At 42.4% G+C, this 845,201-nt stretch overlaps 2 protein-coding genes across 2 annotated transcripts in view; both read right to left on the bottom strand.

Annotated features, from left to right (window-relative positions):
- Positions 1 to 23,646: 23,646 nt before the first annotated feature.
- CASP7 (caspase 7) lies at positions 23,647 to 496,518 on the bottom strand. The gene is made up of 7 exons (XM_044055765.1): positions 496,384 to 496,518; positions 496,180 to 496,295; positions 252,193 to 252,341; positions 233,571 to 233,699; positions 199,138 to 199,313; positions 127,007 to 127,145; positions 23,647 to 24,281 (listed from the first exon to the last, which is right to left on the bottom strand). The coding sequence occupies exons 2-7, from the start codon at positions 496,293 to 496,295 to the stop codon at positions 24,055 to 24,057; spliced, it is 936 nt and encodes a 311-aa protein (XP_043911700.1). The 5' UTR covers positions 496,384 to 496,518; the 3' UTR covers positions 23,647 to 24,054.
- A 280,040-nt stretch (positions 496,519 to 776,558) lies between these two features.
- DLG5 (discs large MAGUK scaffold protein 5) overlaps positions 776,559 to 845,201 on the bottom strand; it is a 3,463,687-nt gene continuing 3,395,044 nt past the window's right edge. The window contains exons 33-34 of the mRNA XM_044055764.1: positions 832,410 to 832,519; positions 776,559 to 779,283 (exon numbers count right to left, since the gene is read on the bottom strand). Of these exons, the coding sequence (XP_043911699.1) occupies positions 779,180 to 779,283; positions 832,410 to 832,519 (214 nt within the window). The 3' untranslated portion in view covers positions 776,559 to 779,179. The remainder of the gene's footprint in view (positions 779,284 to 832,409; positions 832,520 to 845,201) is intronic.

The raw sequence follows: 845,201 nt of genomic DNA, 5'->3' as shown, positions 1-845,201 counted from the left end.
TCATGGATTCAGACATTTGATCATTCGATCAAGTGTCCTAGAGCCATATATATATATATATATATATATATATATATATATATATATATATATATATATATGTGTACATATGTGTGTGTGTGTGTATATATATATATATATATATATATATATATATATATACACACACACACACACACACACATATGGCTGGTATTCTGTGCCATCAACGTCTTTACCCTAATCACTCCCTCATACCTTCTCAGGATGAACAGCTACACAAAGACCAAATCAAGGAAATGAAGCTCAAACAACAGATTTATTACATAACAGATGTCCTGTCTCTGGAACACAGTGCCTCTGCATGTTAAGGAGAGTGACACACCTGCCTCCTTCAAGACAAACCTTGATGTCTGGATGGGTACCTGCATGTTCTTCCCTGGCATGACATCTTTTGCCCTCCTGGTTTCCTGGACATGGAAGGGGGATACACATCTTGGGGGGGGGGGGGCGTTGTCAAATGCACATGGTCTTCAGACAACTGCCTTGCAGTTCCTAAGATTTTATAATGTGCAACCTATCTATATCAAACAAAGCTCCTCATTAGCACTCTTCAAGAAAAATCTTGATGATTGGATGGGAAATAGGAAATTCACCCCGTGGATTACTAGTGTGACTCTGCTCGACAGTGGCACATGAAAAAATTTTCTTGGGTGGCAAAAGCCAGGGTTCCTTTTTGGCTGGGCTTGTATAGGCCCCAGGGCCGATAGCCTAGTACCTACCTATGAACCTAGTCACAGAAAGTAAATGTGGTCAGATGAGAAAAAAGATTCTGCTTGAGTACAGCTAGGAATGTTCATATAAACTACAGGCTCTGGAAAATATTTGACATTTTTAAATTTAAAGAAGCAACCAAATTCTTCAACAAGATGGGTGCTCACACACCTACCTAGAACTGGTAGGCATGCAGATTATTGCACAATAAAAACTATGAATGCAGGTATGTGAATTTTGGGTCTTCAAGACAAAAAAAAAGTGGCTGCGAGTACTGGGGGACCTCGGTTCACCCAAGGTGAAGCAACTTTGGGGTTGATTAAGTAAGGGAATGGCAGAGTGCAGTTCCCTGCATGAGGAATGCAACTTCCCACAAGAAATGCAAACTTTGACTTCAAATTCTGCTATATACCTTTAGTTCATAATAATATGCTTGAAAGAACACACTTTTCATAGTCCCAGTCCTATCCACCTTAAAACAAAAAGGTGACAGGAATCTGAAACCAGGATCAATTTCCAAGGTAGGAAACCATGGTAACTGATGTGTGATGCTGGCTGCCTGTAATGTCATAACCATACCTCTCAACCTCTTGGTGCAAGAAATCTGGACAAATCCAGACAAAATGGTGGGGACAATGGCCAGAAAATAGGGACGCATTTTAAATATTGCTCTTCTGAACTATAAAGCTGCTAGAGTAACATCAGTTGTTTTAACATACATTTTCTGAAGGATCTGAAGTCTGCAATTCAAATGCATGTCATTATTTAGTGACTTCAATCCTAAGATCATCCCAGTAACGTGCTAAAAAACAACAAACTTTGTGAGGAACAGGCCAAAAATATGAGCCAAAAATCTGGACACTTGAGAGGTATCATGATTACATAGTCATCCTATTACTACTCTGACGTGAAGACAAGGTTGATGCCTTCGACCTGAGTTTTCATAACTGGTTTATCTATGGGGGGCACTGAAAACAGGAAAACAATGAGGGTCTAAGGAGACCATATGGAAACATTTTCAAACAATGAAAACATCAGGATCTTGAAGGTCCAAGATACGTCTCAAAGTCCCCTGTCTTCCTGAGTAGCAGGAAATAGAAGTTATGTCCTTACCATAACGTTCCATGTGGAGTGTTCATCTCGCCTTTGTTCTTACACATGGGTTCGGAGCCGATCCTCGGCTCCGTGTCGGCCGCTTGCAAGCTCTGCATCGAGAAGAAGCTCGAGATCACCTAATACCCACAATCCCCCTCTGCCTTTACCTCAGATCTAGTTTGCAAGCAAACCAGCCATAGAGAGCACACTCATACCAAAATTTACATAATCATAGAATCATCTATATACATATATACATAGATATATATATACACAAGTGTATCATACAATACAACTATTGCAACTGCAGAAGGAGAATACTCCAGACCAGGCACCAAATTGAACGTTCTTCCTAAGGGTGGGAAGGGTGGGAATGCAAGAACAAAGGCGAGATGAACACTCCACATGGAACGTTATGGTAAGGACATAACTTCTATATGTGAGAGTGTTCAATCTCGCCTTTGTTCTTACACATGGGTAGCCCCTAGCTCCATGATCCTGAGGAACTCACGGGAGAAGCTCTTGAGCACAGTGGAACCAAAGGTTGCCCTATCCCTAGAAACCCTGTCCACTTTGTAATGAGAGATAAATGTATGCGGTTTAGCCCAAGTAGCAGCACAAATCGTGTCTAATGGTAAGCGAGCTGCGTGAGCTAAGGATGTAGACACTGATCTCGTAGAATGTCCTTTAGGTTTGACCGATAAGGTTTGATTAGAAGCCTCATAAACGTGTGTGATACAATCAGTTAGCCATTTGGAAAGAGTTCGTTTAGTAACTGCTACACCCTTCCTGCTGTCAGCAAAGGCTACAAACAGTTGATCAGATTTCCTGTGATCTTTTGTTCTATCCAAATAAAACCTGAGTTGTCTATGGACATCCAACTTGTGCAACATATACTCTAACTTATTAGAGTGATTTTTGAAAAAGGTGGGTAATTCAATGGACTGATTAATATTATTAGTAGAGCAAACTTTGGGGAGAAAGGATGGATTAGTGAAGGAATACTCTGTCAGAGTGGAAAATTAAATAAGGGTGTTTAATAGAAAGAGCCTGAAGTTCAGACACTGCCTAGCGGATGTAATGGCCACCAGGAATAGAGTCTTCCACGATAAAATTTCAATGGGCAAACTGAGGCTGGCTCAAAAGGGGGCAACATCAATTTAGAAAGTAAGAGGTTCAGATTCCAAGGTGATGTAGGAGTTCTAACTGGTGGTCTGATATGAAAGGATCCTTTTAAAAAAGCCTTACAAAGTCTGTGAGCCATAACAGGCGCACCACATTCTTCCACATGAAAGTTAGAAATGGCAGCCAATTGCACTCTTAAAGTGGCAGGAGAAGCTCCTTCATGGAACAATTCTGTCAAAAACTCCAAGATCTTGTTCAACGGAGCTATAACAGGGTCCAAATGATGTGAATTAGCCCAGAAGACAAAACGCTTCCATTTACTGGTGTAGGTTTTTGTAGTGGAAGCTTTATGAGAAGCCACCAATATATTCTGAACTGCCGTTGTAAGGGAATCAGACCTGGCTAGAAAGGGAGCAGCCAAGCTGCTAGATGGAGTGATTCGAGAGATGGGTGAGGAACTCCTGACGAGTGAGTCAGTAGATCTGGCTCTGGGTCCAGCATCCAAGGTCCCCGAATCGTGATGCAATAGAAAGGGGAACCAAATTTGACGAGGCCAGTATGGGGCAATGAGGATTATCATCCTCTGAAGGTTGTTGGCTTTCTGCAGAAACTTTGCAATCAGGGGAAAGGGAGGAAAAGCATACAGGAGACCCGGGGGCCAATTGTGCACCAGCGCGTCCCTGGGGACTTCCCTGAGGGGGTAATAGGGCAAAGTAGCTCCTGCATTTGGCTCATTGAGACGCATAAACAGATCGCAGGAAGGCTGGCCCCACTATGCAAATATCGCGGTTCGCAATTGACTGTTTGAGGGACCACTCGTGAGGCAACAGTATTGCTCTGCTCAGCCTGTCGGCTATGACGTTGGATGACCTTCTACATTGCCCACCTTATCATGAAGGGATTCTCATCTAGATCAAGGGAGGTCATAGTCTCCCTATACTCATCACTCATCAGACCAATGATTGAGTACAATGCCCCATTCGGAATGTATCTGACCCGACACTTGCAGCAGCTGGAGAGGCCACAAAAGTTCCTCACCAAAAGGATAAAGGGTCTCAAACATCTGTCCTATGCTGCCCGACTGAAAGAACTCCAGCTCTATTCAGTCGCTTACCGCTTGCTCAGAGGTGACCTTTGCCTAACATACAAGGCCATGTCAAACCCAGATTTGATGAATATGCTTCACCTCAAAAAATCTAGATCCGTCAGAGCCACAAGGGCGGAGACTTAAACCTCGACACGGCTATTAATAGGACGTGCTGGAGGATAGATTCATCACCCAAAGACTCCCTATGCTGTGGAATAAAATCCCGGTATATGTGAGGCAGAGCACCTCTGGCCTTGTTCAAGAGAAATCTTGACCAATGGATGGGAGATCGCAGATATACCCCAGGGATTACCTCAGTGTCACTGCTCAACAGAGGCACAGCAAAATAATGGGTATAGTTCCCCATACTAAAGGGGTGGCGTAAGCCACAAAACTATGGGCTAGGCTTGTAAATGCCCTCGGGCAGATAGCCTAGTATGAACCTATGAACCTATGAACCCCGGGATGTGCGTTGCGATCAGAAAGCGACCCGTGGACTCTGCCCATTGCCAAATTCTCATGGCCTCTCTGCATAGTTGATAAGACCTGGTTCCCCCTTGCTTGTTTATGTACCAGACTACAGACATGTTGTCTGTCTGAACTGCAATAGTCCCTAGAGGAAGAAGGGGAGCAAAGTGTTGCAACGCTAAAAACACTGCCCTCAACTCCAGAACATTGATATGCAGATTGTACTCCAGATTGGTCCATTCGCCTTGGACTGTCTGTCCCTGAAAGATGCCCCCCCACCCTATCAGGGAAGCTTCCGTGGTTATCGTCGCTGGCGGTGTGGGTAGCACAAATGGTCTTGCGCTGGAAAGGTTGCAAGTCTGAAGCCACCAAGTTAGGTGTGATTTGCATGTGTTTGTAATCAGAATTTCGTGTGTCAGAGGTAGCTGTTGGAACGACCATTGTGCAAACAGCAGCCATTGTAGAACTCTCATGTGCAGTCTTCCCAATGGTATCGCAATGAGAGAAGCTGCCATGAGACCCAAGACCTTTAGAACCAGCTTTGGGGATTTTTGGACGACAGAAGGAGATAAATGTTGTTTTGAAGTGACTATCCTTTCTGGAGGAAGCCTTAGAATTAAATGATGCGATCTAATTCTGCTCCTATGAATAAGATATGCTGTGATGGCTGTAGTAAAGATTTTTCAAATTTACGGAAATTCGAGGTAAATACAAAGTTGTAGGGTGTAATCCCTGGCCTGTATCAGTTGACGCTGGTGGTGGCAGACAGGAGCCAGTCGTCCAGATCACGGAAACACCTGAATCCTACTGCGTCTCAGATGAGACGCTACCACTGCCATGCATTTGGTGAAAACCCTGGGGCTGAGGTCAGACCAAAGGGCAGGGCTCGGAAACTGGTAGTGACTGGCTCCCGGGGCAAATGATCCCTGGACGCCCTGGCCATTTTGATGTGGTAGTATGTCCTTCAGATCTATTGAGCACATCCAGTCGCCCTTCTGTAGGAATGGAAGGATCGACTGAAGCGTGACCATTCGAACTTTTCCTTCTTGACAAAGGTGTTGAGGTTGCTTAGGTCCAGAATCGCCTCCAGTCCCCTGTCTTCTTTGGAACTAAAAGAACCTTGAGTAAGTTCGAATCCTATTTGGTCCGCTGGGACTGGTTGGGTGACTTTTTCTAGCAGCTTTGAAATTTCTATAGCTGCTGGGTCTCGCAGATGGGCGGTACATCTGGGAGTTTTCTTTGGAATGGGGGTGGATAGGAATGGTATTTTGTAACCTCTGGTAACGCTTTTACCCAGTTGTCTGTAGTAATGTTTTGCCAGGCCTGAGGGTATAAAGCTAGCGACCCCGACTGCCTCCAGAGCAGGACAGTCGGGCCTCCTCTCAGGAGTGCTGGAAAGGTTTTCCGGGGATATCCCTGTCACCTTGGTTTTGGACCCCTCTGCCACCAGGGCGGCGTCTTCCACCTCTGCCCCTCCTCTGCCTCTAGAGGGGGCATCACCCTGTGTGCCTGGGAAAGATCCTTGGGGTTTTCGAAACCACATTTTCCCACCACGTTGCCCTTTGGGGTACGGTCTGGAAGGGGTGGAAAACGGACTCCGACAGCAGACAGAGTCTTTCCCTCCTGTTCACACGGGTAAGGGTCTCCTTTACTTTGGGGCCAAAAGTGTGGCACCATCAAATGGGGCGTTAGTAAAGGAAGACTTGAAGGCTTCCGAATGAACATAAGCGCATCCAGGATTGCCTGCGAAGAGCAATCGCTGAAGCTGCTGCCCTACTCGATCCTTCGGCTGCGTATGATATCAGCCTCATGGATGAGTTAACAATGGATGTAAGGGTATTTAGATGTGCTACAACTTTCTCTGAGACCGCAGCATCTGTAGTACCCTGGAGGGTATCTCCCAGCTCTTTGACTAGATCCCTCTGTAAACGTGTAAAATGGGTCAAATAGTTCAGGGATCGCATAGAAAAAGCCGCTGAACTAAAATGCGCTTCCGTATCTGTCCATAGTCCTAGAATCTTTGTTAGGCGGATGGACAGATGAGGAAGATTCCGACATCTCCTTTTCGTGGCCGCTGCCACCACCATGGCGCCCACTGGAACTCCTTTGTGAGGTAAGCCTTGTCTTGGGGTGCAGTGATGTACTTATTAGGCTTCCTAGGGACCGGTTCCACCGTGTCAGGTCCCACGCCTTCGAGCAATCAACTCCATTAACTCATCGAAGGGCGGAGTGACCCAGGAGGAGGAAGGGCGAGCACCAAATGCCTTCAGCAAGACTGACTCATCTTCAGAAGGGGGGAGGGACTGCCAATCACCTCTCTGCTTCAGGATCTCCAAGATGTCAGAAAAGGAGACATCTTCTGAAGGTGACTTTGGGGACCCTTCTGACTCATCCAAGTCAGTATCGGATGTCAAAGATTCTTGTGGAGAATCTAAGTGTCTCCTCTTACACAATCTTTTCCTAGGGACCTCTTCGGGGGGAGCATCCAAGAAGCCTCCGAGGAAGAGGGGCACCTCCAGGGGTGGCTGAGACACGGTGCTCGACGCTTGGATGTGGCCGTTGGTGCAGAGGAAGATAACGGTCCTTTATGGGGAGGAGAGGCTGCTTCTACTGATGTGGTTGTCTGGGTAGACAACACCTTCCTCATGAGATCGAAGGCCCCCGGGTCCCGAGTCGAGGAATCTCCGGTTCGAAGAAATGGGAAGAATCCCGAGACAGGCACCGAAGGCATCGACCCGAGGACGGAGCCGAATCGATCCGCCGAGGCCCCGAGAGGAAGAGTCAGAACTGAAACGTCGGTTCGACTCTTGGCCCCGGAACCAAGGATGGATCGTCGGCTCCGAGACTCCGGTACCGGATCAGACGGAGTCGAGGTGAAAGGAGCCGACCGAGAAAAGGACGGTTCTGGCACAGAGGGCTCCACAATCAGTAGATCAACCTCTTCCGGCTCCAAAGACTGGACAGGTCTCGGAGGAGGAAGGGATGGAGATAATGGAAGGCCTTCAAGTTTCGACACCAATTGGGTGGAAACCGAGATAAGTTTGGATAGGGCCGAATGTTCCAATAATTTCTGCACCACACGGTCCACATCGATGTCGGAGAGCTTAGAAGAACGCGTCGAAGGAACCGAAGACGGAGCCGACCTCAACAGTGTCGGGGGAGGGAGCTCCATCGCCGGTTCCAAGACTCGAGGCTCGGAAACTGACAACAGTTGAACACAGCCCCGAAGTCTGTGGAACCGGTGATCTAACTTTAGTCGAAGAGCTCGGAGCCGATGACTTGGGCTCCGACGTCTTCGATTCCTTCGAGGACTTGGATGCCTGGTCAGAAGCATCCAGAGCCTCCTGAAAGGAAGGTTTTAACAAACCCCTATCCATTAGTTTCCTGCGCCTATCTGTCATGACCCTCCCACTGAAAGAATGACAAATAGAGCAGTCTTCTTGCAGATGTAGAGGGCCAAGATAGTAGACGCAGGAACTATGATTGTCAGTTACTGACATCTTTTGCCCACATTGGCAACGCTTGAACCCCGATTTGGCCTTTTCAGACATGTCACTATAAGGGAGAAAAAAGTCAAATCCAGTAAAATAGTCAAGTCCGTAAAATTGTCAAATCCAGTAGTGAAAGTCAATCCGTTGTCAAATCCAATAAGGGTGGTAGGCCCCGAAGAGAACTCTAACTAAGTTTTACAACTTAACGGTACCGAGATTCCCTTAACCTTACCACACACACACAAATTATCACTAAATAGCTTTATAATACTAAAGTACCAAGAAAAAATACAAGAATAAAATTCTAAATCTTATCTCAGGTGCTCGAGCTCGACCCAGTGATGCGAACGCTGCAGCGGCAAACTAGATCTGAGGTAAAGGCAGAGGGGGATTGTGGGTATTAGGTGATCTCGAGCTTCTTCTCGATGCAGAGCTTGCAAGCGGCCGACACGGAGCCGAGGATCGGCTCTGAACCCATGTGTAAGAACAAAGGCGAGATTGAACACTCTCACATCATCTTGTTACCTCAAGATATCGTGGGACATTCAAAAAGGTTGTTTTCTTGACAAATTGTTCTGTTTCCCAAATCACCTGTTCAGTTAACAGAGAAAGACTGACCTAAAAAAGACTGACAGAACAGACCTCTTCAGTTTCTCCTAGACCACAGCTCTGTGGCATTCATTTTTCTTGCTAGAAGATCTTTGTTTTCAATGAGTTACACAGCAGGTTCGGAAGCCTGAAAAACAAAGTGGATATTTACATCTAAGTCTCTTTTGGATGACACAAGTCATATTTCGATACCTTTTGTTGGATGACTGGGAGTAAAGCTTATATTTACTACTTTAGTGAAAAGGTTATTGAATGGCTCTGAAAATGATACACTTGTGGACTCTATGAGCTCAGAAGCAGATACACTATCCCTCTCTCTCTGAGGAAAGACAATACAGATCTAGGATAATAACGTCAATGTCTCCAACCCTCACTTAGTGCCTTAAATGTCTTCAATAAAAAGGACGAATCTCCAGAAAACAGCACCACAAAGTTCTACCTTTACATCATCCCAAAACGGATGGGTCAGAGCAAGTTATCTCTACATGAAACAACTGTGTCTGTTATTCTACTGGTGGCAGAATTTAAGTAGTTACAGGACAAACAAATTGTGTTGGCTATACTGAAGAGGACACATGACACTGAACATGACTTTAGAGTCCATCAGGATTTTCACTCTATTTAGCATCTTGCCCAATAGGGATCAGCAGAAGACTAACATGCAATAGAGACACAGAATTAAAGATAGTGATGGATAAGGCAGAATAGGCATTCAGTTTCTCTGTGATGGATGGACTGCAAGACACTGTAGCATCAGAAACTTGACTGGTCAGCATATAGCTTTAATGGATCAACAGAATAATTCTTCCCCAAATCTTGGGGCTATAACCATGCAGCACAAAATCTTTTTTTTTAAATCCATATTTCTGACTGGGAGTTTCTTGTAAAGACGAAATTAGTGACTCATGACTCTTCCATGAGACAATAAAAAATGTCTAGAAGGAGGCTTTCTTTCCGAGAACCGGTCATGTTCAGCGTATATCAAATTCAGAATAAATGCAAATATGCAGTCTATGTGGTGTCAGGTAAACAGGAAGTGTAAACATCAAGATCAGATGACCATGACTTAGAAAAGGATATGAAAAAGGAAAAAGAGGCCAACATAGAAGGCGTCCTTCTAGAAGAGCAAGACACTGCTTGCTATGGACAGAGTAATTTTCCTTCTGTTTTTGACCCAAGTCTGGTTGTTAGCAGCACAGGAGAAAAACAGCAACAACAACACCAACTTCCTCTTGGTTGGGGTGGTGCAATGAAACTGGGCATAAATTTGAAGTAGTAAAGCGCACCAGCGGCTGCTGGCTGGGATTGGACATGACAGCAACTATAAAGCAGCAATAAAGGAAAAGTCAGATTACATAGGTTTCTTCTCTGACTAGGGCATCTTTAGGGTCAAAGTAAGTTTGAATTTGATTTAATGAAGGATGCCTGGTGAACCTGGCGTTGTGTCAAGGCTGCAGGAATCTACATCATTCACAACATTTGACAAAGCAAAATAACAATGGTCACTTACTTGTATCATGTGTCTAGGCTGGGTGCAGTCATTTAGGTTCATAGGTTGGTACTAGGCTATCGGCCCTAGGGCCTATATAAGCCTAGCCATAACAATTCCCTGAATATTTCTTCCCACAATACTTACTTCTCTGGACCCCTGTCTAGCAGGGCGACTGTCATGATCCCTGGGGTGAATTTCCTATCTCCCATCCAATCATCAAGGTTCCTTTTGAAGAGGGCCAAGGAGGCACTCTGCTTGACATGTATGGGCAGTCTATTCCAGAGTATGGGGAGTCTCTGGGTCAGGAAACTATCCCTCCAGCATGTTTTGTTCATTGTGATAACAAGATTTAGATCCCTTGAGCGTGTGGCTCTGAGGGATTGGGATTTCTTTAAGTGGAGCATGTCCAACAGCTCAGGGTTTGACATGGCCTTGTATGTTAAGCAGAGATCACCTCTGAGTAGCGATTGCCACAGAGTATAGCTGGAGTTTTTTTTTAGATGGTCAGCATATGGCATCTGCTTTAGGCCTGTGATTCTTTTAGTGAAGTATTTCTGTGACTTTTCCAGCTGTTGCAGATGTCTTGTGAGGTACATACCAAATGGGGCATTATACTCTATAATGGGTCTAATGAAGGATGAGTACAGTGGGACAATGACCTCCTTTTCTTCTGGATGAAAAGCCCTTAATGATGAGGTGTGCCACACAGAAGGATTTCCTGACTGTTGTGTTGATGTGGTTATCGAAAGTGAGACCACTGTCCACCTGTGTCCCTAAGTCTCTCATCAACCTTTCAATGTTTAGTGTACTGCCACCTATGTGGTAATTTATGGGTACATGTTTTTTTCCAAAGGGGATAACTATACATTTCTTCGCATTAAGCTTGAGCCCATGGCTCTGGCAGCAGGCATCTGTTTCTGTAAGGCCCTTTTGACGAATATCCACATCATTTGGGGATTCATTTGCAGTCATCTGCGAACTTTGTTAGCCAGAGTCCCTTAGTGTTGGGCCTGTACTTCAGAGAAGTAGATGCCAAACAAGAGTGGTCCCAGGACTGAACACTGAGGTACTCCACTTGTCACTTGTCTGGAGCTGGATTTGGAGTCGGCTACTTTTACTGTCTGGGTTCTGTCAGTAAGCCAGTTGGCAACCCATCGAGTGACGTATGGATTTATGCCCAGCTTAGTAAGTTTATCTATGATTCCAGAGTGGGGGATGGTGTCAAAGGCCTTGGCGAAGTCCAGACAGGCTGTATGGACCGCCTTACCCTCGTCCGGAGCTCTGGAGACTAATTTGAAGAAGTCAATCAGATTCAGCAGACAAGATCGTCCCTTCACAAACCCAAACTGGGTGGGGTCCAGTGTTTGAAGGTTGCCAATGTCTTTGTTTATAGGTTCCATGATAATGCGTTCCATGCCCTTGCAGATCAGGCTTGTCAGACTGATGGGACGGTAGTTCCCAGGATCCAAGGCGGATCCCCCCTTGTGGAGTGGGATAACTGTAGCTGTGTGCCACTCAGTGGGCACGAAGCCTGAGGTGAGGCTATGATTAAACATGACACTTAGGTGAGGTGCCAGTTCATTTTGTAGTTCATGTAGTACACAGCCTGGGATGTCATCTGGTCCCATGGATGCTGTATTCTTAGCTTTGGAGAGTGCGGTTTCTACTTGCGTGGCTGTGATTACCAGAATTTGGCAATATTTTGGCATTGAGATGGGCCCTTTAGGGGGTGAGAGGGGGTGATGTTGGCACTAAATCAATCTGCCAGGATATTGGCAATATCCTTGGGATCAGTACATTTAATGCCATTCTGCTGAAGCTCAGAGCAGATCTGAGCATTGCCATTTAGATTCTTGACATAACTATAGAATGCTTTGTGGTTGTCTTTGGAATCTTTGGCAATTTTATTTTTGTAACTAGCTTTTGAGGATTTTGAGGGATCTCAGCTTCTTCCTGAGTTTGCCTCACAGAAGCTGTACAAATAAAGAGAAACAGCCAAGTAAAAAATTCTTAAAATACAGATATCTGATGAGGGGATAAAGCAGAGGCATATTTGTTTGGTTCTAAACCAAGAAGCACAGAAAAAAGGCCACTGCATACTGCTACATACATGAAAACTGTCATCAGGTAGGGAAGAACACCCTGCTGCAAGATTTCATTTTTTTTATTGAGAACCCTCTCTCTCATATATATAAAAACGTACTCACAAGTGAGAAGAATGTGTTGAGCAGATGGAAAGAGTACTTTGAATGGCTGATGAATGAAGATAATGAGAGAGAGAGAAGGTTGGATGATGTGTGGATAGTGAATCAGGAAGTGAAACAAATTAGCAAGGAGGAAGTAAAGACAGCTATGAAGAGGATGAAGAATGGAAAGGCTGCTGGCCCAGATGACATACCTGTGGAAGCATGGAGGTGTTTAGGCGAAATGGCAGTGCAATTTTTAACCAGATTGCTTAATGAAATTTTGGAAAGTCAGAGGATGCCTGAGGAGTGGAGAAAAAGTGTTTTGGTACCTATCTTTAAGAATAAGGGTGATGTGCAGAGCTGCAGTAACTACAGAGGGATAAAACTGATCAGTCACAGCTTGAAGTTATGGGAAAGAGTAGTGGAAGCTAGGTTAAGAAGGGAGGTGATGATTAGTGATCAGCAGTATGGTTTCATGCTAGGAAAGAGCACTACAGATGCAATGTTTGCTCTGAGAGTGTTGTTAGAGAAATACAGTGAAGGACAGAGGGAGTTGCATTGTGTCTTTGTGGACTTAGAGAAAGCATATGACAGGGTGCCTAGAGAGGAGTTGAGGTATTGTATGAGGAAGTCGGAGTGGCAGAGAAGTATGTGAGAGTGGTACAGGATATGTATGAGGATAGTGTGACATTGGTGAAGACTGCGGTGGGAGTGACAGATACATTTAAGGTGGAGGTGGGATTTCATCAAGGATCAGCACTGAGCCCTTTCTTATTTGCAGTGGTGATGGACAGGTTGACAGATGAGATCAGACAAGAGGCCCAGTAGACTATGATGTTTGCAAATGACATTGTGATATGCAGTGAGAGTAGGGACCAGGTTGAGGAGACCCTGGAGAGGTGGAGATATGCTTTAGAGAGGAGAGGAATGAAGGTCAGCAGGGCTAAAACAGAATATATGTGTGTAAATGTGAGGGAGGGTAGAGGAATGGTGAAGATGCAGGGAGTAGAGTTGGTAAAGGTGGATGAGTTTATGTACTTGGGATCAACAGTTCAGAGTAATGGTGAGTGTGGAAGAGAGGTGAAGAAGAGAGTACAGGCAGGGTGGAATGGCTGGAGAAGATTGTCAGGAGTGATTTGTGACAGACAGGTACCAGTAAGAGTGAAAGGGAAGGTCTACAAGAGGGTAGTGAGACCAGCTATGTTATATGGGTTGGAGACGGTGGCATTGACGAAAAGGCAGGAGTCAGAGCTGGATGTGGCAGAGTTAAAGATGTTAAGATTTGCACTGGGTGTGACTAGGATGGACAGGATTAGGAATCAGTATATTAGAGGGTCAGCTCAGGTTAGACAGTTTGGAGAAAAAGCAAGAGAGGCGAGATTGTGTTGGTTTGGACATGTGCTGAGGAGGGATGCTGGGTAAAGGATGTTAAGGATGGAGCTGCCAAGTAAGAGGAAAAGAGGAAGGCCTAAGATAAGGTTTATGGATGTGGTGAGAGAGGACATGCAGGCAGCTGGTGTGAAGGAGCATGATGCAGAGGACAGGAAGAAATGGAAACAGATGATCCACTGTGGCGACTCCTAACAGGAACAGCCGAGAGAGGATGATGATGATGACGATGATATATATATATATATATATATATATATCAAGTTGTTTATTCTTTGTTATCTGTGTTAGTCCCACTACGCTAGTGGTCTCTTTTCAGAGGAGACCCAAGGTGGCATTTACACTACCAGCAGAAATTTGCCCAGGGCATCAGGGAAAGTGCAGTTGTGTACACTTACCATAAATGTAGATGTTCGAGTGTATTCACTGTTGCAATCATCACATTTGGGTTATCTGCTTGCAGTAGCCCTCAGTTGGCCTGACTAACAAAGTCTTGGGTCCTGCGTCGGCTGCTGTCTCTTCTTCCATGATGTCAGGTAGTCACGGGTATAAAACATGCAGCCAACGCCATTACATCAGTTTTTCTTGACGCAGATGTTAGGTGTCCCCTTAATGGGAAGCAATAAAATATATATACATATATACAAGGTTATACCTCCAATAAAAAAGCAAATAGACAAAAAAACCTTTTAAGCATAGTAAAGGAGAGTAGAGGTATAGCCAAAAAAAAGTCAGGGGGCTGGAGGGAAGATAACCAGGACTGCAACAGTAAATACACTCGAACATGTACATTTATGTTAAGTGTACACAACTGTACTATGTTCTTCGTGTTTCACTGTTGCAGTCATAACATTTGGGTAGATTCCCAAAGCTAAGGATGGGAGGAGGAATTTATATAGCATTAGGACCAGCTATAAGGCCCTGCAAGACTGCAGTGGCAAAGCCAGCTCTGGATTTAGAGAAAATTGGCAAATGGTAATGCTTGGTGAAAGTATGTACAGAACTCCGGGTAGCATCTTCTAGGACATCCCTGGTAGGGACACCTCTGAGAAAGGCTGTAGAGGTAGATGCAGCCCCGGTTTAAACGGGCCTGATCCCCTGTGGGATAGGTTTTCCAGGGTGCTTATAGCAGAAATGAATGCAATGGCCTATCCGTTTAGAAATGGTTTGCTTTGAAATAGCCTTCCCCTCTGCCCCTGCAGCAAATGCCACCAGCAGTTGTTCAGATTTCCTTTGAATTAGTCCTGTCCAAGTAAAATCTAAGTTGTCTGTGCACATCTAAGGAGTGCAGTATCCGTTCCCCTTTGTTCTGTGGATTAGGAAAGAAGGTTGGCAAATGAATGGACTGATTAAGAACCACACTGGATACCACCTTGGGCATGAAGGAGGAATTGGTTCTGAGGGACACCCTGTCCACATGAAAGATGATGAAAGGCTCCACTGCCATAAGGGCCTGTAATTCGGATACCCTTCTTGCTGAAGTGATTGCTAAAAGGAAGTCTGTCTTCCAAGAAAGGAATTTTAAATCTGCACTAGCAGCTGGCTCGAGAGGAGGAAGAGTGAGTTTCTCCAATACAAAGTTAAGGTCCCAAGCTGGAGTTGGGGCTCTCCTGTGTGGTCTTAAACTTTTGGCCCCTCTGAGGAACTGCTTGAGCAGTGGATGAGTGAAGAGGGTAAGTTCTGTGTTATAATCAGCTGAAATGGCTGAGGCGTGAATTTTGATGGAGGAAAAAGAAAGGCCCTTGTGAAGCATCTCAGTTAAGTATTGTAGAATCTGAGGTAAGTTGGGCACTGCTGTGCTCATCCCTTGAGATTTATTTATTTATTTTATTATTTATTTTACATTTGTTGACCGGGATAGTCTAACTGGATGCATGCCCATTTTCAGTAGAGTCCCGGGGAGATTAGCTCCAAGAAGTTGCATTAGTACAACTACTCAGGTAAAGGTTATTATACAGACACAAACTTAGGTTTCAACAGTTCAAAAATGTACACAGTTTAAACATAAATTAAGGTAACAAGTTATGGTACAGAATCATAAAGTTTCAGCAACTGAAAAAAAAAAAAAACAACTTGCACAGACTGTACAGAATTTGTTGGAAGCAATTAGATGAGGTATTTTACACTCTGTTTACAAAAGACTTGGCTATACAAGGTAAATGAGCTGTAAAGGGTAAGATATGTCTTTGTAAAGGATAAGTAATAGGTGGATACTGACAAAAGTCAGAGCAGATACAAGGTCTATAGCAAGAGAGAGAAGGGAGCCAGATAGGATTAGTCTGTATTTGTACAAGGACATAACCAATGGGTTTTAAGATAGAGTTTCATATTGTGCTTAAAAAGTGTAAAAGAAGACAGTGATGTAAGTTCATAAGGGAGTTGGTACCAGTTTTTTCCCACTGCATTAGAGAACAAGATATCTCCTTGCCATGTTTTTAGATTTACATGTTGATACAAGTAGTTTATTAGATGATCTTAATGTTTTGAGATTGGTTCTAGGCACAGAATCTTTTCCATTTTTCAGCATAATATTTCCTAGTACTGGGCCTCCTTACCTCTAAAATGATATCCATCACTGGTTTACGGAGGGATGGTAAAGGAGAGCTGCTAGGTTCAGGGTTTGAAGCTGAGGGTGCAGAATCTGGTTCTCCTGCTGAGACAACAGGGTAGGGGGTCCGAGGCAGGTGCCATGGGGCCAACAGTGACACACTGCGCAAGAGGGGGAACCAGTGTTGGCGTGGCCAGTCTAGTGCAATCAATATCGTCCTTGGTTTGTCCTGCCTGATCTTTAGTAGTACTTTGGAGAGGAGAGGCAGAGGAGGAAACGCATAAACTGATACGTTTTTTCAGCTGAAGGACAGAGCATCCACTTTCTAAGCTTGTTTGTGGGGAGTCCTTGGGCAAAATTTGTCAAACAGGTCTATATCTGGGCTCCCCTATTTGTTTGTCAACATGTTGAAAGTCTTTGGTTCCAGTTTACACTCGTGTGGGGTCCATGAGGTTTCTGCTTAGTCCATCTGCCAGTGTATTTAGTTTTCCTGGCAGGAATTGAGCTTGTAGATGCACTTGGTAGCTCAAGACTTGTTCCACAGTGCCATGGCTAGTCTGCAGAGGGGGTAAGAATGGGTACCCCCCTGTTTGTTTATGTACCACATAACAGTGGTGTTGTCTGTCCTTACCATTAATTGTCCTGGAAGAATGTGGTCCTTGAAGGCTGTCAGAGCATTCTGTACAGCTAACATTTCTTTTTGATTGAGGTGGCAGGCCTCTTCCCACCAAAGGAACTCTAACTGTAGGCAAGGTATGATAGGAATCATTGCTTCTAGATCCTGAGAATGTTGACACCATAGGCTTTTTAGATACCATTGTAGTTTCCTCATATGCAATCGTGCATATGGAATTAGAAGAATGCAGGAGGCCATGAACCCCAAGGCTTGCAGTATTTGCCCTGCAGATAGCAGGGTTTTTGTGGCCACTAGCTTGAAGTAGGTTGTCAAATTAATTTGTTTCTCTGGCGTGAGGAAAGTCATCTGGGAAGTTGTATTCAAGCTTGCTCCCAGGAATATAATTTGTTGACAGGGTACCAGGTGTGATTTCTTTTCGTTTATGGTGTACTCCAGACAAGTTAGCACTCTTTGTACAAAAGCCAGATGATTCAAAAGTATGCCTTGGCTTTCTGCCTGAATTAGACAATCATCCAGGTATAGATATATTTGAATATTTCTTTGACTGAAAAATGCAGTGACTTGAGCTAGGCACTTTGTGAATACCCCAGGCGCAGTAGATAAGGCAAAGGGCAGTGCAGAGAACTGATAGTGCATGTAGCCGGCTTTGAAGCATAGGTATCTTCTGCAAGATTCCCTGATTGGGATGTGCAGGTATGCTTCATTTAAATCGAGTGTTGCCAACCAGGCATCTTTGCCTCACATAGGAAGCAACTGGTGAAGACTTAGCATCTTGAATTTTGGAATCACCAAAAAAGGTGTTTAAAGTAGACAGGTTCAGGATAGGACACCATGAATTGTCTTTTCTGGGTACCAGGAAAAGTCTCGAGTAGAAACCTTGTCCCTTTTCCTCTTCTGGTACAGTTTCAATAGCCTTTATGCTTAAGAGAGAAAGTACTTGCTTTTGAGCCTCTGCTCACTGATTTGGGGGTAGATCTGGCCAACCGTTTGGAGTTGGTAAATGTGAAAGTGAAATATGTATCCTTGGGAAACTATATTTAAAACCCATTTGTCCTGGGTAATGAGTTCCCAGTTTTTGCATGTAGAGCAATCTTTCCCCACAAAGGGGCAGTCAGTTGAGAAGTGCTTGGAAGTTTTAAAGTTAAGTCATTGAGACAGTTTACCATAGCAGGGAGTTTTACTACTCCCAGATTTGGAAATGGGGGCTTAGTCCTGTGCGTACCCTGGGACTGAAGCCTAGGTGTACTGCTGAATCTGGGTTTGGACTGAGAAGGCCTGGAAGAGGCAGGAAAGGACCAATTCTTAGAGGGCCAAAGCCTACTAAATCTTGGAGGTTGTACTTGTAAGAAATCTTTAACAGTTTGCATAGATTTAGCTTTTTCCTCCATCTTTTTAAGAACTTATTCTGCCTTGTTGCCAAACAGGTGGTCCTGATTTAAGGGAGCATCCAGTAATTTAGCTTTAACATGATCTGGCAAGGATTGCTCCTTAAGCCAAGCATGCCTTCTAAGTACAGACCCAGTGATAGCAGCCCTGCAAGATGCCTCTAGTGTGAATCAAAACCACATTGCAAAGTATGTTTTCTAACCTGTTCAGCAGAATGCATTAAATCCTGTAAATCCTTATTTTCAGCACAATCAGGAATCAACATCATTTTCTGTTTAAGCAATCCAATAATATGCTGCTGATACTTTAATATATGAAACTGGCAGTTTAAGGTCCTGATGGCCAAGGTTGCAGAAGTGTATACCTTCTTACCCCATCTATCCAGCGCCCTGGAGTCTCTATCAGAAGGGGTATGATTTTTGGCAGTAGTAGCCTTAATGCCCTTGGGTCCCTGTGAAATGGTCTCAGGATCCGCAGTAGGATTTTTGAAAAGGAACTTGTGAGATTCAGGAACCCTGTAATATCTATTAGGTTTTCTGGGAGCAGGAGGTAAAGAGTCAGGGGCCAAGCTAGATTCCAAAAAGGCATCATCAACAATGTCTAGTACAGGAGGGATAGAGGAAGGCCTGTGTGCTGGGGCAGGAGTAAGAAATCCCTAAGCCTCTTTTTAGAATCAGAGAAATCCTGACTTTCCCAATGAAAATGCTCCCTAAGAGTATGCAAGGTTTCACCAAAAGAGAAATCCTCTGGGAGGGAAGCAGTGGGAATAGAGTCCTCAGCATCAGAATCCTCATAGGTAGATAAGGGTAAATCCTGCTCATCAGAGGAAACAGAAATTTCAGAATCCTGGTCAGAAGTATCATAAGCAAACTCAGTCCTAGGTCTCTTAGAGGGGGATGATTGGCTTCCCCTGATTAAAGTATTAAGGTCTTCAGCCATTCTTATCATTTGTTTTTTAGGCATAGAGGCCTAACCATGCAGTCTGGGTGTCGGTTTTCTAGGCATGGTTCGATATTTAGGACTTGAAGAAGAAGATGGTGGTTTGATATGCAAGTCAGTAGGCCTGAATACACCCTCAGAAGCCGGTGCCTGCACAGCGGCTCCGGACCCATCCAAGGTAGAGACATCCGCAGGTTCCACAGTTGAAGCATCTCGCAGCATACCGGACTCCGAATGGGTCTCAGTAGAGGCCTGCAAATCTGAAGTAGCGAGTATCAGGGGCTGTAAAAGCGCCTCACTTGAGTACTGGCGAACTGGCGACTGGATTAGGAGAAGCATCGTCGGCAGCTTTGGACCTAGGCAGCCTGTCTCTGTCTTTATCTTTGCATTTTTTTGGAATGTCGGTAGTCGGATGGCTTACCATAGACATATCTGGATAATTGAACAGAGCACCAAAATATTTAGAAGTGAAAATATACCAACGACGGATGTTCATTGTTTAAATAAGGCACAAAACCGACAGCAAGGTAAGTCATGGTTAGGGCCTAGCCAAGGAATACAGTACGAATGAAAATTTTTACGAGGCATTTGCTTTCCACATGAAATGCAATTATTTACTTTTACTGACATCAGTTTAGAGCAAGAAAAAGTTTCCCCAATGGGGTACTTAGCTTTTAGTGAAACTAATAACATTAAAATCAGCGATTTAACTGCCAAAGTGAAAACAAACTTCAGCGTGTTAAAAGACAACATTTCCTTAGAGAATTTCAACAGCAAGATGAGTATTATACAAGAGAATTTACTCAAACTCAATGAAGAGCTATGCCAGAGAAAAACTAAGACATTTTTCAGAGACCGGAATGAATACGCTGGGGGTGTGGCAGTGGCATATGGGCTGAAGCTACAAAGTAATAGTGGTATGAAAGAATCCTATGGAGATGGTGCAGTAATAGAGGATGAGAAGATCTGAAGACTAAATAATAAAACCAATGTGGCTGAAACTTCAAAGACAACCACTGTGAATGAAAGAATGGAACCCAGAGTTGGGCAAGGAATTAAAACAACAGAACAAGCAGTTAGACCAAAAACAAAGGAAGCCAACAAAACCAGACAGACAGTAATGGAACCTCAGCAAAAAGGAAATGTAATAGCGGAAAATAATCAAGTTATTGATGTGTATCAAAGAATTGACAATCAAGTGAGATCGTGGGCTCAAGTGATGGCAGATGGAAGCAATGATAAATTTAATTATTCGAATAAACAACAGCAACAGCCACAAAAAACTGGTATGGCAGAAAGGGTCCAGGGAATAACTGGAACAGGAAACAACAATACTGGAAGACATAGGTACTGTAAATTTCAAAATTATTAATCTATCCAGTAAAAAACTGTCTTATGGAGATTGTTGTGTGTTTAGTAAAGGGTGGAATTTCGCTCCAGCGCAAAGAGCGAATAAGTTGGTGATGATCAATGAAATTAGAGACTATGTGAGGAAATTAAATTTGAGCATTTTACTTGGTGCACAAATGCAAGGTAATTGTGAAATGTATAAACCGAGTTGCTATAATCCACCGTTAATCAAAGAATTAGAAATGTTCCTTAATGTATGTGACTTTCAGATGCTTGAAATGTTAGATAACAATACGAATTTTAGATATTATAATGTAACAAAAAAGAAAAGGAATGTTTAGATACTTTAGTCAAGAATGAAGAGGTTTTAATTTTTAAAGCTGACAAGGGTGGTTCTATGGTATTGATGGATATAAATTAATATGAAAATAAAACAAAATAAATGTTGTCTGACATAAATTTTTATAGAGCTGTGAATATGTCAGAAGTTAGAATGGGATTTTCATTAATTGATTCCTATGTGGAAAATGGTTCTATACAGGAAGAATTGATGAGAAAACTAAAAGAAATCTATCTAATAACAACCCAAAAATAAGTAGGACCTTTGGTATTCCAAAGATCCATAAAAACCTAGATTCCCCACCATTAAGACCCATAGTGGTGAGTAGAAATAGCAAAACTGAAGGGATGTCAGTGTTTGTTGACAAGCATCTACAGAGGGTAGCACCAAGGGGTAAGACTTATATAAAAGATAGTTATGACTGTATAAAAAAACTGGAAGAGATTCAGGTGTCTGATTCACATATACTGGTTACATTAGATATCAATTCTTTGTATACCATGATTCCGAATAAAGAAGGAATGGAGACAGTAAGGGTAGGACTATAATCTAAAGTGTTTTCCCCAAGTACAGTAGGGTTATTAATGGAGATGATTGATTTAGTTTTGAGCCATAATTATTTAGAGTTTTATGATCAAATACATGTCCAAACAAATGGTGTTACGATGGGTGCTGCTCTGCTAATGTGTTTATGCAAGGTTGGGAAATAACCAATATTTTAGAAAGTGAACATAGTAAACATATAGTCAAGATGTTAAGATTTATTGATGATGTCCTTGTAGTGTGGGATGGTACTATTAATGAGTTATAACTTTTTAAATTGCATTAATAATGTTTGTTCCTATATAAAATTTACATAGTTACAATGCAGATAAAATCAATTTTTAGATCTGACAATATATAAATATGATAAATTAATTTCTAAGATTTATAAGAAAGATTTTCAAAATAATATGTATTTGCATTATTCTAATTTGCATCCTAAAAGAACTAAAGTTAATATTGTTAAGGGGCAACTTAAAAGGATTAGTAATTTAACTAAAGATGATGAATTGTTTGAGCTTGAAGCTTTACATTTTTGTAAAAGGATGGAAATAAGAGCATACCCTCAAGATGAAGTACAAAGGTTATTCACTGATGAATTAATTAAGAGGAACAATATTGGAAATAATGTCAATATGAATGTTGGTGATAAAACACATAAAAATTATAGTACAGCATTAGCAATACAAAACAGTACATATTCGAACACTATAAAGAATATAGTGAGGAAAAACTGGGGAATTTTAAAAGGAAATAGAGAAATTATGGAGAATATAGGAAATGAACCCAAGTTTGTACAAAAAAGGGCTAGAAACTTTAAAGATCTTTTTCAAAGTAAACTAAATAAAGTTAAAGAAGCTGAAGTAAGAAAAGGGATGGTTAAATGTTATAATTCTAACTATTGCCAATATTTATTTACTGATAGTAGTGAATTATTAGTGGGGAAAACAGTAGTCCAAGTCCCAGGGAGGTTTACTTGTAAATCAAAAAAATGTTATTTACTTATTGATGTGTTTAGAATGTAGATAATTTTATGTGGGAAGAACAAAGAGAGAACTATACAAAAGAATTTATGAACATAATTATGCTATTAGTAATGGAGATACAAAAATTGCTATGAGCAAACATTATGTTGACAAGAAATGTAAAATTAATTTTAAATGCATAGTTTTGGACACTGTGCATCAAAATATTAAGTCAGCTAATGTTGAAGAAGAACTAGGTTGGCTAGAATATTGTTGGCAAGTTAAACTAAACGCTTGTTTCCCTCCAGGTTTAAATAACAGGGAACAGTACTGTGCTTTTAAATGTTAAATGGTGTTTTAAAATGTTAATTAATGTAGTATTTAAAGCATATGTTTTTATGGTAAAGCCATAGTCTAAAGAAGTCTCTTGCATAAGAGATGAAAGCGCTTACTATTGGCTTGGATTATAATAAATTTCTTCGTACTGACACAACTTTTGTTTACTTTTTGGATTTTTGGAGTAATTTGCTTGCTGCTTTTGTTGGAGTACTTAGCTTTTAGTTGAAGACTTTGGTTCTGGAACTCGAAAACAAAAATTTCATGAGTTGGCAGACCGGCACTTGCGAACTGCTTCTGCTTCGGGCGCCGCACGGCAAGAAAGACTGTTGTAATGACGTCGGCTGCATGTTTTATACCCATGACTACCTGACATCACGGAAGAAGAGACAGCAACCGACGCAAGACCCAAGACTTTATTAATCAGGCCGACTGAGGGCTACTACAAGCAGATAACCCATATGTGATGACTGCAACAGTGAAACACGAAGAGCATCTTCCCTTACTCTTTTTGGTAAGGGATTTTGGATCTTTTACATCCACCTGAGCTGCTACCAACTCAATCAGATGGGACCTCAGTTTAACATTTCATCCGAAGGATGACAGAGTCAGGAGTGCAGTATCCCCTTTATGCTAAACTGCAGTGTCAACAATCAATCTACCTGGTGTGGAAATAGAACTTATAGCCTTCTGCACCAAAGGCGTGTGTGCAAACTGCTGCACCTTTGAGATGTAGACCACGGCTTGCAGTTTCCAGTTCCAAAACATAAATGGAAATAGTCTTTATCTGAGCAAAAAAATGAAATACATTCATTATGTAAATGTTCAGCAGTACAAAAAACCTTAATCACAGTTGTAGAAATGCAAATACAGTTTTACACTACAAAAATAAGTCCACTGAACAGTATTAAAGGTTTGATATCAATTTTAGTACACCATGATGTGAAACACATTTAAATTCATGGTAAAAAAGATGAACCTTCAATTCTGAGATTTCTCAGCAAATATAAAGTCATTTGACAGAAGTGCATACAAAGGTAAAATTCTGTAAAACCGTTTCTCATATAAAAACATCCATCTTCGCACTGTATTAAAAATAAATAACTGTATTATCTGTAGCTTAAAAATCTGAGGCTTCTCATAAGGCACACCATAGATAACTCTAAATGCAAGCTGCACTTTATCTCTGGTTTCATATAAAAGTGCTGCCTTAAAAAAGGCATTATATAACAAACAGAGTTACAACTTGATACACTTCCTTAACTTTTTTTTTCTTATGAAAATACCCATCACACTCAGAATGACATCTGTAACATTATGAGAAATAAAGCTCCTTTGTCAGCATGGAGACCATGCAAGGTATTTGTTTCTTCTCATTGTAGTTTGGATCTTCGGAATAAGACTCGTAGTTAGTTGCAACAGTATAGTTAACCTTTGTGAGAATCTGCATAATTTCCAGCTTGGTTCCAAATTCATTAAGAACTGTGCACAGTGCTTGTACAAACCAGGAGCCTCTGCCTGGATTTCGCCAGGAGTAATACCCTGCAATGAGAAACATTGACATTAGAGAAGGTTGTGTGGTTGTTTACTTGTGGATGGATATAGCTAAATGGCTATCAGTTCAACTGCAAGTCTTTCTCAACGATGGAAAAGAATTGGATGTCGTGACAGAGTTCTTCTTCACACAGATCATATCCCAAACACATTCAGACTGGCTGAGAACTTTCACTAGTGGAATGTGCAATGGCCTACATGAAATGCATTATTATAGCAAAAGACCAATGACTAATGAGCAAGTCTCACAGTCGCCAAATGTTTCAGCAGAACCATAAAGTGGCACTGTGTTACCTCAAACAACCTAAAAGGAATCTACAGACTGAAATTACTGTTTGATTAAAGTTAACAGTCCTTTTACTACAGACTGAAATTACTGTTTGATTAAAGTTAACAGTCCTTTTACTACAGACTGAAATTACTGTTTGATTAAAGTTAAGTCCTTTTATGCAGGAATGAAATGCACTGCAGGGTACAAGGGGCATCTGTATTACCTAAATCCATGCTATGCCTGCCATTTGCAAATGCCAGCCTTCATATGCAATAAAATACACAGGCAAACAAACCAGGTTATCAAATGTCATTCTGTTACAATGCTACCTTAAAAGATGCTTACATTCTGTGGGGATACACTCTCACAAAGCAGGGCTGGAAAGCTCAAAGAGAATACAGAATATTGCTAATCTGATTAAACCAATTAAGATTTTGGAACAGAGAAAAGAAAATAATTACAAAGGTAAAATTCTGTAAAACTGTTTCTCATATAAAAACATTCATCTTCTCACTGTATTAAAAATAAATAACTGTATTATCCGTAGCTTAAAAATCAGAGGCTTCTCATAAGGCACATATTCTAAATGCAAGCCTAGGACACTCTCATATTGCAAAAGTGACTTACAGGTATACTCAAGACAGTACTTAAGTGTATGCTGGAATAGTAACACTGAAAAAATATATATATATATATATATATATATATATATATATATATATATATATACACACACACACATATAAATAAACATACAGGTATATCCTGCCATAATCTCACATTAATGCAACATGGATTCAGACAAGGAGATAGTACCCAGACTGCACTCTTAAACTAACACATGGTTATAAAAGAAGACAAAAGCCATAGTTGTTACCAACACCTGAAGTCAACTCCTCGTTGGTCAGATCCGACCATAAGCTAATCACCCTAGATATCTGCATCCTGCCCCCACCCATCATTAAGGAAGACACAGTAAAAAATTTCTCCAAAGCCAACTTCATGCTTCTTAAGACAGAAGTGGCGAACATCATGACACCCATGCAGATGGACAATACAGTTATGATTGCTGAATCCTACACAAATGCACTCTATAAGCACTTACATGACTGCATGGATCGTGCTATTCCAAACAGAACCAAGACACTATCCTCCAAAAAAAGGAAGCCAATCTGGTGGTCCCCTGCCATAAACAAACTCTACAACAGAAGGAAGAAACTGTTGCAAAAGAGAGTAAAATCCCATGAGTGGAGGAGCTCCCTGGTCAGCCTCAAAGAAGCTGAGATCCCTTATAAGATCCTCCAAAGCTAGCTACGAAAACAAAATCACCACTGATTCTAAGGGCAACCACAAAGCATTCTATAACTATGTCAAGAATCTCAATGGCAACACCCAGATCTGCTCTGAGTTCCAGCACAATGGCATGAAAATTACAGAACCAACTGATATTGCCAACATCCTGGCAGATAGGTTCAGTGCTAACTTTACCCCCCTCTCACTCCCTAAAGGGCCCATATCTATACAGGAAGAATGCAGAGTCCCTGTAATCACATCTATGCAGGTAAAAGCTGCACTCTCTAAAAGCAAAAACACAGCATCCATGGAACCGGACAACATCCCAGGCTGCATTTTACACGAACTGGCTCCCCACCTAAGCACCACGTTCAATCACAGTCTCACGTCAGGCTTTGTGCCCATTGAATGGCGCACAGCAACAGTTATCCCACTCCACAAAGGGGGAGCCACCACTGATCCTGGGAACTATCACCCTATTAGCCTTATGAGCCTGGTCTGCAAGGCCATGGAACGTATGATCATGGAACTCATAAACAAAAACATTGGTAACTTCCAAACTCTGGACCCCACCGAGTTCGGGTTTGTGATATGCAAATCATGCCTTCTGAGCCTGATCGTCTTCTTTGAGACAGTCATCAAAGCCGTAGACAAGGGTAAGTTGGTTCACACAGCCTATCTTGACCCTGCCAAGGCTTTCAACACCATCCTCCATTCTGGAATTATAGCTAAACTCACTAAACTAGGTATAAATCCCCACATCACAAATGGGTTGCCAACTGGCTCAATGACAGAACCCACACTGTAAAAGTTGCAGAGTCCAAATCTGACTTCAAACCAGTGACAAGTGGAGTACCACAGGGTTCAGTCCTTGGACCTCTTCTGTTTGGTATCTACTTCTCTGAAGTACAGGCTAACATAGAAGGCCACTAGCTAATGAAGTTCACAGATGACTGCAAACTAGGAGCCAGAGTCGAGTCCCTAAATGATGTGGACATCCTACAGAAGGGCCCCACTGAGATAGATGCCTGGTGTCAGAGGCATGGCCTCAAGCTCAATGCCAAAAAGTGCACTGTCATCCCCTTTGGTAAAAACTCTGTACCCATGAACTACCACATAAACGGCAGTCTACTAAACCCAAATGTGTGATAAGAGACCTTGGGACCCAGGTAGACAGTAGTCTCTCCTTTGATAATCACATCGCCACAGTAGTCAGGAAATCCTTCTACGTGGCACACCTCATCACAAAAGGGTTCTCATCCAGGAAAAAAGAGGTCATTATTCCCCTCTACTCAGCACTCATTAGACCCACTATAGAGTACAACGCCCCTTTTCTAATGTACCTCACAAGACATCTGCAGCAGCTGGAAAGGCCACAGAAGTACCTCACAAAGAGGATTACTGGTCTCAAACAGATACCCTACACTGACCGTCTCAAAAAACTCCAGCTTTACTCTGTAGCATATCGCCTACTCAGAGGTGATCTCTGCCTAACATATAAAGCTATGTCAAACCCAGAGCTGTTGGACATGCTACACCTAAAGAAATCCCAATCCCTCCAAGCTACATGTTCTAGGGACCTAAACCCTGTCACCACAATAAACAGGACATGCTGGAGGGATAGATTCCTGTCCCAGAGACTCCCCATACTCTAGAACAAGCTACCCATCTATGTCAAGCTAAGTTCCTCATTAGCACTCAAGAAAAATCTTGATGAGTGGATGGGAAATAGGAAATACACCCCCGGGATCACTTCTGTGGCTCTGCTCGACAGGGGCACAGGAAAGTAACTTTCTTGGGTGGCATAAGCCAGGGAACCTTGTTGGCTAGGCTTACTTAGGCCGTTGGGCCGATAGCCTAGCACCTACCTATGAACCTATAATCCAACAGGTGCACTGAGTCAGTTGCCAAATGTCCCCAATGGAGTTTGCCTTCATTAATCAGTCTGAAACAATTCAGTTATACAATGAATTTAAGCGTTACCTTCCTAACAGATCACATACAATGATGATACAAGAACAAATTAATTATCATACATACAACACAGACTATAACACTGGGAACTTTACCTTTTCCATTATTTATAAAACAAATGCACACACATACTATTGTTTTTTTTTTTTTTTAACCTGCACAATATACAAATGATGCCACATTCATCCACAGTGCAGGAAACTCTCCAAAACACGTCAGATATGTGAAACTCTCTCACCAATCTCACAGCATGCTTGCAGGAAAGTAACTTGCTAAATAAATAAACAAAATTAAAACTTCTACAGACTCAAATAACACAGCCTGATTCATGAACTTGCAAGGTCTAAAGGGTACCACTGAATCAGTCTTACACTTGAAGTATCTGGATGCTACTGGTAACAATGTGGTTTTTGAACATGTTCCACCACCATAAAGTAACTACATAAGAAAGCTGTAAATGTCTACAAGTCCATATCTTCCCTCAAAGTCAAGCATAAACTGGCAAATATATCACTTCTCCTTAAAATTATGGACAGAACTATAAATCAGCAGTCCTAAATGCAGTAAGATGTAAATTTCCGCATACAACTATATATCGGCAGTCCTAAATTCACTAAGATAAAATCCACCTACTCCAACCAGCTACTTTTACTAATGAGACCAACTATTCCATTCCAGTAACTAAAAAGTAATGAATGATATGAACCTGATGTCATTTGAAAACTATCAAATAATTTAACTAACTTTCACCCATGCACTACTTTACACATACTCATATCCGGATGTTACTACTAGGTTATCACTGTATTCATCCAATAGCGTGTTGGTCCTTTAACTGATACTTACAGAGATTAGCAAAACAACCTCTAAAACAGGAGACCAAGCACACAGCACAGATTTTACAACTCACTGGAATCAAGTTACATAACCTTTATCCATTCCCAGGCTTTTAAAATCTTATACAGATATCAGCATCAACACCCTTTTCCCCATTTTTTGTAGATAAGGTCAGGGTGGCAAATCAGCAGTGGTCGTTACTTATAAACAACGTTCACAGTGCTGGGTTGTGCACCTAAAAAAAGACTAACTCCAGTAAACACGGCTATTGTCAAACCTCAACTGCAGGTAAAGTACTAGCATTCTAAAAGCATCTACTGAATATCCATTCTGAAACAGGCAGTAAATTTGAAGCAGCTACAATATGCAAAGTGTACCTGATGAATTGATTAAACTTCGCAAGTATATTTTTATCTTGTGTATACAACTTCATTTGCATTACCTCTGGGTAGCATGCCCAAGCTTACTCATGTGAAAGATGCTCACTCTTATATTCAAAGGTAGCATCTGGTAATTATTAATGGCATAATTATATCTTAACAATCACCAGGCTAAAAGGATTTGCTGTCTAAATTCACTGCCTATTTATTTTTTTTGGCATCTAATAAAATTCCAAACCGCACGGCAACAAGATGTGCTAAAACATTATTGGACAATATCAGATCCACAAGGTGAACTTTGGAAAATTTGTCAAATTATGTTGTTTTGCAGCTAATTAAAAACACCACTGCCAACCATAAAACACAACTACAAAATATTCAGTAGATGTCAAAATAACACCAAGGGGGAAATATCAAATGAAAGGAATCTTCGGGTCTCCTGTTCAAGCAAACTTCAGAATCTCAAAGTGGTCTGAGACGATGGAGAATAAACAAGATGATTTGTAAAATTATACTAAATGCAACAATCGTAAATTAAACAGGGATTTTATTTGCTTTACATGGGCAGAAAGTGAAAGCTATGTACTTACCATAATGATAGATCCATATTGTCTTTTCATCTGGTTCATTGTGGGGGTTGTTGGATTTGGCTAGATCTGACCTTGGCGCCTTATATCAAAGCTTAGAATCGGAGAGCTCTGACTCTGCCCTACCCACAATTACCCTCTCCTGCCTGAATTACTTCAGATCCAGTTTGATGACTGACCATAAGGTCCATAACAAGTCATAACATACATAAATATATAAAATAATATATCTGTGGCAGGGCTAGCTACCCAGCAGTGTAAACCTTGGCTCTAGCTGACGGTCAGTGTTGAACTGACATCCTGACCCCATGTGCAAAAATGACAAAATCGGGCTGTCGATGGATGGAAGGATGGACATATCTCCATGTACGTAATAGGACAAGGAGAAAACAGAATAAATACTATCAAATGTAAGAGATACAAGGGATCAGGCACAGTCCAAAGAAGATCTCGTCGATCCCTAGTAGTACAATGACAATGTGGTAGGGGGGAAGAAGAATTTAACCAGGTGAAAAGTAGAGAACATGCATTTATTGTTATGGTAAGCACATAACTTTCACATCCAATGTCTTTTTTTCTCCTGATTCAATGTGTGGGACAGATTCCCAACCTACCTGACACGGACATGGGTGGACTCAAGGAAGGATATTCCCGAGTATGGAAGAGCTGAGAGATGTGGGAGTCCTGGACTACACATCTAACTTGTAGTGAGATACAAAGGTATGAGATGAGGACCAGGTTGCTGCTGCGCAAATATCACTGACAGGTACTCATTTTGCAAAAGCTGTTGAGATTGTCATTACTCTGGTAGAGTGCACCTTAGGTTTTGATAGTAAAGGCATACCTAGTGAATTCCTAGACAAATGAAAGGCAAACTGTTAACCATCTTGAGAGTTACCTTAGAAACTGATTGCTCCATCTTCTTCTTGGAGAAAGATATAAACAATTTATCCAATTTTCTGCTAGTCTTGGTACGATGAAGAAAGAAACTAAGTTGTCTGTTCACATTTAATGTGTGTAAAGTATGTTCTTCTTTATTGGTAAAATTGGGGAAGAAAACTGGCAAGTCAATTTGCTGGTTCAAGTTAGACTCAGAAGCTACTTTAGAAAGGAATGATTTGTTCTCAAAGACTCACTGTCTTTATGAGAAATAAGGAAGGGAGCCTTGCAAGAGAATGCCTGTAGTTCTGATACGTGTTTAGTAGATGTAATGGCAACCAGCGAAAGAGTTTACATGACAGAAACTTCATATCTATGGCTATTGCTAGTTCAAATGTTTTTGGGTTAATGACTGAATTAAGATGGTGATACCCCGGTGGGGGGGATTAGATCATGAACTGGGGAGTCTTAATAAAAAGGTACCTTCAGAAAGTCCTTGGATTCTTTGAGGGAAGCAAATTGAAGCAATGCTGTACGCTAAGTGGAAGTTTGAATTGACAACAAACTGTACTTTAATTGTAGTATAACTTGAACCAGCCATGAAAAGTTCTGAAATAAATTCTAAAATTTTTGGAAGAGATGCTGAAAAGGGGTGTAGTCCACTAGACAATATCCAAATGGAGAAATGCTTTTATTTGCTCTTGTAAGTCTTTTTTGTTGAGTTCCTTTGGCAGGAAGAAGATATAATTTGTACTCCTAGGAAAGAAAGCTTGGTATCGCTGGCAGTTGTTAAAATTAGAGAAACCATGTGGCTATCTTTAGGGTCTTGAGGTTCAGTAGGGGTAGCCCTGAAGGAAGTGTGAGGAGATCCATGAATTGATCCAGAACCCATGGTGGGTGAGGCCAAAGAAAGAACCTGCCAAGGCCAGAAGGGGGAATGAGGCTTACCCTAGTCTTGCACTCCACTGCTTTCTGAATATACTTGGTGATAAGAGGAATAAGTATAAAGGAGACCTGGGGCCAAGGATGGTCAGGGGCATCTTATGGTGACTGTTCCTGTGGAAGGATGAGGCCAAAGTAACTTCTGCATTTTTTGTTTAGATAAGAAACAAAAAAGGTTGCACCAAGGTTGGCCCCAGTGGCTCAAAATCTCCATTACCACTGTTTTGTTGAGAGACCACTTGTGAGGCAGTAGTACAGTTCTGCTATGTTTGTCTGGCAGGATGTCAGATGTCCCAGATATATGCGCTGCTACTAAAAAGTGGTTCAAAGACATTGCCCATTGCCAGATTCTTACAGTTCCTTGGCAAAGAGGGTATGATCAGGTTCCGCCTTGTTTGCTGATATACCAAACCACTGACATACTGTCTTAGTGTATGGCAATCATATTCTTGAATAGATGGTCCCGAAGAAAGAAGGACCACTCAACTCCAAGACATTGATGTGAAGGATGGCTTCTATTGTGGACTACGTTCTTTGGACTGTTCTCCCTACGAAATGCCCCCCCACCCACCCAAGTAGGGAGGAATCTGTAGTTATTGTGACACTGGGGGGCAAAAGAGTCTACCTGAGTAACTGAATTGGACGAAATCCACCACAGAATATGCTTTTGTTGGTATTTATAGAAATGTCCAGGTGACTTGACAGTTGTAACTGGAATGACTGGTGTGTCAGAAGTTGTGGAGGTAGCAGTGAGAAGCCAATCGCCTAGATACAGAAATACTTGGCTCCCTTGTAGCCTGAGATAAGCTGTCACAGCTGCCATTATCTTGGTGAACACCAGGGGGAATGTGGCGAGACTTAACGGCAATGTTTTGAAATGATAAAGACTGCATCCTAGAAGGAAGCAAAGGAATCTCCTAGACTGCCACTGACCTTATATGATAGTAGGTGCCCTGGAGATCTGCAGAGCACACCCAATCATCTTTCCTGAGTAGAGGCAGAATGGACTGTACTGTAACCATCTGGAATTTTGTCCATTATACAAACTTATTCAGATTGCTGAGATCCAAAATTGGTCCAAGGTCCCCTGCCTATCTTTTTTGACACTAAAAAGAACCCTGAATAAATTCCAGATCCTAGCTGGTCTTGGGGGACCAGTCGGATGACTCATTTGTCCAACAACATTTAAATTTCTATTGCTGTGGATTCCAATTGACTGGGTGGAATATCATGAATCAGTTGTCTTGTTTTTGGGGTTTTCAATAAGGGCATTGTATCAACCTCTGACAATGATCTTTGACACCCAAGCGTCGGAAGTTACATTTTACCAAGTTAAAAGGGTGTAAGGAGAAGCATCTTCAGACTGCCTCCAGGGTGCAGCAGAGTCAGGTAAGCGTTCAGGGATGCTGATAAGGTTTCTCTGTGAATACTCCATGGAAACCTTGATTTTGCAGACCGCCTCTGCCTCTTGGGAGATGCCTTGTGGAACTGCCTCCTCTTCTTGGACACCTATTCTCAGAAGTGTCCTGGTGAAAACCTTTAGATTTTTGAACCACATTTTTCTTCCTTCTCTCTGATTCCTGGAGAAGGATCTCTGTGGAATCAGAAAACTGATTCCAACTGCAGACAAGGTCTTGCCATCCTGCTCACTCCTGGTAAGTGAAGAATTGACCTTTGATCCAAACACAGTGGAACCATCATAAGGAGCATTTACGAAGGACATTGTAAAGCTTTCCACAAATTCGCAGAGCCGCATCCAGGAATGACATCACATAGTTAAGACCTGCACTGGCTGTTCGGGCTGTGCCATCTGCTACTTTATTATGCAGTCTCAAAGCAACACTGGATGAGGTCATTAGGGTAGACAACTGGGAATCTACAGTTTACTAGATATCTTCCAGTAAGTCGCCTGCCAGGGAATTTGAGAGTTCCTTAATCAAATCCCTCTGAAAACTTGTCAAGTGAGCCATGTTGTTTAGTGCATGAAGAGAAAAGGTGGCTGAAGCATAAGTTCATTTCCCCTATCTGTCCAATGCCCTAGACTCTCTGGTAGGGGGGGGAATGGACAGAGGAACTCTCTTCAGACAGTTCCTTTTTAGTGGCTGCTACCACCATGGCATCTACAGGTGGACCCTTAGCGGAGTACTTTCTTTAGGGGCAACTAAAATTCCATCTGGTCTCTTTGTAATGGGCTCTGACACATCAGGTTCCTTCCAGGCTTTCTGAGTGATGAGGTCAGCTAAGGCATATGGAGGAGGGACCAACCAGACCCAAAGTCCTCAAGAAATGACTCGTCAGAAGGAGGAGTTTAAATAGACCATCCCTCCCTCTCTTTCATCAATTCAAGAATGTCTCAAAAGGAGAAGTATTCAGGGGGGTATACCTTGGGGAATCTTCTCCTCATTTACTGACATAACATCCTTGTGGATATAACTTATCTCATATATACTATGAAAAAAAAAAAAATAATTTTGACTATGTATTATTTACACTACACTGATATTATCAATTGCGTATTGCAATTATTTAATAACTTTTTCTTAGGAATACTATCTTGTTATGTATATTTCCTCTGACATGTAAATTACCTATACTAAAGTCTGATTATCTTTTATGCTTAATTTTTGTTTTGTTTTGCTTTGTTTAGTTTTTTTTTTTGCATTCCCTATACTTGTTATAACCATTGGAGTTTTTCTCCCCGGGCCTCCACTGAAAATGGACATATATCCAGTTGGACTAGCCCGGTCAACAAATGTAAAATAAATAAATAAAATAAATTTAAGTTGGTGTGTTTGGCGACAGACTAAGGAGAGGAGTCAATATGCTTCCTCTTACAAATCCTCTTCCAAAGAATGCGCCTTGGGACTCCTGAGGGGGATACATTTGAATCAGACATGGGACTTGAATGCCGAGTAGTCTGAAAGCATAAGGGATCTGTCTGTCCCTGTCTACCAGAAGGTGAGGATATAGGAGCAGTCTTCAGAGGGAGTCTGGATGGATCTGAACTCTGAGCACTTAACAGTCATCTTGCTCCAGCCAAGCCATCTCCATAGCCTCGAAAGTTGACTCAGCCAATGGAACTGAAGAGCCACCTAGATTAGTAGAGTCAAAAGATCTTTTGATTCCAAGGGCTGAAGGCTCCAAGGAGGACCTCTGAACCTAGCTGTTCAATGTCAAAGCCCTGAGTTGGTTCTGTGCAAGTAAAAATGTAGTTGTCTATGAACATCCAAGAAATGCAACTTGTATTCGCCTTTATTCTTGAAATTTGGAAAGAAAACAGGTAAACTGATAGTCTGATTTATATTCGCTTCAGAGGCAACTTTGGGAAGAAAGGATGGGTTAGTATGAAGAGAGACCCTGTCCTTATAAAAACCATGTACAGAACCTTGACAGACAACGCCTGGAGTTCAGAAACTCTCCTGGCTGAAATGATAATGACCAGAAAAGCTGTCTTCCAGGATAGGAATTTCAGATCTACAGTTGCCGCCGGTTCAAAGGGAGGAGCAACTAGGGCTTGAAGCATCAAAGAAAGGTCCCACGGAGGAACGGGGTCCTTAACTGGGGGACGCAAGAGAAAGGTACCTTTGATAAAAGCTTTGCACAATGTAGAAGACACCCAAGAAGACATATTTTCACCAACAAGAAAACTGAAATGGCTGCAAGTTGTACCTTCACTGTAGATGAGCTGGCCCCTTGTTGAAAAATATTTGCTAAGAATTCAAGGATGGCCGGGATTGGGGCCGAGAAGGGATCCAAATTTCTTTGAGAAGCCCAGATGGAAAAACGCTTCCATTTACTACGGTAAATCCTCCTGGTGGAATCTTTAAGAGTGGCCACCACAAGACAAACCGGGAGTCCTGGCAATTAGGGGAACTGGAGCTTCAGACTGACCAGGTTTGAGTGAAGACCCTCTCATGGGTGAGATATGAGATCCAGACTGGGATCCAAGATCCAAGGAGGAGCTAGAAGATGAGACTAGAGGAAAGGGAACCACACTTGGCAAGGCCAAAAGGGGGCAATGAGGATGACTTTGCTCCCCACTCGACGAGCTTTCTGCAAAAATCTCGGAATAAGAGGTAATGGAGGGTAAGCATACAGAAGACTCGGAGGCCAAGCATTGACTAGAGCGTCTTTGAGGGATTCCCCCTGGTGGGGGGTTCAGAGCAAAAAACTCACTGCACTTCGCGTTGGAAGGAGATGCGAAGAGATCGCAGCAAGGCTGACCCCATTATAGAAAGATCTGCTCCGCTACTGAAGGATTCAAAGACCACTTGTAAGGCATCAGGATAGAACGACTGAACCTGTCCGCTAGAACGTTGGACCATCCTGGAATATGCGTTGCTACTAGAAAGTGACTGGTGGAAATCGCCCATTCCCAAACTCTCATGGCTTCACGACAAAGGGGGTAGGACCTGGTCCCTTCCCTGCTTGTTGATGTACCAGACTACTGACATATTGTCTGATTGGATTGCAATTGTTCCCAGAGGAATTGAGGCATGAAGGGCCTGCAATGCTATAAGGACCGCTCTCATCTCTAGAAAATTAATATGCAAGCTGGTCTCAGTTGGGGACCACGTGTTTTGGGCTGTCCTTTCCGAGCAATGCCCCCCCCCACACACACCCTAGCTGGGATGCGTCCATGGTCACTGTGGCTTTGGTTGTGGCTGCAAGAAACAAGTGTCCTTTGTGAATATCCGCAGAGTACATCCACCACAGAAGGGACACTTTGCAGGCTCTGCTTAACTGTATCGGGTGACTGAGTGGAAGATCCAACAATGACCAGTGGATACACATGTGCAAATGAGAGCATGGGAGAAGTGTAATTGTGGCCACCATAGAACTGAGAGCTCGTAACACTGCCTCCGCTGGTGGCCGAGATGAGTGAGCAATGGCCGAGACATGCTACCTCAGATTTCAAATTCTGTCCGGGGTTAGGAAGACTTTTGTCTGAAAGGTGTCTATTCATACTCCGATAAACACTATGACTTGGATAGGTTGTAGGCAAGATTTGGTAATGTTGACAGTAATGCCTAGATAATCTGTAAGGTGTAAAAAATAGTCTCTGCCTTGGCAAAGTAGACGCTTGGTGGAAGCAGCAAGGAGCCAATCGTCCAGGTAAGGGAAGACCTGAATCCCCTGGAGTCTCAGGTGAGCTGCTACTACTGCCATAACCTTGGTGAACACCCTGGGGGCTGTGGTGAGACCAAAGGGTAGAGCTCGAAACTGATAATGATTGGCTCCCAGCCGGAAGCAGAGGAACCTCCTGGAGCTCCTGTGTATCTTCATGTGGTAGCAAGCATCCTGAAGGTCTAACGAGCACATCCAGTCCATTCTTTTCAGGTAAGGCAGGACGGACTGCAAAGTGACCATCCAGAATTTTTTTTGGCAATGGACAGGTTCAGGGTTGACAGGTTCAGGATGGGTCTGAGGTCCCCCATCTTTTTTGGCACCAAAAAGAACCTAGAATAGATGCCGAATCCGAACTGGTCTCGGGGGAATGGTTTGATGGCTCGTTTCTTTAGCAGCTCGATAACCTCTAGTGCCACTGCCTCCCTTTGCGTGGGTGGTACATCCAGGAGGTGTTTGGGTGGTACTGGGGGAACCACAAAGTGAATTCTATAGCCTCTGGATATTATTCGTAGCACCCAATGTTCTGATGACACGGACTCCCATGCCATCAGGTGCAACGACAGGCAACCCCCGACTGCCTCCGGAGCAGGGCAGCCAGGCAACCACTCAGGGTTGCTGCACGGGTCTGTCTGAGAACGATTCTCAAGACACAAAATTTCTCGAACCCCCTCTGCCCCCTAGGGCAGCATCTGTCTTAACCCCCGTCTGCCTCTAGGGAAGATGAATCCTGAACGTCCCGGGAATACTGAGACTTCCGGAACCACATCTTCTTTTGCCCTCTCTGATTCTGGGAAAAGGATCTTTCAGGGTTGGAGAAGCGGATCCCGACGGCAGCCAGTGTCTTCCCGCCCTTCTCACTCTGGACCAATGTGTCACCAATGGTCTTACCAAACAGGGAAGAAATGTCATAAGGGGCATTTAAAAATGATGCCTTGAAGGGCTCTGAGAAGTGACACAATCTAAGCCAAGCTTGGCACCTCATGGCAACGCCGGACCCAGCAGCCCTAGCCTCTCCCTCGGTAGCATGAGAGAGAAGGTGCATGAACATGTTAGATATAGCTGTAAGGGTGGTCATTCTCATGGAAAAAGTGTTCTTATCCTCCTGCGAAGTGGACTCCGGGATCAACTCAGCAAGCTCCTTGACAAGGTGGCGCTGCAGTCAGATAACATGGGCCAAGTAGTTCAATGCCCTTATAGAGAAGGTTGCTGATGCATACATACGCTTGCCTAAATGGATCATCAACTGGGCCTCTCGGTCGGGGGATGGACCAAGGAACTTCCTAGAGCCAGTTTCTTCTTGATAGACGCTGCTACCACCATAGCATTTACAAGAGAACCCTTGTTCCATGCAGGTCTGTCAGAAGGGGGGCTTAAAGTTTTGTCTGGGCGTTTCGGGATAGGCTCCACAGTGTCCGGATCCTTCCAAGCCCGCGAAGTGATTAAGTCCACTAGGTGGCCCACGGGAGGGGACACCCAGGAGGTAGACAGGCCCTCGCCGAAGGCCTCCAGGGACACAGACTCATCCGAGGAAGGTTTTGGGGCAGACCAACCTCCATGCTAGCGCAACAGTTCCATGATGTCTCCAAAGGAGACATTCTCAGGAGGTGATCTGGGGGAACCTTCCCCTTCCCCAAAATTGGTGTCCTCTGTGAGGGACACCGGGGAGGAGTCCAACTGCCTCCTCTTGCACGTATGCTTGCGGGGAATCTCTCCAGTGGGACTGTCCGGAGAAGGCTCGCAAGCAGGCTGATCTTCCTCAAGGGAACCTGTCTGGGGCAATTCGGACATAGGCTGTCCCAGGGATAAGATGACAGGAGTCGCACCAAAACCAGGGAGAGTCAGGGTGGAATCCGAAAAAAACTGTCAGAGGTCTTGATCGGATGGAGAGAACCCTTTCCACTACATCGAACGCTGAGGGAGAGCGGTCTGCCTGGGACTCCAACACAGTGGTCGCTCTCCCCAGGTCCAACAAGTGGACCAGAGCCAGTCCTGAGGGAGGTGGAACAACGAGGGGATAGCCCAGATCTGACAAAGTTGGCACTGATGGTAAAAACTCCACCCCCTCGGCTCCGACGCCCAGGCTATGTCTCCGAGAGATGCTGGGATCCGAACTAGTCAGATCTGACGAACTCAAGGCAACCGCCGTCACTGAGCTAGCAAGTACCATCGGCGCCGACACCCTGACTCCGAAAATCATGACAACCAGTGATGTCGTGGTCTGGGCCTAGGCAAGGTATGCAGTAAGAATGAAAATCCTTATGAGGTATTTGCTTCCCACAAGAAATACAATTGTTAACTTTTTCTGACATCGGTCTGAGGCAAGAAAAGTTTCCCCAATGGGGTACTTAGCTTTATTGAAGACTTCAGATCTGAAATTTGACTTCGAAAATCTCAGGAGTCGGCCGACCGGCACTTGCAAACTGCTTCTGCTTCGGGCACCGCGCGGCAAGAAAGACTGGAGAAAATGGCGTCGGATACATTATATATACCCCTGGCGCACTGATGTCAGGGAAGAAGCGACAGCAACCGACGCCAGACCAAGACTTTGGAATTCCGGCCGACTGCGGGACCGCTTGACGACAGGATAACCCAAGTGTGATGACTGCAGCAGGGTAACACGATGAACATCCTCAGATCCATGTACTCCAAAGCGGATGGTCAGATCAAAGAAGTTAAAATTGGTGAAAAGAAGGGGAATGAGTTATCCCCTCCTGCGGGAGAGGGAGCTGGGAGGACTCCCATCCAGATCTGTTTCCAAATAAACCTCATCATCTTATCCATGTCTAACTCCGAGAGTCTACGGGTGAAGCGTGACGAGGCGATGGACTCCGACCTAGCCGGTCGGTGTGCCGACATCCTGGAGGAAGACCCCGGCTTCTCTGGCTCAGGAGAGAAATGTAGAGATTGGAGCAGAGGGGAGACAGGTCTAGAAATAACATGAAACTTAGGGGGAGGCCCCGCTGGGGTGGAACGATCCGGGGACCTCTTCCTATGTTTCTTGGCCTTGTGATCTCTGTCATGCTTTTTTGAATGGCTGGAATCCCCTTCCCTAGGCCTAGACGAGGGAGGTTGAGTCCCAGCCTGAGAGGGAGAGACATAGCTAGCAGTAGTAACAGGGACCGAAGGAGTGGTCACAGCCACGACCGCAGGAGAAGTGGCCGCCTCAGAGGCAGGGAGGAGGCCCTTCAAAACAGGTTTAGCCCTGTGGTCCCTCAGGGCTCATGGGTTAAAACGCGCATAAACACTGCAATCTACAGAAAGGCGGGACACACCCAGACAGACAATGCACAGAGTGTGGCCGTTGGTGGGCGACAACAACTTGTGGCCACACACTGTGTATTTCCTGAAAACTTGTTTAGGCTGATCAGCCATAACAGTCTAAACTACCTACTAAACTACACACTCAGGGAAGGGGAGGAATCACTGACTAACTTTTTTTTTTTTTTTTGAAACTCTTCAAAACATGACGCACAGCAAAAGGGGGTTGGAGACGGGTACTATCCTTACTCATTAACACTAAAACTGTAAATCCTATCACCAGAAAAAACCTCTAAGTACTTAGGATACCCAGAGCTCAGAAATCACGATGCTGACCGCAAATGAGGCAAACGAGTTCTGGGGGAAGAAAGGTGGTAGTGGTGTATTATGAGTAGGGGGAGGAGCTCGGAAAGATGCTCGTGAACTTGCTGGCTCAGATCCGTATCCTTCCCACAGGTTGAAGACCAAATGAAGTCAACTACTTCAGATACCTTAGTATTTAAAGTTATATTTTGCAGCTTTCACAGAGAACAGAAAATGAATACATTCTGCAGAAGCAGCTTCTGATCTTATAATGATGTATGCATATAATTTAAGTTCTATACAGCTAAGAGGACAACAACTGTTGACATCACAAATAAAAATCACCATGCTATATCAGCATTCCTTGATCATTTTAAGTTAATTTTTCAAGCAAGTTATTTTTCTGTCAACTGGGATGCATCTTTTGTGCTTCTTTGACATTATGCTTGAAGGCCTTGGGCAATGGGGAAAGGAATTGTGCGCATCCTGCTTATTTCAACACACTCATGGTTTAAGTGAAACCTTGGAAGATTTATTCTTGTTTACAAGCATTCAATCAAATAAATCTAAGCTACACAATTCTTTAATTTATTTCTTCTATTTTCTTAATCAGATTCAATAGAGATTTGCCATGAAGGCAGCTCTTTGTGCAAACTATCTGACAAACTTATTTTACTTGTCTGAAACACTGCATACTTTTAGTTTTGAAGTTTATAGAACAGCAGAACGGCTTACAAGTTCCAGCATGTAGAAATCACACAATCTGGCTCTTTATGTTCATCCAAACAAACGAGTCGGAGTTTTCCCATTAGACTCATCACGTGGAACATCAAAGGTATCTCTGCCACTTTTTTAAAGATCAGATTAGCAAAACAGGGGCATCGGTTGTCCTTTTACAAGAGGGGAATATGTTGAGGATTTTTTTCTGTTGCTGAAAGTGTTTGTGTGGGCAGTCATTTCAGTTATTCTAAAAGAAGTGTCACCACTTTAAAAGATAAAGATGCTTAATCACAGACAACAGAAGGCAGACTGTATTAGCCCACACAGGTAGGGCTAAGGTGTTGTTTGGTGATTACTAGGGATACAATGAAGAAAACACCACTCTACTTTAGATTTTGATAAAAACAACTCAGGATAATAATTTGACAACTAATTATTTTGGAAGAGATTCTAAAGCTATGATAGATCCATCGTCTGTTGCACTACAGAATGACAGGGTAAACTTCCTAGTGTCACTTAAATACTGTTAGTGATAAAGGACCTTAACTGTTAGATACGTGGAGTATCTTACATTCCCTTTAGAGTAAGTGTACATTGTTTGCATCACAGATACGAGTTGCAGGCAGACAATATAGGTCTCATTTCCAGGACGACTGCTGATAACCTAACTGACTGAAATTGCCTCTTAATCCCTGTTAGAATCTAGCATGATTAAGGTACAGCTAAAACAGCTGTATTATAAACTCAAGATCTTCACACTGAGATTCAACTCACTTTTGCTGAAAGACTCTACTACAACAAATAAAAGAGCAATTACTTGGAATATCGAGGACAGAAGACAGTGTGCTTTGTACTACTTGCACTAGCTGTTTTTTTTTTAAGCGCAAAAACAGTTAATATCTTTGAAGTATCTATATGAATATTAATGAACTGCACCAAGAAGCGATAATTTTGGAACACAAGCACAAACAGAAAAATGTACAAGGACAATGCCATCTATGGAGAATGGAAAGATAAGTCAGCAAGCAAATCTTGGTGAGTACCTTCACAAAGTGGACCCTGTTTTTCACAAAATCTCACCAAGATGACACCTATATATAGACTGTATTTTATATAGCCTACATCATGGACAGTAGGTTAAAAAAATAAAAAAAGATAGCTAGGTGCACAAGACGCAGGATAAAAAAGTGCCCAATCCTGGTAGACATACTGGCACCAGGACTGGAAAAAATGGCCTTGTAGAATCCTCAAAATACGGAAACATTCCTACAATGGGGCTAGGCTAGGCCCGCCGCACAGGGAGGACGGCCCCCCTGCTGTAGAAGGAAGTAGCAGTCCACAAAAACTGATAGGACAAAAAAAGAGCCACAGAGACAATACAGTGGACTACTGAGGATAAGAAAGAAATGATGTATTGTTACTATTATGCAAGAAGCCCTGAATTTCCAGACAAAAGACATGCAAAAAGATTAAGAGAGAAATCAGAGGAAAGAAAAATACTTCAACAAAAAACTGTCAGAAGCTTCAAATAAAAATGTGTGTTCATTAATACAACAGATTTATGAAAAACATTACAAAGACCAAGAAACGTTGGTCTATTTGGAAAAAGAAGCAACTGAGGAAAAGTGAAAATATAAAGAACAAAATCTAGAGACTTTTGAAAGTTATAAAAAAGAAATATGGACATGGAAAAGAGAGATCTGATATGCAGGAGTGGCCTTAGGTCAACTGGTGCCCTAGGCAAAAGGGATCCATGGCGCTCCCCAACACACCACCCGGTGCCCCCATCCTGGTCTACTTGCACCAAATAAATACTGGAAAAGCACCCCTACTACAGCGGCGCCCTAGGTGGCCACCTAGTTGACCTATGCCTAAGGCTGGCTATGCTGATATGGTGCAATATTTATGCAAAAGAGAAAGTCAAATTAATCAACACAAAAATGGCAGCCCCAAACATATTCGGAGAGAAATACAGACAAAGGCATCCAGATACGGAAAATTTTACAATAAAAAAAGATCACAAAGAAGAAATGTAGAACAGAAGATTAATAAAGTAGACATTGAAAAACAGAATTTGAAGTTACAGAATACCTGCAAAGTGATGAATTTACTGTATAAAGTCTAACAAATTACCATACCCCAGCATGACGGAATAACAAGTCCCCAAAATAAACAGAAAGAGGAGGATCAGGAGATATCTGAAGAAGAAATACGGACATCGGAAAGAAAAAGAGATTCAATATGGTGTAATATTTTTGCAAAGGAGAAAGCAAAACTAATCAATACAAAAAGAGCAGCACCAAAGACATTTAAAGAGAAATATATAAGCAAAGGCATCCAGATGTGGAAAATTTTACAACACAAAAAAACAAGAAAACAAAAAGGAAAAGTAGAAAACAGGATTAGTAATGCAGAAGTTAAAGAAAAAAATGAAGTTGTGGATTACCTGCGAAGTGAAGGATTTAGTGTAGAAAATCTAACTCAGAAAACATCACAGCAGGATGCAGCAATGGATCCCCAAAGTAAGGCAAATCAGTACTATGGGAAACGTGATTAGTTGCCAGATGAAGATACTTTGGAGCCTAACAGGAAACCAGTACAAACATTCAGTTGTAGTTGTACAGCAAGGGGAGGAACAGGAAACTATAGCAACTCAGATGCAGCCAATGTTGTAGGGTGATAGGTCAGTGAGCTCAAATACGAAAGCGCAATGGATGACGCAGGAGAAAACCTAAGAGAATGTGGCACAGGAAGATACTGTGGAAATACCCACAGGAAATGGAGAATAAAGAATATGTCCTCAGTTTAGAAGAAAATGATCTGAGAGAAGAGATGCTTGATTTAATAGAGATGGACACACATATTAGGATCAACGAAAGAAACAGACTACAAAAAGTTGATAAAACCCAAAACATTAGACGTCTGATAAAAAAACAAAAATGAACACAATGATAAGGACTGCCCATAGCGATAAATGCGATATAACAGAAGCAAATATGATATATTACTCTGCAGCTAAATTAAGAACAGATAAAGTCTTACCACAAAAACACAGAGTAGTAAGGGAAAGGAAGGGGAGAAACTGAATGCCATCATGGAAGTATCAAATGGAGAAAACTATAAAGCAATCAAGACAATAAGTGTCACTGTTAGAAGAGGGAACAGATCAACAAAAATACTCAGAAAGATAGACGTGATTAAAGCAATGCGCAGTATCAGAACAGATCAAGATCTATCATGCACTATTGCAAAAAATAAACTAAAAATATCAGCGAAGGCAGAAAAACTTAGAAGATACACAGATAAATATAAAGGAAACTTACAAAATAAGCAATTTATTGATGACCCAAAAACATTTTATGCAAAATTGGGAAACAAAGTAAAATGAATTGAAACACCACCAAAAAAAGAGCAAATAGATGCATTTTGGAGAAATATCTATGAAGATGCTGTGGAATGTAACAAAGACATTAAATGAACAGAAGTAGTAAAAGAAAGAATAACAGGTTCAAATGTACAGGATATGCAATGGGATGAAGCAATGGCCAGAGAGATTGAAACAAAGTTAAAAAAAAGTCCTAACTGGAAAACCCTACGCCCAGATGCAGTACCTAACTTCTGGTTAAAAGTATTAACATCTTTACATGAAAATTTAGCCATGAGTAAGAACCATTTATATGCGCACCCCAGACAGACCACCAGCCTGGTTAAACAACATGAAAAACAATACTCCTACTTTAGAGCAAACCTGCAAGCTATCCTAAAAACTACAGACCAATAACTTACCTTTCTTCCGATGATGTATAAACTATACATTGGAACTGATGCCGACAGAATTTATAGTCATTTAGAAGAAAACTCAATCAACGTGATAGCACAAAAGGGTAATAAAAGAAAGTCATATGGAACAAAGGATCATTTTAGCATGACATGAACACAACAGCAAACAACAAGTAAAGGAAGAGAAGCTCCAACAAGACATTTATCAGAAAAAAACTGTTTGGCAACTAGCACAGCAGAAGGGTGTTTAGACCAATGCTTGACAATGGCGCTTTGACTTGTGGCAAATAAGTTCTGAATATCTATGCCCGTATGTCATCTTTATACCCTTCGTTGTGTTTGGGGATATGTGTGATGTATGACGCCTATAACAGCTGAAGGCTTTGGTATACTGGCTGGACACTGGGTTATCCTTAGAAGGAGATCCCTTAGGTGAAAACTACTGCAACAGTGATATGGAAGAACACCACACTGGTACTTGTGGTGCAGTGACTTGAGTGAGTGATATTGCGAATCCTTGCTCCATATAGGCAACTAATTGTAATATTCCCCTTGTCCAGCCTGGTGAGGTTGACATCCTGTGTGTTGTACAACAGAATACCTTATGAGAAAAGTACAAGGTAAAGCGTTTGCTTGCCTTTATATTGATACTCTCCTGCATCTACAATACATCCATGTAACTGAGACTTGGTTTTAGTGAAAGGTTAGCAGTCTGACCTTGCAAGGAATCAGAACTTACTATGCCTTCAGATCTGAGGGAATACGTAGAGGGGTCTCCATATCTGTCAAGAATGATATGACCCACAAAAAAAGAAAGAAATGACCTCCAGTGACCACAGGACTGAACTCTACTTTATCATTAATAACATCAATTTGCAGCCTCCTGTAGGACACAGTGCATGTCCCCAGTAAACCCTGAAATATTTCTAAAAGTACCTAGTGAATTACCCTTACCAAAAATATATTTATATTGGGTGATTTCAATTATCCTTAAATTAAATGGTGTACTCAACACCTGTAAAATTGGGTACACTCAAAGATGACCTAGTAAAAAAAAAATAACTCCTTAGAACAAATAGTTAACCACCCACTAGGGGCCTACAGTATCTCCATCCCTGGCTAAGTTTGACCACAAATTAATTTCTCCTTTAAAGCCACTGCTTTAACCAGCGTTGAATGCAATGACATTAAACACATATTTGTTAAAATTCCACACTGAGCAACAAAAGCTTACTTGTAATGTCACCACTCCCCAAGAAGCTTCTGCTGTTACTTCCATGTATAACTGTGTGTAGAGCCCAAAAAAATAAATAAATACCAGGCGAAACTTAAAATAAATCATATTGGTTGCTCAACACCATAAATAAGCTCTATAACAAATGAAAAAAAAATAAAATCCCATAACAAATTCAACGATATCAAAGACTTAATTAACCAATAATATAAGCAAGAAACTAAAAATTGCCATAAGAAAGAACAAAGACTGTAAAATGAAACTTGCATCAAAAGCAAAAAGTAACAACAAAATCTTTATTTAGTTCCACTAGGAAACTGGGAAATCATCTTGCAATGTGTACGAAACTAATCCAAAATGGCATTATCCACTCTGACCCTAAATACATAGCTAACAGAGACTTACTGCTGACTTTACTCCAGAAACATGCCAATAACATTCCACAAATTCCCAAGCCTGATGTACCCCTAAAATCACCATGAAACATGTTCTGGATGTACTACCTAAAATAAAAACACTTTTATGGGATCAGTCAATTTATCTGGATGTCCAATTAATAATGCCAGACTGAACCCCTCCTACAAGGGGGGGGGGGGGGGTACCACAGATCACAGGAATTACAGACTCATAGGTCTAAGTTTGCAAAGTCACCGAACATATCGCATCTGACTTCAAACTATAATACTAAAAGTCTCATACAGCTAGACCATCACAGTTTGGTCTTGTCATGGGCAGATAACATTTACCCAACTTGGTAAACTTTTTTCAGGCTGTTAAAAAGGCAGTGAATAGTGGTCACTCTGCACACAATGCATATCTGGATCTGGCCATAACCTTTGACACTGCAAACTTTGCTCAATTTGCAAAGCAAAAACCCTTACATGACAAGATGTTTGAAAGACTGGATGAAGGAAACAATTCAGTTAAAGGCAGGTGTCAGTTCAGAAAGTAAAAAAGTAACCAATAGAGTACCGCAGGGCACAGTACAGGGACCCCTCCATTTTGGTGTATATTTTTCTGATCGACATATTACACTCCCTGACCTATGAATACACCGATATGCTGATTATACAGAAGTGGTTCAGCAAACAACAGTTCTTAATAAACCAATACTGTACAGAGTAAAGGTTCAAACTAAATGCAGACAAGTGCGGCACGGTCACCTTTGGGAAACAGCTCTCATTTACATCTTACAACATAATCAGCACTCTACCCCACATGGATACAGTAATCTGGGATCTTGGTGCCTGTGTCAACAATTCCCTCACAATGGACTACCAAGCTGCAGCAGCATTTAGGAAATACTACCTATGAGAAATAATTTCCAAAGATATCCAGGTCAAAGTATGTTATTGTCCCTCTGTACTCTGACGCAATTAGACCAATTACAGAGTACAATGCCTCTTTCTGTATGTACCCATCCACACATATCATGCAGGTAGAAAGCCAAGAAAGGCCCCAAAAGTTGCTGCTGACTTAAAACCCCCTAGCTACTAACAGACTAGAATTCCTATCCCTATTAACTCCCTCTCTTATAGAATTGTGTGTGGACCTCTGTGCCTTGCATTCTATGCTTTAAAAACACCTCACCCTAACAGACCTCATACCTTCACAGGACACAGAGTTACACAGACACCTGAACCAATGATATAAACCTCTACTAAAACACACTGGAAGGATAGATTCATTATCCAAATGGTGTCTTATCTCCGGAAATTCCCCTGCATCTTAAGCAGCTTTTCATGTTTGCCTCCTTCAAGGCAAATCTTTACAACTGGATGGGTACTTTCAAGTTCATCCCTGGTCTGACATGTTCGTCTCCCTTCTGAAAATGTGTGTGGGTATGAGGATACTTCTTTAATGTAGTATTTGAAAAGGCATGCATGGTCTTCAGACTTCCTTGTCTTGTACTAGGATTCTACAACCGTATAAGTGGGGGTATTGGGGGGTTGTTAATACCAAATGTACAAACACAAAACATAGATGCCTTTATAAGGCTCTGGCTTATATTTGGAGAACATGGGTGTGTTCATCCAAACACAGCTGTATTCCATTTCTTTCTGTCTCAGTTTATTGAGCAACTCATTTAACAGATTCCAAATTAGCTTTGTAAACTGCAGGGTAGCATCCTTCTTTCTCACTGTTGGTTTTACATGACAAGCCCATTATGAGTTAGTTTTGCTCCATAAGAATTTTCTACAAATTTCTTAACCCTGTTCTGTATTTTAACTATTCTATCATGGCAATATGTTAAGTATAAATTAATATACAAAAATAGTCAGTAAAATCATAACCTTAGTTAGCCTGAATTCTCTCAACTAGAGTAATATCCATCATTTTCTCTTCCATTTTCTGAATGTTTTTGTCAGTTGTATCTTTAAGGCCCTTTCTGATTACTAAACCGAAACAAACCAAGTCAGACTTCTCTTGCATCTCACAGCGGTTATCCAAAACTATCCCCTTTCCCTGCTCTATTAAATTCTTTTTTTTTCCTTTTGCAAATTAATCCTAACATTCTCCAAAATGCTGAAATATCATGAAAACTTTTGCAGGACTCTAGCTACGTTTTCTGTCCGATATACATTCATAGGCAGGTACTAGGCTATTGGCCCTAGGGCCTATATAAGCCTAGCCAAACGGTACTGTGGCTTTTGCCAACCAAGAAAATAATTTTCCAGTGCCCCTGTCAAGCAAAGCCACAGAAGTGGTCCCTGGGGTGAATTTTCTATCTCCCATCCGATCATCAATATTTTTCTTGAAGAGTGCTAATGAGGAGCTTTGTTTGATACAGATAGGTAGTTTGTTCCAGAGTATGGGAAGTCTCTGGGACAGGAATCTATCCCTCCAGCATGTTCTGTTTACTGTGGTAACAAGGTTTAGGTCCCTACAGCGTGTAGCTTGGAGGGATTGGGATTTCTTTACGTAGAGCATGTCCAACCACTCTGGGTTTGACATAGCTTTGCATGTTAGGCAGAGATCGCCTCTGAGTAGGCGATATGCGACAGAGTAAAGCTGGAGTTTTTTGAGACGGTCTAGATAGGGCATTTGTTTGAGGCAGGTAATCCTCTTTGTGAGGTATTTCTGTGGCCTTTCCAGTTGTTGTAGATGTCTTGTGAGGTACATACCAAAAGGGGTGTTGTACTCTATAATGGGTCTAATGAGTGATGAGTAGAGGGGAACAATGACCTTTTTTTTTTCCTGGATGAGAAACCTTTTGTGATGAGGTGTGCCACATAGAAGGATTTCCCGACTACTGTGGTGATTTGATTATCAGAGAAAAGACTACTGTCCACCTGTGTCCCAAGGTCTCATCACACTTTCGGTATTAAGTAGACTACTGCCCATGTGGCAGTTCATGGGTACAGAGGTTTTACCAAAAGGGATGACAATGCACTTTTTGGCATTGAGCTTGAGGCCATGGTTTTGACACCAGGCATCTGTCTCAGTGAGGCCCTTTTGTAGGATGTCCACATCGTTAGGAGTTTTGATTATGGCTCCTAGTTTGCAGTCATCTGCGAACTTTGTTAGCCAAAGACCTTCTGTGTTAGCCTGTACTTCAGAGAAGTGGATACCAAACAGGAGAGGACATAGGACTGAACCCTGTGGTACTCCACTTGTCACTAATCAAGTCGGATTTGGAGTCTGCTACTTTCACAGTGTGGGTTCTGTCAGTGAGCCAGTTGGTAACCCATCTTGTGACACAGGGATTTATACCTAGTTTAGTGAGTTTGTCTATAATTCCAGAGTGGGGGATGGTGTCGAAAGCCTTGGCGAGATCTAGATAGGCTGTGTGAACCACCTTGCCCACATCTACGGCTTTGGTGACCTCTTCAAAGAAGTCTATCAGGTTCAGGAGACATGATCTGCCTTTTACAAATCCGAACTGGGTAAGGTCAGGAGTTTGGAGATTACCAATGTCCTTGTTTATAAGTTCCATGATGATATACTCCATAGCCTTGCAGACCAGGCTCGTCAGGCTAATGGAGTTGTAGTTCCCGGGGTCCGTGGTGGCTCCCCCTTTGTGGAGTGGGATAACTGTTGCTGTGCACCATTCAGTGGGCACAAAGCCTGAGGTGAAGCTATAAATCATCAGTAAATAATCTAAACCAGGGCCTAGCCTTTCCTTCTTGAAAAGGTATCTCTATCTAGTACTTTCCTGACTTTTAAAATAAGCTCATCAATAACCAGTACAAAGAATGAATGTTAAAACTGAAAACGTAACATATTATATTGGAATTTAGCAGCAACAAACTCTTCAAGCTCCAACTCCTTCAAACCCATAATCCCTCCCTACAACTGAATCCTCCAGATTGAGTATGGTCCCCATTATGCAACTACTAGCTTTAAAGAAAAACTTGACATTTTATGCCCTCCAAAGGATCACCTCAAATTTCTCAGGAAAGGACAGCTTGGAGGAGTATGGTGGGTGGGTTGTTCGCCACTGCTGTAATATCTTGTAGCAGAAGATTCCACAGAAAAGCCATAGAGCCCTGACTGAATGTGCTTTAGGACCATTAGGTCCTTAGCCACTTTATTGTAACAAAAGGAGATGCAGTCCATAATCCACTTTGCTAAAGTAAACTTGGAAATCTTTTGACCAAATTTAGCTAACAAAAAGCTGCTCATCCTTCCTGCATTCTTTTATATGGTCTAAATAAAACTGCAGTTGTCTTTTAACATCCAAACAATACAGACGATATCCCATTTATTGGAGTACTTGGAGGGATACAGGCAAATTAATATACTAATTCAAATTAGTCTGCAAAGCCAGCTTTGGGTAGAAAGGACAGCTTTCTTCTCAAAGAAACTCTGTACTGCTGTAAAGCAATATAAGGGTATTGAGAGGACAAGGCATGTAACTCATATTCTTACTGAAGTTATGGCCAGAAAAAACAGTCCTGCAAGATAGGAATTTAGTATCTGCTGAGCTGGCTGGTTCAACTAGAGGTCTCATCATGGATTCCAAGAAAAAAATTAGATACCAAGTTGGCTCTGTTCTAGATAAGGGGGCCCTATAATATAATAACCCTGTAAGGAAGGCTTTACAGGACAGATGTGCAGTAAGCGAGTAGCCTGAAAAGCTTTCATGAAAGAATGAAAGAGCTGCCAGGTGAACTTTGTCTGAGGAGCAGCTAGCTTTTTTGCTGTATAACTCAGTCAGGAAGATCAGGGCTTCCTCTAATGGTGCAAATGTTGGGGAGGCATTCCTGCCCTGTGCCCAGAAGGAAAACCTTTTCAATTTGACCATAAATGTTTTTGGTGGAATTATTTTGAGAGGCTGTAATCAGATCCAAACCAAGCAGAAACTTTGCAGTGTGGAGGGTGTAAAGTTCACTCCATGGAATATGTTATGCACCTAGTTCACAAATAAAAATCGAACTGTAAAATACATATGTACTATAAAATAATAAAATAGTAGGTAGTGCACAGTTGAGTTAAAAATAGAATATATTTTATTGAAACACACAAACAAGCGATCCTAGAGGAGTATAATGAAAAGCATTAAAGATGTTCATTATTTATATATAATCAGGTTATTTGGAGCAAGGGAGTAGTTACACAGATTGGTTCTACTAAGAGCAATAAAGGCATTAAACTCATTCCTTTAACCAAGTCCCCCTTCCTCCAACACCATAGTGTAAACTGATACTGTGCTACCTTAGAATTGAAACTAAAAAGCTAGCGATGGAATGCTGCTCTACCTAAGGCGTAGCTCCACAGGTTCACAGCCAACACTGTGTTGAACATTTTATAGCGAAGGGATTAGTCTAGTTAGTACATGGAACACATTTTATTATACAATTTAAAGCTATGGAATTAGTCTAGTATGTGTTCACCTCTTAGGTATTGACTATGTTAAGTGGAATGCTTTTTGTTATACAATCTAAGCTAAGTAAGTAGTCTACTGTGTGTTCCCTCTAAGGTATTGACTATCTTTTAAGCTGAACACTGAATAACCATTAGCAAAACTCCATACTTTCCTAGCTGATGAATTTGTTTCTACTGTTTACACTGGTCCTGGAGCTGTTACATCACTTTCCTGTTGACTTCTAGTCTCTAATATCTTAAAAAGGCAGCACATATGAAAGATTCTTTGCACAGGTAAATCTGCTCTCTGTGTGGATCCCATTTTTCCCTAGTTCCTATGCACACAGCATACCTGCCACCAGATGATGCTATATTCCAAAGCTAAGGAGACATGAGCTTAGATATTACCTAAAACTTGTAAATAACTATTGATCCCTTACATTGCAAGTTCCGGAAGTCTTATCTTTGTAAATGCAATGATCAGTTTATGAGCCATCTCATTTGCACTCTGTTAATAATGCAGGATTGTGTAATAACACTGTAGTTGACTAACCTTAGCTACTTTGAATATACATTTACCCGTTTTTCTGCCTCTCTTCCATAGACTCCTACTTCCCCCTCTTCTCCTCCTCCCAATACTTCTCCCTCCCTTTCCCACCTTGCCTTCTAACCTTACATATTTAATGACAGTTATTTTTCTTATTTTTTATCAGGCAAAACACTCTTTCCTGTCCTTCTAATTCAGTCACCCAAAGAGCAACTGTGCAATATCCTCACCTGAACTGCTCATATTTACCCTAGTAGCCACCACTGAGCAACTGCAGCCAAGAGCCTATACTGTGTACCTGAACTTCTATCCCTCTCATTCATTGTATGTACAAACGGACTTTTAACTTTGCCTTTTCTGCCTGCTTCATTTTAATTTGTGTGCGATACTTTCTATGGTACATCGTACATCACCACCACCCTAAGCTAACCCTAAGCTACCCCAACTTTCACTCCTGCAGTCACTTTATTTTCCCTGCCTACTCTCCCTCCCTAGTTACCTATTTGCACGTCTGGGGTGGATTAAACATTTCTTTCTACAATACTTGTTCAGGACTGCCGTTCCTTAACCCAACATAGGTTTATTACTGTTTACTTACCCATAAACTATCTTGTCCTTCTATTCTCCTACCTAACCTACTTCCCTGCATTGAACTATACAAGACTTCTTGAACTTACCACACTCCTTGTCTTTTTTCCCATTATAGCATTCCAATATTTCACTAACACTCTCCTGTACCATCACATTGCACTATACTTACCTGTCTTACTGACTGTTTTTTTTTTTTGCAGCTACTCTCTGCTCGACCTGAGCCAGCCCACTCTGTTCGCCCTCACTCCGCTCCCCTACCCTGCCCCCATTCCCACCCACCTCTGAATTAATTTATTCTCACCATAACTCCTCCCCTTCCTCCTCATCCACCAATCAGCTACCAATCACCTATTAAGTAATTATCTCCATTCCCATCCCATCATTCATTATCAACTAATTTAACTAACACTAATCACAGGTAATATTCTAACCCTATCTATTCACACATACCATACTCTCTCTGTCCACTTAACATTCCATAGCTCACAAACGGTATCCCCCACTCTACCATGTCCTCCACCCAGAAACAAATCTCTCTACTCTGCCCCCTCATCCTTCTTTGTCTCCAATCTCATATAACATTTCACATAGCTAGCACCCCTCAAAGCATCACATCTATAACACCCTCATATTCCTCAGCTTTCCCTAGCTACTCAAATATATCCCCCAGCCTTTACACATTCAACATACTACTAAACTACAAACGCCTCCCCTCCAAAAAAAAATTTCAAAACCACACCTATCCATAAACTGTCCAAAAGATACCTCCTATCCTTCCCCTACCTATTCAAGCATTCTGGCATAACCTTATGTGGAGACATTCATCCAAATCCAGGACCCAACCCATGCAAATCACTAAATCTCACAACTATCAATCTCCAAAGTATAAGGAATAAAATACCAGAATTCCATGCCTGGTTCTCTCTTAATAAACCAGATATATTAGTTGCAACAGAAACCTGGCCAAAACCCTACATAAAATATACAGAATTTCTACCCCTAGGATACGCCTTCCTAAGAACTGACAGACCCCGCAAAAAAGGAGGAGGCATTGCCATGCTACTTCCTAACACCCTAACAGTTATCCCTTATTCCAACCCTATACCTCAGTTCTCTTCAGCCGAAATACTTATATCTATGCTCAAACTGAACAATTCCAAGTTTCTCTGCATCATAACCATCTACAATCCCCCAGGCAACAATATTCTACTTCTTGAAGATATTCTTGCCTGGATATTTACTACTATAAACGAGGCACGTATCCTTGGCGATGTAAATATAAAATGGTTAGAATACATAAGTCACTCCCCACCATTTAACATCAACCTTTTCAATTTCACACAGCTAATAACACAGGTAACTAGACCTAACAGAAACAAAGACAGTGGTACAATTCTAGACTGGATACTACTCTCTGACTGAAATAAAATTTCAACAGAAGGTACACTTCCTAGCAGCATCAGCGACTATCTACCAACCTACATACTGCACAAAACCAACCACATACCTTCCTAACACCATTTCAAGCAAACTAGAAATTTAAGCACCTTTGGTCCCACAATTCAATGAAATTCTGAGAAAAATCAATTGGCGTCCACTAAAGGTACTTCCCCTTGATGAGGCTCTTGAGCCGTTTTACATTCCTCAACACCTTAAACAAACTAGCCCCACTAAGACAAAAAAAAGAGTAAAAAACAAGCATGCCATATGGCTCTCCAAAACTACCAAACAAACCATGACCACTAGGGACAAAATCTGGAAAAAATAGCTGAAGTATAAAAATCCTAACGATCTCCAAGAATTTAGACAGCTCTTTATTCAAAGAAAACATGTAGTTATTAAGGACAGAAAAGACTATTATCTAAACCTCCAGAAGAATAACAAAATCTCCAAATAATTTGGAACTCTATCTCATCCTTAATTAACCCAGGCACCAAAGGCAACCCCTGCCCATTCCCAGACAAAAACCCCATAGAAATAGCCACTCTTCAACTCACATTTCATTGAAACTATAGCTAAACTCACCACCACCTTTCCCAAAACTAACACCAATGCCAACTCCCATCTAATATCATCTCCTTTACAGGACACAATAGCCCCTTCCCCACCCACCTTTTCCTTCGCCCCCTATACCTATCACTACCATAACTAAACTCCTCCTAAACTTAAACCTGGCTCCAGTGCCACAGATAACCTACCCCCCCCCAATACCTTCAGATGTCAGCAACAGCCATTGCCTAGCTTATCAGCAAACTTCTCAACAGATTTCTCCAAGAGTCCCATGTCCCCAACATCTGGAAAAAAGTATATATACTTCCTCTCCACGAAGGTGAAAACACTGAGAAACTTCTGACCCACTGCCATTCTCTCCCCCTCTTTAAAATCCTTGAAAAATGGATCTACTACCAACTTCTTAACTTTCTGCTGCAAAACCAAATCCTTTCTCAAACTCAACATGCATTTAGGACATGCCATAGCACAACTACAGCTCTTATTTCCTTTATGGACACAGTCAGTCAAGCCAGAAACCATGGTAAAATTGTATCCTCACTCTTTCTTGACCTCTCTAAAGCTTTTGATACAGTTTCCCACTATCTACTCCTCAGTAAACATTCTAATCTAGGTATCCTCCCCCAACTCTTAACTGGTTCTATAACTACTTAAATAAGACAACAATCTACTAAATGGTTCAACTCTTTCTCCATTTCTTGTCTCCCCCACAGGTATTCCACAGGCTGCATATCAGTACTCCTTCTCTTCAGTATTTTTATAAATAACTTTCACTCCACTCTAAAAAAACAAGAGTCTGTTGTGCAATATGCAGATGAGTCAACCATTATTTGTTCAGCTAATTCTACAACAGTACTACAAATAACCCAGGATGCCTTTACTGTTACTGAAACTTGGATGGCTAATAATCATCTAACCCTAAACCTAAACAAAACCCAATTACTATTTACCCCTAAGAAAAATCTCTCTAAAAAGACAGATTTTATCATTCACTCTCAAAACAATAGCACTACAGAAGTTGTCTCCCACACACAATTGCTTGGAGTTATTCTAGATGAAATCCTGACATTCGACCTCCACATCCTCAACAATATCAAAAACAAATACCAAAAACTGGGCACCCTCTATACACATAAACACTTCCTCAATTGTTCTGCAAAGTGTACCCTACCCTCAACTCTTCTCCTACCTACTCTTCTGTATGGTGCTCCTCTCCTCACCAACATCCCTCCTCCCTAAAAACTAAGCATGCAACATATTACAAAGTTGCCAAATTCACAACCAATGCAAAACACTCTTCCCATCACTGTATCTCTCTACAGCAGCTTAACTGGCACGAACTTCCACACTATCTAGCCTATCTACAATTACTCACTGCACACAAAATTATTCACAAGCCCTTGGACTGCCCAGCCCTCTCTTCTATCTTAACCCACTATCATCCAAACAGGTCTCTCGGATCTGAAAATCAACTTCTCTTGCAAGAAGAAAAAGCAAAACTTCCAGCAGGTAACATGCTCCATTCCTTTTCTCTCACTAAGCTGTGGAATTCTCTCCCAATATCTATCAGAGCCTCTAGCAAAATCTCCTCCTTTAAAAAATCTCTGCAGCACCACCTCCTCACCCAATGGCAATGCAGTTGCCTCAACGCTCAACATTCCAGAACCTGATTTTTCACTCCTTAAGATGTATTTCACACCCTTCTGCTTCTTTACCCCTCCCACTCTTCCGTATCACTACTTTTCACATCTACTCCACCTAACTATTCCTCTCTATCTCATAATTAATCTAATTTATTCACATGGTTTCACTCTACGGTTCCTACTAGACCCTGTAACCATCTCTGTATAACTACTTTATCACCACTAATTATCAAAATATATTACTCCCTATTAGTGCATATTTCAACCATATTAACACATACATATCACATTTACTCATCCATCATATACTGATCATTGCATACTACCTCGCATCTATGTAAATACATTGTACAAACTGATTATTGAACACTACCTTTGCCTTTGTATAATACTCCCTACATATATTTTTATATGTTAACATGTACTCCTACTTCGTGTCAGTACCATTATCTCAGTCACCACTATAATATTATATGTATTCTAATTGAGTTTTTACATATTATTACGCTACCTTTACATGTGGAGCTTTTCTCCCCAGGCCTCCACTGAAAATCGGGTTCTTCATCCTAGTGGACTTTCCCGGTAAACAAATGTCAATAAATAAAATAATAAATAAATAAATTAAAATATGCTCCAAATAACCTGATTATATACAAATAATGAATGTTGAAAAGTTATTTAAATGAAATGACTGATTGCCTTGTCTTACTTACCGAACCTGCCAACTACAGCTTCTGTGTTGGTGCCTTGTAGAAATAAATACAAAGCAGCTTTTGCATGCTGGAACCAAAGTCTGATTAGCTGCTATTTTAGTGCCTTGTAAAAAAACAAAGTCTAGTTGCATATAAACTTTGCAAATTATTTACTTTCTCAGCAATATGTTTTCTTTCTTGCACGGAACTACTGATAACTTGTCTATATAACAGACGACACGTACAACAGCTTTAATGTCTTCAAGTTTGCTTCTCAAACAACATGAAAGATTTTCTCCAGTGTTCAGATCTAAGCAGCTCTAATAAAATAAATCAGATCAGATCTCACATATATACATTCTTATGAAAGCAGTCTTTTGGGAACTCTCAAAGTCATTTCTTTGGTATTTTCTTATGTCATACAATCTGTTTATTAAACTTTTAGGGAGTCTTTCCTGTTTGAGAATGTTTCTGTGGGAAAACGGTCTTTTGATACTCCCCGCAGTTGATGTCATGCAGTCTGTTAATAAGCTCCTTTGTGTTCTTGTTTCAAGATGAATTACATAACAGTCTAGGAAGTCTGTTGATTCTTGCACTTGGGTCCTTATCTGTTTTCCTTGAAGTTTGTATCCTTACCAGCATTTTTCTCAAGCTGTACCAAAACCTTCACGTCACAATTACAGATGAATGCCGTTAGCTGAGAACAGTTTAACCCTTTAATACACGTATGCTAGCAAACAGAAATGTATGCATCTAACTGACTAAATTATTCCTACATACATTTTAGCAACAGAAGTGCACATGCATTTATAAATCTCTAAATATATATCTAAAAGTTCCCTCTGTTTTAAAACACTGATATGCAGTCTTTGTTATTATGATTTACGTGAAACACATTAGGAAACAAAACCTTTACAGTTTTCTTTTGATGCAGCAAGTTAACACAGTTTTACACTGTCAACACAATTATAATGAATAGTTGTGTAAAATCTTAACATAACCATAGATGTCCTTCTCTTCCATGTTGCAGTATTCTAGTTGAGGGATTTCCTGCCCTCTGCGACTCGTACATCGGCATCTATACAAAAGCTTCAGCTTGACTGTTGCAGCTGCATGGGACGTCATACGTAGGGCCATAAACCAGGGGCCTTAAATGTGATGTCTGCACGCACAATCCTCAGAACTTAAAAGCCAGCAGGTAGAGAAGAAGGCCCACCAGGAGGGATCCCATTGGTATTCAGGTGTGCGACTTTGGTGTCCTACTGTAGCCAAGACAGGTCCAGGTATATAGCTGGGGCTAACAGAGTGATTTGGGTGTAAGGTGGTGGGAAGGAATACTGAAACATGGAAGAGCAGGACATCTATGGTTATGGTAAGATTTTACACAACTATTCTATGTCCTTCTATTCCTATGTTGCAGTATTCTAGTTGCGGGAGAGTACCACAGCTTATGAAGATGAGAGGGTGGCGGATGCTGAAGAGGACTCTACAAAGCCCTGCAGGATTGCCCTGACGACTCCTGCTAGTGCTCTGGAGACTTGGTCCAGTTTGTAATGTTTGGTGAAAGTGTGGATAGTAAACCATATGGCTGCTTCCATGATGGAAGCCATGTCCAGACCCTTTATGAAAGCCTTGGAGGAGGCTACAGCCCTAGTGGAATGGGACTTTACTCCCATAGGGTTTTTTTTTTTTTCATGGAGGGAGTAACAGATACAAATAGTTTTCCTGATCCAGCATGCGATGGTCTGTTTGGAGACTGCCTTGCCCAGGGCTCTTGGGTGGAAGGAAACAAAGAGCTGCTTAGATTTCCAAATGGTTTTGGTTTTGTCCAGGTAGAATCTTAGTTGCCTGTGCACATTCAAGGAGTGCAGCATCCTCTCTCCTTCATTAGTGGGGGAAGGAAAAAAGGTGGGTAGATGGACAGATTGATTTAGAGACAGGTCATTGACCATCTTGGGCGTAAAGGATGGATTAGTTTGCAGGGTGACTCTGCCCTTGTGGGAGGTGGTGTAGGGGGGACAGGCCATTAGGGCCTACAATTCTGACACTCTTCTAGCTGAAGTGATAGCCACCAGAAGGACAGTTTTCCATGTACACATCTGTAGGGAAGAAGGCCCAGCCAGTTCGAAAGGGTGCTGGGTTAGGTTTTCCAGGATGTAGTTAAGGTCACAGGGCAGATGGATAGTCTTCTTTGGTGGTCTCATGTGTAAGACTCCTTTGAGAAATAGTTTTATGTCTACCCTGGCTAGTAAGGGGGAACCAAGGGGCAAACAAGCTGATATACTGGAAAGGTGTACGTTCACTGAAGAGTAAGAGTCTGCTTTTGATCAATTGACACATAAGAGAGGACAAGGTGGGTATCAGCTGAGCAGGGGTCCCTTTCCTTGTCCAGACACCACTTTGTAAATCTTTTCCACTTAGCTAGGTAAGATTTTCTGGTGGTAGGTTTTCTTGCCTCCCTCAGGACAGAAAGCACATCCTCTGAGTAGTGATGTCTGAAAGGAATCAAATGTTTATCATCCACAGAGTCAGTGATAGCATCCGCAAGTGTGGGTGGAGGAGAGTTTCTCTGTCCTATGTCAGTAGGTCCACCTTGTAGGGTAACTTGTAGTGATTGGCCTTGGCTAGATTGTGAAGTAGGGGGAACCAGTGCAGCCTTGGCCAGTAGGGAGTCAGTAACAAGATTTTTGGTGTGTCCTTCTGGATTTTCAGGATGACTTTCTAAATCAGTGGGAAAGGAGGGAAGGCATAAATAAACTTCCCCTCCCAAGAGAAGCTGAAAGCCTCCACTCTCCATGCTAGCGGGGAGGGGATCTTTTGAGCAGAAGATCTGCGGCTGCCTGTTCTGGGGGGAGGCAAACAGGTCTATATTGGGGAGTACCCCACTGGTGGACTATGTCTAGGAAGGTCCCCCTGTCCAGTATCCATTCGTGCTGTGGGGAGGAAGTCCTGCTTAAGAGATCTGCTTGCTGGTTGTCCTGTGAGGGGATGTAGGTCACCCTCAGGACCAAGTTGTGGCGAAAAGCTAGGTCCCATATTAGCAGAGTCAGTCTGCAGAGCTGATAGGCTTTTGTTCCTCCCTGTTTGTTGAGGTACCATATAACAGTGATATTATCGGTCACTATCAGGAGTACCCCTGGAACAAGTAGGAGAATTAAGGTCTGTAGAGCTAGGAATACTGCCGTCATTTCCCTGATACTAATATGCTTGGCCTGTAGAGAAGGGTGCCACTTTTCTTTAACCCTGTTGGATGCCAGTGTTGCCTCCCAATCTGAATCTGAGGTCTCTGTATGTACTGTTTTGGATTGGGGTGGGGGGTTGGAGTAGAAGGCCCGGGTTTGCTGGATCCACCAGCTGATTTCTGTCTTTAGACAGGGAAGGAGTGGAATGGCTTGTTCTAAGGGTTGTTGGTGTTGGGACCAAGTGTTCTTGAGGCACCACTGTAGCTTGCGCATGTGCATTCTGGCCAGTGGAAGTATGGGGATGGTTGTTGCCACTAACCCCAGGAAACCAAGAAATTGCCTTGCCATCACCTTCTGGGAGTGTAGGACTTCCTGGAAGTGGGAAGTCAGGGATAGAACCTTGTCTTGTGGGAGAAAAGCCTTGATTTTGTCCGTTCTGATTCTGCAGCCTAGGAAAATCTTGTCCTGGCCTGGGTTCAAGGAGGACTTTGGGAGGTTGATGGTGAACCCCAGGTTTTGCAGAAGGGACATGGTGAAGCACAGATGTCTTGAGAGGGTATCTCTAGACTCTGCTAGTATTAGGATGTCGTCTAGGTATGGATAAATCTGGATTCCCTGGGTTCTGCAGAAGGCAAAGGCTGAGGCTAGGCACTTTGTAAAGACTCTGGGGGCAGTAGATAAACCAAAGGGCAAGGCAGTAAATTGGAAATGAGAGGAACGTCCACAGAATCCCAGGAATTGTCTGTGGGAAGTACTGATGGGTATGTGCAGGTAGGCTTCTTTTAGGTCCAGGGTGGCCATAAAGGCCTTGGCTGGGACAAGAGGAAGCAAAGTGTGGAGAGACAGCATTTTGAGGGAGGGTACTTGAAGATGAAGATTTAGAAAGGAAAGGTCTAAGATGACATTTTGGGGGAAATGGAATGCCTGTCTTGAGGTGTTTTTCTCTCCAGGATCGGAATTAACCTTTCTGAATAATGGATAGTACCCATTGGTCTGTGGTGATGGATTGCCAGAGGGGAAGACAATGGGAAAGGTGAGCAGAGAGTGGTAGGTGGGCAAGGCAGTCACGCATTATTGGGGCCTCCTCTGTCCTGAAGGGATTGTCTGGGCTGAGGAGGTGGTGCAGAAGGTCCAGACGAGATAGTTCTAGCCCCTCTCCTAGATCTGGAGGAGGTTGCTGTCTGAGAAAAGTTACACCTTACAAAGGTGGTTTTAGCAGGGTATTTCCTATAATATTTGGGAATGGGAGACACCAGCAGATGCGTTATGTCTTGTAATTCTTTACTTTTTTCCTGCAGATTCCTGAAAAGGTCTGCAGATTGTTTACCAATGAGGACATTGTGATCCAGGGGGGCGGCCAAGATCTTGCACTTATAAAGTCTTCTGGAAGGTTCTGCAGTCTCAACCAGGAGTACCTCCTGAGGGCAGAAGCAGATGCTTCTGCAGCATCATAGCTGCATCTGATGGAGTGTCTGACTACTTGCTGAGCTAAGGACAGATTGAAGGTAATTTCAGTCTTAGTGGAACTGTCAGGAAAAGAAGCCAGCATGGCGGAGGCTTGCGACACTAAATCTAGAGCATACTTAGTCATGTGGGTTTGATGAGTTACGGCTCTGAAAGCCAAGATGGAGGATATGTATACCTTGTTTCCCATCCTATCCATATATCTGTGGGTAAGAGAGAGGCGGAAGGCAGCAGTCTAGACTGTTTATCCGGAGTGGTGGCGATCACAGCTGGGTCAGCCAAGGGTGGTTCAACTAGGAACTTCTGCTCTTCTGGCACTTTATAGAAGCGGTCATGATGCTTAGGGGCTGGAGACTGGGGCCTTAGAAGCTGAATTAAAGGGATCCACATAAGGCAGGTAGAACTGGAGGGACAGCTGAAGTGGATAGAGATTCAACTTGAAGAAGCTCAAAATACCTCCTTTGGGTGTCTGACATTTGAAATAGTTTTTCATCTTGGTGATGGTCTCACCAAATGTAATATCCTCAGGTGGAGAATCCTCTTCAACAGATTCCTCATCAGGGGAATAATACCCTGGGGAGAGGCAATCTGAGAAGTGTATGAGTCCCCTGAGGAAGAAAAGGAAGAATCATGCCCTTCCTCATTGACTTGAGAGGTTATAGGTGGAAGGGAAGAGGCAGAAGCAGGCCAAGGGCTCAGTAGAGGCAGAGAAGTGGGGACTGAGGCTAAGGCCTAAGTGCCATGAAGGCCTGCATGAGAGAATAAGTGAAGGCCTGCCCGTCTGGTATGGCTTCTGCAGGAGCGGAGGTATGCTTAGTTTTCTGTTTTTTTTTTTGCCGGGGAAAAAGTGGGAACCGGCCTGGCATCGGGTTTCGAAGACCCCATATTCAAAGTGTGGATCCCAGTCAGAGGTACCACCGAAACTGTTTCCCCCTCGACATCAGTCGGTAGTCGGTGTCTGGCTAAGCTCTGGGGACGTGCCGGTCATCGGCTGAGCAACGGCATCCTCAAGGGACATAGTTAAAGTTGACAGATCCGCCAAGCGCACCTCAACTCCTAGATCGGCATTTGGCAGGGCACTGGGAAGAGAAACAGCAGGCGAAGAAGTCCTAGGAATCTTGGCCTTCTTATGCGGAGATTCCGGTATGGCCTCCGAAGCGGGATCCATTCTGAAGGCTAACTGCTTCAGGCGCTGGTTCTCTAGGTAAAGGTCTAAAGCGGCCAGACAGCTGTGTAGAGTCTTTGGAACAAAGGATTGACAAACTGAGCAGGCACAATGATTGTGCTCCCGGCCTAAGCAAAAAACACACTTATCATGGGCATCTTTATGGGGTATCTGGCGCCCGCATTGGCACTTTCCTTTTTTACCTGACATCAGCTAAAGGGTACAAACAAGCCTAAGAAATAACAAACGGCAATATAAGAAAAACAGAACCCAATGGGATACTTAGCTTTATCGATGCAATGTCTGTGAAGGAGCAATCATACGATGTGTAGGTCGTCTGCGGCTGAAAAGTTCTGAGGATTGTGTGTGCAGATGTCACATTTAAAGCACCTGGTTTACGGCCCTACGTGTGATGTCCCATGCAGCTGCAACAGACAAGCTAAAGCTTCTGTATAGAATCCAACGTACGAGTCGTCTGAGGGCAGGAAATCCCACAACTAGAATACTGCAACATAGGAACAGAAGGACATTAAGCATTACTATTAGAATTGGATGAATTATTTAATTTAACAACTTTTTTTCCTTTTAGATTCATAGGTAGGTGGGTACTAGGCTATTCCCTGGCTTATGCCACCCAAGAAAGTTATTTTCCTGTTCCCCTGTTGAGCAGAGCCACAGAAGTGATCCCCAGGGTGTATTTCCTCTTTCCCATCCACTCATCAAGATTTTTCTTGAAGAGTGCTAATGAGGAACTTTGTTTGACATAGGTGGGTAGCTTGTTCCAGAGTATGGGAAGTCTCTGGGACAGGAATCTATCCCTCCAGCATGTCCTCCTTATTGTGGTGACAAGGTTTAGGTCCCTAGAGCGTGTAGCTCCGAGGGACTGGGATTTCTTTAGGTGTAGCATGTCCAACAGCTCTGGGTTTGACATAGCTTTATATGTTAGGCAGAGATCACCTCGGAGTAAGCGATATGCTACACAGTAAAGCTGGAGTTTTTTTGACATGGTCAGTGTAGGGCATCTGTTTGAGGCCTGTAATCCTCTTTGTGAGGTACTTCTGTGGCCTTTCCAGCTGCTGCAGATGTCTTGTGAGGTACATTCCAAAAGGGGCGTTGTACTCTATAATGGGTCTAATGAGCATCGAGTAGAGGGTAACAATGACCTCTTTTCTCCTGGATGAGAACTCTTTTGTGATGAGGTGTGCCATGTAGAAGAAAGTACAGTTTTGTACCTACCATAAATGTAGATGTCCGAACTGGATAGCATCTGCAGTCATAACAACTGGGTTGTCCTGTCGTCAGGCAGCCCTTCAGTCGGCCGGATTCCAAAGTCCGGGTCCGGCTTCGGCTGATGTCGCACTTCACCCGACGTCATCTCTGTTGGTCTTCGGGTATAAAGGCATCAGCCGACGCCATTTTCCTCAGTGTTTCTTGCCCCAGATGCCAGAAGCCCTCTTGAAGGCTAAAAATTTTGGATAGATGCCAATGTTTCCAAAAGGATAGAGGTAAACACAAAAATAAGCATGTATGTACATATATACAAACAAATACACCATAGAAGACTCCCCCCCACCAGCTAGCTATTAGGAGGGTAAACACCCTAGGAGTACCACAGAGGGGAAGGAGGGAGGGTAATCCTGACTGCAGATGCTATCCAGTTCGGACATCTACATTTATGGTAGGTACAAAACTGTACTATGTCCTTCATGGATGCATCTGCAGTCATAACAACTGGGTAGAATACCATAGCCAACTAGGGGAGGAGGATAAAAGTAGATTATGGTGTGTTTAGGATCCCTTGCAGTACAGCAGAGGCAAACCCTGCTCGGGATCTGGAATATAGAGGCAAATTATAATGCTTGGCAAATGTATGCACGGAGGTCCAAGTAGCCGCCTCAATAATGTCTTTGGTTGCCACTCCTCGTAAGAAGGCTGTGGTAGTGGCTGTTGCCCTTGTAGAATGAGGTCTTATGTTCTGTGGAATTGGTTTTCCATGGAAGGAGTAACAGAATCGTATGCAATTTCCTATCCATTTGGAGATTGTCTGTTTGGAAATAGCTTTTCCTTCCCTTCCTGTTGCATAGGCTACAAAAAGTTGGTCAGTCTTTCTGCTGCTTTTTGTTCTGTCCAAGTAGTAGCGTAGCTGTCTATGTACATCCAAGGTATGCAGTATTCTTTCCCCTCTGTTTTGTGGGTTGGGAAAGAAGGTAGGTAAGTGGATTGCCTGGTTTAAAGACACTCTGGATACCACCTTAGGCATAAATGTAGGATTAGTCCTCATGGACACTATCTTGGTGGAAGATTAGGAAGGGTTGCACTGCCATTAAGGCCTGTAGTTCTGAAACCCTCCTTGCTGAAGTAATTGCCAGTAGGAAAGCAGTTTTCCATGACAGGTGTTGTAGGTCTGCTGTTGCTGCTGGTTCAAAGGGTGATAGTGTCAACTTTTCTAGCACAAAGTTTAAGTCCCAAGCTGGTAATGGTGGTTTCCTTGGAGGTTTTACATTCTTGATTCCTCTGAGGAACTGCCTGAGCAAAGGGTGTGAAAAAACAGGTGGATCAAAGCTGTATTCTGCTGAAATAGCTGATGCATGTATCTTGATGGAGGAGTAGGACAGGCCTGAATGAAGGAGTTCGGCCAGATACTCCAGAATGTTAGGCATATCTATGTTTGACACATCTTTTCCTCTTTCAGAACTCCAAATGACAAACCTTTTCCATTTTCCAGCATAGTTCCTTCTTGTTGAAGGTCTGCGTGCTTCAAGAATAATGTCTTTAACTCTTTGGGAAAGTTCTGGATTAGCTGCTGCTATGTGATGTTCCATGCAGTCAGTTGTAACGTTTTTAGGTTTGGATGTATGGTGCTGTAGTTGTTCTGAGTTAGCATCAAAGGCATCAGGGGTATTGGCCACATATTGTTCCGAGACATGCTCCTCAGCAGTGGGTACCAGTGTTGTCTTGGCCAGTTTGGAGCTATCAGGATTATCCTTGGACGTTCTTCCTTGATTTTTAGTAGTACTTTGTGTATCAAGGGAAGAGGTGGGAATGCATATGCTGTTAGGCCTTTCCAGCTGAAGGAGAGCAAATCCACTTTCCATGCTAGTGGGTGGAATGTCCTTGTGCAGAATTTTTTGAGCTGGTGATTGAGAGGTGATGCGAATAGATCTATCTGAGGCATTCCCCATTTCTTTGAGATGGTCTTGAAGATGTCCGGGTGCAGCTGCCATTCGTGGGCATCCGATGTGGTTCTGCTTAATATGTCTGCTAGAGTATTTTCTTTTCCTGGTACAAATATTGCCTGTAACTGGATGTTGTAGCTGAGTGCCAGGGTCCACAGCTCCAAAGTCATTCTGCATAGGGGGTATGAATGAGTGCCTCCCTGTTTGTTGATGTACCACATGACTGTGGTGTTGTCTGTCCTTATCATCAACTGGCCCTCTTTGAGAAATGGTCTGAACTTTTGGATTGCCAGTTTTACTGCCAGCATTTCTTTTAGGTTGATGTGCAGGTGAAGTTGATCCTGAGTCCACAATCCTTGCACGCATTTGTCCAGCATGTGGGCCCCATCCTAGGTCTGAAGCGTCTGTTGTGATGGTCTGGCTTGCTTGACATCTGCGAAAGGGAAGGCCTGGGTTTGACTGGCATGCCTGAGCCCACCATAGGAACTCCTGTTTTAAGCATGGAATTAGTGGGATTTCTGTTTCTAGGCTGTGTCTGTGTTGGGACCATAAATTCTTTAGGTACCACTGTAGTTTTCTCATATGTAGTCTGGCAAATGGGACCAAGATTATGCATGATGCCATGAAGCCCAAGGCCTGCAGTACCTTTCTTGCTGTTAACTTGTTCAGTTTTGTTAGTGCCAAGAAGTAAAGAGGGAGTTCTTTTTGTTTTTCTGTAGTTAGGAATGCCATTTGTCTTACTGTGTCCAATTCCGCTCCCAAGAATGTCCTTGTTTGGGATGGTATCAGCCTTGACTTTTGTAAATTGACTGTGTATCCCAGTGCTTGTAGCAAGTACATGACCCTTTGTAAATCTGTTGTCAGCTTGCTTTTGTTGTCCCCTTGTAGCAGGCAGTCGTCCAGGTATGGGTAAATTTGAATTCCTGTAGTCTGCAATGGGCGATTACTGATGCCAGGCATTTTGTGAATACTCTGGGCCCAGTAGATAAGCCAAAGGGCAATGCTGAGAATTGATAGTGCTCTGATCCTGCAAGAAATCTGAGGTATCTTCTGCAGATTGGTCGAATGGGGACGTGCAGGTATGCCTCCTTGAGATCTAGAGTTACCAGCCAACACTCCTTGCCCAGCATGGGAAGAAGTTGCTGTAGGGTCAGCATTTTGAATTTTGGGACAATGATGTATGTATTTAAGGTGGACAGGTCGAGAATTGGTCTCCAACTTTTTTCCTTTCTTGGAACTAGGAATAGTCTGGAGTAGAACCCCTTTGCTTGCTCTGCTGTTGGCACTTTTTCCACAGCTCTCATGTTTGCTAACTCCATTATCTGTTGTAGAGCCTCTGTTTTTTGATTTGGAGGTAGATTTGGCATTCCTCTTTTGACTGGTAAAGTGTGGAAGTGGAACCGGTAACCTTGATCTATGGTTTGTAAAATCCACTTGTCTTTTGTTATGTGGTGCCAGTTCTTTGAAAATAAGGTTAACTTTCCGCCTAGAGGAGCTGCTATTTGTTCCCTGGTAGGCGGATTTAGGATTAAGTCACTGTGGCTGTGTTGATGTAGTGGCAGTGGTTGTGTCTGTGCCTCTGTTGTTACCTTGCCACTGTCGTCCTCTGTAGGCACCTCCTCTGGATTGGTTTCTGCCTCTGGAACGTCTATTCCTGCCCCTTTGAGATCTTGTGGAGTCAGGAAAGGACCAATTTTGGCAGGCCAGTTCCTGCTAAACCTTGGGGTTGAACCTGCAAGAAATCTTTAACCGTTTGAACTGATTTTGCCTTTTCTTCCATTTTCTTCATAACCTGCTGGGCAGGTGTACCAAACAAACTTGTCTTATCCATAGGAGCATCTAGCAACTTAGCTTTAACATGATCCGGTAGAGCTTGCTCCTTTAGCCATGCATGCCTTCTTATCACTGTGCCAGTCATGGCTGATCTAAATGAAGCCTCCAGTGCATCATAGCCACATTTTAAGGAATGGTTACTAACCTGTTGTATGTTATTTACCATTTCTAATACATATTTCTTATCAAGAGATTCATCAGTGGTTAGCTTTTTAGTTAACTGATCAAGCATAAACTCTTGGTATTGTATCATGTGAAACTGACAGTTTAAAGCTCTAGCTGAGAGAGTAGCTGAAGTGTAAACCTTTTACCCCATCTGTCTAATGACCTTGCTTCCCTTTCAGAAGGAATAGGGTTTTAGCTATGGTCGCTGCTACTGCCTTGGGACCCTGGGATATAGTTTCCAGGTCTGCAAGTGGGGTCTTGTAAAGGTGGTGATGAGTATCTGGCACCCTGTAAAATCTGTCTGGTTTGGCAGGGGCTGGCGGTAAAGAATCTGGAGCAGAGCAGACATCATTGAAAGCATCATCCACCACAGAGAGAACAGGAGGTATAGCTAAGGGCCTGTGCTGTGGAAGGTGCAGAAAGGTTCTAAGTCTTTTCTGGAGTCTGAAAAATCCTGTTGCTGCCATTGGAACTGCTCTCGCATGGCATGTAAGGTTTCCCCAAAGGAGAATTCTTCTGGTGGGGAAGCAGCTGGAATGGATTCTTCAGCATCAGAATCTTCAAAATTGGAGAAAGGAGCCTCTGGCTGGTCAGTTATGTCTGATTCATCAGCAGAATCATCAGAGGACACTGGCTCAGGGGGCTCTGCCCTAGGTCTCTTCTCTGGGGCTGAGAGGCCCTGTCTGGGTGAGATTGAGATCCTCTAATTAATGAAATTAAATCTTCTGCCAAAGTAAGCATTTGAGAACTAGAAGAGGGCCTGGTTGAGGGGGGTTTAACAGGCACTGTTTTAGTAGTCTTGGCTGCTTTAGCCCTGGCGAAGGCCTTAATGGACATGGCTGCTGGAGGCCTAGCAGCACCACGTGCTGGGGTAGAGACATCCAAGGGAATGGTGTCTGATAAGTCAGTGGCAACCACCGTAGTGGATAAAATTTCTGAGGCCGATTCAAGAGTGGTAGCAGGGGCCTCAGCTGTAGAGATAGATTCTGCTGTACTTTGATCAGTTTTCTCGGTTTCGGCCGAAACCGAGACACTCGCGGTTTGCTTAAGCATGGTTTCGGCCGAAACCACGGACCGCGAGTGTCGGTCTTTATCTTTGCGTTTTTTGGCAGAATGTGCAGTCGGAGGATCCGATGGCATAATGTACGCAAAATCAGAACCGAAAAACTGTTCTGCAAACTCCGACCGACGCCTAAGCGTTCGTCGGTTGAAAGAAGCACAGGCTGAACAGGCTGCTACGTCGTGGGCTGGGCCTAAACAAGGCAGACAGTAAGAGTGGAAATCTTTATGAGGTATTTGTTTCCCACAGGTTAAACAATTATTAACTTTTTCTGACATCGGCTGAGGCAAGAAAGAGTCCCCAACGGGGTACTTAGCTTTAGAAGTCTTCGAAGTAGTATTCGGTAGAAGTAATCTCTGGATCCGACCGACCGGCACTTGCGAACAGCTTCTGCTTCGGGCGCCACGCGGCAAGAAAGACTGAGGAAAATGGCGTCGGCTGATGCCTTTATACCCAAAGACCAACAGAGATGACGTCGGGTGAAGTGCGACATCAGCCGAAGCCGGACCCGGACTTTGGAATCCGGCCGACTGAAGGGCTGCCTGACGACAGGACAACCCAGTTGTTATGACTGCAGATGCATCCATGAAGGACATCTTCCTGACTACTGTTGTGATGTGATCATCAAAGGAGAGACTACTATCCACCTGGGTCCCAAGGTCTCATCACACATTCAGCGTTAAGGAGACTGCCGCCTATGTGGTAGTTCTTGGGTACAGAGTTTTTACCAAAGGGGATGACAATGCACTTTTTAGCAATGAGCTTGAGGCCATGGCTCTGACACCAAGCATCTGTCTCAGTGAGGCCCTTCTGTAGGATGTGCACATCATTTGGGGACTCGACTATGGCTCCTAGTTTGCAGTCATCTGCAAACTATATTAGCCAAAGGCCTTCTGTGTTAGCCTGTACTTAAGAGAAGTAGATACCAAACAGGAGAGATCACAGGACTGAACCCTGTGGTACTCCACTTGTCACTGGTTTGAAGTCAGACTTGGGAGTCTGCAACTTTTACAGTGTGGGTTCCGTCAGTGAGCCAATTGGCAACCCATTTTGTGATGTAGGGATTTATACCTAACTTAGTGAGTTTAGCTAGAATTCCAGAATGGGGGATGGTGTTGAAAGCCTTAGTGAGGTCAAGATAGGGTGTGCGAACCACCTTACCCTCATCTACGCCTTTGGTGACTGCTTCAAAGAAGTCGATCAGGTTCAGGAGGCATGATCTGCCTTTCACAAACCCAAACTGGGTGGGGTCCAGAGTTTGGAGGTTACCAATGTCTTTGTTTATGAATTCCATGATGATACGTTCCATGGTCTTGCAGACCAGGCTCATTAGGCTAATAGGGCGATAGTTCCCAGGATCAGTGGTGGCTCCCCCTTTGTGAAGTGGGGTAACTGTTGCTGTGCGCCATTCAGTGGGCACAAAGCCTGACATGAGGCTATTACTGAACATAGTGCTTAGGGGAGGAACCAGTTCATTCTGAAGTTAATCTAAAACGCAACCTGGGATATTGCTCGGTCCCATGGATGCTCTGTTTTTGGCTTTAAAGAGTGCAGCTTTTACCTGCATAGTTGTGATTACAGGGACTCTGCATAAAGTTAGTACTGAACCTATCTGCCAGGATGTTGGCAATATCTGTTGGTTCTGTAATTTTCGTGCCCTTGTGCTGTAACTCAAGAGGAGATTTGGGTGTTGCCACTGAGATTCCTGACATAGCTGCAGAATGCTTTGTGGTTATCCTTGGAATCAGTGGCAATTTTGTTTTCGAAGCTAGCTTTGGAGGATCTTATAAGGGATCTCAGCTTCTTACTGAGGCTGACCAGGGAGCTCCTCCACTCATGGAATTTTAATCTCTTTTGCAACAGTTTCTTCCTTCTGTTGTAGAGTTTGTTTACAGCAGAGGACCACCAGACTGGCTTCCCTTCTTTGGAGGACAGCATCTTGGTTCTATTTGGGATAGCACGATCCATGCACTCTTGTAAGTCCTTATACAGTGCATTTGTGTAAGATTCAGCAGTCGTAACTGTTGTCATGGGTGTCATGAAGTTCGCCACTACTGTCCTAAGAAGCATGAAGTTGGCTTTGGAGAAATGTTTTACTGTGGTTTCCTTAATGAGGGGTGTGGGCGGGATGTGTATATCCAGGGTGAATAGCTTATGGTCGGATCTGACCAACGAGGAGTTGACTTCAGGTGTGGAACACCGGTCACTCATGTTGGTAATGACTAACTCTAAGATAGTGTTGCCTCTGGTGGGGGTGTGGATAAGTTGATCCAGGGCATTGGAATTTATGAATTCCAGAAAGCACTGAGCGAAGGAGGTGATACATGAGTAGTTTTCCCAGTTAATGGTGGGGTAGTTGAAATCGCCCATTATTAGGGTGTTTGGTTGAACATTAACATTTTATAGTATATCAAGAAAAGAGGAGTGGGAATCTTGGGGCATGGTGGGGGATCTGTAGCAAGCTACAATTTGGATTGCAGTTTTGCCCAGAGTTAGTTGCACTTGGATAACCTCGGATGCATTATGCTGAGTAACTAGCCTGGAGGTGTGGATATCCTTAATGAGTATGGGCAGACCTCCGCCTTTAGTGTTCCAGTCCATGTTAGATGGCCAAAAAGTGTGGTATGAGTTATAGCCTGGTAATGCAGGGGTGCTCTCCGGAGCCTTGAACCAGGTCTCAGTCACTGCACAGATATTGATGTTCTCCATTTTAAGGAGTGCCTCGAGGGAGTGCATTTTGAGATTTAGACTTCTAGCATTGAGTAGCATTACCCTCAGTTTTTGTGTGGCTGTTCCTGTTACGGTGGTGAATTTGTCATTTGAACATTGCCTAAAAAAGGCACTAAAGGGGCGGCAAAAGCCTTAGCCAGTATCCAGAATCCCAGGGGCGACAGGTGCAGGCCATCTCTATCAAAGTATCATGGTCTGTCGACCCCGGAAAACAGATACTGGATCCCCTTACAATGACAACAGAAGCTTAGTCAATTGTTGAAGTCAATCATTTTGGCCTTGTACTGCGGTATCATTCAGGGCAATGGCAGGATGTTACTCAGGGCTAGGGTCATACCAGCCTTGGGCTACAAAAGATCGGAGAGATCTTCCATGTCTCTTTTCATGTAGTCCAGGGATGTACATCTCAGGTCGCTCATACCAACATGGACAATGACAGTCATACTTGTACATTGAAGACCATTTTGCAAAAATGTTTTACCAGTTATGAGCTGTATTTTGCAATTGCTGAATATGACTCTATATAGTCATGCTCTATACAGTGATTTTATTTACAGTGCTTGTGGATATTACTGCAAAGGCACTGCAGCCTTGATTCTTGAATAAACACGTGTCACAAATGTCAAGCTTTGTCTTGTTACTATACATACAAATGAACTGAGGAGCAATTTCTATGAACAGTTTAAAACCTGAATGCAAAACCGTCCATTTACTCAGAAAGAAAACATGGTTTATACACTGAAGAATGCTGTTTCTATTTAAACCATTTACTGTACAGCATATGCTTGCTTGCACAGAATGTTTTGGCATTTGTACATACATGGGCTGTAATGTACACTCAGTCTAGTTTACAAACGTAGTAACATTAACATTAACCTGAACCCTGCTAATTAAACATTACTACAACGTTAAAATGTATTTTTGGTATTTTTGTCTTTCTACCGTACATGTTGCTGGTACCCTAATTACTTAATGACAATAAAAAGGCATGGTTGTCTTAATAATTACTGAATCATTAACACAGACCAACGTGTTTTTTCTTGAACCTTCATTTTACTTCCTTCGGCAGTACTGTTTACACAGTCAGTGTAGAATTTAAAAGTACCCTTTCCCCTGCAGTATACAGCATTTTATTGCAGTATTGTTTACTTGCTTTTTGCTGTGAGAATTGAATGTATGCCTGCTCTCTGGCTGTTCTCAGACTGACACTTTAGTCTAACAGATTTACTAACAAACTGGACCATTGTCAGATTTGATAATTTTTGGCCATTTTTAATGACAGAAAATATTTTTATAATGCTTCTGCTGTTGCCTTTGCTGTCATTGTTTTGAAAAGACATCCACTACTAGTAGGTATTTGTACCCTCCCTTTGTTGTTGGCAAGGGACCTGCATAATTTATTTGAGCTGCATACCATGGCCCACTTTGTGATGTTTTACTACAGTTACCAAATAGGGTTTCTGTAGACTCTAACTTTTTGCTTTGTGCTGCATGTGAACACTTAATTATGTTTTATTTCCCCAACATTTCTTGTAACTACCCATTTCAGTTTGATAAGATTTGAGCTCACATTAAAACAAAATCTCTTACTTTTTTCTTCCTGGGCTTTGCAGACTCTTAACATCCCTTAACCCCTTCAGCACTTTCTTTACCTTCAGTCATTTGTTAATACACTTGCAACTTGATATAATGCAGTTGTAAAACATTTAGAATTATAATAAACATTTGTAATTTGCACAACTATACATACATTTAAAACCTGGGCTTTATTTGTAGTATTATGTACTCAGTACAACCTTTTCAATACTGTTTTTGCTGGAGTCTCTGCTATTTTTGATGCTATTATACAACTACAAAATACTGTAAAAAACAAAAAAGATACTGGTTTAACTAACAGAAGCTTAAAACAGATATATTTACATTTACAATGGCTGTTGTCTGCCTTTTGCTCTTGTGCATTTTAAACAGATGCACTTTAGGTGAAAAGAAAATACATGCATGTCAGTCTTGTGACCTCATGTCTTTACTGCTTTAAACTACTCTCATTTGATTTCTATGGCCTAGAACTATTCTGTTATTTGAAATCATTTTAAAATCACCATTTAATTGTCTTGCTTCAACTGAATGAAAGTTTTAAAACATTTGGTAATAAAAATTTAGAAACATCTGAGTAATGCATTTGTTTATGTTAACCATTTTCTAAACTTATAGTACATGTAAATTATTTTTTCAGTGTAGGTAACCGCTGTTGGTTTAACCCTTTACTAACCAGATTCTTGTTGTCTTGTGATTTTGCATGGGCTGTTTGATATTTCTCAGTATTCTGTTCTGCTGACTCTAAAGCTCTTACACACTTCTGAAAAAGTGTTTGTATATGTTGTTTAAACATTCTGAACTCACTCGGTCTCTTAGACGTTTTATTAAATATGATACAAACCACCCAATGTTACAGGCACCTTTGCCTAAAAGTATTCCAGAGTATCCACAAAGTAAACACAAAGTCCATGAACTGCAAAGGTGAGGCTTCAGAACAGCAGCTTCAGTTTAGTAAAAAATATACTCCAAAACAGCAACCTCAGCTTAATAAGGTGTATACTCAAATTTCTCCAACCACAGAACAAAGATCTGGATTCCATTCGGCTGCAACACAGTTTTATTGGTACACAAGCGCTTTCACAAACAGCTTCTTCAGGTGTATAACAACCATTAAAATACACACACCTTATATAACACTTAAAATCAGTCACATGACTCTGCTTAACCATTTTTAAAGGCATATATACACATTCTAAGTATTACTTTCTTGAGCCACTCTTACAAATTGTAAACTTATACAGTACAAAAAATATAAAAAATATGCTAAAAGCATACGTAAAGTTCTAATAAATTCAACATACACCTATTCAATTGTCTCTTTTTTAATATTGGTCTTATAGGAACAGAATCATTCAGTTCATGCCCTGAACTAGCCCTTAACCTAATAATCCATTCAGCTTCTTTTTCCTCAGTCCTTGCTTTTATATCACCCCCTCTTATATCAGTGAATGTTTTACACAAGACAAATTTAAAAACATGTTGTTCATTGGTAACTGACGCATGTTTCGCTAGTGCATTAAAACTACTTCTTTTCTTAATGTGATATAGGTGTTCTCTTATCCTATCTTTTAAAAGACGATCTGTTTTCCCTACATAAAATTTGTGACATGCCTGGTAGATAGCCAGATATACTACATGTGCTGTATCACATTTCGCATAGGTTCGCAGATAAAACGTCTCCCCTGTGTCAGGGTGTTTAAATTGTGAATCTTACAAATAAAACAACAAAAGTTGCACTTGCCACATGGTCTAGTTCCCCTTTCATTTTTCTACCTTTCAGTTCTCTGTCTATACAGAGCCTTCTTTTTAAATTCTTCTTATTTTTAAAGCTAAATTGTGGCTTTGTGCCTACTAACCCTTTTATTTTACAATCTGATGTTAATATATTCCAATGTTCATTTATAATATTAGTGTACAGCCCAGTGGCAACCGGCATAATTTAAGTAAAGAAGAATTTAAAGCTATGCATGATTTAGAGAGTAATAACCAGATAACTATTAGGCCAGCAGACAAGGGAGGGCAAACAGTGGTTATGAATAGAGTTGATTACAATAGTTTGATGCTAGAAATGCTGGATAATACTGACTTCTATCAAAAAATTACATCCATATAAAGTAAAAATATGATATCAAGGGTAGAAAAAGAAATTAGACACCTTGAGGAACTAGAGCTTTGTGATAATAATATAGTCAAATATTTAGTAGTTACAGATCCAACAATTCCAAAGATTCAGGGGTTGCCTAAACTCCATAAAAATTCCATCAGACCCCCAATGAGACCAATAGTAGCCGGAAAAAATTGGTGTACTGAACTGGCTTCAATATTCATTGAGAAAAATTTGAAGGTCCTGATATGCAAATCAAAGTATATCTTGAAAGATACAGAGCATTTTCTCAGAGATTTATAAGAATTTACTAATGAAACAAATGTATCAGAACAGTACTTTTTCATTACATTAGATGTAGTATCGCTGTTTACAGTTATACCAAATCCAGTTGGTATCAGAAATGTGATACATCTATTAGAGATGAATAAGTAATTTGGAAGTAGAACCATAAGAATATAACAAAGACTGTTAAAAATAGTGCTTGAAAATAACATTTTTGTATTTAGGGAAGATATGTATTGGCAAAAGAATGGAGTGGCAATGGGCACTCCTTGTGCTAATAGTTATGCCAATGCCGTTATGTCCAATTGGGAAATGGAAAATGTTATAAAAGGAAAATTTGATAAAATGATTATGTTTTATAGGAGATTTGTAGATGATCTCTTTCTTTTATGGAGAGGGACAGAAAGTCAGTTATATGAATTCTTAGAATTCATTAATAATTCTACAGAATTTCTTAACTTTACCATGAATTGTTCTACTGATGGTATCAGTTTTTTGGATGTTTATGTAGAGAAAGATAGTACAGGCAAGATTAGCACAAGAATGTACAGAAAGACCTGCCATGCAAACAAATTATTAAGTAGAGATCGTATGCATCCCAATTTTATATTCAGAAATGTAGCACAAAACCAGTTCCTAAGGGCGTAAAGATTAAGTGTAAAAACCGAAGAATATGAGAAACAACTAATTTTGACAGGAAAAGAATTACTAGATAGAGGCTATGATAACAGAATGGTAACTAAAAACATGGAAGATGTGATGAGTAAAAGAGAGAATAAGGCTAAACCATATTTCTCAAAACAATTAGTGAATGGGAAAGAGAAAGTGACTCACAAGAATGTAAGGATGTGTTTAAATTATTCAAGAGATGCTGGGCTGTATACTAATATTATAAATGAACATTGGAATATATTAACATCAGATTGTAAAATGAAAGAGTTAGTAGGCACAAAGCCACAATTTAGCTTTAAAAATAAGAAGAATTTAAAAAGAAGGCTCTGTATAGACAGAGAACTGAAAGGTAGAGAAAATGAAATGAGCACTAGACCATGTGGCAAGTGCAACTTTTGTAGTTTTATTTGTAATGATTCACAATTTAAACACCCTGACACAGGGGAGACGTTTTATCTGCGAACCTATGCGAAATGTGATACAGCACATGTAGTATATCTGGCTATCTGCCAGGCATGTCACAAATTTTATGTAGGGAAAACAGATCGCCTTTTAAAAGATAGGATAAGAGAACACCTATATCACATTAAGAAAAGAAGTAGTTTTAATGCACTAGCGAAGCATGTGTCAGTTACCAATAAACAACATGTTTTTAAATTTGTTGTCTTATGTAGAACATTCACTGATATAAGAGGGGGTGATATAAAAGCAAGGACTGAGGAAAAAGAAGCTGAATGGATTATTAGGTTAAGGGCTAGTTCAGGGCATGGACTGAATGATTCTGTTCCTATAAGACCAATATTAAAAAAGAGACCATTGAATAGGTGAATGTTGAATTTTTTAGAACTTTACGTATGCTTTTAACATATGTTTTTTATACTATATAAGTTTAGAATTTGTAAGTGGCTCAAGAAAGTAACACTTAAAATGTGTATATATGCCTTTAAAAATGGTTAAGCAGAGTCATGTGACTGATTTTAAGTGTTATATAAGGTGTGTGTATTTTAATGGTTGTTATACACCTGAAGAAGCTGTTTGTGAAAGCGCTTGTGTACCAATAAAAAGTGCAGTTTTGTACCTACCATAAATGTAGATGTCCGATAGATATGCAACTGCAGTCCTGACATATGGGTTGTCCTGCCTCAGGCAGCCCTTCGGTCGGCCGGATTCCAAAGTCCGGGTCCGGCGTCGACCGATGTCGCCTACTCCCCGACGTCAGAGCGGCTCGGGTATAAAGGCACCCGCTGACGCCATCTTCTTCAGTGTTTCTTGCCCCAGATGCCAGGTGCCCTCCAAAGAAGGCTAAATTTGGTGAATGGATAAAAAATTCCAGACATGCACAACAGTAATAAACAGATACACCATAACAGATATCCCCAGCTAATAGAGGAAAGGGGGAATGGACCCAAAAGGAAAATTGCAGAGGGGTAGGAGGGAGGGAAAACCTGACTGCAGTTGCATATCTATCGGACAACTACATTTATGGTAGGTACAAAACTGTTCTATGTCCTTCAAGAATGCAACTGCAGTCCTGACATATGGGTTGAATGCCATAGCCAAGCTGGGGGTGGTAGGATCTAAGAAAGGGATGGTGTAGCTAAAATGCCCTGCAGGACTGCCGAAGCAAAGCCTGCTTGGGATCTGGAATATAAAGGCAGGTTGTAGTGTTTGGTAAATGTATGTACGGAGCTCCATGTAGCAGCCTCTAGAATGTCCTTTGTAGCCACTCCTCTTAGAAAAGCTGTGTATGTGGCTATAGCTCTGGTGGAGTGTGGCCTAATATTGGCTGGCACACCTTTTCCATGGAAAGAGTAACAGAATCTGATGCAGTGCCCAATCCATTTTGAAATTGTTTGTTTGGAGATTGCCTTTCCTTGCACTCCAGCAGCATAGGCTACAAATAGTTGGTCAGACTTTCTGGTGGTCTTTGTTCTGTACAAGTAGTAGCGTAATTGTCTGTGTATGTCCAAAGTGTGCAGCAGCTTTTCCCCCTTATTTTGAGGATTGGGAAAGAAAGTAGGCAGGTGAATTGCTTGATTTAGGGACACCCTGGATATCACTTTTGGCATGAATGAAGGATTGGTTCTTAGAGAAACTCTGTCCTGATGAAAAATGAGTAAGGGAGGTACTGCCATGAGGGCCTGTATCTCCGAGACTCTTCTTGCTGAGGTAACTGCCAACAGGAAAACCGTTTTCCAGGAGAGAAATTGCATTTCTGAAGATGCTGCTGGTTCAAAAGGAGGAAGAGTTAATTTTTCCAAGACGAAATTGAGGTCCCATGCAGGTACTGGTGGTTTTCTGGGAGGTTTGATATTCTTTATCCCTCTTAGAAACTGTCTTAGCAAGGGATGCGAAAACACAGGTGGGTCACAGTTGTATTTTGCTGAGATTGCTGAAGCGTGAATTTTTATGGAAGAATATGAGAGGCCACTATGAAACATTTCTGCCAAGTATTCTAATATCTGTGGTATGCTCAGTACTGATGCATCCTGACCCTTGTTGGCATTCCAGATGATGAATCTCTTCCACTCGGCTGAATAGGTTTTTCTGGTGGAAGGTCTCCGTGCTTCCAGCAAGATTTCTTGTACTTTTTCGGAAAGAGAGATATGGGTGAAAGTCATGGAACCCTCCAAGCTGTCAGCTGCAATGTTTGCAGGTTTTGATGAACAGTCCTGTAATTGTGCTGAGTTAGAAGCAGAGGCCATTGAGGCAAGGGCCACGGTTTGGTGTGAGTTATGCTCAGTAGCAATGGATACCAGTGCTGCCTTGGCCAGTCTGGAGCTATCAAAATTCCTTTTGGTTGTTCTGCTTTGATCTTCAGTAACACCTTGGTCAGTAATGGTAGAGGAGGGAATGCATAAATTGTTAGGGAATTCCAGCTGAAGGAGAGAGCATCCGTTCTCCAGGCTAGAGGATGGTGCGTCCTTGAACAGAACTTCTCCAGGTGATGACTGAGGTGAGAAGCAAAGAGATCTATGTCCGGTCTTCCCCATGCTCTTGTTATTTGTGAGAAAATGTGTGGATGCAGCATCCATTCGTGCGGATCCAAGAAATTTCTGCTCAGCCTGTCCGCCAGAACATTGCCCTTGCCTGGAACAAACTGGGATTGCAAGTGGATGTTCAGTTGCAGGGACTTTTCCCAAAGAGTCATTGTTAGTCTGCAGAGGGGGTAAGAGTGAGTGCCTCCCTGCTTGTTTATATACCACATGACAGTGGTGTTGTCTGTCCTTATTAGCAGATGACCTTGTTGAAGGGATTTCCCGAAGGCCTCGATTGCATGTATCACTGCCAACATCTCTTTTTGATTTATGTGCAGATGCATTTTCCTGGGAGTCCATTGCCCTTGAATGCATCTGCCCTCCATGTGCGCCCCCCATCCATGATCTGAGGCGTCTATTGTAATGGTTTGACTTGCTAGAGGTTTATTGAAAGACATGCCTTTGTTTAAATGACTTGCTTGAGCCCACCACAAAAATTCCCTTTGCAGGCATGGAATGAGTGGTATTACGTCTTCTAGATTGTGGCTGTGTTGAGACCATAAGCTTTTTAGGTACCATTGTAGCTTTCCCATGTGTAGTCTTGCCAGAGGGACCAGAAGAATGCAAGATGTCATGAACCCCAGGGCCTGCAGGATTTTCCTTGCGGTCAGCTGGGTGAGCTTTGCTAGGCTTTTGAAGTAATCTGGTAAATGTTCTTGTTTCTCCTCTGTGAGGAAAGCCATTTGTGATTGTGTGTCCAGTTTGGCTCCTAGAAAAATAATGTGTTGGGATGGCAGTAGTCTTGATTTTTGAATGTTGACTGTGTATCCCAAAGCCTGTAGTAATTGAATGACATAGTCCAAGTTTCTTATCAAGGTTTGTTTGCTGTCTGCTTGTATAAGGCAGCCGTCCAGGTAAGGGTATATTTGAATCCCCTGGAGCCTGCAATGTGCAACTACTGATGCCAGGCATTTCGTGAATACTCTGGGCGCAGTAGGTAAGCCAAACAGCAATGCTGAGAATTGATAATGCTCTGACCCTGCAAGAAATCTGAGGTATCTTCTGCAACTGTGTCTGATTGGGACATGCAGGTATGCCTCCTTGAGGTCCAGAGTAACCAGCCAAGACCCCTTGCCCAGCATGGGAAGGACTTGCTGTAAAGTCAGCATTTTGAATTTTGGCACAATGAGAAAAGTGTTTAGAGCAGACAAGTCCAGTATAGGTCTCCATTGCTTTTCTTTTCTTGGAACAAGGAACAGTCTTGAATAGAATCCCTGGCCTTGTTCCTGAGGAGGAACCTTTTCTATTGCTTTTATTTGTAACAGCTTTGAAACTTGTATGAGTGCCTCTGCCCTTTGATTTTGTGGCAGGATTGGCATGCCTTGTCTTGTTGGTAAGGTATGGAAGTGGAACCTGTAACCTTTGTCTACTATGTCCAGAATCCATTTGTCCTTGGTTAAAATGTGCCAGTTCTTTTAGAATAAGGATAATTTTCCGCCTAGAGGTGCTTCTCTTTGAGCCTTGGTCAGCGGAGTGAAAGTCATGTCATTGTGATTGTCCTTGTGGTGCAGCTGAACTCCCTGCGCCACTTCTCTGATTTGGTGGTTGCCATTGGCGGCCCCTGTAGGAGCCTCGGTATTGCCCTCTACCTCGAGCACGCCTATTTTTTCCCCTTTGAAACTTGTCAGTGTCTGGAAAGGACCAATTCTTTGAAGGCCAATTCCTGCTGAATCTGGGTGGCTGAACCTGGAGGAAATCCTTGACTGTCTGTACTGATTTAGCCTTTTCCTCAACAGACTTCAACACATCCTGTGCATTAGCACCAAAAAGCTTCTGTTTTTCCAGAGGTGCATCTAGGAGCTTTACTTTAACATGGTCTGGCAGTGGCTGTTCTTTCAGCCAAGCATGTCTCGATAACGCCCCTGTCATAGCTGCCCTACATGAAGCTTCCAATGCATCATAACCACACTGAAGAAAATGATTGCTAACCTGCTGAGTGTTATGAACCAAATCCTGCAATGCCTTTCTATCTATAGGCTCAGGAGAGGCTAACTTTTTCTGCAAATCATCCATTAAGTAATCCTGGTACTGAAACATATGAAAAAGACAGTTAAGTGACCTCATGGCAAGGGTGGAAGAGGTATAAACTTTTTTGCCCCATCTCTCCAGGGACCTAGATTCCCTGTCTGCGGGCAAAGGGTTTTTGGCCGAGGAAGTAGCCACTCCTTTGGGCCCCTGAGAAATAGTTTCTAGATCCACAGAGTGGGCCTTAAAGAGATGCTTGTGAGTGTCAGGGACCCTGTAATATCGGTCTGGCTTGACAGGAGCAGGAGGGAGAGAATCAGGGGAAGCACTGGAGTCTGAGTATACATCATCCAAGACATCCAACACTGGGGGAATAGCTAATGGTCTGTGCTGGGGTAATTTAAGGAAGGTACGTAGCCTTTTCCTGGAGTCAGAAAATTCCTGACCCTGCCACTGAAAATGTTCTCTCATGGAGTGGAGAACTTCCCCAAAATAAATATCCTCTGGAGGAGAGGCAGAAGGAATTGATTCCTCAGCATCAGAGTCCTCGTAGGCCTGGAAAGATTCTTCCTGGGTATCTGAGTACTCTGAATCCCTAGAGGCTTCATCTGAAGAAAGGGTATCTGTCTGCTCAGTCCTAGGCCTTTTATCTGCAGGAGGCTGAGAACCTCTGTCTGGACGCGACTGAGAACCTCTGATTAGAGAGATTAGATCTGCAGCTAGGGTCATGATCTGTTTATCAGAAGAGGGGCCCTGGGAAAAAGATTTAGGAGGATGGGCCTTAGCCTGGCTGGCAGCCTTAGCACGTGTGTAGGCCTTGATGGACATGGAGACCGGAGGCCTAGCTGCCCCACGTGCAGGAGTAACTTTATCCACTGGTATGGTGTCAGGTAAATCTTGAGCTTCGGTTTCGGGAGGAAAATCAACAACCGGCACCGGGGAAACCTCCGGGACCGGCACGCTGTAAAGCGGTGTCGTCGGCCTGGAGCGGTTGAATTACCACCTCCGAAGAGACCGATGCACTCGCGGAAGGCTTAGGCGTGGAATCGGTGGACGACGAGGGCCGAGGATGTCGGTCCCGGCCCTTACGTTTTTTGGAAATATGTGCTGTCGGTTGTTCCGACGGCATGATATAAGCGTAATTTTCGCCAAAAAAGTCTTCAGCAAATTCTGCCCGGCGCCTGAGTGTGCGCTTATTAAAGCAAGCACAGGCAGCACAGGCCGAGACGTCATGGTCTGGGCCCAGGCAGGGAAGGCAGTAAGAATGGAAGTCCTTATGAGGTATTTGTTTACCACAAGACAAACAATTATTAACCTTTTCAATTTTTTCTGACATCGGCTGAGGCAAGAAAAATGTTCCCCAACGGGGTACTTAGCTTTTTGATGACTTCGGTAACTGAAAACACAGGAGCTGACCGACCGGCACTTGTGAACTGCTTCTGCTTCGGGCACCACGCGGCAAGAAAGACTGAAGAAGATGGCGTCGGCGGATGCCTTTATACCCCAGCCGCTCTGACGTCGGGGAGTAGGTGACATCGGCCGACGCCGGACCAGGACTTTGGAATCCGGCCGACCGAAGGGCTGCCTGAGGCAGGACAACCCATATGTCAGGACTGCAGTTGCATTCTTGAAGGACATCTGTGTTGCAGCCGAGTGGAATCCAGATCTTTCTTCTGTGGTTGGAGAAATTTGAGTATACACCTTATTAAGCTGAGGTTGCTGTTTTGGAGTATATTTTTTTACTAAACTGAAGCTGCTGTTCTGAAGCCTCACCTTTGCAGTTCATGGACTTTGTGGATACTCTGGAATACTTTTATGCAATGGTGCCTGTAACATTGGGTGGTTTGTATCATTTAGAAGTTTCTACATTTTTTACGCAAAAGTTCAGGAGTTATGGTTACTGAACTGGATAACTTAGAACTTAAATATACACTGGGCTTAAAACTGAAATGGACTGAAAACTTAGAATTATTTTTATCCAAGGTGAGTGAAGAAGAAAATCCACTTTTGAAAAGTGATATGGTCATTGAAGGGACAGAACATTCTAATATAGACTTTTTGGCCATGAGAAGTGATATTTTCTCATTAGAAAAAAGATTTATATAAACTAAAAAGTACAGTTTTGTACCTACCATAAATGTAGATGTTCGAGTGCTAATACAGCTGCAGTCCTTACATATGGGTTCTCCTGCCGTCAGGCGGGTCCTCGGTCGGCCGAATTCCAAAGTCTAGGTCCGGCATCGGTTGTTGTCACCTTCTTCCCTGATGTCAGTGCGACAGGGGTATATAAGACACAGCCAACGCCATTTTCTTCAGTCTTTCTTACCCCAGATGTCAGGTGCCCCCAGAAGGAAGGAAATACATAATTTATATATCTATGTATAGTCATGCAATGCAATATTATCAAAAATCAGTAGTTGCAAGCAAATACACCATAGAAGGATAACCCAAACAGGTTTTATGTGGATGAGTTAGCCACTAGGCCTGTACCAAGAGGGGTAGGAGGGAGGGAAACCTGGACTGCAGCTGTATTAGCACTCGAACATCTACATTTATGGTAGGTACAAAACTGTACTATGTTCATCGTGCATACAGCTGCAGTCCTTACATATGGGTAGAATCCCAAAGTTACGCACAGGGTGGTAGGAATTAGGAGGAGCCAGAATGCCCTGCAACACAGCAGTGGCAAAGCCTGCTCTTGTTTTGGAGTATAAAGGTAGGTGGTAGTGTTTAGTGAAGGTATGCACCGAACTCCATGTGGCTGCCTCCAAAATATCTTTGGTAGGAACTCCTCTGAGGAAGGCTGCTGAGGTAGCTGTGGCCCTTGTGGAGTGGGGTCTGATGCCTGTAGGCACAGTTTTACCATGAAAGGAGCAACAAAAACGTATGCAGTGGCCTATCCATTTTGAAATTGTCTGTTTGGAGATTGGCTTTCCTTGAGCTCCTACAGCATAGGACACAAAGAGTTGTTCTGATTTCCTGAACGGCTTTGTCCTGTCCAAATAGTAACGCAGTTGTCTATGGATGTCTAAAGAATGTAGCAGCCTTTCCCCTTTGTTTTGAGGATTGGGGTAAAAGGTAGGTAGGTGTATGGCCTGATTTAAAGCTACCCTGGATACTACCTTAGGCATAAATGACGGGTTGGTTCGTAGGGAAACCCTGTCCTGATGGAAGATGAGAAAGGGCTGCACAGCCATGAGGGCTTGTAATTCCGAGACCCTACGAGCTGAGGTAATAGCCAGAAGGAAAGCGGTTTTCCAGGACAAATATTGCAAATCTGTTGAGGCAGCTGGTTCAAAGGGAGGCAATGTTAATTTTTCCAGTATGTAATTAAGATCCCAGGCTGGGATTGGTTGTTTCCTTGGAGATCTTATATTCTTAGCCCCTCTGAGGAACTGTCTTAAGAGTGGGTGAGAGAATAAGGGTGGATCAGTGTTGTATTCTGCAGAAATGGCTGAGGCATGGATTTTAATGGAGGAGAATGACAGTCCACTGTTCAGCAGTTCAGTTAGGTACTGTAATATCTGAGGCAAATTTAGTTTTTTAGGATCCTGATCCTTTTTCCCATTCCAAGCGCAAAACCGTTTCCATTTTGCGGAGTAAGCTTTTCTAGTAGATGGCCTTCTGGCTTCCAAAATGACATCCTGTACCTCCTTGGAGAGAAGGTTCTGTTGTGGTGTTAAGGAATTTTCCATGCAGCCAGTATGAGTGTTTTCAGCTGACTGTGAAGAGTTTTGAAGCTGTGCTGAGTCAGAAGGAGAGGCATTAGAGGTAGGGTCCATGGAGGAGAATGTGTTAGGCTCCTCAAGAGTGGGTACCAGTGTTGTCTTGGCCAGTCTGGAGCAATCAGTATCATCTTTGGTCTGTCTGCTCTTGCTTTCAAAAGCACCTTGGTCAGTAGAGGAAGAGGTGGAAAGGCGTAAACTTTCCGTGCTGCCCAACTGAAAGAAAGGGCGTCCACTCTCCAGGCCTTTGGATGAAATCTCCTTGAGCAGAACTTTGTCAATTGGTGATTTTTGTGGGAGGCAAAGAGATCTATGTCTGGCCTTCCCCAGGCTTGGATTATCTTTGTAAACACTTGAGGATGCAACTTCCATTCGTGAGGGTCTGTCATATTTCTGCTTACATTGTCTGCCAGCGTGTTTTCCATACCTGGCAAGTACTGTGCTTGAAGCTCGATTTGCTATTCCAGAGCCCTGTTCCAAAGTGACATGGCCAGCCTGCACAGGGGGTATATGAATGTGTTCCTCACTGTTTGTTTATGTACCACATTACTGTGGTGTTGTCTGTTCTTATTAATAATTGCCCTGGATGCAGGAGGTACTTGAAAGCTATAATTGCATTTATCACTGCTAGCATTTCCTTTTGATTGATGTGAAGGTGCTTTTCCTTTTGGGACCATTTGCCCTGAATGCAGCTGTCATGTGTGCCCCCCAGGCGTAGTCTGAGGCGTCTGTTGTGATGACTTGATTTGCTTGAGGCTTGCTGAATTGTAGACCTGCGTTTGTTTGGCATGCTTGAGCCCACCATAGAAATTCCTTTTGTAAACATGGAATTAGTGGTATTATTGTTTCCAAACTGTGGCTGTGTTGAGACCATAGGTTTTTAGGTACCACTGAAGTTTTCTCATATGCAACTTTGCACATAGGATTAGAAGAATGCAGGATGCCATGAATCCCAGAGCCTGCAGGATTTTCCTTGCAGTTAGCCTGGTACAATTTGCTAGTATCTTGAAGTACTGAGTTAGTTGCCCCTGTTTTTCTGGCGTGTTTGTGTCCAAGTTGGCACCCAGGAAAATTATTTTCTGAGATGGTGTTAGCCTAGATTTCTCTTTGTTGACTGTGTATCTCAGAGAATTCAAAAACTGTGTTACATAAGCCAGATGTTCCAGAAGGATGCGCTTGCTGTCCGCTTGGATCAGGCAGTCGTCCAAATAAGGGTATATTTGTATCCCTTGAAGTCTGCAGTAGGCAATTACTGATGCCAGGCATTTTGTGAATACTCTGGGCACAGTAGATAAGCCAAAGGGCAATGCAGAGAATTGATAGTGGATTGACCCTGCAAGAAATCTGAGGTATCTTCTGCAGCTTTGTCTGATTGGGACATGCAGGTATGCCTCCCTGAGGTCCAATGTTACCAGCCAAGACCCCTTGCCCAGCATGGGAAGAAGCTGCTGTAAGGTGAGCATCTTGAATTTTGGTACTAGTAGAAATGTGTTTAGGATGGATAAGTCCAAAATGGATCTCCAATCGGTTCCCTTCCTTGGTACCAGGAATAGTCTGGAATAAAAACCTTGACCTTGCTCGTGAGTAGGTACCTCTTGAATAGCTTTCATGTCCATGAGCTTTGAAATTTGTATTTGAGCCTCTGCCCTTTGATTGTGTGGCAGGTTCGGCATGCCTCTCATTTTTGGAAGAGTGTGAAAATGAAATCTCTAGCCTCTGTTTATAATGTCCAGGATCCATTTGTCTTTTGTGACAATATGCCAATTTTTTGAAAATAATGCCAGCTTTCCTCCCAAGGGTGCTGCCACTTGAGCCTTGTTTGGCATGCAAAGGGAAAGTCATTGGGTTTGTTTTCTGTATTGCTGTGCATTGTCTTCGCCACCTCTTGATGCTGGAGGTTGCCATTGTCTGCCTCTATATGATCCTTGAGATTGTCCTCTGCCCCTTCCGCGTCTGTATCTACCTCTTTGGGGCTTGTCCGTGGCTGGAAAGGACCAGTTTTTTGTAGGCCAATTTCTACTAAAACGTGGCGGTTGTACCTGTAGAAAAGCCTTAACAGTTTGCATAGATTTAGCTTTTTCTTCCATTTTCCTTAGTATTTCCTCAGCATTAGTACCAAATAATACATCCTTTTGTAAAGGAGCATCTAGTAATTTAGCCTTGGCATGATCAGGCAGGGTTTGTTCCCTAAGCCAGGCATGTCTATGAATGACTGATCCTGTAACTGCAGCTCTACTTGAGGCCTCTAGAGCATCATAACCACATTGCAAGGTGTGCTTACCCACTTGTTCTGCATTATGTATCATATCCTGCAACTCCTTCAGATCTGGTTGTCCAGGTTGTGACATTTTATTCTTTAATTGTGATAACAGAAACTGCTGATATTTAAGCATATGGAACTGACAATTTAAGGCCCTCATGGCTAGAGTGGCCGAGGTATATACCTTTTTTCCCCACCTTTCTAAGGATCTAGACTCTCTTTCGGAAGGTAATGGATTCTTAGCAGTAGAGGCCTTCATTCCCTTGGGTCACTGAGAAATGGTTTCTGGGTCAGCATTATGGCTTTTGTAAAGAAATTGGTGTGAGTTAGGAACTCTGTAGTACCTATCAGGCTTAACTGGGGCTGGAGGCAGGGAATCCGGATTAAGGCAAGCCTCCGAGTAAACATCATCAAGTATGTCCAAGACAGGAGGTATCGCCAGAGGCCTGTGTTGAGGTAGAAGAAGAAATTCCCTAAGCCTTTTCTTTGAATCTGAAAAATCCTGGCCCTCCCAATGGAAGTGTTCCCTCAAGGTATGCAAGGTTTCCCCGAATGAGAAATCCTCTGGGAGGGATACAGAAGGAATGGACTGTTCTGCATCAGAATCTTCAAAAGGGGAGTACGAATGCTCCTCTTCATCAGAATGTTCTGAAATAATGGAGCCCTGGTCAGAAGAGGGAGATTCTTCCTCCACTCTGGGTCTCTTGTCTGGTGGGGGTTGGGAACCCCTGATAAGAGTAATTAAATCCTCAGCCATTTTGAGCATCTGTTTTTTAGGCATGGGGCCTGTAGATGGGGCCTGTGCAACAGGCCTCTGGGAGTGCATGGCTGATTTAGACTTAGTAAAGGCCTTGATGGAAAAGGAAGAAGAAGGTCTGAAGACACCATGTGGGTGGAAGTAGATCTGTCCACATTAAGAGGTTCAAGACTCACACAGGCTTTGGTAGCTGTAGTCAGGGTGGGGGGCCGAGGAACCTTCGGTCTCGGGTACAGAGGACACCGCCAGAGAAGCGTTGTCGGTAGTCAGGGGCTGCGTAGGAGCCTCACTGAGAACCGGACCACGTGTAGCCGGTCTTGGCGTGGTGTCGGTGGAGACCGTGGGCCTCACGTGTCGGTCTTTGTCCTTGCGTTTTTTGGACAAAACGGTAGTCGGAGCCTCCGACGACATTTTATAGCTAAAAGCTTTACCAAAAAAAGTGCTGGGTGAACTTTACCCGACGCTTAATAGTGCGTTTATTAAAGGTAGCACAAAAGAGACAGCCCGAGACGTCGTGGTCTGGGCCTAAACAAGGAATACAGAGGGAATGGAAATCCTTATGCGGTATTTGCTTCCCACAAGAAATACAATTGTTAACTTTGTCTGACATCGGTCTGAGGCAAGAAAAGTTTCCCCAACGGGGTACTAAGCTTTAAAGAAGACTTCGGTATCCAAATTTTCGTAACTTTCAGGAGCTGGCCGACCGGCACTTGCGAACTGCTTCTGCTTCGGGCACCGCGCGGCAAAAAAGACTGAAGAAAATGGCGTCGGCTGTGTCTTATATATACCCCTGTCGCACTGACATCAGGGAAGAAGGCGACAACAACCGACGCCGGACCTAGACTTTGGAATTCGGCCGACCGAGGACCAGCCTGACGGCAGGAGAACCCATATGTAAGGACTGCAGCTGTATGCACGATGAACATCGGGTACAATATGAGAAGTTTCATTTAGAAGCTTGTTTAACAGAACGTGTTATACCTCAAGGTTTAAGAGTCCTCAAAATGCCTGCACAGACTGAGTGTGACTCCATATTGCTAAGTGAATGGCAATAACTAAATATAAACACTAGCTTGGGATATTTAAAGCTGCTAGTAGCGGCAGCAGAGAGAGAAATGATAAAAACTAATGGCAATATAAAGAAAAAATATACTGACATATGTAAAACCTATACTACAGAAGCACTGTTTAAACCGATGACTGATATGGATGAGAATCTGACAGTATACACCAGAAAGCTTCTACAAATTAAATTAAAGAAGCTTTGGAGAGATTGGAAGGACTTCTCGTTGGGCCATATCTTCACTTGGCCACGAGATGTAAATGACCATAATAGTATGGCGCCTAATATTGATTCAATGCCCCCAACAAGTAAATGAGAGAATTCAGTTTGTACAAAATTCGACTTCTAGAGAGATACTAATTGGTCAAGTGGAAGCAGACGGGCGTAGTCATGATGACGAGCGTGGTTGTGATGACGATAGAGCAAACACCTTGAAGTCTGATGTTTCGAATGTACTGGTGACATCTAACCTTGGAGCAAGGAAGAAGATGTTTCAAGTAAGCGCAGAAATACATCGCGAAGCAGAAAATGAAACCTCCAACATTAAAAACGCATCAGCACATCCAACTTCTTCTTTTTTAAAAGGAACTGGCCCTTTAGGCTTGAATTTTCCTTTGCCTATAAGGGAGAGATCTATGAGCAGGAATGGGAGAGGCGAACAGAGACAACAACAGAAGGGGAGAAGTATAGTGAGAACAAGAGAAAACTCGACGAAGGTCCTGTGAGTCCATTTACAATAAAAAAGGCCTTCCAACAAGTAAGACATTAATTGTAAATTTATCAGATTATAGTTTAACACATTCTGAATCAAACGTGTTAGAAAAGGGGTTATCTTTTATACTGGCTATGGACATGAACATCACTGATATTATTTTCGATTTGAAACTGTTTACCCGTAACTTGACTTTGAAAACATTATTTGGTAATGAGCAGAAAGAGTCTGATGCTACATTCAGGAAACCGAGTCTTTTTGTACCAAAACAAAATGCTTTAATCAATGCATTTGAGCAAACTCGTATTTCTGATATGTATAAAATGTATTATGAGCGGAAACAACTTAAGGAAAGTGGCAAATGGCATAATTTAAGTAAAGAAGAATTTAAAGCTATGCATGATTTAAAGAGTAATAACCAGATAACTATTAGGCCAGCAGACAAGGGAGGGCAAAGGTGGTTATGAATAGAGTTGATTACAATAGTTTGATGCTAGAAATGCTGGATAATACTGACTTCTATCAAAAAATTATATCCCTACAAAGTAAAAATATGATATCAAGGGTAGAAAAAGAAAGACACCTTGAGGAACTAGAGCTTTGTGATAATAATATAGTTAAATATTTAGTAGTTACAGATCCAACTATTCCAAAGATTCAGGGGTTGCCTAAACTCCATAAAAATTCCATCAGACCCCCAATGAGACCAATAGTAGCCGGAAAAAATTGGTGCACTGAACTGGCTTCAATATTAATTGAGAAAAATCTGAAGGCCCTGATATACAAATCAAAGTATATCTTGAAAGATACAGAGCATTTTCTCAGAGATTTATATGAATTTACTAATGAAACAAATGCATCAGAACAGTACTTTTTCGTTACATTAGATGTAGTATCGCTGTTTACAGTTATACCAAATCCAGTTGGTATTAGAAATGTGATACATCTGTTAGAGATGAATAAGGAATTTGGAAGTAGAACCATAGGAATATTACAAAGACTGTTAAAAATAGTGCTTGAAAATAACATTTTTGTATTTAGGGAAGATATGTATTGGCAAAAGAATGGAGTGGCAATGGGCACTCCTTGTGCTAATAGTTATGCCAATGCTGTTATGTCCAAATGGGAAATGGAAAATGTTATAAAAGGAAAATTTGATAAAATGATCATGTTTTATAGGAGATTTGTAGATGATCTCTTTCTTTTATGGAGAGGGACAGAAAGTCAGTTATATGAATTCTTAGAATTCATTAATAACTCTACAGAATTTCTTAACTTTACCATGAATTGTTCTACTGATGGTATCAGTTTTTTTGGATGTTTATGTTGAGAAAGATAGTACAGGCAAGATTAGCACAAGAATGTACAGAAAGATCTGCCATGCAAACAAATTATTAAGTAGAGATAATATGCATCCCAATTTTATATTCAGAAATGTAGCACAAAACCAGTTCCTAAGGGCGTCAAGATTAAGTGTAAAAACCTAAGAATATGAGAAACAACTAATTTTGACAGGAAAAGAATTACTAGATAGAGGCTATAAAAACATGGAAGATGTGATGAGTAAAAGAGAGAATAAGGCTAAACCATATTTCTCAAAACAATTAGTGAATGGGAAAGAGAAAGTGACTCAAGAATGTAAGGACGTGTTTAAATTATTCAAGTGATGTTGGGCCGTACACTAATATTATAAATGAACATTGGAATATATTAACATCAGATTGTAAAATGAAAGAGTTAGTAGGCACAAAGCCACAATTTAGCTTTAAAAATAAGAAGAATTTAAAAAGAAGGCTCTGTATAGACAGAGAACTGAAAGGTAGAGAAAATTAAATGGGCACTAGACCATGTGGCAAGTGCAACTTTTGTAGTTTTATTTGTAATGATTCACAATTTAAACACCCTGACACAGGGGAGACGTTTTATCTGCAAACCTATGCGAAATGTGATACAGCACATGTAGTACATCTGGCAATCTGCCAGGCATGTCACAAATTTTATGTAGGGAAAACAGATCGCCTTTTAAAAGATAGGATAAGAGAACACCTATATCACATTAAGAAAAGTAGTAGTTTTAATGCACTAGCGAAGCATGTGTCAGTTACCAATGAACAACATGTTTTTAAATTTGTTGTCTTATGTAGAACATTCACTGATATAAGAGGGGGTGATATAAAAGCAAGGACTGAGGAAAAATAAGCTGAATGGATTATTAGGTTAAGGGCTAGTTCACGGCATGGACTGAATGATTCTGTTCCTATATGACCAATATTAAAAAAAAGACCATTGAATAGGTGAATGTTGAATTTTTTAGAACTTTACGTATGCTTTTAACATATATTTTTTAAATTTTTTATACTATATAAGTTTAGAATTTGTAAGAATGGCTCAAGAAAGTAACACTTAGAATGTGTATATATGCCTTTAAAAATGGTTAAGCAGAGTCATGTGACTGATTTTAAGTGTTATATAAGGGGTGTGTATTTTAATGGTTGTTATACACCTGAAGAAGCTGTTTGTGAAAGCGCGTGTGTACCAATAAAACTGTGTTGCAGCCGAGTGGAATCCAGATCTTTGTTCTGTGCTTGGAGAAATTTGAGTATACACCTTATTAAGCTGAGGTTGCTGTTTTGGAGTATATTTTTTTACTAAACTGAAGCTGCTGTTCTGAAGCCTCACCTTTGAAGTTCATGGACTTTGTGTTTACTTTGTTTTATTAAATATGTTTGTCAGTTCACCATGAAACTCATCTTTGTTCTTATCTGTTTTGTACTGTGCAGTGGTTTTATGCCATCTTTGTCTAAAGGGTGTAACAAAATATACAGGAGAATCTGTCAATAGCTGACTTGACTACTATTGTAACTCAGAAATTAATATTTTACATGTGGTGACAGGACATAATACAAGTGTATGACCCTTATCTGCTGCTTTATGATTAACAATGGTCTGAACTGTACTTTTATGACATTGCACACAGAAAGCAGTTTCATATGACTTGCACAATAAACATTTACTGTCATACCAATCATGTTTCCGTTTAAGACACCAGTCAAATGTAATCCATTTACATATTTCCTGTCAACTTGCCCTAATAAGGTTTTACATTTGCTAAGATGCTGTTTATACAACTTCTGTAGTCTATTTAAAATTGACACATTAATAGTAATACTATGTTTACCACCTTTTGTACTAGCCTGATTTATGGCATTCATGCTGTTATGTAACAACAAAAATTTGCTTACCAAAGTCCACAAAACTTTAAGTTGGCCAATTTTGAGCACCATAGATGGTTGGAAAACTTTTGCAGTTACTTGAAAAGCTGGTAAAACAAAGCTGTCAGTTGTAGTTTCAAACCAGAAGTTTTACCAACCTGGAGAATTTATGGCACTGCTTACATCCTGTACAGCAGTACTACTCTGGATTCAGAAGTCTGAGGAATTGTACTGCTGCAAACTGAGGAAATAGAAATGCTTCTATTCCAGAGTCAATCAGGTACATAAATGTTAGTTACTGCACTTTCACTGAAGGCGCAGGCACCACTCCCTGTGTTCAGATACAGACAAGGCTCACCACTGAAAAGTTATTTAAAAGTGAATGATTGATCGTCTTGTCTTGTTTTACTTACTGAAGCTGCCGACTACAGCTTCTGTGTTGGTGCCTATTCTTAAGTGCCTTGTAGAAATAAAAACAAAGCAGCTTTTGCGTGCTGGAACCAAAGTCTGATTAGCTGTGTTTTAGTGCCTTGTAAAAAACAAAGGCTAGTTAGTGCACATAAACTTTGCAGCTTATTAACCCTCTCAGCAATATATTACCACCTTTCTTGTGCAGAACTACTGATAACTTGTCTATATAACAGATGACACGTATGACACTGTACAGTTCACATTTTTAATGTCTTCAAGTTTGCTTCTCAAACAACATGAAAGATATTCGCCAGTGTTCAGATCTAAGCAGATCTAACAAAAAATTACATCAGATCTCACATATAAACACTCTTATGAAAGCAGTCTTTTGGGAACTCTCAAAGTCATTACTTTGGTATTTTCTGATGTCATACAATCTGTTTATTAAACATTTATGGAGTCTTTCTTGTTTGAGAATGTTTGTGTAAAAACGGTCTTTTGATACTCCCGCACTCAATGTCATGCAGTCTGTTAATAAGCTCCTTTGTGTTCTTGTTTCAAGGTGAATTACATTGATTCATGCACCTGGGTCCTTATCGGTTTCCCTTGAAGCTTGTATCCTTTATCAACATTCTTCTCAAGCTGTACCAAAACCTTCATGTTACATTTACAGATGAATGCCGTTAGCTGAGAATAGTTTAACCCTTTGATATATGTATGCTAGCGAATAGAAATGTAAGCATCTACTGACTAAATTATTCCTATATATATTACAGCAACAGAAGTGCACATGCATTTATAAATCTATAAATATATAGATAACAAATGTCTTTAATGCTTTTCATTATACTCAACTAGGATCACTTGTTTGTGTGTTTCAATAAAGGATATATCATTTTTAAGTCAACTGTGGACTACCTACTATTTTATTATTTTGTAGTATGTACGTACGTATTTTACAGTTCAATTTTTATTTGTGAACTACGCGCATAACATATTTCAAGGAATGAACATTATACCCTTCACACTTCAAACTTCCTGCTTGGTTTGTTTTTGACCCAGTATAGGCTGCATACTAGGTTTTCTGAGACTTTGAAGAATACCATGGATTTTTCTTTCTGCTGTAATCAGATCCACAACTTCGGGAAGGAAATGTGGGTTTCTGGCCATTATTCGAGCTAGAGAAACCTACTCATTAGAATGAGGGATTTGTGGAAAAGGAAAGGGGTTCTTCCTTAGATGAGGCCTCCGCAAGGGAAACCAGTCTGGCGAGGGCAGAATGGTGCTATGACAAGGAGTTTGGTTTGCAAACTGTCTTTCGGTAAAATTCTTGAATGAATGAAAGAGGTGGGAAAACGTAAAGAAGATCTAGTGCCCAAACATGGGAGAAAGCATCTCTTGGTGACTGTCCTCCTGGAGGAACTACGCTGAAAAATTAGGGGCAATTTTTCTTGAGTAGCAAAGCAAAAAGATTGCAACAATGCTGCCCCCATTACTTGGAAATACAGCCCAATATTCTGGTTTGGACAGATGATTCGCGGGGAAACAGAATGTGTCTGCACAATTTTTCTACAGTCATGCTGGATGCCCTAGATATGTGCACTGCTGTTAGAAAGAGTTACAAAACTACAGCCCATCAACACACCATCGGTGCTTCACTGCACAGTGGAGATGACAGGGCTCTCACTTGCCTCTTGATATACCATACTACCGTCATGCTGTCTGACGGTAATGTAACTGTACCACGAAGGACCATGTCCTGAAATGCCTGTGACTCTAGGAGGACTGCCTTTATCTGGAGGACACTACTGTGCACAGATAATGAGGACTGCCCTCATCTCGAGAACACGGTTATGCATGGATGCCTTTTCTGTAGTCAATGAAGCTTGTATTTCTAATTCAAAAACTGCCTCCCCACCAAAAGGAAGACATGTCTAAAGTTATAATTACCTTGGGAACTGGCTACTTAAATAGAGATCCAGTTGTCAAATTCTATGGATGGGTCCATCCTTGCTGATGTTTACTGACTGCCCTTGACAATCTGATTGTCTTATGCAGTGGTTGACAGGATTGGTTCCACTGGGTTTAAAGCTTCCACTGCAGCATTTTCATGTTGAGCCTAGCATGAAGGATCATTTGGATTGAAAAAGCCATTAAACCTATTACCTTGAGGATGCCTGCTGCAGACTGTCTGCCCTGAAATAGCTAAAATGAGATTTCTTGTATTAAACAGCTGAGTCTGTCTCTACAGGTAATCCTGAAAGTTGATTGGGTGTGTTGAATTGGTAATCTTTAAAAATCAGGCCCTAGGAAGGTTACAGTCTGGATTTGGCTTTGGTGATGGTGATACACAAAGACAGACATGTGGACCATGTACTGTCTTGCCTCAATAGGTTGCTACATAGATGGGATTCCCAGGAGGCATTCATCTAAATGTGGGATAATCCATATCCCTAGGAGTTGCACGTGAGCCACAACTGGCAACATACATTTAGTGAACACCTGGGGGTGGGGGGCTTTGGTGAGACCAAACGGGAGGGTCCAAAACTGAAAATTACTGGCTCTTGGAAGCACAGATATCTTCTGAATACCTGATCTATTTTTATGCAATAAGCATACTGAAGGTCTACAGAGCACATGCACTCTACTGACTGCAAGTACAGTAATAAAGACTGCACAGTGACCATCTGGAAAGGCTTCTCATATATTTGTTAAGCTAAAACTGAGAATCATCCTGAGGTCCAGTCTTTTTGGCCACTAAAAAAAACCTGGAGTAAAATACAGATCCCCTCTACTCTGGTAGGAACTCCTGGATTGCTCTTTCGCTGAGAAAGATTTGCACTTCCTTTGTTTCTGCTTCCCACGGTTGGGTGGCACTTAAGTGTGTAAGGAAGTCCAGACAGGTGGAATAAAGTACCCTCTGGAAATGATTCTCCTTTCTTACGAGTCCAATGTTATGGCCATCCATGCTTGAATGTGCAAGGACGGACTTTTCCCAGATTGCCTTCACAGGGAAACAGTCAGACAACCCTTCAGGGATCAAAGAACCAACATCCTCAAAAGGAACCCCTACCTCCCTGGATGTTCAGGTCACCCCTATCCCTGGGGTGGTGGCTGGACTGAAATTGCCCTCTGCCTCGAGAACCTCTGTCTGGGTTTTGTCTTTGTTGGGGCTGTTGGCAATTCTGAAACTACAAGTTCTTACACCCTTTCTGGTTATGGTGAAAGATCCTTTGAGGGGAGACGAACTTAATCCCAACAGCAATTAGTGTTTTGCCCTCATGCGCACTTGTAGACAGCCCATCCTTGACTTGTTGCTTAAATATAGTGTTGTGCCATCAAATGGGGCATTAACAAAGGCTACCATGAAGTGGTCCATGAAATCCATCAGATGAAACCAGGCCTTCAACTTCTGGCTGGGCCTGATCTTGCTATCCTGGCTATCCACTCTGTTATAGAGTGTGTATAAGACACAAAGAAGAAATTGTGCCCATAACTGTCCTTTGGGTTTGTAACTGAGAGCATAGATCATTTGCTTGCAACTGTTTCAAGATGTCTGATGTTTTCTGTGCAATGTCTTTTTGAAACCTAACCATATGCACTACGTAGTTGAAAGTTTTAACAGACAATGTACTGGAAGCAAAAACATGTTTCCTTAACCTGTCGATTATCCTAGAAGCTTTGTTGGAAGGATCCATGTACTAGACATCCTCAGTTACGTCCTTTTTGCTGGCAGCAGCCACGGCTATGGAGTCAACAAGGAGTCCCTTTTACTCCAATATGGTATGCCTTAATTGGTACACAGTATTCTGTCAGGCTTTCTGGGAACTGACTCAGCCACGTCTGACTCTTTCCAGACCTTTGAACAAACCATGTTGACTAGCCTATCCAAAGGAGACATCATCCACACAGCCGGGAGAGAGGAATTACAGGTCTCCTGTAAAAGCTACAGTGCATATAAAAAGTTTACACCCCCCTGTTAAAATGCCAGGCTTTTGAGATATAAAAAAAGAGACCACAATAAATCATTTCAAAACATTTCCCACCTTTAATGTAATCTATAACCTGTACAATTCAATTGAAAAACAAATATGTTAGGGGAAAAATATAAAAAAATAAAAAACGTACAATACGCTCGTTGCATAAGTGTGCACACCATTAAACTGCTACTTTGTTGTGTGTGCACACCCTTAAACTAATACTTTGTTCAACCACATTTTGATTTAATTACAGCATTCACTCTTATTGGGTAGGAGTCTATCAGCATGGCACATCTTGACTTTGCAATATTTACCCACTCTTCCTTGCAAAAGCGCTCCAAATCTGTCAGATTGGGAGGGCATCTCTTGTGCACAGCCCTCTTCAAGTCACCCCACAGATTTTCTATTGGATTTAGGTCTGGGCTCTAGCTGGGCCATTCCAAAACTTTAATTTTCTTCTTGTGAAGCCATTCTTTTGTTGATTTATATGTATGCTTGGGGTCATTATCGTGTTGAAAGGTGAGATTCCTCTTCATCTTCAGCTTTCTAGCAGATGCCTGAAGGTTTTGGGCCAAAAGTAACTGGCATTTGAAACTGTTCATAACTCCCTCCACCTTGACTAACGCCCCAGTTCCAGCTGAAGAAAAGCAACTGCAAAGCATGATACTGTCACCACCATGCTTCACTGTGGGGATGGTGTTCTTTTGGTGATGCAAAGTGTTCTTTTTGCGCCAAATGTACCTTTTGGAATTGTGGCCAAAAAGTTCGACCTTGGTCTCATCAGACCACAACACATTTTCCCCATATGATTTTGGGAGACTTGATGTATTGTTTTGCAAATTTTAGCAGGGCCTGGATGTTTTTCTGTGCAAGAAAAGGCTTCCGTCTTGCAATCCTACCCCATAGTCTAGACATATGGAGAATATGGGAGATTGTTGTCACGTAGTACACAACCAGTACTTGCCAGAAATTCCTACAGCTCCTTCAGTGTTGCTGTAGGTCTCTTGGTAGCCTTCCTGACCAGTTTTTGTCTTGACTTTTCATCAATTTTGGAGGGACGTCCAGTTCTTTGCAACGTCACTGTTGTCCCATATTTTCTCCACTTTTTGATGACTGTCTTCACTGGGTTCCATGGTATATCCAATGCTGTGGAAATTTTTTTGTACCCTTCTCCTGACTGATTCCGTTCAACAATGAGATCCCTTTGATGCTTTGTACGCACTCTTGTGAACCATGGCTTTTGCTGTAGCAGGCAAGTGAGTAAATGTCAGGAAAATCCTACTAGGACAGCTGAACTTTATTTGGGGTTAATCAGAGGCTCTTTAATTGATGGCAGGTGTGTACCCAAGAAGACTGAATGCTGTAATTAAATCAACAGGTGCTTCAACAAAGTATTAGTTTAAGGAAGTGCACACACAACAAAGTATTAGGTTAAGAATGTGCACACTTATGCAACCAGCGTCTTGTACTTTTTTCCCCTAACAGATTTATTTGTTTTTCAATTGAATTGTACAGATTATAGGTCACATTAAAGGTGGGAAAAGTTTTGAAATGATTTATTGTGGCCTCATTTTTTTATATCACAAAAACCTGTCATTTTAACAGGGGTGTGTGAACTTTTTATATCCACTGTATGTTCTTTGGGGGAGGTGGGGTTCCATGTTAGTTGTCTTCTTCTCGCCTTCTTTCTTGCTGGATGGGGTTCGGAGCCGAGGTGCCTAATACTAAAGCTCGAGAGCTATTTTTACCGGCTCGAGGCTATACTATGTCCCATAATGCTAGGCGTGATATACCCAGATCTCGTTTGATAGCTAACACTATGGACATACATGTCCCACCACCAACAGAGAATATATTTAACAAATATATCTAACCTCGTCTACATATAACCCTTACAAGGGTTACCAAGGGGGAGCAAGAGAGCTAGGTGAGGAGATAACTCAGGTGCGAAAAAACACCTCGCACAAGATACTCTAGGTCTTTCCAGACTAGGGGGATGGAGGGGGGGACGCAAGAAAGAAGGCGAGAAGAAGACAACTAACATGGAACGTCATGGTAAGTACATAACTTCTCAATGTTAAGTTGTCAATCTCACCTTCATTCTTGCTGGATGGGACAGCGTCCCTAGCACCTTAGTCCCGGGTGGCTCAATGGAACAGACTCTTGAGTACAATGGAACCAAAATCAGCCCGACTTCTGGAGGCTATGTCCAGTTTGTAATGAGAAATGAAGGTATGAGGAGAGGCCCATGTGGCCGCTGCACAAATGGAATCCATAGGTAATCTTGCTTGAAAAGCTACTGAGAAAGCTAATGCTCTAGGCTTTGCAGGGAGCTCCTTATGCCTCAATTGACAGAATAACATGATAAGAGCGGTCAACCATCTGGACAAGGTTACTTTAGAAACTGGCCGGCCTTGCTTTCCTTCAGTGTAAGACAGGAAGAGCTGTTCTAATTTTCTGGTCTGTTTAGTTTTATCCAGATAAAAACGTAGTTGAAGGTGAACATCCAAACAATGTAATCTTCTCTCAGCTCTATCTGTATAATTTGGAAAGAAGACTGGGAGATCAATGGTCTGGTTGAGATTTTTTTCACAGAGTACCTTAGGTAAAAAAGATGGATTAGTCCTAAGAGACACTCTGTCTTTGTGAAAAACAAGATAAGGGGGGTGCACAGAGAGTGCTTGTAGTTCCGAAAAGTACAGTTTTGTACCTACCATAAATGTAGATGTCCGACAGGTATGCATCTGCAGTCATCACATATGGGTTGTCCTGCCTCAGGCAGCCCTTCGGTCGGCCGGATTCCAAAGTCTGGGTCCGGCGTCGGCTGATGTCGCCCTTTCCCCGACGTCACAGCGCCTGGGGTATAAAAGCGTCAGCCGACGCCATCTTCCTCAGTTTTTCTTGCCCCACATGAGGTGTGCCCTCTAGGAAGGCTAAATTTGGAAAAAAGCAATAAAAAAGCCATAGAAAAAGTTCCAATTTCAGAACAAGGCCAAGGATTTTACTCCATGCTATTCCTTGTGCCAAGAAAAGAGCATCAATGGAGACCAATTCTCGACTTGTCCGTACTGAATACTTATCTCATTGTGCCAAAATTCAAAATGCTGACTCTACATCAACTCCTTCCCATGCTGGGCAAGGGGTCTTGGCTGGTTACTCTAGACCTCAAGGAGGCATACCTGCATGTCCCTATCAGACAAAGTTGCAGAAGATACCTCAGATTTCTTGCAGGGTCAGAGCATTATCAATTCTCAGCATTGCCCTTTGGCTTATCTACTGTGCCCAGAGTATTCACGAAATGCCTGGCATCAGTAATAGCACACTGCAGACTTCAGGGGATTCAAATCTACCCATATCTGGACGACTGCCTTATACAAGCGGACAACCAACAAACTTTGATAAAGGACTTAAATTATGCCATCAATCTTCTACAGGCCTTGGGATATACAGTCAACATGCACAAATCAAGACTGGTTCCATCCCAAAGAATAACCTTTCTGGGTGCGGATCTAGATACAACCACCCAAATGGCTTATCTCACAGAAGAAAAACAAAGTCAACTACCGGATTACTTCAAGAATCTGACAAGACAAACTCAGCTGACTGCAAGGAAAATCCTGCAGGCCCTGGGTTACATGGCATCCTGTATTCTTTTGATTCCACAAGCAAAGCTACATATGAGAAAGCTACAGTGGTACCTAAGGAGTTTATGGATTCAGCACAGTCACAGTTTGGAAACTTTAATCCCACTCATTCCATGCCTTCACAAGGAATTTCAGTGGTGGGCTGAGGCCAGCCAGTCCAACAGAGGGTTGCCCTTCACAAAGCCAAAAACCTCCCAAACTATTACAACAGACGCTTCAGACCTAGGTTGGGGAGCACACATGGAGGGCAGAGGTATCCAAGGACAGTGGTCACGAAAGGAGCTACGCATGCACATAAATCAAAAAGAAATGCTAGCAGTGATACATGCAATCGAGGCCTTCAAACTCTTTCTGCATCAAGGCCATCTACTAATAAGGACAGACAACACCACAGTTATGTGGTACATAAACAAGCAAGGAGGTATCCATTCTTACCCTCTTTGCAGACTGGCAATGAATCTATGGGATCTTTCCTTGAAACTCAATATACAGCTACAAGCTCAGTTTGTGCCAGGGAAGGACAATAGACTGGCGGACAGCTTAAGCAGAAATATCATGGATGCACACGAATGAATGCTGCACCCAGACATTTTCCAACAGATAACACAATCTTGGGGGAGTCCGGACATGGATCTATTTGCATCCCCCCACAATCATCAACTGAAGAAATTCTGCTCAAGGACATACCACCCACAAGCGTGGAAAGTGGACGCCCTCTCTTTCAGCTGGAGAAATCTAACAGTGTATGCATTTCCTCCTATTCCATTAATGACCAAGGTGTTACTGAAGATCAGGGCAGAGCAGCCAAAAGTGATTCTGATAGCTCCGGACTGGCCAAGACAGCACTGGTTCCCACTGCTAAGGAGCATGTCACGTACAAAACCATGGCCCCTACCTCTAGGGCCACTTCTACTGACACAGCACAGATACAAAACTCTACATTCCAACCTGAAAACATTGCAACTAACAGCGTGGAGAATACCTTGACTCCTCCTCAGGATAAGCTATCCCAGAGAGTGAAGATTATTATTCTGGAAGCTCGCCGCCCTTCCACAAGGAAGGCATATTCAGCAAAATGGAAAAGATTTCTCATCTGGAACACCACAAAGGGCCTAGATGCGACAATGATGAACATGGCACATATCCTGGAATATTTGGCAGAAATGTTCCACAATGGACTGTCTTACTCTTCTATTAAGATTCATGCTTCAGCAATTTCAGCAGAGTACAATACTGATCCTCCTGTCTTAGTTTGAGATTTGTTTCAAAGCCCCTGCCCTTTGATTTGGTGGCAGACCTGGCATGCCTTTTCTTTTTGGCAATGTGTGGAAATGGAACCTGTATCCGTTGCCTATTATTTGGAGTGTCCATTTGTCTCTTGTAATGTTGTGCCAATTTCTTGAGAATAAAGAAAGATTTCCGCCCAAAGGTGCTTCTAACTGAGCCCTGGTTGGCGGAGTCAAAGCAAAGTCATTGAGTTTGTCCTTGTGCAGCAGTTGCAGGTCCTGAACTGCCTTGTCTGGATTGGAGGTTGCCACTGACGGCCTCTGTAGGAGCCCCTAGCTTGCCCTCTACCTCTGGCACGCCTGTTCCTGCCCCTTTGAAATCTTTCTGTGCCCGGAAAGGACCAATTCTTGGAAGGCCAGTTTCTGCTGAATCTAGGCGGTTGGATTTGAAGAAAATCCTTAACTGTTTGTACAGATTTTGCCTTTTCCTCAAATTTCTTTAGGACGTCTTGAGCAGTGGAACCAAATAACTTTTGCTTTTCCAGTGGAGCATCCAAAAGCTTAGCTTTAACATGTTCTGGCAGAGACTGTTCCTTCAGCCAAGCATGTCTGCGTATGACAACACCTGTCATTGCTGACCTACATGAAGCTTCCAATGCATCATAACCACACTGCAAGAAGTGGTTGCTAACCTGCTGGGAGTTATGTACCAGATCCTGAAGGGATTTACGGTCAAGGGGTTCAGAAGAAGACAATTTCTTATGCATTTCTTCTAACAAATACTCTTGATACTGTATCATGTGAAATTGACAATTTAATGCCCTCATAGCAAGAGTGGCAGAAGTATACACTTTTTTACCCCATCTCTCTAATGCCCTGGACTCCTTTGCAGAGGGGAGTGGGTTCTTAGTAGTAACAGCTGCAACCCCTTTAGGGCCCTGTGAAATAGTTTCAGGGTCAGCAGAGTGGGCCTTATAGAGAAAATTATGTGTGTCCGGGACCCTGTAATAAGTGTCAGGGGTCATACTAGAGTCAATACATCATCAATCACATTTAAAACAGGAGGAATAGCCAAAGGTCTATGCTGAGGTAAATGAAGAAAAGTTCTTAGTCTTTTCCTTGAATCAGAATATTCCTGTCCCTGCCATTTGAAATGCTCTCTCATAGTGTGAAGGGTCTCCCCAAAGGAAAGCTCTTCAGGAGGGGAGGCTGAGGGAATAGATTCCTCTGCATCCGAATCCTCGTAGGCTGAATAAGCCTCCTCCTGGTAGTCTGAGTGATCCGAGCTAACAGAGGCCTCCTCTGAGGAAAGGGGATCCATCCTGGGCCTTTTGTCTAGAGGGGGTTGGGAGCCCCTGTCCGGATGAGGCTGACAGCCCCTAATTAAGGAGATAAGGTCCTCTGCTAAAGTTAGAATCTGTGAACTGGAAGAAGGTCCCTGAGGAGTAACTCTGGGAGGCATGGCTTTAGTGTGTTTTGCAGCTTTAGCCCTGGTGAAGGCCTTAATAGACATGGATGCAGGAGGCCTGGCTGCACCACGTGCTGGTGTAGCTTTGTCTAAAGGTATGGTGTCGGAAGATTCCAATACACCAGTTTCGGAAGGCAATTCTGTAACCGACTCGGTAGGAGCCTCCGGGGCAGAGGCTGTCGGTTGTATTATTTCAGGGTTCGGAAGGTCCAAGGACTCGGTATCAGCCGAGACCGAGACACTCGCGGTAGGCCTAGCCGCGGTTTCAGCCGAAACCGCGGCCCGCGTGTGTCGGTCCTTATCTTTCCGTTTCTTAATTAAATGAGATGTCAGGGTTTCCGACGGCATTTTGTAAGCAAAACTATCCCCAAAAAACTCTTCTGCGAACTCCGACCGACATCTAAGAGTGCGTCGGTTGAAGAAAGCGCAGGCTGAACAGGCCGAGACGTCGTGGTCTGGGCCTAAGCAGGGAAGACAATAAGAGTGGAAATCCTTATGAGTTATTTGTTTCCCACAAGTTAAACAATTATTAACTTTTTCTGACATCGGCTGAGGCAAGAAAGAGTCCCCAACGGGGTACTTAGCTTTTGAAGTCTTCGGATAGCGAATTTACAGGAGCTGGCCGACCGGCACTTGCGAACTGCTTCTGCTTCGGGCACCACGCGGCAAGAAAGACTGAGGAAGATGGCGTCGGCTGACGCTTTTATACCCCAGGTGCTGTGACTTCGGGGAAAGGGCGACATCAGCCGACGCCGGACCCAGACTTTGGAATCCGGCCGACCGAAGGGCTGCCTGAGGCAGGACAACCCATATGTGATGACTGCAGATGCATCCTTGAAGGACATCCCTTCTCGCTGAGGTAATGGCTACCAAGAAAAGTGTTTTCCATGAGAGCAGTTTCAACGAGCAGGAAGCAGCTGGCTCAAAAGGAGGAAGAATTAAGGAAGACAGTACCAAATTTAGATCCCACGGTGGAGGAGGATCTTTAACCGGGGGCCGAAGTAATAGGGTTCCTTTCAGAAAGGCTTTGCACAGCTTGTGGGACATAATACTGGCCTCTGAAAAGCCAACGTGGAAATTAGCAATAGCCGCCAACTGGACCCTGATAGTGGCTGAGGAAGAGCCCATTTGGAAAAGTTCCACCAAAAATTCTAGAACTGTATGGACAGGAGCTGTGAATGGGTCAACTTGATTTTTTTTTTTTGCCCAAATAGAGAACAGTTTCCATTTACTAGCATACGTCCTTCTGGTGTTAGACTTGTGAGAGGCAAGGATAATATCACGTATGGACTGAGAAATTAAGGGAAGCCTGGCTAGGGTTTGAAGTGGAGCAACCAAGCTGTGAGGTTGAGAGATGGAAAGGATTGGTGCAGCCCGCCCAATTGATGGGTTAGAAGGTCTGGCACTGGGTCCAGATGACAGGGCTGCTCCAGCAGATGACATTGCAGGAACGGAAACCAAACTTGTCGGGGCCAGTAAGGGGCAATGAGGATCATCCTGGATCTCGGGGGAAAAGCATACAGAAGATTTATTTTATTTAACATTTGCTGGCCGGGAATGTCCGACTAGGTTCCACAGAGCCTGTTTTCAGAGGAGGCCCAGGGAGAAATCCTCCAGATGCATGTTTTTGGAATGTGGGAGGAAACCGGAGTACCCGGAGGAAACCCACGCGAACACAGGGAGAACATGCAAACTCCACACAGAAGGCACCCCAGCCGAGAATCGAACCGGAGAACCTCTTGCTGTGAGGCGACAACGTTAACCACTGCACCACTGTGCCGCCCAGAATACACTCTACCATGTACATTTATGGTAAGTGTACACAACTGTACTATGTTCTTCGTGTTTCACTGTTGCAGTCATTACATTTGGGTAGATTCCCAAAGCTATGGTTGGGAGGATGGATTTATACAGCATTAGGACCAGCTATAAGGCCCTGCAAGACTGCAGTGGCAAAGCCAGCTCTGGATTTAGAGAAAATTGGTAAATGATAATGCTTGATGAAAGTATGTACTGAACTCCAGATAGCAGCTTCTAGAATATCACTGGTAGAAACACCTCTGAGAAAGGCTGCAGAAGTAGATGCAGCCCTGGTGGAATGAGATCTGATCCCCTGGGGGATAGGTTTTCCATGGTGCTTATAGCAGAAATTAATGCAATGGCTTATCCATTTAGAAATGGTTTGTTTTGAAATAGCCTTCCCCTCTGCCCCAGCAGCAAATGCCACTAGCAACTGTTCAGATTTTCTTCGAAATTTAGTTCTGTCCAAGAAGAATCTAAATTGTCTGTGCACATCCAAGGAATGCAGAATCCGCTCCCCTTTGTTTTGTGGATTGGGATAGAAGGTTGGCAAATGAATGGACTGGTTAAGAGCCACACTGGAAACCACCTTGGGCATGAAGGATGGATTGGTCCTCAAAGATACCCTGTCTGCATGAAAGATGATGAAATGCTCCACTGCCATAAAGGCCTGTAATTCAGATATCCTTCTAGCTGAAGTGATTGCTAAGAGGAAGGCTGTTTTCCAAGAAATAAATTTTAAGTCTGAAGTAGCAGCTGGCTCGAAAGGAGGTAAAGTGAGCTTTTCCAAAACAAAGTTAAGGTCCCAGGCAGGGGTAGGAGCTCTCCTGGGTGGTCTCAAGTTATTTGCCCCTCTGAGATACTGTTTGAGTAGGGGATGAGAAAAGAGGGCTGGTTCTGTGTTACAGTGAGCTGAAACAGCTGAAGCATGGATTTTAATAGAGGAAAAACACAGGCCCATGTGAAGCATCTCAGTTAAGTATTGCAAAATCTGAGGTAAATTGGGCACTGCTGTGCTCATCCCTAAAGATTGGTTCTAGGCACAGAAACTTTTCCATTTGTCAGCATAAGACTTTCTAGTACTAAGTCTTCTCGCCTCCAAGATGACATCCATCACAGGTTTGCTGAGATGCTAAGGGTAAATTTAAGTGCTTAGCCAAGCTGCAAGGTTCAATGTTGGGAGCTGAGGGTGCATAATTTGGTTCTCCGGCTGAGACAGTAAGGAAGGTGTCTGAGGCAGATGCCATGGAGATATTTGTGACACACTGCGCAGGAGTGGGTACCAATGTTGGCGTGGCCAGTCTGGAGCAATCAAAATCATTTTTGGTTTGTTCTGTTTGACTTTTAGCAGAACTTCGGAGAGCAGAGGCAGAGGGGGAAAGGTGTAGACTGATAGGTTTTTCCAGCTGAAGGACAGAGCATCCACTTTCCAGGCTTTTTTGTGAGGAGTCCTTGTACAAAATTTGTCCAACTGGTAGTTCTGGGGGGACGCAAATAGAGCTATGTCTGGGCTCCCCCATTTGCTTGTCAACGTGTTGAAAATCCGTGGTTCCAGTTTCCACTCGTGTGGGTCCATGAGATTTCTGCTTAGTCCGTCTGCCAGTGTATTCAGTTTTCCTGGCAGGAATTGAGCTTGTAGTTGCACTTGGTAGCTCAAGGCCGTGTTCCACAGTGCCATGGCTAGTCTGCAGAGGGGGTAGGAATGTGTACCCCTCTGCTTGTGTATGTACCACATAACCGTGGTGTTGCCCGTCTTTACCATTAGTTGTCCTGGATGAATGTAGTCCTTGAAGGCTGTCAGAGCATTCTGTACAGCTAACATTTCTTTTTGATTGATATGTAGGTGCATTTGATTTGGGTTCCATTTGCCCTGAATGCACTTCCCTGCCAGGTGAGCCCCCCATGCATAGTCTGATGCGTCTGTAGTTAGGGTTTAAGTGGCAGGGGGTAGTGTGAATGGCAGTCCCTTGTTTTGGTGGCAGGCCTCTGCCCACCATATGAACTCCAGGCATAGGCAAGGTATGATAGGAATCATTGTTTCCAGGCTGTGACAATGTTGACTCCATAGACTTTTTAAGTACCACTGAAGTTTCCTTATATGCAGTCTTGCATGTGGAATTAGAAGAATGCAGGAGGCCATGAACCCCAAGGCTTGCAGTATTTGTCTTGCAGATAGCAGGGTTTTTGTGGCCACTTGTTTGAAGTTACCAAATTAATTTGCTTTTCTGGCATGAGGAAAGCCAACTGGGCAGTTGTATTCAAGCTTGCACCCAGGAATGTAATCTGTTGAGAGGGTACCAGTTGCGATTTCTTTCCATTTATGGTGTACCCTAGACAAGTTAGAACCCTTTTTACAAACGCCAGATGATTTATAAGTATGGCCTGGTTTTCTGCCTGAATTAGACAATCGTCCAGGTATGGATATGTTTGAATATTTGTTTGCCTGCAAAATGCAATTACTGGATCCAGGCACTTTGTGAATACCCTGGGCGCAGTAGACAAGCCAAATGCAGTGCAGAGAACTGATAACGCAAGTAGCCTGCTTTGATGCATAGGTATCTTCTGCAAGATTCCCTGATTGGGATATGCAGGTATGCTTCTTTTAAGTCTAGAGTTGCCAACCAGGCATCTTTGCCTAGCATAGGAAGTAACTGGTGAAGAGTCAGCACCTAGAATTTTGGAATCTCCAGAAAGGTGTTTAGAGTAGACAGGTCCAGGATTGGACGCCATGATTTGTCTTTTATGGGTACCATGAAAAGCCTGGAATAGAAACCTTGTCCCTTTTCCTCTTCTGGTACCGGTTTAATAGCACTCATCTTTAAAAGGGAAAGTTCTTGTTTCTGAGCCTCTGCCCATTGATTTGGGGGCATGTCTGGCCACCCGTTTGGTGTTGGCAAAGTGCGGAAATGAAATCTGTATCCCTGGGACACTATACTTAAAACCCATTTGTCCTGGTTATGAGTTCCCAGTTTTTTGCATGAAAAGCAATCTTTTCCCCCAAAGGGGCGGCTAAAAGGTAAGTGCTTGGTAATTTTAAAGGAAAGTCATTGAGACTATTTACCACAGGGGGTGTCTTATTTCCAGATTTGGAAGTGGAAGCCCCCCCCATTGCTTAGTTCTGAGAGTCCCTTGGGACTGAAACCTGGTGCTTTTGGTGTGTCTGGGTTTGGTTTGAGTGGCTCTAGAAGGAGCTGGAAAGGACCAATTCTTAGTAGGCCAGTGCCTACTAAATCTTGGAGGTTGCACTTTTAAGAAATCATTTACAGTTTGCATAGATTTAGCTATATCTTCAATCTTTTTTAGAACTTCAGCCTTATTGCCAAACAGGCGGTCCTGACTTAAAGGAGCATCCAACAATTTTGCTTTAACATGATCAGGCAGAGATTGCTCCTTAAGCCAAGCATGCCTTCTAAGCACAGACCCAGTAACAGCAGCCCTGCAAGAGGCCTCTAAAGAATCAAAACCACATTGCAAAGTATGTTTTCCAACTTGTTCTGCAGAATGCAATAAATCCTGTAAATCTTTATTTTCCACACAGTCAGAAATCAACATCATTTTCTGTTTGAGCAGTCCCATAATATGTTGTTGATATTTTAGCATATGAAATTGGCAGTTTAAAGCCCTGATTGCCAAGGTTGCAGAAGTATAAACCTTTTTACCCCATCTATCCAGCGCCCTGGAGTCTCTATCAGAAGGGGTAGGATTTTTAGCAGTAGAAGCCTTAATGCCCTTGGGCCCCTGAGAAATGGTTTCTGGATCCGCAACAGGATTTTTGAAAAGCAACTTGTGGGACTCAGGAACCCTGTAGTATATCTCTGTCAGGTTTACTGGGAACCGGAGGCAGGGAATCAGGAGCTATACTGGATTCCAAAAACACATCATCAACAATGTCTAGTGCAGGAGGTATAGGGCCTATGCTGAGGTTGTGGTTGTGTCTTTCGGCTTTTCCCGGTTAGTGGTCGCCACAGCAGAACTCCAGTCCGCTAATGACTGGTAGTTGATTTTTACGTGCCGAGTTACCAGCCCTGATGCACAAGCATCAACGAAGGTACGCCCATTCACGCATGTCTCCACGCAGAAGACACTTTAACTGAGAATCGAACTGGACAGTGTCTTACTGTGAGGTGACAAAGCTACCGCAGCACCACCAAGGCCTATACTGAGGTAGAAGAAGGAAATCCCCAAGCCTCTTTTTAGACTCAGAAAATTCCTGACTTTCCCAGTGGAAATGCTCCCTTAAGGTATGTAAAGCTTCCCCAAAAGTCCTCGGGGGAATAAGCAGAGGGAATGGAATCCACTGCATCAGAATCCTCATAAGTAGGTATGGACAAATCTAGGTCATTGGAAGAATTAGAAAAAAAAGAGTCCTCATCAAAAGATTCATACTCAAGCTCAGTCCAAGGCCTCTTAGAAGGGGGGGGGGGGGGGTTTGACTACCCTTGACTAGAATAATAAGATCTTCAGCCATTTTGATCATTTGTTTTTTAGGCATAGGGGCCTGAGCGTCGTTTTTTTAGACATAGATCGAGATTTAGGCCTTAGAATAGAAGGTGGAGTCGGTTTAATATGCAAGTCTATAGGCCTGAATACACCCTCAGAAGCCGGTGCCTGCACAGCGGCTCCAGACCCATCCAAGGTAGAGACATCTGCGGTTTCCATAGGTGAAGCATCTCAGGGCATACCGGACTCCGAATGGGTCTCAGTAGAGGCCTGCAAGTCAGAAGTAGCAGGTATCAGGGACTGCGAAAGCACCTCACTGAGTACCGGCGAACTGGCGACTGGGTTAGGAGAAGTGTCGTCGGCAGTTTTGGACCTCGACGGCCTGTCTTTGTTTTTTTCTTTGCTTTTTTTTCAGAAATCCAGTAGTCGGATGGCTAACCGACGTCATTTCTGGATAATTAAACCGAGAACCGAAATATTTAGAGGCAAAAAAGTACTGACGAGGGATAGTGCGCTGAATAAATAAAGCACAAAACCAACAGCAAGGTACGTCGTGGTGAGGGCCTAGGCAAGGAATACAGTACAAATGAAAATCTTTATGAGGTATTTGCTTTCCACAAGTAATGCAATTATTAACTTTTACTGACATCGGTAAGGAGCAAGAAAAAGTTTCCCCAATGGGGTACTTAGCTTTAAGTTGAAGACTTTGGTTCTGAAACTCGAAAACGAAAATTTCAGGAGTCGGACGACTGGCACTTGCGAACTGCTTCTGCTGCGAGCACCGCACTGCAAGAAAGACTGATGTAATGGCATTGGCTGCATGTTTTATACCCCTGACGACCTGATGTCATGGAAGAAGGGACAGCAACCGACGCAGGACCCAAGACTTTTTAATCAGGCCGACTGAGGGCAACCTGCCAGCAGATTACCCAAATGTAATGACTGCAACAGTGAAACACTAAGGACATCATGTATGTCTTGTTTTGTGTGCAAGGGGCCAATGATTTGAAAACAGCCCAAAGGTAATCTTTCTCCACCACTGGCCAAATGCATTTTCTTTGAATGTGGTTTGGATTTCAATGCTGTTTCAATGAATGTGAATTTCAAGGACACAGAGAACTTTTAATGCCAAGTCTATTTTCGTTGTGAGACAGTGTTGTTTTGTTTAGCAGATGTCTACTGGTATTTGTGCATTGGGCTGTAAAATGCAAAAATAAAATCCAAATAATCATTGTATTAGTAAAGAAGTATGCACACATTAGTGTTTATGGCAAATGGGCGAAACAGCCAGGTAATGGGACATTGGAATGGCTGTAGGGGGACTCTGGTGCCATACTTTGTCTGTCTGTTCTTCAGTTTGCATTTGAAAGTTGGTATCCCACAATCCCATTGGAGTCGGCGAGGTTACATAATTATGTATGCACATTTTATGTTAATCAGCATACAGATTTGTACCTATTTTTCATAGGCCTCGTCCAGATTTTTGATGTTTCCAGGTTGAGAGGTATGCTTCTACGTTGTAGTGTTTGTGCTCCTCCTCAAAACAGTGTTCATGCAGATCTTGGATGGTTATCAAAAAACATATGGACTCTGTCTTTAACGGATAAAAACAAACAGGTCTGAGGAGTAAGAGAAAGTACAGTCGTGAACACTTACCATAAATGTAGATGTTCAAGTGCATTCACTGTTGCAGTCATCACCTGTGGGTTATCCCTGCTGTGCCAGCCCTCAGGCGGCCCAAATACCTGAAGTTCTGAAACCATTCTGAATGAGGTGATAGCTAGCAGGAAATAAGTCTTCCAGAAGAGGTATTTTAGTTCTGCTGAAGCAGCAGGTTCGAACAGAGGTAAGGTTAGTTTTTCCAAAATATAATTCAGGTCTCTGGATGCCGTAGGTGGCCTTCTGGGAGGAAAGAAGTCTTCCAGGAGAGGTATTTTAGTTCTGCTGAAGCAGCAGGTTTGATGGGAGGTAAGGTTAGTTTTTCCAAAACATAATTCAGGTCTCAGGATGCCGTAGGTGGCCTTCTGGGAGGTCTGATATTTGAAGCCCCTCTGAGGAACTGTTTAATCAAAGGATGTGAGAACAGGGGCGGGTCTGTATTGAAATGAGCTGAAATGGCTGATGCATTGATTTTAACAGAAGAGAAGGAGAGGCCACTATTTAGTAACTCAGCTAGATATTCCAGGATAAGAGGGATGGAAGGATGTGAGGAACTGCCCCCCCGGACTGGTTCCAGAAGCAGAATCTCTTCTATTTTCCTGCGCAAGATTTTCTGGTGCTGGGGCTTTTGACCTCAGTGATAATGTCTAGGATCTGTTTGCTTAATAGGGGCCCCTTGTTTGCTTTTAAGGTATAAGCCATGCTGTCATTTTGAGAGCCTGCAAGTCCAGGTGCAGCATCCCCCCCCCCCACCTGAGTCAAGAGGTCTGGGATGAGGGGAGGCTGTGAGGTCAGGCTGTGCAGCAAATTGTACCAATGCTGCCTGAGCCAATCTGGAGCAAGGAGGATGGCCTTTGGCCTCTCCTCCCTTATCTTGATCAGTACCTTGGGAATAAGAGAAAGAGGAGGGAATGCATACACAAAGAGGGAGTTCCAAGGGAAGGTCAAGGCATCCACCTTCCACGCTAGGCGGTGATACTCCCTGGTACAGAATTTTTCCAACTGGTGGTTGAGGTGCGAAGCAAAAAGATTCACATCCGGAGTTCCCCACTCCTGAGTGACTTGCGAAAAGATGTTTCTGTGGAGCTGCCATTTGTGGGGGTCCAGCAAGTTTCTGCTTAAGTGGTCTGCCAGGGTGTTGTTGATCTCTTGTAGGTACTGGGCTATTAGGTGTAATCCCATGGAAGAGGCTGTCAGCCAGAGGTTCATGGCTAGCCTGCACAGACGGTAAGATTGGGTCCCCCCCTCTTTGTTGATGTACCACATTACAGTGGTGTTGTCTGTTTTGATAAGGAGGACCCCTGGCCTGAGATGGGGTTTGAAGGATGTCAGAGCCTTTTGTACTGCCATCATTTCCTTCTGGTTGATGTGTAAGGGAAGGTGCTGGGCATCCCAAAGGCCTTGGGTGCACCTTCCTGCTAGGTGAGCACCCCAAGCAATGTCTGAGGTATCAGTGGTGATGTTCTGGCTGGTCAGGTGGAGGATGAAGGGAGACCCTTGTTTTTGGTACAGACCCTTGCCCACCAGAGAAACTCTGCCCTTATACAGGGGATCAGAGGGAGAGAGGTCTCTAGAGGCTGAGAGTGCTGAAACCAAAGGTTCTTTAGATACCACTGAAGTTTCCTCATGTGGAGCCTGGCCAGAGGAATTAGAAGGATGCAAGATGCCATGTACCCCAGGGTTTGCAGGAACTTCCTCGCAGTGAGGTGACTTCTGGAAGCCAGCTGGGTAAAGCAGAGTAGCAGGAGGCTCTGCTTTTCTGGTGCTAGGAAGGCCATTTGGGATGCTGTGTCCTGCAGTGCTCCCAGGAAAATGATCCTCCTGGAGGGAGTTTGCTTTAATTTCTTTTCGTTGATGGTGAACTCCAAGGAGGTTAGGATGGATTTGACAAAGAGGAGGTCCGGGAGCAGCTTTTCTTTTCACTCTGCCTGAATGAGGCAGTCATTCAGATAAGGGTAAATCTGAATATTTCTCTGTCTGCAAAATGCTACGGCCGGGGCTAAGCATTTGGCGAATACTCTGGGTGCAGTAGATAAGCCAAAGGGTAGTGCAGAGAACTGAAAGTGTTGTGACCCTCCCTGAAGTGCAGGAATTTCCTGCAGGATTCCCTTATGGGGATGTGGGCATCCTTTAGGTCTAGGGTCACTAGCCAGGCATTTTTTGTCAGCATAGGCAGCAGCTGCCGCAAAGTTAGCATTTTGAATTTGGGGACCACAAGTGAGGTGTTCAGAATGGATAGATCTAGGATGGGACGTCAAGTACGCTCTTTTCTGAGAACGAACAGTCTGGTATAAAAGCCTTTGCCTGTTTGGTCTGCGGGAACAGGTTCTACTGCCCCCTGGGATATGACAGTTCGGACTTGTTTCAATGCCTCTGCCCACTGATTTGGCGGCAAGTCTGGGTACCCCTCTTGGAATAGGGAGTTCGTTAAGAGAATTTGTATCCCTGAAAAATGATCTTTAAAACCCATTGGTCTTTGGTTACAAAAAGACAATTTTCTTTGTCGTGGGAGAGCTTTCCTCCTAGCTTTTGGTGAGTGAAAGGAGGGGAGAGGGAGTCATTGAGAGGTTGTGCCATAGAAGGATGGCTTAGAACTCTCTGCCTTAGGGGTGGAGGGCTTAGAACTCTCTGCCTTAGGGATGGGGGAGGTCCGCTGTTTGGTTCTCTGCTGTCCCTGGGATAAAGGCCTGGGTGGTATATCCCTGTGAGGCTTACCTTGCCCCCTGTCTACAAGGTGCAGGAAAGGACCAGTGCTTACAGGGGAAAGTACTGCTGAACCTGGGAGATTGGCCTGAAAGAAATCTTTTACTGTTTGCATAGATTTTGCTTGGTCTTCCATCTTTTTAAGCACCTCTTCTGCTTTAATTCCGAACAAGCACTCCTTATCCAAGGGTGCATCAATTAATTTAGACTTGACAAGATCATGATGATTCAACCATGCATGTCTCCTAATAACAGATGCTGACACTGCTGCTCTGCTTGAGGCTTCTAGTGCATCATATCCACAGTGCAAAGAGTGTCTGGCCACTTGACAAGTACAATGCAGTAAATCTACTAATTTGTTTGAATTGGCACAGCCAGGAAAGGAAGAAATCTTTTGTTTTAATACTTCCAAAGTGTGTTGTTGATATTTTAACAAATGGAAGTCACAGATGAGTGCTCTGATTGCTAAGGTTGCAGAGGTGTATACTTTTTTATCCCATTTGTCCAGAGCTCTGGATCCCTTGTCAAAAGGGATAGGATCCTTTGCAGAACTAACTTTAGCTCCTTTTGGTCGCTGTGTGATGACCTCCGGGTCTGCAGCAGGATTTCTGTACAGGTATTTGTGAGAATCCGGTACTCTGTAATACTGTCAGGTTTAGTGGGAGGCAGGTGTGAGGGTGTCAGAGGCTAAGCTGGATTCATGGAAAACATCATCCATCACTTAAGATAGGGGGGATGGCCAGGGGTCTGTACTGGGGCAGGTCTAGAAACTCTCTTAGTCTTTACTTAGACTGACGGAAATCCTGAGATTCTCAGTGGAAATGTTCCCTGAGGGTGTGAAGGGTTTCCCGAAAGGAAAGGTCTTCCAGTGGGGAGGCAGAAGGAATGGATTCCTCTGGATCCAAGTCTTCATAAGCAGTAAGAGGCTGTTGTTCCTCTTCAAGAACTGAATAATCAGATTCCTCAGAATCCTGCTCTGACAGTATTTTCAGGAGAAGGGTGTTGTTTCCTTTTAGAAGATGTGGCCTGACTACCCCTGATAAGGGAGATAAGATCCTCTGCCATCTTAAGCATTTGGGCTTGGAGTAGTGGAGCAGGAGTAAGACGGAGACTAGAGGTAAATTTTCTAGGAGTGGACGGCTTCTAGGCCTAAGAGTATACTTTGGTCTGAGAGAAGCGGTAGTAGGATGAGAGGACGTCGATTTTTGCCTAGACTCAGTAGTGCGAGAAGCCTCCTCAGAAGCCAATGCCTGCATAGCAGCTCTGGGCCCAACCGAAGCAGAGACGACCAAAGGCTCAGAAGGCGAAGAAGATTTCTGCAGCATACCGGACTCTGAAAGAGTCTCACTAGAGGCCGGCATAGATATCGTATCGGGCATCAGGGGCTGCAAAGGCGCCTCACTGAATTCTGGAGAACTGACGACTTGCTTACCAGTAGCGTCGTCGGAAGGCTTAGCCTTGTGTGGTCTGTCTCTATCTTTATCAATACGTTTTTTCGGAAAGTCTATGGATTGCTGGCTGATGGACGTAATTTCAGAATGCGAAGACAGGTGATGAAAATATCTATCGACAATAACAGCTCTACGACAAATGGTTCTCGCATTAAAGAGGGCACAGAACCGACAATGGGGGACATCATGGTCTGGGCCTAAACAAGTGACGCAGTATGAATGGAAGTCTCTGTGTGGGATCTGCTTTCCACAGGCGAGACAATTGTTAAATTTTTCGGACATCGGTTAGTGCAAGAAAAAAGGATCCCCAACGGGGTACTTATCTTTAGATGATTTCAGCTGAAAATTTGAGCTCTGGTAGCGACCGACCGGGACCTTGTGTACTTGTTTTGCTATGGGCTCCACGGCAAGAAAGACTGATGTAATGGTGTCGGCTGCCTTGTTTTATAGCACTGATGACCTGATGTCAGTCACAAGCGACATCAGCAGACGCAGAAAAACACTGACTCTGGTATTCGGGCCGGCCAAGGGCTACCACAGCAGGGATAACCCACAGGTAATGGCTGCAACAGTGAAACACGAAGAACATCTTTTGAATTAAGGGTGTGACATCACAGCATGCATCTGAACAGGCACACAAATCTCTGAGCATAGGCTTGTACAGACTTCTGCCTAATGCTGACAGATGGCATAAACGTATGAACAGGGCAAAGTACTCAAAGGAGGTTCTCTATGTTAGACATGTTAATTGTTGCGGTTGAGTGCTTATCCAATGACCAAGTTGGAATGTAGTTGTAAGATCGGTCAAGAGCAGTAAATGACAGTAGGAATCCAAAGGCTCTGTTTGCTACCGCTGAAGATGCCTTTATAGGTAGATCTAGTGAACAGTTTAAAGCCAGCAAACTAAGACGGCGAAAGACTCAGAACAGCTGCAATATTCACACTTTATTATTTGGTGCTGGTACATGTGTGCCTTTTCAGAAACTGAAGTTGGCAATCCACTACAAAACTGCATCACCACTGCAGAAAAGCAACAGTATATGGGTTTTACTTCCTTTTGTCACTTCTGTAGGATAGTCTGCTGAGAAAAACAAAAAAGATGCTGCAAAGCTACATTGGTAGGTATGCAGGAAGACATCAACCTAAACACTTTTTAGTAATTTCCTTAGTCTTAATTAAAATAATCTGGATGACTTTATACAGATACCCTGCATCAAGAGTACGCATGGTCATGAAGCACTTAGATGGGATTCTTTTGTATAAGAGAACTGGTATTAATAATAGTCTGTCAGGGCAGTACATTGTTAATAATTATTATTCATCACATTTTTCTTAAACAATGCAAAATCATTAGCCGTGATCAGTGTGTAGCATTTGCCAAAGATGCCACTTGAGGCTACAGTTGTCCTCAAGGTCTTGCATTAGGACTATTTCAAATGGCACTTCTTAATGGTAGACAAGTCTCTATCTCCCTGACCATCTAGCCTTCCAGACCCCCACTCGATCAATTTGTCCTTCCTGCCCCAGGTGGCATAGAACTACAAATTTTCCATTTTTAGAGTGAATACTTACAGGTAACCACAGTTTGGGAGGAGACAGTCAAGGACTCGTGTGTACTGCGTATTTGTTGTACTTCTATACTATCCTGTCCTCCTGATTCCATGCTGCAACATTCAGTACAAAGTAGGTCAGTTTACATGTGGATTACGGATGCCTGTATTAACATATGTACACAATGCCTGATGCTGCGCTGCTCTGGAATCCTTCCATTCAAGAAATCTCAGCTTCTCCAAGCTCCTCCCTCTTCCAAACATTACTTCTAGTATGAGAGTCCTCATAACTCTTACTCAAAGAGAAACAAGCATGCACTAGTGACATACTTCCACTTCATCTAACCAGCTCATACCTGCAGAGCTGTAACAAGGATGGGATGAAGGAACTGCTGCCCTGGGTGCAAGCAGTTAGCGGACAAGATGGGCACTTTTGCCTCAGTGTCAGTCAGTTCTTGATCTGTAGCTCTGTAATGCAAAAGTATGTAAGCAGTCACACTCATGATCAAGACTGCTTAATTAATATTAAGTGCTTCTAATGAACTGTAAACATGCAGCAGTAATGTGGTCTCCTTCCTAAACTGTAGCAAGGTACTTCTTACTATAATTAGAAGATAAACTCAATGACATGTCTGGTTTAGAGGGCATAGGTTGGGTTGAAGATATATATATTTTTTTTGGTCCACAACTCTGGCCTGGTGGTGTCAATTAGGGACACTGCCCGGGTTTTGTTTGAACATTTCCCCCTGCTATGTCATCGCATTTAGTCCAGAGGACAAGTAATGTCTAAAATGAGACACATAAGCTAATGCTGGTCTCTTCACAAATCACTCTGAATAGGAGACAGCAGGTACACTTATCTTTTCTACTTGGCCCTACCAACATGAACCTTGTTTGCCAATTGCCCTTCAACTATTTAATTTTTTGGCCATTCTACTGTATTCCATAGTACCGGAATACAAAAGTTATCACCCCCTTTCAATCTACTTTGCTGTTTTAAAAATAGTGACTCTCCACTAAAACTTAACTTTTTAGACAGGTAAAACTTACTAGTTATGAAAATAAAATTGCCAAAGATTCCAAAGAAAAACACAAGGCATTCTATAACTATGTCAAGAATCTAAATGGCAATGCTCAGATCTGCTCTCTACAACAGAATGGCATTAAATATACTGATCCCAAGGATATTGGCAATTATCCTGGCAGATCGATTCAGTGCCAACTTCACCTCCCTCTCACCCCCTAAATGACCCATCTCAATACTGGAAGATTGCCAAATTCTGGTAACGGCCACACAGGTAAAAAACGCACTCTCCAAAGCTAAGAATACAGCATCCATGGGACCAGATGACATCCTGGGCTGTGTACTACATAAACTACAAAATGAACTGGCACCACACCTAAGTATCATGTTTAATCATACCCTCACCTCAGGCTTCGTGCCCACTGAGTGGCGCACAGCTACAGTTATTCCTCTTCACAAGGGGGGAATCCACCTTGGATGCCGGGAATTACTGCCCCATCAGTCTGACGAGCCTGATCTGCAAGGCCATGGAACATATTATCATGGAACTTATAAACAAAGACATTGGCAACCTTAAAACACTGGACCTCACCCAGTTTGGGTTTGTGAAGGGCCGATTTTGTCTCCTGAACCTTATGGACGTCTTTGAATTAAGTCTCCAGAGCCGTGGGAAAGGCAGTCCACACAGCCTATCTGGACCTCACCAAGGCCTTTGACACCATCCCCTATTCTGGTATCATTAAAGAACTGAGAACTAAATTTAGGTCCCAAGGAGGAGGAGGATTTCTTCCCGGAGGTCTGAGTAGAAAAACTCCTTTCAAAAAGGCTTTGCAAAGCTTGTGGGACATGATGGCAGAATCTGAAATGCCCACATGAAAATTAGAAATAGCTGCCAATTGAACTTTAAGAGTAGAAGGAGATGAACCTGCATGGAAGAGTTCAGCTAGAAAATCAAGGACCATTTGGATGGAAGCAGTGAAAGGATCTATGTCCCTTCCTTGAGCCCAATAGGCGAAACGTTTCCACTTACTCAAATAAATCTTTCGAGTGGAAGATTTATGTGAAGCTATCAAAATATCTCGAACAGAGTGAGATATTTGAGGAAGCCTGGCTAAGGTTGGAATTGGAGGAACCAAGCAGTGAGGTTCAGAGATGGAAGGGAGCGATGAAACTGACCCGACTGATGGATCAACAGATCTGGAACTAGGTCCAGATGCCAAGGTCGCTCCAACAGAAACTGATGTAGAAAGGGGAACCAAACCTGTCGAGGCCAGTACGGAGCAATGAGGATCAATGAAGCCTTCTGAGCGATAGCTTTCTGTATCACTTGAGAGATTAGTGGGAAGGGGAAATGCATACAGAAGTCCCGGGGCCAAACTTGGACTAGAGCGTCTCTGCTGGGTTGGCCTGGTAACGGAATAGGGTGAAAAATCTCTGCACTTGCTGTTTTGGGGAGTAGCAAAAGGTCGCAGCAAGGCTGGCCTCACTTGAGAAAAATTTCTCTCACAACAGAGTCTTTCAGAGACCACTCGTGAGGCATGAGGATAGCTCTGCTCAACTTGTCCGATTTGATTGGACTTCCGGGATGTGCGTTGCTATCAGAAACGCTGAGAAGAAATCGCCCATTGCCACAGTCTGAGTGCTTCTCGACACAGGGGTAGGACCTGGTTCCGCCTTGTTTGTTGATATACCACACTACAGACATATTGTCCGTCTGGATTGCTATCGTTCCCAAGGGAAGAGAGTCTTGAAGGGCTTGCAACGCTAAAAGCACTGCTCTCATCTCTAGAACATTTATGTGCAAGTGGCATTCGTCTGGTTGCCATGTGCCCTGGACAGTTCTGCCCTGATAATGCCCCCACCCGATCAGGGAGGCGTCCGTTGACAGAGTAGCAACCGGAGGGGAAGGAACAAAGGGTCTTCCCAATAAGAGCTGAGGGGAAGACATCCACCACAGAAGATGATTTCTGCATGTTTGCGTGATCATAATGGTGTGAGACATCGGAAGTTGCTGGTACGACCATTGCGTGAAGAGCATCCATTGAAGGATTCTCATGTGGAATCTGGCTAATGGAAGCAGAGGTATGGCAGCCGCCATAATCCCCAACACTTTCAGAACTAATCTGGCTTTGATTCTGTTGCTGCTGAAGAGGAGCGAGACCATTTTGTGTATGTCTGTTATTCTCTGATCTGTTAGTCTCAGAACATGTTGACTGTGTCTAGATTTGCGCCTATGAAGGTAATAGTACGACAAGGCGATAAAACAGACTTTTTGAAATTTATTGAAATGCCTAAATTTCGACAAGTGCGAAAGGTGTAGTCCCTGGCCATTAGAAGAAGATGCTTGGTGGGAGCTGTGAGGAGCCAGTCGTCCAAATATGGAAACACCTGGAATCCTTGTCGTCTCAGGTGAGAAGCTACCACTGCCATGCATTTGGTAAACACCGGGGCAGTGGTGAGACCAAAGGGCAGGGCCCTGAATTGAAAATGACTGGTTCCCAGCCTGAAGCGGAGGAATCTTCTGGAGCGTCTTTTCATTTTTATGTGATAGTACGCATCCTGAAGATCTATAGAGCACATCCAGCTTCCCTTTCCCAAAAGGGGAAGGATGGACTGCAGCGTGACCATCCGAAATCTTGTTTTCTTGACTGACTTGTTCAAGATACTGAGATCCAAAATTGGTCTCCAGTCCCCTGTTTTCTTTGGAACTAAAAAGAACCTGGAGTAGATTCCGGATCCTTGTTGGTCTGCTGGAACTGGCTGAATTGCTCTTTTTGCAAGCAGCTTTGAAATTTCTAAAGCTGCAAGATCCCTTTGAGCGGGTGGAACATCTGGAAGGGATTTTTTTGATTGGTTTGGAATGCGAAAGAAGGGAATGGAATATCCTTCGGAAATGATGGACTGTACCCATTTGTCTTGAGTCAGGGATAGCCAGGCTTTTGGGTACAATGACAATCTTCCCCCGACTGCCTCCGAAGGTAGGCAGTCGGGCAACACCTCAGGGATGCTGAAAGGGCTTATCAGAGAAGACTTCCCGATTGCCCTGGTTCTGCGGACCCCCCCTGCCTCTAGGGCGACGTCTACCATTGTTGTTCCCCCCTCTGCCTCTGGCGGGGAACCGACTTTGTGCGTCAGGCGAAGTCCCTTGAGATTGTTTACGGAACCACATTTTCCCACTTTTCTGGCCTTTGGGGTAAGGCCTAGAAGGAGTAGAAAACGGACTCCGGCGGCAGAAAGAGTCTTGCCATCTGTCTCGCACCTAGTCAAGGTTTCTTTCACTTGAGGACCAAAAGAGATGATCCATCAAACGGGGAATTAGTGAAAGATGTTTTGAAGGGGTCCGCAAAGTTACATAACCGCATCCAGGCGTGCCTGCGTAAGGCCACACCTGTCCCTGCGGCCCTGCTCGCTCCATCAGCCGCATAAGAAAGTAGGCGCATGGAGGAGTTAGCTATGGAGTTCAGGGTAGCCAGCTGAGTGTTCATCTTGTCCTGAAAACCCGCAGCTGTAGGATCCTTCAACATATCACTCGCTTCCTTGATCAAGTCCCTCTGAAGACGAGTAAAATGGCATAGGTAGTTCAGCGAATGCATTGCAAAAGTCGCTGACGAGAACATCCGCTTCCCGTACCTGTCCATAGACCTGGATTCCTTGTTAGGTGGATGGACAGGCACCGAAGGATCAGCTAGTTCCTTCTTGGTGGCAGCAGCTACCACCATAGCATCCACAGAAACACCTTTTGTAAGAAATTGCTTGTCAGCTGGTGCTGTTATAAATTTGGAGGGTCTCCTGGGGGTAGGGTCCACTGAATCAGGAGCCGTCCAGGCCTTCTTTGCAACCACCTGCATGAGGGGGTCAAAGGGTGGGGACACCCAGGAGGTGGAAGGGCGACAGCCAAATGCCTCAAGATACACAGATTCATCCTCCGAAGGGTTAAGGGCTGGCCAATTTCCCCTCTGTTTCAGGATCTCTAGAATGTCTGCGAAAGAGACATCTTCAGAAGGGGAACGTGGGGAACCCTCGGAATCCTCTAAATCTGTGTCAGAGGTGACAGACTCAGGTGAGTCTAAGTGTTTCCTCTTACACTTTCTCTTCCTAGGGGGCTCCCCTGCCAATTCAGGAGAGGCCTCGAAGAGGATGAGATCCCACAGGGGATTCTTGAGGAGCTTGCTCTCTGCAGTCTGGGATGAGGGAGTGAGTTGACATAACCAAAGGCACCGAAGTGGGAGGGGCGGACGGAGCCGACTGTGGAGTCGAACTAGGTTCCAACACACTCCGCATGACCTCGAATGCACCCCTGTCAGGCAGAGCCAGAGGTCCCCGCTCCGAAGCTGAGAACCCCCCACGGCACCGACAGAAATGGCTCCGAGGCCGATGACGGAGCCGAACTCACCAGCGCCGAAGCACCGAGAAGGAGAGGGGGGGTCGGACAAGGGTCGATGTCACTCACCCTCGGAGCCGACGAGGAAGCCAGCGCCGAGATTCTTCAAAGGAAGAAATCGGAGCCGACGGGCGAAGACAAATGTATCGGCTCGGCGCTACCACAGTCTCGGTTCGAGGCGCCCGGCTCGAGCTCAAAGGAGTCGGAGGAGGAATATTTATTGGAACAAGCTGTGGCATCGACTGATGAGTCGGACTCTGGAGCATTTGGGCCAGTGCCTCGGACTTCAAAAGTCTACTCACTACCCTCTGGACGTCGTGATCTGAGAGCCTCGATGACCTGGAGGAGTGAGATCTATAGGTCCCTTCGGACAGCAGGGGAGGCGCTGGGCGAATGAACGGAGCCAAGGGATGGTGACCTCGATCTCTTTCTAGATGTCGGCTCCGATGGAATGATCGGAGCCGACCCATGACTCTCTAATACCTCGGCTCCGGCGGGCGAGGAACCACTGAAACAGCAGTCAAAGACTCATCGGCTCCAGCCGGAGCCGATGAAGCAGTAGGCTTCGAAGCCTTAGGCCTCAACTCTGAAGCTGGAGCCGAGGTCTTAGAAACCTTAGAAGGTTTCCCAGAAGACACAGGAAGGGAACCTTCAGGCTTAATTAAACCCCTCAAAATGAGTTTATTTTTTCTCTCCTGCAGGACTCTAGGGCTGAAGCCATGGCATACAGCACAAGAGTCCTGCAGGTGTAAAGGTCCCAGGCAGTACACACAAGAAGTGTGACCGTCTGTCAGAGACATTTTCTGACAGCACGAGTCACACTTCTTGAAGCCTGAGACCTTTGTATCCTTGGACATATTCAAGGAACCTAAGTGTAATCACACACAAAAACACACACACACACAGATTACACTGATAGGATTAAAAGGGAATTATTTAAAACTAAAGGTAAGTTAATAAAAGTCCCTAAGTAAACACATACACACTCTAATGAAAGGGAAGGAAGGGCCTGAAGGCCTTAGGGAAGAACTATATGTTCTTTATAAAAGGAGGGGGCTGGATAAAGGTAATAAGGGATAATAAGTTCACTACACTAAGTGGGAAAGAAAATTACACTAAACTAGCCTAAGTTTAAAGAATTTAAACAAGTCTAACTTTCACTAACCTGGAGCCGGTAGAAAACACACCTCGATCGCTGTAGCGGCAAACGAGATCAGAGGTAACTCACGCCTAGCATTGTGGGATATAGGGGAGCCTCGAGCCGGTGGAACCAACTCTCGAGCTTTTAGAGTGGCCGAGTCGGAGCTGAGGTCGGCTCCGAACCCATCCAGCAAGAATGAAGGCGAGATAGACAACTTAACATCCCTCATTTAAGAACAAAATAGTGAGATTCATTCATCTAGTTAAGTGTAGAGAACACCCCTTCAAACATATTACAACATGTTAAGTGCTTCCTGTGCAAGCACATGCTGCTCTACTTTTAAAGGTAATTGGGTTCAGAGGTACGTACCAGGCTGGTTGCCCTTGGGGCCATTTCCCTCAGTAATGAGAATCAACCTTTGTACCCTGCGTCTATAAAATACAAAACTAAACAACTATGCCACCCCCATCCCCTACAAAACACCAACACATGCTGCTTAATGACAGTTATCGCCCAGTGTTAAAAATAATCCTTTCTCAAAGCCATCAAGCTTACTCTATGAAGTTCTGATATATCCATACGTGCCAGGCCTCCCTTCAAACTAATTACAAAAACAGTGTCCACCAAGATGGCACCAGTTTACTGAAATGAAATACCAGAAGATTCTGTTATGTCAACATAAAATGTAAGCTATCTGTGCATATCCATGTAGTTTAATAAATTACACACACATTTTATACACACACACACACACATATATATATATATATATATATATATATATACTGACACACACACACACACACACACACACACACACACACACACACACATACATATAAAAAACACCAAATTCACAAAAACCAGAATAAACTTCAGGAAAAAAAGTGAAAAAGAGACAAAATAGACAAAATAATGACTGTCCACACAGACAAAAAGTCAAGTGCTTTCCTTCGTTTTAATCACAATGAACCTCTTCAGAACAGACCAGCAAACCAATCAGTCAGGTTCAAATACAAAATTTGGTTAACAAACAAACCAATCAAATGTCCACTCATCCAATCACTAATCAATACATACAATTCTCTCAAAAGCAAAAATACAAAACATGAAATATAACACTTGACTATGTACAAAAGGCATACAGCATATACAAATGTGTGCTTACTATAAAATCACTCGATGGGTTGCCAAATGGCTTACTGACAGAACCCACACTGTAAAAGTAGCTGACTCCAAATCCAGCTCCAGACAAGTGACAAGTGGAGTACCTCAAGGTGCAGTCCTGGGACCTCTCTTGTTTGGCATCTACTTCTCTGAAGTACAGGCCAACACTAAGGGACTCTGGCTAACAAAGTTCGCAAATGACTGCAAACTGGGAGCCATTATTGAATCCCCAAATGATGTGGATACTCTACAAAAGGGCCTTACAGAAACAGATGCTTGGTGCCAGAGCCATGGGCTCAAGCTCAATGTCAAGAAATGTACAGTTATCCCCTTTGGGAAAAAACATGTACCCGTGAATTATCACATAGGTGGCAGTACACTAAACACCAAAAGTGTGATGAGACTTGGGGACACAGGTGGACAGTGGTCTCACCTTCAATAACCACATTGCCACAACAGTCAGGAAATCCTTCTTTGTGACACACCTCATCACTAAGGGCTTTTCATCCAAAAAAAAGGAGGCCATTGTCCCACTGTACTCATCCCTCATTAGACCCATTATACAATACAACGTCCCGTTTGGTATGTACCTCTCAAGACATCTGCAACAACTAGAAAGGCCGCAGAAATACCTCACTAAAAGAATCACAGGCCTAAAGTAGATGCCCTATACTGACCGCCTTAAAAAATTCCAGCTATACTCTGTCACATATAGTCTACTCCGAGGCGATCTCTGCTTAACATACAAGGCCATGTCAAACCCAGAGCTGTTGGACATGCTACACTTAAAGAAATCCCAATCCCTCAGAGCCACATGCTCCAGGGATCTAAATCTTGTCATCACAATAAACAAAACATGCTGGAGGGATAGGTTCCTGACACAGAGACTCCCCAGACCCTGGAAAAGACTGCCCATACATGTCAAGCAGAGCGCCTCTTTGGCCCTAAAGGAACCTTGATGATTGGATGGGAGAAAGGAAATTCACCCCGGGGATCATGTCAGTCGCTCTGCTAGACAGGGGTCCAGGAAAGTAAATAGTGCAGGACAAAATAGCCAGGGAATTGTTATGGCTAGGCTTGTATAGGCCCTAAGGCCAATAGCCTAGTACCAACCTATGAACCTAATTGCCAGGGAACGGGTCTTGACTACTTGACAGCTAGCTAGTGACAATATCATGAAATACTTTTATAAATCAGAATTACTTTGAGTTCTCTGCCAGTTATAACCACAGCAAGTTAAAAATGCACATCAAGGAACCCTGGAGGTATATATGGCTTCAAATGATATTTATGTTTGCCCGACTTCCATTTGGCTCTTGCTTCTTCCACAATGTGTTCAAATTCTAAAGAAATTAAGAGCTTTTTCCTTAGTTTACTTTGCTGTCTAATAATACACAGATCACATTTTCATGAGAGGCTCCTCAAACATTATTTTGCTTTAGTTACAAGACTTAAAGAGCACACAGAAAAATAACCCTTCAAACAGAGTGACAAAAACAGGTTTACTGTAGAAGCTGATATAAATGTGGAGCAACACAGTAATGAACATTAGGTCAGTAAATGTTTACATGTCAATGAGCATTATAACAAACTGCACAAGTTACACTACCATGTGTTTTGCTTACCAGGAACAGTTGAATATGCAAACAGGAAATCTGCTTCTACTGGAATTTTGTATCTTGGATTGGCATCAGTTTCCACTTCATTGTTTGTTGGTCCAGAATCTGTCTGTATCCCCTCATCAAATTCTGAGCCTCTACAAGCCTGGAACAGAATTTTTTATTAAGCTGCATTCTTACAATCAACTTCAACAAATTACAAAGACAATACTTTATTTTTTCTTTTACAGCACATTTTCTGTTGCCTATAACAAAAATAAATCTCAGTGTGTATAACAGTATCTTAAGAATTCACATTATACCAACACAATTCAAAACGCCTAAATTGCTATATCATCAACATCCAAAACATAAATACTTCTCTCAAATATAGTTACTGATCTGCTTAACATATTTTACTTTATTGCAATCATTGTTACTTTATGAGAACACATTTAGTGTTGTACTGTACATTTATTGGTGTCTTTATATCAATCTGTTGCATGTATAAAAAAAAGTGCTGCATTCAGAATTGCATGACTGTGCATGCTGTACTATATATTTTTCAGTGTTTTTCTTCCCAGGCTTACAATGAAAGGGGTATTAGCTCATCTGGTCTATCCCAGTCAAATGTCAATCAAACAAGCAATAAGCACATACATAAATTCTTATAGTTACCTTCAGAATATTTAGACGAAACAGCAGACTAATTTTAAACTACTGCAGAATAGCTGGTTATAATTCTCAAAAAAAAGCACTCTTCATGTGTTGTGAATAAATCAGGAAGGACCATTTCTTCTCTGAATAATCACTGTAATGCAAGTAAAACCAAAATGTCTGCAATTAGCCCAGTGTGCAAAGCGTGAGCTTCCAGCTAATATTCTGTCGAGCCAAGACTGATTAAAAGCCGTGTACCACATGGTAGGTTAGGGGACATGTCTCTCAAAGACAGGGGCTCTCTCATATGTAATCCATGAGGCACTTTGGAGTAAGTGCATTACGGTAAGTCACCATAAGGTACACCTGAACTCTCAAAGCCAAAGTACACACAAGCATCAGTACCTAGAAGACTGAAATGCCTTAGGTGTCAATTCCTGTGGGTAATAATAATGCGGTGGTGCAGCGGTTAGTGTTGTCGCCCACAGCAAGAGGTTCTCCAGTTTGATTCTTGGCTGGTGCGCCTTCTGTGTGGAGTCTGCATGTCCTCCCTGCGGTCGAGTGACGTTAAAGACATGCAGGTAGATGCGTGCATGAATGGGTGTGCCTTCTTTGAAGGCAGGGCGTCGGGCTGGCAACTCGGCACCATAAAAATCCACTGCCAATCATTAGCGGACCGGCGACTCCTAACCGGGAAAAGCCAAAAGTCATTACTTAATAATAAAAGTATGTCATAAAAACCGCTGCTCTTCCCAGCTACAGTCTCTATGAAGATAACGTGAACTAGAGTTATGGGTAAGACAGAAAAGCAAAATGCTTATTAAAGTTCATAAGACATCAGCTTGAATACAAAAAGGAGGCATGTTTGGGTCATGTGTTTGGGTTGTCCTCTCCATCAGTCAGCCTTTGACATCATTCTCCAGAAGCTCCCACACACAGAGATGAACACAAACTCATGAAGATACAAGGAATGATGTCATGTGACTACACAACTGCATTTGTTCTCCCATGCCCACCAGATCAATTCCACACAGACAGCACTTACTATAAATCAAGAACAATAAAGATTGGCAACCTCACTGCTACTTAGAGACGCAAAAAACATACTTACCAAACATGGAGTCCAGCAGTGTAGGCCACTTGAAGAACTGCCTACCCATGTCGACAAACAAGGAGGGACAGAAGCTGTGATTCAAAGAGAGTCCTCTTCATAGATCAACCGATACAGTAAGAATATACCTGTTACACCTAATACCAAGAATCCTTCTCCAGGGTTTTATAGTTGGGTAGATTCCCAAGTTCTAAAACCATTTAAGTTGAAAAGAGCTAGAGAACCACACCATCAACAGTAGACCAGTTTGCCAAAGGAATCTTCACAAAATACAATTATTGTGAAAATAAACTTCTGAAAGTATAGTCTACCACCCAAACATATATATCAACTACATGGCTGCACAACAGTCGGGGAAAAGTGCAAACTCCAATGACAATAAAACAGTCTTTCAGTGCGTTTGCTTTGCTATAACTGCATTTAGGCAAATTGCAGTCATACTACTGACTGGTGTCAGAGAGGAACAGAAGGCTACAGTACTATGGCAGAACAGACAAAAAAAAAAAAGAGGCGAACTCCAAAGATGCTGAAATGGAGGAAGGTGGAAGGGCTGGACATTGTGGGACAAGACCCCTCAGATGAAGGTAAATGAAGTCCCTTAGTTCACCTATGCCTGGGGATGAACCAAAACTCAAATCCCAGCACCTTCTCACTTTGGGGGAAAACTGGTTCCCCAAAAGCAGCAGCATTCTCATAACTAATTATTTCCCTCATTCCACCCGGCAACCAATACCTACAAGAAAGTGAGTAAAGAAGGCTAGAAGCAATCTTTTCAAGAATAATTGAGAGAAGTATGCAAACATCATCCCCAAATGAGGCAGAATGATCCTTTTATGGTCCCAAAGCATTGGGACATTCAGAGGTGTCAGAGCTACCAGGTGTGAATTACCCTTTATTAGACTCCTACACTGCAGGGCCAAGGGAACTCACAGATAAAAGGCTTGTCTGTTAAATCAAAGTTCAATACTCAAGGCAAGCAGAAAGTACAGTTGTGTACACTTAACATAAATGTAGATGTTCAAGTGTATTCACTGTTGCAGTCATTACATTTGGGTAATCTGCTTGCAGGCTGCCCTCAGTCGGCCTACGTCGGTTGCTGTCCCTTCTTCCACGACGTCAGATCGTCAGGGGTATAAAACATGCAGCCAACGTCATTACATAAGTTTTTCTTGCCCCAGATGTCAGGTGACCCCCCCCCCCCCCCACCAATTTGGAGCAAATAAACAAAAACACAAAGGTATACCTCCAACAAAAAGCAAATACACCAGAAAGGCTTTTAAGCATAGTAAAGGAAAGTAGAGGTATAGCCAGAAGTAGTTAGGGGGCCGGAGGGAGGGTAACCAGGACTGCAACAGTGAATACACTTGAACATCTACATTTATGGTAAGTGTACGCAACTGTACTACATTCTTCGTGTTTCACTGTTGCAGTCATTACAATTGGGTAGATTCCCAAAGCTATGGTTGGGAGGAGGAGTTTATATAGCATTAGGGCCAGCAATAAGGCCCTGCAAGACAGCAGTGGCAAAGCCAGCTCTGGATTTAGAGAAAATTGGCAAATGAAAATGTTTGGTGAAAGTATGTACAGAAGTCCAAGTAGCAGCTTCTAAGATGTCCCTGGTAGGAACACCTCTGAGGAAGGCTGCAGAAGTAGATGCAGCCCTGGTGGAGTGAGATCTGATCCCCTGGGGGATAGGTTTTCCATGGTGCTTGTAGCAGAAATGAATGCAATGGCTTATCCATTTAGAAATGGTTTGTGTTGAAATAGCCTTCCCCTCTGGCCCTGCAGCAAATGCTACCAGCAGTTGGTCTGATTTTCTTCGAGATTTAGTCCTGTCCAAATAGAATCTAAGTTGTCTGTGCACATCCAAGGAATGCAGAATCTGTTCCCCTTTGTTCTGTGGATTGGGAAAGAAGGTTGGCAAATGAATGGACCGATTAAGAGCCACACTGGATACCACCGTGGGCATGAAGGATGGACTGGTCCTGAGTGATACCCTGCCCGCATGAAAAATGATGAAAGGCTCAACTGCTTTAAGAGCCTGTAATTCAGATATCCTACTAGCTGAAGTGATTGCTAAAAGGAAAGCTGTTTTCCAAGAAAGAAATTTTAAGTTGAAGACTTCGGTTCTGAAACTCGAAAATGAAAATTTCAGGAGTCGGCCGCCAGGCACTTGCGAACTGCTTCTGATTCGGGCACTGCACGGCAAGAAAGACTGATGTAATGATGTCGGCTGCATGTTTTATATCCCTGACGACCTGACGTCATGGAAGAAGGGACAGCAACCGACGCAGGACCCAAGACTTTGTTAATCAGGCCGACTGAGGGCAACCTGCAAGCAGACTACCCAAATGTAATGACTGCAACAGTGAAACACGAAGAACATCTCCACAAGAGAACAGAGGGCCGCCAGCATGAAGTGGGCCCATCAAACTGTCAGAAGTGAGTTTCAATCTTTTTTCTTTTTGCCCCACGTTTTGTATCAGTATTACAAAACCTTTTATGGTGCATCTGTCATCCAGGCAGCCATAGAGGTTTTTCATTTTCAGATCCTAACCTCTCACCTAGTCATCAATTTGCTCACACACAAACGCACAGACATGAGTGTATGCTTTTCCTCAAATGTCCAGGGATGACTACTGAACTTAGCTTGACAAAGCCAACAGCACATCCCCAGCCAATACACTGCATGGTGTGCACCTATCTCCCCTTAGATGTCAAGCACTGAATAGGACAGTACCACCTACCTCCCCTTAGCAAGGCAAGTGAGCACTGGTCACTTACTCATACCCTCCTCTCAATTCCTCCTTCAGAGCTAAGACTGCTATTCAATCCCAGCACAATGGTCCTCAGGCAGAGCTTTACCCCTCTATGTTAAAGTGCAGACTATGAATTAAATTCTTATTCTGCCCATCACCAGCAGGGACAGGACCTGTCTCCAACTCTCTGAGTACAGACAAGATCCAGCAATAAGTACTCAAACCTTAAGATGCTTGCAGCCAATCTCCTGATCAGATACAAAATACCGGCTGCTCCAGTGAAGAACCACTCCAACTTAACCACTCCAACTTATACACAAGTGGAAGTTAGAACAGCTTCCAAACTCTCCACACCAAGTCCTACTTAGAAGATGACATTGTCCAGGAGACTAGTGTCGGTCTAGGAGGCAGAAAGGAAAAGTACAGTTGTTTACCTACCATAAATGTAGATGTCCGAGTGTATTCACTGTTGCAGTCATTACTCTTGGGTTATCCTGCTGGCAGGCTACCCGCAGTCGGCTTGAATTCCAAAGTCTTGGTCCGGCGTCGGTTGCTGTCGCCTCTTCCCTGACGTCAGTGTGCCAGGGGTATAAAAGATGCAGCAGACGCCATTTACTTCAGTTTTTCTTGCCCCAGATGTCAGGTGCCCCAAAAAGGGTAGGCTAAAAATTATGCCAATAAACATGCATGCACTAAGGTAATCATTTCCTTCATCTACAAGCAAATACACCACAGAGGTTATATAGAATACAGAAGTACAGATAAGACCCAGCAAAAGAAAGGGGGATGGTGGGAGGGTAACCTGGACTGCAACAGTGAATACACTCTAACATCTACATTTATGGTAGGTACACAAATGCACTATGTTCATAGTGTTTCACTGTTGCAGTCATTACTCTTGGGTTGACTCCCAAAGCTGAGGATGTGTGGCTGGGGCTAAATAGGATTAGGAGAGGCTATGAGGCCCTGCAGAACTGCAGTGGCAAAGCCTGCTCTGGATTTAGAGTAGAGAAGTAAGTAGTAGTGCTTTGTAAAACTGTGCACTGAACTCCAAGTTGCAGCCTCTAAGATGTCTTTCGTTGGTACTCCTCTGAGGAAGGCTGCTGAAGTGGCTGCTGCTCTGGTTGAATGTGGCCTAGTGCCCTTAGGCACTGATTTGCCATGTTGTGAATAGCAGAAACGAATGCAATGGCCTGTCCATTTTAAAATAGTCTGTTTTGAGATAGCCTTTCCTTGTGATCCTGCAGCATATGCCACTGAAAGTTGCTCAGTCTTTCTGAAAGCTTTAGTTCTGTCCAAGTAGAAGCGTAGCTGACTGTGTATGTCCAAGGACTGGAGAAGTCTCTCACCCTTGTTCTGTGGGTTTGGATAAAAGGTAAGCAAGTGAATGGTTTGGTTAAGGGCCACACTGGACACCACACCTTAGGCATGAATGTCAGGTTTGTCCTCAGAGAAACCCTGTCTGGATGGAAAATGATAAAAGGTTCCACAGCCATGAGTGCCTGTAACTCAGAGACTCATCTTGCAGAGGTAATTGCTAGGAGCAGAGCTGTTTTCCAGGATAAGAATTTTATATCAGCTGTTGAGGCTGGCTCAGAAGGAGGCAGTGTGAGTTTTTCCAAGACACAATTGAGGTCCCATGCAGGTATTGGTGCTCTCCTTGGAGGTCTTATGTTTTTGGCCCCTCTGAGGTACTGCCTTATTAAAGGATGAGAAAAGATAGGTGGTTCCGTACTGTAATGGGCTGAAATGGCAGAGGCATGGATCTTAATTGATGAAAAGGATAGGCCTTTGTCTCAGTTAAGTATTGTAAAATCTGAGGAATATTTGGTACAAACGTGTCAATTCCTTGTGCCTGGTTCCAAGCACAGAATCTCTTCAATTTTTCTGCATAAGATTTTCTAGTACTGGGCCTCCTGGCCTCCAAAATAACATCCATCACAGCTTTGGAGAGAGGAGTGTTCTGAATGGCTACATTATTCGGCATGCTGCCAGATTTAAGGTCCTGAGTTGGCTGTGCAGGATCTGATTGTTTTGTTGGGTCAGTAAGTGAGGAATTTGAGGCAATGTCCAGGCTGGGCCTTGAGACAAGTTCTTTAGGATTGGGTACCAGTGCTGGCGTGGCCAGTCTGGGGCAATCAGAATCATTTTTGGCTTCTCTTGTCTGACCTTAGGAGTACCTTGGGGAGGAGAGGCAGTGGAGGAAAGGCATATACTGTTAGGATTTTCCAGCTGAAGGACAAGGCATCCACTTTCCAAGCTTACTTGTGATAAGTCCTTGTGCAGAATCTCTGTAGCTGGCAGTTGTGAGTAGAGGCAAAGAGAACTATGTCTGGGCATCCTCATTTCCTTGTTATCATGCTGAAGACTTGTGGATCCAGTTTCCACTCGTGGGGATCCATGAGCTTTCTGCTTAGTTCATCTGCCAGAGTATTTATCTTTCCTGGCAGGAATTGTGCTTGCAGATGAACTTGATAAGTCAATGCTGTGTCCCACAAAGTCATGGCTTGTCTGCAGAGGGGGTAGGAATGTGTGCCTCCCTGCTTGTTTATGTACCACATGACTGTAGTATTGTCCGTCTTTATCAGTAGTTGTCCTGGATGAAGTAGATCCTTGAAAGCTGTCAGGGCATTCTGAACAGCTAGCATCTTTTTGATTGATATGAAGATGCATCTGACTTGCGGGCCATGTGCCCTGAATAAATTTTCCTGCCATGTGGGCCCCCCAGGCATAACCTGATGCATCCGTTGTTTGTCTGCCTGGCTGTGGGTAAAGTAAATGGCTGTCCCTTGTTGTGGTGACAGGCCTGTGCCCACCATCGAAACTCCTGTTGCAGGCAGGGAATCAGGGTAATTAATGTTTCCAGGCTGTGGCAATGTTGAGTCCAACCACTTTTTAGATACCATTGTAGTTTCCTCATATGCAGTCTGGAATATGGAATTAGCAGAATGCAGGATGCCATGAAGCCCTAACCCTGCAGAATTTTTCTTGCAGATAACTGGGTTTTTGTTGCCAACATTTTGAAGTAAGAAGTCACTTTGCCTTTGTTTATCTGGCATGAGATAAGCCATCTGGGCAGTTGTATTTAAGCTTGCACCAAGGAATATTATTTCTTGAGAGGGTACTAGTTTTGATTTCTTTTCGTTTACTGTGTACCCTAGGCAAATTAGTAATCTTTTTACAAACGCCAAGATGCTTTAGTAGAATGTCCTTGTTCTCTGCTTGAATAAGGCAGTCGTCCAAGTAAGGATATATTTGAATTCCTCTTTGTCTGCAAAATGCAATTACTGGTGCCAGGCATTTTGTGATGACCCTGGGCACAGTAGATAAGCCAAAGGGCAGTGCAAAGAATTGGCAGTGCATTGAGCCAGCTATGAATCTAAGGTATCTTCTGCAAGATTGTCTGATTGGGACATGCAGGTATGCCTCTTTTAGGTCCAAAGTTACAAGCCAAGTTTTCTTGCCCAGCATGGGCAGAAGCTGCTGCAGAGTCAACATTTTGAACTTTGGAACGTCCAGAAATGTGTTTAGAATAGACAGGTCCAGTATTGGTCTCCAGGCTTTGTCCTTTCTGGGTACCAAGAAAAGTCTCGAGCAAAATCCTTGTCCCTGCTCTTGCTGTGGTACTCGCTGAATGACCCTCATGTCCATGAGGGAAGAAACTTGCTTTTGTGCCTCTGCCCATTGATTGTGTGGCAGGTCTGGCATACCTTTTGCCCTTGGCAGGATGTGAAAGTGGAATCTGTAGCCCTGAGACACTATATTCAAGTCCCATTTGTCCTGGGTGATCATGTGCCATTTTTGTGAAAAGAGTGCTAGTTTACCCCCTAAGGGGGCTTCCAAAAGATAAGTGCTTGGTGCTGGCAGAGGAACGTCATTGGGACTGTTTCTTGTACGGCTGTGATTTGTCTTCTCCGTTTTTGGAGGTAGAAGCACCCCCATTGTCTAGGCCTGTATGAGCCTTGGGGCTGGGATCTGCCTCTGAGGTGTCTGTATCTGCCTCTTTGTGGCCTGTCTGACACTGGAAATGACCAACTCTTTGTAGGCCAGTTCCTGCTAAATCTGGGTGGCTGTACCTGTAAGAAACCCTTAACTGTCTGCATGGATTTCGCTCCATTTTCTTCAACACCCCTTCGGCTTTAACACCAAACAAAGTATCATGCAGTAATGGAGCATCTAGTAATTTTGCTTTAACATGATCAGGCAGACTCTGTTCCTTTAACCAAGCATGCCTCCTAATGACAGAACCCGTAACAGCGGCCCTGCAAGAGGCCTCCAGAGAATCAAAACCACATTGCAAAGTATGCTTTCCCACTTGTTCAGTTGCAAGCAATAAATCCTGCATTTCCTTGTTTTCTACACATTCAGAATTTGTTAACATTTTCTGTTTAAGCAGTGACATTAAGTATTGCTGATATTTAAGCATATGAAATTGACAATTTAAAGCCTTCACAGCCAAGGTAGCAGAAGTGTAAACCTTTTTCCCCCATCTGTCCAGTGCCCTTGAATCCCTATCAGAGAGGATATAGTTTTTTGCAGTGGAAGCCTTGACCCCTTTGGGACCCTGAGAAATAGTTTCTGGGTCAGCAGCAGGGTTTTTATAAAGAAATGTATGTGGATCTGGAACCCTGTACTATCTGTCTGGTTTAACAGGGGCAGGAGGTAAAGAGTCAGGAGACAGGCCGGACTCTGAAAATACATCATCTACAATGTCTAAAACAGGAGGGATAGCAACAGGCCTGTGCTGGGGTAGTAAACGAAAGTCTCTGAGTCTTTTCTTAGATTCTGAGTAGTCTTGGCTCTCCCAGTGGAAGTGCTCCCTCATGGTATGCAGGGTTTCCCCAAAAGAATAATCATCAGGAGGAGAGGCTGAAGGGATAGATTCTTCAGCATCAGAATCCTCACAGGGAGGAAGAGAGTATTCCTGTTCAGAAGAGGAGTCAGAGGAAATGGAAACCTGATCTAAAGATTCATATTCTGTCTCTTGCCTAGGTCTCTTATCAGGAGGGGGATGGGAACCCCTGATCAAAGTACTTAGGTCTTCGGCCATTTCGAGCATCTGTTTTTTAGGCATGGAGGCCTGTCCATGGGCTTGCTGCACTTGTTTCTTTGTCTTTAGTGGTGCTTTACTCTTTACCTTTGAAGCTGTAGAAGGTTTTACATATAACTGTGTAGGCCTGAAAACACCCTCAGAAGCCGATGCCTGCTCAGCGGCTCCAGACTCATCTGAGGGAATATTTTCCAAGTGCCCAATACCTTGAGTTTCCAGCGGCCTAGTCTGCTCCACGTGGGAGTCGGAAGTTGCCTGCGGCTCTGAGGTAGCGGGCATCAGGGGCTGCGAAAGCGCTTCACTGAGAACTTGCGACTGGCTTAGAAGAAGCCTCATCAGTTTTGGACCTCGGATGCCTGTCCTTTTCCTTGCATTTCTTGTGAATTGCGGTAGTCGGATGGCTATCCGACGACATTGTGTAATTAAATCTTTGGCCAAAGTAACGAAATGCAAAATCGTACCGACTCTTAATAGTGCGTTGGTTAAATCTAGCACAAAACCTGCAATTAGCAACGTCGTGATCAGGGCCTAGGCAAGGAATACAATAAGAATGGAAGTCCTTATGAGGTATTTGCTTCCCACAAAAAATACAATTATTAACTTTTTCTGAAATTGATCTGGAGCAAGAAAAAAGTTTCCCCAACGGGGTACTTAGCTTTAAATGAAGACTTCGGATCTGAAATTCGAACACGAAAATCTCAGGAGTCAGACGACCAGCACTTGCGAACTGCTTCTGCTTCGGGCACCGCGCGGCAAGAAAGACTGAAGAAAATGGTGTCGGCTGCATCTTTTATACCCCTGGCGCACTGACGTCAGGGAAGAGGTGACAGCAACCGATGCCGGACCAAGACTTTGGAATTCAGGCCGACTGTGCGTAGCCTGCCAGCAGGATAACCCAAGAGTAATGACTGCAACAGTGAAACACGATGAACATCCAAGTACTCTGTCATAGGTTCATAGGTTCATACTAGGCTATCTGCCCTAGGGCATTTATAAGCCTAGCCAGAGTGTGTTTGGCTTTCGCCACCCATTTTAAATTAATTTTGCTATGCCCTTTTTCGAGGTTAGTATACTGTGCCTCTGTCTAACAGTGACACAGAAATGATACCCGGGGTAAACCTACGATCTCCCATCCACTCATCAAGATTCCTCTTGAAGAGAGTCAGTGAGGGACTCTGCCTAACCTGGACTGGGATTTTATTCCAGAGTGAAGGGAGCCTCTGGGTTATGAATCTGTCCCTCCAGCATGTCCTATTTATTTCAGTGCTGAGGTTCAAGTCTGTCGAGCGCGTAGCTCGATGGGATTTGGATTTTCTGAGGTGCAGCATGTCCATTAATTCCGGGTTGGACATGGCTTTATACGTCAAGCACAGATCGCCTCTGAGCAGGCGGTATGCCACTGAGTAGGTAGAGCTGGAGTTTCTTTAACCGGGCAGCATATGGCATCTGTTTGAGCCCTTTGATCCTCTTGGTGAGGTACTTTTGGGGTCTTTCCAGCTGCTGCAGGTGTCTGGTAAGGTACATCCCACAAGGGACATTGCACTCAATTATGGGCCTGATGAGGGATGAGTAAAGAGGCACGATGACCTCCCCTGATCTAGATGTGAATCCCTTCATGATTAGGTGGGCTATATAAAATGTTTTTCTAACCATTTTGGCCACGTGGTTGTCAAATGAGAGATTGCTATCAACTTGGGTCCCCAAGTCCCTAATTACTTCTTCTGTACTTAATGGATTACCACCTATGTGGTAAATTGTGGGCACTTTGTTTTTGCCAAAGGGGATGACTATACACTTTTTGGCGTTTAGCTTGAGGCCATGGCTCTGGCACCAGTTGTCTGTTTCTATGAGGCCCTTTTTGGAGGATGCTTGTGTCGGCTTGAGAGTCGATTATGGTGCCCAGTTTGCAGTCATCTGCGAACTTGGTCAGCCACAGTCCTTCCGTGTTGGCCTGTACCTCCGAGAAATATATACTGAAGAAGATGGCGTCGGTCGGCCGGATTCCAAAGTCTGGGTCCGACGTCGGCTGATGTCGCATTTCTCTCCGACGTCAGAGCGGCTGGAGTACATAAGCATCAGCTGACGCCATCTTCTTCAGTGTTTCTTGCCCCAGACGCCAGGTGCCCTCCAAGGAAGGCTGTAATCAAATTGGAAGATAAAACAGGTTTCCAGAGAAATAAATAAGCAATAAACAGATACACCATAACAGATATCCCCAGCTAAGGGTAACAGGGATAGGAGTGGACCCAAGGCATAGAGGGGAAGGAGGGAGGGAAAACCCGACTGCAGTTGCATATCTATCGGACATCTACATTTATGGTAGGTACAAAACTGTACTATGTCCTTCAAGAATGCAACTGCAGTCATAACATATGGGTTGAATGCCATAGCTTAGCTGGGGGAGGTGGAATGCTCTAAAAAAAGGATGGTGTAGCTATCAATCCCTGCAGGACTGCAGAAGCAAAGCCTGCTCTGGATCTGGAATATAGAGGAAGGTTGTAGTGTTTGGAAAATGTATGCACGGAGCTCCATGTAGCAGCTTCTAGAATGTCTTTTGTAGGCACCCCTCTTAGGAATGCTGTAGAGGTAGCTGTAGCTCTGGTGGAGTGTGGTCTGACATTGGCTGGCACACTCTTTCCATGGAAGGAATAACAGAATCTGATGCAATGTCCAATCCATTTTGAAATTGTCTGTTTTGAAATTGCTTTTCCTTGTACTCCAGGGGCGTAAGCTACAAAAAGCTGATCAGACTTCCTACTGGTCTTGGTTCTGTCCAGGTAGTAGCGAAGCTGTCTGTGAATGTCCAAGGTATGCAACAGTCTTTCCCCTTTGTTCTCAGGATTGGGAAAGAAAGTAGGCAGGTGAATTGCTTGATTTAAAGAGACCCTAGATACCACTTTTGGGAGAAAGGTAGGGTTGGTTTGTAAGGAGACCCTGTCTCTGTGAAAAGTTATGAATGGTGATATAGCCATTAGTGCCTGTAATTCCGAAACCCTTCTTGCTGAGGTAATGGCCAACAGGAAAGCTGTCTTCCAGGAAAGAAATTGTAAATCCACAGAAGCTGCTGGCTCAAAGGGAGGTAGAGTCAATTTTTCTAGGACAAAGTTGAGGTCCCAAGCTGGTACTGGTGCCTTTCTTGGGGGCTTTATATTCTTGATTCCTCTAAGAAATTGCCTTAACAAAGGATGTGAAAACACATGTGGATCAGTGTTGTATCTAGCTGAGATAGCTGAAGCATGTATTTTTATAGAGGAGTATGAGAGCCCATTATGTAGCATATCTGCCAAATATTCCAGGATGAGTGGGATGCTCAAAAGTGATGCATCATGGCCCTTGGTGGCATTCCAAATGCTGAATCTCTTCCATTTGGCTGAGTAAACCTTTCTGGTGGATGGTCGGCGGGCTTCTGTCAGTATCCGCTGAACTTCCTTGGAAGGAGGTAGGTTGAGGTTATTCATGGGATCTCCCAAGCTGTTAGCTGTAGCGTCTGGGTGTTGGGATGAACTGTCCTGAAGTTGTGTTGGGTCAATAGTTGGGGCCACTGAGGGAGGGCCCACGTTTTGTTGTGACATGTGCTCCGTAGTAGTGGGTACCAGTGTTGTCTTGGCCAGTCTGGAGCTATTAGGATCCCCTTGGGCTGCTCTGCTTTGATCTTTAGTAACACTGTGGTCATAAGTGGCAGAGGTGGAAATGCATAGATTTTCAGGGAGCTCCAGCTGAATGAGAGAGCATCTATTTTCCATGCTTTTGGATGATATGTCCTTGAACAAAACTTTTGAATTTGATGATTGAGGTGGGAGGCAAATAGGTCTATGTCCAGCCTGCCCCATGTCGAAGTGAGTCGTAGAAAGATTTCTGGATGAAACCTCCATTCATGGGGGTCTAGGAAATTCCTGCTTAGACTGTCCGCCAGAACATTGTCTTTGCCTGGAACAAACTGGGATTGCAACTGTATGTTTAGGCTCAGTGATTTTTCCCAAAGATTCATTGTCAGTCTGCAAAGGGGGTAAGAATGAGTGCCCCCCTGCTTGTTTATGTACCACATCACAGTGGTGTTGTCTGTCCGTATTAGTAGGTGGCCTGGTTGTAGTTGTTGTCCGAAGGCCTCGATGGCATGCATTACTGCCAGCATTTCTTTTTGGTTGATGTGCAGATGTGTTTCCTTTGGAGACCATTGTCCTTGAATACATCTGCCCTCCATGTGCGCCCCCCATCCAAGGTCTGAGGCGTCTGTGGTCATGGTCTGTGTTATCTGTGGTTTTCTGAATGGCATCCCTGTGTTTGACTGGCTTACTGAGGCCCACCATAGAAATTCCTTTTGAAGACATGGAAGGAGTGGTATGGTTGCTTCTAGGTTGTTGCTGTGTTGAGACCATAAGCTTTTTAGGTACCATTGAAGCTTTTTCATGTGTAGTCTTGCTAGTGGAACCAGGAGAATGCAGGATGCCATGTAACCCAGGGCCTGTAGGATTTTCCTTGCAGTCATCTGGGTGAGCTTTGCTAAAGTTTTGAAGTAAAGAGTTAACTTCTTTTGCTTGTCTTCTGTCAGGTAAGCCATTTGAGAGGCTGTGTCTAGTTTGGCTCCTAAGAAGGTAATTTGCTGGGATGGCTGAAGTCTTGACTTTGAAAGTTGACTGTGTATCCCAGAGCCTGTAGCAAATGTATGACATAATTCAAGTTTTTTGTCAAAGTTAGTTTGTCGTCCACTTGTATGAGGCAATTGTCCAGGTACGGGTAGATTTGAATCCCCTGGAGCCTGCAATGAGCAATTACTGAAGCCAGGCATTTCGTGAATACTCTGGGCGCAGTAGATGAGCCAAATGGCAATGCTGAGAATTGATAATGCTCTGGCCCTGCAAGAAATCTGAGGTATCTTCTGCAGCTGTGTCTGATAGGGACATGCAGGTATGCCTCCTTGAGGTCCAGAGTAATCAGCCAAGACCCCTTGCCCAGCATGGGAAGGAGTTGCTGTAGAGTCAGCATTTTGAACTTTGGTACTATGAGAAAAGTGTTTAAAGCGGACAAGTCCAGTATTGGTCTCCATTGAGTTTCTTTTCTTGGAACAAGGAACAGTCTTGAGTAAAACCCCTGACCTTGTTCTTGTTGTGGAACTTTTTCTATTGCTTTGATCTGAGCCAGCAGAGAAATTTGCTTGATAGCCTCTGCCCTCTGGTTTTGTGGCAGGTTTGGCATGCCCAGTTTTCTTGGCAAGGTATAAAAGTGGAACCTGTAGCCATGGTCTATAATGTCCAAAATCCATTTGTCCTTTGTCAGTTTGTGCCAATTTCTTGTAAACAGAGATAATTTTCCGCCCAAAGGAGCTTCTGCTTGCTCCTTGGTCAGCGGACCTAGAGGAAAGTCATTGAGAATGTCCCTGTGGGGCTGGAGAAACCCCTGTGTCACTTCTTTGGTTTGCTGGTTGCCATTGTCGTCCCCTGTAGGATCCTCTGTATTGGCCTCTTCCTCGGGCACGCCTGTTTTTGCCCCTTTGAAATCTTTCAGGGTTAGGAAAGGACCAGTTTTTAGAAGGCCAGTTCCTGCTGAATCTAGGTGGCTGGACCTGGAGGAAATCTTTGACTGTCTGAACTGACTTGGCTTTTTCCTCAATGGACTTTAACACATCTTTAGCATTAGCACCAAAAAGCTTGTTCTTTTGCAAGGGTGCATCAAGAAGTTTTGCCTTAACATGATCTGGTAAAGGTTGATCTTTTAACCATGCATGTCTACGAATGACCGCCCCTGTCATAGCTGCCCTACATGAAGCTTCCAATGCATCATATCCACACTGTAGAAAATGATTGCTAACTTGATGAGAATTGTGTACAGCCTCCTGCAAAGACTTCCTATCTAAAGGTTCAGGGGAGGCCAATCTTTTCTGAATATCATCTAACAGGAAATCCTGATATTGAAACATGTGAAAGAGACAATTGAGAACTCTCATAGATAAAGTAGTGGAGGTGTAGACCTTCTTCCCCCATCTCTCTAAGGACCTTGCTTCCCTGTCGGAAGGCGAAGGGTTTTTGGAGGTGGTAGCTGAAACCCCTTTAGGCCCCTGGGAAATTGTTTCTAAATCAACAGCATGGGCCCTAAAGAAATGAGAATGGGTTTCTGGGACCCTATAGTATCTGTCAGGCTTGACAGGAGCAGGAGGAAGAGTATTAGGGGTAACACTAGAGTCAGAGTATAAATCATCCAAAACATCAAGCACAGGAGGTATAGCTAAGGGTCTGTGTTGGGGCTTTTTAAGGAAGGTTCGTAGGCGCTTTCTGGAATCTGAATATTCCTGGCCTTGCCACTTAAAATGCTCCCTCATGGAATGCAGAACTTCCCCAAAAGACATATCCTCAGGAGGAGAAGCCGAGGGGATAGAATCCTCTGCATCTGAATCCTCATAGGTCTGGAAGGGCTCTTCCTGGCTTTCGGAGTGAACAGAGTCCTCAGAATCTTCATCTGTGGGAAGAGGGTCAGGGGGTTCAACCCTAGGCTTCTTATCAGGAGGAGTCTGGGATCCTCTCTCAGGATGGGCCTGGGAACCTCTGATCAGGGAAATTAAATCTGCGGCCATAGCCATGATTTGAGTTTCAGGAGTAGGCTGAGGTAAGGTTTTAGCAGAAAGATGCTTGGACTTGCTGGCTGCCTTGGCACGTGTGTAGGCCTTGATAGACATGGACATGGGAGGCCTAGCCGCTCCACGTGCAGGAGTGACCTTATCAACAGCAATGGTCTCGGGCATTTCCTCGGTTTCAGTATCCGGAGGAAAGTCAATAACTGGCGTCGGAGTGGCCTCCGGTATCGGAGGTATTGGTAATGCGGTGTCTTCGGTTCGTAGCGGTGGAATAACCGCCTCAGAGGGAAACGGAGCACTCGCGGTTAGTTTTGGCGTGGTGTCGGTGGAAGACGTGGGCCGAGGATGTCGGTCCCGGTCTTTTCGTTTCTTAGGAGTCTGCGTTGTCGGTTGTTCCGACGGCATCATCTAATCAAATTTATCGCCGAAAAAGTCTTCAGCGAACTCCGCCCGGCGCCTGAGAGTGCGCTTGTTGAAGCGAGCACAGGCGGCACAGGCCGAGACGTCGTGATCTGGGCCAAGGCAAGGGATGCAGTAAGAGTGGAAATCCTTATGAGGTATTTGTTTACCACAAGACAAACAATTATTTACTTTTTCAGTAATTTCTGACATCGGCTGAGGCAAGAAAAGGTCCCCAACAGGGTACTTAGCTTTTTTGATGACTTTGGATTCGAAGAATACAGGAGCTGACCGACCGGCACTTGCGAACTGCTTCTGCTTCGGGCACCGCGCGGCAAGAAAGACTGGAGAAGATGGCGTCGGCTGATGCTTATGTACTCCAGCCGCTCTGACGTCGGACAGAAATGCGACATCAGCCGACGTCGGACCCAGACTTTGGAATCCGGCCGACCGAGGGCTGCCTGAGGCAGGACAACCCATATGTTATGACTGCAGTTGCATTCTTGAAGGACATCTGAGCCTTGTGGGATGCCACTTGTAACTGGTTTGGAGTCTGACATGGCTCCAGCAATTCTAACCATGTGGGTGCTGTCCTTGGGCCAGTTTGCAACCATCTAGTGACATAGGGGTTTATATTTAAGCTGGTGAGCTTATCTATAATGCCCGAGTGGGTACTGTATCGAAGGCTTTTGCGAGGTACAGGTAGGCTGTGTGGACCACCTTCTCCTCGTCAATGGCCTTGGTGACTGTTTCAAAGAAATTGACCAGGTTTAAGAGGCAGGATCTGCCCTTAAAGCCAAACTGGGTAGGATCCAGTGTCTGTAGGTCCCCAATATCTTTATTTATGAGGTCCATGATAATCCTTTCCATAGCTTTGCAGACCAAGCTAGTCAAGCTTATCGGGCGATAGTTTCCAGGATCCGTTGAGGCACCACCTTTGTGGAGAGGGACTACTGTTGCTGTATGCCACTCTTTGGGTACATATCCTGTAGTAAGGCTGAGATTGAACAGCAGTTTTATGTTTGGGTTTAGCTCTTCTTGGAGTTCATAAGGGCTTACAATCCCGATCAGTCCCTGAGAGGGCACCCAAATCAACAAATGGGGTATGGGTAGATCATTCAAATCCCTGACAAATTAATGTGAGTGTAACAGCTGGGAGGAGAGCCCCTGGAGGGGTATGACACTGCCAAAAATTGAAGGGGGGGGGGGCTAGCCATGCTCTGAAGCTGAAAGGAAAAATAATCCACGTCTGACTAACAGACCTAACATGAAAATTATTCTCCCAGAGGCCACACTCTTGATATAAAGAAGGAGAAGGTGGTCTAGTGGAAGCCTTCCCCAGATTCCTTTTCACCAGAATGTGAAATGTAGCTTAGCCTTGCCCTCCCCTGTGACCAGAGGCTTACAAGGAGGGGAGCTCCCTGACCAGAGTGAAGGGCTGATACAAGTCTCCCTGGAGCCCTGAAATATACCCCTCCCAAAAAGTGGGGAAAAGAACATTAACCTACTACACTCACCCCACCCCAAACAAAATGCTGCTGAAATAAGGCCAAGACCTTTCCTGAAGAAAGGGATAGCAGTATCCTCTGCATCAGAGACATGCCCACTAGAGGATGTAGCAAAATGCCCTCGGATGGAAGACTTGCCTCCAGTTCAATAGAACCCTTACCAAAATAGGGCATCCCATACCCAACACCAAAGGAATCTACTGAAGAGGAGTAAAGAAAATTCTGCCTTCCCTAGTGGTTATAAACACCAGCCACACTAGAATGAAGCGCACCCAAGGGAGAGCAGCGTCTGGCCAACAATTCTGTCTGAACTCATAGCTACAAGTTATGTGCCTACCATAACTTGTCATCTGTGTTGTCCATTTTCATCCTTCCTGACGAATGGGTCTAGGATTCGACTCTTGAATCCGAAACTCGAGCTCACCCCTTTACCCAAAATGCCCTATTCCGTCCACAACTCCTCAAACTGAGTTTGCTGTCCTACCGCTACAGTGTTATAGAGATAGAACAGGCACAAGATGGAGGCTCAAACCAGGAACATGAAGGTTCCTACATCATCCAAAGATCTTTCTGGGAGTGACAGTGCCAAGGGATGGCTGGGCAGGAAAGTGAGGAACAATGAAAATGGACAACACCGATGCCAAGTTATGGTAAGTGCATAACTTCTAAATCTGATGCTGTCCTTTTCATTCTTCCTCACGAATGAGTCAGAGTCCCCAGCCATGTAACTGTTGGGAGGCCCTCAGGGAAGGACATGCCGGTGCACTGTTGAACCAAAGGAAGCTCTGGTTCTAGATACGTCGTCTAATTTGTAATGTGTAACAAAGGTACAAGTCTTTTACCAAGTGGCTGCACATCAAATATCAATGGACATTCTTGAGGAAAAAGATGAGGTAGCCACAGACCTAGTCAAGTGAGCTCTAGGAGGATGACGCAACTCCAGACAATCAGCAAAACACAACTGGTGACTCATTTGGCTACAGTACTTTTAGAAACTGATTGACCCAAGCGATTAGGGGAAAAGACACAAAAAGTTGATCAGACTTCCTGTATGGTCTTGTTCTATGAAAGTAAAAATGTAACTATCTGTAAACATCAAGCATATACAGCATATATTTGCCTTTATTAGTGAAGTTGGGGGGGGGGGTAATTGAATGGACTGGTTAATGTTGGTCTCCGTAGCCACTTTAGGCAGTAAGGAAGGGTTGGTACGAACAGACACCCTATCCTTATGGAAAATAATGTAAGGAAGCCTGGCCAATAAGGCCTGGAGCTCAGAAACTCTTTTACCATAACATTCCATCTGTGTTGTAAGTCTTCAAGCATTCCTGACTGATGGGTTCGGTTCTGACCTCTTGGAATGGACTCGACCGTTATACATAGCTCAAGCCAGTCAAAACTTCTAGAGAAACAGCTCTACCCACAATGCTTCTCTTCCCATTACCTCAGATTGAGTTTGCCTAATAGTTAAGAAAATATAGAAGCCCTGTCTAAGATATAACCCTATAACATCCGAGGACTAGGTTCGAACATCCAGGAGTCTCATGGAGGGGGCAGGAGGGTGGGATGTCAAGAATGAATGAAGATCGACAACACAGATGGACATAACTTCTTTATGTGATGTTGTCGATCTTCATTCATTCTTGACTGCTAGGACAGAGTCCCCCAGCTACTTTAGATCCTGGGCGGCCCTAAGGAAGGATATTCCTGAGCACCATAGAGCCAAAGGATGCTCTTCCTCTGGAGACAATGTCTAATTTGTAAAGAGTGACAAAAGTATGTGGAGTAGCCCAAGCTGCAGCTGCACATGTCTTCCATAGAATCTCTGGAATGAAAAAAATACCAAAGCGGAAACGGATCTTGTAGAATGAGCTCTAACTGTAGTTGACAGTGTCAAGTTTATTTTGATTGTATATAAAGGTAATACAGTCTCTGAGCCATTTTGACAAGGTGACCTTTGATACAGGTTTGCCCAATCTGGGTCCTGAAAATGACAGAAATAGTTGGTCTGATTTTCTAGAAGATTTCATTCTGTCCAAGTAAAAATGTAATTGTCTGCGGATATCTAACAAGTGTAAATACAGTACTCTCCTTTGTGAAATTTGTGAAGAAGACTGGTAAGTCTGTGGACTGGCTGATGTTAGAGTCTGATACCACTTTGGGAAGGAAAGTGGTACTGGTTCTGAGTGATACTCCTTCTTTGTGAAAAATGACATGGGGATTATTCACACAGAGAACCTGTAACTCTGAAATTCTCCTAGCAGACGTGATAGCTACTAGGAAGAGGGTCTTCCAAGATAAAAATTTGAGGCCACAAGTAGCTGCTGGCTCAAAGGGCTGTCAAACTAGACATTGTAAGCCTATGGTCAAATCCCATGGCATTACAGTGTCTTTGAATGGAGGTTTCCAATGCAGATCACCTTTAAGAAAGATTATGCAAAGATGATGCGTCATCAAAACCATTATGAAAAATTGAAATGGCAGCCAAATGAACCTTAATTGTAGATGTAGTGGCCTCCATTTCAAATAATGTAGTTAAATATTCAAGGACCTTATCAACTGATGCTGAGAAAGGGTCTATGAAGTTTGTACATACCCAAACTGAAAATCTTTTCCATTTGCTTAGATAAAGCTTCCTGGTGGATGGTTTATGGGAAGCCAGAAGTATCTTTTGCACTGGAGAGGACAAGTTATTCTGCTTAGCAATTACTGGAATGGGAGAAACCAAGCCATCAGCTTGAGATGTTGGATGTTGGGATGTACCAGGCCCTGGGGGTGAGACAGTAAGGCCAGGGCCAGATCCAGAGTCCATGGGCGGTGAACCAGATAAGGCCAAAAGAAGGGGAATTAGACTTGACAGAGCCAGTAAGGTGCAATGAGAATTACTTTGCTTCTCAACTGTTGGGCTTGCCTCAGAAAATGTGAGATCAATGGAAATGGGTGAAAAGCATACAGAAGTCCCAGGGGACAATCAAGGAGAAGTGCGTCTCTTGGGAACTCCCTGCGAGATGGGATTAGAGCAAAGTAGCTGCTATATTTGTGGTTTATGGGAGAAGCGAATAGGTCTCAGCACAGCTAACCCCATAGACGAAAGAGCTTCGTCATTACATTGGGAATGCGAGACCACTCGTGAGGCAGGAGGATACATCTACTCAGTTGTCCACAATCATGTTGGAGTTACCCAAGATGTGCTCTGCTATCAGAAAGCGGTTGGAAGTGATAGCCCATTGCCAAATCCTTAAGGCTTCCTGACAGAGGGTGGGACATGGTTCCCCCCTTTTGTTGATATACCAGACTATGGACATGTTGTCTGATTGGACTGCAATAGTCCCCGAAGGAAGGACAGACTGGAATGCTTGCAATGCTAAAAGCACTGCCCTTAATTCTAGGATGTTGATGTGCAAACTGGCCTCTTGCAAGGACCAAGTGCCCTGAGCAGTCTTTCCCAGAAAATGCCCCCCCCCCCCACCCTGAGAAGCATCCATGGTCACTACAGCCTTGGGTTGAGAGGGGGAGAAGGAACAACCCCACAGATTCTCTTCTGGCTTCATCCACCAAGGTAAATCCTTCTTGCAGTGATTTGTTATCAAGACTGGATGGGACATGGGGTGCTTTAGAATTGACCACGGAGACACCAAGAGCCATTGAAGCAGCCTCATGTGATAACCTTGCTAGGGGAAAGTTGTTTACACTTACCATAAATGTAGATGTTCAAGTGTACACACTACTGCAGTCATCACCTGTGGGTTATCCCTGCTATGGTAGCCCTCGGCTGGCCCGAATACCAGAGTCAATGTTTTTCTGCATCGGCTGCTGTCGCTTGTGACTGATGTCAGGTCGTCAGTGCTATAAAGCAAGGCATCCGACGTCATTCCATCAGTTTTTCTTGCCCTAATCAGTCAGAAGCCCCAGGAAATAAGGTAAAGTGGTCCTGGTGGCTAAAAGCCACCTTAAGAAGCTTATGTCTCCCTAAGGGAAGAGGATATCAGGGGGAAGGAGGGAGGGAAAGCATGACTGCAGCAGTGAACACACTCGAACATCTACATTTACGTAAGTGTCCACAACTGTACTATGTTCTTCATGTTTCACTGCTGCACTCATCACCTGTGGGAGGATTCACAAAGCTGAGGAGAGGGGTGGTAGGATTAGTAAGAGACCTAGGCCTGGGTCAGCATGCCCTGCAGAACTGCATTGGCAAACCCTGCCCAAGACTTAGAGAAAAGAGGTGCCTAATGCTTTGTAAAGATATGCACAAAAGTCCAGGTGGCAGCTTCCAAGATGTCCCTGGTGGGAACTCCTCTGAGGAATGCTGTGGAAGTGGAGGCTGCCCTAGTGGAATGGGTACAAATAGATTTAGGGGGTGGTTTCCCATGTAATCTGTAGCAGAAATGGATGCAGTGCGACATCCATTTGGAAATGGTTTGCTTGGAGATGGGCTTCTCCTCTGCCCCTGGGGAAAAGCTGACCAACAGTTGGTATTGTTTTCCTGAAGGCTTTAGCATGGTCTAGGTAGCATCTGAGCTGTCTGTGCACATCTAGTGAGTGCAGAATTCTTTCCCCCATTGTTTTGAGGGCTAGGGAAGAAGGTGGGCAGATGCATGGCCTGGTTGAGAGTCACATTAGATACCACCTTGGGCATAAAGGAGAGGTTAGTCCTCAGGGAGACCCTGTCTGCATGGAAAATGATGAAAGGCTCAATGGCCATCAATACCTGAAGTTCTGAAACCCTTCTGGCTGAGGTGACAGCTAGTAGGAAAGCAGTCTTCTAGAAGAGGTACTTCAGCTCTGCTGAAGCAGCAGGTTTGAAAGATGGTAAGGTTAGTTTTCCAAAACATAATTCAGGTCCCAGGCTGGCATGGGTGGCCTTCTGGGACATCTGATATTAGAAGCCCCTCTGAGGAATTGTTTAATCAAAGGATGTGAGAACAGGGGGGAGTCTAGATCGAAATGAGCTGAAATAACTGAGGCAAGGACTTTAATAGAAGAGAATGACAGGTCACTATTGATTAACTCTGCTAGATAGTCCAGGAAAAGAGGGATGGAAGGTTGAGAGGAACTGCCACCTCTGGATTGGCTCCAGGAGCAGAATCTTTTCCATTTCCTTGCGTAAGATTTTCTGGTGCTGTGCCTTCTGGCCTCTGTGATAATGTCTAGGACCTGTTTGCTTAACAGGGGCCCCTTGTTTGCTTTTAGAGTATAAGCCATGCTGACAGTTTGAGAGTCTGCAAGTCTGGGTGCAGCATCCCCCTCCCACCCACCTGAGTCAAGAGGTCTGAGAACAAGGGAAGCTGCCTAAGAGGCTGTGATGTCAGGCTGTGCAGTAAGGGGTACCAATGCTGCCTGGACCAATCTGGAGCAATGAAGATGGTCTTTGGTCTCTCCTCCCTCATCTTGATCAGTACCTTGGGAATAAGAGGCAGAGAAGGGAATGCATACACAAAGAGCGAGTTCCAGGTGAAGGTCAAGGAAACCACCTTCCACACTAGGCGGTGATACTCCCTGGTACAGAATTTTTCTAACTAGTGGTTGATGTACATAGCAAAGAGATTCACTTCCGGAGTTCCCCAATCCTGAGTGACTTGCAAAAAGATTTTTCTGTGGAGCTGCCATTAGTGGGGGTCCAGTAAGTTTCTGCTTAAGTGGTCTCCCAGGGAGTTGTTGATCCCTGGTAGGTATTGGGCTATTAGGTGTAATCCCATGGAGGAGGCTGTCAACCAGAGGTTCATGGCTAGCCTGCACAGAGGGTAAGATTGGGTCCCTCCCCATTTGTTGATGTACCACATTACAGTGGTGTTGTCTGTTTTGATAAGGAGAACCCCTGGCCTGGGATGGGGTTTGAAGGATATCAGAGCCTTTTGTACTGCCATCATTTCCTTCTGGTTGATGTGTTCAAGAAAGGAGCTGGGCATCCCAAAGGCCCTGGGTGCACCTGCCTGCTAGGTGAGCGCATCAAGCAATGTCTGAGGTGTCGGTGGTGATGATCTGCCCGGTAGGGCGTAGGGTGAAGAGAAGACCCTTGCTTTTGAAACAGGCCCCTGCCCACCAGAGAAACTCAGCCCTTATACAGGGGATCAGAGGGAGAGAGGTCTCTAGAGGCTAAGAGTGCTGAAACCAAAGGTTCTTTAGATACCACTGAAGTTTTCTCATGTGAAGCCTGGCCAGAGGAATTAGAAGGATGCAAGATGCCATGTACCCCAAGGCTTGCAGGAACTTCCTCGCTGTGATGTGACTTCTGGAAACCAGTTGGTTAAAGTAGGGAGGCAGGAAGCTCTGCTTTTCTGGGGATAGGAAGGCCATTTGGGATGCTATGTCCAGCAATGCTCCCAGGAAAGTGATCCTCCTGTAGGGTGCCTGCTCTGATTTATTTTCGTTGATGGTAAACCCTAAAGAAGTAAGGAGGGTTTTCACAAAGAGGAGGTCCTGGAGAAGCTTTTCTTTGCACTCTGCCTGAATGAGGCAGTCATCCAGATAAGGGTAAATCTGAATATTTCTCTGTCTGCAAAATGCTATGGCCGGGGCTATGCATTTGGTGAATACCCTGGGAGCAGTAGATATGCCAAAGGGTAGCGCAGAGAACTGAAAGTGTTGTGAACCTGCTCTGAATCTCAGGAATTTCCTGCAGATTCCCTTATGGGGATGTGGAGGTAGACATTTTTTAGGTCTAGGGCCACTAACCAGGCATTTTTTTGTCAGCATAGGCAGCAGCTGCTGCAAAGTTAGCATTCTGAATTTGGGGACCACCAGTGAGGTGTTCAGAATGGACAGATCCAGGATGGGGCACCAAGTGCCCTCTTTGCTGGGAACAAGGAATAGTCTGGAACAAAAGTCTTTGCCTGTTTGATCAGCGGGAACAGGTTCTACTGCCCCTTGGGAAATGAGAGTTTGGACTTGTTTCAATGCCTCTGCCCACTGATTTGGAGGTAAGTCTGGGTACCATCTTGGAATACGAAGTTCAATGAAAGAGAATTTGTATCCCTGAAAAATGATCTGCAAGACCCATTGGTCTTTCGTTACAGGAAAGCCAATTTTCTTTGCAGAGGGAGAACTTTCCTCCTAGCTTTTGGTGAGTGGTGGTGGTGGGGGGGGGGGGGGTTGAGAGTTTTTGCCATAGAAGGATGGCTTAGAACTTCCTGCCTTTGGGGCGGAAGTGGTCCACTGTTTGGTTCTCTGCTGTCCCTGAGATAGGGGCCTGTGTGGTCTGTCCCTGCGAGGGCTTACTTTGCCCCTATCTACTAGGTGCAGCAAAACACAAGCCTCTTAGCTTCCCTTAAGGACTCCTCTCGAACTGCTTGTAAGAAGTACAGTTGTGTACACTTACCATAAATGTAGATGTTCGAGTGTATTCACTGCTGCAGTCATCACATTTGGGTTATCTGCCTGCAGGTAGCTCTCAGTCGGTCTGAATACCAGAGTCTTGGGATTTATGCATCGGATGCTGTCACTTCTTCCATGACGTCAGGTCATCAGGGGTATAAAACATGCAGCCGATGCCATTACATCAGTTTTTCTTGCCCCAGATGTCAGGAGCCCCCAAAATAGGAAGCAATTACATGGTATGGAACACCCCCGGCAAAAAGCAAATACCAATGATATAAGATATGCCAAACAAAAAAGAAAGGTACGGGTAAAGAGAAGCCAGGGGGCTGGAGGGAGGGTAACCAGGACTGCAAAAGTGAATACACTCGAACATCGACATTTATGGTAAGTGTACACAACTGTACTGTTCTTCTTGTTGCAGTCATCACATTTGGGTTGATTCCCAAAGCTGAGGATAGGTGGAGGTAGTCAAGAAACATTAGGGCTGGCAATCAGGCCCTGTAAGACTACTGTGGCAAATCCAGCTCTGGATTTATAGGTAAGTAGTAATGCTTGGTGAAAGTGTGTATAGAGCTCCAGGTTGCAGCTTCCAGGATGTCCCTGGTAGGGACTCCCCTGAGAAATGCTGTAGAGGTTGATGTAGCCCTAGTGGAATGTGTTCTGATCCCTTGTGGGGTAGGTTTCTCATGGTGTTTGTAGCAGAAATGGATGCAGTGTGCTATCCATTTAGAAATGGTTTACTTTGAAATGGCCGTTCCCTCTGCCCCTGCAACAAAGCTGACTAGCAGCTGGTCAGATTTTCTCAAAGGCTTAGTCCTGTCGAGATAGAACCTAAGCTGCCTGTGCACGTCCAGGGAGTGCAGGATCCTTTCCCCTTTATTCTGAGGATTAGGGAAAAAAGTTGGCAAATGGATTGGTTTAAAGCCAGACTAGATACCACCTTGGGCATAAATGATGGGTTAGTCCCGAGGGAAACCCTGTCTGCATGGAAGACAATGAAAATTTCCACAGCCATAAGGGCCTGCAATTCAGACAATCTTCTTGCTGAAGTGATGGCTAGAAGTAAAGCTGTTATCCATGAGAGGAATTTTAACTCTGCTGTAGCAGCAGTTTCAATGGGCGGAAGCGTGAGCTTTTCTAATACAAAGTTAAGGTCCCAGGCTGGAGTGGGAGCTCTCCTGGGGGTCTTAAGATTTTGGTTCCTCTCAGGAACTGTTTGACCAGAGGATGAGAGAAGAGGGGTGGTTCCATATTATAATGAGCTGAGATGGCAGAGGCATGAATCTTAACTGAAGAGAAGGCTAGGCCTTTGTGGAGCATTTCTGTATATGAGGTAAGCTGGGCAGAGTTGTGTCCATTCCCTGAGACTGGCTCCAGGAACAGTATCTTTTCCACTTTTCCGAATAGATTTTCTGGTACTAGACCTCCTTGCCTCAAGAATGACATCCAGCACCTGCTTACTGAGGGTTGCTGGTGATGAGTTCAAGGAATGAGCCAGACTGCCAGGTTCAGGGTTCGTAGCTGAGGGTGCAAAATCTGGCCCTCCTGCTGGGACAACAGGGAAGGGGTCTGAGGCAGGTGCCATGGTGGCACTACTAAGACTGCATAAAAGAGGGTACCAGTGCTGGCGTGGCCAGTCTGGTGCAATCAGGACTGTCCTTGGCTTGTCCTGTTTAAACTTTAGTAGAACCTTCTAGAGGAGGGGCAGAGGGGGAAAGGCATAGATTGAGAGGCTTTCCCAGGTAAAGGACAGAGCATCCACTTTCCAAGCTTGGCTGTGGGGAGTTCTGGTACAATATTTGCTCAACTGATAGTTTTGAGGGGAAGCAAAGAGGTCCACCTCTGGTGCCCCCCACCTGTTCCTCAAAAGCTTGAGTATTTTGGGTTACAGTTTCCACTCGTGTGGGTCCATGTGATTTCTGCTTAAATCATCTGCCAGTGAATTTAGTTTGCCTAGCAGGAATTGAGCTTGCAGGTGCACTTGGTTGCTCAAGGCTGTGTTCCACAGAGCCATGGCTAATCTGCAGAGTGGGTAGGAATGGGTTCCCCCCTGCTTGTCTATGTACCACATAACTGTGGTGTTGTCTGTCTTTACCAATAGTTGTCCTGGAAGAATAAGGCCTTTGAAGGCTGTCAGTGCATTCTGTACAGCTAACATTTCTTTCTGATTGATATGCAGGTGCATTTGCTTTGGGCTCCATTTGCCTTGAATGCATTGTCTTGCCATGTGAGCCCCCCCCCCCCATGCATAGTCTGATGCATCTGTAGTTAGGGTTTGGGCGACAGGGAGTTGAGTGAATGGGAGTCCCTTGTTGTGGTAGCAGGCTTCTGCCCACCAAAGGAACTCTGTCCTTAGGCAAGTAATGACAGGAAATAGAAGTTATGTTCTTACCATAACGTTCCATGTTAGTTGTCTTCTTCTCGCCTTCTTTCTTGCTGGATGGGTTCGGAGCCGACCTCGGCTCCGACTCGGCCACTCTAAAGCTCGAGAGTTGGTTCCACCGGCTCGAGGCCCCCCTTATATCCAACAATGCTAGGCGTGAATTACCTCAGATCTCGTTTGTGAGCTAGGCCCAGCTAATAATACAACCAGGAAAAAACTGGAAAAGAGTCCACCTCTATAAACAAAGGGAAGGAGAAAATGTGACCTAAGCCTCATCTAGGAAAATATGCACAGCAGAGCATATACCTATCGCAAAGAGGTGGTAGAAAGAGAGGTCACAATCAAACTCCTCTAGGTCTGTCCAGGCCAGGGGGAAGGAGGTGGGGCCTTAAGAAGAAGGCGAGAAGACAACTAACATGGAACGTTATGGTAAGAACATAACTTCTATATGTTAAGTTGTCTATCTCGCCTTCATTCTTGCTGGATGGGACCGCGTCCCTAGCACCTTGTCCCGGGTGGCTAACGGAACAGACTCTTGAGAACAGTGGAACCAAAGTTAGCTCTATGCCTAGAAGCTAAATCCAACTTATAATGTGAAATGAAAGTGTGAGGAGTAGCCCAAGTAGCCGCTGCACAAATGGTGTCAATAGGCAGTCTGTCTTGGAAGGCTATAGAAGTAGCCAAAGCTCTGGTGGAATGGGCTTTAGGTTTGTTAGGCAGCTTTTGGTGTCTTATTTCATAGACAATGGAAATTAGAGATGTTAGCCATCTAGATAGTGATACCTTGGAAACAGAAAGTCCCTTTCTGCCTTCTGCATAAGAGACAAACAGCTGGTCAGATTTTCTGAATTGTTTGGTTCTATCCAAATAGTACCTTAACTGACGATGAACATCTAGCCAATGCAATTTTTGTTCAGACCTATTAGAAAATTCTGGAAAAAACACAGGGAGGTCAATGCTTTGATTTAGGTTAGACGCCAAGGCTATTTTAGGTAAAAAGGATGGGTTGGTTCGTAAGGATACCCTGTCCTTATGGAACAACAGATAAGGAGGTCGACAGCTGAGTGCATGAAGTTCTGAAACTCTTCTAGCTGAAGTAATAGCTACCAGAAAGAGAGTCTTCCATTATAGCAGTTTTAAAGAACAGGAAGCTGCAGGTTCGAAAGGGGGGAGAATTAAGGAACTGAGAACTAAATTTAGGTCCCAAGGAGTAGGAGGATTTCTTATAGGAGGTCTGAGTAGAAAAACTCCCTTCAAAAAGGCTTTGCAAAGCTTGTGGGACATTATGGCAGACTCTGAAATGCCCACATGAAAGTTAGAAATAGCTGCCAATTGAACTTTAAGAGTAGAAGGAGATGAACCTGCGTGGAAGAGTTCAGCTAGAAAATCAAGGACTATTTGGATGGAAGCCGTGAAAGGATCTATGTCCCTTCCTTGAGCCCAATAGGCGAAACGTTTCCACTTACTCAGATAAATCTTTCAAGTGGAAGATTTATGGGAAGCTATCAAAATATCTCGAACAGAGTGAGATATTTGAGGAAGCCTGGCTAAGGTTGGAATTGGAGGAACCAAGCAGTGAGGTTCAGAGAGGGAGGGCGATGAAACTGACCCGACTGATGGATCAAAAGATCTGGAACTAGGTCCAGATGCCAAGGTTGCTCCAACAGAAATTGATGTAGAAAGGGGAACCAAACCTGTCGAGGCCAGTAAGGAGCAATGAGGATCAAGGAGGCCTTCTGAGCGATAGCTTTCTGTATCACTTGAGAGATTAGTGGGAAGGGAGGAAATGCATACAGAAGTCCCCGGGGCCAAACTTGGACTAGAGCGTCTCTGCTGGGCTGGCCTGGTAACGGGAATAGGGTGAAATAATCTCTGCACTTGCTGTTTTGGGGAGTAGCAAAAAGGTCGCAGCAAGGCTGACCCCACTTGAGAAAAATTTCTCTCACAACAGAGTCTTTCAGAGACCACTCGTGAGGCATGAGGATAGCTCTGCTCAACTTGTCCGCTGATTGGATTTCCCGGGGATGTGCGTTGCTATCAGAAACCGCTGAGAAGAAATCGCCCATTGCCACAGTCTGAGTGCTTCTCGACATAGGGGATAGGACCTGGTTCCGCCTTGTTTGTTGATATACCACACTACAGACATATTGTCCGTCTGGATTGCTATCGTTCCCAAGGGAAGAGAGTCTTGAAGGGCTTGCAACGCTAAAAGCACTGCTCTCATCTCTAGAACATTTATGTGCAAGTGGCATTCGTCTGGTTGCCATGTGCCCTGGACAGTTCTGCCCTGATAATGCCCCCCCCCCCCCCCCTCACGGAGGCGTCCGTTGTCAGAGTAGCAACCGGAGGGGAAGGGACAAAGGGTCTTCCCAAGAAGAGCTGAGGGGAAGACATCCACCACAGAAGATGATTCCTGCATGATTGCGTAATCATAATGGTGTGGGACATCGGAAGTTGTTGGTATGACCATTGTGTGAAGAGCATCCATTGAAGGATTCTCATGTGGAATCTGGCTAATGGAAGCAGAGGTATGGCAGCCGCCATAATCCCCAATACTTTCAGAACTAACCTGGCTTTGACTCTGTTGCTGCTGAAGAGGAGCGAGACCAGTTTGTGTATGTCTGTTATTCTCTGATCTGTTAGTCTCACAGACATGTTGACTGTGTCTAGATTTGCGCCTATGAAGGTAATAGTACGACAAGGCGACAAAACAGACTTTTCGCAATTTATTGAAATGCCTAAGTTTTGACAAATGCGAAAGGTGTAATCCCTGGCCATTAGAAGAAGATGCTTGGTGGGAGCTGTGAGGAGCCAGTCGTCCAAATATGGAAACACCTGGAATCCTTGACGTCTCAGGTGAGAAGCTACCACTGCCATGCATTTGGTAAACACCTGGGGGGCAGTGGTGAGACCAAAGGGCAGGGCCCTGAATTGAAAATGACTGGTTCCCAGCCTGAAGCGGAGGAACCTTCTGGAGCGTCTGTTCATTTTTATGTGATAGTACGCATCCTGAAGGTCTATAGAGCACATCCAGTTTTCCTTTCCCAATAGGGGAAGGATGGATTGTAGCGTGACCATCCGAAATCTTGTTTTCTTGACCGACTTGTTCAAGATACTGAGATCCAAAATTGGTCTCCAGTCCCCTGTTTTCTTTGGAACTAAAAAGAACCTGGAGTAGATTCCGGATCCTTGCTGGTCTGCTGGAACTGGCTGAATTGCTCTTTTTGCAAGCAGCTTTGAAATTTCCAAAGCTGCAAGATCCCTTTGAGCGGGTGGAACATCTGGAAGGGATTTTTTTGATCGGTTTGGAATGCGAACGAAGGGAATGGAATAGCCTTCGGAAATGGACTGTACCCACTTGTCTCGAGTTAGGGATAGCCAGGCTTCTGGGTACAGTGACAATCTTCCCCCGACTGCCTCCAAAGGTGGACAGTCGGGCAACACCTCAGGGATGCTGAAAGGGCTTATCGGAAAAGGTTTCTCGATTGCTCTGGTTCTGCGGACCCCCTCTGCCTCTGGGGCGACGTCTACCATTAATGTTCCCTCCTCTGCCTCTGGAGGGGAACCGACTCTGTGCGTCAGGCAAATTCCCTTGAGATTGTTTGCGGAACCACATTTTCCCACTTTTCTGGCCTTTGGGGTAAGGTCTGGAAGGAGTAGAAAAACGGACTCCGACGGCAGATAGAGTTTTGCCATCCGTCTCGCACCTAGTCAAGGTTTCTTTCACTTGAGGACCAAAGAGATGATCCATCAAAGCGGGAATTAGTGAAAGACGTTTTAAAGGGGTCCATAAAATTGCATAGTCGCATCCACGCATGCGGTAAGGCAACACCTGTCCCTCCATCAGCTCCATCAGCATATGAAAGGAGGCATGGAGGAGTTAGCTATCGAATTCAGGGTAGTCAGCTGGGTGTTCATTTTGTCCTGAAAATCTGCAGCTGTAGGATCCTTCAACATCTCACTCGCTTCCTTGATCAAGTCTCTCTGGAGACGGGTGAAATGGCATAGGTAGTTCAGCGAACGCATTGCAAAGGTCGCTGACGAAAACATCCGCTTCCCATACCTGTCCATAGACCTAGATTCTTTGTTAGGGGGATGAACAGGCACTGAAGGATCAGCTAGTTCCTTCTTGGTGGCAGCAGCTACCACCATAGCATCCACAGTAACACCTTTGGTCAGAAATTGTTTGTCAGTTGGTGCTGTTATAAATTTAGAAGGTCTCCTGGGGGTAGGGTCCACTGAGTCAGGAGCCGTCCAGGCTTTCTTTGCCACCACCTGCATGAGGGGATCAAGGGGGGGGGGGGCACCCAGGAGGTGGAAGGGCGAGAGCCAAACGCCTCAAGATACACAGATTCATCCTCCGAAGGGTTAAGGGCTGGCCAATTTCCCCTCTGTTTCAGGATCTCTAGAATGTCCGCAAGGAGACATCTTCAGAAGGGGAACGGGGAACCCTCGAATCCTCTAAATCTGTGTCAGAGGTGACAGACTCAGGTGAGTCTATGTGCTTCCTCTTACACTGTCTCTTCCTAGGGGGCTCCCCTGCCAATTCAGGGCAGGCCTCGAAGAGGATGAGATCCCACAGGGGATTCTTGAGGAGCTGTCTCTGCGGTCTGGGATGAGGGAGTGAGTAGACATAACCTGAGGCACTGAAGAGGGAGGGACGGACGGAGCCGACTGTGGAGTTGAACAAGGTTCCAACACTCTCCGCATGACCTCGAACGCACCCCTGTCAGGCAGAGCCAGAGGTCCCCTCTCCGAAGCTGAGAACCTCCCTCGGCACCGACAGAGATGGCTCGAGGCCGATGTCGGAGCCGAACTCACCAGTGCCGAAGCACCGAGAGGGAGAGGGGTCGGACAAGGGTCCGATGCCACTCACCCCTCGGAGCCGACGAGGGAAGTCCGGCACCGAGATTCTTCAAAGAAGAAATCGGAGCCGACGGAGCCGAAGACAAATGTATCGGCTCCGACGCTACCACAGTCTCGGTTCCGAGACGCCCCGGCTCCGAGCTCAAAGGAGTCGGAGGAGGAATATTTAGAGGAATAGGTTGAGGCATCGACTGATAAGTCGGGCTCTGAAGCATTTGGGCCAGTGCCTCGGACTTTAGAAGTCGACTCACTACCCTCTGGAGGTCATGATCCGAGAGCCTCGATGACCTGGAGGAGTGAGATCTGTGGCTCCGTTCAGACAGCAAGGGAGACGCTGGAGCCGAATGAACGGAGCCAAGGGATGGCGACCTCGACCTCTTTCTAGATGTCTGCTCCGATGGTCTGATCAGAGCCGACCCAGGAATCTCCAATACCTCGGCTCCAGCCGGAGCCGAGGGAACCACAGAAACTGTAGTCAAAGACTCATCGGCTCCAGCCGGAGCCGATGTAGCAGTAGGCTTCGAGGCCTTAGGCCTCAACTCAGAAACTGGAGTCGAGGTCTTAGAAGCCTTGGAAGGTTTTCCCGATGAAGCAGTTAGGGAACCTTCAGGCTTGAGCAAACCCCTTAGGATGAGTTTGTTCTTTCTTTCCTGCAGGACTCTGGGGCTGAAGCCATGGCATACAGCACAAGAGTCCTGCAGGTGTAAAGGTCCCAGGCAGTACACACAAGAAGTGTGACTGTCTGTCAGAGACATTTTCTGACAGCACGAGTCACACTTCTTGAAGCCTGAGACCTTTGAATCCTTGGACATTTTCAAGGAACCGAAGTGTAATCACCACACAAAACACACAGACACCGATTACACTATCAGAAAAAGGTAAATTAACTAAAAGCTACAGATATTAGTTATTTATATAAAATAAATCCCTACAAAACACATACACACCACTATTAGGGATAGAGGGCCCGAAGGCCTAAGGAAAGAACTTAACAGTTCTTGTGGGAAAGGGGCTGGATAAGGGTAGAAAGGATAATATCCACTACACTATAGCTAAAGAAGAAAAAGCTAAGCTAAAAAGGGGGTTTAAATAGTTTTTAAGACTGATCTAATACCACTGACCTGAGCCGGTAGAAAAAACAACACCTCGATCGCTGTAGCGGCAAACGAGATCTGAGGTAATTCACGCCTAGCATTGTGGGATATAACGGGGGCCTCGAGCCGGTGGAACTAACTCTCGAGCTTTAGAGTGGCCGAGTCGGAGCCGAGGTCGGCTCCGAACCCATCCAGCAAGAATGAAGGCGAGATAGACAACTTAACATTCATTGTTTCCAGGTCCTGAGAATGCTGACACCAGAGACTTTTTAAGTACCATTGAAGTTTCCTCATATGCAGTCATGCATATGGAATTAGTAGAATGCAAGGGGTCTACATTAGAACACCGAACATTCAAAATGTCGAGTGTTCTAATATCGAACCCTAATAATAAAAAAAAAAAAACATAGAACATTCGGAACAGCAAATTTTTTCCTAGGGAAAATATTCTCTATTCCAAAATGCATACACACAACACAAGCACACCAAACAAACAGCAATCCACACACATACACCTAAACTCTTACACCTAACCCTACACTAAACTATACATACACCACTAATTATCCACTTACCTTAACCCAAACCCTAACCCTAAGGTCTGTCACTATCACACAGTCACCTCACCTGCGCCCTAACCCTAACTCACCTAACCCGCCCTAACCCACATGTCCACACAATCGCACACTTACCTGACCTGCGCCCTAACCCTAACTCACCTAATCTGCCCTAACCCACACGTCCACACAATCGCACACTTACCTGAACCCAACCCGTAACTTGCAAGAGGCCATGAACCCTAGGGCTTGCAGTATTTTTCTTGCAGACAGCTGGATTTTGGTGGCCAGTAAATTGAAGTAATTTGTCAAACAGATTTGTTTTTTCTGGAGTGAGGAATGCCATCTGGGAAGTTGAAGCTTGCTCCCAGGAATACAATCTGTTGGCTGGGTACCAGATGTGATTTATATTCGTTGATGGTGTACCTCAGTGAAGTTAGAAGTCTCTTTACAAATGTCAGGTGATGTAGTAGCAATTCCTGACTGTCCGCCTGAATCAGGCAATTGTCCAAGTATGGGTAAATTTGAATCCTTCTCTGCCTGCAATATGCAATGGCTGGAGCTAGGCATTTTGTGAATACCCTTGGTGCAGTAGATAAGCCAAAGGGAAGAGCAGAAAACTGATGGTGCATAGAGCCTGCTCTGAAACGTAGGTATTTCTGCAAGTTTCCCTTATGGGGATGTGCAGATAAGCTTCTTTTAAGTCTAGGGTTGCTAGCCAAGAGTCCTAGGCTAGCATAGGAAGCAGCTGTTGGAGAGAAAGCAGTTTGAATTTTGGAACCACGAGAAAGGTGTTGAGAATAGACAGGTCCAGGATAGGATGCCAAGAGTTTTCTTTTCTGGGGACCAGAAAAAGTCTGGAATAAAAGCCTTGTCCCCTTTGTTCTGCTGGGACAGGGTGAATAGCCTTGATACTGAGAAGAAAAAGTACTTGCTTTTGGGCCTCTGCCCACTGGTTTAGGGGGAGGTCTGGTCATCCACTTGGGGTTGGGAGTGAGTGGAATTGGGATCTGCATCCCTGGGAAACAATGTTTAAGAATCATCTGTCCTGGGTAATGTACTCCCAGTTTTTGTCATGCAGGGCAAGTTTCCCTCCTAAAGGTGCAAGTACTTGGGCAAGGCTTGGAAGAGTTAAGAATAGGTCAGTATGAGATTTTACCATAGGATGGTGGCTTACTAGTCCCTGTTTTGGGCGTGGGAGCACCCAATTGCTTAGATCTGTGCATACCCTGAGACTGTAGTCTTGGTGGCCCTTCTGCCCCTGGGTTTGGACTGAGAAGGTCTGGGAGGGCCTGGAAAAGACTAGTTTTTAGAAGACCAATGCCTACCGAATCTAGGTGGCTGTACCTGTAAGAAATCTTTAACAGTTTGCACAGATTTAGCTTTTTCCTCCATCCTTTTGAGGACTTCTTCTGCTTTACTGCCAAACAGACGCTGTTCGATTAATGGTGCATCTAGTAAATTTGCTTTGACATGGTCTGGCAAGGTTTGTTCCTTAAGCCAGGCATGCCTTCTACGAATAAACCCAGTGACAGCAGCCCTGCAAGATGCTTCTATAGCATCAAAACCACATTGCAAAGTATGTTTACCAACCTGGTCAGCAGAATGCATTAACGCTTGTAAATCTGTATGTTCTGCACAATCAGGAATCAACATCATTTTCTGTTTAATTAGTTCCATAATATGTTGCTTTAACATATGAAACTGGCAATTTAAAGCCCTGATGGCAAGAGTGGCAGAGGTGTTTACCTCCTTTCCCCATCTGTCTAAAGCCCTAGAATCCCTGTCCGAAGGGATAGGGTTTTTGGCTGTAGTAGCCTTAATGCCTTTAGGTCCCTGGGAAATAGTCTCTGGATCCGCAGTAGGATTCTTAAATAGAAATTTGAGAGTCAGGTACTCTGTAGTACCTGTCAGGTTTTCTAGGAGCTGGTGGCAAAGTATCAGGGGTTAAAGCTGGATTCCAAGAAGACATCATCTACAATATCCAGAACAGGAGGGATAGCTAGAAGCCTGTGCTGAGGTAAGTTTAAAAATTCCATGAGTCTCTTTCTGGACTGAGAGTAGTCCTGGCTCTCCCAGCGGAAATGTTCCATAAGGGTATGCAGGGCATACCTCTCAACAATACCGAATTCCTTGATATTTACCGCTTTTAGGGCAAAATATTTGGGTGCCACGAATTCCCGACTGGCCCCTTTAATTTCCGAATTTCCCAGTCTTTTTTTTTTTTTTTTGTAGTACTGCCACTTGAAATTTATGGCTGATGTCACCACCACCCATCACCAGCCTACAGGGGCGTGCGCGATAACACCAGCTATTGGACTTGGCAGGAAAACAAAAGTGTTATCTAACAAGCCCGTAGGCTTTCTCTCAATTTTATCTGCCAGAGCTGTATTAGTTTATCTGCCGCTCAATCAGCTGTCCTCTGCTGATGTGTGACATATTTAGATTAGCTAGGTGTGCTGGGCTGGGCTGGCCTGCATCAATCGTAAGCATTATTTTATCATTAGGTATGTCACTGTATTCAGCCATTACTATTTTATCGTGGCTTGGGCTGACCTGTTTATTTTATCTGCTAGCTGCCACTCACTCATTACTGCACTTAGATTAGATAGGTGTGCTTTTATTTTATCCAAGTCCACCACATAAAGCATTACCACTCAACCGTTTTATTTGCTGCAGGCATTAGTGGTGTGTGTGTGTTACCGCTCAACCGTTATTTGCTGCAGGCATCAACCATTTTATTTACTGCAGGCTGTGGTGTGTGTGTGTGTATCTAGATTAGGTAAGTCGCTTGGGCTGGTCTGTTTACCTGCTATCTGCCGCTCAGTGTACACTCACTCATAGATTAGATAGGTGTGTGCTTTTATTTTATTTTGCTGTTAAGTCCACCACCAAGGGCATTGCTCACTCGTTGTTGTATTATTGTATTTATAGGTGTGCATTTTATTTTATCATGATGCTCCTAAGCTTGTGCTGGCCTGTTTATCTGCTAGCTGCCGCTCACTCATACATTAGATAGGTGTGTGCTTTTATTTTATCATGATGCTCCTAAGCTTGTTAGCCTGTTTATTTATCTGCTAGCTGCTGCTCACTCGTAGATTAGATAGGTGTGTGCTTTTATTTTATCATGCTGTTAAGTCCACCACCACAGGCATTGCTCACTCATTGTTGTATTATTGTATTTATAGGTGTGCTTTTTATTTTATCATGATGCTCCTAAGCTTGTGCTGGCCTGTTTATCTGCTAGCTGTCGCTCACTCATAGATTAGACAGGTGTGTGCTTTTATTTTGTTTTGCTGTTAAGTCCACCACCACAGGCACTGCTCACTCGTTGTTGTATTATCGTATTTATAGGTGTGCTTTTTATTTTATCATGATGCTCCTAAGCTTGTTAGCCTGTTTATTTATCTGCTAGCTGCTGCTCACTCATAGATTAGATAGGTGCGTGCTTTTATTTTATTTTGCTGTTAAGTCCACCACCACAGGCATTGCTCACTCGTTGTTGTATTATTGTATTTATAAGTGTGCTTTTTATTTTATCATGATGCTCCTAAGCTTGTTAGCCTGTTTATTTATCTGCTAGCTGCTGCTCACTCGTACATTAGATAGGTGTGTGCTTTTATTTTATCATGATGCTCCTAAGCTTGTGTTAGCCTGTTTATTTATCTGCTAGCTGCTGCTCACTCATAGATTAGATAGGTGTGCTTTTATTTTATCATGATGCTCCTAAGCTTGTGCTGGCCTGTTTATTTATCTGCTAGCTGCTGCTAACTTGTAGATTAGATAGGTGTGTGCTTTTACTTTATCATGCTGCTAATTCCACCACCGCAGGCATTGCTCACTCGTATTTGGAGATAGGTGTGCTTTTTATTTTATCATGCTGATAATCTTGGGCTGGCCTGTTTATTCTGTTGCTCACTTGTTATTGTATTTACTGCTCTACTGTGTGTGTGTGTGTGTGTGTGTGTGTGTGTGTGTGTGTGTGTGTGTGTGTGTGTGTGTGTGTGTGTGTGTGTGTGTGTGTGTGTGTGTGTGTGTGTGTGTGTGTGTGTGTGTGTGTGTGTGTGTGTGTGAGAGAGTGTGTGTGTGTGTGAGTGTGAGTGAGTGTGTGTGCACTCATTATTGTATTTACGGCTCAACTGTGTCAATCATCGTTACTCGTACTGTATTTACCGACTGTGTGTGTCACTCATTATTGTATTTAGTGCTCAAATGTGTGTGAGTACGTGCAGGCACATTATTTCCATGTTAAAAATAACATAACCTTATTTGGAAATTTAACTCCGTTCTATTTAGCTTGGTTTTAAAACAAAAACAATTGTTTGAATTCTGAGCTAGGACATCTGTTCTTTCATCATTTTTAGACTGCTGCTAAGGTTTGGGAACCACCTAACTTAGAGAAAGTTGAACTTGGAATCCTGTACTTCTCTCTTTTTTGTATTATGATTGCTTGGATTTAAAACAAGTGTAGAAACAGTAAAGCATCTTTGTATGAATAATAGAGATAAGATAATATAACCTGTTTTCCCAGAGTCAGTGAGTATTCTGCCTGTGTGCCACTTGCATCTACTAAATAATTATAGAGAATTAGGGGTAGCTAGACACCAATATTACTTTGAAAGTGGATGGAAATTAAATGACATAGTGCTATTCTGTTGCCAGCTATTTAAAGTCTTGTATTACATTATTCTCTTTGTGGTCTTAAACCTGTTTTTGTACTTGTTTTTCTTTCAGTTTAGCTGCCTGGTTTTCTATTAACTTGTTTTAATTATTCAATTACACAAGTTTGTGCTAGGTGATTTATTTACTATTTTACAATGCTAACTTCACAACTTTGGCAAAACAGGACTGCTAGCATCAGCCTTCTTGAAGAGATATAGCTTAGTTATAAGCTACCATAAGATGATATACTGGTTGGCTCACTGTAAGACTATTCAGTAAGTGAGACAGACATTAGTGCCAGATTGGTCTACTTAGTATGCTATGAAAGCAGAAAAAGGGTTCTGGCACCCAAAAGGTACTGGCAGCTGCTCCAGGGAAATAATGTGTGTGTGTGTAAAATGCCCCAGGTAGGTATACCTGGTAGTTACACAGGCTCAATCCCTGTACCTTCAAGTACAAGGAGCAAGAGCCTGAATTCCCTACACCACCATTTGTGTTCAATACTTGGCTCTTTGGTCTGTTTCTCTTAGAATTTGAGGTTTTCTAGCAAGTTAGTGAGAAGTGAATTCACTAAATGATAGGAATACTGAAATTTAAATAGCTATCCCTTAGGAAACATATGGTAACACACATTTTATTCTAGCAACTTTTCTAAGATTATACAAGCAATGTTTAAAATGTGTCCCTGGTTTTGGACTTTTTGTCTCCCCCTCAGCAAATTTTGGCTTTTTTTTGTTTGTGCTATAAAATATAAAATAAAAGCTTTAAATGAAATCTAAATAATCATTGTAGAAGTAAAGCAGTATGTACATTACAGTGTTTATGGTAAACGGGTCAAAATATCCACGTAATGGGACATTAGAATGACTGTAGAGGGGAGGGCTTTGTATGGGGGCCCCATTTGACCATGATTTTGGGAGGAGGGATGGGTGGCAAACTCAGACAGCCCTAGGCGGCACAAACTCTAGCTACACCACTGATCAGGAGGTCAAGGAGAATGATTTTTGGGGGTCCCAGCAAACTGTAATATTCTATTGCTAAGATTAGAATGTTGCCTACCATTAACTGCCCTACTTTTACCACAAAACCCACATACTGCAAGTCACCAAAAACAAACTCTGAAGGTTCATCATCTTCGCCCTTCCCAGTGAACATCATTGCTACACATTAAAAACAAATGGTTACTATTTACTACAGGTTCTGGGGCCATATTTTGGTAGTCTGTTCTTCAGTTTGTGTTTAAAAGTTGGCATCCCACAATTCCATCGGAGTGGGTGGGTTTACAAAATTATGAATGCAAATTTTATGTTAACCAGTGTACAGATTTGTACCTATTTTTCATGGGCCTTTGTCAAGATTTTTTATGTTTCCAGGTTGAGAGGTATGATGCAGGGTTTCCCCAAAAGAAAAATCCTCTGGTGGGGAAGCAGAGGGAATGGAATCCCCTGCATCAGAATCCTCATAGGTAGATAAGGGTATGCCCTGGTAATCAGAAGGGTCAGAGTTATCGGACTCCTGATCTGAAGAATCAGAAGGAAAATCAGTTTTTGGTCTTTTTGAGGGGGAAGGCTGACTTCCCCTAATTAATGTAATAAGGGCTTCAGCCATTCTAAGCATTTATTTTTGGGGCATGTGGGCCTGAGAATGCGCTTTTGTCGTCGGTTTCCTAGGCATAGTGCGATCTCTAGGCCTGAGAAACAAAGTCGTTGGTTTAATATAAAAATCGGAAGGCCTGAATACACCCTCAGAAGCTGGTGCCTGCACAGCGGCTCCGGACCCATCCAAGGTAAAGACATCCGCAAGTTCCATAGTTGAAGCACTCTGAATAGGTCTCAGTAGAGGAATGCGAATCTGTAGAAGCAGGGATCAGAGGCTGCGAAAACGCCTCACTGAGTACTGGCAGACTGACGACTAGCTTAACGGTAGCGTCGTCGTGAGTTTTTACCTATGCGGTCTGTCTCTGCCTTTATGTTTTTTCGGAAGATTGGTAGTTAGATGGCTTATCGAAGCCATTTTGGAATACGGAGATAGACAGCGAAAGAATTTAGCGACAAAAATAGCCCGACGATGAATAGTTTGGGCATTGAACAAGGCACAAAACTGACAGCGAGGGACGTCGTGGTCTGGGCCTAAACAGGTGATGCAGTAAGAATGAAAATCTGTGAGGTATTTGCTTTCCACAGGCAAGACAATTATTATTTTTTTCTGGCATCGGATAGAGCAAGAAAAAAGGATCCCCAACGGGGTACTTAACTTTTTGAAGATTTCAGGTCTGAAACTCGAAAATCGAAAACTTCAGGAGCTGGCCGGCTAGCACTTGCGAACTGCTTCGGGCACCGCACGGCAAGAAAGACTGAAATAATGGTGTCGGCTACATGTTTTATACCCCCGACGACCTGATGTTATGGAAGAAGCGACAGCATCCAACACAGAAATCTCAAGACTCTGGTATTCAGGTCGACTGAGGGCTACCTGCAGGCAGATGATCCAAATGTGATGACTGCAACAGTGAAACACAAAGAGCATCAGGCGAGGTCGCTCTGTACAAAGGGATGTGAAATGGCAGAGAGTAATGAACTGACTGATTTTAATGACTGTAATGTATTTTAATATATCTAGTGTTCAACTGACTAAAGAACAAATTAATTTTTAGGTAAAGGATTATCACTTGTACCCAGTAGGGCGTCAGTATTAAGTGAAGTTATACTGGATCTGCATATGTTTGGGCGGAATGTTATTCTGAAAAAAGTACAGTTTTGTACCTACCATAAATGTAGATGTCCGAGAGGAATGCATCTGCAGTCTTTACAAATGGGTTGTCCTGTCGTCAGGCAGCCCTTCGGTCGGCCGGATTCCAAAGTCTGGGTCTGGCTTCGGCTGGAGTCGCACTTCACTCGACGTCATTGCGGCAGTTATTCGGGTATAAAGGCATCAGCCGACGCCATTTTCCTCAGTGTTTCTTGCCCCAGATGCCAGGTGCCCTCTTGGATGGCTAAATTTGGATAAATGCCAAAGTTTCCAAATAGTAGAGAGCAAACACACAAAATAAGCATGTATGTACATATATACAAACAAATACACCATAATAGATCCCCCCCTAAGCTAGCTGAAGATTGGCAAATACCCTAGGAGTACCTCAGAGGGGAAGGAGGGTGGGTAATCCTGACTGCAGATGCATTCCTCTCGGACATCTACATTTATGGTGGGTACAAAACTGTACTATGTCCTTCAAGGATGCATCTGCAGTCTTTACAAATGGGTAGAATACCATAGCTAAACTAGGGGAGGAGGAAATGTGAAGAGATTATGGTGTAGTTAGGATCCCTTGCAAAACAGCAGTGGCAAAACCAGCACGGGATCTAGAGTACAGAGGTAAGTTATAATGCTTGGCAAATGTATGCACGGAGGTCCAAGTAGCAGCCTCTATAATGTCCTTGGTAGCCACTCCTCGTAAGAAAGCTGTGGTAGTGGCTGTAGCCCTTGTGGAGTGAGGCCTGATGTTCTCTGGAGTTTTCTTTCCATGGTAGGAGTAACAAAATCTAATGCAATTTCCTATCCATTTGGAGATTGTCTGTTTAGAAATTGTTTTTCCTTCCTTTCCTGTTGCATATGCTACCAGAAGCTGGTCAGTTTTTCTATTGTTTTTTTGTCCTGTCCAGGTAGTAGCGTAATTGTCTGTGTACATCCAAGGTATGTAAGAGCCTTTCTCCCTGTTCTGTGGGTTGGGAAGAATGTAGGAAGGTGGATAGCCTGATTTAAAGAGACTCTGGATACCACCTTAGGCATAAATGTAGGGTTTGTTCTCATGGATACTCTATCTTGATGGAAGATCAGGAAGGGTTGCACTGCCATTAATGCCTGTAGTTCAGAGACCCTTCTTGCTGAAGTTATTGCCAGCAGGAAAGCAGTCTTCCAGGATAAGTATTGTAATTCTGCTGTTGCTGCTGGTTCGAAAGGAGGAAGAGTCAGTTTTCTAGCACAAAGTTCAAGTCCCATGCTGGCAATGGAGGTTTCCTGGGAGGTTTTACATTTTAATTCCTCTCAGAAACTGTCTGAGCAGAGGATGAGAAGACATGAGGATCCAAGCTGTATTCTGCTGAAATAGCTGATGCATGTATCTTGATGGAAGAATAGGACAGGCCTGTATGGTAGAGCTCCGCCAAGTACTCCAGGATGTTGGCTATGTTCACGGTGTCACATCTTGCCCTTTGCAGTACTCCAGATGAGATATCTTTTCCATTTTGCTGCATAATTCTTTCTTGTTGAAGGTCTACGAGCCTCCAGGATTATGTCTTTAACCCTTTGGGATAAATTTGGGTTAATTGCTGTTATGTAATGTTCCAGGCAGTTAGCTGCAGAGTTTTTAGGTTTGGATGCAGGATGTTGTAGTTGTTCTGTGTTAGCAGTAATGGGATCAGGGGCAGTGTCCATATTTGTTCCCGGGACATGCTCCTCAGCAGTGGATACCAATGTTGTCTTGGCCAGTTTGGGGCTATCAGAATGATCCTCGGACGTTCCTCTTTGATCTTCAGAAGCACCTTGTGCATCAAAGGAAGTGGTGGGAATGCGTATGCTGTCAGGCTTTTCCAACTGAAATAGAGGGAGTCCACCTTCCAAGCAAGTGGGTGGTAAGTCCTTGTGCAGAATTTCTTCAACTGGTGATTGAAAGGGGATGCAAACAAGTCTATTTGTGGTAATCCCCATTTTCTTGTGATGGTTTTGAAGATGTCCGGATGCAGCATCCATTCGTGAGCATCTGTTGTAGTTCTGCTTAATATGTCTGCTAGAATGTTTTCCTTCCCTGGTACATAAATTGCCTGTAACTGAATGTTGTAGCTCAGAGCCACATCCCATAAGTCCAGTGCCAGCCGGCATAGAGGGTATGAGTGTGTACCTCCCTGTTTGTTGATGTACCACATAACTGTGGTGTTGTCTGTCCTTATCATCAACTGGCCTTCTTGGAGAAAGGGTCTGAATGCCTGGATTGCCAATTTTACTGCCATCATTTCTTTTAGATTTATGTGCAGATGTAGCTGGTCTTGAGTCCATAGGCCTTGAATGCACTTGCCCAGCATGTGTGCCCCCCATCCGAGGTCTGAGGCATCTGTCGTGATGTTTTGTCTTGGTTGGCTTTTGCAGAAGGGCAATCCTGTGTTTGATTGGCAGGCCTGAGCCCACCATAGGAACTCCTGTTTCAGGCATGGGATCATTGGAATTTTGGTTTCTAGGCTGTGCTTGTGCTGGGACCACAAATTCTTTAGGTACCACTGTAGCTTTCTCATATGCAGCCTGGCATGAGGGACCAGTATTATGCAGGATGCCATGAAGCCTAGAGCTTGCAGCACTTTTCTTGCAGTTAGATGGTTCTGCTTTGTTAATGCCAAGAAGTAGAGAGGAAGTTGCTCTTTCTTTTCTGCAGTTAGGAATGCCATTTGTTTTGATGTGTCCAGTTCTGCACCCAGAAAGGTTATTCTTTGGGATGGAATCAGCCTTGACTTTTTTGTATTGACTGTGTATCCCAGGGCTTGCAGCAAGAAGATGACTCTTTGTAAGTCTTCTGTTAGTTTGTTTTTGTTGTCCGCTTGTATCAGGCAGTCGTCCAGGTAGGGATAGATTTGAATCCCCTGAAGTCTGCAATGAGCGATTACTGATGCCAGGCATTTCGTGAACACTCTGGGCGCAGTAGATAAGCCAAAGGGCAATGCTGAGAATTGATAATGCTCTGATCCTGCAAGAAATCTGAGGTATCTTCTGCAAATTGGTCTTATGGGGACGTGCAGGTATGCCTCCTTGAGATCTAGAGTTACCAGCCAAGACTCCTTGCCAGGCATGGGAAGAAGCTGCTGTAGGGTCAGCATTTTGAATTTTGGAACAATGAGGAATGTGTTTAAAGCGGATAGGTCTAGAATAGGCCTCCATTTGTTTTCTTTTCTTGGTACCAGGAAGAGTCTGGAGTAAAATCCCTTTCTTTGCTCCATAGATGGTACCTTTTCCACAGCTCTCATTCTTAATAATTGAGATATTTGCTTTAGAGCTTCTGTCCTTTGAGTAGGTGGAAGGTTTGGCATTCCTCTCTTTTCTGGTAGAGTATGGAAATGGAACCTGTAACCTTGGTCTATAGTTTGCAAAATCCATTTTTCTCTTGTAATGCAGTGCCAGTTTCTTGAGAATAAGGTTAGCTTTCCGCCTAAGGGTGCTTCTAGTTGTTCCCTGGTAGGCGGTGTCACCGCCAAGTCACTGTGATTGAGTTGCTGTAGTGGTGGTGGCTGTATCCGTGCCTCGTTGGTTGTTACCCTGCCACTGGCGACCCCTGTAGGCACCCCTGGATTGGTTTCTGCCTCTAGAGCGCCTATTCCTGCCTCTTTGTGCCTTAGAGGATTCCGGAAAGGACCAATTCTTGGAGGGCCAGTTCCTGCTAAACCTTGGAGGTTGAACTTATAAGAAATCTTTCACTGTTTGCACAGATTTTGCTTTCTCTTCCATCTTTTTTAGTACCTCCTGTGCAGGGGAACCAAATAAATTGACCTTGTCCATAGGTGCATCCAAAAGCTTAGATTTGACATGGTCTGGTAGTGCCTGTTCTTTCAACCATGCATGCCTCCTGATAACTGTGCCAGTCATGGCTGATCTAAAGGAAGCCTCCAGTGCATCATAGCCACATTTTAAAGAATGGTTACTAACCTGCTGTATGTTATGTACCATTTCTTGAACATACTTTTTATCTAAAGATTCTTCAGAGGACAGCTTTTTAGTCAACTGGTCAAGCATAAACTCTTGATATTGAATCATATGAAATTGGCAGTTCAAAGCTCTAGCTGACAAAGTAGCAGAGGTGTAAACTTTTTTACCCCATCTCTCTAAGGACCTGGATTCCCTTTCAGAGGGGAGGGTTTTTTTTGAAGAAGTAGCGGCTACAGCTTTAGGACCCTGGGAGATAATCTCTGGATCTGCAAAAGGAGCCTTATATAAGTGGTGATGAGTGTCCGGGACCCTGTAGTACCTATCGGGCTTAGCAGGAGCCGGAGGTAAAGAATCAGGAGCAGTGCAAGCATCATTAAATGCATCATCAACAACAGAAAGAACTGGAGGTATAGCTAAAGGCCTATGCTGTGGCAAATGTAGAAAGGTCCTAAGCCTTTTCCTAGAGCCTGAGAAATCTTGGCCCTGCCACTGAAATTGTTCCCTCATAGCATGCAAGGTTTCCCCAAAGGAAAATTCCTCAGGAGGAGAGGCTGAAGGGATGGACTCCTCAGCATCAGAATCTTCGTAAGGAGAATAAGAAGCCTCAGGAGGGTCTGTATGTTCTGAGTCATCAGAGGAATCATCTGAGGATACTGGCTCAGGGGGCTCTGCTCTAGGCCTCTTTTCTGGAGGAGGGAGAGAGGCCCTGTCTGGATGAGGCTGGGCTCCACGAATTAAAGAGATGAGATCCTCAGCCAAAGAAAGCATGTGGGAGCTGGAGCTGGGCCTGTGAGAAGGGGGCTTGGCAGGCACAGGTTTTGATGCTTTGGCTGCTTTAGCCCTGGCAAAGGCCTTAATAGACATAGCTGGAGGGGGCCTAGCAGCTCCACGTGCAGGGGTTGAAACATCCAGGGGAATGGTGTCTGATAAATCCTGTGAAACCACAACAGAAGGTTGGATTTCAGAAGCCGTTTCTACCAGGTTAGAAGAGGCCTCGGTAGAAGGCATGATATCGGCTGAAGAAAGAACCGCTTGCTCGGTTTCGGCCGAAACCGAGACACTCGTGGTTTGCTTAACCGCGGTTTCGGCCGAAACCGCGGACCGCGAGTGTCGGTCCTTTTCTTTGCGTTTTTTGGTAATTTGCGTAGTCGAAGGATCCGACGGCATAATGTAGGCAAAATCGGAGCCGAAAATCTGTTCAGCAAAGTCCGACCGACGTCTAAGCGTCCGTCGGTTAAAAGAAGCACAGGCTAGACAAGCTGCTACGTCGTGGTCTGGGCCTAAACAATGTATACAATAGGAGTGGAAATCTTTATGAGGTATTTGTTTCCCACAAGATAAACAGTTATTAACTTTCTCTGACATCGGCTGAGGCAAGAAAGAGTCCCCGACGGGGTACTTAGCTTTATAGAAGTCTTCGAAGTAGTATTCGGTAGTAGTAATCTCTGGATCTGACCGACCGGCACTTGCGAACAGCTTCTGCTTCGGGCGCCACGCGGCAAGAAAGACTGGGGAAAATGGCGTCGGCTGATGCCTTTATACCCGAATAACTGCCGCAATGACGTCGGGTGAAGTGCGACTCCAGCCGAAGCCAGACCCAGACTTTGGAATCCGGCCGACCGAAGGGCTGCCTGACGACAGGACAACCCATTTGTAAAGACTGCAGATGCATCCTTGAAGGACATCATGTTTATTGGAAACAGCCATTATACTAATGTTATGAAACATCCAAGTACTTTTGTACCAGTTATGCACCCCACAGTTCATACTTTTTTAAAAACTTGTGAGGATGAAATAAGACTTTATTTAGACAATACAACATGCAGGTTTAATAACTTAACTTATTTGGAAAGGCAAGCACTGCTAGAGCTAATGAATGATGATAGAATGGTTATCAAACCAGCTGATAAGGGTGGGGCCATTGCACTTACGGATACTACAGCATACATACAATCTTTGTATGCCCTAAAGTACAGTTGTGTACACTTACCATAAATGTAGATGTTCAAGTGTATTCACTGTTGCAGTCATTACATTTGGGTAATCTGCTGGCAGGTTGCCCTCAGTCGGCCTGATTAACAAAGTCTTGGGTCCTCCGTTGGTTGCTGTCCCTTCTTCCATGACGTCAGGTCGTCAGGGGTATAAAACATGCAGCCGACGCCATTACATCAGTTTTTCTTGCCCCAGATGTCTGGTGCCCCCCAAATGGGGAGCTATATATATATTATACACACACACATATATATATATATATATATATATATATATATATATATATATATATATATATATATATATATATATATATATATATATATATATATATATATATATCTAGAATGAGAAACACAAAACGTATACCTCCAAACAAAAGCAAATACACCAAAAAGGCTTTTAAAGATAGCAACAGAAATGAGAGGTATAGTTAGAGAAAAAACAGGGAGCTGGAGGGAGGGTAACCAGGATTGCAACAGTGAATACACTCGAATATCTACATTTATGGTAAGTGTACACAATGTACTATGTTCTTTGTGTTTCACTGTTGCAGTCATTACATTTGGGTAGAATCCCAAAGCTATGGTTGGGAGGATGGAATTATACAGCATTAAGAGCAGCTATAAGGCCTCGCAGGACAGCAGTGGCAAAGCCTGCTCTGGATTTAGAGAAGAGAGGTAAATGGTAATGTTTGGTGAACGTATGAACTGAGCTCCAGGTAGCAGCTTCCAGAATGTCTCTGGTAGGAACCCCTCTGAGAAAAGCTGCAGAAGCAGTAGCAGCCCTGGTGGAATGAGATCTGATCCCCTTGGGGACAGGTTTACCATGGTGCATATAGCAGAAATGAATACAATGGCTTATCCATTTTGAAATAGTCTGCTTTTATATAGCCTTCCCCTCTGCCCCTGCAGTAAATGCCACCAGTAATTGTTCAGATTTTCTTAGAGATTTTGTCCTGTTTAAGTAGAATCTTAGCTGTCTGTGTACATCCAATGAATGCAGAATCCATTCGCCCTTGTTCTTTGGATTTGGGAAAAAAGTTGGCAGATGGTCTGATTAAGGTAAGGGCCACACTAGATACCACTTTAGGCATAAAGGATGGACTGGTCCTGAGAGCCACCCTATCCAGGTAAAAAATAATAAAAGGCTCCACTGCCATAAGAGCCTGTAGTTCTGAAATCCTTCTAGCTGAAGTGACTGCTAAAAGAAAAGCTGTTTTCCAAGAGAGAAATTTTAGGTCTGCAGTAGCAGCTGGCTCAAAAGGAGGTAAAGTAAGTTTTTCCAAAACAAAACTGAGGTCCCATGCAGGAGTTGGTGCTCTTCTGGGAGGTCTTAAACTTTTGGCCCCTCTGAGGTACTGCTTTAGCAGAGGATGAGAAAAGAGGGGAGGCTCTGTGTTGTAATGAGCTGAAATAGCAGATGCATGGATATTTATGGAAGAAAAAGATAGGGCCTTGAGAAACATCTCAGTTAAGTATTGCAGAATTTGAGAAACAGTGGGCATTGCTGTGCTTATTCCTTGTGCTTGGTTCCAGGCACAGAATCTTTTCCATTTGTCAGCATAAGATTTTCTAGTACTAGGCCTTCTAGCCTCCAAAATGACATCCATCACAGGTTTGCTGAGAGATGTAACTGGTGAAGTTAGTTGATTAGCCATGCTGCAAGATTCAGAGTTTGGAGCTGAGTGTGTAGAATTTGATAGTTCTGCTGAGACAGTAGATAAGGTGTCTTGAGGCAGGTACCACGGAGGAAGGTGCGACATATTGCGTAGGAGTGGGTACCAGAGTTGGCGAGGCCAGTCTGGAGCAATCAGAATCATTTTTATTTTTTCCTGACTTTTAGTAAGACCTTGGAGAGCAGAGGCAGAGGGGGAAAGGCATAGACTGATAGGTTTTTCCAGCTGAAGGATACAGCATCCACTTTCCAAGCTTTTCTCTGATTAATTCTTGTGCAGAATTTGTCCAACTGATAGTTTTGGGGTGAGGCAAAAAGATCTATGTCTGGGCTCCCCCATTTCTCCCCAACACTTAAAGCGTCTCGTGGCATAATGGACTCCGAATGGGTCTCAGTAGAGGCCTGCGAATCATAAGTAGTGGGTATCAGGGGCTGCAAAAGCACCTCACTGAGTACTGGCGACTGGCTTAAGAGAAGCCTCGTCGTTGGTTTTGGACCTCGACGGTCTGTCTTGTCTTTTTCTTTGCGTCTGGATAGTTGAATCTTGAGCCAAAATATTTAGATGCAAAAAATATACCAACGCTTAACAGTGCGTTGATTAAATTTAGCACAAAACCGACAGCAAGGCACATGGTGGTCAGGGCCTAGGCAAGGAATACAGCACAAATGAAAATCCTTATGAGGTATTTGCTTCCCACAAGTAATACAATTATTAACTTTTACTGACATCGGTAAGGAGCAAGAAAAAGTTTCCCCAACGGGGTACTTAGCTTTAGGTTGAAGTCTTCGGTTCTGAAACTCGAAAACGAAAATTTCACGAGTCGGCCGACCGGCACTTGCAAACTGCTTCTGCTTCGGGCACCGCACAACAAGAAAAACTGATGTAATGGTGTCGGCTGCATGTTTTATACCCCTGATGACCTGACGTCATGGAAGAAGGGACAGCAACCGACGCAGGACCCAAGACTTTGTTAATCAGGCCAACTGAGGGCAACCTGCCAGCAGACTACCCAAATATAATGACTGCAACAGTGAAACACAAAGAACATCACACAAAGTGTGGTCATCCACAGGGGAAAATTTATGGCCACGCTCAGTGCAACGCTTAAAGATAGGCTTGTCAGCTACACTAACAGAGAAAGAAACCTTAAGAAAAAAAGGGAGTAGTTTCTTTCTACTGACACACACACACCCATTCGCCACACTCATACACAGGAAACACTGGGGGGGGGGGGGCAACAAAAATTCACACAACAATACAAACTACTCTAACTACCTTAAAACTCAACGTACCAATGAGGGGAGGAGAAAGGGGAACCTATACTAACACTATAGTACAGTTGTGTATACTTACCATAAATGTAGATGCTCGAATGTATTCACTGTTGCAGTCATTACATTTGGGTAATCTGCTGGCAGGTTGCCCTCAGTCGGTCTGATTAGCAAAGTCTTGCGTCCTGCGTCAGTTGCTGTCCCTTCTTCCATGACATCAGGTCATCAGGAGTATAAAACATGCAGCCGACGCCATTACATCAGTTTTTCTTGCCCCAGATGTCAGGTGCCCCCCAAATGGGGAGCAAAATATATATTATATATATATATATATATATATATATATATATATATATATATTTATATATAAAATTAGAAACACAAAAATATACCTCCAAACAAAAGCAAATACACCAAAAAGGCTTTTACGCATAGTAAAAGAGAGAAGAGGTATAGTAAAAGAAAAACAAGGGGCTGGAGGGAGGGTAACCAGGACTGCAACAGTGAATACACTCGAACATCTACATTTATGTACTATGTTCATCGCGTTTCACTGTTGCAGTCATTAAATTTGGGTAGATTCCCAAAGCTAAGCTTGGGAGGATGGATTTATACAGGATTAGGACCAGCTATAAGCACCTCCAAAACAGCAGTGGCAAAGCCAGCTCTGGATTTACAGAAAATTGGTAAGTGATAATGCTTGGTGAAAGTATGAACTGAACTCCAGGTAGCAGCTTCTAGAATATCCCTGGCAGGAACACTTCTGTGAAAAGCTGCTGAAGTAGATGCAGCCCTGGTGGAATGAGATCTGATCCCCTGAGGGATAGGTTTTCCATGGTGCTTATAACAGAAATAAATACAATGGCTTATCCATTTAGAAATATTTTGCTTTGAAATAGCCTTCCCCTCTGCCCCTGCAGCAAATGCTACCAGCAGTTGTTCAGATTTTCTTCGAGATTTAGTCCTGTCCAAGTAGAATCTAAGTTGTCTGTGTACATCCAATGAATGCAGACTCCACTCCCCCTTGTTCTGTGGATTGGGAAAGAAGGTTGGCAAATGAATGGACTGATTAAGTGCCACACTGGATACCACCTTGGGCATGAATGATGGATTGGTCCTGAGTGACACCCTGTCCGCATGAAAGATGATGAAAGGCTCCACTGCCATAAGGGCCTGTAATTCACATATCCTTCTAGCTAAAGTGATTGTTAAAAGGAAGACTATTTTCCAGGAAAGAAATTTTAAGTCTGCAGTTGCAGCTGGCTCGAAAGGAGGTAGAGTGAGTTTCTCCAATACAAAGTTAAGGTCTCGGGCAGGGGCTGGAGCTCTCCTGGATGGTCTCAAGTTTTTGGCCCCTCTGAGATACTGCTTTAGAAGAGGATGAGAGAAGGGGGGTCTGTGTTATAATGAGCTGAAATGGCTGAGGCATGGATTTTTATGGAAGAAAAAGACAGGCCCTTGTGAAGCATCTCAGTTAAGTATTGCAAAATCTGAGGTAAATTGAGCACTGCTGTGCTCAACCCTTGAGACTGATTCCAGGCACAGAATCTTTTCCATTTGTCAGCATAAGATTTTCTAGTACTAGGTCTTCTCGCCTCCAAAATGACATTCATCACAGGTTTGCTGAGGGATGCTAAGGGGGAATTTAAGTGATTAGCCAAGCTGCAAGATTCAATGTTTGGAGCTGAGAGTGCAGAATTTGGTTCTCCTGCTGAGAAAGTAAGGAATGTGTCTGAGGCAGGTGCCACAGAGAAATGTGTGACACACTGCGCAGGAGTGGGTACCAGTGCTGGCAAGGTCAGTCTAGAGCAATCAAAATCATTTTTGGTATGTCCTGTTTGACTTTTAGTAGTACTTTGGAGAGCAAAGGCACAAGGGGATAGGCATAGACTGATAGGTTTTTCCAGCTGAAGGACAGAGCATCCACTTTCCAGGCTTTTTTGTGATGAGTTCTTGTGCAAAATTTGTCCAACTGGTAGCTCTGGGGTGAGGCAAAAAGATCTATGTCTGGGCTCCCCCATTTGCGTGTCAACATGTTGAAAATCCGTGGTTCCAGTCTCCATTCGTGTGGGTCCATGAGATTTCTGCTTAGTTCATCTGCCAGAATATTCAGCTTTCCTGGCAGGAATTGAGCTTGTAGTTGTACTTGGTAGCTCAAGGCTGTGTTCCACAATGCCATGGCTAGTCTGCAGAGGGGGTAGGAATGTGTATGCCCCTGCTTGTTTATGTACCACACAACCGTGGTGTTGTCAGTCTTTATTAGTAATTGTCCTGGATGAAGGTAGTCCTTGAAGGCTGTCAGTGCATTCTGTACAGCTAGCATTTCTTTTTCATTGATATGAAGGTGCATTTGATTTGGGCTCCATTTGCCCTGAATGCACTTCCCTGCCAGATGAGCCCCCATGCATAATCTGCTGCGTCTGTAGTTAGGGTTTGGGCAGCAGGGGGTGGTGTGAATGGCAGTCTCTTGTTTTGGTGGCAGGCCTCTACCCACTATAGGAACTCTAGGCGCAGGTAAGGTATGATAGGAATCATTGTTTCCAGTCTGTGACAATGTTGACTCCATAAACTTTTTAAGAACCACTGATGTTTCCTCATAGAGAGCAGAGGCAGAGAAGAAAAGGCATAAACTGATAGGTTTTTCCAGCTGAAGCATCCACTTTCCAAGCTTATTTGTGGGGAGTCCGTGTGCAAAATTTGTCCACTTGATACTTCTGGGGTGAGGCAAACATATCTGGGCTCCCCCATTTGCTTGTCAACATGTTGAAAATCCTTGGTTCCAGTTTCCACTCATGTGGGTCCATAACATTTCTGCTTAGTTAGTCTGCCAGTGTGTTTAGTCTTCCTGGCAGGAATTGAGCTTGTAGATGCACTTGGTAGCTCAGGGCTGTGTTCCATAATTCCATGGCTAGTCTGCAGAGGGGGTAAGAATGTGTACCCCCCTGCTTGCTTATGTACCACATAACAGTGGTGTTGTCCGTCTTTAACATTAATTGTCCTGGAAGAATGTGGTCCTTGAAGGCTGTCAGAGCATTCTGTACAGCTAACATTTCTTTTTGATTGATATGCAGGTGCATTTGACTTGGCTTCCATTTGCCCTGAATGCACTTCCCTGCCAGGTGAGCCCCCCCCCCCCCCCATGCAAAGTCTGATGCGTCTGTTGTTAGGGTTTGGGCGGCAGGGGGTAGTGTGAATGGTAGCCCCTTGTTTTGGTGGCAGGCCTCTGCCCACCAAAGAAACTCTAGGCGTAGGCAAGGTATGATAGGAATCATTGCTTCTAAATCCTGAGAATGTTGACACCATAGGGTTTTTAGATACCACTGTAGTTTGCATATGGAATTAGAAGAATGCAGGAGGCCATGAACTCCAAGGCTTGTAGTATTTGCCTTGCAGATAGCAGGGATTTTGTGGCCACTTGTTTGAAGTAGGTTGTCAAATGAATTTGTTTCTCTGGCGTGAGGAAAGCCATCTGGGAAGTTGTATTCAAGCTTGCTCCCAGGAATATAATGTTGACAGGGTACCAGGTGTGATTTCTTTTTGTTTATGGTGTACCCCAGACAAGTTAGCACCCTTTGTACAAAGGCCAGATGATTCAAAAGTATGTCCTGGCTTTATGCCTGAATTAGACAATCGTCCAGGTATGGGTATATTTGAATATTTCTTTGCCTGCAAAATGCAATGACTGGAGCTAGGCACTTTGTGAATACCCTGGGCGCAGTAGATAAGCCAAAGGGCAGTGCAGAGAACTGATAGTGTGTGTAGTCTGCTTTGAAGCGTAGGTATCTTCTGCATGATTCCCTGATTGGGATGTGCAGGTATGCTTCCTTTAAATCTAGTGTTGCCAACCAGGTGTCTTTGCCTAGCATAGGGAGCAACTGGTGAAGAGTCAGCATCTTGAATTTTGGACTCACCAAAAAGGTGTTTAGAGTAGACAGGTCCAGGATAGGATGCCATGAACTGTATTTTCTGGGTACCAGGAAAAGTCTCGATTAGAAACCTTGTCCCTTTTCCACTTATGGTACCAACTAAATAGCCTCCATGCTTAAGGGAGAAAGTACTTGCTTTTGGGCCTCAGCCCACTGATTTGGGGGTAGAACTGGGCATCCGCTTGGTGTTGGTAACGTGTGGAAATGAAATCTGTATCCCTGGGACACTATATTTAAAACCCATTTGTCCTGGGTAATGAGTTCCCAGTTCTTTGCATGAAGAGCAACCTTTGCCCCCAAAGGGGCAATCAGATGAGAAGTGCTTAGACGTTTTAAAAAGAAGTCATTGAGACAGTTTACCATAGGGGGGAGTTTTATTACTCCCTGATGCAGATGTGGAGGCCCCCCCACTGCTTAGTCCTGTGCGTACCCTGGGACTGAAGCCTGGGAGCTCTGCTGGATCTGGGTTTGGACTGAGAAGGTCTGGAAGAGGCAGGAAAGGACCAATTCTTGGAAGGCCAATGTCTACTAAACCTTGGGGGTTGTACTTGTAAAAATTCTTTAACACATGGCAAAGATTTAGCTTTTTAAGAATTTCTTCTGCCTTGTTGCCAAGCAGGCGGTCCTGGTTTACGGGAGCATCCAGTAATTTCGCTTTAAAATGATCTGGCAAGGAATGCTCCTTAAGCCAAACATGCCTTCTAAGTACAGACCCAGTTACAGCAGCCCTGCAAGATGCCTCTAGTGAATCAAAACCACATTGCAAAGTATGTTTTCCAGCTTGTTCAGCTAAATGCAGTAAATCCTGTAAATCCTCATTTTAAGCACAATCAGGAATCAACATAATTTTCTGTTAAAGTAATCCAATAATATGCTGCTGATACTTCAACATATGAAACTGGCAGTTTAAGGCCCTAATGACCAAAGTTGCAGAAGTGTATATACCTTCTTACCCCATCTATCCAGCGCCCTGGAGTCTCTATCAGAGGGGGTAGGATTTTTGGCAGTAGTAGCTTTAATGCCCTTGGGTCCCTATGAAATGGTCTCAGGATCCGCAGTAGGATTTTTAAAAAGGAACTTGTGAGAGTCAGGGACCCTGTAATATTTATCAGGTTTTCTGGGAGCAGGAGGTAAAGAGTCAGGGGCCAAGCTAGATTCCGAAAAGGCATAATCAACAATGTCTAGTACAGGAGGAATGGCTAAAGGCCTGTGCTGGGGCAGTAGCAAGAAATCCCTAAGCCTCTTTTAAGAATCAGAGAAATCCTGACTTTCCCAACGAAAATGCTCCCTGAGAGTATGTAAGGTTTCACCAAAAGAGAAATCCTCTGAAGGAGAAGCAGAGAGAATAGAGTCCTCAGCATCAGAATCCTCAAAGGTAGACAAGGGTAAATCCTGGTCATCAAAGGAAACAGAAAATTCAGAATCCTGGTCAGAAGTATCATAAGCAAACTCAGTCCTAGGTCTCTTAGAGGGGGAAGGCTGGCTTATAGGTTCATAGGTAGGTACTACGCTATCTGCCCGAAGGCATTTATAAGCCTAGCCAGAATGTATTGGCTTTTGCCGCCCCCTTAAATTAGTTCCCTGTGCCTCTGTCCAGCAGAGCCACTGAAGTGATCCCGGGGTAAACTTTCTGTTTCCCATCCACTCGTCAATGTTTCTCTTGAAGAGTGCAGGCGAGGAGTTCTGCCTAATTTAGATTGGAATCTTGTTCCAAAGCATGGGAAGTCTCTGGGACAGGAATCTATCCCTCCAGCACGTCCTATTTATTGCTGTGGTGAGGTTTAGATCCCTAGAGCGTGTGGCTCGAGGGAATAAGGTTTTCTTTAGATGGAGCATGTCCATCAATTCTGGGTTGGACATGGCCTTATATGTCAGGCAGAGATCGCCTCTGAGCAGGCGGTATGCAATCGAGTACAGCTGGAGTTTCTTCAGTCAAGCTGCATAGGGCATCTGTTTGAGGTCAGTGATCCTCTTGGTGAAGTACTTCTGTGGTCTTTCCAGCTCTTGCAGGTGTCTTGTAAAATACATCCCAAATGGGGCGTTGTACTCTATGATGGGTCTGATGAGTGATGAGTAGAGGGGCACAATGACCTCTTCTGATCTGGATGCAAAACCTTCTGTGATAAGGTGGGCCACATAGAAGGATTTTCTAACCACTTTGACAATGTGATTATCAAAGGAGAGATTACTATCTATTTGGGTCCCCAGATCCCGTATTACGTTTTCCATATTTAGGGGACTACCACCTATGTGGTAGTTTGTGGGTATTTTGTTATTTCCAAAGGGAATAACTATGCACTTTTTGGCATTTAGCTTGAGGCCATGATTTTGACAACAGGTATCTGTCTCAGTGAGACCCTTCTGGAGGATGTCTGTCAGCCGGTGAGTCAATTATAGACCCTAGTTTGCAGTCGTCTGCGAACTTGGTCAGCCCTAGTCCTCCTGTGCTTGTCTGTACCTCTGAGAAGTATATGCCAAACAGGAGGGGTCCTGGGACTGAGCCCTGGCGAATGCCATTTGTAACCGGTTTAGAGTCAGACCTAGCTCCCGCAACTCTCACCATGTGGGTTCCGTCCGTGAGCCAACTGGCAACCCATCTTGTGACATAGAGGCTTATGTTCAAGCTGGTGAGCTTGCCTATAATACCAGAATGGGGAATGGTGTCGAAGGCCTTTGCGAGGTCTAGGTAGGCTGTGTGTACCACCTTTCCCTCATCTATAGCCTTGGTAACTATCTCAAAGAAGTCCACCTGGTTTAGGAGGCATAATCTGCCCTTAAAGCCGAACTGGGTAGGGTCCAGTGTTTGGAGGTTCCCAATGTCTCTGTTAATGAGTTCAATGATGATGCACTCCATAGCCTTGCAAACCAAGCGAGTCAGGCTTATAGGGCGATAGTTCCCGGGGTCTGTTGTGGCTCCACCTTTGTGGAGCAGAATAACTGCTGCTGTGCACCACTCTATGGATACATAGCCTGTGGAGAGGCTGAGTTTGAACAGTGTGTTTAGGTGAGGGGTTAATTCGTCTTTGAGCTCGTGTAGGATGCAGCCTGGGACACCGTCCGGTCCCACTGATGCTGTGTTTTTGGCTTTGGAGAGGGCAATTTTAACCTGAGTGTCTGTGACTTCAGGGGCTCTACATTCTTCTGGTATGGTTATGGGCCCTTTTGGGGTGAGAGGGGGGTGAAGTTTGCACTGAACCTGTCTGCCAGGATGTTGGCAATATCGGTTGGTTCAGTGTATTTTGTGCCATTCTGCACTAACTCCGAGAAGACCTGCGCATTGCCACTTAGATTCTTGACATAGCTAAAGAATGCCTTATGGTTATCTTTGGAGTCCTTGGCAAGTTTTCTTTCAAAGCTCGCCTTGGACAGTTTTATGAGGGATCATAGTTTCTTGCTGATACTGATCAGGGATGTCTTCCCTTCTTGGGATTTTACTCTTTTCTGTACTAGTTTCCTCCTTCTATTGTATAGCTTGTTTATGGCAGAGGTTCACCAGACTGGTTTCCTTTTCTTGGAGGAGTGAGTCTTGGTTTTGCTTGGGATAGCACGATCCATGCATTCTTGTAGGTGCCCATAGAATACATTAGTAAAGGATTCTGCAGCTTGGACAGCGTTAGCATGGGGGCTTTGAAACTTTCCACCTCCATCTTAAGTAATGTGAAGTTTGCTTTTGAAAAGTTTTTCACGGTGGTTTCCTTGTCCGAGGCTGGGGCGGAATGTGGATTTCCAAAGTGATTTGATTATGGTCAGATCGAACCAGCGAGAGGGTGACCTCCGGTGTGGAACACCGGTCGCCCATGTTGGTGATGACCAGGTCCAATATGTTGTCACCTCTGGTGGGAGTGTTGACCAGTTGTTCCAGGGCATTTGAGTTTATAAATTCTAGGAAATGTTGGGCAAGGGAGTTAGTACTTGAGTAGTTCTCCCAGTTAATGTATGGGTAGTTGAAATCTCCCAATATTAGGGTGTTTGGTAGGACCTTTATGTTACCCAGTGTTTCCAGAAATGCAGAATGGGGGTCCTGGGACATGGTGGGTGATCTGTAGCAAGCTACAATTTGAATTGCAGTTTTGTCTGTTGTTAGATGCAAGTGGATAATCTCTGAAGCATCGTGCTGTGCCACTAATCTGGAGGTGTGGGTATCCTTGATGAATATGGATACTCCCCCCACCCTTTTGTATTTCGGTCAGATTCTGTGGCTGAAATGTATGGTATGAGTTGTAGCCTGGTAGTGCTGGGGTGCTCTCTGGAGCCTTAAACCAGGTTTCTGTTACTGCACATACATCGATTTTCTCCATACTGAGGAGTGCCTCGAGTGCGTGCATTTTGAGGTTTAGACTTCTGGCATTAAGTAGTATTACCCTCAGATTTTTGTTACTTGTGCTATTTACGGCGGTGGGTTTGTCTTTTGAGCCTTGCCTAAAAAAGGCAATATGGGGGTGGCAAGAGCCTTGGCCAGTATTCAAAAGCCTAAGGGTGACAGGTGCAAGCTGTCTCTAGCAAAGCAGCGTGGCTTGTCGCGGATGTCATCCCAGGCAGACACTGGATCCCCTTTGAATGACACCAGAAACTTAGCCAGCTGTTGAAACTAATAATTTTTTCTTAATACCGTAGTATCATTCTTGGTGAGGGCAGGATGCTACTCAGGGTCAAGGTCATACCAGCCTGGGCTACGTTATCAGATAGCTCTTCCATGTCTCTTTTCATGTAGCCCAGAGAGGTACAGCTCAGGTCATTCACACCAACATGGACAATGAAAGAGTTGTATTTGTACTTGTTCTGGAGTGACCTGAGTGCTTGTGTTATGTGGTGGATCCTGGCACCCGACAGGCAGCTAACAGTAACCCTCCCCTTATTCAGCCTAGTGAGTGGGACATCAGTGTGCCTGACTATAGGGTCACCTATTACTAGTATGCTGGGTATGTTATTTTGCCTTGAGGGCTGTGATTGCGTGGCACACTGGTTTTGTGAAGTATGTGTTTCATGGTTTGTGTTGGGGGGTGGAGGCTGCTTGGATGTCTGCTTTGGAGGGCTCTATTGCTTTTGCAGATTTTTATTTAGAGCCTCCGAGTATGTTTTCTTGTATTTACGTGTGTTTTTTACCAGTGCTAGTTTAATGGGTCTATGTGAGACTGGTGGTGTGATGCAAATATTTCCCTTCTCCTCTTGACTGTCTGATCCCGTCTTGGGTTGAGAAAGCTTAGCCTCCAGTTTGGCTGTATAACTGCATCTCTCGCATGTGTTAGTGTTTGGTGGTAGGAGGAGAGGGTTGTCTGTGTACATGAGGCAGTTGTTACATTGCCTCAAAATGCCTAGATTCACCAGTTGGACTGGAGAGTACACCTGAAACTGCCCTTTGGACATGCCTGGATAGGTACAGTAAACTGTTTTACTGAATGGCTGATAAGGTCGAATAGAGATCCTTGTCCTTCTGTAGTGCTAGGGTTTATAAGTGCTTGCTATGAGTTTTGAGCAAGAGCTGGGCTGAGAAATGAATGGCTTGAGTGCTTACGTTGAAAGTTTGTCTAGTTCCAAGGGAAAAATTGAAGTGGAGACTTTGTGGAGCCGGGAATACTTACACCCTAGCTACCCGGCGGGCAAATGCGGTTTTTATAGCAGGGAAATGAAAGAAATAGAAATTAGCCCAAAATGGCCAATAAACTACTACTTTCTGACCTGAAACCACTCCTCCAGGGACAGATAGGCTGCTCAAAGCTCCCCTCTCTGACAGGTGAACACAAAAACTTCCTTCTATCCCAAGTAAGGTATGGGCAAACACAGAGATCTGTAACACAGCCCTGAATTCAGCACTAACCTGAAAACTGGACTATACTAGCCTAGAAAGACGGGAAACAAGTATACATATATATTTTTTTTCAGAAAATAAAGCTTCCCCTGATTAAAGTAATAAAGTCTTCAGCCATTCTTATCATTTGTGTTTTAGGCATAGAGGCCTAACCATGCGGTCTGGGCGTCAGTTTTCTAGGCATGGTTCGAGTTTTAGGCCTTGAAGAAGAAGATGGCATTGGTTTAATATGCAAGTCAGTAGGCCTGAATGCACCCTCAGAAGCTGGTGCCTGCACAGTGGCTCCGGACCCATCCAAGGTAGAGACATCCGCATGTTCCACAGTTGAAGCATCTTGCTGCATACCGGACTCTGGCTGGGTCTCAGAAGAGGCCTGCGAATCTGAAGTAGCGGGTATCAGGGGCTGCGAAAGCGCCTCACTGAGTACCGGCGAACTGGCGACTGACTTAGGAGAAGAGTCGTCTGCAGCTTTGGACCTAGGCGGCCTGTCTCTGTCTTTATCTTTGCGTTTTTTGAGAATGTCGGTAGTCGGATGGCTTACCAAAGACATATCAGGATAATTGAACCGGGCACCAAAATATTTAGAAGCGAAACTATACCAACGATGGATAGTTCATGGTTTAAATAAGGCACAAAACCAACAGCGATGTATGTCGTGGTCAGGGCCTAGGCAAGGAATACAGTAAGAATGAAAATATTTATGAGGTATTTGCTTTCCACAAGTAATGCAATTATTTCCTTTTACTGACATCGGTTTAGAGCAAGAAAAAGTTTCCCCAGTGGGGTACTTAGCTTTTAGTTCAGTTCTGAAACTCGAAAACGAACATTTCAGGAGTCGGCCGACTGGCACTTGCGAATTGCTTCTGCTTCGGGCACCGCACGACAAGGAAGACTGATGTAATGGCGTCGGCTACATGTTTTATTCCCCTGACGACCTGACTTCACCGAAGGGACAGCAATCGCCGCAGGACCCAAGACTTTGTTAATCCCGCCGATTGAGGGCTACTGCAAGCAGATAACCCAACTGTAATGACTGTAACAGTGAAACACGAAGAACATCTTCATTGGTGGATTCAGCAACTGTCTCTGAATCCTGGGACTCCTTTTTATCCCACTCTTCCCTCTCAGGAATTCTTCATAGACACTTCAGACATGGGATGGTGGGCAACATTTGGCTCCCTGAAGGTACAGGGGGTGTGATCATCTTGTCGGCAGAAGTAGCATATCAATGTCAATGAGTTGCGAGCTCTTCTCCTGGCTCTTCAGGCATTTTATCTTCTTTTCTCTCCAGGGCCTCTCAAGGTTTTCACAGACAGTACCACAGTGATGTGGTATATCAACAAACAGGGAGGAAGGAGATCTTAATATTCTTTGCCGGTTGGCACTTCTGGTATGGGATCTTGCTATCAAGTATCAAGTGACACTTCAAACAGTTCATATCCATTCAGGTCAAAACGTTGTGGCAGGCACTCTTTAGCAGGTCCTTAACTCAGTCCCACAAATGGATGCTTCACAGGGACATGTTTCTGGACATTATCCCCACCAGTGGGGTAATCCTCAAGAGGATCTTTTTGCCTCCCCTCTGAAAAGACAACCTTCTTTATTTTGTGCCAGTGCCCCAGGTCCTCTGGTATGGAAGGTGGATGCCCTCTCATTTTCTTGGAAGGGGTGTTTCTTTATGCATTCCCTCCCCTTTCTCTCATTCCAAAAGTCCTGTTCAAAATTCAACAGGACGCTCCCAAAATCTTGTTGGTAACTCCCTCTTGTCCACGACAGCACTGGCTCCCTCTGCATCACGCCAAGGGCTATCACCACAAGTTACCTCACAGGGTTGACTAATCACACAAGACAAAGGATCTCTCATCCATTCCTACCTGTCCACACTTCAACTGATACTGTGGGTGATAGGATTTTGATTCCTCATAGACACCTGTTTTCAGAGGATGTGCTGCAAGTCCTGCAGGAGGCCAGGAAACCTACTACTGGGAAATCCAACTTATCCAAATGGAAGCGATTTTATATTCGGTGTTACTCTCACAACCTGGACCCAATTACTGTGGATGCTCCACTGGCTCTCTTACTTGTCCGAGTTGTTCAATGCTGATTTGACCTATTCTTCTATTAAGGTCCACTTATCAGCTGTCTCTGCTTGTCTGCATTTTTCTTCTCCTCTAGCTTCTAGATTTGAGGTGAAACAATTTCTTAAAGGTGTCCTTAATAATAGACCTCCCAGGAAGCCTGTTCCTCCTCCCTGGGATCTTAACTTTGTTTTGGAGAAGTTGACTCAGGCTCCTTTTCAGCCTGCTGCTTCAGCCTCCTTGCATCACTGTTCCTGGATGACTGTTCTTTTATTAGCTCTTACAACTGCCAGATGGGTGTCTGAGTTGCAGACCCTTATGGCTTGTCCTCCTTTTTTGATCTTTCCTGAGGACAGGGTGTCCTTGCGCACTAACCCTTTTTTATGCCTAAGGTGGTTAATGAGCCTTCACTTAACCAGTCTATTAATATGCCTACCTTTTTCCCCTCCCCGCAAGATCACAGTGAGAGGGTGCTGCATACTTTGGACATGCATAGGCAACTCATTTTATTTGGATAAGACTAAGGCTCTTAGAAAATCTGATCAGTTATTTGTTTATTTTCATCCTAGATCTTCAAGACTTGCTCTATCCAAGCAAACTATTTCTTCTTGGATTTCTAAGGCTGTTTCCATTTGTTACACTTTTCATGGCAAGAGCTTTCCTTCTTCAGTTAAAGCTGATTCTACTAGAGCTGTGGCTTCTTCAGAAGCTTTTTTCAAAGACTTAGATACTAACTCTATTCCTAAAGTAGCTACCAGGACTTCTGTGCATCCCTTTACCAAGCACTGCAAGTTAGATTGCGACTCTAGCGCAAGGGCTGGTTTTGCTAGTGTTCCTCTTCATAGCATTTTAGGGGAATCTTCTGCTCCTCCCCCTCCCCAGTTTCCTCTTGAGCTTTGGCACTCTCCCATAAGGTAAAGAATACTGCAGCAGTGAATGTAAGGACATAGTACAGTTGTGTAAAACCTTACCATAATGGTATATGTCCTTGCCTTCACTGCTGCAGTATTAGCTCCCTCCCTCCACCCCCTAGTCTCTTCCTTTCCAGGGCATACAGATTACCTCTTGCATTGCTTGGACTGCTGTTCCTACTGGGGCAATCAGTTCTGTTAGAGTATGTCTGAATGTCACTTTTAAGCCCTATGCTACGCAAGGAGCATTTGGGTGACGTTCGGCATAACTTTTAAATAAGCAACAAGTAGTCTTTGGTAGACTGGCCGGATGTTCGAGCTTCATTGCTGTATATTACCATGATACAATTTTCTCTACAGAATCAGACTGTAAATGATTTCTGAATTTACTTGAGAACTTTTACTTTGGCAGTTGGTACAGAGGACTAAAGCTCTAACTTGTTAAGGAGTTGCTTAGTGTTGCAAGGGTACAGGGTTTGAATCTTCCCACCTTCATTTGCATTCTGGCTGACACTGACCAAGTCACTTAACCAGACAATGCTCTGTAGCAACTGGGAATTTGGGGTAAGCTCTTTAATGGTCTCATGGACTGCATGTCTAACAACTACGAACTTGTTATATGCCAGCCATTCTTAATTGCACAGCTTACATAGTCCAGGGAAAAGTTATGGCAATATCACCAGCACACCAACTTTTTACTTCAGCATAAGAAATTTTATCTTTAAGGACAGTAGGCACTGCATTTGTAGATGAAGCACTGAACTGCAAAGCTGTTTGCCAACAGCAACTTCTGCATTACCAATATGTCTCTATAATGTGGAATTATTCAGATAAGTTTCATTAGGCAGCTAATATTCTCATACCCTTCTATACACATAGCTGGGTCTTACAGTATAAAACTAATGATCTGTATATAATATCATGTAGTTCAGACAACACTACCAATAAAGTATTTCTTGCTAACAATAAGTTATCCTACTTACCGCTTGCCTCCTTCCCTCCTTAATTAACATCAAGCTGAAATAATTTATTTTTGTCCACATCTTCTCCTCTGGTTGATAAAAAGGGTCTATATTAGAAAACCAAAAAGACTTTACTGCGAACATTCACATTAACGAAAATGCCGGTAATCGAACTTGCTATTGTGGGGGGCTCAGCCCCCCACACCCCCCGCTAACTATATATTCTAATTCCGAGGTCGCACTACAGTGAGGAAAGGGCAAATATCCCACTCCTCAATGTAACACGACCCCACAATCACAGTTTCGATTCCTGGCATTTTTGCTCGTATGAGCGTTCGCTCTAAAATCTTTTCGTGCATCTAATATAGACCCGATAAAAATATGCCTGACATGTATATAAAACGGAGAACTAAAACATTTTCAATAACTGTATTTTTCTATCCATATCTATAAATAAGAACTTCCAGTTTCTCGGTTTTTTATATTATTTTTTGTTTAGTCTCTTCACACATGATCCTTGGCTGCCATTACAGAAGCCTTTTAAATAAATACTCCTAAATGCTTCATCTTATTGTGTCTCCGTAAATATGAGTACTGCTGAACCAATTCATGCACAGGTGTATAATTTACAGCTATAGCCTTTGTTTTATATTCACTGATTTTATACCCCAAGAAGATATCTCAAAATGTTCCACACCACAAAATGTCCTTCTCTGGATTTATCAAGTACAAAGGACAACTTTTCTTGATTATCATACCAATTATATCCTTGAATTTCAGAGTCCAATACTGTCTTTGCTAATGGTACTAAACATAAAGCAAATACCAAAGGGGAAAGAGGACACCTCTGCCTGGTTCCTCTGTTCAAACACAATTTACCAGAAAGAAACTCTCCTACTTTAATTCTTCTTCTGGCCCTTCATGTATCCTCCTAATTAACCTTATGATTGTATAGTGAATGCAAATGCTTTCACTGCTCTGCACATAAAATCTCAGTTTACTCTGTCAAATGCTTCCTCTACATCAAGACCCATCAACAGCAGCAGTATTTTCTTTCTTCTTCCTGTCAAAAGTTTGCCTTCCCTCCACAAAACTAAACAGATCCATATGTATAAATAATCAATCCAGCAAAAAGATAGTAGCAAAGGCAACCATAGAGCACGAAAGTATCCAGACTCACATATGTATAAAATGTAGCCCTTTACTGGTGCACAGAGGTAAGCGCTTTCACAGTTCACTTCGTCAGACCATAAAAACTCCCTCCATCAAAGAACACTCCCTTTATATCCATCATAACAAACTCAATCAATTAATCAATAAACATCTTAAAGGTAAACAATGTTATTAAAACTCTTATGAAGGAAGCATGTAAAAATAAAAAATAAGAATAAAAACTAACTTTCGTAGCTACATATACAAATACAACGGTGACAAAAAAATATACGAAGGTATGCATAACATCACCTAAAAACGCCCCATTGATAATCAACATAAAAACATAATATAATGGCATCACATCATATATCAACATGCTATAAGATTACTGCAGTTAGAAACAGATAACAAAATATACTTCACCCAAACCAAACAAGCACATAAAATGGATTGAGGCAAGTAAGTAATATAAAGGATGATAATATCTTATCCCCTATAATGCATGACATGTTAAGACATATAGGAACATTAAATCTGGACAAAAACAACAAAGGTATTGATCTTAAATATCACAAATTCCTTGAATCAAAAACTTTCATTTGACAGCCAATCCTCTGGACTTCAAGACAGGCTTGGGGGAGGCCCTCTCATTAAGACCTCTACCTCTGTCCGCTCTTAATCTTAAGATCCAGTTCATTTCTGTCTTTTCAGTACCATTTCTTATGCTATCTTCTCTAATAATGGGTGTAACATTGTCTATAACCATGAAATGAAAGACATGTTCCTTTCCCATTGCCAAAACATGTTTTGCTAAAGCATTATTGGTGTAGTTCACCCTGATGACATAGAGATGTTCCCTCATTCTATTGCAAAACACCGTTGGTTTTACCAACATAGAATGACAAACATAATTTGCATACAGCTAAGTAAATCACATGCGGGGGTGCTGCAGTCACCTTAAACCTAAACTCCTGTCCAGTGCCCAGATGTACAAAATAGTCACCTATGTTGATAAACTCACAAAAATTACATTGTCCACATGGTATGGTTCCTATATATTCATTTATCTCATTGTCTATCAATAGTGGCACAGGATTCTCTTTAAATTAGGTTTATTCTTAAACCTAAATGTCGGCCTATCACCAACAATATTTCTGATATCTTTGTCAGTGGTAAGAATCCGCCAATGATTATTAATAATATCATAGATAGCCTTATTGTCAGTGGTATAATACATAGGTATTCTCATTCCTAAGGGTTTGCACCTTTGTATGCTCTTAACCTCTGATTAGAGAAATAAGGAGCAGCTCTACCTGCCCTGGAAAGGTCCAAATCTGAAAGGCCCTCTTCTATCTCTTCCTTATTATAACCTCGCTCAAGTAACCTATCTCTGAAGGCATCCAACTCTATGTTCCATATGCATCAATTCTGGCAATGCATTTGCCAGCCATTTCAGCTAGTACAAACACTTTACAATCATGGTTTAAAACTGAACTGGGTCTACATCTTCTTTGGGTAAGACAGCCACCACATTGTTAATCCAAGATGCTGGTGCTTCCCCCCCTTTCAAAATATTATTCAACAAAATCTTCAAGATTTTTATTACTTTCTTCCCTCCAAACTTTCACAGTATTTCATCTGTTCCTAAAGGCTTTCATACAGACTGATTATATTTCACTGTTTTTATCTCATCTTATCTATTAGTTCTTGAGCCTCATCTTTCTCTAACTTTGGCATCATTACATCTTCCATAAATATTTCTATATTTCCTCCATTTTGGTTTTCACATTCTTCCGCTTTATACAAACTTTCAAAACATTTCCAAAATATTTCTCAATATTATTCAATACTCATTCCTTTTTTATTCCAGTAAGGCCACTTACATTCCAAGATAATATGGACAGGGCATCCATTCTGATAGATGAATTCTGATATTCCCACCTATTCTGATATTCCCACCTATTTATACATCACAGTTTTTTGAATGTGTATTTCCAACTTTTCTCTTACATGCACACTAATGTGTGGCAGGCTGATAATTTATACAGTTGTTTCTTCTCCTCCTCTCCATTTGAGTCTATGCTACATTTTTCAAGACTTTTGGCTTTAATGAAAATACTCAAACAAAAAGCTATCTATATTTTAAGAGCACCCTATCCACTATTATCTTAAAAAAACACACAAATCTATGTGCATTTTCAACAAATTAAGTTTAACCCTCCAGATAGGAATAAATGTCCCAAATTGACAACTGCACCTACAGGCATTACCAAACCTAAAATTAAGCTCATGTTACAGCCTGTACTCCCACTTACATGAAATGGTGTCTATCCTTCCTTATCTCTATTGCTCTCCTGATATGAAAATGGTACATACTTTCAGAAAACCTTAACCTTTAATGCTAAGAAAAACTGCACAAACTACCTTTAAATAAAACTAACTATACACTGTTCTATTAAATGCACCAAAATATTACGGCTACTAGGAAGCTTGCTATCTCTTACTCACTTTCCATAACTTCAAACTTTATTTTTCACTGAACTGCTTGCCATTGTACCTTTATATTTTGCATTTCCCTCAGCAAAGAATAGGGTTACCCCCTGTTCCTCTTTGCACAGGACAGTCCCTATTTGGGCACTTGTGTCTTGAAAAAAAAATTGCAAATGTCCTGACATTTTAGGACAAAAATATTTCTTAAGTTTTCTTTAATAGTAAAAAATTATTTTGCAGCGGAAACAATTAAATATTCTATGAATTGGCATAAACAACTCAAATGTTACAGGAATAAGCTTTTACTTTGACATTAAAGTTCATTGCTGTGAATTGGTTCTGGGTATGGTTTGTACTGCACAATCCCACATAAAATATTCCTCTTCTGCATTTTAAAAGGTGAAAAACCCTAGCAAAGTACGATTACCATTCTTGAGGTTAATTGGTTACACCTCCAGACAGCTCAACTTAATGTAAAAGTAGTCAACAATGAGAAAAAAAAAGCTAACAGATGCATGAAGGAATCTCAGTAACTTTCCGTCAGGGCACAATGGACTATTGCTTTCAATTGCAGATTTCTGACTCACACAGAGCATTTGCTAATGTACTAAAACAAGTTAATATCTTTTGCTGATGGAAAAAAATTGCATTTTTCACGGCTTTCATAATTTCTGCCTTATTGTTAAGCATATTTACTTACATTACAGCTCTTGCTCCAACAGTTATGTCAATGCTGTGATGGTGACATGGGAGATGAAATATATATTGGATGGGCCCTATAGAAATTATATATATTTCCATAGGAGGTTTGTGGATGATTGCTTCATTTTATGGAGAGGCACAACATCATGTTTATTAGAATTTCTAAACTTTATTAATAATTCGACTCAATTTTTGAAATTTACCATTGATTATTCAGATTCAAAGATTAGTTTTTTAGATGTGTCCGTATTTAGAAACTCAGAAAAGAGAATTACTAGTAAAATGTACCGGAAAGAGTGCTGGGTGAATGGTTTACTCTCTAGGGACAGTATGCACCCTAACTATATATTTAATAATGTTGTACAAAATCAGTTTTTAAGAGCGTCCAGACTGAGTGCTAACACAGAAGAATATGAGATGAGAATGAGTGCTACCAGTTTAGAACTGTCACAGAGAGGTTATAGTGAAGAATTGGTGGCTAGGAATGAGAACAAAGTTAGACAGTTTAGATATACCAAAGCCAGACCTTATTTTTCGGAAGGGTATGTCAGAAGTCCTAGGAAATATGACACTCAATTAAGAATTAGCATTCCTTATTCCAAAAATGTTAGTATGTATACTGAAATATTAATAAGCATTGGAATATTTTAACATCAGACCCTGAAATAGCAGAGGTAGTAGGCTTGAGACCACAATTTACATTTAGGAATTATAGATATTTGAAAAGGAGATTATGCACCCCCAAGGCCAGTTCTACAAAGAATGATAAGAATGGCACAGAGCCCTGTGGAAAATGTGCTCAATGTGTTTATATAAATGAAAGCAAGTTTTTTAAACATCCAGATACAGGTAGAACTTTTGATATCAGAGTATTGTCCACTTGCAGTACTATGCACGTGGTATACCTGGCAGTCTGTGAAACCTGCAGTTGTTTCTATGTAGGTAAGACTGACCGAGCCCTGAGGGAAAGGATAAAAGAGCATGTCTATCATATTAAAAAGGGTACTATTTTTAATGCCCTAGCCAAACATGTCAGTAGAACAGGCAGCAATCACACTTTCAAATTTCAGGTTCTTTCCACAACATCTGAGAATATCAGAGGGGGTGATGTTAGATTAAGAACTGAGGAGAAAGAGGTTAGATGGATTGTTATGCTAAGGGCCAATTTTGGACATGGGTTAAATGAAAGTCTACCTATCAGACCAGTTCTTTTAAAAGGGGGTCTGAAGAGATGAGGTGTTTTTATTATTATTTTTATTTTATATATTTTTGTGAACATACATATGTATTTATATTTTATACTATACACTTTATGTATATGGATATGTTTTTAACAAGTGTTTTTAAATGTGTGTCTTTTTAAATTCTATACTGCATGCTAAGTGATGTCAATAGATTTTACTATATAAGGTGTGGTTATTATCTGATTGAGTACACCTGATGAAGCATTGGTGAAAGCGCTTGTGTCTCTTTGTAATAAACCAGTACTGCTACTGAAGAATTTTGTATTGCTTTTTTACCTTTTTCTTTGAACTGGAGCCATACCTCAGTCAGTGTTTTTGGATACTTATTCGTTGGTGTTACTGGGGTTCCTGTTTGGTGTGGATTTTTGCTTCTTGTTTTTAATTCTACATATATTATCAGTACATGCTTACACTGCCACCACAGCAGCCCAAAATCACACCATTATATTGATATTAACTTGCTTCTGTTAAGCCTTTATCTTGTTACAGTACAGGGCCTGTATTTCTTACAACTAAGAAAAAAAATAGTTTCTTACTCTAACATATACAAATTGTTGAAAAAATTCCCCCACGTTTAAAAATCCCTGACTGCACACTATACAAACTGCTGTAAAATATAACATGAAGTTTATATCAAGAAATGTTTTACACAAATATTAGCAAAATGTTTTACTTGCAGTTACTTCTATTTTCCCTTTAGTGTCATTCTAAATGTTAATGACCTAAAGTGCTTTACAGTCTACCCTCATGTTTAGCAAAGTCAACAAAAGTCCAATCTTTCTCAGCCACATTTTCTTGCAAAGACATATTTCAAATATTACTGATGCTTTATAGTCTCATATTTACTTGCTATTTTTGTGTTGCTGGCCTTCTTCTTGAACATTTCCATCTCTCAACAGCAGTCTCGGGTTCAAGTGCAAGGTACTCCTGATTACTAGGTCAGCTTCGGTGCTCTGCATCTCTCAAGCATTCCCCTTTTGGAACAATGGAAAAAGTTTCGCTAGCAAAGTTTATTTATGAGCTTTATTATAAGAGGAATGAAAAGCAGAATGCCCTTCTGCTTACTGGCCCACTTTTCGTTGGATAAACTTTTATTCCCTCTTTAGCCTGGTCTGCATTCAAAAATGTCTTCATACACCCAGAAAAAATATTTGAAAGACAAACAGATACAACTTGACCCTTGCCTCTCAACATTCCTAGATTGCTGGTATACATTTGCTTCTTTCTGTCTGGTGTGCAGGGAATAATAATTTTCTGCATGCACTTAGCAATCCCCCATTTCTAATGCTTTACTGTTCTATCACAGTTTTGTTAGGATCAAATCTTTCTGCTGGTATGATTGCATCTTTACTAATATAGGTCTTGGCTGCTTTGCCACGGCCCAGTTTGGAGGACATACACTATCTGCCTGATCAGTTAACATATCCCAGCTGTGGAATACCAGTCCAGTTGCTTATTTGTGCTTTCATAAAATAAATACAGTTTGTTCCTTCCAGTTTCTCTGGGTACAGCAGAAAATCTCAGGTTCTCTCTGCAAGTGCTGTTTTCTTACTGTACTACTTTTGAAACAGCTCTTCTTCAGAAACTTCAGACTTGACCTTTTTTCATTTCAAACTTATTTTTACAGCTTTATCAGTTTATCTAAATAGATAGTTAAATCCTCTATTTTTCCAGTCTTTTATTTGATTTGATATATTTTCCTTCAATGTTTTGTTTATTTTACATACCTCTGAGTACATCTGATTTATTTTCCTCTAAATTACTGGAAGCAGTCGCTTGCACCAATCAAAGCTGCAGCTTTAGCTACTATTTACTGAACAGCTGCAGGATTCTTCCCAGCCATTTTTTCCTTCTCCTTTTCTTGATTTTCATTCAGGTTCTCCAAATTTCATCTGAATTTTACCCAAACTGCCAAATTTACTGGTCCTTTTTTCCCCTCAGTTTCTGTTTAAACACTAGGACAGCTGAAAATGAGCTGATCAGTGTCAGACATCTTGGAAGGCTGTTCAGTACAGATATTGGTGGATTATAATAGCAGTAGTTTGAGAGGCCTTTTATGGCTCAAATGGTCTGAAATAGGTAATTTTGCCATTACTGTTTCACCATTTACTGAAAAAATGTTCAAAGCTATGCTGCTGTATTAAGAAATATAATTTAAAACAATCTGGAAGGAGAGTCAAAGAACACATGCATTTATGTATGGTTCTAAAATGTGCGTGGGGACCCCATCACTTGAAAACAGCCAGAGGCTCAAGGTACACTTAATTCGTCAATGACTGCAACAGGTAAGTATATTCTGGAAAAATAAAACAGCTAACTGCAGATGCAAGTTACCTGAATAAAGAAGAGCTTTGGTTTTCCTACAAGGCTCTTGCATAGATCCCCTCTAAAGAGGGAGGTTAGGCATTTTATTGGCATAGCACCGTTAGTTCCATAGATTGTGCCTTCCTCTCCATGACTTAACAGGATACAGGCAAAAGAAGCACAGTTGCTGTGATCTTCTTGAGACACTACAAAGCAAGAAAAATGAAGAAATTCAGCTACCTTTACAAAAATGGACTGCAGAAAAATTACACAGTCTACATTAACTCATCAGTCATAGAAAATTAAAGGGCATCAGTGCTCTCAGTTAAGAAATTATATGGGAGATGACAGTATCAGTAATTAAGGCACACAATGACAAACTTATTTTATAATATGTCTGTTAGTATTACAGATAACAGGGATGCTAAAAGTGTTGTATTTAAGAGAAGACACACAAGAGTTTCAGCGTATGAACCAAATGTCTCCTGGGTCATGACTCAGGAATACCCTTGTCATTTAAAACCTAAGCCTCTTACCCAATTTCACAGCACAGGGGGAGTGAATTGCTGACTATGACCAAGATGATCACAAGTAATGGCTCGGACAGTAAAGAAACCAATTAAGAGATGGTGGGTGTAAACAGCCAGTGCCAGCTTGCCCATCCCAAAAGGAGTGAAGTAGTCTGGTCCACTGTAATGTTGACAAATACAGGAATGGGAGGTCTGTGGCATGCAGCAGTATGAACTAGGGTAACAGCTGTGCACTGTATAAGCCATGGGAAATCGGCATATGTGGTCACACACAGGTGGTCTCTGCAGGAGTGACTGTGGAAGTCACAGCCGTCAGGCAAACTTGTGAGTAAAGCAAAAAAGTCATGTCCAACAGGATATAATGGTTTTACTCACAGTGTCTCACTATTGCCTTTACCAGTAACAAATACACTCTAGATCTCTCACCTCAAAGAAGAAAGAACAGGCACCCAAATGGGAAATGAGTAAGCTATTAACTCTTACACTAAGGAGGAATAAATGGGTCTATAGGATGATCGAGAACAATGCTTGTCATTTGGGGTAGGGACAAAAAGAAAAAAAAAATTAACTAAACTGTTCTTTCACCACTACTAAAACATAAGTACTGTTAAGCCCCAATCTTCCACCTTTAGGACCCAACATACATCTTGACTCAAGTCTTCAGTGCTCCCCACAGTTCCCCAGATCTTAATTTGGATCTTATCCGGGCATATTTTCCTGCATGGAATTTGGGATTCTGTGAATAGTACCCTCCACTTTAACTGCCTGTCTTGGTATCTCAACTTGGGGAAGCAGCAATAAAAAGCAAAAAGAAATGAGATGGCAGTACAGCATAAACATTTAGAAGATAATGGGATAGAGGGACTGCTGTAGAATGGACTTGCTAGTAGACGTATATGCATAGGTGCGTTTCAAATATAAAACATTTATACAGACATATAAAATATAGGCATACATGTGTGTGTGTGTGTGTACACACACACACACATATATATATATATATATATATATATATATATATATATATACATATGGGTCTACTGCTTTACATCGAAAATACACTTCTTCGAAATAGAGCAGTAGACCCTACACTTAAGTGAAAGTCCACTTAAATGAAAGTGCACTTCGCTGAAGTCGAGTTCTACCCCTCCAAAAAAACCCACTAAAACATGTTTTTGCAGGGGGACAAGCCCCCCTGCACCCCCCATGTGGGGGGCTGTGCCCCCACACCCCCCCTTGAGATTGCACTACAGCATGGAAAAGGGAATATTCCCATTCTGCGCTGTAGTGTGACTGCCGAAGTCAATGTTCGAAGTTTCACTATTTCGAACAAGTGGACTCAGTGAAATGGGGTTCGAAGTAGTGAAAAGTACAGTTGTGTACACTTACCATAAATGTAGATGTTCGAGTGTCTTCACTGTTGCAGTCATCACTGTGGGGTTCTTCCTGCCGGCAGGCAGCCCTCGGTCGGCCAGAATCCCAAAGTCTGGGTCTGGCGTCGGCTGTGTACTCACCCTCCCTGACGTCAGAGCGCCAGGGGTACAAAGCTCCCACCCGACGCCATGTTCTCCAGTTTTTCTTGCCCCAGATGTCAGGTGCTCAAAAGTGAAGGCTAAAAGTAAAACAAAAATGTAACATACAACAAACCCCATACCCTGTAGCAAATACACCTCAGAAGAAGGGTGAAGTAGGGAACCACACCAATAAAAGTATAAGAGGGGACAGGAGGGTGGGTAGCAGACTGCAACAGTGAAGACACTCGAACATCTACATTTATGGTAAGTGTACACAACTGTACTGTGTTCATCGGGTTTCACTGTTGCAGTCATCACTGTAGGGTTGAATCCCAAAGCTGAGATAAGGGGTGGTGGTTATTGAGTAGAAGGGGCGGCTAGAAGGCCTTGCAAGACTGCAGAAGCAAAGCCTGCCCTAGACTTAGAATAAAGAGGGAGATTATAGTGCTTAGAGAAAGTATGCACTGAACTCCAAGTTGCAGCTTCCAAAATATCTTTGGTAGGTACTCCCCTGAGAAAGGCAGCTGAAGTAGCAGCAGCTCTGGTAGAGCGAGTCCTAATTTTTCCTGGGATTTGCTTTCCATGATGAGAGTAACAAAATCTGATTCCATGAGCAATCCATTTAGAAATGGTCTGTTTTGAAATAGCTTTGCCTTGGGAATTTGCTGCATAAGAAACAAACAAACAGTTGTTCTGTTTTCCTGATATCCTTGGTTATGTCCAGGTAAAAGCGAAGCTGCCTGTGTATGTCCAAAGAATGCAAGATCCTCTCCCCCTTATTTTGTGGATTAGGGAAAAAAGTTGGCAGGTGAATAGTTTGTTTTAAAGCCACTTTAGAAACCACTTTAGGCATGAAAGTAGGGTTAGTCCTCAAAGAAACCCTGTCTTGATGAAAAATAATAAGGTTCCATAGCCAAGGGCGTTTGTAACTCCGAGACTCTCCTGGCTGAGGTTAAAGCCAGTAGGATAATAGTCTTCCATGATAAATACTTTATATCAGATGTGGCAGCAAGCTCAAAAGGAGGCAGAGTAAGTTTTTCCAGGACATAATTGAGGTCCCAGGCAGGAATGGGCGGTGTCCTAGGGGGCCTTAAATTCTTTGCTCCTCTGAGATATTGTTTCAGAAGTGGATGTGAAAAAACTGGAGGATCTGTATTATAATGTGCAGAGATAGCGGAGGCATGTATTTTTATGGAGGAAAAAGATAAACCTTTTATGCAACATATCTGTTAGGTAATGTAGAATCAATGGAATATTTGGAATGTGAGGATCTGATTCCTGAGCATGCATTCAGGTGCAAAATCTCTTCCATTTACCTTCATAAGATTTCCTAGTGCTAGGCCTTCTGGCTTCTAAGATAACATCCATGACCTGTTTGGAAAAGGTAGGATTAATCATAGACCCTGAATACGCCAGGCTTCCAGGCTGAGTTTTTAGATATGAGAGTGCAGGACCTGGCCCTGATGCTGAGACAAAAGATTTGGACTCTGAGGTAGAATCCAAGGAGGTTCCTGGGATAGATTTATCAATGTTGAGTACCAAAATTGTCGAGGCCAATTCGGGGCTAGTAAGACCAGCTTTGGTTTGTCCTGTTTTATTTTTAATAACACCCTTGGTAGAAGAGGTAGTGGTGGAAGGGCATACCCAGAGAGGCTCCTCCAACTGAATGAGAGAGCATCCACTTTCCATGCTAGCTTGTGAAAAGTCCTTGTGCAAAAAATCTGTAACTGGTGGTTGAGGGGGGATGCAAATAGATCCATGTCTGGGCAGCCCCAGGCTTCTGTAATCGTCTTGAATATGTGGGTGTCTAGCATCCACTCGTGTGGGTCTGACAGGTTCTTGCTCAGTCTGTCTGCCAAAGTATTTTGTTTCCCTGGCAGGAACTGAAATTGTAGATCCACTTTGCAAGCTAGTGCGGTGTTCCATAGAGTCACGGCTAGTCTGCAAAGGGGGTAGGAATGCGAGCCCCCCTGCTTGTTTATGTACCACATAACTGTGGTGTTGTCTGTTCGTATCAGTAGTTGTCCTGGTTGTAGAAGATCCCTGAAAGCCAACAGGGCATTCTGAACAACTAACATCTCTTTTAAACTGAGATGTAGGTGCTTCTGATCCTCTGTCCAAAAACCTTGCAGACCCTTTCCCTGCAAGTGGGCTCCCCATGCGTAATCCGAGGCATCCGTGGTTAACACTTGGCTGGCTGGAGGTAGACTGAAGGCTTTGCCTTTGTTGTGAAGACATGCCATGGTCCATCAATGGAATTCCTTTTGTAGGCAAGGCAAGACAGCAATCTGTGTGTCTAGACTGTGGCAATGCTTTGACCATACACTTTTTAGGTACCATTGTATTTTTCTCGTATGTAGTCTTGCATTTGGTATGAGAAGGATGCAGGAGGCCATGTAACCCAAAGCCTGCAGGAATTTCCTTGCAGTTAGCTGAGTAATGGAAGCCAAGGTTTTGAAAGTGGAAGCCAGCTGTAGTTGTTTTCCGGATGTCAGGAATGCCATCTGGGTTGTTGTGTTTAAAAGAGCACCCAGGAAAGTTATCTGTTGTGTGGGGGTCAAATTTGACTTTTTTATGTTCACAGTGAATCCCAGAAACTTGAGAAGATTTTGAACAAATTCCAGGTGCTGGAGTAAAACATCCTTGCTGTCTGCTTGAATAAGGCAGTCGTCCAGATAAGGGTAAATTTGAATACCCTTGAGTCTGCAATAAGCTACTACTGATGCCAGGCACTTGGTGAAGACCCAGGGCACAGTAGACAAACCAAAGGGCAGCGCAGAGAATTGGTAATGTTTCGAGCCGGCCTTGAACCGGAAGTATTTTCTGCACTCCTGTCTGACAGGGATGTGTAGGTAAGCCTCCTTTAAATCCAATGTCACCATCCATGCATTTTTGCTCAACACTGGCAGGAGCTGCTGCAGAGTAAGCATTTTGAACTTTGGTATCTCCAGGAAAGTATTTAAGACTGACAGATCCAGGATGGGTCTCCATGAGTTTTGCTTTCTGGGAACTAGAAAGAGCCTTGAGTAAAAGCCTTGCCCCGTCTCTGATTGTGGAACCAGTTCTATGGCCCTCATAGCCATGAGGGATCCCACCTGGTTTAATGCCTCGGACCATTGGTGTTTTGGTAGGTCTGGCCATCCATTTGGTCTTGGCAAGGTATGAAAGTGGAATTTGTAACCTCTTGAAACTACATCCAGAACCCACTTGTCTTGGTTATGTAAGTCCAATTCTGTTGCAAAAGGGAGAGTTTTCCTCCTAGAGGGGCATCCAGGAGAGAAGTTCCTGGAGCCATGCAGGGGGAGTCATTGAGCCTGTTTTCTATACGATTGAGGTCTGTCCTCTCCACCCCTGGAGGTGGAAGCACTCCATTGTCTAGGTCTGTAAGAGGTCTGTGTTTGAGGCCTCCCTCTGGTGCGCCTATATCTACCCCTCTGAGATCTGTTCGAGCTGGGAAAAGACCAATTTTTTGTTGGCCAATTTCTGCTAAATCTAGGGGGCTGAACTTGTAAGAAATCCTTAACCGTTTGCATGAATTTTGCCTTATCCTCCATTTTCTTTATCACCTCTTCAGCCTTAGGCCCAAACAAAACATTATGCTGAACAGGAGCATCCAGTAACTTTGCTTTCACTTGATCAGGTAAGTTTTGTTCCTTTAACCAAGCATGTCTACTAATGACTGTGCCAGAGGCAGCCGCCCTGCAAGAAGCCTCCAAGGCATCAAAACCACAGTGTAAACCACGCTTCCCCACTTGTTCAGTAGCATGCATCAAATCATGTAATTCCTTATTATCTGCACATGCAGAAATGGTACCTAACTTTTGTTTTATAACAGACAGTAGAAATTGCTGATATTTTAGCATATGAAATTGGCAATTTAAAGCCCTAATCGATAAAGTAGCAGAAGTATACACTTTTTTGCCCCATCTCTCCAAAGCTCTGGAATCCTTATCTGTCAGAATAGGATTTTTAGCAGAGGCAGCCTTAACCCCCTTAGGACCATGAGAAATGGTTTCTGGATCAGCAGTAGGATTTTTGTAAAGGAACTGGTGGGAGTCAGGGACCCTGTACTATCTGTCAGGCTTAGCAGGGGCTGGAGGAAAGGAGTCAGGAGTTTAATTAGCTTCAGAAAAGGCATCATCCACAATATCCAAAATAGGAGGAATAGCCAGGGGTCTATGTTGGGGAAGAATAAGGAAATCCCTGAGCCTTCTCTTAGATTCCGAGTACTCCTGTCCCTCCCAGTGAAAATGTTCCCTCATGTCATGTAAAGTTTCCCCAAAAGAAAAAGCCTCAGGGGAGAAGCTGATGGAATAGATTCCTCAGCATCAGAATCCTCATAAGGAGGGAAAGAATATTCCTGCTCAGAGGAAGACACTGAAGAAATAGATGCCTGATCAGAAGATTCATAATCCAACTCTTGCCTTGGCCTTTTGTCTGGAGGGGGATGTGAACCCCTAATCATGGTTAGCAAGTCCTCCGCCATTTTAAGTAACTGTTTCTGGGATTTGGGTCCCGGATCAGAAGAGGCCTGGGCTGGTGTCTTAGATTTAGAAGGAGTCTTTGTCTTTGTCCTTGGTTTTGCCTTTATCAGAAGCTGTGTAGGCCCGAAAACCCCCTCGGAAGCCGGTACCTGCACAGCGGCTCTGGACCCATCCGAGGGAGCACTGTCCGAAGGTCCTGCAGCTGGAGTGCTCAAAGGCCTAGTTGGCTCCTCGTGGGAGTCCGTTTCGGCTATCGGTTCTGAAATGGCCGACGACAGAGGCTGCGAAAGCGTCTCACTGACGACGGCCGAACCTGAAGCTGGCTCTGGTTGTGTAACATCATCTGATTTGGACCTCGGAGGCCTGTCCTTATCCTTGCTTCGTTTGTGAACTCCGGTAGTCGGAAGCGTGTCCGACGACATTTTATAATTAAATCTCCTACCAAAGTAGTGAAAGGCAAAATCGTACCTCCGCTTAATCGTACGTTGATTAAATCTAGCACAAAACCGACAACTAGCTACGTCGTGGTCAGGGCCTAAACAAGGAATACAGTAAGAATGGAAATCCTTATGAGGTATTTGCTTCCCACAAGAAATGCAATTATTAACTTTTTCTGACATCGGACTGGAGCAAGAAAAATGTTTCCCCAACGGGGTACTTAGCTTTGAGAAGAAGTCAGTCTTCGGACTGAAGCACGAAAAAATATCAGGAGTCAGCCGACTGGCACTCGCGAACTGCTTTCACCGCACGACAAGAAAGACGGGAGAACATGGCGTCGGCTGGCAGCTTTGTACTCCTGGTGCTCTGACGTCAGGGAGCATGACTGAACAGCCGATGCCGGACCCAGACTTCGGGATTCTGGCCAACCAAGGACTGCCTGCTGGCAGGAAGAACCCCACAGTGATGACTGCAACAGTGAAACACGATGAACATTGTGTGGTGCTATGAGAAAGCATTTGGATGTGCTCACCCACTGATACACTCTAAGTGCTTCTCAACACAAGGGGGTAAGATATGGTTCCTCCTTGTTTGTTGATGTACCAAACTACTGAAATAATGTCTGGCTGAATCACAATTGCCCCTAAAGGGAAAGCATCCTAGAAGGTCTGCAACATTAGGAGTACCGCTCTCATCTTTAGGACATCGATATGCAAATTGACCTCTTTGAGAGACCAAGTGCCCCCCACCCACCCAATCTGGGATGTGTCCATGGTCACTATGGCCTTGGGTTGAGGGAGAATGAAAGAAGGGCCTTGCAGAACCTGATCTGATTGAATCCACCAGAGGTACCTCTTGCATGCCTGAGTGATTCTTATTTGACCAGACATGGTACAGAATCGACTACTGTGTTGCTAGTGTCCATTTGTGATGAAAAGAGATACTGCCAGCACAGCTAGCTGGAATTTTGTAAATAATTGTATGTCATTTGTGACTATCAAATTGATTAATACAAGATGCTGCTGTTACAAATGTATTAGAATTGTATGTCATGTGTATATCAAACTGATTTGTAGAGGCGTTTGTGTTGAAAAGGTATTTGTAAAAAGTTTGTGTTTGAAATGTATCCACAGTGTGCCCTACTAGAGAGAACATACATTTACATGCACTATATGTTTAAATGTATATGTTTTAACAGAGGAAACTGGAAATCATGAGGTTAACCTCAGTCCAGCAAACTTTAAAATATATCTGAAATTAAATCAGTTTATAGGCTACACCATAAAGATGCTATCTCATAGGTTTCAATGCAGCCAGAGACGCAAAGTCTGTACTAGGATGTTTTCTGTATTGTCTTTATGGTGAACTAATTACTACTGGAAGTGTGGAAGTATGCAATTGTTTTATGACTTCTAGCACCCACCACAGATCTGAGCAAAAGCCCCTGTGTGTGTATTTTTACAGGTAGATGCTAAGTCCTGCCAGCTTCTAGCAATGGGGGTTTGCACTGAACTAGAAATCAGACAACCAGAAGTGATGTCATTCTGCAAGCTATCTCAGAAGTAATATTTTAGATATTATTTTGAGAAGTCTCTTAGTGAGACAGAACATTCTGTATTTGGTCTTAGGCCCGACAACAAGAAGGACTATTCACCATATCATCCGCCTTGCTCTATTAAGTAAGTTATTAGGGAATAGTGATTCTCTTAGACTCAGTCAGGAATATAATGAAGCTTAGTTTAGATATTGTTTTTCTCTATTTGTCTGAGCCTGTCCTTCAATATTATTTTAAGTACTTCCTGTGATTTGAACTTTGATATCATTGTAAATACATACTTAGCATTTTCTTGTTCTTTTATTATTAAATACATTTAAACCTTTCATTGCGGCTGATCTTTGTAGAGATAGTTAAGTTTTGAGAGTATTTGCATATTTACTTGGTGACACTGTGTGGGACACTTCTTATAGCACTGCTATTGGTCAAACCACCATTTGTATTGGTATTAAAATTACACAGTAAAATTGGACACCCTTTGTTAAGGGCCTTCAAGTAGCTGGGGAGGGGTTCTGTGTCAGTGATAAGTACCTTATAGTTTGTGCAAAAGGAGACATAGCTAGTAAACTTGTGCCAGACTTTCCCAGTTGTGTGTGTGTGTGTGTGTGTGTGTGTGTGTGTGTGTGTGTGTGTGTGTGTGTGTGTGTGTGCGCGCGTGTGTGTGTCTATGTCTGCAAATCAAATCTCAAAGAGTGTGTATGTGTCAGCTATTTGGGCAGGGTCATGAAGCACTGGTTGGACAGAGAGAGTGTTAGAGGACTTGGCTTGGAACCCTGGCTAAGGACTCAACTATACAGCTGTGCCAGTGGGGAGTCTAACTGAGAATCTGGAGAAAGACAGAGGAACAAACCCCGGACTGACTGTGTTCCCTGTGTGCTCTTAAGGGAAATTGTGCTTGATTATGCTTGATGCAGAGAGCTGCATCTGGAGATACTTGTGTATGTACCTGTTACCCTCCTAGTGAACATCCCCCACTGGTGCTGGTTGTAAGGATTGAGGCTCCTTGGTTACTGTCCTAGAGGTAGGGGGTCATCACATACTGATTGGCAGTGATGGGATATCCACATCACATATTGGTTGGCAGTGGTGGGATATCCACATCACACAACTGAAAAATCCTCCTAAAACATCTTGCTGGAGGAACTAAGATTATGTCAGCTGACACTGACCCCAAAGCTTGAAGGATCACCCAGGCTGAAATTCTGGTACTGCAAATTATTTTCTTGACTTGGAATCTGATAGTCTTCATTCTTGAGAGAGAGAGAGAGAAAGAAGCTGTCACTGATATCGTGTTGAAGACTGTTCCTATGAATTCCAAGGGTTGAGTCAGTTGTAATAGAGACACTCTTTGTAATTTATGATCATCTCCACATAAAAACCAATATGAAGCAGCTGATCTCTCGCTCTTATTAGCAGATATTAAAGACAATTGTCACTAAACACTGTCAGAAGCAAAAATCACATGTAGACAGCCAAGACTTCAGTCCAAGCTGTTTTTATTCTTCCACATGTAAAGTCTTACAGATTGAGCACTTTCATCCCCCCTAAACTGGGGACTTCATCATACTTTAATTAGACTCCATCATATGTTCCTAACATAGACAGGCCAGCTCAAAAGGCCTCCAGAAATAATGATTCCTCTGGTGAAGGGTTGCTACAGGACCAACCATCTCTTTATTTAAGGATCTCAAGCCATCTCTTTAAGGATCTCAAAAATGAGACGTCTTCTGGAGGTGATCATCGGGACCTTTCTTCATCAAAATCAGTAATAAGTGCCTCCTCTTGCACTTCCTCTTCCTAGGGACTTTCTCTGTGGGATGCACTTCCTCTTCCTAAGGACTTCCTCTTTGGGATTCTCTGGTGAAGTGTCAGAAGAGATCGTAAAGCCCTGGTGGGTGGGCTGGGAGTCTTGAGATGGCTGTCCCTGTGGTGTAGAATGATGTGGCTGTAAGCAAAGAGACATTTGGGAAACAGACTGAAGAACAGAGTGGGTTGCATCTGTCTATCCCGTCGCAGTAGAGAACACTCCCTTCACTATCTCGAAGGCAAATCACTCTGGAGAGAAGGGCTGGACTGTTACCTCCCTCTGCCCCAACAGCAATCTCCCTGAGGAAGAAGTTGGAGCAGAGATATCAAATGCTGAAGCTCCGAGGGCCAGAGACTGCTCCAAAAACCTTGGAGTCAACTCCAATGCCTCGGACCCCACAAGGCAGCTTCAGTTCCAAGAGTCAAGATGCAATATGAATGACAATGCCTGCACAGACATAAGCAGTAAAGAAGCAGCAGCAGATGATGAAAGAGTCCAACTGGGCATTAAAAGACATGGAAAATGTGTATGTCAAGGTCCCAAGAAAACTGATGTCATCAATCTTGCAATGTGAGGACAAAAAAAAAAACAATAGAATTGCCACTAAAAACAGTTTCATACAAACAAATAAAAACAACGCAGAGCTTTTGCCTTCACAGAGTTCTTACAACACTGTTAGTGCATTTTCATCTGATGAGGTCTATGAAGATGAAAGCTCTTTGTTTGTTTTTATGGAAACAAATGTATTTTTACCGGCAATTTAATCATACTCTTTTGTCTTGTTACTTTGTTTGAAATGAAAAGCCACATTATGTTGGTTTTATGAACCTATTTTGTGCTGCAGTCTCGCAGTGATTTGAAGACCTAGAAAAAGTGGTACACTCTGCATTAGCTATGTACAAGAACACATTTAGGCATGTACACCCAGCATTTGAAATAACAAACGGGTTCCTAATTGGAGTGGTTGGGCACCAGGATTCAACTCTTAGTCCACTGTCATTCATACTGGTGATGGACTACATTAGCAAATAGGTCAGAGGGGGATGATGAACAAAAAGCTGCTGTATGCAGACATCGTGGCAGAGTGAGTAGACACTGAACATGATTTTCAGAAAAAGATAGCAGGACTGAAGGCTCATGGGATGAAACTGGAGCACAGACAAGACAGTTGTCATGGCAGCAAATGGAGGAAATCAGAAGAAACTGAAAAACGAGATAGAAGGGAAAATATTGGAACAGGTTATCAGCTTCAAGTATCTGGGACAGATGCCGGAGGAGAAGGGAAGTCTGAAAGAGAAGGGATAAATCTAGAAAAGTGCTGCAGCCACTGGGCACGGAGTATCAGGGTAATGTATGACAGAAGAACTCCAAAGAAACTGAAAAGGTGTACAAACCAGCAGTGCAGCCAGTGCCTTTGTGCGGAACATAAACCTGTACAAGACAGGTACAACAGCAGCTGAGGAAGCTTCTGGTGATGGATAGAATGCAATACAACTGACCCAACGTCAGCAGTGAAATAAACAGGAAGACACTGATTGGTGTATAACCTTAAACCGTGCCAATTTGTTAATGATCAGTGTGATCGCCTGAATATTATCAACTTTTCTGCATCTCCCTGTCTGCTCATTGTGCAACCTCATTTACAGAAGCAGGTACTTGGAAACGTAACTTTCTAACATACTCCACAATTTGTGTGTAGAGACCAACATACTACACAATTTGTGTGTAGAGACAAAGTGCCAAACAGTTAACCAAAACTTGAAAAGACAAATGCACTTGCATGGGCAGCCTCCAAAGATGGAGCCAAAGTTTAAGCCAAATTATTTATGAATTCAAGTGAGGATTGCCTTTTGGACTGTTTTTACTGTGGATTAATAAAGAATTTGACTTGCACTTTAGCTCTATATTTGGAGGCTGCCCATACAAGTGCATACTCCACAATTTCCCAGTGTACCTGATATCAGTAGTTACATGAAAAGCCCCTAGCTTGAGCAAAGAGATGCACCACTCTGCGTGTGCAGACAAAGATTGCTCATTTTAGATAGACAGTACTCACAGATTCATAGCCTGAAAGGTACCCAATTCCAGTCAAAAGAGATCCATCGGCAGTACCTCATAGGTATACACTAGGCTAATGACCACCAGGGCCTTTATAAGCCTACCCATGCAATCCAACCCAATTGTGTCCCTATGTACCATGGGCATTTATTAAGAGGGGATATGTTTAGTTAGGAATTTCCTAGAAGTTATGTGGGAGGGGATGTTACTTTGGGCATTATTTTCTGCCTCTATCAGGGACATGGTGGCCAGACACAGGGTGAACTTCAGATTTCCCATCCAAAAGTCAAGTTTACATTTAAAAAGCGTTAGGGATGGACTCTGCTTCAAATGCACGGGGATCCACTGACACATGCATTTGTCTTGCCAAAATGCCTTATTTATGTCACAAGAAAAATTTAAATCCTTTGATCTAGTGGTTCTAACGCTGTTCATAGGTTGGTACTAGGCTATCGGCCCTAGGGCCTATACAAGCCTAGCCATAACAATTCCCTGCCTATTTCTTCCCACAATATTTACTTCCCTGGACCCCTGTCTAGCAGGGTGACTGACGTGATCCCCAGGGTGAATTTCCTATCTCCCATCCAATCGTCAAGGTTCCTTTTGAAGAGGGCCAAAGAGGCGCTCTGCTTGGCATGTATGGGCAGTCTATTCCAGCGTCTGGGGAGTCTCTGGGTCAGGCACCTATCCCTCCAGCATGTTTTGTTCATTGTGATGACAAGGTTTAGATCCCTGGAGCTTTCATGTTCATTATGCATATCTACAAAATATCCATCAGAGCTGGATCAGAGAATGACTTTAATGCTAGGCATAGATCGCCTCTCAGTAACACGTAAGAGACACAGTACAAAGAATAGGGCTTTAAGGCGATCCGAATAAGACTGTGCATTTATACCCTGGATTCCACCGGTGTGGTTTGTTTTTAGAGTTTGTTTTGGGCTTACTTCTAGTAGGGTACACCAGCCTCTGTACAGCCACTTACACAGTTGTATAGGGTCTATGTAAACAATACTACATAGATAGCTGTGAACTCGCTTAATAGAATATAGTTTGCTTTGGAATAGTTCCTAACTGTTATAAAGGTTTGTTGGAGTTACTGAGATGACTTACTTCATAGGAGACATCTTTGTGGTCCGACCTCACCAGTGAGGACATGACACTTTGTGTGCGTGTGCCTAAGTATGAGGCAACATATGTTTCCCACTCAATAGACTGGTAGTTAAAAGTCTCCATGAACAGGGTATTTGGTTTAATGGTGAGTGTCTCCAGTAGGTCTAGGTATGAGCTATGGGATTCTAGGGACACAGAAGGTGACTATGGCTTGATAGGCTACGATACAAGACTTTGTCTATGCTGATTTGCACTTGGATAAAATTCCAGGGCACTCTTGTGTTTAACCAATGCAGAGTTATGCTTGTTGCAAATATAGACAAAGACTCCTCCACCTTTTATCCCTGTCTGTGCAGCTGATATCTAAATGTGTGGAAGTTAATCAAATACTAACCTCTTCAATGTATTCCCCCACAAATACACACACTTTAGCACACATTTGTAAGCAACTAGAAAGTACAGTTTTGTACCTACCATAAATGTAGATGTCCGATAGATATGCAACTGCAGTCATAACATATGGGTTGTCCTGCCTCAGGCAGCCCTTGATCGGCCGAATTCCAAAGTCTGGGTCCGGCGTCGGCTGGTGTCGCCTCCTCTCCGACGTCACAATGGCTGGAGTATAAAGGCATCGGCCGACGCCATCTTCTTCAGTGTTTCTTGCCCCAGATGCCAGGTGCCCTCCTAGGAAGGCTAAATTTGGTGAATGGATAAAAATAATTCCAAACATGCACAACAGTAATAAACAGATACACCATAGGAGATACCCCAGCTAATAGGAATAGGGGTAGGGACCCATAAAGAAAGTTACAGAGGGTAGGAGGGTGGGAAAATCCGACTGCAGTTGCATATCTATCGGACATCTACATTTATGGTAGGTACAAAACTGTACTATGTCCTTCAAGAATGCAACTGCAGTCATAACATATGGGTTGAATACCATAGCCAAGCTGGGGGTGGATGGAACTAGGAGAGGGATGGTGTAGCTAAAATCCCCTGCAGGACTGCCGAAGCAAAGCCTGCTCGGGATCTGGAGTATAAGGGCAGGTTGTAGTGCTTGGTAAATGTATGCACGGAGCTCCATGTAGCAGCCTCTAAAATGTCCTTTGTTGCCACTCCTCTTAGGAAAGCTGTGGATGTGGCTACAGCTCTGGTGGAATGTGGCCTAATATTGGCTGGCACACCTTTTCCATGGAAAGAATAGCAGAATCTGATGCAGTGTCCAATCCATTTTGAAATTGTTTGGAGATTGCTTTTCCTTGTACTCCAGCAGCATAGGCTACAAACAGTTGGTCAGACTTTCTGGTGGCCTTAGTTCTGTCCAAGTAGTAGCGTAGTTGCCTGTGTATGTCCAAAGTATGCAGCAGTTTTTCCCCCCTATTTTGAGGATTGGGGAAGAAAGTAGGCAGGTGAATAGCTTGATTTAGAGACACCCTGGAAATAACTTTTGGCATGAATGTAGGATTGGTTCTTAGAGAAACTCTGTCCTGATGAAAAATGAGGAAGGGAGGCACTGCCATGAGTGCCTGTATCTCCGAGACTCTACTTGCAGATGTGACTGCCAATAGGAAGACCGTTTTCCATGATAGAAATTGCATTTCTAAAGTTGCTGCTGGCTCAAAAGGAGGAAGAGTTAATTTTTCCAAAATGAAATTGAGGTCCCATGCAGGTACTGGCTGTTTTCTGGGAGGTTTGATATCCTTTATCCCTCTTAGGAACTGTCTTAGCAAAGGATGTGAAAACACTGGAGGGTCACAATTGTATTTTGCTGAGATTGCTGAGGAGTGAATCTTTATAGAAGAGTATGAGAGTCCAGTATGAAACATTTCTGCCAAGTATTCTAATATCTCAGGTATACTCAGTAATGTTGTGTTCTGACCCCTGTTGGCATTCCAGATGCTGAATCTCTTCCACTTGGCTGAATAGGTTTTTCTGGTGGAAGGTCTGCGTGCTGCCAGTAAGATCTCTTGAACTGTTTTGGAAAGAGAGATAGTTGGAGGAGTCATGGTAACCTCCAGGCTGTCAGATGCAATGTTTTCAGGCCTTGATGTACAGTCCTGTAATTGTGTTGTGTTAGGAGCAGGGGCCATAGGGTCAGAGGCCACGGTTTGGTCCGAGTTATGCTCAACAGCAATGGGTACCAGTGTTGCCTTGGCCAGTCTGGAGCTATCAAAATGCCTGTTGGTTGTTCTGCTTTGATCTTCAGTATCACCTTGGTCAGCAGAGGTAGAGGAGGGAATGCATAAATTTTTAGGGAATTCCAGCTGAAGGAGACAGCATCCGTTTTCCAGGCTAGAGGATGGTGGGTCCTTGTGCAGAACTTTTCCAGGTGATGATTTAAGTGGGAAGCAAAGAGATCTACGTCTGGTCTTCCCCATGTCTTTGTTAGTTGTGAGAAAATGTGAGGGTGCAGCATCCATTCGTGTGGATCCATGAAATTTCTGCTCAGCTTGTCCACCAGTACATTGTCCTTGCCTGGCACAAACTGGGATTGCAAATGTATCTTCAGGCTCAGGGATTTTTCCCAGAGAAGCATTGTTAGTCTGCAGAGGGGATAAGAATGAGTGCCTCCCTGCTTGTTTATATACCACATGACAGTGGTGTTGTCTGTCCTTATTAGCAAATGTCCTTGTTGTAGTAATTTTTTGAAAGTCTCGATTGCATGTATCACTGCCAACATCTCTTTTTGGTTTATGTGCAGATGTCTTTCCTTTGGTGTCCACAGACCTTGAATGAATCTGCCCTCCATGTGCGCCCCCCATCCATGATCTGAGGCGTCTGTTGTAATCATTTGACCTGCTTGAGGTCTGTTGAAAGACATGCCTTTGTTTAACTGACTGGCTTGAGCCCACCACAAAAATTCCTTTTGCAGACATGGAATAAGTGGGATCACGTTCTCTAGGCTTTGGCTGTGTTGGGACCATAAGTTTTTTAAATACAATTGCAGCTTTCTCATATGAAGTCTTGCCAAAGGTATCAGAAGAATGCAAGATGCCATGAACCCCAGGGCCTGCAGGATTTTCCTTGCAGTCAGCTGGAAAAACTTTGCTAGGCCTTTGAAGTACTCTGGTAACTGCTGTTGTTTTTCCTCTGTGAGGTAGGCCATTTGAGTTTCTGTGTCCAGTTTGGCTCCTAGGAAAATAATCTGGTGGGATGGCAGTAGTCTTGACTTCTGAATGTTGACTGTGTATCTCAAGGCCTGCAGTAGTTGCATGACATAGTCCAAGTTTGCTTTTAAGGTTTGTTTGTTGTCTGCTTGTATGAGGCAGTCGTCCAGGTAGGGGTATATTTGAATCCCCTGGATTCTGCAGTGTGCCACTACTGATGCCAGGCATTTCGTGAACACTCTGGGCGCAGTAGATAAGCCAAACGGCAATGCTGAGAATTGATAATGCTCTGTCCCTGCAAGAAATCTGAGGTATCTTCTGCAGCTTTGTCTGATTGGGACATGCAGGTATGCCTCCTTGAGGTCCGGAGTGACCAGCCAAGACCCCTTGCCCAGCATGGGAAGGAGTTGCTGCAGCATCAGCATTTTGAACTTTGGCACAATAAGAAAAGTATTTAGAGTTGACAAGTCCAGTATAGGTCTCCATTTGTTTTCTTTTCTTGGAACAACGAAAATTGCAGCCAAGTACAACAACTGAACCACAGGGCGTATAAAAACTGCTGCTGAACGCCAATGCGTAAACTGTGTGGCAAAATCCAAACTGTCACGAATAAAACTGTTCACTCCAAATAGTAAAACTTTTTATTGCACAAAAATATTAGATTAAGCGCTTTCACCTACTAACAGCGTAGGCTTCATCAGAATATCACTCAAGTGCATTCTATAGTTTAAATACTTTAAATTTGGCGCCAAAACCTTTTACACATTTAAAGCCATATACACTCAATTCATACACATACAGAATTTCATTCATAAAACACAATATATTCCATATAGTTTTGATACCCTAAAAACTTCTAAACTAAATATTATAAAATATATTATACATAAAAATAGGTAATACATAAAATACATAGAATTAATGCATAGAATTGATTAAGAGTATTCTAGTATACTTTTAGTAGAGATACTTTCGTTTAAACCTGGGGGGGTAGTGGCATCTGTTAAAATCTGCCAATATGTTTCTCTAAATGATAGTATATTTTTTATATTGCTACCCCTAGGATTGAGTGTCACTGACTCTACAATACCAAACCTAAATTCATGCTCCATACCCTTATTAATAACATGCCTTGCCAATGCATTCTTTTCATCTCGTTTCTTAATACAATAGTTATGTGCATATATTCTTTTTCTAAATTTCTGTTCCGTTTTACCTATATAATATGACGGACACTTGGTACATTTTGCCATATAAACTATAAAATTACTATTGCAGTTCCCCCTTTTAAAGAAAATTTTGGTTCTGTTGTAATTAGCTAATTTAATATATGCTTCTTCTAATATAAAACTACACTGTTTACAACACCCACACCTTTTCGTTCGTTGACTATCACCTCTGTCAACATTTTTCTCTTCTCTTTTAACCTTTTCCAATATAGTCTTTAAATTAAAGGCCATTTTATATACAAATATTGGTTTACTACCCACAATATCTTGCATCTCATTATTAGTTAGCATGGTATGCCAATGTTTGTTTAAAATATATTTCACTTTGTTACTATATGTGTTATATTCAACTATACAAGCTCTACCAAAGTCTTTATTGATTTTTTCTTTTTCTTTCTCTACATTGGTATTTACCATTTCATTATAGTTACTTCCTAATAAAGGAAAAATATTGTTACCCCACCTGTTCATTAGTTCAAAGCCTATATTTTCCATCATACTTATACTATACCCTCTTTCTGTAAATAAAGTAATAATAAACTCTATCTCTTGTTTAACTTCTTCTATAGAGGTAGTCATTCTCAATGCTCTGATGCATTGACCTTTGAATATATTAATTTTTGTTTTGACTGGATGACAACTTTGATAATCTAAATAGGAATTAGTGAAAGTATCTTTTCTATAGATTTTGGAATGGAAGTTGTCACCTCTCTTAGTTACTAATGTATCTAAGTAGGGTACCCCATAGTTGTTGTTATTTGACGTGAACTTCAAAAAACTACTACTCTGATTTATATAGTCTAGGAAACCATTAAACGCTTCCTGACTACCGTCCCATATAATATATATGTCGTCCAGGAAGCGTGAGTAGTACTTGATATGTCCCATAAATTCACTATTAAATACAGACTTCTCCTCCCAATCTAGCATAACCATGTTGGCATAGATGGGGGCACATGCAGCCCCCATCGCTACCCCTCTGATTTGTTTGAATATCTCTCCTTCATAGTATATATAATTATTTTCTAATACTATGGACATTAGGTCATGAACTAAATGGGTTTTCTCCCTTGTAAGGCTACTGTGTCTGTATATACTGTCGTAAAATGCCTCCAAACCTTCTTCTTTGGGGATGCACATAAACAAATCAATCACATCAATAGAAGCAAAAATCTCAACTGTTGAGATTTCAAAGTAACTGGAAACTTTTTTAGAAACTCCCATGAGTCCTTTACCATATGTTCAACCTTGCAATATACATGTTTCAATAAAGTGTCTATTAATACTCCCATTGGAAAAGTCTTTGTTTTACTGCCCGAAATTATAGGCCTGAACGGTGGGTCCTGTAAATTCTTATGGACTTTAGGTATTCCAACCATAGTGGCCAATGTGGGATGCTCTACCTTTAGATATTCATAAGTCTCCTCACTAATCCTGTTGTCTATTAGGAATTCTTCAATATAGTAGTCTATCCTCCTATAAGCCGTAATTAATTCATTTCTAGATATAATCTCATAGTTCGATGTATCATGTAGCATCTCATATATTTTGCTATTATACTCTTTTTGGTCATACACTACTATGCCCCCTCCCTTGTCAGGCTTCATAATTCTGACATTGTTGTTCTTTTTCAAATCCGTAAGGACTCTCAGTTCTTCTTCAGATAAATTATTCTTAACTGTTCTAGAATTCCTTTTGATCTTATATATATCTTGTGTAACCAATTTCTCATATCTCAAAATGTCCTGATTCATGATAGGCATGAAGCTATTCTTTTTCCTAATGATGTTATTACTGTCTCTTTTAATGTTACTATCCTTAAACATTACTGCTAGATTCAACTTCCTTATATATTTCTTTACTTCACATATAGTATCCACCATTCTAAAAGGGGGAATCGGAATAAACTTCATACCCTTGGACAATAAACTGAAATGCGTTGGAGCTAGTGGTACATTGGTGTAATTAAAAATCTGGAAGTTATTGTATTTACTAATAACCTTCTGATGTATATTGTCACTGTTCACACCATCCTTGTCCCCAGCTTCACCCGTTCCTGCTACCAATCCTGGTAATAACTGTAGCCTTTCTTCCTCCAAGAATTGTTTTTGGTCCATCTCTTGTAACCCTCTCTGTTCCCCTCCTGAAAATTTTCCTTTTCTGCATTATACACCTTTCTGTCATATGAATTCTGAGCAGTTTGTTTCCATGTGTATGCCATCCCCTTTTCATATTGTTCCTTATCCCTACTTAGTTTTTTACTTTTTCTATTATAAGCTGTTTTTGTTTTATACTCCGCATTTTCAAATTGCTTAAAGTACAATTTCTCCCAATCTTTAAACATTAAATCTGATAAAATACTTTCATTCATCCGGTCAATCTCAGTAAATAACATGCACAATTTGGCATCATTAAATTCAATCAATTTTTTCATATATGCAGTCCCAAAAGTATCAAAAAGTTTATTGAATTCATTTACTGTTTCTTTTGTTAAATCAATTCCCATTGGTACCTTAAAAAAACGAAGGCCCATAGGTACTATGCCCATATTCATGCATTGAGTTAGATAAGCATCGTCTAATTTAATCGAATTAATGACATTCAATTTCCTTCCAAATTCGTATATAATATCTTTTAAAGTGCCTTTATGCTTAAAGTTGTTGTTAACATTTCCATTGTGTTTGTTGTTTTCAAATACACAGTCATATTGTAAAAAATCTGGAATACCTAAAGTCCATAAGAATTTACAGGACCCACCGTTCAGGCCTATAATTTCGGGCAGTAAAACAAAGACTTTTCCAATGGGAGCATTAATAGACACTTTATTGAAACATGTATATTGCAAGGTTGAACATATGGTAAAGGACTCATGGGAGTTTCTAAAAAAGTTTCCAGTTACTTTGAAATCTCAACAGTTGATTTTTGCTTCTATTGATGTGATTGATTTGTTTATGTGCATCCCCAAAGAAGAAGGTTTGGAGGCATTTTACGACAGTATATACAGACACAGTAACCTTACAAGGGAGAAAACCCATTTAGTTCATGACCTAATGTCCATAGTATTAGAAAATAATTATATATACTATGAAGGAGAGATATTCAAACAAATCAGAGGGGTAGCGATGGGGGCTGCATGCGCCCCCATCTATGCCAACATGGTTATGCTAGATTGGGAGGAGAAGTCTGTATTTAATAGTGAATTTATGGGACATATCAAGTACTACTCACGCTTCCTGGACGACATATATATTATATGGGACGGTAGTCAGGAAGCGTTTAATGGTTTCCTAGACTATATAAATCAGAGTAGTAGTTTTTTGAAGTTCACGTCAAATAACAACAACTATGGGGTACCCTACTTAGATACATTAGTAACTAAGAGAGGTGACAACTTCCATTCCAAAATCTATAGAAAAGATACTTTCACTAATTCCTATTTAGATTATCAAAGTTGTCATCCAGTCAAAACAAAAATTAATATATTCAAAGGTCAATGCATCAGAGCATTGAGAATGACTACCTCTATAGAAGAAGTCAAACAAGAGATAGAGTTTATTATTACTTTATTTACAGAAAGAGGGTATAGTATAAGTATGATGGAAAAGATAGGCTTTGAACTAATGAACAGGTGGGGGAACAATATTTTTCCATTATTAGGAAGTAACTACAATGATATGGAAAATACCAACGTAGAGAAGGAAAAAATCAACAAAGACTTAGGTAGAGCTTGTATAGTTGAATATAATCCATATAGTAACAAAGTGAAACATATTTTAAATAAACATTGGCATACCATGCTAACTAATAATGAGATGCAAGATATTGTGGGTAGTAAACCAATATTCGTATATAAAATGGCCTTTAATTTAAAGACTATATTGGAAAAGGTCAAAAGAGAAGAGAAAAATGTTGACAGAGGTGACAGTCAACGAACGAAAAGGTGTGGGTGTTGTAAACAGTGTAGTTTTATATTAGAAGAAGCATATATTAAATTAGCTAATTACAACAGAACCAAAATTTTCTTTAAAAGGGGGAACTTCAATAGTAATTTTATAGTTTATATGGCAAAATGTACCAAGTGTCCGTCATATTATATAGGTAAAACGGAACAGAAATTTAGAAAAAGAATATATGCACATAACTATTGTATTAAGAAACGAGATGAAAAGAATGCATTGGCAAGGCATGTTATTAATAAGGGTATGGAGCATGAATTTAGGTTTGGTATTGTAGAGTCAGTGACACTCAATCCTAGGGGTAGCAATATAAAAAATATACTATCATTTAGAGAAACATATTGGCAGATTTTAACAGATGCCACTACCCCCCCAGGTTTAAACGAAAGTATCTCTACTAAAAGTATACTAGAATACTCTTAATCAATTCTATGCATTAATTCTATGTATTTTATGTATTACCTATTTTTATGTATAATATATTTTATAATATTTAGTTTAGAAGTTTTTAGGGTATCAGACCTATATGGAATATATTGTGTTTTATGAATGAAATTCTGTATGTGTATGAATTGAGTGTATATGGCTTTAAATGTGTAAAAGGTTTTGGCGCCAAATTTAAAGTATTTAAACTATAGAATGCACTTGAGTGATATTCTGATGAAGCCTACGCTGTTAGTAGGTGAAAGCGCTTAATCTAATATTTTTGTGCAATAAAAAGTTTTACTATTTGGAGTGAACAGTTTTATTCGTGACAGTTTGGATTTTGCCACACAGTTTACGCATTGGCGTTCAGCAGCAGTTTTCTTGGAACAAGGAACAGTCTTGAATAAAATCCCTGGCCTTGTTCCTGAGGAGGAACCCTTTCTATTGCTTTTATACTTAACAGCTTTGAAACTTGAGTGAGTGCCTCTGCCCTTTGATGATGTGGCAGGTTCGGCATGCCTTGTCTTATTGGTAATGTATGGAAGTGGAATCTGTAACCCTTGTCTATTAAATCCAGAATCTAGTTGTCCTTGGTTAAGATATGCCAGTTTTGTGAGAATAAGGATAATTTTCCGCCCAAAGGTGCTTCTCTTTGAACCTTTGTAGGCGGTATGAAAGTCAAGTCATTGTGATTGTCCTTGTGGTGCAGCTGGGCTGTCTGCGCCACTTCTCTGATTTGGAGGTTGCCATTGGCGGCCCCTGTAAGATCCTCGGTATTGCCCTCTACCTCGGGGACGCCTGCTTTTTCCCCTTTGAAACTTGTCAGAGCCTGGGAAGGACCAATTCTTTGACGGCCAGTTTCTGCTGAATCTGGGTGGCTGAACCTGAAGGAAATCCTTGACTGTCTGTACTGACTTTGCTTTTTCCTCAATGGATTTCAACACATCTTGTGCATTAGCACCAAAAAGCTTCTGTTTTTCCAGAGGTGCATCCAGTAACTTTACTTTAACATGGTCAGGCAAAGACTGATCTTTTAACCAAGCATGTCTACGTATCACAGTCCCAGACATAGCTGCCCTACATGAAGCTTCCAATGCATCATAACCACACTGAAGAAAATGGTTGTTAACCTGTTGGGTGTTATGTATATGATCCTGCAATGCCTTTCTATCAATAGGCTCAAGAGAGGCTAACTTTTTCTGTAAATCATCCAGTAAAGTCCTGGTACTGAAACATGTGAAAAAGGCAGTTAAGTGACCTCATGGCTAGGGTGGTAGAGGTATAAACTTTTTTACCCCATCTCTCCAGGGACCTAGCTTCCCTGTCCGCTGGTAGTGGATTTTTGGCAGTGGAAGTAGCCACTCCCTTGGGGCCCTGTGAAATAGTTTCTAGATCCACAGAGTGGGCCTTAAAGAGATGCTTGTGCGTGTCAGGGACCCTATAATATCTGTCAGGCTTGACAGGAGCAGGGGGGGAGAGAATCAGGGTTAGCACTGGAGTCAGAGAAAACATCATCCAAAACATCCATAACTGGCGGAATAGCCAAAGGTCTGTGCTGGGGAAGCTTGAGGAAGGTACGTAGCTTTTTCCTGGAATCAGAGAATTCCTGACCCTGCCATTTAAAATGTTCCCTCATGGAATGCAGGACTTCACCAAACGAGAAATCCTCTGGAGGGGAGGCAGAGGGAATTGATTCCTCAGCATCAGAGTCCTCATAGGCCTGGAAGGATTCTTCTTGGGTATCAGAATGCTCAGAATCCCCAGAGGCTTCATCTGAAGAGAGGTGGTCAGCCTGCTCAGTTCTGGGCCTTTTCTCTGCAGGTGGCTAAGAACCTCTGTCTGGATGAGGCTGAGACCCCCTGATAAGAGAAATAAGATCTGCAGCAAGAGACATGATCTGCTTATCAGAAGAAGGGGCCTGAGCAGCAGGTTTAGGATGGGCCTTGGCCTGGCTGGCGGCCTTAGCATGTGCAAAGGCCTTGATGGACATGGATACAGGAGGCCTAGCAGCCCCACGTGCGGGAGTAACCTTGTCTACAGAAATGGTGTCGGGTAGATCCAGAACTTCGGTTTCCGGAGGAAAATCAACAACCGGCACCGGAGAGATCTCCGAGACCGAAGGTCGTGTTAACACTGTGTCGTCGGCCTGGAGCGGTTGAATTACCGCTTCCGAAGGGACCGGAGCACTAGCGGAGGGTTTAGGAGCAGCATCGGTAGTGGACGAGATGTCGGTCCCGGTCCTTTCGTTTTTTGGCAGATTGAGTTGTCGGTTGATCCGACGGCATGATATACGCGAAAGATTCACCGAAAAAGTCCTCAGCAAATTCTGCCCGGCGCCTGAGAGTGCGCTTATTAAAGCAAGCACAGGCAGCACAGGCCGAGACGTCGTGGTCTGGGCCCAGGCAAGGAAGGCAGTAGGAATGGAAGTCCTTATGAGGTATTTGTTTACCACAAGACAAACAATTATTAACTTTCTCAATTTGTTCTGACATCGGCTGAGGCAAGAAAAATGTTCCCAACGGGTACTTAGCTTTTAGATGACTTCGGTACTGAAAACACAGGAGCTGACCGACCGGCACTTGCGAACTGCTTCTGCTTCGGGCACCGCGCGGCAAGAAAGACTAGAGAAGATGGCGTCGGCCGATGCCTTTATACTCCAGCCGTTGTGACGTCGGAGAGGAGGCGACACTAGCCGACGCCGGACCCAGACTTTGGAATTCGGCCGACCGAGGGCTGCCTGAGGCAGGACAACCCATATGTTATGACTGCAGTTGCATTCTTGAAGGACATCCATGGATTTGCACTTTGTAACTTGTCTCTGCAGCCAGTCAGGTTGAAATGGGCATCCTGAGTCAATGCAGCAACTGTGTCAAGTTTAATGTGCCTACAAAAAGTGGCACAATGTGTGAGATATGTAGGTATATAATGTTAGTGTTGACAAAGCTCTAACCGGAAGCCACTACAAATAAACTGGGTGTCAGTACCACGCACCATGATAAACAAATCACACACAGTTTAGACCAAACACACAAACCTATATATGCTGAGATTCTTAATAGTAACCTGCATAAGCCACGTGGGTGTCTTAAATGTACCTTAATTTGCAAGTAGCCTCAGCAACCTAATATAAATAAACAATAAATAAATAGACTTGAGAGACTAGATGGCTTAGTGGTTAAGGTCTTCGCCTCCCATGCACAAGGTTTGATCCTGACCTCCTGTTTGGAGTTTGCATGTTCTCCCTGTGTCTCCGTAGGGTTTCTCCCATGTCCAAAAAACATGCTGAGTGTTTCCATCTCAAACTCGCCAATGAATGGAGCTGTGGGCAGCAGCATACACTCTGCATGGCGCCCTATAGGGGGAAGAGTTGCACAGACCAACCGCCTTGGGCATCTACTGTGGCGAGCAGTATCCTCAAGACAGGAGAACATGGATCACAGACTGCATGCAGTGGCAGGGCTAGCCACTCGGCGGTGTAAAATATGGCTCTAGGTGATTCAGCCATGCTGACTAATGTCGCCAAAAATGGGCATGGGTAGTTACCGGTGATAAATGGGTTGATGACCCAGCCTACTCTCACCCACGCCAGGGACCATTGCTAATGGTGGGAGGGGTAGTGTGCCCCGCCATAAAACCCAGCAGCCCTGGGCCAATAAGTTACTGGCTGGCCAGTGTCTAGTTGTCCAGCCTGGGTTACCTGGGATAGCTCTGTTGAGCAAAAGCTGAACGTAAAACCAACCAACCTGCCAAACATGAACTGAGAATTGCTAGACTTAATGTAGGTTCACTGACAGGATGCAGCTTGGATGTGGATGATATGATAAGGAGGAGGCTGGACATCCTATGCATCCAAAAGACAAGATGAACGGCAGTGGAGCAAAGCCACTTGGCTTGGGATCCAGACTCTACTACTCAGGTGGGGAACAGGCTAGAAATGGTGTAGGAATTGTGGTGAGAGAGAGGCTCCAGGAGACAGCGAGGGATATCATCAGAATTAATGATAAGCTCATGGCAATCTGACTCCAGTGTAATGATAGGGCAGTATTTATAATCTCAGCATATGCTCCACAGCAGGGCTTGATAGTGAGGGAAAGAATGCATTCAGACAGCAGTTGCAGGACCTACTAGATAAAGCAGGGCAACATGAATTGGTGTTGATAATGGGTGACTAGAATGCACATATCAAGGCAGACACAACACAATACGAGGACTGCCTGGGTCCCCATGGGTGGGCTAACAGGAATAGAGAAGGAGAAGCCATTCTAAACTACTCTCTAGCAAATGGCTTCATACAAGCCAACACATGGTTCAGAAAGAGAGACGGTCACAAGATCGGTCCACAGCATAAACCATTAGTTGCCACAATCAGCTGCAAGCAGTGGTCAGAGAAGGCTCTAAGGTCAACAGAGACCAGGCTGAAGACCTGGAAGTTGACTGGAGAGAAAGTGCAGCAGTTCAAGGAATTACTCAGGGCTCTAGCACTCCAAGAAGAGGAGGAAATGGGTGGAGTTGAAGAGTGGCAGCGCCTAAAAACAACACGTGTTAGGACTACAGAAAAGATATGTCGCAAAGCCAGGTATGGAAATAAGGTACATAAGGAAAGCTAGTGGTGGAATGCAGAAGTCCAGGAAGTCATCAAAAGAAAGAAGGAGTGCAGGAAGAAGTGGGAGACAGAAAAGACTGACCAGGCTAGGAAGGACTACTGGTTGGCTAACAAAGAAACTAAGAAAGAAGTTGGAATAGCAAAGAATAGGGCATCGGAGGCACTCTACCAACTTCTGGAAAGTGACTCAGTAAGGGGCACAAAGAAACTATAACAGGTTGCAAGGCAAAGATAGAAAGATAAAGAAGATAGTCAGACATCCTTCATAAAGGACGCCAGCAACTACCTTCTCACCAGTCTAGTGGACATCAAAGGCAAATGGAAGGAGTATTTCCAGCAGCTTCTGAATGAAGAAAACTTGACAGAAGCTGTACTGCCCCAGAAACAGCCTACAATTAAGAGAGGAAGAAGAGCCCACCTTAGAAGAAGTAAGAACAGCACTAAGGAAGATGAAGTCAGGGAAAGCAGCAGGCTCAGATGAGGTGACAGCAGATATGATGCAGATGATGGGTGAGATAGGGGAGAAATTACGCCTGAGGGTACTAATAGCAGTGTGGAGAGAAAGGCGTATCCCACATGACTGGGGAATAAGCATACTTGTGCCAGTGTGCAAGAACAAAGAGGACATCCACAACTGTGGGCAGTAAAGAGGGATTGATGAACAGATACACAGAGTAGTAGGATGTAAGATGGGAGATGAACAGTTCAGATTCAGGTCAGGATGCAGCACAACTGACCCAATGTTTGCAGTGAGACAGATACTTGAGAAGAAGCTAGAAATAAGGACAGAGTCCAAAGTACAGTTTTGTACCTAGTATAAATGTAGATGTTCGAGTGTTCACACTGCTGCAGTCATTACACTTGGGTTATCCTGCCGTCAGGCGGTCCCGCAGTCGGCCAGAGTTCCAAAGTCTTGGTCCGGCGTCAGTTGCTGTCGCTTCTTCCCTGACGTCAGTGCGCCAGGGGTATATAAGATGCATCCGACACCATTTTCTTCAGTTTTTCTTGCCCCAGATGTCAGGTGCCCCCAATAGGTAGGCAATACATATTGCTAATAAAAAATATACATATAAAATAAAAACAATACCTTCAGTTACAAGTAAATACACCACAAAGGTTGTATAGGATAGAAAGGTATAGATAAGTCCAGCTAGTTCAGAGGGGATGAAGGGAGGGTAACCTGGACTGCAGCAGTGTGAACACTCGAACATCTACATTTATGGTAGGTGCAAAACTGTACTATATTCATCGTGTTACACTGCTGCAGTCATTACACTTTGGTAGAATCCCAAAGCTAAGTTTGGGTGGCTGGTCTATAAAGAGTTAGGATTGGCTATGAGGCCCTGCAAAACTGCAGTGGCAAATCCTGCTCTGGATTTAGAGTAAAGAGGCAGATGGTAATGCTTGGTAAAGGTGTGCACTGAACTCCAAGTTGCAGCCTTCAAAATTTCCTTGGTCGGTACTCCTCTGAGAAAGGCTGTTGAAGTGGCTGTTGCCCTGGTGGAATGTGGCCTAATGGTATTTGGGACTGATTTTCCATGCTGTGTGTAGCAGTAACGAATACAGTGTCCTATCCATTTGGATAAAGTTTGCTTTGAGATAGCTTGCCCTGTGATCCTGCAGCATATGCTACAAACAGTTTCTCAGTTTTCCTGAAAGCTTTTGTTTTGTCCAAGTAGAAGTGTAGCTGCCTGTGTATGTCCAAAGAATGCAGAAGTTTCTCCCCTTTATTCTGGGGGTTTGGATAAAAAGTTGGCAAATGGATGGTTTGGTTAAGAGCCACACTAGATATCACCCTTGGCATAAAGGTAGGGTTTGCCCTTAAAGAAACCCTGTCCTGATGAAAAATTATAAAAGGTTCCACTGCCATTAATGCCTGTAGCTCGGAGACTCTTCGTGCTGAAGTTACTGCCAGGAGCAGAGCTGTTTTCCATGATAAAAATTTTAGATTGGCTGTATTGGCTGGCTCAAAAGGTGGTAGGGTCAGTTTTTCCAAAACAAAATTGAGGTCCCAAGTTGGTGTTGGTGCTCTCCGGGGCGGTCTTAAGTTTTTAGCCCCTCTGAGGTACTGCTTTAGCAAGGGATGAGAGAATAAAGGAGGATCCGTGTTGTAATGTGCTGAAATGGCAGAGGTGCGGATCTTAATTGATGAGAAGGATAGGCCTCTGTCCAGCATCTCAGTTAAGTATTGTAAAATTTGAGGGATGTTTGGAACAAGAGGGTCAAGGTTTTGAGCCTGGTTCCAGGCGCGGAATCTCTTCCATTTTTCTGAGTAAGCTTTCCTGGTGCTAGACCTCTTGGCCTCCAAAATGGCATCCATAACAGCTTTAGAGAGAGGTGTTGCCTGTTTAGCTAATGTATCTGCCATGCAGCTAGGTTTAAAGTTTTGAGCTGACCGTGCAGGATCTGATTGTTTTGTTGAGTCAGAATGTGTGGAATTTGAGGCAAAATCCATGGTGGTCCTTGAGTCAAGTTCCTTAAGATGGGGTACCAGTGCTGGCGTGGCCAGTCTGGAGCAATCAGGATCATCTGTGTTTTTTCTTGTCTGGCTTTTAGGAGTACCTTTGAAAGGAGAGGCAGTGGCGGGAAGGCATAAACTTTTAGGTTTTTCCAGCTGAACAAGAGAGTGTCCACTTTCCAAGCTTGTTTGTGGTAAGCCCTTGTGCAGAATTTTTGTAGTTGGCAATTCAGTGGGGAGGCAAAAAGATCTATGTCTGGGCATCCCCATTTTTGCGTTACCATGCTGAAGATTTGTGGATTCAATTTCCATTTGTGAGGGTCCATGATATTTCTGCTTAGATCGTCTGCCAGAGTATTTTTCTTTCCTGGCAGGAATTGTGCTTGCAGGTGAACTTGATACGTTAGAGCGGTGTTCCACAAGGTCATGGCTTGCCTGCATTGGGGATAAGAATGAGTGCCCCCTTGCTTGTTTCATGTACCACATTACTGTGGTGTTGTCTGTCTTTAGTAATAATTGTCCTGGATGCAGAAGGTCCTTGAAAGCTGTTAGGGCATTTTGAACAGCCAACATCTCTTTTTGATTGATGTGAAGATGCATCTGGTCTGTGGTCCACTTGCCCTGAGTGCATTTTCCTGCCATGTGTGCTCTCCAGGCGTAATCTGAAGCAGCTGTTAGAGTTTGCCTGGCTGTTGATTGGGTAAAAGGCTGACCCTTGTTTAGGTGACATGCCTGTGCCCACCATCGAAACTCCTGTTGTAGGCAGAGTATCATTGGTATTACTGCTTCTAAACTGTGAGAGTGTTGAGTCCAAACACTTTTTAGGTACCACTGCAATTTCCTCATATGCAGTCTGGCATATGGTATTAGTAGAATGGTGGATGCCATGATTCCCAGGGCCTGCAGAATTTTTCTTGCAGGGAGATGGGACCTTTTTTGCCAGTAATTGAAAATATTGAGTTACGTGAACTTGTTTCTCTGGCGTGAGGTAAGCCATCTGGGCCGTTGTATTTAAGCTGGCACCCAGGAATATAATCTGTTGCGAGGGCACTAGTTTTGACTTCTTTTCGTTTACTGTGTACCCTAGAGAAATTAGCAACCTTTTCACAAACGCCAGATGATGTAGAAGAATGTCCTTTGTCTCTGCTTGAATGAGGCAGTCGTCCAGGTATGGATATATTTGAATTCCTTTTTGTCTGCAAAATGCAATTACTGGTGCCAGGCACTTTGTGAAGACCCTGGGCGCTGTAGATAAGCCAAAGGGCAGTGCAGAGAACTGGTAGTGCATTGTACCAGCTTTGAATCGGAGGTATCTTCTGCAATTTTGTTTGATAGGGACAGGCAGGTATGCCTCTTTGAGGTCCAGAGTAACAAGCCAAGCCTTCTTGTCCAGTATGGGTAGAAGCTGCTGTAATGTCAACATTTTGAATTTTGGAATATCCAGGTAAGTATTCAGAATTGAAAGGTCTAGTATAGGCCTCCAGGCCTTGTCCTTTCTGGGGACCAGGAAGAGTCTTGAGTAAAATCCTTGTCCTTGTTCCTGTTGTGGTACTTTTTGAATAGCTCTCATGTCCATGAGGGCTGAAATTTGTTTTTGTGCCTCTGCCCATTGATTTTGTGGCAGGTCTGGCATTCCTTTTAGCCTTGGTAAAGTATGAAAGTGGAACCTGTAACCTTGAGACACAATATTCACAACCGATTTGCCTTGGGTGATTGATTGCCAGTTTTGAGAAAAAAAAGTGCTAATTTTCCCCCTAAGGGGGTTTCCAAAAGGGACGTGCTTGGCGTACGAAGGGGAAAGTCATTGTGACTGTTTCTTGTAAGGCTGAGACTTGTCCTCGCCTCCTTTTGGGGTTGAGGTGCCCACACTGTCATTGTCTGTTTGAGCCTTGGGGTTGAGATCTGCCTCTTGGGCGTCTGTAGCTGCCTCTCTGTGGCCTGTCTGACACTGGAAAGGACCAATTCTTTGTTGGCCAATTTCTGCTAAACCGAGGTGGCTGTACCTGCAAGAAATCCTTGACTGTTTGCACAGATTTAGCTTTATCCTCCATTTTCTTTAACACCTTTTCTGCCTTAACACCAAACAAGGTATCATGCTGTAAAGGAGCATCCAATAATTTTGCCTTAACATGATCAGGTACACTCTGCTCTTTTAACCAAGCATGTCTTCGAATCACAGAACCTGTAACTGCGGCTCTACAAGAGGCCTCTAAAGAATCAAAACCACATTGCAGAGTATGTTTTCCCACCTGTTCAACTGCATGGAATAAATCCTGCATTTCTGTACAATCAGGAGCTTCTGAGCTTGCAAGCATTTTCTATTTTAACTGAGCCATTAAATATTGTTGGTACTTAAGCATGTGAAACTGGCAATTTAAAGCTCTTACTGCTAAGGTTGCAGAAGTGTATACTTTCTTCCCTCATCTATCCAAAGCTCTGGAATATCTGTCAGAGGTACTGGATTTTTTGCAATAGAAGCCTTAACCCCCTTTTGACCCTGAGAAAGGGTTTCTGGATCAGCAGAAGGGTTTTTGTAAAGAAATTTGTGAGAGTCAGGGACTCTATAGTACCTGTCTGGCTTGGCTGGAGCAGGGGGCAAAGAATCAGGAGATAAGCTGGGGTCACAGAAGACATCATCCACAATGTCTAGCACAGGCAGAATAGCCAGCGGCCTGTGCTGAGGCAATAAAAGGAAATCCCTGAGCCTTTTCTTGGATTCTGAGTAATCCTGACTTTCCCAATGGAAATGCTCCCTCATGGTATGCAAAGTTTCCCCAAAAGAATAATCCTCAGGAGGAGAGGCTGAAGGGATAGATTCTTCAGCATCAGAGTATTCATGGGGGGTAGAGTATCTCTGGTCTGAAGAGGAATCAGAGGAAATGGAAACCTGATCAGAGGAATGATAGTCTGTATCCTGCCTAGGCCTTTTCTCAGGAGGGGGATGGGAATCCCTGATTAGAGTAATGAGGTCTTCGGCCATTTTAAGCATCTGTTCTTAGGCATGGAGGAATGTCCAGGAGAATGCTGTACTTGTTTCTTTGTCTTTAATGGTAAGTTGTGAAGGTCTGAAAACACCCTCAGAAGCCGATGCCTGCTCAGCGGCTCCGGACCCATCTGAGGGATTAGTTTCCGTAGGCACAATACCTTGAGCTTCCAGAGGCCAAGCTGTCTCCACGTGAGAGTCGGAAGCGGCCTGTGGCTCTGAGGTAGCAGGTGTCAGGGGCTGCGAAAGCGCCTCACTGATAACCGGCGACTGGCCTAGAAGAGGCTTTGTCATCGGTTTTGGACCTCGGATGCCTGTCCTTTTCTTTGTCTTTGCCTTTTTATAAATTCCGGTCATTGGTTGTTCCGACGGCATTATGTAATTAAACCTACGGCCAAAATAATGTAAAGCAAAATCAAACCAATGTTTAATAGTGCATTTATTGAATCTAGCACAAAACAGACAACTAGTAACATCGTGGTCAGGGCCTAGGCAAGGAAGACAGTAAGAGTGAAAGCCCTTATGAGGTATTTGCTTCCCACAAGAAATACAATTATTAACTTTTACTGACATCGGTCTGGAGCAAGAAAAAGTTTCCCCAATGGGGTACTAAGCTTTATTGAAGACTTCAGCTCTGAAACTCAATTTTGAAAATCTCAGGAGTCGGTTGACTGGCACTTGCGAACTGCTTTTGCATCGGGCACCGCGCGGCAAGAAAGACTGGAGAAAATGGCGTTGGTCGCAACTTTTATACCCCTGGCGCACTGACGTCAGGGAAGAGGCGACAGCAACCGACACAAGACCAAAACTGTGGAACTCGGGCCGACTGCGAGTCGCCTGCTAGCAGGATAACCCAAGTGTAATGACTGCAACAGTGAAACACGATGAACATCAATTGAAGAAGCTAGAGGTGATGGAAATGAACTGCCTGAGAAAGGTGGTAGGATGCACACTGTGGGACAGACGAAGAAATGAGGATGTAAGAACAGAGGCCAAAGTAGCTCCAATTGCAGAAAAGATCAAAGAGAACAGATTACGGTGGTTTGGGCACATGTGTAGAAAAGTAGAAAACAAACGGGTGAGGAAGATTTGGGAAGACAGGAAGAAGGTAAGAGGAAGCAAGGATGTCCAGCAAAGAGGTGGATGGACTCTGTGAAAGAAGATCTGCGACAGTCAGGCATGAGTGTTGAAGAAGGCAGGAGTGTGGCACTGAATCGAGAGAGATGGTGACAGTTCACACGATACCCCGACCCCATGTAGAAAAAATGGGAAAAGGGGGGCTAATGATTATGATGAATAAATAAACTCACAAACACACACCAGAGGCAGTACCCAGTGTGAAACATACATCTAGGAGTCACACTGACTCATTCCAGAAACCCATGAGGCAGACCTCCACACAATCCAATATTCTGATCACAGCTGACTCTGTAGTGAACCAAACAGATGTACCCCTCATGAGGCTGTGCAAAGACAGGATCAAGGTCAGTAACCTATCTGGCACCATTATTTGTCACATCATGCAAGTACTCAAGTCCCTGCATCACAAGTGCACATATGATACAGTCACTGCGCCCTTGGGTGTAAATGACTTCAGATGTACCAGCGAACTATATGTAGAGACATTATGCATGTTTCTGAATATGTGTCTGAGGAGGTACAAACCTATCCTTGTGCAGTACTCTAGTATCAGCAAGAATGATGCTGCAGTATGAATAAAATACAACTGACAAACAAATGGCTTAACTTTTGGTATCATTTGAAGTGGGTACAATATATATCAGCCTGGGAAGAGATGGTAGACTGCCCTAACTGCTTTGCCAGGGATGGTCACAGTACCTCTCCCCCACAGAGCTTCCATATACTGGCCAAAACCTTGTCCACTCCCATTATATGACTCATTGAGTTCTCAGAAGCAACTTCAGTTTTACTGAAAGCTACCGGTCTTGCTGTTTTAACTATTATATTGTTCAATACTTGGAATTTTTTCATGAGCCATTTCTTTAGCTACTGAAACTTCTTTATACACAGACAAGTCAGCCACATGGAAAGGAATGTTTCACCATCAGCAGGTAGCAGGAAACAAACTCAGCAAAATCAAGACAGTATCAATTAAGAAAATCACCTGACAAGCAGAACATTTCAGGAAAAATACACATACAGCATTTAGCAATGATAAGCTACAAAGGTTATCCTAAGACTTACCCTTCTGAAGCAAGGACTGCATTTCATGTGTGGTCTGATCATTATAGACAAAAACTTCAAATCCCAGCATCTGGAAACACTTGAACAGGTCACCTGCATCTTTGTCTGTGCCATTTCGTGCACTCATACCTGAAAAAAAAAAAATCACTGCTACATAAGACTCGTCCTTTATCTAACTCAAGCATGTGCTCCAAAGACCTACACTAAAATTCTGACTGACAGATTTATTCTCACTGGGGGTGATTTAAAACTGTTGGCCACAGGATGGGTACAACCAGTCTCTAGCCAGATGGGATAGGTTGATTCAAGCATACCAGGAGACTGGCTCAGTTTGAAATTGCCCACAAGGGAAGCAAGCCTAGTGCTTGCCTATAAAACCTGAAATCATTACTGCTACAGAACAAACAGGGCTATTTACTATGGTCACTGAAATAATAGACCCTCTACCTCCACACACTGGTAGTTTAACAAGGAAGGATTATCGTTTGGACATCTTGATGCTAAACTTTTGTAGCACACCTGCAGTGTATCATTTCAAGCAAAAGTAGTTACATGAAGTGTCAATATAGCTGCAGATTTTATGACAGAGTCCATTAAAGGAATTAAGAATCCCTTACTTCCTTTATCTGTCAGTGTTAAATATGTACAATACATTATTCCCCTTACTTCCTTTATCTGTCAGTGTTAGATATGTACAATACATTATTCCCCTTACTTCCTTTATACGTCAGTGTTAAATATGTACAATACATTACTACCCTTACTTCCTTTATCCGTCAGTGTTAAATATGTACAATACATTATTCCCCTTACTTCCTTTATCTGTCAGTGTTAAATATGTACAATACATTATTCCCCTTACCTCCTTTATACGTCAGTGTTAAATATGCACAATATATTATTCCCCTTACTTCCTTTATCCGTCAGTGTTAGATATGTACAATACATTATTCCCCTTACTTCCTTTATCAGTCAGTATTATATATACAATACATTATTCCCCTTACTTCCTTCATACGTCAGTGTTAAATATGTACAATACATTATTCCCCTTACTTCCTTTATCCGTCAGTGTTAGATATGTACAATACATTATTCCCCTTACTTCCTTTATCCGTCAGTATTATATATACAATACATTATTCCCCTTACTTCCTTTATCCGTCAGTATTATATATACAATACATTATTCCCCTTACTTCCTTTATCCGTCAGTGTTAGATATGTACAATACATTATTCCCCTTACTGCCTTTATCCATCAGTGTTAGATATGTACAATACATTATTCCCCTTACTTCCTTTATCCGTCAGTGTTAGATATGTACAATATATTATTCCCCTTACTTCCTTTATCACTCAGTGTTAGATATGTACAATACATTATTCCTCTTACTTCCTTTATCCGTCAGTGTTAAATATGTACAATACATTATTCCCCTTACTTCCTTTATCCGTCAGTGTTAGATATGTACGATACATTATTTCCCTTACTTCCTTTATCTGTCAGTGTTAAATATGTACAATACATTATTCCCCTTACTTCCTTTATCCGTCAGTGTTATATATACAATACATTATTCCTCTTACTTCCTTTATCCGTCAGTGTTAGATATGTACAATACATTATTTCCCTTACTTCCTTTGACAGATAAAGGAAGTAAGGGGGATAATGTATTGTATATATAACACTGACTGATAAAGGAAGTAAGGGGGATAATGTATTGTATATATAACACTGACTGATAGTGTTAAATATATACAATACATTATTCCCCTTAATTCCTTTATCCGTCAGTGTTAAATATGTACAATACATTATTCCTCTTACTTCCTTTATACGTCAGTGTTAGATATGTACAATACATTATTCCCCTTACTTCCTTTATCCGTCAGTGTTAAATATGTACAATACATTATTCCCCTTACTTCCTTTATCCGTCAGTGTTAGATACGTACAATACATTATTCCCCTTACTTCCTTTATCCATCAGTGTTAAATATGTACAATACATTATTCCCCTTACTTCCTTTATCCGTCAGTGTTAGATACGTACAATACATTATTCCCCTTACTCCCTTTATCCGTCAGTGTTAGATATGTACAATACATTATTCCCCTTACTTCCTTTATCCATCAGTGTTAAATATGTACAATACATTATTCCCCTTACTTCCTTTATCCGTCAATGATAAATATGTACAATACATTATTCCCCTTACTTCCTTCATCCGTCAGTGTTAAATATGTACAATACATTATTCCCCTTACTTCCTTTATACGTCAGTGTTATATATACAATACATTATTCCCCTTACTTCCTTTATACGTCAGTGTTAAATATGTACAATACATTATTCCCCTTACTTCCTTTATCAGTCAGTGTTAGATATGTACAATACATTATTCCCCTTACTTCCTTTATCCGTCAGTGTTGGATATGAACAATACATTATTCCCCTTACTTCCTTTATCCGTCAGTGTTAGATATGTACAATACATTATTCCCCTTACTTCCTTTATCCGTCAGTGTTAAATATGTACAATACATTATTCCCCTTACTTCCTTTATCCGTCAGTGTTAAATATGTACAATACATTATTCCCCTTACTTCCTTCATCTGTCAGTGTTAAATATGTACAATACATTATTTCCCTTACTTCCTTTATCACTCAGTGTTAACACATTATTCCTCTTACTTCCTTTATCCGTCAGTGTTAGATATGTACAATACATTATTTCCCTTACTTCCTTTATCCGTCAGTGTTAGATATGTACAATACATTATTTCCCTTACTTCCTTTATCAGTCAGTGTTATATATACAATACATTATTCCCCTTACTTCCTTTATCTGTCAGTGTTAAATATGTACAATACATTATTCCCCTTACTTCCTTCATCCGTCAGTGTTAAATATGTACAATACATTATTCCCCTTACTTCCTTTATCACACCGTGTTAAATATGTACAATACATTATTCCTCTTACTTCCTTTATCCGTCAGTGTTAGATATGTACAATACATTATTTCCCTTACTTCCTTTATCAGTCAGTGTTATATATACATTATTCCCCTTACTTCCTTTATCTGTCAGTGTTAAATATGTATGATACATTATTCCCCTTACTTCCTTTATCCGTCAGTGTTAAATATGTACAATACATTATTCCCCTTACTTCCTTTATCCGTCAGTGTTAAATATGTACAATACATTATTCCCCTTACTTCCTTTATCCGTCAGTGTTAAATATGTACAATACATTATTCCCCTTACCTCCTTTATACGTCAGTGTTAAATATGTACAATACATTATTCCCCTTACTTCCTTTATCCGTCAGTGTTAGATATGTACAATACATTATTCCCCTTACTTCCTTTATCAGTTAGTGTCAGATATGTACAATACATTATTCCCCTTACTTCCTTTATCCGTCAGTGTTAAATATGTGCAATATATTATTCCCCTTACTTCCTTTATCCGCCACTGTTAAATATGTACAATACATTATTCCCCTTACTTCCTTCATCCGTCAGTGTTAAATATGTACAATACATTATTTCCCTTACTTCCTTTATCACTCAGTGTTATATATACAATACATTATTCCTCTTACTTCCTTTATCCGTCAGTGTTAGATATGTACAATACATTATTTCCCTTACTTCCTTTATCAGTCAGTGTTAGATATGTACAATACATTATTCCCCTTACTTCCTTCATCCGTCAGTGTTAGATATGTACAATACATTATTCCCCTTACTTCCTTTATCAGTCAGTGTTAAATATGTACAATACATTATTCCCCTTACTTCCTTTATCAGTCAGTTTTAGATATGTACAATACATTATTCCCCTTACTTCCTTTATCCGTCAGTGTTAAATATGTACAATACATTATCCCCCTTACTTCCTTTATCCGTCAGTGTTAGATATGTACAATACATTATTCTCCTTACTTCCTTTATCTGTCAGTTTTAAATATGTACAATACATTATTCCCCTTACTTCCTTTATCCGTCAGTGTTCGATATGTACTATACATTATTTCCCTTACTTCCTTTATCCGTCAGTGTTAGATATGTACAATACATTATTCCCCTTACTTCCTTTATCCGTCAGTGTTAGATATGTACAATACATTATTCCCCTTACTTCCTTTATCAGTCAGTATTATATATACAATACATTATTCCCCTTCCTTCCTTTATCCGTCAGTATTATATATACAATACATTATTCCCCTTACTTCCTTTATCCGTCAGTGTTAAATATGTATGATACATTATTCCCCTTACTTCCTTTATCCGTCAGTGTTAGATATGTACAATACATTATTCCCCTTACTTCCTTTATCCGTCAGTATTATATATACAATACATTATTCCCCTTACTTCCTTTATCCGTCAGTATTATATATACAATACATTATTCCCCTTACTTCCTTTATCCGTCAGTGTTAAATATGTACAATACATTATTCCCCTTACTTCCTTTATCCGTCAGTGTTAAATCTGTACAATACATTATTCCCCTTACCTCCCTTATATGTCAGTGTTAAACATGTACAATACATTATTCCCCTTACTTCCTTTATCCGTCAGTGTTAAAGCTGTACAATACATTATTCCCCTTACTTCCTTTATCAGTCAGTGTTAGATATGTACAATACATTATTCCCCTTACTTCCTTTATCCCTCAGTGTTAGATATGTACAATACATTATTCCCCTTACTTCCTTTATCCCTCAGTGTTAAATATGTACAATACATTATTCCCTTTACTTCCTTTATCAGTCAGTGTTAAATATGTACAATACATTATTCCCCTTACTTCCTTTATCCGTCAGTGTTAAATATGTACAATACATTATTCCCCTTACCTCCTTTATACGTCAGTGTTAAATATGTACAATACATTATTCCCCTTACTTCCTTTATCCGTCAGTGTTAAATATGTACAATACATTATTTCCCTTACTTCCTTTATCCGTCAGTGTTAGATTATGTACAATACATTATTCCCCTTACTTCCTTCATACGTCAGTGTTAAATATGTACAATACATTATTCCCCTTACTTCCTTTATCCGTCAGTGTTAGATATGTACAATACATTATTCCCCTTACTTCCTTTATCACTCAGTGTTACATATGTACAATACATTATTCCCCTTACTTCCTTTATCACTCACTGTTAAATATGTACAATATATTTCCCTTACTTCCTTTATCAGTCAGTGTTATATATACAATACATTATTCCCCTTACTTCCTTTATCCGTCAGTGTTAGATATATACAATACATTATTCCCCTTACTTCCTTTATCCGTCAGTGTTAAATATGTACAATACATTATTCCCCTTACCTGCTTTATACGTCAGTGTTAGATATGTACAATACATTATTCCCCTTACTTCCTTTATCCGTCAGTGTTAGTTATGTACAATACATTATTCCCCTTACTTCCTTTATCAGTCAGTGTTATATATACAATACATTATTCCCCTTACTTCCTTTATCACTCAGAGTTAGATATGTACAATACATTATTCCCCTTACTTCCTTTATCCGTCAGTGTTAAATATATACAATACATTATTCTCCTTACTTCCTTTATCCGTCAGTGTTAAATATGTACAATACATTATTCCCCTTACTTCCTTTATCCGTCAGTGTTAAATATGTACAATACATTATTCCCTTACTTCTTTTATCCGTCAGTGTTAGATATGTACAATACATTATTCCCTTACTTCCTTTATAATCAGTGTTAAATATGTACAATACATTATTCTTACTTCCTTTATCCGTCAGTGTTAGATATGTACAATACATTATTCCCTTACTTCCTTTATCCGTCAGTGTTAAATATGTACAATACATTATTCCTTACTTCCTTTATCCAGTGTTAAATATATACAATACATTATTCCCCTTACTTCCTTTATACGTCAGTGTTAAATATATACAATACATTATTCCCCTTACTTCCTTTATACGTCAGTGTTAAATATGTACAATACATTATTCCCTTACTGCTTTTATATCAGTGTTAGATATGTACAATACATTATTCCCCTTACTTCCTTTATACGTCAGTGTTAGATATGTACAATATATTATTCCCCTTACTTCCTTTATCAGTCAGTGTTAAATATGTACAATACATTATTCCCCTTACTTCCTTAATCTCTCAGTGTTAAATATGTACAATACATTATTCCCCTTACTTCCTTTATCCGTCAGTGTTAGATATGTACAATACATTATTCCCCTTACTTCCTTTATACGTCAGTGTTAAATATGTACAATACATTATTCCCCTTACTTCCTTTATACGTCAGTGTTAAATATATACAATACATTATTCCCCTTACTTCCTTTATCCGTCAGTGATAAATATATACAATACATTATTCCCCTTACTTCCTTTATCAGTCAGTGTTAAATATGTACAATACATTATTCCCCTTACTTCCTTTATCTGTCAGTGTTAAATATGTACAATACATTATTCCTCTTACTTCCTTTATCTGTCAGTGTTAAATATGTACAATACATTATTCCTCTTACTTCCTTTATACGTCAGTGTTAGATATGTACAATACATTATTCCCCTTACTTCCTTTATCCGTCAGTGTTAAATATGTACAATACATTATTCCCCTTACTTCCTTTATCCGTCAGTGTTAGATATGTACAATACATTATTCCCCTTACTTCCTTTATCCATCAGTGTTAAATATGTACAATACATTATTCCCCTTACTTCCTTTATCCGTCAGTGTTAAATATGTACAATACATTATTCCCCTTACTTTTTATCCACAATGATAAATATGTACAATACATTATTCCTTACTTCCTTCATCCACAGTGTTAAATATGTACAATACATTATTCCCCTTACTTCCTTTATACGTCAGTGTTAAATATGTACAATACATTATTCCCCTTTCTTCCTTTATCAGTCAGTGTTAGATATGTACAATACATTATTCCCCTTACTTCCTTTATCCGTCAGTTTAAGATATGTACAATACATTATTCCCCTTACTTCCTTTATCCGTCAGTGTTGGATATGAACAACACATTATTCCCCTTACTTCCTTTATCAGTCAGTGTTAGATATGTACAATACATTATTCCCCTTACTTCCTTTATCCGTCAGTGTTAAATATGTACAATTCATTATTCCCCTTACTTCCTTTATCCGTCAGTGTTAAATATGTACAATACATTATTCCCCTTACTTCCTTCATCTGTCAGTGTTAAATATGTACAATACATTATTCCCCTTACTTCCTTTATCCGTCAGTGTTAGATATGTACAATACATTATTCCCCTTACTTCCTTTATCACTCAGTGTTAAATATGTACAATACATTATTCCTCTTACTTCCTTTATCCGTCAGTGTTAGATATGTACAATACATTATTTCCCTTACTTCCTTTATCAGTCAGTGTTATATATACAATACATTATTCCCCTTACTTCCTTTATCTGTCAGTGTTAAATATGTACAATACATTATTCCCCTTACTTCCTTCATCCGTCAGTGTTAAATATGTACAATACATTATTCCCCTTACTTCCTTTATCACTCAGTGTTAAATATGTACAATACATTATTCCTCTTACTTCCTTTATCCGTCAGTGTTAGATATGTACAATACATTGTTTCCCTTACTTCCTTTATCAGTCAGTGATATATATACATTATTCCCCTTACTTCCTTCATCCGTCAGTGTTAAATATGTACAATACATTATTCCCCTTACTTCCTTTATCACTCAGTGTTAAATATGTACAATACATTATTTCCCTTACTTCCTTTATCAGTCAGTGTTATATATACAATACATTATTCCCCTTACTTCCTTTATCTGTCAGTGTTAAATATGTACAATACATTATTCCCCTTACTTCCTTCATCCGTCAGTGTTAAATATGTACAATACATTATTCCCCTTACATCCTTTATCAGTCAGTGTTATATATACAATACATTATTCCCCTTACTTCCTTTATCTGTCAGTGTAAAATATGTACAATACATTATTCCCCTTACTTCCTTTATCTGTCAGTGTTAAATATGTACAATACATTATTCCCCTTACTTCCTTTATCCATCAGTGTTAAATATGTACAATACATTATTCCCCTTACTTCCTTTATCACTCAGTGTTAAATATGTACAATACATTATTCCCCTTACTTCCTTTATCACTCAGAGTTAGATATGTACAATACATTATTCCTCTTACTTCTTTTATCCGTCAGTGTTAGATATGTACAATACATTATTCTCCTTACTTCCTTTATCCGTCAGTGTTAGATATGTACAATACATTATTCCCCTTACTTCCTTTATCCGTCAGTGTTAGATATGTACAATACATTATTCCCCTTACTTCCTTTATCCGTCAGTGTTAGATATGTACAATACATTATTCCCCTTACTTCCTTTATCCATCAGTGTTAAATATGTATAATACATTACTCCCCTTACTTCCTTTATCCGTCAGTGTTAGATATGTACAATATATTATTCCCCTTACTTCCTTTATCAGTCAGTGTTATATATACAATACATTATTCCCCTTACTTCCTTTATCTGTCAGTGTTAAATATGTACAATACATTATTCCCCTTACTTCCTTTATCCGTCAGTGTTAAATACGTACAATACATTATTCCCCTTACTTCCTTTATCCGTCAGTGTTAGATATGTACAATACATTATTCCCCTTACTTCCTTTATCAGTCAGTGTTATATATACAATACATTATTCCCCTTACTTCCTTTATCCGTCAGTGTTAAATATGTATAATACATTACTCCCCTTACTTCCTTTATCCGTCAGTGTTAGATATGTACAATACATTATTCCCCTTACTTCCTTTATCAGTCAGTGTTATATATACAATACATTATTCCCCTTACTTCCTTTATCCGTCAGTGTCAGATATGTACAATACATTATTCCCCTTACTTCCTTTATCAGTCAGTGTTATATATACAATACATTATTCCCCTTACTTCCTTTATCCGTCAGTGTTAGATATGTACAATATATTATTCCCCTTACTTCCTTTATCTGTCAGTGTTAAATATGTACAATACATTATTCCCCTTACTTCCTTCATTCGTCAGTGTTAAATATGTACAATACATTATTCCCCTTACTTCCTTTATCCGTCAGTGTTAGATATGTACAATACATTATTCCCCGTACTTCCTTTATCACTCAGTGTTAAATATGTACAATACATTATTCCTCTTACTTCCTTTATCCGTCAGTGTTAGATATGTACAATACATTATTTCCCTTACTTCCTTTATCAGTCAGTGTTATATATACAATACATTATTCCCCTTACTTCCTTTATACGTCAGTGTTAGATATGTACAATACATTATTCCCCTTACTTCTTTTATCCGTCAGTGTTAGATATGTACAATACATTATTCCCCTCACTTACTTTATACATCAGTGTTAAATATGTACGATACATTATTCCCCTCACTTCCTTTATCCTTCAGTGTTAAATATGTACAATACATTATTCCCCTTACTTCCTTTATCCGTCAGTGTTAAATATGTACAATACATTATTCCCCTTACTTCCTTTATCTGTCAGTTTTAAATATGTACAATACATTATTCCCCTTACTTCCTTTATACATCAGTGTTAAATATGTACAATACATTATTCCCCTTACTTCCTTTATCAGTCAGTGTTATATATACAATACATTATTCCCCTTACTTCCTTTATACGTCAGTGTTAAATATGTACAATACATTATTCCCCTTACTTCCTTTATCCGTCAGTGTTAGATATGTACAATACATTACTCCCCTTACTTCCTTTATCCGTCAGTGTTAAATATGTATGATACATTATTCCCCTTACTTCCTTTATCAGTCACTGTTAAATATGTACAATACATTATTCCCCTTACTTCCTTTATCCGTCAGTGTTAGATATGTACAATACATTATTCCCCTTACTTCCTTTATCCGTCAGTGTTAGATATGTACAATATATTATTCCCCTTACTTCCTTTATCACTCAGTGTTAGATATGTACAATACATTATTCCTCTTACTTCCTTTATCCGTCAGTGTTAAATATGTACAATACATTATTCCCCTTACTTCCTTTATCCGTCAGTGTTAAATATGTACGATACATTATTCCCCTTACTTCCTTTATCCGTCAGTATTAGATATGTACAATACATCATTCCCCTTACTTCCTTTATCAGTCAGTATTATATATACAATACATTATTCCCCTTCCTTCCTTTATCCGTCAGTATTATATATACAATACATTACTCCCCTTACTTCCTTTATCCGTCAGTGTTAAATATGTATGATACATTATTCCCCTTACTTCCTTTATCCGTCAGTATTATATATACAATACATTATTCCCCTTACTTCCTTTCTCCGTCAGTATTATATATACAATACATTATTCCCCTTACTTCCTTTATCCGTCAGTGTTAAAGCTGTACAATACATTATTCCCCTTACTTCCTTTATCAGTCAGTGTTATATATACAATACATTATTCCCCTTACTTCCTTTATACGACAGTGTTAAATATGTACAATACATTATTCCCCTTAATTCCTTTATCCGTCAGTGTTAAATATGTACAATACATTATTCCTCTTACTTCCTTTATACGTCAGTGTTAGATATGTACAATACATTATTCCCCTTACTTCCTTTATCCGTCAGTTTAAGATATGTACAATACATTATTCCGCTTAGTTCCTTTATCCGTCAGTGTTAGATATGTACAATACATTATTCCCCTTACTTCCTTTATCAGTCAGTGTTAAATATGTACAATACATTATTCCCCTTACTTCCTTTATCCGTCAGTGTTAAATATGTACAATACATTATTCCCCTTACTTCCTTTATCACTCAGTGTTAGATATGTACAATACATTATTCCCCTTACTTCCTTTATCCGTCCGTGTTAAATATGTACAATACATTATTTCCCTTACTTCCTTTATCACTCAGTGTTATATATACAATACATTATTCCTCTTACTTCCTTTATACGTCAGTGTTAGATATGTACAATACATTATTCCCCTTACTTCCTTTATCCGTCAGTGTTAAATATGTACAATACATTATTCCCCTTACTTCCTTTATCCGTCCGTGTTAGATATGTACAATACATTATTCCCCTTACTTCCTTTATCCGTCAGTGTTAGATATGTACAATACATTATTCCCCTTACTTCCTTTATCAGTCAGTGTTAAATATGTACAATACATTATTCCCCTTACTTCCTTTATCAGTCAGTGTTAAATATGTACAATACATTATTCCCCTTACCTGCTTTATACGTCAGTGTTAAATATGTACAATACATTATTCCCCTTACCTCCTTTATACGTCAGTGTTAAATATGTACAATACATTATTCCCCTTACTTCCTTTATCAGTCAGTGTTAAATATGTACAATACATTATTCCCCTTACTTCCTTTATCCGTCAGTGTTAAATATGTACAATACATTATTCCCTTACTTCCTTTATCCAAGTGTTAGATATGTACAATACATTATTCCCCTTACCTCCTTTATCCGTCAGTGTTAAATATGTACAATACATTATTCCCCTTACTTCCTTTATCTGTCAGTGTTAAATATGTACAATACATTATTCCCCTTACTTCCTTTATCCGTCAGTGTTAGATATGTACAATACATTATTCCCCTTACTTCCTTTATCCGTCAGTGTTAGATATGTACAATACATTATTCCCCTTACTTCCTTTATCTGTCAGTTTTAAATATGTACAATACATTATTCCCCTTACTTCCTTTATACATCAGTGTTAAATATGTACAATACATTATTCCCCTTACTTCCTTTATCAGTCAGTGTTATATATACAATACATTATTCCCCTTACTTCCTTCATACGTCAGTGTTAAATATGTACAATACATTATTCCCCTTACTTCCTTTATCCATCAGTGTTAGATATGTACAATACATTATTTCCCTTACTTCCTTTATCCGTCAGTGTTAGATATGTACAATACATTATTCCAAGGTTAGGGTGGTACTTTTTCTGTACAGTTGATGCTTTTCATTGGGATGTTGGGTTACTGTATTTTACTTGAAAGTGTCTATACAGTAGTACACACGACGTACTAGGTGTGACATATGTCATAAGCATTAACAACAAACCATCAAATTGGACAGGGAATATAAAATTAATAAACAAAATCAGTGCTAAAGCAATCACCAGTCTAGGGACCTAAACTTATATTACAATATCTACACCACCAGGCAGAGTGGCAGGTACCTAAACCTAGCAAATTCTTCATTTCTGTAATATGCTGCCCTTCTAGATTAAGCAGAGTACTTACTAAAATTTTAAAAGCACTCTTACTGGCTGAATGGGTGATCAAGAAAGTGCCTTTAAGCAGAAAATGGAAGGTTGCTTGGTCCCTGAGATGAGGGAGTTAGAATCAATGCCATCACAGAAACTGGATCAAGTGACCAAATGGGTTTTAACCAATTCCTTGGCAATAGCCCAAACCAAAAAGTTTCCATTTTTTTCTGTATGTTTTAGTAGCATTTGGCTTCTGAGATAACAAGAGAATCTTAAATATCTATTTATTAAATGAAGGAATTTCCGGCCACAACTGCAAGTTGAAAAACAAGAGAATCTTAAATATCTATTCATTAAATGAAGGAATTTCTGGCCACAACTGCAAGTTGAGAAGCCAGGAAGTTACACTGAGGGAGTACAGCTTGGGAGCTCTCTTTCCCAGAGTACAAAAGTATTCTTCTTTGTTTCAAAATGGGGCCTTCTCCAAAAGATGAGGCAATAGTAGAGGGAACCACACAAGCCTGGGTCAACAGTCTGTCAAGTTTTGCTTTCTGAATGAATGCCATCACCAGAGGAAATGGGACAACACCATAGTGAGGGTCCGGGGGAAGACATGTGCAAGAGCATCTTCCTGGTGAAAGAATGAAGCGGAAGGTGTTATACTTGGTGCTGGCTAGGGAAGCTGTAGTAAAGTTACCCCACTATTGGAAACTTTTCTGCACCATCAAGGAATCGAGAGGTCATCTATGAGCCAACAGCAGCCAGTATCTGCAGAATTTGTCTGCCAGAAAAATGAAATCCCTAACAATGTGATTCACAACAAGGAAGTGATTCCTTGGCAGAGGTAATTCCCAGATCTCAGAGCTTGCAGACATCGTGGGCAGGGGGGGGGGGGGGGGTAAGACAAGATTCCCTTTGTTTGCAGATGTCCCTTACCACTACTGTTGCTGGATTCTAACTTCTCACGTAACTGTATGATGTCCTTTCAACATCACTGTTGCAGTAGTCCATACAGTTTACTATCATTTTAGTGACTGCACTTTGTGCGAATTATCATTTCTATGAACCGTACAAACTAAAACAAAAACAGCGACCGAGAAAAAAGTCTAAACGCGAAAGTGGTGAATGTTCAAATTCGACACAATTCGAACACTCAAAACACTTCTGCAACTGGTATTACTGTGAAACACACAGCAAAGAACGTTTTTGCAGGGGGCAAGCCCCCTGCACTCCCCCGTGTGGGGGGCACATAGCCCCCCACACCCCCGGCTACTTATATATACAAACGAGATCGCACTACAATGAGGGAAAGGGTACATTTCCTGATCCCCACTATAGTGCGATCTGCATTAAAATGTAGAAAATCACAACAGCGAATGTTGTATTGCATTTGCTGTTGTGCATTTCTACATTTATTTATTCGTTCTTTCGTGACTATCGAATGGGGCGTTTCGGACTAACATAAACCACAAGTCCCATCACCCATTTGATAGCAAACCATTCCATACAACTGGGAGAGTGCTAAAGCTACTGAAAAGAGAGGGAGGAGGAAGAAGGAACAGAATTATGGTCCAACAAATCTTGGAATTTAGACCTGGCAAAACATGGTCTGGCCTCAGAAAACACATCAAACTTGTAGTGTTTAGTAAAAGTATGAGCAGAGGACCAGGTAGTTGCCTAGAGAGGAATGTACAGCCCCAGTAGAATAAGTCTTGATAGAGGAAGGAAGCAGTTTCCCATGATGAGAATAACAAAAGGAAATGGGCTTAGAAATCCAAGAAGAAATGATTTGCTTGGAGACTGGCTGACAGTTTATCTTGAAAAGATACAAAAAGTCAGTCAGACTTCCTAATGACCTTTTGTCTTGTCTAAGCAAAACTGAGCTGCCTATAAACATCCAAAAGAATACTCTCTGCTCTGTTTTGGGAGAGGAAAAATGAATGAAGACTAATGGATTAATTTAAAGACTGCTCACTGACCACTTGGGACTAATCCCTGCTTTATGCCCAAAGGGTAATGCTGTTCTTACTGACGGCCAAAAATAGGAGAAACTGCAATAAGTGCTTGCAGTTCTGAAATCCTCTTGGCAGATGTCAAAGCAACCAACACAACTTTCCAAGTGCAAAGCTTTAGGAATGAACTGGTGGCCGACTCAAAGGGTGCTAAAATCAGTTTTACCAGAATGCAATTCAGGTCCCAAAAAGGAAGAATAGGTTTTCTTGGTGGTCTAATGTGAAGGACAGTTTCAAAAACTGTTTGACCTCAAACTGGGATGAAGGGGCTGTATCTACTGGGTCTATATCAGCTTATCGAAAGATTATAAGAGCGAACGCTCTTTGATCGACCCCTAAATGTCGAACAACCTAAATAGCGAAGACACAGAACAGTTCCGCAAAAATAAATAAATAAAAACCACAACAAAGTGGAGGGTTTCACCCCCCACACCCCCCTACTTAAATATACCAACTCTAAGATTGTACCACAATGGAGAAATGGCAAACTCCCGAAAACAGTCCAATGATTTTTTTCCCCTGGGGGGGGGGGGGTTGCTGTTCTGTGTCTTCGCTATTTAGGTTGATCGATGTTTAGGATTCGATCAAAGAGTGTTCGCTCTTATCAGCTTTCGATATGCTGATATGGACCCGGATCTATAGACAGACTAGCAGAAATGGCTGGCAAATGAGCTTTAACAGAACAGTAAGCCAGTCCACAAATAAGACAAGACAGTAGGAATTCCTACTGTAAAGGGATTCTTTTTCTTCTTTTTGCATCACAAAGAAACTTTCTTCCATTTAATTACATAAGATTTTCTGGTAGTAGGTTTTCTAGCCTACTGTAAAACCTGAAGCATAATCTCAGAAAAGTGGTGCCCAAAAGGAATTAAAACTTTTATCACTCAGTTAACTGCAGAGTTTGGAGAGGAGGGTTCTGTAAGCCCATCCTGGGGGATAACTTGTCATGAAAGACCCTAGCCAGGTGAAACAGAAGGGGAAACGAGTGATGGCTGACACGGACATCCTCCAAAAAGGCCTTACTGAGACAGACACCTGGTGTCAAAGTCATGGCTTCAAGCTAAATGTCAAAAAATGCAGTCATATCCCGTTTGGGAAAAACAAAACACCCACGAATTACCACATAGGCGGCAGCCCCCTTAATACAGAAGAGGTAATAAGAGATCTGGGGACCCAGGTAGATAGTAATCTCTCCTTTGACAATCATATTGCCAAAGTAGTTAGGAAATCCTTCTATGTGGCCCATCTAATTACTATGGGGTTCACATCTAGAAATAAAAAGAGGTTAGTGCCCCTCTACTCGTCACTTATCAGACCCATCATAGAGTACAATGCCCCATTTAGGATGTACCTCACAAGACACTTCCAACAGCTTGAAAGACCACAAAAGCACCTCACCAAGAAGACTACTGGCCTCAAACATATGTTCTACGCAGCCCGACTGAAAAAACTCTGGCTGTACTCAGTGGCATATTGCTTACTCAGAGGTAATCTCTGCCTGACTTACAAAGCCATGTCCAACTCAGAAATGATGGACATGCTCCACCTAAAGAAATCCAAGTCACTGCGAGCCATGCGCTCTACTGAGCTAAACCTCACCACAACAATAAATAGAACATGCTGGAAGGATAGATTCCCGTCAGAGACTCCCCATGCTTTGGAACAAAATTTCTAACTACATTAGGCAGAGCCCCTCACTAACACTCTTCAAGAGAAGCCTTGACGAGTGGATGGGTAACACAAAATACACCCCTGGGATCACTTCATTGGCTCTGCTTGACAGAGGATCAGTTAATCAATCAATGGGGTGGCGAAAGCCGACACACTCTGGCTAGGCTTATAAATGCCCTCGGGCAGATAGCCTAGTACCTACCTATGAACCTATGTCTTGGCAAAAAGGGAGTCAGCAACACGAGTTTTGGATCGTCCTTCGTAATATTTAAAGGACTTTGGGCAAAAGAGGAAGAGGATGGAAGGCATAGTGGAATCTCCCTCTCCATGAAAATAACATGGTGTCCCATCTTCTTTGCCAGTGGGCTTGGGTCCCAGCAAAAGACCTTGATCAGTTGTCTGTTCTGGAAGGGTAAGTAAAAATTATATCAGTTATGTTGTACATATCTCTAAACTGCCCAGAATACTGTAGAACGTTCCTGACTAGATTTTTTTTTTTTAAATATTTGAAGAACTCTAGCATGAAACCACTGATACTTTATACATGATTCTAATGTGCACACCACAATCTATATATATGATCTAATACCAGCAATATCAACACTCCACCCTCTATCACCCTCCAAATATTTTCAGGAATAAGCCTTTGCTCCCTTGTAAACTGCACTACATATGTGTCCTACACTCGCTTACTATACTTACATCAGAAATTAAAAACAGCTGACATTACATACAGAAGTATTTAAATAAAGCACCAAATATTACTCCCTTGCCAAAAATCAACTGTGCGCGTATGTTATTTCTAATTCTTCTGGCACTTCTGACAAGACAGCAATCTGCTGAAGATCTCCACCACGGATCTGCCAACAAACTGTCCTGATTTCAGTGTCTGCTGAAGATCTCCATCAGGGATCTGCCAATAAACTGTCCCGATTTCAGTGGAGTCCCGGAGGCATCCCCTCTGCTCCCTGTCCCCCAACAGCAGTCATTTCATGAACCCCATCCCCTGCTCCATCCGGACGCCTGTCCACTGTTTTCCCCATTCTGCCCTGCCTCTCTCTCTCTCTCATCACGACTCCTTCTTGCCTTCCTTTTTTGAAGACAAAGTATTGGTTCAACTACTCTGCTCCCCCCGTTTTCTGTGATCTTCCTTCTATCTTAGCTCAGCTTGGATAAGTCTGTCCCATCCTCCTGCTATTCATTTTAAAAAGTGTTTGCTTCCCTTCCTGACATCTTCAACTAAATTCCTTTCAATTTTACCCTTTCCACTACTGTCAATGCTTGTATTGTGCCTCCTCCATCCTCCCACACTTGCTTTCCACTTCATGCAATACCATCTTCTACCTCTGCTACTAGTCCCACACTTCTATATAACCACAACTGCCGTTTCCACACTTTTCCTTTTGGCTCTTCTGCACATCCGTGCCCACAGCCCTGAGCATTCTATCCCTGACCCATTACAATAGCCTGTTCTACTCTCTTTGTCTTAAATTACTCCTGACCTCGTCTCCCAACACAGCATAATCACTCTTCCCATACCCACACCATTACCTTTTTCTTCTTCTCCCTACTTTAAACCACACAGTAGCACAATTACTGGGGGCTAATGGTGCTTAAAGTGGACATCCATGACATCCTTGGAACCTGTTAGGACCAAGTCCAGAATTCAGTCCTTTCAGGTAATGTCCTGCACCAACTGGCTGAAATCCTAATTGCCCAAGACTCTCTAGTTTCTTGAAGAGCAGAAACAACTCCAGTCTGATTCTGGCAGATTCAGATACCCCATGAGTACTACCCTCTTCATTTTATGTCACTTTTTTAAACTCTTCTCTAGTTTTTCATCTCTTCTTTTATTGTATCTGGTAGATGGCCCATCTTTCTATGTGGCTCAAGGTGCTATGCAGGGAGTTTGCAGAAACAGCAAAGGCAATGTAGGATTTGAAACCAAATTACAGATAGTTTGGGTGGGTTTGGCATAATAGTTAAGGTGTTCACCTCACAGACACATGGTGCAGGGTTTGATTCTGACCTTGGGTATTGGCTAGGCTTAAAATGGTGCTTTAGGCATTTAGCCTACTATGCACTTATGAACCTATACTAATTCAGCAGCTCTTCTCCCTTCCTTTACTTTAAGTGTCAGGGCATTTAATCTAGCTTCAAGCCCTTGCAATTCACTTACCCCATTCCAGCTTTGGTGTTCTTTCTCCTTTCTGACTTCATATCTGAAGCCCTGCTTTGAGCCGATATGCATTTTCAACTGGGAAAGGGACGAGGTACACTGAGGTTTTTAAATTCTGCAAATGCAGCCCAAGCAACATCTGCGACATCTGTGTTATCGCACATTCAAGCAATGCTGAATTCTGATTAAATGAGCAACACAAACACAACTACAGTTTTTACATTGTGTGAGTCTCTCAGACTTTAATCTGCCACATCACCGGATAGGAAAAATCAAGTCAACATCAAAGCACAAATTATGCATGAAAAAAAATGCATTTCTGTTCTGTAAAAACACAGCAATAAGGAGACTTACAAATACCTGTGTTCACACCAAAGTTTTTGTTGTTTATAATTATGCATTTTCCAACTTTTTTATAATTCATGTTATACTGCAGTAATGGAACACGAACTCGCTGAGCAGTTTCAGTTGAGGAATCATGTTCTTCACCAGAATGCTTTTTCTTCTTACTAGGAGAAAGCAAAACGTTTTTCTCAGAAATGGCCTCCCCATGTATTCTGACATTAGAATGACAAAGTACAGTTTTGTACCTACCATAAATGTAGATGTTCGAGTGCTCATACAGCTGCAGTCATAACAGATGGGTTATCCTGCCGTCAGGCGGGTCCTCGGTCGGCCGAATTCCAAAGTCTAGGTCCGGCATCGGTAGTCGTCACTTCTTCCCTGACGTCAGTGCGGCAGGGGTACAAAAGAGGCAGCAGACGCCATTTTCTTCAGTTTTTCTTGCCCCAGATGTCAGGTGTCCCCAGAAGGAAGGCAAACATAATGTTATGCAAAGATGCAATGTTGAAAAATCAAAAACAGTAGTTGCAAGCAAATATACCATAAAAGAATACCCCAAAAAGGTTGTATGAAAAGTGTTTGTCATAAGGCCTGTCCTAAGAGGGGATGGAGGGAGGGCAACCTGGACTGCAGCTGTATGAGCACTCGAACATCTACATTTATGGTAGGTACAAAACTGTACTATGTTCATTGTGCATACAGCTGCAGTCATAACAGATGGGTAGAATCCCAAAGCTAAGTAAGGGTGGTAGGCACTAAGTGGAACTAGGAGGGGCTAGGATGCCCTGCAGGACTGCTGTGGCAAAGCCTGCTCTAGATTTTGAGTATAGTGGGAGGTGATAGTGCTTGGAGAAAGTGTGCACTGAACTCCAGGTGGCTGCTTCCAAAATGTCCTTGGTAGGGACCCCCCCTGAGGAAGGCTGCAGCAGTAGCTGTGGCTCTGGTGGAGTGGGATCTGATGCATGCAGGCACAGTTTTTCCATGAAATGAGTAACAAAAGCGTATGCAGTGGGCTACCCATTTTGAAAATGTCTGTTTGGAAATAGCCTTTCCTTGAGCACCTGCAGCATAGGACACAAAGAGTTGCTCATATTTCCTGAATGGCTTTGTCCTGTCCAAGTAGTAACGCAGTTGTCTGTGAATGTCCAAGGAATGTAGTAGTCTTTCCCCTTTGTTTTGTGGATTAGGATAAAAGGTAGGTAAGTGGATAGTCTGATTCAAAGCTACACTGGATACTACCTTTGGCATAAAGGTAGGGTTGGTTCATAAGGAAACTCTGTCCTGATGAAAAATGATGAATGGTTGCACAGCTATGAGGGCCTGTAGCTCCGAAACCCTGCGAGCTGAGGTGATAGCCAGAAGAAAGGCTGTTTTCCATGACAAGTACTGTAACTCTGATGAGGAAGCTGGCTCGAAGGGAGGAAGGGTCAGCTTTTCCAATACAAAGTTGAGGTCCCAAGCAGGGACTGGTGGTTTCCTTGGGGGTTTAATATTCTTTGCCCCTCTGAGGAACTGCCTTAAGAGAGGATGAGAGAATAAAGGAGGGTCTGTGTTGTATTGTGCAGAAATGGCTGACGCGTGGATCTTGACAGAGGAGAAGGAAAGTCCATTGTTTAACATCTCAGCTAGGTACTGTAAAATTTGAGGTATGTTCATTACCCAAGGATTCTGTCCCTTTTCTTGATTCCAGGCACAAAATCGTTTCCATTTGGCAGAGTAGGCCTTTCTAGTAGAAGGTCTTCTGGCCTCCAAGATGACATCCTGCACCTCCTTGGAGAGGAGAAACTGTTGGGAAATCAAGGAATTCTCCATGCAGCTAGATTTAGAGTTTGAAGATGGCTGTGAAGAGTTTTGTAGTTGTGCTGGGACAACAGAAGAGGGACTAGAGGCAGGATCCATGGTGGGGAATGTGTCAGGCTCTTCAGGAGCGGATATCAGTGTTGTCTTGGCCAGTCTGGTGCAATGAGAATCATTTTCGGCCTCTCTGCTCTGGCTTTTAATAGAACTCTGGGCAGCAGAGGAAGAGGCGGGAAGGCATAGACTGACAATGTTGCCCAATTGAAGGAAAGTGCGTCCACTTTCCAGGCCTGTGGATGATAGGTCCTTGAACAAAAATTTATTTCAACTGGCAATTTCTGTGGGTAGCAAAGAGATCTATGTCTGGCTGTCCCCATGCCTGAGTTATCTTTGTGAAAACTTGAGGATGCAACTTCCATTCGTGTGGATCTGTCATATTTCTGCTTAGGTTGTCTGCCAGTGTGTTTTCCTTCCCTGGCAGGAATTGTGCCTGTAGTTGAATTTGCAAGTCCAGTGCTGTGTTCCATAGGGTCATGGCTTGCCTGCACAGGGGGTATGAATGAGTTCCTCCCTGTTTATGTACCACATCACTGTGGTGTTGTCTGTCCTTATCAATAGCTGGCCTGGATGCAGTAGGTCTTTGAAGGTCATAATAACCTTTTGCATGGCTAGCATTTCCTTTTGGTTGATGTGAAGGTGCTTCTCTTTTCGGGTCCATTTTCCCTGAATGCACTGATCTGTCATGTGTGCTCCCCAGGCGTAGTCTGAGGCATCTGTTGTGATGATATGAGTTGCTTGAGGTACACAGAAAGGAAGACCTGTGTTCCTTTGGCAAGCTTGAGCCCACCACATAAATTCCTTTTGAAGGCATGGAATGAGTGGTATAATTGCTTCCAAGCTGTGGCTGTGTTGAGACCATAAGTTTTTTAGGTACCATTGAAGTTTCCTCATATGCAGCTTTGCACATGGGATTAGTAGGATGCAAGATGCCATGAATCCCAGAGCCTGCAGGATTTTCCTTGCAGTTAGCCTGGTGTAAGTTGCCATTTTTCTGAAGTATTGAGACAGTTGCCCTTGCTTGTCTGGCGTGAGGTAGGCCATCTGGGTGGTTGTATCCAAGCTGGCACCCAGGAAAAGTATTTGTTGAGAGGGTATTAGTTTTGATTTCTTTTTGTTGACTGTGTATCCCAGGAAGTTCAATAGTTTTATTACAAACGCCAGGTGCTGCAGTAGTATGTCCTTCCTGTCCGCTTGGATCAGGCAGTCGTCCAGATATGGGTAGATTTGTATCTCTTGTAGTCTGCAGAAGGCGATTACTGATGCCAGGCATTTCGTAAACACTCTGGGCGCAGTAGATAAGCCAAAGGGCAATGCAGAGAATTGGTAATGGGTTGAACCTGCAAGAAATCTGAGGTATCTTCTGCAATCTTGTCTGATAGGGACATGCAGGTATGCCTCCTTGAGGTCCAATGTTAACAGCCAAGACTCCTTGCCCAGCATGGGAAGAAGCTGCTGTAATGTGAGCATCTTGAATTTTGGCACCTGTAGGTATGTGTTTAGGATGGATAGGTCTAAGATAGGTCTCCAATCTTTGTCTTTCCTTGGTACCAGGAATAGTCTGGAATAAAACCCTTGACCTTGTTCTTTTGCAGGTACCTCTTGAATTGCTTTCATGTCCATGAGAGCTGAAATTTGTTTTGGTGCCTCTGCCCTTTGATTTTGTGGCATGTTTGGCATGCCTCTCATTTTTGGAAGGGTGTGAAAGTGGAACCTGTAGCCTCTGTCTACAATGTCCAGAATCCATTTGTCTCTTGTAACAATATGCCAATTTTTTGAGAATAATGTCAGTTTTCTGCCCAAAGGTGCTGCCATTAAAGCTCTGCTTGGCAGGTGTAGGAGGAAGTCATTGTGTCTGTTTTCTAAAAGACTGATCTGTCTTCTCCACCTCTTGGGGTTGGTGCTTGCCACTGTCTGGCTCTGAAAGATCCTTGGGGTTGCCCTCTACCCCTTGGACGCCTGTATCTGCCCCTTTGAGGTCTGTCCGTGGCTGGAAAGGACCAATTTTTTGAAGGCCAGTTTTTGCTAAAACGTGGAGGCTGTACCTGCAGGAAATCTTTCACTGTTTGCATTGATTTCGCTTTTTCCTCCATTTTCTTTAGAACCTCCTCAGCTTTAACACCAAACAATACATCTTTTTGAAGAGGTGCATCTAATAATTTAGCTTTGACATGATCTGGTAAGGATTGCTCTTTGAGCCAAGCATGCCAATGTATAACAGACCCCGTAACAGCAGCTCTACATGAGGCCTCTAAAGCATCAAAACCACACTGCAAGGTATGTTTACCCACTTGCTCTGCACCATGCAACAAATCCTGCAACTCTTTTAAATCTGGTTATTCTGGTTGTGTCATCTTGCTTTTCAGCTGAGATATCAAAAACTGTTGATACTTTAACATATGGAACTGACAGTTTAATGCCCTCATGGTTAAAGTGGCCGAGGTGTACACCTTTTTCCCCACCTTTCTAAAGATCTGGAATCTCTCTCTGAAGGTAATGGGTTTTTAGCAGTAGAGGCCTTAATTCCCTTGGGACCCTGTGAAATAGTTTCTGGGTCAGCAGTATGGCTTTTATATAGGAACTGGTGAGAATCAGGAACCCGGTAATACCTGTCTGGTTTAACAGGAGCTGGAGGCAAAGAATCAGGATTAAGGCTGGCTTCTGTGTACACATCATCCAATATATCTAAAACAGGTGGGATAGCCAGAGGCCTATGCTGGGGGAGCAGAAGAAATTCCCTGAGCCTTTTCTTGGAATCTTGAGTAATCTTGGCCTTCCCAGTGAAAGTGTTCCCTCAATGTATGCAGGGTTTCCCCAAAAGAGAAGTCGTCAGGGGGGGAGACCAAGGGAATAGACTCCTCTGCATCAGAATCTTTGAATGGAGAATAGGCATAATCCTGGTCCTCAGATAGTTCTTAGGTAATAGAAGCTTGATCTGAGGAAGGGTAGTCTTCCTCTAATCTGGGCCTTTTGTCAGAGGGGGGTTGAGAACCCCTGATAAGAGTAATCAAATCCTCAGCCATTTTAAGCATCTGTTTTTTAGGCATGGTGCCTTGAGAGGGTGTCTGAGGAACCTGTTTTTTGGTTTTCATGGCTGTTTTAGATTTAGTGAAGGCTTTAATAGAGAAGGAGGAAGGCCTGAAGACCCCTTGAGAAATGGCAGGCCTGTCTAAATTCTGAGTTTCCCTGCCAGGAGTGGCGTCGGTATCTGTAGTAGGAATGGGGGCCGAGGAGCCTGCGACCTCAGGTACTGAAGACACCGGTAATGCATTGTCATCGGTACTCAGGGGCTGCGTCGGCACTTCGCTGAGTACCGGAGAACTGGTAATCGGCCTTAGCATGGTTTCAGTAGGTGGTGCAGACCTCGTATGTCGGTCCTTATCCTTGTGTTTTTTGCTCAAAACTGGAGTCAGAGTATCCGACGACATAATATAATTAAATGTTTTGCCAAAAAAGTGAAGGGCGAACTCTGCCCGATGCTTAATAGTGCTTTTGTTGAATCTAGCACAAAAACGGCAGGCCGAGACTTCGTGGTCTGGGCCTAAGCAAGGTATACAGAAAGAGTGGAAATCCTTATGCGGTATTTGCTTCCCACATGAAATGCAATTATTAACTTTGTCTGACATCGGTCTGAGGCAAGAAAAGTTTCAACGGGGTACTTAGCTTTCAAGAAGACTTCGGCTGAAATACTTTCGTAAATCTCAGGAGCTGGCCGACCGGCACTTGCGAACTGCTTCTGCTTCGGGCACTGCGCAGCAAGAAAGACTGGAGAAAATGGCGTCGGCTGCCTCTTTTGAACCTCTGACGCACTGACGTCAGGGAAGAAGCGATGACAACCGACGCCGTACCTAGATTTTGGAATTCGGCCGACCGAGGACCCGCCTGACGGCAGGATAACCCATCTGTTATGACTGCAGCTGTATGCACGATGAACATCAAGTATTCGGTTATGTCACGGTATTAGTATCCTTACAGATTTACTTTAAGTAGCAAGCATCTGAACACATTTGCAAAGTTATTTAAGTAAAAATCTTCATAATGAAATATCTTCAAGCCTCTTCCTCCAATACGGGTCTATAAATTGAAAAGCAACCTGCCTGTGTCCCCAGCTTGCTGCTGGGTCTGGCTAAACAGAGCTCAGACAGGTCAGTCTCCTCCTACTTTAGCTGCAATACTATTCACAACAGTCATGGAATGCCTGTGGAGGGCATGCCCAGTGGCAATGCCTACTTGTGTGATGAGAAGGTTGTGGAATAAACAACTTACTTGTATGATGAGAAGGTTGTGGAATAAACAAATACAAGAAGGACCCACATGAAAACTCCAGGCTTTATACACTGATAAGCCAAAAACGAACCAGCACAGACCTGAATGTTTAATTGAACCAAGAGCCCAAAGAAAATCACACTGCAAGAATGTATCCACCAAAATCATTAACAACTACAAAGTCCATTCAGAAAATAGCAAAAAATGTAGTAATTGGTTTAGACCTTTTATTCAACAGGGATCAACCACAGGACTTCATCAGAACAAATGACTGTTAAACTCAGTCCATTAAAATACCTAAAAACAAACACATGAACTAGTAAATGAACTCATTAAAATACATTCTTACAACCAAATAAATCATCCTACAGTAATGTTAAACTCGGCTCTAAAACTATACAAATATGTTGCTATTCAGTATAAGTATCTCACAAAACAAACAAAAAAATCAGAGATAAATAATTTTAAAATACTGCCAACATAAATATAATTATTCAACCATGGTACAGTTGTCACATTTAATCTGAGCTGCTTCAATAACTCTTTATATTTAATGCTATACTCCCAGTTACAGCAAATTAAAACTTGGAAAAATCAGAACATTTCAGGGTGTCTATAAAGTGCATTGTTGTATTTTCCTATGTTATATCAGTGTCTAAATCTTCTCTTTTGTAAGGCTCATTCAGTTTTTCCTATATAATATGAATAACAAAATGAACAAACTACTATATAAACTAATCCATTTGAACTATAAATTCCATCAAGTGGATGAACCACACATTTCAGAGAACAATTTATTCTAAAGAAATCTCCTTCACAAATAAATGCACACCATCGGCAATTTCTACATTTTAGTGTCTTTTTGTGGGTTTTTAATATTTTTTGATACAGTATTAATTTCCTCTCTCAAATTTATTCTTACAAGTTCTGCAACCTCTTCCGTACAAATAGAGGATTCTCACCAAATAAAGTAAACAATTCTTTAATAACTCAAAAGCTATTCCATTTTTTTGTTGATCATATCCTTAACAGCTGCTGAATCAACTTATACTGAAGCACCACAGCCATTTGAAATTTTTTTTTGTGATGAAGGAACCTTATTTGTTCTTATCAAGCCCCTACCTAATGACGGGATGTATTTTGAACCCTAATCATTAGTAACCTCATCTTGGATGTTACATAAAAATTCTTTTGGGCTACCTCTTTCTAAAGACATATAAATCACCTTGTCCCTTTCTTTATGAAAGGTCACTTTGTCTGGTACCATCCAGGCTATACTGACTAGATATCCCGTAACTAAAGTTTTTTTAATATGCTATGGCATGATTACTATCTTAATGAAGGTACGAATTTTACAGGAAAAATGCCACTGTAATTTATAGACTATTAACATCTAAATAATTAATATATTCAGAGTTATGATGAAATGCAAATTTTAGTTAACCAGTGGCATTGTCAATTTAGTCAATGAACTCCTTTAACTTAGGTTGAGTGATATTCAAAATGTTACAAATGTCATCTAAGTATCCCTTATATAATTTCCAACTAGTCCCAAACCTAGAACTGAAAATATATTTTGCTCCCAAGTCCATATAATGAGATTTGCATATATGGGGCACTAACTACCCGCACTGCAACTCCTTTGAGTTGTTTAAAGAATTCACCATAAAAAAAGAAGTTATGTACCTACCATAACGTTCCATGTTAGTTGTCTTCTTCTCGCCTTATTTCTTGCTGGTTGGGTTCGGAGCCAATCCTCGGCTCCAACTCGGCCATCTTCAAAAGCTTGAAAGCTGCTTACTGGCTCGAGGCCCCCCTATATCCCATGATGCCTGGTGCTAGATACCCAGATCTCGTTTGGTAAGTCTAACTGCAGACATAACAATAAAGGGATCCTATCCTAGAATGCTTACATCCTACTGCAGAGACTACTAGTCAGAAAGGAATAGCCAGAGAAGACTCAGTGAAAAATCAAGAAGAACTCTTCTCGGTCCACTAGGACAGGGGGATGGAGGGTGGGACGCAAGAAAGAAGACGAGAAGAAGACAACTAACATGGAACGTTATGGTAGGTACATAACTTCTTTATGTTAAGTTGTCTATCTCGCCTTCATTCTTGCTGGTTTGGACAGCGTCCCTACCACCTAAAATCCTGGGTGGCTCATCGGAAAAGACTCTTCAGAACAGTGGAACCAAAATCAGCTCTGCTCCTGGAAATCAAATCTAACTTATAATGCGAAATGAAAGTATGTGAGTTGGCCCATGTAGCCGCAGCACAAATAGATTCCATGGGCAACCTAGCCTGAAAGGCCACCGAAGTAGCTAAAGCTCTGGTGGAGTGACCTTTTGGTTTAACTGGCAATTCTTTATCCCTCAGTTGATATATGAAAGTGATGACAGAAGTCAACCACCTGGATAAGGTTACTTTGGAGACCGGAAGACCTTGTTTACCTACTGCATAAGACAGGAAAAGTTGATCTGATTTTCTAATGTCCTTGGTTCTATGCAAATAAAAGCGTAATTGCCTGTGAACATCTAACTGATGCAACTTATATTCCGCCCTGTTGGAATGGTTAGGGAAAAACACAGGAAGGTCTATGGACTGACTCAAGTTACTCTCTGAAGAGACCTTAGGAAGGAAGGACAGATTAGTCTTAAGAGCAACCCTGTCACTGTGGAACACGAGGTATGAGGGACGAATAGAAAGAGCCTATAGTTCCGAAACTCTTCTGGCTGAAGTAATAGCTACCAGAAAAAGGGTTTTCCAAGATAAGAACTTCAATGAACAAGAAGCTGCAGGTTCGAAAGGGGGCAAAATTAGAGAAGCTAAAATCAAATTTAGATCCCACGGTGGTGGAGGGTCTCTCACTGGGGGCCTGAGCAGAGTGGTTCCTTTGAGAAAGGCTTTACACAGCTTATGAGACATGATATTGTTTTCCGACAGGCCAATGTGAAAATTTGAAATTGCAGCTAACTGAACTCTACTTGTAACGGAAGCGGACCCAGCATGAAAGAGTTCCGCAAGAAATTCCAAAATGTAGTGTACAGGGGCTGAAAAGGGGTCGATACTTTTAGCCTCTGCCCAGGAAGAAAAACGTTTCCACTTACTAGCGCAAGTTTTTCTAGTCGTAGACTTGTGTGGTGACAAAATGATTTCACGCACAGAAGGGGAGATATCTGGAAGCCTGGCTAAAGTTGGAAGTGGAGCAACCAAGCCGTGAGCTGGAGAGAACGTAGGGATTGGTGCAGCCCGCCCAACTGATGAATCAGGAGGTCTGGAACTAGGTCCAGAGTCCAATGCTGATCGAGAAGATAGTGATGCAGGAACGGGAACCATATTTGTCGAGGCCAGTAAGGAGCAATGAGGATCATTTTGCAGCCCAATACGGTAGCTTTCTGAATTGGCTTCGGGGTTAGGGGAAAAGGAGGGAATGCATAAAGAAGTCCCCGAGGCCAATCGTGGACTAGAGCATCTCTGGGTAAATGCCCGGGAAGTGGAAGGAGAGAGAAGAAATTGCTGCACTTGTTGTTGAAGGGAGATGCGAAAAGGTCGCAGCAAGGTTGGCTCCATTTGTAGAAGATTTGGTCCGCAACTACCTGGTTCAGAGACCACTCGTGAGACATGAGAATTGCTCTGCTCAGCCTGTCTGCTATGACGTTGGACCTCCCAGGGATGTGCGTTGCAATCAGAAACCATTGAGAAGAGATCGCCCACTGCCAGAGACTGAGTGCTTCTCAACATAGGGGGTAGGACCTGGTTCCGCCCTGCTTGTTGATGTACCACACTACAGACATATTGTCTGTTTGAACTGCAATGGTCCCAGTAGGAAGAGAGTCCTGAAGAGCCTGCAATGCTAAGAGCACGGCCCTTATCTCCAAGACATTTATGTGCAGATGGTACTCGTGAGGTTGCCAGGTGCCTTGGACTGTTCTGCCTTGATAATGCCCCCCCCCACCCAAATCAGGGAGGTGTCCGTGGTCACCGTAGCAACTGGAGGGGGAAAAACAAATGGTCTGCCATGGAGCACTGATGTGGAGACCATCCACCACACAAGGTGCTTCTTGCATGCTTGCGTGATCATAATCATGTAAGACATGGGAAGCTGCTGGAAGGACCACTGGGTGAAAAGAAGCCACTGGAGAATCCTCATGTGAAAATGAGCTAGAGGGACAAGTATGACCGCTGCTGCCATGAGACCCAGAGTTTGAAGGACAAACCTGGCTTGAATTCTTTTGCATGCTAATAAAATCTTCACATGCTGACGAATCACTAACACCCTGTCTGATGGGAGGCTCGCTAACATGTCTTTGGTATTTAAATTTGCACCTATAAAGGTGATAGATTGACAGGGTGACAATGCAGACTTTTTGAAATTTATTGTGATACCTAGCCTGGAGCAAGTGTCGATAGTGCAGTCTCTGGCTCGCAGAAGGTGATGTCTGGTGGTAGCAGTGAGGAGCCAGTCCTCGAGATATGGAAACATCTGGAATCCTTGCCGTCTCAGGTGAGCAGTAACTACTGCCATACATTTGGTAAACACCCTGGGGGCTGTAGTGAGACCAAAGGGCAGAGCTCTGAACTGATAATGGCTGGCTCCCAGCCGGAAGCGAAGGAATCTTCTCGAGCATCTGTCCATTTTGATGTGGTAGTACGCATCCTGAAGATCTATAGAGCACATCCAATTGTCCTGACCCAGGAAGGGCAAAATGGACTGTAGTGTGACCATCCAGAACTTCGTTCTTTGTACAGACCTGTTTAGTCTGCTGAGATCCAGAATGGGTCTCCAGTCCCCTGTCTTTTTTGGTACCAAAAAGAACCTTGAGTAAATTCCAGATCCTTGTTGGTCTGCTGGGACTTGCAGGATGGCCCCTTTTCTTAGCAGTTTTGAGACTTCTTGAACCGCTTGGTCCCTTAAATTGGGTGGAACGTCTGGAAGGGACTTGTTTGATCTTAAGCGGGCACGAACCAAGGGAATTCTGTAGCCTCCGGATATGACGGACTGTACCCATTTGTCTTGTGTTATGTCTTGCCAGGCTCCTGGGTACAGCGATAATCTTCCCCCGACTACCTCCAGAGGTGGGCAGCCGGGCAACCCTTCAGGGATGCTGAAAGGCTTCTCAGAGAAGGATTCTCTGCTGCCCTGATTTTGCGGACCCCCTCTGCCACGAGGGCGGCGTCTGTTATTGTTCCCTCCTCTGCCCCTGGATGGTAACTCACCACATGTATCCGGCAAGGCTTCTTGGGATTTCTGGAAAGTACAATTTTGTACCTACCATAAATGTAGATGTTGGAGTGCTAATACAGCTGCAGTCATAAAAGATGGGTTCTCCTGCCGTTAGGCGGGTCCTCGGTCGGCCGAATTCCAAAGTCTAGGTCCGGCTTCAGGTGTAGTTACTTCTTCCCTGACGTCAGTGCGACAGGGGTATAAAAGAACCAGCCGACGCCATTTTCTTCAGTTTTTCTCGCCCCAGATGTCAGGTGCCCCCAGAAGGAAGGAAATACATAAATTTGTGTAATAAAGCAATGCCATATAATCAAAATACAGTAGTGCAAGCAAATACACCATAAATGAATACCCCAATCAGGTTGTATGAGGAGGTGTTAACCAATAGGCCTGTCCCAAGAGGGGAAGGAGGGAAGGAAACCTGGACTGCAGCTGTATTAGCACTCGAACATCTACATTTATGGTAGGTACAAAACTGTACTATGTTCATCGTGCATACAGCTGCAGTCATAACAGATGGGTAGAATCCCAAAGCTAAGAAAGGGGTGGTAGGCACTAGGTGGAACTAGGAGGAGCCAGGATGCCCTGCAAGACTGCAGTGGCAAAGCCTGCTCTAGATTTGGAGTATAATGGAAGGTGTTAGTGTTTGGAGAAGGTATGCACAGAACTCCAAGTGGCTGCTTCTAAAATATCTTTGGTAGGAACTCCTCTGAGGAAAGCTGCAGAGGTAGCCGTGGCCCTTGTGGAGTGAGATCTGATGCCTGTAGGTACAGTTTTGCCATGAAAAGAATAACAAAAGCATATGCAGTGGGCTATCCATTTTGAGATTGTCTGTTTGGAAATTGGCTTCCCTTGAGCTTCTATAGCATAGGACACAAAGAGCTGTTCTGATTTTCTGAAAGGCTTTGTTCTGTCCAAATAATAACGCAGTTGTCTGTGGATGCCCAAGGAATGTAGTAATCTCTCCCCTTTGTTTTGAGGATTAGGATAAAAGGTAGGTAAGTGTATAGCCTGATTCAAAGCTACCCTGGATACCACTTTTGGCATAAAAGACGGGTTGGTTCGTAAGGAAACTCTGTCCTGATGGAAGATGATAAAATAAGAAGTTATGTACCTACCATAACGTTCCATGTTAATTGTCTTCTCTCGCCTTCTTTCTTGCTGGATGGGTTCGGAGCCGATCCTCGGCTCCGACTCGGCACTTGCTAAACTCGAGAGCTAATTTTACCAGCTCGAGGCAACCCTATATCCCATGATGCAAGGTGGAGACTACCCAGATCTCGTTTGGTAGCTAAAGAAATAGTAGTATATTCTTCCAACTGTAGAGGAGGAAGAAAAAGTAACAATACTAAATAACATCATAATCCTCTAGAAAGGATCAACCTAATCTAGTGACACTAGAAGCTGAATAGCTAGAAAAGGAATAAAATCTCTTAATAGAAGAGGCATAATCTTCTCGGTCTGACCAGGCTAGGGGGATGGAGGGCGGGACGCAAGAAAAAAGGCGAGAGAAGACAACTAACATGGAATCTTATGGTAGGTACATAACTTCTTAATGTTAAGTTGTCAATCTCGTCTTCATTCTTGCTGGATGGGACCGTGTCCCTAGCACCTCTATCCTGGGTGGCTCAATGGAACAGACTCTTGAGAACGGTGGAACCAAAATTCGCTCTGTCTCTGGAGGCCAAGTCTAATTTGTAATGTGAAACAAAGGTATGAAGAGAGGCCCATGTGGCTGCTGCACAAATAGTGTCTATTGGAAGTCTAGCTTGAAAGGCTGTCGATGTAGCTAGAGCTCTGGTAGAATGGGCTTTTGGCTTAGAAATCAACTCTTTGCCTCTGAGCTGATAAATGTAAGTAATCACAGAAGACAGACATCTAGATAAAGTCACCTTGGAAACTGGAAGGCCTTTCCTGTTCTCTGCATAGGATAGAAACAGTTGATCAGATTTCCTAAAAAGTTTAGTTTTGTCCAGATAATATCTGAGCTGGCGGTGAACATCAAGACAATGTAACTTTTGTTCTGCTCTCAGAATAATTCGGGAAAAACATTGGAAGATCAATGGATTGATTTAGGTTCGTCTGCGATGCCACTTTTGGTAAGAAAGACGGATTAGTCCTTAGAGATACCCTATCTTTGTGGAAGATTAAATAGGGAGGACGAATGCAGAGAGCATGAAGCTCAGATACTCTCCTGGCAGAAATAATGGCGACTAGAAAAAGTGTCTTCCAAGAAAGAAATTTCAAAGAACAGGCAGCTGCAGGTTCGAAAGGGGGAAGAATCAAGGATGTTAAAATTAAATTTAGATCCCACTGTGGTGGGGGGTCTCTAATCGGAGGTTTAAGTAAAAAGATACCTCGAAGGAATGCCTTGCAAAGTTTATGTGACATAATGTTGTGGTCCAAAAGGCCTATATGAAAATTCGAAATGGCTGCCAGCTGAACTTTTAGTGTGGAGGAAGAGGATCCTGAATGAAAAATCTCAGCTAGGAAGTCCAAGACCGAATGAATCGGAGCAGTATAGGGGTCTATGTTCCTAGCTTTTGCCCAGAAGGAGAAACGTCGCCATTTACCAGTGTAAATCTTTCTTGTAGAAGATTTTAGGGAAGCTACTATGATATCCCGGACGGGATTAGAAATCATAGGAAGCCTGGCTAAGGATGGAAGTGGAGCAACCAAGCAGTGAGGTTGAGAGAAGGTATGGATTGGTGCAGCTGCCCCGACTGGTGGGTCAGAAGATCTGGAACCGGGTCCAGATGCCATGGCTGTACCAAGAGATAACGATGTAGGAATGGAAACCATATCTGTCGAGGCCAATAAGGGGCAATGAGAATCAACTTGGCTCTCAAGGCGGTTGCTTTCTGAATTAGTTGAGGTATCAGCGGAAAGGGGGGAAAGGCATAAAGAAGTCCCCAGGGCCAATCTTGGGTTAGAGCGTCTCTGGGGGGATGGCCTGGAAGGGGGAAGAGAGAGAAGAAGTCTGGACATTTGCTGTTTTGAGGTGTAGCGAAAAGGTCGCAGCAAGGAAGGCCCCACTTCTGAAAAATCTCTTCCATCACTGATTGTTTGAGAGACCACTCGTGAGGCATGAGAATAGCTCTGCTCAATCTGTCCGCTATGATGTTGGATTTCCCGGGGATATGCGCTGCTATCAGAAACTGCTGAGAAGAGATTGCCCATTGCCAAAGCCTGAGAGCCTCTCGACACAGTGGATAGGACTTGGTTCCACCCTGTTTGTTGATATACCACACTACGGACATATTGTCCGTTTGGACTGCAATAGTTCCCAGGGGAAGAGAGTCGTTGAGGGCTTGCAATGTTAAAAGCACCACTCTCATCTCCAGGACATTTATGTGCAGATGGTATTCGAAAGGTTGCCAAGTGACATGGACCATTCTGCCCTGATAATGCCCCCCCACCCGATCAGGGAGGCGTCCATCAGGGCAGATGCCTTTTGCAAGTTGGAGTTACTGTAATCTTGTGACGCATGGGAAGTTGTTGAAAAGACCATTGGGCGAACAGCATCCATTGTAGAAGACGCATGTAAAAGCGGGCAAAGGGAAGAAGTGTTATGGCGGCCGCCATAAGACCCAATACTTTCAGAGCAAATCTGGCATGAATTTTGTTGCTGAGAAGAATCACCTGGACGTGACTTTGAATGTCCAAGATCCTTTGGTCTGTTAACTTTGCTGAAAGTTGTACGGTGTCCAATTTTGTGCCTATAAAAGTAATAGATTGACAAGGCGACAAGGCAGATTTTTTGAAATTTATAGAAATCCCTAGCCCTCTGCAAATGTGAATGGTGTAATCTCTGGCTTGGAGAAGTTGATGCCTGGTGGTGGCAGTGAGGAGCCAGTCGTCTAGATATGGAAACACCTGGAATCCTGGACGTCTCAGGTGAGCCGTAACCGCTGCCATACATTTGGTGAACACTCTGGGGGTTGTAGTGAGTCCAAAGGGCAGGGCTCTGAATTGGAAGTGACTGGTCCCCAGCCGAAAGCGGAGAAATCTTCTGGAGCGTCTGTGAATTTTTATGTGATAGTACGCATCCTGAAGATCTATCGAGCACATCCAATTGTCCTTGCCCAGAAAGGGTAGAATGGACTGAAGCGTGACCATCCGGAATCTTGATTTCTTTACAAACTTGTTTAGTTTGCTCAGATCTAATATTGGTCTCCAGTCCCTGTCTTTTTGGAACTAAAAAGAACCTTGAGTAGATTCGGATCCTATTTGGTCCACTGGGACTGGCTGGATGGCTCTTTTGCTAGCAGTTTTGATATTTCTAGTACTGCTAGTTCCCTTAGACCGGTGGAACGCCTGGAAGGGTTCCCTTTTGCTGAATTGGGGTTTGAATAAAGGGAATTTTGTAACCCTTGGATATAATCGACTGTACCCATTTGTCTTGAGAAAGGGAAAGCCAGGCTATTGGGTAAAGCGATAATCTTCCCCCGACTGCCTCCGAAGGTGGACAATCAGGCAACATCTCAGGGATGCTGGAAGGGTTTGTCAGAAAGAGGCTCTCTGCTACCCTGATTCTGCGGACCCCCTCTGCCCCTAGGGCGGCGTCTATTATTGTTACCCCCTCTGCCTCTGGGGGTAAACTGACTTCGTGCGTCAGGCGTGACTCCTTGAGATTTGCCGAACCACATTTTCCCTCCCTTCTGTCCTTTGGGATAAGGTCTTGAAGGGCTGGAGAAACGGACTCCTACGGCAGAAAGAGTCTTGCCATCTTGTTCGCATCTAGTCAAAGTGTCTTTCACTTGAGGTCCGAACAAGGTCAAACCATCAAAAGGGGAGTTTGTGAAGGACACCTTGAAGGGGTCTGCAAAATTACAAAGCCGCATCCTGGACTGACGCCTTAAAGCCACTCCTGTGCCTGCGGCCCTACTCGCTCCATCGGCTGCATAAGAAATGAGCCGCATAGAGGAGTTAAGGATTCCTAGCTGTGAGCTAATCTTATCCTGAGTCCCAGCAGCTGACGGATCCTGTAAAACTTCTCCCAACTCTTTAAGAACATCTCTTTGAAGGCGGGTGAAGTGGCACAAGTAGCTCAGCGATCTCATGGCAAAAGTCGCTGAAGAAAAAATCCGCTTGCCGTACCTGTCCATAGTCCTAGAATCCTTGTTAGGAGGATGGACAGGTACTGAAGGATCAGCTAGTTCCTTCTTGGTGGCAGCAGCCACCACCATGGCATCAACTGGGACACCCTTTGTCAAACATTGTCTATCTGGTGGGGCCGTAATGAATTTTGAAGGCCTCCTAGGAATAGGTTCCACTGAATCCGGAGCCATCCACGCCTTCCGAGCCACTACATCCATAAGAGGGTCGAAAGGCGGAGACACCCAGGAGGTGGAGGGTCAAGATCTGAACGCCTCCAGGTATACTGACGCGTCCTCGGAAGGATTAAGGGAGGGCCAGTTCCCCCTCTGCTTAAGGAGTTCAAGGATGTCTGAGAAAGAGACATCCTCAGAGGAGGACCTTGGGGATCCCTCCGACTCATCCAGGTCAGTATCAGATGTAATAGACTCGGGGGAGTCTAGATGTTTCCTCTTACATGTCCTCTTATGCGGAGGTTCACCTGACGGATCAGGAGAAGCCTCGGAAGAGGAAGATATTCCCAATGGGGAAACCTGAGGCATTGGATCTCTGGGTCCGGGAGCAAGAGAGAGTGGGAAGAGACGTCAGCAGGCACTGTAGTGGGAGGAGCTGATGGAACTGTCTGTTGACTAAGCCCAGGGGCTAGTACACTCCTCATCACCTCGAAGGCTCCCCCGTCAGAGAGACCAGAAGGTTCCCGCCAAGAGATAGGAACTCCAGGCCTCACCGAGAGGGAAGGCTCCGAGGCAGATGTCGGGGCTGAGCTCACCAACGCCGAAGCCCCGAGAGGGAGAACAGGGTCGGACAAGGGTCCGATGCCACTCGCCCCCTCGGAGCCGACGAGAGAGACCAGACGCCAGGATCCCTCCAATGAAGGCCTCAAGGAGGAAATCGGAGCAGAGGACGACGGAGCCGAAAGGGGTGGTATCGGCTCCGAAGCTACAACGGTCACTGTTCTGAGGAGCTCCGGCTCCGAGCTCTGTAAGAGAGTCGAAGGAGGAATGTTTGGTGGATGTGAAATAGCTACCGTCTGTTGAGACGGGCTATGGAGCATTTGGGCCAATGCCTGAGACTTTAATAGTCTACTCACCACTCCCTCGAGGTCGTGATCAGACAGCCTGGACGACCGAGAAGAACGGCTCCGATGGCTCCGCTCCGAGAGCAAGGGTGATCTCGGAGCCGAACATATCGACTCTAATGAGGGGGATCGAGATCTCTTTTTAGAGATCGATGGAGCCAAAGTAGCCAAGGATACGTCGGCTCCAGCCGGAGCAGACACTGAATGTCCAGATTGGGCAGTATCGGCGCCAGATGGAGCCGATACTGTGACTGCTATAATGGAAGGATCGGCTCCAGCCAGAGCCGATCTCGACACTGGTGAAGATAAACCAGTAGCCGACGGCTTGGAACTTTCAGCCGAAGGCTTGATAGGTTTCGAGGGCTTCCCCGGCGCCGACTTAATCGGGGAGCTCTCAGGCTTTAATAAGCCCCTTAATATCAATTTATTTCTGCGCTCCTGCAGGACTCTTGGGCTGAAGGCATGACAGATAGCACAAGAGTCCTGCAGGTGCAGAGGTCCCAGGCAGTAAACACAAGAAGTGTGACCGTCTGTCAGAGACATCTTCTGACAGCACGAGTCACACTTCTTGAAGCCTGAGACTTTTGTGTCCTTCGACATAGCTGTGTCGAGGAAACACAAGTTGTCAAAAACAAAACACCGACACACACACACAAAAAACACCCAATCCAAAAATTTAAACTAAACAGGGATAACAACACAGTCAGACACGAACAATCCCTGACAGGAAAAAATTTAAGAAGGGGAAGGCCTAAGGCCTAAGCTAGGGAAAGGGGATAAATAACTCGAAAAAAGGGAACACTAACGGGAATAGGGTTAAAGTAAGCGTTAAGGTCAACAAAAAACAACTATAGTTATGAAAAATTAAAGGGGTTAGACTAAAGTCTTATATTTAGAAACTTACCTGGAGCTGGTAAAAAAAGGCACCTCGTTAGCGAAGCGGCAAACGAGATCTGGGTAGTCTCCGCCTAGCATCATGGGATATAGGGTTGCCTCGAGCTGGTAAAATTAGCTCTCGAGCTTAGCAAGTGCCGAGTCGGAGCCGAGGATCGGCTCCGAACCCATCCAGCAAGAATGAAGGCGAGATTGACAACTTAACATGGCTGCACAGCCATGAGGGCTTGTAGTTCCGATACCCTACGAGCTGAGGTAACAGCCAGAAGGAAAGCTGTTTTCCAGGACAAATATTGCAAATCTGTTGAGGCAGCTGGCTCAAAAGGAGGCAAGGTCAGTTTTTCTAGAATGAAATTGAAATTCCAAGCAGGTATTGGTTGTTTCCTTGGGGGTTTTATATTCTTAGCCCCTCTGAGGAACTGTCTTAAGAGGGGGTGAGAGAATAAAGGTGGATCAGTGTTGTATTCTGCAGAAATGGCTGAGGCATGGATTTTGATGGAGGAGAATGAACGTCCACTGCTTAGCAGCTCAGCTAGATACTGTAATATTTGAGGTAAATTCAGTTTTCCAGGATTCTGGCCCTTTTTTTCATTCCAGGCACAAAATCGTTTCCATTTTGCGGAGTAAGCTTTTCTAGTAGACGGCCTTCTGGCCTCCAAAATGACATCCTGCACCTCCTTGGAGAGTAGGGTCTGTTGTGATGTTAAGGAATCTTCCATGCGGCCAGATTGAGTGTTTTCAGCTGACTGTGAAGAGTTTTGAAGCTGTGCTGAGTCAGAAGAAGAGGCATTAGAGGCAGGGTCCATGGTGGGGAATGCGTCAGGCTCCTCAGGAGTGGGTACCAGTGTTGTCTTGGCCAGTCTGGAGCAATGAGAATCATCTTTGGTCTGTCTGCTCTGGTTTTTAATAGAACTTTGGGCAGCAGAGGAAGAGGTGGGAAGGCATAAACTTTCATTGTTGTCCAACTGAAAGAGAGAGCGTCCTCTCTCCAGGCCTTTGGATGAAAAATCCTTGAGCAGAATTTTGTCAATTGGTGATTTTTGTGGGAGGCAAAGAGATTTATGTCTGGCCTTCCCCATGCTTGAATTATCTCTGTAAAAACTTGAGGATGCAACTTCCATTCGTGTGGATCTGTCATATTTCTGCTTAGGTTGTCTGCCAGCGTGTTTTCCTTGCCTGGCAAGTACTGTGCTTGAAGTTTGATTTGTAAGTCCAGAGCCATGTTCCAAAGTGACATGGCCAGCCTGCATAGGGGGTATGAATGGGTTCCTCCCTGTTTGTTTATGTACCACATTACTGTGGTGTTGTCTGTCCTTATCAATAGTTGACCTGGATGCAGAAGGTCTTTGAAAGCTATAATAGCATTTATTACTGCTAGCATTTCCTTTTGATTGATGTGAAGGTGCTTTTTTTTTTTTTGGGACCATTTGCCCTGAATGCACCGATCTGTCATGTGTGCCCCCCAGGCATAGTCCGAGGTGTCTGTTGTGATGACTTGATTTGCTTGAGGCTTGCTGAATGGGAGACCTGTGTTTGTTTGGCATGCTTGAGCCCACCACAGAAATTCCTTTTGAAGACATGGAATTAGTGGTATTATTGTTTCCAAACTGGGGCTGTGTTGAGACCATAGGTTTTTCAGGTACCACTGAAGTTTCCTCATATGCAGCTTTGCACATGGGATTAGTAGGATGCAAGATGCCATGAATCCCAGAGCCTGCAGGATTTTTCTTGCAGTCAGCCTGGTGAAATTTGCTAGTGTTCTGAAGTATTGCGTTAGTTGCCCCTGCTTCTCTGGCATGAGGTAGGCCATCTGGGTGTTTGTGTCCAAGTTGGCACCCAGGAAAGTTATTTTCCGAGAGGGTATTAGCCTTGATTTCTTTTTGTTGACTGTGTATCCCAGAGAATTCATCAACATTATTACATAAGCCAGATGTTTCAGAAGTATGTGCTTGCTGTCCGCTTGATCAGGCAGTCGTCCAAATAGGGGTATATTTATATCCCTTGAAGTCTGCAGTAGGCAATTACTGATGCCAGGCATTTCGTGAATACTCTGGGCGCAGTAGATAAGCCAAAGGGCAATGCAGAGAATTGATAATGGGTTGAACCTGCAAGAAATCTGAGGTATCTTCTGCAATTTTGTCTGATTGGGACATGCAGGTATGCCTCCTTGAGGTCCAATGTTACCAGCCAAGACTCCTTGCCCAGCATGGGAAGAAGCTGCTGTAAAGTGAGCATCTTGAATTTTGGTACGAGTAAAAATGTGTTTAGGATGGATAGGTTCAAAATGGGTCTCCAATCTTTTCCCTTCCTTGGTACCAGGAATAGTCTGGAATAAAAACCTTGACCTTGTTCGTGAGTAGGTACCTCTTGAATAGCTTTCATGTCCATGAGATCTGAAATTTGTCTTTGTGCCTCTACCCTTTGATTGTGTGGCAGGTTTGGCATGCCTCTCATTTTGGAAGGGTGTGAAAATGGAATCTGTAGCCTCTGTTTATAATGTCCAGGATCCATTTGTCTTTTGTGACAATATGCCAATTTTTTGAAAATAATACCAGTTTTCCGCCTAAGGGTGCTGCCATTTGAGCCTTGCTTGGCATGCAAAGGGGAAAGTCATTGGGCTTGCTTTCTGAATGGCTGCGAACTATCCTCACCACCTCTTTGTGTAGGAGCTTGCCATTGTCTGCCTCTAAACGATCTTGGGATTGCCCTCTGCCCCTCGGGCGCCTGTATCTACCTCTTTGGGGTCTGTCCGTGGCTGGAAAGGACCAGTTTTTGGAAGGCCAATTTCTACTGAAATGTGGGGGTTGTACCTGTAGAAAATCTTTCACTGTTTGCATTGATTTAGCCTTTTCCTCCATTTTCTTTAATACCTCCTCAGCATTAGCACCAAATAATGCATCCTTTTGTAGAGGGGCATCTAGTAATTTAGCTTTGACATGATCTGGTAAGGTTTGTTCCTTGAGCCAGGCATGTCTACGTATGACTGATCCTGTAACAGCAGCTCTACATAAGGCCTCTAGAGCATCAAAACCACATTGCAAGGTATGTTTACCAACTTGTTCTGCACTATGCATCAAATCCTGCAACTCCTTCAAGTCTGGTTGTTCAGGTTGTGACATTTTACTTCTCAATTGTGATAACAAAAACTGTTGGTACTTTAGCATATGAAACTGGCAGTTTAATGCACTCATGGTTAAGGTGGCCGAAGTATATACCTTTTTTCCCCACCTTTCTAAGGATCTGGAATCTCTCTCTGAAGGTAATGGATTTTTAGCAGTGGAGGCCTTAATTCCCTTGGGGCCCTGTGAGATGGTTTCTGGGTCAGCCGCATGGCTTTTGTATAGAAATTGGTGTGAGTCAGGAACCCGGTAGTACCTGTCAGGCTTGACTGGGGCTGGAGGTAAAGAATCCGGGTTAAGGCAGGCCTCCGAGTACACATCATCTAGTATGTCCAAGACAGGAGGTATAGCCAGAGGCCTGTGCTGAGGTAACAAGAGAAAATCCCTAAGCCTTTTCTTGGAAACTGAGTGCTCTTGGCCTTCCCAGTGTAAGTGTTCCCTTAAAGTATGCAAGGTTTCCCCAAATGAGTAATCCTCTGGGGGGGGGGGGAACAGAGGGAATGGACTCCTTTGCATCAGAATCTTCAAAAGGGGAGTAAGAAAGTTCCTGTTCAGAGTGCTCTGATATAATGCAGGCCTGATCAGAGGAGGGGGATTCTTCCTCCACCATGCGCCTTTTGTCCGGGGGGGGGGGGGTTGAGAACCCCTGATAAGAGTAATTGAATCCTCAGCCATTTTAAGCATCTGTTTTTTTAGGCATGGGGCCTGGACATGGGCCCTGTGTAGCTTGTCTCTTAGAATGCATGGCTGCTTTAGACTTAGTGAAAGCCTTGATGGAAAAAGAAGAGGAAGGTCTGAAAGACACCTTGAGAGGAGGCAGACCTGTCTACATTTTGAGATTCACCACCAAGAGTGGCTTTGGTATCTGTAGTCGGAGTGTGGGCCGAGGAGCCTGCGACCTCGGGCACAGAAGACACCGCCAATGAAGTGCCGTCGGTAGTCAGGGGCTGCGTAGGCACCTCACTGAGAACCGGACCACCTGTAGTCGGCTTTGGCGTGGTGTCGGTACAGGCCGCGGACCTCGTGTGTCGGTCCTTATCTTTGCGCTTTTTAGACAAAACTGGAGTCGGAGTATCCGACGACATAATATAGTTAAATTTTTTGCCAAAATAATGCTGGGCGAACTCCGCCTGACGCTTAATGGTGCGTTTGTTGAATGTGGCACAAAAACGACAGACCGAGACATCGTGGTCTGGGCCTAAACAAGGAATACAGAGGGAATGAAAATCCTTATGCGGTATTTGCTTCCCACATGAAATATAATTATTAACTTTGTCTGACATCGGTCTGAGGCAAGAAAAGTTTCCCCAACGGGGTACTTAGCTTTCAAGAAGACTTCGGTTGCAAAATTTTCGTAATTTCAGGAGCTGGCCGACCGGCACTTGCGAACTGCTTCTGCTTCGGGCACTGCGTGGCAAGAAAGACAGAAGAAAATGGCGTCGGCTGGTTCTTTTATACCCCTGTCACACTGACATCAGGGAAGAAGCGAAGACAACCGACGCCGGACCTAGACTTTGGAATTCGGCCGAACGAGGACCCGCCTGACAGCAGGAGAACCCATCTGTTATGACTGCAGCTGTATGCACGATGAACATCCACATCTTACCACTCTTCTGACCCTTAGGATATGGTCTGGAAGGAGTGGAAAAACGGACTCCTACGGCAGAGAGAGTCTTGCCTTCCTGCTCACACCTGGTAAGGGTATCCTTCCACCTGTGATCCAAAGAGAGAGGAACCATCGAAAGGGGTGTTGATGAAAGACGCTCTGAAAGGTTCCGCAAAGTTGCATAGCCGTATCCAAGCGTGCCTCCTTAGGGCCACGCCTGTGCCTGCGGCTCTACTCGCACCATCGGTTGCATACGAAATGAGCCTCATGGAGGAGTTTACCACTGAATTAAGAGTCGCCAGCTGGGAGGCTGCCTTAGCCTGGGCCCCCTCAGCTGATGGATCTTGAAGGTCATCTCCAAGCTCTTTCAGGAGATACCTCTGATGACGGGTAAAGTGGCACAGGTAATTCAGGGACGGCATGGAAAAGGTTGCTGAAGAGAACATCTGCTTCCCATATCTGTCCATCGTCCTGAACTCCTTGTTAGGGGGATGGACAGATGAAGAAGTTTCAGCCAACTCTTTCTTTGTGGCCGCCGCTACCACCATGGCATCAACGGGGACACCTCTGGTCAAGAACTGTTTGTCCTGCGGTGCAGTAATGAATTTGGCAGGTCTTCTAGGGGTCGGTTCCACTGTGTCTGGAGCCGTCCACACTTTCCGAGCCACCACAGACATCAGTGGGTCGAAAGGCGGAGACACCCAGGAGGTGGAAGGTCAGGATCCAAACGCGTCCAGGAATACAGACTCATACTCGGAAGGGCTTAGGGCAGTCCAGTTCCCCCTCTGCCTAAGCATCTCAAGGATGTCTGAGAATGAGACATCTTCAGAGGGGGATCTTGGGGACCGTACCGACTCCTCTAAGTCAGTATCTGATGTGACAGACTCGGGGGAGTCAACATGCTTCCTCTTGCATTTCCTCTTGCGAGGTGGCTCCTCTGAATGATCAGGGGAGGCCTCGAAAGAGGAGAATGCACCCAAGGGGGTGTCCTGGAGCGCTGGATCCCCACGCTTGGGGTCTGGAAGAGGGGCAGAGGCTGACACAGGCACCCTAGGGGGAGGAGCCGATGGGGTTGATCGTGGGACTGGCTCGGGGGCCAGTATACTCCTCACCACCTCGAAGGCATCCCTGCCCAGACGCAGAGAGGGCTCCGGTTCCGAAGAAACCAGAACCCCTCTCCGCACTGAGGGGGACGGCTCTGAGGCAGATGTGGGAGCCGAACTCACCTGAGCCAAAGCCCCGAGGGGGAGAGCGGGGTCACACATGGGTTCGATGCCACTCGCCTCCTCGGAGTCGACGAGGGAGTCTCGGCACCCAGATCCCTCCAGGGAAGGTACCACGGAGGAGATTGAAGCAGACGACGGAACCAAAAGAGAGGGTATCGGAGCCGACGGTTTCACGACTCGGACCCCAACGAACTTCGGCTCCGAGCTCATAGGATGAGTCGGAGGAGGAATATCTACAGCTGTGGATGGAGCCGACACCTGATGAGGGGGGCTGGACAACATTTTGGCTAGGGCCAGCGATTTTAACAGCCTACTGACAACTCTTTCGAAGTCATGGTCCGAAAGTCTAGAGGACTGAGAAGAGTGGGATGAATGATGACTACACTCCGATTGGAGCAGTGGCGACTTTGGAGCCGAATATATAGACTCCAGAGAAGGAGACCTGGATCTTTTTCGACTCTCATACAGCGCCGAGGAACGTGTCGGAGCCGACTGGGAGGGAAGAACATTTGTTCCAGCCAGAGCCGAGATGGATTGTATGGCTTCACCCAACGACGGCTCCGAACTGGGAGCAGAAGGTTTAGGTGGCCTGGAAGATTTCACGGGCTGAGCCTTTGCCAGTGAATCTTGAGGTTTAAGCAAACCCCTCAGAATCAATTTGTTTTTGCGCTCCTGCAGGACTCTTGGACTGAAAGCATGGCAAATCGAGCAAGAGTCCTGCAGGTGACGGCGCCCAGACAATAAACACAAGAAGTGTGACCATCTGTCAGAGACATCTTCTGACAGCATGAGTCACACTTCTTGAATCCGGATGGTTTAGGATCCCTTGGACATCCTAGAAGAAAACCAAGGACAAGAAAAACACACAAAAGGTTAAGTACTAACCACTAAAAATTGCAGACTACAGTTACCACAACAAAAAACTACAAGCAGTACTACAAACTATAGATAACTATTTTTTTTTTTTTTTTTTTTTTTTTAAGGAAGATAAAAAGAAAAAGGTTATCCTCTAAAACGGAAAACCTTTCTGAGGTAAGGAAAGGGAGAGACAGGGGTAGAGGAAACTCTCTAACTTACATGAGTTTCTTGAGGAGAAGTAATCGGAAACTACAGAAAACTAACTACAATCATACAGTCTAATCTAATGACTTCATTCTACACTAAAACTGACAGTTTTGACAAGGAAAATACAATAATAATAAAGTTTTATACAACCTGAGCCATTAGAACAACCTCGCAGCAGAAGCGGCAAACGAGATCTGGGTATCAAGCGCCAGGCATCATAGGATATAGGGGGGCCTCGAGCCAGTAAGCAGCTTTCCAGCTTTTGAAGATGGCCGAGTCAGAGCCAGCAAGAATGAAGGCAAGATAGACAACTTAACATTAAAATTTATTATACAAGATAATCTCCATGAGATCACAAAAGCATAATGAATTAGTGCTTCATTAAAAATATCCAAACCAATATCATGGGGGATACACAAGAAAAGATGGACTACATCAATAGTTAGGAAATCTAACATTCTGATTCCAAAACTTTATTTTCCCCAAAAGATCCCAGGAATCCTTAAGCAAATAGTCATGATCATCATAAAAGGGTTTAGGATACCCATTAATAAAATTGGCTATTATATAGATTTTAGATCCCTGAGCTACCACAATGAGACAGAATGAAGATGTTTTATACATCTTCATGGTTCTTTGGGGTTATTTTCTTTCTTGCTGGTAAAGTCCAACTGGGCATGGGTGCTCTTTTCACAAGAGGCCCAGGGAGAAAAGCCAAGTACTTCTGTATGTGGGGTAACTTCAATCATAGTACTACATAAGGAAAAAAGTAGCTTTTTTCTTGGAAATGGGATCCAAGAGATTGCCAGACTTACGGGATGAGGCAAAACTTCATATAACTTAGCGGTTGTAACATTTTGCATAAGGCAATCATAAAGAAACAAATCAATATTTCTACAGGCTGCATTCACTTTATTACAAGAAAATGAATGTATTAATATTTTGCAATAAATTAAACACCGTGCTGGTACAATAAACAGTATCCATGATGATAATGACTGATTTGTTTGGAACAAATTCACATTTGGAAAATATCCATTTCTCAGCAATTACTCAAACTTGGTTTAAATGTTCAGAAACTCCATCCATATCTGGGTTTTGTGTCTTCGGACCTGTGGGGACAATTTCCATGTTTGTTACAGACCATGTAATTTCTAGACAGAATTCCCTAAGACACGTCAACTGAACTTATTGGGATCCAAATCTCACTAAGCAAGACCATCTATAACCTTTTACAAGACACCCTCTATGTCCCCTGAAAATCATGCAAGGTTCCTGATTGCACCTGAACTCCCCATAAGCAAGAACTCCACTGCTACGGGAGATTTTAACTATACCTCCCAATGTAGGATATACCCAAAAGTTCATATATTTAATAAGCAAAATCTTCCTTGACTAGACGGTTAACAATTAACTGGGGATGCTCTGTGTTTGGCATCCTTTGCCAATGGTCTAGAGTGTTTTGGCTTGAATCCAAGCCACCCAAAGCTAAGAACAAGAAATTGGGCTTATTTTGAGTTTGACCTGCGCTTTACAGTTGTACTCACTAATCTGTGCCTTTTTGACCTTTACTGTTTGCACCTGCTTATTACCTGCACTTGTTTTATAGGTTCATAGGTGTGTACTAGGCTAATGGCACCTGGGGCCTGTACAAGCTTAGCACATAGGATTACACTGGCATCATGACACCCAATCTTAGTTCCCAGTGCCTCTGTCGAGTAGTGATCCCTGGGGTGAATTTTCTACTTGAAAAAAATACCCTTGCAAGTATGGAAAGTGCAAAGGCCCCATAGACCTCAAACTCAATCCAAAAAATAAAGGGCCAGCATGAAGTGTGGAAAATATGACTATTTATTGACTCAAGCTCAAAGTCAAAGAAATAAAAAACAACACATAAAGGGTAGGGGCTTGGTAAAATAGCCCAAACACCAGAAAACAAACAGTTTTCGGCTTTATCAGCCTTCCTCAGTGTCAGCACAAAGCCAGTACATTTAACTGCATATAGCAACAGCTATATATCCAACAAAATTATCATACATACATCCCCATTGGTTGACTATAAATGCTCATTTAGTCTGGGAGGAAAAAGACCTCCTAATTTAAATTAACCACTTTTTTTCTTTGCAATCTAGGATAGAATGCCAACCTGACTTATTCCGTCTGTCTCCATTTATTCTGTCAATAACAGTAAATCTAAAAAAAGCAGAATTATGTTTTCTGGTATGTTTAAAGAGGGCATCAGACTGTCTTTGAGTTTTAATGTCGCTTATGTGTTCACTAATCCTCATTCTAAGTGGTCTAGAGGTTCGCCCAACATAGAACGCAGAACATGAGCATGTTGCCAGATATATTACCCAATATGAACTACAATTAGTCAGGAATTTAAGGTCAAAACCCACAGCAGTGTTTCTGTGGTAAACTGTTTAGTTTTGGCTACCCTAGGACAATGTGAGCAATGTCCACACGGGATGCATCCACATAATATGTCCCCTGTTACAGTCCGCTTTTGGAGGTGATAAGTGGTATCCTGATAACGTTTGTAATAACTACAATGTGAACCCAGTGTTTGGCCCCTACGAAAAGAAAATGAACACTTCTCCCCAAGAATCACAGACAATCTGTCATCCGCCAATAGGATGTTCCCGTGTCTGTTGATAGTATCCATAAGTGACCTGGTGTTCCTGCCAAAAGCAGTGACCAACCTCAATTTGGATGCATCCCCAACTTGGCGTTCCTTATCACTCAATTATTGCCTGTCCTGAGTAGATACCCACCGACATGCCATGGTAATGTTTCCCTGTTTATAACCCCTGCTCCGAAATCTATGAACAAGATCGTCTCTATAATGTTCATAACTCCATGTAACAGAGCAAACCCTTCTGATCTGGAGAAATTGTGACTTCGGTAAATTCCGGACAATATGATGGGGGTGGGAGCTCGTGGCATGAAGTGGTGAATTGTATTGGGGAAATCTGCGATAGATCTGAGTGTCCAAGGTGTTATCCACATTCCTGGTTACCAAATCATCAAGGAAAGTGATCTGTTGTAGACGGTAATTAACCTTGAACTCAATGCCCCATTTGTTTTCATTTAGATATTCCACAAATTCATGTAGGTATATTTCATCAGCCTTCCACACCATCCAACAATCATCCAGACACTGTCTCCAGATGTCCATCTCCTCAAGGTATATGTTATGACTGGGGTCATAAAGGAGTTCCTCTTCCAGATATGCCATAAATAAATCAGCATAAATGGGCGCAAAAGAGGTCCCCATTGTTGTACCCTGCACCTGCCAAAAACATTCTCCCTGAAAATATAGTACATTCTTGGTTAGAACACGTTCCACTAAACAGAATAAAAATGTCTAAAAATGTAACAGGGGACATATTATGTGGATGTGCCCCGTATGGACATTGCTCACATTGTCCTAGGATAGCCAAAACTAAACAGTTTACCAGCAGAAACACTGCTGTGGTTTTTGACCTTAAATTCCTGGCTAACTGTAGCTCCGATTGGGTAATATATCTGGCAACATGCTCATGTTCTGCGTTCTATGTTGGACAAACCTCTAGACAATTTAGGATGAGGATTAGTGAACACATAAGCGACATTAAAAATCAGACAGTCTAATGACCTCTTTAAACATACCACAAAACATAATTCTGTTTTTTTTAGATTTACTGTTATTGACAGAATAAATGGAGACAGAAGGAAAAAGTCGGGTTAGCATTCTATCCTGGACTGCCAAGAAAAAAGTGGATAATTAAATTGGGAGGTCTTTTTCCTCCCTGACTAAATGAGCATTTACAACCAACCAATGGGGATGTATGTATGATCATTTTGTTGGGTATACAGCTGGTGCTATATGCAGTTAAGTGTACTGGCTTTGTGCTCAAACTGAGGAAGGCTGACAAAGCCAAAACCATTTTTTTGGGGTTTGGGGCTTTTTACCAACCCCTAATCTTTATGTGTTGTTTTTGAACTTCTTTCCCTTCGAGATTATGAGTCAATAAATCATCATTCTTTTCCACACTTCGTGCTGGCCCTTCTTTTTCTGAATTTTCTACTTCCCATCCACTCATCAAGATACCTCATCGACATTTCTCTTGAAGAGGGTCAGTGAGGTGCTCTGCTTGACATGTATGGGAAGTCTACTCTATAACATGGGCAGTCTCTGGGTTATGAACCTGTCCCTCCAGCATGTTCTGTTGATTGTGGTAATGAGGTTGAGGTCTCTGGAGCATGTGGTGCAGAGGGACTGGGATTTCTTTAGATGTAGCATTTCTAACAGAGCTGCGTCAGACATGGCATTGTAAGTCAAGCAGAGATCGCCTCTAAGTAGGCGATATGAGACAGAGAATAGTTGGAGTTTTTTTAATCTGTCCAAACAGGACAAACGTTTATGGCCTAGGATCCTATTTGTGAGGTACTTTTGCGGCCTCTCCAGTTGTTGCAGGTGTTTAGTGAGGTACATGCCAAATGGGGCATTGTATTCAATGATTACCCTAATGAGGGAAGAGTAGAGGGAGACAATGACCTCTTTCTTCCTGGATGCAAAACCCTTAGTAATGAGATGTGCCACATAGGACTTTGACCATAGTGGCAATGTGGCGGTCAAAAGAGAGGTTGCTGTCTACCTGTATTCCCAGATCTCTTATAATGCCTTCTGTGTTCAGTGGACTACAATTGATGTGGTAATTCATGCAAACCGGGTTTTTCCCAAAAGGAATGATGACACTTGGCACTGAGCTTAAGGCCATGGCTCGCTGGTCTCAGTGAGGTCTTTCTGTAGGATGTCAACATCACTCGGGGAGTTAATAATAGCTCCCAACTTGCAATCGTCTGCAAACTTTGTCAGAGTCCCTTCATGTTGGCCTGGACTTCAGAGAAGTAGATACCAAACAGGAGAGGACTCAGGACCAAACCGTGTGGGACTCCACTCGTGACTGGTCAGCAGTCTGACTTGGAGTCAGCTACTTTCACACTGTGGGGTTCTACCTGTGTGCCAGTTTGTAACCCACCTAGTCGTATAGGGGTTGATGCCTAGCTTAGTGAGTTTTTCTATGATTTCTGAGTGGGGAATGGTATCAAATGCCTCGGCCAGACCAAGGTAGGCTGTATGAACCACTTTGCCTTCATCCACAGCTCTGGTGACTGACTTGAAGTTGACCAAATTGAGCAGGCATGATCTACCCTTCACAAAACCAAACTGTGTGGGATGAAGAGTTTGGAGATTCCCTATATCCTTGTTTATTAGGTCCATGGTGATGTGTTCCATAACTTTGCATATCAGACTCGTCAGGCTAATGGGGCGATAGCTGCCAGGGTCTGTAGTCGCTCTTCCTTTGTGGAGAGGGATGACTGTAGCAGTGCACCATTCGGTAGGGACAAAGCCTGAGGTGAGGCTGTGATTGAACAGGGGACACAGGTGAGGTGCCAGTTCACTCTGTAGTTCATGTAGAAAACAGCCAGGGATATTGTCATGTCCCATAGAAGCTGTATTCTTGGCCTTGGGCAGTGCTGTTTTAACCTGTGCAACAGTAATACTGGGTGCCTGGCAGTCTACTGGTATTGTAACTGGTCCCTTGGGGGGAGGGGTAAAGTTGGCACTGAATCAGTCGGCCAGTATATTGGCAATATCTGTTGGCTCGGTATAGGAGGTACCACTGCGCAGTAGCTCAGAGCAAATCTGGGTACTGCTGTGGATATTCTTTACATGACTATAGAAGGCCTTGTGGTTTTCTTTACTATCTGCTGCAATTCTGTTTTCATAGCTAGCTTTAGAGGATTTGATGAGGGATCTCAACTTTTTGCTGAGGCTGATAAGGGAGTTTTTCCAGTCTTGGAACTTTACCTTATTCCACATCAGTTTCCTCCTTCTGTTGTAGAGTTTGTTTATAGCAGGAGACCACCAGATTGGCTTTTTTTTTGCACTGAAATATTGCTTAGTTAGCAGAGACTAGATCCAGACTTGCAGAATCTAGCTTGATTTTCATACGCGTGAACTCAAATCCAGCCTTCTTACATTAAGAAGGGCTTCCCTGCACCCTTGTTGCAGAAGAGTGTGGAAATAGCCTTGCTTGAGCTGTGAATTGCTGGAGAAATTATCACTGTGTGATTTCCTATTAGTAGACCAGTTTAAAATTGTTTAATTTTAAACTGCCTATAAGCCTCACCTTTATGCATGGCTGCGCACCGCACAATGGGGGTTAGAGGTGCCTTGTATCGATGCAAATGCCTACAAACAATTTTTTCCTAGACACCAGTCAGTGAAACTCTCAAGTTTCCTGCTGTTCTGCAGGCAACGCAGCTGTGCATGTCTGCACTGCAGGCAACGCAGCTGTGCATGTCTGCACTGCAGGCAACGCAGCTGTGCATGTCTGCACTGCAGGCAACGCAGCTGTGCATGTCTGCACTGCAGGCAACGCAGCTGTGCATGTCTGCACTGCAGGCAACGCAGCTGTGCATGTCTGCACTGCAGGCAACGCAGCTGTGCATGTCTGCACTGCAGGCAACGCAGCTGTGCATGTCTGCACTGCAGGCAACGCAGCTGTGCATATCTGCACTGCAGGCAACGCAGCTGTGCATGTCTGCACTGCAGGCAACTCAGATGAACACCAAGCAGCATCACCCTACCTTCCATCCCTGATCTTCTATAGAACAAGTCCCCTTGCTAATCCCATAGCAATAGTTTTTTTCTAATTTGCCCTCTCATAAAGCAGTACTTAAGAATTACCTGCTAGTATGAACAGTCAGTTTCCCAACATTTCTCCAGCCAGTGTGATTGGCATGGGCATCCAGAGGCTATGTAGCAATTGTCTCATATATACTGACAACCACTTGCTCCTAAAGCAAGTAAATACAGCATATGTGCGAGACGTAACTATACCATAAAACTAGAATTACTCCTCTCATGTAACAACAAACAAGACAAACAGGCTGTCAGCATACACACCTCTCCACTCAAACAAGATCAGGTCAAGACACACAAACCCACAAATGTGGAGGTACTCACTAAGAGCCTACAAAAAGACCAGAGAACGCCCAAGTGCAAACAACCTACACACACTGCTACACGAACAGAATCCACCACTACACATAACGCACATATCACTGTCTCAACAATTAAGCCCTTAAGGCAAAATCCTTAAAAACCTAATGTCCTAATCATGGGCAACTCAACAGTGAGACACGCAGATGTCCCCCTCACCAGGCTGGACAAAGAGAAGATCAGAGTCAGATGCCTGTCAGGTGCCAGGATCCATCAAATCACGCATGCACTCAAGTCACTTAGCAACAATTACCCTTATGACTCTGTCATAGTACATGTTGGAATGAATGACGTGAGACGTACCTCCTTAGACTATAAGAAGAGAGACATGACTGAACTCATTATGTATCCCAGACAGGTATATCCCTAGGCTTACGCAGTATTCTTCCTTCACCTAGGATGGTGCCACAATACAGACAAAAAATGATCGATTTTTAATAATTGGCTTAGCTTCTGGTGTTGCTCCAAGAGAATTCAGTATGTGACAGCCTGGGAGGACATGGTCAACAGGCCGCGTTGTTTTGCCAGAGATGGCCTTCACCGGTCTCCTCAAGGCTTTCAGATACTGGCAAAGATGTCTGCCTCTCCCACAGTGCCTTTTTTAGGCAACATCAAAACAACAAAACTTTCGACATAAAGAAATCCACTACAGACAAACTCAAGATCATGCTGCTTAATGCTGGAAGGCTAAACAGTAAACTGCACTCCCTGGAAGCACTCCTCACCTTAAAAGATGCTGACATCTGTGCAGTCACTGAGACATGGTTCAAGGACACAGAGAGCACCCCAGCCGTACTAGGCTACAATGCCTTTCACATGTTCAAACCTCAAAACAAGCTTGAAAGGTGGAGCTGTATCCATCTTCATTGAATCCAAATATACCTCAAGACTGGTAAAAAGTACAGTTTTGTACCTACCATAAATGTAGATGTCCGATAGGTATGCATCTGCAGTCATAACATATGGGTTGTCCTGCCTCAAGCAGCCCTTCGGTCGGCTGGATTCCAAAGTCTGCGTCTGGCCTCGGCTGATGTCGCACTTTCCCCGACGTCAGAGCTCCTGGGGTATAAAGGCATCAGCCGACGCCATTTTCCTCAGTGTTTCTTGCCCCCAATGCCAGGTGCCCTCTAGGAAGGCTAAATTTGTATAAATGCTGAAAAGTTCCAAACATTATCAAATTATATACATATATAAACAAACAAATACACCATAATAGATTCCCCCAGCTAGCTGAAAGAGGGGTAAGCACCCTAGGAATACCACAGAGAGGAAGGTGGGTGGGTAATCCTGACTGCAGATGCATACCTATCGGACATCTACATTTATGGTAGGTACAAAACTGTACTATGTCCTTCAAGGATGCATCTGCAGTCATAACATATGGGTAGAATACCATAGCCAATCTGAGGGAGGAGTCACTAAGAAAAGGATGGTGTAGTTAAGATCCCTGCAGTACTGCAGTTGCAAACCCTGCTCGGGATCTGGAGTATAAAGGTAGATTGTAATGCTTGGCAAATGTATGCACGGAGCTCCAAGTAGCAGCTTCTAAAATGTCCTTGGTAGCCACCCCACGTAGGAAAGCTGTAGTGGTGGCTGTGGCCCTTGTGGAATGAGGCCTGATATTTTCAGGAACCGTCTTTCCATGAAAGGAGTAGCAAAAGCGAATGCAATTTCCTATCCATTTTGAAATTGTCTGTTTGGAAATTGCTCTTCCTTGCACCCCAGTTGTATATGCTACAAAAAGCTGATCAGTTTTTCTGTTGGTTTTAGTTCTGTCCAGATAGTAGCGTAGTTGTCTGTGTATATCCAAAGAGTGCAAAAGTTTTTCCCCTTTGTTCTGTGGGTTAGGGAAGAACATAGGCAAATTTATAGCTTGGTTCAAGGATACCCTGGATACCACCTTTGGCATGAAAGTAGGATTGGTTCTCAGTGACACTCTATCCTGGTGAAAAATAAGAAAAGGCTGCACTGTCATTAATGCCTGTCACTCGGATACTCTTCTTGCTGAAGTGATTGCCAGAAGGAATGCAGTTTTCCAAGATAAAAACTGTAGGTCTGCTGATGCTGCTGGTTCAAAGGGCGGTAGTGTCAATTTTTCCAGCACAAAATTGAGATCCCATGCAGGTAGGGGGGGTTTTCTTGGGGGTTTAACATTTTTGATCCCCCTCAAAAAATTGTCTGAGCAGAGGGTGTGAGAAGATAGGTGGATCCATATTGTATTCTGCTGAAATTGCTGAAGCATGAATCTTAATGGAAGAATAAGACAGGCCATTGTGGAACAATTCTGCTAAGTATTCTAGGATGTGTGCTAGGTTTGCCACTGTGACATCCGTGCCCTTTGATGTGCTCCAAATGAGAAATCTCTTCCACTTAGCTGAGTATGTCTTTCTTGTGGAAGGTCTGCGAGCCTCCAGGATAATGTCCTTCACCCTCTGAGATAAAACAGTTTGGTTGGGTTTTAAGGAATTTTCCAGGCAGTAAGCTGCAATGTTTTCAAGTTGGGATGCAGGGTCTTGAAATTTTTCTGTGTTAGAAGAAGAGGCCATAGGGGAAGAGGCCATGAATTTGTCTGAGACGTGCTTCTCAATAGCGGGTACCAATGTTGTCTTGGCCAGTCCGGAGCTATTAGTATCACCTTTGGCTGTTCTTCCCTGATCTTCAGTAGAACCTTGTACATCAATGGGAGAGGTGGAAAGGCATATACTGTTAGGGCATTCCAGCTGAAAGAGAGAGAGTCCACCTTCCAGGCTTGTGGGTGGTATATCCTTGAGCAGAATTTCTTCAGTTGGTGGTTGAGTGGGGAGGCGAACAGATCTATCTCTGGCATTCCCCAGTTTTTTGTTACGAGTTTGAAGATGTCTGGATGCAGCATCCATTCGTGAGCATCCATGGTAGTTCTGCTTAAGCTGTCTGCTAGTGAATTCTCTTTTCCTGGTACAAATATGGCCTGCAGCTGGATATTGAGGTTCAGGCATAGGTTCCACAGATTCATAGCCATCCGGCATAGAGAGTAGGAATGTGTTCCTCCCTGTTTATGTATCACATGACCGTGGTGTTGTCTGTCCTTATTAATAGATGTCCTTGCTGGAGGAAGGGTTTGAATGCCTCGATTGCATGCCTCACTGCCAGCATTTCCTTTAGGTTTATGTGCATGCTTAGCTGCCCTTGAGGCCATAGGCCTTGGATACGTTTGTCCTCCATGTGTGCTCCCCATCCTCGGTCTGAGGCGTCCGTGGTGATGGTCTGCCTTGTTTTTGGTTTGTTGAAAGGCAACCTTCTGTTGGACTGGCAGGCCTGAGCCCACCACAGGAATTCCTTTTGAAGGCATGGAATGATTGGTATCATGGTTTCTAGACTGTGACTGTGTTGAGACCATACATTCCTTAGGTACCATTGTAATTTCCTCATGTGCAACCTGGCATGTGGAATCAAGATTATGCAGGATGCCATGTAACCCAGGGCCTGCAGGACTTTCCTTGCAGTAAGCTGAGTTTGTCTTGTCAAGGTCATGAAGTAATCTGGAAGTTGTTTTTGTTTTTCTTCTGTGAGAAAAGCCATCTGAGTGATTGTGTCCAGATCCGCACCCAAAAAGGTTATCCTTTGGGATGGTACTAGTCTTGACTTTTGGATGTTGACTGTGTATCCAAAGGCCTGTAGCAGGTGTATGGTATAGGCCAAGTCCTTTAACAATTTTTTCTTGTTGTCCGCTTGTATTAGGCAGTCGTCCAGGTATGGATAAATTTGAATGCCCTGAAGTCTGCAATGTGCAATTACTGATGCCAGGCAATTTGTGAATACTCTGGGCGCAGTAGATAAGCCAAAGGGCAATGCTGAGAATTGATAATGCTCTGATCCTGCAAGAAATCTGAGGTGTCTTCTGCAATCTGGTCGGATAGGGACGTGCAGGTATGCCTCCTTGAGATCTAGAGTCACCAGCCAAGACTCCTTGCCCAACATGGGAAGAAGTTGCTGTAGGGTCAGCATTTTGAATTTTGGCACAATGAGATATGTGTTCAGTGCGGACAGGTCGAGAATAGGCCTCCATTGGTTTTCTTTTCTTGGTACGAGGAATAATTTGGAGTAAAATCCTTGGCCTTGTTCTGTAGATGCTACCATTTCTATAGCTTTCATCTGAAGTAAATTGCTGATTTGTCTTAAAGCCTCTGCCTTCTGGTTTGGTGGAAGGTTTGGCATTCCGCCTCTTTTTGGCAAGGTGTGGAAGTGAAACCTGTATCCTTTGTCTATTGTTTGCAATGTCCATGTATCCTTTGTAATGCAATGCCAGTTTTTCGAGAATAAAGCCAGCTTTCCGCCCAAGGGTGCTTCCAGTTGATCCCTGGTAGGCAGAATCAGAGTCAAGTCATTGAGTCTGTCCTGAGGTAGTGGTTGTAATTGTAGCTGTTGCACTAGTCCTCTGGTTGGCAGGCTGCCACTGACGGCCCCTGTAGGAACCCTTTGATTGACCTCTGCCTCTAGGGTGCCTGTTCCTGCCCCTCTGTGCTCTGGAGGTGTCTGGAAAGGACCAATTCTTTGTAGGCCAGTTTCTGCTGAACCTCGGAGGTTGGACTTGCAGGAAATCTTTTACTGTCTGCACAGATTTTGCTTTTTCTTCAACCTTCTTTAGAATCTCCTGTGCAGGGGAGCCAAATAAATTTTGTTTCTCCATTGGAGCATCGAGGAGTTTAGCCTTGACATGGTCTGGCAAAGATTGCTCCTTCAGCCAGGCATGCCTCAATTACTGCCCCAGTCATAGCTGATCTAAATGAAGCCTCCAGTGCATCATAGCCACATTTTAAGAAATGATTACTGACCTGTTGTGAGTTGTGTACCAAATCCTGAAGGGATTTATGGTCTAAAGGTTCAGGAGAAGAAAGTTTTTTATTCAGCTGATCTAACAAAAATTCTTGGTACTGTATCATATGGAATTGACAGTTTAATGCCCTGGCAGAAAGAGTAGCAGATGTATAAACCTTTTTCCCCATCTCTCTAATGCTCTAGACTCTCTTTCAGAGGGTAGGGGATTTTTGGCAGTAGCAGCTGCCACCCCTTTAGGGCCCTGAGAAATAGTTTCTGGGTCTGCAGCATGGGCTTTATACAGGTGGAAGTGAGAATCCGGGACCCTGTAATATCTGTCAGGTTTGGCGGGGGCCGGAGGAAGAGAATCAGGTGCAGTACTGACATCATTGTACACATCATCAATTACAGTTAAAACAGGGGGTATAGCTAAGGGCCTATGCTGGGGCAAATGCCAAAAGGTCCTTAATCTTTTTCTGGAATCAGAGAAATCCTGACCCTGCCATCGAAAGTGCTCTCTCATGGAGTGTAAAGTCTCCACAAAGGAAAATTCTTCAGGGGGAGAGGCCGAAGGAATAGATTCTTCTGCATCCGAGTCCTCATAAGGCGAGTAGGCCCCTTCCTGGTGGTCTGACAAATCAGATCCATCCGTGGAGTAATCTGAGGAGTGAGGTTCAGAGGGTTCAGTCCTGGGCCTTTTGTCTGGAGGAGGCTGGGAGGCCCTGTCTGGGTGGGGCTGGGAACCCCTAATTAAGGATATAAGATCCTCAGCAAGACTGAGAATCTGTGAACTAGAAGCAGGCCTCTGGGATGCAGATTTAGCAGGCAAAGCTTTAGAAAGTTTAGCAGCTTTAGCCCTGGAGAAGGCCTTAATAGACAAAGAAGCTGGGGGCCTAGCTGCCCCACGTGCAGGGGTAGAAATGTCCAAAGGTATGGGGTCGGACAATTCCTGAACACTAGCTTCGGTAGGTAGTTCTGAAGCCGACTCAGCCAGGGCCTCTCTGGCCTCGGTGGTCGTCGGAGGTATGGTTTCGGTAGTAGGAATAGCCGTGGACTCGGTTTCAGCCGAAACAGAGACACTCGCGGTAGGCCTAGCCGTGGTTTCAGCCGAAACCGCAGGCCACGAGTGTCGGTCCTTTTCCTTGCGTTTTTTGACCATATACGTAGTCGGAGTCTCCGACGGCATTTTATAAGCAAAAGCGGTACCAAAAAATTCCTCTGCAAACTCCGACCGACGTCTAAGAGTCCGTCGGTTGAAGGAGGCACAGACTAAACAAGCTGATTCGTCGTGGTCTGGGCCTAAGCAAGGAAAGCAGTAAGAATGGAAATCCTTATGAGGTATTTGTTTCCCACAAGTTAAACAATTATTTACTTTGTCTGACATCGGCTGAGGCAAGAAAGAGTCCCCAACGGGGTACTTAACTTTTTTTGAAGTCTTCGGTAGCTGAAATCTCTGGATCTGACCGACCGGCACTTGCGAACAGCTTCTGCTTCGGGCACCACGCGGCAAGAAAGACTGAGGAAAATGGCGTCGGCTGATGCCTTTATAACCCAGGAGCTCTGACGTCGGGGAAAGTGCGACATCAGCAGAGGCCAGACCCAGACTTTGGAATCCGGCCGACCGAAGGGCTGCCTGAGGCAGGACAACCCATATGTTATGACTGCAGATGCATCCTTGAAGGACATCAGTGCAACTCTCTTGAGCTACTCCAGGTCTAAATAACTATGGGCAAAATACCCTACTACATCATCACTACTTACAGGTCCCCCACTATGAACCAGCAGAAGCACACCAACTACCTGTACTTGCTAGAGCCAGTCAGTATACAGCCAGATACCTTGGTCATAGGAGATTTCAGCTATCTTTCTATTGACTGAGCAACTTATACGAGTACAAACACAATCACTCAGAGGTTCCTGGATTTTGTTAATTCAAGTGCCTCATATGTCCTAATCCTAGTGCTCACCAACATGGGGGGGGTCACTGCACTACCCCCTGTGTGTTGCCCTTCCTGGTAAGGTCAGACCATAAATCAGTCTTGTCTGAAGTAAAGATCAGTCCTGACACCCCCACAGGAGCAAATAAACTGAAAAATTTCTCCAAAGCAAACTACTGAGTGATAGTATAACAAGTTTCAAAACCCCTGCTAACACAGCCAACAGTGACGCCTACACAGAAGAGTATGCAAATGCCCTATGTAGCCACCAAAACAAATGTACCGACTCAGCTGTACCTGACAGGACTAAAACCAGGTCCATCTGAAAAAAAAAAGCCACCCTGGTAGACTGCAAGTATAAATAACTTGTACAACAAAACAAAAATGATATCTAAAGAACCAGAGGGAACTTACTCAACAGAGGCAGAATACACTCTACAGCTTTAACAAGCAAATCAAATATCTTGTAAAGTCCTCGAAGGCTAGTTATGAGACTACATTAGTATCCCTAGCGAAAGACAACCATAAGGCATTGTTTAGGTACGTCCGAAACCTAAAAGGGAATGCCCAGCTGTGTGCTGAACTTACAGTGGAGGGTACCATTCACATTGGCAACTTCCTCAGGTTCAATCTGCTGGCTGACGATTTGGCAATAACTTCACCCCCTATCCTACCAGACATACCCCCAAAGCATTCCTGCCACCAGTCCACTGCCAAACATCTCCAAAGAACAGATCATACAAGCACTCTCCAATGCCAAAAACACAGCCTCCATGGGACCAGATAACATCCCATGTTGCTTACTACACGATCTGAAACAAGACCTAGTGGAACCACTTGGCAATCTCTTTAACCACAGCCTGAGCACCGGCTTTGTTCCAGCAGAGTGGAGAACAGCAACAGTAATCCCCCTGAACAAAGGGGATCCATCAACCGACCCAGGAAATTACCGACACATAAGCCTAAATCATGGACCATAACAACAAGGACAAAGGCGACCTTCAAACACTTGACACGACCTAGTTTGGTTTCATCAGGGGTACATCTTGCTTATTAAACCTGGTGGACTTCTTTGAGAATGTCACCAAAGCCCTGGATGAGGGCAAAGCAGTACATACCACCGATCTTGATTTAGCCAATGCTTTTGACACAATCCTCCAACTCGGGGATCATTGAAAAACTCTTCCAGCTGGGAATTATCCCATACGTCACTAGACTGGTAGCCAATTGGCTCACTGACAAAACACACACTGTCAAAGTTGGGGAGTCCACCTCCACCAGTAGACCAGTTACCAGTGGGGTACCACAAGGATCTGTGCCGGGCACTCTACTGTTTGGAATCTATTTCTCCAAGGTCCAGGTGAAGGTAGATGGCCTGTGGCTTATCAAGTTTGCAGATGACTGTAAACTGGGTGCAATCATTGAGGCTCCCAATGATGTAAACATATTACAGAAGGGGCTGCCTCAGACAAAAGATTGGTGCCAAAGTCACAGATTAAAATAAATGCAAAAAAAAAAAAAAAAGGACTCATTATCCCCTCTGGCAAAGAGGTAGCCCCTACTAATTATAATGTAGATAGCACCCTTCTCAACTCAAACTCAGTGGTGCTACACTTGGGAACATAATTTGATAGCAATCTAAACTTCGATCACCATGTATCCTCAGTGGTAAAAAAAAGCCTTCTACATCACATATCTCATAAATAAAGGCATCACATCCAAGCTAAGGAGGTTATAACTCCACTGTACTTGACCCTTACCAGACCACTAATTGAGTACAGTGCTCCTTCCTCTATGCATTTCACCAGACACCTGCAGCAACTGGAAAGACCACAGAGATTTCTAACTAAGAGAATCCAGGGTCTCCAAAATGTGACTTACATGAATAGACTGAAAGCCCTGTCCCTGTACTCTGTATCTGAGAGGTGACCTGCGCCTGACCTATAGAGCAGACTCTGGCTCTGTCCTAATGGAAATGCTGCACATCCGCAAATCAAATGGGACAAAAGTCACTTGCTCCAGGGAACTCAACCTAGCCTGTGACATTAACAGAACATGCTGAAGAGACAGATAATCTCCCCAGAGATTGCCACTCCTCTGGAATAAGCTCTCACTTCATGGAAAGCAGATCTCCTCAATGGCCCAATTTAAGTACAACCTTAACAACCGGATGAGCGACAGTAAATTCACCCCAGGGGTGGCATCTACGCCCCTCATGAGCAGGTGTAGTCGGTGATGATCACAGAATTGCTCTGCTAACAATGACCATCTAACTATGGTCAATTAGGGTACATGGGTTTTTGCATTGCTAGGGTTGTAAAGGCCCTATGGCCATTAACCTAGTAACCTCCTATGAACAAACCCACCAAAAGACATAATATTTTTGACCTGGTCCTTATGAAGGGTCTATATCACGCCATCGAATAGACTAAATAGCGAATGTTATTTAGTCGATCCAATACTGTCGAAATGGCAAAATAGTGAAGTCACGGAACATCAAATTTTTTCCCAGGGAAAAAATTCAGTGGGCCATCTTCAGGACTTTGACATTTCCTCCACTATGGTGCGATCTCGGAGTTGGTATATGGTGTGGGGTGCGAAGCCCCCACTTACATTTGTGTTTAAGTTTTTTTTTTTTTTTTACGGAGCAGCAAAATTTTTCCCTGGGAAAAGATTTGCTGTTCCGTTTGTTCGATATTTTGTTGTTTCGATATTATCGGTACGATGAAATAGCGTTCGCTATTTACATTGTACGATAATATGATACAGACACCTTATGAATATAGCTCGTCTACTACTTGTTTGCTCTCTCTTTCCCCAGTTAAGTCAGATAATTAACTAGTTACCTAAACCTTACAATTCTCTAAATCTAAAGATGCCATTATCTCGGAATTGAAGGACTTCAAGCACACTAATTTATCAAATTCTATTCAAACAGATGCAATGCAAATTTTACACCAGAGACCACTATCCTAAGCCTTCTTATCCTGAATCCATCAGACCAACCTCCATTATCACTAACATGCACTGAAGGTGCTCTGCAAGACTAAAAATACTTTCCTCATGGGATCTGATAATATATCTGGCTGCTTAAGTGTTAGTAAGCAAGCTCTGGCAGATTTAAAGCACAAACTGTTTCAATATGAGCTGAGCCACAAGTCAAGTCCCAAAGATTTGGTGCACAGCAGCAGTGACACTACTTAACAAGGGTGACCCCACCTCTTACTCTGGGAATTGAAGTCCCAGTCTGACAAGTCTTAACTCATTAGAGCCGGGTGATGCCAATAGGTGCTTCTTCAGTTACATCCTACTTGACACCTCTATGCGTCAAATATGTCTTTCATATTTGCTTTAAATAATTTCAAACCCATGCTACATACAAAGAATTAAAAGATTTCATCTTAAAGCTTACCCGATAACAAACACAACTGTACTGACCTTTGTCGAGTGCAGATAAAGAGAGATGAATTGTTGATATAATATTTATTTATATGCAGATAAAGAGAGATGAATTGTTGATATAATATTTATTTACGTGCAGATAGAGAGATGAATTGTTGATATAATATTTATTTATATGCAGATAAAGAGAGATGAATTGTTGACATAATATTTATTTATATGCAGATAAAGAGAGATGAATTGTTGACATAATATTTATTTATATGCAGATAAAGAGAGATGAATTGTTGACATAATATTTATTTACATGCAGATAGAGAGATGAATTGTTGATATAATATTTATATGCAGATAAAGAGAGATGAATTGTTGATATATTTATTTATATGCAGATAAAGAGAGATGAATTGTTGATATAATATTTATTTATATGCAGATAAAGAGAGATGAATTGTTGATATAATATTTATTTATTTATATGCAGATAAAGAGAGATGAATTGTTGATATAATATTTATTTATATCATCATACATTTCATGTTTTTTTGAATATGTCAACAACTAAGTAGCACAGACGGAACTGCTTAGCCTCATATGAAAGCTCTCAGCTTGATGAACAAAGTGCTACTAGCAGTATGTGTGTAACTTGAGTGGTTGCTAACATATTGTCAGTTTACAAAATATTCCACTTTTAATAGTTACTATGTATACTGTGACTAAACACATAATTTAAATCTAGAATCTAAAGAATACTACTACTATAAAAATCGTTTGTGCTGAAGAGTTTGCTATTTACACTTCTTTAGTAGCACCTGTAGTTCCAGAGACACATTTGTTTGAAATGTGAGGACATAATTTGATTCTATCAAAAAGCTTTGGCTTCACCCATTGGAAGTTACAGTGCAAACTTCTACAGCTCCATTTGAGGAATTGACTTAAGCAATGGGACATATTATAACATCAGGCTACACCCTCAGCCGTTTGGTTTTGTAAAGGGTGAGTCATATCTACTGAATCTGGTTATCTTCTTTGAAAGGGTAACACAGGCTGTTGACAGTGGTCATGCTATCTACACAGCTTACCTTGTCCTGACTAAGGCATTTAACACCAACCCCTGTGCTAGCACAGCTAGTAAGCTTAATGCATTACAAATAGAGCCCTATGTAGTAAGAGGGACAGCAAATTGGCTAAAGGACAGAACCCATATTAGGTTCCTTTAGAGTATGAAGGTGACCAGTGGTGTCCCACAGGGCTCAGTACTGGGACCTCAGTTTGGCATTTACTTTTCTGATCTCCAGATCATGAAACAAGACCTGCGGTTAACCAAGTCTGCAGACAACCATAAACTGGGAGTCATTGTCAAGACCCTCTCTGAAGCCAATGTCCTTCAGTAAGAACTTACATATATAAATACTTAATGTACTAAAATGTGCTCAAATTAAATGCCAAAAAGTTCAATACTGTCACATTTGCTAAACAACTCCTCTCCAGATTACAACATAGATAGCACCCAACTCCAGAATGACAATGCTGTTACAGACTTGGACACTTTGGTTGATATACACTGCAAAACATCACCACTGGAATTCCACAGGGCTCAATTTTGGGGACAGAATTGTTTAATATGATTCTCTTAACCATGCCAACCACATCTAATTTCTGGATCTCAAAGTATGCAGAGGACTGCAAGAAATGAGTTGTAGTGAACATTTCGGACATTGAGAATTTGAACACATACAAAGCCAGTGATGACTGGGACACCCAAATGGGTTTACGGTTTATTGTGAAGTTGTTAAACATGGTGCCTTTGGGTTATTAACATCTTGAAGTGGCACCCTACATCAAGGATATTTGTATCACAGCTGGACCTGATCGGAGTATGGAACAGCATGTTACTGAGATAAAGGCAAAAGTCAAGTGTCAATCAGGTAAATACTAACAAACGTGGAATCCACACACTTCTGATGAAAGGAGGCCCCCTCCCAAAAGGCTGCAGCCAGAGTAATGTTTTTGAGGTCATCACTAAACAGCATTTTGTACAGCACCTTCTACTGCAGCATCACCCACATGTAAATACCAAAGCCTACCATCCTAGGCAGAGTGCAAACACACACAAAATTACAGTAAGCTAAAGAGGAAATGTGGAAGAAGTCTTGACCATCTCTTCCTTAGCACCAGAATCAAATCAGGGAGGGCTAAAGCTTTTACAATGCTGGTCCACTACGAAGAAAGTACAGTTGTGTACCTACCATAAATGTAGATGTTCGAGTGTATTCACTGTTGCAGTCATTACAGTTGGGTTGTCCTGCTGGCAGGCTACCCGCAGTCGGCCTGAGTTCAAAGTCTAGGTCCGGCATCGGTTGCTGCCGCCTCCTCCCTGAAGTCAGTGCGCCAGGGGGTATAAAAGATGCAGCCGACGCCATTTTCTTCAGTTTTTCTTGCCCCAGATGTCAGGTGTCCCTAAAATGGTAGGCTCACTAATGCCAATAAGCATGCATAATCAAAAAATAACTTTTCCTTCATCTACAAGCAAATACACCACATAGGTTGTATAGAATAGAGAAGTACAGGTAAGTCCCAGCAAGGAAAAAGGGGATGGTGGGAGGGTAACCTGGACTGCAACAGTGAATACACTCGAACATCTACATTTATGGTAGGTACACAACTGTACTATGTTCATCGTGTTTCACTGTTGCAGTCATTACAATTGGGTTGAATCCCAAAGCTATGGTTGGGAGGCTGGTGCTAAACAGGATTAGGAGAGGCTATCGGGCCCTGCAGAACTGCAGTGGCAAAGCCCCCCTGGATTTAGAATAGAGAGGTAAGTGATGGTGCTTTGTAAAAGTATGCATTGAACTCCAACTTGCAGCCTCTAAGATGTCTTTGGTTGGTACTCCTCTGAGGAAGGCTGAAGTGGCCGCTGCTCTGTGGAATGTGGCCTAATGCCCTTAGGCACTGATTTGCCATGCTGTGAATAGCAGAAACAAATGCAGTGGCCTATCCAATTTGAAATAGTCTGCTTTGAGATAGGCTTTCCTTGTGATCCTGCAGCATATGCTACTAGAAGTTGTTCAGTCTTTCTGAAAGTTTTGGTTCTGTCCAAATAGAAGCGTAGCTGCCTGTGAATGTCCAAAAAATGCAGAAGTCTATCACCCTTATTCTGTGGGTTTGGGTAAAAGGTAGGCAAGTGAATTGTTTGGTTAAGGGCAACACTGGTCACTACCTTAGGCATAAATGTAGGGCTTGTCCTCAGAGAAACCCTGTCAGGATGGAAAATGATAAAAGGTTCCACAGCCATGAGTGCCTGTAAATCTGAGACTCATCTAGCGGAGGTTACTGCAAGGAGCAGAGTTATTTTCCAGGATAAGAATTTTATATCAGCTGCAGATGCTGGCTCAAACGGAGGCAGTGTAAGTTTTTCCAAGACATAGTTGAGGTCCCATGCAGGTATTGGTGCTCTCCTTGGGGGTCTTTTGTTTTTGGCCCCTCTGAGGTATTGCCCTAGTAATGGACGAGAAAAAAAATAGGTGGTTCTGTATTATAATGAGCTGAAATGGCAGAGGCATGAAATTTAATTGATGAAAAGGAAAGGCCTTTATCCAGCATCTCAGTTAAGTATTGAAAAATCTAAGGAATATTTGGAACAATCGTGTCAATACCTTGTTCCTGGATCCAAGCACAGAATCTCTTCCATTTTTCTGCATAAGATTTTTTGGTGCTAGGCCTCCAGGCCTCCAAAATAACATCCATGACTGGTTTAGAAAGAGGTGCATCTTGAATGGCTACATTATCCACCATGCTGCCAGGTTTAAGGTCCTGAGTTGGCTGTGCAGTATCTGACTGTCTTGTTGGGTCAATAAGGGAGGAATTTGAGGTAATGTCCAAGCTGGGCATTGAGACAACCTCTTTAGGAAAGGGTACCAATGCTGGCGGGGCCAGTCTGGGGCAATCAGTATCATTTTTGGCTTCTCTTGTTTGACCTTGAGGAGTACCTTGGGGAGGAGAGGCAGAGGAGGAAAGGCATATACTGTTAGGTTTTTTCCAGCTGAAAGATAGAACATCCACTTTCCATGCTTGCTTATGATAAGTCTTTGTGCAGAATCTTTGTAGTTGGCAATTGTGAGGGGAGGCAAACAGGTCTATGTCCGGGCATCTCTAGTTCCTTGTTATGCTGAAGACTTGTGGATCCAATTTCCACTCGTGGGGATCCATTAGGTTTCTGCTTAGTTCGTCTGCCAGAGTATTTATCCTTCCTGGCAGGAATTATGCTTGCAGTAATTGTGCTTGCAGATGTACTTGGTAAGTCAATGCTGTGTCCCACAAGTTCATGGCTAGTCTGCAGAGGGGGTAGGAATGTGTGCCCCCTTGCTTGTTTATATACCACATGACTGTGGTGTTGTCCGTCTTTATCAGTAATTGTCCTGGATGAAGTAGATCCTTGAAGGCTGTCGGGGCATTTTGAACTGCTAGCATCTCTTTTTGATTGATATGTAGATGCATTTGACTTGCGGACCATGTGCCCTGAATACATTTCCTGCCATATGGGCCCCCCAGACATAATCTGATGCATCTGATGTCAATGTCTGCCTGGCTGTGGGTAAGGTGAATGGTTGTCCCGTGTTGTGGTGACAGGATTTTGCACACCATCGAAACTCCTGTTGCAGGCAGGGAATGATGATGTTGAGTCCAAACACTTTTTAGATACCATTGAAGTTTCCTCATATGCAGACTTGCATATGGAATTAGCAGAATGTAGGATGCCATGAAGCCCAAAGCCTGCTGAATTTTTCTTGCAGATAACTGGGTCTTGGCTGCTAACTGCCACCATTTTGAAATAAGTAGTCAGTTGTCTGTGTTCGTCTGGCGTGAGATAAGCCATCTGGGCAGTTGTATTTAAGCTTGCACCCAGGAATATTATCTCTTGAGGGTACGAGTTTTGATTTCTTTTAGTTTACTGTGTACCCTAGGCCCGTTAGTAATGTTTTTACAAATGCCAGATGCTGTAGTAGAGTGTCCTTGTTCTCTGCTTGAATAAGGCAGTTGTCCAAGTAAGGATATATTTGAATTCTTCTTTGTCTGCCAAAAGCAATTCCTGGTGCCAGGCATTTTGTGAAGACCCTGGGTGCAGTAGATAAGCCAAAGGGCAGTGCAGAGAATTGGTAATGTATTGAACCAGCTATAAATCTGAGGTATCTTCTGTCTGATTGGGACATGCAGGTATGCCTCTTTTAGGTCTAAGGTCACAAGCCAAGCCTTCTTGCCCAGCATCGGCAGAAGCTGCTGCAGAGTTAACATTTTGAATATAGGAATGTCCAGGAATGTGTTCAGGATAGACAGGTCCAGTATTGGTCTCCAGGTTTTGTCCTTTCTGGGCACCAAGAATAGCCTTGAGTAAAATCCTAGTCCCTTCTCTTGCTGTGGTACTTGTTGAATGGCTCTCATGTCAATGAGGGATTAAACTTGTTTTTGTGCCTCTGCCCATTGATTGTGTGGCAGGTCTGGCATACCGTTTGAACTTGGCAGGGTGTGAAAATGGAACCTGTAGTCCTGGGATACGATATTTAAGACCCATTTGTCCTGGGTGATCATGTGCCAATTTTGTGCAAAAAGTGCTAGTTTTCCCCCCAAAGGAGCTGCCAGAAGATAAGTGCTTGGTGCTGGCAGGGGAAAGTCATTGAGACGGTTTCCTGTGTGGCTGTGATTTTTCTTCTCCACTTTTGGAGGTAGAAGCACCCCATTGTTTAGGTCTGTATGAGCCTTGGGGCTGTGATCTGCCTCTGCCTCTTTGTGGTCTGTCTGACACTGGAAAGGACCAATTCTTTGCAGGCCAGTTCCCGCTAAATCTGGGAGGCTGTACCTGTAAGAAATCCTTAACTGTTTGCATAGATTTAGCTTTATCCTCCATTTTCTTCAACACCTCTTCTGCTTTAACACCTAACAAGGTATCATGTTGTAAGAGAGCATCTGTCTTCCCCATCCCCCACTTCCTTTTCTTGTTTGTAGTTTAAATTTGATGGCTTTTGCAGTACCCGCCCCACTGTAGATTTTATCTAGTACACTCCCCCAGTCCCATCTCTTTACCACATTCTACCTAATAAACTCTTTCTGCACTTGCTTTTAGTCCTTTTTAATTTAATTGCATTTTTTAAACTGTGTTTGGTCTAATATTGCTACATACGCAAGTGTGCCAGCTTGCACTGCATGTGAATTGTTTTTACTACTGTTTTTGCTACTTTTCTGAAAAAAAAAATTGTAAGCCTGTTTCCTACCTTTCCTGTAATTAGTGTTCCAGATACAGATTTGCTGTATCCAGGACTGTTTGTAAGCTTCTGAGCCCCCAAGCCTTTCTGTGTTGGAGGGAAGCCTTCTAGGTTATCAGTGGGAGTGGTAAGCATTAGGTAACCTGTCTACCACATAAGGAGTGGTTCTGGCCCAGAATTTGTAGTTATTGGCCGTTTGGGCGGTCTTCCATCTCTCTCAACTTTCTGATTTGAAGGCCTGCATTTGCACTTGTTTCTGTCCTGTAACTCCTGGGCCCATCTCATTTGCTCACTCAAAAAAAAAAAAAAAAAAAAAATTATCTGCTTTTACTGTATTTGTGTTTCTTCCTACTTTATTTTGCTTTTGCGTCATCTTAATAGTACTCAACTGTATTTATTACTGCTTGGTGTAACTCATTCTAAGCCTTTTAGTTTAAGCACTTGGGCTCCAAACCAGTTGTTTTACATTAAGAAGGTTTGTGGTCTGCACTGTAGTGGCAGAACAGGTAGCTTACATCCTTCTAAGTTGGGAACTGCTGATTGAGGTCTCAGTGTCTGTTATTCTAAAAGTGTATTAATTCTGGTTTAAGCACTTGGGCTTCAGGCCAGTTATTTTACATTTAGAGGGTTCGTGGTCTGCACTCTTGTGGGAGGAGAGGCTGGACTCTGCCCTTCTGAGCTGGGAATTTCTGGTTAAAGGCTTATAGTGCCTGCATATCTGAACTGCTTCTTACTGAAATTGGTACACCTTGTTTGCTGTAGCATAGACTAGATCCAGGCCTGCTGAATCTAGCTTTGTTTGTATAACTTGAGCACTAATCCAGGCATTCTTTAAAGTATTCAATTGTATTTATTACTGCTTGGTAGTAACTTGATTAAAGTGTAGCTATCATTCTAAGTCTTTTTGATTAAGCACTTGGGCTTCAGACCAGTTGTTTTACATTAGGAAGGTTTGTGGCCTGCACTGTGGTGGCAGGACATGAGTTTACACCCTTGTAAGTTGGGAACTGCTGATTGAGGGCTCAGTGTCTGTTATTCTAAAAGTGTATTAGTTCTGGTTTAAGCACTTGGGCTTCAGGCCAGTTATTTTACATTAAGAAGGCTCGTGGTCTGCACTCTTGTGGGAGGAGAGGCGGGACTCTGCCCTTCTGAGCTGGGAATTTCTGGTTAAAGGCTTATAGTGCCTGCATATTTGAATTGGTTCTTACTGAAATTGATACACCTTGTTTGCTGTAGCATAGACTAGATCCAGGCCTGCTGAATCTAGCTTTGTTTGTTTGCTTGTTATTTCCCTGAAACGCTAATTCCACCTAAAATGCGGCTTTTTAGCACTTCTGCGGATCCCTAGTGATATCTGCATTGCTTACTGTACTTACTTCCTTGTTTCATTTGAAAGAAAGTTACTGTTTGTCGTTTTTGCATTTAAGTTACCTGTAACACATTGCATTAAGTTACCTGGCACTTGCTCACTAAAGCAATTATATAAGTCAGCACTAAAAAATTAAAAGCACTACACCCTCACAAACTCCCATTAAGTACCTTGTTCCCCATTGGCCCTTTTTTTCAATTATAAAGGAATTCCCAATACTATTCTAGCATGTCCAAAGGTCAGTTGTCAATCTCCTCTCCGGTCCAGCTGGTAAATTTGGGAATCTTGAGGCAATGTTACAACTGCCTCATGTACACAGACAACCCTCTCCTCCTCCCAACAAATTCCAACACATGTGAGAGATGCAACCATATAGCCAAACTGAAGGCTAAGCTCTCTCAACTCAATACTGGCGTAACCAGTCAAGAGGAGAAGGAAACCACACTCACTACAATTCCAGTCTCACATAGACCTACTATGACAGCAAACCACACACAAACACACAAAAACATACTTGGAGGCTCTAAATAAAAATCTGCCTAAGCAGCAGAGACCTCCAAAGCAGACACCCAAGCAACCGCTACCCCAAAACAAAACACGTGCAACACATAGCTCTCAAAGCCAGTGTGCCGAACAGTCACTGCCCTTAAGGCTAAACAACACACCTGATACACTTGTAATAGGTGACTATAGTCAGGCACACTGACGTCCCGCTCACCAGGCTGAACAAGGAGAAGGTCACGGTGAGCTGCCTGTCGAGCGCTAGGATCCATCACATAACACAACCACTCAGGTCACTCCAAGGCAAGTACAAATATGACTCGGTCATTGTCCATGCTGGTGTGAATGACCTGAGACGTACCTCCCTGGACTACATGAAAAGAGACATAGAGGAGCTCTCTGAGCATGTAGCCCAGGCTGGTATGACCCTGACCTTGAGTAGCATCTTACCCTCACCAAGAATGATGCCACAATATGAAGACAAGATGATCAATTTCAACAATTGGCTTAAGTATTGGTGTCATTCAAAGGGGATCCAATGCCGGTCAGCCTGGGATAACATGATCGACAAGCCACGATGCTTCGCTAGGGACGGCTCGCACCTGTCACCCCTGGGCTTTCGGATATTGGCAAAGGCTCTTGCTTCCCCCATAGTGCCTTTTTTAGGCAAGGCTCAAAAGACAAACCCCCCCCTCCATAGGTATCACAAGGGATAAGAAACTAAGAGTAATGCTACTCACCGCCAGAAGTCTAAACCTCAAGATGCACGCACTCAAAACTCTCCTTAGCATGGAGAACATCGATATCTGTGCAGTAACAGAAACCTGGTTCAAAGCTCCCGAGAGCACCCCAGCACTACCAGGTTATACCTCATACCATGCTTTTCGGCCCCAAAACTTGGACCGAACCACAAAAGGAGGGGGAATATCAATATTCGTCAAAGATACCCACACCTCCAGGTTGGTGGCACAGCACGAAGCATCATAGGCTATCCATGTGCAACTAACAGTGGGTAAAACTGCCTTCCAGTTTATTGCCTGCTACAGACCACCCTCCCAAACCCAGGAACCCCACTCGGCCTTCCTGAGAACACTGGAAAATATGAAGGTCTCTCCAAACACCATTATATTGGGTGACTTCAACTACCCAAACATAGACTGGGAGCATTACTCTAGCTCCAACACCCTAGCCCAAAGGTTCCTAGAATTTATAAACTCAAATGCTATGGAACAACTTGTTACCACTCCCACAACAGGGGAAACATACTGGACCTGATCATCACCTACATGGGGACTCTATGCTCTAGACCAGAAGTGTATCCCTCACTGATAACAGACAATAAACTAATCTCAATGGATATTCACATCCCGACCCCACTCCCTGCCCAGAAAACCACAGTGAAAAACTTCTCTAAAGCATATTTCACACTTCTCAAAACAGAGGTGGAATCCTTCAAAGCCCCCGAGCCTGTGGAAAATACGGCCCAGACCGCAGAATCCTTTATAAACGCATTCTATGAACACCTTCCGGAATGCATGGATCATGCAATCCCAAATAAAACCAAGACCCAATCCTCCAAAGGCAGACGTCCTGTCTGGTGGACCCCAGCCATAAACAAACTATACAATAGAAGGAGGAAGCTACTACATGACAGAGCAAAATCCCAAAAAGGGAAGGCATCTCTGATCAGTATTAGCAAAAAAAGTACGGGCACTCATAAAATCGTCTAAGGCCAGCTTCGAGACAAACATTGCACAGGACACTAAGGATAATCACAAGCCTTTCTTTAGTTATGTTAGGAACCTGGGTGGGAATTCCCAGATATGCTCAGAATTACTCCAAAATGACAAAAAATACATCAACCCCACAGACATTGCCAACATCCTAGCTGACAGGTTCAGCGCAAACTCCAACCCCCCCCCCCACCAAAGGGCAAATATCTATCCCAGCAGAGTGCTGCCCCCGACATCTCAGATGCTCAGAGCCGCCCTCTCCAAAAAAAAGAAACACAGCATCAATGGGACCAGACGGTGTCCCGGGCTGCGTCCTACATGAACTCCAAGAAGAGTTAAAACCAAACATAAAACTACTGTTCAATCTCAGCCTTACTACAGGATATGTACCCAAAGAGTGGCGTACAGCAACAGTCGTCCCTCTCCACAAAGGTGGTGCCTCAACGGATCCTGGAAACTATCGCCCCATAAGCCTGACTAGCTTGGTCTGCAAAGCTATGGAAAGGATCATCATGGACCTCATAAATAAAGATATTGGGGACCTACAGACACTGGATCCTACCCAGTTCGACGGGCAGATCCTGCCTCTTAAACCTGGTCGATTTCTTTGAAACAGTCACCAAGGCCATTGACGAGAGGAAGGTGGTCCACACAGCCTACCTGGACCTCGCAAAAGCCTTCGATACAATACCCCACTCGGGCATTATAGATAAGCTCACCAGCTTAAATATAACCCCCTATGTCACTAGATGGGTTGCAAACTGGCTCAAGGACAGAACCCACATGGTTAGAATTGCTGGAGCCATGTCAGACTCCAAACCAGTTACAAGTGGCGTCCCACAAGGTTCAGTCCTGGGACCTCTCTTGTATGGTATATATTTCTCGGAGGTACAGGCCAACACAGAAGGACTGTGGCTGACCAAGTTTGCAGATGACTGCAAACTGGGCGCCATAACCGACTCTCCAGCCGACACAAGCATCCTCCAAAAGGGCCTCATAGAAACAGACAACTGGTGCCAGAGCCATGGCCTCAAGCTAAACGCCAAAAAGTGTATAGTCATCCCCTTTGGCAAAAACAAAGTGCCCACAAATTACCACATAGGTGGTAATCCATTAAGTACAGAAGAAGTAATTAGGGACCTGGGGACCCAAGTTGATAGCAAGCTCTCATCTGACAACCATGTGGCCAAAGTGGTTAGAAAAACATTTTATATAGCCCACCTAATCATGAAGGGATTCACATCTAGATCAGGGGAGGTCATCGTGCCTCTTTACTCATCCCTCATCAGGCCCATAATGGAGTACAATGCCCCTTTTGGGATGTACCTTACCAGACACCTGCAGCAACTGGAAAGACCCCAAAAGTACCTCACCAAGAGGATCAAAGGGCTCAAACAGATGCCATATGCTGCCCGGTTAAAGAAACTCCAGCTCTACTCAGTGGCATACCGCATGCTCAGAGGCGATATGTGCCTGACGTATAAAGCCATGTCCAACCCGGAATTAATGGACATGCTGCACCTCAGAAAATCCAAATCCCATCGAGCTATGCGCTCGAGAGACTTGAACCTCAGCACTGAAATAAATAGGACATGCTGGAGGGACAGATTCATAACCCAGAGGCTCCCTTCACTCTGGAATAAAATCCCAGTCCAGGTTAGGCAGAGTCCCTCACTGACTCTCTTCAAGAGGAATCTTGATGAGTGGATGGGAGATCGTAGGTTTACCTGGGTATCACTTCTGTGTCACTGTTAGACAGAGGCACAGTATACTAACCTCGAAAAAGGGCATAGCAAAATTAATTTAAAATGGGTGGCGAAAGCCAAACACACTCTGGCTAGGCTTATAAATGCCTAGGGCAGATAGCCTAGTATGTACCTATGAACCTAATAACTTTGCTTTAACATGATCGGGCAAATTCTGTTCTTTTAACCAAGCATGTCTCCTAATGACAGAACCTGTAACAGCGGCCCTGCAAAATGCCTCTAGAGAATCAAAACCACATTGCAAAGTATGCTTTCCTACTTGTTCAGCTACCCTACTTGTTCAGCTACATGCAATAAATCCTGCATTTCTTTGTTTTCTGCACATTCTGAATTTGTCAACATTTTCTGTTTAAGCAGTGACATTAGATATTGCTTATATTTAAGCATATGAAATTGATAATCTAACGCTCTTACAGCCAAGGTAGCAGAAGTATAAATCTTTTTCCCCCATCTATCCAGGGCCCTTGAATCCCTATCAGAGGGTATAGGGTGTTTTGCAGTGGAAGCCTGGACCCCTTTGGGACCCTGAGAGATACATTTCTTTATAAAAACCCTGCTGCAGACCCAGAAACTATGTGAATCAGGAACCCTGTAGTATCTGTCTGGTTTAACAGGAGCTGGTGGCAAAGAGTCAGGAGACAGTCCGGACTCTGAAAATACATCATCTACAATGTCTAAAACAGGAGGAATGGCAAGGGACCTGTGCTGAGGTAATAAAAGGAAGTCTCTGAGCCTTTTCTTGGATTCTGAGTAATCTTGGCCCTCCCAGTGGAAATGCTCCCTCACAGTATGCAGGGTTTCCCCAAAAGAATAATCCTTATGAGGAGAGGCTGAATTAATAGATTCTTCAGCATCAGAATCCTCATAGGGAGGAAGAGAATATTCCTGTTCAGAAGAGGAATCAGAGGAAATGGAAACCTTATCTGAAGATGCATATTCTATCTCTTGCCTAGGCCTCTTATCAGGAGGGGGATGGGAACCCCTGATCAAGGTAATTAGGTCTTCGGCCAATTTTAAGCATCTGTTTTTTTAGGCATTGAGGCCTGTCCAGGAGAATGCTGTACTTCTTTCTTTGTCTTTAGAGCTGCTTTAGTCTTTTCCTCTGAAGCTGAAGTTGGTTTTACATATAACTGTGCAGGCCTGAAAACACCCTCAGAAGCCGATGCCCTGCTCAGCGGCTCCAGACCCATCTGAGGGAATAGTTTCCGAGAGTCCAATACCTTGAGTTTCCAGCGGCCTAGTCGGCTCCACGTGGGAGTCGGAAGCGGCCTGTGGCTCTGAGGTAGCGAGCATCAGGGGCTGCGAAAGCGCCTCACTGAGAACCGGCGACAGGCCTAGCGGAGGCCTCGTCGGTTTTGGACCTCGGGTGCCTGTCCTTTTCTTTGCGCTTTTTATAAACTCCAGTAGTCGGTTGCTCCGACGGCATTATATAGTCAAATCTTCTGCCAAACTAATGAAATGCAAAATCGTACCGACGCTTAATACTGCGTTGGTTAAATCTAGCACAAAACCGAGAACTAGCAACGTCGTGGTCAGGGCCTAGGCATGGAATACAGTAAGAATGAAAATCCTTATGAGGTATTTGCTTCCCACAAGAAATACAATCATTAACTTTTTCTGACATTGGTCTGGAGCAAGAAAAAAGTTTCCCCAACGGGGTACTTAGCTTTAATGAAGACTTCGGATCTGAAATTCAAAATTGAAAATCTCAGGAGTCGGCCGACTGGCACTTGTGAACTGCTTTTGCTTCAGGCACCGCTCGGCAAGAAAGACTGAAGAAAATGGCGTCGGCTGCATCTTTTACACCCCTGGCGCACTGACGTCAGGGAGGAGGCGACAGCAACCGACGCCGGACCTAGACTTTGGAACTCAGGCCGACTGCGGGTGCCTGCCAGCAGGATAACTCAACTGTAATGACTGCAACAGTGAAACACGAAGAACATCCAGAAGGTGGATGGTTGAGGGAAAAAAAAAAGACAAGGGATCTGAACCTCACTGTGGCAGGGTGACATGTCGGAACTCTTTTCGTGCATGTCACAAAGACAGGCGAACTTCTGGTCCTGAATGAAATAATTCCATCTCCAAGAATGACGCTTAGGAACAAATAAAATATAATTAATTGGTTTCAACAACTGGCTGAATAGTTAGTGTCATTCTCAGGATCCATTATGTGTCAGCAGGCGATAAGATGCTTGACAGTCCTACTTGCATTGCCAAGGAATGTCTGCACCCCTCGTTCTGTGACTTCCACATAAAGAGTAAAGCATCTGCTGCTCCCAAATGCTTTTTTGTTTAGGCAGTGGTCAGCTGATGAAAAGAGGATCACATTGAAGTAGCTCTGCTCAATGCTAAGAAGTCGCAACAACAAAATGCCTGAACTTGAGGGTCTCCTGCATTTGGAGCATATCCGTATCTGTGTAGTTACTGATACTTGGTTTAAATATTCGGAAAGTATTCTTTCCATTGCTGAGTTCTGTGCACAACACATTTCAGACGCAATGGTACCTGTGGTGGCATATATATATTTGTTAGGGACCATATCATCTCTAGGCAGATTACCCTGGGACCCACAAACAGAGCTCACTGAACTCCAAATTACACTAAATAAAGCCAGCTGTCAGCTTACAGAAAACCCTCTATGCCTCCTAATAATCATGAAAAATTTCTGTGTTTAACTGATGAACTCCCTTATAAAAATAAAAAAAATCAATTATTTTGGAGAGTTCAACTACCCATCAATAAATTGGTGCGCGTATATCTCAAATGTAGAATATATTCAAAAGTTCTAAGATAAAATAAACAAAAGCTACCCAGAACAGACTGTTGACAAACCTAAAAGAGGGCATTATAGTCTTGACCCGATCCTTATGCATATAGTTCTTCATGTGCTAAACCCCTGGTATCACCCTCAATGCTTAAGCTGGATCATAAACCAGTAACCTTGACTATTAGAATCGAAGATATCAATATTTCAGAATTCAAAAATTTCAAACATACTCATCTAATTTTATTTATTTATTAGCATTTGCTTTCCAGGATGACTAGATAGGCACTTGGAGTGACCCCTTTCCGCAGAAGCCCAGAGAGAAAAGCAGCATTAAGTTCTCAAAGTAACACTTAGTTCATCTCTTCTTGTATTCCCAAAGGACAGTGTGCTCAACACAAAGTAACACACAGTTCATCTCTCCTTGTATTCCCAAAGGACAGTGCGCTCAACACAAAGTAACACAGTTCATCTCTCCTTGTATTCCCAAAGGACAGTGCGCTCAACACAAAGTAACACACAGTTCATCTCTCCTTCTATTCCCAAAGGACAGTGTGCTCAACACAAAGTAACACACAGTTCATCTCTCCTTGTATTCCCAAAGGACAGTGCGCTCAACACAAAGTAACACACAGTTCATCTCTCCTTGCATTCCCAAAGGACAGTGTGCTCAACACAAAGTAACACAGTTCATCTCTCCTTGTATTCCCAAAGGACAGTGCGCTCAACACAAAGTAACACAGTTCACCTCTCCTTGTATTCCCAAAGGACAGTGTGCGCAACACAAAGTAACACACAGTTCATCTCTCCTAGTATTCCCAAAGGACAGAGTGCTCAACACAAAGTAACACACAGTTCATCTCTCCCTGTATTCAACAATAATAAATTCAACGCCTCCATTTTCCAAACTGAACTTAAAGCCCACAACTGGACAATACTCAAGTCTCTTCCTCTTGAAGAGGCAGTTATCTACTTCAACACCACCTTCCTCAAGATTCTAGATTCCCATGCTCCAATACGGTCCATTAGAACTAAAACCAAAACCGCACCATGGCTCTCTAAGGAAACAAAATCCAAAATCCTATCTAGAAACAAGATGTGGGTCACATGGCATACCTCTAAAGACCCACACTCCCACCAAACCTTCCGGCAACTTAGAAATGAAACTAAAAGAATGATCTTAAACGATAAAAAAAACTTCTTCCTCCACCTCCAACACAAACACCTTAAAAATCCACAAAAATTCTGGGCAGGCTTAAACAAGCTCCTGCACCCAGGCCAGGCAACCACCCCCACTCCAACAACTTGCAAACAACAGTGCCCTGTAAACATTGCTAAAACATTCAATGGTTTCTTCACAGAAACTATACAATCCCTGGCCACACAATTCAAACAAACAACCAGCCCACTCCACTACCCATGCCAGCAGAATACTACAACTACATCAGATCATCTATTTACCTTCAATCCAGTACCCATATCCTCTATAACATCTCTTCTTAAAAAACTAAAACCCACTAAGCTAGCAGCTGACCTTCTCCCAGCTGAGTTTCTGCAAAAAGCAGCTGAGGCCATTTCCTATCCCGTCTCCATAATCATAAACCGTACCTTGTCAGAAGCCTTCATCCCCTCCATATGGAAAATGTCCCACATTATTCCTCTCCTAAAGGTGGTAGCTCGCTATACTCTCACCCCTGGCCAAAATTATGGAAAAGTGTGTCCACAAACAACTGATGGAACACCTCACCAAAAATAAAATTCTAGCTAACTCCCAACATGGCTTCAGGCCAAATCACAGTACCACATCAGCCCTACTATCCTTTTCTAATACCATCAATAACTTCAGAAACAATAATAAACTATCATCTGCTCTTTTCTTAGACCTCTCCAAGGCCTTTGATATGGTGAACCACATTCAACTCCTCCATACATTAAAAAAACTATCACTCAGCAATTCCACGCTGAAATGGTTCCAATCCTACCTGTCCAATAGGCAACAGGCTGTTCTATGGCAGGACAAATTATCCACATGCCTACCTGTTACACTTGGAGTTCCCCAAGGATCTATTCTTGGCCCTCTTCTCTTCACCATCTTTGTTAATGACCTGCCCACAATCACCCCCATGCCACATGCGTTCAATATGCAGATGATTCAACTATCATCAGCACTGCCTCCAACCTGGCAGACCTCACTGCTTCAACCCAAGACACCTTCAACCTAATAGAAAAATGGTTCTCAAGTCATCAACTAGTTCTCAACCCCAACAAAACAAAACTACTTACTTTCTCACCCACTAACAAGACCCTTCCCCCCACCTTCTCTATTACATCCTCCAATGGAATCACTATATCACCAGAAGCTCACACAAAGCTATTAGGTGTTACCATTGATAACTCCCTTAAATTTGACACCCATTTCAATCTTACCATCAAAACCGTCAATAAAAAGCTTGGCTCTCTCTATAAAGTAAAACACTTTCTCACTCCTCATGCTAAAATTACAATTGCCAGCACACACCTACTATCGAATCTTTTCTATGCCTCCCCCCTCTTTACAAACCTAAACAAGACACCCCTTAACAAACTTGCTTCTTGTTACAATCACATAGCTAGATTTGCCACAAATTCCACCTTTAGAACGCACCACTGCACTAACTTGAAGCAACTACGGTGGTTAGAGTTTTCCAGCCAACTCCATTTCAACCAACTCAAAACGGCTCACCAGATACTGTATCACCCAGAGAAAACACCAGCTCTGAAAAACATCATTCACCCCTATATTAACCTGCAATCTTTACGCTCCTCCAATAAGATCTTAGCTCAAACTACCAAAGCCAATAATTCTGCTGGGGATTCTCTATTCTCAAACTTTGTAGGTAAAATGTGGAACTCCCTACCGACCATGCTCACCTCAGAACCTTCACTCCTACAATTCAAAAAAAAGCTTAAACCCCATCTCAATACTCTCTGGCAATATCCCTGTTCCAAACCTCATTAACCACTATCATTTACCCTTCTCTTACCTCACTATCCTTAACTGCTTTTTAACAAGGCGCCTCGCCTTTGTAACTGACCTATGTTTTTTTTTATATGCTGCTGTTATTTTTTTCCCAAGATGTGATGTATCTTTATATTGTATTTAAAACTCAACTATCTTCCTTTTTTGCATTAACAATGTTCATATGTCTGTTATGTACCTGGAGCTTTTCTCCCCGGGCCTCTGCTGAAAATGGACATGTATCCAGTCGGACTCTCCCGGTTAACAAATGTAAAATAAAATAAATAAATAAATAAATAAATAAATAAATAAATAAATAAATATTCCCAAAGGACAGTGTGCTCAACACAAAGTAACACACAGTTCATCTCTCCTTGTATTCCCAAAGGACAGTGTGCGCAACACAAAGTAACATACAGTTCATCTCTCCTTGTATTCCCAAAGGACAGTGTGCGCAACACAAAGTAACACACAGTTCATCTCTCCTTGTATTCCCAAAGGACAGTGTGTGAAACACAAAGTAACACAGTTCATCTCTCCTTGTATTCCCAAAGGACAGTGTGCTCAACACAAAGTAACACTTAGTTCATCTCTCCTAGTATTCCCAAAGGACAGTGCGCTCAACACAAAGTAACACAGTTCATCTCTCCTTGTATTCCCAAAGGACAGTGCGCTCAACACAAAGTAACACTTAGTTCATCTCTCCTTGTATTCCCAAAGGACAGTGCGCTCAACACAAAGTAACACAGTTCATCTCTCCTTGTATTCCCAAAGGACAGTGCGCTCAACACAAAGTAACACTTAGTTCATCTCTCCTTGTATTCCCAAAGGACAGTGCGCTCAACACAAAGTAACACAGTTCATCTCTCCTTGTATTCCCAAAGGACAGTGTGCTCAACACAAAGTAACACTTAGTTCATCTCTCCTTGTATTCCCAAAGGACAGTGCGCTCAACACAAAGTAACACACAGTTCATCTCTCCTTGTATTCCCAAAGGACAGTGTGCGCAACACAAAGTAACACACAGTTCATCTCTCCTTGTATTCCCAAAGGACAGTGTGCTCAACACAAAGTAACACACAGTTCATCTCTCCTTGTATTCCCAAAGGACAGTGTGCTCAACACAAAGTAACACACAGTTCATCTCTCCTTGTATTCCCAAAGGACAGTGTGCTCAACACAAAGTAACACTTAGTTCATCTCTCCTTGTATTCCCAAAGGACAGTGCGCTCAACACAAAGTAACACAGTTCATCTCTCCTTGTATTCCCAAAGGACAGTGCGCTCAACACAAAGTAACACACAGTTCATCTCTCCTTGTATTCCCAAAGGACAGTGTGCGCAACACAAAGTAACACACAGTTCATCTCTCCTTGTATTCCCAAAGGACAGTGTGCTCAACACAAACACACAGTTCATCTCTCCTTGTATTCCCAAAGGACAGTGTGCGCAACACAAAGTAACACACAGTTCATCTCTCCTTGTATTCCCAAAGGACAGTGTGTGAAACACAAAGTAACACACGGTTCATCTCTCCTTGTATTCCCAAAGGACAGTGTGCTCAACAGAGGAGTGTTTAGCTCGAGCGAGTTCTAAATATAAAATTAGAAATGGAAAAAAATAAAACAAATTCACGTCTAAGGGCAAGGAAGGGGGACCAATATGCGAGTAAGGATGTTCTATTAACTTTTTCAAAAAAAATATGAAGAAAAAGAAAACACCGATTGGCATCATAAAAAAATGTTCACACTCAAAAGTCTTTTATCCAAAACAGTAAAATTAGTTTGGAGGTATAGTACAGGGGGTTTTATTCAAATCAAGCAGCAGCAGCATTCCAACTACTTTATATGAAAAAAAAAAAAAAAAACCCCAAAAGCCTACAGCTAAATTTAATAATAAGAAAAGTACAGTTTTGTACCTACCATAAATGTAGATGTTCGAGTGTATACACTGCTGCAGTCATTACACTTGGGTTATCCTGCCGTCAGGCGGTTCCCCAGTCGGCCTGAGTTCCAAAGTCTTGGTCCGGCATCGGTTGCTGTCGCCTCCTCCGACGTCAGTGCGGCAGGGGTATATAACATGCAGCCGACGCCATTTTCTTCAGTTTTTCTTGCCCCAGATGTCAGGTGCCCCCAAATAGGTAGGCAATTCAAATTGTTAATAAAACATACATAAGAAAAGCAAACAACAACTTTCAGTTACCAGCAAATACTCCCCATAGGTAGTAAAGGTAGAAGATATAGGTACGTACCAGCAAGTAAGAGGGGAAGGAGGGAGGGTAATCTGGACTGCAGCAGTGTCTACACTCGAACATCTACATTTATGGTAGGTACAAAACTGTACTATATTCATCGTGTTACACTGCTGCAGTCATTACACTTGGGTAGAATCCCAAAGCTGAGGTAGGGTGGCTGGTTCTATAAGGCATTAGGGGTGGCTATAAGGCTCTGCAGCACTGCAGTGGCAAAGCCAGCTCTGGATTTAGAGTATAGAAGCAGATGGTAATGCTTGGTGAAGGTATGTACATAACTCCAAGTTGTTGCTTCCAAAATATCCTTGGTAGGTACTCCTCTGATGTAGGCAGTTGAAGTGGCTGTTACCCTAGTGGAGTGGGATCTAATGCTGCTAGGTACAGGTTTCCCATGGTGTGTATAGCAGAAACGTATACAATGTCCTATCCATTTTGAAATAGTCTGGCTTGAAATGGTTTTTCCCTGTGCTCCTGCAGCATATGCTATCAATAGTTGCTCAAATTTCCTGAAAGCTTTGGTTTTGTCCAAGTAGAAGCGTAACTGCCTGTGAATGTCCAAGGAATGCAGTAGTCTCTCTCCTTTATTCTGTGGTTTTGGATAAAAAGTTGGCAAATGAATAGTTTGGTTTAGAGCCACACTGGATACCACCTTTGGCATAAACGTAGGGTTAGTTCTTAAAGACACCCTGTCCTGGTGGAAAATGAGAAAAGGTTCCACTGCCATTAGTGCCTGTAATTCTGAAACTCTTCGTGCTGATGTTATTGCCAGGAGCAGAGCAGTTTTCCAAGATATATATTTTAATTCTGCTGTGTTAGCTGGCTCAAAAGAAGGTAAAGTCAATTTTTCCAAAACAAAGTTGAGGTCCCACGTTGGAGTAGGCGCTCTACGAGGCGGTCTTATGTTTTTAGCCCCTCTGAGGTACTGTCTTAGCAAAGGATTAGAGAAAATTGGTAGATCCGTGTTGTAATGAGCAGAGATGGCAAGAGGCTTGGATCTTGATGGATGAGGAGGGGCCTTTGTCCAGCATCTCACTTAAATATTGTAGTATCTGAGGAATGTTTGGAACATGAGGGTCAAGGCTGTGTGCTTGGTTCCAGGCACAGAATCTCTTCCATTTATCCGAATACGCTTTCCTGGTACTAGGCTTTCTGGCCTCCAGAATGACATCCATAACAGCTTGGGAGAGCAGCATTGCCTGTTTGACTAAGTAATCTTCCATGCAGCTAGGTTTAAGATCTTTAGCTGGCTGTGTAGTATCTGATTGTTGTGCTGAGTCAGCAGATGTGGGATTTGAGGCAAAATCCAGGGTGGTCCTTGTGCTAAGTTCTTTAAGATTGGGTACCAGTGCTGGCATGGCCAGTCCGGTGCAATCAGGATCATCTTTGGCTCTTCTTGCCTGGCTTTTATGAGTACCTTTGGCAGGAGAGGTAGTGGTGGGAAAGCGTATACTTGTAGGTTTTTCCAGCTGAATGAGAGGGCATCCACTTTCCATGCTTGTGGATGGTAACTCCTTGTGCAGAATTTCTGTAGCTGGCAGTTCATTGGGGATGTAAATAGATCTATGTCCGGGCTCCACCATTTCTGTGTTATCATTCTGAATATTTGTGGATTCAATTCCCACTTGTGGGGATCCATGATGTTTCTGCTTAAGTCGTCTGCCAGTGTGTTTTTCTCTCCTGACAGGAATTGTGCTTGCAGATGAACTTGACAGTTTAGAGCTGTGTTCCACAAGGTTATGGCTTGCCTGCAGAGGGGGTAGGAGTGAGTGCCCCCTTGCTTGATTATGTACCACATAACTGTAGTGTTGTCTGCCTTTAGTAGTAGTTGTCCTGGATGCAGCAGGTCCTTGAAAGCTATAAGTGCATTTTGTACAGCTAGCATCTCTTTTTGATTGATGTGAAGATGCCTTTGTTCTGCGGGCCACTTGCCCTGAATACAGTTGCCTGCCATGTGTGCTCCCCAGGTATCTGTTGTCAGTGTTTGCCTGGCTGTGGGCTGAGTAAAAGGATGTCCCTTGTTCAGGTGACAAGCTTGAGGCCACCACTGAAACTCCTATTGAAGTCAAGGAATTAGTGGTATAACTGTTTCCAAACTTTGACAGTGTTGAGACCATACACTCTTTAGGTACCATTGTAGTTTCCTCATATGTAGTCTGGCATACGGAATCTCCTTTAGGTTTATGTGCAAGTTCAGCTGGTCTTGAGACCATAGGCCTTGGATACACTTGTCCTCCATGTGTGCTCCCCATCTTAGGTCTGAGGCGTCCGTGGTGATGGTCTGCCTTGGTTGTGGTTTGTTGAAAGGCAACCCTCTGTTGGACTGGCAGGCCTGAGCCCACCACAGGAATTCCTTTTTCAGGCATGGAATGATTGGTATCATGGTTTCTAGACTGTGCCTGTGTTGAGACCATACATTCCTTAGGTACCATTGTAACTTCCTCATATGCAGCCTGGCATGCGGGATCAAGATTATGCAGGATGCCATGTAACCCAGGGCCTGCAGGACTTTCCTTGCAGTAAGCTGAGCTTGTCTTGTCAAAGCCATGAAGTATACTGGGAGTCGCTTTTGTTTTTCTTCTGTGAGAAAAGCCATCTGAGTTATTGTGTCCAGATCCACACCCAAAAATGTTATCCTTTGGAATGGCACTAGTCTTGACTTCTGGATGTTGACTGTGTATCCCAAGGCCTGTAACAGGTGTATGACATAGGCCAAATCCTTTATTAGTTTTGTCTTGTTGTCCGCTTGTATTAGGCAGTCGTCCAGGTATGGGTAGATTTGAATTCCCTGAAGCCAGCAATGTGCAATTACTGATGCCAGGCATTTCGTGAATACTCTGGGCGCAGTAGATAAGCCAAAGGGCAATGCTGAGAATTGATAATGCTCTGATCCTGCAAGAAATCTGAGGTGTCTTCTGCAATCTGGTCGTATAGGGACGTGCAGGTATGCCTCCTTGAGATCTAGAGTCAACAGCCAAGACTCCTTGCCCAACATGGGAAGAAGTTGCTGTAGGGTCAGCATTTTGAATTTTGGCACAATGAGATATGTGTTTAGTGCGGACAAGTCGAGAATAGGCCTCCATTGGTTTTCTTTTCTTGGTACAAGGAATAGTCTGGAGTAAAATCCTTGGCCTTGTTCCATAGATGGTACCCTTCTATCGCTTTCATCTGAAGTAAATTGTTGATTTGTCTTAAAGCCTCTGGCTTCTGGTTTGGTGGAAGGTTTGGCATTCCGCTCCTTCTTGGTAAAGTGTGGAAGTGAAACCTGTATCCTTTGTCTATTGTTTGCAATGTCCATGTGTCTTTTGTAATGCAATGCCAGTTTTTCGAAAATAAAGCCAGCTTTCCGCCCAAGGGTGCTTCCAGTTGTTCCCTGGTAGGCGGAATCAGAGTCAAGTCACTGTGTCTGTCCTGTGGAAGTGGTTGCAGTTGCAGTTGTGGCACTACTCCTCTGGTTGGCAGGCTGCCATTGACGACCCCTGTAGGCACCCTTTGACTGACCTCTGCCTCTTGGGCGTCTATTCCTGCCCCTCTGTGCTCTGGAGGTGTCTGGAAAGGACCAATTCTTTGAAGGCCAGTTTCTGCTGAACCTCGGAGGTTGAACCTGCAGAAAATCCTTTACTGTTTGCACAGATTTTGCTTTTTCTTCCACTTTCTTTAGAATCTCCTATGCAGGGGAGCCAAATAAACTTTGTTTCTCCATTGGAGCATCTAGGAGTTTAGCCTTGACATGGTCTGGCAAGGATTGCTCTTTTAGCCAGGCATGTCTTCGAATTACTGCCCCAGTCATAGCTGATCTAAATGAAGCCTCCAGTGCATCATAGCCACATTTTAAGAAATGATTACTGACCTGCTGAGAGTTGTGTACCAAATCCTGAAGGGACTTACGGTCTAAAGGTTCAGGAGAAGAAAGCTTTTTATTCAGCTGATCTAACAAATATTCCTGGTACTGTATCATATGGAATTGACAGTTTAATGCCCTGGCAGAAAGAGTAGCAGATGTATAAACCTTTTTTCCCCATCTCTCTAATGCTCTTGACTCTCTTTCAGAGGGAAGGGGGTTTTTGGCAGTGGTAGCTGCAACACCTTTTGGGCCCTGAGAGATAGTTTCTGGGTCTGCAGCATGGGTTTTATACAAGTGGAAGTGAGAATCCGGGACCCTGTAATATCTGTCAGGTTTGGCAGGGGCCGGTGGAAGAGAATCAGGGGTAGAACTGACATCATTATATGCATCATCAACTACAGTAAGCACAGGTGGTATGACTAAAGGCCTATGCTGGGGCAAATGTAAAAATGTCCTTAGTCTTTTTCTAGAATCAGAGAAATCCTGACCCTGCCATTGAAAGTGTTCCCTCATTGAGTGCAAAGTCTCCCCAAAGGAAAATTCTTCTGGAGGGGAGGCAGAAGGAATAGAGTCTTCTGCATCTGAATCCTCATAAGGCGAATATGCCCCTTCCTGATGGTCTGATAAATCTGATCCATCCGAGGAGTAATCAGAGGAGAGAGGTTCAGGGGGTTCAGTCCTAGGCCTTTTGTCAGGAGGAGGGTGGGAGGCCCTGTCTGGGTGAGGTTGGGAACCCCTAATCAAAGATATAAGGTCCTCAGCCAGGCTGAGAATCTGTGAACTTGAGGAAGGTCTCTGAAGTAGATTTTGCAGGTAAAGCTTTTGAAATTTTAGTTGCTTTAGCCCTGGAGAAGGCCTTAATAGACATAGAAGCAGGGGGCCTAGCTGCCCCACGTGCAGGAGTAGAAATGTCCAATGGAATGGTGTCGGACAATTCTTGTGCTCTTGCTTCTTCGGTAGGGATTTCTGAAGCCGACTCAGCCGGGGCCTCTCTGGCCTCGGTTGTCGGAGGTATGATTTCGGCAGAAGTAAGAACCGAGGACTCGGTTTCAGCCGAAACCGAGACACTAGCGGTAGGCCTAACCATGGTTTCAGCCGAAACCGCGGGCCGAGAGTGTCGGTCCTTTTCCTTGCGTTTTTTGCCTAAATGTGTAGTCGGAGTCTCCGATGGCATTTTATATGCAAAAGCGGATCCAAAAAACTCTTCTGCAAACTCCGACCGACGTCTAAGAGTCGGTCGGTTGAAGGAGGCACAGGCTAAACAAGCTGATACGTCGTGGTCTGGGCCTAAGCAAGGAAGGCAGTAAGAATGGAAATCCTTATGAGGTATTTGTTTCCCACAAGTTAAACAATTATTTACTTTGTCTGACATCGGCTGAGGCAAGAAAGAGTCCCCAATGGGGTACTTAGCTTTTTTAGAAGTTTTCGGTAGCTGAATTCTCTGGATCTGACCGACCGGCACTTGCGAACAGCTTCTGCTTCGCACCTACGGCAAGGAAGACTGGGGAAAATGGCGTCGGCTGATGCCTTTTTACCCCAGAAGCTCTGATGTCGGGGAAAGTGTGACATCAGCCGAGGCCAGACCCAGACTTTGGAATCCGGCCGACCGAGGGGCTGCCTGAGGCAGGACAACCCATATGTTATGACTGCAGATGCATCCTTGAAGGACATCCCAAGGCCTGCAGAATTTTTCTTGCAGGGAGTTGAGTCTTTGTTGCCATCAATTGAAAGTATTAAGTCAGTTGTCCTTGCTTGTCTGGCGTGAGATAAGCCATCTGGGCCGTTGTGTTCAAGCTGGCACCCAGGAATATTATCTCTTGTGAGGGCACTAGTTTTGATTTCTTTTCGTTTACTGTGTACCCTAGGCAACTTAATAACTTTTTTACAAACGTCAGATGCTTTAGAAGAATGTCCTTGCTCTCTGCTTGAATCAGGCAGTCGTCCAGGTACGGATAAATTTGAATTCCTTTCTGTCTGCAAAATGCAATTACTGGTGCCAGGCACTTTGTGAAGACCCTGGGCGCAGTAGATAAGCCAAAGGGCAGTGCAGAGAATTGATAATGCATTGAACCAGCTATGAATCTGAGGTATCTTCTACAGTTTTGTCTCATAGGGACATTCAGGTATGCCTCCTTGAGGTCCAATGTCACGAGCCAAGCTTTCTTGCCCAACATGGGAAGAAGCTGCTGTAGTGTCAACATTTTGAATTTCGGAACATCCAGGTAAGTGTTTAGAGAAGAAAGATCCAGAATGGGCTTCCAGGCTTTGTCCTTCCTGGGAACCAGAAAGAGTCTTGAGCAAAAACCTTGTCCTTGCTCCTGTGGTGGTACCTTTTGAATAGCTCCCATATCCATGAGTGCTGTAATTTGATTTTGAGCCTCTGCCCATTGATTTGATGGCAGATTTGGCATTCCTTTTAACATTGGCAAAGTGTGAAAGTGGAACTTGTAACCTTGAGATACAATGTTGAGAACCCATTTGTCTTTGGTGATCATATGCCAACTGTGATAGAAAAGTGCCAGTTTTCCTCCCAAGGGGCGGCCAAGAGAGAGTTGTTTGGCAGCTGTACTTGGAAGTCATTGGGGCTGCTTTTTATATGGTTGGGGCCTGTCTTCCCCTTCTTTCTGGCCTGATGCAACCCATTGTCGAGGCCTGTAAGGACCTTGTGGTTGACCTCTACCTCTTGGACGTCTGTATCTGCCCCCTTGAGGTCTGTTTGTAACTGAAAAGGACCAATTCTTAGTTGGACAATTTCTGCTCAATCTAGGAGGCTGAACCTGTAAGAAATCCTTCACCGTTTGCATAGATTTTGCCTTATCCTCCATTTTCTTAACACCTCTTCTGCCTTAACTCCAAATAACACATCCTGCTGCAAAGGTGCATCCAATAATTTTGCTTTAACATGATCTGGTATCGTATGTTCTTTTAACCAATCATGTCTTCTAATGACAGAGCCTGTAACGGCTGCTCTACAGGAGGCCTCTAAAGAATCAAAACCACATTGCAAAGTATGTTTTCCCACCTGTTCAGCTGCATGCAATAAATCCTGCATTTCTTTAAAAGTAGGAGATCTGAATCTGGAAGCATTTTTTGTTTCAACTGAGACAGTAGAAATTGCTGATATTTTAGCATGTGAAACTGGCAATTTAAGGCTCTCACTGCTAAAGTTGCAGACGTGTATACTTTCTTTCCCCATCTGTCTAATGCTCTGGAATCTCTGTCAGAGGGAACAGGATTCTTGGCTGATGAGGCCTTAACCCCTTTGGGTCTCTGAGAAATAGTTTCAGGGTCAGCAACAGGGCTTTTGTACAGAAATTTGTGTGAGTCAGGGACTCTGTAGTATCTGTCAGGTTTAACTGGGGCTGGAGGTAAGGAATCAGGATTTAGGCTGGATTCAGTATACACATCATCCAAAACATCTAACACTGGCGGAATAGCAAGGGGTCTGTGATGAGGTAATAAAAGGAAGTCTCTGAGCCTTTTCTTGGATTCTGAGTAATTCTGGCCTTACCAATGAAAATGCTCCCTCGTGGTGTGCAAGGTTTCCCAAAAGGAGTAGTCCTCAGGCGGAGAGGCTGATGGAATTGACTCCTCAGCATCAGAATCCTCATAAGGGGGGTAAAGAATATCCTAAATCTGAGGATGAAATTGAAGAGATGGACACCTGGTCGGATGAGTCATAGTCTGCATCCTGTCTAGGCCTTTTATCAGGAGGGGGATGGGACCCCCTGATCAGAGTGATTAGGTCTTCAGCCATTTTGAGCATTTGTTTCTTAGGCATAGAGGCCTGTGCTGGAGAATGCTGTATTTGTTTCTTTGATTTTAAAGCTGGTTTAGACTTAGCAGAGGGTTTAATGCTTAACTGAGTAAGTCTGAAAACACCCTCTGAAGCTGCGGGCAGCTCAGCTACTCCGGATCCCTCTGAAGGGATAGTTTCGCTAGGCTGAATAACTTGTGCATCTGAAGGCCCAGCCATCTCCACGTGGGAGTCAGAGGCGGCCTGTGGTTCTACAGAAGCGGTCGTCAGGGGCTGCGAAGGCGCCTCGCTGAAAACCGGAGAACCGGCGACTGGCCTAGAAGAGGCTTCGTCAGTTTTGGGCCACGGATGCCTATCCTTGTCTTTGCGCTTTTTATGCATTCCGGTCGTCGGAAGTTCTGACGGCATGGTATAATTGAATTTTCTACCAAAATAATGTCGGGCAAAGTCAAACCGACGTTTAATAGTGCGTTTGTTAAACCTAGCACAAAACCGACAACCGGTGACGTTGTGGTCTGGGCCTAGGCATGGGATACAATAAGAATGGAAATCCTTATGAGGTATTTGCTTCCCACAAGAAATACAGTTATTAACTTTTGCTGACATCGGTCTGAGGCAAGAAAAAGTTTCCCCAATGGGGTACTTAGCTTTGTAGAAGACTTCGGTTCTGGATTCGGAATGAAAATCTCAGGAGACGGCCGGCACTTGCGAACTGCTTTTGCTTCGGGCACCGCGCGGCAAGAAAGACTGAAGAAAATGGCTTCGGCTGCATCTTATATACCCCTGCCGCACTGACATCAGGGAGGAGGCGACAGCGACCAACACTGGACCAAGACTTTGGAACTCAGGCCGACTGGGGAACCGCCTGACGGCAGGATAACCAAAGTGTAATGACTGCAACAGTGTAACACGATGAACATCAGTGGCATCACTTATCAGTTCTCCAAGATTTTTCAGTTGGGACAGTTGCCTTTTCCCTAAGCATGGCCTGTTTAAAAGAGAGGAAAAAGATTCTTCCTTGTTTGTAAGCTCATGCCATCATCTGTATATGCCAAAGTTCCCTGTCGGTTCAAAGAACTTCATTAACAAGCCATGTCTTATTACTGTAAGCATCCATTCCCACATAACGAGGGTCACCTCCTCTTGTGGGAAGCTGCGCCCCACACACCCACTGCTAATTATATATACCGACTCTGAGATCACACTACAATGGAGAAAGGGCAAGTAAGTAAGCAGTATGTTGTGCTTCCTTAATTTTGGCAAACTATCATCGTTCAATGAAAAGTTTTACAATGATACGGCCTTTCGATTAAAGGATGGTTTGAGGTTTAGTGTTCGATGACTGTGCCGTTCGATGACTAAACATAGACCTGGAGATAACAGACTCACCTAGAATAAACTTAAGAAAAATGCATTCAAACTTTTTAGATAAAATGAAGAGAAAGGCAAAAGGCTGTAATTAGAGAGAGCAGTCAAATTACTGCCTTTATGCAATGGGGGTAAAAAAGATTACTTCCATTGGGCTGGAACATAGTTTTCCTTAATGAAGTGATTTATTAGAACAGAGACTGGCAGTGCTATTGCATCTGCTGCAAGATGTAAGTATTCGGAAGGCAGGTGATCAGGGGCAACAGTGGTAAATTTTAACATAAGTGAGTAATTTTCTGTTGGTGGGAAGTGGGGTCAGGCTTAAGAGAGAAGGATGTACAGAGGTTACTATTAGTTTGAGAATTTACGGCAGTTGTAGGAATAGTAAAATTAAGCAGCTGTCTGAATAAAGTGACTGCTGAGCTGGGAGACACCACTGACTGGTTCACCACAGGGGGAAGGTTGAGTGTTACGGCCAGGGTGCAAAAGCTGTTTGATGTAAGACTACAACAGTTTAAGCCATTTTTGTTGAAATTTTGGCAAACTGCATAATTGGTTCCCTTCTTAATATTTTTCACGTTTTGCTTGGCTAATTTCTGAGCTGCTTGAAGGTTACACGGGTAGAATCGGAGGTTTGCTTTATCCATGCCTTCCAAGCTTGGTCTCGTCTCTTCATTAGTTGGTTTGACTGTTTGAGCAGCCAGGAGGCCGCGTTCATTTTGCACGTTTCACTCGTTTTGTATGTTTTTGTTCCAAGTGAAACTTTTAGTTATGTACTCACCATAACTTCAGATGTTTGGGATCCATCTCGCCTACATTCTGAATGATGGGTTCGGAGCCGATCCCTCGGCTCCGACTCGGCACGCTTATGCCAAAGAGCGAAGTCTCTTATTGGCTGAGCTTACTATATCCCAGGATGCACCACTACCAGTCCCCCAGATCTAGTTTGTCCGCATACATGCACACATGCATACCCTGCTTATATAACATCGTCAGATGAAACAAGATAAAACAGTGGAGCTCAAAACCGTTCAATCTCTTCTGATCTGCAAGGCAGGGGGAAGGAGGGTGGGTATCAGGAATGTGAGTAGATGGATCCCAAACATCTGAAGTTATGGTGAGTACATAACTAAAAGATGTTATGTGATCCTACAGCGTCCCTAGCACCTGAATCCTGGGTGGCTCACTGGAAAACACTCCTGAGTACCGTGGAACCAAATGAAGCTCGTCCTCTAGATGCCACATCCAATTTGTAGTGGGAAATGAAAGTGTGCGGGTTGGACCAAGTAGCCGCAGCACAAATTTCCGATATAGCGAGCTTGGAATGAAAGGCTATAGAAGTAGCCATAGCTCTGGTAGAATGAGCTTTGATAGATGATGTAAGTTGTTTATTCGAAGAAGAATAGGCCTGAGTTATGCAATCTCTGATCCATTTTGAGATTGTAGCTTTTGTAATGGTTTGGCCCAATTTATTATCTGAGAAGGACACAAACAACTGGTCTGACTTACGAAGTTGCTGAGTCCTGTCTAAATAGAAGCGTAATTGCCTGTGAACATCCAATTTATGGAGAGTGTATTCTGCTTCATTAGAGAATTTTGGAAAGAAAACTGGTAGCTCTAGAGATTGTTGAAGACAGAAACTAGAACAGACTTTTGGGACAAAGGATGGATTAGGCCTGAGTGATACTCTATCCTTGTGGAAAATCAAGTACGGTGGTTTAATAGACAGGGCTTGAAGCTCTGAGACTCTTCTTGCAGAGGTAATAGCCACTAAGAATGCCGTTTTCCAAGACAGATATTTTAATTCATGTAGCAGCCGGTTCAAAAGGGGGAGATGTTAATGCGCGAAGCACCAAATCAAGATCCCACGGAGGTGCAGGATGAAAAACTGGTGGTCTTAACAGACTGGCACCTTTAATGAACGTTTTGCATAATCTGCTGCTCATCAAAGGAGGATCCGTGGATTCATGGAATTTAGAGATAGCAGCTAGTTGGACTTTAATAGTTGAGACAGAAGATCCCTGATTAAACAGGGATGTTAAGAATTTCAAAACCTCTGGGACAGGAGCAGTGATAGGGTCTAAGCCCTTGAGTTGAGCCCAGATAGCAAACCTCTTCCACTTACTGAGGTACAATTTGTTAGTGGTGGGTTTGTGGTTCGAAGATAAAATGTGAACAACTTCCGGGTCTAGTGTGTGCCTTCTAACTAAGGTTGGAAGTGGAGGAGCCAAGCTGTCAATTTTAGAGATTGAAGGGACTGATGCCAATGTCCCGACTGATGGATTAGCAAATCCGGGATCAGGTCTAAGGTCCACGGATCGTCCACTGCATGCTTTTTCAGGTAAGGAAACCATATCTGACGAGGCCAGTATGGGGCAATCAGAATCATTGAAGACCCCAGTTGAGAAGCTTTTTGAATAACCTTTGGAAGGAGTGGAATTGGAGGAAAGGCATAAAGTAGCCCTGTTGGCCAAGGTTGTGCTAGAGCATCCATGGCTGGTACTTCCTGATGTGGAATCAAGGAGAAGAACCTCTGGCACTTGGTGTTTTGTGGAGTTGCAAATAGGTCGCAGCACGCGTCCCCATCTCTTGAAAACCTGGGCTGCTACTGTGCGGTTTAGAGACCATTTGTGAGGAGAGAGAATTGTCCTGCTTAATTTGTCCGCCAATACATTTGACTTTCCCGGGATGTGGGTCGCTACCAAGAAGCGGTTGGTAGCTACAGCCCATTCCCACACTCTCATGGCCTCTCTGCAAAGGGGGTATGATCTGGTCCCTCCTTGTTTGTTCAGATACCAAACCACCGACATGTTGTCTGTGTGGATGGCGATGATGCCCTGAGGAAGAAACTTGTGTAAGGCCTGTAGGGATAGAAGTACAGCCCTCATCTCCAACACGTTGATGTGGAGAAGAGCTTCGTCCGGAAGCCAGGAGCCCTGAACTAGCCTGCCCAGACAATGTCCCCCCCACCCTATCTGGGAGGCATCTGTCGTCAGGGTAACCACTGGGGGGGGGAGAACAAAGGGTTTTCCCTGATCCAAGTTGGATGTCTGAAGCCACCAGCGAAGGTCCCTTTGCATATTTCCGTAATCATGATGTGATGATTGAGGGAAGATCCTGAAAGGACCATTGAGTTGACAAGAGCCACTGAAGAATCCTCATGTGTAATCTTGCTAGAGGAACTAAAAGAACCGTGGCAGACATTGAGCCTAAAACCTGTAGGACCATCCTGGCTGGGGCTTTGGATCTCGAGATTAGAGCTTGAACTTGGCCCTGTAAAGTTCGGATCCTTTCGGCAGGAAGAAAGACGCATCAATCTTGAGTCTATCTCTGCTCCTATAAACTTTATGCGTTGAGAGGGCAGCAAGACAGACTTTGACCAATTGAATGTAATCCCTAAGGAAACACCCAGGGAGATGGTGGCTTTGAGGTTGTCCATTAGTAGATGCCTGGTGGTGGCAGTCAGGAGCCAGTCGTCGAGATAGGGAAACACTTGGAATCCAAGACTTCTCAGGTGAGCCGTCACTACTGCCAAACACTTGGTGAACACCCTGGGGGCTGTGGTGAGACCAAAGGGCAGAGCACAAAATTGGTAATGACTGACTCCCAGGCTGAAGCGCAGATACCTCCTGGACGCCTGATGTATCGGTATGTGATAATAGGCGTCCTTGAGGTCTATGGAGCACATCCAAACATCCTTCTCCAACAACGGAGAATGGATTGTAACGTGACCATTCGAATTTGGATTTCGTGACGGATTGGTTCAGTCTGCTGAGATCCAATATTGGTCTCAGGTCCCCTGTCTTTTTTGGCACTAAAAAGAACCTGGAGTAATTTCCTGATCCGATCTGGTCTGTGGGGACCGGTTGGATGACTCCTTTTTCTAGCAGCTTTAAAGCTTCTGCGGCTGCTATTTCCCTTTGACTGGGTGGTGGGTCCGGGATTCTCTTGGACAGTGGGGGTGAGTATTTGAATGGGATGGTGTAACCTCCGGCAATGTTCCGAAGCACCCATCTGTCCTGAGTGATTTACTCCCAGGCATTTAGGTGCTTGGCAAACGACACCCGACTGGCGCCGGAGCAGCACAGCCGGGCAATCCCTCATGACGTGTGGGAGGCTGAAGAGCCACGAAAGGACTCGCGGTCTCCAGAATTGCGGGGCCCTCTGCCGCCTCTGGGACGGCGTCTCCTGAAAAATTTCCCGCCCTCTGCCTCTGGACGGAATCTTCCTGCTGTTGGGAGAAAAACTTGCGAGATTTTCGAACCACATTTTCCCCTCCTTTCGCCTTGGGGTAAGGCCGAAGGGAGTGGAATAACGGCACCTACGGCAGATAACGTTTTTCCCTCTTGCTCACAGCGGTAAGGGTGTCTTTCACCTTGGGTCCAAACAATGAGGACCCATCAAAGGGAGCGTCGGCGAAGGAAGACTTGAAGGCCTCCGCAAACTGACACAAGCGGAGCCAGGCTTGTCTCACGAGAGCCACGCCTGTGCCTGCCGCTCTACCCGCCTTCGGCCGCATAAGAAATGAGCCTCATGGACGAGTTAGAAATTGACATAAGGATAGCCAACTGAGAGCTAACGGACTGGGCTAGCTGCTCAGGTAGGTTACCGAGAGGAATCTGACAACTCCTTGACCAGATCCCTCTGAAGCCTGGTAAAATGTGCCAAATAATTCAGAGACCTTAAGGTAAAGGCCGCTGAAGTCAGGGTGCGCTTCCGCATCTATCCATACTCCTAGACTCCTTATTAGGAGGATGGATGGACGTTGAAGCCTCTGCCACGTCCTGTTGTGTAGCAGATGCCACCACCATGGCATCTAAAGCCACGCCTTTAGTAAGGAACTCCTTCTCGGGGAGCAGATAAAATTTATTTGGACGAGAAGGGACTGGTTCCACGGTATCTGGATGTTCCCACGCCTTCGACAAACTAAATCCAGAAGCTCGTCAAGGGCGGAGACACCCAGGAGGCGGAGGGCTGAGCCCCAAAGGCCTTGAGGAGCACTGATTCGTCAGCAGAGGGGTTTGGATATCCAGCCGCCTCGTTGTTTGAGGATCTCTAAGATGTCTGCAAATGAGACATCATCCGAGGCGACTTGGGGACCCCTCCGCATCATCCATATCAGTGTCCGATGTAATAGACTCGGGAGTCCACGTGCTTCCTCTTGCACGATCTCTTCCTTGGGGTTCCTCTGAAGACAACTCAAGAACCCTCAGGAGGAGGGAACCCCACTGGGGGTAACCTCAGGCCTCGGGGCTCCGCTGGCTACGGACAGGGGAACTGCCAAAGACCCAGTCTCCACGCCCAGGGAAGGTGCTGGTAAAACCGGAGAGATGGCCGAACAGGACTTGGCCAAGCCACTCCTCATGGCCCTGAAAGCCGGACCCCCAGAACCCTGGGAGTGCCCGGACTCCGGAGCCGTGATAGCCGACGGAAGTCCCGCAGCCGAAGCACCGAGGGGGAGGCTCGGAACCGAAAGCATAGGTCCCAAACATCACCCCGGGTCCAGCCGAAGAAGTCCAGCGTACTAAACTCGGACCAAGGCCCGGTTGGAGTAAGGGTCGGAGCCGACCCTGAGATCTCCACCGGCTCCAACAGCACCTGCTCCGACGGAGCCAAGCGGTCGGAGGAGGAATGGCAACGGGTGGGCCAAGGTCATCGGCTCAAACCAGCTGGGTCGGAACCGAAACAAATTTTGGAAGACTGGGGACTGGAACAGTCTTTGGAGCACCCTGTCTATATCAGAATCCGACATCCTCAAGACCGAGAGGAAACAGAACGGGTTCGAGAAGGCCTCTCCATCGGCCCCAAAGGGCTAGGGGACCGGCTCGGCGACTCGATGAGTATCGGCGCCGAGGAATACTCACAGCAGATTCCATCGGTGCCGAGGTAGACTTGGCGCCGAGGAGGAAGTGTCTGAGCGGCGACCTTGTCGGCTCCGAGAGCAGTGGAGCCGAAGGTGACCCGCCTCTCGATGCCCCAGCCATCGGCTCCGAAGCCAGAGGAGTCGACTGGTGGCATCGAGGCAGACCGTTCAACCTCGGCTCCAAGTCTTTGGAGCCGAAGGAGAGGCCTGCCTAAGTTTCTTGGCAGTCGGATCCGGCGGACTGGTCGGAACCAAGCTCTTTCTTTTGGCCGGAGCAGGAGAGGATGCCAAGGCTTCTTCAAAGGAAGGTTTAACTAACCCTTAAGAATCAATTTATTTTTCCTCTCCTGGAGGACCCTTGAGGAAAAAGCGTGACATACACTGCATGACTCCTGCAAGTGCTTTGCCCGAGACAATATACACAGAGCGAATGATCGTCTGTGATAGACATTTTAAACCCGCATTTCGAACATTTTTTAAAGCCCGAAGGCCTAGGGGTTTGAGACATGATGTTACACAATTTTAGTCACTGACAGGAAAGTAAACCACTAAATTCTTACTGATGATAGCTTACAGTAATAGCTTAATGCAAACACTTCCTGTAAAAAAAGAACAGGGAACTCTAAACCAACTATAAAATTACTAGAGATCCTGTAAGTAATTAAAGGTTGACAGTCCGGGAAGGCCCTGGATGGAGGGGGGCCGAAAACAAACTCAACCCAATCACACACAACAATTTTACAATTTTTCAATCCAAATCGTACACAAAGTTAGCGATAGCCGTTAAAACAGCTTTTGTGAGCAAAAGCAGCAAAAAACTGACAGAAAAGTTAGTTAATAAAAACTACTCAGCCCAGCCAGCTCGAGACCACGTCTTCGCAGGGAAGCGGCAAACGAGATCTGGGGGACTGGTAGTGGTGCATCCTGGGATATAGTAAGCTCAGCCAATAAGAGACTTCGCTCTTTGGCATAAGCGTGCCGAGTCGGAGCCGAGGGATCGGCTCCGAACCCATCATTCAGAATGTAGGCGAGATAGGATCACATAACATCGTGTATTTAAGGCACTGAGGTAGGTGGTACTGACTAGAGTTATGGCTTCATCTGGTGGAAGTGTATGAAGAGGTTTCCAGTTGAAAAGTTTAAAGTTTGAAATGAAGGTGAATTTGTTAAAGGCAGAGAGATTTTGGACTTGGGTATGCTGATGTTGTCCAAATATGTTAGTATGGTCTTGGTAGGTGGTACCTTAGACTGTTGAGGAGGGAGCCACTAAAGGTTATTCTGTTGGGTCAACAGAATTTCTATTGCTATATTTGTTATATCAGATGGGGGTGGAAATTAGTGGGTAACGACGTATACATTTATAGTGTTTGAACCGTTACAGATAATTTGACAGTCAATACTGTCGTTGCCTAACAGGACTGTCTCATTTGGGAAAGTTTCTGAGACCCAGTAGAAGAATTTTCTGCCATTTCAAAATTATTGTCAGAAGGTAAATATGTTCACATAATACATACGCTTTAATAATTGTTAACTTTGAGTACCCAGATGAGAAGTTCTGCATTCTTGAGTGTGAAGAGGTTACAGGGATACAAACAAACTTCTATGGTGCTCCTGTATATGATAGTAATTCTACCTCCCTTTTTCTTGGCTCTGTCTAGTCTTAGAATGCTGTAGCCTGAAAGAAAAAGAATCCATTTGATAGACACTACTTTACTCAGGTTTTTATAGCTATGAAGATATAGGGGATTTACTGATCTAATCATTCATGGAAGTTATGGATTTTGTTTCCCATACTACACAAGTTTAAAGGAAAACTCCTCCTTTTTCCTACAGTTTTTAATTCAACTCTTTGGATGCTTATCTCCCTACAATATGGTTCCAGTATTGGCACCAGAAACCTGCTTGTACTTAAACAACTCCAAGGCAAGGAAATTAAAGGCATTAATTTGTGTTGGTAAAAAGATGCCTTGAAGGGCTGCGTTGGTAAAAAGATGCCTTGAAGGGCTCCGTAACTTGACATAAGTAGAGCCAGGCATGATGCCTGATGGCAATGCCTGTCCCTGCCGCCCGTGCAGCTCCCTCCGTGGCATGGAAGACCAAAAGCATGGAAGTGTTGGCTACTGCTTTTAGAGTGGCCATTCGTGCATCGAACGTCCTCCTGTCCTCTGCCGACATGGAACCTGGAGACGACTCCGTGATTTCCTTAACAAGATCTCTCTGGAGTCGGATGACGTGCGCCATATAGTTCAGCGCCCTCACAGAGAAGGCAGCTGAAGCATAAACTCGCTTCCCAAAGCGATCCAAAGCTCCTCGACTCTTGGTCAGAAGGGTGGACCGTGGAGCTCTCATGAGCAAGCTCCCCTCTTGGTGACCACTGCCACCATCATAGCATCTACAGGGGATCCCTTGTGCCAATGAAGCTTGTCCGAGGGGGGACTCAAAACCTTAGCCAGCCGCTTAAGGATTGGCTCTAAGGTGTCCGACTCCTTCTAAGCCCTAGATGTTATTAGTTCCACAAGTGGGTTGGCAAGAGGGGACACCCAAGAAGTAGATGGGCCCGTGCCGAATGCCTCCGAAACACGGACTCATCAGAGGTTGGCTTTGGGGCAGACCACCACCCCCCGGTGGGGGAGCTCCATGATGCCCCCAAAGGAGACATCCACGGGGGGGGGGGTGATCTTGGGGAGCCTTCCTCTTCATCCAAATCCATGTCCTCCATGAGGGACTCTGGTGGAGAGTCCAAGTGCCTCTTTTTACATGTATGTTTGCAGGGGTCCTCCTCAGGGGGACTGTCTGGGGACGCCTCCCAAACAGTCTGTTCTGAGGGCGGAACTACCTGGGGTATTACAGGCATGGCTGTCCCAGACAGGGCAAGATGGTTTGAACCACACTCAGAGCCAGGGGGGGTCTGGACGGATTTAGAGGACGAGATAGTCTGAGGTCCCGACCCCGCGACAGCCCTCTCCACCACGTCGAAAGCAGAGGGGGAACATGCCTCCTGGGCAGAAAAGGCGGAAGCCACTCACCCTTGCCCCGACAGGGGAGTCGGAGCTAAGCCTGCTGGAGCCGAGATGCCAAGAGGGATGCTCCTCTCAGACAAGCTTGGAGCAGAAAACACCCCTTGGATCCAACCCTGAGGCTGCGGCTCTGAGAGCTCGGATCCGATCCACCGGCCGGCATTGAGGTACAGGGTACCACTGGCGCCAATCCCTCGACTCCGATTGTCCACGGATCCAATGTTTCCGAAACAGTGGGTCAGATTGGAGAAGGAGTAATAGGACGTAACAAGGATTGGAAGGGACTCACTCTGGAGGGAGAAGGCCCCGGCAAGACCCCCATCGGTATCGGAGTGTGGATAAACCTCAGCATCATCTTGTCCATCTCTGCTTCAGAGAGGCTTCAAGTGGAGTGGGAGGACGCTGCTGAAATCGGACAGGAGTGCTGGTGAAGAGAAGACCTGACCGGAGACTGGCTTTGTTGTTCCTCAGGCTCAGGTGAAAACCTAGAGGACCTGAGCCTAGGAGTCACGGGCCTGGATACAGGCTTCATTTTCTGCGGTGGGCCGGTGAAAAGCGGTCAGGGGATCGCTTGCAAGGCCGGTCCTTCTTAATCTGATCCCCTTCCCCGGACCACTTTGCGGGAGTGAGAGCCCCAGAGGCCGGGGAAGTAGTAGACAAAGCAGCAGCCACTGCTTTTCCAGCAGGGAAAGAGGGGACCACAGTCCCAGAAAAATAGGGCAACAGGCCCTTAAGGATCAATTTGTCCAGCCTGTCCTTAAGTGCCCTGGGGTTAAACCCAGCGCAAACAGGACAGGGGTCTAAAGGTGTTCAGCCCCCAAGCAGACCATACACAGAGTGTGGCCATACATCGGGGAAAGCTTATGGCCACACCCTGTGCACTTTCTGAAACCGGGTTTCGGGGCATCCGCCATTCCTTCAGCCAGCCCAGACACACACACACACATGCTCACGAGAGAAAAAGAAGAATGGGAAAGGAAATGAAAGCCTACTGAAGCTAAAATAGAAAAAAATATGTTTACAAACGCTGAAACAACACGCTGGAGCTCAGACCACGCGTGTTCACTCTCAGACGGCAAACGAGATCTAGGGGAGAAGGGAGACGGGGGCATTATGGGTAAGTGGAGGAGCATGGAGCTCAGAGCCATAGCTGGAAAATGTGGCCGTGTCAGATCTGATGTGGATCCGAAGACCCGCAGGTTGAAGATCAAATGAAGTAAACTACTTCAGATCTCCAGCTTTTTTCCTACAGTTTTTAATTCAACTCTTTGGTTGCTTATCTTCCTACAATATGGTTCTAGTATTGCGTAGGTACCAGAAACCTGCTTGTACTTAAACTTTAACTCCAAGGCAAGGAAATTAAAGGAAGGGAAACACCATCCACTTTTCTAAACTTAAATTTTCACATAATTTGCAGAGGAATTTGTCTACACCCGCATGACATACCACAGACACAAAGAAATCTGTAGCCAGTTACTGTTTGACAATTTTATACGAGTAATCTGTCCTGCTGATGTCAGGAGCACAACAGTTGCTATAAAAAAAGAGAGTTGTGTAACTGTTATCTATTGTCTTTACTCCAGAGAGGAATAGAACTTGCACTGACTCACAGCTGCTTCCAATGTAGCCAGATCTTTCACAGCAAAAAGGTAGTTGTTACCTCTTTTGACAAATTTACAAAAGCAGCACCACGGTATTGAAATGTGAAGCTTTCAACTTTAAATTTTTGTTGGTTATACTATTTTACATTTGAAGGCAACAATGTAGTATCAAAGAGGTCTGTGACATTTACGGAAAAGTCAGAATATTTTTCTTTTAATTCTTGTAAGGTAGCAACACATTTACTGAAGTGTGTGTGTGTGTGTGTGTGTGTGTGGGGGGGGGGGGGTAGTCAATTAATCTTAGACTACAAAAAGATACTTTGAACAAAGGCCTGTAGTTTAGAAACTTTTTTGGTTGCAGCTGTATAATTCCTTAGTATACTGTAAAAATAAGCCCTGAAACACATACAGATGAGGGGCATTCAAGAAATAAAAGAAGCAGTCCTGTTACAAACATCCAAGATGACAGAGACAGACATGAATCCCATTATACGTCAATGGTATGGGAAAACAAAAACACCACTACTTCCTTATGTGGAGCATGACTTGAAAAGGATTATGGGAAAGAGAAAGGCTCAAAGAAAAACAAGATCATGACATGTCAAGCTCCACTGGCAGCCATTTTGCAGAAAACAATAAAATTGTATAAGAAGTCTTCTGAGTGATTTTGAGGTGCCAGAATAGCGAAAACAAAGAGTGAAAAAATTGATTTTTTAGTTTTAAGGTGAAATTTTCCTTTAAATTGGAAGGGTCACCCTTCAGGACAAAGCTGCAGAATATGCCAAGCAGAGACAGTGTTCAGCAAAAGTTTTTGAAGGGGAAAAGCTAGAAATAAAAGGGAACAATTTAGTTAGAAAACTGTACAACTGGCCAACACTAATCAACAAAGAAGGGACACTGAAGTCCAAGAAAGACTCTGCCCTCAGCTCTTGGTGCCACTGGAATGGCATCTGCTTTACGAGAGAAAAACAGAACGACGACAACAATGAGAACAACAACAGATAAATGGCCAGCAGCGGACTACTGCCTATACGATTCAATGAGGTATGCTTTCCACTCTACTGTGCTACTACTGCTCTATTATACAGCACACATTGGTTAACTGCTACTATTGCTTTTTTATATAGCATACAGTGGTCATCTGCGACTACCACTCATTTAGAAAGTACACAGTGGTTATCTGCTATTACCGCTCTTTTATATAGCATATAGTGTTTATCTGCGACTACAGCTCACTTACAAAGCATGCAGTGGTTATCTGCTATTACCGTTCTTTTATACTGCATATAAAGTCTTGCAGGCAGAAAACATAAGTACGGTAAATTAATAAATAACTGGTGATCATGTTAACAAAGGAAGCACAGGGATGTAGTATTAATAAAATATCATTCTGCCCTAGTAGGATCAAACCTTAAGTATGACTCTCACAGACACTGTGGAGTACTGCCACAATTATGTAGATCAGCTGTAAAGCTGCACATGCTTCAGGGTGCAGCTGCATGGATAACGGCCTTTCAAGGTTATTTTTCTTTTCATTATTTTTACAGAGTTGCCAATATGGGTGTTCGGCACAATACAATTCAACAGAAAGCGAATCAAAGCTGCATGCTTGGATATCAACTTAGGAAGCCAGATCTCTGAAGCATACATGCATACTTCCCAAAATGATCCAGAGCCCTAAACATCCTGGTTGGGAAATCAACAGAAGCAGTCTCCTAGAGCTCTCTTTTAGTGGCTGCAGCCACAACAAAAGCATCCACTGCAGGTCCCTTACTCCAGTGTACCCTATCTCTAGGAGAGACTAAACTCTTATCAGGCTTGTGACTGGTCCCACATCTAGCTCCTTCCAAGCCCACTACATTACCAAATCAAACAAATTGCCCGCTGTGGATACCACCCAAGTTGTAGATGGGACTGCACCAAATGTCTCCTGGGAAGGGCCATCAATGGAGCAGCTTCACTAAGCAACTGCAGGAACTCTCCAAAATAGATATCTTCCAGGGCAGATCTGGGGACACTTCCTCCTCATTGAGGTTGCCTTCTGTGGTAGATTCTGGGGGGAAATTAAATTGCTTCCTTTTAGATTTGTGCTTTCTACACTCCTCTGCTGGGGAGTAGCCAGGGGAGAGTCAGAAGCATAGGGGATCTCTGAACCTAGGTTTGCTCAAGGCTAGATGGTGCCAGCTGTCTCATACAGGATGATGAGACACTGTTGTGGTTGGGAGGGTGGCCTAATGGTTAAGGTGTTTGCCTTACAAACACAAGATGCAGGGTTTGAGTCGCACAAGGGATAATTGGCTAGGTTTAAAATGGCTTGCAAGGGCAGTTAGCTTAGTACTAATCTATGAACCCCCTTTCTTAACGGACCCTGGTAATTACCGCCCCATAAGCTTAACAAGCCTGGTCTGCAAAGCTATGGAGAGGATCACAATGGAACTCATAAACAAAGACATAGGGGACTTGCAGACATTGGACCCGACCCAGTTTGGCTTTGTCAAGGGCAGATCATGCCTTTTGAACTTGGTCGACTTCTTCGAAACAGTCACCAAGGCCAGTGATGAGGGAAAGGCAGTTCATACAGCCTACCTTGACCTTGCAAAAGCTTTCGACACAATACCCCACTCGGGTATTATAGAGAAACTTACCAGCTTAAATGTAAACCCATATGTCACAAGATGGGTTGCAAACTGGCTAAAGGACAGAACCCACATGGTTAGAGTTGCTGGCGCCATGTCAGACTCCAAGCCGGTCACAAGTGGTTTCCCACAGGGCTCAGTCCTTGGCCCCCTGTTGTTCGGCATCTACTTCTCAGAAGTACAGGCAAACATAGGAGGACTATGGCTGACAAAGTTTGCAGATGACTGCAAACTGGGCACCATAGTGGAAAGTACATCGGACACAGATATCCTTCAGAGGGGTCTCACGGAAACTGCTAACTGGTGCCAGAGCCATGGCCTGAAGTTAAATGCCAAAAAATGTATAGGTCATACCCTTCGGGAAAAACAAGGTAACCCCAAGCTACCATATAGGTGGCAATCCATTAAGCACAGAAGAGGTTATCAGGGACCTGGGGACCCAGGTTGACAGTGGCCTTTCTTTTGACACTCACACTGCTAAAGTGGTTAGAAAGACCTTCTACATTGCCCACCTGATCATGAAGGGATTCACATCCAGATCAAGTGAGGTCATTGTTCCCCTGTACTCTTCACTTATCAGACCAATGATCGAGTACAATGCCCCATTCGGGATGTATCTCACCCGACACCTACAGCAATTGGAGAGACCCCAAAGTTCCTCACCAAAAGGATAAAGGACTCCAAAATCTGTCATATGCTGCCAGACTGAAGAAACTCCAGCTCTATTCAGTCGCATACCGTCTGCTCAGAGGTGACCTGTGCCTGACATACAAGGCCATGTCCAACCCGGAATTAATGGACATGCTCCACCTCAAAAATCCAAATCTACCAGATCCACTACAGCAAGCGACTTAAACCATAGCACGGATATAAATAGGACATGCTGGAGGGATAGATTTGTCACCCAGAGACTCCCTATGCTGTGGAATAAAATCCCGGTCCATGTGAGGCAGAGCACCTCGCTGGCTCTGTTCAAGAGAAATCTTGACCGTGGATGGGAGATCATCTCTGTGTCACTGCTGGACAGAGGCACAACAAACTAATGGGCACAGTATTTTTAACATAAAACTTTGGGCTAGGCTTATAAATGCCTTAGGGCAGATAGCCTAGTATAAACCTATGAACCTATGAAGCACCTAAAACTGCAGGGATTCTGGGTGGGTGTGACAAGGTGCAGGTCAGACCTTCTTTCAAATAGGAGAGATTAATTTCAATGGCTTCAAATGCTGAAGCAGGTCATAAGGAAGATTTCCAGAAGTCCAAGGACCCCAACAGAAGCTCCTCCCTAGATTCAAGCTGGCTAGGGTCCAACGCAAAAACCGGACTGATGGCCAAGGCCTTGAAAGGCAGTTAAGGCTTCAATAACAAGATGCCAACATCCCGGCACCAGGACCCACACAGATCTGACACAGTCTAGTCAAGTGGATCAAGGAAATTGTCCGAATCAATGGCACCCAGGTCACTGGCTCTAGCATGGGAACCACATGGGATACACTCTGATCCAATACCACCTGATCCAGCATGTTCTGTTAATATCTCCCAGAGATTTCCACTACTCTGGAATAAATTTTCAAGTCACGTGAAGCAGAGCTCTTCATTGACCCTATTCAAACACAACCTGGACAAATGGATAGCAGACTGTAAATTCACCCAGGGGTGGCACCCATGTCCCTCATGGACATTTTTATCATAGACTCACTCTGCAAATTAGGTCCATCTAACAAAGGACAATCGAGGCAACTCGGGATTAACATGGCTAGGCTTGTAAGGGCTCTAGGGCCGCTAGCCTAGTAACCTCCTATGAGCTTATAAAGCTATGAACCAACTTGATCTGGGCCTCGCAGAAGGTCCTAATCATCCTATCCACATCGACCATGGTTAGGCACGTCAAAGACTTCGCTGAACTAAAAAAGCCACTGTGGGCAGTCTAGAGTATTGGTGCCCTTGTCTTTCTGGGAAAAGAGTTGAAGACCAGATCTGGGAAGGAGATGGCTCTGCATAAAACACTGGATCAAGTGGCAATTATGGATCGGACCTGTTCCTGATCCAACCATGGATATGAGGGGAGGTGTTGACTCTGAGGGTCGAGAGACCTTCAAAATGGGCCCTTGAGCTACACAGGAGTACAGAGACCTTTTCCTAACCTCCCTGGATCTATCCTTCAAGGAATCCCTGTCCTTATCTTTTTCTTTCGGTTTATCCCTCTTAGACATGGACAACTTCATAGCAACTTTGTAGCATCAGGGAATCTTGCAAGAGAAGCTGCACAGTCTCCTACTTTGGCAGGAGACATCCCTTCAATAAGAGAGTGAACCAATGGTCTGAAGGGGCTTGAGGCCCAAAAGCAGCACAAATTTCACATGATTTGTCCAAACTTGAAAACCCCAGGTAATACACACATTTTTTGTGTGGATCTTGTGGCAGGACTTTGTAGACTGTAACCACACACTTTTTGAATTTTGAAGCCTTGTCAGCCATCTTAAGACTATCCTAAGAAAAGAGGGAATAGCAAAAATAACGATTTAGTGGTCCAAACAACCTAATACCCAAGGTAACAGCTCACAATGAAAACTTTTTTTTTTCCTAATGAAGGAAGAAACTTTCTAACAATAAGAAGTCACAATCAACCAACATTTTAACTCCAAATTCACTGGAAGAAAGTCGCTGACTTTCTCCAATAAGGAAGAAAGAGGTGGAAGGGAAGAATCAAGAAAAAAAAACTAAATATCAAACGTCTAAGACACAAGACCTAAAGGTTTTGACCTTAAAAAAATTTAGTGAGAAAATTACCTGTTTTCTGAAACCCAATAGATTAGCCTTGGTGAAAGCGCCTGTCTTCTACTCAGCAAACAAAACCTGGGGGCTGTTAGGGCAATGGTACATTATGAGAGAGGTGAGAAGCTTGAGCCTCAGATCAAATATACCCATTTGTTGAGGCGTAAGGAAAAGAAACATTGCACCTACTTTTGACCCCTTGTCAGGGTCCATGGCCAACTGGATCCTTGTACATCTTACACTATATACAATCTGTTTTTATTTTATTTATTTATTTTTTTAATTTTATTTTAAAGCAAAAGGTTAGATAAAAGTCAGTTGTCTGGGAACGAGATGCCTATCCAAGAATAGGAGGGACAGCCACAAGCTTGGCAGCTTCAAATTCTATAACTTCAAAATATCTCTTCTGTACATCTAAGGTCTCTCTGCCTTCCCACTGCAAAAACTCTTTCATTCTGGTGAGGGGTTCAACAAAATAGAGCTCAGATGGAAAATCAGAGGTATCCTCTGGATCTGAGCAATACCTCCGGGTGGAGGGAATCGGAGACTCCCTCTTCCCAAAATAGACCTCGGATGGAGAATCAGAGGTATCCTCTGGATCTGAGCAATACCTCCGGGTAGAGGAAATCTGAGACTCCCTCTTCCCAAAATAGACCTCGGATGGAGAATCAGAGGTATCCCCTGGATCTGAGGAACACCTCCAGGTAGAGGGAATCTTAGACTCCCTCTTCCCAAAATAGACCTCTGATGGAGAAATAGGAGGTATCCTCTGGATCTGAGCAATACCTCTGTGTAGAGGGAATCTGAGACTCCCTCTTCCCAAAATAGATCTCAGATGGAGAATCAGAGGTATCCCCTGGATCTGAGGAATACCTCCGGGTAGAGGGAATCTGAGACTCCCTCTTCCCAAAATAGACCTCAGATGGAGAATCAGAGGTATCCCCTGGATCTGAGGAATACCTCCGGGTAGAGGGAATCTGAGACTCCCTCTTCCCTAGCCCGTGGTTCTTCCTTCCCATCAGTGGAATGTGCCTTTTATTTCTTTTGCCAGGAAGTAGATCCAGTTGCTTCTTGCTATGGCTGCAGGATCTGCAGGGTTTTAGTCAGGCCTTGAACCAGTCTCTGCCAGTATTCATGAGCAACCTAGGAAGGGGGGGGGCACCAGCAGCCCATCTAGAAGGCATCTAACATAGAGCTTGAGGTGAGGAAATATTCTAAGTTTTTTGAGTCATCTCGAGATGGAAATTCACCTTAACGGTGTTGAGTTTTGAGACAGTGAGGGATTAGACCTCCATGCTAAAGCCCTCAACCTCCTCTTGAAAAACAACCACACTGTATTGGAAGAGGAAGGTGGGGTCAATCATTCATGTTTCTTCTTCACCCTTCCTATACCTGGAGTCCAGAAAAGAACTGTGCAAGAGTTAGATCACATAGACTCACTGCTAGGATCCTCAACTGTGATGGCCTTCACAGATGCAACATCAGAAGGTTGTGGAGAAGTAGGCAGCTGGTCTGGGCAGTATGAACATCCGTAAGCTTCTTCTTTTTCAGTGGTAGGTCAGAAGATCCAGCAGAGGCCTGAAATGGAGTGAGTTAAGACGTTCAGGTGCTGAGATCAAGGTACCAGCTAAGGGAGCACAACCTACTCCTAAACATTTTGGGCATAATCACCAGGCAGACATCACAACTGCGGATGTCATATTCTGACCCTAAACAAAAAATACAGCTGGGGTGGTAGTCTCTATAGGGGATCCATGCACCACAACCACACTTGGTCTTTTACTTGCTAGAAGTAAAAAGATCACTACTAGAAATGAACAAACAATGATACAACAAAAACACAAAAAAGGAACAAACACTGATACAATAACAAAAATACAAAAAAGGAACAGATATCCCACTTAGCTGCCAGAGTTCCAAAGCTGGAATTTCTGACAGATGGTAAAGAACTGAATGCAATGCAGCCACAGAGAGATCTGCATACATAAACTGTGGCAATAAACTTCTAAAATATTATGGGCATATGCTTGCTGAAGGGTGGAAATATGACAAGCATAGAGTGAAGGAACCTGAGCTCTTGAAGAGTGGCTGGATGGGCAGGAACACCTACAAGTGAAATCAGAGTGAAAAGAATACTGCAGCAGTGATCCGCTGAAGGACATCTGCCAGACGTGCAAGCTGGTTTTAGAAGGAACATAAGCACCAGAGATCAAACTGCCAACATCCACTGTATAACAAACAAAGCAATGGAGTTCCAGAAGAATACTTACTTACTTCTGTATTACTAAGTGCTCTAAAGCCTTTGACTGTGTGGCCAGTAACACCATGTGGCAAAATCTTAAGAGATAAGACTATCCTGTGATTTTATTTACCTCCTGTAGAGTCGGTATGCAGAACATGAAGCAACAGTTAAAAATAAATATGGAATAACTAACTGGGTGAAGACTGGGATAGGAACTATGACAAGACCACATACTGGCCACCATAATTTAATATACATGCTAAATGCATCATGTAAAATGCTAGATTAGATTAATATGTTGTTGGGAAAAATATCAATAACCTCATACATACAGAGGATACCACTCTGATGGCTGAAAATAAGGAAAAATTCAAGAACCTTAGAACACAGCACTATAATAGCAACACTGTTGTACTTGTGCTGTGAATCGAACCTAAAAACAAAGCACTGTGTAACAGCAGCATTAACCGATGCACTACGCTGTAAATCGAACCCAAGAACAAAGCACTGTGTAACAGCAACACTAAATGATGCAGTACGCTGTGAATCGAACCTAAAATCAAAGCACTGTGTAACAGCAACATTAACCGATGCACTACGCTGTGAATCGAACCCAAGAACAAAGCACTGTGCAACAGCAACACTAAATGATTCATTACTACACCACGTTTTCACAGATGTTACTTATCCCTGGAAAGCATAAAAAACAAACAAGGTTCCAGCACAGGTACTAAACATTCACAGTCAGAGTGCACAAAAAATTAAATTGGAACAACTGATGTCCCTTTATTATGTTCAAACTATAAAGTGATTGTCCAGTTTAAGTGCATGAGCAATTAGAGATCTGGGTTAGATCCTATAATGTAGTCACAGTACAACAATGCATCTATGTCCACAAATGCAAATGGCTAGTTCAGGTTCAATACAGGAGGTTTATCTTTGGATTTTTACATAGTGACGGCACACGGTTCACAGACCTAGTTTTATGTAAAACTGCATATACAAATGCACAACAGCAAACCGTACAATTTTAACACACTGTACAAGTAGACTTCAGTAACTGGTTTGAATGACTGCCTTGAGGAAAAAAAAAATCAAACAAGAGAACTGTGTCAACAAGGGAAGCAAATGAAGTCCACAAACTGTTGCAGGTTAGGAAACAGGCTGGACTCATAATGTTAATATGTGTAGGGAAATAGTACTGAGGGGAAGGCACAGTTATTTATTTACACACATATTGTTACAGCAGGAGAAACATCCAGGGTTTCTCTTCTACAACATTCTGAGCCTTCAGACAATCAACTAAACGCTCCCAATGAAAACAACGGCACTGAGATTTTTTGCCATTTTATAAGGACATTCTACACATTAATGCCTCTTGAATTATACTTCTGAAAATATTAAATAAATTGATCAAGAATACAGGATGTTCTGCACTCTTATTTTAGGTTCAGGAATTTTTTTAACTTTTTTGCTATCATGCACATCTACTCGGTGTGACTAATAACTTGCTTGCTTTTCCTCTCAGCACTAGAACTTTACTTAGGAACCTCTACAAATATTTTAACTTGTGCCATTTGTTCACATACCTGGGTTCTTCACCTAGTGGTACTCCACACTGCATCTGAGAAAAAACACAAGTGTAGTCTTTCAGTCGGAAGCAGCCCAGTTCCTAGTCCTGCTAGGAGTTCAGCATGTTTAATGGTGCTGTGAAAAGTAAAGCATACAGTGCTCTACCTTCAGGCCCCACAAATCCCCCTGAGTCAGCATTGACTCATGCTCGACCTTTCCATCAAGCTATTCAAATGTGTACACTAATGACTGTCCAACCTCATGATAAAGGACTTTTCCACCTCTACAGACAGGCAGGCACACAGCTCAGTAGTACGTGGAGTGCTATCTGTATTCTCCATCCCCCACGACAAGAAGGCTTCTGTAACAATACCCTTCAAAAACTCAAGACTAAAAATAAAATTATCTATTAAAATCACAAAACTACTCACATTTCTAACAATTACTTTCTGAGGAGATATGTTAAGAACGATACAACTTTTAACAAAAATCTACATTAAACCATAAGTACACTTACTCATTTACTTAGTGTAACCACGGAGTGTAACTACTACTGTCAGGGGTAACATGGGAGCTTTGGGTCAATAAGCGATTTGTTCAGAAATGCACAGTGGAGTGGATGGGATCTGACCCGCGTCTACAAATGGTTCCCTAGCAGAAGTGCAGCCCTTTTATTCTGACATCCATTACACTGAATGTCAAAGGGCAAATCTACCGACAAAAAAGCAATGATGAAACTTGGTTGTTACATGACTGAAATGTCTTTGTAGGGGGGGGGGGGGCTGACTCCTCCCTTCATAACTTCAGCATAGGCAGTTGCAGACCCCACAATTCTTTAACTGTAATAATTTCAAGATCACCATACCTTGAAAGAGGGAAAAATATTTCAAGATACTGCAACAGTGTACTTTGTATATACTCTCCCATACGACACTAAAACAAGGTGCCCACAAATTACCACATAGGTGGTAATCCATTAAGTACGGAAGAAGTAATTAGAGATTTGGGGACCAACGTAGATAGTAATCTCTCCTTTGATAATCACATTGCCAAAGTGGTTAGAAAGACCTTCTATATAGCCCACCTTATCACAAAAGGGTTCGCATCTAGATCAAGAGAGGTCACTGTGCCCCTCTACTCGTCACTCATCAGGCCCATAATTGAATACAATGCCCCTTTTGGGATGTACCTTACCAGACACCTGCAGCAACTGGAGAGACCCCAAAAGTACCTCACCAGGAGGATCATGGGCTACAAACAGATGTCCTATGCAGCTCGATTAAAGAAACTCCAGCTCTACTCAGTTGCTTACCGCCTACTGAGAGGCGATCTATGCCTGACGTACAAAGCCATGTCAAACCCAGAATTAAAGGACATGCTCCACCTCAAAAAATCCAAGTCCCTTAGAGCTACACACTCCAGGGACCTAAACCTCAGCACAAAAATAAATAGGACATGCTGGAGGGACAGATTCATTTCCCAGAGGCTCCCCTCACTATGGAATAGAATCCCAATTCATGTTAGACATAGCCCCTAGCTGACCCTCTTCAAGCGAAATCTGGATGCGTGGATGGGAAATCGCAAATTCACCCCTGGGATCTCTTCTGTGCCCTGCTAGACAGAGGCACAGTAAACTAATCTTAAAAGGGTACCTTCTGTGACATACTTTACAGAGGCACAGTAGGCTAATCTAATAGGGAGGCAGAAGCCAAATACACTCTGGTTAGGCTTATAAATGCCCTAGGGCAGATAGCCTAGTATCTACCTATGAACAACAGGCAATTCTTATCCGGTCACATCCTCACCCTTATGTGCTCTACCGACAATCCGACATGAATACATGGATGGATGTGCAGATCCACATGTAAGTATGCATATTGATATACTCCTCTATAACTAAGGCTACATGCAGAACTTCATTAAACACAATCAGGGTTCATTTATCAGTATCAAAAACATGGAAATGAAAGTGCCCTAATGTTTCTCAGTAAACCAACAGCTCCATCATGAACACTTAAAGAAGGCATGGTTAAAGAACCCTAGTGCTAGACTATCTGTGAACATTAACAATACAAAATAAATACTAACATGTGGAAATATGCTGCTGGAAGAATTTCTCCAGTTAAGAATGCTACGGCCAGACTATGTGGTAGGGAGTGGATATATTTTATCTGTGAGCGCGCATGGTGATGGTGGTGGTGGGGGGGGGCACGCTACACTAAAGCCTCCACAATGGGTAGCTATACTAATCACCCACCGTGTTCTAATGGTGTACTGCCACCACAGTAAGGTAGGAGTTTAAAAAGAAACATCATACCTTGTTTTACCTTTTTAAATTAATGCCATGGTATCATTTGCAAGTCTGTGAGGAGGCACAATTAAGCTGCACTTCACAGAGACACTCAACTACACAAAACCTTTAGTATGTGGTGCATCCAAGGTACAATGGGCATCTACAGTTTGTGTAATCATAAGCACATCAGGTGAAAGAAACCAAACAGGCATTTCTTAAACATGCAGGATGGCCACACTACAGAACTAAACATAGTTAACGTGAACATTTAACTTCATTAGTAGTTACAGTACACATGTACATTTTATTTATAACTAATTTTATCTGAAGTGGAAATGACTCCAAGAAAGAAACATTTTATGTTACTGTCAATAAAAAACTGAAATAAACCCACTAGTGGGACATAGTGAGTTTTACCTCCTGCTGGGGTATAATGCAAAAAGTACAGTTTTGTACCTACCATAAAGTCATGGCGCCGGGCTGGCGATCAGTGTGAAGTAGTACAAGGCCAGAGCCAAAATAGTAAATAACCAACAACCACAAGTGAGAAAATAACAATTATCCCAAAGGGAAAAACAGCAACCCCAAACAATAACATACCATAAATCTACATTTATGGTAGGTACAAACTGTACTATGTTCTACATTGCTGCAGTCATAACCTGTGGGTAGAATCCCAAAGCAAAGGAAGCATTAGGAGCTGCTAACATGCCCTGTAAAACTGCAGTGGCAAACCCAGCCCTAGACTTGGAATAAAGAGGAGATGGTAATGTTTAGTAAAAGTGTGCACTGAACTCCAAGTAGCTGCTTCCAAAATATCCAAAGGCAGTAGATGTGGCAGTAGCCCTAGTGGAATGAGGTCTGATCCCAGCAGGAACATTCTTCCCATGATGAGAATAACAAAAGCAATACAATGACCAATCCACTTAGAAATAGTTTGCTTTGAAACAGCTTTCCTTGGAAGCCAGAGCAAAAGAAATAAATAACTGTTGAGTCTGCCTGAACTCTTTAGTTCTGCTCAAATAATAACGTAGCTGCCTGTGAATGTCCAAAGAATGCAAGTAGGCAAATGAATAGACTGGTTCAAGGCCACATTAGAAATCACTTGAGGCATAAAAGTAGGGTTAGTAATGAAGACACCTATCCTTATGGAATACCAGAAAGGTTCAACTGCCATGAGTGCCTGCAATTCAGAGACCCTCCTAGCAGAGGTAATGGCCAACAAAAAGCAGAAGGAGGTAAAGTAAGCTTTCCAACACAAAATTGAGATCCCAGGAAGAAATGGCTGCTGCATGAACCTTCACAGAGGAAAATGACAAACCCTTGTCCAGTAATTCAATAAGGTATTGTTGTGCTCCAAAGAAAAATCTCCTCCATTTATCAGCATAAACTTTTCTAATACTGGGCCGCCTGGCTTCAAAATGACATCTAAAACCTGTTGAGGAAGCTGAGACCCCACAGGCTCTAAAACAGAATGGACTGCACCCTGACATTGAGCAAATGATTGCTTGACTGGGACAACAAGTGAGGAATCTGTGGCAAAGGCCAAGGAGGCTCCTGAATTAAACTCCTCAGCAGAGGATACCAGTGCTGACGTGGCCAATCTGGTGCTATTAGAATCATGCAAGGCTTGTCCGCCTGACTTTCAAGAGTACCTTGGGAAGGAGAGGCAGAGGAGGGAAAGCATAGGCGTGAAGGTTGTTCCAACTGAAAGATAGAGCATCCACTTTCCAAGCTTTTGGGTGAAACATCTTTGTGCAAAATTTTGGTAGTTGGAAATTTAGTGGAGAAGCAAACAGATCTATGTCTGGAGTTCCCAGCCACTGTCAACTGTTGGAATACCAGAGGATCCAATTTCCGGGGTCCACAATTTGTCTGCTCAATACATCTGCTAGGGAGTTCTGTGCTCCTGGCAGAAACCGTGCTTGAAGAGTGATGTGCAAACTCAGAGCAGTCTCCCACAATATCATTGCTTGTCTGCAAAGAGGGTAAGAATGGGTTCCCCCTGCTTGTTGATGTACCACATGACTGTTGTGTTGTCTGTTGAATCAACACCTGTCCTGGTTGAAGTAAGTCCTTGAAGGCCAACACGGCAACTTGACCTGCTAACCTCTCCTTCATGTTGATATGTAAATGTTGTAGTCTGGGAGAGTCCGAGGCATCCGCCTTATTTAGGTGACATTGACAGTGTCCAAATCGTGGCAGTGTTGAGTCCATACAGTTTTGAGATACCATTGTAGCTTCCTCATATGCAGTTTGGCATTGGGAAGTACTAGAATGCAAGATGCCATGAACCCCAAGGCTTGAAGGACTGTCCTTGCAGTCAGCCTGGACAGTACTGATAACTGCTGGAAGTATAGGTGAAGAGTTCAAAGCCATCTGAGAAGCTGTATTCAGTCTCACACCCAGAAAGCACATGTCCTGAGAGGGTACTAGACTGGACTTTAAAACTGCCATTACATACTGCAGATGTTGAAGTAACTTGTCTTTGTCTTGAGCAAGAATCAGGCAATCATCCAGATAAGGATAAATTTGTATTAGTAGATAAACCAAAGGGCAATGCAGAGAACTGATAATGAGAAGTACCAGCCAGCAAACGGGAATCTCCTGCAGCTGGGCCTGATAGGAATGTGAAGATAGGCCTCTTTGAGATCCAGGGTTACCATCCAGTGATCTTTGCCTAGCATAGGCAGAAGTTGTTGTAATGTTAACATCTTGAACTTTGGAATGTCTAGGTAGGTATTGAGAATGGACAAATCCAGAATTGGCCTCCAAGTGTTTCCTTTCTTTGGCACTAGGAATAGACGGGAATAAAACCCTAGGCCTACTTCTGACGGAGGTACCACCTGGATAGCTCCCATCTGTAAAAGTAAAGAAATTTGCTCCTGAGTCTCCAGCCTTTGCTGAGGAGGCACATCCGGCATGCCTTTGAAAGGAGGAAAAGTGTGAAAGTAAAACTTGTAACCTTGATTTATTATTTCCAACACCCATTTGTCCTGGGTGACCAAATGCCAGTTTTGTTTGAAAAGTGCCAACTTTCCCCCTAGAAGAGCTGCCAGAAAAGAAGGATCTGGCAGCTGAAGATACAGGTCATTGGGTCTGTTTACGAAAAGGCTGACCCCTGTCCTCACCAGAAGACTGTGCAGGAGAACTCCAAGTCCTAGGTCTGAAAGAACCCTGAGCGTGAGCCCTGCCTCTACCACGTCTAGACCTGCCCTTAGACTGAAAATCCAAGAAGGGTAGGGACCATCCTCTAGCAGGCCAATTCCTGCTAAACTTAGGGCTGCACCTGCAAAAATCCTTGACCGCCTGCATAGACTTAGCTTTATCTTCCATCTTTTTCAAAACTGACTCCACAGGAGAACCAAAAGAACTTCAGATTGAAGAGGAGCATCCAAAATTTAACATGCTCTGACAAATTTTGATCCTTAAGCCAGGCATGTCTAACCAGTAGCAGCCACCCTGGATGAACCCTGAAGAGCATCGAAACCACACTGCAAGGAATGTTCTCCAACTTGATCTGAAGCATGAACCAACTCCTGCAATTCCTTACACTCTATACCCTCAGATAAAGCATCCACCTTAGATTTCAATTGGCCTAACAAAAGTTCTGATACTTCAGCATATGAAACTGGCAATTTAAAGTCCTCATAGCTAGTAGCTAACGAGATGAGGTGTACACTTTTTCCACCTATCCAATGCTCTAGAATCTTTATCCAAAGGAACTGGATTCTGAATAATAGTTTCAGGACTCTTATACAAATATTTATGTGCTTCTGGAACTCTGTAATATCTGTCTAAGAATCAGGATTAAGAGAAGCTTCAGAAAAAACATCCTGAACAACACTTACGACAGGGGGAATAGCCAAAGGCCTATGTTGTGAATCTGAAAAATCCTGACCTTCCCACTTGAAATGTTCCCTCATGGAATGTAAAGTTTCAGAAAAGGAAAAATCCTCTGGAGGAGAAGCAGAAGGACAGGAATCCTCTGCATCCGAATCTGAATAGGGAGGGTAATCCTGAATATCCTCAGCTGAAGACTGTCTGAAGAATGCTCCATTCCCTCTAAATCTGTCTCCACCCTAGGCCTCTTCTCACTGATCAAAGTAATCAAATCCTCTGCCATTTTCAACATATGTTTTTTAGGAACAGAAGCTGAAGAACTAGGGCTATGGCCAGTACCAGAAAGACCAGGTTTAGCCTTAGCATGGCCTTTAGCCACTGAGGTAGAAGGCCTAATAACCTTTTGTAAGGATGGAACTACAGATACCTGAGAAGCACCCTCGGCCTGGCCTAACTCCTGAGAGGCCAACTCCTGCAAAAGTAAAGGTTGATCCACAGATTCAACCGGAGGTTCCATAGAACCACTCATCCGGTTTAGACCTTAAAGATTTATCTTTACGCTTTTACGGTAGCGCGGTCGGAGGATCCGGCATGTGTTGTGTTTACACTTAACTCTAAAACAAGCCTGGCCTGCAGTCTAATCTTCGGTTCAGGCCCCAAGCAAGGAATACAGAGAGAATGATAGTCCCTATGAGGTATCTGTTTCCCACAAGAAATACAATTATTAACTTTTTCTGACATCCGGATTAACTGAGGCAAGAAATGACAAATATTTTCCAACTTGGTCTCCGGTCTGAAACTCGATAATTGAAAATTTCAGAATGACGCTGCTTCTGCCAAGAAAGACTGAGGATATGGCGGTGCCATGACCGACGCCAGCCTAACTCTTTGGTATTCGGGCTGACCGAGGACAGCGGACTACCCACAGGTTATGACTGCAGCAATGTGAGACGAAGAACATCAATATACAATGGGGTAAAGCCCTACCACTTAATATTCACTGTATGTGCATTCTGGACTAAAGTGCAAAGAGAGGGCAGTAAAACCCTGGAAGAATACAGACTCAGAGATGGCAGTTTAGCCCTGTCAAGGAGTCTTTCCCCGGTTACCCAAAGAAGCATCCCTACACTGTCTTCAATACCAAAAGATGATGGATCTCCCATCCCCAAATCAGACACTGGAAGAGTCAAAGAGAACATGTCTGACCTCAGGTCTATGCTGGCTGAAAGGACTACCCAGAGGAATCCAGAAAAGCAAGTGAGTGATCTGAGGAGGATCAGCTGACTACTACAAGTTTACTCACCAACTTCTGAGGCATTATCTGAGCCCAGCTTTTTACTGTGTTGTTTCTTCTTTTTAGGTACACCAGGAGAAGAGAGGAGAGAACAGGGCTGGACTAAGTATCCATGCTGCAGTCAAGGAAGAAGTCTGAATGCCAGTAAACATTGCTGGAATGAGTCATCAGGAAGGTGTGCTGTCAAGTGTTTACAAGCAACACACACACACACACACACACACACACACACACACACACACACACACACACACACACACACACACACTTACACAGTCCCCTTTTCTGAAAAAGCATAAATAAAACACAAAAAAATCCTGTCAGAATTAAAGCACCATTGTAATATATCTACCCTGAAAAAATAACATCCAAGTTGCCAAAGTGTAAATAAGTACACAAAAAACATTACCAATGTTTTCTATCCATTTAAAAAAATTCTAAATCTTTAAATTCTTACAAAAACATTTCAAGTTTACATATGCGGTACATTTTAACACAAAAATAGCCCCCAAATTACCAAATCAGACCTTGGGTGAAAACAGCACTCCCTGATAGAAAACTTTTGATAGAATGAAAAAACACTGTGCTTCTTAAATGAAGTAATGTCTTTAGTCCCAAAATAATATGAAACATTTTTTTAAAGGGCAACAATTTCTAAGAAAAAGAGTTCCCCTGTGGGAACTTTTCTGCCAGAAATGAAGCTTCAAGGCCGACTGCTGCTCCTGTGGTACCGCAGATGTCCTTCTATATCACTGTTGCAGTATTCTTTCTTAATGTTAGGGATCCTCCACCCAGGGCAGCCTGATGTTCAGCCAGTATACCAAAGTCTAATGATCATGTGTACATCACACACGTGCTCCCTTGATGCACAAACGCAGTTAGCCAGAAGTTCTTTGCCACCAGTCAGAACACTATTATCACTCATTGGTCTGATCAGTTTCTTGCTGTGCTGAACATCTAGTCGTGCCCCACTGGGGCTGGGTGTGTTTTCTTTTCTTTTTTCTTATAATTTATTTTGCTTACCTAGAGTTTATGTCATCCAAGAAGGGAACAATGTCAGTGTTGGGAGGCAGATTCCTCATAAGGATGGTTATGAACAGCACCACTTTTGTTTGAGTGCTTCCCACAACCGTACCTCTTGTACTATTTGTTAGGTGTTTGTGCCTAGGACACTCATTAGCCCATAGTAAAATGGCGGAATCTTTGAACCCCAATATCCTCCTGCTAGGTAAGAAGGAGACCAAGAAGTCTTGGCCAGATTTTTTGGCTGTCCAGTCTCCACCGGACATCCTTCTAGAAGCAGGTAATAGCTCTGTAGGCCATTAGGCATCTACATCAGATTCCTCTGCTGCAACCCCATCAGAGGCTGGCATGGATCAATCTTTTCGTACGTTCTCTGATACATCACAGATGTCTGCTCTGGACATCAGTGGGGAACCACGATTAATTACCTTGAAAGGTCCTAGAGGTATTCCGCAGCTAGTGGTCAGGGAGGAGGTTCAAAGTTCACTTATTGAATCTCATCAAGGGCCGGAGCCTCTAGTATTTGTTAGACCTGATGTCTCTTCCAAGAAAAGACAAAAGATGAAGTATGTCCATAGGTTAGTACTAGGCTAACTGCCCTTGTGGGCCATTTTAAACCTAGCCAATTACGGCATGTAAGAATAAAAACCCTGCACCTTAAGCATTACCATCCACCTCCCATTCCATCTTAAGGACCCTCAAAGAGAACAGGAAGAGTTTACTCAGGGCTTGTTTTTTGCGTTAATGGCTATGAAGCCTCCTCAAGAGGTTTTAGTGCCTGCTCGTCCTTGGACCTCTACCCCTTCTAAACGGCTTAGGGAACCAGATTCCTCTGACGAGGATTCGCAATCTAATGAGGGGTTCTATTCTTCACCAGCTGTCTTTGCCTTTGGCTTATGGTTCTGATGAGGAGGAGGAGCCTGAACCATCTGCAGTTCCTCCTGCGTTGGCTGCCTTGTTAGATGCATCTAACAAGGCAGCCAAGTTTCCCGATTCTCAGCCTCCTAAGAAACCTGATAGGTTCTATAAGGTTACTGAGGACTGGCAATTTGTATTTAAATGTCCTTCTGCTGATTTTGCTGTGGTGTCAGTCTCTTCTGACAAAACTTCCAAGTTCTTGCCCTCTTCCAAAGTTTTGCCTTCTGATAAGGATAGTAGGGCAGTACGGCAATGGAGAGGATTGGTAAGAAAGTTTACACTGCTTCTACTTTGGCATTTAGGGCTATTAATTACCAGAACTGCATGACCAGGCATGCTCTGGCCTTGATTACGCAGGCTTGTCAGGTTATTTCTGCCCCCCCTCCCCCCGATTCTGAAGGCAAATCTTCTGCCTTATCTATTTTAGGTTCTGCTTCTCAAGTGGCGCACTACTCAAGTGCAGCTACAATGCTGCTGATGCCTTTTCCAGGGCTGTGGCTTTTGGGCTTGGCATGAGGCGTTATTCTAGGCTTCGTCTCCAGTCTTTGCCTAAAGGCATTAAGGCCAAGCCACAGAATTCTCCTTTGGATAATAAACCTTTCTGGGACTGCTGCTGCTGACCTGTTTAAGTCTCTTCAAGAGAAAGGCAAAGCCTTGCAGGACCTTAAACATATTTTTGCATCTCCTATCCCCAAGTTCCAGAGGAATTATCCTTCTAGATCTGCTTTTGTTCGGAGCCAACCCCACCGGTCTTTCCAAGGACAGGATGGGTGTTGCGTGGGCCCCCCTTTGCTAAAGCTTTCAGATTTCTATGGCCCAGAAGCTTCATTTATCTGATAAGTCTGCTTCACCTTGACAATTTGCCTCCATTCTCTTAGACCAGGTTCCTTTGTCTTCCAAATTGACTTTTCATCACTTCAGACTCTTGGGTTCTTTCATGGTATGGATGTCTCTCCCTCCTTTTTCAGGGATTCCTCAACCTCATTTCCCTGAGATCCTAGTTTTCCTGGTGAGCCAAGGAAGCATTCAACCTGTTCCCCCTTCCCAAGTGGGAAAGTTTTTTTTTATTCCAGGATGTTCCTGGATCCTTGAAAGGAGGCACTTGAAGACCTACTCTGGATCTCTCCCTGCTCAAAACCTCTCTCAATGTCCCTTCTTTACGGATGCTTCATCTTCAAACCAGTTTCCTCTTTTACTACACCAGATTTTTCTGGTATCTTTGGATCTGAAAGATGCTTACCTTTATATATCATTATTCACCCTCTTTTCAGGAAGTTTTTGTTTTTCTGTTTCTTCCTTTCATTTTCAGTTCTCTGCTTTGCCCTTTGGCATCTTTACTGCCCCAAAGGTATTCACAAAATGCCTAGCTCCTGTGACTGCTTTCTGCAGGCGCCAAGACATTCAGATTTTTCCTTATCTACATCGAACTGCTGCTTCAGGTGCCTTCTCCCAGTTGCCTGTTAAACTACCTCAAATTCACCATCTATCTTCTTCAGAGTCTGGGATTCACTATCAATTTCCAAATGTCTATCCTGACTCCCTCTCAGGATCATGTGTATCTGGGATACAAGATTCAGACAGTGCTAATGCTAGCTTCTCTTCCACCTCCAACAGTTTTGCAAGGGACAGCATTTTTTCAGTCTCTTCTTCCTCTGCCTGCCATACCAGCCAGAGAGTTTCTTCAGGCCCTGGGATTCATGGCCTCTTCTATTCCAGTGCCCCCTCTTGCCAGACTGCATATGCCGAAGATTCAATGGTTCCTCAAGTTAGTTTGGCTGCAGCATTGCCACCCACTGGATTTCAGTGCAACTCTCCGTCCTTGTCTAAAGACGGAATTTGAATGGTTCATTCAACAGTTTGCTCTCAACCCAAGCCTACCCTTTTAGCCTCCAGTCCCTTCTCAAGAACTGTTCACTGATACCACAGACAGAGTGGGGGGATTTATTTGGTCACCTGAAAGTTTAGGGTCTCTGCCCCCCATCAGAAGTCAGACCATATCAACATCGGAGAGATTACAGCGCTGATTCTGGCCCTTCAAGCTTTTCATCCCATGTTTTCTCCAGTCCTCTTGAAGGTATACATAGACAACATTACAGTGATGTAGTATGCCAACAAGCATATAGGCACAAAATCTTACTCCTCTGCAGGATAGTTCTTCAGGCTTGGAAGGTGGCTCTCAGTTATCAGTTAACTCTTCAGGCAGTATATATTCCTTGAGAGCAAAATCTAGTGGCAGACTCTCTGAGCAGGTCCAAAACACAGGCTCAAAAATGGATGCTTCACAAAGAAGTGTTTCTGTTTGTTGTCCATCAGTGGGACATTCCTCAGGCAGATCTTTTTCCCTCCCCTCTGATCAGGCAGCTCCCGCTCTTCTGTTCCAGAGTCCCATACCATCTGGCTTGGAAGACAGTCCACTCTTTTCCTTGGATGGGGATATTTCTTTATGCTTTCTCTCCTCCTCTACTTCCTAGAGTCCTGGAGGAAAATTCAGCTGGACTCCCCAAAAATCTTGATTGGGATTCTCTTTTGGCAAAGACAGCACTGGTCCCCCCTCTTAATGTGTCTGGCCTTGGCAATCACCATGTTACCTCACTGGCTGGACCTTCTCACACAGGACAAGGGGTCTCTCATCCATCCTCATTTGTCCATGCTTCAACAGACACTGTCAGTGATAGGGGTAGGGTTTTGATCCCTTTCAGGCACCTATTTTCTGAGGATGTGCTCGGGGTTTTACAGGAGGCAAGGAAACCCTCAACCAGAAATTTTTATATGCCCAAATATAAAAGATGTGCCATACTCATAAATATCCAGGACCCTTTTTCAGTGGAAGGCCCTGTGGTGCTCTCTTATTTGTGTGAGTTGCTCCAGTATGGCCTAGACTATTCTTATGTGAAGGCTCATTTGTCAGCTATTTCTCCTTGTCTGCCCTTGAATCCTCCACTGGCTTTTCATTTTGAGGTCAAACAATTTCTTAAAGGTATCCTGCATCTAAGGCCTCCAAGGACCTCCTCCTTGGAATCTTAACCTTGTTTTGGAAAAACAAACTCAGGCTTCTTTTGAGCCTGCAGATTCTGCTTCTTTGCAACATTGTACCTGGAAGACTGTTTTGTTGCTGGCGCTTATTTCTACTCAGAAGGTTTCTGAGCTCCAAGCCCTTACAGCCATTCCTCCTTTTCTGTTTTTTTTTCCCCACAGGGACAGAGTATCCCTTTGTGCTAATCCTTCATGTCCAAGGTAGTAAATGAGTTGTCCTTGAATCAGTCGGTACAACTCCCTTCCTTTTTCCCTTCTGCTCATTCTGCTAGTGAGAGGGCCTTGCATACCTTGGATTTGCACAAATAGCTCACATACTATTTGGATAAAACTAAAACCATTTGTAAAACTGATCAGCTTTTTGTTTCCTTTCATCCCAGGACACTAAGCTTGGCTATTTCTAATTAAAACATCTCCTCCTGGGTATCCAAATCCATTTCTTTTTATTGTTACTCATGGCACATCCTTGTCTACTTCTGTTAGAGCTCATTCCACTACAGCTGTTGTCTCTTCTGGTGCCTTCTTGAAGAGGCTGGACACCAGTTCCATCCTTGAAGCGGCTACTTGGTCTTCAGTGCATACCTTTACTAAACATTGTAAGAAGGATATGGTTTCTAGGGCCATAGCAGGTTTTTTTCTAAAGCCATTTTATATGGGCTTGTTGAGGGCTCCTGTCAGCCTTCCACCTCCCATGCTGTTTCATGAACTTTTTTACTGTACCTAACATTAAGAATACTGCAATAGCAATACTGAAGGATGTAGTACAGTTGTGTAAAATCTTACCATAACAGTAGATGTCTTTCTCTTCACTGCTGCAGTATTCTCTCTCTCTCCCTCCAACTTTCTCTTCTTTGTTCTGTTTTTTGTTTTGGATTCCCTTCTAGCTGATGGCTTCTCCTTTTTCTTCTACATTCTTTCCTTCTGGATGTGCATGAATTCCTTTATCCTATGGAGGCTGTTCTCTTCTGGAGCAATTAAGTTCTGGGTAACTGCTTCTGTATGTCACTTTTATGCTCCAAGCACAGAACGTACGGCATATGTGTAATGTGCAGCACATACAAGATCATTAGACTTTGGTATACTGGATGAATGTCAGGCTGCCCTGGGCAGGGAATCCCCAACGTTAAGAAAACTGCAATAGTGAAGCGAAGAACGTCTACTGTTATGGTAAACGTTTACACAACTGTACTGTACTTCTTCTCAAGGCAGCAAGAAAGTATGGAGATTTTCTTACCTCTGACTGCCAATTCCCTCCTTTGGGCTGACCAATCAGCAGTCAAAGTGAAGGTGTGGGAGGCAGCTACAGTTTTGTGAAGCTGACTGGTTGTTGAATCCTAGGCAGGATACATGCCATATAGTAAAACGGCTACTGCAGCAGTGAGAATGATGAACATCTACTCTTACAGGTCTGTCATTACAGAAAGGTCATTACTTTCACAAGTGATAAGAGGAAGTCCCTAGTCTATAACAGGACAATCACAATTAAATGCTCCTGCGTGGCCTTCCTTATTCGAACATGCCCCAATAACACTGGAACGAAAGGAAGACCTGGACCTGAACATTACAACCCAGTTTACAGAGCCTTCCTTTGTTAAATGTGGAGATCCACGGCTACATTCTGGAAAAAAAGCTGTAGACGTAGAAACTGCTCTAGTGGAACGAGCCAGAACTATTACAGCAGGAAAACCGTTATGCTTACTACGGAAAAACTGCTGCAGTCAGAAAGCTTACAGATATTTATTTATTTATTTTCTGTTATTTAAAATGTCATTACTGGGGTAAAGCACTGATCAAAAGTGACTAATTTAAATCTCAACCCAGGAATACAAAAGAATGCCAAAATTACATTTAGTGATGGGTATTAAGAATATAACAACAATACAAAAATACGAAATACAATTAGGTAACAACAATTGTATTTACTTATTTATTTAACATTTGTTTACTGGGATGGTCCAACTTGACAACAGTGTCCATTTTCAGTAGTGGCCCGAGGAGAAAAGCTCCAGCAAAGTACATTTTTACCCTTACATGTCTAATACAACAAAGAAAAAGTTTACTATACAGCTTACATGTACCTACTTACAGTCTAACAGAGATTAGTAAAGCAATTTATATACATAAGAGATTAATCAACAAAAATATATACATGAGATTGGATTAACATATAAATAAAAGTACAAATACAGTACAGCATGTCTTAGCTTTTCTTAAGCTTCAATACATTTAGTATGTCATATGACAGAATACAGTTTACAACTGCGAGGAAGACAAGGGGATACAGGTAAGGGAGAAAGAGGTTACAGAAGTTATAGAGTGGATAGAAGTGTAGTTAGAGGTTAAATCTGAGTGAGGGAACGTTGTCCAGGGTTAGTACATTAGCAGAGCCAAGTAGATGTTAGGTGACCTTTTAGCAGTTTCTTAAACTTGGTGGTGTTGGAGGTGGATTTAATTTTGATGGATAGGGAGCTCTAGATTTTGGCAATACTGTGAGTATAGCAAGTCACTAGCATTATCGCTACTTTTAGTGATGTTTACTAGGTTGCTGTTACTGGAATAGTGAGTAAGTAGGCCTTTGAGAGTGGGTGTTTTTTCAGGTTGGTTGAGTATTTGATAATTGAGATTATATGCGATTGTTATATACATTACTTACAGCAACTCAAAACAAATCCTCTTTATAACGTGAGGTATCTAGATGATAATTACAACTGCAAGTTGTCAGTGTGGAAATGGTAAAATAATGGCAGGAAGGATGTTGAACATTTGTGTGCAACCAAAAGGATAAGTTACGTTAAGCAAAAGAATAAATGAAGAAGTGTAGGTTGTCACAATGGAACATACAGCAAGTGTGTTACTTGTAGGGGAAAGACACCGATGTAGCTCAGGTTAGGAAATATGGTTGGAAGAAAGCAATGACATTTGGCTGATGAGAGGTGGTGAACCTTAGAAGCATCCTAAATTTCAGGTTAGATAAGATGTCTTATATGTGGGGGAATACCTTTCCAGAGTTTGGGTCCTAGTATACAGAAGCAGTGATCTATACAATGGAGTTTAATTTTGAGAGCTGCATTTGGGGGTGGGCAGAGTTGTGGTTTCTGAGGCTGTAAGAGAAAAGCTGTCTAATTAGTTCAGCTGCTGGAGGTGAGAAGGGCTGATTGACTAGAAATTCGAATAGTTGACATCCTTCAAGGCCAACACTTTTGTTGAACAGGGAGCCATATTCTTTTCTTTAATATTTTACAGTGGTCATTTTTAATGGATTACATAATAAATCTACAGATTTTACTACTTATTGCTTAAATATATGCAGACTTCGTTTTTCATACTGAGGTATAAGGGAGAGGGTCAGAGTAAAATGTCTTTACCTATGGCTGTTCTAGAGATTTTCATATGAAAGAGTAAGATTTTATTGCCCCAAAGTAAGACGGAGTTAACCCTTTTCCTTGTACAGTTGAGTTGGAGGGAAATGGGAGGAGTCAAGCCAAATGATAGATATTTAAAAGATGCAATGTTTTCAAATGGGGCATTGTGTTTTTTTTTTAAGTTTCTGTTTAGCTCCAAATATAATAATTTCATTTTTTTAACCAAGCTTCTTCTAAGAAAAGGAAATACAAGGCAGGTGTCCTTGTGGATCGCCTTCGTTTTCTTAATGTAAAAACTTTAACTGTCACTGCATATCCACCTTAGAGGATACATACTCTCCCTCTTTAGATATTCTAGGGAAGACAGGTAAATGAATGGTGTGGTTAAGATTAGTATATCTGGTCACTTAAGGCACAAAAGAGGGACAGTTTCAAAAAGTACACCTAACTTTGCGAAATGACAAGCAAGGAGGACTGGCAGAGAACATGCATCTCAAAAGTTCTTCTTGGGATCAAGTTGGTGGCATACAGAGATAGGCTTTCATGGCTGGCCAGCTGGGCCATAGGTGGGGCTCCAATGGTCCAGTGGAAAGAATGAGCACTGTTTATCCTGGTGGGTAGGGTGGGCACTGTCTATCCTGGTGGGGAGGGATGTGCTTGGTGGAGCCTCTAGCAGTGCTCTGATGGAGGCCAGAGATCAGCAAAATGGACTGCAAAGTATGGAGTGTAGCTGCAATTTAGGAGACCTACAACACTATGGCCCAACTCAGCCGTTACACATGAAGCTTCAGTATGTGGAGTGGGGATGAAGCCAGAGGTAACTGCCATTAGCAGTAAGACAGCACCTCACTTGACATATTTCCCTGTAGTTCTGGCCAGTGCAGCCCCTACAGCCTAAAACAGCAATAAGGAGAAGAACCCCATTATCAGGTCATCTACTTATTGAGAGACCCTCCCACTGCAGGTCACATCAGGGAGCCTGGCACTGAGTGGGAACTGCAGAATACAGAATCATATGGTGAAAGCAATAGGGACTCGAAGTCAGAAGAAGTGGAATGAAAAAGAGAGAGAGAGAGCAATTCTTCTTGCAAATATACCTGTCACTACAGATTGGGCTTTACAAGAAAGGTGTTTCAATTCAGCTGAAGCAGGTGGCTCAGAAAGGAGGTAAGATCAGTTTCTCTACCATAAAGCAGAGATCGCAAAGCTTCCCAAGACCCTTACTTAAAGTAGGAATCTTTTAAAAAGATAAGAAAGAGCTGCACTGTGTAACAATGTAGTACAAGCCCAGGCATGAATCAAGTCTGAGAGATAATCCATGACAGATGAGATAAAGGCTTACAGGCCAAGGCCATACAAAGAAAAGTGAATCCATTAATTGTTATATATCTTATGAGTGTTTGGTTTCTGAGATGCAGACATAATCTGAACCACTTAAGAAAAGAGAAGGAAACTTTAGTTAATGGAACCGAAGAAATCAAGCAATTCCGATGGAGTGAATGTCCAAATGAGGCATTGTCTGAAGCGGGAATCAGAAGTGTTTGGGGGTGAATAATTTCAGACGCTTCTCCAGTACACGAAGAAGATGGTAGTGGGACCCATGTCTGCCAATGCCAAGAAGAGAATAAGACATGAACTTTGTTTGGTGGTGTTTGGCTTTTTAGACGAGCTTCATAGTTAAGAAAAGTGAGTCTGGGTGGTGTTTCTGGACTACAGTATCCTTGTAGCTTTGTGGGGGGGGGGGACAAGGGGAAAATAACTGCTGTATTTGAAACTGTTCAGGAATGCAGACAGCACAGCAAGATGGAACAACTGAGAAACTGAGGGACCCCCTTATGGGGCACAGAGACAGTGACTCAGTTTACCAGCTAAAGAAAGTACAGTTGTGTACACTTACCATAAATGTAGACGTTCAAGTGTATTGGGTTATCTGCTTGCAGTAGCCCTCAGTCGGCCTGATTATCAAAGTCCTGGGTCCTGCTTCGGTTGCTGTGTCATCTTCCATGCTGTCAGGTAGTCAGAGGTATAAAGCATGCAGCCGACACCATTACATCAGTTTTTCTTGCACCACATGTCAGGTGCCCCCCTAATGGGAAGCAATTAAATATATATATGCAAGGTTACCACACCAAGGAGTACCACAGGGTTCAGTCCTGGGTCCTCTCCTGTTTGGTATCTACTTCTCTGAAGTACAGGCTAACACAGAAGGTCTTTGGCTAATGAAGTTCGCAGAAGACTGCAAACAAGGAGCTATAATCAAAACTCCTAACGATGTGGACATCCTACAAATGGGCCTCACTGAGACAGATGCCTTGTGTCAAAGCCATGGCTTCAAGCTCAATGCCAAAATGTGCATAGTCATCCCCTTTGGTAAAAACTCTGTACCCATGAACTACAACATAGGCGGTAGTATACTTAACACCGAAAGTGTGATAAGAGACCTTGGGACACAGGTGGACAGTAGTCTCTCCTTTGATAATCACATTTCCACAGTAGTCAGGAAATCCTTCTACGTGACACACCTCATCACAAAAGGTTTCTCATCCAGAAAAAAAGAGGTCATTGTTCCGCTCTACTCATCACTCATTAGACCCATTATAGAGTACAACGCCCTTTTTGGTATGTACCTCACAAGACATCTACAACAACTGGAAAGGCCGCAGAAATACCTCACAAAAAGGATTACCGGCCCCAAACAGATCCCTACGCAGACCGTCTCAAAAAACTCCAGCTTTACTCCGTCGCATATCACCTACTCAGAGGTGATCTCTGCCTAAAGTACAGTTTTGTACCTACCATAAATGTAGATGTCAGGGTGCTCATACAGCTGCAGTCATAACAGATGGGTTATCCTACCATCAGGCGGGTCCTCGGTTGGCCGAATTCCAAAGTCTAGGTCCGGCGTCGGTCGTCGTCGCTTCTTCCCAGACGTCAGTGCGGCAGGGGTATAAAAGAGCCAGCCGACGCCATCTTCTTCAGTTTTTCTTGCCCCAGATGTCAGGTGCCCCCAGAAGGAAGGCAAAACATAAACTTATGCAATCATGCAATATAGAATAATCAAAAAACAGCAGTTTGCAAGCAAATACACCATAAAAGAATACCCCAAATAGGTTGTATGACAAGGTGTTTGTCATAAGGCCTGTCCTAAGAGGGGATGGAGGGAGGGAAACCTGGACTGCAGCTGTATGAGCACTCTAACATCTACATTTATGGTAGGTACAAAACTGTACTATGTTCATCGTGCATACAGCTGCAGTCATAACAGATGGGTAGAATCCCAAAGCTAAGTAGGGGTGGCAGGCACTAAGTGGAACTAGGAGGAGCAAGGATGCCCTGCAAGACAGCTGTGGCAAATCCTGCTCTAGATTCAGAGTGAAGTGGAAGGTGATAGTGTTTGGAGAAAGTGTGCACTGAACTCCAAGTGGCTGCTTCCAAAATGTCCTTGGTAGGAACCCCCCTGAGGAAAGCTGCAGAGGTAGCTGTGGCCCTTGTGGAGTGGGATCTGATGCTTGAAGGCACAGCTTTTCCATGAAATGAGTAACAAAAGCGTATGCAGTGGGCTATCCATTTTGAGATTGTCTGTTTGGAGATAGCCTTTCCTTGAGCACCTGTAGCATAGGACACAAAGAGTTGCTCGGATTTCCTGAATGGCTTTGTCCTGTCCAAATAATAACGAAGTTGTCTGTGAATGTCCAAGGAATGCAGTAGTCTTTCCCCTTTGTTTTGTGGGTTAGGGTAAAAGGTAGGTAAGTGAATAGTCTGATTCAAGGCTACACTGGATACTACCTTTGGCATAAAGGTAGGGTTGGTTCATAAGGAAACTCTGTCCTGATGGAAAATGATGAAAGGTTGCACAGCCATGAGGGCCTGTAGTTCCGAAACCCTGCGTGCTGAGGTGATAGCCAGAAGGATGGCTGTTTTCCATGACAAGTATTGTAGTTCTGTTGAAGCAGCTGGCTCAAATGGAGGAAGGGTCAGCTTTTCCAATATGAAGTTGAGGTCCCAAGCAGGGACTGGTGGTTTCCTTGGGGTTTTATATTCTTAGCCCCTCTGAGGAACTGTCTTAAGAGAGGATGAGAGAATAAAGGAGGATCTGTGTTGTATTGTGCAGAAATGGCTGAAGCATGGATTTTGATGGAGGAGAAGGAAAGTCCACTGTTTAACATCTCAGCTAGATACTGTAAAATTTGAGGTAAATTTATTACCCAAGGATTCTGGCCCTTTTTCTGATTCCAGGCACAAAACCGTTTCCATTTGGCGGAGTAGGCTTTTCTAGTAGAAGGTCTTCTGGCCTCCAAGATGACATCCTGCACCTCCTTGGAGAAGAGGGTCTGCTGGAAATTCAAGGGATTCTCCATGCAGCTAGATTTAGGGTTTTGAGCTGGCTGTGAAGGGTTTTGAAGTTGTGCTGGGACAACAGGAGAGGCACTAGAGGTAGGATCCATGGTGGGGAATGCGTGAGGCTCTTCAGGAGTGGATACCAGTGTTGTCTTGGCCAGTCTGGAGCAATGAGAATTATTTTGGGCCTCTCTGCTCTGGCTTTTAATAGAATTTTGGGCAGCAGAGGGAGAGGCGGAAAGGCATACACTGTCAATGTTGTCCAATTGAAAGAAAGTGCGTCCACTTTTCCAGGCCTGTGGATGGTAGGTCCTTTAGCAAAATTTTTTCACTTGGTAATTTCTGTGGGTAGCAAAGAGATCTATGTCTGGCTGTCCTCATGCCTGAGTTATCATTGCGAAAACTTGAGGATGCAACTTCCATTCGTGTGGATCTGTCATATTTCTACTTAGGCTGTCAGCCAGTGTGTTTTCCTTCCCTGGCAGGAATTGTGCCTGAAGTTGGATTTGCAATTCCAGAGCTGTGTTCCAAAGGGTCATGGCTAGTCTGCACAAGGGGTATGAATGAGTTCCCCCCTGTTTGTTTATGTACCACATCACTGTGGTGTTGTCTGTCCTTATCAATAGCTGGCCTGAATGCAGTAGGTCTTTGAAGGCCATAATAGCATTTTGCACTGCTAGCATTTCCTTTTGGTTGATGTGTAGGTGCTTCTCTTTTTGGGACCATTTTCCCTGAATGCACTGATCTGTCATGTGTGCCCCCCAGGCGTAGTCCGAGGCGTCTGTTGTGATGATTTGAGTTGCTTGAGGTATGCAGAAAGGGAGACCACCTATGTTTCTTTGGCATGCTTGAGCCCACCACAGAAATTCCTTTTGAAGACATGGAATGAGTGGTATAATTGTTTCCAAACTGTGGCTGTGTTGAGACCATATGTTTTTTAGGTACCATTGAAGTTTCCTCATATGCAGCTTTGCACATGGGATCAGCAGGATGCAAGATGCCATGAATCCCAGAGCCTGCAGGACTTTCCTTGCAGTCAGCCTGGTGAAGTTTGCTATTTTGCTGAAGTATTGAGATAGTTGCCCTTGTTTGTCTGGCGTGAGGTAGGCCATCTGGGTGTTTGTATTCAAGCTGGCACCCAGGAAAATTATTGTTTGAGAGGGTATTAGTTTTGATTTCTTTTTGTTGACTGTGTATCCCAGAAAGTTCAACAGTTTTATTACAAACGCCAGGTGTTTCAGAAGTATGTCCTTGCTGTCTGCTTGGATCAGGCAGTCATCCAGATATGGGTATATTTGTATTCCTTGAAGTCTGCAGAAGGCAATTACTGATGCCAAGCATTTCGTAAACACTCTGGGCGCAGTAGATAAGCCAAAGGGCAATGCAGAGAATTGATAATGGGTTGAACCTGCAAGAAATCTGAGGTATCTTCTGCAATCTTGTCTTATAGGGACATGCAGGTATGCCTCCTTGAGGTCCAATGTTACCAGCCAAGACTCCTTGCCCAGCATGGGAAGAAGCTGCTGTAGTGTGAGCATCTTGAATTTTGGTACCTGTAAATATGTGTTTAGGATGGATAGGTCTAAAATAGGTCTCAGATCTTTGTCTTTCCTTGGCACCAGGAATAGTCTGGAATAAAACCCTTGACCTTGTTCTTTTGCAGGTACCTCTTGAATAGCTTTCATGTCCATGAGAGCTGAAATTTGTTTTTGTGCCTCTGCCCTTTGATTTTGTGGCAGGTTTGGCATGCCTCTCATTTTTGGAAGGGTGTGTGAAAGTGGAAACTGTAGCCTCTGTCTATAATGTCCAGAATCCATTTGTCTCTTGTGACAATATGCCAATTTTCTGAGAATAATGCCAGTTTTCCACCTAAAGGTGCTGCCATTAAAGCTTTGCTTGGCAGGTAAAGAGGAAAGTCATTGTGTCTGCTTTCTAAATGACTGTGATCTATCTTCTCCACCTCTTGGGGTTGGTGCTTGCCATTGAATGGCTCTGAATGATCCTTGAGATTGCCCTCTACCCCTCGGGCACCTGTATCTGCCTCTTTGAGGTCTGTCCGTGGCTGGAAAGGACCAATTTTTTGAAGGCCAGTTTCTGCTGAAACGTGGAGGTTGTACCTGCAAGAAATCTTTCACGGTTTGCATTGATCTCTCCTTTTCCTCCATTTTCTTTAGTACTTCCTCAGCTTTAACACCAAACAATACATCTTTTTGAAGAGGTGCATCTAGTAATTTAGCTTTGACATGATCTGGTAAGGCTTGCTCTTTGAGCCAAGCATGTCTACGTATGACAGACCCTGTAACAGCAGCTCTACATCAGGCCTCTAAAGCATCAAAACCACACTGCAAGGTATGTTTACCCACTTGCTCTGCACTATGCAACAAATCCTGCAACTCTTAAATCTGGTTGTTCTGGTTGTGTCATTTTGCTTTTCAACTGAGATAACAAAAACTGTTGATACTTTAACATATGGAACTGACAGTTTAATGCCCTCATGGTTAAAGTGGCCGAGGTATACACTTTTCCCCCCCACCTTTCCAAAGCTCTGGAATCTCTCTCTGAAGGTAATGGGTTTTTAGCAGTAGAGGCCTTAATTCCCTTGGGACCCTGTGAAATAGTTTCTGGGTCAGCAGTATGGCTTTTGTAATAGGAACTGGTGTGAAACAGGAACCGGTAATACCAGTCTGGTTTAACAGGAGCTGGAGGTAAAGAATCTGGGTTGAGGCTGGCTTCTGTGTACACATCATCTAATATATCTAAGACAGGAGGGATAGCCAGAGGCCTATGCTGGGGGAGCAAGAGGAAATCCCTGAGCCTTTTCTTGGAATCTGAGTAATCTTGGCCTTCCCAGTGAAAGTGTTCCCTCAATGTATGTAGGGTTTCCCCAAAAGAGTAGTCCTCAGGGGGGGAGACCGAGGGAATAGACTCCTCTGCATCAGAGTCTTCAAAAGGAGAATATGTATATCCCTGGTCCTCAGAATGTTCAGAGGTAATAGAGGCTTGATCTGAGGAAGGGTAGTCTTCCTCTAATCTGGGCCTTTTGTCCGAGAGGGGTTAAGAACCCCTGATAAGAGTAATCAAATCCTAAGCCATTTTAAGCATCTGTTTTTTAGGCATGGGGCCTTGAGAGGGGGTCTGAGGTCCTTGTTTTTTAGATTTCATGGCTGCCTTAGATTTTGTAAAAGCCTTAATACAGAAGGAGGAAGGCCTGAAGACACCTTGAGAAGTGGTAGGCCTGTCTAAACTCTGAGTTTCCCCACCAAGAGTGGCGTCAGTATCTGTAGTCGGAATGGGGGCCGAGGAGCCTGCGACCTTAGGCACAGACGACACCAGTAATGAAGTGTCATCGGTACTCAGGGGCTGCGTAGGCGCCTCACTGAGAACCGGAGATCTGGTAGTCGGCCTTAGAGTGGTGTCAGTAGAAGTCGTGGACCTCGTATGTCGGTCCTTATCTTTGCGTCTTTTACTCAAAACAGGAATCGGAGTATCCGACAACATAATATAATTAAATTTTTTACCAAAATAGTGATGGGAGAAATCCGCCCGACGCTTAATAGTGCGTTTGTTGAATCTAGCACAAAAACGGCAGGCCGAGACGTCGTGGTCAGGGCCTAAGCAAGGAATACAGAAAGAGTGGAAATCCTTATGCGGTATTTGCTTCCCACATGAAATGCAATTATTAACTTTGTCTGACATCGGTCTGAGGCAAGAAAAGTTTCTAACGGGTACTTAGCTTTCAAGAAGACTTCGGCTGAAATATTTTCGTAAATCTCAGGAGCTGGCCGACCGGCACTTGCGAACTGCTTCTGCTTTGGGCACCGCGCAGCAAGAAAGACTGAAGAAGATGGCGTCGGCTGGCTCTTTTATACCCCTGCCGCACTGACGTCAGGGAAGAAGCGACGACAACTGACGCCGGACCTAGACTTTGGAATTCGGCCGACCGAGGACCCGCCTGATGGAAGGATAACCCATCTGTTAGGACTGCAGCTGTATGCACGATGAACATCATACAAAGCTATGTCAAACCCAGAGCTGTTGGACGTGCTCCACTTAAAGAAATCCCAATCCCTCCGAGCTACACGCTCTAGGGACCTAAACCTTGTCATAACAGAACATGCCGGAGGGACAGATTCCCATCCCAGAGACTTCCCATACTCTGGAATAAACTACCTATCTATATCAAACAAAGCTCCTCATTAGCACTATTCAAGAATAATCTTGATGATTGGATGGGAAACAGAAAATTCATCCCGGGGATCACCTCTGTAGCTCTGCTCGACAGTGGCACAGGAAAATAATTTTCTTGGGTGGCAAAAGCCAGGGTACCTTTTTGGCTGGGCTTGTATAGGCCCCAGGGCTGATAGCCTAGTACCTACCCATGAACCTACCTATACCTCCAACAAAAAAAAAGCAAATACACCAAAACGCTTTTAAGCATAGTAAAGGAGAATAGAGGTATAGCCAAAAGAAGTCAAGGGGCTGGAGGGAGGGTAACCAGGAAAGCAACAGTGAATACACTCGAACATCTACATTTATGGTAAGTGTACACAACTGTACTATGTTCTTAGTGTTTCACTGTTGCAGTCATCACATTTGGGTAAATTCCCAAAGCTAAGGATGGAAGGAGGAATTTAGATAGCATTAGGACCAGCATTAGGACCAGCTATAAGGCCCTGCAAGACTGCAGTGGCAAAACCAGCTCAGGATTTAGAGAAAAATGGCAGATGGTAATGATTGGTGAAAGTATGTACAGAACTCCAGGTAGCAGCTTCTAGGATGTCCCTGGTAGGGACACCTCAGAGAAAGGCTGTAGAAGTAGATGCAGCCCTGGTCGAGTGTGGTCTTATCCCCTGTGGGATAGGTTTTCCACGGTGTTTATAGCAGAAATGAATGCAATGGCCTATCCATTTAGAAATGGTTTGCTTTGAAATGGCATTCCCCTCTGCCCCTGCAGCAAATGCCACCAGCAGTTGTTCAGATTTACTTTAAGGTTTAGTCCTGTCCAAGTAAAATCTAAGTTGTCTGTGCACATCTAAGGAGTGCAGTATCCGTTCCCCTTTGTTCTGTGGATTAGAAAAGAAGGTTGGCAAATGAATGGACTGATTAAGAGCCACACTGGATACCACCTTGGGCATGAAGGAGAGATTGGTCCTGAGGGACACCCTGTCCGCATGAAAGAAGATGAAAGGCTCCACTGCCATAAGGGCCTGTAATTCAGATACCCTTCTTGCTGAAGTGATTGCTAAAAGGAAGGCTGTTTTTCAAGAAAGGAATTTTTACCCTGCACTTGCAGCTGGCTCAAAAGGAGGTAGAGTGAGATTTTCCAATACAAAGTTAAGGTCCCAGGCTGGAGTTGGGGCTCTCCTGGGTGGTCTTAAGTTTTTGGCCCCTCTGAGGAACTGCTTGAGTGGTGGATGAGAGAAGAGGGTTGGTTCTGTGCTGTAATGAGCTGAAATGGCCGAGGCATGAATTTTGATGGAGGAAAAAGAAAGACCCTTGTGAAGCATCTCAGTTAAGTATTGAAGAATCTGAGGTAAACTGGCCGCTGCTGTGCCCCATCCCTTGAGTTTGGTTCCTGGAACAGAATCTTTTCCATTTTTCAGCATAAGATTTTATAGTACTAGACCTCCTTGCCTCTAAAATGACATCCAACACTTGTTTACTGAGGGATGATACCAGAGAGGTCCAGTAATTAGCCAGGCTGCCAGGTTCAGGGTTTGAAGCTGAGGATGCAGAATCTGGCCCTCCTGCTGAGACAGCAGGGTAGGGGTCTGAGGCAGGCGCCATGGTGCCAGCAGTGACGCACTGCTCATGAGGAGGTATCAGTGCTGGCGTGGCCAGTCTGATGCGATCAGTATCGTCCTTGGTTTGTCCTGTTTGATCTTTAGTAGTACACTGGAGAGGAGAGGCAGAGGAGGAAAGGCATAAACTGATAGATTTTTCCAGGTGAAGGACAGGGCATCCACTTTCCAAGCTTGTTTGTGGGGAGTCCTTGTGCAGAATTTGTCCAATTCGTAGTTCTGGGGGGGAGGCAAACATGTCTATATCTGGGCTCCCCCCATTTGTTTATCAACATGTTGAAAGTCTTTGGTTCCAGTTTCCACTCGTGTGGGTCCATGAGATTTCTGCTTAGTTCGTCTGACAGTGTATTTAGATTTCCTGGCAGGAACTGAGCCTGTAGATGCACTTGGTAGCTCAAGGCTGAGCTTCACAGAGCCATGACTAGTCTGCAGAGGGGGTATGAATGGGTACCCCCCTGCTTGTTTATGTACCACATAACAGTGGTGTTGTCTGTCCTTACCATTAATTGTCCTGGAAGAATGTGGTCCTTGAAGGCTGTCACAGCATTATGTAGGTTCATAGGTTCATACTAGGCTATCTGCCCTGGGGCAATTATAAGCCTAGCCCGATTCTGTATGGTTTACGCCACCCCTTGATTTGAGTATACTGTGCCCTTTTTAAGGTTTAGTTTACTGTGCCTCTGTCTAATAGTTACACAGGAGTAATCCCTGGGACAAACCTACGAACCCCATCCACTTATCGAGATTCTTCTTGAAGAGATTCATTGAGGTGCTCTGCCTCACATGAACTGGAATTCTATTCCAGAGCGAAGGGAGCCTCTGGGTTATGAACCTGTCCCTCCAGCAAGTTCTATTTATTTCTGTGCTGAGGTTCAAGTCCCTCGAGCGTGTGGCTCTAAGGGATTTAGATTTACTGAGGTGGAGCATGTCCATTAATTCTGGATTTGACATAGCTTTGTATGTCAGGCATAGATCGCCTCGAAGTAGGCGGTATGCAACTGAGTAGAGCTGGAGTTTTTTTAACCGAGCAACATATGGCATCTGTTTGAGACCCTTGATCCTCTTGGTGAGATACTTTTGGGGTCTTTCTAATTGCTGCAGGTGTCGGGTAAGGTACATCCCAAAAGGGGCATTGTATTCTATGATGGGCCTGATGAGGGATGAATAAAGGGGCACGATTACCTCTCTTGATCTAGATGTAAAGCCCTTCGTGATGAGTTGGGCTATGTAGAAGGTCTTTCTAACCACTTTGGCAATGTGGTTTTCAAAGGAGAGATTGCTATCAACTTGGGTCCCCAGGTCCCTAATAACTTACTCTGTACTTAATGGGTTTCTGCCTATGTGGTAATCTGTGGGCACATTGTTTTTGCCAAAAGGTATGACTATACATTTTTTGGCATTTAGCTTTAAACCATGGCGCTGGCACCAGTTATCTGTCTCTGTGAGACCTTTTTGAAGGATGTTTGTGTCAGCTGGAGAGTTGATTATGGCGCCCAGTTTGCAGTCGTCTGCGAACTTGGTGAGCCATAGTCCTCCCACGTTTGCCTGTTCCTCGGAAAAGTATATACGAAACAAGAGTGGTCCCAGGACAGAACCTGTGGGACGCCACTTGTGACGGTTTCGAGTCTGACATGGCTCCAGCAACTCTCACTCTGTGGGTTCTGTCTTTGAGCCAGTTTGCAACCCATCTTGTGACATAGGGGTTTATATTTAAGCTGGATAGCTTATCTATGATGCCTGAGTGGGGTATTGTGTCAAATGCCTTTGCAAGGTCCAGATAGGCTGTGTGGACTACCTTCCCTTCATCTATGGCTTTGGTGACTGTTTCGAAGAAGTCAACCAGGTTCAAAAGGCAGGATCTGCCCTTGACAAAGCCGAACTGGGTAGGGTCTAGTGTCTGTAGGTCCCCATCTCCATAGCCTTGCAGACTAAGCTAGTCAGGCTTATGGGGCGATAGTTTCAGGGTCTGTAGAGGCTCCACCTTTGTGGAGTGGGACCACTGTTGCTGTACGCCATTCTGTGGGCACATATCCTGTAGTGAGGCTGAGATTGTATAGCTGTTTTATTTGAGGGATTAGTTCCTCTTGTAGTTCATGTAGGATGCAACCTGGGACGCCATCTGGTCCCATGGAAGCAGTGTTTTTTTGCTTTGGAGAGGGCAGCCTTCACCTGCACATCTGAGATGTTTGGGAGGCAGCCCTCTGCCGGGATAGATACTTGCTCTTTTGGGGGGTGGGGGTGGGGGGGAGTTTGCACTGAACCTGTCTGCCAGGATATTGGCGATGTCTGTGGGTTCAGTGTATTTTTTGTCATTTAGAATCAACTCAGAACAAGTCTGGGAGTTGCATCCCAGGTTTCTAACATAACTGAAAAAAGCCTTATGATTGTCTTGGTGTCCTGTGCAATTTTTCCAGGTGAAGGACAGGGCATCCACTAACATTTCTTTTTGATTGATATACAGGTGCATTTGACTTGGGTTCCATTTGCCCTGAATACACTTCCCTGCCAGGTGAGCCCCCCCATGCATAGTCTGATGCATCTGTTGTTGGGTTCGGGCGGCAGGGGGTGGAGTGAATGGTAGTCCCTTGTTTTGGTGGCAGGCCTCTGCCCAACAAAGGAAATGTAACTGTAGGCAAAGTATGATAGGAATCATTGCTTCCAGATCCTGAGAATGTTGACACCATAGGCTTTTTAGATACCATTGTAGTTTCCTCATATGCTGTCTTGCATATGGAATTAGGAGAATGCAAGAGGCCATGAACCCCAAGGCTTGCAGTATTTGTCTTGAAGATAGCAGTGTTTTTGTGCCCATTAGTTTGAAGTAAGCTGTCAAATGAATTTGTTTCTCTGGCGTGAGGAAAGCCATCTGGGAAATTGTGTTCAAGCTTGCTCCCAGGAATATAATTTGTTGACAGGGTACAAGATGTGATTTCTTTTCGTTTATGGTGTACCCCAGACAAGTTAGCACCTTTTGTACAAACGCCAGATGATTCAAAAGTATGTCCTGGCTTTCTGCCTGAATTAGACAATCATCCAGGTATGGGTATATTTGAAAATTTCTTTGCCTGCAAAATGCAATGACTGGAGCTAGGCACTTTGTGAATACCCTGGGCGCAGTAGATAAGCCAAAGGGCAGTGCAGAGAACTGATGGTGCATGTAGCCTGCTTTTAAGGTATCATCTGCAAGATTCCCTGATTGGGATGTGCAGGTAGGCTTCCTTTAAATCCAGTGCTGCCAACCAGGCATCCTTGCCTAGCATAGGAAGCAACTGGTGAAGAGTTAGCATCTTGAATTTTGGGATCACCAGAAAAGGTGTTTAGGATAGAAAGGTCCAGGATAGGACGCCATGAGTTGCCTTTTCTGGGTACCAGGAAAAGTCTTGAGTAGAAGCCTTGTCCCTTTTCCTCTTCTGGTACAGGTTGAATAGCACTTATGCTTAAGAGAGAGTACATGCTTTTGAGCCTCTGCCCACTGATTTGGGGGTAGATCTGGCCAACCGTTTGGGGTTGGTAATGTGTGGAAGTGAAATCTGTATCCTTGGGAAACTATATTTAAAACCCATTTGTCCTGGGTAATTAGTTCCCAGTTTTTTGTCTGCAGAGCAATCTTCCCCCCAAAGTAGCAGTCAGCTGAGAAGGGCTTGGAAGTTTTAAAGTTAAGTCATTGAAGCAGTTTACCATAGAGGGGAGTCTTACTACTCCCTGATATGGAAGTGGGAGCCCCCCATTGCTTAGTCTTGTGCGTACCTTGGGACTGAAACCTGGGTGTTCTGCTTGTTCTGGGTTTGGACTGAGAAGGCCTGGAAGAGGCAGGACAGGACCAATTCTTAGAGGGCCAATGCCTACTAAATCTTGGAGGCTGTACCTGTAGGACATCTTTAACAGTTTGCACAGATTTAGCTTTTTCCTCCATCTTTTTCAGTAATTGTTCTGCCTTGTTGCCAAACAGGCAGTCCTGATTTAAGGGAGCATCCAGCAATTTAGCTTTAACATGATCTGGCAAAGATTGCTCCTTAAGCCAAGCATGCCTTCTAAGTACAGACCCAGTGACAGCAGCCCTGAATCAAAACCACATTGCAAAGTATGTTTTCTAACTTGCTCAGCAGAATGCATTAAATCCTGTAAATCCTTATTTTCAGCAGTTAGGAATCAACATCATTTTCTGTTTAAGCAATCCAGTAACATGCTGCTGATACTTTAACATATGAAACTGGCAGATTAAGGCTCTAATGGCCAAAGTTGTAGAAGTGTATACCTTCTTACCCCATCTATCCTGCATCCTGGAATCAGAGGGGGTAAGATATTTGGCAGTAGTAGCCTTAATGCCCTTGGGTCCCTGTGAAATGGTCTCAGGATCCACAGTAGGATTTTTGAAAAGGAACTTGTGAGAGTCAGGAACCCTGTAATATCTATCTGGTTTTCTGGGAGCAGGAGGTAAGGAGTCAGGGGCCAAGCTAGATTCCAAAAAGGCATCATCAACAATGTCCAGTACAGGGAGGATAGCTAAAGGCCTGTCTTGGGGCAGGAGTAAGAAATCCCTAAGCCTCTTTTTAGAATCGGAGTAATCCTGGCTTTCCCAGCAAAAATGCTCCCTAAGAGTATGCAAGGTTTCACCAAAAGAGAAATCCTCTGGAGAGGAAGCAGAGGGAATAGAGTCCTCTGCATCAGAATCCTCATAGGTAGATAAGGGTAAATCCTGGTCATCAGAGGAAACAGAAATTTCAGAATCCTGATCAGAAGTATCATAAGAAAATTCAGTCCTAGGTCTCTTAGAATGGGAAGGTTGGGTTTCCCTGATTAAAGTAATAAGGTCTTCAGCCATTCTTATCATTTGTTTTTTAGGCATAGAGGCCTGACCATGTGGTCTGGGCGTTGGTTTTCTAGGCATGGTTCGAGTTTTAGGCCTTGAAGAAGATGGCGTTGGTTTAATATGCAAGTCAGTAGGTCTGAATACACCCTCAGAAGCCGGTGCCTGCACAGCGGCTCCCGACCCATCCAAGGTAGAGACATCTGCAGGTTCCACAGCTGAAGCATCTCGAGGCATACCAGACTCTGAATGGGTCTCAGTAGAAGCCTGCGAATCTGAAGTAGCGGATATCAGGAGCTGCGAAAGTGCCCCACTGAGTACCGGCGAACTGGCAACTAGCTTAGGAGAAGCGTCGTCAGAAGCTTTGGACCTAGGCAGCCTGCCTCGGTCTTTATCTTTGCATTTTTTCAGGATGTTGGTAGTCGGGTGGCTTACCGAAGACATATCTGGATAACTGAACAAATTACCAAAATATTTAGATGCGTAAATATACAGACAACGAATAGTTTGTTGTTTAAACAGGGCACAAAACCGACAGCGAGGTACTTTGTGGTCAGGACCTAGGCAAAGAATACAGTACGAATTAAAATCTTTGAGGTATTTGCTTTCCACAAGAAATACAATTATTGGCTTTTACTGACATCGGTTATCGGTTTAGAGCAAGAAAATTTTCCTAAACGGGGTACTTAGCTTTAGTTGAAGACTTCAGTTCTGAAACTCGAAAACGAAAATTTCAGGAGTCTGCCGACCAGCACTTGCATACTGCTTCTGGCACCGCACGGCAAGAAAGACTGATGTAATGGCGTCGGCTGCATGCTTTATACCCTTGACTACCTGACGTCATGGAAGATGAGACAGCAACCGACATCTGGCAAATTTCCTCTGGAATGTGATACACTATCAAAAGGTGGTTGGATTAAATAGCCTACCACCATATCCTCATGGCCTCTTGATGTAAGGGCTAACAGCATGTCCCTCCTCATTTATGGCTATAACAAAGTACTGCCAGAATGATACAGCAAACAGCAGTCAAACACTGAGATATGGAGTCCTAGAAGGCTAAAAGCACAAGGAGAATGGACCTCATTGCTAGGATATTTATGTATATGCCTGAAATGATAGATGTCCAGACACTCTAAACTAGCCATGCATTGTAATGCACCTCAACCTTAACTGGAACGAATAATGCAATTAGTCCTACAGTATTTATGCATTGGTGGGCTACAACCTTGTTTAGAATTTATGATCATGGAGACTTTGGAATGACCAGCTAGTATCTAATCCATTTAGTACACATGCCAAGTAATGAGTGGTGCCCAGACTGCAGCCAATGAATATAAGTTGTGATGGGCTCAAATTAAATGTTGGAATGATCACTGTATTCCTCAGAGGATGGAACATTTGATTATGGACTCCCTGAAGTCATGAAGCAGCTACAAGTCAGTCATCAGACATGGGAAGATTTTGGTTCCTTAGCAGTATCCAGTATCTGCTACCACAGATATGCAATGGAAGACCCTGGAAGCAGAAGGGAGACTGAATGAAAACATCCACAACCAAAAGTGACTCTCTCCAACCAGTAAGTGTAAAGAGCTCCTTGACTTTTTGGCAATCTTGACGAGTAAGTAGGCATCTGGATATGCTGGTTGGTCATCCAAGTCTCCTTTTGATAGGCATGGAAGGATTAACTGCACTGTGACCACAAGGAAAGGTTTCCTTGTAGACAAAGGTATTTAGACCACAAATTAAAAACTGGCAAAAGATTCCTCATCTTTCTGGTCAACAAAAGGAACCTGGAATCTCATATCTGAACTCATTTAGTATGGTGGGGTTTCCCAGATAGCTTTTTTTGCAAGGAGGTTCAGCACCTCCTTCCTTATAGAGCTTTTTTCATGCGGAAAGAACTCTGTGAAATGAAAAAGACAGCAGGACAGGGTTGCTGGGAAGGGAATACCGTACCCTCTGAACAACACTAGAGTGAAACAGCTGAATATGGTCTCGGGGACTGTTGCTGTGCAACTGTATGTGGACTGCAACCTTCCAGAGTTTGCCAAGAACCCTTGCTTTTTGGTCCATGACATTGCTAAAAGTTGCCCTTAGAAGTGTGCTTCGTCCCAACTACTTGCTTCTGAGGATTTGGTTGCGAGTTTTGCCTAGACCGCAGTTAGTGGTGGCTTCTCTGCTTGTGTTGTGTCCAGACCGCAGTTAGTGGTGGCTTCTCTGCTTGTGTTGTGTCCAGACTACATTTAGGGGTGGCTTCTCTGCTTGTGCTGTGCCCAGACCACATTTTGTGGTGGCTTCTCTGCTTCCTAGAAAATGTGTGCTGAAGCAAGTAGAATTTTAAACCAACCTCTAAGTGCTCTTTGATTTGTAGTCTAAAGATGCACAAACTTGGAAAATCCAAGTCTAAAAAAATTATCTTAGTAAAGTCCATCAAACAAACAGAGCCACACATGCCAGTGAATAAACTGTCTGATTCTATTGCTTCTGCACTATCCTATGCCATGTAAAAACAAAACAGTGAGGTTAGTTATATTTGAGACAACTAAGAATTACAGAAGCATTTTGTATCTGATGAGCCATCTGGCAATTTCTCGATGACAAGATACATTTCATCTGTGGTGCCAAACTCATAATCCATCATATGGGTAACACAAGTCAGCACCCACATACTAAAAGGTTTTAAACACAAAACACCCTTCCAAAGTCTATTGCTTGTCATGGATTCCTTATTTATGGAATGAACAGGTGCACTCTAGACTGCAGGAGCCTTTTTACAGCTATCAAGACCAGGGGAGTAAGTATAAAAGTGTCACACCAAAATGTCAGCACTGTCGGGGGGGGGGGGGGTGTAGATGAAACGGTCAGCTTTTTTTTGAAGACTGGGCCATTGTGCTGGAGTTTTCTCATTCTACTCTGTTGGCATCTTTTAGGATGTCTACCAAAGAAGGTACCATCCATAAGATCTGATGAATAAACAGACCGTCTGGAGCTTTGTCTGCACAAAGGATCATGGGTTATTGGAATATCCCACCTGTTGCTGCCTTAGTTCCAAATATTCCATGAACTGGGGTCATATGGGGAAGATAGTACTCTCCTCATCACCATGTTCCACGACAGATTATACAAGGGAGTCAAGACATTACGACTTAAACTGACCCTTCCAGGGTCTCTTTGCAGGAGGGGAATCTAAAGAAGATGAAGAGAACAAGTCTTGGGAGAAAACTTCGAAGGAACTCTGGTTTCTCTGAACTACTGTGGAATGGCAGGTTGGAAGCCTGAAGGCTTAAGAGCAGGACACTGCCTGAAAAAACACATGGCAAGAACAAAAATGACTAAGGCTACTGACCAAGACTGTTGCTTGGTGTGAAACCAACATCAATGCTGAAACTGCAATGATGCCAATAAACTTTGGGCTGGGTATGTCCAGTCTGATATCAATGCTAATATGTGGCATAGGAACCAATGTGAGTTACGAGAAGACCAACATCAAGGAGAACTTAGACACTGTAGAGCTTTGACACCATGCCATAATGTACCAAAATCAAAGTAACAGTCTATGCCAGTATTTACTCCTGACTTCAGGACCAACACTGTCAGAGACAGGGCCTGCACCTGTGATACAGATACATATTACAACTGCAGTACTGGTGAAGGCAGAGCTAAAGTTCTGGGTTGTGAGGGAAAAAAACTAATAAGGATTACTTGTCTTCACCAGATAGAGCAGGCTTCACCAGAAAGAGTAGGCTTCACCAGACAGAGTAGGGTAAGGAGCAAAATAACCTCCTACCTGAGCCTTCAGTATGCCTGTCAATGGCATAAAGAAAAATAGGTGGCAGTTCTAGTCATAGCTGGCTTCATTTGGGGGGAGAAGAAACACCCCACTTGACTATTCCACTGCCAGAGGGATAAATTTTGTGCAAACTATCAGAAGTTTTCATAGAGATTTATTGTACATGTCCATTAACAGAAGGAAGAGGTCTCCTTTACACCCAGTACAGAAGACTGCTAGGATGAATGCCAAAGTCGAAGAACAGGAAGGCTTACAGCATTATTTAACTGAAAAAGACTAGTTTAAGCCCATGACTTTTGATGCTCTATAGTAGATTTGATTAATTCCTCTACATTCAATACTTATATGTGCTAGACATATCTGTAGGAAATACAGAGAATGAATGTGCCCATCTTGTGAAGGAATGTTTCTCCACAGGAACACCTATGGAACAATTGCTGTGTCTTACGTAATAAAGGAGGATGTGAGCTCAAATGAGGAAAAAAAAAAAAAAAAAAAAAAAAAAGAGTTTGAGAAAAAGATAAGGAAAAAGAAAAACAGCATAACCCCCTGTAAAATGTAGGCAGAAAATATTTAACGATAAATGTTTTTTTTTATTAATGAATAGATGAAATTTTAAATAAAATTTATAAAATTTACAAAATGCATTATTTCCTTGCACTTAGCATGGCTATGAAGATCTGGAGAGGCTTATCACATGGCATTCAGAAAGGTACCAGCTTAGGAAAATTTTACCTGCCTAAAATCCTAATGCCCGTGGAGTCAGTCATCCTGCTGATACAGGGGGGGGTCTCTTTTCATCAGATTTTAGGTAACACTACAACTGCTTTCAGAGCTCTACCTCATATTATGTCTGTATTATTTCACACTCCACATGTTTCTGCTAATGTGAAGGTTAAGAATTCATTAGCACTCATAAGGCTGTTCCCACATAATATTATGACGCTCCAAAAATTCACTCAGTTAAAATGACAAATATTGAAAAGAGTATCTTTCAAGCCACAAGCTTCATTCCACAAAACCAGCCAAAAGAAGAGTGGGTGTGATGTGTTAGACTGGTGGGCGGGGGGACTTCTTCACTAGAGGCCTGAAATGAAACAGCTTCTCCAAAACGGCCATCACCCTGTGGTGGGAAGGCTGAAGAGACAAAACACTCTTGTTTACTCAATATGTTTTTGAAATACTTTGGAACCCCCCCCCTCCCTGGGAAGGGGATGCTAAAAATGGGCACCTACCCAGTCAGACTTTTCCAATAATCAAATGCCAATAAATACATAAAAATACACACATACATTTTTAATATCGAGCTTACTGAATCCTGTACATGCAGGCTCCAAATTCTCTTCATCTTTTACACAGGCTCACAAGGTGGCCATAGTTTTAAGACAGGTCAAATGTGACAGCAGTCTTTTCTGAGATCCCTGACAGATGTTTCATCACTTCCTGAACATAATTTGACAGCACTTGTACAAAATCTTCACTAGACCAACACTTAAACATGTTATTGAAATTATTTTACGATGCAAATGAAACCGTACTGCAAAATACTGAGTCTACATGTATGACAAAGAATTCTTTGCAATGTCATACATTTTAAAACTGCAACTTTAAAGTTATCCAGCTACAACTAAAGTCATGTCGCTCTGTCAAATTCAAAACTGAAAAAAAAAAAAACATTCAGCACACCCTTGGAGGTAATTTTTTGCAAAGGCCCCCCCCATGTGAGATATAAATGCTTACTCCAAGGTCGCACAATAATGTAGGAAACAGAAAACTCCACTGCTGTCAAAAGTTGTTTCAGCAGTTTTTCTTTTTTTTACTTCACTGACACAGTCCACTACAATCTAATGTCACTATCTATAGCTTTTTTTTCTTTCCCTCATGCATTTATAGTTTTACAGTTAATGGGCAAAACTGATTTGGAAAAAAAAAACTGTGGGAAGTGAGAACATTAAAAAACATCAAGGGTTAAGCAGTTTGATGTGTGAACGGTTTCATTTGCATGGTATTATCTTTAGAAATGTTGGAATACTATGGCAATGTGTTATTAGGTAGGAAGCAGAATGGAAAAGTAGTACAAACTGAAGGAACAGTCTTGCTAATAAGCATCTTTCTAAAGGAAACATTCATAAAAATTTAAAAACATATTTTCAGTTGCATCTCAGGCTAGTTTAGAATGGAACTAATTTTCCGATAAAGGTTCTCCGTGGATGGAAAGAAGAGGCAAGTAGGGTGGACAGAATGATGGTGGATGTGGAAACTGGGTAGACATAACATCAATGAATATCTTAAGATAGAAATGTTTCTATGCATACCACAGCAACTCTTAACTGGGAGATGGAACCCTAGCGAGTGGTGCACTGCAGAGCAAGTGGGGATGGTGAATTTGATAATGGATTAATACGACAGACTAAGCAAAGTTCCTCTCTAGTTATTTAATCCCACATTTTCTTTTAAATAAATACTTTCATTCCGACACATTTATTTTTATCAAAAGACATATACTTAATGAATGACATCCCACATGTACACAGCAATTTTAAACCCAGCATTTCTCTCTATAAAAAGACAGCTTCAAAGGCTGCATAATGTCTTCTTCGTATCTGCATTAACCTGTAGATTACAAACAGTTTTTGCAGCTGCTATATCCCCTACTGTTCTTTTTGGCTTGCTCTGTGCCACCCTCACTACGCTGAGACTCCACTCAGCTTTCCCACTCCCAATTCCCATCCACCCCAACTGCATCTAGTTTTATACTCATCTACTCCAATCCACAACACCCTTTAGCCGATCACTACCCAGTAAACCCCACCCACCCATAACAGCAACCTACACGACTACCCTCCTATCCCTACATACATCTCCAAAGCTTTCACCACTATCCACGCTTTCAAAATCCACACCACTATTACCTTCTACTAACTCTAGCCAAACTCCAAAATTCTCCTCCAACTCCACCCCATTCCACTACTTACCAACTACATCCCATCCTCACAATGCTACTTCGCTATCAGAATAACCCAATGGCACCTACTTTCTCATTCCAAAATGTCTTGTCCACTTGTACTCATCATAATAATTCTCCTCACTGCTCTTGCTCACATCACAAACTTCCAAACCCACATAACGATTTTCATACAAACCTCTATTTCCACAAACCCTTTGCCACTTCTCATTTCTCTTCTAGAGCTCCTCAACTATATGCACACACTACTAATCATACATACCTTCAAACACATAAAACAAATAAGACTTTGTGCCGTCCCGATACACACATATGAACAAAACCCAAGTATTACTACTCACATAAAAACAAAACCACCGATCTATTCTTAAGTGGCGACATACACTCAGGACCCACCACCAATATGCAAAACCATAATCTCTCAAACCCCTACACCTCTCTCCCCATAACTCACAACAGGACACAACCTCCTACTACTGAATAAGCTTTCAAAGTATCTAACAAAACCCAAGAGCTCCATGAATGCCATCACTGTACTGCCCTGACATAGCTTTTGCAATAGAAACTTAGCTAAAATCAGAAATACCTGACAACTGTAGTTCTGTCCTCAGGTTTCAATATTATCACACTAGACAGATTACAAAAATGAGAAGGTGGAATAGCAGTTATTTTCAAAAACACATTAGACCTAATCCCAAAGCCTCATGACGTCATGCAATTTCATAATGCAGAGATTTTAGCCATCCATCTAAACCTCAGCAACAGCAAAAACATCTGCCTAACAGGCCTTAACATCCCTCCTGGAAAACAGAAGTTGTGTACTTACCATAACTTTCCATCTGAGTTGTTGTTCTTCATTTGTCTTCAACCTGTGGGTTACCGGATCCATCAGTGATCCAACTCTGACACATATCCAGCATCTGATCAGAGCTCAAAGCTCCTCCTCTTACCCATAATGCCCCTGTCTCCTTCCTCCCTTCAGATCGAGTTTGCTGCCAAACTTAGCATTCACACCCAACCCAATCCCTTGTTCCATACCAAATGTCTGCCTAAGCAAAGAAGAAAAGAGTAAGAGGCACCCTGGAGATGACCACATCCTCTACTCGCTAGACCACCACACAATCTGTACAAGGCAGGGGGAAGGAGGGAGGGACGGCTGAAGACAAATGAACAACTCAGATGGAACATTATGGTGACTACATAACTTCTTCATCTGAAGTTCTTGTCTTCATCTGATCTTCAACCTGTGGGACAGAGTCCCCGGCTACTAAACACCTAGGAGGCCCTCATGGAAGGATGTTGCGGAGCACAGCAGAGGCAAAGGATGCCCTCTGGGATATGATGTCCAACTTGTAATGCAAAATGAAGGCATGAGATGAAACCCAAGTGGCTGCAGAGAAGATATCATCTAATGACACTCTGGACCAAAAGGCCACTGAAGTAGCCATAGACCTGGTAGAAATGTGCCTTCACCTGACCTGGCACAGATGGGGTTATCCACTGACGACCTGACGTCAGTCCTGGAGCGACAGCAACCGACACAGAAATACTAAGTCTCTGGTATTCGGGCCGACTGAGGGCTACCCCTGACAGGATAACCCAAATGTGATGACTGCAACAATGAAACATGAAGAACATCTGGCCCCTTGCTGAAAGATCCCTGCCAAAAATTCCAAAACCACCGAGACAGACGCAGTGAAGGGATCTTGGGCATGATGTGAGGCCCAGATCAAAAAACGTTTCTATCTGCTGGAGTACACCTTTCTGGTGGAAGACTTATAAGCCGCCACCAGGATCCTTTTGACAGGTGAAGATAAACCGGGAGACCTAACTATCATGGGAAGTGGAGCAGTCAAGCAGTGAGCTTCAGACTGTCCAGATCCGGATGGGGAATCTCTGACTGATGAGAAATAAGATTCGGAACTGGATCCAATGTCCATGGTGGAGCCACCAAATGAGACCACAGAGAGGGGAACCAGACCGGACGAGGCCAGAATGGGGCAATGAGGATAACCAAGCTCCCCAGCCTGAAGATTTTTGAAGGAATTTTGGAATCAAAGGAAGTGGAGGATAAGCATACAGCAAACCAGGGGGGGCCAAGCATGAATCAGAGCATCTCTGGGGACTTCCCCGGTGGGGGGTTCAGAGCAAAGAAATTGCTTCATTTGCGTTGGAAGGAGAGGCAAAGAGATTGCAGCAAGGCTGACCCTACTTGACAAAGATCTGTTTTGCTACGGACGGATTCAGAGACCACTTATAAGGCATCAGAATAGACCAGAGTCTCTCTGCTAGAATGCTGGACCTCCCCGGAATTTACATTGCCACCAAAAAAGGCCGGTGGAGATCGCCCACTTCCACACTCTCATGGCTTCACGACAGTGGGCAAGACCTAGTTCCCCCCTGTTTGTTGATGTACCAGACCACAGACATATTGTCCATCTGGATAGCAATCATAGTTTACTATCATTTTGTCAATCACAACTTGTGCGATTTTCATTTGTGCGAAAATGTCGACTCGCACTATGTAAACACGACTAGCATAATGTTGAAACATACAACAGCAAATGCAATACAACATTCGCTGCTGTAAGGTTCGACACTGTGGTACAGATTGCACTATAGTGGGGATCAGGAAATGTATGCTTTCCCTCACTATAGTTGTGATCCCAGAGTTTGTATATTAAAGTAGCGGCGGGTGCAGGGGGGCTTGCCCCCCCTGCAAACATGTTATTTACTCGAAGTCGACATTTGCAGTCACCACACTTCGACTTTATTTCCATTCGTTCTTTTGGTTTTCGCTGTTGTGGTTCGACATAACCGCTATTCACTGTTATGCAATCCGGTTAATTGACAGTAAACTGCAATCATCCCTGGGGAAAGATGGGCATAAAGAGCCTGCAATGCTAGAAGCACCACCCTCATATCCAGGACGTTGATATGCAATCTGGTCTCATAGGGGGACGACGTGCCATGGACTGTCCTTCCCGAACCGTGCCACCCCTACTCTAGCAAAGGGGTGTCCGTAGTCACTGTGGACGAGGAGAAGGGCAGAACAAAGAAGCGAAGCGACCCCGATCCACCACAGAAGAGAGAGTCCCTCCATACCAGAGAGATTCGAACAGGATGAGACAAAGGGAGATCTAACATGGACCATTGGACAGCAATGGTCCACTGAAGAACCCTCATATAAAAGCATGCCATGGGCAAGAGAGTGATCGTGGCCGCCATGGACCCCAACACCCTTAAAACTATTTCTGCTGTCGGTGTCGGAGCTTGGAGAAAGTACAGTTTTGTACCTACCATAAATGTAGATGTCCGATAGGTATGCATCTGCAGTCATCACATACGGGTTGTCCTGCCTCTGGCAGCCCTTCGGTCGGCCGGATTCCAAAGTCTGGGTCCTGCGTCGGCTGATGTCGCCCTTTCCCCGACGTCACAACACCTGGGGTATAAAAGCGTCAGCCGACACCATCTTCCTCAGTTTTTCTTGCCCCAGATGCCAGGTGCCCTCTAGGAAGGCTAAATTTGGAAAAAAGGTAATAAAAAATCCAAACATTTGCAAAAATATATATATATCTATATATGTATAGAACAAATACACCATAATAGATCCCCCAGTTAGCTAATAGAGAGGCAAGCACCCTAAGAGTAGCACAGAGGGGAAGGAGGGAGGGTAAACCTGACTGCAGATGCATACCTATCGGACATCTACATTTATGATAGGTACAAAACTGTACTATGTCCTTCAAGGATGCATCTGCAGTCATCACATATGGGTAGAATACCATAGCCAATCTGGGGGTGGAGGTACTAGGAAAAGGGTGGTATAGCTAAGATACCCTGCAGGACAGCCGTAGCAAAGCCTGCTCTGGATCTGGAATATAGAGGTAGATTGTAATGCTTAGCAAATGTATGCACAGAGCTCCATGTGGCAGCTTCTAAAATGTCTTTTGTAGCCACCCCTCTTAAGAAGGCTCTGGAGGTGGCTGTGGCTCTCATAGAATGAGGTCTAATGTTAGCTGGTACAGTCTTTCCATGAAATGAGTAACAAAAGCGGATGCAATTTCCTATCCATTTTGAAATTGTCTGTTGGGAAATTGCTTTTCCTTGAGTACCAGCAGCATATGCTACCAGCAGCTGGTCAGTTTTCCTGAAACCTTTAGTTCTGTCCAAGTAGTAGCGCAACTGTCTGTGAATGTCCAGGGTGTGCAGCAGTTTCTCCCCTTTGTTTTGTGGATTTGGGAAGAAGGTAGGCAAGTGAATGGCTTGATTCAATGAAAAGTACAGTTTTGTACCTACCATAAATGTAGATGTTCGAGGATCCCATTGCTGCAGTCCTTACTATTGGGGTATAGTCCGCATCCAGTCGGCCCGAATACCAGAGTATAAGGCTGACGTCGGTCAGGGCGCATTAGACTGACGTCACTACGTCAGGGTACTAATGCGCATGACCGACGTCATATCCTCAGTCTTTTCTTGCCCCAGATGTCAGAAGACCCTAAAAAGACAAGGCCCAAAATACCTGCACCAAAAATATATACAATATATACAAGAATATATACAAAAATATAAGCATGTAACCTCACGTACACAACCACCCCTAAACACAGAGGGAAGGAGGGAGTAAATTGGACTGCAGCAATGGGATCCTCGAACATCTACATTTATGGTAGGTACAAAACTGTACTATGTTCTTCCCCATTGCTGCAGTCCTACTATTGGGTAGAATCCCAAAGCAGAGGTAAGGGAGGCTGGCAAATCATAAAGAAGCAGGAGCTGACAACATGCCTTGCAAAACAGCTGTGGCAAAACCAGCCCTAGACTTAGAGTAGATAGGAAGGTGATAATGCTTAGAGAAAGTATGCACTGAACTCCAAGTAGCTGCTTCCAAAATATCCTTAGTTGCCACCCCTTAGAAATGCTGTTGAAGTGGCAGTAGCCCTAGTGGAATGAGGCCTAATCCCAGCTGGAATCTCCTTGCCATGATGGGAATAACAAAATGCAATGCAAAAGCCAATCCACCTAGAAATAGTTTGTTTTGACACAGGCTTGCCCTGTGAATTCAAAGCAAAAGAAACAAACAACTGCTGAGACTGCCTAAAATCCTTAGTCCTGCTTAAATAATAACGCAATTGCCTGTGTACATCTAAAGTGTGCAAAATCTTTTCCCCTTTATTTTGGGGTCTGCATAAAAGTAGGCAAATGAATAGTTTGGTTTAAAGCCACACTAGAAACCACCTTAGGCATAAAGGAAGGATTAGTACGTAATGATACCCTATCCTTATGGAAAATCAAAAATGGCTCTACTGCCATAAGGGCCTGCAACTCAGACACCCTTCTTGCAGAAGTAATAGCCAACAAAAAAGCAGTCTTCCATGACAAGAATTTCAATTCAGCAGTAGCCGCAGGCTCAAAAGGTTGTAGAGTAAGTTTTTCCAACACAAAATTGAGATCCCAAGCAGGAGTAGGAGCTCTCATTGGGGGTCTTATATTCTTTGCCCCTCTAAGAAACTGCTTGAACAAAGGATGCGAAAACAATGGTGGGTCACAATCATAGTGAGCTGAAATTGCTGCAGCATGAATCTTAATGGAAGAGAAGGACAAACCTTTGTCCAATAACTCAGTAAGGTATTGAAGAGCCACACTCAAATTAGGCTCAGAAACCTGCAAATTCTTTGCTGTACTCCAAAATAAAAATCTCTTCCATTTTCTGCGTACACTTTCCTTGTACTAGGTCTTCTAGCTTCCATAATCACATTTAAAACTTGTCGAGGAAGTTGAGACCTGCTGTGTTTCAACACAGAATATGCCAGGCTGTTAGATGAAGAGAGTGAAGCTTGACATTGAGCAGATGACCATCCTTCTGAGATAACAGATGAGGAATCAGAGGTAAAGGCCATGGAGGCTTCCTTACCAGACTCCGTAGTAGTGGGTACCAGTGTTGCCGAGGCCAATCTGGAGCTATCAAAATCATCCTTGGCCTGTCTTGTCTGACCTTTAATAATACCTTTGGAAGAAGAGGCAGAGGAGGAAAGGCATACACATGAAGGTTTTTCCAACTGAAAGACAGAGCATCCACTTTCCAAGCTGTGTGATGAAACCCCTTTGTGCAATACTGTGGCAGCTGGTGGTTTAGTGGAGAAGCGAACAGATCTATGTCTGGAGTTCCCCATGACACTGTCAATTTTTGAAATACATGAAGATCCAGTTTCCACTCGTGGGGATCCATGATTTGTCTGCTCAACACATCTGCTAAGGAGTTCTGTGCTCGGCAGAAACCTTGCCTGAAGAGTTAGTTGCAAGCTTAGCGCAGTCTCCCATAAAATCATTGCTTGCCTGCATAGAGGATAAGAATGTTCCCCTTGCTTGTTGATGTACCACATGACAGTTGTGTTGTCTGTTAGAATCAACACCTGCCCTGGAAGAAGTAACTCCTTGAAAGCCATTAATGCAAACTGGACTGCTAACATCTCCTTCATGTTGATATGTAGATGCTGTAGTCTGGCAGGCCACTTGTCTTGTATCCACTTTCCATTTAGATGAGCTCCCCAAGCAATGTCCGAGGCATCTGTCGTTAAAACCTGACTCGCCTCTGGCGGGTCACAGAGAGTCCCTTGTTTAGGTGACATTCCTGAGCCCACCACAAAAATTCTTTTTGAAGGCAAGGTATTATTTGAATGACAGTGTCCAAATCCTGGCAGTGCTGTGTCCATACATTTTGAGATACCATTGTAGCTTCCTCATATGCAGTTTGGCATTGGGAAGCACCAGAATACAAGATGCCATGAACCCTAATGCTTGAAGGACTGTCCTTGCAGTCAGCACGGACTGATGAGATAGTTGATGGAAGTAAAGTGATAGACTCTTTTGTTTGTCCGGGGTTAAAAGGCCATCTGGGCTGCTGTATTCAGTCTCACACCCAGAAAGCACATGTCTTGAGAGGGTACTAGACTGGACTTTATTTCGTTCACAGAATACCCTAGGCATCTTAGCACTGCTATAACATGTTCCAGATGCTGTAGAAGGTCTTCCTTTTCTTGAGCCAGAATCAGGCAGTCGTCCAAGTAAGGATAGATTTGAATTCCTTGAAGCCTGAAGTAAGCTATCACTGGAGCCAGAACCTTTGTGAATACTCTGGGCAGTAGATAAGCCAAAGGGCAATGCAGAGAACTGATAATGAGAATTTCCAGCTCGAAACCTCAGATACTTCCTGCAACTTAGCCTTATAGGCACATGAAGGTAAGCTTCCTTGAGATCTAAAGTTACCATCCAGTGATCTTTGCCCAGCAGAGGTAAAAGCTGTTGTAACGTCAACATCTTGAACTTGGGAATGTCCAGAAAAGTGTTGAGGAGAGATAAATCCAAAATTGGTCTCCACGTGTTCCCCTTCTTTGGTACTAGGAACAGGCGAGAATAAAATCCTAGGCCCCTTTCTGATACAGGGACTGGCTGAATGGCCCCTATCTGGAGTAACTGAGAAACTTGCTTGTGAGCCTCTTTTCTTTGTGGAGGAGGAACGTCTGGCATGCCTTTGAAAGGGGGCATAGTATGGAAATAAAATCTGTAACCGTGGTGAATGATATCCAACACCCATTTGTCTTGGGTAATTAAATCCCAATTTTCTTTGAAAAGAGACAGTCTTCCTCCCAAAGGAGCTGCCAGACGGGAATCTACTGGCAGCGGAAAAGACAGGTCATTGGGTCTGTTTACGAAAGGACTGACCCCTGCCCTCACCAGAAGTCTGAGCAGGTGAATTCCCTGTTCTAGGCCTAAAAGAACCTTGAGCCCTGCCCCTACCACGTCTAGACCTACCCCTAGACTGGGAATCATAAGCAGGATATGTCCACCCCTTAGCAGGCCAATTTCTACTAAACTTCGGTGGCTGCACCTGCAAAAAATCTTTAACAGTTTGCATAGACTTAGCTTTGTCCTCCATTTTCTTTAAAACTGCTTCCACAGGCGATCCAAACAACACATCAGACTGTAAAGGAGCATCCAAAATCCTTGTCTTAACATGCTCAGCTAAATTCTGATCCTTCAACCAGGCATGCCTGCGAAGAACAGAACTAGTAGCAGCCACCCTCGAGGAGGCCTGTACAGCATCAAAACCACATTGCAAAGAATGCTTACCCACTTGTTCAGACACATGAACCAAATCCAGCAACTCTTTACACTCAATACCTTCCGCCAAAGCATCCACCTTAGATTTCAATTGTGAAAGGAGAAAATTCTGATATTTTAGCATGTGAAACTGACAATTCAATGCTCTCATGGCTAGAGTGGAAGAAGTATACACTTTCTTTCCCCACCTATCCAAAGCCCTTGCCTCTTTATCAGTGGGAACAGGATTTTTAATCACAGAAGCTTTAACACCTTTAGGCCCTTGAGAAATAGTTTCTGGGTCCGCCCTAGGGCTCTTAAACAAATACTTATGAGCTTCGGGCACCCTATAATACCTATCAGGCTTAACAGGAGCAGGAGGCAAAGAGTCAGGGTTCAGGGAAGCCTCTGCAAAAACATCTTCCACCACATTCAACACAGGAGGAATAGCTAAGGGCCTATGCTGGGGTAAAAACAAGAATTCCCTAAGCCTTTTCCTAGAATCAGAGTAATCCTGGCCTTCCCATTTAAAGTGCTCCCTCATGGAATGCAGAGTCTCTGAAAATGAGAAATCCTCAGGAGAAGAAGCTGTAGGAGTGGAGTCATCCACATCAGAATCAGAATAAGTAGGATACTCCTGCAAGTCTTCCGCAGAAGACTCTGAAGCCTCTGAACACTGTTCAAAACTATCAAACTCCGGTTCCACCCTAGGCCTCTTATCAGGCGGGGGCATAGAACCTCTAATCATAGTAATCAAATCTTCTGCCATTTTAAGCATATGTTTCTTAGGTACAGAACCCGAAATGCTAGGAGAAGCCCCCACTGAAGCTGAAGTAGGCCTACCTCTCAAAGAAGTTTTGGCAACAGAAGGAGAGGCTCTAACTACCTTGGGAAGAGAGGGAAGAACAGTCACCTGAGAAGCCCCTTCAGCCTGGCCTACCTCCTGAGAAGGCACATCCTGTAACAGTAAAGTTTCTGCCTGGGACTCCATGGAAACTCCTGGCAAAACCTCTGGCTCCACTGAGCCTTCTAAAGAACCGACGTCCGGGACTGCCGGTTCATCAACCCTAGGCTTCGCTGTTTTGTCCTTGCGCTTCTTGGACGAAGCTGGCGTCGGAGCATCCAACGGCATTTTATAATTGCAACGCTTCCCAAACACTAACCTGGCACAGTCTAACCTCCTCTTAATAGTGCGTTTGTTAAACCTAGCACAAGAGCGGCAACCAACAACGTCGTGCTCAGGCCCTAAACAAGGTATACACAAGGTATGGTAATCCCTATGAGGTATCTGTTTCCCACAAGAAATACAGTTATTCACTTTTTCTGACATCCGGTAAAATACTGAGGCAAGAAAAAACCAAAATGTTCCCCAACGGGGTACTTAGCCAACTCTGTTTCGGTCTGAAACTCCGGTTTCGGAAATATTTCAGAACGCCAACCTGCACTCGCAAAACTGCTTCTGCATCGGACCATGCGGCAAAAAAGACTGAGGATATGGCGTCGGTCATGCGCATTAGTACCCTGGCGTACTGACGTCAGTCTAATGCGCCCTGACCGACGTCAGCCTTATACTCTGGTATTCGGGCCGACTGGATGCGGACTATACCCAATAGTAAGGACTGCAGCAATGGGGAACGAAGAACATCCCTGGATACCACCTTAGGCATAAAAGTAGGATTAGTTCTTAATGAAACTCTATCCTGATGGAAAATAATAAATGGCTGAACTGCCATCAGGGCCTGCAATTCCGAAACTCTTCTTGCTGAGGTTATTGCCAGAAGGAAAGCAGTCTTCCATGAGAGGTACTGTAGATCTGCAGATGCTGCTGGTTCAAATGGAGGCAGTGTTAGTTTTTCCAGCACGTAGTTAAGGTCCCAAGCAGGTAGAGGTTGTTTCCTAGGAGATTTGATGTTTTTGATCCCTCTTAGAAACTGTCTTAGGAGAGGATGAGAAAAGACAGGGGGATCAGTGTTGTACTCTGCTGAAATTGCTGAAGCATGAATCTTAATAGAAGAGTAAGACAGTCCATTGTGGAACATTTCTGCCAAATATTCCAGGATATGTGCCATGTTCATCATTGTCGCACCTAGGCCCTTTGTGGTGTTCCAGATGAGAAATCTTTTCCATTTTGCTGAGTATGTCTTCCTTGTGGAAGGACGGCGAGCTTCCAGAATAATATTCTTTACTCTCTGGGATAGCTTATCCTGAGGAGGAGTCAAGGTATTCTCCACGCTGTTAGTTGCAATGTTTTCAGGTTGGAGTGAAGAGTTTTGTATCTGTGCTGTGTCAGTAGAAGTGGCCATAGAGGTAGGGGCCATGGCCGTGCGTGACATGCTCCTTAGCAGTGGGTACCAGTGCTGTCTTGGCCAGTCCGGAGCTATCAGGATCACTTTTGGCTGCTCTGCCCTGATCTTCAGTAACACCTTGGCCATTAATGGAATAGGAGGAAATGCATACACTGTCAGATTTCTCCAGCTGAAAGAGAGGGCGTCCACTTTCCACGCTTGTGGGTGGTATGTCCTTGAGCAGAATTTCTTTAGTTGATGATTGTGGGGGGATGCAAACAGATCTATGTCCGGACTCCCCCAAGATTGTATTATCTGTTGGAAAATGTCTGGGTGCAGCATCCATTCGTGTGCATCTATGATATTTCTGCTTAAGCTGTCCGCCAGTGTATTGTCCTTCCCTGGCACAAACTAAGCTTGTAGCTGTATATTGAGTTTCAAGGAAAGATCCCATAGATTCATAGCCAGTCTGCACAGAGGGTAAGAATGGGTACCTCCTTGCTTGTTTATGTACCACATAACCGTGGTGTTGTCTGTCCTTATCAGTAGATGGCCTTGATGCAGAAAAAGTTTGAAGGCCTCGATTGCGTGCATCACTGCTAGCATTTCTTTTTGATTTATGTGCATGCGTAGCTCCTTTCGTGACCACTGTCCTTGGATACCTCTGCCCTCCATGTGTGCTCCCCAACCTAGGTCTGAAGCATCTGTTGTAATAGTTTGGGAGGTTTTTGGCTTTGTGAAAGGCAGCCCCCTGTTGGACTGGCTGGCCTGAGCCCACCACAGAAATTCCTTGTGAAGGCATGGAATGAGTGGGATTAAAGTTTCCAAACTGCGACTGTGCTGGGTCCATAAACTCCTTAGGTACCACTGTAGCTTTCTCATATGTAGCCTTGCTTGTGGAATAAGAAGAATACAGGATGCCATGTACCCCAGGGCCTGCAGGATTTTCCTTGCAGTCAGCTGAGTTTGTCTTGTCAGATTCTTGAAGTAATCCGGTAGTTGACTTTGTTTTTCTTCTGTGAGATAAGCCATTTGGGTGGTTGTATCTAGATCCGCACCCAGAAAGGTTATTCTTTGGGATGGAACAAGTCTTGATTTGTGCATGTTGACTGTATATCCCAAGGCCTGTAGAAGATTGATGGTATAATTTAAGCCCTTTATCAGAGTTTGTTGGCTGTCCGCTTGTATAAGGCAGTCGTCCAGATATGGGTAGATTTGAATCCCCTGGAGTTTGCAGTGTGCTATTACTGATGCCAGGCATTTCGTGAATACTCTGGGCGCAGTAGATAAGCCATAGGGCAATGCTGAGAATTGATAATGCTCTGACCCTGCAAGAAATCTGAGGTATCTTCTGCAACTTTGTCTGATAGGGACATGCAGGTATGCCTCCTTGAGGTCTAGAGTAACCAGCCAAGACCCCTTGCCCAGCATGGGAAGGAGTTGCTGTAGAGTCAGCATTTTGAATTTTGGCACAATGAGATAAGTATTCAGTACGGACAAGTCGAGAATAGGCCTCCATTGATGCTCTTTTCTTGGAACAAGGAATAGTCTGGAGTAAAATCCTTGGCCTTGTTCTGAAATAGGAACTTTTTCTATGGCTTTCATTTGGAGTAAGTTTGAGATTTGTTTCAAAGCCTCTGCCCTTTGATTTGGTGGCAGACTTGGTATGCCTTTTCTTTTTGGCAATGTGTGGAAATGGAACCTGTATCTGTTGTCTATTATTTGGAGTGTCCATTTGTCTCTTGTAATGTTGTGCCAATTTCTTGAGAATAAAGAAAGCTTTCCACCCAAAGGTGCTTCTAATTGAGCCCTGGTTGGCGGAGTCAAGGCAGAGTCATTGAGTTTGTCCTTGTGCAGCAGTTGCAGATCCTGAACTGCCTGTCTGGATTGGAGGTTGCCATTGACGGCCTCTGTAGGAACCCCTAGCTTGGCCTCTACCTCTGGCACACCTGTTTCTGCTCCTTTGAAATCTTTCTGTGTCCGGAAAGGACCAATTCTTGGAAGGCCAGTTTCTACTGAATCTAGGCGGTTGGACTTGAAGAAAATCCTTAACCGTTTGTACAGATTTTGCCTTTTCCTCAAATTTCTTAAGGACGTCTTGAGCAGTGGAACCAAATAACTTTTGCTTTTCCAGTGGAGCATCCAAAAGCTTAGCTTTAACATGTTCTGGCAGAGATTGTTCCTTTAGCCAAGCATGCCTGCGTATGACAACACCTGTCATTGCTGACCTACATGAAGCTTCCAATGCATCATAACCACACTGCAAGAAATGGTTGCTAACCTGCTGGGAATTATGTACCAGATCCAGAAGGGATTTACGGTCCAGGGGTTCAGAAGAAGACAATTTCTTATGCATTTCTTCTAATAAATACTCTTGATACTGTATTATGTGAAATTGACAATTTAATGCCCTCATAGCAAGAGTGGCAGAAGTATACACTTTTTTACCCCATCTCTCTAATGCCCTGGACTCCTTTGCAGAGGGGAGTGGGTTCTTAGTAGTAACAGCTGCAACCCCTTTAGGGCCCTGTGAAATAGTTTCAGGGTCAGCAGAGTGGGCCTTATAAAGAAAATTGTGTGTCCGGGACCCTGTAATACCTATCAGGCTTAACAGGGGCCGGAGGCAGAGTGTCAGGGGTCATACTAGAGTCAGAATATACATCATCAATCACATTTAAAACAGGAGGAATAGCCAAAGGTCTATGCTGAGGTAAATGAAGAAAAGTTCTTAGTCTTTTCCTGGAATCAGAATATTCCTGGCCCTGCCATTTGAAATGCTCTCTCATAGTGTGAAGGGTCTCCCCAAAGGAAAGCTCTTCAGGAGGGGAGGCTGAGGGAATAGATTCCTCTGCATCCGATTCCTCGTAGGCCGAATAAGCCTCCTCCTGGTAATCTGAGTGATCCGAGCCAACAGAGGCCTCCTCTGAAGAAAGGGGATCAGGGGGATCCATCCTGGGTCTTTTGTCTAGAGGGGGTTGGGAGCCCCTGTCCGGATGAGGCTGAGAGCCCCTAATTAAGGATATCAGGTCCTCTGCTAAAGTTAAAATCTGTGAACTAGAAGGTCCCTGAGGAATAACTCTGGGAGGCATGGCTTTAGTGTGCTTTGCAGCTTTAGCCCTGGTGAAGGCCTTAAGAGACATGGATGCAGGAGGCCTGGCTGCACCACGTGCTGGTGTAGCTTTATCAAAAGGTATGGTGTCGGTAGATTCCAATACACCAGTTTCGGAAGACAATTCTGTAACCGACTCGGTAGGAGCCTCCAGGACCGAGGCTGTCGGTTGTATTATTTCAGGGTTCGGAAGTTCCAAGGACTCGGTATCAGCAGAGACCGAGACACTCGCAGTAGGCCTAGCCGCGGTTTCAGCGAAACCGCGGCCCGTGTGTGTCGGTCCTTGTCTTTCCGTTTCTTAATTAAATGAGATGTCGGGGTTTCAGATGGCATTTTGTAAGCAAAACTATCCCCAAAAAACTCTTCTGCGAACTCCGACCGACGTCTAAGAGTGTGTCGGTTGAAGGAAGCGCAGGCAGAGCAGGCCGAGACGTCGTGGTCTGGGCCTAAGCAAGGGAGACAATAAGAGTGGAAATCCTTATGAGGTATTTGTTTCCCACAAGTTAAACAATTATTAACTTTTTCTGACATCGGCTGAGGCAAGAAAGAGTCCCCAATGGGGTACTTAGCTTTTGAAGTCTTCGGATAGCGAAATTACAGGAGCTGGCCGACCGGCACTTGCGAACTGCTTCTGCTTCGGGCACCACGCGGCAAGAAAGACTGAGGAAGATGATGTCGGCTGACGCTTTTATATCCCAGGCGTTGTGACGTCGGGGAAAGGGCGACATCAGCCGACGCCGGACCCAGACTTTGGAATCCGGCCGACCGAAGGGCTGCCTGAGGCAGGACAACCCATATGTGATGACTGTAGATGCATCCTTGAAGGACATCGCAAAGAATGTGTAGCTTCAGATACTGAATCCTGTGCAATGTAATAAAGACTTTGGTTTGAATTGTGTCCAACACAGCCCCAATGAAATCTAACACTTGAACTGGGGCCAGAGACAACTTGTTGAGATTGATGGTAATCCCCAATCAGCGGGTAAGAGAAGAAGGGAATCCCTCGCATGATTAAGCTAATGCCTGGAAGGGGCGGCGAGGAGCCAACTGTCCAGGTAGGGGAATACCTGTATGCCCTGAAGTCTCACGTGAGCTGCTACCACTGCCATCACTTTGGTGAACACTTTGGGGGCTGTGGTGAGACCAAATGGGAGCGCTTTGAACTGATGGTGACTGGCCCCCAGCTGGAAGCGGAAGAACCTCCGAGAGCGCCTGTCCATTTTGATATGGTAGTATGCATCCTGGAGGTCGATCGAACACACCCAATTATTCTCCTGCAGGAAGGGCAGAATAGACAGAAGGGTGACCATCTGGAATTTTGTCTTGGCCATACACAGGTTCAAGGTGGAGAGATCCAAAATGGGTCTCAAGTCCCCCCGTCTTCGTTGGCACTATAAAGAACCTGAAATAAATGCCTAACCCGGACTGGTCTGGGGGGGGACAGGTTGGATGACTCGTTTTGCTGGCAGCTTTGCAATTTCCACTGTTGCATCCTCCCTTTGCGTGGGTGGAAGGTCCAGGAGGTGCCTGGGTGGATGGGGTGACATGAGAAAGGAGACTGAATAGCCTCTGGATATAATTTGCATCACCCAACAATCTTCCGTGATGGACTTCCATGCTGTTAGGTGTAGCGAAAGTCGACCCCCAACTGCCTCCAGAGACGAGCAGCCAGGCAACCCTGACCACCATGGCATCAACCGGGGATCCTTTAGTCCAATGGGTCATGTCTGAAGGGGGACTCAAAACCTTGTCAGGGTGTTTGGGAATGGGGTGCGCCATGTCCAGTTCCTCCCATGCCAGAGGTGTAATAAGATCCACCAAAGAATCTGCAGGAGGAGACACCTAGAAAGTACAGGGTCCTGTGCTAAATGCCTCCAGGAACACCGATTCGTCCGAGTTAGGTTTTAGGGCAGACCATCCCCCATGCTGGTGTAGGATTTCCATGATGTCTCCAAAGGAGACATCCTTGGGAGTGACTGGGGGAAACCTTCCCCTTTCTCCAAATCAGTGTCTTCCATGAGAGATTCTGGGGGGCATTCCAAGTGCCTCCTTTTTCACGTATGTTTGCGAGGGATCTCCTCAGTGGGGGTCCCTGGGGAGGATTCGCCAAAGTCTTGCTGCTCCCAAGAGGGACTGCCCCGGGACAAAGAGGCAGCAGGCTATCCCTGAGATGGTAGAATGGCCGGGTCCACACCAGAAAAGTACAGCTGTGTACCTACCATAAATGTAGATGTTAGAGTGTATTCACTGTTGCAGTCATTACATTGGGTTATCCTGCTGGCAGGCAACCCGCAGTCAGCCTGAGTTCCAAAATTCTAGGTCCAGCGTCTGTTGCTGTCGCAATTTTCTTCAGTTTTTCTTGCCCCAGATGTCAGGTGCCCCTAAAATGGTAGGCTCACTAATGCCAAAAAGCATGCATAACCAAAAAACAACTTTTCCTTCATCTACAAGCAAATACACCACATAGGTTGTATAGAATAGAGAAGTACAGATAAGTCCCAGCAAGGAAAAAGGGGATGGTGGGAGGGTAGCCTGGACTGCAACAATGAATACACTTGAACATCTACATTTATGGTAGGTACACAACTGTACTATGTTCATCGTGTTTCACTGTTGCAGTCATTACAACTGGGTTGAATCCCAAAGCTAAGGTTGGGACGGTGGCTAAAGAGGATTAGGAGAGGCTATTAGGCCCTGCAGAACTGCAGTGGCAAAGCCTGCCCTGGATTTAGAGTAGAGAGGCAAGGGATAGTGCTTTGTAAAAGTATGCACTGAACTCCAAGTTGCAGCCTCTAAGATGTCTTTGGTTGGTACTCCTCTGAGGAAGGCTGCTGAAGTGGCTGCTGCTCTGGTGGAATGTGGCCTAATGCCCTTAGGCACTGATATGCCATGCTGTGAATAGCAGAAACGAATGCAGTGGCCTATCCACTTTGAAAGAGTCTGCTTTGAGATAGGCTTTCCTTGTGATCCTGCAGCATATGCTACTAGAAGCTGTTCCGTCTTTCTGAAAGCTTTGGTTCTGACCAAGTAGAAGCATAGCTGTCTGTGAATGTCCAAATGCAGAAGTCTCTCATCCTTATTCTGTGGGTTTGGGTAAAAGGTAGGCAAGTGAATTGTTTGGTTAAAAGCCACACTGGTCACTACCTTAGGCATAAATGTAGGGTTTTGTCCTCAGAGAGACCCTGTCAGGATGGAAAATGATAAAAGGTTCCACAGCCATGAGTGCCTGCAACTCCGAGACTCATCTAGCGGAGGTTATTGCTAGGAGCAGAGCTGTTTTCCAGGATAAGAATTTTATATCAGCTGCAGAGGCTGGCTCAGACGGAGGCAGTGTAAGTTTTTCCAAGACATAGTTGAGGTCCCATGCAGGTAGTGGTGCTCTCCTTGAAAGTCTTATGTTTTTGGCCCCTCTGAGGTACTGCCTTAGTAATGGATGAGAAAAAATAGGTGGTTCTGTATTGTAATGAGCTGAAATGGCAGTGGCATGAATTTTAATTGATGAAAAGGAAAGGCCTTTATCCAGCATCTCAGTTAAGTATTGCAAAATCTGAGGAATATTTGGAACAATCGTGTCAATACCTCGTGCCTGGTTCCAAGCACAGAATCTCTTCCATTTTTCTGCATAAGATTTTCTGGTTCTAGGTCTCCTGGCCTCCAAAATCACATCCATGACTGCTTTAGAAAGAGGTGTGTCGTGAATGGCTACATTATCCGCTATGCTGCCAGGTTTAAGGTCCTGAGTTGGCTGTGCAGTATCTGACTGTCTTGTTGGGTCAATAAGTGAGGAATTTGAGGTAATGGCCAAGCTGGGCATTGAGACAAGCTCTTCAGGATTGGGTACCAGTGCTGGCGGGGCCAGTCTGGGGAAATCAGTATCATTTTTGGCTTCTCTTGTCTGACCTTGAGAAGTACCTTGGGGAGGAGAGGCAGAGGAGGAAAGGCATATACTGTTAGGTTTTTCCAACTGAAAGATAGAGCATCCACTTTCAATGCTTGCTTGTGGTAAGTCCTTGTGCAGAATCTTTGTAGTTGGCAATTGTGAGGGGAGGCAAATAGGTCTATGTCCGGGCATCCCCGGTTCCTTGTTATCATGCTGAAGACTTGTGGATCCAATTTCCACTCGTGGGGATCCATTAGGTTTCTGCTTAGTTCGTCTGCCAGAGTATTTATCCTTCCTGGCAGGAACTGTGCTTGCAGATGTACTTGGTAAGTCAATGCTGTGTCCCACAAGTTCATGGCTAGTCTGCAGAGGGGCTAGGAATGTGTGCCCCCTTGCTTGTTTATGTACCACATGACTGTGGTATTGTCCGTCTTTATCAGTAGTTGTCCTGGATGAAGTAGATCCTTGAAGGTTGTCAGGGAATTTTGAACAGCTACCATCTCTTTTTGATTGATATGTAGATGCATTTGACTTACGGACCATGTGCCCTGAATACATCTTCCTGCCATATGGGCCCCCCAGGCATAATCTGATGCATCTGTTGTCAATGTCTGCCTGGCTGTGAGTAAGGTGAATGGCTGTCCCGTGTTGCGGTGACAGGCTTTTGCCCACCATCGAAACTCCTGTTGCAGGCAGGGAATGAGGGTAATTATTGTTTCTAGGTTGTGGCAATGTTGAGTCCAAACACTTTTTAGACACCATTGAAGTTTCCTCATATGCAGTCTTGCATATGAAATTAGCAGAATGTAGGATGCCATGAAGCCCAAAGCCTGCAGAATTTTTCTTGCATATAACTGGGTCTTTGTTACCAACATTGTGAAATAAGTAGTCAGTTGTCTGTGTTTGTCTGGCATGAGATAAGCCATCTGGGCAGTTGTATTTAAGCTTGCACCCAGGAATATTATCTCGAGAGGGTACGAGCTTTGATTTCTTTTTGTTTACTGTGTACCCTAGGCCTGTTAGTAATGTTTTTACAAACGCCAGATGCTGTAGTAGAGTGTTCTTGTTCTCTGCTTGAATAAGGCAGTCGTCCAAGTAAGGATATATTTGAATTCCTCTTTGTCTGCAAAAAGCAATTACTGGTGCCAGGCAGTTTGTGAAGACCCTGGGTGCAGTAGATAAGCCAAAGGGCAGTGCAGAGAATTGGTAATGCATTGAGCCAGCTATAAATCTGAGGTATCTTCTGCATGATTGATTGTCTGATTGGGACATGCTGGTATGCCTCTTTTAGGTCTAAAGTCACAAGCCAAGCCTTCTTGCCCAGCATGGGCAGAAGCTGCTGCAGAGTTAGCATTTTGAATTTTGGAATATCCAGGAATGTGTTCAGGATAGACAGGTCCAGTATGGGTCTCCAGGTTTTGTCCTTTCTGGGCACCAAGAATAGCCTTGAGTAAAATCCTAGTCCCTGCTCTTGCTGTGGTACTTGTTGAATGGCTCTCAAGTCCATGAGGGATGAGACTTGTTTTTGTGCCTCTGCCCATTGATTGTGTGGCAGGTCTGACATACCGTTTGGCCTTGGCAGGGTGTGAAAATGGAACCTGTAGCCCTGGGATACGATATTTAAGACCCATTTGTCCTGGGTGATCATGTGCCAATTTTGTGCAAAAAGTGCTAGTTTTCCCCCCAAAGGAGCTGCCAGAAGATAAGTGCTTGGTGCTAGCAAGGGAAAGTCATTGAGACTGTTTCCTGTATGGCTGTGATTTTTCTTCTCCGCTTTTGGAGGTAGAAGCACCCCATTGTTTAGGTCTGTATGAGCCTTGGGGCTATGATCTGCCTCTTTGTGGCCTGTCTGACACTGGAAAGGACCAATTCTTTGCAGGCCGGTTCCTGCTAAATCTGGGAGGCTGTACCTGTAAGAAATCCTTGACTTTGCACAGATTTAGCTTTGTCCTCCATTTTCTTCAACACCTCTTCTGCTTTAACACCAAATAAGGCATCATGCTACAATGAAGCATCTAGTAATTTTGCTTTAATATGATCAGGCAGATTCTGTTCTTTTAACCAAGCATGCCTCCTAATGACAGAACCTGTAACAGCGGCCCTGTAGGAGACCTCTAGAGAATCAAAACCACATTGCAAAGTATGCTTTCCAACTTGTTCAGCTGCATGCAATAAATCCTGCATTTCTTTGTTTTCTGCACATTCTGAATTTGTCAACATTTTCTGTTTAAGCAGTGACATTAGATATTGCTGATATTTAAGCATATGAAATTGACAATTTAAAGCTCTTACAGCCAAGGTAGCAATCTTTTCCCCCATCTGTCCAGGGCCCTAGAATCCCTATCAGAGGGTATAGGGTTTTTTGCAGTGGAAGCCTTGACCCCTTTGGGACCCTGAGAGATAGTTTCTGGGTCTGCAGTAAGGTTTTTATAAAGAAAAGTATGCGAATCAGGAACCCTGTAGTATCTGGCTGGTTTAACAGGAGCTGGTGGCAGAGAGTCAGGAGACAGTCCGGACTCTGAAAATACATCTACAATGTCTAAAACAGGAGGAATAGCAAGGGGCCTGTGCTGAGGTAATAAAAGGAAGTCTCTGAGCCTTTTCTTGGATTCCGAGTAATCTTGGCTCTCCCAGTGGAAATGCTCCCTCATAGTATGCAGCGTTTCCCCAAAAGAATAATCCTCAGGAGGAGAGGCTGAAGAAACAGATTTTTCAGCATCAGAATCCTCATAGGGAGGAAGAGAATATTCCTGTTCAGAAGAGGAATCAGAGGAAAGGGGAAACCTGACCTGAAGATGCATATTCTATCTCCTGCCTAGGCCTCTTAGGAGGAGAATGGGAACCCCTGATCAAAGTAATTAGGTCTTCGGCCATTTTAAGCATCTGTTTTTTAGGCATGGAGGCCTGTCCAGGAGAATGCTGTACTTGTTTCTTTGTCTTTAGAGCTGCTTTAGTCTTTGCCCTTGAAGCTGAAGATGGTTTTACATATAACTGTGTTGGCCTGAAAACACCCTCAGGAGCCGATGCCTGCTCAGCGGCTCCGGACTCATCTGAGGGAATAGTTTCAGAGTGTCCAATACCTTGAGTTTCCAGAGGCCTAGTCGGCTCCACGTGGGAGTCGGAAGCGGCCTGTAGCTCTGAGGTAGCGGGCGTCAGGGGCTGCGAAAGCGCCTCACTGAGAACCGGCGACAGGCCTAGCGGAAGCCTCGTCGTCGGTTTTGGACCTCGGGTGCCTGTCCTTTTCTTTGCGCTTTTTATAAACTCCGATAGTCGGTTGCTCCGACAGCATTACATGGTTAAATCTTCTGCCAAAATAATGAAATGCAAAAATCATACCGATGCTTAATAGTGCATTGGTTAAATCTAGCACAAAACCAACAAATAACAACGTTGTGGTCAGGGCCTACACAAGGAATACAGTAAGAATGAAAATCCTTATGAGGTATTTGCTTCCCACAAGAAATACAATTATTAACTTTTTCTGACATCGGTCTGGAGCAAGAAAAAAGTTTCCCCAACGGGGTACTTCGCTTTAATGAAGACTTCAGATCTGAAAAATCTGAATTTGAAAATGTCAGGAGTCGGCCGACCGGCACTTGTAAACTGCTTTTGCTTCGGGCACGGCAAGAAAGACTGAAGAAAATGGCGTCGGCTGCATCTTTTATACCCCTGGCGCACTGAAGTCAGGGAGGAGGCGACAGCAACCGACGCCAGACCTATGACTTTGGAACTCAGGCCGACTGCGGGTAGCCATAGCCTTCCAGCAGGATAACCCAATTGGAATGACTGCAACAGTGAAACACGATGAACATCAGAGGGAGCCAGGACAGACTCCAGTGACGAGATTGTCAAGGGTCTCGATGGAATCGAGAGGACCTTCTCCACCACATCAAAAGCCAAAGGGGAAAGGGTCTCCTCAGAAGGCACAATGGTCTGAGCCGTAACTCTTTGACCAGACGGGGGAGGAGGAGCTGAACCTCCAGGCACTGAGATACCAAAAAGAAAGCTCTGCTCCAAAAGGCTCAGAGCTGACACCATCCCCTCAGATCTGGCGCCGAGAGCCAGATGGATCCAAGCTAGTCAGATCCCACCTGCTCAAGGTAATAGCCGGCATCGAGGTACAAAGCACCATCTGAGCTGAACCCTTGATGCCGAGTGTCCTCAGACCAAAGGACTTCGGATTGGAGAAGGAGCTATAGGGATAAACGCCGAATGCATGCCCCCAGCTCCAGAGGGAGAGGGGGCAGGCAGGATTCCCAACTGTATCTGGGTGCAGATAAACTTCTGCATCATTCTATCCAGCTCCGCTTCAGAAAGGCTGCGGGTGAATCGAGAAGAGGCGGTCATCGACACCAGCCTAGAGGGGTGGTGAGGGGAAGCCTGCACTGACGACCTGGTCTGAAGCTCCTCCGGCTCCGGGGAGAACAGAGGGGAACAGAGCCGGAGAGACTCCATCCTCTGAGCCAATCTAACTTTGGTCGGCAGGACCGTCAAAGCCGAGCGATCCAGGGATTACTTTCTGGTCCTTTCTTTAGACTTGGCAGATTTGTCCGACTTATTTCCGTCGCCGGACCTCTTGGTGGGAGTTTGAGTCCCAGAGGTCGGGGTGGAGACTGAAGTAGAAGCCCGGGCAGAAGAGGCCTGTGCCCAGGTGGTAGGAGGGGGGGAAAGAAGGCCTCTCAAAATTAGCCTATTTTTCCTGTCCATCAGCACCCAGGGATTAAACCCAGCACAGATGGAACAGGAGGTGTCCAGATGGGTTGCCCCAAGACATTCAACGCACAGAGTGTGGCCATCAGCTGAGGAGAGCTTGTGGCCACACTCTGTGCACTTTCAGAAGCCTGATTTGAGAGGTTCAGACATACTCCCAAACACATGGCCTAACACACTAACTCACACAGGGAACATACACAAACGAGAGAGACAGGAACTGACGCAGACTGCGCGAGGGGAGGTAGAAGAAACAAGAAAAGGGAAAATATAAATAAAAATAGGCAAAAATAAAGTTCACTCATCCAAAGTTTTAGCAAAGAGCATGGATCACAATGCGGACTAGAGTGCGGCAAATGAGATCTGAAGGGAGGAAGGAGACAGGAGCATTACGGGTAAGGGGAAGAGCTTTGAGCTCAGATCAGATGCTGGATATGCGGCAGAGACGGATCCAGTAACCCACTGGCTGAAGATCAAATGAAGACAACAACTTCAGATTAATCCTGCCTCATTAGAAAAAAATGTTGCACTAGTTACACAGCAACGTAAATAAAGAACTTATCTTACGCAATGTAAACACTGAATGGAAACCAGCCTAAATTCATCAGATATGAATCTATTCGATTTCTCTCGGCCAATAAACAATACCACCAAAATACTGAAAATCTCAAGCAGGGAATGAACATCAGAATGCATCCCCACAAATAAATGCAATAATGTCAGGTAGGAATCCACTAGCATTAATATCTGTGATTACCTACCCACTTACATAAATCATACAGCCACTTAGCATTCATCAAGTGAAATACAAACAAGTCCACAGCCAAAGAAATTTCAGGTCTGAACTCTTTATCTCTACCTTAAAGACATAACTGGAGTACCCTAAAAACTCTGCAACTAGATGAGGCAGTCACTTATTTCAACCAAACTTTCCTAAATACACTTAATCTGGCCCCAACGAGAACTAAAAGAGTTAGAACAACACTGCAGTTGGCTAACAAAGAGATCATGCATGGAAAACATGGCAAAATAACAAAATTGCAACATCCTTAAAAAAAGACTATAGACACTTAAGGAATCTAGTTAAAAAGTATACTTAATAAAAAAAATCATATTTTGAAGACTTACAAAACACAAATCAAAACAATTCTGAAAACAACTAGTCACACCAGGGCAAACCTGAACCTCCCTCCCGATGACAAACAGCCCAGATAATACAGCAACACAATTCAATTCCCACTTTATAATTTCAGTCCTATTTCTCACTAAACAGAAAGCCTCCACAACTCTCACTATTCCAGGATCCCAAACTAACAATGCACAGTTCGTACTCAACACTGCCTCGACCTCAACTATAACAAAATACATACAAAACTGAAACCTATCACCCTAGCTGCAGACAAACTGCCACCAGAGTATCTAAAAACAGAAGCCACGGCGTTCCCACTCTCCATTCTAATCAACAGACTTATCTGGAAAAATGTCACACATCATCTCACTCCATAAAAGGTGGCAACTCTACTGACCTGACTACCAACCAACTCCCATCCTCCCACCACTATCCAAGATCCTAGAAGAACACATACACTCCTAACTAATCAAAAACCTCACTGACCAGAACCTCCGCTCTCCCACTTAACATGGCTTCTGACCTTATCACAGTACGACAATTGCCCTCCTTAGCTTTATCAACACAGTCAAAGAACTCAAAAACAAAGGCAAACTAGTCTGAACCATCCGACTTGACTTACAAAAAGCAACTAATACAGTTTTACACCAAAATCTTCTTCATGAACTTGCTTCAATAGGTCTTAATGTTCTAACTCTAACCTGGTTTCACAGCTACCTATTTACTTATTTCACTTATATATACTTCTATTCTGGGGTAGATCCTAGTTGACCTTTTTTCCAGACTCAGCCCAGCAATGGTGTCTGGCTAAGTAACTTGCTCAAAGTCACACAGTTAGGCAATGGAAGCCGAGAGAATCAAACCTTGCTCCAATGGATCACAGGAAACAGTGTCAACAGCTCCTTAATCCTCAAAGCCAACTGCCAGTCGAATAGCAAACAAGATGTTAAAAATGGCACAAAGACTGCTCAGATTTCCTACCAGTCACAGTCTGCACCCTGCCAGGGATCAATTCTAGGGCCCCTTCTCTTTAATATCCTTACTAATAATCTACACTCAACAACCGATCAAAATGCAATATGCAGATGATGCTAATCTGTTCTGCTCAGATGCTATCCTTTCTGCAAAACAGCACCGGACATGCCTTTTTATTCACCAAATCTTCGTTAAATAACTCAGACCTATCATAAACCAGACCTATCATAAACCGCAAAAAGACAAAACTGCTGCTATTAACCCCTAAAACCTACCTAAAACAAAATTATACAACAGAATATGGATTAAACATTTAACAGAAAAATAGGAAGCATTTCTCAAACCAAACTCTTCAGAATGTTAATCAATGATCATCTCAACTATGATTACCACCTTCTCCAACTCTTCAAAAACAGAAACTGGAAATGATTCTCCCTGTAGAGGCTGAAATTTGTTTTTTCACCAACAACTCTAGGAAAGAGAACAAAAACATACCCAGCTCCATTCTTACGTTATGCATCATCTATTCTTACTAATCTCACCTCCATCCCAAAAAGTAAATGGCCTACAACAGAAATGTCAAATTTGTTGCAAATACCCTCAAAAGACCCACAATTGCATTTTCCTAAATGATCTTTCCTGGCTTGAACCTCCCCAGTACCATAACTACTCAAAACTCACTACAGCCCACAAAGTAATATACAGCCCTGAAAAAAGTCCAGCTCTGCAAGGTACTGTGCAACCTTATAGTGCTTCCAGAACCCTCAGAGCCTGCAATAGAACACTACTCTGTCACAAAACCAAATAATTCTACCAGTGACTCACTTTACTCTTACCACCTTACAAAAATATAGAACTTCATCCCCTTAGAAGTAAGACAAACAGACAAACTAAATGTATTAAAGCATCACTGAAAAAAAAAAAAAAAAAACACTTTTAGGAAACTGGCTATGCTCCTGCACTACTCCAGTATAGTTCACAAGTACTACTTAGCTTAGCACATAACTGTGAACTGTGAACTTAAGGACCACCAGGCCCTTTAGAAGCCAAACCGTGCAATCCAACTAGACTGTCTCTCAATACATCATGGGCGTTTATTAGGAAGTTTCTAGAGGTTATGTGGGGGGAATATGTTACAGGCAGACAGTAATGCCTAATCAAAGGCATGGGGGCAGACCTGTGGTAAATTTCCTATCCACTGATCAAGGTAATGATTAAATACGGTTAGGGATGGACTCTGCTTCACATGGATGGGAAAGCCTATTCCAGAGCACTGGGATCCTCTCAGACACACATCTGTCTCACCAACATGTCTTATTTATGACACAAGTAAACTTTAAATCCTTGGATCTAGTGGTTCTGATGCTGTTCATTTTATGGACATGCAAAAGGTCTGTCAGAACTGGATCTGAAGATGCCTTGTATGCAGGCACAGATCTCTCAGTAAGCTGTAGGCCACAGAATACACTTATACGGCTTTAAAGTGATCTGCACAATGTGTTTCTACCTCACATTCTCCTCAAAGAACCTTTGTAGGCATTCCAACTGTTTCATGTATGTTTGGTCAGGTACATGCCAAAGGAGGCATTGTACTCAATGAGGATTCGGATAAGGGCCGAATAAAGAGGCAATACGACTTCCCTGGACCTGGATGCCATACCCTTACTTATAAGCTGGGTGACATAGAATGATATTCTTAGTACTTTGGCCACATGTTGATCAAAGGCGAAATTACGGTCTACATATGATCCCTGACTACTGGGTCAACTCTTAAAGGTGTCTTATCAATATTCAAAATTTCCCCCCTCATATATAGAAAAACCTCCTCCTCCTAATTCATATACAACTATCTCCCTGCCCCCCCCATCCTTATTTCACCTAACACCTCTGTGTCTTCTGTCTCATGTTCCACTATAATACTCTTTATAAAACACTAACATCCAAAATTACAACTGCCCACCTACTTCACTACTGAAAAACTCTTATTTTGCGATAGTTAAATGACATAACATCCTAATAACTTTAATGCATCTCCAAACATATCTCTCTTTCTAAGTGTACAAATTAAATTTCCATACATACAATGTTTGACACTTCAGCTGTAGATTCTAAACTGTACACACGTATCGGATTCAATGTTTTAATTTATGAAAAATTAATCTGTATTTTATAGGTGTAAAAACTGTACAGCTTTTCTCCTTGTACAGTGTAAAACTCCTACCATCTTACTTTCTGTGTGCATGTGTGTGTGTGTGTGTGTGTGTGTGTGTGTGTGTGTGTCTGTACACATATTTTGTGTTTGTGTGTGTGGGTGTATATATTTATTATTTACTTATTATTATTTATTTTTTATTTAACATTTGTTAACCGGGAAAGTCCGACTTGGAACAAGCCAATTTTTAGTAAAGGTCCGGGACAAAACGCTGCAGACACATGTGACGGCCGTGCCCTGGCCAAGCAATCAAGGAGCCTCAATCCTTACCACTAACACCAGGGAGGGTGTCTCATATAAAAGAGGAAAGGATAACAAATACACACAGTAAAGTACAATTTCCCTTAGGTGCACACAGAGATCACAGTCAGTCTGGGGCTGGTTGCTCCCTTGCTCCCCAGGTCCCCAATAAAACTCTCTACTGGAACAGCTATAGGGTCCAGATCTAAGCCTAGCTGGCAAGCTAAACTCCAGTACCCTCTCTGTCCCACCAGTGCTTCGTGTCCCTGCCCAGGTAGCTGACACACCACACACACTTTGATAAGTATTTATACAACTTCACAGACACTCCTGGGAACGGCTGACACAGATTCTCCAGCTGTGCCCCTTTACCCAGTCTATATGGTAGTAATTACTGCCACCACCGGCTAATACTTATCAGCTACCCTAAAGGCCCTTAAAAGGGTGTCCAATTATTACTATGCAATATTATTATCCAATTGTAAGTGTGACTAATCAGTCTAAGGCTTATTAGAGTGGCTTTGTACAATAAACTCTATAATTATGCAATGTACTCTACAGCTTAACTTGTCTCTACACAAACCAGCCACAGGTAAAAGTTTTAAAAATACTTAATAAATAATAAAGACACAAGACAATACTACTACAATACAATGCTACTCAAGAGTTCAGAGATCACACAGAAACTTAAAACAATACAGTGGGAAAGTTCTGATATAACAGAAAAACACAAGTCTTATCTTTATAGTCCTAGCTATTCCTACAAGAAAACATACTTCTAAAGTAACTTACTTTCATAGAGCAATGCAGTGCTGAGGTTGGATATCAAGACAGAATGCTTACAGTCTCTTTCTCAGCAATAGTTTTTAAACTCACTCACATCTCTGCTGGGCCCTTCCAGAAGGTTTTCCCAGTATACACATTAAATCATTTTGACACTTAGTCTGGAGTTCCCAGGCCAACAGGCTACATTATTTAACAATCTAACACCTGCTCAGGAAACTACAACAATAAAAGACATTTCACATGTACACTCTAGTAATTATTCCTTAAGCTAAAACAATAGAAAGAATGTGTTCAGTTAGCCTCTTCACACCACTATCTAGATCAAAGGGTATACAAGACATAATTTTAACTTCAAAACAACAGATGTGAAATGCTTGGCTTAGTTTTCCTTACAGCAGATGGCAATGTTGCTACAATCTTGAAGTTCACATTTTACAGTGGTTTCTTTTATTTAAGAAACAAGCCTGTATTTTACATTTATATTTACAAATGACAGAATTATGTAACAAATTCTATTTGACTAGGCTGGCAGCCTTCACCCATCTTCCCCAATCTTCACAACATGTCTTTGTAACGTGGGAGGAAATTGGAGCACCCGGAGAAAACTCACACGAACGCAGGGAGGACATGCAAACTCTGCACAGAAGGCACCTAGCCGAGAATCGAACCGGAGAACCTCTTGCTGTGAGGCGACAACGCAACCGCTGCACCACTGCTCCATCAATATATGTGCATACATGTATATATATTATATATTTTAATGTGTGTGTACATATATTTTACACGTGTGTGTGTGTTATATACACACACACACACACACACATTTATATATGTGTGCATATAACACAAAGTACAAAAAGGATTGTGTGCGTCTCTCTAATAACTGAATCTTTTCTACTCTGCTGAAAATAATGCCAGTCAGACTATCCCAGCAGACAAAAATAAATAAATAAAATAGTGGGTGAAGTGCTTGAGGAAAATGGGAGTGAACATAAATTGCTAGAAGAGAGTGGGATGGGGTAATAGGGCATAAGGAAAAAATTAATGTGGGGCCAGATATCTGAGGGAGACAGAAAGCTGCAAAAATTACACCATGAGAGGAGGGGAGAGGGGGCAGAGTGGGAGAAGATTATCAGTTATATAAAGGGGAGTATTCGAAAACTTGAGGAAGCACAGGTAAAGAGAGAGCTAAATAAGACAGGGGCACTGTGCTGGGCTATATGGGCTATGGACTCCAAGCTGATAACTTGGAAACTAAAAGATCAGCATAACAAATGATGGGATAAATCTAAAAAGGAATGGAAAGGGCAAGACGTTTGTAAGAAGCAGCAAGATTAGGGCAAAAGTCCAAGCTTTTACATGCTCTGTATGGTAAAGGGGCCACAGGAGGTGAAGGCCTTACATGCACTGCATGCTAAAGGGGCCAGTGAAGGTCTTACATACACTGTATGCTAAAGGAGCCAAAGAAGGTGAAGGTTTTACATGCACTGTATGCTAAAGGGGCCACAGAAGGTGAAGGTCTTACATGCACTGTATGCTAAAGGGGCCACAGAAGGTGAAGGTCTTACATGCACTTTAAGACCTTCACTGAATGGAGATACATGGAAGATTGTTAGTCTGCAAAGGGACACACAACAGGGGTGCCCACTAATCCTGGCTATATTAATAGAAAAAATAAAGTAGAAGGTACACGAATTTCTGGAAGGGAGGGACGAAAAGCATTATTAGCCTCTTTACAGATAACTGTACACTATTGTTCAAAGATACAGAGAACAAGACTTTGGGTGTTCTGAGTATTCATAAACAACTTGGGTGGGAGATGAGGACTGTTTTCTCTCGAAAGTCTCTAGTCACTCCAACTGGGGGGAAAGGAAGATAAATCGGGGAGATTGCCTTACTTACTTCTAGCCAAGAAGAAATGCACCTGGGTATAAAAGTCTAGCCAATGGTATAGAAGCTCAAGAGAGAAGAACGAGAATGAGCTGTGAAGTAAGACAGACAGCAGGTTGGACAGATGGTCTAATAAGGTAAAAATATTAGGGGCTACGGTAATGGTGATTAGAATGATGGTGCAGTAACAATTTCTAAATCTTGGGACACATTTGTCGAGAAAGAATTGTTGAAAATCTGGATTTACTAAGTCTGGGATTGTCACACCTAAGAGAAAAGGGAATATTCCAAGAAATGGCAACTTGGGAGTTTGCATAATCATTCTAAAAATTCAAAAAACAAACAAACTGGTGAAAAAACCACCCTTGCAGGTCCAGCACCTTTAAACTCCTGGATTCAGATAGATGTGTGCAAAGTTCTTTATAATCCACAGGTTATGTTGTAAACAAGAACACCAATAAACGAAAAAAACAAATTGAAATTGAATTTTTCGTTTATTGGCGTTCTTGTTTACAACATAACCTGTGGATTATAAAGAACTTTGCTCACATCTATCTGAATCCAGGAGTTTAAAGGCACTGGACCTGCAAGGGTGTTTTTTTCACCAGTTTGCATAATCAGTTCAGGGGTTCCACAGGGGTGCAACATTGAATATTCCCTCTCCTGTATCATTAGTCTTATTTTTTCAGTATCAGCAATTTGAGGCACGAGATTTCTGTAGGGAGTCTGATGGTGCTCCCCTTGTGCTGTATCTACTCAAGCATGGAGGGGACCTCATCCAACTGGAAAATAGAGATGTGTGCTTCTTCAGTCTGAGAGGGTAAGAAAGGTAGGGCAGGAAAGGACATAGTGATACTACAGTTAAAACAGAAAGTATAAAGTCATCTGCAAGGAGACAACAGCAAAATGAGGATAAAGAATAAACAACAGAACACTGTTAGAGAATAAGTAATAAAGGGACACGCCTTTCTTTCTATGTGCACTTTCTTTTACTCACCCATACTGCTGAGTTGGTATCTTCTGACCCCTTTTGTGAAGACTGAGCCCCAGAACTGACCAGTGTCCCAAGCTAAATAAACTTATTACCGTAAACAGCACCAAGTGGTTATGGGAAAGAACTGTTATGCAAGTAAACTTGGCATAATGGCACAAAAAGTTAAAAAAAAAATTGTGATAAACATCTTTTAAGACTAAAAATTTGCTAAATCTGGTGAAAGAGGACTGAAAGGTTTGAATAACCACTTTAATTTCCCTCATTTATCAAATATTTATGGGCCTCAGCAGCAGAAGGACCAAACAAAACATCTTTATGAAGGGGAGAATTTAAAATATCAGCTTTAACTTCTCCTGGAAAGCTTTGATAATGCAATCAAGCAAATCTCCTCATAAATGAACCAGTGTACTCATCTGCCCAGCCTTGAAGGATTGTTAGTTGACCATTAGCTCCACAAAGTCTGAGGTGGGAGTGCACTTCAGTGACAAGAAAGCTGTTAAGCTAATCACGTCTCTCATGCAACTCCACTCTAGCCCATGGAAGGTTCCCCAAAACTTTGAAAGCTGGACGGTGGTCATATCCTTGGCAGCTTAAGCCACTGCAACAGCGATCGAACATTGCACATCTAGACCATCTCTGTAAACCAGGAGTGATGACAAGGTTTTTTTATTTCTACCCAATAAGAAACACATTCATTATGGTCACAATTTCACTTTATGTTATGCATGCTATGATGAACAAGCACAGTAATGTTCTGCCACAGAATCTTTATTAACCAGCTTTCTGCTGTACCTCACACCTCTGCTGAAAGCCATCTCTGTAGGGGCAATGATGCATACCCTCTGCCAAGGATGCAAAAGCACACCTTCTTCAGTTTAACCTCCCTGGCTGACCCTCAAGCCAGGGCTCATAAATAGAACACCAGACATTGCTGGTGTGTCAGGAAAACCCCTTAATGCATCTGTTCAGCAAAGAAAATGAAACCACACAGAGGAAATCCATAAATAAATTTAACATTCGCAACTTGTGAAACGGAATGGAATGCATGACTGTTTAAATAGGTACGTCCAAGCACAGCTGAGGCAAACACATGCAATACTATAACATGTGACAGAGGGACAGCAAGGAAAAAAATAGCATTCTCTGGACCTTACCACATTGTTGACTACTATTTCAAAATGACATCAAACTTTGTCCACAAGGTGGCGGACAATACTGGTTTTATTTTTCAAGAAAGAGAGAGAGAGTTGAATATGGCTCAAGTATATCAAAGGAATTAAGGATGAAAATATTCATCATATGAAAGACATATTTGACAACTGGTAAAAATGATTTCTGAAAAAAAAATAATAAAAAAAAAACAATCCGGGTAAGTGATACTGCAAACAACTTTCTTTACTACACCTTTTTACTCCACACTCCAATTTAAAGGTGCCAGTCATTTGATATTTACAACTTAATGCCTGCAATATTTCTCTGTATACATGTATCTATGCAATTAAAACGAATGGACAGACAGTGCTAGAATTCCAAATTTAAATGGTACAGATCCCTTCTACTGATTTTTAATAATACAGAAACAGATGAAATAAATGTGGTTATTTTCCTTATATCTTAACAATAAGCCACAAGTTACTTAACAAGACCATGCCTGCAACAAATTTAACTCTGTAAACCAGATAAAATAAATACTGAATTTTTGTTTGTTGTTCTTTACCTCAGGGCCTTTGCACACACGTTACTGGTGGTGCAATTAATGTTGGTTAGAAACCATGGATGAAAGCTGTGCGTTTTCAAGGCTGTTAGTGCAGTTGTCTGCACTGTACTATGCCTGCAGGGATAACAACATACCTGTATGACATTCTCAAATTTCACAGACAAAAAGTGTAACAGAAAATACTTTTTTCCTTAGTTTTTTCTTTTCTTTCTTTCATTTTTCATTAGAGCAAGTAAAGACAACAAAATGAGGTCAATGATACCATATGCTGAATAGTGAAGCTAACCCAGAGGGCCCATCACATCAAGTAGTATTTAATGATACCAAATGCTGAATAGTGAAGCTAACCCAGAGGGCCCATCACATCAATCGCCCCTCCTCCATCACGTATCCTTCCCACTGTCTTCTAACCTGACGCTCTCTTTCTTGCGAATTTCTGCCTAAGACCTGCAATCTGGGTTACTCCCCTCTCATCCTCCCCCAATGTCTCCTACTAACCTATAAATATACCACACTATTCACTGACGCCATCTTTCTTTCCCCGCTCTCTATTTGGCTGCTGTGCGTCCTGTCTCGGAGGCTTGACCTAAGCTGAGAGTAAGCATTTTTTACTTTTATTAAGAATACTGCTTGTTATGTCTACCTATTTATACGGAAATATCCTAACTTAAAGTTAAGTTTTCTAACTTAAACTGTGTGATCTGTTTTTGGATGATTGACTTTTACTGAGAGTTGGCTTTTTCTGCTTGCAATTACTTCACTGTTTGTGAATATCTGCTTTTGAAAAAACAATGTTCTAAGTGTAACTTTCTATGTACCTAGTGTATGATTTTTCTCTCTGATGAGCTGGAACTTGTGCCGATAATTACTCGGACCTGCCTAGAGTCTACACGTGGGCTTATAAATTGTGTGCGTCATAGAGTGGCATTGAGAAGGTCTGTTTGTTCATTATGTAGTGTCCTATCTGAAATCTGAACTGCATGCTGTGTAAAGCTTGTTGTATGTAGCAGAGAACCCTTGTCGCTATCACTTTTACCCAGTTAAGAGTCCCTAGGAAACTTTTAACCTCACCCTTGAACCAGGGTCACATTGCCTTTAGCCATACGCTTACTGTGTATAACACTCAGCCGAAGGCATTCAGCCGTATTATTCCTTATTTACTTAGCGACTGCCCAAGGCTTATTTCACTCAACTAGTAGCAAGATAGTATTTTCTGTAGTTATACCACCCCCTGGTTTCGTACCCATTAGCTGTTTAAGCTGTTGTGTTCAATCTCTGCACTTCACCCGGAGGCTTATATCTCGACTAGCACACTGCAACGAATTAGACTTCCTTTCTTGTAGCCGAATCTTCCTTTTGGGTTAAAAGTTAACAAACGTGGTAGGTACCTGTTCTATTTACTCTACTCTCACTAAAGGTTCATACCTTGCCATTGCTGACCTTGCGCGACTAATACTGATAAGTTCGGCTACTGCAGAGACCACTTTCTGTAACTTTGCCGTTTTGCTTATCTTTTGTCTCCCGCTGAATACATTACTAAAGATGGTTAAACGACAATTGGGGAAGTAGTTGTTTTTATCTAACATACTTTCCCTGGAGGCTAATACAGTTCTCCACTCCCTCTGTAGCTGGCAGTTAATGGTTTTGATTTTACCCATGCTGAATATATGCTGCCTGTCTTGATCTCTCTAACATAGAACACAGGTCAGTCTTTAACCGATTAGCCATACTCAGGCTACAACCCGATTTTTAAACCTACATATCTCTGATATAGAACCTATATCATATTGTTTTTAAGTAAGTACTTTACAGTTTAACAATGGCTTTTTTGTGAAAGGCATATTGATAGTCTCATCTAATAAAAAGGAAAAATATTGCCTCTACTCTTATATTGTACCTTTAAGTATGTAATAGGAACAGTTGTTAGACTCATTGATTTATCTGAGTTTTTATTTCATTGTCTAGATGTTTTTTTAACATGGCTACATTGCAGATGTTGTTAGCAAATACTTTCAAATGTATGTGTTATAATTAAATTTGCTTTCTAATATTTGCACTGTTAGCCTTACTACCTCTCTCTCTTCCTACCCTATACTAGCTTGGTTAATTGGTACATTCAAGCACCGATATACCTGTCTACTACCCTCCTGGAAGCACAGAAAATTCACCAACTAAGATCATACCCTTCAGCTCCCTGAGAAACCTACTCAATAAGACAGTGAAAGTATGTCCTGTTTCTGTATGTTTGTTCTAACTAAAAAGACTCTCGTATCTTAGTTAAGCTTCCCTCCAGAATAGCCAGCAGCCAATAACCCCCAATCCCCTCATTCTTACTAGTGCTGAATCTCAATTAATATCCTGCTCAACTATTCCTATTGCTTTTTTATAGCATCTTTCCTCTCTCCCTACTGTTTTTATCTCCTTGCTTAGGAACCAGTCATTGCAGTTATTTAACTGGCCACAAGGTGGCGCCTCACCACTTCTCTATATTCTCCTCATAGACTTTTTTTCTAACCTCCCTTATACCTTACTTACTAGTCTTTTAAACGGAGTCTCTTTCCCTGACCTGCTCCTTTTTTCACCCTCCCCTCCCTCGCCTTGCTATACCACACTCTAGTACACTAACTTAGTATATCTCTACAGATTAGCCGACTTTACCATTTATACTTTCTCTCACTCTCTGACCTACCTGCTGTTTCTTCCATTCCATAGATTGTTTTCCTTAGTAATCCACTCTCTTGTGTCTTCCCGCTCCGTTCGCCCTCCGGGCTCACTCCGCTCCCCTACCCTGCCCCCAATTCCCACACGCCCCCAGTGTCTCTAAACTTATACCCTCATAATCACACCCCCTTTACCAAAAACCAATCATAGAATCACTACCAGCCACACCCTACACCCATACCTCCACTCCCCTCAAGTATAAATCTCCTCCCACTACCTGCCTAATCTTCCAAAAGTTAACCTCTACTCTTCTCCTTCTCCTCCAATACCTACTATGCATTCTTCTACCATGCCTTACCAACACCAATGTTTACTAGTACTCTCACTACTGACTACTCTTACCACTACTTACCTCTTAACCTCCTATGAACAACCCTTCTTATCATCCCTTCCAAACAAACTGTAACACCTTTTCCAGCTTTATCTACAAGCTTTCTCAATGCCATCTACAAGCCCAGTTACTTTCAAGCTAAATATCATCGACTAATTCATATTAAATACTCAATTCTAAACAAAAGAAAATTATCTGACTACCATTGTAAACCTCCCCAATACTACAACTTTATATTACTCCACTCCTTAATAGATGGAGACATTCACCCTAACCCACGCCCAAACCCACCCCCATCCCCCACTAACTGCAACCAATATAATACAATCCCTTTACCATCAACCAAACCCTCCAAGTCACTCTCAATAGCCCATCTAAACATACGTAGTATATGCAACAAAATACCACAAATTCATGCTCTTCTGGATGTTCAGCAGTTCGACATCCTCTGCTTAACTGAAACATGGCTCAAACCCACAATAAAAGATATTGAAATTACCCCCCCAGGCTATAGTATCCTTCGACAAGACCGCATAAATAAAAAAGGTGGAGGGGTAGCAATTCACTATAAAGAAGGACTACAAATCAGCAAAATAAATCATAAACTACCCTCAGATAACAACGTAGAAATAATTATTTCTAAACTGCAGCTTAACTCCCAAAAATCAGTTAACATCATCTGCACCTACCTTCCACCAGGTAAAAATCCTACAATACTAGTAGACTTACTAAACTGGCTTTCTTCAAATCTCCTTCAAGAAACAATACTACTAGGAGACTTTAATATTGACTGGAATTTATGCAACAACACCAATCCATCCACCCTGATCAACCTGTATGGCTTCTCACAAGCTATAAACTCACCAACTAGAACAAATAAACTCAATAATAAAGAAAGCATCCTGGATTGGATACTAACAAATTGTCCACAGCAAAACTATACAACAGGAACCCTCCCAGATGACCTTAGTGACCACTCTCTAATATATATTATCAGATATAAAACAAGTTTAAATATCTCTACTTCAGTCAGAACTGCCTGTAGCAAAAAACATTTTGACCACGAACTGTTTCTAACTGAACTTAAACAATGCAACTGGTCACCGCTTAAGTCCCTCCCTATAAATGAAGCAGTTAATTACTTCAATACCACTTTCCTTGCAATCCTAGACCCATCATGCCCCAATGCATTCCATAAGAATGAAAAATAAACCAGCCCCATGGCTCTCAAATCATACTAAGAAACTAATCCTTAGTAGAAATAAATCTTGGGTTAAATGGCGTACCACAAAGGACACGATTGATCACCAAACATAGAAACAGAACAAAAAAAGCTATCCTACAAGACAAACTTTTATATCCAACTACAACAATCATCCCCTTCAACAACCACAAAAGTTCTGGTCTACTATTAACACACTACTATCCCCAGGCAAAGTAGCCACGCCTAATCCACTAGGCTCCAACCCTGACTGTCCAAAAAAAACAGCAAATGCCTTTAATACTTTCTTTACTACTGCTATACTAAATCTAGCAAATCAACAAAACCCTGATACCTCCAATTTGCCCAGTCCAAGCTCCATTCCTCCCACTTTCCACCTTGAACCTATACACACCTCCTATATCTCTTCCTTACTTAAAAAATTAAAACCTACTACCCCCTCAGCTGATAAATTACCAGCAGAATACCTCCAAATAGGAGCCAAAGCCATTGCCTACCCAATCTCCATATTGATCAATAGAACCATAAAAGAAGGCACTATCCCATCTATGTGGAAAATCTCACACATTATTCCTCTTCACAAAGGTGGTGACTCCCCCGAGTACTCCAACTTTCGCCCCATAGCTCTACTCTCTCCACTTGCTAAAATAATGGAAAATGCATCCACAAACAATTAATAACCCCTACTCCGCTATAATCTCCTAGCTAACTGTCAACACGGTTTCCGGCCATTCCACAGTACCACCACAACCTTGCTATCCTTTACCAACTGTATCAACAAAAATCGCAACAATAATATTCTTTCCTCAGCATTCTTTGTAGACCTATCTAAAACCTTCGACATGGTCAATCATCAACTTCTCCTCCACCTACTGAAGTCCCTCTCTCTTGATAATCCTGCTATGAACTGGTTTACATCCTACCTGGAAAACCGAAAACAAGCAGTTCTCTGGCAAAACCATCTTTCAGACCTCCTTCCCACCTCCCTAGGTGTCCCACAGGGCTCCATTTTAGGTCCACTACTGTTTTCCATTTTTATAAATGACCTTCATCTCTCTACTCCACTCTCTACCTGCATTCAATATGCTGATGACTCTACTATCATTTGTTCTGCCTCATCCCAATCTGAACTTCATTCTCTCACACAAAAAGCCTTCACCACTATAGAACAATGGTTCTCCAACCACTGTCTTCTCCTCAACCCCCCAAAAAAAAAAAAAAAACTATTGCTCTTTACACCCTCTCATTTGTCTCCCCCTCTTCATTTCACACTTACATCCAACAATGGTACCGTTATCTCTCCAGACCCCACCACCAAACTCCTAGGAATTACAATTGACAATCAACTAAAAAGTTTGACACTCACATAAACACTACAATAAAATCTAGTAACAAAAAACTCGGATCCCTCTATAGAAGTACTATAGAGTACTCCAGATAATACCTCATGGACAGAGAAGGGGAGATTATATGAGTTAACTGGAGCAAAAAGAATTAGAGTGGGTATTTAAATTAAGAGCCCACTACCCGCCTGGTCTTAATACTTATGTCTCATTACGCTCAGTGTTAAAGTCCCGTAGATGACGATATACATCATAGTCAATAGTCTCATACACATTGGTGCTGACTTATGGATTTTATCTATGCTTTATCTATGTATTTGTCTGTGGAATTTATGTTTGATATATGCTATTATATTACACTTTATACATGAATTAAGGTTTAAATCCAGGTTAGTATATTAATTGCATTATACCTGTATCCATATTTATAGTTGCCATACATATTTATTTATTTGATTATAGTTATTTATATATATATATATATATATATATATATATATATATATATGCATATAACATTCCAGGAAAGGAGTTTTTATGACTATATTGTTATTAGAATTTTATATGTCTATTTTAGATTATATGTATAAACTCTTGTGATTTATAAGGGAGCAATGTCACTGAAGTCTGTCTAACTAAGGGTTAATTTGATGTGAAGTGCTTATTGGAGGATTTGAATTAATTGGACTAATTAGTTATATTTAAATAAGGCTGCTTTATTTCATTTTGTGATCTGAAGAAGTGTACTAATACGCGAAAGCGCTTATCCCTGTTTTTATTCAAATAAATGCGCTGGATTTTATAACTGCCTCTGCTTGCTCCTGTGTTGGGACTGTACGTGTGTTTTTTTGCTTGTTCTTCCAGTTTGTAACAGACAGTCCCAGGTTGGTGTGGTGATCTTTGTTGAGGATCCCTCTATAGAATCAAACCTTTCCTGACACCAGTAGCCAGAACCACAATATCTAGAACCCACTTAATCTCTACCCTATTATATGCTTCCCCCATATATACCAATCTTTCTAAAAATAATCTTAACAAACTAGCTAGATCATATAACAATATTGCCAGATTTGCTACAAACTCTCCATACAGGACTCATCACTGTCAGAATCTAAAACAACTAGGCTGGCTTGAATTACCTCACCTATTACAATTTAACCAACTTACACCCTACACCAACCCAACAACACCCCAATTCTCTCTACCCTCATAAGACCATATAATAACTTGAGGAATCTACGCTCCACTAACAAAATGTTGATTCACACTTCCTTATCAAATAACTTGGCAGGTGACTCCATATTCTCTAATTCAGTTGGTCATCATTCTCGATCATCTCTTTCCATTTCTTCCTATCCTCTGCATCTTGCTCTGTCACACCAACTGCCTGCATGTCCTCTCTCACCACGTCCATAAACCTTATCTTAGGCCTTCCTCTATTCCTCTTACCTGGCAGCTCCATCCTTAGCATCTTTTTCCCAATATACCCATCATCCCTCCTCAGCACATGTCCAAACCTCTTGCTTTGTCTCCAAACTGTCCAACATGAGCTGACCCTCTAATACTAATCCTATCCATCCTAGTCACACCGATTGCAAATCTTAACATCTTTAACTCTGCCACATCCAGCTCTGACTCCTGCCTTTTTGTCAATGCCACTGTCTCCAACCCATATAACATAGCTGGTCTCACTACACTCTTGTAGACCTTCCCTTTCACTCTTAATTCAGTTGGTAAAATGCGGAATCACTTACCACAAGACCTTACAACCCTAACCTCTCTCCCACTATTTAAAACTAACCTAAAACATTTCTTCTCTAACCACTGGTTATGCTCTTGTACCAACCCTGGTTATGCTCTTGTACCAACCCTGACTAACTGATATTCTCTAATTATCTGATACCCTCAAAACATAATATTCTCAACCATAACTCTTCATGCAATCATTCTTTAAACTAACCTTCCTTCTTAATTCCTAACACTGTCACTCCTGAGTACCACTTACCATGCTTAACTCTTCCAGTCATTTTTTGTCAGTCCTTTTGTAAATATTTTTGTATTAGATGTTTCTGTATGTTTTTTAGTATGTTTTATAGTATGCTTTTAACTGAAGCTTTTCTCCCCAGGCCTCCACTGAAAATGGACATGTATCCAGTTGGACTAGCCCGGTCAACAAATGTAAAATAAATAAAAAATAAAAATCAAGTAGTATTTAATGATACCAAATGCTGAATAGTGAAGCTAACCCAGAGGGCCCATCACATCAAGTAGTATTTTCAATGTTAGGTTAATTCAATGAGCTGACTGCTATTCCAGAAATGCAGACTTAAAAAAATGTTAAGAAAGTGAGAGGAATGCTGGCTGAACAGGTCCTAGCTACAATACAAGAACACTGTTCCACTTCTGATCCAACCTATTACCAAACACAACAAGCCAAATGAAGCAACCTGAAAAGGTACCATTACTTACTAAAAAATCATTGGGCTAAAAAACTTGAACTATTCAGAAAAGCTGAAGGAACGGTTATATTCATTTTTCAACGTTATTTGTCTGTAAGCTCTGACTGCCTGTAAGACGATATCTGACCTGGTCCTGTTTGAACATCTATGGCTGGAGACCACCAGATCAGAGAACCTAGTACTGAAAATAAATATCCACAACAGAAAACAGCATGATAGCTACACACTACACAGGGCTTGACAAGACAAAGAAATATATCTTCCCCCTTATAATCATACGCACATAAATATATACGGTTGGAAGTCAAAACAGCGAACACTCCTGTGAGAGCACTTTTTGCATCGGTAAATAGGAGTAAATACTCATATGAAGGAACATTCTTTTTAATGGAGTTTTAGCCAGCAATCTTCTGTTTGACACTGCAGTGAAACAGGGTATAGGAATTAGTGCTTGCCCTGCTATTGTGTAACTACAAAAGTTGTTATATATAAATAGTAAGGATTTGGAATAAAGGGACAATTCTTTCTTTGTTCACTTATGAGCACTCAATATTTGAGACACACACACACAAACAGTGGAGTATATTACCTTCAAGCACAAAAACACAGGAGTGCATTACCTTTAACTGCAAACACTAACTGTAGATTTGTTACAAAAAACACTTGAAATCACATTTAGTACAAAATTAATTTGGCAGAATTGATTTTAATCTAATACTACCAAAGTTAAATTCACAAACTCCCACAACACATAAAGGAGAAAAATAAAACTTCAAGCACTTTTGCAGGGGGACAACCCCACAGACCCCCAAACTTTTATATACCTATTCCACAGCCACACCAACTGGGAGAAAGTCTCCTAAAACAGTGAAACTACTGCAGGCACACATTTAGACATTGCACGCACCTGCACAGATTTCACATAAAAAGCAATGATCAGAGTTCCCTACACTGGCAATATTTACCGACAACAACCCTTAGAAACTATCACACACACATCACTAACTTGACAAAACAAAGAAATCATCAGAAACAGATATTCTGCAAAAATCAGCTAACTAAACTACTTGTCAAAATTCAACATGAAAAATACAACCACTATGTGTATGCAACTGAATGCAATTCTACCAAATTAATATTCTAGCAAATTCATCTCTTCTACTATTTTTTCCTACTAAATAATTGTTTTATTAAATATACTGTCACACACATACAATTATCTTACTGTGTACATGTATGTGAATATTACATGCACACATTTTATATATCTATATTTATATCTACATGTATATATCTATATATATATCTACATGTATATATCTATATATATATATATATATCTATATATATATATACATATATATATATCTATATATATATATCTATATATATATATATATATATATATATATCTATCTACATATATATATATATATATATATATACATATATATATATATATCTACATATATATATATATATATATATATATACATATATATCTACATATATATATATATATATACACATATACATATACATATATATCTACATATATGTAGATATACATATACATCTACATATATATATATCTACATTATATATATATCTACACACACACACACACACACACACACACACACACACACACACACACACACACACACACACACACACACACAGATATTTATTCATTTGCATTTGTTTACCGGGATTGGTCCAACTGAGTCCTGGGGAGACCAGCTCCACATACAAAACATTTTATATACAATACAGAATTTACAGTAATAAAGACATTTAGTACATATTATTGGCGCCTTATACATACAACTGGTGAAAAAGAAAAACAGTAGACAAGTAAACATTCTTATATCACAGATAGTATACAAGCAATACACAGTATATACATGAGAACATTCAATACATCCAAGGACTCTAAAGATAACCACAAAGTCTTCTTTAGCTATGTCAAAAATCTAGGTGATAACTCTCAGATATGCTCTGAGCTAGTGCAAAATGGTAAAAAATACACTGAACCAACTGACATTGCCAACATCCTGGCTGACAAGTTAAGTGCAAACTTTACCCCCACCCCCACCCCAAAAAGGGCCGGTGTCCATCCCAAAAGAATGTAGAGCCCCAGACATCACAGACACGCAGGTAAAAACAGCCCTCTCCAAAGCTAAGAACACAGCATCAATGGGACCGGATGGTGTCCCAGGCTGCATCTTACATGAACTCCAAAAGGAACTAAACCCTCACCTAAATTCACTGTTCAGACTCAGCCTTACCACAGGCTATGTACCCAAAGAATGGCATACAGCAACAGTCATCCCGCTCCACAAAGGTGGTGCCACAACAGAACTAAGGAACTATCGTCCTATAAGCCTGACTAGCCTGGTCTGCAAAACTATGGAGCGAATCATCATGAAACTCATAAACAGAGACATTGGGAACCTCCAGACACTAGACCCTACCCAATTTGGCTTTTTTAAAGGCAGATTCTGCCTCCTAAACCTAGTTGACTTCTTTGAAACAGTTGCCAAGGCCATAGATGAAGGAAAGGTAGTCCACACAGCCTACCTGGACCTCGCTAAGGCCTTCGACACCATTCCACACTCTGGCATCATAGATAAGCTCACCAGCTTGAACATTAACCCCTATGTCACAAGATGGGTGGCCAACTGGCTCACGGATAGAACACACATGGTCAGAGTTGCGGGTGACATGTCCGACTCTAAACCAGTTACAAGTGGCATCCCACAGGGCTCGGTCCTGGGACCCCTCCTGTTCGGTATATACTTCTCTGAGGTACAGGCAAGCAAGGGAGGACTATGGCTGACCAAGTTCACAGATGAGTGCAAACTGGGGGCCATAATTGACTCACCGGCTGACACAGACATCCTCCAGAAGGATCTCACAGAGACAGATACCTGGTGTCAAAACCATGGCCTCAAGCTGAATGCCAAAAAATGCATAGTCATCTCCTTTGGGAAAAACAAAGTGCCCACGAATTATCACATAGGTGGTAAGTACGGAAGATGTAATTAGGGACCTGGGGACCCAGGTAGATAGCAACCTCTCCTTTGATAATCACATTACCAAAATAGTTAGAAATTCCTTCTATGTAGCCCTCCTAATCACGAAAGGGTTCACCTCTAGATCAAGACAGGTCATTGTGCCCCTCTACTCATCACTCATTAGGCCCATAATAGAGTACAATGCCCCATTTGGAATGTACCTTACTCGACACCTGCAACAGCTGGAAAGACCACAGAAGTATCTCACCAAGAGGATCATGGGCCTCAAAGAGATGCCCTATGCAGCTCATCTAAAAAACTCCAGCTTTACTCGGTTGCTTACCGCCTGCTCAGAGATGATCTCTGCCTGACGTATAAGACAATGTCCAACCTGGAATTAATGGACATGCTCCACCTCAAGAAAACCAAATCTCTTAGAACCACACGCTTCAGTGAACTAAACCTCAGCACAACAATAAACAGGACATGCTGGAGGGATAGATTCCTGTCTCAGAGACTTCCCTCACTCTGGAATAGAATCCCAATTTATGTTAGGCAGAGCCCCTTGCTGACCCTCTTCAACAGAAATCTTGACGAGTGGATGGGAAATCGTAGGTTTACCCCTGGGATCACTTCAGTGGCCCTGCTAGACAGAGGCCCAGGAAACTAATTTAAAGGGGAGGCGAAAACCAACACATTCTGGCTAGGCTTATAAATGCCCTTGGGCAGATAGCCTAGTACCTACCTATGAACCTATGAGTAGCTTTCAGCTAGCACACATTTATACACACACACACACACACACACACACACACACACACACACACACACACACACACACACACACACACACATTCGAATCAGATAACAGAGTTTTCACAAACTCAAAATTCACATAATCGAGACCATATGATCAAGTTTTTGAAAACCCGAAGCTTTTGAATGGAGACTGCAGTGCAGTGAGGATCAAGAAATTTACCCTTTTTCCCACTGTAGTGCGATCTTTTTTTTTATAAGACCCGTTGCTCCTACTACTATTGGAACTATTTGGGTATCTTTCTTCCACACTGCTCCTACTACTATTGGAACAATTTGGGTATCTTTCTTCCACATTGCTCTCGTTTCTGCTTGCAGATCCTGATATTTCATAACTTTGTCTCTCTGTGCACAGGACACTGTAATCACTGGGTGTGGCGATTTCAATGATCAATGCTACTCTTGTCTTCTTTTCCTGGACCACTATATCCAGTTTTCTAGCATCTACCTTTTGAATTATTTATATGATGCTTTGGGGCTCATGTTTCCATTGCTTTTCAGCCACTTCAAAACCATAATGTTTGCACAACTCCCAGTGCAACAGTCTCGCCACATTATTGTGCCTTTCAGTATACAGTCCTTCTGCCTTTAGTATGTCACAACCAGCAATGAGGTGTACGACTGTTTCCAGTTCAGTTTTACAAAACATACACTTGTCTTTCTCCCACGTGTTCAGTGGATTTTGTAAACTAGTGTGTGCGTAGCCCACTATCTGGAGCTGCCAATATTAACCATTCATCTCTTGGTTTGAATTCACCTCTCCTTAACCATTCCTGAATTTGTTCCTTATCAACATGAGGTTCTTTCAGAAGTTTTTTATACTAGCAACTATATTTATGCTTGTTCCACATTTCTTGCCTTTTCATCTGATCCTTCTCCTTACATTCTTTCTTTTGTTTTTTGGCACATTCAGTTGCTGCCTGATTTTTATCTATTTCTGGTTTGATTTCCATTCCTAATTGATGGCGATATGCTTCTGCTAGATTAAGCAGGGAAGTCATTTTAGATTTACTCTCCTCATGTTTCAAAACTTTCACTACGTTTGGGTCTTGTGAGGTCAGCAGATGTGTGTGGAGTCCCACGATTGCAGCTCTGTACATGTAATCAATTTCAAGGAGGCCCATCCCTCCTTCAGAACAGTGAATATATAATCTTGGTATGCACTGATTTTTATAGATCATTTGATGAGCATGAAGCATTCTTCTTGTTTTAATATCTAATCTATCCAACATGTTTTGGAGCCAATCAGTCACTCCGAAACTGTAAGGTAGGACAGGAAGAGCAAATTGGTTTATTGCTTGGATTTTGTTTCTAGATATCAATGCTGTTTTAAATCTTCTAAAATATTCCTTACTGAGTGTTACTCGCATTTGTTCGTGTTTTACTTCTGATCCTTCATCAATTCCCAAGTATTTATACACTCCCTCTTGCTCAAGTTCTTTTATATCACATTCTTGTCCCAAACTCATGTTTTCCTGGCGCTGCAGTTTTCCTGCTTTAAAGGTTGCTTTTGCACATTTATCAAGGCCAAATGACATTCTAATATCATCTGAAACCGTTTTGACAACCTGCAATTGTGCTGTTAAGGATGAGCTATACAGATTTAAATCAATCATTGACAAATAGAAGATGAGAAGTCTTTAAGACTTTGTTGCTTTCTAGGAGCCAAACTGTAGCCATGGCCTAAGCTGTTAAATAAACAGCTTAATGGGTTAAGGGCAAGGCAGAACAGTATTGGTGACAGAGTCACCCTGGAATATCCCCCTCTGAATTTTTATCCCTGGGATAATAATTTGTCCTTTATCATGGTTTAATTGCAAAGTGGTCTGCCATTGTTTCATGGTCACTGTAACATAGTCGATCAGTGTAGGATGTATCTTCTACATTTTTAAGCACTCTTTTATCCATGAATGTGGGATACTGTCAAATGCTTTTTGTAGTCAATCCATGCCATACTTAGATTCTTCCCCTTTTTACACTTCTCCACTAAAATAATCCTTTGTTCCATACGACTTTCTTTTATTGCCCTATTATTCTACTGCCACAATTGAGTTTTCTTCTAAATGACTATAAACTGTCAGCATCAATTCCAGTGTATAATTTATACATCGTCGGAAGGCAAGTTATTGGTCTATAATTTTTGGGGTAGCTTGCAGGTTCACTCTTGAGTAGGAGCATTATTTTACCTGTTGTTAGCCAAATTGGTGTCTGTTCGGAGTGCACATATAAACAGGTCTTACTCATGGCTAGGTCTTCATGCAAAGATGTTAATACTTTTAACCAAAAGTTAGGCACTGCATCTGGGCTTGGGGTTTTCCAATTAGAGGCCTTTCTCAACTTTGTTTCAATCTCTATAGCTGTTACTTCATCCCATTTCATACCCTGTACCTTTAAACTTCTTATTCTTTCTTTTACTTCTTTTATCCATTTAGCATCTTTGTTGTGTTCCACAGGATCTTCATAGATACTTCTCCAAAATCCATCTATTTCTTCTTTTTTTGGTGGTCTTTCAATTCCTTTTACCTTGTTTCCCAATTCTCTATATTGGGTCATCACTAAATTGTTATTTTGTGCTTTTCCTTTGTATGTATCTGCGTACCTTCTAAGTTTTTCCCCCTGTGATGAAATTTTTAATTTATTATTTGTGATAATGCATGATAGATACTGGTCTGTTCTAATACTGTGTCCTGGAATATGGTCCACACACAAACAAAATTAAAGACATTCTAATAGCTAAATGGAATGTTTTGACTGTGGACCAAGATAGGATTGATATTTTGGGCCCCAGACCTACATGGGGAGAAACATTAAAACATATTTGGAAAGGGGCATAAGAGACACTGGAGCAGATAACATCAAAAAGCACACCACAAAATGTGGTGCTTGCAACCAATCTTATGTCATAAATGAGGAAGAAGGGATAGTTTTGGACAGTATCAATAGGACAAGATTGAGATTTGTACAGGGTAACTGTAATTCGAAATTAGTCATTTATTTGGCAAAGTGTGAGGCCTGTCCGGGATACTATATAGGGAAGACAGAGAAATTTTAAGAAACGTATATATGCTCACCTGTATAGTATCAGGACGAAGGACATTAATAATGCCCTATACAGACATGTGGAAAAGTATGGGGCTAAACATAATTTTAAGTTTTCGATATTGGAAAAAGTTATTCTGGATCCTAGAGGTGGTGATTATAAAAGCACACTTGCATACAAGGAAGTATGGTGGCAGCTGTTAACTGATGCCACGACACCACCAGGCTTGAATGACCATATTTCAGTAAAACCCTTACTTAATATTAGGTAGAATTACTTGAACATTACATAGTGAGGATAGAATATAGGTAAGTAGTCTTTTATTCACATTTATGGCTGTACATATATATTCAATAATATAATTTTTATAATTTTTTTATCCATATATTGCATATATATGTTTGTATAAGGTATTACAGCTTCATTTATTATTTATTAATTTAACGGTAGTTTTTAATAATTTTATACATCAATTTTGATATGAGCAGAACTAAGTAGATTTATAGGAAACTGGTGTTATTGAATGCTAACAAATTTTTGGCATACAACATATATATATTTTTGTACGTTGTGTATAAAAAAGCATTGTTTTACTTTAAATGGATTTGGCACCAAAGACACTATTTAAACCATTTGTATCAGTTGACTAGATGTTCTGACGAAGCTCACGTTTAAGTGAGTGAAAGTGCTCAACTTGTCACAATAAAACAAATTTGTTACTTTTACCACTAACTGTGGCGAATTTATTTCGAAATTCATTACTTCTTCCAGGACAAAGGCTTTTTTTTTGGATTGTGGAAGTGTTCAGGGTGAGCGGAGGCTGGCATTCTTTTACCGCTGAGTTGTTCTTTTTTATGCACTGCACATTGGAGATTATTCTATTTCCTCTTGGTTTAAGGGCATTTGTGAACAGAACTATCCCAACTACTATATGTTGAAAGCGGCAAAAGCAAATGAAATTTCTACTGCCTCAGATAATAAATGTAGAGGCCCAGAGAAGTTTGTGTTTCTTCACGCATACAATTTCAGTGTTTTACACATTCTCCTAAAAAAAGTGAACGACATTGCAAGAGTGCTACAGTAATTAGTTGCACTCTTTGATTAAAAGACAAACACTAAAGGCTGGTGATCCATTAACAGTGTAAGCATTCTTCCACAAAGATGTTACCTCCCCCAGTCAGGCTAAGGGCTTACCATCAATGTTTGGACCCAACTACATTCATCTCGTCAGTGACATCAGGCACAAGCAATGGACCACCCAGTGCCATCTGGGAACCTAGAAGCAAAACAAAGTCTCTTCTACAAATCAGAGTTATATGCTAATCTGATAGACAAGAAAGGATTAATAAGTGTGTACGCACTTTTATCGTGTAACATTATTTTCTTGGTTATCAGAAAGTTCTGTTAGAGCCATCTAGCCATAGATAAACATGAGGATTTGAAATCAGTAAACGATCTTCAGTGGTATAGGTTAGTCATGTGATGTATACATGGTGTTTGCATGAAAATTCAGTCTAATGAGGTCTAGATATAGTATGTTGGATGAAAGTGCTTGCTTATTTAATTAATTATTAACACACACACAGGTGTGTGCATGCCTTGAGTGAATCTTGTCTATATACACATGGATCTATGTCACTAGATATGAATTTTCAGAAGCTCAAAATTCATATCAGCAAGACAATATGATCAAATTTCTGAAAACCTGAACATTAAAAAAAAAACACAAAAATTAATCTTTTTTTATGTTTTTGCAGGGGGGGCACACTTCCCTGTGCCCCCCACACCCCCTGCAAAAGTATGCCAAATCTGAGATTACACTACATTGAGGAAAACAGTAAACTTCCTGATCCACAATGTACAATGATCTCCATTCAAAACCTTCAAGTTTTCAGAAATTCGATGATATCATTTCGCCAATATGAATTTTGAGTTTCTGAAAAAGTACAGTTTTGTACCTAGCATAAATGTAGATGTTCGAAGATCCACATTGCTGCAGTCCTTACACTTGGGTAGTCCGCTGTCCTCGGTCGGCCCGAATATCAAAGTATAAGGCTGACGTCGGTCAAGGCGCATTTGACTGACATCAGGACGTCAGGGTACAAATGCGCATGACCGACGTCATATCCTCAGTCTTTTCTTGCCCCAGATGTCAGAAGACCCTAAAAATAAAGGTCAAAACCAAAAGACAGCAAACAACCAACCAACCATCCTAGCACTAAAAATATGTACAATATATACAATATACACCCTATTGACAACCCAACCCACACAACCGCCTCTAACTACAGAGGGGAAGGAGGGAGGGTAAATTGGACTGCAGCAATGTGGATCTTCGAACATCTACATTTATGGTAGGTACAAAACTGTACTATGTTCTTCATCTCACATTGCTGCAGTCCTTACACTTGGGTAGAATCCCAAAGCAGAGGAAAGGGAGGATGGCCAAACTATAAGGAAGCAGGAGCTGCCAAAATGCCCTGCAAAACCAGCCCTGGATTTAGAGTAAAGTGGCAGGTGATAATGCCTAGAGAAAGTATGCACTGAACTCCAAGTAGCTGCCTCCAAAATATCCTTAGTTGCCACCCCTCAAAAAGCTGTCGAAGTGGCAGTAGCCCTAGTGGAATGAGGCCTAATCCCAGCTGGAATCTCCTTGCCATGATGGGAATAACAGAAAGCAATGCAAAACCCAATCCACTTAGAAATAGTTTGTTTTGACACAGGCTTGCCCTGAGAACTCAAAGCAAAAGAAACAAATAACTGCTGAGACTGCCTGAACCCTTTAGTTCTGTCCAAATAATATCGCAACTGCCTGTGTACATCTAAAGTGTGCAAAATCTTTTCCCCTTTATTTTGGGGATTTGCATAAAAAGTAGGCAAATTAATAGTTTGGTTTAAAGCCACACTAGAAACCACTTTAGGCATGAAGGAAGGATTAGTACGTAAAGATACCCTATCCTTATGGAAAATTAAGAAAGGCTCAACCGCCATAAGGGCCTGCAACTCAGACACCCTTCTTGCAGAGGTAATAGCCAACAAAAAAGCAGTCTTCCATGATAAAAACTTTAATTCAGTAGTAGCTGCAGGCTCAAAAGGTTGTCGAGTGAGTTTCTCCAACACAAAATTGAGATCCCAAGCAGGAGTAGGAGCTCTTCGTGGGGGTCTTATATTCTTTGCCCCTCTAAGAAATTGCTTGAACAAAGGATGAGAAAACAATGGCGGGTCACAATCATAGTGAGCCGAAATTGCTGCACCATGAACGTAAATAGAAGAGAAGGACAAACTTTTGTCCAGTAACTCAGTAAGATATTGAAGAGCCACACTTAAATTAGGCTCAGAAACATCAAAATCCTTTGCTGCACTCCAAAATAAAAAATCTCTTCCATTTATCCGCGTACACTTTCCTTGTACTAGGCCTTCTAGCTTCCAAAATAACATTCAAAACTTGCTGTGGAAGTGGAGGCCCACTATGGTTCAAAACAGAATATGCCAGGCTGTTAGGTGCAGAGAGTGAAGCTTGACATTGAGCAAATGACTGTCCTCCTGAGACAACAGGTGTGGAATCAAGGCAAAGGCCATGGAGGCTTCCGCACCAGGCTTCTCAGTAATGGGTACCAATGCTGTCGAGGCCAATCTGGAGCTATCAAAATCATCCTTGGCTTGTCTTGTCTGGCCTTTAGTAGTACCTTTGGGAGGAGAGGCAGAGGCGGAAAGGCATACACATGAAGATTGCTCCAATTGAAAGAAAGAGCATCCACTTTCCAAGCTGTGGGATGAAACCTTTTTCTGCAAAACTTTGGCAGCTGGTGGTTTAGTGGAGAAGCGAACAGATTTATGTCTGGAGTTCCCCATGACACTGTCAATTTCTGAAATACATGAGGATCCAATTTCCACTTGTGGGGATCCATAATTCGTCTGCTCAACACATCTGCTAAGGAGTTCTGTGCTCCCGGCAGAAACCTTGCCTGAAGATTTAGCTGTAAACTGAGAGCAGTCTCCCACAAAATCATTGCTTGCCTGCATAGAGGATAAGAATGTGTTCCGCCTTGCTTGTTGATGTACCACATGACAGTTGTGTTGTCTGTTAGAATCAACACCTGCCCTGGAAGAAGTAAATCCTTGAAAGCTATTAATGCAAACTGGACTGCTAACATCTCTTTCAAGTTGATATGTAGATGTTGTAGTCTGGCAGGCCACTTGTCTTGTATCCACTTTCCATTCAGATGAGCTCCCCAAGCTTTGTCTGAGGCATCTGTCGTTAGAATCTGACTCGCCTCTGGCCGGGTCACAGAGAGTCCCTTGTTTAGGTGACATTCCTGAGCCCACCACAACAATTCCTTTTGAATGCAAGGTATTATTTGAATGACAGTGTTGAAATCCTGGCAGTGCTGTGTCCATACATTTTTGAGATACCATTGTAGCTTCCTCATATGCAGTTTGGCATTGGGAAGCACCAGAATACAAGATGCCATGAACCCCAAGGCTTGAAGGACTGTCCTTGCAGTCAGCCTGGACTGATGAGACAACTGATGAAAGTAAATGGAAAGATTCTTTTGTTTGTCCGGGGTCAAAAAGGCCATCTGGGATGCTGTATTCAGTCTCACACCCAGAAAGCACATGTCCTGAGAGGGTACTAGACTGGACTTTATTTCGTTCACAGAATACCCCAGGCATCTTAGCACTGCTATCACATAATCCAAATGATGAAGAAGCTCGTCTCTTCCTTGAGCCAGAATCAGGCAATCGTCCAAATAAGGATAGATCTGTATTCCTTTTAACCTGAGGAAAGCTATCACTGGAGCCAGAACTTTCGTGAACACTCTGGGCAGTAGATAAGCCAAAGGGCAATGCAGAGAACTGATAATGAGAAGTCCCAGCTCGAAACGCAGATACTTCCTGCAACTCAGTCTGATAGGAACATGAAGATAAGCCTCCTTGAGATCCAAAGTTACCATCCAATGATCTTTGCCCAGCAGAGGTAAAAGCTGCTGTAACGTCAACATTTTGAACTTGGGAATGTCCAGATAAGTGTTGAGGATAGATAAGTCCAAAATTGGTCTCCACATGTTCCCTTTCTTGGTACTAGGAGCAGGCGAGAATAAAATCCTAGGCGCACTTCTGGCATAGGGACCGGCTGAATGGCCCCTATTTGGAGTAACACGGAAATTTGCTTGTGAGCCTCTATTCTTTGTTGAGGAGGAACGTCTGGCATGCCTTTGAAAGGAGGCAAGGTATGGAAATAAAACCTGTAACCGTGGTGTATGATATCCAATACCCATCTGTCTTGGGTAATTAAACTCCAATTTTCTTTGAAAAGTGCCAACCTTCCTCCCAAAGGTGCTGCCAGACGAGAAGGCTCTGGCAGCTGAAAAGGTAGGTCATTGGGTCTGTTTACGAAAGGACTGACCCCTGCCCTCACCAAGACTGTGCAGGAGAACTCCTGTTCTAGGCCTGAAAGAGCCCTGAGCTCTGCCCCTACCACGCCTAGATCTACCCCTAGACTGGGAATCATAAGAAGGATACGTCCACCCCTTAGTAGCCCAATTTCTACTAAACTTTGGAGGCTGAACCTGCAAAAATCTTTAACAGTCTGCATAGACTTAGCCTTGTCTTCCATTTTCTTTAAAACTGCCTCAACAGGAGAACCAAACAACACATCAGATTGTAAAGGAGCATCTAAAATCCTTGTTTTAACATGGTCAGATAAATTCTGATCCTCAGCCAGGCGTGCCTGCGAAGAACTGACCCAGTGGCAGCCACCCTAGACGAGGCCTGTACAGCATCAAAACCACATTGCAAAGAATGCTTACCCACCTGTTCAGAAACATGTACTAAATCTTGTAACTCTTTACAATCAATACCTTCCGCCAGAGCATCAACCTTAGATTTCAATTGTGAAAGGAGATAGTTTTGGTATTTCAACATGTGAAACTGGCAATTCAAAGCCCTCATAGCTAGAGTGGAAGAAGTATAAACTTTCTTTCCCCATCTATCCAAAGCCCTGGCCTCTTTATCTGTAGGAACCGGATTCTTGACAACAGAAGCCTTAACACCTTTAGGCCCCTGACTAACAGTTTCTGGGTCTGCCCTAGGACTCTTAAAAGATACTTATGAGCTTCAGGCACCCTGTAATACCTATCCGGTTTAACAGGAGCAGGAGGCAAAGAATCAGGATTAAGAGAAACCTCTGTAAAACATCTTCCACCACATCCAAAACAGGAGGTATAGCCAAAGGCCTATGCTGGGGTAAAACAAAATTCCCTAAGCCTTTTCCTGGAATCAGAGAAGTCCTGACCTTCCCACTTGAAATGCTCCCTCATGGAATGAAGAGTTTCTGAAAAGAAAAATCCTCAGGAGGAGAAGCAGAAGGAGTAGAATCATCCACATCAGAATCAGAATAAGGAGAATACTCCTGCAAGTCTTCAGCAAGACTGAAACATCCAAGCCTGCTCAAAACTCCCTAGCTCAGGCTCCACCCTAGGTCTCTTATCAGGAGGGGCAAAGAACCCTAATCAAAGTAATCAAATCTTCTGCCATTTTAAGCATATGCTTCTTGGGCACAGTTCCTGAAGAACTAGGGGTGACACCAACTGAAGCTAAACCTGGCCTGCCTCTGGGAGAAGCCTTGGAAACAGAAGGAGAGGGCCTAACCACCCTAGGAAGGGAGGGAGTATAGTAACCTGAGAAGCCCCTTCAGCCTGACCTGCCTCCTGAGAGGCCACATCCTGCAATAACAAAGTCTCTCCCTGGGATCCCAAAGAAACCTCCGTGGAACCACCGGCTCCACCGACACCTCTAAAGAACCGGGCGTCCGCACGGACGTTCTTCTAGCCTAGGCTTAATTGCTTTGTCCTTGCGCTTCTTGAAGAAGCGGCCGGAGCATCCGACGGCATTTTATAATTGCACCGCTTCAAGACTAACCTGGCACAATCTAACCTTCTCTTTATAGTGCGCTTATTGAATCTAGCACAAGAGCGACACCCAACAACGTCGTGCTCAGGCCCTAAACAAGGAATACACAAAGAATGATAGTCTCTATGCGGTATCTGTTTCCCACAAGAAATACAATTATTCACTTTTTCTGACATCCGGTAAACCACTGAGGCAAGAAAAAACTAAAATATTCCCCAACGGGGTACTTAGCCAACTTTGACTCGGTCTGAAACTCAAATCGAAAAATTTCAGAACGCCAACCGCACTTGCAATGCTGCTTCTGCATCGGACCATGCGGCAAAAAAAGACTGAGGATATGACGTCGGTCATGCGCATTTGTACCCTGACGTCCTGATGTCAGTCAAATGCGCCTTGACCGACGTCAGCCTTATACTTTGATATTCGGGCCGACCGAGGACAGCGGACTACCCAAGTGTAAGGACTGCAGCAATGTGAGATGAAGAACATCTCCATCTGATAGGGATCCATACATACATACATACACACACACACACACACACACATACATATATATATATATATATATATATATGTATATATATGCTACACACCTATATACACATATGCGCGCACACACACATTTATATGCAAACATGTATGTGTAGGTCACGGAAAAATTACAACAGAAAACACAGGTCACAACTTCAGGACAGACAACATTGCAGAAGGCCAAGGTCTGGAAAAGACATAGCCTAAAGATGCTCCTCAACATCCACTGTGGTAACATTTTTCATATGTACAGCAACAAGGACCTTCTCAAGGTCCAATGGTGTAACCTGTTCCACATAAAAGGCAACAAGGACACGATCATAATTTCTGTCTGTGAATCACAAATGTTATCAGGAATAAAACAAATTCAGAGGCAAAAATAAGGGCAATATCTGAAAATTAGGCACACAGGAGCGGTATGATGCAGAGTACTGAGTAATAAGTGCAATGCAGCAGGTAACAGCTATTACTTCAACTTCAGTTTGTTAAAGTGCTTAAACTCCAAGCAGTAATGCACAGATCAAGATGAAGATCAAGATGAAGAAAAGCAATGTCAACAACATAAACAAAAACTAAATTACAGGATTACTTGTAGTATTATAGCAATAACCCACGCCTGGGTGTGGGTAATGCTAAATTTACCCACGGTTGGCGTGGTTTGGTCCCGAAGCCAGAGGGACCAAACAAAGCCAACCGTGGTAAATTAGCATTACCCAGAAGTGGTTATTGCTATTATTATTATGACATTATTTAAGAAAAGAAACTATTCCTTTTCTTAAATAATGGCATAGTATAATGCCTGTTTACTGCCCTTCGCAGATGCCTGGCATCCGTGGCAGTTCTGATGTACTGCACGCCCGCGCTGCGCGGTACATCAGAGTTGGGAAAAGCAACGGAGAAAGCAAGATCTCCGTTGCTTTTTAATCTCGCTATGTTAAACTCATTTAACATAGCGAGACATAAAAGCAACGGAGATCTTGCTTTCTCCGCTGTTTTTTAAAACATTGTCTCGCTATGTTAAATGGGTTTAACATAGCGAGACAGTTTTAAAAAGCAACGGAGATCTCCGTTGCTTATTTTAAAAGTCTCGCCATGTTAAACCCATTTAACATAGCGAGATAGTAGAGTTATACTAATGGAAAAGTCGGGCGACGGCGACCGACCTTTTCCATTAGTATAACTCGATTTACAACGGGCACGCTGGCCAATCAGCGTGCACGTTTTGGGGCGGTCATGGTATAATAGAAGTGAAATAACAACCAGCCAAATGTAAGACAATACATAATGCACAGCAGCAGCTAAGCAGCACAACAAAGTATCAAATGCAGCCAGCCATAATCAAATTAAGTCCCCCACTACTTAACCCACCAATAATCAGGACTGCAACCTACAAAGGTCCTATAAAGTCAGAAACAGGATGAACAACACCTGCTATTCCAAATGAAAAATACTCAATAAGATTGTCTGTGTGTACATCCAAATGTATCTAAGCGATATCAAACATCTACTGACCAAACAGAAAGGACAATAAACTTCCAAAACTCCAGTTCCTGAAAATAGGAACCATCAACACTTTACTTCTGTGTAAAAGTGGAATGCTGGCAAGTCGACTCTGGGAATGCAATTTATAGGACCATACCAGAAACCAAATATTTCTTAGCAGGGCTGAAAAGGATTTACAACACTATAATTAACAGCAGACACAGATACACTTCTGTGCTTCACAACAGTCTATAACAGTCATGACAAAGATGATCAAAATAGTACTCAAAATGATTTATTTATTTAATTTTACATTTGTTAACCCGGTAGAGTCTGGTTGGGCAAGTAGTCCATATTCAGCAGAGACCCAGGGAGAAAAACTCCATAACAACAGTTCAAAAAGATTACAAACATGTTTCAAAAAGATTTACAAACATACAAAAATGTTTAACAGTTCCCAACAATCACAATTTACATAAAAGGAAAGTAAAACAGAAAACAGTAAATTTCCTAAGCCTCACTGCAGACAAATATAACTAAAATAAACCACCGTTTTATCTTATTTGACATTTGTTAACCGGGTTAGTCCGACTGGGCTGCTGAGCCCTTTTCAGCAGAGACACGAGGAGAAAAGCTCCAAAGATAAATACAAAAACAAAACATCACACATCAACATACACGTGTATATACACAGGAGAAACAGAATACAACTTATAAATTAACATGTTAGAATACAAGAGTAGCATTGAGGGTTTACACAGCCATGGTATATATTAAGCATTTAAAATATAATATAAAAAGTCAGATTCTATCTAATCTAACAATTACCATCAGAGAAACATTCAAGGTTGGTAGAATATCAAAATCATTTTCAGACTCGGCAACAAATGGGCTGAGGCTGTTGGAAAAATCTTCTAAAAATCTTTGGTGTCCCAAGAGATTGCTTTTCACTCATATTTTATTCTCACGTCACAAAACCCAGAGAGCCACAAAAATCTACACAAACCACAGCTACTAAGATTTCAATAAATAGGAAATAATCCAAGTGATTAAATAACACACTCACAGTACTAACATAACAATAACAAAAAGCACCTCATAACTCGTCCATCTGCTATTTTTGGAAATACGCAAAAGATCTCAGCACTCTGCGAGTGCACCATATGCAATATAACTCTCCAAACCTCTGCATACTGTACAATGTATGCATTTTTTACACCCTTCCCAGTATGAATCCATAACATATGATGGTCTGCAAACAAACTGCAGTGCATTTAATTCTACTGTACTTTACATTTCCAGTATTATCAAATACCATAGGCCCACTTGCCATGCAGAGTGTGTTCACCTTTTCATGAATGTAGGTTGAGAGGTAAGGGGCTATCAACTATTAAAAGTAGTTTCACTCAAAATGAACAACAGACACAGTCCAACTGAATGAAAAACATATTTCTCTCATCTCTCTTCTTAGTACACTTCTCCTCTTATTAACCCACGTCACCTCTCTTCATGACTCAAGTCACATCTTACCTCCAACAAGTCCCACTCTAACCACTATGCACAAATTAGTAAAACTACTTTCTCAAATATCTCATCATTCAATTGCAGCCATGTACACACCATCACACTCAAATTTTGCCCAATTAACAATAAAGGAAATACTGTTCCCCCACCCTCCAAAGTCTTATCTCAAAAGTCACTACCTAACCTCCCTTTTAAATCATTTACCACCATTACAAATTGGGGATATTCACCCAAACCCTGGCCCTTCCCTTCCCATCATTTACAACACACAGACCACCAAAACCCATACATCTACTTTTACCACAAAAGATCTGTTTACTGTGACAATAATTATACATAGTATCTGCAATAAGCTCTTGGAATTTCACGCCTGGCTCACTCAATACTCCCCAAATATCGTAGCCATCACAGAAACCTGGTTGAAGCCACACATATCTGACACAGAGATAGTGCTAGCAGCTAGCACTATGTAAAGACAGGCTTAAAAAAAAACACTAGTCTACCACAACTCCTTCACTATTACACCCTTCCATAAAACCATACCATCCTTTGACAACCTGGAAACATTACTACAAGTAAATAACAGATTTACATTGTGTGTGTGTGTGTGTGTGTGTGTGTGTGTGTGTATATATATATATATATATATATATATATATATATATATATATATATATATATATATATATATATATTTTGGACAACATATCTACTGAAACTATAATATAAGGGGATACAAACATAAATTGGCAAACTCTAGAACTAGACTCACCAACAACTTGTACTAATCTATATAGATACACTCAACTTATCACCTGCCCCACTAGAATACAATAAACACTCAACTTATCACCTGCCCCACTAGAATACAAAAAAATAAAAAATAAAACAAAAAACAAGCTGCAGCAACACTTGCCTGGATCTTAGTATGAAACCCACACAAATTTTCTAACACAGGTTCCCTCCCTGACTCCCTAAGTGATCATCTACCTGACTTTACATGCAGAGCCCAGACCTTGCTACCAAAACCTCATTCCTATAAAACAATCAGAAACCTAACCAAGTTCAACACCTCAACTTCTACCACCATCCTAAAGCCAACAATTGGAGCCCTCTACATACTCTCCAAATCGACAAAGCTGTCCCATACTAAACTTTCTTGCCCTTGTACAAATCAAAAGAATAAAAAAAAGTACAGTTGTGTAAAATCTTACCATAACAGTAGATGTCCTTGTCTTCAATGCTGCAGTATTCATTACAAATGGGATTCCCTGCCATGAAGCCCACTGACCAGCCAGTTTACCAAAGTCTACCATTGCTTTAAGGTACACTGAACATCACCTACACACTCCTTGTGTAGGGTAGGGCATAAAGGTGACATTCAGGCACATCATCCTCAGAAGTGATTGTCCCAGTAGGAACAGCAGTCTAAAGAAAACCACGGAGAACCTGCACATCCAGGAAGGAAAAAAAGACCAGGGGGATGGAAGGAGGGAGTGAATACTGCAGTGGTGAAGGCAAACACATCTATGGTTATAGGTTCATAGGCTGGTACTAGGCTATCGGCCCTAGGGCCTACACAAGCCTAGCCATAACAATTCCCTGGCTATTTCCTCCCATAATATTTACTTCCCTGGACCCCTGTTTTGCTATCTCCCATCCAATCATCAAGGTTCCTTTTGAAGAGGGCCAATGAGGTGCTCTGCTTGACATGTATGGGCAGTCTATTCTAGAGTCTGGGGAATCTCTGGGTCAGGAACCTATCCCTCATGCATGTTTTGTTCATTGTGATGACAAGGTTTAGATCCCTGCAGCGTGTGGCTCTGAGGGATTGGGATTTGTTTAAGTGTAGCATGTCCAACAGCTCTGGGTTTGACATGGCCTTGTATGTAAAGCAGAGATCACTTCTGAGTAGACGATATGCGAAAGAGTAGAGCTGGAGTTCTCTTAGATGGTCAGCATAGGTCAGGATCTATGGGCTGCTAGACAGTCAAGAAAAATACATCATTACATTCCTTTTGCTACAGAAGGATACTACTGCAACGTTTAGGACCAACAGGGATCATAGATCCTTGGTCCTCTACCACACCAGGGGCTCATCCATGACTATGATTATGAAATTTCTATCCTTTGCCCAGAAAGAAGAGACTAAGAACTGACTGGGTAACACCGGGTTTAACATATTTTGGGGGAGAAAATAATGCTTTATAATGATTACTCAGTCAACTCGTGCAAAATCGGAAAGTGCGGTGGCGGCTTCTGCAATTTCTAAGATCCAAAAAAAGTGAAAGCTTCTACTCTCCATCTATATTGTGCACTTCGGTGCAGGATGGTCCCCATATCCAATGATGTTGAAAACAGACTTCTCTACCTAAAGGACCACAGTCTCTGCCCTTATCCCTAACTGGAGGATATGAACTGGTTATGGTAAGATTTTACACAACTGTACTATGTCCTTACATTCACCGCTGCAGTATTCATTACCAATGAGAGAGTGCCAAACATTCACCACTGCAATGTTCATTACCAATGAGAGAGTGCCAAAGCTCAAGAAGAAATTTGGGAGGAGGAAGCGGCAGCAGCTCTGTCTAAGAAGCCATGAAGAATGGCATCGGCAAAACCAGCCCTAGCTCTGAAACTCCATCCAACTGGTAATGTTTGGTAAAGGTATGCACAGAAGTCCAGGTAGCAGCTTCAAGAATACAATTAGCATCTAAGCCTGTGAAAAAAGCACCAGACGAAGCCACAGCTCTAGTAGAATGATCCTCTCGCCATGAAAAGTGTAACACAAGGAAATAGCCTTAGAAATCCAAGTGGAAATAGTTTGCTTGGAAACAGCCAAACCTAAAGACCTAGGATGAAAGGAAACAAATAACTGGTCATATTTTCTGACCGCTTTAGTTTTATCCAAATAAAATCTGAGCTGTCAATGTACATCTAAGGCATGCAGCACCCCCTCACTGTCAGACTGTGGAAAGGAGAAAAAGTAGGCAAATTAACAGACTGATTAAGTGACAATTCATTAACCACCTTGGGCAAGAAAGAAGGATTAGTATGCAAGAACACCCTGTCCTCATGAAATATCAAAAAAGGTGGACATGCCATAAGGGCTTGCAACTCAGACACCCATCTGGCGGAAGTAAGAACTAACAAAAGAACAGTCTTCCAAAAACAATACTGCAAGGCAGCTGAAGCAGCAGGCTCAAAAGGAGCCAGAGTCAATTTGTCCAGAACGAAATTAAGATCCCAGGGAGGAGGAACAGGCGTCCTGAGAAGTCTAACATTAAGGACACCTTTAAGAAATTGCTTAGTCTCAAATCTAGAAGCCAACAGGGGAGTCAAAGGCAGACAAGCAAAGACAGCTAATAAGTGGGCCTTAACAGAAGAATAGGCCAAACCAGCATTGAGCAACTCACGCAAATAAGACAGAACCAAAGGAACATCCACAGAAAGTGGGTCCAGGTCACGGGAAAGACACTAAATAGAAAACCTCATCCATTTAGACTAGTTGGATTTCCCAGAAGTAGGTTTCCTGGCCTCCTGCAGGACCTGCAGCACGTCCTCTGAAACAGGTGTCTATGAGGAATCAAAACCCTATCACCTACAGTGTAAGTTGAAGCATGGACAGGTGGGGATGGATGAGAGACCCCCTTGTGAGGTAACATGTGATGACTGTCCTTGGCTACATGCAGAAGTAGAGGGAACCAGTGCTGCCGTGGCCAAAAGGGGGCCACCAACAAGATTTTGGGAGCATCCTGTTGAATCTTGAACAGGACTCTCGGAATGACAGGAAGGGGAGGAAATGCATAAAGAAACATCCCCTTCCAAGAAAATGAGAGGGCGTCCACCTTCCATAGCAGAGGACCTGGGATTCTGGCACAAAACAGAGGAAGTTGTCTGTTCAGAGGGGAGGTAAAGAGATCCACTTGAGGAGTATGCCACTGGTGAACAATGTCCAGAAACACATCCCTGTGAAGCATCCATTTGTGGGATTGAGTGAAGGACCTGCTCAGATTGTCTGCCACAACATTCTGATCTGAAGGAACTGATCTGAAGGAATATAGAATCACTTAATAACCGATAGCCAGATCCCATACCAGAAGTGCCATCCGGCAAAGACGGTAAGATCTCATACCCCCCAGTTTGCTTATATACCACATGATTGCAGTATTGTCTGTGAATACCCAGAGAGTCCCCAGAGAAAAGACAGGATGAAAGGCCTGAAGAGCCCTCATCTCTTTGATGTTGATGTAGTCCTTCCGTTGATGAGGCGGACATACTCCCTGAACCCTCAGGGAGACAAACGTTGCTCCCCATCCCACATATGAAGTGTCTGAACGATCTAGATCCTGAGAGGGAAGAGGAGGTCGAAAAGGGAGCACTGGATTCAGAGACAACTGCTGAATCCACCACAGAAGTTTCTTCTTGAGACACGAGAGAAGAGGAACAGGAAAGTCTAGAGGACATGCATGCTGAAATCACACCGACTTCACATAGTTTCATAGTACAGTACTCTGCCCTGGGGCATTTGTAAGCCTAGCCATAGTGATGTGGCTTTTGCCACCCCATGAAATGGTACAAAGATGTACAGAATAAATCTAGAATACTGTGCCTCTGTCTAGTAGTGACACAATGAAGGTCCCCTTATATAATAGAATTAGTTTACTGTGCCCCTGTCTAGCAGTGACCCAGATGTGACCCTGGGGTAAATTTTCGATCTCCCATCCACTCATCAAGATTTCACTTGAAGAGGGTCAGCGAGGGGCTCTGCCTAATACGAACTGGGATCCTGTTCCAAAGCATGGGAAGCCTTTGGGTTATGAATCTATCCCTCCAGCATGTCCTATTCATACTTGTGCCGAGGTTTAAGTCTTTAGCTCTCATGGTCCTGATGGATTTGGATTTTTTGAGGTGGAGCATGTCCATCAAATCCTGATTGGACATGGCCTTGTACGTCAGGCAGAGATCACCCATGAGCAGGCGGTATGCCACTGAATAGAGCTGAAGTTTCTTTAGTCTGGCGGAATAAGACATATGTTGGAGACCCTTGATCCTTTTGGTGAGGTACTTCTGTGGTCTCTCCAGCTGTTGCAAGTGCCGGGTGAGGTACATACCAAATGGGGCATTGTACTCAATCATGGGTCTGATGAGGGAGGAATATAGGGGTACAATGACATCCTTGGATCTGGATGTGAATCCCTTCATGGTGAGGTGTGCAAGGTAGAATGTTTTTCTAACCACTTTGGCAACGTGGGTGTCAAATGAGAGGTCGCTGTCTACTTGGGTCCCTAGGTCTCCGATTACTTTTTCCATACTCAGTGGGTTGCTGTCTATGTGATAATTTGTGGGTACTTTGCTTTTTCCAAAAGGGATGACTATGCATTTTTTGGCATTTAGTTGAAGGCCGTGACTACGGCACCAGTTGTCCGTTTCAGTGAGGCCTTTTTGTAGGATGTGTGTGTCAGCTGGTGTATTGACTATGGCGCCTAGTTTGCAGTCATCTGCGAACTTTGTCAGCCACAGCCCTCCCATGTTTGCTTTAACATCTGAGAAATAAATGCTGAACAAGAGGGGTCCCAGGACAGATCCCTGTGGGACACCACTTGCGACTGGCTTTGAGTCTGACATTGCTCCAGCGATTTTAACTTTATGGGTTCTGTCCTTAAGCCAGTTTGCAACCCATCTAGTGACATAGGGGTTTACTTTTAAGCTGTTTAGCTTTTCTATGATGCCCGAGTGGGGTATTGTGTCGAAGGCCTTAGCCAAGTCCAGGTATGCTGTATGGACTGCTATGCCCTCATCAATGGCTCTAGTGACTCTTTCAAAAAAGTCAACCAGGTTTAAAAGGCAGGATCTGCCCTTCACAAAGCCGAACTGGGTGGGGTCAAGTGTCTGTAGGCCCCCTATGTCTCTGTTTATGAGTTCCATAAAGATTCTTTCCATAGCTTTGCAGATCAGGCTAGTTAAGCTTATGGGGCAGTAGTTTCCAGGGTCTGTAGAGGCACCCCCCTTGTGGAGTGGGACCACTGTTGCTGTACGCCAGTGTACAGGTACATAACCCGAAGTAAGGCTAAGGTTAAATAGCATTTTTATGTGTGGGTTTAGCTCCTCTTGGAGTTCACGTAACACGCACCCCGGGATACCGTCAGGTCCCATTGATGCTTTGTTTAGGGCGGTTCTCACTTGGACATCTGAGATGACAGGGAGATTACATTCAGCTGGGATAAGTATTTCTTCTTTTGGGGGTGAAGGAGGCGAGAAGTTTGCACTGAACCTGTCAGCCAGAATGTTAGCAATATCTGTGGGTTCAGTGTATTTTTTGATGTTGTGAACCAACTCTGAGCATATCTGAGGGTTTCCGCCCAGGTTTCTAACATAGCTGAAGAAGGCTTTGTGGTTATCTTTAGTGTCCTTAGCGATTTTTCTCTCAAAGTTTGCCTTGGATGTTTTTATGAGAGAATGTAGTTTTCTGCTAATGTTGATCAGAGACGTCTTCCCTTCATGGGATTTCGCTCTGACGTGCAGTAGCTTCCTTCTTTTGTTACACAATTTGTTTATGGCTGAGGTCCACCACATTTGGTGGAGAGGGACTTGGATTTGTTTGGGATTGCATGATCCATGCATTCTTGGATATGTCCATGAGGAAGTTCCAGTGGTTTCTGGAGTTTGGACAGAGGGAGCATCGGAATGGTGGAAGCCATGAACCCCAGAGCTCTCAGAAACTCCATGGCTGAAATGGAGGCCAGGGGAAGTAGAGTCTGGAAGAAAGAAATGAGAGTAAATGCCTTTGGAGGAGGCAGGGATGCCAGCATTGGAGCCATTTGAATCCTGCAACCCAAAAAGACATAATCCTGAGAAGGAGTCAGGGAAGACGTTTTGAAGTTTACTGTGAACCCCAGGTTCTGAAGAAGAGAAATGGTAAAATTAAGATTTTGCAAAAGGACCTCTGGAGAAGATGCCTGAATCAGCAGGATGTCCAAATAAGGAAAGATTTGGCTCCCTTGAAGCCTGCAAAACACAACCATAAGAGCGAGGCATTTGGTGAATATCCTTGGGGAGTAGAAATGCCAAAGGGCAAAGCACAAAACTGAAAATGCCAGGAAGCAACAGAGAAATGCAAAAATCTCCTGAAAAAAGGATGGATCGGAATATGAAGATAAGCATCCTTGAGGTCCAGAGACACCAGAAAGATCATCCGAAAGGAAGGCACCTTCAGAGAGGTGTTCAGAATGGAGAGAAGGACAACATCTGAAAGGAAGGCACCTTCAGAAAGGTGTTCAGATGGGAGAGAAGGACAACATCCGAAAGGAAGGCACCTTCAGAAAGGTGTTCAGATGGGAGAGAAGGACAACATCCGAAAGGAAGGCACCTTTAGAGAGGTGTTCAGATGGGAGACGGCTAGAACAGGTTGCCAGTACTAATCTATATAGATACACTCAACTTATCACCTGCCCCACTAGAATACAATAAACACTCAACTTATCACCTGCCCCACTAGAATACAAAAAAATAAAAAATAAAACAAAAAACAAGCTGCAGCAACACTTGCCTGGATCTTAGTATGAAACCCACACAAATTTTCTAACACAGGTTCCCTCCCTGACTCCCTAAGTGATCATCTACCTGACTTTACATGCAGAGCCCAGACCTTGCTACCAAAACCTCATTCCTATAAAACAATCAGAAACCTAACCAAGTTCAACACCTCAACTTCTACCACCATCCTAAAAGCCAACAATTGGAGCCCTCTACATACTCTCCAAATCGACAAAGCTGTCCCATACTAAACTTTCTTGCCCTTGTACAAATCAAAAGAATAAAAAAAAGTACAGTTGTGTAAAATCTTACCATAACAGTAGATGTCCTTGTCTTCAATGCTGCAGTATTCATTACAAATGGGATTCCCTGCCGTGAAGCCCACTGACCAGCCAGTTTACCAAAGTCTACCATTGCTTTAAGGTACACTGAACATCACCTACACACTCCTTGTGTAGGGTAGGGCATAAAGGTGACATTCAGGCACATCATCCTCAGAAGTGATTGTCCCAGTAGGAACAGCAGTCTAAAGAAAACCACGGAGAACCTGCACATCCAGGAAGGAAAAAAAGACCAGGGGGATGGAAGGAGGGAGTGAATACTGCAGTGGTGAAGGCAAAGACATCTATGGTTATAGGTTCATAGGCTGGTACTAGGCTATCGGCCCTAGGGCCTATACAAGCCTAGCCATAACATTTCCCTGGCTATTTCCTCCCATAATATTTACTTCCCTGGACCCCTGTCTAGCAGGGCGACCGATGTGATCCCCGGGGTGAATTTGCCATCTCCCATCCAATCATCAAGGTTCCTTTTGAAGAGGGCCAATGAGGTGCTCTGCTTGACATGTATGGGCAGTCTATTCTAGAGTCTGGGGAATCTCTGGGTCAGGAACCTATCCTTCATGCATGTTTTGTTCATTGTGATGACAAGGTTTAGATCCCTGCAGCGTGTGGCTCTGAGGGATTGGGATTTGTTTAAGTGTAGCATGTCCAACAGCTCTGGGTTTGACATGGCCTTGTATGTAAAGCAGAGATCACTTCTGAGTAGACTATATGCGACAGAGTAGAGCTGGAGTTTTCTTAGATGGTCAGCATAGGTCAGGATATATGGGCTGCTAGACAGTCAAGAAAAATACATCATTACATTCCTTTCAACCAAGATAACCACTTTGCTACAGAAAGATACTACTGCAACGTTTAGGACCAACAGGGATCATAGATCCTTGGTCCTCTACCACACCAGGGGCTCATCCATGACTATGATTATGAAATTTCTATCCTTTGCCCAGAAAGGAGAGACTAAGAACTGACTGGGTAACACCGGGTTTAACATATTTTGGGGGAGAAAATAATGCTTTATAATGATTACTCAGTCAACTCGTGCAAAATCGGAAAGTGCGGTGGCGGCTTCTGCAATTTCTAAGATCCAAAAAAAGTGAAAGCTTCTACTCTCCATCCATCTATATTGTGCACTTCGGTGCAGGATGGTCCCCATATCCAATGATGTTGAAAACAGACTTCTCTACCTAAAGGACCACAGTCTCTGCCCTTATCCCTAACTGGAGGATATGAACTGGTTATGGTAAGATTTTACACAACTGTACTATGTCCTTACATTCACCGGGCTATCATTCATACCAATGAGAGAGAGCAAACATTCACCACTGCAATGTTCATTACCAATGAGAGAGTGCCAAAGCTCAAGAAGAAATTTGGGAGGAGGAAGCGGCAGCAGCTCTGTCTAAGAAGCCATGAAGAATGGCATCGGCAAAACCAGCCCTAGCTCTGAAACTCCATCCAACTGGTAATGTTTGGTAAAGGTATGCACAGAAGTCCAGGTAGCAGCTTCAAGAATACAATTAGCATCTAAGCCTGTGAAAAAAGCACCAGACAAAGCCACAGCTCTAGTAGAATGATCCTCTCGCCATGAAAAGTGTAACACAAGGAAATAGCCTTAGAAATCCAAGTGGAAATAGTTTGCTTGGAAACAGCCAAACCTAAAGACCTAGGATGAAAGGAAACAAATAACTGGTCATATTTTCTGACCGCTTTAGTTTTATCCAAATAAAATCTGAGCTGTCAATGTACATCTAAGGCATGCAGCACCCCCTCACTGTCAAGACTGTGGAAAGGAGAAAAAGTAGGCAAATTAACAGACTGATTAAGTGACAATTCATTAACCACCTTGGGCAAGAAAGAAGGATTAGTATGCAAGAACACCCTATCCTCATGAAATATCAAAAAAGGTGGACATGCCATAAGCGCTTGCAACTCAGACACCCATCTGGCGGAAGTAAGAACTAACAAAAGAACAGTCTTCCAAAAACAATACTGCAAGGCAGCTGAAGCAGCAGGCTCAAAAGGAGCCAGAGTCAATTTGTCCAGAACGAAATTAAGATCCCAGGGAGGAGGAACAGGCGTCCTGAGAAGTCTAACATTAAGGACACCTTTAAGAAATTGCTTAGTCTCAAATCTAGAAGCTAACAGGGGAGTCAAAGGCACACAAGCAAAGACAGCTGATAAGTGGGCCTTAACAGAAGAATAGGCCAAACCAGCATTGAGCAACTCACGCAAATAAGACAGAATCAAAGGAACATCCACAGAAAGTGGGTCCAGGTCACGGGAAAGACACCAAATAGAAAACCTCATCCATTTAGACTAGTTGGGATTTCCCAGAAGTAGGTTTCCTGGCCTCCTGCAGGACCTGCAGCACATCCTCTGAAAACAGGCGTCTATGAGGAATCAAAACCCTATCACCTACAGTGTAAGTTGAAGCATGGACAGGTGGGGATGGATGAGAGACCCCCTTGTGAGGTAACATGTGATGACTGTCCTTGCCTACATGCAGAAGTAGAGGGAACCAGTGCTGCCGTGGCCAAAAGGGGGCCACCAACAAGATTTTGGGAGCATCCTGTTGAATCTTGAACAGGACTCTCGGAATGACAGGAAGGGGAGGAAATGCATAAAGAAACATCCCCTTCCAAGAAAATGAGAGGGCGTCCACCTTCCATAGCAGAGGACCTGGGATTCTGGCACAAAACAGAGGAAGTTGTCTGTTCAGAGGGGAGGAAAGAGATCCACTTGAGGAGTATGCCACTGGTGAACAATGTCCAGAAACACATCCCTGTGAAGCATCCATTTGTGGGATTGAGTGAAGGACCTGCTCAGATTGTCTGCCACAACATTCTGATCTGAAGGAACTGATCCGAAGGAATATAGAATCACTTAATAACCGAAGTGCCAGCCGGCAAAGACGGTAAGATCTCATACCCCCCAGTTTGCTTATATACCACGATTGCAGTATTGTCTGTGAATACCCAGAGAGTCCCCAGAGAAAAGACAGGATGAAAGGCCTGAAGAGCCCTCATCTCTTTGATGTTGATGTAGTCCTTCCGTTGATGAGGCGGACACACTCCCTGAACCCTCAGGGAGCCAAACGTTGCTCCCCATCCCACATATGAAGTGTCTGTGAACGATCTAGATCCTGAGAGGGAAGAGGAGGTCGAAAAGGGAGCACTGGATTCAGAGACAACTGCTGAATCCACCACAGAAGTTTCTTCTTGAGACACGAGAGAAGAGGAACAGGAAAGTCTAGAGGACATGCATGCTGAAATCACACCGACTTCACATAGTTTCATAGTACAGTACTAGGCTATCTGCCCTGGGGCATTTGTAAGCCTAGCCATAGTGATGTGGCTTTTGCCACCCCATGAAATGGTACAAAGATGTACAGAATAAATCTAGAATACTGTGCCTCTGTCTAGTAGTGACACAATGAAGGTCCCCTTATATAATAGAATTAGTTTACTGTGCCCCTGTCTAGCAGTGACCCAGATGTGACCCCTGGGGTAAATTTTCGATCTCCCATCCACTCATCAAGATTTCACTTGAAGAGGGTCAGCGAGGGGCTCTGCCTAATACGAACTGGGATCCTGTTCCAAAGCATGGGAAGCCTTTGGGTTATGAATCTATCCCTCCAGCATGTCCTATTCATACTTGTGCCGAGGTTTAAGTCTTTAGCTCTCATGGTCCTGATGGATTTGGATTTTTTGAGGTGGAGCATGTCCATCAAATCCTGATTGGACATGGCCTTGTACATCAGGCAGAGATCACCCATAAGCAGGCGGTATTGCCACTGAATAGAGCTGAAGTTTCTTTAGTCTGGCGGAATAAGACATATGTTGGAGACCCTTGATCCTTTTGGTGAGGTACTTCTGTGGTCTCTCCAGCTGTTGCAAGTGCCGGGTGAGGTACATACCAGATGGGGCATTGTACTCAATCATGGGTCTGATGAGGGAGGAATATAGGGGTACAATGACATCCTTGGATCTGGATGTGAATCCCTTCATGATGAGGTGTGCAAGGTAGAATGTTTTTCTAACCACTTTGGCAACGTGGGTGTCAAATGAGAGGTCGCTGTCTACTTGGGTCCCTAGGTCTCCGATTACTTTTTCCATACTCAGTGGGTTGCTGTCTATGTGAAAATTTGTGGGTACTTTGTTTTTTCCAAAAGGGATGACTATACATTTTTTGGCATTTAGTTTAAGGCCGTGACTCCGGCACCAGTTGTCCGTTTCAGTGAGGCCTTTTTGTAGGATGTGTGTTTCAGCTGGTGTATTGACTATGGCGCCTAGTTTGCAGTCATCTGCGAACTTTGTCAGCCACAGCCCTCCCATGTTTGCTTTAACATCTGAGAAATAAATGCTGAACAAGAGGGGTCCCAGGACAGATCCCTGTGGGACACCACTTGCGACTGGCTTTGAGTCTGACATTGCTCCAGCGATTTTAACTTTATGGGTTCTGTCCTTTAGCCAGTTTGCAACCCATCTAGTGACATAGGGGTTTACTTTTAAGCTGTTTAGCTTTTCTATGATGCCTGAGTGGGGTATTGTGTCGAAGGCCTTAGCCAAGTCCAGGTATGCTGTATGGACTGCTTTGCCCTCATCAATGGCTCTAGTGACTGTTTCGAAAAAGTCAACCAGGTTTAAAAGGCAGGATCTGCCCTTCACAAAGCCAAACTGGGTGGGGTCAAGTGTCTGTAGGCCCCCTATGTCTCTGTTTATGAGTTCCATAAAGATTCTTTCCATAGCTTTGCAGATCAGGCTAGTTAAGCTTATGGGGCAGTAGTTTCCAGGGTCTGTAGAGGCACCCCCCTTGTGGAGTGGGACCACTGTTGCTGTACGCCAGTGTACAGGTACATAACCCGAAGTAAGGCTAAGGTTAAATAGCATTTTTATGTGTGGGTTTAGCTCCTCTTGGAGTTCACGTAACACGCACCCCGGGATACCGTCAGGTCCCATTGATGCTTGCTTTGTTTAGGGCGGTACTCACTTGGACATCTGAGATGACAGGGAGATTACATTCAGCTGGGATAAGTATTTCTTCTTTTGGGGGTGAAGGAGGCGAGAAGTTTGCACTGAACCTGTCAGCCAGAATGTTAGCAATATCTGTGGGTTCAGTGTATTTTTTGATGTTGTGAACCAACTCTGAGCATATCTGAGGGTTTCCTTGGAGGTTTCTAACATAGCTGAAGAAGGCTTTGTGGTTATCTTTAGTGTCCTTAGCGATTTTTCTCTCAAAGTTTGCCTTGGATGTTTTTATGAGAGAATGTAGTTTTCTGCTAATGTTGATCAGAGACGTCTTCCCTTCATGGGATTTCGCTCTGACGTGCAGTAGCTTCCTTCTTTTGTTACACAATTTGTTTATGGCTGAGGTCCACCACATTTGGTGGAGAGGGACTTGGATTTGTTTGGGATTGCATGATCCATGCATTCTTGGATATGACCATGAGGAAGTTCCAGTGGATTCTGGAGTTTGGACAGAGGGAGCATCGGAATGGTGGAAGCCATGAACCCCAGAGCTCTCAGAAACTCCATGGCTGAAATGGAGGCCAGGTGAAGTAGAGTCTGGAAGAAAGAAATGAGAGTAAATGCCTTTGGAGGAGGCAGGGATGCCAGCATTGGAACCATTTGAATCCTGCAACCCAAAAAGACATAATCCTGAGAAGGAGTCAGGGAAGACTTTTTGAAGTTTACTGTGAACCCCAGGTTCTGAAGAAGAGAAATGGTAAAATGAAGATTTTGCAAAAGGACCTCTGGAGGAGATGCCTGAATCAGCAGGATGTCCAAATAAGGAAAGATTTGGCTCCCTTGAAGCCTGCAAAACACAATCATAAGAGCGAGGCATTTGGTGAATATCCTTGGGGAGTAGAAATGCCAAAGGGCAAAGCACAAAACTGAAAATGCCAGGAAGCAACAGAGAAATGCAAAAATCTCCTGAAAAAAGGATGGATCGGAATATGAAGATAAGCATCCTTGAGGTCCAAAGACACCAGAAAGACCATCCGAAAGGAAGGCACCTTCAGAGAGGTGTTCAGAATGGAGAGAAGGACAACATCTGGAAGAAAGGCACCTTCAGAAAGGTGTTCAGATGGGAGAGAAGGACAACATCCGAAAGGAAGGCACCTTCAGAAAGGTGTTCAGATGGGAGAGAAGGGCAACATCCGAAAGGAAGGCACCTTTAGAGAGGTGTTCAGATGGGAGACGGCTAGAACAGGTTGCCAACTACCTTCTTTTCTGGGCTCTAGAAACATTCTTGAATAAAACCCTTTCCCCCTTTGGGACACAGGCACCTCTTGAATAGTACCCTGAGACAAAAGGTGTTGAAGAACCTCTGGGGAAAAAAGAAAGTTGTTCCCAAGGAGGCTGAGGAATGCCCATAAAAGGAGGGCAGGAAATCCAGATCATGAAGTACCCTTGCCAAATGATTGACAGAAAAACAGGTAGAGAAAGAGGAATGCAGCTGGGAACAGGTGGATAGTCAGACAGCACCTGGTTTGTCAGGCAAGGAAGGCTTAAGAATCCCTGCAGTCTGAATGGCCTTAGCAGAAGGAATCCATTTACCACCCTTTTTACTTTTAGAAGGAGGGTGAAATTGCCAAAGAACAAAGGCTGGCTTAAAAGGGTAGTTTTGCTGAAATTTAGGCACAGGAGAAATAAAGACATGCTTAAGCTCCTGCAAAGCCTTCCCCTTGTTCTAAAGAGACTTAAACAAACCAGCAGCCGCTTCACCAAACAAAAGATTATTATCCAGAGCAGCATCCATCAACTTAGCCTTAACATCATCGGGCACAGGTTGAAGCCTAAGCCAAGAATATCTCCTCAAAACTAAAACAAAAGCAGCAGCCCTAGAAGAAGCATCAACTCCATCATAACACATACATGTAAAAGAATGAAGAACTACCTGAGAGGAAGACCCAAGCAAGGAAAGAGAAGAAGATTTACTCTGAGTCTGGAAGATCAGAAAGAAGCTGACAAGCCTGAGAAAGAAGCGCCAAGCCATACCTAGAGGTGCAGGAACCAAAATCCCTTGAGGAGGCCTCAATGACAGTAAAGCATTAAATAATCCCCGAGTAAAGGCCTGCCACTCACTTTGTGGATCCCTAGGAGCATTAGTAGTTTTCTGTCTCTTTTTTTTAAGGGGACAGACGTCCTAGAAACCCGAGAAGGCTCAGACACAGGACGGCAGTCCACAACCGGAGTAGGAACCTCCCTGAAGAGAAACTGCGGAACCCCTCTAGACCCCCTCAGAAACAGTAAAAGTGGTTCCCTCTGAACGTCCGAAATGGATGCCTACAAAGCCTCGGACGTGTTGCCTGCCAGATCTTCATCCGCCTCCAACCCAGACATGGTAGAATAATCTGACAATACAAATGGGTGAGTCTCGGGATACATAATAACCTCGGGAGAAACTCCCAGCAGAGGCTGGACATTATGCACCTTTATCTTCCCAGACGGCTGACCCTCGGGGCAGGAAATTCCATCCACAGTATCAGCAGCAAACAGAGTAAGATGCTGGTTCTCAAGACACAACAAAAGGGAAGAAAGCTTACTAAGAAGAGTTTTGGGGACAAACGCCTGACAAATGGAACAAGACGTTTGGTCATGAGCAGCACCTAGGCAAAAAACAAACTCATTGTGGCGGTCTTTATGGGGAATCAGTCTCCCACACTGGCATTTACCCTTCCTGGTTGATATGAACCCCAAACAGCACAAAACATACAGAAAAAGTAACCAACCCCCCACGTACATCTGCAACTGTGAGGACTCCAGCAAACAGGAGTAAGCACAGGAATGCCAACAAACAGAAAAACTGTAAAAACAGAAGGAGGTAGCAGATTTCTGGTCAAAACAGCATTCAGACGGGCGCCAAAGAAGTTATGAGGATGGTACGCCTGAATGTCATCTTTATGCCCTACCCTATGCAAGGTGTGTGTAGGTGATGTTCAGCACACCTTAAAACAACAGTAGCCTTTGGTAAACTGGCCAGTCGGTGGGCTTCAAGGCAGGAATCCCATTTGTAACAAATACTGCAGCGGTGAATGTTAAGGGCATCAAACATACCCCTTGGTTAACTAAAACTACAAAACAACGGAGACAGAGCCCTGGAAAATCTGGTGCAGTAACAAAACATTTATTAAGGACATTAACTTCAAATAGCTTTGGAACTAAGCCAAAAAAACTAATTAAAGACAAGAAAACCCATTTTACAAAACAGCTATCTACCCAGGGTAATAACCCCCAGAAGTTCCAGAAATCTGTCTCTTCTCTCCCCAATCCCAAAATCCATCCCCATCCTCCAGCATGACCCCGTGACAAATAGCCAACACAATTCACTCCCACTTTATTGACAACATGCTTAAACTTATTCCCAAACACCCCCCAATAAATTCTAATTCTTGCACCGCCAATGATGCAAACCTCAAAAACACACCTACCCAACAGACAATCCCTATTAGTATACCACAAACACCCAATTTCTCTTTAAAACCTGTTCCCACCTCAATAATTTTAAAACTTCTAAAAAAACTAAAACCTTGTTCCTCGTCCGCTAACAACCTCCCCCAAAATACCTAAAAATTGCTGCAGATGCAACAACATACTCCATTCAGTATTCTAATAAATCAGTCCGTCTATGAAGCCACCATCCCTCAAATTTGGAAAAATTCTATTATAACTCCACTTCATAAAGGCAGAAATAACTATAGACGCATCTCTATTCTCTAATCTCTCTCCAAAATATTGGAAAAGTATACACATAGCCAACTTTTGAGCCATTTCACTGACAATAACCTCCTTGCCCCAACACAACATGGTTTTCACCCTTGTGCCCTCATCTCCTTCACAAACACTGTGAACAAAGCACTGGATTCAGGACTAATAAGCTCAGTAGTCCTATTAGACTTATCCAAAGCATTTGACACGATGTCACACACCAAACTACTTCAGCAATCAGAGATAGGCTGCTCCCATCAAACACTAACTTGGTTTACAAACTACCTATACAACCGACAACAATCAGTCAAATGGCAAAGCAAACAATCTTCCTATTTGTTAAACAAGGTAGGAGTCCCCCAAGGGTCCATCCTTGGACCCTTGCTCTTCAATATCTTTATAAAACAATTTACATTTAGTCTCCCCTCAGACCACACTCATCCAATATGCCTACGATTCCACTACCATATGCAGAAAGCTTTCAAAATCCATAGAAACCTGGTTGAATGAAGACCATTTACTTCTAAATGCAAAAATCAACTAAATTACTAATATTCTCATCAGACCACCCCCACAAGACTTCAAAATTTACTCAAAACAACACAGAAATTCAGGTAATAAATTCTGCAAAACTACTTAGCATAACAATAGATGACAAACTCTCCTATGAACAACACATTCTAAATGCAATAAAAAAGACATTACACGCTAGAAACACTCTAGAGACATCAAAGAAACATGGATAAACCCACAAACATCAAGCTGGCCAACACAGTCCTACTTCCCTCCCTCCTCTACGGCACTCCCATTTTCACAAACCTTCTTTCCTCCCCTGCTCGATAAACTACAAAGCTGCTACTACAAAACCGCAAAATTTGTCACCAGTCTTCAGCACCAAACCCATTACTGCCAAGCAATCAAAGAGCTTAATTGGCATGAATTCCCCGAATACTTCAGATACACCCAATTATCTCTTGCTCACAAACTAGTATATAACCCACAGAAATGCCCTGCACTATTAACTATCCTTCAATCCTACCTCTCCCCCGGGAATCTACAGTCCACAAATAAAAGCACCTTTTAATTGCATCTAAACCAAAAAAAGGGCAGGGCTAAGCCTGTATTCCCATACCATAGTCAAACTGTGGAATGCTCTACCAACAATTACTATGTTAGATTCTTATAAAGCTTTCAAATCCTCTCTAAAATGCCACTACCTTAACAACCCCATGTGTTCATGTACCCTTAATACTAGACCCCCATAAAACCTCCCTGTTCTTATTCTTTTCATCATCTAAATCAACTTATACACTTAAAACACTGTTTCAACCAAACTACTAGCTATGTCAATCACATGTATATAAAAAAAAAAAATATATATATATATATATATATATATATATACATACACACACAAATATACGCGTGTTGTGTGTGTATACATACACATATATATATATATATATATATATATATATATATATATATGAGTCTACTTCATTTGATCGAAATTTCATTTGACTGAAAACCAGTATTCAAGGCATATAACAGGGATTTGTCGCGCGACCCCGGAGTTGGTATATATAGTTGGGTGGTGCGGAGGGTGCTTCTTAAAAGAAAATAACACAAAAAGTACAGATTTTAAACGAAATAGGAAGGGGGCTTCGTCCCCCACACCCCTAACTATATATACCAACTCCAGGGTCGCACGACATTGGGGAGGGGGACAAATCCCTGTTATTTGCCTTGCAGTTTGGTTTTCGATCAAATGGGTTTAGGTCAAATGGAGTAGACCCATATATATATATACATACACATATATATATATATATATATACATACACATTATATATATATATACACACACACAATATATACATACACACATATCTATGTATGTATATGTATATATATATATATATATATATATATATATATATATATATTTATTTATTTATTGTGTGTGTTGTGTGTGTGTGTGTGTATATATATATATATATATGCACACAGGCATATATATATATATATATATATATATATATATATATATATATATATATACACATACACACACACACACACACACATACACACACACACACACACACACACACACACACACACACACACACACACACACCTGTGTACGAGTTGTATGCTATTGTGGTTTGGCACTGCTAGACAACCTTCTTCTTATGATTTTGGAAACAATTCTTGTTTATGTATCTTTGTAATTTGTTTGTAATCATGTTGTTGAGCTTTTCTCCGCAAGTCTCCACTGAAAATGGGTTTCTGACTTTTCCATTTAACAAACGTCAATAAATAAAACAATGCACTGCTACTTTTGTTGCAGTGGCAAAGTGATCTGTCTGAGAAAAGCACACTGTTATAACACCCCATTCAACTTCAGCACTTATAAGATTACAGAACCAGGAATTCTATGACATAAGTAACAAGCCACACACCTATTCAAATGTTCAGCAAAAGGTAACTTGATGCAAGGTATGATGACTCATTCTCTCTTTTCACACAGTGGAAAATGGCTGCAGGTAAAAGCATGCAGTACCATCCAGTTGTGCATGTAATGCAAAATGACAAATGTTTCGAATGAGAAAAAACTAACCTAAAAACAACTGCCACAATTACTTGTCTTTTAAGAGGCAGGTGAATTTATCCTTGTGTGCCTTTTCAAGTAGTAACTTGCAGAGCAATAGCAAATGCAGTACATTTAGTTAATTTAGAACAACCAGTCAGACGTAAGTAATGACATTAAAACACAGATCAGCTAAACAAAAATAACGTAAAATGATGCTAGAAATCATTCTGAGCTGCTAGTATAAACAAAAGTATGGTATGTAGCCCATGGAAAGTACTGGTAAAGAATGCCCACTTGCACATTAAGTGTACAAGGGATGAAGCCCCAAATCCCCTGCCATAAACAAACTGTGCAACAGAAGGAAGAAACTGTTGCAAAAGAGAGTAAAATCCCATGAGTGGAGGAGCTCCCTGGTCAGCCTCAGTAAGAAGTTGAGATCCCTTATAAGATCCTCCAAAGCTAGCTACGAAAACAAAATTGCCACTAATTCTAAGGACAACCACAAAGCATTCTATAGCTATGTCAATAATCTGGATGGCAACACCCAGATCTGCTCCGAGTTACAGCACAAAGGCATGAAAATTACAGAACCAACTGATATTGCCAACATCCTGGCAGATAGGTTCAGTGCTAACTTTACCCTCCCCTCACCCCCTAAAAGGCCCATATCTATACAGGAAGAATGCAGAGTCCCTGTAATCACAACTATGCAGGTAAAAGCTGCACTCTCTAAAAGCCAAAAACACAGCAGCCATGGGACCGGACAACATCCCAGGCTGCGTTTTACACGAACTTTAGAATGAACTGACTCCCCACATAAGCACCATGTTCAATAATAGCCTCGCATCAGGCTTTGTACCCACTGAATGCCGCACAGCAAGAGTTATCCCACTCCACAAAAGGGGAGCTACCACTGATCCCAGGAACTATCGCCCTATTAGCCTGACGAGCCTGGTCTGCAAGGCCATGGGACGTATCATCATGGAACTAACAAACAAAGACATTGGTAACTACCAAACTCTGGATCCCACCCTGTTCGGGTTTGCGAAAGGCAGATTATGCCTCCTGAACCTGATCGACTTCTTTGTGGCAGTCACCAAATCCGTAGATGAGGGTAAGGTGGTTCACACAGCCTATATTGACCTCGCCAAGGCTTTCGACACCATCCCCCATTCTGGAATTATAAACTAAACTCACTAAACTATATACAAGTATAAATCCCTACATCACAAGATGGGTTGCCAACTGGCTCACTGACAGAACCCACAATGTAAAAGTTGCAGACTCCAAATCTGACCTCAAAGCAGTGACAAGTGGAGTACCACAGGGTTCCGTCCTGGGACCTCTCCTGTTTGGTATCTACTTCTCTGAAGTACAGGCTAACACGGAAGGCCTCTGGCTAACAAAGTTCGTAGATGACTGCAAACTAGAGCCATAGTCGAGTCCCCAAATGATGTGGGCATCCTACAGAAGGGCCTCTCTGAGACAGATGCCTGGTGTCAGAGCCATGGCCTTAAGCTCAATGCCAAAAAGTGCAGTGTCATCCCCTTTGGTAAAAGCTCTGTACCCATGAACTACCACATAGGCAGCAATCTACTTAACACCGAATGTGTGATAAGAGACCTTGGGACCCAGGTGGACAGTAGTCTCTCCTTTGATAGTCACATCGCCACAATAGTCAGGAAGTCCTTCTATGTGGCACACCTCATCATAAAAGGGTTCTCATCCAGGAATAAAAAGAGGTCATTGTTCCCCTCTACTCGACACTCAGACTCTACTCGACACTCATTAGACCCATTATAGAGTACAACGCCCCTTTTGGAATGTACCTCACAAGACATCTGCAGCAGCTGGAAAGGCCACAGAAATACCTCACAAAGAGGATTACTGGCCTCAAACAAATGCCCTACACTGACCTCCTCAAAAAAACTCCAGCTTTACTCCGTAGCATATCGCCTACTCTGAGGTGATCTCTGCCTAGCATATAAAGCTATGTCAAACCCAGAGCTGTTGGACATGCTACACCTAAAGAAATCCCAATCCCTCTGAGCTACACACTCTAGGGACCTAAACCTTGTTACCACAATAAACAGGACATGCTGGAGGGATAGATTCCTGTCCCAGAGACTTCCCATACTCTGGAACATGCTACCCATCTATGTTAAGCAAAGTTCTTCATTAGCACTCTTCAAGAAAAATCTTGATGAGTGGATGGGAAATAGGAAATACACCCCGGGGATCACTTCTGTGTCTCTGCTCGACAGTGGCACAGGAAAATAACGTTCTTGGGTGACGTAAGCCAAGGAACCTTGTTGGCTAGGCTTACGTAGGCACATGGGCTGATAGCCTAGTACCTACCTATGAACCTAAATGTGCCCTAGTCAACTTGAGTTTCATTAGTCATCTGGGTGCTAAAGCAATTCACCAGGTAGGACCAAACTTACAAGATGCTTAGAAAGGGTGTGGGGAGATGCTGTTGTGCTGCTGAAGTTAGTTTCCATTGAAAACCAGGACACACTGTAAGAGTTGTGCAGCTGTACTGAAGGGGCAGGCCAGCTGACAAGCAACTCTGTGGAGTTTGGGGCATAGCAAGAAAGTCACCCTCTGACCAGCATACTCAGCACAGAGAAGAATGAAAGGGGCTAACTATCAATACAGCAGCAATCTCTGTGGGTACATGTGAGACACTGCACACTCTTCCTCTCTTCCCCCCAGCCCCACTGACCCACTGGGTTACCTCACCAAATAGGGAAGACGGTCAGCTTAGAAATGGAATGTCAAGGGATCCAGTCATTGATGAGTTAACGACCTCAGACAGCAGCAGATGTATCTCTGCTTGGAGTAAAAAGCCAGAGACAAGCCGATCCCTCTCTCATAGAAACCGGAAAAGCAAGCCTACTAGATCCAGTCGAAAAATTAAAAAAAAAAAAAAAAAAAATTTCTCTGGCATTATAGCAATGCATTCTGCTATATATACTGTGCCAGCATTAGACAGTCACTTAGCCCGTCTGATGAAAAAAAAAATATTTCAACTTTGATATGTATATCACAATCCCTTCTTTGTCACAGGATATACATATGTGCACTCAGGAGCGTAACAAATAAGTAACAAAACAAAATACAGGAGAGTTTGCACTATATGGAATCAACGAACCACACATAGGTATTCGTAGCCCAATGCTACAAATGGAGGATTGCCTGACTCTTGGAAGGTCTGCTATTTTCATATAATGTCTACCCTGCTTGAACATTACTGCACTTAGAAAATGATTTCTGTGTTTCGTTTCTTGATTTTTTTTTAAGAATTGTTTTTTTCTTACAAAATATACTCCTTTCCTTGTTTTTATAACAGAAGAGTTACATACTTTAAAAAATGCTAGATATCAGTTACCGAACATATGTACCTGACAGCATATCTGTACAAGTGTATGTGTGTGTGGGATGGGGAAGGGTTCAGTGTGTGCAAGTATGTCTGTTAGTTGTCAAGTTTTTATTAAAACCAGGCACGTGTAAGCATGTGCCCATGGTGATAAAGAAACACAGCTGGTAGATATACAAGAGCTTGTAAACATGCAGCTTTGCTAACGCAAGTGGGACACTATCCAGCTGGCTGACGTGGATATGTGGTTTTCCTGAATCTGCCTCCTTCTCTGTGTCTGCTACGCTTCCAAGAATGTTTTACTGCCTCTTTTAATTGAACTCCCAGAAAAATATCCTGCAACTCTTGCAGGAAGCAAGTTCTAAGATACTGTTATGCCTCACTACTTTTACTAAAATGATAACATTTCTGGTCTTAGTTTTCAAGTCTCAATAATCCTCTCTACTTCCATCCAAGCATTTTTGGGATTTTGTTAATGTACATTCTATCTTGTGACGCTTCTTTCGTCTGACTACATCAAAATGTTACTCCTTTTATGCATTTCTTTATATTCTATCTCTCTTAGTCCGCTGATTAGCCAAAGTAATTTAATTTCAAAGTAATTTCATGTACACCTTCCAGAGCAGCACGCAGTATTTCCAGCCAAATTATCACAAGTGACAAACAGCAGAAAAACAACTTCTGGTAGACTGAACTTCATGACAAATGTTACTCGCATAAGCAAAAGGTTTGGTTACCACTTTCTTACTATACTCAGTTGACAGGTTTATAGTTGTTGTGATCAAACATCAAGATCTTTATCCTTTCTGTTAAAAAAAAAACTTCCTCTTCAGAAGGGTTGTAAGTTCCTGTTTCCACCCACAAAAATGCATTTTCTGACACTGAAGTAAAGCTGCAATTTCTCAGACTACTCTGCTGACACATTACATTTTATTTTAACCCAAGTGTGCTGTGTGTTCCTACGTAAAAAGAAAAAAAAGAAACAAAAACCTCAAGCAGTGGTTACCTGAACTGTCACAAGGATACATTCTGTTCATTCTGTTAATACCCACTAGCACAGAGTTGAGGGAAAGGGCAAGCAGAAACTGTCAAAATGCTCAGTGAAGACACCACGAGGCAGCAAGTTACAAAGGAACTGTACAGGTGGAATGCTGCATTAATTTTTTTTTGAGTACACATATGCCAACTTTCCCATCCTGGGAAATTCCCTATTTAATAGGAAGAATTAAACAGCCTGTGCTGTGTTTTAACATAGTCTTTATTTATTTATCTAGCTATCCTTTGTTGACCGGATTAATCTCACTAGGCTACTGGGTTCTTTTCAGAAAAGACCCAAGGTGGTATTTATAGTAGCAGGGGAAATTTAGCCAGGGCATCAAGGAACTTCCCCTACTATTTTTGGAGAGTGAGGAGACGCTGTTTTGCTGCTACACTTCCGGTTTCCATTTTGGGTGCGAGGGCGGCTCGGAGAAACTGAAGGAAGATGGAGGCAGCGAGTGTTTGTGCTGGCGAGTGACAAAAGGAGGAGATGAGTTTGCCGAAGGAAACGGAGTTGGGAAATAGTAGTTTGCAGACTGGAACTGAAGGGGAAGGATTGGCTAAACTGAACTGAAGGGGAAGGAGGAGATAGAGTGGATATAAAAAGTGTACACACCCCTGTTAAAATGCCATTTTTCTGTGATATAAAAAAATGAGACCACAATAAATCATTTCAAAACTTTTCCCACCTTTAATATTGCCTATAACCTGTACAATTCAACTGAAAAATAAACAAATCTGTTAGGGGAAAAAAAATATATAAAAAAAAAAAAAAAACGTACAATACACTGGTTGCATAAGTGTGCACACCCTTAAACTAATACTTTGTTGAAGCACCTTTTGATTTAATTACAGCATTCAGTCTTTTTGGGTACACAACTGCCATCAATTAAAAAGACTCTGATTAACCCCAAATAAAGTTCAGCTGTCCTAGTAGGATTTTCCTGACATTTACTCAGTTGCCTGCTACAGCAAAAGCCGTGGTTCGCAGACAGCTTACAAAGCATCAAAGGGATCTCAGTCAGGAGAAGGGTACAAAACAATTTCCACAGCATTGGATATACCATTGAACACAGTGAATGCAGTCATCAAAAAGTGGAGAAAATATGGGGCAACAGTGACGAAGCAAAGAACTGGACCTCCTTCCAAAATTGATGAAAAGACAAGACGAAAACTTGTCAGGGAGGCTGCCAAGATGCCTACAGCAACACTGAAAGAGCTGCAGGAATTTCTGGCAAGTACTGGTTGTGTATTACATGTGACAACAATCTTCCATATTCTCCATATGTCTGGACTATGGGGTAGGGTTGCAAGACAGAAGCCTTTTCTTGCACAGAAAAACATTCCGGCCCGTCTAAAATTTGCAAAACAATACATCAAGTCTCCCAAAAGCATGTGGAAAAATGTATTATGGACTTATGAGACCAAGGTTAAACTTTTTGGCCACAATTCCAAAAGGTACGTTCGGCCCAAAAACAACACTTTGCATCACCAAAAGAACACCATCCCCACGGTGAAGCATGCTGGTGGCAGTATCATGCTTTGGGGTTGCTTTTCATCAGCTGGAACTGGTGGAAATTATGAACAGTTCCAAATACCAGTCACTTTTGGCCCAAAACCTTCAGGCGTCTGCTAGAAAGCTGAAGATGAAGAGGAATTTCACCTTTCCACACAACTATGACCCCAAGCATACATCCAAATCAACAAAATAATGTCTTCACCAGAAGAAAATTAAAGTTTTGGAATGGCCCAGACCTAAATCCAATAGAAAATCTGTGGGGTGGCCTAAAGAGGGCTGTGCACAAAAGATGCCCTGCAATCTGACAGATTTGCAGCACTTTTGCAATGAAGAGTGGACAAATATTGCCAAGTCAAGATGTGTCATGTTGGTAGACTCTTACCCAAGAAGACTACATGCTGTAATTAAATCAAAAGGTGCTTCAACAAAGTATTAGTTTAAGGGTGTGTACACTTATGCAACCAGCATATTGTACGTTTACAAGTTATAGGTCACGTTAAAGGTGGGAAAAGTTTTGAAAGGATTTATTGTGGTCTCATTTTTTATACATCACAAAAACCTGGCATTTTAACAGGGTGTGTAAACTTTTTATATCCACTGTAGCTGTAGTGAAGAAGAATGGTGGAATGAAGGTAAATCGAACCTTCACAAGATTCTGAATACTTGTTCCAAAAAGATCTGTTGTCTGGGTCCAGGTCGGATTGTGTAGTTACAACCCCCCAACTGGGAGGGCTGCAAGACGATTATGTAAAAGAAATGGTAATGCAGAGCGAACTGGAGAGTGAAGCAGTGGCATCATGGGGGGGATATTATCGACAGGATTCAGAAGAAAGAGGTGAGAGAAACTGTGAAATAAAGAAAGCCGTATGCATCAATGGTGAAAGAAGGAAAAAAGCAAGGAGGAGGAGGAAGAGAGGTCCCAAAGAAGAAGTTTGTTGTAAGGCTTACAGGTGAAAAAGAAAAATAACTAGAAAGATCCACAGTACAGGTCACAGTTACTGCACCCTTGGGGACATTACCTAACAAGGTAAGAGCTTTCATTCATATTAAGAGAGAGACTTACTGTGATATTATATTTGAGACTGGACAACACATGCAATGTTTTTTTGGAAAAGGCCATAGACGAAGGGAAGGTAGTCCACACAGCCTACCTTGACCTTGCAAAAGCCTTCAACACAATACCCCACTTGGGCATCATAAATAAGCTCACCAGCTTAAATATCAACCCCTATGTCACAGGATGGGTTGCAAACTGGCTTAGGGATAGAACCCACATGGTCAGAATTGCAGGTGCCATGTCAGACTCTAAACCAGTTACAAGTGGCGTCCCACAAGGCTCAGTCCTGGGACCTCTCTTGTTCGGTATATATTTCTCTGAGGTACAGGCTAACACAGGAGGACTATGTCTGACAAAGTTTGCAGATGACTGCAAACTGGGAGCCATAATCTACTCGCCGGCTGACACAAGCATCCTCCAAAAAGGTCTCACAGAGACGGATAACTGGTGCCAGAGCCATGGCCTAAAGCTAAATGCCAAAAAGTGCATAGTCATCCCCTTTGGGAAAATCAAAGTGCCCACAAATTACCACACAGGTGGTAATCCATTAAGTACGGAAGACGTAATTAGGGATTTGGGGACCCAAGTAGATTGCAATCTCTTCTTTGGCAATCACATTGCCAAAGTGGTTAGAAAGACATTCTATATAGCCCACCTTATCACGAAGGGGTTCGCATCTAGATCAAGAGAGGTCATTCTGCCCCTGTACTCATCACTCATCAGGCCCATAATTGAATACAATGCCCCATTTGGGATGCACCTTACCCGACACCTGCTACAACTAGAAAGACCCCAAAAGTACCTCACCAAGAGGATCAAGGGACTCAAACAGATGCCCTACACAGTTAGGCTAAAGAAACTCCAGCTCTACTAAGTTGCTTACCGCCTACTCAGAGGCAATCTGTGCCTGACATATAAAGCCATGTCCAACCCAGAATTAATGGACATGCTCCACCTCAAGAAATCCAAATCCATCAGAACTACACGCTCCAGTGACTTAAACCTCAGCACAGAAATAAACAGAACATGCTGGAGGGACAGATACATATCCCAGAGGCTCCCCTCACTCTGGAACAAAATCCCAATCCATGTCAGACAGAGCCCCTCAATGACCCTCTTCAAGAAGAATCTTGACGTTTGGATGGGAGATCGTAAATTTACCCCTGGGATCTCTTCTGTGTCTCTGCTAGACAGAGGCACGGTAAACTAACCTTAAATGGGCTATCTTCTGTGACCTACTATACAGAGGCACAGTAAACTAATCTAAGAAGGGTGGCGAAATTCAAACACACTCTGGCTAGGCTTGTAAATGCCCTAGGGCAGATAGCCTATTATCAACCTATGAAAGATTTGAAATAAAGGGAGAATGTAGTCTATGGAACTGTTACGTGGTATGGACTTTTCAAATAAAGGGAGAATGTAGTCTATGGAACTGTTACGTGGTATGGACTTTTCATAGAGAAACAAAAAAAGAAGATTGCTATACAATTTAAAACTGAAGTAGACAAGGAAGCATTAAAACACTACTTAAGAACTATTTGTAAAGAAGTGCTGGACATTACAAAAGTACATGATGAAAGAGGCTTGTGGAATGGGGGATGGGATTGTGGGATCATTTTGACAATGGAAAATGATAATACTGTGCATATCCCAAGTGTAATAAATGTGAAGGGAAACAAAGGATATATAAGAACACAAGGGACAGCCAAAAACTTACTTTTTTGTGGAAAAATTATCATTGAAAAAGTAATTGTGACAAGAAAAAAAGAGGTTTTGTTTGTGGGGAAGTGGGAGATGAACAAAGAAATGTGATTTGAAATGCAAAAATTGTGGGAAACCGGTTCATAATTCAATTAACTGCGATGAATCTTTGCATGTTGAACAAAAAGAAGAGAGGCAAGAACATTTGCAGGATACAAAAACATACTGTAGTAAAATGAGAAAGAAACATAGAACATTCTGCAAAAAGAATATAAAAACATGATGAATACAGAAAATAAAAAAATAAAAAAATGAAGGAAGATCGGTGCTGGAAACAAGTCACCCCCTCTTCCCTCTCAGGAATAGCTCACAGACGTTTCAGACATGGGATGGGGGGAGACATTTGGCTCCCTAAAAGTACAGGGGGTGTGGTCGCCTCATCAGCAGAAGGAGCATATCAATGTCAAAGAGATAAGAGCTCTTCTGCTGGCTCTTCAGGCCTTTCAACTTCTTTTCTCTCCAGGGCCTCTCAAGGTGTTCACAGACAATACCACAGTGATGGGGTAGATCAACAAACGGCGAGGAACAAGATCTTATCTTCCTTGCCGGTTGGCACTTTGCTATGGGATCTTGCTGTCATGTATCAAGCAACTCTTCAGGCAGTTTATATCCATTCCGGTCAGAACATCGGGGCAGATACTCTAAGCAGGTCCTTAACTCATGCCCACGAATGGATGCTTCACAGGGATGTTTCTGGACATTATTCACCAGTGGAGTACTCCTCAAATGGATCTTTTTGCCTCCCCTCTGAACAGACAACTCCCTCTGTTTTGTGCCAGAGTCCCAGATCCTAAGGTGTAGAAGGTGGACGCCCTTTCATTTTCTTGGAAGGGGATGTTTCTTTATGCATTCCCTCCCCTTTCTTTCATTCCGAAAGTACAGTTCAGGATTCAACAGAAAGTTCCCAAAATCTTGTCTGTGACTCCCTTTTGGCCACGACAGCATTGGTTCACTCTACGTCTGCATACAGCCAGGGGGAATCATAACAAGTTGCTTCACAGGGTGGATCTAACCACATAAGACAAGGGATCACTCATCCATCCCCACATGTCCACACAATCTGACACTGTGGGTGACAGGATTTTGATTCCTTACAGACACCTTTTTTCTGAGGACATGCTGCAAGTCCTGCAGGAGGCCAGGAAACCTACTACTAGGAAATCCTACTTATCCAAATGGAAGAGGTTTTCTATATGGTGTCTCTCTCATAATCTGGACCCACTTACTGTGGATGTTCCTTTAAGTTCTCTCTTACTTTTGTGAGTTGGTAAATGCTGGTTTGGCCTATTCTTCTGTTGAGGCCCACTTATCAACTATCTCTGCTTGTCCGCGTTTTTCCCCTCCTTTAGCTTCTAGAGTGGAGGTTAAACAATTTCTTAAAGGCATCCTTAATATTAGACCTCCCAAGAAGCCTGTTCCTCCTCCATGGGATCTTAACTTTGTTTTGGAGTGGTTGACTTGGGCTCTTTTTGAGCCTGCTGCTTCAGTTTCTTTGCTACATTGTTCTTGGAAGACTGTTCTTTTGCTAGCTCTTACTTCTGCCAGACGGATGTCCGAGTTGCAGGCCCTTACGGCTTGTCCTCCTTTAAATCGGTCTTTCATGAGGACAGGGTGTCCTTGCACACTAACCCTTCTTTTATGCCTAAGGTGGTTAATGAGATATCACTGAATCAGTCTACTAATCTGCCTTCTTTTTCCCCTGCCTGCAATCTGACAGTGAGAGGGTGTTGCATACTTTCGACATGCACAGGCATCTCAGGGTTTATTTTGGATAAGACTACGGCTGTCAGAAAATCTAATCACTTGTTTCTTTTCATCCTAGATCTTTGGGACATCCTGTATCCAAGCAAACTATTTCTTCTTAGATTTCTAAGGATTTTTCCTTTTGTTACACTTTTCATGGCAAGAGCCTTCCTTCTTCAGTTAAGGCTCATTCTCCTACAGCTGTGGCTTCTTCAGGTACTTTTTTCAAGGGCTTAGACACCAATTCTATTCTTGAGGCAGCTACCCGGACTTCTGTGCATACCTTTACCAAACACTACAAGTTGGAATGTATTTCTAGAGTGAGGGCTGGTTTTGCTAGTGCCATTCTTCATGGCTTTTTAGGGGGCTCTTCTGCGCATTTCCCTCTCTCAAGTTTCCTCTTTATCTTTGGCACTCTCCCATCTGTTAAGAATACTGCAGCAGTGAATGTTAAGGGCATAGTACAGTTGTGTAAAATCTTACCATAACGGTAGATGTCCTTGCCTTCACTGCTGCAGTATTAGCTCCCTCCCTCCATCCCCCTAGTCTTTTGCCATCCTGGATGTACAGGTTACTTCTTGGGTTCTTGGACTGTGTTCCTAATGGAGCATTCGGTTCTGATTATGGTAGGCCTGAACATCACCTTTATTTATGCCCTATGCTACACAAGGAGCTTTGGATGACGTTCAGTGTACCTTTTAAAAGCAACAAGTAGTCTTTGGTAAACTGGCCAAACATTTGGGCTTCCACATCAGGGAAACCCTATCTCTTAAGAATACTGCAGCACTGAACAGATATTAAGGAAGAACGTATACATGGTATGAAAGGGAAGGGATGTTTAAGAATGATGACAAAATCTCAGATATAAGCAACTGCAAATAATGTATACATTGTATATAATATAAAGAGTGTATACAATTTGTTATAAAGAACCTCCTACTCTCGGGAGCTGTTAGATGGTGCCAGTGGGTTCCTAAAGCAGCAAGGAGGGGGCCTAAGAGAAGCGGTACCATGGAGGAGGAGAGAAAGCTGTGGAGAGTTTGGAAGTGGAATGTGAGACTATGGAGACAATTTGATACATATGGAGCTTCAGAATGTAAAGACTCATGTATGGCGGATTTTACAAATGAGCAGCGTTTAGCTATCTCCATGAAGGAGGAGGTACGTGAGTCTGTGCAGACAGCACAGCTGGCATCAGAAGGATTTGCAGATGATGTTCTCTTAAAAATAATCAAGCAGGATGATCCAGGTGACAGTTCTGCTGTTTCACAGGGCGAGAAGGCAGATTACCATCCTCCTCACTTCCAAAGAAGTTAAGTGGAACAGGAACTTCTGTCTCTCTGCTCGACAGTGGCACAGGAAAATAACTTTCTTGGGTGGCGTAAGCGAGGGAACCTTGTTGGCTAGGCTTACGTAGGCCCTTTGGCCGATAGCCTAGTACCTACCTATGAACCAGTTAATTTGGCAGCAGAGAATCCAGCAATTAAAACTTATACAGCAGTGACAGAAAGTAAAAGAGGAAAACTGCAACAAACTGAGGAGGAGTTTTTTTTTTGTTGCAGCAGATAATGTAATAACTAAAGCATATGCAACAGTAGCAGCAGGCAAAAAAGGAGAGCAGCAAAAAACTTAAAGTAAACTTGTTTAAAAAAGATAAGAAGATCACCTGAAAAAATAAGAACAAAAATGACAATGTAATAGACAGTGTGTATGGGACAATTTGGGTAACTGTTATGGATTTTAAAGTCAAATATTGGGAAAGATACTTTTTATGACTTAACATCTGAAACTGATGGACCAAAGATGAAAACCATTTAACAAAAAAAGAAGTTATGTCTTACCATAACGTTTCATCTGTGTTGCAGATCTTTATTCATTCATTACTGCTTTCCAGGTGATGGAGAGGGTCCTTGCTACAACAGGCTCGCAGTTGACATCATTACATCGACTCATTGGTCAGATGACCATTGGCATCATCAAGAGAGACTGAGAATGAGAAAATCCCTGGTCATGGTGGTAAGGAGACAATCGTCTAGATATGGAAACACCTGGAATCTTTGTAGTCGGAGATGAGCTACTAAAACTGCCATACATTTGGAGAACACTCTGGGGGCTGTCGAGAATCCAAAGGGCAGTACCCTGAACTGATAATGATTGGCTCCCAGCCAGAAGCAGAGAAATCTCTGGGAGCGTTTGTCCATCTTTACATGGTAATATGCGTCCTGGAGGTCTATAGAGCACATCCAGTTGTCCTTCCCCAGAAAGGGGAGAATGGACTGAACTGTGACCATCTGGAATTTGTGAGGTTTGATGAATTTGTTTAGTAAGCTGAGATCCAGGACTTGTCTCCAGTCCCTTGTCTTTTTTGGCACTAAAAAGAACCTTGAGTAAAAGCCGGATCCTCTTTGGTCTGGTGGGACTGGTTGGATGACTGTTTCTTAGCAGCTTTTCGATTTCTAAGGCTGCAACCTCCCTCTGACTGGGTGGGGCATCGGGGATTCGTTTTACAGGTCTGGAAGTGAGGTCGAATGGGATACAATAGCCTCTGGATATTATTCTCTGCACCCACACATCCGTTGTTATGAGTTGCCAGGCCTGTAGGTGCAGAGAAAAAAACGACCCCTGACTGCTTCCAGAGGAAAGCAATCAGGCCGCTGTTCAGGAGGGCTGGAAGGGTCGGCCAGAGAAGGAATCCCTAGCGCCCTGGTTACGCGGACACCCTCTGCCCCAAAAAGGGCGTCTTCCATATGAGTTGCCCCTTCTGCCCCAGGGGGATTGCTCATCACAAGTGTCACAAAAGAGATCATTGGGACTTCTTGAACCACAACTTTCCTCCCCTCTGATTTCTGGAGTAGGACCACTGGGGGTGGAAAAGCGTATGCTCACAGCAGACAAGGTCTTTCCATCCTTCTAACTATGTGAAAGTGTGTCTCCTACTTTGGGACCAAAAAAGGGAAGATTCGTCAACAGGAGCGTTGACAAAGGAAGATTTAAAGGTGTCCGCAAAGTCACACAAATGCATCCAAGCATGCCATCTCCTAACGATGCCTGATGCGGCTGCTCGAGCTGCCCCCTCGGTAGTGTGAGAAATCAAGCGCATCAAGGAGTTTGAGATTGATTCCAAGGTAGCTAACTGAGAGGAAACAGTATCATGCACCTCCTCAGGCAGTACCTCCACCAAAGAGGCAGATATTTCTGAAATTAGGTCTCTTTGGAGGCAAGTAAAATGTGCCAGGTAATTCAGCGATCGGATGGCAAAGGTCACTGAAGCATAGGTCTGCTTCCCCAGTATGTCCATAGTCCGAGACTCCCTGTTCTATCTTCCGCGAGTTCCCTCTTGGTGGCCACCGCCATGACCATGGAATCGACTACCAGCTGTTTGGACTAAATGGGCTGGTCTTCCAGGGTGGACAAAATTTTATCTGGCCTCCGGGGGACGGGTTCCATGTTGTAAGGGGGCCTTCTATGCACACTGCACAATAAGCCGAATGAGCTCATCTGCAGGTGGGGTCACCCAGGAAGTAGATGGCCAAGCACAGAAAGCCTGCAAGAAGGGTTGGAGGGCTTCCAGTCTCCCCGCTGCTTGAGGATCTCGAGAAGATCTCCAAATTAGACTTCTTCCGGGGGAGACCGTGGGGACCCTTCTCCCTCATCGCAATCAGTGTCTTCAGTGATGGATTCCTCAGGGGAATTAAGATGCTTCCTCTTGCAAAGTTTCTTTCCGTGTGGCTCCCCAGTGGGATCTTCTGAGGAGGACTCCGGAGAAAGGGCTCCCTTGAAGGGCAGGTCTTACGGCTTCCATGCTCGAGGTTCCAGAGTAGGAGGGTGGGACAGCTACAAGCTAGAGGGGGGGGTCTAGTTCCAATGCCAATGGTGTTAACTGCGAGCCTGTTGAAGCAAGGACCCTCTCTATCACCCGGAAAGCAGTAAAGGAATGAATAAACATTTACAACATCAGATGGACATTTATCCATGGAACAATTTCTTGTTTCTAGTAATAACAAATGTTAAAGAAAGTTGTCTTGCAGTTAAGAACCGATGAACTGGAACACGATGATGTTAAAAAATGCATGCAGGGTCTATGTGAAACCGTTAACGATACTGTCAAAATTAGAGATGAGAGAAACTAATGTAATGGAAGGTGGAGGTTGGAAGCTGTTTTCAAAATGTGAAAACATGGTGAAACACTTGGCAAGTGTTATTTTTGAAGCTGGTCATAGAGGGACAGTAAGATCTGCTGGCCAGCCTAAACATGTTTCTTTTGTGGGAACTTTTTTTATTTAATGACCGAGACAAGGTGTAATGCAACCAGTGTGGGGAGAAAGAACATATAGCAAGAAGGTGTGCGTTTGAATGCAGGCTGTGTAAAAAAAAAAAAAAGGGGGGGGCAATCGATTGTCAAGCGCAAACAGTTGTTGTGTCTTTCGGCTTTTCCTCGTTAGGGGTCACCACAGCGGAACTCCGGTCCGCTAATGATTGGCAGTAGATTTTTTACGTGCCAAGTTGCCAGTTCTGACGCAGAACCTTCAACGAAGGTACGCCCATTCACGCATGTCTCCACGCAGAAGCAGCTCTAGCTGAGAATCGAACCGGACAGCGTCGTACTGTGAGGTGACAATGCTACCGCAGCACAAACAGTAAAAAAGAAGGGGAAAGGGAAGAAAACACAACACTAGGAAAGACAAGAGACTGGGGGAAGGTAAAAGAAAAATATGTCAGGGAAATGAGGGGAGAGAGAGTGTATGCAGGAAGAAAGGTCAGGAGAAGGGATCAATATTAATATTTTTTTAAGTTCTAGTCAGTGAAAAATCTGATGCTGAGGATCAAGGATTATTTGTACATAAACCCAAGAAAAATATTCAATTGGGGAAAGAATAAAATAAAAAAGAAATTATAACAATACTTCACCTAAACTTAAAAAGAAAGAAAAGCAACAATTTTACAGTGTTTCAGTGAATGTGAACAGTATTACTAACACTGTATGAAAGACAGGGATACTGGAATGGTGGGCTAAATGGGTGTGCATATTATTTTGTTGGAGGGCATAAGATTACTGACAAGTGTAGAAAGACTGCAAACAGAAAACAATTGTGGGATGGAAATATAATATGGAACATTGGAAGTGAATGTTGTTCTGGAGTGTCTGCATTATTTAAATAAACAGTGAAAATACTAGAGGTAGTGTTGGGAAGGATGGGAAGGTCAACTGTTATGGATGTGAGGTGGAGAGAAAGTACAGTTGTGTACCTACCATAAATGTAGATGTTCGAGTGTATTCACTGTTGCAGTCATTACTCTTGGGTTATCCTGCTGGCAGGCTACCCGCAGTCGGCCCGAGTTCCAAAGTCTAGGTCCGGCGTCGGTTGCTATCGCCTCCTCCCTGACATCAGTGCGCCAGGGGTATAAAAGATACAGCAGACGCCATTTTCTTCAGTTTTTCTTGCCCCAGATGTCAGGTGCCCCTAAAATGCTAGGCTAAATTATGCCAATAAGCATGCATACACAAACAACAACTTTTCCTTCATCTACAAGCAAATTCACCACATAGGTTGTATAGAATAGAGAAGTACAGATAAGTCCCAGCAAGGAAAAAAGGGGGATGGTGGGAGGGTAACCTGGACTGCAACTGTGAATACACTCTGACATCTACATTTATGGTAGGTACACAACTGTACTATGTTCATCGTGTTTCACTGTTGCAGTCATTACGATTGGGTTGAATCCCAAAGCTAAGGTTGGGAGGCTGGTGCTAAACAGGATTAGCAGAGGCTATCAGGCCCTGCAGAACTGCAGTGGCAAAGCCTGCCCTGGATTTAGAGTAGAGAGGTAAGTGATAATGCTTTGTAAAAGTATGCACTGAACTCCAAGTTGCAGCCTCTAAGATGTCTTTGGTTGGTACTCCTCTGAGGAAGGCTGCTGAAATGGCTGCTGCTCTGGTTGAATGAGGCCCAATGCCCTTAGGCACTAATTTGCCATGCTGTGAATAGCAGAAACTAATGCAGTGACCTATCCACTATGAAATAGTCTGCTTTGAGATTGGCTTTCCTTGTGATCCTGCAGCATATGCCACTAGAAGCTGTTCAGTCTTTCGGAAAGCTTTGGTTCTGTCTAAGTAGAAGGGTAGCTGCCTGTGAATGTCCAAAGAATGCAGAAGTCTCTCAACCTTATTCTGTGGGTTTGGGTAAAAGGTAGGCAAATGAATTGCATGGTTAAGGGACACTGGGCACTACCTTAGGCATAAATATAGGGTTTGTCCTCAGAGAAACCCTGTCAGGATGGAAAATGATAAAAAGGTTCCACAGCCATGAGTGCCTGTAACTCTGAGACTCGTCTAGCGGAGGTTATTGCAAGGAGCAGAGCTGTTTTCCAGGATAAGAATTTTATATCAGCTGCAGAGGCTGGCTCAAACGGAGGCAGTGTGAGTTTTTCCAAGACATAGTTGAGGTCCCATGCGGGTACTGGTGCTCTCCTTGGGGGTCTTATGTTTTTGGCCCCTCTGAGGTACTGCCTTAGTAATGGATGAGAAAAAATAGGTGGTTCTGAATTGTAATGAGCCAAAATGGCAGAGGCATGAATTTTAATTGATGAAAAAGAAAGGCCTTTATCCAGCATCTCAGTTAAGCATTGCAAAATCTGAAGAATATTTGGAACAATCATGTCAATACCTTGTGCCTGGTTCCAAGCACAGAATCTCTTCCATTTTTCTGCATAAGATTTTCTGGTGCTAGGCCTCCTGGTCTCCAAAATAACATCCATCACTGCTTTAGAGAGAGGTGTGTCTTGAATGGCTACATTATCCGCCATGCTGCCAGGTTTAAGGTCCTGAGTTGGCTGTGCAGTATCTGAATGTCTTGTTGGGTCAATAAGTGAGGAATTTGAGGTAATGGCCAAGCTGGGCATTGAGACAAGCTCTTTAGGAATGGGTACCAGTGCTGGCGTGGCCAGTCTGGGGCAATCAGTATCACTTTTGGCTTCTCTTGTCTGACCTTGAGGAGTACCTTGGGGAGGAGAGGCAGAGGAGGAATGGCATATACTGTTAGGTTTTTCCAGCTGAAAGATGGAGCATCCACTTTCCATGCTTGCTTGTGATAAGTCCTTGTGCAGAATCTCTGTAGTTGGCAGTTGTGAGGGGAGGCAAATAGGTCTATGTCTGGGCATCCCCAGTTCCTTGTTATTATGCTGAAGACTTGTGGATCCAATTTCCACTCGTGGAGATCCATTAGGTTTCTGCTTAGTTCGTCTGCCAAAGTATTTATCCTTCCTGGCAGGAACTGTGCTTGCAGATGTACTTAGTAAGTCAATGCTGTGTCCCACAAGTTCATGGCTAGTCTGCAGAGGGGGTAGGAATGTGTGCTCCCTTGCTTGTTTATATACCACATGACTGTGGTGTTGTCCGTCTTTATAAGTAGTTGTCCTGGATGAAGTAGATCCTTGAAGGCTGTCAGGGCATTTTGAACAGCTACCATCTCTTTTTGATTGATATGTAGATGCATTTGACTTGCGGACTATGTGCCCTGAATACATCTTCCTGCCACGTGGGCCCCCCAGGCATAATCTGATGCATCTGTTGTCAATGTCTGCCTGGCTGTGGGTAAGGTGAATGGCTGTCCCGTGTTGTGGTGACAGGCTTTTGCCCACCATCGAAACTCCTGTTGCAGGCAGGGAATGAGGGTAATTATTGTTTCCAGGCTGTGGCAATGTTGAGTCCAAACACTTTTTAGATACCATTGAAGTTTCCTCATATGCAGTCTTGTATATGGAATTAGCAGAATGCAGGATGCCATGAAGCCCAAAGCCAGCAGAATTTTTCTTGCAGATAACTGGGTCTTTGTTGCCAACATTTTGAAATAAGTAGTCAGTTGTCTGTGTTTGCCTGGCATGAGATAAGCCATCTGGGCAGTTGCATTTAAGCTTGCACCCAGGAATATTATCTCTTGAGAGGGTACGAGTTTTGACTTCTTTTCGTTTACTGAGTACCCTAGACTTGTTAGTAATCTTTTTACAAATGCCAGATGCTGTAGTAGAATGTCCTTGTTCTCTGCTTGAATAAGGCAGTCGTCCAAGTAAGGATATATTTGTATTCCTCTTTGTCTGCAAAATGCAATTACTGATGACAGGCATTTTGTAAAGACCATGGGCGCAGTAGATAAGCCAAAGGGCAGTGCAGAGAATTGGTAGTGCATTGAGTCAGCTATAAATCTGAGGTATCTTCTGCATGATTGTCTGATTGGGACATGCAGGTATGCCTCTTTTAGGTCTAAAATCACAAGTCAAGCCTTCTTGCCCAGCATGGGCAGAAGCTGCTGCAGAGTTAACATTTTGAATTTTGGAATATCCAGGAATGTGTTTAGGATAGACAGGTCCAGTATTGGTCTCCAGGCTTTGTCCTTTCTGGGCAACAAGAATAGCCTTGAGTAAAATCATAGTCCCTGCTCTTGCTGTGGTACTTGCTAAAGGCTCTAATGTCCATGAGGGATGAAACTTGTTTTTGTGCCTCTGCCCATTGATTGTGTGGCAGGTCTGACATACCCTCTGGCCTTGGCAGGGTGTGAAAGTAGAAACCGTAGCCTTGTGATATGATATTTAAGACCCATTTGTCCTGGGTGATCATGTGCCAATTTTGTGAAAAAAAGTGCTAGTTTTCCCCCCAAAGGAGCTGCCAAAAGATAAGTGCTTGGTGCTGGCAGGGGAAAGTCATTGAGACTGTTTCCTGTATGGCTGTGATTTTTCCTCTCTGCTTTTGGAGGTAGAAGCACCCCATTGTTTAGGCCTGTATAAGCCTTGGGGCTGTGATCTGCCTCTGGGGCATCTGTATCTGCCTCTTTGTGGCCTGTCTGACACTGGAAAGGACCACTTCTTTGTATGCTAGTTCCTGCTAAATCTAGGAGGTTGTACCTGTAAGAAATCCTTGACTGTTTGCATAGATTTAGCTTTGTCCTCCATTTTCTTCAACACCTCTTCTTCTTTAACACCAAACAAGGTATCATGCTGTAATGGAGCATCTAATAGTTTTGCTTTAACATGATCGGGCAGATTCTGTTCTTTTAACCAAGCATGCCTCCTAATGACAGAACCTGTAACAGCGGCCCTGCAGGAGGCCTCTAGGGAATCAAAACCACATTGCAAAGCATGCTTTCCCACTTGTTCAGCTGCATGCAATAAATCCTGCATTCCTTTGTTTTCTGCATTCTGAATTTGTCAACATTTTCTGTTTAAGCAGCGACATAAGATATTGTTGATATTTAAGCATATGAAACTGACAATTTAAAGCTCTTACAGCCAAGGTAGCAGAAGTATAAATAATTTTTCCCCTCATCTGTCCAGGGCCCTTGAATCCCTATCAGGGGGAGATAGGGTTTTTTGCAGTGGAAGCCTTGACCCCCTAGGGTTTTTATAAAGAAATTTATGTGAACCAGGAACCCTGTAGTATCTGTCTGGCTTAACAGGAGCTGGTGGTAAAGAGTCAGGAGACAGACCGGACTCTGAAAATACATTATCCACAATGTCTAAAACAGGAGGAATAGCAAGGGGCCTATGCTGAGGTAAAAAAAGGAAGTCTCGGAGCCTTTTCTTGGATTCAGAGTAATCTTGGCTTTCCCAGTGGAAGTGCTCCCTCATAGTATGCAGGGTCTCCCCAAAAGAATAATCCTCAGGAGGCGAGGCTGAAGGGATAGATTTTTCAGCATCAGAATCCTCATAGAGAGGAAGACTATATTCCTGTTCAGAAGAGGAATCGGAGGAAATGGAAACCTGATCTGAAGATTCATATTCTATCTCTTGCCTAGGCCTCTTATCAGGAGGGGGATGAGAACCCCTGATCAAAGTAATTAGGTCTTCGGCCATTTTAAGCATCTGTTTTGTAGGCATGGAGGCCTGTCCAGGAGAATGCTGTACTTGTTTCTTTGTCTTTAGAGCTGCTTTGGTCTTTGCCTTTGAAGCTGAAGTTGGTTTTACATATAACGGTGTAGGCCAGAAAACACCCTCAGAAGTCGATGCCTGCTCAGCAGCTCCGGACCCATCTGAGGGATTAGTTTCAAAGTGTCCAATACCTTGAGTTTCCAGCCACATGGGGTCGGAAGCAGCCTGTGGCTCTGAGGTAGCGGGTGTCAGGGCTGCGAAAGCGCCACGAGACCGGGCGACGGGCCCAGCAAGCTGAAGCGTCGGTTTTGGACCGCATTATATAATTGAATCTTCTGCCAGAGTAATGAAATGCAAAATCGTACCGATGTTTAACAGTGCATTGGTTAAATCTAGCACAAAACCGACAACTAGCAAGGTTGGGGTCTGGGCCTAGGCAAGGAATACAGCAAGATTGAAAATCCTTATGAGGTATTTGCTTCCCACAAGAAATACAATTAACTTTTTCTGACATCGGTCTGGAGCAAGAAAAAGTTTTTTACTTCGGCACCCGCTGGCAGAAAGACTGAAGAAAATGGCACTGATGTCAGGGAGGAGGCGACAGCAACACCGGCCCACCTAGACTTTGGAACTCGGGGGTAGCCTGCCAGCAGGATAACCCAATTGTAATGACATTAAATGCATATATATCTAGCAAGGAAAAAGAGAATCTGTTTAAATTAAAATTGCAAGGGACCTGTGATTTAGGGGGAAATGTAAAAAGAAAGGGAAAGAAGTAAAAATACAGGGAGTGATAAAATGTGTAAATTAGCTGTGTAGAACTAAAGTTAACGGCCTCATAGAAGGGGGCTCTTGGATCTGAAATTGATTACTATCGGAGGCTTGGGGGTAGCAGACAGCGATGCAGTCATGACGCGTTTTTCAGACAATTTACCAATATGGTTGGAGGTGAATGAAGAAGGAGTATATTAAAATGGGAAAGGGAATAAAAAGAATAAATGAGAAATTATGGGAAGGAAATGAAAGAGTGGGAAGTACTGCAGTTATGGAATGATCATATACACATGAAGGACTTCTTTTTAAATTCAATTCACCTTTCAGACCAATTTTTTTAGAAGTTTTTTTTTTATGGCAGGATAATGGAAGAAAGGAAGAGAAAAAGAAATATGAGAAATGTGTTACACAATTTAGAGAATAACACAAGAGAGTATTATGATATGGAAAAAGAAAATGAGAAAAAAATGAAGGCACATATACTATTTACAAGGAGAGGGAAGGAGATGTTGCACACGAATAATATAGTAAAGGATGTTATTAGAATAATGAGGGAAATGAAAAATGTAAAAGGATAGATAAAAAGAACACAAGAGCAAAGTATGAGTAGTATAGTACAGCATGTGGGAAATGTGTATAATAGTAAAAGAGGAAAAATAAAAGAATGGAAAACAAACAAATAAATAATCCAGTACGAGTCAAGAACATTTTTGAAAAAGAAATTACTATTGGTGAACTGGATGAGGTACTTAAGTAAATGTTGATTCACTATTAGACCCAGATGGTACAGGGTATGGAATGTACAAGAAATTAACAGACTGGTAGAATATCTTGTAGATATACTGAGTTAGTGGTTGAAGGGAGGGTTTGTTTATGAAGAGTTATATGGTGGGATATTAAAATTTATATGGAAGATGGATGATAACAATGAAATAAAACTTGGAGACCCGTCATACTAAATGATACAGATATCATTTTTATGAAAATAATACAAAGGAGAATGAAAGAAAGGATGAGAGATATTAAGTAAGAACGTATATATGATATGAAAGGGAAGGGATGTTCATGAACTGTTATGGACTGGAAAACAAGTTGTGGATAATATCATTAAGTAAAAAGGAGGATGTAAAACTTACTGTATCATTTGCCTTCCTTAGATCACCAACTGTAAGAAATGATGCTTTGTGGGATGTTATGGAGAAGAATGGAAGTAGTAACAGCATTAGGAGTGTGTGTATGTCAGCATATCAAAACAATAAAATAACAGTGTTAGCGAATGGGTGGCTGAGTAAAGAAATATGCATGAAGTATGGAAAACAACAAGGATACCTCATGACTGGAAGTTTATTGCTTGCACTGGTAAATGAATGGGACAGCGAGTGAAGTGGCTTATAAAATGAAAGATGCAAAGTATTTGATGCAAAAGGAGGTGGTTTGTAGTGTGGTTAAAACAAAGTCATTACTTGGAGACAAGCTTAGAGCAGCTAGTTTGCACGTTAAACAGCACTAGTATTAAATCTCAACACAATCTAACCTAGTTTAGTGCCAAACCCCAGAGACCACCCAAGGAGACCTCTGTCTAACCCAGTCTATGACCTACAGTAGCCCACACAAATACAGGTCCAGACAACAAAGATATGCAATTTCCAAAAGTTTCCATTGCCAGGCTGGTAGATATGGGTACCCTGACATAATGCAGCAATTTTTTCATTTTCACAGACTAAGATACACACTACGCGAGAAAGGCACATACACAATTTCACTGGAAGCAAAAAACGCACCATACAAAACAAGGTTGCCAAGAACACACACACACTGCATCCACCACACAGTGTCAACCATACAGAGAACAGCTTATGTTGAGGCACTAAAAGCAGTCTTCCCAAACCTCGAAGACCTCCTAAGCCTATAAATTTGACAATGCCTACCCTCGACAATCTCTAAACCAGTCACTAAAAGCAACAACACACACATCACTACACCCAGTAGAGTTCCAAGAGCTAATCCCATAAGGCAAGCAAACATTACACAGGACTCTTGTCATCACCAGACTGAATAAGGAGAAGATACGTTAGTTGCTTATCTGGAGGCAAGATCCACCAAGTTATGTACGCACTCAAATCACTGAATCAAAAGTACCAGTATGATTCTATCTTAGTCCATGCAGGTGTTAATGACTTAAGGAGTACTAAACTGGACTATAAGAAGAGAAACATTGTTGATCTCTTTGAATGTGTGTCTCAGGCAGGTATGTACCTTGCATTGAGCAGTATTCTACCATAATGAAGGACAATGCCATATTATTTACTTATTTATTTATTTCACATTTGTTTACCAGGAAGGTTCAGTTGGGCAATTGCCCATTTTCAGTGGAGGCCCGAGGAGAAATGCTCCATGTCATAAAATGCTAATTACAAACTCAACACAATATGTTAATACAGGCTAATATACTTTGGTATATAGATTGATATATGCTTAAATAGCAATTCAGAGAAAATTATTAATTGAAAAATCAACAATTTAAAAAAAGTAAGCGAATATGAGTTATATCAATAGGTGCATTTGCTGTGATAACAGTAGTTGTAAAGCACACAAGTAGAATATACTATATGATACATACTGAGAGAGTGTACGCTATTCTTTTTGTGGTGGTACAGTGCTTGATGTTAGTTTTGAGAGTGACCATGTTAGGTTATACAAGGGTAAAGAAAGTGAGACTGGAGTTTAGGAGATTTTTATCCTGGGGGAATGCAGGGGCAGAGCCAGGATTTTGATAGGTGAGTTTTCAGGAGTGATTTGAATTGTTTTGGTGAGGAACTATAGGTAAGAGTAGTGGGTAGGGTGTTCCATAGTTTAGCAGTATAGTTGGAGAAAAGGCCTTCACCAGCCGAGTTCCTTGCTCTAGTAACTTGTAGCAAGTATTTGTTATCAGAGCAGAGGGGTCTAGGAGCAGAGTATGGCTGAATTAGATGACTGAGGGGTGGAGTTTTGGTTGGGTGGTATAGAATTTGATGGGCTAGGCTTAGCTGGTTAAAGTGCAGATGTGGCAGTTCAAGCCAGTCGAGCTGTTTTAGGGTTTTGGCAGTAATGTGATCTGTATGGTGATTTGGTGGTGAATTTGGATACTTTGTTATAGCAAGCTTCTAATTTGTTGAGGTCTGATTTACGTAGGTTGATGAGGATGGGGGATGCGTCTAGGAGTGTAGATAGCAGATGTGTTCTGGCTATGGTGATTCTTGTAGAAGGTATTAGAAATTGGGCATTCCTGTACATGAGATCTGGTTTATTGTGGACTTTTTTGATGGTTTGGTCTATATGGAGATCAAATTTTAGATTGTTGTCAATTACTATCCCCAGTAGTTTGGTGTGGGTAGTTGGAGTAATAATGGTGTTACTGTTAAGAGTAGAAGTTGAAGGTTGGGGGGGGGGGCTGTTCTAGTGGGATAAAAGATTAGGAGGTTAGTTTTGTTGGGATTAAGTATCAGATGCGAGTTGGTTAGCCATTTTTCTACTGAGAGGAAAGTGTCTTGGATAAGGGTTTGGAGGGCTGTAAGAGATGGAGCTGCACAGATCAGGGTTGAATCATCAGCATATTGAATTAGGCTGGCATTGGGGCTAGCAGTGTGCAGTTGGTTGTTAAAGAGTGAGAATAGGAGAGGTCCAAGGATGGAGCCTTGTGGGACCCCGATTGTGACTGGGAGGATGTGGGAGAGAGAGTTTGTTGCCATCGAACAGCTTGTTGCCTATCTGCTAGGTAGCTTTGGAACCAGTTAAGAGTTGTGATATTGATGTTTAGGAAGGAAAGGATTTTAATGAGTTTGTTGTGGCTGACCATATCAAAGGCTTTTGATAGGTCAAGAAATAAGGCTGATACAAATAGGGAGTTATTTTTAAGTTGGTTAACTTTGTTGGTAAAGGTTAGTAGGGCAGTTGTAGTGCTATGTGCTGGGCAAAAGCCATGCTAGGTACTAGATAATAGGTTATGTGAGAGGAGGTATTTCATGAGTTGTATGTGTACTATTTTTTCTAGGATCTTGGATAGGGGAGAGAGAATGGCAATGGGACGGTAGTTAGTAAGTTCGTAAGATATTCCCCCTTTGTGAAGAGGTATTATGTGTGATAATTTCCAGATAGAGGGTACAAGTGATTCAGCTAAAGATCTGTTAATGAGTATTGCTATAGGATAGGAGATGGCATCTGCTGCAATTTTAAGATAGTCAGTTGGAAGGCTGTTGGCGGCTAATGTTATAGGTTTTAGTTTCTTCAGGTGCTTTTTGATGTAGCTTTTGGATACTGGGTATAATTTAAATTGGGTGGAGGTATCTTGTGGGGGTGAGGCATTGTTTGATTCTGGGGAAGTATATGTGTTAGTTTCCTTGTTGGCTAACTTTAGAATGGTTTCAGTGAAGAAATTGTTGAATTGGGTAGCTATGTTGTCAGTACTGGAAGTTGTTTTTGGAGTGGGAGTAGCAATATTACCTGGTTGTATGGTTTGATGTACTGGGTGGATACGGTCACAAAGGAGGAAAGTTGGACTGTGGTCACTTAGGTTATCAGGGAGATATCCGGGAGATATCCAGAGTGAGATGCAAGGTGGGGTGTGTTTACTAGAATCCAATCTAGTAGGGACATCCGTTTGGTGACTTTGTCAGTTCTAGTTGGAGTTGTGATGGTTTGGGTGAACCCATAAAGGTTCACGTGAACAGTTGGGCTTTGTAAGGAGCATTGGAGCCAGTCAATATTGAAGTCTCCCATGATAATAGTTTCTTGGGGGAGGTGATTGGAGCACCAGTGAAGTAGGTGTTCAACACTAGAAGTGTTGTTACCAGGTGGTATGTAACCTCCTATAATGTTGAGGGTTTTGCTAGAGTTAATGTTTAATTTGGCTATAATTATCTCTGCATTATCTATGTGTGGGACTGAGGAGTTGTGGAGCTGTAGTGAGAGGTGTTCTTTGCATAAGATTGCTATGCCTCCTCCTTTTTTATTGGTTCTGTCTTTATGTAGGATGTTGTAGCCTGGGGGTGTGATCTCATTACTGTCGGTGTGTGAGGTTTAAGCCAGGTTTCAGTTAATGTTACTATATCTGGGGAGTAGTGGGATAGCAAAGCGTGTAGATTGTGAGTTTTTTTGGCTATGCTTCTAACATTAATGTTGATCAGGAAAAGGGATGCTTTGGATCTTTGGTGCAAGATAGACAGGTTTGTTTAGTGTGGAGGGGGTAGTGCTGGATGGTTGGAAAGGTGTGGTGTGGGTTGAGTGCGACTGGGACCGGGGTTGGGGTGTATGTCTCCTGCTAGAGTTAGTTGTTTGTGTAGGTAGTGATAGAGTTTGGAGAGCTTAAATAGCAGTTTGGTGAATCTATTTGTATGGTGAGATTTAGGTTGTAGTGGGAGAATTTTTAGGGTATAATAATCTGTAATGGTTATGTGGAGGAGGGCTGGGTTACAAGAGGAAGAAATGTGTATCTAGGTGTTTGCAAGTCGGAAGTATGTTTGGGAGTGTATGTGATACAGTGCAGGGAGGTATTATATGCTGTGAGGGTGTATAACAGCAGTAGAAGAGCTGTGGATGTGGTAAGTAGTAAAGTGTAATGTAGTGCTGTCATAGTAATGCAAGTGTGTAACTACAGGCGAGATGTTGAACTGGGTATAGACAATCAGAGTGTAAGTGGTAGATGTATGTGTGTGTGAAATGGATTGGCAGTTGAGAGGTGGGAGTGGCTAGTGTGAAGTATAAGTTCAGGTGCAGTGGGGGTCGGTGGGATTTGGGGGTAGGGTAGGGGAGCGGAGTGAGCAAACGGAGTGGGTTCAGACCACGAGGCTGCAGTTGTGCTCAAAAATCAGTTTGGTAGTATGTGGCAGGTAAGCTTTTACTGACTGACGGAACTGCCTAACTGAGCTTGTTTCTGCATTTAATTTAACTTTTAGCTAATTCACCATGTATGTGAACAACTAATGTCAGTAAGGTATCTAGTAAGGGTGGAGTAGGGACTAGAAGCCTGGTAATGTAAGCAGCAACCTAGCTATTGGCAAGTGAGCATACCAGATAGGGCAGAGCTGTAGGACTACACAAAACAGTTTAGTTTGGTTTATAGGTAAACATACACTGTGGCAAGGGTTTTCCTGGGAGGTAGCAGGCTTAATCTTTGCTTTGCTGAATACCAGGAGATAGGAGAGGACCTTTAGGATTATAATTCCCGTGGGTGCTCCTTGTAGAACTCAGTGATGGGGAACTGAAAATGGGGAGAAATTAAAAAAAATTAGTTAAGGAGCAAGATGACAGACTTCAATAATTCACTCGGTTTATGTGGTCTTTCCACTGGGATTTGATATTTATCAGCATGGGCGGACATGGTTAACGAGCCACATTGCTTAAAGGATGATCTACACCCATCCCCCTTAGACCTCTGAACACTGACTAAAACTTTATCCACCTGCTTACAGCCTTTACATCTGAGTGACGTCTCCAGGTGCATCTGCAGTTAACTCCTACTGATGCCTCTAGGAATCAAACATTGCTTGTTCATATTTGCGTCAATAATTCCAAAACCATGCTATCTACAAGGTTTTAAAAGATTTCATCTTAAAGCTTACACAATGGCAAACTCAACTGCATTCATATTTGACCTCGATCTACTGCAGGTAAATAGATATTAACTGTTGTTTTTATTATATTAAAATTCTTTTCACAATTTTCTAAACATTTCAACAACCAAGTAACACAGACAGAATGCCTCAGCCTTACATGAAAGCTTTCAGCTAGATGAGTAAATTGTTGCTTGACAGTATGTATGTAACTTGAGTGGCTGCTGAGATATTGCCAGTTGTTTACGAAATAGTACAAATGTAATAGTTACTATGTTTACTGTGACTTATAAAAGTCAGTTTAAGACCTAGAACCTAAAGAATACTACTACTATAAAAATAGTTTGTGCTGAACAGTTTGCCATTTACACTTTCCAGAGATATGAACATCTGTTTGAAATGTGAGGACATAACTTGATTCTGCCAAAAGGCTTAAGCTCCACCCATTGGAAGTTACAGTGCAAACTTCTTGAGCTCCACTGGAGTGAATGAGTTAATAGGCAATGCTAAATGACAAAGCAAATAAAATCCAAAGAAATCTAAAGGTGTTACTGCTCAATGGCAGGAGCCTAAATAAGAAACCCCACACACTAGAAGCTCTCCTCACTCTGGAGAATACAGACATCTGTACCATTACCAAAACATGGTTTAAATCTGCAGAACGTACTCTGGCAGTGCAAGGCTTCAGTGTCTTCCACACATTTAAACAATCAGTTGCACAGACTAGGACAAAAGGTAGAGAAATATCACTCTATGTTAGCATTATTGACTCTACACAGGATTCTGGAATTTATCCACATGCCAAGCATAGGGAGCCTATAACAAGTAAGTTAACAAGACATCCTGCAGATGTATTAGAAATATTTTGGAAAATCTATGAAAGTCTGTATAAAGCACAGAAATAGGGAAATCAAGGAAAGACATAAACGGAAATGTTTATGGAAAAATTAAATATCCCAATGTTAGAGGTAGATAAAGCTCAATTACTAACAGTTAGGATAGGAGGAAATGAGATAAAAATCGTGATGTGCAATCAATCTACAGTTAAGTCCCCAGGAATAGATGGTATTCCTGGGGAAGTTTGGAAGCTAGGAGGGAAAAAAATTATAAAGATCTAGAAGGTTTTGTTTAACAGTATTTTAAGAGGAGAAGAAGTACCAACATCCTGGAAGAAAGCAGTGGTGGCTGTAATACATAAAGAGGGTAAAGATCACAGGAGATTACTAAGCTAATGGCCCTAGGGCCCTTACAAGCCTAGACAAGTACAACCCCTGTTCCCAAGAATATCACGGTATTAAGCAGAACTAAGTCAACAAATACTGTCCCTAGCCAAAAGGGACACAGGTGAAACTACCAGGGTGACTTTGCAGTTTCCCATCCAGTCATCCAAACTACACAAACGGGGTCAGCAAAAGGGCTCTGTTTCACTTGAACTAGAAGTTTGCTCCAGAGGAGAGATAACATATCTGTCTCTCCAGCAAGTCCTGTCCATGTCGCATACTAGGTTGAGTTCCCTAGAGCGAGTGCATCTCATACCATTTGATTTACAAATGTGCAGCACTTCCATAAGAGCAGGCTCTGAGATTGCTTTATATGCAAGGCAGAGGTCACCTCGTAGTAGTCTGTAAGACACAAGAGAGAAATGACAGTAGTTTCAGTCCGTCAATGTAGGACACATCCTGGAGACCCTGAATTTTCTTTGTAACAAACCTTTTGAGGTCTTTCCAGTTGCTGCGCATGCCTGGTAAGGTACATACCAAAGGCAGCACTGTACTCTATTATTGACATGATGAGTGAGGAGTACAGAGGGGTTATAACCTCATTTGTTCTGGGTGCAATGCCCTTACTTATGAGGTGGGTGACACAGAAAACCTTTCTTACCACTGTGGAGACGTGCTGATCAACTTGTGTGCCCAAATCTCTCACCACTGATTGTGTGTTAAGGTGTTGTTATTAATGTGGTAATCTGCAGGGACGCCACCCTTACTTAAGTTTAGCCCATGATTTTGGCACCAGTCGTTTCTTTGTTCCATCTTTTAGGATGTTGACATTGTTTGGGGACACTATGATTGCACCCAGTTTGCAATCATCAGCAGCAAACTTTGTCGTCATAGGCCTTTTGTTTTAGCCTGTACATCCAAGAAGTAGATTACAAACAATAGGGGCCCCGGCACCGATCCCTGGTCTGCTGGTAGAGTCACCTATTTTGACTGTTTGCATTCTATCAGTGAGCCAGTCTGCAACCCACCTGACAATATACGGGTTGATCTCCAACTGGGTGAGTTTATCAATGATGCCTGAGTGGGAAATGGTGTCAAAGGCATTGGCTAGGTCCAGGTGAGCCATATGCACGTTTGCCTTCATCCAGGGATTTGGTGACAGTCTCCAAGAAATCCACCAAGTTCAAGAAGCAGGATCTCCCTTTAACAAAGGCAAACTGGGTCGGGTCGGGCATTTGGAGGTCTCCTATACCTTTGTTGATAAGGTCTATGATTATTCTTCCCATAGCCTTGCACATTAGGCTGGTCAGGCTTACAGGTCTACAGTTCTCAGGGTCAGTGGAGATGTCTCCTTTATGTAACGGGATGGCGGTTGCTGTTTTCCATTCAGCAGGTACAAAACCAGTGCTTAGACTGTGGTTAAAGAGAATCCAGCAGTGCAGCTACTTCCTGTTTTAATCCATTTAGAACGCAGTCTGGAATATTTATTTATTTTTATTTAACATTTGTTGACCGGGAAAGTCCGACTAGGTTTCGCAGAGCCTATTTTCAGTGGAGGCCCGGGGAGAAATGCTCCGGATGCATGTCTTTGGAATGTGGGAGGAAACCCACATGAACACAGGGAGAACATGCAAACTCCACACAGAAGGCACCCCAGCAGAGAATCGAACCGGAGAACCTCTTGCTGTGAGGCGACAACGTTAACCTCTGCACCACTGCGCTGCGGTCCCGTGTATAACCAGGTCCCATGTAAGGTGTGTTTTTGGCTTTGGAGAGAGTGTTTATGGGATATGTGGCGGGGGCATAGGAAGAAGTTTTCAATGAACCTGTCGGATGTGGCTAAAGAAGGCCTTATGGTTATCCTTAGAGAAGAAGGCTAATTTGGATTCAAAGTTAGCTTTAGAATGCCTTACCAGGTGTCTTATTTGCTTGTTTAAGCAGAGGAGGGAATGCTGCCATTTCAGAGGCCGTACCTTCCTGCCCTTGGACAGCAATTTCTTTCTCTGATTGTATACTGTTAATGGTGGATGTCCACCAGGCAGGCTTGTTCTTTCTTGAGAATCTTGTTTTGGTCCTATCATATATGGCTTTGTTAATACATTAGTGTAGATGTTTATAAAAGACATTAGTATAAATCCCAGTATAGCTGACCATGCCATCAGTGAGGCCAGGGGCTATGAAGTTACTAATGCCATCATATATTATGTTGTAATTGGCTTTGGAGAATTTTTTTTAGTGTAGTTGCTGCTAATGGGGGGGGGGGTCAGGTGTTAATGTTACTTCTACTGAGACTGATTTATGATCAGACTTCACTAGAGTAGGCCACACATATGGAGTGGTGCAATGATCACTCATTTTAATGAGCACCAGATCCAGAACATCTGGGTCCCCTGTGAGGGTGTGAACCAACTGGTCCAGGGCACTGGAGTTGATGATGTCTAAGAACCTTTGAACAGGTGTGTTAGTACATGTATAATTTGCCCAATCCATGGATGGGTAATTAAAGTCACCTAAAACCAGGGTGTTTGATTGTATCTTGAGTGATTCAAGTAGATCCAAGTATACAGTGTGGGTATCCTGGTTCATGGACCGGATCCTATAATTGGCAATAACTTGAAGAGGGTCTCCCCTACAGTCAATCAGACCTGGATTAGTTCAATGGAATCATTTGTTTAACCAATCAAGAGGTATGCTTACCTTTGATGAATATTGATAATCTTCCTCCCTTAATTCTCACACTTTCAGTTTGTGGTCTGAAAGAGTGGAAGGTATTATAACCTGTTATGGCCAGTGTGCTTTCCGTGGCCTCTGCGACTACACAGATGTCAGCATCTTCTAAGAAGAGGGCTGCTTCCAGTGAGTGCAGTTTTAGGTTTAGACTCCAGCTTAGCAACATAACCTTGAGATTGCTTTTTGAAGACATTTTTACATTAGGAATTTTGCTGTTGTGACATTGCCTAAAAAAGGAACTATGGGAGAGGCAAGAGCCTTAGCCAATAACCAAAATCCCGGAACTATGGGAGAGGCAAGAGCCTTAGCCAATAACCAAAATCCCAGAGGTAACAGATGAAGACAGTCTCTGGTAAAGCAATGTGGTCTCTCTACTGTGTTATTCCACACTGACAGGTACTTGATCCCCTTAGAATGATACCAGAAATTAAACCAATTGTTGAAGTCAATCATTTTTGGTTTATATTGTGGTATCATCTTAGGTGAATGTAGTATGCTGCTCAAGGCTAGGGACATAATTGCCACCAACAATGTTTGGTGGCAGATCCACCTTCATACAGGCCCAGGCTAAAAGAATGCCAAAAGTGAAAGACATTGATCAATATGGTTTTGTGGAGGTGAGGCAAACATCTAACATTAACAAACACTGATGATCCAGAGGGAAGCAGAATGTAAGAAAATACCATTGTTGTTGGTGGGTCTTGATGAGAGAAAGCACTTGACAGTGTAAGCCGAGACTTTGAGGCAGGACAATTGAAGCATTTGCATTTCCTGAAAAAAAATATAAGGTTGATTAGGAGGATATATGAGGGATCGGAGTCAAAAATTAAAGTGGGTGGGGTCCTTTGATAATTTCTGTGTGAGCAGAGGAACCAGGCAGAGGTGTTCTCTTTCCCCTTTGTTACTTGCATTATACTTAGAACCACTGGCAAAGAAAATAAGGGAATCGGAAATTTAAGGATATTATTGGTATGGTAGTCCAGAAAAGTTCTCTGTACATGCATTTACCTGACAAAACCAGAAAGAGACATTACAGTATTGTGAAACGTTTTCAGACAGTTTCAAATCTTTCCGGGATACAAAATTAATGAAGCTAAAACAAAGGCGACAGTGGTAAATTATATGCCCACACATGAATTGGTACAGCAACATCCATATTTATGGGGACATGAAAAAATGAAGTATTTAAGAGTATGGATTAAAAAAAGACTGGTGTGGCAGCTAAGGATATGTGGGAAGAGATTAAGCAAAAGACAATACAAAAACAGAAAATGGAAGCTTTGTTATACGGATACAGATAGTAAGATGCAAACAGCTGAAATTTTTTTAGCCCCATTAGTCTTATACACAAGACAGGCATATTTTTATTAACCAGAGAAGAAATTGTGGATAGCAATTAATGAGCTGAAGGACCATCTGGGAAGGGAAGACAACAAGAGTCAATGGATAAAATGGCTCTTCCAACAGAATAGGGCCGATTGGGATTACCCAATTTGCAGGGGTATTTCAGAGCTACACAGTTAAGGCTCCCATACATAGCACAAGCAGAAACCTATTAAGTCAAAGTGGTAAGAGATGATGATGAAACAGAGGCGAAGCTAAAGAAACAAGGAGAGACTGGGATTTTGGATGCAGATCCTTAAGGAGAATAACAATAACCATACAGAATATTATATTCGTAAAGTAGCAGAAAGTATTCCAAGAACTAACCTTACACAAGAATAGAGCAAGGAGATTTTACCAATAGGGATGACTACAATTAGGGGTACAGAGTATAGGCAAGATGGGGCTGGAATTTACTGGAGAAAACTGGCAAAGGAAACTTGGTATTGGGAACAAATAACTAGAGTGGAAAAGGTAACAGAATGGGAAGACACCAAAAATTAATTTGGACTGCAGGTTAGAGATTGCCTTCCCTATCAAGGATTGATATCAGAGTATAGGCAAAGAGAAAGAAATGGGCGGGGGGGGGGGGTCCTACACGAAAGATCAGCACTGGTAAAGTTTTTAGAAGAATCCTAGAGCAGAAGCGGCCATTAAAAAAAGAAATAATTAGTAGAGCATATAAAACATTGCATAAAAATCAATTAGAGGAGGTTAGAAAGGACTGGGAAGAGAGACTGAATAAGCAATTCACAAAGAAACAATGGAAGGATATATGTAGGTCTCCCAAATAATTACCAAAATCTAGAAAATTTTGAATTTTTCTTGGAAATATTTACATAGATAATTTTATATCCCAAGTAGACTCCAGAGAATTTTTCCTCAGGTAGACTGCAAATGTTGGAGGTGTAACGGGGAAGAAAGAGGTAACTGGGAACAAATTTTCTGGGAGTGCAGCGAGTTGGCAGACTTTAGTGATCCCCTGCAAGATGCACTGTCAGAGATGCTGGGTGGGCAGATTGGTGTGAAGAGGAAGATTCTTCTGAGCTATGATACAGAATTGGAATTGTCTAGACATGGTAAGGCCTTGCTGTGTCTAATTATGGTGTCTGCCAATAAAGCAATTACTAAAAAATAAAATTCAAACCCTACATCAACTGTACTACAGGTAGTATATATAGTAACAGACAAAAACAACTGGAATTAAGATCTTTAGAAAAGGGTAGGAGCAAACTACATAGAAAAAAATGGGAATTGTGAGAACAATACATATGGGGGAGATAAGGTATAAGAGAGGACAGGACTTAATGAGATGTAATATTTGACTGAAAATTATTGGGTAGATTGTAAATCAACTATAATGTTTGTGTCTGCATGGTTTGTGATGTAAAATGTTTGCAACTAGGTTTGTGTTGGTGTGGTTTTGTCATTTATATAAGATTGCCTATGTAGTAAATGATGGTTTAATAAAGATGTTTAAAAAAATGGCAAGAAATGAATAATTTATGTAATATTGCTTAGGTTAAATGATATATAGCAAGATATGTGAAGCATAATATTTGTTAAATTTTAATTTAATACAGTTTGATTACTTTTATATAAATGTAAATTTGCCTAGGTCACAAGTGATATTCAATAAAGGTGTTTAAAAAATAAAATCTTCTGAAGGATGATGTGTACACTACAGCTTCTGGAAAGGGTGGGACTTTATTTTCTGTAGTTTATCCCATTTGTTACAAAGAAACATTTTTTTCTGATGTTCAGAGTAAATAAACCTATTATTCCATCTCAGGAAGCTATTTCAGTCACAAAGTGCAGCAAAGTCTCTCCTTTTCTATAGGGCAAAATAAAAGTAAAATAAATTAATAACAGTACCCATTTGTTAACCATGCAGGCCCACCGGACACACAGTCACTGTTCAGGGATGACCCAGGAGCTATGTCAAGTTAATTGGCTACACTGGAGGCAAATGGAAGCTGTGGGAATCAAACTCAGGAACGCTGAATAGCAGCACATTGCCTTAAACGGCTGCACCACAGTGCCAGAACATAAATTAAAAAAACAAACAGTAACACCAGACACACACTGTCCCAGTAGTGATACTGTTACAGAAAATACTTTGTGTAAACAATGTACAGGACTTGGGTTAGAGGCACTGGTAGGGTTAGGATTAACACATGCAGACCCCCTGCCCTACCTTACTCGTATGTACTAACCAAACCTGCTCCTAACCCTCCATACAAAAATGAATATACACATAATCACGCATATGTTTTACATGTGTGTGTGTGTGTACACATGCGCACACACACTTGTGTAAGCAGCCAAACAAAATTCCAGGCATAAGTCCACAATTATAGAAATCTCAACTCAAAAGACAAAATGACTCACAAAAAATTACTTTGTTTTTGTGGTGCCCTCTATTCAAACATTTACAAATTTAACATATTCAAATTGCAGCCAATCTACTACCACACCCTACTGCAATACTTACAAATAGACCCAAACAGAATCTTCTGTTGCAATCCTATGCAGCAATGTTTTCTGATACACCTTCATAAAGGAGAAGCAATTACCTTAATTTTACTAGTGTTACACTATCCCTTATCTCCACAATACTTTTCTTTATATTTTTTCAAGTATCTATTACATCACCTTAGAAATAACAATTTATTATGACTTGCATGACATTTTTTTAACCTGTACTGAGCAATGAAACTGATTTTCTAAACACTATTAATCACACCCCAAACAGGGGTCTTTCCACTGCTGCTATTTACTTTACATTTGTTTACCCAGAAAGTCCGACTGGGCCAAATGACCCCTTTTCAGTGGAGGCCTGGTGAGAAATGCTCCACAGAAAAATGAAAACACATTACAGAAATAACAACACACTGCAGATAAGCAGACATTATAAGAAACAAGTAACTGAATACCAATATTAAAAAATAATTGCAATTACAATAATAAAAAAGCCTTAAGTAGGTTATAATGAGTAAAGTGATCTTAAAAACAAGGAGTAAGTGTATAGACATAGATTCAGTAGTGGAGAAAGACAATTTGGAACTTTGAGAAAAAAATGGCTGATCAAATGCTGGATATTATGGTATTGTTGGAACAACAAGAGGACAAAGAAAGAGTAAGACATACATTAGAAATGTACCCAAAACAGCTGATTATTGATCTGGGGGTACACCACTCGATACAGATCTACTGCTTGAGGTGGCTTCCCCTACTTTGACTAGGTGGGTTCTATCAGTGAGCCAGTTAGCTACCCATCTTGTAACATATGAATTGATGCCTAGTTCAGACAGTTTATCTATTACGCCCAAATGGGGAATAGTGTTGAAAGCTTTGGCCAGGTCAAGGTAGGTATTGTGCACGGCCTTCCCCTCGTCCATGGCTTTGATGACTGTCTCAAAAAAGTTGACCTAAGTTAACAAACATGACCTCCCCTTGACAAACCCAAACTGTGTGGGATCGAGTGCTTGAAGGTTGCCAATGTCCTTGTTAATGAGGTCCATGACAATCCCGTTCCATGGCTTTGCAGATCAGGCTAGTTAGGATGATGGGTCAATAATTTCCCAGATTGGTGGACACTGATTGCCCTCCACTCAGCTGGGACAAAGCCAGTACTCAGGACTTGGTTGAATAGGGTGCCTGATGGTGCTGCAAGTTCCTGTCTTGAGTTCATGTAGGATGCAGCCTGGGATGTTATCGGGTGCCATGGAGGTTGTATTTTTTCCCTTCGAGAGAGCAGTGATGACCTGATCCCTAGATATACGGGTGGCAGGTACTGGGAATGTCCTGATTTACTGATGGGGGGGGCAGAGGGGTGAAATTTTTGCTGAGTCCGTCAGCCAGCAAGTTTGCCATACCCAAGGCAATTCTATATATGATGTCCTTGACCATCAGTTCTGAACAGATCTGGGTGCTACCTTTGAGATTACGGACATATGTGAAGAAGGCCTTATGATTGTCCCTAGTAGATGTGGCCAATTTGGACTCTAAGTTTGCTTTGAAGGATTTCACTAGGTCTTATTTGCTTGTTTAGGCTAAGGAGAGACTGCTTCCAATTGGGCATCTGCTCCGTCTTGGTCCTGGACAGCAATTTTTTTCTTTTATTATAGATGTTCCCTAGACATGTTTACTCTTCCTTGCGGAGGATGATTTAGTTCTGGCAGGTATTTCTGATTTCACACATCTACATAAATGTTCGTACAGTAATTTTACATAATTACTTTTGCAATTACATCTTACAGCATTCTGTCATAAAGCCTACAGAAAGTGGCACAACAAAATATCTACTCTACTCAGTGGCATACCGCCTGCTCAGAGGCGATCTGTGTCTGACGTAAAAAGCCATGTCAACCCGGAATTAATGGACATGCTGCACCTCAGAAAATCCAAATCCCACCGAGCTACGCGCTCGAGAGACTTGAACCTCAGCATTGAAATAAACAGGACATGCTGGAGGGACAGATTCATAACCCAGAGGCTCCCTTCACTCTGGAATAAAATCCCAGTCCAGGTTAGGCAGAGTCCCTCATTGACTCTCTTCAAGAGGAATCTTGATGAGTGGATGGGAGATCGTAGGTTTACCTCGGGTATCACTTCTGTGTCACTGTTAGACAGAGGCACAGTATACTAACCTCGAAAAAGGGCATAGCAAAATTAATTTAAAATGGGTGGCGAAAGCCAAACACACTCTGGCTTGGCTTATAAATGCCCTAGGGCAGATAGCCTAGTATGAACCTATGAACCTAAGATGATACAGATGCATCAAAACAGGTTACTAAAATGCTTAGGAAAACCTACATTTCAAACACTAACAGAAAAAAGGAACACACCAAATCCACTGGATACACCACACAGAGGAATCCACAATGTAGAAAACTTCTTTAATGAGGAACTGGAACACACAAGCGCTTTCGCATAGTAACACTATGCTTCTTCAGAAAAAAAGGAACGGAATCTCTCTCAACTGTACAAATTTCGCAGAATGTCCAGATTTTTGCCTTATATTTTGTGGTCCATTTTTCATAAAATTGTGGTTTTCTGGCTAATCATTAAAGACTGAAGTCAGAAAATAATGACATATTTGAGTTTCAGACTTCATATCATCCAGAACAGTCCTGCTAATGCAAAACATGTTAGTCTATCAGCATTCTAAGAGCAATATTTAAAAATTGTCTCTACTTCTGGGTCTTTGTCACCCCCATTATTTATGGGCTTAGTCCTGATTTCTTGTTGTAACAAGTATGACCATAGCCCTTTGTTAAATAAATGTTTTTTCTTACATGCTTCTTGCACTGTCGTCACTAGTTTGTCAGTATTGTTCACTAGCTCAAAACTGTTTATTGCTGCAAAGGCTACCTGTAGCTCTCCAGCAGGCAGCTTGCACAGGTATGATGGTTGTGTATACCGCAGCATTTCCTACCAAGTACCAAAGTATATATGCGTACATTAAATAACGTGACTAGGGGTGGCAGGTTTGTCAGATTAAACATTATACTCTGTACATTCACTCATATAGACATAAAGGAACGGGGAGAAGGCGTGTCTGACTTGCAGCGGGCAGGCGTAAGTAATCGTTATTCTGAAACGTGATGTACGCAAAGAGGACATCCGCTACTTCTCGCTTATGTCCCAAAGTTTGTACAGTACCAGCTACTAAGACCCCAAAAGTGACCCTATCCAACCTTAAAATAAATCTGACATAGAGAGTGTGGTTTGAACCAACAGCTGTTAAAATACCAGGCGAGTCTGAACTTGTGCCTCAAATTTGTGACCGAAAAAAAAACACCAAAGTAGAAAAAGGATTATAAGTGTGATGTCTGTGTATGTGTAGTAGTAGTATCAGTCTTGGAACACAAAGTCTTATGTTCACCTCTAGCTATAATGTCCCCTTAGGAGGTTTATAACAAAAAGCGGCAGGTACGTACCTAAATAGAGAGAAGCGCCCGCTGCGATCCGGCTTGGCATCTGTCACATCTTCGCCTTCCGTGACATCCGCTTCGGGCAGCACTGCCGGCTCTGCATCACCTGCACCGACTGACATCTACAACAAGAACACAGTTAGGAGAGCCATTCCTGAAGGAAAAAATGGGTCACATTTAGGAAAAAACGACAAAGTGAAAGTAACTTACCTTCACCACACTACTCTTAGGTCTTTGTCACTTGAAGCCTGTACAATGTTGTACGCATGCGCAGAACAACGTTTAGTTCTTTAATGAATCCCCCTCCGCCTTTATAATTATCCACGTGGTGCTTTCTAAGAAATAACACGCTTTAGTGTCCCGGCAGTTCACTAACTCAAGGAGTGCCACCCCCAAGTGATGTCATTATTGTAGTGCATTTGCCGAGCCCCTCCCCCTTTCTGGGACACTATTACAGATCCCGCGTTGTATCTAACCTATAAATAGTTTCTAGTTTTGCTATAATTTATTGGAAAATCAAAATATAATAAGTTATATTGCTTAAAGTGTCCCGCGTTCATTTTCTAATGTTGGTGTCATGACGTTTTTCCCCACCCATCAGTCCTGCTGGAGTTTACCTTCCCTGGGGGTAAACGTGCTTCTTGTGTATTTTTTTTCTGTTTGCAGTTTATTTGTATGCATTTACTAGGATAGTGAACACTGCCAATGTAAATCTTTATAATTACAGAGAACTAGCAGTCATAGCTCTCAACCAATCTGAGACAAATTGAGAAATAACCAGGGACTCTTGAGACAGTGGCAGAATAAGAGAATGTGAATTAATAAACGTGTCCTGAAATAAACTAAGTGTATAACTGTAATTATTATCAGTATTCATCACTTTTTCCTCCAAAAAGTGCCACTTTTAGGACAGAGTAAAATCTGAGTAACAATCAGAGATGTCCCTGAAAATCAGGGATAGTTGTGAGGTACTCACCCAACTTGATCATTTTCAGACAGCCAGCGAGTACAAACTCAGAGAAAAATACACACACGCACACACATAAATATAGAAAACATGAGTGTAATTCAACATATTTCACATTATTTCACACTGTGAAAATAGCAGACTCCAAATCCGACTTCAGGCCAGTGACAAGCGGAGTACCACAGGGTTCAGTCCTGGGTCCTCTCCTGTTTCGTATCTACTTCTCTGAAGTACAGGCTAACACAGAAGGTCTTTGGCTAACGAAGTTTGCAGATGACTGCAAACTGGGAGCCATAATCGAAACGCCTAACAATGTGGACATCCTACGAAAGGGCCTCACTGAGACAGATGCCTGGTTTCAAAGCCATGGCCTCAAGCTCAATGCCAAAAAGTGCATTGTCATCCCCTTTGGTAAAAACTCTATACCCATGAACTACCACATAGGTGGTAGTTTACTTAACACCGAAAGTGTGATAAGAGACCTTGGGACACAGGTAGACAGCAGTCTCTCCTTTGATAATCACATCACCACAGTGGTCAGGAAATCCTTCTACGTGGCACACCTCATCACAAAAGGTTTCTCATCCAGAAAAAAAGAGGTTATTGTTCCCCTCTACTCATCACTCATTAGACCCATTATAGAGTACAGCACCCCTTTTTGGTATGTACCTCACAAGACATCTACAACAACTGGAGAGGCCACAGAAATACCTCACAAAGAGGATTACTGGCCTCAAACAGATGCCCTACGGAGACCTTCTCAAAAAACTCCAGCTTTACTCCACAACATATCGCCTACTCAGAGGCGATCTCTGCCTAACATACAAAGCTATGTCAAACCCAGAGCTGTTGGACATGCTCCACTTAAAGAAATCCCAATCCCTCCGAGCTACACGCTGTAGGGACCTAAACCTTGTCACCACAATAAACAAAACATGCTGGAGGGATATAGTCCTGTCCCAGAAACTTCCCATACTCTGGAACAGACTACCTATCTATGTCAAACAGAGCTCCTCATTAGCACTCTTCAAGAAAAATCTTGATGATTGGATGGGAAATAGGAAATTCACCCCGGGATCACTTCTGTGGCTCTGCTCGATAGGGGCACAGGAAAATAATTTTCTTGGGTGGTGAAAGCCAGGGTACCTTTTTGGCTAGGCTTATATAGGCCCTAGGGCCAATAGCCTAATACCTACCTATGAACCTATATATTACATGAGTTGGTTCCATTGATACAGATACACATAACCTTGCAGGTAATAACCACTAACACCTATAGTATGACTATTACTTAGTGTATTTATTAAAGTATGCTACTTTATGATTTAAAATAACATACAGAAGATGCATGTATTTATTTACATGTTGCTTACTAGGTTTATCCAGTTGTCTGGGCATTTTTTCTTACTGGACCTTGGATAGGATAAAGCAAAGTTATTGTGTTGTTCAACTAAAATGATATGCAAAGTCTTACAGATAACAGAGTTACCATAATGAACGGTTATGTGAAGATGCAATTACAAATATGTACAAATATGTAGTTCTAAAAATTATATAGGAAAGAATACAATGACAAATGAAGGAAAATGTGGAGAAGAAGAGGTTTAGCAGTAAGGGTATCCATTAAACCAAAGAGAGCAATTTGTAAGAGCATAGGTAGTAACCATATGGTCCCCGCTGGTGCCCCTTGTTACAGTAGGGGCTGCTTCCATTTTTTTCCCAAATTACTATTAGTTATATAGCAGTGTTAAATTTAATTAGCCTATGTGCCCTTGTGATTTACATTAAACCTCTTATCTTTGTAGATACTACCAAGCTATTGAGTTAGGTTGCAACACGGCCAACCTACCTTTAATGTTGTTACTGGATTTGACTTGCAAAATGGTCCCCTAATGTTTGAGAAATGCTGCTTTTAGCATTATGGGTGTGAGACGTATACAATGCAGTATCATAGTGCATAAGACAGTAGGGGGTACTGGCGTTGGTAAATGTGTTATTCCTCCTAACCCTTATGCCTGGGACTATTACACTGTAGTGCTCCCTGGACATGGTGACAGTTTGTGACCTTCTATCAGTGACATTGGACTTAATATTCCTAATTATTATTCCCCATTTAGTATGTCTCACATGCGGCTAATTGTTCAATGTCCTGCCATATTATATCTTTGATGTGATGGAATCACACACCTTGCTACATTTTTTAATTTTATTTTTTTTATTTTTATTTATTTGCAGTTTGTTTGCCAGGATGGTCCATTGGGCCAAGAAGAACCCGTTTTCAATGGAGTCCTGGGGAGAAAAGCTCCATAACAACAAAAGTTATAAACAGGTAATTGTAGAAAGACACACAATAACAACAGTTATAAACAAGTAATTATATAACAGTAAATGCAGAAGTACAACTAAAATCATAGCGTTTACAGATACAATATAAAGCAAACAATCAAGGATAAGAAAAATAGGAATTGTTGTAATTTCTTGCTAGTACTTTATGAGGAAAGGAGTAGGACTGGAGTACCTGAGATGTCTTAGGTATGGAGAGGAGAAGCGGTTATGTGGGATGGGTGCAGGAGCATTCCCAGAGAGAAGTTATGTGTGAGTGCAGTGAGGTTTTGAAGGAAGAGTGACTAGAGATGGTGCAGATGGATGGTGGAAGGGAGCTCCACTGACGTGCAAGGGCAAAACATAGGAGATTATTGCCAGGAGGGCGGGTGGGTTTATACAATTCTATCAAATTTTGATTGCTGGATTTTTAGTATCTTTCTGGAAGGTGCATTTTAAGGCATGAGGATATGGAGGGACTGAAAATGAGTTTGTGAGCACGAGTGAGTTGAATGTAGGTGAGATACTTGGGTAGCTCTAACCAATTTAGTTTGTGAAGTGTGACACAGTGATGAGTGGAAGAATTGTGGCTAGTGGCAAACTTGGCAATTTTATTATAACAGGAGGAGAGTTTTGACTTGTGTGGATTGTAGGTTAGTTAGGAGTGGGGCCCCGTATAGGAGAGATGGGATGAGGAATGTGGTAGACAGTGTGAACTTTGTAGAGGGAGTGAGGTAGTGACAATGGCAGTAGAACATACCAAGTTTCTGGTGAGTTTTTTTGATGTTTATTTGTATGTGGGAGGAGAATTTAAGCTGATCATCAATGAGGACACCTAGTAGTTTGGCCTCAGGTACGACTTTGAGTGTTGTATTATTGTGGCTAGTGATGCAGAATGTGTTCTTATTTATAGTGGTTGTTTTAGAAGGGGTAAATAATATAAGTTTGGTTTTTGAGGCATTGAGTGCTAGGTGGTTATCTCTCATTCACTGTTCAGTGGTAGAAAAAGCATCTTGAGTTAGTGTTAGGAGAGTGGGGATGGAGGTGGCAGAACAGATTACAGTTGAATCATCTGCATATTGGATAAGGTTTGTGTTAGGGATTGAGTGGTGAAAATCATTTATGAAAATATTAAACAGGAGGGGACCCAGTATGGAGCTTTGTGGTACACCAGTGGGTGTGCTGAGGAATGGGGAGGTGGCCTTTTTCCATTTAACTGCTTGTTGCCTATTTGAGAGTTAACTAGAGAACCAGTTGAGAGATGAAAGAGATAGGTTTATATTAGAGAGTTTAGCGAGGAGAAGGTTGTGAGAAATGGTGTCGAAGGCCATAGAGAGGTCCAGTAAGAGTGTAGATACAGTATGTCCAGAGTCATGGCCTTTGTTGACAATTTCGAGGAAGGACACGAGAGCTGTGGTAGTGCTGTGGCCTGGTCTGAAACCATGCTGTGTGGGAGTTAGTAAGTGATGGTGTATGAGATAGGGTAGGAGTTGTAAATGGATGCATTTCTCAAGAACTTTGGAGATGGGGGATAAGATTGCGATGGGGTGGAAATTTGTGATATTATTGTTGTTGCCCCCTTTGTGAAGGGGTAAGACGAAGGCTATTTTCCAAAGTTGGGGTACACAGCCTTCTTGGATAGACCGGTTGATTAAGATAGAGATGGGAAAGGCAATGGTTTCAGCGGCTATACTAAGAAAGTATGAGGGAATGTTGTCAGGGGCACTGGAGCAGGGTTTCAGTTTTTGGAGAAGTTTTTTTATGGTAGATGTGGGAATGGGTTTTATAGAGAAAAGAGGAGGTTGAGGGGTGGCTAAATTTGAGAGTGAAGAGGAAGAGGAGGATAGGGAAGGGGTTGTAGTAGTGGTAGTGTTAGTGAAGGATGAGGTAAGTTTGCTAACGGAGTTGATGAAGAAAGAACTGAATTGAGTGGCCATGTCTAGGTCTAGAGCATTGGGGTCAGGACAAGGGGTTTCTTGTCTGCCAGGATTGAGGAGTGTGGAGATCCCATTCATTTTTCCTACCTGTTTCACTAAGGATGGCCTGCACATATTTCCTCACCCCACTGAGAATTTCTCACTAGTGACTGATTGTTCAATGCCTTGCCACACCGTATCTTCACTGTCATAGAATCACACAATGTGTTGCGTTATTTTTAATTTCCCAGCTGTTTCATTATGGATGGTCTGCATCTATTTCTTCAGGGATTCTGAATACTGAATATGACATTCTCAACCCCCCCCCCACACACACACACACACACACACACACACAAACACACACCTTTCTACAGGAAATGTCAGTCTGTTCAGGCTACAGACAAATTAAATATAAATTAAAATATTCTTAGAGATAGGTGCTTAAGTAAGGAAAAAAACTCTATTGAGGCCTTTCTACCTCGGGAAAATACAGATATCTGGCAGTGGGATCATTGATTTTTCTTGCATCTGATGATGACTTGAGATGGTTTAACAGTTCCCAACCCCTTGGTAACTGAAAAATAATACTGCAGCATATATTCCAGGTTTGCACTCCCTCCTAAACTCTGATACAGGCTCGTACAGGCTCGTATTCCTATTCACCCAAAACAACACCAAGTTTAACAATAAACTCCCCTGGTGGAGCTCAGCTATATACAAACTTTAAAATAAAAGGAAAAAGCTCATAGCCCTTAAGAATAAAACAAAAAGTTAAGAGTTTTGCAATAAATCTCATAAGGGTTAACAATAATTTCAGGAAAAAAAGTAAATCCTGCAAAGCTAATTATGATTAAAAATGTAATATCAGACAAGACAACAAGTTATTATTTAATTATGTAAAGATCCAAAAAAATAATTGGCCTTGTCCTCACCAACACAGCCCTATTTACTTCTGTTCTACTTTCATATTCCCACAGATCACCACATTGTTTCAATCACCATACAGTCCCAATACAGTCAAGTCAATGGCCAACCATCCCCATCTTTAGCAACTTCTCCAGGACCAATTTCCATGCACTTGATAATGACCTGAGATAGTTTAGTGGTTCTCATTCCCTTGACTTTACAGTAAATACTTCATCCAAAATACCATCTCTTCTTGACTAATCAAGCTGAGCAATGGTCTTGAATTCCTTCATATCCTAACATCAGTATCAAGACCTCATACCACTTCCTGGTTAACTACAGAACCCACAAAGCATAAAATATGTCTTACACCATCTTTCTAGGGGACATTACCCACTGGCATACATATAGCTGTATGAATACATATGGGCAATGCTTCATTGATTTTATCACTGCAAACTGCCTTATGTCAAAGTGTATCGCCCCCAATAGATGCACCAAAATACTTGATACTGTTCTCACCAACACAGCCTTACCTACTCCTGCTCTAATGTCATTTCCTCACTGGTCACATCAGATCACCATCCTGCTTTATTCACTATACAGTCCAAGGACAGTAAATGTCAATGACCAGCGTTCTGTAGAGACTTCTCCAAGACCAATTTCCTTACAATTGAGGATGACATGAGATGGTTTAACAATCAACAACCCCTTGACTGTAGAGCAAATAATGCTGCATGTACCTGAAGTTTGTACTCCCACCTACTGTTCCACAGAGGTTCATGTTCCTATTCACCACAAAAACAATGTCAAGTTTAGAAACAAACGTCTCCAGTGGAACCCAACTACATACAAACTGTACAGTAAAATGAATAAGCTCATCCCCCTAAAGAACAGAGCATTTTACAAGCGACCTCATAAGAGTTAGCAATGACTCAGGAGCAAGAGCAAATTCTGCAGAGCTAATTATGACTAAAAATTGTAATGTCAGGAAAAAATAACCACAATTTATTTTATTTTATTTGTTTACTGGGAAAGTCCGTCTGGGAACTGAAATGCTCATTTTGAACAGAGGCCCGGGAAGAAAATCTCTAAAACAAGGATAGAAATAATTTTTTGACAATTCAGAAGGAAAATGGTCAACAAACATTATTTGCAATGCATTTCAAATCAAATGGTTAGCAAACATTGTTTACAAAGCATATCAGATCAAAGAAATACAAGCTTTCAAGATATTGTGAGTAAAACCAAAAGTACTACACTAATGCACTTGTATAGTATCCACAGTGGACAGAGTTAGGATTGCATACTTCAAACTACAGGCACGGTATGGCTGCAGAGTTTATTACCAGAGGATATTTTAGGGCAGATTTATAATTTAAATTGTTGGAGGTTATTTTAAAGCCTAATGTGGTTTGGAAGTTTGCTCCATGCCTTGGAGATGGTGACAGAAAATATTATTTAATTATGTAAAGACCCTCAGAAATAATATCCAGCATGCATTTCCACAAGGTTATCTTTAATGACAGCACCCACTAAGACCCTGTAAACAGAGCCAGCATCCTTGCTGATAAATTCAGCTCCAACTTCTCCCTTCTATGACCTCCAGACTGTCCAGTACAAAGTATTTAGTCAATACCCACCCCACATAATCACTTCTGAACAGATACTACAAGCATGATCCAAGATCCAAAATATCAACATATAACATAGGCTGTTTTCTGATCAGCATAAAATAAACCCTGTCAGGTCCTCTCAAGCTATAAAACCACAACCTTACCAAAACAGCTGTAGTTGCTCCCTCTCTACAAGCAAGGCCCAACATGACCCCTGACAATTATAAACCTATCGGCTTCACTGGACTCATTTGCAAGATAATGCTATGTGTCATCATTAGCATGAACCTCATAAGCAGGTACATGGGAAATCTACAATCCCTAAACCCTAACCATTTTGGCTTTGTAGATCAAGCCTATCAAACATTTGAAAAAGGTCACAAAAGCACTAAATGAGGGTAACTCTGTGAGTACAACTTAACTCAGTTTAGCTAAGGTTAGTGACACAAACCCCAGTCTTGCATCACTGACAAAATAGTGAAACTCATTATAAATCCCTGTGATACCTAAACCCTCCAGAATAAACTCTCCATAGCAAATGCTTGTTATACTAAAATGAGCTCAAACTAAATGCTAAAAAGTGTAGTATCAACACTTTGGGTAGACAGCTCCTCTCAGCATCATACTGTCTGTACAACACCTGTATAAAAGAAAACATAGTTAGGAAGTTAGGTACTTGGGTTGATAGCTCCCACTCTTTTGACCATCATGTTACAATGGTTGTCAGGAAATAGTCATCTAGCCTAGCTAATTGCCAAAGGCATATCATCTAGATTTGAAGGCATAATCACTTCATTATACTCAGCATTGATCAGGCTAATTTTCAAGTACAAAGCCCCTTGTGTTGTATCTCACTAAACATATCAAACAATGAGAACTACTCCAGAGGTTCCTAAGCAAAAAGATCAGAGGCCTAAAGTCCCTGAGCTACCAAGAGAGGCTGGAAGCTCTAGCCCTTTATTCAGTGTCTTACAGACTTTTGAGGGGAGGCCTCCGTCTCGCTTACTACACCATTACAGATCCAATTGTCCTGGACCTCCTGGTTCTTCACACGCCCAATGTCTCCACTAATACTTGAATCAGGGACCTAAATCTTCACCAACATATGATGATAAACATGGTGGAGAGATAGGTGTTTATACAGCACCTCTCAAACGTCTAGAATAAATTTCCCCTGCATACTAAGGAGTGAACTCACCGCGGTCCTCTAAATGTAAACTAGATGACTAGAAGAGCTTCCACAACTTTACTCCAGCACTGACCAGTATGGCCGTCCTGAAGAAAGGAAGCACTGCCTGAGGAAGGATACTGGAGAGACAAGAGTGGTCATGAGACTCAGTGCCCCTGGAATGTCTAAGATTCTATACAACAAAATGAATTGCTACCTGTCTTACTGATAGATACCACTTTTTTAGAGTTAATGGCACATTATCCTCCAAGAGAATTGTTGCCAGTCAATGGATGGGTAGCTAAAGTCGCCCAAAACCATGATGTTTGGATGTATCTTGATAGACTCAAATAGATCCAAATAGGCAGAGTGGGTGTCCTGATTCATGGAGGGGGTCCTGTAGTTGGCAATGATTTGAATAGTTGTCCTGCCAACAGTTAATTGCACCTGAAGTATCTCCAGGGAATCATATTGTTTAACCAATCTGGAGGTGTATTTATCTTTAATGAATATTGATACACCGCCTCCTTTAGTTTTCATGCCTTCAGTTTGTGGTTTGAAAGTGTGGAAGGATGAACGTGTAACCCGATATGGCTGGGGTGTTCTCCACAGCGTTGAACCATATCTTCATGACTGCACAAATGTCTGCATCTTCCAAGGTGAAGACTGCTTCCAGTGAGTGCAGTTTCATGTTCCTAGCGTTTAACAGTATAACCTTGAGGTTGTTTTTAGATGGAGTTTTTACATCAGAAATTTTTTTTCCTTGAGACACTGCCTAAAAAAGGCACTGAGGGGGTGGCAAGAGCCTTAGCCAGTAGCTGAAATCTCAGGAATGACAGATGAAGACTACCTCTGGCAAAGCATTGAAATCTGTCAATATGTCATCCCAGATACTGGATGCCTTTAGAATGACACCAGAAACTAAGCCAATTATTGAAGTCTCTCACTGTATTCATATTTAAGTTAGATGAATGGAGCCAAAGAAATGCATATTCATATACTTTACTAATAGGAGGAGTATCTAGTTAAGTGTATCACTGGGAATACACTTAGTTTTCAAAAAGGCTTAACTCATCTACTGCCCTCTAGAAATCTATGAACTTACGAACCTACAAATAAAAGATGTCAAAAGACAAAGCATCATCCCAGCTCTGCAGAGTGAAAAAAGTCTGACTGTAATGGAGACAACCTGAGTTTGATTAGTAGCTCAGGTACTGGAACAGCTAGGCACAGGAGGATAGGAGTGGGCAGGATGTTGACAGCTCATCCATCTTAGATGGAGGGAGATGTTGATCTAGGTGAGGCCAATCTGTTCCTGTGCAAGTGGACACTTGTACATTAACAGTAGCCACAAGAGCAGGAGGTGTGTAGTGACATGAGTGCACCCATCAGCCATCAGTCATGAGGTCAGAGTTAAAGCAAGACACTCCTTTTTTCAGGATGCCAGTGAATGCACAAACACTGCCATGTCTACCTGTAGGAAACCCACTGTCACTCTCACTGAGAAGTACCAAAGACCTTGGAAAATGGATTGGGCTGACAAAGGAAGTCTCAACAGTTAGCAGGCATTGCAGGAAAATGCACACAGAAAAAAGACAAAGCAACAGTTAGCAATCCTTGTAAGATGGCATCAACTTGACATCAAAAAGCCTTATGGAATAGTGATACTGTAATGTATACAGGCAATGACAGCAAGAAATGAAAATGCAAGAAGAAATCAGAAAAGTTGGAGTGATACAACAGAAGTCGGATTATTTCCAGCAGTTAGCAGGGATGGAGGAGTTTTTATGAAAAACAGAAGCTAGGAAAGACATGAATTAGAAGTTGAAGGGCTGCACATGAAGGACTGTGAATACAAGTTATTTTAGTGCATGTACCCTAAGGAAATATTTCTTGCAGTAAATAATGTGAGATTTAGTAATTTTCAGGTCTGCTTATAGAAGAATGTCATATCCAACACAGATAATATATACTTTATTATAGTGAGTGTGTGTGTGTGTGTGTGTGTGTGTGTGTGTGTGTGTGTGTGTGTGTGTGTGTGTGTGTGTGTGTTAATTATGTAAACATGGACTTTTGGGAGTGTAACTTAGGGGCATTGGTTTCCAGGGTAATCTCCTGTCCTGAAGGCATTTTTATATAGTAGACTGCTAGAGGTCCTTTTTAAGACCTTTACTGAAGGTAGCAGACAGGAGGAGAAGGTAACCGCACACACCATAAACCCAGTCTCACATAGAACTATCACAACTACAAATCAAACACATAAACACACAAAGACATACTCAGAGGCACTGATCAAAAATCTACCAAAACAGCAGAGGCCTCCAAAGCAGACACCCAAACAACTGTCACCTCATGACATAACGCAAGCAACACATAGATCACAAAGTCAGTGTGCAAATCAGTCACAGCCCTTAAGGCCAAACACAATGCCAGACACACTTGTCATAGGTGACTCCATAGTCAGACACACTGACGTCCCACTCACCAGACTGAACAAGGACAGGGTCACAGTAAGCTGCCTGTCGGGCGCTAGAATCCACCACATAACACAAGCACTCAGGTCACTCCGCAGCAAGTACAAGTATGACTCAGTCATTGCCCATGCCGGTGTGAATCTCCTGAGACATACCTCCCTGGACTACATGAAGAGACATAAAGGAGCTCTCAGATTATGTAGCCCAGGCTGGTATGACCCTGACCCTGAGCAGTATCCTACCTTCACCAAGAATGATGCCACAATACAGAGATAAAATGATCAGTTTTAATAATTGGCTTAATTTCTGGTGTCATTCTAAGGGGATCCAATGTCTGTCTGCCTGGAATGACATGCTTGACAAGCCACGCTGCTTCGCAAGGGACGGCTTGCACCTGTCACCCTGGGTTTCGGATATTGGCAAAGGCTCTTGCCACCCCATAGTGTCTTTTTAGACAAGGCTCAAATTCTAAACCCACCGCCCTAGAAAACAATAATGGAAAAAACTAAGGGTAATGCTGCTCAATGCCAGAAGTCTAAATCTCAAGATGCAAGCCCTCGAAGCCCTCCTCAGTATGGAGAACATCGATGTCTGTGCTGTGACTGAAACCTGGTTCAAGGCTCCTGAGAGCACCCCGGCACTATCAGGTTTTACCTCATATCATGCGTTCCGGCCCAAAACCCGGACCGTACCACAAAAGGAGGGTGTATCCATATTCATCAAGGATACCCACACCTCCAGGCTGGTGGTAACTCACGAAGCATCAGAGACCATTCAGGTGCAATTAACCATAGGCAAAACTGCTCTACAGTTTGTAGCATGTTACAGGCCACCCTCTCAAACTCAGGAACCCCACACAGCCTTCCTGAAGACACTGGAGAGTATAAATGTCTCTCCAAACACCATCATATTGGGTGACTTCAACTACCCAAACATAGACTGGGAACATTACTCAAGCCCCAGTACCCTAGCCCAAAGGTTCCTGGAGTTCATAAACTCAAATGCTATGGAACAACTTGTCACCATTCCCACAAGAGGTGAAAATATACTAGACCTGATCATCACAAACATGGGGACAAAATGCTCCACACCGGAAGTATATCCCTCATTGGTGAGATCAGACCATAAACTAATCTCACTGGAGATCCACATCCCGCCCCCACCCCCAACAAAAAAGACCACAGTGAAAAACTTCTCAAAAGCCAACTTCACACTTCTTAAGACTGGTGTGGTATCCTTCAAGGCCCCTGAGCCATTGGAAACCACAACCCACGCTGCTGAATCCCTTACAAATGCTTTATATGAGCACCTCCAGGATTGCATGGATCAAGCAATCCCAAATAAAATCAAGACCCTTTCCACCAAAGGCAAGCGCCCAATCTGGTGGACCCCAGCCATAAACAAACTTTACAACAAGAGGAGAAAGCTACTACAAGATAGAGCAAAATCCCTAAAAGGGAAGACATCTCTGATCAATACTAGTAAAAAACTACGATCACTCATAAAATCATCCAAGGCCAACTTTGAGAGAAAAATCGCCAATGACTCAAAAGACAATCATAAGGCCTTCTTTGGCTATGTTAGAAATCTGGATGGAAACTCCCAGATATGCTCAGAATTAGTCCAAAATGATACAAAAATCACTGAACTCACAGACATTGCAAACATACTGGCAGACAGGTTCAGTGAAAATTTCTCCCCTCCCTCCCCCCAAAAGGAGAAATATCTATCCCAGCAGAGTGTAGCCTCCCAATCATCTCAAATGCCCAGGTGAGAGCTGCTCTCTCTAAAGCTGAAAACACAGCATCAATGGGACCAGATGGTGTCCCCGGCTGTGTGCTACACGAACTCAATGAGGAACTAAACCCACACATAAGGCTGCTGTTTAATCTTAGCCTTACCACAGGATACGTGCCAAAGAGTGGCGTACGGCAACTGTGGTCCCACTCCACGAAGGCGGTGCTTCTACGGACCCTGGTAATTACCGCCCCATAAGATTAACAAGCCTGGTCTGCAAAGCTATGGAGAGGATCATAATGGAACTCATAAATAAAGACATAGGGGACCTACAGACATTGGATCCTACCCAATTCGGCTTTGTCAAGGGCAGATCATGCCTCTTGAACTTGGTCGACTTTTTTGAAACAGTCACCAAGGCCATTGATGAGAGTAAGGCAGTTCACACAGCCTACCTTGACCTTGCAAAAGCTTTCGACACAATACCCCACTCGGGTATCATAGAAAAGCTCACCAGCTTAAATGTAAACCCATATGTCACAAGATGGGTTGCAAACTGGCTCAAGGACAGAACCCACAGGGTTAGAGTTGCTGGTGCCATGTCAGACTCAAGCCGGTCACAAGCGGTGCCCCACAGGGCTCAGTCCTGGGCCCCTCTTGTTCAGCATCTACTTTTCAGAAGTGCAGGCAAACATAGGAGGATTGTGGCTGACAAAGTTTGCAGATGACTGCAAACTGGGCACCATAGTTGAAAATCCATCAGACACAGATATCCTTCAGAGAGGTCTCATAGAAATGGATAACTGGTGCCAGAGCCATGGCCTTAAGCTAAACACCAAAAAATGTATAGTCATACCCTTTGGTAAAACAAGGTAACCCCAAGTTACCACATAGGTGGCAATCCATTAAGCACAGAAGAGGTTATCAGGGACCTGGGGACCCAAGTTGACAGTAACCTTTCTTTTGACACTCACATTGCCAAAGTGGTTAGGAGGACCTTCTACATTGCACACCTGATTATGAAGGGATTCACATCCAGATCAAGGGAGGTCATTGTTCCCCTGTACTCTTCACTTATCAGACCAATGATTGAGTACAATGCCCCATTCAGAATGTATCTTACCCGACACCTGCAGCAATTGGAAAGACCCCAAAAGTTCCTCACCAAAAGGATAAAGGGGCTCAAAAATATGCCATATACTGCCCGACTGAAGAAACTACAGCTCTATTCAGTTGCATACCGTCTGCTCAGAGGTGACCTGTGCCTGACATACAAGGTCATGTCCAACCCGGAATTAATGGACATGCTCCACCTCAAAAAATCCAAATCCACCAGAGCCACAAGAGCAAGAGACTTAAACCTCAACACGGATATAAATAGGACGTGCTGGAGGGACAGATTCATCACCCAGAGACTCCCTATGCTGTGGAACAGAATCCCGGTCCATGTGAGACAGAGCACCTCACTGGCTCTGTTCAAGAGGAATCTTGACCAGTGGATGGGAGATCGTAGGTTTACCCCGGGGATCATCTCTGTGTCACTGCTGGACAGAGGCATGGCAAACTAATAGGTATAGTATTCTTCAACCTAAGGGGTGGTGAAAGCCACACAACTCTGGCTAGGCTTATAAATGCCCTAGGGCAGATAACCTAGTATGAACCGATGAACCTATAACAGATGCTGTCTTTAATGGATCCTGCTAGGATTTTCCATAGTTTAGGGTCAAGGACAAGAAAATGGGGATCACTGACTGCTGGTGTTTCGGTTTCTATAGTGAGGGTTGCAACTGGGCTGTCTGATTATAAGGTGACTAAAAATGGTTAAATGTCTAATTTGTAATGAGTTAAATGAGGGAGCCTAGAAACTGTCAGCGATACTCTTGCGTTAGAGAAAGGATAACGATTCAGATGATTTTCTAGAAATTGCCTGCAGATTTTTGATTTTTTTTTAATTGATAAGCAGCAGTGATTAGGGGGAGTCCACATTCAAGTTAGGCTATGAGATACGTTTCTGTTTTGCTGCTCTACTTTTTAGGGTACGGAAGTGTGGTGTTCCCCAAGTACAGAAGAGTAGGTTGCTTATCATGCACTACATATTTTAATGTGGTCCTGGAAATGTAACTTCTGATCTTTCCAGAACTGCAGGAAGCAGAATGATGATGTCACAGTACTAAGGGGAGAAAAAGAGTTGATATGAATCTGACAGCAATTAGGACTTCTTGGAAGTGTTTGGTGCTAAAGAGCATGGCTTTTGTTTTTTGTTTTTTTTTTTTGGGGGGGGGTTAAAAATAGCTTATTTCCTGTAAGCCAAGAGTTTAAACTATTTATGCATTTATCTAGTTGCCTCTTGAGTGCACCTGGGCAGGGGTTATGCCTATAGATGACCGTGTCATCTGTGTATAGACGCAGAGGAGGGGTTATGCCTATAGATGACCGTGTCATCTGTGTAGAGACGCAGAGGAGAGGTTATGCCTATAGAGGACCGTGTCATCTGTGTATAGACGCAGAGGAGGGGTTATGCCTATAGAGGACCGTGTCATCTGTGTATAGACGCAGAGGAGGGGTTATGCCTATAGATGACCGTGTCATCTGTGTATAGACGCAGAGGAGGGGTTATGCCTATAGATGACCGTGTCATCTGTGTATAGATGCAGAGGAGGGGTTATGCCTATAGATGACTGTGTCATCTGTGTATAGAATCTGTGTATAGACGCAGAGGAGGGGTTATGCCTATAGATGACTGTGTCATCTGTGTAGAGACGCAGAGGAGGGGTTATGCCTATAGATGACCGTGTCATCTGTGTAGAGACACAGAGGAGGGGTTATGCCTATAGATGACCGTGTCATCTGTGTATAGACGCAGAGGAGGGGTTATGCCTATAGATGACCGTGTCATCTGTGTATAGACGCAGAGGAGGGGTATGCCTATAGATGACCGTGTCATCTGTGTATAGACGCAGAGGAGGGGTTATGCCTATAGATGACCGTGTCATCTGTGTATAGACGCAGAGGAGGGGTTATGCCTATAGAGGACCGTGTCATCTGTGTATAGATGCAGAGGAGGGGTTATGCCTATAGAGGACCGTGTCATCTGTGTATAGACGCAGAGGAGGGGTTATGCCTATAGATGACCGTGTCATCTGTGTATAGACGCAGAGGAGGGGTTATGCCTATAGATGACCGTGTCATCTGTGTATAGACGCAGAGGAGGGGTTATGCCTATAGATGACCGTGTCATCTGTGTATAGACGCAGAGGAGGGGTTATGCCTATAGATGACCGTGTCATCTGTGTATAGACGCAGAGGAGGGATTATGCCTATAGATGACCGTGTCATCTGTGTATAGACGCAGAGGAGGGATTATGCCTATAGATGACTGTGTCATCTGTGTATAGACGCAGAGGAGGGGTTATGCCTATAGATGACCGTGTCATCCGTGTATAGATGCAGAAGAGGGGTTATGCCTATAGATGACCGTGTCATCTGTGTATAGACGCAGAGGAGGGGTTATGCCTATAGATGACCGTGTCATCTGTGTATAGACGCAGAGGAGGGGTTATGCCTATAGATGACCGTGTCATCTGTGTATAGACGCAGAGGAGGGGTTATGCCTGTAGATGACCGTGTCATCTGTGTATAGATGCAGAGGAGGGGTTATGCCTATAGATGACCGTGTCATCTGTGTATAGACGCAGAGGAGGGGTTATGCCTATAGATGACCGTGTCATCTGTGTATAGATGCAGAGGAGGGTTATGCCTATAGATGACCGTGTCATCTGTGTATAGACGCAGAGGAGGGTTATGCCTATAGATGACAGTGTCATCTGTGTATAGACGCAGAGGAGGGTTATGCCTATAGATGACCGTGTCATCTGTGTATAGACGCAGAGGAGGGTTATGCCTATAGATGACCGTGTCATCTGTGTATAGACGCAGAGGAGGGGTTATGCCTATAGATGACTGTGTCATCTGCGTATAGACGCAGAGGAGGGGTTATTCCTATAGATGACCGTGTCATCTGTGTATAGACGCAGAGGAGGGATTATGCCTATAGATGACCGTGTCATCTGTGTATAGACGCAGAGTAGGGGTTATGCCTATAGATGACCGTGTCATCTGTGTAGAGATGCAGAGGAGGGGTTATGCCTATAGATGACCGTGTCATCTGTGTAGAGATGCAGAGGAGGGGTTATGCCTTTAGATGACCGTGTCATCTGTGTAGAGACGCAGAGGAGGGGTTATGCCTATAGATGACCTTGTCATCTGTGTATAGACGCAGAGGAAGGGTTATGCCTATTAGATGACCGTGTCATCTGTGTAGAGACGCAGAGGAGGGGTTATGCCTATAGATGACCGTGTCATCTGTGTAGAGACGCAGAGGAGGGGTTATGCCTATAGATGACCGTGTCATCTGTGTAGAGACGCAGAGGAGGGTTATGCCTATAGATGACAGTGTCATCTGTGTATAGACGCAGAGGAGGGTTATGCCTATAGATGACCGTGTCATCTGTGTATAGACGCAGAGGAGGGTTATGCCTATAGATGACCGTGTCATCTGTGTATAGACGCAGAGGAGGGTTATGCCTATAGATGACCGTGTCATCTGTGTAGAGACGCAGAGGAGGGGTTATGCCTATAGATGACCGTGTCATCTGTGTATAGACGAAGAGGAGGGGTTATGCCTATAGATGACCGTGTCATCTGTGTATAGACGCAGAGGAGGGGTTATGCCTATAGATGACCGTGTCATCTGTGTATAGACGCAGAGGAGGAGTTATGCCTATAGATGACCGTGTCATCTGTGTATAGACGCAGAGGAGGGTTATGCCTATAGATGACCGTGTCATCTGTGTATAGACGCAGAGGAGGGTTATGCCTATAGATGACCGTGTCATCTGTGTATAGACGCAGAGGAGGGTTATGCCTATAGATGACCGTGTCATCTGTGTATAGACGCAGAGGAGGGGGTTATGCCTATAGATGACCGTGTCATCTGTGTATAGACGCAGAGGAGGGGTTATGCCTATAGATGACCGTGTCATCTGTGTATAGACGCAGAGGAGGGATTATGCCTATAGATGACCGTGTCATCTGTGTATAGACGCAGAGGAGGGATTATGCCTATAGATGACCGTGTCATCTGTGTATAGACACAGAGGAGGGGTTATGCCTATAGATGACCGTGTCATCTGTGTATAGACGCAGAGGAGGGGTTATGCCTATAGATGACCATGTCATCTGTGTATAGACGCAGAGGAGGGGTTATGCCTATAGAGGACCGTGTCATCTGTGTATAGACGCAGAGGAGGGGTTATGCCTATAGAGGACCGTGTCATCTGTGTATAGACGCAGAGGAGGGTTATGCCTATAGAGGACCGTGTCATCTGTGTATAGACGCAGAGGAGGGGTTATGCCTATAGAGGACCGTGTCATCTGTGTATAGACGCAGAGGAGGGGTTATGCCTATAGAGGACCGTGTCATCTGTGTATAGAAGCAGAGGAAGGGTTATGCCTATAGATGACAGTGTCATCTGTGTATAGACGCAGAGGAGGGGTTATGCCTATAGATGACCGTGTCATCTGTGTATAGATGCAGAGGAGGGGTTATGCCTATAGATGACCGTGTCATCTGTGTACAGACGCAGAGGAGGGGTTATGCCTATAGATGACCGTGTCATCTGTGTATAGACGCAGAGGAGGGGTTATGCCTATAGATGACCGTGTCATCTGTGTATAGACGCAGAGGAGGGGTTATGCCTATAGATGACCGTGTCTTCTGTGAATAGATGCAGAGGAGGGGTTATGCCTGTAGATGACCGTGTCATCTGTGTATAGTCGCAGAGGAGGTGTTATGCCTATAGATGACCGTGTCATCTGTGTATAGACGCAGAGGAGGGGTTATGCCTATAGATGACCGTGTCATCTGTGTATAGACGCAGAGGAGGGGTTATGCCTATAGATGACCGTGTCATCTGTGTATAGATGCAGAGGAGGGGTTATGCCTATAGAGGACCGTGTCATCTGTGTATAGACGCAGAGGAGGGGTTATGCCTATAGAGGGCCGTGTTATCTGTGTATAGACGCAGAGGAGGGGTTATGCCTATAGAGGACTGTGTCATCTGTGTATAGACGCAGAGGAGGGGTTATGCCGATAGATGACCGTGTCATCTGTGTATAGATGCAGAGGAGGGGTTATGCCTATAGATGACCGTGTCATCTGTGTATAGACGCAGAGGAGGGGTTATGCCTATAGATGACAGTGTCATCTGTGTATAGACGCAGAGGCGGGGTTATGCCTATAAATGACCGTGTCATCTGTGTATAGACGCAGAGGAGGGGTTATGCCTATAGATGACCGTGTCATCTGTGTATAGACGCAGAGGAGGGGTATGCCTATAGATGACCGTGTCATCTGTGTAGAGATGCAGAGGAGGGTTATGCCTATAGATGACCGTGTCATCTGTGTAGAGACAGAGGAGGGTTATGCCTATAGATGACCATGTCATCTGTGTATAGACGCAGAGGAGGGTAATGCCTATAGATGAAAGTGTCATCTGTGTAGAGACGCAGAGGAGGGGTTATGCCTATAGATGACCGTGTCATCTGTGTAGAGACGCAGAGGAGAGGTTATGCCTATAGATGACCGTGTCATCTGTGTATAGACGCAGAGGAGGGGTTATGCCTATAGATGACCGTGTCATCTGTGTATAGACGCAGAGGAGAGGTTAAGCCTATAGATGACCGTGTCATCTGTGTATAGACGCAGAGGAGGGGTTATGCCTATAGAGGACCGTGTCATCTGTGTATAGACGCAGAGGAGGGTTATGCCTATAGAGGACCGTGTCATCTGTGTATAGACGCAGAGGAGGGGTTATGCCTATAGATGACCATGTCATCTGTGTAGAGACGCAGAGGAGGGGTTATGCCTATAGATGACCGTGTCATCTGTGTATATATGGACGCAGAGGAGGGATTAGGCCTATAGATGACCGTGTCATCTGTGTAGACACGCAGAGGAGGGGTTATGCCTATAGATGACCGTGTCATCTGTGGAGAAACGCAGAGGAGGGGTTATGCCTATAGATGACAGTGTCATCTGTGTATAGACGCAGAGGAGGGGTTATGCCTATAGATGACCGTGTCATCTGTGTAGAGACGCAGAGGAGGAGTTATGCCTATAGATGACAGTGTCATCTGTGTATAGACGCAGAGGAGGGTTATGCCTTTAGATGACCGTGTCATCTGTGTAGAGACGCAGAGGAGGGGTTATGCCTATAGATGACAGTGTCATCTGTGTATAGACGCAGAGGAGGGGTTATGCCTATAGATGACCGTGTCATCTGTGTAGAGACGCAGAGGAGAGGTTATGCCTATAGATGACCGTGTCATCTGTATAGAGACGCAGAGGAGGGATTATGCCTCTAGATGACCGTGTCATCTGTGTATAGATGCAGAGGAGGGGTTATGCCTATAGATGACCATGTCATCTGTGTATAGACACAGAGGAGGAGTTATGCCTATAGATGACCGTGTCATCTGTGTATAGACGCAGAGGAGGGGTTATGCCTATAGATGACTGTGTCATCTGTGTATAGACGCAGAGCAGGGGTTATGCCTATAGATGACCGTGTCATCTGTGTATAGACGCAGAGGAGGGGTTATGCCTATAGATGACCGTGTCATCTGTGTATAGACGCAGAGGAGGGGTTATGCCTATAGATGACCGTGTCATCTGTGTATAGACGCAGTGGAGAGGTTATGCCTATAGATGACCGTGTCATCTGTGTATAGACGCAGAGGAGGGGTTATGCCTATAGATGACCGTGTCATCTGTGTATAGACGCAGAGGAGAGGTTATGCCTATAGATGACCGTGTCATCTGTGTATAGACGCAGAGGAGGGGTTATGCTTATAGATGACCGTGTCATCTGTGTAGAGATGCAGAGGAGGGGTTATGCCTATAGATGACCGTGTCATTTGTGTAGAGACGCAGAGGAGGGGTTATGCCTTTAGATGACCGTGTCATCTGTGTAGAGCAGAGGAGGGTTATGCCTATAGATGACCGTGTCATCTGTGTAGAGACGCAGAGGAGGGTTATGCCTATAGATGACCGTGTCATCTGTGTATATGCAGAGGAGGGTTATGCCTATAGATGACCGTGTCATCTGTGTATAGACGCAGAGGAGGGTTATGCCTATTGATGGCCGTGTCATCTGTGTATAGACGCAGAGGAGGGGTTATGCCTATAGATGACCGTGTCATCTGTGTAGAGACGCAGAGGAGGGGTTATGCCTATAGATGACCGTGTCATCTGTGTAGAGACGCAGAGGAGGGGTTATGCCTATAGATGACCGTGTCATCTGTGTATAGATGCAGAGGAGGGGTTATGCCTATAGATGACCATGTCATCTGTGTATAGACGCAGAGGAGGGGTTATGCCTATAGATGACCGTGTCATCTGTGTATAGACGCAGAGGAGGGGTTATGCCTATAGAGGACCGTGTCATCTGTGTATAGACGCAGAGGAGGGGTTATGCCTATAGATGACCGTGTCATCTGTGTATAGACGCAGAGGAGGGGTTATGCCTATAGATGACAGTGTCATCTGTGTATAGACGCAGAGGAGGGGTTATGCCTATAGATGACCGTGTCATCTGTGTAGAGACGCAGAGGAGGGGTTATGCCTATAGATGACCGTGTCATCTGTGTAGAGATGCAGAGGAGGGGTTATGCCTATAGATGACCGTGTCATCTGTGTAGAGACGCAGAGGAGGGGTTATGCCTATAGATGACCGTGTCATCTGTGTAGAGACGCAGAGGAGGGGTTATGCCTATAGATGACTGTGTCATCTGTGTAGAGACGCAGAGGAGGGGTTATGCCTTTAGATGACCGTGTCATCTGTGTATAGACGCAGTGGAGGGGTTATGCCTATAGATGACCGTGTCATCTGTGTATAGACGCAGAGGAGTGGTTATGCTTATAGATGACCGTGTCATCTGTGTAGGGACGCAGAGGAGAGGTTATGCCTATAGATGACCGTGTCATCTGTGTAGAGACGCAGAGGAGGAGTTATGCCTATAGATGACCGTGTTATCTGTGTATAGACGCAGAGGAGGGGTTATGCCTATAGATGACCGTGTCATCTGTGTAGAGACGCAGAGGAGGGATTATGCCTATAGATGACCATGTCATCTGTGTAGAGAGGCAGAGGAGGGGTTATGCCTATAGATGACCGTGTCATCTGTGTAGAGACGCAGAGGAGGGGTTATGCCTATAGATGACCGTGTCATCTGTGTATAGACGCAGAGGAGGAGTTATGCCTATAGATGACCGTGTCATCTGTGTATAGACGCAGAGGAGGGGTTATGCCTATAGATGACCGTGTCATCTGTGTATAGACGCAGAGGAGGGGTTATGCCTATAGATGACCGTGTCATCTGTGTAGAGATGCAGAGGAGGGGTTATGCCTATAGATGACCGTGTCCTCTGTGTAGAGATGCAGAGGAGGGGTTATGCCTATAGATGACCGTGTCATCTGTGTATAGACGCAGAGGAGGGTTATGCCTATAGATGACCGTGTCATCTGTGTAGAGACGCAGAGGAGGGGTTATGCCTACAGATGACCGTGTCATCTGTGTAGAGACGCAGAGGAGGGGTTATGCCTATAGATGAACGTGTCATCTGTGTAGAGACACAGAGGAGGGGTTATGCCTATAGATGACCGTGTCATCTGTGTATAGACGCAGAGGAGGGGTTATGCCTATAGATGACCGTGTCATCTGTGTATAGACGCAGAGGAGGTGTTAAGCCTATAGATGACCGTGTCATCTGTGTATAGATGCAGAGGAGGGGTTAAGCCTATAGATGACCGTGTCATCTGTGTATAGACGCAGAGGAGGGGTTATACCTGTAGAGGACCGTGTCATCTGTTTATAGACGCAGAGGAGGGGTTATGCCTATAGATGACCGTGTAATCTGTGTATAGACGCAGAGGAGGGGTTATGCCTATAGATGACAGTGTCATCTGTGTATAGACGCAGAGGAGGGGTTATGCCTATAGATGACCGTGTCATCTGTGTAGAGACGCAGAGGAGGGTTTATGCCTATAGAGGACCGTGTCATCTGTGTAGAGATGCAGAGGAGTGGTTATGCCTATAGATGACCGTGTCATCTGTGTAGAGACGCAGAGGAGGGGTTATGCCTATAGATGACCGTGTCATCTGTGTAGAGACGCAGAGGAGGGGTCATGCCTATAGATGACCGTGTCATCTGTGTAGAGACGCAGAGGAGGGGTTATGCCTTTAGATGACCGTGTCATCTGTGTATAGACGCAGTGGAGGGGTTATGCCTATAGATGACTGTGTCATCTGTGTATAGACGCAGCGGAGGGGTTATGCTTATAGATGACCGTGTCATCTGTGTAGAGACGCAGAGGAGAGGTTATGCCTATAGATGACCGTGTCATCTGTGTAGAGACGCAGAGGAGGGATTATGCCTATAGATGACCGTGTCATCTGTGTATAGATGCAGAGGAGGGGTTATGCCTATAGATGACCGTGTCATCTGTGTATAGACGCAGAGGAGGGGTTATGCCTATAGATGACCGTGTCATCTGTGTATAGACGCAGAGGAGGGGTTATGCCTATAGATGACTGTGCCATCTGTGTATAGACGCAGAGCAGGGGTTATGCCTATAGATGACCGTGTCATCTGTGTATAGACGCAGAGGAGGGGTTATGCCTATAGATGACCGTGTCATCTGTGTATAGACGCAGAGGAGGGGTTATGCCTATAGATGACCGTGTCATCTGTGTATAGACGCAGTGGAGGGGTTATGCCTATAGATGACCGTGTCATCTGTGTATAGACGCAGAGGAGGGGTTATGCCTATAGATGACCGTGTCATCTGTGTAGAGACGCAGAGGAGGGGTTATGCCTATAGATGACCGTGTCATCTGTGTATAGATGCAGAGGAGGGGTTATGCTTATAGATGACCGTGTCATCTGTGTATAGACGCAGAGGAGGGGTTATGCCTATAGATGACCGTGTCATCTGTGTAGAGATGCAGAGGAGGGGTTATGCCTATAGATGACCATGTCATCTGTGTAGAGACGCAGAGGAGGGGTTATGCCTATAGATGACCGTGTCATCTGTGTATAGACGCAGAGGAGGGGTTATGCCTATAGATGACCGTGTCATCTGTGTATAGACGCAGAGGAGGGGTTATGCCTATAGATGACCGTGTCATCTGTGTAGAGATGCAGAGGAGGGGTTATGCCTATAGATGACCATGTCATCTGTGTAGAGATGCAGAGGAGGGGTTATGCCTATAGATGACCGTGTCATCTGTGTATAGACGCAGAGGAGGGGTTATGCCTATAGATGACCGTGTCATCTTTGTAGAGACGCAGAGGAGGGATTATGCCTATAGATGACCATGTCATCTGTGTAGAGAGGCAGAGGAGGGGTTATGCCTATAGATGACCGTGTCATCTGTGTAGAGACACAGAGGAGGGGTTATGCCTATAGATGACCGTGTCATCTGTGTATAGACGCAGAGGAGGAGTTATGCCTATAGATGACCGTGTCATCTGTGTATAGACGCAGAGGAGGGGTTATGCCTATAGATGACCGTGTCATCTGTGTATAGACGCAGAGGAGGGGTTATGCCTATAGATGACCGTGTCATCTGTGTAGAGATGCAGAGGAGGGGTTATGCCTATAGATGACCGTGTCATCTGTGTAGAGACGCAGAGGAGGGGTTATGCCTATAGATGACCGTGTCATCTGTGTATAGACGCAGAGGAGGGGTTATGCCTATAGATGACCGTGTCATCTGTGTAGAGACGCAGAGGAGGGGTTATGCCTATAGATGACCGTGTCATCTGTGTAGAGACGCAGAGGAGGGGTTATGCCTATAGATGACCGTGTCATCTGTGTAGAGACACAGAGGAGGGGTTATGCCTATAGATGACCGTGTCATCTGTGTATGGACGCAGAGGAGGGGTTATGCCTATAGATGACCGTGTCATCTGTGTATAGACGCAGAGGAGGGGTTAAGCCTATAGATGACCGTGTCATCTGTGTATAGACGCAGAGGAGGGGTTAAGCCTATAGATGACCGTGTCATCTGTGTATAGATGCAGAGGAGGGGTTATACCTATAGAGGACCGTGTCATCTGTGTATAGACGCAGAGGAGGGGTTATGCCTATAGATGACCGTGTAATCTGTGTATAGACGCAGAGGAGGGGTTATGCCTATAGATGACAGTGTCATCTGTGTATAGACGCAGAGGAGGGGTTATGCCTATAGATGACCGTGTCATCTGTGTAGAGACGCAGAGGAGGGTTTATGCCTATAGAGGACCGTGTCATCTGTGTAGAGACGCAGAGGAGTGGTTATGCCTATAGATGACCGTGTCATCTGTGTAGAGACGCAGAGGAGGGGTTATGCCTATAGATGACCGTGTCATCTGTGTAGAGACGCAGAGGAGGGGTTATGCCTATAGATGACCGTGTCATCTGTGTAGAGACGCAGAGGAGGGGTTATGCCTTTAGATGACCGTGTCATCTGTGTATAGACGCAGTGGAGGGGTTATGCCTATAGATGACTGTGTCATCTGTGTATAGACGCAGAGGAGGGGTTATGCCTATAGATGACCGTGTCATCTGTGTAGAGACGCAGAGGAGAGGTTATGCCTGTAGATGACCGTGTCATCTGTGTAGAGACGCAGAGGAGGGATTATGCCTATAGATGACCGTGTCATCTGTGTATAGATGCATAGGAGGGGTTATGCCTATAGATGATCGTGTCATCTGTGTATAGATGCAGAGGAGGAGTTATGCCTATAGATGACCGTGTCATCTGTGTATAGACGCAGAGGAGGGGTTATGCCTATAGATGACTGTGTCATCTGTGTATAGACGCAGAGCAGGGGTTATGCCTATAGATGACCGTGTCATCTGTGTATAGACGCAGAGGAGGGGTTATGCCTATAGATGACCGTGTCATCTGTGTATAGACGCAGAGGAGGGGTTATGCCTATAGATGACCGTGTCATCTGTGTATAGACGCAGTGGAGAGGTTATGCCTATAGATGACCGTGTCATCTGTGTATAGACGCAGAGGAGGGGTTATGCCTATAGATGACCGTGTCATCTGTGTAGAGACGCAGAGGAGGGGTTATGCCTATAGATGACCGTGTCATCTGTGTATAGATGCAGAGGAGGGGTTATGCCTATAGATGACCGTGTCATCTGTGTATAGACGCAGAGGAGGGGTTATGCCTATAGATGACCGTGTCATCTGTGTAGAGATGCAGAGGAGGGGTTATGCCTATAGATGACCATGTCATCTGTGTAGAGACGCAGAGGAGGGGTTATGCCTATAGATGACCGTGTCATCTGTGTATAGACGCAGAGGAGGGGTATGCCTATAGATGACCGTGTCATCTGTGTATAGACGCAGAGGAGGGGTTATGCCTATAGATGACCGTGTCATCTGTGTAGAGATGCAGAGGAGGGGTTATGCCTATAGATGACCATGTCATCTGTGTAGAGACGCAGAGGAGGGGTTATGCCTATAGATGACCGTGTCATCTGTGTATAGACGCAGAGGAGGGGTTATGCCTATAGATGACCGTGTCATCTGTGTATAGACGCAGAGGAGGGGTTATGCCTATAGATGACCGTGTCATCTGTGTATAGACGCAGAAGAGGGGTTATGCCTATAGATGACCGTGTCATCTGTGTATAGACGCAGAGGAGGGGTTATGCCTATAGATGACCGTGTCATCTTTGTAGAGACGCAGAGGAGGGGTTATGCCTATAGATGACCGTGTCATCTGTGTATAGACGCAGAGGTAGTAAAGGAAAGTAAGAGCAGAGGTTGTTGATGAATATGATAAAAATCAATTGGGGGGTAGCACTGGCCTTTGTGGTAATCCTTCTGAGATGAGAGCTTTGTGGAGAGGGGAGAGAGAGAGAGTGAGAGAGAAAGAACCTGATCTTTACTTTATACTTTAAAGAATCTGAGAAAAATTGACTGAACTAAATTGCAGCCCTTTTGTTTATCCCTGTTCTGGAAGAGATTGAGATAGTAGTTTATCGTGTATTAAGTGCAAATGCTTTAGTCAGCTCAGTGACATACAGGGATAAAATTCTGACTATGACCCAGGTATGCTAAGTTCTATTAACAGCTTGGGCAACCGATGGATGGGCTGTGACTATCTTAGAAGGAGATAGAGGTAGTTTCCTGGCCAGTTTTGAGTGCCAGTCTGACGGTGTGAGGTGAAGGTCTCAAGCAACCGAAGGCAAGAGCTAGTCCAGCAGCAGAGTGCACTTTGGCCACCCCAAGCCAGTGATGGTAGTTCCAACTACCTGGCATGCAAGGCGGTGGATTGCTGGAGCATTAGGTAGTCTGTGCTGTAATGCAGATGTGAATGTCACCACCTGGGGGCACGGTTATACCTGCAAAAGAAAAAGATTCTTAACTGCTGGGATACTGTTGAGAACAGAAGCACCCCTCAATATATGTCCCCCCATACAGGCAAGCTCTCATCTTGGTGGATCTGTAGGGTGATCTTATACTACCAGGGAATGATTGGGCTCATATACCATTGGGAAGGCTCAATGGGTGGCAGGCAGAGGGGAGAAAAAGATACAGAAAAAAAGAGGCTTTCATAAGGTCAACAAACACTGCTCCAGTTAGTTTACCTTTATCCATTTTTAGTAGGATATAATCTGTAAAAGTCCTATTATGGTACTTGCTCCTGCCCAGAATCCATGTTAGCACAACCAGACAAAATTCTGTTGTTTTAGACAGGATGGAGGGCTGGAGGAAAATTAGGTTTCCAATATTTTTTGCTAGAGGAGCTAGGACTGATATAGATTTAAAATTGGAAGCATTTTTGGGTGCAGCTTCTTTGGGAAGAGGTTTGAGTACTGCAGATTCCCATATTATAGTAACGAAAGGTTGTGTAACAGTTAAATAGCATATATTACTAAGACGCATTATATTTTAAGACTCTCACCTTTTTTATTTTTTATGATACAAGCTCATATGTATACTATTATAAATGATATAGTTTCAGTGGGGTTCCTATTAGATAACCGAAGACGCATTTGATCGAATGTGTCTTGGTCGAACTTAAAATAATGAAAAGGCAAAATAGTGAAGCGGCTTTTAAGCAAATTCTTTCCCAGGGAAAGAATTTACTTAGCCGCTTCCATTACTTTGCCGTTTTTGGCACTGTAGTGCGATCTCGGAGTTGATATATTTAAGTAGGGGGGTGTGGGGGTGAAGCCCCCCACTTTATGTATTCTTTTATTTATTTATTTTTTTTGGAACAGCAATTTTTTTTTCCCTTAGAAAAAAAATCGCTGTTCTGAGCTTTCAAGATTGTAAGCTTTCGCTTACATGGGGTCGATTATTTATTGTTCGCTTTTTTAAGCGTTTGATGATATAATATAGACCCATTTCAGTGTTTATTTGTACTTTAGTATTCTGTCTTATTGTAATTTTTTTCTTGGGTTTTACTCACTGGGAATCCACTGAAAAGGAGCAGTTGTACTCAGCTGGACCATTCTGGCTAACAAATTTAAATAAATAAGAATAATTGCTTTCTTTGTCCTGCCACATCATGATGAGAAAACAACTGAGTTCTTAAGTTTACAAATCTAGAATAAAGCTATCTGCCACTATCCCACAGTTGTATCACAACATGAAGGTTCTGGGATCATAACAGATTTGCCCCAGTATCCAAGCCAGGCATGTTTCCTGCCCCCTGACGCTCAATACCTGAACCTGCCGTTCAGCAATGACTGTAGTTGGGTATTCCTATTTTTCTCTTTGATTCTAATCTTTGGTACTAATTATCATCCTGTTGCCATCCTGTCACCCTTATCTAAAATCCTAGAGAGAGTCGTACATACCCAATTCATGGACTACCTTCACACACATAAACTATTATCAAACACTCAACATGGTTTTCGCCCCTGTCACAGCACCACCACAGCCCTAATGTCCTTTACTAACATGGTGAACCACTATAGAAATGACGGGTAATGTGTATCTGCCATATTTCTGGACGTGTCCAAACCCTTTGATACGGTAAATCACAATAAACTCATCAGTGTTCTCTCCGCCCTAAACGTTAGTAGCTCCACTATCACCTGGTTCCAAAGCTACCTATCAGGACAACAGCAGGCCTTCCAGTGAAAACACCACCTTTCCCCTTTACTCCCAGCTGCATTAGGGGTTCCACAAGGCTCCGTCCCTTGGACCGCTGCTATTCTCTCTCTTCACCAAGCAACTCCACACCCCCACACTTCACGCCTCAGTGGTACAATATGCAGATGACTGTACTCTAATATGCGTAGCCTTCTCTCTACAGGACCTCCACACCATAACCTAAGATTCCTTTCTATCTGTGGAAACATGGGTCACTAACTCCCAACTCATTCTAAATCCCAACAAAACAAATCTCCTTCTCTTCTACCCAACAAGATCCCCCTCATTTTCCCTGTCTTTCAATATCTTATCCAAAAGTAAATATATTATCACCCCAATAACTAGCACTAAACTACTAGGAGTAGAAATTGAAAATAACTTTAAATTTGATATTCACATAGCTCAAACCATTACAAAGGTCCACTAGAAACTACGTCTTCTATACTGAAACAAACTGTTTCTAACAAGAAACACAAAAGCTACTATCGCTCGCACACACCTCTTGTCAACTGTCCTATACACCTCCCAAGTTCTAACTAACCTCCGCAAAACTGATCTAAACAAACTGGAATCTTGTTACAGTAAAACTGCCAAGTTTGCCACTGATTCCTCATACAGAACACATCACTATACATCTTACACAGCTAAAAATGTCTAGAACTTCCATAACTGCTACACTTTAATCAATTAACCTTCACCCACAAAATACTGCACCAATCAGATAAAACCCCTGCTCTTCAAAATCTTATACAATCATACACCACTTCTAGATCCCTCCATTCCAGTAACAAACTCCTTCTAGACATCACCAAAGCTAACAACTCAGCTGGGGAATCACTCTTCTCAAACTTCAGTCCTAAAATATGGAATAAACTGCCAACCCTGATAACCTCCAACTGCTTTATACTACAATTCATACAGCTCCTAAAATCACACTTAATAGGCACTTGGCTCTGTTGTTGTAACTGTCCTGGTTAGGCCTTATCTCTGTCTCTTTAATTAAATACTGTTCATTGTGCCTTATCTTACACCAGTATTTGACCGCAACAAACTAGTCTCTTTCTTATTTAAAGTCTATATATTCTTGTATGATGTGTGATGTAAATGTTTATTTCTACAGAATTGTATTATCCATAGTTATGTAACTGTTGTTTGTGAATATTTTTGTAATTTCTCACGTCTGTCAACTTCTGCAGTGTGTGTGTGTGTGTGTGTGTGTGTGTGTGTGTGTGTGTGTGTGTGTGTGTGTGTGTGTGTGTGTGTGTGTGTGTGTGTGTATGTCTATATAATCAAATGCAGCCCCTAACAACACTTTGGAAGGCATGCTACACTGGCTAACCACAATCCTCATCCAAGGCTTAATTGTATTAGCTACTATGAGCATAGACTTTTCAAACTATAAAGTAAACAAAGACAAATTGCTAAAATTATCTTCCATAAATGTATACGGTCTAAATCAGTTAATAGAACAACTAGCTAGGTTAAATGCAATAACTGTGAAGGAAAGCTTTCTTGCTTGGATTCTAAATAATAACCCTAACCAAATTACATATATTGGAATTCTGCCAAACATCCTGTGTGATCAGAATTCAAGCTATGTTATATGGAAGGTCTATATAATTTCATTGAAAACTCATTTCATTGAAGCTTAATTCATTGACGCATATTCACTGAAAGCTCACTTCACTGAAAACACAATTCACTGAAAGCTCAATTCACTGAAAACCCATTTCACTGAAACTCATTTCATTGAAAGGTATATATGGCCTTTTCCCCACTGTTGTGTGATCCTGGAGTTAGTATATAAAGTAAGGGGTGATGTGGGGGGCATTGTAAATATTTTAAAGCATATAGATGGATACTTACAAGTGTAATGAAACAATTCTTCCAGAAGACAACGTATAACCAATTTATGTGGGGGGCTTCACCCCCCATACCCCCCCCCGAATGTGGGGGGCTGTGCTCCCCACACCCCTCTTACTTTATGTACTAACTCCAGGATCACACAACAGTGGGGAATAGGCCATATATACCTTTCAACAAAATGAGTTTCAGTGAAATGTGTTTTCAGTGAAGTGAGCTTTCAGTGAATATGTGTCAATGAATTAAACTTCAATGAAATGAGTTTTCAATGAAATGATATAGACCCTGAAAGGAAATGAGTTTAGAACAGATATAATGTCACTGAAGAATGACAAAGCATTATGTAATGCTAATTCTTTAAATGCAAGTCAGTTACATTACTTTAGAGACAAATTAGATATTTCTAGGATAATATGTTGTAGTTTTTTTGTATATTTATATGGTATATTGTGCTGGATTTTTGGTTCTTCCATATGGGTCTATATCATTTAATTGAAAACTCATTTCATTTAAGCTTAATTCATTGACACATATTCACTGAAAGCTCACTTCACTGAAAACCCAATTTACTGAAAGCTCACTTCACTGAAAACCCAATTTACTGAAAGCTCACTTCACTGAAAACCCAATTCACTGAAACTCATTTCGTTGCAAGGTATATATGGCCTATTCCCCACTGTTGTGTGATCCTGGAGTTAGTATATAAATTAAGGGGGGTGTGGGGAGCACAACCCCCCACATTCAAGGGGGTGTGTGGGGGACTTCGTCCCCCACATAAATTGGTTATACGTCGTCTTCTGGAAGAATTGTTTCATTACACTTGTAAGTATCCATCTATATGCTTTAAAATATTTACAATATGTGGGGGCACCTTACTTTATATACTAACTCCAGGATCACACAACAGTGGGAAAAAGGCCATATATACCTTTCAACTAAATGAGTTTCAGTGAAATGGGTTTTCAGTGAAGTGAGGTTTCAGTGAATTGGGTTTTCAATGAAGTGAGCTTTCACTGAATATGCGTCAATGAATTAAGCTTCAATGAAATTATATAGATCCTTACTTTCATTACACGGAAAAAGAATCGCACATAAACTGGCACCCTGGCTAACAACACATACCAAAACAAAAACAGCACAGAGAGATACATGGTAACAGTGAGGAGAAAACACTACAGCAGCTCTACAAATCTATAAACCTCTAACAAACTAAGTAAAACAGTGATAAAAAATAAATACAGCACCATTTTATTTCCTACAATCATCTAAAAAAGCTGTCAATGTATTAACAATCTACTAAAACTTGAGGAAAAAATCTCAACCCAAGCCAATCCCAGATAAAACTCCTTTTAAAGTTGCCTACAATCTAAACTTCCACATTATTTAATCAGCTGTTACAATTAATAAAACACAAAACAGTTTCTTCGCCTGTACACCATAATAGTACCAACCATTGATCTTTAATTGTAAATACACAAAACAATCAACCAATAAATAAGTAAGTAAAACAATAAAACCTTCCACATTAGCACCAGACAATTTACCAGGTGAGTATTTACAACATGCTGTAGAAAGAATAGCCTGTGGATTAACTATCCTCATAAACAGATCAACACAGGAAAATGATATCCCAAAACTGTGTGGGGACCTATCAAAAACACTTGAAAAGTGTGTACATAAGCACATTTTTTGGTTACCTCAAAAAGACCACTCTATTTGTACTTGAAAAACATGGCTTTTGTTCAAACCAGAGTCCTGGGACTGTCCTGCTTACATTCCTAGACACAAGAAGTATACAAAAGAATGACAGAAAAGTCATCTATTTTATTTATTGTTTACCAGGTAGTACACTGATCACTACAGACCATTTGCAGGCACATCCAGGGTGAACAGATTCACTACAAAAGAAAATAGAACAAATTCACAAACAGTGTAATCACAGAATGTAGATAATCCTATAAACAATTGATACAATATGTAAATAATATCAGCAGAGGATAAAATCAAATGGTTCATAGGTTCATAGGTGTGTACTAGGCTAGCGGCCCTGGAGCCTTTACAAGCCTAGCCCATAGGATTACCCTGGCATCGTGCCACCCAACCTTAGTTCCTAGTGCCTCTGTCGAGTAGAGCCACTGGAGTGATCCCGGGGTGAATTTTCTATTTCCCATCCACTCATCAAGATTTCTCTTGAAGAGGGCCAGTGAGTGCTCTGCTTGACATATATGGGAAGTCTATTCCATAGCATAGGCAGTCTCTGGGTTATGAACCTGTCCCTCCAGCATGTTCTGTTGATTGTGGTAATGAGGTTGAGGTCTTTGGAGCATGTGGTGCGGAGGGATGGGATTTCTTTAGATGTAGCATTTCTAACAGAGCTGGATCAGACATGGCTTTGTATGTCAAGCAGAGATCGCCTCTAAGTATGTGATATGAGACAGAGAATATTTGGAGTTTTTTGAGTCTGTCCATATAGGACAAGTGTTTAAGGTCTAGGATCCTCTTTGTGAGGTACTTTTCTGGCCTCTCTAGTTGCAGTGTCTAGTGAGGTACATGCCAAATGGGGCATTGTACTCGATGATTGGCCTAATGAGGGAAGAGTAGAGGGAGACAATGACCTCTTTTTTTCCTGGATGCAAAACCCTTAGTAATGAGATGTGCCACATAGAAGGACTTTCTGACCATAGTGACAACGTGGTGGTCAAAAGAGAGGTTGCTGTCAACCTGTGTTCCCAGATCTCTTATAACACCTTCTGTGTTCAGTGGACTACCATCAGTGTGGTAAGTCAAGGGAACCAGGTTTTTCCTAGGGGGGGTGACGACACATTTTTTGGCATTGAGCTTAAGGCCATGGTTCTGACACCAGTCGTTGGTCTCATTGAGATCTTTCTGTAGGATGCCAACATCACTTGTGGAGTTAATAATAGCTCCAAACTTGCAATTGTCTGTGAACTGTGACAGCCAGAGTCCCTTCATGTTGGCCTGGACTTCAGAGAAGTAGATACCAAACAGGAGAGGACCCAGGACCGAACCCTGTGGGACTCCACTCGTGACTGATCAGTAGTCTGACTTGGAGTCAGCTACTTTCACACTATGTGTTCTATCTGTGACCCAGTTTTCAACCCACCTAGTGATATAGGGGTGATGCCTAGCTTAGTGAGTTTTTCTCTGATTCCTTAGTGGGGAATGGTATCAAAAGCCTTGGCCAGATCATGGTAGGGTATATGAACCACCTTGCCTTCATCCACAGTTCTGGTGACTGACTCAAAGAAGTCGACCAAGTTGAGCAAGAATGATCTACCCTTCAGAAAACCAAACTGTGTAGGATCCAGAGTTTGGAGATTTCCTATATCCTTGTTTACCAGGTCCATGATGATGCATTCCATAGCTTTGCATATCAGACTCATCAGGCTAACTGGGTGATAATTCCCGGGGTCTGTAGTCATTCCTCCTTTGTGGAGAGGGATGACTGTAGTAGTGCGCCATTCGGTAGGGACAAAGCCTGAGGTGAGGCTGTGATTGAACAGGGCACACAGGTGAGGTGCCAGGTCACATTGTAGTTCGTGTAGAACAGAACCAGGGATATTGTCAGGTCCCATAGAAGCTGTATTCTTGGCCTTGGACAGTGCTGTTTTAACCTGTGCAGCAGTAATACTGGATATTTTCAGGTCCCATAGAAGCTGTATTCTTGGCCTTGGACAGTGCTGATTTAACCTGTGCAGCAGTAATACTGGATATTGTCAGGTCCCATAGAAGCTGTAAAAAAACATATAATTATTTTTTAAATTACATATTTTGTAAGATAATATCTCAATATTTTTACTGCAAAATTACTCAAAATTATTATAAAACTTATATATATATGTATATATAATAATATATATTAATAATTTGTAATATGTTTTAACCTGTGCAGTAGTAATACTGGATATTGTCAGGTCCCATAGAAGCTGTATTCTTGGCCTGGGACAGTGCTGTTTTAACCTGTGCAGCAGTAATACTGGATATTGTCAGGTCCCATAGAAGCTATATTCTTGGCCTTGGACAGTGCTGTTTTAACCTGTGCAGCAGTAATACTGGATATTGTCAGGTCCCATAGAAGCTGTATTCTTGGCCTTGGACAGTGCTGTTTTAACCTGTGCAGCAGTAATACTGGATATTGTCAGGTCCCATAGAAGCTGTATTCTTGGCCTTAGGCAGTGCTGTTTTAACCTGTGCAGCAGTAATACTGGATATTGTCAGGTCCCATAGAAGCTGTATTCTTGGCCTTGGACAGTGCTGTTTTAACCTGTGCAGCAGTAATACTGGATATTGTCAGGTCCCATAGAAGCTGTATTCTTGGCCTTGGACAGTGCTGTTTTAACCTGTGCAGCAGTAATACTGGATATTGTCAGGTCCCATAGAAGCTGTATTCTTGGCCTTGGACAGTGCTGTTTTAACCTGTGCAGCAGTAATACTGGATATTGTCAGGTCCCATAGAAGCTGTATTCTTGGCCCTGGACAGTGCTGTTTTAACCTGTGCAGCAGTAATACTGGATATTGTCAGGTCCCATAGAAGCTGTATTCTTGGCCTTAGACAGTGCTGTTTTAACCTGTGCAGCAGTAATACTGGATATTGTCAGGTCCCATAGCAGCTGTATTCTTGGCCTTGGACAGTGCTGTTTTAACCTGTGCAGCAGTAATACTGGATATTGTCAGGTCCCATAGAAGCTGTATTCTTGACCTTGGACAGTGCTGTTTTATCCTGTGCAGCAGTAATACTGGATATTGTCAGGTCCCATAGAAGCTGTATTCTTGGCCTTGGACAGTGCTGTTTTAACCTGTGCAGCAGTAATACTGGATATTGTCAGGTCCCATAGAAGCTGTATTCTTGGCCTTGGACAGTGCTGTTTAACCTGTGCAGCAGTAATACTGGATATTGTCAGGTCCCATAGAAGCTGTATTCTTGGCCTTGGACAGTGCTGTTTTAACTTGTGCAGCAGTAATACTGGATATTGTCAGGTCCCATAGAAGCTGTATTCTTGGCCTTGGACAGTGCTGTTTTAACCTGTGTAGCAGTAATACTGGATATTGTCAGGTCCCATAGAAGCTGTATTCTTGGCCTTGGACAGTGCTGTTTTAACCTGTGCAGCAGTAATACTGGATATTGTCAGGTCCCATAGAAGCTGTATTCTTGGCCTTGGACAGTGCTGTTTTAACCTGTGCAGCAGTAATACTGGATATTGTCAGGTCCCATAGAAGCTGTATTCTTGGCCTTGGACAGTGCTGTTTTAACCTGTGCAGCAGTAATACTGGATATTGTCAGGTCCCATAGAAGCTGTATTCTTGGCCTTGGACAGTGCTGTTTTAACCTGTGCAGCAGTAATACTGGATATTGTCAGGTCCCATAGAAGCTGTATTCTTGGCCTTGGACAGTGCTGTTTTAACCTGTGCAGCAGTAATACTGGATATTGTCAGGTCCCATAGAAGCTGTATTCTTGGCCTTGGACAGTGCTGTTTTAACCTGTGCAGCAGTAATACTGGATATTGTCAGGTCCCATAGAAGCTGTATTCTTGGCCTTGGACAGTTCTGTTTTAACCTGTGCAGCAGTAATACTGGATATTGTCAGGTCCCATAGAAGCTGTATTCTTGGCCTTGGACAGTGCTGTTTTAACCTGTGCAGCAGTAATACTGGATATTGTCAGGTCCCATAGAAGCTGTATTCTTGCCCTTGGGCAGTGCTGTCTTAACCTGTGCAGCAGTAATACTGGGTGCCTGGAAATCTGCTGGTATTGTGATTGTTCCTTTGGTGGGGTGGCAGGGGTAAAGTTAGCACTGAATCTGTTGGCCAGTATATTGGCAATATCTGTTGGCTTGGTATTGGAGGTACCATTGTGCAGTAGCTCAGAGCAAATCTGGGTATTGCAGTGGAGATTCTTTACATAACTGTAGAAGGCCTTGTGGTTGTCTTTACTATCTGCTGCAATTCTGTTTTCATAGCTAGCTTTAGAGGATTTGATGAGGGATCTCAACCTTTTGTTGAGGCTGATAAGGGAGTTTTTCCAGTGTTGGGACTTCACCTTATTCCACATCAGTTTCCTCCTTCTGTTGTAGAGTTTGTTTATGGCAGGGGACTACCAGATTGGCTTCCTTTTTTTTGAGGAGAGTGTTTTGGTTCTGTTGGGTATGTCGAGATTTATGCATTTGTGTACTTGTTTATACAGTGCATTGGTGTATAATTCGGCAGTCATGCAACTACTCCATTTGCATGGGTGCCATGAAGTTCGCCACCTCTGTTTTCATGAATCCAAAGTTAGCTTTGGAGAAGTTTTTCATGGTGGTTACCATTGTGGGGGAGGGGGATTTCCAAGGTGATTAGTTTGTGGTTGGATCTAACCAGGGAGGAGTTGACTATTGGTGTAGAGCAACGGTCACCCATGTTAGTAATGACCAGGTCAAGGATGCTGCTACCTCTAGTGGGGGTAAGAATGAGCTGGTCCAGAGCATTGGAATTAATGAATTCCAGAAAGCATTGGGCAAGTGTATTAGTACATGAGTAGTTTTCCCAGTTAATGGAGAGGTAGCTGAAGTTGCCCAATATGAGAGTGTTTGGTTGGACCCTAATATTCTCCAGAGTGCTTAGGAATGTGGAGTGTGAGTCTAGGGACATGGTTGGGGACCTATAACAGGCTACGACCTGAATCGCTGTCTTACTCAATGTTAGCTGCACCTGAAGTATCTCTGATGCGTTATGTTGGGCAACCAGTCTGGAGGTGTGCTCATCCTTTATGAATATGGAAACACCACCTCCTTTGGAACTTTGGTCCAAGTTCTGGGGCCGAAAGGTGTGGAATGAGTTATAGCCTGGTAGTGCAGGGCTGCTTTCTGCTGCCAGGTCTCTGTTACAGCACAAATGTCGATGTTCTCCATTTGAAGGCGTGCTTGGAGCGAGTGCATTTTGAGATTTAGACTTCTAGTGTTGAGCAGCATGACTCTCAGATTGCATTTATTTGTAGCTGTTACAGTGGTAATTTGGTCTTTGGAACACTGCCTAAAAAAGGCACTATAGGGGTGGCAAGAACCTTTGCCAGTATCCGGAAGCCCAGGGGTGACAGATGCAGGCCATCTCTGGCAAAGCATTGAGATCTGTCAGTCATGCCATCCCAGGCAAACAGATACTGGACCCCCTTAGAATGACACCAGAAACTTAGCCAATTGTTGAAATCAGTCATTTTCTGCTTCTACTGTGGTATAATTCTGGATGATGGTAGGATGCTGCTCAGGGCTAGGGTCATACCCGCCTGGGCTACATAATCCAAGAGCTCCTCCATGTCTCTTTTCATGTAGCCCAGGGAGGTACGTCTCAGGTCATTCACACCCACATGTACAACGACAGAGTCATATTTGTACCTGTTGTTAAGGGACCTGAGTGTGTGTGTTATGTGGCAGATCTTGGTGCCTGACAGGCAGCTGACTGTTACTTTCTCCTTATTCAACCTAGTGAGGGGACATCAGTGTGCCTCACTATCGAGTCACCTATGACTAGTGTGTTGGGCATGCTGTTTTGCCTTAGGGACTTTGGTTGAGTGGCACACTGTTTAGGAGAGTTATGTGTCTCATGATTAGTGTTGTGTTGTGGTGGTTGGATGCATTTCTGCCTTTCAGGTCTCTGCTGTTTGGGTAGATTTTTATTGAAATCTTCCACGAAGGTGAGTGTGTGGTATGTGTTTTTATGTGAAGGCAGTGCTGGTGTGTGTTCTGGAGGGCTATGTGTTCCACATGGTGTGGTGCAAGTGTTAACCTTCTCCTCTTGACCAGCTATTCCAGTCTTGGCTGGAGAGTGTGTGGCATCCAATTTGGATATATAAATACATCTCTCACAAGTCTGAGTGTTGGGGGGGGGGGTAAGAGGAGAGGGTTGTCAGTGTACATGAGGCAGTTGCTACATTGCCTCAGGATGCCCAAGTTTACCAGGTTAATAGGAGAAAGCACAGGGAACTGACCTTTATACATGCCTGGAGGGGTGGGCATTAATAAATACTAGAGCTGTTTCCTTGTAGAATGTTTAGTGCTAGTAGCACTTTTGTGTGCTACAATAATTGCCACAAGAAGTCTGGTAAAGTGCTAAACTAATAAGCTAGTAAATGTGCAGGAGAGGAGAGAACTAGCAGATCTAAGGGAAACATTGAAGAGCAAACTTTGGCACTGCTCAGAAGCTTACAAACAGTCCTGGATGCAGCAAATCTGTATCTGAACTAGATTAGTTACAGGAAAGGTGGGAAACAAGCGGTGATGTGGACTTTTAAACCAGAAAGTTGAAAGAGATGGAAAAAAACTGCCCAGACTGCCAATAAGCTACAATTTTTGGGCCGGAAACCACTCCTCTTGTGGTAGATAGGCTACCTAGTGCTTACCACTCCCACTGATAAGCTAGAAGGCTTCCCTCCAACACAGAACAGCTTGGGGGGCTCAGAAGCTTACAAGCAGTCCTGGATACAGCAAATCTGTACCTGGACTAGACTATTTACAGGAAAGGTGGGAAACAAGCACAAACATGGGCTTTTAAACCAGAAAGTTGAAAGAGATGGAAAAAATGCCCAAATGGCCAATAAACTACAATTTCTGGGCCAGAAACCAATCCTCTTGTGGTAGATAGGCTAGCTAGTGCTTACCACTCCCACTGATAAGCTAGAAGGCTTCCCTCCAACACAGATAGTCTTGTGGGGCTCAGAAGCTTACCAACAGTCCTGAATACAGCAAATCTCTATCTGTACTAGACTGGTTACAGGAAAGGCAGGAAACAAGCGCAAATGAGGGCTTTTAAACCAGAAAGTTGAAAGAGATGGGAAAACTGCCCAAACAGCCAATAAACTACAATTTCTGGGTCAGAAACCACTCCTCTTGTGATAGATAGACTACCTAGTGCTTACCACTCCCACTGATAAGCTAGAAGGCTTCCCTCCAACAAAGAAAGGCTTGGGGGGGGGGGCTCAGAAGTATACCAACAGTCCTGGATACAGCAAATCTGTATCTGGACTAGACTAGTTACAGGAAAGGCAGGAAACAAGCTTAGTTTTTTTTTTCCCAGAAAGCAGCTAAAACAGCACTAAAAACAATTTTAATAGTAAATATGAGAGGGAAGGAGCAACTGATAACACAGGATCAAAATATACGTTATATAGGAGAGTTTGGGTGTAAGAATGGAAAAGGAATGGTTGGTACAGTGCAGTGTAGTTTGTGATGTCTGGAGTGAGGGAGTTAATTGGGAGAGGACGCAGAGGTTATAAGGGGTGGTTTTATTATGGTGTTTGGCTGTAAGAGGTGGAAAGGCACCTGGATGAAGTAGTTTGAAAAAAGAGACCCTAGGAGAAGCTCAACACTGTAGGAGACTGGTAGCCATTTGACCTTGGAGAGGAGAACTTATCTTTTTCCTTGTGTTTTTAATGAGGCTTCAGAAGTAAAGTAACTGGTATAGTCATAAACCTAAGTATTTAAAGGATGTGGTTGTTTCTGTTGGACATCCACTGAGATCTGCAATGTTGAGATTTTTAGGAGTCGTAGCTTATGGTTGTTTAGCCAAGAATTAAGATAGTGAAGGTCAGACTGAAACTGGGTTTGAATAGTTGAATGTGAGCGACTGGATCAAAGAATAACCATGTCATCTACATAAAGACTAATAGGAAGGTTAGGAAAATCAGACAGCAGCTTGTTAATAAAGATTGAAAACAAAACTGGGGCAAGTATGGATCTCTGGGGCACGTCTCTGGTAATCGGTGCTGGCAATTATAGGGATGGGCCTAATTTGACTCTGAAATACCTGTTTGTTAAGAAATATTGGAACCAGGTGACAGTGTTGAATCTAACTCTGAATTCTTGGAGGGAGTAAAGGAGCAGGAAATGATCAATGTGATCAAAAACTTTAGTAAGGTCAATGAAGAGAGCTCCTGAAAGGTTTCCTTTAGCCATGTTGAGAAGGATCTCACCTGTAAGTGACCATAGTTCTGTCATCGTGCTCTGGCCACCACAGAATCCATGCTGTTTAAAAGTGAGGAACTGGTACTGTTGAATGTAAGTGGACAGTTGGTTGTAGAGTCATTTTTCATCTCTTTTCCCAAGTGTAAGGAGGATGGAGAGAGGGAGGAAGTGGGGGGTATTTACTGGCTGAGGCTGTTTGGGAAGGGGTTTAACCACAGCTTTCCATATATCCGGAATTGTATTTAGAGTTCAACAGAGGTTATAAATATGTAGAAGAGGAGAGAGAGTCTTTACAGAGAGAAATAAACCAATGAGTAGGCTGTCTGCACCAGAGGGTACATCCATGGGTATGTTTTCTAGAAGGAGAATAAGTTATTTGTGTGTAATTTTCTTAAAACAGAAGATGGGGATAAAGGTAAAGGGGGAGGCTATGTGAGATGGAGGAAGAGGTAGATGTTGTGTTGCTATGGAGGTGGCTGAATTCTTTGAGAAAGTCAAAGGTTGAGAGTTGGCCTTGTGAGGTCCAGTTGGTGATAGGAAAGGAGGTAGGATCACTGGATTTACAGCCTGTGAGAAGATGTACTTCCTGCCAAAATGTCTTAGTTTGCCTAGAAGTACAAGTTGCTTGATTTTGAAGCAGTTGGTTTTGTGCTTGAGTATGGCTTGTTTTGCAAGGTTATGTAGAGAGGAAAGGGCAGTATGATTTTCTGGTAAGGGGTTTTGACTCTGTGAAGACCACAAATTGTCCCAAAGTTTGAGCAGAGCTTTCAGTGGTTAGCCATGGGGGGAGTGTTGTATCTGAAATGGTGCTGTGTGAGAAAGAAGAATTTGCCTTGAAGTTGAAGGAGGGTATGTGTCAGAGCTGTTGCAGCCAAGTTGGGGTTCTGTAAGTTGGTAACGGGAGACCAGTCAAAAGTTGCTAGGTGTTTTTTGAGGTTGTCTGTAATGATAGTGGATCTAGGTCTGAAGGTAACTAGTTTGGGGGACAGCTTTGGCAACTGATGGATAATTTGGAAGGTTACAGAGCAGTGGTCACTGAACGAGGGTGGAAGAACAGATACATTGCAGATGATTGTGAGGTTGTTAGTGATTAGCATGTCCAGGAGTGATTGGTTGTTAGTTTGGAGATTTGGACAAGTAGCATCATTGACTAATTGTATAAGGTTGATATTGGCTATGAATTCAGCAATGTTATTGCTCAGAGGATGTAGGTAGTTTAGCTTAAAATCACCTACAATAACAACATTTTTATAGTTTCGGTCAGCTGAGGTGATAGTAAGAATAATTGATTTAAGTCTTTTAAGAGAGGCTGCAGGAAACTGCTATTAGAGGTGACTGATCTTCCAGGAGGGAAGTTTTAGAAGGATCCAGTTGGGTTCAGTATCTGAGGAGGCATTTGCCTGTGCAGTGATAGTTGGCTTAAGGTTGTTTTTATAAAGAATTACAGTGCCTCCCCCTTGTCTACTGACTGGTTTAGTGTCTGGGGGATATTTGTAGGAGGGAAGTAGATGCTGAAAATTAGGATTGTTTTGTCGGAATCATGTTTCAGTGGCAGCTGTGATGTCGAATGAGTGGGTTGCAAGGAAAGTGTTTATCTGATCAAGTTTATTACAGATGCTTTGAGCATTAATTAATGCACAGGAGAAGGTGTCAGCATCAGGAAAGGTTATGGTTGTTGTGTGGTGGGAGGGGCCTGGATTGGATCCTGTGTTGGATCTGAGGAGGTGTACAAGCAGGACTGGGGTGAATTTACAGAAGTGTTTAAGAAGTTTGAGGTGGGGATGCAGGAGTTTGGTAGGTTTGGAAGAAATGAGGTAAATGGGTGGTGAAGCTGGAGTTGAGTGAGAGTGATATGCAGTGAATGGGGGGTATAAATGGGTGGGGTAGGTCTTGGGGTTCAAGTGAGTGACTGTGGAGGTTTTATGTTATTCTAAGATAGAGTAGGTTGAGAGATGGGAGAAGAGGTGGAGTTACTGATGGTGTAGTGTAGTGTGTTAAAGGAAGGACGAGTAAGATGTCTCCAATGGACACAAGCAACCTGTAAATGTTTCATCTCCCAGGCCCCTGCTTATAAATATTTCACCTCCCAGGCCCCTGCTTATAAATATTTCATCTCCCAGGCCCCTGCTTATAAATATTTCATCTCCCAGGCCCCTGCTTATAAATGTTTCACCTCCCAGGCCCCTGCTTATAAATGTTTCATCTCCCAGGCCCCTGCTTATAAATGTTTCATCTCCCAAACCCCAGCTTACACTTGTCAAGGGTATCAGAACTTGTCAGACATTTGGGATGCATGGCTAGGCTTAAAAGGCCGTTATGGTCATTAGCCTAGTAAATACCTATAAACTCATATGGTGAGATGGAGATGCATTGTGGAACATGGGGTAGAAAAGGACTTCTGAAAGTAACTGTGGGAGTCTGTGAGGACAAGAGGGGACTGGAAAGTGTAAATGGGTTAACGATTATGAATGTTGGATGGTGACGATGCTGTATGGAAGTTTACGGTGGGAAAATTTCACAATGAGGTGGTTGAGGAAGTAGTATGTAGGTTTAGTGAAGTTGTGTGTCCCTTTAAAGGGTGGGACAGAAGTGGAAGGAAGGAGGGTGGAGACAATGATGTATACATTGAAGAGCCCAGTGAGTGATGGGGTATTAGGGGTGGGAGGGCAGAACCCTTCCCAGCTAGAATCAATCGATGAAGGTGTGCAAGGTGAATGCAGGAAATTAGCCCAAGCACAACAGTGTCCTGACAAAAAACACATAAAAAAGGGGGGGGGTGGAAAATGGGGTGAAAAAAAAAATAACAAAACCAAGCCCTCTTAATTGCTAATGCTATGGGTGTACAACTTCACAATCAAAAACAAGTGTGCAAAGTGCACTTCATATTAAGCAAACTAATGAGATTGAGTCCCCTTGCAGGCACTTGAGTAAATGCAGCCTGTTTCTCTGGGTAATGTGTAAATTGCACTCTACCAAGAAGAGGATTAAGGAAGTTTGGGGCCTTTACAACCTTATTTAAAAAAAAAAAAACACGGAACAGTGTTTCAGTCATAGATTTGAACAAAAGACATGCAATGACAGACTTGCACAGGGACGGACAGAAATTGCTTCTGACTTCAGTGGAAAAAAGGGAGAGGGTTCAGGATCAACCCATACTTCCCTCCATGTAGTTGACAGGTAACAGTAAAGCAAGTGCCTGCAAGAAAGTTAGGGATGGGAAATAGTGAAAGAAAGTGTTATGAAACAGCATTATCCGCATATTAGTTTAGGAAGGGAGAGAGACTTAGAAGATATTGGAGTGGAGGTGAGGTGAGCAGAGGAGAGGTGATGCATCTCTGAAGGGAGGAGAGGAGACAAGAGGGGAGGGAAGTGGAGGGGATGGGAGAGGTGAGAACAGTAGAGGAGAAGTGAGGGGAGTGGAGTGGAGGGTATGGGAGAGGTGAGGGGGAGAGGCGAGGAGAGGGGAGAGGGCAGAGGCAAGGAGAGAAGAGGACACTTTCAAAAACACCCTGTAGGCATTTCCTCAGAAAGTCATCGTATGACCACTGTTCCATAACAATGTCATTAATGATATGCACAACACGGTAAAGAATTATTTCATTGTTCAGTACATTGATAAGTCAGCCCTAATACTGATGACTATATATATATCAATGCATCATTTATAAATCACCACTCACTGGACCTTTTATGACAATGAAACACGGATTCTAGTTTCCAATAAATTATTAAATGCTGAAAAAAAGCTAATCTTCTTTAAAGCAAATAATCTAAAGCAAGACATCACACAGTCCCAAAGCACATATCTTAATCCCAACACAGACAAGATCCCACATGTTAAACTACTAGGTATAATCATGGCTGGAGGCCTACACTTTGGTTGGCAGATAAACTGTATTACACAGAAAACCTACAAAAACTTAGTATGTTATATGAATGAAAACTGTAACAAACAAAGCAAGTAATTGGAAGGTAAGACACCTGTATCTTGATAAAGTCTCTGAATTGACAGAAACGAAAGTACTTGCATTTACTTTGTTGCAATAAAGAAGTGTGGACTCTGACATCAAGGATTCTCTTTGTTTTGGAGTAACTGTACAGCTATTCATCTATTTATTCCTGCTAGCTCGTGGTTTCAGTCCTTTTTGTGTGGATTTAGTTTATTTCATTTGTGTTGCGGTATAAGGGCTAATGATACATAATTGTGTAAATTGACTCTATACCAGCTGTTATCATGCTTAGTAACAGGCCTTCTCTGAAACGGTGATGTTATAACTCTATATACAACTAAAACAGATATGCAGCAGTCTTAGTACTTATCTCTAAGGCTAGGTTTTATGTTTAGAATGTACAGGCCCCTATAAGAAACTAAACAAGGTTTTACTTGCTTAACGATTGTAGTGGTGGTCACACTATTATTCTAAGTAAATCAGAATGCTATTAGCATTCTACTGGACTGAGGTATAGCTTTTAATTGATTCTATATGTTTAAATTCTCTTGATTTTTCTGCAAGGTTTTTCTCTTTGATTGTTCCTTGTACGTAATACTGATAATGTTTCCATAAGTATATTGTATTGTATTGTAGCATAGCTCTCATAAGAATTGCATAGCGTATTAACCTTCTATCTGTATGTATGTCTCTCTATTTTACTGCAAGTCTTGGTTGTTCCCTTTACTTAAATACTGTTAAGAGTTTGCATAAGTATAATGTGTTATGTCATAGCTGACACAAGAGGTGCTTAGAGTAAGTGAGGACAGGTTTTGTTTAAACAGAGATTTACTAGTGTAAGTACCAGCAAACATATTCATTCTATACCTTTTATTTACAGTACATTTACTCTAGCAACTATCTCTGAAAATATCCAGTATTTCAGCTATAATTTCTTTTAAATGTGCTCGGTGAACCCACTCAAGCGACCGGGAACTGTAAAGTGCTGGAAGAAAGAAACTTATAGCATCAGAAAATTAATGTAGGTCACAGCCGAGACTCTGATTAATTAACTGGCTTGTTGTTAGGGTATTTAGAAAGCACACCAACAGGGACGATATCAAGCAGTTTCTGTTTTATTTACCCGTCCAAAATCTGATACATAAGCTCTAAGTGTATTTGTGTCCCCTTAGTTGTTAGGTAAAATAGTAAGCTTAATTACCCCTAGCTGTAGTTTTTCTCCTTATAGCTGTTGCTAGTGTATAATACTAAGAAAAACAAAATTACTCTATACTATAGCTGTTTTGTGATTACTGCAGTCCTTTATGATTTCTCCAGAGTGCGGTTTACAAATTAATAAAATCTACTTGCTTTAAAAATAAAAATCACCATGGGACTACAGTTCCTTTAACTTCCTACCTACCTTAAACCCAGACCATTTTGTTGATTGTTTTTTTCTGGTCACAAGCACACCGACTAACTCCACCCGCACCGTTTGTCCTCACTTTGCATTGGTTCTCTCAGCTCCCCTAACCTACTCCCATTTCCCACACACCCCATTTCTATACCTAAACTTATTCCCAAATAGCCACTCCCTGAAGTAAAGCAATCCTATCACAGCTACGATAAATCCAAATTTATATAATTCCAATTATCCAATTAAACTGTATCATACTAACTCCCATATATCACACTCCACTTGCTTAACTACCTGCTACTTTACATTTTTTAGTATAATAAGTCATGACCGGACAAAAGAATAGTTTTAAATCCCCACATATCAAAACTCAGTTACAACAATTATTCCTACCACCCATAACATTATTACTTTAACTTCAACAGATCTGAAACATTAGTAGTAAGCAATGTGATAACTTTAAACCCATCAATCCCGCTATTTTAATCTGTTACAGCTCACATGACCTTTTACCATACAGAACTTAACAACAGACAATCTATGTACATTACCCCTACCCAGACCCATTACAATTAAAACATACAAATGTAATTATAGAACCAACTATCTATAATACCACACACATAAACCATGCACCATTTACCTTACTCACATAAAAATCTTACACTAATGTTACACAGAAATAAGCTAAGCTTATATCAAAATACGTAAAATTTATAATTCACATTGCATTGCAGCTTGTACTTAGTGGGAACATTCACCCCAACCCTGGCTCCCAAACACATCTGACCCATCTAGATCTTCACACCCTAACTCATTCCAACAGCTAACTCTCCCAGAAAAGGTACATACTTACTTACTACTACTTAATATAACTCTCAGGAGCATCATGAACAAAATTAAAGAATTTCATGCCATCCTTGACCTATATACCCCAGATATACCCCTGGATTTACTAATCTTCCATGCAGGACTACTCTAGTCCTGCACGGAAGTGGCCACTTAGGAGCAGGACGGCAGTGCGCCATGCATATTAATGAAGGCGCACTGCCCGACCTCCTAGGCATACATGTACGAGTGTAGGGGGCATGTCTGAGAGCAGAGCACTAAAAATAAAAATGCCCCTGCAAAGTAGAACAGCAAAAAAGTGGAAATAAATGAGTGAGGCCACTCATAGGTGTCTGCATATCCCCACCAACAGTCCCCCATGTGTACAACAGCAACAGTACATATAAATAAACCGAAGAAAACCCGTCATATTTATCGTAAATCCGAGTACAGCTAACCATAGGTGTGCAGGTGTGCCCATCTCTTAGCTATGGTTATAGCAGCTGAAAAGGCCGAAGAGGATATCAAGGAAGATACATGCAAATGAAGCAGCACAGCAATAGTGTAGTGGGCAGGGTGTCTGCCTAATGAGCAGGCATTCCTGGTTCGAGTCCCACTGCAGCACATACCCTGCTCCATGTGAAATCTGTATATGAACATTTTTTTTCTCATATATTTCCTGTATAACATACTAAATAACATTAAACGTGAACTGGACGATTGTATTAATAAGGCACTAGTAAGCAGGTGTAAGCACAAATAAGCAGTAGTAAGCATATATAAGTACTAGTAAGCGTGTATAAGTGTATTTGCGCAGGAGTAAGCATTACCTACACAGATTAAGCAAAGTAGAAGCTAACTGAGTGTTAGAAACTGTAACTGGAGGTTAGCAGTGCTTAGCTCCGTGCAAACCTGCACACACCAATGTACAACCGCTTTAATGTGCCATAATCATTCAGTACCCAACGGCCCAAGTTCTGCCAGCAATAAAATAAACAGCTCCTGCAAGGCTCGAACCAAAGACCCTGCACACCATAGACAAAGGGAATTACCACTAAGCTATGACAGATACAAATAAAGTTGACGTTGTCAGAAACATATCATCCAGTCTAGTCATGCAACAGCACAGAGAATGTAGACCTACAGCTAGATGGACGTGTGTGTGCAAATATATTACTATCTAAATGGATACAACATAGCCATAGATGTAGTCACGTATATATATATACATACATACATATATATATATATATATATATATATATATATAAACTATCCACATATATATATATATATATATATATACATATATATATATATATATATATATATATATATATATATATATATATATATATATATATATATATATATACATACATACATATACAAATATATGAACAGATATACATGCAAATGCCGACAACTACACATATATATGTCAACATCCATACGTCCACATATACACCGCAAGTTACATATATGTACGCAGAGAAATGTCTCCATAGGTATATACAGACATAGTTAGAAATATGTAAGCAAATATATATACCCACAGAGGTATATATGGCCAGACATCTGTAGATAGCAATGGTAGATTAACAGACACATACATGTCTACATGCACCGTGAAAGGCCTTGACAGGCCCCGAACAATATACATCACATACGAATTGGCATACCCCCCGCCCAGACAAACACGACCGCCCTACAAAACACTACCAAGCTCAATGTAATGTACATGTGTCATTGAAATAGGGATTTAAATTAGTCCTCGGTCATGTTCCACATGTTGACATCACATCCCCCTCTCCCCCACCCACTAGGCTGCCCAAGCAGTACAGGCCCATCCAACCAAGGCCATCCACAAGTCATACATGCCTTACCCACAGTTCCACTTCCCCCCACCCGTTGCACATACTCAGCCACCATCTCAACCCTGGTTACCGTCCGTAGCTACCACACCACTACACATTGCACCCCTCCACACTTCCCCCCCTCAGGACCCATCCCTTATGTTGTTTCAACCCAAATATCCTAGGTCTTCCACACGCCGTAGTCCATGCACATAGCCATGGGTACCTATGTAACTCTGGGTGTAGACGAAAGTTGTATACCCAATGTTCGGGCTGTCCCGCATGGGACAAATGATTACCTGGTACTAGCAATAGATTTCATGTGTGACTCTGTGTACACTAACCAATTTAGTTGTAGGTATCACAAAGCATATGTGGCACACAAGGTTGGCTGGTATGCACATGAAACAGTACCCAGCAATAACAAGCAACATGACAGAATGTGTATCTAAATATGTAGAGGTATATGTGTGTATATAGATATATACCTATAACTACATGGAGATATACCTCTCCATCTCTGTAGTACAAATGTATACATACATAGACAGACATATATAAATACCCACATATAGATATATACATATGCAGCCACCCATATATCCACATGTTGTTTTATATATATATATATATATATATATATATATATATATATATATATATATATATATAAATATTTGCATACATATATATATATATATATATATATATATATATATGTGTGTGTGTGTGTGTAAATATACACAGATATATAGCTAGGATATGATACAGCTGTTAAGGATTACATGTGTTCACAGGCCATGCCAATGGGGGTGACGGGCCTAGTCAACAAACGTGTAGCATCAACCCCTCCCAGCTAGACAGGTGAAACATACAAACACACAATAAAAGTACAGCAAATCAGTCTAGTATAGGAACGCTGCTGCTTGCATCAGGTAAAAAACTCACAACAACGAAAATCAGCAAAAGTAAGGTGAAGGATCCAATAAATCAAATGAATAAAGCAGGAACGTTCTTTTATTATGTTCAGTTAGTGCTTTCACCCAACAAGGGCTTCTTCAGACTGTACAAAACATTTAAAAAAGCACAGTCCATATATAGTTGGACCAATTAGCCAATAAACTCAATGAAACATTTAATTAATCAATTTCAAAACGTTATATTAATATAATACAAAATATTAAGCATAAAATCTCATAATATTAATTAATTTTCATATGCAAAAGTATACTTGATTGAAAATATAAACATTTAAAATAAAAATCTATTAAGCTATACATATTACGCTAACTGAACATAATAAAAGAACGTTCCTGCTTTATTCATTTGATTTATTGGATCCTTCACCTTACTTTTGCTGATTTTCGTTGTTGGAAATTTTTACCTGATGCAAGCAGCAGCGTTCCTATACTAGACTGATTTGCTGTTATTATATATTTATTAGGAACGCTGCATCTCCTGTGGAATATTTTCGTTACTTTCTTTTACACAATAAAAGTAAACAAACCACTGCTTCCCAGACTACAGGCAGGATACTCCTAGTGGGAGACACCCACCAAGTCTAATCTTGAAACAAAGACAAGAATGTCCCTTGTGGGACAAGCCAAAAATGATATGGCTATTAGGCCTTCCAGCCATTACACAGATAACGTACAGCAGGGCATGCATGTACCCGGACCACAAGGTTGGGGAAGCCTGATGACCCATGGGGTGAGACAACATACGTGATGGGTCCCGAGAAGTGGGGAGTGGGCAGTGTGTAGTGGTGTGTTCAGACCCGACCTGCACCTGGAGTAAGGAGGAGTGCCAAAGAGGAGGTGTGGGTGGGGAGCTATGGGTATGTAATTATGGGCCTAGGCGTAAGCAGGTGTTGGCTGGAGCAGTTCTATGTGGACCGCCCCAGGGATGTAAGCAATAGTGTGTATTGGGCAGACCCGACACCTAACAAGCAGCCATGCCCAGTACAAGTCCCACAGCAGCAATGTCTAGTTTACATGGCAAAGGACAGTATAACCAGATATGTTGTTGCAAACCCACTAAATGACACCAAAGAACACATGGTTGCAACACCCTACTGTAGGCATGTAAGCCAACCTAATTGGCATCACAAGATAGTATTGCTGTCCTCACCCCCACTCAGGGGTGTGAGTGTCCAGACCTACCCCCAAATGTAGGGTATATAGACAGCTGTTGCTGTAGAAGAAATGGCCAGCTGTGGACCGTCCCATCAGCCGTCCTGCATATCCCTGGACATGTCCCCTACTATCAGCCCCTCTGTGTGGCCCAATAACACCACTTACCTATTGACCCCTGTTTCATTCCTAGTAATGTTCACAGTCACAAGTAGGTGACACCCTCCACACAAGTATATTGGCAGAATCTGGAACCCCCAACCCAGGTGTATTACCGCAGCTGTCCCAAACGACACATGTAAATAACACATGAAGGGAAAATTCAAGCACACTTGGATCACCACCTGCTCAACACCTGGCGAAGTCCACCACCCCACAACTAACACTCCACACCCCTATACTAACTACTGACACTGACACCTCCTGTCCTGCCTCGCATACACATCCCAACACCCTGCAAACCTGCACTACTGCTCCATCACCAATCAGTCGAATGGCCTACTATACAGTTAAAATGTCCCCCCTCCACCTACCTGCATACACCTTCACTATTCACATCTACTCTACAACACAGGTATGGCATAACTAAACCTAACCGGAATACCAGAGTGTAACCTATCCAGAACTGCTAAACTGGAATCCCACGTCACCTTACACTGACCTTCGTGAACAGTCATACCTGATATGTACACCTGACTTAAGCATGTATAATACCGACATGTTAATGAAGTAGCACAGGGGTGTGTGGCAGCAAGTGAGAGTACTCCTTTTTGGGTGGCGGTAAGCAATGCCCACACTGGCTAAGCAATGTGGAGGCCAACCCTGTGTAAGACACCATAACCGAAGGTCAACAAGTCTGAGCCTCGCGCACACCAGCGCATACCTGCCTACATTTCCCCTGCAGTGCCTTAGGCACACTGTAGCCCACAGCCCTCATCATGGCCAGTAACAACATAATCAGTACTCCCAGGCCCCCCCACCCTGCACACTATAGTCCAAGTGAGTTACCATGAAGGCATGGCAGATATACAATCAGCTGCTGTTATCACAAACATATCATCCAGCACAGTCAGTCAACAGTATAGGAAAAGTATGTAAGTATGTACAATAATACCAGCAAACATGTGCACATTGCTCAATCACAGTATTCTGAGCAGTCTATGAGTATCAATGAACAGTTCCTGTCCACACATACTTTGAGAACAGTAGTCTTGTATAATACTGAAGAGAGGAATGGAAAACGGGGCACGCCGTGGGGGCGTGCTTCATCCACGGAAGTGGGAGATGAGACTGGTCTGGTGTGTGAGCAAACTGCTGCTTTTCAAACCCCTGGCAGGATGCTACCAGTGGGAGAAACAGTGTAGACCAGCAAAGTCTACTCGTGACACAACAACAGGTCTGTCCCTGGCAGGACGCACCAGACTTTGTGGATCACAATGATGTTTCCACCAGTATCAGAGGAGGATCAAGGGACGGCTCAAATGTACATGGACTAAACAGATGAAGAGCCTGCAGAAAGTTTCGTCGAGACAGTAAAATGGGGAGTACCGAGACGTGCAGAGAGGGAAATGTGTGGAGGTGTGGTATGGCAGGGCTAGCAACTGGAAAATGGATGGATGCTATGTACGTGGAGCTCGGAGGCCGGGGAAAGGGAGCATGGGTATGACATTAAGGTAGAAATATGCAAATTAAGCAGAACTGTAATCGTGTAGTTGGCAGAGCATCCGCCTAACACGCACGCATTCACAGTTCAAGTCCCACTGCAGCACATTCTATTTTCCATGTGAAATCGGTATATCAACATCGTTTTGCTGTATAACCTACTAAATGACATTTATACTTGAACAGGAGTACTGCATTATGCATAAACCCACTCACTATTCAAAGGACATGAGACAACACACAGGTATGTATACACAGACAACTTTTAATGGTGTATTTTACATTAATGTATGCCATTACTTACAGCACATAGATATGGACTTATTTAATCAGTGAGAAATGCAAGGCCCACACAAAACAGTAGATGCAGACAGTGCGGATATATAACATACTATGCTGTCCAGGCCAAGCCCATCAATTCGTACAACTGTAGACAAAGGATTTGACGTCAAGATAGGTAACAATAAACAATAACAGATGTAGTTCAGCAGCCGCCAGTTATATCCGGTAGTCAAGGCCTAGGGGGACATTTATTACCTGTGCTAATGTCTATGTATCTGTCACATGTATGCACCCTGACCAATAAATGTCATGGAAGTACACAATATGACTGGGATGATAGCAGGAATGCTAGCAGTAAATAATGATAGGCCAATACCGAACAACCCCTAACCGTATCACAGCAGGACAAAGCCAGCCATATATGTGGAGGACAGAGGCAGGAACACAGGGCCATACCCATGATATTGCTGTTATACACCCTGCAAATTGCTGGTGTTACAGGATTCATTGCAACATACCCTTATGCAGGAATAACACATCAGGAACACAAATAGAAGTAGCCATGTACTGATAGCACGCAACAGACAGATTGCAGGGGATATATCTAGGACAAGACCTGTGGGGTACACAGGCAAAAGCAAACAGACAATCCACTGGCCATCATGTGGATAGGCCCACTGTTGAGAGCTATGCAGACAGACTGCATTCCATCCTAAACTACTATGTACACGCAAACACTGCAAGATCAGCAATATACAATGCACATAACAACACTACTTACTCTGTCTATAGGCCTGGAACTTCTTATGACTGTGTAGTTGCCCTGTGTCTGCAAGCCCAGCTGTAATAGGTACTGCAACCTGCCATCTGTAAGACTGCTGCCCACATACAGGAAGGATGTCCTCCATATTGGAAAGGTGAAGGGACAACGCCCACATGAGTAAGCAATTTATAGTGCTGGGTTTCCATGACAGTGGTTAACTGAATCACTACACAGCAGGCTGCATGCAGTCAGCAACTGTTGCACACTGCTTGGTGCAGAGCCCATCACCTGATCATGTGCATCACCTACAAAAACCATGCTGAAATCCATTCAAATCAACTCATTTGCTCTACTGGAGAGGGAGAGAGACAGAGAGAGAAAGAGCGAGAGAGGGGAAAAAAAAAAGAGAATATAAAACGAAACTCACACACAGTGGGAAACAAAAACCTACAAGCCAAAACTGGGAAGGTGTCACACCCATCCAAAGAATAAAAGGTATGTAAAACATAACTGTATGTAATTTAATGTAGTATGTGGTGTAGATTAATAGGATATATGATGCTGAATGTTTGATATGTGCCATCTGTAGTTGTCCCTGTAATGATGTCCCACTGAACAACTGCTCTGGACAATACTGTCTGTCCCTGTAAGCAGTGGGACATACCCATCAACTGTGCAGATCAGCAATGAATGACAAGATGTCAGCCATATCTGTGTATGTTATGTTAGTGTGGACAATAGCTGGTTGTGGAAGTACTGCCGTCATGATAGACACATGGGTGTCAGAGCACATCACTTGCAGGACAGTCATGTTAATGTGTAATGTAGCATGCACAAATGCCATAGATGTGTAATAGGCATACCAGCAATCTCACACCATATTTACCACCCTTATGTTAGTCTGTGTTCACATGTGACACCTGTCTGTGTTGCAGCAAGGCAGAACAGTGCAGCTGTGAATGAAAGACAGTTACAGAATGCAGACCAGATGTCTGTATGCACTCCACATATCTGTGTGATACAGAATGTGACGTGTATGTGTGCAGATACATAGACACACACATATAAGACATAGGTATATCAACAAAGTACAACATATATCTACACATATATGTACATAGCTGTATATTTATACACATATATAGTGGCATTGACAATGGCATGCAGGTGAAATAGTCTGTAACAGGCCAGCAAAGATAAGTGTCCCCACAGGGAGCAGGGCTACAAACACATAGCACAAAGCATGGCACATACACATAGCACAAAGCTTGGTACAATGCAACATATGTCCCAATGGTAGGTAAGCAGATGACAAAACAATTGCAGTGTTGTAGCTGATATGGTGAGGGGAGACAAATATATGTATTAAAAACTATGGTAACCTTGCTGTATGGGTGGCTCATACCGGTTTCCATCTTTATGTCTTCCAGGAAACATGTCACATAGTCGTCTTCCCGCATACAGAGCCGCTGAGCCAGAGATCATTATCGACCACCTGGTACAGCACTATGAACTGCTGTTTGGGCGGAAAGCCCATGACCAGCAGGAGAGGACCACCCTGTGGAATGAGCTTGCCCACAGGGTCAGTGATGTCAGACTGCATAACCACAGCTATGAGCAGGTCCGGCATCATTGCACCGACCTGCTTCACCATGTACGTCGGCGTGCAGCTGCCATAAGGGGGGACCACCTCGCAACAGGGGGGGGCAACCCACCCATCCACCCCTCACCCGTATGGAGGAGCTTCTCAGTAGCCTTGTGGCACATGGCCATCTGCAGCATCAACACCTGGCAGGGCACATCTTGGAGGTGGGTGCCAATGACACACCAGCTGAGGAGCATGCAGATAAGACCCCCAGGGCGCATCAGTACCCCACTCTTGTGTGTGCATCTGCATCTGTACAGGTACATCATGCAAAACTGAGATGTCATATACTTAGTCTGCTGCTATATAGTAGTAATAAACAGTTGTGCATAAGCTGTAATATTGTGTAATTCTACTGTTGATGTAACATAATGCTGCACTCACCTTTTATGAATGCCACAGCTGTGGCCACTAACATCAGCTTTCTCACACTCCTATGTAGGTCCCTCCAGGATACCACCACGGCAGCAGCCCATAGCCGGTGAGTATGGTTCGTGTTCATGCATGATGATAAACTGGGCATGTAATAGCTATGGGATATCCCATGCACACATCTAACACACCTACCCATACTGCGTGCTGTACACAGTCACGTTTTGTTGCTGTGAAATGCACTGCATCACAGTAGAGACCATGCTGGGGTATCGGAAGGGTACAACAGACACATGCAAGATAACTAACATCCTGTCAATGTGCAATGTGTCCACAGGAATGAGAAGTGTGGCAGGACACACGGCCTACAGTAAGGGCATGTGTGACTCAATACCACCATGGCTGCAGCTGCACATAATCAGGTTTAGTAAACGTTGAAGATGTAACCCTGACCCCACAGCATTTGTGACAGCAGTGTGTGCACTCCAAGGGATGTGCACATGAGTAGACCTTGCAACCATGCAGAGGTCTGGGACATGTGTAGGGCACCCCCCACAGCCAAGGTAAGGTCCGCTGGTTGTCAGTGTAATAGTCATGTACTGGTCATACATGCACTGCTGATGTTGTGATCTGTAATGCAGACATCAGCCATCCACAACTGATAGCTGTTCACATATCATCCCAGGTATGAGTTGCTACAACACATAGGGGCTGTGAGCATTGGAGCTGACATAACTGACACAGTACTACAGATGCATCAGTGGTTTCTACACCTGAGAGGTATGGTGCATAGTACAAGGCAGTGTGTGGAACAAGTCCACAGTAACACTTTGTTAATGGGTGCAGTGTTAACACGGGGAAGGGCCATCAACTACCAACACAGCCCATGCCTCACACACATTTATATTGCCGCTAGCATGATGTCACTATAGTTGCACTGCATGCTGTTGAGCACCATATGTAATGCATGTTGACAGAAGGGTAATGGGAGGACTATGTGTACAAATGTTGTGCAAATCCACATGTAGGAGTATGGTGTGTGTGTGTGTGTGTGTGTGTGTGTGTGTGTGTGTGTGTGTGTGTGTGTGTGTGTGTGTGTGTGTGTCTCAATTGTGTTTGTAAGTGCAATCTAGTGGAGTGTGGATGATGCATGTCAGGTGTGTGTGTGTGTGTGTGTGTGTGTGTGTGTGTGTGTGTGTGTGTGTGTGTGTGTGTGTGTATCCATGTATGCACAGGCGATAGTGGGATTGACCATATGGCAGTACTTCCCCTTGGGATTGTGCTATACATGGAGTGAGACATGTGACACCAGGACAACCTGTCAGGTATGTGAACACAAGACAGCTGATAGCATAATAAGGTCTGTAGCATGGAGCATGCATTGGGAGGTGCAGTACATAACAGGTATGCAAATAATATTGCCAGCAGCAGATAAGTAACTGGCTACCACATATGCAGCACTACAAATGCAATGGGGAATTACCACAGCACATCAGTGAGTGTATCCAGGTAGTACTGCTGTCCGCATGATGGGGCGCTTGTACAGCAGATGTGGCATGGACTGAGCAAGACTGTAGCATGAGGCTCTGGTGTGTGACATATGTAGTGAATGTAGCAGCCCTAACCATATACGGGCCTCGTACACCATTACTGCCCATACACCGGGTAATACAGGGTGACAGCAGTGAGGCCATGCACAACCTACTCCATCCAAGTCAGGGAGGCGATTGAGTAACAGGTCAGGTGTTGTAACCACACGTGTAGGCATGGTGAGGAATGATATGTTAATAGGCAGTAGTGATGAGTGTATATTAGCAAGTGCCATGCAGGATGGGGAACATATGTAACTGACTGTGGGACTGTCTGTAAACTCAGGGAAAGTGAGGTAGTAAGGTGGCTGTCAGTGTGAGTGTGTATGAGTGTGTGTACTGTTATGCAGTGCTATACAGGTCTTAACGTGTGTATTTGTTTTCCCCACAGGTGGCGAGGTGGGTCAGTGTCCTTCCTGCATGCAAACTGAGGTAGGTGTCCCTACAGACACCGATGATGATGATGGTACAGGTGAGGCACAGGTGGGGTTTCATCACCCTCCTAGCCACCCCAAGCCCGCACACAGTTACAGTGCCCCTATAAACCCCATCACATGTGGCCATAGCAGAGGGACAGTTGGCACTTGGTGGCAATGACCAGGAAAGTGTGGTGTCCATGCCAACTGTGTCAGGTCACAGTTGGCATAGCCGGATGTCCATACTCGTGGGAGGACCACAGCTCATCATGCCCCTGGCAGAGGTGCCACAACTGGTACCACCAAGAGCATGTTTCAGGATGTAATGGAGGCACAGGCACGTATGGAATTGCACACTAGACAGGGCCTGAGGCTGCAGAGGTCTGCTTTCGCAGCTGTAAGTGGCAACCTCCATGAACTTGCTGGTGCCTTCCGTGAATATACTGAGGTCATGGATAGATGGTGGGGTGAAATGGTTGCCCTCCTCAACCATGGTATGTCTGTGCTAGAATGTGTAGTGGGAGTGGTGCGACGGCCACGTGGATGTAGGCCAGAGACACCAGCAGCTGGTGGTCAACATGGATATGCCAGGATGCCCAGCCATTCCCGTAGTGGCAGTACCAGCCCCAGCACACTACAGGGGCTGCTGTCCGCATCACAGCAGGCCTTGTGCACGTGGCCCTGGCTAGTCCCAGGTGGGACATGGTTCCAGCGGACATATGTCATCATCAGGGGAGAGTAGCACCTCAAGGTCTGTACCTGCATGTTCTCATGGAACCCCTGGCAGGCACAGTCAGCGTGTCTGTGGCCAGAGGCAGTGAACTGCACACCTTGCCATGTATGGTCTGCAGCTGTCCAACATCACCCGTATAGGGCAGTCACATGGTGGAACTGTGTGCATGCATAGCCACACACTATGCAACCACACCTAGTGTGACCCCATATCAACACACACATCACCATGCCCCAATCAATGAACCATACCCCTCACCCACGCACATGGTGACACATGTTTGGACCACCCTTGGCTTCTGGCACACCTGCAACACACCCTGTGCATATGATGATACCTGTGCCACATCCCTGTCATCTGTAACATCGATGCAGGGACAGGCTACTATGGTTCTGATGCACACAGTGACTGTAATGGAGTGCCGCAACATACCACAGTGTAGAATGTAGTCAGGGGTAATGTATACTGCATACATGTCAGGTAGTGTAGCCATGCAGCTAAGATGACTTTCACACACCCTGTGCATATGATGATACCTGTGCCACATCCGTGTCATCCATAACATCAATGCAGGGACAGGCTAACATGGTTCTGATGCACACAGTGATTGTAATGGAGTGCCACAAAGTACCACAGTGTAGAATGTAGTCAGGGGTAATGTGTACTGCATACATGTCAGGTAGTGTAGCCATGCAGCTAAGATGACATTCATACACCCTGTGCATATGATGATACCTGTGCCACATTCCTGTCATCCATAACATTGATGCAGGGACAGGCTAACATGCTTCGGATGCACAAGGTGGCTGTGATAGAGTGCTGCAATGTACTGCAGTGTAGAATGTAGTCAGGGGTAATGTGTACTGCATACATGTCAGGTAGTGCAGCCATGCAGCTATAATGCATCTCAGCTGTTGGTAACACTAATTGTTATCCCCATACTGTCATCCATTTGTGCTGTAGGCATACATGTGTCAGCAGGAGGATGGTCTGCAGTCATATTCCACAAGGGTATGTCAGTGTGGTGACACCATGGCCGTGACATATGTGGTGTATAGTTGCACACATGCCACAGGTATGTATAACAGTTATTGGCCATGCAAAATTGACCAGTGGCCTGCTGGTACAGGTATAATCTGCACCCTTATGTCAACCCATCTACATACACACACATCCTTACTTGGCGACACTGTGTTTAGACCCCAACCCAGGTATGTAGTGCTACTGAACTGTGTGGCTTTCATTGCACACACGACACCATCTGTAGGGTGAGGTGTGTACCAGGTCATGTGCTACATGCAGACCATCCACAGACACAAACAATATAGTAATGGGGGATATAATGTTTGTATATGAAGAATACATAGTGTGCCATACCATCATATACACATTGACTGACACATAACAGGTAGACACACATCTTAGAGACCTGGTTGTATAGTTGCTAACTAACTAGTCCATGTGTCCAATGTGTTACAGGTAGGCTGCACAAAGCACATGTGTAACTGGGCTGTATCCTGTTATCTGTTACCTCTATGGGTGATAGTGACATTGGCCACCTGAGAGTGGTACGTGGGCCATATACCAGGTGTACCATGGTGTAAAGACAGTGTACACAGCACCCACATCCCTACTGGATATTGTACACACTGGAGCCCATCTTGATACTCTGACATACCCACTATCACATATTGGCCACTACACCAAAACAATCCATTGCATATCACAACAGTGGTACCACAGGGATATGCATGTGATGCACACACCACAGGCATAGTAGGGTGCTGCATTGCGTTGTCACACCTATGGGTGACAACAACAATGTCCGTACTACTGTGTGGCAATGTGTATTATAATAGGAGTATGTGGACTCGGAATGATGTACCCTACAGATATGCACACATGCACATATACACACATGTGGCAGACCTCAATGGGATTCCCATGCCTACTGACCCACTGGTACAATACTGTTGTTCTGGTACTGCAAGGCACATGTAGCTGTTAAGGAGAGAAGTGTAACAGGCTACATGTTACGTTAATGGGGTTGAGAGGCACCACACACTATACGAGTTGTACAAATAGGCACCCCCCAGCCAAACACGTCCGCCCTGCAATACACTACCAAGTGTTGGAGATCCCATAACCAGGGCCAGTGATAACATGGGCACACAATGTTACCTGTACTATATCCCAACTGTATGATGTCAGGCTGGTATTGGTAACATATCATGCAGTACAGTCTCGCTCCCATGTGTAATGTATTATGTGGAAGCCATCAACATTACCAGGTTACAGATACACAGACACAGATATGCAGATACAGGTATACATATTTATAAATATATATATATATATATATATATATATATATATATATATATATATATATACATATACATGTGACTACACATACACAAGCAGTTATATGTACAGTAAGATACATAAGTGGAAGGTGCACAGAATATGGAACAGCCACTATGCCTACAGTTGACCCCTGAATGACTGGACACTGTATGTGCCACCCATACAAATGACAATCATTGCCTGTAACATACACCCACAGAGAGGTCATAGGTAAAAGAACACCCACAGGTTTGCAGATATGGAAACCTTTAATCGTGTACTATTACAGTTCTACATGCCATGCCATATAGCTGTTCAGACACTGACAACTATATCAACGGAGTAATGCTACAGTGGACCAGTTACAGTCATACAGTAGTCTGGAAAGGTTCACAGCTGTTGCTGTCCAGGCCAAGCCATTCACATTGTACAAAAGGAAAGACACACTGGGCCACAGGGTACCTAATAATCAACAGTATGTAATCCAGGTGTGTAGTTCAGCAGCCTCTATCTACACACTGTACAAACTCAGTAGGTGGTATAGACGTCATATGACCACATGGGTTGTAACTGCTACATAACATGGCATAACTGACACCATCACGAGCACACCAACACACAGAACAGTTTGCATGGCAGAGGGCAGTAGTCCTGCATTGCCCAGATCCATGTCAGTAATGTGTATATAGGTGAAGTATATGATACTGTATATCCAGATACCTTAAGGCAGCTCAGCCCTGATACCCCCACATTTGTAGCAGTCATTTCAGGTGGTCCCCCTAGGCTCAATAATATAGGGCCATATACCACTGTTACATACACTGGACTCTGCAGTGCATGAGGGCACACATGTATTGTCTAGATGGCGCCCACACATATATGGCCCCAGCCCCACCATATGTGTGGGGGTTACAATGGCAGTGGACTGATGGCAGACATGGCAGTGTGTTATACTCCCAGCCCACTATGGATCAACCACTGACATCATGACATATGTGCAAAGCTTGGTATGTAGGTGATGAACAAAGGCTGGAATATAGGCACATATGTGGACAACTGTTGCCATACACTACACAAGGTGCAGGTGTTACAGGATAGTCTGTAACATACCCTTAGTCAGGGAATTGATGGTAGAGACGGTCATGGATGTAGCCATGTACCAGTAACATGTAACACACACACTGCCAGTGTATTATCTGACACAAGACCTGTGTGGTGGACAGACAAGACATGATAGGCATAGCTCTGGTCAGCAAGAGGATAGGCCCACAGTTGTGTGCTTTGCAGATGGACTGCATTCCATGGCAAACTAGTATGTACACCCATACCCTGTAATACCAGTACTGTACAAAGCATAACACAACTCTACTTGCAGTCTGTCTGTACTTCCTGATCCTCCTACAAATATGTGGCTGCCTTGAGTGTGCCGGTTCTCATGTAAGGGGCATTGCTACATGCTGTCGGTAGCACTGCTGCCCACATGCAGGACGGATGCCCATCACACAGATGTAATGGGACCACACACACATGATGTGGGAATCTATAGTAGGTGGTTGCCATGACAGTGTTAATTGGGTGTAGTACATATGTGTAATCATATATCTGGCTAGGTATATGTACATATATTCCCACCATATGTCCTGGACATGAAATGTAGGCCAACCCCAGCCCGTACGTTCCCAATGTCGTAGTTGCAGGGGATGTCAGGTATGTATAGCAGGTATACTAGTAGACTATTGCTACTGTCATTTGGGATTGTCTTCACAGACATGGTGTGTGTGGGAGGGCACATCTGCTTATAACATGTGTGCCATTGATTACTGAATGACATCCAAAGGCCATCAGTGTACAGTACCGATGCTAGCACATAATGCCACTGTGGACTGCAGCAGAGATATTGGCCAATATATGTGGAGGTTCTGACACAGACTGTACAGTCCAGAGGTATACACATAAGCCCTTAGTGCTACATATGTGTACCATGCCTGACAATATGGATGTGAATGGCCATATAGAAGGGTATAACACATAACAACGGGTATATGATGTCCACCATAGGTCATGCATTCACACACCCCTGCCTGGCCTGTAACGGTATGACTGCTGGTACAGGAGTGCCATGGCCACATACTACACATTAGGTGTTGACATACATCTGCACTGCATCCCACTACCCTATCTGACATACATGACTGTTAGGGGAGGGCCAGCAGCGGGACATCTGGCTAGTATCTGCACATGACATCCCACTGGGTAGGTACACGCAGCTGCTAGACATGTCACAATGCACCATGCAGGCTGCAGGCAGACTGGCTCAACACTGGCCTACATCTCCCAAGGGTGAATGCACATGTACCTGCATATAAAGCAGGCTCAACAGGCATGTCACAGCACAGGGTAAGATACACATGTGTGACAGTGCATATCCACAACCAATATGAACACAGCCACAGCCACATATGGTTAGCTAGCATGGCATTACAGTATATGAACTATGTGTTCTACACCATACTCATATGTGCCACTCACAAACTGACCCTACATATACTGACCTGCTACACAGTTTGGTCTGGTGGCTGACTGTGGTATGGGACACGTGTTTATGGCCTTACAAACATGTACGCTACTACAGTACCATACAATGGGGCAGCATATAACATCTGATAGTAGGGGAGCTAGAACAATGTCATCTATCACAGTCTGTACACAGGCTAAGGTACATATCAACACTACATACACTGTCAACATTCATTTAAGTACACAGACCTCAGTACTGTATGAACATCCACAGAATGAGCAGGTAATGTCATGTAATGTAACCCCTACCGTACATAACATGTGTAGCAGTCAGATATATCAGTGGCTTGTTCTCAGATATGATGCCACAAAATATGGTGTACAGCACATATGCACCACTTCATGCACGACATATGTATAAATGTTGACAGAGGTGTGACTGGGAGCACATACACAGGGCCAATATTGACATGTTGCTGTGATAACCACATACATTTACTGTTGTTACAGGGTTATTGCAACATATGTCCTTTGAGGGATATGATGTCTGTGACTACCACAGCTTTCTTTATCTATTGACTGAAATCCTCACACTACCTTCAGCAGGTGACAGCTAGATGCTCCATGGATGACAAATGCAACCACGGACACAACACTGCCCAGGCTGCAGATGACCCTGCAGATGGAGATTCCCCATAAACATGGAACTGACATGGCAGGTATTGAGATATGTACAACAGCCATATCCGCACAAACACTGTTAAAGCACCATTACTCCAAATGCAGTATAGCGGCACTTCCAGTCTGTAGACAGGTCAGGCACATCCACCTCCTGTTTGTTGCACTGTTTCCACAGTGTATGTTGTTAGAGGTACACCGCAATCCGTCTGAGATGCTGTTTGCCACATGACAGATCTAGTTCCTGCTCACACTGGGTGAAAAGGGCCAACACCACCATGATGTTCCTAGGTGTTGGAGCGTATTTCCATACAATTGGCTATGGGAATGTTACCACAGCTGTTTCACATGCAATCAACTAGGGGAGGGCTGTGATTCCTGCAGAGGCCATCAGCTGATCATGAGCATTACTTACATTGCACATGTTGCTGCCTAAGCAAAGCAGGTGTATGTCTCCACATCCACCTGAGAGGGGGTGGGGGATGCAGACAGAGGCAAATATGTGTTAGGGAGGGGTAGGAGGGTAAAACTGAAGCATGTTTGTGTCACACACCTGGCACCAAAGGGTATCAAACCCCTGACAACTATGTAGTGCTAGCACAGTTCGCTGCAATTATTGGATGCATCACATGGGTTACTTGTTGTGGAGTACTCAGAACATATACATGATGGTGAGTGACATCCGCAACAGGGATACAGTAGCTGTATTGTAGGTGACATACACGTGCCTGTCGGCATGAACAGGTGCCAGCGTCAACACAGCCACACTCTCACAAGGACACACACACATTGACACACGTGGCAGGGCCAGGTGTGCAACTCATCGGTTGTGGGATTGCCACATCACATCACTTTGCAGGCATGCACCACACAGGTCATACAGGGGCTGTACAGGCAAAGGGTATGGGAAGGTGTCTGACATCAGACAGCATGCTGCTGTATGCCCATGTGGGTTGTAAGGAGTGTGGATGTGAAAATCTGCAGCATGCAACACACACACAAACACACAGGGTGCCAGTACTAACATGCATGGGTGCATGTCTGCACAGGTGTGTGGTGTTCGACTGCGCCAAACGTCTGTCCAAGGCTAGGCAATGGTTGTACTTTGGCATCAGGTCACATGACGATGGTCTGCATTGTGGCTCAGGGATGTAGTGTCTGTATTTGCCCACACAGGTGGGTATTGTATCCCCCATGTGTGTGGGCAATGCTGTGCATTGCTTGCCATGTCTGTGTTCCTTCATCCATGACATGGACGGCATCTGGGATGTGCACACCTCCCACATACATGTACAGTGACATGTGGAACTGTACCTGGGGTGTCGGGCCCATGTTGTGAACACAGATTATCATCAGATGTGCCAGTCCTGCCCACCTATGGTGGGAGCTGGTAATGGCCAGCAGCTTTACCCTGTACTCATATGGAGTGCATGCTATCAGCATTCCTTGGTGTCAGTGGCATCTGTCCATATGTGCATGTTGTCAGGCATGGTATGTCCATTGTGTGTCACATGTGATGGCACCACAGGTGGTGCAGGTGTCCATTGGGGAACATGAGGGAGGTGCACTGTCTGCACGTATGTGCATATTGGACAGATGGACTGGGTGTCATGACCTCTGTGGCCCACCGCTGTCACTCCATAGTTATCATCAGTGGCCAATATGCAGTGTACTACCCAAATATTGGCTGTTACCTAGGCATGTGTGTGTGTGTGTGTGTGTATGTGTGTGTGTGTGTGTGACACATGGGGTGAGAGTGTGCTCTGGGTAATACTGGGGTTGCTAACTGTGATTGCCTGGCCTTGATGTCACATGTCTGGGTATGCCTCTGCACCCCAGCCTCTCAGTCATATCACATGTGTTATCCCTGTACAGTGGACATTGTGATATATATAGTATGGACACCATATAAGAAATATGCAAAACCCGCTAAACATTGGCCACATGTGTCACACAGTTACAATCACCTCTACACAGGATATGGGTTACAAACACAAACTCACACACACACACACACACACACACACACACACACACACACACACACACACACACACACACACACACACACACACACACACACACACATGTGCACACACACACGCACACCTGTCATGTTTGGGAGTAGAACCCCTACCTAACTAGTGTATTACACTACAACACTACGCAGTTATAGTACACACCATGGATATTACTGGAGTAGTCCTTGCTCAAAAGTGTATTTCACAATGACTGACATCAGAAGGATTTCCAAAGTAGGGCATTTGAAATAACTGCAAGAGACTAGCCTAAAATGCATTGCTTCCTACACAGACAGTGACACACACACAATACATCTGGAACTGCCATGTGTGGGGATGGAACCCAACCATGGTGATTATTGGTCTACAACCTTCCCAGAGGTGTACTTCTAGGTGCATGACATCGGCAGCCTTGCCAAAGGTGGGTATGTGAAATATGAGGGGTGTGAGTACCCTAAAAGCATTGCTCTCTACACAGTCAGACATGCACGCATAAACACACAGTTGGCAGGTCGGGATTAGAACTCCCAACTAACTCCTTAATCACACTATGGCCATATGATATTATGGGACATGCTACAGAGATTACTGGGCTATGATCATCCCAGAGGTGTATTTCAAGGTGCGTGACATCAGCAGCCTTGCCAAAGGTGGGTATTTGACTTGTAAGGGGTGTGAGCATCCTAAAAAGAATTGCCCTCTACACAGTCAGACATGCACACAAACACAGACACACACTCACACATGCAGTTGCCAGGTTTGGGGTTGGAACTCCTACCTAACTAGTTTATCACACTACAGCAGTATGCAGTGACGGGATGCACTACAGAGTTTACTGAGCTACAGCCTTCCTAGGGGTGTATTTCTAGGTGGGTGACATTAGCAACCTTGCCAAAGTTGGGTATGTAAAATGTAAGGGGTGTGAGTACCCTAAAAGTATTGCTCCCTACACAGTCAGACATGCACGCATACACACACAGTTGGGAAGTCGGGGGCTAGAACTCCCAACTAACTCTTTAATCACACTATGGCCATATGATATTACGGAACGTGCTACGGAGATTACTGGGCTATGATCATCCCAGGGGTGTATTTCAAGATGCGAAACATCAGCAGCCTTGCCAAAGGTGGGTATTTGACTTCTAAGGGGTGTGAGTAGCCTAAAAAGCATTGCTCTCTACGCAGTCAGTGATAGACAGACACGCACACATATGCACACACAGACTCACACACACACAGTTGCCATGTCTGGGGTTTGACCTCCTACCTAACTACATTATTAACACTACAGAAGTACGCAGTTACAGCATGTGCTGCAGAGATTACTGGGCTACAGCTTTCCCAGGGGAGTATTTCTAGGTGGGTGACATCAGCAGCCTTGCCAAAGTTGGATATGTGAAATGTAAGGGATGTGACTACCCTAGCATTGCTCTCTACACAGTCAGACATACACGCATACACACACAGTTGGTAAGTTGGGGGCTAGAACTCCCAATTAACTTCTTAATCACACTATGGCCATACAATGTTATGGGACGTGCTATGGAGATTACTGGGCTATAATCGTCCCAGAGGTGTATTTCAAGGTGCGTGACATCAGCAGCCTTGCCAAAGGTAGATATTTGACTTCTAAGGGGTGTGAGTAGCCTAAAAAGCATTGCTCTCTACACAGTCAGTGATAGACAGACACGCACGCATATGCACACACAGACTCACCCACACACAGTTGCCATGTCTGGGGTTTGACCTCCTACCTAACTACATTATTAACACTACAGAAGTACGCAGTTACAGCATGTGCTGCAGAGATTACTGGGCTACAGCTTTCCCAGGGGAGTATTTCTAGGTGGGTGACATCAGCAGCCTTGCCAAAGTTGGATATGTGAAATGTAAGGAATGTGACTACCCTAGCATTGCTCTCTACACAGTCAGACATACACGCATACACACACAGTTGGTAGGTTGGGGGCTAGAACTCCCAACTAACTTCTTAATCACACTATGGCCATACAATATTATGGGACGTGCTATGGAGATTACTGGGCTATAATCATCCCAGAGGTGTATTTCAAGGTGCGTGACATCAGCAGCCTTTTCAAAGGTGGATATTTGACTTCTAAGGGGTGTGAGTAGCCTAAAAAGCATTGCTCTCTACATAGTCAGTGACAGACAGACACGCACACACACACACACACACACACACACACACACACACACACACACACACACACACACACACACACACACACACGCACACCTGTCATGTTTGGGAGAAGAACCCTAACTAACTAGTGTATTACACTACAACACTACACAGTTATAGTACACACCACAGATATTACTGGAGTAGTCCTTGCTCAAAAGTGTATTTCACAATGACTGACATCAGAAGGATTGCCAAAGTAGGGCATTTGAAATAACTGCAAGAGACTAGCCTAAAATGTATTGCTCCCTACACAGACAGTGACACACACACAATACATCCAGAACTGCCATGTGTGGGGATGGAACCCAACCACGCTTCTAATTCACAATACAGCAGTATGCAGTTACAGGACATGCTACGGTGATTACTGGTCTACACCCTTCCCAGAGGTGTTCTTCTAGGTGTGTGACATTGGCAGCCTTGACAAAGGTGGGTATGTGAAATGTGAGGGGTGTGAGTACCCTAAAAGCATTGCTCTCTACACAGTCAGACATGCACGCCTAAACACACAGTTGGCAGGTCGGGGGTTAGAACTCCCAACTAACTCCTTAATCACACTATGGCCACACAATATTATGGGACATGCTACAGAGATTACTGAGATATGATCGTCCCAGAGGTGTATTTCAAGGTGCGTGACATCGGCAGCCTTGCCAAAGGTGGGTATTTGACTTGTAAGGGGTGTGTGCATCCTAAAAAGAATTGCCCTCTACAGAGTCAGACATGCACACAAACAAGGACACACACTCACACACGCAGTTGCCAGGTTTGGGGTTGGAACTCCTACCTAACTAGTTTATCACACTACAGCAGTATGCAGTGATGGGATGCGCTACAGAGTTTACTGAGCTACAGTCTTCCTAGGGGTGTATTTCTAGGTGGGTGACATTAGCAGCCTTGCCAAAGTTGGGTATGTAAAATGTAAGGGGTGTGAGTACCCTAAAAGCATTGCTCTCTACACAGTCAGACATGCACGCATACCACACAGTCGGCAGGTCGGGGGCTAGAACTCCCAACTAACAACTTAATCACACTGTGGCCATACGATATTATGGGATGTGCTATGGAGATTACTGGGCTATGATCATCCCAGAGGTGTATTTCAAGATGCGTGACATCAGCAGCCTTGCCAAAGGTGGGTATTTGACTTCTAAAGGGTGTGAGTAGCCTAAAAAGCATTGCTCTCTACATCAGTGACAGACAGACACGCACACATATGCACTTACAGACTCACACACGCACAGTTGCCATGTCTGGGGTTTGACCTCCTACCTAACTACATTATTAACACTACAGAAGTACGCAGTTACAACATGCGCTACAGAGATTACTGGGCTACAGCTTTCCCAGGGGAGTATTTCTAGATGGGAGACATCAGCAGCCTTGCCAAAGTTGGGTATGTAAAATGTAAGGAATGTGACTACCCTAGCATTGCTCTCTACACAGTCAGACATACACGCATACACACACAGTTGGTAGGTTGGGGGCTAGAACTCCCAACTAACTTCTTAATCACACTATGGCCATACAATGTTATGGGAAGTGCTATTGAGATTACTGGGCTATAATCGTCCCAGAGGTGTATTTCAAGGTGCGTGACATCAGCAGCCTTGCCAAAGGTGAATATTTGACTTCTAAGGGGTGTGAGTAGCCTAAAAAGCATTGCTCTCTACATAGTCAGTGACAGACAGACACGCACACATACGCACACACAGACTCACACACACACAGTTGCCACATCTGGGGTTTGACCTCCTACCTAACTACATTATCACACTGCAGCAGTATGCAGTTACAGCATGCGCTACAGAGATTACTGGGCTACAGCTTTCCCAGGGGAGTATTTCTAGGTGGGTGACATCAGCAGCCTTGCCAACGGTGGGTATGTGAATAGTAAGGGGTGTGAGTAGCCTAAAAGGCATTGTTCTCTACACAGTCAGTGAGAGACAGACACACACATGAACAGTGACACACACTCGCACACACAGTTGCCATGTCTGGGGTTAGAACTCCTACCTAACTAGTCTTTCACACTACAGCAGTACGCAGTTATGGGACGCGCCATGGAGATTACTGGCCTACAACTCTCCCAAAGGTGTATTTCACATTGGATAACCTCAGCAGGCTTGTCAGGGTACCAGCCAGTGTGTGCATGGCCCATACACCATCCACGTAGGGGTGACACGCCACAAGCATTGCTCCCTACACAGTCAGACATGCACGCATACCACACAGTCGGGAGGTCGGGGGCTAGAACTCCCGACTAACTCCTTAATCACACTATGGCCATACGATATTATGGGATGTGCTACGGAGATTACTGGGCTATGATCATCCCAGAGGTGTATTTCAAGATGCATGACATCAGCAGCCTTGCCAAAGGTGGGTATTTGACTTCTAAAGGGTGTGAGTAGCCTAAAAAGCATTGCTCTCTACACAGTCAGTGACAGACAGACACGCACACATATGCACTTACAGACTCACACATGCACAGTTGCCATGTCTGGGATTTGACCTCCTACCTAACTACATTATTAACACTACAGAAGTACGCAGTTACAACATGCGCTACAGAGATTACTGGGCTACAGCTTTCCCAGGGGAGTATTTCTAGGTGGGAGACATCAGCAGCCTTGCCAAAGTTGGGTATGTGAAATGTAAGGGATGTGACTACCCTAGCATTGCTCTCTACACAGTCAGACATACACGCATACACACACAGTTGGTAGGTTGGGGGCTAGAACTCCCAACTAACTTCTTAATCACACTATTGCCATACAATGTTATGGGACGTGCTATTGAGATTACTGGACTATAATCGTCCCAGAGGTGTATTTCAAGGTGTGTGACATCAGCAGCCTTGCCAAAGGTGAATATTTGACTTCTAAGGGGTGTGAGTAGCCTAAAAAGCATTGCTCTCTACATAGTCAGTGACAGACAGACACGCACACACAGACTCACACACACAGTTGCCACATCTGGGGTTTGACCTCTACCTAACTACATTATCACGCTGCAGCAGTATGCAGTTACAGCATGCGCTGCAGAGATTACTGGGCTACAGCTTTCCCAGGAGAGTATTTCTAGGTGGGAGACATCAGCAGCCTTGCCAAAGTTGGGTATGTGAAATGTAAGGGATGTGACTACCCTAGCATTGCTCTCTACACAGTCAGACATACACGCATACACACACAGTTGGTAGGTTGGGGGCTAGAACTCCCAACTAACTTCTTAATCACACTATGGCCATACAATGTTATGGGACGTGCTATTAAGATTACTGGGCTATAATCGTCCCAGAGGTGTATTTCAAGGTGTGTGACATCAGCAGCCTTGCCAAAGGTGGATATTTGACTTCTAAGGGGTGTGAGTAGCCTAAAAAGCATTGCTCTCTACATAGTCAGTGACAGACAGACACGCACACATACGCACACACAGACTCACACACACACAGTTGCCACATCTGGGGTTTGACCTCCTACCTAACTACATTATCACACTGCAGCAGTATGCAGTTACAGCATGCGCTACAGAGATTACTGGGCTACAGCTTTCCCAGGAGAGTATTTCTAGGTGGGTGACATCAGCAGCCAACGGTGGGTATGTGAATAGTAAGGGGTGTGAGTAGCCTAAAAGGCATTGTTCTCTACACAGTCAGTGAGAGACAGACACACACATGGACAGTGGCACACACTCGCACACACAGTTGCCATGTCTGGGGTTAGAACTCCTACCTAACTAGTCTATCACACTACAGCAGTACGCAGTTATGGGACGCGCCAAGCAGATTACTGGCCTATAACTCTCCCAAAGGTGTATTTCACATTGGATAACCTCAGCAGGCTTGTCAGGGTACTGGCCAGTGTGTGCATGGCCCATACACCATCCATGTAGGGGTGACACGCCACAAGTGTCCACACATAGGGTCATATGTCACAGGTGCATGTATAGGGCAACTAGCTGACTACGTCCTTGTACAGCCATGTTGCACACTGGCAATGGACCACATAGTCTGTGGTGCTGACAGGTACTGGTCGCTAGTAACTGCATTGTGTGACATCTGCACCTGATGTGTTTGGGGCCCTTTGGCTGTGTGCTGGGTGGGACAGGCATGGATGGCTCCTTGTCATGGTCACCCTCTTCCACACATCTATATCCATCTACCTTTGGCTTATTATGGTGTGTTGTCCTTACATATATGTCTGTATTCCTATCCACTGTGTGTGCAAGACATGAGTGGTGCATACTGACGTGTCTGCACTAACAATTGCAACCACTGGATGTGTCCGGTCCACTGGTGTTTGCATACATGGCTTTCATGTGTTTAAGTGTCTGAGCATGCCCAGTATGACCTTTCAGTATGTTGATGACTGACATTGCCTTAATTTCTTTAAGTGTGTGAACATGCCCAGTAAGGCCGTCTGTTTTGCATGTGTGGAGCATGTCCGGTGGTTTGTACTGCACAGCTGCCTTTGTGTTGTACACCGACAGGTAGCATGCTGTGTCAGCAGGGTTTCCACCGATTATTTGGCATTGACTGTTGCAACATGTCTGCATAGCGGGGGGAACACCTGACTATTTCTATGTTTTTACACAGGATTGGGGGGGTGCGCACCTGACTGTTACTATATTTCTATGTGGGGTGGGCGGGCACACCTGACAGTTGTACACATTTGCTAGGACTGTACTGGTATGTCCTGTAGTCCATTTCAGTCAGTAGTCTTACCTATCGTGCTGGCTAAGCCATACCGGTGTACTACCGTTCTTATCTTTTGATTGCATACACATTAGTTTCTGACTTCCTAGCCATCACAACTGATATCCCACTACCTGGCCTGATGTAGTCTATCCGTGTAGGCCTGGGTGGAGGCTATCCATACTACTCATTCAGAGGCCATAGTACGGCATTTGTTTGTGTTTGTCTACACCTGTCCTGCTGGCTGTGACTGTTGTTGGGTATGTGACCCCCCCCTCCTGACTGGCATGTGTGAGTCCCTTATCTTGTGGGTGTCCCAGTATTGAGGGTGGTGCTGCAGGGCTGCCTATGTCAGTTGCATGTAGTACACTACCTACGCATGGTTAGGCACAGGTAGTGTAATGTTTGGCATCCCCTTTTAGTGTATGTGAGAGTCAGACAGAGGTGCTATTCCCTGGGTCCCTCCCATGTCAGTGTATGTGCTATGCATTTCTTCTTTGCCAGGGCATACTGGGCATGTCTCCTTTTGCCTACTGCGGCAGGCTCAGGTTGTTCCTCCTCCAAGTCATTTTGTGCCTGTGTAGGCCTTGGCATTGGTTGGGGTGCTATGTAGCCCTGCCCCTTGCTGCTCCTGCTAGAGCTGTTTCCACAGGATCATATTGTGTAGCATGGCACATACAAAGATGATTTGGGTACATGTAGTTGGTGAGTACTGCAAGGCTTCATCAGATGTGTCCAGGCACCGGAAGCATGACTTGAGCATCCTAAACACATTCTCCATTATGATTCTTGTCTGTGCGTGTGCCTCATTATGGAGTTCTTTTTCGGGTGTATGTGCATTTCTGAAGGGTGTCATCAGCCACGGCTCCAGTGCATATCCAGCATCCCCCACTAGGTGACTGTGTGGGATGTCCCCATTGAAAAATTTCTGGTACAGCTGCGTCCAGATGCCAGATGTGGGAATCGTGATCATTTCCAGGGCAGCCAACACACATGTTCAGTATTATGCCATGGGCATTGTACATGACCTGGCAGTTGTTGGAGGGGAAGCTCTTGTAGTTGATGTAGACCCTACACTGCTCACCGGGTGGTGCTTTGATGTGTATGTGTGTGCAGTCTATTGCACCCACTACCTCAGGGTATTCTGCTATTTGCTGGAAGAGATGCATACTGCTGGTCAACACCTCACGGGTGAGGGGGAAATATACGTGCTTACCGATATGTGCTGTCATGGCATCCAGGAACTGGTGGAGTACCCTGGATGCTGATGCCTGTGAGTTCCCCATCATATCCCCAGCTGGCCTTTGGAAGTTAACTGTAGCTAGTATTCTTAGGCCTACACATACCTTTGTTTCCACTGGGATAGGTTCCCCTCTGTTAGTTCTATGTGTCAGGCGTGGCTGGCACAGCTCAACAATCTGCTGTAGAAGGTCCCTGTCCACCCTATAGTGCTCCAATATCTCCAGCTCATGTAGCCCTTGGTAGGTTACCCTGGGTCTATATACTCTTCTCCATCTCCTCACTGTGGGTTGGTTGGCAGCATTCCCATCCTCACCACCCTCAGCCTCTTCCACAAGTTGTATGATAGCTATTGCAGCCCCTAACATTTTGCTGTTGTGAGTGTTAAAAATTCCCCACTTGTTTACACCGGTGGTGTAGGGTGTGGGAAAAACTGGAGGGGTAGGTGTTTGCATAGTTTATATTGGTGTTCTGGGCTGGTCTGGTCTGCTGCTTGTGTAATTGGCTGGTTCCGATACGTTTCACCTGGCAGCGAACCTGGTACCCCTTGATTAACTTCCTACTGCTGCTTTCCCTTCCCATTGCCCTACTGATTCATCCCGGGGGCATGCTGCACAATCAGTGTACTCCAATGTGCACACTGCTGCTATTTCCTGGGTTCACTTCCTTTATCTTCCTGTAGATCCTGTTGTGTGGCATGCACACCCGCTTACACTTTGTCATACATGCTGGGCAGGTTTAGGTACACCCCCTGGTTTTGCTGTGCTAAGCTGGATGCAACACCGAGCCACAGGGCTCCAATCCACTGACAGTATGCCTGACACACCAACCCATGATGTCACCTACCTCCTAGTCTTGCACTCAGCTATTCATACTCTTACACTGTTGGGACCTGCCTCACATGCTGGGGAAAACCGGGATTCACTATCCTTCAACTCATTTGCATAGGTTTGCCTGCTAATGCATAGTTACATGTGTCACACTGAGCCTACCCCCTTAGCAACCATTACTCATTGGCCATGTTGTCTTCTACCTGCCATTGACTTGCATGGTGGAATACTGATTTTAGTTAGGCTGCTTTTTAGGTTTATTTTCTTGTTTCCCCACCGATCCCGTTTGCACTCTGCTGCCCTATGCTTCAACGGCCGTGATCGGCGTACATATCATAAAAGTTGTATTTTGTACATTTTGCGTTGCTTGCAATGCCAATGGCCTTCTACTTGGCCATTGGCATGCTTCCTCAATGATATGCAGCCTTTATTTGGAGCTGTCATAGCTCTGTTTTGGAGTTTGCAGTACCATACTCGGTTACTAACCGAGTACATTTCTGCATATTACGTTAGTCCTGCAAGCCCTGATTCCTGCTTCTGGATGGCAGATTTACCTCAATTGCATGGTTTTCACCTGCAAATGGGGTGATTTGCATACGGGGGCTGGGAACGTGCAGCACTAGTGCTGCAGCTCTCTGCATGTCAAACATGCATGTACGTGGATTGCTCAGCCGCCATATTGGCAAAATTTCCTCTTACATTAATCATGCACGCCATGCAAGCTTTTGAGAATCTGGGGGATAGTCCTTATAACAGAAACTTGGCTAAAACCAAAGATTTCTAACAATGAAATACTTCCCCCAGGATACAACATACATAGGATAGACAGACAACAGAAAAGAGGTGGTGGTATCGCCTTTCTATACAAAAACAATCTAAATTTAGAAACTCTAGACCTAACCATCCCACACTTTAACAACACCAAAATACTGTTTGCTAACAATTAATCCAAAGAAACATCTGAACATAGCAGGAGCTTACATCCCACCTGGGAAAAATCTAACTACTCTAGAACATATCCTAAATTGGACAGCATCATCCCCCCACCAGGAAACTATTATAATAGGTGATTTTAATGTGGACTGGCTCTCCTGTAGCTCTCAAAATCCCAATGACCACATTAACCTACATGATTTCTCATAAACAATCCAAATTTGTACTAGAGTAGACAAAACATTAAACAAACATTAAATCCTGGACTGGATCCTTACAAGCAGGCCAAATTTATCCCTACAGTCTGGCTGTCTCCCAGACAGTGTCAGTGTCCATATTCCAACTTACATTCTGTGACACCGAATAAATCCATGTAAACTTACCACCTACTGCCAAATCTGAGATAAGAAAAAAATTATCCACAAAGACTTCATAACTAGTTTAAAAAATGCATCTGGTTGCCATTCAGAGATCTCCCTTTAGATAATGCAATTGAATACTTTAACTCAACCTCCCTCAATATCCTAAACATCTTGCACCCCACCCCAGAACAATAAGGATAAAATCCAATTAGGCTAACCAAAGAAAAAAGATCTCTGTTAAAAACTAGAGATAAGGCCTAGGAGAAATGGCTAGATGACAAAACTACAACTAGCAAACAATCATATCTAGAACTACAAAATAAAGCTAAAAAACATATTAGACAGGACAGAATAAATTACTATAGCAGTGTCCAATCAAAAAATCAAAGAAACCCACAAAAATTCTTGGCTGCCATAAAAAAAAAAAAATCCTACAGCCAGGAGAAACTAGTACTCTCTCCCCAACACCCAATACTAAAGACAACATAGCCTCACAATTTAACATATACTTCACTGAATCCATACTAGCCTTCACAAACAATAATTGTTCTTCCCCTACCTAGACTCACATAGTACCCACACTAGATCCCAATAACTTCTCTTTCCAGCCTGTCCCAATAAACACCAGAGTTAAATATCTTAAAAGGCTTAAACCTACTACACTTGCTTCTATCTACCTGTCGAATATCTAAAAATCGCTGCAGACGCAATATCCTATCCAGTATCCATATTAATAAATCGAGCCATCTCAGAACAACAATTCTCTAAAATTTGGAAAGTATTGCATATCATCCCACTACATAAAGGTATAAACTGGACAGAATTAGCAAATTACAGGAAAATAGCTATATGAACACCATTATCAAAAATACTTGATAGGTGCATCCATTCACAAATCGTGAGCCATCTAATAACTGGCAATCTTCTATATAACACTCAACATGATTTCCGTCCTAATCATAGCACTACCACCACCCTTGTTAACTTTTATAATGTTATTAACCACCATTGCAATGATGGCAGTTTAGTTTCCTCCATTTTTCTTGATCTGTCCAAAGCTTCTGTTACTGTCTCCCATTCTAAACACTTAACTACAATCTCTGAACTTAAACTTAACCATTCTGCACTTACTTGGTTCCAGCAGTATCTAACTGGATGTTAGCAAGAGCTGTAAAATGGCAACAAAATCTCTTCTCATTACTGCCTGTAACCTTGGGAGTTCCACAGGGATCTATTCTAGGCCCTCTCCTTTTTATTATCTTTACTAACAATCTTCATACTGCCACCCCACTTGCCTCCATAGTTCAATACGCAGATGATTCCACCCTGATTTGTGCCACCCCAACAGTACAAAGACTCCAAAAAAATCACCCGGCAGTCATTTAATGTTGTAGAATCTTGGCTAAACAATGCAGAACGTATACTTAACCCTACCAAAACATAACTTATGCTCTTATGTCCAGCTAGATCTGCAGACACACACCCACTATTCAGTATCTCATCATTAAACCATACAATTATTTCTCCAGTTTCCCAAACAAAATCACTTGGAGTGGTCATTGACCATAATATAAAATTCAACATACCCATGTGATGGTGCTGCGGTAGCGTTGTCGCCTCACAGTAAGACGCTGTCTGGTTCGATTCTCAGCTAGGGTATCTTCTGCATGGAGACATGCGTGAATGGGTGTACCTTCTTTGAAGGTTGTGCATCAGGTATGGTAACTTGGCACGTAAAAATCAACTACTAATCATTAGCGGACCGGAGTTCCGCTGTGCCGACCCCTAACCGGGAAAAGCCGAAAGACACAACAACAACATATCACAAACCATAAAAAAGTTCATACACAAAAAAAAAAAAAAAACTAGGAACCCTATACAGAATCAACACTTTCTAAATAAATCTTCAAAGGCCACTATAGCAAGAACCCATCTTATCTCTACGCTACTATATGCCTCACAAATTCTTACAAACATTAAGAAATCTGACCAAGCAAAACTTGAAACCTGCTATAATAAAATCACAAAGTTTGCCGCAGTAACATATTTCAGATCCCATCATTGTTAGGCTTTAAAACAACTATCCTGACTAATTACCAAATCTACTTACTTATAATCAACTCACCTTCGCCCATTGCATACTAAATCAGACAGAAAAAACGCCAGCACTTCAAAATCTACTAATACACTACTCCAACAGCAGGGAGTATTGTGTTCCAGTAACAAATCTTTCCTAAATATATCTAAACTAACAACTCAGCTGGAGTTTCCCTTTACTCCAGCTGCATAGCCAGAATTGGAAGTTCCAGACAGTAAATATCAGAACTACTAAACACTTCCAATTTAAAAAAAACTTCTCAAATCACACCTATCAGAATTATGGACCTGCTCTTGCACAAACCATGGTTAGGAAATAGATGTCTTAAGGTAGCGAAAGGAACACAAGCTGTTATTTTTGCACTTGAATAGTATCCCGTACTAAGCATATGTACGCTTAACTTGCCTGTTTTTTACCTACAATCACAGTACTGTTATTCTTTGTATCCTATCTAAACTACATGTTTGTATCGGTGAAATGTGTAACACTTGTTTTCATTTGTACTTGTATCTGAGATTCAATCAATATTTGCATCTGTACGTTATATATGTATCTTATGGTTATTACAAATGTGGAGCTTTTCTCCCTGGGCCACCGCTGAAAAAGGACATTTTGTCCAGTCAGCCTTTCCCAGTAAACAAATGTAAAATAAAATAAAAAAAATAAATAACCTCCATGTTTTGCCCTGGAGGGAGCCAGGAGTCCTGAAGACAATGCTAGAAAACTAAACAGTAAGTATATACAAAAAGGGGAGGAAAAATCCATAACATGACAACACTAAAAATTTGCAGAAAAAACAGAACCAGCAAAACGTGGATCCTGAAAGCAACAATTTATTATGACAGGTTAAAAAACCTACACATATGCAACACTTTTGCAACAGACCGGTTTCGGTAGGATATACACAACCTTCTTCAGTGAAAATAAGCAAAGCAAAAATGTGACATAATATACAGAGGTTACAAAATGCCCATTGGTTGATTCAAAAATTATCATTGAGGCCAGGTGGGAATAATCCCCCCAGTTTGATAATCCATTTCTTTTCCTTAGTATTAAGAATTGAATGCCAGCCTGCTTTATTTGTCCTATTCCCTTGTATGATATCAATAGCCATGAATGTAAGTTTGGCAGTAGTGTGTACCAAGGAGGGTTTGTATAGAGCATTCGTTATCTTATTTGTCCTAATATTGCTAATGTGTTCTGTGATTCTGATTCTGAGTGGCCGAGAGGTCTATACAATGTAAAAAGCACCACAGTGACAACTGGCCAGATAGATGAAAAATCCATAACATGACAACACTAAAAATTTACCAACAAAAAAGGGGGGCTGGAGGAACGGGAGGCTGTTGCAACAGTGCTCTGCTAGAACATCTACTGTTATGTAATTCGGCTTCCCCCTGCTGTATGGCTTCTGCGATAGTGTCTCACCAGACTTTACCCCTTAACCACTTTACAATGAAGCTGAAACCAAACATTCTGATTGTTCCTGACCTAACCATTACCAAGAACGGTCCCAGCTCAAACTGGCAACCAACATAAATCTGCAATAAGATTTGATTCAAAACTTTACCCCTTAACCACTTTACAATAAAGTTGAAACCAAACACTCTGATTGTTCCTGACCTAACCGTTACAAAGAACGGCCCCAGCTCAAAATGGCAACCAGCATAAAGCTGCAATAAGATTTGATTCAAAGTACGTGTATGAAGCTAACAGCCTTAGTATTTTGACAAATTAAACTCAAATAGCTACATTTATAGGCTTTGTAAACCCAACTAGCCATGGTGAGCACACTGTCAGGAACGCCTTGCAGTCTTCCACTTCCTAGTTGATCCTTGTCCCACCCTCTAAATCCCGTCCTTTTCAATGGCTTTTTTTTAATTAAATAAGAATAGTATCTGGCATACCCCCTACTACATCATCCCCTTCCCTTTAATCAAAAAGACCCCTAGCAAAATGAAATTTTACTAAGGGAAAGACTACTGCTTGCCTCTTTTTATCCTGATGAACAAAGTTTACCTTCATTTCTGTTTCCACTAGGTTCCACAGAGCCTGTTTTCAGCGGAGGCCCGGGGAGAAATGCTCCAGATGCATGTCTTTGGAACTTTGGAACTTACTTACTGATTGGTTGTTGCAGACTCCTTTGTTTCAGGTGTAGTCCCCCCACCCCCTCTTGTTACCTCATATCCGGATTAAACCTATAGTAGTCCCCTAAACCCTGGGTGCCATTTTTAAATAATCTACACTACTAATTCGACTTCCCCCTGCTATGCGACTTCTGCAATAGCATGCTCACCAGGTAACTTGAACTAATATAATTGTGGAAATGCAGTATCTTGTTCTGTAGTATTAGACTGAACTGATGTTTATATTTCATTTTTTCTCTACATTATACTGTTAGGTGTAATTATTTTGAATGTACAGGCATCTAGAACGTAACTTAGGTTGATAGTAGCAGCTCGTGCTAACTTGTCACACTGCATAGTGTACTATACTATAACCACTCATTATATATACTGTTGCACAATGTTTCTATTTCCTGACTCCACCAGAACATAGTGCTGCTGAAAATTACATTGTAACTGCATATATGAATGCTGGTTACTCTTTCCCTAACTCAGTTACTCTCCTAGGGCCTCGTTGTTGTAGAAGTCCTGTACATAAATGTATAGGTCTTTTGAATGTAAATGCTTTGTAGTTCTAAGTGTTTCAAATTAGGTTTGATGTTTCTTGACTGAGTTATATGTTTTTCTAACATTCTTACAGCCTGTATTTTGGAATCCTTTGATGATTTAGAGCACTAACAAAACCTGATCAGTATCTCTATTTGATATTTACTCGCTGTATATACCGTAAGCTTATACTGCCATTTGTTTTGTTTGTCTGCGTGCTTCTGATTACTGTCTGATAACAGAATCCTTTACGGCATTCCCGTATAATTATTCTATTCTTGTTTTTGTCTTCCTTTCCTCCTAGATTTTACCCCTCAACCACTTTACAATGAAGCTGAAACCAAACACTCTGATTGTTCCTGACCTAACCATTACCAAGAACGGTCCCAGCTCAAAACGGCAACCAACATAAAGCTGCAATAAGATTTGATTCAAAGTACGTGTATGAAGCTAGCAGCCTTAGTATTTTGACAAATTAAACTCAAATAGCTACATTTATAGGCTTTGTAAACCCAACTAGCCATGGTGAGCACACTATCAGGAACGCTTTGCAGTCTTCCACTTCCTAGTTGATCCTTGTCCTACCGTACCCATCCCATCCTTTTCAATGTTTTTTTTTTTAATTAAATAAGAACAGTATCTGGCATACCCCCTACTACATCATCCCCTTCCCTTTAATCAAAAAGACCCCTAGCAAAATGAAATTTTACTAAGGGAAAGACTACTGCTTGCCTCTCTTTATCCTGATGAACAAAGTTTACCTTCATTTCTGTTTCCTACTTACTGACTGGTTGTTGCACACTCCTTTGTTTCAGGTGTAGCCCCACTCCATTCGTACTCGCTACACTCAGGCTCCCTTTGCTCACCCCCCCCCATCCCACCCACCCTCCACATCATTTCCTTTATACCTAACCACTGGTTTCCTCCCATCTTCTAAAACTCCTCGCCACCCTATAACAAAGCAAACTTCCACTGTTTACTCCTAATATACTTTGCTTAATTCTACTACACTCCCTTCCATACTTCCCATCCACCAACTGTCTATATACCTATCCCAAACTCTCAACCCCATCTTACTTATTACATCTTGCTAATTATCCAAACTATAATACCCCCTCCCTCTTCTACAATGCCTACCTCAGTCATCTCTGCCCTTATCCTAATTCCACTATTCATCCTACTCACTATCACATCCTCTCCCACACTCTTACCCATCTTCCTAAAGCTCCCACCAACCCACACACACACACACACACACACACACACACACACACACACACACACACACACACACACACACACACACACACACACACACACACACACACACACACACACACACACACACACCTTCTCTTACCCCCAGCAACCCATAACTATCTCTGCATCTATCTTTCCCATGAACACCCTATTCCCTAAAATAAAAATGCCTCCCTCCCACTCACTAACTTTTAAAAACAAGGCAAAATACCTTAACACCTTCCCACTAAAAATAAAACCTCTCTATTTCCCAAGGACCCTACTCCGATCAGGTGACATTCATCCAAACCCAGGACCTACTAATAACTCTACCACCCTACTAAATACCTCTCCTAACACTAGTCAATCATCCACAACTAATAAACAAATCACTTTTTATTCTATCAATACTTGAAGCATCCTTAACAAAGTAAGCCAGTTTCATGCTTGGATATCTCAGCATACCCCAGATGTAATTTTTGTAACCGAGACTTGGCTAAAACCCCAAAATCAAGACAAAGACATTCTCCCCGGATACAATATACTTTGCCTAGATCGATTAAATAAAAAAGGAGGCAAAGTTGCCATAGTATACTCCAATAACCTCAGTCTCTCCCAATCTCAGCAACCCGTCCCCTTCTTTACACCTACTGAAGTACTGGTAGCAAACCTTAAACTCAACAACGATACTACCATTACTGCAGTAACCATTTATATTCCACCAGGGGACAGCATTCCCCTAGTGGAAAACATACTCTCATATGTCTCCCAAAACATCCATAATGAAACCATCCTCCTTGGGGATGTAAACATTAATTGGCAAACCCTGTACAATCCAAACTCCCCATATCACATAAATATATATATGGATTTACATAGCTAATCTCTCAACCTACCCATACTAATAACTCTCATTCCATAAGCTCCCTGATTGACTGGATACTTGTTTCAAAGCCTAGCAAATATCACAATTCAGAAACACTCCTAGATTCCCTGAGTGATCACTCACCAATAAAAGTGCTCAGATATACTCCCCAATCTCTCTAAACCATACAGGCTTATCACCTGCCGTAAACTTTCCTACTTGAACAAAAACATTCTTCACCCTCCTCTCCAGAGTTAACTGGAATTTCCTCACCCAGCTCCCACTAGATGATGTAGTTAAAGTTTTCAACTCAACTTTCCTTAACATCTTAAACTTCACTAGCCCCACCTAGAAAAGTTTGGATCAAAGCCAACGTATCACCCTGGCTAACTAAAACCACTCGCACCCTTATGAAAACTAGAGACAGGGCTTGGAAAATCTGGCAACAATCCAAACTCCCCAGTGACCTGCAAAGGTATATAGAACTTAGAAACCATTCAAAAAATCTCATCAACAAAGACAAAAAAGATTTCTACTACAATCCCCACAACAACTTTAAAGTCTGATCCAAAAAAGTTCTGGAATGCTATAAACCAGATATTACATCCAGGCAACCCAGCCTCACCTAATACATGTCCAGACAGGTCACTGAAGATACTGCCAACACTTTCAACACTTATATTTTATTGAATCAATATCCAAACTATTTAACTCCAACACCAACCCCTCAAACAACAATGCTACTAACTTTCCAGAACCTTCCTCAACTACTAACTCTGCAAACATTTTCTCCCTTAAACCAGTTTCAACTACCTATATTAAAACTCTACTCTCTAAGCTAAAACCAGGCTCTGTGTCTGCAGACAATATCCCTTGTTATTTTCTCAAGATTGCAGCTCACCCACTTGCTCTGCTTATATCTATTCTAATTAATCACTCCATCTCCGAATCTAAAGTTCCATCTATCTGGAAAAAAATTCTACACTCTTCCTATTCATAAAGGACGTAACTCCTCAGAACTCTCTAATTTCAGACCTATTACCATCCTCTCCGCTCTCTCTAAAGACCTCGAGAAATGTGTACACAAACAAGTCGTGCATCATCTCATTCAGGAAAAACTGCTCACTCCCACACAGCATGGTTTACAACCCAAGCATAGTACCACCAGAGCTCTACTGTTCTTTCTCAACACTATTACTCTAGCCAAAGATGACCATAAACTCACATCTTGTCTATTCCTTGACCTCTCAAAGGCATTTAACACTGTCTCTCACTCTCTGCTACTAAACAAACTAACAGACCTTAATTTCTCCCCAAATACAGTTGCATGGTTCTTTAGCTACCTCACTGACAGACTGCAGTCAGTGAGATAGCTCTCTGCACTATCTACACCCCTTCCAGTAAGAATGTGTGTCCCCCAAGGATCAATTCTTGGACCATTACTATTTAATATCTTCACCAACTTACTCCACACCTCTTGTCCTCTGTCTTCTATTGTCCAAGATGCAGATGACTCTACAGTCATCACTATTGCCAACTCACCCTCGGAACTCTTATCAACAACCCAGTTATCCTTTAACTCAGTAGAGACATGGCTCTCAAATAACCAGCTCATCCTAACACCCCCCCCAAAAAAAAAAAAAAACAAAATTACTACTCCTTCTTCCTAAAACTGTTAACCACATCAAATCCTCCTTCTCAATAATGTCCCTAAACAATACCCCTATTGAAGTCAAATCTAGTAAAAACTACTTAGCACTACCATCGATTTGAGCTACACATAAATAAGTGCATCAGAAAAACCCATCAGAAGCTAGGACTCCTACATAGAAATAAAAAAATTCATCACTACTGAAGCTATAATTACTCTTACACATGCCTACCTTCTACCTTGCTTAACATACTGTTCCCAAATACTCACAAATCTCAACTCCTCTCTACTTACAAAGCTTGAATCAACCTATCACAAGATAGCTAGATTTGCAGCTCAACAAACCTATAAATCCCACCACTGTCTCTCCCTAAAATACCTGAAGTGGCTTGAGCTACCGCACCCGTTACTCCAATCTCAGCTCCAGTTCGTACACTCCATTCTATATCAGCCAGCTTTCTGTCCAACTCTATCTTTCCTCATCTCCCACTATTCTCCTCACAAGACTTCTCCGAAGCTCATCCCAAGATTTAATAAATGTTTACAAACCTAAGTCAAACACTGGGAGCAATTTATATAGTTACCATCCCTCTATTGCATGGAACAATCTCCCTCTACAAATTAGGACCCTCACACACCCCAAACAATTTAAATCAGCCATCAAAAATTACTTCAAAAGTCATTGCATCTGCCACTGTTTGCACGTTCCCTGACCTCTGCCATCTTACATAACCTTTATCTCTACCACTCCTTATATTCCTCCTCACTATCACTCCATCTCCTCTGCTCAATTTACCCTATTACTTCTCCCCTGAACTATATCAAACTTACCTTCTAATTTCCAAATCTAGAAACACCTCTGGAATTACTTTCTGTTTATTTAATATATAATATATAGTATAAACAACTTACTTCCCATGCTTTTTATGTTAATTCCTCAGCCTGGATGTAATCTGCAATTTTGCACTTAGGTCTGTAAATTTTTTAAATACTTCCTATACCCTAGTTGTTATCTTCCTTTTGTTTGCATAGCTGTAAATGTTTAACTACTGTAAGTGTTTTGTAATTACCATGATATGTCTGATATTTGTAATTGTTTGTACTACTCTGGAGCTTTTCTCCCTGGGCCTCCACTGAAAAAGGGCTTTAGGTCAGTTGGACATTCCCAGTCAACAAATGTAAAATAAAATAAAATAATAAATACGAGTTTTACTTACACAGATGTAATATGTTCAAACACAGATTACTGTTGTGGTAGCCTATGTTACATGGCTAGATTACTATAGCGTAGGGAAAAAAGGGAAAACTAAGACTTCAGGAGCAACCAAAGAATGGTCCTAGCAAAGCCTGTTCTGGACTTGAAAAAATAATCCAGATTATAGTACTCTGTAAAAGTGTATACGGGGACAGTATTGCTACCTCTAGAATGCTTCTGATTTCCACCCCTTTCCAGAAAGGCATCTAAGAAAATAAACATTGTTGAATGGGCTATAACCCCGCCTGGAAGTTGTTGATTATAGTGACTTCAGGTAGAGAAATTAGATTTAAAGATCATTTGGTTACAACTTAATGTTGTAAATGTTCTATATGCCAAAGGAGATGATGGCTCACAGTGGCATGGATAATCTGTTTCCAGGTTGGAGAGTAAGATTTTTAAAAATCTCTTAGTTGTAGTGTTTATAATTCAAATCTTGCTATGTTTCACATGTAGGACATTAATAAACTAATACAAGCTAGGTACTAGGAAATTGATAATTATGCATGTACATGAACTGAGTGCTACTATTCAAGCACTCCAGCCCATGGGTGTGCTTCTGACCTACTCCTTTTATATACACCTCTTGTCTATCACGGAGTTATTTCTCAGTCTAAATATAAATGATCATATGGTTATCTGATGTTGCCTAGACTCAGATCTCTTATGCCAACTTTCTTAAGTAAATAAAAGTTGGATTTATTGATAAAGGATACATTATAGGGAGAACTGCTGGACTTGTACTAAAATATCAGAAAATCTAAGTAAGTCAGGATGGATTTTCTCTAGTAGAATTATTTACAACAATATAAATGGCAAAATATTTTTCTGTATTTCAGACCAGAAAATGTTTATGCTTCAAGCTAGATAATAGATAAGCTTATAATACTGCTTTTTAGAAAACAAAGGAAAGCCGAACATAGAGCGAAAGTGAAGCAGTTAGAAACATAAATAATATGTCTGTGTAGTTTGGCCTTGTTTTGCTACAGGTTTTATGACTGAATGCAGCTTTGTTTGTGTGACTATGAGAATGAAGTCACAAGAAAGTGCAGAGTATGTGAAAATATGCTGACAAACACTCTTAATAATAACTGCATAGTTCTACTGCCAGTCAAGGTTGGGAATTATGATTAGAAGGAATGTTCCAGAATGATGTGGCCCATGTATTTAGTTGTGTAGTTCTGCTGGGTTAATCCTGTTTAAACTTATTAGTATAATTTAGTTCTGCTGCTATCTATTCAGGCAATATGTGTTTTCCAAACTGCTTTCAATGTCTTACTGGTTTTATGCCAATGATGAACAGAGATAACTTCCATCAAATCCTGGCTTAACGAAGCTCAACTGCTACTTAATCCCAAAAAAATCAAAATGTTTAATCTTCACAACCAAACTTCTGACTCTAGACTTTAAAATATTCTCTCAAACCAATACAGAAATTGAAATTGTAAAAAACAGCGAAACTACTTGGCATTACAATTGATGACAAACTATCCTTTGAGAATCATATACTCAGCCAAATCAAGAAGACCCATTTTAAGCTTGGCAAACTCTATAGGCATAAACTCTATTTGGACAAGTCTACCAAGTTGGAACCAGCTAATAGTCTACTTCTAGCCTCCCTCCTCTATGGTTACCCCATTTTCAGTAACCTACACACATTTTTCCTGAACAAACTGCAGTCATGCTACTATAAAATAGCTAAGTTTGCCTCCAACATGCCAACTCGCACACATCATTGCCTGGCCATTAAATCTATAAACTGGTTTAGTTCCCTCATTACCTACATTACTCCCAACTTACTGTCACCCACAAACTACTAAATAATCTAAGCTACTGCCCATCCCTTCAAGCTATATTACAAACACACACCCCTACTCGGCATCTTAGATCCTCTAACAAACAACTCCTAGCCATAACTAAACCTGACAAAAGAGCTGGGCAATGTCTCTATTCCCATGCCATTGCCAAACTTTGGAATGCACTCCCTCTCTCTATTACCCAACTAGACTCTTTAAAAACATTTAAATTTGCACTAAAAGAACACTATCTCAATAACCTTGTCTGTTCTTGTAGTCATATGATTAAACCACCTTACATGTTTTGGCCACTATACACTACAAATACTTTTACTAACTTAATATTGTTGAAATGTATACTATCTGTCTTCATATCCAATATCTCTTGCTTTCTTTATTTCTGTGGCTAAATAAACAGAATTGATTAAACAGTATTCTTACTTATGAGAATATACAAACAGAATTATTAAAAAGTTAACACACTGGATTTATTTTCTTGTATTGTATACCTCTATAATATGCATTTGTCTTGCATATCTACTTCAATTTGTAATGTGTAAAAACTTTCTTGACTGTCAAAGTTAAATTGATGTTATATAAAAATTTCCGTGATTGTATGGAGCTTTTCTCCCTGGGCCTCCACTGAAAATGGGTCGTTGGGCCCAGTGGACTTTCCCAGTCAACAAATGTCAATAAATAAATAATAAATAAATAAACTTCTTTGCACCCCCTACTCTGGCAACATTTCCATATCTCTGAGACTTTATCTTCCCTTGTGGCATCAGATTGTTTCAGGCAGATAGATTCTAAATGTAATCCAGTGAGGGTGCACTTGACAATACGAATACCTTCCTCATGCCAGGGAATTCCTTCTTGTGCAGGAGCCAGGTTTGTGGCCTTCCTTTCTTCACCAAATACTGAGAGTCATAGAACCTGTGTCACACAATCTTCTAGGCAAAATGTTTTATTCAATACATTTTCTGGTTCTCAGAACAGAAGAATCCTGGAGGTCCGCTCTAGATTTTTGATTTCTAAACTTTTTGTCAGGATTCTGAACTTTGTTATGGTATCACTTCAGTCTCTTATACCTCTGGATGTTCTTCGTGTTTCACTTTTGCAGTCATCACATTTGGATTATCTGCTTGCAGTAGCCCTCAGTTGGCCTGATTATCAATGTCTTGGGTCCTGCTTCAGTTGCTGTCTCATCTTCCATGACGTCAGGTAGTCAGGGGTATAAAGCATGCAGCTGACGCCAGTACATCCGTCTTTCTTGCTGTGCATTGCCTGAAGCAGAAGCAGTTCGCAAGTACCGGTCGGCTGACTCCTGAAATTTTCGTTTTCGAGTTTCAGAACCGAAGTCTTCAACTAAGCTAAGTACCGAATTGGGGAAACATTCTCTTGCTCTAAACCGATGTCAGTAAAAGTTAATAATTGTATTTCTTGTGGAAAGCAAATACCTCATAAAGATTTTCATTCGTACTGCATTCCTTCCTTAGGCCTTGACCACGATGTACCTCGCTGTCGGTTTTGTGCCTTATTTAAACAACAAACTATTTGTCGTCGGTTTATTTACGCTTCTAAATATTTTGGTACTCGGTTCAGTTATTCAGATATGGCTTTGGTAAGCCTCCCGACTACCGACATTCCAAAAAAACGCAAAGATAAAGACAGAGACAGACCGCAAAGGTCCAAAGCTGCCGACGACGCTTCTCCTAAGCTAGTTGCCAGTTCACCAGTACTCAGTGAGGCGCTTTCGCAGCCCCTGATACCCGCTACTTCAGATTCGCAGGCCTCTACTGAGACCCATTCAGAATCCGGTATGCCATGAGATGCTTCAACTGTGGAACCTGTGGATGTCTCTACCTTGGATGGGTCCGGAGCCGCTGTGTGGGCACCAGCTTCTGAGGGTGTATTCAGGCCTAATGACTTGCATATTAAACCAATGCCATCTTCTTCTTCAAGGCCTAAAACTCGATCCATGCCTAGAAAACCAATGCCCAGACCACATGGTCAGGCCTCTATGCCTAAAAAACAAATGATAAGAATGGTTGAAGACCTTATTACTTTAATCAGGGGAAGCCAACCTTCCCCCTCTAAGAGACCTAGGACTGAATTTGCTTATGATACTTCTGACCAGGATTCTGAAATTTCTGTTTCCTCTGATGACCAGGATTTACCCTTATCTACCTATGAGGATTCTGATGCAGAGGACTCTATTCCCTCTGCTTCCCCTCCAGAGGATTTCTCTTTTGGTGAAACCTTGCATACTCTTAGGGAGCATTTTCGCTGGGAAAGCCAGGATTACTCTGACTCTTAAAAGGGGCTTAGGGATTTCTTACTCCTGCCCCAACACAGGCCTTTAGCTATCCCCCCTGTACTGGACATTGTTGATGATGCCTTTTCGGAGTCTAGCTTGGCCCCTGACTCCTTACCTCCTGCTCCCAGAAAACCTGATATATATTACAGGGTTCCTGACTCTCACAAGTTCCTCTTTAAAAATCCTACTGCGGATACTGAGACCATTTCACAGGGACCCAAGGGCATTAAGGCTACTGCTGCCAAAAATCCTACCCCCTCTGATAGAGATTCCAGGGTACTGGATAGATGGGGTAGGAAGGTATACACTTCTGCAACCTTGGCCATTAGGGCTTTCAATTGCCAGTTTCATATGTTAAAGTATCAGCAGCATATTATTGGATTGCTTAAACAGAAAATTATGTCGATTCCTGAATGTGCTGAAAATAAAGATTTACAAGATTTAATACATTCTGCTGAACAAGTTGGGAAACATACTTTGCAATGTGGTTTTGATTCACTGGAGGCATCTTGCAGGGCTGCTGTCACTGGGTCTGTACTTAGAAGGCATGCTTGCCTTAACGAGCAATCTTTGCCAGATCATGTTAAAGCGAAATTGCTGGATGCTCCTTAAACCAACACCGCCTGTTTGGCAACAAAGCAGAAGAAGTCCTTAAAAAGGTGGAGGAAAAAGCTAAATCTATGCAAACTGTTAAAGATTTCCTGCAAGTACAGCCTCCCAGATTTAGTAAGCATTGGCCCTCTAAAAATTGGTCCTTTCCTGCCTCTTCCAGGCCTTCTCAGTCCAAACCTAGAACCAGCAGAACACTCAGGCTTCAGTCCCAGGGTACTCAAAGGACTGAGCAGTGGGGGGCTCCCACTTCCAAAGCAGGGAGTAGTAAGACTCCCCCATATGGTAAACTGTCTCAATAACTTAACTTTAAAACTTCCAAACCCTTCTCAACTCACTGCTCCTTTAGGGGGAAAGATTGCTCTGCAGGCAAAAAATTGGGAACTCATTACCCAGGACAAATGGGTTTTAAATATAGTTTCCCAAGGATACAGATTTCACTTCCACACGCTACCAACCCCAAACGTTTAGCCAGATCTACCCCAAAATCAGTGGGCAGAGGCTCAAAAGCAAATTCTCTGTCTTTCTTAAGCATCAGGGCTATTCAACCTATTCCAGAAGAGGAAAGGGGACAAGGTTTCTACTCAAGACTTTTACTGGTGCCCAGAAAAGATAACCCCTGGCATCCTATCCTGGACCTCTCTATCCTAAACACATTTTTGGTGATCCCAAAATTCAAGATGCTAACTCTTCACCAGCTGCTTCCTATGCTAGGCAAGGATGCCTGGTTGGCAACACTGGATTTAAAGGAAGCCTACCTGCACATCCCAATAAGGGAATCTTGCAGAAGATACCTACGCTTCAAAGCATGCTACATGCACTATCAGTTCTCTGCACTGCCCTTTGGCTTATCTACTGCTCGCAGTGTATTCACAAAGTGCCTAGCTCCAGTCATTACATTTTTCAGGCAAAGAAATATCCAAATATATCCATACCTGGACGATTGTCTAATTCAGGCAGAAAGCCAGGACATACTATTGAATCATCTGGTGTTTGTACAGAAATTGCTAACTTCTCTGGGGTATACCATAAACTAAAAGAAATCACATCTGGTATCCTGCCAAAAAATTGTATTCCTGGGAGCAAGCTTAAACACAACTCCCCAGATTGCTTTCCACATGCCAGAGAAACAAGTTCATTTGACAGCCTACTTCAAATTACTGGCCACAAAGACCCAGCTATCTGCAAGGAAAATACTGCAAGCCCTGGGGTTCATGGCCTACTGCATTCTCCTAATTCCATATGCAAGACTGCATATGAGGAAACTACAATAGTATCTAAAAAGCCTATGGTGTCAACATTCTCAGGATCTAGAAGCAATGATTTCTATCATACCTTGTCTACAGATTGAGTTGCTTTGGTGGGCAGAGGTCTGCCACCAAAACAAGGGACTGCCACTCACTCTACCCCCTGCCACCCAAACCCTAACAACAGATGCATCAGACTATGCATGGGGGGCTCACTTGGCAGGGAAGTGCATTCAGGGCAAATGGAACCCAAGTCAAATGCACCCGCATATCAATCAAAAAGAAAGGTTAGCTGTACAGAACGCTTTGACAGCCTTCAAGGACCACATTCTTCCAGGACAATTAATGGTAAAGACGGAAAGCACCACTGTTATGTGGTACATAACCAAGCAGGGGGGTACACATTCTTACCCCCTCTGCAGACTAGCCATAGCATTGTGGAACACAGCCTTGAGCTATGAAGTGCACTTACAGGCTCATTTCCTGCCAGGAAAGCTAAATACACTGACAGACAAACTAAGCAGAAATCTCATGGACCCACACGAGTGGAAACTGGAACCAAAGATATTCAACATGTTGAGAAACAAATGGGGGAGCCCAAATATAGACCTGTTTGCCTCCCCCCAGTAATACCAATTGGAAAAATTCTGCACAAGGACTCCCCACAAACAAGCTTAGAAAGTGGATGCCCTGTCCTTCACCTGGAAAAACCTATCAGTTTATGCCTTTCCCCTTCTGCCTCTCCTCTCCAAGGCTACTAAAGATCAAACAGGACAAACCAAGGACGATACTGATTGCACCAGACTGGCCACGCCAACACTGGTACCCCCTTTTGTGCAATGTGTCACTGCTGGCACCTGCCTCAGACCCCTGCCCTGCTGTCCCAGCAGGAGGGCCAGATTCTGCACCCACCGCTTCAAACCCTGAATCTGGCAGCCTGGCTAATTACCTGATCTCTCCGTTACCATCCCTCAGTAAGCAAGTGTTGGATGTCATTCTGGAGGCAAGGAGGCCTAGTAATAGAAAATCCTATGCTGAAAAATGGAAAAGATTCTGTTCCTGGAACCAAACTCAGGGATGGGCACAGCAGCACCCAATTTACCTCAGATTCTTCAAAACTTAACTGAGATGCTTCACAACGGCCTTTCCTTTTCCTCCATCAAAATTCATGCCTCAGCCATTTCAGCTCATTACAACACAGAACCACCCCTCTTCTCTCATCCACTGCTGAAGCAGTTCCTCAGAGGGGCCAAAAACTTAAGACCACCCAGGAGAGCCCCTACACCAGCCTGGGAGATTAACTTTGTATTAGTAAAACTCACTCTGCCTCCTTTTGAGCCAGCTGCAAATGCAGAGTTGAAATTCCTTTCATGGAAAACAGCCTTCACTTCAGTAAGAAGGGTGTCTGAATTACAGGCCCTCATGGCAGTGGAGCCCTTCATCATTTTTCATGCGGACAGGGTGTCCCTCAGGACCAATCCCTCCTCCGTGCCCAAGGTGGTATCTCGTGTGGCCTTTAATCAGTCCATTCATTTGCCAACCATCTTTTCTAATCCACAGAACAAAGGGGAACATATACTGCACTCCTTAGATGTGCACAGACCACTTAGATTTTACTTGGACAGGACTGAACCTCTCAGGAAATATGAACAACTGCTGGTTGCATTTGCTGCAGGGACAGAGGGTAAGGCCATTTCAAAGCAAACCATTTCTAAATGAATAGGCCATTGCATTCATTTCTGCTATAAGCACTATGGAAAACCTACCCCACAGGGGATAAGACCATATTCAGCCAGGGCTGTATCTACCTCTACAGCCTTTCTCAGCGGTGTCCCTACCAGGGACATCCTAGAAGCTGCTACCTGGAGTTCTGTACATACTTTCACCAAGCATTACCATTTGCCAATTTTCTCTAAATCAAGAGCTATCTTTGCCACTGCAGTCTTGCAGGGCCTTATAGCTGGTCCTAATGCTATCTAATTTCCTCCTCCCATCCTTAGCTTTGGGAATCTACCCAAATGCGATGACTGCAACAGTGAAACATGAAGAACATAGTACAGTTGTGTACACTTACCATAAATGTAGATGTTCGAATGTATTCACTGTTCCAGCCCCCTGAATTCTATTGGCTATATCTCTATTATTGCTTACTATGCTTAAAGCTTTTTGGTGTATTTGCTTTTTTGTTGGAGCTGTAACCTTGTATATATAATTGCTTCCCATTATGGGGGCACCTGATATTTGGGGCAAGAAAAACTGATGTAATAGCATCGGCTGCATGCTTTACACCCCTGACTACCTGACGTCATGGAAGATGAGACAGCAACCGATGCAGGACCCAAGACTTTGATAATCAGGCCGACTGAGGGCTACTGCAAGCAGATAACCCAAATCTGATGACTGCAACAGTGAATACACTCGAACATCTACATTTATGGTAAGTGTACACAACTGTACTTTCCCAGTAAAGTTGGAGCTAAAGGACGCTCATCATAACATTTATGTTGCCAAGCACTTCAGGTGGTTTTTAAGATTTGTTGTTTTAAGCTTATATTCTCAGTTCATTTTTTACTCTTCGGACTCTCCGCTTCATCAAAGTTATTCACAAAATAACTAGCTTCAAGTCATTGTTTACTGCAGACTTCAAGGTTTTCACATTTTTCCATATTTGGAAGATTTTCTTATCTTTGCAGACTCTGTCTAGCTGTCAAGAGTCTTTACCAACTATTCAGAAACTTCTACTCAGTCTGGCATTTCAAATCAACCTTCAGAAGTCTATTTTCTTCCCTTCTCATAGAATGCTTTTCTTGGGATGTTTGTTGGACACTGCCTTGGTAACAGCCTTTCTTCCTACAGACAAACTAGACTTGTTTCAACATTTCTTCCTGAGTTTCCCCAGTCAAAGCCATGCCTCTACAAGGCAGTTTCTCAGGAGTCTGGAGTACCTGGCATCCACGATTTTGATGCTTAACCATTATGCCAACCCCCTCCTCCCCCTGCTCACCTTGGAGACGGGTGGCTCTTCCTCGGGATCTGAACTTTGTACTTTAGAAGCTTACTCAGTCTTCATTTTAACCAGCTCACGAGTTGGTTCTTCACAGACATTGTCCCCTTTCTCACTGAGAATTAAAACATTTTATTTACCTGTGCTAACTCCAGAAGTACTTATTTATTTGACTTCATGTCACAAAGGTCATAATTTGATCTCCATTAATTCTGCTGCATATAACAGCCATTTTTACATTCACCTCACATTTGTTCACATCCACAAGCCAATCTGCAATATACATTTTCCTTGTTTGTCTTCAAATGTATTAAAATTGTATCTTCTGGCATTTTGTCAGTTTTTAAACATAATATGTAACATTCTGTTAGTATTCTTTTATTTCCCATATTTCATGATATCTTACCCATTAAAGTCTGCTCTACAATATTCTAAATTTCATTAAATAACCTTTCTTGCTTGTTTTCTCAGGTAGTGATAACACAACTCAACAACACGTTAAAATGAATATGTCACCTTACCCTTCAAACTGATTCCTGAATACTATCAGATATCAAGTTGTTTGGCCACCTAACCATGATGTGCATATCATGAAAATCATATAGACATTCTGTGCATGTTGTAAAAATCATATACCCATCATATGCATATTGTTTAAAATCATATACACATCAATGCATATTGTTTAAAACCATATACACACCCTATGCATATTGCTTAAAATGATATACACATCCTATGCATATCGTTTAAAACCATATACACATCCTATGCATATTGTTTAAAACCATATACACATCCTATGCATATTGTTTAAAACCATATACACATCCTATGGATATCATTTAAAACCATATACTCATCCTATGCATATCATTTAAAACCATGTACACATCCTATGCATATCATTTAAAACCATATACACATCCTATGCATATCGTTTAAAACCATATACACATCCTATGCATATTGTTTAAAACCATATACACATCCTATGCATATTGTTTAAAACCATATACACATCGTTTGCATATTGTTAACGGGCTGGTCTAGCTGGGATATCATATCCGTTTTTAGAGGAGAAAACCATATACACAATGGATATCGTATTAAAACCATATACACATCCTATGCATATTGTTACAAAAACCATATACACATCATATGCATGAAAATTTAAAACATTTAAAACCATATACACATTCTATGCATATTGTTTAAAACCATATACACATCCTATGCATATTGTTTAAAACCATATACATATCGTATGCATATTGTTTAAAACCATATACACATACTGTGCAGGTACTGTATGTACCTGCTGTGAATATCATGAAAACTGGTAAATGTAAACATAAAATAACTTTATTTAAATAACTTTATTTCCTATTAACAGAATTCTAACAAAATCTTGTTATGCCCTATTATACAACCCCCCCCATTAATATTCAAAAATGTGCATGCTGATTGGTCAGCGTGCACGTTGTAAATCAGAGTTATAGTAATGGAAAAGGTCCGTCGCCGGACTTTTTCCATTACTATAACTCTTTTTTCACACTGTTTCGCTGTGTTAAACGAGTTTAACATAGCGAGACAGCTTTAAAAAAAGCAACGGAGATTCTCCGTTGCTTTTTTAAAGCTGTCTCGCTATGTTAAACCCATTTAACATAGCGAAAACAGTTTGTAAAAAGCAACGGAGATCTTGCTTTCTCCGTTGCTTTTGCCCACAGTTCTGATGTACTGTGTAGGTATACGCATGCGCAGTACATCAGAACTGTCGCAGAATACCAGACAGCTGCAGAAGGGCAGCAAGGAGGCATTATACAATGCCATTATTTAAGAAAAGTAATTATTTTTTTTCTTAAATAATGTAATTGTATAATAGCAATAATGCTGGATTTACCCACGGTTGGCTTTGTTTGGCCACTCGGGCTTTTCCCTCATGACAAAACCACGCCAGCTGTGGGTAAATCCAGCATTACCCACACCCAGGCACGGGTTATTGCTATAATAACACCCATATGTTAACTAGGTAGGTTCACTGGACACACAGTTTCCTTTTAGAAACAATCTGAAAGCAATGTCTGGTTAAGTGACTTGCTCAAAGTCACAGAGCAGGCAACTAAAAACTGAGGGAATCATGCTGTACTAGAGGCACTGCAATTCACAGCTTTAACCCTCTGTGCCAACTCTAAGTTTATTGTTGATACCCCTTCCTTCAAGAAAACAATCAAATCTGTTTTAATGAACTAATTAATCCCTTTATTAGTATCACTATAAAAATCTACAGCCACAAAAAGTGTTTCATACTTTCTAACTACCCCCGATGCACAGACTGTCCTTCATGGTGTCTGATGCATCACATTTAATTCTGCAAGTAGTTCTCCTATTTTTGTATCCTGATTTTCAATGCATTTTCCATTATTTTCCTAACATTTTGTGACTAGGTTACATTGCCCTCTTGTCTCTAACTAATCAAATCAACTAGTCCTGTTTTACTCTTAATTTGAGAATTACTAATATCAAATCACTAAACTCATGCAAGGAAAGAGATCTCACCAAGACAACACTGATAATATAAACTGTATTTTATATAGCATTTAGCATGGACTGAAGTAGGTTAAAAAATAAAAAAGGACAGTTGGGTGCACAAGTCCCAGGATAAAAAAGTGCCCAGTCCTGGTAGGCCACTGGTGCAAGAACTGGAAAAAATGGCAGTGTAGATAGCATTTTCAAGACACGGAAACATTCCTACAATGGGGTTAGGCTAAGCTCAAAGGGAGGATGGCCCCTCTGCTGTAGAACGAAGTATAGCCCACAAAAAAAAAAAACTGACAAGCCAAAAAAGAGCCATAAAGATGATAGAGTGGACTACTTACTGAGGATAAGAAAGAAATTCTGTATTGTTATTATTATGCAAGAAGCCTGGACATTACTGACAGAAGATATACAAAAAGACTAACAGAGAAATTATAGGTAAGAAAAATACTTGCACAAGAAAAACTGTCAAAAACTTGAAATGCAAATCTGTGTTCATTAATACAAGAAATTCATGAAAAGCATTACACAGACCAAGAAACCGTGAGCTATTTGGAAAAAGAAGTGACTGAGGAAGTTTCAAAATATAAAGAACAAAATCTAGACATTTTTGAAAGGTATAAAAAAAAAGAAATATGGACATGGGAAAGAAAGAACTGATATGGTGCAATATTTATGCAAAGGAGAAAGCCAAATTAATTAATACAAAAAAAGCAGCTCCAAAGATATTCAAAGACAAATACAAGCAAAGGCACCCAGATGCGAAAAATTTCACAATACAAAAAAAATAAGATCACAAAGGGGGAATATAGAACAGAAGATTAGTAAAGTAGAAGTTAAACAAATAGAAGCTGAAGTTATGGAGTGCCTGCAAAGTGAAGGATTTAGTGTAGACAGTCTAACACAGGTTACATCACAGCATGATGGAACAACGTGTCCCCAAAATATGGAGAAACAGGAAGATCAGGAGATATCAGAAAAAGAAATAGGGACATGGGAATGAAAAAGAGATTTAACATGGAGCAATATTTATGAAAGGAGAAAGCAAAACTAACCAATACAAAAAGAGCAGCACCAAAGATATTGAAATTTTATAATACAAAAAATATAAGAAAACAAAGGGGGAGAGTACAAAAGAGGATTAGTAATGGAGAAGTTAAAGAAATGAAGTTATTGGATTACCTGCAGAGTGAAAGTTTAGTGTAGCAAAATTAACTCTGATAACACCACAGCATGATAGAATAACGAATCTCTAAATTAAGGAGAAACTAGTGGAGCAGGAAGCATCTGATCAGTTGCCATATGAAGATACTTTGGAGCCTTCAGTAGGAAACCAGCACAAAAGTTCAGTTGGAGTTAAACAGCAAGGGAAGGAACAGTAAACTGTGGCAACTCTAATGTAGTCAATGTTATGGAGTGATATGAATGATCAACAGATTATAAAGGGTGAAGCTGAAGATAATACTGCACAGGATGATTTTCTGGAACTTTCTGTAGAATGCCTGCAGGAAATGGAGAACAAAGAATGTGCCCTGAGTTTAGAAGAAAATGATCAAAGGGAAGTATTGCTTAATTTAATACAGATGGATAGATATGTTAAGATCAAAGGAATAAACTACAGAAAGTCTAAAGGACCCAAAATTTTAGAAGTGTGATAAAACAAATGAACACAATAGTCAAGACTGTTCATAGAAATTCATGCAATATATTTTATTGTGCAGCTAAATTAATAACAGATAAACTCTTACCAAAAAAAAAAAACACAGCAGTAAGGGAAATCAAATGCCATCATGGATGTATCGAATAGAGAAAACTATAAAGCAATTAAGACATGAAGCGTCACAGTTAGAAGAGTACAGAAGAGGGAAAAGATCAACCAAAATACTCAGAAAAACAGACGTGATAAAAGCAATGCGCAGTATCAGAATAACCCAGATCTATCATACACTATTGCAAATAATAATCTAAAAGTATCAGCACATGCAGGAAAAAATTATATATACAGATAAATATAAAGGAAAAGTCTTCTTTTTTCTCCTTTTGACTTTTCCCAGTTAGGGGTCGCCACAGCGGATCACCGGTCCACTAATGATTGGCAGTTGATTTTTATGGTGTCGAGTTGCCAGCCCGGCACCCAACCTTCAAAGAAGGAACACCCACACATGCAAGCACCTACCTGCATGTCTTTAATGTTCACTCATCCGCAAAGTCCAAGAAAAGAGGCACTGGAAACACTCAGAGACTTTTATTAAAATCGCAAGTTAAAACTTCTGACACAAAGTCAAAACTTTCACCATCAAGGCTTCCTCAGGCGAATACAAATCAATTAAAACACACACAACTTAAATACTTAATTAAAGTCACATGACAGTCATTTAAGCCTTCTGATGTAACACTTTCAAGTAGGGTTTTAAAGTAAAATAATCATTGAGTCTGGGGAGTATGTCAGCTCTCATATGTAATATCCACTTCATCTCTTCATTTTCTGTTAAAAGTTTCATATCCCCTCCCCTCAAAGGCTTATAAATTACTTTTATAATCATAAATTTAAAATTATGTTCCTCGCCCTTTTCTAATATATGCTTACTAAGTGCATTAGTGGTGACTTTATGTTTAATTTCACTAAGATGCCAACTAAACGTTCCTTGAATTTTCTGTTCGTCATTCCTACATAATAACACTCGCACAATACACACTTGGCCATATAAACTAAGTTGCTTGTATTGCAATTTCCATAAGCATGTAAAATAAAATTTTTTCCTGTTACTGGATGCTTTATTGATTTATCTGTATATAGATGCTTACAGTTGTTGTTGTGTCTTTCGGCTTTTCCCGGTTAGGGGTCGCCACGGCGGAACTCCGGTCCGCTAAGGATTGGCAGTAGATTTGTACATGGCGAGTTGCCAGCCCTGACACACAACCTTCAACGAAGGTATGCCCATTCATGCATGTCTCCACACAGAAGACACTTTAGCTGAGAATTGAACAGGACAACATCTTACTGTGAGGCGACAATGCTACCGCAGCACCACCACCGCAGTACATCTATAAGTACCATGCTTATTTCCTATGCCATTAAAAAAACGTTTTGGTTGTTCTTTATAATATAATGTTTGTTTCAATGTACTATTGCGTTTATAACCAAACAAAGGGGGGGGGGTTCAACTATATCACCTATCTTTTAACATCTCGTAAAATTGTCCAGTGCTTACAAATTATGTTTTTAACTGCTTCAGTGTTCCTATTATATGTTAACAAACATCTTGTCTTGTTTGTTTTAAATTATGCACTTGTATCAGACTGATGTGTCTCCCTAAAATAGGGCTGCACCTCTCCTTTTAAGCTTGACTGCTTAACTTCTCTTTGTGCACTGTATACATTTCTTTTGGAGTACCCTCTATCTACAAAATCTGTACCCACACAATCTAACTGATAATCTAATCTATCATCAGTGGTATTTAATTTTGCCACCCATTGCATCTGGTTTCTCACAATGTGGTTAAACATAAAGGGGGGTGCATACTCTTGCGATGTAAATAGTTATTACGCTTAACTTCTTTCTTATACATCTCTGTCTGTATTTCTCCATTCTCGTGTTTGTACAATAAAACATCTAAAAATGCAATCTGATGACTTGAAACTTCATACCTGAATTTCAGAAATCAGGTGCTATTATTTATATATGTATAGAAGTTACAAAGGTTATCCTGACTACCTTCCCAAATTATAAAAAGGTCATCTACAAAATGCTTATAAAATTTAATATGTTGTCTAAAGCTATTGAGTACAGACAGCACATATCTCTCTTCCCACATGTACATCATAATGTTAGTATATGTATTTGCGATGGGAGTACCACACTTGGCGATATAACTTGATATATAAAAAAAAAAATTGTTAATATTAACATCATTAAATCACATATCAACTTGATTTTTTCTGTACTATAGTTAGAAAAACTTTCTAAAAACTCTTTCACACTATTCACTCAATTATCGTGGGGTATAGCGGTAAACAATGAATCTACATCCAGCGTTATAAAATAAGCCCCTTTAGGCAATTTACCTGATGACCATTCATAAAGTTGCTTGAGGAAGGTTTCAGAATAGTAGTAGCTTTTTCCAAAATTGGTTTTAGTTGTTTTTCCAAATATTTAGAAAGTGGTTCGGTGACCCACCCCCTAGCTGAGACTATAGGTCTCATTAGTGGGTCACTGACACTTTTGTGTAACTTTGGTATACCATAAATCATAGGTATTTCAGGATTTTCAACATACAGATAATTAAATAAAGTATCACTCAGTGACCCACTGTCATGCATATCACATAACAACTTATTTAAATTTAAACAGAAATGAGTAATCTCATTCCTTGTAGTTGTTTCATATTCTCCTCCCTGTAACATAGATTGCATCTTATCAAAATAACATTTTTTATTCATTACAGCTATGCCCCCACCTTTGTCTGCACCTTTAATCACTAAATCTGGATTGTTTACTAATGAACGTATAGCTTCATGTTCTTCTATAGTCAGGTTATAGAATTTATCCACCTTGTTATTCTGATATAGAATGTACAAATCATGCTCAACAATCTTCTCAAATATTTGCAAAGCACCACTACTTTGTGGAATGTAAACTCTGCTCCATTTTAAATCATTGACAACATATGTATCAGCACTAGAAAAACATGTTTTCAGACACAAATTTCTTATAAAATATTTGACCTCAGTAAGTGTCTTAGAAATGTCTACTGTCTTTGAGGGCACAAAAGTCAAGCCCTTATTTAAAACGGACAGTTTAGATTCACTTAAAATATAGTTAGATAAATTAAATACAAGATTTACTTGTTGATTTGGCTCCTGGTGAATGAGCATTTGGTCATTGTCTTGCCACTGTGTTTCTCAGTTAAACTCTGCATCCGTTTCTGCAGTTTCAGCATTGGAAGTGGCTGGTTCATCAAGAAGGGAAAATCCACAGGGTCCAATACGTGCATTTGTGCAGCATCAACCCTCACTGTTCTTGCTCCAAAGAACCGGTTTCTTTGCTTGTTGTTGGCATTGATGTAGCTGAAATATGCCTGTTGCCCGCTTGTATCACTTCAGTTTGTGACTCAGTTGCTAACGGCTCTGTCTCAGGCAGTTGTGACGTTGACACTCTCGACAGGGTTCGCTCTGAAGTAGGTGGGGCTTCAGCTTGCTGCCAAACATGTTCATTGGTTTCAGTCTTATCTTTTGGCCAGATAAAAACGTTTCCCTTCTCGAAATCAGCTAAATCCCTATAGAGTTTCTTCTTTTTGCCCTCTATAAGACGTTTTTCAAAGGCATTTAATTTGTCAAGTGTTTCATTAAAAAGTGCTGCACATTCACTGATATCTATACTTGTAGCTAGATCATTATAACAAGATTCTACGTTGGATCACAGATCCAGCTCCAATGGTTGAAAATAAACATTCATTAGTTCCATGTAATGGAATGAGCAGCTCAAATTAATGAGCTACCATCTGCGGAGCAAGTCAGGATACTTGTCTCTATATGAGGGCATTTTCAGAATTCGGAGACCTCTAGGGAAATTTTGTGTTGTAGATATGCCTCAAACAGTAGCTGCAGGGAGGACATGCAGACTCCGCACAGAAGGCACTCCAGTCAAGAATCAAACCGGAGAACATCTTGCTGTGAGGTGGCAATGCTAACCGCTGCACCACCATGGCCTACATAAATATAAAGGAAAAGTACAGTACAAAATAAGCAATTTATTGATGACCCAAAAAGTTTTATGGAGAGTTGGAAGACAAGGCAAAAGGAATAGAAACAGCACCAAAAAATGAAAAATAGATATATTTTAGAGAAATATCTATGAAGATCCTGTGGGACATAACACAGATGCTGAATAGATAGAAAAAGTATAAGAAACAATAAGAAGTTCAAATAACAGGATTTGAAATGAGATGAAGTAACAGCCAGAGAAACAAACAAAATTAAGAAAAGCTCCTAAATGGAAAACCCCAGGCCCAGATCCAGTACCTAACTTCTGGTTAAAAGCATTAACACTATTACATGAAGATCTAGTCATGAGTAAGAACTACTTAAATGTGCACCCCGAACAGATGCCAACCTGATTAATGACAGGAGAAGTGGTATTGCTCCTTAAGAGCGAACTGCAAGATATCCTAAAAACTACAGATCTATAACTTGCCTTCCAAAAAATGTATAAATTATACACTGGAATTGATGCCAATATAGTTTATAGTCATTTAGAAGGAAAACTCCATCTTGGCAATAGAACAGAAAGTTAACAAAAGAAAGTCATATGGAACATAGGATCATTTGTTGTTAAATAAAGTCATAATGGGGAATTGTAAAAAAGGGTATGGTATGGACAGAATACAAAAAAAACTTTTGACAGCATCCCACATTCATGGATAAAAGGGTGCTTACAAAGTATAAGATACACCCTGCAGTGATCGATTACATTACAGTGACCATGAAACAGTGGCAAACCACTCTGCAGATAAGTCATGAAACGGACAAATTATTATCCCAGGGATAAAAAATTAAAAGGTGGATATACCAGGGTGATTCTTTGTCACAGCTGCTCTTTTGCCTTGCTCTTAACCCAATAAACTGATAGATTAGGCTATAGCTATAACTTGGCAACCAGAAAACTACAAAGTGTAAATAATTCTCATCTTCTCTTTGTTGATGATTTAAAACTGTGTAGTTCATCAGGTGAAGAACTGAAAGCACAAATGCAAGTGGTCAAAACTTTCTTAGATGATATAAGAATGGCATTTGGTCTTGATAAATGTGCAAAAGCAACATTTAAAGCAGGAAAACTGCAGCACCAGGAAAACATCAGTTTGGGACAAGAATGTGATATAAAAGAACTTGAGCAAGAGGGAGTGTATAAGTCTCAAGTTTCCTTGAGACATTGGAAAATATAAAGGTCCTACCCAACACCATAATCTTGGGTGATTTCAAGTACCCTGGTATAGACTGGGTGAACTACCAATGTTCCAACTCCTATGCTCAGCGATTCATAGAATTTATAAATTCAAATGCCCTTGAACAACTAGTATGTTCCCCCACTAGAGGGGACAACATATTGGATTTAATCAACACAAATATGGGTGCCCATTGTACCACACCCATTATCACCTCCTCCTTGGTCAGATCCAACCTAAACTGATAACCCTGGACATCCTCACTCCTCCACCTCCCCCAATCAAAGAAACCATAGTCAAAAACTTTTCCAAAGCAAACTTCAAACTACTTGCATCCGAAGTGGAAAGCTTCACTATTCCCTTGCAGAAGGATAATGATATCCAGGATGCAGAATCCTACACCAAGGCACTCTATATGCATCTTCAGGATTGCATGGACCATGCTATCCCAAATAAAACCAAGACTCCTTCCTCAAGCAAGAAGAAACCAGTCTGGTGGACCCTGGCCATAAGCAAACTTTACAATAAAAGGAGGAGACTTATACAAAAAAGGCCAAATCTCAAGTAGAAAAATCATCCCTGATCAGCATTAGTAAGAAATTGAGGGCCCTCATCAAGTCAACTAAAGCCAATTTTGAAAAGAAAGTTGCCAAGGATGCCAAGGATAACCATAAGGCCTTCTATGGCTACGTCAAAAACCTAAATGGCAATGCTCAGGTCTGTTCTGAGCTAGTACAAAATGGAACAAAATACACTGACCCTTCTGACATTGCCAACATCTTGGCTGACAGGTTCAGTGCAAATCCCCCCCCCCCCTCACCACCCACAGGGCCTATTACCATTCTAGGGATTGTGTAAGTCCAATTATTACTGATACGTTGGTTAACAAGGCTCTATCTAAAGCTAAAAACACTGCCTCTATGGGACCAGATGGTGTCCCAGGCTGTTTCATACGCGAGCTCCAAAAGGAATTAACCTCGCATCTAGTCTCAGCCTCTCCACAGGATATGTGCCCACAGAATGGCGCACGGCAATGGTGTTCCCACTACACAAGGGTGGGGCCACAACTGACCCTGGGAACTACCGACCAATATGCCTGACCAGTCTGATCTGTAAGGCTATGGAGCGAATCATTATGGAACTCATAAATGGAGAGATTGGGAACCTCCAGTCGCTGGACCCCTCACAGTTCGGCTTTATCAAGGGCAGATCATGCCTCCTGAACCTGGTGGATTTCTTTGAGACAGTTACTCAGGCTATAGATAAGGGAAAGGAGGTACACACGGCTTACCTTGACCTTGCTAAAGCATTTGACACCATTCCCCATTCAGGTATTATTGATAAGCTCACCAGCCTGGGCATAAACCCTTATGTCACAAGATGGATCACAAACTGGCTCTCAGACAGATCCCATAAAGTAAGAGTAGCGGGCTCTATGTCCAAATCCAGACCAGTAATGAGTGGTGTGCCTCAGGGCTCTGTCCTGGGGCCCCTCCTGTTTGGCATATACTTCTCAGAAGTACAGGCAAGCACGGAAGGGCTGTGGCTGACTAAGTTTGCGGACAACTGCAAACTGGGTGCTATAATAGAGTCTCCGGCTGACATAGAGATCCTCCAGAAGGGCCTAAATGAGACTGATGCATGGTGTCAAAGCCATGGTCTCAAGCTAAATGCAAAAAAATGCGTAGTAATCCCTTTGGAAAAAACAGAGTACCCGCAAACTACAACATAGGAGGTAATCCCCTGAAATCTGAAGAAGAAATAAGGGATCTAGGGACCCAAGTAGATAGTCAGCTTTCCTTTGATAACCATGTTGCCAAAGTGGTTAGAAAATCCTTCTATGTGACCCATCTGATCACAAAAGGGTTCGCATCAAGATCTAAGGATGTAATGGTGCCCCTCTTCCCTCATCAGACCCATTATTGAGTACAATGCACCAATTGGAATGTACCTGGCTAGACATCTCCAGCAGCTGGAGAGACCAGAAAGGTACCTAACCAAGAGGATTACTGGCCTCAAACAGTTGCCCTATGCAGCACGATTGAAAAAGCTAAGACTGTTCTCTGTTGCATACCGCTTTCTCAGAGGCGATCTCTGTCTAACGTACAGAGCCATGTCCAACCCAGAATTGTTGAACATGCTCCATCTTAGCAAAACCAAATCTACTTGAGCTACATGCTCTAGGGATATAAACCTCAACACAACAATGAATAGAACATGCTGGAGGGATAGATTCCCTTCGCAGAGACTTCCCTTACTATGGAACAGGGTCCCGATCTACATAAGACAGAGCCCCTCACTATCACTCTTCAAGAGGAACCTTGATGAGTGGATGGGTAACAGAAAGTTCACACCAGGGATCACACCAACAGCACTACTAGATAGGGGCCAAGGGTACTAGCTGCTAGTACAAGGGTCTAGGGAACTACTAAAGGGGTGGTGAATACCGCACAATGTGGCTGGGCTAATATATGCCTTTGGGCAGATAGCCCAGTATCAACCTATGAACCTATAAATATTTGTGAACTGATGAAAGATTAACAGTAAAACATGAGCAAATGTGAATAAAACTAAGTATGGAATATTTTAGAAGACTAAAATTAATACTGAAAACAGTTCTGACATCTAGGCACAAAGTCCAGGCTATAGACCAATTTGCTCTTCCTGTTCTAACTTACAGTTTGGGGATGATTGGCCCCAAAAGGTATTGGATCAGTGGGACAGGAAAACAAGAAAAATGCTTCATGCTTATCAAATGATTTATAAAAATCAGTGTATACCATAGGTTCATAGGTTTATAGGTGTGTACTAGGCTAATAGCCCTGGAGGTTTTACAAGCCTAGCCCATAGGATTATCCTGACATTGTGCCACCCGACTTAGTTTCCAGTGCATCTATCGAGTAGAGCCACTAGAGTGATTCCCGGGATGAATCTTCTATTTTCCATCCATTCATTAAGATTTCTCTTGAAGAGGGCCAGTGAGGTGCTCTGTTTGACATGATGGGAAGTCCATTCCATAGCATGGGCAGTCTCTGGGTTATGAACCTGTCCCTCCAGCTTATTCTGTTGATTGTGGTAATGAGGTTGAGGTCTCTGGAGCATGTGGTGCAGAGGGATTGGGATTTCTTTAGATGTAGCATTTCTAACAGAGCTGGGTCAGACATGGCTTTGTAAGTCAAGCAGAGATTGCCTCTAAGTAGGCGATATGAGACAGAGAATAGTTGGAGTTTTTTGAGTCTGTCCATATAGGACAAGTGTTTAAGGCCTAGGATCCTCTTTGTGAGGTACTTTTGCAGCCTCTCCAGTTGTTTCAGGTATCTAGTGAGGTACATGCCAAATCAGGCATTGTATTTGATGACTGACCTAATGAGGGAAGAGTAGAGGGAGACAATGACCTCTTTCTTCCTGGATGCAAAACCCTTAATAATGAGATGTGCCACATAGGACTTTCTGACCACAGTGGTAATGTGGTGGTCAAAAGAGAGGTTGCTGTTAACCTGTGTTCCCAGATCTCTTATAACGCCTTCTATGTTCAGTGGACTACCATCAATGTGGTAATTTATGGGAACCGGGTTTTTCCCAAAGGGGATGACGACACATTTTTTGGCATTTAGCTTAAGGCCATGGTTCTAACACCAGTCATTTGGGCTCAGTGTGGCCTTTCTGTAGGATGTCAACATCACTTGGGGAGTTAATAATAGCTCCCAACTTGCAATCATCTGTGAACTTTGTCAGCCAGAGTCCTTTCATGTTGGCCTGGACTTCAGAGAAGTAGAGAAATACCAAACAGGAGAGGACCCAGGACCGAACCCTGTGAGACTCCACTCATGACTGGTCATCAGTCTGACTTGGAGTCAGCTACATTTATTTTTATTTATTTAACATTTTTTTATTTAACATTTTGTTGACCGGGAAAGTCCGACTAGGTTCCACAGATCCTGTTTTCAGTGGAGGCCCGGGGAGAAATGCTCCAGAAGCATGTCTTTAGAATGTGGGAGGAAACCAGAGTACCCGGAGGAAACCCACGTGAACACAGGGAGAACATGCAAACTCCACACAGAAGGCACCACAGCTGAGAATCGAACCGGAGAACCTCTTGCTGTGAGGCGACAGCATTAACCGCTGCACCACTGCGCCCGTAAATGATTATATATTCCTTGTTCTGAAGGAGGTATGGACTGCATCAAAATTGATTACATACACAAATACAGGTTTGCAGGAACAGAATTGGAAACAGCCACATATCTTGCTGCTGGGTGTGATACACTAACAGCAGAAGAACTGTATACTGAAAGGCATAATAATGTGGCAAGGCTGTTGCATTGAGGATTGTGCAAACATTATAATATTGAGGTATCTGAGAAGCATTGGTAACAGGAGCCACAAAACATTATAAAAAATGATGAAATTTATATCACATGGGATCACCCATTACCAACAGTTCAAAAAATAGATGCAAGAAAACCAGATATGGTAGTCCAGGAAAAGAAAACAAAAGTAGCATTGATCACTGAAATCGCTACACCCTGTGATTACAGTGTCTTACGTACAGAGAGACACAGACTCATAAAATACCAGGATTTGCAAGTAGAAACAAGGGCAATGTGGAAGAGGGATACCCAGACAGTTCCAATAGTAGTAGGAGCAATGGGTGTCATAAAAAATAATTTACAGTCATATTTAGATATGCTACCAATACATGTAACTCCATACAAATCCCAGAAGGAGTCATTACTGGGCACGTTGCAGGTGCTGTGAAGAGCACTTTCGGCCAACATCAAAGACTGAAACAATACTAAATTCATGAACTTTAATCATACTCTGACTTAGAAATGGGGTCCACTTCCATCATGGTATTAGAAACCCAAAGTCTTGGATAAATTAGAAAGGAAAAAGACAAGCGAAGCACTGGTCACTGAAATTACTGCACCCAGTGATTACAGTATCTTACATACAGACCCAGTGATTACAGTGTCTTACATACAGAGAGACGCAAAGTCATAAAATACCAGGATATGAAGCCAGAAACAAGAGCAGAATTAGGGATAAAATGGCTGGTAGCTGCCAAAGGTGGATAAGGTAAAAAGCCAAACTTCGTGAAGCAACCACAAACACCACCACAGACTGAGACATTCTTTAATCACAAAAAGTACATGTAAAATGGGTAAAAACCTAAAAACAAAAGAAACGAGGTAAAATCCCCTGATACTTCGTCAATGATAAGCGCTTCCGGATTAACCTTCTTCAGATCGTAATGAATGAAGTGGAGAAACACTTAATAAAGTCATTGGTGACCAATCAAAAGGTAGCTTTAGGTCAACCCCCTCTTCTCAGATCAAATCAGAAATGAACCAATGAAAATGTGTAAATATGCATGCTTCTTCTATTCTAACCAATAGCCATTAGTAACCAATCAAAAGGTAACATTGGGCCAGCACCCTCTTCTCAGATCGAATCAAAAAGTGAGCCAATGAAAATGTGTGGATGTGCATGCTCCTTCTATTCTAACCAATAGTAGGTCTTCTATTTTTCAGTATAGGACGTAATGGAACAACTGCATTTAAACCTAGAGGCTTGTCTGCTCTCAGATTTATAATCCATTTAATTTCATTCCTTTCCATAGCATTAGTAGTGTCACCTTGTCTCATTCCAACATGGGTATTTTCCAAAACTTTGAAATAAAACCAATGTGCAGGGAACTGCTTGATGTGAACTGCGAGGCAGTTTTTCAAGTCACAGTTCTGAATATCACAGAGATGCCTCAAAACTCTGTTTTTAAAACATTGATCAGTTTTGCCCACATAATATGCGGGACATTCTGAACACATAGCTAAGTATACTACGTGATCAATATTTTAAGTAATGGTTTGAAGTAATTACCAATTTCTGTTGGTTATCACACTCTACATGAATGAAGGCTTTCATATGTCTACCCACAATTTTAATAATCTTGAAATCATTGTGCAAAATTCATGTCAATTTATTTTTACAAACCATGGAATAAGCATAAAAACAACGTGACTTCCCTACAAACACCTACAAAACAACTTCTTTATAAATGCTATGACAGTCTGAACCAATTATTTTCACACAAAAAACACAAGTTTTCTTCATAAAATAAAAAATAGTAGGCTTTCCCAACTGGGACTTGTCTATCTAGCTTATAAAAAATGCCAACCGACTAACAGTTTCACAGGGCCCATGAAAGGAATTCTCTTTCTGGTGGCAAAAAAGTTCTGTAGGCTTTTGCTCTTCAACTGTACATTTATGAAGGTCTGCTTGAGCTCCTGACAGTCGAAGTGTATGGAAGGCCCCCTTAGAAGTGTATGGAAGGCCCCCTTAACTTTGTGTAGCTGTCCAGGTACAATAGGGGCTGTAGTCATATTGCTTAGGCTACTCAAAAGTCATCTGTGTTTGAAAATATAACATTTTTTTCAAGCCCCGTAGCTGTACATACATTATGGTGGTAGTTTTGATTATTTAAGATTTTTAGTAATAGCCTCAGCAATGGTAACCAGAGGAGATGACTTTCTGATGGCATTAAATAAATTAGAAGCTAAATTTAGAAATAATTCTAAAATATAATACTATGACACCAAGGGGTATGGATTTAGACATACTCTAGCAGTATGTAATATAAACATTACATGACCATAGGGGTTTACCTTCATATCGTCGATCACATATGATCGACCGGCCACATCATTGAACTGTTTCTGTGAAACCAGAACTGCAAAACTTTTAAAAAGTCGAATAAATGTCGAATTTTGACATTTCCGGCCGCGTCACACCTCCAAAGCAGTGCTACCATGGCTCAAAAAGGGGGCGAGATTTTGCCATTCAGATATGTGGAATTCGATGTTCAGGACGTTCACACTTCGGTATTCGCGGAAGCAGGGTTGACCATAGTGAAATCGGCATTATGAAGGTAAACCGGTCATAGGACATGTCATTCAGCATATTACATTTTGTTTTAAAAGTGTGTGTGTGTGTGTGTGTGTGTGTGTGTGTGTGTGTGTGTGTGTGTGTGTGTGTGTGTGTGTGTGTACTACTGAGGCTGGGCTAGCCATCTGTTCTTAAAACTTCAGTAGACTGAGTTGAAGCGCATGTGCTGGGAGATTTTTCAGTGTCTTCAAGCTTAAACTCCACATAATATCAAGGAAAATACTTAGCAGTTTTTGCTGCATGTTTAGTCGTTTGGGTGATCTCTGTATGTTTTTGCTTATTTTGTCGAATTTTATAACTTTTTTTTACAGTTTGGCTAATGTTGATGGCTTTGTGTCTCTGAACAGCCACATACACGGCTGTTTAACAGACTGCAACACCTTCTAGTTACATATCTCTCAACCACTTAGCACAAGAATTCTGGACAAAGCCTAAAGTAGTAGTGGGTGGAACAAAGGCCCCAAAATAGGGACATATTTTAAATATTGTTCTTATAAACTTAGAAAGTTGCTAGAATAACAGAATTTCTGTTTGTATGCAGTTTCTGAAGGACATGAAGTCTGACAGTCAAATGTTTGCCATTATTTAGTAACTTCAGTCCTCAATGATTTGCCAATAAAAAAATAACGAGGAACAGATCAAAATACGATGATAAAAAAATGGACATTCTGTGAAAACCTGGACAGTTGAGAGGTATGTCTAGTTAATCTAAATGAATGTAAGTGTTCTGTGATTTTATGTGTTTTACATAAAATTACAGTTTCAGTTAAAATCCCTTATACTGTGCATTTTAGACTTGCCTGTTTCTGTTTTTCTTAGTTCCACCATTTTGTTACACTCAGTTTTCGCCTTTGTTAATCTGTTAGAAAGCACCTCCATTTTGCTAGAAAATTAATATTTCCCGTGTTTCCATTATTTCCCCACCTGTAAAGCTTATTTTTATATTAAATTACAATTTAAGTTGGTTTTCTAGTCAGGCTGTAAACCTGCTGAGAACAGTAGTGGTTATTTGGTAACAGGAATAATTTGCTGCAGCTTCGGAGCAGTGGATATTATTGGATGGAGTTCTGTTTTCTTGTCATTTTTCAATTTTTCCTCTCAGCTTAACAGTGGGTAGAAACGCTCCTCACAGCACCACTCAATGCTGTATTTGAAAGACGCAGGGACTTTCATTTACAAATTCTCTCTTCGGAACCTTAGCTAGCTCCAACTCCCAAATATACATGCATAAATTGCAGAGTTAACCAGCGCTGCATCTCAGCATATCTAAAGCCAATGCCATATTTAGTCTAGACCAAATTTACTGCCTACCCAGTTTTGGTGCTTGAACCTAGTTTTCCTAATTATATTTTTTAGTTTATTCCAAATCAATAGCTTACCTAGAACAAAAACACTATTATCTTTTTGTATTTCACCCACCAAACCAATCTTCTAGCTAAGCCAGACTAGAATATCGATTACATACAGATAAGTCAGTGAGCAAGACATCGGTTTATCTTCGGCTGCTGTTTTTCTTCAACAAATACTTTAAGTCAAGAACCAAAATATTATTATATTATCTTATTTTTCCTGGACAAACCTCACACCCTTAGTCAAAATGAAAACTACTCTATCCTCTGTTGCTAGACTCATGCCACTTGATATACTAAGACAATGTAAACATTGCCTGATGCTCACAAGCAATGATCTTTGACGTAACTCTTCATTGTCTGTTTCTGAGATGTACATACCTAGACACATTCAAAGCCATACTCTCAAAATCAAACCCATCCTGTGAGCATTCATCACCTACACCACAATCTGCACATATAAATTATCATACTCTGTGACACTAAAAAATCTACCCAAACTGCAACCGAGTAGTGGGTGCAAATTATAGAATAAACTAAGCACTGCAACACCAATTAGTGACAACACAGCTGTGATTCAATAGTAAATAGCACATTCCAGACCAATTATATCTAAGTAATCTTCAAACACAAATAGAAATGTACTAGTGATTGGTGACTCCATAGTTAAGTATGCAGATTCTATATTCAGAGGGCTGGACAAAAACAGAATGACACTGAACTGTCTCTCAGGAACTAAGATTGCTGACACTACAAGGGCTTTCAAGACCCTTAAAACAGACAAATATGAGTAAGACATCATGGTGGCCCCATGCTGGGGTAAACAAACTGGCATGCAGAAGCCTGAGGGATATGAAGACAGACATGACAGGGCTCTCCATGCTTGTCGCACATGCAGGAAAAACCCTTGTATTGAGCGGATTCTTTCCATCACCACAAATGGTGTCAAGGTATAAACAAAAAATGATTGGCTCTAACAACTGTTTATACATGCGGTGCCCTTCTAGATGGATCCAGTACATGCCAGCCTGGGATGAGATGCTTGACAAGCATTCTTGCTTCTCAACGGATCGTATGCACCTTTCATTCCAAGGTTCCTCGTACGGGTAAAAACTTCTGCAGCCCCATGTGCCTTTTTTAGGCAATGTCCAGTTGATGAATCCCAAATTAACTTCCAAAACAAAGCAATCTTTGGACCATATCAAGATGCCTCAACTAATGCTAGAAGCAACACATTCCCGAACTTCAAGGCCCTCCTGCATTTAGAGCAGATCCAGTTATGTGTTGTTACAGAAACCTGACTTAAGCTCCTGAGAATATTCTCTAAATACATGGCTTTTGTACTTAACACTTGTTTAAACCTGACAGAAAATGCAATGGCATATCCATGTTTGCTAGACACATTACCTAGAAACAGATACCCAGAAACCCACAAACAGAGCTTACAGAGATTCAAATCAAGCTAAATAAGATCAGTTATCAGTTCACAGCATTCTAAATCCCCCCTCAATGTCTCCAGAAAATCACACAACATTCCTAAATATTCTGGATGAACTCCCTTACAAGTAGGAACACTGTTATCCTAGGCAATTTTAACAACCAAATGATTAAATGGGGGACCTATACCACCAACATAGTATAGTTTCAAAAATTATTTGATTTTATCAAAAAAAACTCCCTGGACCAGATTTTTAAAGAACCTAATAGAGAATAGAATATATGTGACCTGAAGTTAACAAACGTGGCATCTATATGTACCATCCCCAAGGTATCCCTCTCACTGGTCAGTTGAGACTGCAAACTAGTAACTGCCATCCGAATCTCCAAGCTGTCAAAAACAAATATCACATAATTCTAGGAATTCAATCATACAAGTCTCCTACAATTCTATGATGATGTTTAGTGGGTGCTTGTAAGCTGGGAACCATCATTAAGTTTCCTCACTAGCATAAATGCACTGCACCATGAGTTTACACCTGTAAATAGCTGTTGTACAAAAATGGGCTCAAACTCAACATCAAAAAGTGCAACATTGTATCATATGGTAAGCACTTTCTAACTCCATCTTACAGCAAAGATAATGCACCACTTCAAAATGAAAAGGCCATAAGAGACCTGGGCACATAGGTGGACAGCTCCCTTACATTTGTCCATCATGTTGAAGCTGTGCTCAGGAAATCCTTTTGCCTTGCACAGTTTACAGCAAAAGGTATTTCGTTCAGATCAAAACAAGTCCTTACCTCTTTATACTCCACTTTGAATAGACCCATCAATGTCAACACTGCCATGACTACACTGTCCCCTTTGGGATGTACCTTACTAAGCATATCAAGCAACTGAAAAGATCTCAGAGCTTTGTTTCTAAAAAAAAATGCAAATTCTAAAAATATGAAATAAAAGGACTGGAAAGCATTACCCACACACTCATTTTCATATAGACTCTTTAGGACAAATCTGTGTCTTTGTTTATAGGGCTATAAGGAATCTGGTAGTCCAATAACTCTTACACCACAATAGATCAAACACTCAAACTAACACTAGGCCCAGAGATCTAAATCTAGTCCAGTAAATAAGACTACGAGGAGGGATAGATTTGTCATGCAATGTCTACCCCTTCTCTGTAGCAAACTCCTTCTCCAAGTCAAGCAGTGTGACACACTGTCTGCCTTTAAAAAGGAGCTGAACAACTGAATGGGTATTCATGAATTCATCCCTCTTAGGGCTGCCCTGACTCTCTCTGAAGTGAGAGTCAAGGCCTAAGAGTGGTTACTGTCAAGATGGGAATGGCATTGAGGCTCCTAATGGCGTTGAGGCTCCTATGACCCTATTAGTGAGGGCCACAAGATGATGGAACAAGATATACACTCATCTTATTCCTTATTTAACCCATCAGTTAAAAACACTCCTCCATTATCCCACACCTTGATCTCAGGTATTCCACACCTTACTCCCATCTTTTAGGTGGGTCACTCCCTCCAACTTTAAAGCTCACAAAATGGAAGAAGACAACACAAAGAACGCATCTGTCATTTAGCATGGCGAACGGGATCTGGGTGCAGTAAGGTTTGTGGTGCATTATGGGAGAAGGGAGAAACTTGAGTCTTGGGTCTGAAGTCTTAATTGCTGGCCTTGGATCCATTTGGATCTGATATACCCATTTGTTGATGTGGACAATATCAGATCTTCAGTTATTTTTTTTTCAGTACTCATTACCTTTACCTGTATACTATATCTTACAGATTACATTCCCAATACCTCAGCAACAGCCCCTCTTCAAAATAGCTCTCAGATTACACCAGTCCATATGCCATTTCTTCTACCCCAAGTTTACCACCTATGTTAATACAAAGCAATTCATAATTATGGTATATAACCTGCAACGGTTTAGTTAGAAAACGTCTGCAACACTGAATATGCTGTCTCAGGAACAGGCTTCTTTTGTCAGGTGACATTAACGTAAACCCCACCCCTACCATGCTAGGAAATGGCATCATCAATCACCCAACATTATCGGTAAGCAACAAGCCTCATACCAATGTTACCCCTAAGTCTGGTCATTTAAGAATAAGTGGCATCGATACCTGAAGCATTACCAATAAATGGCCCATCCTGGAATCATGGATTATGAGTGTAACACCCCACCCCACATACCTTGGCTATTATGGAAACCTAGCTAAAGGATAAGTCCTGCCCTTCCTCCATCACAAAAAGCTACAAACTTATTTCTGACTACAGACCTGGTATGAGAACGAGGAGAGGGATTATGTTACTATGTAAAAGTAACTCCTCTGTAGATCTCATTAATTCCACCTCTTTCAGTCAAACTGATAACAAATCTCACAACTGGATACCTACCAACTTCACTCTAGGTAACCAAGCACATCTCTCAGTTGCAGTAGTTTATATTAGCCTCCTCCTTCTAAATTAACTGTGTTAAGAGAATATCTTCTCTGAATGATTTGCTGGGGGTAAATTAAATTGACATCATACTGAGTGACTTTAATCTTGATGCACTGGGACCAGAGTCAAAACAACTCAATAAAATGCTCCTACAGTGTAATCTATAATAACTAGTAAAACAACCTACCAGGCCTAATTTACATTCTAATAATCATTCCACTCTGGACCCCATTACAGCAAATATAGCTCAATGCTGCTCAAATATTACCATTCTGCCAAATTCTAGCAGTGACCAATCCAGTTCCCACTGCACGGTCATTTAAAACTAGGAAGCCTTCACCCAGATTATTGTTGTTTGTCCATTCCCTGAGCATCAGTTTCCTGTTCTAAATGCCCAACTTCATCTCATACGTTGGACTCCTTTACATCTGCTCATGGATCCCATAGCTGCTTTATTCCTCTTCATAAAAACTCTCTCCATTATTCAATACAACCTTTTCCCTTGTGTACGTAGGAGATATAGAGGACACGTCCACCCTTGGCTCACAAGCAGCATTAAGAAACTTATGAAGCAAAATAACTTAGTTTGGTTTACCTGGAAACAAATTCAGAATGACATCTTGCTTCAAGATTACAGTGACTTAAAAAAAAGAAACTAAAATAGCTACTAAATAAGTTAAATCTTTCAGTCTGTGTAACAAACAAATATTACCCTTTAGAAATCCAAAAGAACTTTGGAAAGACTGAAACAAATCACATATCACAACTCTTATCACCTCCCATCCCTCCTCCAAGGCAAATTATAGGTTCATAGGTAGGTACTAGGTTATCGGCCCTAGGGCTTATACAAGCCTAGCCAAAAAGGTACCCTGGCTTTTGCAATTATACCAACAGCAACCATGCAGAAGATTATAAAACATTCCTCCACGCCTCTGTCATGAACCTAATTAGGCTTTTCCTCCCTCTAATAATCTTCCTCAAGCCTCACATCTTCCGTTAGCTGAAATTGCAGCAATATTTTAATTTATAGAAATATTTGTAAAATAAACTAAAATTCTTCTAAAAAGCCTAAAATATTCAGCTCCAAAACAAACAAACACAGCTCCACTCTAATTTTCTCAATAAATCTACAGACAAAATTGCCAAACCTCTTACATACATCTATAGTCTACCTCTTACTACAGGTAAGATATATTACTAATAAATATCATATAAGTATACTTCCTATATTTCCACCACATCTAAAACATACTTACCTTATCCCACTCCCAAAAGTATCACTCCTAAAAACCCAGAAGGACTTTTGCTTATGTCCACAATCTGCCTCCTGACTAAAATCTCTGAAAACCTGATTAACAAACAACTACTTAAGCACATTAATAGTTGTGGTCTTCTTTCAGACTAAGAGCATGGTTTAGAAATGCTCTCAGCGCCACAACTGCTCTACTCACTGCTGCCAACACTATCTACTGTTTATATTAACGAGGGCCAAATCACTACTTTTATTTGTGTTGATATGACAAGGGCATTTTAAACCATTAACCCCAAACAACTATTTTACAAACTAACAGGCTTAACTTTGGTCAAAATGCTATTAACAAGTCCCAGAGTTATCTAGAGAATAGCACATTCAAAGTTCATTCTAATAATCATCTCTTAATTGGTACACTTAACAGAGGGGTCCCACAGAGCTCTGTTTTAAGCCCAATACTTTAATCTTTGTTCATCATTGACTTCCCAGATGACCTCCCTTCCTTAAACGTCATATGTTATTTCAATTATATTCTCCTGCTTAAGGCAAACTCCTGTCCCATCACTCTGCAAATGCAGCTGAAAACTTCTTTCTCTTGTTACTGCAATTAGCTCCTGAGTAGTAAGCTTTTGATCAATATGAAAAAAAAAGTTATATCCTTGCCATACTGATAAATTAGTGTTGTCTTCTTCCGTCTGTCTTAATCTGTGGGTAATCAGATCAGACTCAGATCAGATGCTGCCCTTTTTAGAATCTTCAGTCCAAGAGCTCACCTCTTCTACCCATTATACCCTGCCCTAACAACCTCTCCTCAGATGACGTTTGCCCCATGACAACTTCTTGGAATATAACAAATCTTAATTAGGATGATGAATATGAAAGCAAGGAAGGGAGGGTAACACAAACAGATCCTCCTACACAGGCTTCGAGGCTGGGCTGCAAGGCTGATTGGGAGCACTTACAATGGTGATGATATGGAGAAGGCATGGAGGGAGGAATGGTTAAGATGGAACAGAAGAAGACAACATGAATCTGTCATAATTTTAAGTACATAACTTTCGTATCCAGTGTTATCTTTTCTGTCTGGTCCCAACCTGTAGGACAGAGTCCCCAGCCAGTAAAACTTCAGTGAGGGCCTAGGAGAGAACATTCCACAATATGGTGGAACCAAAAGCAGCTCTAGACCTAGAATGAATGTCCAGCTTATAATGGGACATAAAGGTATGAGCGTTAGACCAAGTAGCTGCAGCATAAATATAATCAATTGAAGTTTATGAAAGAAAGGCCGTCAAGGCAGCTACTTCTCTTGCTGAATGACCTCTTCACAGGTAAAGACATACTAACCTATGAACCATATGAACCATATTTCTTTCAAAAAAATGCAAAAGAAATACAATTGGAGGGCCACTGGATAGGGTTACTTTGGAAATATACTTACCAAATCCTGCCTCTGAAAAGGATGCAAAATATTGGTCAGATTTTTGGAAACATTTGCTCATGTCCAAGCAGAATCTCAGTTGTCTATGCACATCCAAACAATTAACTAAACAGTCACCATTCTAACTAAAACCTGGAAAGAACACCAGCAAGTGAATGGGACTGATACAGATAAGACTCTGGAGTGACCTTGGGCAAAATGGAGGGATTAGTCTGTAAGGTAACTCTATCCTTATGAAAAGTCTAGTAAGGGGGAACAGAGGACAATGCTTGAAGTTCAGACACTCTTTCTGCTTAAGTTACAGCCACAAAAAAAAGGTTCCATGACAACAATTTTAAGGGTACTATGGCTGAAGGTTCAAAGGGAGGTAAAGTATCAGGAGAAGGTCCAAAGACAACGATGGGTCTCTGTCAAAGGAAGGTCTAGTAAGAACTTATGGTATCAGGAGAAGGTCCAAAGGAGACAAGGAGTCTCTATCAAAAGGAGGTCTAGTAAGAACTTACAATATTAGTGGAAGGTCCAACAGAGACAAGGGGTCTCTATCAAAGGGAGGTCTAGTAAAAACTTGTGGTATCAGGGGAAAGTCCAAAGGAGACAATGGGTCTCTATCAAGGGGAGGTCTAATAAGAACTTACAGTATTGGGGAAGGTCCAAAGGAGACAAGGGGTCTCTATCAAAGGGAGGTCTAGTAAGAACTTATGGTATCAGGGGAAGGTCCAAAGGAGACAAGGGGTCTCTATCAAAAGGAGGTCTAGTCAGAACTTACAGTATCAGGGGGAAGGTCCAAATGAGACAAGGGGTCTCTATCAATGGCAGGTCTAGTAAGAACATACAGTATCAGGGGAAGGTCCAAAGGAGACAATGGGTTTCTATCAAGGGGAGGTCTAATAAGAACTTACAGTATCAGGGGAAGAACCAAAGGAGACAAGGGGTCTCTATCAAAGGGAGGTCTAGTAAGAACTTACAGTATAAGGGGAAGGTGCAAAGGAGACAGATGTTACAGACAGGTGCCCTTAACTCATTACAGCCTAGTGAAGCCTCCAAGTGCTTCTGCAGTTCCATCTTACTGATGCCTCTAGGTGTAAAATATTTCTTATTCATATTTGCATTAATAATTCCAAAACCATGCTACATACAACGTACTGAAAGATTTCATGTTAAAGCTCACACAATGGCAAACACAACTGTATCGATATTTGACCTCTCTCAGGTAAAGCAATATTAGATATTGTTCATACAATATTTATTTATTTAGTCATAAATTTCATATTTTTCTAAATATCTCAACAGCCAAGTAGCACATATAGAACTGCGTAGCCTCATATGAAAGCTCTCAGCAGGAAGAAGAAAGCGCTGCTGACAGTATGCACGTAACTTGAGTGGTTGCTGAGATACTCTAAACCATTTACAAAATATTACAAGCTTAAAAGTTACTGCATTTACTGTGACTTATAAAATCCAGTTTAAAACCTAGACCCTAAAGAATGCTACCACTATAAAATAGTTTGTGCTAAATAGTTTGCCATTTACACTTCTTTAGTAACACCTATGGTTCCAAAGATATGAACATTTGTTTGAAATGCGAGGACATAACTTGATTCTAATAAAAAGCTTAGGCTCCACCCACTGGAAGTTACAGTGCAAACATCCAGAACCTCAATGGAAGAAATGAGTTACGAAGGCCTTTGAAAGCTTAACAGTGACCAGGGGGTATTATCCATGCCAATATGAAAGTTAGAAGTGGCCATCTGCACCTTCATGGTAGAAAACCTAAGACCAGACTAAATAAAAAACAGTCAAGAAGTCCAGAAAGGCATCTAAAGGAGCTGAAAAAGGATCTTAGCCATTAGCAGAAACCCAGATAGAAAAATGTTTCCATTTATTGGCATAAACATTACTGCTGGAAAGTTTCTGGAAGGATGATAGGATTTGAACAACTCACTTGGACAACTTAGGATTCCTGGCTATCAATGGAACTGGAGAAACCATGTGGTTAGCTTGAGAGAGTGAAGAGTCAGGAGGGGTAGCCAGGCAGGATGTGAAATCAGATCCAGACCAGGGTCCAGTATCCAGGGGTGAAGTAGGTGAGGCTAAAGGAAGGTGAACAAAATGTGATGGGTCAGAACAAGTAAATGAGGATGACAACCACTCTGCAATGACCTGCCTTCTAAAAGGTGTCAGGGGGTAGAAGTACAGAAGGCCCAGGGCCAAGCATGTAGTACAGAATCCCTGGGTGACTGTCTCTCTGGTGGGGTCAAGGCATTTAAGCTATTGTATTACGTGTTGGATGGGGAAGCAAATAGGTTATGTAGGGGGTACCCCAGTGGCTGAAAATCTGTGCTATGTCTGGGTTCAAGGTCCACCCATGAGGGAGAATAATGTTTCTGCTCAGACTGTTTGGTAGGGTGCTGTATTTCCACAGGATGTGTGTTGCAATCAAAAAAGTTTGAGTGGACATCACCCACTGCCAAGCCGTAATATCCTCTCAACAAAGGGGATAAGTCTGAGCTCCTCCTTACTTGTTCAGATATCATACTATGGATGTGTTGTCCATCTTTATGGCTATAACACCCTTGTGGAGGAAGTCCTGAAAGGACTGCAAAGCTAGAAGGACTGCCCTCACCTCCAAGACATTGATGTGAAGACCGGTCTTGTATTCTGACCAGGTCCCTTGGACAGTCTTCCCTTTGAAATGTCCCACCCAACACCAAAACAGAAGCGTCTGTGGTCACCATGGCCTGGGGATGGGGAAGAACAAATGGTCAGCCTGCTGTGACCAGTGGAGATCCCAACCACCACCAAATCAGGTGACAACAAACATTTGTCAGAGCCACCACAAAGTCCACAGGATGTGTCAGATAGGACCACTGATCTGCTAGAATCCACTGTGAAGCTCTCATAAAGAACCTTGCTAAGAGTAAAAGACAAATACAGGTGACAGTGCGTCCAAGGAGATGAAACACTGAAAAGGCAGAAGGTTTGCAAACCTTCAGGATATGAAAAGCTTGTAGACACAGAGAACTCAGAATTGTTAGAGGTAGTTTGGCTGTCTGAGTGACTGTATCCAAATGGCAACCAATAAATTCTAGCACTTGAACTGGTTTCTAGAGTGGATAATTCACTATTATGCCCAAGGACAGGCACAGCTGGAGCAAAGAGCCCTGGGCCTTGATACATGATGCCTTAGTGGAAACAGTCAGGAGCCTATCATCCAGGTCGGTGAAGACTTGGAAACCCTGCAGTTTAAGCCAAGCTGCCACTACTGCCATGCATGTGGTGAGCACCCAGGAAGCTGTAATTAGACCATAGACCACAGCCAGAAACTGGTAATGATTGATGTCCAGCTGAATAGACATAAAACTCCTGGACTGAAATGCTATTTTTATGTGATGGTAGGCATCCTTGAGGTCTACTGAGCACATCTTCTCTTCCTTAGGAGAGGTAGAATGGATTGCACTGTGACCATCCAGAATGTGGTCTATTTCAGTTCAGCTTGCTGAGATCCACAGAGAGTCTGGGGTTCTTACTTTTCTTTGGTACTAAAAAGAATCAGGAAAATGCCCCAACTCCTTGTTGGTCTGGTGGGCCCTCTTGGATTACTTGGTTTGCAAGCAGCTTCTGAATTTCTACTCCTGCATCTCTTCTCTGGTGGGGTCCTATGTCTGTAAGGGATATTTGTGTGTCTTTTGGAGTGAACAAAAAAGGAATTGTGTAACTTATGAACATGACTCTCAACACCCATCCATCTGATGTGATGGCCCTCCGAGCTTGTGAATGGAGAACCAGGCAATCCCCAACTGCTTCCATAGTTCAGCAATCAGGTGATGTTTCAGGAGCACTGGAAGGGCAATCCCTGAGAAAGACCCACAGAAGCACTGGTTCTGCATACCAACCTGCCTTATGAGGGGTGTCCTATTATGATTGTCCCCACCACAGGGGAACCTTCACTAGGAGTGCCATGGAAATGTTGCTACTCTTTATGAAAAAAGCAATGCTTTCCACCCTTTTGGTTCCAATAGAAGAACAGTGAGGAAAAGAGAAGCAAACACAGATGGCAGACAGCATCCTCTTGTCATAGGATCAGACAATCAATGGAGGTTACTAGGGCTATGGCCCTAGAGCCTTTACAAGCCTAGCCATATTATACCCATATGCTCTAACTGCCCATGTTAGATGGTCTATAATCTGTGAGTCCGTGGTTAGTACAGACTGTCCCTGTCCATGAGGGACATAGGTGCCACTCCTGGGGTGAATTTATGGTCTCCCATCCAAGTTTCACTTAAACAGGGTCATTGAGGAGCTCTGCTTCACATTAATTGGGAGTTTATTCCAGACGAGCAGCAATCTCTGGGAGACATATATGTCTCTTCTGCATGTCTTGTTAATGTCACAGGCAAGGTTAAGTTCCTTGGAGCCAGTGAATCTTGTCCCACTTGACTTGCGGATGTGTAGCATTTCCAGTAGGGCAGAGTCAGAGAGTGCTCTGTAGGACAGTTACAAGTCACTTCTCAGCAGTCTGTAAAATACAGAGTACAGTGACAGAGTTTTCAGTCTGTCCACATAGGTCATGTTTTGAAGGCCCTGTATTTTTTGGTGAGGAACCTTTGTGGTCTCTTCAGTTGCTGCAGGTGTCTGGTCAGGTACATACAGAAGGGAGTGTTGTACTCTATTAGTTGGTCTGATGAGGGTTGAGTACTGAGTAGTTATAACATCCTTAGCTCTGGATGTGATGCCCTTACGTATGAGATGCACAATGCAGAAAGCTTTCCTTACCACTGTGGACACACGATGATCAAAGTTTAGGTTGCTATCAACCTGTGTTCCCAAATCTCACACCACTGGGTTTGAGCTGTCTGTATTGTAATTTGCAGGGACACCCCCTTTGTCAATGGGGGAAAATAATGCACTTTTTTGCATTTAGTTTGAGTCCATGGCTTTGGCACCAGTTGTTTGTCTGTATTAGCCCCTTTTGCAATATGTTAACATCATTAGGGGACTCAATGATTGTACCCAGTTTGCAATCATCAAAGAACTTAGTAAGCCATAGGGTGTCTAATCTCACTTGGACTTCCGAGAAATAGATTCCAAACAGTAGAGGGACCAACACAGATCTCTGTGGTACACCACTGGTAACTGGTCTACTAGTAGTGGTACAATCCCCAACTTTGGCTGTATGCGTTCTGTTGGTGAGCCAGCTGGCTACATAGCTGGGAGGGTTTCTCAGTGATATCTGAGTGGGGGATTGTGTCAAAAGCCTTGGCAAAGTTGAAATAGGCGGTATGTACTGTTTTGCTTTCATCCAGGGCTTTGGTGACATTCTCAAAGAAGTCCAAGAGGTTTAATAAACATGATCTATCCTTAACAAAGCCAAGTTGGGTCGGGTTGAGAGTTGTAAGGTCACCTATGTCTTTGTTAATAAGGTCTATGATGATTTTTTCCATAGCCTTGGAGATAAAGCTGGTTAGGCTTATGGGTCTATAGTTCCCAGGGTCAGTTGATGGACCCCTTTTGTGCAAGGGGATTACTGTTGCTGTTTTCCACTCTGCTGGAACAAAGCCAGTGCTTAGGCTCTGGTTAAAGAGACTGCCAAGTGGTTCAACAAGGTCCTGGTTTAGGCTATTTAGTAAGCAGCCTGGAATGTTATCTGGTCCCATAGAGGCCATGTTTTTAGCCTTGGAGAGGAGGGTTGGGAGGGTGGCCTAATGGTTAAGGTGTTTGCCTTACAAACACAAGGTGCAGGGTTTGACTCTCACAAGGGATAATTGGCTAGGCTTAAAATGGCTTGTAATGGCAGTTAGCTTAGTACTAATCTATGAACCTATGAACCTATGAGAGCATGGTTATGACCTGCTCTTTGGAGATACTAGGTAGAGGACTGGTGGCTGTTATGCTTTGGGATATGACTGATGGGAACAGGGGGGTGAAGTTTCCACTAAATCTGTCAGGTAGCAGGTTGGCAACTTTCTCAGGTTCAGTATGAGTGGTACTGTCCACTACTAGTTCAGCACAAAGCTGGGACTTCCCTTTTAGATTTCTGACATAGCTAAAGAATGCCTTATGATTATCCTTAGCTAGGGATGGTAATTTAGCTTAATAATTAGCTTTAAAGGACTTTACAAGATATCTCATTTGCTTGTTCAAGTTGTTGAGGGTGTTCTTCCTCTGCTGAGTCGGTTCCCTCTTGTTCTTATACATCAGTTTCTTCCGTTCATTATATAACCGATTTATATTTGAGGTCTACCAGGGTGACTTCTGTTTTTTGGGGAGAACCTGTTTTTTATCTGTTTAGGTACGGCAGAGTCTATACAGTTGTTCAAGTGTTTATACAGGGCAATTGTATACTCCTCTGCATACGAGTCATTGTTGGCTGTGTAAAAGGGGGTTGAAACTTTTTATACCACTGCTTAGTAGGCTGTAGTTTGCTTTGGAGAAATTTTTCATTATTTTAGCTCTGGGGTTCTGATCATTACTTTAAACAAGACTGATTTAAGATGAGACCTTACCAGGGAGGGCAACACACAAGGAGCAGTGCAGTGACCCCCCTTCCATGTTGTTCAGTACTAAGTCTAGGATATTTGAGCCCATTGAGGGGGTACAGACTATCTGTTCCAGAGCAATTGTAGCGACAAAGTCCAGGAACCTCTAGATGAGCATGTTTGTACTCATATATGTCTCCCAATCAAAGAAAGGATAGTTGAAATCACCCATGACCAAGGTATCTGGCTATATAGCAAGTGACTGTAGTAAGTTCGGGTACGCAGTATTTCTCTTGGTTCATGGTGGAGGACTTGTAGCCAACAAGGATGTGGAAGGGGGTTATACCTACAGTTAGGTGGACTTGGTGTAGCTCAAGAGAATCATACCATTTAGTACGTTTTGAGGTGTGTTTGTCCCTAATGAAGATGAATACACCTCCACCTTTGGTTCTTTCACGCTCATTTTGTGGTCTGAACATGTGGAAGGCATTGTAACCTTGCACAGCTGGGGTGCTCTCTGTGGTCTTGAACCAAGTCCCAGTGACTGCACAGACATCAGCATATTCCAAGGTTAGGAGTGCTTTCAGAGAGTGCTTCTAGCTTTAAGCAGCATAACCTTGAGTTTGTCTAGAGTGGATATTTTTACACAGGAAATTTTGTTGTTGTGACATTTCCTAAGAAAGGCAGTATGAGGGAGATAAATACCTTTGCATGTAACCAAAAGCCAAGAAGCAACAGATGAAGACCATCTCTAGCAAAGCAGTGTGGTCTGTCAGCTATGTCTTCCCAGGATGACAGACACTGTATCCCCTGGAATGACACTAGAAACTAAGTGAATTGTTGAAGTCAATCATTTTTTTGTTTATATTGAGGCATCATCCTGGGTGAAGGTATAATGCTGCTTAGTGCTAGGGACATACCTGCCTGGGATACATAATCAGAGAGTTCAGTCATGTTTCTCTTCATATAGTCCAAAGAGGTATGTCTCAAGTAATTCATTAAAACATGGACTATAACAAGAGTCATACTGGTCCTTGTTGTGGAGAGACTTGAGAGCATGCATGATTTGATGGATGCTGGCACCTGATAGGTAGCTAACTGCGACCTTCTTCTTGTCCAGCCTGGTGAGGGGAACATCTGTGTGTCTCATTATGGAGTTGCCTATGACCAGGACATTTGGTTTTGAGGTGTTTTGCCTTAGGGTCTTATTAGTTGAGATACTGGTGTCTGTGTGTTGTTATGTGTAGTGGATTCTATCTGATCTGCCGTGAGTGTGCAATAGTTTTGCACTTGGGAGGTCTGTGATATTTTGGTAGACTTGCCACGCTAGTTGCTCAACATAATTCATCCGAAATTATCCAAGTGCAACTAACTCTGGGCAAAACTGCAATCCAAATTGTAGCTTGCTACAGATCACCCACCATGCCCCAGGATTCCCACTCCTCTTTTCTTGATATACTAGAAAATATTAGGGTTCAACCAAACACCCTAATAATGGGTGATTTCAACTACCCCACCATTAACTGGGAAAGCTATTCATGTACCAACTGCTTTGCTCAGCACTTTCTATAATTCATAAACTCCAATGCCCCGGATCAACTTATCCACACCCCCACCAGGGGCAATAATACCCTAGACCTAATCATTACCAACATGAGTGACAGGTGTTCCACACCTGAAGTCAACTCCTCGTTGGTCAAATCCAACCATAAGCTAATCACCATAGATATCCACATCCTGCCCCCACCCCCATTAAGGAAACCACTGTAAAAAAATTTTCCAAAGCCAACTTCATGCTTCTTAAGACAGAAGTGGTCAACTTCATGACACCCATGCAGATGGACAATATAGTTACGACTGCTGAATCTTATACAAATGCACTCTATACACACTTACATGAGTGCATGGATCGTGCTATCCCTAACAGATGCTATTCTCCAAAAAAGGAAGCCAATCTGGTGGTCCCTTACTATAAACAAACTCTACAACAAAAGGAAGAAACTGTTGCAAAAGAGAGTAAAATCCCATGAGTGGAGGGGATCCCTGGTCAGCCTCAGTAAGAAGCTGAGATCCCTCATCAAATCCTCAAAGCCAGCTACAAAAACAAGATTGCCACTGACTCTAAGGAAAACCAGAAAGCATTCTATAGCTATGGCAAGAATCTCAATGGCAACACCCAGATCTGCTCTGAGTTACAGCACAATGGCACAAAAATTATGGATCCAACTGATATCGTCAACATCCTGGCTGATAGGTTCAGTGCTAACTTTACCCCCTCACCCCCTAAAGGGCCCATATCCATACCAGAAGAATGCAGTGCCCTTGCAATCATAACTGAGCAGGTTAAAAACTGCACTCTCCAAAGACAAGAACACAGCATCCATGGAACCGGACAACATCCCAGGCTGTGTTATACACAAACTTCAGAATGAACTGGCCCCCCACCAAAGCATCATGTTCAATCATAGCCTCATGACAGGCTTTGTCCCCACTGAATGGTGCACAGCAACAGTTATACCAGTCTACAAAGGGGGAGCCACTGCAGACCCCGGGAACTATCGCCCTATTAGCCTGACGAGCCTGGCTTGCAAGACATATCGTCATGGAACTCATAAACAAAGACATTGGTAACCTCAAAACTCTGGACCTCACAGAGTTTGGGTTTGTGAAGGGCAGATCATGTCTCCTGAACCTGATCGACTTCTTTGAAACAGTCATCAAAGTCGTAGGCGAGGGTAAGGCAGTTCACACAGCCTATCTTGACCTTGCCAAGGCTTTTGACACCATCCCCCATACTGGAATCATAGATAAACTCACTAAACTGGGCATAAATCCATATGTCACAAGATGGGTTGCCAACTGGCTCACTGACAGAACCTACACTGTAAAAGTTGCAGACTCCAAATCTGACTTCAAACCTGTAAGAAGTGGAGTACCACAGGGTTCAGTCTTGGGTCCTTTCCTGTTTGGGATCTACTTCTCTGAAGTATGGGCTAACACAGAGGGCCTCTGGCTGACAAAGTTCGCAGATGACTGCAAATTAGGTGCCATTGTCGAGTCCCCAAATGACGTGGACATCCTACAGCAGGGCCTCACTGAGACTGATGCCTGGTGTCAGAGCCATGGCCTCAAGCTCAGTGCCAAACAGTGCATTGCCATCCCCTTTGGTAAAAACTCTGTACCCATGAACTACCACATAGGTGGCAGTCCACTTAACACCGAAGGTGTAATAAGAGACCTTGGGACTCAGGTGAAGTATCTCTCTAGTCTCTCCTTTGATAATCACATTGCCAGAGTAGTCAGGAAATCCTTCTACGTGGCACACCTCATCATGAAAGGGTTCTCATACAGAAAAAAAGAGGTCAGTGTTCCCCTCTACTTGGCTCTCATTAGACCCATTATAGAGTACAATGCCCCTGTTGGTATGTACCTCACAAGACATCTACAACAGCTGGAAAGGCCACAAAAATACCTCACAAAGAGGATTACAGGACTCAAACATATACCCTATGCTGAACATCTCAAAAAAACTCCAGCTTTACTCCATAGCATATCGCCTACTCCAAGGTGATCTCTGCCTTACATGCAAAGCTATGTCAAACTCAGAGCTGTTGGACATGCTACACCTAAAGAAATCCCAATCCCTCCAAGCTACATGCTCTAGGGACCTAAACCTTGTTACCACAATAAACAGAACATGCTGGAGGGATAGATTCCTGTCCCGGAGACTTCCCATACTCTGTAACAAACTACCTATCTATGTCAAGCAGAGTTCCTCACTAGTACTCTTCAAGAAAAATCTTGATGAGTTGATGGGAAATAGGAAATTCACCCCAGAGATCATTTCTGTGGGCCTGCTCAACAGGGGCACAGGAAAATAACCTTCTTAAGTGACGAAAGCCAAGGAACCTTGTTGGCTAGGCTTACATAGACCCTTAGGCCAATAGCCTAGTACCTAACTATGAACCTATGAATGTATGTGAGTTTATGTGTTGTGTGCTTGTTATGTTCAACAGGTGAAGTCTGTGTGATGACAACGTGTTTGATGCATGGCTTGTTTTTATGTGAGAGAATTGATTCCAAATTCATAGTGTATATACATCTCTCACATATTTTATTTGTTTGTTTTAAGAGTAAGTCATTGTCAGTAAACATGAGGCAATTACTACACTGCCTCAGGGAAACTCATGTCAATCAGGCTGGATGGAAAAATGGTGGGAAACTGACCATCTATTGTAACAGGATTATAACTTAATTCCTAGTGGGGAGTGGGCTAGTTAGACTAGGTTTTGCTGTAGGATTAACTATTCTGTAGATGGCTAGGGTTAAAAAAACTGTGACAATGCTTCTCAGTGTGCAACTGAGTTGCTCACAGTGCAGCAGGGTAGTTTCAGAGGGTTCACTAGCAGGTATCTAAGGAAAATTGTCTTTCTAGGTGTTTTCATCTACACACCACAGAGCTAAACCCAGTTGTGTGGAGCTCAGCTACCTGCAAACATGAGACTTAAATACATACAAAGTCAAACAGTTTTAACACAAACTAACCAATAGGAAAGTCCAAAACTGTGCCTTTTTCCAGCAGTCCCAAACTTAGATACACACTTCTGCCACAAGGGTGCAGGAGGGCCCTCTTACTATAAGATGGCTGGTTCCGGTGCTCAAGTGATACCAAACAGTCTAGATTCAGCAATTCTGAATCTAGCCTATGCTATATAAGGCAGAGGTAGTACAAAATTCAAAGTGTAGAATAACAGTCACAACAGCAAAATACAGCAGAAATGAAGCATCAATTTAGTTAAATACCATTCACAAAGTGCAATGCAGACATAAAATATACTTATTTTGTGTCTGCTCACTGAAGCAGTCTGCAAAATTACACATGTGCATCCAGGTATGATGGCATATGGTTATGCCAGTGCCTGCCAAATGGTATGTTCTATTGACTGCACTGGACAACAGCTTCATGGAGATGTTACACATGGACTGTAGAGTCAACACCTGAGCCTCCAGAGTATTCTGAGCCTCCTGAGCCTGTGGAGTCTTAACAGCACTTCAGCAACAAGGTGTCACTGAAATCTTTTTAAATCAGCAAGATAATTCAGAGCATGCAAGGCAAAGGTAGCTGAAGCACACATGCACTTTGCCTTGCACTCCTGGGCTTGAGACTCCCATTTGTGTGGATGGACCGAAGAACTTTCTATAGAGATGTCCTTTTCAGTAGCAGCCACAATCATGATGGCATCCACTACCAGACCCTTGCTGCACTTGGGTCTGTCCTTAGGAGGGACCAAAATATTGCCTGATTTCCTGGGGACTGGTATCACTATATCTGGTTCTTTCCAGGCTCTCTGAGACACCAAGCTTATAAGGGCATCCTGATGGGGGAACACACAGGATGTGGATGGGCCCATGATAAAAGCCTCCAAAAACACTGACTCCTCGGAGGAAGGGGATTTGGTGGTCTAGCCCCTCGCTGTTTCAATAACACAAGCAAATCATTTTAAGTACCCTCAGATGCCATTTCTCCCCTGTCTCACCTAAAATCTTGATCATATCTGCTGTGACCTCATCTAAGCCTGCTGCTTTCCCTGACTTCATTTTCCTTAGTGCTGTTCTTACTTCTTCTAAGGTGGGCTCCTCCTCTTCTTTCAATGTAAGCTGTGTCTAGGGCAGTACAGCTTCTGTGGGGTTTTCTTCATCCAGCAGCTGCTGGGAGTACTCCTTCCATATGCCTTTGATGTCATGTGAGCTGGTGAGCAGGTTGTTGCTGGCGTCCCTTATGAAGGGTGTCTGACTATCTTCTTTATCTTTCTTTCTTTGTCTTGCAACCTGATATTGTTTATTTAGGCCATCCACTGAGTCACTTTCCAGAAGATAGCAGAGTGCCTCTGATGCCTTGTTCTTAGCCATTGCAAATTCCTCTCTTAGTCTCTTTGTTAGCCAACCATTCCTTAGAATGGTCCATCTTTTCTGTCTACCACTTTTTCTTGCACTCCTTTCTTTTGATGACTTCCCGGACTTCTGCATTGATTCCACCACCAGCTTTCCTTATGCACCTTATTTCTATACCACACTCAACCCCACACCTGTTCTGTAGGCCTCATACATGCTGTTTTGAGGCACTGCCATTCTTCGTCAATTACACCTGTTTCCACTTCTTCCTGAGGTGCTAGAGCCAAGAGTAATTCTTTGAACACTTGTGCTTTCTCCAATCAACTTCCAGGTCTTCAGCCTTGTTTCTGTTGACCTTAGAGCCTTCTCTGACTACTGCTTGCAGATGATTGTGGCAACCAGTGGTGTATGCTGCAGGCTGACTGTTTTATTGGGGATGACTTTGCAATCACTGATTCTACTCTGCTGTTTTTTTCTTTACTAGAAGAAAGTCACCTGAGTTGCAGTATGTGATCTTGTGACTGTCTCTCTTGCTGAACCAGGTGTTGGCCAGCATCAAACCATTTGCCAGACAAGAGTCTAGAACTGCCTCTCTTTCTTTATTCCTGTTGCCTCACACCTGTGGAGGAAGGCAGTCCTCATATCCTGTTCTCTCAGTCCGATATGTGCATTCAGGTCAGCTGTTATCATCACCAGTTCATGTTGTCCTGCTTTATCTCGTAGGTCCTGAAACTGCTATCTGACTGTACTCTTTTCCTCACTATCACAACCCTGTTGTGGGGCGCAGGCTGAGATTAAGATTAGTGCCCTATACTTACATTGGAGTCTGATTGCCATGAGTCTGTCACTAAATCTGATGACATCCCTTACTGTCTTCTGAAGCTTCTTCCTCTCTTAAATTCCCTCACAGTTTCTGGTATGCCCTCCTCCAGAGTAGTAGCCTCTGGATCCTAAGCCATATGGCTTTGTTGCAGATCCCTTCCATCTTGCCTCCCGCATACAGAACATGTCCAGCCTCCTTCTTACCATCATATCCACTTCCAAGCTGTGTCCTGTCAGTGAACTGACACTGAGTGGAGTAATCCTGAGTTCATGCTTGGCAGGTTGATTGGTTTCACATCCAGCATTTGCTCAACAGAGCTATCCCAGGGGTGACCCAAGCTGAGCAACTGGACACCAGATAGCCAGTAGCTTGCCAACCCACGGCTGCTGGACTTTATGGCAGGCACACTCTGGCCAATAGGGGAAGATATATCCCTCCTATGTCCATTTTGTGACAGTAGTCAAAACATCTGAATCACCTGGAAGCAATTTACAGTGTTGAGTGGCTATAGCCCTGTCACACAGCAAAGTCTGTGATCTGTGCTGTCATTATGTATGCCACAGTTTATGCCCAGATTGAGTAGTCTCTACAACTCTTTCCCCAAAGGGCACTATCTAGAGTATGTCCTATTGCCCACAGTTACATTATTGGGTGAGTTTACAATGGTAACACAAAATGTTTTTGAAAGGTGGTTGAAACTACACAGAGACCCAGAGAGAATATGTAAACTCCATACATGCATTGACCGGAGGTCAGAACTGAAACTTGTACATTGTGCATGGGAGGAAAACACCTTAATCATTATGTCAACTGATTGTGTGTGTGTGTGTGTGTGTGTGTGTGTGTGTGTGTGTGTGTGTGTGTGTGTGTGTGTGTGTGTGTGTGTGTATATATATAAAAATGAGCTACATCACCACCAAAGTATAGCAAAGGTATCTAAAAATGTTGGCAATGTCAGACATACTGTATATTTTTTCCATTATTTTAGACATGAAAACAGTGAATAAATAGATAAATATTACATGCATTTATAAATAAAAGGTTAGCAACTTTCTGGACAATTTGAAAACTATAAGTGATCAACAAATGAAAGAAAAGAAAAGGTAACAACCCATCTGATATATGCAGAAGAACAGAGGGTATAAAAACACAAGTCCCTGTTTTGGCGCAGTGAGCATGTGCAGCATGAATCCTAACAGAAACAAGTTAAATGTAAGCATTTATCAGTGACATTGTTCATCTACTAGAATCTTCGGCTGCCTGTCTCAAGCAATCTTTGTAAGTTATTAATATTAATCCATGGAGGATTGTAACCAGTTCATGCTACACTATTCACAAACATAAACAAAGCAAGCATCATCTCAGTGAGCCTTAAACAAAAGTTATGTATTCAGCATACCGATAGATATTTGTTGTCTCTTTCTGTCATTCCTCAGTGTATGGGTCTCTGATCTGACATGGCTCCAACTTCAACTACTTCCAAGCTGGCAATTTAGAATTCCATGCTTTTAGATCCAGTGCTCATGCTCCTCCCCTTACCCATAATCCCTGAGTATAGAAGGAGGTACTTCACATCAAGTTTACTCACAAAAATGAAAAGAAAAGGAACAAGAATACAACAAGGTAACAAAGGAAACCAGTCAACATACACTTATAACAATTAAAGAAGACAACCTCAAGGAGAAGGCTAAGCGAGCCAGAGTAATATATGTATAATACTGTGAAACACTATCATAACAAAACAAAGGGGGAAGGGCGATGGGTAGTTGATGAAAGAAGGAAAGAGACAACACAAATATCATTATGGTGAGTACCTGACTTTCATATCTGATGTTTTTTCCATCCATTTCTCAATGTATGGGACAGAGTCCCCAGCTACAGAAGGATATTTCTGAGCATGGCTGAACCAAAGGAAGCTCTTGGTCTGGACTGAATGTCCAATTTATAATAAGCAACAAAGGTATGAACCTTGGACCAGGTAGCCGCAGCAGAGATATCATCAAAAGGTACTCTAGAAAAGAAGGCTGTAGATGAAGCCACCGATCTAGTGGAATGCGCCTTTGGAATTGTAGGTAAAGACAAACCTTTTTGTTGATGGACATATAATATTCACTGAGACAGCCAATGGGGGACAGTGACTTTGGATTTGCTCTTTCCCAATTTGGAGGAAAAAACAGGAAATGAACCACTGATCAGCTTTTCTGAAGGTTTTTGTCCAATGTAAGTAAAAATGCAACTGAGAGTGAACATCCAGCAAGCGTGAAGTATATAGGTTCATAGATTAGTACTAGGCTAACTGCCCTTGTAAGCCATTTTAAGCCTAGCCAATTATCCCTTGTGAGACTCAAACCCTGCACTTTGTGTTTGTAAGGCAAACACCTTAACCATTAGGCCAACAAAATTTGGGAGGAAAACAAGTAGCTTTATGGACTGATTGATGGAAGACGTAGAAGCCACCTTTGGGAGAAAAGAGGGATTAGTTTCAAGACACACTGTCTTTGTGAAATGCCAAATTAGGAGGTTTTGAAGATAAAGCATGATCTCAGAAACCTTCCTGGTAGAAGTAACTGTGCTCAAGAATATAGTTTTCCATGATAAAAACATTAGGTAAATTAGGTCAACTTTGGCAGCAAGTTCAAAGGGAGGAACAGTTAAAGCTTACATAGTAATATCTCAGGGAGAAACTGGACCTCTAAGCTGAGGGTGTAGTAAAAAATTTCCTCTGGGATAAAGTTTCAGATAGTCTAAGTACTGCTATAGACGTATGATTCTCAGCAATGCAAAAACACAACATGGTTGCTAATTGTACCTTGACAGTGGAGTAGCTAGCTCAGTTTTGAAAAGGATGGGCAAGAAAATCCAGAATTTCCAAAAGAGGAGCTGAAAAAAGGTCAAGGTTATTTTCAATCACCCAAACAGAGAATCTTTTCCATTTGCATTTGTAAACCTTATGTGTTGAAGGTTTCTGGGAATAAGTTAGGGTGTGAACAACAGATGGAGAAAACCTGGACTGAATAACCATTATAGGAATTGCAGAAACAATGCAGTTAACTTGACGGATTGAATGTCTGGTTGTGGTGATCCAGAAAGTTGTGAGAAGATATCACCCATTGCCACACTCTTATTGCCTCTCAATATAACGGGTAAGATCTGGTTCCTCTCTGTTTGTTGATATACCAAACAACAGCCACATTGTCTGCCTGGATAGATATCACACCTGAGGGGAGAGAATCCTGAAAGGACTGCAGTGCCAGGAGAACGTCTGTCATCTCCAATGCACTGATGTGTAGAATAGCCTTTGATTGGGACCATGTACCTTGGACTGTCTTTTCCATGTCATGCCCCCCATCCCAAGTGAGAAGCTTCTGTGGTCACTGAGGCTTGAGGAGAGGGCAGAATGAATGGACATCCTTGTAATACCTGTGGAGATTCCAGCCACTACTGTATGTCCTGCAAATCTTCATTAGAGATACTTGAAAAGACATGGGCTATTTTCTGATTGACTATCAAACTGCCAAGGTCCACTGAAACACCCAAATACAATATCTTGTTAAGGAAACTTTGTGATGGAAGCTGTCATGGGAATCTAGGAAATGAAGGATTAATCTTGCTGGCGGTTTCTAATGGGAAAAAACAGCTAGAGCTTGTTGGTGAAGTGATGTTATTCTTGTTCGAGGAAGCTTTGCTATTTGAAGTTTTGAGTCCAACAGTGCCTTAACTCATTACATCCAAGTGACTCGTCCAGGTGTTTCTGCAATTAACTCCCACTGATGTCTCCAGGCATCAAATATTACTTGTTTGTATTTGCATTGATAATTCCAAAACCATGGTAAGTACAAGGTTTTAAAATATTTCATCTTAAAGCTTACACAATGGCAAACTCAGCTGCATTAATGTTTGACCTCTGTCTAGTGCAGGTAAATAGCTATTAACTGTTGTTTTTATGATATTAATTTATATAGATATAATTTCACATTTTTCTAAATATTTCAACAAAGTAAGGCATATGAACGTTCTCAGCCAGGTGAATAAAATGCTGCTGACAGTATGTGTGTAACTTCAGTGATTGCTGAGATATTATAGGTTGTTTGCAAAATATTACAAATGTAATAGTTACCGTGTTTACTGTGACTTATAAAATTCAGTTTAAGGCCAAGAACCTAAAGAATACAACCACTATAAAAATAGCCTGTGCTGAAGAGTTTGCCATTTATAACTCTTTCATAACCCCTATGGTTCAAGAGATACGAACATTTGTTTGAAATGGGAGAACATAATTTGATTATGTCAAAAGGCTTAGGCTCCACCCATTGGAAGTTACAGTGCAAACTTCCTCAGCTCCATTGCAGTGAATGAGTTAATGGACTCTGAGGAATGAAATGGATAAAACTTAGATTTCTCTACCTTCATTGTAACTCTCAGGTCTGCACATACACATAAATGGAGCAAGGATTCTCTGGCTAAAATGAGTAGTTCCATGGCAGTGGCTGTGATAAGTCATCTAAGTAAGTGAACACCTGGAACCCCTGCAGTCGCATGAGCTGCTACTACTACCATGCATTTGGTGAACACCCGGGAGTGGTTGTAGTGAGACTGAAAGGCAGATCTCTGAACTGAAAATGACTGTCTTCTAGCCAGAAGTGAAGATACTTCCTACAGTGTCTGTCTAATTTTATGTGGTAGTATGCATCTTGGAGATCTATCAAGCACATTCAGTCATCTTTCCTCAGCAGAGAAAGAACAGACTGTATGATGACCATCCAGAATTTGGTCTTTTTTACAAATTTGATCAAGTGACTTAGGTCCCCTGTTTTCTTTGGTACCAAAAAGAACCTTGAGTAAATATCAGATCCTCTCTGGTATGTTGGGACCTCTTGGATGACTGAATTGTTTAACAGCTTCTCAATTTCTGAAATGTCGGCTTCCCTTTGAGATGGTGGAACATCAGGAAGCCTTTTTGGGGCTGTTCAGGAAGTGTAAAAAGGAATGAAGTAAATCTGGTGATTATCCTCTGCACCCATTTGTTTTGACTGATGGATGTCCAGGTTGTTGGATGCAGGGATAAATACACCCAACTGCCTCCAGAATGCAGCAGTAAAGGCAATCATTCAGGAGCACTAAAAAGGTTTCTCAGAAAATGGTCCCCTGAAGCCGTGATTTTGCAGAACACCTCTACCTCTATGACACTGTCCATTATAAGAGTTTCTCCCACTGCCAGAGGTGGTTCTGTCACTGAAAATGTCAGGTGGATAGCCCTGTGATTTGCGAAACCACATTCTCTTTCCTTCTTTTTGATTTCTGGAGAAAGTCTTCTGAGGACTGGAGAATTTAATCCCTGTGGCAGATAGGGACTTTCCATCTTTCTCATTTCTAGAGATAGTGTCTTTTACTTTAGAACTAAAAAGTGTTGATCCATTGTAAGAGGCATTTACAAAGGATGTCTCAAAATGTTCTGCAAATTCACATAGCCGCATCCAAAGATGTCTGCTGCTGGATATGCCCATGCCAGCTGGTCTAGACGTACCTTCCATGGCACTGGAGATAAAGTGCATAGAAATGTTGAACAAAGATTGGACAGCAGCCAACTGTGAATCAAAAGATTTCCATTGATATGTAGACAATGTCCCTGGCAGAAACTTGGAGATTTCCTTAGTCAAATCCCTCTGGAAATGCATGACATGTGCCAAGTAATTCAATTATTTCACCAAAAAAGTAGATGAGGCATAAACATGCTTCTCAAATCTGTCTAATGCATGAAACTCCCTTTTTGGTGAGTGGACAGAGGAACTTTCCTCCACTAGTTCCTTTTTAGTGGCTATTGCCACTACCACTGAATCTACAACCAGATCCTTACTCCAATTAGGATGGACTTCAGGAGCAACAGGAACTTGTCAGGTTTTTGGGGGATTGGCTTAGCTGTGTCAGGCTCCTTCCACATCTACTTAGAGAGCAGGTCTACCAGAAAAATCAATGAGTGGAACTATCCAAAAGTAGATGGGCCAGAACCAAAAGCCTCAAGGAAGACTGACTTCTTTGGAGAAGGCTACAAAAACAACGAAACAACTGCAACCAAAGAAAACTGGCAACCTTTGCTGATGGAATAAAGGATTGTAGCTCACAGCAAAGGTTGCCAGTTTTCTTTGGTTGCAGTTCTTTGGAGAAAGCATTTGGGAAGACCATTCCCTTTCTGTCTCAGAAGTTCAAGGATTTCTCTGAAGTCTTCTCCTTCATCAAAGTCAGTGTCGGTGGTAGAGGAGTCCTCAGGGGAATCCAAGTGTCTCTTTTTGCACTTGTGTTTCATGTGTACCTCATCTATGGGCTGCTCGTAGGAGGACTTCTGGGTACTGACTGTCTCAGCAAGACAAAAAGAGTAGGCTCTGGACACTGAAAATCCTAAGGGTGAGGATTGGATCCAATTTTGATGAGGTAGGCTTCTCTCTGGACTGAGACAGTACTCTCTTGAAAGCCTCAAAAGCCTTGCTCGACACATTCTGGGAGCCTACCCTTAGGGATTAAAACCCCCTGAGGATGTCTCAACCCTGGATAATGTTTGGCTAGGATCTGAGGCTGATGCTGGAGCCGAATTCTCAAGTACCAAAGTTCCAAGAGAAAGAAATGGATCTGATGACCTTAAATCAGATCCTGCCATGTCATTGTCAATGTTACCATTTGGCTCCAAGATTTGGATGCATCTGATGATGTCAGAACCAACTGGATCAGAGAACTCATCAGAGTCAAGGAAGAATGCACTTCTAGCTCTGATGCAGATCTACCCAGGGAGGAGTTAGAACCAATGACTCCAATCCGAGGGTTCAGATGGGAGATGGAGCCATAACAGAATAAGGGGATAAAACAACTGTCCCAGATCTGAGAGTGGCTGCAGCCAGGAGGATCCCCAGCTGGATTTGGGTCCAAAGAAATCTCATCATCTTGTCCACATCTGCTTCAGTGAGGCTCCTAGAACCCTGGTTAACCTAATGGATGAGGTAGAAGACGGTGGTCTGAATTGAAAAATTGGAGAACGGAGCCTAAAAGAGACTGGAACTTCAGAAAACCTGCACAAATTATGAGATCCTAGAATTTTATTAGATCCGAAAAAAGCATTGGCTATGAGGGTTTAGATATTTTTGGATCCAGAGCAGAAGAAAGTGCTTGGCTGGGGACCACTTCCTAAATGTTTTGGGCTTGTTCTTATCCTTTTCGTTATCTTGTATTTTGATTTTTCCTTTACTTTGTCAGATGGCTTCTTTAAGGAAGATGGAGAAGATGAAAAAGCCATGGATTTACCAGACACAGAAGAGGGTTTATCTCCCAAAGGCTTTGCAAATGGAACTGGAGGTGTCCGATGAAGTCTTGGTTCAGTGTGTAAACATAGAACCATTACATCTACCTCCTCTCCTCCCTTCTAACAAGCCACAATGTAGCCACTCTTTTTCACTCTCTATGCCTATAGCAATCTCCATACTTCAAAATACATCTACAAACTACTTTATTCTGCACAGCACCCACTCCTATTAAACTCCTTCATCTTGTTATACTCTGCCATCTTACTGGTCCCATCCTGATTTATACTAGCCCTTTGAACATGCCTCCAGCATCCTCCAAACATCTATCACTTGCCCTACCCACGGGCATGCAGATCAATCCATGGCAAGATCCACTACCACTTCCCTATAACACCTACCATAATCTAGCCTACTGCCTTCCACCTCTTTAAAATAACAAACCACAGTTAAACATCAAAGTCCAGTGAATTCTACCTACTACTTGAAGCTAGACTGAAATAACTCATGAGATCATCTCTTATTGCTCTGTGGAGACATGCTGATGAACCCTGGCCCTAAAATACCATAGCTCAAATAGCCCTAAAATACAATACCCCAACATTCTCCCAATATTATTGTCAGCACTGAAACACAGTTAAAACAAGAGGGGAAAAATGAAGAAATCCTTCCTGCAGGGTATAACATAATAAAATGGACAGAAATAAAAGAAAAAGGGGTGAAGTGGCCATAATCCATCAAAACAACCCAGACATAGCCCTATACCCCAACCCCTCACTCCCCTCCACCATTAGGAAAAGTAGAAATTCTTATATTCTCCCATAAACTAAACATACACAAATTCATATGTTATTTATATGGTTTACTATCGGCATTCCAAATCTGCTTTGGTCGACTGTTTAGAATGTAGACCCAAAATGCTGAATCCAGAATGCTGAAAACGAAACCAAGGCAGAAATGAATACATCAACAGCCGTGGTTCGATGTATTCAGCATAGCAGGAGGTGATGTCAGTCACCCATGGTATGCACATTAACATACCATAACACTTCACAGTCAATGGTATGTTAATGCTACTATTTTACAGAGGGGTTATGCCACCCTGCACCCCCCACACCCCCTACACATTAAATATACCAACTCCAAGATCACTTTACAGTGAGGAAATGGGCTAATTCCCTGTTCTCCACCGAACCGCGATCTCCCAACACGTCGAATCAGGAATGATCGAGTGTAATATGCCACTCGATCATTCAAAATTGAGCACTTTTGGTTCAATTCATTGCCATTTTGAAAGCAGTTATTCAGCCAGGTGTCACTTGATACCCTGCACTTCAGTAATTTTAGTGTAAACCTATTTATATAAATATATATCACTGAATAAAATTGATACAGCAGAAGAATTCTACTGAGTCTCAACTAACATCCCATATGAAACAATCATACTGGGATACCTCAATATATACTGGCAATCAATACAAAACTGTAACTCAAGACACTATAGTAAACCTATATGGCCTGACCCAACTAACTGACACCTCAGCTTGTTATAACAAAAACAGCAACAGGAGGAACTCTACAACTGACTACATTCTAACAAACTCATCAAATAAGATTATCCATAGTGGCTCCTCCCCAGGCACCCTTAGTGATCACCTATCTATCTTTATAATAAGAGATCATATCAACAAACAAAAGAACACAAGTATAACCAAGCCCATAACCTCTAGAGCTTTAATAAAGAAACATTAATCTCAAACTTTTTGACTGGAGACATCTAAAAACACTACCACTAGATGAAGCAGTTTCACTATACAACTCTACTTTCCTTGATTCCTTAGATATCCTTGCCCCTGCCAGATCTAAATGAATCAAAATGAACCCTGCCCCCGATTGTCTAAACAAACCAAACAATTAATGAGAACATGACAAAGCTTGGAAAGACTGGGAATAGTTGTCCTCCAACTCAGATCTCCTTAACTTTAAAAGACTCAGAAACCTAACAAAACAAAATAATCAAATAAGATTAAAAACTATTATACAAACTACCAAAAAACAAACCAACACAACTCCCCAAAATTCTGATTAACCATCAATAAACTTCTGTATCCAGATCATACTACCTAACCCCCCATAACAATACAGAATGTATAGATACCAAATTCAATGAGCATTTCATACAAACGGTATCTTCATTCTTACATAATTCAACCAGTACAAAAGCCTTAAAAATTTTTCAATCAATGCTACCAATACTATGTTCTTTCTTAAACCAGTTCCCACTTTCACTATCAAAAAATACTAAAACAACTTAAACCCACCACTCTTGCCCGAGATAATAACCCCTCTGAATACCAAAAGCTTACTGCTGATGCTCTGGCATTTCCACTCTCCGTACTGATAAACCTCTCCCTGAGTGAAAGCTATGTCCCAACCTTATGGATGAAATCATACATTCTACCATTACACAAAGGAAGTAATTCAAAAGAACTCTCCAGCTTCAGACCAACTGCCACTTCATCTCCATTATCAAAGATAATACAAAAATGTATACATTCCCATCTCCTTAAACTCATACTTGATAACAGCCTTCTATCCCCAACACAACATGGCTTCTGGTGAGGCCACAGTACTAACAATGCCCTTCTTAGCTTTTCAACTCTTATAAATGGAAACAGAAATAAAAGTAAACTACTATCTGCTGTTTTCTTCAAGCTCTGTAAGGCATGTGATACAGTATCACACAGCCTTCTTAGTAACAGGTTATCCACTCTAGGTCTAGATGTCCCATAAGTCTCTTGGTTTAAAACGACCCTACAGACAGATCCCAGTCAGTGAAATGTGTAAACTCCTGTTCCTTCTTCTTCCCTATTAGAGGGTTCCAACATTGGCCCAAGAATCTTTAGTATCTTCATCAATGACCTTTATATCGCCAGCAAATATGCCATTATGTTGCAGTACACTGACAATTCCACTGTTCTATATTTTGCTAACAATCTTGATTAAGTAAAACTGTATAGAAAAACCCTTATAACCACAGAAACTTGGCTTAACAATTCTTAGCTCTTTCTAAATCCCAGAAAATTTAAATGAATCTTGTTTACTCGCAAACAACATTCCAATGGGAAACCTCATTTCTCAATAACCTCCTCTAATCTCACTCAAATAAAAATTGTGCCTCACACCAAAATAGTAGGTGTCACCATAGATGAAAGCATCAAATGTAATAACCATATAAGGGAAGTAGTTAAAAAGAGTCACCATACAGGATGGAACCTACTACTGTATCTAGAATAAACACTGAATCTACTTTTCTACTTCCCACCCTACTATATGCATCTCCTATACTTGTCAGCCTAGAATAAACATTACTCCTCCTCCTAAATAAATGTTATAACAAAAATAGCTACATTTACAACATGCACAAAAAATCCCACCACTGCCTAGTCTTTAAGAAACTGACCCAGCTAGAACTCCTTCACTTCTTATACTTCTCCAAAAGTTGATTTGCCCATAACTAATTAGCAAGTCCAATGATTGTTCTGCCCTATGCGATATACTTCAACTCTATACCCCCCACAGGTATCTTCCTTGAACAGATCAAGCCCTGCTCCATATTACCAAAAAATTTAATTCATTTGGAGACTCCTTATACTCCTTATATGAGGAATTTTCTCTCTTTAACTCTCAAACATATAAGCAGCTATCATAATTTCATAACACAGCTTAAACATTTTATACACTCTTCTGCCTCACACATGGGTGACTAGCTACAACTCTCTGCTACACTATCCTATCGCCATCTGCTATATAACTTTGAACTTCTCCAGTCCCCTTTTCCAGCCTTGTCTTCCACTGACATCAACAACTTCCCTGGTCATCTTCTTCAGTTTACAATCTCTTTATCTGCTGCTACTTCTAAATATCCCCTACTTTAATCTACCGAATTAGTCTTCACTTGGTAACTCAAAGTTCTATTTTGGACAACTACTATCTCTGTATTTATCTACATCTGTTGTTTTTATTAATATGTATAAAAAAATACAACATTTGGTTTTCTTCCCTTTTATGACCTCATATTACATCAAATCTATTTGATGTGCTTAAGCTTTTTGTTGTGTTTATTAAGGTTTCTTGCTAAAGCTGATGGAGCTTTTCTCTCTGGGCCTCTACTGAAAATGGGTCACTGCAGGTGTTCAGTCAGATAATCCTGGTAAACAAATGTAACTACATAAATGGATGCTTATAAACCCTGTTGCATCAATCTCAGTACATACAGTACTTCATATATTGTTATAAAGCAATGTACTACCCTGTAGTTCATAGGGTGGCTTGAAGGTTCACACTTAAGCAACACAGTGTTTTTTTTCCCTGTTGTTAACCAGGTTGGTTCAGTTCAGAATATGCATACAAGTAATTTTTACTCACTGATAAATAGTTATGTAAATATATTAATAATTTAACCAGCAGTTAGCTACTTAATCTGGACCCAGTGTTTTCCAGATAGAAGCTTTTCTTAATTTAATCCCAATTACTAAGTGTGTCACTCCATTCTGTTTCATATCCTTTGCATTAAAGCTTCTTACAGTTTCTTTTAAATGTGCTATTTGGCATCTTTGTTATGCACAACAGGGTATTCATAAATGCTTCTCCAAAATATACTATTTTTTTGGTAGTATTTCTACTGTTTTTGCTTTGCTCCCAATTTTGTTTAAGGCATTTCTGGGCATTCCCCAAAGTGCTTCTTCTGTACTTTTCCTTTATAGTTATCTACACACCTTCTAATATTTGTGTTTCTGTTGATATTATTTTGTGGTGCTTGTACCACATCCATCTACCTTTCAAAGAATTGTTGATGATGCGTTCCCTTTGTTATAGTTTTCAAACAGTGCTAGCTTTTGTCCTAGTTGCTTTATAGTTTCCTCTGTTTGACACTTCCATGGCTACGTTCTACTTTTTCCATTAATTTCCTTTATTATTCTGTGCTTTTGTGAAAACACTTTATCTGTTGTACGTTTAGCTGCACAACACTGCATTGTATTTATTTCTGTTAAAACATGTGAGTTTCTCTTAGTAGTCCTGATTACTTTGTTCAGCTTTTTTCCAGTCTTGTGATGTTTTAGATATTATTTAATTTCTGTAATCTATTTCTTTCACCTATCTTAAAATGTCTGTCCATCTCCATGAAATCACGTTCTTTTGACTGAGACCATCCTCTCTGTCCTCTGTTTCCGGTTCTTTCCCTTGCTGTGCAGATCTAAATGGACTTTCATGTGAGTCTCCTACTTTTTGGACCATCACCCTGTGGCTTACCTTTTTCAGGTACATCCCGAGCCACCTGCTGCTTATCCATCTGAGGCCTCATTCTCCCATCATATTGCAATATTGATTTTGTCAAAGTTTTTACTGTTTCCTGTTCTTTCCCTTGTGGCACAATTCTAATTGGACTTTGGTGAAAGTCTCCTGCAGAAGGTTCCAGAGCACTGTCCTGTTGCATATTGTCTGTAGATTCTGCTCCATCTACTGCTCCTCCATCTGAGGACTCATTGGTCCATCATGTTGCAATACTGCCTGTATTGGAGTTTCCACAATAAATCCTTCACTTCATAGATAGTTTGTCACTTCAGTTTCTATTTGCTTAATCTCCACCAAGCTAAACATCTTTTTTCAATTGCAGTCAACCTTTGTGTTCTTAACTTTTTTTATTGTAAAATTTACTATATATGAACGCCTTTACTTGTATTTCTCTTCAAATATTTTTGAACTGCATTTTTCACATTGACTAGTTTGACTTTCTGCTCTGCATAAGTATCGTACCATATCAAATCTCTTTTCTTTCACATGTCCATATTTCTTTTCCATACCCTTCAGTAACCTCTGTTTTGGTTCGTTATCATGTCTCACTTTCTCTGTAACTTGCTTTTCCAGGTGTCCCCCTGTTTTTCCAACTAGGCAATCTTTTGTCCTGATCTGCTGCATTACGGATCTTAAATTACTATCTGTAGTTACTAATAGTTGTTCTTGTGCAATTAGTTTTCTTTGCAGTAATTTGTCACTCTTGGTACATATCTTCTGTAATTTTGTTTCTAGTATGTGGAATAATAACAATGTATAATCTTTTCCTCGTCCCCAACAATGCCCCTTATTGCCTTTATGCCTCCTCTTTGGTCTATCAGTTCTTTTTTTTTTTTTTTTGACCGCTTTATACTACTGTGGGGAGGTGTTTCACCCTCAGGATGACACAGCCCTGTATTAGGAATGTTTGCATGCCCTGAGGAGTCTACACTGACCTTTTTCCAGTCCTGGCACTAATGCGTACAAAGCAAGTTGGCTATTTTTTATCCTGGGACTGGTGCATCCAGTCTTCTTTTTTACTTTTTAACATACCTTTCTCCGTGATAAATAAAATTTAGTCTACATATCAGTGTCATCTTAGTGCTATTTTGTAAAAACAGGATCCACCAGCCTTGAGGATGAATAAAGTTCTAACAATGAACAAAAATGTAGAACCCAGCACCACAGGAAACCAATAAAAAGCAAATGGCAAAGAGCAGTATAAAATCCAAACAGGCTTTTATTCAAACACAGGTGAGCACATTCACGATAAAATAGCTTCTTCAGACCATACAAAAAAAAAACATCTCAAATATTTAAAATACAATCAATTAAATATCTAGCAATAAAAAACATGCAGATACAGTTGCCATAAAAATTTTAAAGGCACAGCTTTCTTTTAAGGCAGAAACCATAAAAGTCTATTGCCATAAAGACACACACAGCAAAATACCTATTTTAAAAGCTTTCTTTCTTTCAGAACTGGCCTAAGAGGTACTGATTCATTCAAACCTGCACCTCTATGTGCTGATAATTTGAGAATCCATCTTAGTTCTTTCCCATCTGTGACGTTAGTTACATCACCTGACCTAAAACTTTCATAAATTACTTCTACACTATGACGTTAGTTACATCACCTGACCTAAAACTTTCATAAATTACTTCTACACTATGACGTTAGTTACATCACCTGACCTAAAACTTTCATAAATTACTTCTACACTATGACGTTAGTTACATCACCTGACCTAAAACTTTCATAAATTACTTCTACACTATGACGTTAGTTACATCACCTGACCTAAAACTTTCATAAATTACTTCTACACTATGGCGTTAGTTACATCACCTGACCTAAAACTTTCATAAATTACTTCTACACTATGACGTTAGTTACATCACCTGACCTAAAACTTTCATAAATTACCTCTACACTATGACGTTAGTTACATCACCTGACCTAAAACTTTCATAAATTACTTCTACACTATGACGTTAGTTACATCACCTGACCTAAAACTTTCATAAATTACTTCTACACTATGACGTTAGTTACATCACCTGACCTAAAACTTTCATAAATTACTTCTACTGCCATAAACATGAACCAATGGTTAGTGCCTTTCTCTAGAATGTGTTTAGCTAAGGCACTATAACTATGGCTCTTATTAGTACAATAATAATGGTCTCTAATTCATTCCTTAAGTCGCATATTAGTTTTTCCTATATAAAATTTTGAACAAGTCACACACTGTGCTAGGTAAATTAAGTTTTTAGTGTCACAATTAGCTTTAATTTTGAAAACATAATGATTACCATTGTCTGGTTGAATAAATGTACTAGATACATCAATGTATTTACAAAAAGTGCATTTGCCACAGATATAGGTGTCAGAACTAGTTGTTCTAATACTAGGTTGCCTTAGCTTACTTGTATTAGGAAAACAGAGCTGTCTTTTCAACGATTTTTTATTTTTATAAACAAAGTTTGAAACTGCACTGACAAACTCATGTAGAGTAGGATCAGAAGATAGAATATGCCATTTTTTTGTGATAATATTGTTTATATCTATGCTGTCAGCACTAAAAGTCATACAATAAGCTACATTGCTATAAAAATTATTACGGGCAATCTTTCTTATGTTTTCTTTATGTGAAAAAACGGACGTCCGCTACTTTGTCTGTCTGACTTAACCCTCTCCCATGCTTTACTAACTTCAAAAGGTTTGTAACCACGTCCTATAAATTCCATACTAGTGGAACACATAGTTGTTTCAAATTCTTGTCCCTGGTCATGAAGTCTAGAAACTCTTAAAAGTTGATCTCTTACCACATTTTCAAAAATATGTGGTGGATGCGTACGATTACGTTCAAGATAACTATGTGTATAACATGGTTTTCTATATTTCTTAGTATGCAGTGTTCCATCCAAGGTTACATCAAGGAAATCTATGTGGGTGCAAGAATGTTTCATCGTGAACTTAAGAAATGAGGTACTTGTATTTATAGCACTTAGAAAATTATTTAAGTTTTCATGGTCTCCTTTCCAAAAAATATATAAGTCATCGACAAAATGCCAATAAAATTTGACATGCACATTAAACTGTTCAGCATTTAAGATGTTTGCATTTTCCCAGTATGCCATAACCATATTGGTGTAGCCATTGGCACACGAAGTGCCCAAAGCTACGCCAGAGGTCTGCAGGTAATATTGCTTCTCAAACAGAAAAACATTATATTCTAGTACCAGCTCTATAAGATAACAGATAAACTCTATTTTTTCATCAGTGAGAGAACTTTCTTCTTTAAGAAAATGTTTTACATAGGAAAGAACTATTTGGTTAGGTATAACCGTAAACAGAGACATAACTTCTAACGTTACCATAAATCTCTGTACCAGTTTCAACATAACTCTCAAGAAAAGAGTAGAAATCACTTAAGAAATGTTCTGTATCACGTAAAACAATGGCATACTTATCTAAAATAGGTCTTAAATGTCTTTCTATGTATAAGCTCTGTTTTCCTAATACAAGTAAGCTAAGGCAACCTTTTATTTTATTTATTTTACATTTGTTGACTGGGCTAGTCCGACTGGATACATGTCCATTTTCATCGGAGGCCCAGGGAGAAAAGCTCCAAGGTCACCAAATTAGATTAAAATACAGTATGTACAGTAGTTAACATATCTAAGCAAGCAATAAAGTTTATGATTACAATTTTTACAGAGATTAGATACCTAGGCAAATAATAGTAGTTCTGGGGTTAACACAAATTAGAGAGTAGGTCTTCATTAAGTAAGTCAAGTCAGCTCAGAATACTGTTACTAACTCATACAGTTATTTACAGATACAATATTTAAAGTGGTTACATGCCAAAAAACATTAGAGTTAAATGAGGTAAAGGTCAGGATAGTGCCACAGCTAAGCAGAAATAGCTATTTTAGTCTCATTGTCAAGGACTATAAGGGTTTTCTAAGGCTTCCTGGAGCCATAGTTAAGTATTTAAAGATTTAGTTTAATAGCTGTGTTGTAAACTGTATTTTAAGCATTTTAGGGTATTTTCTAGGTTTAGATTATAAGTTTTATAATATGATTTTCAGGGTTTTAAGGTAGGAAACCAATATGTTAGTACAATATTCAGAGTTTTGTAAGCTTAGAAAATAGTGTTGTAGAGTACAAGGGGTAACTAGTTTTGGCATCTCTATCTGTGGCAAATGCACTTTTTGTAAATACACTGATGTATCTAATACATTTATTCAACCAGACAATGGTAATCATTATGTTTTCAAAGTTAAAGCTAACTGTGACACTAAAAGCTTAGTTTACCTAGCACAGTGTGTGACTTGTTCAAAATTTTATATAGGAAAAACTAATATGCGACTTAAGGAACGAATTAGAGACCATTATCATTGTACTAATAAGGGCCATAGTTATAGTGCCTTAGCATATACTAGAGAAAGGGACTGACCATTGGTTCAAGTTTATGGCAGTAGAAGTAATTTATGAAAGTTTTAGGTCAGGTGATGTAACTAACGTCATAGTGTAGAAGTAATTTATGAAAGTTTTAGGTCAGGTGATGTAACTAACGTCATAGTGTAGAAGTAATTTATGAAAGTTTTAGGTCAGGTGATGTAACTAACATCATAGTGTAGAAGTAATTTATGAAAGTTTTAGGTCAGGTGATGTAACTAACGTCATAGTGTAGAAGTAATTTATGAAAGTTTTAGGTCAGGTGATGTAACTAACGTCATAGTGTAGAAGTAATTTATGAAAGTTTTAGGTCAGGTGATGTAACTAACGTCATAGTGTAGAAGTAATTTATGAAAGTTTTAGGTCAGGTGATGTAACTAACGTCATAGTGTAGAAGTAATTTATGAAAGTTTTAGGTCAGGTGATGTAACTAACGTCATAGTGTAGAAGTAATTTATGAAAGTTTTAGGTCAGGTGATGTAACTAACGTCATAGTGTAGAAGTAATTTATGAAAGTTTTAGGTCAGGTGATGTAACTAACGTCATAGTGTAGAAGTAATTTATGAAAGTTTTAGGTCAGGTGATGTAACTAACGTCATAGTGTAGAAGTAATTTATGAAAGTTTTAGGTCAGGTGATGTAACTAACGTCATAGTGTAGAAGTAATTTATGAAAGTTTTAGGTCAGGTGATGTAACTAACATCATAGTGTAGAAGTAATTTATGAAAGTTTTAGGTCAGGTGATGTAACTAACGTCATAGTGTAGAAGTAATTTATGAAAGTTTTAGGTCAGGTGATGTAACTAACGTCATAGTGTAGAAGTAATTTATGAAAGTTTTAGGTCAGGTGATGTAACTAACGTCATAGTGTAGAAGTAATTTATGAAAGTTTTAGGTCAGGTGATGTAACTAACGTCACAGAAGGGAAAGAACTAAGATGGATTCTCAAATTATCAGCACATAGAGGTGCAGGTTTGAATGAATCAGTACCTCTTAGGCCAGTTCTGAAAGAAAGAAAGCTTTTAAAATAGGTATTTTGCTGTGTGTGTCTTTATGGCAATAGACTTCTGTGGTTTCTGCATTAAAAGAAAGCCTTGCCTTTAAAATTTTTATGGCTACTGTATCTGCATGTTTTTTATTGGCAGATATTTAATTGATTGTATTTTAAATATCTGAGATGTTGCTGTATTTTGTATGGTCTGAAGAAGCTATTTTATCGCAAAAGTTCGAATAAAAGTCTGTTTGGATTTTATACTGCTCTTTGCCATTTGCTTTTTATTAGTTTGCTGTGGTGCTCGGTTCTACATTTTTATTCATTTTACTTGGTCCGTGGTTGAACACAGCTTGCGGTCAGCAGGACTTGTTTTACCAAAGTTCTAACAATACTCGCTCTTTCTCTTGCTGATTGTCAGCTGCATCTCCTCAATTGGACCTACCCATTAGACACTTGGAAAACAAAGAGAGATTGGCAAATAAACTGTCTTTTGGCTTTTCCCAGTTAGGGGTCACCACAGCGGAACTCCAGTCCGCTAATGATTGGCAGTGAATTTTTACGGTGTTGAGTTGCCAGCCCGGCATCTAACCTTCAAAGAAGGCACACCCACACACGCTCGCACCTACCTGCATGTCTTTAAATTCACTCGACCATGGGGAGAACATGCAGACTCCGCACAGAAGGCGCACCAGCCGAGAATCGAACTGGAGAGCCTCTTTGTGTGAGGCAACAATGCTAACCACTGCACCACCGCAGCCTATGAGAGACCAAAAAAGTAACAACCCATATGATGTATGCATAACAAAGCAGAGTGCACATCATTACCCAAGACAGAACTGAGGTGTAGAAAGTAAACTCCATGTTGCATTGAGTACAAGGAGCCTGCTACTTAACAGAAGGAAGGGAAATCTCGAAAAGCACCTATTGGTTACATTGTTCATCTAGGAGAATCAGCTACATCTATGAAACTATGCATCTGTGTTAAGCAATCTGTGCAGCTTATGATTATTAATGCACTGTGAATTGTAACAGCTTCTTGTCTTTCACATGTTTCAGTACATATTTGTACACAAAGCATCATTTCAGAAGGCATTAGTTTCTGATCAAACTTACCTACAGATGTTCTCTCTTCCAAGACTTCATCAAAACTATCATGCTGTAGATGAAACAAAGTGAGTGCATATTAAGAGATAATATTTCTGCATTATATTACCAGAGAAAATACAGTGAATATAAATAAAGAAATGTTACATATATTCCAAAATATTAGCATATAACCGAACAATGGGAAAAATAATTGTGCCCAGAAACTGAAGTTCTAGAAAAGAAAACAACACACATAAAATATACAGAATACTTTCTCACAAATGTATTGGCACGACAATCTGAAGTACAGAAAATAAACCACATTTGGGTGTATTGGTTCTTGTGCAGATAGAAACCTGACCAAAGCACTGGATAACGTTGAAGTATCTATCAGTCTTATCCCTAGCTTAGAAAACAATCGTTTGTTAGAGGCAACAACACTGATCAGAAGTTGATTATGTATTACTGGTGGGTAGTTACCAGATTAGGACTGAAGTAAGAAAGACAGAATATATAGACAGTAAAATGGTTTCCATAGGTACTAGATTAATATACTTAAGGATAAAAGCTGACATCTCAAGATGTCAGTGAAATATTTCATAGTGCAAAAATGTTGAATGCATACTAAGAGACCACTATATCTGAAATAGAAAAAAATACATAATAAATACATAACAAATAAAACAATCTTTTCTAAAAGACAGTCTGAAAACTACAAGTGATCAGCAACTGAAAGACCAGAAAATGTAACAGCCCATATGATGTATGCATAGTTAAGCACATCGATGCATAACACAGAATAGAAATGTAGAAAAAAGTTCATCATTTTCTGCAATGAGCACGTGCACCATAAAACCTAAAAGAATTAAAGGAACTCTCAGACAGCATCTGTCAGTAAAACTGTTAATCTGCAGGAAGATTTGTATGTATGTGTCAAGCAGTTTGTGCAATTTGTTATTATGTAGATTTTCTGGGTCATAACCACTTCTGGTGAATGACAAGTTAGGATCTACAAATATCTACAGAGAAAAAAACAAGTCAGAAGGCATTAAATTAACAGAAGACATATAGATAGAGTTTCCACAATCAAGACATCAATGGAAGTATGGCTTTATAGTCTACAAGCCTTGAACATACACTTGAGATAACAGATCCCAATTACATTAGTAGAAAAAAAAAGAGTGAACAAATAAGTCATTATTAAATAAATTCATAAACAGAATATTACCAGCCTACTGGAATTCTGGAAAGGCAAATATCCCCAGAAAATGAAATGCAGAAGACCTAACAGCACTTATGAGGTATACAAAATAATCTGTTGCTCAGCAATGTATAGGTAAGAACAAATGAAGTACATACATACCTGAAGCTGATGTTTAGCTGTTCTGGACCAAGCAGACCGAAGCAAGGAGTAATGTGGAAATATCAGCCTGTCCCATTGCTCACTAAGGAAGTAATCGACTGTCAGAGGCGAACATATTAAACAGCTGTTTATTATGCATACTTTCTGCATACCTACCTGATATGGACAACAGTTTCTAGAGTTCATTATGTACATACAGACTGGAAAATCATCGCAGGAAGCACAAGATGAAGAACAAAGTTACAGATACAGGCATAGATCCCAAGACGTCAGTGAAATGCTTCTTACTGTAAAAGCCGCGAAAGTTTACAGACATCAGTATAATAAACCTATATTTCAAATGAACAGCAAAAAAACAGAACATCAGTGAATAAAATATAAAACACTGCTTTCTATTAGTTTAAAACCCAAAAGTGATCTGTAGTGGAATCACCAGGTGTGGATAATGCAACACTGCACATCAACGTATAACACAGAAGTTACTTATGGAAAATAAACTAACGTTCTGTTTTGCTGTACTGAGCGTGTCCAGCATGACACCTAACAGAAGGAAAGTAAATCTTAAAATGCACCTCTTAAAATTAAAATTATAATTAAAAGCTTAAAATTTGTCATCTGTGGAAAGATTATCATGTAGACATCAAGCAGCCTGTCCAATTTATTACTTTGAATACATACTGGATTGTAACCTGGTCTGCTGCAGGACAAGCTCGAATCTACATATCTGTAGCTAGAAAAACAAGTCAGAAAGCAGTAAATTAACAGGAGTCTTATACAGACTTAAAGTAATCTCACCCAAGAAGTCAAAGAACAGAAGATCTAACTGCACTCATAATGTATGCAAAATAATCTGTTTGTCAGCAATACAAAGGTAAAATAATTAAAGTGCAGCACTTGTTTTAAGTCTATTTTTTTCTATAATATGATGTCTGCTAAATGCAAACTGGATGAATCAACGAATATCGTGGAAACGTCTATCAGTCTCAGTACTCACTGTGGAAGAATTTGCTATCAGCGATGAGTACAATCAGTAACAGTTTCTTGAATTAACTAGCACATGCAGCATGAAACCTACCAGCAGTAAAGGAAACATCAAAAAACATAAATTACTAAAACTGTTCATGCCTGTGTCAAGCAATCACTGCTGCTTATTATTAAGCATACTTTCTGAAATATGACCTCTTCTTTTGCATGACAATCCAGGATCTACAAATATCTAAACAGAAAAACAAGTCATAGGGTGTTAGATTGACAACAGACTTATAAATACAGGCTGCTATTCCAAGACCTAACCAAAAGTCTGACATTATAGTCTACAAGCCTAGAACATAGAGTTGAGACAGTACAGCCCATTAAATTAGAAGAGAAAACAAAAGTGATCAAATAAATCAATAGTAAATAGATTAGTAAATAAAATACTACCAGGTAAGGTAAGCCCTTGCTTTAAGTCGGACTTTCATTGTTCTGGGAAACTTGATGACTCAAACTTGACTGAAGCAATGAATATCGTGGAAACATCTGCCAATCTCACTGCTCACAATGGAAGGAACTGACTGTCAGAAGTTAGTACTATGGCCAACAGTTTATTCTGTACACCTTGATCATACCTATTGGATGCAGAACATAGTTTGTAGCCATCATAATAGATTTATAGACAGGAAGGTCAGAACAGCAGGCACTAGATGAAGAATTCAGTTAGAGATACAGGCCCAGATCCCAAAACATCAGTGAAATTCTTCTTAATGGAAAAGCCGTTAAGGTATACTAAGAGATCACTATAAGAAAGTTTAATTTAAAATGGGCAGAAAAGACAGCATCAGTGAATAAGAAACGACATGTTGTTTCCTGCTAATTTAAGTACCACATACAAAGAGCAAAGAAACCAACAGAAAAGCTAACAAACCATATGATGTATGGATAATACAACACTGCACATCAAAGCTTAATACAGAGTAAGTTAAGTATAGAAAATAAACCGATTCCCTGTTTTGGTGCACTGAGCATGTACGGTATGAAACCTAACTGAAGGAAACGAAATCTCGAAAAGCTTAAATTACTAAAATTGTTCACCTGCAGGAAGATAAAGCATGTCTGTGTCAAGTAGTCTGTGCAACTTCTTCTTATGCATAGTTTCTGGATTGTGACCTCTTCTGGTGCATGATAAGCTGGGATCTGCAAATATCTACACAGAAAAACAAGTCCCAAGGCAGTCATTTGTCAGAAATCTTATAGATATAGGCTACTATTATCAAAAGTATCACATTATACTCTACAAGCCTAGAACATAACAGGTGACACAGCACAACCCATTAAATTGGAAGAGAAAACAAAGACTGATCAAATAAATCAATATAAAGTTTAGAACAGTGTTTCATCAAACTTTTCTGATCATGGCCCACTTGGACAAATCACATAACTCAGTGGCCCGCTAGCCCCTTCCATAAATCACATTTAAAAATAGGTCATATTTCACCACCAGAGGTGAGCCTACAAATGCTGCACTGAAGTGTAAAATAGTTTGTATTGTGTATGCACAAGCACTAAAATGACACAATAAATTATTTTCCCCAGTAGTCACTTCAACAGTCTGACCACGTATGCACAAGCAGTTCCCTGATACACAAATTAATTGTTTCCCCAAGCAACATCTTCATTAGTGTGTCCAGGTATACACATGCACCAAAATGAACACTCACCCAAGCGACCCCTTCAGTACAATGTTGAGGTGTGCACAAGCACCAAACTGCAACATTTCCCAAAGAGACCCCTTCAGTAAGATGTCCAGGTACAGCATGCACAATTACCAAATGAAAACATTCACCCAAGAGACCCCTTCAGTAAAATGTTGAGGTATGTACAAGCACCAAAATGAAACATTTGCCCAAGCGACCCCTTCAGTAACACTTCCTAGCATGTACAAGCACCAAAATGAAACATTCACCCATGCAACCACTTCAGTAAAATGTTGAGGTGTGCACAAGCACCGAAATTAAACATTTCCCAAAGAGACCCCTTCAGTAAAATGCTCAAGTACAGTATGCACAAGCACCAAAATGAAACATTTGCCCAAGCAATTCCTTCAGTAAAATTCTCTTCACCCTTCTGTGCCAGACACCAGGCCAGAAAAAAAAAAAAAACACAACAGCTTCTCATTTATTAAAATGTGCCACCCGGGTGTATATAAACAGCAACACAAACACAGACTTACCTAACAAGCATGCAGTATCGGTGGAGCTCAAAGATTCACTGGCTTCAAATAACTGCCCCCAGGAACCTATCTAATCCTATCTGCAATTGAAAAATACTGAGATGACATAATTCAGTTCATCAGCATATCTAATATACCTTATGGTTAATATAACTGAATTATGTCATCTCCATCAAGATCTCCAGGAAAAAAAAGTTACCGGATCATCAGCCAGGATAAAAGAAAGCACTGTGTACCGTACTTGAGGTACATTTAACAAAAAAAAAATGTTTTACTGGAGCAGAGAGGTGCTGCTGCTTCTGCCACTTGTGCAGTGAGTGGACTGTGCAAGTATTACTGTACCAAATACAGACTTCCTGTGCACACCACAGCAGAGACAGAATTGGTATTTTTATAGGATTTCACCTTCAGTTTTTTGGCACGCTGCTGAATCTGTGCTGATTGGTTATCGTAGTTTCCAGCTGCAAGCTGAGACTAGCCAATCATCTTCAAGAAAGTTGGGACTCATGGCAGCAATACATCTGGACACCAGACACAGCCTTTTATTTCTGTACAATCTGGAAAAAAATGGACAGTGAAGAGGCCAGATCAGATCAGAAATTAATTTACTAAAAACTCTCAAGGCCCACCAGTGGGCCACGGACTGCACTTTGAGAAAGGCTGGTTTAGAATATCAAATATTACCTGCCTGTTTGAAATACGACAAACAATCTTGCCCAAAGAATAGAAGACCTAAAAGCACTGATAATGTTTACAAAAAAATGTTGTTGAGTAATACAAAAGTATGAAGAATTACAGTGCAGCCCTTACCTTAAGTTACATTTCACTGCTCTGGGACATGTGCTGAATCAAACATGAAGCAATGAACGCTGTAGAAACATCTGTCAATCTCACTGCTCACTATGGATGGAATTGCCTGTCAGAGGTTAGTACTATGGGCAACAGTTTATTCTGTATACCCTGCTCATACCTACCTGATGTGGAACATACATTTTAGCCATCATAATACACTTGCAGATAGGAAGATCAGCAAAGCAGGCACTAAATGAAGAATTAAGTTACAGATACAGGCACAAATCCCAAGACATTGGTGAAATCCTTCCTACCATTAAAGTTATTAATGTATTCTGAGATCAGTACGAGAAGCCTTAATTTAAAAGGAATAGAGAACACAACATTAATGAAGAGGAAATGAAACATTGTTTTCTATTAATTAAAATAGCAGATGTGATTAGCATCTCAACAAATAGAAAAGATAACAACCCATATGACGTGTGGATAGTGCAAAACTGCACCACAAAGCTTAACATAGAGCAACACATGTATGCAAACTCAACTAAGTCCCTGTTTTGGTGCATTGAGCATGTCCAGCAGGAAACCTAACATAAGGAAGGTAAATCTTGAAAAGCCTAAGTTACTAAAATTAATCCCTGCAGGAAGATATGCATGTCTGTGTCAAGCAATCTGTGCATCCAACTATTATGCATATTTTATGATTTGCGACATCTTCTGGTTTGTGTCAAGCTGGGATCTAGAAATCTCTACACAGAAATGCAGTTCAAGGCCAGAAGACTTTCAGAAAAAATAAAGACAGATGCTTATATTCCAAGACCAAGGGTTGGGAGGGTGGCCTATGGGTTAAGGTGTTTGCCTTACAAACACAAGGTGCAGGATTTGAGTCTCACAAGGGATACCTGGCTAGGCTTAAAATGGCTCGCAAGGGCAGTTACCTTAGTACTAACCTATGAACCTACGAACCAAGAGTCTGATATTATAGTCTACAAGGCTAGAACATACAGCTGAGACAGTGCAACCCAATTACATTAAAAGCAAAAACAGAGTGAATAAATAAATCAAGAGTAAAGAGATTAAGAACTACAATATTGTCTGCCTGTCTGAAATATGGATAATAATCTTGCACAAACCCTGAAAGAGCAAAAAGACCTAGCAACACTGAAAGCATAACTCTTGGTCCCAAATTCATGAATATGAAGAGTTAAATTACAGCCTTACCTTAAGTCCGAATTTCACTGCTCTTGGACATTTCCTGAATCAAACTTGACTGAAGCGATGAGCACTGTGCAAACATCTGTCTTCTCAATGCTCACTATGGTAGGAATTGCCTGTCAGAGATTATTACTATGGGCAACAGTTTATTTTGTATACCTTATACTACCTAACTGATGAGTAACATACTTTTAGCTGTCATTATTGCTTTATAGATAAGAAAAGTCAGTAAAGGAGGTACTACATGAAGAACAAAGTTACAGATACTGGCATAGGTCCCAAGACATCAGTAAAATCCTTCCTACTAGAAAAGCCATTAAAGTACACCGAGAGATCAATATGAGAAACCTTAATTTAAATGGGACTGAGAAAACATTGAGTAGGAAATAAAGCATTGACTTCTATTAATTTAAATACCAGATGCGATCAGCAACTGTTAAAAACAGAAAAGGTAACAACCTATATGATGCATGGATAATGCAACACTGCACAACAAAGCTTAACACAGAGGAACCCATGCATGGAAATATATGAAGTCCCTGTTTTGGTGCATTGAGCATGTGATGCAGGAATTCTAACAGAAGCAAGGGAATTCTCGAAAAGCCTAAAATGACCAAAATTGTCTTGATGCAGGAAGATACACATGTCTCAGTCAAACAATTTGTGCATCTTACTATTTTGTATACTTTTTTGGATTGCGACCCCTTCTGGTTCATGTCATCTTGGGATCTAGAAATCTCTACTCAGAAACAAAGTTGTAAGCCAGAAGACTTTCAGAAAACCTAAACATAGACACTTATATTCCAAGACCTAACCAAGAGTCTGACATTATAGTCTACAAGGCTAGAGCATACAGCTGAGACATTGCAACAACATTACATTAAAAGTAAAAGAGTGAACTAATAAATCCATACTAAATAGATTAAGAACTACATTATTACCTGCCTATCTGAAATATCAACACTAATCAGGCCCAAAGACTGAAAGAACAAAAGACCTAACAACAATGATAACATATACAAAATAAACTTTTGCTCAGCAATTAATAAATATCAAGAATTAAAGTGCAGCCTTACCTTAAGTTTGAGTTTCGCTCTTCTGGGACATCTGCTAAAGCAAACTTGATTGAAGCAAAGAATACTGTGGAAAAATCTGTCCATCTCGCTGTACACTATGGAAGAAGTTGCCTGCCTGAGACTAGTACTATGGTCAACATTTTATTCTGTACACCTTCCTCATATCTGCCTGATGCAGAACATACTTTTTAGCGGTCGTTAAAGACTGATACACAGAAAAGTCAGTGCAGGAGGCACTAGATGAAGAACAAAGTTACAGATACATGCCCAGATTCCAAGACATCAGTGAAATCCTTTCCTACTAGAAAAGCCATTAAAGTACACCGACAGACCAATATGAGAAGCCTTATTTCAAATGGGACCGAGAATACAACGTGTGAGTAGGAAATAAACCATTGCTTTGTATAAATTTAAATAAAAAATGCGATCAGCAAATGATAAAAACAGAAAAAATAACAACCCATATGACGCATACATGATGCAACACTGCACATCCATATGACGCATACATGATGCAACACTGCACATCCATATGACGCATACATGATGCAACACTGCACATCCATATGACACATACATGATGCAACACTGCACATCCATATGACGCATACATGATGCAACACTGCACATCCATATGACGCATACATGATGCAACACTGCACATCCATATGACGCATACATGATGCAACACTGCACATCCATATGACGCATACATGATGCAACACTGCACATCCATATGACGCATACATGATGCAACACTGCACATTAAAGCCTAACACAGAGGAAAACATGTACAGGAAATATATCCAGTCCCTGTTTAGTGCTTTCACAATGTGATGCAGGAAACTTAAAAGAAGGAAGCAAAGTCTTGAAAGGCCTAAAATTACTACAATCGGTCACATGCAAGAAGATATGCATGTCTGTGTCAAGCAATCTGTGTATCTTATTATTATGCATACTTTGTGGATTGCAACCCCTTCTGGTTCGTGTCAAGCTGGGATCTAGAAATCTCTACACAGAAATGAAGTTCTAGGCCAGAATACTTTCAGAAAACCTAAAGATAGATACTTATATTCCAAGACCTAACCAAGAGTCTGATATTATAGACTACAAGGCTAGAGCATACAGCTGAGACAGTCCAACCCTTTTAAACTAAAAGCGAAAACAAAGACTGAACAAATAAATCATTACTGAATAGATTAAGAAGTGCAATATTATGTGCGTATTTGAAATATGGATAATAATCATGCACAAAGTCTGAAAGAGCAAAAAGACCTAACAACACTGAAAACATGTACAAAATAAACTGTTACTCACCAATTCATAAATATGAAGAATTGGACAGAGCAGTTGTGCAGCAGTTGTGGTGTCACCTCATAGCAAGAGGTTCTTCGGTTTGATTCTTGGCTGGCGTGTCTTCTGTGTGGAGTCTGCATGTCCTCCCTGTGTTCATGTGGGTTTCCTCCGGGTGCTCCGGTTTCCTCCCACGTTACAATGACATGCGTCTGGAGCATTTCTCCCAGGGCCTTCGCTGAAAATTGGCTTCATTCCAAGTCGGACTTTCCTGGTTAACAAACGTTAAATAAATAAATAAAAATAAATAAATTACAGCCTTACCTTAAGTCTGAATTTTGTTGTTCTTGGACATCTGTTGAATCAAACTTGACTGAACTAATGAATACTGTGCAAACATCTGTCTTCTCAATTCTCACTATGGAAGGAATTGTCTGTCAGAGGTTAGTGCCATGGGAAACAGTGTATTTTGTATCCCTGCTCATACCTATCTGATACGTATTATACTTTTAGCTGTCATTATTGATATATAGATATGAAAGTCAGTAAAAGAGGTACTAGATGGAGAACAAAGTTACAGATACAGGCCTAGGTCCCAAGACGTCAGTGAAATCTTTCCTACTAGAAAAGCCATTCAAGTATGCCATGAGATCGATATGAGAAACCGTACTTTAAATGGGACTGAGAAAACATAACTGAGTAGGAAATCAACCATTGCTTTCTACTAAATACCAGATGTAATCAGCAACTGTTAAAAAGAGAAAAGGTAACAACCCATATCATGCATGGATAACACTGCACATCAAAGCTTAACACAGAGGAACACATGCATGGAAAATATACCTTATGGAAAATACACTAAAGAGTCAGTGAATAAATCAATAATAAATAGATCAAGAAATGTAATAGTACCTGCCTATCTGAAATATGAATTAGTAATCTTTTCCAAAGACTGAAACTACAAAAGAAAACACCTAACAACAATGATGACATATGTAAAATAAATTATTGCTCAGCAAATCATAAATATGAAGAATTGAAGTGCAGCCTTAACTTAAGCCCAAATTTCACTGTAATCGGACATCTGCTGAATCAGACTTGGCTGATGCAAGGAATACTCTGGAAACATCTGTCGATCTCACTACTCACTAAGGAAGGAATGTCTGTCAGAGGTTAGTTCTGTGGGCAACAGTACATTCTGTATACCTTGCTCATACCTACCTGATACGGAACATAACTTTTTGCTGTTATAATAGACTTATAGATAGGAAAGTCAGAGCAGGAGGTACTAGATGAAGGACAAAGTTACAGATACAGGCCCAGATCACAAGACATAAGTGAATTCCTTCAAACGAGAAAAGTCAGTAAAGTATACTGAGAGATCAACATGAGAAACTTTAATTTAAAAGGGACAGCGAGCACATCATTCCGTAAGAAACAAAAGGTTGCTTTCTGTTAATTTAAATACCAGATTTGATCAGCAACTGATAAAAACAGAAAAGGTAACAACCCATATGATGCATGGATAATGCAACACTGCACATCAAAGCTTAACACAGAGGAACACATACATGGAAAATATACCTTATGGAAAATACACTAAGTGCCTGTTTTGGTGCACTGAGCATGTGCAGCAGGAAACCTAAGAGAAGGAAGCAATGTCTTGAAAGGCCTAAAATTACCACAATTGCTGACAGGCAGGAAGAAATGCATGTCTGTGTCAAACAATCTGTGCATCTCATTATTATGCATGCTTTGTGGATTGTGACCTCTTTTGGGTGGTGTCAAGCTGGGATCTAGAAATCTCTACACAGAAATGAAGTTCTAGGCCAGAAGACTTTCAGAAAACCTAAAGATAGATACTTATATTCCAAGACCTAACCAAGAGTCTGATATTATAGACTGCAAGGCTAGACCATACAGCTGAGACAGTGCAACCCCATTACATTAAAAGCAAAACCAGAGTGAACGAATAAATCAATACTAAATGGATTATGAAATGCAATATTACCTGTCTATTTGAAATATAGATAATAGTCTTGTGCAAAGTCTGAAAGAGCAAAAAGACCTAACAACACTGAAAGCATAACTGGTGCTCACCAATTTATAAATATGAAGAGTTAAATTACAGCCTTACCTTAACTCTGAATTTCACTGCTCTTGGACATTTCCTGAATCAAACTTGACTGAAGCAATGAGCACTGTGCAAACATCTGTCTTCTCAATGCTCACTATGGAAGGAATTGCCTGTCAGAGGTTATTACTATGGGCAACAGTTTATTCTGTATACCTTATACTACCTAACTGATGAGTAACATACTTTTAGCTGTCATTATTGCTTTATAGATAAGAAAAGTCAGTAAAGGAGGTACTACATGAAGAACAAAGTTACAGATACTGGCATAGGTCCCAAGACATCAGTAAAATCCTTCCTACTAGAAAAGCCATAAAGTATACCGAGAGATCAATATGAGAAACCTTAATTTAAATGGGACTGAGAAAACATTGAGTAGGAAATAAAGCATTGACTTCTATTAATTTAAATACCAGATGCGATCAGCAACTGTTAAAAACAGAAAAGGTAACAACCTATATGATGCATGGATAATGCAACACTGCACAACAAAGCTTAACACAGAGGATCACATGTATGGAAAATATACTACGTCCCTGTTTTGGTGAACTGAGCATGTGATGCAGGAGTTCTAACAGAAGCAAGGGAAGTCTCGAAAAGCCTCAAATTATAAAAATTGTTCTGATGCAGGAAGATATGCATGTCTCTGTCGAGCAATCTGTGCATCTTATTATTATGTGTACTTTGTGGATTGCGACCCCTTCTGGTTCACGCCAACCTGGGATCTAGTAATCTCTGTGCATAAACAAAGTTGTAAGGCAGAAGACTTTCAGAAAACCTAAAGATAGGTGTTTCTATTCCAACACCTAAGCAACAGTCTGATACTATAGTCTACAAGCCTAGAGCGTACAGCTGAGACAGTGCAACCCCATTACATTAAAAATAAAAACAAAGAGTGAACGAATAAATCAATACTAAATACAAAAAGAAATGCAACAGGACCTGCCTTTCTGAAATATGGATAATAATCCTGCCCAAAGACTGAAAAAACAAAAGACCTAACAGTGCTGATAACATATACAAATAAACTGTTGCTCAGCAATTCATTAATATGAAGAATTAAATTGCAGCCTTACCTTAAGCCTTGATTTCGCTGTTCTTGGACATCTGCTGAATCAAGCTTCACTGAAGCAATGAATACTGTGAAAACATCTGTCTTCTCAATCCTCACTATTAGGAATTGCCCGTCAGAGGTCAGTACAACGGGCAACAGTTTACTCTGTATACCTTGCTCATACCTACATGAAAAGGAACATACTTTTTAGCTGTCAGTAAAGGTTGATAGATGGAAAAGTCAGTACAGGAGGCACTAGATGAAGAACAAAGTTACAGATACATGCCCAGATCCCAAGACATCATTGAAATCCTTCCTACTAGAAAAGCCATTAAAGTATACCGACAGACCAATATGAGAAGCCTTAATTTAAATGGGACCAAGAACAGAACATCAAGTAGGAAATAAACCATTGTTTTCTATTAATTTAAATACCAGATGTAATCAGCAACTGATAAAAACACAAAAGTTAACACCCCAAATGATGCATGGATAATGGAACACTGCACATCAAAGCTTCACACAGAGGAACACATGTATGGAAAATATACTAAGTCCCTGTTTGGGTGCATTGAGCATGTGATGCAGGAGTTCTAACAGGAGGAAGCAAAATACTGAAAAGCCTAAAATTACCAAAATTGTTCGCATGCAGAAAAATATGCATGTCTGTACCAAACAATTTGTGCATTTTACTATTATGCATACTTTGTGGATTGCAACCTCTTCTAGCTTGTGTCAAGCTGGGATCAACAAATCCCTACCCAAGGACTTTCAGAAAACATAAAAATATATGCTTATATTCCAACACCTAACCAAGAGTCTGATACTATAGTCTACAAGCCTAGAGCGTACAGCTGAGACAGTGCAACCCAATTACATTAGAAATGAAAACAAAAAGTGAACGAATAAATCAATGCTAAATAGATTAAGAAATTCAATTTTAACTACTTATCTGAAATATGGATAATAATCTTGCCCAAAGACTGAAACAACAAAATACCTAAAAACACCAAAAATTGACACAAAATAAACTGTTGCTCACCAATTCTTAAAAATGGAAGAATTAATGTGCAGCCTTACCTTAAGTCAGAATTTCTCTATTCTTGGACATCTGTTGAATCAGACCTGACTGAAGAAAGAAATGCTCTGGAAACATCTATCGATTTCACTGCTCACTACGGAAGTAATGTCTGTCAGAGGTTAGTACTATGGGCAGCAGTTTATTCCTTTTACCTTGCTCATACCTACCTGATGGAGAACACACTTTTACCTATTTTACTTTTTAGCAATAAACAGTTTTACTTCAAGGTTGGACATCTGGTGATTGTTTTCATTTCCTACAGTGCTGGTGTTGGATTATTTAATCATATAGATGCAGGCTATTGAGCCAAGTACGGATTTAACTGATTTGCTTAATTGTAATATTTATCTGAAATCTTAATAGCTTTTACTTAAACTTGTTAATAGTTCCATGTTTTTTATTAACTCTGTCTGGAAAACGTTTTAGACTCATAGCTAAACATAAGCTACCTAAAGGCATTACTATTCTCCTACTCCTGTAACAATACACAAGGTCTTTTGTTTTAAAATAACTCTCTGATTTGGTTGCTAAAAGATAATTACTTCTAATATACATAATTGTCACAAATAACATATTAACTTTAATTTCACACACTTTGATATTTCACTACTCAAATCAGTAACAATTCTAAGGAGTAGCTTTTTATTTTTCTCACTTCTTATTACATTTTATACAGTTATTGTAATGGCAGTAGCACAGAACAGATGTATATTACTGTTCTTGGGATGGACAAAGGTGGTTTTGAGGACTTTCTCATTAAACCAGGAATTAAATATTCCATGTTTAGACTTGTAAATAGTTTTAAATGTTTTACAGTTATACTCAATGTTCTTGTTATGTTCATAACAGAATCTTTACTATCTAACACAATCTATAGGAATGTTTTCATATAAATGTTTGTCCTTAAATGTAAATGGACTCAACAATCCTATAAAGAGAGGAAGCTTAACCAAATATTTGAAAACTAAGAAAGTAGATATTGAATTCTTGCAAGAAACTCATATAATAGAAGAAGATTTGAATAGGATGCCTTTCAATGGTTACTCTATACTTGCAGAATCTCATTTTCGGACCAAAAGAAGAGGCACCATGATATTGTGGAGGAAAACACTACCATTACCTAAAATAATCGACACGTATTCAGACAAAAATGGCATGTTCTGCTTAATTATTCTAGAAATAAATTAAAAAACTAATCACATTAGCCAATACTTATTGGATACCCAGTATCAGTGCTGCAACAACGAATAAATATCTTGACTTACTTGCAGTCAAATCTAAAGGAGAAATAATATATGCAGGTGATTTTAACGGTATTGTCTCCAGAAGTGACACTACTAAATGTAATAAGTTTAAGATATCTGCACCTGCTAAAAGACTGAACAACTTCATCAATAATTCAAATATAAGATATATTTATGAAAAAATAGAACCCAAATCCCTAAAATACACACATTACTCATACAGATTCGGTACACAAACTACCATCGATAAGGTATTGGTTACAGATTATTTATTCTCAAAAATTCAGGAAGCTTTCATTAGCTCCTGTTCAATGTCCAACCACAACACTATTTTCTTTAAAATCAACATGAAATCTAGTCATCTAGTATATTAGCAAAGAATACCAGCATACATTGTTAAGATAATCAAGTTTAAGGAATGGTTATTGAAAGAAATCAAAATATTTCTAGACATAAATGACAGTGATAGTACTTCTAAAGTTATTGTCTGGGATATGCTGAAATCTTACATTTTTGTTAAAATCAAAACCTGGTACCTAAACAAACGAAAGGAATGGGATAGTACACTATCAAGAATACAATCAAAAATGTCTAAACTAAAAAGAAATCTAAATAATAAAGACATAAACACAAATACAGAACTGAAACAATTAAACCTTGATTACATGGAAATTCTTAATCACAAAGTGGCAATAAATTTAGAAAGAATCAAATTACAGACTTACTCTGTTAACCCAAAAAACATACATAGATTAGCTATGAAACCAAAAACTTAACCAATGTTAAACATATAAGGTAAATTGTTGATGAAACTAAAAATAAAACTAAAACTGTAACAGATTTAGAAGAAATTCTTGAGACTTTCAGAAAACATCACAAAATAATAAATCCAAATATTAATAACAATGTCCCAAAAGATAACTTCTTAAATGAGAACGTAGCAACAAACTATCAATAGAACAGAATTCCAAACTTCTCAAACCAATAACATTAAGTGAACTAAAAGATAGGATTCAAAGCCTTAAGAATAATAAAGCCCCAACATTAGATGGATTAATAGGAGAAATGTATAAAGTACTCACAGATGATACATTAAAGATAGTCTTACAAGCTTTTGAGGAATTTAGAAAAAAGACACGCTCACTCCCTTCCTGGAAATATGCCATGATTTCCCCTATCCTAAAACATGACAAAGACCCCAAAATAGTAACTTTGTATCATACCATTTCGCTATTAAATGTGGAGTATAAAATGTTTACATCAATATTAGCTAACAGATTAAATCAGCTGATGCCTAACATAATAGGTGATGGTCAAACAGGCTTCATCCTAAATAGAAGAGTAAAAACAATGTTATCAGGCTCCTTTCCTTAGTAGATCATGCTAACAGAAAAAAAAGGAACTATCAATTATTACCCTAGACTTAAACAAGGCTTTGGACTCTATAAATTGGTCCTATTTATTTAAAGTATTAGAAGTACATAACTTCTCCCTTGACTTTATCGATATAATTAACAGACTATTTGTTAACTCAATGTCATACATCAAAATTGGTGCTTTTTGGGGGGGGGGGCGTGACCAAGGATGAACACAGGATAGCAGCAGATTTCTTCAGCTCCACCAATTCCAATGCACTGACAGGAAATAATTACTTAAAAAATTATTTTATGAAGTAATTTTCTTTCTAAATATGTTTGTTTTATCTATTTCTTGAACTATATCTAAAAAAGAAAGGAAATTTTAATAATATTCCTGTCAGAAATCACCTTGGAAATTTTCCTGTCAGTTTCTCTGTGTGAAATGAGTTCCAGTAAGACAAATTCTCAAGACTCCAGCATCAAGAAAGAACTTCAGTCTCTGATATCTACAATCCAGCAACTAACTGCTAAGATGGATAAACTGGATACTAAAATTGATACCTTCATAGAAAAAACTACAAAACAAATAGACTTGTTACATATAGACTTGCAACAACAGAAGATCCAGATTACAGGCATAGAAGAGACTGTAAATGACATGGAAAATAGAATCCAAGAAGAGGAAATCAACATTGAGTTTTGCTGAAACAAAATACACAGCTACAAACAAAGCTTGATGACCTGGAAAATAGATCTAGGCAATAACATTAGGATTTTTGGACTGCCAGAAAATATTGAAGGTAACAATATTACTTCTTTTTTAACAACATGGCTCCCTAAAACTTTAGACTTACCAGAAGCACTCTCTTTTGGTATCGAAAGAGCCCATAGATCTATAGCTAATACTAACTCTAACAAAAAGTATCCTAGATCAGTTATAGTTAGATTTCTATCATCTTTTGATAAAGAGATGGTTCTTAAATCTGCTTGGGCTAAAGCTCCTGTTAAAATCAATAAGACAACTGTGCGTTTTGACAATGACTATTCTTCTTTAGTTATAACTAAAAGAAAAGTTTTTCTGCCATTAATAAGGGAGCTAAAAAAAACACAGTTTAAAACCTACCTTATGTTTCCTGCCAAGCTAAAAATCTTCCTTCCTGATGGTCCAAAGATTTTTGATTACTTAGATTCTGTGTTGCTGTTTATCAAAAAAAATAAGATTTTGGATAAAATAGAGGAAATGGAATGGGCTAGTCCTTCATTAAAGAGGTTGGCAACTGAAACTTCGTGGAAGACTTCAGAGAAGAAGAAGAGACTAAAAAACAAATGACTTGTTCTATGTTTTTTTTCTTTTTTTTTTCTCTTTATTTTTTTTCACTATTAATCTTTTTAAATATAGTTACTGCATTTTCAGAAATCACAAATATCCTAAAAAAGATTTAATCAAAGTTATTTTCTGTGTGCAAAGAACAGTTTTGTTTCATAACCAGTCAAAATATCTGAGGAACTAATAACAAACTATCATTCAATATGTTTCACTTTCTGAAAAAGAGAATTAAGGTTAGTAACTTGATACATTTTTTTTTCTCTTCTCTTTTTTTTTCCCTTTCTTTATTTTAAACAATGACATTCTATTTAGATTATGCACTGGGTAAGGGGTGAGGGAGGGCAGGGAGAGAAGTGTAATGAAAATATGATAAATGGAATAATAACTTACTTATTCCTCGTAAAAAAGTTTATATGTTGTTTAAATGCTATTGCTAATTATACTTCCTTGATTATATTGTTTATGCTTGTTTACATATAATCTGTCATGCTTTAATTAATAATAATTAGAATTAAGTAATAGTAAATAGTATGGTTTATTTTCATCTTTATTAATATAAGCAGCAAGTAATATTCCATTGTAAATACTTTTTATAGCTTCCCTTTACATTTTTTTATCTCTGCTTTTGCTCTCTTTTATTTTCTACTCTCTTTTTTTTCTTTTCTCTGTTCTTTCTCTTTATTCTCTTTCATATTAATATATAGACATGCTTTTGATCATACTGGTACAGTAATTAATAAGATTTGTATAAAAATTGAATTGGGGTAAAAATATTGAGTTCTATTACATATTAATAACTTTGGGCTTAGTTTCACTTTCATAGAGGCTGTAATAACTTGTAAAATACTTCGCAAAGGTTTTGTTATGTTTAACTTCATTTTACTGCTAAATGAATGTCAGTCACTTGTTTTTAACAAAATTCCCGCCAAAATGTTAAGGGAGACAATCTGGGATGTGGGTTACCTCGAGAACAGTGTCCTCGAGTTGTTTTAAAAGCTTCAACTTCCAGAATTCACGCAGGGAAGCTGAAAGCAGTCAATTTGAACTTTGACCCCAGAATTCACACTGACACATCGCAGATTCATGAAAAACACTCTACCAGGAAGTAGAACTGCTGCAAATGCAACTCTGCGATGGAAAATGAACTCTTTAACATTTAAATGTGAGTTATTTTATATAATTACTTAATTATTTATGTTATAATTTATAAAATAAGTAAGTTATAATGATTTTAAATGATGCAGTTTCTCATAGTAAGCAAATGTGATATTTTAGAAGGCATAGAAAGTGAAACATTTATACAAGTGTTCTTGAAAGTTTACTTGACTGCAGCATATTAAAGTATGTTAAAAACTTATGATTTAAGCATATACATTGCTATAATTCATTTGATTTATCTGATTGACAAGCATAAATAACTTTATGACTCTATTCTGGAAGAAGTTGTCATGTGATATATTTTAAAGCAGCAGTTTAGATATACAAATTACAGATGGCTTTCTTCACAATAATGCAGTGTTTCTGAGAATTTACACAACTATGCAGTATGATTTATAACAATTTCTATAAATTTAATATTTTATTTTACTGACAATAATAAGTATGAGAAAAAGCTCTGATACAAGTAATTTAAAGTCTTTTGGAAGCTGTTAACTGCATTTATATGACAGAAAATAGATACATCTTAATATATGTAATGTCTGAACCATATTAACCAAAGCTATTGATTTAAATGAACATTAGAACTTGTTTTTACAAACTTTGAATAAATTAATATGTAAATATGCCTTTCCTTTTTTTTTTTTTCCTCTCTCACTCCCTCTTTCACGTCTTTTATTTCTCTCTCTCTCTTCTTGGTTCCTAATATCAAGTTTATTTGAATGTTATTTGAATATAAATGTATTATATTAAATAGATGTATATAGTAGTATGAATAGTTTTTAAAAAAGTTTCTTTTAGTTTATATGATGCTGTTTTATCAAATGTGTAGTTTTGTCTTACCAGATAATCTAATTGAAAGTTGTTAATTTAAATTAAATATAACTAGTATTAAATTGATAAGGTGGTAGCTGAGGTACTGCTGCTTAGGGTAGGGGGTTAACTTGAGTAGTATGTATTACTCTAAGTTGGAGTTTTTAACTCCAGGCTGGGTGCAAGGTTTAATCCTTACATCATTTTCTCTTGTTCACTGTTGTATGTATATAGTTCTGACATTCACAATACATTTTGTAAGTTCATTGTCACTACAAACAAAATTGAATCTTATACAAAATCCTATAAGAGATTCAATAAACACAGCTATATTTAAAGACACACCTAAAGGAGGAGGTATAACATTACTTATTTTGTTAATTGTTATTTTGATCATAAGATTTTTATGTTTTAAAAATGCCAAATGACTTCTCTAAAAGGAATTTCTTTAAACATTAATGGACTGAATAATCCGTGTAAAAGGGCAAGCCTAATAAGATACATTAATTTACATAAGGCCAACTTAGTTTTCCTTCAAGAAACACATCTCTTGAAAAAAGATATTGATAAACTAGCCACAAACAAATATACAGTATTGGTTAGTTCAGAGCACACTCAGAAAAAAAGAGGAGTGGCTATTTTATGGAATAAAAGTATGCCCATTCCTAAAACTATTAAGACTTATCAAGATGATAAAGGAATGTTTTGTATGGTTACAATACAAATTAATGGGAAGACTTATACATTAATTAATGTATATTGGATACCTGGAATTGGTATCAATACAGTGAAATACCATCTTGATAAGATCATATAATTCTCTATAGGAGATATTATTTTAGCTGGTGATTTTAATTGTATACTACATGAAAGTGACACTACCACTATAGGAAAAAGGAAAATTACATCTAATGCAAAACATTTAAAGGATTTTGCTAATTCTTATCATTTAAATGATATTAATAATCAGATAGACTCAAAATCATTACCATACACCTTTTTTTTCTAACAGATACAAAACTTATTCAAAAATAGATAGAGTCTTTATTTCTAACCAGATGGTAACAGAATTAATTAACTCTAAAATCATTTCTTGTCCTATATCTGATCATAATTCAATTGTTTTTGAGTTTATGATAAAAAAATACTCACAATGTTCAGATCAAAAGGATACCAGCATACTTAACTCAGCTAAAAGACTATAAAGAATATATACTTTCAGAAGTACAACATTTCCTAGATATAAATAATACTCCTGAAGTCTCCATTGTTTATGTTTGGGATGCTTTAAAATCATATCTATATGGACAAAGTATCAGATGGTATAATAATAAAAGGAAATATTGGGATAAGGAATTGTTAGATATTCAAAGTAAACTAGACTCTTATAAACATAATAATAAAGAAAATATTATGGATAAGAAAGTCATTGAAGAAATAAACAAACTAAATGAGAAATACAAAGAAATTTTAACTCATAAAGTTAAAATAACATTAGAGAAATACAAGTTTTTGTCTTACTCAATAAGCCCCAAATACTTACATAGACTTAAAAATAAAACAAAAAGGTTGAATAAACAAAATCATATCAAAGAAATCTTTTCTCTAAGGAAAAAGAAGAATGTTTCTAGTTTACCAGAAATACTAGATGAAGTTAGAAATCACTTTCACAAAATTAATCATAATAACATTAGCATGGATCCTAAAGATAAAATAAAGGAATTTATAACCACAAACATGAATAAAAAGCTTAATAAACAACAGACTAAACTATTGGATAAAAGTATTTCATATACAGAGGTTGTTACACAAATAAACAAGCTTAAATCAAACAAAGCACCAGGTAATGATGGTATTATACCAGAGATATATAAAATACTTTCTAAAAGTACATACTCATTAATTCATAAGGTTTTTATTTTGGCCCAAAATGAGCTAATAACACCCCCATCTTGGCAATATACATTTATTTCGCCAATTTTAAAACCTAATAAAGATCCAACTAGATGTACTTCATATTGACCTATCTCATTACTTAATGTCAATTATAAAATGTTTATGAGTATTTTTGCTGATAGATTGAAGACAATCATCCCTGGCATTATAGATATAGATCAGACAGGCTTCATTGTAAATAGAAATACCTTTGATAATATAAGGAGAACTCTAACATTAATTGATTTTGCAAATAGGAAAAAGAAAGATTTAACACTTATTAGTCTTGATATAAGTTCAGCATTTGATTCAGTAAGTTGGGACTATCTGTTTACCTTACTGAAGTGCACAAACTTCTCAGATGCATTTGTAAATCTAATTGAACATCTATACAAAGGAACATTGGCTTATATTAAGGTAGGAACATATGTCTCACAAAAAATACCCATTTTTAAAGGTACAAAACAAGGGTGTCCACTCTCTCCATTATTGTTCACTTTAATAATGGAGCCTTGGGCTAATTTGATCAGAAACAGTACTGACATAGAGAGATTTGAAATAGATGAAAATACAACATCTAAAATTCAACTTTTTGCAGATGATGTTCTAATTACATCAGCAGGATCTAATTCTTCTATGCAGTCTCTATTTGATAAAATGATGAATTTTAAAAGTATTTCTGGCTTAATATTCAATGAAGAAAAAACTAAAATACTACCTATATATACACGAAAAAATGTTCTCATTAGTGATTTTACTAAATATGTACCCAATTCAGGTCAGATAACTTATCTAGGTATAATATTATCTAAAGATATTAAATCTATTATACATAGTAATTATAATACCTGTCTTCTTAATATACAAAATCTTTTCAATACCTGGAATAATATGTTTTTTACTATGGAAGAGAGACTTACAATTATTAAAATGATAATATTCCCCAAGATATTATACTTAATACAATCAATAATACTCCCACCTACAAAAATAATTATGAAGAAATTGAATACACTAATGTTAAATTTCCTATGGGCACCTAATAGACCTAGGATTGCATTAAAGAAACATATTAATAGCTGGTCTCAAGGGGGTATTTCTTTTCCAGACTTTAATTTATATACTATCTCTTCTATTGTAAAAGTTATTACTTTATTAATAGATCAGTCATATATTGCAAAATGGAAAGATTACTGGGAGCTAATTAGTATTCACTTCATGAAATTCTCCTTAACACATAAAAATATGATTGTAAATAACTCCATGTTATGGTTACTAAAGGAATTTTATACTTCACCTATTACACCTAAACATATAGTTAGTTACCCATTAAACATTATTGTTAGCTATCGTAACTTTATATTCATGCATCCTAAATATAGGGAATGGAATTTTATTATATTCCCTATAATGTATACTTGGGGTATGCTTTTGTCATCCACTTCTGAAGGAACTCATTTAGCTATAGATAATGATCTAAAGTACTGGTATCAGTTGATATCTGATAATAAAGTTAAAAATCTACATTTCTTAAAACAAGAATTTGATCTAAGAGAAACTTGCTGGTTAGAGGTTCAGACCTTTAGACAACATCTCATTGATAAAATAGATCTAATGTCTATAACAGTTAAAGAATCGATTCCAATACTGATTGATTACTTGATATTAAATTTACAACATAAAGTTTCTGATAAAGGTAAGCTTTCATACATACATAAAATTATCAGACAAGAAACTTTTTACAGTGTAGATAACTACTGGAATTATTTCACTTCCATTAATGGTGACCCACCAAATCTACAAGATAAACAATACATATTGGAATCTGCCTATAAAACTACGTCTTCCATTGTCTGGAGACTTTTTACATGGAAATTTTTACATAGATCCTTTTATACACCTTTGATGATGAATAAAATAAACAATAAAGATAATCTATGTAAAAGATGTAATGTAGAAATTAATGCTGATTGGGCTCATATGTTTTATGACTGTATAAAATTGAAAGAATATTGGAAGTCAATTAATGAATTTTTGCAGGCTCTTTTTACAGATAATTTCATTATTTCTAAATCTCTTATATTATTTAACACACCTGTACCTCAAAGTGTTAAAAAGGTTAAGCTTCCCTTGTTATGGTCTATTCTAGCAGTGGCTAGAAAAATAATAACCAGAAATTGGGTTTCAGATACACCTCCTTCGTTCAATGAATTTAAAAATGTTATGAATATAGTGTGCCATATGGAATTAAATACAGTAAAGTCAAGAACTACTAGAAAAACATTTTATTATATTGTATGGGATAATTTACAAAACTTGTTAAAAAAATCTTAATTTCAATAGCATAGTATTTTAGTTTAATTAATTGATCTGATTGTAGTGGATGTCTTTGTAAATACTTTGGTTGTTTTGTTGAATGTTATAATCATATCTATTTTAATTACTTGCATAAAATTGTTATGATATTTCTTTTGTATGTTAAAAACAATAAACTTGTTTTAAAAAAAAAATGGTGCTTTTTTATCAGGTCTGCTCGACATCCTAAAAGGTACTAAACAAGGCTGCCCACTCTTCCCCTTATTATTTGCCCCATCAGTAGAGCCAATAGCTAACTTCATAAGAGCAAATTCTCATATAAGGGGATTTTCTGTTAGTCCAACTACAATTCTAAAATACAACTTTTTGCGGACAATGTCATGCTAACAATGGGAAATGTCGATTCCTCTATAGATCGTATAACAAAATCCCTGCAAGTTTTTGAAGAGGTTTCAGGCCTTAGCTTTAATCACACCAAAACAGAAACATTATTAATAAATAGAAAAGTAAACACTTTACCAAGAAAACACAATAATTTTAACTGGGCAAATGACACTATTAAGTACTTAGGAATACACATAAAGTCAAACTGGAATAATACTTTAAAAACAAATTATAAATACCTATTATCCACAGTTAAGGGATTTTTAAATAGATGGAATAAAATGTATTTCATGATAGAAGAAGGACTGTCATTAATAAAAATGATCATATTACCCAAAATTTTGTTCTACTTCCAAACCTGAATTGCCTCCCCATCCAAAACGTTATTGAAGCAACTAAATTCTATGTTAATAAATGTCCTATGGTTTCCTCAAAAGCCAAGAATCAGCCATGCTTGGCATTACAGAAGCTGGAAAGACGGGGGAATGGCATTCCCAAATTTAGAACTTTATGCAGAATCAACCATACTTAATGTTATGAGCCAATGGTTAAACTCCAAATATAATTCTATTTGGAAAAATCTCCATGTAAGTATCTTATTATCTGACATAGACACAAATATTGACAATAATATGTTCTCAGAAAATAAAAAAAATCTTCCTTGTTGTCAAAGACCATTTGTACAATACCAATAAGAATTAAAAAACTCTCTTTCACTAATTATATATTAGATAATTTTAAAAAGATAATAAACAAAAATCATATGATAAAAAGCTTAATATTTTTAATATTTCTCATAGTATACACAAAGACATGTCTGGACTCTTTCAACGTATCTAAAATAAAAGTAATGGGAGAAAATGGTTTAGTTTTCTGGCACCAGTTTTTATGCAATAATAATATTCATGAACCATGTCAGGTATAACATAAAGCATAACAACTGGTTGAACATACAAATATTTATAGAATACATATTTAATGAATTAAAAATATGTCATATCACCAACACAACACCTATACCTAAAATACGTTCTCTTCTTTGTGAAATAAACACTTTGCACATTAATAATATTCTATCATTGTCAAGTATATATAAATCTTTAAGAACCAATATGCAAATCCCAGAGGACTCCTTATGGAATTTCACAGAAAGAATAAACAAATCCATTTTTTCAGATAGTGATAAAGAATTAGTACTTAAATCAATTAGCAGCACAACGTCATCCCCTTCTTGGAAAATCTTCACTTGGAAATACATCCATAGGAGCTTTATTACCCCACATAAGATGGACTTGATATCAAAAAATAATCTTAATAAATGTTGGAGATGTGAGGAAATACTTTGTGCAGATTGGGTACACATGTTTCTTACATGTAAAATAGTAACTCCATTCTGGATACAGTTCAGAAATTTCAGAAAAGCATTGTGGTCAGACAAGTGTGAAGTATCTGACTCATTATTACTGTTAAATGCACCGATACCAACACATATCCCCAAAATACAGGTGCACCTTCTTTGGTCCTTGCTTGCAATTGCAAGAAAAATCATTATGTCAAATTGGAAGTGTAAAAAAATCCTATCATTTACAGATTTTTTACTATTAGCTAAACTTGTATGTAATAGGGAGTTGCAAGCTATTTCGGAAAGAACTACTAAGATAACACATAAGAAATTAACTTGGTTGAAGCTTGAATAATTACTAGATAAAATGTAATCACAATAATGACATTATATCTGTTATGGACATTGTAAATAGTTATTGTTCCATGTTATGATGTTTTTAAGATATATTGTGTATATTTATATATCATATTTCTTCTATTATTGTATTTCATGAAAATCAATAAAAATTTAAAAAAAAGAAAAAAAGAACATTTTCCTGTCAAATCAAGCCAGAGACTATTTCATCATAAGAAAATGAACAGCTCTAAGAACTCCCACTCAGACACATCCCTGAAGAAAGAGTTACAACTGGTAACTAACTTCCACTCTTCAAGAACTGTCATTTAAAATTGATGGATTCCAAGAAAATTTAGAAAATATTAGGGAAACTAACAAAAACAGTCTGATGTCTTTAAAGAGCTGCTTCACCAACAGCAGACTAAAATAACAGGCACTGAAACTGCCTTAAACAACATAGATGGAAGACATAAAGAAAAATAAACAAAAACAGATTTTCTTTTCAAACAAAACGCTTGGCTGCTAAATAAAACAGATGACTTGGAAAACAGGGAGAAGAGATGCAACACTAGAATTTTTGGTCTCCCTGAAAAATGTGAAGGTGAGAACATTATTTCCTTCTTAAACTCCTGGATACCTGAGATTTTAAATCTACAAGAGGGCTTTTCTTATGGCATAGAAAGATTTCACAGAGCTACAGGAAAACTAGCACCAGCTTTATCCTCATCACCTCCTAGATCCATAGTAATACATTTTTATCCTATATAGACAAAGGTCTTGTTTTGTAAATGGCATGGGGGAAAGCCCCATTAAAATGCAAACAAAGTCAAATCAGATTTGATAATGACTTTTCCACCGTGTTAGACATGAGAGAAAAAATGTTGGCATCTTGTTAAACTATTAAAGCAAAATAATAGCAAAGCTCAAATCATTTATCCAGCTAAAATTAAGATTCACTTGTCAAACAAAGTAAGAACTTTTAACAATATGGAAGAAGCTTCCTCCTCCTTTAAAAACAACAATGGAATTCCTATTCCAGAGGATGTGTATTAGTCATCTCCTTCACTAAAAAGATCTTCAGACAAGAACTCTTGGACTGATTCAAAGATGAAAAAACAAAAGACTGAATCTACTACTACCACTGCTGCCAAATCTCTCAAAACATCTTCTTCTAAATGAATCTAGTTTTTATCACTTCTTAATGATTTACATTCTTTACTTTCTAACATAAGTTTCATATAATAATTCTCTAACAACTACAAATACTTCTGTTTTCTTAACATCAAAGTAAATTATGCTGAAATGGCAACAAATATTCCTGTACACTGGACTTGGATATTTACTTCCTGCTTTTTAAGGTAATTTTGTTTTCATTTTAAGTCATATAACATAGTTATTAATATTTAATAATTTACTAGTATCACTGTTTTATTTATCCATGGTTTCATATATTTATAAAGATATTGATATAGTGGCTTGACAGCCTTAAATCACTTTGTTGTTTTGTTTTGTTGTTTTTTTCTTTCTTTGTTTTTTGTTTTTGCAGTATAATTCTTTAAAGCTTGTACTTGTTTTCCTCTTTGGTGAAGTATTTCCTTAATAATTTGGATGATTTGACTGTGTTGAAAAAGTCATTCATGTCACAGTAAAGCTTGAAATGTGTCTTCTTTATTATAATTATTTATTTACTTATTCATTTGCTTTTAAGGTTTGTGCTGTTATTATTTAGGCAATACACTGAAATGAAAACTGTTAAAGCCTCATAAAGCATGTGCATACCTGATAATAAACTACAAAACTACACTCGTGGTTCAATTAATGAACCTTTTTTTGTGTATGTTCATTTTCAAAAGGAAAAAAAAACAGTAGTGCGGCAGTGAGTAAAAGTGAAGTTTTACTCACCTCAAGATGCTTTGTCAGCTACTTTAGTCTCTTTTTCTTTGCTCACAGCTTCTGGCATCTAGCAACCAACTTTCTTAGTTCACAAAACAGGAAACAGTGAATTTGTAATGGGATAGGCTTCCTTAGCTAAGTAGCATACCCAATCGCCCCTCCCAGTTGAAACACATCCTTTACATAAGAAAATGAAAAATAATATATTCTAAAAAGAAAGTTAAAAGGAGTTGAAAGAAAAATAACGTACAGGCAAAAAGTAATGTGCACTTATCAGTCTCTCACAATATGTATTATTAAAATATAACAAAAGTCTGTACAGAACACATTAATAAGTTTAAGTCATTACGTCCAAGCTTAATTCCTATACTTTAAACATGTGTACAGTATATAGTGTGTCAAAAATTAATGGTTTTGCCCAGCCTGACATTATTTTATTTGATTTTATTAGAGAAAATGTTGATTTTATTAACCAAGTGTTATTACTATAATTTAGTAGTTTAAAAAAAGAAAAAAGGAGAATTCTGTGCTCAACAAGATCGGTGTTAAAGAAATTTAATTATATCAATTCTGTTTATATAAAATAGTATATCAACTTCCATGTACCTTATTAACTGAGCTAACACAAACTGTTGACTTGGTAGATTGTATTTGTGCCATACTGTCTCTAGGTCATGATACTCTTAAAGAGGCAGAATGAAGTGTGACATCTGAAATACCGTTAAAATATAAAAAACATATTGAGTTGGATAAAATATCCGTCACAATAATTCCCAGATGCAGATATCAGTGGTATTATTTGTCTTTTATGACTTGACCTTTAATATTTTTATATTGGTGGCATGAAGGAAGGAAGGGGGGGGGAAAGAAAAAAAGAGAAAAAAAAAACAATATTTACTTTATAATGAAACAGTATATTACTCATATAATACAGATGGGATGTTATTCATATGTTACAGCAGAGATACCATATAAGCAACTCAATATGACATACTGTGCATGTAGGTTTTGCAAGAAACAAGCAAACTCAACTCTTTCTGAGTAAAAATATCTATTAAATTGGTATTATCTGATCTGTAACAAGAACACAAACTCTCACCCCTAATTTTACTGTACAATATTACCATGTAGACTGTGAACAGCAATGCTTCTAAAACAGAACACAATTATTCTCGATTTTATTTGAGGAAATCAGTAAATAAATATACCTACCAACCACTTATTCAAATAGAATCATAGTGAATGTTTTACTGCATTTCAGCTGTACTAGACTATTTGCTTAATGTGATTTGCTAAACATTGACTCTAACAAGTAATACACTGATTTATGATGACAACGTGATATTTAAAAGAAGAGATGATGAAGAAAGGCAGTGGAAGAGGAGATGGGAAAAGGATTTACCTACCCCAATTTTAATATGCATTATAGTATAATGAATATCTATACCTAAAAGATGATATAAATTTATTGTGAAACTGCTTTTGCAACACTTACTGAAAAGAGAAAATTGCTTCTACTATTCACATAAATAAGAGAATAATGTATAATATATTCTTGCTGGAAGGAAAATTTACAGCAATTATACAACAAAATGTGGAGACAGTCACTAGTTGTAGACTTGGAAACTGATTATTGATCTTCATGTAATTACAGGAAAGATGTTAATGAGTTGTCAGGCAGAAACTCTGAACAAACAACTTTGGAAAAGCATAATGCAAGTAGTTAAAAACAACTTAGTAGTAGGCAACTAGTATAATTAGCATTTAGTAGCTACATAAGAAACCTTAAGTTATATTCATTAAATTTTAAGGAGTGCAAGTCTTGTAACACTGATAGGTTCATAGGTGTGTACTAGGCTAATGGCCCTGGAGCCTTTACAAGCCTAGCCCATAGGATTACCCTGGCATTGTGTCATCTGACCTCAGTTCCCAGTGTCTCTGTCGAGTAGAGCCACTGGAGTGATCCCCGGGTTGAATTTTCTATTTCCCATCCAATCATCAAGATTTCTCTTGAAGAGGGCCAGTGAGGTGCTCTTTTTGACATGTATGGGAAATCTATTCCATAGCATGGGCAGTCTCTGGGTTATGAATCTGTCCCTTCAGCACATTCTGCTGATTGTGGTAATGAGGTTGAAGTCTCTGTAGCATGTGGTGCAGACGGATTGGGATTTCTTTAGATGTACCATTTCTAACAAAGCTGGGTCAGACATGGCTTTGTAAGTCAAGCAGAGATTGCCTCTAAGTAGGCAATATGAGACAGAGAATAGTTGGAGTTTTTTGAGTCTGTCCATATAGGACAAGTATTTAAGGCCTAGAGTCCTCTTTGTGAGGTACTTTTGCAGAATCTCCAGTTGTTGCAGGTGTCTAGTGAGGTACATGCCAAATGGGGCACTGTACTCGTTGATTGGCCTAATGAGGGAAGAGTAGAGGGAGACAATGACCTCTTTCTTCCTGGATGCAAAATGCTTAGTAATGAGATGTGCCACGTAGAAGGACTTTCTGACCACAGTGGCAGTGTGGTGGTCAAAAGAGAGGTTGCTGTCAACCTGTGTTACCAGATCTCTTATTATACCTTCTGTGTTCAGTAGACTACCATCGATGTGGTAGTTCATGGGAACTGGGTTTTTCCCAAAGGGGATGATGACACATTTTTTGGCATTGAGCTTAAGGCAATGGTTCTGACACCAGTCGTTGGTCTCAGTGAGGCCTTTCTGTAGGATGTCAGCATCACTTGGGGAGTTAATAATGGCTCCCAACTTACAATTGTCTACAAACTTTGCCAGCCAGAGTCCCATTGTGTTGGCCTGGACTTCTGAGAAGTAGATACCAAACAGGAGAGGACCCAGGACCAATCCCTGTGGGACTCCACTCATGACTGATCAGCAGTCTGACTTGGAGTCAGCTACTTTCACACTGTGGGTTCTATCTGTGAGCCAATTTGCAAGCCACCTAGTGATATAGGGGTTGATGCCTAGCTTAGTGAGTTTTTCTATAATTCCTGAGTGGGGAATGGTATCAAAGACCTTGGCCAGATCAAGGTAGGCTGTACGAACCACCTTGCCTTCATCCACAGCTCTGGTGACTGACTCAAAGAAGTCGACCAAGTTGAGAAGGCATGATCTATCCTTCACAAAACCAAACTGTGTGGGATCCAGAGTTTGGAGATTCCCTATATCCTTGTTTATTAGGTCCATGATGATGTGTTCCATAGCTTTGCATATCAGACTTGTCAGGCTAATGCAGCGATAGTTCTCAGGGTCTGTAGTCGTTCCTCCTTTGTGGAGAGGGATGACTGTAGCAGTGTGCCATTCGGTAGGGACTAACCCTGAGGTGAGGCTGTGATTGAACAGGGCACACAGGTGAGGTGCCAGTTCACTCTGTAGTTCATGTAGAACACAGCCAGGGATATTGTCAGGTCCCATAGAAGCTGTATTCTTGGCCTTGAAAAGTGCTGTGTTAACCTGTGTAGCAGTAATACTGGGTGCCTGGCAATCTACTGCTATTATGATTGGTCCTTTGGGGGGGAGGGGTAAAGTTGGCATTGAATCTGTTGGCCAGTATACTGGCAATATCTGTTGGCTTGGTATAGGAGGTACCATTGTGCAGTAGCTCAGAGCAAATCTGGGTATTGCCGTGGAGATTCTTTGCATAACTATAGAAGGCTTTGTGGTTGTCTTTACTATCTGCTGCAATCCTGTTTTCATAGTTAGCTTTAGAGGATTTGATGAGGGATCTCAACTTTTGTTGAGGCTGATAAGGTAATTTTTTGAGTCTTGGGACTTTACCTTATTCTGCATCAATTTCCATCTTCTGTTGTAGAGTTTGTTTATGGCAGGGGGACCACCAGATTGGCTTCCTTTTTTTGGAGGAGAGTGTCTTGGTTCTATTGGGTATGGTGAGATCCATGCATTTGTGTACATGTTTGTACAGTGCATTGGTGTATGATTTGGAGGTCATGCAACTATTATCCATTTGCATGGGTGCAGTGAAGTTTGCCACCTCTGTTTTTAGGAGCCCAAAGTTAGTTTTGGAGACGTTTTTCATGGTGGTTACCTTTGCGGTGATTAGTTTGTGGCCAGATCTAACCAGGGAGGAGTTGACTATTGGTGTAGAGCAACGGTTGCCCATGTTAGTAATGACCAGGTCAAGGATGTTGCTACCTCTACTGGAGGTAAGAATGAGCTGGTCCAGGGCATTGAAATTAATGAATTCCAGGAAACGTTGGGCAAATGTATTGGTATGAGTAGTTTTCCCAGTTAATGGAGGAGTAGTTGAAGTCGCCCAGTATGAGAGTGTTAGGTTGGACCCTAATATTCCCCAGGGTGCTTAGGAATGTGGAGTGTGAGTCTTGGGACATAGTTGGGGACCTATAACAGGATACTACCTGAATTGCTTTCTTACCCAATGTTAGCTGCACCTGAAGTATCTCTGATGCATTATGTTGGGCTACTAGTCTGGAGGTGTGTGCATCCTTTATGAATATGGAAACACCACCACCTTTGGAACTTCAATCCAAGTTATGGGGCCGAAAGGTGTGGAATGAGTTATAGCCTGGTAGTGCAAGGGTGCTTTCTGCTGCCTTGAACCAGGTCTCTGTTACAGCACAGATATCAATGTTCTCCATTTTAAGGAGTGCTTTGAGCGAGTGCATTTTGAGATTTAGACTTCTAGTATTCAGCAGCATGACCCTCAGATTGCATTTGTTTTGTAGTACATATGCATTATATAATAATTTAATGGAACAAAGAGAAATACCTTTTATTATGATTATGAGAGGTAGACATAAATGTGTTCTAACAATGTTATGGAATCCTTGATATGTTTAGTCAATGTAAAAAAATATCAAAGGAATATGTAGTTTTCTAGCAATATTTTGCAGCTATATAATAATAACAACTCAATTTCTTAGTACAGTCTATATATAGAAATGTATTCTTGTTAAGGTTCATTTTATAATTATATTTAAAAATAGTCTTCTTTAAATATATACTCTATAGAGGACAATTTAATGTTCTTTGGGGTTGGACATGAAGTGTAGTCTAATGGATCATTATATATCTGTTAGATTAGGAATTTTGTTAATTCCATGTTTGATACTGGAATTTAACATTTTTTGTTAGTATGTTTTATATAATACTTTTCAAATTATTGTTCTATCTAGGCCTGAAATAGTGTACACTAAGTTTCTAAATAGAAATAGTTATTTTTTGTTTACATTATTTAATTCTGTTTGTATATATAAAATATCACATGTAAGAGAGAGTAATTGGAACTTGATAATTAACACTAATAATAAATAGTCTTAGAAAATTTAATTTAATTTTTTATGGAACTAACTTTATTATATTTAAATACTAATGGTTTAAATAATCTGAGGAAAAGATCAAACTTGACAAGATATCTAAATATACATAAAGTACAGCTAGTTTTTCTTCAATAAATTAATTTCAAAACATCTGAAAGCAATATCTGGAATCCTAGTAATTATTCAGTACTGGCTCATTCTTCTTATAGAACAAAGACTAGAGGGGTAGTGATTCTTTTGAGAAGAAATATTATTAATCCTTAGATTTTTTTTAAATATGAGGATCTAGAGGGGCTTCTTTCTATTGTTATCTTAAAATTTAATAATAGGATCTGGACTTTAGTTCATCTTTATTAGTTTCCTGACATGGGGGTAGGGACTGCTAAAAAACACCTAGATCTTATCACAAATGCATACAAGGGTAATTTAATAATAGGAGTAGTTTTCAATTATATTTTAGACAATTCTGATACTACCAATAAGAGAACTTTAAGACTTACCTCCACTGCAAAATCTCTTAAAAATGGACTGAGACGTTTAATTTAATTGATACTTTCAATATAAAAGAAACCAATTCATTAAAGTTTACACATCAGGATTATAGTTTGGCACTCAAAGAAGAATAGATAAAATATTTGTTTCTCAAAATTTATTTTCAAAAATTAAATTTTACTATACTCCCCTGTCCTATAGCTGATCATAACTCCCTTATCCTTAAGTTTCAAACTGACTATAAAAGGCTAACCTTGACAGCTAGGATCCCTGTTTATATAACAAAAAAATAAAGAATTCAAACCTTGGCTTCTCTCAGAATTACGTTTTTCTAGAAACAAATTATACATCAGAAGTAAACATAATTATGGTATGAGATACTCTAAAACCTTATATTTATGCTAAAATTCTTACATGGTTCAAAAAGAACATTAAAGAATGGGATTCAGAATTACAAAGTATGTAATCTCAGCTTTTGTCAATCAAATTAAAGATTACAAGAACTTTCTGATAATAAAAAAGAACAGAAGAACTAAACAAGAAATATACAGACATGTTATCCCATAAGACTAATATAGCATTAGAGAGATTAAAAATAGACTCACGCTTTATCTCCCAAGCATATGCATAATATATCAATGAGTGTAAAAATTCATTCTAAATCTAGCAATATTATTAAATTATTGTATGAAGGACAAAAGAAGAAATTATCTGATATAGGGAATATTCTTGAGACGTTTAAATATAATTACATAGATCATAATAAAACAAATAACTTACAAGATAATTTTTTAAACCTAAACCTATCTTCCCTCAATATTAAGAAAATTCCAGAAAAATTAAAAATTTATCTTGAATCTCACATTTTTTATAAGGTGGTCATTGACAAAATAAAAAAAAACTTAAAACTAACAAATCTCCAGGAATGGATGGTATAATTATAGAAATATACAAACAATTTTCTACATCTGTCACCTCACTTTTCCATAAAATCTTAATAGAGTACAAGCACAAGGTAATATTCTTCCTTCTTGGAAATGTGCACTGATTACTCCCATTCTAAAACAAAATAAAGATCCACAAATTTGTAGTTCTTATAGGCCAATTTCTCTCCTAAATAATGATTATAAAATCTTTATGTCCATCTTAGCTGATAGAATAAAAATTCCATTGTCCCATACAATTAATGAAGATCAATCAGGATTTATTCATAAGACACACACATATGATAATATTAGGAGAATATGAACTCTCACTGAATTTCTAAACAGAAAGAATGAGGAAGCACTGATAATTGGATTAGATATAGAAAAGGCTTTTGATTCTCTAAATTGGGACTATTTGTTTAAAGTTCTAAGTTTAATTGATTTTCCTTCTTCTTTTAACTCATTTATAAAAAATATATACAAACACAATCAAGCTTATGTTAAACTTGGACCTTTTACATTGGAATCTATTCCTTTAACTAAAGGGACTAAAAAGGATGTCCCATGTCTCCCATTTTTTTGCTCTTGCTATTCATATTTTTGCTACAATATGAAAAAACCCCAAAATCACTGACATTGATATATATATATATATATATATATATATATATATATATGAATGAAAAACAGGGATAAAGCCTGGGAGCACTGGCGCAAAACCAAAACCCCCGCAGCTAGACAGAAATTCCTAGAACTACGCAATAGAGCCAAAAAGCTAATAAAACGGGACAAATTCCAATACTACCAGTCTGCCCTAGACTCCTCACAACACAGCCCCAAACAATTCTGGTCCTCCATAAACTCCATCCTCCACCCAGGTAAAGTCAGTACCCCTCCTCCTAACATCCCTCACTCCTCAGAAAATATTGCTACCTCATTCAACACAGACTTCACCCAAACCATACTATCACTAGCTAAACAACACAACCACGTGCCCTCCAACCCACACCTTCAACTAGTAATGTCCCCACTGCCTTCTCTTTTTCTCCTGTACCTACCTCCAACATAAAAAACTCTTAACTAAACTTAAACCCACCAAATTAGCAGCAGACAACCTCCCAAGTGAATACCTACAAATCGCAGCTGATGCTCTGGCCTACCCAGTATCCATCTTGATTAACCGATCTCTGTCAGAAAGTTACATTCCCACATTGTGGAAAGTCTCACATATAATTCCCCTCCACAAAGGCGGACCCTCTGCAGAACTAACCAATTACCACCCCATAGCTATTCTCTCTCCACTCTCCAAAATACTAGAGAGATGCATACACTCTCAGGTCTCACACTACCTCCTTACTAACAACCTCCTTTCCAGTACTCCGCATGGTTTCCGACCAAACCATAGCACTACCACTGCCTTACTCTCCTTTACAAACACTATCCTTCAGCATAAAAACAATGGCTATCTCTCCTCTGCTACTTTCCTAGACCTATCTAAAGCATTTGACATGGTCCCACACAAACAACTTATCTCTGTCCTCAATAACCTATCCTTCTCACAATCAGTCACCAACTGGTTTCAGAGTTACCTGTCTGACCGCCAACAATCCATTGTATGGCAGAATGACATATCTCCCCAACTACCTGTCTCCATAGGGGTTCCCCAAGGATCCATCCTTGGACCCCTACTTTTCTCTGTTTACACCAATAATCTAGCCTCTGCCACTAAACATGGCACACTCATTCAATACGCAGATGACTCTACCATCATCTGCTCAGCCTAGTCCCTACCCAAACTGCAAAAAGTCACACAGGAAGCCTTTTCCTCTGTTGAAACATGGTTATCCGATGCCCAATTAATACTCAACCCAAACAAAACAAAACTACTCATCTTCCAACCCACCAAACATACTCAAAACAACTCTCACTTTAACATCACAGCAAAAGACAACACCACTATATACCCAACTGAACACACCAAATTGCTAGGAGTGGAAATATACAATAAACTAAAATTTGACATTCACATATCCATGACCATAAAAAAAGTCCACAAAAACTAGGAGCATTATACAGAAATAAACAATTTCTCACCAAAGCAGCAAAGATTTCAATAGCAAATTCCTACCTTATCTCCACCCTACTTTATGCTTCTCCAGTATATACCAACCTAAGGCAATGTGATCTAAACAAGCTAGAGACCTGCTACAACAAAATCACAAAATTCACCACAGGGGCATCCTACCGTAGTCACCACTGTCTCTCACTTGCTGAACTGGGCTGGCTTGAACTCCCTCACCTCCTTCAGTGGTATCAACTCTCACTCACCCACAAACTAGTAAACCATCCACTAAATGTCCCATCCCTCCAGAATCTACTCCAACCCAATCGTATCACCAGACCACTAAGATCCAGCAACAAAAATCACTTGCAGATCACTAAAGCCAATAACTCTGCTGGTGAAGCACTATTCTCTTGCGCCATAGCCAAATTATGGAACTCACTCCCGCCCACAATTACCTCTGTACCATCATGCACCAACTTCAAAACTTTATTAAAAGCGCACCTAAAAACATGCTGGCTATGCCCTTGCAACTCCCACTCTAATATCATCCACCCCATCCAACTACTACCTTTCTTTCACCTCCACTAACTACCTTGATGATAGCAAGCTCAGATGCTCATAAGCCTAGTACTTATTATACAGCAGGAACTTCTCATTGTTACATTTGTTAATGCCTGTTATGTACTTCACAGATAAAGATTCTAGTTGTCTACTGATGTACTATGTTCTTCATCTGTAAATATGTTGTAAGTAATTTCTATGTTAAATTGTTAATCACTATGTAATCCAATGTAACTACTGTCTGTTTATTTTACTGTGGAGCTTTTCTCCTCGGGCCTCCGCTGAAAATGGACCCACGTCCAGTCGGACACTCCCGGTCAACAAATTTAAATAAATAAATAAATAAATAAATAATAAATAATAAAAAAAATATATATATATATATATATATATATATATATAAAACCAATATAACTCTAAATGAATGTTATTCACAGATGATATTCTACTTACACTACCTAATTCAAGGGTAGTTTTAACAGAACTAGAATCTTTAGTAAATATTTTTCAAATCACTTCTGTCTTCAGTTTAATAAATGAAAATCAAAATACTTGATACTAAATAAAAAGAAAAAAGTTCAAGCTGATAAAACAATCACATTATTGGTAAACAAGCAAACTCCCTTGATTATTTGGATATTATCTTATGTAGTACAACTGAGAAAATAATAGATACAAATTATAACAATATTATAAATATAATTAAAACTTGTACAGACAAATGGACTAAAACATTTATTTTTTCTGAAGACAGGTTACAACTAATAAAAATTATTATTCTTCCACAAATATTATATATACAGCTCATACCATACCTGTGCTCCTGAAAATAATTTCCTTAAATATATAAATAAGCTTTTATTAAAATGTCTTTGCTTCCCTTATAGAAATAGAATTAACCATGGGATCAAGGAAGGCTAAAATTTCCAGACATAGAAATTTATATCAATCTTTCAATATTCAAATTCATTATAAATTGGATTGATCCAAATTATACTTCATATTGAAAACCTTAACATTTAACCATAGTGCAAAATGAAAATAATTATTTTACTATTTTTTTCTAAATGATAAATCCAACAAATTTTGGCATCTTATTTGTTATAGTGTGCAACATAATATATCAAACTTCATGAAGTTGAATTCTATAAATTGTATCATTAACAATTTAGGAAATACATTAATGCTAATATAGACATTAAAATTTGGTATGAATTATTAATATCTTTCAGTATTACAAAATATTTTTTCGAAAAGGTACATATAAATTCCTTTATTTCTTGGTAATAAAAGTCATAAAGTACTAGATACCCAAAACCTTATGGAAAATTATGACTTGCGCTCCCAAGATTGGTTACTTTTACAAAGCATTTTGACTTACTCTCAAGATCTTTGCAAAAAAAAAAATAGTAATTCCTCCCTTAATGAAAAAACAAAATGGATAACATATTTATATGAAATCTTGTATAATGATTTTAACATAGAAAACATCACTTCAAAACTATATAAAATATTAATAAATAACAAAACCCTATCAAAATAATGGTCTCATATTACTATGAACAATCTCCTAATTTATCTCCAGTAAATAAATCCACATTTTACTATCTATCAAATTTATTTCATGGTCACACTACTGGGGAATATATACTTGGAAATTTATACGCAGAGCATTTTTAACTCCCGATAAGTTAGCTAAATTTAGTAAATCTGATAATAGTTCATATTCCCACTCACCAGGCTGAACAAGGAGAAAATTACAGTCAGCTGCCTGTCGGGTGCCAGGATCCGCCACATAACGCATGCACTCAAGTCACTCCACAACAAGTACAAATACGACTCTGTCATTGTCTATGCTGGAGTGAATAACTTGAGACGTACCTCCCTGGACTACATGAAAAGAGACATGGAAGAGATCTTGGATCATGTAGCCCAGGCAGGTATGACCCTAGCCCTGAGTAGCATTCTGCCTTCGCCCAGAATGATACCACAGTATAAGGACAAAATGATTGGCTTCAACAATTGGCTCAGCTTCTGGTGTCATTCAAAGGGGATCCAGTATTTGTCTGCCTGGGAAGACATGATCGACAAACCACAATGCTTTGCCAGAGATGGTCTGCACTTGTCACCCCTGAGATTCAGGTTATTGGCTAAAGCTCTTGCCACCCCTGTAGTGCCTTTTTTAGGCAAGGTTCAAAGGATAAAACCACCATCGTAACAGATACAAGCATTCAAAATCTAAAGGTAATGCTACTCAATGCTAGAAGTCTAAACTTCAAAATGCACTCTCTCGAGGCACTCCTAAAAATGGAGAACATTGATATCTGTGCAGTAACTGAGACCTGGTTCAAGGCTCCAGAGAGCACCCCTGCAATACCAGGCTACAACTCTTACTACACTTTTCGGCCACAAAACCAAGACCGAAACACTAAAGGTAGAGGAGTGTCAATATTCACCAAGGATATTCTCACCTCCAGGCTAGTTGCCCAACACAATGCATCTGAAATTCTCCAGGTGCAACTAACACTAGGTAAGACTGCAATCCAAATTGTAGCTTGCTACAGATCCCCCACCATGCCTCAAGATTCTCACTACACCTTTCTAAACATACTGGAAAATATTAAGATACAACCAAACACCCTAATACTGGGTGATTTCAACTACCCTGCCATTAACTGGGAAAACTACTCAGGTACCAACTCCTTTTCCCAACGGTTCTTGGAATTCATAAATTCCAATGCCCTGGATCAACTAATCCATTGTCCCACCAGGAGCTCCAATATCCTAGACCTGGTCATTACCAACATGGGAAATAGATGCTCCACACCAGTGGTCACCCACTCATTGGTCAGGTCTGACCATAAGAAAATCACCCTTGACATCCACATCCACATCCCACCACCCAGTAAGGAAACCTCCTTAAAAAACTTCTCCAAAGCCAGCTTCATGCTACTGAAGTCAGAAGTGACAAACTTCACGACACCCATGCAGACGGGATCTGAAAGTTTGACTGCAGAATCCTACGCTAAGGCGCTGTACGAGCACATCCACTCGTGTATGAATCGTGCCATCCCAAATAGAACCAAGATGCTCATCTACAAAAAAAGGAAGACAATCTGGTGGTCCCCTGCTATAAACAAACTATACAACAGAAGGAAGAAACTGTTGCAGAAAAGAGGAAAATCCCAGGATACAAAAAACTCATTCACCAGCCTCAGTAAGAAGCTGAGATCCCTCATAAAATCCTCAAAAGCTAGTTACAAAAATAAAATTGCCAGATTCCAAAGACAACCACAAGGCATTCTATAGTTATGTCAAGAATCTAAATGGCAATGCTCAGATCTGCTCTGAGCTACAACAGAATGGCATTAAATATACTGATCCCAAGGATATTGCCAATATCCTGGCAGATCGATTTAGTGCCAACTTCACCCCCCTATCACCCCCTAAAGGGCCCATCTCAATACCAAAAGATTGCCAAATTCTGGTAATCACAGCCACACAGGTAGAAACCAACTCTCCAAAGCTAAGAATACAGCATCCATGGGACCAGATGACATCCCAGGCTGTGTACTACATGAACTACAAAATGAACTAGCACCTCACCTAAGTGCCATGTTTAATCATAGCCTCACCTCAGGCTTCGTGCCCACTGAGTGGCACACAGCTACAGTTATCCCACTCCACAAGGGGGGATCCGCCTTGGATCCCGGGAACTACAGTCCCATCGGTCTGACAAGCCTGATCTGCAAGGGCATGGAACACATTATCATGGAACTTATAAACAAAGACATTGGCAACCTTCAGACACTGGACCCCACCCAGTTTGGGTTTGTGAAGGGCCGATCTTGTCTCCTGAATCTGATTGACTTCTTCGAATCAGTCTCCAGAGCTGTGGACAAGGGTAAGGCAGTCCACACAGCCTATCTGGACCTTGCCAAGGCCTTTGACACCATCCCCCACTCTGGAATCATAGATAAACTTACTAAGCTGGGCATAAATCCCTACGTCACTCGATGGATTGCCAACTGGTTTACTGACAGAACCCAGACTGTAAAAGTAGCCGACTCCAAATCCAGCTCCAGACAAGTGACAAGTGGAGTACCTCACGGTTCAGTCCTGGGACCACTCTTGTTTGGCATCTACTTCTCTGAAGTACAGGCCAACACTAAGGGACTCTGACTAACAAAGTTTGCAGATGACTGCAAACTGGGAGCCATTATCGAATCCCCAAATGATGTGGATATTCTACAAAAGGGCCTTACAGAAACAGATGCCTGGTGCCAGAGCCATGGGCTCAAGCTTAATGCCAAGAAATGTATAGTTATCCCCTTTGGAAAAAAACATGTACCCATGAATTACCACTAAACAGGTGGACAGCGGTCTCACTTTTTGAGAACCACATCGCCACAACAGTCAGGAAATCCTTCTATTTGGCACACCTCATCACTAAGGGCTTTTCATCCAGAAAAAAGAAGGCCATTGTCCCACTGTACTCATCCCTCATTAGACCCATTTTAGAGTATAATGCCCTGTTTGGTATGTACCTCACAAGACATCTGCAACAGCTGGAAAGGCCACAGAAATACCTCACTAAAAGAATCACAGGCCTAAAGCAGATGCCATATGCTGACCATCTAAAAAAACTGCAGCTATACTCTGTGGCATATCGTCTACTCAGAGGCAATCTCTGCTTAACATACAAGGCCGAGTCAAACCCTGAGCTGTTGGACATGCTCCACTTAAAGAAATCCCAATCCCTCAGAGCTCAGAGCCACACGCTCCAGGGATCTAAACCTTGTCATCACAATGAACAAAACATGCTGGAGGGATAGGTTCCTGACCCAGAGACTCCCCATACTCTGGAATAGACTGCCCATACATATCAAGCAGAGCGCCTCATTGGCCCTCTTCAAAAGGAACCTTGATGATTGGATGGGAGATAGGAAATTCACCCCAGGGATCATGTCAGTCACCCTGCTAGACAGGGGTCCAGAGAAGTAAATATTGTGAGAAGACATATCCAGGGAATTGTTATGGATAGGCTTGCATAGGCCCTAGGGCCAATAGCCTAGTACTCTTAACACTCTTAACAGATTAGTACTAAGCTAGGTGCCCTTGCGAGCCATTTTAAGCCTAGCCAATTATCCCTTGTGAGACTCAAACCCTGCACCTTGTGTTTGTAAGGCAAACACCTTAACCATTAGGCCACCCTCCCAACCTATGAACCTATTGGAGATGCTCTCAAACTTGTAAGGCTGACTATGTGCATATTGTTATGATTGTTTTAAAATAAACAATTTTGGAGTGATATTGACAATGTTTAAAAGCTTTATTTACTAACTTATTTACTCTAACAAAAACATTAATTTTATTTAATGTTAATGAAATTCATCATGTGAGGAAAAGACAGCTTTTTTATTATTATGGGTAATATTAGCAATTGAAAATGTATTTCCAGAAAATGGATTTCCACTGTGGCTCCACTTTTTCAACACTTTTTAACTCTATTAAAAGAAACGGCTCTCGAGGAAGTCAAGATTAAAGAACTCAGAATTTACCCCAAGCCATTAGTCAACAATCCTTGAAGTAAAGTATTATCTCTCATTGAAGCTCTACAAATGGACTCTAACTATCTAAAGAAATCTGCAGCATCCATTGTAATTATTATTTTTTGGGAAGATATTGTACTATTTATTTATTATTTATTTATTTAACATTTGTTTACCAGGATAGAGCGACTGGACAGCTAATGTCTGTTTTCAGCTGAGTCCTGGGGAGAAAAGCTCCAAATGGTTACAGAATAATGAGTAATATATGGTAATAATTGAAGGTTACATAGTTTAAATCATAACAACAGGTTAGGAAAACATGCTGTAGAAAGGTTAACAATTTAAACAATGCAAAGTCATAGTACAGATATGTGATCACAGCACTTTTGTAGAATATAAGTACAATATGTACATTCGGTTTCCATAGTAAGCACATATTTACAATATTTACAATATATACAGCGAACATAGGAAGAGCACAGTGTCAGTATTCAATATTCATCAAAAGCATCAGGGAATAAAGTACAGTTTTGTACCTACCATAAATGTAGATGTCTGATAGACATGCAACTGCAGTCATAACATGTGGGTTGTCCTGCCTCAGGCAGCCCTCGGTCGGCCGGATTCCAAAGTCTGGGTCCGACGTCGGCTGATGTCGCATTTCTCTCCGACGTCAGAGCAGCTGGAGTATATAAGCATCAGCCGACGCCATTTTCTTCAGTGTTTCTTGCCCCAGATGCCAGGTGCCCTCCAAGGAAGGCTGTAATCAAATTGGAAGACAAAAACAGGATTCCAAACAAGTAAATGAGCAATAAAACGAATACACCATAACAGATATCCCCAGCTAAGAGTAACAGGGATAGGAGTGGACCCTAGGCATAGAGGGGTATGGAGGGAGGGAAAATCCGACTGCAGTTGCATGTCTATCGGACATCTACATTTATGGTAGGTAAAAAACTGTACTACGTCCTTCAAGAATGCAACTGCAGTCATAACATGTGGGTAGAATACCATAGCTTAGCTGGGGGAGGAGGTATGCACTAGGAAAGAGATGGTGTGGCAATCAAACCCTGCAGGACTGCCGAAGCAAAGCCTGCTCTGGATCTGGACTATAGAGGGAGATTATAGTGTTTGGAGAATGTATGCACGGAGCTCCATGTAGCAGCTTCTAGAATGTCCTTGGTAGGCACCCCTCTTAAAAATGCTGTAAAGGTGGCTGTAGCTCTGGTGGAATGTGGTCTGACATTGGCTGGAACAGTCTTTCCATGAAAGGAATAACAGAATCTGATGCAATGTCCAATCCATTTAGAAATAGTCTGTTTTGAAATTGCTTTTCCTTGGACTGCAGGGGCGTAAGCTACAAAAAGTTGTTCAGACTTCCTACTGGCCTTGGTTCTGTCCAGGTAGTATCGAAGTTGTCTGTGAATGTCCAAGGTATGCAAAAGTCTTTCCCCTTATTCTCAGGATTGGGGAAGAAAGCAGGCAGATGAATGGCTTGATTTAGAGAAACCCTAGATACCACCTTTGGCATAAAGGTAGGGTTGGTCCTTAATGAAACCCTGTCTCTGTGAAAATAATAAAGGGTGGTATTGCCATTAGGGCCTGTAGCTCCATACCCTTCTTGCTGAGGTAATTGCCAACAGGAAAGCTGTCTTCCATGAGAGAAATTGCAAGTCAACTGAAGCTGCTGGCTCAAAAGGAGGTAGAGTCAGTTTTTCTAAGACAAAATTGAGGTCCCAGGCTGGCACTGGGGCCTTTCTTGGTGGCTTAATGTTCTTGATTCCCCTGAGGAATTGTCTTAGTAAGGGGTGAGAGAAAACAGGAGGATCAGTGTTGTATCTAGCTGAAATAGCAGATGCATGTATCTTTATGGAAGAATATGAGAGGCCGTTCTTTAACATATCTGCCAGATATTCCAAGATAAGTGGGATGTTCAGCAATGAAGCATCATGTCCCTTGCTGGTATTCCAATTGCTGTATCTTTTCCACTTTGCTAAGTAAACCTTTCTGGTGGATGGTCTTCGAGCCTCTGTTAGTATCCGCTGAACTTCCTTAGAGAGAGATAAGCTGAAGTTATTTATGGGATCTCCCAAGCTGTTAGCTGCAGTGTCTGAAGGTTTGGATGCAGTGTTTCGAAATTGTGTTGAGTCAAAAGTAGAGGCCACTGAGGGAAGGCCCACCTCCTGGTGTGACATATGCTCCGTAGTAGTGGGTACCAGTGTTATCTTGGCCAATCCGGAGCTATTATGATTCCCTTGGGCTTCTCTGCTTTGATCTTTAGTAATACTGAGGTCATCAGTGGCAGAGGTGGGAATGCATAGATTGCTAGGGAGTTCCAGTTGAATGAGAGGGCATCTATTTTCCAAGCTTTTGGATGGTATGTCCTTGTGCAAAATCTTGGTAGAAGATGGTTGAGGTGAGAGGCAAATAGGTCCACTTCTGGCTTGCCCCATGTCGAAGTGAGTTGTCTGAAGGCCTTCGGATGTAACCTCCACTCGTGTGGATCTGTGAAATTCCTGCTTAGGCTGTCCGCCAACACATTGTCTTTTCCTGGAACAAACTGGGATTGTAACTGGATGTTTAGGCTCAGTGATTTCTCCCAAAGCTGCATTGTCAGTCTGCAAAGGGGGTAAGAGTGGGTGCCCCCCTGCTTGTTTATGTACCACATCACAGTGGTGTTGTCTGTCCATATCATTAAATGGCCTTGCTGGAGTTGGTGTTGAAAAGCCTCGATGGCATGCATTACTGCCAGCATTTCCTTTTGGTTTATATGCAGATGTGTTTCCTTTGGAGACCATTGTCCTTGTATACACCTGCCTTCCATGTGCGCCCCCCCCATCCAAGGTCTGAGGCGTCTGTAGTCATGGTCTGTGTTATCTCTGGTTTTTTGAATGACATACCTTTGTTTTCCTGGCTCACCGAGGCCCACCATAGGAATTCCTTTTGTAGGCATGGAATGAGTGGAATGATTGTCTCCAAGTTGTTGCTGTGTTGAGACCAAATGCTTTTTAGGTACCATTGAAGCTTTCTCATGTGTAGTTTTGCTAATGGAACCAGTAGAATGCAGGATGCCATGTAACCCAGGGCCTGTAGGAATCTCCTTGCAGTCATCTGGGTGAGTTTTGCTAAACCTTTGAAGTAATGAGTTAACTTCTCTTGCTTGTCTTCTGTCAGGTAAGCCATCTGAGAGGCTGTGTCTAGTTTGGCTCCTAAGAAGATTATTTGCTGGGAAGGCTGCAGTCTTGACTTTTGGAAGTTGACTGTGTATCCCAGAGCTTGAAGTAATCGTATGACATAATCCAGGTTTTTTGTCAACATCAATTTGTCGTCCGCTTGTATGAGGCAGTCGTCCAGGTACGGGTAAATTTGTATACCCTGGAGCCTGCAATGAGCAATTACTAAAGCCAGGCATTTTGTGAATACTCTGGGCGCAGTAGATAAGCCAAATGGCAATGCTGAGAATTGATAATGCTCTGGCCCTGCAAGAAATCTGAGGTATCTTCTGCAGCTGTGTCTGATAGGGACATGCAGGTATGCCTCCTTGAGGTCCAGAGTGATCAGCCACGACTCCTTGCCCAGCATGGGAAGGAGTTGCTGTAGAGTCAGCATTTTGAACTTTGGTACTATGAGAAAGGTGTTTAATGCGGACAAGTCCAGTATTGGTCTCCATTGAGATTCTTTTCTTGGAACAAGGAACAGTCTTGAGTAAAACCCCTGTTGTTGTTCTTGTTGTGGAACTCTTTCTATTGCTTTCATTCGAGTCAGCAGAGTGATTTGCTTGATAGCCTCTGCCCTTTGATTTTGTGGTAGGTTTGGCATGCCTTGTTTTCTTGGTAAGGTATGAAAATGAAACCTGTACCCTCGGTCTATAATGTCCAAAATCCATTTGTCCTTTGTCAGTCTGTGCCAGTTTTAGGTTCATAGGTTCATACTAGGCTATCTGCCCGAGGGCATTTACAAGCCTAGCCCATAGTTTTGTGGCTTACGCCACCCCTTTAGTATGGGGAACTATACCCATTATTTTGCTGTGCCTCTGTCGAGCAGTGACACTGAGGTAATCCCTGGGGTATATCTGCTATCTCCCATCCATTGGTCAAGATTTCTCTTGAACAAGGCCAGCGAGGTGCTCTGCCTCACATGTACCGGGATTTTGTTCCACAGCATAGGGAGTCTTTGGGTGATGAATCTATCCCTCCAGCACGTCCTATTAATAGCTGTGTCGAGGTTTAAGTCTCCGCCCTTGTGGCTCTGATGGATCTAGATTTTTGAGGTGAAGCATATTCATCAAATCTGCGTGTGACATGGCCTTGTATGTTAGGCAAAGGTCAACTCTGCGCAACCAGTAGCGACTGAATAGAGCTGGAGTTCTTTCAGTCGGGCAGCATAGGACAGATTTTTGAGACCCTTTATCCTTTTGGTGAGGAACTTTTGTGGCCTCTCCAGCTTCTGCAAGTGTCGGGTCAGATACATCCCGAATGGGGCATTGTACTCAATCATTGGTCTGATGAGTGATGAGTAAAGGGAGACTATGACCTCCCTTGATCTAGATGAGAATCCCTTCAAGATAAGGTGGGCAATGTAGAAGGTCTTCCTAACTACTTTAGCTACATGGGTGTCGAATGACAGACTACTATCAACCTGGGTCCCCAGGTCCCTGATAACTTCTTCTGTGCTCAGTGGATTGTCACCTATTTGGTAGCTAGGGGTAACCTTGTTTTTCCCAAAGGGTATGACTATGCATTTTTTGGCATTTAACTTCAGGCCGTGGCTCTGGCACCAGTTATCCGTTTCTGTGAGACCCTTCTGAAGGATATCTGTGTCAGATGTGTTTTCTACTATGGCGCCCAGTTTGCAATCATCTGCAAACTTTGTCAGCCATAACCCTCCTGTGTTTGCTTGTACTTCGGAAAAGTAGATGCCAAACAAGAGTGGGCCCAGGACTGAGCCCTGTGGGACACCACTTGTGACAGGTTTTGAGTCTGACATGGCGCCAGCAACTCTGACCCTGTGGGTTCTGTCACTCAGCCAGTTTGCAACCCATCTTGTGATGTATGGGTTAACATTTAAGCTGATGAGTTTTTCAATGATACCCGAGTGGGGTATTGTATCGAAGGCCTTAGCCAGATCGAGGTAGGCTGTATGGACTGCCTTTCCTCGCCAATGGCTTTGGTGACTGTTTCAAGAAGTCAACCAAGTTTAAAAGGCATGATCTGCCTTTGACAAAGCCAAACTGGGTTGGATCCAAAGTCTGCAAATTCCCTATGTCTTTATTTATGAGGTCCATTATGATCTTCTCCATGGCTTTGCAGATAAGGCTTGTCAAGCTAATGGGCGGTAATTTCCAGGGTCGGTGGAGGCACCGCCTTTGTGAAGTGGGACCACAGTTGCAGTGCGCCACTCCTGGGTGCGTATCCAGAGGTAAGACTTTGATTAAACAGCTGTCCTAGCTGTGGGTTTAATTCCTCATTGAGTTCGTGGAGCACACAGCCGGACACCATCAGGTCCCATGGATGCTGTGTTTTTGCTTTGGAGAGAGCAGTTCTCACTTGGGCGCTGGAGATGTTTGGGGGCTGCAATCGCTTGGTATAGATATCTCTCCTTTTGGGGAGGGGAGAAGTTTGCACTGAACCTGTCAGCCAGTATGTTGGCAATGTCTGTAGGATCAGTAATCTTCACATCATTTTGAACTAGTTCTGAGCATATCTGGGAGTTTCCTCCTAGGTTTCTAACATAGCTAAAGAAGGCCTTATGATTGTCTTTTGAGTCTTTAGCTATTTTCTCTCGAAATTTGCTTTGGATGATTTTATGAGAGCTCTTAGTTTTTACTTATAGTGATCAAGGGTGTCTTACCTTTTAAGGATTTTGCTCTATCTTGTAGTAGCTTCCTCCTTTTATTGTAGAGTTTGTTTATGGCTGGGGTCCACCAGACTGGACGCTTGCCTTTGGTACTAAGAGTCTTTGTTTTGTTTGGGATTGCCTTATCCATGCAGTCCTGCAGGTGCTGGTAGAAGGTGTTTGTAAGTGATTCAGCGGCTTGAGTACTGTTTTCCACCGCTCGGGGCCTTAAAGGAGACCACACTAGTCTTTAGAAGTGTGAAGTCGGCTTTTGAGAAGTTCTTTACTGTGGTCTTTTTATTTCAGGTGGGGTGGGATGAGGACCTCCAGCGAGATTAGTTTGTGATCTGATCTCACCAGTGAGGGTATACTTCCGGTGTTGAACATTGTGCTCCCATGTTCGTGATGATGAGATCAAGTATGTTATCTCCTCTTGTGGGATGGTGACTAGTTGTTCCATGGCATTTGAGTTTATGAATTCCAGGAACTTTTGGGCTTGGGTGTTTGGGCTTGAGTAGTGTTCCCAGTCTATATTAGGGTAATTGAAGTCACCTAGTATGATGGTGTTTGGTGATACATTTATCCCTCTAGTGTTTTCAGGAAGGCCATGTGAGGTTCCTGAGTTTGTGAGGGTGGCCTGTAACATGCTACAATTTGCAGAGCAGTCTTGCCTATGGTTAATTGCACCTGGATGGTCTCCGATGCATCGTGCGTTGCCACCAGTCTTGAGGTGTGGGTGTCCTTGATGAATATGGATACCCCCCCTCCTTTCTTGGTATTGTCCGGATTTTGGGGCCGGAACGCATGATATGAGGTAAAACCTGATAGCGCTGGGGTGCTCTCAGGAGCCTTGAACCAGGTTTCTGTCACAGCACAGACATCGATGTTCTCCATACTGAGAAGGGCCTCGAGTGCGTGCATTTTGAGATTGAGACTTCTGGCATTGAGCAGCATTACCCTTAGTTTTTTCCTTTTTTGTGTTCTAGGGTGGTAGGTTTAGAATTTGAGCCTTGCCTAAAAAAGGCACTATGGGGGGAGCAAGAGCCTTTGCCAATATCCGGAATCCCAGGGATGACAGGTGCAAGCCGTCCCTTGCGAAGCAGCGTGGCTTGTCCAGCATGTCATCCCAGGCAGACAGATACTGGATCCCCTTTGAATGACACCAGTGTTTAAGCCAATTGTTAAAGCTGATCATCTTATCTCTGTATTGTGGCATCACTCTTGGTGAAGGTAGGATACTGCTCAAGGTCAGGGTCATACCTGCCTGGGCTACATAATCAGACAGCTCCTCAATGTCTCTTTTCATGTAGTCCAAGGAGGTACGTCTCAGGTCGTTTACACCAGCGTGGACAATGACTGAGTCATATTTGTACTTGCTGTTGAGAGACCTGAGTGCTTGCGTTATGTGGCGGATTCTAGCGCCCGACAGGCAGCTTACTGTGACCTTCTCCTTACTCAGTCTGGTGAGCGGGACGTCAGTGTGTCTGACTATGGAGTCACCAATGACTAGTGTGTCTGGCATTGTGTTTGGCCTTAAGGGCTGTGACTGTTTGACACTCTGACTGTGAGGTCTATGTGTTGCAGGTGTTGTGTTCTGAGGTGGTGGTTGTTTGGGTGTCTGCTTTGGTGGCCTCTGCTGTTTTGGTAGATTTTTGATCAGAGCCTCCGAGTATGTCTTTGCGTGTTTATGTGTATGATTTGAGGTTGTAATGGTGCTATGTGAGACTGGGTCTATAGTGTGTGTGGTAACCTTCTCCTCCTGACTGGTCTTGCCAGTCCTGTGTTGAGAGAGCTCAGCCTCCAGTTTGGCCGTATAGTTGCATCTCTCTCTGCAAACAGAGATAATTTCCCACCCAAGGGAGCTTCTAGTTGTTCCCTGGTAGGCGGTAGTAGAGGAAAGTCATTGAGTTTGTGGTTGTTGGGCAGGTGAAACCCCTGCGTCACTTCTTTGGTTTCCTGGCTGCCATTGTCGTCCCCTGTAAGGGCCTCTGTATTGGCCTCTTCCTCGGCCACGTCTGTTCTTACCCCTTTGAAACTTTTCTGGATTAGGAAAGGACCAGTTTTTTGAAGGCCAATTCCTACTGAATCGGGGGGGGGGTTGAACCTGGAGGAAATCTTTCACAGTCTGAACTGATTTTGCTTTTTCTTCGATGGTCTTTAACACATCCTTAGCATTTACACCAAAAAGCTTGCTCTTTTCCAAAGGTGCATCCAGAAGTTTTGCTTTTACATGATCTGGTAGAGGTTGATCTTTTAACCAAGCATGTCTACGAATCACTGCCCCTGTCATAGCTGCCCTACATGAAGCTTCCAGTGCATCATATCCACACTGCAGGAAGTGATTGCTTACTTGCTGAGTGTTATGCACAGCTTCCTGCAAAGACTTCCTGTCTAAAGGATCAGGAGAAGCTAATGTTTTTTGTAAATCTTCTAAGAGATAATCCTGATATTGTAACATATGAAAAAGGCAATTTAAAGCTCTCATAGATAAGGTAGTGGATGTGTAAACCTTTTGCCCCATCTCTAAAGACCTTGCTTCCCTGTTGGAGGGCAAAGGATTTTTTGAGGTGGAGGCTGAAACTCCTTTAGGCCCCTGTGAAATAGTTTCCAAATCAGCAGAATGGGCCCTGAATAAATGGGAATGAGTTTCTGGGACCCTGTAATACCTGTCTGGCTTGGCTGGAGCAGGAGGAAGAGAATCAGGGGTAGCACTAGAGTCAGAATACAAATCATCCAGAACATCAAGTACAGGAGGAATAGCTAAGGGCCTGTGCTGAGGCTTCTTAAGGAAAGTCCTAAGGCGTTTCCTAGAATCAGAATATTCCTGACCCTGCCACTTGAAATGTTCCCTCATGGTGTGCAGAACTTCCCCAAAAGAAATATCCTCAGGAGGGGAGGCCGAAGGGATGGAATCTTCTGCATCCGAGTCCTCATAAGTCTGGAAGAGCTCTTCCTGGCTATCAGAGTAGACAGAGCCCTCAGAGTCTTCATCTGAAGGAGTAGGGTCAGAGGGTTCAACCCGGCCTTTATCAGGAGGAGGCTGGGATGCTCTCTCAGGATGGGCCTGTGAACCTCTAATCATGGAAATTAAATCAGCAGCCATGGACATAATTTGTGTCTCCGGAGTCGGCTGAGGTAAGGATTTAGAAGTAATATGCTTTGTTTTGCTGGTTGCCTTAGCCCTAGTGTAGGCCTTAATAGACATGGCCATAGGGGGCCTGGCAGCTCCACGTGCAGGAGTGACCTTGTCTACAGCAATGGTCTCGGGCATTTCCTCGGTTTCGGTATCCGGAGGAAAGTCTATAACTGGCGTCGGAGTAATGTCTGGAATCGGAGTCGTCGGTAATGAGGTGTCTTCGGTTCGGAGCGGTGGAGAGACCGTCTCAGAGGGAACCGGAGCACTCGTGCTAGGTTTTGGCGTGGAATCGGTGGTAGACGCGGGCCAAGGATGTCGGTCCCGGTCTTTTCGCTTTTTGGGTGTTTGCGATGTCGGAAGATCCGACGGCATGGTGTAGGCAAATTTATCGCCGAAAATATCTTCAGCGAACTCCGCCCGGCGCCTGAGGGTGCGCTTGTTGAAGCGAGCACAGGCTACACAGGCCGAGACGTCGTGGTCTGGGCCCAGGCAAGGGAGGCAGTAAGAGTGGAAATCCTTATGAGGTATTTGTTTACCACAAAAAAGACAATTATTAACTTTTTCAGTAATTTCTGACATCGGCTGAGGCAAGAAAAGGTCCCCAGCGGGGTACTTAGCTTTTTCGATGACTTCGGTATCGTAGAATACAGGAGCTGACCGACCGGCACTTGCGAACTGCTTCTGCTTCGGGCACCGCAGCAAGAAAGACTGAAGAAAATGGCGTCGGCTGATGCTTATGTACTCCAGCCGCTCTGACGTCAGAGAGAAATGCGACATCAGCCGACGTCGGACCCAGACTTTGGAATCCGGCCGACCGAGGGCTGCCTGAGGCAGGACAACCCACATGTTATGACTGCAGTTGCATTCTTGAAGGACATCAGCCTACAGTATGGTGAGGCTTCAGGGAGGTTCATTGCCATTACATAAATGGTTGGCATATAGGTGTGATTTAAGGAGGTTTTTGAAAGTGGATGTACAATTTTGTAAGCTGAGGTCAGAAGGCAGGTTATTCCATGTTTTCACAACTTTATGAAGGAATAGAGATTTCCCAGAGCTGTTCTTACATGGGATAACTTTGATCAAGGCTTTATTACTGGATCGTAGTTCCCTATTTGAATTGTAGAAGTTTAGAAGGCCAGTTAGGGCAGGAGTTTTGTCATTTGGTGTGCTAGGTTGAATTGGTGGTAATGTAGTAAGCTGGGAAATTTTAGCCAGTGTAGTCCATGTAGGGATTGGCAGTGGTGACAGCATGATTTAGCATTGGTTGCAAACCTGACTATTTTGTTGTAGCACATGGAAAGTTTGTTCAGGTCAGTTTTATTTACGTTTGTTAGCACTGGGGATGCATAAAGTAATGTTGATAAGAGATGGTTTCTGGCTATGGCAGTTCTAGACTCAGAGGTTAGGAAACTTTTGCTACGATAGAGGGATCCTAGCTTTTTGTGAACTTTGGAGACAGGGATATATGTTTATTGTATTTTAGTTGCTGGTCGGTTGTAAGACCTAGTAGTTTGGCCCTGGGACTGGGGTGATGAGGGTCTTGTTGGCTGAGAGTATAGAGAGGGTGGGGTCATTCATCTTTGTTGGGTGGAATAGCATTAGTTGTGTTTTCTTTGGATTTAATATCAGCTGGTATTTATTTAGCCAGTTTTCTATCCCAGTGAAGGATTATTGGGCTTTTTTTGTGGAAGATGGATGTTGGATGCAGAGCAGATTAGGGATGTGTCATCAGCATATTGGACTATATCAGCTTTTGTGGTTGCTAAGTGGAGTTGGTTTGTAAAGATGTTAAAGAGAAGGGAGCCAAGAATCGAGCCTTGAGGTATGCCAAATCTGACAGGGTGTGGGGGGATAGGGAATTAAATAATTTGACAGACTGAGAGCCATTGTTTAGGTAACTACTTAGCAGGGTGGGACTGTCGAAGTTGAGTTCAGAGAGACAAGTTAAGAGTTTATTCTGAGAAACCAAACTGAATGCTTTGGATAAGTCTAGAAAGTGGCAGAGACAAGTTTGCCTTGGTTCCTGTATGAGTTTATGGTGTTGGTGAAGTTAATTAGGACAGTGGTGGTACTATGGGATGGGGGAATCCGTGTTAACTTTTGGACAGTAGGTTGTTGAAGATGGGTGAGGAGTTGGTGATGTATGCACCTTTCTAGAATCTTTGACAGAGGTGACGGGATTGCAATGGGTCAGTAGTTAGAGGGTCAGTAGAGGGGCCATCCTTGTGAAGGGGGATGATAAATGAGGTTTTCCACAAGAATGGAATGTTCAGTAATGGATCTGTTTATTAGTAGTGAGATGGGATAGGCTATGGCCCTGAAAGCAAGTTGGAGGTATTCGGCAGGAAGATTGCTGGCAGCGGCGGTGGTTGGTTTGAGTTTTGCTAAGAGTTTTTGGATAGTTGATACTGGTCCTGGCTTAAGTGAGAAGGGGATAGTGTATTTTGGGCTTTGGTGGATTGTAGAAGGGTGGTGGAACTTATATAATTTATGAGTTTAAGTATGGAAGAGGTAAAATAATTGTTGAAGCTGGAGGCTATGTCAAAGTTTGTGCCTTCTATATTTGGTGGGGTATAGTGGTTTTTCTGGGCTGGAGGATGTTGTTCACTGCAGCCCAGAATTTCTGTGGGCTGTTATTGTGTTTCCTTTGTAAGGAAATATAGTGATTTTGTTTATCAGTCTTAATCTGTTTTTTTTTTTGCCTTGTTTCTAAGTTCAGAAAAGGCTTGCCTAGTTGTAGTTGTTTTGTGCTGCTGCCAGGTTTTCCAAACTTTATCCCTGTCTTTAAGTCAGACCCTTGTGGTTGCCAGGGGACAGGGTTACTGTGAAGCCTAAATGTTTCTTATACTTTATTTATTTCTTTAATTTTCAGGCCAACTGTAAATAATGTAAATAGTTATTTGTTTAATTTGGTAATTTAAGTTATAAATATTTTTTCTAATTAAAATGTCAGTGTTTATGAAAAATAAAAAGCAAATGAGTAAAAAAAATGTAAGTGCAGCCTGACTTTAATTCTGAATTTCTCTGTTCTTGCACATTTGCTGAATGACTGAAGCAATGAATACTTGGAAACATCTGTCTTCTCAATGCTCACTATGGAAGGAATTGTCTGTAAGAGGTTAATACTATGGCCAACAGTTTATTCTGTATACCTTGCTCATACCTGCCTGATGCGCAACATATGCTTTAGCTGCCATTTTAGATTTATAGACAGGAAGGTCAGATCAGGACACACTAGATGAAGAACAAAGTTACAGATACAGGCCCAGATCCCGACATCAGTGAAATCCTTCCTACTAGAAAAGCGATTGAAATATACTGAGAGATCAATATGAGAAACTCTAATTTAAATGGGACCGAGAACACATCACTGGGTAAGAAATAAACTGTTGCTTTCTATTAATTTAATCACCAGATGCAATCATCAAATAATAAAAACAGAAAAGGTAGCAACCCATATGATGCATGAGTAATGTAACACTGCACAACAAAGCCTAACATAGAGGAACACATGCATGGAAAATATACTAAGTCCCTGTTTGGGTGCATTGAGCATGTGATGCAGGAAACCTAACAGAAGGGAGAGAAGTGTCGAAAAGCCTAAAATTACCACAATTGCTCACATGCAGGAAGAAATAAATGTCTGTGTTGAGCAATCTGTGAATCTTATTATTATCCATACTTTGTGGATTGCGACCCCTTCTGGTTCGTCTCAAGGCAGGATCTAGAAATCTCTACACAGAAACAAAGTTCTAGGCCAGAAGACTTTTAGAAAACCTAAAGATAGATGCTTATATTCCAAGAGCTAACCAAGAGTCTGACATTATAGACTACAAGGCTAGAGCATACAGCTGAGACAGTGTGATACCATTACATTAAAAACAGAAACAAAGAGTGAACGAATAAATCAATAGTAAATAGATTACAAAATGCAATGTTACCTGACCATCTGAAATACAGATAATAATCTTTCCCAAAGACTGAAAGTATAAAAGACCTAACAACACTGATAACATATACAAAATAACCTGCTGCTGTTATGAATAATGGAAGTGCAGCTTTACCTTAAGTCTGAATTTCGCTGTTCTTGGACATCTGCTAAATCAAACTGGAGTGAAAGAAAGTATAAGAAGTTCAAAAGTTGTTCTTCTTTCGGCTTTTCCCAGTTAGGGGTCGCCAAAGCTGAACTCTGGCCCGCTAATGATTGGCAGTAGATTTTTTATGGGTGCCGAGGTGCCAGCTCGACGCCCAACCTTCAACTAAGGCACGCCCATTCTATGCATGTCTTTTGAATGCCACTCGACCACGGGGAGGACATGCAGACTCCACACAGAAGGCACTCCAGCCGAGAATCGAACGGGAGAACCTCTTGCTGTGAGGCAACAACACTACCGCTGCACCACCGTGGCTTATAAGAAGTTCAAAGGTACAGGATATGAAATGGGATGAAATAACAGCCAGAGAGATTGAAACAAAGTTAAGAAAAGTCTCTAATTAGAAAACACTGCGCTCAAATGCAGTACCCAACCTCTGGTTAAAAGTATTAACATCTTTGCACGAAGATTTAGCCATGATTAAGAACTATTTATATGCGTACCCTGAACAGACACCAACCTGGCTAACAACAGGAAAAACAATACTTCTGCTTAAGAGTGAACCTGCAAGCTACCCTAATAATTATAGACCAATAACTTGCCTTCCAACTACATATAAACCATGCACCGGAATTGATGCCAACAGGGTTTATATTCATTTAGAAAAAAAACTCAATTATGACAACAGAACAAAAAGGACAATAAAAGAATGTTATATGGAACAAAGGATTATCTGTTGCTAAATAAAGTCATAATGGAGAACTGTAAAAAAGGGGAAGAATCTAAATATGGCATGGATTGACTACAAAAAAGCATTTGATAGTATCCCACATTCATGGATAAAACAGTGCTTAAAAATGTATAAGATACACCCTACACTGATCGACTACATTATAGTGACCATGAAACAGTGGCAGACCACTTTGCAATTAAGCCATGATAATGGACAAATGATTATTCCAGGGGATAAAAATTCAAAAGGGGATATTCCAGGGTGACTCCCTGTCACCTCTGCTATTTTGCCTTGCCCTTAACCCATTAAGCTATCTACTTAACAGCTTAGGCCATGGCTATAATTTGGCTCCTAGAAAACAACAAAGTGTAAAGACTTTTCATCTTTTCTTTGTCGATGATTTAAAACTGTATAGCTCATCAGATGAGGAACTGAAAGCATAACTGCAAGTAGTCAGAACTTGATGATATAAGAATGTTATTTCGTCTTGATAAGTGTGCAAAAGCAACATTTAAAGCTGGAAAACTGTAACACCAAGAAAACATCAGTTTGGGACAAGAATGTGGTATAAAAGAACTTGAGCAAGCGGTATTGTATAAATATTTGGGAATTGATGAAGGATCAACAATAAAGCTTGAACAAATACGAATAAAACTTAGTAAGGAATATTTTAGAAGAATTAAATTAATTCTGAAAACAGCATTGACATCTAGTAACAAAATTCAAGCTATAACCAATTTGCTCTTCTTGTCCTAACTTACAGTTTTGGAGTGATTCTTGGTCCCAAAAAGTGCTGGATAGATTAGACAGGAAAACAAGAAGGATGCTTCATGCTCATCAAATGATTTACAAAAATCAGTACATACCAAGATTATATATTCCCCATTCCAAAGGAGGTATGGACCTCCTTGAAATTGATTACATACATAGATATGCAATCATGGGAATGCACACATATCTGCTAACCTCACAGGACCCAAACATAGTGAAAGTTTTGAAACATGAGGAGAATAAATCTAAGATGAATTCCCTGCTGGGTCTACCAGAAGCATATCGACGACAAGCAAGAATAAAAATCAAATCAGAAGAAGATAAAAATCAGGCAGCAACTGAATGTGCCAAAAAAAAAAAAAAGAAAGAATATAAGGTGAAGGACCAGATGAGAAGGCAAGAAATGTGGAAAATGCATAAATATAGTTGCAAGTATAGAAAACTTCTGGAAGAACCTCATGTTGATCAGGACTGAATGCAGGAATGGTTAAGGAGAGACAAATTCAAACCAAAAGATGAAAGGTTAATATTGGCGGCCCAAGATAGTGGGCTACACACATGTTGGTTTACAGAGTCCATTGAACGTTGGAGAAACAGACAAATGTAGGTTTTGTAAAACAGAACTGGAAACAGTTGAACACCTTGTTGCTGGTTGTACATACTAATGACAGCAGAACTGTATACTGAAAGGCATAATAATGTGGCAGGACTGTTGCACTGTGGATTGTGTAAACATTATGGTATCGTATTGAAGTAGCTAAAAAACACTGGAAGTATAAGCCACAAAGCATCATAATCTACATCACATGGGATTACCCATTACTAACAGTTCAAAAGATAGATGCAAGAAAACCAGATATAGTGGTCCATGAAAAGAAAACAAAAGTAGCATTGATCATTGAAATCGCTACACCCAGTGACTACATCGCATTGTGTACAGAGAGACACAAAGTCATAAAATATCAGGATTTGCAGGCAGAAATTAGAGAAATGTGGAAGAAAGATATTGAGTTCCAATAGTAGTAGGAGCAACGGGGGTCTTATAAAAAAGAGTCTACAATCATATTTTGATATGTTACCAATACATGTAACTCCTTACAAATTGCAGAAGGAGTCATTACTGTGCATATTATGGGTGCTGCGAAGAGCACTTTTGGCTGACATCAAAGACTGAAACAATACTAATGTCATGTACCTTAATCATACTTTGAATTAGGAATGGGGTCCTTCCCATCATGGTAATAGAAACCCAAAAGACTTGGAGAAGCTAAAAAGAGAGTGAAGCAATAAATACTGTGGAAATATTTGTCACTCTCACTGCTCACTATGAAAGGAATTGCCTGTCAGAGGTACTACGGGAAACAGTTTATTCTGTATAGCTTGCTCATACCTATCTGATATGGAACATATTTTTTAGCTGTCATTATAGATTTATAGATAGAAAAGTCAGAACAGGTGGTACTAGATGAAGATCAAAGTTACAGGGCCAGATCATAAGAGATTAGTGAAGTCCTTCCTACCACAAAACCCATTAAAGTATACTGAGAGATCGGTATGAGAAACCTTAATGGACCTAGAACACATCATTTAGTAAGAAATAAAGTGTTGCATTCGATTAATTTAAGTACCAGATGCGATCAGCAACTGATAAAAACAGAGACGGTAACAACTCATATGATGCATAGATAATGCAACTCTGCATGTCAAAGCTTAACATTGAGGAACACATTTATGAAAAATTTACTAAGTCCCTGTTTGGGTGCATTGAGCATGTGCAGCAGGAAACCTAACAAAAGGAAGTGAATTCTCGAATAGACTAAAATTACCAAATTGTTCACCTGCAGGAAAATATGCATGTTTATGTCAATCAATCTGTCCATCATATTATTATGCATATTTCTGGATTGTGACCCCTTCTGGTTCATGTTGAGCTTGGATCTAGAAATCTCTACGCAGAAACAATGTTGTAAGCCAGAAGACTTTCAGAAAACCTAAAGGTAGATGCTTATATACCAAGACGTAACCAAGAGTCTGATATTATAGTCCACAAGACTAGAGCGTACAGCTGAGATGGTGTAACCTCATTACATTAAAAGTGAAAACAAAGATTGAATGAATAAATCAATAGTAAACAGATTAAGAAATGTAGTATTACCTGCCTGTCTATATGGATAATAATCTTGCACAAAGATTGAAAGAACAAAAGACCTAACAATGCTGACAACATATACAAAGCAAACTTGCTCAGCAAATCACAAATATGAAGAATTAAAGTGTGGCCTTACCTTAAGTCTGAATTTCACTGTTCTTGGATATCTGCTGAATTCCAATTGACTGAAGCAATGAATACAACCCATATGAAGTATGGCTAATGCAACACTGCACACCAAAGGTTAACAGAGAGGAAGGCATGTATGGAAAACATACTAAGTCCATGTTTTGGTTCATTGAGCATGTGTTGCAGGAAACCTAACAGAAGGAGGATATGCATGTTTGTGTCAGTCGGTGTATGCATCTTGTTTTTATACAGACTTTCTGGATGGTAACATCTTCTGGTGAATGAGGTGGTATGACATCCATATCTATACGCAGAAAAACAAGTAAGAAGGCAGGAGGTTAAGAGAAAAGTTTAGATACAGACTCCTTCTCCAACACGTGATGGAAGTGTGATTCTATCATCTGAATGCCTTGAACATACACCTTGGATAATATTTCAAAATTATATTAAAAGAAAAAAAACAGTAATAAAGTAAATCGGAATTAGAGAAATTCATAAATAGAATAATACCAGCCTACTGAAACTCTGGAGTAGCTGAAAGTCCAGAAGACCTGTCATCACTGATCACATATAAAAGTATTCTGTTGCTCAGCACTGTATGTGTAATAAGAAATGAAGTGTAGAACTTAAATTAAGATCACATTTCTATGGACTTGAGATCTGCAGAACTTAATTTGATTTGACTGAAACAAGAAATAATGCTGAAACACCTGTCAATCCAGTCTATCCTTAGCGAGGTATTCAACAGTCAAAGGTGAGTGCATTGAGAAACAATTTATTATAAATACCTTGTGCATATACTACCTGGTGTGCACTACAGTTTCTAGAGCTCTTTGTGCTGAATCAAACGACTGAGGCAATGAATATCGTGGAAACATCTGTCGATCTCACTGCTCACAATGGAAGGAACTGACTGTCAGAGGTTAGTACACAGATAGGAAGGTGATCACAAGAGGCCTTAGGTGAAGATCACAGTTACAGATACAGGCTCAGATCTCAAGACATCAGTGAAATGATTCAGTGTAAAAGCACTGAACATCTACTCAGATCAATATAAGAAACCTGTAATTCAAATGGACAGAGAAAAACATAAAATCAGTAATAAAAAATAAAATGGGTTTTATACTAGACTGTTTAAAAACCAAAAATGATCAGCAACTGAAACACCAAAAAAGGTAACAAGCCATATGGTGTTTGGATAACACACCTTGTTTTGCTGCACTGAGCATGTGCAGAATGAAACCTAACAGAAAGAAGGGAAATCACAAAAAGCACCTCACAGCAGAATTGTTCACACTGCAAAGATTCTGCTGTCTGTCAAGCAGTCTGGGCAACTTATTATTACACATACATTCTACATGGTAACATGATCTGGATAATGACATGTTAGGATCTACATATGTATGCACAGAATAACAAGAAGGTATTAACTTAACAGAAGAATGTTACAGGTTCCTAGGTAAGTACTAGGCTAGTTGCCCTTGTGGACCAACTTTGGCCTAGCCAATTTCCCTTAGTGAGAATCAAACCTTATACCTCTTGTCTGTGACGTAAACACTAACCATTATGCCAATTCCGAACCTATATAGGGGCTTCATTGGTAGTTTCTAGGCTTGTGATCCAGTGGACCATTGAATAGTTTTGCCCACATTCCCAGCAGCACCCAAGTACTGCCTGGTTAAGTGGCTTGCTCAAGGTCATACAGTACGCAAATGAAGGCTAAGAAAATCCAACCTTGTATTATAGGAGCAACAGCTCACAGCCTCATCCCTCTGCACCAACTGCAAAACACTCAACTTCAGGCTCCAATTCCAAGATATCGCTGGAAGTATGACTTTATAATCTAAAAACCTTGAGTGTACACTTGAGGCAGTACAATCCCATTATATTAGAAGAGAAAACAAAGAGTGAACAAATAAATCAATATTAAATTCATGAACAGAATAGTACTAACATACTGAAGATTTAGAAACACAGATGTGCCCAAAAACTGAAAGTGCAGAAGGCCTAACAGTACTTATGAAGTATACAAAATAATCTGTTTCTCAGAAATGCACAGGTAAGATGAAATGAAATGAAAAGCTTACTTTAAGTCCGAATTTTGACGTACTGGAGATCTGCAGGAAAAATGTGGAAACATCTGTCGGTCCCAGTGCTCCGTAGGGAAGTATTCAACTGTGAGAGGTGAGTACATTGGACAACAGTTTATTATGGATACCTTGTGCATACATACCTGATTTACACTACAGTTTCTACAGCTCAATCTACACATAGGAAAGTTATCACATGAGGACCTAGGTGAAGATCAAAGTAACAGACACAGGCTGAGATCTCAAGGTGTCAGAGAAATGTTTTATACTGTAAAAATGATGAATGTGTACTCATAGGTAGGTACTAGGCTATCTGCCCAAGGGCATTTATAAGCCTAGCCAGAGTGTGTAGGCTTTTGCCGCCCCATTGATTAATTAACTGATCCTCTGTCAAGCAGACCCAATGAAGTGATCCCAGAGGTGTATTTTCTGTTACCCATCCACTCGTCAAGGTTTCTCTTGAAGAGTGTTAGTGAGGGGCTCTGCCTGATGTAGTTTGGAATTTTGTTCTAAAGCATGGGGAGTCTCTGTGACAGGAATCTATCCCTCCAGCATGTTCTATTTATTGTTGTGGTGAGGTTTAGCTGACTAGAACGCGTGGCTCGCAGTGACTTGGATTTCTTTAGGTGGAGCATGTCCATCAATTCTGAGTTGGACATGGCTTTGTAAGTCAGGCAGAGATCACCTCTGAGTAAGCGATATGCCACTGAGTACAGCCAGAGTTTTTTCAGTCAGGCTGCATAGGACATATGTTTGAGGCCAGTAATCATCTTGGTGAGGTACTTTTGTGGTCTTTCCAGCTGTTGGAAGTGTCTTGTGAGGTACATCCCAAATGGGGCATTGTACTCTATGATGGGTCTAATGAGTGACGTGTAGAGGGGCACTATAAACTCTTTATTTCCAGATGCAAACTCTTTAGTAATTAGATGGGCCACATAGAAGGATTTCCTAACTACTTTGGCAATATGACTGTCAAAGGAGAGATTACTGTCTACCTGGGTCCCCAGATCTCTTATTACTTCTTCTGTATTAAGGGGGCTGCCACCTATGTGGTAATTCGTGGGTGTTTTGTTTTTCCCAAATGGGATGACTATGCATTTTTTGGCATTTAGCTTGAGGCCATGACTTTGACACCAGGTGTCCATCTCAGTAAGGCCCTTTTGGAGGATGTCCGTGTCAGCCGGAGAGTCAATTATGGCTCCCAGTTTGCAGTCATCGGCGAACTTGGTTAGCCATAGTCCTCCTGTGTTTGCCTGTACTTCTGAGAAGTATATGCTGAACAGTAGGGGTGCCAGGCCCGAGCCTTGCGGGACACCACTTGTGACTGGTTTAGAGTCGGTCCTGGAGCCCGCTATTCTTACCGTGTGAGTTCTGTCTGCAAGCCAGTTGGCAACATATCTCATGACGTAGGGGTTTATGTTCAGGCTGGTGAGTTTTTCTGTAATACCCAAGTGGGGAATGGTGTCAAAAGCTTTGGCGAGGTCAAGGTAGGCTGTGTGAACCACCTTTCCCTGGTCTATGGCCTTGGTGACTGTCTCAAAGAAGTCAACAAGGTTTAGTAGGCATGATCTGCCCTTAACAAAGCTGAAGTGGGTCGGGTCAAGTGTTTGTGGGTTCCCAATGTCTTTGTTAATGAGTTCCATGATGATGTGCTCTATAGCCTTGCAGACCAGGCTAGTCAGGCTTATGGGGTGATAGTTACCAGGATCAGTTGTGGCCCCTCCTTTGTGGAGAGGAATAACCATTGCCATGTGCCATTCTATGGGCACGTAGCCTGTGGAGAGGCTGAGGTTGAACAGCGTGTTTAGGTGGGGGGTTAGTTCTTTCTGTAGTTCGTGCAAGACACAGCCTGGGACACCATCTGGTCCCATTGACGCTGTGTTTTTGGCTTTTGAAAGGGCTGTTTTCACCTGTCCGTCTGTGATTTTTGGGACACTACACTTTTCCGGTATTGTTGTGGGACCTTTTGGAGGTGAGAGGGGAGTGAAGTTTGCACTGAATCTATCTGCCAGGATGTTGGCAATATCAGTAGGTTTAGTATATTTTGTGCCATTTTGCACTAGTTCAGTGCATATCTGCGAGTTGCCATTTAGATTCTTAACATAGCTAAAGAAGGCTTTGTGGTTATCTTTTGAATCCTTGGCTATTTTTCTTTTGAAGTTAGCCTTGGATGATTTCATGACTCAGAAATCAATATAAGAAACCTGCATTTAAATGGACAGAAAAGGACACCATATTAATGTTTAAGAAATAAAACATTGCTTTCTACTAGACAGATTAAAAACAAAAAGCTATCAGTAACTGAAACACTAACAATCATCTATGGATAATGCAGCATTGCACATCAACAGTTAACACAGAAGAACTCTTGTATGGAAACAAAAATAAATACCTTTTTTGTCACATTGAGAATGTACAGCATGAAACCTAACAGCAGGATGGAAAATCTTGAAAAGAATCTATCACTTAAACTAATCACCAGAAAAAAACCTCTGTGGTCTCTTCAGCTGCTGCATGTGCTTTGCGAGGTACATGCCGAAAGGAGCATTGTACTCAATAATGAGCCTTATAAGGGAAGAATACAGGGATGTTATGACCTCCTTGTCCCTTGATGAGATATCCTTACTTATGAGGTGGGCCATGTAGAAGGCTTTCTGTACAACGGAAGCAACATGGTGGTCAAAAATCAGGTTGCTATCAACCTGGGTGCCCAAATCCCTCACAAGTGATTGCGTGCTTAGGACATTGTTATTAATGTATAATACGAACCAAAGCAGCAAACCGTGGTGGAGTACAGCTGACCCAAAAAACAGGAACTCTTCTTGTTATAATAGGTTTTAATCCACAGTATTGTAACAAACACAATACACATAGAAATGCAGTTGATAAGCGCTTTCACCCAAAATGAGCTTCATCAGATCATATTACTGCTCCCCATCATTCCTTTTTATACAATTCATGAAATCAATCATTCAATAAAACAATCATGATTCTTAAAGCTATATGCTGTCATTGAAATGCAGTGTAGATACTATCCAAAAATCTAAGTCATTATATACACTATTAAGAATATGCTTTCTAAAAACTAACTTGTTATATTACGAACAAGGCATATAAAAATATACAATGTATGTATAAAAACATGTAAAAATAATATAATATAATAAAAATAATATTATATACATGTTATCATGTGTGTATTATTGTGTGTGTTGAAGAAATCATCTATCTGGCAGTGTGCCAGACATGTAAGGCATTCTACGTTGGCAAAACCAACCGCCAGTTTAAGGATAGAATACGTGAGCACACATACCATATGAGGAAAGGTAATATACATAATGCACTTGCTAAACATGTGTTGGAAACAGATAGAACATATTGGTTTCTATTTAGGGCACTAGAAATAATTAAACCTAATATCAGAGGTGGGGATATAAGAAATCACACTGAGGACAGGGAAAGTAAGTGGATTGTGAGGCTAAGAGCTGATAGGGGCTCAGGTTTGAACGAGAGAGCCTCTATTAAACCAGCTCTGAAGAAGAGAAGGAATATTAATGTCAAATTTAGATAGCATAGTGTTAAATTTGGATAGCGTAGTTCATATTATTGTGCCAGTAATATACATGTATTTTTGGATATATTTATGTATATTATGCATTGTTTCATATGAATCACAAACAAAGAGATTTCATTAAAGATGCATTTTTGATCTTAGATAAATTGATGCATATTAATATATGAAATGTTAAAGACTATATGTATCCAGTGGTACTCGTATAGTCAATGATACTATTTTATTTATAAAATTTTTTATATATATATATATACTAATAATATATCTGGCACCAGTCATTTGTCTGAGTGAGACCCTCTTGGAGGATATCTACATCACTAGGGGAATTCATGACAGCACCCACCTTGCAGTCATCTGCAAACTTGGTCAGCCATAGAATACTGGTTTTGGCCTGCAACTCAGAAAGCTATATCCCAAATAACAGAGGCCCCAAGACCGAACCCTAGGGTACGCCGCTTGTTACGGGTCTACTGCTTGAGGTGACTTCCCCTATTTTGACTAGGTGAGTTCTATCAGTGAGACAGTTTGCTACCCATCTGGTAACATATAGATTGATGCCTAGTTGAGAGAGTTTATCTATTATGCCTGAGTGAGGAATAGTGTCAAAGGCTTTAGCCAGGTCAAGGTAGGCGGTGTGCACCATCTTACCCTCATCCATGGCTTTGGTGACTGTCTCAAAGATGTTGACCAAATTTATCAGACATGACCTCCCCTTGATGAAGCCAAACTGTGTGGGATCGAGTGTTTGGAGGTTGTCAATGTCCTTGTTAATGAGGGCCATGATAATCCGTTCCATGGCCTTGCAGATCTGGCTAGTTAGGCTGATGGAGCTATAATTTCCTGGATCAGTGGACGCTCCACCTTTGTGTAAAGGGATGACAGTGGCTGTCCTCCACTCAGCTGGGATGAAGTCAGCACTCAGATTTTGGTTGAATAGGGCACCTAATGGTGCTGCAAGTTTCTGCCTAAGTTCACGTAGGATGCAGCTTAGTATGTTATCGGGTCCCATGGAGGCTGTACCTTTTGCCTTTGAGGGAGCTGTGATGACCTGTTCCCTAGATATAAAGGGAAGGTGGCAGGTACTGTTGATGGCCTGATTTAGTACAGAGGGGTGAAGTTTTCACTGAATCTGTCAGCCAGCAAGTTTGCTATATCTACGGCATTTGTATATATGATGTCCTTGACCACCGGTTCTGAACAGATCTGGGTGCTTCCTTTGAGGTTGTGGACATATGTGAAGATGGCCTTATGATTGTCTCTAGTAGATGTGGCCAATTTGGACTCAAGGTTTGCTTTGGAGGATTTCACTAGTGCTCTTATTTGCTTGTTCAGGCTAAGGAGACATTGCTTCCAACTGGGCACCTGCTCCTTCTTGATCCTGGTCAGCATTTTTTTCCTTTTGTTATAGAGTTTATTTATTGCAAATGTACACCAGACAGGTTTACTCCTCCTTATAGAGGATGATTTAATCCTGTCTGGTATTCCTGATTCCATGCATCTATATAAATGCTCGTATAGTGCTTTGGTGTAGTTTTTGGATATTGGTGCCAGTTCCTACAGAAGGGAAAGGGGCTGTGATGCTGTTTTTACCATCCCTCAGGAGGCTATAATCAGCTTTGGAGAAGTCTCTATGTGTGATTCTAGCTAGAGACAGGTTAGGGGAGATGGTGACTTCAAAGTGACCGCTTTATGTTCGGATCTTACCAGGCAAGGATGATACTATAGGGATGCTGCCTTGGTTACTCATGCTGGTTAATAACAAGTCCAACATATTATCACCTCTTGTGGAGGTATTGACTAGCTGTTCCAAGGCATTTGCATTGACAAAAATCAAGGAATCTCTGGGCATTTGTGTTCTGGCATGAGTAGTTCTTCCAATCTATATTTGGGAAGCTAAAGTCACCCAGGATCAGGGTAAAGAGTTGAATCTTGATATATCTGAACAGGTCCAAATAGGCGGGTTGGGCATCTTGAGTCAGATTTGGAGGCCATTAGCTATCTATGATTTGAATAGGGGTCTTGTCAATGGCTAACTGCACCTGGAGTGTCTCCTGTACATCATACTGTTTGACCATCCTGGAGGTGTGTATGTCTTTAATGTATATTAAAACTCCACCTCCTTTGGCTTTACTGCCCACAGTTTGGGGTGTGTATGTATGAAAGTTGAGTAACTAGGTAAGGCTGTGGTGCTCTCCGCAGCTTTGAACCAGGTTTTTGTGACTGCACAGATGTCAGCATTTTCCAGGGTTAAGAATGCTTGCAATGAGTGGTTAGACTCCTAGCGTTTAGCAGCATGACTTTTATGTTTTGTTGAAATTTTTATGTTGGTTTTATCGACCTCAGGACTTTTCCTATAAAAGGCACTATGGGGGAGGCAAGAGGCTTTGCCAAAAGCCTAAAGCCCAGGTGAGACAGATGCAGGCCATCTCTGGCAAAACATCATGATCTGTCAATCATATCTTCCTAGGCTGTCAGGTACTGGATCCCCCTGGAATGACACCAGAAGCTAAGCCCATTGTTAAAGTTAACAATTTTCTGTTTGTACTGAGGCATCATTCTGGGTGACAGTAGGATGCTGCTTAAGGCTAGGGACATACCTGCCTGGGACACATAATCAGTGAGCTCAATCATGTCTCTCTTCATATAGTCCAGAGAGGTCCATCTCAAGTCATTCACGCCAACATGGACTAGGACAGAGTCATAACAGTACCTGTTTTTGAGAGACTTGAGTGCGTATGTGATATGGCATATTATGGCACCTGACAGGCAACTAACCTTGACTTTCTCCTTATCCAGCCTGGTGAGAGGCACATCTGTGTGTCTCACAATGGAGTCTCCTATGACTAATATGTTGGGTTTATGATGAAGCCTTAGTGGCTGTGAGACAGAAGTGTGTGGACTATGTGTGTTATGTTGTGTGGAGGGCTGTGGAGATCATATGTGTTTTTGCCTCGGAGGTCTCCTTTGTTTGGGTATGTTTATGTGGAGGAGCTCTGCATATGTGGTGTTTCATCTTTAAAAATAAATTAAAGGAAAACTGCTCATTAAGAGACTATGGGACATGAGAAGCAAGCGTATTTTACCCTTTGTCCTCTATTACTAACAAATCATTCTGCCCACCAACTCCTCTGAAGTCCTTTAATAAACAGTTATAGCCATATATTCTGCTATTAACATCAGAGTACTTATGTGTGTGTATGTGTGTGTGTGTGTGTGTGTGTGTGTGTGTGTGTGTGTGTGTGTGTGTGTGTGTGTGTGTGTGTGTGTGTGTGTATATAAATGTATATATATATATATATATATATATATATATATATATATATATATATATATACACACATTGTGTGTGTGTGTGTGTAAGTGTGTGTGTGTGTTTGTGTGTGCACGCGTGCGCACGCATGTGTTGGAATGTCTGAGGGTATGTGTGTGTATGTTGAAATGTGTGTGTGTGTGTATTCTAAACATTAACTCAGTCCTTAACACTGATATCTCTTATCTTCCTTCTTCTCTTAACCTCTTCCTTTCTTTATTCTATTCATTTTCTTTCTCTCTCTTATTCTTCTGGTATGCTGAAAACAGCCCCCAGTTCCATCAAAAAATATGCTGAAGCAAACTTAATTCCAGCCTCCATGCTAATCAGTCTGTGTATAAAGTTCTTTTCATTTGCATCAGTCACAGCAACACAGAGGCACTCCTGACCATTCACAAAACCGCTGTATGTTTAATGCACATGAATCAATTCATCATATTCAGTGATTAACACAGATTAGTTAGAACAGGTATTCAGCAATGTCGATGCATTTTGTTTATAATACAAATAAAACAATATATATTTACTTAATTTCCTGTGTATTTCTGATCTTGTGTCTTGCCTAAAACTGAAGCCAAAGTTCTTCAGCTCAGCTCAGCAGTCTAGAAAGATTGACATAACAGCATCATCTATGACATATTCTGACATCAGTCCTACAGAGTCACCCACAACTATGATTGGCACCCAGCTACAACCTCTATAGTTTCTTGTTGAAAGAAGGATGACACGAAATTATCAGTCTTGGGACACACTGCTTCTGCTAAAAAAAGTCTTATCACTTCATCTGTGACTCTAAAAAATAAAGAGTTCTAGTGAATTCCAAGTATCATAAAAAATCCTACCCCACCCAAAAAGGAGAGAGACAGACAGAGGGCTGTCACATTATAAATACTGTATTAGATAGCAGTTAGGAGTCCATTACGAGCCTCCAAACACCATATTTGTACTACAAGACATTATCTTAAAAACAATTGTGGGTTAGAACAATTAATAAGAAGCGCTGACAGGGTAAACTACCTGCAAAATGACTTGTGTTACAGTCCATTTTGTACAAAATAAAATGTTTTTAAATGTATTCATGTTTGTTGTTCAGTGATTTTAGGTACGCTGTTATAACAAAAAGACATACGCAGCAGGAATATGCTTTCATCAAAACTGCACAGCATGGTGTAAAGGCAAAAGCGAAGTCAGAGACAGACAACGACTATGGTTTCTTTTGGCAAACACAATCAGACTGATGGTCCCCTTGGCTGTCAGCTTAGTTAGAACCTGTGAACCCCTGTGCCTATTATAGACCTGCTAACACTAATGTCAGAGTTGATCTTGAAGGAAGAGCATTTATTTTTGATTCTATGTTTTCCATAGTTGAACCTGTACTCATTAAGTCCCATTGCACCAGCCACTCTTGTGGGATCCCAACATCAATAGGATGTATCACAAAATGAAGAAAATCATGACAAAAAATAGGAAATGCAGTACCCAGCAAAGTAAGAACTCTCTCATCAAAGTAAATAAACTCAGGGTACTAATTAAATCTACTAAAGTCAAATATAAGATAAAAATAGTCTCATAGGCTAAGGACAACTATAAGACATTCTTCCTCCATATGTAAAACCAATACATAACAATGTGCCAAACTAATTGTAAATGGAGACTGCAATACTGAGCCAGAGGATATAACAAATCTACTGGCTGATAAACTCGGTTCCAATTTTTCCTTGCTTTGTCCCCTAGACATCTCTCAAGAAATACAACCATAGAACCCCCAACTAAAACTAGGGAATGGGTCCACAATGCACTCTCCAATGCCAAAAACACTACATCAGTGGGACCCAATATATTCCAAGATACTTTCTTACTAGCATGAAACGTGACCTATTCAGGCCAACAGAAGCACTATTCAATCATAGCTTCCAAACGGGCTTGTGCCAAGTAAATGCAGGATTGCAACTCTTCTCCATATGCACAACAGCAGGAAATCCATGGACACATGAAGGTGCTGACCAAAAAACCTGAATAGTCACATCCGTAAGGCCATGGAAAGAGTAATTATGGGCATGATAATGGCATAGGAGTCCTTCAGACATAGCATCCAGCTCAGTTTGCTTATATCAAAGGCAGGTCATGCCTTACCCCACATTAGCACTGTAGACAAGCTCACAAAATTAGGCATAACCCCCTACATCACTTGCTAGATAGCCAGTTAGCTCACAGAAAACATACAAGACATCAGGATAGGTGGGTCTACTTCCACTAAAAGGCCAGTCACTACTGGTATCCCCCAGGGATTGGTGCTCAGGATGCTCTTTTATGGCATGTACTTCTCTGAAGTCAAAGCCAATATCAAAGGCCTCTGGCTGACCAAGTTTGCAGAATGCAAACCTGATGCAGTCATTGAATCCCTCAAAGACACAAACATCCTCCAAGAAGCTTGTCACAGACTAATAAGTGTGCCAGAGCCACAGTCTACAATTCCATGCCAAAAAATGAATAATAATACCTTTCAGAAAGACAGACACCCTTTAGAAATTAATGCATTGATAATGAACCCTTAGTGTTGACCCTGTGGTCAGGGATTTGGGAACTCATGCAGACAGTGACTTGGCCTTTGACCTTCATGTGTCTACTGTAGTAAGGAAATCATTCTATGCTGCACAACTTATAAGTAAGGATATGGCATCTAGAGCCAAAGATGCCACTGTTCTATTGTACTCCACTCTCATTAGGTCAGTCACTGAGTATGTATCTGACCAAGCATATGCAACAACTGGAGCATCCACAGAGGTTCCTCACAAAAAGAACACATGGTCTAGACCGCATGTCTAATGCAGACTACCTTAAAGCCTTATCCTTGTACTCAATCTTCTACAGACTGTTGACATATGAGCTATGCCTGGCCGTCAAAACATTCTCTGATCCAGACCTTATGGACCTGTTGCACCTGGTCTAGAGACCTAAACCTCGCCTGCGACATAAGTAAGACAGGTTGAAGGAACAGGTATGTGCCTCAGAGACTACCCCTTCCATGGAACAGGCTTCCTATCTGTAGATCAGAGAGTGTGTATGTACCTTTAAGAAGCATTTCCAGATGTGAGCATGTGCATATAAATAGTGAGCACATGCAGGCAGCAGTGCCATTTTGAGAGAACAGCCAGAGTGTTAACATGTATGAGTGTTTATTTAAGTTTAAATTACAAAGCCTCATTCCTGATGTGTCTGTGTGTAATAAAGCTGCTTGAACTGAACCCACGAATGTTCGTCTGTTTTACCCTGACCAGACGAGCGACATGGTGTCAGAACTGGGATTAAGAGAGCAACCTCTTCAAGCCATGAGGTGCAGAGTTGAAGGTGAAGGCAGATTAAGCTGGCTGAGACAAACAAAAAAGGCCAGAAACAAACTTTAGGTAACAAAAAACTGCACAAATGATTTGTTTTGCACAGAAAATGAAACGGAGCATTTGTAAGGCACAAAACGCATTATTAATCAAATGAGTAGCACAAAACATGTTATTAATCAAATGAAAGGCACAAACCACATTATTAATTAAATAAAAAGGTTCAAAATTACAATATTTGATAAAACTAGCAGAAATATTCATATGGGGCTCAGAATTACCTTTGGTGTGTATAATGAGCATGTTTAAAGTAAAACGGGCACAAGGAAAGTATAATGGGCATGATAACAGATTAAAAAGACATGTGTACAATAAGAGGGAAAATTAAGCTTAAAGAACAAGGCAACTGCATGGTTTTTAGTAAAAGACTGTGTTTTATTTATTTATTTATTTGACATTTATTGACCGGGTTAGTCTGTCTGAGCCAGAACCCTTTTTCAATGAAGGCCCGGGGAGAAAAGCTCCACAGTTACACAAGACATGTGCATTCTGGGCACAAACTATTTCGCATTGGCCGAAGCCATTCAAAGCATAACTAGAGTTTGTGCTTTATTACGGTGCAATTATTTCAAAGAGTTTGCTGTGTGCAAAGTAGTTATATTGCAAAGTGCAGTGAAAGTACAGCCATTTCAAAAAGATTCTTTTGGTGTGTGCATTTATTCGCATAGTGCAGCCATATCAAAGTATTTCTTACAATGTGCAGAGTTACTTTGCAAAGTACAGCCATTTTGAAAGGTTCTTCTGCTGTGTAGTTTATTTGTAAAGTGCATTCATCTGGAAGTGTTTCTTACTCTGAGCTTCTTCTGCTGTGTAAAGTTTATTCACAAAGTACGGTCATTTTGAAGTATTTCTTACACTGATAAGGCATGGTTTCACAAGGTACAGCAATTTTAAAGTGTTGTTGTGCTACGGAGACTTATTTGGCAAAGTGCAGTTATTTCAAAGAGTTTGTTGTGCTATTGGGTATAAGTGAAAGTTTTGGCATATATATTTATGTATGTATGTTCATACATAATTTCAAGCACCTTCACTACTGTGTGTTGAGATGGCAGAGGCATTTCATAGACCACGTTCACTTGTGTTTGATCATAATATAGCAGAAAATTGGAGAGTATTGAGCAGGAATACGATATTTTCATACAAGCAGCTTTTTCTGACAAAGATGCACGTAAAAGTGCATTCATTTTGCTTAACTTAGCTGGGTCAGAGGCTATTGAAAGAGAGAATTAATGTGAGTATGCACCAGCAGTATACGCAGGAGAGGGGGAAAACTGCCATATTGTGGCACCGGCTGAATCAAGGGAGGACCCCGAGTGCTTAAAACATAAATTCAGAGAAATGTGCAAACCCCAGACAAATGTTACAATTAACAGGCACTTATTTTATACAAGAGACCAAAAGGCAGGTGAAGCTTTTACAGCTTATATCACTGATTTGAGAAATAAAGCCAAAATATGTAGATATGGTGACTTGAAAGATGACTTAATAAAGGACAGGCTTGTATGTGGAGTTAATAGTGCTGCAGTGAGAAAGATTTTGCTTCATGATAGTGATTTAACATTAAGCAAAGTCACAGAGATTTGTCAAATCCATGAGTTCACAGAAAGGCACACAAGTATGCTTACAAGTGATAAAAGCATGATTTCAACACTCTCTAGAGAAAACATAGACAGTATGCAAAATGTAGCAAGAAGAAACAAGCCTAAGCACATGGCAGCAGCAACCCTTGTGGATATACCAGGGAGAACAAGTTACTTTCTAACAAGTTCCAAGACTATCTCAGTTAAAAGGGCATGCTCAGTATAGTAAAAGGGTGAGTCAGTAAAACCCAAGTCTCACTGTTAACTGTCATAATTGGGGTGCAATCATGAGTCTAAAAGAGAGAAGTGCTTAGCATTTGGTCAGCAATGCCACACTTGTAAAAAATGTAATAATTTTCAAAAGTTTTGTAAATCAGAGACATAGAGGACCTACAGACACTTGATCCCACCCAGTTCGGCTTTGTAAAGGGCAGATCCTGCTTTTTGAACCCGGTTGACTTTTTCGAAACAGTCACTAGAGCCACTGATGAGGGCAAAGCAGTCCATACAGCCTACCTGGACTTGGCTAAGGCCTTCGACACAATACCCCACTCAGGCATCATAGATAAGCTCAACAGCTTAAACGTAAACCCTTATGTCACTAGATGGGTTGCAAACTGGCTAAAGGACAGAACCCATAAAGTTAAAATCGCTGGAGCAATGTCAGACTCAAAGCCAGTCACAAGTGATGTCCCACAGGGATCTGTCTTGGGACCCGTCTTGTTCGGCATTTATTTCTCAGATGTTAAAGCAAACATGGGAGGGCTGTGGCTGACAAAGTTCGCAGATGACTGCAAACTAGGTGCCATAGTCGATACACCAGCGGACACATACATCCTACAAAAAGGCCTCACAGAAACGGACAACTGGTGCCGGAGTCACGGCCTTAAACTAAATGCCAAAAAATGTATAGTCATCCCCTTTGGGAAAAACAAAGTACCCACAAATTATCACATAGACAGCAACCCACTGAGTATGGAAAAAGTAATCAGAGACCTAGGGACCCAAATCGACAGCGACCTCTCATTTGACACCCACGTTGCCAAAGTGGTCAGAAAAACATTCTACCTTGCACACCTCATCATGAAGGGATTCACATCCAGATCCAAGGATGTCATTGTACCCCTATACTCCTCCCTCATCAGACCCATAATTGAGTACAATGCCCCATTTGGTATGTACCTCACCCGGCATTTGCAACAGCTGGAGAGACCACAAAAGTACCTCACCAAGAGGATCAAGGGTCTCCAACATATGTCTTATTCTGCCAGACTAAAGAAACTTCAGCTCTATTCAGTAGCATACCGCCTGCTCAGAGGTGATCTCTGCCTGACGTACAAGGCCATGTCCAATCAGGATCTGATGGACATGCTCCACCTCAAAAAATCCAAATCCATCAGGATCACGAGAGCTAAAGACTTAAACCTTGGCACAAGTATGAATAGGACATGCTGGAGGGATAGATTCATAACCCAGAGGCTTCCCATGCTTTAGAACAAGATCCCAGTTCGTATTAGGCAGAGCCCCTCACTGACTCTCTTTAAGAGAAATCTTGATGAGTGGATGGGAGATCGTAAGTTTACCCCAGGGGTCACATCTGTGTCACTGCTAGACAGGGGCACAATAAACTAATTCTATTATATAACGGGACCTTCATTGTGTCACTATTAGACAGAGGCACAGTATTCTAAATTTATTCTGTACATTTTTTGCACCATTTCATGGGGTGGCAAAAGCCACATCACTATGGCTAGGCTTACAAATGCCCCAGGGCAGATAGCCTAGTACTATACTATGAAACTATGAAACTAAGCAAGCCTCATTCAGTTATTAAGAAAGGTCACTCAAAAAAGCAAGTTGATCATGTAGAGAGCTGCAACCCTACTTTCTATGTATATGGTGTATCAGTGGTCAGTGAAAGGGTTAATGCAGTAGATTTGTTATGGGTTCATAGGATGATACTAGGCTATTGGCCAGAAGGCCCTTATAAACCTAGCCAAGAATTTCGTCCATGTTCTCACAAAGTCAGCACCTGTTTCTCCTGTCCAACAGGGACACAAGTAGGATCCCAGGGGTGTATTTTCTGTTTCTCATCCAGTCGTCCAGGTTCCTTTTAAAGAGGCTAGAGAGGTGGTCTGATTGACATGGAGAGGGAGCCTATTCCACAGATGGGGGAGTCTTTGGGACACAACTTTATCCCACCAACAAGTTCTATTAATGTCACAGACCAGGTTAAGGACTTGCATGTGGATTGCACAAGTGGAGTTTAACTTACAGATATGCAGCAATTCCATCAAGGCTGGGTCTGAGATGGCCTTGTATGGCAGACATGGGTTACCTCTGAGCAGTCTGTATGAGACTGAATAAGAAGACAAGGCTTTTAGCCTATCAGTATAGGATAGGTGGATTTTTCTGGTCAGGAACCTCTGTGTTCTCTCCAGCTGTTGCATGTGTTTGGCAAGGTACATGCCGAAGGTGTCATTGTACTCAATAATGGGTCTGGTAAGGGAAGAGTACAGGGATGTTATGACCTCCTTGTTCATGGACGAAATACCCTTATTGATGTGGCGGGCCATGTAGAAAGCCTTCCATACAATGGAGGTAAAGTGGTCAAAAGTCAGGTTGCTATCAACCTGGGTGCCGAAGACCCTCACTACTGATTGTGTGCTTAATACTTTGTTATTAATGTGATAATTAGTAGGGATGCCATCTTCCCCAAACGGGATAATGATGCATTTGTTAGCATTCAGTTTGAGGACATGCTTCTGGCACCAGTCATTAGTTTGGGTAAGGCCCTCTTGGAGGATGTTCACCTCACTAGGAGAATTTAAGACAGCACCCAGCATGTAGTCATCTGCAAACTTGGTCAGCCACAGACCACTGTTTTTTGCTTGCACCTCAGAAAAGTATATCCCAAACATTAGAGACCCCAAGACTGATCCTTGGGGTACACCACTCATTACAAGTCTACTACTGGAGGTGGCTTCCCCTATTTTGACTGGGTGGGTTCTATCAGTGAGCCAGTTAGCTACCCATCTAGTAATATATGGGTTGATGCCTAGCTGGGAGAATTTATCTATTATGCCCAAGTGGGGAATAGTGTCGAAGGCTTTGGCTAGGTCAAAGTAGGTGGTGTGCTTCGTCTTCCTCTTGCCCATGGCTTTGGTGACTGTTTTGAAGTTGATCAAGTTTAACAGGCATGATCTCCCTTTGACAAAGCCAAACTGTGTGGGGTCAAGAGTTTGGAGGTTGTCCTTGTTTATAAGGTCCATGATAATGTGTTCCATGGCCTTGCAGATCAGTCTAGTTAGGCTGATGGGCCTAAAATTGCCTGGGTCAGTGGACGCTCCACCTTTGTGTAGAGGGATGACAGTGGCTGTCCTCTATTCAGCTGGGATGAAGCCGGTGCTCAGGCTTTGGTTGAATAAGGTGTCTAATGGAGCTGATAGCTCATGCCTGAGTTCATGTAGGATACAGCCAGGGATGTTATAGGATCACATGGAGACTGTATTTTTTGCCTTTGAGAGGGCATTAAAGACCTGCTTCCAGGTGATGAGGGGAGGGGAGCAGGTTCTGGGGATGTCCTGATTTACTGATGGGGGGCAGGGGGTTGAAGTTTTCACTGAACCTGCCTGCCAGCAGGTTGTCTATACCTATGGCATTTGTGTGTGTGTTGTTATTGACCACCAGTTCAGTGCAGATTTGGCTGTTACCTTTGAGATTGCAGACATATGTGAATAAGGTCTTGTGATTGTCCTTAGTGGATGTGGCCAATTTGGACTCAAAGTTACCCTTAGAGGATTTCACCAGTGACCTTATTTGCTTGTTCAGACAAATGAGAGATTGCTTCCAATTAGGCACCTGCTCCTTCTTGATCCTGGACAATGTTTTTCCTTTTATTATACAGTTTGTTTATTGTTGATGTCCACAAGATAGGTTTACTCTTTCTTGAGGAAACTGATTTGGTCCTGTTAGGTATTGCTGGGGCCATACAGCTATGTAGGTGCTCATATAGTTTTTTAGTGTAGGCTTGGACATTAGTGTTAGTTCCAACTGAAGTGACGGTGTTCTGTGAAGTTGCTTATACCTGCTCTGAGGAGATTATAGTCAGCTTTGGAAAAGTTTTTTTTTTACCCTGACGTGGGGGAGGGGGGGGGTCAGGGGAGATGGTGTCTTCAAAAGTGATCACTTTATGGTCGGATCTTACCAAGGAAGATGACACTGTAGGGGTGCTACAGTGGCTACTCATATTGGTTAGGACCAGGTCCAGGATATTTTCACCTCTCGTAGGGGTATCGACCAGCTGATCCAATGCATTGGCCTTAACAAAGTCGCGTAATCTCTGGGCATTCATGTTTGGGCTAGAATAGGTCTTCCACTCTATGGCTGTGTAGTTAAAGTCACCTAGGATTAGGGTAGAGGGTTGAATCTTGATGGATTTGAGTAAATCCAGATAGGTGAAGTGGGTGTCCTTAGTCATGGTTGGGGATCTGTAGCTAGCTATGATTTGAATATGTGTTTTGTCAACAGTTAACTGCACTTGGAGTGTCTCCTGTGTGTCATACCATTTGACCAGTCTGGAGGTGTGTATATCTTTGAGAAATATTGAAACTCCACCTCCTTTGACTTTGTAGCCCTTCATTTAGGGTCTGAAAGTATGGTAGGATGAGTATTCTGGTAAGGCTGGGGTGTTCTCCACAGCTTTGCACCAGGTTTCAGTGACTGTACAAACAGCATCCTCCAGGGCAAGGAATGCTTGCAAAGACTGCAGTTTCATACTAAGACTCCAAGTGTTTAGCAGCATGACTTTTAAATTTAATTTAGAAGAATTTTTTATGTTGGCAATTTTGTGCTCATGACTTTGCCTAAAAAAGGCACTATGGGGGAGACAAGAGCCTTTGCCTGAAGCCCAGGGGAGACAGATGAAGGCCATATCTGGCAAAGCATTGTGGTCTGTCAGTCATGTCCTCCCAGGCTGTCAGGTATTGGATCCCCTTGGAATGATACCAGAAACTAAGCCAATTGTTAAAATCAATCATTTTCTGTTTGTAGTGAGGCATCATTCTGGGTGATGGTAGGATGCTGCTTAATGCTAGGGACATATCTGACTGGGACACATATTCAGTGAGCTCAGTCATGTCTCTCTTCATATGTCCAGAGAGGTACATCTCAAGACATTCACACCAACATTGCCTATGACAGAGTCCTAACAGTACCTGTTGTTAAGAGACTTGAGTGCGTGCGTGATATGGCAGATTCTAGCACCTGGCAAGCAACTTACTGTGATTTTCTCCTTGTCTGGCCTGGTGAGGGGCATATCTGTGTTTCTCATGATAGAGTCTCTTATGATTAGTATGTTGAGTTTGTGGCTGGGCATTAGAGGCTGTGAGTGTGTACTATGTGTGGTGTTTGGTGCTGTGGGTTGTGATGTGCATGTGTGTTTTTGCTTCAGAGGTCTGTTTTGTTTAGGTATGTTTTTGTTGAGAATCCCCCCATGTGTAAGAGTATGGTGTTAGAGGTGTGGTGTTTATAGTCTTTGTGCAAACAACCTTCTCAGTGCCAAATGTACTGGCTTGTGACTGAGTCAGCAAGGATTCTAGGTTCTTAATGTAATTGCATCTCTCATATATAGTGGTCCTAGGTGATAGTAGTAGAGGGTTGTCTATGTACATAAGACAGTTGCTACACTGTCTTAGCATGCCCATACCAACCAGACTAGCAGGAGAAACCATAGGAAATTGTCCATCCATGGTTATCAGAAATCAGAATATTGGCAAAGAATGACGTATTTTGCACTGTCCTGATCAATAGCAAACCCACAGAGCTCAAAGTAGACACTGCTTCAAAGTGTAATATAATGTCAGCAGAAACATTTGAGAGCTGGTGAGCAACTTAATTTGGCCAGTTGTGTGAAGCTTGTTGCTTATGGAGGTGAAGAGATTCAGACCGAAGGCTCAGTAGTGCTTTAATGCTATTCAGCTGGGAACAGTTACAGCTTGCAATTTTATGTAGTCAGAAGACCTGTGTAGTCATTATTAGGTCTCAGAGACAGTTTGAGAATGAAACTGCTTTCTTTTACCAAGTACATCATGTAAGCACATGTCCCGGTTCCAGCTATACTGACACTATTTTCTCAGAGTATGCTGATGTTTTCGATGACAAAGTAGGCAAACTTCCAGTTGTGTACGCCATGAAAGTAGACCCAGAGGTCAGTCCAGTGGTCAGACCAGCAAGGAGAATTCAAATAGCTATGCAGGACAAAGTTAAGGTCCAGTTAGACAAAATGGTGCAGCAAGGTGTGATATGTTCAGTTACAGAACCTACTGAGTGGGTGTCGACCATGGTAGCTGCTCATAAGAAAAATTCAGATGAAATCAGTATATGCATTGACCCAAGAGATTTGAACAAGGCATTAAAAAGACCTCATCATCCTATGCGTACAGTCGAAGAAATTGACACCCTCTTGCCAAATGCCACTGTTTTTCTGTCTTAGATGCAAAGAGTTAATTTTGGCAAGTAATGGCTGATCACAAATCTTCACTACTGACTACATTCAGTACACCATTTCGTACATACAGATTCCTCAGGATGCCTTTTGGAATAAATTCTGCCAGTGAAGTCTTTCAGTGTGCAATGGAGCAAATTTTTTCAGGCTACCCGTGTGCTGTAATGGCTGATGATTTACTAGTTGGAGGTAATGGTGAAGCAGAGCATGACAGAAACCTCAGGAAAGTTCGGGACAGAGCACATGAAGTGAATTTAAAGCTCAATCCTCTGAAATCCAAATTCAGGTTACCAGAACTTACTTATGTAGGTCATTTATTTACCCGTACAGGCTTATGACCAGACCCTTCCAAACAAGCAGTCATTTTTGAGATACCACCTCCAGACAATGTCCAAGCCCTACAGCGTTTTCTTGGTATGGTTAACTATTTGGGCAAATTTATCCCTGATTTAGTGAGTTATCAGTGCCTTTAAGAGACTTGACATGCAAAAATGTTGCCTGGTCATAGTTGGAGCAACACCAGAGAGGATTTCCTAACCTCAATTAGCAAATGGCTAACTCACCTATATTAAGATACTATGATGTCCACAAACCAGTAGTTCATTCCTGTGATGCTTCAAAGTTCGCTCTTGGTGCAGTTATTCTTCAAGAGGGCAGACCTGTTGCCTACGCATCTAGAACTCTTACCCAAACTGAGATGCAGTATGCTCAAATTGAGAAGGAACTTTTGGCAATTGTGTTTTCATGCTTGAAGTTCCATGATGTGTCCAGTTATGGCCAAGCTATCTGGATAGAAACTGACCATCAACCCCTAGTCACTATTTTAAAGAAGCCTATGCATCCAGCAAGATTACAAAGAATGATGCTTAAATTGCAAAAGTATAATTTCAAAATGGCCTATACAAAAGGTAAACTTCTTTATTTGGCTGATACCTTATCCAGGTCACCCAGAAATACCACGGAACAGCTCGGTGCAGAGAATTTTGACTTTGATGTCATGGAAGTATGTAATTTTTTTACCATGAGACTTGATGACTTGAGAGATCATACAAAGACTGATCCAATTTTGAAAAGCTCAACCACTTCATCAATGTAGGATGGCCATCAAAGTAATCCTGTGTACCACCAGAAGTGCAACCTTACTTTCCATACAGAGATGAGATGCTGATGGAAGATGGTATCATTTTCAAAGGTCCAGAAGTTATTGTTCCTACTTCCTTACAATCTGAATACATTCAGATTTTGCATCATGGCCACCCAGGTTCCAATTCTACCAAAGGAAGGGTGAGAATAATAGTATTTTGGCCTTCTCTATTGAAAGATATTAAGTGCTTTCTTCTTGTTCAGTGTGCAACAGTACTAAGCCACATTTGCAAAAAGAGCCACTTCAGCTAAGCCAGATTTCTGAACTACCTTGGTCAACAGTAGCAACTGACATATTTGATTGGAACAGTCAGCATTACTTAAGTGTTGGTAGACTCTAATTCGAACTGTTTGAGATCGATTTGCTACCTAACCCAATGTCCAATGCTGTTATTATAAGATGAAATGTCATTTCTCAGTCCGTAGTAGTCCACACAAAGTTATTTCTAACAACAGTTCTCAGTTTACCAGTCAGTTGTTTCAGAGATTTGCAAAGGAGTGGGAATTTATTCAAGTTACTCATAGTCCTGAATATCCACAGTCAAACGGCCTTGCTGAACATGCAGTACAGAGTGCAAAGCAATTACGAGAGAGGTTAAAGTGTGACAATACTGATATATTTTTGAATTTACATAGTCTCAGAAATACACCCCGTGACAACCTACTTGGCTCATCTGCTCAGAGAGCTCTCTCTAGGCAAACCAGAACAACCCTGACAATATTCATACCAAAGAACATGTCTGAGTATCCATTCTCGTTCCTGATGATGTCCCAGTTGTCCCCAAAGTTGAACATTCCTTGAAGACAGTCCCCATTGCTAGATCCAGTTCTGACTTTTATGTTACATGATCAGGTCGTATTTCCAGAGCTAGTGTAAAATACGCAGCAACCTGGACATGACTGTTTTATATGTATCTGATTTTGTATGACTGCATGTCAAATAATTAGTTCTGTATAATTGCATGTCAAAAGATCATTTCTGTAAACTGCATGTCATTGAATACTCTCATTAAGTATATGGACTATTTCTCAAAAAGGAAGGATCTAGATCAAAGCATGTGTATGTACCTTTAAGAAGCATTTCCAGATGTGAGCATGTGCATATAAATAGTGAGCATGTGCAGGCAGCAGTGCCATTTTGTAGAACAGCCAGAGTGTTAAAATGAGTGCAGTAGTCAGTCTGTTTGTAAGTTTGTTTAAGTTTAAGTTACAAAGCCTCATTTCCAATGTTTGTATGTAATAAATGTACTTGAAATGAACCCACGAATATTTGTCTGTTTTATCCTGACCAGACGAGTGACACTATCCATGTGAAGCACAGTCCCTCCCTGCACTTATTCAAAAGTAACCTGGTTCAGTGGATGGGAAATCATAACTATACCCCTGGTGTCCCTGCCCAAGTAGCTGACTCACATACTCTTTGAGGTTTGATTTACAGACACACACACACACATGCACATATGGGAGAGGCTGGCACAGGTTTACTAGCTATGGCCCCTTTTGCCCAGACTGTAAGGTAGTTACCACTGCCACCAGTCAACTCTTTATCAGCTACAGTAAGGCCCTTAACAAAGGGTGCCCAAGCTTACTGTGTAATGTTACTGTTATCCAAATGGTAGTTTGCCCAAGAGCAAGGCTATTAGGAGTGGCCCACACAGTGTCACCAAATAAATATGTAAACACTCTCAAAGCTTAAATATCTCTACACAGTTCAGCCTCAATGAAAGGTTTAAATATATTTAATAATAAATAATAAAAGAACAAGACAATACTAAATCTATATTCACAGTGACATCAGAGTTCAAAACCACAGGAAATATTTAAAACAATATTGCAGGACAGTCTCAAATAAAGAAAGAAAAATATCTAAACTAAGCTTCACTATATTCCTGACTGAATCTAAAAGAATGACTATAATCTGTTAGATATATATTTAGACATATATATATATATATATATATATATATATATATATATATATATATATATATACTTATAGATATATACTTCTGTTTAACAGAATATATATATATATATATATATATATATATATATATATATATGTCGTGAAAATAATAGTGCATGTACACCTTTTTGCTAGTTAGATGCATACACTTCTGTCTACTAGAATATATGCAGGATAATATAGTCAGTTGCATGCATTTCTGTTTGCTAAAATACATATATTAAAGGGTTAAACTGTTATTAGCTATGAATCAAATAAAACGGCATTCACCTGTAATGTAACATGAATGTTCAGGGTCTGGTACAGCTTGAGAAAAATGATGACACACACAACTGAATGCCTCTTTTAAGGAGTCATCCTTAACAATCTGGTACAAGTTTCAAGGAAAATTACAGATAAGGAATTCCTGAGACGCAGGTGAAAGGAAGGAAAATTCCCTACTGGGTTGGAGGCAAAAATGGCTCACTGAACTGTCACGTAATTCATCTTGAAACAGACCACACAGAAAATTATCAACAGACTGTATGACATCAGAAGATACCAAGGAAATAGACTGCAAATTTCAAAGGTATTAAATAACAACAGTCTGTTCTCATGGACAAGATCCGAATGCACAAGAAAGGGTATAAAAAGAACATTAAAAGTGTACGACTTTAGATCTGATTTGTTGTTAGATCTGCTTAATGGAGAACATCTTTCATGTTGTATGAGAAGCAAATCTGAAACAGTAAACACTGTAAAACCGCACAGTATTATACATGTCTGTTATATAGACAAGTTATTTTAGTAGTTCTGTGCAAGAAAGTTAATATACTGCTAAGAAGGTTATAGTCTGCAAAATGTATGTGTACTAATCAGACTTTGTTTTACAAGGCACTAAAACAGCAGCTGATCAGACTTTGGTTTCAGCACACAGAAGCTGCTTAGACTTTTATTACTACTAGGTACCAACATAGAGCTGCAGTCAGCAGTCTCAGTAAGTAAGACAAGGCTGTCAACAATCAATCATTTTTTAAATAACTTTTCAATGGTGAGCCTTGCCTGTATTGAAACACAGGGGAAGTGGTGTCTGTGCCTTGTATAAGGTCACTTCAGTAAAAGTGCACTAACATTTATGTACGTGATTGAGTTCTGAATAGGAGCACTTCAGTTTCTAACAGTTTGCACAGTACAGTTTCCCAGACATCTGGATCCAGAGAGGGACTGCAGTGCAGGAAGTAAGCTGTGCCATAAATTCTCCAGGTTAGTGAAATTTCAGATTCGACTCTGCAGCTGCAAGCTTCATTTCACCAACTTTTCAAGTAACTACAGAAGTTTTCCAACCATCTACGCTGACCAGACTGGCCATCTGAAGTTATCATAGACTTTGCTGAGCACATTTTTGTGGTTACATAACAGCATGAATGCCATAAATCAGGCTAGTAAGAAGTGTAAACAAAACTTTACTCTAGATGTGTCAGATAGACCACATAAAATTTGGCAAAGATTACGAAACTGGTATGAACAGCATATTAGCAAATGTAAAACCTTATTAGAACAAGTAGGTGTACATGCACTGAGTAATTGGGTAGTAACATTTGAATGGTACCTTCAGCAAAAAAATGTTTGGCATGACAGTAAATGTTTATTGTGTGAATCATATAAAACCGCTTTCTGTGTACAATGCCATAAAAATACTGTGCAGACCATTGTTAGCAAATTAACTTGCAAAGAAACATCTTCTGATGGTACATTGTATCCTGACACTAAACAGTTATGTCCTGTCACTATGTTAATTCCAGAGTTAGAACAACTGTCAAGTCACTTGCAGGCAGAATCTCCTGTAGATCTTATTGCACCTTTTAAAATATGTAGAACAGTGGAATGAAGCTGCTAAACAAGAAAACACAATAAAGGACAGGAATGATAAACTCACAGAAGAGTTTAATAAATTCCTGAAGGACAGACAGGGTGAGTTCAGGGAATTCAAAGATGCCATGCAAAAGCTGTGTCAAAAGTGCATAGGGACCCTGCAATCAAAAGATGAGTCTCTTGAAAAGCATCATAAAGCCCGTAAAGAATTAGAAAACAAAATTTCAGACCTTAAACAGTGTTTACAAGATAGGGAGGAAGAAATGGCTGAACTGACAGAAACTAATCTGCAAAACATAACTTTAATAGCTCAACTTAAGGAGGAACTGGAAAAGGTCAAGCCAGTTCAAATTACAGAACAAGGAACTACTACAGCTGATCTGTATACAGTGTACACAGACCAGATTGTTACAAAGTTTACCGCAGTGGGATGATAAAAAAGACATATTTTACAACATGCTTGCATTTGAAGACCTAATAAAGCAAAAGTACAGTTTTGTACCTACCATAAATGCAGATGTTCGAGTGCTAATACAGCTGCAGTAATCACAGATGGGTTTTCTGCCGTCAGGCGGGTCCTCGGTCGGCCGAATTCCAAAGTCTAGGTCCGGCGTCGGTTGTTGTCGCTTTCTTTCCTGACGTCAGTGAGGCAGGGGTATATAAGACACAGCCGACGCCATTTTCTTCAGTCTTTCTTGCCCCAGATGTCAGGTGCCCCCAGAAGGAAGGCAATACATAAATTATATTTATATACATGCAATGCAATATAATCAAAAATCAGTAGTTGCAAGCAAATATACCATAGAAGGATAACCCAATCAGGTTGTATGAAGAGAGGTTAGGCCCTAGGCCTTTACCAAGAGGGGAAGGAGGGAGGGAAAACTGTACTGCAGCTGTATTAGCACTCGAACATCTACATTTATGGTAGGTACAAAACTGTACTATGTTCATCATGCATACAGCTGCAGTAATCACAGATGGGTAGAATCCCAAAGCTACGCACAGGGTGGTAGGCACTAGGTGGAACTGAGATGAGCCAGAATGCCCTGCAACACAGCAGTGGCAAAGCCTGCTCTAGTTTTGGAATATAAAGGCAGGTGGTAGTGTTTTGTGAAGGTATGCACAGAACTCCAAGTGGCTGCCTCCAAAATATCTTTGGTAGGAACTCCTCTGAGGAAGGCTGTAGAGGTAGCTGTGGCCCTGGTGGAGTGGGATCTGATGCCTGTAGGGACAGATTTTCCATGATAGGAGTAACAAAACCGTATGCAGTGGCCTATCCATTTTGAAATTGTCTGTTTGGTAACTGGCTTCCCTTGAGCTTCAACAGCATAGGACACAAAAAGTTGTTCTGATTTCCTGAAAGGCTTTGTTCTGTCCAAATAATAACGTAGCTGTCTATGGATGTCTAAGGAGTGTAGCAGCCTTTCCCCTTTGTTTTGAGGATAGGGGTAAAAGGTAGGTAAGTGTATGGCTTGATTTAAAGCTACTCTGGATACCACTTTAGGCATAAATGACGGGTTGGTTCGAAGGGAAACCCTGTCCTGATGGAAGATGAGAAAGGGCTGCACAGCCATGAGGGCTTGTAGTTCCGAAACCCTACAAGCTGAGGTAATGGCCAGAAGGAAGGCTGTTTTCCAGGACAAATATTGCAAATCTGTTCAGGCAGCTGGTTCAAAGGGAGGCAATGTTAATTTTTCTAGAATGTAATTAAGATCCCAGGCTGGCATTGGTTGTTTCCTTGGTGGTCTTAAATTCTTAGCCCCTCTGAGGAACTGTCTTAAGAGTGGGTGAGAGAATAAGGGTGGATCAGTGTTGAATTCTGCAGAAATGGCTGAGGCATGGATTTTTATGGAGGAAAATGAAAGTCTACTGTTCAGCAGCTCAGCTAGATACTGTAATACCTGAGGCAAATTCAGTTTTCTAGGGTCCTGGCCTTTTTTCTCATTCCAAGAGCAAAACCGTTTCCATTTTGCGGAGTAAGCCTTTCTAGTAGATGGCCTTCTGGCCTCCAAAATGACATCCTGCACCTCTTTGGGGAGTAGGGTCTGTTGTGGTGTTAAGGAATTTTCCATGCAGCGAGATTGAGTGTTTTCAGCTGACTGTGAAGAGTTTTGTAGCTGTGCTGAGTCAGCAGAAGAGGCATTAGAGGTAGGGACCAGGGAGGAGTATGTGTTAGGCTCCTCAGGAGTGGGTATCAGTGTTGTCTTGGCCAGTCTGGAGCAATCAGTATCATCTTCGGTCTGTCTGCTCTTGCTTTCAAGAGTACCTTGGGCAGAAGAGGCAGAGGTGGGAAAGCGTAAACTGTCCATGCTGTCCAACTGAATGAAAGGGCGTCCACTCTCCAGGCCTTTGGATGAAAGGTCCTTGAACAGAACTTTTCCAATTGATGATTCCTGTGGGAGGCGAAGAGATCTATGTCTGGCCTCCCCCATGCTTGGATTATCTTTGTAAACACTTGAGGATGCAACTTCCATTCGTGTGGATCTGTCATATTTCTGCTTAGATTGTCTGCCAGCGTGTTTTCCAAACCTGGCAAGTACTGTGCCTGAAGTTCGATTTGCCATTCCAGAGCCAAGTTCCAAAGTGTCATGGCTAGTCTGCACAGGGGGTATGAATGTGTTCCTCCTTGTTTGTTTATGTACCACATTACTGTGGTGTTGTCTGTTCTTATCAATAATTGTCCTGGATGCAGCAGGTCCTTGAAAGCTGTAATTGCATTTATCACTGCTAGCATTTCTTTCTGATTGATGTGATGGTGCTTTTCCTTTTGGGACCATTTGCCCTGAATGCACCTGTCTGTCATGTGCGCCCCCCCCCCAGGCGTAATCTGAGGCGTCTGTTGTGATGACTTGATTTGCTTGAGGATTGCAGAATGGGAGACCTGTGTTTGTTTGACATGCTTGGGCCCACCATAGAAATTCCTTTTGCAAACATGGAATTATTGGTATTATTGTTTCCAAACTGTGGCTGTGTTGAGACTATAGGTATTTTAGGTACCATTGAAGTTTCCTCATATGCAACTTTGCACATGGGATTAAAAGAATGCAAGATGCCATGAAGCCCAGAGCCTGCAGGATTTTCCTTGCAGTAAGCCTGGTACAATTTGCTAGTATTTTGAAGTACTGAGTTAGTTGCCCCTGTTTTTCTGGTGTAAGGTAGGCCATCTGGGTGTTTGTGTCCAAGTTGGCACCCAGGAAAGTTATTTTCTGAGATGGTGTTAGCCTGGATTTCTCTTTGTTGACTGTGTATCCCAGGGAATTCATTAACTGTGTTACATAAGCCAGATGTTCCAGAAGTATGTGCTTGCTGTCCGCTTGGATCAGGCAGTCGTCCAAATAAGGGTAAATTTGTATCCCTTGAAGTCTGCAGTAGGCAATTACTGATGCCAGGAATTTCGTGAATACTCTGGGTGCAGTAGATAAGCCAAAGGGCAATGCAGAGAATTGATAGTGAATTGAACCTGCAAGAAATCTGTGGTATCTTCTGCAGCTTTGTCTGACTGGGACATGCAGGTATGCCTCCTTGAGGTCAATGTTACCAGCCAAAACTCCTTGCCCAGCATGGGAAGAAGCTGCTGTAATGTGAGCATCTTGAATTTTGGTACGAGTAAGAATGTGTTTAGGATGGATAAGTCCAAAATGGTTCTCCAGTCGGTTCCTTTCCTTGGTACCAGAAATAGCCTGGAATAAAAACCTTGACCTTGTTCGTGAGTAGGTACCTCTTGAATAGCTTTCATGTCTATGAGCTTTGAAATTTGTAGTTGTGCCTCTGCCCTTTGATTGTGTGGCAGGTTTGGCATGCCTCTCATTTTTGGAAGAGTGTCAAAATGAAATCTGTAGCCTCTGTTTATAACATCCAGGATCCATTTGTCTGTTGTGACAATATGCCAGTTTCTTGTAAATAATGCCAGCTTTCCTCCCAAGGGTGCTGCCAGCTGAGACTTGCTTGGCATGGAAAGGAGGAAGTCATTGGGTTTGTTTCCTGTATTGTTGTGCACTGTCTTCGCCACCTCTTGGTGCTGGAGTTTGCCATTGCCTGCCTCTATATGATCCTTGTGATTATCCTCTGCCCCTTGTGCGCCTGTATCTACCTCTTTGGGGCTTGTCCGTGGCTGGAAAGGACCAGTTTTTTGAAGGCCAATTTCTGCTAAAACGTGGTGGTTGAACCTGTAGAAAAGCTTTGACAGTTTGCATAGATTTGGCTTTTTCTTCCATTTTCCGTAGTATCTCCTCAGCATTAGTACCAAATAGCACATCCTTTTGTAAAGGAGCATCTAGTAGTTTAGCTTTCACAAGATCAGGCAAGATTTGTTCCCTAAGCCAGGCATGTCTACGAATGACTGATCCTGTAACAGCAGCTCTACTTGAGGCCTCTAGGGCATCATAGCCACATTGTAAGGTGTGTTTACCCACTTGTTCTGCACTATGCATCATATCCTGCAACTCCTTCAAATCTGGTTGTTCAGGTTGAGACATTTTATTTCTTAATTGTGATAACAGAAACTGCTGATATTTAAGCATATGAAACTGACAATTTAAGGCCCTCATGGCTAGGGTGGCCGAGGTATATACCTTTTTTCCCCACCTTTCTAAGGATCTTGACTCTCTTTCGGAAGGTAGTGGATTCTTAGCAGTAGAGGCCTTCATTCCCTTGGGGCCTTGAGAAATGGTTTCAGGGTCAGCATTATGGCTTTTGTAAAGACATTGGTGGGAGTTAGGAACTCTGTAGTACCTATCAGGCTTGACTGGGGCAGGAGGCAGGGAATCCAGATTAAGGCAAGCCTCCGAATAAACATCAAGTATGTCCAAGACAGGAGGTATCGCCAGAGGTCTGTGTTGAGGTAACAAAAGAAATTCCCTAAGTTTTTTCTTGGAATCAGAAAAGTCTTGGCCTTCCCAATGGAAGTGTTCGCTCAAGGTGTGCAAGGTTTCCCCAAAAGAAAAATCCTCTGGAGGAGATACAGAAGGAATGGACTGCTCTGCATCAGAATCTTCAAAAGGGGAGTAAGAGTGTTCCTCTACATCAGAATGTTCTGAAAAAATGGAGCCCTGATCAGAAGAGGGAAAATCTTCCTCCACTCTGAGTCTCTTGTCTGGAGGGGGTTGGGAACCCCTGATAAGAGTAATTAAATCCTCAGCCATTTTAAGCATCTGCTTTTTAGGCATGGGGCCTGGAGATGGGCCCTGTGCAACAGGCCTCTTGGGATGCCTGGCTGATTTGGACTTAGTAAAGGCCTTAATGGAAAAGGAAGATGAGGGTCTAAAGACACCATGGGTGGAAGTGGACCTGTCCACATTAGGAGGCTCAACGCTCACAGTGGCTTCGGTGGTTGTAGTCTGGGTATGGGCCGAGGTACCTGCGGTCTTGGTTACAGAAGACACTGCCAAAGAAGTGTCGTCGGTAGTCAGGGACTGCATAGGTGTCTCGCTGAGAACTGGACCATGTGTAGCCGGTTTTGGCGTGGTGTCGGTGGAGACCGCGGACCTCGCGTGTCGGTCCTTGTCCTTGCGTTTTTTGGACAAAACGGTAGTCGGAGTCTCCGACGACATTTTATAATCAAAGGCTTTACCAAAAAGGTGTTGGGCGAACTCCGCCCGATGCTTAATAGTGCGTTTATTGAAAGTAGCGCAAAAGCGACAGCCCGAGACGTCCTGGTCTGGGCCTAAACAAGGTATGCAGAAGGAATGAAAATCCTTATGCGGTATTTGCTTCCCACAATAAATACAATTGTTAACTTTTTCTGACATCGGTCTGAGGCAAGAAAAGTTTCCCCAACGGGGTACTTAGCTTTAAAGAAGACTTCGGTTTCCAATTTTTCGTAAATTCAGGAGCTGGCCGACTGGCACTTGCGAACTGCTTCTGCTTCGGGCACTGCGCGGCAAAAAAGACTGAAGAAAATGGCGTTGGCTGTGTCTTATATACCCCTGCCTCACTGACGTCAGGAAAGAAAGCGACAACAACCGACGCCGGACCTAGACTTTGGAATTCGGCCGACCGAGAACCCGCCTGATGGCAGAAAACCCATCTGTGATTACTGCAGCTGTATGCACGATGAACATCATGTAACCTGTTTGGAATTCAGGAAAGATTTCATGTCCCTTATTACCCACAAACAGAATTGTAGAGCGAATGAATCGTACGCTCAAGGAGCATCTTAAAAAAGCATGTCTGGAAAAAGGAAATGTATGGGTGCAACATTTGCCAGGCATACTTATGGGCATAAGGGCAACACCTAACAGTAAGACAGGAATATCAACTTATGAGATTATGACAGGGAGCAAAATGCCATTACAGTTACCTTTTGATACTGACACACCAGATGATAGACATACGTTAGAAATCAGTAGGCATCAGCAACGGTTAAAACAACTTACAGAAATATGTGACTACAATGCAAGAGCGCAAGCTTTCCATCTATGGAGAAAGGTCACAGTATTACCGCTGGAAGAAAACCTTCACTGCAGAACAAAGGTATTACTAAAAATGTTCCAGATGGAAGGACCATGGGATAGTAACTGGCAAAGACCTTTTGAGGTGGTGGAACAAATAGGTCCATTGGTGTACAAAATAAAAGGTAAAAAGAAAAAAACAAAACAGTGTTAGCGCATAAAGATCAAATGAGAGTAATTAAAAGCAGTAAAGAGACAGAGGCAGAAAAGTGACACACATGTATTTTCTTTTCAGAAAATAAAACTGAAGCTGCTTAGAGTGCACCTGTTTGGAATACAAAATAGTAAAAGGCAGAAAACAGCAAATGAAAATTATACAAAGAACTCTATTTTTACATGTGTTAATTAAGCCAATATCTCTCTTTTTTACAATATTTTGTAATTGTATAATAGCACCAGGAATAGCAGATACCCCAGCAGAAAAAAGTTGTACTGGGTAAATGATACTACAAACAGAACTCAAGGTCATTTCTTTGTCAAGAGCAACAAAATGTCACATTGGAAATCCGTCCTTAGACCAGAGTGTTACAGTTTGGAAAACAGCCAGAGAGTAAATATACATTCAATTTCCACAGCATGAAGCAAATATATCTTTACAAAACTATAGAGCAATAAAATGCTGCATACTACAAGGGGAAATGGCACTCTTTCAGTTTTACACTGACTGTGTAAACAGTACTGCAGAAGGGACTAAAATAAGGGTGAAAGAGGGAAAAATACTAGTCTGTATTAATGATTCAGTAATCTTTGGAAGACATCCTTGCCTTTTATTTATCAGAACTTTTAATAATAATCCTTCAGCCAAGTCTGATTAAGTAATCAGGGTACCATCAACATGTACGGTAGTACGGCAAAACTACCAAAAAACAGTATTACATTTTAAAATCAAGATCAGACAGGAGTCCCCGTGGACTATGATGTTTGCAGATGACATTGTGATCTGTAGTGAGAGTAGGGAACAGGTGGAGGAGACCCTGGAGAGATGGATATATGCTCTAGAGAGGAGGAATGAAGGTCAGCAGGACTAAGACAGAATATATGTGTGTGAATGAGAGGGAGGATAGAGAAATGGTGAGGATGCAAGGAGTAGACGTGGCGAAGGTGGATGAGTTTAAATACTTGGGATCAACAGTTCAGAGTAATGGTGAGTGTGGAAGAGAGGTGAAGAAGAGAGTACAGGCAGGGTGTAGAGGGTGGAGAAGAGTGTTAGGGGAGATTTGTGATGAACGGATACCAGTAAGAGTGAAAGGGAAGGCCTACAAGAGGGTAGTGAGACCAGCTATGTTATATGGGTTGGTGACAGTGGCATTGACAAAAAGGCAGGAGTCAGAGCTGGATGTGGCAGAGTTAAAGATGTTAAGATTTGCATTGGGTGTGACAAAGGTGGACAGGATTAGGAATAAGTATATTAGAGGGTCAGCCCAGGTTGGATGGTTTGGAGACAAAGCCAGAGAGGCGAGATTGTGTTGATTTGGACATGTGCTGAGGAGGGATGCTGGGTATATTGGGAAAAGGATGCTAAGCTGCCAGGTAAGAGGAAGGCCTAAGATAAGGTTTATGGATATGGTGAGAGAGGACATGCTGGTGGTTGGTGTGACAGAGCAAGATGCAGAGGACAGGAAGAAATTGAAACAGATGATGTGCTGTGGCAACCCCTAATGACAGCAGCCAAAAGAAAAAAGAAGATTCCCTCCCGACATTACTGGCTGTCAAAGACACAGGGCTTGGTATGATACATTTTTAGGGGGTGTAGGTACAGGCCTAGGGACATTAAACTTAATTGACATAGAAATATTGGCAAACAGATTAAAACTGACAGTCCAAGATATTTCACAAACAGAACATTTACAGTCACAATGGTTACCTACTATATGGGCATCACAAAAAAGAGCATGTTAATTTTTGAAAATATTTTTTTACAAAGATTTAACAATTCTCTGTTTAGCTGATTAGGGTTTGATGTTAATGTTACTAAATTTATAAATTGGACTAAATGTACTTTACAGTCTTTATATGTACAAATGCCAAAAATTTCAGTTCAGAGTAAACTGATATCTAGTAATGAATATGTGTGGAGAACTATTTTTGAAAAATGGATCCCAAGTACTAACTGGATTGAAATACATGGGCAGCAAACAGTCTGAACAAATACATATTGTAAAGGAAAAGTTACACATTATAATGTAACAGGTTCAAAAGTAATGTGTCAAGTTATACTTTTACCACTAGTCTTTGGACCACCATTCTGGTTCTGGTTACCTCAGCTAGAGGGAAATTATACTGATTTACAAAACAGAACTCACAAACATGAACATTGCACTAATACAGCTAATGCACTGGTACCTGGTCAGCACTCACCAGTATATGAACCATTTTTTTTACAACATTCTGTAAATCTATGTAAATGGACAATTTTACCTTCTAGTTTTGAATGTTTTCTGAAATAGGCCCACAATTTGTATGCATTGTAACAAATCAAAGTTTAACATTCACTAAACAACATCCTTTCGTAGGTTGCCTTAATCTTACACAGTTGGTATGGCATCAGGCCATGTGAGGGACAAGAGTTTGGAAGCCTGCTTCGACTGGCTGTTTGTGCAAGCACCAAAACAGTGCAAAACCATGCCATTTGGGAAGTCATCCTTCTTTATAGAGACACACACACACCAAGTTGACTGCAGTGAGGATAGAACCTCTACCTATCTAGGTTTACAGACTATAGATCACAGTATGTAACACGAGCCACAGCTCAAATCTGATTTTAACAGGACTGCAGGTGATCTTATAGAAGATGACATCAACAGGACGTGTGGATGACCACTGTTTGGAGGCCTGCTTGGAATGGGTGTGTGCGCAAGTAGCAAAACAATGGAAAAACCATGCCATTTAGGAACAAGGATTGGGACACACACTTCTACTCTTGCTTATACACACACTTGACTGCAGTGAGATTAGAACCCCTACCTATTTAAGTACAGGGACTACAGAACACAGTACTTAATGCATGCTCCATGGCACAAGTCTGACTTATGTAAAACTGCAGGTGAATTTATATTAGATGACATAACCAAGCCAAGTGTTGAACAACAGCTTGGGAGGCCAGCATAGTTGCATTGCTTCTTAGTGTCATCTGAGGCTAATAGCCTAGCAGACAAATACTGTTTAGTAGCCTAGCTGTGTAACAATACCCTCACTGAGCATATCTGTCTATCTGCATTGGATGAGCAAGCCTGTAAGCACCGCCAATTGGCCCTGCCCATAAGGGAAGCACGCAACATTATACATTACAACTTGTACACTATGGAAACTTGCGAACTGCTTCTGCTTCGGGCTCCCACGCGGCAAGAAAAGCTGATGTAATGGTGTCAGCTGCATGTTTTACACCCCCTGATGTCATGGATGAGGCGACAGCATCTGGTGCAGAAATCCCAAGACTCTGGTATTTGGGCCGACTGAGGGCTACCTGCAGGCAGATAATCCCAAGTGTGATGACTGCAACAATGAAACACGAAGAACATCTCCTGGGAAGCCCGTGGTTAATGTTGCTTTCCAGCAGTACAGTGTGAGCTTTTTGTCATGTAGCAGGCACTGGTCAAAGCCGAAGGTAGCAGTATTAATTTGTCATATGCTCTTAAGGCTGCGTGCTTCACAGCCTCACAAATGTCAATGACAGTTGTGGTGTTTTAGAGCTGATCTTGACAGCTTGATTTCATTCAGCTGAAGGCTTGTAAAGAGTGTCTGCTTTCTTGAGGGTCATAATAGCAGAGTCTAATTGCTCCCAGTATGCATTAAATGGCATTTTGAATGAACTGCTCCATTAATGGTATAACCCAATGTTCCTCCTCCTTTCCTAAATATACATTTAGGCATTTATGGGGAAAAAGAAAAAAGACCAGAGGCCAGCCACTAGTTGGATTCATGAGTGTCAAGTTTTTGTTCATTGGCCTTATCCTTGTCACAGAAAATGTCATGTGGTTCCTAAAACTCCTCATAGAATCATGACTGGAAGGTAGCCCCCTTGCCCTGGTCAACTTCTCTAGGGACATGATCTTACGGGGTCATATTGTATGAGGACAGATTTACAAAAGGAATGAGCCAAATGAGCACTAAGCTCAGGGTCAAGACATGTTTTCTAAAAGTGGTCCTACAGCATTGACGACAGCTTCCACCAGCTATCAAAGATATGTCCGAAGTCAAGACCCTAAATTATGAGAACTGGTGTGGGGGAAATACAGTGCAACTCCCCACAAACTGGGCCACTGGAACCTGCTGGACAAGGAAGCAGACCATAGGAAAAGAGTCTTCAGCTCTGAGTATGCCCAACCCATAGCTGATTGACTCAAGAACTGCTCACTGGGTCAAGTCAGTTGTAAGGACTCCTGCCAAATAAGTATATATGGGCAGTGCCTGTAACCAGAATGCATCCTGCCAGAAATACACCTCTTCTGTACCCCTTTACTGTCACCACAGAATGCAAATGATGGGACTGAGCTCAAAATCTTATTAGTCAAAGGCAGCCTCACCACACGTGGGGAACAGAAGACCATTTTGGAAAGCCTTATCTTCAGACAGGCTGGACTATATCCTTCTCTATGATTCTCAAGACATTCTCATAAGTGGTCTGGCAGAGACATGGGGTACTCTTAAAGCCCTTCTTTATGATTACTGTATTCTGAAAGTAAGACATGTGAAACTTTCCCTCCTACATCTTTAACTGGCCATACTGAATATCTGACAAGTGTCACTGCTCATATCAAGTTCCAAACCAGGCAGTAAAAACAGTGCAGGTGCAAGCCTTGACTTGTAGACTGACAACCACAAGGATACTTAAAACAGCAAACTTTAGACATCAAATGGAGAACTCTTCACTGGCAACAGTCATACAGAAATCCAAACTATTACTACAACACAGAAGAAATGCAGCCTCAGATGTAGATGTGTCTTTCTAATGCACTACATGACATTCACAATATGCACCAGTGTCGGGGGTCTGCATGCATCTCCAGTGCAATACATCAATCATATGATGTGCAGTACAAGGAGTGCATGCACCTCAGCATGAGGAACCTCAAAGAAAAAAATGAAAGCAGTTCTTGATCCAACAAGTACAGCCCTCAAAGGTGAATCGGGAAACTGAGCACACTTTGGCTTGTGGTGTTGGAGAGTGAATCTTAGTCCAGCAGCTGCAGGAGTGGTCTTGTCCCATACTACATGTCCAGATTCCTCAGTCATCAGTGCCTACCCATACAAAAAACAGATGAAAGCATCATGATTCCTTTATCTTTACAAGAGGCTCATTACCCTGCCTATTTCCCCAGAAGACATTTCTCTGTATACCTGCTTGATTTCAGGAATTTTCTGTGTAACTGAAGCAAAGGAAATAAGAGTAAAAACAAATCTCCTATGGTCTAAATAGATTGGAAAAGTACAGTCGTGTGCACTTACCATAAATGTAGATGTTCGAGTGTTTTCACTGTTGCAGTCATTACATTTGGGTAATCTGCTGGCAGGTTGCCCTGTCGGCCTGATTAACAAAGTCTTGGGTCCTGCGTCGGTTGCTGTCCCTTATTTCATGACGTTAGGTCATCAGGGGTATAAAACATGAAGCATATGCCATTACATCAGTTTTTCTTGCCCCAGATGTCAGGTGCCCCCTAATGGGGAGCAAAATAAAATTAAAAACACAAAAATATACCTCCAACCAAAAGCTAATACACCAAAAAGGATTTTAAGCATACTAAAAGAAAGTAGACATATAGTAAGAGAAAAACAGGGGACTGCAGGGAGGGTAACCAGGGCTGCAACAGTGAATACTCTCGAACATCTACATTTATGGTAAGTGTACACAACTGTACTATGTTCTTCATGTTTCACTGTTGCAGTCATTACATTTGGGTAGATTCCCAAAGCTATGGTTGGGAGGATGGATTTATACAGCATTAGGACCAGCTATAAGGCCCTGCAAGACAGCAGTGGCAAAGCCAGCTCTGAATTTAGAGAAAACTGGTAAATGATCATGCTTGGTGAAAGTATGAAGTGAACTCCAGGTAGCAGCTTCTAGAATATCCCTGGTAAAAACACCTCTGAGAAAGGCTGTAGAAGTAGATGCAGCCCTGGTGGAATGAGATCTGATCCCCTGGGGGATAGGTTTTCCATGGTGCTTATAACATAAATTAATGCAATGGCTTATCCATTTAGATATAGTATGTTTTGAAATAGCCTTTCCCTCTGCCCCTGCAGCAAATGCTACCAGCAGTTGTTCAGATTTTCTTCGAGGTTTAGTCCTGTCCAAGTAGAATCTATGTTGTCTGTGCACATCCAATGAATGCAGAATCCGTTCCCCTTTGTTCTGTGGATTGGGAAAGAAAGTTGGCAAATAAATGGACTGATTAAGAGCTACACTGGATACCACCTTGGGCATGAAGGATGGATTGGTCTTGAGTGACATCCTGTCCGCATGAAAGATGATGAAAGGCTCCACTGCCATAAGGGCCTGTAACTCAGATATCCTTCTAGCTGACATGATTGCTAGAAGGAAGGCTGTTTTCCAAGAAAGAAATTTTAAGTCTGCATTAGCAGCTGGCTTGAAAGGAGGTAGAGTGAGTTTCTCCAATACAAAGTTAAGGTCCCAGGCAGGGGTTGGAGCTCTCCTGGGTGGTCTCACGTTTCTGGCCCCTCTGAGGTACTGCTTGAGCAGAGGATGAGAGAAGAGGGGAGGTTCTGTGTTATAATGAGCTGAAATGGCTGAGGCGTGGATTTTAATGGAGGAAAAAGACAGGCCCTTGTGAAGCATCTCAGTTTAGTATTGTAAAATCTGAGGTAAATTGGGCGCTGCTGTGCTCATCCCTTGAGATTGATTCCAAGCACAGAATCTTTTCCATTTGTCAGCATAAAATTTTCTAGTACTACGTCTTCTCGCGTCCAAAATTACATCCATCACAGGTTTGCTGAGGGATGCTAAGGGTGAATTTAAGTGATTAGCCAAGCTGCAAGGTTCCATGTTGGGAGCTGAGGGTGCAGAATTTGGTTCTCCTGCTGAGACAGTAAGGAAAGTGTCTGAGGCAGGTGCCATGGAGAAATTTGTGACACTGCGCAGGAGTGGGTACCAGTGTTGGAGTGGCAAGTCTGGAGCAATCAAAATCATTCTTGGTTTGTCCTGTTTGACTTTTAGCAGAACTTTGGAGAGCAGAGGCACAGGGGGAAAGGCATAGACTGATAGGTTTTTCCAGCTGAATGACAGAGCATCCACTTTCCAGGCTTTTTTGTGAGGAGTCCTTGTGCAAAATTTGTCCAACTGGTAGTTGTGGGGGGAGGCCAATAGATCTATGTCTGGACTCCCCTATTTTCTTGTCAATATGTTGAAAATCTGTGGTTCCAGTTTCCACTCATGTGGGTCCATGAGATTTCTGCTTAGTCCATCTGCCAGTGTATTCAGTTTTCCTGGCAGGAATTGAGCTTGTAATTGCACTTGGTAGCTCAAGGCCATGTTCCACAATGTCATGGCTAGTCTGCAGAGGGGGTAGGAATGTATACCCCCTGCTTGTTCATGTACCACATAACGGTGGTGTTGTCTGTCTTTACCATTAGTTGCCCTGGATGAATGTAGTCCTTGAAGGCTGTCAGAGCATTCTGTACAGATAACATTTCCTTTTGATTGATATGTAGGTGCATTTGATTTGGGTTCCATTTGCCCTGAATGTGCTTCCCTGCCAGGTGAGCCCCCCATGCATAGTCTGATGCGTCTATAGTTAGGGTTTGGGTGGCAGGGGGTAGTGTGAATGGCAGTCCCTTGTTTTGGTGGTAGGCCTCTGCCCACCATAGGAACTCAAGGTGTAGGTAAGGTATGATAGGGATCATTGTTTCCAGGCTGTGACAATGTTGACTCCATAGACTTTTTAAGTACCACTGAAGTTTCCTCATATGCAGTCTTGCATATGGAATTAGAAGAATGCAGGAGGCCATGAACCCCAAGGCTTGCAGTATTTGTCTTGCAGATAGCAGGGATTTTGTGGCCACTTGCTTGAAGTAAGTTACCAAATGAATTTGCTTTTCTGGCGTGAGGAAAGCCATCTGGGCAGTTGTATTCAAGCTTGCACCCAGGAATGTAATCTGTTGAGAGAGTACCAGTTGTGATTTCTTTTCGTTTATGGTGTACCCTAGACAGGTTAGACCTACTCACCATAACGTTCCATCTGAGTAGATAAACTTCATTTGTCAGCAACCTGTGGGTATCGGATCCGACTTCGGATCCGAGCTGGCAGTTTTCAACAGCTTAGATCCGAGCTCCTAGCTCCTCCCTCTACCCATAAACCCCTGCCAACCCTGACTGACCTCAGATAAGTTTGCCCCCAAGCAGCAACTGCTACAGATCTACCAATTTCAAATGTCATCTCTGAAGACAGCAAAAGTGAATAATCGAAGGTCAGGGGGAAGGGGGGGGATGGTTGCTGACAAATGAAGTTTATCTACTCAGATGGAACGTTATGGTGAGTACATAACTTCTTAATCTGAAGTAGTTAACTTCATTTGTGCAAAAACCTGTGGGACAGAGTCCCCAGCTACCTGAATCTTGGGCGGCCATCATGGAAGGATGTTCTGGAGCACTGCAGAGCCAAAGGATGCTCTCCCTCTGGAGATAATATCCAGCTTATAATGATTGATAAAGGTATGAGATGAGGCCCAAGTGGCAGCCGAACAAATATCATCTAAAGGTACCCTGGATCTAAAAGCAGCAGAGGTAGACATAGATCGGGTAGAGTGGGCACAGACTCCCTGAGGCGCGGCCTACCAGAACTTTCATAAGCCAAAAGAATACATTGCGAGATACATCGAGACAATGTAACTTTGGATACCGATTTACCCAAATTCATTTTGGCAAAGGAGATGAACAACTGGTCAGATTGCCTATGACCAGATGTCCTGTGACTATAGAATCGAAGTTGTCTATGCACATCCGAGTGTAGTTTGCATTCTCCCTTGTTGTGATAGTTGGGTAAGAAGACTGGCAGATTAATGGACTGGTTGATATTAGATTTGGAAGCAACCTTAGGGGGAAAGGAGGGATTGGTCCTGAGGTAGACTCTATCCTTGTGGAAGGTTAGATACGGAGGTTTGACACAAAGGGCCTGAATTTCAGAAACTCTTATAGCAGAGGTGATGGTGACGAGAAAGGCCATCTTCCAAGACAAATACTTGAGTTCCACTGAAGCTGCAGGCTCAAAGGGGGGAGCTGTCAAAGCTTGAAGCACTAATGAGCAGGAAGGTGCCCTTCAGGAAGGTCTTGCACAGCCTTGAAGTGATCAAGGGACGCAGATCATGTCCGACATGGTAGTGAGAGATAGCTGCTAGTTGAACCTTGACAGTGGAACAGCTAGCTCCCTGGTGAAATAATCCTGATAAGAAGTCTAGCACTGCAGGTAAAGGAGCTGTGAAGGGATCCAAGTTTTGACGTTCTGTCCAGATAGAGAAACATCTCCTTTTGCTACTGTAAACCTTCCTAGTAGAAGGCTGGTGGGCTGCAACTAGAATAGCTTTGACTGGGGAAGAGATGCTGTAAGTCCTGGCTAGGAGTGGAACTGGAGCAGCCAAACTGTGAGCTTGAGGCTGTCCAGGTTCGGGGTCAGGAGACCCAGAGGGTGGGAGATCAGATCCGGGAGGGGATCTAGAATCCAAGAAGGATTCACCAAATGAGACCAAAGGTAAGGAAACCAGGTTTGACGAGGCCAGAATGGGACGAGGATAATCCTGCTCCCCAACCGACTGGCTTTCTGTAGAAACTTTAGCATCAGGGGGAGAGGTGGATAAGCATAAAGCAGACCGGGAGGCCAAACATGCACCAGAGCATCTCTCGGGGATTCCCCGACTTGGGGAATTAAAGCGAAATAGCTGTTGCATTTGGTGTTTGAGGGAGAGGTGAAAAGATCGCAACAGGGCTGCCACCATTTAGCAAAAATCTGCTACGTGTGGATTGAGAGACCACTCTTAAAGTGAAAGGATGTTGCGACTGAGTTTGTCCGCCAGGATGTTGGACCATCCCGGAATGTGCGTTGCAATGAGAAAACGGTTGGTGGAGATCGCCCATTCCCACACTCTCATGGCCTCTCGACAGAGCGGGTAAGACCTGGTTCCTCCTTATTTGTTGATGTACCAGACAACTGACATGTTGTCCGTCTGTATCGCAATTGTCCCTACAGGAAGAAGGTCCTGAAGTGCTTGCAACGCTAACAGCACTATACTCATCTCTAGGACATTGATATGCAAAGAGGTCTCCGTATGGTTCCAAGTGCCCTGGCAGTCCTGCCCGAAGAGTGCCCCCCCCGCCCGAGGCGAGAGGCGGCCGTGGTCACCGTGGCCAGGGGAGGGGCCATAGAGAAGGGGCGTCCCGTGTGGAGATCCGGAGATTGCAGCCACCACACGAGAGCCCTCTTGTAAGCCCTGCTGTGGGAAATGGGATGACTCAGAGGGTAGTGAAGAAAAGACTACTGGACTTGGAGGGTCCACTGTAAGACCCTCATGTTCAGACATGCCATAGGTAACAAGTTGATTGCTGCTGCCAATGAGCCTAGAGCCCTCAGGACCAACTCCGCCAGAGATGAAGATAGAAGGAAGGCCCGCACATGAAACCTCAGGGTTCAAAGTCTCTCTGGGGTTAAGAAGGCTACAAGACTGATTGTGTTTAACCTGGCCCCGATGAAATCTATGACTCGGGTCGGGGTGAGAGCAGATTGGTCCATATTTATTGTGATCCCTAGCCAGGGAGCAAGGTGAAGAAAATAATCCCTGGCTGTACAGAGTAGATGCCTTGTCGAGGCAGTCAGGAGCCAGTCGTCCAGGTACAGGAAAACCTGTATTCCCTGGAGCCTCAGGTGGGCTGCTATCACTGCTAACACTTTGGTAAACACCCTGGGGGCTGAGGTGAGACCAAAGGGGAGAGCCCTGAATTGGTAATGACTGGCCCCTAGCTGGAAGCGGAGAAACCTCCTGGATCGTCTATCCATTAGAATATGATAGTACGCATCCTTGAGGTCTATCGAGCACATCCAATCGTTCTCCTGTAATAGGGGGAGAATAGATTGAAGAGTGACCATCCTGAACTTTTCTTTGGTTACTGAAAGGTTCAAAAGGGAGAGATCGAGGATTGGTCTTAAGTCCCCCGTCTTTTTTGGCACCAAAAAGAACCTGGAGTAAAAACCCAATCCGAGCTGGTCTGGGGGGACGTGTTGGATGGCTCTTTTTTCTAGGACGTGTTGGATGGCTCTTTTTTCTAGGAGCTGCCGGATTTCCGCAGCTGCGACCTCCCTCTGATCGGGTGGGACATCGGGGAGGTGTTTGGGGAAGAGAAGAGGGCAAGAGAAGGGAATCTGGTAACTTCTGGATATGATGCGAAGCACTCAGCGGTCTGTCGTGATGGACTCCCAAGCTGCCAGGTGCCTTGAGAAACGCCCCCCGACTGCCTCCAGAGTGGAGCAGTCGGGCAACCCTTCAGGGCTGTTGCGTGGGCCGGTCAGAAAAAGGTTCTCTGGACCCAAAGTTCTTCGGGCCCCCTCTGCCTCTAGGGCGGCGTCCTCCCTGTCCTCATCTGCCGCGGAAGGACTGGGGGTCCAGAGCGGACTGGGACTGTTGCGACTTCCAGAACCACATCTTCTTCTGTCCCTTTTGGTTCTTGGAGAAGGACCTTTGGGGGGCAGAAAAGCGGACTCTGACGGCAGACGTCTTTCTGTCCTTTTCGCTCTGGACCAAGGTGTCGTGAACGGTCTTCCCAAATAGGGCAGAACCATCAAAAGGGGCATTTGCGAAAGACACCTTTAAGGGTTCCACGAAATCACAATGCCGGAGCCAGGCCTGACGCCTCATGACGAGACCTGCTCTGCTGGCTCTAGCGGCTCCTTCCATGGCATGGGATAGTAGCCGCATAGAGGTATTGGAAATGGACCTAAGAGTGGCCGTACGGGTGGAGTACAACTGTTTGTCCTCCGCCAACATGGACTCCGGGGGCGACGCAGTGTATTCCTTAATAAGATCCTGCTGCAGCTGAATAATGTGTGCCATGTAGTTCAGTGACCTCACCGAGAAGGACGCTGAACTAAACACCCGCTTCCCTAAGCGGTCCATCACTCGGGACTCCTTGCCTGGGGGGTGGACCGAGGGGCTCTCCTGAGCTAGTTCCCTCTTAGTGGCTGCCGGCATCAACATGGCATCTATGGGGGGACCCTTGCTCCAATGGGGCCTGTCGGCAGGGGGACTGAGGATTCTATCAGGGCGCTTCAAATAGTACAGTTTTGTACCTACCATAAATGTAGATGTTCGAAGATCCACATTGCTGCAGTCCTTACATATGGGTAGTCCGCTGTCCTCGGTCGGCCCGAATACCAAAGTATTAGGCTGACGTCGGTCAAGGCGCTTTAAACTGACATCAGGACGTCAGGGTACAAAAGCGCATGACCGACGTCATTTCCTCAGTCTTTTCTTGCCCCAGATGTCAGAAGGCCCTAACAAGAAAGGCCAAAGCCAAAAACCAGCAAAAACTAACTAACCACCCGTGCACTAACCATATTTACAATATGTACAACACAAACCACACCACCACCTTCAACAACAGAGGGGAAGGAGGGAGGGTAAATTGGACTGCAGCAATGTGGATCTTCGAACATCTACATTTATGGTAGGTACAAAACTGTACTATGTTCTTCATCTCACATTGCTGCAGTCCTTACATATGGGTAGAATCCCAAAGCAGAGGTAAGGGAGGATGGCAAAACTATAAAGCATTAGGAGCTGCCAAAATGCCCTGTAAAATTGCAGTGGCAAATCCAGCCCTAGATTTAGAGTAAAGTGGAAGGTGGTAATGCTTAGAGAAAGTATGCACTGAACTCCAAGTAGCTGCTTCCAAAATATCTTTAGTAGCCACCCCTTAAAAAGCTGTAGAAGTGGCAGTAGCCCTAGTGGAATGAGGCCTAATCCCAGCTGGAATCTCCTTACCATGATGGGAATAACAGAAAGCAATACAAAACCAATCCACTTAGAAATAGTTTGTTTTGAAACAGGTTTGCCCTGAGAACCCAAAGCAAAAGAAACAAACAACTGCTGAGACTGCCTGAACCCTTTAGTTCTGCTCAAATAATATCGCAACTGTCTGTGTATATCCAAAGTGTGCAAAATCCTTTCCCCTTTATTTTGGGGGTTTGCATAAAAAGTAGGCAAATGAATAGTTTGGTTTAAAGCCACACTAGAAACCACTTTAGGCATAAAAGAAGGGTTAGTACGCAAAGACACCCTATCCTTGTGGAAAATTAAGAAAGGCTCAACTGCCATAAGGGCCTGTAATTCAGAAACCCTTCTACAGAGGTAATGGCCAACAAAAAGCAGTCTTCCATGATAAATATTTCAACTCTGCCGATGCTGCAGGCTCAAAAGGTTGTAGAGTGAGTTTCTCCAACACAAAATTGAGATCCCAAGCAGGAGTAGGAGCTCTACGTGGGGGTCTTATATTCTTTGCCCCTCTAAGGAATTGCTTAAACAAAGGCTGAGAAAATAATGGTGGGTCACAGTCATAGTGAGCAGAAATTGCTGCAGCATGAACCTTTATAGAGGAGAAGGACAAACCTTTGTCCAATAACTCAGTAAGGTATTGAAGCAACACTTAAATTAGGTTTAGAAACATCAAAGTCCTTTGCTGTACTCCAAAATAAAAATCTCCTCCATTTATCTGCGTAAACTTTCCTTGTACTAGGCCTTCTGGCCTCCAAAATAACATTCAAAACTTGTTGTGGAAGCTGAGACCCTCCAGGGTTTAGAACAGAATATGCCAGGCTGTCAGATGTAGAGAATGAAGTTTGACATTGAGTAAATGACTGTTCTCCTGAGACAGCAGGTGAGGAATCGAAGGCAAAGGCCATGGAGGCTCCTGTACCAGACTTTTCAGTAATGGGTACTAGTGCTGTCGAGGCCAATCTGGAGCTATTAAAATCATGTTTGCCTTGTCCTGTCTGACCTTCAGCAGTACCTTTGGGAGGAGAGGCAGAGGTGGAAAGGCATACACGTGAAGATTGCTCCAATTGAAAGAGAGAGCATCCACTTTCCAAGCTGTGGGATGAAACCTTTTTGTGCAAAACTTTGGCAGCTGGTAATTTAGTGGAGAAGCTAACAGATCTATGTCTGGAGTTCCCCATAACACTGTCAATCTCTGAAATACATGAGGATCCAATTTCCACTCGTGGGGATCCATAATTTGTCTGCTCAACACATCTGCTAAGGAGTTCTGTGCTCCTGGCAGAAACCTTGCCTGAAGATTTAGCTGTAAACTGAGAGCAGTCTCCCACAAAATCATTGCTTGTCTGCATAGAGGATAAGAATCGTTCCCCTTGCTTGTTGATGTACCACATGACAGTTGTGTTGTCTGTTTGAATCAACACCTGCCCTGGAAGAAGTAAATCCTTGAAAGCTATCAATGCAAATTGGACTGCTAACATCTCCTTCAAGTTGATATGTAGATGTTGAAGTCTGGCAGGCCACGTGTCTTGTACCCATTTTCCATTTAGATGAGCTCCCCAAGCTTTGTCTGAGGCATCTGTCGTTAAAATCTGACTCGCCTCTGGCCGGGACACAGAGAGAGTCCCTTGTTTAGGTGACATTCCTGAGCCCACCACAAAAATTCCTTTTGAATGCAAGGCATTATCTGAATGACAGTGTCCAAATCTTGGCAGTGCTGTGTCCATACATTCTTGAGATACCACTGTAGCTTCCTCATATGCAGTTTGGCATTGGGAAGTACCAGAATACAAGATGCCATGAACCCCAAGGCTTGAAGGACTGTCCTTGCAGTCAGCCTGGACTGACGAGACAATTGGTGGAAGTAAAGAGAAAGATTCTTTTGTTTGTCCGGGGTCAAAAAGGCCATCTGGGATGCTGTATTCAGTCTCACACCCAGAAAGCACATGTCCTGAGAGGGTACTAGACTGGACTTTATTTCGTTCACAGAATACCCCAGGCATCTTAACACTGCCATCACATACTGTAAATGATGAAGAAGTTCGTCCTTTTCTTGGGCCAGAATCAGGCAATCGTCCAAATAAGGATAGATTTGTATTCCTCTTAGCCGGAAGAAAGCTACCACTGGAGCCAGAACCTTCGTGAACACTCTGGGTGCAGTAGATAAGCCAAAGGGCAATGCAGAGAACTGATAATGTGAAGTCCCAGCCAAAACGCAGATACTTCCTGCAACTGGGCCTGATAGGAACATGAAGGTAAGCTTCCTTGAGATCCAGAGTCACCATCCAGTGATCTTTGCCCAGCAGAGGTAAAAGCTGTTGTAACGTCAACATTTTGAACTTGGGAATGTCCAGATATGTGTTGAGGATAGATAAATCCAAAATTGGTCTCCACGTGTTTCCTTTCTTTGGTACTAGAAACAGGCGAGAATAAAATCCTAGGCCCACTTCTGGCAGAGGGACCGGTTGTATGGCCCCTATTTGAAGTAGTAGAGAAATTTGTTTGTGAGCCTCTAGTCTTTGCTGAGGAGGAACGTCCGGCATGCCTTTGAAAGGAGGCAAGGTATGGAAATAAAACTTGTAACCCTGGTGTATGATATCCAATACCCATTTGTCTTGGGTAATCAACATCCAATTTTCCTTGAAGAGTGCTAACCTTCCTCCCAAAGGTGCTGCCAGGCAAGAAGGATCTGGCAGCTGAAAAGTAGGTCATTGGGCCTGTTTACGAAAGGACTGGCCCCTGCCCTCACCAAGATTGTGCAGGTGAACTCCCTGTTCTAGGTCTGAAAGAACTCTGAGCTCTGCCCCTACCACGTCTAGATCTACCCCTAGACTGAGAATCATAAGAAGGATACGTCCACCCCTTAGCAGGCCAATTCCTACTAAACTTCGGAGGCTGAACTTGCAAAAAATCTTTAACAGCCTGCATAGACTTAGCCTTGTCTTCCATTTTCTTCAAGACTGACTCCACAAGTGAACCAAACAACACATCAGACTGCAAAGAAGCATCCAAAATCCTTGTCTTAACATGGTCAGATAAATTCTGATCCTTCAGCCAGGCGTGCCTGCGGAGAACTGAACCAGTGGCAGCCACCCTAGACGAGGCCTGCACAGCATCAAAACCACACTGTAATGAATGCTTACCCACCTGTTCAGAGACATGCACCAAATCTTGTAATTCCTTACACTCAATGCCTTCCGCCAGAGCATCCACCTTAGACTTCAATTGAGAAAGAAGAAAGTTTTGATATTTCAACATATGAAACTGGCAATTCAAAGCCCTCATAGCTAAGGTAGAAGATGTATAGACCTTCTTTCCCCATCTATCCAAAGCTCTGGCTTCTTTATCTAGAGGAACCGGATTTTTACAACAGAGGCCTTGACACCCTTAGGTCCCTGACTAATAGTTTCTGGGTCCGCCCTAGGACTCTTATAAAGATATTTATGAGCCTCAGGCACCCTGTAATACCTATCCGGTTTAACAGGAGCAGGAGGCAGAGAATCAGGATTAAGTGAAGCCTCTGCAAACACATCTTCCACAACATCCAGAACAGGGGTTATAGCCAAGGGCCTATGCTGGGGTAACAGCAAAATTCCCTAAGCCTTTTCCGAGAATCAGAGAAGTCCTGACCTTCCCACTTAAAATGTTCCCTCATAGAATGAAGTGTCTCTGAAAAAGAAAAATCCTCTGGAGGAGAAGCAGAAGGAGTGGAATCATCTGCATCAGAATCAGAATAAGGAGAGTACTCCTGCAAGTCTTTAGCTGAAGACTCTGAAACATCCGAAGCCTGCTCAAAACTTCCCAACTCTGGCTCCACCCTAGGCCTCTTATCAGGAGGGGGCAAAGAACCTCTAATTAGAGTAATCAAATCTTCTGCCATTTTAAGCATGTGCTTCTTAGGCACAGACCCTGCTGAACTAGGAGTGACACCAACAGAAGCTAAAACTGGCCTGCCTCTGGGAGAAGCCTTGGAAACAGAAGGAGAAGGCCTAACCACCCTAGGAAGGGAGGGGAGTACAGTAACTTGAGAAGCCCCTTCAGCCTGACCTGCCTCCTGAGAGACCACCTCCTGCAAAATCAAAGTCTCCCCCTGAGACTCCAGAGAAGTCTCCGTCGGAACCACCGGTTCCACTGAAGCCTCTAAAGAACCGGCGTCCTGAACGGACGACTCATCTTGCCTGGGTTTAACTGCTTTGTCTTTGCGCTTCTTCGCAGAAGCGGGCGCCGGAGAATCCGACGGCATATTATAATTGCACCGCTTCCCAAAGACCAGCCTAGCACAATCCAACCTTCGCTTAATAGTGTGTTTATTGAACCTAGCACAAAAGCGACACCCAACAACGTCGTGCTCAGGCCCCAAACAAGGAATACACAAAGAATGATAATCCCTATGCGGTATCTGTTTCCCACAAGAAATACAGTTATTCACTTTTTCTGACATCCGGTAAAACACTGAGGTAAGAAAAAAACAAAATATTCCCCAACGGGGTACTTAGCCAACTTGGATTCGGTCTGAAACTCCAAATTCGAAAAATTTCAGAATGCCGAACGGCACTTGCAACGCTGCTTCTGCATCGGACCATGCGGCAAAAAAGACTGAGGAAATGACGTCGGTCATGCGCTTTTGTACCCTGACGTCCTGATGTCAGTTTAAAGCGCCTTGACCGACGTCAGCCTAATACTTTGGTATTCGGGCCGACCGAGGACAGCGGACTACCCATATGTAAGGACTGCAGCAATGTGAGATGAAGAACATCTGGCTCCACAGTGTCCGGCTCCTTCCACGCCCTGGTGGTAATCAGGTCCACCAGGGGGTCGGCCGGAGGGGACACTCAAGAGGTAGAAGAGCCTGCTTCAAATGCCTCCTGGAACACAGATTCGTCCGAGGTCAGCTTTGGGGCAGACCACCCCCCTCTGATCCTGAGCATTTCCATGATGTCCCCAAAGGGGACATCCTTGGGGGGTGACCTTGGGGAGCCTCCCCCTCCTCCAAATCCGTGTCCTCGGTCAAGGACTCAGGGGAGTCCAAGTGCCTCCTCTTGCACTTCCGCTTGTGGGGGATCTCCTCGGGAGGGCTGTCCGAGGAGGCCTCACCAGCAACATCCTGTTCCAAGGGAACGACCTGGGACATTGAAGCAGGCTGTCCCTGGGGCCGGATGATGGAAGTCAGACCCAACAGAGAAGGAGTGCGGGGCGGAGCTGTAGCAAGGACCGGGGGCCTGGAAGCAGTCGACAGAGCCCTCTCCACCACGTCGAACGCCGAGGGGAAAGCCGCTCTCTCTGGGATCTGAGAGTGGGCCCTCACTCGGATCCGACAGGTGGACTGGGGCCGGCACCGAAACAATCGGATCCGATGACCCAGTATGCTTCGACCTGGACAGCGCCAAAGGCATACTGAAACCCTCGGATCCAAAGCTCAGCCCTCGGCTCCGAGAGCTCAGATCCGACAAAAACGGACCCGAAAGGCTCGAGGGAAGAGTCGGCGCCGAAGTACCCGAGACTGTCGGCGCCGACTCACCCCCGGTTCCAAGGCTGCCCGGCTGCGAAGTCTCCAAACCCGGGAAGTGGGACGGAGTAGGTGCTATCGGGGCAAAGAAAGGGGTTGAGCTCCCCCCCAGAGGGGGGGGGTAGGCAGGAGCACTCCCATCTGCAGTTGGGCCTGGAGGAATCTTCGCATCATCCGGTCCAAATCTGCGTCGGAAAGGCTGTGAGTAGATCTCGATGAGGCCACCGAGGTGGGACGTGAGTGCCGCCTCGATGACCTTGAAGGAGATCGGGTCTCCTCCTCCTCAGGGCACGGTGAAAAACAGGGGGACTGGATCCGAGAAGGAGGAGACCAGGAAGCCCTGGAGGGAGAAGACCGCTTAGCCGGGGGAGCCGAAGCAGAGGCCTTGGCCCTCCGCTTGTGGTCCTTCTGCCTTCTCTTGTCTTTCCTGGCCTCCCTCTCCTCTGGGCCTGCAGCGGGAGGTTGAGTCCCGGCCGGGGGTAGAGAAGCAGGAGTGGCCGCTGCCGAAGTCGCGGTGGTAGCCACGGTAGGACCGGAGGCTGAAGCCGAATCTGGGGGCAAAAGACCTGCCAGGATCAGCTTGGATCTCTGGTCCTTAAGTGCCGTGGGGTTGAACGCCACGCAGATGGAACACCCAGAGGTAAGGTGTCCAACCCCAAGGCACAGAACACACTGAGTGTGGCTATCAGCTGGTGAAAGCTTATTGCCACACTCGGTGCACTTGGAAAAGATAGGTTTTGGGGCCTCCGACATTTTAAACTAAGGAGGACACACACGCTAGGCCCCAACACACGCACACAGACCCTAACGAACCAGCGAGGGTGAGGGAGGGAAAAAATTATAACTAAAGAGTAGTTTAAACTAAGGTTAACAGGTAAAGGGTCTAAACACACAGCACTCACACTAAAGATGAAGAAAAAACAGAAACATTTTTCTAACTTTCTCACAAGAAAATCGCTAAGCACGGAGCTCGAAAATCCAGCTGCTGTCAACAAGCACGGCAAACTAGATCTGAGGTCAGTCAGGGTTGGCAGGGGTTTATGGGTAGAGGGAAGAGCTAGGGGCACGGATCTAAGCTGTTGAAAACTGCTGGCTCGGATCCGAAGTCGGATCCGATACACACAGGTTGTTTCACAAATGAAGTTAACTACTTCAGATCCCTTTTTACAAACGCCAGATGATTTATAAGTATGGCCTGGTTTTCTGCCTGATTTAGACAATCGTCCAGGCATGGATATATTTGAATATTTATTTGTCTGCAAAATGCAATTACTGGAGCCAGGCACTTTGTGAATACCCTGGGCGCAGTACACAATCCAAAGGACAGTGCAGAGAACTGATAATGCAAATAGCCTGCTTTGAAGTGTAGATATCTTTTGCAAGATTCCCTGATTGGGATATGTAGGTAGGCTTCTTTTAAATCTAGAGTTGCCAACCAGGCATCTTTGCCTAGCATAGGAAGTAACTGGTAAAGAGTCAGCATCTTGAATTTTGGAATATCCAGAAAGGTGTTTAGAGTCGACAGGTCCAGAATTGGACGCCAAGATTTGTCTTTTCTGGGCACCAGGAAAAGCCTGGAATAGAAACCTTGTCCCTTTTCCTCTTCTGGTACCAGTTGAATAGCCCCCATGTTTAAGAGGGAAAGTACTTGTTTCTGAGCCTCTGCCCACTGATTTGGGAGCAGGTCTGGTCACCCGTTTGGTGTTGGCAAAGTGTGGAAATGAAATCTGTTTCCCTGGGACACTATATTTAAAACCCATTTGTCCTGGGTTATGAGTTCCCAGTCTTTTGCATGAAGAGCAATCTTTCCCTCCAAAGGGGCGACTGAAAAGTAAGTGCCTGGCAATTTTAAAGGAAAGTCATTGAGACTATTTATTGTTATTTCTAGATCTGGATGTGGATGCCCCCCATTGTTTAGTTCTGAGAGTCCCTTGGGACTGAAATCTGGTGCATTTGGTGTGTCTGGGTTTGGTTTGAGAGGATCTGGAAGGAGCTGGAAAGGACCAATTCTTAGTAGGCCAATGCCTACTAAATCTTGGAGGTTGCACTTGTATGAAATCTTTTACAGTTTGCATAGATTTAGCTTTATCTTCAATCTTTTTTAGAATTTCTTCAGTCTTATTGCCAAACAGGCGGTCCTGATTTAAAGGAGCATCCAACAATTTTGCTTTAACATGATCAGGCAGAGATTGCTCCTTAAGCCAAGCATGCCTTCTAAGCACAGACCTAGTAACCGCAGCCCTGCAAGAGGTCTCTAAAGAATCAAAACCACATTGCAAAGTATGTTTTCCAACTTTTTTCAGCAGAATGCATTAAATCCTGTAAATCTTTATTTTTCACAGAGTCAGAAATCAACATAATTTTCTGTTTAAGCAGTCCCATAATATGCTGTTGATATTTTAGCATATGAAATTGGCAGTTAAAAGCCCTGATTGCCAAGGTTGCAGAAGTATAAACCTTTTTACCTCAACTATCCAGCACCCTGGAGTCTCTATCAGAAGGGATAGGATTTTTAGCAGTAGAAGCCTTAATGCCCTTGGGCCCCTGAGAAATGGTTTCTGGATCTGCAACAGGATTTTTGAAAAGGAACTTGTGGGACTCAGAAACCCTGTAGTTTCTGTCAGGTTTACTAGGAGCCGGAGGCAGGGAATCAGGAGCCATAATGGATTCTGAAAACACATCATCAACAATGTCTAGTACAGGAGATATAGCCAAAGGCCTATACTGAGGTAGAAGAAGGAAATCCCTAAGAGTCTTTTTAGATTCAGAAAATTCCTGACTTTCCCAGTGGAAATGCTCCCTTAAAGGTATGTAAAGTTGCCCCAAAAGAAAAATCCTCAGGGGGGGGAAGCCTCTGCATCAGAATCCTCATAAGTAGGCATGGACAAATCCAGGTCATAGGAATAATTAGAAGAAAAGTACAGTTTTGTACCTACCATAAATGTAGATGTTCGAGTGTAGACACTGCTGCAATCATTACACTTGGGTTATCCTGCCATCAGGCGGTCCCGCAGTTGGCCAGAGTTCCAAAGTCTTGGTCCAGCATCAGCTGCTGTCGCCTCCTCCCTGACGTCAGCACGACAGGCGTATAATAAGATGCAGCCGGCGCCATTTTCTTCAGTTTTTCTTGCCCCAGATGTCAGGTGCCTCTAAATATGTAGGCAATTCCAATTGCTAATAAAACATACATAAGAAAAGCAAAAAACAACTTACAGCTACCAGCAAATACTCCCCATAGGTAGTAAGGGTAGAAGACATAGGTACGTACCAGCCAGTAAGAGGGGAAGGAAGGAGGGTAACCTGGACTGCAGCAGTGTCTACACTCGAACATCTACATTTATGGTAGGTACAAAACTGTGCTACATTCATCGTGTTACACTGCTGCAGTCATTACACTTGGGTAGAATCCCAAAGCTGAGGAAGGGTGGCTGGTCCTATCAGGCATTAGGGGCGGCTATAAGGCCCTGCAGCACTGCAGTGGCGAAGCCAGCTCTGGATTTAGAGTATAGAGGCAGATGGTAATGCTTGGTGAAGGTGTGTACAGAACTCCAAGTTGCTGCTTCCAAAATATCCTTGGTAGGTATTCCCCTGAGGTAGGCAGGTGAAGTGGCTGTTGCCCTGGTGGAGTGAGATCTAATGCTGCTAGGTACAGGTTTTCCATGGTATGTGTAGCAGAAACGTATACGGTGTCCTATCCATTTTGAAATAGTCTGTTTTGAAATGGCTTTTCCCTGTGCTCCTGCAGCATATGCTACCAATAATTGCTCAGATTTTCTGAAAGCTTTGGTTTTGTCCAATAGAAGTGTAACTGCCTGTGAATGTCCAAAGAGTGCAGTAGTCCCCTTTATTCTGTGGTTTAGGATAAAAAGTTGGCAGGTGAATAGTTTGGTTTAGAGCCACACTGGATACCACCTTTGGCATAAAGGTAGGGTTAGTTCATAAAGACACCCTGTCCTGGTGGAAAATGAGGAAAGGTTCCACTGCCATTAGTGCCTGTAATTCTGAAACTCTTCATGCTGATGTTATTGCCAGGAGCACAGCAGTTTTCCAAGAGATATATTTTAATTCTGCTGTGTTGGCTGGCTCAAAAAGAGGTAACGTTAGCTTCTCCAAAACAAAGTTGAGGTCCCAAGTTGGAGTAGATGCTCTACTGGGCGGTCTTATGTTTTTAGCCCCTCTGAGGTACTGCTTTAACAGAGGATTAGAGAAAATTGGTGGATCCATGTTGTAATGAGCAGAGGCGTGGTTCTTGATGGATGAGAAGGAGAGTCCTTTGTCCAGCATCTCAGTTAAGTATTGTAGTATCTGAGGAATGTTTGGGACAAGAGGGTCAAGGCTGTGAGCTTGGTTCCAGGCACAGAATCTCTTCCATTTATCCGAATAGGCTTTTCTGGTACTAGGCCTTCTGGCCTCCAGAATGACATCCATAACAGCTTTGGAGAGAGGCACTGCTTGCTTGACTAAGGAAGCTTCCATGCAGCTAGGTTTAAGGTCTTTAGCTGGCTGTGTAGTATGTGTTGTGCTGAGTCAGCAGATGTGGGATTTGAGGGAAAATCCAGGGTGGTTCTTGTGCTAAGCTCCTTAAGATTGGGTACCAGTGCTGGCATGGCCAGTCTGGTGGAATCAGGATCATCTTTGGCTCTTCCTGCCTGGCTTTTATGAGTACCTTTGGCAAGAGAGGTAGTGGTGGGAAAGCGTATACTTGTAGGTTCTCCCAGCTGAATGAGAAGGCATCCACTTTCCATGCTTGTGGATGGTAACTCCTTGTGCAGAATTTTTGTAGCTGGCAGTTTATTGGGGATGCAAACAGATCTATGTCCAGGCTCCACCATTTCTGTGTTATCATTCTGAATATTTGTGGATTCAACTCCCATTCGTGGGGATCCATGATGTTTCTGCTTAAGTCGTCTGCCAGTGTGTTTATCTCTCCTGGCAGGAATTGCGCTTGCAGATGAACTTGAAGGTGTATAGCTGTGTTCCATAAGGTCATAGCTTGTCTGCATAGGGGGTAGGAGTGAGTGCCCCTTTGCTTGTTTATGTACCACATAACTGTGGTGTTGTCTGTCTTTAGTAGTAGTTGTCCTGGATGCAGCAGGTCCTTGAAAGCTATAAGCGCATTTTGTACAGCTAGCATCTCTTTTTGATTAATGTGAAGATGCCTTTGTTCTGCGGTCCACGTGCCCTGAATACATTTGCCTGCCATGTGTGCTCCCCAGGCGTAATCCGACGCATCTGTTGTCAGTGTTTGCCTGGCTGTGGGTTGTGTAAAAGGCTGTCCCTTGTTGAGGTGACAAGCTTGAGCCCACCATTGAAACTCCTGTTGAAGGCAAAGAATTAGTGGTATAACTGTTTCCAAACTTTGACAGTGTTGAGACCATACATTCTTTAGGTACCATTGTAGTTTCCTCATATGCAGTCTGGCATATGGAATTAGTAGTATGCAGGATGCCATGTAACCCAAGGTCTGCAGAATTTTTCTTGCAGGGAGCTGGGTCTTTGTTACCATCAATTGAAAGTATTGAGTCAGTTGTCCTTGTTTGCCTGGTGTGAGATAAGCCATCTGGGCCGTTGTGTTCAAGCTGGCACCCAGGAATATAATCTCTTGTGAGGGCACTAGTTTTGATTTCTTTTTCATTTACTGTGTACCCCAGGCAACTTAATAACTTTTTTACAAATGCCAGATGCTTTAGAAGAATGTCCTTGCTCTCTGCTTGAATCAGGCAGTCGTCCAGGTACGGATAAATTTGAATTCCTTTCTGTCTGCAAAATGCAATTACTGGTGCCAGGCACTTTGTGAAGACCCTGGGCGCAGTAGATAAGCCAAAGGGCAGTGCAGAGAATTGGTAGTGCATTGAACCAGCTATGAATCTGAGGTATCTTCTGCAGTTTTGTCTGATAGGGACATGCAGATATGCTTCTTTGAGGTCCAAAGTCACGAGCCAAGCTTTCTTGTCCAGCATGGGAAGAAGCTGCTGTAATGTCAACATTTTGAATTTTGGAACATCCAGGTAAGTGTTTAGAAATGAAAGATCCAGAATGGGCCTCCAGGCTTTGTCCTTTCTGGGTACCAAAAAGAGTCTTGAGTAAAATCCTTGTCCTTGCTCCTGTGATGGTACCTTTTGAATAGCTCTCATATCCATGAGTGCTGTCATTTGTTTTTGAGCCTCTGCCCATTGATTTGGTGGCAGATTTGGCATTCCTTTTAACCTTGGCAGAGTGTGAAAATGGAACATGTAACCTTGAAATACAATGTTGAGAACCCATTTGTCTTTGGTGATCATTTGCCAATTGTGGTAGACAAGTGCCAGTTTTCCTCCCAAGGGGGCTGCCAAGAAGGATTTGTTTGGCAGCTGTAGTGGGAAGTCATTGGAGCTGCTTTTTATATAGTTGTGGCCTGTCTTCCCCTTCTTTCTGGCCTGATGTAACCCATTGTCGAGGCCTGTAAGGACCTTGTGTTTGACCTCTACCTCTTGGACGTCTGTATCTTCCCTTTTGAGGTCTGTCTGTAATTGGAGAGGACCAATTCTTAGTTGGCCAGTTCCTGCTAAATCTAGGAGGCTGAACCTGCAAAAAATCCTTCACCGTTTGCATAGATTTTGCCTTATCCTCCATTTTCTTTAATACCTCTTCTGCCTTAACTCCAAATAACACATCCTGCTGCAAAGGTGCATCCAATAATTTTGCTTTAACATGATCTGGTAACGTATGTTCTTTTAACCAAGCATGTCTTCTAATGATAGAGCCTGTAACTGCTGCTCTGCAGGAGGCCTCTAGAGAATCAAAACCACATTGCAAAGTATGCTTTCCCACTTGTTCAGCTGCATGCAATAAATCCTACACTTCTTTAAAATTAGGAGTATCTGATTCTGGAAGCATTTTTTGTTTTAACTGAGACAGTAAAAATTGCTGATATTTTAGCATGTGAAACTGGCAATTTAAGGCTCTCATTGCTAAAGTTGCAGACGTATATACTTTCTTTCCCCATCTGTCTAACGCTCTGGAATCTCTGTCAGAGGGAACTGGATTCTTCGCTGATGAGGCCTTAACTCCTTTGGGTCCCTGAGAAATAGTTACAGGGTCAGCGACAGGGCTTTTATACAGAAATTAATGTGAGTCAGGGACTCTGTAGTATCTGTCAGGTTTAACAGGGGCTGGAGGGTAAGGAATCAGGATTTAAGATGGATTCAGTATACACATCATCCACAATATCTAACACTGGCGGAATAGCAAGGGGTCTGTGTTGAGGTAATAAAAGGAAGTCTCTGAGCCTTTTCTTGGATTCTGAGTAATCCTGGCCTTCCCAGTGGAAATGCTCCCTCATGGTATGTAGGGTTTCCCCAAAGGAGTAATCCTCAGGCGGTGAGGCTGATGGAATTGATTCCTCAGCATCAGAATCCTCATAAAGGGGTAAAGAGTATCTTAGGTCTGAGGATGAATCAGAAGAGATGGACACCTGGTCGGATGAGTCATAGTCTGTATCCTGTCTAGGCCTTTTATCAGGAGGGGGATGGGACCCCCTGATCAGAGTAATAAGGTCTTCGGCCATTTTGCGCATTTGTTTTTTAGGCATGGAGGCCTGTCCTGGAGAATGCTGTATTTGTCTCTTTGACTTTAAAGGAGGCTTAGACTTAGCTGAGGGTTTAATGCTTAACTGAGTAGGTCTGAAGACACCCTCTTTAGCTGTGGGTTGCTCAGCTACTCCAGATCCCTCTGAAAGGTTAGTCTTGGTAGGCTGAAGAGCTTGTGCGTCCGAAGGCCCAGCCATCTCCATGTGGGAGTCAGAGGCGGCTTGTGGTTCTACAGAAGCGGTCGTCAGGGGCTGTGAAGGCACCTCGCTGAAAACCGGAGAACCGGTGACTGGCCTAGAAGAGGCTTCATCGTCAGTTTTGGGCCTCGGAGGCCTATCCTTGTCTTTGCGCTTTTTGTGTATTCCGGTCGTCGGAAGTTCCGACGGCATGGTATAATTGAATTTTCTACCAAAATAATGTTGGGCAAAATCAAACTGACGTTTAATAGTGCGCTTGTTAAACCTAGCACAAAACCGGCAACCAGTAACGTCGTGGTCAGGGCCTAGGCATGGGATACAATAGGAATGGAAATCCTTATGAGGTATTTGCTTCCCACAAGAAATACAGTTATTAACTTTTACTGACATCGGTCTGAGGCAAGAAAAAGTTTCCCCAATGGGGTAGTTAGCTTTGTAGAAGACTTCGGTTCTGGATTTGGAATGAAAATCTCAGGAGACGGCCAACCGGCACTTGCGAACTGGTTTTGTTTCGGGCACCGCCCGGCAAGAAAGACTGAAGAAAATGGTGTCGGCTGCATCTTATATACCCCTGTCGCGCTGACGTCAGGGAGGAGGCGATAGCAACCTATGCTGGACCAAGACTTTGGAACTCTGGCCGACTGCGGGACCGCCTGACGGCAGGATAACCCAAGTGTAATGACTGCAGCAGTGTAACATGATGAACATCAGAGTCCTGATCAGAAGATTCATAGACAAGGTCAGTCCTAGGCCTCTTGGAAGGGGGGGGGGGTTGACTACTCCTGATTAGAGTAATAAGATCTTCAGCCATTTTGATAATTTGTTTTAGGCATAGGGGCCTGAGCATGTGGCCTGGGCGTCATTTTTTTAGACATAGATCGAGATTTAGGCCTTAGAATAGAAGTTGGAGTCAGTTTAATATGCAAGTCTGTAGGCCTGAAAACACCCTCGGAAGCCGGTGCCTGCACAGCGGTTCTGGACCCATCCAAGGTAGAGACATCCGCGAGTTCCATAGGTGAAGCATCTCTCGGCATACTGGACTCCAAATGGGTCTCAGTAGAGGCCTGCGAGTCAGTAGTAGTGGGTATCAGGGGCTGTGAAAGCGCCTCACTGAGTACCGGCAAACTGGCAACTGGCTTAGTAGAAGCATCGTTGGCAGTTTTGGACCTCAACGGCCTGTGTCTGTCTTTTTCTTTGCGTTTTTTTGGAATTCCGGTAGTCGGATGGGTAACTGACGTCATTTCTGGATAATTAAACCGAGAACCGAAATATTTAGAGGCAAAAATGTACCGACGACAGATAGTGCGCTGAATAAATAAAACACAAAACCGACAGCAAGGTACGTCGTTGTCAGGGCCTAGGCAAGGAATACAGTACAAATGAAGATATTTATGAGGTATTTGCTTCCCACAAGTAATGCAATTATTAACTTTTACTGACATCGGAAAGGAGCAAGAAAAAGTTTCCCCAATGGGGTACTTAGCTTTAAGTTGAAGAGTTCGGTTCTGAAACTCAAAAACGAAAATTTCAGGGGTCGGCCGACCGGCACTTGCAAACTGCTTCTGCTTCAGGCACCACATGGCAAGAAAGACTGATGTAATGCCGTCGGTTGCATGTTTTATACCCCTGACAACCTTACGTCATGGAAGAAGGGACAGCAACCAACGCAGGACCCAAGACTTTGTTAATCAGGCCGACTGAGGGTAACCTGCCAGCAGATTACCCAAATGTAATGACTGCAATAGTGAAACATGAAGAACATCTTCTAGCTCTTCTACATACTATTGTCTTATTAAATTTAAGACAACTCATAAATATCAGCACTGTGACTTCTTTAACAGATATGAAACGAGAAAGCCTTCTGAAGGCATCCAATACCTGTGACAGTGATGGCTGGCAACTTTTTTGGGACGCCATGAAAAAAGTACAGAACAATAAACTATACAGCTCTAAAATACTAAGATAGGAAGTTGGTACCAGTACTACGAAAAGGTGGAGTGCAGGTTGTGACTGATTTAAAAAAAAAAAAACAGAAATAAAGCAGATTGGCAGTTTACTTCACACAGCACAAAAGAAGTTAGTAGTGTGCAGACAACACACATTTTTACTGCCTGGTTAAGTCTAACAGGCATAGCAAGAGACTGCATGTACCTATGAGATATTAAAATACATCAGGCTGGCCTTTGGCTTCAATTATCTCACATTCGGAAAAATACTTCCTGCAGAAGCATTTCTTATGAACATTAGTGTCTCAGTTCATTGAGGACTTCATCAATATGACAGCATTTTCATAAAGGAGGAAATATTTCAGGAGATAAAAGAAGGGGTGTGTCCTCCATCATCTTTATCCATTTCAGAGTCAAGAAAGGATTGGTAAGGGATGTCCTTCTATAACAAGCACAACACTGAGGAAGTCATGCTTTTTTTCTTGTATCTTCAGCTTGAGTCACAAAATATCTGCAAACTGGGAAGTGCATTAAGAAAAATGCCCAAAAAAAATAGCAAAACTGCTATGTTACAAGTCCTGTACAGACCCTATGTTTGCATCAAATTATATTCCTTAGGGATTCATTCCCTCACCTGTTTAGCAACAAGGTGACCAACGGTCTCGGTTTTTCCAGGACAGTCCCAGTTTGGAAGTCTCTATCCTGGAATCCCAAACATTGTCTTTGGGATGCAGAAATGTCCCGGTTTAGTCTGAACTGTTTCCAGCATTTGTAGTGCTGCTTCAGTGAGTGAACCAAAACAAAAACTTCAGGCAGTTTCTTGGACGACAAAATACTCTGTTAGGTTCACAGTCAGAATATAGACAAGACAGGTGGTGGGAAAGTTATATCCATGATAAGATGAGGAGCTCCTTTAGTAATCCAAGAAGACAAATATAAGCTGGGCAGGTACGTATCGATCTGTGTCTATTGGATGGCAGAGCGGATTACTTTAGCAAATGTTTACTTGCCCCCCAAAACAAATTTAAATGAAATAAAACGAGTGTTGCAGACTGTTAGATATACAAACCTCTCGATGCTGGTGCCAGGGATTACTCTCACTCACCTCTCTCTCTCTCTCTCTCTCTCTCTCTGAGACACACACACCATATACACTATTTATAACCTTGTCCAGATTTGAGGTTGAGAAGTATGCACAAACATCTTAATTGCTGCTGGGGGATCGCACACTCGCTGTCAATCTTCACTCTCTCTCACACACACAATCTTGCTCGATCGCTCTCAATATGTCCCAATCTCTCACATACGCGCACACACACAGAGTCACTTCCTCATTCATACATGCATTCACTCACGCACGATCACTCTCACTCTCCCGATCTCTCACTCCTTCATTCATACATGCAGTCACGCACACATCACTCTCACTCTCTCCCGATTTCTCTCACACACACTCATTTCCTCATTCATACATGCATTAACTCACGATTGCTCTCCTGATCTCTCACATACAGTCTCTCACTCTCTCTCGATCATATCTCTTAACCATACTTCTCAGATTTTCACAGAATGTCCACATTTTTGACTCATATTTTAAGTATGTTCCTCACAAAACTTGTGATTTTCTTGTAAGTCATTAAGGGTTGAAGTCACTAAAAAATTAGACGTTTGAGCGTCATATCCTTCAGGTAATTCATGTTAACATAACACCTTTTATTCTGGCAACTTAAGTTTATATTAACAATATTTAAAATGTATTCATATTTTTGGGCCTTTGTCCCCCCCCATTATTTTTGGCTTTGTCCAGATTTCTTGTGCTGGGACCTTGAAAGGTATGCTCTTAACTGTCCAGATTTTTGCTTCATATTTTTGGTCCATTTCTCATAAAAGTATGGTTTTCTAGCAAATAGTTGGCAAATCATTGAGTATTTAAGTCAGAAAATATTGACAGGCATTTGAGTTTCAGACGTAATAACCGTTCTGAAAATTTGTGCTAATGTAAAACCTGTTATTCTATCAACTTTCTAAGTTTGTAAAAGCAATATTTAAAAAGAGTTCCTATTTTTGGTCCTTTGCCCCCCCCCCCCCCCCCCCATTATTTACTGCTCTGTGATCTTTCCTCACCCAGTATCACACCATGTAGATTCCATGAAATGTGTTCTGTGTAACAGACACACTGGTAATGAACAGAGAAGAAAATGATTTCTCAGCAAATTACCCATAATAGTCAATTTCCTTGGTGCATAGTATACCTCTCAACTGTCCAGAATGTCCAGATTTTTGCCTCATATTTTTGGTCTGCGTCTGATCCTCAACCAAATTATGGTTTTCTGGTAAATTACTGAAGACTGAACCAACTAAATAATGTCATACTTTTGAGTTATAGGCTTCATAGCCTTCATAAAATGCATGCTAACACAAAATCCTGTTACTCTAGCAACTTTCTAAGGTTAGAAAACGAATATTTAAAATATGTCCCTATTTTTGTAAAGATGTCCCCCAGATTCTTTGAATTTAGTGTTACGAGGCATGTTCCACATGTAGGGGGCAGGGATTAGTGTAGGGCTGTAGGCCTATAAATAGGCTGCAGCTTAACTGTTCCCGGTTCAGGACATGTAACAAAATGGTCACCTTGCTTAGCAGTGTTCCACCACAAGTACAGGGAGGGCAACAGCAATGCTGCAGGATTGGCCATGGACTTATTAGAAGTAGTAACACTTGAAGGACCTTTTTTTGACTCTTGCTGGTAAGCCAGGAATTCCAGTTGGGAAAGTAAATATCCTAAAATGCATGTGGCACAGAGGTGACTCAAAGCCCTGCTTCACATGAGATAGGCAAACCATATGCATAACAACAGAAGATGTGATGGGAAACCGACCCGTTGGACAGGGTTTCCAGCAAAGTACAGCTTCTATCACCTTTAAATTAGCCAACAACAGGAATAAGCAGTGTTCTATATCCAGGGGGCAGCTGTCAAGTTGGAAAAAGCACTTAAGGCCACCAAAATATCAGAGTTTAGTGGGAAGGGTGGCTTTGACCAGCACCTGGTCTTCTGTTCCCTTACTTTTGCCCTCCTGCAAATCAAACTCCTCTGCAGATTTCTCCCCATCACAAGCACAATTCTCCTGTGTTAGGTAGCCAGACTGAACCTTGGGATCTTCTACACAATACACTCCCTTCCCAGAGTGGAAGGGCAATGCCTGAGATCATACCTTGTGATCTGATGACAACAGGAGCACAATACAGGATTGGATTTATTTGGCAATGAACATGGAATATTTTTTATAAAGTAAGCTAGGACTAAAATACGAACAATGTAAATGAATGTGGCAAGAAATAAACAGCATGGGGTCAGGTGCACCTTGAAGATGGCAGTGTATGAGACCATGATCCACAATGTCACATGATGCATCTGGCCCAGAGTATAGCTGTGAGATTAAAAAAAGACGACCGTGAGGAGTGGACTCTTTATTTTCAAAGCAAGTCAGTACCTGTATTTGTTCCACATTATGACAAGTGGTAGTACTACAAAAGTGGACTGATCTTAACAAGATTTGTCTGTACCTTAGTTTCATTTCATTTTAATTTTGTTTTCTTCAGCATGTATTGCACTTTGTGTGGTTTTAAAATTTGAACTGTTTATGCGATATATAATCTGATGTTGTCAGTTTTCATTCTATCCTCAACTGTTGGGTTCGGATCCGATCCTCAGATCTGACTTGGCTGTTAATGTAGCTCATGGCCACAAAAAGCTCGAGCCCCACCCTTACACATAATGCACCAACCCCTAAAATACCTCAGATCTTGTTTGTCGCTTTCATAAATAGACATGTTCATTTTAAGCTCTTGAGTGATTTCTACAATTTACGATAAGCATTTTTAATTTAAATTTTATAAACCTATTAATAGTATTTCTCCCTTCCCATTACACTTTGTGTAGTTCTGATATAACACAGTTCAGTGGTCTTCAACCTTTTTAGCACCACGGATCAGTTTCATGTAAAACAATTTTCCACGGATCAGCCATCACATGCACACAATAAAGCATAATAAAGTGCACAATAAATACAACTCACCATAACGCAGAATCAGTGGGAGCCCTGAGCTTGTTTCCCTGCAATGAGACAGTCCCATCTAGGGGTGATGTGAGACAATGACACCCAAAATGTGTTCCTTATGCCCACTCTACTCAGTAATTTTGTTTTGTTTGCTGTCACTGCAGAAAATCCTCCTTCACAAAGATAGGTTGTTGGAAGTGGAAACAGGGTTTTCAGTGCTTTTGTGGTAATCAGGATATTCTGCATTGATTTTAATCCAGAACATTGGCAGAGTTGGAGTTGCCTCAAACATACTTTTTAAGGCCACCATCATTTGCAGTCTCAAGCAGTTGATGTTCTTCCAGCACTGACAAGGTCAATTCACCTGGCATGTTCACAAATGGGTCGTGGATCCAATCCTTCCCCATTTGTGGGTCTTTTGTGGTTGGGAAGTAATGCTCAAACTCTTTTAAAAGCAAAGAAAGGTGATTGTGCACCAGCTGGGAGATGGAAGCCCCTGCTAATGTTTGAAACATATCAGATATCCCCATGTTCACTCGCCATCCACACAGTTCCAGTTTGGCTTTGAATGCAGCCACTTTATCTGCCAAATTGAGAGGTGTCCTTCTCCCCTGAAGTGACAGACTGAGTTCCTTGAGCAGGTTGAATATGTCACACAAGTGAGTGAGTTTTGCGATCCATTCCATGTTATTGAAATGTGTTACCAGTGGTGAATGTTTTTCTAAAAGAAATCTTTGGAGTGGCTCTTGTAACTCAAAACATTCTGGCCAGCGATCTACCTTTAGAAAGCCATCTAACTTCTGTGCACAAGAGAAGACATTTGGTTTGTGCTCTGCAAGTAAAGGCATGTACTTTGATGTGGTTAATAACTTTAATGACATCATTCAAAATCCTGTTAAGTACAGGTGACATTTTTTGGCTAACCAGCATTTCTCTGTGAATGACACAGTGCCTATACTCACATTCAGGTGCGACCTCCTTGACTCGAGTAGTGAAACCAGAAAGCCATCCAGTCATGGCAGCAGCTCCATCTGTGCATACACCAGCACAAAAGGACCAATTCAGTTTTCCTGACATAATCATTCAAAGACTTGAATAGTTCTGCAGCTGTGGTGTTGGTAGGCAATGGTAATGCACATAACATGTCCTCATGCACATCTTCTTGAAATATATATTGTACAAAACAAGCATTTTTGCCTTGCTGTTAACATCAGTAGACTCGTCAGCCTGGACTGTGTACCATGGTGACTCGTTAATCCTATCTAACAATTGTGTCTCAATGTCCTCTGCTATTTCATCAATCTATCTAGTGACGGAGCTAGGCAAAAAAGGAACCTGTGCTACCTTTTTAACTCCAGCCTCTCCTAAAAGTTCACAATAAATGTCCTCAGCAATACTGTTAGCCACTAAGTATGATGCTCTCAGTGCAGACAGATTTGTTGATGTGGTAGCCTTCAGTAATAGCTTCTGTCCTTCGTGGTCAGGTTTTTTCCTTTCAAAAACTCTAAAGGTTTGTCTTTTAATGCAGGATGCTTGGTCTCTGTGTGGAAAAGCAGTTTTGAAGGCTTCATGGCCTCATTGGATAGCCAGTCACCACATATTATACAGAGTGGGCTTGGAGCATGTGAATCACCTGTCACGATAAACCCATAATTTAAGCAGGACTCAGTATTTTCTTTTAAATGCAGCTTTCTTTTTTGGCAGTCTTACAGTCTCCTGCTGTCTCATCATTCGGTTGTTACCCTTTTCCAAAGAAGCTCTCCAGAGACGTTTGTTTTTTTACTCATTTTAAATAAACACAAACAAGTAAACTGGTAAAACAACTAATATCACACTAGTCCAGAAGTAACTGCCACTAAGGTTATTTATTCAATATGCTTGAGATAAGTGCTTTCGTTTTTCACAGAAAACTTCATCAGATAAAAAAACATTAAAAACAGGAAGCCTTAGTTTATAATACATTTGTGACAGCTTCTCTCCTCTTTCAAGAGTGAAGACTATCAGATTCCAGGTCAGGAAAATAATTTGCAGTACCAAAATTTCAACTTGATTGATCCTGCAAGCCTTGGGGTCAATGTCAGCAGCCATAATTTTAGTTCCTCTAGCAAGATTTTATATGAGAATTTTTCAACAGATGCTAGCAACACAGTGATCAATTCTTTATCAACGTATGTCAGCACAAATAAGAATCAACCACGCATGCAAGAGATATCTTTGGTGGTGGCTTCAATCAGATCAGTTTCTAAAAGGCCATCCTCTCTTTCATCCTTCCTCAGCCCAAGGCTATAGTAACCATGGACACTTCCCAGATTGGGTGGGAGGCACTTCCTGAGGAAAGTAGTACAAGGCACTTGGTTCCCCTAAGAGACCAACACGCATATCAATGTTTTGGAAATGACAGCAGTGCACTCCAAGACACTCTCCCTTTCTGGACAACTGCAATCCAGACAGACATGTCAGTAGTTTGGTACATCAACAAAAATGGGTAACCAGGTCTTATCCCTTGTGTCAAGAAGCCCTCAAGATTATGGCAATGGGTGATTTCTTCTAATTGCTTTTTGAAAGCAAAGCACATTCCGGGAAGTCCAATGTGATAAACTGAGCAGGTCCATTCTACTACCTCACAAGTGGTCTCTCAAGAGGAAAGTGACAGATATGATTTTCCATCAATGGGGCCAGCCTTGCTACAATCTTTTTGCATCATCTCTAAACTACAAGTGCAGCAGTTTCTTCACCCTGATCCCTCCATGACTAGCCCCGGTCTTCTCTATGTCTACTCCCCAACTCCCCTAATCCACAAATTCCTACAGAAAGCTGTCCAGTTGAAGAGCAAAGTCATCCTCATTGCCTCAACAGGTTTGGTTCCCCCTTCCTTTGGTCTTATCTACTTTACCCACCCTGGATTCTGGATCCAATTTCACACCTGTCTCACCCAACAGGCAAGATTCACCTGGATATCTCAAACCTCAAGCTAACAGTGTGGTTTCTCCAATTCCTTTAATAGCCAGACAACCGATGCCTCTCTTCCTCTGTCCATCACATAATTTTATCTTACATAAGGTTCCACAAGAAACCTTTACAGAAATAAATGGAAAAGGTTTGTTTTTTGGGCACAACAGAAACACACTGACCCTTTCTCAGTCCCTGTACAAAGTATTCTTGAATTTTTGGCAATAATGTTTAATGAGGGAGCTAGCTCCTCAACAGTTAGAGTTCAGTTAGCAGCAATCTCTAATTTTCATACTGGATTTGAGAGTTCTTCCTTAGATTCATCTAAGCTTTGGAAAGCCTTTTTGACAGGCACCCTCCTGCTGAGCCCTCCTTATAAAGATCCACTATGGGATTTAAATGTGGTGCTGCAAGCTTTAACTCATTCTCCCTTTGAACCAGCAGCCAAGTGTGATCTTAAATTCCTGACCTGGAAAACTATCTTTCTAGTGGCCATTACCTCTGCTAGAAGGATTTCAGAACTTCTAAAGTACTTCCTCTAAACTTCCCTACTTGATTTTTCATAAAGACAGAGTAACATTATGCACCAACATTTCTTTCCTTCCTAAGGTGGTGTCAGAATCCAATATTAATCAGTCTATTAATCTGCCAGTATTCTTTCCCAAATTTGCAAACAAAGGTGAATATGTTACATTTATTGGATGTCTACAGACAATTATGTTTTTGCCTACATGGAACAAAAGACATAAGAAAGATAGATCAATTACTTGTGTCCTTTTCAGTTTCTAAACTGGGAAAGTCAGTTGCAAAAATAACTTTAGCCAGATGGCTGACGGACTGCATATCATTTAGCTACAACAAACTGGATTTATCCTTACCAAAACTCTCTAAGAACTCATTCAACTAAGTCCATGGCAACTTCTTCATTGTTCCAATCTAGGGCTTCCATGAATGACATCTGTGCAGTTGCAACTTGGGCCAATCCTCATACATTTATTACTCATAAGAAAATAGATCTGGTCTTGAGGGAAAGAGCAGCCTTTAACTCAACTGGGCTCAGGAATATCCTTCCTTGGAGTCCACCCAGAAATTTAGGTAGCTGGGGACTCTGTCCCAATAGCTGAGGAAAGAATGAAAATTGACATCAGATAAAGAAGTTATGTACTTACCATAATGTTCCATCTCTGTTGGCTATTTTCATTCTCCCTCAACTCCCCACCCATCAACCACCAACCATTTTCTCTATGAATTGCTGGAAGAACAAAAGTTTATAAGGATACCACTGTCTTTCATGTTGGGCCCCAGATACGGCTTATTCTATTGGGATTTTCATAGTAGCTCTTACAAAAAACAGCAAACAAGATCTGAGGTATGTTATGGGTGGTGCATTACGGGTAAGGGAGGGACTTGAGAGCTTTCTGGTCACCATGAGCTACAGAATCGGCTAAGTTAGGTTCAGATCCGATCCCTGGATCCAACAGTTGAGGAAGAAAGAAAACAGACAACGCTAATGGAACACTATGGTGTTCATAACGTTTTTGTATACACCTTAGTTCAATTTATGTTTACTTTAGTGTGTGTTACTTTTGCCTACTAAATACTCTAGATCAAATACTCTAGATCTGTAGTATGTCATACTGTTGATCTACTTTAAATGTCATGGTATTTGCCTTACATTCCAGGCTGGGACTGAAAAGTAGCCTGCACCAACCCTCCATTAACAAAATGAATGGACGAATGAGTGAATGAATGAAACACCTCAGTTGTGTCTTGAAGTAAACTCATCTGAATAGCTCATCCAGTCATTTTTCAATATTCCTCTTTACCATTTACAGGACTGCAGGGAAGCTAAAGTTTACTTCAACAGCCAATGGGTAGAAGGCAATGAAACACATTCTGGATGTGGGATGGGATGACGCAAGTAGTACATGCTCTGTCATAAGCAAACACAGGGGTTTTCAGTCCACCCTGAAAATGTGACTAAAATGCCAGAATGACAAATGTTTAAGTAGTTAACACCCAGATGCTAGGAGTCAACTGCCAGAAGAAAGAGAGCAGGCAAGGCAGGTTCCAACTGTTTGAAAACTTTGAAGAATTTCAAAATATCATCGCAGAACTAGTTACAGTATCACAAAAAATTGACACAAAAAGCAAAGTTAGAATTTCTAGAAACTGACCTTTATTTTTCATTCTGTACCAATTATTAATTTTTTATTTCAATGCAGTGATAACTCTCACTGTTGTACAGAAAACCCAGAAAGCAACAGTACCTGTCGGTTTTCATTTGTACCATTCTATTAAACTTACAAACTTTTTTTTTGAAAATAGTGTTGTCCCTCAAGTGAAAAGAATGTTAAGCTACTATTGTCAAAATAGACCTTAAATCTTAGTACTTTAACTATAAACTCTGTAATGCAACTGCTAAATTTAGCAATAATTTTCTTTTGAAGAACTGTGCAAGGATAATCCCTTTTGAAATTAAACACAAACAAATAAGAGTTTACAACTTTCGTGTAAAATACAAAAGTAAGGCAATGAAATGTCAACACGGCACATGATTTAGTTACACTGACAAGTCATAAGACAAAAAGCAGTACAGTACCTGTTAAAAAAAACACGAAATTCATGAAGAACCAAACACAAATCTATGAAATGAGTACAGAACAACAAGTGCAAAATGAAAATGGACCAAATGACAGAATGAGGTTTGGCACATCAAAAAAAAAAAAAAAAACAGTAAGGACATTTTCACTTCTACAACAGTGGCAATACTACCAATTTACCATGCCCCAATGACTTAAAATATACTAAACTGACTATGTTTTTCTTGTTAAATTAAAACTCATCTGCTACACAAAGAACAAAACTCAAGATTTACCCTACAAAACTGCACCATCACGTTTTATTTACATGAACCAAGAAGGAAAAGAGTGATACGCCAGGCCCAGGTAGCTGCTCACAGATGTCTAACAGCCCCAATACAGCACTATGCGTCTATCATATGCTAACAATCACATCACTCACACACATTAAGGTGTTTAAAATATTGTATTCATGCAGAAAAATAATAAGATAGACTAAAGAGTATAAAAAAGAGTGGTCTGCCCTGTACAGGACTGCACCAAATTTCCCCCCTCACTTTTATATGTACAAATCTGAAATGGTTTCCTACACTAAACAAAAGGCTTGTTGTGTTACAAACTATTCATTTCCAAACCTGGAAGGACCACAAGGAAAACAGACTGTACAGTGAAGCATTTTTCTTAATGTGATGATTAATATTTAACAACATATCACTGTATAGTTGGCAATATACTCTAAGCCAAATGAGGTGGAGAAACAAAACTGGAATTTAAAAAGCAAAAACATAAATGATTCATGGCACAATCAAAATGTTAAAATAAAAATATAAATAAATAAATGTAAAAAAATATGATAGTAAAGGAACCAAAGTGTAAAAGTCAATGTAATATGCCTTTTTAACAGAGAAAATAAATATGCAGCAGCTGGGCTCATATCATTCTTGAATACAACCAAACAGCATGCAGAGCGAAGTGTCAAGACTTGGACAGTAACAAATTTGTGAGTCCTATGAATGTTTTTGTTATGCTTCTTGGACAATATCCAATACCACGTTTAACAGTGATGAAAAGCTCATCAAATCCAAAGGCTTTGGAATGTAATATGTGGGGTGACACTCATGAAAGCAAGGGGCAATGCCCCAGTTCTTCACAATCTGAAGAAGTCTTATGTTATAAGCAGACAACAGCCCTCAATCTTTTATTTTCAATAATACAGATATACTTTGAACCTTTTTGTTGCCGTTTTTTGCTTCAGCTCAGATTGGATTTTCCAAGTGTGTTCTCTTCCCACCTCAATGTCCCCATTTAAGAAATGCTTACACTTAAATTAGAAATTCATCTTTGACAAAAAAATTCACAAAGATATTTATGTAACTGCCAAATCTACTCTTACAGACACTTCCATGGAATACAATGTAAATTTACCTTCTTGGTTATGAAAACCGTATATATCTTGTAACTTAAACATAGATAATCAGATATAGTTTTATAATGGAAAATAACAGAATATTTGTGAATAAATCTTTCCAAGGATGCAAGATGAAATGGGTACAAAATAATAGTAAATGCCGAAGATGTCTGGTAGGCAGAGGTACATTTTTTCTTTAACTGCTGCTTTAAAGTGACAACAGTATGACTGACACAACACCTAATTAAGTACTGCATTATTTATCTTACAATCTATATACTACTGCATTTTACATTTTCCAAATAATTACTGCACTATATAACGTGCCAAATTAAAAAAAAAAACAAAAAAAAAACTGTCCTTTCAGGAGTGTGCTTAATCCATTCTGTTCAGATGGGATTTTACAGGAAGAAAATTAAACTAGAAAAAGTAAAAGACAAATATTCAAGTAAACCAATGGAAGGAATGACAATTACTTCTGTAAACGCGTGCTGCTACTGCTTAACTGAATCCTCATTTCTTTACTTCCTGTAGGAAACTGAGTCAGCGCGGTACCAGGTATATTCGCTGTTAAGGTAAAAGTCAAGACAAATGTGCTGAACCTTCATTTAACTTGATAAGCATCAGAAAATGTCTTAAAACCAGCTGCGTTACGTTGTGCCACATGGATACTGTTGAGTACCTGGCTCCTTCATCGACACTAAATCAATCCCATGAGTCAGTGGAAAGGCTCAACATCATCTTGTGCTACGTGCATTTGAAAAGAATCTCCAAGTACAGGGGCACATCAGAGACAACCTGCTGGAATCCACAATACTCTGTTTTGCTCTTGTTCAACAATTGTCATTATCTGAGTGCAAATATACATAAGATGTCCTCCCTGGACAACACCTGTGAAAACATGGATACTCAAATGCATTACTAATGAGAGCAAATGAATAACATTTACTGCTTATCTTTTGAAAAACTGTGCAACAATAATTTATTTTGTAATTAAACACAAAGACACACCTTTGTAAAGCAAGAAATGTCAACAACACACATGATTTAGCTGTAATGAGAATTTCTAAGAGAAGTAACAGTATAATAAGAAGTTATGTACCTACCATAACGTTCCATGTTAGTTGTCTTCTTCTCGCCTTCTTTCTTGCTGGATGGGTTCGGAGCCGATCCTCGGCTCCGACGGCCTATACTATAGCTCGAGAGCTATTTTTACCAGCTTGAGGCAGTCCTATATCCCACAATACCATGCGCTAACTCCCCAGATCTCGTTGGCAGCTAACACATAGTATAGTTTTATTGTTACCAAAAAATAAGCCTTTATATAAAGATATGATCTTCCTGCTGGTAAAACTCATGATACGGATAACCCTGGATAACTATGCGTCAAGAAGACAAGGACTCAGAGACCTTCAAGTCTGTCCAGGCTAGGGGGCAGGAGGGAGGGACACAAGAAAGAAGGCGAGAAGAAGACAACTAACATGGAACGTTATGGTAAGAACATAACTTCTTAATGTTAAGTTGTCATTCTTGCCTTCATTCTTGCTGGATGGGACAGCGTCCCTAGCACCTTGGTCCTGGGTGGCTCAACGGAACAGACTCCTGAGTACGGTGGAACCAAAGTCAGCTCTATTTCTGGAGGCTATATCAAGTTTGTAATGGGTAATAAAAGTATGTTGAGAAGCCCATGTAGCTGCTGCACAAATGGCATCTAATGGTAACCTTGCTTGAAAGGCTGTTGAGGTTGATAGCGCCCTGGTTGAATGAGCCTTAGGTCTTGAAGGAAGATGTTTGTTTCTCAACTTGTAGACAAAGGTAATGATGGATGCTAACCATCTGGAAAGAGTTACCTTTGATACCGGAAGTCCTTTCTTTCCTTCAGCATGAGAGGAAGAGCTGTTCTGACTTTCTGAACTGTTTTGTCCTGTCTAGATAATACCGCAGTTGACGATGAACATCCAAGGAATGTAGTTTCTGTTCAGCCCTGTTTGAATAATTTGGGAAGAAAACAGGCAAGTCAATGGTGTGGTTCAGATTTGATTCAGACGAGACTTTTGGTAAGAAGGAAGGATTCGTTCTGAGAGCTACCCTGTCTTTATGAAAAACCAAATAAGGGGGACGGACAGACAAGGCCTGTAGTTCTGACACCCTTCTGGCAGATGTTATAGCCACCAAAAACAGAGTTTTCCAAGAGAGAAGCTTGAGGGAACAAGGTGCAGGCTCAAAGGGAGGGAGAATTAATGAAGTTAACACTAAATTTAGATCCCATTGTGGAGGAGAATCCTTAATGGGAGGTCTGAGCAAGAAGATGCCCTTGAGGAAAGCTTTACAGAGTTTATGTGAAATTATATTGGTTTCCGAGAGCCCTACATGAAAATTGGCAATGGCCGCTAGTTGTACTCTGATAGTGGCCGACAACGACCCTAAATGAAAAAGCTCAGCTAGAAAATCTAGAACTTTATGAATTGGTGCATTAAAAGGATCTAAGGACCTAGCTTCTGCCCAGAAAGAAAAACGCTTCCATTTACTCGCATAAGTCTTCCTAGTATTGGACTTATGGGAGGCAAGAATGATATCATGGACAGGAAGAGAAATAAAGGGAAGCCTGGCTAAGGTTGGAAGTGGAGCAACCAAGCTGTGAGATTGAGGGAGTGAAGAGACTGGTGCAGCTTGCCTGTCAGAAGGGTCAAAAGGTCTGGAAATGGTTCCAGATGCCAGGGCTGTTCCAGTAGATGACGGTGCAGGAACGGAAACCATACTTATCGAGGCCAGTACGGGGCAATGAGGATCATTTTGGATATCAATGCGGTTGCTTTCTGAATTAACTGCGGAATCAACGGAAAGGGGGGAAAAGCGTATAGAAGATCCCGTGGCCAATCGCGGACAAGAGCGTCTCTGGGGGGATGGCCTGGTAGAGGGAAGAGTGTGAAGAAGTTGAGGCACTTGCTGTTTTGAGGTGTTGCGAAAAGGTCGCAGCAAGGCTGGCCCCACTTCTGGAAAATTCTCTCTGCTACCGCTTGATTTAGAGACCACTCATGAGGCATGAGAATTGTTCTGCTCAGTCTGTCTGCTATGACGTTGGACCTCCCGAGGATGTGCGTTGCTATCAGAAACCGCTGAGAGGAGATCGCCCACTGCCAAAGTCTGAGTGCTTCTCGACATAGGGGGTAGGACTTTGTTCCGCCCTGCTTGTTTATGTACCACACTACACTACAGACATATTGTCCGTTTGAACTGCTATAGTCCCCGTGGGAAGAGAGTCCTGAAGGGCCTGCAACGATAAAAGCACTGCTCTCATCTCCAGGACATTTATGTGCAGGTGGCATTCTAATTGTTGCCATGTGCCCTGGACAGTCCTGCCCTGATAGTGCCCGCCCACCCGATCAGGGAGGCATCCGTTGTCACCGTGGCAACTGGAGGGGGAAGAACAAAGGGTCTGCCTGAAGAAGTTGAGGGGAGACCATCCACCAGGAGAGGTGTTTTTTGCAAGTTGGGGTTATCAAAATGTTGTGAGTCATTGGGAGCCGTTGATAGGACCACTGAGAAAAAAGCATCCACTGGAGAATTCTCATGTGGAAGTGGGCTAAGGGGAGAAGGAGAATTGCCGCTGCCATGAGGCCTAATGTTTTCAGTACTAACTTGACTTGAATTCTGTTGGACTGAAACAGAAACTGAACATTCCGCCGTATGTCTGTCACTCTCTGAGGTGGTAATGTTGCAGACATTTCTGTGGTGTTTAACACGGCGCCTATGAAGTTTATACATTGACAAGGCGACAAGGAGGATTTTGCGAAATTTATGGAAATACCTAGTTTGTTGCAAATGCGAATGGTGTAATCCCTGGCTATGATAAGATGCTGCTTGGTGGTAGCGGTAATGAGCCAGTCGTCTAAATATGGAAACACCTGGAATCTTTTTTGTCTCAGATGAGCCGTGACCCACTGCCAAACATTTGGTGAACACCCGGGGGGCTGTGGTGAGACCAAAGGGCAGGGCTCTGAATTGGTAATGACTGGCCCCCAGCCGGAAGCGGAGAAACCTCCTGGAGCACCTGTGTATGTTTACATGATAGTACGTGTCCTGAAGGTCTAACGAGCACATCCAGTTGTCTCTGCCCAAGAAGGGCAGAATGGACTGCAGCGTTACCATCCGGAATTTTGTCTTCTGCACAGACTTGTTCAGTCTGCTGAGGTCCAAAATGGGTCTCCAGTCTCCTGTCTTTTTTGGTACCAAAAGGAACCTGGAGTAATTTCCGGATCCTAGCTGGTCTGCTGGGACTGCCTGGATGACTCTTTTTTTCTAACAGCTTTTTTATCTCTAGCTGTGCCTGACCCCTCTGTGCGGGTGGCACGTCTGGGAGGGGTCTCAGCGATTGAATCGGTGGGGAAATGAAGGGGATTTTGTAACCCTCAGATATGATCGACTGTACCCATTTGTCTTGAGAGAGGGATTGCCAGGTTTCCGGGTACAGAGATAATCTTCCCCCGACTGCCTCCGAAGGTGGACAGTCGGGCAGCTTCTCAGGGATGCTGAAAGGGTTGGTCAGGGAAGGATTCCCTGGAACCCTGGTTCTGTGGACCCCCTCTGCCCCTAGGGCGGCGTCTATTATTGTTCCCCTCTCTGCCTCTGGGGGGAGGTTCACCACGTGCGGCAGGCGCGACTCCCTGTGGTTTGCGGAACCACATCTTTCCACCCTTCTGACCTTTAGGGTATGGTCTAGATGGTGTGGAAAAGTGGACTGCCATGGCAGACAGAGTCTTACCATCTTGCTCGCACCTGGTGAGGGTAGTCTTCACCTGAGGTCCAAACAACTCTGAACCATCAAAGGGGGTGTTGGTGAAGGACGCCTTGAAGGGATCAGCAAAATTACAGAGTCGCATCCAGGTGTGACGTCTCAATGCAACACCTGTGCCTGCAGCCCTACTCGCTCCATCGGCTGCATAAGAGATAAGCCACATGGAGGAGCTGGCAATGGAATTCAGGGTAGCCAGATGGGAGTTAATCTTGTCCTGATACCCCGCAGCAGAAGGATCCTGTATGGTTTCACCCAGTTCCTTGAGCAAATCTCTCTGAAGGCGGGTGAAATGACATAAATAGTTCAGCGACCGCATGGCAAAGGTCGCTGAAGCAAATGTCCGCTTACCGTACCCGTCCATAGTCCTAGAGTCTTTGTTAGGAGGATGAACAGGTACAGAAGGATCAGCTAATTCCCAAAAGCGTCAAGGTAAACCGACTCGTCCTCGGAGTGTTTGAGGGTGGACCAATTCCCCCTCTGTTTCAGGATCTCTAGGATGTCTGAAAAGGAGACATCTTCAGAGGGGGAATCTCGGGGAACCCTCCGACTCATCCAAGTCGGTGTCCGAAGTGAGAGACTCGGGGGAGTCTACGTGCTTCCTCTTGCACTTTCTTTTCTTAGGGGGTTCCCCTGAAACTTCAGGGAGGCCTCGGACGAGGAAGAGACACCCAAAGTGGGTACCCTGCGCTTTGGATCTCTGCTATCAGTTTCAAGAGGATGACCAGAGACTGTAACAGGCACTGTAGAGGGAGGAGCTGAAGGAACCAACCTTGGAGCGGACACAGGATCCAGCACGCTCCTCATCACCTCAAAGGCTCTGCTATCAGGCACCGAAGACAGCCCTGGCTCCGAGGATACCAGGACCACCCCCGGCGCAGACAGAGAAGGCTCCAAGAATGATGTCGAGGCCGAACTAACCAGAGCCGACGCTCCGAGAGGGAGAACGGGGTCGGACATGGGTCCGATGCCACTCGCCCCCTCGGAGCCGATGATGTAGTCTCGGCGCCCGGACCTCTCCACGGATGGCACCAATGAAGAGGTCGGAGCCAACGACGTTGGAGCCGAAGGTGGTAGTATTGGCTCCGACGTGGGCAAGGTCCCGGTTCCGACAAACTCCGGCTCCGAACTCAACTGAATAGTCGGAGGAGGAATCGAAAGTGGTAACGAGGGAGCCACAGTCTGATGAGATGGGCTTTGAATTATTTGGGCCAGTGCCTGGGACTTGAGGAGTCTACTGATCACCCTCTCAATGTCATGGTCGGACAGTCTGGAAGACCTGGAAGAATGAGTCCTATGACTCTGCTCCAACAGTAAGGGCGATGCTGGAGCCGATCGAACAGACTCTACTGAGGGCGATCTAGAGTGCTTGCGCGCTGTTGTCGGCTCCGAAAAGGGTTTCGGAGAGGGCAAAGTCTTGCTCGCATCGGATCCGGCCAGAGCCGATGTCGGAGCACTTTCGGTTCTGCCAGCCGTCGACTCAGAAGCTGGAGACGAGGGTTTGGCGGGGTTGGGCGACTTCCCCGAGCCAGACTTAGACGGGGAGTCGTCGGGCTTCAATAAGCACCTCAAAATCAATTTATTACAGCGCTCCTGCAGGACTCTTGAACTAAATCCGTGACAAACGGAACAAGAGTCCTGCAGGTGCAAGGGTCCTAAACAATAGACACAAGAAGTGTGACCGTCTGTCAGAGACATCTTCTGACAGCACGAGTCACACTTCTTGAATCCTGAAATCTTAGTGTCTTTAGACATTATGGTAGACACTAAGAGTCAACACAGTCAGCACTCAACTCACACTCCACACACTAAAAAGCGGAACTATAGGAAAAACTATAGAAAAGCTAAGGCCCGAAGGCCCGTCTATAAGTTTGACTAAAAAAAAAAAAAGGGGAAGGGCTTAACAAAATTTTAAGCTAATAAGATTTAAGGATTAGGTTATACAGTGGGAATATAATTAGATAGGGAAATCTAACCTTTTACCTAAAAAACTACAGAAAAAGTTCTTAACTGACCTGAGCCGGTAAAAACGCAACCTCGCAGCGAAGCGGAAAACGAGATCTGGGGAGTTAGCGCATGGTATTGTGGGATATAGGACTGCCTCGAGCCGGTAAAAATAGCTCTCGAGCTATAGTATAGGCAGAGTCGGAGCCGAGGATCGGCTCCGAACCCATTCAGCAAGAATGAAGGCGAGGATGACAACTTAACATTACCTATTAAAAACAAACACATTACAGAAAAACAATGCATACTGAATACCTTTACATATGTAAGACATTTTGAACAACTGCTATAAAATTTAACCATAGACCAAAATTATAAAATACTTTCAATGTGCTGTCCAAAAGGGAAGTTTACCACGTAACTGCCCTTACTCTTTCAGGGAAACAGCCCTATAATGGTAGATTTACAGTTTACCAAGTGGATCGAATGCAAATCACAAACTCTGGAAGGTCAGTTTACATACAACTGTTAAGTCCCTGTTGTAATGAAAAACATTAACTCTTCTACTACTGACCATTTTCAAGAAGGCTGTTACCACACTACTAATAGCTTTTAATGGCTATTCCTGATCCTGGTCTCTCAATGGTTTCACATATGCTCTTGACATTGTCATGAAACTAGAGACAACTTTCTTACGGCTTCTAGTTTCATTATAAATTATAATGAAATCAAAGCAATTTCAATGTTATTTTATGTCACAACATTTTAAAAACAGTGAAACAATCACTTCTAAGCAGAAATGCATATTCTTTCTAGGCCTGACAACATTTACTATTTACATTTTTAAACATCCTTTGAAGAAAAAGTAAAGTTGTGAATGAACTTAACAGTAGATGTCCCACTGATCACTGTTGCACTACTCTTAACAGATGAGGTTTTGCTCACTGACATCTGGCCAGGATAACAAAGCTTTAACTTTGTACTATGTATGCCTGGGAGATAACCTCAGCTTGAAGCACCGGGATATAAAAGCAGACATACATATGAGATCCTCAGACTATCTACAAGCCTGCATCAGCCTGAAGAAGACCAAGGAAGTTGCACAGGGTAAGCAAGTTCTACCTCTGAAAATAAGATCCTGTGATGTAGAATGTGCTTGTGTGTGTAGGAAAGGTGAAGTGTTACTGCCAATGCTAGGTGAACGAGTAAAGAAAGGAGGATAGGTGGGAGGGAAGGAGTACTGCAACAGTAAGTCCAAAAAAATGGAAACTGCGCACCAACAGTAAAACCCGTACTTTATTTGAATCTTCAATAAGTAATCCACATATAAACGCTTTAGCAAAACAATGCGTTTTCGTCCACTTCAATAGTGAGACTTCATCAGATAACTTAATCAAGTCCAATTGCTCTTTATATACTCAAATTAAAATCAAAAATAGCCAGTAGGATCATTTGCATTCTATCTGAACCTGCACTGTACTGCAACAGTGCTAAGTAGGACATTTAATGTTATGGTTAGTTCTTACACAACTGTGCTATGTCATGACTGATTCACTGTTGCAGTATTCTTAACGGATGAGTGATTCCCAGAGCTGTAGAGAAATAGGATGAATGGTTAAAAGGAATTGGAAGGGTAAAAGTCCAAGAGGCCAGACAGAATGGTTCTGGCAAACACTGTCAAGGATCTTAAGAAAGCATCCAACTTGTACTGTTTTGTGAAGGTGTGAGCAGACGACTAGATGGCTGCTTCTAAAATGGACCTGGTGGCAACATCTTTGTAGAGAGCATGTGAGGAAGCTACTGCTGAAGTGCAGTGGGCTTTTGGACAGTAAGGTACAGTAATTCCATAGTGAGAACAGCAAAGCAGAAGAAAATAGCCTTTGAGATCCAGGAGGCAAAAGACTGTTTGAAAATTGGTTGTCCTAATCTGGACTCCATGAAAGAAACAACTGATTTGCTTTTCTAACACCCTTAGTTTTATCCAGGTAAAACCTCAGCTGCCTGTGAATGTCCGAAGAGTGCAGTATTCTTTCCCCCCTATTCTGGGTATCTGGGACGAAGGTAAGCAGGTTGATAGCTTGGTTGGTATTAACTTCACTGACCACTTCTGGCATGAAGGATGGACTAGCCCTGAGGCTTACCATATCTTCGTGGAAGATGAGGAAAGGAGGAATGGCCATGACAGTCTGTAGTTCTGAGACCCTGCGGGGTGAAGTCAATGCAAAGAGGAGCACTGTTTCCCAAAGCAGAATTTTACGGTGTTAATGGCCGATAAGTGGGTTTTAATGGAAGAATGGGCAACCCTGAGTGTAAAAGATCACACAAGTATTGTAGGACTGTAAGAATGTCTGTTAAAAGGGGTTGGAGTGTTTGTTTAAAGCACCAGATGAAAAATCTTTTCCACCTGGTCATTAAGACTTTCTTGTGTTAGGTTTTCTGGCTTCTTGTAGAATCTGCATCACCTCGCCAGAAAAAACTCTCTGGTAGGGATTAAAATCATCCAAAAGGTCAGGATGAGAGAAATGAGATTGGGGTGAAGGAGCAGCCTTTTCTGTTGGATGATTAGGTCTGATTTTAGACAAATTCTCCAGAACGTTCCTTTTGACAGGTGAAGCAGGACAGCAAACCACTGTTGTCCTGGCCAGAATGAGAAGGTTTATGCACAACAGTGGAAGCTGGTAGATTTCAGGACAGGCACAGAAGTCCACCTGAGGGGTCCTCATCTGAGAATAATGGTTTTGAACACCTCTGTGTTCAATGTTCAATGACCATTCTTGCGGATCTTCCCAGTCTTTGCTTAGAGAATCTGCCGACACATTCACTTGGGAGGGGAATGTATGTAGCTGAGAGAACCAGATTCGTTTGAAAGGATACATGCCAAACCTCCAGTGCTAGTTTGCACAGAGGACAGGATTGTGCACCTCGTTGTTTATGTACATTACTATGTGTTATCGGTGTTCACCAGAAGACTGCCTGGTTTCAAAAGATGTGAGAAGGTCTGTAGGGCTTGAAGAAGTGACCTTCTCTCGACAAATGGAGGCATGCATGGAAGATGTGTCTAGATGGTACCCAAGGAATGTCAGTTGCTGGGAAGAGGTGAGTTGGGATTTTCTGTAGTTGATAGTGAACGCCAGCAGGGTCAAAATTTGTATTATGTAATGAAGGTACTTTAGAAGAATATCCATGGATAGAGCTTGGAGTAGAAGGTCATCCAGGTAAAGGAAAATCTGAATACTGTGAGTGCTACAGAAAGCCACTACTGGGGACAGACACTTTGTGAGCACCCCTGGAGCCACAGAAAAAACAAACGGCAAAGCAGTAAAGTTAAAAAAAATGATGATCCAGCAAAAAAACAGAGACATTTTCTGAGGGCAGAGCAGATGGGATTATGCAAGTAAGCATCTTTTAAGTCTAAGGATACCATGAAAGTCTGAGGGAGTAGAAAAGATAAAAGACTTTGTAGGGACAGCATTTTTAAGGAAGGCACTCTCAGGAAAGTGTTCAACCTGGTGAGATTCAAGATGGGCCTCAATGACGCTCCTTTCTGGGAATCAGGAAGAGCCTGGAATGAAAACTCTTTCCTGTACAGGATGTGGGAACTACATCTATGGTTCTCTGAGATAAGAAATCTTGAACAATGGGCTGTATGAGACGTACCTGTTTGGTAGAGGTGGAGGGATACCCCCTGGAGTTGGACTGTTCTCCCAGGACATGGAGTAACTCTCCTTGATAATGGTTAGTACCCACTTGTCTGAGGTTACTGTTTCCCAGACAGGAAAGGAGAGAGCGAAAGTCTTTTTGAGTGTGGAGTGGCAGGGTGGGACTGGAGGCAAGGACTGGAAAATAGTCCAGTGGCCTGCTACTAAACTGAGGCCTCCTAGAAGAAGTATCCCTCTGAGTTCTCTTTGGAAATCTTCTCTTCTTAGCTTTTCTTTGTCTATGAGAGGGTCTAGTTTCTCTTAGCGAAAGAGGGGGATTAAGCTAAATAATTTCTATGGTACCTGGGAATAGTGGACATCAGGATTAGCAACAATCTTATATAGCTTTGACCTGCTCCTGCAAAGCCTTAAACAGACTAACTGGTTGTGGACCAAAAAGGAGATGGTTACCTAAGGGAGAGTCTAAAATCTTACATTTTAAATCTTCAGGGATAGGTTGGGTCCTTAACCAGGCATACCTTCCAATCACTGATACAGTGGCAGCAACCCTGGAAGAGGCATCCATAGCATCATAGCTACATTTAATACTGTTCTTAGTGATTTGAGAAGCCTGGGCCACTAAAGACTGCATGAGCTGTTTTGAATCTGGAGTCTGTGGCTCTGTGACAGTCTTGATCAAGGACTGTAGGTTGGAGAGTAAGAATTTGGTCATTGGAGTTTGATAATTAATGGCCCTAAAGGCTAGCATGGAAGAAGTGTAAAATTTCTTGCCCCACCTGTCCACTGCTCGACTACCTTTGTCATTAGAAAGAACTTTGGTGCCAGGGAGTAACTTGGAAGGTTTGTCCAAAGCTACAGAGACTGTAGCTAGATCTGTCACAGGATTTTTGTATAGTTTAATTAATCTAGACTAATGCTGGAGACGGTTTCTTTTACTGGCTTCAGTGGAATTCTTTGCCATTTTTCAAGATTTTTTGTATAGGTACTTATGTTCATCAGGAACTTTGGAGAAAGTACAGTTGTGTACACTTACCATAAATGTAGATGTTCGAGTGTATTCACTGTTGCAGTCATTACATTTGGGTAATCTGCTGGCAGGTTACCCTCAGTCGGCCTGAATTCCAAAGTCTTGGGTCCTGCATCGGTTGCTGTCTCCTCTTCCATGATGTCAGGTCGTCGGGGGTATAAAACATGCAGCTGACGCCATTTTCTTTAGTTGTTCTTGCCCCAGATGTCAGGTGCCCCCAAAAAGGTAGCCAAAAAAAAAAAAAAAAATATATATATATATATATATATATATATATATATATATATATATATATGGTTCCCATTCAGAAGCCTGAAACATCATAAGCCTGAAAATCAAAATCCTGAAACCAAAAGCCTGAAAATTCAGAATCCTGAAAACTCAAAATCCTGAAAGCCCAAAATCCTGAAAGACCAAAATCCTGAAACTCAAAATCCTGAAAACACAAATAATGCTAATATGTCACTATAAAGACACTAATATCTACCAACTGACCCTGACCCTAACCCTAAGGTCCGTCACTATCACACACTCACCTGACCGCCTAACCTAACTCACTTAAACCGCCCCTAACCCCAATATTTGTCACTATTGCATACATGCCTAACCTGCCTAACCTAACTCACTTAAACCGCCCCTAACCTAAAATAAAACCAACGCACACTTACCTGACCCCAACGCATGACCTAACACCACAGGGCTAACAATAGCAAAGCCACAATGACATCAGTATGTCTATTTTGTGTTTTCAGGATTTTGAGTTTCAGGATTTTGGGCTTTCAGGATTTTGAGTTTTCAGGATTCTGAATTTTCAGGCTTTTGGTTTCAGGATTTTGATTTTCAGGCTTATGATGTTTCAGGCTTCTGAATGGGAACCATATATATATATATATATATATATATATATATATATATATATATATATATATATATATACATGCATAAATATAAACTTTACCTTCATCTACAAGCAAATACACCACATAGGTTGTAGAAGATAGAGAAGGAAAGATAAACTCCAGAATGAAAGGGGGATGGCGGGAGGGTAACCTGGATTGCAACAGTGAATACACTCGAACATCTACATTTATGGTAAGTGTACACAACTGTACTATGCTCTTCATGTTTCACTGCTGCAGTCATTACATTTGGTTAGAATCCCAAAGATATGGTTGGGAGGCTGGAGCTAAACAGCATTAGGTGCGGCTATAAGGCCCTGCAGAACTGCACTGGCAAAGCCTGCCCTGGACTTAGAGATGCAAATTATAATGCTTTGTAAAGGTGCAAAGAGAACTCCAAGTAGCAGCCTCTAGAATGTCTTTGGTTGTTATTCCTCTGAGAAAGGCTGCTGAAGTAGCTGCTGCTCTGGTGGAATGAGACCTAATGCCCTTGGGCACAGGTTTACCATGGTGTAAGTAGCAGAAACGGATGCAGTGGCTTATCCACTTTGAAATTGTCTGCTTTGAAATAGCCTTGCCTTCTGATCCTGCAACATATGTCACTAGTAATTGCTCAGTTTTTCTTAGAGCTTTAGTCCTGCTCAAGTAGAATCTTAGCTGTCTGTGTATGTCCAAGGAATGCAGAATTCTCTCCCTCTTGTTCTGCGGATTTGGATAAAAGGTTGGCAGATTATTTGTTTGGTTAGGAGCCACACTGGAAACCACCTTAGGCATAAAAGTAGGATTTGTCCTCAGAGACACCCTGTCTGGGTAAAACATGATAAAAGGCTCTACAGCCATGAGGGCCTGTAGCTCTGAAACTCTTCTTGCTGAAGTAATTGCTAGTAGCAGAGCTGTTTTCCATGATAAGAACTTTATATCAGCTGTAGCAGCTGGTTCAAATGGAGGCAGGGTGAGCTTTTCCAATACATAATTGAGGTCCCATGCAGGTAATGGTGATCTTCTAGGAGGCCTTATATTTTTGGCTCCTCTGAGATACTGCTTTAGTAAAGGATGAGAAAAGATTGGTGGCTCTGTATTGTAATGAGCCAAAATGGCAAAGGCATGGATTTTAATTGATGAGAAAGATAGGCCTTTGTCAAGCATCTCAGTTAAGTATTGTAATATCTGAGGAATATTTGGTTCTGCTGTACCAGTTCCTTGTGCTTGACTCCAAGCACAGAATCTCTTCCATTTATCAGCATAAGATTTTCTAGTACTAGGCCTTCTGGCTTCCAAAATGACATCCATCACAGCTTTACTGAGAGGAGTTGTTTGTATAACTACATGATCAGCCATATCGCCAGGTTCAGTGTCTGGAATTGATTGTGCAGGATCGGATTGTTTTGCTGGGACAGTAGTTGAGGTCTTTGAGGTAAGGCCCAAGCTGGGTATTGAGACAAGTTCCTTAGGACTGGGTACCAGTATTGCGGGGCCAGTCCGGGGCAATTAGTATCATCTTTGGATTCTCTTGTCTGACTTTTAGGAGGACCTTGGGAAGAAGAGGCAGAGGAGGAAAGGCGTAAACTGACAGGTTTTTCCAACTGAAGGATAGGGCATCCACTTTCCATGCTTGTCTGTGATAAGTCCTTGTGCAGAATCTTTTCAATTAATAATTTTGAGGAGAGGCAAATAGATCTATGTCTGGGCTCCCCCATTTCTCTGTTATTATGCTGAAGACTTGTGGATTTAGTTTCCACTCGTGAGGGTCCATAAGCTTAAATCGTCTGCCAGAGTATTTTGCTTCCCTGGCAGGAATTGAGCTTGAAGATGTATTTGGTAGATCAAAGCTGTGTCCCACAGTGCCATGGCTAATCTGCAAAGGGGATATGAGTGTGTGCCCCCTTGCTTGTTTATATACCACATGACTGTGGCGTTGTCCGTCTTTATCAGTAGTTGTCCTGGATGAAGTAAGTCCTTGAATGCTGTTGGGGCATTTTGAACAGCTAGCATCTCTTTCTGGTTGATATGTAGATGCATTTGTTTTGGGGTCCATATGCCCTGAATGCATCTTCCTGCCATGTGGGCCCCCCAGGCATAATCTGATGCGTCTGTTGTTAAGGTTTGGCTGGCAGGGGGTAGAGTGAAGGCCCGTCCCATGTTCTGGTGACATGCCTTTGCCCACCATAGAAATTCCTGTTGTAGGCAGGGTATGAGAGGAATCATTGTTTCCAGACTGTGAGCATGTTGACTCCATAAACTTTTTAGGTACCACTGAAGTTTTCTCATATGCAGTCTTGCATATGGAATCAGTAGGATGCAGGATGCCATGAAGCCCAAAGCCTGCAGAATTTGTCTTGCAGATAACTGGGTTTTTGTTGCCATCAGTTTGAAGTAAGTAGTCAGTTGCCTTTTCTTGTCTGGCTTGAGGTAAGCCATCTGGGCTGTTGTATTCAAGCTTGCACCCAGGAATGTTATCTTTTGAGAGGGTACCAGTTGTGATTTATTTTCGTTTATTGCGTACCCTAGGCATGTTAGAAGCCTTATCACAAATGCCAGGTGTTGAAGAAGAATGTCCTTGCTCTCTGCTTGAATGAGACAGTTGTCCAAGTAAGGGTAAATTTGTATAATTTTGTTTGCAAAATGCAATTACTGGTGCCAGGCACATTGTGAAGACCCTGGGCGCAGTAGATAAGCCAAAGGGTAGTGCAGAGAATTGGTAATGCATTAAGCTAGCCTTGAATCTGAGGTATCTTCTGCATGATTGTCTTATTGGGACATGCAGGTATGCCTCTTTGAGGTCTAATGTCACCAGCCAAGCTTTCTTGCCCAGCATGGGCAGAAGCTGCTGCAAAGTCAGCATTTTGAATTTTGGAATGTCCAGGTATGCGTTCAAAATTGATAAATCCAGTATTGACCACCAGGCCTTGTCCTTTCTGGGTACCAGGAACAGTATTGAGTAAAAACCTTGTCCTTTTTCCTGTTCTGGTACTGGTTGAACGGCCCCCATATCCATGAGGGACATAACCTGTTTCTGTGCCTCTGCCCATTGATTTTTGGGCAGATTTGGCCAAACATGTGTCATTGGCAGAGTGTGGAAATGGAATCTGTATCCCTGTGATACTATGTTTAGTACCCACTTGTCCTGGCTTATTAACTGCCAATTTTGAGCAAAAAGTGCTAATTTTCTCCCTAGGGGTGCTGCCAAAAGATAAGTGCTTGGTGTAGGCAGAGGGAAGTCACTGGGACTGTTTTATGTAGGTTTGCACTTTATCTCCTCCTGATTTGGAGGTAGATGCGCCCCATTGCTTTGACCTGTATGAATCTTGCGCTTGGTATCTGGAACCCTTTGGGCATCTGGATTTGCCCCTTTGAGCTCTATCTGACACAGGAAAGGACCAATTTTTTGTAGGCCAGTGTCTACTGAATCTTGGTGGCTGCACTTGTAAGAAGTCTTTAACAGTTTGCATAGACTTAGCTTTGTCTTCCATTTTCTTTAAAACATCTTCTGCCTTAATACCATACAGAGTATCATGCTGTAAAGGTGCATCCAGCAATTTAGCTTTAACATGATCAGGCAAATTTTGTTCCTTTAGCCAGGCATGCCTAATAATCACAGATCCAGTAACTGCGGCCCTGCAGGAGGCCTCTAAGGAGTCAAAACCACACTGCAAAGTATGCTTTGCAACCTGTTCAGCTGCATGCAATAATTCCTGCAATTCTTTATTTTGTGCACATTCAGAAATCAACATCATTTTCTGTTTCAGCAGTCCCATAACATGTTGTTGATACTTAAGCATATGAAATTGACAGTTTAAGGCTCTGACTGCCAAGGTAGCAGATGTATAAACCTTTTTTCCCCATCTGTCCAGTGCCCTTGAATCTCTGTCAGAGGGGGTAGGATTTTTTGCTGTTGAGGCCTTAATACCCTTTGGACCCTGTGAAATAGTTTCAGGATCAGCAGCAGGGTTTCTAAATAGAAATTTATGTGAGTCAGGGACCCTGTAATATCTGTCAGGCTTACTGGGAGCCGGAGGTAAGGAGTCAGGGGTCAAGCTGGACTCTGAAAACACATAACCCACAATGTCTAAAACAGGGGGAATGGCCAAAGGCCAGTGCTGAGGGAGAAGAAGGAAATCCCTGAGCCTCTTTTTTGATTCTGAGAAGTCTTGACTCTCCCAGTGAAAAAGCTCCCTCAAAGTATGCAAGGTTTCCCCAAATGAATAATCCCCAGGAGGAGAAGCAGATGATATAGACTCCTCTGCATCAAAATCCTCATAGGGAGGTATAGACAATTCCTGATCAGAAGAGGAATCAGAAGACATAGAAACCTGATCTGAAGATTCATAATCAGTGTCTTGCCTAGGCCTCTTATCTGGAGGGGGATGAGTACCCCTGATCAAGGTAATAAGGTCTTCAGCCATTTTGATCATCTGTTTGTTAGGCATAGAGGCCTGAGTACGTGGCTCATGCATCAGTGTATTAGCTTTAGAAGTTGCTTTGGTCTTTTACAGCTTTCGTCGGTTTGATATACAAATGTTGAGGTCTGAATACACCCTCAGAAGCCGGTGACTGCTCAGCGGCTCCGGACCCATCCAAGGGAGATATATCCATCGGTCCAATACCTTGAGTATCTTGCAGCATGCCGGACTCCACATGGGAGTCGGTAGAGGCCTGCGACTCGAAGGTAGCGGGTATCAGGGGCTGCGAAAGCACCTCACTGAGTACTGGTGATGGCTCAGGAGAAGCTTTGTCGTCAGTTTTGGATCTCGACTGCCTTTCTCTGTCCTTTTCTTTGCGTTTTTTATGTAGTCCTGTAGTCGGATTGCTATCCGACGACATTTCTGGGTAGTTAAATCTGTTTCCAAAATACTTTGAGGCAAAAATATACCGACGCTTAATAGTGCGTTGGTTAAATCTAGCATAAAACCAACAGCCAGGCACATTGTGATCAGGGCCTAGGCAAGGAATACAGTATGAATGGAAATCCTTTTGAGGTATTTGCTTCCCACAAGTAATACAATTATTAACTTTTTCTGACATCGGTATGGAGCAAGAAAAAAGTTTCTCCAACGGGGTCCTTAGCTTTAGTGAAGACTTCGGTTCTGAAACTCAAACTCGAATATTTCAGTAGTCGTCCGACCGGCACTTGCAAAATGCTTCTGCTTCAGGCACCGCGCAGCAAGAAAGACTAAAGAAAATGGCGCCGGCTGCATGTTTTATACCCCTGACGGCCTGACGTCATGGAAGAGGAGACAGCAACCGACGCAGGACCCAAGACTTTGGAATTCAGGCCGACTGAGGGCAACCTGCCAGCAGATTACACAAATGTAATGACTGCAACAGTGAAACACGAAGAACATCCTATCTTGTCTTTTTGGTGCAGGGGGCCGAGAATTAGGGGCTGAGGAATTCAGACTGAAAGGCATCCAGGTGAGTCTCTGACACAGGTGAGAGTGGAGGGAGAGCAGGAGTGCCCATCTCCAATAAATTGTAATATTTTTTTTGCACCTCAGACACTTGTCTAGACTACTATTTGAAATGTTTCTTCGTGCTCTGTAAGGCTTCTCCAAAGGAAGCCTCGTCCAAGATGAGACTGGAGAAGTGAAGTCTCCATCTGAGGAAATATGTTCTGGACAATGTAATGGGCACAAGTAATTTAGTGAGACGTATGAATCCCTTTCCAGTTCCTCATCAGTGGAAGAGGAATCCAATGCCTGCTTATGAGGTATGGTTTGAGAAGTCAAAAAGGGAGGGGGCTTCAGGGACATGAGTGCCTTGAAAAGCCCTTGAGAGAAGTCATACCAGTGTTTTTCCTTGGATGAAGACAGTGACATCATGTGTTTGAGTTTTTGTTTTTTCTTTTTTGGGGTGACATCCTCCTGAATTAGCTTAGGAGGCTCCGAACCTTGTTGGATTTCTGTGAGGGCTCCAAGAATCTCTTCACTCTGTACCATTAAACTTCTTATTCTATCCATTTAGCATCTTTGTTACATTCCACAGGATCTTCACAGATACTTCTCCGAAATGTATCTTTTTCTTCTTTTTTTTGATGGTCATTCAATTCCTTTTACCTTGTTTATCAATTCTCTATAAATCTTTTTTGAGTCATCAATAAATTGCTTATTTTTTACTTTTCCTTTATATTTATCTATGTATCTTCTAAGTTTTTCCGCATGTGCTGAGATTTTTAGTTTATTTGTGACAGTGCATGAAAGATCCTGGTGTGTTCTAATACTGAGTATTGCTTTTATCATGTATCTTTCTTAATATTTTTGTTGATCTGTTCCTTCTTCTATATTCTTTTAACAGTGACACTTCTTGTCTTTACTGCTTTATAGTTTTCTGTGTTCGATACTTCCATGATGGTATTCAATTTTGCCCCTTCCTTTCCCTCACTACCCTGTGTTCTTGTGATAAAACCTTATCAGTTATTAATTTAGTTGCAATCCTGTTTACGTCTCTTACAGCGCATGCATCTCTATGGATAGCCCTAATAACTGTGTTCATTTGTTTTATCAAACTTCTGACTTTCTGGGTTTTATTGACCACCTTCAGTCTATTTCTTTCATTGATCTTAATATATCTATCTATGTCTATTAAATCAAACAACTCTTCTCTTAGCTCATTTTCTTCTAACCTGAGGGCACATTTTTTGTTTTCCATTTCCTGCAGGCATTCTATCGAAAGTTCTATAACATCTTCCTGTGGCACATTTTCTTCAATTTCATCCTGTGTCATCCGTTTCTCTGTCATATGGGAACTCCCTGGCCTATCACTCCTCAACATTGACTGCATCAGAGTTTCCACAGTTTCCTGTTCCTTCCTTTGCTGTCCAGCTTCAAGTGAACGGTTATACTGGTTTCCTGTGGAAGGCTCCAAAATGTCTTCATATGGCACTTGACCAATTGCTTCCCATTCCACTGGTTTCACCTTAATCTGGATATCCACTGCTCTATCCTGTTGTGGTGCTTTCTGAATTAAAATGTCTACACTGAATCCTTCACTTCGCAGGTACTCCATAACCTCAGTTTCTATTTCTTTAACTTCTGCATTACTAACCTCCTTTTCTACTTTTCCTCTTTGTCTTCTTATTTTTTTTTGTATTGTAAAGTTTCCCACGTCCAGATTCCTTTGCCTGTATTTTCTTCAAATATCTTTGGTGCTGCTCTTGTTGTATTGGTTAGTTTTGCTTTCTCTTTTGCATAAACATTAAACCATATTACATCTTTTCCTTTCCCATGCCTTATTTCTTTTTCAGATGTCTCCTGATCTTCCTGCTACTCCTTACTTTGGGGACTCGCTCCATCATGCTGTGATGCAACCAATGTTAGACCTTCTACACCAAATCCTTCACTTTGCAGGCACTCCATAACTTCAACTTCTATTTTTTAACTTCTACTTTACTCATCTTTTCTACATTCCCTTTGTGATATTATTTTTTTTGTGAAATTTTTCATATCTGGGTGTACGGTTGCCACCTTTTCAAATGGCCAAAGTGGGACATTTTCGGGACACACATCAGATTTTACAGACCGACACATACCCACGGTCAGTACAAAGGATAGAACTTAACTTTTTTCCTAAATAAAAGCTTATTCTTGCAGCAGTTTAGTTGCTTATTATGTTTCTTGTAACATTTAGGTATTTTAGATACAGAAATAACTATTTTATGCAACTATTACATAAAATATGGGACATAATTATGTCCTACAATCTCAGGACATTTGCCCTTTTTAATATTTTTTGTCAGGACACAACTGCCCAAAGAGGGACTGTCCCTCTCAAAGTGGGACAGGTGGTAACCTGGGTGCCTTTGCCTGTATTTCTCTTCGAATATCTTTGGGGCTGCCTTTTTTATATTGATTAATTTGGCTTTCGTTCTCATGTCCATATTTCTTTTTTATACTTTTCAAAAATCTCAGGTTTTGTTGTTTATATTTTCGCACTTACTCAGATGCTTCTTTTTCCAAACAGACAATATACTGTTTTTCACAAATCTGTTGCATTAGTGAATACATTTTTTTTTAATTTGAAGATTCTGACAGTTTTTGTGGAAGTATTTTCTTTCCTCTAATTTCTCTCTCTATCATTTTGTACATCTTGTGTCTGGAAATTCTGGACTTTCTGCATAATAGTAACAATACATAATTTCTTTCTTTTCCTCAAAAGTCCACTTTATTGTCTTTATGGCTCTTCTTTGGCCTATCTGTTTTTGTGATTTTTGTGGACTATTACTTCCTTCTACAGCAGGGGGGGCCATCCTCCCCCTGGGCCTGGCCTGGTCACATTGTAGGAATGTTCCATATTTTAAGGACTCTACATTGTCAACTTTTTCAGTCCTGGCCCCAGTGTGCCTACCAGGATTGGGCACTTTTTTATCCTGGGTCTAGTGCACCCAGCTCTCTTTTTTTAATTTTTAAACTACTTCTGTCCATGATATATGCTACATAAATACAGTCTATGTATCAGTGTTATCTTGGTGAGATCTGGTTTAAAAAAAAAACAAAAAACAGGGTCCAACTCGCAAACATACTCACCAAGACTTGAGGATGAATTCAATTTCAGCAATAATATTCTCCTTTACTTGCTGGCTTACCTCTCCATTTGGACCTCACCAAAATAGGGCCTGTTCTTTGTTGTGAAACCAAGCAGAAGATCTTTTTCAAACCACAGAAGTAAGAGATTTTTTTAATATGACTGTTGATGAGAGGAATGCTTCACATAACCTTAGATTTGACTGTGATATTTTAATCCGTCCTGCTGATAAGGGAGGTTTTGTGGTGGTAATGGACACCGAAGTTTACTAGGATTCTATTAATAATATGCTTAAAGATGGTAATACATATTGTGCATGAAGACATTGAGTTTTTGAGTGAATGTTTTAAAAACAGTCTGTACAAATGTCATTTGAATGGTAACATAACAAAGGATATACTGGAATTTTTAAGTGTGAATGAACCAGTCATTCCTTGTTTATATGGGATGCCTAAAATTCATAAACATCCTATTATTCCCCCCTTTCAGAATGACTGTGGCTGGATTACTGAACCTGCTTCGATATATGTTGAAAAATTCCTGCGCCTGGTATTGGATAATTATCAATATGTTTTACGAGACACCAAGCATTTTTGTAAAGATTTATATGAGTATACTTGCAGTCTACCTAAAACTGGTAGATATTTTATGGTTACCATTGATGTTAAATCCTTATTTACTGCAATTCTGAACATAGGAGGAGTTGAGATGATGATTTTTTTTTCAGCAATATAGTGTATATCACAAGGGTCTCATTGATTTACTTTGTTTTTTATTTGGAGAGTGTTGCAATATAATGCATTTGTATTTGATAATCAATACTATCTGCAACTATCTGGCGTAGCTATGGGCACATCTTGTGCCAATAGCTATGGTAATATGGTCATGGACCAATGGGAAATGAATAATGTTATAGTGTCAGAATACAATGTTGACATATGTTTATATCGTCGCTTTGTAGATATTTTTATTTTACACCTGAACGGATGCAGAAGTTTTTGGTGCATATACAATGTAGCTCCTCCTTTTCTAGTGTCAGAATACAATGTTGACATATGTTTATATCGTCGCTTTGTAGATATTTTTATTTTACACCTGAACGGATGCAGAAGTTTTTGGTGCATATACAATGTCGCTCCTCCTTTTCTAGTGTCAGAATACAATGTCGACATATGTTTATATCGTTGCTTTGTAGATATTTTTATTTTACACCTGAACGGATGCAGAAGTTTTTGGTGCATATACAATGTCGCGCCTCCTTTTCTAGTGTCAGAATACAATGTTGACATATGTTTATATCGTCGCTTTGTAGATATTTTTATTTTACACCTGAATGGATGCAGAAGTTTTTGGTGCATATACAATGTAGCTCCTCCTTTTCTAGTGTCAGAATACAAAGTTGACATATGTTTATATCGTCGCTTTGTAGATATTTTTATTTTACACCTGAACGGATGCAGAAGTTTTTGGTGCATATACAATGTCGCTCCTCCTTTTCTAGTGTCAGAATACAATGTTGACATATGTTTATATCGTTGCTTTGTAGATATTTTTATTTTACACCTGAACGGATGCAGAAGTTTTTGGTGCATATACAATGTAGCTCCTCCTTTTCTAGTATCAGAATACAATGTTGACATATGTTTATATCGTCACTTTGTAGATATTTTTATTTTACACCTGAACGGATGCAGAAGTTTTTGGTGCATATACAATGTCGCTCCTCCTCAGATGTATCAGCAATTTTATCTCTGAAAAGAAAATGCTAAATAGGAGGGCACTCAAAGCTAAACCTTGGGGGACGCTACTAGTAACATTACTTGGGCTACATGGGGCTGAGCGATAAACCAATTAACTTATTGCTAATTGTGCTGATCATGTTATTGTGTTAATCAGACCAATACTGCAAGCTGTCTTGTCCTATTCAAGTTGATAAAGCTTCAAAGGTAGACCACTCACAGTGCTTTTGTGCTTTTTAAGTAACGTGCTTAATTATGGTGGTAAAACACCAATAGCAGTGCCTAAAAATAATACATTTTTAAACTGCTTACTTTAAAAGTTTATTTCCTAGCTGGCAATGACTTACATTTTATAGATAAATATGTATTGTTTTGCAGGCACTGCTTTTGATGGTTTTTTGTCATGTGATTACTTCTCTGGAGTATTTACATTTGTAATTATTTTTGTGTTCAGTTCTGATGAAGTTCATGTTATGGTTACAAATAAAAGTATTCGACTCTATTAAATATTCACATAGGTGAGTCAATGAGTGCTGGGGTTTGGAGTAATTTTTGTTTTTAAACTCTTAAGACAAATTTGGTTGTTATGCATTGCATATTCCAGTTATGCTATTCCAGAATATAAGTAGTAAAAAGTTGGCTTTAGAAAGATTTCAAAAGTCTGTACTATTATTTTGAATAGGGAGGCTTTTAATGAGGGTGAAGGTATCAGCTGGATGACCAGAATTTAACAAGGAGGTAGAGACAAGTGGTTTGGAACAGGTGGTAAAGCAGTTGTAAATATAAGGCTAAGAGGGTTAATACCTAGGTGGAGGCAGGGGCAATCTGCACTAGGGAGTGAGTATTCACAAAATGAAGAAATCTCTGGATTTCAATAAAACGTGTTTCAAAGAGAGTAAGAATGAAAAGCCTAACTCAAAAATAAAGACACTTGTCCAAGACTATAGATGTATTAAAAAAAAAATTAACAACTTTCATTCTATAATCACAAGAACAACCGAATGAAATATCACGCATTATACAATTAAATGCTATCAAAAAGTCATGTCTTAAAACTTATCATATGATTAAATAACTACAAATAAGCAAACTTATGGAACTGCAACATAATAAAATCCAAACCTATAAACGATAAAATTCACTTTGCAAGTAGAGATGAAAAAATACATTTGATATCCATTGCGTCACTGAGACCCGGGACTTTGTTGACAGCCAATAACTGCCACTGCATTTCTTCAATTAAAAGTCTGTTAAAATCTACGTATTACTTACACAATCTGCCATGATGAAAAACACAACTTCTTAAAATTATATTTGAAAACAGCATTAACATTGTCCTTACTTTTTTAAATAGCCAATATGTGTTCTTGAATCCTGTTTGCAAATCTTGTAATTCCTTTCCAACATCAAAAATACATGTTCATTTATTTTATTTTTATTTAACATTTATTTGACAGGAGAGTCTGACTAGACAACAAGTGTCTGTTTTCAGCGGAGTCCTGGAAATCCTGGATGTTACGCAGCTATCCACATAAATCGCACACCTGTTACAACCATATAGTGTATAAAGAACTGCCATAGGTATGATCTTCATGCGTTATATTAAAATTGGCAAAATCTATAAAATAACATTAAATAAATCCTCCGCACTGACAGATACCCTTTGTCCTGTTTATGACAGGCAAGTATAATTATTTTTGTCATGTTCCAACAAACTTCTCAAGTTTCACTGTTTCTTGTATACAAAATGGGGTTCAGTACCCAAAGCATTAAAATCTTGATTACATACTGCCTTTACTATCTAAGCTCATTGTAATACAAAAACTGCTCACATGATTTGTATGTATACTAGTTTTGATACTGTACACATTTATGCAATGTTTTAATATATGTTTAATATGCCCCCACTAGAGGTAGCAACATCCTTCACCTGGTCATTACTAACATGGGCGACCATTGCTCTATACCAACAGTCAACTCCTTCCTGGTTAGATCTGACCACAAACTAATCATCTTGGAAACCACATCCCTTCCACCCCCTATCCCACCCTTGCAAAGGTCACCACCATGAAAAACTTCTCCAAAGCTAACTTTGGGCTCCTAAGAACAGAGGTGGCTAACTTCACAGCACCCATGCAAATGAAGAATCCTTGCATGACCACTGAATCATATACCAATGCACTGTACGAACACGCAAACAAATGCATGGATATCCCCATATCCAAAAGAAAGTACAGTTGTGTACACTTACCATAAATGTAGATGTTCGAGTGTATTCACTGTTGCAGTCATTACATTTGGGTAATCCTGCTGGCAGGATGCCCTCAGTCGGCCTGAATTCCAAAGTCTTGGGTCCTGCATCAGCTGTTGTCGCCCCTTCCCTGACGCCAGGTCGTCAGGGGTATAAAAGAAGCAGCCAATGCCATTTTCTTTAGTTTTTCTTGTCCCAGATGTCATGTCAGGTGCCCCTTAAAAAGAGTAGACAAAATTTATATATAAAATAACATGCAGCACTATAACTTTACCTTCATCCACAAGCAAATACACTACATAGGTTGCATAAATCAGAGAAGGAAAGATAGGTTCCATCAGAAGAAAAGTGGGGATGGTGGGTGGGTAACCTGGACTGCAACAGTGAATACACTCGAACATCTACATTTATGGTAAGTGTACACAACTGTACTATGTTCTTCAGGTTTCAGTGTTGCAGTCATTACATTTGGGTAGATTCCCAAGGCTATGGTTGGTGGTTGGGAGGCTGGAGCTAAATAGCATTAGGAGCGGCTATGAGACCCTGCAGAACTGCAGTGGCAAAGCCTGCCCTGGATTTAGAGTAGAGTGGCAGATGATAGTGCTTTGTAAAGGTGTGCACTGAACTACAAGTAGCTGCCTCTAAAATGTCCTTGGTTGGTACTCCCCTGAGAAAGGCTGCTGAAGTGGCTGCAGCTCTGGTGGAATGTGGCCTAATGCCCTTAGACACTGGCTTGCCATGGTATACATAGCAGAAACGAATGCAGTGGGCTATCCACTTTGAAATAGTCTGCTTTGAGATAGCCTTTCCTTGTGATCCAGCAGCATATGCCACTAGTAATGGCTCTGCCTTTCTGAAAACTTTGGTTCTGTCCAAGTAGAATCTAAGCTGTCTGTGTACGTCCAAAGAATGCAGAATTCTCTCACCCTTGTTCTGTGGATTTGGATAAAAAGTTGGCAGATGAATGGTTTGGTTAAGAGCCACACTGGACACCACTTTAGGCATAAATGTTGGGTTTGTCCTCAGGGAGACCCTGTCCGAATAAAAAATGATAAAGGGTTCCACAGCCATGAGTGCCTGTAGCTCTGAAACTCGTCTTGCAGAAGTTATTGCTAGGAGCAGAGCTGTTTTCCAAGATAAAAACTTTATATCAGCAGTTGCAGCTGGCTCAAAAGGAGGCAGGGTGAGTTTTTCCAAGACACTGTTGAGGTCCCATGCAGGCATTGGTGATCTCCTTGGAGACCTTACATTTTCAGCTCCTTTGAGGTACTGTTTTAATAAGGGATGAGAAAAGATTGGTGGCTCTGCACTGTAATGAGCCGAAATGGCAGAGGCATGAATTTTAATAGATGAGAAAGATAGGCCTTTGTCCAGCATCTCAGTTAAGTATTGTAAAATCTGAGGAATAATTGGCACAGCTGTATCGGTTCCTTGTGCCTGGTTCCAAGCACAGAATCTCTTCCATTTTCCAGTATAAGATTTTCTAGTACTAGGCCTTCTGGCTTCCAAAATGACATCCATCACCGCTTTGCTGAGAGGTGTGTTTTGTATGACTACATTACCCGCTATGCTGCCAGGTTTAAAGTCCTGAGTTGGCTGTGCAGGATCTGATTGTTTTGTTGGGACAGTAGATGAGGTATTTGAGGTAAGGTCCAGGCTGTGCATTGAGACAAGTTCCTTAAGATCGGATACCAGTACTGGCGGGGCCAGTCTGGTGCAATCAGTATCATCTTTGGCTTCTCCTGTCTGACCTTTAGGAGTACCTTGGGGAGGAGAGGCAGAGGGGGAAAGGCATACACTGATAGGTTTTTTCAGCTGAAGGATAGGGCGCCCACTTTCCATGCTTGTCTGTGATAAATCCTTGTGCAGAATGTCTTTAGTTGGTAGTTGTAAGGAGAGTATTCAAACAAAAAGAAAACAGGACCAGCAGACAAGGCACCTTGAAAATAAATTTATTGACTGAGGTTCTTGAAAAACAAGAACATCAATCAATAAATTTATTTTTAAGGTGCCTTGTATGCTGGTACTGTTTTATTTTTGTTTGAATACTTTGCTCTTTGGGACCCTGCAGCTGCCTCACTCACAGAGGTTGTACTATCTGGAGTTGTGAGGGGAGGCAAAGAGATCTATGTCCGGGCATCCCCATTTCCTTGTTATCATGTTGAGGACTTGTGGATCCAGCTGCCACTCGTGGGGATCCATGAGATTTCTGCTTAGTTCATCTGCCAGAGTATTTTTTCTTCCTGGCAGGAATTGTGCCTGCAGATGTATTTGGTAAGTCAATGCTGTGTCCCACAAAGCCATGGCTAGTCTGCAAAGGGGGTAAGAATGTGTGCCCCCCCTGCTTGTTGATATACCACATGACCGTGGTGTTGTCTGTCTTTATCAATAGTTGTCCTGGATGAAGTAGGTCCTTGAAGGCTGTCAGGGCATTTTGAAAAGCTAGCATCTCTTTTTGATTGATATGTAGATGCATTTGGTTTGAGGTCCATGTTCCCTGAATGCATCTTCCTGCCATGTGGGCCCCCCCAGGCATAATCTAACGCATCCGTTGTTAGTGTCTGCCTGGCTGGGGGTAATGTGAACGGCTGTCCCTTGTTTTGGTGACAAGCCTTTGCCCACCATCGAAACTCCTGTTGCAGGCAGGGAATGAGAGTAATTATAGTTTCCAGGCTGTGGCAATGCTGAGTCCTGTTAAGTTACACATTACCTTGAAAATGAAAACAAATACAGTTCTTTCTCTCTTTCAGTGGTATTTATTAACTACAGTACACGTGTGGTAGCCTCATGGAAAGCACCAGGGAGACTCCCAGAACAAATGAATAAACAAGCTTATATACTGGTGATATTGCTGACAGTACAAAAATATAAAAATGAACCAATTAGATCATTATCCAGGGCAATTAACCAATTAAAGGTTTTTACATGAGGCAGTTCACATCATCATATCTCTAGGCAGAGAAAGAAACTCGGACACACTTCCATATAAGGCACATTTCCTGCTTTCAAGCAGACTCTTATTTTTAGTATTTTTCCATTGCTCAGAGTTCATTTAAAGTTCACAGTACACAGTACATTTTAATACATACAGACTGTCACATACTCAATTCCCTCAAACACATGCTTTGGCTGTTCATATTCTACAGTCCAAACACTTTTTAGGTACCACTGAAGTTTCCTCATATGCAGTCTTGCATATGGAGTTAGTATGATGCAGGATGCATGAAGCCCAAAGCCTGCAGAATTTTTCTTGCAGATAACTGGGCCTTTGTTGCTAACATTTTGAAATAGGTAGTCAGTTGCCTTTGCTTGTCTGGCGTGAGATAAGCCATCTGGGCAGTTGTATTTAAGCTTGCACCCAGGAATATTATCTCTTGAGAGGGTACTAGTTTTGATTTCTTTTCGTTGACTGTGTACCATAGGCATGTTAGAAGTTTTTTCACAAACGCCAGATGCTGTAGAAGGATGTCCTTGTTCTCTGCTTAAATTAGTCATCCAAGTAAGGATATATTTGTATTCCTCTTTGTCTGCAGAATGCAATTACTGGTGCCAGGCACTTTGTAAAGACCCTGGGCACAGTTGATAAGCCAAAGGGCAGTGGAAAGAATTGGTAATGCATTGAGCCAGCCTTGAATCTGAGTTATCTTCTGCATATTTGTCTGATTGGGTCATGCAGGTATGCCTCTTTTAGGTCTAAAGTTACAAGCCAAGCATTCTTACCCAGCATGGGCAGAAGCTGCTGCAAAGTTAACATTTTGAATTTTGGTATATCCAGGAATGTATTTAGAATCAATAGGTCCAGTGTTGGCCTCCAGGCCTTGTCCTTTCTGGGTACCAAGAACAGTCGAGTAAAATCCTTGTCCCTGCTCTTGCTCTGGCACTTGTTGAATGGCCCTCATGTCCATGAGGGATGAGACTTGTTTTTGCGCCTCTGCCCATTGATTTTTTGGCAGATCTGGCCAGCCGTTTGCCTGTGGCAGGGTATGGAAATGGAACTTGTAGCCTTGTGACACGATACTTAGAACCCACTTGTCCTGGGTTATAATGTGCCAATTTTGAGAAAAAAGTGCTCATTTTCCAAGGGTGCTGCCAGGAAATAAGTTTCTGGTGCAGGCAGGGGGAAAGTCATTGGGACTGTTTCCTGTAAGGTTGTGATTTGTCTTCTCCACTTTTGGAGGTAGAAGCACCCCATTGCTTTGACCTGTATGAACCTTGCACCTGGGATCTGCCTCTAGGGCGTCTGGGTCTACCCCTTTGAGGTCTGTCTGACACAGGAAAGGACCAATTCTTTGTTGGCCAGTGTCTAGGTGGCTGTACTTGTAAGAAATCTTTAACCGTTTGCATAGATTTAGCCTTGTCCTCCATTTTCTTTAGCACCTCTTCTGCCTTAACACCAAACAAAGTATCATGCTGTAAAGGTGCATCTAATAATTTAACTTTAACATGATCAGGCAGATTTTGTTCCTTTAACCTAGCATACTTTCTAATTACAGAACCTGTAACTGCGGCCTTGCAGGTGGCCTCTAAAGAATCAAAACCACATTGCAAAGTATGCTTTCCAACTTGTTCAGCTGCATGCAATATATCCTGCATTTCCTTGTTTTCTGCACATTCAGAGTTTAACAACATTTTCTGTTTAAGTAATGCCATGACATGTTGCTGATATTTGAGCATATGAAACTGACAGTTTAAGGTCCTTATAGCCAAGGAAGCAGATGTGTAAACCTTTTTTCCCCATCTATCCAGTACCCTAGAATCCCTGTCTGAAGGGGTAGGGTTTTTTGCAGCGGACACCTTAACTCCCTTGGGACCCTGAGAAATAGTTTCTGGGTCTGCAGCAGGGTTTTTAAAAAGGAATTTATGTGAGTCAGGAACCCTGTAATATCTGTCAGGCTTAACAGGAGCTGGAGGTAAGGAGTCAGGGGTAAGGCTAGACTCCGAAAACACATCATCTACAATGTCTAACACAGGAGGGATGGCTAGTGGCTTGTGCTTAGGCAGTAACAGGAAATCCCTGAGCCTCTTTTTAGACTAGGTAGAATGAGCTAATGACACTAGACTGGGAGGAGTGTCACAGATCAGATTTACAGTAGGGGCGGGCAACTGCAAAACCACCAAGTATAAGACCCTGACCTTGAGTAGCATCTTACCCTCACCAAGAATGATGCCACAATATGAAGACAAGATGATCAATTTCAACAATTGGCTTAAGTATTGGTGTCATTCAAAGGGGATCCAATGCCTGTCTGCCTGGGATGACATGCTCGACAAGCCACGATGCTTCGCTAGGGACGGCTTGCACCTGTCACCCCTGGGCTTTTGGATATTGGCAAAGGCTCTTGCCACCCCCATAGTGCCTGTTTTAGGCAAGGCTCAAAAGACAAACTCACCTCCATGGGTATCACAAGTGATAAGAAACTAAGAGTAATGCTACTCAATGCCAGAAGTCTAAACCTCAAGATGCATGCACTCGAAACTCTCCTTAGCATGGAGAATATCGATATCTGTGCAGTAACAGAAACCTGGTTCAAGGCTCCCGAGAGCACCCCAGCACTACCAGGTTATACCTCATACCATGTTTTTCGGCCCCAAAACTTGGACTGAACCACAAAAGGAGGGGGCGTATCAATATTCGTCAAAGATACCCACACCTCCAGAATGGTGGCACAGCACGACGCATCAGAGACTATCCATGTGCAACTAACCGTGGGTAAAACTGCCTTCCAGTTTATAGCCTGCTACAGACCACCCTCCCAAACCCAGGAACCCCACTCGGCCATCCTGAGAACACTGGAAAATATGAAGGTCTCTCCAAACACCATTATATTGGGCGACTTCAACTACCCTAACATAGACTGGGAGCATTACTCTAGCTCCAACACCCTAGCCCAAAGGTTCCTAGAATTTATAAACTCAAATGCTATGGAACAACTTGTTGCCACTCCCACAAGAGGGGAAAACATACTGGACCTGATCATCACCAACATGGGGACTCTATGCTCCAGACCAGAAGTGTATCTCTCACTGGTAAGATCAGACCATAAACTAATCTCACTAGATATTCACATCCCGACCTCAGCCCCTGCCCAGAAAACCACACTGAAAAACTTCTCTAAAGCAAATTTCACACTCCTCAAAACCGAGGTGGAATCCTTCAAAGTCCCCGGGCCTGTGGAAAATATGGCCCAGACCGCAGAATCCTTTATAAACGCATTCTATGAACACCATCAGGAATGCATGGATCATGCAATCCCAAATAAAACCAAGACCCAATCCTCCAAAGTTAGGCGTCCTGTCTGGTGGACCCCAGCCATAAACAAACTATACAATAGAAGGAGGAAGCTACTACAGGATAGAGCAAAATCCCAAAAAGGGAAGGCATCTCTGATCAGTATTAGCAAAAAACTACAGGCACTCATACAATCGTCTAAGGCCAGCTTCGAGAGAAAAATTGCACAGGACACTAAGGATAATCACAAGGCTTTCTTTAGTTATGTTAGGAACCTGGGTGGGAATTCCCAGATATGCCCAGAATTAGTCCAAAATGACAAAAAAATACACTGAACCCACAGACATTGCCAACATCCTAGCTGACAGGTTCAGCGCAAACTTCTCCCCCCCTTCCCCACCAAAGGGCAAATATCTATCCCAGCAGAGCAGACATCTCAGATGCTCAGGTAAGAGCCGCCCTCTCCAAAGCAAAAAACACAGCATCAATGGGACCAGACGGTGTCCCGGGCTGCGTCCTACATGAACTCCAAGAAGAACTAAACCCAAACATAAAACTACTGTTCAATCTCAGCCTTACTACAGGATATGTACCCAAAGAGTGGCATACAGCAACAGTGGTACCTCTCCACAAAGGTGATGCCTCAACGGATCCTGGAAACTATCGCCCCATAATCCTGACTAGCTTGGTCTGCAAAGTTATGGAAAGGATCATCATGGACCTCATAAATAAAGATATTGGGGACCTACAGACACTGGATCCTACCCAGTTTGGCTTTGTTAAGGGCAAATCCTGCCTCTTAAACCTGGTTGATTTCTTTGAAACAGTCACCAAGGCCATTGACGAAGGGAAGGTGGTCCACACAGCCTACCTGGACCTTGCAAAAGCCTTCGATACAATACCCCACTCGGGCATTATAGATAAGCTCACCAGCTTAAAAATAAACCCCTATGTCACTAGATGGGTTGCAAACTGGCTCAAGGACAGACCCCACATAGTTAGAATTGCTGGAGCCATGTCAGACTCCAAACCAGTTACAAGTGGCGTCCCACAAGGCTCAGTCCTGGGACCTCTCTTGTTCGGTATATATTTCTCGGAGGTACAGGCTAACACGGAAGGACTGTGGCTGACCAAGTTCGCAGATGACTGCAAACCGGGCACCATAATTGACTCTCCAGCCGACACAAGCATCCTACAAAAGGGCCTCATAGAAACAGACAACTGGTGCCAGAGCCATGGCCTCAAGCTAAACGCCAAAAAGTGTATAGTCATCCCCTTTGCCAAAAACAAAGTGCCCACAAATTACCACATAGGTGGTAATCCATTAAGTACGGAAGAAGTAATTAGGGACCTAGGGACCCAAGTTGATAGCAATCTCTTATTTGACAACCACGTGGCCAAAGTGGTTAGAAAAACATTTTATATAGCCCACCTAATCATGAAGGGATTCACATCTAGATCAGGGGAGGTCATCGTGCCACTTTACTCATCCCTCATCAGGCCCATAATTGAGTACAATGCCCCTTTTGGGATGTACCTTACCAGACACCTGCAGCAACTGGAAAGACCCCAAAAGTACCTCACCAAGAGGATCAAAGGGCTGAAACAGATGCCATATGCTACTCAGTGGCATACTGCCTGCTCAGAGGCGATCTGTGCCTGACGTATAAAGCCATGTCCAACCCGGAATTAATGGACATGCTGCACCTCAGAAAATCCAAATCCCATCGAGCTACGCTCGAGACTTGAACCTCAGCACTGAAATAAATAGGACATGCTGGAGGGACAGATTCATAACCCAGAGGCTCCCTTCACTCTGGAATAAAATCCCAGTCCAGGTTAGGCAGAGTCCCTCATTGACTCTCTTCAAGAGGAATCTTGATGAGTGGATGGGGGGATCATAGGTTTACCCCGGGTATCACTTCTGTGTCACTGTTAGACAGAGGCACAGTATACTAACCTCGAAAAAGGGCATAGCAAAATTAATTTAAAATGGGTGGCGAAAGCCAAACACACTCTGGCTAGGCTTATAAATGCCCTAGGGCAGATAGACTAGTATGAACCTATGAACCTATGGAAAAAAATCCCTTATCAGCCTCAACAAAAAGTTAAGATCCCTCATCAAATCCTCTAAAGCTAGCTATGAATGCAGAATTGCAGCAGATAGTAAAGACAACCACAAGGCCTTCTATAGTAATGTAAAGAATCGCCATGGCAATACCCAGATTTGCTCTGAGCTGCTGCGCAATGGTACCTCCTATACCAAGCCAAAAGATATTGCCAATATACTGGCCAATAGATTCAGCACCAACTTTACCCCTCTCTCCCAGTATTACTGCTGCACAGGTTAAAACAGCACTGTCCAAGGCCAAGAATACACCTTCTGTGGGACCTGACAATATCCCTGGCTGTGTTCTACATGAACTACAGAATGAACTGGCACCTCATCTGTGTGCCCTGTTCAATCACAGCCTCACCTCAGGCTTTGTCCCTACTGAATGGCGTACTGCTATAGTCATCCCTCTCCACAAAGGAGGAGTGACTACAGACCCTGGGAACTTTTGCCCCATTACCCTGACCAGTCTGATATGCAAAGCTATGGAATGCATCATCATGGACCTAATAAACAAGGATATAGGGAATCTCCGAACTCTGGATCCCACAGAGTTTGCTTTTGTGAAGGGTAGATCATGCCTGTTCAACTTGGTCGACTTCTTTCAGTCAGTCACCAGGGCTGTGAATGAAGGCAATGTGGTTCATACAGCCTACCTTGATCTGGCCAAGGCCTTTGATACCGTTCCCCACCAAGGAATCATAGAAAAACTCACTAAGCTAGGCATCAACCCCTATATCACTAGGTGGGTTGCAAATAGGCTCACAGATAGAACCCACAGTGTGAAAGTAGCTGACTCCAAGTCAGACTACCGACCACTCATGAGTGGAGTCCCACAGGGATCAGTCCTGGGTCCTCTCCTGTTTGGTGTCTGCTTCTCAGAAGTCCAGGCCAACATGGAGAGACTCTGGCTGACAAAGTTCGCAGATGATTTTGCAAGTCCGGAGCCATTATTAACTCAAGTAATGTTTACATCCTACAGAAAGGCCTCACTGAGCCTTAAGTTCAATGTCAAAAAATGTGTTGCCATCCCCATTGGGAAAACCCCAGTTCCCATGAATTACCAAATCGATGGTAGTCCACTGAACACAGAAGGCGTTATACGAGATCTGGGAACACAGGTTGACAGCAACCTCTCTTTTGACCACCACATTGCCACTGTGGTCAGAAAGTCCTTCTATGTGGCACATGTCATTACTAAGGGTTTTGCATCCAGGAAGAAAGAGGTTATTGTCTCCCTCTACTCTTCCCTCATTAGGCCAATCATCGAGTACAACGCCCCATTTGGCATGTACCTCACTAGACACCTGCAACAACTGGAGAGGCTGCAAAAGTACCTGACAAAGAGGATCCTAGGCCTTACACACTTGTCCTATATGGACAGACTCAAAGTCTCCAACTATTCTCTGTCTCATATCGTGTACTTAGAGGCGATCTCTGCTTGACTTACAAAGCCATGTCTGACCCAGCTCTGTTAGAAATGCTACATCTAAAGAAATCCCAATCCCTCCGCACTACATGCTCCTGAGACCTCATCCTCATTACCACAATCAACAGAACGTGCTGGAGGGACAGGTTCATAACCCAGAGACTGCCCATATTATGGAACAGACTTCCCATACATGTCAAGCAAAGCACCTCGCTGACCCTCTTCAAGAGAGATTTTGATGAGTGGATGGGAAATAGAAAATTCACCCCGGGGATCACTCCAGTAGCTCTACTCGACAGTAGCACTGGGAACTAAGGTCGGGTGGCACGATGCCAGGGTAATCCTATGGGCTAGGCTTGTAAAGGCTCCAGGGCCATTAGCCTAACACACACATATATGAACCTATGAACTCCTGTCACAGTAGAAGACAACTAAAACATTTGGAGAAATAAACCATTGAAGAAGCAGCCTTATCTTTTGCTCATGCTCTTGCAGTAGGTAGTGGCAACTTCAAAAAGCACACAAATGGGGGTTATGAATGGTGGGCCATTGGCTGTCAGAATGCTTCCTCCAGCTAATTGCTTGCAACTGGTGTCACAATGGGTATTACGTAACTGATGTGAATGGCGACATCCACACAAAGGTAGATGTCACCATCAAGGCAAAGCAGATGTGACATACACTGTGCACCCTGTATGACAACTTGGGTGACGGAATCGTCTTTCTCACTGGCACATAAAACTGGAACATGTGTGTCCTCACTTTCATCTATGACCACCTGCTTGCACATGCAAATTCTAATGCACACCACTCATTTGACTTTGTGGCATGGCAAATTCTGCTAATTATCTATGAATGCATCCAAATATTTCTAAAGAGCTGCAGAGGAAGTTGCTTTGCCAAAGAGTATTGTAACCTATTGCTGGGTCATTAGAAGTGATGCATCTACCTGACATTTACATAGTTTCTTTCATGGTTTAAGCAAGTCCTTAGAAAAGTGAGGCTTTATTAGCATAAAATTAAAAACCGAAAAGTTCTAAACCTACGCAGACAACAAAAAGGAATAACACCCGTCTAAGGTGTTGGGAATTCTGAGCTGGGAGATTTAACAGAAGTGGGAAGAGGGGGAGTTTCCCATATGAAGAACACCAGAAATGATGCCTAGTGACATTTTCAGGACTAAGCAAGTGAACATCTGCTATCAAAAATATAGTTAAGTTCAATAGCATCAAAATCAAATTGTACATCAACTGCAATGGATTAGTTGTTTATGATTTAGCTGTAAACTATTATGCAGCCTTTCAGACGTCAAAGCAGGAAACAAAGATGTCTCATCAGGGGCCACTGCTTTAGAAAATAATTTAGTTACATGAACCTTCACAAGAGGTGATCTTTAACGTGTGCATACTGGCACTTGCATAATAAAATACAAGCCATTAGCACATCGTTACACCTTGCGATCCCATCATCACCAATTACAACACATACAAGATCTCTGAGAGGCCTAGTCACATCATCACCAATTACAACACATACAAGATCTCTGAGAGGCCTAGTCACATCATCACCAATTACAACACATACAAGATCTCTGAGAGGCCTAGTCACATCATCACCAATTACAACACATACAAGATCTCTGAGAGGCCTAGTCACATCATCACCAATTACAACACATACAAGATCTCTGAGAGGCCTAGTCACATCATCACCAATTACAACACATACAAGATCTCTGAGAGGCCTAGTCACATCATCACCAATTACAACACATACAAGATCTCTGAGAGGCCTAGTCACATCATCACCAATTACAACACATGCAAGATCTCTGAGAGGCCTAGTCACATCATCACCAATTACAACACATACAAGATCTCTGAGAGGCCTAGTCACATCATCACCAGTTACAACACATACAAGATCTCTGAGAGGCCTAGTCACATCATCACCGGTTACAACACATACAAGTTCTCTGAGAGGCCTAGTCACATCATTACCAATTACAACACATACAAGATCTCTGAGACGCCTAGTCACATCATCACAAATTACAACACATACAAGATCTCTGAGAGGCCTAGTCACATCATCACCAATTACAACACATACAAGATCTCTGAGAGGCCTAGTCACATCATCACCAATTACAACACATACAAGATCTCCGAGAGGCCTAGTCACATCATCACCAATTACAACACATACAAGCTCTCTAAGAGGCCTAGTCAATTCATCACCAATTACAACACATACAAGATCTCTGAGAGGCCTAGTCACATCATCACCAATTACAACACATACGAGATCTCTGAGAGGCCTAGTCACATCATCACCAGTTACAAGATCTCTGAGAGGCCTAGTCACATCATCACCAGTTACAACACATACAAGATCTCTGAGAGGCCTAGTTACAACATCACCAGTTACAACACATACAAGATCTCTGAGAGGCCCAGTCACATCATCACCAATTACAACACATACAAGATCTCTGAGAGGCCTAGTCACATCATCACCAATTACAACACATACAAGATCTCTGAGACGCCTAGTCACATCATCACCAGTTACAACACATACAAGATCTCTGAGAGGGCTAGTCACATCATCACCAGTTACAACACATACAAGATCTCTGAGAGGCCTAGTCACATCATCACCAATTACAACACATACAAGATCTCTGAGACGCCTAGTCACATCATCACCAGTTACAACACAAACAAGATCTCTGAGAGGCCTAGTCACATCATCACCAGTTACAACACATACAAGATCTCTGAGACGCCTAGTCACATCATCACCAATTACAACACATACAAGATCTCTGAGAGGCCTAGTCACATCACCAGTTACAACACATACAAGATCTCTGAGAGGGCTAGTCACATCATCACCAGTTACAACACATACAAGATCTCTGAGAGGCCTAGTCACATCATCACCAGTTACAACACATACAAGATCTCTGAGAGGCCTAGTCACATCATCACCAGTTACAACACATACAAGATCTCTGAGAGGCCTAGTCACATCATCAGCAATTACAACACATACAAGATCTCTGAGACGCCTAGTCACATCATCACAAATTACAACACATACAAGATCTCTGAGAGGCCTAGTCACATCATCACCAATTACAACACATACAAGATCTCTGAGAGGCCTAGTCACATCATCACCAATTACAACACATACAAGATCTCCGAGAGGCCTAGTCACATCATCACCAATTACAACACATACAAGCTCTCTAAGAGGCCTAGTCAATTCATCACCAATTACAACACATACAAGATCTCTGAGAGGCCTAGTCACATCATCACCAATTACAACACATACGAGATCTCTGAGAGGCCTAGTCACATCATCACCAGTTACAAGATCTCTGAGAGGCCTAGTCACATCACCAGTTACAACACATACAAGATCTCTGAGAGGGCTAGTCACATCATCACCAGTTACAACACATACAAGATCTCTGAGAGGCCTAGTCACATCATCACCAATTGCAACACATACAAGATCTCTGAGAGGGCTAGTCACATCATCACCAATTACAACACATACAAGATCTCTGAGAGGGCTAGTCACAGTAGGGTTTCTTTGAAAGCACGGAATTCCATCTTGGAAGTTTTTCTTTCTTGCTTTTGCTACTGTAACACACACCAGTTTACTTCTTCAATTTATGTCAAGATTCTGGTGTTATAAAAAAATAAACAAACAGCACTGACCAACTTGTCTGCATTTCTTGCAACAGATTTTGAATTTGACAGTAATAATCTGTGCTTCTTTTGGTTCCTTGTCTAAATGCATAACACTGTTATGTGCATATGCTGCTTTGCATTTTATTTTAAACTTTAAATGAAAAAAGTTAACAAAAATAGGCATGAGTGCAGCAGACACTACCTTGAAGTTTCTTTCTGTTAAAAGGTTAGTTAACTTAACCGCGTAATACTCGCGGTTGCGGTAATGGTAACTAACTGAAGCTAATATTCCCAGTGAATATAGCTATTAACTTCTTGCCTCAAAAAAATCAGAACAGATATTAAGTAGTGATTAAAAAGGGAAGATTCTATAATAAGGCCAACAGAACATGCTTCGCATGATTTACTTTAAGTGGAAAACTTGAACGTCGCACGTCTACAAAGCAGTAACATCAGAAAGTTATGAAATGACAGCAGCACATTACACATATAGTGGAAAAAAAATAGTGTACTGTTTGGTTTCCTAGGGAAAACCTATTTCTAGTTCCTAGTTCTTAGTTAAAGCAGTCGGGGGTGGAGCATGACAAAGGAAGAACAACAGCTCGAGTGAGGTTTTGTTGCAGTAAGGTGAACATGGGATGCCCTGTATGTCTAAAGTATTAATGTTCTGTAACATGACAGCTTGCAGATATGCAGTGAACTACTGATGGCATTACAGAACTTTAAAAAAAACAAATGGAAACACCATCCTGTTATTACTGCAGAGGAAGGGCTGAAGGATCTTCTGCATACATCATTTAAAGAGGTGTTTCCAGGGCAAAGGACTGGAGGGGACGGTACTAGGGCTGTACTTCAGCAGTAAAATAGGGGAAAACAAGGGGAGTTATTATCAACGCATTGCAGCGCCCGTACATTCTAAGCAGCACCGCAAGATAGTTACAAGTTGGAAGATGGCTGGCAGTAACGGAGACCCATATAGGATGGCTGATGAAAAATAGTCAAAGTTAAGATTTTCACTAGCAGTAATAACATTTTACGGTGATACAATCAAAAGATAAGGGAGAAACACCTATACAAATTGAGGAGACATGTTCGGAATCACGTAGTGGTCTTTTAAGGAGAAACCAGTGGAATGGGAAGCAACTGGCCAGGTGCGATATGCAAATATTTTGGTGCCTTCGACAGGAAATCAGTATAAAAGTTCACTTCAAGCTGGACAAACTCTGACCCAGTCAATGTTCAGGAGTGATAGGCCAGTGAGTTCCCATATGATAGAGCAATTGATGGCACAGGATAAAATTGAACAGAATGTGCCACAGGAAAACGCTATAGAACTTTTCACAGAATGCCCGCAAAGAATAGAAAACAAAAAATGTGCTCTCAGTTTAGAAGAAAATGAGCTAAGAGAAGAGTTGCTTGATTTAATAGAGACAGCTAGACATATTAAGATCAATGAAAGAAATAGACTGAAGAAGGTCAATAAAAGCCAAAAAGTCAGACGTTGACAAAACAAATGAACACAGTAATTAGGACTGTTCATAGAGATCCATGTGATATAACAGAAGTAAACAAGATATATTACTGTGCAGCTAAATTAATAACTGATAAAGTTCTACCACAAGAACACAGGGTAGTGAGGGAAAGGAAGGGGAAAAACTGAATACCATCATGGAAGTATCGAACACAGAAAACTATAAAGCAATTAAGACAAGAAATGTCACTGCTAGAAGAGTATAAAAGAGGGAACAGATAAAAAAATACTTAGAAAGATAGACGTAAAAAAGCAATGCGCGGTATTAGAACAGATCAGGATCTACTATGCACTATCGCAAATAAACTAAAAATCTTGGCACAGATGGAAAAACTTAGAAGATACGCAGATAAATATAAAGGAAAAGTACAAAATAAGCGATTTATTGATGACACAAAAACGTTTTATGGAGAATTAGAAAAAAAAGTAAAAGGAATTGAAAGACCACCAAAAAAAAGAAGAAAAGTACAGTTGTGTACACTTACCATAAAATGTAGATTTTCGAGTGTATTCACTGTTGCAGTCATCAAATTTGGGTTATCTGCTTACAGTTGCCCTCAGTTGGCCTGACTATCAATGTCTTGGGTCCTGCATCAGCTGCTGTCTCATCTTCCATGACGTCAGGTAGTCAGGGGTATAAAGCATGCAGCTGACGCCATTACACCAGTTTTTCTTGCCCCAAATGTCAGGTGCCTCCCTAAAGGGAAGTAATTAAATATATATACAAGGTTACACCTCCAACAAAAAAGCAAATACACCAAAAAGCTTTAAGCATAGTAAAAAGGAAAAGAGGTATAAGCAAAAGAAGTCAGGGTGCTGGAGGGAGGGTAACCAGGACTGCAACAGTGAATACACACGAACATCTACATTTATGGTAAGTGTACACAACTGTACTATGTTCTTCGTGTTTCACTGCTGCAGTCATCGCATTTGGGTAGATTCCCAAAGCTAAGGATGGGAGGAGGAAATTGGATAGCATTAGGACCAGCTATAAGGCCCTGAAAGACTGCAGTGGCAAAGGCAGCTCTGGATTTAGAGAAAATTAGCAAATGGTAATGCTTGTTGAAAGTATGTACAGAACTCCAGGTAGCAGCTTCTAGGATGTCCCTGGTAGGTATGCCACTGAGAAAGGCTGTAGATGTAGATGCAGCCCTGGTTGAATGTAGTCATATCCCCTGTGGGATAGGTTTTCCATGGTGCTTATAGCAGAAATGAATGCAATGGCCTATCCATTTAGAAATGGTTTGCTTTGAAATGGCCTTCCCCTCTGCCCTGCAGCAAATGCCACCAGCAGCTCTTCAGATTTCCTGAGAGGTTTAGTCCTGTCCAAGTAAAATCTAAGTTGTCTGTGCACATGTAAGGAGTGCAGTATACGGTCCCCTTTGTTCTGTGGATTAGAAAAGAAGGTTGGCAAAAGAATGGACTGATTAAGAGCCACACTGGATACTATCTTGGGCATGAAGGAGGGATTGGTGCTGAGGGACACCCTGTCCGCATGAAAGATGATGAAGGGCTCCAGTGCCATAAGGGCCTGTAATTCAGACACCCTTCTTGGTGAAGTGATGGCAAAAAGGAAGGCTGTTTTCCAAGAAAGGAATTTCAACTCTGCACTTGCAGCTGGTTCAAAAGGAGGTAGAGTAAGATTTTCCAATACAAAGTTAAGGTCCCAGGCGTGAGTTGGGGCTCTTCTGGTGGTCTTAAGTTTTTGGCCCCTCTGAGGAACTGCTTGAACAGTGGATGAGAGAAGAGGGGTAGTTCTGTGTTGTAATGAGCTGAAATGGCTGAGGCATGAATTTTGATGGAGGAGAAGGAAAGGCCCTTGTGAAGCATCTCAGTTAAGTATTGAAGAATCTGAGGTACATTGGGAGCTGCTGTGCCCATCCCCTGAGTTTGGTTCCAGGAACAGAATCTTTTCCATTTTTCAGCATAAGATTTTCTAGTACTAGGCCTCCTTGCCTCCAGAATGACATCCAACACTTGTTTACTGAGGGATGGTAATGGAGAGATCAGGTAATTAGCCAAGCTGCCAGGTTCAGGGTCTGAAGCTGAGGGTGCAGAATCTGTCCCGCCTGCTGGGACAGCAGAGTAGGGGTCTGAGCCAGGTGCCATGGTGCCAGCAGTGACACACTGCACAAGAGGGGGTACCAGTGTTGGCGTGGCCAGTCTGGTGCAATCAGTATTGTCCTTGGTTTGACCTGTTTGATCTTTAGTAGTACCTTGGAGAGGAGAGGCAGAGGAGGAAAGGCATAAACTAATAGGTTTTTCCAGGTGAAGGACAGGGCATCCATTTTCCAAGTTTGTTTGTGGGGAGTCCTTGTGCAGAATCTGTCCAATTGGTAGTTCTGGGGGGAGGCAAACAGGTCTATCTCTGGGCTCCCCCATTTGTTTATCAACATGTTGAATGTCTTTGGTTCCAGTATCCACTCGTGTGGGTCCATGAGATTTCTGTTTAGTTCGTCTGCCAATGTATTTAGCTTTCCTGGCAGAAATTGAGCCTGTAGGTGCACTTGGTAGCTCAAGGCTCTGTTCCACAGAGCCATAGCTAGTCTGCAGAGAGGGTATGAGTGGGTTCCCCCCTGCTTGTTTATGTACCACATAACAGTGTCTTTGTCCGTCTTTACCATTAATTGTCCTGGAAGAATGTGGTCCTTGAAGGCTGACACAGCATTCTGTACAGCTAACATTTCTTTTTGATTGATATGCAGGTGCATTTGACTTGGGTTCCATTTGCCCTGAATGCAGTTCCCTGCCAAGTGAGCCTCCCCATGCATAGCCTGATGCGTCTACTGTTAGGGTTTGGGAGGCAAGGTTTAGAGTGAATGGCAGTCCTTTGTTTTAGTGGCAGGCCTCTGCCCACCAAAGGAACTCTAACTGTAGGCAAGGTACAATAGGAATCATTGCTTCTAGATCTTGAGAATGTTGACACAATAGGCTTTTTAGATACCATTGTAGTTTCCTCATATGCAGTCTTGCATATGGAATTAGGAGAATGCAGGAGGCCATGAACCCCAAGGCTTGCAGTATTAGTCTTGCAGATAGCAGGGTCTTTGTGGCCATTAATCTGAAGTAAGCTGTCAAATGAACTTGCTTCTCTGGCATGAGGAAAGCCATCTGGGAAGTTGTGTTCAAGCTTGCTCCCAGGAATATAATTTGTTGACAGGTACAAGATGTGATTTCTTTTCGTTTATGGTGTACCCCAGACAAGTTAGCACCTTCTGTACAAAAGCCAGATGATTCACAAGTATGTCCTGGCTTTCTGCCTGAATAAGACAATTGTCCAGGTACTGGTATATTTGAATATTTCTTTGCCTGCAAAATGCAATGACTGGAGCTAGGCACTTTGTGAATACCTTGGGCACAATAGATAAGCAAAGGGCAGTGCAGAGAACGGATAGTGTATGAGGCCTGCTTTGAAGCGTAGGTATCTTCTGCAAGATTCCCTGATTGGGATGTGCAGGCAGGCTTCCTTTAAATCCAGTGTTGCCAACCAGGCATCCTTGACTACCATAGGAAGCAGCTGGTGAAGAGTTAGCATCTTGAATTTTGGGATCACCAAAAAAGTGTTTAGGATAGAGAGATCCAGGATAGGACGCCAGGAGTTGTCTTTTCTGGGCACCAGGAGTAGAAACCTTGTCCTCTTTCCTCTTCTGGGACAGTCTGAATAGCCCTTATACTTAACAGAGAGAGAACTTGCTTTTGAGCCTCTGCCTACTGATTTGGGGGTACACCTGGCCAACCATTTGGGGTTGGTAAAGTGTGGAAGTGGAATCTGTATCCTTGGGGAAACTATATTTAAAACCCATTTGTCCTAGGTAACGAGTTCCCAGTTCTTTGACTGCAGAGCAATCTTTCCCCCTAAAGGAGCAGTCAGTTGAGAAGGACTTGGAAGTTTTAAAGTTAAGTCATTGAGACAGTTTACCATGGGGGGGGGGTCTTCCTACTCCCTGCTTTGGAAGTGGGAGCCCCCCACTGCTTAGTCCTGTGCATACCTTGGGACTGAAGCCTTGGTGTTCTGCTGGTTCTGGGTATGGACTGAGAAGGCCTGAAAGAGTCAGGAAAGGACCAATTCTTAAAGGGCCAATGCCTACTAAATCCTGGAGGCTGTACTGCAGTAAATCTTTGACAGTTTGCATTGATTCAGCTTTTTCCTCCATTTCTAAGTACTTCTTCTGCTTTGTTGCCAAACAGGTGGTCCTGGTTTAAGGGAGCATCCAGCAATTTAGCTTTAACATCATCTGGCAAAGATGCCTTCTAAGTACAGACCCAGTGTCAGTAGTCCTGCAAGATGCCTCTAGTGAATCAAAACCACATTGCAAAAATATGTTTTCTAACTTGTTCAGCAGAATGCATTAAATCCTGTAAATCCTTATTTTCAGCACAGTCAGGAATCAACATAATTTTCTGTTTAAGCAATCCAATAATATGCTGCTGATACTTTAACATATGAAACTGGAAGTTTAAGGTCCTAATGGCCAAGGTTGCAGAGGTGTATACCTTCGTACCCCATCTATCCAGCTCCGTGGAATCTCTATCAGAGGGGGTAGGATTTTTGGCAGTAGTAGCCTTAATGCCCTTGGGTCCCTGTGAAATGGTCTCAGGATCCGCAGTAGGATTTTTAAACAGGAACTTGTGAGAGTCAGGAACCCTGTAATATCTATCTGGTTTTCTGGGAGCACGAGGTAAGGAGTCAGGGGCCAAGCTAGATTCCAAAAAGGCATCACCAACAATGTCCAGTACAGGGGGGGATAGCTAAAGGCCTGTGTTGGGGAAGGAGTAGGAAATCCCTAAGCCTCATTTTAGAATCAGAGTAATCCTGGCTTTCCCAGCGAAAATGCTCCCTAAGAGTATGCAAGGTTTCACCAAGAGAGAAATCCTCTGGAGGGGAAGCAAAGGGAATAGAGCCCTCTGAATCAAAATCCTCCTAGGTAGATAAGGGTAAATCCTGGTCATCACAGGAAACAGAAATATCAGAATCCTGATCAGAAGAATCATAAGCAAATTCAGTCCTAGGTCTCTTAGAGGGGAGGAAGGTTGGCTTCCCCTAATTAAAGTAATAAGGTCTTCAGCCATTCTTATCATTTGTTTTTTAGGCATAGAGGCCTGACCATGCAGTCTGGGCATCGGTTTTCTAGGCATGGATCGAGTTTTAGGCCTTGAAGAAGACGATGGCGTCAGTTTAATATGTAAGTCAGTAGGCCTGAATACACCCTCAGAAGCCGGTGCCTGCACAGCAGCTCCGGACCCATCCAAGGTAGAGACACCCACAGGTTCCACAGTTGAAGCATCTCGCAGCATACCGGACTCCGAATGGGTCTCAGTAGAGGCCTGCGAATCTGAAGTAGCGGGTATCAGGGGCTGCAAAAGCACCTCACTGAGTACCAGCGAACTGGCAACTAGCTTAGGAGAAGCGTCATCAGCAGCTTTGGACCTAGGCAGCCTCTCTCTGTCTTTATCTTTGCTTTTTTTGGAATGTCAGTAGTCGGGTGGCTTACCAAAGCCATATCTGGGTAATTGAACCGAGTACCAAAATATTTAGTAGCGTAAACATACCGATGACGAATAGTTCGTTGTTTAAATAAGGCACAAAACCGACAGCGAGGTATGCCGTGGTCAGGGCCTAGGCAAGGAATACAGTACGAATTAAAATCTTTATGAGGCATTTGCTATCCACAAAAAATACAATTATTGACTTTTACTGATATCAGTTTAGAGTAAGAAAAAGTTTTCCCAACGGGGTACTTAGCTTTAGTTGAAGACTTCAGTTCTGAAACTCGAAAACAAAAATTTCAGGAGTTGGCCGACCGGCACTTGCAAACTGCTTCTGCTTCGGGCACTGGACGTTAAGAAAGACTAATGTAATGGCGTCGGCTGCATGCTTTATACCCCTGACTACCTGACATCATGGAAGATGAGACAGCAACCGACGCAGGACACAAGACTTTGATAATAAGGCCATCTGAGGGCTACTGCAAGCAAATAACCCAAATGTGATGACTGCAAGAATGAAACACAAACATCAGATACATTTTGGAGAAGTATTTAAGAAGATCCTGTGTAACATAACAAAGATGCTAAAAGTACAGTTTTGTACCTACCATAAATGTAGATGTTCGAGTGCTAATACAGCTGCAGTCATAACAGATGGGTTCTCCTGCCGTCAGGCGGGTCCTCGGTCCGCCGAATTCCAAAGTCTAGGTCCGGCGTCGGTTGTCGTCACTTCTTCCCTGACGTCAGTGCGACAGGGGTATAAAGGAACCAGCCGACGCCATTTTCTTCAGTTTTTCTTTCCCCAGATGTCAGGTGCCCCCAGAAGGAAGGCAATACATAAATTTGTGTAATAAAGCAGTGCAATATAATCAAAATACAGTAGTTGCAAGCAAATACACCATAAATGAATACCCCAATCAGGTTGTATGAGGATGTGTTAGCCTATAGGCCTGTCCCAAGAGGGGAAGGAGGGGGGAAACCTGGACTGCAGCTGTATTAGCACTCGAACATCTACATTTATGGTAGGTACAAAACTGTACTATGTTCATCGTGCATACAGCTGCAGTCATAACAGATGGGTAGAATCCCAAAGCTAAGAAAGGGGTGGTAGGCACTAGGTGGAACTAGGAGGAGCCAGGATGCCCTGCAAGACTGCAGTGGCAAAGCCTGCTCTAGTTTTGGAGTATAATGGTAGGTGGTAGTGCTTGGAGAAGGTATGCACAGAACTCCAAGTGGCTGCTTCCAAAATATCTTTGGTAGGAACTCCTCTGAGGAAAGCTGCAGAGGTAGCTGTGGCCCTTGTGGAGTGAGATCTGATGCCTGTAGGTACAGTTTTGCCATGAAAAGAATAGCAAAAGCGTATGCAGTGGGCTATCCATTTTGAGATTGTCTGTTTGGAAATTGGCTTTCCTTGAGCTCCTACAGCATAGGACACAAAGAGCTGTTCTTATTTTCTGAAAGGCTTTGTTTTGTTCAGATAATAACGTAGTTGTCTGTGGATATCCAAGGAGTGTAGTAATCTCTCCCCTTTGTTTTGAGGATTAGGATAAAAGGTAGGTAAGTGTATGGCCTGATTCAAAGCTACCCTGGATACCACTTTAGGCATAAAGGACGGGTTGGTTCGTAAGGAAACTCTGTCCTGATGGAAGATGATAAAAGGCTGCACAGCCATGAGAGCTTGTAGTTCTGAAACTCTATGAGCTGAGGTAATAGTCAGAAGGAAAGCTGTTTTCCAGGACAAATATTGCAAATCTGATGAAGCAGCTGGTTCAAAGGGAGGCAAGGTCAGTTTTTCCAGAATGAAATTGAGATCCCAAGCAGGTATTGGTTGTTTTCTTGGGGGTCTTAGATTCTTAGCCCCTCTGAGGAACTGTCTTAAGAGAGGGTGAGAGAATAAGGGTGGATCATTGTTGTATTCTGCAGAAATGGCTGAGGCATGGATTTTGATGGAGGAGAATGAAAGTCCACTGCTTAGCAGCTCAGCTAAATACTGTAGTATTTGAGGTAAATTCAGTTTTCAGGATCCTGGCCCTTTTCTCATTCCAGACACAAAACCGTTTCCATTTTGCGGAGTAAGCTTTTCTAGTTGATGGCCTTCTGGCCTCCAAAATGACATCCTGCACCTCCTTGGAGAGTAGGGTCTGTTGTGATGCTAAGGAATCTTCCATGCGGCTAGATTGAGTGTTTTTAGCTGGCTGTGAAGAGTTTTGAAGCTGTGCTGAGTCAGAAGAAGAGGCATTAGAGGCAGGGTCCATTGTGGGGAATGCGTCAGGCTCCTCAGGAGTGGGTACCAGTGTTGTCTTGGCCAGTCCGGAGCAATGAGAATCATCTTTGGTCTGTCTGCTCTGGTTTTCAGTAGAACTTTGGGCAGCAGAGGAAGAGGTGAGAAGGCATAAACTGTCATTGATGTCCAACTGAAAGAGAGAGCGTCCACTCTCCAGGCCTTTGGATGGAAAATCCTTGAGCAGAATTTTGTCAATTGATGATTTTTGTGGGAGGCAAAGAGATCTATGCCTGGCCTCCCCCATGCTTGGATTATTTCTGTAAAAACTTTTGGATGCAATTCCATTCATGTGGATCTGTCATATTTCTGCTTAGGTTGTCTGCCAGCATGTTTTCCTTGCCTGGCAAGTACTGTGCTTGTAGTTCGATTTGTAAGTCCATGGCCATGTTCCAAAGTGACATGGCCAGTCTGCATAGGGGGTATGAATGTGTTCCTCCCTGTTTGTTTATGTACCACATAACTGTGGTGTTGTCCGTTCTTATCAATAGTTGACCTGGATGTAGAAGGTCCTTGAAAGCTATAATAGCATTTATTACTGCTAGCATTTCCTTTTGAGTGATATGAAGGTGCTTTTCTTTTTGGGACCATTTGCCTTGAATGCACCGATCTGTCATGTGCGCCCCCTAGGCGTAGTCCGAGGCGTCTGTTGTGATGACTTGATTTGCTTGATGCTTGCTGAATGGAAGACCTGTGTCTGTTTGGCATGCTTGAGCCCACCACAGAAATCCCTTTTGCAGACATGGAATTAGTGGTATTATTGTTTCCAAACTGTGGCTGTGTTGAGTCTATATGTTTTTCAGGTACCATTGAAGTTTCCTCATATGCAGCTTTGCACATGGGATTAGTAAGATGCAAGATGCCATGAATCCCAGAGCCTGCAGGATTTTCCTTGCAGTCAGCCTGGTGCAATTTGCTAGTGCTCTGAAGTATTGAGTTAGTTGCCCCTGCTTCTCTGGCGTGAGGTAGGCCATCTGGGTGTTTGTGTCCAAGCTGGCACCCAGGAAAATTATCTTCCGAGAGGGTATTAGCCTTGATTTCTTTTTGTTGACTGTGTATCCCAGAGAGCTCAACAACATTATTACATAAGCCAGATGTTTCAGAAGAATGTGCTTGCTGTCCGCTTGGATCAGGCAGTCGTTCAAATAAGGGTATATTTGTACCCCTTGAAGTCTGCAGTAGGCAATTACTGATGCCAGGCATTTCGTGAATACTCTGGGTGCAGTAGATAAGCCAAAGGGCAATGCAGAGAATTGATAATGGGTTGAACCTGCAAGAAATCTGAGGTATCTTCTGCAATTCTGTCTGATTGGGACATGCAGGTATGCCTCCTTGAGGTCCAGTGTTACCAGCCAAGACTCCTTGCCCAGCATGGGAAGAAGTTGCTGTAGAGTGAGCATCTTGAATTTTGGTACGAGTAGAAATGTGTTTAGGATGGACAGGTCCAAAATAGGTCTCCAATCTTTTCCCTTCCTTGGTACCAGGAATAGCCTGGAATAAAAACCTTGACCTTGTTCGTGCGTAGTACCTCTTGAATAGCTTTCATGTCTATGAGATCTGTAATTTGCCTTTGTGCCTCTGCCCTTTGATTGTGTGGCAGGTTTGGCATGCCTCTCATTTTTGGAAGGGTGTGAAAATGGAATCTGTAGCCTCTGTTTATAATGTCCAGGATCCATTTGTCTTTTGTGACAATATGCCAATTCTTTGAAAATAATGCCAGCTTTCCTCCTAAGGGGGCTGCCATTTGAGTCTTGCTTGGCATGCAAAGGGGAAAGTCAATGGGCTTGCTTTCTGAATGATTGCGAGTTATCCTCACCACCTCTTTGTGTAGGAGCTTGTCATTGTCTGCCTCTAAAGGATCCTTGGGATTGTCCTCTGCCCTCGGGCCTGTATCTGCCTCTTTGGGGTCTGTCCGTGGCTGGAAAGGACCAATTTTTGGAAGGCCAATTTCTACTGAAACGTGGGGGTTGTACCTGTAGAAAATCTTTCACAGTTTGCATTGATTTAGCCTTTTCCTCCATTTTCCTTAATACCTCCTCAGCATTAGCACCAAATAATACATCCTTTTGAAGAGGGGCATCTAGTAATTTAGCTTTGACATGATCAGGCAAGGTTTGTTCCTTGAGCCAGGCATGTCTACGTATGACTGATCCTGTAACAGCAGCTCTACATGAGGCCTCTAGAACATCAAAACCACATTGTAAGGTATGCTTACCCACTTGTTCTGCACTATGCATCAAATCCTGCAACTCCTTCAAGTCTGGTTGTTCAGGTTGTGACATTTTACTTTTCAATTGTGATAACAAAAACTGTTGGCATTTTAGCATATGGAACTGACAGTTTAAGGCCCTCATGGTTAAGGTAGCCGAGGTATATACCTTTTTTCCCCACCTTTCTAAGGATCTGGAATCTCTTTCGGAAGGTAATGGCTTTTAGCAGTGGAGGCCTTAATTCCCTTGGGGCCCTGTGAGATGGTTTCTGGGTCAGCAGCATGGCTTTTGTATAGAAATTGGTGTGAGTCAGGAACCCTGTAGTACCTGTCAGGCTTAACTGGGGCTGGAGGCAGAGAGTCCGGGTTAAGGCAGGCCTCCGAGTAAGCATCATCTAGGATGTCCAAGACAGGAGGTATAGCCAGAGGCCTGTGCTGAGGTAGTAAGAGAAATTCCCTAAGCCTTTTCTTGGAATCAGAATAATCTTGGCCTTCCCAGTGGAAGTGTTCCCTTAAAGTATGCAGAGTTTCCCCAAATGAGTAATCCTCTGGGGGGGATACAGAAGGAATGGACTCCTCCGCATCAGAGTCTTCAAAAGGGGAGTAAGAATGTTCCTGATCATCAGAGTGCTCTGAAATAATGGAGCCCTGATCAGAGGAGGGGAATTCTTCCTCCACTCTGGGCCTTTTGTCTGGTGGGAGTTGAGAACCCCTGATAAGAGTAATTAAATCCTCAGCCATTTTAAGCATCTGCTTTTTAGGCATGGGGCCTGGAGATGGGCCCTGGTGTAGCTTGTCTCTTAGAGTGCATGGCTGCTTTAGACTTAGTGAAAGCCTTGATGGAGAAAGAAGAAGAAGGTCTGAAGACTCCTTGAGTGGAGGTAGACCTGTCCACATTTTGAGGTTCAACGCCAAGAGTGGCTTCGGTATCTGTAGTCGGGGTGTGGGCCGAGGAGCCTGCGACCTCAGGCACAGGAGACACCGCCAATGAAGTGTCGTCGGTAGTCAGGGGCTGCGTAGGCGCCTCGCTGAGAACCGGAGCACGTGTAGTCGGCTTTGGCGTGGTGTCGGTAGAGGCCGCGGACCTCATGTGTCGGTCCTTATCTTTGCGTTTTTTAGGCAAAACTGGAGTCGGAGTATCCAACGACATAATATAGTTAAATGTTTTTCCAAAACAATGCTGCGCGAACTCCGCCCGACGCTTAATGGTGCGTTTGTTAAATGTAGCACAAAAGTGACAGACCAAGACATCGTGGTCTGGGCCTAAACAAGGTATACAGAGGGAATGGAAATCCTTATGCGGTATTTGCTTCCCACATGAAATACAATTATTAACTTTGTCTGACATCGGTCTGCGGCAAGAAAAGTTTCCCCAACGGGGTACTTTGCCTTCAAGAAAACTTCGGTTTCAAAATTTTCGTAATTTCAGGAGCTGGCCGACCGGCACTTGCAACCTGCTTCTGCTTCGGGCACCGCGCTGCAAGAAAGACTGAAGAAAATGGCGTCGGCTGGTTCCTTTATACCCCTGTTGCACTGACGTCAGGGAAGAAGTGACGACAACCGACGCCGGACCTAGACTTTGGAATTTGGCCAACCGAGGACCCGCCTGACGGCAGGAGAACCCATCTGTTATGACTGCAGCTGTATGCATGATGAACATCAGATAGAAGAAGTAAAAGAAAGAATAAAAAGTTTAAAGGTACAGGATATGAAACGGGATGAAGTAACAGCCAGAGAGATTGAAACAAAGTTAAAAAAAGCCTCTAATTGGAAAACCCCACGCCCAGATGCAGTACCTAACTTCTGGTTAAAAGTATTAACATCTTTGCACAAAGATTTAGCCAAGAGTAAGAACTATTTATATGCGCACCTTGAACAGACACCAACCTGGCTAAGAATAGGAATAACAACCCTCCTACTTAAGAGTGAACCTGCAAGCTACCCTAAAACTTATAGACCAATAACTTGCTTTCCAACGACGTATAAACTATACACTGGAATTGATGCCGACAGAGTTTATAGTCATTTAGAAGAAAACTCAATTATGGCAATAGAAAAAAAAGGCAATAAAAGAAAGTCATATGGAACAAAGGATAATTTGTTGTTAAATAAAGTCACAGTGGAAGTATGGCATGGACTGACTGCAAAAAAACATTTGATAGTATCTCACATTTATGGATAAAAGAGTGCTTAAAAATGTATAAGGTACACCCTACACTGACTACATTACAGTGACCATGAAACAGTAGCAGACTACTTTGCAATTAAGCCATTTTAAAGGACAAATTACTATCCCAGGGATAAAAATTAAAACGGGTATATTTCAGGGTGACTCTGTCACCACTGCTATTCTGTCTTGCCCATAACCCATTAAGCTGTCTGTTTAACAGCTTAGGTCATGGTAATTTGGCTCCTAGAAAACAACAAAGTGTAAAGACTTCTCATCTTCTCTGTCAATGGTTTAAAATTCTATAACACATCAGATGAGAAACTGAAAGTACAACTGCAAGTTTCAAAACTTTTTCAGATGATATAAGAATGTCACTTGGTCGTGATAAATGTGCAAAAGAAACCTTTAAAGTAGGAAAACTGCAGCACCAAGAAACATCAGTTTGAGACAAGAATGTGATATAAAAGAACTTGATCAAGAGGGACTGTATAAATATTTGGTAACTGATAAAGGATCAACAATAAAACATGAACAAATGCAAATAAAACTTAGTAAAGGAATACTTTAGAAGACTTAAATTAATCCTGACAACAGCGTTTACATCTAGGAACAAAATTCTAGCTATAAACCAATCTGCTCTTCCTGTCCTAACTTACAGTTTTGGAGTGATTGACTGGCCACAAAATGTGTTGGACAAATTAGACAGGAAAACAGAAAGGATGCTTCATTCTCACCAAATGATTTATAAAAATCAGTGCATACCAAGATTATATATTCCCCGTTCCGAAGGAGGGATGGGCATCCTTGAAAATGACTATATGCATAGATCTGCAATCATGGGACTGCACACACATCTACTGACCTCATAAGAACCAAATGTAGTGAAAGTTTTGAAACATGAGGAGAATAAATCTAAGATGACTTCTCTGCTTAGTCCAGCAGAAGCATATTGACATCAAGCAGGAATGGAAATCAAACCAGAAGTACATAAAAATCAGGCAGCAACTGAATGTGCCAAAAAACAAAAGAAAGAATATAAGGTGAAGGATCAGATGAGAAGGCAAGAAATGTGGAAAATGCATAAATATAGTTGCAAGTATAGAAAACTTCTGGATGAACCTAATGTTGATCAGGATCAAACACAGGAATGGTTAAGGAGTGGCAAATTCAAACCAAGAGATGATAGGTTAATAATGGCGACCCAAGATAGTGTGCTACGTACACGTTAATTTCCAAAGTCCACTGACTATGTGGGAGAAGCAGACAAATGTAGGTTTTGTAAAACAGAATTGGAAACAGTCGCACACCTCATTGCTGGTTGTGAAATAATAATGGCAGGACTGTATACGGAAAGGCATAATAATGTGGCAAGACTGTTGCACTGAGAATTGTGCAAACATTATAGTACTGAAGTGGCTGAGAAACAGTGAAAACATGAGCCACAAAGCATCATAGATAATGAAGTCTATAACACATGAAATCACCCATTACCAACAGTTCAAAAGACAGATGCTAGAAAACCAGAAATAGTGGTCCATGAAAAGAAGACAAAAGTAGGATTGATCATTGAAATCACCACACCCAGCGATACAGTGTCCTGTGTACAGAGAGACACAAAGTCATAAAATATCAGGATTTGCAGGCACAAATGAGAGCAATGTGAAAGAAAGATACCCAGACAGTTTCAAAAGTAGTAGGAGTGATGGGCCCTATAAAAAATAATCTACAATCATATTTAGATATGTTACCAATACATGAAACCCTGTACGAACTGTAGGAGGAGTCATTACTGGGCACATTGCGGGTGCTGTGAAGAGCACTTCTGGCTGACATCAAAGATTGAAACAATACTAATTTCATGAACGTTAATTGTACTTTGACTTAGGAATAGGGTTCATTCCTGTCTTGGTATTAGAAACCCAAAAGAATTGGAGAAATTAAAAAAGCGAAAAGTCATAATGTCTCTTAGGGAACTACAAACCATGATCAAAAGTACCAACTTAGAGAACAGATATATCAACACCTACCTGTAAAATATTTACTATATTCTTGTTCGATTTTTAGAGCAGCTTCAAACTGTTCTTTGGAATGTTTCTGAGTGACTTTATCTCTCAGGAAGATTGGGTCCTTTTGCTCCCTGTAAAAAAAAAAAAACAAAAAAAAAACAAGAATACAATGAAATGTAAAAAAATAATCCAACTTTGAACCATATTCTCAGCATGATTACTTTAAAAATGAGCAGACATTATCTGGCATAGGAAAAAAGTACAAATGTTGAGGTACTCACTATAGCAGTAGATACACAATAGTATTCCTGTCTCCCAAAATTGCCACATTTAGCTAATGGCACATGCAGAGAAAGGTACTGTGCCAGTAACAGATATGTTCAAAAATGGACAGGCACATATTCTCACAGTCACAAGCTGGCAGGTCACTGCTAACCCCCAAATGCCAGCCAAACAGACTGCAAGGAGGTACATCTGTTTGGATCTCACCTAGGGTCTCTGGCAAAGAACTCGTACCTGTATCTGCCAATGAGAAATATAGAGAATGAGATCCTCTACAGTGCGTTGCCGGTCACAATCATCTCTACCACTAATGAATTGATGACAGACATAGAAAGTCACCTTTCTCATACCAAACTAGGCTCTCCCACACATTAACATTATCATGTGTCTACAGTCCATCACCAGCTAAATGATATCCTGTATCACTGCCACTGGCAGGCATGACATGTAACACGCAAACAAGCTACAGTAGGGGAATGGAGGGTGGGAACTCGAAGAAAAAAGAAGATTGTTGAATAGTTTCTATTATGGTAAAATATCAAAACTACCAGCTCCACTGGTGTAGAACCATGATGTCTTGCTAAAACTCAGACAAATGGGGATTGAGTAACGGCTCAGGTGTCTGTTGAGTAATGGCTCAGTTGTCTGTTGAGTAATGGCTCCGGTGTCTGCTGAGTAACAGCTCAGGTGTCTGCTGAGTAACGGCTCAGGTGTCTGCTGAGTAATGGCTCAGGTGTCTGCTGAGTAATGGCTCAGGTGTCTGCTGCAGTAATGGCTCAGGTGTCTGTTGAGTAATGGATCAGGTGTCTGCTGCAGTAATGGCTCAGGTGTCTGTTGAGTAATGGCTCAGGTGTTTGCTGCAGTAACAGCTCAGGAGTCTGTTGAGTAACGGCTCAGGTGTCTCTGCTGCAGCTGGCAAGGAGCAGGAAAAGCAAATGTTTGCTTTCTCAGGGGGAGGACTGTGCTTGACATTTTCTTGGAAAGTACCTCTTGACCTGGTTCTGAAGGACACCAGACCAATAAGCAACAGGAGCTGGGTTGAATGATGGATGTGTCTGGATCACACCTACCCTTGAGCTGAGGGTGGGGCCATTCCCAGTACCATATCCCAATGAAAAAAGAAGTTATTTACTCACCATAATGTTCTGTATTGTTAATTTTTCATCTCTCCTCACATATGGGTCCGGATCCGATCCATTGGATCTGACTTGGCCGTTGCTAAGCTCATGGAAACCAAAAAGCTCTTGGATATCTCCCCTTACCCACAATGCATCTCTTCCTGTTACCTCAGATCGTGTTTGCTAGGATTATCCTCAGAAAGAAAGGTATGGAAATTTACATTTGAAGACTGTAAGGAGACCACTTCTGGAGTATGGAGAAAATAAAGGCATATATTATCCTTCCCGTCCTACCAGAAATCAAAGGTAGGTGCTTGGAGGGAGGGAATGTGAGGAGAGATGAAAAATCGATAATACATATGGAACGTTATAGAGAGTACATAACTTCTTTATCTGACATTGTTAGTTTTTTATCTCATCCTCACATATGGGACCAAGTCTCCAGCTACCTTTACCCTGGGCAGACTCATGCGAGGATGTTTCTCAGAATCATTGAACCAAAGGAGGCTCTTCCCCTGGAGACCAAATCCAACCAGTAATGAGTGACAAAGGCATGATGATTAGCCCATGTGGCCGCTACACAAATCTCATACAGGGAGGCATTAGATTGGAAAACTGCAGAAGCGGCCACAGCCCTGGTTGAGGGAGCTCAAACAAGTTTGAGAGGATCTATACCTTGTGTAGTGTATATGAAAGAAATGCAATCAGAGAGCCATTTTGCTAAGGTAACTTTGGATACTGGTAGGCCCTTCCTAGGGCCTTCAAAGGAGATAAATAACTGATTTGCTTTCCGAAACTCTTTAGTCCTATGCAAACAGAAACATAACTGCCTATGGACATCCAACAAATGTAGGACATATTCGCCTTTGTTGCTGAAGTTAGGAAAGAAAACAGGCAAATGTATGGTCTGGATTGATACTAGTCTGTGAAACAACTTTAGGCAGAAAAGAGGAGTTGGTACCCAAGGAAACTCTGCCTTTATGAAAAATCAGATATGGAGATTGGGAGGATAGTGGCTGAATTTCTGATATACTTTTTACAGATGTAATGGCCACAAGGAAGATGGTTTTCCAAGATAAGAATTTTATACCGCAAGTCACTGCAGGTTCAAACAGGGGCTGAAAAATAAGATGTAGTACCAAGTTTGTTTAGGTCCCACGGAAGAGAGGGATCTTTATGAGGTGGCCTTAATAATAGGGTCCCTTTTAAGAAGGCTTTGCAAAGTTTGTGGGAAATCAGAGACAAGTTATCTTTCCCAATGTGAAAATCTAACTAATTGTACTTTAACTGTACAGGCAGCTGCTCCATTACTAAAGAGATGAGCCAAAAATTCTAGAACGGAGTGGACAGGTGCTGTGAAGGGATTTACATTAAGTTGTTGAGCCCAGATTACAAACTTCTTCCATTTACTCCTATAAAGCTTTTTTGTGGATGGCTTATGGGAGGACATCAAAATATGATGGAATGGGGAGGACAGCATCAGTTGTCTGGCTATCGATGGAACTGGAGAAACCAAGCCGTCAGTTTGAGGTTGGGAATGTTGGGATGAATCATTCCTATCAGATGTGACAGAAGGTCCGGAACAGTTTCCAGAATCCAGGGATCCTTCTATAAATGAGACCAGGAAGGGAAAGCAGATTTGTCGAGGCCAAAATGGGGCAATGAGGATTATTGTTCTCTTCAACCTGTTTGCTTTCTGAACGAATTTGGGAATCAAGGGGATAAGGGAAAGGCGCATAGGAAACCAGGAGGTCAAACGTGTACGAGAGCATCCCTCAGGGATTCTCCTGGTAGTGGGGGATTAGAGCAAAGTAGCTGCTGCATTTGTTGTTTAGAGGGGAAGCAAAGAGGTCGCGGCAAGACAGGCCCCATTTTCATAAAATGTCTTCCGCTACTGACTGGTTGAGGGGACCACTCGTGAGGAATGAGAATGGATCTGCTCAATTTGTCCGCTATCCCACTGGACTTTCCTGGAATGTGCATTGCTACAAGAAAGCTGTTGGATGAGCTCACCCATTGCCATACTCTGAGCGCTTCTCGACACAAAGGGTAATATCTAGTTCCTCCTTGCTTGTTTATGTACCAGACCACAGACATGTTGTCCTTTTAAAATCTCCACTGTTCCCAGAGGAAGAGCAGTCTGAATTGCTTGCGACACTAGAAGCGCTGGCCTCATCTCCAGGATGTTTATGTCCAAACTGGCCTCGTCTGCAGACTAGGTGCCTTGGACCGTCTTCCCCAGATAATGGCCCCCACCCATGGTCACTGTGGCCTGTGGCTGAGGGAAAAAAAAGGGTCGACCTTATGTCAACTGCGCTGAATGAATCCACCATGAAAGGGTTCTTTTGCATGTGTTCATTTTGAAAATTTTGTAAGACATCAGTTGGTGGATAACTGACCACTGGGCAGCTGGAAGCCATTGTAGTATTCGCATCTGAAAACTATAGCTGCAGCCATTGATCCTAAAGCCTGTAAAACATGACGGGTGACTATCTTCTTGTTCTGGAGCAATCTGTTTGTTTGGCAACTTATTGTCAACACTCTAGAGGGTGGAAGTTTCACAATATTCTGAGATGTACCCAGAAGTACTCCTATGAATTTCAGTGTCTGAGAAGGGTCCAGGTGCGAGTCTTCGTAATTTATGGTTACACCTAGTTCTGTTCAGATATGAAGAACAGAGTCTCTTGTATGGATAAGTAGATGCCTGGTCAGGGAGGATAAGAGACAGTCGACTTAGCTGAGAAATGCCCAGAATCATTGTTGCCCGAGGTGAACCGCAACCACTACCATGCATGTGGTGAACATTCTGGGGGCAGTAGTGAGACCAAAAGGCAGTACTCTGAACTGGTAATAACTGACTCCCAGCCAGAAGTGTAGGTGCCTTCTCTATCATCTGTCCATTTTTATATGGTAGTACACATCCTAAAGGTCTATGGAGCACATTCAATCATCCTGTTCCAGGAAAGGAAGTATGGACTGAACTGTGACTATTCGGAACTTGCAGCATCAAACTGACTTGTTTAGTCTGCTGAGATCCAGAATTGGTCTCCAGTCCCCTGTTTTCTTTGGAACTAAAAAGAATCTTGAGTAAGTTCCGAATCCCCTCTTGTCTCGGGGGACCTCTTGGATGACTCTTTTGTCCAGCAGTTTGTGAATTTGAATGACTGCTTGATCACTTTGACTGAGTGGAATGTCTGGGGACTTTTTTGTTGGGGGGTGGTGACAGAAGGGGTTTGTGAACCTGTGGCTATTATCCTAGGCACCCACATGTTGGTAGTTACTTTTTGCCAGGCACTTCAGTGCAAGGATAGTTGATCCCCGACTGCCTCCAGAGAAGGGCAAGTGGGCCTCCCTTCAGGAGCACTGGAGGGGTTTCCCGAAAAAAGATTCTTAAGACCCTTGATTCTGTGGGCTGCCTCCGCTTCAAGGGCGGCGTTTTCCAGAACTGTCCCCCCCCCTGCCTCTGAAAGAAAACTCTCCATCTATGCCCTGGTAAGACCCTTGAGATTTCTTGAACCACATTTTACCATAGCCTCTCTGACCCTTAGAGTAAAGTCTCTGATGGGCAGAAAAGTGTAAGCCCATGGCAGAAAGGGTCTTATCTTCTTTTCCACACCTGGATAACATATCTTTGACCATGGAACCAAAAAGGGATGTGCCGTCAAACAGAGCATCGACAAACGAACCCTTAAACGGCTCCACAAAATCTCATAGGCATATCCAGGCATGCCGCCACAAAAATGTGCCAGAACTCACTGCTCTACTCATCGTTCCTTCGGCTGCATGCACGATGAGCCTCATGGAAGAGTTTGCTACAGAGTGTAGGGTCACTAACTGTGAAGCCACCTTTTCTCAGCTGCTCCCTCAGCTACTGCTCCTTCGGGGTAGCTGATAGTTCTTTGATCAGATCCCTTTGCAACCTGGTGAAATGGGAAAGATAATTCAGTGATTGTAATGCAAAAGTCACTGAAGAAAAACTCGCTTCCCGCAACTATCCATCATCCTGGAATCCTTATTAGGAGGATGAGTGGAGCAACTCTCCTCTGACAGTTCCTTTTTGGTCACTGCTGCCATGACTATGGTATCTACTGTAACCCCTTTCATCCAAAAAGTCTTGTCAGGTGAAGCAGTAATTACTTTGTTTGGTTTCCGGGGAGCAAGTTCGATGGAATCTGGCCTCTCCTATGCCTACCGCGAGATCAATTCTATGAGCTCATTGGTGGGTGGAGTGACTCAGGAGGTAGATGGTCGGGAACCAAAGGCTGCCAGGTACACCAACTCCTCAGGTGAAGGATTACTGGACTGGCAGCCACCTCTCTCTTTTAAAATCTCTAGGATTTCCCTAAAGGAAACACCCTCAGGAGATGATCATGGGGATCCTTCTCCCTTATCGAGGTCGGAGTCCTCTGTTGCTGACTTCCGTGGAGTCCAAATGCTTACTCTTGCAAGGCCTCTTCCAAGGGACCTCCTCAGTGGGATACTCTGGGAAGATATCAGAAGAGGCAGGGGTATCATGACAGGTACCCTGGCGCCTAAGGTCCTGTCATCCCTGTGGAACATTTTGGTCAGAAGAAGTGCACAGGGAACACTGACAGGGACTGAGGATCAGAAGGGGCAGGCAACTTTTTAGATATGGTGGCAGTTACAGCCCTCTCCAAAGCCAAAAAAGCTGACAGCTCCTGAGTGGAGAGGAACTCTGGCTCTGACAAGCCATGCCTGCAGGACAGGATCCTCTCCAGCTCAGAAGACAGCTCACCCGGAGTAAAAGTCAGAGCGGAGCTCACCTGCGCAGAAGCCCTGAGGCACATCGACTGCTCTAAAGGTCTGGGACTTGAGCGCACCCGTGGCCTGTGAGGCTCGTTACGGCTATGTGAGCTCTCTGGTTCTGAAAGACTGAAGAGCTCCAAGCAAAGATCTGATCCGAAGAAAGGGACATCTTCAGATCTCAGCAGAAAGACACCAGGCATACTGGATCCGATGACTGAAACTTGACCTGAGGTCAGAGGAGTTAGAGGGGGAGTGGATGGCTTGGGTAAATCATGGACCATTTGGGTCAAGGTTGACGGAGGACGTAGTGATGCCCTGCACCCACAAGATTTTTTGTACCATTTATTCCACGTCTTCTTCTGTAAGGCTCCTAGTTGAGTGGGATGAGGATGATGACAGAGATTTAGGTCTGCTCAAAAAGGGGGTCGGTACCATCCAAGGCACATGGTCTATAGTCGGGAAGTACAGAGTCCTCAAACGAGTCACAATCAATTTAAAGGGACATGTGGTTGGATCCAATGTGAACGGATCTGATCTATCATTAGCCAACAGACTTGGAGCCGAAGAAGCCAGATGCAATAGAGACGCTCGGCGCCAAAGGTTTCGACTGAAGCACTGAGTCAGTAGATTTAGGAGGTTTCAAAGTCTTAGATCTCGGCTCTGAAGGATCTGTAGGAGCCGAGGAAGGCCTCTTTTTTTCCTCTGTCAGAACTTCTGAAGGAAAAAGTAGAAGCAGGGCTTGAATGAGCCAACTTAGATTTAGATGTTGTCACAGATTTAGGATCAGTACCAGAAATGGCCTCGCCAAATTTAGATGATAGCATGCCCCTCAAAATGAGTTTATTTTCCTTTCAACCAAGGCCCTGTGGTTGAAGGAATGGCAAATAATGCAGTCTTCCTGCAGATGTAGGGGCCCCAGAGAGTATACACACCACACACAGAGTGTGAGTTAATGAAGGGAATTTTGTGACCACACTTTGTGCATTTCTTAAAGCCCGCTGGCTTATCCTGCTTCTCAGTCATGAAGAAGAAAGGGAAGGCCGAGTACACACCCACACATACATGCACACAAAACAAATTTCTCAGAGATAAAGAGGAAAGTTTTTTATTTATTTGTTAATAAGGAAAGAGAAGAGGAAAAAGAAACTACTAACAATATGCCACGGTGGTGCAGCGGTTGCATTGTTGCCTCACAGCAAGAGGTTCTCCTGCTCGATTCTCAGCTGGAGTGCCTTCTGTGTGGAGTCTGCATGTCCTCCCCGCAGTCGAGTGGTGTTCGAAAGACATGCGCGAATGGGTGTGCCTTCGTTGAAGGTTGGACGTCGAGCTGGCACCTCGCCATCATGAAAATCTACTGCCAATCATTAGCAGACCGGAGTTCCGCTGTGGCGACCCCTAACCGGGAAAAGCCGAAGGAACAACAATAGTAGTAAGGATACCGCAAAAGATTTAGGGGAGAAAGGGAGAGTAACCTAGTTAAAAAACAGTTACCAGAGGAAAACGGAAAGATAGAAAGTGAAAGTAACCTAATAAAAAACAGTTACCACCAGAAAAAAAAGAGTTCAAAGACCAAGGGGAGATAAGAAAAACTTAATTACACAAAAAACGAGCAAGAAGTAGTTAAGAAAAAGAAAGATTATTATAAATATCACCTGACTATCCAAGAGCTAGAAGGTTTAGACCATGTCTTTGAGAAGCTGCAAACAAGATCTGAGGTAAAAGGGAGAGTTGCATTGTGGGTAAGGGGAGCTGTCCAAGATGTTTTTGGTTGCCAAGAGGTTAGTAACAGCCGAGTCGGATCCGAACCCATATGTGAGGACAAGATGAAAAGTTGACAATATCAGATACTCAGTTTCAAAATTGGGTCAACATGCAGAGAGGGTAGGACCAAAACAGTACAAGCAAACTTACCCCCCCCCGTGAACAGCTGTGGAAATTCTTCGGTCTGCTACACTCCCACATAACCATGCCGATAAGTGGGGTATAGAAATACTGGTCAGATCTACTAAAATACACATGACCTGAGTGGACTTGGGGCTTAGAAGAAGCTATGCTTCCACAGGAGATGCAATGCTAAACCAGCTACAAAAACATATCTCTTATATAAATGTACTGTACTGCTTTCCACATTCCTCTCTTTCCAATTTTTTCTGTTTGGGTAGAACAGCAAGACGTACATCTACAAAGAGGAGGGGTTTACCTTTCAATATGCTTTGAAAAACCTACCTTGGCAAACATTTGCAACCTAAGTCTTGTAATGCATCTTCTAATATTTAGTAAGTGTACAAACTAATGAGCATGTTTCTGTAAAACTTGCCTGCTGAAGTCTGTGAAGAAGGCTGTGAGAGTAGTAGTCTCTACTTGAGCAGTTCCTGCAAATGTCTGCTGACCTTATCATAAAAAAATGAAATACAACTTGCCAATTATTCAGGAATAGTTTCTGGTAACTATTTGAAATTTCAATAACTGGACTGCAGAGTCCCAAAATATGGAGATTAGAAAGGCTGGGGGTGGGGGGTGGACACTTGCATATATTAAGAGCGAGACCACCATTTCATAGAGTATTCTCTCTTCTCTGAGGTATGGAGATCTTAGAACTTGCATATGCATGGGTCTACTTCTGTTCAACAAAACATGTTTCTTCGAAGACTAGAAGTAAGAACCCATTTCAGCGAAAGTGCACTTAAACAAAAGTACACTTTCGCTATTCACACTCTCGCGAATACTGGTTCATCGAACCAGTAATAAAAGAAAACAAAACACTGCATCACTGAATCATGGTACAGTGGAGATAAGGAAATATATCCTTCTCCCCACTGTAGTGCGATCTCGGAGTAAGTATATATAACTACTGGAGCTGTGTCTGGCAAAGTATAAAGTACAGTTATGTACACTTACCATAAATGTAGATGTTCGAGTGTATTCACTGTTGCAGTCAGCAGGCTACCCTCAGTCGGCCTGAATTCCAAAGTCTAGGTCCGGCGTCGGTTGCTGTCACCTCTTCCCTGATGTCAGTGCGCCAGGGGTATAAAAGATGCAGCCGACGCCATTGTCTTCAGTTTTTCTTGCCCCAGATGTCAGGTGCCCCCAAAAGGGTAGGCTAAAAATATGCCAATAAAACATGCATGCACCAAAATATATAATACCTTCATCTACAAGCAAATACACCACATAGGTTGTATAGGTTAGAGAAGAGCAGATAGGTTGCAGCAAAGATATGGGGGATGGTGAGTGTACACAACTGTACTATGTTCTTCATGTTTCACTGTTGCAGTCATTACATTTGGGTCGAATCCCAGACCTAAGGTTGGGAGGCTGGAGCTAAATAGCATTAGGACTGCAGTGGCAAAGCCTGCCCTGGATTTAGAGTAGAGTGGTAAATGATAGTGCTTTGTAAAGGTGTGCACTGAACTCCAGGTAGCAGCCTCTAAAATGTCTTTGGTTGGTACTCCCCTGAGGAAGGCTGCTGAAGTGGCTGCTGCTCTGGTTGAATGAGGCCTAATGCCCTTAGGCACTGGCTTGCCATGTTGTGAATAGCAGAAACGAATGCAGTGGCCTATCCACTTTGAAATAGTTTGCTTTGAAATAGCCTTTCCTTGTGATCCTGCAGCATATGCCACTAGTAGTTGCTCTGTCTTTCTGAAAGCTTTGGTTCTGTTCAAGTAGAAGCGTAGCTGTCTGTGTATGTCCAAAGAATGCAGAATTCTCTCCCCCTTATTCTGTGGGTTTGGATAAAAAGTAGGCAGATAAATAGTTTGGGTAAGGGCCACACTGGACACTAACTTAGGCATAAATGTCAGGTTTGTCCTCAGAGAAACCCTGTCTGGATAAAAAATGATAAAAGGTTCCACAGCCATGAGTGCCTGTAGCCTGAGACTCATCTTGCAGAGGTTATTGCTAGGAGCAGAGCTGTTTTCCAAGACAAAAACTTTATATCAGCTGTAGTGGCTGGCTCAAAAGGAGGAAGGGTGAGTTTTTCCAAAACATAATTGAGGTCCCATGCAGGTATTGGTGATCTCCTTGGAAGCCTTACGTTTTTGACTCCTCTGAGGTACTGCCTTAACAAGGGATGAGAAAAAATTGGTGGCTCTGTATTGTAATGAGCCGAAATGGCAGAGGCATGAATTTTCATTGATGAAAAAGATAGGCCTTTGTCCAGCATCTCAGTTAAGTATTGCAAAATCTGAGGAATATTTGGTACAGCTGTGTCAATTCATTGTGCCTGGTTTCTAGCACAGAATCTCTTCCATTTTCCAGCGTTAAGATTTTCTGGTACTAGGCCTTCTGGCCTCTAAAATGACATCCACTACAGCTTTAGTGAGAGGCGCGTTTTGTATCACTACATTATCCGCCATGCTGCCAGATTTAAGGTCTTTAATTGGCTGTGCAGGATCTGATTGTTTTGTTGGGATAGTAGATGAGGTATTTGAGGCAAGGTCCAAGCCGGGCATTGAGACAAGTTCCTTAGGATTGGGTACCAGTGCTGGTGGGACCAGTCTGGGGCAATCAGTATCATCTTTGGCTTCTCCTGTCTGACCTTTAGGAGTACCTTGGGGAGGAGAGTCAGTGGAGGAAAGGCATATATTGCTAAGCTTTTCCAGCTGAAAGATAGGGTGTCCACTTTCCATGCTTGTCTGTGATAAGTCCTTGTGCAGAATCTTTTTAGTTGGTAGTTGTGAGGAGAGGCAAATAGATCTATATCCGGGCATCCCCATTTCCTTGTTATCATGCTGAAGACCTCTGGATCCAATTTCCACTTGCGGGAATCCATGAGGTTTCTGCTTAGTTCATCTGCCAGAGTATTTATCTTTCCTAGCAGGAATTGTGCCTGCAGATGTACTTGGTAAGTCAATGCTGTGTCCCACAAAGTCATGGCAAGTCTGCAAAGGGGGTAAGAATGAGTGCCTCCCTGCTTGTTTATATGCCACATGACCGTGGTGTTGTCTGCCTTTATCAGTAGTTGTCCCGGATTAAGTAGGTCCTTGAAGGCTGTCAGGGCATTCTGAACAGCTAGCATCTCTTTTTGATTGATATGTAGATGCATTTGGTTTGCTGACCATGTGCCTTGAATACATCTTCCTGCCATGTGGGCCCCCCCAGGCATAATCTGATGTATCCGTTGTTAATGTCTGCCTGGCTGGGGGTAAAGTGAATGGCTGTCCCTTGTTCTGGTGACAAGCCTTCGCCCACCAATGAAACTCCTGTTGCAGGCAGGGAATGAGGGTAATTATTGTTTCCAGGCTGTAGCAATGTTGAGTCCAAACACTTTTTAGGTACCATTGAAGTTTCCTCATATGCAGTCTCGCATATGGAATTAGTAGAATGCAGGATGCCATGAAGCCCAAAGCCTGCAGAATTTTTCTTGCAGACAACTGGTCCTTTTTGCCAACAGGTTGAAATAGGTAGTCAGTTGCCTTTGTTTGCCTGGCGTGATATAAGCCATCTGGGCAGTTGTATTTAAGCTTGCACCCAGGAATATCTCTTGAGAGGGTACTAGTTTTGATTTCTTTTTGTTGACTGTGTACCCTAGGCCTGTTAGAAATCTCTTTACAAACGCCAGATGCTGTACTAGAATGTCCTTGTTCTCTGCTTGAATGAGGCAGTCGTCCAAGTAAGGATATATTTGTATTCCTCTTTGTCTGCAGAATGCAATTACTGGTGCCAGGCACTTTGTGAATACCCTGGGCACAGCAGATCAGCCAAAGGGCAGTGCAGAGAATTGGTAGTGCATTGAGCCAGCTTTGAATTTGAGGTATCTTCTGCATGTTTGTCTGATTAGGACATGCAGGTATGCCTTTTTTAGGTCTAAAGTCACAAGCCAAGCCTTCTTGCCCAGCATGGGCAGGAGCTGCTGTAGAGTCAACATTCTGAATTTTGGTATATCCAAAAATGTGTTTAGAATAGATAAGTCCAGTATTGGTTTCCAGGTCTTGCCCTTTCTTGGTACCAAGAACAGTCTTGAATAAAATCCTTATCCCTGCTCTTGCTCTGGTACTTGTTTAATGGCCCTCATGTCCATGAGGGATGAGACTTGCTTTTGTGCCTCTGCCCATTGATGTTTTGGCAGGTCTGGCCAACCGTTTGTCCTTGGCAGGGTATGGAAGTGAAACTTGTAACCTTGTGACACTATGTCTAGGACCCATTTGTCCTGGGTTATTATGTGCCAGTTTTGAGAAAAAAGTGCTAGTTTTCCCCCTAAAGGTGCTGCCAGAAGATAAGTGCTTGGTGCAGGTAGGGGGAAGTCATTGGGACTGTTTCCTGTATGGTTGCGATTTGTCTTCTCCACTTTTGGAGGTAGAAGCACCCCATTGTTTAGACCTGTACGAACCTTGGGGCTGGGATCTGCCTCTTGGGCATCTGTATCTGCCCCTTTGTGGTCTGTCTGACACTGGAAAGGACCAATTCTTTGTAGGCCAGTGTCTGCTAAATCTTGGAGGCTGAACCTGTAAGAAATTCTTAATGGTTTGCATAGATTTAGCTTTGTCCTCCATTTTCTTTAACACCTATTCTGCTTTAACACCAAACAAAGTATCATACTGTAATGGGGCATCTAATAATTTTGCTTTGACATGATCAGGCAGACTTTGTTCCTTTAACAAAGCATGCCTCCTGATGACAGAACCCGTGACAGCGGCTCTGCAGGAGG

The sequence above is a fragment of the Protopterus annectens genome, chromosome 14.part0, assembly GCF_019279795.1.
Source record: "Protopterus annectens isolate FY-2018-M chromosome 14.part0, PAN1.0, whole genome shotgun sequence".
Classification (NCBI taxonomy): Eukaryota; Metazoa; Chordata; order Ceratodontiformes; family Protopteridae; genus Protopterus; species Protopterus annectens.
The sequence above is the reverse complement of the archived record's forward strand: the minus strand, read 5'-3'. Positions and strand labels throughout refer to the sequence as shown.

Bases quoted from the DNA above. Each gene is read 5' to 3' on its own strand.
- CASP7 (XM_044055765.1), bottom strand. From the start codon at position 496,295: ATGTCAGTCGGTGCAGGTGATGCAGAGCCGGCAGTGCTGCCCGAAGCG. The intron at 252,342-496,179 runs GTACGTACCTGC...GCTTTCTCCTAG, and splicing joins GGGCGCTTCTCTCTATTTAG to TAAGAAGAAAAAGCATTCTG. The intron at 127,146-199,137 runs GTAACTTGCATC...ATTCTGTTCCAG, and splicing joins CAAAGCTCTTCTTTATTCAG to GCTTGTAGAGGCTCAGAATT.